The following is a 1,153,433-nucleotide window of genomic DNA, read 5'->3' on the forward strand; positions in this document are numbered from 1 at the left end:
TGATAAATAAAAAGAAATCTACACCTAGACACCTCAAAGTAAAACTGGTAAAAATCAAAGACATATAGAAAATCAAAAAAGTATACAGAGAAAAAAAGGTCACCTCCAAAGGAGAAACTATTAGATTGAGTTGACGTCTCATCCACAACAAAACCATCCAAAGTTAAAATGGGGAATTCTGTAGGAAGAGTAGCCATAAGCCTAGCTAGCATTCTATACATAATAAAAATTTCCTTCAAGAATGAAAGTGAAATGAAGACATTTCAGATATACAAAACTGAAAGATGTAATTACCTACAGACTCTAAAGGCAAAAAGAATATTATCCCTGAAAAAGTTTACAAATACTAGAATAATGAACAACGGAAAAAGGCAAATATATGAGTAAATCTAAATGAATATTGCTTCAATAAGATAACATTGTGGCATATACCTATATGTTAGTAAAGAGGAAGGCAGAAATGGAGAGAAGGAGGGAGAGAGAAGGAGGGAGGGAGAAGAGGGAGGAAAAAGGGACAGAGAGAAAATTTAAATATACAATAGTATATACATCAGCAAAAGCATAAAAGTTGGGAGATTTAATAATTTAGTACAGTTAAATTATTTCTAAGGTCCTTGCTTTATTGGGGAGGAGGATAATTAACATTTAAGTATTAACATTTAAGTCTGATCATGCAAGAATTCATATTACAGTTTCTAAGAGACTAGTAAAAAGCATATTATTTAAAGTGAAATAGAAAAACAAAAAGGATTTATAAAAAAGAATGCCCCCCCCAAACAAGAAAAGAAATGAAAAGGAACATAGAATAGGCAGGACAAATAGAAAGTGTATTCATATTTTACTTACAAATATATTTTGGGTAGATACAAATATAAAAGAATATTTAATATAAATAACCTAATTTCTCTATAAAAGAAAAAATTCAGACATTAATGAAAAAATAAACACATGCTGCTTACCAGTGACATACCTTAAATACATAGATGCAGAAGGTTGCATGCAAAAAGACAGGCAAAGATGTGGTTATACCAATATCAGACAAAACAGATTTTAATGCTGAAAGCATTACTAGAGAGGAAAGAGAAGTAATTCATAATGATAGACGGGTCAATTCACCAGGATGATATAGCAATTCTAAATTTGTAAGGGTAAAATAAGGCCTCAAAATATATAAAGCTAACTCTGACAGAACTACAAAGAGCAATCAACAAATTAACAATAATCAGAGATTTAACATACCTCTCTCAATAACAGAACAAACAGATGCTAATCATTAAAGCTATAGATCTGCCAAGGCAATAAACTTGACTTAATGGACATAAACACTGCACATGGCAGCAGCAGATACACCTTCTTCTAATGGGTCATACAGCAAGTTGCAACAAGCTTCAAAGTGGAAATCATGCCATAATATTGTGATATATCAGAAAAAATATATCTGGTCATTCAGATGACCAAAATACGTCTCTCATATACATTTGGTCCTCATGGTTCCTGGCTCACAATTCCTCAAATCCTTGGAATTTCCTAAGTTTTAAGAGTGATAAAAAGTTCTTTGGTTATATTAATGAAGTGACCTTTGGGGAGCACAGAGGATGGGGGCTGGTTGCCAGTGGAGCCAACCATGTTATTAGAGGATTAGAACGTTCATCCTACCAGAGGAGCTTGAGATCGAGTTTAATCACCAATTGTCAATGATTTAACCAAGCATGCCTGTGTAATGAAGCTTCCATGAAAACCCAAAAGGATGGGATTCAGAGAGCTTCCAGGTTGGTGAACAAGGGAGGTTCTGGGAGAGTGGTGCCCCTGGAGAGGGCAGGAAAGCTCCGCACCCAGACCCCATGCCTTGAGTTATGCATCTCTCCCATCTGGCTCTTCCGGAGTTACATCTTTATATAATAAACCAGAATTCTAGTAAGTAAAATATTTCTCTGAGTTCTGTGAGCTGTTCTAGCAAATTAACTGAACCCAAGGTCATGGGAACCTCTGATTTATAGCGAATTGGTCAGAAATACAAGCTACAACCAGAGCTTGCGACTAGTGTCTGAAGTCTAAGGAGAAGGTCACGGTAACCTTCAATCTGTAGCCAGTTGGTCAGAAGCAGAGGTAACAACCTGGGCTTACAACTGGCATCTGAAGAGGGAAGAGCTGGGAGGGGGGAGGACAGTCTTATAGGATTAAACCCTTAACCTATGTAACCTGATGCTATCTCTGAATAGTGTCAGAATTGAGTTGACTTGTAGGACACCCAGCTGGTGTCATTGGGAAAATTTACAGGGGCTGAGAGACCAAAGAAAGAGGCTGAAAACTTCAGAACTGCATCAAGGGGAACTTACAGACAGAAGCAGTAACTCAGGCAGCAGCAAGAGGGTAGATCTCTGCACCCAAGAATGGCTGGGGCTTGTTATATAGAGCCAAGTGGCACGTGTTACCTAACACAGGTGGCTGGTAGCCACAAGCCCATGCTTGTTAAAAGCTATTTAATCCAAAGCAGTAAACAATTTAATGGGCCCACTTATCTATGCAAGAATATTCCCCTCAGGTGAAACGGGGCCCACTCCTCCAAGGGTAAACTGAAGGTCAGCTTGCTGATGGTGTTGATCCTGTTAAGTACTGGGAATCATTTTGCCTTTAGGTGTCCAGAGAATTGCTTGGTGGGATGGGGTAGGGGAGACTGGACCCCGCCCCCCCAAACACACGCACGTTAATTTTTACTCAGAACCAAAAGAAGTATTTTCTTACCACAGTGCAATTAAGCTAGAAATAAGTAACAAAAATTACTTTATGTTCTGAAATGAATAAATATATTTCTAAATATTTAAGATGTCAAATGGTCAATTAGAAATATTTTGAACTGCAAAAAATTTCTTAAGTGCATATATTTGAAAAGATAAAAATGAGTTCAGGAATCATCTTAAAAAGTTGAAAAGAGAGCTGTAAATTAAATCTAAAGAAACAGAAGAAAAGAAATGATGAGAACACAAATTGATGAAATAGAAAACAGTACAGTAGGCCAACAAAGCCAAAGTGGTTTATGACAGCCCAGGGAGAGGAATTTAACTTTGCTGCTTGCCTGTGATGTGCTCCAAGGTCTACAGGGCCTTTTAAAGTGCTATTTAATTTCATCTTTTTAGGTAGCTTTATTGTATGGGACTTGTATCTCAATAAAGTCCATCTATTTAAAGCATACAATTTGATGGTTTTAATGTATTCAAAGGATTGTGCAACCATAATCACAATCTAAGTTTAGAACATATTAGTCCCCACAGAGAAGTGCAGTCATTCCCCATTCCTTTCCACTCACCCTCTCTCTCACCAAGCCCCTGGCAACCCTTAATTTACTTTCTCTCTATAAATCTGCCTTTTCCTGACATTTTAAATTAATAAAATCTACAATATGTTGTCTTCCGTGACTGGCTTTTTTTCACTTAGCATCACGTTTTCCAGATTCACTCATGCTGTAGCATGTGTCAGTATTTCATCCCTTTTTATGGCTGAATAATATTCCATTATATGGATACACGACATTTTGCTATCCATTCATTAGTTGGGTGACATTTGGCTTCTTTCCACTTTAGGCTCTTATAAATAATGCTGCTGTGAACATTCGTGTACAAGTTTTTTGTGGATGCTTGTTTCTCAAGTTGTAAGGGTTCTTCGTATGTCCTGGATACAATTCCCTTATTAGATATGTGATTTGCAAAATATTTTTCGATTCTGTGGATTATCTTTTAGCTTTCTTGATGGCATTTTTTGCAAAACAAAAGTTTTTAATTTTGATGTAGTTCTGAGTTTTATACTTGTTATTTTAGGTTTATGATCCATATTTTAGTTAATTTTATGTATAATTTAATGATTACAACAGCTCTGTTAGATGGGTACTATTAGATGTATAACTATTTTATATGAAAAGTAACTGTGACTCAGAGTCTATATGTTCCCCAAGATCAAGCCAATATGCACTGAAGCTCGCATTCAGACCCAAATTTCAGATCAAGTCCAGGCACAAAGTTCAGTACACCACAAAGCCTGTCTAACATTTCTACCATAAGAAATCTCAGTCAGTTTTGAAGTTGGCATTTTATTCAAGGATATACTCATTTAATGAAATGCTGTTTCATTAGGTGTTTAGATGGGGCGGGGGGGGGGGGGGGCAGTTTGGGAAACATCTCCTGGGGCTGGAGTTCATTAAAAAGACATGTACTACAAGATGAAAATACATATAAGAAGACCAACTAGACTCTATAGAGTTTGTGTAATGAGTCTCATAAACTACATCCCATTATATTTTATTTCTTAATTAAATGCTATGTAAGGATTAAATTGCAGTGTTTCTACTATACAGTAAGCAATATCACTAATATCAAAGGACAATAAATAGATGTCTTAAACCAGCTGCTTCATGGCATCAAGAAGCTGATGTTTTCTCTGAGTGAAGAAAACTCAAATGGAGCATGTGAAAAATTGTTACCAGCAGAAAGAAGGAAAGTAAGTGGGGGAGAAGGGAACCATCACTAATTTTTGAAGGCAAATGATCTAAACAATGTTTTTTGAGTGAAACTCTAAGTCTGAAAGGAGAATCAAGTGAGCTGGCCATTTGGGAATATTTTTTGCTAAAAAAGTTTCAAAGCCCAGGGTATGGGGAAAAAAAGAGGGGAAGGCAGAGAGATAGACAGATGCATAGGTGATAACTTTTCTCTGATATAGAAAACCTGACTGCAAAATGCTTGTTCCTTGATTTAGATAGAGGTGGCCTACAGAACTGGCCCTGAGATAAACTGGATCTTCCAAAAGATAAATGGAAGTACCTGAAATACTTCCCTGGGAGAAAAATTGGTAACAATAAAAGAAATGGGCCACACAAGGTGTGCTGACATTACAAATGCATTAGCAAGGGCTTTAAAGGAAATTTTGCTTTGGGTTTACTGTTGGTGAATTCAGGCTTTAACAAAATACCACAGATTGAGTGGCTTAAACACAAACATTTATTTCTCATTTTTCTGAAGGCTGGAAAGCCTAAGAGCAAGTCCTGGTCAGAGCGCTCTCCTTTTTGCAGGTGTCCTGCTGTATCCTCACATGGTTGAGAGAGGGAGAGACTTAACATATGAGTTTTAGGGAAACACATTTGGTTGACAACACTTACTAAAATATGAACAGCATAATATAAGGAGAAACAGATTACTCAAGAAGAATTTAGTGAGTGTCACATAAGTACCCAATAGCAGTTGTATATTGTTGTTTTAGTAGCAAACATCTTGATTTTCAAATAAAATTTCTCAATCTTTCTCAGAACTCCCAATATGTGAAATAAATAAATACAAAGCCTGTCTGTTCTTAGTGTAGAAAATGGCCCAGAACCCTATATGGTTCTGCCTCCTCTACTTCCATCTGAGATACCTTTCATAAAGCATATAGTGAAAACTATTGCTGCTTCAGAGCAATAAAATTTCTTTTAGCATTAAAATGTTTTAAATGAAATGGTAGAATGATAGATGGCAGTCATATTGGTTTTGAGTTGACTTGGCAAAAATCAAAACAAAAAACCTGGCAATTTTGCAGTGGCTTCTCAAATTAAAAAAATAAATCTGTCAAACTGTTATGGGTTGAGTTGTGTCCCCCAAGAAAGATGTTGAAGTCCTAACCTCCATTACCTCAGAGTGTGACCTTATTTGGAAACAGGGCCTTTACAGAGGTAATCAAATTAAAATGAGATTATTAGGGTAGGCACTAAGCTAATACAACTGTGTCCTTATTTAGGGCAAATTTGGACAGAGGCAGACATGCATAGAGGGAAGGTGATGTGAAGATAAGAGAACACTACCTACAAGCCAAGGAAGGCCTGAGGCTACCAGAAGCTAAGATAGCAGAATGGGCCAGACCCCTTCCCTGAGAGCCCTCAGAAGGAATCAACCTGCCAACATCTTGATTTCAGACTTCCAGCCTCCGGAACTGTGAGACAATAAATGTCTGTTGTTTAAGTCACCCCATTGGTGGCACTTTGCTATGGCAGCCCTAGAAACTAGTACACAAAGAAGAAACACTGCTAATGCCTGAAATCTAAAGTCTGAGGAACACTGGACAAGGAGATTCGAAAGAAAACTAAGCACTGTCCTTTCCCAGAAGGGGAAGACAACCCACCTCAATGGTATCCCTCCCACGGAGCAGGTACAGGCAAGAGTCAGTTTTACTCATCACCTCATTTAATCCTCAGCAGCGCTAAGACACTGGTTATTAATCCAGTTCCATGGACAATGATATTAAAGCTCAGAGAGAATCTGACCTTCTCCAAGGTCATGCTACCAATAAGTGGTGCGTCTGATTAAAAAAAATAATGACACCTAATATAATTGAACATTTCTATATCCAGGAGCTATGATGATGGCTTTATATGTATTAACTCATCCAATTGTCACAACAGCCCTGTAAGGACGCACCCGTGAACGTGAGCTACTTCTCAGTCACTTTTAAGGTTTTTTAAAAAATAGAATTATAATCAAGACATTTTCTCCATAGATTATCTCATGATTCTTTCTTAGATTAATTCCTCGAGAATATAGTTTTGTTGCTACTATAACATTTTCCAGTTGGTTACTGCTGGTAGAAATTAATGTTATTAATTGTGATTTACATAAGACTGTGGTTAGAGTTTAAGCCCTAGATCTACACTCTTGCAGTTTCACTCCTTTCTTTGTAACCTTGGCCAAAATATTTAAACTCCACTTCCTGCCTTAGTTACTTTACCTGTATAATGGGCATAATAACACTTATCTAATAAGATTGTTGTGATAATTAAATATATTAATACATTTAAATCATTAAAACAGTCCTAGATTATAATAAGTGTTAGCTCTCAGCATTATTATTTATTGTTATTACCCCATTTTATAGTTGATAAATTCTGTAAAACTTATTTTTTTCCTTTTTGGAGAGACACACATGTTTTCAAGTCAGGCTGGCCTGGGTTTGAATTGTAATTCTGTCATCTACTAGCTGTGTGACATCTTCAAAGTTCTTCTCCAGGTCTTGGTTTCCTCGGTTGGGGAATTTTAACTCTGTTTAGGAATAAATTAAATTTGGGGCTACTTTAGACTTCCTTAAGATTGCCAGAGCATATCTATTTTGAAGCAGTGTGGACAGAAGATAACAAAATAGCTGTTATCTAAAATGGCAGACAATATTTTGAGTTTCCTATGCTGTTAAAGAAAAAGAGTTTAGCTTTAGGCAGGAAACGAGAGAGAGAGAGAAAGCACAATAAAATTATTTTAAAGTTCAGGTACATCTAAAGTGATTGGTAACATATACAACTTGTTAATGACTTTCTACCATTATTAAAGCATCTAGTTAACATAGATAAGGGCCGATTTTTAAAATAAAACAAGTTAACATCACAGAGTTTTCATGGCTTTGCCTTGACAAGGAGGAGGGCATCAGAGCAAAGTGTCAGCTTTGATAGACCCTGACTTTGTCTTTTGGGCTCAGCAAATGGGCTCTGGATCTCTAGCTCTGGTTCAAAGACTTTGTCAGCACTGAGTAAGGCCTTTAGAGAACTGCAGCTGCATATACCAGGTATTTTCATTTTTAGTTTTCCTTTGATTAAAGCTAATTCCCTTAACAGGACATTTCTAGTTTATATTTCATATTTCCTTCCTCAAAGAGAGGCCTTGACTCTCTTTTATACTTCATGGGCTTGGTATAGGGATTAAGTGAAGTAAGTGTCTGTAAAATTCTTAGCACAATGGTTGGCAATGAAAAAACAATCAACCTTGTAATTATTATACTTTCCTGGAAAGTATAAGCATTAACTTTCTATCAGAAGGAACATAGAGATGACCCCGTATTAGCAGCCAGTACCTTATAGTTTCTTAGGGAGACTCGTTCCTCCACGTCTCTACCTTCCTCACTTTAAGCCTTTTTAAAATTTATTTATTTTTTAAATATGTATAATTTTTATTTTTGTTTAAAGTATTACAGATGTCCCTTTTTCTCCCCAATGACCCGTTCCCCCCCCCCGTTCCTTCCCCCTCCCCAGTCACTCTCCCCGCCATTGTCCGTGTCCTTGGGTTGTGCATATTCTTTGGTTACTCTCGCCCCCCCCCCACCGACATTTCGTCAGTCTCAACTATGCTTCCTTTAAAGTGTCTTTTTTTTTGGAAGTTAGTTGGCTATGTCAAAGCCCTTAGGTATTTCCAAAGCTTGTATTTTTATAGTCTTATTTTCAAAAAGCAAAAGTGAATTTAAAAAAAAAAAAAAAGAGGACCAAAAGATATTTGAAACAGTATTTGATAGCTTGGTTATCAAAAACAGCAATGTATTTGATTCATTTCTGAGTTGGGAAAATAAATGCCATTTATTAATGTTGGTAAACATTTGTTCTCCAGAAAAATCACATAAAAACCTTGGAACTCAACTCTGTAGGGAGCCATCCAACCATCTCACTTCATCACTTCTGGAAAAGTTTGCAATGCTGCCTCCTCAATGACAAACGTGGAAGAACAGATGGCATAGCCCTGGCCTGCATGGCTCAGTTAGCTGGAGTGTCATCCTGTGCATCAAAAGGCTGTGGGTTCAAGCCCCAGGCAGGGTGCATACGGGAGGCAACCAATCAATGTTTCTTTCTCTCTTTCTCCCTCTTGCTCCTTTTCTTTCTAAAATCAATAAAAAACATATCCTCAGGTGAAGATTAAAAACAAAAGAACAGTTGGCACAAAAAGAAGTTCCACAGAGTAATAAGAACAATTCCTACTGTTTCGAGTCCTGTAGAAAGAACTGCAGCCACCTACCTCAAGTTATTATGTAATCTTAACTGAACTATGTATGTATGAACATATGTATTTATACTGCCATCTATTTCTTCAAAGGATTTTAAAGCAGCTCATAATAAAGGACTTTCAAATGAATAATGAAATTAGAATAAAATATGTAGGAAAAAGACTATTATCAATTTTCAGAAAGTAGCATGGTTAATATAATTCAGGTAAGATTTTGTTCTAATCTTCCTTGAAACCCAAGCAAGAAGGGACTCTCATTATCAGAAAGAAAAAAACCGACATTGCACGGCTGTTAGAATTGAAACATGGAGAAAATATGGAACCACTGATGATTGCATGGTGCTCTCTGCTGGCCCTTCTCCACAGATAAGTCCTGGAAGGTCAAGTAAAGCCCCTGGATGCTGACTCCCAACCAATCCCATACAGGGCAACCAAAGACTGAAATACAAAGTCATGTGTAGCTACTTACTGCAAAGCCCACACAACAGATTTGTTTTGTCCAAGCAACAAAAGGAGAAATAAATACAGATTTATCAAAATTAAAATCTTTTGTACTTCAAAGAACACCATCAAGAATGGCATAATACAACCTACAGAATGAAAGAAAATATTTACAAATCATATCTTTAAGTTCTGTTATCCACAATATGTAAAGAACACTGACAACTCAACAATAAAATGTCAAATAACCAAATTTTAAAATAAAAAATAATTTGAATGCTGTTCAAAGAAGAGACACAGACTGTCAGTAAGCATATGAAAACACATTCAAAACTGTTAGTTACTAGAAAATGCAAATCAAAACTTCAGTGAGATACCACTTCACACCCACTGGAATGGATATATAAATATTTAAAAAGCAAACGTGTTGGCAATGATGTAGAGAAAGTGGAACCTCCATACATTGCTGGTACAAATACAAAAAAGGAAATAGTTTATCAGCACTATAAAAAGTTAAACAGAGTGACCATATGGCCCAGAAATCCCACTCCTAGGTATATGCCCAGGAGAAATAAAACACATACACACATAAGATCACACAAAAACTTGCAGTGTTATAGCAGCATTATTCACAATAGCCAAAAAGTTGAAACAATCTATTGCCCACCAATCAATGAATGGAAAAACAAAATGTGTTATATACATACAATAGATATTATTAAGCCATAAAAAGTGTGAAGTGCTGGTATGTGCTACACCCTGGATGAATCTTGAATGCATTTTGCATACTGAAAAAAAGTCAGACACAAAAGGTAACACACTGCGTGATTCTATTCATATGAAATGTCCAGAGTATGAGAATTGCTAGACAGAAAAATCCAGGGCTCAGCAGAGAGGAGTGGCGAGAATAAGACTGACTGATAATCAGTATGCGGTTTCTTTATGGGGGGATGAAATGTACTGGAATGAAACGGAGATAATAATTGCAAAATCTGAAGACACTAAAAACTACCAAACTGTATGCTTTTAAAAAAGGTGAATATATGGAATGTGAATTATATCTCAATAAAAAGAATATGACTTAACATTTTTATAGTTGGTCCCTTGAATCAGCTCGCTGCTGAAATTCCCACAGTGATCAATGGTATGGCTTGTACAGATGATAGTTGGGCTCAGCCGTGTTTGACCAGAGCCCATTTTGCTGCTGCTGAACGACAGCAATAACAGCTGGTATATTGTCTCCACTGAGATCAATCCCATGTGTATCCTCTGTTAGAATCTATTATCTTTTACTTTTTGTATTCCTGAAGCAAGGTACTGGGAAATGCATTCACAGTAGTAAAAGTTACTGACATCTTCCAGGCAAAACTATTAATAATTTATTCTTAGCCCTGATTTCTGATCAAATTGCCAGAGAAGGTAAATGCTGTGCTTGCCTCCTCCCATGACCACATCAAAATTACAACTAAATTGTAGAACAAATCACCCTAGAGAACCACATGAAGTACAGAAAGAAGCAGCTACATCAAGACAGGTAGGGGCGGGGAGGCATAAGTGCAAAATGGGCTGGTCCTATACCCACATGTGGCAGTTGAGAACTGGGAGGGATATCTTGGCTATGGAGGTCACCCCTGAGAAACAAGGTGTCCAGCCCCACACTGGGATCCCCACCTGGTACACCACTATCAGGGAAAAAAGTCCCCAAAGCATCTGGCTGTGAAATTCAGCAGGTATTCCATCCAGGTGAGAAAGAGGGCTGCTGGAAACACTGGCATCCTCTTAAAGGGCCCATGCACAGACTTACTCACACACTCACCCTAAGCTCCAGCAAAGTGTCAGCAGCTTGAAAAGCAAGGAAGAACTGAACTGTATGGCTTCAGTGCAAGGTCTGGAGGGGACTAAAGTCCCAATAGGCGCCATTGTCCCTTTCTTGAGCCCCCCTCTGCCACAGCCTGCAGGTGCAGGCTGGGGTCAAATCTGAATCTGCATTAACCTGATGAACACTGCTCACCCCACGTTTCCCAGCTTGCTCACTGCCTGAGACTTTTACAGTGGCTGTTCCTCATAGGCAGCTGGTCTCAGCCCATGATGAAGACTTTCCTAAAAAGTCTCAAAGGTCTGTAGGCCCCAGGCAGGTGGTGACTGGCTTAGGAGTGCCCTATGCCTTGTACTGAGTGACCCCAGGCCTGGCACTGGTGGCAGCTGGCCTCCATTTGCTGTGTGCCCTCTCCTAAGTGCCTCTGGGCCCAGCATAGGAAGCCACCAAGTGTGGAGACTCCACCCCAGGATGCTCCCTGAGGATCACCACATCCTCCTAACCTCTATCACCAAAAGTTCATTCCACCTACCTGATGGCACTGCCCCTTCTCGACACGCTTCCAGGCAGCACCCACAGAGCCAGTGATCCTGTCCACATCAACCCATGTAAATAAATCCCTCCATGAAATCCCAGTATCCTTTCTCTCTAACATCTCTGAGTCCATATTGTTAATAATTGATGTCAGATTTTGCCACTAACATTCAGAAGAGTTGACCTGTAATTCCCCTCTCCTGCAATGTCTATTGCTGGAGTGGTATTAAGATTCCCCTGATCCAGTGGACTGGGTGTGGGTGTGTTCCTTCTGTACCTGTTCTCTGGAAATATGTTCGAGACTGACATTATTTCTATCTTAAATATTTGGTTGAATTCAGAGCAAGGGGATGTTGCCTCACCCTCTGCTAGGGACACCAGCACATGTAAGTCACCTTCCTGGCTACTCTGCCAACTTTTGTCCCAGCCTTTAAAACTTTCTCTTCCAAATGCCCCTGTGACACAGTTTTCCTTCTCCTCCACTAGATGCTGCTCTACACCCATGTAAGATGATTGCCATTCCTGATTCCTAGGTCTCAGTGTGTACAACACACAGAAGTGATGTGGTCAGTACTCTTTTTTGTCCAGAAGACCCAAGTGCTTACCAGTTTTCACTGACATTATGGTGACAATATTAACTCCAACAGTTACAGCTTGTCAAGTACTCAGCATGTGCCAGTCTCTTTTCACAGATTAGCTCCTTGAACTCCCACAGGACCCTGTGGTTTGAGTTCCCATCCTACACAAGAGACACTGATCTCAGAGATATGATGTGACATGCTCAGAGTCACACAGCACAGACTTAGACAGGATGATATTTGACAAAGTACAAATGCCAGAGACAATATTGTCTTGTTGCCCATTGCAGTTGCTAATCAATGAGCTCCTACTATGTGGTGGGCACTGTGTGAGGCTTGGAGAATACATAGATGAATAAGACAGATCCATTTTGTGGGTGGACTGTCATGTGTTCACTCTCCTGGGAACCTGGAGGGCAGTGCCCACGTGTCCCCAGCACCCAGCACAGAGCTTGGCACAGAGCACCTCAGTCAATGCTGCTGAATAAATGTTCGAGCTGCTGCAGGTTATACACCAAGCACTTAGGATAACTGCGGCTAAAATACCTTATTCTTGGAAATGAAAACAAAAATTTAGCCATCCTTTTCAGTACATAATGCCAGCCAATTTTCCCTATGGAAATTTTTTTTCTCTTTAAAATGTATCTTTATTGATTTCAGAGACAGGAAGGGAGAGGGAGAGAGAGTTTTGAAACATCAATGATGAGAGTCATTGATTGGCTGTCTCCCACACGCCCCCCACTGGGGATTGAGCCCACAACTCTGGCATGTGCCCTGAATGGGAATCGAACCTCAATCTCCTAGATCCTAGGTTGATGCTCAACCACGGAGCCACATCCGGCTGGGCCATATAGAAATCTTTAACCTGACCTCAAACTCATATCCAAAAATCAGTTCCAGATTTACTGTGAATGTAATTAGTCTAAATTTTAGGATAAAAGAAAGGAGAATGTTCATGATGTTGGGGGATACACAAAGATTATATAACTAGGATAACTGGTGCTAACCATGAAAAAAATAAACTACTTTAAAATGGAGAACTTATGTTCATCAAATGGCACAATTAAGAGAATGAAAAGATAAGCCATGTACTGGGAAAGGCTTTTTGCATACACAGATCCGACAAAGGATTTGTGTCTATGAAAAGTAAAAAAAATAAAACGGGCAAAAGATGTGAACAGACTTCACAAAAAAGGATATATATCCTTGCTAAAGCTCAAATACATGTGTGCCCCAACTCATTAGTCTTCAGTAAAATGCAATTTGACAACCCAACATGATACTACCGCACACCGCCAGAATGCCTAAAATGAAAATGGTTAATATGTCATGCTGCTGAGGGTGTGGAAGTACTGAACTCCAGTGCTGATGGCTGGATAAGCTGATAAACCACTCTGGACAACTATGCTCCAATCTCCTAAAACTGAATACAATTTTAGGGACTCTGCAGTTTCCCCTCTGTAAAGTCCCAACACGGGTGTGTACTTACGTTCACAAACACACACAAACTGTAATGTTCATAGTACTAAGAGCCCCAGACGTAAAACCATCCAAATGCCCTTCAACACCAACTGGATAAAGTGTGGCATATTCACACACTGTGCACCACACAGCACTGTGAATGAGGAAAGTACACCTGCACGCAAGCATGTGGACCAATCTCACAAACAGAGCAAAGTCAACATCAGAGAGTACCACTGCTTGCCAGATACAGTAGCCGCCCCTTATCCGCAGGGGATACGTTCCAAGACCCCCAGTATGTGCCTGAAACTGTGGATAGTACCAAACACTATATGTACTATTTTTTTTCCCTACACATACATAAACTTTATTGTTTCTCTTTGGCATATCTGAAATGCCAGCATCACTACTCTTTATTTATTTATTTTAGTTTCTTTATCTTTATTGTTGAGAATATTACACATGCCCCCTTTTGATCCCCTTAATCCCCTCCAATGTCTGTGTGCATGGGTTATGCTTATAAACATACAAGTATTTTGATTAATCTCTCCCCACCCACTTCCCCCTCCCCACCTTCCCTCTGAGATCCCTCAGTTTGTTCCATGCTTCTATGTCTCTGGATCTATTTTGTTCATCAGTTTATTTTATTGTATTCCACATATAAGTGAGATCATGTGATACTTGTCTTTCTCTGACTGGCTGATTTCACTCAGCATAATACTTTCTAGTTCTCTCCATGCTGCCCCAAAATGTAAGAGATCCTTCCTTTTTATAGTTGCATAGTATTCCAAGGTGCAAATGTCCCATTATGAACTGTTTATATCTGGAATTTTCCATTTAATATTTTTGGATCACAACTGACTGTAGGTAACTGAAACCTTGAAAAGTGAAACCATACATAAGAGGAGGCACTACTGTAATGTGATAAGCAATTACACACATTATCTCATTCAGTCATCACAAGATCCTGAGTTGCTGTAATTATCCCATTTTTCAAATGGTGAGACTGAGGCCGTAGGGCCTTTGTCTACATCCACATGTAGCACACGATGCACTCAAGTGCACGTATGTGGGACTCAGAGTCCCACCAAGATATGATAGCAGTGCCCAGTCCCTATCTCCTGAGATTCTCAGGGGGTGGGAGGCACCCCAAACTCTAGGGGGTCCCCACTTCCTCCTGCTAAAGAGGGCAGAGAGATTCCACCTTGCCAAGGTTCAGAGCATAACAGGATTATCTATGTGAGACAGGCACATTAAAAACACACCAAAAAACGCTTTTATTTTAAATATGTGTTTGTTTTTTATTGATTTCAGTGAAGGAAGGGAGGAGAGAGAGAGAAAAAAACAACAGTGATGAGAGATTCATTGATCAACTGATTCCTGCACATTTCCTAATGGGGACTAAGTTTGCAACCTGGGCATGCTCCCTGACTGGGAATCAAACTGCAATCTCCTGGATCATAGGTTGACGCTCAACCCTCGAGCTACGCCGGCTGGGCACACATTTGTTTTTGACAAAAGAACATCAATAACCAGGAGAAAAAATTCTGTTTTCCACGATGTAATCTATTATGATTCCCCTTTGCTTTCTAGAAATCAAAACTTGGACATGGAGTGATCTGATATCTGACAAAAGGGATCTTCTGGTTCAGAATGTATAGGTGTGACCACAGTGCACAGTTTTGGTAGCATAGTGGAATGTGGGTACCGAAAGCTATGTGGTTCCAGGGGAGCAGTTTCAGGTGGTAGCACATGCCCCTCCCCACACACTTCCTTAAAATGAACATAAATGGTAGCAAAGCATAAAACTGTGACAAAATTTAACGTACGAAATTTAACGTTGCCCCAAACAAGCACTTTTCTAGAATTACTGTACCAGTGTCACTGATACAAGGTAAAGCAGGGTCAACATGGTGGAGAGTTCTGGCAGTAATGCATGAAAATAAGCAGCAGTAGCCATCCAGACTACAAGGGCTGAGGGAAGGAAACTGAGGCCTTGCTGAAACCTGAAACCACAGGTTTCAAACAGGTCTTTGTCACTTGCTTGTTTGGTTTCATCTTCCTCACTAAACTTCAAGTTCTGTGAGAGCAGGAACCAACTGTTTTGTTCACCATTGTATTTCTAGCTCCTGTTTTAGTATCAGTCTTCAAAGCTTTCCAAACCTGCCCCTTTTGTAGATTCTTGCTAGGATGAGCCTGCCGGGGCTGACCATTGGGTCTGGAGCCTGTGGGCTGGATAGAGATTGGGCGGGTCCCATGGCCCGCCACCCGGCACATTCTAATAAAATTATAAACAGCAAGAAACAGGAGTACCCCGATAGACACAACAGACCTGGTCCTGAAATTAGGAGGACCAACAGTCTCAGTTTGCCTGAGACAGAGGAGTTCCCTGACTTGAGACTTTCAGTGCTGAAGCCCTTGGCAAACTGGACAAGTTAATCTTCCTACCTAAAATGGCACAGGTTGGTCAGACTCTTGCAAATGAGAGTGAGCCTGCCCACCGGCTCACCTGACCCTGGTGAATACTGATTCTTCTCCATTCCAAATCATCTTCCTCTTGTCAGGACCTTAAATCATTTGACCTTTGGTTCAAATGTTGGTCCTGGTTGATGTGACTGTCTGGTTGGTACTGTCCAATGGGCTCCTCACATGTTTCCCCCAACCCATTAGAGCCCCTCTGGCCTCTTACCCACACTACAGCCAAGGGATCTTTCAAATCAACTCAGCAACCCTCTCCTCCAGTGCCAGGGGCTGAAAATCCTCCAACAGTTCTCATTTACCAGTGTTTCATTTACCAGTTCATTGGATGGTACCAACTAGACAGTCACACTGACTAGGAACAATATTTGAACCAAGAGCCAAATTATTCAAGGTTCTTGCAAGAGGAAGATCATGTGGAATGGAAAAGAATTAGTTCTTACATAAAGTGTCTGGAATGAAGCTCTGGGATAATGAGCAAAACCCTGGGAAGCCTCATAAGACAGGGCCTGGCCTCTGTCTACTTCTCACCCGAATCATATGCCATGTTCTCTCCGCTCATTCTGCTCCAGCCTCACTAGCTTTCTTGCTGACCTCATACCTGTCATTCCTTGGGCCACAGAGCCTTGCTCATGTTCTTTCCTCGGCCTGGAATATTCTCCAGGCCTCTATTCTACAAACGGATGCCTGTTCACCCTTTACATCTCAGCTCACAAGTGGCTTCCTTGGGGAAGCCTTCCCTGACTTCACAGTCCATGTAACAGCCCCCTCCCTCACAGCACCTGGTATCTTTCCTTCATAGCTCACAAATTCACATGTGAATGTTTGCATGTATCTGATTCATTCTCCTCTCTCCCATTAGCTCCTTAAGGGAATGACTATGACTCCTTCAATTGACATTTATTTCCAGGACTACCACCCATCCTAGTAAATGTTCAATATGTACTTGTTACTAGAATAAATGATAAATAGTAAGTGTTTAATATATATTCGAGATTTTTTTTTTTTTGAATGGGGCAAAACATTACTAGGGCTATAAAGTTACCAAGACCATTCTTGTTGAATCAGTAGCATCTCAAATTTCCTAGCTGAGCACAATAGCTTGGTCTTCAGGAGACATGGTCCTAGATCTGGGCTTTTTGGGGTCTGTAGATTGGTGGTGGCGGGGGGAGAGAAGGGCATAAGATAGCAAACATTTTTAATTTTAATGAAAGGCAAACAACAATAACATACATATCTATTGCCCTATAATTTCATAAAAGAAAGATGATCTTAACATCTAAAGAATAGGAAAGCCCAGCAGGTGTGGCTCAGCAGTTAAGCATTGACCTAGGATCCAGGAGATTGTGGTTTGATTCTCAGTCAGGGCACATGCCCAGGTTGCAGGCCTGATCCCCAATCGAGGGAATGCAGGAGGCAGCTGATCAATGAATATCCCATCATTGATGTTTCTATCTCTCTCTCTCCCTCTCCTTTCCTCTCTCTGAAATCAATAAAGATATATTAAAAAAAAAAAAAGAATAGGAAGGACATAACTTCAGAAAATAATCATCACAGCCCTTCCCAGGCAGGGTCAGTTGGTGTCTTTACACTGACATTTTGCTACAGAAAACTGCCACTGGTGTATGGACTTGAATTTTGTCTCCAATACTTTCTGTGTGACCTTGGGTAAGCAACTCAGCCTCTCTGCTCCTCACTGCCTCCTTCTTGGAGGCATTGTGAGGATTAAATAATTTACCTATATAAAGCCCTTAGCACACTCCATATTCTTCTGTAGGCTAAAGTAGATGTATCATCTTTGTCATTCACTACACAACAGCGCCACCTGGTGGCTCTTCATCCCGGAGTACAGAGAAGCAGCTTCTGCGGAGCAACAATGAGGCATCCATAGGCAGTAAGGCTGAGGCAAAAGCAGGGAGAAAAGCCATAAATACTCATGGACTCATTTAAACCTTGGGCCTTTCTGTCTTCCTGAGAATAAAGTTTGTTCCTTGGAAGCTTACTGTCCAAGCTGTCAGCTCTAGAAGAGGAGAGAAAATGAAATCTCTCTCCCTGGGCTGCTTTATTGGGGGTCTCTTCACGGGGGCTGACAGGAAAGTAGGGCCTTGGCACTGTCACCCACTGGGTGGGGGCTGGGTGGGGGTTGCTGTCAGCCACAGCCCTCCCTGCCTCTTGCTTTCCTGAGAAATTTGGAGAATGAAAAAGAAACAGCAAACTGAATGTGGAAGCCTTTTTATGATAGTCACAGACAGGGACAAATAAGTTCTGTGCTCTCACTGATAAGGGGCTTGCACTGTAGGAGCCATCAGCCATTGGAAACAGCCCACTGTCCTTAGAAAAGTCATTGCAGGAAAATCTGTGAGATCTGAAAAACAGACTTGGGCATTCTCTCTTTCCCAGTGTGAGAGAATGACACTAATTTTCCTTTCCTTTCTATGCTTGCAGATTTTCATTTAACCTGTGAGCCTTAGCACACAGGTTTTGCCAAAGGAACCTTAGCAAAAGACAAAGAAGGGTGACTCTGGGAGTAGGTAGGCTTGTGCTTGAAACCTTGTTCTGACACTTGCTGACTACATGACCTTGGGCAAGTCACTGTCTCCTTGAATTTGTTTCTGTGACTGTAAACTGGGAACTTGATCAGGGATTTGATAAGAGACTTGAGTGTGCTAATCTACCCCACAATCTCAGATGCCTATAGGGGTCAGAGAGGCATGATGAATGAGAGAAATGGGTCAAGTACAGGGCAGCAGACAGTGGTGAAGACCGCGATTAACCAGGAGCACGAACTTCAAGTAACAGGGACAGCTGTTAGTCAGCATCATCTTATCCAGAGTACTCAGGCATTTGACCCAGGGTATTACAGACAACCTCAAAATTCCAGAATTTGGGGTGAGGGAGTGTTGCTCAAGAGTCTGTGTGTGGGCTTTGGTACCGCTGGGCTTAGCTGACCCAAGAGAATAGATTTGGTTAGCAGTGAAGGTGGTAGAAAGAAATGCAAGGCCCAGTGCTGCCAGCTTTTTCAAACGTTCAAGAGAAACAAGCAATCAGCTCCATTTTTTCAGTGCTGGCAATTAAACATTTTAAAAACAATGTACCATGATCTAGACAAAACCGTGTGTTAGCTGTGTGACCTCTCAACATGTCTGGGTGTCTGTTTCTTCATGAATAATGAGGGCAAGAATACACCTAGCTCTTGATCTTAGCAATTTATATAAATTACTTCATTTAACCTTTCCCTCAACATGATAAGGGAGGCATTGTTATTATCCCTCATTTTTCATGTGAGAAAATAGAGGTACAGAGGAGCTAAGTAACTTGCCCAGAATCCCAAAGCTAGTGAGTGGCAGGGCTGCCGTGAGGCTTCAGAATGAAATAATGCAGGCAAAGTGGTCAGTGAACATTAGTTATTACTGTATCACTGTTATTATTACTATTATTAACACACAAATTAAATATAAGAATTAAGTTCTTATACTTAATTTGATGGTCAAAGTAAGCCACCAGACTTTGACCTGCCAGGCAAAGACAAGGGCTAGTTCTAAATCATGTGATATGTATTTTTGCAGGTAGCTCTTGGATGAATTAATAGTTCCTTTTTACACAGGCATTGGGCCACCCAGCCTTTGGGTTTCCTGTGATGAGAATTAGGTTTAGACCCCGATACAGTCGACAGATTATCATCTTGGGGTGACCAAGCCAATTGGGACCTATAATTTACAGCTTGGGTTATTTTCAAATCAATAGAGATTTACTCTTCATCAAGTGGGCTGTAAAGCATGGGTGACAGGTGGTCCTGAAAGCAGTTGACATGGGAGTGGAAAAATTGCAGGGGCCTGAAGAGGGGCCAGGTATTAGGTGAGAGACGAAGTAGAAAGTGGAGAAGGCCCACCTCTGTTTTAGTGGGCTGTGTCAGAGTTGGCCAGTGTTCCCACTGGGACCTGCTCAGGACAGAGTCTTGTTGAGAGTGTAGATCTGATTGGCACAGAGGTGTGTAAGAAAAAGAACAAGTTTGAGAGATGGGTAGAATTGGATTTGTGTTTTCACTGTGCAATTTCCTACCTATGGTACTATGAAAAATTAAACACCATTCACTGATACTTGGTTTTCTCATCTGTAAAATGGGCAATAAACTGAACCTATTGCTCAGATAAAGATGAACCAAGTCTATATTTGCAAAATTCTAGTTTTTCTACAATGTGAAGCTATCAAGTTTAGTCATTAAGAGGCTGTGTAGTCACATGGACCCGGGGTCAAATGCTGCTGCTTTTTTTTTTTTTTTTAAATATATATCTTTATTGATTTCAGAGAGAGGAAAGGAGAGGGAGAGATAGAGACAGAAACATCAATAATGAGAGAGTCATTGATCAGCTGCCTAGCCCACAACCTGGGCATGTGCCCTGACCGGGAATCAAACCCCGATCGCCTGGATCCTACGTCGACGCTCAACCGCTGAGCCACGCCCGGCCGGGCAAATGCTGCTTCTTTTACTTCTAAGCTCTCAGGGTAACTTTGGATTAAGTCGCTTGACCACTTTGAGCCTTAGTTTCCCTATACTGGGCTAATAATAGAAGCTCCTGTTCAAGATAGTTGTGATCAATAATGTGCATAAAGATAAATTAGCACCATGAACAGACAGTGTGAGCTCAGCAAGAAGTGGGCATTATTTCTGTCCTGATTTTTATGCATCCCACTGGGCACAGAGGAGGCTCTCAGGGAACACTGACTCAACTGCATGATGAATTCAATGTTCTTCAGGAAACAGATGACATCCTCAAATTGGGTAATTTTAGAAGAGTTTAATAAAAAAATTAATGACACTAAAAACATATTTAAATAATAAAATAGCTGTTAAAATTACACATACATGTGCTATTTACAAATGTGTCAACCAAGCATTGGAAAACTAACATGGGATAGCGCTATAAGACAGGGCTATGCCAGGGAGGAGCCTTTACCATCTTGCAATAGTCAAGATGATTGTTTTAGTACTTCTCTTCCTAAGCCATGTGCAGTGCCTCCTGGTCATCTATCTATCCATCCATCATCCTTTCACTCACCACCTACCCAGTCACCTATCTATTCATCCATTTATTCCATCCATCAATCTAGCCATCTATTCACTCACCCACTACCTACACCATCCCTCATACCACCCATCCACCACCTTCTACCCAGTTACTCACCCCATCCATCCATCCGTCCATCCACCCAGACATCCACCACTTACTGACCATTCTCCATCCACTTGGCAAACATTTATTAGTTACCCATAATGTGCCCAAACTTATACTGTATTATGGACCTGAGACACATATTACTTAAGACACGGCTCCTTTTTCTAAGAACCACTCTATCCAATGTGCAAAAGATATACTTCAAAATAAAGCTCAACTAGTTTTTAATAAAACATGGAAAACAGAAGGCAGCATTTTGTAATGACTATACATATAACTTGACTTTGATCTGGACTCTGCCACTTGCTAGATGGATATCCATGTACCAACCACAACACTTCATTAAGCCTCAGTTTCCTCATCTGTTAAGGAGGAATAATAATTGCATCTACTTCAGAGGGTCATGGTGAACACTAAACAAGTTAATGTTAACTAAGTTAACATGTTGTGAGAGGGTCACATAACAAAGAACTGCAGACATCCTCTAGGAACTAAGAGTAGCCCCAGCTGACAACCATCAAGAAAATGGAAATCTAAGCCACAACTGTAAGCAACTGAATTCTGCCAACTACCATTTAAGCCAGGAAAGAGCCTGTAGACACCCTGAAGTAGCATTAAGAAGATGCAGCTAAGCTCTGCCTGGACTACTGAACTCAGAAAAGCTGGGAGATATTGTGTGTTATTTTAAGCCGCTAAATTTGAGGTAATTTGTGATGTGGTAATAACTAAGACATTAAGTAACTTGCCCACGGCTACAAAGCACCTAAGTGATAGAGCCAGGGTTCAGAATAAGAGCAAACTTATTGAAAAAAAAAAACAGCCAGAGGAGTTAAAATGCAAATGATTTTCTGATTAGCACTCAATTGACTGTTAAATTCAATTAATCAGAATCTCTAATTCCTGGACCTTATGATTAGTTGGGGATTTTCTGGATCTGAAATCAAGTTTTTCATGGCAATTGGATGCCCTGATGCTGCTGGAGAAATGCAGTGACTGTAGAGTAGGGAGAAGAAAGTCCTACCTCATGTGTTATGAAAAGGTCTGATTCAGAGCCAAGTGTTTCCATTTTGAAATGTGATGGGGATTGCTTATTGAGCAGCAGCCATTTGACTGTATGCCTCTGTCTCATTTCTCAAGCCCTTGCACTAAACCCCAAGACTAAATAGAAATGATTACTGGTTTTCCTTTACTTCACTTTACCAGTGTCCCAGGCTGCCTCCATCCCTAACTAAGGGGTGAATGTTACACCTGGGAGTTATTTTTAGCAAGTTCTTGTATAAATCCCTCTTCTCCTACGTTAGGAAGGAGTCTGCTTCCTTGATGCATGCATGTCCTGCTTGGCATATGGTTTTATGGTCTCCTCGATGTGCTGTGTTGTAAATCAGGAGGCTCTCGGAACTTGTTGCCATGGACATGGGTCCCTCAATCAGCAGTTTGAAAATCACTCTCTTCTTTGCCTGTCTTAGACTGCCACACATTAGGTGATCCAGAGAGAACCAGATTCCTTTCTGCCCAAGAAACTGTCTTTGGTTTGCCCTCTATGTTCAATTCAGAAGCAGTTGAAAACAATTTTTTACTTCTTTATCATGTTTCCAAAGACATTTGAATTGATGCATAGAGGTCAAGAACTAGATAATGTGAGACACAGACACATTGAACAGCATGGTAGTTCCAGACTGGCAGCCCCAAACTGGTTACATGCAACATCTAAGAGCAACCTATACCTGAATCCCACCCAAGTGGACCCAGAACCAATACAACCAGTGGTGGGCTTCAGACCACACCAGAGCTGGACCCAACAAGCCCCACAACCGACACACCCAAAGAAATAATCTGGCAGGCACCAGACAGACCCTGCTGGGAACAACTCCACTTGGGGGGAAGAGGGGGGCAGCCCCTGCACAACATCTCCTGCACAGTGATAGAGGTTTACTCTTACAGACACCCAGCCTGCAGGGTTAACTCCACCCAGGAAAGTGCCAACAGCATCCATCAAGACGCACCTACAACAGGGGTTGCACATAACCCACAAGAAATATTCCTGGAGCACAGACCACAGGTAATCTGGAAGACTGTGCCACTGAGCGCAACAAGACACCTGGAGACTGCATCCACGCAGCAGCTTGCATGCTGCGGTCTAGTTGAGCCTCAGCCAGCCAGCCTGGGGGTCAACCCCACCCACGCATAGGCCAACAGCAATCAAGACCCAATTACAACGAAAGGGCCCACATACCCGCCCAAGGGCCATTCCTAGAGCATCCACCCCGGGGCCGCCCCTGGTCCTGACCACCGACCGCCGGTCCTCGGGAGGAAGAGGCCTAGGGTCACGTGGCTGACTCCAGGAGAAGTGGACCAGAGGCCAGAGGTTGACTTCTCTGACCAGCGCCAGCAAGAGGCGCCCCACCCAGGAAACTGGGGGAGAAACCAGCCTCAACCTCCCTCGAGGAGACTGGAGGCCTCGAGAGGCTGTTTCCCTCCCCTGGGGTCTCACCACCTGGCCTGGGACATGCTGGCTGACCGGAACTTCAATCGTTCGGGAGCGGCGAGCAGGCGCAGGCCTCTGGCCCAGCCGCGGAGCCCTGGGCCTGTGTTCCGAGTACTCGCCTAGGAGCCAGCGGCGCGTCAGGCCTCAGCGGTGACAGTCCTGTGCTGCAGATCTTGCGGGGACGCAGGAAGGAACCTAAGATTCGTTGGGTGCGTGGGCTCCCCTGACCGTCCCGCCCTGAGCGGGCCTCCACGCACCGCCGGCTGAGTCAGCGCCCCCTCCTCAGAGGAGCCGGGCCCTGAGCAGGCCCCAGCGAGGGTCGCTCCTCACACCCGCTGAGGCTCTAGCCCAGCCCAGAAGGTCACTTGGAGCAGCTGGGACTTCGTCTGGCTGAGGAGTCGCCCTGCGGAAGCGGTCCCGAGACTGGAGTTGCACCCGCTCCCTGCAAACAGCGGGCGGAGAGCGTTGCAGGGCGTGGGACCAGCAGTGCGCAGGCGCACACCCGCCTCCCCGCCGGAAGTCCCGGAGGAGCTGCCCAGGGAGCAGGGCTTCCTGGGAGCTGTGCTGCTCCTGCGCAGGGCTGCGCCGTGTGCCCTCGCTGGGGGTGGGGAGGGCGGGGTTCCAGGGGGGCCCCATCGTGGACACGCTGGAAGCGGCAGTGGAGGCGACACAGAAGAGCAGGTGTGAGGCCTCCACGGGAAGAACCCGGAGAAGGGGAGGATCACAGACGGGTTTGAGGGGCTCTGCGCCAGGTGACCGAGGAAGCTCAAAAACAGAAGGGACTTGCCAAAGTCGGAATCCAGAAAGTGAAATACAAAGATCAGCTTAACTGCAGACCTGAACCCCATAGAAAAATCTTTCTCTAACCACTTAAAGGGGTTTGAGAAGCAGAAGGGGGTGGACGGAAGCTACCGTACAACGAAGAGTCAATGAAGTGCGTTGGGGATCACACAGCAAAAACTGAGAAGGACGGCCAGGGACGCCAGGCTCCGACGGCCCGCGCGGGAGAAGCCTAACGGGCAGACGGGACGGCCCAGGCCCAGGCCGGGCCCACGGGGAGGCCTGGGCCTGCCAGGCGGCCTGGGGACGGGGCAGGCGCCACGCACTGCTGGAAAACACCACTGAGCAAAGGACTCAAGGACACGATGAGCTGACCAGAATCTGGAATGACCTCATTTCCAAACTGAAGATCTGATATTTAAGTCCCTGACCAGAGCTTGTCCTCCCTCCTGTCTGTCTGTCTGATTCTGCTAGGTTTCATGTTCTTTCTTCTCTCTCTTGACCTCAACTCGTTTTCAAAGGAAATTGCTTTAAAAAGAAGACTAAATTTTCCCTTAAGTTAAAAAAAAAAAAAAAAAAGACCAAAATGGTGATTGTGATGTTGGAGGTTGGCTCTGGATGTCCAAGGCCTTTGTGTTACAATTAGCCTAATATGCTGCTGTACTCCGAATTCTGTATCCATTCTTATGTGAAGTAAACCTCATGCCTGGTAAGCCTGTCGTGGATGTCTTGTGACTTTCAGTGACAATCTGAACCTGAAAGCCACCACAGTGGTCTTGAAAGTGTTATGAGATGTGTAGTTTAAAATATCTGGGCTTGGTTTTGCATTGCCATTTATTCACTGGGTAACTCCAGGCAAGTTACTTAATTTCCCTGAGCCCCAGATTTCTCTTCTGTAAAATGAGGACAAGAAAACACACCTCATAGAGTTGTGATTCGTTAAATTAGTAATATATGCCAAATGCCTAGAACAGTGCTTACCCCCAGACTGAATGATGATTATGTAAAATGCCCAGGAGAATTACCTTCCCTGGGTCTAGGAAAGAAGATTCTTCTACAGATTTCTTTCCTGCTTATCAGGGACCATCTGGATCAGGAATCAAATCCCTAGTTAGTTATAAAGTTCTCCCTTGTCCAGCGTTTAACTTTCTCTCGAATCTCACTAGGGGTGTATTAATCTACAAATAGAGCATTAGTTTCATGAAGGCAGAGAATGTCTAATTCATGTGTAATACCCTTCCCCCCATTTTTTTTTTTTTTTTCAAAATGCTATAAGTACCTATGATTGTATGGTTAAAATATAGGAGATATATTAGAGAGTTGAAGCAATTAAACCTGCACAAGTCTGATGGTGTCATGTACTGATGGCCAGGCTGAGTATGGACTCTCTCCTATGTGCAGTGGGGAGCCATGGAAGGCTTTTGAGCAGGGGATTGGTATGATCAACTCCATACTATATAATAATAATGATTATATTATTGACATCAATGACAATGGTGCTAATTATAGGGAAATTTAAGCTCTTCCTTGGTACTCAAAACTGTGCTAAATCCTTTATACCCGTCATGGCATTTAATCCTCACAATGATCCTCTGAGTTTAGAATATTGGATACTTGGCTGTGTGCTGGATGGATTGAAAGGCAGAATGACTGGAGTCTTTCAAGACTTGATATAGGCCTCGATTAAGGGAGGACAATGAAAATGGAGTTTACAAGCCCCCAAGCACATAGCACATATTTGTCAATTGTACTGGTCAGCCAGATAACTCCTTAGTTCAGTAAAACGTTCAACCAAATCATTTTAATCCCTTATGTTAGAAGAGTCAAAGAAATCATGGCTTGTATAGAAAGAAACTTATTAGGTTTAAAGGGAATGGTATGACTCGTTTGTAGCTGGATCATAATGTCCCCAGAGAGGACAGTCTAAGAAGTGTTTGTGGCAGGTGCTTTGCACAGTGCAATGCATGAAGTAGCTGATTTGGGGCAATTTTCTCTTAGGCACATGCTGTGTCCTCCTGACTTGAGATTTTTTTTCTCTTTCGTGAAATTTGGGGGCTATTCTGAGTCTTCTGGTTGACCACTATTTTACTTCTCTTCAGCAATTCCAGTTCTACATGCCGCCACCATTCTCTCACTTAAGTCAGAAACCAGTGTCATCCTAGCAGCCCTCTCTGCCCAGTCCTCTCAGCTCACCAAGCTTGCCAAAATGAATCCCCCAAGAGTTCTTTCATTAATCCCCTTCTCTCCATCCCCACTGCCACCACCATCCAGGGCACTATCATTGCTCATAAAAGAACAGCCGTGGTGTCCTACACTGGTGTCCCTGCCTCCTATCTTGCCTCTCCATCCTGTCCTCCACATTGCAGCTAGAATGCTGTTTCAAAGATTAAGATCCGATATGCCATTCCCTTGCTTCCAAACCCAAACCCCATGTCCTGGCATTCAGTGCTAGTCATAACCACCCCTTTCCCCAGCTCCCTGTTCTCAAGCCGCCATACCTTCATGCAGGCCTGCAAAGCACCAGGCACTCTCAGGCTCTTCTGGGGAATCAAGTCCTCAGCCTGACACTGCAAAGCCCCAGTAGGTGACCCTATTACTTCTGCCTCCTACTCCCTTTTCCATGTCCCTATCAACATGTGAGGTAGTAAACAAGGGTCCTATTTCCTTGGGAGATTCCTCTAGGGCTATATCTGCAGTTCCAGCTGAGATTGATGAACTTTCAAATGATGAGGTTTCTGGGGACATTTATTGACATATAAATCAAAATCCAATTTATGTGAAGGAAAATCCCAGCTGGTTTACATGGCAGGATTATGAAACAGTTTTTGCCTTGCTTATAGCCTCTTGTATGATATAAAATGACTTTACCTTTCACAAAGGAAGCTTGACTTTCTAACTTCTGCTGGCATTTTCCTGGTGTGGCCTAGGCACTGGGTTCAGTTTGAACACTTCTCATATATATATGCCATTCTGAGGTTGCCAGCTTTTGCCAGTGGTCTGACTGAGGAGAGGAAGGAAAGTGAAATGTATTCAGTGCCTGCTATGTGGCAGGCATATTCCTACAATATCTCATTTGAAACCTCACAGCAATCAGCAGAGTACTTGACTTCAGATTGAAGGCCTTACTTTCAATCACATGACTGTCTTTCTGTTCTCTTTCTGAGAGGGTGTATTAGTTATCTGTTGCTACATAACAAATTACCACACACTTAGCAGCTTACAGAAACTTACATTTATTATCTCACCATTCCTATGGGTCAAGAGTCCAAACACAGTTTAACTGGGTCCTCTGTTCAGGGTCTTATAAATTTGCAATCCAAGTGTTGGCTAGGACTGTAGTCTCATTTGAGGCTTGACTGGGGAAAGGTCTGGTTCTGAGCACATGTGGTTGTTGACAGTGGCCCTTTATTAGTGGGCTGTAGAACTGAGCATCTCAGTTCCTTGCTGCCTACTGGCCAGAAACCACCCTCACTTCCTTGACACATGGCCTTCCCAACATAGCCCCTTACTTCTTCCAAGCCAAGGAGCTAGAGAGTCTTAAAGAAAGAGGGGTATTACAATCTTATGTAACATTATCACAGAAGTGATGTTATTCCATCATCTTTGTCATATTTATTGGTTAGAAGCCAGAAACAAGTCCTGCCCACACTCAAGGGAAATGGGTTACACAAGTCATGAATAACAGGAGATGGGAGTTATGGGGGGGGGGGGCACCTCAGAATCTGTCCAGAAGGGTTAAGACACTCAAGGTTACTCAGATAGTTGTTTGTGGAGTTGGGATTTCACTTCAGTGGCCACACTCTTAACATTGTGCTGTCCTCCTGGTGATTCTGCCGTCTGTGAATTCTAAAGCAAAGTTGGTGCTGAGAGATTTACCTTGACTGATGAAACCTAGATCATTTTTTCATCTCTGGAGCTACTATGAGTCATTAGTACCCAAATCATTAAAACTGGAGTGGAAGTGAGGCAGTTCTCCAAAGGACAACTGGGGTATTAGTATCCCAAATGGTGAAGGAATCCTGAGTGTGTCCACTTGACATTCTATAATTGTCAGAATCATAAATATCTTTTAAATATTTTTTAAAATTAAGCATAGTTTTAAAAACAGTCAGTGAATCATAGATTATAAAAAATGTCTATCTAGATTTCTAAAAGGACAGAGTATAAAAGGAATCTATTAAACTATTAGAAAAGAAAAGATACGGAAATTAAACTTAAACACTTATTGAATGAGTTATACCAGATGAGAGATAGGTGAAGAAAGAAACATAGAAATGAAAAGTAGATCTGACTTATTTTCCCAGCTCAGATATATGAGGAAATGGAATATTCAAATAAAGCAGCTAAATAATATGAAACACAGAATTAGGAGGTCTGATCATCTAATTTTATTCCAAGGGGAATATGGAGATAATGGAGGAGATAAAACATTTGAAGTAATAATAGTCAAGATATTAATTTTATATTTTGGGTTATAAGCCAGTACTACTTTTTGTTACACAAATTGCTCCTGCTTTGGTCATTGGGAATTCTTTCAGTTGTTTCCTAGATCCCTTTGACATATCCCCATAAAGTAGGTTGTTGTTTGTTTGGTTTTGAGCATGTTCATGTTTTCTGGCACTATTAAATGCTACAGGCTGATCTTAATTCCTGCCCCACTTCTAGAATCAGCCCTTTCTCCAAGGAGGAGGGCCGGAACTTTAACATATTATTTTTCCCATCTTTACAACTGAGGTAACAGAGGCAGCTTAGGCAACTCATTTAAATTTCCAGAGCTAACTGATAATAGGATTAGTGCAAGAATCCCAGTCTTTCCACTAGACCATAATTTTCAATCTGCTTATTTAATAAATCTTACTATGTTCTGTGTGGAAATTTCAAGTAGGCACAGACTTCCAAAAGTCCTTCATATAGAACCCCATTTATTTGCTGAGAATTGTGAAGTTGTAAATGTTGAAACCTAGTAGATGTCACACTCTAAAGAAAAAGGAGAAATATGGGCGTATTGAGAAGACTTGCGATGAAACCTTGGCTAGCCCACTGAGGAGTTGTCATTTTTCAGGGAGTCATGGTTTCTGTGGGAGTCTGAGTAGTTCCTGGAGCAGGAAAGGGCCACTGATGGGAATGCAACGTCTGCCAGGACTGCAGGGACCCCGTGGCTCAAGTCAGAGGAGCTGGGGTTACCCTGCAGGAAGCTGGCTCTCTGTGGAAGCCCCAGTTTCTCCTGCACATGATTCCTAGTCCTACAGGGAGCTTGTGGAAATCCTTGGGAGCAGCTAACAGAGAAATGGCTCAAAATAATTTACGATGCTCTGAGTATAAGGTTATCCTTTTGAATCAAGTTGGGGATTAGTACACAAACTCTGTGATTGACGCCTTCAGACACATTGGCAGAATGTGCTCATCGGCACAGTTCCTGGAAAAGATATTAAACTGCCACATTGGGGATATAAGCATAAAGTGTGCTTTTTCCATGGCTGAAGCTCATTAATGTCCACATCCTATCACTTGGGGGAAAAAGTATCTGTTAGTGAAAATAGACCAGTGAGATTTATCTACCAAGACTCCGTTTCCCATTGATTTGTTTTCTTGAAGAACTTCTACAGTGCTGATCCAAAGATCCCCCAAGGAAATTCTCCTATTTCAATTTAATTTTCTACCAATACTTTACTGCTATATTAAAGGTACCTTCTTTAAAAGTTTATTTCATATAGATTCTGTTGCCCTCTCCAGTGTGTTACGCTAGCCTGTTGCCTGCATGTTTAGAGGCCCCACATGAAAATCAGGATAAATTGGATAATAAATCATCTCCACCATTGCTTGTACCATAGTCTCTATTTTATTTCCTTCCATGATTTCATCATAATCAAAAGATCAGATATGTTAACATTCTTGATAAGCACCACAATTCCCAGGAGGCACATTCAAGGTTGAATATATATGACAATTGTCTGAGTTATATATGTTCAGTTCTGCCCTTTGCCTATGGGGTATTTAGCAAAGAGCTTTGATAAGTACTAGGGGGCATCTGTATTGGTCAGGGTCCAGTCAAGAACACAGAAAGCACAGCAATTATAATAGAGAGAATTTAATATAAAGTACTGTTAGGTAGGTATCAAGAATTGTCAACAAAATAGGTAACTAAAAAGACATAGAGATCAATAAGATATCACAGAGGTAGCGAATGCAAAAGCCTCTCCCACCCTGGGCTGGGAGAACAGAGGCAAGAGATTGTGATTATTAAAATTTAGAAGCTAGAAGAGCCCTTGCCAAGCCGTGACTTAGATCTTGGGGTGGCAGTTAACTTCTCAACTGGTCCTGGCATTTCTGTGCTTGGCAGAAGGGCCCCAAGGACCTGAGACCCCCACTTCTGAGGAGGGGCACCAGCTGACTAGTGCTAGCATCTCTGAGATGTTGTAAGTCTGGCTTCATGAATGTTGGAGAAGTTGATGCTCCTGGAAAAAAACTGTCACTGCCAGAGAAAAGAAGACATATAGCTGGGGGAACCTGCCAGGACGTGAGACCAGGCTGTGCAGAATGGTGGTTACAAGTACCTGCTCTGGAGCCAGGAGGACTGTTTCTGCATCCCAGCTCCACCACTTTCTAACTCTGTGAGTTACTTAACCTTTTAGAAAGTTACTTAACCTCTCCTAGCCTCAGTTCTCCTGTACATAAAATGGAGCTGGTACTCTATCTGATATTCCACAGTGACAATCCATGTAAAGTGCTTGGCAAAGTACCGAATGCATAAACTCCCAGCGCACAATTACTGCTATAGCTGTTAATAAATGCATGAGGCTTTAAATCAGTGCTTCTTATTCCAGGGTGATTTTTTCTCCCAAAGGACATTCAGCAATACCTGGAAATATTTCTGATTGTCATGACTTGGGGCAGTGCTCTGGCATCTAGTGGACAGAGGCCAAGGATGCTGCTTCACATCCTATAATATACAAAACAACAAATAAGTATCTGGCTTAAACATCAATGGTGCTGAGATTAGGAAACCCTGGTTTAAATAAAACCAAAACTATGCTCTGAGAACTGTGAAGAAACAGTAATCCAGAGGGAGGTGAGCTCAGCAAAGACCAGAGTTGTCTGGGCACACTGTAGAAAAGGGCCCAGAAGGGTGAATGGATCGGGCTCAACAAAGTGGAGTAAGAAGGGTGTGCCAGGCAGGGGAATGACATGACAAAGGCGTGAAGGTGGAACCTTGTCTCCTTCTCTGATTTTATTAAGTTATCCGTCCAAACTCTCACAGAGACAGCGTGAATCACTGACTCAGAAAAGGAATGTCAAATACGAGTCTCCATTCAGGTTGCTTTTCTAACAGGGATCTGACACAAGCACGTGTCATCATTATGGGGGAGAAAATGTTCCTGCGGATATATCCCCGGCTGATATCCCTGGGAATCAGCATTTCACAGGACCGGCACGGCAGTCAGGCAAACCTCAGACGATGAGGGGAGGCACAGGAAATGTGGCTGCCTTTCCAGGGTCCTGCCTTCTGAAGCATCATTTCTCCTGTAGAAACTTGGTGACTTTTCAGAACAGTGGCTTTCATGGAGGCTGACCATTCTGGCTGCACCACTGCCAGGCAAGCCAGCTGGGCTTTGGATCCCTACTCAGCGCTATGCAAATAACCTCACATAGTTACTATAGAAAGACTCCCATGTAGCCCTTGCCCGTGTGGCTAGTTGGTTTGGTGGCGTCCCAGTGCCTGTTCCATTCCCGGTCAGGGCACATGCTGGGCTTGCGGGCTTGATCCCCCGTAGGGGGAGTGAAGGAAGCAGCCAATAGATGTTTTTCTCTCTGTCCCTCTCCCTCTCCCTCCTCTCTCTGAGTTAGCTAAGTGTGTTAAATTTACCATGATCAGGGGTTCTCTGCTCGTCAAGATAATAAAGTTCTCAAAACCTTCAAAACTCAAAACACCTTATAGTAGATTAATTATTGGGTATATTTTACTAAGCTCAAGTGAGATGTTAGTTGGTATTTCCATCACTAAGAGTTGCCTACTTGTAATGTGTTGACTGGGTTTGAAATGAGCTTTACAATAGGTGGGTTTCTGTATTTAGGTCATATTATATGCATTTCCTTGGAAATTTCAATAAGACAGTCTTTCATCATCATTGTTAAATTGCCTGGCAGGCTTTATATAAGTGTATATGCAAATATTTATTTTGAACTTTGAATTTTTCCTACTAGACTCCTCATTTCTGAAAAAATAATATTTGCAATATAATTATTTCTTACTAGGCAATGCCAAAGTCACCAAATGGGGTCAAGTAGAAACAATGAAGAAGTTTCTCAGTGTCTCATTATTTTGAAATTGAATATGTCTTTCTGGACAAAGGGATTCATGCTCCTTCTTGAAGAGTTGTGTTTTCCTTTGCACATTCACTCATCTTATTTTTAAGGTCTCTTTTTTCCCTCCAAGTACTATTTAAAATTTTATATTTCCATATGTAACTGTCTTCATATCAAGAAGGGAAGACTGGCCAGTAGGGTCCAAATACCACTCACATTTCTGGGTTTATTATTAACTTTATGTAAAAGGAGAGGCAGCAAGTTTATCTTCCTCTTTCAAGATTTTCTTTTTATGTGCATAATTTTGATGTTTTTACAATAAAAATGGGCTAGACCCCTTTGTATTTAGCAGAACACAGGCTCTTCCCCCAACTATAGATGCAACACAAAGAGCACCGAGTGGGTAACAGTAAGCATCAGATCGCCAGGCTCACCTAGCTCATTCCTCTGTTTTAATTAGCCTTCTAATTACTCTCAGCTGCTACTAATGAGCTTTAAATGTGGGAAGGAACACCCTTTTAAATAAACATACTGAATACTGCATTTGCTCACCTTTTCAGTTCAGTGGAGAGGGTATATTCACAGATCTATTGGCAGTAAAAGTCATGCTGACTTTAATCACACTGAGCTTTCATCAACCTGATCATCTCCACTCCACATTTTGACTCATGGCTTTTTTCTCTATTCATGGAAGAGAAACCCTTAATCTAACAGCCTAAATTCAGTCTCAGTTTAACTTCACTCAGCTCAGAAAAATCTGGAGAAATTTTAGCCGAAACAATAATTTTTCTTGCAGGTAAGTATCTTCAGCACACATGTTCGGAATGATGGCAGATTTTTCACAGACATGGAAAAATCACGTAAAGAACTATGACCAGCGTCCTCTCCACTGAAAGCACTCCCTTCTATCCATTCCTCAGGTGTCACTGAGCGTTTAGTATATGCTTTCATCACATCACATGGCTGCTACAAGTTTTTCAGTGGTGCTCCAATATTTACAGAATAAAATTGAAACCTCTTATAGGCCCGGCTAGGGTGAGTCTATTCTCCATCTTCCCCAGTTCCTACCAACACACACACACACACACACACACACACACACACACACACGCACCCTCCAAATATGAGTCTCCAAATGTAAACACCATTCTCTCTTTTGAACCTATGCTTCTGCTCTGCCCAGAGCCCTCCTCCTGCCCTTGTATCTATATGGTTCCTCATTATTCTTAAGGACACCTACTGCAAGGAAGCTATAGTAGGCTAATAAATATTTCTCCAGAAAAACAGACAGACAGATCTGCAGCATTTCCTGGTTTCCATCGAGCACATACTCCCATTACAGCCAATTTCAATCGATGTGATGCCACTGAATGCAGAGTTGGGAAGAGACGAGCAGTGGCACACCATTATGAAGCATTTCTATCATCAGATATAACAAAATTAAACAATCTCGAGAGCATAGTAATAGTGAAAGAAAGTGAAGTAATTAAAAAATGATGAGTCCTGAGTATTTATTACCCTTACTTTCCATATAGTTTAATTGTAACTGTATTTAATTTAATTTTTGTTAATAGCCATATTTAACAACTGAAAATTTGACAATTGGCTTTTGTAAGCTGGTTTAAGCCAGCTCCAGCCCACCACTGCATGGACCCTACCATCATTTCCATAGCCCACAGGAACCTCCCTTTATATGTACTAATCATTTATATAACTATTTTGATAATTCATTCAAGCAAATATTTATTGAGTGCCTACTATGCACCAGAAATTCTAACTCAGGGATTCAGACAAAAAAGCACATAGGGAAATAAAAATATAATTACAGATGTAACCAGTTCCACCAAGATACTAGCGACTAGGGGCAAGTGGTGCCATTTATAACGGATGAGCAGAAATGGGGAGGGGAGGCAGAGGAGCAGGAGCTTGGTTTTAGACACGTTAGGCTTCAGATGCCTGTTAGACCTAAGGAGGGGAAGCAGTCAGACAATTTTTATACGGACTCTAGAGTTCAGAGTGGAGCCAAGGCTGAGCGTATAACTATGGGTGTCATCAGCATAAAGGGCTTTTAAAGTCACAAGAGGGCATGAAATTATCCTAAGAAAGAGTAAAGATAGAGAAGAAAAAAGGACAGGACCCTGAGATACTCCAACATTTAGAAACCAGGTGTTAGAGACTGAATTTTGTACCCACCAGAATTCATATGTGGAAAGTCCTAGCCCCCAGGACCTCCGAATGCGACTATATTTGGAGATTGGGCCCTTAAAGAGGCAACTAAGTTAAAATTCGGTCATATGGGCGGCCTCTACTACAATGGGCATGTGTCCTTATAAAAAGAGGAGTTGAGGACACGGACAAGTACAGAGCAAAGGCCACGTGAAGACAGGGAGAGGAGAACCATCTACAAACCAAGGAGAGGCCTCAGAAGAAACGAGTCTTGCTGATATCTTGATCTAGACGTCTATGCTTGAGAACTAGGAGAGTAACTTTCTGTTGTTTCAGCCACTTAGTCTGTGGTGCTTTGTTATGGCATCCCCAGCAAACTAACACACCAGGCTAAGATAGTAACTATATCCTGCTTTCCACAAATTTTTCACATATGTTTACCTTCTTTCCTTAGCTAAACTACATGCTCTTTGAAGACAGGAACCATGTATCCCCTCAGTGTCTGCCACACAGTTGGGCTTATCATTGCTTACCCTTGCAGAGGCTTAATTGGGCCCAAGGGCAGCAGGGTGACTGGGCACCTTCATACAGCGCAGAAAAGAAGCTGAGAACGCCAGTATCTTTGTTCCATACAAGGCAGCTCCCAGGCATTCCTCGTCCTCAGGACAGTGGGCAGTGCTACAGGCACCCTGGAAGGCCTTCTATTTGCATTGCATCTCATACTTAACATCAAGAGCCTGTGAGCTAGGCCGAGTTAGTATTATCATGACCGTTTTACAGCAGAGAAAGTGAGCACAGAGAGAGGCAGAGAGAGAGCCAGGCCTGGAGCAGAGCCAAGGATGGAACTCAGATTTTCTGTCTTCCTGCCTGTTTGGGTTCCTGGGGAGTTTTTGATACAAAGGCTGATTCGTCAAGGAAACTCCAGGATCCAAGAAGGCATCAAATTAAAAGTACCATCAGGAGTATAAGGCAAAAACTTCTCCAGAGAGCAAATAGCACTTAAACCCAGCAAGAAAAACAGCCTTGGTGCTGAAATCGGAAGTAAACAAGTTTGTGTTATGCATTATTCAGAAAAGACATCACTTAACATGATCCAGAGTGTCATTTCACCTTACTTGGCTGGGAACTTACCATTTTAATAATAGACTATGAAGTTCCAGAGGCAAGAACACTTCCTGCATTTGTAAACACAACCAGACTTCCTTTCTTTTAAAAATGTGCCTGAAATGCAGGCTTTGGGCACCAAAAAGGAAATGAATATAATTTACTCATAAGGTCTTTTTCTCCAAGGACAAACCTAGAATACATGTTCTGCCTTTCCTCCTAACACAGAGTCTCTCCAGACACTTCAAAGACTGAAATGTAGTTACCTAGCATAAGTGGCTTTCCATCTTTGTTTTTGCACAGAAGGCAATTCCTACAGAGCTGGTGAGCCTGCAAGGGCCTGTTTGTCCTTTGAATGAAGTCCTCCAAGTCTCAGCATTCCGTTTCCCAGGCTGTGTAGTCATCCACAGGAAAGAGCACCCAGCTACCTGGAAGCCACCACTGAAAAGTTTCTGTGCATGAAACTACCTTGACCTTTTTAAGGAAGAATGACTAGTGCATTTACTTTTTGTGTTTAGTTTAGTTTTAATTTTTTTAATTTTTTAAAGCCACATTAAGTTTGGTTTTATTGACTTGTACCCAGAAGCATCCTAAGAAGAAACATAATTTGTAAATGTTTTCTCTCTTGTAGCCTACTATTCAGTTCTGTAACATGCTATATTTTTCCCAATTTTTAAAAATTGTGGTAAAATACACATAATGTAAGAATTTACCATCTTAATAATTTTAAGTGCATAGTTCAGTGGTATTAAGTACATTAATATTATTGTGCAACAATCACTATCCATCCATAAATATATATGTATATGTATACGTATTTTTTAAATCAGCAAATCACTCTCTCAATCGTAAAGTCACATCTGCAGTCCACATAATAATCCACATACGTCACAGGCAGGAGAAGGCGGAAAGGGAAGTCTCTGACGTCAGAGGGGAGCTGTTAGGGGGGAGGCAGCAGGCTGGTGAAGGAATTAGAGCTCCCTGGGAGGCCGAGGAGTGTTTTGAGGGAGGGAGAGAATACGGGTATGGCAAGGTCAGGAGTTGTGTTCAGTTAGGAAGATAATGCAGTCTGAGATAATAGAAGTGGAAAATTTCAGGAGTGTGGCCTGAGAGGAGGAGCTGCGACAGGTCAGAGGTGAAATGTACGGATCCGAGGAATTCATGCAGCAAGTTGAAAGGACAGAAAGATGTTGTCCTGTCTGTTTCGGGTGGCTCATGGAGCTGTCCTGCCACCTCTCTTAGTATCCAGGCTACAGGCTCTGTGCAAGTGCCAGTTCCATCCACTGACTCACGGCCTTAAATCAGCAAACATTTAGATCCCTAATACCACCCAGCGGTGCCTCTGCTGGCCTTTTGGCGGAGGTCTGGTGTGAGCCTCAGGAAGGTGGGGGAATCTTGGTAAATGGCTCAAAGCTATAAAGAATTCATGTTCCCATGAAACCAAAACATGCTCCATGACACAGTGATTCCCGAAACAGTATCAAGTGCACTAGAGGTGATTGCCTTAGTATCTGTGAGGACTCTGACAGAACTAATCTCAGCCTTGAGCAATAACTGGAACAATTTGGGGGTGACGAAACAGGTAAAATAGGAAAAGAATGCAATCTTGCTGGACACTGCATGGTTCACTCAGCAGACACAATCCTATATATACACAACCACACCTGAAGAAGGCTCATATGTTTTGAAATGCAATCTCCTGCCTCAAAATTTGGATATGATAAGGGGTATGAAGGACTGTACAGGGTGTGAGGAAAGGGGATAAGAGGGAGTTTGACCCAGTCTGAGGGGGTCTTTCTCCGGGCTGATATCTGAATGAGTAGGTGCTGAGTAGTAACAGGAGTGAAGGAGTGTGGAGAATATTTCAGACAAAGGCCGAAGCACATGCAAAGGTCCTGAGGTGAGAGAGGGGAAAATAAGTTTGAGCAATTTTAAATGGCTAGTTTGGCTGGAGACTAATGATGAAGACTTAGAATGACTAATCTAGGGGGACAAGTAGATATCTCAAGTAACAAAAGTCTCTCCGTCACTTTAGCAGAAGTCCAGAGGTAGAACAGGAGACATGACACAACTTTAATGTTATACAAGCCCAGAGGCCTTTCATCCCTTGTCATCAGCATTAGCTTTCTTTTGGAACTGGTTCTCATCGAGGTGGCTGTTGACAGCTCTAAGCTGCACTCACTCTAAGAAATAGCCTCCAGAGGCAGAAATGTACTTCTCTCTGGTAACTCCTTCTTAAGAACGACAAATCCTTCCCAGAAGGTGTGCGTCACCTCTTCAACACACACACACACACACACACACACACACACACACACACACACACACTACCCCAGATCTCTCTGTGATGGAACACAACTGTGTTACATGTTCACCTCTATATCAGTCCCTGCTAAGGCAACGGGAATCACACTAATTCCCTGAATCAGGATTTACCTTGGACCCAGGGATAGGGTCCCCTTACCAGAAGTCAGGTACAGAGCTGGTAGACACTAAGCAAAATTGAGGCTCTGCTAGCAAGAAATAAAGGAAAACCTGGCCGGTATGGCTCAGTGGTTGAGTGTCAACCCATTCACCAAGAGTTGCTGGTTCGTTTCCCTGTCAGGGCACATGCCTAGGTTGTGGGCTCCATCCCAGTAGGGAGCGTGCAGGAGGCAGCCAATCCATGTTTCTCTGTCGTCGATGTTTCTCCCCTTCCCTTCCTCTCTCTCTGAAAAAAATCAATAAAGACATATTTTTTTAAAAAAGAAATAAAGGAAAAATGGATATCCAAAAGTCTATCAGCAGTATTTGCCATAGCTTGTAGGCCACAACTAAAACATAATCTTTAAGACATGAGCTATCTGTTGCTCTCTTCTGGAAAGATCTCAGTTAAGTGGCCATAAGACTTAAATTTGTTTTAAAAACAAATTAGTTTGGTCTGGCATGAAAGAATTACATTTTTGGACCATCGTGGCAAAATGAAGGCAATTCTTAAAACGTTTTTACACTCACCAAATTTGTTTTAGTACGCACCAACCCCACTATGTAAATTTTTATTGTTTTTTTAATTAAAAAATTATAATTGAGGTGTAAATAATAGAGTAAAATGCACTAATCTTAGCTGTATAGCTTACTGAGTTATTCTATATGTAAATACTCATGCAAAAACCATCTGCATCAAGATATAAAACATTTTCAGCACTCTATAAAATGTTCTTGTCCTTTTTCCAGTTGATACCCCAACTCTTGCAAGAGCTACCATTATTCTGACTTCTATAATTATTAATTTCACCTATTTTTGAGCTTTATATAAATGGAATTATATTGTGTGCACTTGATATACTCTTGTTTGGCTTGTTTCACTCAGCACAATGTTTGTGAGATTCACCCAAGTCTTTGTCGTGTACTAGCTAAAAGACCATCCTTTCCCATTGAATTGCAGTGCCTCAAAAGGCCTGGGCATATATTGATCACTATTATTAAGTGTCTATTCAATAAAGGGCCCCTAAGGGGAGCTAATGTGTGGGTTTTGATGCAATTGTAAATGGTATTTACATTTTCTAATTGTTCATTGCTAGTACATAGAAAAACAATAATTTTTTATATACTGTGTTCAATCGCCATGCTAAAATCACTATTTCTAATAATTTGTCTAATTAGACAACTGGCTACTTCTTTAAAAAGTTAAATGAAAAAGGTAAAATTAATTTTAATAATGTTTTATTTAACCTACTGTATGTAAAATATTATCATTTTGGCATGTTATCAAATACAAGATATTTCATCTCATACGAAGTCTTCAAAATTCAGTATTTTTCAGTACAACCCATCTCAGTTCAGCCCAGCCTCATTTCAATTGCTTAATAGCCACACATGGCTAGTTTCAGATGCTATAGTTCTAGGCTTGATTGGATTCAAGGTAAGCATTTTGGCAAAAATACTTCATAAGCGAAGTTCATATAGCATCACATCAGGGGCCCAGGATGTCGTGGTGTCCCATGATCAGTGATGTAGGTTTTATCACTTGGTTAAGGGGGTGGTCATCAGATTTCTTCATTATGAAGGTATATTTTCACCTTTATGTTAGTTGCAAATCTGTGGGCTGATACTTCGTCACCACGTAAATGTCTTGTTCCCCAACCAAATTTTAGCTGTTGATTTTAGCTGCTATTGCTCATGTCTGCCTGAATCAGTTATTACAATGGATTCTGGAAACCAATGATTCTCCAATTCTGTTATTCCTTTTATATTCACTATATTCTGTACAGAATAACTTTAACTTAGCCCATTCTCCCTTTTGTCAGGCTCACTATAACTTGTGGATTTTTATTTACTTGGTGTTTTATGATTAACTAGTTTTTTATATACAAATTATTGCAAATTTTAGCCCCTTCAAGCTCATGTCTATAAAGCAACTGGTAAATTTATTTTTCACTTTTTTAGGCTCTTGCCTAAATAATTGCTTTCCAAAAGACTTTATAGCCTGTCTTAAGTAAAATATCAATAACACTTCAGAAGAGCAATATTGCATATTCCATGTGTCTGTATCAGGGTGGTTTTAGATGTTCATTTCTTATACTAACATCGGCAGGATTATTGTTTAGCCAGCATGTAAAAATATATTCCATTTTCCTCTGTCTAAGTAATAAGATGGTTATTTATTTTATAACAAAACAACCAGCGTTGGGGCAATAATAGACTGCTAGTGCCAGTCTTCTGCTCTCTAGAGACAAGAATCTCCTGACAGGAATTCCATCAACCGTTGTGATCAAGATGATTACAGCCTGTCAGTCATAAACTCACTCGTGGTATTCTGTTTATTTTGTGTTTCCTTATAGGTGATTTTTCACCCTTTCCCCAAATTCACACCTTCTCCATGCTAATAAACTAAGAAATTGATTTCACTTTGTTTTAAAAGCAGGAAAGCAAGAGGCATAAAAACTCTCTCTTTCCTTTTATAAAATAAACCAGGCTTTCCCTTAATTAGCAGCTGCACACATTCAACATCAGGATCATCTTTAATTCCCCAGATTCCCCAGATAAGCATGTTTGGGAAGCTTCTCATCTTTCCCTGCCCTGATGTTTCCCCAGGATAAACAGTGGAACTGGCTGTACAGTTAAGCAGAGCTGGAAATGTCCTGCCCCTGGGCTGGTGCTCGCCTGCGTCGGGGTGTGTGGCAAAACAATCTAGGTCAGTAAGAACACACACGACACTCCTGTAACCCTGATCTGACCTCAGGGCTTCTTGTTCATGTTACTGTGTCTTATTCAGCAGCCCTGGGTTTTCTCTGGAGCATCAATTCACATTGTCCAACCTAAAAAAACAGAATAAACAAACCAACCAAACAGAAACAGACTCACAGATACAGAGATCAGACTGATGGTTGCCAGAGGGGAGGGGGACTGGGGCACTGGGTGTAAAGGTGAAGGATTGAGAAGCACACATTGGTAGTTACAAAATAGTCACGGGGATGTAAAGCACAGCATAGGGAATATAGTCAATAATACTGTAATAACTACATATGGTGCCAGGTGGGTACCGGAAATACCGGGGAACACTTTGTGAAGTAATGATCGTCTAACTACTATGCTGCACACCTGAAACTAATACAAAATAATATTGAATGTAAACTGTAATTGAAATTAAAAATAAATCACATTGTCCAAGATCTCTGCACATGCAATCCAGTCTGTTGCTTCTAGCACACATGTTGGGCAGGTGGTCCACTGACCCTCAGGAAAGACACATCTAAACACCTCCCCTTTTCCACCACACAGCTGGACCAGCTGGTGTGAGAGCACAGCTGCAGACTTTATCTTCCCCATCTACTTAATCAGAGCAGGGTAAGATTCCTTCACTAATGCTGTCAGTAAAGATACAATGTGCGGTACAAATGCAAGCAACGTATGTAATTTAAATTTTGCCGAGGGCCATATTTGAAAAGTAAAAAACAGCAACAGGTGAAATTAAGTGTGATGATAAATTTTACTTAATAAGTATACCCTAAACATCAGTGCAATACCACTATTTTGTATATTATCATGTCCTAAAGCTAGAATACTTGGGGCCTGCAGAAATAGATGGGTGCCGGTCCTCCCCTATGATGCTGAAAATCTCAGGTCTGCACATGCCAAAGACGCCTGCTCTGTAGTGCGTGAGCAAAGCAGGCTCTGCTGTTTGCTCCAGTCTGTGTGGGGTCTTTGGCATCCTTCCAATAAACTAAAGCCACAGCATCACCTCTGAGTTTTCAAGAGCACATATCCTAAGAAGCTGAAGACTGATAGTGCAAGCTCCCAGACTTCTCATGAAAGTGGCAGGAGAAAGGCTGGCCCATAGTTCAAATTTACCCCACCAGCAGCAATCTTATTGATATGCTGGGGGTTCAAAGGAAACACTCTTTAAAACAGTGATGCACAGTATACTGTGTTTACTGCCGGATAATCTCACCCCACCTGGGAACCTAGTGCTTCAGTCACCAAAAAGCGGGAATGCCTTTGAAATGCCACACTTCACAAACCTCAGGAACTTTATCTGTCACTTCCAGCACTGCATTTACTCCTACAGTGTCCTAGGGAACACAAAGTCCCTGCTGTGGTTTTATATGCTCAGAGGGGTGGGTTAGCTGGTCTTAGCCTGGGTGCACTAGAGAGCAAATACTAGCTTTCCACCCTCCTTGAGAGCAGGGCAGAAAAACAGTTCCATTAGAATGAATACAATTTGATCTTTTCCAGATCAAAATTCTATTTTTTAGTATCTGCCAAATGATCAGAATTAACCTGTGGGCGTATTTCATTGCATGCCTGAAAGTAATAGAAACCTGTGCTATCAGAACAGGGCACCATCTCACCAGTCTTTGAACTGGGGTGTGAGCAGGGAGCATTTGTTCCACACCCTGCACCGCCTTGCAAAGAGGAATCCTTGGGTTCCAGAGGCAGGAGTAAATCATGCTGCCTTGGAAGCAGGTCCTAAAGGGAGACTCTAGAGAATGTGATTGACTGCAATTCCAGTGGACATCATCTCACAGGCCGCTTCAACCACAGCACTGTGCTCACCCCTCTGAAGCTGGTGGGGCAGCCATGAAAACAGCATCAAATCCACAGGCCACTCTGGCTGCAGTGATGGCTGATCCCATCACAGCAGGGGGGCTGTGGAAACGTCCTACTGGTGCACTGGAAACCTCAGCGCTCGATGGCTGGGACAGACCGATGCTCCCACGCAGAGGTGGCCGTCGGGAATCACAAAACCAGCATGCGTGTGTTAGCAGTTAAGGCTACTCGGCCGCACACACAGACGCCAGGTAGACCAGAGAGAGGGGACAGTGTGCTTCCCAAGAGAGGCCGGCTCACGGCACATACAGCGGAGAATATCCATGCGAGCTGTCTGAGTAATGTCTTTACAATGTAGAACACCAGCCATATTCAGAAGCTGAACATTATTACAGCAACGCTGTAACTCTCTTTATGGATCAAACGGCTTATTCTATTCATTCCGTAGTAGAAGCTCTCCTCCGTCAGCTGGCATCAGCTGATAGAGCTTCAGCATTTCAGAGCTATCATGGACCTACATGGTTAGATTCTGAAACACTTTCATAAAATGGGGACTTCTCCCATATGTCCCAGGATGCCCAAGGCCTGTGGGGATGTGTTTAGCTTCAGGGACTAAAAGTGAAGAATCAGGGAAGTAAGGTCCTCTGTGTGCCAACATTCCTCCCAGGGCATCATGCTGAGTGGTCTCTCGCCCCGTGACCATCATCTGCTATAACACACTCACCCTAAGACTTGAATTGTGGTTGCTAAACAGTCTTGAAAATCAGCAGTGATAAATTTGTTTAAATATTATTAAAATTGACCCCCAAGTCTCCCCTCTAACTAATTTTGGACATGTGTGCTGCATAATTTTAGATGAGATTTATAGCCTGGGTTCTTGTAAACATTCAGAGTATTTGGGGGTCCAAAGACAGAGAGATACTTGCCCTTCACAACAGCCCTCCACTTACTCCACAGGAAAGCCTCACATTCCTATTTCTGGGAGGAAACACATCTAAAGCACTGACCTGTTAGTCTTTTCTTGAAAGCTAACCTGTGTGGCCTTGTTTCTCCACTGGGCCACCCTGAAAGAGCCGAGGGCGAGGCAGAAGCAGCCCGGCCGCATCCCACGCTGAGATGATGGGCAGCTGTTAGGAAACGATGCTTGCGGTCACCTCGGTGCCTGTTCTTACACGTCACACGGCCTTGGCCACAGATCCGCGTACAGCCTCTGCGGAGAGAGGACGAGTGGGCTCAGATAACCCCCAGGAAGGCAACCAAAGCACTAACTGAGAAGCACGCCTCTCTTTCCAATAACCAGCTTAGTTATCACGCAAACCATCTCTATCTCTGTGAGTCCTTTCTAGGTCATCAGGAAAGGACTCTCTGCCGTGGCCTAGGGAATAAGGAGGCATTTGAGCCATTTCAAGCCAACAAAGTGCCCCTCGTTCTAATGCTCCCAAATATCCCTCCCCCAGAGGTCTGTTGACTTCAGTTTCCTTTCTGGGGACTTGAATCTTATTGGAGTTATATTGTAGGTCCAGAGATGCCCCACTCAGGAAGCCTCTTTCTTAAATATTGCAAGTGAGATCAATATCATACCATTTGACTGTTAGTAAAACTTACGATCGTGATAATAAGCGTATTCCCTTATTAAGTGGTTAATAACACATACTTTGGCAGGGGAGAGGGTTGGGGGTGGGGTGGAAGTGGGCAAAGAGGGAGGGAAAGGGGGACATCTGTAATAGTGTCAACAATTTAAAATAAATAAATAAATAAATAAATAAAATTATTTTAAAAATAAATGAGACATATTTTTGGAACTCTTCTCTCCATGACAGTGCTGGCAAACCTTTACCCATTATTTTCTTAATCAAGGGTACTATGTTCATGTACTGACAAGGTACTCCTACATATTGCTGACAAAACATATTAATAAAAATTACTACTCCTTTCCCCCCAGAGTTGACAAAAATTGTACTTAGAGTAGCAGAAATGAGTTTCTTGAAAGTTATTTTAACCCTTTGCACAATAATCTCGGGAGTTGATGTATTGCTGTGTCAGGATTTATAGATCTAAGCCCTTTCCTTCCAAGACTGTCCAAAAGGGTAGTATGTATGCTGATAGAATGTTTTGTTTTGTTTTGTTTTGTCTTAGGTATATTCTTTCTTTCTTTGGGAAATTTTAATTTTCTAGTGGTATAGGAACAGGGAGGGACATTTTTGTATTGCCAGCAATGGCTGCAATTGCAAAAGGTCAGTGGTGAGAACTTTTGTGAAAATGTTATACTCTTAAAAATACAGTATATTATATTTTATATATGGTAATTTATCTTAAAACACTTTACTATTAATAGTATGGTATGAATCCATGTGTATGTTAACCTTGTATTAATCAGAAACAATTGTTTAACTGAGACTCTCACTTATCTCAACAGCAGAATTTCTCCCCTGGGGAGAAGGGCATTTTCAGAAATCTGGCCAGCTCCTGGTTCCCTCTCTCAGCCACGCAGTGTAGCTGGCTGCTGGTTTATGCACTCCTAGTGTTTCAAAGCAGCTGCTCTCATTAGTACTCACTAGCTATGAACTAGGGTCAGAGGCCACTGTGTCACCCGTTTGCTCAGGCTCTGGTAATGAAAGGGAGGAGCAGGAGTCACTCCCCATTTCCAAAGGAGATGTGTACCTTCCGGCACAGTTCATAGAACAACAAAAAGCATTTTTCAGAATAGATAACCCTTTCACAGTTGAAGACCAGGGACAGCACAGCGGGGCTCTGCACATTTGCTCGGTGTCTAGAGAGAAATGAAACCTACAACTTCGATATGAACCTTCCCATTGACCAAGGGCTTTAATTACCTTTCAAATGATGACAAGCCCAGATCTGTTCTCTTTAGCCGGGAGCTCTTACCTGAGCTCTGGACAGATCCATCCAGTTGTCTACTGGCTCCAGTGTCTCATATATATTCATTATTCTCTCTCCAAACCTGTCCCTTCCTGCTTGTTTGCCTCCTTTACATCTGTCCTACAGTCTATCCTCGTGTCATCCACCAGCCAGAACCGTGTGTGTGTTTATTCTATTGAAACGTGGATAGATTAATTCAATAGAATTTTGCTTTTCATTCATGGAGGGGAGTCCCTATCTCCTTTCTGTCACTCAAGGGCCCAGGCTAAGAAATGCCATTTTTACATGCAGTGTCCAAGGTCACTCTGGGCATGGACATTCAGGCAGCTGACAAAGGCAGGGAGGGTAGATTTGGCCTGCAGCCTGCAGTTTGCTGGCCCGTGCTTGAGAATGTCATTTCCATAAGATCAGGAGCCTTACCTGTCTTGTTCACTCTATATCTCCTACGTGTTCAAACATACTTGACCTTTTTAGAGAAGAAAAAACTTCACATTGTGCTTGAACTGAAGCCTGCTAGAGGTGCTCTGTATCTCATGCAGGATGTGGAGAGCAAGATCTTCACTCAAATCTGCTGCAGTCTGATAGGCGTGGTGAGTGCATTTAAGGCTTGTGAGCAAAATTGATTTCCTCTAATAAATATATTTAACAGTCTAAGTGAACAAATAAAGTTCCCTGAAATAAATGTTAAACAAGTTTTGCAGTGATAAAAAAATATGTGATTAAAGTTTACAGTCCTATGAGAGTCAATGAAATGACTGAGTATCTTAGAGAACCATCAACTTGCTTTTCAACGCCCAGAAACTACTGGTGGGAGAGAGAGAGCGAGAGAGATTTAATCAAGAGAAAGGTATGTAACCAAGACTTGTTGAATGTTAATAAGCATTAAAAAAGAGAATGTAATATGGACAAAGGATTACTTGGGCCAACTTTCCCACTAAAAACAAATACAACTACTGCAAATATTATATTTTAAAAGTACCTCCTTAAAAGGATTGAAGGGTTGGTAAGTATGCTAGTCATTAGGAATGTTTACCAATATTTCAAGTTCGCCTCTTTCTGAGCAAATAGTAGCATTGTACTTCCCAACCATCTTGAAGTTAGTGCAGCCATGTGACTTGCTTTGGACAGTAAAATAGGAGCAGAGCTAACTGATTTGTGTCTTTTCTTGGCAGGCCTTTAAGATCCATGTGTGATTCACCATGATCCCTTCCCCCTGCCATGGCAGCCAGCTTCTGTCAGTGCATGGATCCCTGAGTTAGATGTGGAGCACACCACCTGCTAACTTGACATGGAGATGAATATTATCAAGAATACATCTGTTGTTAAAAATAACTAATTTAGGGGGTATTGTACACAATAGTCTATTGTGATTTATGTATTAAGATTATAAAAAGTTACAAGGCTAAGTCATAAAGGAGAATGTGAACTCAGATGGCTTAAGCAGGAATAGAGCACATAGAAGAATTTGAACTTGGTTTTGATGCTCTTGTGGTGCTGGGGATAGAGGTCTAAATCCATAACTGTCAAAGAAGACCCCTGCCATGGTAAGCTGGGATCCTAAAGGGACTACACATCAGAGTAAGGCTGAATCAGAAGGAAACTCACTTGCAGCCCAGAGAACTTCAAAGAAAGCTAACTTACCATTGAGTAGAGCCATGAAGGAATTAAGAACAAAACAAAACAAAACAAAACAAAGAACAAGACTCATCCTTGTGAAACTGAAATAAAACCCCATCCCTCTAGGGGGTTTATAGTCCAAATTCACAGCAATCACCTGGTGGTACTCTCCTGGAAATGCCCCCTTTAGATGACTAACACAAGAAAACCAAAATTCTTTCTAGGAGAAGGATCTTTTATCCTAGACCTAAAAGGATGCGACAGTAATATTTCAAAACCAGTGATCCACATACAATGAAATAAATTTTACTAAGTACACAAGAAAACAAAGCACTGTTAGTGACAGCCAGCAAAAAACAGTAGCAGAGAATTGTGAGGACTTCAGATATTTAAATGATCAGTGTTTTTAAAAAGAGGCTTACTTTGTTTAAGTAAATAAAAACAAACTTGAAAGTAACCACAGGAAAGAGGAAAATTATAAAAAGTAATCTAGAAGATTACAAAAAGAATCAAATAGAACATGGAAGATGCAGTTATCAATATTCACGACCTGAGAGGTTGAAGAGCCACTTAGACACAGGTGAAGAGATACAGTTGGAAGATAGGCCAGGAAATGTTATATAGAATGCAGCACAGAGACAGAATAATAGAAAACATGGAAGCAGGGTTAAGAGACATGAAGGACAGAGAAGTTCTTAAATGTTTAATCAGGGTGCTAGAGGAAGGAGAGTGGAGGGGGCAGAGGCAATATTTGTTTAGACAATGGTTGAGAGTTTTCAAGACTCATGAAAAACACCAATTCACAGATTTGAAGTCATGATTCCCAAGTAGGACAAACAAGAAGAAACCCCAATCAAACATACCTTAGTGAAACCACACACAGTTTTTGCATACAAAGAATGAGTCTTAAAAGCAGGTAGGCAAAAAGGATAGTTTACCTTCCAAGGAGCGATAGGTAGAATGCCACCTGAATGCTCAAGAAGCTGGGAGACAGGGACATGGTATCGTCAATGTGCTGAGAGAAAATAAATGCCAGCTTTCATTCTAAAACTTGTAACTAACTTTTAAAAATGAGAATAAAATTGATATTTTCCAGGCAAACCAACACAGAGAGAGCTCGCCAAAATTAGTTCTAATTGGAATGAAATTTTAAAGGAAGTGCTCTAAGTAGATAGAAAATGATTACAGATGAAAGCCTGAGGCACAAGATGAAATGAAGGGCTAAAAAAAAACCTAGATATGTGAGGCATTTGAAATGGACATGGGCTGTATAAAATATTAATGATTTGTGGGATTTAAAATAAGGATAAAAAACATAATAATAAGTGAAGTATCAGCTGTAAATGAAGTAAAGTGCTCTCATGTCCCTGTGTCACCTGGAAGGAGGGTAACAGTTTTGATTAACTCTAGAGGTTTATTAAATATGCATGTTTCAATTTCTAGGGTGACCACAAGAAGAACAGAAACTTCCAAACTAATAGAATAAAAATGAAATTACAAAAAAAATAATCAGTCCAAAAGAAGGCAAGAAAGAAGAGAAAGGGAATATAGAATAAGTGGGACAGAGAGTAAAAAATACACTGCTTAATTTAAACCCAAGTATATTAGTAATCATATTAAATGTAAATGTATTAAATATCTCACTAAAAAATTAAAAACTGAGAAACTAGAAGATTAATCTTTCTTATGTGAAGATAAAGTTTGAAATTAAAAAGAAAGATACACAATGCAAATATTAACCAGAAGAAAGCTAACATATCTACATTAATATCAGCTAAAATAGCCTTATAGTAAAAAGCTTATTAATGATAAAAAGATCATTTTTTAGTGATAAACGATTAATTTACCAGGAAACACATAACAATTCTAAAATTTTCTTCATCCAGTAAGATGACCTCAAAAATGTATAAATCAAAATTTTATAATACAAGGATAAATATATTCAAAATCATGACAACAACTTTTAATATAATTCTTTTAGTAATTGGTCGAAGGAGGAGAAGAACAATTTCTAAGTATACACAAAGTTTTGACAATGCAAGTTAACAATCTAACCTAATTGATATATATACAACTCTACCTGACAAATACAGGATACATATTCTTTTCAAGTCTATGTAGAAATTTTTATAAATTGACGAAAATAGAGTTATGACACATGACCAATATATTTCAAAGGACTGCATTCATTCAGAGCATATTCTCTGACCACAGTGCAATAAAGCTAAAAATATAACTAGGATATCCCTATATTTTTAAAATTGTAAACACTTTATATAACTCATGAGTCAAAAAAAAAAATCATAACAAATTAGAAAATATTTTCACTGAAAATTAACAAAATACAACATATCAAACTTGAGATGCAGTTAAAGAAAAAACTCAAAGAAAAATTTATCCTTTCAATGTGTATATTAGAAAAGAAGGGAAGCTGAAAAATTAAGGAGCTAAGCATTCAAACAGCAAAATAAATCCAAAGAAATTTTAAAGGAGACAATAAAAAACTAATAAAACTGACAAATTCCTAGCAAGATTCATGAATTAGAGAGTTACTTCAGAGTTGCTAAGAGAGTAGTAGACTTTAAAAGCTCTTACCACACACACAAAATTGTAACTGTGTGTGGAAGTAGATGTTAACTAAACTTATTGCGGTGATCATGTCACAGCATTTACAAATAGCGAATCATGTTGCACGCATACGCTAACGTACAATGCTATATGTCAATTATATCTCAATTTAAAAAGAAAGTACAAATAACCAACAGAAAGGGACATTACTCTGAATGGCGCAGAAATGAAAATATAGTAAGAAGACTGAATAATTTTAGAGAAACACATTTAAAACTTTATATGAAACAGACAAATTTCCAGAAAAATGCAATTTATCAAAAACTGACAAAGGATCAATAAAAACTTAAAGTTGCATGAAAATCATTTAGCAAATTCGATAAGGTGGCAAAAAATTTCCCACACAGACAACTCAGGCCCGAGCTGTTCCAAGGCCGAGTCTACCTAATATTGAAGTAAAAAGAAGAAAAGGGGGAGGAAAAAGAAGAGAGGAGGGGGAGGAAGACTGGGGGAGGAAGGAGCGAGCATAAGGTCGGAAAGGAAGACATGAAATTGTCACTGTTTGAAGATAATGCATACATATTTATTAAAAATCTAAATGAAATAGGCTGAAATTGATAAAGGAGTTTAGAGAGTTTGCCAAATAGAAGAATTAATATGTAGTAGTGAGTCACATGTCTATAAATTAACAAAAAAGTTCCAGAAAATGACAAGAAAAAAATATTCCATTTACAATAGGGCCAGAATTGTTAGCTGCAAGCAACAGAAGTGAGCGCCCAGATTGGGTAGCTCACGCGGATGCTGAGCGTGGAGGCTCGGCGGCTAAAGGCAGGCCTTTAGCACAGCTCCCCGGGGGAGAGGAAGGGGCCCACCCGCTGCTCAGGCTCTGCTCCGACTCCCCTGCGGCCGCCCCCGCGGCTCCTCCTCTGCGGCCCTCAGCAGCAAGGCGCCTCCCCCTGGGCCACCCTCCGCACCTGGTTCACTTCGATATTAAAATCTCATAGGGGCGAACCTGCGTGGTGGAGCCTAGGTCACACGTCTGTCCCAGGTACGAAGGACACTGGGGCAGAATTTTGGGGGTTTACCTGCTTCAAAAATATAAAGTATCTAGGAAATAATCGAATAACATGTGTTCAAGAACTTACAGAGAAATGAATACATGCTACTAAAAGAAATTAAAACAGACCTAAATAAATTGAATAGTTATTATGATTATATATTCAAAGACTAGATATTGTTAAAATGAAAATTTCCCCCAAATTCATCTAGGATTTTTGTGGGATTTTTATGGAAATTGTTAAGAACCTAAAATGGTCAAGAATAGAGTAGAGAGCTCAGTCAGGCGTGGCTTAGCGGTTGAGTATCGACCTAGGATCCAGAAGATCTCGGTTCGATTCCCGGTCAGGGCCCATGCCGGGGTTGTGGGCTCGATCCCCGGTGGGGGGTGTGCGGGAGGCAGCCGATCAATGACTCTCTCATCGTTCATGTTTCTGTCTCTCTCTCTCCCTCTCCCTTCCTCTCTCTGAAATCAATAAAGATATATATATTTTTAAAAAATAGGGTAGAGATTTTGGTCTACCAGAAACCAAGGCTAATTTTAAAGCTACAAAAATGAAGCAAATGTGGTCTAGGGCATGGATAGATAAATAGATCAATAAAACAGCAGAGAGCCCTGAAATGAATCTATTACTATATGAGCAGAAAAACGTGATGGAAGTGGCACTGCAGATTAGTGTAACAAGGTCTTTTTACTATAAATGCTGTTGAGACAACTACCTTCTCCCATACACAGTCAATTCCATGTGGAAGGCGAGATTATAAAGAATAGAGGGTGATTCTTTTAAAGGGTTTTTAAAAAGTAATAATAAAAGAAAAGTTTGATAAATTGTACCATATTATATTAAGAACTTGTTTCTCAAAAAACAACAAACACAAGCAAACAAATCCCATAAGGCAAGCCTCAGAGAGGGAAAAGATAATCATATAATAAAAACAACAAAATACTGGGATCCAGAATATATGGCAACTCCTACACATCAATAAGAAAAGATAGACAAGCCCTGGCTGGTGTGGCTCAGTTGGTAGAGCATCCTCCCATGCATGGTAGAGGGCGTGGGTTCCATTCCTGGTCAGGGCACACGCCGGGTTTCAGGTTCCACCCCCAGTAGGGGGCGTGCAGGAGGCAGCCGATCGATGGTTTTCTCTCTCATCAATGTTTCTATATCTCTCTACCTCTCCTTTCCTCTCTCTCTAAAATCAATAGAAACATTTAAAAAAGACAACAACCTAATAGAAAAATAGACAAAAATCCTGAATAGGTATTTGTCAAAAGAGGGGACCCAAATGCACAGCAAGTATATGAAAAAGCACTCAGCCTACTGGTCATCAGCGAAGGCAAGTTAAGGAGATACCATTTCATATCTTCCCAAATTTAAACATCTTACACTACCAAATTGGTGCCACCACGTTGAAAAACAACTGGGCATTTCTTAGGTAAACTTGAAGATGCACATAACCTAAGAGCCAACAGTTTCGCTCCCAGGATACGTAGATGTTCATGGCATAAAAGCGCACGCACAGTACGATTCCTTTATATCAAATTCAGAAACAGGCAAAACTAAAAGACTTTAGGTTACATACATTGGTCATAAAATGATGAAGAAAAGCAAGGAAACAATTATTCCACAACTCAGAGAGGTAGTTAACTCTGGGTGGAGAGCTTTGCAACAGGGAAGGAGCACAAAGAGGGGCTCCTGGGGTGTTGACAATATTCTTTTTCTTGATTAGAGTGGTAGTTTCGTGGATGTTTGCTTTCTAGTTATCTCTAACTCATACAGACCTACCTTACGCACTGTTTTGTATGCGTTATATTTCACAACTGAAAAAGAAGCGGAGCACGCTGTGTTTTAAATTTGTCACTCTTTGCTGCTCTCCCAAAAGTGCTCCTTGCTCACAGTGCTCCTGTGATGGCCAGAATGTAGACACCCCGTGGCTTTCTCGTTCTCATTTTCTGAGAAGGGCAATAAATGGCCCAACACTTGGATTCTCCAAACTCTTACTTGAACAAAATTGTTTTTTCTGTGTGATAGAGTAACGTAGTTTCTTTTAATATTTTCAAAGACCAATTCAAAGTTTGAGTTTATCGCTTAATTCCACATACAGTAGGTGCTCAAATTTATCAACTAAAAAGTTTGAGCTTATCATTTAATTCCACATATAGCAGGTGCTCACAGTTGTTGACTAAATTATATAAACCTTTTTGGTAAGAAAAGTCTATCTCTTTCTTCTAGGAAATTTCCCGCTTGATTTTAAGCAGCCTCTAGAGCCTCTCTGATTTGTAAAAGCTGTTGAAAGCACTGGACGCCAGATATAAATTAATTCCACTTTTCATACAAAGGAAGAAATGGATTTTGCAAGCCTCCCACAGGTAAGGATAAGGTCCATTCAAGTAAGGTTCTGGATAGTGTTGAATGTGAGCATACAAATATGTTTTAAGTACTTTTCATAAAACAGGCTGTGAGTCTTTTCCTGTAGAACTAAATAGCAGACAAAGTTTTTTTCTGCTGAGTACCCAGCATGAACTTTTTCCCCCATTTTGATAAGTTTTATGTGATGTGCTGCCTCAAATTTTGCTCTAAACTCCTAGGAAACAGCTTCAGGTTCAACCTTATCAACTATGAAAAACTCTACAGTCTGCATAATTGGATTCTATTTTCTGCCCCCGGCCAGTCTTCCCATTCTGATTAATAGTGCATATTTGTGCTTTACCATTACATCAGATGTATGCAAGACAGCTAAGTCCTTACTAAAGCAAGGTAAGGGCGGCAGGAGAGAAAGGAAGGCAGGGGATGTCAGCCTGGAAGAGGAAACCATGGCCATAGGTTTTAGGATGGTTTCTTTATTATTTTTTTAAATATGTTTTTATTATTGATTTTAGAGAGGAAGGGAGAGAGAGAGAAACATCAGTGTGAGAGGCTGCCTTCTGCACTTACTCCACTAGGGATGGAGCCCACGCTTCAGGTGTGTGCCCTGACTGGGACTTGAACCCGTGACCTCTCAGTGCATGGTATGACACTCAACCAAATGAGCCACATCGGCCAGGGCTAGCATGATTTCTTTAAATGACAAGTCATGATGGACAAATCTAATTTTCTTCTTTAATAAAGGGGCACGGGTACCTCTGTTATTTGTAGCTTCTGAAATGCCTTGATCTTTTCCTGCTCAGCATGAAGACATCTGTACTAACTGGAAAGCACCAGGGAGATTCGGACTGTTTGCCTTTAAGCCATGGTGACTCAGGGGAAGCTTCTAGATGACAGGACTTGTGCTTGAGCCCAAGCCCTGGCCTCAGGCTCAGTATCTTCATCAGTGACTTGGGTGAAGACCTCCAGGGTAGTTTCATCAGGGTTCTAGTGCAGTACATCATATGTAATCTGGACAAGGCATGGGCTTGGAGTGAAAAAATACTGGTTTCTATTCTACTTTTCCCCACATGCAAGCATGTCATTTTGGGCAAGACATTGCTGAGCCTTAGTTTTAAAACCTATAAAATGGGAATGTTAATAATACCGTCAGGCTTGTTGTTAAAATTAAAGTCAATCTACAGAGCACCTGGCACGGAGTAGATACTCAAAAAATGGTGAATATATTTGATCGCCTAATTAGGGTCAGAAAAGATTGGGCAGGCTGGAGAGATGAATCAAAGCTAATAAAATAACATGGGATAGTTTTATTTTATAATTTTGAATTTGGTTAAAATAAATGAAAATAAATAAACAAATGAAAATGGAAATAAATAATGGAAAAAAAAATAAATTGCAAAAGTCCAGGGAGGGAAAGCTAGGGGAACAGCTCTCTCTACAAATCTGACTCCACTGGACTCTGACAGTTTCACTTTGTGTACCCATTTTAGCCAAAGCAGATCCTGTGAGGAAACAGGGAGTTTTCAGCCAAAAGCAAGCTCCCCCATGTGTTAGTTGTGTGGCCTTGCACAGCCCAACCAGGCGAGCTGAGGGCGGTTACATCCCCTCCTCCCGTCTCTGCGTGGCTGAGGCGCGCAGACCCTGCCCAGGAATTTGCAGCTCCCCTGCAGCAAATGGAAAGCATTTGCTAAGCTGTATCTCTCTCATTCTATCTCTTAAATCCATCCGTTCACCACTTTGAGCACATCCCAGGAAAGCGCTGGTCCTCCTTAGAATAAGTTCAGAGGTAGGGTTTTGAGGAACAGAGATATTGTGGATTATTAATCTGGAATGATTAAGATAACCCCAATTCATAGAGAAAAGAACAAAGATAATCTTTTGAATTTATTCATTTCTACCAAAAGAGGTTAGAAGGAACAAGAGGTTTTCCACAGCCCCTTTCACCAGGTCTGAGGAGAAATGTAAAGTTGGCCTTTACTTTTTGGCCCCACTAAGCTGATCTACTCAGTCAACAGAATCTGGTGAGTAGCTACCATGTTTCAGGCACCACATAACCATGAAACATAACCATGAAACATAACCATGAAAAATGCTCTCTCGTTGGTCCTCTTAGCTAGTCATGGTCCAGTCATGCCAGAGGCCACAGACAGTCCTTACCAAGTTACTGCTTCCCCCTGGTTCATCTTCCCTCTACCACTGTGACATCACAAGTCAGCTCTCTGAAATCTCCTGCCTGTTTGCTTTTTAACTCTTCCACTCTCACTTGATTTCTATCTTAGTCTCAGACTGTTACCTTGGCTCTGATGTAGAACCACAGAAGGTTGCATCTAGAGATTGCCTCCCAACCCCACATTCTATGCCACAGGCAAGTAGAACCCAGGCCTGGGTCATCGCAGGCCCAGCAAGCAGTCTCCCCCAGGTCCTCACCACCCAGAAAGGGAGAAAGGGGAAACCTCAGCGGATCTGTCCACTTGCAAGGTGCTCCAGATCCACGTGCCCATCCCACAGCCAGCACAGCTTGAAGGCCTCCTCACAGACACCCTGGAACTCCCAAGTGCAGAGCAGGTGGTCCCTCAGGCCTCCTTGGGAAATAATCTATGCAAATGCACAGTGATTTAAGGGTGGTTTAACAGGTGTTCCCAGGCCTTGAATGGGATAAAAAAACCTGTTGGAGTCCTGCCTGCCTTCCATTCTGCCCGATGGATGACAAGCCTGAACCTGCCTCAAAGTCAGCCTTGCCTCTTTTGACATCCCACAGCTTGGCTGCTCAGCTAACTAATGGTCCACACAGTTGGGCCCCAGGCTTCTGCATGGAGCAGCATATGCTCGAAATAGAATTCAGGAGCCCTTCATTGGAACTCAAACTGTGACTGTATTTCACAGTGATAAACGTTTCTGTCATTAACCTATCTCACCAAAAATGAGTGTTATTCCCCAGGCTTGACGGGGTTGGAATGTTTCTATTAAGGGAAACTATATAGTGTAGCCAGAAGAACTCTGGACTAACAGGAGAAAACTAAGATTTATTGAGCACCTACTATTTTCTAGTACAGTACTTAACCTTTACCATAACCCAAGTAACTCAATAATTTTATTTCCACTTTACTAATAAGAAAACTGCAAGACTCGGGGAAATGAAATAACTTGCCCAGGGCCATGTTGTTAATAAATGATAAAGCCAGGTCCATCTGGAAAGCCCATCTGCCCTCAATGCCAGCCTCCGTGGAGCAGGCCCCTCTCTATCACTTCCTGGCTGAGCCCAGTGCCTCCTCTTTCAAAGGGGAATGCCTGAACTCACAGTACTTGTGATAATCAAATGGGAACCGGTATATGAAGGCATTTGGACAACTCTAAAGCCCTCAGGCCTGTCTATACACAGGAGGTCAGAGCTATTGACCTCGAATCTGCAGGTGCCCTGAGGGGCAAGAACCTTAGGGTACACTTGAGAATTAAAAGGCAAGTTCCCCATGGAGTGGGCCAAGTGAGGGACACTGTCATAAGGTTCAGGTGCCTTCCTTCCCACCCTCCCTGGATGTCTCTGCATGAGGACTGCAAGGCTGTGATTAAGAGTCCTTCTTGTCAATAGCTCCTGGGCTAAGCTAGAAATAGCTAGAAAGATCCAGATATGAGTATAAGCTGTGGGGACAATGTGTTTTTTTCTCCTTTCTAAGAAAGGGGGAAAGAGGGCCTTGTTATCTTTGGGAGAGGGCAGTAACAGCAGTGAAGGCCAGTGGCATTGACAAGGGCAGTGGGCAAAACCAAAAGGAGCCTCCGTCCCTCCTGCATGAACCAGCAATTACAGTGGTCCAAGAGGGGGGCCACCAGAATGACAACCTTCAGGGAGTGTGAGAGAGGAACCCCAATAGGGACTCCTAGAACGAGACCTTTGAGTCACAGCAGCATCTGGGGCAAGGGCACAGGAAGGACTGAAGGGTCACTATTGGATTGGACTCTCCAGATTAACTATGGGGAAGAAATTTTACTCATTAATAGGTTACGATTCACATGTATGTTAAATTGTTGGGTAAACAATGGATCTTTCTTCCTAACCTCACCAAGACTCACTTCATCTCTATACTTCATGTCCTCTACATGAAAGAGGTTAACCAGATTTCTCTTGTGAGGGTACCAATTTTACACAAGTAAATGATACCAAAATAAATCAGTATATCCATCTTTTAATATGAACAGTAACTTTTTCTCTTATGACAAGGTCAGTGCATCTCTAATAAAGAAAATCAGAGAATGCAGATAAGTAAAAAGAAGGAAAAACTATCCATTATACTATGACTCAGAGACGGCCCTTTGGTGAAATCTCTGGCAGAATTATCCCTCTGTGTATTTTTCCACACACGTATTTTCTGAAAATAAGATTACGCCTCCCCTGCCGATTTGCTGTGCACTTTTTAGTCACTTGACAACACGCTTTTAAAAATATCAATAACTATTTATCTTCAACATCATTTTTGATGGTTGAATAGTTACATCCACAATATTGATGTAACTTGATTCTTCTATTGGTTGAATACATAGTTGAAAATTTAATTATTTAACTTTGTGGGCACATTTAAAATAGACCTAAAAGTATACACAATGGCACAAAAATACCCTTGAGAAATTGTACTTCGACTACTATAAAAAAGATGATAAAAATTCTTATAGTTAAATATTTGTGCTTATTCTTAATTATGTCAATAGGATAGATTCTTATAAGTTCATTCCTGGCTCAAATTGTATGCACATTTCTTCTCAAATTTTTATTTTGAAAATATTCAAATGTATAGAAAAATCAAAGAATAATGCAATAAGCATATACCTTCACCAAAATTAATTTCACCACATTTGCATTATTTCCCCCTATACATTTATATTGGGAAGTATTAAACACTACAAACATAAAGCTTTAACTCTATTCTCCAGTTTGCATGTCCTAAGAACAAAGTCATTAACCCATTTAACCACAATACCATTACCACATCCTAAAATTTTAACAATTAAAAATGTTACCCAAATTTCTCCAGTCATCCTCCAAATATCCTATTAGCTATTCCCCTCACTTCCAGGATTCATTGAAAGTTTATGCATTACCTTTGATTGCCATGTTCAAGTTTTCTTTAATCTAGAATAATCCCTTTGTCTTTTTTTTTTTTTAACATTCACCTGAGGATATTTTTCCATTGATTTTTTAGAGAGTGGAGGAGAGGGAGGAGGAGGAGGAGAGAGAGAGAGAGAAAGGGGAGGGAGAGGGAGAGGGAGAGAGAGAGAAACATGAACTGGCTGCCTCTGGTATGCGACCGACCCAGACCAGGGATCAAGGCTGCAACCGAGATAAGTGCCCTTCACTGGGGATTGAACCTGTGACCCTTTGGTCTGAGGGCTGACACTCTAACCACTGAGCCAAACCAGCCAGGGCAATCCCTTTGTCTTTTATTTTCTTTCATGACATATTAGTTATCTATTGCTCTATAATAAATTACCAAAACTTAGTGGCGTAGACAAACTCTAAATATTTATTAACGCGCAGTTTCTCTGGGTGAGGAACTTGAGAATGGCTTAGCTGTGCAGGCTGGTTGGGGGTCTGTCAGAGTTTCAGTCAGTAGTTCATCTGAGGATGCAGTCATCGGAAGGCTTGTTTGAGGCTTGGGGATCACTTCCACGGTGGCTCACGCATGTGGCTGACAAGATCATTCTGGGTGCTGGCAGGAGGACTCAGTTCCTCACCACAAGGAGCTCTTCATAGGCACGCCCATGTCCTTCTCACAGCCTTGTGATTAGCTTCCCCCACAGTGACTAATCCAACAGGGTACAAAGAGGAAGCCACCATGTCTTTTATGACCTAGCCTTGGAAGCCGTAGGCAATAAATTGTGCAACGTCCTATCATTCATCCAGGTCAGCCTATTCGATGTTAGAGGGGACGGCACAAGGGCATGAGTCCCAGGAGGCCAGGGTCACTGGGGCCACCCTGGAAGGTGACTGTCACATGTGACATTGATATTGTTGAAAAGGCCAGGCCAGGAGTCTTACAGGATATCACAGCTTCTGGATGTGTTTGACTGCTTCCTCCTAGCTAGAATCAGATCGAGTGTATTTCCCATTGTTTTGCTTTGGGAGGAGCATCATGTCAACTCCTGCTTTTGGTCAAGCTAAGTTTGGCCACTTAGTTGAGGGAGTACGGTATGTACAACAAGACTTTGATTCACAGTTACTTTCTTTTTTTAAAAAAGATGTAAATATATTTTTATTGATTTCAGAAAGAAAGGGAGAGGGAGAGAGAGAGAGAAACATCAATGATGAGAGAGGGTCCTTGATAGGCTGCCTTCTGTATGCCCCCTGCTGGGGATCGAGCCCGAAACCCCAGCACGTGCCCTGATGGCGAACTGTGATCTCCTGGATCCTAGGTCAGTGCTCAACCGCTGAGACACGCCGGCTGGGCCATGGTGACTTTCTTGACTGTCCTCTTGATGAAGCATCAAACATCACATGTCAACTGCTGGGCTTATTTTCCACAGAAAAAACTAAAAAGCTTTACTGTGCTTTTATACTACCAATCTTTTAGCAGCAACCAGCTGTGTGTGTGTGTGTTTGCTTATGTCGATATCAATAGATATTCTGAACTGAAAAATTCAGTAGAGAGGAGGTGAAGGAGCACACCAAGGAGTGAATTCATTCCCGAAGGACAGAAACTGTCTTTTTTTTCCTTTGAATTCTTATAAATATATATATATATATTTTATTTTTTTTTTGAGAGAAAGAGAAACCTCAATTTGTTGTTACACTTATTTATTCGTTCATTGGTTGATTCTTGTATGTGCCCTGACGGGACTTGTATGAACCCACAACCTTGGTGTATCAGGATGATACTCTAATCAACTGAGCCACCCGGCCAAAGCTTTTTCTTTGTATTCTGATTTCCTTTCACAATGTTAAACAAATAACACTTAATAAATATGTGTTGAATAAATGAAAGAACGAATAGAAAAGGAAAGAAACCAGAAATAAAGGGGCACTTCCTAATTTATAAAAATGTAGATCCAAAATATTAACCAACATAAATAACTCTCTGGGAATCGCATCGCCTCCCACCCCCTCCTCAGGGTGGTTTTGGGTGCCTCTGTCCCTGTTGTTGTCAGGACCTGCCATCACAGGGCTCTGGCTCCCGGCAGTCCAAATCTCCAGTCAGTCTCAGTGGTTCCTTGGAAAGCATGCTGAATTCTAAACCAACTTTTCCCTTTCTCTACCATGATGATAAACTGCTCGCATGACATTGTAGCCTTGTTCAACCACTTTGTCACTCCAGGAGGGAAGTAAAGTAGAGAGTAATGATATTTTCCTAATGGTGGGAGCCAGGGTAAATGGAATTGCCTGAGCTAATCTGAGTGCACTTCTGTGTCCAGAATGATCCTCTCACATTCAATTCCATTTTCAATTCATTTTCTCTGTGTCATATTGATTCATGAGACCTCTCTCTGAGTTGCATGAAATCATGGTAATGTGTCCCCTGTTGAACAAAATAATTAAAAGGATGTGCCTTTTCTGCTATAGAAAAAGGACATGGAAAAGCACCAGGCAGCACGGAGTCAAATTCCCTCTTCTTCAAGCCTGGCTCAGGCAATGGCCTATTACCCAGCTGAGCAGGGTCAATGGGAATGACCTGCTTAGACATTTTCTTTCTCTGATCCATACATATAAGTGCAAGAACGGAGCAGCTCTGGGCACAGTAGAAACAAGAAAGGAAAATGAAGAAGGGAGGGAGAAAGATTCACTGAGAGCCTACTGAGGCTGGGACTGAACCGGGCACTGTCCCACGGGCTACCTCACCTCGTGGGCTGAAGGACATCAATGGCTTGCTCAAGGCAATAGGCAGCCAGGTGGGATTCTAAAGCTAGGTCTCTGCTGCCAAAGCTGGTGCCCTGAACACCATGGTGCCACACAGGATGCCTCTTCCAACCTTTTGGGCTCACCTTCCATCGAACACATTCATATACACCCTAAATTCCAGCCATGGTAGATGATTCTCCAAACAAGTTACTGAAAGGTATATATATATCTAAAGGAAATAAAATCAGGATTCATTCTATTTACACAATAGTAGTCGTCCGTACTGCTGTTCTACACCTTGTGCTTTGTCTTCATAATGTACCCTGAGATCATTTCATCTCAGACTATAAAGAGCCTCTCTTTCTTCCATGGCACCACGGTGTTGCACTGCAGGACTACGCTGAGGTTTAGGCTGCGACATACACTTCAGTTGTTTCGTCTTTTCCTCTGACGAACTGCGCTGCGAAGATCAACCTAGCACATTTTGCACATCCTCTAGGATGAGTGTATCTCCAGGACAACGTTCTAAGAGAGGAGTTGGTAGATCACATGTAATGCATTTGTAATTATAAGAGATCTGCTAAATTGACCCTACAGGGCTCGTACCAACTAGTACTCCAACCAGCAACACCTGAGAGGGCCTGTTTCCAGCACTGTTGCTCACACAGTATCACATTCATTTTTTAATCATTGTCAATCTCATAGGAAAAACCAGACTATGCATTCCAGGCCTTCGTGTGTTTGCTTTCCCAGTTCCCTGAGCCTTACTCACCCTTCTCCCTCTGATGAGTGATCTTTTATGGATTCTGCACTTCCCAAAGGCCATTCTCTCTGCGAGGATGCCTCCAGTTCCCACAAGCATGTGAAACAGCCTCACAGCACTTGGTCATCTCTCTGTTATTGCACCTTCCACAGTATTTGCTCAGGTGTCTATCTCCCTGATTATCGATATCAAGACAGGAACCTTGACATATTCACCTTGGTGTCCCCAGCACCCAATGCCACCCTAGCAGATGGGTGCTTGTTTAATGAATTTTTATTTTTTTTATTTTTTAAAAATATGTCTTTATTGATTTCAGAGAGAGGAAGGGAGAGGGAGAGAGAGAGAGAAACATCAATGATGAGAGAGTCATTGATCGGCTGCCTCCTGCACGCCCCCAACTGGGGATCGAGCCCGCAACCCGGGCATGTGCCCTGACCGGGAAATGAACCCCGATCACCTGGATCCTACGTTGACGCTCAACAGCTGAGCCACGCCCGGCAGGGCTGTTTAATGAATTTTTAAAATACCTTGGTTGCATTTCACTTGGTGGCAAAATTAGCAAACTAGATGATTTTTGCCGTTTGAAGTAATATCTCCTCTCTGACATACTTGGGTGGTGACCTGCCACAATGGAACATCTCTAGGTCAGGACATTTCTCTGGTTTGCCACTGTGTACTTGTCCCCTGTAGAGAAAAGGAAAATGGTGACTAGGAATGGACAGTGGAGTTGACCATCAGACCTGACCCTGTACTTCCTGGCTGTGGTCTGGCTTTGACTCCTGAATGCATGTGAGCAAAGTTGGAAAGCTCTTGTTATAGGGGCCGGACTCCAAGGGAACTCACCCCATCCAAGACTTAACTAGAAAGGTGTTATAGCTATAATAGTTCAGCCAGTGAAACTTTCCTTTGCAAATCTGCATTGCTAAAATAGAGGGTTATATTACTGCCAGACAGAACAAACCAGACTTCTTTTAAATGAAAACATGGAGCCAGTTTATTCATTAAATATGAATTTTAGGGTCATGACAACAACTCCTGACTACTTTGGAAAGGAAATGGATGTGAATTTATTGCCAACTCTGCTCATTTTTCTCATATATGAGTGTGTCTTCCTCTGCCCACCTCTAGGCTGGGAAAATGAAGAGGAATGGTGATGTGTCACATCTACTTACCTAAATTTCATTCTTTCTCATCATAAGCAATTTATATGAGAACTGACATTAATTCCAGCTTCATCTATCACGTAGTTCAACATTTAGTTTCATGCATCCAATAAAAAAAAAGTAGTATTCTGAATTCTGGAGTCCTTACCTTGAGTGAAAAAGGCAGTCATAAATCTAAGACAGCACTTATGTCTCTTCCTCCATCAAGTACAAGTATATACTGGCTACAGGAAAGTTCAGGAAAGAGAATCGTCTAGACTGATGGACTTCGACCTAATGTGGAGGTGTGTGTAACCATGACCTGTCTCTCAATTCCTAGTGATCCTCAAAATAAGAAGTCTATTAAGAGGAATATTTATCAGAAACTCGAAAAGCCTTCACTTTGAGTCAGTACCATGTCTAACATTTCTTTGTGCTGTAGATTCCTGTTTTTGACCCCCAGTATGGACCAAACACATTTTACTGTCCAGCTTCAAGAGTCCAAGGTCTGTAGCACTTTCCCAGTTACCATGAATGGCACCACCTCCCTGTTTTTCCTCCTTGCAGTCTTCTTATCCAGAGCTCAGGACACTTGACCTTCCAATGCGAGCCTGGACCTCCCCCAAACACTGGTCAGTGGTTATGTTATAAGTGAACAAATATCTTACCACTGTTCTAAAATTGGGGTCTGTTTTTTTCTTTATGGGTCTAGAGCTATGGCCTGGTCATGCTCTCTGACCCAATTTTTTGTGTCCTAAGGTTCTCCCTTGCTCTTGCCATCTCCCTCTGCTCCATTCTAAGGACTGAGTCCCAGACCCTGCATTTGAGGCTTTTGGCAAGGCCTCTGATTCCTGATGCCGACCACATTCCAGCCTACTTTCCTAGTCAGCCACCTGGGAGTAAGGTTATTCTGTAAATCTCTGGGACCAGGGACACTGGCGATCGCTTCAACCTATACCTCTCACCATTGTCCCCCAAATCTGGCCCTAGGTGTAGGATATACTTTTTCTCAGTCTTAACGCAACATCTGTCTCACCCTGTCCCTCTGTTAGCACTAGGAGACCTGAGTTCATCCAGACCCTCCTCTGTCAGTTTTGCTATGGATAAGCCATCGTTGTTCAGTGATATTATGAGAAAAGACAAGAGTCCTAGCTTTGTGATACACTTTAAAAAATTTTATCTTTAGCCCGGCCAGGCATGGCTCAGTGGTTGAGCATCGACCTAGGATCCAGGAGATGGTGGTTCAATTCCGGGTCAGGGCACATGCCAGGGTTGCGGCTTGATCCCCAGTAGGGGGCGTGCAGGAGGCAACCGATCAATGACCCTTTCTCATCATTGATGTTTCTATCTCTCTCTTCCTCTCCCTCCCTCTTTCTGAAATCAATAAAGATATAGTAAAAAAAAAAAAAAAAAAAATTATCTTTAATTATTTCCCAAAATAAGGCATGCTGAAATTGAAAAAATAATGAAGTAAAAAATATGAGGATCTCTTTCCTCCAATCATAGTTCATCCCTTTCCCGAAAGGTTAAAAATTTGGTAAATTTTATTATGTGGAGAGAGAGAGGGAGAAATATAAATAGATAAACATACACAATTGGGGGGATGGTACCACAATAGACATGATCTGTGCACAGTTGTCTTTAACCTGTTGCTTCTCGTTTAACCACATATAACAGACACAATTCCATGTTAGTTTAAAAATCTACCCTATGCCTATGAATATCTACAGAGTATTCCATAATTTATTTGTACAGTTTTCTAATTAGCCATGATTCTGAATCCAGTTTTCAGCACTACAGATAATGAGGCGATAGGCGTTCTCACACCAGCGGTACGCACATTCCTCCGCTGGAGAGGCGTCCAGGCGGTAGCAGCAGTGTAGACGGGCTCTGACCTCACCCCTCCCATGAGCAAACTCAGACACACCGGGAGAGAGGGAGAAATTACCCCTTCGAGACCCTGAGGGCTGAATAAACAGCTTCTGAACAACGAACAAGTGAGAGAGACCGAATAGAGAAGGCTGGGAGCTGCGGGGACACTGGCTGGAGGGGCGGTGAGCGTGACCACTGTTTCTGGTCCCCTGCCCCTGGAGAGGGCAGCCGGAGGAGCTGGGGTGGCAGGGCTTTGGTTTACCTGCAAGGTCACCTCAGCACATTCTGGCCGCGCTGCCCAGAGCCTTTTGCCTCGGGCAAAGGGCCTCAGCACTAATCCCACACATCTGGCCTTCCCACTGGGAGCTGGCAGTTAATAGCCCGTGCCCCAGGCGTCCTAGGTGCCTGCCCGAAGCCACAGGAGCTCTCTGGAGACTGTGGGAATTTTCCAGGATCAGAAAGGCCAGCGAATGCCCATGTTTACGCCACCCTCCACCGCCAAAGGGTGGGCAGGTGTTCTAGCCAGGGGCTCTGGCTGCAGGTCCTACAGCAGCGGGCTCTCCGCACGTCACAGGAGCCCATTCTGGCCCAAATAAAGGGAGCCCGCAGGACGAGCAGGACATTGTTACAGGCTCCTGGCCCCCGCCTGGCGCTGCTCTGTCTTGGTGGGCCAGTGCCCAGGTGCCTTAGGCGCCCGCCCAGCTCCTACCTGCCTGCCAAGGCCACCTGGCACATTCAGCCTACACGGAGGCTGCTTTCTTAAGACTGTCTTATTCATACACACAAACAGAGATGGTCAAACAAAACGAAAAGACAGAAGAGTCTCTCTCAAATGAAGGTACAAGAACACCTCCCTGCCCCAAATCCTAAGGAAATGGAGATAATTTGCCTAATAAAGAATTTTTAAAAAAAGATTAGCCCTGGTTGGTGTGGCTCAGTTGGCTGCAGCATCATCCCATACACCAAAAGGTAGTGGGTTCGATTCCCAGTCAGGGCACATACCCAGGTTGTGGGTTCGATCCCCAGTCGAGGCACGTATGGAGGGTTGATGTTTCTCTCTTACATCGCTCTCTCTCTCTCCCCCCTCTCCCTTCCTCTCTCTTTAAAATCAATAAAAATGGCCCTGGCTGGTTTGGCTCAGTGATTAGAGTGTTGGCCCACAGACTGAAGGGTCCCGGGTTCAATTCCATTCAAGGGCATGTACCTCTGTTGCAGGTTTGATCCCCGGCGCGTGTGGGAGGCAACCAGTCGATGTGGGCACTGAGGTCTCTCTCCTCACCCCCCACTCTCTCTGAAAAGCAATGCAAAAAATGTCCTCGGGTGAGAATTTAAAAAAAGAAATCAATAAAAACATATTAAAAAAAGACATAGGGTGGCTGTATGAATTAAAAAGCATGACCCATCTATATGCTGCACACAATAGACTCATTTCAAATTGAAAGACACAGACTGAAAGTGAAGGGATGGAAAAAGATATTTCATGAAAATAAAAACAAAAAGAAAGCAGGAGTAGCAATACTCATATCAGACAATGTAGCCTTTAAAACAACAATTATTTTAAAAGACAAAGAAGATATCTGCACAAGTTAAATTGCCAGATACATACATATAAAATGCTGATGAGCACTAAAAAGGTATTTTATAAAAACTCGCATTTCTCTACAATAGTGAATGTCCTTGTCAATGCTGAATATCTTCAATTTTTTACAAGCTTTTCAGTCTAGTGAATGAAAAATGATATTACATTAATTGTCATTTCTTTGATGTTTAGTTGACTATCTTTTCAAAGCTTAGTAAACCTTTGATTTCTATTTCTCTGATTTCTATTTCTCCTGTATGTAGTATGTCTATTTGAGCCTTTTAAAACCATTTTTATATTGTAAGTTTTTAATAAACCATAATTTAGATATCATTACTTTTTGAAATATGTTGCAAATATTCTCTCCCAGTCTTTTATTTGCTTTTTAAGCTTTATTCCTAATATATTTTACCAAGTAGTCAGACCTGTCAGTCATTTCCTTTAAAGTTTCTGGATTTCAAGCCATTCTTAGAAAGGCCTTCCTCACACCAAAGTTATAAATATTTTCTCTAGTACTTTCATTTTATATGTTTAGTTCTGTAATTCATATTTGTGTGTGATATGGATAAAGGGATCTTACTCCACTTTCTCCAACATGAAGACAGCTTTATTAAATACTCTGTTCTTTCCTCATTGATTTGTGATAACAGTTTTTGTATATAAATTTTCATATATATATGTGTATACACACACACACACATATATATTTGTTTGGACATGTTTCTGTTCCACTGATCTACTTATATAGTACTGCAGTGTGCTTCAGGTGAGCCCAGGATTAAATGACTCACGCTATATTAACAGAATGGTTGGCCTTAGTTTATATTTGTATCATACCAGTGAATACAACTTTAGTGTTCTGTGAACATTTTTAACAGAGGGTTTGAAGCGACTTTCTTTAACACCAGTCCTTTGGAATCTATACCAGTTTCAATAGAGCAGAAGAAAGAAAGATTGTGTGAATCTGAAACTTGAGGACAATTTAAAAGCTTCATTCTTCATCCATTCCCTAGAGCCTCTCTAAAGATCCTCAAGGATCGTCCACTTATTCATTCATTTAGTTTAGATGAACTGCACCTTACTATATGTTATATATACTATATTAAGCACAGAAAGAACAAAAATAATTAAGAAACAAACCTTGCCCCCAAACAATTTATAGTCTCATTACGAGACACAAAGACATGTAAAAGAATTTTAGTTTTAAAAGGTATGGTAAAGATCAGTATGACAAGACACCCAAACGACAAGTGCACCCAAAGTGGGAACACATGAGCTCAGGGAGGAGCAGATACACAGGGCACTAAGCGATAAATATGAGCCCACGGGTGGAAGAAGGCGCCGGGCCACCCGACACACAGCCGGCTGGAGCCCCAGGTGACGGTGCGCTCCCAGGAGCTGGAAGGTGAGGAGACGCTGGGTACAGCAGCTGTTGAAGTTGCAGAGGCAAGCCAAGAAAAAAATCAGGACAGACTTCTGACCTTCATAAATGTGAAGAGGTGAGTGATCTTCCTAGGAAGATGAAATTGTCATTTTTACATTTTGGAAAAATGACTTTGGTTGGGCTATGAAAACTAGATCAGAGGAAAGTGATATTAGGGCCACGGAGCGACATACGGAGTTGTAACAAACAGGCTATTGTGACATCGAGAGCGAGAGGAGCTCATACATCCTATGATAGGCTAAGTAGGCATATTGTTTTTCTTCAAGGTACATTAATAACGATTCACCATTTAAAGAGAAAAAATAAGAAATTTTTACTGGTAATTGGGTAAACCAGACAACAGAGTATGTATATAAACAGAAAACTGGTTAATAAAAGCCTCCTACAAATAAACTCTTAGGAAGATTTTTCTGAGTCATTAAAATAAGAGCGACTTAATCCTAAGCTACGTTATAAATTCTATCCAACCTGATTTCCCTGGCTGAAATTTTGAGAGGGGGACATCCATTTCTTTGAGGTCTAAACCATGACTTTAGGTCTAACCAGTTCAGAACAATGACTGTGGTTTTGGTGTAGCAATAACTGATGAGGCAAGCCTTCCTCTTCCAGTACTCTGATGGTGGAAGGGGTATCTCCCTTAAGCAGCAGAGATCTGGAAGCTAAAAGGTTTGGAAAACAATTCTTCTCCATGGTTCCCCCAGGATAAACCTACAGCATTTCCTTATGAACTGAAAAAGAACATGTGCATTTCCTTTTGTCTTAGAAATTTGCACCTTTGTCTTTATCCAGATTTATATTTTATAGTCATTTAATATCAAGTTGATCAGTTAATATTTGGGGACAGAGGACCACTCCTGATCTGGTCCTAACATGGGGAATAAAGTCTCCAGTGATTCCAGGCAGGTGTCACCCATCTCAAGATACTGAAAGCTCATGGGAAGAGAACTGACAGGAAATCGGCGGCTACATTAAATGGGAGAGTATTGGGCAGGTTCACTTCTTCTGTCGTTCCTGCTAATCGCTGTGTCACTTGCTTTAGATATGGTTGTTATGGTGACAGCATAGAGGGGACGGGGTGGGGGGTGGTGAGTACAGAGGGTAAACTGTGACAATAAAGTAAACGTGACAAGAGCTTTGGGCGTGCTTGTTTGGATTTATGTAACCTCACCCAGGTCTTAAGACCCCCATAGCCTGCTGCCATGATGAAGCCAAGACCTAGGACTGGTTCCTGCCCTCCCTGTCACTGACACTCGGGCATGCTTGCCGGGACTGTCCCACTGTGCCTGATTGCTTTACTCATATTCGATTTTTTTTTCTTGAGGCTTCTGTCATCCTCCAATGCAACCCTGCTTCATTCTCGACCACTCTGGCAATCCATCACTCTTTCTCTGTTTATGCCCAAGCTTTCATTAGAAACAGGGTTTGTGCGCAAAATAAGGGCAGTGTAGCCGGTGGTGGTGTGCCGTCTCCTGTTCTTCCTCAGCAGCTGAGCTCCAACCACATGGGAGCCCCACGCATAAAACACCCAGCACGGTGCCAGGGATGTGTTTCTAGGAGGATTTACATAGGAGAAAGAAGTAGGTTGCACCAACTTTGCAAAAAACAAAGAAAGAAGAGAGTTGCACCAACAGGAGAGGATAATCCCAGGATACCTCGGCCGATGTGCTTTGATGTGTGGATTTCCTGTGTGTGTAAAAACGAAAGAGAATAAAAAAGAATCATCAGGCACCTTGAAAAGAACTGGAAGAAGCCTATTTTGTAAAGCCGAACACAATTCTAAATTATAACAGAGAGCTCTTCCTTTTAGAATGTTGCCTTAAGGGGAGAAAACACACACAAGGCTTTTACATTCCCTTAATTTGCTCTTCTTAAATACTTCGGGAATTTTTAAAACCACTTTTAGAATAAGTTTGCTTTGCCCTGGTCATGCGCATGGCACCGTGTTGGCATCTTCATGTTAAATAGAAGTGGCACTGCAAACAGCAATAAAACAAATACATGCACAGCTCTGACATGAGGCAAAGGGAAGGAAGGAACATCAGGAGTGAGTGTGTGTGTGTGTGTGTGTGTGTACGGGGTGTCTAGAGAAGGCAGAGGCTCACAGAGCCAGGACATCATACATGACCACGCAGGATCATGGTCTCCGAGAGCAGCAGTGTTCCTCCTGCAGAGAAACTGTGCGTGGTTGTGACCTCGAGTTGTCAGGTTTGACTAGATGCTTGTGAACTCCGCAGAGATCCCCAGAAAGCCTCTTGGTCAAACAAAGCTAAGTTCATTAGGCGGGTGCCTAAGGGAAAACACCGCATTAAGCCTTAGCAGTATCTCAGAAGGGGAAGTCAGGGAGGGTATTTGTAAGGTTTGGGGGCACAGGCTTCGTGGTTTAGGGTGAGTCCCAGTGGGTAACTAGCTGAGACTGGGCGAGTTTTGTGACATGATAGTTTAGGATTAGCAGATCCTGAGGAGTAAACTGTTGTCTACTAAGAAGCTGTTTGCCCAGGTGAACAAAATTTATTGTTCTCATAGGAGAGCTGTTGCCGAAATAAACAAACTCTGCCTGATCCCATCGGTTTATAAGGATTTCCTGAAACACACAGTGAAATTAGATATTAGTATGAAACCTTATCTTCCTGGGCAAGTTTTTTCACGTAACAAATGAAGTTTTGTTTGCACAGGTGGTCTGGGTTCTCTATGTCATAGTTAAGGTATAAGGTTGCAGGTAATCCCAATTTTCAGGTCAGTGCTTTCGATGAGTTAGAAGATAAAAGGAGATGAAGCCTGAAGGGTGGGTTGTTCTAAGCCATGGTGACTTAACTGCCAGGTAGCAGAATAAATAAATAAGTTGCAATAACCTATTTGAAATCCATAGACTTTATCACTGAAATGTTGCTAGCTTTGGTTACCTGCTTTCCATTCACATGGCTACTACCCCAGGTAAAGTTTTCTCTGTATTTCCCCAAGAATTAGTCTTCCAAATGGTCCCCCACCCCCTGGTCTCTATCCTTTCCATCCATCCTACCTGCTGCTCTCAGATTATTCTTGCCAACACATAACCTGGGCCCTGTCACAGCTCCGATCACACAGCTCTTGAACTCTAAGTAAGCCGTCTGCTAGGTCCTGACCTTCCCCACTCATTTCCAGCCCCTGCACTGCCCTGTGTGTCCATGCACACCTGTCATGCCTTCGTACCTCACCCTGAGGTCTGCAGAGCTGGGAGGACACTGCGGATGGGGCGAGAGCGGTGGCCTCCGAGTTAAGAGGGAGGGTGTGATTTACAAAGGCACACTCTGCCAAAGTCTATGATAAAGACCCAAATAGAAATCAATGCGTGATGCTTAAGGTTTAGCGCACTTCAGATTTTTTTTGTCTTTAAAAGTGTCTTTCTAAGCTGTGTGCTCAGTGTACTAAAAACAAACAAATAAAAACCTGGTTTTAAGAAAGAGTGTAGCCCTACCGGGTTTGGCTCAGTGGTTAGAGCATCAGCCCTAGGACTGAAGGGTCCCGGGTTCTATTCCAACCAAGGGCATGTACCTTGGTCCAGGCTCAATCCCCGGCTCTCATCCAGCCATCTGCTGGAGGCAACCAATCGATGTGTGGCTCTTACATCAATGTTTCTCTCTCTCTCTTTCTCCCTCCCCTCCCTTCCTTCCACTCTCTCTAAAAAAACAATAAAAAAAATATCCTCGTGTGAGGATTAATAACACCAAAAAAGAGTTTAAATAAAGCATGAGTTTCCCCTCAATCTTGCCTGCCAGTTTCTCCCTCATTATAATGTGAAATTCTAGGGATGGGACAACTACTTTGTGCCAGACCCAGTGCCAGGCATGTGATTACACACAGTCGTTCGACCCTCCCTGTGACCAGAGGAGGTGGCTGTTATCCTATGCCATTCACAGAAAGGGAACCTGGGTGCTCAGGGGATTCACATAAGGAAGCTAGAGTCTCACTGCCAGAAAGTGACATGTTAGTATTTAATTTAACTTCAGATCTGTTTGACACCCATAGCATGCTATCTTGGAGGCTAAATTTGCAAACTCAAATTTCAAAGAGACCCATGGCAACTCCATCTTCATTCCCTGCAGCCTGCCCCATGCTCCTTCCGCAAGTGACCGGGCTGCTCATGTTGACCAGCCATGGCCCGATGGACAGGTATCCACTCACACCTCTTCCCCCCAGCACAATGCTGCTGCTACTAACACTACGACTGACACTGTTCCTCCCTCTCCTACGTGCCTCCCCACCTTTGCTAACACTGATGAGCACTTTCTCTGGGCCATCTAAACACTCCACAGACAATACTGCATTGCCTTCTGGGGGGGGGGGGGGGGAGGCATTTACAAAAGTATTTCAATTTAAACCACTAGTGGGTTGAATTTTTCCATTTTTTTCCTCTTAAGCATTTGACCTCAACATAGACAGAAACTAACTTAACTGTTCCTGGTTCTGATAGATCTGTCATCTCAAAGTTCTCCTGTAACTTTCCCTTGTATCAGTGTATTTTCCTAAAATTAGAGATACCGCAGGTCCCACTGTACCCGGGATGGTCTGATTTGCAGCTATTGTCTTTACATAATCATTAACGGGTCCCTCTTTGTTTCCAATGTATTTGGTTATCCTACTTAAATCTGCTACTGCAGCTAAGTTGAAACAGCCAATGCTTTGCAAGGCCGTAGGGCTCGCTACGGCCTGTAACTCCGCACTTCTCTCAGAAAGCCCTGCCCGGGGGCACCTTGGCTGGCAGCAGGTCCGTCTCACCTGCTTTCTGCCCCTGGCCCAGGCGGGGCTTTGTCTGATCAGATGAGTGATGCTGCGCGTGTGCGCACAGTGGCTGCCTGCTTGTCTACCCCATGCTCCGTCTGCGCATGGGGCAGGAATGAATTTCATCTTTTTCTTTGCAGGATGAAGAAAATAATGTGATTTGCAATCTGTACTGAGGAAAATAGTCAAAGAAGCGTGAGGGCAGAGAATTTTCATGCCCCTGATGATGATGAATTTCCCTGCTAAGTAGAGCCTTCCTTAGCATGCATCCGTCACCCACAGCAGTGTGCAGGCTCTGGGTGCAGGGCGAAGGTGGTACAGAACCTGATTTGGAAACTGCAATCTGATCAAACATTAGTAAGTTTCTATTTCTTAACTTCTCTGTGCAGTTAGAAAAATGTTCAGCTACTGTGGCCAGTAAAGAACAATTACTCCTGATTGGAGGGTTCCTGGGAAGAAAGAGCCCCCCCCCCCCCCCCGCCTCCGAGATAGCCTAATTGAATGAAGCAAAATTGGGGATGCTTCGAAGGAAAAAAAATGCTTGCTGGGAGGCAGTCTAAATTGATACCAGTGTCAGTGTGCTTGTCAAACGCACAGGTACATTATGAACTGTTTACACGCTGGGGCTCTCCATGATCCAGACGTGATTCTCGGCAGTCACACTACCCCATCATGGGTGCACATCTAACTAGTCTAAGACCCACTCCCGCAGTGGTGGGCAGACACAATCATTCTGGGGCTTGGGGAGAGCCCCAGATTCTCCCACATGAACTCAGTTAGGTGGATCTGTTTATACATTTAGGAAAGTTACTTAATGTGACATCCCTTTTATTCCTCCATCAGATGGCAATAATAACACCTAACCCAGGGAAACGATAAAGGTGGTGATGGGCAGAAAGCGCTCGTATAGGGCCTGCCCCATAGCAGGCACTCAGTCAGTGACAAATGGTCTTGAAACTACTGCTGTGGTTCTCCTCCCCTCCCTCACACCACTGCCCCCTCTACCACAGTCAGGGTTCTAGCAGGAAAGCCTAGAAAAGAAGAGTTTTCTCTGTGCGTTAGAAGGCCCTCCCATGGGACTGTGAACTGCTCAGACGGCAGAAACCAGGTGTGACTCCTGTCTGCTCTCCTCTCTCCCTGCCGAACACCATGCACAGTGCTGCACAGGTGAGGCAGTCCATGGAAGACGCCAAGAGTGTTGGCTGCCTTGGCATGTGGCAAATCAGCCCCACCATCCCTCTCTTACACCTAGCCCGTCATTCACCTGTGCACACCGGCCACCTGAACCAGGTCAGCGGCAGACAGCTTCGTTTCACCTGACCCTCTGTCCACCTAGCTTCAGCATGGGGTCACCCATCATGCACGTTTTGACCTGATCCAAGAGCATTTCAGGTGGCTGGCTGATCTCCAAGCTTCTACCTCACTACCGTGAAAGAAACTGCACCGATGCTCTGTGAGTGCACTTCAGATCCAATTATAATTTGTCAGCTTGAGATTTTTCAAAAAGAGGAAGCAGAGAACTCTATTACCAGTAATAGTCTTTTCCACTGTGCCAATGAAAAACATTTTATTCCCTTGTGATTTTTCTTTGATCATGGTTATTTCAATGTACTTAATTTGCAATATGGGAAGGTGCAGAAAAGAGTTAACATAGCAGGTCTTCGACTGCCATCCTCAGAAAAGGCCTGCTTGTGAGGCTGGCCTTGGTGGCATCTGGGAACTTGGATGTCAAGGTTTCCACCATTTTGTAACTGATAAGAGTGGCTCACTGAACATAACCAATTTATACAAATATCATGGTTTATGATGGACACCAGCTGTCTTTGGGGAGTCTGGAATTTCGGTACATGCTAGGCAGAGGGCCTGTATGACTGACCTCCAGTGAAAATCCTGGACATCTCGGCTCAGGTCAGGTTCTCTGGTAGGTAACACTCCAAGCTTGTTGTCACAATTTGTTGCTGGAATAACTGTCCCCTCTGTGACTCCACTCGGAGAGGTCTCTTGGAAGTTTGTACCTGTTTTCATTCAGATTTTCCCCACACTCCTTTTCCCTTTACCAGTTTTGCTCTGTTTCATTTTCTGTGTTCTGTCCAGTTTTCTGTTAAGCCCTTCAAATAAACTTTTCACATCTGATATTACATTTTTCATTTCAACAACCCCCTTGTGATACATTCCCACAGATTTCATTTCTATACTAAAATTTGCCATCACACATGTTGTCCACCTTTTCCACTACAGCCTTTAACATATTTTTCTTCTTTTTAATATGTTTTTATTGATTTTTTTTTTTTTAGAAAGAGAGGAAGGGAGAGGGATAGAGAGATAGAAACATTGATGAGAGAGAAACATTATCAATTGGCTGCCTCCTGCACACACCTCACCAGGGATCGAGCCCGAAACCCAGGCATGTGCCCTGACCAGGAATCGAGCTATGACCTGTTGGTTCCTGGGTCGATGCTCAACCACTGAGCAACACCAGCCAGGCTAACATATTTTTCAAAGTTATTTTAAAGTTCTTATCTTCTATTTCCAACATTTGCACCATCTCTGGGTCGTCTTCTATGGATAATTCTTCTCTTGTCCATGGGTCACATTTTCTTTCCTCTTTGCATGTCTCATAATTTTTTTTTTATTGTATACCAGCCATTTTGTGGAAAGGACACTCAAAACAGAAGTAGAGTACATTTATCCCCAGGAAAGGGCACACCCACTCTCTTGTCAGACTTCTGGTGGGGTGAGGGGTCTGCCTCAGTCCAATCTGTAGGGACCTGTGTCTGCAGCTTTAGTCAGGTTCTCTTCAGCTCTAGCTTCAAACATTCTGAAGGCAGAACTACAGGACCTTCTCTTGATTAAGCCACCCACTCTGTGGTGCTTTTTATGGCAGACCTAGCAAACTGATACAGATGGAGAGGAAGGTTGCAAAGTGGTGACGTCAAAGAAATTGTCCAGAGTCTAGGAATCAGAGATTGGGTAGAGTTCCCACACTGTTGTAGAAAAATAGTATTTATTTAAAATCAGGGCCATTCCACTTGAATATGTACATGGGCTGATGTCCCAGGTTTTCCCCACACCCCTTCCTTCTCTCAGCTCCTGGGTCATCATAAAAAAACCTGTGGAAACAAAAAAGGACCTAGTGAGTGGACTGGCAGTGCTGAGCTCTGGCAAATCAGGAAACTGAAGAGAACTTGTGTTCTTCCCATCTGCATTTATTGGGCCACCTGGCTCCAAGCTAGGGATGGGGAGAATGAGGGGCCACCTTGTTACCTCCCAGTCGGGAGTGAAGGGCAAATCCCTGCAGTTGGCAGAGAGGACAGAGAACCTGGTCAGCTCAGGCTCTTTCCAGAGTCAGGAAAAGTGACCTTAGCTTAAAGAAAAGCCTTAGGCCTCATGTGTCTCTCAGATTGAGGTCTGAACTGGGAGGCCTCCCTGGGCAGGACTCTCCACACCCAGCAACCGGGTCCCAAGTGCCAGCAACCTGGGCTGTAACACCAACACTCCTAACAGTTTGGTCCTGACCTCCACGGGCTGAATCGGATTCTTAGGGCCTTCCCCAGATTTCCAAGCTGGACACCTTCATGGAGCCCGGGGCACTTGCTAATGTTTAACAAGCTCCCAGGTAACAAGGTGACTAAGTACAGCACCCGGCCTCAGTCCTCACATTACACGGGAAGGAGGGCACCCAGCCTGGTGCTGGACCAGCGCCTGGGCTCTTCCTCTGGAAAGCAGCCGCTGGCCGGAGTAACTTCTCTCTCTTTGGAGCCCCCAGGCATCTAATACATTTGGGGTACATACCCCACTCCACCTTGTTGCTGCCACACGTTCTAAGGTGTGTGTATAGGGGGAAGGTGGGCAAAGTGGGTGCTGCCATAAGACAGACCTGGGCTCCACCCCTAGCTTTGAATTCAACAGCTCTGTGAATTCAGGAAATCATTTCAACTTTGTCTTTCAGTTTCTTGCTAAAAATATGGATAATAATATCTTCTCAAAGAATCTGATAAGGATTAATTGAAATAATATATACCACGCATTTGCCAAAGTGCCTGATACAAAGCCAACACCCAATAAATGTGAGCTGATATTGTTTGTTAACATACTATGGCCTCCCGGAGGGCAGGCAATATGCCTTTTGTCGCTCCTGCTGGACCTGGCACTTGATTAATATTTGTGGGTGTGAAGATGGCAGATAAGTCTGTTTGTCTACAAATGGAAAGTCCATAAACACACTAGCTGTCAGAATGAATTTCGGGTGGAGCTGCCCTTCTCCCACTTCCACTCACATCTTCCCTCTTTCCTCGCATTCCTGTGTGCATGTGCGTGTGTGCGTGCGTGTGCGCGCGTGTGCACACACATGTGTGGGCATGTTCGTGCATGTGTGCATGCATGTGCATGCGTGCGTGCGTGTGTGTGTGTGTGTGTGTGATTTCTTCTCTCCTTCAAGGTTATCTTTCATTTTATGTAGTTAGAATAACAACAAAACTAATGACTGCTCAGTGCCAGCCATGTGCCAGGCACTGCCCTCAGCTCTTCATCTAACTATCCCAGTGAATTCTCACAACAGTCCTGGGAGGCACTGGCATGATTCCACTTCAAGGTGAGTAGCTGAGAAACACAGAGGTTGAGGGACTTGCCCCAACTCACACAACTGAACGCGGTGGAACCAGGGAAGGAAGCCAGGCCGACTCTGTGCTCCAAGCGCCTGAAGAGTGTGCGTGTGCAGCGCATTTGTGGTATGTGTATGTATAGTGCGATGTGTACATATGTACAGATCACACGGAGTGCCATGTGGTGGCAGGTACAGTGTACACGATGGTGTGTGTGCGGGTGCGTGCACGTGTGTGAAGGGAAGTTCAGCGGGGCAGGGTGCCGACTGCTTGCCCTCTGTACCCGCCCCAGACCCCCGGGGCCCCTGCACACTACCCACCTCCCAGCACTGCAGAGCTTGCTCTTCCGTTCTTGGAACAGGAAGCTATCCATTCCCACCATCCCTTGGGGGAGAGAGAAAGCAGCGCGGAGACAAAGCATTGGGGGGGGGGGGAGTTGAGAGGCCGCCCATGGGAAAGAACTGGCTTCTTCTGCGCCAGCCAGGCCTTTCCTTAGTCTGTCCCTTCCTCGGACCTTGTAAGTGCCAAGACTCGAATGTGCCACTGAGAGAGTGTTTGCCAAGTCCAGGGCTACGCTCACCGGGACATGGCCCCCAGGAGGTGTCCCCTGACCTGCCAGAACCAAGGGTGCTGACAGGCCTCTGTCCACAGAATGAAATTCCACAAGCCACGGGCTGCCGCGCTAACAGGACGCACAGCAGGGTGTCCGATGGCGCCCTTGGGGCAGATTCACTCCCACCAGTTCCAAGTTCGTGGCCCAGCCGCTGTGCCTGAGACCCAGGCTAGACAGCGCCTGCCTGGAGGGGGTGCTGGGCACTGACAGCAGGCAGAGCTTGGCCCCGCTGCCCCCCCGGGCGGCTGCCCCTGGCAGTGTCCTGAGAGCAGAACCACGGGTTCCAGAGGACTAGGACGATCTTCTTGTATTCCCTGCGGAAGTTCCGGTTCAGGAGCCCATAGATGACGGCGTTAAGGCAGCTGTTGAAGTAAGCCAGGAAGTAGCTGGCGACGAAGAGCCCTTCTGGGACCTGAGGAGCCACCTCTTCCGGGCTGACGGCCACAGCAAGGCCGATGCCGTTCAGCGGGGCCCAGCAGACGGCGAAGATCACAAACACCACGAACATGGTGAGGAAGCTCCGGACGTCACCGGGCCGCGGGCGCAGCCTGCTCCCCGACCCGGCCTTCCTTCGGGCCCGGAGCACCAGCACCCAGACGCGCAGGTAGCAGAAGGACACGGCAGCCATGGGGAGGAGGAAGTGGATGACCACCACTGCCACCGTGTACCGGGCGCTGGCTGTCTGGATAAAGGTGCAGGAGTAGATGCGTGGGTCGTACTCCAGGGACCCCACAAAAAAGTTGGGCACCAAGGCCACCACGGTGAGGAGCCAGACGAGGCAGATGTAGAGTGGGGTGTGCCAGCGCCTGCAGGTCCGGCGGTAGGCCCCGCTGCGGCAGATGTAGCAGTAGCGGTTAATGGCAATGGCAGTGATGTTGAAGACGGAGCAGATGACGCTCAGGCCCATCACAAAGGCACTGGCCTTGCAGTGCACCTCCCCCAGGGCCCAGCCGTCGTGGAAGATGGCCACGAGGATTAGTGGGTAGGGGTACAAGGCCACCACCAGGTCAGCCAATGCCAGGCTCACCACGAACAAATTACCTGGAACAGGAAATAGGAAGCGAGAGTCAACACAAGACCCTGCGGTGTCTTTTCTGTAAAACATTCTATTCCTTGTCCAGTTACTTCAAAGTAACTGGTTATTGTTCGTATTGGGAGTGGAAACCACGTGGCTTCTAGAGACACAGAATTCAGGCTTCCAACCGCTTCTCTGCTGCCACCGCCTGTGTGACTGAGGCAGCTACTCAGACTCTCCGAGCCTCATTTTTCCCATGTGTAAAATGGGGATAATCATGCTACTTATACTGTAGCTGTGAGAATACTGATTCATCGTGCACGGGGACACAGTGGGTGCTCACAAATGGTAACTAGTTTCATGGCAGGCACAGGTGCTCAGTGGTTTTGATCATTTAACTCCAGCAAGGATTCTGGGGAGAAGAATCTGAAAATCAGGAATGTGGATCCACCATCACCCGCCCACCTCTCGGGATCTCTCTCTGACAGTTTCCTTCTGCATCTTCTCCCCACTGGTTAACAGGTCATTTTCCAAGGGTCTTTAATTTATTTTTCTAAATGTGAATTGCTTTTTGCAGGTGGCATGGGAGGACGGTTTTGGGAGTGGGAACCGTGAGTTCCGGTGTTCCCGTCTGCCTTGTCTGGGGCCTTAACGAAGCCACGTTCCACACTGGCAGACACCTGGTGCTGTGGCTGAGTCCAGGCCTGTGGAGGGGGAGAGGGGCTCTCGGTGCTCCCCATCTCGCAGCCTCCATGGGCCTCCCTGCTTTGCTGCACATTTCCCCGGCTTCCTGAACTGCCTCCCTCTTCTGAATAGAACATTCTCCAGCATCACCAAGCTCAGCCATTAAGAAAAAGCCTGAGAAAACCTCAACAATCACTGATTAATATGCTTTAGGCATGTCCCGGGACAGCATCCTAGGGAGGAAATAGGACTTAATCCAAAAGAACACAGTCTCTGTTTCTAAACCAACAATAACTCATGAATGGAGCACCCAAAACCTGAAAGTTTGGGAAACTTGAAGTTCAAGGCATGAGAAGCTCCATTCCTAATGCCATTTGTTTTTTCACCAAGTGTTGTATTTTCTGAGTTCCTACTGTGTGCTCAAAAGATACTCTCCCACCAGCAGAGGCCCTTGGGACACAGTGGGTGCTGGACACAGTGTTTCTAGTCCTCTGGCCTCTTGCTGCATGGTGAAGTGCCAGCTGCCGGCCTTAGAGTGGTGAACACAGAGGGCAGAAGGAATGGATTCACAGGGGGACTCTCCAAAGAGGCAAGGATACTGACACCCCACTGACACCCTGCATATGCTTTGCATGCCAGAGGCTGATGTGACCACCCCAGGGGCCCAAGGGTCAGGCAGATGGGAAGAGTCTAAAAGGCGCAGTAATCAGAGAGGCCAGGCTGTGGTCCAGCTTCAAGGGAGTTCAAATAAAGGGGGGTTCAGAGCCACCCAGCTGGGAGGTCCCCTGAGTCAGACCTTTAGGTGAGGTGGACTTCAACTTGCAGTTATGAGCCCACAGCATAGAGAAAGGGCTGTCTTCTGCTCTCCTCTGTCCCGACACACATTCTCATCCCATCTCAAGGAAGCTCCCATGGGACATGGTCCATGTGCCCTTGGGAGCCTGGAAGACTCACAGGCAGCCTTCCTGGGGTACCTATTTTGGCCTCAGAGGTTTGGGGTCAATCCCACTCAGAACCAACAGAAAGGAAATCTATTAGCTCCCTGGGAGTTCTCAGGACCTAACTACTACTAAGTTCAGATAGCTAGGTTAGGGCCGGAGGGAGTCAGGATGTAAGGGAATAAAAAGAGATCATTTGGACAGTTCTTGTGATATAGTAAGTGTCCCTTGTCTCTCGAGACATTCAAATAGAGGTTGATGGTAAAGGAGACTCTGGCCTCAGATTGACCTGCTGGATTCCTTCCAGTCTACTATTTTGGGGAGTCTACTGACTCAGCGGGATAAAGGCCCCTCATATTCTTTCTGGTTTGTACGGCAAGGCAAGAAATACACATCCGAGGACTTGCCTGGGGTGTGCAGAGGTCTCCTGCTTCTCCATTTAATTCCCAGCCTTGTTTGCTGTCTCCACTGGTAGCTCTCTGTCTCTAACTCCCCTACTCAGACCTCACTTGGTCCCAACAGAGCGAGTGATTTCCTCTCTCCAAGTTCTTGTTTTCAGTTGGATTTTAAATGTCCCTTTAGCATTTGGAGGTGGTGCTGGGAGTTGGAGTGACCTGGGATAATCTCAGTTCGGCCGCTTTCTGGCCATGTGAACCTGGGCGAGTTAATGAACTTCTTTCTCTGTGATGATTCCTTCACCAGTTCCCTCCTTGTCTTTTAAAGGCCTCCTTCCCCCTCCTCATGCACATTCCTCATGGCTGTTTCTATGAGGAAAATCACTTCTTTCCAGCACAGGAATATTGGTCTCCACCAGGCCTGATAAGCGGCAAACAAGTTTTTGGCACGTGAAAGTACATGGGGAGAAAGTCAAGAGCTGCTGGGAGCCGTTGCCAGCTCGTCTGTTTCCCTAGGAAAGCGAGTCAAGCTCTGCCATGTTAATGTGGCTCATCCCCTAATAATGCCCAGAGGCTGGCAAACAGCTGGTAAATAGCAGGGAGAACACATTCGACTCCACATGGAAAGTGATTCAATGACTCTCTCCTATTACTCAGTTGTTCTTAAAAGGCTGAAATCAACGAGTTCCTGCTGTAGAGTCATCTGCCCAGATGTCACACTGTCTTATGACTTTCTTGATGCCATTCTAAATCAGGCGAATAAAACTCAGGTTTTGTTTCCCATCTGTCAGAAGTCGGGTCCTACTTGGATGACAGTCAAAGAAAGATCCAGTTCTCTATCCAATTCTTCCCTGGACAGGTGAGAAATCAACCAGGATGCACACAGCACTGGTCATCACCAGTGCACAGGCTTCTAAAGAATAGTTATATCACAAGTCCTGGTGTGAATGATTTCCATTTTCCTCCATCAGACAGGGTGTATCAGTAGACACAAGACAACGGGGTTCAACAGGGTTTTGTTCACTAATATGTAATTCCCTTCAGTCCCCTCTCTCTTCGCCTCCTCTCTCCTTCTTTCTGGGAAATTTATTTCTTATCAAGGACCTGGTAAACTAGGAAAGAGCCAACGAGTGTTGAGTTACCTGATCTTCATCAGATAGGAGAATTCTGGAAGACAAAGCTACCTCCAATCCCTTGCCTCTCTTCCTGGTGCTCACCCGGCATGCCCGGGAGAAGACTTTGTTGGATTTAAATGGTCCCTCGTCACTGAGCTAAAATAGGCAATGTGGACATACACAGTCATTGAGTAATTTATTCAGTAAATATTGCTGAATATCTGCTAGGCACTGGCTCTGCCTATGCCAGGGCTCAGGGAAAAGTGGTGAGCAAGACAGACACACTCCCTCCCCTTACAAAGCTTAGGGACGCACAGAGAAGACACTTAAATAAAAACAAGGTGCGGTGAAGAGTAGGAGGGGAGTCAACAGGTGGTCTGTTACCTCTAACAGGGTTAAGCTTCCTGTGCCTTAAGGTCTTGTTCTATTCTCTCGTCTTCCACCTATCCAAACATGTAATCCATTGCTGAGCACCTGCCACGCCTGGGCAGGGCACAGTGACGGGTGAAAGACACGGTCGCTGCCACTGATGCCAACAGTGCTGCTGGCGGAGCAGCCGCAGAAACAGTGGCCCTTCGGTGCAGCGAGAGCTGGAGGAAGGTCGGCGCGAGACAGTGGGGAGCGTGGGGAAGAGATAAATTGGCACGGGGCTGAGGTCAGTGTCGGGGGACAGGGCTGCTTAGGCAGGACAATTCAAGAAACTGGGCAGAATCACCGAGACCCTGCAACAGGCTGCCTTCATCCCAGAAATATGATCCCTCCAGTAGGGTCTTGTATGGGGAGGGCACGAGAAATTATAATAATCTCCAAATGAATGTGAGAGAGTTTTATCACTTTCTAAGGATAGGCATCTGAAGTCACTGTGAACAGATCAAGTTTTTATTAAAAACCCGATTTCCTTATAAATACGAAAACGTCTTTTATATTAACGTAAGCTCCTAATTCTATTCCCAAATTCTTTGAGGGCAGGAATTGTTTTCCTCTGGAATCACATCATTTATGAGAATCCTAGAGTGTATGGATGGATCATAGAAGGGCTGGGCTGAAATCTAACTTCCTTTTAATTAAAGGGAAAAAGGATTGCTAAGCAAGCTAACAGTGTAAACAAAAATATGTTGGGGGAATATTTTGACCACTTAAAAGAAGAAAATATGTTTAATAGCATAAGCATTCATTTTCTAAAAAGCTATGTTTATTACAAAACATTCTGCCAGAATCATCAAAGGAGATCACTTGGAGACTCTTTTATTACCTTAATTACACTTAACAATAACAAAACGACGATTGGCATAGCATCGTCAAGTTTATAATGTGCCTTTATATAAACTGACTCAAGTGTTTCTCACCAGAACCCTTTAACATTGATAGTGTGATTTCCATTTTATAGATCAAAAATCTAGCACTCGGATTATATGAATTGCCGATAGCTGCACAGAGAAAAAGTGAGAAAGAACAGGAAGAGACACAGGAGGAAATCAACAAAAAGAAGTGTCAAGTGGATTAAGGGCAATGGTGTAGATTTTCTTGGTCATCGCCAAAAGTGAGAAAGAACAGAAAATGTCCGTTCAGCTGGGCAGTTGGGAGCTCAACAGTGGTGTCAGCGAGGGCAAGTCCCGTTGCAGGCTGGAGGGTAACTTGTGTGTCCAGGTTGCTCCCTCCATCAGTTCTGCCTTCAGGGGAAGGACAGGAACGGAGTGGACGTAGAAAGGTATGTCCTCTGGTGGCGGATTGGGCAGGGCTGGGTTTTGTTCCCTTTTTTGTGTGTCTCTCCCTCATTCTTTTAAATGAGAGAGACTTGTATCTGGCATCTAATAAGCACATAGTGATATTAGCTATTATTGTTTTTCTACTATTATTAGTTGCACAGGGAGAACAAGGAAGAGGTTCAGGGAGCTGGACTAGGGTGCTGTGGATGAGCTGTGAGAAGGCAGTGGGGAGCGCGAGGGTGAAGGAGGTAAGGTGCTGCCCGGCCGGTGTGGCTCAGCGGTTGAGCATCGACCTGGGATCCAGGAGATCACAGTCCGAGTCCCGGTCAGGGCACAGGCCGGGGCTGTGGGCTCCATCCCCGGGGGGGGGGGGGGGGCGTGCAGGAGGTAGAGGACCAATGACTCTCTCTCATCATTGATGTTTCTCCCTCTCCCTTCCTTTCTCTGAAATCAATAAAGATATTTTTTTAAAAAGAAGGTAAGATGTTGCCTCTAGAGTATAAGCTCCTTAAGAGCTGGGGCTTTGGACTTTACTTCCCAACTCCCTAATGTACGCTCCTCCAGCAGTAAATATGTAGAATGGGGAGACCCAAGATCAGCATCATGCTACACACGGAATCCAACTTTCTGGGGGTGGGGAAGGCAGTCAACCACGAAAGTCTTCACATCCCTGGGCCATTGAGAGCTACACTGTAGGAATGAGAGAGGATTATGAGCTTTCGTGATTATTTGGCTAAAGATGTAATTTGGGGATTAGAAATGTGTTCATTTTTGCTTGGGGAAGAGGTAATAAGGTATTCAGAACGGAAATGTGAGGTTGGAAAGCTCAGGCAACATCAGGGAAGGGCTCCAAGGTAGCCCAGCTTGGTCTGCCACTGATAACAAGCCCCCCAAACCCGGCAAGCTCAGCAGGTGGAAAGACACCTGTCAGCTAGCGGCATCTTCGTGCGTGATCCGCAGCAGGATAGAGTCCGATGAAGCGGGCCCTGCCTTCCCCTGTAACGCGTGGAGAGCAGGGGCCGTAGGTGTATTAAATAGTTCCTCCACGCCTCTCAAGAGCCTTTGTCTAGGGCCAGCCTATTTATTCCTTTATCATTTACCTCCTCAAACAACAAGTGGCAGGAGAAGGGGAAGGAAAAAGGGGCCACATGCACATGCGGGCTCTGCTCTGACCTACCTGGGGACGCAAAACACCCGCCAGGACGAAACTTCCCAGCAGGAAACCTGCAACTCAGTCACCGGTTCCAAAGAAGGGACGGCGCAGACCCTGAGCGTCGCTGGGCCGCTGCGGCGCAGAGTGAACAGAGCGGCCGAGGGCCTGTGTGTTCGGCGACCGTTGATACCCTCCCTCCTTACAAATCCCCGAAATGTCCTAGGAACGGCCAAGCTTCCATTCGCTGACCGCGCCTCCCCGACAGCCTCTTCAGCCCAGCTGCAGCATAAGGCTCCCCTGCTGGACGCTGGCTGCTGCCCGTTGCTGGCAAGGCAGGGTCGCTGCGCAAGGGGCCAGGCGGGACTGGTGCTGTTGCGCTTTCTCCTCGCTAATGGAGATGACCTCGATATGACACTAAGGAATGTTTCTCTCAGCTCCCTGCCGTGTGGCTGGCTATGCAGATGCCCAGGCCCACATTTTAGGGGCCGCTTAAGGGGCCAGCTCCTGAAGGAGCCCCTGGAGCACGACCGTAGGGAGCCACGGGGCAGCTGGAGCCTGCTGGCCGCACCGCGGCAATCAGGGAGCAGGCCCGCCTCTGTGCAGAAGGTGCCGGTCAGCTTTCAAGGACAGGAATGAAGTGAGCTTTGGGCTTTTAGTGCTGAAAGCCGTTCAGTTCCATGAGAATTGTACTGGTTTCCTGCGCAGTGCTGAGCATTGTAACAGGTCTACCCCACTTCATGAAGCAAAATTAATTCCTTTGGTCCGACCGCTTCCCTGGTATCTTATCCATTTTTAATTTGTTTTAACAGACTTGCATTCAGTTTTTACTGTGTCCCTGGCTCTGTGGACAGAAACGGAATAAAAGTCTCTGCTCCCAATGAGTTCACAGTCCAGTGGGGAGAGAGAAAAACTCACAACAGGACAGCGAGGAGAGGGCCGGAATGGGAGGGCACATGGAAGGAAGGAAGACAGTAACTGCGCCTTTCACAGTACTGTTAACACCAAGAGCCCTGTAGGGGACCCCAGGAAGGGCGCTGAAGGAGGTATTCACTAGCGGAAGAGAGGCAGAGAACTTCCCAAGGTGAAGGCAGAGCCCAGCGCGCAGGGGCCGGGGCTCGCCGCTCGGGAGCCGGAGCTTGGCCAGCAGATGGGGCGCGGCCACTGAAGGCAGAGGGGGCTGTGGCGGTGGCAGCAGCTGCCGGGCGCGGGAGCGGGAAAGCCATCGCCTGGAAACTACGGACACAGCTTTCCCAAGAGACAGTGAGGGTGTAGACTGCAGTAAGAGCAGAGAGGACAGGAAAGGGGAAATCTGCGGAGTACTCTAAGGCAAGGAACATGAGGATGTGCGGAATGAAGGAACCAAGAATAACTTCCAGGGATCAGGCATCTGGGAGAGGAAGAGAGGAAGGAAATTAAAAAACTAGCCCCAGGTAGGCCAAAGGAATGAAAGGCTCCAAGGAGAGGGTGGCCCTCAGTGTCACACAGGACGGAGGGGCATTTCTGAGAAGGCCAGACCCCAGACTGAGGACCTGGGAAACAATGGGTGGTCAGTGAATAGAAGCTATTATATTAAGATGTCTGGCTGAGAAGGGAAGAAATTAGGAGACATAAAATCAAGGAAGGATTCTTTTTCTTCTTTGTTTTTATTTTGTTAATCCTCACGGAAGGATATATATTTCTTCCCATTGTTATTTTTAGAGAGAGTATGAGGGAGGAAGGGAGGGAGGAAGGGAGGAAGGGAGACATAGATTGGTTGTCTCCCACCGGGATGAGCTGGGAAGGAACCTGCAAGCCAGGTATGTGCCCTTGACCAGGAATCAAATTCATGACCCTCTGATCCTTCAGTGTGCAGGCCAATGCTCTAACCACTTGGCAACACTGGCTAGGGCAGGATTCTTTCTTTTAAACACTGGAAATCCTCGTGTGTATGTACACACCTATGCATGCACAAGTGTGTGTGTGTTGTGTGTGTTGGCTAAAGGGACAGAGGGAGAGGTTACAAATACAGAAGAGAGAGAAGGAACTTGATGGAGGAAGGTTCCAGAACAGCATGGGAAGGAAGAGATATTAAAAATACAGGGACTGATATTGGGAGGCCTTGTTTGGGGTAAAGGTAGCAGTGTCAGGCACAAGGGAAAGTCCTCAGAAGCTGTCAGGAGAGCCCAAAGTGTGAAACGTCCCCAGGAAGCACACACTGAGAACGACGAGATGCCAACCCAGTGCCATGTGTGCTGTGCGAGGCTCTGAGAACTTTGCAAAGAGTGAGCACACGCCTGGCGTTACCTTCCAAGTTGAGTCAGTGCCCTGGTTCTGTCTCCTACCTTCTCTCCATCCCTCCCTGTCTACCTTTCTCTAGTCCTATCCCTGAAAAAGTCAACCCAGAGCCTGTAGCAACAGACGCAGCAGACAGGTCGGTCCCGGAAAAAAAAAGAACAGTTATTCTGACCACTTACCTGCTATTAGGAACATCCCTGTTATGAATGACAAGGGTCTGCTTCACATAGAAACCGGGTTTGTAACAGTCAAGTAAAGGACACTGACGTCTGCTGAGAAAGGTGCTATGACCTTAATATGGACTGTGTGCTTGGTTATTGGAAACACATGTGTTCTCCTTGTCACGCCTATCTTCCTGATACCATTGAATTAAGGAGCCAGACTTAATTACAGAAAGGTCTGAGATAAGAGTTTCTTAAAGAAAATCCAAACTCTTCAGTAAAAAAAGACCTGATTAATAGTGGAATGGGTGCTAACTACTCAAAGTTAAGTTTTTAAGCACCTTTTGAATGACCACTCTGCCAACATGATTTAAAGTCAATACTATGATTTTTCATTACTATCATTAATAAAGCCAATGGTGAAATAGGAACTGGTTAAATTGCATGACTAGCGCAGTCACCAGTGTGCCAGGAATCAATGTCACTTAGATACAGTGCTACGTTTTTATTTTCTGGTGCTTAGCTGTAGCAGACTCAACAGGAGGTAGGAAGGATAGAACAGAGGAGGTGCCAGCAACTTCACATGTGCATTACCTGCTCCGACCCTGCTCTCAAATCAGTAAGGTTTCTGCGAGCCCAGCTAGAGGGGCGGGAAAGGCCAGCAGGGTGGGAGAGGGAAAGGAGGCAGCACACTCGGCCCTCAGCCACCTCTCTCATGGAAGGCGGGCCGAATTACAGAGCAGGAGCCACAGCCCACCAGGCCTTCTCTAAACACCCCGTCAGTCAGGGAGAGAAGCCGCCAGGTCAGAACCTGGAGGGCACGGTTCCGTCTGCTCCTGCCTCCCTGTGCAGGAAATGAGTGCTTGTGGCCGCAGCAAACAGACAATGTGATTGGCAGGATCCAATACAGCTTTCTAATCACAACCTGCTCTTTCCTAATGTACAGGCTTTTACTCAAAGGTTACAATAATATCGTGAATACATTCCAGATAATACTAGCCACCACTACTGAAAGGACTGAGTTAGAAAGCTTACTTCTTAATAATGTTGTTTTCCATATTATGGATAGAAGCTCAGTTTTGTTTTTTGGGGTTTTGGGGTTTTCTTTTTGGTTTGTTCTTTAGATAAAAATCCTAGAGTCACAGGGCTACCCGAAATGTAAACATATAGTCATTTACTAAAACTGGCCATTCTGAATGCTAGCTCCTTAGAAAAGCATGTTTAAGCTAGATAGTTGAATTTCTGCTGTTACGTTTTCATTTTAATTCGCGCCAGTAGGTGAGTTGCCTCTAAGGCCCAAACTTGTCAAATTACAAATTGACAAGTAGATCATCGAGCTTCTTCCAAGCAGAAACGGTCAGCACACTCCAGTGACCCTCCAGGGCCAGAGTTCAGATACTCCCTCCCTCTCATTTTGTTTCCCTGCCGACCTGAGTATGGGAAAGGAGAAAATGAGGGTGGATTGAAAGTGGGAAAAAATTTTCAAGATTGCAGCACTACTTAGCCAAATCACTGTATTAATCCTCAATGAATCTCACGAATGCCCTGGCCTCAGGAAAAAAACAACAACAAAAAACAGACAACAGACAACAACAAAACACCATCCCAAAGCAATCTAGCTCAGTCCAGGCAGAGCCTGCAGACTTCTGCATTTGCACTCTCTCGGTTGGAATTGGGTCTTGAAATCACCTGGAGACAACTTCCCGACCCAAAGCCCCCCAGAGCGCTTCCAATAATTCACTCACTGTCCCGGCAAATGTTTTCTAAGCACCTACTGCGTAAAGCCACAGTGCTTGAGGGGACGAGAGAGAAGAGTTAAAGATCCCGAGATTTCTGTGGCCACGGAGGGGCACAAACTGGAGCGCCGAGGAGGGCGACGTCCTCCGGCCCCGCGGGTCCCCCGCTCGCGCGCCCTGCCCGAAGCGCGCAGGGAAAACTCCCCCGCGCGCCCAGCGCGCCCCGGCCACAGAGGCGGACGGCAGCGCGCACGCCCCGCGGAAGGCGGGAGCTCACCCGAGCTTTCGAGTTCAACACCGAACTCGGGCACTAGGCTAGAAATGCAAGGGGAGCCCGGAGCTGAGGACGGACGGCGGCGGACCGCGGGGCCAGGCGCGGGGGACCGCGTGCGCCCGGAGGCGGGCGCGGCGCTCACCTGCGTAGCTGCGGAGCTTGCGGTTCCTGAGCACCGAGAGGATGACCAGCAGGCTGCCCAGGGCGTCCACCACCGTGGTGAAGCCGAGCACCGCGAACAGCGCGGGCGCCACCCAGGGCGGGCGGGGGCTCGCGGGCCAGCCTGGGCGCCAGGCCCGCCCGCCCGCCTCGCAGCAGTTGGCGGAGGAGCCGTTCCCGGGCATCTCAGACCCCCGTGCGCGGCGCCCCAGCCCCGCGCCGCCCCCTCCGGCCGCCGCAGGAGGTGCCCCGCTCCAGCCGCGTGGGCTACGGAGCGGCCAGCGGGGAGGGAGCTAAAGGAGATAACCAAGCCTGGGCAGGGCGGAGAGAAATATGGGCACAGGGGGACTTGGGGTACAGGTTTGCAGAAGGAGTGGGTCCCTTGGCAAGTGGGTCCCTTGGCAACTCGCCCAGGAGCAGCTGCGACGTAGCTGCTGGCTTTGCCACCCAGAGACCAGCGTGCGTCTGGTCCAGCTCCGACTTTTGTGCCTGAGCGCGCAGCCACACCCAAGGCCCCAGATTCTCCACCCCCCTCCCCCCACCGCCCCACCCCCCGCTGTGCTCAGGAAGGAACACCCAGGTTTGCAGACTAGATAAGGGGCTGTTGTGAGAAGAGCAAAGTTTGAGGTACCACAGAGCTGTGCAGCTCCAAAGAGCACGTAATCCCCAGGGGATGGGGACAGATCCCCGAGCAAAGTAGGGTGGGAAGGAAGTTACGCTCTAGGCAGCTGCAGGAGAAAGGCGAACCCGTGCTATTTATTGAGCACTTGCTGTTTATCGTGGGAGACATGGGTGATGTCTCTGCCCCGTTCTCTTTCTAAAGCCAAGACACTACTTGGATAGATTTATGAGCACCTATTTAAACATGATAATACTTAAATAGATGCATGGTCTATAGTGGAGGTTATTATAATGTGGTTTTTGGAGGGGTTAAAGCAAAAAGAACAGTAAGATATGATTATAAGAAAGAAGAAACTTGGATGCCCTTTATGTAAAATGTTTGAGCATGTACTCTGATAACGATAGCTAACCTCTTTTGAAAGCCAACTTTATGCCAAGTGCTGTGCTAAGCACTTCTTGCGTTACTAGAATTACTCAAATAAAAAAGGCTGATAATTCTAAATTTGGGAGGAGGTGAAGCACCTGGAACTCTTATACACTGATTCCATCAGAATGCAAATGGTGCAGCCTCTTTAAAGAGCTGTCGTTTTTTTATGGAGTTAAACATAAACTATCCTATAATCAAAAATCAAATGCACATGAAATGAATGAAACATGTGCCCACAAAAAGATTTGTGCAAGAATATCCAGAGCAGACTTATTTATAGTAGCCCAAACCTGGAAACAGATGAATGGATAACCAAGTTGTGGCATATTTATATAATGGAATACTACTCAGCATTAAAAAGTACCAATATACTCAAAAACATTCTATTATATTGAACGAAAGAAGCAAGATACAAGAGTATATACTATACAATTTTACTTATGTAAAGTACAAAAATAGGAAACATTAATTCTAAGGTGATAGAAATCAGAACAATGTTTGCCTGTGAAGGTGAGGATTGACTGGAACAGAACACAAAATAAATTCCTGGGAGGTTATTTATATGTGTGTGTTTTAATACAAATTATTCTCTCTCATCACCCACCCCAAACACAAAAACAAAAAGGAAGAATGGGCCCTGGCCAGGTAGCTCAGTTGGTTTGTGCTTCGTCCTGATACCCCAGGGTTGTGGGTTTGATCCCCGGTCAGGCACATACAAGAAGCAACCAATGGATGCATAAATAAGTGGAACAACAAATTGATTCTCTCTGTCTCTGTCTCTCTGTCTCTGGCTGACGATTGGCCAAGATGAGTCTGTTACCCAGATGTCGAACAGAACCCATTTCTTTTATTGGATGTCTAATGGCTTTTACCACTCTGTATGAAATGTACAAAGAACATAATAAAAACTTTCTTTTGGTAGTCAGCTTGCAACATGGCTGAAACAACCACTCACCCTTTAATAATACTATAAGCGATAATATTAGCAGCCACAGCTTATATAGAATGTTTACTATGTGCTAGACACATGGGACATTTGGATTCTTTCGTTTAACCCTCACATCTCTATGAGATGGATATGATTACTGTGTACAGTGAAGAAACAGATTCAGAGAGGTTAAGAAACCTGCCCAAGATTGCCCAGCGAGTGGGTCTCAAGTCTAGGATTGGAACCTAGGCTGAATCCAAAACCTGGTGCAGTTTTGCTCTTGCACTGGGGGATATTAAAACCTCTGGATGTTTCTCCACCTCAAGAGAAGAAAAGGAAACTCGTCAGTGTTGGGCAGGTAAAACTCCACAAGAAAATGGTACTCCGTTTTGAAAAAGATGGTTTTTATGCATTACTTAGAAAATATCTCACTGCCTAGCATCATGAAGCTGCCCTGCTCTTTCCCTAATTGAAGAGTAGTCTGGAAAGAGGGTATTATATACGAAAAGAGTGAAAACAACAAAAACCTCACTTTCGGGGCAGTCTTCCTTGTGTTGCCTGGCCATGCCTGTGGCAGAGACCAACAGAGTGACCCTGAGGCCAAGCCAGGCCAGGCAGAGGCAGAACTGCAAATTATCTCCTCTGCTGGTTGCATGATCTTTGCCTTTCCTGACTCTTTCTTTCCCTTTGGGGGAAACATCAGAGTAAGAGTTCCGGTCCTGGGTACTTCAGATTTGAATGTAAACTAACAGCTCAGTGTTCAAGCCGGAGGGGCTCACCCTTTCCTAGGAATCCACTGAACACCAGGTCAGTGTATCTCTATTATCACACACTGTCCAAAATGGATTATTTAGCAAAAAAAATTATACAACTAAAATTGTTTAATTTTCACTTTATTGGATGTTTTTTGTTTATAGTTTTTAATTTACCAGAACAGTTTACTTTCCTAGTAAAGGTAAATTATCAGCTGAAAATCATAAGCAGAAAGATTCAAGTGAAAGGGTTATACCAATGTTGTGATGGTTTGACTTCTACAAGAGAAAATTTACTTTAAAATATTTACGCTTCTTTTTAAAACCTGGGGATGAGCGGACCCAACCACAGGGAAATTGGTCAAAGGGTAAGCTATTAAGGAAGCAAAGCCCTGCTGAGAACAGTACTGTTCAGGGGCCACCGTGGACCCCATCTCCTGAGGCAAAAGGTGCTCCTGTATCATCCTGGAGCCTCAGCTGGATGGATTGTGTGACCTTCCTCCTGTTTCTCGGGGGCATGTTTATTATAGCAGAATACCCACAGCCCCACAGAGATGCTGTTAGCAGCTCAGGCCTCTTCCCCAGAGCCTGGCTGTTATCAGCCCACAAAGGGCCACAGTTAATAATGTTGCACCTCTGCCTCCAAGGCCAGTGAGTGGAACACTCAGTTTGAGGCAGAATTTTACACATGAATGACTCGCTCTAGTTTCCTCTCTGGTCATGTTGCTTAACTAGACCTATTTTTTTCCCCAGCCAAGTTAATTGGCCAGGTCTGGCCTGGCTATTCCCCAAACTAATGTCTACAGCCTAGCTGAAGTCTTTATCACATAGATTGGAGTCCGCTCCTGAGCCTGGAGAAGCAGCCCTTGATAATGCCTGTGGGAATGTCTGTATCTTTGCCCTAAAGCCACTGATCCCAGGCAAGCCTCAGGAGTCACTGAAGAAAACATGGATTAAACATGGGAAACCAACTTGCTTGTAAAGGCCTGTCATCACCTGCACATGAGGCAGGAGGCAGAGCACCGACACCCAGCCGTCGATAGTCAGCTCCCTTCGATCTGCCGTCGGGGAACGGTTTGATCTGGAAAATGGTCTGTCCTAAAAGGAGACTGAATTCTTCACCCAGGGCCGGGGACATCTTGGAGCTGATGAGCACTCAGCAGAAGTTCCTGAGAATTCACTGCCCATTGTTTTGGCCAACACACACAATAGGTCCCTGCCCCCATTCCTGTACACAGGATCCTTCAGGTACCCAAGACCTACTTTCACCATCAGGAGAAAGCAAAAAATGTCGGTCCTCTTATGTGGCCTACGTCCACAGACCTCTCATTGTGACCCTCTATTCCTACACCTCTTTCTTTTCCTTCTGTACCCATATGCCCTGGCCAGGGCTACAGCCAGTAAATAATAGTTGTTTATTGAGCATATTCAGATAACGTGTTACCACTTCCTACATATTGCCCAACAACAAGTCTCTGAAGTAGACAAATTCATTATCCATATTTTACAGATGAGGAAACTGAGGCATAGGGATATTAACTAACTTTCCCAAGGCCATAGAACTAAGAACTATAGGCCTACGTTTGTCTGATTCCGGACCCTTTTTCCCTTGCTTGTCTCCCTGGTTAGTAATATTTCTGAAATATATAATGTGGTAGTTAACTGCAGAGCCAGACTACTAGCTGTGTGACCCTGGACAAGCTGTTTAACCTCTCTGTGTTTTAGTTTCCTCGTGTGTAAAATTGGAATAATAATGCTTATGTCACAATGATATCATGCGGATCAAATGAAGTGATATAATGCCTGGATCATAACACTAAGTAAATGTTCATTATTATTGTTACATTTTAAAAGGCTTTCACATTTGTATGTCATTTAATCTTCACATGCAGAGCCAGAAATGTTCTCATTTTACATTGAGTTCCCAGGAGGTCAAGTTGGCCTACTCAGGACTTGATAGCAGTGGAGAGCCAGGGCCACAGCCAGACTTCGGACCCCTCTGCTCCACCTGTCCACTCTCACTCTTCAAAGAACAAGATATGTGGCCTCCCTGAGTTCCAAACATCTCAGGATCCAACCATGTGAGTTTGCTGTGTTCTGGCTTTGCACAGACAACTGACTCAGTAGAACTGGCTAGCTCCTGTATTGGATGTCCAGACCCACATTTTAAATTTATTTTATTTTACAAGTTCTGGTACTGTTTGTTTTGCTCCTTGAAACCTAAGTGACTGTATGCCACTATAATTGTGGGGTTTCATCTAAACCTTTGCTACACTGTAGGTACAGAAATATCATGGGCACATTTTTTGAGAATTTGCATTTTGCAAAATGCAGCAAACATTTTAATTTGTACATGAGAAAAGGAAGTGTTAAAAAAGGTATGCGGCCCAGCTGGTGTGGCTCAGTGGTTGAGCTTTGACCCATGAACCTGGAGGTCACAGTTCAATTCCCGGTCAGGGCACAGGCTTGAGTTGCAGGCTGGATCCCAGGTAGGGGGCGGGCAGGAGGCAGTGGATGGATGATTCTCTCTCATCATTGATGTTTCTCTCTCTCTCTCCCTTTCCATTCCTATCTCTGAAATCAATAAAACCTTTTTTATTTTTTTATTTAAAGGTATATATTTCAAGTTATTGCAGGTTATTTGTGAGAAAATTTCTGCAGGTAAATCATGTTTAAATTTAACCAACAGTAGCCTGTCAGCGTATTTAAAATCATGACAAAACTCTCTGGTCGTGTTGCCCATGACAAATTGCTATGATGTCATATGTTTAGGGCAAGATGTCAATATAGCATAAATGCCATGGCATTTTGGTTTCCTCTGCAGATTAAAGCTGTTTCTTGGGATAAATTCAGCAGCAAAACACAAACCAGTTGATGAAAAACAGCACTTCTGCCATAATAACACCAATAATTTTCAGGACACATCTACTGACAGTAGTTTTGCCATTCCCAGTTCTTCTAGGAACTACATCTCCGCACCGTTGCCTTAAGTATGTCTGTGAAAGCTTGTTCTCTGTGAAGACATTACACTGACCACAGCCCGGGTGAGAGAATGTAGCCGGCGTCTTCATTCAGCTAGTGTAGTGTGTCGGGCACCACCCCTCTTCTGCCGATCCCGCTCAGGAGCTGGCTGCCTGGTCAGTTCGGCCCGGAGCAGCGTTATCCGACATGCACCAGCAAGCTCTCCCCGCCAGCTACATCGGTGCTGGCCTTCTTACAAATAAAAGGAAGATGTATTCTTGCGTAAGGCTTAGTTAATTTTATGAGCACTTGAGTTCAGTGTTTCCCAAAAGCTCCTCGATGTGTTCCTTTATGAAAGAATCATCCATAATGTTGCTGTGATTTTTTTCAGAAACTTTTCCAATTCAGTAAAGTCATTATTCTGATAGGCACTTACTACACTTGTCATGGCGAGAATTTCTGGTTCATTTTTGTACTGTTTGGCCTCCTGTGAGTCAAATGGATGTATTCCTGATTTCACTTGCATATTTGCTAAGACCAAATATCTTATGCAAATGGCTTGTCATGGACTTTCTCATTCATCATAATTCTTGGAGGCTTCAAAAAAAACTCAGTGTGTGCCTTTTCAAACTCACCGTCTCTCAAGTGCATGCTTCCACCACATTCTCCGATGGCTCCCACGAGCAGTGGATGAGGGATGGCGGGCTTGCTGTGAAGTGACTGTTCAGAGAGCGCTTCAAGATTTTTGTTATTTTTGTGTGCCGTGTGCATTTGAATTTCCAAAGCATATATTTCTAATGACTATGGGCCCTTTTTTAGGTCATCTTCTCCATCCTCAGTCTGGCAGGACTGAAGTACCTGGCGTAAAATTTTTGAAGCTTTCCATACTCTTCTCATCCTAAATACAATTTTTCAAGCTTTGTGTTTGTCTTAAACCACAGCCCATCATTCTTAGATCTTTTAAAGCTTCCAGTGTTGTTTCATAGAAATCCTACAGTAAATCTACTTATTTAGAAGTGGAGATATAATCAAGAACAGGATTTTTCAGAATAATTTCTTGTGGCTGCACTCTGAATGCAGGTCAATAGTTGTTTATATCTGTTCATCATTTCTGGATAGTTTGTCAACTTGAAGTTAATCTATTTTTTTAAATTTATTGATTTTTAGTGACACACAGGGAGAGAGAAACACTGATTTGTTGTTCCACTTATTTAAACATTCATTGGTTGATTCTTGTATGCGCCCTGACTGGGGATCGAACCTGCAACCTTGGCATATCCAGACGAGGCTCTAACCAACTAAGCTACCCGGCCAGGGGTTGACATTATTCTTAGTCATTTGTTTCAGTGCTTTAAATCTCTATTCCCCCTTTCACCTGTAACTTCCACAACCTTCCGGAAACTGCTTAATGCTGCTTTTGGGTGATCTTCTTTTAAGGCTCTGGAGTCATAGTATTGATTCTCCAAATCTACATTTGGCTCAGTTACATTCTTCAGAGTATCTCAGGTCATCGCCCTCCTCATCTCACACGAAATCATCTTCCCTGTCAGATATCTTGGCTGGGAAGGGGAGGAAAGGGCCAGTCCACATCTACAGGCACCAAAAAGTGCAACCAGTGAAGTCTAAATGTCCAATGCATGCATAAACATGTTTCTAAAATCCAAACCTTGGAGCTGCTCTGTCTGACAGTCTGGTCTGTAGGGGTGTGATGTTGAGGGTCTTCCCTGCAGTCTTCTGACACACTGAGGGTGAGGGAATGAGCTTGCACCCTTGACCAGACATAAAGCTAAATGACAGCTGATGATGACCCAGGCTTCCTTCTAACATGGAAAGGAGATCTAGTCTCTGCACAAAGCCTTTGCTCACCCTGCCCCTCCACCCTCAGGATGCACCAGACACACCCTCACCTCCTTCAGCCTCAGCCCCCAACCTCTCCCTTTCTCAGTGAGCCCACGCTTCCTGTTACAATAGCAAATCCTGGGGCCTAGATTCTTCATGACATTCCTTTATGATCAAGTACCTCATTCCGTTGTCAGACCTTGGCTGGTAAATTTGCAGTCAGCACACCTTTGTTACCTTTAGTCATTACCACTCATTGTGGCACAGTCCTAGGTGACCTGGCCTGGCTGACACCTACTCAACTCAGAGCAAACACAGATATGACTACAAACACATCGTAGAGACCCGTAGATATATTTTTAAATTTCTTGAGTATACAGGGCAGGAGATTATATACATGCCTCATGGCAAAATATTTCAAGATCGCTTTAAGCTGCTCCCTCTTTTTCTAAAGTTGCTTCCCCTTCGGCAACTGTCCTGACTCTCCCTCTCCTGCTTTATTTTTCCTTTGCCCCAGCCTGTCCCTTCCTGTCCAGATTCTCTGTTCTGAGTCCATTCTTGAGCAGAGAAATGCAGCCCCCTGAGAACCTCCTTACCCATCAACCTCATTAGCAGAACTCTCCCAGTGTTACTTTTCTTGACCACTCTCTTCAACGGGAGGAAGGAAATTCACCCTTCTTAGAAATTAGTAGCAAGGATATGGAAAACCTATGGTTGATTTTCTTTTCTACCCCACAAATATGGTTTTATAATGGGAAAGAGGGAACAAGGTTGAACATATGTTAAGTACCTATTATATACCATGGACATCAGCCAATTTAGTCTAGAGATGGATTTATAATCTTTTCAATTACTCAGCTCAAGCCCCCTTTCTCAAAGAGAATCAGCCAAATTTTGGCAGTCAGTCATGCCAAGGGTGAACAGGGAAGGCACTGACAGAGCAGCAAATGACATTACAGGATATCTGTTCCAGATGTCCCAGTACACCTAATTGTACCTTTTCCCAATACGGACAACTGGTGAATTGGGTAATCAGATGTGACCTAATTTGTATGCCTTTGTAAATTTTTTCATATAAATAATTTTAAGAATTAGGAAGAAAAATCTGATGGTTTTACCATCTATCTAGATTTTTTTTTGTTTTAGAAAACATGATAGTTAAAACTCTATAACTACTTTTCCAATAAAATTGATGCTCCCTGGGAGAGACAGAGAATCCTGAGGCTAAGGCAGAGGGATGATGTTAAGGCTCAGGAAATGACCCCCCAAGTATCCTGGAGGAACACTGATTTCATTCTTGCTTATGCTGACATCTTTCTTCAGTCCTCTTTTCCTTTATTTCAGACCCCATTTGGCTCCCTACTGGTTTCTAATAAATGCACACTCTCCCTTGTCAGACCAGGACAGTCTGAGGATGGACTGTGCCTTCCTTTTCGTTTTTCAGCCCCATTCGTGCCCGACATGGTGTGGAGCATGCAGTAGTGTTTAAGGGTGCTCCTGGAGCGAATGGAAACCTTTCCCTGTGGGGTGGAGACTCACTGGAGCACCTCCCATCGCTCTGGCCCCCTCACAGCCCTCCCTCGTTGCCTCCTCCTGTGTGGGTGGGAGACGGGGTGCAGTGGGGACACTGGAAGGGAGAGGCGGAACCAGACCTGCCTCTAGTTTTTCCCACTTCAATTCCTGCACATCTGCATCTAGAAGACTCATAGAAAGGATTTATTTCCCTCAAATTGAGGAGGAAGCTCTTCCCCAAGGCAGTAGCTGTGGCAGGTTTTTCTTAGAGGGCAGGGCCCTTCCCTGGGGAAGAAAGTGGGGCATGGATGAGCATCGCCTCATCATTACTGCCTGGGGGTGGGGGCTCGCCGGGAGGGGCAGCGAGCTGGAAACGAGGCCCCTGAATGCAGCCTGCTGCCCACCATGGATGACCAACCCAGCTGTTTGATGGATGCCCTCAAATAGCGTCACACCATATCTCATGCCAGTCGCTGGCATTTCATCCTTAATGCTTTAAAAGTAAATTTACCAAAACCATTCCCAATCTGCTGCTGGCAGCTATGATCTTTTTGGAAGTGTAAAAAAATTTGAGTCAACATTTACAAATATCCAGAGTCTATGTGGCTTCTCTTTTTAAAAAATCAGAAGCTCTGACATCCACAGCCTGCTTCCCAGCATGGCCTCCACAGCCTGGGCTGTGTGGCAGCCGCCCTCTGAGGAAGGGCTGTGCCTCAGGTCCAGCCCAAGCTGGCTCACTCATCCATCGTGTGTGCCCGGCTCCTGCAAGATCTGAGTTGGGGACCCCAAAGCCTCATTCGCCTTAAGATATTTTTGGAACAAATGCCACCTTTGGAGCAAATGCCATCAGGTTGCAGAGCTCTCTGGGTTATTAAGTCCTTTCAATGATAGTGTATTATCTATATATAAAATCCACGTATAAAAGGAGAAAAATAATCATCCAGTGCTCTTTCCACCAGCCCACAGCTGCCTGACCTTCACTTCTACCTGTGTCCCAACACCCTTCCTTCTGTGCGATTTGGTCCCACTGGCTGTGCCCATCCATGCCCTGTGTCCCTGCCTCTGAGCTCATGTTCCCAATGAGCACCTGACACTTGGCAGCTTCCCTCAAAGCAAGAGTCAGAGAGCCAGAAAGTGTGCTCAAGACAGAAGTTACATGCTTTTTGTAACTTAATCTTGGAGGCAACGCCCATCACTTTTGCAATATTGTATTTATTGGAAGTGAAGGGAAGAGGTCACCCAGGGGCATGGATACCAGAAGATGGGTGGCCATCTACCACAGACACCTTCCATTTGTTCTTCCCTCCTTTCCCTGTCCTTTCTCATTCCCTTACTACTTCCTTTTAGCACTTACTGTGAGTCTACCATGGCCCAGGAGCTACATCAGTCACCGGGAATTGTGGACCCTGAGAAAGAAGATGCCTACTAAGAAGGGCTGCTGGTGGCAAACTGAGCTGAAATTAAAAACAAAAAAACAACACCACCACATAGAGGCTAGCAGCCATTTCTGCAAACCACACTTCAGGGAGCAGTAAGCTGCTTGCCACGGGCACTGGACCGCCTGGCTGCACTGAGTTTCTGCCACCTGAGCCAGTTCTTACCAAGGAGTTTGCAGAGTCCTATTTCAACCAATAGGACTGAGACTTTCCCCATCTGGTAGGAGCTGTGCAGCTATATTCCCATCAACATCTTACCAACCAACCAGCGCGGCTCAATTCTGACCAAGGAAGACAGTGTCTTTTGGACAAAACTCTGAGGATTTGGAGTTGTCGTTTGCATGAGGACAGACCAATCGGGGTCCACAGATAGGGACTATTATCCATGTAAGTCAGCTCCCCTCTGGCTCAGGGGGCCTACTTTCCCTTTCCATCTGACTGAAGACTGTTTCCCAGCTGGAGCTGAAACACCAAAGATACCTCACCAGTGCAGACCAGTGCAGACCGGTGCAGACTGGTGCAGACTGGTGCAGACCAGCGCAGGGTAAAGTAAGCAGACGGCTCTGCACAGAGCAGAGCTGTCTGGCCGCAGAGGGGCCTGGCCCCGGGCCACCTCACCCAGGGCCACCTCGCCCAGCACCTCCTAACAGCCCTGCTGTTTCGCAGCCCCGCTGCTTCCTAATTGAGCTGTAAGGCTGCTGAGCTGTTGCACAGCCGTGCTGTTCTCGCAGGCGTGGTGTATCACAACTGAGCTGTTTGCACAGAATGAAATTTCCCTCTTCACCACATCCCGGAATAGGGATTCCTGTTGGCGTTGAATTGGTGCCAACAATGATCAGTTGACAGGACACAAAGTCTGAGAACAGGGGTTCCCAGCCTAGTGGAAGAGAAAGATCCAATGAAATGAACTGTTTCCCAAGTTTCAGTCACTCACCCTTTGGCCACGTACACGGACATCCTAAATCTTTTCTTATTCAATGTTTTTCTTTAAGTTGATTCTCCTGTAAAATACAACCTCACCCTAAGCCAGTTCTTCACCCTGGCTGCCATTAGCAGCACATAGGAAGGCTATTTAGCCTGGAGGTGAAGGAGATGGGTTAACACAGGGCAGTTTTCCCCACTGCCCCACACTTACTTTAGTACCCACTTATGCCCACCCCAAGTGGTCGCCAGCAGGGAGGTGGCAGCTTCCCAAGGAGGAGACACACCTTCCTGCCCTGTGGCTCCAAGCTCTGCCTCCTTATTTTTACCCACTCCCATCGCCCACAATGTCCCCCACCCGTGACCCCTTTTTTCTGTCGACAACAAAGGAATAAAACTAGCTTGTTCCAGTCAGGCACAGGTCTCATTCAAGAAAAAGAACTTTGCTTCCTCAGTAAGAGAGGGCACGTTATTGTGGGCACTTGCGACCCCCAGTGGTCGAGAAGGGAAAATACATGCAGTGAAGTCAGGAAGGACGTGTCTCTCACCAACACCCTAGAGCCTCTGCTTGCAGAATGCAAAGTGGGGCAAAAGACACACAAGAGAAAACACCTCCACCTCTCGTCTCATGTTCTGAGCAGTTTTATTCACATATAAGCAATGGGTACCTCCACCAGGACAAAAACAGCCAGAAGATACAGATACCCCTGTATCTGCATCTTGTCCCTAGGATTTTGGAGCATGATAGAGGAGGAGCTTCTCAGACTTCCCAAGTTCCCTCACTACTGGCCAAGAGGACTAACTAGATCCCGGAGGGACTGAGGGGATAGCCTGAAGCTCCAGTAGCAAAAGCAAAATTGTTTTGAAGTCTCATGTTTTATTATAAAACTCGTATGAATGCTGCATTCCATCACTATGCTTAACATAAAAAAGATATTTTACCAAAATCTCTGAATAAAATCAACTCTGTAGAAGGAAACACCATCTTCATGCAGAGCAACTCTGGGCCCAAGGGTGAAGGGCCTAGAGAACGTGGTGACTCCCTGGAGCCAGGCCCGGCTGATTCCAATGCCAGCTCTCCTATTTCCTATCTGTGAGGCTGGCCAATTAACTGACTGCTCTGAAACATAGTTTTCTTAAAACATAGTTTTCTATCTGTAAAAGCAGTGGGAAGCTCTGAGCTCTGGAGAGAGCCAGAACCACCTAGAATGGCAATGCTATGGTTGATACAGAGTTTTACAAGTTACCAAACATTATGTGTTACCTTCTTTTGAGACTATTATAGTACCTTGATGTGGAAGAAAGACAGCAGACTTTGGAGACAGTGGACTATGCCCAGCTCTGCCCCAGAGTGTCTCTGTGCTGCTGGACAAGTGACTTAACCTTTGAGAGCATCCAAAGCCCCAGCGCCATAAAAAAGTTGTGATAACAACATTGCAGGCTTTGGGGATTATTAAACATAACATGTCTACAAGGTGGGCTTTCTGCCATAAGTGGTAAGTCTCCTGGTGCCCGGAGGCAGCTGCAGTGGGTGGTGAGCACACCAGCTCTGCACAGCCTGACGCAGCTCTTATTAGCTGGGTGGCCTTGGGCAAATTACTTAACATCTTTGTGCCTCAGTTTCCTCACCTGTCAAAACAGGTCAAAATTAGTACCCTTGCAGAGGGTTCTGAGGATAACCTGAGTTAATATAAGACATTCTCACAATAGTGGCTGACTCACAGAATATTAAAAATTTCAGGAGGTATCCGTGTGTAGTCAGCTGGCCATATTATTATCTTCTTCAGTGGGGAAAGCAGAGGTTCAGAGCAGTTCCCCTCCATCAGCCTGGCTTCCCTTTCCCAGGTGGAAGACTGGAGATTCGAGCCCAGATTATGATTCTTGATCCAGTAGTCTCTAAGCCCCGGCTGGGTGGCTCAGTTGACTAGAGCACAGAACTCTGAGAATTCCAAGAATTCTAAACTCAGACCTGGCTTTCCAATACTTACCACGAAGGTGGTTTTCCCAGGGCAAGGCTTATCCATTGCACTCCGATGTGCTGACCCCTGCGATTTCCCCAAATGTGGGAAATTAGGCTGCATAATTTGTGGTAGTGGCGAGGAAAACACACCTGGCTTTCCAGGTCATCTTGAAAGTGAATTTCTCAAAGCAGGCTAAAACATTTTATGTAATTTTTTTACCTTGATTTATAATTGTTAAATATTTAGACACATGCTATATGGACCTCTGCACTCTAGCCCAGAGTCTGACAAATGAAGGAATAGGTTTTATACCTGTGTCTCAGCATTTGCCACATGCAGTGAGTGGATGAAAAGCATATATGAATGGTTCATCCACATCAATGGTTAATGGTTAATACATTTTATTTCAGGTGGAGAACCAGCTGCCTAGTGAATAATCTGTCTATGAACACGGGCATGTTTTTACTCAGGGCAGCTCTTACTTGGGTGCTTCCTTTCTATAATTCAGTGACAAGTATAAGGAACCATAACAGCTAATATATCTATTGGGTGCTTATGTTCAGACACTGTTTTAAACCCTTTCTATGGATTAATTAATTTAATATTCATGATCCGAGGCACTGGTATCTAAAGGTAAGTACTGGTATCATCCTCATTGTACAGGTGAGGACACTGAGACTCAGAAAAATTCAATGACTTGCCCAAGACCACAGAGCTAGTGAGTAGCAAACTAGAGTTACATCCCCAGGCAGCCTGTGTTCTGTATGTTGCGCTGTGCTGTCTGCAGAAGCCCAAGTCCTCCTGTGCTCTCTCGCCCTAGTTATCAATCCCTGGGATAGACTAATATTCCCATGTCTAATTTCTTTTTTTTTTTTTTTTTGAAAATATATCTTTATTGATTCCAGAGAGAGGAAAAGAGGGGGAGAGAGAGAGATAGAAACATCAATGATGAGAGAGCCATTGATCAGCTGCCTAGTCCACAACCCGGGCATGTGCCCTGACCAGGAATCGAACCCCGATCGTCTGGATCCCAGGTCAATGCTCAACTGCTGAGCCACGCCCGGCCAGGCCCCATGTCTAATTTCTATTCAGTCTCTCTTGTAGACTTATAGGAATGCAGAGATAAGGCAAAGAGCATCTTGGCGTGGTAAAGAAAGTTATTGGATTTTCATTTATTAATTACAACATCAAGGGACCTGGATGGGAAAATAAATCATAGCTCCTTAAAGGTGAATTTTTCACATGCTGTAAACTTTAATTAGTAAGAATATTGACTTTCTGCAAATGCTCTAGTTTCACCCAGGTAGATTTCCATTGTCAGAATGGAAAATCTCAAGTGACAAAGTGGAAGTAGAGACTCCCCTGCCTGCTCTCAGGACATAGGCTCAGCAGCAGCGAAGTGCCAAGGACCCCGGAGCAGTCTGAGCCAGGTCAGAGTGGGGAGTAGGATGGGGGGAGGGGGAAGAACTGGGCAGGGACTCAAGGCTGTGGAGCCCCCAGAGTGTTATGTCCCCAGCCACAGGTTTTCAATGGATGCTGACGTTCTCCCCTGGGGCGGGAGGCGGAGAGGTGAGTGCCCTTACCAAGGTCAGGCTAGGGGTCAGCTTGCTCTATGACCTTCCCTGGGGACATTCAGAAGCCCCTGGAGGAATACAGGGTAGTCTCAGCGGTGTCAATGTTAATCAACAACTTAGATGAATATTTTTGCATGATAAAATGTTTTTATTTCGGTGCTATTTTAGGAAAACTGATGTTACTCTCTGCAGCATTATTCATAAGAGCAAAAACTAGGAAACACCTTCTGAATTCCATAACCGGCCCCCAATTAAGATCAATTCCCTTTTCCTTTTCCACTCGTATCCTGATCTCCCTCTTTTAAACTCACAAATCTGTATTTCAGAGGGTTGTTACGAGAATGAAGTGAGAAAAAACATTTATATGCTCAACACAATTGCCACTTACACCTAACCACGATTTATTGAAATGATGTAATGTAAAAGTTTCTTACACATGGTAAACATTTAACACATTTGCTAAAATGAAACAAAACAAATAAGAAATGCTTGGAAAATGGCTAAACTTAAAAGGACAACCCTCCCCTTCCAGGCTCCAATGGATGTGTCCTAAACAGAGAGATGGAAATAAACCAGACCAAAAACTTGGGATATTACCAATGGTTTCAAAGCAGGTAACAAAATCCAGGCTTTGGCACCGGTTTTCCTAAAATACAAACAGCACAAAGTTCTCGGAACAGTAAATTCCAGTTCATAAAGAAATTGCCTACATTCTTGAGTGGTCACTCAGAAGTCACAGTTGGCCGGTCCCAGCAAGTACTTCAAGTTCCCACTCCTAGTTGTCTCCAGGACTGAATCTGACTTACTCCTTGGAACGGTCGCCTGGCCTTTCTCCTCTGCTTGCCCTCCCACCCTGCTGTGCATGGACGAAAAGGGGCCACATGCTAACCTGACTAGCTCCGGGGAGGCCTGTGGGCAGCCTTGCAAACTCAGAGACCTAAAGGAACCACAAAAGATGGTCTGAAATGAAAACTTTTTAACTAAAAGCATTTTATAGTGGGTAGTCATGTCCTAGGCCAGTATCTTCCCTGACAAAGGTCAATCTTTACCTTAACTGAGCCTGTCTGTTGTCTTTTTGCATCACTGGAATGTCAAAGTAATTTTCCTCTTTCTGGACCCCTCAAAGCACAGGCACTGCTCTGCAGAGAACACAAATCCCCTCATTGTTTTTGAGTTAATTATTGACTGTTAACTATTCTATACCCACCTATGTAAAAGAAGCATGTGTCTATCATTTTACTTTTCATCCAACTCCAGAGGTTTCCCCACTTTGCGTTCTCCCACCTCCCTCCCCACATGCGTCCCCTTTTTTGTATAAACTAAGGTGCAAAACTGCCATTCTCTGGAGCATTATCTTAATCCATTGAGGTTTTGCTTCCCGACAATTGTTGACAGTTTGGCTCAAATAAACTCACAAAAATTTTTCACAGGTTTGAATGTTCCTTATGTTGACATTGTGCAGATGGCTCTTCCCTTGTTCTCACGCAGCCTCCTTCCGTAAGTCACATGGGTCTGGACATGGGAAGCCTAGAAGTGGGTTCTAGCCCCGCCCTGACCCTGCTTTACCAATTGGCCTGCAGCAAGCCACTGGCCATTCTGAGCTTCTGGATCTTTATCTGCAAAATAGTGATGCCAGATGGTCTGCCCCGCCTCTCAGGGTGTGACTGGTATGTCTGAGAACCTGATGGGCTCTTTCCTGAAACCTTTACAGAACCCTTCCGCTCCCTCCCCACACTCCTTCAGCTGTGTGTTCATCTCTCTACTAAAGAACTTCAGATGCTGTATGTTTGGTGTCACCTTTTCCCCTGACTCCCTAGATCTCAGACGCCTTAGTGCCTGGAGAGAGTGGTGCTCAAAAATGTTTGATGAATGAACGCTAAAAAGCACAATGCTCTAAACCAAGCACACTTATCTATAAAAGTCCATATATTTCAGGCTTTATGGTCCTGTGGTAACTACTCAAATCTGCTGGGGTAGCCCCCAAACAGCTACTGACATATGTTGATGAATGGATGTGGCTATGTTCCAATTAAACCTTATTTATGGACACTGGAAATTTGAATATTATCTGAATGTCACATACATAAGTCATTCTTCCTTTAATTATTTTTCAACCATTTCAAAATGTAAAAACCGTTCTTTTCATACAGGCCATACCTGAAAGCTGTACTCAGTTGATCAATTCTGTGCCATAAGTTGCTAAAGTTATTGGAGGAAAGAAGGCTATTGATGTTTCGACAGTTGACCTTGTGACCTTCGTTTCAAGCTCGAGGGATCTTTTAAACCTCCTTTTGCTTAAGAGTCTCAGCCTATTTATTATGATTGAAAATACCCAACGTTCTCTCAAAGGCCAAGGTAAAGTGCCACCTTTACCATAAAGACCTGGAAATGGTGAGAGGCATTTGCATTATGCTAGGGAAGCGGGTTCCTAAGGGATTCTGTATCTCAGTGGCCTCAGTGGGAAAAGGGACTGTAAGGATGCCCAGCTCAGAGGCCTGCAGTAAGGATGAAACGAAGCAATCCATGGGAAGTGCTCAAAAATGTGTCAGAAGGTCAAGGTTATCTCTTCTTATTTTATTCTTGTTATTTTATTCTTGTTAGTTAAGCAAGTCATTGGTGTGACAGCTGTAGTGATGATCTATGCAGTTTACACAGTCAGGCTCTTGCTTGGTTCAACTATCATCAAAAGCAGCCAGAGGCATGAGTCCTTCATCATCCCCAATCCAGGGCCAAGGTGGCTGTGTGGCATGTGGGACGCACAGCTCTGCCCAGGTGTAGGTCACCTGGGACCAATGGTCAGAGACAGGGCACTGCTCTGTGCTCTAATGGTCTGAAAAAAAGTGACAGCAATAGCTTTACAGAATCAACCAAGGCCAAAGGGGTCATTTAAATGTCCCAGATCAAATACTACATTTTATAGGAGAAAAAATGGAATGCTATAGGTGCTATTTAGAAATTTGGGGATTCAAGAAGGTTTACAAACATATCTTGTGATTAAGTGCTAAAGATAAACAGGAGTGTGATTTGTTTCCTTATGAGAAACATGAGCACCTTGGGGATGGCTTTTCTGTTCTATTTTTCTACGCTCTAAACCAGTATTTTCCAAACTGTATTTCTCAGTACATTAGTTCCATGAGTGGTTAATAGTGTACCTCTAATAAAGGATTCCCTAAATATATGTGGTGTATCTACGATGAGCTTTTTTAATGATAAAACAGGGATCCTGTAGAATGTAAACCGTAGATTGCTCTGTTCACGCCACTGACGAGGCTGCTGCTTTATCCAAGCTAATGAAGACACAATTCCCCTGAGATTACATTTTTATTGGCTTCTTCAGCACTTAAAATGTACAGATTATTGCTCAGTTGGGGTTACTTCTCCAGAACATTAACCTCAGCAATTACTAGTGGATTTTCTCATTATTTCTTCGTTTTTGGCTTCATTTACTGAATGTTAAAAATATAGATTTCCTTGCCCTGGCAAGATAGCTCAGTCGGTTAGAGCATCACCCCGATACTCCAAGGTTGTGGGTTCGATCCCCAGTCAGGGTACATACAAGAAGCAACCAATGAATATATAAATAAGTGAAACAACAAATTGATGTTTCTCTCTCTCTTTTTCCCACCCTCTCCCTCCCTCCTCCTCTCTCTCACATCATTCAAGAAGATTTTAAAAAGAGAAATAGTTTTCTTCCATATGTTGATGATAGCCTCAACTCACCTGACTAACCTTAGCTCATGTTCCTTCTGTTTTCATGACTTTCATTCTTGCTAAGTCTTTTGACTTCAGTGATTCACCAAATACTTTAACTTTTTACACTTCATGACAATCCTCTCCCCAACCCTCATTCTCTGTATGAAGGGTTAATGATGTTTACGGATCTTGTTAATTTTTATTTATTGATTGATTTGAGAGAGACATCGGTTTGTTGTTCCATTTATTTCTGCATCATTGGTTGATTCTTGTATGTGCCCTGATGGGGGATGGAACCTGCAACCTTGGCATATCGGGAGGATGCTCTAACCAACTGGGCTACCCGGCAGGGGCTATGAATCTTGTTAAAATGTCAACTTATTCAGTCAGCCAGTCAGTCAGTCAACTGTTAAACACTGAAGACTTATCCTGAGCTGGGCGTTGTTGTAGGATCAGTGAATAAAGGGATTTACTCATCCCTGAGAGATGGGAAGATCTGTTTAATAATGCACAGCTAGGTATGGCTATCTTTTAGGGAGACAAGTGCTCTATAAATCAGGGAATTATTATAATATTTACATGTTGGTCTCATGAAAAATGATATAAGCAGTTTTCACTAGAATACCAATCCTGGTAATTTGCATTTATATAGCACATTATTGGCACAACAGCTTTGTCCCTTCAAGTAGCTTCATTAAAAATGGTTTTGTTTTAATTATCTCTCACACAGCAACTATAAAATGATTGTAAAACAATTTGTAAGTATGCGTGTTATCCATAAATGCTAAATAACAGTCAAATTATAAGCACTAGGCAGTGGAATCTGACATTCCTCAGGATAATGTTTCGGTTGTTCACCTGATGTGCTGTCAGCTCTGGAGCATTACATCTGGAAGCCGACAGGTGTGTGTCTGGGGAGGGAAGGGGGTGGGGACACTTGCCCTAGGAGCATCCCAGAGGAAAGAGAACTTTGTTTTACTCTCTAAAATTTGTCTGTATCTTACTACCCCTTAGTAGATCAAGTGAAATTATTTCCAAAGAAAACCAAGGTATGCATGAAACATATATGCATTTGTGGACTGGTAGCTTGCATTCAGCTGTATAAGGTGCTTTAAAGATTAACTAATAAATGGACAAAATAGACATCTGAACCCTTCATTCGATTCTTCATTAACGGACCCTGTGCAAATCACTGTGAATGACAGCTTGGAAACAGCAATGAACGAGCCTGTCCTGATCCCTGAGCACCCATCAAACGAAGGAAGCACCTGGTAGCATTTACATAATCACTTTTCTCCTCCAGTGCTCTGGGAATCACATCTATTTTTGCCAGCTCTGCAGAGTTAAGTTTAAAGTTCTCAGTGGCTACTCACTCGGAGTGCAGTTGCTCTGTGGATCCCTCCTGGAGCCCACGGTTCCACTTCCAGCCCATTACCCCATTCTCCTATGGACTGGTAGAGGGACAGGGCAGGGATGGCAGCAGACCTGAGCTGCAGGCGAAGAGCCTACGATTCAGAGAGGATCAATCGCTTGTTCAAAGTTACGCAGTCCAGAATCAAAGGAGGGAAAGGTGCTCACGAATATGAGATGTCTACAATCTGATTTCCCCCACATCACACGCTTCACAATGAAAAAAATTAGAATTGAAAATATGTACTTTTCCATTGCTTCGTGAATGAGTGATTAATTGAATAAATGAATGAATGGATATAAAGTTTTATACTGATGTCCTTTACTGACTTCTCAAATACTTGCTGTCTTTAGAAGGAAGGCCCCTGGGACACTTAATTTTAACTCTGTCCTTAGCATCTCTCTTCTTACCACGGACGTGATCGCCACCTCACCCTGCTTCCTTCTCCATCCCTGTTGAACCACAGAGGAAAGGAGCCCCTCCTTTGCTCCAATTCTTCTCCTGAGATACTTCTCTGAGAAGAGACTGGGGCTAGAGGTGGGGCAGCTTTGGCAATTTCAGTCTCCAGCCTGTGCCCTGCGCTGCCTCTGAAGTTCAGAATCTACTTACTTTTGGGTTTATACTCCTATCTGGCCTATGATCCAAAGCCAGTAGCAACTGGGAGTCTCAAAATTAACCTTTAGAGCACTGGAGAAGAAACTCAATTATTTAAACAACATCAGGGGCTTGCTTCCTTTGCTGGATGGATGCTCAGTCGAGGCACCTGTGGCCAAATCAATCAGCAGGATCCACTGAGGGTCTGCGACCCCACACCTGTGCATTGCAATAGCCAGCCGTGCTGGGTATGTGTGTATCCCTAGCTGGCCTGAGATTTCCTACTTATGGATTCTTCTTGCACAGTGCCTAACACGTAAATGTTTATGGACTCAAGTCAGATTGAATCAGACTTGCCTGAGCCTCAGATTCCACATCTGAGATGAAGGTTCTGCACTTAGAATGATGCCTAGGGGACTTCTAAAAATGAAATATGTTCTGGCTGGGATAAAGATGTCATTTTTAGAAAAGAACATGTCTTGACTAAAATTCCAGGTCCGCTGCCTGTGTGCTAGTTGTGTGGTGTAGACAACTCATTTCACTTCTCTGAGCCATCTGTAAATGAAGGCAAAAATGTCCATTCCAGCACTGAGGTGGGAACTCATTAACAGAAGGTGCTCAGGAAATACTTGTTGAATGAATGCTGCTCAAATAGTTCTGAGGACCTGCTCTCTATTTTAATGGGCTCTGACCCGAACTTCCCACGCTGAGGCTTTTTCCTAAAGTTGTCAAGCTTTGGAACATAACAGAAAGGACCCTTTCCCTTTGTCCTCATTTCCCACCACAGCAAAGGTTACTTGTGCAGCAAAGCGCTAATTTAAGGCCACTAAGGTATTAAGTCCTTTGTCCCCTCCAGTGCTTCCACTCCACTCCTGGAGCGGTGTGGGGAGCCCCATCCTTGTTTCCCACCTTGAGCCATTGACTCGGTGAGAGCAGGTATCATGGCCTGTTCATGCTCCAAAACTGCCCCATGCAAGGTGCTCTCGCAAAGAAATAACTCCTTCCCACCTAGAATTTGATTTCCTATTTCTGCAGGTCTGCAAACTGGATATCTCCTTACCCAGGCGACAGATGAGACCCTGGGAAAGTTGGCTTTCTCTACTCAGGAACGCACTTGAAATTGGCCTGAACTCAGTCAACATAATTATTCAGCTGGGAAAAAATCTCTCTTCTAAATTAGGACACAAGAAGCTTGGCTACTAGAAGGAACTGGAAAAGGGGTCTTCCACGTGTCCACTGCAATCTAACTGCTTCTGGACGACACCCACAATCTAACTTAAACTGGCCCCAAAGAGAATGGTTTTGTACCTACCAGAGACACAGAGGATCTACTGTACAGTAACTCCAACGCTTTGTTTAAATTAGGTCTATCTGCCTGGCCCAACAAAAACAAACTGCCATGGCTCTTTGAATTTCTCAGGAGTAGGTGTTGAACATTTATCATTAAAGTTCCCCATTACTAATTCCAGTTTGCTTCATTTTGTGTGCTTCTTCTCAAATAGACTGATGTGAATGTACAGACTTGGTCTGTCTGCAATGAGTTCTGTGTCCTGAAAGTTGGGTAAAGTATGGGAATCTCATAGGTACACCTCTGCTCACTAACTGTAGAGACTAAGGGGCTTTCTAATAGTTATCTAGACAGATAAATTAATTGATAGGTGTAGTTAGTTCATATGCCAATATCAGTGACATCATCTAGTCCTCTGGGCATTGACCCTCCAAGTTCTGTTTTCTCTAGAAAGTCACCTCTGCTTGTAGGAAGCAGTTGCCCAACAAGCACATTTTGATAATGTAGCTTCACTTATGTCAGTAACTTCCCACTGCATTGTGCTTGTTGTTCTAAATAATTTTATTTCATCCTGTCTGAAGTATGCATTGCAGCCACTGTAGATTCATTTCTAATTCTTACCCATCCCGTTCCAGTAACTCTGGTGACTTTACATTTATGAATTGTAAATATCATTCTAATAAAATGATAGTGAATTGCCAAGTCCCTTCAAATGTGTAAATATTGGAAATATTTCCCTAGCAACAGCCAATTACTGTAGGCAGGGAAAGTCATTCTATTGGGACCACTCATCCTCCAGCTTATTTCAGTATCAGAAGACCTCTTAATTCTGATTATTCCTTCAGTTCTGAGTCAGCCAAGACCACAGAGATGTTATGTAAATGGATCAAAATGGAAGAAGTGTATAATAATTCCTAATGAGGAGACGTCTGGTTCAGAATCAGCCTGGAAACCCATTAGGAGAGGTATCAACCTGTTACTGTCCTCTGTGACCTTGGGAAAGTGCAACACAAGACGGAGAGGCAGAGAAGACAACAGCAGAAACCAGTTATTGATCACTTGCCCTGTGCCAGGCACTGTGCAGGAGGATTTTGTTTAATCCTTACATTATGCAAGAGATTAGTGTGATTTCCATTTTACAGATGAGGAAACTGAAGCTCAGAGTTACTAAGTTCACATAGCTGGTCGGTACTAGAGGCAGAGTTTAGACTCAGGTCTACCTGACTCTGAAGTAAAATTGTCTTATATATTTAATTGGCCTTTAGGCTATTTCAAAGAGGCTAAGATACCAAAGATGGTGGCACTATAGTCTCGGGCTAAGATTGGCAATTTCAGGCCCAGGGCAAGAAGTGACCAGATCAGTTGCACCAGCTGGGTGGGCTGCAGAGTCAGGAAGGGGCCTAAACTCTGACCCTTTAGAGTTCAGGGCAGAGTGGTCAGGGTGCTGCATCAGGGCTTGACCCTGACTTTGGGATGAGGGAGAAGACACTGAAAATGTTACCCACCCACCCATCCTGACGGCATGTGCCCCCTTAACACCCATGCTACTCTCCCTCTCTGACCCTCTTTTCTCCTTATTTCAAATACTTGCCACCTGCACTACCTGCTGATGCCCCGTCACCTCCACCCAGGGCTTCTGCAGTGGCCTCCTCAGGAGCACCCTGCCTCCACTCTCAGTCTCTCCAACCTTCTCACCACCTAATGAACAGAGTAATTTTCCCTAAGAGGGCAATAAAGACTAATCAAGAGATTTAAGCAGGATGATTACATAATTAGATTTACAGTTTAGAAAAATTAAACTCTGAGGAGTTAAAGCAAGATGATCCACCCTCCTCCCCCTTCCTAACCTCTTCAGGATTTCTCCCACCCACCCGCTGCCCTCCAGGCAAATTGAGTGCAGGACGACCCTCTGCCAGGTGCCCCCCCCCTCCTGTGGGCCCTGGAAGGCCCACTGTCTTGAAGACCCAATAAAACTTCTCTATGAAGCTGTCCTTACCTCCTTACGCACTCCAAGGAGCCTCACTCGAAGTGCTAAGGACTCTCATTACATTGAAACAGTTGACCCTTACGGTGCAAGGGTAAGGGCATCAACCCCTCCCCTCGACCCACAGTCTAAATCCCTGTATTAATTTAGACTCCCCAAAACTTAACTACTAATAGCTTACTGTTAACCAGAAGCCTTACCGATAAATAAACATCCTGTATATTATATGTATTATGTGCTATATTCCTCTCATAATGGAAGCTTAGAGAAAAGAAAACGTTATGAAGAAAACCATGAGGAAGAGAAAATACATTTATACTATGTATTGAAGAAAATCCATGTATAAGTGGACCCGTGAAGTTCGAACCTGTGTCATCGAAAGGTGAACTGCAGTTTCTTTGTACTCTGTCTCCACTACCAGAGTGGGAACCCCTCAAAGACAGGGGCCACACCCTTCATATTTCCATCTATAGCTCCCAGAACAGAGCCAAGCAGTGGTCACTTTCAGATGATAGTGGGATAAGCTGGTTAAACAAACCAGCGTCTTACAGAAGGTGGCATGAGTAAGGAGAAGATCCTCTTCTTCATGGTCCCTTACTGGTGTTTGCTTTCTTTAAAATAGTCTATTTAGACCTTCTGCCTATTTTTCAAAAGAATATATCTTGCCCGGCGTGCCTCAGTGGTTGAGCATCAACCTAGGATCCAGGCGATCGGGGTTTGATTCCCGGTCAGGGCACATGCCCGGGTTGCGGGCTTGAGGCAGCCGATCAATGACTCTCTCATCATTGATGTTTATCTCTCTCCCTCTCCTTTCCTCCCTCTGAAATTAATAAAGATATATTTAAAAAAAATAATAAATTAAAAAAACACACATCTTTATTGATTTCAGAGAGAGGAAGGGAGAGGGGGAGAGAGAGAGAAACATCAATGATGAAAGAGTTGTCATTGATCGGCTGCCTCCTGCACACCTCCGCTGGGAATCAAGCCCGCAACCCGGACCTGTGCCCTGACTGGGAATCGAACCTTGACCTCCTGGATCCTAGGCTGACACTCAACCGCTGAGCCATGCCTGGCCAGGATGCCTATTTTTTAATTGGACTGTTTGGGGGGGTTTGCTATCAAACTATAGGAGTTCTTTATATAATTTGGATATTATTCCTTTATCAGATATACGCCTTGCAAATATTCTCTCCCACTCAGTAGGTTGCCTTTTCATTTTGTTGATGGTTTCTTTGGCTGTGCAGCAGCTTTTTAGTTTGATGTAGCCATGTGTTCATTTTTGCTTTTGTTTCCTTTGCTTCTGGTGTCAAACCTAAAAATTATCACTAATGTCAAAAAGCTTACTGCCTATGTTTTCTTCTAGGAGTTTTATGGTTTTGAGTCTTATGTTCAAGTCTTTAACCCATCTTGAGTTAATTTTTGTGCATGGTGCAAGATAGAGAGATAGTGGTCCAGTGCAAATGTTGATGGTAAGGGGGGTAATCTCATCTCATTAGAAACTCCAAGACCATTTATTTGCAGCACTGCAAAGAGAGGTGCAAGAATTGACCACAGTTTTGCACTAGAGTAGTTTAGACTCGCATGTAAGAGCTCTGGCATTTTACTTGAGAGGTTATGCCTACTGGTCCAGAGACCCCTCATTTAATCCTTAATATAATTTTGCAAATGGCTCTAAGGCACCTTGGGCAGTCACAATGATTAGGTTCTTTGTTGACAAGTACCAGTGACCTTCCTTTGTTAGATCTCAGCATCCCCATCCCTGAGACCATTTGGTACAATGAAGCAAGTCTCAGACTGAATTCCCTCATGCATATTTCTATTAACAGGCATAAAATAGTCACATGTCTGTTGCAGGGTTTGATAAGTCTCAGAAATTTTCCCTTTCAGTCTCTGACAAGCATCTCACATGCTGGTAGAGGACACACCTGGCAGTAGGCTTTAGCTGGCCTTCCAGTGGCAGACAGAATCCCCTGGAAATGACTCAACACAGGATGGATTTCATAGGCCCTGCTGCCTCTTCCAAGGGCTCACCTGTTCATCCAGGAAGGTGCTTGTACAATAGTTCTAGCCAACTCATATGTCAACTGTACTCATTTCACCAGTGAGAAACATTTACTACTATTCATTATGACTAGCAACAACCCTCTGGTGCAGACTGGGTATAAATAAGGTTGAGGCTTGCCTGAAGCTTATGGTGGTTTCTGATTACTCATTCAAATGCTAAATAACCACCTACAGAGTGTATAGGCCCAATTAGGGTTCTTCAGATGTTACCCGACGACCCTACTGTGTAGAATATAATTATCCTACACACCACCTGTCACATTCAGACACTCCATATGAAGTCTTTGGGCCACTCTTCCCTGAGAGATTACACTACCCCAACACAGCCACTTTCCAGAAACCCTGACTTGCTTCCCTAGTAGCAGCTTTCCCTCCAGTCGTGGATCAGGGCTGGAGAAGCTTTTTGGCTTTCACTTAGGTGAAAGCCTGCTGCAGCCCAGAGTAGCCTCTGTTCCAGCAGTCCCTGGCTACAGAGCTGATCTGACTGTCTAATACCCAAAAGGAAGCATCTTGGCTCCCAGATTTCTGAGTATTCCACTGTCTGTCCTATTCCACGGCTCCAAAAAGCTACCTGTCCGTTCAGTTGTAAGTCCATCTTCTCCAGCCAATTCGGGAGGCTTGTAGCTCCCAATCCACTCCCTGGGTGGTCTGTGCCTGTGTGAAGGGAGATTGTTCTAGGCGACACACAGGGCCCAGCCACTCAGCACTCCAGGCCATAGCGGGTGGATCTTGATCTTACAGACTCACTGTGGACACCCTGCTTAACCCACCCGACTAAGACCAGGAGGGTGGGGAGCCACTTATCATTCAGTCATTCATTCCCTCTTTTACCAGATATTAGTCGATGACAAGTGTGGTTGAGCTGGATTGAACACTTAGTCCTGCCCACCCAGATATCTGTCTCTAAGGGAGACAGACAAGTGACTAGGAAATTATGACATGAAATGAGAATGCTGTGATAGGGCTAACTGCAAGAAACCATGGAGGAACGTAAAAGGGGCAACAACAAAGCTTGAGGAATCAGAGAAAACTTCTTAGAAATACTGACCTCTAAGAAAAGCATGTTCAAAGGCCCAAAGGAGAGCCAGGACTAGGAGGGCAGTATGGCTGGCCTGCAGATTGGGACTGTTAAGAATGGGCAGGTCTTTGAAGGGCCTTGGTGTCAAGCTAGGGAGTCTGGGCTTGGTGATGGTAGTGAAGAGCCATGGAGTGCTCAGGTGAATACCTTTTCTCTCAATGAGCAACACAGGCTTTGCACTGTCTCAGAAACTTCACTGGGGCCCTAATGCAAAAAGAACACTATGACAGACCAAACCTGATACTTCCATTCGCTGCTAGGTGTTCAGGGTACCCCATCCCACTTCCATCAGGACTCAGAGGGCCAAGTAATGAGGGCATCCATGTCACTGGCATGGAAATAAATGAGCAAGACTCTACCAGATGGAGATAATCCCTTCCCAGGGTAGAAGCTAAACTGAAATTCTAAAATGACTCTATTGTCATTTGTCTGAATACAATTGATTTCTTCTTGCTCTATTAAAATCAAGTCGCAGACACTGGAAACAGAAATCCAAGCTGCCATTACCTGGTCATGTTAACAATTAGTATTTCGGCCTTCCATAGAGACACACCAGCTCATGTTGTTTGCATTTGCTGATGATGACATAATACAACTAAGAAAAGTCACCCCATGGAAAAATCTGTTTTCCTTCTGTTCTGAAAAGAAAACTCGCATGACATCAAACAGAGTAAGCATGTATGTCTGGCATACGCATATAGCACGGTAGATTAATACCCTCAAAGAAAAACCTGCCCCCCCCCAGCCCTTTTCACCTATTGGCCAACTGGAGGTTGGAAATATCCAGAGAAGAACTTTATGCCTTACTCACCTACATTCCCATTTCCCATAATTAGGCCAGTCCTAATTTTCCCTGTATTGTCTCTGCCACATTAGTTTTGTGAGACAATGGCATGTGAGACAATGGGGCATAACTCAAATACAGGGCCACTTGGAATGAGAAACCGGCAGAGGACTCGCAGGAGGACTGCATTATTCATGAAAAGCCATCCGAACAATTGGAGGATAACATTAGATTTTAAATCACAGTGGCAATTACAAGACAATTATCCAAAATGGTGTAATTGCCATAGCACAGTGTATGTGGCAGAACCTAGGCAGTGTTCGTGCCACTTTCTCTTAATGCCATGAGGAAAACTGGTCTGTACATTGAAAGAAGAAATTCTACTGAGGAAAACATTTCTATTCTCTCCCCCATGCCCCATACAGCTATCAACCTGAGCCTAAGTGAAAAATGGAGCCCGAGGCCACGTTTAACTCTTTCAGGACCCCCCTTGCCTTGATTACTACAAAATATGCTGCTGTCAGTTATTCCACCCTGAGCTTGTGCGAATTTTGATCCAAGCATAGAACATAAATCCCACTTTTTCTAGGTGATGTCTCTTAGCCAAGGATACTGCACAAGGGGCAATGGGTAGTCACTTGCTTTGGAGGCAGCAAACTCAGGTTTATTAACGGTTGTAATACTGAGAGCATAATTTAGTGTTTGCTATTATAAGGCAGCTACCATATACTGAGTGCGTATGACACGCAAAATACTTTTCATAAGTTATTTAACTTAACCTCAGTGAGTCGTGATTTCCATGCATTCATTTATTCAACAAATATCTATCCAATATCTTCTTCATATCAGGCTCTGGTCTAAAATCTTGTGTTGCATCAATGACAAAACAGAGTCCTGTCTTCTTGGAGCTCACTTCATGGCAGTCATTTTGCACAACTCTCATGGGTACAATGGACTGTCCACAGCACTGGCAGAGCCAAATGCAAATTGGTATCAAAACATTCTCCACCTCTTTCCTAATCGCTCTCCGTTCTGTTCCATTTCTCTCTCCTTTCCTTAAGCACCTATTAATTTAAAATGGGCACATCCTTTGATTGAACAATTTCAGTATTAGATCTTTATCACACAATATGCTTGCATAACATTGCTAAGATATGTTCAGTGATACACACTGCAGTGTTGTGAGACACAAATTGAAAACAATGCAAAATGTCCATCAAAAAAGGGACTATTAAATAAATTAGGCTGCATCCACACAGCAGAATATTAGGCAGCTGCCAAAAGAATATGTTGATTAAGGAAAATGTCCAGACTCCCATGATGTGAAAAAGGCAAGTTTCAGAACAGTGTGTACAACTGGATCCCACATTTCTAAATTTCACACACACACAGGAGAAAGGCTGGAAGGGTCTGCCTCAAAATATTATCTGGAAGAGCCACTGGAAAGTAAGTTGGGGATAGGGAAGACTTTAGTTTTCTTCTTTACTTACCTTCTGATTTAAAATGTTTATAGATTTCGGAGAGACAACGAGATGGCAGTGTAGGTAAACGCGGCACCTGGCGTCTCCCACAACCACATCAGAATTACAACTAAAATATGGAACAACCATCATTCAGAACCTCCTGAAATCTGGCTGAACAGAAGTCCCACAGCTAGGAAACTGAAGATCCACATCGAGACCGGGAGGAGGGGTGGAGATGTGGGGCAGAATTTGGGCTGAATCTCGGAGAGGAGGCCGCGGGCCCACACCCGGTGTCGCGGGTTACACCCGGGAGGACATCTCGGCGGTGGAGGTTTCCTGGAGGAGGGAACCTGTCCCAGCCCCACAGCAGGCCCCCAGCCCAGGGCTCCAGGGCTGGGAAGAGACGTCCCCACAACTCCGGGCTGTGAAACCAGCGGGGACTGTCCCTGAGGGTCCTGGAGGCTGCGGGAGCCCCAGCAGCTCCTCTGAAAGGGCCCGGCACGGACTCACCCGGACGCTCCCTCTGAGCCCAGCGCCGGGCAGCAGCCTGAAAGGACCCGGGACACTCGGGGAGGAACTGACCTGCCTGAAGTTGGGGTGAGAGCTGGAGGGCGGCTTCCTCCCAGGCAGAGGGGCTGGCGGAGGCCATGGCTCCTTGGCGAGTCCTCCCCGCACACAGCCAGCAGGCAGGCGCCATGTTTGAATCGCCAGCACCTGACTCTCACCTTTGGCCCCGCCCCGTGATTCCCAGAGGCCCCGCCCCTCCCACCTGCAGCTCATCCGGGCCATTTCCAGGGGCTTTTCTGTGCAAGTGGCCTATCCTGCCTCAGGCTTTGGACTTTCCTAAAATCTCTCCAACAAGCAGCAGCTGACCTCAGCGGGCCCCATACCTCTGGATAAGCGGCCCCAGGCCTGGCACTAGCGGCAGCTGCATTGGCTCATAGCTTGGCCTCTCCTGGACACCTCCAAGCCCAGCACAAGGAGCAGTCATCTACAGATTGCTTTGGGAACACCCATTTCTCATGCCCATCAGGGCACTGGGGCCTCACCTCAAGGTCTCCCACTCCCAAGGCCTCTTGGCAGCATCCACAGCTCCAGGGGCTCTCATTCTCGAGATGGGACACTTGCCTCCCCGCCCCAGGGGACAGGCTCGTGATCCAGCCTCATGTGAAGGATTCTTCTCATGGCCTCCTCAGCTCAAGCCTCCCAGCTCGGAAGCTCCATCTTCCATGAATTCATCCACAGCCCTCAACTATACAAAAGACAAATCACTAAAACTTAAATATGATGACTTTGTAAAAGGGAGAAAAATATTATTTATACACAGTGCATAAACAGAATGTAAAATGATGTCAATACTGTGATTACAACTGTGAAAAACTATGCAGATGAATGAATGTAAAGTAATATAAAATAAAAACAGAAACTGTTAGGGCAGTAGAAGTGTGGTGAGTTCTCTCCGCAATAAAAGCTTAGTTAGTCCCGAGGGGCATGTGCAGTTGGCCTGGGTCCTAGGCCACATTCTCTAGGGGGTGGGAGGGCTTCCTTCAGAGTGTACTTAGGAGGAGTTAATTGTGGGCGTTAACTGAGTGCTTTTCTTACTCTTCTTTTAGTGGGGCAACGAGCAATGGAATTCTTAAACATAACAAATGGAGAATAAAGAAACTTAGAGGGTTTTTGCTTTTTTAAAGAGAAAATAAAAATAAAAATAAAAAGCTTATTTGGTATTGCTGTTGCTGCTTGTCCATCAAAACATGCCAATCAAAATGGAAAACTGGATGAGGTCTTTTTGCCTGCGGAGCAGAGGGTGGGCTATTTCTACTGGGCTCGTATCTTATCTCTGGGCTTCCTTGGCCTAGAATGTTTGCATGCGCCGAGCACCTATTGTGTCTGCACCTATCAGCAGCATCTCCTTTAACCACCACCCCAACTCTGTAAGGAAGATGTGATTTGTTAACACTAGTTCTTGGAATCCAGGAATCAGCAGGGTTGGTTCTTTTTGGAGTTTCTGAGGGAAAATCTGTTCAATGCCTCTCACCTAGTTTCTACTGGTTGATGACAATCCTTGGTGTCCCTTGGCTTGTAGACAAGTCACTTCAATCTCTGTCTCCACCTTCACATGGCATTCTCCCTTGTGTGCATCTGTCTCTCTTTTCCTCTTCTTAGAAGGACAACAGTCTTGTCTGGGTTAGGGGCCACCCTAATCCAGTGTGATGTCATTTTAACTTGCATTCAACTGCAATGATCTTATTTCCAAATAAGGTCACTTTCACAGGCATCGGGGACTGGGACTTCAGCATACCTTTCCAGGGAACACCACCCAACCCACAGCAGAGGGAATCAAATCCAGGCCTCTCTGACACCAAATCTATGCTCTTGGGTGGGGCCCTGGGAGATCTTGACAGAACAATTAAAGCAGGGATTTTGTAGGTACAAAATGAGGCAACATAGGCCATAAAATCATTTTGACAGTCTTGAAAATGCAGGCTGGATAACTGATACATTAATAAAAGCATTGCAAGTACACCTGGCAATATTCAAATAATCACTGTTGAAATAATGTGAAAAATGGGTAATTCAGACACAGTAGATTGCAGCACATCTTCTGTGAATGCTGGGTTCATCAAAAAGTGAATTTAGTTCTTAATTTTTAATTCTACGAGTACTAATTGAAGACTAAAAAGTGTTGACAGCCTCTTCCTGTCAAAGAAAGTGAGTGTAATTCCTTGGTAACTGGAGTTCACCTCCATTATACATAGGAATAATTTATTCATTCCCCTGACCCCAGTATGGAACATCAGTTAATGAAAGAGAGCCACACACACACACACACACACACACACACACACACACACACAATTAGAAAGGGAACAACGGTGGCAGCTTAGTGTTAAAGAAGACACGAGATTCAATTGTGATTTGCACATTTCTCTCTCTAGTATTTTTCAACTCTGACAATCATTTCCATGATTTAAATTAAGTCATTTGATCTCGATTTTTACTGGAAAATCAAAATCAAAAGAAATAATTTAATTTGCTGACTGCAGTGCATGAACCTTGCTCTTCACATTATCCAAATTTAAAATCTATGCCAGAAGATGGGAAAATTAAATTTTCTCATTGCCAAAATGATCGGAATAATTCAGTGGCATGCCTCCAGGTTACAGTTTCTCTAATTACCTTGTATCCTGAATTCTTAACTAATTATATTCTGAGACACGAGAAAGTCCCTTTGAGCTCAGAGCCCATCCTAAACCCTTTTCTGCGCTAGGTGGGTTATTTATACAGTAAGACTTATCGCTGCATTTCAGCTTTGTCCCTGAAGTTGCTGCCCTTTGGTCATTTAATCTCACTCCTCTCAGAGTCAATTTCCTACCATTTGGAACAAGCATCCCGACCGTGAGCCTTTCCGCACACCAAGATCGCCTCACCTTTCACCCAATTCCTTTGCGACCTAGTTAAGCGACGTTTCCTTCTGGGTCACAGCAATGACACCGTGTTAAAGGCCCTGCCTCGGGAAGCAGCTCCTGAAGTTGCTCGGGGCCCGGCCTCATCAGAGAGGGGCTGGGCGAGGGAGATGAAGAGCCCCGCACCCCCTCTCTCTGCAAAACACGCTTATTTAAATAAGATGCTGGGTAAGTCTCCAAAGAGTTTTCTCAGCCCGCATGACTCCAGAGAACACCTGAGCTTTAATTCAAAGAATGTTTCTTTTTTATTGCTACTTTTAATCATTATGACTGAACTGTTTCTCCAGCAGCCACACTGGATGGGGCCCCTGGAAATGATTAAAGCTCCTTTTCCACAGGGGAACTGGGATGAAAATTAGGAAAAATGATATATGGCTACCATTTGAGTGTTGCTTGTTTCTCAGACGCCGTACTAAGCTGTGTGTGCAGAGCATCATTGTCTTCTCGGAACTGACCTATGTTGTAGGTGAAGCAATCGAAGGACACAGTGATTGAGCAACTGGCCCAGGTTCACCCCTGGTGTGTGTGGGAGTCCAAGCTAAAAGCCCAGCGTGCCTCCCAGACGTTCACGGGCAGACGGAGCACCCGGGAACCTGTTAATACGCTGATTGTAACTCACCGGGCCTGGGATTCTGTGTTTCTAGCAAGCTTCTGGTGAGGTCAATGTTGCTGGTCCATGGACCGCAATTTGAGGAGCAAAGTGCAGCTTCTACAGCAATACATTATGGTTCCTTTAATGTTCCCTTTTCCTTTTTAACTGGCAAAAGCTCATATGGAAATTCATGTTTCAAGGATTCCTTTGTGTTGGTCTACCTTGCAGAGATGGACATTCTCAAGGTTAAAGGCTGTGGAACAGCCATCACTCGGACACGCCTGATGCTATAGGAACCTCAGCACTCACTCTCTCTGGAATCTGCTTAGGTTTTCCTTGGTAAAATTTGTATTGCCTGGACCTGCCCGTCCAAGTGCATGACCTGAGAGCCAAGCATTTAGTGCTTCAGAGAGAATGAGTTCTGGGTGGGTGTGCCAGCCGGCCGCCTGCCCTCTGTGAGCCCTGCCCTGGACACAGGGAGAAGCATCACAGGTGACGATGTTTACAGACGTGGCGGTGTAGCGGGTCAGTTCTCGTGGGGAAGGCAAATTGCACAGCGGTTCCCAGCCTAAGGTCTCTGAGAATCGACAGAGCGTGGCATCTGAAACACGGGCCAGTTCCATGCACTCGGAGGACTGAGCTACATGGTTGCTACACACTGTGTGGACCTGTTGGTAGGGTAATTCTTGGACGAAGCCATTTTGAAGGCAATTAAAATGGGAGACATGCCCTGATTTAAAAATGGACATATTCTTTGACCTAAAAATTCTGCCTCTAGAAATCCATTTTTCAGAAATCTTAACACATGTGCCACCTTTTCATGGGAGCATTGTCCATAATGTCCAAACATAAGAACAGTCCATCAATGAGGGCACGAATAAATAAATTATGGAATGACTGCAATGTGGAAAACAATGCGGCCATTAAGAAGATTACAGCACTTAACCTGCTGAGACGTCTAAGATAGACTGTTAAAGGGACCCAGCAAATTTCAGGACAATATATAAAATAGGACCCAATTATGTAACTACCTCTCATCTACATATGTGTCTGTGTCCATACACAGGGGGTCTTCATTATCCGATCACTTTTGGAGACACCTACAGGGGAGGGGTTCTTTATGACCTTCTTTTGCCTGTCTTCATTTTCTCATTTTTGTAATAACCTTGTGCTGCTTTGGAAAGGGAGGGAGGGGAGGGAGGGAGGGAAATAGCAGTAGAAAAATTAAAGGAACACTTCTTAAAAACTTTTTTGAATTTTCTATTTTTAAGCCACTTGTTCTTGCTCTACTTGTTAGGCTGTTTTAATTTTTGTGCCAGTTTGTTTCAAGTTATCATTTATTGTTACATATTTAGGTTGTTCCAAATCTTCTTTATTAAAAACAGAACAGAGAAGGCATAATTGGCTGAAAATTAATTAAAATTTAAAAGCAAAAGAATGGAGACAAAATTGGAAGAATTTTGAGAAATGGGCCAAAATGCTTCAAGATGAATATCTAGGCTAGAAGATGGCTTTGCTATGCCCACAAACTAGCAGTTATCCATAACTAGTTACTGGAAATGATACTTTTTGTAGGAGACTTCTAGCATTTTCAACACTTGCCTCTCTTGAAATCTTTCTCACTGCAGTTACTAAATTCACCAAAATGAGGAAGGATCTATGAGGTCAAGGGGATTTGGCTATAAACACCATTGATTAATTTTTCAATCAAAAAAATTTACTGAGGGCCAGTATTATACTGGGAACCTGGGAAACAAAGACAGCAAAGACAAAGCTCAAGTAGCTTATGGTCTTGGTGAGGTGGGCCGTGGTATCCTGAAGGTAGATCATAGCGGCTTGTAAGAGACTGTTAGACTCAGAAATTTTATGAGCTGGTTCCCATTACCTTGGTAATTTGAAATCAGTCACAACAGGAGTACTTATATCATGGAAATTGGCAAATGCAACGAATTGGTGCTCCCCATTTTTCATCTGGGCGTTAAGCCTTTACCTGCACACTGCGGGGATGGACCGGTGATTAGAGGGCGCAGCACACCGAACTCTGCGAGCACAACAAAGATTTCAAGCAAGGAGAGGCTGCCTTGAGGGTGAGGGTTGTGTCTGGCAGAGATTTCTGCAGAGGTCGGACTTGATGACCCTCATTTGTCCTTTCACGTTCATAAGGGAAAACCCCCTCAGGGATATGCCCAGAAGAAGCTGCACAGGATTCCAGCGTGAGTGCACCAAGCCAGTAGAAGTCTTTCCCGGGGTGAAAAGCCTCTGCAATGAACCACCCCATCCTGCGGAGCAGGACGGCCCATGGACCTTGTGCACAATTAACGGGAGACAAATAAAAGGACACACTTAGGAAGAGTCGACACCACGGCTAGTTTCATTTTTTTTTCTTTTTACTTGAAAACTTGTTTTAACCATCAAATTTTGTAAGTTATAAACCTGTACACTGTTGGGGTTTTGTTTTTGGCTGTCTTTTTTTATTGTTTTTGTTTTTCTTTCATTTTTTAGAAAAAGAACACCAGACTAATACTGCCCCCAGCAATATATGCAGAAACAATCCGTTTCCATAGGGACAAGGTTCACTGTAAGTGTTAGCTTTCCCCTTTGCATAAAGTTTGGTGCGTGATGTGTGTGCAAGTTTAGGTGGGTACACGTGTGTGTGAAGAAATGATATATTTCATTCTGAACCTGAAATGGCATAGATATCAGGTACTTCGTAACTGGGCAAAACACACTCATTTAAAAAATGCCAATAAAAACATTTTCTTAAACACAGAGACAGTTAAATGAAAACAGTAGAACCAAAGAAAGTTTACAGTACATTTTGAAATGATTAAAAAACACCATTTTCAAATCCAAAAATCCTTTATGTGGGTGTGTGCAGTTACTTCAAAAGTTTGCAGACCAACAGCATGGATGACTTAGAATTGTATTCGACCCCCCAAATTAAAGCATCCTGATAGGCATCAAGTACAGTATCTACAAAAGCTTGTAAAATTGAAACCATTATATACAATTTTATAAACATTTTAAACACCAAAACATACATCTTTTACAAACCAGCCTGTTTGCAACAGGTAAATTTACAAGACAATCTCTCCGATACAGTGCTCAAAAAGAACTGTTTCCATTTCCCCACACATTTCTCACGTCCCGAAATGCAGTAGTATGGGCTCATAAAACTGTTAAATAATACATACTAATGGGTCCAAACACGCTCCAAGTGACTACACGATTCTCTAGTGCATCCTAAACACTGGAAGAGACTTATTATGGCCTTTGTGTAATATTACATACTTGTAATTATTGCTTTTCATTATTACATAAGGAAAGAAAAATCTTACTCTTATCTCTTAGCCGCTGGCTAAATAGTAACTGATGCCAAACCCATCAGCGGTGACTTTAAACCCTAGAATTATACAACCAGAAGCTTAAAGACCTTGTGGATTTTCACCAGATTCATGTGCAGTTGAACATTGCAGGACAAAACCCAGGGAAAACACAGAACCACCTTCTCACAGACCACACAAAATGAGGACACAGAAGAACTGCCTTTTCCAATCCCCATGTCCCATGTTTTGAAGCTAAAAACATAAAACATAAAAGCCTAACACTTTATCAATATCTGGGTACTGGGAGGCCAGCAGAGGAAAGAGAACAGACAATTATCTGGGCAACTGTTGCAAAGGAACACTAGATCTTCCTGAATTATCGCTCATGGAAGTGTTTTCTGGACCTTAAATGATTTACTTTGCTGTCTCTTTCTCTCAATTCCCCTGACTTTCCTTATGTAGAAACAGCATTAGTGGGGGCAGTGGGTGGGGTGGGTGTGGGAAGTAGGAATTGGCTGATATATAGTCCCCCAAAATGTATACATACTTTAACTGCTGATAGCTCAATTTTGAAAATGAAATATATTTTGATAAACGCTGACTCTCTAATCATTCAAAGTGTATGTATACAGTTTTGGGGGTGGGAAAAGTAGGTTTACAGTTGTGAGTACAGGAAACAGTTTATCCTTGTATTATTATTTATTCTTGTATTATGTATTTTTCCATACAAACAACTGTAACCTACTTTTACTCACCTCTGTGTATCTGACTTGCTTTTTTCCAGGCTGTGCGAGTGATTCCTCAGGGAATCCCAGGAGTGCAGCAGCCGTTCCCCTCCACGCCTTCACGCCGATTCTCTGGCAGGGCAAGCCTCACCTCACGTGCATGGACGTGACCTCCTCATGGTGCTAAGTCTTCTGCAATGGCATTTCAGGAACGGTCAGAACATGAGCACAGGGCAAGCCGGCATGGAATGGAGCCGGCAGAGAAATGCTCGTACAGGAAATGGAGTAAACACCCACTTCATTCATCTTTTACAGCTTCTGCTGACCATATGACAAGAACCAACAGTCTAGCCACCCCCAACTTGACCAGAATGTGTGCAATACAAGCAAAGCGCCTACAGCAGGCTATGGCAAATGGCTTCCAGGAGGGGGCACAGACACGTCAGGAAAAAGGGGAAAACACTAACTGGCTTCAATATTTTCCACATGGTTCGGGGGTAGGAACAGACACCAGAGCTGGTATGGGGGGAGAAAGGAAAAACCAAAATGCGAACCGTCGGTAATATTATAAACAAAGTTTCACCATAACTGGTGACTAGTCTGGGTTCCATGGTGTGATTATTGTTCCATCTTCATTTTAGAAAATATTTGGTAAAAGCAGCATTTTGATAAATGTCTAAAGAGATGTATGAATTCTGTAACTGCACCCTTCCTAGCGAGGCTGCTGGGAAACACGAGATCGTGAGGCTTCCAAAGACATAACCTCCATGAGCTCTAGCACGTTCCAGAGCAAGAGCGGCGGGAAGCCAGAAGGTGCAGCAGACACCACGCCAGGCAGCTGAGTGTGACCCGTGTGGCACAGAAAGAATATTGGCCGAATGGACGTCCAGCTACTGAACCTCCTGTGAGCTTGGGCAAGTGCCTTCCCCAATTTGGGCATGTTTCCTCTTTTATAAAAATAAGAGGGTTGGGGGAACAGGTCTTAAGGACCCTTCTAGGTCTTCAAATCAGCAGACATCCCACCTAGTTCCATCTCGGCCTGACCGAAAACCATTTCATACTCTATAGGGAAGTTTAATTTTCCAAAAAGTGAAAAGCTATGTGTTTAAAGGGTAACGGATCAAAACATAACACACTTGTGTGGTACACATTTAATTGCAGAGCTATTCTGCAGAAAATCAGGGGGTGCTCTCCTGACGAAAGAGGTATTTTATATAGGTCAGAGCAGCGGGAGGGCACGATTTTCTAGGGTGACTTCACAACGGCATTAGGATCTATTTATTCCTTCATTACTGTGTCAGTCAGGCATTCTCCCCGGAGGAGATGCTGTGTAAGCAATAGTGACTCACTGGCATTAATCTTGTTCTAATATTCCCTGGGGGCGAGAAATGAATTGTTGGTTTTCCTTTGATGGTTTTTATGACGTTGCGTTATGAAAAGTATAGCATGAGTCCATTCTAGACCATTAGCTTGTCATTTTCTCTGATTCTTGCAAATGTGCTTTTACATAAGAAAAATACCAAAGATTTTATCCTCAAAAGCCGCCTCAGTGAAATTCATTTATTTCCAGACCACAGTGCAGATATGCTTCCGTGAGTAGGTCTCGCCGAGAGACAGGAAGGAGAAAAACCGAAAAATCTGTGAAGTGCATCCGTGGACTCAGAAAGCTTGACAATGAAAAGGGATTTTTGTACAACAAACTTCAGAAACACTGACTCCTACAAAAGAGTGAATTCAACACAACTGAAATAGCTAAAAATATGTTTGAGTGGGTGACAGGCAGACTGGGGACAGCACAATTACATACCAATGCCATGTCGTCAGAAACGGTGGACACAGATTTGCTCATGAAGCAGGTAGTGCAAATGTGCATTTATTTACCACGGCCACCGCACACGCAGCCATAATCCGACTGAAGCGAAGCGGGAAAGTCACTCAACTTGTCAACTTTAAGCTTCGAGGACTGAATTACTGTACATCCAATAGAATGATTCCCCTGTAAATTTTGGAAACTCACGGCCAAAGTCCACATGCCAGATAGAGGAGAACCCCAGGGTGTAATGAAACATTACACATTTTTCAAATAAGAGTTTAGTTCTGGAAAATTATAACAAAATACTGAGTATTTTTTGTTTTTTTTTTTTTAAAAAAGCACAGTTTTGCTTTAAGTTAATATAAATGGCAGTACCAAAATAAAGTCAACTGAACCGGAGTAAAATATGGCATTTGGTGTTTCCCTAACATCACAGAGATTAGAGAAACTGGATGGTCTGCCTCACAGGCAGGACTTTCAACGTAGTCTGTAGCCTAAAAAGTTCACGTTCGTGTCCTTCAAGAGCAGCCCCAGTGAGTGCAAGCACATATCTATCTGTACATAGGCCCAGACACACACACTATTATAATTTATACACAAGAACTAATCTACTTCCTTCTCTTTTAAAAATGCAATTGCATTTATAGTGATGATGCTAACCAATTCAGAACAACGCTCAAATTCTATTTGCATTATCAAGAATTGTGATTATCTGGCTGAAAACTTTGAAAGTGTTACATTTTACTTTTTCCCCCTAAATTTGTGAATTCTGCTTAAACCTATAAATATCTCTCATTCTGGAGAATAAAGTACCAAAATACTGCTTTCTTTTTCTTTCTTTTTATTTCCTGATTCTTGGAACAAAGGCTAATTTCTGCAGTAGTGTTAAAATTGTAGTTATAGCCAGGAATGTTTACTGGAAAACAGATAATCACATTCTTTTAAATGTTTGAACAATGTTAACGTCCCCAACCCACAAAATGGAACCCAAATATTCTCTTAGTTGTCTTCATTATATCTTTCTCAAAGATCATAAAACCCAACTATATTATATTGGATGCTTAACACAAACAAATAAAAATAACTAAGCATACTAAACATTTACCTAAATCTAATTTTATAGCTGAAAATTGGGGAGCTTATAAAAAAAAATAAAGTTGATTTTTAAAGGCTTCTGCCCATTTTCTTGTTGGTTTAATGATATTTATTTTTTTTATTCTTTTGCCTAGCTTTTCCAACAATAACTAACATTTTCATCCGCCCCCCATTGGATCAAAATTACATGCCTTTTTGCTTGTTTCCAGCTATTAATACTGTAAGGGCTGATGCTGTAACACTTTCCAGGGCACAATACTGCACAAAGCCATACAAGATCGACTGTGTAACTTAGAGGGTGAAATGCATTTCCCCCTTTTAAAAACTCAGTGAGCTTTCTTGGTCATGAACGCAGGTACACACTGCAAGGGCCATCAGTCACCTCTCAGAAACAATTTCTGAGCCTTTCCTTTTCTCCCAGCTAGAGTAGGGCTGGACTGAAACGGAAGCTCCCAGTGGGAAATACCTGCGTTTCCTCCTTGCTCAGCACACGGCTCTCCAGGGAGACACAAGCCCAGCCAGCCTCCTCCTGTAACAAACAGTGCAAAGCCCGAGGCGTGTCCTCTACACTTGAGTCTGGTGCTGAGTCTCCATAAACGGAATGTGAAGGCTGCCGAGGCTGAGCTCGCCCACGCTCTCATAGTCGCTCATGGCCACTTCGGCATCGTCAAAGCCGCAGCTGGCCGACACATCCGAAGAGGAGGTGCCTCTGGAATTGTGCAAGGATAGAGACACACTATCTGCTGGGCCTGCCGTCTCTGTGCCCTGGTTCATGTTCACGGCAAAAGTACTAAATTCGCAGCTGGCGGGCGGGCCCACCAAGTCTGCTTCGTTGGGGAAGGGGTGAGGCGGGAGGTACTGGCTCGGGTGGAACTGGGGCCTCCTCCTGCAGTCTGGGCTCAGGGTACTGGCCAGCGAGACAGGCTGGGAGGGTGGCAGGACCTCGTACTGGTCCGGGAAGTCCTCTGGCAGGGGAGGGGGCAGCTGGTCCTGACTCAAGAACTCCTCTTCTTGGGGGGGTGGGTACTCGCTGTCGATGTCATAGCCGCCCAGGTAGTAGTCACTCTCCAGCTCCCGGGTGCTGCCCTGGTGTGCAGAGCCTCCCTCCTGGTTCTCATAGTTGGGCACCTCCTCGATGTCCGACAGGCGGGCGGCCGGCATCCAGTCAGAGGTGTCCCAGTGATAGGCTGTGAGCAAGGAAAGCCAGGACAGTTACTTTCCTCTGGGCTGGAGCTGGGGCAGGGTTTAGAAAGGAGCAGATAAGGGGCCTGGCATGCAATTAACACCCAAGAGACCCTAAAACGCCAAGTCATGTGCATGCGCCTTACAGGGGTCTATCGGGGCCAGCCGTGCCCTGGCCCTGCGAGAACAGGGCGAGGGCAGCTCTGAGAGATGGGCCCTGGGGCTGCAGAGCTCTGCACTCAGCCATGCCACAGAGACGGCCGGCGAGGGCATGCCGAGGAAACACATTTCTAGGCCCACTTTTCTCATCCTGTCTTCCTGTCCACGCGCTAAGTGCAGAGCCAGGCTGGCAGCATGCTCACAGAGGGAGGTGCGCATCAGCTGTCCTGGGGGCCGCAGAAGGCAGGGAGGTGTGCACGAAAATGGGTGAACTGCACGCACAGGGGGGCGGCTGGGGGCGGGGGTGGGCAGGGCTTTCAGCTCCAATGCCAAGCTCACAAGACACCTGGAACATGCAAAATTCAGACCAAAGAAACTCAGAGAAAAACGGAGGGAGAGGGGCAGGGTAAGAACGAACTCAGCAATTCAGAGCACGTAAGAAAAACGTTATGCCAGGGCCGTAGCAGTCACCTCGGTTGTAGTTCTGTCCTTGATCCATGACAGACACTGTTTAAACACAAAGTAAGAAGTAAAACTGACAATCCAAGCCACGTGAAGAGGGCAAAGGAGAACATTTCAGATCACTTAAAAAACATGCTGCTATTTCTCCCCATTGTTATTTAGGAAATAAAAAGATACGTCCCATCTAAGTATGATGTCACTAATAGAAGTTACCTGATTGATATAGATCCCTATCATATTGTTGTTTGAATGATTTCTTAAGTATTCATAGTAGGTGCTCAATGAATATATGTTGCATGTAAGAATGAATTTTGTATTAATCTTGATTCCAAATATTTGGGTACTCTTCTCTTGGGAGAAATTTTATAAAAAGAGCATCCTACACATTTGAAAAAAATTATAAACTAGATTTCCCCCCCCAAATTGTAAAATTCACCCTACTATCCAGAGAAACATCCAATGTCTCCTTTGAAACCACCTGTTTACTGCCCTCTCTGTGGCCCGCTGATTAAAATCACCCCTAGTTCAAAGGAACAAGGGGGCCGTATTTCCAAAAGGACAACTCTTTACATGAAGAAACGCTATGGAAGAAAAAAGTAAATACCTTCATTCTCTATAGTGTCAACTACATTGTTGACAAGTTGAATGACAGTCACTATGGATGCTTGTGGCCAGGAAAAGAAGACAGGAGGGAGAGGAAGGACAGCTTCAGGTTAGTTGTGTATTTTAAACATACGTTAACTTTTCTTAACAACAACAACAGCAACAACAAAGGCTGCAGCATGCAAACGCCAGAGCCTTCCCACAGTCCCTCCACTGGGCAGTGATCCAGCGGATGCTCTTTCCTAGGGTCCCAGGATTCTGGGAACAGAGAGGAAACGGCACAGATCCGGGGCCAGTCCTCCTGAAAGGCATGATCAGCAGGGATTGCTGGGTCATAAATTCACACTTCATGGCCCAGTGAAATCAATCTAGGAAGGCAATGGCTCATCAAGCTCATGCTAATTTCTCATTAGAAACTCCCACAGGCTCTGCAGAAGACCTCGCTATTCCTGGAGAGAATTCTTTGTTGGTCAGCCATGCTGCCAGGAACCAAATGCCATGGTGTAGGATAACCTTTGCAGGACTGGTGGCTCCACACCACACGATGCCACCACAACCTAGAATGACCGAAGGCCCAGCTTTCACCAGTAAAGTGTAGACAGACGTCAGCATTTGGGCTCTGATATACTTAGAGTCAGGGAGGGCATTTTCTGTATTCTCTATGAATGGACACAGCACCTGATAGCAGCAGCTTGTTAAAACTAATTGGCTGCAAATTCCTAATACTGCCTGCTTTAGTCAGGACCAATCCGGGATGTTTAGCATGGAAGGCTGAGTGTGTGACTTTGGGGCATATAGAGCAGAGCCCATGAGAGTGATCAGCCCGGCATCATTGCCAGGGCTGCTCCCTGGAATTTGAAAACTATCTGCTCTCAGTTGCTTCTCTGCAAAACACAAACCAATGACAGCTTTTCTTCTGGTTGGGGATGAGAAAAGGAGAGAGCACCCAGGCAAACGAACCTGGAGGCATGCCCTGGATCTTCTGAAAATGGTCAGAAGAAATGCATTGTTATATGGTTTGTTATCCCAGCAGTCAGATACATGGAGGCTTCTGCACCTCCCAGGAGTGCCAGGTATCAGGGTGGAAGTGATTTGGGGGTAGTGGCCGTGAAACTGGACTATTTTACTTCCATGACTATTATGGCCTTTGAGCTCATCTGTTCCCATGTTTACCTGGGGGGCAAAGGCAATGTTGTTTTCATTTTGTACTTCTCGGTACTATGTCCAGCACAGGTTTCAGCATGCAGCTCAACAAGGATTCATGGATTGAATGATTACATAAATTAACAAATATTCAATTTTTGCTAATTGCTTATAAATGGGAAAATTACATAAGATAAGGCTATCTCTGTGGTTGACTATTTTAAATTATTCTTGGTTCACCACTCTTGCTTGTCTTATCACCATTTCTATCACCCTCCCCTGCTCAGAGGAGACCAACCCATCCTCCAAACTGGGTCCTCGGCTCTGGAAACCCAGTCCAGCAACCTCTTCTTTAACATAAGTTCACAAGAGGTAGAGGTAGCAACTCTGGAGTGTCAATGAGGAACATGAACCACGTGGAATTGCATGTAACATTTTGGGTGTATGTGCATTTTTCTAAGGAGCTGATCTATAGTATTCAATAGATTCTCCAAAGGTCCATGACCCCAAGAGATCATAAGGGGTATTAAACTGAATGAACATGTCACTTCCATGGGAAGGGGGTCTATGGGAGGAGATCTTGCCTCTGAATTAATTTCTAATGATGTGGAGGTTGGATATAAGAGTGAAGAGATAATCAGTAATATTTAAAAAAAAAACTACACTGTTTGCTAGAGTATCATTTGGGATGAGGCAGTTCCATCATGAACCAAATCAAAGAGGACACATTACTGGAGGTCCAGGGGAACCCCGACAATCTTTGATGCAGATCCCCAGGCCTGCTGACAGCTGCAGCTCAATAGATGCTCCTTCAGCAATGACACCCAACAATGAAGCCAACTAGAAAGCTGGTTAACATGCTCTAACACCCATGATCAGGTCAGGAAACAACACTGGCCACCTCCCCTTCCTCTCAACCATTGAGTACCAGCACAGAAGGCAGAAGCCACCCAGGGGGACACATCTATGACTGCTTACCATTGTCGTCACCAGAATCCGACTGGAAGGAGCTCAGGGACTGAACTTCAGAGTTGCTGCCTTTATTACTGCCTGCAAAGCAGGTCACTTCTCCCGGGTCATCAACTCCTTTGTCTTCGTGGACAGCCAGAGAACAAGCAGAAATGACAATAGTTACCTTGTGTGTATTTCTAGCCCTGCCACCCCCCAGAGTTCACTTCTTGGAGCTCTTTCATTTGCTCAGAGAAAATAATTTAGCTTCACAGTAGAGAATTGATTGTGCCACTGAGGGCAAAGGTCCCTCTGTCAATCAAGTGATTTACATTATGGATTCAAAACCCTTAACCCGTGGTAAATGAGCTTCCAAATAGCTGACAGCCGAAAGTAGCTGTTCCCTCCTCAAAGTGAAGCCTAAGAGAAGAGTGAACCCGGGATGAAGTGTCTGGGTTGCTCTTTGCCATTCAGAGTTAATTTAAATCATTTACATGAACCGATGTGGTGTCAACACCAGGTTAAATGAGATTACTTTTAAAATAGGGGTATAAATATTTTATAGGCAAGAATGCCATTACGTTTATCCTGACTTCCATCTCTGGGGAGCGAACGGAGTTCTCAGCACTGCCTTCTAGAGGGCAGTGTCACATCATTTTTGGGAATGTCAGCGTTCTGCACTGAGGTAGGAGGGCAGTCAGAGGTATGGAGGGGTTGGTATCCACACACTTCCACCCTCTTTGCAGCACAAAGACAGACTGAACCTCCCCCCTCCCATTCTCTCTCTCTTTCCAGGGATACCTTTGTATTTGACGGACTAAAGAAAGCAATAAAAACAACTCATATCTTGAAACTGTCAAGTGAAAAACGAATTAGCTGCCTAGAGATTGTCTTGCCAGCTAACTGCCTTGCTTAACAAAGAAGGAAACGTATTCAATAAAAACCCAATGGTACTTTGGGGGAAAATGTGAGTTTTGGCCCAAGGTAGATTCTGGAAATAAAGCTGTCACATCACGAAGTGGGTGGAGGGAAATGATCACTAGGAAAAGCTTCAAATCATCCTGTAACATGATGGTATGAAGAGACGGTGACTTGTGACTAAGGGAAAAGTTGTTCCTGGTCGTGGCTGGGGAAATCCCTGTCTCTGCCGCAAAGGGTAATGGCAGTGGCGGGCACTGTGGCGCTGCACCTGCTGTCGGATGCTGAAGACACAGAGAAATGATGAGCCGGATAAACAACTGATACAAGTGGAGAGAGGCGCCAGGGAGAAATTCACCTCCCAACAGCCACACCACAGAAAATACGAAGGCGTGCCTTCCAAAGGACGAAGTGGGCACCAGGCTTAGCCCTGAGCACAAGGGGGAAAAGTGAGAAATGATCTACCCTGGCGAATACAGTGCTGTGCATGAAATTGCTTTCTCCACTCCTCCATTTATTCAAACCCCGTTTTTTCATTGTTAAATAAAAGAGCGCCTTTCCTTTTGCTAGTGGGTTGGCCAGGCTTGAGTAAAGTCTAACTTTACAGATGATTTGAGAGAGAATATATTTATGGTAAAAGTCCAAAGGCACCGACTTAGAATATAAATGTGTCCCCAGAAAACCCACCAGCAGATAGAATAGTTGGGGCGGCACCAGAATAGAACAGAGGCCCTCCTCCACCAAGGGATGTTCTCCCTCTTACACCCTCTCCCTCCTTCCTGCTAAAGCTTCCAAGCGTAGTACTGGTAGGAGCACAGGCTCTGAACTCTGGGGTACCAGGCTGGAATCTTCACCCCCCTCTTACTTTCCCTTGGGCAAGCTATTGGGACTTAAGATGATCCCCACACTGCAGTGATGGCTTTTTATGTTTACCGGATACCTCTGTTTTCTCACCAAGTCTCTCTGTCCCGAACCCTTGCATTTTGGCTGTCTGTCTTGGTAACTCCCGGAAACACTCTTGAGATCATTAAGAATCTTCCCGATGCCAAGCGGGGTGCTCACCAAGTTCCAACTACACTGATCTCTATGTTCCTCAACACGCAAAGGGCTTTGCACCTGTGGTTCTTTCCTTTGTCTGGACTACTGCTGCCGGAGGCCAAAGGAGTGGGAAGCACCATCATCTGGCCCAGACCACTCCCTCCACTCCCCCCAGTGGTGCACCCTCCTGCTTCATGGACCCAGCCAAACAGAATGACTTGCTTTTTTTCAGATCACGTAGGTCCCTCTAGTGGAATGCCCTCCTTTCCCCGGATCTATAATCCACCGTGATCCACTCAAACGTCCCTCTGCTCTTCTCACGTTTTCCCTCTGCGTGTAGGAGGTGCACAGAGGGGAGAGGCCAGGAAGGGGACAAGCGCGTGCCAACAAAGGGAGCGCAGAGAAAAGGAAAGGGCCGCCCAGGGGAAGCCAGTGCTGTGGGCAGGGTCAGCAGGGTCGGGGGCTATAAAACTGTCAGGGAGGACCCAGGCTGAAAGGTGCATCCGCTTGGCGTCCGGAAGGCTCCTCTGACCTTCCAGAGCACGCTTTCTGCGTATCCCTCAGGCAGCCACACTGCCGGCCTCGCCGCCCAGGGGCGCTGCTGTGAGAAGCGCATGGGTGCTAGGGTTTGGCAGCCTGGACGCAGCACCTCTCACGAGCTTCTACTGCACAGACCCTCACGAGTGGGTGCCGGGGGCACCTTACTGAGCCTCATTTCCCCTATCTGGAGATGGTAGGAAGAGCCGGAGCAATTTTTTCAGGCCTCAGCGTGAACGCTCAGCGCCCCTCCGCGTCCCGAGGAGCTCTGCCCCGCGCCCCGCCCCCCGTCCCGCGCTCCCTGCTGGGGCGCCCGCGCCGCCCCGCCACCGGCTCCCCGGGGACGCGCCTGGAACCGCGCGCGCGCGCCGCCCGCTACTCACTCTCGGGCGCGGCCTCCCAGCCGTGCTTCCGGATGGAGTCGCAGTCCGAGCGGCAGGGGGACACGGCGGGGAGGTTGGGGGCCACGCTGCACACCACCACGCCCCGCCTGGCCGTCAGGATGCGCGGCGACTCGGGGTGGAAGGTGGTCATCTCCTGGTGCTCGCCCCCCAGCCCGTCCACGATCTTGTCCAGGTTGCTCCTGGAGTCGCTCTGGAAGCACGGGGTGTAGGCCATGGGGCGCACGGGCACCTGCGGGGGCCCCACCTCCTGGTAGAGGTTGCGGCCGTCGCCGCCCCGCAGGCTGCGGAAGGGGACGCCGTTGCTCTTGTGCAGCAGCGCGGCCGTGGCGGGGTCCTGCACCAGCGTGATGTTGTTGCGGGAGTAGTTCTTGCGGAAGACCTTCTTGCGGAAGACGATGAAGACGACCACCAGCGCCAGGATGACCACGAGGACCACGGCGATGCCGATGAGCTCCTCCTTGCCCACGTAGGCGTGGCCCGCCTGGATGTTGGGCACCACCACGGGGCGCAGGCCGCAGCGCTGGCCCACGAAGCCGGCCGTGCAGTTGCACACGAAGGAGCCGAACACGTTCACGCAGGAGCCGCCGTTCTCGCACTCCTCCCGCTCGCACTCGTTCACGTCTTCTTCGCACCTTTGGGACCAAACACACACACACACACACTAGCGCCCCCGTCTCACACCTCGGCCCTGGACACGCAACGCTGTGCGTCCCGCAGCCGCGCTTGGAAACCCAGGCGCGGGAAAGAAAACAAAGCGCCAGGGACGCGGGGCGGTGGCGTGAGCGCGCGGGGGGCGCCACGCGCGTTAATAAGGTGTGTGTCCCGCCCAACCTCGCCCAGGTGGTCTGAGCCCACCCTGGTGGGGGCAAGGGAAAGGCTGTCTGGAGAGAGAAGGGAAGGGGCAGAAAGAGACAGAACAGGTGGTGTTGAGGGGGCCCCGGTTTCCAAATCTTTGGGGCGCGAGGTGCGTTTCAGAATTTAAGAAAATGCGGTTTTTGAAATGACACACAATAGGTATCTTTCATATTGTGTGAGATGCTCACCTCGACCCGGGAACTGGTGCCGGCATAGGACCCGTAATCGAATGTGCCAGTGTTTCAACAGAAGAACATACACGAGAGACAGAAGCCTAGAAACAGCCTCGGAGCGGATTTGGCTGTTCTGGGCACCAAATGACTTGGCCACTAATTTATCCCCAATCCTGTCAGTTCGTGGAGCTTTGGGTTTTGTAGAACTGCGGATAAAGGTCTATGAAACTATATACCCTATTTGGAGTTTCCCGAGAGGAGGAAGGCTTTAGTTCTCACATTTTCCTGTGATGGTTACAGTAATTTTTGGCCTCTCTGGGCAATTGGGGAAACAGGGCACACACAGGTGGGTAGGCGCATGGAGGGCTACATATCTACCTATCTTCCAGATACTATGCTTATGTGAAAGCTAATGCTATGCAGACGACCAGGGAAAAAAATGACTAAAGCGTTCTAGCGAAAAATAATTAAGTTAATTTTATTCTCTTTAAAGCAACGCATGACTTGCAAACATTTAAGTCTTACTATTTCTCAGTTTAAAATTATTTGAGACCACAGGTCATTTTCCTTCACTTTTCTCTACTTCAGCAATTGTTCTACTATGTTCATTTAAAAGGCCCCATCACCTATACTGTTTGGTAATCTACTTTTTAAAATGTAGTCAAATGTCCTTAATTTGAACAAATTGAAGCCAGGTTCAGTTGGAAATTAGAATCACAGAGTATTTAAAAATAAATGCCACTTTATTACTTTAAATTTCATCCAACGGTTCAAAGTGAGTTAAGTATTTCCTGGTAAAGTCCTCGAGAGATTTGCTTTAATGAATACATAAGACTGATCTGTAATTAGAATATCACTTGCTTGAGATTATATATATATATATATATATATACACACACACACACACACATATACTTTTAAAGCCATCAAGGATGGATGATAGTGGCATTTTACTAAAAACTTAAAATATTTCCTTTCCATTCCACTAACACTTTTAATTTCCCTATTTCTTGGGGGTAGGGGAGGGGGGAAGGTTTGCAAAGGAAAGGGAAGCTTTAGTTTCTCAGAATGATCATAAAATGCTAAGCAGTTGAGTCCAGTTAATGAGTTCTGGGGAAATGGATAGTATGTCTGCCTCAGAATTATATTGGAAATATTAGAGGTCAGAGATAACTTCCTTTAAAAGCATTGTTTTCTTGATTACTGGACACAGAGTAATTATATGAAAATTTGAAAATATAGAGAAGTATAAAGTAAAATGTATAAATTACCCATAACTCCATTACTCAAGAGAAAATCCCTGTTAACATTTTAGTCACACGTAAGTAGTCTTTACACAAAGGTATTATTAACCCTTTGCCTGTCCTATTACTGGTAAGTATTTTATCCCAGTTAGTTGTTACCTGTTTTGTTTTCTGAACAAGAAACGGCATAAAGACTTGAGCAATTTCACTTACGTGAGTCCAGTGAGCCCCGCCTTGCAACTGCAGATGAAAGTATTTCCTATGGGGTCGCAGGAGCCTCCATTCCGGCAGGGGTTTGGGAAGCAGGCTGTGATCTCCGATTCACAGTTTCTCCCGGTGAACTGCGACAGACAGGTACACTGATAGCCTGGGGAGACAAGGGACCTCATGAGCCACGGATGCTGCAGGTAATGCTCAGAGTGCGCTGACTCAGTTATAACACGCCCTCCCAATTCCTTCTGAACCAAATCAAAGGCCGATCCCAAATTCCAAAGATGATTAGTAGATTGGTTACTTTGAACTTAGAACACAGCTTTTCACAAAACTGCCAAGTAATGATTTGGATCTCCCACTAGTCCTCAAAAATCCACCTAATTAATCACTTACATGAATGCTAGTGAGAATGGTAAGGGACACCCAGGGAACACTCAAGATTCCAAGAGCAGAGACCAGGATTCGAAGAGGAATGCTTTCCCCAGCACACTACAGTTGTCAAAGACAGGATGTTTCCAGATAGTTTATCATAGGTACCGTGCTCCTGTCATGAGAACACATTCTACAGTAGCTTCCTGAGAAGGGGCTTCTTTATGAAAGGTAAATGTTGTGAGACCTTGCATAGCTGAACTTACTTTGCCTTCATCCTTACACTTCTTTGATAGCTGGGTTGTGTGTGGAATTCTAAGCAGTTCCCTCCATGTGACTTTTGGGAAATCCAAAGTTGTTTTAGTTCCTCAAGTTTATCTGTGACCTGGTTTCTCTTCCTAACAGCTTAGAGCATGTTCTCTTGTTCCCAGTTTTCTGAGATTTCACAATGATGGACTTCAGTGTGGGTTTCTTTCAATCAGAACTGGGTGCTTGGTGGGCCCTTGCAATCTGGAAACTCCTGTCCTTTAACTTGGGGAAAATTGATTATTTCATTGATGATTTCCTTTCCTTTGTTTTCTCTGTTTTGTCTTTATGGGGCTTTTTATGATTTGGATCTCAGATCTTTTGGATCTTCTTTGAATTTTGTCTTTCTCCCTTATATTCCATTCCTGTAGGTTTTTGCTTTACTTTCTAAAAGAGTTCCTCAATTTTTGAAACTTTTGTGAGATTTTCATTTATGTTCCAAGGACTCTTTTGTTTGCTGAGATTTTCTTTTTTTTAAAACACATTGCACCTTGATCCTATTTCGTGGTTGCAATGTTTTCTCTTATCTCTGGGAAGATATTAGTAATATTTTTATGAAGTTTTCTCCCTGCATAGTTTCCTCCAAGTTGCTTTTCTCTACTTCTGTACTTTGGTCTCTGTGATGGTAAATTTTATGTGTCAGACTGACTAGCCTATGGTGTGCCCAGCTGTTGGTGTGAGGGTATTTGTGGATATGATTAGTATTTACAATCAGTTGACTTTAAGGAAAACAGATTACCCTCCATAATGTGGGTGAGTCTTGTCCATTCAGTTGAAGGCCTTTAGAAGAAGGAATTCTGCCTCAAGAATGCAACGTAGAAATCTTGCCTGGGTTTCCAGCTTTGAGAATTTCAAATTCAAGACTGCAAAATCAACTCTTACAGAAATTTCCAGCCTGCCTGCCTGCCCTATAGATTTCAGACTTGCCAGCTCTCACAATCCTATGAGCCAATTTCTCCATCCATCCATCCATCCATCCATTCATCCATCCATCCATCCATCCATCCATCCACCCATCCATCCATCCTATTGGTTCTGTTTCTCTGGAGAACATTAATACATTGTCTTCCAAATTAGAGGATTTCCTTCCTTGACTGGTAATCCTGGCTTATCACCTTACATTGAAGAGAGGGGTGGTAAAATCTAGAACTCTGAGGGGAAGTCCTAAGCCCTTGAGTAGGGCTTGTTAGCTATGATACCATGTCAGTACCTTTGAGATGGTCAATTTCTCCAGTAATCACTTTTATCATCTTCCCAGAGGGAGGGCAAAGGCCTGGTTGTTAACATTCGGGGGACTGGGCGGTGGTAGAGGAAGGGCAGTTGTGGGTCTTAGCATCCACTGAGCACATCATATTTACCTACTCCATAAAGACTCTAAGTAACCATCTCCACTCTTATTTGTCTGATGTTGGCACAAGATAGTTAATAATCTATAGACTGAAATAGTGTATGCTCTCATAAACATTTTGCTGAATCCACACTACAGAGACCTCTCCTGTACAGGAGGACACTGTGATTGTGTGTGAGTGTTCATAGGCTCAGAGAGAGAAAGAATCATGTTCCGGAGGCAGGTGCAGTCGGCAAGAGAAAACTCCTTACATTCTTAAAAGGAGGGAATTGTGTAGCCCCAGCCTCTCTGGCACCAAGAAACACAGAGACGGAGGCTGAGAGAGAGACACTCTTAAATGCAACACTGATGAAATCCAAGGGAACTAACTTATAAGAAAAGCCCATTATTGAAGCAACTCTGTCCGAAGGTGGCCAGCCTGTGGGCAGAAGAAGTCTGTGGGCAGGTGCAGCGGTCTGAGATATGCTTGCTTGAAATGATGCTGATTTGGGATTATTCTTTCCCAATTTGTAAAACTGTTCATCTAAATGGAAGTGAGGATTGCTGAAAGCAGTTGTGATTGAGAAAAATGCTTCTTTGTGCCACCTGCCTACTCCTTGGCCAGGATGGCATGCCGTTTAGCGGCAGAGTAACTTGTGGGGATGAATTAGATTCCTCTTTTAGACTTACAGGAGGGGTGGGACAGTTGCACTACAGGATTCTGGAAAGCACGTCAGTGATGGGGAAGAAAGGATGTCAAGAAGGGGGAATCTGAGGCAAGGCAGGTCAGCTCAGGTACAGCTCCTCCCTCTCCAGCTCTCTTCTGGCACCGTTCTGGCAATTACTCCAATAAAACTATAGCAGAAGTAGTGGGGCGTGGGGGAGGGAAAGACAAGGAGGGACTGTCTGGAAATAAGGGGCATTTGAATCACTAACATAGAAACTGGATTCTAATAAGGGTCGTGGGTTGGATTTCTTTGATTTGATGTCTCTGTGCCCTGGAAAATCAGAATTTAAAATAAGGCACTACCTCTGTGCACTATTTGACGCCCACACATTTCTTTCTGCATTTTGTCAGTTCCATTATCTTTTGTGGGATATCTAGAGCTACCTGATGCAGCAGCCAGCCTGCCTGATTAACCCATTCACTGCCTGAGTGGCCCGCTCGGGCAGGGCAGCAAGAGCTGGCTGTTTAACATTCGGCAATTTGGCAGGCCGGTTATTAAGCCACTGGTAGCCTGACATCTGCCAAGGTGGGAGTACTTACACCATAGAAATCAGTAAATGCTGCAAATCAGGGCTTTTATTTTTAGAGAGCTGGCTTACCAGCACACCCCTGGAATAGGGACTGTGGCAGGCATTGGTGATACAAAAATAGAAAAACTAGGGACACCACGAGCACAGAGATAAGCTACAAAATTACCATGAGAGCAGGCACAGGGCCCAGTGGGAGCAGAGCGTGGAGACACTGGACCTACCCTGGAGAAAACCATGCGCGATGGAAACCCAGGGCAAGAACAGATTCATCTTGCTGGAGAAAAGTGCCTCCTTCTCCAAAGATTCTAAGACTAAAGGAAACACTTATACGATGGAGGAGCTCTGTTCTGCATCTGAGAACACTTGCTGTCCATTTGGAAGATAATGTGACATTTATCATGTGCTAAACAATTCTAAGCACTTAACATACATTAACTCATTTAATTCTCCAAAAACAGCTTATGACAAAAGGACTATGATCGTTCCCATTTTGCAGAGGAGGGAACTGGGGTACTGAGAAGTCCATTACTTATTCACAGACATGAACACAGTGTGACCTGAACAGGAGCGGTCTGGCACAAGAGTCCTGAACTGTTCCGTGTGATCTTGAACTGTACTTTCGACAACCACACTTCACTACACTCTCTACCTGGATTTCTCTGTCTACCTAAAAGCAACCTGTGTAGGATCTGCTCTGTGATCTCAAACCCATAGAGCAAAGGAAGTAGAGACCCTTTTGGAGAAATCTTGCTTTTTGAAACTTTAAATTTGGAGGAATTTTTAATGTTAACATAATGAGAGGGAAAAGCAACTGGATTAAAAAAAAAAGTGGTCAGATTTATTTTTTAATGAAAAAAGTGTGATATCTATTCTTTGGCTCTATAAAAGAGGCTTGTTGATCAAAATTAACCTGTTCTCACAAAGTGTTATTTATGATCTCATTATCTCAGCCTGGGCACTATTATTAATAATTTTTATAATATCAGTAAGTCTGCTCTAATGATACTGAGTGATCTAATGGGTTTAGTGGTTTTAAATCACTTTCAGTCATTCTATGAAGGATAATAATAATTCTATGAAGGAAAAATAAGAGGCCCATTAACATCCCAATTCCATGGAGTGTTAGAGAGGTTAGTGGCTTGTTCAAGGACATACAGCTAGTAAATGATTGAATTCGAACTTGAATTCAGGCTTTCAGATTCTCAAATCTTTCTACAAGACTGTATCGGCATTGAGACTTGTCAGTGAGCCAGAACTCATTACTTGCTAGAAATAAGAAGGAGGGGCTCGTAGTTACTCCCCACAACTCTCCAGGGAGCTGGAGAAACACACTGAGATGAACAGTATCAGACACTCTTTCTGGGAGCCAAATAATCATTAAATAATAAAGATAATAGCATAATAAAGTTTCTCCTCTGCCCAAGCATTACCATATGTTGATATAAAACACAAATAAAAGGAACAGAATTTCAAGAGATAGCCAGGTATTATTTGATCACATATTATTTTCATTTTTGTAAATGTAAAAGAAAAATAAAATTCAGTGAATGATCTCAAAATCTCATTAAAAAGAGTAGATTTTTTTCCCCCCTCTGGATTGGGGGAGAATGCCAAATAAGGAAATCATTAGCGAGAACAACAGCTTATTAGGTGCTAGAAAAATATTAAGAACTTCCTATGCATTATTCTCATTTAATTCTTGATAATAACCTTATGGCGTAAGTACTATTATTATAGTTATTTTACAAATGAGGGAACTGTGGCTTAAATAAGTTGATTTGCCCAAAGTTACACAGTCCCAGATTAAAAAAAGACAATCGCCCAACAAGTATTGAGATACATGTTAAAAAACAATACATAAAAAACCAAAAAAACAAACAAACGCTAACCCAAAAGAATGTCATAGGTTCTCTCCTCTCAAATCTGGCAGAATGAGAAGTGTATTTCTAAGCCTTGCCTCAAAGCTGTGCTCTTGTTTACAATCCTTCTAGTCACAGGGGATGCAGATGGTTTTGAAATCTACACACAGATGAACGTAAAATGCTCCCTCCTTCCCTTGATCAAAGAAGAACATGGCAAAACCTATTAAACGCAAAAATAGAAGTGGTTGGAGCAATTATAGAGTGAGTTTGGGCTGTGTAGGCAAATAATCAAGATAATTCCTATCTTACTTCTTTGACTTACTAGTCGTTTTCCGACCCGATTCATTCAGGTAATGGCCTCACCCTCGGCCCTGCTCACCAGCTTCGGTGAACCTCATTCTGATGGGTTTGGCTGCCTTGATAAGGAAACATCTGCCTGCCGCATAAAGCGGGAAATAATGACAAATGTGCAACTAGTGCTTGGGATCTGGAGCCGGCACCAACCACCACGCTCGCTGAATTAGAGATTTCATTTAGAAACTCTGAGAACTCACATGGTTTGGGGAGGCAGCTGTGATTTGGAGGTGAGGCCCTGGATGAAAACGTATACAGTATTCTGGTAGTTACCCAGCAGCTGGGCATGATCATGGCCGAGCCGTCTGACCTCTAGGCACCCCCTATTTTTATCTGACAATTGAGCCTCTAATACCCATTTCAAAGAGGAAAGTAAGGTTTTTGGATTTATCAGCCACAATACAGCACCCAAACATGAGATGCTTTATTGAATTCTGAAATTAATTTCTGTGTTGCTTGTAGACCAAACAATTGAAAGCTATGGGAGTTTTTTCTTCTTGTAGGCTGAGAGTTGGAAAATGATGAAACTTCTAGTCTGTGTGAATCTCAGTTAGTATGAGAAAACTAGGGGACGCTAAACCGCAGTGGGGAGAGCTCAGCTACAGATCACTGCCTCTGTCGTTACGTCACCATTTCAACTTGTAGTCACTCTGAAGTTTCTCTGTTACCAAGCAGGGAACACACAATACCTTAAGACCTTGTAAAATAAAAATCTTTGAAGGCTGGCCTGTAACTTCCCCTAGGAAAGCGGGCTCACGTTTCATATCTTGTATATTGGGTCAAGCCTCTAATATTGCCTTTGAGGATCTGGAAACATTAAATGTGTTAACAGCACCAGGCACACAGTAAATCTCACCTTCTGGCTGTTCTTTTGTGTCTGCATATAACCTGACTGCTTGAGGGTTTTGAGTTTCTCTATTAGTATCGATATTATGTTATTTACGCTGTTACCATGAGGTTTTTCAAAAGTATGAAAAAAAAAGTTTAACTCTACTTAAATGCCACACAGAAAAAAATAATTTCCTTTATAAGCTGCAAAGCTCAGTCAAATTATGCCCATGGTATATTCACCGGGAGTCTGGCTTTTCCCTACTCTTCCCTCTGTGCTCAGTGGCCAGTGGACTGAACACATATGGGGAACCCTGTTCAGTCCCCTTAAGCCAGATTTGAGGGGAAGGAGGCCACACAGTTGAATCCATTGGTCACAGAAACAACAACAGGATCCCAGAATTTAACAGAGCTCAGCATGAATCAGGCACTTAATTAAAGTTTGATGGACTGAATGTATCTAGACCCTTACAAATTAGAGATACAAAATACTCAGTAAGACATCACCCAAAGTAGCACAGGTAGCTTTGCTGCTGACAACACTTCTGTGCCCAATTATTTGTAACATCTAAGAACTTGTTGTTTTGTGCATTTTGCTTAGAGGGAGTAGTAGGTAGACACCACTACTTTTATCTTTGAAGGGAAGCTCAGGGTGACTCCAGACTGCTGACTGGGGAACGAAGTCCAATCTTAATATGAACGTGATTATAAAAATGCAGGATGAGCATCTGACACTCAATTCCTAAATGTCCTGTGACTACTTAACTCTTCTGGAATTCACTGACTCACATTCCTGCAAATACAGAGTGTACTGAGATGCCCAAATATCAGTGGTTCTCAAACTCAGATGTGCACGGTACCTTGGAGCCTCCTTAAAACTGGAGATGCCTGAATTCCACCCATGCAGATTCTGAGATTCTGACTTGTATGTTTGGGTCTTTTTTTTTCTTTCTCCCCAGACTTTTAACTGGGAAATTGTTCTTGGTAGGACATTCAGGAATTTGCAAATACAATTCAGTGACCTAGCAGAAGGTTCCTCTCACCTGGACATCAAATAATGGAGGTGAGTAAACAGATAATCCTTTCCCTTTAACAATCAAGAGACTCTTCCATAACAAAGTCTCATTTTAATAAGGTCCTTGGGTAATGCAGATGCACCTCAGAGTTTGAGAACCACTGTGTGCAATATGTATAAACAAAGAAGAACTAATTTTCCGAGGTTTCAGGGCAGTTAAGAGACAGAGAGAGAAATCAATATATCACTCGGGGATCTTGTTAAAATTCAAATTTTGATTCTGTAGGTTTGGGGTGGGATCTGAGATGCTGCATTTCTAACATTCCCAATGATGTCGACGCTGCTGGTCCCTGGAACACACTTTGAATAACGTGTTAAGACCAGAGGCTGGGTGGTTCCACAAACTTGGATCCACTTTACTAGCTGTGTGATGCTGGGATAGTTACTTAACTTCTCTGGCCTGTTTCTTTATCTATAAAATGGGGTTTGGGGGAGAAGAATAGCATTGATCCCAGAGTATTGTTGTGAGAACTGTGTCACAGTGCATGAGCATTTGCAAGGCAAGCACCTACCATAGAGCATTGAGCACATAGTAAGAGTCTAACAAACAGTAGCTCTTAAGCATTAAAAAATTTACCAACTTTTCATTTTAAGATTTAGACTTCTAGTCTCATGCAAAGCTGTCTGAATGACTATTTTGTTCTCCCAAATTATAGTTTAGTCTCAGCTAGGTTTTCCAGTAATGGGCTTAAGCTGAGCAGGAGAAGGCACGGACTGAGGACTACTTATTCAGACTGTGGGTTCTCACTGGGCTGCTCCCTACCCACTGGGCCTGAAAATGTAGGAATCAGAGTGAGACCAGACCGTTTCTTCTCCACAGTGGTTGCTATTTCTAGTTCGTGTTTATGAAATACATATAATTTGAAGGCTTTACCAAAAGAGAGCCTTCCCTCTGTGGTTGCTTTACAAAGTCATATTTACACTCTTATTACAAGTCAGGGTTCTGGGCTCTGACTCCCCTGGGGTCCCCACGGCTTGCTCCTGGGACAGCCAGAGTCACAACACTGGTCAAACCCGCTGACCATGTCATTCCGAGCTAGTAGGCGTAGATTCTGTGCCCTTCATGCCAAGAGTCTGATTGTGTTTGGAGGTGGTTAGAGCAGAACTCTCTCTCTGAAAGAAAATGCTTCTTGCTTTGGGTTGCCCACTGAAAAAACTCTGAATGTTCTAGAATAATGTGCTAAGACAGCCACAGCTTGAGAGTGGGCCTGTCACCAGGAGAGCCAATGAGCAATACAACTCCAGCATTCTCCAGTGGTCAAGAGAAGGATTAAGCTAAATACGTGTCCTGCAATGTGAACGTAACACATAGCACAGGGTTCCAACAACAGTGAGATGTTCAAATAATTAACTTTTGCTGTCAACATTTTCCTGTGCATGAAGTCACATCTTAATGACTTCGCTCTACTTTCTCTATCTTAAATTTCCTCTTTGAATACTGCATGCATTCTAGCTTTTGATCTGGGGAAGCAAGACTCCCTGTGATCAGACACCCTGGGGAGCCAGAGGGAATTCTTCAAGGCAAGAATATTCTTTCATTAATGAATCGGTCTTATTATTCTTTTTAAACTATCACAACTAAGATAATTTTTATTTTAAATAACCTTATAATTAGCTACATCATTTCACAGATATGAGTTAAAAGCCAGATTGTTGGTTCTTTCTTTTCCTGTCCCCACCCCCTACGATTTGGCACCAATTGAGGGAATTTGCAGATAGGATGCAGGGACCTGGCAAAAATCACTCTAATATGAACGGATAATGGGGGCAAGAAAATGGATTCTCTCTCCTCTTTCCTTAGAAGCCAAGGCCTTATCCCTAAAGCCAGGTACCTCCTCACTCATCCGAAGAGGAATCTTGTGCCTTTGATTCCACAGGGTATCTTCTTGGATTTCCTTGTGAGTGTCAGGGAGTTTGCTTGCCCTGGGCTCAGTGCTGCTGTGCATAAGAGCCCCAGATTGCCCCATCTGGACCATGCCCTGGGGGCTGAGATAAGAACCACTGGACGCCCTCAAATAAACAGAGGTAGTAGTCTTGAGAGAAGTAAATTGTGAAGATGGAGGTGAGGAAAGATACTTTCTTCTCTTTAGGGAAATAAGCCCGCAGGTACAAAGAAGAGACTTGAACAGGTAAGAGGCTCTCTCCCTTTGGAGGAAAGAGCACCTGTTGTGGCATCCCAGTCCCAATCATTGGTGGGAGTGGGGAGCAGGGGGACAAAGAGGAATATGAGAGAGCATGTAAGCAAGGTTGACCTTGACCACTGAGGGCAAGGTTGGGCCCCTGGGGGGGAAGCAAGTTCTTTAGACCATGACAGGTGGGTGGGTCCTCAGTGTTGGAATCTGGTTAAACTAAAGGGGGATTAAAAAATAGAGGAAAGTTGCTGTTTCTGATGTGGGTTACAGTAATTTCATTAACATACCTGCACTGAATACTTAGCTCAAGGGTTTCATGGCGATTAAAAAAATTAAATGCACCCTGAAGAGCAAGATTCCATAGTCTTTTTCCTTAACACAGTGATGATTATTACTTTTAAAGATAACCCATTGTGGAAGCCCATAGCTTTGCCAGAAGAAACAATGTCTTGCCATCGTTAAAAAGTATGTTACAATTTGTGGCTGTGTACCCAGCATTTGACATGGAGTGGTGTTCTATTTCAACCCAATTTAATTATATGCTCCTTTTATATATCCTAGATGGCTCACACCAGCAGAATTGTTTTGCCTGGTGAAAAACTGGCCATGACTTGTCATAATGGGCTGGTTTATAGAACCACTGAAGTATAGTTACTGCCCATCATTCAGGAATTATGGCACCATAACAACCCTTTATTTACATATACTGCTGAGATAGTAAAAACAGCAAATAGATTTCTTAAATCGAGATGGCAGAAATTTCCCCCCAGGGCCCTCGGCCCTCATTGTGGCAGTAACATATGCAAGTCTAAATAACTTTGGTGTCTGTGTTTCGGCAGTGCATCATTCCACGGACAGTTTATAACATTCTAATAATAAAATGGACTCTAAATTTGGAGTTGGGCTTCACGAACATTAGATGGTAATGTGCACAGCAGAATCTCTAAGTGATTTGTGAGGAAGGTTTAAATTTGCTAATCACACTGCCGCTGAGACTCCGAAAAGGGGCTGCAGCAGAACCAGTGGTTGAGCCGCAGGGAGGTGGCCAAGGCTCTAGCCGGGAGAGTGCCTGACCTAGTTTGCTTGAACACACACTGCATCTGGGTAACCTCAGGGAGTCTTTTCTCTTCAGACTCCTGGGACTTCAATAACCTTGGCATTTCCCTCAAGCCACAGAAACCCTCTCTAAGTCTTCCAACCCCCCCATTTTTGGGGGGGCACCCTATTTGTTCTTTCATCTTTATGATGTATCTTTGGGGGGCAATTATTGGGGTAAAGCATGAAACCCTCAATGACTGTTTATCTGGAGGTTTCATGTAAACTGCCCTCTTCTTATTCCTCACTTTCCACTTCTTTACAGAGTTGTCAAGGGGCTCATCTTTAATACACACATTTTAAAAGTATGCTCCAAAACATCTCCACTATATTTCTATTCCTGGGGTATTGGGCTCCCCGACAACCCCGCCCCTTTAGCTTCTAGTGAAGTTATGTATGTACCTGTGAAAGGATCGTGTGTACCTGTTGTCAGGTGGTCTTCATAACGGACTACCGATCATTCCGCAGGGACATGCAGGTGCCTCAAGGAGGCAAAAACTTAAAAGGAGGTCCTGTTCCTGCGAGCTGCTGAGGCCTGGGCGAGTGTGGGGTGGGCAAGAGACGGGGCAGCTGTGATAGCATCTTTGGGTTCCCGCGGGTGGCGGGAACTGCCCTGCCTACGGCATGTTGCAAATGTGTTGACTGCACCGGACACTGTCCCGGCCGAGCTCTCAGGCCCCCAAGGGGAGTCAGAAGCTCCGCTAGCTTCTTGGATGGAAACTGGCGCCTGGGAGGGAGAGCTCCTGGGTGGGCCATGCCTGCGAGAGCGCGGCCCCCGAGGGTCTGTCACCGCAGCCCTCCACCCGCCCCTGCCGGGGCGCCCGGGCAAGCACTCACCCCCCGAGGGCAGGCCGGCGCAGCTGCCGCCGTGCTGGCAGGGGCCGCGCGCGCAGGCGTCGGGGTAGAGCACGCAGCCCAGCCGCAGCTCCGTCAGGCCCACCACCTCGGCGAAGCTGCTGCGCTTGTTCTGCAGGGGCAGCTCGTGCCCGTTCAGCACCACCGAGTCCAGGCAGCCCTGGAAGCCGCCGGGCGCCTGCGGGGCGCGCGCGTCCGCCAGGCCGCGGACGTTCTCGGCCGGCACCAGGGCCCCGAGGTAGATGGTGCTCTCGGCGCTCAGCGTCTGGAAGTAGAGGGGCGCCCTGCGCCGCTCCACGTAGCTGTCGTCCAGGGACAGGCTGGTGAAGTTGCGGTTGAGCTCCAGGAAGACCGAGTGCCAGCTCCCGTCGTTCACGGCGCGGCCCGAGATGCCCAGGAGGCCCGGGCCGCTGCCGCAGTCCAGCTGGAACCACAGCTTCCCGTCCAGGATCTGTGCGGGGAGACACCGCAGCGCTGCTTAATAGGCACCTGGCAGTCCATTCACAAACGGGGGAGGGGGAGGGGAGGGGGAGGGGGAGCGGAGGGGGGGAGGGGGGGGAGGGGGAGGGAGGGGGAGGGGAGGGGGAGGGGAGGGGAGGGGGAGGGGAGGGGGAGGGGAAGGGGAAGATGAGGGGGAGGGGAGGGAGGGAAAGGAAGGGGAGGGGGAGGGGAGGGAAGGGAGGGGGAGGGGGAGGGGAGGGAGGGGGAGGGGAGGGAAGGAGGGGGAGGGGTGGGGAGGGGAAGGGGGAGGGGAAGGGGAAGGGAGACAGACCTTCCAGCTCACTAAGAGCTAAGGAGGTATAAATAGCACATGAATTCATAGAAATAGACTGAACCAGTCTTTCCAAAATGTTTGAGTCACGATTGACCCCTTAGGGATGATCACAGCATCACAAATAGACGCTGTCTCTATCTATGCACCAGTATGCTCCACAGATTCATTCTTGGGGACTCTCATTTCCAGCTCTGCAGCTCCATGGGTCCCCGGTGCCCTCTCTTTCTGCATAAAGTTCATAGCGAATGCCACATAAACGTGTAAACTATATATAGAAGGTAGGAGGCTTTGTGGACCAGGCAGAGCCCTGGGAATTTAGGAATGAGGACTCGAATGGGGGCTTCGTCCTGTATCACCCAAGTCACCTGGAGAGAGCCACCTGGTTGGCCACTCTGGGTCTGGGACCCCGCATCTGTAGAGCAGATATAGCTGCAGTGTCTTATTTTACAAGAAGACTATGTCCACTGCAGAATGGTTAGCCACTCACACACAGTTAGTACATACACACTCCGCTCTGTTAGGCAAATGTATAGATGTAAAAGACTGGAGAGAAGCATTTATTTTCTTTTCAGAGAGCTTGCATGAGTAATCTATGCTCTTGCCTTTGTCACTTTTTAGGTTCAACAAAATAGACTGAATGGATATTGTAAATCATACCAGAATACTTGCTCAGTGACAACTCCAGGATAAATATCCATATTTTTATTTCGATGTGAGCAATAAAATGCTCAAATGCGACTTTGGGGATTACCTTCTGCACAGTCCATCTGCTGTTATGCTCTGTGGCTACAAAGTAGTGTCCCTAGTCTATCAAGGAAAATCTCATGGTGAGGGTACAATTCATGTAAGGTTTTTCTAAAAGGAAGTATTCAATTAATATATTACTTAGTCTATTCCCCTCTCCAGCCCTATCCCCTACCTCTTGGGATAGTAACCAAGCTACAAATTCACCCAGGAAAACTGATATGGCTCTGATGTACTCACATACATTGAAGCTCTGTAACTAAGAAACATAAAATTATCCCATACTAACACCAAGCACTGTTAAGTTTGCCTTTTTTTTTTCTCTGTTGGAAAAAAATAACAGCAGCAACACTACTGAATGAATAGGAACCCGGAGGTGTACATGATCCTCAGCTTTTTGAAAATAAAACTCATTTATATCTTTAAAACTCTAGGAGTTTGGAATTATAAGCCTTGTTGAGACGACAAACTAGAGTCTGATGCCAAAAGTCTGCCTTGCAAAATGTTAATCTTTTACTATTTCTCGAGTATATTATGCCAGGGAGAGAAAAGAACACTTCATTTGCTCTCATACTGGAAAATTATACTCTGATCATATTTAGTTTTTCTCTGTCTTCAAAATAGGGTTTATCCAGTTTTAAAGGATCTCTCCTTTAAGAGAACAAAGCTTTCTTAAATCTGAGGGTGAGCTATTTTAATAGAAATTGAGATATACATGAAACTGTAAGAAAAGTCTATCGTAATGATCTGAAATGATGCGCCAGGTTGGGAGAAGGAGGCAATTTCTTCAATGAAATGCATAATTCGGAGAGTGTAGCCCGAATGTTACAAAATATTTAGGTCCTTGGAGTGGTTTCAAATCGGTGCTGTGCATTCAGATCTTCAGTGGCATGGGAGACAACATGTCAGGTCTATAAGAAGTCTTCTTATAGGAAAGTAGGATTTTGAGTACAACAGTTTAAATTATGCCTCAGAGTCTTCCTGCCTCAGGTCCTTGGTGTGTAGCTCTAGGAAACACACCATTATCATAAAACTTGTAAGGGGGTTACTACATAGTCTTTGAAAAGGGGACTTTTAACAAACCTATTTTCATGGCTGCCATTAATAGCTATCTAGCATACAGTAAGTGCTCACAAATACATTTTGAATGAATAAACAAATTATCCTCCCAGCCCTCCAAATCTCTTCTTGTTATAAATGGTTGTAGTGCTGCCAACGTGCTTGCCTCCATCAGAGGCCCAGACCTACAGCTAACTAGCCATCACTTTGGGCATGTCACTGAACCTCTCTGAGCCTCCGTTTCCTCACAGGCAATATAGTACTCACCATAGTTATGCACAGGAGAGTGAGAATAAAAAATGTATATGAAAACATTAACTTTTAGGTATGTTATTATAACATGTTATTTCATTTCTTGGTAATACTCTGATACAGACCCTTGGAACTCTGGGATCTGGTGGGGGGCTTCCTTGTTACTCTTCTGATCCATGTTTAGAAAGATCTGAACACTTCAAGTGGCCAAATGAGCTTTAAGAACCAAATGAGTTTTCCCTGATCATCTTCATTTCAGCCCTGGGCATTAAGACATGTCTGAGAATCATCAAAATAGAGCAATGCATCCTCTATAACTTCTCCAAAAGATAAAATATGTGACAGTTCTAGATTAATAACCAAGGACGTGTGCTTTTGCTCTAATACTGGGCCTAAAACACTGGCATAGGGGAAAAGTTACTTGTATCTGATAGATCTCTCCTGGTGATCTGACATGTTTTTATTATAAGTTTGAGGAAAGCTTCAGAACCTGTCCCACCATTTTCATTCTTGCTTTGGCTGCCGGGAAACTCAGAATTATGGTTTGCTTTTAACTGAAGTAGCAACCCTTGGTCTAGATTTTTTAATGATAATATCCTGCCCTCCCCCACTTCATTGGTTGGCTCTTAATCTTTTGTTTTTATCTTAATGGTGTTTTGATTTTATTGCATGCATTTGGGTGTTTATGGTAAGCCTGGAATCTCTTTTGGATGTAAACAGGGTCAATGGTAAATGGATGAATGAGGGCCTTTACTGCTGCCCAGAGATAGCAGTGCTCCCTGTCCATGAGCATTTTCACTTTTCAGGTCTCCATGAAATTCTTTAGTTGTCTTCAAGGGGTGCCCTCCACCCCACTGACTGTCTTAAGTACTTTTTAGAGAATGTGCTCTAACTGGGAAAATATAAACAGCCAAGAGTGCAATTTAAACAGAGCATTTCAGTGTAGTCGTTGAACCAAAGTACAAGCCACATATTGCACCTAAAGCCAATGAAATTAAATCTTGCACAAGGCTGAAAATGTTAAGCAAACAGATTCAAATCCCCTAAGTGGATATTCCTGGCGACTGTAGGAGAGTATCCGCAGTAGTTCAGTACAGCTGCGTCCTGCTTTGGGCAAACCCAATGTATGAAAAGCAAATTTAGGGAACAGGCAGATTGGGGGGGTGATCATTCCCATCACAAACGGATTAATGGGAGAGTTCCTTCAAACAGCAACCATCCCAGCTTTATTAGAATTCCATTGACAGAGATTCAATTTACACAACTTTCAGAAGCACGCTTGTTTCATGAAATACAATCTACCTCAGGAGCTAGAGCTGCCTAAAAGGTTTAATTATTCTTTTCCATCCCCAGGGATCTGAACATTCTAGACATTTGCCAGTGAAGCGTCAAATGACAAGCTCCATTTTAGGGTCAAGCCATTCAGTTCCAAGATTTTTTTTTCTTCTCAAGTTAAATGCAATGTAAGAGATTTGCTAATAGAAAGTATTTGCCTCATCAGGACGCTTGGCCACCACCAGCCCTTTTGAAGGAGGAAAGAGGAAGGTCAGCGACACCCAGGCGGAACCCCTGGGAGCTGGTACCTCTGAAAGGGCAGAACGTTTCCCAAGCCATTCCACCAACCCTCACCACTCAGGGCTGTTTAGAAAGGGGTCTGCCAACCAAAGGCAGGGTGCTTTCAGGCCAGCAGAGAATAACACAGGACTCAGGTCTTTGAATTTTTCTTCTCCAACCATGAATATCTGATTAAATCCACTGCTTTCTAAAACTGCACATCCAGGGTGAGTCTTTTAATAACCTTGCTTTAGATCCCCGGTCGGAGCACATACAACAATCAACCAATGAATGCATACATAAGTGGAACAAATTGATCTCTCTCTGTCTCTCATCAAGAAATAAAAAATTTAAAAACATGGCTTTCCTTTCCAGAGCTGAAATCATTCTCTGAGTAGAATGAGTGAGGATAATGGGAGATTCTCCATGAAAGTAGCCAACTTTTAAACCCCAACTCCCTGATCGCCCACTCTTGGCCACCAAGAACCAAAAGTGAGTAAGTAAAACTCTGGGTGACAGGGGAAGCCACAGACATTTAATTTTCCCCCTCTAGGATTAAAATTTGGGCCACTCAATTCACTTGGATGTGACCTATCAAACAATCAAAGGACAGAAGCTAGAAAGGTCCACCATGATTCCAGTTAAACCTATGACAGAAGCCTGGAGTCTGCCTGACAGACTCTGTATATCTCAGGACACCTTCACACCAGGTATAGCAGCCTGGTGAGAATGGCATTAGATTAAGCGTGTCTCCCTCCTTCTCATTCCTTCCCCTCCCAATCTTGGGGATTTAATCTGTTCTACAAACACCCATAATGTGATTAAAAAAAATAAATTATCGGTTGATTTGAGAGACAGAGAGAAAAATCAGTTTGTTGTTCCACTTATTTATATATTCATTGGTTGCTTCTTGTATGTGCCCTGACCGGGGATAGAACCTGCAACCTTGGCATATGGGGACAATGCTCTAACCAACTGAGCTACACGGCCAGGGCCAGAATATGATTTTTGATAAAATGAGTTGTAGTGGCAACACTGTGAGCTGGGGAGAGCATGGAGATTAAGAGACTGGAGCGAGAGAGACTGGAGTGCTGGTCCAGGTCTACCATTAATTAGCTGCACAACCTTAGGTAAATAACTTAACCTCTCTGAACTTCCATTTTCTCCATCGAATGTGAATGATCGTATATAACAAATCTGTTATATTAATTTTATAATAAAAATCAAATGATGTATGTAAAGCTTTTAGTATTATTGTTGTTGTTTTCATAAAGTCACCAGAAACTCTGAGCTGAATACAAAGGCCAGACTTGCTCTAAGGGAAATCTGGCTGCCTTCAGAGGGTTTCTGAGGCTGGAAATTGTTTTAAAAATTGGGCGACTTGTGTCATGATGGGACATATGGAACCTTCTATGCCCCAGATCTCCAACTTCTCCCTGAGTAAGGACAGAAGTCACTTTCAGAGGTCAATGGGGTAGAAGAGTATACAGCCAATCTTTTTAAAGGACTACCCCTGCCGGGGAATTGATTAGGCGATGCATTCTAATGAACTGTTGAGTGATTACAGCTCCAAGGAGGCTGGCCCTTGAACCCACTCTAGAGAGAGATGCCCCAATCTGCCAAGAGCCAGTTTTGAAGCTGACTGTACAAAAGGAAACAGAGTGTTGGCACACTTCCCAGTTTTGCTGCTGCTCTCTTTGCCCTAAAGTCTGCTTCTGGTCTTCTGAATTTAAAAGACAAAACGATTTCAGCAGCCCCCACCCAAGAGCCAAAAGACTTAACATGAGAACTGACTGCAGGAAAAGATAACGCGCTTTAATTACCTTCAGAATTATGCAGGGATTTGCTCTGGTGTACATGATAATCCCGTTGCTCTGCAGTGTTCGCAGACGCAGACCCAGCTTAAAGTCCTCTTCTTTGCTGTTTTCAGAAAGCCGGTATTTGATGTAACTGTTTCCAGCAAAGCTGAGGGAAGTGTGCCCTGAAAAGACCGTAATGAGAAGACACATATGCTTTTAACTTCCAGAAATGAGCAGGGATACCCGAAATCACCCAACAACTACCAAGGAAGGTGATTAAAGACCATGGCAAGTTAATGAAGGCATTGAGGAGAAACCATTTTTGATTAAAAACTGGTTCTCCATTTCAGGTCACACTCTAATTTCAAAGTGAAAGAAAGTATTAACTAGCCAGAGGCCAAAACATCTTAGTTGTCTAATGACAAAGGCAACTTGGTAAATTCTATAGCCAGAATTTTCTGAGTGTTGCTAAATCCCCAAATCCCACTTTCTAAAAGTGGGTGTATGAAAGGATACCCCTTCATGCCAACCCCCATCACTTAGGCACTTAAGAACTTTCAATTCCATGGAACAAAGGAAAGACACAGCCATTTTCAAGGAATATCCATATTCCCCACGCATCATAATGCCAAATAGCCAAATCATGACATCTGTGCTAGTGTTAAAAAAAAGGTAACTGATACAAAGGAAGTTCATGTCATGTGCAGTCACAATTCTACCTTCTGACCATTAATTGCAAAGCTCCCCTTCCCAGAATTTTTAGCCCTACTCACATCACCCAATTCTGAGTTCACCCTCTTTTTTTTTATTGCCTCCAACTTTATGTTTTAACAAGCAAAGTAACGGTTGAAAAGCAGTCTTGCTGGGGTGAAAGGTAGCCAGTGTGGAAATATACCAAATAGACGATGATTATGGACAATCAAAAGTTTTCTATATAGAAAAGAGAAGGGAGGTGGGCAGAAGTGACATCTGAAGTCAGGCGGCCTGGCTTTACTGTTACCCTACATACCCACCTGCTATGCGCACGGCGTGTGTGCTGGGGTGGGGGAGCATAAATATCTTTCACGTCTAAGCCTTAGATGACTTCAAAAGCAAATACACCAGCCATCCCTTCACTTAATGGGCAGCTCCGTTCTTGGAGTCAACTATGAAAGAGCTTTGGCTTCCATTTTCAAGAATAGTGCTTCTCTCTGCAAAGGCTGAATTTCTAGAATCCAATGCTTAGCAAAATGCCTTGCACACGCTGGTCATAGTCATTTTCTACTCCCACTATAATTACTATGAAATCATTACTCAATATAGTTCTTGGATTCCAAAATGGGTATCAGTATATCTGTATTTTAAATATATCTGCTACCAAAAAGAGGGTTCTACTGGTACCGAAAATGAACAACACTCTTTTTAGAAGAAAAAGGAGGTACAGAATACATGCATGAAATGTCCTGAGTGAAGATCAGAAACAGAGGATCATTTGGATTAAAATAATATAAATGCTAATTTCTTTCTTTCTTTTTTTAAGACACAGAGGTGAGCACATGCAGTTTGGGGAACATGCAGTTAGACATCTCCAGTGGAGAGTCTGCTTACTTGGTACCCTAGGCTCAGCTTACCCCATGGCAGGTCAACTAGACTGGCTCAGCTCTACCTTTTGTTGGTCTCTGTTTTGGGACTATCAGTTTGCGCAGCCCTCTGAACACTGAAGATCATGCCACAGATACCCCAACTCCTCTGCCTAACCAATAGCCTTCTATGTTCCATAATTTCACACCCTTACCGTCCATGAGACATGACTGAAAACACACGTTGTGGTCTCCCCATTATATCAGGAATCCACAGTCACTACATGTGTCCTTCGCACAGGCTGCATTTGCAATAAATGCCAAGTACATTTGAGGGTGGATGCCAGCTATAGTACATTCTGAAGGACAGCGTTGCACACAGACAGAAATGGCTTCTGCAAGGGCTAGGGCAGTGTAATTTACTCAAGGCCAAGTGCTTCAGGAGCATGAATTTAGACCCTCGTCATTCCAACCCACTCTGCACCTGAGCACTCTCCGAGCTTCCCTGGTGGACACTGGCAGAGGAACGGTCTCCTGCTGGCTTCATAACCGACACACTGCATGTCCCCTGGACACGGCTTCTCCACGCAAGGATCGTTGGACCCTGGGCACAGGCCTCCTGTGACAAAGGGGGAACATGCATGATCAATACAAAGGGAATCACTCTATACTCCAGGAAGCACAGGAATGGTTTAAGAGCTGGACTCTATCGGCTCTGAGCTGGGAGGCGAGAGGCACCTGGATGGGGCTTCACCTGGTGGATGCCCACCAAACGTTCCCTGTATCTGCCAAGAGGTCACTGCTAGACTCAAGTAGGTTGGGTGCAAAGAGTAAATGTGACTCTTCCTCTGAGGCTAAAATATGCTAAGGTAGTGACTGGACCAATCACAGCTGAAAAAAAAAAATCACACTATACGAGCTCTCGAAGTATTTCTTGGAGTGGGATTTCTGCATACCAGTGGCCATTTAAATGCATCACTTGAGTTTAGATTTCTTCTATACCCTTCTTCTGCCCTGCAAAACTAGGGTAGACATCAGATGATGTCAGCTGTTGTTCTCAGAGCAGGGGGAAAAACTTTTCTAAAGAAAAGTATGACTAATTCTAAATTGTGAAAGCACAACTCACATTGTTTTCTAATCCCTTCTGCTGCATGCTATTGTATTGATTAGCTGTAAATGTGCCCTTCCGGCTATCAGAACTAGTACAATTCTCCTTGGCAGAGGAAGGCTTCCCTGCTACCTGTTCTATGTTCAGGGCACAGTGAGATGAAAGGTTAATCTGTCACAGAGGAAATCCTGGAAAGCAGATTAACTGATTAAGGCAGAATTCAGGACCCAGGTGAGTAGTTTCAGAATTGTGGCGATGGTGCCCAGCTACCGTGGCTTAGTGTTTGAGCACTGACCTATGATCTAGGAGGTCTCGGTCCGACTCCGGGTCAGGGCTCATGCCCGGGGTTGTGGGCTCGATCGCCAGTAGGGGGCATGAGGGAGCGGCCGATCAATGACTCTCATCATTGATGTTTCTATCTCTCTCTCTCTCTCTCTCTCCCTTCCTCTCTCTGAAATAAATAAAGACATTTTTTTTTTTTTAAAAAAGAGTGCTTCCTTCAGTGGACCCATATATGTACAAATGTGGGTCCACTGAAGGAAACACTCTTTTCAAAGGCCTTGGATACTTCAAATGTAATTAGGCCACTTTCCAGCTGATGAGAGTTTAAGTGGTAAAAGTACTATTCAGAGGAGACACATTAAAAATAAGCCACAACTAGGTTAGCAGTGGCCTAGAGGAGGGCCTGTGCTCTGTGAACCGAGAGCAGGCTGGGCCTCAGCAGCTTCTTCATTCCTCAGCAGGATCTTCATTCCATCAGCAGCTTCATTCCTCAGTACTCCTTCCCATCCAAACTCTTTCCTCATTGCTAAGCATATTGTCCCATTATATGACAAAACAAAAATTTAATGCTAACTACATATAAACACCTAAAAAACTGTAATCCTTGAGATGAGCAATATAAGTAGCATCAGTAAACTCAGAATTCCTAAATCCTATTTTCCACTGGTTTAGAGCTCAGCCCAAAATGATACTCTTGGCAACGGTTCAGCTTACAAAGTCTTAGAAGATAAAGGGATTTTTTTAAACTGAAAATTTAGAATGATCTCTACAAATGGTTCTAAAAAGACTTAAGTGCTGTGAAATACATCTTCCTCTTTTTGTTCCAAAAAAATCTTTATTCCTGCCACGTATTTATCAGTATTTATGAAACTTGAAAAAAGCTGTTCAGCCACCTTATGATCTGTTTCAAGAGGCTTTTGATAATCAGTTTTTACATAACTTTGGTGCATTCATTCAACAAATACTTTTTCAGGGCCAATGAGGTGATAGAGCTAGACATGTAAAGATGAAAGGAGCCCTGCCGGGCGTGGCTCAGCGGTTGAGCGTCGGCCTAGAATCCAGGAGATCGTGGTTCGATTCCCGGTCAGGGCACATGCCCGGGTTGTGGGCTCGATCCCCAGTCGGGGGCGTGCAGGAGGCAGCCGATCAATGCCTCTCTCATCATTGATGTTTCTCTCTCTCTCTTCCTCTCCCTTCCTCTCTCTGAAATCAATAAAGATATATTTAAAAAAAAAAAGATGAAAGGAAGTGATCCTGCCTCTTCCTCTCCCCCCGGTAACAACACACAAACACATGATTACAACACAGTAAGGAAACTGCTTTCATAGAGATGTGTGAGGGCAATGGAAGTATCAGAGAAAGAAAGAGTGTGTTTCCTGGGAGAACGTCAGAGTGTCGCATAGCAAGAGAGCATTTTACACTCGGGCTTGAAGGATGAGATCCTTTGGGTAACAAGGAACTATGTTTCGTGGGAAGGAACCAGCCATAGTTAGCGCTTAACTGCATTCGTGTGGTTATGTTTATTCATGGTAAGTTCACAACTCTACCAGCTGACTCTTTGCTGTCTCCAAGCCTTTCTTTCCATTTCTGACAGTCTGCACACTTCTATGTTGCTCCTAAATGTTGACTGGTCAGTAAATGCTCAAAAAATGCAAATAGAGCCCAGTGCTAGCCTCTGCCACATGGAGGCAGCAATGTGCATAAACCAATTAAAAAATGCATCGCATGAAATAGTTGTAACTCTGATTAACTGGACATTTCCTTCCAATTAGACACAGAAATGTCATTTAGGTATTGAAGAAATCTGTTGCGTCCCATTTCATGGACACACCTCTTTCCATGTCCTATTTTAACCAGCCTAAGGATATCCTTCCCATATATTTCTACCTCTCTGAGATGCAGCTATATCTATTACATTCGCAATCTTTTCTGCTCTAACTCAATGGCTACATTGCTAAGAAACTTTGCATGATCAAAAATCCAGTTGAAAAGTCACTGCTCTGAAGGGGAGAAGAGGGCTAACTAATTTCAGACCCGTGATAGTAAAGCTGTTTTCTCCTATAGGAGTTATGGGAACTTAAAAAAAGAAAGTTATAAGTGTATATAATAAAAACTAAACACTATATTTCAGAATAAATATAGGGTGACCCCCCCGAAATGTATACACACACTTTGAATAATTTTAAATGCAGTGATTATTAAAATACATTTCGTTTTCAAAATTGAGCTATCAGCTGTTAAAGTGTGTATAATTTGGGGGGGACACCTTGTATAGCATTTGAGGACTTCTGCCTTTTATTCATGTTTTCACCTTTTCTTGGACCGTCAATCCTGCCTTGGTGATCAGCACAGGGCTTTTCACTTTGTCACTCCTATTTCTTATACGAGGTTAAAGCATAAGGCCATTTAGACCCACAACTGAAATTCTAACTCACAGCTCTTTTTCCTTATGTCATAACCATAGAACTCACATAATTAGATCCAGTAAATTAATAGATGTGTTAAAACCAGTTCCCATTATGAAAATTCTACCTGGAGGATACATAAAATATATATTAATACAAATAGAACACATGCATTCTGAAAAGAATAATAGATATATAATGTGTATTTCTTTTTGTTCTAGCAATGAACTCTGATTGGTTATTTTTCTTTCTTTTTTTTAAATAGGTTTTTTAAGATAAAGGGGACAGTTTTTGGCAAAGGACTTGTCTTCTGATGTTTTAAAGGTCCTCTGGGGTCTCATCCCCAGTCCTGACTGAGATGGGAGGAGCCATAAACATTTGGTCTCCAGCAGCAGCTGTCAGTTCACTCTGCTCACAGTCCACTGCCTTGTGGTTCAAGGAAGTATTAAGGCAGGTTAGAGTCTGGAGGTCCCTGTAAATGTAAGGGCCTTCTTAGCTGGGGGCATTTGTGAGCATGTGCATAAAATGCAGTCTAGGCCTTGGCCAGGTGGATCAGCTGGTTAGAGCATCATCCCGATATGCCAAGGTTGCCGGTTCGGTCCCAGTCATGGCACATACAAGAATCAACCAATGAATGAATAAATAAGTGGAACAATAAATCAATCTCTCTCTCCCTCCCCCTCCCCCTATCCCCCCCCTTTCTCCCCCCATCTCAAATTATTAAAAAAAAAATACAGTCTATTCTGAGTAGAGAAAGATTTCTAGTTACTGAAAAACAGGTTTCGCCCTGGCCAGTGTGGCTCAGTTGGTAGGGCATCATCCCATGCCCAGAAAGGTTGCTGGTTGATTCTCGGGCAGTGCACATGCCTAGTTGCGGGCTCCGTCCCCAGGGTAAGGGGCATGCGGGAGGCAGCAGATCAATGTTACACTCTCACATTGATGTTTCTCTCTTCTCCCTTCCTCTCTCTCTAAAAATCAATAAGTTATTCTTTAAATAAACAAACAAAAACCCTAGGCTTCACAAAACTAAAAACTTCCCATATGCAGTGTTGTAATTCTTTCCTCTCTATTGACTATGATAAGAAATTAGGCTCCTTTGGGATGCTCACTCTGAACAATGTCCTGTGTCCCTTAACCTCAGATGTACCCAGGTCTGGGTCCTGGGAACAGAATGCCGGGGATAATGACCATTTTTCCAGCCAAAGGCTTAAATTCTCTAGCAACATAAAATCCAGTAGACTTTGAATGGATGCTGAGGGGTTAACTTGTTCTTAGAAATCATGTTTATGTCATCTCCTTTTCAGGAAAATATCTATGCCTACCACTGAATAGAGCCTTATAGACTCTCTCTTTGGGGAAGAAAGTGCCTGCTCAGCTTTCAAGGACCAGTAAAGAGACAACACTGTCAGCTCCTGTTGGCTTTTGGGAGGAAGTTATCTTATTACCTATCATTAAATAATCCAGGTTTAATTAACTTGTGCTGTGATTAGTGACAGCTTGGGGGGTGGGAGCTCTAGATCTACATGCTCTGCATCTCCAGGCACCCATCAATTTGGTGCCAGAATGAGCACGACGGGAGAAGGGTCCCACTTTATCAAACCAACTGACACCAGTTGTTGTATATCAGGGCAGGACAGAAGGAGCAGACATTTTTAGCAACTGTCAGAACATAAAGCAGGCAGAGAAAGCTCTGTTCCCCATTTCCAGGTCCCCTCCGGAAGGCGGGGTAGTGTAATAGAAAGTGGTGCTGCACTGACAAGCAGCAGGCCTGGATCTTGGCCCTGACTAGTTATTCAATTTTTTTATTGTATGGCTCTGAACAAGTCCTATGGTGTCTCTGGGTCTCAATTTCTTTCTCTGAAAAATGAGGGTAATGATTCTTCATAGAGTTGTAAGAATTAAATGGGCTAATGTATATGACAATAACTTGCAAAGAAAAAACCCTTATTCCCTGGGGTGTTGCTCAGTGGTTAGAGCATCGGCCTGCACATCAAAGGGCCTCAGGTTAGATTCCCGATTCCTGGTCAAGGGCACAGACCTGGGTTGCAGGCTCGATCCCGGGGCCCAGTCAGGGCACCTATGGGAGGCGACCAATTGATGTGCCTCTCTCACATCAATGTTTCTCTTTCTCTCTCTCTCTCTCTCTCTCTCTCTCTCTTTCCCCCTTTCACTCTCTCTAAGGGTCAATGGAAAAAATATCCTTGGGTGAGAATTAACAAAAACAAAACAAAACAAAAACAAAAAAACTTACAGTAGAAACAAATTACTACAAGGTCTTCAAACTGGGGACACTAGCTGAACTCAGCAACATGGCAGAGAACTGAACCCAAGTGTAATCTTTTCCTTGCTGTCCTTTTTGGGTCTAATTCATGATTTGTTAATTGATAGATAATATGAGATCCTATATGTGCATGGGAGGCGCAGAATAATAATACCTGGGACTTTTTATGAATCAGCGTCACAGGTCACGTGCCGTGTAGGAACCCCTTCTCCACCTTGTAGGTGCCCTTTTCCTAGTCTCTCCACGAGGAGAAACATGCACACGATGGAGCCATTCTCCGAAAGAGGTTTTCCACCTTCTTAAGTTTGGCTCAGTCAGAAATTTAGGTCACTCTCTGCAGAGTTAACAACATGCAATTCACTTGAACAGAAGCTTCAGAGCTTTGGGAACTGCAGGGAGGAGAAAGGTAATCCTCTTGAGGTTTTAGAAGGTTCTCGCTATCATAGTTAATGACTCTCCTCTCTTCATCTCCCCAGCACTCCCTCAGCCCACTGGATTAAGTCAATGCCTTTAGCTAACACATCGGTATCTAGCTGTGATTATTGTCACTGCCACTTTGAGCTGATTCAACCTCTTGATTTATGTTTCTGCTTCTTTATACTGAGACTCCAGTAACGGTAAACAATGTACTGAGAATCCAGAAACTAAACGACAGACACCTTGAATTCACGTGCTTTGCCAAGATGTCATGTCTTGGCAAATGCCACAGAAGTCAGTAATATTCCCTCTTAATTCCTGGCCTGCATGACATTTTAAAACACCTTCTCCTAAAGTCTCTTGGCTTTGAAATGGTTTCCTGTGTTTCTCCCAGAAGCACAGAATCATCTGTGATGGTCTTTTCTTGGCTCAGCCATATTTTCTGAATGATTTTGTTAAGGCCTAAGTGAAGTTTCATTAAAGACAACTCCTCTGGGACTGTTGTGTGTGAGCTGAATATATGAGGGAATATCTATTCACACGCTGGGAAGCTGGTATCACCACCAGGGGCGGCACCTGCAAACTTCTCCTGGCACTTTGGGACTTGTGTGTGGTAGGTGAGGGATCTGCAGAGACATATCTGTTATGAATGAAAAATGGAAACTTTCTAGTTGGCAGAAGGAAGCTGGTTAAGATTCAGACACAATACTAAAGATTATTTGAAACCACTGGGGTTGGGACTGTTGCTCTCCTCCAAGAATTAGCATTAACAATCTCCAGCCCAAGTCTAAACTCAACCTCAGATTTTTTTCTGCTTCTTAAAAAAACATCAAGGCTAATTTTTAAGTGTCTTGCTGCCTCAAAGAAGCCTTCACCATTTTATTTTATTGTGCTTATTAGAAGCACATTACCATGGCTGCCTATCACAGGCTCCGTTTACCTGTCCTATCGTACTCCTCCCAGGACCACCCTGACCCCCACCATCCAGTCCAGCGGAGCTCCTTCTGCTCTGTCCACTGCTGGTTCATGTTCCATGAGGATGGGGAACGTGTCAGCCTCCTCACCACTGCATCTCTCCAGCACCCTGACCAGGGCCTGGCATAATATGCAACTGAATGCCGAGTGAATGAGCAAACGAAAGGGTGCTGGAATCCTTGGATCTTTCTCTTCACCGCTCGCTCTGCTTAAAGTGCCTCCCTGCCTGGTGAAGACCCAATAGGACCAGCTGCATTGCTTCCAACGCCTTTAGTGGCCTCCTCCAAGGAGGACTGGGGACACCCCCTTTATGCCTCCTCTGCACCCCACCTACAACTCTTTATAGCTCCTATTTGTTTACAGCCAAGGAGCAAAGGAACCTCTGCTGTGTGTCTAGGAAAAGTGGATTCAAGGGCTGGTAGGAGTTAGACTCTAGACCAGGTTCTGTGTGGCTCTAAAGGATGGAGCTGGGTGACATTACAAAGAGATGGACTGGAAGGCAGAAGGTTGTCTCAGGTCCATCTTGTGAGGTAGTGAGCACCTGGCATGGTGTTCAAACGCTAGCTGGATTACTGTGCCAGGAGTATAGTAAACAAGATGTCAATAGTAGGTGGCAGTTTGAATCAGGTGACTTTCAAGTTCTTTCTAAATCTGTGCAGAGGTAAGAGGGTAACAGTGATTAAGATTGCCAAGTGTGAATCCTTGCTAGGTCATTTACTAGCTCTGTGACCTTGAGCAAGTCAATTGATTTTTCTGAGTTTTAGTTTCCTTAACTTTTGAAGTTAATAATATATACCCGTTAGGGTTATTGTGAGGGTTAAATGCAATTATGTATGTTGAAAAAACAGGACAGTAACCGGTCATGGCTCAATAAATGTTAATTGTTATGTTAGTTCCTGCCTTCATCTGTGCACTGAATTGCACAGTTTCTCACTTCCATTCTCTTGTTCTAAAGTTCCCTGGCCAGGAACTGTTGCTCTCCATCACCTGCCTAATTCTAGCCACCCTTTCAGACCTAGCTCAGGTGGCATTCCCCTCAGTGATGTGCTCCAGCGCTCCTCCTACCTTCCCGAGCAAACATTTACGACAGTGCCACAGCCCATGATTGAAGGTGTGACTGCTGCTGTTTCACCTGCCTGGCACAGCGCTTCATCCAAACACTGTTCATTTCATTTGGAGCTCTGGCTTCCATTCTGTGTTCCATATCTGAACTGGGACTTAACAAATCAGGCTTCTACTTCCACCATCAGTCATAAACGCACGGGCCTGAAACTCTGATGATCTCATGGGATGCCCATTCTCCTGGAAAAATGTCTCCTTTTTGATCTATTGCTATATCAGGCTTTTGAAACATCAATGAAAATTTTCCCAAATAGACAATCAGCCCAGCCTTATGGACTGCCCCTGACGCTGTGCTCGCTTGCTTCTGCTGTGGGGCTCCAGGGCATCTATCATGCCCTAGTCACTGAAGTTGGTGTCAGGTTTTCTCAGTGAAGGCACAATCTCTGAAGTTTACCAGGCACAATCTCATGACATCAGAACTTTATGTATCTTGAACTTCTGTTCAAATGTGATGCTTGATGGTGGCTGGAATTTAATGAATCTATTTGGCACTAATATTCAAGTTTGCTCTCATTTTTTCAATGCAACCGGACATTTTGGTTCAAGAAGCTAATTTTGTTAATTGGACCCTAAAATTTGCACGAGAAAAAGAAGTTAGGAGAGGGATAAATATTGAGGACAAATCTTTATAAATATTACTACATAGCCCTTATTATGCTAATTATTCCACCAAGTGGTGGGGAAGTCCATTGAATGAATCTGCCAATCTTCCAGGGTAATCCAATACTAGTTTTGTGTGTGTGTGTGTGATTTATGGAATTCAATTACCTCTCCTTTCCAATAAATCAGAAGATGCCTAAAATGCCTAATGCTTTCCTTAATAGTTCTTCACTGTATTTTTTATTTAAGAGGATGCTTTACAAGAAGTGAGAGAGCTATTACTATAATAACTAAAAGCTTGCCCCCTGAACCTGGAGGAAATTTTTTCTGCTTTATCTTGCTGTGAGATTTCCCAAAGTTTGATTTTCTGACCACTAGCATTAGAATCACCCAGGCTGCACATATAGATCCTAGGTTCCACCTGGAACCTCCTGTTATATCTGAGTGTGGGGATCAGCAATGGGCATTTCTAGTAAGTCCTGTGCATACTGCAGTCTGAGAGACCCTCTGCCATCCTGCGATGATATTGTGAATCTGGGGATTAGTCTGCCAGGAATAGCAGGGTTATTTGAGTATTCCTATAGGGTACACAGCACTGGGGTAATGACTCACATAAAAAATTGAAGAGTCTTTGTTCTTAAGATGCAGATAATAAAATACGGGCCCCAGATGAACCTTCACTGAATCAGCATGCCACTCTCACCAGCTGTATGGCCCTGGGCAAGGCACAGAGCCATTGCATTTATAAAACAGAATTTATCACATATCTCCTGCTGAGACAAGATGACCTTTTGGGGCCCCTTTACCATTAAAATCCAGTATTTTATTTTATAGCTTAATTATAAGAGTTACTTGGAGGTGAGAAGAGGCTCTAGGGTGGACCTGAGTCTGCAGAGAGCTCCCAATGAGGAAATGTTTGCTTTTCAAACCAAGGCCTGCTCGCAGGATGTCTGGGGGCCGAGTCACAAAACATTCCAGCATTCTGCATTTACTAGGAGTAGAAAGGTTTATGGGGACTAGAGAACAGGAGTTCAGGACAAGGAAACCACCTTGACACTAACTGCATTTAAAACATTAGTGTCTCATGAAAAATGCAGAGCAACCCCCCCCAACCCCCAACCAAAGTCAACCCTCTAAATCCCTCCTTTAAAGAAGTTCTGCCAAGTCTGCCCTCACCCTGTCTCTTCTTGATGAACTCATACTCATCCCTCAAGGCCCAGCACCTAGATGATCTCTCCTGTACAAATGTCACAGAAGGCTTTCCTTTGGCTACAACGAGGACTCTGTTCTTTCTGCTTTCTAGCATTTACTACAACATTTTTATTGCAAATAGGTACTTGCAAGTTGACTTCACAATAGCCAGCTCCTGAGCGCAGGGAATGTACCTTTTTTACTCTGAATCTTCAGTGCCTAGAACATTGCTGCCTCCACTGATTTTTGCTGAATGAAACAAGTTCTTAGAGTACAAGGATTAATTAACTGGTTTAGTTTCTACTGAAGGGTCTGCCCTGTCCTGTGGTGAATGTCTTTTGAACCCTGCTGGGAATCACTGCACCAAGGCCCTAACAGAGCTCTGGTGCATAAATCAGGTTGCCTACAGAGGAAACCTAGGTGAGGCCCGGGCAGCTGGCATTCATAAATCCTGCATGTTGGTGGCATCTGCCAGAAAGGCACTGCATGCTTTGAGTTGTTTTGGAACTAATTTACATATTCAACCGGGCAGACATCACTGCATCTCTTTAAAACAGAAACAGAATTCACTGGGTGCAGACTAAGAGGCTAGAACTCTCTTGGGCTGCTTGGGGGCTATCGAAATATCTCTTAAAGGGACCTATGAACTCTGTGGTCTTCCTCTGATGAGCTCATTTTCCAAACTGCAACCAAGAACTTTCTACAAGGGATGAGGCCAGGGGCCCTGCCAGTCCCCAATTACCTAAGGGGATGTTTTACAAATGGCCTTTCTTCTGGCTACAGTCCGTTTGGGCCAAGTTCACACTGGCTAGAAAGACTGGGTGCAATTTTCTTAGAAGAGGGCAGTGAATTTATGGCTCTACATGTCAGAGAGAGGAAAAGAGGGGGGAGCAATGCTTCTCACTGACCGCTGTGAGCATGTGACTCTGTGCAGTTACGGCCTCTGACCAGGAAAGGTCAAGGTTCAGTGACTCTAGTTACATCAAGGATCACAAAACATTCCATCTCTGCTGCTCTGAGAGCTCACTCCATCCCTTGACTGTGCTCTCAGATATCTGGCCCCTGTTTTTCACTGAAGCAAATCAAGCTGACGTGCCCTCTGCAATAGCTTCCTAACTTGTTTCCCTGCCGCTGTCCTGGCCCAGTCTAATCCATCCCTCTGCAGCCAGCATGATCTTTGTGAAGGAGAGCAGATCCTGTCATTTCTTCACTTCAAATCGGCCAATGGTTGCCACTGCCCTGGGGTCATTTCTAAAATCTTCATCCTGGCTAACCCCTGTGTGGTCCCAGGGCTTGCTCACAAGTCTCATCTGTCATCAGTTCCCGCTCCTTCCAGCGACAGGAAATCTCTTCCAATCCCCTCAGTGTTGGGGTTCCTCTCTTGCCCTTAAGCCTTTCTCATACAAGGCTCCCTCCACCTGGAACACTCTCCTTCCCCTACCTGTTTTCACATGCTTAATTCTTACTTATCCTTTATCTCAGCCTAGACATACTCCCTTTAGAAAACCTTCCCTCTGGATTGGATCCTCCAGAAGGACTGTACTTTACCTAACAATACCTATTGCACATGCCCAAGCTGGCCTGTTTGTATGTCTGGGCTGCTCGTAAGCCGTGTGCTCTGTGGAAGTAGGGCCTGAACTTGTCTTGTTACCCCATAGCCCCAGATCTCTCATGGTTGCTAGACACATAGTAGGTGGTCAGTAAATATTCTGTTGAGTGAGTGAATGAACAAATGTGTGCTTACCAGGAATGGTAACCCAGGCTACTCTGATCTCAGGAGGTGAGGTGGGAAGGAGGGGGCTCTAAACCGCACTCACCGTTACAGGTGCAGCGCACGTTCCTGTAGAAGCGCGGACACACGAAGCTGATGCGAGCTGTGCTGTAGGTCATGAGTGCGTGGGAATCCAGCGACAGGCCCTGCTCACAGTGCTGCTCCTGGCAGTCCAGCCCTGAGCAGTTCTTCTCCAGGATGGCCGAGATGCGCATGACGTTCTCCAGGTGCCGCCTGGCATTGGACAGCTTCTGGATGAGGTAGGCCGGCTTGTAGAACTCGCTGCCGTGCGTCTCCACCGCAAACAGCATGTCCAGCTGGCTGGTGCCCGCCACGGGCTGGATGCTGATGATGTGCAGGCTGTCCTGCTTCTGCGTGAGGACCGCGTTCCGCAGGGTGCGCCGGAAGCCGTGCATGTGCAGCCCCACGAAGTCCTCGGGGGACACGTTCTCGAAGCGGATGGTGACGGTGTTCTGCAGCATCTCGTGCACCAGCTGCTCCACGTGTACGACCACGTCGATGGGCACCTGGAAGCGACCGTCGCTCACCGACACGTTCAGGACATACTTGCCACTGTCCAGGCCTCCCAGGGCGATGATTTTCCCATCATGACTGTTCACTTTGAACAAGCTTTTCTGCTCGGATTTCAGGGCAAACGTGAGCACGTCGTACATGTCTTGGTCTGTGGCGTGGATCTTCCCAATGACTCCGCCAGGAAAGTCGTCCTCCATGGTGACGATGAAAATCTCCAGAGGGATGGCCGTGGGCTTGTGGATACTTTCCTCAATGACCCGCACACGGATGTAGGAGTGAGAAACTTGCTGGGGTTTGCCGGAGTCTTTCGCCTAAAACCGCCAGGAGGGAGAAAGGTAAGGAGCTAAGGAAAAAAATCACAGTCATTTAAAAAAACAACAAAACCCAGAAGATGTCTACTCCTTTAACTGCCTTCGGCTCTTCCTCCATCCCCTGCCTCTAGTCTGCAAAATGCTGAAGATGTGCACTTAAGAGGAGAGATTTATTACCTTCAGTCCCCACATGTACACTTTGTTATGGACAATAAAATGTATCAACACAATAAAGCCAGTGGGGTGAGCAGGGAAGGAGGCTAGAGGGTGCTATGAGATCCAACATGCCCACAACAGGCTGGCCTTGTTTTCGTTTTGGAGAGAAGCCATAAGGAAACCTTATAAACTGGTGTTTGCTCTTGGAAAGCAATTTTTTTAAAAAAAGTTTATTGATTGATTTTAGAGAGAAAGAGGGAGAGAGAAAGAGAAACACAGAGAAACACCAATTTGTTGTTCTACATATTTATACATGCATTAGTTGATTCTTGTACGTGTCCTGACCAGGACTGAACCTGCAAACTTGGCGGATTGGGACGATGCTCTAACCAACTGAGCTACCCGGCCAGGACAGAAGAAAAATTTTTCCTCTCTTTAAATTCTTTCATTTTGATTGGACTGGATGACACTTAAGAAACAACATTATTTAAGTGGGAATTACACAATATTAAGGTTTAGAATAAAGAACGGTACACTGAAGGAGAAAACAGGTAGCCTGAATAATCCCTTTTTGTCTTCTTTCTTTATATCAGTTGATGGAACAACCACTCTGACAACAGATCTTTACTGAGCACCTGACATGCCATGTGGAGGTAGTCAGTGCTATAGGGCTTCAGTGAAGGGCAGGTTCCTAAAGGCCGGGTCCCCAGGGCAGATGGCTGAAGAGACAGGCTGAAGTGGACCTTGCAGGCTGGATGGAATCTGGGGAGGTGTGCCCTTGTATGTGGAAGGCAGCAGGGGCTTGGGCATCCCACAGACTCGAGTTCAAATCTTGGTCCTGCTGCTCAGTACACATCTGGCTTTGAGTAAGTTACTTATCCTCACTCAGCTTTAATTCTTGTATTTTAATATGAGTAAAATAATAGTATTTACTTCACAGGATTCTTGTATTGTAAGGATTAAAAGGCAGTGTAATTGCTAAGTGCTTAGCACAGGTCTGACCCACAGAAGTACTTAGTTTATGAGAGTCAGTGTGATGGGTGTTATTTTTATTATTACCTTCACACCATGCTTTATTTGATGGACTTTGTGAACCAGAGATTCTGACATGGAAAATTTCATGCAGAAAAAGGTACGTTTAGCAAATTAGGCTGAACTTGGAGGGTTTCAAACTGTAGAGGGTTTCAAAGGACAGTGGTAAGTTTGGACTTTATAATTCAGAGGTTGCCCGGTCAGAGGTCAGAAAGATGACAGAAAGGCATGAAGCCGCTGGGAGTAAGGCAATAGACTAGTGGGCCTGTGGCCTGAAAAGGACTGGAGAGTTCCTATCTGCCTAAACACCCTGAAATTCAGAATCTGAGTCTGGGCCAGAATTTAGCCTGCAGGCCACACATTTTCAGGCGCTAGGAAGCCACAAATGGTTTTAGTTTAGGGCGGGGGTTGACACACCTTTTCTGTAAAGTGCAAGATAAGAAACAGTAGTTTAGGCTTTGGGGGTTATACCTTCTCTATCAACTACTCAGCTCTGATTCTACCATGGAGGCAGCAGCCACAGAGCATATGAATGGGCAAGGCTGTGTTCCAAGAAAACTTTATTGATAAAAACAGGCTGAGGACATGATGTGGTCTAAGGGAATGACATAGTCAAAGTGAGATGATTAATTTGGAAGGGGTGTAGGGATGGCTCAGAAAAGAATGAGGCTGAAGCCAGAGGAATCACCCTTGAGGCTTTTGCAATAGTATGAGGGTGGTGTCATCTGGAATAAAGTGGACAGTGGCAAAGGGAATGTAACTGATGCACTTGGGGACCTTAGGAAGGCAAAAGTACAAGGCTTGGTAGTAGTTTGATATAAGGAACTGGGAGGAGAAAGCTTTCTATAGTGTTTTCAAAGTCTGAGATGTGACTCTGCTCTCTAACAATCAGAGAAAGTAGGCAAAGAACTATACTCACTTCTGTGAGAAGGCACTAAAAATCTCTCCTTGCCCTTGAGCATGTATACTGTGAATAAAACTATTTCCATAATATTGTTGGAGGAATGGGTGGCAGCTGAAGCGTTCATGGACATGCTCAGAGCCAAAAGTCATTAATTCATAAAGTTTCATAGAGCACAGTAAGCCATAAAGTATCAAAAGAAATGATGTACACAATTAAATGCTATAAAAATATTTAAAAATCCATGGTTATTATTGTCACCATAAATAGTGACTTTAGGTTGCCCTCTATGGCAACTGTGTGTAAAAAAAGTCATTCAGTTTCACTGATGGGACTATCTTGGTACTGGAAAAATTCACACTTAGAAACTTTTGGTGCTCTCTTATTTCGTGCTCCTATCCATACCCGGTCCATACCTGCCACTCTTGTCTCTTTGTCCCATTTCATTGTACACAGGCCAGTGACCCTGTTGGGACACCACTGCCATCTGGGTGCTTGGTCCCCTCCTGTCTCACTGAGAAAACTTACCCAGCAGCGGTCTCTTCAAAAGCAGAGGCCATGATCTGGCTCAATCACATTGGATCAATGTGTACAACACGACTGTACACAGCAGCAACCCTTGACCAGCTGGTTGCCTTCGGGGGTCAGTTAGAACCCCAGGAGTTCTCGGAATGCAGATTTAGGCCCTGCGACGGTCTGCCTGGCACACCCTGCAGGAATGTCCCTGCCGCACTACGATGCTTCCCTCCCTTCCTGTTCAATTTCACACACAGGGGCCGCTCTTATTGGTGTGAAATTGAATTTGAGATTAAAAGGGGGACATTCCTGCATGGCAATGAATTATGTTGACTGGCTCAACAAAGGAAAACCAACTGACGGGCACAGAAACAAGCCTGGGGAAAGGCAGCCTGGCGAGGGCCGGGAACGAGCCTGTACCTGGACACGCAGCACGTACTCCGGAGACTCCGTGTGCCGGAAGACCACGGCCGACCGCAGGGTCCCGTGCGGGTCCAGCACGAACTCCGCCTCCTCGTTTCCCGACAGGATGGAGAAGGAGAAGGGAGGCCCGTTGTGGAAGGAGTCTCTGTCTGTCACCACCAGCTGCAAAATGCTGGTGCCTACGGGCTTATTTTCCTGAATAAAAGAGTATATTAAAAAGGAAGCTAAAATTACACCTCTCTTCACATTTTAAGAAACCCCATCATTACCAGCTGAGAGTGCTGCGCTAGAGAACGGCTTAGAGGAAGGGGCTCCCTGGGATATTATGTTGTCTTCTGAAAATACACTGGCGTCTGTAAGCATCACGGTTCCCGTCTCTAGCTGCCTCCCCACAACTGCCCCAGGAGACAATGGGCGGCAGGCAAGAACTCAGGGCTTCACCTCGAGCGGGTTTATAGGTTCCAAAGGTGGTACTGCTACGCTTTGTCCTTGGCTGGGCTGGAACTGTGCTGAGTTCACCTGGACAGCTCTGGAAATATACGGTGCTCACTGGCCTTCTTAATTACATCAAGAATCCTCTCAGGCTAAGAAAGCATCAACCCTTTGGGATGGGAAGGCACTTCCTCACACTTGTCACAACATGGTAATGCTGAGGCCCAACACTGTGACACAATGTCACAACATTGGACTTCTGGGGGGACAGCCTGGCAACTTCCCAGTAAATATACAAAGGCATATGCAGGTGGAAAATGGGCTTTCCCTGTACACCTCAGAACTCAAGTTTTGCCATGTTTTTCAAGGAAACAGAAGGGGGTCAGAATATTTCTCAACTTGAGAATGAAGAGAAAGGAAATCCTTAACTTCATCAGAATTTTTGGAAGCCCTGATGTTATGCAAGCATTATTTTGTAGAACCTCTCTGCCTTTCCCCCAAAATAGAAACACAAAGGATCTTTGTTCTCCTTTCTTGGCTCAAAGGTTATCTTCACTTTGAAAACACCAAATTAAATTCCTCTGTAGCTCAGGCATTGGTTCCCTTGCCCCACTCTGTTTAGACTTAAGAATTACCACGGCTGGGGCCTGAAGTCAGTTTCATTAGTTCAGGCCTTCTGATGACATCGATTTAGGATTCAATGAGCTTGGGTCACAGAGATGAACACAATGATACGCTGCAGTTTGGAGGGAAGTCATGCACAGGGCCCGTACACTCAAGTTTAATGTGCCGAATTAGTCTTATAAAAACCATGTGTTGGAATAAGAAAATTATTCTGGGTTCTAAAAAGGGAGAAACACTTTTTGAAGGAGAAAAGAGAGAAGGACCTCAAAGACCTCTTATTTTGCCACTTGTCTCAGGTGGCCTTTTGGTCATTAGGATCTAGACACAGTCTCCATCCGGAATCAATCGTGGAACCACCACCGTCCAGTGTGGCTTTACTATTTCACAATGACAGCATACTCAGCACCACGCAGAACAGAAGACTTATCGATTTGTTTGCTCAGTCTATAAAGGCCATTTCCTCCAGAGAAGAGAAAGGGGGGGAGGGAGGGAAGAAAGAGAGAGAGAGAGAAAATGCGTGCCTAGGGTCACCATCAGAGAAAGAAGGGTGAAATACAACACGGCCAGGCCCCGGCATTGCAGATATGAGCCACGGTCACTGCTCAAGGCTGTGGTTCTCGGTTCTTTCACTGCCAACTTCCTGTTGTGCATGGGAAACAGTCTGTCAAGCTGATGTATGTGTGTCACAAAACTGAATGTTGAGTAGGCAAAGCCCATGTCATTGAGGGGCGAGCACACAGAGGCGGGAGAGTCAGTGAGTGCCACTGTGGGGAAGGGCTGTCTGAGAGGAGGAGGGATGGAGGAAGGTGCAGGCCCTGCATGAAGTGGGGGAGAGAGAATGCACAGTTGCTGGAAAAAGCATCAGAGAGGAGAGGAAAACCAAATACCAGCAGGTGAAGGGATCGGGTTTCGATGACAAAGGGGTGGGAAAGAGGTGGAGAGTTGCTGGCTTTCTGAAGGTCTCTCAGCCGGATTCCTGGACAGCTCAGTGGTGCAGGGGGAGCCGGCTATGGATGGCCAGACTCAGTCTTGAATGTTAATCCAAAAGGGTCCCTCAAGGCCTAGCTCACTCTCATCTTACCTTCTACCCACAAAGCCCTGGGCCCCCTTGAGGGGTGATTCTGAAGTCAAACTGGATCAGGCAAGAGCTGATTCTCTAGACTACCTGTGGCCTCCCAACACATATATATCAATCCCTGGCTCCTTTAAGTCCTCCACACGGACAGTATTACCAAACTGAATTTCCTGATCCTTCTGAAGTCAGTTTCCAGCTTCTAGAAACTCTGGGAAGTGGAGATGGATCAGTGCTTAGTACTGTGCTCATGAAATATCTTTAGAATAAGAAAAAATAGATAGGAAAGAAAGTCATTCTGATTGCAGTTACCCCATCCTGTAGTCTAAATTTAAAGAGCTAGTGGACTTGAAGTGCTAAACATATTGCTTTTGGAAGAGTGATTTTAGTGAATAGCAGCTCTATCCTGGTGCCCAATCTCCCTTTGACTGATGACACAGTCTGTATCAATCTCCCTCCCAAGCCAGAATAGCACGAAGTGGCTTAAAGGCAGCCTTCATGAAAAGAAAATAGTTTTTGCCAAAGACAGGCCTGAGTTCTAATCCTGACTCTACCACTTAGCTGAATGATCTTGGGTGAGCTACTTAACTCCTCAGAACCTTAGCTCCTTCACCATCCATGGGTGGCTGATCCACCATCCCACTTCACAGGGCTGTGGTGGGGACAGACAGTGTATGGAACGTACCTGACACTGGAGAGAACCCCATTGGTGATTGCACTTATCAATGTTTATCAATCAGTTGCAATAGAAGAATCAGGCTCTTTTTTATACCAGCCCAATGACTGGATGAGTTGCTATTATGCTAAAACAGTAAAAAACCATGACCAGTGAACCGCAGCAGAGAAAGGAAGCTGAGTGCATAAAGACACGTGCCTGACAGGCAAGATTTGCTCACCTGAATCACAGCAGTATAGTTAGCAGGTGTAAAGACTGGGCTGTTGTCATTCACATCAGAAATATCAATGTTGACAGTAGCAGTTGACGACATCACAGGAAAGCCACTGTCTACTGCCTGGACAAGCAGGGAGTATCCAGACACCTGTCGAAGCACAAAGGGCTGACAGTGAAGCACCTCCTTCCTTTTGCTCACATTCAGAGGTGCTGCAGGTTCTGCTCTGCTTTGTTGAAGTTCAACCATCTTCTCTTTGATTCTAAACCAGGGTTTCTCAACCACAGCACCATTGACATTTGGAGCCAGGTAATTGTTGTTGAGGGCTGACCTGTGCATTGTAGAATGTTTAGCAGCATCCCTGGTCTCAGTCTACTAGAAGCCAGTATCACCTTCTGCCAATTTGTGACAACTGAAAATGCCTCCAAACATATGAGGGACAAAACCATATGTTATCGGGTGGGGGGGAGGGATACAAAACCATCCCTGGTTAGCACCACAGCTCTTGAGCTTTGTTCAGACACAACCGTTGTCAACACTGATCTATCTTATCAGTTTTGATACTTTGGGAGTTATGAGATTATATCACTCAGTGAGGCCTTTCTGCTTTTTTAGCATTACTACTAGAACACCTTTTTCCATATTTAATTTCTCTTTGAAGACACATTTTTTTTTTTTTGGCCAAAAAAGACAATGTTTAGAAACTTAGTTTAACCTTGGACAGAGGAATTTTTCTGAATCATTCTTTTTGACCCAGATAACTTCAGATGATCCTTCTGTACCTGCTCATGAAACCATGATCACAGGATCCCAATGCTCAGGATGTTTTTCTGCCTCCTTGCTCCAGGAAGGGCCAAAATTCAAACCATCCAGGAAGATACATATTTGCTTTTCTTTAAAAATACCCATAAGTAAGAAACTGCCAGCATCTATTGGCAGAAAATTTTTTCAAGGGCCTAGCCCAAATTCATTGTGCTGTATTTTAGCCCATCCCTTTTTACTCTCAGTATTTAGAACAGAGACTCTTCCTACTTATAATCATTGAGCCAGTGCTGGATTCCAGTGAAGGGATGGGTGCGGATGGGAGTTGGTGGGAAGGGAGCTGGCCTAAACTAGCTTACCCGTTCCCGGTCCAATTTCTTCTTAACCTTCACAAGTCCCAAGACAGGATCCACAGCAAATTCATTGTCCCGATCTCCACTCACAATGGAAAACTGAATCTGTCCATTGGGCTGGCTATCTGCATCTTCTGCTATTAGCTTCATGGGACACAAGCAAAACAAAGGAAAGACATGACACAAGAGAAAAGGTTTATTCTTAGGGTTCCAGGTCTGCACAAATGGGCATAGCTCTGACGGTTTTCATCGGTGCTATGCTCAGTGGTGACTGTGATCATAACCCCAGTGGAAGAGATGATGGGGTTGGCTCAAGAAGGAAACCACCATTGCTGGAGCTGCCATTTTATTTCTGTTAATTTTTACCTGCCTACAGCCTGATGCTTGTTAGGTCTGATTTTCCTCAGGCTTGGAGCTAGTACAGCTAGAGCCAAAGCTAACTGATAGGGATGGATACTCTTGTGATTCTTTCCCAATTTTGCAAAATAATGGTCTCTGCCACTGAGCTGAGCATTCTCTCAACCTGTATATTTCCATGTTATGGAAGCCCAAGAAAATTCCCTCTCCCATCTGGCCAAAATACTCCCCACTGCCTGCTGCTCATATTGGTGATGCTGGGATTTATATGTGTGGGAATAGTTCTATAATGTCCAGGAAGGAGAGAGGGCCTGGGAAGCCCATCTCTGACAGGTAAAGAATGCACACCCACAACTTGGTGCTGCAGGAGCCAGAGATAATGAATGGAAGGGACCTGTCCAACCTATGGATTTGAGCATGGTGAGGATGGGATTCATTGTTTCCAGAATGTCAAGTGTAAGTCTGAGAGAGCCTGTGTTCTCCCAACACATGATATGTTCCTACTGGTATTAGAAAAAAACCTTCTGGAAAGAGCTCCTCTAAGAGTGGCCAATTCATCTTAAACTTGCTCCCATATTTGTAGCTGCCTTACTCTGTGTGTGTGTGTGTGTGTGTGTGTGTGTGTGTAGGGGACTGGGAGAGATTTTATTCTATCCTTAGCTACCTAATAGCTTATCTAAGGTCACAAGTTAGTAGGAGCCATCATTACAAATTCATTCCATGGGGTGTTTTGTTTTCTCAAAAAATACACATTCCTGGGAAGAAAATGATTATCAGTCACTTGTACCTTGATATAAATGCATTTTTCAGGCCCTTTCTAATAGACACACTGGAGAGGGAGCAATTGAAAGACTAGTGCCTGACCAGAGCTCTTGGGGACAAAAGAACACTGGAAAGAAAAAGTGTGTAAAGAACCCAAGACAGTTTGCTCACTTTTTCACGCTATTGAGGATTATTAGTCCAAGACATCTGGACCTCCCGACGGCACCTACCAAAATGACAGAGTCCCCAACCGAGGCATCTTCACTTATGACCGCACTGTAGACATCTTGGCTGAACTTTGGAGGGTTGTCATTCACGTCTGTGAGGTTGATGTTGACAGTGGCCACGGCGCTGAGAGCTGGGGTGCCCCCATCTTTAGCTTCCACCACCAGGTAAAACTTTTTGCATAATTCATAGTCCAGGACTTCAGAGACTGAAATACCCCCTTTAAAGAAAAATGGAGAGCTTTAGACTTGATTGGGGAAAAAACATTGGCCAGCAGTTCCATAATCATGGAAATGTTTATAACATCATCTCCAGCCAAGAATATTAGATATTCAGGAATTTGTTTATTTAATGCCCTGCTGAAAGCATCCAGGGTCTGATTAATGCTGTCAGTTAAAATTCAGCTATCCATCAGACACAACACTGAAGAAGTTAAGTCTCTGCATGTTTCTGCAATAGTTCCTAAACTTTTCTCAAGCAGCCAGTCTCTGGCATTATTCACCCTTATGCAACTAGGGAGTAGGGACGGGAACAATATCTGTGATAAGTGTCTCTCGATGACTCCTCAAGTGGACCCAGGCTGTCCAAGAATGAGCTGAGATGTGTGGGTGTGAGTGCATGACCCCATCCCTCATCAGCAAGTAAATACTTTCAGATAGCTGAAATCTCATTAAAAATATCTCCTATGTTCCTGGTCTTCAGCTTTCTGTGCTTATCTAAAACTATTATGGCACAAAGAGGGCAAGGATCTCAGAAATGTCAAGGTATTGGAAAAAGAAAATTGGTAACAGAAAATGCCTGGGAGTCAGTGGCCAAATAGTAAGTGTGAGCTTAGTGTCCACAAGCACAGAGCAGAGATAATGCCTGTGCCGCAGATATATTTAAGTTAAGCAAATAGAGCAGGTGAAAGCAGCTAGCTGGGTGCTCCCCTGGGAGAAGTTCCGTGAGAGCGATTTTCCCTCCCGTCCTAGCCCTTTCTGGTGACGCAACCCAATCCTTCCCTCATTCTGCAATTGGTTACTGGTCATTGCACTGCCTGCAGAGCAGCTCTCAAGGGCATAGACTTTTCTCCCACCTGAAAAACAACCAGTAGGACCAAGTGAGTATGTCACATCCACTCACATTTCTAAACGGGCAACTTCTCTAGAAGCTAAGGCGGTCCTTCTACTTAAGGTGAGAAACAGAAGCTTCACTTATAACAAGAGCCTTTTTCTCCCCATAATTAAGTTTTCTGAGCAATTATCGCCCCTAGCATGTTGTGTTGCACCCCAGTCTTGTTATCCAGTGCCAAATTTAAATAGTACTTAGCCATTTCCCCATGGTGTTCATATATAGTGGCCATAATGAGACAGGCTAAGGCTAACACATATTTAAATGAGGAAAACCCCCATACATTTTAATTTGAAGTAATGACCTTAATAAATAGAGTTACTGCTGGGAGAAGCTGCTAAGGTAGTTCCTTCATCAATATTTCCACCTCCCTGTACTTAGGGGCAGGGACTATATCGCCTTCATTTTTTGCACCTTCCACAGCATATCAATGTAATTTAGATGTTAAGCATGTATTCCATAATCAGGAAGATCCGAGTTCAAATCCTGAATCCTCTGCTGACTCACAGTGGACACTGGAAAAATTAATCTCTCTGAAGCTCTGTTTTTCTCATATAGAAAAATGTGAGAAATAACTGATGATTTAATAGGAACCTGGTGCATTTGTTATGTTAAAGAGCATTGCTAATTATGCTAATTATGCTAGTTTCTTGTTTGCATTTACAGGACTATCCAAATGGACCTCCTTTGTCACCTTACACAACAAGTGCATATTCCTTGAGTAATGAGGGAATTATGTCCAGTGGCCAGAAGGTGTGAGAGACTCACCTTTCTTATCTGCAAAATGGGGTTGCCTTGCCTATTCATAGGGACATAAGCAAATGAGAATATCTATGAAATATGCTTTGAAAATATTAATATAAACACTATGAAAATACAAGGGCGAATATGTTTACTTTTCAAAGAACATCTAAGCTTGTATTCTAAGTTGCCACCTTTATTTACCCAAGTTACCCCTAATAGTTATTAACTCTCTGATAAACAGAAAGCCCTAGGGGTTTTTCTTATTTCTTTCTAGGCACCTTTTCCCTAAACGATGCCACGTCCTCCCCCAGGGTTTGAAATGACAATGTCATAACCAGGAGCAGTGACCAGGACTCAAAGGCGGTCTCAGTTCCAGCTGACTGGGGCGCCAGGTTGGGAAGCCCTGCGGGTCACGGTCAGGTCACTTATCAAGGTCTGCCTTGGCAGATGACCAGAGAGTGGCAGCCTGGGTGTGGACGGCGGTGAGTGAACGCTGATCTCCAGGAGCACTTCCAAACACATAAACACATGATCCAAGCTAGAGAACAAAGAAGCAAACAGAAAAGAGAAACAAACAAAGCCTTGGGCTCGGCATGCAAAGAATATTTCCTCTCCTCATCCGGGAAGCGCGTGACTGTCCCCATCCTTCCTGCGGGAAATCCTGGAGGCAGCCTGGGGCTCAGTTCTGCCAGGGAGCCCGCAGCAGGAGCTTCCAGCTCGGCAGGGGCATCCTCAGAAGCAGAGGGTCAGGGCCGCTGGGGCCTGCCTGCAGCCCTGCCCTGAGACTAGCTTTTGCTGCAAGGGAAGAAGCGGGAGGAACGGAGCCCAGAAGAGAAGTGGTCAAGGGTCAGGAGCGGAAGCAGGATAGACTGAAGCCTTGAGTTTGAAGTCAACTGTTCTTTACCCACCTGTCTTGGGGTTGATTGTAAATGTCCCTCGTTCATTCCCAGACCGAATGAGATACGTGATCTCAGCATTCGTGCCAATATCTTTGCTGGTGGCAAAAACAGCAAGGACTTGGGTGCCAGGGGAAGTGTCTTCAGGTACGGTCACCAGGTAGTCCCTCCTTTCAAACACAGGCGGGTTGTCGTTAATGTCCAGGACGGTGATGGTGACGGTGGCGAGAGAGGACAGGGCGCGCCCGGGGCTCTGGTCGGTGGCCTGCACGCTGATGTTGTAGGAGGGCTGCTGCTCTCGGTCCAGCGGCTGCTCCAGGATGATGATGCCAGACGACTGGTCAATGGAGAAGAACCCATGGGCGGAGTCGGCCAGGGAGTACACGACCTTCCTATTGAGGCCTGCAGGGGACGCAAGGACGTGAGCACAGGAAAATGCAGCCTGACCCTCTGCTCTGGAGTATTAGGGCTGGGCTGACTTCCGAAGGACCACACGAAGCAAAACAGCAATTATAGAAACCCACAGCTTTGGTCCTACAAAGATGTCAGCTTCAGTTTGTAAAATACATACAACTAAATTAAATAGCAGAGAAATAAATATTGGCAACAAATGTCAGAAATAGCTGGATATTCCCCATATCGTGAAGAAAAACATCTAAGATGCCAATAGATATGTGGCTGAGAAGATGTGCCACAGAAAAAGAGAAATACAAATTAATTAATTAACTACTTCAACAAATGTTTATCTAGACTCTATCAGGCACTATTTATTCTAGATGCCAGAGATTCTAGCCATGGACAAAGAGCCAAACATTTCCTGCGGACCTCTGTACATCCTAGTGGGAGTAAATAAGACATGAACAACAAAGAATCAGAATAAATGGCATGTCAGGGAGTAAAGGAGAAAAAGCCGTAAGGGGCATGAGGAGTGCTGGGGGAAGAGAGTATTTGGGAGATGGAGAGAAGGGTGGTAATTTTAAATGAAGTGGTCGGGGAACACTTTTGACATTTGAATAAAAACCCAAAGGAGAGGAAGGAGTGAACAGTGCAACCATCCAGGGAGGACCACTGCAGGGGGACGAACACACAAGTGCACGGGTCCTGAGGTGCGGGCGCATCTGGGTGTTTGAGGAGCACTGTTGAGAAAACCAGTGTGACTAGAGCCAAGAAGAGAGAAACAGAAGATGAGATCAGGGAGCAGATCCTGTGGGGTTGTGGTGGGAAGGTGGGAAGTCACTGGAGGGCTGAGAGGAGTCATGTGATGTGACTTAGATTTTAACAGGATCACTCATGAATGAAGAGCAGTTAAGAGAGAAAGCAGGGAGACAGCTAGAAACTTCCACAGGAATACAGGTGTGTGATATGGCAGCTTGAACGAGGTGGTGGTGGTGAAAGTGGTGAGAAGTGAGAAGTGGTTTGGTTCTAGATCTACTCTGAACACGTAGGCGGTGATGATACTGTTGTAATTAACTAGTTATTAATAACAGGAAAGGAGCAAAGAGAAGGACAGACATTAGAGGGATGTTCCCTGCAAAACACTGGGGGAGGGATCAAACACAGGGAAGACAGACACATGCCCAGTAAAGCTGGGGTGACATAGGGAAGGTCTTGCCTGTCAATCACACCTGAGGACAGAGATGATTGGCCAGAATAAGCCTGGCCACTGCAAGGGCAAGAACAGTGGGGAATACATAATCCCCTAAACAAAGGAATTCCCTCTCCTGTTGCCCTCCACTCTTGGCTTGTGGGGCTCTTTTGCTCCTACTCTTGCATTCACCTCTATGGCTCATGGCCATGCGGACCTCACACATAATGGATTAATGGACTGCCCCGAGAAACACAAGCTGGCTAGCCTGATGTTATATGGGATTATGCAAATACGGAAAGGACATTCTGGACACTGGCTCTGATTTTAGCTCTACTGAAACCCCAGCTACACTTCTATGACTGGACTAAGGGAAATGGGACTTTGGAAACCCAGGGGTGTAATTCCATGGAAAACAAAGCTTTCTACTATAACTCATCTACCTCCTGTGGGGGTCTCTAACAATGCTTATTCTAGTGGTACCCCCAAGAAGCCCACTCCCACCAGCCATGGGGGGAGACAAGGCACCCTTCCCTCCGTTAACAGTGAGAAATGACTGTCTTCTGATTGTGGCCCCTGGCAAGACATGGGACGTGACAGAAAAAGAAGATTCCAGGATGACTCTTAGGTTTTGGCCTGAACAAGTGAAAAGAGGTAGTGACCAGAAGCTGAGATGGAGAACATGAGAGAAGATGAGGATTTGGATGGAAGATCAGGAGCCCCATTTTGGACAAATTAAATTTGGGATGGGCATTTTATATTTAACTAGAGATTCAAGGAGGAAGTGACTACAGGAGGCTGGAGATCAGAAAGGTTCAAGCTGGACCTATAAATTTGAGGGTCATCAGCATTGAGATGGCCTGCAGAGCCAGGAGAATGGATGAGGTCATAAAGGAATGTAAAAGAAATTTAATGGCCAGTGAGCCTGGAGCACCCCATCAAAGAAGGGAGAGGATCTAGTCAGAGGGTGACCTCCACCTCTATAATTTAAGGAAATGTACTTAGTTACCAAAATACAATTTTACCTTAATATATACTAAAGCTGAAACATATCAGCCAGGAAATGTCCATTAACAACCAGCAAATTAGTGACTGATGATTGGGTTGACATCTGGTTCTGAAGACCGATTTAACTGCTTTCATCAGAGGATCTCAGCACTTCAAAAATGGTTTATAAACCTCAAATTTGCTAGTCGTTAAGATTTATAAGAAGCAAAATTTAATAGCTTTGTAGGCTGAAAAAAGTACGATTTTGGTCCTCAATGCTCTTAATGAGGACAGTCACCAGTCATGACTAGCTATCATAACACCTGAAAGTATCTTTTGTGAATCATGGACCCTAGAATATAAACACTTAGAGGGGAGGGCCTAAGCCTGTGTTGTTTTCTATTCTAACAGCTCACCATGGGGACAGGCATTTGGCAGTAACTCCCCCAATGTATAATTTCCCCTAAGCCAAAATTCCCAGCAACCCAATAAAATCATATATCTAGAGGGGATGACATAAATTACATTATGTGGCTTTAACCAAAAGGTCAGCACTAAGAGCTTGTTCTTGGTTCCATTCCAGAGAGTCCATTTTTTTCTAAAGTTTCATCATTTACCTTAATTTATCTCTCAAAAACAACCACCCTATGATATATAAACAGCAACCTTTGATTTTATTGGTGGTGGGATTAAAAAAAAAAAAAAAAAAGGCTTTCCTCTTCTCTTTCTGACCCTAAAAATAAGGCCCCAGAGCAGAGGTTTTAGCAATGGTTTTTGGCTATTTTTAGAGTGTCTGGAAGATTTAATTCTTCAACATAAATTCCTAGGGTAAATATGTAGAGGGTTGGGGAGGTGAGCAAGCTTGCACCTGAAAAGCAGTAACACTGCCTGGGTGTCAGACCAGGTTGAGAGCCCCAGAAGCTGCCTTGACTAATTGGATGGTCTCAGGACACCTCTCAAAGTCACAAGAACGAATTTATGGAAAAGTATCAGTAATGGGCATAAATACATCACATAGGTTTTCAGGTTTTTAAATCACATATTCCCTGTGGATTTGACTTCCACTCCCAACATATGGAATATGGATTTTACCAATAAGATGGGGCGGCAGGCTTATTCACATAGGAACTTTCCTCTGATCATCTGCTGACAACTACAAAACCCACTTCACTGATGCATAAACCAAGGGCTGATTGATTTGCCTGGTGCCACTAGTATTTTTAGGTAAGGACCACGAACAAAGGCCCGTTTTCTCAAGGCTCCCTGCTTAATTCCTTAAGAATTTAAGCTCTGCTCCTGAGCACTCTTCCTCTTCAGGCCTGAAGATCATTTGGGAAGAGGTAATTTTGGACTCCCTGCCCCGAAAGCCAAGGTGCTGGGAGCAGCTGAGTGGCAGACATAGAGGTTGGATTTGCACAGTGAGCTCTCTGTGGCAGCAAGGCCTGAAGAGAAGGTGCTTTTAATGGCTGCCTGTGTCTCCTTCACTGGGACAGAGAGCTGAAATCTCATTAAAAATATCTCCTATGTTCCCAGTCTTCAGCTTTCCCATCCAGTACCATTCAGAGGCTCTGGGCTCTGCTCAGATCCCCAAGCAGGAGATGCTGTGTTCTCCAGCGTCTGCTCAGCGGGCCAGCCGTGCTGCTGGAGCACTGTGTCTACAAGGCTGACATTAATCAGCCACACAAAGACCATGGCTTCCCTCCGGGCAGATCCTGTTAATTTAAGCTCAGGTGACAGGGTTTTTCTGCTTTACCACAGCAGAAAACCATCCCCTCCCCCCAAGTTGCTGACCTAAACTCCCCCCCACCTCCCTATACATTTTGCTTTTGACAGTATCTTGGGCATTCACACCAGGAGGAACTGGGAGATTTATTGTTTACCTTTCCTTTCTGTTACCAATCAGACTGATATGGAAGCAAAACCAGAAAAGGTGGAGGGAGTGGGGGATCCCAAATCAACGATCCTGCTAAATGGCATCACTTAGGATTTGGTAGCTCTCAAGAAAAGAGCAGGAATATATTTTTGGAACATATTAGCTTTAATTGAGACACAACTGTGAGGGCTTTCAATGATTTCTAGAAATAAAGTCAGACATGTAAATGCCAATTTTGGAGGTGGTACTTCTGGTGTAGCGCTTTCTGGGCTGTGCTTCCAGGCACTGGGGTGCTGTCTTTGTTAAATGAATGCAGGTCATGCCACTAAAGCAGAAACTTTCTATCCAAGGGCGTTTGATAAATGCCATCCTTCAAATCACCATCCCTTTGCTACATACCCAGCAGAAAAGGTGAACCCGAGCAGAAGCCTCGCTCGCTAATTGGTCCAATGCTCTTACTGCATGTCACGATGTGTTACATTAAGGCGTAACATTAATCCATCATTTTGCGTCTGTGTTTTTAAGTATGTAATTCTGTTCTCCAATTTGAGCCTAATTTAATGAGGACAGAGATACTTAGCTTCTCAAAACGCTGAAATGCCAGGCTACCGAGAGAAGTATGACTTTCATTGCAAGTGAAGTTTCTGCACGTTAACTGTGGCAAATGGAGCAGGCCCTTGGAGGATTGAAATCAAGCAAAAGGAGGGTGATTAAAATCCCTCTTTGCTCAAAGGAAGTAACAGGTAGTGGCATTCTGTAGAGTGAGGGTGGAGGGCAAAAATAGCACATAGCAATTCCCAGCAGGGAGGCTGCGAAATCCTGGGGTGATGGCCAAAGGCATCTGTATTCCTTCCCTTGAAAGGTTTCTAAATGGATGTGAAGTTCCTCTCAATTTGGCCAAATGGGAAGATGGACGTTTTGCACATGGGACTGTCAACGTGGTTCAGTCCTGGAGGACAGGAGACCTTGCTGCTAGCCCATGATCTGCCGAAACCCAGCAAGTAGACTTGGGCAAGTTTACTGGGTCTCAGGTCCCTTCATGTTTAAAATGACAGAACTGAGGTCAGTTGAGGCCTAAGATGATCTCCCAGCACTATGATTCGTTTCCATGTTAAACTAATGACATTGTTTTTTATTTCCAAAGGACTGCCCTTCTCCCTCAACTGCCCATTAAGTTGCTAGACCTGCGCATAAGTGGACCATATCAGCAAAGGGAAAGTCCACAGTAAGTTTGATTATGATGAACTACTGGATATTCTGGATAGAAAGAAAATTTAACATAGCAGATTCATACCATTCAGTTAAACGTTCGGAGTTCACACATATAGCTCATAGCAAGGATCTTACACCTCAGTGAGAAATAACACCCACTACTAGAGTCATCCCCAAGGATCTAACCCAATGTCAGAATTACTCAGCTTTATATTTGAGATTGTTAAAAGTGTTAAAATCTGCACCAAAATCAAATGGCGAGAGTGGGCAACACAGCAAGTGCATTGAGATTTTTTTCAACCTGAACTTTAAAAAATGTTTTCTCCCCTCCTCCGAAGATTAAGCTCCCTAAGCTTAAGGGCCCTAACAAGAGCCCAGTTATGCTCACTTTGAGGTCTTACGTTGGCAGCTGCTTTGACTCTGTCAGGGCAGGGCCCTGTCTGTGACATTCAGCGCTATACTTTCCTGCAGCTGCACAGGACCTGGCCTGTAGGCAGGCAGCACACACAAAATACGGGCTGTATTAAATTGCTATAAAAGGGTTTAAATATATATGGAATGTACATCTGGGAAAGAAATAATTTGAAACAATTTCAATAATTAGATTCCAGTAATACTTTAAATTTTTGTTCTAATTATTTTTATATCAACTTCACCGAGGTGTCATAATTTACAGACAATAACATGAACATGTTTTAAGTGTCTCGCTCATGAATTCTGACAAATATATACCCCCATGAAATCATGTTCCTCATTGAGACACAGAACCTTTTAATCACTCCTCAAAGTCCTTCAGGTCCCACTGCAGTCAGTCCCCTGCCACCATGCCCCGGGCAATCTAGTAACTTGGCTTTGAACGGGTATTTTCTCCTGTCTTCATTAATGCTTACTCATCAGCGCTTCCGATCTCACATGTATATTTGGATTTCATGGCCTTTATGATCCCAGCATGGTGACTAAGGCATGCTCTTTTTTAAACTATAAAGATTACCCTTTGAAGAAAAATTATACATAAAGCTTTGGTTCTTGAATATGCCATTGCATTTCTTTGCCACAGCCTTATCCTTAAAAAAGACAGTAGTTCCTTTTGAGAAGTGCAAGGGTTCTGTCTTCCTCACAGGAGACATTGGCTATGACCCTTCTACTTAATAAGGATTTGCTAAGTGCCACCTGTTCAATTGCTCTAGGCACTGCATCGAGGGGAAGTGGAGCCCAAAAGACATCATTCCTAACTCTAGTAGCTTAACAGCGTGACAAGGAATTACTTAAACTAGATAGCTTCCTGCATGTCTTCCTAACTCCCCTCTGCCACCTGAATCAGAATGCTGGGTTCTTTTGGTTCTACCGCCTGTCTTGAGGCCAGGTCTCCCAGCCAGGTGAGGCTCCCATCCCCTCACCTAGACCGATGCAAGACTTCTGATTACAAACACCTCCGACTCTATTCCCTCCGGGCCAAACCTAACCAGAGTTAGGTCCCTAAAACCGGATCCAGCCTTGCTCCTGCTGCTCAAGATAGTTATTGACTTCTCACTTCTTACAGTCAGAAGTAAAAACCTTTGAGAACGGCTTTTAGTCCTTTGAGTCTGGTCTCAACCCACTCCTTCAGGGTCATTTTCTGTTCCACTTCCATCATGTGCTGTTTACTCCTCTGGCTCCTGAAGACATCACGCACATTTACTCCTCTGGCTCCTGAAGACATCACCACACTTACTCCTCAGGCCTTGGCCCCTGCTCTTCCTTCTGCTCAGAAGGTTCTCTTCCCCGCCTTCCTTGTCAAAACCCCACGTATGTGCAGGGTCTCCTCTGGCAACGTTTCCTTAATTCCCCAGTTACTTCCTTCTTTTGCTCCCTTCACATTATTTTTGCATTATCATTAGTTCTATTTGTGTCCTCTCTCCTACTCGATTAAGGTACTTTTTAGGCAGAGGGACTGTGTCTTACTGTCTTTGTGCTCCGGGCCTTGTGCACAATACGAGAGCAAAGCATGTTGAACTGCAGAACAAACAACCAGGGGACCTCAGCAAGTGCATGAACACAGTGATGCCATGAATGGAGGCGGTATGTGTACTGCACCTACATGCCCACTGCAAATGCATGTGGTAAAGGCACCAAGGAAACGCAAAAGGGTGCAACGCAGAGAAACCAGGAATATTTAATATTAAAAATGTATATAAAACCTATATAACAAGCTATTGCTACATAAATGTCTGCATTTGTGGAAAAAACCTGGAAACTAACCAGTTTTCCAAGAATGAGGACTGGTTGAGTAAGTCATAGTACATGCATATCACAGAACACTACATATACATCATCATATGAAAGTGTAAAAGAATATATAATGACACTGAAATGCAGGGTGGGCAAACGGAGGCTTACAGCTTGTGAGTACATGAAACACAGTTTATTCTTGTTATTACTTATTAATTATTGTATTATTTATTACAAACAACTGTAAACCTACTTTTGTCCACCCCTGTAAGTTGCAAACCAGTGAAAAAAGCAGTTTACAAAACAATATCTAGTTTATGAGCCCATTGTTATAAAGAAAAAAAAGACAGAAAGGACTTCTATCAAAATGGCAACAGTGGTTAGAACTGACTTGTTTCTCCTTTTTGCCTGTCCTTCTAGATTTTATACAGTGGACACAGATCACATTTGTAATAAGTAAAAGAACTATTATAAAAATCATGTACATGGAAAATAATTTTTTAATATTAATTTTGGAGAGAAGTAAAAATTTCAAGTTATTTTTCTATGCCAATTGAATGCTCACAGGACATACCAATTAAAATATTTGTAGAAAAAGATACTTATATATTGTATAAGAATTCTTTTTCTGGATATTTACATTCCTCGTTTTAGTTTGTGCTCAGAAAGCCACTGGCTTTACTCAGAAAATCATTTTTGTTAAAGGTCTCATTATAAAGTTATTTCAAGGGATGCACTTTTTGAACATCTTTTTTACACTTAAATTAAACCACAGAAGAAAATGGCTAACCTAAAATTCTTCTCTCATTGTCTGTGGGAGGCAAGTAAAATTCCACTACCAGGGAAGAGCTCAAACTGACTGTTCTTTTCTATCTTTAAAATATGCCTGCAGATGATATGAAATAAAACAGAAAGTTGCCTTGAGGAAGTCCATGGAATTGCAATAATTTTTCAAGTTAGAAGTGACTTTCTAATTATTTCTGTTTTAAGTGCCTTTGAAAAGTTTTTCATTGTGTGATGACTAACCCTGACACTTTCCCATGGGCAAAGTACCACTATGGGGCCAGTAGTCTCTTGGCTCTTTGAACAGTCAAAAGAAAAAAAAACACAGAAAGCAGCACCAGGCACGGAGATCCTGACTACACCATAAACCTCTTGGGGACTTGCCAGTTGGGCTGGCACCAGCTCTGCTGGGTAGGATTGGCGACACGATTATGAGGTCACATGCAACATAAAAATGTTTAAAAAACGTTAAGGAGTTTAACAGCCACAGCAGAGCACTGAACCAAGCAAGGTGCCCTGTACAAATGCAAAGACTGCACACCCGTAAAGCTGGCCCCATTGCTGGACGAGGCTACCTTCCGTGAGGCCTCCACGGCTGCGTCTCTTCTGGGTGTAAACTCTTTCAAATTTGCTAGGCCTGGGATAGTGGACTGCCAGTTAATTCACCGACTAAGTACTCAAAACTCCATCTCTGTTGGTGCACAGAACTTCTCTCCTGGACTGCTACCTAACAATAAAACTCAAAATGTTTCCTAAGTGGACTTAACTAAGTTTGACCATTGGATCGATTTGTTCGTCCATTCAGGAAAGACTCACAGGACTTTGGTGCATGGCAGGCATTGGGGATGCAGAGAATGATGGGTCACTCTCCAACGGTCCCATTTCTCAGGAGACAAATATGTATACAGTTGATTACTGGAGGGCCAAAGAAAGTTTCCCAGAGAAGAAGGGAACTGAGCTGAGTCATGAAGGAAAGACAGGAGCTGCCAGGGGTAGGGATAAACAAATAGTGGCAAAGGGACAAACAGAAGGAGCATTTCCAGTGATATGAACACGTGAAGGTAAGAAGGATGAAACTGCAAGGTGGACTCAGAAGGTGAAAGGGCTCAATATTGCTAATTTAGAAGTTTAGAATGGCGAGAGCTGAAGCTGTCTATTTTCAGGGCCACTAACAAATTATCAGAGCCAGCCCTTCTAAACAATTATAGCTAGAGTAATGTAAAAACTGGGCATAAGTTAATGGATAAATTTGCAGAGAGAGAAGGAAGATTGGAGGAAGCAAGTTGGAGAGGATGTGTGGGTGGGAACCGGTTTTTAATATGTGGGAAGTTATTCAAAGAGCTCCCAGCAAATGATGGACAATATAATTGTGCCTGTCAAGGAGGCTTCACTGGGTGAAGTGAGAGCGTATATCCTGCAGCAAAGCTGATAAGCACACTCCACTGAGCCTCGAATATCCTGCAAAGGCAGGAAGCCAAAGCCGGGGGGGTCCTTGGATTCGGCACAAAATGTCCAGGGGGAGGTGGAGATTCTCCCAGACACCCTAGCACTCCCTTAAATTCATTCTCTGTATTTGCTGTATGTTGGATCAGGATTTCAACTGAGCAGCTTAGAGGCGCTACCAACTGGTGGCATCTATGGATGAGGCCAGTGTGAATGGGTGAGCTCATGGGAATGAACCAAGGTTAGGAATCAGAATTCCTGCCATGGGTGATTATTAAAATGTTTCAATATGATGTCCTTTTCTGAAAGGAATTAGTAATTTCATTTAAAAACTAGTGTTTTTTACCCCCTGCTTGGAAGACATTGGCTTTTAAAAAGAGTAATAATAACTTATATGTGTCACATGCAAAGAATCCTAAACCAGGCAAGGCATCACAGTTGACTAGAGAAAAATAGATACACAGAGCCCTGCCCCAGACTTTCTGAATCAGATTTTGGAGATGGATCCCTTGCCTGTTGGTTTATTTTTGTCTGTTTATTTTAAAAGCTCCCAAGGGGATTCTGATGCACCGCCAGGGCTGATAACCAATTTTTCTGATTTTTGTGCTTTATTTTATCTGCGGCTGGATTCTGGAATTTGGTTCATAGGGCCCTAATCAACTGAAGGAATCTTGTTTTCTTGGGCATGGGGAAGAGGGGGTGTCATTTTACATTCCCAAATTAAGCCAAGAGTGACAGAAGGCATTCATGTTGTCTCCAATGGAACTGGAGAAGGAAATTCCCAGCCTTTGAGGATTCCTGCAAGAGGGATCCCAGGCTGTGTGTGTGAAAGCCCCTGGAATAATGAAGTCACATATGGGCTAGATGGGATTTTAGGGGATCTAACTCAGCTCTCCCAACAACTTGGCAGTTCAACAGACATGTACTGTTGGGTGGCTGGTGCCAGTGCTGGCGACACAGAGGTTATCAGGAAGGTGTCTCAGCTTCCAGGAGCTCATGTTCTGGTGGGAAAACAAAACAAAACAAAACAAATGAATATCTCTATTTTTCCAGAGAAGAGGAGTGGCGTTCAGAAAGGTTGAGGAACTTAATTTAAGGTCAGACAGATAGTAAGGGTTGGAACTGGGGTATTTAACCAGGTCTCATCCCAAAGCCCCTGTATGAGGTAGCTTCCCCAAAATGACAGGCAATGGGACACAGAGGTGATGGGGTGTCATGGTCCCGCTATCCAGCTTCATGTACTGCAGAAGGTGTCCTGATGCTGCTGGGAGGTAAAGAATTCCAGGAGGGGTTTAGCATTTAACATGCCTTGGGAAGACCACTTAAACTTTTTGAACCTCTGTTTCTCCATCTGCAAGTGGGAGTATCAAGATCTATTCTCGCCACAGTAAGATTACCTGTGTTAAGTGTTTGGGGCTCTCTAGAGAAAGGCTTCAAATGTAAGATGTTATTTTTTGATATCTACAAGAGACAAAGGGCTTTGAACTCAACGTACTTGAGAGAATGGCTCACATCTCTGTCTTTAGGGGGATGATTTAATTTTTATGGACATTTTAATAGTCCTTCAACTGTCTTCAAGGATTTAATACTTCAGAGAATAACAGAGCTTTGGGAAAGAAAAAAACACATTAAATCGCTGACCTATGCAGCTTAGAGGTAACAGTTTCTAAGGTGTTAGGAAAGATACAGAATATATGATATTTAAGAGCAGATGGGCTGAATTCAGAATTGAATCTTTCTTGAAACATCTTCTGGTAAAATTACTAGAGTATAGGAAAGAGCATTGGATTGAGTGTCTGAACACCCTGCTTTCAGATCCAGCTCTGCCACCAACAAAGTCATCTTGGGTAAATCTCTTTGTCCCTGGGCCTCAGTTTCCTCTTCAGAAAAAGAACTTATGGTTACCAGAGGTGAGGGGCATTGGAGGGATGGGTTAAAAGGGTGAAGGGATTAAGAAGTACAAATTGGCAGTTACAAACTAGTTATGGGGATGTAAAGTTCAGCAATAGGGAATACAGGCAATAATACTGTAATAACTATGTATGGAGCCAGATGGGTACTTGAGTTATCTGGGGGATCACTTTGAAAATTATATAATTTTCTAACCACTGTGCTGTACATCTGAAACTATTATATAATAATATTGAATGTCAAATATAATTGGAAAATAAAATTTTGAAAAAGAAAGAAGTATTTTTAAAGTAATTTTTTACAATTATTTAGTACAGCATAGTGATTAGACATTTATATAGCTTACAAAGTGATCACCCTAATAAATCTAATGCCCATCTGGCACCATACATACAACATTATTGACTATATTCCCTATGTTGTACTTTACATCCCCGTGAATATTCTGTAACTACCAATTTGTATTTCTAAATCCCTTTACCTATTTCAACCAGTCCCCCAACCCCTCTTACCTCTGGCAACTCATAAAATGTTCTTTGTATCTATGTCAGCTTCTGTTCTGCTTGTTTGCTTATTTTGTTTTTCAGATTGCATGTGTAAGTGAAATCATACGGCATTTGTCTTTCTCTGTCTGACTTATTTCACTCAGCACGATACCTTCCAGGTCACTCCATGTTGTTGTAGATGGCTGAGTCATACTGCGTTATATATATGCATCACTTCTTTTTTACCCATTCACTTATTGATGGACATTTAAGTTGCTTCCATATCTTGGCTATTGTAAATAAGGCTGCAATGAACACATGGATGCATATGTCTTCTCAATTTAGTGTTTTCAGTTTCTCTTGTTATAGTCTTTGTTTTAAAGTCTGTTTTGTCTAGTATAAGTATTAATATGACAGCTGTTTAAATTTTCATTTCTATTTTAATGAAATATCTTTTTCCATCCCTTTACTTTCAGTCTGTGTGTGTATCCTTCAATCTGAAGTGAGTCTCTTATAGACAACATAAGTAAGGGTGTTGCTTTGTTATTCATTCGGCCACTGTGTGTCTTTTAACTGGAGCATTTAAACCATTTGCATTTTAAGTAATTGTTGATAGATATTTATTGCCGTTTTATTATTGATATATTTATTTTTTCTTCTTTTTCTTAAAGAAGACCGTTTAACATTGCTTGCAATATTGGTTTGGTGATGATGAACTCCTTAAGCTTTTTCTTGTCTGGGGAGCTCTTTATCTGTCCTTCAACTCTAAGGGATAGCTTTGCTGGGTAATCTTGGTTATAGGCCCTAGCTTTACATCACTTTGAATGTTTCATGCCAATCCCTTCTAGTCTTCAAAGTTTCTGTTGAGAAATCAGCTGACAGTCTTATGGGTGCTCCCTTGTAGGTAACTAATTGCTTTTCTCTTGCTGCCTTTAAGATTTTCTCTTTGTCTTTAACCTTTGGCATTTTAATTATGATGTGTCTTGGTGTGGGCCTCTGTTGGTTCAACTTCTTTGGAACTCTCTGTGCTTCCTAGACATGTATGTCTATTTTCTTCACCAGGTTAGGGAAGTTTTACATCAATATTTTTTCAAATAGGTTTTCAATTAATTGCTCCCTCTCTCTCTTTCTTCCAGCACCCCCATAATGTGAATGATGGTATGCTTGAAGTTGTCCGAGAGGCTCCTTACACTATCCTCATTTTTTTGGACTGTTTTTCCTTCTGCTGTTCTGATTTGGTGTTGTATGCTTCTTTATCTTCCAAATTACTGATCTGATCCTCTGCTTCGCCTACTCTACTGCTGAGACTCCCTGCAATGCATTTTTCATTTCTGTTAGTGTATTCTCCGTTTTTCACTGGTTCTTTTTTGTTTTCTATCTCCATTTTTATGTTTTCTGTCTGTTGAGTTCTCAATATGTTTATCTACTCTTTCCCTAAGTTCACTGAGCATCCTTATAACCAGTGTTTTGATTTCTGCACCTGGTAGATTGCTTATCTCCATTTTGTTTGTTCTTTTTCTGGAGTTTTGTCCTGTTCTTTCATGTTTCCTTGTCTCCTCATTTTGGCTGCCTTTGTGTGTTTGTTTCTATGTATTAGGTAGAGCTGCTATGTCTCCCAGTCTTGGTAGAGTGGCCTTATAGAGTAGGTGTCCTATAGAGTCCAGTGGTACAGCCACCCCATTCATCCAAGTTGGGCTCTCCAGGTGTGCCCCCCTGTGGGCTGTGTGCATCCTCCTTGATTTCTGTTGGTGATCAATGGGAAAGATTTATCCCTAGGGCGATCAGCTTCAAGGAATGGCTGAGACCACTGTGGAGGATCTTCTGTTCAGGCGGAGAGCCCATGAAGCAGGACTCACTTCATGGGCCTCTTGTGCCCTGATGAGTCTGTCCCTTGAGTGTGTTGCTCATGGAGGTGGTTGGATGGTGGTTAGGTGTGGTCTGAAATTGTATACCAAGTGCTTTGGCTCTGGGGCCTCCAGGGAGGTGCAGGCCAAAGTCAGCCACAGCCTGTACCTTGCATTAGTGTACCATTGTCCATTGCTCCATGACAAATTACTCCAGAACATAGCAGCATAAAACAACAAATATTTATCATCTCATGGTTTCTGTGGGGCAGGAATCCAGGCATGGCTTAGCTGGCTGTCTGTGGCTCAAGGTTTCTCATGAAGCTTCAATCAAGCTGTTGGGCAGTGCTGCAGTTTCACCTGAAGGCTCAAATAGAGGTGGGGTGTAGGTCCACTTTCAAGCTCACTCATGTAGTTGTTCATAGGCCTCGGTCACTCATCATGTGGGCCTCTCACAAGGCTGCCTCACAATATCACAGCTCCCTTTCCCTGGATGGGTGATCCAAGAGAGAGTGCTATGCACCAAACTGTATCCTCCCAAAATCCATAGGTTGAAACCCTCACCCACAATGTGACTATATTTGGAGATAGGGCTTTCAGGAAGTAATTGAGGTTAAATAAAATCATAAGGGTGGGGTCCTAATCCAATAAGATTAGTAGCCTTATAAGAAGAGGAAGACAGAGAGGACTCTTTCTCCACATGTACACATCTAGGAAAGGCTATTTGAGTACACAGAGAGAACACAGCCACCTGCAAGCCAGGAACTCAATCTCACCAAAACCTGACCATGCTGGCACTCTGAACTGGGACATCTAGCTTCCATAATTGTGAGATAATTAATTTCTGTTGTTTAAGTCACTCAGTTTATAGTATTTTGTTATTGTAGCCTGAGCAGATTAATACAGAGAGGTCCAAGATGGAATCCACAGTCTTTTCGTGATTTAATTTCAGAAGTGATATCATCTGCCTTATTCTATTAATCAGAACTGAGTCAGTAAGTCTCAAGGAGAAAGCTGTGAATATCAAGAGGTGGGGATCATTGGGGGCATCTTAGAGGCTGCCTACCACAGAAGGGGAAAAGTTTACATCTTTATTTTCATTAACCACTAAGTGGATTTAGCATCCCATTTGATTATAAGTGTAGACAACAGATCCCCGTACTATGAGCAGCTCCTGTGATTTTGTAACTAATAGAAATTACAGTTATTTTCATATTATTTTAGTTATTGTACATATCTCTGCTTACTACTGCTCCAAAATATGACAGTAATTAGATCTACACTAATAGATCTTATATTTAATATAGTAAAGCAGAAATTCACATTACTATATAACAACTTTAAAAAATATTTGAACACATCTATTTCATTTGTAACCTTTTGTATTTTATTTTATGCATTGTAAACTATCATCCTGAGAAGTGATCTGTAGTTGTTCCCAAATTGTCAAAGTATTCCAGGCACAAAATGATGAAGTATTCCTAAGCAAGAACCCCTCAAAGCATCGGCCTTGGGACACAGCATTAATATCCCCTGGGAATTACTCTCAAATACAAATGGTCAGGTCTCCTCCCAAACCCAATGAATCAGAATCCGGGGTGAGTTCTAGCAAGTCCTCTCAGTGATTCTGATACTCAATGAAGTTTGAGAACCACTTGTCTAGAGGAGTCTCTTATTCAGAGTGTGCATTTCCAACAAACTCCCAGTTGATACTCATACTGTTGGTTCAGGAAACACTTTTTGAGGACCACTGCCCTTGACTAAAACATAACTATAAGCTGGAAGGCTGTTAATCAAGCCTCTTTTGGACCTGCCACTAATTAGCTGGTAGCTCATAGCACGTTAATCCCTCAGAGTTTATTCTTATGTTAAATAGAACAACAAAAATATATGCCAGCTTTCAGGGTTGTTGTGAGAAGCTGAAATAACATATCTGCAGTATTTGGCACAGCGCATGGCATGGCCTAGCAGCAGAAAAAGTAAACATTATTAACCATATTATGATTATTATCCTTTAAAATTCTTACTAAGCACCAATCTTGCCTGTGATTAGCAAGGCAAGAATTACTACTCTCATTCTAACAGGGTGAGGGAGGCCAATGACTGGGCCAAGGTTATACAGCTTGCACATAGCACAGGGCACTCATCATTCAGGGCTTCCTCCATGCTCACGTGGCCTCTTGATCAATCTGGTTAGTAGGAGATGTGTCTCTTAGGAATGTTTGGGGATATCCTCATGCCTGATTTTCAGGGTTCGGAGGAGGCCAGGGTGCTGGCTCAGACTGTCTTTCCTCCTTCTGCCTGTCCCACACACCCAAGTGCTGAAGGCAGTAGAAAAGGGATGCTTCAGAATTTACCTCCTGTCCGGTATGACTTTTTTTTTTTTTCCCCCTTTTGCTGTTGGGGCCCAATGCAAAGATAATATATAAAGTCCTTCACAGAGCACATGCTGAACATGTATTTGTTTTCCTCCATGAGACCTAAGGTAACAATGAAAGATTTAAAATCAAAGGCCATTACAGAGACCTCCATGAGGCCACAAGGGTAATGAGGGAAGATTTAAATTCTAGCACCATCACAGGACTGAAACCTTGCTTTGGCCATCCAACTTGAACTTAAACGAGAGCACCCGCTATAGACAAGTGTTCTGATTCTTACAGGTTGGTGTGAACAGCATTCCCTCCGACTTCATCCCAGGAAAAGGTAGGAAACTGCTGACCCAGAGCTTTGGTGTGTTTTCTGCCATAGTCCCAGCATATCAATCACACTTTGCTGTGGATTTATCCCATCTCTCAGCTTTCCTTCCTGAGTCTTTTTTCATGGCTCCCACTAAGTGGCAGACACACAGGCTAGGACGAGTCGGAAGAGGCAGCAAACCTCTGGATAGACTCATTTCAAGTGGTTTGAGCAGAAAGATTTCCACTTAACAACTCTCAGTGGTTATTTTCGTGAACATTCCTTTCAGAAAAATAATTTCCTGCTTCTTCATAAGGAGCTACACTCTCAGAGCAAATGGTGCTCCAAGATATTGGGCCAGCATTCGCTGCCTCTGACAAGATCCTGCACTGGAAAACCAAGGTCAATCCAGCTTCTGCCCCACGAGAGCAGAGCACAGGGGTCACGACACCACCTTCCGCATGAAATACACAGAACACGAATCCCCGCTACGGACAGCAAGCTCGCACGACTGCAGTGAGTGACAGGGCAGGATGAAGGATGCTCGGGGCTGCTGACAAACACACGCTTGGGTAAAAAGGGAAAAAGTTCTGTCAAGAGATGTTTTCTTTGTCTCTTTCCTGTTCTCTGTCAATATGAAGATTTAACCATTAACTTTAGAGGGAAAGGCATCATTCTGGAAGACTCAGAGAGAGAATTTCTCTTATTTCCTATCATTATAATCCACTGTCCTGGTTGGGTCCACTCATTCACGTAACCCAGCACCTACAGAGCCCTCAGTGGGTGAGACATTTCTTTCCCTCATTTCTTGGTGACTCTTTCTGACTTTCTTCTAGTCCCTAAAACTTACTCCCTGCATGCTCCTCAGAGGGCCCAGCCCCGCTGTTGCCCTGTCAGTCTCCTGAGACGACAGAACCTCTCACCCCTGGCGCTGCCTGAGGGCAGATGCGTGCCTCCCACTGGACTATCCTCACCATCTCCCCTCTGCCTCTGAGTGTCAGGCTTCTTCTTCCTGCCTCTCTCCTTCTCATTTCTAAGGTCAGGTGGGCTCTCTGTGTTGCTGAGGCTAACCACATAGTAGTACCATCACCCTCTCCTGCCTCTTCGGGGCCTGCTGAGCTGGTTGTCCTTTCCTGCCTTCACCACCGTGGCAGAGACGAGCGCTCGCCAGATACCCCATGGCTGCTCCTGCATTTCCTGGCTCCTCAGGCTAGTGCTGGGCAACGGGCAGTGACAGAGATGGGGGTGTCCTAGGCTGAAGCAGCTATGAGCTGCTGTGCCTGTTTCTTCCCTCTCTTCTCCTGCAGTGCTGACCTTGGGAACCGAGGGTCCAGAAGGTGGTGTTGACAAGATAGGGACCAGAGCTCCATGTCACCTGTACTTCTCATGGGAAAGAACTGAACTTTTGATGTGCTAAGCCACTGAGGCTTTAAAAAGTTACTCCAGTGTAGCCAAGCTGACTTGGCTGATACAGTCCTCACTCTCTCTCTCTCTCCCTCCCTCTCCCTCTTTCTCTTGCTAATACATCTTTCCCTTCTTCTTGCCCACCCAAATTCAAGCCCCATGCTTTAAGACACAACTTAAACACGAATGCTACTTTGTGGATCCTTCCTGGGCCACCTCAGTTGAAAATTCATCGCTCACATTTTAATGTTCCCAAAGGGACCTGTGCTAACATTTTATATGCGCTGATTAATTCTTACAGATCCCTACTTTTACACATGCAACTCTATCATAACCTTTATTACATTATTCTTGGAATGTTCATTTGTGCTATGACTGTAAACCCCTTGGAAGCAAGGCCTCCCCACTCTGTCCAGAATAGCAAACTTATCTTATCCTAACATTTTTTCTGAAGGACTATACTTTTAATTCCCAAGATGTCTCCAATTTTTCCTCATTTTCTCTACACCATGTCCTACTTCAGGCCACCTATGCTATTTCTGTTCATGCAAAACCTTCTCCTGGTGCCCAGGTTTGACATCTTGCCTAGCCTATCTTGCCAAAACTTGGAGAATTCACATCTAAAATCTCTCATCTGCTCCTTCCTGTTATTGCACATTTAAAAAAAATCATTTTTTATTTTCCAATTACAGTTCACATCCAATATTATATTAGTTTCAGGTGTACACCCTAGTGATTAGACATTATATAACTTACTAAGTAATCATTCCGATAAATCTCACACCCATCTGACACCATACATAGTTATTAGAATATCACTGACTATATTCCTAGTGCTGTCCTTTACATCCCATGGCTCATAGATACAGAGAATATTCTGCTCCTTCCTTTTATATTCCAAAGCCACCACTCCAGTTTTGTTCCTTGTAGTCTTTCTCAGTCCCTCCTAGAAGCTTTCCCTACTCCTATTTTAGAGGCTTCTATCAGACTTGAGTTTCCAAAACCCAGGGTGATGATTTTTTTCTCAAAAGTGCTCCACAGCTCTTTCCCACCTATTGGCTTAAGTACACAGTTCACGTCATAATGGAAACCACCATCAGCAGGCCCCAGGCTATTTTTCTCACCTCATTTACCTCTTTTCGTCCTGCACATTCCCCCGACTATTTATTTGGGTCCACCGTTCCCAGCCTCGCGACTTCATCCCCCTGCTCCTGTCTTCCTGAACGCCTTCCCGTTGAACCCCAATCAGTCTGGGAGCCCTGCCTTTCAGAAAAGTGCACAAGTTCCTGACTCATCCCCTTTACTGCGTATGATCCGAGGCTGTCACTGCACGTTCCTCATCTGTGTGAATCTTGTAGCTCCTCTGTAGTGCCTACTACCTAGCTACTCATTAAATACCTGCTAAAGTGAATGGAAAATAGCTGTAATGTGTACTATGAGCCTCCAAGTTCCTCTGAAACCCTTGAAAGAAGTTCCAAGCCTTGCAGAAAACATTTTACAGGAAAGGAATAAGTGAGTTTGTTCATTTGAACATTTCTTTGCTTTAAGCCCCTCATAAGAGGAAAACCACGTCTTCTTGAATTTCAAATATCTACATATTGGTCTGTCAATAAAACATGGGCTATAGCATGTATTCTGGTGGATGCTTATGTTTTATTTTCATGTCATTTTGCCTAAAATGGTCACAGATTTTTAGCTCTGAACTTCATTGCTTTATATTCAGTTTGTTACAGTAAAAAACCCAAAAACCTTCAAAATTTGGAAACTGGTAGACTAAATAGTAAGATTTTAACCCAAAGAGGTAGTGCAAACAAACGTCTCCTGATCTTTACTGAAAAGATTAAATTTTTACAAATGTTAAGTTGTGTCATGCCATTAGTGCATGGGACTGAGGATATTTCTGTTTTACAGGAAAAGTAAGAATTTAATGCTAAAATCTAGACAATTGCCATGCTATTTCTTAGAACTCCTAAAATGGGTATTAAAATGATCTTGTCAGCCTCTGGTTTTATTTTACTTCTGACCTAGGCAGTTACTATAGGGTAAAGGAATATGCTTAACAAAAGAGGTTTCAGGAACCAAACGGGCCTGTCATTGACACAAGTGGAGCCGGTGTTCTTTGTTAGAATCAAAACCAATTGAACAACCTGGATGGGTTTCAAAAATGATGCTGAATGGGGTGGGGAAGGGGGAGTCAATCTCAAAAGGTTGCAGACTAAACTATATGAACTATATGATTCCATTTAAATGTAATTTTTGAAATAAAAAAATTACAGCTATGGAGACTGGCAGTTGCTAGGGGCTAGCGTCTGGGAAGGAAGGGAAGGAGGGGTGAGGATGGCTATGGGGGGCAGCAGAGGGGGCCTTGTGGTGGAGGAACTTGGTGGTGGTTACAGGAAGCTGCACAGGTGATAAAGTTACACACACACACACACTCACTCATGCCCAAATCTGACTATTTTCTACAGTTATATAGGATGTTATCATCAGGAGAAAGCTCTGTACAACCTGTACATTTTTTTTTCAATTTCCTATGAACTTATAATTATTTCAAAATAAAATTAAAAAGTAAAGAACAGATTTTTGATTTTTTTTTTGTCACTCTAGAGACCAGGCCTCTGAGATCAGCAGCAACATAAGTAAGTGAAGTGGGTGGGAATAGGGAGGCTGAGAACCTCGGAACATCGAGGAGGCAGCTTTGATTTAGCTTCACCCGCTGCGGGGCTGTGTGCCTGGAACCTCTGTCTTCTGAGTGCTGTTGCTGTTTTTATAAAATGCCAAAAGCGAAAATTTCTGAGAAACATTGCCTGACTTTTGCTGACGACTAATTCAAATTACTCTGAACACTGTATACAAGCCAGACTAAATATATGAGAGGGCTGGATTCAACCTAATGGTTCCTGTGCATGCTTAGCTTTAGGCTGGAGGTTCAGTCTGACCCCAAGCTGAATTGCCCGCTTCACAACCTGGTAATCTCTGTACCCAGCTCATGTTCCGATGCAGTTCCTTAGAAAGACCGAGAAATGGGTATTTCTGACAAAGTAAGAGCTCTTCTCAGGCTGCTACTGAAAAAGGGCATAAGCCACCAGTCACTGAAACTCTGGAGAATGCCTGTTTGATTACAGTTCAGACTGACCCCATGCTACCGGCTTCTGACCTAGACCTTCACACAGGCTTCCTCAGCGTGGTGCCTGGGACATAGCAGGTGCTCAGTTTGCACTTTTGGAAGTGCTCATTTGTTCTTGTCCGGCTACCTTAGTTCTTTTATTTTTAAAAGCTAAATGAGTTCTACAAAAACTGAAAAAAATGAACCAGAATCTCGTATCCTATACGAGAGTTTTCCTGAGGCTGATACAATGGCCCTGTGGGTGCAATTTATATATAGGTGTCAGCAGCACTCACAACTTCTGTGTCTACATGAAGCTCTGAACATAAGCCTTTTGCTAATTAGTGCAAATGAACAGAGGGAGGTGTTGATAAGGTCATTGTTCTGGTTTTGGTCCTTTAAGGGCTTTGTCATCTCTGTGTCGTCCCCCCCCCCCCCCCCCCCCCCAGGGCAGCTGACTCAGCAGAAGCAAAAAGCAGACAGAGCTAATAGCTTATTCTTTGCCACAACCACATCTGTGAGTCAGTGACATCTCCCCACCCCCTCTGCCCGAAACATCAGGAGCACTAACCAGACTCCTTCAGTTTGTCTCTCATAGATACAGTGCACCCTTTTTCTCCATGAAGAAAATGAGCAGAAAAATTCCAATTTCATTTTAATTAAAATAATTATTAAATCTTAAAATTTCATCTATGGCCCAATTACACATTCTCAAAGTTAAATTCAAATTATTAAAAGATTAGTTTACATGATTTCTACCTCCTTTTCCCCAAAAGTCTGCTAACAAGAGTCCAGATAATGTTTTCCTATCTTCCCTTTTAAAAGAGCATTTGTAGGTATTGTGATATTATAAATCAATAAGAGCCCCCTCCTGCTTATCATTTTTTATCAAGCTTTATCATATGCAGACTTTTAAAGGGTTGGTTCTCAGCCTAGAAAATTATGTTAATGAGGTAAGAGCAATAATTCAAAGTGTAGCCACTAATTTCTCTAAGGGGACATATGCAGAGACCCTGGGCTTTACATTTGTTTTCAACTAATTATCGTGTACTTACTTTTCCATTAGTCCAATAATTTTTCTTTCAATTCAGAATTAAGCAATAAGACAGTGAATTACATAAAGGCCTGTTTAGCATAGCAGACACACCCCATCAGTCTCTAGTCCTATGATTTACAGCTCTGAAAACGCTAACCAAGAGGCTGTCTATATGCCCTTCTGTATTTATATTCCATCACGCAGTCACCTTGGTAACCCATGCATTCTCAGAAGGACTACCTAGCAATTAGCTCCAGTCTTTTCTAACTCACCATCTCATTATGTAAAGTGGTTTCAAACACAAACTTTATTAGCAACTTTCATTCTAATATCTTCTTATTTCACTCACCCTCAGCCTGCCTAGAAATGTCAGTTTATATGTGACCAAAATGCTCTGGAAAATGGCAGTTTAAAAAAAATCCACATTGGACTGGCAGCACATTTAGTAATTGGTCTTTGCACTATGGGGCACAACCATAAATCGAGATTGTCATATTTCAGCTGAAGCATGGGATGCAATTCTTTACAGAAATGGAAATGAATTCTCCATGCCACACAACACAGCATTTTAACTACATTTAGAAGGAACGAGCAAGTAAGGCAGCTGTTGATTTTATTCTAAAGGTTAAAACAAAAAAAATAAATCCAAAATTCTTTGTTAAAGGTAAAGGAATTCACAGTATCGGAAGAGCTGAAATCTGGTTTGATGTACACGTTCTTGGTAAGGAACTAAGGTGGGCTGGTGAAACTAACGGAAAGGCGGCACCGGGAGGGGTGCGGAATGCACGAGCGGGGGACGCCCCAGCAGGCAACTGACTTACCGACGTCGGGGTCCACGGCTTGGACTCTGGTCAACAGAGCCTTGGTGGCCGTGTTCTCATAGACACAGGCGTTGTAGTGGTCCGAAGAGAACACAGGGGGGTTATCGTTCACGTCCTCCAGGATCAGGCGGATATCAGATTGGCAGAACCTGCCACCCCCATCGGTGGCCCTGGCAATCAGGTTGTAGGCAGGGACCTTCTCCCGGTCCAACAGAGACAAGGTTTTTAACTCGCCTGTGAAAAGAAATTTCACTCGCCTGGATTTTCAAAAACTGTCTTTCTTTGAAAAGCAGAGGATCAATTCTATAAAGAATTCCAGTATAGGAAGGACTGATGACACTTGGCTCAAGGGCCTCATACTTTGAAAAAAAACAGAACAAATTTGATTTTAAGTATCAGGGGAAAATCTGTGATTTTGGAGCAACAACAAATCAACGTATGACCTTCAAATTAATTAATGCCACTGTGAAACCTCTGGTCTCCGGGGCTCCTCCTTTTGGCTACTTGGAGAAGCTCCAAACCTCCTTAAGCCTCCCAAGACCTGCTATGACTCTGGGTTTCTGCTGTCTCCAGAGAAGGCACAGACAATGGACCAGTGTCCTGAGTTCTCTGATAATCAGTCATGTCAATAACCTGTAGGCCCAAAAGGAGCAAGCAGTCTCTCTGTTTCCCGGTACTAACATCTTCTTAGAGGAAAACAAACAATCAAAACAGAGGCTGGTTGTTGCAAAGGAGGTCTTGAAGGAGCCCTACTGTATCAAGTGAACCCTACTTGCTGGATTGTGGAAGGGCCTGTGGTCCTGGGGGAGGGTTCCCATGGGGGAATATTTGAGGAGCTTGGAGAAGCAGCTATTAGCAACCAACATGGAGGTAGGTTATGTATTTTAACCACTGGAATAGCTATACTGGTGCTAGGCTTCAGCCCCCAAGGAGATTTTGTTGTTATTGTTTAAAATTTAATAGTTAAACATCAAGTTCTGTGACAGACCTGAGTAAATGCTATCTGGTGAAAGGTATGACTCGTGAAATATTATCACACTGAAATAAAATGAGCAGACGTTATTTGGACCATGCTAGCTGGACCTATAAAGCAGTTCCTCCCATGGCTTCCTTGCTACAGCCAGTTCTCAAGCATGGGTTAGATCACTTCCCTCTCTTACTCGAAGACAGCCAGTGGTTTTTCAGTTGGGCTTTCCAGACCCTCCATGATGTGGCCTAAAGTTATTTTTCCAACTAGTTTTGTCACAAACTATTTTACAGCTCCTCTCACCAGTGACAATGTTGTCTACAGCGTTCTTTCATCAGAATATTAGCTACTTCTTCCTCTGTGCTTAGATGTAACTCCTCTGATGTCTCTCCTGGGCACTTATTTCACTCCATCTTTCATCATCATTACTATTATTGGCTTATTGGTCTGTCTTCCTCATTTGGGCATGATTTGTTTTGTTCATCTTGGAGTCTACCAAAATATCCCATAAAGTCCTTTTATGTCAACTAACTATCAATAAGTGTTAGCTACTGAATAAATAAACACCAGGCACATACAGCCAAGGAGTATATTCCTATGTAGCTCAGTGCTTCCAAGTAGAATAAAGGTGCCGTGGGACTGGGCGGGGAGGAACCACTATCTCTTGGAGTCCCAATATTCTGTTGTTCAACAAGACCAAGACAACACCAGAAATATGCAAGTTGTTCAATCTTTGTATTTCATTTACAATTTGCCAGTGGATGAACCATCTGAGACATCACACTGAAAAAATTTACCTTCATAGAAAATGTATTTTCCATTAGCCCTGACCTTCAATGCAGGCATCTGCTGTGGCGTACATAACCTTTCACTTTATAAATTTTACCTGAATGTGTAAGCAAATCTGAGGTCTCATAACTTTGGAGAAACTAAGCAGGAGTGTTTAATAAAAACCAGACAAGTGTGTTAATAAGCATCGGGAAGGGACCCAAAAGGGATTTCAACAGGGAAAAACTCTCCTTACTGTGCATTGCTGTCTGGTTTGCATGGCAACCTGTGTTAGTGATGTAATTCTATTTAAACTCTTTATAGGGCAGATGCTTTAACTCACGAATATGAGAAACAGGAGAAGCAAGTGGACCTGTCTGATTACTTGACGCTAATAAATGTAAGTAAGTCAGGGCAAGTTTTACAAGCCAAATAAAGTTTGTGTGCTCCAGAGCACCCATCTTCAGATACCATGTACAATTAGCATTTTTAAAAAAGTGTAGTTTATTGATTTTTAGAGAGAGAGGAAGGGAGAGGGAGAAAGAGAGAAGCATCAATGGGAGAGCATAACATTGATTGGCTGTTTCTTGCATGCCCCCTACCAGGGATCGAGCCCCCAACCCAGGCATATGACCTTGACCAGGAATCAAACCGGCAACCTCCTGGGGCACAGGATGACACCCAACTGACCGAGCCACACGAGCCAGGGCATGCACAACTAGTATTTCTTAGAGCCCAGATAGCCAGGCATCATATCAACGCTCTTGTACACTAGCTACCCACTATTGATGAGACCATATGAGAGCTTAACTTCTCCCGTGGATGAACAATGGCATTTAACCAAAGAACAAATTTCACCTTACCACTTTCTGGGTCTAGAAAAAATTCACTGTGTCCAGATCCATAGAGTGAGTATCGTATGTCTCCATTGGATCCAATATCAGCATCCTTGGCACTGATCTTCAGGATGATTTTATTGGATGGGATGTCTTCGGGAAATGACGCTGTATATGCAACCTAGGAAAAGGTAAAGAAAGGTAATTAAATCACTAGACTTTGTGGGGCAACCACCATAGTTAGCATGATACACGATGTCTTTACAAATGCATTGATATAATATAGCTTCAGCTATTTTTTCTTATACCATAGAACCATCTTACAATATATGATGAAGCTTGGCAGGTCTCTTGCCCTGCCCCTCCCATACTCACTCATTCAACAAATACTGAGTAAGCACTACTGTGTGCTAGGTACTACTGAGATTCTAGGAATACAATGGTGAGTAAAACAAACAAAAATTCCTGCCCTGTGCAAACATGACACAGATCACATATTGATCATGGGCCTCTTCTGTTGAGCACCAGTGAATCCTTGGGACCCTTCAACTCTCTAAAGAGCCGCTACTAACATTTGGCGTTAATATGAGAGGCTAAATCTATTTGCAACACTTTTTCTAACACTGTTTTTCTAACACTGTTTCTACAGAACACGAAGATTGTTTCTTAGTTCAGATGGTGATTAAAAGAGGAAAGGTTAATGAATACTGATTTAATTTCATTAAGAAAACAAAACCTAGTACTGGCATCTGGCACTGACTGTCATGTTTTGTACGTGATTGAAAAGCTACCTCATGAGGAATTTGGAGATCTAGGTTCATTGCCAGGATTGCCACTAACCAGTTGTGTAAACTTACACAAAAAAGTAATTGATGCTTTCGAGTGGTCCATTTCTCTTATATAAAAATCAGTGATTTAGACAGAATAGTCATAAGGTCGTTTATGGTTCCTTTAAAATTATTTAATTTTAAGACTCATGGTTTTGTTTTGTTTTTGTGGGCAAAATTAGGTACCTGATCCTGATACTTCTACTCTTTCCACGTTTATAATATTTCATCCTGGACTTGACCTCCTAGCCTGTTGTATCCAATTGGAGCTCACTAATGAAGCAGAAAAGAGCAGAAATTACCCTGGCCTTAAGCAGAAAAGGGAAATGGGTTTTTATTTAATTTTAGAGAAGCAGAATTAAAAGGAGCAATCTATCTGATAAAGCCACAAGTCTTACCTGATCACACACTGGGCTATTGTCATTCACGTCACTGACAGTCACTTCCACCATGGCCTGTGTGACAAAGAGCCCGTCGGTGGCAGTGATATTGAGGAGGTAAATGTCTTGCTCTTCCCTATCTAGAGGTCTCTTCACATAGACCTTCCACTCACTCTGCACCAGCCCCAGCGCAAACCTTCCTCGGGGATTCCCTCCTGCAGTGGAGAAAAGAGCCTTTGAAGCTATGCAATGAAAAGCTGTGGTCCACACTTACAGCGAGGGGCCTGTGTAGGGCCATCCAGGTGCCCTGAAAACTGTATTACTTACGACACTGAACAACAATTGATTCTCTCTTCCTTTTGATTCGTGTGCAAGAAAGCCTGATATTCATATGCTTGGCTTGTGTGGAAAGTAAAACAGTAACTTTCAAGAGAATAAAAGGCACTCAGAGAAGCTTCAGGCGATCTCGCATTTAGCTCCGTAAGGACAATTGAATTCAAACTGTGAGCCATCAGCCCTCTTCCCGGGATGATACAACCGCCTTTCTACTTTGTCTCAAGAGAGGATGCAATACACTGTAGCTCTTGTTACCAAGACAATTTCATTACCTGTTGATTACGCCGTCAAGGAAAGGCAGTCAGTTCTGTTAAAGAATCTTTTTTTAAGAAAATTTATGGGGTGACATTAGTTAATAAAATGATATAGGTTTCAGGTGTACAGTTTTATAACACATCATCTGCATATTGTGTTGGGTGTTCACCACCCCAAGTTAAGTCTCCTTCCATCACCATTTATCCCTCTTTTACCCTCTTCTGCCTACTCCCCACATCGCTTTCCCTCTGGTAACCATCATATTGTTGTCTGTCTATGAGCTTTGGGTTTTTTAATCCCTTTATCTTTTTCACCCAGCCCCCCAAACTCCCTCCCCTCTGACAGCTGTCGGTCTGTCCTCTGGATCTATGAGTCTGTTTCTATTTTGTTTGTTTATTTTGTTCATTAAATTCCGCATATAAGTGAAATCATATGGTACTTGTCTTTCTCTGACTGGCTTATTTCGCTTAGCGTAATACTCTCCAGGCCCATCCATGCTGTCACAGAAAGTGAGATTTCCTTCTTTTTTATGGCTGCGTAGTATTCCATGGTGTACATGCCCCACAGCTTTTTTAATCCACTCATCTACTGATGGGCACTTGGGCTGCTTCCAGATCTTGGCTCCTGTAAATAATGCTGCAATGAACATAGGGGTGCATATATTCTTTCCAATTAGCGTTTTGGGATTCTGCTCTTAAGGAATCGTTTAAGGAAGGCTTTATCATTCAGCTGCACTCTCCTTATAAGGGCTGGAGTTTGGGGGAGGAAAGTTTGTGTGACAGAGGAAGACTCATTAATATTAAAGAAGGGTCATTGAAGGAGCCGTTCAGAGATAAGCACTACACTTCGATCAAATTTATCGGAGCGAGGCTGGCGAAAGTGGAGGGAAAGGAGAAGAGGTGAAGTGGAACAGCTTTTGATGATGCCGAAACACTGACCGTGGTCCCAGCAATACTACTTCCCCACATCACTGAATCACACGGTGACAAAGGGGGCTTGCTGAAGATAGGGAGAGGAGGGCAGAAAACAGCTATATCCTTCCAATCCCGAAGAGGAAAATAGTGTCACTTCCAACGCGGAGGAAGACTGGACGAGACAACTGGCAAGGAGCCCGGAATTCAGTTAAATCATCACCGCTTCACTTGTTTGGCCACTTAACAAGTATTTATCACCTGCTCTGGGCCAGGCTCTGCTCCAGGCAGCAGCGCTACAGCAGTGGACAAAACTAGCCCAAATCTCTGCTCTCTAGAGTGTGGAACTCACAGGCTCGTGGGGAAGACTGACAATAAACAAATAAATAAGGAAACGTTGCATGCTGGCTGCTACTTCATTGAAAAAGTGGAGCCGACTCGCCTTCTTACAAAGAATGTTTTAGAGAGCAGAGGGCAGAGATCACGGTCATGCTGAAGGGATGGACTGGGAAGTGGTGGAATTTTGAGCACCAGCTTGCACTCGATTATAAGGCACGTGGCGGGTGGGGGTCAGCCCAGGGGCCTAGGCCTGGATGGACCATGCTGGGCAGACAGTGCAGAAAAGGAGAGGGCTGCACACTCCTCTAGGGCAGCGGTTCTCAGTTGGGAGTGACTATGCCTCCCTTCCCCACCCTTAGGGGCTCATTTGTCAATGTCTGAAGACACTTTTGAATGTCACATCAGGGGTCGTGATGGTGGTGCTACTGGAATCCGTTGGGTAGGGGCCAGAGATGCTGCTAATCATCCTATAAGGCACAGAACGGCCACCTACAACAAATACTTTTGAACCCAGAAAGTCAATAGTGTCAAGGTTGAGAAACCTGCTCCGGTGAGGCTTGTAGTCCTCGCTGGGAGATCACTCTCTTCCATCACTGGCTAGGATTCAATCAGGCTGCAGTTGAATACTATTTTAGTATGCACAAATTTAACCTGTTAGATGCTTTCGGTGGAGGCCCACACTGTTCTTTTGTTAAATAAAATGATTAATGGTCCTTCGTTAATCTGTGGCAGCACAGCCAAGTTGTGCTACATCAAGAGCAAAAGTTAAATCTCATTAAAATCAGTTGGTGGTTGGCACTGCAAATAGTAACGGTAGCTTTAAGCTACTCTGTTCTCATTACTTTAGTAAAGCTGATAGGATGGTCCCTTTAAATCATCCATTCTGAGACAATGTATAAATAATTAAAGCTGAGTAACAATTCTTCCAAACAGAAAAGTATACCTCAGAATGCCTAAGAGCTTTTTATCTGCAACTGAATGCAAATAAAAGTGATGCTTTACTCACCTATCTTTCCTTACCACTATTGCTCATGTCTTTATTGCAGAAACATACATTTGAATAAAAATGGAAGTTATCAGCTAAAGCATGAAATGCATAAATAGCTTTAAACAGCAAACGTCAAGAAAACAGTTCCATAAAGAAGGATGAGTAACGCGGAGAAGCGTTGCAATCTCGAGCATGGGCGCCTGTGCTCTCCTGTGGCTCTTACTCTGCAGTGATTAATTAACTTTCCCACCAGCGCACTTAAGCAGATTCTGTGTCCTGGGGGCATTCTAATTAATTCATTTTTCACATTGAATGATGTAGTTTTTCTAAAGGGAAGCCACCTGACTGCAAGTATTGATGGATTCTTTAAAATCTTTTGGCACTTTGCTTATGTTCCGCCTTTGAATGTCACATCAAAATGTTAGTTTTACAACCCCAAAATAGTTTTTAGGAAGACTGCTCCCACACCATCAACCCTCTCCTCTTTGTAGTTTAAGGCCAATCACCCCCAGAAAGCTAGCCCTGATCAAGGCACCCCTTCTTAACTCTGACATGGAATCTGCAGGCCCTCACAGCAACGGTGACATATTTTGTGCCCTCTGGGTGACCTCATTTGTCTATCTTGGCTTTCCCATCGAACTGCTACTTAGTATTTGGAAAGACAGAAAAGAGATCAAAGAAAAAGGAGTCGTCAGGAGAAATATCTTCGGCTTAGAGTTACAACATGATTTTTAAGAAAAGGTCAAACCAGGCTCTCTATTCAGTACTTGTGCACGCATATAGCTTTGTATCATCAGAGGAAACTTGTAAGTGAAGCTTACAGGGGTCAAGCTATTTGCTTTTTGTACCCCGAAATAAACTAGGGGAAAAGAAATATAGTTAAAAACATATCTCCTATACCTCCCCAGCAAAAAGAGCTGCTTTTCCCTTTCTTCAGGTGAGGTGTTTGACTGGACTCCTTTTGAAATGACAAAAAGTGACTGAGGGACGGGATACCCATCTGGGTAACCTGTTGCAGGCACGCCGATGAACTCCAAACTAAGGCTGAGTGAGCGACCACCACCAAGAGAGCCTACTCCGACCTCCGCAGCCCCAGCGCTAATAGTCAACCCCTCATCTCCTCTCCTCTCCACCCTTCCTGCCTGCGACCCTCCGTCTTTAGAAGGCAGAGCACAGAGTGAAAACCAAGGGCGGCAGACTGACCTGTAATGTGGTAGCTCACTTGGCGATTGATGTCAGAAGTGTCTCTGTCCCACGTGCTGAGGACGGCCACTACCTCGCCTGGAGGGTCGCTCTCCTTCACGTTCCCTTGATACACCTCCTGGGCAAAGACGGGTGCGTTGTCATTTATATCTGTCACCCTGACAGAGACCAAAGCCGTGGAAGAAAGAGAGAAGGCCTCTCCAAGGTCGGACGCCACCACGGAGAAGGTGAATGAGGGGTCTGTCTCGTGGTCCAGGTCCTTCAAGGTACTGATCCAGCCTGTGTTGCTGTCGATATTGAACGCTTCCATCACCTTCTCGGGCTGGGACTCTGAGTGGAGGGAGTACGTGACCTGCCCGTTAGCTCCCCAATCCATGTCAGTGGCCCTCACCTGTGTGAGTTTGGTGCCGATAGGCATCCCTTCCATTATGATGGTCTCGTAGCTAGAAGTTTCAAAGACTGGCTTGTTGTCATTCAAATCCAACACCTTGATATCTACATCCACAGTAAACACAATGTCTACCTTGTCCAGGGGTACAGTGGCTGCTACTTTAAAGTGGAAAGCTGGGCTGATTTCATGATCCAGGCGTTTGTCGAGCTTGATGGTGCCTGTTTCCTGTTCTATGATGAAGACACCCCCCTTGTTGTTTTCTGGACGCTCCCCATTCACTGTGCTAAATCTGACATTTTGACTGGGCAAAATCCTCAGGGTGTCCACTGTGCTCCCAATGGCTGTATCTTCTGAAACGGTGAAAGAATACTGAGTCTGGGTGAACGAAGGCAAGAACATTTCGTGGGGCAAGACATGGATGTAGACTGGAATGAGGGAGTGCTTGACCGGGATGCCCCCATCTACTGCTTTGACAAAGAACGACAGCACCGTGTTTCTCAGCTGGTTAAAGTTGCCCTTCGTGACCATCCAGCCATTGTCAGGATCAATTTCCAGGAGGTCAGCCACTGAGACCGAGGCCTCACTATATAGAGAGTAGGTAATCCTTGAGTTGGCTCCATCATCTGGATCCATGGCCTGCACCTGAGTGACCAAGTGGCCCCTTCCAACGTCTGCCCTGACGCTGGCCCTATACTCCACTGTCATGAACTGGGGAGCATTGTCATTTTCATCCACAACAATCACCCTCACAGTGCAGAAAGTTGCTCTCCCTCCGCCATCAAGGGCCCTCAAAAAAATACTAATGTCCCCTTCCAGAGGGTTTTCCCGGTCAAGCCTTTCTGTTGTGATGACTTGTCCATTGCTGTCTATGAGGAATCGATCTTTAGCAAAGTCATTGATGATGGCATAGCTGATCTGACCATATGTCCCTGGGTCCCCATCGGTGGCTCGAACATGAATTACCTTGGTCCCAGCAGCCGCATTCTCTCTAACCTCAGCCACGTAGGTGCTCTGTGCAAAGGTGGGGCTGTACAGGTTAGCCCCGAGCACCCTGATATGCACCTGTGCAGTGCTAGTGAACAGCCCGTCAGAGACTGACACATTGAGACTGTACAGAGGCTCCATCCGCTGCTTCCGGTGGTTGGACAGTGTGATGACCCCACTCTTGCTGTCCATTAGGAAGCTCGTCCTGTCATTCCCAGATAAAATGTTATATTCTAACCGGTCAAAGTCAGAGCTGTCTGCATCGGAGGCTTGCACACAGGTCACGAAATGGCCTCGGGGGGCTAACTCGCTCACATAGGACTCATAAATGAGCTGATTAAAAACTGGAGGGTTGTCATTGACGTCTGAGATGTAGATATGAACCAGCACCTCACTGCTCAGCGATGGGAAGCCACTGTCAGTTGCTCTGACCTTCAAAGTGCAGTGCTGCACGGACTCATGGTCCAGCATCCTTGCTGTCAGGATTAAGCCACTGGAGCTGTCTATGTGAAAATAATCGGTGCTGTTGTAAGTGTCCTGGACAATCTGATAATGTACCATCTTATTGTTTTCTGAGTCAGCATCAGTAGAGACAACTTGCAAAACAGGTGTCCCGATGAGAGATGCTTCTGACAATGTTGTGTTGTAGGTAAGCTGATCAAAAATAGGGGGGTTGTCATTTACATCATTAACTATCAAGTCAACAGTGACTTCAGCCCTGGCACCAGTAAGAGCATCACTGGCTCTTACTGTCAACTTGTATGCAGATGTAGTTTCATAATCCAAAGGGCTAACGACTTTCAGGACCCCCGTGTCAAAGTCAATGTTGAATTGTTTATAAAGATCCCCATCAATAATGATATAGATGATGCCTTGGCCTTCTGGACTGGTGGCATTGATGCTTAGAATGGGGGTGTCCATTCTGATGTCTTCATTGATGGATGCTGTATAAAAGGGCTTATCGAACACAGGCATTGCTTTGTTGACGATAGTGATGGGAAGTTCCACAGATGTGGACAAAGAAGGTTTCCCACCATCTTTGGCTAGGATGGTGACACCATACTCAATGTTGGACAAGTCAGAGTTGAATGCTTCTTTTAAAATAACATTCCCTGAGTGAGGGTTGATTTCAAAGTGGCCATAGTCATCCTGTAGGACATAGGTCACTTCTCCATTGGCGCCTTTATCTTTGTCAATGGCTGTCACCCGGTAAATTGGAGTCCCAGGCTCAGCATCAACTTGCACAGCAGCGTAGTAAGGGAGGCCCACAAAGACCGGAGAATTGTCATTTATGTCTTCGATGTTAACCCTGACCACCACCCTGGCCACGCGCAGATGGTCCATCTCACGGCTGGCTTCCACTACCAGCTCATATAACTCCTGCTCCTCACGGTCAAAGGGGACTCCGGTGGTCTGAATGACCCCTGAGGTAGATTTTATCTTGAACTTATTTCCTGGGTTTAAGATGCTGTATTTTAAGGGCTCATTAAGGCGATTTCCAATGGCATTGACGATAGCCACTTTGGTTATATTAGTGTTGTTCTCTGAGATTGAGGTGGAGTAAAAGTTTTGTGTGAAGTGGAGACCACTGTCCATGGCTTCTTTAACCAGGACGGTGACCATGGACGTGCTGTAGAATTTCCCATCAGAAACTTTAACTATCAGTGCATAGTGGTCTTTGGAGAGGTTGTTGTTTTTTATGGTGAGCATGCCAGTATTTGAGTCCATTAAGAAATGATCCAAGCTGCCTTCCATGAGGCTGTAGGTCAGTTCGGGGGGCACCTCGGAGTCAGGATCCGTGGCACTAACTTTCAGAACCTCCACTCCAACGTAGGTAGGTAGGAGTAAGACAGTCTCAAACACAGCCTGGGTGAACACAGGTGGGTTATCATTCACATCTGTCACCTCTATGTTGACCTCAACGGGGCTCTCTGCAGTCAGCTGGGGGCTGCCACTGTCCCTCACATGCACATGGAAGTGGAAATGGGAGATTGTTTCGTGGTCCAGGGTGGCGATTGTTCGGATCGCTCCTGTACTAGAGTCCACCGTGAAGAACTTCTTGGCTGTGGACTCCACAATCTGATACACGAGCAGAGCATTCCGGTTGCTGTCAGCATCAGTGGCTCGAATCACCAGTGGGCTATTATCTGAGCTCCTGACAATGCTATTAACTGGGGCAGCCTCACTCAGGCTGCCCGAATATTGAGAAAAGAGAAAAACTGGGGCATTATCATTTTCATCGACAATCTGAATATTGACAGAGACGTTGGAAGCCATTCCTGCCATGTTTGTGGCCTGTACTATGAGTTGATAAGAGGAAGTTCCCTCGTAATCCAGTGCTTTCCGGGTGGTGATGACTCCGGAATATGGATTTATGGTAAAGACCCCATCAACGTTTCCATCTTTGACTTCATAAATGAGGGTAGATTGACTGATAGCAGAGATCAGAATGATGGATGTTCCAATATCAACATTTTCATTTATTTCTGCTTGGTAGTCTCTGTGAGCGAACTTGGGGTGAGAATTATCAGACATGGTGACAGAAATGCGCACAATCGCGGTGGCAGACATGGATGGGGTACCCTGGTCTGTGACTTTGACGGACAGGACAAACTGACCCATAGTCGTCATGTCTGGTTCTTTGGAAACGGTGATGATGCCCAGGACTGGTTCAATCTTAAATGTGTTCCCAGTGTTCCCTACAATATGGAAATCAATGGGGAAATGAGTTACAATTGGGTCATTTTTTGAACATTAACTTTTCATCTAAAGGCTACTTGATTGTAACATGGCAAGTACAAAGAAAACTTTTGTGTTCATTCCATTTCATTCAGAAATTAAACAAGAAACTTCTCTTTTAGGATTATTCAAAAGCAACTGAATTGAGTGTTCCGGTAAAATTGTGAATTTCAGATCACTATCTTCTTAATCCAGGTTAACAACAACACAGCAGTGTGTCCATTAAAACTGGTGAATAAAAGTTTGTGGGAAAGACTTTTCTGTTCAGATTTTCTTATTCCTAGCCCTGTGAGAAGAGGAGGAGATTGGGCTGGCACACGCCAGTGTGACTAGCGAAAGGCATTTTCACCTAAACCGTAATCTGCGTCCCATGTTACGAGAAAGAGGGTTGTAGAAACTGTTTCAGGACACGACCACATAGTCATTTGGCTTCAGATCATCCTAAAGGTAAGCTTTACTACCTGGAATTGGTATTGTTTCACACTATCAAAACCAACTTCATCCTAAACAGTACTTTGGTGAGGGGTGTTTTGTTCAGGCAGGGACACTGTTTGCTTTGTAAGTTGTGAGGATTTTTTTCTGACTAACCAATTCTTATTACCCCCTATCCCAAACACACACATGCACACACACATGCACACACAGACATAAAACTAGACAAATAATGATAAGGCAGTGGCTCCAATCTGCAACCATTCTATTTGTCAAATTTTTCAGCGGTTTCTGGTGAAGTGGGAAACTGTCGATAATCAGAACCAGCATCCAAAACAAGAACTGGAGGCGTGATCCTTAGGAAACTGAGAAACTGGTGCCCACACGGACATATCTGAAATGGGAAGGGCTGTAAACCGGGAAACTGCAGGTTTAGAGCTCTGCCTCTGAAACGTGCAGTGGAGCGAGGTCAGGATTGTTGAAGGTGAGGAACAGGAAAGCGAAGAGAAAGGGGAACACATGAAGAGTGTAAAGAATGTAGTTAAAAGTAGTGGGTGGTGTGAAGCGAAATCCTTCAGCCACTCGCTTTTGCTTCTCTCATCAGGTTTCCTAATACTTCTCAAAGAACACACATGCTGTATGTCTAGGTTCTTTTAAATCGAATGTTAATAATCTTGGTTATTCAATTATATTGGGATTTTTCTTTCTTTATGAAGGATTATAGTGTGGCAGACATATGCACCGTTTAAATGTCGTTATCATTAAGGAAGGCTCTGGGGTTGGAGGGCAGTTTATATGCTGTGTGCATTGATATAGCAAGTACAGCTGTTTACATTCTTCTTACTACACGCTTATTAAATAAACTTTTCCATGTCTGCAAATGAAAAAGGCACATTCACATAAATCCATTTCTATACGATGCTTGCTTATTTTTAAAAAGGAAGTAAATCTAATAAAGAGGTAAATAATTTGATTGTAGCCCCGACATGTGAATATTAAACAACATAATCTTTAATGTTGGGATGACTCTTTTACCTCGCCACCTAAACATGACCATTCTGTGATCACAACAACAAGGAGCTCAATGACCTCATAAACAAGCTTGCAGATTTTCAACAAACAGCACTGTGGAATTGAGGGGAAGTCCAGCCTTTGATTCATAGGCCCTCACAAGGAGGCAGCAATCATTTCACTTCAGCATCTCAGAGGACAAAAATATAGAGGTAGCTGAGCAATGGTCACCTTCCAGCCATGGCACCAACATGCAACCCTGAATGATGGACGCAACAGAGCATAGGTGTCCCACTGTGGAGTTTCCAGGTAAGTGCTCCCTCATTCTAGGCACAGCAGGATTCTACATGCCCAGCAAGATCTGCACAGCGGGGACAAAGGGGAGCCAGCCTCTGACCTTGAGTAGAACTTCACAACTCTGCTGTTAATGGCCGCTGGCCTGCTGTTACACTCCTCCAGGCTGCTGTGCTCGTATGTCAGGTCCAAAGCGGGCTCTCTGCTCTTTTCCTCTTCAGTGAACTGTCCCATATTCTTAGAATCTACATCCTGCTTATTCTTTCCTAATACACTTGAATCCTTAGAGACCAACCTCTGTTCATTTTCTTAGAGTTTACAGCTTCTTGTAGACTCTCGGTAACTGGGCAAAAGCTGTGCTTACCTTACTTACCATTTTTTTCTAGTAAACAGCACAGTACCTGGCACAAAGAACCTGCTTGATAAATATTTGTTGAATGAAATATTTGATTAAAAAAGATTTTTAATTCTCTAATTGTATGTATCTTGGGATCCAGCATGCACCCATCCTAACTCAACTCCTAGTCCTGGCGTCCCCTGTACTGTCTGGTCTCAGAGCCACACAGGAGCCACTGTTGACACCAGACATAAAACCTGAGTTAAATGGAAGACCTGAAGCTCTGCACTGGAATTCCGCCTCAGTCTTTCAGGTCAAAATAAAAAGCTCTGGTAGTTACTCAGAGGCCAGGCAGGGAAGGAAAATTATGGCCTGCCAGTAAACAGAGTGAAATCTCGCTCATCAGAGATTTGGAAGAGAACATCACACAACCACTTGGCGTTGGCTTCAAAATCATGAAGCCTCTGGGATCTGCCTCTCTCCTACCCTGATCTAGAAAGAACCTGGCCAGGTAGGACCAGTTCAGGTCCAGCGTAGGTCTGTCTGTCCATGAAGTGGCCCAGCAACCACCTGAGATATATTGTATACACTGTAATTCTCATTAGCTTTGTACACATACAGTCAAAGGCTACTTTTTTGAGATACCAGTCATTCCTGAGGATTTATGGAAGTTCAAGTTTTCTATACAGAAAGTGTTTTAAGGAAATAACTTTTCTCTCTAGTTTTAGTCAACTGTGAAAGGAATGACAGGTTTTTCTCTGTGCACAGTACCAGGCTATAGTCTGTGTAAGAGATAAGGGAGGCGGTTCTTTCAGCTGGATGGTAATTTACTTTTACTCTTTAAGAACCTCCAAGTTGGTTTAAAAGTGATCTGGTTATCTAAGAGGAGTATAGGAGTAGCCTTAATGACAAACCTGAAAAACAAGTAGGCACACAGACAAATGCATAGAAAAAGTTAAGGCAGGAAAGAAAAAATAAAAGCCTATATCTAAATGATTACCATGACATGAAACACTGTGCGTGCATGAATGACTATGGAGAAAATATATGTGAGGGGAAAATTATAGAAAGACTATAAAGTTATTGGATTAGGTGACATTTTCTAGGACATTATTTAAAAACTGGTTTTCTAAAAAGAAGTTTCTTCATATATTATTTGTTGAAAAAAAGAACAAAGAATTATATAATGAAATAATAAAATATCCTGTGGCAAACAAGAGATATAAAATAGCATTTAAAAATTATGGATCAGGCTTTAGATTGAAAGGAAATTCTATGGAAATCTAGAAAAGAAATGGCGGCTCATGGCTATTATGAACCAACGTCTTTTTTTTTAATTTTATAGAGTTTAGCACAAACTTATGAAAAATATGGATGCCTAACACAGGAAATAATTTTAGATCGCAGGGCTTTTTAAAGAAAGTTGTTGGCTTTTCTTTCTCTACTATTTTTTAGTCCAAAACTGTCAGTCTAGCATTCATATTTTAGTTCCACCACTCACAGAAATGCTCCCCACTTAAATCAAGGGAAAGAAGCCTTATCCAGTGCTGGCATGAGACAGCGTTTGGCATGATGTGCGACAGACATAATGTTGCAGAACATTTTGGGAGTATGTGGCTTGAATATTCAAAAAAAACCCAAAAACACACACACACACACACACACACACACACACACACACACACACAAAACCAACAGGAAAGGAAAAGGGAAAATAGAGTTGATAAAGGATATTTGCAATTTTCAGGTTCACAGTTCTATCCCTCGATGGGACATTTATGTCTTCTGTTGTAAATGTTTCCTAGTGGTCCACCTTCAAACCATCGGTAAACTATGGTCCTGCCTTATAGATGTTAAAATGGATTTTTTTAAAAACCTCAAATTTAACAAAACAAGTGTCTGTATTTATTTATCTGTCAGGTTAAGCAGGCAGTTTAGTCCCTGCCAACTACTCTACTACTCAGATCACCTCCAAGGAAGTGAATGTGTGTCAACTGTGGGGGCAGAGGAATTTCTGAAGCCCACAGCCCGCACCCACTGACAAGTAAACAAAGATGTGTAAGATTCAATTCACAGAGCTGTCTGGCAGCCCTCAAATGATGGGGGGCTTTGGTTATTTCAGTCTGAGACCATGGCCTGTTGACCCGTGAGTAAAAGACACTGCGTTTACTACACATTTCTTCTCTCTTTTCCATTCCAGAAAAATCTGAGATTGAACCTAATAAAAGGAAACTCTTTCCCTGCTGTCAATGACGGAAACCATATTACTGAAATGCCTTGAACTTCATACACCATGATCACGCAAATGGGGCAGTTGCTTGGCCAAAAAATTCATTTGGAATGTTCCAGGGACAACCGTGTGAATTTTATGAGGTGATGAATACTACTGAGGGTCCAGTGCCATGCATCACACTGCCGTCGGTGCAGCACTCTCACCTGCTTCTATGGTATATATGAGTTCTGCATTTTCCCCTTTGTCTTTGTCCAGAGCCGTCACTTGCAGAACAGCTGATCCCAGAGCAGCCGACTCAAACACAGATGCTTCATACAGTGGGTTGGTAAAATAAGGACTGTGGTCATTAGCATCTTCCACATTCACAATGACTCGGGCCAAGTTTCTTCGGTAAGGAAACTCCTGATCTCTGACCTTTAAGCAAAATAACAAGAAGCAGTAGGGCTAAAATCTTAATTTGCAAAGAACCCACATGGTGCTGCCTGTAGTGAAAACAAAATGACATAATGCACACAAAGTGCTTGACCCAGACCCAGGCACATAGTAGGTGCTCAATAAATGGTGGTATTATCCAGTCAGGACACTGATTATGAATAAACTGAGAGCAGGGACCACGTCATCTTTATTGCTCAGTATTATGCCTGATGTATGGTCTGTGTTCAGTCTGTGTTTGTGGAACTGACGCCTGAGTATCACAAACACAGCAGTTTCCTCTGGCGCCCCTCACGCAGCTACTACCTCTCAATGGTGCGAACAGCTAATCCAATAGTGGACGGAGGCTCTTCTAAAGAGGACTCTGAAAAGTAGAATTAATGAATGCAAGGTAGGCATTGTCATGCATCCACTCCATTCATTCGACAAACATTTATTGTCATCTATTATCTGTCAAGTTCCAGGATGGACTTTGGTGGTTCAATATTGAGTTAGATGCAGTCCCTGCCCTCAAGAACCTTATAGTTGACTGGGGAATGCAAACAAGCAAGTAGACAGGCATAAGGCCCAGTGGTAAGTCCAGGATGGGAGTGGTGAGAAGAACTTCACTTCCCATTCAGCTTCTTGAAAGAGGTAACAAAAATACGTAGAAGTGGGCCCTGGCTGGTGCTGCTCAGTGGTTGGAGCTTCAGCCGGTGCATCAAAGGGTGACGGGTTCAATTCCCAGTCAGGGGTGCATACCTGGGTTGCTTTGCGGGTTCGGTTCCCACCCCCAGCTGGGGCGCTTGGGGGAGGTAACTAGACCATGTGTCTCTCTCACATTGATGTTTCTCTCTCTTTCCCCCTCCCTCCCTCCCTTCCACTGTGTCTGAAAAGCAATGGAAAACATATTCTCAGGTGAGGAATAACAAAAAAAATTAGTAGAAGTGGTAAAATGGTGCTAGTGGTTGTGTGGTGCATGTATTTCAGGCAAAAAGAACAAACACATACAAAGACCCAGTACTGAGAGAGAACCCTGTTTACTGGGAAGATGAACTGAATCTTAATTTCTAAAATGTGAGACCCCATTTTTGACTTCACCAGAGAACCTGCCTGACTGCTTTCAAGTTTCCTGTTTTGCATATGGCAAAAGCTTGCAAATAATCAATCCTTTAACTCTAACTACATGATTCTGCTGTAATTTTATGGAGCACTAATCAAATGTGCCCTTTCCATTTGTTCAATTTTAGGCTTCATAACTTGAGAGATGTGAAAAAATTTAAAAAATATACTGAGAAGAGCCATCAAAGGGAAGGGGCTTTTCAGAAATGATACCTAGAGGGAATGAGCAAACTGACTAAAGTGTGTGGTTTGGAGAAAAGCAGCATAAAGGACTTGTTTGCTCTAAATATTCAGTTATGTAAATGACAATGGCACAGGGGAACAAAACTGAATTTTGAGTTTGTTAAGGAGAATGAACAGAAATGACTTGAAGAATCATGAGAATGGAGTTAGTCACCGGCATAAGGTTTCTGCCCCTGAAAAAATACATTCAAAAGCAACCCCGGTGAGTGTGCTGAATTTCCCTGTCTGTAGATTGCCTGTCACACCTAAGGACCAAGCTGGAGTCTGTACTTTGGACTTACTGCAATCTAGGTCTGCTCCAAGTGAATGCCCAAGGGTGCAGGGACTTTGTCTATTTTACATCTTTAGTACCTAGAACAGCGTTTGGTACACACTTGGTGCTGGAGAAATATCTGTTGAACGGATGAATGGTGGTCAGAGGGATGGATTTGATGATTCCTGAGTCCCTCTTCTGTTCCCTGGAGTCTCAGCTGGAAACCATAGCTGAGGGCATGGCACTCAGGTTTCTCCTTGTCCAGGAAGATTTCCAGACTTGGGAAGGAAGAGCAGCACTTTGACTTTCAGCTGCTTGGGAAATGGTAGCGTCTTGATGTATTTAAAACCAATCAGCACACAAGACTAAGCCTCTGCTATCCCACCTGGTCTTAAGGAAGTCAGGAGGGCACTGTAGACAGAGGCTGTGCAATTGCCCATAGGGTTCTTGGGTGGTTAAAGTGACAGCTTTTAGGTAAAAAACTAATGAAGGATGCTTTTTATTAATCTCTACTTCCCAATTATGGAACTATGCAAACTCCACTTTAAAATTAAAGCAACTTCTACATAATTTGAGGCCCCATGAACCCGAGTTCAGGTTCAGCGCTCTCTGCAGGCTTCAGCGTGTTCTGTGTTCTCATTTGTGCACTAGCATCTCCTATGAGGTCCAATGCCGGGGCAGTAAGGAATAAATGAATTCTCTAAATGCTTTCAGGGACTGAGCATTGCATAGGCTGAGTAAATGGTTACCACTGTGATCAACTTCTCATGGAACTTCTTTTAAGCTCTCCCACAAAATCTTCTGGGTGAGAAGCAGTACTATCTGCACTGGGAGATTTATGGAAACATGGGCTGTTCCCCCCTCTCAAGTCAGTCTGTCAGCAGCATTTACTGAGCAGCCACTGTCTGTCGAATTCATCTCATATTTCAGTTTGGCAAAAATGTGGAGTCTCCGCCTAACAATAGTAATTCCTTGCTGAAATAAAAAGGCAAAAATGAAGGCAGCCCTGCTGTGAAAAGACCACACTGAGCCCTAGTTACAAAATTGAGGGGCCCTGTATGTCTGGAGACTAAGGTGCGTGCCGTGAGTGGCCAGTGAGCCCGCCAGGAGTCGGCTAGGCGGGCTGCGCCTACCATCACGTTGAGGATGTGCTTGTCCTGGGCCTCGTGGTCCAGCCGCTCGGCGGTGTAGAGCACGCCGGTGCCGGGGTCGATGCGGAATTTCCTCATGCTGGCGGAGTCAATGCTGCTGTGGACAGTGTAGCTCAGCTTGTGCTTCTCGTCTCGATCGGTGGCCTCGATCTGCAGTATCTCTGTATCTGGGAGCACGTCCTCGGAGATGGTCACGTCGTAATTGGGCTGAGAGAATTCTGGGCCATTGTCATTATTATCCAGCACTTTGATGAATACCTATAGTTAAAAGAAGAGAAGAGTGGTGACTGATGCCAACTCCCTCGTCGCTAACATAGAGCCCCCGCCCTCTTTCTTCCCGCATGTCTTGGATCCCAGTCTGGAGCAGCTATCTCAATATGTAGGGAGTTCTCCCATGAAAACACTCTGTAATTAGATGCTGACAATAAACCAGGAGTTCGCAGTAGCAGGAACGTACACTACGAGCTGATCAATATTCTCACTATTAATTGAACAGCTGAGCCTGCCCCCAGGGTGTGATAATTCCACAGGATTACTTGAGGCACAATGTGAGAGATCACAAGGTGACCTCAGTGTGTTCTGTTCCTATTATCTTAAGTTCCTGTTATATGCTCCTCATAATTGACTTAATGAGGAGGCAGAGACGGAACGGGAACAGGAACAAAGAAGAGGCTGAGCAAAGGGAGGAATGGACGCAGGGGTGGCGACTGATGTCAGGGCAGTCAGAGCTCTTCAGTGGCAGTGTCCACTCTGCGGCCCTCCTTCAGACCGGACATGATATCAAAGGACATGTCCTTAAACAAAGGACATGATAGCTAAATACAAAGTTCCTAACTTGTGTTCCTTTATAAATCATTTTGTTATAAACATTTTCAGGCCGATATAAAGAACCCTTGTGTATTCATGGCTCAGCTTTGACAGTAACGAATTCAGGGCTAACCTTGTTCCATCGCCCATGTTATTTTGCAGCCAGTTCCAGCCATCATGAAATTTCGGTGTGTGTCTCTAAACGACAGGGACTCGCCGGAAATACACGCCATACCGTTATTGCATCTAAACAGACAGAACTAATCCCTTGTTGTCATTAAATATTCAGTTGGTGTTCATCTTTCTATAATTATTTTTTAAAATGTGTTATATATGTTTGTGTATATATATATATATATATTTTCATAGTTTCTTTTAATCAGGATATGCAAATAAGATCCAAACATTGTGTTTGGTTGATATGTCTCTTAATTTATAGATTTTCCCCTGTATTTCCTTGCAGTTTTTATGCTGTTATTGTTGGCACTGAACAAACTAAGCCATTTCATCTTTAGTTTCCACCGTTTGAATTTCACTCATTCTATCCCCATGGTTTTTTGCTACATCCCTCTGTCCCCTGTATTTCTTATAAATTGGTAGTTTGATGTAGGAGACTCAATTAGATCCAAATTTAATTTCCTCACGCTTTTTTGGACAAAGATCCAACATGAGTGATACAATGTACTTCCATCCGGAGGTATATAATACCTGGTTCTCTTTCTTGTTATGTGATAGTAACAGCCATTGACGATCATTACATGCATAACATTAATTCATTAAAAATGCAAAATGGTAATGTTTTAACTCTATGATTTATTCCTCACTTATTAGCTAGAACGGCTCTAAAAAGAACTATTTAGTTACTCTGAAGCACACTTCCTGTAGCAACAGCAGGATACTTCTTTTCCTCTGTTTATCATTTCAAAATAATGAATTGGTTCTTCAGCTCCTCCCAAAGTGATCAATGAAGTATTTCTTTTCAAGCATCGTTATGACCGACTGAATTTAATCACATCTGATATGTTTCTGTCCATTAAGGTTACTATACTTACTGATGCACAAATGGCCCTTCCTTGGTCAGTGAGAGCCTCTTCAAGTTGGCTCTTACGATCTTGCCACACAACTCTAGTAGTCTTTGATAGCTTACTTGCTTTCCAATAATTTCTATTGGCAATTTTTTTCCAGGGTCATCTTGTACATTTTCTAACCTCAGTCCTGAATTATTCATTTTTCCAAAAAGTGTTGGTTACTTTTTAGTTAGAAAAGACATTTAGGGAAATTGGCATAGTTTTTTGTTGTTGTTGTTGTTAATCTTCACTCAAGGATTTTTTTCCCATTGATTTTTAGAGAGCGAGGAAGGGAGGAAGGGAGGGAGAAAGATAGAGCTAGGGCTAGAGCTAGAGCTAGAGCTAGAGCTAGAGACATTGATGTGAGAGAGACACATCAATTGGTTGCCTCCCACACTCGCTCTGACTGGGGCCAGGGATCGAACCTGCAACCCAGGTATAAGCCCTTGAACCTGAGACCCTTCAGTAAGTGGGGCGGTGCTCTAACCACTGAGAATACTGGCCAGGGCAAAAGTTTTTGTTTGTAATAATTATTTCATGAGTTGGTATTGATAATTCCAATTTAAAATTACGGCATCAAGGTTTTTACTTAATTTCATCCATTTTACATTTGTATCTCCATTTTCCCATGTTGAAACCTCTCATGGTCAATGACATCATCATAATTATTCATTGTTTCGTTTGAAACACAGGAACAAGGCCTCAGCATAACAACGCCAACATTGCCGTAATTACATTACAATTATGGCCATTCAAAACAATTTAATATTATTTTACAGTTATTTTTGTCCTCAGAATATTTCCCGCTGGGGATATATAGTCAAATTAGTATCTTTAAAGTCACTTAGAATAGTTCTTCTCAGTGTAGATGTCCTAACAACTGAACACATATATAAATTCATTTGCTTCCATTTACTTTCTACTTCTAGACTTGTTTTTTTAAACATGTAATTTTGTTTCATCTTATATGTAAAAGTACAAAAGTCAAATTTACAAAAAAGGTAGAGTCAAAGAAATTTAGCTTCTGTATTCCCCTTTCGTCTTGTTCCTTCCTCCTACAGATAAACAGCTTTTTAAAGGTAATGTTATGCTTTATCCATCTATTTTGTTAATATAAACACACTATGCACACTTCCCCCAACGTGCTATTACACTTCACATTATATCAGTGGTTCTCAATCGGTGATGATTTGTCCCCCAGGAACATTCTGCAATATCTGGAGACATTTTTGGTTGTCGTTACTGGGGGAAGGAGTGTTCCTAGGATATAGTGGGTAGAGGGCAATGCACAGGACAGTCTCCCATAACAGAGAGCTCCCTGACCCAAAATGTCAACAGTGTCTTTGCATTATATCCTGAAGGTCAGTCCACAGCAGCTTAGAAATATTCTTCCAACGTGTAGATAGATATATCATAGTTAATTCAATCAGTCCTCTACTGATGTTCATTTAAAACGTTTCTTATTTTTTCTCTTAAAGTGTGTAATAAAAAGCCTTGTGCCATGCACGTCTTTTCATAATTTGGCTAACATATATTTGGGGCACTAGGTTTGGGATTGCTGGGTGGAAGGAGAAGTGCTTATACAGTTTTGGTAGCGATTTCCATATTCCCCTGCCCGAAGGTTTTATCATTCTGCATTACCACAGCCACACAGGGTGGGGCAAAGGTAGGTTTATAGTTGTGAGGACATAAAACACAGACCTTATTCTATTATTACTTATCAATTATTGTATTATTTTCCATGCGAACAACTGTATACTACTTTTATCCCACCCTGTGTGAAAGAATGGCTGTCTTTCCACAGCCGTGCCAACGGAGTATGTATGCAGTAAAACTTTTGGATTTTTGGCAAATCGGATAGATGAGAAATGGCATCTTAGTACAGTTTTCATTTGCTTTTCTTTTATGAGTAAGGTTAAGCATCTTTATCTTTTTATTTATTTAAGAGTCGTTTTTGTTTCTTTTCCTGTTAAAACTATATCAGATCATTCTTTTATGGGTGAAATGAGCTTTTCCTTTATTTTTGGAAAGTATGATGATATAAATTGTGAATGTTTTCACTTTTGTCATTTATTTTTATTTTGCTCATGGAGATTTTTTTGTCATGCAATGTTTTTTATTTTTATGTTCATGTAATTGAATACATCAATCTTTTCCCTTGTTGTTTCTGGACCTTAAGTCATAGTTTAGAACATTTTCTACATTTCTAGGTTATAGTGAACACACTCATTTTTTACAAATAGCATTTACATGTTTCCTTTACCTACATTTCCATCTCTAATCCATTTGGAATTTTTCCTGGTATATTACGTGAGGAATGGATCCAGTTTTATTTTTCCCCCCACATGGCTCTCTATTTATTTCAAAGCCACTTTTTAGATCATCACTTCTCCAGCCATTTAAGAAGCCACCTTCATTGTATACTGAATTTATTCATGCAAATGGTGTACATCGGACTTTTCTATTTTGATCCATTGGTTTACCAGTCTTTTCATGCATCAATGTCAAATGTTTTAATTGCAGAGTCTTTCCAACACATTTTAATTATTTGGAAAAGTTGGGCCCTTTCTTTGTTTTTTGCAGGGTTTCCCTGGCTCTTCTTGCTATTACTCTTCCAACTGAGCATGAGAATCAACCTGCACAGCACCTGACAAAACCCGAAGCACTTTTAAGTCAGGGTTACACTAAGGGGCACTGGTTTCTTTATCACCGAGTCTTCCCATCCAAAAACACAGTTTGTCTTTTTTATTTGTTCAAATCTACTGTTTTGCTTTTTAGAGGTGTTTTAATTGTTCTCAAATAGGGTTTGAACACTTTTTTAAAGTTTATATATGTGCCGTCTTAACTGGAGTCTTCTTTTCCACTACATCTTTTTTCCATTTATTTTGGCTATAAACGTAGGCTATCGATTTTGCTAAGTTAAATTTATAACCTGTTACTTTGCTAAATTTTCTGATCACTTTGCAGTAGTTTTCCCATTCACTCTTTTGAGCTTTTTAGATACATAATTATTCTACATACAAATAGGTATTGTTTTACCATTTTCTTTATAATCCCTGTAACAGAAATTGCTTCATTTAATTGCACTGACCACTACTCACGGCACAATGTTAGCTGGTGGTGGAAATGATGATATTCTTGTCTTACTCCTGACTAATGAGATTGCCTTTAGTGATTGCCCTAGAATGATAGGCAGGCATTTGGGTGCATTCTAGAAGATTTACTTTTAAAGATAAATTTAGCCAGACCATGATTATTCTCATAACTACACTTTGGTCCAGATGCGCTTTTTTGAGTGAGAGAAGGGCGGTGCTCTGACCCTGCCAGGACCACTTGCCCGTGGGGGTGAGCCTGACATGGACACAAGCTTTGTCTGTAGTCCAAGGCAGTAAAAGAACTGAGAAGTGTGCCTATAGAGTTTGGTATTGTTTTTTTATCCCCACTGTACTTGGAAAGTCTACTACATTCTTTGAATGTCAGTTCTTTCCTTTGAAAAGTTCAAGTTAACTTAGTCAAGATGCTAAAATATTTGTGTTCACAGAAGCAGTTATATGAATGGGGTAAAGAAGTCATTCCAGCAGTAAGCCTGCCCCGACCTTCATGAAGTTTCAAAGTCGATGTGCCCTTGAAAAGCTTGCCTCTTTCTGCTTGCTTTGTCCTGAGCCTAATCTACAGTCAGAACAAGTGTTTCTCTGTAAAAGACTTCCTTTTCCTCATTTGCTTTTTATTGCCACAGTTGGGGCCATTTGTGAGCTCCTGAACTAACAAACAAAGCAAAGTAACTCTCAAAGATGCTGTGTTCAAAATAATCAGTGAAAGGCCTAAGAAAGTACAATGGGCTCAGAGCAGGAGGAAACCTGAATGTAGGAAGTCCCTTCAGAGCTGGCTTCAATGCTGCGCATCACACACGCTCTGGCTTTGCAGGCTCCCCTAAGCGAAGCCTGGGTGGATGCCAAGCCTGGCTTTGCAAAGGCTCGCGGTGGGAAGCTCATGGGGCGAGTTGCAGGGCAACTCTCTCTTGTACGAGAACCAATTAAGTACTAAATTACTGAAATTCTGTTCTGCCTCTGTTGGCATTTCAAAACCATATTTAAAACAATCTATAGTTGCGATATCAAGGGTCATGCCCCTTGTATTTTCCCCAAGGTAACAAGTTTTGTTTTTGAATGTATAAATATAAAAATCACGTCAGTTTTGTGTTTGTTTTACAGTTTATAAATCTGTATCATCTTTGTTTCTTAAATTTTATTATCTCTAATTTACCAGTGTTACGAGAATGAGAGAAGTTAAGGGATGTGCCCATAGTCACAATGGCGGGATCAGACTCCAACCTAGGTCTTATGGAGCCACATTCTGAATTCATACCATTCATCGTCCCACTTCATGTGCACTTACATTACATGCACACTAATTATAAAATGCATGTGAACAAATATGTGTGCAAATATTATGTACCTTGCTATACAGAAATCCTAATTCACAAAATAGATAACTGACATGACCATTCTCATTTTAGGAACATCAATCATGGGGTTATTCTACAGAAAATTCCCTGTTCCCCTTAAAATTGGAATCCATTTTCAAAAACTGATTTACTCATAAATTGTCAGGCACAGATCTGTTACATACTGTGACATTTCTTCATTTTTTTTTTTTTTTTTTTTACAGAAAGTCTCACATTAGAGTTGGCTTGCTGCCTTATTTTTTTCTCTATATAATTGCACGTGTTCCAGCATTTTCCTAACTTAAATGTATAAGGAAGTTGTAGGCCACTGCCCTTTTTACCTGCTATGGGTGACATGACACTAAAAGAAAAGAAAGAAAACCTTGGATGAGGGCAGTGTCCCTTGGGAGTCCCTTGATCTAGGAGCAGCTTTGGCAAAAGTGGTTTGTTTGTGCCCTCTCCCCCCACCCCATCTTTGAAGCAGGTGTAAGGTAGAGAGAAAGCAGAATACACATTTTCAAGGTAAAGTGTGCTTTTAAAGAAAGGAGGCTAGTAAGGCACTTCCAGCACATCACTTAGAAAAGAGGAATGGAACCCTCTGACTGGAGGGCAAGGCTAACTTCAGGAACGCGGGTTACAGACCTCCTGGCCCCAGAAAACACAGACTCTGGCAGGAAGCCTCTGTGGCCAATCTCAATGAACTGCCTTTGGGGGCCTAGGAATTTTGAAGATTATCTGAAAGAGATTTTTAATCTCAGTTTGGCTTTGGACCATACAAATACAGGCTGAGTTTCATATCTTTATAAATCAAACCAGGACTTGAATAAGAGAAGTATATTAAAAATCACAAAAGCACACATCATGAGTCCCTGAATCAAATCAATGTAACTTTTAGATTATTGGGGCATACTATCTCTGCTATCTTTCATAAATAACAATAAAAGCTACACACATATTTTATAGTTATCACGTAGATTATTCCAATTTTAAGTTGAAAGGGAAGGTGCCAGTTATGAACTGTTTTCTACTATCCATGACATTATATACATGTAGAAATTGGGAGTAAGTTTTTAAAACTTTGGGATAATTCTTTAAAAATTTTTTTTAATTGAATTTTTTTTTTTTTTTTAGAGACAGAGGAAGGGAGAGGAATAGAGAGATAGAGAGATTGATGAGAGAGAAATATCCATCCGCTGCCTTCTACACGCCCCCTGCTAGAGATAGAATCTGAAACCTGGGCATGTGCCCTGATAGGGAATCAATCCAATGACCTCTTGGTTCATGGGTCAACACTCAACCACTGAGCAACACTGTCTGGGTAAAAACCATGGGATAATTCTTATAACACAAAAAGCACTCAACAATGTTGGCTGGTTGTAGACAAAGAGAAGACTATCAAAGAGCTATCAAAGGTGACCATCCTGGGAGGGAGCATCAAAAACTAGGAAAAGCCCTTGAAATACGCGTCTGGTATGCTCAGAGTACTTGACAAATTCTACCTGGCTTGATCTGCATTGAGGGTGCCTTAAGGCATCATCCTGCACTTTCCACCCTAGGACAAGTCAGAGTGTTCAGAATAGTCCTCCATTAAAAGCCTAGGACGCAGTGCTGGATCATCCCAGTCCCCAGAGTACTCAGGCTCTCATTCATTCCTCACAACAACCTGGGACGCAGTCCCCATGATACAAATGCTCTCAGAGGCGAAGGGATGGCAGTAATAATAGCAGCAGTAGCTAACATTTATTGAGAACTTACTACGTTTAGACCTCATGCTAATATTCTGTATATATATAAACTCATGTAATCCACAGTAATTCTAATGATGCAGGTATGAGTGCGCCCATTTTATAGATGAAAGGACTAGAGTGCAGAGAAATTGACCTGTGCAGCTACTAAGTGGTGGAGCAGGGATTAGAACACAGATTTATCCCTACAAAGGCCGTGCTGTCAAATGCTCTGGTGTATTACATAAAGTACAATAACATCCTTCATAAAATCGACAACTATTTTATGCAGAGGCCCTTGTCCACCTTGCCAGGAGGTTTTGTAGATGGTGGGATGCTTTTTTCTTCCATTTAGAACATCTGCATCTTTATAACTTGAACTCCACAGAACCTTTTTATATCTGTTCTCACACTGGGGAATCTCAGTGAGGAAAACAATGTTTGTCCATCACCAGGCAGTGTAGCTCTGAGGCACAAGAATCCTGTGAGTCGGCACAACAGGCAAAACTGAAGATGAAGGGAAGAGTTTCCGCACAGGCAGAGATCCCCGAGGCTCAGATTTATTTGACATTTGCCAAGTAAATTTCCATGTGTTGTTTATGGCTGATTGAAACTTGTGTCACACCATGTTTTATGATTCCAAATGAACAAAGTAGAGAAAGGTTCCCAAAGGAAAACTGAACAGGTGTTTTGGGGCTACGGGACATTTATTTAGTTACGTGGTGAGGGTATCTGTTTGAAGGAGGAATCATTGGGGTCATGGGCTGGAGCGTGCTTTATAAAAGAAACCTAGAATGCTTTTCTCTGCCCAAACATCCTCTTGTAAAAATGTCCTTGACACCGAGGGCTTTGGCTGACTCAGGAGACAGCACTGTAACTACTGCCGGAGGAGCTGTGGCAAGTGTGAGCAGAGGCTGGATTCCATGGCAGAGGCCGGCGGGGTATCCAGGCCCGACACAGCCCTGTAGACAGAGTAATGGTTTTTTGATGGTAATAATGATGACATATAAGTTTACACTTAGGAAACTGTTAGTTCTCACTTCCTAAGAGGGTCACTGCCCTGGGGATACAGAGTAACCCAGAAGCTTTTGACAAGAAAATCTCTTGATACCCTTTATTAACATGCTTAGCTTGGCCTTGCCAAGGGGAAGCTCCAAGTTCTCCCCGATTCTCTACTTCCTTCCCCACTGCTCTGGAGATCATTTGTCTGAAATAAAATCAATCAAAGTGGGACTCGAACAATGTTCACATTCAAATTCTTATATGCTTCCATATTAATTTTTTAAAAGTGGGTATACATTAGTGACCTGGTTTTAAAATTCTGAATCACTGTGACCTCAGGCATCTAATACAGCTCCTAGCACATAATATGAACTCAACAAATATTTTTGAAATAAGTGCTGTTAAGTGATTTCTCATTGGGTCCTAATGAAATTCTAAAATAAAAGTTTCATTGATAATTTTTTTGGTTCACATGAATCGGTTGTATGCCCTGGACCCAGCATGCCTGCCATATAGGTCCTATTGAATATGTACTGTCTGCCATGCATTCACTTTTCTAAAAATCTCTATAGCATCCTGGGCACACTGAATTACCATTTAATTCAATTATTCTAAAACTCTGGAGAAAAGTATGTAACTGAATATGGTTCCATGCTCTATTTGCATTTTACTCCAATATGCCTTGTGCTTTTAAGTGGTGCTAAAAAGCTGAGGTTGGATATGCTAAGCCATGGCTAATTTGAACAGCCTAATTCAAATTCTCATTTAAAGTGAATTAGCACTAAAGACTTAGCAATGCTGCAAGTGGGTTATTTTATATCAGGCTGGGGGCTTTGTTTTAGATTGTATGACCCCTGTAGGATGTCAACCACGGTGTCCTTTTCTGGTGTCTTGAAAATACTCTGAAACAGTACAGATTTAGGTAGGGTGACTATATAATTTATTGTCCCAACTGGAGCAATTTTAAGTTAATGACACACAGTTATATCAGTGCAGCAGGGGTGAATGGGACTGTCTCAGGCCAACAGGGTCACAGAGTCATCCGAGACAAGGACCAGGAGGAGTCACACGCTGGCTGCCTTGTCCAGTGCATGTCACTCCCTTTCTGGGTTTCAGCTTATTTACATGAAAAGTAAAAGGGCTGTACAATACTAATCTTTATTGTTTCTTAAAATTTCCACCATTCTATGACTATGATTAGAGTCAAAGGAGTGTCAGCACAATGTTGAAACCACTTCACGCTAAGAGGCAGCTGCACAGACAAGCACGAAACATTCCTCGCCTCGTTCAGGCCGCGCAGTTACAGAGGCTGGCATCATATCTTAAGTAAACCAACAGCGGCTGCCTTCAGGGTTGACAAACATTTCATCTTCACCACCTGAAACCTGCGTTGGGGAGGACTCCGAGGACATCTGGGCGCAGCAGGTCTCTCTGATGCCAAAATACAAAACAAAACATCTTCTTGTCCCTAGGGTGAATCTGCCCACGTGATACCAGCACCGTGCTCGCCTCACCCGGACATTCCCCTCCTCTGCCTCAGTGCCCTTCCACGGCGCCCGAGCAGCGGGCAGGAGGGCCCTGGCCCGGGCTGCGTGGGGGCCCCTAGGCTGTGGGCGCGGGGCCCAGGCCTCAGCGGTCTGCGCCGCGCTCCCGGATCGGGGGGTCCCACAGCGCAGCCAGAGCCAGGCCCCGGCACACGGCGACACGGGAGATGGGAGCCGGGGCACCTAGGTCTCAGGCCTTGTTTTTATTAACGCCGTGTGACCTCAGCTATATCACTCACCTGACTGTAGCTTGTAAAATGAATTTGGGCTCTTAGGTATTTTCTAGCTCTAACTTACTGTGACTAACAAATGGGGTGCAGAATATCACGGTGTATTAACTCAGACAATAGAGGCGCTCTCCTCTTTGTAAATTCGAGGAAAGCTGACTTTGTTGTCAAAGAGATAAATCTACAGTAAATGATCAGGAAACAAACACGTCTCACTCTCCCATACATGAACAATCACGATTTCTTGAAAGAAGCAGCTGAGTTATACAATACCCTTGACAGAATCTTTTTTCTAGGTTGTTTTCTCAAATGATTCTTTTTAAACACTAGAAATCCATGGATCTAATTTACTATGTCCAATACACTTTGTAATTGCTTACAACTCAGACTTGAGCTGACCTTTTGGCAATTCCACTATTTAGCAATTTGACGTCTTACCTGAGTGACAGCAACATTTGTCCCATCGGTGACTTCCACAGTCATATTATAAATGGACCTCTGCTCTGCATCCAAAGGTTTTGCAATGACAATGGTCCCGACACCCTTCTCTGCGTCAAAAGAGCTGTCAAAATTCCCCCCTGATGATTTCACAAAAACAACATCAAATTAGCATACCTGACAAGTTATTACATGTATTGAAGCACATAGCTTTAAAGGGAGCTCTTATGTAATATTTTTTTTGACAGGAATCCTTATGTTTCAATTTTGTACACATTAAATGGGACGTATTTATTACTAACTTAATTCACATTTTAAAACACAGCCTCTAGAGTACATAACAAATGTCACCCAAAAATAATGTATTGCAAAGAAAACCTGAGCAGTAATGCTAGAGTAGTGAAGCATAAACTGACTCCATAGAATATTTAGAAAGCTAAAGGCCCATCAACCCCTCATGGCTTCTGTGCTAGGAATTTGTTAATTTTTTTGCTTTTGAAAAGTAGATTAAATTCTAAGTAAACAAATAGTCCAGTTATGATTAACAAAAATGCGTAGACACTCTTCAATCTATTCCAGGGTTGATGGTAAACATTTGGTTACTAGAGTTCTGAGTCCCTCAATTTCATGTCAAAAATGAAATGATAAATTCTGGAAAATAAGAAAAAGCAAAAAATAAATAAATTTCATATTAAAATTTTATATCTGCAAGTTAGAACATTTATAGAAATGTATTTATGCCATTTTGACAATGTGAATTATTTTTCTCCCTCCAAAGTAGAAAGTCTATGGGGGATTTATAAAATGAAAATCAACTTATAAAACAATTAAACAATTAATATAAAATTTAGAAAACTTTACTTTTTCCCTCCTGGACCAGGTATAATCCCAATCTGTAAATGATGTGCTTAAGACAACACAGGCTTTATAAAGTTATTATAGATGTTTTCCATCTCTGTGAACCAAAGTGTGGTTTATGATCATTCCAAAATGAAAGATTTATTTTTAAGGCAAAGAGAAGATAATGGTTTATACCATTTACATGCTGAAACAATATAAATTAAATACCAGTATATGTTCCAAGCTCTATTTATTTTTGTCTGAAATTTCATGATGTCACTTTTGTTCCTGGGCAGTAATTTTATTTAACCAAAGCACACAGAGCAATGCATTTACTGAATTTCCTGTTTTAGAAAAAAAATCTTGGCTTCTTGTACAGTCTACATTCTTTTCATTTCATTCTGTTGATCAATGAACATGACTATATGAAATTTCTACGATATTACAATCACAAATGAGCAGATGAGTTCAGGGAAAGGAGAATTTTACTTGAATTACTAGAATTTGACCAACGGTGACATAAAATAAATACAGTAACCTCTCTGCCCCCCTTATCCACAGGGAATAAGGGGAACTCCTTAACTAGATGCCTGAAACCCAGGATGGTACTGAACTCTGCATACACTATGATTTTTCCTACACATACATACCCATAATAAAGTTTAATTTATAAATTAGGCACAGTTAGAGCTTAACGACACCGACTAATAATAAAATAGAATAATTCTAACAATACACATTTTGCAATAAAAGTTATGTGACTGTGGTCTCTCTCAAAATATCTTGCACTGCGCTCACCCTTCTGGTAATGCTGTGAGATGATGCAATGCCTAAGTGAGGTGAGTGACAGGTATTTGCAGAGCGAGGTTGACTGCAGGTAACTGAAACCACAGAAAGCGAAATCATGGATAAGGGGGGGACTACTGTAATATGGTTAATTACAAAAAGCCTGGTCCTACATATTTCAAATACTTACTGCTTGCAGCTGTCAAATACACTTAAGATTATTTAATTGCCAGAGCGAACATAATTGCCCTTGACATTTAATTAAAGTTATGGAGATACAGGGGTACCACAGAATTGCTTGGAGATGATATATTTTTCAAGAATTTCATCTGAAAAGAGACTCATCTTCCAATTAATATCTTTAACTGATTTACTGATAACTAAATGTTAATACCAAAAAAAATCTTTTGAAGAACAGGGTAAGGAGAAAGAAAAGAAAATCTAGGCTGAAAAAGGGGAAGCAAGTCTTAGGTCACCACGTCTTCTTCAAGGGGAATGTTTATGTTGATAATCACGTGAAGTAAAACGCAAAGCTGATCCAAGTGTCTGGAGTAACCATCTTAATGAGCAAAGGAAAATCACTTGCTATCAAGCGGTACCTTCTGAAAAAACTTTGCCACAGAAACTTGCAAAGAAAGAACATAAACTCTCCTCGGACCTGTGTAGAAAAGAAGATGAGAATGCAACTTCTCAAGATGTTTCTGGTGGGTATAAAATCATATTTTAAGTCACATTTAAAATCAGTTTTAGAATGTTGTCTTAATCAAGATATTTACAGTCGCTCCCCCTTATCTCTGATTTAACTTTCAACCGTGGTCTGAAGAGTAAGTGGAAATTCATAAATTTTAAATTGCTTGTCCTTCTTAGTGTGATTAAATCCTGAGCTGTCTAGCTCTGTCTTGCCCCCCGCCTGAGCCATTCCTTTGTCCTGTTTATATAAGTTTTATGTCTCCCGCCCCTTAGTCACTTAGTAGCCAGCTTGGTTATCTCTAACTTGCATTCAAGCAACCCTTATTTGACTTAATAATGGGCCCAAAGTGATGCTGGCAAGTCGGATATGCCAAAGAGAAAGCAAAAGGTGATTCATTTAAGCAGAAAGGTAAAAGTTCTTAAGGAAGGAAAAAATTATCTTATGCGGAGCCTGCTAAGATCCATGATAAGAGTGAATTTTCTATCTGTGATATTCGTGAAGAAGGAAAAATAAATTTGTGCTAGTTTTGCTGTTGTACCTCAAACTGTAAAAGTCACGGTCACAATCAATGGTGAGTGCTTAGTTAAGATGGAAAAGGCATTAAATTTGTGGAGAGACGACATGAACAGAAATTGTGTTCTGAGTGATGGCTTCATTTTGTGCCAGGAAGTACTGAGCAAATGCAGATGTCAGCAAAGGACCCCTGAAACTGAAACGAGGGACACCATGCCATTTACTGCAAGAAAGGGGAGGTTACACAGGTTCAGGATCAGGTTTACGCTGAAAAAGAAAAATTACTGGAGAGAGAAAGGCCACCTTCACATAACTTTTAGTACAGTATATTGTTATAACTGTCTTATTTTTATTATTAATTATTGTTGTGAACCTCTTACTGTGCCTAATTTATGAATTAAACTTCATCATAGGTATGCACGTATAGGAAAAAACAGTATATGTAGGGTATGATATTATCCAGTTTCAGGTTTCCACGGGGGTCTTGGAACATATCCCCCGAGGACAAGGGGAAACGACTACACTTTTTTAAATCTGAGGACACTGATTGTTTTTCCTTGGGGAGGTGAGGGTGGGAAAAGAGGTCACCTTTCAACATCAATTATTTTAGAAGATGAAAATTTGTAGATTAAGGCAAAATAGAAATTATGCAAATTATAAGACACTGATTCAGAGCACATGCAAAGATGCCGGTTTCAGTTACTGTTTAAATGGGGCAATCCTATATGTTCTCCTTCACCTGCCTGAGACTCACGTTTTCCTCGGGGCCCTGTGCAGAAATACATCATCATTTCATGCGCTTAGTGGCATAAAATGGACATATTTTACATATGGCATGGAGATTGTGTGCTTTATCATTAGTTATTTTTCATATCAAATAATATTTCTACTTTTAGGGCTGTGATTTTTTATAGTTCTCTGTCTTCCTCTGTGTGAGTGTGTGTGTATCTCCTTCTTTCACCTTTACTATTTTAAATACTCTAGAACAGAAATCTCTAAAGGGATTGGGGAGACAGACAAAAAATAGATCAAGGAGCGCTTGAGACAGCCTGTGAAGTCTTTCTCAGCCCATCAACATGGCTAACAGCCATTGATGATCACCCCCAGGGCATTTGCTCCCGCTTAAACCAAGATTTCATGTAAAGCAAGGTTCCCAAAATCTTCCCCGTGTTTTAACATGAATTTCTGACAGGGGACACAGAATCTAGACCAGCAGTTCACCATCAACCCTCACACAATTTAATAACCTACCACTTATGCATTCCCATCTCATAAAGGACTCCGTCTCTCTCCCCCAGGGCTCATTTTTCAGGCTCCCTTTTAGCCTGAAAGGTGATTTCATTTCATAGCAAACCATGTCCAATTCATCTGGGGTGAGGAGATCAAGTGGAAGGAGTCCACTTTCACTAGCAGCATTCCGCTTAGACAAGATGTGCTTCCTCAGAGCCAGTAACGCAACATGCAAAGCCGAGTGGGCTGCTGCAGCAGCGGGAGCTCAACAAAAGGTGCGGGAGGGGGCACCGCCGAGCGGGTCTGAGTTTCAACAAAGAGGGGACCGCAAAAGTCACAGCCCGAGCGTTGCTGCAGGGGTGTGCGGCAGAGATGGTTAAAAGCGAGGTTGTGAACAGCCCACATAACAGATAATTCATGTCGGGGACAACTCTCTGTGACTGTTTTCCATCAAGACAGGTATAATAGGGTAAACAAAGAGCAGAGGAGGCATCTTGGATCTCTGTTGGATTCTAAAGTTAAACAGAGCAAGTTGGAATGTCCTAAAAATCTTTTTAAAACGGGGCAAGAATGAAAATCCTTTGAGCCAGCAGCTACTGCTTGAATGTGCTGGGCAGCAGGGAGTTCGGTCACAATTTAGACAAGTTTTTCTCTAAGGAAGGGCACGAAGCTTCGCCATCTCTCCATGATGAGCCCCAGTGGTGACTGTCCCACTGCTTCCCTTTTAGAGAAGCTTCTGGGTCCCTCCCTGAGCCTATGATTCTATTCCCTCTCGGTGCAATTGTAAAAATATCAACCAAGCTAGTAGTCACCAAGGGGGAAGTGTTATTTGAGAAGCTTCCAAAACACTGAGCTGCTGCATCTCAATGAATTAAGGGAGTCGTTCACAAGCTGTTCATTCAAGTTCCGCGTGTACACGGGACTTAAGGAAAAATGCTAAACACCAGTTACGGTTTGATCGTGAATAATTTTCTGCCTTGGAAAGAAGCAAGCACAGCACGGGGCTGAAAAGGGTGTTTACATGGAAGGCAGGAGATGCAGGGTGGAGGTCAGGAAACAGTGGTAGGAAGGAAAATCCCTTCTAGAATCTTATGTAAAATTCATTTTCTTAAAACAATGAATTTAGAAAGTACTGTTGAGGCTTTTTACCATTTTCCTAAAATCTCTTCAGGTGTGCTCCCTGGCCTGTCTTGTTGCTTTGGAGGAAAGAGATGCCTGTTTGGGATCAAATTAGGGGCAGAGTGCAGAATAGGAGAAATGAAGTATTTGATGCCAATTGAATGACTGAGCAAGCGTCACCTTGACGGAGAGATAGCTATATTAGAAATGGTGCACAGACATGGCTTCTTTCAGGAGGGGTGGGTAAGAGTTTTGTGATAAAGAAATATGGCCATTTGGTTAGAGAAGACCCAGGGATGTCCAAGCTCTTGTCAGAGAACAGAGCTGTTGCTAGTGCTACCAAAGAGTTTAACTTGTCTGCTTGATCCAACCCTAATAAGAGAGGGCTCCATTGGGGACAAGCTTCAAGAAGGCAGGTGTTAGCTTGAGACAGAAGTATCTAAGAACCCACAGTCTGCAGAAACCGAGGACAGTAAGCATCCAGGCAGTCTTTATCTACTGCAATACAGAAAGGTATTTCTGCTAGAGTTGAACCTATGTAGTAGCTCACACCATCAGAGAATTATTTTCAAAGAACAGCCTTTCTCCTCTCTACACATTGGGTGAGGCAAATAAACAAAAATATTGTCATTGTTTACTATCTACAAGAAACACTTTTTCTAGCCTAAGTCAGGCCTGAAGCTAGAAAAGTGGGTGGCAACATCCCCCATCAAGCTGTGGGTGAAGAGGAATTATTCGAAGTGTGTAATAATGGTGGCCTTTACAATACAAATATTTGCCATTGGGATAAAGGTATGGGGACTGAACGGTGAACCACAGTGTGTGCACATTAGAGAGTATGTAAATCACAGAGCTACTGGGTTGAAATTAGAGTCTCCTGGGAAGTGTGAAGATGCGTGATAAAGACACAAAGGATTATGGGTTAATTTTGTTCCCTTCATTTTTTTCCCCTTTTAACACACAGAAGGAACATGCTGTGCGTTGGGCTGTTTAAACACAGAACAGCTGAAATTTATTATGTTTCCTTTTAATAACAGCTTTCTTAACTAGGTTACAAGTTGGGCTTCTGTTTCTGGAAGCTAAGGAGAGTCTAACTGTATAGCATCTTGTGAGCAGTGGTCTCTTTGGAGGCACAAGGAAGTGACTGACAGATCCTTGGTGCAGGAAGTCCGGGCTTGGGAACAAAAGCATGCTGGCCATACCATTTTTGTGAATTCATATCATGGTGGGAGGAAAGAGATGCAGTTAAACAAAATTCGGGTAGATTGTAACTATGGAAATGAGGAGAGTACTCTCAGGGGGAAAAGCATGCTGAAACACTATTTGTGCTCACTTAATGAGAATTCATCAGTTACAGCATTTGTAAGCTGTAAGTGCTAGGCCAGGATGTTATAGTCTCTGTAACCCTAGTGTCAGTACAAGTGTCTGAATGTACTAGGTTTATAATGGAAACGAGCCTTGACCTCCCTTGGAAGAGTCATAGAGTGTTTACCTAGGCAAGACCTACACTTTAACCCGAGACCTCATTTCAGGTGCATGCTGACGGTGTAGGCCTCGCATCTATTCTTAGCATTCAATTATAGTGCACCGATACGCGTCTTAACCCTTGAGAAGCACTCTTCCCTCTCTCTCCCTTCTACTGTTAGCTTGGCCTAGGAAGATGCTTAGGTAAGGAGGAAGGGAAGAGAGAAGAAAGTTTCAATGGCTAAGGATAAATAGGTAAGAAATCTCGAAAGTGAGGACGAAACATCTGAATATGATAAAGAAAACAATAGGTTTGTAGAGAAAGGGAAAGATGTCAGCAGACTGAGAAAAAAAAAAAAAGACTCTGTTAGGTGAGAAAGGATTTTCAAAAGGGAGATTTGGTGGAAGAGGGGCCATATCTATACTGAAAGCAACCAGCACCTGGGGAAAAAATCTTACTTTTGCAGTGAAATACAGAGTTGGTGTTTCAAGATGTTGTTGGCTAGATGTGGGGGTGGAAATAAAATCATGTTCTGTTTGGGCCTCCGGCTGAGTAGGTTCGGTTGGTAGGAGAAGCTTGGCTAGATGTCTCCAGATCCCCAGAGGGACAATCCTGTGGTCTTCATTAAAAGAGCTACTCAGTACACTGACACCAAGAGGATTCTATAGGAAGAGTATAGCACTTAGAAATACAAAGATGGAGAAACAGAAAACTGATACCATGATTTTGATAGTGATCCCCAGACATATATTTGGAGCAGCCTAAAGGGCCTCCTTCTAGGGAGCCCTCTAGGGAGGGCTCTCATTTGCAAACTTCCCCTCTGATCTTGGTGCATTCTCATTTTGTCAAATGTGGGGTGGTTGATATGGCTGGGAATACAATGGAAGGTCACACTGACTCAGAGTTGGCCTCAGGCAGCTTCACAGGGTTAATTGGCTACCTGGGCCATCTCCATTGGTCACCACTGTTTATTCCACACACCCTCAGTGGACTGCCACAGAAGGAAAGAATGGAGAGACAACGGCCTTGACCTTAAGGTTTAAGAACGGAGACAGGATAAACACGAATGAAAACACAACAGCACTAATAATGCTGAGATAAAAACATGCAAGTAAGGTAACATGCAGCACTACTAGGCATGCTTACCTACACACAATCACATACATACACATGCGGGAATGTTGAGGAATTGCAAAACCAACTTGGCTAACTTGGCTGGTTAGACTGAGCATCAGCGAAAGGTGTGCTTGCAGGATTTCTGAGAGTGGGTGGGGAAGGTGGTGGGATGGGCTGAGGAACAGAAGGTTGCATGCATGGGTCACACAAGGGACAGAAAGCAGTGTTGTCAGGTTGTTGAGGTGCTTGCAAACTGGACTGTCAGGGAAGAAGGGAGATAAACTGGTGGCTGATGAGAGAGGGTAGGTCCTCCCACAGCTCAGGACAGCACCCCAGGAGCCCTGTTGCCTACTGGGTTTTGACTGTACTCTCCTTTGGGTTATTTAAAAGAAGTCACTATCACACATGCCCTTTGAGGCCCGGCACCAGTGACACATGTTGACACTGAAATGCACTTGCTGGGACTCCAACTGGGGATGATGGTGAAGGAATCACCAAAGCTGATAGCACAGACAACCAGGCGATGCATATATGCAACCCTTTGTTTCACCAAGAAAGAGGAAGCTGCATCAGATAATAGCTTAATGAGCTGAAAATTCCTGAGAAGAGACAGACATGGAGACACCTTTCATGGATCAGAGGAGCTTGCATTTCAAATGCATTAAGTGGAGATGAAGGAGTTGAAAGCTTGGAATGAGGATGGTCATGTACACGGCGCTGTGATTAATGCCAAATAAGTAAAACAAAGACTTTCTACCATCACTCCATAAAATGAAATATGTAGAAAACAAGCCTTTTCTTTCTGGGAGTTCAGAGGACCCTCTACTGAGGTTTGATTGGGGATTATGGGGCATTCTTTTTCTGTGCCCCATTAAAACAGATGTGGAATGTTCTAAATGATTTTCCCAGATCCAACCATTCCTGGGAAGAGAAGCAGGTTCCTGCCCATCCTTTCCAGGCAATGACATGTGGAAGGAAATGATTCCCCCAGACCAGCAATCTGGAATCCCCGCCTCCCACGGAGAACCGTGGGAAGTCAGCTCCAGCTCAACCAGAGGCAGATCCAGGGCTGGCACATGCTCTCCCTTCTCTCCTCTTAGCAACAGCATGTTATGTTTCTTGGTCCTCGGCACTTATTTCCTTTCCACCGCCTCTCCCTGCAGGTCTGTTGAGGGCAGTAATGCTGTTTTGCCCTCTCCTTTTGCAGCCTGGCGTGCGTGCTTGCTTGCTTTCAAGGAATTCAAAGGTTGGCTCCCAAGGTCTATCCTGCATGCTTCCATCTGCTTTTTCTATTCAGCTCTTGAGGGAAGCTCTCACTGGCTATATATCTCAGTTCCACTTCCTGCCCTTCCTTTTGTGGAGAGCAGCCAGGAAACTCTTCCTGGTGGGGTGTTTTGGTCTAGGAATGGCATTACGGCTACAAAACAGACTCGTTGGGATATGTTTTAATTTACTTCTCAACTGGAAAAGGCCCAGGTAAATAAACCAACCTACAAAAAAGATGAAAAGAAAACAACCAAAAGCCCGCACTACCTCAAAAACAAAGAAAAAAAATGAAAAAATAAATCAAAACAACCCCCACCCTAAATCCAAACCCCATCCAACCTCAAACAAAAGAGTCACTGGATACGAGTAATGCAATAGCTGTTAGAGGCATGTATGAAGTCTGTGGGCTGCACTTCAGCCTGTCACAGGCAGTTATGAAAGATGTAATTTAATTCGCTTAAAAAAACTGTAAAAGGCAGATTGGATAGCTGTATTTTAGCAAATGTGTTTGCACTAAGGGTACCTTCTGTTGAACAGTTCTGCCCACAAGCTGTCTGTAGAATATAGAACATCTCTCGAGCATGCTTGCCACCTTGAAGCAGGGCAGTCGGGAGCAGAAAAAAAAAAAGAACAGAATGCAGAAAAAAGGTGAAGAAAAAGAGAGAAATGAAGGACAGCAAGTCTAGTACCATCAATACATTTAGAAATGAGATTAGCCAAGTGTGACAATAGAATTTAAATGACACACGGAAAGACATTAAGATTGCAGTAAATAACGTACTATGGAAAATCCAGCCAGAGAGCACTTTCTGTTCAGCTTGGCTACAGAGTCGGAACGAAAGCACAGGTCTACTATTCATTTTACTGGCTCTTTTGCATTCCAGCACTATACATGTTTTAATCTGAGCACTGATCATTAGTGGTTTTTGTTGTTGTTTTTGGTTTGTTTGTTTGTTTTTTTGCTAGTTGCTCCAAACAGCAAATGACCACATTGCCCCATACAGCTCTGGAGGACTCAGACTTACCAACTATGTCAAACCACAGAGGGGTGTTAGCTGGCTGCACAGACACCACCCCCACAATCTCGGTGACTCTATCGCTTTCCATGACTGTGAAGTTATAAAATGGCTCATCGAAGGTTAGCGGTATAGGTGAAGGGGGTGGTTTCTTAATCCATTCAATGTGGAGGCGGGCCGTGGAGGATTTCTGTGGGCGCCCATTGTCCACCGCCTTTATCTACTCACACACGGAGAGAACACAGAAAGATGTCTGAGAGCTCGGACCCTTGTGGAAGTGTGGATCTGTCACTCATACATTGTCGAGCTGAGCGACCATACTCATCACAGTGTCAGCAAAGGGAAGAAAGAGTGGAGATCTGGGGAGAATGAGCTCAGGAGTTGGGGGCAAACAACTTGGTCGTGTGGGGGTCCCGTGCCACATTTGCCAGAAGATGATTTGGACCACAGCCAACTTTACAGATGTGAAAAACTTGAAAAACAAATGTTGCACTTACGGTTTTTAGCATTTTATGTTCATGAATGATAGTTACATGAGTAGAAATAGCTCATTTGATTCTTTATACCTCTGAGGGTGATGCTTGAAAGGAAATACAGTACACTGTGAATCTCTGCTTGGGTGCGAATAAAGTGTGTGTGCACAAAACTGTGCGTGTTCGTGTGTGCGTGCGCGTGCGTGAATGGTCATGTTTTGCAGCTCCTTTCTTCTGCTTTCCCCTGGAGAAGGATTCCACTCGCACAGAATCCCAGGTAAGCGATGGGGGCAGGTGTGGCAAAGGCAACAGCCTTGCTCTAACCACCTCAGAGGCCCTTCAGTTATGTCAGCTGAATGGTGAAGAGCTCTCTTGGTGCAAGCATGGGCTCCTGAGGGCAGGGGAGTGGGAGAGAGGGTGTTAATGATCCTTTTGTATGGTCTGATAGAAAAGCTGAGGAAAGCATATGTGCAGCGTTAACTGCAATGGTGTCCTGGACTTAAATTGGGGGTGTGTGTGCGGTGAGCAGTTAATTCCAATAGGCTGACACCACTGAGAGAAAATAAAAATAAAGGATTTACAAATAGTAGATTAAAATAACATTTATAGATGCATGGCCAATAGTTATAGCCTTTAAAAACAGTGGCAACTCATAACTCCCTAATGCTCTATGTTCATGGATGATCACTTTGCCCTGGAAAATTCCTGTGAGATGGAGGACCCTGGAAGTAGATGTCTTAGGTCAGGTTTCCTAGGAGCAGAGTCTGAAACAGGGATTTGAGTACAAATGATGCTTTTGGGGGCGGGGAAGTGTTCTTAGAAGAAAGGAAGTGAAGAAAGCTGGATGGACAGGGGAAGATGTTAAGCAACGATGTGGTCTCAGCTACAGTCTGATCTCATCCTGATCCCACAGGGAGCTTGGAGTCATTAACTGCACCATAGAGTTGGATCCACCTGGAGGCTAGGGGGTTGGATTTTCGCATCGGATGTGGGTCAGTCATTGGCTGTGGGCTGCCGGGCTGGGGTGGGAATGTGGAACCCAGAAGGTCAGTCAAGCATAACTCTCTGAAGAAGGGAGCAGCTATGAGCCCTCAGCAGCCAACATTCAGCCACAGCAGTTCAGGCATAGCTGCACCAGCTGGTAAAGGGAATCTGGGTGGGGCACCAACAGTATCCACTGCAGTCCATCCAGTCCTCATAGATTCCCATTGGCTACTCTCACACAGCTGCAGTAGCACTTATTACATCAGAGCTTTTAATGGTAGAAACAGAGCTAGTCTTTTATTATCTTCTTTCCTTTGCCCACTGTTCTGGATGTATTACTGAGCAGGGAAAGGACCCAAGTCCAGACCACAGGAGTGAAAAGAGAAATTAAGAAACTCAGACCATCTTTTAAAATAGTAAAGAGTTGACTGTATATAGCAGAGACTGTTGAGAACTAAGAGAAGGATGGCATATGGCATTAACTCTTTTTAGGGAGCCTGGAAAGTGCTCATCATTTGTAGGATGACCAGTCCCCTTTCTGGCATAGGCACTGCAGGTCTAATGTGGTTAGGGGTGGAGGTAGCAGGCTGGTACCTTAGACATGGGAGTTTGTCTCTTTGAGATGGTGCTTATGGTTGTTTTTATTTTTAATTTGCCAACACTGAAAAATTTAGTCACTTTTTACTTAAGGTTTTTTTCACTTTTTAGAGACTAAGCATAGCTGTGATTTGTGTCTCACAATTCACACAGTTCAATTCATGTTCTATCACATTGTCAGCAATTACAAGAGTTGTTTTCTTTGTGAATTCTGGGAGACACATTGAGTGATGCCGAATAGCAGGTGGGATATGTCACTCTGCTATTCTCCTACCCTTAGTTTGCATCTATTCTCAGTACCTTGAAATGATTTAGGGTTGCAGGAAGTATGCTGAGTATGTGATGGAGCAGGCTGTGGACTGGGAATGGGGGAGGTCTACCATTTGCAAAGGAAATGGTATTATTTAAGAATATCACTGAAACAGAGGTAGCCTTCCACTGCTACGTGGCTGTACCTTTTACTCTAAAGATGTTTTGTTCAAAGGAATATACACGAATAAGAAAGTGATTCCCTCCCCCCATTAATGTTATTGAGGTTCAGAAAAATCTTACCGTTAGGATGTCATAACTCCCTGCTGTAAATTGCTTTCTGGATGAAACCATGCCAGTTTTAGGGTCAATAAAGAACTTTCCATCATCATTCCCATCCACTACACTGTAGGAGATTTCTGCGTTGGGGCCCTCATCTCTATCAAACGCGAAAGCCCTGTAAATGGGTTCCCCCCTCTTCTTCCGGTCACGCTCCGGTAGCTTGATCTGGTAGACCTTCTCTGGGAACTGAGGCTTGTTGTCATTTTCATCCAGAACCTGAACCACCACCCAAATGGTTGACTGTTTTGGAGAGGAACCGCCATCTGTCACTGTCACCTGAGATTTGAAAGAGAAAGCATTTGACAATCAGAAAGAAGAAAATCTTTTCTTGCTATTCCTCTTCATGCCACCCCACAAAAGGGTGCCCGAGAACATCTCCACTTTTCCTATTCCTGTAGCTCATGTCAAATGCATAACTTCAGAGTTCAGCCACAGACGCACGGGAACGCCCCACATCCAGCCACACACATCATCGCTGAAAGGCTAGGAGGGAGGCGAGGGGCTCAGATTATGGGGCGAAGAGGGAGAAGAAACAGGACCGCTTTACAGAATGCGCCTGCTCAGGCAGACTCAGTGGGCCTAAACTATGCTCCCCTCAACAGGCACAAAAGACAATACAATTATCATATGTTAACCCCTGCTGTTCCTTCTAATCCTTGGACAATGCTATCACCATTCAGATTTTTTCACTATTCATTTTCTTTTCCATCTTCATGAAAAATTTGTGATTTTTACATTGTTAATGAACAAAAAGGAAACTGAAATATACTTTGCAATTCTGATGGTACATGTGACATTTAAAATATGTTTTGACAGTCACAAAACAACTCCCCCCCCCTCTGGAAAATGGGAGGGGAATGGACACCCCTTCCCATATCTCTGAGTCACAGTGATGAGAATTGCTATCATATTAATACTTAACATGTGGATGGTGACACAGTATATAAAGCACTCTTCCATGAGTTTCACTTTCTGAAACGCCCTCTTCAGTAAGTGGAGCAGGCTTATTTATTCCCATTTTACAGATAATAAAAGAGAGGCACAGAGGTCTCACTGTTACCAAGTGCTAAAGCCAAGTATTGAATTTTTGGCAATTCTGCTTTACCACAAAGCCTGGACAGCTTATTACCTCAAACTATGTATTTGGAGACTGGAAGGCACATGAAGATGCATTTGTCATCAATAGAAGAAAAACAACAGTGAATTACAGCACCTGGCCATCCAGTTTTTCACCTAATAAACCAACTTGACAGGAATAACGGGAAAAAAAGGCCAAAAATTTGGCAAAGCTATCTAATTTAGTTTCTTTTACAAGCTGCCTAGGAGGATGGCTTTCATAGATTTATGGTAAATTTTCAGACAAGTTCTTTCTTTCTTTGAAAAATCAATCAAGTTTCCTTCCAAAGTTATTTTCCCCATTGGTTTGTTATGTTTCACAAAAGAAACACATCAAGGCCAATATGTGCCAAGGCTGGATTTTGACTCTTGAGCTAATTCCTGGACATGCTGAGTTCCAAAGAGGCACGTTCTGCTGCTGCCAAACTAAAATGTTATACTCCCAGGTGAGCTGTGTTGACCAAAACACATTGATTTCTTGGCTGTTCAACTCCTCTGTCTTTCTTTTCTGCTTCAACAGCCACTTTCCGAATCCAGACAACTCTCAGTCTTCACCAAGCACAGAATCACCTCCTCACTGCTTGTCACTAAATGCCCCATGGTGAGCTCTGAGATGGAGCTCTGGTGCTGATTTAGGGCAGGTGGCTGCCAAGGAAAAGAGCGACTCTCTTGACTGTGGCTCACTGCTCACTTGAGGATCCTGCTATTGTAATAATGTTTTCCTTTGGAGTAAACATGGATTGACAATCCAGGTCCTCAAGGTGTGTGCAACAGGGAAGGGTGGCAACTGCATAGGTTCATGAAGCATCTCCCCTCCCAGGTGTGCTATGGGAGTTGAGTTACCTCCATCACCACCTCATCTCAAGCACCCAGCTCTCTTGCTCCCTCAGGCTACACAGGCATCCATCAGGCCCTGAATACACTCAACCATCTCAGGGGTTTGCACATGATGTCTTCTCTCCTTGGAGGGCTATCCCCATCCCTTCACCTGGGTCTTACCTACTTATCCTTTAGGTCCACCTGAAATATAACTTCCTCAGAGATGTCTCCTCTGACCCCACAGGCCAAGTGCTAGCCCCCTCTTCTAATCCCCTCCCAAATTATGTACTGTTAAATAGCCCTAAGTACTTTTCTTTTGCAGTACTTGCTGTTGTGGATATTAACTACATACATGATTCTCCAACCTAAGCTAATAAGAGCAAAACAGACTTTGCCTTTTTTTAAATCCTCATTTGAGGATATTTTTTCCATTGCTTTTCAGAGAGAGTGAAGCGGGGGGAGAGAGAGAGAGAGAGAGAGAGAAAGAGAAATATCGATGTGAGAGAGACACATCGATTGGTTGCCTACTGCAAGTGCCCTGACCAGGGCGGAGCCTGCAACCAAGGTATGTGCCCTTGGCCAGAATCAAACCTGGGACCCTTCAGTCCATGGGCCAGTGCTCTAACCACTGAGCCAAACTGGCCAGGGCAGACTTTGCTTTTTTTGTTCACTGCTCTCACCCCTGTGTCAAACCACACAGAACATGCGCCACACATGCTTATTTAATGAATTAGACTATAATTCAGCTTCTACTTGGACAACCTTTTTAGCCAAAGCAGTCTCACCGTATAAAACCTTCATAGATCATTCAACGCCCTTCATAACATTATTACAAGCTGCCTTTCCCGCCTTTGGCCTATAACTCTTCCATCTTCTTACCCATGGCTTCAATTGCCACCCATATGCTGATAATTCCCCAATGTGCACTCTTGTGCCTAAACCGCGTTTTCCATCTCCAAACCAACATGTTCAATTATTTACTAGGAATCTACTCTCTGGCCCTCTCACATGCACCCCAACACCCCCAAATCACAGACTGAAATCATTATCCTTAAACTTCTTCCTTTTCCTATTTTCACTGTCTCAGGGAATGATGACCCCATCTACTCTCACACTGGTCCACACCAGAATCCTGGGCATCCATCTAGAACCAATGCTCTGTCTAACTATCCACATCCAACCAAACTTGGAGGCCTCTGGGTATCTCTCATGTGCAGCCCCTATGACAATCTCCTCTGCCACACTGCCCTATGGACAGGCCTCATTTGCATCTTGCTTGGGCTACCACATTAGTCTCCTGGTCTCCCTGCCTCTAGCCTTCACCTTTGTTGTGAAGTGTTAATTCTTCCTCAAAAATCTGACCTGCATACAATTCTTCAGGGGCTCCTCAAGGACAAGGAACTGGCTGGCCTTGATGATCGCCAGATTATCACTATCTGCTCCTTTCCCTCCCTCTATGCTCAGTTACACAGTGAACCTGGGAGGTCCTGAGTATACCATGCTCTTGCACCTCCATCCCATTGCACAGCTGTTTGTCTCCATGGAATGCCTTCTGTCGAGAATACACCTGACTCATTCTAGAAGCTTCCATTCAAACAGCCCTTCTGCAAAACCATTCCTGCCTCCTGCACAGTGAGGTAGGCACCATCATCAGGTTCCCACTCTACTGTGTGCATAGCTCCAGGACAGTAATTACCATCTTCCGTTTTGAAGTGTCTGTTTGCTCAGTGCTCTTCACTCAATCATTTCAGACCTTGAGTAACTTGAGATCAGGGTCTGTCTCTTACTCATTGTTATGTTTTGGCAGCTGGTAAAGCTCTAAGTGCCAAATAAGTGTTGTTGAACAAAATAAAGAGTTAATTTACCCAAAACTCTTCCCTATGATAGTAAATGGAGAGCACATTCAGATTCTAAAGGGTCTTTGTTTCAATATATTATTTTCCAAGCACTTCTCGCTCTATTATTCTATGAATGGGGGTCAGGTAGAGATAGACAAAATTTCAACCATGCACTCTGGGGTTTATATGCAACTTAAATCACTGAGAGCACTGCTAATCCCAAGATTACACATAATGATTTCTAGCCAATTCCAAAACTGTGTTGGCCACTTATCTACAATCTCTTGAAATGATTTATTCATATGTTTGGCTCCTTCAGTTCACTTTAAGCCACTCAAAGGCAGGGGGCTTGTTTTTTGCATCTTTTTCCTGGAATCTGGTGCACTCTTAATAAATGTTTGTTGAACTGAACTACGTCGTTGCTAAGCTCAAAGTCTTCATATCCACTATTATTTCTGTGAAAATTAATAAACATAAAGCTCATTTAAAATGGAGTTGGGATGCTAGAAAGAGACAACTTTCACACATGTGTCACTCAACACATACTATACTACTGATCCCAATAGGAAGAGATATGCACCTTGCATCTTCAACAGGAAGTGATACCACATGACTACCTCAGCAGGAGAAAGAAAAGATTCCTCCTGGCCCAGTACAGCTCAGCCAATGGAAGGCTACCATAAATAACTCAGCCAATGAAAAGTCACATATATATACTTTGAACCTTCAGTTTCCTTCAATAGACTCTTCCTTTACCACAGCACCTCCCAAGTCTATAAAAGAGCATTCCTCTCCTTTGTTTCTTTGGACTTGTGTGTGGTTCACATTTAGACCACATGTCCCAGATTACAATTCCTTGTTGTTTTCAAATAAACCCATTTTGCTGGAGAAATATCTGGCAGTCTATTTGTTTAAGGTCAACATTTTTCTAGACCCATGCATGTGTCCAGCCATGCTTGTACCTGGAATATTGATCATTGATGTTTCCATCAGATTCTTAGACTTCATATTTAATACTGCCATTGGCTTCAGCCCATCATGAGGAATTAGCCTATATGGAAGTAGCAGCAGCACTGGGGACAGAAGCAAAACTAACTGCGATAAGTCCCTATTATCTCTTCCTCTGCATCATTCTTCATTAATGATGCAAGGAAGTAGCCATTGTTTAGAAACTATCCATTGTCTTCTTGCTCTGCCACAATCTGACAAGAAAATACCAAGCTTTTCTAACTTAAATTTTCTGTTCTTATCATCGATCAATAATCATGGTTTGGCAATTAATCAAAAGCCTAGAAGATTAATATCTTTAGTTGTTTGCAGCTAATAAAAGAAATCACAAATAGTTCAGTATCACTGAAAGAATAACACAATCCCTTTCAATTTTCTATGGTGCCCTTGTGGTCCATAAATACCAGGCAGAGCCAGAAGGTAATCAACATGGCCCAATGGATTATGACAAAATTACAAAGAGGGACATGATTTTAAGTCTATCCCTGGAAGATGAAAGAGCTTTATAGGATCAAAAATGGATGAACATTGAGAATTCTTAAGCTATGGTATCTGGGGGAAGGAAGGCCACACTTCTCACTCATTGAAATTGCCCATGTATTTATTTTTATTGTCTCTCCCTACAGTAGAATATAATGTGTAAGTTGCCTTAGAATTGAGACTTTGTGACTTGTCCACTGCCTTGTCCTAGGGATTACAAGAGTATCTGAGAATATATTCAATTATTTCTAAGATGGAGAGTTCAATTCAATTCCATAATTCTCCTCAAACATTAATTTATCAAAAATAAATATTTACCAGCCACTATATTTAAAGTTGTAAACCTTTCTTCAGGGATTACATATCTCCTCCCACTGTTCTTTATTTGTCCTTGACATAAACATATACACACATATATTTGTATATATATTATATATTTCACTTATATGCTCATTTATTGCATGTCTGCCTCTATTAGAATATGAGTTCCATAAAGCATAGATTTTCATCTGTTTTGTTCGCAGATGTATCCCTAGCATTTACAACAGTGGATGTAGTAAGCATTCAATAAATATTTGATAAATAAGTTAATGAAATATTCATCCAGTGCCTTCTAATTTCAAAACTCTTTTTGAGGCAAATTGGGAGATAAACCAACAAACAAATAGACATGGATTCCTACAAAATTCACCCCTCCCCATGCCTCAAATCCTCTATAATATTCCAGATCTGTGATCACCAGGCCACAGTTTAGATATTTTCAAGAGCAGCTCAATGCCTTATCAAACAGCTCATTTATTAACTGATAGGCTGAAGTTTTACAAAGCTCTTCTTAATATTGATCCGGAATCTACCTGCTTATATCTAGCTTAGACTGCCTGTAGTTTGGTAGACTATTTTACTCTCTGTAACTATATAGAAAAAGTCAAATTCCTCTTTCACATTGTCTCAATTACCTACTGTGGTGTAATCCAAAAGTGGCTTAAAAGAACTATAATCTTTTTATTGTCTTTCCATTTTATTGGTTCTAGAGGTTGAATGAGGCTGTTCTTACTTGGAGTTTCTCATGAAATCGCAGTCATAGGTAACGGGGCCTGTAGCCATCGACTATGCCTGCCTGTTGATGGTGGCCACTGGCTGGGACCTTAGATGGAGCTGAGGTCAACAGCCCCAATACTTCCAAGTGGCCTCTGTGTGGCCTAGACGTCCTCAAAGCATAGCGGCTGGGTCCTAAGAGCAAAAGGCCAAAAGTACAGAAAGTAGCAGGTGCTAATTTCTTAAGGTTTAGCCCAGAAACTGGCACAGCCTCGCTTGATTCATGTGCTACTCACTAATAGTCTCAGAGTTCAGACTCAAGGACAGGGCTCATAAGCCCCACCTCTATGACAGGAGAGTTAAGTAATTTAGGGGGCTATATTTTAACATCGCCATACTCATAAAATCCTTAAGTATATTTGAGATCCTCACCCAAGACTGAAAAACTCTAATGCATATAATCATCTCTCAGGTCATTCCTTATATATAATGAATTGCTATTATTTATACTGCTTACCTCTTTCAGGTGTTTTCTTATACACCAGCTTCCTTTTTAGAACACAATGTCAGGACAAAACAATAGCATATTAAACTCTCTCAGATCTGTGCCAGCTACCTCTGTAGACCTACAGATAATCGCCTGTGTATTTATTCAGTCCATGACTCTACTTATTTTGGATGGCAGCCCTGTCACACAGCTCTGCGATATGAATGAATCAAGCCACTTGGGTCTTTTTCCTGTGAAAAGCAATAAATTATAAGTGTGTGGTTTCCTTTTGGGGGCCAAACTGCAGAGTTTTATGTGTGTCCTTACTAAATTCCACCTTCCTGGAGATTTTGACTCCCTGTTTTAGATTGTTGGGTTAATCATAGTTATGACAGGTAGCGGGTGTCAAAAGCCTACTCTGTGTCAACGAGGCACTGTGAGAGGCCAGCTCATGCTCCTTCAATTGTTTCTATAATTCCTTTGTTGTTAAAATAATCTCACGCGATAGTTACCATTATTACTCACATTTCACAGATAAAGAAACTGAACTTACAAACTTTCCCAAGGTCACACTGCTCGTAAGTGGCAGAGCCTTCTTTTAATCCTGGCAATTTGGCTCTGAACCAGGGATCAGCAAACTACAACCAAATCTGGTCACTTGTTTTTGTAAGTAAAGTCTTATTGGGATGCAGCCATGCCATTCACCTTATCTATGAACATACTATCTAAGGCTGTGTTGCTGCTGTAAAGGCATAGTTGAGCAGTTGAAGCAGCAGTTGCGTAGGCCACAAAGCCTAAAATACAAGGTGTCCCCCCAAAAATGTATATACATCTTTTGAATAATTATAAAGGCAGTGTTTATTAAAATACATTTCATTTTCAAAATGTAATAGAATCAGCTGTTAAAGTATGTATACATTTTTTGGGGGACACCCTGTATTTGGCCTTCTAAAGAAAAGTTTGCTGCTGTGTCCTAAACCATGTGTTCTGCCTCTTTTGTGATACTGGTTTCACTGGGATGCTTTGCCCAGTCCTCAGCGTGATCACTTACATTGTCACTATCCTTCGCAGGAACCCTGTAGGCACTGCCATTTTTGTTCTTCAGCTGCAGACAGTGAGACTCCGGAGTTAAGTAACTTTTGCCACTCAGCCAGTAAGCGACAGAACGCGGGGTTGCTCCCAAGTCACTCTGGCGTCAGAGCTCGTGCTCTTTTCCCTATCCCTACAGTCTATGCAGAAGCATCTGTTAACCATCTGTTGAGAATCCCCTCCCCAGCGTGGCTTTGGATCAAAATCAAGCTCGTAGCTGTGCTTCTAGCATCAAGCTTTTCCCTCCTTTGGTAATCGGGACCATCTTCGACTGTCTTCAGTCTTCGCACACCTTTCCTGTTTTCCTCAATTGCTTAAACACTGCCACCAGGTGTGGGGCACGACGGCAACTTCTTTCAGCTCTCTAAGTCTCGAGGCCCAGATTTATTGAGTGCAGCTACATCTTCTGCTATCTTGTTATACTTCCACATCTCCAGCTCCCTCTCACAAACCTGCTCTATCCTACCTGATGAAGGAGATGGGAGGAAGGAGGGGCTGGGTGGTCCCTAGTTTCTGTTCTATTTAAAAAAAAAAACACGTTTTTATTGACTTCAGAGAGAGGAGGGGAGTGGTAGAGAGAGAAACATCAATGATGAGAGAGTCATTGATGGGCTGCCTCCTGCACACGCCCCCTACTGGGGATCGAGCCCCCAACCCGGCAGGTGCCCTGACCGGGAATCGAACCTCGACCTCCTGGTTCATAGGTCGATGCTCAACCGCTGAGCCATGCCGGCCGGGCTGTTCTTCTCTTATTTATCAGACACTTAGTGTTTACTCTGTGCAGGCCCTCTTCTAAGTGCTTCATAAATATTAACACATTTGTCCTCTGGTCAGTCCTGGGAGAAGGGGGAATGATTGTCCCCACACTACAGATTAGAAACAGGCACTGAAAGATTCAGTAAAGTGGAGTCAACCTGGTCCGGGCTCTGTGCCCCTACCCAGGACCCTCTCACCTAAATGCTTGCCCCGAATAGTGCATGTGGCCACATCCTCCTTCCTCTGCGCACAGTTCCAACATGCCCTTCCACTGGCCTCAGCACCGTGGCTCTTATAAGGATGGCAAGCAGCAGGCATGTGGGCTGTGGCTGCTCCATTCTGCCAGTTGCACCCCGAGGCCACCGTAGGCAAACAGCTGACTCTTCACACTGCAGGTGGGAGGTGGCCTCAGCACAGCTAATCCAGCTGCCACTGTCCATGCTGAACACACCCCAAATACCAAGGATCTCTGCACTCACGCTTGGCCGCTGCACCCCTTCTCTCCATTCTGGCAATTCTCCTTTTTCGCAAGTACTTTGTGCCCTTATTCTGAGCTAACGTAGCACCTGATATTCTTCTAAAGTAGGAAACAAAGATCAAAAGAAATTTATTTTTCCCTCCTCCCTCTCACTATCAAAAATCTCAGGGTGCAGCTAATAGATTTTATGCAAGAAAGAAATCTAAAGATAATGCTACTCCAACAAAGGCATAGCTTCCAACCACCAGTGTCAAGTAGGTTACAGATATGCAGCAATATGGATTCTCCTAACTCTTGGGCAGATGAGTAAAACCTCATCTAGCCAGACCCCAGGGCTAGCCACCTCTGGCTGGGGTCAGCCTTTCTGACTGCCTAAAGATATCGTACAAATATTGTCATATTTATGTGCACCATAGTGGGAAAAAGATTAGGAAGCTCTGTAATAAATTACTAATAATATGTTATCCTTCTCTTGGATTTGACTGCATTTTTAAACAATATTTCTAGAGAGATCACTGGATCCAAAAGACACACTCTCTAAGGGTAGGATTTTAAATGCTGTGACTATTGAAAATTAATTTTGGTGAGGAAGCCTGTCTATTTCCACCAGTTTCTCATGAGACAAGTTGTGGATAGCACAGCTGTAACCAATGATGCGTGCTTGCGTGTCTCCATCCTTGGTCATCACACAGGTAGGCCAGCAGATGACAGGACCCACTATTGAGTCTTTTCTTACCCCTATCACACTGTCACATGTACTGAAAAACTTCAGAGCAAAGGGAAACTGCCTTTCCTTATCTCTATTATCCACAGGAAAGCACAGAGTCATGAGGCATTAAGAGAACTCAAGAGTGAATTAGAGTTTGGACATCATTCTGGTTCAATCCACTAGTTTTACAGATGAGAAAACAGGTCTAGACAGATGAGAGTCAGAACCCAACACCATATTACTAGCAATAACCTCGGTCTTCCAAGACATTGGTTGCACAATTCCAAGCTGCCCTTTCAGCACTGCATTCATAATGAGACCTGCATTCATCAATTCTCATCTAGGGGATTTCAATACTGCAGAGGTTTTGATTTAGGTATTTTTCAGAATGTTAAACTCTTTAAAAAAAGAAATGTGTTTAGGGTAGATGTTATGCTTACTTTTAAAATTCAAAATGTTTCACAAACATTTCCAAAGGAGCAGAGAGGCTGAAAATAACTTTATCTCCTCCTCACAAGTGGAGAAACAGAGAAATGATCTTCTCGAACAATATTCAGAGGTTGACCTCAAGGAGGGGGCTGGAGTTCAGACGTGTCTACCTATGGGCTCAGACTGTTGCATAGTTGGGAAGACAAGTATTTTCAGCCTTTTCTGGAATGAAAACTATGTGCAAACAGTAAATTAAAGGGTACGTCTCTAAGGAGGAATGACTCTTGAAGACAAACTTTCTGAAATATTAAAATTAACCTGTACTGTGACCCATATTTTCCATGGAGGGAAAGAAGCAAGCCAAGCTTAAACCACCTGCTCACAGTTTTATTACATGTGATTTATTTGACCTATAACTTGGCATTAAGAATTAATTCTATGAAGACGGGTGAGTGTTCTGGTCACTTACCACCCTGCCTTCCCTACCCTGTGTTGTTATCTCTTAGGTACAGTTGAGGGACATATTCTCTGGACTGTGAAATATCCATGTCTCTGCTTTTTCCAGTTTCAGCAAGTCAGGTGTTTCAGGAGATGTATACTTACTAGGTTGAATAAATTTATAGAGTGGTTTATTTTGTAATGGAAAAGTCTTCATCTGAAATACGTAGAAAAGAATTACGAATTACAAGAAAAGACAGGAAGAAAGAGACAAGAAGAAGGCAAAAGGGAAGGAGGGAGAAAAGACTAAGTATGGAGCCAAGTAGGGAAGGAAGGAAGGGGAGGAAGGAAACAAGAAAGGCAGGCAGGTAGGTAACCTTTTGGGAAGAGGTGAATCTAGGAGTCACAGAGGAGCTTTCTCAGGAAAATAGGGTGTATTCCTTTCGTACAAGGAAGGCTATTTACAGAGGAGACAAGAAAATCCATTGGACTGAACAGATAAGTCAGAGGAGAGTTTACTCCTAAGCGTCTTTCAGAAAGTTCGTTTTTCCTAAAGCATTTTTTAAAAGGCACAAACTAGAGGGGCTCTATGATTCTTGGAACCATGGGACCTAGCTGTTGGGACCACACCATTCATTCTTGTAATCTCTCTCTTTGCCCAAAGATGCAACAATACTGTGGAGATCAGGGCAAAATCCAATCACAATCTACCCAGAGACCCCTTCTGAGCACCTGCGGTCTGTCTCGTGCAGGGTGTCAGTTCTCACAGATCTGTGAGCCACTCCAGGGCTAGCACAGCACAGGCACATAGTGGGTCCTCAATGAATATTTGTTGGTTGGATGCATGCGTGAACCTTGCATCTCAGGACAATGAAGGCATCTTTTCCTCGCCGTGGTTAGACCCGGCAACTGAGAAATGGCAGCTTTTCAGAAAGATCCTTGACCAATTCACTTTGGCAGTGGCTGCGAGGATTATAACTTTGTCCCATCTCTTCTTTGCACTTCAGGAAATAAAGTACTTCCCAGCCTGACGTCTCTTAAAGCCTTTTTTCCCTGCAGAGAGGTATACATCAGCTACTAATCTCATCACATTTCCATTTCCTTCCAGGCTCATCTGCTCATCATTTTCTATTCATAAAACTGGCTTGATCTAATCTTCCCTATCAGCAGGAACTAAACACCTCCTCAGAGTTTCTTTAGAATGATGGTGATTACCACACATGTGCTAACTCCCCTTTTCAAACACATGGGTCCAATCTATGGGCTCACATGTGAGCCATTAGGAAAGCTCTGCCATGAACCAAGATGTGACATCATATTAGCCCCAGGACTAAATCCCCCCTCACTTTTTCCCAATTCCCCTGACATCAAGGCCTTAGTCAATAGACTATTCCACATTCCCCTCTCTGTGAAACACAATCCACCAGGTATGAATTACAACGGAAAGTGTAGATTTGGAGCCTTCCCCTATTTTCCAGCACTGGACCTCACACTTTATGTGGCTTTTATCCTGGCAGACCCTCAGGCCTTACCTCCACTGACGATGCTATTTGGATTTAAGTGCTACATTTCCACCAGGCACCAGATTTTCGGTCTTTCTTCCCACAGTAAAGACTTAATGCAAAAATAAAGGCACATTCTAATTATTAGCTCTGGAAACGCGGCTTTTCTCTTCTCACTGAGCAATTCAACATGAGTTTGCAGAGCAAATTAGCAGGTCGTTTAACCCCTTGTCTTCCTAAAAAGTATGAATTTTAAACCTATCAACTTAAAGAAATTAGGCCCATATGGACTAAGGTAGAAATCATCAACATTAACCGGTGGCCCAGAGAGATGCTCCCTCTACCCCATACAGTGTATTGTAAAAATTTCTGCCAACATTTCAAACTAGAGAAATTTCACATAAAAATTCAAATCACCAGCTTCTCCTGAAAAGTCAGAATACCTGGGCCACCACTCTCAATTGTGTTCCTAATACCGCAGCCTTGTGAGTTGTCATTCATCACCAATACTGCCCAGAAAATTTTCTTGGAATAGAGAAATATTTCTTACTGTCCATATTCCTATCAAAACTGGTTATGAAAAATAGATGGAGAAGACTGCATATTCAAAGACAAATGGAAAAGAGCATATTTCTTTTCGTGAGGGAAGTGCATTCCTGTAAGTTTAATATGTGAGCACTCAGCATGCTTTACACTTCACTCATTTATGATGCCTGAGTGGGCCATGTAGACATTTGAGTTTGTAACCCTTGGTTCAAGATCTTTGTAAAACCTCTGTGTAATAATAGGATGCATATTTTAATGTATGATGGAGATAAACCATAGCTTTTGGTGGACACTGTTCAGAGCCGTAGAGTTGCACATTCATTGTTCCTTCAGATACTTATGATTTCAGATGCTATGATTTTAGAAGAATTAAAAGAAGTTTGAAAAAAATTAAGGCATCTTTAGTCATACAGTCATTTAAACAAGAAATACAAGTCCTGTTGAAAGCTTCTCTTGTTTCCTCCCACATCTCATCAGTATTAACTAGGGACGCTGCTAGCTGTGAATTAGAAATAGGTGGTCTTCTCGGGATGAATGCAGCCCTGGGCCTGGATGTGCAGCTTAATAACAAAGAGTGGGGGCCAGATTCAGTACCCTGTGACCTACTCGGCCAGGTGTCCCCGGGCAGGGCACAACCTGGATACCTCTGATGACAGCCTGACAAGTCCTACTGTGGACACGTCAGTTGTATTTCTTGGTTCTTCGTTCTCTATTCTGGGGGTCGAACTCTCATTACCTCCTGCCTAAACTGCTGCGCCTGTCTTTAACCTGGTCTCCTAGCCTCTGGTCTTGCTTCACCTAGGTTCATTCTTCAGAAGACCAGAGAATCTTTTAAAATGAAATTCAGATGATATCAATCCCTTGCTGAAAGGTCTTTAATGCCTCCCCATTGCTTTGAGCAGATTTCATAAAATGAGTCATGGAGAACACCAGTCTTGCAAGGTGCCTGGCTTAAAAAAGATGGTCTGGGACCCTAGAAGTTTGAAGAACACTATGGACCTTTCCTGGAGCTTTACAGTGCACATATTCAGAGTAGAGCCTCAAAGAAAGTCTAAGCAAAGAAGCTGGTTTATCTTTGTTTAAACCACCATTTCCCAAACTTATTTGACCACAGAACCCTTTTGAGTGATGCTTATTAACATGCTTCAGATTTGATATTTCAAGGAACATACTTTGGGAAGTGCTAAATTACAGGATAAAGCCCTCACACTTAGCATTCACCTCAGAATCCTTCAGCGTTGACACAGCCTGTCCACTGCGCTATTCCCAGCCTTGAGTTTCTATCCACTCTATACCTAAAGTTTTAATCACCTAGTTCACCTCACAAGGTGCAGTGTTTTAGAACTGGGCGGACAGTGTGAGCAAGATGGGCTTCCTTCCCTCGGGCACTCACAGTCTACTTATTCTCCCCACATGGCACATGTCCTTCAATGACCCTGAGCTCAGGTTGGGGTTCCCACTGCACCGAAGCCCCTTTACTCCCTTATTCTTGTAGTTCTTACAAAATCCTTCAAGGTCCAATTCAAATCCTCCAAAGGCCCTGTTCCTTATAACGCTTTCTCAGAGACCTGGGTAGAATTACTCCTTTTAATGATTTGCTCGACTTTATTCATATACTAACACATTACTTATCACATATCGAATTATTATGCCTGTCCTCTTTAACATCCTTGCATGGAACTAGCCTGTAAGTTCCTGGGGGGGGGGGGGGTCAGCACCATATCAATTACTATATTGGCAGTATCCAGCACAATGTTCTGATACATAATAAGTTAAACTAACATCAGTTCCTTTTGGTTTTCGTAAGAAGAATCAGGAGTAAGACCTTGCATTGGTGAAGAAATTATTTAGCCTGCTTTATCTTCCTACTTCTAATGGCATGTTATTTTAATTTTGAGTCATAGCAAGGATCTTAGATTACTAATAAATTAGGATAAATTAGGTAGATATCCTGTTGGTTAGAAACAAACATCATTCATTATCCCATTAACGAAGCTATTAAAAGCCGGTGTACTCTTGTATTCATTGCACAACAGGTAGGATTTGTTCTCTACACATAATAAAATTAAAATCCCCTGGGAAACATGTCTCCAGATACAGCTACTAAAACAGAATGATGGTTCATCTTAGATATTTAAAGCATCTTAATTACTTTCACAAGACAAAAGGGAATATACGTAAGTTTTAAATAAAGATCAATTCAGTAGACTTAATAGATTCGGAAAGATAAATTCGAGGGTGAAGGTTCTGATCAATATGCAATATTTAGGAAGCACTTATCATGTATCTCTATTCAGAAAATTTATTAGGGGTGTATTTGTATCCATCCAGTTCTTGCCTCCATGAGAGTGTAAGACACGCCCCCAGGCCCGGGTCTAAACTATGTTCCTCTCCTGAATTCCTTCAGAATTTATGCTCATTTCTATCAGACCACCTAGAGGCCTGCATAAAAGTGTTTTTCCGTGAGTACGCTGAGGACAGGAACTGTGGGTTTCACGTCAGTACCTAGAACAGGATAAACAAAAGCAATGTATGGAAAAGTAAACTGCCAAAGATATAAAAAGTCAGACATGAAAAATGATAGTGATAAAATAATTCTGCACTATATCTAGAAAATAAAACTAATCACAAATATAAAATATAAAACTCATCCATCAGATGAAAAGCCTGGAAATTTTAATATTGTAAAGAGTGTAAAACAAAAAAACCACGTGGGTGCTTTAGCACTTCTTTTGTTATAAAATCTTGAAAAATCAAGAATGCAACAGTTTCTTTTTAAGTATATACACTGGTTTTTAAAAATCCCTTCTCACAGAGATAAAAAGGGGGAAAGCCACAGTCACTTTGGCCATGAAATAAAATAGATGCAGAAATCCAATAACTTAAGAGAACGAATAATCATCTGAAAGAAGAATTTTTTTTTACCAAAGCTTAGAACGTCCACTCTGTTCCCAGTAAACACTCTGTTTAAATTCCATTTAAAGCCTCTAATGATTCTTTGCCTTTCCCTTTCCAACAGTGGAAGCAGAGGGCTCAGTATGAACATTCTCATTATCTCATCTTAGATATCACCAGGCCTAAGTAATGTAAAAACAGAGGCTGGTGAACTGTCTGCCCTGTCAAAAGCAAGAAAGATTAAATGTGTTAAATCACGGACAACAAATGAGAGTCCCACTGCCCCAGGAGTCAATTAAAAATGTATAACTCAGTTGTGCACCTATAAACTCCAGAAATAATCTTTTGCCCAGCTGAAAATGTTGAAAAGGCATTTGAAACAAAAAGCCTCCAATATGTCCTCAGTTTCTCTGCTGGGTGGAAGTATAATTCAGTAGTTTTCAGATGATACTTCACAATCTTGAGTTTTATTCTGAGTGTTACTATGATGACTATATATGACTCCCTACTATGTGCTATCTTCACACGTCCCAGAGTCATCCCTGTGCTTAACAAATATCCCGTCCTCATTTGTTTTTTGTTTGTTTGTTTTTAATCCTCAATGAGGATATTTTCTGCATTGCTTTTCAGAGAGAGTGGAAGGGAGAGAGAGAAACATCAATGTGAGAGAGACACTGATCAGTTGCTTCCCGCACACACCCCAACCAGGCTCAGGGATCGAGCCTGCAACTAAGGTGCATGCCCTTGGCAGGAATCGAACCTGGGACCCTTCGGTCCGCAGGCCGACACTCTGGCCCCTGGGCCAAACCAGCTAGGGCTCCTCCTCATTTGTTTTGTGAACCAGGGCAGGACATTACCAGGACAGTTCAACTACTTTATTTTCTCTCAAAACTTTCATCTCAGAAGATCATGCCCACAAATACCTATGTGTGAAAACTTCTGGGATCCCTGGTGGGCAGCAGTGGAGAAAAGTGAGTCATGAATAATGAATGTCTCTTTGTAAGAACCCTACTTAGCAGGCAGCGGAAACTATTTTTACTTTATGGCAAAAGCACTCTAAGAGAAATATTCCCAAACCACGTTTCTAAATGTGTGAGGGGCAGCGGAGACTGCCAAGCATTTGGAGAGATTTAGCACCAGCGTGCATGCTCCCGGAAGGTGGAGTTATTTGCTCCAGTGGTCGTGAAAAATCTCATTCTAGACTCAAACATGTATCTTTGTGAATGAGCATCTTTCTTTTCCTTCCGGCTTTGGCAAAGGAGTATGTCAGGGATTCCGATATTCAGCCAATGTAAAAGAAAAAAATAATTCACTAAAATGAATGGAGAATGTCCTAGGGAGCATTGTACTATAACTGTAAGAGGAACCAGCTTCTGAAGTTCCCAAACTGATTGGATTTCACTAGAATAAAAAACTCAGCAGAAAGCTTACAAGAAAAACGATTCTTGAGCAGACTTCACGGTGATGGGAATATCTATTGATCATAAAGAGCTATCAGTTTCCTGGCTCCGATGAATAGGCCCATTACCACAACATATTGGCTCACAGTCTTCCCTGGAAAATCCCAGAAATTTTACAAACAAAACAATCACAGGAGGCGTCAGGAAAGTGTGTCGGCAGCAGCTGAAGGCTACCTGGCAGTGACACGTGGCTGTTATCCAGATGCTGGCCCTCTTGGTTTTGAAATGTGATGGTCAGGGACCAGGACACATCAGTGAGATCCAGGACAGGTGGAGCGTGAGATGGCCTGAACTTTCCTAGCTGCTCCCCTGACAAACTTTAGGTCCTTAAGCCAGCTCAAATCTTAGTGTTTTTTCCAGGTGCTTTTGAGGTGGGTGGGTCTGCTGCCAGGGTGATTTATTATTGAAAATCACAGGGTAATAGGGACCCTTCATGTTCTGGGTCCCTAATCCATTATAGTAATAATATTGAGGCCACCTCATTTATGCTACCCCATGCGGAGCTCTTTCTTACCTGTGGTCTCATTCGATTTTCCCAAGAAATTAAGTAGGGAAATGGTCCAAGAATATTAATCCCATTAGAGATTGGATGAAAGGCCCAGCAAGGTCGAAAGTTTTGCCTAAAGTCACTCAGCTCCCGGGTGACAGCATGGTTCTACAAGACATAGCGCTTTGTGAGATCCAGATGGATGCCACGACACCCTCAAGACTCAGGGCACCAGCCAAATTCACATACACTCCTAGGAAAAATCAACTAAGTGGGGAAGTGGTACCATGTCCTCACATGTGAAAGTGTTGTACTGTTCATATCAGAATGTTTTGAATCCACTACTCTCCATCTGAAATATGTATCGTATGTTCAATAATTACTTCCTGGGGACGGGCAATGAGAAACACTGTGGGGGAGCCAGACATGAGGATGAATGAAAACATGGTCTCTGCTCCTCACGAGCTTGCCATCTAGATGAGGAAACGGGCATGTGGATGAATAATAAAGGGCTGATGGAAGGGGGGAAAGCTCTGTGTGTGGGCTGTGTCGGGAAGTAGTCAGTCTAAAAATTCCTAGTGGCATCATCAATGTTACGGTGCCATTTTAAATGCCACCCTAGTGTCCTGGGGAGGCTGGTGTTTTAAAGAAATGCCCTTTACTGTTGGAAGATCAAAGTCCCGGAAAAGAAATCCGTATTATTTATTTCTTTTTTTATAAGGTGATTATAGAATTCATCCTCATGAAATGGGATATTGTGCAATCTATCGGGAGTGACACATTTGTGCTGTTTTGGAGGGCTGCCCAGAGGGTTTCTCAAGTCCCTGCTTATCCTTAGGACTCATACTTCTCACAAAATGCTACAGAATAAAAGGTGATAGGGTTTACTCATCTTATTTATGCGTTCATAAGACATCAAGTTTGTCACCGACTCTTGGCAATTCCCACTCCCCTCCCTGTGCCAATGTAAACAAGGAAATAAGTAGTTCTGGTTGGGTCTGGTGGCTTTCTTAGAACCAAAGGGGATGCCAGCTTCTGGATGACCCGATATGAGGACAGCAGGGCAGAAGAACTAGGTTTCTTAGCATTGTCACCCCATTGGGCAATTCCTACCACTGAATGGCTCCTGGGCTCCCATTACTTGAGCAATGCATTTTCCAATTTAAAACAAAGTTTATTCTTCCCAAATTTCAGGAACTAATTCCACTGAATTTTAAAAAGTTGGCTAGCTCTGGCTGGTGTGGCTCAGTTGGCTGGAGCGTCATCCCATACACCAGAAGGTGGTGGGTTTGATTCCTAGTCATGGCACATACCCAGGTGGGTTTGATCCCTGGTCGAGGCAAATGATCTATGCTTCTCTCTCTGTCTCCCTTCCTCCCTCTCTAATAATCAATAAAAATTAAAACAAATAAAAGCTGGCTAAAATATACTGAGAATTCTGACTGCTTATTTTTAAGGTAATTCTATGTAAAAATTAAACTAACCAGGTATATTCTTATCTAATGGCTGAGTAGTTAATTTTTATTATTCGCAAGACTCTATCATGTGTCCCTTTCTGAATAAACCTTCACACACACAAGCACACACACACACATGGTGATGTAGACAGACACACACACCCTTTAACTGTAATTTAGGAAGATGCTCAGGGTGAGGTCTTTAACGTGCCTTTGGATTGCTGTAGGTAGGGATTAGGATCCAATTACTTGCATCTGACATCACCATATTATAATAGAACAAAATGCTCTTTGCTATTCTTTAGATCATAAGTACCGTGGCTACCCAGAGAGAAACCCTGTCATAATGGAAGGACCCCAGATGAATGGAAATCAGAGACTAAAATCAAGGGCTGGTATATCCTCTTTGTTACAGAGTGTAATCAGTAGGCCAGGCAGATTACTCGAAATTCCAATTTCTCCCCCCTCTGCTGACAGTAGGCTTTATCTTCTGCTTTTCCAAACATTTTGAATTGTGACTGAGGATTCTATGAGGCATTACTGCTTTAGTCTTCTGAAAGTTGCAATTAAATACACTCTAAGTAGATGTCACCTTGCCACCTTTTCGGAAAGGTATAAGTGAAAAAAAATTAGCCATCAGAGGAAAAAAATTCATAGTTAAGGCTCTTTCTTCTTCTTTAACCACAATCTGTTGTCTCTTTATGGCAACAAATGTCTGTAATCAGAGTCTAGTTCCAGCTTTCTAAAGGCATCCGTGAGATGGGAACAGGGTGGGAGGATCGTATCTCCTTTTTATACATTTGAAAGGAAGAAAAAAGTAAAAGACCACCCTAGATGTGACTGAAATTGCATCTGAGTGACAGATCTTTTAAATAAAAAGGATTAGATTCTGAATTTATAGCTCAACCACTAGGAATCTTTCATTTCCAAAAGGGTATAGGTGTTGCTGCATTTATGACTTTCTTCATAAAGATGAAATTTTTACAATATCAGTAGCTAAATGAGGCCCGGGGACTTTCTGGAGAGTTTGGTAGGCCGATGCTGGTGGCCTCTGGTGGCAGAGATTCAGGGTGCAGGTCTCTTAAAATGTGTTTGTTCTTGTAGCAGTCTTATGTGGGTCTGACCAAACACCTAAAGAGACAACTGGCATTATTTACTGTTTATGACTTAACACTTCTGCTTCCAAATGCCATTCTTTTACTCCACGTGTCTGCAGTGTAATTGGGTTCGACTGAATCAGTGGTAATCGCTTTCATGGTTCTCTGAACTCAGCCCGGTGGCCCGTGGGTGAGGAATTGCCGTGTGCTCTGCGGAGGGTGCACATCTGGGCTTGGGGAACATCTTGCAAGGCTGGGATCCTGGGAGTCATTATCTGGTTCATTTCATGAAGCTGGGGGTCTGGGGCCCCTTCGGGTCAGGCTCTTTGCTGGTGCTTCTCGAATGGTGGCTCCATGTGGAGATATGAAATGTCTGAGTCAGTACAAATAAGGTGGCCGCTAATAAGGATGAGACTTCTGCGTGACCTGAAGGGGTAACTGGGGAACTGTACAGAGGCTCAGGGAGGATCACACAGTCCCATTAAAGAGCCAGCTCCATGGCAGTGGGGAGAGAGAAAAACAACGCTTCCAGGTCACATAAGCTTGTGCTCGATTTCCAGTTTTCCCACTACTTCTGAACTGTACCATCTTTGGGGAGAGTTATTTAAATTATGCCTCATGCCCATGTCTGTTATATGAAAATAGTGATAGCTCCCTCACAGAGGTTTTACTAGAATTATATAAAATGTTATGTTAATTATTCAGCAAACACTTTTAGAACACAGACTACCTGCCAGGTAGGCACTGAGGATGCAAACGGAAGGGACCCTCTACCTCTGTCTTCCCGGAGCAGTTTTGATAAATGATTGCCACCATAGCTTAACACCTGCATCATGTCACATAGTTACCATTTCTTTCTTGTGGTGAGAACATTTAAGATTTATACTTTCTTAGCAACTTTCAAGTATATAATACAGTATTTCCAAAAAAGACATACAAATGGCCAGCAGGTAAATGAAAAGGTGCTGATTGACCATCCAGGAAATGCAAACCAAAACCACATGAGCTATCACCTTGCTACTGTTGAAATGGCTCCCATCTAAAAGGAAAGAGATAACAAGTGCTGGCGAGGATGTGGAGAAATGGAAACCCTTGTGAACTGTTGGTGGGAATGAAAACTGATGCAGCCAAGAGCTTTGGACCTATTAGTGTATGTAAGTGATCAAAACAGTGCCTTGAATGTAGCTGTTTACTACATATTAAGTTCTCTTGTTACTAAATCATTTTCCTTTTAGGTTATTTAAAATTTGTTTTTAAATTTTGTTAATTATTTTTATAATTTTCTTTCAAAATTGTTAACAAGTTCATGGAAACAGAGCACTGACTGCTATCATTAATTTCTATTTATCTGTCTGTGTCCATCCATCCATCCATCCATCCTCGTAATCATTTGTTCATGTACAGTCTCCATCCACTGGTGTAACACACACATCTGATTTAATATTCAGAGGATTTAATATTCCATAGACTTCTGTGGTAGCTAAGATTTTGAGGGCCAAAGCTGTCTAAATAGTGATTTTCAAGATACTGGTCTCATGGAATGGTCTTAATGCAAATGACATTGTCCTAAGATAGTGAAATCTTCTTCCTGTGTGAACAGCAATTCAGTGTATAATCATGCAAATGGCTACGATTAGCCCCCTAGTGACCTGAAAGTGTTAATGCTACTTCCCAAAGTGTCAAGCAAACCAAGCAGAAGAGCAAAGGTGGGGTCAGATAGGTTTACTCTAAGTCAGATGAGATTTGCTCAGACTCCACTGAGAGTCCCTAAATGGTGGCATTCCAGAATCCTTGCCTGTTTTTCCACACATTCGATCTGTTAATTCTACCATCCAAACCTATCTAAAGTCCATCTCGCCTCCTTCCCTACCTTAGTTCAGATCCCATCCATTCTCTTCCAACCAGGGCAATAACCTCCCGTCTCTTTGAATCTGGTCTTGTTCTGGCTGGAATCCATGCTCCCCACTGCAGGCTCGGGCATCGTTTTGTAAAGCAAATATGATCAATCGCTCACTAATATTTTCAGCATGATCTCCCAACAAATGCAGGCCATGCCCTCTCTTCCTCTTTTTTTGTTCCGAAGTGAATGATACAGTTTTGAAGGAGTAAAAAATGATGATCCAGGAGCAAGGAGGAAAATCGCAAGGGAAAGCCCTTGAGTAGACTAGAGGGGAATCCAAGCTGAGTAAAGAGGGAGACGAGTGAGGGGCGTAGGGGATAGTGTTTTTGGACACATACCTTCTTCCTTCCATCTGGAATAAACAACTTACTCTTTAATCTCCTTACCTACCTGACAAACTGTTTTTATAAATTTTAATTTTTGAATACTTTTAATGTTCCAAGGAAACAATGGTGTTGCTTTTGAAAAAATAGACTTCCCAGTTTTCCCTATTATTTATATCTTGTATTCGTGTGGTGTGTTTGAAATGATATTGGGATATTATTATTAACTGAAGTCCCTAGTTTACATCACAGTTCACTTTTTGTGTTGTATATGCTATGGGCTGACAAACGAGTAATGAATGTGTCCACAGTTATAATACTGTACAGATTCACTGCCTTGAAAGTCCCCTGCGCTCTAAGTATTCATCCCTCTCTCCTCCCCTGCAAAATCCGGGCAACCACTGAACTTTTTACTGTCTCCAAAGTTCTGCCTTTTCTAAAATGTCGTATCGATGAAATCATACGTAGCCTTTTCAGATTGGCTTCTTTCACTAAGCAATGTGCTTTCACGGTTCCCCCACGTCGTTTTGTGGGTTGATGGCTCATTTCTTTTTATTACTGAGTAATATTCCATTCTCTGGATATACCACAGTTCATTTATCACCTACGGAAGGGCACACTGATAGCTTCGAAGTTTTGGCAATTATGAATAGAATTGCTATAAACATCAGTGTGCAGGTTTTTGTGTGGACATGAGTGTCCAGCTTATTTGGGTAAATATTAAGAAGCATGACTGCTACTATCCTATGTTTAATTTTGTAAGGACTTTCTGAACTGTCTTCCAAAGTGGCTGTACCATTCTGCATTCCCACCAGCATGAATGAAAGTTCCTATTGCTCCAAATCCTCACCAGCAAACGCTGATACTTGTGTTCTGGATTTTAGTCATTCTGATAGGTGTGTATTATTTATCTCGTTGTTTACCATGGGTTACCTCCTAGTTTTTCAAGTTCAAGTGTTCTGCCTTTGTAATACCCTCAGAGCTCTCTTCTACCAAGCGTTGATGTTCTGTACTGGAGAACCTGTATGATTACTGTGATTTTCAGAAAATCAGCATGCAATGCAACTACCATTATATGATTAATGAATATTCTGTTAATCATAACTGTTTGTCAACTAAGATAGATAAACAAGTTTTTGACATAAACTTACTGTGGCCTAGATATTATTTATAACAGATATACCCTAGAGTTGACAACTCTAGTAACTGCAGCAGCCCTGAATCTGTTTCAAACATAACCCTCTGTGATCATCTCCTACCCTTCTAGCCTGCGCCTCCAGTATTCCTGCTCAAACAGCACAGTCACAAGATCCCATATCCATCAGATTTCCCACACGTTCACTATCCACTAGGCCCCTCCTTCATCCCCCCCCTTACTCAGCTTGGATTCCCCTCTAGCCTACTCAAGGGCTTTGCTCTTGCAATTTTCCTCCTTTCTCCGGGACCACCATTTTTTTACTCCTTCAATACTGGATTATTCACTTAGAAACAAAAATGTGTCTTCATAGTAGTCACCTTACAAAACAACGAAACAAAGAAAACCTTCCTTAACCCGAATCGGCTGTTGTTATTACTGCTTCATTTCCTTAGTCTCCTGCACAGCAAAACCCCTCAAAAGAGTTGGCCCTACTGGCTGTCTCTGCATCCTAACTTCCACTCCCATTCAGCTGAGCTTTTGCCCCCCCGATTCCATTGAAACAGATCTTCTCAACATCGCCAGTGTCGTACGCTAGCCAAAGCCAGCGTTCCACCCTGTCTTCATCTTACGTGGCTTCTCACTACTTCTGCCACCTCCAACCACAGCCAATTTGAAACAGTCTCTACTACCTCCACCTTTCCAGTCTTAGTAAAACGACGGAAAGCTCTGAGCTCTTAGCCCTTTCCTCTCCTCTATCTACACTTTCTGTCTTATGACTTCAAAAACTATCCATATGGTTATGACTCTCAGCTTTAGGTCTCCAGCCTGGGATTTTCCCTACAGCTCCAATTCCCAGTGTAGAATCCTTTAAGTCCTTCCCATTGCATCTGGAGTAAAATAAAGTTTTGTTTTTTAAATACAGAGTTTTTCTTAGTTGTGTCTTGTAAGGCACCTACAGAAACTGGCAGGCCTCTAACTACTTCCCCACCTCGATTACTTGCTGCTCTCTTACCCATTTTCTTGTAAATCTTATCCCCCACCTGCCCTCTTCTTTTCATTTAGGTCTTAACTCAAGTAGGACCTCCTCACAGAGGTCATTTGCTGAAAATCCCCTAGTCACTCCACGGCATTATTTTACTCCATTGTTGTCCACCTAATGCCACGTTCATACAGGCTACATGAAGACAGGCACCATGACTGTCTCATCTCTGGTACATCCTCAGAGCCCAAACAGTGCCAGGCACACACCGGATGCTCAAAATACACATCTGGTGCTAGCTGACATTATCACATTTAACTGCTAAAGCAAATGTTCCTTAGCCTTTAGGGTTTAGCTCAAATGACTGGTTTTCCTACACTCCTTCCCTGGGCAAGGTCAGCCTCTGCTCCCTCTAGTGCTTTTATAGTTTTGGGTGCAGCTTCTATCTTAGCCCCTATCCATACTCATTGTGACTCTTTGCTTGACTTGTCCTGTTGAGAACTTGTTGTATTCCTGGTATTTAATCCAGTGCCTGGTACATATTAGGCACTCAGATATGTGGGGGTCCAACAGACAAAAGTGACACCAAACTGAACCCAAGCTTGCTTCTCTCTCCCAACCAGAGACTCTCTTTTTTCCAGAAGTAGCAGGTAGACTCCCCTACTCAGGGTCCGGTTATTAAGAACTCTCACCATAATGAAACTAGTGATGTTTCCCTATGTATTTAATGTCAGACACTCACAAGGTGCTTTGGAAGCTGGAAATTTTCACACTCCTTCCAAAGGTGTCAATTTATCATGAGGGAGTTACAGAACATGCTGGCTTATTAGGTAGCAGCACATATTAAACAGATGCTTTCCAGAAAAGGAAGTGTATTTACAAGTGCTGCTCGGTTAATCAAATGTCATACTAAAGCAACTATTTCACACCAGTAAAACTTCGTTCAAAAACTGACATAAAGAACATGAAGAAGCACTTGCTTATTCTTACAGCAACCATCTATGTTTTGACGATTTCCAAGTCTGAACCTTCAGCTTCAATTTCTTGCACGTGTTTTTACCAGATATATCCAAGATCTAAATGGAAAGTTTCATTTCTCTTTTTTGGCTCCCTTGCATCTAAAACATAATGTACAAACTCAACTCACCACCTGTCTCTCGAACCACATCTGCTGGTTTCATCCAGGAACCACCATGTTCCTATTACCTAAGCTCATAGTCAGTCCCAGGCTCTCCCCTTTCCTTTTCATACCGTTGGTTCTTCCTTCCAGAAGACTGTAATGGATCTCTTCATTTCCATTTCGATTGCTCTCCCTATCCTTGTCTATAGTTGGATAACTAAATAATAATCACATTATCTGGTATGCAAGCCTCAAGTCTTTTCCTCTCTAACACATTTTGCACACGGTGCCCAAACACTCCGTCACTTTGCAGGAAAGAGACCACCAAGAATACCAATTTCCATCGTAGTCTCACCACATCCTACTCATTCAAATTGGCCTCCTAAACTTTCGAACACGATCCTTGGGCTAGTAATGCCAAAATGTGCCAAATTCACCTGAATCGTCATCTGAAACTTTCTGGAATACAGAATTATTTTGTTCATCTATTAAGTGGTGATCAAGCACCTTGCTTCTTTCAGTGGCTCCCAGTCGTATCCAAACTCTAATGAGGCACACAAACCTGTTCGCACCCAGCTTTGCTCCTCAGTCTCACCAGTCTTGTGTTCCTGCTGTCCCTGGCCCTTTCCAAAGCCCATGTCTTGCCTTGCGACAGGTTCCAGTCAGCCACCTGCCCCTTCCGTTGTTTTATGCCCAGAACACCGTGCTCAGCTTTCTCCCCCGAGATACTAACTTCCAATCATTTCCAACACTGAACTTGGTGGGTTTTCTCCCCAGGAAGGATGTTTTTCTTCACCTCGCCCCCCTCCAAGTCAAGTGAACCTGCTCTGTGATCCCCTGGATGGAATTGATCAAACTATCCCAGAGGATTTGGTTACTGTCCATTTTTTCTTATCAAATCATGAACTCTTTGAGGGAAGAAACACATTTTTATTCATCTTTGTATCTCTAGCTGGCACTCAAAATATGCTGACTGAATGAAGAAATGAGCGAGTGATGGACAGAAAATACCTGTTCAAATCCCATCTTACCTTCAGGAGCACAGATTGAATCATCTCCCTTCCACAAGCTCCTCTTCTATGATTAAAATTCTACTTTGGTCTTTCAACGAATAGATTCCTATAACATCCAGCCATTATCTGATGATAATTAAATTATATTGCCTTTACCCAAGTCTTGCTTCCTCATTCCTGAAAGACAGGTGCCTCATCCCTTTCTGGACATGATACCTATCATAAGGGACAAAAGTAAATCAATGAATTAACTAACTGGGTGAAAGACAGAAGCCCAGATGACGAGTAACCAATGGACAAAGTAACGCTGAATTCAGAAGGCACTGCGATTCTGAGGAAGGTGACAGGGAAATACAAGCAACTGGAATTTATGATTGATAGCTTGAATAGGAAACTGTAAATGATACAATTAAAGTCAGTCAACAAACATTTATTACGTGATTTTTATGTGTTGCTATTATGTTAGGTACTGGCATTTTGCCCTAATTTAATTGACTAAGGAGACCAAAACAATACTTTTAAATTGTAAAAAAACAAACAAACAAACTCTAATGTGCTAGAGATGTACCAACTGTACTCTTGGACATCTTCTTACTGTCCTAAATGCTTTTTCTCCCCTAAAAGAATGAAGCTAAGGCCTCACAGAATCCTTAAGCCACCAGAGAGCAAGCCACTTTCATTACGCTAGATTTGAGGTGATTTGAAAGGCATTTGCTATGCAAGGTCACCAAGACGAAGTAAGAGTGCCTCTGGATCACTGGAATGATGCTGGACTCCCGGTTTACATGCGCATTTGGTAAAGCCTGCAGCTCTGTTCTTCAGTGGGCAAAGAGCTGGGAACATCTATGAGATGGAGACGAAAGTAGGTGCTGTTGGTCTGTGCCAGCGTTTCTTACCATGGGCAGTACTGACATTTGGGGTCATGTAATTCTTCATTGTGGGGGTATATCCTGTGCATCTGCAGATGTTTAGCACCATTCCTGGCCTCTATCCACTAGATGTGCATCCCCTCGGGGCTCTAGTGTCACTATTGTGACAACCAAAAAATATCTCCAGACATTACCAAATGCCATGCTTTGAAAATATTTCTGCTTTAAGAATAACTGGAATGCAAACCATCAGTTTTTTCGTACACATTTTCATATTCAATAAGAATGTCTAAACACTATGCTGTACACCTGAACTAATATATAATAATATTGAATGTCAACTGTAATTGAAAAATTAAAAAATATTTCCTCTGTTAATGATTTTGACTAGAGTTTTTTTGACATAACTATTTACAAATTACATATGGGTAGATATGTCTTAATCACATTGTACATGTAGTTTCATCTCTGGCCTTTCATTTATCTTTTAAAAAATAAATTCTAAATATTCACAACTTCTCTTAGTTAAGATAAAACACTGGTGATAATCCTTAGATTTCTAAAAGAGACTACCTGGGAGTTAAAGCTCTGGAACAGTGTGGCAACATGAGCCACATCCTGAAAGTGTCAGAGACCCAAAGGCTACCTCTAATGAATCTGAGGTGTTCAATCCTGCTGTACAGAAGCACAAGGTGCCCCCACTGGCCAGCATGTTCTCTCAAAGGCCGAGGACCTTGATATGGGCAGCAGGAGACAGGGAACTGCAAGAATAAAAATAAAGAGAAGAAAACGAAAGGGAATTGGGAGACAAGCCTCGATGGGGGCAATGGTGAGCAGTCACGGAACAGCAAGCAGTAGGCAGAGAGAAGCTAGGAGCCCACAGGTGAAGCAAAAGACAGAAATGCGTGGGAATGTGGCTTTAAGACCAAGATCATCTCTAGTGCGTGTGAGAGCAACAGAAAGGGTCCCTGCACAAGATGAACAGTAGAAGCTTTAAAGAAAGCCAGCCCCTGCTCCTCCACCAGGGCCTGCTTGGCCCTTGGTGTGCATGCCCCTGCTCCTGCAGCCCAACCACGTCATCTGCAACCCCTGGTGTAAGGATGACGCGCCACTGTATTCTAGTCTGTTTTGGCAGGCAGAAACTGTGCTTTCTATTTTACAGAATTTTTAATTATAAACAAATTAAAAATAAAAAAGTTCTGGCTACCAGGTCCTCCTCTTATTTCACACCATGCCTTTTATTTAAAGCACTGTTACACCATGCCTCCCCCCCCCCCCTTTTTTTAAGCACTATTTGGACTCTAGCTAAGTGACTACTTGTGTTACTTTTATCTAATGACTGTGTTTCTTGATGTACTGTAAATCCCATAAGCTTAGGGGCGATGTTTGTCTCAGTCACCACTGGATACCTAATATCCCAGACGGTGATTTTTGGGGCTTGATATTTATTTTTTTTATAAATGAGGCTATGGTTATCCAGTTTGTTCTTTTTCTGAGGGCACCAGATATCAGAAGAAAGCTAAATTGCTAAAGATCAATGTGCTGGAATAAACAGCATAAAGAATGACCAGTTTGCCAAAGCCAATGTGCTAAAATCAATGTGTTAAATTTACCAAAACATCTTTTTCTTGTAACTGTTTACAAATTTAATGAAAACTCATTTACATTAGGTGGTTTTAATAGTCTTTAAAGAATTTAGAGAAGTGTTAGGGGACTCTTTTTCCATTTTGTCTTAAGAGCAGCATCTTCGTGAATGTTCTTTTTATTGCGAGTTAAGAACCAGAGTGATTCAGATTTCCACTTTATAGATTTAACATGATGATAAATTTGATAGTTCTGATCTTTTGAGTAATACCATCCTACTTCCTTTCTATCGCATTGGGCAGTTTTCACTTTTCATGTTGAATCAGCCCGGCCGCTGCTACCAAGTTGACATATCCTATGTATATATATCCTAGTTGCTAGGTAATAACAAATGAGCTAATTTTTTTAGATGGAATGATTTTAGACATTCTAGATTTCTTTCATTGTTTTTGAATGTCATTTTCTATTATTTTAGAGTTTAACCATTCTCATATTTTCAATCAGAGTGATTTAGCCTTAATTTGGCTTCTGGCAACTCACTTGTTAAATTTTATTATATCATGTGTGGAGATGTTGTTTTGGGCATCTGAGTGTCTTCCATCCTCTGTCATTAAAAATATTTCAAATTGTAGGCATTTTATCATCCTTTTACTAATGACTCAAAGGGCACATCAGCTTAGGATTTGCATTTCTAACAACAAGTAACAAAACGTTTACCATTTCCTATTGATATGGTTGCTCCAGATCTTTCCTCAGCAAATTCATATGTATGATAACTATATGGGAAATCAGTGTCACCCTCAATTGTGGTTGTTGACTATAAAATATACATTTCTGAAGATTAAGCATATTGCTAACAAAAGCAAGCCAACTATGACCCTTGGTTTTGAAAAATTAAATATACTTAGAATACTGGATATAGAAAAGAAAAACCCTGAACTAGAACTTCCTAGAAATTGTCACAGCTGTTAAAATAATTCCATCCAATGTGAAGTTCTGTAGACTTTATAGTTGGTATTTTAGTAAATTTGGTAGACTTAAAAATCTAATTATTTTGGTAACTGAATAATTTAAGAATTTTAAAAATTGGGAATTTTTAGAAATTAATTAAAAAAATATTAACTGTCTACTTGTAGAGCAACAATGGAGAGATAGAAAGTCTCTCCAGTGTTGCTTCCTGGCAAGGCTTTCACCGCTATTCCACCCTTGACTAGTAGAAATGGTGGAAAGGAGTCTCTACGTAACCACCTGAGGATTACAACAAAGAAAAGAGATCTATGCCTTGAAAAAATATATAAAAGCTCTTTATAATCCTAAATTTACATGCTACTAAGAAAATTGCCTAGTATTTTTATTTAACAATTTCCACTGAATTTGAGGCAACAGGCTATAGAAAGAAAATAGTCATTTAAGATAGCTTTTAAGATGTTAGGCTTTTAAACCTATATAATCAGATAAAAAAACTCATAAAGTAAGAAAGTCCTTTATTCTTCTTATTCTATCAGATAACTTGGAAGCAGGCATTTAATTTGATACCATCACACTGGGAGCTGTGTTTATAGAAAACGGATGCCTAGGGATAGGAAATCAAACTGAATACTACACTTTGATAAAGTAAGTTGGGGGATAAATTTTCCTGTTTGAGACCCAAGGCTGAACCTGAAAAGGTTTTTCAAAGTTGGATTGTAAAAATTTTTAACGTCTGTAGAAAAAGGTCTTTGGCTCTGACATAGCTGATGCCAGACTTACGGAGTTGAGCGGTTCTTCTAGCTAGACCGGGGCATTCTGCTCTCCACCTAAGAGGAGGAGGCCTCTCTCTTAGGGACAGTTGGCAGTGGAATTGTGATCTCACAGTTTTAGCAAAGATGTGCAATCACATTTTGCCGTTTCCCACTACCTGTTGGTGATTTTCCTTTTGATGGGTAGCTTAACCAAGATTGTGAAATTTATTAATTTTTTTTCTAACATTAGTCAATAGGATTTAGGGTGTTACTTCCCACTCTTGTCTCGTTGGCTTCTTGTTGTATTCATGTGAATGTCTGGTCTACTCCCAAACTTTTCCCATTGCTGTGACAGTTTTTTATAAGGGCACTAATCCCATTCACGAGAGTTCCATGTTCATGACCTAAGACCTCCCAAAGGCCCCATGCACTAATATCATTACACTGGAGATTACATTTCAACATGTAGGGTGGGGGAAGGTTGACCAAAGAACTTATAAGCATATATGCACAACCCATGGACATAGACAATGGGGGAAGAACCGGGGAGGGGGGTAAAGGGGAGAAAATGGGGGATATCTATAATACTTTCAACAATAAAAATAATTTTTTTAAAAAGAGAGAGACCAGAGAGCTAGTTGGCTCTATTTTCTTTCTGTGAGGATACAACAAGAAGTTGGCAACCTGCAACCCAGAATAGGGCTATCACTAGACCCCAACCATGCTGGCACTCTGATCTTGAACTTTATAACCAGTCTTTGAAACTCTGTTAAAGCAACCTAAGACATTTGGTGACTTGCTTAGACCAATAAAATGCAGTGGAAGTGACACTGTGTAAGTTCTAATTCTGAGCCTCAAAAGGCTTTGTGGTTTCTGCTCGTGCCAGAGATCACTATGTGACCAAGTTAGAAAATGAGAGGCCATGTGGAGAACCAAGCACCTCAGATGCCAGCCTGCTAACTGCCAGACATATGAGTGACTTTGTTGTAGATCAATCAACCTTTTCACCAGCTGACCACAATCTCTTGAAAAAACCCAGCAGAGATCAGTCGAGCCAGGCCAGATAACCACCACCCAGCAATCCACAACATTGTGAGTTAAATAAAACAGTTGTTTTAAGCCACAATGTTTTATTACATGACAATAGGTAACTGATACAACAGTGTTATATATTCTATACATTTGGCGCTCCAGGAGCAGTCCCTATCAAAATGGAGTTCGATAAACACCTGAAAATCGGCAGGAGCATCAAGGATGCTATATTTGTATGTCATAAGATGGAGCTATAGCCACAGACAAGACACAACTTTTAAAACAATTCCTTGGGCAGTTGATGTTTACACCTTTAATGTTGCAATTACTATTTGTTTCCACTGAAGGTTTATTAGGATGAATGATGACTTTGAAAGTATGTGTAAATTAAACCATTATTTCATTCCTTCACCAGGAAGGACACAGCTTTGAAAAAATCAGCTTTACTGAGATATAATTTATATGCCATAAAATTCACTTGTTTAAAGTGTGCAATTAAATATTTTTATGTTTAAGGTCTATTTATTATGTTATTTTTACAAGTAGCAAAGCCCCTCAGTTTTTTCCCCAGGTTAATACACATGAATATAAAAAGCTATTGATTTCCGCACTGCCTACTCCACCCTCATCTGACTGGGTTAATAGGAAGTCATGAACCATGAACAGCCTCCTGAAGTAGCAGTGGTTTCCTCCTTAACTTGGTCTTGAACTTTAGCATTGTAGTCAGTCATCCTCTTGCTGATTTCTCTTCAGTTTAAGAAAATCGATGAGTTTGTGAGCATCTTCCTCTGTGGAAAGGCCTACAGAGTCCTTGGTCAGTCGATAACTCAGATGGAGACGGGGCTGGACTGTAACTTCACTGCCTGTGTAGCGGAAAGCTGTAGAATCCTGTTCCAGAGCATCTCCTTTGCTAAAATTACCTTTTAGTTTTCTTTCTTTTTTTTTTTAAACAAAGTCCTTCTAGGGAGAAGAGTCTGTTTTTTATGTTTTCATTGATTTCAGAGGAAGGAAGGGAGAAGGAGAAGGAGACAGAAACATCAGTGATGAGAGTCATTGATCTGCTGCCTCTTGGAGACCCTCTACTGGGGATCCAGCCCCAAACCTGGGCATCTGCCCTGACCGGGAATTGAACCATGACCTCCTGGTTCATATGTCCAAGCTCAACCACTGAGCCATGCCGGCCAGGCATCACCTTTCAATTTCCTTTCAGATTATCAGTTCTTCCCAGCAGTGAACCTGTTACTTCACCAAAAGGATTAAAATCGATCAGCCACACCTTCCCCCTACTATTTTTAGATGCATATCCAATACAAAGTCTTCACCCAAGAATTTATACTGTATATGTTTTTTGAAGAAGCCTTGTATCCGTCTGCAAATCTCTTCCCTTTGTTTAGAAATAGGACCACAGTATTGTGTGCAGTGCCTTTGGGAAATACCAATAAGCTTGTTTTCCTTGACGAAACATCGGCGCTCAGCCCCAGTAATTAATTCACACCATTTTCAAAGAACAAGCTCATATTCCCTACAAGCATCTGGGGAATCGCCCGTGTAATGGATAAACGGCTGAATGAAGTCAAAAGTGATGAAATCAGAACTCCTGAACAGCAGAAAGATGTCGCTGAGGGTCTTGCATTTCAGAGAACTGTGCATTGCTATCCAGGGCTCGCCCTTTGGGGCACTCCAGCTAAGCTTAGGAAACAGGGAGCTGATAGCTTCTTGGACTCCGCCGAGCTCAGCGCGCCCTCCCCGCGCCGCACCGTGGCCGGCGCCGTCCCACCCTGCTTTCTTCTGCCTCATCAAAACAGTCGGCTGAAAACGTGCGGGAGGATCTTCTCTTCCTGGAACCACCAGTTTCATCATGAAGAAAATAACCCTTCCCCTTCTGAGGAAGTGGAAGAACGACCCTCCTGACCGGAGGGCTCTGGCACAGTGTGCACCCCGCAGGGAACGGACAGTCCACCCGCGCTCCCGCGGCATCCTCCTCCAGCACCCGCCCGGAACTCACTTCTCCGGTGCTGGGCGTGCCCGCCGGGTGGTTTTGGCTGAAACACTGTGTGGGTCCACAGGGCAGAAGGAAGGGACAGAAAAGGGAGCAGAGGAGAATCCTGGGGCGTATTTCTAGTGTGCGTGCACGCACGCACGCACGCACGCACGCACGCACGCAGAGTGTAGGTCCCGGAAGAGGAATTCTGGAAGTGTTGGGAATGGGACTTGAAGAAGCTCCCGGCTCCGCCTTGTCTGCTAGACGCCCGCACTGCCCGCGAAGGTAATCCGCAAAGGGTAGGTCAGCGGGCGGGGGGCTGCGGGTGCCATGGGGGACACGTGCACATCCTCCCATAGCTGCGAGGGGCTGTGTCTCTCCAGGAGCCCTGGCTTCTCTGGAGACTGCTGCCTCAGACTCGTGCTTGCTTCTTTCATCCCCCCTCGCAGAGGAGCCTTAAATGTTTTTTGTTTATTTTTTAGTATTTTGTAGAGTTGTGCAATCACCAAAATCTAATTTTTGAACATTTTCGTCACCCCAAAAGGGACACAGCTTTTTACTTCATATTTTTCTTTGAATGATACCTGGTAAGACCTTTGACTACCCCATTTCATTTGTAATAACCTGTTTCCTGCAGCTGCTCAGCCAGCCCGTAGTGCAATATAAGCAGTGAGCCCTGTTACTAAAAACTTGCTACGGCATTTAGAATCCTGGACCATCACTCGGAAACCCTAACAGGATAACAAGTGCTGAGCTCAAATATTATTTGCACTGAAGGAGCTGTTCAGCAGATTTTGAGTTTGAAGTCCTAGTGTAGTAATTCATTTTTTTAAATGCAAAAAAAAAAAAAAAGCAGATTTAGATGGTTATTCATATATTTTAAATTACTATTAACAAGATGGAAAAGAGTTAAGTTCCAGAAGCTGGAGCATGGAATCAATCTAAAAATGGAGATAAAGGAAACGGGGTAAGGGAATAGAGTTGAGGATATGTTACAGACTTCTAAAAGTATTAGGACACACTTTACCACTCTCTCACCCAGTGTGTAATACTGTCACAGTTTAGTACCTGATGACATTTTATTAGTGAAGTCATATCTCCAATTGTATGGCAAAACGTAGCAGGAGAATAGATTCATTTTATAGAAACTAACTATATAGCTCACCTTATGTATACCCACCTATTCCTCAAAGAAAATACTAATTTGATTACATTTTTAAAGCTTTTTTTTTTTTTTTTTTTTAATATCTTTATTGATTTCAGAGAGCGGAGGAAGAGAGAGAGAGAGATAGAAACATCAATGATGAGAGAGTCATTGATCGAGCCCGCAACCCCAGCATGTGCCCTGACCGGGAATCGAACCCCGATTGCCTGGATCCTAGGTCAACGCTCAACCGCTGAGCCACGCCTGGCCGGGCTAAAGCATTTTAAATTATAGGTGAAAACAACTGTGTTAGCAGTGGCTTTTTGTTTCATTTTCAGTGTATCAGGCTCAAAATAAAAATAAGATAATCAGCCCCATAGTTTCAAAAATATGAAAGTGCTCCTGGATATCAATCAGTAAACATTCCACAACAATTGTTAGGCCCTAAGATGTAGGCACTATATTAAGCAGTGAGAGGATACAGATGAAAATCCACCTCTTATTCTGCTTAAAAGATATCCTCTGGGATATCTCTAGCAAGTGGATATGTTTCATAGTCTAGGTCCTTATATTATGCAAGTTCTGGTCATAAATAACACTAATTAAACCCTTAAGGTATTAAAAAAAACCTCAAGGAAGAGTAATGCAACAAACATTTATTGACCACCTAAAATGTGCTAAGGGAGACTTAATGTTGAATAACACTCTACCTCTGATGGAGTAGCCTCATAGCATCACTCTCAGCTCTTCCCCAAGCACTACGTTTCCCTTAAATAGAGGAAAGATAATGGAAAGTTTAGTCTCACCCGGACTTATTCCCCCTAGCCCCAGCTCTAAACTCTGGGATCCTGCTGTATGTCTCTTTCCTAGGAAACAGTGGATAACCTAAAGGACACTGTTCTGAGCAGCACTTTTACCGAATATTCAGAGACAGGTGGACATGGCTGTGTAGTATAATGTCAATAAAAATCAAGAGCATAATGCTGTAAAAATATTTTCATGAGAAGCCAGAGTAACTTGACCCAGTGTTCTGGCAATCTGACTTGATACAAAGATATAGCTCAAAGCATAGAGAAAAACCAAAGTCTAACATTTCCCAGCCATTCCTTTGGGGGTATCAACTTATAGGAGATGCAGAGCAAGTCACTCAAACTTAAAATCATTACAACTACCTGTGGTGCCCCTGTTCTCTGATGGGTCACTAGGCATCAAGATTGAGTACAGAGAAACTAATTACACTTGTAGAAGTTCATTCATATACAAATATTTACTGAGCACCTACTATGTGTCAAGTGCTAATCTAGAGGCTTGGAGATTCAGTGTAAAACAATATAGATTTGGTCCCAATGGTTACTCAGTTTAGAATCCGTAGATGGTAGAGAAATAAATAATAGGTAAAATTTTAAAAAAAGATAATTTCAGTGCTAGGTGCTATAAAGACACTTGTAATAAAGAGTAATAAAGACTCTGACTCCATTTCTCTGAGTGCTGACAGCTTTCAGGCCCCACCACACTCTCTTATCTCTTTGCCCCACATCTGGTCAAGCAGATGAGAAAGCTCAGGTACTCCCACCTTTCATGCTGCTAAGAAGTGCAAACCACATCAGCACCAGCTCGACAGCAGAACACTCACTTCAGCCCCCGCTCAAGCGCATATAACCCCAAGCTAGTCTCCTTTCCCTACTTTCTAAACCCATTTTTGGACTAGCTTGAGAGTTTAGTCGGCTCTCCCCAGAAAGTGCATAATTCAAGTAATAAACCCTTCAGAAGCTCTTGGTGAATGTGTGGCATCATGTTTAGACATCCAAACTAAAATTTGGTTGGAGAGTCCACCTTGCCTCAGAGGACTGACCACATCATGAAAACAGGGCAAAGTCTCAGGATAACAAGCACAGTAAGAACGGAAGCAAGATCTCTGGGAGCCTAGGCTCAGAAATTGCACATGTTCCTTCCACTGGATATTACTGGTCACAGCAAGTCACAAAGCCAAGGCTCTACCTGTTGATAGGAGAAACTGCAAGAATGGGAGGCCATTTTTACAACCCATCTTGGTTATCTAGCTGAATCTAGTTCCACATCATCCAGTTCACCCGTTTCATTATAATGTCCCTGTCATACTGAGCACAGAACCTGCATATACTAGGCACTGAAGGGATGGTTGTAGAAATGAACTAAAATCAATTTTAAGTTAAGAACAATGTAATAGCTAAAGCATAGGAGTAAAAAGAAAGTCTGCCATAAAATATTTTGGAAAGATCTTCCATATATGTTCATACATCATCTTATATCATTCACATTTTTCAGTCATTTTGAACATAGCAGGTCTGTTGTCATGTGGCTGACAAAGCCATTCCAGATAATTTTACTAATAACATAACCATCTGATCTGTAGGAGGGTGAGTCATCTGAGCCTCTGACAGATGTGTGAGATGGGATAAAAGGGCTCACCTTTGGAAGTACAAGTGCAATGCACACACTTGCATGTTAGCATGGATAAATGTTAGCTGAAGTGCTGAATAGGTTCCTCCAATGGAAGGCAAACAGATGTATTTGTGGATATTGTTGCTTTTGCTAGTCCTCAAAATGCCCTTTGGCTTTTGCATCCATTGAGCAAAATATTCACTGACTGTGCTAGGACTGTGCTAGGTATTAGAGACAATGAAACATGCAGAGTTTTTGCCTCGAAGAAGGAAATTAATAATAGTTGATATGTTGCTATTAGCAGGGCATTCTGCTAGTCTCTCTACATATGCTCTCTACACAGAACTTAAAACCACCCGATGAGGTGCTAGTGTCATCCCCATTTAATAGCTGAGGAAGCTGAAAACTACCATAGGTTACACATTTGCTTTAGATCATTCAGCAAATAAATGGCAGAATCTTGATTCAAACCTTGGTCAGCTTGAACCAACACCCAGGCTCTTTCCAGAGTATAACATGGGTTTCTTCCAGTAATGCAAATGTTCCATTGGTTTCTACTCTCTTATAGACATTAGACCACTATTACACAAGGGAAACCTTCCTCCTTTCCCCTCAAAGGATCTCTCTAGAGTCCATCTCTACAAGGTTGTGATACAGTTGGGATGACGGATTCATCAGACAAAGAGGCCGTGGTGAGTGAGTTGCCTACTCCTCATGGTCACATCCCAAGTACACAGTCAGTGAAGAAGAAAATTAAAATACATGGATGGGCTCTAAGTCAAACTCACCTGTATGAGAAACACTGCGGTTGCCAGAGTGGTTGCAACATGCAGTGTCAAGAACTTGATGGAAATGAGTAAAAATGATTTACATGTAAATTTACAACAAAAAAGGACATTTTTATCATCTCTATTTTCCCCCCCAGAAAAATGCTATAAACTTTTTTTTCTTTCCACAAGACATGAATAGACCAATCCTGAGATCATGTTCTGATGGTGAATGAGAAGGGGCGAAACAGCAGCTGGCGTGATGACTGCATCACTTCATGTAAAGGGAAGAATTACAGATGACGCCGAGCACACTTACTCGGTCTTCATAGGTCTGCTGCTGAATATCAGCTTCTGACATCTGTGGGAAACAACTACCCTTGTTCCTCCCTTGAGACTCTCATTCAGTCCCCAGGTTTTGCCCATTTTCCCATGTCTCTTTCATCTTACTGGTCCCTACCTGTGTGTGATTGGGTGGCAATCCCCTCATACCTGGATCTGCCTCCTGTTAACTGGTTGGCTTGCTCTCAGTCCCTTTCTTACTCCAAAGTCCCCCTTCACTAAATAAATGATCTTTATAGACAACGTCCATCATGCCACCATTCTGCTCAAAACCCTTTCACTGCTCTGTATTTCCTCACTTTTCTAGTCAAAACTATCTTATTCTCCTCCCCCCAACCCAGTTTTCTCCAAATCCTATTTCCCTTGGCAATTAGGCTACTCTCATCACTGTGTCCCATGGGTGCAACATCCATCCCTGCATACTTGGATCATGCATGTTCTCTTCTTTTACAGGGCTCCTCTTTTTATCCAAGGCCCAGATCAAGTCATCTTCCATGGAGTCCCCCTTGGTAAGTCCCGCTCTTAACTTTTATAGGACATACAAGTTGTTTCTCACAATTGGATACATAATTTTATTATATACTGTCCTACAGTTCATTATTGCATCACTTGTGTTATTCTGGTGTCCCCAAGTGTTTTATGGTAATCTTGAGTACAATCACCATGTTTTATGTGTTGGAAGTACTCGCGTGTGTGTGTGTGTGTGTGTGTGTGTGTACACACATATATGCATCTATAGTTATTTATTGTATTAATCATGAGCTGTTAAACAGATATCACACCAAATATTTGCATATTCTCACAAATACGAATTTACATAGATTTAATATAAAATTAAATATTCCCAGAGCATTTTATTACATTTATTGATAAATTAGATTTTTAAAAAGAAGTCTCATTGCCCTATGAGTCCAAAATGAGATACAAGAAAAAGTTAAGGATTTTGTCAGGCAACCCCAACAATTTTCTCCTTTTAAAAAAGCAATAAAATAACCAAGACCATGGTTTCTAGGACAGTTGGAAATTTCCCTTCATGAATGCCCCCTCCCTCCCTCCCTCCCTTCAACTAAATAGTCCCAGAATGACTATTAGTTGCCAGGTACTGTGTCTGGTATCAAGGACATTATTAGTATAAAAACTCTGTGGAAAAAAAAGCTCTCTGTGTATAGTTTCTATTAAGCCAAAAGGAGAATTAAATTTTGTAAGAGAAATATATATGCAGACTGACAGATATTTCAAAGTATAGTGATATCCAAATTAGGCTGAACAACAATTTGATTTTCCAGATTTAAAAAAAAAAAAAATCTTAACACACACAAAAAATCTTGTTCCAGCCCTGTCTGATTCCTGTTTCAACTTCTGCCATGGACAGAGTGTGACTGAGGCTGGCAGAGATATTTAACTGTCATAGACCTACTCAGATTTTTCTCTCTCCCTCTTCTTTTTGTGTGCTAGGGGATTAGGATGTGGATGGCTTAGAGGACAGAGATCGGAAAAGCCAGTACACTGAGCCCCCAAACTTTAGCGTGGGAAGTAAAGTGTCTCCACTTCTTAATGAATTCTTGGACAACCCCATGGCTTTGCTCCAAAAATGTCCTGTTGGAGTAGAGGATTATCTTACATGGGTCATTACACTTCCAAGCTCTAAGCCTCAGAATGAGCATTAAATTAAAATTCCCTGCACCTTGTAGGCAGAACATTGTGACACTCAAAAGATGTGGATGTGCTAAATGAATTCTGAGCAATAATATTATCACCACTGCATATTTATTGAGTTCAACAGGGTGCTAAGAACTGTACAGATAATACAAGCAGCATCTATTGAAAAAAGCAACAGTGATGGTCTTATAAGAACTCTCCCATTTATTTGCTTTAGGAATAGACTCTAACTAGACTTGTTAGAAATAGTCTCTTTTCAAAAGTATCCTCAAGGCTGTCTATGCTTTTGTTTGACTTAAAAGTGGCCGATTTTCTACAGTTACCATTTATGAATGTGGCCAAGTCTCCCAATTTCAAAATTACCATAAGAATGCTGTAGGCATCAAACTGAAGAACTTCATCCCCTTGCAACTGGAAATTATGAATGGAGTTTTCTGGGAAATCTTAAATAAACCAATTGTAAAATATGATATACATACCATTCTGTTTTTTATTCAACTGGGGCACTATGTGTTTTCAAAATTGGTAATATTGCTTTTTTAAACTTCCCTTCAATTTTCTGGAAAATATGCATACATTTGAATGCCTAATGAACTTATAGTTTAGTCTAAAATTAAAAAGTGCAAATATTCAAAGTTAAAACGTGAATCAAATTTCCTATTTTTAACAAATCTAAACACAAATAGAGGAAAAGTTAAAGTACAATACATTCAATATGTATGTATAAGAACCAATATGCATGTGGATGAGCACGAAGAATAACTTTGTGTATACAAAAACTAATTGAATTTCAGAATCCCAGCTTTCTTTATTTAAATGCCAGCCCATCAGGGTTATAAGAAAAAAAATTAAGCACTTTAGAGAAAATGGGTTATAAACTGTCATTGTTGAGTTTAGTGTTCTGACAACTTTGAAAGTAACTATAATGTAATTTCCCAAGTTGGTAGCTAAAATAATGGAACATCTGGATGCCATTGAAATGTATGACAATCAAGAAGAGAACAGAAAAGCAGTGGGAACAATGCTTTCCCTTTGCTTATAATTCTTTGTGGTTTTGAACTCTTACTCCAAACCTCGGCTGTGGCAGTCAAGGGCAACTCCCTTCTCAAAGATTCGCCTATCACTCCTGATCACATGAGTCCATCTCTGGACCTGCTTATTGCTTCCAGCAGCTGCGTTTTCCACTGGTTTGTCTTCTTAATCTGCTGTCAGACCTTATGCCTGAACATCTGTGTGAAGTGGTAAGCAGTGTGCAGTGTCATGGGCAAACTGCTGATGTCAACCTCATATGCTGGGTCTGGCCTTTGGAAATAGAGGCATCTCCAGAAAATATCATTTATTAGGCAACCACAGAGTCCAATGCATTCTATTCTTCTTGGAACAAGGGACCGTATGGTGGGTGACATAATAAACTTGAACTGTAGAGACAAGTGATCCAGATAGATTTGTTGTACCAACAGGCAGCCACATAGATGGTGCTGCCTTTTATGGTTTCTGGAGTGGCTTTGCCATTTGTCAGATGTCTAAAGTTATATATTATGTTGTTAGAAATATCTGGGCACAGGCCTCCATAGCTAAAGCTCCTCCCAGATAAGAACTAATTGTAACTGAGCTGAAAGACATTTTCTTCTTCCTGTGTCTAACTACAACAGGGCAGAGGGGGAAACATTTTTTTTTCCAATCCAGTTCAGCCAATACTTACTTTGAGTCTAAAAAGTATAACCTCAGTGCCAGGAGAAACACAAAAATAGTCATTAAAGACCTTGTAATCTACGATTTCAAAATAGACACAGATTCATGAATTATATATTTCTTTACATTTTTACCCTCAAAAAGGATATTCCACAGAAGCATGTTATTTTTCTTGCCCTTCCTTATTAAAAACCGAGTTTCAAGGTTGTCTGAAAGTGGAGTCTCTCTAAGTGCAGGGATGACTTGTTCTTGGCATGCATGCCAGAGTCTCTCCAGAGTCTCTTTGATTTAACAGCTCGAGTTGGACCTGATGTGGCACATGCAGGGGCTGCCCTTCTTTCCACTCATTCCACTTGCATCATCTGATGGGATTTTGCTTTTAAACATGGGCAGGCATATGTGTCCTCTCAAAGACATGTCAAGCCTTAGCTACAGTTTGGTTTGGATCTCGTCCCTCTTTTTATACCACAATTTGTCACCAGTACAGAATGCAGACAGTGATGCCAAATGTGAATGCTGCTTGCATGCCCACATTTGGCAAATATTTACCCAGATCTTTAATTTGGGATTTGATAGCCTATCATCTAGTAGATGATTTCTAAGGTACTGTTTAGTGCTGAAATTTTACGATTCTGTGGGATTTATTTGCACTTTTGTGAAAAGATGCTTACATGAATCACTTTGTCTTCAATGAGAAAATCTTATAAGGTAGAATATTAATAGCCACCAGAATACTGTCATATTTTACAGTGGAAGAGAGAGGAGTAGTTCATGTCTGTGCTTAAAACACTCAGTTGTCTAAGTTTCCATAGTTAGGTTACGTGTTCAGGTTTCTGATGTAACTTTCCAAATGGCATGAGCTAATATGCAGTAGTCTTTTATCCCAAGTGTTTCAGAGGTATTTATGTAAAATTTTTCTTACACTGAATATTTTTTCTTTCAGTAAGTGAATGCTATGAGGGGGTATCACAACTCCAGACAAGGGAAGGAATTTTTGCTCATGGTTGTGAGCAGTCTGGTCAAGAGCCTGATACAATCTGCTAAGTGACATCATATCATGTCCAGGGTCTTTCAGCTGATTCACAGGCAGAAGAGAGGGTAAGTCAATACCTGGCTGAAAGTGGGCACCAAACAGACACTACAGAGTATGAATGGGGGAGTGGGCTGTACCCATGCAATCTTCCAGAATCAGTGACAGATGTGCATCGCTTAAGGTCACTAAAGGCCCTACCGGCCTGGACGGGCATGGCTCAGCGGTTGAGTGCTGACCTGGGATCCAGGCAATCAGGGTTCGATTCCCGGTCAGGGCACATGCCCGGGTTGTGGGCTCGATCCTCAGTCAGAGGCGTGCAGCTGGCAGCCAATCAATGACTCTCTCATCATGGATGTTTCTATCTCACTCTCTCCCTCTCTTTTCCTCTCTCTGAAATCAATAAAGATATAGTAAAAACTAACAAACAAAAAAACAGAAACCCTACCACATGCAATCTCATGGGGCTGAAAAAAATAACAAACTGATTGTTAATATTTAAAAAAATGCCACAAAATAAATTGATAAATGCAAAAGAGGGGATTGCAAAACAACATGCATAGTATTATTTCAATCTTTTTGACAAATTCCATGCAGGATCATATGTAATATGTGAGCTTATATATACAAATGCAAAAAGAAGTTCTGAAAGTTTATATTCCAAAATGTAAAAAGTGGTCATTATTGCATGGGAAATTATGAGTATTACATTTTTCAGAAACAAAAAATTTTTTTGCTTATCTCTCCTCTCCCTCCCTTTTTAATAATCAACATGTATTCTATAGTATATTTTTCTGGTACATAGGTACATGTTTCTAATTACTCTACAATTAAAAATAGTTTAAAATCCTCCTATAAGCACTATGTAATTTCTAAGAAAAGTTTCGAAATAGTCTCTGATTTACTCTCTCACCGAGGTGTATACACACACTTTAAACGCTAGAAACTGAGTTCACTCTTCCTCACATATTGATGTCCTTGTGATATGACAGGAACTTTTAAATGAGTTGCTCCTGGAGGCATCATTTTTGAAGATGGGTAAATGGTTTTGTGCATGTTATCAAATCACACATCATAGGTCTGTCACGGCCCTGCACAGAGAGATTTGTCATTCCTCACTGCCAGGCGGGGCAAGCATGTTCTGGCTACCGCTGATAGAGACAGAACAACATATACTGTCATAAAATGCTAAATAAAACCCCATCATATTCTCTAGCTGAAACCAAACAAGTTGGCTCTAATTCCTGCATTCCACAAGGATCTGTCTAAGGCAGCTTTGTCTCTCTGCTGGCAGGGCTATGATGCTGCTTTAAATTGAACTGCAGACATCCTCACTTCTCCTTTACCTAATGAGCAGAGTTCCAAGGCCTTTGATGGTAATGATGGAACATGTGACAATAAGGCTTTGCCAAACTTATTCTCAAGTGACAGAGGCTGTCCCCATACAATGAGGAGAAAAATTAAACAATTTTGTAACCTATGGGATACCAAAAGTTGTTTTCACAAAATTCGATTTAAAAATAAGAGGAATGGATACATGGACAGACTGACAGATCTCAGAGGGGAGGGGGATGGGGGAGCCTGGATAAAAGAAGATGAAGAGAGTAGCCAAAGAACATATATGCACAGCCCATGGACACAGACAACAGTGTGGGGCAGGCCCGAGGAGGGGGGCTGGAGGCTGGGTGGAGGTGGGCAAAGGGGGAGGAAATGAGGGACATTTGTAATAGTGTCAACAATATATATATTTTTTAAAAGACAAGAACAAATTAAGTCTCTCTCTATATGGAGAAAGTTAGAGGACATTCTGCTTTTTCAGAATACACAGCTTCATTGGTCAGAAGCCCCCTGCTCCGTAGGTACCAGTTGCCTAAATTAAAGTGTCTGCATGAAGCTTCTTAGGAGGGCTATTAATGAGTGCTCACACATTTTTAAAAATACTGAGCTTTTTCTATTTTATTTGAAAGTAGTATACTAAGAGTAGATTTTTATCTCAATTACATAATAGTAAAATATACATTAGCACAGAGCTTAGCCCCATATCCCATTTTAAGATTTATCAGCATATTTGAAAGTGCATTGTGGCATGCCAGGAATTCTAACAGGGTACCTCATTAAAAATCGACGATTTTCCTTCTGAATTATATATTTATGGTCTCCTGAGGCTGATAGGTTTTGGGTAAATAAATGTGATTTAGGAACTGCTTTAGGCTCCAGATACATGCTGGGCTTGGCCAGCGGCTTTTGTACTGACTGGGACGCAGTGGGGTGCATCCTTTCCCCTTCCTGCCTGTCAGCTGGTACTGTGGGGGACCTGCACACCTCTTGCCTTAGCCCCTATCTTCTGTGGATTTCTGGGCAGTACCGAGCATTGTCACCTGGACAGCATGGATTATCTGGCTTGTGGGCTACCTGGAAGCCTAAACTTAAAGTTCAGCCAACATTCATTGAGTGGCTATGATGTCCCAGGTATTGTTCTAGGTGCTGGGAGTACTCCTGGGTTCTGTCCTCAGAATCCTACTGTTGACCTTCACCAAAGGTAGGGCCAGGAAGGGAGAGGACCAGAATCTCCTGGGAGCTCACCCTGCAGCTTGTCAACAGAGCTGAGAACGGCCTGAAGGAGAAGTAGAGCTTGAAACTAGTAAAGGCAATGGATTTTGAATTACGGTGTCTGTCACTGGATATTAATCATGCTGTGGGTTACCTCCACTGAGAACCTCCTGACTACTCATGACCAGTTTATTACCTCTACACAACTGAGGTATTGACATCTGAATGAGACAGAAAAATAATTCCCATAAAACAAAATTCCCATTATGTGTTTAAATATTAAACACACTGCATTTACAACACAACTGAGGGCCTTAAAGTGGTTATAATTCTGGGCAAAGCGTGGTAGTTAGTGGTGAGACTGGGTAGCCCTGAGGATGGCTAACCTGGAAAAACTAGGTGTCTGACCCATGCTGGTCTCAAGAATACTTTATTGAGACCATAGGTTCTTGGGAATGTTACAGCTCTGCCACTGAATTTGGATGCTTTAGTCTTCATCTCAGATCCTGACTTAGAAAGCTAGGGGACTGCAGACTCTGCAGTAGAACCCCAGTGACCCTCTTCCTAGCTGGGCCAGACCCCTGGTGGACACCTCACTCACACTATCTTAGGAGAATGAGCTGTTCCAACTATATGGTCATGATCCATTTAAATGAATGTTGACAAGTGGAAGACGATAAATCTCTGAAACATTGGGCCCTTCTTCAGAAAAGGAAGGAAAGAATTAATATTGTGTGCATACCATGTGCCAGGAACTACTCTAGGTGCATTCACAGATGCTATCTCATCAAAGCACCGTAGTATATTCAACAACTATGATCCAAACTATAAATACAGTGCATAGTGAAGTGCACTAAGGGTTCCGAATTCTGCCACAGGAAGACTGCTTCCGGAATTACAAGGACACATTTTAAGCTTCCAATCATAATGGCTAACATATATTAAGCACTTAATATGTGCAAAGCACATGCAACATGCCAATCCTCACAAAACCCTATGAAGAAGCAATTATTATTACTAATCTAATTTACAGAAGAGGAAAATGAGGCTAGATGAAGAAAGCTTACACAGCCAGTGATTTGTAAGGTCTGCCTGTCCGTCTCCAAATCCTATGTTTTAACCATCTCTGTCTGCATTTGTGGTATGAGATTAGATTGATATAAATTTTAGATTGATATAAACTTTAAAAGGACTACTATAATTAGGACATTATTTTATGAGATGTTTTATTTCTTGCTAAGTCAGATCAAATAATTGTGTAAGATACATACAGTGCTACATTAAAAGATAAAATAACCAAATTTATTACAGGTTTTCTCAGTTTTAAAGGAACTGAAAGTATTTGCCCTAATATAACAGCCTATTTTCCTTGGATCTGAAATTGGGACTTCCCTTACTTCTCTTCCTTACAGTGATCTGCATCTCCCTGACAACCCTCTCAGCATTTCACTAAACCAGTCTGGACACCAAATAAACGAGGCTGGGAGCCCCTGATTTGCCAGAAAAGCAAGTCACTTGGAAGGTCCTGAAACAACAGCTCATTTGATCAAAGCTGTCTGCAGCAGGCAGGAGGCAAGCCAAAGTAGCTTTTCCTTTTCATTAGTAGAGGCACTTGAGTTGGAATCTCATGTCCTGCTCCTGCTGCCGTTACATTTTTATTTTCCCACAGATGGACTTAAAGTGCCCAACTGGGTCATGCACATCTGGTGTTAGGCATGGGCTTGGATGGTTTCTGAAGGGCCCAAATGAAATCGGACTGGACAGGTCATTCCACAGCTCAGAGAGTATGCTGCACAAAATAAACCAGGAAAGCAACACTATGGAAAAAGAGGGGAAGAGCTTCAGAGGCGCAGGACAGAGGGTCAGTTTAGCATCCCCACACTAGGGGGAGAAGCAGCCTGGCTTCCAGGTTGTGTGATTCCCAGTGGGGAGTTCAGGGATAAGCCATTTATGTGACCAGACCTGCAGGGTGGGAGGTTCTCCCCGACTCCTTCCCTCCACAGAGGACCCCACCAGCACTTGCCCAGGAAGGCCTGAAGGAAGCCACAGCATAGCACCACAATCTGAAACCATTCACAAGTGATCACAAAAGCAGAGCCCCTGTTCCCAGCTCAACAAGCTGTGACCTGCCTGAAGCAATTATCACCAGGCAGAGCTCAAAAGCCGGCTCATTTCCATTTCCACGCTGAGCCACTGGATTGGAAGGACCCTCCCAGGTCAAAGGGAACAGGTGTCATTTACTATTGCTCTATTAATTTAGGATTCAGCTTCAATGGGGAACAAAATAAATGCAACCTTGCACTACCAGGTAAATTGGAGGTGGTTATTTATGGAATCAAGGATTTATTTCAGACAACTCTCCTACTGTGTTTGCCTGCAGATTATTAACTTGGAGGCTAACCAGGGACACAGACAAGCAAGGCTAAGAAGTGAAGGACTGCCAGAGAGAGACAAAGCAGACAGGAGGCCCAGGAAATTCTCTGTAATCCAAGGACCCATAGCACCCTCTCCCTTCCTTGGTTCATAGCAGAGGGGTTACAAAGACACCCTCAGCTGAGATCCTAACCAAGTCCTCACACACACTGTCATTTCCAACCTCAACAGGGTCTCAAGAGACCCTGGGCTCATTTCTTATATTTCTATGGCTCCAAAGGGGCACATTGTGAAAAAATGTGGGGCGAAGAGATGACAGGAAACAAATTGTATTCTATAATACCTGTGAATTATTTTATTGTGAGAGGATTACAAATTATGAGGCAGGTAAGAAGAAAAATCTTCCTTTACATCGTGTTGCAAAACGGGGGCTCAATGGTGTATACAATGTTAAGAAAATGGAGGTGTCAACATGTAATATAGGGAGATTTGACATGTAGATCCAACTTTGTTGTTTTAGAAAAAAGTAAGAGTTTCTGATGAAACTGGGCTCACCTGTCTCCACACCTGCCACTGGCTGATTAGAAGGGGCAGGTCTGCCATGCTTTCCCCTCTATCCCCACAGCACACATGCTGTTCCTCTGAATTACCTGTCCAGCCTGTGGGCATCTCGCACTATCTGTTTTGAACAAACTATCTTTGAGAATGAATATTTGCTTTGAAAAATTCGTGTGTGTGTCTGATTCAATATTTACTCTGGCCATATGGGGAATACAGCTGCAATTCACACTACTGGGAAGATTTCACAACGGATCACTCTTCAGGGCCTCACCAACCTGAACTGTTCTGCAGGAATTGGAATTGCAACAGATGTGCAAGTGTGTGTGCACACACCACCATCACCACAACTACTGCCACCACCACTCCTTGTTTAACTGGATTAGGGGTGCCACAGCCACCCTGACTGCCCTGCTGACACCATTCCAGGGCATTATCCCAGATGTAAGAAAAATGTACTTCTGAGCAGGGGTTTTTTCCTGAGCTGGAACAAATCCCATGGGTAAAGCTGGAGGGTTTCTGGGAAGGACGGGCAGGAAACCTCAGTGAAGAGTGTGGAGGAGGCAGCCCTCAGGGGAAGCAGTTAGAAGCTGACCTAGGCCCTAAGGGGGCCTTCCATGAAGATTTTAACTGGTAACATGGAGATAACCATATTTAGATAGCAGTCTTATACTTCTAGACTGCAGTTGTGGTTGTCCCAGTCCCTTAGTAAAGTCAGATACATTGAGATAGCCTTGTTAGGTGGGGGAGAAGTAAGGGGAAGGCCAGGCCAGGAAATGAAGCATAGTCTGCTGTATGAGTTAGTGTCAGGTTCACATAACAATGGGTAAAGACTGGGTGGCTGACACAACAGAAATTCATTTATTCACAATTCTGGAGGCTAGAAGCCTGAGGTCAGGGTGTCGACAGGGTGGGTTTTTCATGTGGCCCCTTTCCCTGGCTCATAGATGGCTGTCTTCTCCCTGTGTCCTCACACAGCCGTCCTTTTATATGTGTCTGGTTCAAATTTCTTTTTTTTATAAGGACAGCAATCATACTGGATTAGGGCCTACCTGAAAGACCTCATTTTAATTTAGTTACCTCTTAAAAAAATTTTTTTTAACTGATTTGAGGAGACATTGATTGGTCATGCCAATTATTTATGCATTCATTGGTTGATACTTCTGATTCTTGTCATGCCTGACTGGGGATCGAACCTGTAACCTTGGCATATTGGGACAATGCTCCAACCAACTAAGCTACTTGACAAGTTCCTAATTACTTCTTTAAGATTCCAAATAAGGTCACATTCTGAAGTAATGGGGACTAGGACATCTACATATGACTTCTGGAGGTGGTATAATTCAGCCCATAACAACTGGTCTATAGTCATCCTTCTGCTGGAACCCAAGCTGGTGCTCACAGTGTGGGCACAGCATCCTCTCAGGTGGACTTTGTCTTGGAGCTCAAGGAAGTAGCCAGCAGCAGAGAGAGCCCCTCTGGGCAGTGAAGGGCAGAGCAGTGTGTGCTGAGGGGTAGCTGAAGGGGTGGTGAATGGACAACCAAAGAGAGTAAGAGAAAACCTCCTCTTTTCAGACATGTATATGCTGATCCCTCAGTGTGGGCTGACCTGACACCTGGCAAATCTGATAGCAAATGACAGTGGGGAAAGATGATTCAGTTTGCCACAATTCAGTATGCTGATGGATGTTTAGGGCCTTATCTGTTCTATAAAGGGAGGAAGACATCTACTGGACATTATTATGAAGTGACCTTATGACCTTGGATCTCTTCTTTTCTCAGTCTGTTTCTTCATCTCTATAATGGGAGAGAAGCAGTTTGGATGATATGAATGAAAAACAGCTCCTTGATTCCAGGACAGCAGCTAACTCTAGTAGCTCGTGAATAATCAACAGTTTAATCTCTTAGAGACCTCCGTGTTAAAGGCAAAGAAAAAAAACACTCCAATAACAGAACCTTGGTGCCCACCCCAATGCCAGGCCTGGAATAAGCATATGGTAAAGCTTTTAAGACAGGAGGAGAAAAGAGTGAGTTTCCATTCACTTAACTGAAGTGACACAACATGAATATGAACAACTGAGGTTGGAAAAGGTGTGGTCCTAGAAGTAGAGAACAGGGAGAGGGTGCCATTCTCTCTTGGGAGCTCCGGAAAACAGAAAGCGTGCCCAGCTCTCCTCCTGAGTCCCGAGTCTGCTGTTTATGTGCAGGTACACTCCTTTTTTTGAGGCCCGAAGGGTACTTCCTGCAAAGTTTTTGAGGTTGTCAGAAAGAGGAACCTAATGAGAGAAACTCCCATTTCTTTTGGAGTTAAATGATCAAAATATGGACTTCTTAATGGGTTGAAATAGGCCTGTGATTCTGCACCACCAGAAATTACCATCATTTCCAAAGCAGATACTTACCAAACCACTAAGGAGTGCACTCACTGAAGTAATCAATTTGCACCCGAAGGCAAGGAGGAAGTGTTATAAAACCTTACCAAAGGGCAGTATTTTCCCCCTCAGAAAATAAAACTCTAAAAAGGGCTGAAGATTTCAGACAGGAAGAGAAAACAGGCACATGAGGTGCCCCTTACAAGGGATGAGGGCTTTGGGTGAGAATGCAAAGGGGCAGATACGAGACAGCTTAGGTCTAGTGTGTTCCTCTGTAATGTGTTTTGCTATTGACACCAACCGTGCTATAAAATGTCCCCACGTTCTCCTGGCTACTTGAAGTTACAGGCACACACAACATCATTTCTCACCCTCTGTTTTAACGCTGGTTACTGGGTCTTGTCATCTCTCTTGATTTGCAAATAAAATACTCTCTCTGTTCTCTTATCAGAACCATCCAGCCCTGAAGGGAGAAGCATTTCAAGACCAAAAGGGTGGCGATAATACTCTTTCAGCAAGCAAGATGCAAACTCACACATAATTAAGGCGGCACTATAGACTTGTTGAAGTGGTCATATCGTTTAAGAATAGTCCAACTGCTTGCTATAAGCTGTTCATACTACTGGGGCCAGTACTGGAAAAGAAAGGGAACTGACCAGGTGTTTGTTGAGGACAAGGGGAAAAGGGAGGGGACAGAAAAGAGGGAGGGACAAACAGCGGTTTAGTAGTGTCTCTGCCTGCCAGCCCCTTCGTGTAGTGCACCCATGAGGTAGGGATTATTAGCTCCATTTTACACATGACGAAATGGAGGCTCAAAGCAAATGGAAAGAGGCAGTGTGTTCCATTCTTTTTGTCTCAGAGCTCATGCACTTGACAGTGTGCTAATACTCTCCCCACCCCCTCCATGATCTCATCCGGAGATAAAATAAAGGTGTCTTAGAATAATCACTCATTCACAGGACATTTATTGAGTGTGTCCCATTTTTCAGGTATGGGGCTGGGTGCTCTGAAAACAGAGACGAGTAAGACGGTTGGTGCTGGCAACAGCCACCACAGTTCCCAGAACACTTACTGCCTAACAGGTGGCACCCTGAGCATTTTTTTACCTGTCCTTAAGTATACTCTTTATATCAACCCTATGTTAGGAATTGTTATCCCCACTTTACAGATGAGGAAAAGGGGGTCCAGTGAGGTCCAACAGCCTATCTAAGCTCTGTGAGCAGTCCCAAAATAGCATCTCGGGCTCGCCTGAATTTAACACCCATGCCTTCCCACACCACTTCCATTCACTCTCTTGATAAATCAAGTTTCAAGCCCACAAGGAGTTCAAATTTAGGAGGTGAGGAAACAAGCTGTACAATTGATTATAATATAAGAAAAAATTAGTACCTTTACTCCCTCATTTCCCAGCTGCCTTCTCTAATAATGAGGTAATCAGGGCTGAAGTCACAACCACTAAGCTACAACCTTAATTCACTGTTGAGTTTATGCATCCATTATCGACTTCCTGCATCTCTTTGCTGGAATTAAGCTTCTACCTCCCTATAATAATAATTGGCTATAAAGTTATGTATATGACTTTGAATAAGTGAGCTGAAAATCCCATATTTTTGCATTTTATGGGAGGGAGAGAAGACCAGACTAATATTTTCACATAACAGACTTCCAAATTAGGCAAGAGTTTAACATTTAGAATTCACCTAAGCAGTGGAAGCTATCCTTGTGAATTTTTCTACAGTTCTTTGCTGCTCTTGCTTCTTTAGCAAGTCCCTTGGATTCTGTTAATAACTTTCCTCCTCTAGTCAGAGATTTAAGGTGAATGTTTACAGATTCAAAAACCCTTACAGCCCATACATGGTCCAGCTAAATATCTTAAATCAATGTACCGGCAGACACCTAGCAGTGCACAATCAAAGTGCACTTCTATCATGAGGGTAGCAAAGTATAAACAAATCATTAATGTCCTCCTGGTTACCTACTCCTGAGAGTACCTGCCAGATCAGCTTCTACATGGGCCCTTTAAAGAAGAGAAATATTATTTTATGGGGACTAAGATATAAAATAGAGCCAGAAGGTTAATAGGAGTTTAAGAAGAGCATAGGGTTATCTTAGCAATTAAAGGCTCTCCAAGAGGTTAATCACCCACACACAGCACTTACAAATGGCACATGTATCAACAGTTACAAAAACTTGTGTGCAGAACAGAACTCTAATCTGCACTCTGGATGATGTTTGTTTGTTTGTTTGTTTATTTAGTGGGGCTGAGTTAAAGCGAAATTCTTTCCATGATCCATTCAGAAAAAAAGAAATTGTCATTTAAACTGTCACAGCAGTGTTATGTGCGAAAAAAACACAATGTGGCCAAGAATTATACAATTGAGAGAGAGAGAGGGAGGGAGATTTAACTGGTTTCTGTAGCAGGGGTGTTTACTAAATGAAAGAGTGTGTATGATGAGGGGTCCCTGGGGTGTGCAGTGGGCACATTGGTTTGGTTCAAATGACCTGCAGTTTTAAAAATCTCCACTTTGAAAACAGAAAAGCCAGTGTGCTGCTGCTTGGCCAGAATCACGAGGGTTTTGTACGAGACAACAATCCCCTTTGAACCACTGCCTTTGCCCTACTGAAATAACTCTAGGCCCAGCACGGAACCGCGCCTGTCCAGGGTGCCATGTCAGCAAACTGAAGCTCAGGTAACTTTCATGACCCTGTAAATGCTCTGCTTGACCAGAAACGCAGCATATCCGGTCAGTCAATCCCAGCCGCCAAACCAACCCTGGGCCTCCGCGCCCCGAACAAGGCCGACTGTGTGGCCCCGGGCAATTACGTGCTTCCTATTTCCTCTTCCTTGTTGTTTATTCTTTAAAAAAATATATTGGTTTTTAGAGAGAGAGGAAGGGAGTGGGGGGGAGAGAGAGAAACATCGATCGGCTGGCTGCCTCCTGCACACCCCCTACTGGGGATCAAGCCCACAACCCAGGCATGTGCCCTGACCTGGAATCGAACCAGCAACCTTTCAGTGCAACGGAAGCTGCCCAACCAACCGAGCCACACTGGCCAGGCTGCTTTATTCTATTGAAGCATCCTGCCTTCACCCCTTTTTTGCTGTTCTCTGAATGGAGACAGTCTGCTTCATGAAGTGTTAAATAAAGTTTGTTTCTATCACCTAAACAGTTTTCTTTAATCATTTTTTAACAACACTCATTCAAACCACCGTCACTGTCACCTGGCTCCCTCTAAAACACCCCATAGTCTCTCCACTACTTGTGCCCTGCTCCAGCCTGTCTCTGCCTAGCAGGGCAGCCATCCACCTCTTGCACTGGATGTCACCATCACCCCATATCATGTCACCTCTGCCTAACGGCTTTCCACTGCACTCAGAAAATTATTCAGAACCATTACCGCAGCCCTGTGCTTTCTCCAACTTGATATACTATCATGTTTATGCCCCTCCACCTTTCTACCCTTAATCATGCTGGCCTTGGTGGTCATACTGGCCTTGAACAGGATCTTGGCTTCGTGTCACTAAGATGCACCTCTTTAAGAGGCCCTCTAACCAGTCTATTGAATGTCGCCCACCCCACCCCCCTCAGGCACTTCCACGGAACCTTCTCTGAGCGGCCTCAGGGAGCTTGTATCTGAAGTCATAGCATTTACGTCTTTATCACGTGTCTTCCCCTCCTCCAGGTTCACTCTGTATCACCAGCACGCAGGGCAGTCCCCAGAACACGGCGAGTCCATTGGCCACGCCTGTGCTGCTTCTGCATGTCGGCGCCTGGAGCTACGATCATCTTGGAATGTGGGGATGAAGCTGCATCTTTAGGAGGCTCAGGTATTATGACACCATATGACAATAATTAAAATGACGGTGGTTATAACTACACTTTACTGAGCATCTCCTTAGCACCAGATATTGGACTGAACGTTTTACACATATTTCATATTTGAATCTCCCAACAGCCCTATAAAGTTGTTATGAACGACTTCCTTAGGCAGATTATACCAGACACTAAGAAATGATGTTCCAGATGCATCTGTGTCAGAGGCTAAAGAACCAAAATGTTTGGTCATTGTTGATGTAAATCTGTAGAGGATATAAACCATTAAGGGTTCCTTTGGGAAGTAAATTCACATGCCTGGAAAACACTCTTGTGTTCTTCTCTACAGTCACACTCTGCACCACACACACCCTGAGGACACCACCTTTCCAGGGACACGCCAGTAAGTGATGGCAGGCAGATTCCCCAGCTAATGAGACAACCCTCCCTTTTCCCTGCTGGGAGGTAGTGGGTTCAACTATCTGGGAACACAGCCTCTCCAGGAGTCCTGGACTCTCTGCTGCAAAGGCAGGGAGCCCATAAATACAATATAAAGTGTTATTATTCTGGCAAACATACTCTAATTCTGGACGAGGTACATACGGCAGCCCATCAGTATAATTTTGAAAAAAAAAATTACCTTTTGGCAGCCTGGAGTCCTTCATCTTTATAAGATGATAGCAGTGTTTTAAAAGGGTTATCAGAACGCTGCATGATAATAATAATCCTTTATTATGTATAACGTTTTAAGAGTTTTAAAAATACTTTGATATAAAAATAGAAGATTTGATCCTAATAGCGATCCTTTGAGGTATATGAATTAGTCATTATTTGTTACATTTCACAGTAGGGGAAACTGAGGTCCAGGGCAATCAAACAGGTTCCGAGGCTTCACTCAAATCACGGCAGGGCAGCTCCAAGACCCAATGGCAGTGATTCGTTGCCCACTGTTCTTTATATGTCATTACGTGTGTGTGTGTGTGTGTGTGTGTGTGCGCGCGCGCCCATGGGCATGAGTGTATGCCAGGAGGACCTGTGAATTCCAGTGTTTCTCGGGGCCTAACAGATCATCTGAGAAGCACGGACACACTGCAAAACCTCAATAAAGCCACAACTTCTAAGCACTGTCATCTGCTCTGTACCAGACGATCACACCTAAACCACAATGTCAGGCACAATGCTCAGACTCCAAGCTTCTCAGTGAAGATGCTTGATACGTACAGAAACTGTTCCACAAAGCTCTTTCATATCTATTTTTTCACCCTTTGCCTTATGGTGTGTTTTTTTTTCCCCTTCCAGAAATAATGCTCTTATAGTTTATAATGCTGCTGTTTCTGTCTTAATGAATTATCAGAGTGTATTTTAGAGTTTCAGAAACAGTCATCTCGGGCAGTGAATCAACTCACAGCCCTCTCTTCCTCAGCCCTCTCCCAGAAAACAAGAGGAACAAAGCAAGACACTTCCCAAACGACGCCCTTCACTTCGCCAGAGCACTGCTGCTCCTCTTTACATAGGAGGCCGCAGTGGCCCTGAGGGCTCCTCCGCTCCTGAACTTGCTTTTCCTATTGTTGACCAAGGAGCCTGACGTCAGGGCAGAGATGTCCATGCATCTGCTTGTTTGCAGCAAAATGCAAAGGCTGCTCTGCCACCTTGCTCAGCACACAGGAGGGCATTCCGAGCAACGCACCAGAAGTCTCCAAATTCAGAACCAGTCAGCCCAAGAGAAGCAGTTTCATTGTGGAAGCCAGTGATCGACGGCATTAAAGTTCTAGTTTATGTGGAAGGTTAAATTAGTTTAGTGAAAGTCACTTTTAATAAATGCCAGTTCCCTCTGTACTTACCTCCAGGAAATGTTCTGCCTGTTGTTCTCGATCCAGTTTTCTTGAAGTTGTGGTAATCAGACCTGTGTAGAAAGGAGAATATTTGACTTTTAAATATCTGGGGCGAGTGGATTACTGAGCATGGGAAATAAAGTCCAATTAAAGCAAAAGCAAAAGTGATGGGAACAATAATTTTCCAGTCCCCAGTGGCAACTAGATGGTCTCAGAATTATCTTTTATTTTGGAGGGGGGGGGATGAGCAATTTAGGAATCTTCAGAATTATTCTTAAAACAAAATAACATTTAGAAAGAAAACCTGACAAATGTGTTAGGGTTTCGCTTACCTCAGGTATTGTAATCACTTTGGGGAGGTAAAAACTCACTAAAGAACCATTGTTGTCCTGATAATGAGGAGTTTCAATGATTTATTTGCATATGACTAAAATTCCGTAGAGTTCAGAGTTCTTGAACAATTAATACGTTGTTGATGCCTATTAGATTCAGGCTATGAAACAGTACTTTCTTATTTAACTTTTTTAATGCTTATAATATTTTTTGTTAAACTTGACAAAGAAGGTTATTTCTGTAATAACTATTGTACACAAAATTATTGCAAATTTAATCACTCACACACCTAAGATTTCATACTGTAATTTTATCATTGTATTATATGTGTTTAAATCTTCACACAAAATAAGACCCACATGGGAAATATCTATCCTTCCTTTGAATGGTGCTTCTCATAAATGAATCACCCCCTTGAGTATAAAGACAAAGAAAAGGGAACAAGAAGACAAAACCTTCAGCCACCCAGCTTATTGCACCCATTTGTCTTCGCAGTTTTTATTATTATTATTATTGTCAAATGGCAATTAGGAGGTCAAACTTACATTCCATTTCTTGATTCTACAATGTCCCTAAAGACAAGGGACTATGGATTGGGCTGTTTTCATGACATATACTGATTGACAGGAAATCACAGAGAGAAAATCACATGAAAAGCTCACTCCCAAGGCTGGCAAGGTACGTGAGATAAGGGAAGGTATTTTACCGAGGTTGGCCTAGGGTCTCATGACCTCCAGTTTTTATTTTACACAGAAGTGGTGGGTGGGAGTATGGGGTGGGCTTTAGAGAAAGCCAACAAGAGGCCACAGCAGGTTAAATGACCTTCAAAATGAAATCCCACTGGGAGGAGCAGGGCTCTTGACCAGCTGGTCCCCCCTCCTCACTCTCATCTGTCTACACTCCCATGGAAGGGAAACCTATGTTCCCATCACACAAATGACCTGCCTTTCTGTGGCTTCTTTCTGGACTATGCCCCACTTCACTGCTTCACCCACAGACGTTTCAGCTTTAGGTCAGGTGTTAGCTCAGGTGTTAGGGAGGTGACCTCTCTCCAGGGTTAGGTGCCCACCTGCCACATCCCAACAGAATGGGCATCCTCCGCCTTCATTGCTCTTGTCCTCTACGAGCACCTTCATTTGCTCATATGTCTGCATTTTCCCACTAGGCAGAGTTACCAAGTTCCTTCTTGGGAAGGACCTGCCTTTTCATTCTGAAGCCCTGGTGCCCGCCTAGCTCCTGGCCTAAAACAAAGAATGGGAACTTCATTAACTCTCAGTTGACAAACATTGCTGTGAAAGCAAGAGATTATTTATATTCTAATCTTCAGTTTTGCTACAGGCCCGGAATGTGTTTGCTCAGGAGGGTACCGCCTGGTGTGTGGAGAGTGTGTGATGGTGGGCAGAGGATATGTGCCTTTAGCATTCATTTGAAGCCAGGGTTGAGATCCTCCCTGCGAATGGTGAAGGGCTCAGCGCTCTTGGATACAAAGATGAGCTGTTGTTCGAGGGTATGGAGAGAAGACTGTTACCAGGAATCAAAGTGAGAGAATCAGTAACTTCTCCAGCTCCCCATCAAAACCTCCCAGGAATCTCAAAAAACAGGTTCCGTGTCCCACTCCCAGCCCTCCTCAGCTGCATCCGAATCTCTCGGGGTGACCCGCTGATTCCGAGAGAAGGCTCTATGTAACGCCACGACGCTCTGCTGGATCTCACCGTGACTCTGTACTGACACTGACGTTTCTGCTCAGCCACAGGCAAGAGGGAAGCGCTCAGCTGTTCCCGCATCTGAAGCAAACGGCGGGGCTCAGTGTACACATGGGGGCGAGCCAGGGGGAGGTGGAGATGCCGTGCGGGTGCCCCGGTGGGCAGGGCGATAAAGGGGGAGTAAAGGGGAGCACGGCTCTAACTCATGTTGACTGTGGGCCGATGTGGTCCCACCAGTGGGTGTCTAATGCACCAAGCCGGCGCCTTCATTTTCAGGATATTCTATATACAAGGTCCTATGTCACGGAGGCTCTTTCCAAGTGAGAAGTAACTGTCTTCTCAAAGGGCGGCGGGAGGCTTTCCCCTCTTCGGGGGGCGTTCTCTGTGAGAGATTACAAGGGGAATGAGAAATACTTGTTACACTGAGGCTCTGAATCGGTGAAGGGCTGTCAGCTGCCACTCTGCTGCTTGCCTGCTGCTCTTCCAGACAGAAAAGACCAGGAGCCCTTTGTCCTCTGCTCCTCTGAGGACACTCGTGTCATTTTAGGTCCTACTCACCCGGGTCATGCAACCACAGCCCGCTGTGGTGTAACTGGGCACAGGAAAGAGGTCAGCTTCCTCCCCTGATCATTCTTAGGGTCATTTTCTAGTTAAATATTTTCACAAAGTACAAATATCACTGGGAGAGCAGTGTGACTCCCCTCCCATCTGTATACCTTCACCAAGATGTTTTCCACATATTTATCAGCCAACAGAGAAAGCTACAGGCTTCCTGAAAAGTCTGAAACAACATACACAGCAGTGAACCTGGAGCTGTGAGAGAGGCGAGCAGTTTCTGATCCTGGAAGTAAGGTAGGCCAGCCTCTGTAGGCTTCAGGTCTCTAGGTTTGTATTGCCTTTATTTTCACAGAAATAAGGTAAAGGTATTTAATTCAAAAGTGAAAATTGGTAGGAAATCAGATGAGGTAGGCTTGGAGCAGGGAATGACTACTAATGGGTACAATGTGTCTTTGGGGGGGTGATGAAAATACTCTAAAACTACAGATTATGGTAATGGTCACACAGTTCCATAAGTATTCTGGAAAACACTGAATTGTATACTATAAATGGGTGAATGATATTTTAGGTAATTATACATCAGTAAAGCTGTTTAAAAATCAGTAGGGAATCATAACTCTGTCTTACAGATTTTAACAAGTCTTTGTAGTTGGAGAAGACAGACATTTAAAAATACTTGAATGAATGAATGAATGAATGAATGAATGAATGAATGAATGATGGGGTGAGTGAGTTAGCTTAGGAACAGGCATGAAGACGGGTTGGAATGAACAGAATGATCATGGGGATCTCGAACATAAAAATAATGAACAAAACATTTTGGGTTAAAGCCACAACTGGCAGTTATTTGCACTGAAAAAAATAAACCTTATCAAGCAGGGCCAGCTAAACCAGAAATGGACAAAAGCTTTCTTCCATCTAAAGCAGTGATTTTCAGCCTTTTTCATCTCATGGCACACATAATCTAATTACTAAAATTCTGCAGCACACCAAAAAATATATATATTTTTTGCCCATCTGACAAAAAAAGGTATAATTTGATGGATTTACTACTACTACTACTAATAATAGTAATTACCAACTCTTTTTACTCCAAAGTGATTTTTTAAAAAATCAGGTGCCTAAGAGACTGACACATCTCAGAAGGAAGGTGGGGGTGTGGGAGCGGGTGGGGAGAGATTAATCAAAGAACTTACATACATATATGCATAACCCATGGATACAAACAATAGTGTGGTGAAGGCCTTGGAGGGGTGAGGGGCAGATGCAGGGTGGAGGGAATCAATGGGGAAAAAAGGGGGGACATCTGTAATACTTTCAACAATACAGATCAATTTTTTAAAAATTAAAAAAATTAAAAATTAAATTTAAAATCAGGTGCCTATATTTTTATATAAGGATTTCTGGTATCAAGAATTAACCAATCTGGCCCAACCATATTATGCGATGTGACCAATAAGATGCAACTCTATTGTATGACCTATATATAGGGTGTCTCCCCAAAAATGTACACACACTTTAATAGTTGTAGCTCAACTGATGTTTCGTTCTTTTGGGATTTAACCCATTGGAATTAATAATTATTCAAAGTGTATATACATTTTGGGGGGACGCCCTGTATTTACGGTTCAAGACAGGTCATTCACACCAGACTACTACTGTTGTGTTGGCTGTTGTCATTTTTTTATTTGACAATCTAAGGGAAAAGAGGTCAGTGCCCCTGACTAAATAGTCAGGTATTGCATGCTTTAAAAATTCTTGCGGCACAGTGGCTGAAACTGCTGGACTAAAGGAACAAACGTAGGATGAGCTGTGGTGCTTGGGCACGGTGCACGGTGATTTTTACAGGCAGAAAGGAATGCAGTGAGCCATCCCTCACAGTGCAGGGGAATTAGTCAAGATGGCCAAAGCTGCATCTTCATTTTTAACAACTTTGTTGTAGCGGAATGCAGTTGGGCTTTAGAAGAGGAAGGAAGATAAAAGAGAGCAACCTCTCTTGGCAACTGCTGTGATTCATCACCGTGGAAGGCGACCTCATTGTAATCTCTGCAGGAGACAGGCATGTACATCACACATGTAACTGGAGACCCATTGGGCACAGTAAATTGGGGACTGACATGACGAAATTGAATTTCAAAGATAAATCATAGGCAAGCTTTGGAATGTGGTTCAGAGATATAAACAAACACATCATTTGATATAATTACATCCGCAAACCTCCAATTTAGGAGGGGCGTGATGCCAGGCCTGAGTGACTGATGCCCAGTGAAGAAGGCGGGAGGGCACACGGCTGGGACCGTGCAATTACTTTAAAAATGGCCAGTTTTGATTTTTTGTTGTGGAGACAGAGGAGTCTAACAGTCTCCCTGAGAAACAGCCTGGCTGCCGGTTCGAAAGAGAACTCAAGATGTTCTCAGTAGTTACGGTGGGAGAAGTGATACTTGTGAGGATGACGCCTTTTCCCTGCTCTCTCCCTGTGGGTGTCCTGGGTCGCAGCTGTGTAATTGACTGCTGTGACATTCACATTTTCCTTAAGTGCTCCTTGAAGCGGTATAGTTTGTAGCTGGTTAAGTGTAATTTTCCAAGACTCTCGGAAGATGGGTTTGTCTTAAAAATAAAACTGGAATGATCAACCCCGTGAGCCCAAATCTGCGCTTTCCTACCCCATGTCTCCGCGCCACCTCCAGCTATCCGGTAAACCCCTCACCATCCTTCCAGGCCATTCAGTTGTCACCTTCTCTCCTCTAGCACGTTGCGTGTTACTCTACTCTTGTCCCGATTCCCCTCGCGGTTTCAGCAAGGCAGAGGCTCGGTAGTTCACCAGTCGAGCTCAGGAGCCTAGATCAGTGCCCGTCACATTTGTTGAATATATAAATACTGCAGTCATAGCGACCAATATTTGGCTCTAGTTATTTGGGAAAGAGTCAATCTTTTCAAATAGCATACAGACAAAAGGGTAGTGAATAGGTCTTATCTCCTGTTCTGGCGCATTATAGGTATCAAGCAAAACGTGTTTGAATGATGGTGACATGGATGCAGTCTCCCAGCACTCTAAGTAGTCTTTTAAAATTTATCTTTATTGTTGAAAGTATTACAGATGTCCCCCCTTTTTCCCCCATTGATCCCCTCCACCCCACATCTGCCGCACCCCCAGGCCTTCCCCCTACTACTCTCTGTGTCCATATTGTCTGTGTCTGGGTTATGCATTTATGCATATAAATTCTATGATTAATCTCTCAGTATTATTTTATAAAGAGGCCATAATAGTCCCAACACATGGGAGTTAACTTTACCCGAAGGTTCTCATCCATTCTTTGAATGATTTTAATATTTTCCCAATTTTTGGAACCCTCTTCCGTGCTGACAGTTGGAGGTCAATAGAACAATTCCTGAGAGCCTTTAAAATTTTTTTTCAGTTGCTGATTAAAAGTTTTACTCTTTAATGTCATGCACAGGGGCTTTGTGGCCATCCCACCATTCTCCCACATCTATCTAATTCACCGAGAAAGGTGGGTGAATAATAACATAGTAGTGTCCAACATTTGAGCGCTATGTGCCAGGCACTACACTAAACCATTTACTTACATGCTCTCATTTAATCTCACAAAAGTTCAGAGAAATAGGAACTATTTTGACCCCATTTACAGGAGGAAACTGAGTCAAATGACTTGCCCAAGATCACCAATGACTGAGCAAGGATTCAAACCAGAGACTTTGAAGCTTCCCCCATCTCCCCAGCAGAATTACAGAGTGGTGGCAATGCTACCTGCCGAGGAGCCGGGAGACCTGTGCCCCCGTCTCAACTCTGCCGGTGACCGGTTATGGGATTCCAGCAATCACATCTTTTCTCTAGGCCCCTCTTTCCTCTCTGGGAATGTCCTAAAGTCTCTTTTCACTCACTCTCCTGGCCCCACGTTCTTCTCGGTGGACCCGAGTCCAGCTGTGCAGGTCACCCGGGCAGGAAGAGGGGCTGTATCCTCTGTCGATTTTGTTTATCCACAAAATCAACACTTAAACACCCGTAGGCATACATCTCAAAAGAGAGAAAAGTAAAAACGTCACTCAGCTGTGAGTGTTTGCTTCTAACTAGGGAAAAAAAAAAATCACCTTAGTCATTCCCATGTTTATTGTCTCTCCTCCAAGATGATCACTTCTAGAACCTCTGTCTCCACCTAACATTTTAGCCCATCAGGAAGCCTTAAAATGCTCCCTGCAGTATGTACACTTGGAGAGAAGACTGTGCAGAGAATTTAGAGAGTAAAAGGAACACAATAAATGCAAATTCAGGATTGTAGGAAAAATTAAAGTTGAAGCGAACACACGTATTAAGTTTATTTAAAAAAAATACTAAGTAATGAGTGGTCCTAAACTCTATGATGTTTGTTTGAAAAGAATAACTAGAAAGAAAAAATATAAAAGACTTACACATCAGTTATTGAGGGGTTAAAAGCAGGATTCTAGAAACCGGCCCATCAGGCATGCTTCCTAAGTAAGGGCTGTTTCCTCAGGTGTAAAGATTGGGAGCTGCTCGATTGAGCACGCAGCACTGCTATTAAATTTACTTATGAAAATCTGACAGGGGAAATCACCGATGGAGCTTAAGTCTGCAATTTAAACTTTTCTTTATAAACAGTCATTTCCAGGATGCTCACAGAAGCTTTAAAACTGTGTCAAGTGAGGGGGCACCTTAAGCCGAAGTATGAAGACCCCGTGGGTCAAACGCGCTTCACAGCTGTTAGTTTTCTGTAACAGGTAAGTTTCATTTTCTGTTTTGCAAGCCAGTGGGTGGCATTTCCTGCCTTGGCAGCAGGGAAATCTCAGGCAGCGTTTCTTCTGCCAGAAACACTTTCCCCTTTGGATACAGCATTCGGTAGCTGCCACCAGAAAAGCCAGCTTGTGAAGGAAAGGCGTTGGTGCCAGTGCACACCTGGCACCTTCCTTCCGGGCCTAGTGCACAGATGGAGCTGCCCACGGCCGGGAGGGAGAGTTCTGAGGTCCGGGCAAGCCCTGCCCCCTCGTCGTAGCACTCACGGTAGACAAGATCGAGTAGGGACATCTGGGTCAAGGCAGCTTGTCACCAGGGTGAAGGATATGATATGGCCAACAAAGGAGCAGTGACGAAGAAGATCTATGGGGGAGGTGATTTCTAAAGGCCTTTTCCTCCGAGTAATTCTCTCTTGTAGCAGGTGGCCCTGCCACACGCACATGCACGCACACGCACGCACACACACACATGCACTTAGGCCCAGAGATGCTGCGAACGAGCTTCATTTTGCTAGAATACCTGGATGCTCACCAGTCCCATCTGTCCCTCCCTCAGTTCCTCTCATCACCAATCCTCAGGACTCCCCTCCTACTCTCGCACAGCCCTCCGGATCTGCCTTTGGATTTGGCCGAGACGAATATTTATGCACCTGAAGAAGTCTCCAGATGATTCTAGCTAAACCTTGAGCACCATATTAGATTTCTTCAGAGAGATTCAGCTACAGATGGTGAACTGATATTAAGGATGTCGTATGAAACGATGCCACCTTTAGGTGCCATTAACATACCACTGATGTGTGTGCTCAGATGTGCAATATGGCGCACATCTCCCCTTTTCTTTCTGCCAAGAATTTTTTTTTTTTTTTTGCATAATTCTAAATACTGGTTGATCAAAATAAGGAAAAATAAGTGGCTGGCAATCTAAGTTACACGGTATGGATGGGTCTTAGAGATGATCTAGTCTGAGAAGCATCCTGGTAGACCGGTTAGCAGTACCAACCAGGACCCGGGCTCTTGCATCAGACTGTGTGGCTTCGTATCCCAGTCCCACCCCCAGGCAACCGCCTGTGTTTCAGCAAGTTACTTAGCTTCTCTGAATATCAGCCTCCTCTTCTGTAAAAGGTTTATTAAATTAAATAACCAATTTAAAATGCTTAGTTTGGTTCCTGGCACATATTAAATGCTCACAGAATGTTAGTCTTACTATGAGCTCCGAGGTGGATGCCTGGAGCATCACATGTGCTCAAGGGTCTAATCTTGCTTCCTTTCCATCCTGAGCTTCCCTTCAAATGTGTCTAGACATTTAGGCAACAAAAATTGTAAAATGTTTTCTACTTACCCTGTCATCTGGCAGATAAGGAAACTGATGCTCACAGTTTAGGTAATCTGTTCAAAGACTTATTCGTAAGAAATCCTTCATCCATGCATTGTTAAATGTTATTGAGAGGACAGTGTACACCCTTGGTCCTCAAGGTAGGGCACGAATTACAGCATCAGCATTACCTGAGAGCAGGTGAGAAATGCAGAGCTCCTCACAGTACACTACGTTTGAGAAGTCTGGCTCTAGACCATTGCTGGTTTTCAAACTTGGCTGTGCACTGGAATCACCTGGGCAGCTCTAAAATATGCAGATGCCAAGGTCCCACATCCAGAGGTTCTGAATGATTTGGTATGGGGGGAGGCCTAGGCATAGGGATTTTTTTTAAAAAGCTCCAGGTGATGCCCTAGCCAGTGTGGCTCAGTTGGTTGAATGTTGTCCTGTGCACTGAAAGGCTGCGTGTTTGATTCCCAGTCAGGGCACACGCCCAGACTGCAGGCTCAGCGGGAGCTATATAGGAGGCAGCCCATTAATGTTTCGCTCTCACGTCGCTCTCTCTCTCTCTCCTTCTCCCTTCTCTCTCTCTAAAAAAAGCAATAAAAATATTTTTTCAAAAAGCTCCAGGTGACTCTACTATCCAGCCAAGGGTGAGAATCACTGTCTGTACAGTTGATATCCCTGGGTGATGGGGTCATGGTAATTGATTTTTTGGCTTATCTAAATGGTCTAGTTTTCCCACAATGAAAAACACTCACTTTTATAATCCAAAAGAATTTAAAGGTCAGTAAAAAGGCACATAGTCTCCCGCATGTCCTCACTGAATTCCTCAAAGTTCTATCTGCATCTTCCCAGCAAAGGAGTCAACTACTTGGTTGCCAGGTTTGTTCTTACTTTAGATCTGACACATACTTTGTGTCTTCCCCCAAAACACTGGCTTATGTCAGCTACAGTCTGGCTTTTTCATTTTGGCATACTTTCCTTTACTGCCTGAAGGGTTACACCTCTCCTAGCTCCATCTGGCCCCCAGGATTCTTGCAGCAGAGGTAAAGCACCACCTCTGTAGTGATTCTACATATTCTCTACAAAAGCATATTGGACGCAGGCACAGTGGTGAGAGCCAAGAGGATACAATAGCAAGTCCCTACCTTTGCCTTCCTGCAGCAAACAACCCTGTGAGGGAGACAGACACACAGGCAAATAACTACGCTACAGGGTGTGATCTAATACATGGCCTTCATAATTCTGGGTGCCCTGAAGAAGGAAAGATAATGCTAAACAGTGTGACTGGAAAAGATAAGAGAATACATTGTATTTGTACTAGGCCTTAAATGGCAAATAAGACTCCAACACAGGGAGAAGCTGGAAAAAGTTACAATATCTAATCTGTAGCTGAGAATAATGAGACAAAGACTAAGGTAAAAAGGAAATCTGGGTTTAAATCTTGGCTCAGCTATTTCTTAGCTGTGTGACCAAGGGCAAGTTACATAACTTCTCTGACCTTAGTCTTGCCATCTTCGAAATGGGGATAGTAATAACCCTCTCAAAGGCTTTCGGTAAGAAACAATGCAGATGGAGTGCTCGGCACAGTGCCTTGCAATTAGCAGATGCTGTTTGAAAACAGACACAGCACCTATAAAAAGCAGTGAGTTATCTTTTATTTTTGTTAAAAACCCTAAAAGCGCTGGGATGCTACTTCTGATTACAGTCCAAAGGGAAACCTTACTGTCTCTAGATTGGTCACCTCTGACAATGCCTGAAAATGTCATAACCAGGCCACCGTAAGTTTGTTTCCTTCTGTTTAGTCTATTGGCCACTATAACGTTCTGAATTCTTGCACACTCTGGAGGTGTGAAAACAACCACTGCACTCCCCTTAGAAATGGTTTCACTGGAAATAATTTGTTTCTACATCTGTTTTCACATGACAGATAAAATCAGGAGGATGGATGAAGCGCAAATGACCCCGAGGAGGGTGCGCCAAGTCTTGAGAGCACGTGTGCTTTGCAGGTACCTGGGTCTTTAAGGTTGCCTTTGCTCCATGATGGATACAAGGTCTTAGGTAGGAGCAATGTTTTAAAACCTAATTTAAAAAATTCTGGGGAAAATATCACTTGTTATGGAGAGCTTTGAATGTTACCAGAAGACTGACAACACTTTTTTTTTAAATATCACACATTTTCGAGTTAATTTTCACATAATGCAATGCTTTCTTTTTGTCCTAAATTTTTTATATGTATGCTGTAAAACCTCATTTTTGATTCCCCTATCTGAAAATTTGTAATAGTTATGTGGCTGGTTGAAGTTTACCTTTGTACTACATAGGTAAATTTATAGGGTGGAAAGGTCTCAGGGGAATATTTAATGTACTAGAAACAAACCATTTGCAAAGCACGTTAATTTTAACAACCACCATTTTGATGTTTTAATTGCAAACAACCTGTGTAACTATTCATTAGAGACTGCCCAAGCAGGGCTTTTGTTTGGCAACACTTTGTTAATAATAACATTAACCTTCTGTGTTTATTTGAAAGTAGTAAACATGTGTTCTCTGGAATATTCCAGAAACCACATTTTCTTTCTTTTAATTTTTTTCATTTACTGATTTTAGAGAGAGAGAGAGAGAGAGAGAGAGACATCGATTTGTTGTTCCACTTATTTATGCATTCACTGGTTGCTTCTTGGATGTGCCCTGACCAGAGACCAAACTTGCAACCTTGGGGTACAGGGATGACGCTCTAACCAACTGAGCTACCTGGCCAGGGCTGCACCCACATTTTCAACTGCTATAAAATCCTCCTCAATGAGACTCTAATGCAATTTCATGGTCATTCTGTTCTTTGGGAAAAAGTACCATCTATTGCAAGAATGATGAAATTTGTGCTTAATTATTTTGTCAGTGCAGCAACTTGGTGCAAGCCTTTAAAATTGTTGTGTGCCTCAGTTTCTTCTTTTGAAACCTAGTAATGATTTAAGGGAGAAGCAATTAACCTTTCCCTCACTAGGAGTAACATACAATTTTTTTTCTTTATAAGTAGAGATAAAGGAGGAGCTAGAATCCTTTACACTTCCTTGGGGGGAAAAGGCTGTCAATTCTGGGTAAAGGTGCATACTCCTGCTATTTTGTAAAGAACTTTATAAACAATTTTGTTATAGCTTTATCACATTGTACAATGTCTGCATGTTTGCTTCCTTCAATAGACAGTGGCCTCTCCAGGGCAACTATATTTTTATTCATTTAATGTTCATTACAGGAATACCTTTTAAGGGCCTAGGCTAATCTTTGTATCTTTGGCTTAGCACAGTGCCTGGCATATGGATGGTGGTCAGTACATATTAGTTTATTGGATGAATAAACTATACTACTGAAAATGTGTGTGGAAGTGTGTGTGAACACAGGTACATGTACACCACCCAAAGCAGGTAATGGTCCATATAAGTGAGAATGATCACCTAGCATTTATATTATGGCTTAAAAAGCGTCCAGGCCTTTTGGGAAAGACTTCCAAATAAAGTCAAAATACAATTATGTGCTATGATAATTATTATTTTGGGTTTTTAACATAAAACATTACAAGTTCATAAAGCCATGTTTTGGGTTTGTTTTTTTTTTGGTTTTGTTTTTGTTTTTTGTATCGTATGTCAGAGTCTGCTGTCTGTGTGGTTCATTGAGGTTAATGGGGGGCAATGGCGAATTGCCAGTGTTGATGAGTTTTCCTTGGCTCTCCCTACTAAGTATTTTATTTCTCTTCTGCCTTTACTTTTTGTTTAACTAAATTGTTATTTATCCAAGAATCGGTTACATAAGTAGGGATTGCTAACCTGTCAGAGGGGGTGCATGTTTCATTCCCCCAAAAAAGGCAACGGGAAGGGTTGTGAAAAGCAGCCAGCCTCTGACTTCTCTGGGTCCCCCGAGCATTCCATGGGGAGCATCAACGTGGAAGACAAGTCAAGGGCCTTGCAGGGCCACACTCCTGGCTGGAGCCTAATGAAATAATCCATGCGAAATGCAGCCCATAATCTAGTAAGGAGTGTGCTAAGGGGTCCCTCGGCCACGTGACATCAAAAGGGTAATGTAGGTGGCATTTTAGTTCCTGTTCGGAAAAATGAAAACAGAAAACTGGCAAGATGCGAGAGACTCACCGGAAGGGTAAAGAAGCCGAGGAAAAATCAGAGAGCAGCGAAGGCTGGCCCTGTGGGATCGGGCTGGCGTGCGGAGTCGGGCAGCCTTGCAGACCACCGTCACCTGTCTCTATATCTTGTTTATTCCATATTTTCCCACAAAAGCAACATAAATACATAGGATTTATTGAGAGTTCCTCTGTGTGCCTCCTAAATTTGTGCCCTGAGCCAGCATGCTGTAACTTTGTTTTGGCCTGGTTTTCCTTCACTGGTTCCCTTGGTAGAGGGGGCCGGAGCTTGTTCAGGGCGTCCTCCCGTTTCAGAGATGAGAAAGTGATGGCGGGCCTGAAACGCGGGCGCGTGTCCTGGTAAATCGCACAGTAAGGGCTGCAGCTGGCGGTGGGCCGCGGGGCACACCTGGTCGGGTTCCTGTCTCTCTCCCTCCTCTCCTTGTCACCCGAGGCTGGCCTCCATCCCCTCCCACGCAGTCCGGCCAAGGCGCCAGAAGCAGGGCTGCAAAATGTTTCTTCTAGAGCTTCAGCAGTCTAGAATTCCCTCTTTGGGGTTAACAGTTTACACAAGAGGTACCCATTTAAAAACCAACTAGCCAAATAAACATGCCACCCATGTTAAAAGAAACGGTCACCTGTGTTGGCATTCAGTATCTTCCGGAAAAAACTAAGGTTGTACATTCAGAGTGTGAATTTTTAGTGATTTGAGAGAGAGGTTGAGAGAGAGAAACATCAGTTTGTTGTGCCAATTACTTATGCATTCGTTGGTTGTTTCTTGTACGTGCCCTGCCTGGAGATCGAACCCACAACCTTGGCATAGCGGGGTGATGCTCTAACCAACCGGGCTACCCGCCGGGGCTGAGTGAGGATTTTTAGACCGTTCACAACCCTGTGTGAGCCCTGCTTTCTCAGTGAAAATGTGCTCAGTTCTTCCGTGGTTGAAATTAGTGGCTGATTAGTACTTGACGCTACATGTCATGGAAGTGGCACCTGGTGTAGCATCCATTCAACAAGATTATTTCATTTTGCCGCAATGTTAATGCTTTCGCGTCACACCGGTGCCCTGGCCCTAGAAAACCTGGGACTCAAGCTAAACACACTAAGGTTTGAAATTATATTAATGGGTTTCATTTTTCCCATAGGAAAGAAGAGTGTTGGAAGGTTTCGCATTAATAAACCAAAGCAGCAGACGGGACACAGGGCAGGATGCATTCAGCAGCTTCGGCAGCCGCTCCGGGCTCTGGGTTTTTAATATAACACAAACTAGAGTTTCTGCCCCACCGCTGGCTTAGCACCGGGGTACCTGCCTTCAGAGAACTCTGAGAGGATAGGGAACAGCAGTGAATAAATAATTATAGCCCAGCTGTTAAAGGCTCAGGTGGAATTATGTAAAACTAACACGGGGGCATGGAGGTGGCAGCCGTGAACTCCACCTGGGGTGCAAGGACATGCTTCTCGGGATGGGGCCCCTTGGGCCCCTTGGTTGGCGTGAGGAGATGTTTGTCAGGTAGGTAAGGAGGAGGGGACCTTTCACTATATTCTGATGGGGCAGGAAAGACACACAGGCAAGAAGTAACCCCGGTTCTGTCCCAAAGTTCCTTCAAGAGACCTTAGGGGAAATCTTGGAAATTTTAGTATTTTTGGTTCGGAATGGAAGGAAAATAATACTTTCTCCTTAGGAGCACTGAGCCAGTCAGCTCTGGAAGGTGCTCTCTTAACTTTTAACATGGAGGTCGTTTTTACATTTTTACATGTCATTAAACAGCTTCGTGGGTGACCATGGGAAATGCTCTCCTTCAATTCCTGTCACACTCAGAAAAAAGGGACCAAGACCTGAGCCTAACAAGTGACAGGTAGGGGATGATGGAGTAGGCCCGTCAGATACCATTTAGATAGAGCTTCCTCCGTTCATCCCCTTTGCCTCCTATGGGCAGCAACCCTTCTGCAGGGTGAGTAACCATCCCAGTTCGCCTGAAACTATCATGGTTTTAACATTGAAAATGCCAGTTCTATATCCCAAGACACCCCTCAGCCCTGGGCAGGCTGGGCACACTTGGGTTAGGTCACAACCAAATGCCAGGTCTCTGCATCTCACTTATCAAACAGCAGGTTTTCAAGGCTGGGTGCACGTGAGAGAGCTTTTGCAATCTTGCCCTGGCAGATGGGGAAACTGAGGCCCAGCTAGGAGCAGCACTTCATCAGATTCCACAATGCCTACCTCCAGTAAGGTAATGCCCCTGCTCAAAAAAACACTCATAACTGCTTTAGGACTTCTTATTGTCCCCCTCACATAATCACACATTCTACAACTCCACAGCTTCTCCCCAGTGCAGCAAACAACCGATACCACTTTCTGATGATTCTGTATGTGGCTGATGGTGTGCTGAGCACTTTACAGGCAACAGTTCATTTAATCTCAGAATAATTCTCAACTATGACTAAATTGCTAAGTACTAACTATCATCCCCACCCTGCAGTTGAGGAGACAGAGCCTTAGCAAGACCAAGTAACTTGCCAGTGGTAACACAGTCAGTAAGAGAGATCTGAAACATGACCATGTTGTTTGATTCCAAAAATCCTTAGTCTTAATCACGAGGCACAATTTTAATCTTTCAATTATATCTTCCACTATGTCATGTAAAATTACTCCATCATTTAACCAAGTATATGAAAAAGCCCAGGAATGGTTTTCCCGCCTCCACACTTTATCTGGCATTCACCGTTTCATGCACTGGAAAAGCATGTTCAGGTAAGAGTCTACATTTGCTTTTCATTTCCCAGTGGGTTTGGGGCCACATCAAACCTTCTCACTGTGATACTGCTTCAGAAAAGTGCAGATTTGATATATGGACAGTGTTTTTGTCTTAAGTCACTGAGCTATTGTAGGGTCAACCTGATTAAATGACACTGGGGCCCCCACTCACCAAAGGAGGCCCTAAAGGGATCCAAAAACCATGCATGCTTCTCTTAGGGACTCTGCCAAGATCATCACCGTTTGGGTTTCTGCTAGATCTTCTCTAAGATTTTCTCTACTTTCCCTCATCCAGCTCTTCTGCTTGTTAATCTCTTTATTTTGAAAGCAAAGTCTTCAAACTTAAAAATTCAACTCAGTTCACCCACGTATTGATAACTTATCACCAGGTTCCAGCTACTCTGCAATTCTTTCTATTTCTTGAACATGTAAAGCTTATTTCTTCTGCTCTCTGCCTATGCCTTTATTCTTGCCTTTCCCTTGGCCAGTATCTTTCTTCCCTGACCCCCCTTCACCCCCATATTTGCCTGGCTGATTCCTTCTTCATCATACAGACCTTAGTTCAAATATCACCTCTTGAGAGAACACTTCCCTTCTCTGATCACCCCACCCAAAGTGTCCCCCTCCTTGTTTTATTTTCTTCTGACCCAATCTGTCTGAAATTATCCTGTCTGCATACTTGTTTATTTACCTATCTTCTGTCTCCTTCTCAAGAATGTAAGCCTTACAGAAGCAGGAGCTTCACTTCTGTCTTATGTACTGCCTTGTCTGCAGCATCTAAAAGAATGCCTGGCACCCAGTAGGCCCTCAATAAATGACTGTTGAATGAAAGAAGAAATGCCTATATGCAAAATACTTACACACATTTCTGAAGCCCTCCTGTCCTTGCATTTAAATATTTTGTAGGCCCTGGTCGGGTAGCTCAGTTGCTTAGAGCACTGTCCTGATATGCCAAGGTGGCAGGTTCAATCCCCAGTCGGGGCACATACAAGAAACCACCAATGAATATATAAATAAGTGCGACAAGTTGATGTTTCTCTTTCTCTCTCTCTCTCCCCCTTCCTCTCTCTAAAATCAATAAAAATAAATAAATATTTTGCACATTTTTTTTGCTATTTTAATTTTCAAGTGAATGTTTTCAGCATCGGTTCTGACGCTAGGACTGAACGTTTCTGCACGCTCTCCACCTGGGAACTACCCTGAAGGACAGTGGGCAGGAGTCAAGAAAGATCCTGGTTTAGTTCCAAGTCTCCCCACTTCCCAGCTGAAGGATCTTGAGCAAGTGACTCAGCCTCTTTGAGCTTCATCTTCCTCACCCATAAAATGGGGATGTTTATCCTACCTCATGGGACCCCTGTGAATGTGAAATGAGACGAGGTATGCAAAAAGGCCTTCAATGCAACAAGTGCTTGATGTGTTCCCTGTACTCTCCTTATATAGTTATTAAGGATATTTAACTTTTATAATTTTCACTATCTATAAATAGTGAAAAATTCACTTATTAATTTGAAAATAGAGAGCTTGGAATATATGGAAGTTCAGGAAAGCCTAGGAATTCTTTCAAAACCCAGGAGCCCTGTTCCTGGATCGTGTGGCCTCAACCTCTACACTCAACGCTCCCTCTTGTGTTCCTCTAACCCTGGAAGGGACCCCACAGAGGCTGCTCCTGTCACATGGTCTCTGGATGAAGAGAGAAATGATCAGAGCATCCAGACAGCAGCATCGTCTTTTCAGCTCTCTCACCTTTGAAAGTGAGAGGCCGGGGGCCTAAAGTGCCCAATCAACCTAATAGGGAAGACCATTTGTTTTTCTTCTGCGAAAACTTTAAGCAAGGAGTAATATGAAAGGAACGGATCTTATGTTTCACTCCTCTAGGAATGATGCTTAGCAGAGAATAAGATCAGGTGAAATTTAAGTTCAAGTTGACCCAAGTTCTCTTAAGATAAACACACCTCAAATGGAGGGTGATGGGAACCTCATTACTTAGCATTGGGCAAATAACCTAAGGCAGTAAGATTGTAACCTGGCAGCAGCAATGGTTTGCTCAGCAAACTACTTGAACCTCTACTGGGAACATTTAACACCACTTGTACTTTGAAATCAGAGGCTACATCTACAAGCAATAAAGACCGTTATCTCTCCGATTCATTGCAGTTGCACAAACACCCAGTTAATTCAGCTATAACACATCTGCCCAGAGAAATATTTACTTTTGGAGCCTCCCGGGCATGCTTTAAATTTCTCCTAATTACTACCCATTGGATTCTAAGTTTAAGTGCGGTTGAGATGGACTTCAGGTCCTATTTCTATCCTGAGAAGTTCGCTGCTATCAAACATAAAGAGCTGATCCTTAAATGACCTAGCTGCCCATTTAGAAACTGTTTTCTTCCTCCAAATTGTGCAGAAGAGATTCTCTCTCAACCTAAGAAGATGAGGTGTTTTTTTTCCTTCCCACTGCTCATTTGGCATCTCCGTGGAGCAAACAGACGATAAATGTTTCTCAAGGATCGCAGAGGGAGTAACAATATTCATGCTTCCTCCTTGAGAATTAGATTTTAGACTATTCAAGCCGTAGGAAATGAAGTCTCAGGACACCTCGTTACGTTGTGAGGGTAACAAGGATTCTTATCCCGTTGAAGTGCTATGAAAACAGAGTCTGAGGAAGACCAATTTCAGAGGAGGAACAAGGAATGAAACCTAGCAAATTTAATTCTCAGAGGAGGCACTAATTATGAAAACATCTTAATGAACTTAACTTACTTATCTTGTTCCTCCCCAAAACCTAGTTACATATATTTTTTCTATCTCATTTTGCTCCTTTAAGAAGCAGGGTAAAATAACACAGTTTAAAAGCAAAAGTCAGGACTGGGGTGGGTAGGGCAGAAGGGAGTCCTAACATATTGGCCCCAGGTTCTCAATGTTTTTGCGCCGAGATCTATGCTTCCCTGTGCAACCACAGCACACGCCTGTAAATCTCTTCTTTCTCTCCTTGTCTTAAACCTCAGGAGCTCACAGTGCTCGGTCCTCTACTTCTCCAATTCCTCATTGCATCCCACATCACACTCAGCATTTTGCCTTGACCATAACATGTGTTTCTACTGGGAAATGCGGAAGAGGCCAGGAAAAGTCGAGGAGAAATCCTCACTCCCCAGTCTTCAGATTTGGAACAATTTCCACTCCAGACAACTAAGAAATTTTTTATTGCAAGACTGGAGTCCAGACTAGATAGAAAAGTAGTATGTAGTAATCATGTCACAGTTAAGGAAATCAGGTGACTGTACAAGACATAAAGAACTAACATAGCACATTGTGAACATTTAGGCATCTTCTGATGCCAAAATACCAATTTAATTGCAAACTCTTGGAGGCAAGGAAACATGTCTCATCCTTCTTTGCATCTGGGCACCTAGCAGTTAACCTCCACTTGGAAGCCTCCCTAACCACTTATTCCCCCGAAGATGACTTAGGTAGTCTTCTTTACACTCACAGAGTGCCATACACAAACGTCTGTCATGGCACACTCACCACCAGGACTGTTACTGCTGGTGGACTTGCAGGAACTTGACCACGGGTTCCCTAATTACAAGGTCTATGCTCTCGGTGTCTAATACAGTGGTGGCCCATAGTAAATATGCAATACAGATTATTTGTGTGAATACATATAACAAGTGTTCAGTAGTGTTTATTGAACTGAACATAATTGGATACTTAACAGTAAAAAAATAAAAATGACACTTGGAAAAAGCCTTTTAGTTTATGAGTGCTTTGCAGAGTGCTGAATATGGGTTGGTCGTGAAAAATTGAGAAAATAATCTAATTTCAATATAATTCCCCTTTTAAATCAATTTAGAAAGTCAGCCTGACCTTTAGATCCCGAGGCCTGAAGTCAAGTGGACTAAATCCAAATTCAAATCAAACTAATAAATGGATTTTAATAATAATAACCCCAAACTGAATTAGCATTACCAATGCCTAGCATGGGAAAGAGCTCTATAGTTCACCTGAGAATCAATATGAATGCTTTTTGCAATCTCACTACCACATTGTCAACCAAACTCTACCTGAATTCTCCTCACAGCTTCATGACAGATCATCCTTCAACTTCTGAATTCAAAAGAGATAATAAATCCCTCCTTGAAGGGATTGAAATGTTGGTCCCTATAATGTCCACCTAGTATGGTCCTCCAGCAAAACACAGAAAAATCTACTTCTGTTCTATGTACCCTGGATGTTAATAACAAACATTGAATTTCCCTTTGTCTTTAAGGAGAATCTTTATGTTCCAGTTCCTCACTCCAATTCAAGGATTTCAGATTCTGTCCTATCATGGTCATTGTCCTCTAAACAGTCTCCCCAATCTGTGTCTCTGGTTAGGTCACAAAGAAGTGGGAACAACTGGGATGGCTGATAATTTTTTGGGCAGATTCTATTCGATACTGAGACAGGCCCTGATTCTGCCAGGTATGTCTGTCACCAGAAAATAAACAGCAATATGATTGCCAGAGACTTTCTATCATAAATTGCAACCATTTAGAACAAGGGCAGAATCCCTGGCAGCATTTACTCCAAGGTTTCCGATGTGTGGAAACATTGCAAAATCCATTTCTGCTCCAAAGATGCTTCTATTAGGTTATCCTGCTCATCCAATAACGATCAGGCTTTGGACTACATAGATGGAGAACTGGCTCCAACAGAGTCTTTGGAATGGGATAATGACGTCGGGCCGCCAGGTGAAGGGAACCGGGACTGGATGGATGGATGAGTCTGGGGATGAGGGGGTGCCCACTATATAATTTGTCCTGTTTGCTTAGCAGTTACACCCTGCCAAAGACCCCATGCATTAATTCATTCTAGAATTTATCTAACAAGCCTCTATGATTATCTAAGCTCTTTATTCAGATATAAAAAGGGTGTAATGAAGAGTGGAGCAGATTCAGTCTCCACCCTTGTGGAATTTATAGTCTAGTAGGAGGGATACACATTAAACAAATAAGTGCACAAACACAGGATTGGGAACTATAGGACATGCTTTGAAGGAAAACCAGTGAATGCAATAAGATGGACAAAAGGGACCAAATTTAGATTGGAGTTGACAGGAAAAGCCTTAAAGGTGAGTCCTGCAGGATGGGCACCATTCAGTCAACCTGAGCCGGGGGAACATCCGAGGCAGTGACCAGCATGTGGTAACAATCTGGGGCGGGAGAGAGCTTGGCGAAATAAGGCCCGTGGGGCTTCTTGAAGAGCCAGTCAAGGAGTCATGGGCGGCATGAGGCAGAGCCTTTGTATGCTGGGTTTAGGAATTTTTTGAAAATTATTCTTCCAGCAATGGAAAGCTACTTAAGGGTTTTGAGGAAGGGAGTGACATGATTGATTATCAGCGCGGGATCGAGAGGCTTCCCGAGCCTTCTTGTCCTAGGAGTAAGCTTCGGCTAGACACGGAGTGTTTTGTGTCCAGACAACTTGTCCACCCTAACCTGTCTTGCTTCCCCGCCACAGGTGTTACCCATTTATAAAATGCCTTTTCTCGTTTGAAATTCAAGCCATTTCTTCTGCAGATGTTATCACAGTGTAAATAATCTAGCGCCCGCTTTGCTGCAGAAAATCTCAGGCAGTGGAATTCAGGAAACTTGTGTCGTGAAACACTGTCTGGCCCCAATTCCCAGGCACTCAGGCACGTTGGCTCAAAAGGATACCTGATATGTCAACACAACTCATCCCCCTAAACAAGGCAGTTCAGCTCATTAACACAGTGCTTCGTCCCGGAGGTAATCGGAGTATCCTCTGAGAGGATGCAATTTGCTGTGTTTCATTAATAAAGAAACATGCGATGGGGTTGCAGAGCCGTATCTAGAGAAGGCTGCACAGTGGTTTTGTCTGACTGGGCAGGGAGGCACACTGGTTTTGTGCTGATCAGCACTGAATCAACTGACGTCTGGAAGTGGGATGTCTGCTTTTAAGGGACGCCCCAGAACGGAAAGCAGCTATTTCAACCAAAGGAATGAGATGCCCCTTCCCTATCACAAGCATAATCATTGAAGATAAATTTGAGATTGCTCCTACCGCAACAGCATGTCTATAAATCATATGCCCAGTCATGGAATGAAAGCCATCTCTGGGCAGTGCCACAAAGAATAATTAGAACATTAATAAAAATAAGAAGGACACCACTTTTATGCTATCTCCTTTAAGCTAGAAAACACCACTGCGGTATCCACATGGGAAGAATTATTGGGCCTTTTGACAACTAAGAAAACAAACACAAGGAGTGTTAAAAGGCTCCTCTGTAGTCATGTAACTAGTTGTTGGTAAAACTGGGTCTTTAGCTCCTGATCCATTTTCTTTTTATGACAGTAGCTCTGGCCGCCTGGGGATTTGTTTACATGCTGTCATGCCATCTCCACAATCACACTGTGAGGGTGGCATGATTATTCCCATTTTATAAATCAGGAACAGAGGCTCAGACATTAAATGATCTGCCCCAGGGCCTATGGCCAGTAAGTGACTGAGCTGGAATTGAAAGCCAGGGTTGCCTGTCCCAAAAGACCACACTCTTAACAATGTCATTGCCACCCAGCCCCTGAGTAAGAAGCTCACCATCTTATCATAACCCACAATGGACAAACGGGCTGTTTGCTCAGAGGACATTACAAAGACAGGCAAAGTCCTGAGGAACTGGTAATTGATGTGTCCAAAGTGAAAGTTCTGTGCAGGACAGTCCAGGTCTGGGAGCAACAGGCACAAGAAGGGATAGAGTCACAAAATCTGTATATCCACAAAGGCATGGACACAGCGAACAGGGGCTCGCCCGTGAAATTCAGAAGGGAACGCTCATGCGTTGAGTCCCCCCACCCTGCCATTGCCTCCCCACGACAACATGTGCTTGTAGAGGTCAGGGCACACGTTATTTCATCTATTTTGCACAATAGCTATGTAGTACTATTGATTTTGAAGTCACTACTCTAGAAGCTCAGGCACACTGAGTGGCTGTGACATCACAAAGCTAGAGCGCTGTGGAGCTGGGATCTGTCAGTCTAAAACCAAGCCCAATCTCTGCAGGGTGCAACCATGAGTTCTACAAGTTCTGCAGTTGCTTGAGATGGCAAGAGGCAACTTAGATTCTTTATTCCAGGGCACAGAATAGGCTGAGACCATAAAAAAGCTGGAAAAGAACATAGATAAATCACGGTTATTGGTACTGTGAGGGTGTCTTGGAAAGCCAGGCATGTTTTACAGAACCCCCCGTAATCCTGTAAATTAAAATCATTGAATACAGCTGTGTCCTCACACAGCAGCCTTTGTTGCTGTGTTCTCTGTACCCTGCTACGTTCACAACTTCCACATTTCTCTCTAATTGAGGGACTCTTCCAGCTGGAGAATTTTCCATGCTGTTTGGACACAACCCACTCTGAAAGTTGACCCCAACACCCGAGTATCACCAAGGAATGTTAAAACTTAGAAGGTGCTTAGAGGTCATCTGGTCCAACCCTCATGTTTTATAGGTAAGAGACTGAAGAAATAGGCCTAGTGTAAAGACAGACCCTTTAGCTAAACAGTTTACACTATGTCAGGCATGGTGCTAGGACAGTGATTTTCAATCTTTTTCCTCTCATGGCACACATGAACTAATTAGTAAAATTCTGTGGCACACCGAAAAATATATATTTTTTGCCAATCTGTCAAAAAAAATAGGTATAATTATGTTTCATTCACACTGAATAGCAATTGTTGCATTGGGTGTTCTCATGTTTTTAGTGGACAGTCTAAGGGAAAACAGGTCAGTGCCCTGACTCAATAGTTAGGTATTGCATGTTTTAAAAATTTTTGTGGCACACCAGTTGAAAAATCACTGTGCTAGGAGCTTGGCACACATTTATTCTAAACCTCACAAGATCCTACAGGAAGATACTGTTTTCCTTGTTTTAAAGATATGGGAGAGCCAGGTTTAGAAAAGCCAAATGGATTTATCATGGTGATACCACTTACAGGCAGCAGAATCTAGTTTCAAACCCACATTGTGTGAGTCCAAAGCTCATGTTATTTCTCCATCCCTACTGCAATCTGTTTCTAGCCTGGACACCCCATTCTCTGCCTGAGGCCAGAATAAGTCAGAACCACTTGGATCACTATAAAAAGAGAAGTTCTCAGGCCCACCCTGACATACCAAATTTCCCATGGGCAAGGGTCATACCTTTTTTTTTATATCTTCCATGTTACATGCTGAGTACATGGAAGGTGCTAAGTATATGCATTTATAAAAGGCTCCCTGAATGGGGTAACAGAATCGAGAGCTTTGATTGAGGTCGCATTCAGCCAATCTCAATCCTGATACAGGTTACTATGGGGAGATTCCACTGGTGATTTTCTGTAAGAATGCCTAACTTTGCTGTCCTGTCATCCAGTCATGAAGGCACGCTGTGCTCCCAATCCAGAGGAGAAAAAAAAGGCAAAATATCCACCCAACAGTCAATGCAGACTTCACGCTGCTCTGCTACATCTTTCCTCGTGGGGAGCCCAAGGCGGGCTCCCATCCCACTACTCTCCCCTAAAGCAGGTTTACTTCTATTTGCACAAGGAAAGCATACACATCACTATAGTGATATTGAAAAGGCCTTGGTGGCAAAAGTGGCTCATAATCCACTTTGATATGAGAGTCTGACATTTGGGCAGCAGAAAAAAAGAAATCAGTTCAAGCCAATGACATTTCTATGGGAAAGGCCCCAGCTCCACAAAAGAGTGAGGGAAAGAGGCAGTTAACCCTGTGGTGGCCTTATTGTTCCTCATTCATGACTGGGAACACTAGGACCTCCAAGAGGAGGGCTCAGAGAAAGAGGGCTGCCACCTGTTGCTAGGGATGATGTCACCACCCCAGCAAGAGCAGCCTGTGTGTATGTCATTAATCAGCACTGGCTTCTCTGCAGCCCCATTCACTGAGATCTCAACTGTCAGCACTCCAGCTTCAAAATTCCAAAGGGATCTGCCAGAACGCCTGGCCTCCATTGGAAGAAAAATTGGACTGTCTGCAGAATTACCTGGAAGGGGAGGGGTAGAGGTGGGGTGGTGAAATTATCTTGTTTTGTTACTGTTGTGTTTGTTTACAAGCCTGCTGGGGTTAAGTAGGAGAGGGGAGAGGGTAGAAGCGGCCGGGGGGGAGATCAAGAAGATGCCCACTTCATCCCGTGTGAGGGGAATGGGAAAGAAGGCAGGCAGAACACTTCCTTTGAACACAGGTGCTCTAGCTTACATTTCATTCTTTTCTTTCATGTGAAAAAATTCCTCTAAGAATTAATTGCAAATAGTGTTGCAGAATCAGATCCGTTAATGAGCTGGAATCATGGATGTAAGTTATAGTGGGATCTTAGGCATCACCCCTACATCTTGCAGGTAAACTGAGTCCCAGAGATGATGAGTCTTGGCCCTGGCCCTCTATTGGCAATAGTTAGTTGCTCATCATAGCTGGTTTCCTCTTCTCCCTGTGCACACCGCTGGACTAGAATTCCCAGCTTCCTTTGCAGCTGGGTGTGGCCAGGCCACTGGCTTGAGATGAGATGCACGGCACTTCCAGGCTGGCCCAGGATAACTTTCCATGGCCAGGTTTCATGCTCTTTCCCCTCTGCTGGCTTACCGCAGCCGCTGAAAAGGCTGGACTGTAGCTCAGCTCTCCTATCTCTTCCCTCCTCCCCTCAGTGTCTGGTCATGCTGCTCTCTCACCTTAGCAGAACATTTACACCAGCAACCTACCCCTTCAGGATATATTTCAGAGTCATCCTTACTTATGCACTAGAAATAAAATGGAGATAAATTAATCTACCAAGTATTTTCTATTTCCTTGTCAAATTGACATCTTTATCAATTAAAGCATCAAATAGATGTTTCCTCAGACTCCTCTCAACCTTGATGTTTCTAGTTCATTACTTTCTTAACTCAACTCTTCTGTGAGCCTCTTTTTTTTAGCAGCAAGTTGCCAACAGGCAATGTCACAAAATTTGCAGAAAATGAGGCTGAGAAGGTGTTTCCGAATAGAGTATGTGGACCAGGAGAAAGACTATGTCTGCCAAGAAGGACTCCTCATGGCTAACTGGGCTCAAATTCATAACCAGAGCCTAGCAGCCATTGCTGATAGGGGCCTCTCACACATGCTGCAATTCAGGGAAAATCTACAGGCTAAGCTGCCAGCCTTCTGCACTGCGTTCCTGCTGCCTGAGCCAACCCTTATAAAGGAGTTCCTGGGATTGTCTTTCCACCAATGGGCTGAGACCAGCCCTGTTCAATCACAACAGCATGGCTATATCCTCACTGACATCTTCACTGATCAATCAGAGCTGCTCCATATGACCAATCCGAATAAGTGATTCTGACCAATCAGGACAATGCTATTTGGACCAAACAGGCTGTGCAACTTTGGATCCCTCCTTTGAATGAAAATGGACAGGGACCAGGGCAGAGACTTTCTCTATAAAAAGCCACCTGCCCTTTGTTTCTGCAGAGCGCACTTTTGGTTTCCACTGGAGGCTGTGTCTCCCTAGTTTATAAACAGTTTACCTAAATCAAGATTTTCCTTTTCCTGCTCCCCAGTTTGGGGACTCCAGTTGGGATTAGATTGGTGGCAGCAAACTTTTGCTGCCGAGTATTAAAAGGAGAAATCTTGAAGTGCAAGAAATCTGAAAGCAGAAGAAAAGGAAGACCCAGTTAGAGCAACTTGCATCTCTCCAACAAAGAGAATGACAGCATCCTTTGAGAACATGGCTGTTCAACACTACGTGGATTGGTCCTCAAGGCGGCTTGGTAGACAAGAACAGAGGTGAGGAGAACCACAAGTCAGGGAGGAGGCTTAGGTGCACATAACCCCTTTCCTCCCAAGCTTGGAGCTGAGACCAAGAAGTGAGGAAGGCTGAGTTCACACTTCACTGATCTCTGGTCATTCTTTTCATCTCTAAGGCTTCAATGACTAGCAACAGAGGTGGCACAATTTGTTTTACAACTCAGCTCATGGAAGTTACAACCACCCTAGAAGAACCCTCTTGGAAGCTCTTTGAGAAATGTATCGATTGTGTCATGTCTTTCCTATTTTGAGTATTTTATTTCTTCTCTTTTTTATTAATTAGAAAGAGAAACCTTGCTGTCAGTAGAACCAGATGAACATAACTACAGTTGGTACTTACTACATTTAAAAAAATCTGTTATTTTTACTGGAGTCATTCTTCTGTACTTGACAACATCATGTTGTGAGATGCATCTGGTCAACCATTCATCTCTGGCAAGAGCACAACAGAGACGATGCAAGGTCAGTACAGTGAGGCCGTGGCATTCAAACCAAATGTCAACATGCATTTGTGGGAGGTTCTTGATGAATCTTAATTTATTTTTTTAGGCAAACAGAGACTCTTCTAACCTTTCTGTCTGACAGTATTAAAATGATTTTGGCTGTAGAACATAATTGGATAAAAATGACCTAACAAGCTCTTGGAGGAGTTTGAGCACGAATCGGCACAGCAACTGTCACAGATGACAAATGAGACAAATATGACTCTTTGCTCAGGATTTTTAGGAGAGAAATTTCAGACCAAACATATGACCAAATTAAAACTGTTTCTTCTTCATTAAGTCTAATACAGCAAATAAAATCCAAAACAAATAACCAATCTGCCTTTTTTGGGAATAAAGGTTAGGGCTGAGGGGGTGAGGGGGAAAGACTAAATAGAGGAGAGGAAATCCTAAATGTATCCACTTCAAACAGCAAACAAGTTAATAAACAATCTAATATTTAAATACTGTATATAAAAAAGATATTTTCCTAAAGGATCAGAAATTAATCAAACTTTTGAAATTCTAGTACAATAGCTTCACTGGTAAATTTTCCAAACATTTTAAAAAGAACTAACACCAATCATTCTCAAACTCTTCCAAAAAAAAAAAAAAATCAAAGATGAAGTAACATTCCCAAACTCATTTTATGAGGCCAAAGTTATCTTGATACCCAAATCAGAAATGGACACTACTAGAAAAGAAAACTACAGGCCAACATCCCTGATGAATATAGATGCAAAAATTCTCAATAAAATGCTAGCAAACCAAATTCACAAACACATTGAAAAGACCTTTCACCATGATCAGGGAAATTTATCCCTGGGATGTAAGGATGGTTCAACATATACAAATCAATCAATACGATACATCAATTTATTGGAATAAAAGAAAATAATCCCATGATCATCTCAATAGATACAGAAAAAGCACTGAACGAAATTCAACATACACTCATGATAAAAACTCTTAACAAATTAGGAACAGAAGGAACATATCTCAACATAATAATGGCCATATGTGACAAGCCCACAGCTCAAATCATACTCAATGGTAGACGTTTGAAAGCTCTTCCTCTAAGATCAGGAACCAGACTAGAGTGCTCATTCTTACCACTCCTATGCGAGATAGTACTAGAAGTCCTAACTAGAGGAATCAGATAAGACAAGACAAATAAAAGGTCCCAGAATTGGAAAGAAAGAAGGAAAATTGTCTTTATTTGCAGATGACATGACTTTATATACAAAAATTCCTGAATATACAGTTAAAAAACTGTTAGTTCTAACCAATAAATTCAATAAAGTTGCAGGATACAAAATTAACATACAAAAATCAGTAATGTTTTTGTATTCTAACAATGTATTTTATGGGACAGAAATAAGGAAATCAATCCCATTTACAATAGCGTCAGAAACGATAAAATATTTAGGAATAAATTTAACTAAGATGGTAAAGGTCTCTACTCTGAAAACAAGACATTAATAAAAGAAATCAAAGAAGACACAAATAAATGGAAAGGTCTCCTGTGTTCATGGATTGAAAGAAATAATGCTGTTAAAATGTCAATATTACCAAAAGCTGTCTATAGATTCAATGCAATCCCTATTGCAATTCTAATGGCATCTTTTACAGAGGTAGAAAAAATCCACATAAAACTTATATGAAACCATAATAGACCCTGAATAGCTAAAAAAATCTTGCGTAAGAACAAGATATACTATAAAGCTATAGTACATCCAAACCAGTATGGTACTGGCATAAAAATGGGCAAATAGACTCATGGAACAGACTTGAGAGTCCAGAAATAAATCCAAATACATACAGTCAACTAATATCTGACAAGGGAGCCAAAAATACTCAATTGAGAAAAGACAGTTTCTTTAATAAATGGTGCTGGGATAATTGGATATTCCCATGTAAAAGAATGAAACTATATTGATATCTTACACTGGTCACAAAAATTAACTCAAAATGAAATAAAGACTTAAGTATTTAAGACCTGAAACTGTGGAACTCTTAGAACTAAACATAGGAAAAAAGCTCCTTGACATGGGTCTTAGTAATGAATTTTTGGATATGACACCTAAAAGATAAGCAACAAAACAAAAAAAATAAACCAGCAGGACTACATCAAACTAAAAAGCTTCTGCACAGCAAAAGAACAACAATAAAGTGAAAAGACAACCTTTGGAATGGGAAAAAATATTGCAAACCACATATCTGTTAAGGGGTTAATACCTTACTCATACAATTCAATAGCCAAGAAACAACCCACTTAAAAAACGGGGAAAGGATTTGAGTAGACATTTCTCCAAAATAACATATATGAAAGGCCAACAGGTATTTGAAAGGATGCTCAACATCACTAGTCATTAGGAAACTGCAAATTAAAACCACAATAAGATCACCTCATGCCTGTTAGAATCGCATCATAAAAAAGACAAGAGATGACAAATGCTGGTGTGAATTTTGAGGAAAGGGAAGCCTTGTACACTGTTGGTGGGATTGTAAATTAGAGTAGCCACTATGAAAAACAGTATGGAGTTTCCTCAGAACTTTAAAAAGAGAAATACCATATGACCTAGTAATTCCATTTCTGGGAATATAATCAAAGGTAATGAAAATGCTAACTTGAAAACACATCTGCACCTCCAAGGTCATAGCAGCATTATTTATAATAGTCAAGACATGGCCCGGCCGGGCGTGGCTCAGCGGTTGAGCGTCGACCTAGGATTCAGGCGATCGGGGTTTGATTCCCGGTCAGGGCACATGCCTGGGTTGCGGGCTCGATCCCTAGTTGGGGGCGTTCAGGAGGCGGCCGATCAATGACTCTCTCATCATTGATGTTTCTATCTCTTTCTCCCTCTCCTTTCCTCTCTCTGAAATCAATAAAGATATATTTTTTAAAAAATAGTCAAGACATGGAAACCACCTAAGTCCATTGATGAATGAATGGATTTAAAAAAAGCTGTGATACAATGGAATATTACTCAGACATATAAAAGAGGAAATCCTATCACTTTCAACAACATGGATGAAACATGAAGGCATTATGCTAAGTGAGTAAGTTAGAGAAAGACAAATACTATATGATCTCCATATATGTGGAATGTAAACAAAACAAACAAAACAAAATAACTAAACTCAGAGAAGCAGTGATCAGCATGTGGCCAGCAGAGGCAGAGGATGAAGGAAGGGGGATTAGAGGAAGGTGGTCAAAAGGTACAGACTTCCAGTTATAATATAAACTAAATAGGATATAATGTACATCATGATGACTGTTGCTAACACTGCTATGTGACATACAGGAAAGTTGTTAAGAGAGCTAACCCTAATAGCTCTGATCATAATATTTTTACTTTTTCTTGCTTTTCTTTTCATTGCATCTATGTGAAAAAATGGATGTTAGCTGAACCTATTATGGGAATCATTTCTCAATATATGTAAATCAAACCACCATGCCATACAACTTAAACTTATACAGTGATGTATGTCTACTTTTTTTCAATAAAACTGGAAAAAATTCTGGGATGAAAGTATATATCAAACTTATTATGTATTTCATATTCTATTTCATAAGCTACATTAGTAATTGTTATTCTTTAAAGAAATATAAATTATCCCTTAAAAAGTGTATGCTTATGCTAGCAGGATAACACATTTGTCAAGTGCAAACAATGTGTTAGATGTTTTATCTCTATTAATTCATTTTACAAAAGAATAAAAAGTAAATTTAAAGGATATTTGAGAGCCTGGTTAAGAAATTCAACATCGATAATCCACTGATCACCAAGATTCTTAGTGTAGTCATCTCCGGACATTGATTAGTATTTCCTGTGTATCAGGTGACAAAAGGAGAATTAATATCAATCGTCCAAAGTCACTACCTTCAAGAAGTTCATAGCTCAGTGGGAGAGCTATGGAAGATATGGGAAAATAGCTTGTTAAAATGCAACAGTTAAAAAAGGCTCAACTCTTCACTCCGCACGTTGCACTACTGGAGCATAGAGTAATGAACCAATCATTGTGAAGAGGGAATGAAGAAATCCAGTTCAGTTTTGAAGGATGATTAGGAGGGAAAGGCCCTGCCATGCTGAACATGCATAATGTATAGAACCACGGAGATAAGAACAAGCATGTGTATCTGGAAAACACAAGCCCAGGCATGGTGTGTGTGTGGGGGTGGGGGAGGGTGGGTACAGGTGTCAGGATTGAAAGGAAAACAGGTAGAGGAGGCAAAATTGTGATATTCTAAGGAAAGCATGGTTTCTTCCTTTGGTAATGGAGAACCAATGATGATTTTATAATTTGCAAGTTACATGAGTTTATCTGTCTTCAAACACTATCCAGCAGTCATGTGAAGCCTAGACTGGAAAGGAAAATAACATAGAACTGAATTGGCTGATGTAGGACTGTGTTAAGACAGTGGACAGAAATGAGTAATAGGAAATAAACAGGTTCATAGAATAGGCGTGAGAATGTATCAGATGTGAAGACTGGTTCGAGGTGGGAAGTGGGAGACAGGGCACTTAAGAAAAATAATTTTTAAAAAAATGTTTGAGTGGGCGGGTGTGTATTTTTCTCAAAAAGGAAGAGTGAGCTTAGATTGGGAGAACTTTTGGACATGCTGGATTCAAGATTTCACATAAGAAATCCAGAGAGAGCTACTGAAGGGGCAGCTGGATATTTAGGTCTGAAGCTCAGGAGAGAAGGCAAGGCACAGTGCAGTAGTGGTGGCATATCTGGGAGTCAGTCAGCACTATGCAGGTCTGCAGATCTGTCGCTCTGGTGCAGTAACTCCCTTTAGCTCCCCCGCGGCCCACAGAATCAGGTGCAGACTCCTTATCTGGACTTTCAAAGGCCACTGTGAGTGGGTCTCAACCTCGCTTCTCAGCCTTATGGCTCTCAACCTGGATGCTCAAGCCAAATAAACCACTGTCACTTCCTGAACAGGACCTTAGGTATTTGCTGCTATTTCCTGTTTCACATTCCCATCTTCACATTCACTCCACTGATTGAAATCGGACTCATTTCAGGTTTCATCCCAGATCCCATCTCGGCCTTCAAGTGTTCCCCCAATGGTACCTCGTGATGAACATCCTCCTGTTCTTGACTGGGCTCCCAGAACACGCAGTCCACCCCTCCAGTGGTAAGATGCAAGGTCTTACTTCCTCCGGCCTGGCCCATCGCTGTCTTCATAAGTCTCTCTCCTGCATCAGACTGGGAGTTTATCTGAAGCAGGGCCCTTCCCAGAGGACAAGCTAAATAAAGGAATGTTCAGCAGAAATGGCTCCTTGGGCTTAAAGCACACAATGTCCTTTGCTCTTCTCCTGGGAACAGAGTCTTACTATCACATCAGAAGCTAAAAGCTTCAGGGATGATCACTTGGTCCCCAGTGGGGAATAGGGAACTCAGGATGATGTGATGAAACATGACAAATGACTTCATGAACTGACAAAATCGCAAAGATTAGCCCTTCCTTCTTTTCTGGTGTTCATCCGGCTTCTCTACTTGACATGACCCTTGCTGCTAAGCCAGAACATCAAGCTTTCCATGTGCAGGGCACAGGAAGACGGGAAGTGCAAATTCTTTGGCAATTTAATTGTGAGGTTTTCATGTTTATATACTCATTCGATTTTTAAAAATGATTACTGCTACTTATATGAAAACACAAGTATCTGTGGCCCTGACTATGGAAAAATGTAGGCTGTAACATTCGCCATCAACGGTTAATATCTTTTGAGGAAAACAACATGACTCGACCTCTAATTATAAAGGAATTACTCTAGAAAGGAATTAGGTTAATGAGGGGTGGACCTCAGAGTAGAGGAAGGCTCTTCTTCCTTGTAAGCTCATCACCCAAGAGCGAGGGATGCAGAGACAAGTAGGAGATGCTCCCCGCCCGCTGCTGCCGCTAGTTTCTGCTGTTGAAAGGCTGGCACCACACTTGTGTCTGCTCCTGATAATGGCTCCTGGCACCCGATGCCCTGTTCTCACCCCACACTAGCTGACAAGACAGTAGCAACTAGGATTCCAAGTACCAAAATGAATGCATATATCCTTAGATTCTGTTCTTAAAATACAGCTCCTTCTCTATTTATACTGGTTGGACGTGTGAATGTCATTCTAATAATTATGGTAACAGCAGTAATAATATTAATATAGAGGTGGAAGAAACACAGATCATCTTCTTGGCTACCAAAAGAGCCACTTTTCTGTATACTAATCACCCCCATCCACAGATGTGTGAGGCATGCATCTTACATCTGCTTGAAGATACTCTGGCTGTCAAACAAAAAACAAAGATTCTTTGTATGCTCCATCTTATAATTCCTTCCTTACAATCTCTGCCTGGACTATATAAATAGCCAGTGCTTATTTTAGGAAAAAATTAGATGCTGATTTATTGATCATTTGTAAAATGCCTCTAGCCTCTCTCCAGTTCTTTCTGAAATGTTCGCTTTTTCAATTTCTAAAGACAAACCAGTTTCTCCCCACATGAATTTCTTGATGCTTCCAAACAGATCGGTGGAGATGGAAACATTTATATATTTGAGTGGACATGTGTCAACATGTTCTGAAAAAAGAAAGAAAGAAAGACTCCAGTGCATCTTAGGAGCACTGCCAACCACACACTTTAATGCCCATCCATTATGCCTCGGAATCCATGTGCGAAACTGTCTTCATGACTCTAGGGGGTTCTGGGAGGCAGGATGTGGATCTTGAAATTGAATTAATTTCAGGACTCCACCACATATGGTAACAGCATCTCCCCTCAGAGCTGTGGGGCAGTTCCAGACACCTCATGGACCACGGCCAGGGTTCAAAAGACCACACACCTTTCTGTCTGCTTCATGTGACCACATTTTATCAAGTGTATTCCATGAATATTTCTGTGTACCCTTGACTCAGAGGCAATTATGCATTGAATGTGAACTCAGATAGTCCGTGCCTGAATAGCTTGCCACACAGTCAGCCCTGTCTCCTGTCCCAACTCCGTGGGCTTCTCTTGGATTCTGAACCATTTCCAATACCACTCAACACATTTCTGTGCCTCAATCCCACAGCGACTTGTGCTTCATTATCAGGTACTTACATAATGAAGTACCCAGATTAAAAAATATATATGTCTAGATAGAGAAGTAGAATAATATTTTTTAAAAGATTAACTTACTAGGTCTGTTGATACTACTCTTATTGCCATTGGAGCTAAATGTTGGAGAAGCCCCACTGCGAAGAAGACAGCTGTTGCTGTTTAAGACATAATCTAGAACAAGATGTATTTTATGTGCTTAGGATTTTAGAGAAAATTTTAGGTGAAAGCTATATGATGAAAGTCTTGCAGCCCATGAGGTCAGTGACAGGCTGACTCTGTTATTTACCTTTGTCTCAAAGCCATGGAATTCAGAGCAAGGAAAGGCTAAGTCCACAGTTTAAGACCACAACTTAAATCACTGCATGAGAGACCCAGACTTTTCATTCCCTAGTCTCCTCTTAGTGTAACACTACCTCTCATAATAATCACCATCACTCTCAAAAAGTGACCACCATGAGACACCTCTTCATCATGCTGAAAACGAGACTTAATTAGTAAATGGGATGCAGGAGGGGCCAAGCATGACTGTTCTCCGGTGTAGGACTGTTTATCGATTTTGGACATCTTAGTGGAAGGGCTGCTCTGAGCCTCCAAGGTAATGCCTGCTTATCTCATCACCCAGCCCCTGCTGGCTGCTACCACCCCTGTCTCAGAAAATGAGGTGCTCTTGATATCTTTATTCAGTTGGGACTACGAATGTTAATTCAGGAACTCATCTCTTTCATGGATTTAAAGACATCTTAAAAAACCCTTTCCTCACCCCTACCCCTGACCAAATGTTCTTGTATTTCAAATCAGCAATTTACTCTTAGGTTAGATGCTAAAAGGCTCTGCATTAAACAAACAAGTAAATGAGTAAAAAGTACCAGTGGAAATCCGAAGAGTTATTTGGTTTTTGTTGTATTATTCTCATACTTACGTGGAGGTCCCTACAGTTTATCAGACCAAGAAAAACCCCCAAACTAAGTGAATGCATAACATGGCTACACCAAGCCTTCCCTGATTTTCCTTTCTTGTTTTTTCTACATGTCACCAGAAAGTCCAACCACCTTCTCAACCTGTGGCTAAGTGAGAGCCCCAAGAAAGAGCTCTAAGTCTTGGCTCCTGTTTTCCCCTAGTACCTGCTCAGCGTTCCTCACGGGGTCACCGTGTAAAGCAGCACATGCACAGGCTTGGTCCGCACGCAGGAGGTCCAGCGTGAGATCCCTGAGATGCACTTGGCAGGCTCTCCGCCGTCTCCCGCTTGGCTACTCCCCGCAATGCGTCTTCATCACTGTCAGTCATCACTCGTCACTCAGGCTTCGGGAACAATGCCATCTTCTACCAACAGTTTCACACTTTTTTTCCCCGTTATTCTGCCGACTTTACAAGAGGGAGTCTGAGCCTACGCAGCAGCCCTCCCTGAGATATTATTTCTCCAGAAACCAATATTCCTTCACTAACACTTGACTATTTTTCCTCTCAGAAACTTCCTGAATTGACAAAATCAGGATAATTAGGAGGAATCCGTGAGGAAAGGCATACGGTATATTTGTGAGCATTCTCAGAAAGAGCAGGTAAAATGTAGACTTCTTTTTTGACACTCGTGGGTATGACTTTATAATGAACAGGTAGAATTTTCTAGTCCAATGGCTGCACTGTTGTTTAAGAGCACAAACTCAACGTACAACACACTTGTATAACAATGAGGACTTCTCCATTATTACATTCCCTGAGCGCTATTTTCCAATGAGGATGAATAGAAATAGCATGGACTTGGAAGTCAGGTCCCACCTGGATTTACATCCGAGCTCTGCCATGTGATCTTGGGCAAGCTGGTTAATCTCTGTGAATTTTAGTTTTAAAAGAAGGAGATGAGCACCCACCAGCCTACCCTCTATGAGCGTTGTGTAACAATGCCTGGCATATTTTAGGTTTTTTTCTCTTTTCCATAAACTCCATAGTTAGGTGCATGGTATGATGACCTAGTTTCTCTTATTCCCAAACAGGAGCTTCAGCTCAGGGTTTGATGGACTGAAAGCGGGAAGGGGGAGATGATAACACTGATGCTAATGACGGCAATGGCCAAGATGATGAGGGCAACTACTTTTTAGACCCTTTACCCAGTAGGCACAACTCATGTAACTAGGCTAAGCTGATGAAGTAGGCTGAGCCAGATGTCTCTCCAAAAGAGAAGTTATCTATTCAGAAAATGCAATGGGTCCTTGAGGGGCTATGAGCATGCCTACTTTTAGAGAAGAGCTTGAGAAAACAGGTGATACATAACTATACAAGGACTAAAAATGTTCAGGCCTTGTTTTCTTAAGTCAGCACTGAGTCAACAGCCTCTGGGAAAACAGCGAGGCAAATGGCAATCACTGGACTGGGGCTCAAAAAAACTGGATGAATTGAGATCAAGCTAGAGGTCATTCAGGCTGGCTTCCTTCCACTGTGTCCCTGATGGATGCCAAACAACTCCTCTTATGCTCCCTGTTCCTGATTGAGACGCTACCTCATCCTGATGCCCACACTGGGGATGATTCTGAATCTACCCCTGCACCGTCCAATTCGCCAGCCACCGACCTCATGTGGCTACAGAGCACATGAGATGTGGCCAGTGCAACTGGGGAGCTGGCTTTGAAATTTCATTTAATTTTAAGTAGTTCAGATTTACAACCTGACACTTGATTTTGTCTCTGGAGAACTTTAAAATATATTTGGAACAACTTGGATATGTTTTCAACTGCACCTTTTAGGAAATCTAAAGATATGCCATCAGTGTAAAATGCACATCGGATTTTGAAGACTTAGTATGAAAAAGAATGTAAATCTCTCATTAATAATTGTAATATTCATTACCTATTGAGATTATGTTTTATGAATATTAAGTTAAATAAAACATATTAGGAAAATTAATTTTGCCTCTTTAGTTTTTAAATTTTCAATGTAGCTAGAAGAAAATTTAAAATTACATATATGGCTTAAATCATATTTTTATTGGACAGCACTGGTCTATACACTCCGGAAATAGAGATAAAATTTCGGATATTGTCTGACCACTAAAAATGTGCTGGGAATATCATATCCTTTGTAATGGATTTGTCAGGTCTCACAGGGCACAGACTTTCGAGCCAACAGCTGAATCTGAATCTAGCTTCTACTAATTTAGATATCATCAGCTTACTATTGCTGTCTGAGGTCTCCCCAAACACTGATGCAATATTCAAAAGCATTTGCTTTCCCTTTTATCTCTATGTCCTCTGAAAATTTGATAAATATGCCTTCTACTATTTGGTCAAATGATAAAATGCCATGGAATTCATCTGAGAAGGCTTCAAAGATGTGTGAATTCCACAGCACACTCCAACTTCCTGACATCATTTGTTAACAGTAAAGACGTCTCCTCTCTCAGTCCTATCAAAGGGGCTCTTCTGTATGCTACACGTTGATTTCACAGTTCTCATCGTAGCGTGGCTACCTCAAAGTCCAGCGCTACAACTACCACTTCCTTTCTGTGAGCCCACAGTGAAAAGAACAATGAAACGCTGCCTACTGAACATCTGCCATCAAAATTATTATCCAAGAAATATTAAATAAATATATTTACCCTTTAGTGATTATTTTTATTCAGCAAAATTTGCTCACTTCAAGTTTACTGGGCACACTACTGGACACACTACAGTAGATGTATATTGGGGATGGCCAACCACTCAGTGTAATTGAGGATCAGCTTGATCCCTATTCTGAGGGAAGGGTGGGTCTTTAGTGATGCCACTGGGAAATGGGCATGCCTTATACAAACAGATCTGAAAAATGCTTAAACCGTGACTTCCATGTGGCAATATAAGCTCCTGTTTCAACCCAACCCTTTCCTCTCCTAGGACAAGGTCTTTAGTTCAATTTTTGGTGGTAGTCACCAAGTTTTCTTTTGTGCTCCCCAACTCACATAGAACAATCTGTAATGCAGGTGTTTGAGGGAGGAAACATGTGGTAAAATGAACAGCAGAGGAGGAGGCAGCAACATAAAGGGAAAAGACAGAGCTCCGAGGAGCAAGTCTGCATCAATCTGTTTCTGTTGCTCCATCTATAAAATGGAATCCAGCATGACCAAGTCTTCTACGCAGGGATGCTTTATTAATCAGCTAATTAATGACTGTAACTCACTCTTAAAACTCCAAAGAATGCCATTAATGCTAAGTATTTTTACCACAGAGACCATTTAAGTAATTAGCAAAACTAAGGTTGCTCTGAATTAGAAAGTAAATTTCAACTTGAAATTTCATTATTAGGATGGTAAAAAAGCAGAACTAATTGTGGTCTAAGCCATCATAGTGGGAATTTTATGTCACTGTCTAGTGGTTTGGTTGTCATTACATCAAGAAGATGGGCTATATGCAATGAGCAGGTGGCTTGGGTCATAAAAACCAATATGTAGAAAAAAATGCATGCATGCAGGTGCAAAAATGAAGTAGAAAAGAAGACATCTATATGCCGGAGGATGATGGACCCACTCAGGACAAAGAATTGCCAGCACTAGGGGGGGATTTTAATGGAACAAAACAAATTCATCAGCAGTTACTTATCTGTACTCTACAGTTGAAACAACGGGAAATTTAACAACGATGGGAAATTTAAGAAGCCTCATCTTCATACCACTGAACATTATATTATTTTGTTTATTTTGCCAAGATGACCTGGTAATCATCTCTCACACAGGACAGAGCCAAAGGCTTGAATCAAATGTGGAGTTAAGCAGCCCAATTCCAGGTACTCATTAACCTCAAATTCAGAGGTCTCTGGACCTTTGCCATTTGGGCAAAGATTTCAAACATCTCACAGCCCAGTTCTTCCTGTGTCCCCAAGAAATGCAGGAGGAAAATGGATTTAATGCATTTAGTAGCTTAAGATTTAGTTAGGGTTATTCACTCAACCATTGTTTCATTCATTCAATATGTATGAAACAAAGACTAAATGCAAGGTGTAATTCTGGCTGCACAATACGAGGTTACAAAGCAGAATCAGACACAGACCTATTCTTAAAGATCTTCCAGTCAAGCGTCCAAAATAAACCAGTAATAATCGACAAAATTAAGTACGTTTGCACCCAGCACAATGCTCGGTACCTTGCAGGCACTGAAAGAATGTTGAAGAGCCAAACACAAGGCAGAGAGGTTGTGGGTGCCATGTTCAAGGCAAACACTGTGGGAGGTCAGAGTCAGGAGAGGGCACTTCCCACCACGGAAAGCTGGAGGAGCACCTTCTCTGAGAGCTGTGCCTGAGAGACCTGGAGCAGACAGACGGAATGATGAGGCAACAATGCATACAGAAATAACAACTGTGATAACAAACATTTACGTTTCCTTATTTTACTGAGAGGATTATATGACCATTATACTTTGTCCTGATGACAAACCGCATTTACAGAAAAAGAAACAAAAGTGTGGAAGAATTAAGCAATATGTCTATGGACAAAGTGATAGAGCCACTATTCCTTTATTTATTCAACCAGCTATTCATTCATCCAATAATTACTAAGTGTCTACAAAGTGCCAGCAATGGTTCTAGGTGCCAGGGATACAGAGCTTTACAAAACTGGTACTGTTGCTGCCCTCCCAGTGGGTTGGGATTCTGAAGGAAGTGTATATAAATTTGTCTCTGATCAATTTAACTCCTGAACTCTGCAGAGGTACAATATCTGAAGTTCCTTAAGTAAGTGCATTTCTGCCATCACTGGCAAAGAAAGATATTCAAAGTAATTTAAAAATATGCCACAGAAAAAGAAAGGGGTGATGGCTTAAAAATGGAGTGATTTAGTAACTGATAAGCAAATTTAAAACAAAATATCAAAGGCTTCGAAATATGCAATACGTCAATAAGATTTATGGAGAGCTTTGAAAATGGCGAGCAATATGTGTAGGAGTCACTTTTCTAGAAGCACGAAGCAGCCTTGGTTTAGAGGCGTCACAAATAACCTATTCTAGTGAGAGAGAAAAAAGAGAAGTGGGTATTTTTAAAATACATGCAAGAATTAATGTTAATTAGGCCCCTACTTAGGCAGCCACGATGATGAGATGTAATTTGTTAGGTTCACAGTAGGAAGGAATAATATGGAGTTGGACTTTCCAACTGCAATAAATGGAAACGCTGAACAAAGTAATGATTTAAGATTTATTGTGAACCAGACCCCATTGTTTCTTAATACTGCCAGAGCAACCAATTGCTTTAGGGAAGAGAGTTCTGGAAACTCCCCAACACGTTGATATATTAACACATTTTTGAAAATCAGAAATCTGCTTTGATAGCCTTTACCGAGTACTAATATATATATACAAAGCATCATATTGGTGGGAAGGTGGGCTGCAGAGACGATTCAGAGCTCTCGTCTCCAAAGAGCTTATCTATCAGCTTAGAGTGGGGTTTGGAAAGTCAGGTACACCACTAATTTGCCTTGTGGTAACAAGGCAACGGATAAGGGCCACTGGAATGGTAGGAAGGGCCACAGGGGCACAGAAGCAGTTTCAGTGAATTCACGGTCAGGAATTAAAATAGGCTTCATGGAGGAGGAATATTTTTATTGGATATTGAAGGATGCACACATGTGCACATATGCACACTTTTTTGTGGGGGTTATTTTTTAAATTAAATTTATTGAGGTGATATTGGTTCATAAAATTATATATGTTTCAGGTGTACAATTCCATGATACATCATCTGTATATCGCACTGTGTGCTCACCACCCAAACTAAAATCTTCAGTCACCGTGTCACCATTTATATGACCCACTTTACAATTTACTACCCTACACCCTCCCTCTGGTAACCACCATACTGTTGTCTACGAGTTCTGTTTGTTTTTCTTGTTTGTTCATTTGTTGCTTTCAGTTTTATATCCCACATATCAGTGAAATTATATGGTTCTTTACTTTTTCTGCCTGACTTATTTCACTTATATAGACACACTTTTTGACAAGCAGAGAAGGGGATTTTAGACAGGAGCCTCAGTGCAGGACACAGGCAAAGGAAATGAAGCAGGAGCCAAGGCCAGAGAGGTGGTAGCATTTCAGGAAGCATCTTCCCAGCGCCTACGGAAGATGCAAAATCCTTACACTAATACACAGAATGGCTATCGTTTCCCAGTCCAGTGCTTTCAGATTTTTTTCTCCCTTATCTGTTTCTGAGGAACCATTAATGTGAAGGGGAACATTCACGTGACGAAGACGGGCTCCTGGGTGCAGGGAGGGAATAGGAGAAGCATGGCATCCGGAGGGTCTCTGGCCCTGGTAAGCTATGGTTTCTGCGTGTTAATCAGACTGTGAGTGGCTCTAAGGAACAGAGGACCTGTTTCACTGGAAAATGTGGGCCAGGGTTTTGCATAAGTTTATCTCTTCAAAGCGGCTTAGTAAATGCTTGAAAGCAAAATCAGTTTATGGCCTTAAAAGCACAGTGAAAGTAAATATTTAAAAATTACGTTAATTTGAGTGTCTGACTTCCTTAACTGGACTGGCAAATGCCTGTACATGGCTTACAGCTTCTATGAGGATCAAGCGCCTTTCGGGCCGGACCCAAGCGGAAGAGGCTGTGCCCTCTGCAAGCCGCAGGGTGGGAGGGGATGTGAGCACGGGCCCTGGGAGATGGCTTTGGAGTCAGGCTGCCCTAACAGCACTGCCCTTGCAGCACTGCTGGGATGGTTACAGTGAGGTGATGTGTTCAATAGTGTCAGCTCTCTTTGGGGGCTGGGCATACAAGAATGAGTCCCTTATCTCAAAGTGTTTACAGTCCAGACAGAGAGTTGGACAATTAACATGAATATTCTGTGCAAATTATCAAATCGATTTTCATTTTTCTAAACCAAAGCAGCCTCTAGACATCAGATACAATGTTCAAACTCTCAGCAGTTCAGAGGTTGGATAGGAAAAGCTTGACCTTTGGCATTGCCTTAGGGGGACCTACTGGATATTCATCCCCACACAATTCAGAAAAGGTAAATGGGATAGGAAAAGAACTGGGAAGCCTGTAAGTGTATAGTCGCCTCCTTGGGGAGAGTAGGCTGCTCCCATTGTCATTTCCATTTCAAGGTAACTAGTGTGCAACTCTCAACTGCGACTGGCCAAGATGGAACTCTGTGGAGCAGGAGGCATGTGGTTTTATTCTGAGAATTAAAAAATTGTTCCTCCACTAAAAGACAAAGATGTCCCTCACTGAGCATCTAGTCTAAAGCAATACACAGTCCCAGAAGGGATTAGGAGAGGAACAGGCCTTTTTTTCTTCACCTTGAGGCAGGTTCCCACACAGGAAAGAATAGCCCACATTTCATCTGTCTCTGAAGCTGGGGTGCTGACCGAGCCCAGCAGTACCCTTGGCCTGCAGCAACCTCAGCTCCTCTGGCTCCACAATTCTGTGTTACTTGCACACGTCTGTTTCTCTCCACTAGACCATAAACTGCTTGAGTGAGGTCTAGACCTGCTCAGGTATTTCTCCTCACAATATCTAGCACAGCATACTCCTGTGAACAGCAGCCATTTAATAAGCAATAAATGGTTATTGAGTAAATACAATAATGGAGTTATAGGAGGTGAGCAAGGCTGCCAGCACCACTTTGCTTGTTAAGTGTATCCCATAAGCCAAAGGAGGCCAGTCCCTTTGCCCAATTGAAACCAGCCTCAGGAGCTGGGTTGGTTTATACTGGAAACCAAACCAGAAGTAGAGCCTACTCCAGAAACAGAGCTGGAATACTGATCACATGAAGGTGCCTAGTATACCTAGCTAACTGGGTACCCCTCACTGAGTAGTTACTGTGCTCCTCCTACTAAGCTAAGTTCTATACATGAAATACCACTGAATCCTCACAACAACCCTTTAGAGCAATTATTTTCATATTAAGCTCATTTTACACCTAAGGAAGCTGAGACTTAGAATAATAATGCTCACCAGGGCCAGCAAGGGATGGATCTGTGCTCAGGCCTAGAGTCAAAGGTGTCAGGTACCAGCTCATAAGAACCAACTGTGCTCTCATTTTTTCCCAACTCTTTGTTCAGTGATTTCATTTTGGTAGCTTGAACTTGGCCATGCTGGGAATATTTACACCATGAAAATCAGCAAGCACACTCATGTGTGTGTGTGTGGCAGTTCTTATCAGCATGTCTACTGCCTAGAGTTGTCTGATTCTAAAGTCTCTGTGCTAATGAACCATTACTCCATATATGATCAATAAATAATAGTACATGGAGCTGGCAATAGCCATATGTTGAAATGAGAAGGGCAATGTGTAATGATGAAGGACAGAGGTATGTAGGGAGACTAGAAAAAAAAACAGAGTATTAAATTTGTCAGGAAGTCCCTAGCACACAGCAAACTCTGTATCTGGAAGACCCAAACCACCAGAAAGTTACTTTCCCATAAAGCAGAAGGCAAAGTTCATTAGCTTCCATCTCAGGCTGGAACAAATATCTCTCAAGATCATCTATTGCCCCTTCTCTGATTCCTAGCAGCCTTCTGAAACCTGGGAGGAAGAGCAGACACCAGCATTGTGCTCATGAGAAAGGTACACTCTCAATTGTAATGACAGAAAACTATATTTTTATCAGCTCTTTGTGGACCTGGTTTGACAGTTCTCTAATGTTTGATCCCCCCTAGGTGGGATGATGAAGTCAACACAAAAATAAGACCCAGTAGTCTCCTTGGCAGGGCAAGTACTTCCTTTTCATTTATTTGCAGCAGAAATAAAGTGAAAAGGGAGAAAGAAAGGGAAAAAAAAGGGAAAGCAGGTACACATGTACTATGGTACAAACTGGGTGCCCAATGTATGCTTGCTGAGTGAATGACAAAAGATAATGAAGAGAGGACAACTCACTTATGATTTCAATTTGATCTCGAACTGTCTAATATCTAGATTTCTGATATTAAAACACATCTAAGACAGACTAACCTGGCTTCATTGGAACACAAGGTCCATGTTCCCTTATTTGATATCCCCTGCAGTAAGTGGCACTCTGTGTAGCACTCTGAGGTGAAGGGCTGAGTAACAGGGCACTTAGCCAAGGTGTCAATGCCTGCTCTGTAGCTTTGGAAAGGACCTTTCTAAAACCTGGGTAACGGGGTGTCCAGAACAGGCACCTCCTGGCAATAAGACAAGGAGATATGTCTTCAACAATGGGTAAAAGAGAAGGGAAATGAAGACAGAAAACATAATTTTGGGAGAGGTCCAGAGCTCTGCATTGAACTCAATAGTAGCCCATGCCTCAATCAGGTCAATATTACAAAGAATGGCAGGGAGACATTTGCAGACAAAGCACAAGCAATTTTTTAAGTTATAATCCCTCAGACGAGCATCCAACGCTGATTTTTATGGTACGGTCTGTAGAGTCCTGCTTGCTATAAAACACTATCCTAAGGTATCTATAGCCGTGGACTTCCATTTAAAGATTCATAACTCCAACAAGTTAATGGAAATCAATAGATCCGCTGATCCCATATTCTTTATAATTAGTGAGAAATGCTGGTCTTCATCATAATCTGGGGTGAGGCCTATTCTATCAAGTGCCCAGATGCTTTTCCACACACTAGATATGAAAGACAAATATCAGCATTTATGCCTCACTGGGCAGGTACATGAAGCAGAATTATAAAGACAAATAGACTCAGAACAGGACTGAGGAGAATAGGGATGGGAAACAGAAGGGAAGGAGAGTCACTGCTCAGTTCTAGAAGAACTGAGATACTTGCAGCATTCTTAGGTGACCCCCGTTGTTTCTTGACAGCTTCAGACTGTGGGTTGCCGTAAGCCTTATTTAAATGTATAAACTCTTCATGCCTCTCATGAGCCCCTGGCAAAAATATGGGTGTTACAGTTGTTTGCTGGATCATGGTATTAAGATACAATTCTGAAGACAGGACATGTTTTGGGCTTAGGTTCCCCAGGAAGCAGACTGAGACCAAAGATTAGTGTGCAGGAAGTGTGCTGGGAGATCATGGGATCAACAGCTGTGGGCCTGTGACAGGAGCAGGATAAGGCACATGGAGGAACCGAAATGCAACACAGGCCTCAGCTGCTCCGGGGAGAGCTCTGGAGTTAGGATGACCCTGCAGAGTTGTGCTACCTTGAGAAAGGCAGGCCTTTGTCTACCCCTGGATGGGGACTGTCCCTGGGAAGGCCGAGGTGGCTCTCTTCAGCTGAACCATTCCCAGAGGTGGAATCAACTTCGAGTCATCAGCTGCCAGCAGTCCCTGAAGTAGGAGGGATGGTGTCTCAACCCTGAAGGGGTGAGGTAGCAGCACCCTACAGCATCTACTGCAGGCCATAGTCAAGAGGGGTCAAAAGTGCTGCTCATGCCCCGGGTGGGTGGCTCAGTTGGTCTGGAGCATTGTCCAGTACCCCAAAAAGGTTGCAGGTTCGATTCCCACATTCCTAAACTGCGGGTTCCATTGGGATGCGTACGGGAGACGACTGATCAATGTTTCTCTCCCTCTCTTTCTCTCTCTCTCTCCCCCCCTCCTTTCCTCTTTCTCTAAAATACATATCCTCAGGGGGGGATTTTAAAAAAAGCGCTGCTTATGTACAGAGCTATCATAGTGCCTTGTCTGGTTTTCAGTGATGTCAATGACCACTCCTTAGTTATCCTTCCAGTAACCATCCTCATGTACTCTCTTTGCATAAAGTCTCATTCTTCCAAACTAAAATATGGGAACTTGTTTCATTTGTTATTTATGCTACAACCCAGAAAAAACTTTATCGTTTTCCCTACCCCATTCATCACCACGCTCGCTAGAAGAGAATGTGAGAGATCAAATGATCAGAATGAGGAGAAAAACACCTTCTCTCCTCCAGGGTCCCTTGTCTCCAATGCCCCCCACTTATCTCTTCCTAGGACACGGCCATGTGAACTTCTACTGAAATCTCCAATCAGGTCATTCTGTCCCAAGGCGGTGAAGGCAACCTCCTGAAATCCAGGTCTGCCAGTGAAATAAGACTGGGCATACTTCTCACAGGGTGACTACATCATGGGAAATAAGCACATTCTCATTTCATTTAGTCATTTCCTGTGTCTGTACACTTAACATTTATTAAAACCCTGGTCATGAAGAGCAGTTTATTTCCCCCATCAAACATGAGACAAATGTCTACTATTTCCTGTGTTCCTTGTTCAGAAAGCACAGGAATTAAGATCCAGAAATATGATAGGGGAAATAGAGCTTATCGGATAGGCTGCTGGTTGCTAATAAACCAAAGTGTGGTCCCCCCAACTCTATTCTAAGCTTGCTGGAAGCACAAAATGCATTTTACCAGTCCTGACACTTCCCAGACCCCTGGCAGAGCTCGCTGTTCATGTTGGGCCCTCAATGATGATGAACTGAAAAATGTTATAAGAATTCTGACCTGCTCTCTTAATGAGGAAACAAGATAGAAAGACATATCCGTGAAAATCTCAACTCCTTGAGAAAAGTGCATGTTGTATCAGTTTGAAATACTTTGTCATACTGGTGTTGGACTTTCCCAATTTTGCAATTATGACAGGCTCTTTATTCTGACACTCAAGAGCTTGATGATGTGACCACAACTCACCCTGTTCATCTTATTTCTAGCAATTATCTCATTTGAAGTCCATTCCATATATCTGCCCTTGTGCTTTCTTTTTAAATTTTTATTGAATTTATTTGGGGTGACACTGGCGAAGAAAATTCAGGTTTCAGTTGCACAATTCTACAACACATCATCTGTACACTGTATTGTGTGTTCACAACCCCTAGTGAAGTCTCCACCCATCACCATTTATACCCCCATGCCCTCTCCCATCTCCCCCCACTCCCGTTCCTCTGGCCATCACCACACTGTTGTCTGTGTCTAAGAGTTTTTTTCTCTCCTTTTTTTTTTTCCTCTTTCTTGCTTAATCCTACCACCCACCTCCACCCAAACACCACCACTCCCTCCCCTGCCTACACCCAACAGCTGTCAGCGTGCTCTCTAATTGTGCTGTTCAGGAATCCTAAGTTAAACTACATATTCTTTTTAAATAAGGATTTATGTTGTTTGTTCATAATTATACATCTACCCTTTTTAACTTTTTTTAAGGATTAGCATAATCAGTATATGCTTGCTTAAATTATTTTGTGGATAGTTTTTGAGGTAGATTAAAGCAAAAATTCATACAGTAAACTTAAAAAACAGAAAGAGATTTAGGATATTAGTATAGAAGAAAAGAAGATGCTGCTAAAATTGCAGGCGGAAGGCTCAACAGAATTGCCTGAGTCTCAATTTGGGCCTGAGCCTCCCAGAAACCCAGAGGGTAAAGAAAACAGGAACTGTCCCAGTTCCTATCAGAAAGAAAAAGGCAGGACAAGTTTCACAAAGCCTATTCTTGGCAGGATTTGGAAAGATAAATCTCAGCAAGGGATTCTAGAAAGAGACTGCAATCAGCATTTCACAGAAAATGCAGATGGAGATTATATATGCTGTTTCCTACAGTGCCTTTCCAAAAACGGTGAAGGTCATGTCCTTTTATCTCTAATTTACTGCAAACTAACAGCTACTAGATAAAGAGATGTCCATGTTGACAATCCTGGTTCTCCAGCCACATTTAAGTAGAAAGTTCCTATTTTGGGAATATATTTCTCCATTATCTTCAGGTTTTGTTTGTTTTTAATAGTAAGAATAAAGTTAGTGTTATGCTTAGGGTTGAGGTTAGAAATAAGCTTACAATAGAGTTAAAGTTAAACACAGAGTTAGAGTAAGGTTACTCTTACAGTTGAGTTTAGTATTGGGTATTAAAACCCTATCCATTCTTCCCAGCTCAGCTGAAAGCTCATGCATGGCCTCCACAAGGCCTCCCTTCCTTGTGCCTATTCCAGGCCTATCCTCTCAGACCACTGGCAACTTCTGTCTTGCCCTCTTGGGACCCATTGTGGCCATGCTGTGGGAAGCCTAATCCACACAGTAAGGCCACATGGGTGCTCTGATCAATAGCCCCAGGTCAGTCCATCCTTCCATCCATCCCCATAAAGGACTAGGCATGTGAGGAAGCTGTCTCGGATCCTTTATAACAGTTCATCTGCCAGCTGAACCCCACCAAGCAACCATCTATGCCAAGCAGAAGGAAAGAATTCCCAGTTGAGTTCTGCCCACATTCCTAGACAAAAAAATCTTGAAATCTACTAGTTGATTTGCTAGTTGTTTTGAAATGCTAGTTGTTTTAAGCCACTTAATTTGGGGGATGGTTTATTATGTAACAACTGATAACAAATCAAAAGTATCCTGAGGCTGAAACCATGTAAACTCCTTCATTTGTTCATCCATTTCAACAAACTAACCATGGAGTATCCACCAGAATTAGGAACTATTGTAGGAGCTGAAGAGACCATAACATGAATAGGCAAAATCTCTGCCCTTTTTCAGCTGACGTTTTAGTGGGGGAGTCGGACGATGAACATGGAAACAACGTTACTTTTGTAATATCCAAATTGCCAGGCACAGTGCTGACTATCGAAAGTGACTAATGAATGCTGCACTTCCATGCACTACAACACAGCTAAATCTGTCATTCCCAATTTAACCTAAAAAAAAGTAACCGAATCTAAGTATTCGGAAGACTAAGTTAATAACAAGACAGGTTAGATAGGCCAGAGAAGTTTATAAACAACACATTTCTGGAACAATGGGTACAATGAAAGGATGTTTACCTGTTTCTCTAAAGCAATGTCTTTTGCCTATGGAGTCCTACAACTCTTACTAGGAAAAGGGGGGTAAACCCCCAGGTTTTCAGAAACGTAGGTGGTTACCTAACCAGGGTGGAACGTAAAGATCCACAAAATGTCAACATCAAAACAATATAGAAAAAATAATTACAGACAGTTTTAGTGTTGTAAGCTGATAAGGACCAGATGGTCCTTTGTATTTATGGTTTTCCTTGTGCATACAAATGCTTTGGGGATCTAATTAGCCTTCTACAAAACTCAAACTGGGTAATTACTATCATTATCCCCTTTTCAAATAAATCTGAAGTCTAAACTGCAATTATGTTTTTTATCTTACATTTGGTATTCACACGTTTTAAGAATTGTTCTTTGCCGTCTACTCAGAAAACTTCTCGTGGACCAAAGTAAATAAAGTGCAGGAGGATTATAAAACACACTTTAAAAAAAAAAAAGGATTGCTCTGTTAGAGGAAAGTGCTGACAACGAGGGAAGCACTTTCTCAACACGAGTCCTGTTTCTGTCACATTTACACTCCAATCAAGAATACAGCCCCTGCTCTCTGGGACTGTCTATTTCCACTTATGCTTTGCACAGCAAAAGAGGAGACTTTCTACATGGAGACGTAACCAGTCACGCATGTTAGAGAAAGGATTCTCTGCGAGATGCAATGTGGCAGCCACTTCAATTAGCTTCTGACTCTGCCCCCAAAGTGTGGTACCTGGGCAGGCGATGAGCTGTGGAGAAGCAGCGGTACACATAACAAGGCTGGCATGTCATCTTTATTGGATTTTTGGCCTCAGGACAGTCAAGTCACATGGCAACAACATCTCTGCACTGCAAGGCAAAGGGGATGCAATCCTGTGCGTCAATGACTCATAATAGAGAATTCATCAAAATCTATCTCCAGCGAGAAGCGGGAGAGAAGGGTTGTTAAGAGGCAATCATTTTATTTTCAGGCATTAGGCCAAGGTTTAGAGGTTACAGGGAATACGTGGGTCTTCCCTGACAGTAAAAAAACATGGACAGTGACAGGTATCAGGAGCCATCTCTTCTACAACAGCTCCCAGCGAGGGCAGTCAAGAATATTCAGAATGTCTGGCCGATATCTCAAAATTTAGTATCATGATTATTGGTCCAGAGGGCACAATCTGAAAATAGTTGACAGAGGGAAAAATGCAGACGATGAACTGAAACTGAGATGGGTGCTTGGCAGGGGACGCATTTCTGCTAGAGAGGGATGCTATATGTCAACGCAGCTTCAGGTGGCCCCCCTGGCCTGCCTGACTGAAGGATGGCTCTGGGGCTGCCGCCTTGGCCCTCCACCCCGGAGACTGCCCTGGGCTGCCCTGGAAGCCAGCAGCTCAGGCTCCCCGGCATTGACAAGGAGGGCTGCAAGGTCAGCACTTATCTTCCCTCAGATGATGGCAGTACCCTTGCAGCTCCCTGAAAAAATCTCAAAGGCAGGCATTCATTCTTCCGTTCACTCAGCACAACTTACTAGGCATGCACTTAGTGCTCTCTCTGTGTGAGGCAATTTCTGCAAGTTTAAGTGTCCATAAGACATTGGCTTTACAAATATGATAGTCAAGTTCCCATCATAAAAGGTGTTAGAGACTCAGCCCAGCACTGTGCTGGAGTCCAAGTGCACAGCATGGTGCTGAAGGCCTGTAGGATGTGTGCACAAGCAGTGGTGTCATTGTGTCTTGGGCTTCTGTGCAAGCCTGGCATGTTCACAGCCATGATCACGGTCGGCAATTTGTAATGCAAGAGACTGTCTGCATATCTATGAGTTCACACATCTCCTTGTATAAGCACCTTAACATTTGTAGAGCTATTTTTACAAAGTATCTTTACTTACCACCATCATCCCTTTGGTTGGAAGCCTGACATGACAGGTAGTATTATTCTAATTTTACCGATGCACAAGAAAGATCAGAGGCATGAAAGGACTTGCCCAAAGCTATAAAGCAAGCAAGACGCCTAGCAGAACTCATACCCAGGTCCTCTCACTGCAAACTCAAGACTTTCCAGACACTGCACTGCCTGACGGGGACTCTTGCTGAAGCCTATGAACAGAAGTTTGGTGCCAGGGCACCTCGCTGCAGGTCTGTCTGAGCAGCCTGTTTGGCTGACCTAGGCTGCTTGGCATCTCGAATGCTTCTTGCTTCTGAGGTTGCAGGTCTAGAGCCCAGAGGGATTTGAATCAAGACAGGACCAAGGTAACAGCATTAATTAACCTGCAACCTGATGTAGCAGAAAGAACAAAACTTTTCAGTTGGCAAAAATAGGATCAAGTCTCAGCCAGGCTCAGAGGAGCATCATCAAGTCTCTAAACTTCTTTGGGACTTGGCTTCCTCACAGGTATAGGTGACCTGTGGATATGCAACAATGGGGAGTAAATCATAGCATCCTGAGGCTGACATCATGTATTCTACCCCGGTTACTCATTCATACCACCTCTCAGGGTCACTATAAGGATGGAATGAGATGATGTGGCTAATATAGAGGTGCACAGCCTGGCACAGAATAAGGGTTAGCTCTGTCCCTCTCTCCCTGTGGGTTTTGTTATACTCTGTAAAGGGGAGGAGAGTGGGGATGCCCCAGAACTGTAGGCATCTATAGAAGGCCTTGTTGTGACTAAATGTCAAGGAAGAAATCAGAGGGAAGTGCCAGGCATGACACTGTGCTGTCTCCCAAGGAGCGAGGGAGGGAAGCCACGCCCCAGTGCTATCCAGATATGCTCAGCAAACCCTTCAATAGCAGTAGTGCTTCAGTGCGTGCCCTCATCCAAGAATGTGAGTTAGGCCCTGGCCAGGTACTCAGCTGGTTAGAGCATTGTGCCAAAATGCTAAGGTTGCGGGTTCCATCCCTGGTCAGAGCACATACAAGAATCAACCAATGAATGCACAAGTAAGTGGAACAGCAAATCGATGTTTCTCTCTCTTTTCCTTCCTCTCTCTCTAAAATCAATCAATAATTTTAAAAAAAGAAAAAAAAAAAGAATGTGCATTGCCCAGCCAGTGTGGCTCAGCGGTTGAGCACTGACCTATCATCTAGGAGATCACAGTTTGATTCCTGGTCAGGCACAGGACCTGGTTTTAGGCTCCACCCCTAGTGGGGGGGGGTGCAGGAGGCAGCGGGTCAATGACTCTCTCATCATTGATGTTTCTCTGTTTCCCTTTCCCTTCCTCTTCTCTGAAATCATAAAGACATATTTAAAAAAATACTTTAAAAGAAAAGAATGTGTGTTAAAGGGAAAAATAATAGCCATTGTGTCTGCAATATCAGAAGCATTTCTTGCTGATTTAAATATAGTCTCAATGCTCTGGTTAGGATGAAATCCAAATAACCTTCTAAAATTCCCTTAGCTGAGTGGGCTTCCTGCCAGTCAAGCAGTTGTGTGGGGCCCAGACAATAATTGAGATGACAGTCCGGTTTTGCACCAGAGGTTAAAATATCACATTGTATCATCTCTGTGTCCTGATGGTGATTCACCCTGTCAACTTGCTGGGCTCTGCTGACAACAACTAAAGGTACAGGTTGGCCATTCTCCTGCATGAGCACACCTTAGAGTCATGGTGCTCAGGAACCCAAAGGTACCCATGGAGCAGGATGGAGATGGGAAAGCAGATGAGGCTCAAGGCCAAGGCAGAGCTGCCAGGAACTTTCCCTCTACCTGCATCCATGGCCGTCTTGGATTGGTTGCTCAGGTTTCACAAGGCAAATCACAAAGCAAGAGGCACACGCATCTCGTAACTTAACACTGCTGCTCCCATTTGGGGCGATGAAAAGGTGGTCCAGGTGGACCAGTGCCCCTCATAAGAATTCATTCTTCTTCCAAAAACTCCTACCGTGTGTTTCATGATCTTCAACCGTGTTCTATAGATCTCAGCATCTATGGCAGTCAGTGTGTTGAAATAATTTTTCAGTTAACCTAACAGTTATTATTTTTTGTTGTGTTTTAAAGTTATAATATTATACTTCACTTCCAAACTTAACATAAAGGATAGAGTTACAGAATGGTTATGACAGGTATGAGAACAATTATAATGTGTGTGGGGTGGGTTGAATGGGTAGCTCCCCAAAAGACAGGTTCACACCTAACCCTCAGAAATTATACGTGTGTGACCTTATCTGGGGGGAAAAAAAAGAAGGATCTTTGCAGATGTAATTAAGTTAAGGGCCTTGAGATGAGATCATCCTGGATTATGTGGGTGGAGCCTAAATCCAATAACAAGTGTCCGTATAAGAAAGGCAGAGGGAGAGGTAAGACACAGAGGGGAAAGCCATGTGAAGGGGGAGGTGAAAATTAGAGTTATGCAGCAGAAAGCTAAGGAATGGCCGGAGCTACCAGAAACTGGAGGACACGTGGAAGGATGCTCCCTGAGAGCCTTCAGAGAGAGCATGGCCATGCCATACTTTCATTTTGAACTTCTGGCCTCTTATAACTGTGAGGGAATAAAGTTCTGATATTTCAAGCCATCAAATTTGTGGTAATTTGTTACATCAACCCTGGGGAACTATTACAGTATATTTATAATATGTATATGTTTAATATATGTCTATGTCTCTACCTATCATCTATCCACCCATCTGTGCATCCGTCTAGTGTGTCTATATTACATGGTGAATGTGCTGCTTCAGTGCATGAAATATAAATTCATAATCCCAGGGTGCATGAGAGGACACAAAACAAAAGTTTGTGACCCTTGGATGGACCACATTTGACAACTATAGCTTATGTGGAGGAAAACGATGCCACTGAGGCCCATAAAATGGGAACTGAGTTGAAAGGAAACAATACAGAGTTATGTTTTACTCAGAAAGAATCATTAAACACTAGGTCAAGTCAGGCTACCCAACAGAAATCAAGGTAACTACATTAACAGAATATATATTCAAATACAAAGGTGTAGTATGCTCAATATTCAAAGGGATATATGGTATGAAACGTGGAGTAATGGCTCATATAAACTATATTGTAATTCTATGTCCCTATGTTTTATATGTATGCATTTAGAGAAAAACTTTCTTATATGCTTCTACTCTGTTCTATAATAACCATAAAATAATAGTCATAATGGTTATAATTAATAATTACTGAGCACTGGTATGATTTAGGCACCAGGCTAAACCATTTATGTACAATATCTTGTTTAAAAAGTTCATATAGAATTGAATGTATCATTATATCTGTTTTTCAGAGAAAGAAGCAAATGTCATGTTCATCAAGATGAGGTGACTTGCCCAAGCTGGTGGTTGTTATAGCAAGCACGAGGGATAGGCCTTCAACCACAACTCTTGGCTCCAGCTCCAAAGCTCCTGATCCTAACAAGTACAGAGCAGGCCTGGGGCAGGTAAACCTAAAATCTGTTGTGGGATTCTCTCATTTATTCATCATCAGTGACAGGATCCTGATGTGACCTCTCCAAATTCCCTGCCTCTATTTATTTGAAGACAGAAAAGGAAAAAAAAAGTCATACTACTAAAGTGAAGACTTTCAGAAACTTTTTAAGGAGGTATTAAAAAGCTAAGGTGAGTTTGGACATGGAGAGTTGGGGAAATGGGCCCTCCACGGAGGAGACAGAGGTGAACGTCCAGGCACGTTCAGGAACCTGTCCTAGCATAGACCATGGGAGCCTCCAATGCCAAGCACATGAGTCTGAGTGTAGCCCCAGCCTGTTCCTGTAAGGCAGCAATTTTCAACAGGTGCGCTGCAAGAATTTTTAAAACATGCAATACCTGACTATTTAGTCAGGGGCGCTGACCTTTTTCCCCTTAGATCATCAAATAAAAAAAATTATAAAAGCTAACACAACAATAGCCACCTGGTGTGACTGAATCAAAATTTACTTATTTTTTTTGTCAGATTAGCAAAAAATACATTTTTTTGGTGTGCCACAGAATTTTAGTAATTAGCTTATGTGTGCCATGAGATGAAAAAGGTTGAACTTCTCTGTTGTAAGGTGATTGATATTCCACTCCATAAAAGATACTTGTAAAGTGGTTAAGTATAAAGCCCATGTAGTTCCTAAGACAAAGTGATCATTCTCAGCAGCAACAGAGTCTACCTGTAAATAAACACCATGACTGTCTGGTAAAGGAGTGGAGAGTACAATACATTCAGAAGAGAAATGCTCAGGAGGCCCTCAGATTCATACTCCTCACTGGCTGAGTAGATTCACACAACTCAGACATTTCTGCTGCGGGCATATTTCTAAATGCAGGTATATTGTCAAGCATCATCCTCAGATTTTAAATAGGTCCCAACAGAGTGGGCAGGACAGGTGGGTTAAGGAAGCAAGAGAAAGAGAGGTGGAGGGAGAGAGAGACTGATTTACAACCATACTGGAGTGCTATTTGCTGAGAACTACAGGAGAGGCATCGGGGCCTCTGGGTAGTCATGGTCCTCAGAGAATAATTTATTAGACTAGAGAAATCAGGCTAGGTTGCTCCCCAACGTAAGGAGAATGGGAGACACATTAAAGACAGTGTCAGAGAATCTTGCTCTAGAGTGGCAGATACTAAATCTGAAGCCCCAAAGATCCTACCATGGCTTCTTGTTATTTCTTCCCCCTCACATGCATATGCTGATACATGTATTAGGAAAGGGCTGGAGGATTGATTCTAGTACAAAAGGGGATTTGGTCTGGAAGGCAGCCTGGCTTAATTATCTGTGTCTGTGCCTCAGGCTATTAGTGTTAATATACTTATTATATTATAATTACTAATTAATGTATTAATCTGGAGAAATGTGGGTACATGGGGAATGAACTATGCTGATTGTGCTTGGGGGTATGGGATCTGCACCTTTTCAGAACCACATGGCTTACGTCAGACTAGTAGGTGCTCTAAGAGGTTAATAATAGATCAATGAACAAGTACCATTATAGTCTGAAACATGACTAATATCATTACCAGGCCAATCATCCTCAAATACCTTTATTGCATCAGGTGGGAACTCTTGGAAGGAGAGATTGAGTACTGGAACCAGGTATGCTGCATACAGTTGGAAACAGGCATGCTGCATATAGTTGGCCAAGTTTCACTTACTCCTTGATGAATACAATCCAGAAAAGCAAAATTCACAGTGGAATGTCTTCATGACATCTTAAAACTTACTGACGACATTTGCTATGATGCACACTAACCAGTTTCCGATTCAGTTCGGGTCTGAATGTGTAGAAAGAAGTGGAAGGATCCACATTTCAGAACTTATTTCATTTAGATTTAAATACCAAAGTGCCAAACCTTTCTTTCCCCATTTATAAAATCTGGACTCTCTATATAGTCCAATTTTATGATATAGCATCGCTTTCTCTGTACACTTAGAGGTAAAAGGAGTATCAGAGAGATGCTACCAAGGCTGACAATCATGAAGGGATACACTTGAGATTTTAGCTAAGGAAACTGACATAAAAACAAGAGCGAAAAATGCCCAAGAAAAAAAAGTCGTAAAGTAGAACTCTGACTACTTTATAGAATTTGGGTCAAGATCACGTTCAATAGATTATGAAAAGACACAGGAACATAGGGGTTCGGGGTTATGTATATACATGCATACACAAGCCTATTTGCTGTCCATATTATTTAATGTAGCTTAAATTTAATATGTAAATAGTCACCCTATCACCCAGCCCAATGAGTTCCTGTCAACCTTTCTGGAAGGCATTTTACTGAGTTCTCTCCTTATTGAAAATTGAAGTCCATTAAATCCATGTGATGAGATTCGCATTTCCACAGGACTGTGATCCACGGCAGTAGGCGCACCAAACATAACATGAAGCATGTGTGCTTCCCAAACCTCAGTAGTACCTGTCACATGAAGGAGGAACATGTACTATACATATTAAGGTAAAAAAGGGTAAATTCACCCAACATGCAGCTTCTGCGGAGAGTCAGATTTTTTTTCAGGAGCTTCATATGTTCAACATGTGTAGCTCATTTATTTTAAAAACCAAAGCCCCATGTATAAGGAAATATCATTACCTAGACATATGCTAGAGTCAGAATTATTTTCCCAGTACAGATAATATTCCGAAGCTGAGCAAGGTAAGATAAACCCCATTATTCACAGCTACCTTGCTCTTGTTTTCTTGGGAGATTTTCATAAGCACAGGGAGGTGAATGCTGATGAAGTGGCTACGGCTCTCACATCTCTTAACAACACATGTTGATGCCACCCCACAGGCTGCTTGGCTCCTCAGTGAAAATGAAAGCTGTGTTGCTATTTGTTAAGCCCTGCTGTGAGGAAGGCATTCCTGACTCCAGTGCGACTAATGAAAATATCCTTTGGTTACTCTTATTTTTTGTCATGATTCACTGACAGTACCATAAAAATCAGCATCCTTTGGATGCTCTGAGAAGAAGGGATATGCAAGAAGTTTGGTGCTTTTTCCTAAACCGATGTTCAATGGATCATTGGGTTTTCAATCATTCATTCTGTCCCTCACACCTCCTCCTCAACAAGCTGTCATCTGCATGAGGGTAGGGTCTGCCATTTCCTTTTCATGTATCTTTGTACCTCCCTTTCTCACTTTATCCCTCTCTCAACATAACACCTCGCACTGAATTTTACTCAGTAAAGGTCTGCTGTAGTTTAATGAGGGATCTGTTGAATGTTGACAGGAATGGGCAGGGTGGAGAAACCATTCTGACAAGAAAGTGTGAATGGTTTGGCATGTGTCGAGTTTACAGTGACAGCCAGATGTCCGTGTAGAGTTGATATACAGGACCGGTGCTGATGTCCTCGGTGATACTGACATTTGTAGCCAAGATAAGTTAAGTTTACTAGGGCTGGTCATTAAGTCATGAAATAGATACAGCTGGACTGTCACCATGTTTTTTTTGACAGAAACAAACTTACCAAGCAATCTAGTTTGCACCCTTCACCTAAACAAAAGGAAGAGATCTGAAGCCTGAAGTCCAGGTCAAGACTAGTCTTCAGTAAATTCCAAACTATGCTCTCACTTCCAATAGAAAACCCAACAGCTGTTGTGCATTGTGCTGCTTCTATTTTATTTTTTATAACACTTTGATTTCTCCTTATTGTTGATCTTCGTTTCTCAGAGACTAGTAAATACCCAAAGATGTTTTTGGGAGTTGCTAAAACTCACTGTTCAATAGCTAGGATGATCTAATTTGTCTAAATTCTACTTAAACCTCTCAAGCCATGCCTGTCCCTGCTGTATGCATAAGTCCTTTAAGAAGATGTAATGACTGAAAGGAATTATAATTTCTGAAGGACTCTGATAGGAAAATAGATTATGGATAAGGTAATGACAAGTGTCTGATTTATAGAAAGAGGAGTCCCTGGTATAATTCAGCCTCACCTTTCTTCTGCTCAATCATGGATCATAACCAAGGTCAAAGGACACCTTTGTGTCTTATTATAGGAACCACTACATCTATCTCTAAGGCTTTGTTACTGAATTATTACCCAGTGACCCAGTGAGCTTTTCCTAAAGAAATTACAGCCACTTCAGATTGTAATATTTATTTTGAATTGTAGCACAGAATACTTTTCTCCTATGCTTTAATCTTCCCTTAACACAAGAGCCTCTAAGAATTTAAGTCACTCCAGTTACATCAAAAGAGAATTATCAGTTTCTGTTCCGTACTAGCCGAGTTAAATAGCAGCTCTGTTTCCAGAAAGATAATAATGTCAAAAACTAGAGAGAAAATAGCAGGCATTCTGGGGACTTTAACTGTTGAACAAATGGCTGGAAGGTGCCTCAAAGTCAATTTAAATAATTTTTAAAAGATTACACCCTGACTTGAAGCCTAAGAACTCTTTCTCTATGTAATTAAAACATAATGCTGAAGACCTTATCAGACAGTGATTCCTGATATTTTAATAACAAAGTAGAATGCCCTCATGATATGGCTTATTATTAAATATATTTGAATGTACTACAGATTAAATTAATTCCAGTGGAAAGCTAATGACAGCAGGCGGTAAAAGCCTGGTTCAACAAACTCTCCAATATAATGGGTTCCTCAATGTCGGTAACATGAAAATGCCATACTGAAAATTTTGTCTTCAATATTCTGTTGGAAAAGTAGGTCAAAATGACAGGGGGCGGGAGGAAAAAGCTATACATCACAGTAGGTCCTGCAGTAACAAATCTTGTGAGGACTGAGGCACAGAGCAGTGCAAGGATTGTCCAAGAACTGCTTGTACTGGTATGCTCAGCTTTCCATAACAAAACACTACAGACCAGGGGGCCTTAAACAACAGAAATTTATTTTCTCACAGTTGTGGAACCTGGAAGTCCTAGAGCAGTTGCTGGCATGGCCAGTTTCTGGTGAGGTCTCTCTTCCTGCTATGTCCCTGCACAGCCTTTCCTCAGTGCACATGAATGGGCAGCGAGAGCAAGCTCTCTGGTATCTGTTCATATGAGGACATTAGTCCTATCAGATCAGGCCCCTGCCCTTATGACCTCTTTTAATTACCTACTTAGAGGCCCCATCTCTAAATATAGTCACATTGGAGATTAGGGCTTCAACATACGAATTGTGAGGGGACACAAACATGTAGACCATGACACTTTTCATCTCATCCCTGATCTGTACAGGGAGCCAGGTCTTCAAAGTGTGCAGACTGGTCTTGGCTAAGGCAAGCCTGGGGAGGATCTCACCACCTCCACTTGCTGAGGCCCTATAAGAAGCCCTGCACTCTACTCCTTGGAGTAGACGAGCAGCCCATGATTCAAGAAAATGAACTTTACAAGGAAAGGTGAAAGGAACAAGAATTGCATAGCTGTGAGAAAAGAAAATGGAGGTGACTTAAAAATCTTCAATATAGGAGGAGATATTACACATCGAATTCTGACCAGCTGTTCTCTATTGCTACTAGGAGCCAGATAGGAGAAAACAGGATTTAGTTACAACACTGGAGAGATTTAAATGAGATCAAATGGATAGACATCTCGACACTATAAGTTTGTTGTCTGACCACAAGAATTGAGATACAGGGAAATGGATGATAGTGGGGGAACCTGGGCTTCCAGGAGCTGTAAGGAGTAGGCAGGGGTCCCAAATGTCAGGAATATATAGTGATAGGTCAGAAACAAAGCATTGAGTCTGTCACTCCAGTCCTTGTGCAGGGCTCCATTGTGTTTGGAATCTGTGTTTCCCAATCCACCCTGGCTGTGCAGGGCTGCTGTAGTCAAAAAGGTGGCTGTTTATAACACAACATTCTAGCAAGCAGGGGACAGAGGGCCTCATTTCTTGGATAAGAAATGAAAAGTTATGGGTATACCATGATCACTACATGCTCATGTACCTGTCTCTGCTTTAAGCAGAGGTCTCTGAGAGAAGGAACATTTAATGCCTATATTCTTAATATTAGCACAGTACTCAGCACATATAGGCAAGGTTAAATAAATCTTTCCTTCCTGAAGTCAAAAGAGTGACATCTACAGACAGATGATGAACCTCAGCTGAAACTGGACATATTCAATTTTACTTTATCTTTAACCTCACTCACTGAAGATCTCTTTGGAAAAACATCATTGGAAAGGAGATCAACAGTGACCAGGCTCATACGTATCAAGTGATATATTTCCTTCCTTCCTTTACCCCTAAAGCTAGTAAGTAGCAGGATGAACAAGAGTCTGGCATGGTTTGCTGACCAATGTATGCTGGAAAGGGGGAATCCACTGCCTTTCACTCTGCAACTTCATCTTTTGTTCTGCTTTCCCCTATCAGTTTCCTGAATCTGAGGACACAGAAAATGAATGACACACTGTGGAATTATTCAACAGTCTACTGACTACACTGGCCTCCCACTTAATCATGAACATTCAAAGAGTTCACAGGGGCATAATCCTGATTTTTAGAATGTTGGCAAGCAAAGAATGTTGTTAAAGTCACTCTCTGATAACCTATTTGGCTCATTTTGGCCTGGAAAATGTTACCAGCAAATTTGTTCTATTTAAAAATATATATATATATGTTTCTATTGATTTCAGAGAGAGGAAGGGAGAGGGGGAGAGAGAGAGAAACATCAATGATGAGAGAGAATTATTGATCGGCCGCCTCCAGCATACGCCCTACTGGGGATCGAGCCCACAACCCGGGCATGTGCCTGGCCAGTGTGGCTCAGTGGTTGAACACCCATCAGACAAGAAATGGCTGGCTGAGCCCACAGGAGCCAGGACTCCCTTATATCAAACTAGCGAAAGCTCTCTCTTTTACATTAAAGACCATCGACCCTCAAGGTATTAACACCCCCTTCATTATAGCCCTCTTGTGAATGAAAAGCTCCTTTAGTTTGTGAAGCTACTTATGCATAAATAGAATTGGTGAAAGTTAGTCAACCCACTACTGTCTCATAAGGTACCAGAGAATGAAGGAAAATAACCAGAGCACACAACTAGCGTATTGAATAAATACAGTAAATTTTAAAACAACAATTTCAGTTAATTATCATCCATAAAGCAGCAGGGGCAAAAGAGAGGAAATGTGTAGAGAGTAAGCTTGCGTGCACCGTCTCTATAACATGAGGCGCTCTTTCAGGGGCAGGAAAACACGTACTTCCTAGCCCACTGCTCCCACGGGCGTAGGACGTGTTTCTCTCCAAAGGCTGAGGAATAGAGAGAAGCACTCCCTTTCTGACCGCAGGCCCAGAATAAGAATTAACCTCTGATTATACACTCGCAGTGAAAATTGGAAGAATAAAGCTCCAGGCCAGCAGGTGAAATCCCGTCGGTGCTTCTCTGCCTCCTGCCTCTGCCGCCGCAGCTCACGGAGCTCCCCTCTGACACTGATCGGGGGCCGGATTCTATCAGAGGAATCTGTGCGACCGCCCTGTTTACCCGCTCGACTTCTCTCGCATCCCCCTGAACTGAGCTGGCTCAGAGGAGACCTCCGTTCATGCCTGCAGAAGAGAAGTGACTGCCTAGCCTCGGGAGCAGTCCAAATGACTTTAATAATGCTTTTTGAAGCTGATTTTCAGGAGCTGATTATCCGGCTGTTGCCTCAGCTCATCCCCTGGCTGCAGCTCTGTCTCCAGGAACCCGCCTGCCTCTTGGCCATTCTGAGTCTCGTTAGTGCCTTTCACGAACGAGTGCGGGAAGGGGATGTGAAATTCAAACGACTGCCCCATGACAGCCGGAAAAGACAGAAAACTGGGGGTGACTCGAGAATTTCTTTATCATCTGTAGATTTAAATGATCCATACCACGTCCAGCCCTCATTAGCATGGCCAGTCAAGGTCTTGCGAGAATGGCTGTATTTGCTGCATGGCAGGTTATGCAGCAAGCTGCCCTTCAAGTCTTCACATATGTTCTACGTTGATGATCTTTCCAGTGGCTGAAGCAAAAAAACCAAAAATACTGCAACTATAATGCTAAAAACAGTCACTGTAAACATGGGCTTTCAAATGTCACCTATCACCCATGGCTATGTTCGTAACTACTTAATTAACTTGACATATTTCCCCCAAGAAACTACAGATGCTTTTTATACATATTACATAATGCAGTTATCCAGGGAAGGGCCAGGAAAGTCAGCAGGTTTTACAGAGGGAGACGGGAGTGTCAGAGGGTAGCTGAGTGGCTTCTACGATATCAGAGAAGATGGGAACTCTCAATTCGCCCAGGTAATCAGCTGCCTGGACAAGTGCTTGCTGCCCTGAGCTACGCTTTCTGCCTGTGCATGGTGAACCGAGGGGAAAAGGAATGATGGGTTTTAATTTTTCAGTAATATTTTATTGCAGCAAGTATTCCCACATTACGTAAGATCCAACAAGGGAAATCAGAGACTTGGTGAGGGGACCACCATAGTGACCCTTTGTGACAGAGGTGAGACCCCAGCCACACTGACCGTGCCTATAATTCACTACTAATCTGAATAGGTCAGGAGAGAACATACAAGTGTGAGTAACTCATTGTAAAGTTGAGATTCATGGCAATGAAACTAGAAAAAGGTCACTTTTGAATGAAATAGCTGTCTCTCTCAGTGTGAGGAAACAATTCAAGCTGACCTAGTTTGGTGCTGAGGACCTGAGGGAGGGAAATAAATTACAAAATTCTCAGCTTAATGCCAATGCCAATCTGGTTGCTGGCAATTCAGGTTTTAAACACTCAAGCCCTCAAGCTCATTGCTCTGTATGTTTGATCTGTAAGTAAGAATTTCCCAAGAAGCTATGTGCTAGATGTCTCACGCTTTCATTTATCTAACGCTATTGATCACCTGCCAGGCATTCAGCTAGATGCTGGGAATACAGCATGAAGAAGCCATATTTTCTAACTTCATGGAGCTAACCATCCAAGAGGGCTGGTAGGAACATAAATAACTGCTAGATACCTGGAGGAACCTGTTAGAAGACTGTCACGAGGAGTAATGAAGGTCTGGAGCTGGGAGAGGAGAAAATACAGAAGGGAATACTTAGGACAAAAACTGGAAGTATTTGGTAATGTTTAATGTTGGGGATAAGACAAATTAAAAGATGACTTCAAGTTTTTGGCAGTGGGATGTCTCCTGGGAGAAAACATGCTATGAAAGGTTTATTGAGGAAGACAATGGCTTCAGTTTTGGACACAAGTCTGAGAAGCTTACAGGACATTGCAACATGTGTCTAGTACATGAATATATCTATGAATCTGAAGCTTAGGTAAGAGACGGTCGGGGTGGTGGGTACATGGGAGTGTCATCAACATATCTGTGGTAGCTATCCATAAGGATGGATGAAAGTGCTCAGCTTCTACAAGGAAATAAGATTAGAAGGCCGAGCAAAGTATTTGGGGGGGGGGGGAACCAACATTTAAAGGATAGGATGAGAAATTCGAAACCACAAAGGATAGATACCAAGAAGCAACGGTCCAAGAGGCCAGAGAGATGACTGGAAGAGCACAGTGTCACAGGCGCCAAGTGCGGAAAGAGTTCCAAAGTGGGATCTCCCACCATGCTCAGCTCTCTAAGTGGTTTTAATGCCCCTGCACTTGGTGGTTAGGAAGGACACGGTGACCTCAGCAAACACATTTTCACTGGCATGAGAGTGATAAAAGCCAGACTGAGCAGGGCTAACAGGGGTGAAGAGGAAGAGAGGAAATAAGAGGCAATGAGTGTAGATTAATGTTCCAATGCCTGAGCGCACACCAGAATCGCCCATGGAGCTGGCTAAAAAGAACAGATAACTGAACCTAGGAATCGAGGCTCCCCTGGCGATTCTGACGCACAGGTTGGTTGGGCAAGACACCTGGCACAAAATGAAGAGAGGGATGGGGCAGGAGTCCGATTTAGATGGGACTGGGAAGCAGGGATCAAGTGGGAGAGATGAGCATATTTGTAAGTTGATGTCAGGGAGAGAGGAATAAGAGGTCAGGGTACCAGGAGAGAAGAGGGAGAAGATTCAGGGGAGTTAACTCCTTATCACATAGCAGAATACAAGTTCAACTAAATTATGAAAAAAAATTGGATATACTTTTTCCTTCAAAAAGTCTGCGATAGAATCATTTTAAGAAAGATTCCTGTGGTGCAGTGTGTGTGTGAGGGAAGGAAAGGGGAGAGAAAGAGAGGGGGTGGTGGGGGAGGATGTGTGCGTGTATCCTTCTTGTTATAGAAGATCCGGCTGCCAAGTCACCAACTTAAATAATAGCTCCGAGCACATGATGTCATAATAGTCTCCACAGCAACTGTGAATGATATTACAAACCTGTCTGTGACTAAATGGGAAAGATACGCAAGAAGACAAGAGTGGACAATCTCCTAAGCAACAAATGCGCCTTTTCCATGGAAACACCGCCCTGTAGAAAAAAGGAAGCGCCGATAATAGACGAAGGTACACAATAGTCCCTAAATATAGGATTTTACTAAGCACTCCGTCAACTGCAATTTAAAGACCATTCCACCTATGAGAATAATTGCTGGAAGAATTCTCCTCGTTTAATGTTGCAAGAGAGGAGGGCAAAGGCATTTTATTGAAGTCGGTCATCGCGTATCATCACAGCTGCTAACAAGAGCGGCCAAATGTGAATGGAGCAAGTCATCAGTAAGCTTTTAGGTTTGCTCTACTTTAAGAAAACACCAAAGAACAAAGTCAAATTTAATAAGTCAGATATTATAAGTAGGAAATTAACATTATTATCATCCTCTTATGAAGAGAATCAAGCTGGATTCCTTTGGAATAGCAAGTCCACTGGTGAATATATGATAAAATTTCTATTCTAAGAGTTATTTAAAAAAAATTACAGAACATTTGCGAAATATCCCAATGACACAGTGTACATATGCATTACTCAAAATTCAAGGTCCAGCCTGGCTGGGAGTGGCTCAGCGGTTGAGCGTCGACCTAGGATCCAGGCGATTGGGGTTCTATTCCCGGTCAGGGCACATGCCTGGGTTGCGGGCTAGGCAGCCGATCAATGACTCACCATTGATGTTTCTATCTCTCTCTCTCCCTCTCCTTTCCTCTCTCTGAAAGCAATAAAGATATGTTTAAAAAAACAAACAAACAAAATTCAAGGTCCCATTGCTCATGGCCCACTATGTCCAGACACCATACTATGCTCCCGACATTCAATATCTGAACTATTTTATCCAACAACCCAGTGAGGAAGACTGTATATCATGCCGTGTGTCAGATGAGGAAACGGTGCCCAAGGGAGTGAACCACTCCTGGTACAAACAGTAGATGTCTAGCTCTGATTCGGACCTGTTCCCCAACTCCAAAGCCCCTTGCTCTGCTTGCTGGGCTCTTGCTCAGTTACAAAACTGTCCATACCTTACCTTTCCCTGTAATCTTTTTATGACTGATGTCAACTCATCCTCATAATGCCATCATCCTGTTTATCCACGGCATGCACATTTTGCTCTCTACGTTATGATCAGTAACTGTTAGAGGAAGGGAGACTTCAAGAAAACATGGTCAAGGATCTCATTTTATTGCTGAGGAAACCAAAGTTCAAGGAGTAAATTCCTTCCACAGATGTGAGAGTTGAGTCATTGTCTCTCCTGGCTCTTGAACCACAGCTGCTCACCACTGCACACTCCCAAGACCTAATCCTTGTTATTTATTATTGATGTTATTTTCCTAAGGGGGCAACTCTCTCTTCTTCTTTTCCCTCTCTTTGCTCCTTCCCACTGTAAATGCCTGGATATTTAGGAACCATTTTTGTTAGCTGCTATAAAGGAGGCTGTCAGAGGCTGCTTCTTCCCATCCCCCTTCAGCCCATCATAAAGTTAGACTTCCTTAGGTTGTATTTATCACCTCCGATGTAACAGAACCTTCACTACGAATCAAGCCATCGACCTCATTTGCTCATGGAGGGCCACTGAAATCACTGCCTGTGTCTTCCTTACTATCCTTTCTATAAAAAGGTCTCTCTCATTAATCTGTGACGATCACTGATTAATGTTAACACGACTTACATGCATATCAAAGAAGACCCTGATGATTCAACAACAATTCAATTTTCTCTGAAGGCCATTAAAAAGTAAGACGTCTGTAGATTACCCTTCACTAATAAATGGGGATTTGCAGGCTGATTAGAATTCACAGAGCGAGGAAGTCTATGCCTGCTCTGACAACGTTGCAGCCTCATTAGTAAAATTCACTCATTTTTTTCTTAAGTGTATGTCACTGGGTGAATTAAAAGTGTCATCATATCAAATGGCTCTTACTGAGATGAAGAGCATCAGTGATGGGGCTCCTTCCATACCAGAACAACTACCATGTGTAGCTCATACAAAGTGAAATAAGCAACTTTCATAGCTGGCTGCACCAGTGGAGGGAAGGTTACCTCCCGTGACAGCCCTGTGACAGTCATCCCACTTACTCCATATTCTCCTTAGCTCTTTGTTGGTTTGAGGAGAAAACCCAAACCTCCTCACCATCGTCCCAATTCCTCATGAAAATGCACTTCATTTCTCCATCAAAACAAAGTTCCAGAATGACTCCCCATTCGTTCTGGAGCCAGCGCATATGAGAAACTTTAATGTCTTCTGGATTATAATGTCTCAAAAAGAACCTAAGCAATGTCAACTGATGGTCATTGGCACCAATTCAATGCCAACAGGAATCCCCAATCTGGAGTGGTGAAAGGAGAGACTTTATTCAGTGTAATCAGTTCAACTGTGACACAGCAAAGCTGTGGAATAGTGTGACTGTGAGACAGCTCAGTAGTGTTACAGCTCTATTATGATATAGCACAGGGCTATGAAATAGCCTGGGGGCTAGGTGGCCTCAGTCTGCAGCTCCACTCAGCTCTGCATCAGCAAGACAGCTGCTCTGGTCTGGTGTCGCAGCTCAGTCCCTGTGCAGCAGCATGGCTCCACTCCACTCTGGCAAAACAGCTTCCAGGTTATAGCTCCAGCCAGGGAAACACCCTTTGGTGTTTGGTGGAAAGGGAAAATGCACTCCCTGAACCAGAGGGTAGCTGACTTATATAGAGAGAAGACCCTGGCCCTGGTCCCTGATTGGTCTGTCTTCATACAAATAAGGACTCCAAATCTTCAGAATTTGATTGGTCCAAAAAGCACTGTCCTGATTGGTCAGAACGATGCTGCTCTGATTGGTCAGTGAAGATGTCAATGAGGATATCGCTGCTCAGCTCCTATTGAACAGGGGAAGCCGTAGTACTATTGGCTGAAATAGGATTCCAGGAACTCCTTTACAGGGGTTGGCTCAGATAGTAGGAGTAAAGTGCAGACAGGCAGTGCAGGCTTTTCCCTGAAGCATGGCTTGCATGAGAGGTTCCTGTTCAACACTGGCTGCTAGCCTGTGCTTCTGTTATTTATTTGTTCGTTTTTTGAGCTCAACCTACCACCAGGAGCCCTTCTTGGTAGGTATTTTCTTTCTTTCTCGGGTCAACAGCAAGTATCAGAAACCAAAGCCATCAAGTAATTTGATAAATGAACTAACTCGTCAAGGAAAGCAAGAGGTTCTTTTTTTGAAAAACAACAAGAAATGGATTATGCCATACCAATGTCAAACTCCTTTTTCCTTGATCCAAAAGTATTTTCTGCTTAGCCAACAAAATGATACATATAAATTCTTTCCTTGGACCCCTCTAATCTAAAGTCACAGAATGTTATTCCTCTAAGTTATCTGATTAAATCTGGCTACCAAATTAAATCCCAACTTCTAAAACTATCATCTCAATTGTCTATCTTTAAAATTAACTCTCAACAAAAATAATTTAGGCAAATATAATTCTATTGCTTTTCTTCAGTTGGGGAGAAAAACAGCCTCGGATAAATTGAAAGTTAGGCATTGGGACTGCTCCAGGGGCTATAATAAAAGGTATTTTCCACAGTAATACCTGGTCGTTTTCCAAACCTCAGGCATCTTCCAGCTAATCCTCCATTAGGATGTCATTTGTTTGGTTCACTTCAAAGCCCTGGCTACTTCCTTGAATTTTTCTGAAAACAAAGAGTTATCTGTGGAAATCACTGTGTCAGGCAATTTGGCAAGTCACTTACAATGCTCATCAATTTCAGTACTTTAATTAAACCCAGGAAGTCCCTCTGTCCAATGTGATTCTCCTCTCTGAGTCACCATTCATCTCTGCCTTCAACAGGACCCAATGCTTCAAACTGACAAAGGAGAGGAATCTCAGACTTAGGGTTTAGCTCAGCATGTTTCAGGATTTGGGCAATACTGACTGTCTTGCTTAAAAAATAATTGAAGGACAGATCCTTGGTTTACTGACTCAGTGGCTGACAATCTACTCACCCTACTACACCCCATAGAGCATCAAATGACCACTGCCAATGACAACTTTGAGGAAAATAAAGAGTCAGCGTGGTGTCTTGAGTATATTTAGCTGCTAAATTGGACAGCAACATCTTTGCTCTCTGCTACTGGTCTGAGCTTTGCTAGGGGCTCCAACTGACAATGTGACTGTGGAGAGCTCCTAGAGTCTGGTTTTACTGGCCACAGGTTCATTTGCGGCGATGACAGCCATTATCTTGAGGCGGGAGGGAGTTGAAACAGGGATTAATGTCATCCACAGAGAATATCTTAAATGCTATTCACTGTGACAGCCATGTATAAGCTGGACAGCCCATGGTTTCTCCACAGCAGCATCCCCTTAGGTACTGTCAGAGGACTAAACCAATAAAGGTAGATAAACACAGAAACAAAGGTGCTGCATGGCCATAAAATAAGTCACAAAAGCAAGCAGCTATGTGGCAAAATGTAGCATGGGCAACATATCATGAGACAAAATCATCCTATTACCCCTGCACCCACCAAACCTCCTCCTATGTATTCAGTGAATGGCCCCACACCCACGGTGAGGGGTTGAATTGTGTCCCTCCAAAGATATGTTGGGGTTCTAATCCCCAGTACCTCAGAACGTGATCTTATTTGGAGGTAGGATCTTTATGGAGGTGATCAAGTTAAAATGAGGTCATTATGGTGGGTCCAATCTAATGAGGTTCGTGTCCTTAAAAAGGCTGGGGGATTTGGATACCGGCTCAGACATACATAAAGGAAAGAGATGTGAAGAGACAAAGGGAGAAGACAGAGATCTAAGGCCATGGAGAGAGGCTTTGGACAGATCGTTCCCTAATGGCCCCCTTGCTGACTCCTTAATTTCAGGCTTCCAGGCTTCAGAACTACCAGACTATAAATTTCTCTTCAAGTCATCCAGTTTGTTATACTTTTTATAGCTGCCCTAGCAAACGAAAACAGCTGCCAAGCCAGACATTGCCAGTTCATTTCTCTCCCTCTCCCTCTCTTGACCTATAGCTCCCACTAACTATATCTACTTAATATTTTTAGAATCCATTCACTTTTCTCAACCCTATTGTTAGACTTTAGTTCATCTTTTGCATGGATTCACCAGAGGCCTCTAGATGGCCAGCTGGCCTCTAATCTTGCCATCTTCCCATTCTCACTGCTGCCAAAGTAGTCTTTCTACAGTGCAAATGTTTCTAAACCTTCAGTGCATACCTCCTGGCATCAGTGTAGGGAAAGTGTGCTTAGCCTATACATCCCAGGCCTTCTGGGATCTGACTCAGCCAAATTCTCCCAGGCTTTTATCTTGTTAATTTCCCCTCCTTCAAGTCCATGTTTCCAGCCTTACCTGGTTTCCTAAGCCTGCCAGGATCACCTAGCATTATGAGTTTGTGTTTATGCTACTCTCTCTGCAGGGACTATCCTTCCCTTTGAACTTCACCTGTCAAAGTAACACCCAACCACAGCCAGGTATCCTCACTTCCAGGGGCTTCTCTGGGAAGCTTTCTCTGACCCCAGTTGGGCTTAGTCCCTTTGCTGAATTGCTCCCATAGTACATGCACATGGCTATGTCAAAAGACCTATAGTAGTCCCCCTTACCTGCAGTTTCGCTTTCTGTGGTTTCAGTTGCTCCCAGGCAATCAATGTCCAAAAATCATTAAATAGAAAATTCCAGAAATAAACAATTCATAAATTTTCATTTGCTTGCTGTTCTGAGCAGTGGGATGAAATCTCACACTGCCCCGCCCCATCCCACCTAGGATGTGAATCATCCATTTGTCCAGTGTCTCCGCTCTGTAGATGCTCCATGCCAGTTAGTCACTTAGTAGCCATCTAGGTTATCAGACCAGCTGTCACAGTATCACAGTGCTTGTGTTCAAGTCACCCTTATTTTACTTTACAGTGTCTCCTTCACCTCACTTCATCTCGCCACAGAGGCACTGTATCATTTCACATCCTCACTAGAAGGGTGAGTACAGGTACAACAAGGTATTTTGAGAGAGAGAAGACATTTACATAACCTTGATTACATTATGTTGTTACAGTCTTCTATTATATGATTAGTTATTGCTGTTAATCTATTACTGTGCTTAATTTATAAATTAAGCTTTATCACAGGTATGTATATATAGAAAAGAACACAGTAATATATAGGATTAAGTACTACCCTCAGTTTCAGGCATCCAATGAGGGTTTTGGAACAGGGGTCTTGGAAGGTACCCCCTTTGAAAAGGGGATTACTGTGCTATATTGCACTGTGATAGCTTCTTGCCTGCAGGCATCTTCAGAGCAGGGGCTATGTTTTGTCTGACTTTCTGTGCTTGTTTGCTTTTGTATCTAGCATAGTACTGGGCATGTAGTAAGAGGTACATCTGTTGTATGGGTAAAAAGTTTTAAAATTCAAAAAAAGTTAATACTAATTCTACAACATCCTAAATGTTATCATTTAAAAAATAATCACAATATCTCTCTTTTTTTTTTTACCATTTAGTATCTTTTATAAAGCAATAAACGAGTAATGACTTATCTTGCCCTTAAACAACACTGATACGGTATATTCCTATTTGCTTTTAGGTACACATAACAAAAAACATGAGTTCACATGTCCTCTGCTAATCCATTTGATTTAAGACTGACTAAGACCAGTCTATTTTAAGTCAAGTCAATGCTATTCTAACAAGTACATGCATACTGTTATTTCAGCATATCTAGTAAGACATTGGAGGGCGTAGGGGCGAGGAAGGCAGGTGGTGTGGGTAAGACTGAAAATACCAAAATGAATTATAAGGTCCCTATCTTCAGTAAGCTCAAAGATCACTGGGGGAAGCATTCCTCCTTCTCTGCAATGTTTAATTAGCCTGCTATGTGTAACTATAAAGGATCAACATTACAGAAATGTTTTGTGTTCAGGTTCTTTACGTTTTTAAGATGATGTCAGGGTAGAACACCAAAGCTTTCAAGAGCAAGGAGTGAAAGACACTCAAAGACATCCCTGGATCAGTCTCATTAGAGGAGGAGACTTGAATCCCACTTGCTGGGAGGCTACTCTGGGGAGCTCTCCGTCGGTGACTGATACATCTCACGGAACCACCCAGGAGCAGGGCTGGCATTCTTTAGAGGGGAGCTTGTTCACACAGAGAGGCAGACATGAGGTTGCTTTTATAGCCACGTCTCTTACAGGGAGTCTCGGGGAAGAAGAACATCATTTCAGGCAGAAGATTTAAACTCCTTTTTATTAACCTCTGTGGCTTCACTATGAAACTTAAACTTGCAGGGCTTAAATAAGGACTCTACATGACCCTGCACTTGAGAAGCTGTCTTGCTCCTTTTAGCAGGTTTTCCACTGCTGTTCCTCAAATCCCATGAAAACAGGTCATGCGTGACTTCTGATGTGGGATGGTTTCGCTTGAAGGTTGATATAAGTACACACAGTGTATACATTTTTTAATACAAGGAGAAACTTCAAGTGCTCCCCAGGAGTCCAGGCGGAGGAAGCAGCAAGGGTGGATTCATGATCAAATCTCACTCAAAACTGATCTCACCCAACCATGATCTCACCCTCTGTGTCCCTACCTGTCTGCTTGTATACTCCATTGCCTCCAAAGAAGTGCTCAGCGAGAGATTATTGGGAATACTGTCTATGATCAATAAATCATATTTAGTACATAAAATAACTGCATTAATAAGAGAGTCCAATCTTAGGAACTCTCATAATTATGTTCTACCAAATTTGTTAAGGTGCTGGGGGAAAACTAACTAGGGGCTAACAGTGAGGACAGAATTCTTACCAGCAATAGAGTTTTTACTCAGCAAGACCCTAAATCAGTGGATCTAAAACTTCAGTACATTAGAATATTGTGAGTTGTTAAAATGCAGATTCCTGGGCCACAACCAGAGCTACTGTGCCAAAATCCGATTTTGAAACAAGCATCACAGGGGCTTTGATACAGTGGTTCTGCTGATCAAACCATAAGAAACAACAGTGTGAACAGTCATTCACGTTGGCTTTTAATTCTTTTTTTTTTTTAAATCCTCATGGAAGGGTAGTTTTTTCATTGCTTTTTAGAGAGAGTGGAAAGGAAGGAGGGAAGAAAGGAGACAGAAAGAGAGAGAGAAAGAGAGATGTGAGAGAGAGACACCGATTGGCCGCCTCCTGCAGGAGCCCAGACAGGGCGGGAATCGAACCTGCAACCCCTCCCTGAGCAGGCTGACATTCTAACCACTAAGCCACACCAGCCAGGACCAGGTTGGCTTTTATTATAGACTCATACAACTTTAATGCCGTTCTTGCCATAGAAACGCAAGCAACTCAAAGAACAAACCTTAGGAATCACGCACATTCAAAGAGCAGCATGGATTCCTAGGATAAAGTGAAGGACCAGGGAGAAGAACAATCCTGATCATTAATGGCAGAAGGATGGGGCATGAGCTCCCTGTGCTGTGGACACTAATGATGTTGCAGTGGCGTCTGGAGGAGTGAACCTCATCACACAGTGAGGCTTTGCCAAGTGATTTTGTGAGACGCTTGATTCTCTCCATTGCCCCCCAGAGAACTGATCTGGTTGAATGGGCTTCAGCACCTCAAGGACAACTCAGGAATGAAAGACAAGCCTTAAGGATGAACAAAAAGCGCTGATGACTTAATCCACTGGGAAGCAGTTGTTTTTCCAAAGACCTTAAAACTAATTTTTTGTTCCTCCTCACCTTACGCAAGACAAGGAATTCTCCTGCTCCCCCGTTTCTCTTTGTTTGGAGGCTCTTGACTCCCTAAGGAACTTAGAGCATACATAAATGCACTCCCTGGATGACTGGGAAGATGTTCTGGTAGGACTAAAAGGCAGAGTTAAATTCTGGAATCAAACTGGGAGGCAACTTTCAAGATCAGGCCTTTACGTCGGCAGGTGATTACCACGAACTGCCTGTTTGTGTCCCACCAAATTCATCTGTTGAAACCCTAATGCCTGATATGATATGTGGAGATGGGGCCTTTGGGAGGAAATTAAGCCATAAGAATGGGCCCTGGTGATGGGAGCGGTCTTATAAAAAGAGACACAGGAGAGCCTGCTTCCTCTCACTCTGCTCTCCAGACTTTGAGGATACAGTGGGGAGATGGCTGCAAACCAAGAACACAGTTCTCCACATACTGGATCTCTTCCCACCCTGACCTTGGACATCACAGCCTGCAGAACTGTGACAAGTAGATGCTGTTTCAGCCATCCAGTTACGGTAGTCTGTTATAGCAGCCCAAAATGACTGGGGCCGAGATGGGGGGAACAACCAAGAAGAGAAAAGCAAATAAAAGAGATTTTGATGCAAATAAACCCAGTGAACGCCATCTTCAACTAAACATGTAAATTGCAAAATGGATTGTAATAAATAATGGGAAGATAAAGGTAGGTGATGGTGGAATAAATCAAAGAAACCAGTTAAATTTTCTCCTAATTAGCTGAGGAGATGGTATGGTTGAAACTTGTTTTTTGGGTTTTTTTTTTAAAGATTTTGCTTAGAGGAAACTACTGGAAAGAAAGGTGAGACATTTTAAAATATGGGGCTTGAATCCATATAAAATCCATACCATGGAGATTTCTATGTCAAAGCACATACACTGTGGGATAACCAGGCAAAAGACCAACAAAGAAATAGAAGACTTGAATAACACTATAAACCAGAGACATCTATATAATACTCCACAAGAGATTACATGGTCTTCTCAAGAACGCATGGAACAGTCTTCAGAAAAGGTCACAGAGCAGGATTCAATAAACTTAAGGTTAGAATCCTGCAGACTGTATTCTCTGATCACAATGGAATGAAATTAGAAAACAACAATAGAAGGAAATTTGGGGGCGACTCATATATGTAAAAATTAAACAGCACACCCCTCAATAACCAATGGGTCAATATAGAAATCACAGAGGAATTAAAAATACTTTGATGTCAATGAAAACAAAAGTATAATCTATCATGAAGGAGGCAGCGGACTGGAGCCCGTTGCAGTCTTTGCAACATTTGCTCATTCCCTCCACAAATACCTATTTAAGTACCAATCATGTCCCAGGCACTGTCCTTGAGCAAGATAATCATGTGAAGCTTTTAGGACAGAGAGGAGAGACGCACTAAAGAAGTATCTTTAATTATGTAATTTCAATTATGGTAAGTTCTATAAAGAAACACAGGATGCTTTGAGATCATAAAGAGGGGAAGCCCATCCTGGTCTAAGATGCCAAAGACAGTGTCCCTGAGGAGAACATATTTAAACGTAGATTTGATGGGTAAAATGAGGAAAATCTAAAATGAAAAACACACAAAAAAAACCTGAAAAAGAGAAGCTGGGCCTAAATACTGGTCTGAAATATAGAAATGATTGAACTTTAGGATACTTTCAAAGGAGTGTAGCTTGCCCTGGCTCAGATGGTTGTAGTGTCATCCTGTACACTGATGGTGAAGGGGTTCGATTCCCCCTCAGGGCACAAACAGGAGGCAAACAATGGTTTCTCTCTCCCACTGATGTTTCTCCCTCTCTCTCTCTTTCTCCCTCTCTCTCCCTTCCTCTGAAAATTCAATAAACACATCCTCAGGTGAGAATTAAGAAAAATAAATTTTAAAGGAGCGTCGCTTGATACTTTTCAAATATAAAATAACATAAATAAATGTTATCAAAATGTTTTCAAAGATAACACAAACTTGTATCAAGGACTAAAGAGAAGTCATTAGACTTACTCTACAGAGTCCCATTAGTATCTAAAAAGCAATTTCAAAGATAATGTCCTTGAGAAAAATCTGAGAATAAGCTAGAAATGCCCAATAAGTCCTTCCGGAAAGGGCAACTGAAATACCCCTTCTAACATGGTTTTTACTACTACTTTAGTGTGATAACTGAATTTAGTTATCAACCCTTTATGCCAGTGCAACAGTAAATGTCAACTCTCTCAAAATTAAACTACCTCACATTTTCGCTTGGTATCAACTTATCGGAGTTTATTTTCAGTGAAGAAAAATTCAAAAGGCTCCTGCTTACCGGAGTTTATATTCAGTGAAGAAAAATTCAAAAGGCTCCTGCTTACAAGTGTTTTGTACGCTATTCATGTGAAAAAATGAGAATCTCAAATTGGAATTTATTTCTAAAATTATTGACAATGTTTCAAAGTTAATAAGTAACTCTTCATTTCACTTACTAACAAGAAAAGGAACGTTTGTCGATTTTAAGTAGCTCAGTGTCAATTATTCAATATCTGAACCCACAAATTGACAATAAATGATATAGCTTCCAGGCCTCTGTGTAGAGTGCAACTGAAATGGTTTCAATAGGAAAGAATATGATCCAATTGTAGACGCGCACACACACACACCCCTTTCCAGTGTGCTCTTTTCTTCACATGAACAAACTTTGATTTTCATCCCTGATCACTGTTGGTTTTCATTTGTGTATTGTTCTCTATTAAAATCCCCAAAGAAGCTTTGATACAAAAGTGTATTTTCTTGCCAGCCACTTAAATCAGGTTAGACAGTACCTGAGCTATAATGAGCTTTGGTGCACTTGTTTTTAATAAATTCATAAAGTAAAACTAAATTCAGAGTCCATCAGACATTTGTGTAGTATACACTTACACACAGGTTGACATGCAAACTCACGTGCATCACACCAAACAGACACACACTCTGACAAGCACAAAGCAAATACATACCCCTACCTGCAAATCCCCAAGAGGTTTTAACCTCCATTTACACTAATTATTAACTAGAAACTCTCCCACCTCGAGTCTGTGCTTCTTTAAGTGCTTTGCTATTATGAAGAAATTGCTGAAAAGTTCATTTTTGCTATGAGAGCAGCAGAGAGACACCATGGAGCAAGAGGGGCACACAGTGCATTAGGGTTCAGAGAACCAAACGACTCATGGATAGCTATTCAGCAATCAGGAATAAATACCAGTGGGAAAGACAGGGCCTCTTTGTTCATAAGTGCTCAAGGATACATTGCTCAAAATGTATGCAAAATCAAACATATGCATTCACCAACAGCAGGATTCAAAAACCACAGCCACAAAAATAAAACAGAAGTATCTCTGGGAAAGTTTCCCATTTATCTTCATGCTCTCCTTTCCTTGCTCTGTGCCACGAAGCTGTAGCCTCAGGAAGCCTGGGCCATGGCAACAGTTTGCTTTCCACCTTTCCAGCAGGTTCCTGCAAAGGGGAAGGAGGTTCCCAGAGTGTTCTCTGGCTGGCCAGCTCTCTAAGGTAAATTCTGCTCCCCCCTGCGCCCAGCGGTGGAGGTGCTCTTCCCGAGGCATTGATGCGGCGCTAAAACACTGCCTCCTTGGATTTGAGTTTTTTTATTGCTGAAGTCAGGACTGTCTTTTCACAGAGAGCATTACCTCACTATCAAGTTCTTTTTAATTCTCCGATTCTTATAGGCATAATTACCCAGGAAGACTACCACGCAATCGGCTAGCCCATTCTAAAAGCTATATCCTATTTCATTATGCTGTCCAGATAGAGGAGACAGGTTGGAGAAGTTTTGAGGTATGATGCAAGAAGAAGTAATGGGCAGAAAGTATGTAACCTGCAAGTTCACATATTTCACACCCAAGCAGGATTTTTCCATTTAGTTTTCTATTAAAAGCTGAGTAATTGCAATAGGAAAGCGTGAACACAAGATTGAAAAGTAACAACTAACAGCATATCATTCCACGAGGAGTTGAAAATGAAAAGTAAATTAACTGAGCGTTGGCAAGTATCAATATCCTGATAATATAAAACCCATCAGAGCTCATGTGTGTAATACTGCCTCAAACAACTCACTGGAAATGGAAATAAAATGCATTAACTTAACGTTTGAAGATGCTAAGGTCAGGGAATTGGTATTTGTTCACAGCAAAAAGGCAGTGATGGCTCAGCTTTCAGATATGTGAAATTTGTTACACTTACCATCCATGTATCATTATCTGAGGTTCCTGCAGGGATACCAGCTTTTAATTTCCTGAACACACTTAAAACTTCAACCACAATGTTAGATGTCCTGGTATTTCATTTTAAGGTGAAAAAAAGAAATGTTCAAAAATGGAAGACATGCTGTTCACTTGACCACATATCTAAGGAAATGTAGGTAGATGTGAGAGATGTTGGTCCAAAGTCTTACTAGGACAAAGGAAATTGGACAGGGCTATGGAAAGTTGAAACCAGTGATATTAAGGATGACCAAACCCATACTCGTGTTTACTCACTGCTGTACAGAGCACCTGCCTCAAAAATAGATCAGCAAGAAAAGTAAATTGTTGCCTTTTCCATTTTAAAGGTAAATGAGAAATTGGTAATGATTTTTTGAGTAAAAAATATGACTGTTTAAAGAAAATATTACAATAATAAATAGTACATGATATATGGGGACAATTTTAATCATGTGATATTCAAGAGGATGCTCAACGTTTGAATTGTTTATCTTACAGTTAAAAACATGTTTAAAATACAGTTCTGCTTGGTTAATTTGTTTCAAGATTGAAGAGCAAAATACTAATAATGCCTTCATACATGCAAGAAATTCCTAAACATTTGCTTCAAACTGGTTTGAAAAAAGTGTGTGTGTGTGGGGGGGGGCAGATGAAGTTCTCTTAGGAGACAAAATATTCTGTTATTAACCAAATGTTATATCAAAGTTTCTCTAGAAGTAAATTTTAAAGATCAATGTAATTGCTGCCATGTTTCTTTGATCAAATGGATGACAGATAAGTCAATTAGTTACATGACTGGAGACAAGTCATTTTCCCTCTCTTTATTAGTCTCCTGTCAGCAGGCATCCTACCCCGCTTACCACGGCAATTCATGAAGAGGTGAGAGAGTGCGAGAGAAACGATCACCATCGTGGGGCAAATTCCAGCGAGCACTTTCACTGATCACCAACAAAAATTTCTCAGCAACACAGGAAATTCACATCTACCAAAAATAGTAACTGTGCGCCAAGTTGAACTCTTTCAACCAAGAGATACAAACATTATGACAGACGACTCAAGTGAGAACCAAGGACCTAGGTGGTCCTTGGGACGTGATGGTGAGGTTACACCTATTCATAGCTAACGGCGGGGTGGGTTGGAATAGAGAAGATGAAGAGGCAGGACGTTGCTAAAACTGTCCTGTAATGTAACACAATATTAGGGTCCCTGTGACACCTTCCATTTCCCCCACTTCACTGTCTTCGTTGGGGAGGGACACCCACAGTGAACCAAATGATCATACGCTGAAATGAGACGGGGTACCTCCCACCCCCATCTGCTCCAGAGCCCACATGCACTCATTGAGAACCAGGTTTGGAGCCCTGGCGGGGTAGCTCAGTTGGCTAGGGCGTCGTTCCGATACGCCAAGGTAGCAGGTTAGATCTCTGGTCAGGGCACACCCAAGAAGCAACCAGTGAATGCATAAATAAGTGGAACAACAAATCGATGTCTCTCCCCCTACCCCCCACTTCCTCTATCTCTCTCAAATCAATTAAAAAAAAAAAAAAAAAAAAAAGAATCCTGTTTGGGATTCAGACAGAGCCAGGTCTGAGTCCTGAGCCAATCAGCTGACCATCTGGAGTCTCAGCTTCCTCAGCTCTAAAATGTGATTCAGTAACAGTGTCCTCGGAAAGCATGGTGAGTGAAACCATGCACGTAAAGCAGTAGTGGGACACTGGCACAGGGAGAGCACCGAACAAACCAAAGTGCTCTCGTTATTGCCTTCAGCAGATGGAGATGTTTGCTCATCGGTGAGCTGGAATGAAGAGGTGGGCGGGCAAAAGAGGCCAGAGCAGCAGCCCATCTCTCCAGCACGCCCGAGGTCCAGGCAATGCCCACGTACTGGGGCCGCAGGGCGCCAGGTCCCTGGCCTAGAGAAGTTTCCCTTTTTTTTTTTTTTTTTGGCAGAGACACCAGGTTGCACTCCTGTCCTGGCAGGAGGAGGGATGACTGCAACCTGGACGAAGCTGGGAAGGATGACGTGGCGTAAACCCAAATGAGAACAGAATTTTCTGCTTAGCAATTTGAAAAAAAAATAAAACCATACTAGGCAACTCCTGGGACAGAATTACAAGGTACAAACACGGCGGTAACAGACATCTAACTCGTTTGACGGAGAGAACACGGTGATGCTTTCTTGACTTCACAAAAGTGGAAAACAGGAGGCACTGAGGACTGGGAGTCAGTCACCGGTTGTTGACGGCCTAATGAGGGGAAGCAGAAGCTTTATCACAGGACTGACTCACTCATCTTGTAAATGAGGAGGGAACAGGAGTTTCTGGTAAAGGATAACATTCTGTGCTCACTGAATCTGCCGTCTGCTCTCCTCCAGTACACTTCCCTGGCTGGTCCCCCACTGCAACCGACGACTGCAGGAAACACGGCCAAGGGGCCCCGGCAGGGAGGGTTCCACGCCGATCACGCAACTGAGCGCCCAGCACCGTGGCCGCTCCTGGCAGCAGTCCGGGCTCTGCCACGTCACCGGGGTGGGTTTGGGTAAGAATTACTCTCCCTGAGTTTCAGTTTTCTCATTTGTAAATGGGACCTAATAGTAGCTATTTCATTGCATGATTCTGAAGTTTAACTTTTGGGGAGGCTTACCTTTTATGATGTGTATAGAATACACAAAGCAAACTGCATCATTTCAATTATTATGCCATTAGTACCATTCAGAAGGAATTTCCCTGAATTTTCCAAACAGATTCGTCCGCCCTCTCCTTACTCTTTTCCATGGCACCCTCTTCTTTTCCTCAATATATACTAAGGTGTGTTTACTGAAGCACCTTTTCCCCAGATGATAACCTGAGAGCAGATTGTGCCTGTTTTGTTCATCACTGCTCTGCAGGGCCATGCTCATGGCTGGTGAAAAGTCAGCACCTGGTAAATCCTGGGGGACAAATCCCACTGACCCCAGCACAGCACAGGCCACCCCAGAAGTCAGAGAAGCTGGCCGTAGGTGCTCCGAGATGGCCTCCTTTGATATACATGCTGCCCGCCGATTTATACCCTCCGCAGGAGGAGGCAGGATTTCTTTAATCAGTTAGCCAAGAGTCAATAAGTATTTGCCAAGCCTCTCTTCTCTGTCCAACTAGGTGGCATGTGGGAATTCAAAACACAAAATTTAGGCTTCTGCCGCACAGGAAGTCCAAGACTCAGATGCGGAATGCAGGAGGCAGCTGGAGGGGAGACATATGAATGACGCTGGAGGCCCTGAGGAAGCCTTCACAGGCTGCAGCCCTGTTGGAGCTTTGTGCACGGAGCACCTACCCCACCCCGAGCACTGTATGTCACTTTGCCTACTTACCTCATTTCCATCTGCATAAACATCTCACAGGAGGCTCTACATTTCCAGACGAGGAAAACCAAGTTCAAAATGGTTAAGTAACTTGCTCAGAAGTGCTCAGCTAGTAGATATCAGAACCCAAATTTGAACCCAGGCCTGCCTGACCCTGAATCCTCTGCTCCAACCACTTCTGCATATCAACTCTTCCTCGGCTCGTCTGAAGGGGGCAGTGCGGAGGACAGGGGAGTGGAGACCAGCCCTCCTGGGTCAAGGGCTACTGCTGGGAGCAGAGTAAGATGATGTAAGATGGTATACATATTGAGGTCAAGTACTGAAGAGCAGTGAATGCCAAAATCCCATAAGTTTAGTACAAGGAAATTCTCTTCTTGGAACAGTATATGGTCCTGAGGTATAGCACGGTTCGCCTTCAGGAATAGACTGTGGGACTGGAGACCACCCAGGAAAGATTAAAAATGAATTACCTGCAAAAAGGAAAATTCTTGTGCCATTATTTCTCCACAATTCCCAGCCTAGTACTGTAGATGTAAAAGATATTCAAGTATAATTAAATGTAATTAAGTTTATAACATTTCTCACTCTTCAAGCACAAATTCATAATAAAAAGGAAAATAACCCTTCCTCAGAAAATTGGTCCATATATATTAACATTTGCTTTTTTATAAAGCATTTTTTGAACATTTTGCTATCTGGGAGGGAATACTGGAAAGTCATTAGCTGATGGGCACACTCACAGGACAAAACAGGACCTTTGAACACATACAGACACTGAGGAGATCACAAGGAAATATGTATGTGACATCCATTTCACTGTAAACAAAACTGCTGGCCTCCTCCACATAGGGAAATTCTCATGCATATCATAGCATTTTAAATATACGTGGTTGAGACTGAGACAGTGTTTTAGATTGAACATTAAGGGCAAGATAAAATATATATCACAGTTTGTTTTAAGGATGCAGAGTAGAAGAATCTGGTCCATGAGAGAACAGAGGTCTTGGAATGACTAAAAGTTAGGAAGAAAAACGTACTTTTGAGCTTCTTGCTCGTAGGTTATTTCCAATGCTAGTTATTTACATGCAGTCTGGTGAACTGCTCGGAGCTGTTCAATTTCTCAAACCTGTTGTAGACACGTACTATGTACAAAACTTGGTGGTAGGTGGTGGGAAAACCCAAAGATGAGGCAAGACCCAGGGGCCTAGAGAAAACAACGGGACAGAAGCAGACCCTGGTGAGGGCTCAAGGGAAAAGTAAAATACACTCAAACCAAATATCTAATGATTTAAATGGAATCTGTACCTTCATGAAAAATGTGGAACTTCTGAGATTCCAACTCCTGTTGAAATTGAGGTACAGTTTTATTTAATGGGGCTCTAATAAAAAGCAAAAAATGTTTTACTGAAATGACCAAGCAGCCTTGAGAACTGCAGATGAACAAACACAGTTCATCATCCTCCCATCATTTAGACTGGTGAGCCTTGAGCTTTTGGCTAGATTCATTCATATACAATCTAATCATTCAGAAGAATGCAGATGTTACTGTGGAATTGCATGGTCCTGGGAATGCTTTTCCCAGGACAGCACGTGACAGGCAGAGCTACCATGAGGGTAAATGGGAAGCAGCAGAGAGCGAGAAAAAGCCTGCAATTCTCACTAACAACTTGGAAGTCCTGTGAAGCTTGCAAACTTCAGGCATTACTGAGAAAACATAAGCCATCTCAACGTGACTTCTGTACATTTATTTTGATTAGTAAAGTTTGGGTTAAATGATTTATCACCCTATCTCACAGAATGCATATGAAAAGTAATGAAGTCTTTGCAATATGAACCTTCCTTATAGGGCAGGGCTATGAAATCTTTGTTGAAGAGCATGTAGAAACTGCCAGGATAATTGCTTTTATTTTTTTGGCTGATACCTGGCAGAGCCAACAAATAAATGAAAGAAAATTCACCAGCCCTGAGTCTACTACATCTTTTGTTCCAGGGATCGGAAAGCTTTATTATTATTATTATTATTATTATCATTACTAATAAGCTGAACAATAAACACCTACCATCCTTCTATCAAAGAAGCCACTTTGGGGCTGGAGTTGATTACAATAGCAGTTTAACAAAGAATCTGAGCAGATGGGGGTGGAGTAGAATCAAGCCCTTCCCAGGAGCACTGAGTGGCAGTTCACCTGAGCCTCTCTGACTTGCCCCATGTTTCACCCACTAAGCATTCCTAAGCACTGTATTGCTAAGCATTCTTGCAGGAGCATGGCACCAGCCCCTGAGGCCTGAGGGAGGCACATGGGTGAATAACATGGACTCAGAAGTCACACTGACTGGGTTCAAATCCCAACACTACCTCTCATTATCTGTCACCTTGAACAAGCTAATTGGCCGACTGTGCCTGTCTCCGCATCAGCAAAATTGGGATAAAAAGGAATGTGAACACCAAATAAGGTGATAAGCACAAGCAGGTAGGACCCTGCCTTGCGCACAGCGTGGGCCCAGTAACTGTCGGCTATCACGGTCCTACTGAGGGAGAAGCGGGATCACGGGTGTTCTAAGCACCTGGCTGGAATCACCCAGGTTCAGCTTCCAAAGCCCCAGATGCACTGCCGCACAAGCCAGCAGAGCTGAAGGATCAGCTATTTTGAAATGAAAAAACTGTGGTGTCATTTCTTTTATGTGAACTTTCAGAGGCGATCGAATCTGGGCACTAATGCTGTGAATACCAACCTTAAGCTGTTTTGCAAAATGACAAACAGAGAAATGTAACCCTCTCAGATACAGAAGTTCATTCTCTATGTAATCCATTACACACAGTTACACCCTCCCTCTCTCTCTCTGACACACACACACACACACACACACACACACACACACACACACACACTTGCATTCTATGCTTTTTTTGCTTTGCAGCTGCCTGCTTGGAATGGCTTTGCCTGCTTTACAATCACCTCCAGTCCTGCTGCCACTTCCACCTTCTCCTCACAGCAGCCAGGCAACCTTTTTAAAAACGGTTGCTTGCCCGGCCGGGCGTGGCTCAGCAGTTGAGCGTCGACCTAGGATCCAGGCGATCAGGGTTCGATTCCCGGTCAGGGCACATGCCCGGGGTTGTGGGGTCGAGGCAGCCTATCAATGACTCTCTCATCATTGATGTTTCTATCTCTCCCTCTCCTTTCCTCTCTCTGAAATCAATAAAGATATATTTAAAAAAACAAAACGGTTGCTTCATATCACCCCCACCCCAAAACTTCTTTGGCTTCTCCTTGCATTAATAGTAAAACCTCCCATGTGCTCCTGCCCTTCCTCCTCTGATGACATCTCCCATTCATTCTCTTCCTGGCTCCTGCGTCAGCAGCTTGTTCTCTGGTCCTTGATGTTGCTAAGCTTGCTCCAGCCTTGAGGCCTTCACATTTCTGTTCCCCTTCCTGGAATTCTGTTCCTCTGCTCTTCCCAGGGCAGACCTCACCTCACCTCTCCTATGGCCTTTTCAGCCACCTTCCCCAAAGTGGTCCCTGAAGCCCCCACTCAAACAGTTTCTATCATTCACTTTTCTATTTTTCTATTTTATTTGTTTCCAGCAGTTTTACCCTTTGATATACTCTTGTTTCTTGTTTGTTTACTTGCCTGTTGTTTTTCTACTGTCACATATATGTTCCATGAAAACAGAAACATTTCTTGGCTTATTTATTTTGCCTTCTGCACCTACAACACAATCTTGCCCATAATAGGCACTGTGTAAATATTTACTGAGCAAGTGAATGAATGAGCAGGTGAACCTACACCTCTAAGTAGTTCTCGAAGGCCTAGCTAAAGTTGCTCTTATTCCAGGAAGCCTCCTCTAATGGCTTCGGCTAATCTGAACTACTGATGCCCTTCCTATCAAGACTGAGCACTTTCTTACAAACATACTGGTTCTGTTTCATCTGTAAGAGTGTAAGTCTTCTCTCCCCAGCTGACTTCCAATTCCTTGAGAGCACTGACCTTGACCGTTGCAAATGCAGTACAAATCAGAAGTAATCAGACGTTCATGCACTTAACTTGGGAGAGAGGCTGCTAGGGCCTCATGAAGGATCTACACACTTATTTTAGTCACAAATGCAGTAACTAAGCAGATTCTGACCAAAAAAAAAAAAAGTGATAGGTAAGAATGAGAGGTGGGGAAAGCTAGACAAAGCAAAAAAGCAGGGATAAGAAGTCAACATACACACCTGTATGTAGGGGGAAGCATTCCAAGGTGAGAACCAGCCCCCTACCTGCCTCAGCAATGCCTAAGGGGTCATGGAAGCAACTTCATTACATCACGGTGTGATCACAGATGTGCTTAACGATTACTATCAGTTTTTAAAGACACAGGAAAGTATTATGTATCTTAGAAAAGTTTATAGTCAGAAGAAGTTCTTTGAGGTATAAACACTTAAATGTATAGCTTTCAATTGTATAGATTTCTCCCTGTTGTGTGTGGCACCTCTTTTCTGATGAGGTCAAATAAATAAGGCATTTTTGTTGCATGCTCACACAGGGATGGACACACAGTTTTTAGCGATGGCATTATTTCCTGGGGAACTGGCCTAGAATGTGAAGTTTAATCTCTGCAATCTAACAATCGTTTATTCATGTTGCTAAGTGATAACAGTTTGATCTGATGCTTGCTGGGATAGTGGTGGGGCTTGGTGATGGGAACTCCTGAACTTTCCATTCATGTTTCTTTCTGAAATGTTGAGACCATTCCCTTAGGCAAGAAATGAACCTCTCAGAGAGAAACACAAAGCAGAGAGGTGAGAAATAGCAGAGGACAGTTCTTATCTCCAGATTTGAAGTGGTCCAGAGATGTCTTCTCGCAAGTGTTTTGCATGGCCAGCAGGTGCAGGATGGCATGGAGGAAGGAGCACAGGGCTAGGAGTCAAAACCGTTGCAAGGGAAGCTGACATTTATTGAGTGTTTATTTTGTGCTAGGAACTGTGCTGAGTACTTCTGACCATCATTTAATCTTAAGAACAGTTCTATTAGGTCTTCTCTATCATCATCATCATCATTATCACACAGAAGAAGAAAATGAGGAGTACAGAGCTTAGTACCTAAGGGTCCCCAGCTAGAAAATAGAGGAGCCGGCCTCAACTCCAGACCATGTTATTCCAAAGTCCTTCAACTGATCATTTACACCATGATACCTTACAAGGTCCAGTTTCTATTGCTCCTTCCACTTTCTCATTGGATGTCTTACAAATCACATAAACTTTCTGGCTTCAGTTTTCTCATCTATAAAATGGGCATATGTACATCCATACTCTCTTCCTCACAGAGCTGCATGAAGCTCAAATGACAACCTTAAATCCCTGTGGAACCATTTATGTGGTACACAAAAGTAAACTCTATATATCATGAACACCCATTTAGCACAGGAAACTTTTTTTCCTCAAACCCAAGAAACCCATTTAAAAAAAGAAAATGCTCTCTAGCCTTTACACCACAAGTTCACATGTTTATCTCCCCTAACCCCTCAATGGATTTCAAAATTGCTCTCCTGCTAAGATTGTTCTCTTAGAAAACTCCAAATAAAACAGAGATCTTTAAAATGAATGAGGCCATCTGTATTCCCATGGGTTACTGATACATTTTTTTTTTTTGCTTTACTATTTCAAACATTTTCCCAGAGGTCTTTTCCCTTTTTGATTCATATCGGTCCGGCATGTTGAACTTCATTATAAGCTTTGGAATAATCAGTCATCCCTGGGTCACTTAGTTTTGTATCCTGTTATCAATTAGATATAATAGGAGCCACTTCAGAAGAAAAGCCTACATTTCTCAGAATATGCTTTGAGTCAAAATTTTCAGCCATCTCCCCAGGAGGAAAGGAGTACATCAAACCTTTCACTTTTATTCTGCATGCAAATAAGCAGCTAAGGAGGAATTGCTTGAGACAGTGTCAAAGAGCTTCCAACAGCCAAGAACTCACCATCCATGAAGGGGCCTGTGCTGCGCAAACGGGAGGCCTTGGTTAAAACCACAGAGACCAGAGTTCAGGTTGGGACTCTGTCCCTCCACCAGCAATGCGAATCTAGGGAAACAACGACCTCTATAAAATGGGAATAACAATATCCTATAATTGCCTGCCACATGCAGGTGCTCAATAACATGTTAACAAAAAAAGGGGGGTATTCATTTACTTTGAAAAAACTTGATGGATCACTATGTGAAGGCTCTCTCTGTTAAGCTCTAGCTTAATGCAGCTCGAAGAGCAGCCCCCCTGGAGTGATTTCTAACCACAGCTCTACCCATAAATGGCCCAGTTATATGTGATGTCAGACAAGTTTTTAACAATTGAGCTAATTTATGAAAACACTCTGTAAACCATTAGTATATCCAGGAGGATACCGAGTCAGGTTCAAGGGGAAAGAATATTGAGGAGGTGTGGGAGCCGATAAAAGGGACAGAACAGGCACAAAGAAGAAAAGGAGAGTTACACTAAAAAGCGAAGGGGGAAAATCCACAGAAATGTCAAGGTTGGCGTCATTCGCGTGATTAAGGGGGTAAGAAATTCACAAAATCTTGGTAACGCAGGGAGGGCACACTAGGAGGGAACTACACAGTAGATGCAATTAAGCTCGTGAGAACTCAGGTGGCCTTATTGGGGGGAACAGCGCATCAGCAGCTGGGAATCCTGCGAAAGGCTGAATGTCTGATGCTATTAAAGCCTGATGTAGACTGTTTAGTCAAGACGTTTTGATAATCACGGCTTCTAGGAAGCGTGGAGGAAAGCAAGTCTGCTGTTCTTATAATTGGATACCAAACAGCATGGTATCAACAGAATAGAGAAAGCAGCTCATTCTCACTGTACTCACGGTTCACTCCCTTACACTGTGCACCAGAGAGTCAGTAGCCAGATGGCCACTCCTCTCACCAGAGAGAGAATGGGTGGTGGCCTTGCACATTAGAGCATGGTGTCTGCAGGCCACCCTATTCAGAAGAGCACTTCACCAAAGCATGGTGCTTATAACCTCCGTTAGTCCCATGAGTTGCCTTAAATGTACATACAAGGGAAACACACAAACACAAAGTGTGTTGGTTCTAAAAGCGTGGCCCAAGGCAAGTCCCTGAAGTCCCTATCAATCCAGCTGCTCTCATCCAATACAGGAATTCTAGAGCTGCTGCTGGTGTTTCTCAGAAAGTGATGTTTGAAGGGTTAGGGTAAAAGGTGGTGGAGTAACGTTCCACAGGTCACTCAAAGGGGAAGGCCCCACAAACCAAGTACCGAAACAACATGGCCCTATTCCCATGAAATTAAAAAAAATTTTTTTAAATATATCTTTATTGATTTCAGAGAGAGGAAAGGAGAGGGAGAGAGAGAGAGAGATAGAAACATCAGTGATGAGAGAGTCATTGATCGAGCCTGCAACCCGGGCATGTGCCCTGACCAGGAATCGAACCCCGATCGCCTGGATCCCAGGTCGACGCTCAACCGTTGAGCCACGCCCGGCCAGGCTCCCCATGAATTTTTAAAAGAAAAACATACATTAACATGTAGTGTATTTCTTATAAACAAAAGTAGTTGCCTGTGGGACTTGTGTATTGATAAGGAAGACCTGAGAAACATCACTCTCATATGCCTTCTCACTCCAACAAGCTCTCCACCTCCCAATCTCTCCAATCTTTCCTGGGCCAAACGCACAAACATCGTCTGATGTTCTCTCTTCTTCTAAGCTAATCAATAACAAGTGGGTGCTGATAACCTTTCCAGGACCCAGGAACCTGAATCTCAAGCATGAGAACACGAACATGATAATGGGGTTGGGGAAGCTGCTCTGGGGAGTCTGACCAACACTGCTACTGTGTGACATTAAAAGCATTTGAGAACATGTCTGTATGTGCAGAAGGTGTCAGTCTCAGGGTGAAGCTCTATATGAATCAGGTCACATTTATTTATTCTGTCTAATGCCTACTACACTGCCAAGAGTACTTAAAATGCTTACTAATGAGAAAGTATGTCCTGTACCTTGGAATAAGATGTGGAAATAAACTTGCCTTTAGAAAGAACATAATTATTACTTCATTATTTGGGTTACAAAGGTCCTGTTCTTTTCTTTCTTAGGTCAAAACCCAACAAAAGAGAGAACACATTCAACAACCATGGAAATTCTGGGCCAGGAAGTACCACCATAATGTTCGGGATGAAAAGCAATTTGTGTTGTGGACAGAATGCATTTCTCTCCCACTGTAAGCAGAGCCTTTTAAAAGCCTGTCAGGAAATAAATAAAACACTTTTCGTTCAGTTGCCCACATCCATGTACTCAATTCAACAGCCTCTAGCCTTCTCGGAAATGCCATCTAAGGTCAAGCTAAAGAGGACACACAGGATGGGGAGTGGAAGCGACCCCCTTGGACCTCTGTTCAGTAGGGACAGTGGCTCCCAGGGACACTTGCTTCACCAGAGACTCTGCCTCTGCCACTCTCTTCTGAAAGCATGTGCTGTTAAATTCAGATTCAAGCAAGAGATTCACATCCCTGTCAATCCCGTCCTTCCTGCCAGAGAGAAGCATTCATCTTACCAAGGGAAAGGGGAAGTGTCGTCGAAGGGTCCATGTGGTTTATGCGGAGAACATATAGACCTCATGGCGATCCTTATTCCTAGCTCCAAAGGAATGATATGTATGTGAGCGGATGCTTTAATATGCATGCTTTTCTAACACTATATTTTATTTTAAATGAACCCTACTATGCAAATATAATTTTTTCCTCTAAGCAGTCTGCGTTACTGCCATTTAGAAGCACCACCAAAACAGAAAGCAATTTGAAGTATAATGTGGATTTTGGCAGGAAGTATCAGGGTGGGAAGGGGGAGCTGGATTTTATGGTAAAGCCATATGGGGCACTATTGCAAAATGTATAGACAGTCTTTCTACTATGGACCTCTGCCTTATGACTAAACCATAAAAGCCAACAGACCCCAAATGTCATCCATGACTTCAGAGACTAAGTTATGCTTTCCACCACCATAGTCCCTGTGCCCAGCACAGTGCTTGACCCACATTAAGTACTGAAAAAATGTGTTCGGTACAGTCTGGCCCACTAAGTGAAGGATGACTGAGGTACAGGGGGACTCATGTACAGAGGTGAAAAATGGCCTTAGTTTCATGGTTCTGAACCAAGAAGACTATTAAATCATTCTCTCATGCACATGTGCAATGATTAGTATCCAAAAGTTTCTGTAGTGCACTCCCACCCCCAGCTTCTCAAATCCTGCCTCCAAATTCTTTCTGGCTTCTAGTGCTGAGACCTCACTGTGACACATGCCACTGCCTATGAATGGGAAAAAAGAGGGTCAGGGGAAGGGGTCCCCGCTCCTGCTGTTTTTGTTCAGGGTGTGCATACAACGTGGAGCAAGGATCTTGCGTTTCTGACATGACCAGAAGTGGGAACACACATGATTGAAATAATACATTACAACAAAAAGCTGTCATCCCTAGTATCATTTCTTGCTTCAATGGGTTTTCCTAGCCTAGCCAGGGAATCCAATCCTGTGTCACATATGGCATATGTTCCAATAAGAGATTAGCAAATCCATTTTAAATACAATCTGCTCATGATCTTGGAATTCCCTCCATGTGAAGCCTTGTAAATGCTGCATTTTGGAACAGGATCAGTGTTGTAGGCCCTTAACCTCGTGCTAGTTACTGTTCTAGAATGTGGAAGGTTTAGATGCAGCTGATTGTTCGCTGTTGCTACTAGGTAAGTGTGGATCCATCAACTGACTGTAAGGAGAACCCTCTCAGAGTTTGCACAACTTAGCCCAGTGTCTTCTGCCCAGCAGGGCTCCATAAACATTTGCTAAATGACTAATTAACACCAAATTAGAACACCTCACACCCATTTTAAAGGTTACCATAAAAAACAACAAAATAAATGTTGGTGAACTGGAACTCTTATATACTATTAGTGGAAATATAAAACTGTACAGCTGCTATAGCAAACAGTATGGTGGTTCCTCAAAAAATAGAAAATAGAATTATCACATGATCCTGCAAACCCACTCCTGGGTACATGCCTAAAATCATTGAAAGCCGAGTCTTGAAGAAGTAGTTGTACACTCATGTTCACAGCAGCATTATTATTCACAGTAGCCAAAAGAAAGAAGCAGCCCAAGTGTCCAACCACCCATGAATGAATAAACAAACTGTGGTATTATTCTCATCCTTGAAAAGGAAAGGAATATTATTCAGCCTTAAAAAGGAAAGGAAATTCTGACACATGCTATGCCATCAATAAATTTTGAGGACATGATGCCATGTGGACTAAGCCTATCAGGAAAAGACAAATACTGTACGATTCTACTTATGTGAGGTACTTGCAGTAGTCAAATTCATACAGACAGAAAGTGCAATAGTGGTTGCCAAGGGCCTGTGGGGAAGGGGAATTGGAAGTTGTTTAATGGGTAGAGTTTTAGCTTTTTAAGATGAAAGGAGTTCTGGAGATTGGCTGCCAAACAACTGAATGTATTTAACACTACTGAACTGTACACTTAAAAGTGGTTAAGATAGTAACACTTATGTTATTGTATTTTGCCACAACCAAAAAAATAAATAAGTCCATAGAAACAAACTAAAAACATATTCACAATATCTAAAGAACTAAAATCCTTAAAATCATCAAATATCCATCAATAGTCAAATGTCCACTTGTCCCATAAATGTAATGAATGTTTTAAATACAGATTGTTTTAATCAGTACCAAAAATGGTTCATACTCACCTGCAAGTGTGGCTCAGCGGTTGAGCATAATCTGTGATCCAGGAGATTGAGATTCGATTCCCAGTCAGGGAACATGCCCAGGTTTCTGGCTCAATTCCCAGTGGGGGGCGTGCAGGAGGCAGCTGATCAATGACTCTCTCATCATTGATGTTTCTCTCTCTCTTTCCCTCCCCCTCCCTCTCTCTGAAATCAAAAAAGATATATATATATTTAAAAGTTCATACTCTTTAAAAAAGAATGAGAAGATTACTGATCTATTATTGGGCAAAATTATGGTCCACAAAAGAGTTAGTGACTAGACAAGTTCAAAAAGGGTACGTGTTCCTTGATTGAAAGACTAAGAAGGACTTGAGGGCAGGGTTTGTGTCTGTCTTACTCTGTACCCCCAACGTCTACGAACAAATACTGAATAAGTGGCCAGAGAGTCCACTCTTTCAGTTTTACTACTTTTGAAACAGAGCAAGTCCAAAGAAACATAGATAGAAAATGTTCATTTCCTTTGCAACAATTCATGTGTCAGAAGCTAAATTCCTGCTATTCTACTTGCAGCTAAAATGATAAAATTCGGTGCCGTTTTAGGAGTAAAATATTTTAAGCTTCTGTCATGAGCTTTTTAAAACATTTGGTATGCTTGTAGTTTAGCAAAAAATTGACTTGCTATTCCTACTAGTGTCTACAATAGTGAAACTGCATTAGACATTTAAAAATTCTTCCTGAGGGGATAACACTATAGGAGAAATAAGGAGGTTAAGAGTGATGTAATTAACACATTGAATGTTGTGATGTGGTTATTTAAAATAAAATAATGCATTCTTTGGATTGATAGAAGTATATGAATATATTCCACAGTGTTCTTGAATACTTACAAAATCCCCTATCCTAGAATGTTCCCTTTTTATAATGCTTCATAGATGTAAGGTCTGCACTGTGCAAACCAACCCCTTGCAGAAGCCCGTGTGTGGCAAGCACAGGGGCCCACTAGGAACCATGAGCTATTCTGGCCCTTACAGCAGAGATGAGGGTTATTAAACTTTGGCCTAAGGGGATGAAGTCACCAAAGCCACATTTTCAAAGCCAGAATGCCATAAGTATTTTCAGTGGGTTTTATTGTTTGTTTCCTAGGGCAGGTAAATTTATATTTGGCTTGGTAATAGAGTTCTTTCAAAGGGTCCTGAATCTGAATTAGCCTTTGGAGACTCTACCATAAAATGCCCAGGCCAACATGCACGGAAGTCAGCCCAGCTGGGCTTGTGGTTGAATTATCTGTCCAGTAGTGGAAATGGGTTCTGTTGACTCCTTCCCAATTTCCAGTCCATTTTCCCTGGGAACCAACTTAGCACAGCTTAGGTTCTACCTCAAAATCCTAGCTCCTCTGACCACATAAACAGAGACAGAAGGTGGGGCTGTTATCAAAAGATGAAGATCGAGAAACAATGTAGGAAAATGCAAAAGAAACACCTTTGGTTTTTTTACTTCTATATCAGCGGACTCTCTATGCCCAGCACATAGCACAGTGAATGTTATAAACTATTATTACAGTGAATGCTCAGTAAGCAAAGACTTTTGAAGTATTTGCACTTGACCAAACTAGAAGATTACTGTACAACAAATAGGACTATTTATGGATAAAGAAACATTAGCTTTCAAGCATTCTTTTGTTTGTCCTTTTATATAAAGTCAGGTATTTTTACGGCATAACAAAAGTTTTACGGCATAACTAGTTAAAATAAGAGTTTGGTTTTAGTATGAGAAATTTTACTTTGGTGTGCCTGACCACTTTCTGTTACATGTCTTCTCAGTTACTTACCCATCCGCAGTTTGGCCTCTATCTACTTCTGCAAATTTTCTCATTTATTCTCTAGCCCCACCCAAACACACTAGTGCAACCTCATTCCCACCATATATGTCCTAAGGTTCATGGCCAAGTTCAAATCTTCCCAAGGAGCCTTCGTCAGACTTTCTCATTTGGAATTAATTTGTCCCTCCCCCATACTCCTACAGTATATTGTTTATACCTTGATTATACCACTTATAAGTTCCTGAAATAAAATAAAAAAATTTATCTGTGTCAGACTTCACATACTAAGCATTTGAATTGTACACAGAACTTCAATCACAGAAGTTGCCTAAAGAATATTTATTGGAATGATATTTAATAACACACACACAAAACCAATGGGCAACAAAGGTTCTACAGGGAGAAAAGTTTGTTCCAACTTCAAAATCTACCGAAATTTAATTTGAGATAAACATGAACACCTAGGCATCCATTTATATTGGTCTAATGCAGCAGGCTGGTATTCCATGTGCTCACTGATGGAACAAGATTGATTTCCTGTATTTAAGCATCCTTTTATGACAAACGGCACTTGATACAGAAGTAGACAGCAACCTCACAATATGAATAGGCTCAATTAGGCCTCAGTTATATGTGTCACATCTCTGTTATTGAGATCTGAGGGGAAGAAATGCTGTTTTTATGGCCAGAGAAAGAAAGACCATCAAAAGTCATTCAAAAAGATAAGCTTACTCAAGTAGAGCAAATATGATGTATCCACTTTGTTGAGCAAGTGAGCAAGTTTAGGCTTAAGTGGGCAGCACAATTAAGTTAGGAGAAAACTGTGCTTAGATAGTGTGTGTTTACCCATGGAGGGAGGGTCAGGACTCGGTATCTGTAGATTGCAACTTGCCATACTTCTTCATACCTGAATCAACTCATTCAATAAATATATACGGAGTACCTACAAGTGCAAGTTCTACGCTGTTTCACAAAACTTCCCATAGTAAAGGAGAAGTGCTATGGCAAATGACTCTGCAGTAGAGACTGCCACTTGTCCACCACTAAATGTACTCTTCTTAAACAGTAAAGGGAAATCAAGGCCATTCGGTGGAAACCACTTACACTTCACAGCCTCCTTTACAGCTGGATATGGCTAGTTCTGGCCAATGGGTTGCAGCTTCCAGGTCATTTCCAAGGTAAAAGTCAACCATATGCCCTGGAGCTCCTTTCTTTCCTTTTTCTGAGAGCTGGAACATAAGTGTGCCTATGACTCAGCTTCACCCATAGAGGTAAAGATCATGACCAAGGAGATGGAACAGAAAATTCTTAATCCTTGATTGATTCCATGGAATAGAACCAACCGACCTACGTGGGCCATCACCTCGTATCTGTTAAAGAGCAATAAACGCTCTGTCTTCATTATGCCACTGGACTTGGGGAGTTTCTCTGTTGTAACTTACTTTTGATCCTAACTAATATGATTCCTCATTAATTCCCTAATGTAAATCACTCAGAACTTGGAAGGTGGCTGCATTTAGCCTGATTCAGAATGGGGACCAGGCTATCATGACCATATTTTGTGGGGAATGTGCCACATACTATTTGTCTACCTTTACTCCACCCACATTCATCTGTCTGGTGTCTAAAAAAGAATGGCTGATTTCCTTCTCATCCTGTCTGATGGGTACCAGTGACTTGCTGAATGGTCTGGAACAAGTCTCTTAACCTTTTTCCGTCTGTGACAGAATAAATACCCATTTTCCTCCACGAAGTGTTTTGTTAATTAATGTCGGTAGAGCAGAGGCTGTTCCAAAGCAGGACTATTATTTTAAGTCTCCTTTAATCCAACTGCATAAACAACATTGGAACTAATCACTCAAGAAGTAAAATCAGTAGGAAGTTGTCAAGAGGGTCAGCCTGTAATTAATCAATGAGGTCACCGCCAATAACAATAGTACATTCTGTTACATGTGTAACTTGATTTAATGGATGTACTACACCAGCAAGTTACTGGGGGGGAAAAAGCATTCCATCTCTGCCCTGGAATGGCATCTTATTGCAAAGAGCAAATGAAAAATCAGTGAGCCATGCCAAAATGACACCGAAAAGGAAAAGCAACAGAGGCTGTTGTCGGAAACACTATTGTTCTAAAAACGGACCAAGGTAAATGGTGGAAAATGGAGACCACTGTTGAAAATACACATGTTTTCCAAGTCTCAAGCATAAATCTATTGGAAATGTCAGAACAAATGGAGATCCTTAGACCTGTATGATCATTCCCTTCAGGGTGAAGCAAAGTGGGAGGCCAACTGCCTAAAGTCTTAGAAGTCTTCAGGTAACTCAAAGAAGTGACGAGATTTTATAACAGGCTTTGAGTAAATGGAGGGTTGTTAGTGCTGCCAGCCAACCTTGCTCCAATTCCACTGTTGAGGAAAATGAACAAATCTGTTCTACGCTAAGGTTTAACTTTGAGATAAAGCTAGGTAAAGGCTTAACATGGAAAGGGAGAGATTTTGCCTCCGATTTTAGTTCTATCCCTAAAAAGAGCAAAAAGTAACAGAATTGGAAAGAACTGCTACGTGTTTCTCGAAGAAGAATCAAATTCCACATTAGCCCTCAGGTGCACTCTGCAGAGGTCGGAGCCTGCAGTCCCATCGCTCCAAAGCCTCCTGAGGAATCAACGTCTACCTTCTCCAGCAACACGTGTGATCTGAGCCAACAGACCACTCCAAGAACACAATGGAACATTCAAAATCAAGGCTTTATTTTGGTAAGTTAACTATGCTGTACATTAGCATTTTAATATTAAAAATAACTTAAGTCATTTTAAGTTAAAATGAATGGGGGCATTTTGGTTTGTGAGACTACAAATGATTTGGCAGCATTTATTAAAAGCCTGAAAAATGTGCATTTCTTAGACATGAAAGTCTGCTTCTGGGAATTTATTCTAAGGGGAAAATAAAAACAGATTAGGTTGCAAAGATGTTTATCACAGCACCCTTTTAATATTAGTAAAAAATTAAAAACAACCCCACCTTGGCTGTTGGATACAACAGAAAAGGTGGTAACTGTGATCTGCTATAATGAAATTATACTAATAACCAGTTTAGGATAATTGAATATCCCAATTTCTGTAGATCAACATCCTTCTCTTGAGTATCCTAAATATATTTTAATGGATTTATTTGTATTTATGAGGACTGTAAAAGTGGGCCCAATTTACCATCAAATAAAAAATTCTTAGAAAATGTCATATTGATATTTTCCCATCTCTGGAAGAAAGTGAAGAGAGGCAAATCAGCTATAAGACGATTCTCATAGCTACAGATGCAGGTAAACATGTACTAATAGGAAATCAGTTCTGGAGCTTTGTACATTTCATTTCTGCCATGCCTTTTACATTTGAAATTGTTCCAAGACAAGGAAAACACCTTTCCCTTAATTAGCTGGAATCTATCTTCTAAAAAACTCTCCAGTTAATATCATTCAGAAACATGATTTTACAAAAGCAATTCAGGGAAAGAGGTTGCTGAAATGCAGCCCATTTCTTAAAAGCATGGTATTTCAGTGAATCAAAGTATGCTCCCAGAAGAAAGCATATAAAAATATTTCTATTATTCGGGCTCATTATTTGCAATTAACAGAAACCCATTTTAATCTATGATTAGTGGAATTTAATAATACCAGATTCGGGGATCTTGGTTAAATTCCAAAATTTTAAATCTACTGACAAAAAAACACTAGAAAGTAACAAGACAACTCATTTCCTGGCCATTGTTATTTATTTCAAAATAATTTTAAGTTTACAGAAAAGCTGCAAGAAGAGTACAAACACTCTCACAAATCCTTCACTTAGAGACCCCATTCAAATTAACTAGTAGTCATAATAATTCCCTTTATAGTAAAAGAATCCAATCCAGGATCACATGTGGCACTTAGTGGTCATGACTCTCTAGTGCTCTTCAATGAGGAAGACATTCTTCAGTCCTTCTTGATCTTCATGACCTAGTAATTGTTGATAGCACAGGCTGGGCTCAGGTATGATTAAAGCTACCAAGGCATCTCTACTTCTAGGTATTTTTACTGGATAGAACTCAGAAATATTTGTATATAAATACACAGAAACATGCCCTTGCATCTATATTTACTCCTATAGCCAGCTATATACCTTAAAAAAGTGCCAGTACCTCTAATTCCAACCCGACATCACAGAATCAGTCTAGTCTTCCTCTTTTCCTATTTGCAACACCCTCTCCTCTGATAGTAGAAAAAACTGGCTTCTATTATTCACTTACATATTTACTCAATACCACAATATATCACCTACTGACACAAGCAGCCTCAGCACCTTCCTCCCTCCATCTCTGACTGTCATGTGTCGCGTGTCACCCTGCTCAGGCACTGTCCTTGAGTGGGCCCAACCCACCCAGTCACTCCTTTTCACCTGGGCCTACGTTTCTGTTTTTTTTAAACTGAAATAGAAAGGAGGAAAAAAGAATGGAAGGAAGGAAAGAAAATTGTAGCAATAAGTATGGTGCATTTAATGAGGGAAAAAGCAGGAGGCAGGAGGAGGAAGAGAAAAGAGGGAGCAGAGAATAATGGTCTAAGAACATGGTCTCTGGAATCCAACTTCTTGAATTTGAATCTTCAGTCTGCTACTTGCTAGCTATACAAATTTGGGCAATTTGCTGTTTTAGGGTCTCTGTTTTCCCATCTTTAAAACAGAAATCATGTGCCTATCTTACTAGATGGATGTGTTCATATCATAGATGTAAAAACATTTAGAACAGCACCTAGTAAGAACAATTAAATGCTAACTATTTTATTACTTATCTATAGATGCGCATGCTTCTCTCCTTAGGTAGTACTATAAAAGATGTTACTGTGAGACAACCATTTTAAGACACAGATGAGTCCAGCCAATATTTTTACCTTAAGATGTCCTGGCAAGAGTGCTGATGATATAGAAAGACAGTGCAAAATTAAATTTATAGTCACCAGGGTTAGAAACACAGAAAACGATATTCATTATTATATCCACCCCACACTCCTTCCTATTCCCCAGTCCCTCATTTTTATAGAATGTCTACATCATAAGAAGAGTCTAGGTCATCCTGGTATTCAAAGATTTGCAAATATTAATTACTCTCCCAATAATTTCATGGTCAATGTCTGCCATTATCATTCCTATCATTTTTCTTCCCGCAGGATATTAAGTAAGGTATTTCTTCAGCGGTGAGCATTCCTAAAATGAAAGTGTCTACATAAATAACAAAGGGGTACTGCTTTAAATTACAAATCTCTAGCTCAAATAATCTAAGTAAATTCCACAGGCTATTCAAAACACAGCTCAAGGCAAAATACTATCCTCCAGCTGAGATAACGACTTAATTTCCTAATGAGTCTCTATTTTTTTGCATTTTTTTCAATCTACTGAAAATGTTCCTCAGTATGTTTAGAAAATGAAATAGTCCCTAAAGAAATATTCTAATTTATATATAGTTACCACACACACCTACGTGAGGATCACAGACTATCAAAAAATTAAAATCTATGCATTCCCACACTTTCGTATCTTTTTTAACACATGTCCTTTTTCTGTCATCACCACTGTGTCAGTAGCCTATGGAAGACCTGTTTCAACCTCTATTTCATGTTCCTGGACACAACTGTTTCTCAAATCCATGATACTAACATGGGCACAAAGTGAAACGCTAACTCAGTATATAATCTCACCTTTGGGTCTGCAGACAGCTGCTAGTGACCGAATATTTATTTCCTCCCCAAATTCATGTGTTGAAACCTAATCTCCAGTCTGATGGAGAAAAGGTCATAAGGGCAGAAACTTCATGAATGGAATTAGTGACCTAATAAGAAGAAACATAAAAGAGATCTTTCACCCTCTCCACCATGTAAGGTTACAGAGAAAAGACAGCTACCTATAAGAAAACAGGCCCTCACCAGACACCATATCTGACAGCACCAGGATCTTGGACTTCCCATATTTATTTTCTCTAGGCTGTGAGAAATAAATATCTGTTGTTTATAAGCCCCTCAGTCTATGGCATTTTGTTATAGCAGCCTTTATGGACTAAAGCAGGTACGCTCAGGTAGTAAGAAGATAAGGTAAGAAATTGCCTCTGCCCGGCCCAGCATAGCTCAACGGTTGACCTATGATCCAGGAGATCACGGTTCAATTCTCGGTCAGGGCACATGCCTAGGTTGTGGGCTCAATCCCCAGGGTGTGTGTGTGTGTGTGTGTGTGTGTGTGTGGCAGCCGATCAATGACCCTCTCATAATTGATGTTTCTGTCTCTCTCTTTCCCTCTCTCTTCCTCTCTCTGAAATCAGTAAAGATACATTTAAAAAAAAAAAAAGAAATTGCCCCAAATGTGTTGCTTAGCTTTCAGGACCAGACTTATCAAAAATGTCAAGTGGTAAAAAAAAGCTTTCTGTACCCAAAACACACTTCAATAAACTCCAAGAATTACAGCTAAATCAATTTTTTTAAATGATGGAAAATATAAAGATTGGGTCTTTGAAGAATCCAAGAACCAACCACTAGCATGATCACTGGTGTCACTGTGAAAGGAAAGTCATTGTGCACTGGGAGGGAATGAATGAAGCTGTGGGCAGATGCTGCTGAAGGGTCTGGCACACCTGATCCCAACCATCCTATATAACAAATATGACAATAATAGCTGCTATTATGGGGATTCAAAACTAGGCTTCACCCAACAGAAACGAAGGAAAAACAAAGAAAGGAGAAGGCTCTCTTGTAGTGCTCCCTAGACTTCCCCGCTGTTCTTCCTCGTTAATACAGAAGAGTTTCTCAATTCAAGGGGAATATACCAAGCCCCCTCCTTTAATAGGAAAGGTCTGTGTAATGCTAATTAGATCCAGTAAATGCAAAGATATTTCCTTTCAGACAAGGAAGCCTGAATTAAATTTAATTTAATGTAATTGTAGGAGATGGGTGGTTTAAAAAAAAATTCTGCAAAGTGCTAATGTGATTTCACTATAATAACAGTCTAATAAAGGAAACCAATATTTACAGGGAAGCATATTAAGTGAAACACAAAGTTATTAAAGAGCATTTAAAAGGCGCCTCATAATATACAATCTATTTTATTTCCAGTGCTCTCTACAGTACCTGTTGTGGCTAAGTTTGGTTGTAGGTTTTGCTTTCATGCTCAGAAGATGTCCATTCCTACATTAAAATAATATGTAGAGAAATGCATTTTCCAACTACTGAATAGAACTTTTATCTTCACAGCCAAAGATCTGAAGATGATCCAGAGTTTATGTAATTCACTCCTTTAAGACAAAGTGGAATTTAGGTTATCCTAAAAGATGGCATGCCATTTTATGCACCATCATATGATTTCACATTCACTAAATTAAGAATAGTGTTTAACCCTGGCCGGGTGGCTCAGGTGGTTGGGACATCAACCCTTAGAGCAAAAGGTTGTGGGTTTGATCCCTGGGGTTGGGCACAAATAGGAAGCAACAGATCGATGTTTCTCTCTCACACTGGTGATTCTCCCTCCCTCCCTCCCTCCCTCCCTCCCTCCCTCCCTCCCTCCCTCCCTCCCTCCCTCCCTTCTCTCTCTCTAAAAAACTGAATGAACATATAATTAGATGAGGATTTTTTTAAAAAAGAATAGTGTTTAAAGAACATATACTTTTGCATCTAACAGGCTTCATCTGAAATCCAGCTCTGGGCAAATTACTGAATGTCACTGAGCCTCAGTTTCCTCATTTATAAAATAATGAATGTAATAAATATTTTTCTCTTAGGTATTTTGTGTAAAGGGTTGCTAGATTTAGCAAATTAAAATACAGGATGCTAAGCTAAATTTGAATATTGGATAAACAACAATATTTAGAGTAATTATTTATTTATTATATCACAGGATTCAATATTTGCATCCTATATTTTATATGGCCTAATTGTGTATATTAAAAATTAAATAATTCATGTACAGTATCTAGTATCATGCCTGGTACACACATATACACACATAATTACGATCATATTTTCTGAGGAAGGTTTAATGGCAAATGAGAAGTTTATGGCATCATCTCCCCGTTGGGATACTTTATAAGCTAGCTGGTAAGATGAGCTGCCCATTCCTGGAACAATCATAGGATGACAATTCAGTCAAGGCCAAAACCATAAACGCAATGTGTGGGTAAGGGTGGGAAAAAATGAGATGGCCTGAATCGTTGGATAAAAAAAATCATAGACAGAGTATATCTTAAATTGGATCCTGAAAGAATTGTTATGAAAAAATGAGAGTAAGGAGAAAGGTGTTCTAGATGAGGGACCACTCAGTGTAAGCAAACACCCCAACGGGGAAGGAGCCTGTCATCCTCAAGCGTCACCAAGAACAGCCCGGCCTAGAGGAGGGGTTGTTTGACAGCACATAACAAAGAAGCTTGCCTGGACAGCATGAGGGTAGATAGGACAGAGTGGTGGATGCTGGGATAAGAAGCTGACTTGCTAGCTTCATAGAGGCTGTAATTCCCCTTCTTACAAGGAGAATAGTAAGTCTCTGTGCCCCTTCTAGGATCTGGGCAATGCTGGATGGTGACTTGCATTGGGCTGGGAAAGAAAATGAAGAGAAAGTAGAGCCAAGGGCCAGTTCCTGGACAAAACTGAAATGGAAATCAAAGCCAAGAGCTGTCCAACAAGGGCAATGATACAATGGAATTAGCCAGAGAGACCAAACACAAGCATGTGGAAACAAGTTAGAAACTAGAAACCTCAAAGCAAACATGGGGAAATGAAATGGAATGATGAAGGTAATTGTTGGAAAAGATCCCTGAGCTACTAAATTATAACTGTGGGGTTTTGATGGGCTCCCAAAGCTTGGCAGGTGAGGGTGAGACTGCCAAGAAATCCAAACATGCTCAGATGAGGTAGGTGGGGCAGGAATTCAGCTATAAATCACCAAGAGAGGCCCAGACCATGATAGCTAAAGTGAAAATGGCCAGAAGACATTCTGTTTGAAGTCAGAAAGAACAAGACTACAGAGACAGTAGGCAACCAGGAGACAGGAGGGGAAGTAGATTCAACAGAGAGTAAGCATCCAATATGTGCAAGATAACACTGTAGGCTTTGCAAAGAAGACAATGACAAGTAACACATCAATGCCTTCAAAATGCTCCTGACCAAAAGGACAAAGACTGAGGATAAGATAGAGAACAATAAACAGCCAGATTATGATGCAGCCAAGTGAAGGCCTGATGAACTAGGTGCAACGGCTCAAGGCAGGGCACTTACCAAATCAGGGGTGAGGAGGGAAATGGAGAGAGTTTTGTTGAGTTGGATATTAAAGAACAGGTAGGGTTTTAACAGGTATAGTTAGTGCTGGGGGACATTTCAAACAAAGATGACATAAAAAAAATCATGGTAGTGTCATTGGATTAAATGGCACATTGGGTCCAGGGCATACTGAGGCATCTAAGGAAGAGTGCTTTGGAATTGGCTGGTAAAACAAAATTAGAGTTAAGGTGAAAAGTAAGAGCCTCAAGAAGAGATAGGAGTCATTATTCATCCTGACCTCATCTTTTCTGTAACACCAGCAAGAAGCTTACATTTTAATTTTTTTCCATGCTAACTTAAACATAATAAAAACGAGATTAAAACCCAGGCTGCTTTACATGCCTTAAGCAATTCAAGTGCCCATTAGGCATATAATGTACCCTGAATAACTATGCTTATGTAATATTCTAGTTCATGCTCTAACTACTGGTGTGTTTAAAGTGTATTAATTACACTGAAAAATATTCAGAGATTATATAATTATTGCTTTTTATAAATCTTTTGTAATTTTCAAAGAAGTCCAATATACTTTGCCATCAGCGATACCAAGGTGTTTCATAAGGTGAGAGTCCCATAACTTCCACTATCTTTCTATGACAGGTACTGATTATGGGGAGACTTTCCTGATGCCATTGCTAAGGCAGTCAGAATTCTGTAACCATGAGACAGTAACTGTACTATGTGTTCTTTAAAGCGAAATCTAGGTCTTTACTTAACAGGCTGAGTAGCATTTGATTGAGATCCTGAAATACTGCAGCTCTTTCAGTGATAGACTCCACACACCTAAGTTCTCTGTCCCCAAATTTAATTATCTTAGGGCATAACCACACCATACAATAGAATGTACTCTTTTGTCCTCAGGCTCTAGCAATTTGCTGAGATGGGAAGGTGGCCTATTATTAAATATTATCTCCAGAAAAAAAAAGAGATTCCATAAATTCAATCAATAGTACATTTCAGTAGCTTACAACCTCCAGATGCATCTGGGTCTCCCTTGGGCACTACCTATAATCCTCTGGTCATAATTTAAACCAGTTTCTTTCCATTGTGTCCTCCAGTCACCAGCCACCTTTCATATTTCTCTCATTCTTCAGCCTTGTCTTTTATTTCATTCCTTCCCTCCAACCTCTCCCTAATAGGCTCTGCTTCCTAATTCTTTAATCATTTTCATTGATCCATTCCTGACCCCTTCCAAACATTTAATTTGTTGTAGGTTTTTGACATAGCAATTTAATAAGAAGAGATCACTGATCTTTACATTACAAATTTTACTCCCAGATTAGCCTGGCTTTCAGCTTACAACACACTTAATGAAGCTATAGATACTCTGGTTTTTAATAAAGAACTATCTTCATGAACCAAGGGCTCAGAAATGTCCTTATAAGGTAATATCATTCCAGTCACAAAGATAACTATTTTTATTTTCATCAGTTTTTCATTCCTTTCAACTCCTCTGTCAAAGCCACATACTTAATTACCTTTCCAGCATTGGTTTTTATGACATATTTGACGATTATGATAAAAAATGTTACTTTGCCATGTACTTATCTTCTAAAGAACATAAAACTTTTCTCGTAAGTGATCTAATGTGTCCTTAAAATACTCATCCCTGAGAGATGGAGGGTTTTATTACTCCTTATCTTATAAACGGGGAGTGAGGCCTCGGAAGATCACATTGAGGTTCGACAGACTGCTAAAACCGGGAGAGCACTGGGCTGCATTTCCCAGACTCCCCTCTGCCTAATGCAGCCGGAAGACAGCACTGTGTAATACCTCTCAAATTTGCAGCCCATTATCAAAATAGGAAGTATTTCCAACACAGTGTGACTCTGGGCAGGCAACATGGCTTGGTGGAAAGTCAACAAGGTCTGCAGTGTGAAGACACCAGGTTACCGCTTCTTAGATGTGTGACTTCAAGCAGACCACTTAAGCTCTCTGGATTTTTCTTCTATAAAATGACCTTGAAAACATTGTGACTCAAAGGCTAAATCCTGGAGTATACAACAGTGCTTCCAAACTGGGTAGAGAAGTTATCACCACAATAAACCCCTGAATTTTTATTTTAATTTAATTTATTTTTATTTAATCCTCACTTGAGGACATGTTTATTGATTTTAGAGAGAGGGGAAGGAGAAGAAGAGAGAGGGAGAGAGATCTGTTGGAGAGAGAAACACTGATTGGTTGACTTCAGTACACGCCCCGACCATGGGTTGAACCCGCAACATTTTGGTGCACGGGACAATGCTTTAACCAACTCAGCCACCCAGCCAGGGCAACCCCTGAATTTTTAATGCATTGTATAATTATTAAAAGTGAACTAGTATATGTATAATTTGCTAATAAGGAGAACGAAGTTATCCCGTGAACACTACTAGTCAGTGTTAAGTAATCTTGTGAACACTACCTGTTAGTGTTGGTCAAATGCTATTTTTTTCTAACCCTTAACATTTAATACTCAACCGGTGATTTTTCTGGCTACTATTTCTGTATCTCTTTGAGTCAGTAATTTATTAGACTGCAAATAATTTTTATGCCTTTTCTATTCCAGTTTTATTAAGGTATAATTGACATACATCACTGTATAAGCTGAAGGTGAACAGCATAATGGTTTGCTTTCCATATATTGTGAAATTATTACCATTATAAGTTTAGTTAGCATCCATCCTCTCATATAGATACAAAGAGAGAAAGGAAAAAGAACCCACTTTTTTCCTCATGATAAGAACTCTTAATATAAATTTCTATATATGTCATATAGTAGAGCCTGCACTATATTTTACATACTAGCAATGTATCCCATCATACTGTATATACCATAACTATACCACAAATATCTGTTGACTTACTTCTAATATTTTTACTACTTTCAATTGATTTACTTTTCAGTGTATATCTTCTCTAGTTCAGTGTTCTCTCTGTTTTTCTCTTCTTCTCTTCCTCTCCCTAGATCTCTGTTTCTTTTTCTCCCCTGTGCCCCACAAGACACAGGTGAAGGAAATAAAACAATTAAAAAGTGCATATCATAGTCCAGCCGGTGTGGCTCAGTGGTTGAGCATCATCAACCTATGATCCAGGAGATCCCAGTTAGATTCCAGGTCAGGGCACAATCCCCAGTAGGGGATGTGCAGGAGGCAGTAGATCAATGAATCTCTTAATTAATGTTTCTATCTCTCTCTCCCTCTTTCTGAAATTAGTAAAGACATATTTATTTTTAAAAGTGTATATCACAAAAGAAAAAAAAACCTGTGTATCACAAATAGGCCTACATTTTTCTTTGGAAATGGCTAGGTATCCCCCAACTTTCTGATGCCTTGTGAATGCCTTTGCTGAGCTGCTCTAGGCAGCCTGCCTACAGGATCTCAGTGCCACACTACTAGTTTTTGTTAAAGCATCTCTTTTTTCTTAAGGAAGTTTAAAATTTTATTGTAACAAGTGTACTGCTTTTTTCTCTTCTTGGTCATTACCAAAAGGAAAATCTAAGAGAAGAAAGTTGTTGTTTTTTAAAAGAAAGCTGGTTTTTCAGCATGTGGAGTGGTAAAGATGTAGTAGTGCTTCCTATCTAAGCTCCCTCCTCCATGTGACAAAGGCTCAACTGTTTGGAACCTTTGCTTCAAAGTTGCTGCCAACTTTCAGAGCAGGTATTCCTTAGAGTGTGCAAACTTTGTACTTTGTGCGCTTTGCCCAATATTTAGCATTTGAACACTGAGGCTAGACTTTGACTAGATTATCCCAATGGCCTAACAGTGTTTCACAGACTGTACTCAGTGAAATAAGAATAGCATATACATCCTGCTTGAGAATGAACACAAAATCTATAACACAGAAATATGAACTCCTCTCTTGGGCTAAAGATTTATGAATTTATTTGTGATATAATCCACCTGTTTGTAAAAACGTCCCAAAGACCTCACCACAAGATGCTATTTAATGACACAGTCAAGGTCATGTTAAGGTTCAGACCAACAGGTAATTGAAACCAAACCAAGTAATTAAATATTCTCTGGGAATTAACTTTGGAGAGGCCCCTCATCACCCGGAAAAAAAAGATGCAGCTCTGTGAGGAAGCTGGTCCCTGTGAATAGAGCTGCTGCTTCCTTCTGTCTCAGCCCTTCTGGACACGAAGTCCTTCCCTTAGAAACCACTCTTATAATCGGCTGCCAAAGCCAGTCCCAGGTCTCAGCAATTACCTACACTGGCGAAGATACTTAGGATCAGAGCACATTTTTAAACTCCTAATTTATAATTCATTATATGACAGCTAATTATGAAAGCAATTAGCATGTAAAACTCAAATTAAGTATGGCACATTTTAGTACAACCTAAAGGGCAAGACATCTGATACTTTTAAGCATCTTTCGTCATTTCTAGTCTCAAAAAAACTAAATATAGTCCTGAAGAAAAGCCTTCTTCCCTCTGCCTATTAACTCATTTGGATTAAAAACAATTTTGAAATAATCATAATAAGATACCCTCAGGGAAGAAGAGAGAAGCAGATAACATTTATTCACATTGCTTACAAAACTGTACCATTTAAAAGTGCAAACTATGAAGTTAGCATATCCTCTTATTGCTAAATTATTATGACAACTCTGTGAAGTAACTATTACCAACCCCATTTTACAGATGAGGAAACTGAGGCATAAAAGAAAGATAAAAGTTAATGTTGTCAAAGAAAGAACTCCTCTCACCCTCCCCCCCCCAATTCATTTACAAGGTCTTTAGAAGGGCCTTAGATACTTAATACTTAGATAATTAAATTGAAAGTCTAAGAGACAAAATGCAGAAATCGTGTTTAAATGAAAATCTGATTCATTTCAGGATATCTAATCTCAGACTCATGAGGTATTATTATTCTCGTTTCTGCCGTATCTTTTGCAATGTACTTTTGCCTGAAAAGCAGGAAGAAGTAGAAGAAACTGGATGGGGGAGGTGGTGATGGTGGGCACCAAGTGCGAAGACAAAGGGGCTGTGTTTAAGTGCATGCCTATAATGGGCCAGGAATGGGGCTGGAGTTTACCAGTTAGCTCAAGTAACCCTTACAGCACCTGTATTAATTTTATACACTGTCCCTCAAAGTTCACAAAATAGCTAAAAGATATACATGCAAAACAACAGCATAAATAACTAATAAGTGAGAAAATCAGGGTAAAGGGACAACAGTTTTTAAAAAGCAAGGCAAAGGCGTAATACTAATGTTTTGTGCACTCAGAACCCTGGGCTCTGAAGCCACCAGGTCTGAATCCAGGTGCAGGCTGGCAACTCCATTCATTAAGGGGAGGAACCTTGAGTTAATGACAGAAACACTCAAAGCCTCAGTTTCCTTTTCTGCAGTGGAGATGGTGAAAGCTTCACTACCCCACACAGCGTTGCTATGATATAAAATCAAGAAAATATATTAAGTTACTTAGCACAGTGCCTAAAAGGAAGCAATGTTCCACAAACATTACCATCCATACTAAAACCAGTACGCAATACACAGTGCACAAGAGGTGTGCCAGAGCCCCAGTCCATTTGCTAGAAGCTCACCATGATTTGGCTCAATCTCAAACCCATTAACGTAAAAGGGAAAAAGGTCTGCTTGAAGATTTACAGGTTGTATTAGAAGAAAGCAATTCAACCAGTGAGGAGAAATATAGCTGCTTTTCCCTGCATTTAAGGAGGCTGGTGAGCAGTGTTTCCCGTGGTGGCCATCATTATCCCCATTTTATCAAAGAAATGAAGGCCTGCAAAGTTAAATGCCAGGTTCAGAGACACGAGTTAGAGGCTGGCAGGACACAGGGCTCATTCCACTTGAGCCCTTTGCCAGGTGAAGGCATCTGGGCTCCGCTGAGAGACTGCTGGACACGCCATCACGGGAGCGGACACGTCTGTCATCTCTGGCGTGCACCAAGAACATATTTCAAATTCTCTTCTAAGTTCGATGGCAGAATGGGGAGTCTGGGCTAGGGTTTTTGTTTCCTGTTGCTTTGTTGATACAGAATCATCTCAGACATTAGTGTTTAACTTCGGCCACCCGAGACCATAACACTTCTAAACAGGTGTGGTACCGCTCTGTGACAGCCAGCCTCACCCGCTGCTACGCTATTTTCAACCAGCCTGGGGAAGAAATCCAATTTCTCTTTCCTCTGAAAGCCCTTGGGATGTTTCAAGGCATGTCAGCCCTGGGAAAATAAACATTTGCTCTTTTATTAAACTTGTCTTGAGAGGAATGTGCCAGTTTTATGTTATGGCTGAATGGAAAACTTTCAGTGTAGGTGATTTCAATTTTCTTTATTAGCTTTTTTAATTGACCAGTGTGTTCACTTCCTGGGGCTGCTGTAACAAATTACCAGAGACCTGGAGGCTTAAAGCAACAGAAATTTATTCTCTCGCATTTCTGGAGGCTAGAATTCCGAAATCAAGATGCGGGCAGTGTGGACCTCCCTTCTCTGAGAAGGAATTCATTCTATTGCCTCTGTCCTCGCTTCTGGTGGCTGCTGGCCACTGTTGGCGTTCATTGGCTTGGAGCTGCATTAACTCCAATCTCTGCTGCTGTTTTCACACGCCTTTCTACTCTCTGGGCATCTGTGTATCTTCTCTATCTCTTATAAGAAGACTCACCATTGGACAGAGAGCCTGCCCTAAATGACAATGATCTCACTTTGAAATTCTTGACTTACTGACATCTGCAAAAACCCTATTTCCAAATACAGGTTAAGACTTGGACATGTATTTGGGGGACCACTATGCAACCCACTACAGCCAGTAATGACTGTGGTTTGTGTTCACTTCCAACAAAATAGGAAGCATAAGGGGGGATCTCTTTGGGGAACTTCTATTACTCTACCAGCACAGACATCCCCAGAGGGCCAGGGAGGGGAGGCAGAGTTAGCCACTCCTTCAGGGTCCCCCCACAGCACATTTATTGAAGCACTTATGACCCAAGATGGTAATTTAGCTGATGCTTCCCCACTAGCCTGCTGGCTTATGAAAAACGAGATAGCCTTTTCATATTTGTGCTGTTAGCACCTGCATAGGTCCCAGAAGAAAATAATTAACACAGTCAAACTACAGGGCAGGTAGGGGAAAATTAAAGGAACTAGATTATGAGGAAAGATAAAAGAGCTTCAATTTTGTACAATTCATCATTGCTGCCTAAATCAAACCTTTGCATTTCTCAATTTTGACATGAGTCTATTTCTAACAATATGCCTTCTCTCTTTCACTTGAATTCTAGGCACCATCTTCACAGGGCATCGGTTTCTTAATTAGGTGAGTAAGATTCTGCATGCTTATCAGTTAACTCGTGAGGAAATGAAATGCTTAAATTGTAAGTGCTGAAAATTCAATGTATATTAAGGAAGATGAAGGGTTCTGTTGTCATGGTAACAGTACAGGCAGAATCAGGACAACCCACCCATTCAGCAATTAGCTACTTCAATTACTAGTTAACTAGTTAAAAGCAACTCAATGTACACAGTCATTTGAATTATTTTTTTCCTGTGAGATTCTTAATCTTTGTACCATCCTGACATGTCAGTGGTAATAATGATGCATTGCCACATGCTGTCTTTCATTTTGCGATACTGTTAAGGTTGCAATATCGACAGGTTTTAAAAGCATGGTCAGATATTATTACTCTGCTCAAGTACCACAGAGAGCAGCATTCTCGATCAGCTCCCTTGGCATTTAGTGCATGGATGAGAAAATACGGAACTACCTGTAGTGCTTATTTCATTTTATTTTTGTTGTCAGATACTCCGGTATATTTCATCCTGACTGGCTGCGGGGTGAATCTGTTTTCAGAATATAGAGGCTTTTGAGCATAAAAATTAGCAATGAAACTTGTTGATACAATGATATAGTAACTTAAGTGAATAATATCTTTAAAATGGTAGACTTTCAACATGATCATTCACTTTAAATTGTACAATAAATGATGTCTTTTCAGGGTACAGTTTTTCACCATAAGAAACGCTAGGTGGTGAGCTCCATGTGGGTAGGGGCTGTGTTCTCTTTCATGCCCATACGAATCTCCATGCCAATGACAGCAGAAACTCAGCCAATACTGTATGAATGAACAGGGAATTTATGGCCTTTATTGAACACTATTCAATAGAGCGCAGGTATTTCATCCTCAGAAAATGAATGAACAAATGAATTAACAAGCTCCCAGGCTCTGACGCTAAAATCCTATCTTGTTGGTAGTTTAGTTCTGAGAGCTATTAATGAGAATCTTGCCCTGGCTAGTGTGGCTCAGTTGGTTGGGTGTTGTCTCGTACAGCGAAAGGTTGCTGGTTCAGTTCCCAATGAGAACTCATCCTTGGGTTTCAGGCTGGATCCCTGGTTGAGACGGGGGTGTGCAGGAGGCAGCCAACTGATGTTTCGGTCTCACATTGATGTTTCTTCTCTTTCTCCTCCTCTCCCTTTCTCTATCATTAAAAGTCAATTTTAAAACCTTAAACAAACAAAAAAACAATGAGAATCTTGAGAAACCCTGGAAAAGACTGGTTCTGTGTGGTTAAAACAGGGTTCAAATCGATAGGGACTGTGCCTCTTTCCATCAGCAGCATTAAAACGCTGTGTAGAGTTTGCTGCTAGCAAACATCACTTGAAGGCTGACCATGCAAAATAAGTTGTGTGTCTATTTAATGTACTGAATTATCTGCACTCTTCAAAACAGTCTATTGGGTGAAAAGAATGTGAGGGTCATAGATGAGACAAGATTGGCCAAGGGTTGACAGCTGATGATGGCTCTGCAGGGATTCGTATACTATTCTCTTTCCTTTTGTGTACGTTTATGAATCTTCATAATCAAAACTTTATGAAACTATCTCAAGGTAACATCACTAATGATTATCCAACACCACGCTTAGAGTCTCACTCCTGCAGCCCTTCAGCTGACATTTACTGAGGAGACATATGTGCTAAAATGGCCTTATGTGCAAGCACAAGGAGACGAAGGGCTGGGCCTATCTTAAGGGAGCTTATAGTCTATAGGCGATACAGTGTGTGCATCTACTATTATTATACATGGCAGAAGCTGAAAAGCACTGCCAATAAATACAGAGGTAAGGTGTAAATGCAGTTTGAACCAGTTACAGGTTTACATTTCAGCCAACTATTGCATATTCACTCTATCCTTTACTCAACAGCCCAAACTCAATTTCATTACATGGCGCCAAAACAACTGCTAAGGACACACTGACCACGATTCTCATCACCAACTGAAGCTCTGGATTTCAGGTACTTGCTGGAAGAGACGTTAAAGGAACTTACACAGTCAGACAAAAGAGAGGCATAACACATCACAGGCTGACAAGGAGGCCTGTGGTGAGATGGAACACTCACTCGGAGCTCCAGATAGCATGAGCTGTTGGAAATCACTTTCCCAGCCAATTACTGTGATGAGCCACTGAGATGGTGAAGGCCTGCAAGTCCCACAGCGTACACAGGGCTCCTAATGAGGTGGAGAGCGTTCTAGCTTTATTAAATATGCAAAATGATCTAGTTAAAGGGGGGCTTTAATTAAGTAGGGATGTGTCCACTAAATTTATCATGAATACAATGGGATAGATAGTAAAGTTAACCATTTCTCTCTTGCAGTAAACAAGATCAACAGCTACAAAAATTACCTGAACAGCCATGTTTCTGCTCAATTTCCCATCAATACAACAGGAAATCTTCCAAACCTACCAATTTCTCTTGGGAAAAGGGAGGCAATAGTGATTTCGGTGTCCTAGTCTCATCTTTCTTTACTCTTCTTCCTGTGGTGACATTCCCTCCCTCCACCCACTTATTCAAAACAAGCAAGAACATGATGTCATAAACAGGTCATTTAAACTTTGACTGAAGGCTATGTATACGTATACGTTGCATAGACTGTGCATTTTAACAGCGGTAACCACATTTATTAAATGTTCTGAGAGCTTTGCCCTTTAGTATCACATTCCTCCTACCACATACCAATGCCATAAAACAGGTATGTTTGTTATCTCTATATTATAGAAAAGGAAACTAAGACACGTAGAGGTTAAGTAACAAGATCATGGAGCTGGGTGTGTGGTAGAGCAGGGATTCCCTCACCGACCCGTGCTTAGCCACTGGGCCACACTGTATCCATTAGAAGCTTTTACTTTATTTGTAATCAGAAAGCTTGGATATCTGCTCAGTCAAGTTCAGTCACGTGAGAGCTGATGGGGCAATCACACTGAGGAAAAGGCGACTTTTTAACTCCCGAAAAATCAAGCCATATCCAGAAAGTCTCCCAAAGCAAAACTACTTTAGTTTTCATGAGGACAGGGTGGTGCTGCTTGTTCACAGTTTAACAGGGAAAAGTGAAAGGTAAAGATAAAAAAAATAACAGACCTCACGGTTGACAGGCATCCAGGTACAGACAGATGCCCCCAGAGAGGTCAGAGCACAGAGTGAGTAACCCTTGGAAACATCGGGATGACTTCACAGAGGGGAAGATCTTTCAGCCCAGTTTTGAACGACAAGTTAGCAAGGGTCAGGGAAACAGGGTGAGGATGACATTCAAGGTGTATACAAATGTGAAAAACAGAAGTGACATGACTAGAAAGCAGGCAGGAGCCGGAGAGTGAAGCTGTCTGTATGCCAGGTCAAGGGGGATGGACTCTATCCTATGACAATGGAGAGATTTTTAAGGGTTTTTAGGACTATCTTATAATCAGTCTAGTCACAGTGGCCTAACCACTGCCTGAGGTTTTGTTCCAGTTTCGTGAGTCTAGGTCTAACAGGGACCCATTTTCTGTTCTTTGTACTGCTGGTATTAATCACAATGAAGCATCATCACATACAATTTTTGGCTCACTCTAAACAGATTCAAAATATAAAAACTGCTTAATAGTCCATTTCCCCAGGTCCTGATGATTGATGCCCTCAGGATACTGTCAGTGCTACACCTGGCAGGCCAACACCTGACTCATGGAAAAGGGGTGGTGCCAATGTTAATCTGCATATTAAATACCAGTAAAATTTAAATTCTTCTGATCTTTGTATTTACAAATTACGAAATGCACTTTGCTTGCCTCCACTCCGCTGCTCCCCTTGGCAGGCTGCTTCGCCTAAGGACAGAGACAGAGGCTACTTGTTCCTTTCTATATTGTCAGTGCCTAGAATAGTGTCAGGTGGCCGAGTAGACATTCAATAATATGTTCGATTGACTGAATAGGGTGACTTTTAAACTGGGTTTTTTAAATAGGTTAGGTTGAGAGAAAGTCAGTCTGAAGAATTTCCTGAATTTCTCAGCTAAAATGAGTAATTTATCAAGATGCTTATTCTTGTTTATATTTACTGGCTGAAACGTAAAGAACCCTGAGATTTTTAAATTACTGTTAATAATAATAACTATATTTGGGTAACCATTTAGTTTCTGAAGGTGACATAAATCTAGTTTTCAATGAATCACAAATTATCTAAATTTATATTGCAAGGAGTCACAAAATATTGGGGTACTTGATCAGAAATGTTTTACTGATAGGACTGCATGAGCAAAAAGTTGGGAGACCACTGTGTTAGTTAGTACATCACCATAATTACTTGTAGTCCCTCCCTCCTTCTCACATGTTTTCTATCACTTCTATATAATCTGTATTATATGCAGAGAATCCATTTTATATTCAGAGAATTAAGCAGCTACCCAGGAACCAATTAGAAAATATTTTCTGATCAATTACCCTCCAGATGACATTGGACTTGGGCAGAGGAATGTGTGAGTGGGAGGGAGCAGACTAACAAGAGGCAGAAGCCCCATCCTCCAGCTCTTCCCAAAAATTCTAGTCCTAAAATCAAAGCTGTTAGGAAAAATTATCTCAATTCATAGCCACTGTAGCACTATTATATCCACTTCATAGGTAAGATGACAGAGGCTCAGCATATTTAGTAATTTATATCAGTGTAATGGGGAGAACATACATTAAAACAATACATTATATAAATGCAGGAGAGAGAGAGAATTAGAATAGATAATTCCATAAGGAATTTCCTGTTTTGTACGTCATATAAGAAGCAGCCACATATATACATCACATATGAATATAAATAGACAAGTGACTCGTATATGTAAAAACTTCAACTGGAGAAAGGCTGAAAAGTGATACTCAGTTAAACAGAGCAGTAAGCGATCAGTTAATACTGCCAGGGGAGGTGAAAGCATGCAGGTAACAGGACAGAGGGGAGGAAGGTAACAACCACCCTGGGCAGGGTATTAATTACCTAATTTTGTGAAAGAATGTTGACACTGTTAAAATCAACACCCCTAAATACTCCTTCTTAATAGGCAAGAGACATTTCTATTTATTGTTGAAGTTCTTCAAATGGTTGATGCCAATTGAAAATAAATTTATTACTCCTTCTGAGAAAACAAACAAAAGGAAAGTGGTGAAAACTATGAACCAAGACCTTTCATGTTGGATAAAGTCCTACTTTACTTAGGAAAGAAATATATTTTAACACTCTAAGGTTCTTTTAACTGCATGGATTTTGGTGGAAATTTTATGAATATTAAACAAATAATTTACTTTTCTTTGTATAAAGGTCACATTTTTGTTCAAAGAGCTCTCAGAGCATTATTGATACACACATCAGATAACATTACTAATGTATAAGGCAGATAAAAGTGTCATAATGGAACCATTTTGGGTAAACACACACACAAAGTAGAAGGCTTGAAGGACTGTCAGTACCGAAGGAGAAGAGCTATAAAAGTGTCAGCCGTGCTGTATACACTAGGGTACTGTAGTGACAAAAACATCTCTGAAATTTGGAGAATCTTCCTTGCACATGCCTCACAGAGGCTATTAAGCAACTGAAAGAGAAATATTCTTTCCTACTGATAAGTGCTGCCTAACCAGTCTTAAATCACCTTTTAAATATTCTGTCAAAAAAGTTGATAACATAAGAGGGTACTGCATTGACAGGTATTCTTTCTATTTTTAAAAGCTGCTCTCAAATTTTAAAGTTTTTGCAGTAAATACTCCAGTATTTCTGTAAAAGTGTTTATAAGGCCAATCTGGGAGAGCAATAGAAAAGAGCAAAGGAACATAAACATCAGATAAAACTCAGAAGCTGAAATATGTAACTCACACAGTGACCAATAAACAACAGCAAAGCCCCAACAAGAGGTTGCCTGGCACTTACAATGAACAAAAATGATGTTTGACTGGGGGGAAGGAAACTTTAGACAGCCTAAAAATGGGATGACAGAAGTTTCTATGATTATACACAGCAGAGACAGGTTTTTTTCCAACAAATTCTAGTATTCTAGAATTAGGGAATATACACATAAAAAGAAAAATATATTTGAGGACAATGAAAGTAAGTAGGAAAAAATAGGGGCAAGTTTTTGTGACCTTGGATTTCTTGGTTGGTTCTTAGATATGACTCAAAAGGCACAAGGAACAAAAGAAAAAATAAACTGGGCTTCAAAAAAATTAACAACAGCCATTCTTCAAAGGGCATTATTAAGAAAGTTAAAGACAATCCGCAGAATAGGAGAAAATATTTATACATCGTATATCTGATAAGAAATTTGTATCCAGAATATATAACTCTTACAACTCAGAAATAAAAATAACCCAATTTAAAAATGGGCAAAGAACTCAGACATTTATCCAGAGAAGATATACAAATAGGCCAGAAATACATGAAAAGATGCTCAACATCATTAGCAATGAAGGACACGTAACTCAAAACCACAGTGAGATACCACTCAACACCCATTTGGAGAGCTAAAAAGCAAAAAGTGAGATCATAACAAATGTTGGAGAAGTTGTGGATAAACTGAAACCCTCACGCACTTCTGTTAAGAATGAAAAATGGTTCAGCCACTTTGGAAAACACTAGGACCTTTCCTAAAAAGTTAAACAGAGTTACTAGTAACCGTGTGGCTTGGAAATTCTACTCCTAGGTATTTTCCTAAGAGAGTGAAATATATATCCACACAAAAACTTACACACAGATAATCACAGTGGTGGTGTTCTTAATAGCTAAAGCAGCTTAAAGTATCCATTAACTGATGAATGGATAAACAAAATGTGGTTTATGCATAAATTATTCAGCCATAAAGGAAATGAAGCACTGATACATACGGCAACACGAATGACCCTTGAAAACATGCTCAGGAAAAGCAGTCAGTCACAAAGGACTATATGTGATATTATTTAACTTCCATGAAATGTCCAGGAAAGGAGACTATATAGAGACAGAAAGTAGGTTAGTTGTTCCTCAGACCGGGACACAAAGAGACAGGAGGGCAACAGTTAAAAAGAACAGGGTTTCTTTTGGAAGTGGTGTAAATGTTCTAAAATTGATTGTGGCGATGGGTGCACCATTCTGTGAATATATCCAAAATAACGATTGTACACTTTAAACAGGTGAATTGTATGGTAGGTGAATTATATCTCAATAAAGCTTTTATCCAAGAAAACAACAGGAAGTTGGAAGTTGCCAGTGGCTGCAGGTGAGAGCGAAACATACATGGTGTCACAGAAACGAAGTCAACAGAGTCCATAATGGGATTCTGAGATTGACAAACATAGGTTGAATTCCAATGATAATACTTAGTAACGGAATGATTTGGGGAAAGTTGCTCATTCTCTTTAAGCCTCAGTTTAACCCTTCTGAAAAAAGGGAGTAATTATACCAAGCCTAGGATTATAATGAAAAGCGCCAGTTTGTGTTGAAAACTAAGAATTATCTGATTTCAGTGGCTCCCACTGTCCCTGGGCAACCAACAGCAAGTATAAATTAACAATAGCAGGTGCTCCCCAATCAGCTACAAGCCCAACCTATAGGTCCAGGCTCCGGAGATCACCGAGTTTGCCACTCCTGGAATAATGACAAAGATCTTAGGGTTGGGAGAAACCACTCTTAAAATACAAAAGTAGGTTTAGACACTATGTTACTAAGTATCCATTTGCTCACCTCTGGAGTGGGGAACAACAGCAGTGACCTCATTGATTGTTATGAAGACGAAATAAAACGTACGAAAAGAATTGACCACAACACCTAGTGTATAATAGTGTTCGGAACGATTTCTTTAAATCACTGGTAGAAGTGAGAAAATTGGGCCAGAAAAGGAGGGCTCTGGCTCAGTGTTACTATGCACCAAAGCCTAGTCACTGATATATGTTTTAATACCTTCTGAAGTCCTTCTTGATCCACAATAAATGGGCTTGGAGGTGTGTAAAGGTGAAGGAATAGACCCCTAGAAGTTTTTCAGAAGTTAGCTGTCTGCCATCAAGGAGCACAGCTTTCCAGCCAGATGTGAGGCATCTATTTGCAAAGGCTCCTGAAAAATTCTCCTTCGGGTAATCAAAAATATAAAAACACTACACAAACAATTCTGCCCCTGTATTATTAATTACCTTTCAGGACAGAAATAAAACAAAACAAATTACCCCTGCTGAGTAGCGTGATAACCAGAGAAGGCACCAGATGAGCTAAGCCTGTTTCATGCCAGAGACAAATAGGGCTTGCTCAGTGCCAGAGATAAATTGGACAGGCTCATCTCCTCTTAGAAACAACCCTCAAAATACAAAAGCAGGTTGAAGCACTCAGCAGCTTACACACACACACACACACACACACACACACACACACACACACACACACCACTCTCATATGCAAACAGATCACACTCTATGCTCACACTCTGGCCTCTGAGAGATCATTTGAAATGTGATTTAATGCTGGTAGGCAAGAGCTTATTTTCAGGAACACAAAATATCTTCTTATCTAAATAAACATTTTATGCAGTTATTAACATAAATTCATGTTAGTATTTAGTAATTTTGCTCCCTGGAATAAGCACCTTGACATCAAATGTCTCTGAGAGGACAGTATCCCTGTGTCTTCCGGACATTCAAATCTTCTGCACACCCAGCAAGCCTGGGCCCATCCCAGAGGACCATGGCACCTCCTGGGATCATTCATATCTGAAAGCATTTCTCAGCCACCAGAGGCTGGCAGTAAATGCCTGATATGATAGCATGAGACACCTGCCCTGGCCACATAAAAGTAGCCATTCTAAAATAAGTCCGATAAAATACATGGCAAGAGCCTTCAGGCCTATGAAAGTTTCACATTTTGCCAAAAGCAATCCTGGCAAATCTTTACCCCAAAATAAGTCATCTCTCAGGAACACAGGGTGAGCTATTTTATTTTCCTTATTAAATTCAGACACTTTTAGGTTTCTAGCACACCAGAGGCCAAGATTTCAAGGCGTTTTAAGTCATCATATGAATCTATTTTCCTGGCTTCCAAACCAAGGACAACCTTACTAACGCACGAGTTTTATCTCCCCCTCCACTGCTCAGGAATTTACAAAGGCTCCCTACAGTCTCACTGGGGCAGAGAGCTGCAGGCTGTCACCATACCATGGCTGGGTTCAGGGTAGACCTGGCATTGACCCCGGAGTTTATCAAGAATGGACTAATCCCATCTTGGCAAGGTCATGGCTATGCAGATAAGGGGGCTGGAGTTAAACAGGAGAGAAATCAGAGGTAACTTCTGGCTTGAGGGTTGGCACATCCCACAAGGCCAAAGGCAGGCAATGAAGGCACAGACATAAAAAGTAAAGACCCGCAGAGCCAAGGAGAACTTTAGTTGGTTGAAGGCCAGTCCTATGGAGAGATCCTTGGGAGGAAATTTGACAATTAAACTCAACAAACTCCTTTTTAGCCTGTGCTATATTGCAGGTGGCTGACCTAGGCCCAGTAGGAAGCACAGATGGAGGAGAGTTCTGGGAGGAAGAGGGGCCCTGAAATCCCTCCCACCGCCTCCCCCAAATGGGTGGTAGTAAGGTATGGTGGCAGTCAAAGCAACTTAAAGGGAACTCCAGGAAACTCACATCAAAAGGCATCAATGCCTTTGATAAAATATGGGCCAAATTCTTCTGCAGAAAATGGAGACAGAGGAGTAGAGGGTGCGGGGCAGTAGAAAAGTTTGAAAAAGAAGCTCGGAGAACTGTTTAAAGAAAGATAAAATATATGAAAAATAGATTTGCCAGTCTGCAGTTAGAGCCTAGTTACAAACTTGAAAATGAGAAACACATTAATGGACATAAATTCAACAAATATTAATTGAATCTGTACTTTAAGCCAGGTGTGAATCAGGGGCATAGAGACATATGAAACGGCGTATGGAGCTCCAGGGTTTAGTTGGGAGACAGCTAAGTAAACAGAAAGTTACAATTCAGTGGGCGGTGAGTGCCGAGATGCGCTAAGGACCAGGCATTTATAAACAATAATCTGTAATGGAGATGATTAGCAACTCCTAGATGTTTTTCCTTCCTCTAGTGGGACTTGGCAGTCTAAAGACAGCAGATTCAACCAAAAACCCCAGTGACCCAGAGTTATGGATTAATAAATTGGATATGGAGACACTGCACTTACGAAACAAGTGTCGTTCCTCCTCGTGTTTCAGCACCTTGGAGAGTACCTGGGTCAGACTGGCCTCCGTAAAATGTTTTGAAATTAGAAGAGGAACGCGTGACTCGAGTAATAAATTACCATGGCTCTTCAGTGGGTAGGGAGTCTACGAACAGATAAAGACGACTAAGGAATTGTGGGAATTCAGTTTCAGGAGTAGGACCTGATGGAAACACGCTAGCCTTGCCACATAAATAACCTGAAGGGTAGAGAGATGGTTTAGGTTCAAATAATGAACTTTTGGGAATCATCCATGAAGGTGCTGTAGGCCCTGAGGATAACAGTGAGGGTCAGGATACAGAAGAGGAAGGTAAGTGAGGGGTGCAGCACATGTTTTGTGAGAAACCATCTGGGAGGCTCGTAGGTAACAGCTAAAAGAATAAGAAGAATTTAGGGCAAGAAAGTAGATGTTACCTGGATTCCTCCTCCTCTGTGTTGTACAGAAGAGGAGAATGACCTCTACCTGACAGTTTCCAGAAAAGTGAAGTTCTCTAAAGTGAACTGAACTGGCTAAGGGTAAACTCATAAAAACATCAATAATCATAGCTAACATTTGTTGAACACGTATTGTGTCCTGGGTGCTGAATTAATCACTGTGCATGTATTGCCCCACTCAATCCTCACCATAACCCCGCGTGGACAGTACTATTATTAGTCTCATTTTTTTAAATGAGGAGACTGAGGCTTTTAGGGTTTATGTTTAACTTGTTTGGTCAAAAGCCAGTAGTAGCAGAACTAGGATGTAAACACAAAGTGCACACTTTTAACTAACAGGCTACAGAAGGGATGGAAAAATGTAGGGTTTAGGGGTAAGTGTGGAAATTTCTGTGTTTTTATTTTTATTAAAAATATAAAACTACATAAACTTTTCAAAATGAATCTGCTAATACTGTTGATTCTGCCAATGACTGAGCTGAGTTGTGCTCTGGACCAGCCTTGAGGAGGGCGTGTGCCTGGCAGGATTAATAAACACAGGCCACTGCTCTCCCTTTCTGCTCACACACAAGTCACAAAGGGGCAGTGATAAGAGAGCAACCTCTTTGCTCTGCTTAGCTCTGGGTGTTGGCTGAAAAAGACCTGACCAGAAGGTGGTCTAGACATGGCTGAATGAGCACAGCAATACAACCTTTAAAGCCAAATTTGTCCTGGGAGTTAAAGGTACACAAACTGTTATCCCAGAAGGCACTCTGATTAATAAAAAAGAAAAACATCAAACAACCACAGCTTCCCATTTCCATTTAAAACTAATTTTAGGGCATGCAGTTCAAGTTATTTCCAATGTAAAGTTGCATAAGAATATTCTTACTAACCATGACCAAAGGGACCATATTTTTTTTCTTTTCATTTTGCACTTAGCTATTTAAATTGTTAATTCTGCAGTGCAATCCCTATTACATCCTAGTAGTGACAATCACAGAATCTCAGGTCCACCTCATCGAGTCGTCTTGTTTTCCAGGAAGAGAAAATGTATTTGGGTTTGTGATATCCCTGCAAATTTTCAATCTAAAACACCAACTAATTCTAGGTATAATGGGGGAAAATTAAAACGAGAATTTTTTTGTCTCACAGCTTTTGTCCTGACCATAGGATTTAAAAACATGCCTCTGTAATATTAGATATTCTCTTCCTGAGGTACTAATGAATTAGCACAGTAAGACAAATGAATTAAGAGATGCTACCAGCTCCCTAATCCCATGTCATCATCCTCTCCAATTCTGAGCCTCTGTGCAGCACACACATTAGAACCAGAAGCTGTCGAGATGTTTCACACTTTCTCCAATGACAGCCACGGCAGTGCACACGGCCAGCAAAGACACTGGCAACGACACACCATGACACATATAGCACCTGGTTCCTCTTATGGAAAGGGGACTTCTTTGCCCTATAACCAGAGTGATGGGCCATAGGAAATATAAGACCTGGCATAAAAGCAAGGCCTAGGAGGACATACTTCTTGACTTTTATATTATGATTAGAGGAAGTGGTTCAAAGATTGGGATTAGAATTATATTGTAGATGTTACAAGCATTGATCTCATCCACTAAACCAGTGGTGTTTTCCTTCTACTTCTACTGTGTCTCCTCTAGTTATAGGTTTGAAATAAACAACTAAGGCTGCCAAGCCTTACATTTTCTTTCTATCCCAAACCAAATCCTATCCCACCTTGCCTCTCATAATCATAACAAAACAAAAAAAATAGTGGGTTCTAGAATTTGTCTTCAGTTTCCCATCAGTGCCCACTAGGGATTAGATCTGCTCCTGGTATGGCAAAAAGCCCAACTGCATTCCTTGTTTTGCACATAAGCCTCTGGTTTTCACCAGCATCCCCATATTCTACAGCTGAACAGATGGCTGGTGATTCCAATGACAAAGCATTCCAGCCGGGAATTCCTTCTTTCTGGAAGAAACAACCTCTCTAAATGCTAAATTCTTTGTAACCAGTGCTTGTATCTCCTTGATCTTTATCTGTCACAAAGCTCTTGGCACAAAGAAGGAACTCCACAAACACTATTATTAATTTAGAAAGAAAAGGGGGAAACACCTGGTATATGGAAGAGATCTAGCCTTTGACTTAAGTATACAGAGGTGGCACTTATAGTTGCAAAACTACAACTGGAATGCTAATTTATAGCCATGATACTGTAAAATGCCATAAGAGGGTGATATTATTATTTGAAGACTGGGGATTTATTTTCCATTTATTTCTCTTTCTGTCTCTGATTTCTTTTATGACCCTCAGCATTTTTTAAAAAAATGTATCTTTATTGATTTCAGAGAGAGGAAGAGAGAGAGAGAGAAACATCAATGACGAGAGAGTCATCATTGATCGGCTGCCTCCTGCACGCCCCGGGCTGGGGATTGAACCTGCAGCCTGGGCACTTGCCCTGACCGGGAATCAAACTGCAATCTCCTGGATCCTAGGTCGATGCTCAACCGCTGAGCCACACCAGCCGGGCAACCTCTTGGTATTTTTAATGTCTTTTTTTCTCTTGATTCTTTAGTAAATTTTCATTAAGATGTTATCAGGGTTTAGGGACCATGTTAGATACTGTTAAAAGGAAACAGTAGCCACTACAGCAACCATCAAATTCTGAGGCTTTAACATGAAAGGAAATGCTTTATGATATTTATCTTGTAAATAGCAGACCATGGACTCGAATCCAGAGCTCATTAATCTAAAACCAAAACTCATTTCACCATATGATTCTGCCTCTCCCTCTCTCTCAGCAAGAAATGAAGTACATTCCTTATATTTATTGATAACAGTAAATAAGAGTTCTATCCTTCATTTCAAACAGTATTCATCTCTCTGCAAAAATCTTAAAGTGAGTTAGTATTTACTAAGATGATACCGAAACCTGACTTTTTCCATTTGAGTATGTGACTTGTTATAAAAAGAGACACTAAAATGTAAATTATTCAAAACTTAATTATTCAAGTTATGCTTAGTTACAAACACATCAGATTTTTATGTTAAAGAAAGATAGAGTATCCCTTTAAGTAATTTTGCCATGATTTTCTACTGTAATTCAATAACTGTTTAGTGCTGAGGAGGCTGAAATTTTCATCTCAATTCTCATAGTTAAATTTTTACATCACTGGCGGCAACCCTAGGGTGCGAGCAATTTGTAATGTTAGCATTTCTTTAGATGCTGAATATTAAAATCTCCTTTTGTATTTCAAGGGTTATTTCTAATTACATGCACAATTGCTGATCCATCTGCCTACTACATAGATGTCTGTGGTTATGTATGCTTGAATAATTATTGAAAATTAAATAACATCGTAAACAGTCAAATTAATTTCTTTGAGCAGACCAAAGGCAGGGAGGCTGCACTAAGACAAAATAGGACTTGCCCTGAGAAACAGGAAGACAGCTTATTTTATACCTCGCTGAGTTTGTCACAGTCTATTCTTACTTGATAAGAGTTTAAAAAAAATAAAACTTCCTAAAATTTGAAACAAGTAATACCTGAGAAATATTACTGAATAGCAACAAAGCTTAGCTGGATGAATAATTTAAAATTTTAGTCTAAAGATGTTTCACTGTCAAAACAATTAGCCCATGATGTGTTCCTGTAATAACATGGCCAACGTTAGCAGTTTCAGGAAGAAACAGTTTCCTTAAGTGTTCTACTAATACAGAATTGAAAAAAAAAAAAGAGAGAGAGAGAAAGAGAAATTCCTGGCCTGTCTTCTGTTTCTGCAATAGCAGGCAGTCATTGTGAAATATGGAAAAACAGAAGGCTGAACTTGCAGGGTCTATGAAAATTATGTTTATCCAAATTTAGATAGGAGGTTGAGGAAAACTTTGTTGCTGAGAAAACACACACACACACACACAAACACACACACACACAGGGACAAAAATCACCTATGCCCAAGTTGCAATTGTAAAACAGGTCAGGTCTGGTGGGAGGAAACCAAAGGAATAGGTCTCCCTATGGAAGGCAGGGAGAATGTGACCCCGTGTTTTAAAGTCAGGTAAAAGCGTTAGTATTGACAGAATAGTTCTCCTACAGCAGAGAGATCTGGGAAGTCCTGAGGATGCAGATTTGAACCTTGTATTTCCATTGCATGTTCCTTAAGAGGACAACCCCCAGACTGGACCAAGACATCTGCTGAAGTTGAAGGTATTTGCTGGCCTCCAGTAAGTCTGTTGTGACCATGTGGGGCCTAGCCCTGCTACAGAGGGGTGAGACCATAGGTACAGATAGAAGAGGATGGCGGCACAGGTAAAAGCACTTTGAGGTTCTGCCTCATCTTGGCCAAAGAAGTACTAAATCTGGAGACTGGGTCATGCTCAAAGACTCAGGCTCCTGCAATTCCTGGGAGGGGAGTCTGAGGTCAGATCAAACTGGTAGCTCAGTGACCAGAGAAGGGCAGAACACAAGTGCTGGTTGGTGGAGCAGGGGTCAAGCAATAAGCAAGGATGGGTACAGACCTCAGAGCCAGAGAAGAAGCATAGCTGGGATGCTGCTGAGGGAGGTCAGAGGCCTGTTGGACACAAGGAGACCCACAATAAGCTGCCATGTGCAGTCCAGGGGCATTCTTTAGTTGGGGCCAAAAGAACCATGACTCCTAGATCATCCAGGGTCCTTAATATTTCAGGGGTCCATTGTCTGTAGACACAATATCATAATAAGCCGCCATATTTTAAGTGCTAACTAAAATCATTTCCCCATAAATGGTTTCTTAAGAGCACAGCTCGACTTAGTACAGATATAGAATAGAATTCTATTACTCCATCTGCTGGCTGTGTGACCATGGAGACTTAACATTGTTGTGAGAATTAGAACAGATACAGGTGGAAAGTGTCCAGCACATTCCTCTTCCCGAAACTCTATGCTTTCTTCTTTATGTTGGCTCTTCTTTTCTCAACTAAAGTAACTATTACCAGTGACAACAGTTATTTCTTAATTACACCCAGAATTAAGCTATTGTTTAACTCCTGTGTGTAGGTAGGTATTCCCCCACAAAATATATTAATGTTTTATTACCTTGATGTCACTCCCTTCACACATACCAAGGGGTCAATGAACATCCAATAAATTAAAATTAGGTTCATGATGTTTGGTGAATCAATTAAAATTTGAGTACCTCAGTTTCTGTTTCTGTATAATGGGGAGGCTAGATTACAAAAGCCCTTTGATTCTATGCTTATACTGAAAGAAAAAATTGGGATGATTTACCACTCAACACACTGACATACAGCACAACCCGCAAATATGATCTATCCTTTTACAATTTTCAGTTAAGGTGCCAATAAAATGCCAAGAAGCAGAGGACTACCAAGTCAACTCCCACACCCAATAAAGAACTGCTTTGCAATATGGAAGGTCATTTGTTTTGTTAAGCACCTGTAAAGGCCCACATACACTCATGCCAAGGACAGTTCCAACAAAAAAGCTGTAAAGTAACATACTTGCACACACACATCCAATTTTAAAAGAAAAGGAGAAAGGGAGAGAGAGAGAGAGAGAGAGAGAGAGAGAGAGAGAGAGAGAGAGAGAGAGAGAGAGAGAGAGAAAGAGAGAAACCAGGTGAAAGGAATAAGGTAATTTTAAAAGTCCTAGCTTTCTCTTGGCAGGGGATTTGGGTAATAGCTTGCCAATTGCTGGTTACTACTGCCAAGCACCAGGACTGCTGTGCTCAAATTGCTGGCAATGGCCACCTATTGTTTGTGAATTTCTGTCTCAGCAGGGGCTCTGCAGAGAGGCTACTCAGGTCAGCAGGGAAAGGGATTTGGCCAATCCTCCCAGGGGTCATCACTGCTAATGCAGAGAAGTCACTATAAACAACTTGAGAAACAGAACACCTATGAAAATTTCCCTGGAAAAATTACTTAGCATAGTAAGGAAGTTTTCCAGGGAAGTTGTGTACTTATATAAAGATTATAACATATATAACTGCAGGGTGTCCCAAAAAATGTATATGCCCTTTGAATGATTATAAAGTCAGTGTTTATTAATACATAGTTCATTTTCAAAACTTAACAGCATCTACAGAAATGAATAATTTTTTTGTCAATGCCTCATTTTTTGTCAATGCATCATTTTTTCAAAATGATGACCGTTCTGGTCCAGGTATTGCTGTAACGTGAAGCAATGGAATCACAAACATCACGAATCATTTCGTTCGGTACTTGTGTGCCCTCAATTTGTCAACTCTTGCCAGTTTTGTACCATAAACTTTATTTTTTATGTATCCCCATAAAAAACAGTCTAGTGGCACTTTAGGATAAATTTTCTTTGTTCAAAGCTTAGCTTGGCTTCACCCATTATTCCAAATCAGTTAAACCTGAAAAGGAGTGAAAATTAAGTGAGTTATCAGCTGTTGAAGTGTGCATATATTTTTGCGGACCACATATGGATATGTCCTCTGCAAAATAAATTATAAAATAATATTAATAATCATCCACTCTAATCATTGAACATTTACATAAAGCCACAGTTTGCAGCCTGCTGGCTCTCTGGATTAATTCATGTATGCTGGGTGGCAATAAACCACACAATAGTTCCCTCAGCCAGATAAAAGGACCCATTTGGAAATTTTTGTTTGGTGAACTCAAATATAGACCCTTTGCCATCTCTTTTATGGCTTAATTCTCTAGCATTATCTGCTAAATGTCATAGAAAATGATTTAAACAAAAATTGGCTTTTAATTCTTGAAGGTTTTCCCCCTTTCTGGTCAAAAGGCAATGCATCACCTCTTAGGCTCCGGAGTAAGTCCCAACTTCTGCATTTATTTAAAAGCTGTGCGAATTGGGCACAATTGTAAAACTCTCAGAGCTTCAGCGTTCCCATCTATAAAATGCAGCTAATCATAGTACCCTCCTCTGGCTTGTTGGAATGAAATGAAATGAGAGCATGAGTGTAAAGCATTACCTATTACTAGAAACTGTTGGCTATCATTTATCCATGGTGTACTGGACAAAAACACAGGCTCTTGTGTAAGTGAATCTGGTCTGGAGTCTTGATCTTGCTATTTACTAGTTGAGTAACTCTGGCAAGGTAGATCCGTAAACTTCATTTTCTTCAATAATAAATTGGGAATGATCATTGTAATACCACAAATTTTAGTGTGGTATTGTGAGTATAAAATCATGGCTGCAAGTATGCTTGGCAAAGATATACCATTGTATAAGCTACCATCATCATCATCAATCTATCCCTTCATTAAATGCCAAAATCATAATAACATTTGCGCACGTCTTCTACCATTAACTGAGATCCACTACAGAACTCATCTTCCAGCTCATTGGGGACAGGTAAGAGATGAGGGGGTGAAAAAAGGTACTTAAATGAAGGCTGACGGTGGTATCGTTGTAATTTAACTTAGTTATTAATAACTGGAAAGGAGCAAAGGGAATATATAGGCCAAATATTATAGGCATGCCATTTGTGCAGCTCTGCCGGGAGGCTGCAGTTTAACACTCCCCAGGAAGCCACCGGTCTATTCTCCACAGATCGCTGGGTGAAGGGACTGAACAGGGGGAGAACAGACGCATGCCCTGCAAAGTCGGGGTGAATAGGGAAGAGTACCTTCTGTCAGTCACACCTGGGAACAGGTCATTGGCCAGAGCAGGCATGGCCACTGCAATCGCGGGAAGATTGGAGCGATTTAAGTCCCCAAACAAAGGAGTTAGGTATTTGTGTGCCCTCAGTTTTTGCCTCTTGATGTTTTGCGCTTGAATCCTGGCTTGTGGGGCTCTTACGTTCCTGCATTCGCCCACATGGCCCAGAGCCATGTGGACCCCACACAGTGGACTAACGGACTGCAACTAGCCCAATGCTAAACTGGACCCAATTCCAACATGGAACAGACTTTGACTCTGCTTCGAGTTCTGCTGAAGCCCCAGCCGCACATCTTCCAGACTGGATTAAGGGAAATGGGACTTTGGAAACCCAAGGATGTAATTCCATGCAAATAAAAATCACTCATCCTTCTGTGTGAGTCTCAAAAAATTCTTTTTCTTGTGATATCATAAGGACCCCACCCCATGCACTCAATGGGGAAAGGGATACCTCACTTCCACTGATAAGAATGGTGAGTGAAAAGAGAACCTTAATCCCCAACATAATAAAACTAAATGGCTCCTTTATTATTAAAGCAGCAGAAAACATTCTGAATGGGCTTCTATGACTGAAATATTCTTATATGCAACTAGATCTGCTTTGTACCAAAATATGAGTTATTACTTGTCCTAAATGAAAATGTCCTGATAGTGGAGATAATACTTAAGATAAAAATGTCAATGAGTCTGTGAAAAAGTGAGTATCCAATAATATCTACTATATCTATGAAGAGGCCCTAATGAAAAATTTTTTTTAGGAATTTGGAACTATTCTGCAGATAAAAGATGTATTCTATGATGAGCACATACAGCCTTACGACCACACAGTTAACATTGTTCTTGGCAGACTATAATTAGCCAGACTTTCTTTTTTAAACAGCTGACTTAATATACTAAATAAAAGAGAATATAAGCTGGATGCCAGCACTCACTGGCCATCATTGTGGCCAATAAAAACTGTAAGTGCCAATTCTCTCAATTCAGTATTAAGTTCTAAATTCTACACCAAATAGCTAGTCTTATAATTTAAGAAAAGTTTTGTTTTACATTGTACTTAAAATATTTTTCTCTTAAAAGGGAAACCCTCTCTCCTTTCCTTCTCTCCTTCCTCCCTAAAATGAAAGCAAAAACCGAAGGCTGACTTTGAAAAGCTCTCCTACTGAGGCAAGTTATAAAAGTTACACAGGTATAAGTTTCCAGGGAAACTTAGGCAAGAATCCCTGCACCAAGTCTTACGAACAAATTAATTATAAAATTAATTAATTTTCAAAGCTTTGAAAATAGTTATAAGAACCTTAAAAATTGAAAAGTTATCATGATCAGATTCAGGGAAAAGACAAGAACTTTCTTCGTGTTTAAACAACATCGTTTTGCTAATTTCCTCTCTCTGTTGTTCTTTTTCTCATGAAAAAGCAACAGTAATTCAAGGACTGGGAAGGCAGGCTAAGGCTGCCCTCGTATTTAACCAGAAGTGCCTAAGCAAATGACTGTGGCTGAAAGAGTTACATGCAACAGACACTGCCAAGGGCTGATGTTCTGTTAGGATGAACCAGAATCCAAAGATCTCACCCATAATTGGCCAGAAAAACCCTTGATGTGCCAGAATAAAATCCACTTCATCACGGTTTTCCAGAGGAGCAAACCAAGCCTCAAGGAAGCTAAGTCACATGTTACTGACCCAGTGAGTGTATGGATGAGAGATTAGGTTCAGGTATGTCCCATATGTATGACGAAAAACCTGCGATTCTACAGGAATACGTACTGTCTTCTCCTAAGCAGGATCCTCCTTTGTAAACTGAGGCCTTGGGATTAATAAGATGATCTCTAAGATCTCTTCAGGAACAAACATTCCATAAATCCATGAAATCCATGGCTCAAACACTGCCTTTAGATTCCAGCCACCGAGGCGTCTGCCCCTACAATGCAGAAGGAACCCCCTGGCCCTCTTAGTCACACCTCTTCCTACAGGGCCAAGGAGATAGGCCCACTTGGTGTCTGTGCATATGGCCTTCCACACACATTCTCAAGTCTACATTCTAGACTAAGCTCTGGTTCTAGGCATTCTGCAATTCTCTGCCCAGAGGACCACCTAGGCTATTTCCAGGGCTGGAGTGGCTCTCTTGGCTGGATCCATTCTCCCTAGGATAGGCCATGCCCAGGATTGAGCATTGGTTAAGAGGAGGCTGTTTACAGGGGTGGTAGGGTGAAGGGTGGGAGATCAGAGCTGGGCCCTGAGGCCTGAGGTATCTATACCTGCACATGGGGCAGAGCTGAGGGTGAGGAGAGCAGCTGGGCAGGAGTGGGGACTGGGCAGGACCTATGAGTTCACTCTCATAGGACTTAAAGAACTCTGGTTTCAAATCTGGCCTTTCAGATTTGAATATCTGTCAGAGTCAGAGGATGGAATATACTTCGTTAATAATTTTGTTACCTTGACTTACTACTTTTAAATATTTAAACTTGCAGTACGTGGGCCTCTACTTGTTCTCTTTTTGATCTCAGACTTATAAAAATGTTAAGGCCATAGGGTGTTTTTTCAGGCTGGCAGGAATGACTGACTTTTAGATTTGAACTAAAATTGTATAACCATCAAGGGGTTTTGCATGAAAACAGCAATTTGCAGCCACTTTTGAAGGAAGAGCGCTGGCCATTCCAGAGCACCATTCTGGATTTAATCATCCTTTGGATTCAACAGCAACAGCCCCCTTTTAGACAGGCTGGGCAACCATTTGGTCACCTTCAGAGATACAGGGTAAAGCTTTGGGCTGGACCCACATAACCAGTGCCCCCTTTTCCACAGAGACCTTGGAAAAGGGCCTGGTCACTCCCTTAAATTACCTATTTGCCTGGGTAGGCATCTGAGCACAAGATCCGGATCTGAAGAAACCTTAAGATATTGGCTGAATTACCGCACCTAAGAGGATCATCCAGGGAAATTAATCTAATTGAGCTTGTTTTGTGAGCAAATAAGTGTCATTTGGTGTAATCGAAGGTATAATCCTTGGCCTTGTGACTCTCACGATAAAAATATGCAGGAGTCACTTGTACCGGGAAAGAAGTCTCTTTAACTAGGTGTCTTTCTTTAGTTCAGGGCATGTCAGACAAGCACTGAGTTAAGGGGATCCTTCCTGTGTTCACTGAAAAAAAATTTCCCCCTTAAAAACCCTTGTTGAAAAATAATAAATCCTAACAATGAGAATATCATTTGTATCTTCACATTGAAACCTTAATCTTTAATAAGAAGGATAATGTTATTTGTGCTTCACTGTGCACAATAATATTTTTCCCTAAAATTGAAAACTCTACGGTGAGTCTAATTTCAGTTAAGATAAAAAAATAACAGCATATGGTGTATGGAAGCAAAATTAATTATGGCCTCAACATCCCTCCTTAGCTCTTTTTCCTCATCATGTATTAATCTTCTGGGTACTGTTCTACATGTTCAAATAAGGAGTATGAATTGCGGTTAATATGCTGTTGCTAGGGTAAAGTACTAGGGAATGTGAAAATGTCAGAAAACAAATCCCAGAGAGAAATGAAACACTGTTTTCCTTAGCTTGTGATTACCATACAAATAGACTCCTTCTGAATTTAAATTATACTGACAAAAAAAAAAAATCCTTTACATTCACTTAAGCACACCAACAGGGATAGAAGGGCAGCGGATCTGCACACCAAGTTCCTGGGTATTACCACCATTTCCACAGTTCTACATGCAAAAAACCAAATTCAGACAACACACTCCCACTCTGAAACTTGGAAAGTAGCGTGTTGCAAAACATTACAGCAGACGACATTTCTTGCATTAAAAGCAAAAATCTGTTATCCTCCACCATGGGGAAAAGTTATTATAAACAACGTATGGAAAAATCTAACGAGCACGTGGAGAGAGAGTGGGGGGGAAATGACAATTTCTCTGAGTTGTGAATTTTTCCAAGATCAAAAGCTTAATTTTAGGAATGCCTGGTCACATTCGCCTATCAGTTATAATCTCAAGGAGGAAGGTTACTTGCTAAGCAACAGCTCATCCAGAAGGGGCTCTGACATGGCTTTGGTATATAGCAAGAAACATTCATGACTGAACAGGGAAAAATTCTGTCCTTAGCTAGATGCCTGGCAAGCAAATTCCCAGACAAACCCAGGACAGTGAAGAGAGGATGTGCCTGGCTGCCTGTTTCCACACCTTCATGTCTTTTCTCTCCTTGATCAACTTGCCAACACTTACACATATTTAAAGATCCCATCTTACCGACAACCTGGCCTCTTGGTTTGGAAGATCAATGAATGGCCTCTAGATAGAGCGAGCAGAAATCTAGACCTCATCATAGTGGTACCTCGGTTTTTGAAAGTCTCCGCTGAGGAACATTTTGGTTTAGGAAAGCCGTGAACCCAGAAGGAAATGCTTTGGTTCTGGAACCCGCCTCGGGAGTGGCAAGATGCTGAGACCCCTTGGTTTTCCAACGTTTCAGAGCTCGAACACTCTTCCGGAGTGGATCACATTCGAAAACCGAGGGACCACTGTACTTATAATCTCTCAGAGTGAGAATTCTGGCAAATTTATTCTTTCACTAATTCATCCATTCATTCGACAAACATTTAATAAATACCTATACATTGCCAGTCAATGTTCAAGGCAGAATATGCAATGGCCAACAAACAGACAAAAGCCCTGTCTTCATGGGGATTCCGTTGTAGTGGGGGAGCAAAGAATAAACAAAATGGCCCTGGCCAGTTTGGATCAGTGGCTAGAGCGTCGGCCCGTGGATTGAAGGGCCTGGGCTCGATTCTAGCCAAGGGCACATGCCTGGGTTGCAGGCTCGATCCCCGGCCCTGGCCGTGTGCAGGAGGCAACAAATCGATGTGTCTCTCTCACATCAGTGTTCCTCCCTCCCTCCCTCCGTCCCTCCGTCCCTCCGTCCCTCCCTCCCTCCCTCCCTCTCCCCCCTTCCACTCTCTCTATAAAAGCAATGGAAAAAATATCCTCCAGTGAGAATTAAAAATAAAATTAAGCAAAATAAATAGGTTACATATGACCTTTAGATAGCAATGAGGGCTAAAAATGGAAATACAATGGAAAGGGGAAAAAGAAAGAACTGGGAATTGCAATATGAGATGGGGAGACCAAGGAAGGCCAGCTTGGAGGATGGGATGCCAATAATGCTCCAATGGGACTTAGTGCGCCAGTCATGTGGGGACCAAGGGAAAGAGTATTCCAGGCGCCATGACCAGCAGGGGCACAGTCAAGAGTGTGCCTGCCTGGGTGCCCAAGTGACATAGGAGGGAAGCGAGGCGTGAGGCGTGGAGGGGTGGAGATGGGGCTGATCAGACCTGTCCTGAGCAGCCAAGGGAAGAGCCTGAGCTTTGCAGGAGTGAGACCAAACTTCTCGCTAACTAATGGTGAACATTAATTACAGCGTGTGCCTCTGACAGCTGTGCAGCTTCAGTAAGACCCTGGCACAGTCTCCAAACTCTCTAGGAGAACATTCTACTTGCACTGCTTTACCTCCTAACCACACGAACGGCTGTCCATCCACCAGGAGCATCTCGAGGCTGAGGCGGCTGTCAGTCCTTCCTGTCACCAGAGGAGGGCACTGCACGCTGGAAGCACCCAGAGTCTTTGCGGATCCTAAGAGCTTTTCCTGGTTGGGGACAGGGCTCTGGGCACTTCCCCTAAGGATGACCCTAGTTAAAAGGCCAGCTTTCACAGTGAGATTTACTTCCTAGGGAGGGGGAAGCAGGTCAGGTGATAACAGACATTGCTTGTCCTTGTCATGTTTGGTGTATAACAGATTGGTGGCTCTACAATTATTTTTTAAAAGCCACCAGCTTCTCCTTGCCAATATCCTCTCAGACATGTGTACGTTTTAATGTTGAACTGGGTACTGTATACCCCAAGGCAGAACCATCTGAGAGTCTTCTCTGCACAAAGGACGGACGATGGGGCCCACACACAGGGGAGCTCCCTGAGCACAGCCAAGTGCTCGTTTATGATCACTCTTGTCTTGGCAAAGAACCTGGGATGCGGGGGAAATTAAAGCTATAAAGGGTAAGAAGCCATTTGTTCAGCAGGGATCAATAAAAATGAAATGAAGTACTGCAAAACTTGGAACAAAAGTCCAAGGGAAGTGAGCTGAAACAGACAGACCCTCACCTGCCTTTCTCCTTTTGTACTCCCAGGGCCTAGTACAGGACCTGACACAGGGCAGGTGTTTCATACGTGTTCGTTGAATTAATTCATAATTAATATGTAAGTCAAGGCACAATAATACCACTAACTCATTAAAGGCCAGAGAATGTTGAATTTATTTATGATGAGTTCATGAAACAGACCAAAGCCATAAGTACACAATCCACTACTTTCAATATTTTGGTCTTACTAAGGTTTACAGCCAGCTGGCCCTACTTTTATCACCACTTCTTCATCTTAACTATCAGTACAATGCTTGACCTTCCTAAAAAATAAAGGATTTAATTAGTGTGGTTTGGTAACCTAGATTTTTCTCTTGTTTTTGATTCTAAGGTATAAAATTCTAATTCTAGAGAACATGTCTATAGGTTCCCTAGGTGGACTTTTATCTTGTGAAAGAGGTTATTCTTAACCTACCATCGATAAAATAGGTGAGACCTTTAATATTCTGAAGCATCATATAAATTACAGTTATGATAGCAATTAGGATATCTATTAGCAGAGAACAACTCCCATATTTTTCTTTGTTATGAAAGTAAAAGGCACTTCCCAAATAATTACCTGCCCCCCCCCCCCATCAAATCCCATTAAAATCAAACAGTAGAATGACTGTGTCACAGAGGTAGAAAGTCAATGTTAAGACCTGGTACAAAAGTGATGCTGCAATTCCCAGAGAGCTTTAACGATCTAGAATAAACCAATATACGAAACAACTAATGACCACTTAATTTCCCTTTATGAACACTTACGAAATTTCCAGTACTGTGTACATTCTGATGACTTGCAAACTATGTCAGTATAAAACTTCTTTTAATTCCTCAGAGGCAAGTGAATCCAGAGATGGCATTTTGAAAATAGTTCAAATGTCAAGTAAGTTTAAACAAAGCAATTAGAAGAATTTCAGCTATGGTTAGATTTCAGAAAGGTATAAGCATTTCTTACTACAAAAGGAGTTCAGAAATCCCTGTGCAATATTAATAAATGATATACATTATTCAAAGCATTCATTCGCTCACTCATTTAACATTTGCTTAGAGCACCTGCTGTGTATAAAGCACTGTCCCTGGAATGGATAACAACTGTCTTATTCCCCACTGTACCACAGTGCCTAGCACACAGTAGGTATTCAATAAACAACATTGAATGTTGAATAAATAAATGAGTAAGAAGCAACTCTTTTCCCATTCTGAAAAATCTTATTTCCTTGTAATACAAATGCCAGTACATTTCCTACATTATGAATCACCTCCAAAATAACAAAACATTTATTTGGTTTTTGCTTGCTTTTGCTACAGACAGTTTAGATGTGGGAAACTAGAAAAATATACCAGAAGAAAACTAGAAATCACTGCAAAGAGAACAATTCTACTTTATTTAGCTGATAAGAGTCTAAGTAGACAATGAAAAATGAAGTTGCGTAATAGTAGGGAAAACCTAGCAACTGCGACCTGTGTCAGAAAGGTATGCCATAGTATGGCTCAGTGATTAGAGCACTGACCTGCTCATGGAAGGGCCACAGGTTTGATTCCCAGTCAAGGGTACATATCTGGGTTGCAGGTTTGATCCCCAGCCGTGGTTTGGGGCACGTGCGGGAGGCAACCAATCAATGTGTGTCTCTCCTATTGATGTCTCTCTCTCTCTCTCTCCCTCCTCCCTCCCTCTCTACCTCCCTTCTACTTCCTCTAAAAATCAATGAAAAAGATATCCTCTAGTGAGGATTAACAGCAAAAATAAAGAACACTACTTTGAAGTTACATGGACAATCTGAAGGGACAGAAATTATTGGAATCCCAAAAGCTCGTTCATGGCGAACTGTGAAAACTTCATTATTTATAAGATTTAGGTGACCGAGGTCTCATGAAAAGAAACCTCACTTACATCCATAATAATTTTGTAAAATTTAGGCTTTTAAAAGTAGGCTGTTTACAACAATTTTCCTTTAATGGAAATGGGCCAGAATTGCAGGGTCCCACCTGGTGTTTACCCAGAGACAGACTCCTCACCCATACAATCAGCCAGGAGAGGCTGATCACCAAACAGGTCGCAAAGCCCACTACTGACACTGAGGCACTTCCACTCCGTGGGAGGGGCCTTCAAGGTCGCCCTTCAAAGCCTAGTGATTCTCAGCCTACTTACTATTCTTACACCTTATTTATATGATGTCTCAGCAGATGAGAGGCAGCAAATTAGAAGGCAGAGACCTGGAAGAGAGAGGCATACTGATAACAGAAGTGAGAGCTGGCAAGCTGAGCTCAAGTGAGGAAATCTGAACAGGACTGCATTTGATGGCCCCAGACAATAATTACCAGTCCAAATGGAAACCTGTGTCCATGGCGGGCTACATAATGGAAATGCCAAGCTCCTTGTTCAAAAATTATTAAGAATTCCCTGACAATGACAGCAGAGCATTAAAACAAGCGTGTGGCCCTTCTGAGCAGAGGCCCCTCATGACTGCACAGGTTGCAAGTCCATGAAGCCAGACCTGCTGGTATCACTATCCTCAGTATACTATGCCTGGAAACGAAAAGACACATTTAATACACTTTGGAAAGTGGTTCAGAAACATAAATTTTTGTTTGTTCTGGCACCTAAAGTGTTCAACTTCAGTTATCTGGGAAATCCACTTAAGTATATCAAAAGGTACCAGACAGAACTAAAATTTCCACCTGCAACTTCAGTAACAAGCTCAGGATTCACCCTAAAACACAGGGCGGGTTTTTTTTCCCCTTTTTTTGCCAAATGTTTCTGTCTTGTAAACAACCTGTTTGTTTGTTAGGCCTGAGGCATTTCCTATTTCTTTGTGTTCCTCCCCCACGCACGCACAGAACCCAAATCCACAAAGTCTTATTAAATCAGAGGATAAAAGCACAAAATAATTCATGCCATTTACTAGTCATGACAACTCAGCAAAGCACTGACAGGGATCTAATGAAAACACCTTTAATGTTTCTACATATATGCAAGTAAACACAAATCCACCGAGTGTATTTGATTGGAGACTCTGATTTTCAAAGTCCACTTCACAATGAAAGTCGTTTCATTGAGCACTAAAAGTCTTAAATGCTAAAATTACAGAAATACGTCTACATCTCGTTTCATATTATCCATTTTAATAAATATCCCTATTTCCCATGCACGAACATCATTTCTTCAGAGGAAAGCATTTCTCACTGTGACAGAGAACAATTTAACTAAGTAAAAAATGAGCAATTTAGTACGTACATAGCCAAGATGAAGCATGTCTTTATAAAATAGGAAATTTTACAGAGAAGAGAAATTAACTTAAGTGGTAGGAGGTAAAATTGGATTTGTCTTCCTTAACTAAAGTATCTGCAATGGCAACACATTTAAAAATGGTGCACTGGCAAAGGTTCCGCATTTTCTGCCTGGAATAGTCTGTCTCTAATGTGATGGATTTATTTTACATCTCCTCACTCAATGTCTCAGATGTTTTCCTTCGTAACACAACCAAAATATATTATAATCATTTATTATTGTCAAAAAAAGTCCAATAAAAACTCTGAATGTCATTTACTTAATTTTTTTTTAAATTTTAAAGTTGCGTGACAGTAGCAATCAGTGATGATTTATGGTGAAATAATTAAGGGTAGAGTCCTGGTGTTACCATCCTCAGGCCCTCCATTCCTAGCACAGTACCTGGTATACAACAGGCATTCACAAAACATGAACATGTGTTTTTTATACATCTTAGATCTTCAGTGTGTTTAATCAGACTGATTCTTCTTTGATTTTCAAGAAAGGATTCTTTATAAGCAAATTCTGTTGAAAGGCAAGAACTTTGAATGCTTATAATAACTACGGTATAATAGTTAATATTTATTGAGCACTTGGCATGTACAAGGCTAAGTGTTTTATAAAATACATTAGTCTTTTTACCTTCTCAACAATTCCTCTAGTATCCCCATTTTGCAGATGGGGAACCTGAGCCATGAGAAGTTAAAAATGTGTCCATTGCCATGTGACTGGTATGTGAACAAGATGGGGCTCCAGTCGAGGAGGAATCCATGCTTCTCAAGGGGGCGCTGGGTGAACTTTCCAGGGTGAACTTCCTAAAGGACAGGTGGTTATTGTTCACATCTTGTTCAACAAGTTAAGGAGAAGCAGAGTTGTCTAAAATAGGATAATTGTTGGCAAATTTTCCTATGGAACACTATCGATAAAATTTAAACCAGTAAACAACCATCTAAAAACTCCTACTAAAAAGAGACAGGGCTTAATCCAAGCATATGCTGGAGACCACAGATATTTTAGGTCATGACCCACAGAATTTCACAAACAACAGACAAAAAGTGGCAGTCAACATTCAGGCTTATGTAGATGAGAAACGCAGCAATAATGTAACTTAAAAACACAAATGCCTTTCACTGATATCTCCCCTAATTGCCCAATCTAAAGGCTTCTTTTATTCTTAACCTTTGCACAGCACCAACATGAGAGAGCGTTTCTTCTTTCCCGAGCCTCACTCCTGACTTGGTTTCTACAGCAGCAGACTGCTATGGTCCCCTCGCTTACGTAAAGAGAAGCCCCTTTCAAAATTTGGCAAAGGTCTATATTATGACTGCAGAGTATGTTAGAAAATCTAAGGGCAAAGAGCAGAGCTGAGTCTCACTAACATTTGTACGGCCATTGGAAGGTCTTTAGGATCAAGCCTATCAGAGCTTGTCTGTCTGTCTCTCAGCTACTTCATGCACACAGCCACTGCCTTAGTCTGTTCAGGGTGCTGTAACAAAACACCTTGCACTGGGTGGCTTATAAACAACAGAAATTTCTTCCTCATAGTTCTGGAGGCTAGAAGTCCAAGGTCAAGATGCTGGCAGATTCGGCATGTGGCAAAGGCCCGCTGCCTGGCTGATAGATTGTGTCTTCTAGCCAGGCCCTCACGGTAGGGGAGATGGATCTCTCTGAGGTCTGTTTTCTAAGGGCATTACTCTTCCCAAAGGCCCCACCTTCAAATGCCATCATATTGGGGATTAGGTTTCAACATATGATTTTGGGGGGGATACAAACATTCACCTACAGTTCTAAGGTTTACAACTCTCAATTCCACCACAGCCAGAGAGATTATCTCTGAATCACACTAACAAATTCCGGGAAGGCTGAATCTCCGTCTCAGTGTCTAGCCCCACCTAATTGGCTGGGGCAAGGAGGGAAGGATTGGGAGTACTGAGAAAAGGGATGTTGTGGGCTAGGCAAACATCTCCAAAGCCATTTACAACAAGGTGCCTTCTCTGTGTGATTGCAAACCTGAAGCTCCTTTCACTACCCCCTGCAGACTGTCACCACCTCTCATGTTCACCTATTCCCAGTGTCACCAAGTCCTGGGTAACTGTATTTCTACACTGTCTCCCCCATCAGCTCCCCATTTCCCTTCCCTTCAATGCCACTGTCATTTATAGACTCAAAGGCTGTCAGAGGCAGAAGGGTCTCAGGGCCTTCAGTGGAAAATAAATATAACTTCTCACACCAGCTCCCCATCAGTGTTAGGCTGAATGAATGCCAAGGGTGGGCACAATATAAAAGGCTGTTCCCGTGATTAATGATGTCTGCCATGGGAGCAGGAGACAGTGGCAGCGCACAGTAGGTGTTGATGGTTTTGATTCTTGTTCAAACTCCTTGATTTACAGGTGAGGATTCTGACATCTACAGAAATGAGGTAAACTTATCCACTATTATAAGAGTAGTTAACAACAGGGATTGGATAACCCAATTACCGTAACTGGTACTCTTTCCAAGGCATCTTACTATTTTATTCTTGCAAAGTAGATATATCTAAAATAGGAAAAGTGGTTTGCAGGAGCCTGAGAGAGAGCTCTCTATCGCCATCACAGTCCACTTTCAGCCACGACTTAATTTAGATGATCACTCGTGGAAGTCAGCGTGGCAGATGGACACAGTCCTACAAAATGAGACTTAATGAACCTATAGGTAAAGTGTTACTTGTAGCTTGAAAACACCAACTGCCTAAGAACTTAATTACATAATGTGGATGCCAAATTAACTAAAACAAACTCTGCACATGTAAAGACAATATCATTTTACATTTATTGGGAGTTTACTGCATGCCAAGTACTTTTAAGAATACTTTACATAAATTAACTCATTTAGTCTTGGTGGCAAGCCAATTTATTATTTGCAATAATTTTCCCCATTTCCACAGAGGAGGAAACTAAAGCTCAAAGAGGTTAAGTAATGTGCTATCACACAGCTAAGAAGTCACAGAGCTCAAATTCAAATGCAAAGACATCTGATTCTGGTATCCAAGCTCTTGAATACTACTCCATGCAGCTTCTCCCCCTCCCAGTGATATGATGAAGACTAACTATGACTTTGCATAGCAAGTGGCTAAACAAACATTTGTCATTTTGCTATAAAGTAATGAGACTGCTTCCACAACTCACCACATGTTGGTTTTATAATTTTATTGTTAGATTCATATGTGCTTTCCTAGAATAATCTACCACAATGTGAATAAAATTTAGAGATTTTTAAAACACTTGTACACTCTTATAAGAACGTCAAGAAGCCAGAAACAAAGGCATTCGAAGATGGCAGAAAATGACAAGACCAGAATACACAGTGGTAACAACGCTAAAGCTGGACTTTAGATTCTCAACGTCAATGGAGAAGCTACACTCTATCCTGTAGTAACTTTTTAGGTAGAAGCTTTCAGTAATTTGACAGAAAAGTACTTCCAGAGAGTCTACTTTAGAAGACTGAGAAGGGACAAAATAAATGAGACTCTGACAGATCTGATTCATGAAGCACATGGAATGCCAGTCAACAGTAACTTTCACGTGACCTCCGGCTTCACACAAAACACTCCCATGGTCAGCCCTACACAAGATGAGAGGACCATCCACAGGTGATCTTTCAGAAGTTCTGAAATGATTATAGTAATTCAAGGACACTCAAGTATCTCTTCAAAATCCCCATCACTTTTAGAACTATTAAATAATTAAACTCAACTAGGTCAAAAGTACAGCAAAACAAACAAAAAAACTAACCAAAGCCAGACCTGACTACTGTAAAAAACTGCTGAAACTCTTAACATTTGGTCTAGTAAAAAGAGCACTGTACTAGGAGTAGGTGGCCCTTGGTTTTGCTGACTAGCTTCACTCCCTTAAGTGAGCTCAACCTTCCCACCTGTACCCTGAGACTGTACCTTTTATGTTTCCCAGGGCTGCTATAACAAAGTACCACAAACCAGGAGGCTTAAAACAACAGAATTGTATTCTCACAGAGATCTAGAGGCTGGAAGTATGAAATTGGGGTGCCAGCAAGGCCATGCTCTACTTGAAGGCTCAAGGGGAAGAGTCCTTCCTTATGTTTTCCTAGCTTCTGGTGGTTGCTGGAAATCCTCAGGATTCCTTGGTTTATAACAGCACAATCCTAATCTCTCCCCCATCTTCACATGTCCTATCCCCTCTGTGTCTCTGTTTCTGAATTTCCCTCTTCTATTAAGGATGCCAGTCACTGAACTGGGTACACCTCAAACAATATGACCTCATTTTAACTTGATTACTTTTGCAAAGACCCTAGTTCTAAATAAGGTCACATTCATGGGTACAGGGGTATAGGGACTTCAAACATGTCATTCTGGGGGACACAATTCAACCCACAATACCCCTGTAAAACAGTTTTCATATAATAATCTGAAAGATTTCTGGGAGCTCTAGAATTCTAGGATCAGTAACATGTTTAATGAGTTTGCTCACATTTTTCAAATTCAATAGCATTTGTCTTTAGCATTACGGACCATTAATCAAACCAACCTTAGCTCTGCGCTCACCAGCTGGGTGACCTTGGTCTAGTCACCCAGGTTCCCAGAGTCCCAGCTTCTTCCTAGGAGTGTGGTGATAGCTAAATGAGTTAATACACGAAAATGCCAGCATGGCTCAGGGCACAGAGCAAACCTCTGCTCTGGGTTAGGGTTCCCCTTCCCATCTTCTCCTTATACCTGGGAGGGAGGGGACACACGGCCAGGGAGATCTAGGAGTCTCCCTAACAGTGGCCTGGAGGAATAAAGAGAGACAGGCAGTGGTTTCAATTAAAATTCACTGTTTCTCTCAGAAGAGAAGAAAGTAATAAACTGATGTAGTAAATTACTGCAGTGGAATTAATAGCCAGATAGAAGAAATAGAAGAGAAATTTATAACCTTAATCAATATATCTCTCTCTACACACACACACACACACACTCACACATTCACACACCCCTCCATCATCTGCTTTATTTACATGACTCTATCACCTCCCAAATAATTCTCAGTAATTTCCAGCAGCAGCTATGCCAGCAGCTGAGCTCCAGGGGCAGGTGGATATCTAGGAAGACAGTCCCTCCTCCCCAGCCCCCAGGTGGGTTAGCAGGACTCAGGGGCAGCATGGAAGACAGGCAACACCAGGAGCCACACAGAGTGACTAGCATCCTGCCCCTGCAGGAGGTGCCTCTGAGTCACCCACAAGCCCGGGTCCCCAGACCAGCAGCAGCAGCATTTCTCTTCTCTCCAACCTGCCTGATCAGGCTTCACTCCCTTTTACCAAAGGTCCCCATCCCTGCCTGTAATTCAGTTTCCAAGCACCAGTTGTATTAGCTCAAAGATCTGAATCTCATAAACAGGATAAAGCAAATGATGTGGCCTAACTAGCAGCCAGGTCCACTAAAACTGGACTTAACTTGGGGACAAGGTTTCCTTCTGATTGCTGACGGCGGCTCCAGTTCCCACTTAGGCCAGTCTTTTCAATCCTATGAGGGATCCAAAGAGGGTGGCCTGGTAGATGCTGGTGTAAGTCCCCAGGAATCTACCACTGCCTGGGGCTGGGCTGCTGAGTGAGTGTTGCACAGTTACAAAGGATGCTACAGAGCTCAGAGCCTAATCCAGCTTCGTGGCTGCACAAAGCCGAAGGAAGGTCAAAAGGATTTTTTTCTTTTCTTTTTCATCACTTTCATTCCAGGGAAGAAACAGTCCACATACGTATCTGTCAGGAGGTGGACATTAGGCAGGAACAGGATTTGGAGCTGCTTAAGCATTTCAAGGGAAGAAACCCTGGAACCCTCGAAATAATCTCTGCATGCTGTCTTCGGAGAATGCTGTTCAAAACAGACTCTGGTGAGAATTTTGTTACCAGCCAAATCCTCTCCAAATACTCAGATTTGAGAAAATGATAATTTCATCCATGTTCATTCTGTTTGCAGTTCTGTTTTTGTTGTTGTTTTTCCTAATAGATTTCATCTCAAGTATTCATAGGGCCTTCAAGATACAAAGATCCGGGAGTAAGGGCAGAGTGAGAGGTGGGTTTCTTCCCTTTTTACTCTGTCATTTTATTATTAATGATATATATGTATGCATATATAGAGATATATGCACACACACTTTTTTTTTTCAGTTAACAATACCATTGCACCTCCATAACCAGTAAATCATTTTGTATAGGGTGCTTTGCTTAGGGCCATATGTAATAGCGTCCTACAAAATATTCCATATTAGCTCAGTGATTCTCAACGGGGGCAATTTTACTCCCAGGGGACATTCGACAATATCTGGAGATATTCTGGCTGTCACAAGCAGGGGGAGGGGTGCTACCTGCATCTAGTAGAGGCCGGAGATGCTGCTAAACATCTTATAATGCATAGGACAGTCCCCTACAACAAAGACTGTTCCAGTCCAAACTGTCAACAATGCTGAAATTGGTACTTACATTTACAACCAGCATTCAAACAAAATCAAACCACAGGAAGGCAGAGCCCAAGCCCCCACCAGGAGAGAGCATGTTCTCCCTTCCAGGGGCCACCTTGACCAAGCCTCTGCATCCTTGGGACCCCCTGCTTCCATCCCCCCAGCCCACAGTTAAGAGTTGATCAAATGGGGAAACACACAGCATCCTTAGGGACATGATGACAGTGCAGAAAAGTTCCCTTGGTCCATGTTCACTTGGAACACAGGCACAGGGGACACAAAGGTCACAGCTGAATTTAAATAACCCCCTGTGATCAATCTGCATGAGCCCGATTTGTTCTAGGGGACTTGTTGGATTAAATGAACACAATTTAATGTTCTACAGGACAAGGCCTCCTTTCATGGCTGAAGGAAGGAGCGAGGGTGATTTACAGTTTCATACATACTCGTTCGCTGCATTACCCACTTTGCACCTGGAGTTACAAGTATCAACTTATCATCCAGCGGCCTTTTCTACCCATTCAGAAGTTAGCTTTCCATTAGAAGGAATGATAAAAAGAGATGGCAGCAGGAGATTTCCACAATGTTCACCATGAAGAAAAAACGCTAATATTTGTATGTACTCTTGTCCCTCCCCTTGTATGCTTTTTCTTTTTAATCTCTAATTTTTATACATGATGTAACTGCATCCTTCTGTTTTCCAGGAAAGGGTGGTTTTCTAAGCAGATTACCACCAAACAAGGCTGTGCATAAACCTAGGACTTAGCTTACTTAAGACACCAAATTATTTTTGAGCACCACGGACTTATGAGCTAATACTTTTTTTTATAGCGATATACTAAAGTCAAAAGTTTGCCCATTCATTAAAGTAGGTCTCAATTGCACTATAATAACAAATTCTGCTTAATTCTATAAACATGGAAATAATACAAATGTATCTGAATATTATATAACCCATGTTTTTTTATTAACCACAAGTCCTAGTTATGATGTTTTGCTCATGGACAATTATAGGGACAGAATTTTCTTTTTTTTCCACCTCATAAAACAGGAAATATAAGCAATGATATGAGAGTTGATCTGGGGCAATGGTAGAGAGCACATTGAATTCAGAGTCAAATCTCAAAACTCCAGTACTATAAGGCAAGAGTGTGTGGATGACTTCTGAAGTTGGCTACCTGGTGCCCAGGTGCACCTCTCAGCATCTTGTGACCCACCCCCTCTTTTGTTTCTCTTTGGATGCTGAAGTCCAGGGTCTGGCAACCCAGGCTCTCAGGGTAGCAACATCAGCGTCACCTGGGAAGTTGTTAAAAAAGCAAATCATCGGTCTCTACCCCAGGCGCCTGTAGTCTAACAAGCCTGCCCTGCCCCATGACTATTATCATGCTGAATTGTGGTCTAGATTTCTCTTCCTGTTACTTCTGTTAACACCCATGATGTCTTATACCATATACCAAAGTTGAGCTGATATTACTTAGAGTCTATTTAAGAAATAAGGATATCCAATATTTTAATAAGGCACTCTCCTGTTTTAATAGCGAAAAAATGTCAAACCCCAAGGGAATCAGTAGTTAAGGGTAGACTCTGAGGTATTCCTACAGCAGACACGCTTTGGAAGAGGAGCTCTTCCTCTCAACTCACCTGGTCAGGGGACAGCTAGTTTACCTATATCTAAAGCCAACTTTGGTCAGGTTTATCCCAAGATGCTCACAGAAAGTAAAAGAAAGCTGAGCTTCACCTCCACTCAAATGCAGGTGAAGATGCCAGTGACAGGGCCATAGGGAGATACCTCAACTGCAGGAGGGAATTTAGAAAGCCCATGCCCTGGATAACCAATTATCGGAAGGGAGTACGCAAGTTCTGCTTTCATAGACACGGGCTCTCAACACAGCATATGCTGATCTTAGATTTACGTTTATTTCAAGTGGGCCTCTCAGAAGGAAGATATAAAGATATAGATTTTAAATATATTTTCATAATATATAAAGATATCATCAAGCCAAGAAACAAAGGAAGTGTGCGTATTTGCTACTTCTAATATCTTACAATACTACGGACATTTATGAGTCTTTTAAAATTCCTTTTCTAATGATATAATGCCTCTCAAACTAGCTCCAGTAGCAACAGATGGGTTTCAAGGTCAGCTTAACTTGTTTATATTCCCTGGGTGGCCTTCTGGCTTTTCTTGCTGCAGATGGACCCATGCTCCAGGGCCCACTTCAGGTCTGCAAAATCCTTGCTCTGGCCCCTCTTACTCCAGCTGGCACTGACCTCCCCTACTCTGACACACAACCTCGTTCACAGAGTATAAGCCACAGAGTTTGACCATTTATTTATAAACTGCCTTATGCTCTTGCTAAAGTACATTGCCTATGTGCTTCTTATTTTTTCCCCATGAGACTAAATTTCCTGAGTTCTTAAACTATGTTTAAAAAAAAAAAGTCTTTAATTGATTTCAGAGAGAGGAAGGGAGAGGGAGGAGGGAGAGAGAGAAACATCAATGATGAGAGAGTCATTGATCAGCTGCCTCTTGCACGCTCCCTACTGGGGATTGAGCCTGCAACCCGGGCATGTGCCCTGACCTGGAATCAAACCACGATCTCCTGGATCCTAGGTCGATGCTGAGCCATGCCAGCCAGGATCTTATACTTTTTTATATCATCCGGCCTGCCAACACCTGGGGTCTAGAACAGCAGCAGGACAAAGTAGTGCACAATATATTTTATAAAACTAAATGGAATGTTTCAATGCTACATACCAACTAGTAAGAAGAGACACTGCTGTCTTTCAAGTACACCTTCCTCAAAGACAGTGGAGTTGTATGCTTACAACTTACACAAACTTTATCCCAGTGGAGAACATAGAATGGCTAACAATAACAACTAACATTCATTGAGTGTTTTACTAAAAGCTGGCACTGTGCTAAGTGGATTCCATGCTGTAGACAGGACCAAAATAAACATTCCGAAACCCTAGAGGATCTTCCTACACCTGTTCCCCAATTCAGCCTGGGTGACCAATCAGTGGCCAGCTTGGATTTTGTTACAAGTGCTGAAGGAAAGCCTTTGAGTCCCTGCTCACCCAGAGAGGCAAGTGCACACCTGTCTGTTGGGTGTCTGCTGTACAGGACACACGGATAGGGCTCTAGTTACTGCCTGGTGAATGCCTGCACACGCAAGGAGGCTGCATTTGATTGAATTCAACTGCTCAGCCTGGAATTAATCAAACGTTTTCTGTACAGGCCAGAAAGGACCTCACAGCATTACAGCTTTTGTTTTTCTTCTTAAGCCACAGGAATTACTGAAGAAGGTCCATAGACTACTGATTCGACGTGATTTCAAATCTGGTAGAAAAAAATCAAACAGTTCTTTGGAGAGAGAACAAAGTGTTCAATACAGAAATCTCTTTCCCTTCCTGGGTCCAGGACATCTGTTCACTGCTGCGCGCTGTGGATCATAATTATCGATATTATTTGACTTTGCGTTAATCATTTTAATCTTTATTTATTATGTAGCACATTGCCAAAACAAAAGAAAACTCTATAAATTTCAGCTCTAACACAGAGGAAGGAATGATAGGTCAGTTTTAAAGAGTCTACATCCAATTTTTAGTTGAAAAGAATCTAAAGCACAAATCTTTCCTAAATATACTGGGTAGGTACATCTCCAGCTTCATTACTATAAAATGTTACATTAACATAGCTATTTCAGGCAGATGATCTTAGAGAGATAGGAAGAAATGCCAAAAATGAAAGTGTCTCTTTAGAAAGTTGGCTGAGCTGGCTGAGAGTTACTCCCTAGGCATCGTGATACTTAGGGCCACAAGCTTAACAAAATTACACCAGGCTTGTGGTTCTGCGGATCGCAATAGAAACAGGCAGAGTTAAAACACGATTCTTACAGAGCTTATAGTTTACCGGCAGCCCTCAAACACAGCGTGGCATTCGGTCTCTCATGACAACCCCTGTGAAGTAAGGAGGGTCATTCCTGTCCTCCAGATAAGAATCTGAAGTCCAAGGAGATTAAATGACATGCCTACAATCAGAGTGAGAACAGTGAGGATGGGCTCTCAACCCGCTCTGCGGAGCTTCACTGTGCCAGGCACTGCGCAAAGCAGTTCACACGAGGGCTCCTATAGTCCTTGCAACAATCCTCTCTCACTGAACGCTGAAGTTCAGAGAGTACAATAACTTTCCCAAGTTCACGAAGCTGGTGAAGCTGTCTGATATAGTTTATGCTTTCTGGTTTCTCAGTGAGGAGTGCAGCTCAAGGATTTGAAACACAATACTTCTAATCTCAAATGTTACCTCCTCCATGAAGGACTCTCTGACCATCCCCCTCCCCAACCTCATCGTGAGTGAAATTCTCTACCATAATAAACTATTGCACTTTTATTGTAATATATATATGTATTTGTTAATTATTTTAATTTCCTTTGTGCTCGGGTCCCTGAAAAAATTGGACCCTATCTTAAGTTTATGACTCTATTTATTAGATCTTGTTTGTAAACTAGTAGGCAAAACATATGCTTGGTGACCGAACAAATGAATACACGATATCCGGTGTTTTCTTATCGTGTGTCTGAGAATGATAAAATATGCTATATATTTATTGTAGGCAATTTAAAAAGTTACTCTAAAATGTCATTCCTGGCACAAATGCTTTTAAAAATCTATGGCAAGAACAGAGAAATTATAAATATGATTAAGGATCTTACTAGGCAAGGCAGGCAAAATTGTGAGAACACAATACTTTCTTACCATTCATGTGCAAACTTTTAAAAGCTGTATGAAAGACAGCATTATTTACATGAGTCTACACGTTCTCTGCACATAACATACAGTCTATGTTCTTCACATCCAACCCCAGTTGTCCCCTGGGACATTCATGCTTCCTTTATTTTCAGTTGAAAGTGCCCTTCTGCAGTGTCTTTTAAAGTATCATACAGAGGGTGCTGGGCTCACTGTTAGTGATCAAGAGGCAGTGAAATCAAGGCGGAGGTGCAGAATCTGACTTGAGGTCTCAGATTCCACAGGGGCTGTGAAATGTAAAGATGTCTGTGTGCTCAACCTCTTTACGGTGACTTCTTTTTGTCACTGTTCTCTCTCCCAACCTTCTAAAGTATCTGAATCCATTACTCTGTCAATGTATTACATGGAGCTCTTTATTATAGCAAGAAAGTGAATCAGGATGGCCTTTTCTCAGCACAGCTCAGGGGTTCTTCATGTGCAGGAGCAGTTTTCCCTACTTAATGGGGCTCTGAAAGGTTGGGCTAAGCTCCAAATCTCTGAGACTTCTCCTTCAAGTTCAAGCAGGCCTCTGTCAGAACTGATAGCTGATGACCACTCTTTGTCTTATAATGCAATGCAATTCAAATCTTGATTCAACACTGTTAGAATGCTAAACTCTGCTTAACAAAATGACTGATTCGATCATAATTAGAGAAAATCAATAGTTTCCCAAAAAACTTGGCATTCTCTTCAAATTATGTTAATGGGAACCTCACATTATAAAATGCTTGGGGTCAGCTATATGTTTCTACTTAAACAAACATAGGCAAGAGAAATAACTATCAACATGATCAGCAGTTTGACTGGAAACTTGAGCATGTCCACAACAACAAATACCAACCTATGCTAACTTTGACCAGTATCAACTCACTTGCCCAGGGTAAGATAGCAATAGTATCTTTTATTTTTACATTCTTCTAAACTTCAATTAATTAAAACTTTATCCATCACAAACTCTCACTGAGAGTTTTACTTCTGTGTTAAGACCTAGAAGAAGCAAATCACAAGAAAGCAAAAAACCAAGATTCACTCTACAAAGCACTCTCCAGTATACGTACTTGTCTCAGAATGCGTCCAACCAAACTCCACACCTGCCCTTTCTGATCCTTACTCAAAAAATTAAGTTTTCATTATGATCTCTAGAAATGTTTTGAGCAAAAGGCCAGAAAATTAAAATTTTGTATACTCTGTGTAAAGATGGAGACACCACAAGGTCTTCTAAACATTGACACTTCATTGACAGGTGGGCACAGGAATCACACAGAGAAATAAAAATTGAAGCTTAAAGTTAAGGATTTAAGGAGATCATATATAGCAAGCTGGACTAAAACCAAGCAACAGGGGAGTTCTGAGAAGGAGGGTGCCACAGCCAGCTTACCCATGGCCGGGTTACTCTCTCCCAAGAAACAGAAAGGCGGCAGTTGGCCCTCTGAGTATCCTGGAAACCACTTTTTATTATTTTGAGCAAAGCAAATCTAAGGCTTTCTATGAAAGCCTTTAATTTTTATTAGATCACTTCACCTTGGTATCAGTTGAAATTAAAACATTAACCAGACAGTAGGACGCTCAGCTTTTCAGAAACTGCCCCCCAGAGAGAAGGATGCTGTTCTCCACACAATAAAATAAATAAGGGGATAAATAAAATAATAAAAGTAAGCAAGTGTCAGGCTGATGGATTTAAAAATTGGAATACCAATTTTAAAAAGTCATATGAGCACTTCCATACCTGTTTTGATATTGATGGCAAAAAAATTCTGAGGATTTCCACTTGTAATCCTGTATGTCAGCTTTTCATTGGAACTAGAGTCAGGATCCTCAGCCTGAATCTGAATGACAGATACATCCTTGGGAGAGTTTTCCATGACGACAGGATAATAAATAGGTTCGGAGGTCAACGGGGCATTGTCATTCACATCCTCAATTTCGATGTAGACTTCGATAGTGGAATAGAGTGGAACTACCCCCCGGTCTGTGGCATACACTGTCAGCCAGTAGGACCCTGTTGTCTCTCGATCCAGAATGTCTGCAGTAGAGATGACCCCTAGGAGAAAACAGAGAGAGCATGATTGCTACCATGAAACTGGAAGACCTGAAGTAAATCTTCCCAAATTCAGGAAGGAGGGCTGTGCTAAGTCATCTTGGCATGTAAAAAAAAAAAATCCAGAATACAAGATTACATTAAGATGTTTCTTCTCACATAAGAAAACTATTTTCTGCAAAACCATATTAATGAGTACATCTACTGTTTGAAAATTATAATTACATTCACAAATACTTTATTTGCATTTTAGGGATAGGCAGGATCTCAATACATGCAAGCACAACAGAGAAGAGACAATTGGAAGCAATGGGAAAAGAGTGGGGCAGAGGTCAAAACACTTCCCATGTTGCATGGGAAATTAAAGCAATAGTGGGTCAATATCTCAATTTGACCTGATATTGAATTGATTTCCTATGCAACAAAAAGCTCTCTCAGGGTAAATTATTTTATGTGTTCATTCACAAAAATGAAAAAGGCCTTTCAAATGTTCTTTTGACTGTTAGGATAAAAAATACTTAACATGCAAAGATGAAGCCTTTTTCATACTATTTTCCTGAAACTCTAATATCACAGTTATTCCAAACAATCGGAGAAGACATGCCAACACACTGTCTGAATGCGCTCCAGCCCCATGAAGAACACTACAGAGAGCCATAAATAAGCTCTGAGACACTGTGAGAGACACTCATGGACAATTATTCAAAATTAGGAGCAGAAAAATGCCCAATCTTCTCCCTCCCACCTTTTCTCATTTCATGGATGAAATAAGTGCCAACAGGAAATCAGGTGTCTGCCAGAAAAGCCAGAGAAGACAGTGCTCTTCAGTGTCTTCACAGCTTTCACTTAAATCACTGGGCTTCAGAAACTGAGTACAGGGACAGGAACATTTCCACTGCGATGGGGAAACTCTGGGGCTCAGCTTACAAACACTCTAAATAGTCAGGATACCCATGGAAGGCATGGAATTCATGTGATACCCTAGTCAAGAAACAATCCTTCAGTTATGACCTGAATTCTCTAGCTTTTGTATTCCTGTCGGACGTTGGACTACATTAGGCATATAATTTGGCCTAAAGACCCTGCATAAGCAGATTGCCAAGTATAGCAACTGAGAGGGAGGAGGGCATCTGTCCAGAAACAATTAGGCTGGAATACTCAGTTGCCTAAATCTCAGAAGAGCTAAACTCTTCAAAGGCAATACCCCAACTGATGCTGACTTTTCAGCTCCAAAGTTATCCACCAAAGAACCATGCACAGTGTTATGCCATGTGGCAAAAGAACCTTAAATATTTTCAATGGAAATACATAGAACACAATGGATTCCTATAGGTTCATGGATGATACCTGGAAGTCAGAAATGCCAATATGGCATTGGAAGAGGAGACACTAGATACTAGATTAAGAAGAAAAATAGGAAAAGAAAAAAAAAAGATTGCTCTGTCCAGGGTGGCTCAGTTAGTTTAAGTGTCATCTCATACACCAATAGGTGGTGGGTCTGAATATTGGTCAGGGCACATACCCAGGTTGTGGGTTCGATCCTTGGTCAGGGAGCATGTGGAAGGCAACCGATTGATGTTTCTCTCTCACATTATGTTTCTCTCTCTCTCTCCCTTCCTCTCTCTAAAATCGATAAAAATATTATTAAAAAATCATTGCAAACATGAGGCTATATGTCCATTGACTGAATGAGTAACAGGCAGCCTTATAAACTGGATTGAGACAGGGTAGAATATCAACAAAACATTAAGGTCCAGAGAAGGCTCTGAGAGCAGGACACCTGTCCAGATGTGAGAACATCTGCAGGGTGGGCACAGGCCCATCACAAAACCATAGCCAGCTTAGTGGATCACTCACAGTAGTCACAGCCATGCAACACCACACAGACACGGGCTGTGCTACCACCCAGGGGGATTGGAGCTCTTCAAGTCAAATGATGGCCAAACGACAGGGAATCAGTGGTGTCTGGAATGAAGACAGAGTAGGCAGGCAGGATCTGGGATGTGGGACATATGTTGCAAAAAATGCTCTGAAGGTGCTGGAAAGGATTTCTTGAATGACACCTGTCAATTTAATTCATAAGCATCTACTTGACTCTGTGCTGGACAATGGAGGAACAGAGTTAAGTCTGAGATGGTCTCTGTCTTCGAGGGACTCACCATCTTTTGAGCAGGCAGCTCTTGCATGAGATCTGCACTGAGTGGATAACTCCACAGGCAACAGCCAGGAGGACTCGGTGCCATGTGGTTGAGACTGACACACTGGGGAAGGCAAAGGGTCTAGAACCAGAAGGGGTTGGGAGGCAAATGAAATAGCATTTCCTGAGCATCTATGATGTGCTATGAGACTTGCAACACAACTTTCCTATAATGTAAATATTATAATGCTCTCTTATAGATGAGGGCATCAATTCTCAAATGTAATTAAGTAACTTGCCCAAGGTCCCACAGCTATTTGTAGAAAAACCCAGGTCTGTCTGCCTCCAATACTCTAGTTTCAAATCCAGACTCCATTACTTAACTACCTGTTTGACCCTGGAAAAGGTATTTAAACTAAGCAAGTCTAATTTTACTCAGTTGTAGAGATGATGGAACTAAATGTATGCTAAGAGTTTGGCCAAATGCTTGCAACATAGTAGATGCTGAGTATAAGATAAATCAATGTGAATCAAAAGCAGTACCAAAAGCCTGATGAATACTAACCATGCCCCAAAGAAAGGGACACTCTTTAGGGAAGAGAAGTTTGGGATAGGCTATCCTGTTAGATGTTTATTTCTTCTCTGGTCATGGGGCACTCTTGCACAGTCTTTGTGATTTGCCCATGACATACCCTTTCATAAAAATATCTGGCCTACTTGAAAAACAGAACAAAGCAACAATATCAAGCAAGCTGGTGTTGTTTGTACCTTGCCTGACTACCCACGACACCTGCACTCACGTGCACTCACACGCACACAGATTTGCAGTCACAGAACTGCACTGTGATCCCTGGAAGTCACTTAATTTGCTTTTATTGCACCTGTCAGACTGAAAGGTGGTATATCACAGACTTTGGACACTAAATGACTTTGAGAATCCTTGGATGAAAGGCATCCACTAATGGAAATTAAATGATAGGGGTGGAACTTTACTGTATTTTCTAATGAAGGCTCAGAAATGTGATTTGGAAATCAGAATTCTCTCTTATTAAGATAAACCATGTCTTCTGGCTATATTTACTCATTAACTAGAAGTGTGAATAAGTATCATGAAACATGGTGTCTGGCATCCACCTCATGACCCCAAAATTTGAGGACAGATTTAAAAGAGTGACTCTGAAATGTCATTATAAGATTCATCAAAGGTCCACATTAACCATATTACTACAACCAGTATCCAGTGATAGCATTTCCTCACTTCTCCTATGCCCTCACAGCTAATGATGATCTACATGGTCACAATTGAAAATGTAAATCCACATGACCTGTACCATCAAGCAAAATCTCACTTTCGAGGTTGCCCAAGAGTGGCCAAATCATGTCATGAGCCCTTAGCATTGTGACAACCACCATGCATCCTTTATTACTTTTTAAAATTCAAGTATAATTGACATACAAGAAACTATACATGTTTAAACAATTTGGTAAGTTCTGCTACCTGAAACCATTAACACAATCAAGATATCAAACATAACGATTATCCCTAAAAATATCCTCCTCACTTTTAATCCCAATTATAAATGTTCCCAATTCTCTGTACTTCCAGGCATCAGATTACCTTCCTGTCACTACAGATTAATTTGCATTTTCTCCAATTTTATATGAATGGTATCATACCAATGTAATCTTTTTTTGTTTGGCTTCTTTCAGTCAGAATAATTATTTTGAGATTCCCTCATGTTGTACATACAGGGTGGGGCAAAGTAGATTTACAGTTGTTCTTTGGAAAATAATACAATAACTAATAAATAATAATACAAGAATAAGCTCTGTGCTTAGTGTACTCACAACTATAAACCTACTTTTGCCCCACCCTGTATAAAAATACAGCATCCATTTTCCCTTTTACTTCTAAGTAGTATTCCAATGTATGGGCATACCACAACTAAAACTACATTGACTATTTGAGGGACACTTAGGTTGCTTTCAGTCTTTAGATGTTACAAATAAAGCTGCTAAGAACATTCACGTACAAGTTTTGTATGGAAGTACTTTTATTACTCTTGAGTAATTACTTAGGAGTAGAATGGCCATGGCACATGGCAGGTCTGTGTCTGCACCATTTTCCCTTCCCATCAGCAGTAAATGTGGAGTATTCCAGCTGTTCCACATCCTCACTGTGGCTTATTTGGCATGGTAACTTGCCAAATTTTAGACATTCTAATGGGTATGGAGTGGCATCTTAAGCATCTTTAAAAGTGCTTATTACCATCTGCATATCTTGTCTGGTTAAATGTTCAAGTTGTTGATCCATTTTTAAAATTGGGTATCTTCTTGTTAAGTTTGGGGAGTTCTTTATATATATGGGTAGAACTCCTTTATCACATAAATGATTCCCAAATATTTTCCTCCAGTATATGGCTTGTCTTTTCATTCTCTTAATATCTTTTGAAGAACAGAAACTTTTAATTTTGATAATATCCTAGTTTTCAAGTTTTCTTTTGTAAATCATGCTTTTGGTGTATATCTAAAAATCTTTGCCTAATCTAAGGTCACAAAGATTTTCTCCTATATTTTCGTCTAGAAGTTAATAATCTTAGGTTTTATATTTATATCTATGATCAATTTTGACTTAATGTTTGTATATGGTTCAAGGTATGGGTCTATGTCCATTTTTTAATATGTAGATGTTCATTGTTACAGCCCCACTTGTTGAAAAGACTACCTTTCTTCTCCGCTGAATTGCCTTTGTATTTTTGTCAAATATCAATTGATCATACATGTATGAGTCTATTTCTGAACTCTCCATCCTGTTCCATTGATCTATTTGTCTATCTATACACTGATTACACACTGTTAATGTAGTTTCATAGTAAGTCATGAAACCAGGAAGTATAACTCTTGTTATTATGCTCTTTTTCAAAAATGTTTGGGCTATTCCGCATCCTCTGTGTTTTCATATAAATTATAGAATCAGCTTTAGAATCCACATAAAATTCAGAAAAATCTATTATGATTTTGATTGTAATTTCATTGACTCTAGATCATTTTGAACAGAACTGACATCTTAGCAACTTTGAGTCTATTGATGCTTAAATTTCTCCCCTTTTTATGTTTCCTTTCTTTAAACAATACTTTATAGTTCTAGTATACAGATCTTACACATCTTTTGTCAAAATCATTCCTAAGTATTTCATGTTTTTCATGCTATGTAATGACATTATTATTTTAATTTCAATTGTTAGTTGTAAGTATATAAAATATGATTTTTGTATGTTGATCTTATGTCCTATAACCTCGTTAAACTCATTTCTTAGTTTTAACAGAATTTTTACAAATTCCATAGAGTTTTCTACATAGGTGACCATATTACCTCTAAGTAGGGACAGTTTTACAACTACTATCATCACTACCATCATCTCCACACCCATTCATTATGTGCCTGGTACTACAGTAGGTGAAATAAATGCATTCTTCATTATATTTTCTAAACCCCTCACTTATTCAGCAAACATTTATTAGTGCCAACCACTCATGAGGTAGTTACTGTTTTTATCCTCATGTTACAGATAAGAAAACAGAGATTAGGTTAATGAACAGTAACAAGAAGATTTAGTTCTCAAACCCTGGTCTACCAAACTTAAGACCAGTTGTTAACCAAAACACTATTAAACCATACAGATATCAAACTTGCATAGTATTTTGTGCCCAAAGAAATTTTTTCTCCTCTGATAGAGAAATGTCATTAATTGGGCAAACAATACTGAATTAATGTTATATTTTCCTATGTGAGTTCTCCATATTGACTATAGAAATCATCATAAGGTACTTCTTGGTATATCACTGTGGAATACAAAAAAAACACACCAAAATACTACTGATCCTCTGCAAAGAGAGCCTATTTTGATTTAGAAAAATATGCAGAATATAATGCTTATGAAATATTCTTGGTCCATTACCCAAAACAGTGCTGAAGTGTTGATCTCCACAAAGCAGTCTCCTCCCATGTGCAGGCTCTATAAGGACAGTCTCTGTCTGTTTGCTTAATCATTATAGTCTCACTGCCCACAACAGTGCCTGGCATATAGCTGGCACTCAATAAATCTGTGTTCATGAATGAAGTAAGTCCTGACACTGAATTAGCAGTACGTCAGCTTATATCGGTGATAAGTTAGCCTCACTCAAATCAGGCCTGAAGGGACGCCAAAGAGCACTGAATATAACCTTCCATCTAATGAAAGCATCCCTCCCACAACATCCTGGACCAGGCACCAACCTCTGCTCTCAGTCTGGCAACAGGACCCTCTCCGTTTACTAGGGTGTTTCAGCAAACGTGACATTCTTCACACTGAGGCAAATGCTGGTCTCTGATTTCAAATGCTTTTTCTACCTGCGCCCCCTCACATTGCAGAATAAAACAGAACAAGTCTGCCTCCACTGTTCCCTGTGACAGCTCCTTAAATACCAGAAGATGACTTTCTTTTCCACGGATTTTCTTCTCCAGTCTAAGAAGTCTGTCCTCATGTACTATGTAGGCTTCTAGTCCTTTCTTCATCATCATCTCTGTTTCTGAATCAACAGGGTATGGCCTCTGTCCATCCACAAATGTGTATTGAGTGGAGGTGGAAATGGGCAAGTAATACATCTTATTAAAAAATACACCATTCACAGTGAGTTTATAGCATGTTCCAGGTAGTGCTGCTCAGTGAAACAATTCAGGTAGAATATCCAGTTATCACGGAAATGCTCAAAGTGAATTCAATTGAGATGCTCGAATTTTATGCTGATATTTATAAAAATGTCGTTTAAGAATTCTTTAGAAATACATTTGATTCTTTATGCTCTTTATTTTTGAGATATGCTTATGTCTATAAAATTTTTCTTTTCCTGTTTCATCTTTATTTGCTGTATAAAAAAGGCAAAGGTAGACCAGAATTCTTTGGGCATCTTAATATTTAATTGTATAAGCAGGTATATAAACAGTATGTATGTATGGATGCACGTATTTATAAGAACCATGTACAGCTTCAACTGGAGTTATTTGATTGCAGCATGAAGCACATGTTACTATAATTCTTTATTCAAAAACAAGCATTAGGAAAAATACGTATGTTGTTCTCATCAAACAGGCTCTAAATATTTGCAACGAAAGGGAAAATGTATGGGGCTGGTCACAGTCAGATGACTACTACATGCTGGGCTACTCATGTTCTCTATTTCCCAGCCATATCCCCTTATGCTATGTCCCAGGTCTCAATGACATCTTGAATGACACCCGAGCACCCACAATAGTTCTAAAACAACATGTCAACAAATAGTTCAGGAAATCCCTTGGGGGTCATGTGCTTACAACATAATGAAAATCACCCTGCAGTATTATGGATTTTGAGGCAGTTAAAAAAAAAAAAAAAAAAGACAAAACAATTTTAAAAACATCCTGATGGCATTTTCTTTGTAGATGTTCTTAATAGAGTCTATTTACTTTTGCATATATAGCTAATTCTTATTTCTAGTCAGTCCAAACATCAATTCCTAATTCTCAGTGCATTTAAAATATCTGTAAACTTTTAATTTTGAAATCGTTATAAATTCACAGGAAGGTGCAGAGAAATGCAGAGTCCCCATGCACCCTTCACTCAGCACTCCCCATTGCTGAGAGCACACGGAATACCTTCATGGGCTCTGTAACCACGTTTAGCCAACCCTTGCTTGCCTTCAGCAGAATCACACAGATACTATTTTTCTTTCTTTGCCTATTAATCCCTGGACTTGTATTAGGTTCTTGATGCCTTAAGAGGGATCACTGTTATGACCAGATGGTCATAATTAAGAAAGAACAGGAATTTTTTTCATCCTCATAAGCCCAACCAGCGTCCCTCCATGCAGCCCTATTGCCACCTCTGTAACTGATGCGAGTTTGAAACACATGATATAACTGACATGAGCTGAAAGGGGTGAGCCAAGGTGAGTAGAGAAATTGCAAGAGAACAGGACCTTCACTTAGACATTTAAAATTATTCAAATATACGTTAGTGTATACATATTATGGATGTTACCTATTTTTAAGTACTTTACATATCACATATTTGATATATATTTAAATATATACTTTAATGTACTTTTTTTTAATTGGCAATTTTAAGGGAATCGCCCAGCTCATCAAGTGACAAAGTCAAGCCTGGAATCTGGATCCGTGAATAGCAGTCCACAGACTCTTTTCATTATAGGAGTTGCCTGCTGATCTATCCACATGTGTCCATTATCATGAAAAAGAAGGCAATTCCATGCCCATGAGCTCCTCACAGTGGGCTGGTATCAGCTCTTTGGTAATGGGAAATTCAATAGTTTTATTACCTTCCTCCATTTCTAAAAGTTGCTGCCATGTATTATTTTGAATCCACTTTTATAGCTTCTCAAAAGATTCTCAGATGTTGAATTGGTTTGAGACCAGGTGAATTGGTGGACCGAGTCTTCCTTAAATACCCATCCCTATTTTGCTTTTGTGCCAAGAAGTCTGCTTCTTCAGTCCCTGCCTCCCCAAGCTGCCTTTTGTGGTCCTCAGGTTTCAAGGTTTCAGATTCAGAGAGGGTCCCTCACTGGCCAGGTGGGGAGAGGGGCTTATCCTTTCTGCCTTTATCTTGGCACTTTATTTTTGTCCCTCCAGCATTCAGCTAAGAGCTTTCTTTGGGAGGGGACCATTCTGTCTTATTTTTCTCTATCCTAGGGTGGTAGCTAGAAATTTGGAACACTATAAATGCTGAATAAATAAAAAAATGAAGAATAACATTATAACATTTGGTAAATTCAAGCAAGTTGGGATGTCTGGATCTTTATAGACAAGCACCCTGACCAAAAGCTGCATTAGCAAAAAATAAATAAAAATAAAACAGAACAAAGTCAAACAAACAAACAAAACCCAAAAAACTTGAGTCAACTAGATATTTTGCTATCCTATGATCACTAGGCAAAATGAAATGGTGGAGTAAACTTGTCATCTGTTTTAAATTTCAATAATGTATATGCAGAATTGATATTTAACTGGCTCTGAAATTTAACTCTCTATCTGTGAATTATCCTATTCGATAAGACAATTTTCTTAAAAATCATGTCCAGGTTTGGGTTGTCCCTTTGCTAGCTGCACTGCTCATAGGTACACACCACAGGTAGTGGGAATCAATGCCTTCGGGCCCCCAGATAAAGCACCAGCAGGGCGCTTTCTCTCCGTGGTCTCTCATTCACTGATTCCCATCCACCCTGTGACGCTTTAGTTCTACTCAGTCTCCCTCCTCTTCATGCCTACTCCTATTGATTAGATAACTTTCATCTTTGCAGAAGGAGAAGAAAAACCCACAATGCAGTTGTGGGGAACGGTTATGCGCTGGAATGCAAGCCACCTTCATTCCGTGTTATTTCACAAAGCTCAAAGCTGGAGGGCTGCACATAAAATGAAGACAAAGGGCTGTAGGCTGAATTCAAGCTTTTATGTGGAGTTAATGAAAATGGACAGCACTCCCAGTCTGTTTAGGACATAGGAATTCTAAACTGTGTTGCCTGCTCCAAAGCCTCCCTGGCAGGGAAGATCTGTAGGCTCAGTAAACACACTTGGGGTTTGATTTCTTTTTTAAGACAAACTTTTCTGTCCGGGTTTTTAATGGACTCAACATGCATACCTGTTCTCTCTTTACAGTAATTCTAGTGTGTGTAGCTGGCACCTGGCACCAACAGCCTGAAAACAGGAAGCAGACAGACAGTACCAGGCTGTGAGCAACACATCTAGCTTGCATTCAGTTTTTTTTCTTTGCTGTAACCCAGCCTCAAATCTTTTCTGTGGTCTGTGCTAATTTGCATATCCACCATACCCGGTACAATGGTATGAAGCCACACGGCCAAATGGAAAGAAAGGTTGAAACCTAAAGCAATGGAAAAAATGCTGTCAGACAATGTAGGAAATAAAGTCCAGAGTGGTTTTGTTAAGTGTCTGAAAAGAAGAAGGTTATTCCATGAAGCTAGATTCTATTTCTTTAGAAGAAATGAGCATAACCTTCAGCACACAGGATTTTGGTTAGATATCTAGACACAGATTCTGATAGCAACGGTAGACAATGGAATAGGCAAGCTTTTTTGGATTCCCATGCTTCAGTGATAGATGATAGATGAGACAGACAGATAGATGAGAGGGGGAAGGGAAGGGGGAGGAAAAGGGAGGGGGAAGAGGAGAGCAGGAATTTTTGGAGCAATCGAACTGGTTACTAGGTTAATCTTTGTGTTTAAAAAAACTGAGACTTCACTGTAGAACAAAATATGCAACACAAATAAGTAAAATAACCTCATTATCTAATGACCCAGAGATAATAACTTACTATTCTGGGTGTATTGCTTTGTTCTATATTATTTTCAACCCAAAACAGCATGTTTCTCTGTAATTGTAGATCCTTACTTACTGTTGCATACTGAACATTTTTCCATGTCGATAACTATAGTACTATATAATTCGCTTTTAATAACTGTGGAGTAACGCTCACTTTCCCACTAGCCCACCAACACAATCAAATGTAAGCTTCTTATGTGTAAGAATTTTCTGTTACATCATTGTGTGTTCCCTAGAGGAATGGCTATGATGCACTAGATACTCAGTGAATGCTTGTTGAAATACTCGTATGATATTTGTCATTTATTTAATGAAGCCTCTCTTGCTAGGCCATTTGTTAGGTTGTATTTTATTTTTCCCTATTATAACATGATTAGATGAAAAACCTTGGACCTTTTTCCAATTATTCTTTAGGATAAATTCCTAAAAGTAGAATTGATGGGTCAAAGGATACGTACATCTTTAAAAGCATTTGAATTATCTGCGTCCCAGAAAAGTTGCACCAATTACCACCCACCAGCAGTTTCTGACTACTTTTTTTAAAAAAAGATTTTTTTCTATTGATTTTTAGAGCAAGAGGAAGGGAGAAGGAGAGACAAAGAGAGAAACATCCATGTGAGAGAAGGACACTGATATGTTGCCTCCTGCATGCCACCTACAGGAGATCACCCACAACCTGGGCATGTGCCCTGACCTGGAATCGAACCAGCAGCCTTTTGGTGCATGAGATGATACCCAACCAACTAAGCCACACCAACCAGGGCTACATTTTTAAATAAATCTTTGTAAGATTTGTATGACTGTTGGGAAAAAAAATTTTTAAATAATACTATAATTTACCATTTATAGAGATAACAGCTGACTTCATAAGTAAAAAAATCTTTAAACCATTCCTCATTGCATTTCAACCATCTGACTAAGCAACAAGTGATGGAAAAAAAAACTTTATTCACAAAGACATGGTGCTGAAAATTTTGTTGAAAAGAAAAACTTTACTCGAGGCACAACTTTCATTAAATTGAAATTTTTCTGGGAAACCAAACTCTTCAACCTTGAACAGTGCTATGGCATTTTAAAATAAAATGTCGGGACATAACCTTTAGCTCAAGTAAGAACATTTTCAGATGGATATGTGGTCAATATCAGTCATACTTTAATCTTATATTTAGACTTATTTCCTACCAACTCTGACTCTGCACCAGGAACATCTGGGGTCTCTGAACAGGACAGCTATACACAAGTCTTCATTTGGACTAGGACTTGGTGTTGTGCTCAGAAAAGCCATTTCAGGTTGTAGAAGTTAGTCTTGAAGAAAGAATCTTTAAAGTGAAATGACTGGGGCAAATGCTTTGGAGAGTGTGTCCACATGCACCCATTCACAAAAGCGCATGTGTTTACTCTGTAAGCAATGCTGGATGGTACAAAGTCCAATCCTTAATCTGGGACAGACCCACTCTAACTTCTCTCTTTTCATGCTGAAATTTTGCAGTATGGGAAAATTTAGGGAACCCTTTCTCCTTTCTTTGATTTCTCTCCATATCAGAATAGGAAAACTGTAAGTAAAGCCACATCCACCCAGATCCAAATCTCCTACCCACCCACCACACACAGCAACAGCCTTCAGTAACTTCCTAATAAAAAAACAAAAGCACACAGCTCGCTTACTCTTCTCTCAAGTGAATGCACTTTGAGTTTGCAAATAACTACACGTATGATACCAAAAATAGCTGAACTTATTCCCTTGGCAAAAACACATTCTAGGTGATGGAAACAACACACAGACCAAACAAAGGAAGATGGATCGGGGTCTAAGTTTAGTGCTGTTGTTTTTTCTTGTATGTGACCCAAAATATTTTAACTATCGTTATAATAAGTTTATAAAAGCTTACCATGGGAAAAGATCCCTACAGAACTACTGTTTCCTTTCAGGATGAATCCCACTAAACTTATTTTCCCTTTGACCAGTGTGGTGGAAATCACAGACCATGCAGTGCTTAGGTAATTAAGTTAGGTTGATTAGGTTATAGGGATGCTACATAAGCATTGGAGCACATGAATGAAATCCTTGAAACCACCTTACCTTTCTCCACAATGGAAACAATAAACTCTTTGCTTTCCTATTTATAACCAAATAAGCAACTACAATAGTGCAAAGAAACCAGGGCCCAGAAGGAGGAAAGTGTATGGTTTTCCCTAATTGAGTTTCTCCTGTTCTCATCTCCTATAGATTCCTTGGATTGTTTTCCAATTTTCATTCGTATTTCATCCCATTAAATGGTTCTAACCTCTGACACAGGCACTTTGCCCTGTATTCATCTTCTATTGGTAATTGAGATGAAATGTGCCCACTTGCTTGGTGGGCAGTGCCAGAAGCACGGACAAGACACAGCTAAATACTAACTCACTCTGAGACCAGGCTTGAACAAGAAAACAAAAGAAGAATCTTTGTCCCGTTACAGTCATTAAAGTCAGCGTGCATATGCACAAGGCTTGCATTTTTGGTAAGTACATAGCGGTTGATTTGTACTGAGGAGAAAGAAGGGGGAAATGATGTTATAATACCAGTTTGTTGTTACCATGCTGCTTTTATGCTGCAGATAGAATGACTCTTTCAGAATTTCTACTCAAATGTGTTTAGCGATTCTAAACTGTGTAAATAGCAATACAGGTAAATGTTAGTTTTAGAACAAATTTTTGAGATTTGTGAACAAATTGCTATGCAGTTTCCTTGACACAAAGATGAAAAATCACGTTGATTTTTCTGTCCTTTGTAAAAACATTAAATTTGACCCTTCCCATAATATAAAGCAAGTAATATGCACAGAATCAGAAACAATTATTTTAGGAAGTAAAAAAAGCAGTGAAAATGTGATACCTGGATTACTGTGAAAATTCAAGATGAAATGAAAAATGTTCTGACATTATATTAACAAACTATTAAGAAAACATGCTTGCTCGGCTCAAGTGAGATATTCCGATGGTAGGTACAGTCTGGAGTATCCAATCTCCAAAGGAAAGCTGGTTCACTGAAAAAAAAAATCTATGAAAGTGATATTTGGGAGCTATCACTCAACATAGGCAGCTCTAGGTCAAACTTAGGATAGTTCCTTGTTCAGACAAGAGGGACAAGCTGGGATCAAAGAGAAAAAAGTGGGATGGTGTTAAAAGAGGAGGCCTCTTGGTTCCCGTGGCCATCACCACATTCTCCCTCCCTCCTTTCACTCATCTCCACTTCAAAGTCCAATAGAGGTAAAATTCCAGGTACCTATGGAAGGTTGCAACAGATAGGAAAAGCCACGGGGACTTTGGTGTTGAAAGAGAATGAAACTGGAGTCTCAGATCATTCTGGACTACAGGTTGCATGGGGGAATTTTTAGTTTTGGGATCAGTTCTGTCCAGCTGCCTGCTCAAAATGTCATGCATGTTGTATAGCCACAGATGCACTGACCTGCCTTTCTGGGGAGTGGGTTCCATTGCATGTGACTTTAATTATAAAGTTAATCTCTATCTTCCCCCAGTAGACTGTAATAGCCCCCAGGGCAGAGAGGATCCTGTCTGTCTTATTCAACACAGACCCCGGCACCTACAGAGCACCTGACAGTTATTGTACATAGTACCTGAACAATAAATAATTGTTGAATGAATGAATGGTGTTTCTATTTCCAAAAGAGCTTCGATGATTGGACAGGAAGAGCCTAGCAGAGGATTATTATAATTTGTTACATCCATTAACAGTGTCCAACATGTGGTGATGAGGTGAAAAGCAAAAAGAAATATGTCTAGTTAGCCCCAGGGAGGTGGAAACAGGAAGAACTGCTAAAAGCGAAGTTTAATTGAAATAGCAGGAGGCCCAGTTGAGAAAATCTAAGCTTCTCACCAGTTGGCACAGTCTTCACGTGACCCGTGCAAAGCTGCAGTAGATGCAGCTCTGCAACCCTGTCCCACTACAGAGAGCCCAGGGAGGGCAGTGATGGACACCAGCCGCACACTGGCACTTCAGCCTTGGCTCCGCCGCACAACCAGAAGCTGGGACCGGAGATGTAAACAAACACCCCAAATCATGAATCAAGTTCATTGTCTGTTCGGTCTCCAGTAAAAAGTCTCAGCAAGTCCAAGAACAACTGCAAAGGGAGCGCCAGACAGAACCATTCTCCTCTGAGAGCCATTTCTCAGAAAAATCTGGCCTTTACACGATCATATGGGTGCAGCAGCATCCAGAGCTGGTTCGAAGGAGGTAGCAAGTGCACCTGGCCATCCAGGAGGTAGCAAGTAGGCACACACGGCCATCTCAATGATCTCACCCGTCCTCTCTCCAACCTCTTCTACTTCCACCCCCTGTCCCATCCACCTGCATATTCCAGACACCCCAGAATTGCTTCATGTTGTTTCCTCTGCGTGAAATAACCACCCTTCAACCACCATTAAGACACAAATTGAGTACTTCCTGCTTTGTAATGCCATTAACTCCCAAAACAGGCCTGGCCACTGATTTCACCACTATATTTCTATCCGCCATTATAATGGTACTCAGCACACTATTTTGAGATTTTCTCCATACCCAACGCCTCAATGAATGTATTAAAGGGGACCAATATCTTTTTCATTTCTTTGCTCTCAGTGCCTGGCACACATAGTCACTCAACAAATGTGTACTGGGTGGAAGGGAAACGTTCCTGAACTGAAGGCATTTGCAGAAACGTCCTGCCAGGGAACATGCCAACAGGTAAATCTTGTCAGGAAGATTGTAAAGTTCACCAGGATAACTGCTCTTGTAGAAAGAAAAATTACAGCAAGAGAGGAGAGGCAAAAGTGCAATATACTAATTCATAACGAGTTAAAGAAAGCAATGCTTCAAAGACACAGCCAACACAGGATTTTAAAATCAGCTATAAAAATGCTTCCTTTTTAGTGGGTAGAGCTTATCAGCCATTTGCATGATTTCCTGCAGAGAACCAATATTAAATTCTTAATAACCATTAAACCTTTGGAATATCTTACTTCAGTTTCTGCTATTAAACCTGAGCCCTGAGCAGAGAACAGAGAGGTTTGAGAGGCCCTGAAACAAATAGGCATAGCCTCTGGGAAGCACCAAAAAAAAAAAAAAAATGAGGCAGAAAAAAAAAATCACCAAAATAAATTAGACTTGCTCCCTCCACGCCCAGGTCTGAGCACTGACCTCCCAAGCAGTCAAGCTCCTTCCCAGAATCTGTGCCATCTCCTGGTTCCTACATTGCATTTTTTATGGCACAACTTGGCTTTTGTGTATGATCTGGGACCTGACAGCTAAGGCTGTTCTAAGATGAAAAACTACAACTATTTAGCTGCCATTACATAATAATTCACAATCTCTGATGGAAATGTTCGAGTCACTTAGGACTCTGAGTTGGGACAATGTATCTGTTTTAATTCAGATGACAGCAGTAATTCATTTGGACAACATGATTCATATAATGTGCTTCTCCTTCACCGTAACCTCTGCTGTTATGAAATGACACTGTTTCATGGGACCATCTCTATAGAGCAAGAAGCAGATCCTTTAACATATGTGAGTATTGTAATTCATCCAATGTATACAACTGCTAGTCCTACAGGAAGAGAAAGGACAAGTCTGCATTATACTTTAAATTGTAATTAGCAATGATCACTTAATAAGACCACTTAATACATTTGACCTGTGTATTTTTAAAAATGAAATAAAATATAATGAAAAAAATCAGAATATGTTGTATGTATTAAGGATAAATAATGGTTTGTAAAAATTGTGTGTGAGAGAATAAAAGGGAAGGGGGAAAGAGGGAGGGGGAAGAAAGAGAGAAAGAGAGAGAGGGAATTTGCAGGTAAGTTGGATAAATGTATTTCTTTTTCCCCCCCTCTACAACAAAATGTTATTTACTGAAAAATGTTCCATTAATACTTTTTTGGTAGCTTTTCAATTACAATTGACATACACTATTATACTAGTTTCAAGTGTACCACAAAGTGATTAAACATGTACCTTAGGAAGTAATTATCGTGTTAAGTCTAGTAACCATCTGACACCATACACAGTTATTACAATATTATTGACTATATTCCCTGTGCTGTACTTTACATCCCCATGATTATTTTTTTAACTGGAAAATTTACTTTTTTATCCGCATTTCTCCAACCCTCCTTTTATCTGACAACCATAAATTTGTTCTCTGTGTCTATCAGTTTGTTTTCATTTTGTTTGTTCATATATTTTGTTTCTTAGATTCAACATATAAGAAATAATATGGTGTTTGTCTTTCTCCATCTGACTTACTTCACTTAGCATCATACCTTTTAGGTCCATCCATGCTGTCGCAAACAGCAAGATTTCATTATTTTTTATGGCCAAGTAATATTCTATTGTATATATTTATCACTGCTTCTTTATCCATTCCTCTATCAACGGAAACTTAGGTGGCTTCCATATCTTGCCTACTGTAAATAATACTTAAATGTATTTCTTACTGAGGGTCATGGCCAAAAAATATGGAAATGGCTGATTAACTGTAAAGGACTCTGATTCTGGAGTAAGACGCACAGTGAAAATTCAGATGAAAAGTCCCAATTTTAACTTATTTATTAGTGACGTATCCTTGTATAAGTAACTTCTCTAAGCTCCTGTTTCCTCATCTATAAAATAGGGATGGTGCCTCATAAAATCACTTGATGTTTAAAGAACATAATATGTTTATTAGTTCAACTATTATGATGATAATGGCAGGAAACAGTGGTTGTTTACTATTTTAAATGCCTAGCACAGTGCCTGGCACATAATAAGTACTTTTAAAATGTTAGCAATTATTACTGTTACTATTATTATTTTAAAATCATTACTATTATTTTATAAGGCACTATGCATGTTATAATCAAGTATTTTTCTAAAATGCAAGAATCAAATAGTACTTTCCAAGCTCTATGGACATAACTAAGTCACGTAGATTGGGATTCTGTTGCCACTTTCTGGTTCAAACTGCTTGCCAACCCGCTAAAAAATTAAACCCTGGCTACGAATGCCAAGGACCTATGCCCTGAGCACTATAGCAGGATTTTGCCAGCTCATCTGTTACCTCCTGACCATCACCAGCTCACTTCTCAGGCTAAAGCAAAGAAGGAAGAGTAGGCATAAAAGGTTAGGGCAACGCTTAACTACCTTTTACTCAGTGCTTACATATGTTGTATTCAATCCATTTTAGAGAGGAAGAAACAGGTTTAAAAGTTCAAGTCATTTTTTCCAGGTCACATCATTGGTAAGTGACCCAATCAGGCTTTGTTTCCACATCCACTTGGCAAACCTGAGAATTTCAACACTGTAAGTGCATCCTGACCATCAAAGCCAAGCATCCGTCTGCAGCAGGCACTCAGCATCATTTTAGTCTGGGTTTGAAGGCCCAGTACTTACGCACTCCCTACTTCCCAAGCCTTCCTGCTCCTGCACAGGCATTTGTGAGTGTCAGAAAGTTCTTTCTCATATCCGGCCCATGTATTTGCCTGCCTGACTTTCCGCCCATGGAACAGCCCAGAATACGTATGCATCATGTTATCTGAAAACAATGAATGAATCTATCTCTGCTCTGTCTTTTCTTCTCTACAGCCAACATTCTTAGTTGTTTCTGAACGTCACTCTATGAGATGGTTCTTACCCATTTCTTCTCCTAGATGGTATTCAGTCTGAAAACATCCCCTAATAAAACACTCCTGATGTATTCGCGTGGCCTGCCCTGACAGAGTGCTGGAGAAATGGCTTGTTAAATCCACAGTGGTCTATCACTATCCTTGGAGGCTGCATTACGCTTCTTGGAAACAAGCTACTTCATACTCTGCTTCATCTCCAGGTTTTGGTCACCCACCTAAAACATGAAGGTATTTTTCAAATGAATCGCTGGGCCATCTTTCCGCCTTGCATTTCTACAACCTCATTTTTGAACCTCAATTTAAGTTTTATTTTTATCCCTGTAATACTTCCTTGCCTTGCTTTTGGCCCAGCTTCCCAGCGTAGAGAGGTCATTTCAATCCTTAATTCTGTCTTTCATAAAATTAGCTATTATTCTCAGGAGTAGATCACACGCAGATCTAAAAAGCATGGGGTTACATTAAACCATAATAAGTTGACAGACTATTAGAGACAGACGGAAATATATATACACACACACAAGCATACATTTTGCTCCTCTCATTAAATTCTCAACTCCTTGAGTGCATGAGCACTGCATCCTTCTTTTAGTACATCATGTGGACACAGAGGTCACCATATTCATTTTGACTGAATGATTATTAATTTGCACATGTCAAAATTCACTGCTAGAATTGATGATAAGCCAAGAGGCAGGAGAGAAAATAAAACGCCACACATCTGAAGTGCAGGTTCAAAGGCAGCGACTGGCACATGTTGCTTCCCTGAACCCAATCAATCACAGGGTTGGCAGAAAATGGAAATTCATACTAGAAAAGAGCCCAGCAGAAAGACAAAGAGGAGGGAAAGGAACAAGAAGAAAACACACGTGTGCCCATGCGCACACACACACACACACACACACACACACACCTCGGACTGGTGAAAATCCTTAAAATACTTGCTAGACAGCTTTCACACATGAATAGCACCAGTTAATGGCATTAGGTCCTCGACTTTGTATTACTATTAATAGACAGCCTATTAGGGCATTGCTATTTTAGAGTTTCCACAAGGCAACATGATTTCCCAGTAGTATATTACCATTAATTGGTAAAAGGCTCTCCAGGAATACCAGCCTGAGACAATAGCTCAGCCACAATTAAGACAGAATTGCATTTGCTGACCTAGACAACAAAGCAAAGTGTGCCTGGGAAATTCTCTGCCATATTTTACAACCTGAACTAATTAAAGATCACAATCCCCACACAGCCAGAAAGCAAACATGAGAAATACCCACAGCTGAAGACTCTCTTGTTTGATGGTTACTATAATGACTCCAGTCCCAAAGGTTCAAGACAACAGAAAGGGCTTCCATTTGAAGGCTGTGCAATGAAACTCTGACTTCCTTTACTTCTGGAGCGATTCCTCCCTGTGCAGCCCATCCAAAGGCCGCAGTCCAATTTTTCTGCAGTGAACAGAGGGAATGCGGGGGCGGGGGGGTTTGATCTCATTGTAGCCTGCTACATTTCTTAAACAGATTTAATGTTGACAAAGATTAAGAATAGCATATCATCATTGCCAGACTGTGTGCTGGATGAATTTCATTTATTAACATAGGCGAGTCTTCTCTCATCTAAACTAGGCAGCAGACTAAAAATGTTTTTACTGTATGATTAAAGTATCTTTATACAGGCAGCCCTAGGCAGCCCAAGTTATTGCTCTATCGCCTGGAGGTAAATTAAGGTGATACTTTTCCCTTTCCCCATCTCTAATAGGATTGTACATTCTGCTGCTGGCAAAACCAATTGCACTATTACCTATTGCTAAAACCTCATTCCTGAATGCTGATGTGTGTTCTGTGTCACATTTGGCTTGAAGAAAATTACCTCTTACTAACTTTGTTCTTCTGATAGGGGGAAAGCTCGCAGGAAGAATGTTTCCAGGGAGAGAGAGAGAAACACAAAAGAAAAATGCATGTTAGGCAATGAGTATTAGTTAACAGATGTCATTATTTGAAACATTTCATGTTATTTTTCCTCCAATTTTTTTTTACCATCAGCTTAATCATGTTCACCAGCATTTTACAGGAGCAATGCTGTCCTAATAGGTACACGTAGTTTTAACCTTGAACACAAATCTGTTCTTAGAAGAAAAAAATACCTTCTAGATAGTAAGATTTCTAAAAGTAAGCTAAATTACATAATAATCTAATACTATATGACCCAATACAAATCTTTGGGAATTGATCCTTAGAGGAAAAAATAAACGTAAGTGTATGTGATGAGTCTTAGCATTTTAATGTTAATGAGCCTTTTAAAATCCAGTCAACAAATATTTATTAAGCATCTACTCTATTTACAGGCATTTTCTCAGTCTGTGGATATAGTGTGCAATGTGAAATCCCAAGGAAGCTTAAAAGCGTTTTGAATTTAACAGCATTATTTACCCTTACTATAGCTAGCATATTGCTTAGGTTTCAGCACAGTCCCAATCTGAACATCAAAGATTTCTGCATCTGTCACACTCCTTATATTTGCAAAGGGAATGGATATTCTGCAGGAATACTCTAAGTCTCAGATGCTATCATAGGCTCTTCTAGTTTTAGGCTATTGTTTTTCTGATAAATATCACATTTCTTGTGCATCTTCTTCCAATGTAAGTTAAATTACTGGCTTTCTATGATTTCCAAGATTTAATATTTCAAACGATGGTCATTTCCAACAAAGCAATCGAGGCTTTGCTCATATACAAGACAACTGAAGACGACAAGAAGAGCAGCAAAGCCAAGTTCAGAGGTGATTGCTAGGAGCACCCAACCTAAAAATCCTCTGCTTCCACGCAGCGGTCCAGGCTAGGTGACTGAAACTGGATTCTCAGTACAATCAGGAACTGCTCACATCAGGCATTTAGCATCCGTGGTGTTGACAACACCACGGATGCTAAATCCATGAATAATAAAGGCATACTCTGCTGGGTACTATTTAGTGAAATTTTATTCAGTTATCACTTAATTAACATTTGAATAGTGAATGACAGTTGCACTTTATATAATGTGATAAAGTATATGGTCCTGAGCAACCACTCAGAAAATGAAGTTAAATGATCGGGCCAGCTCACAATGTATGGAGGCTTTCCCAGTCCCTCTCCAGCAGAATTAGTGTCTCCATCGGCTAGATTTCCAGAACACGTACTGTGAACCACTGAAAAAGCGTTCCAATGCCATCACCCTATTCAAGGTCACAGAAGAGGTATGGGCACAGGAAGTAGCCACCCCTGTATCAAGAAGACAGCAGGTCCTCAGGAAGCGTTTGCTAAATGAATGACACCACAATGCCACACAACAGAAAATACAATATAAATATAAAGGAGTAGCACAGATGGCTACTCTATAAACATGGAAAGTGTGAAGTTATTTAAGAGCAAGACATTTTGTTATAGTAGGTACAGTGCCAGAGGGTAAGTTCTCTGAGGGCAAGAGCAGGTCTGTCTTTCCCTGAGGCACAGCTGTCCTCCTGGAGCTGCACACACTGTACCTGGCACAGCACTCTCTCCAGAAACAGCTGGGGAATGAAATTAAAAGTATTACAAGGGATCTCAGAGCCAGAGTCTCTTGTTGTTATGTATTTTATCTGTAGAACAATCTCCTTTATAAGTACACTATCTGTATTAAAGATAAAGAACATACGTGCATACCCCATGGACACAGGCGATATTTTGGTGAAGGGCAAGAGAGGGGGGGGGAGGTGGGCACAGAGGAGGAAAGGGGAACACCTGCAATAATGTCAACATTAAAATTCTTTTAACAAATTTAATAAAATAACAATAAAAAAGATTACAAGTCATATAATGCATCAGCAAATTGCAGACCAGTAGGGAGAGAGGGAACCTCGGGGAAACCATTTAGTCCATATTTTGCTTTTAAGAAAGACCTCACAAAAATTACCACAGACTGGGTTCCTTTAAACAGTATCCTTGTCCTATTGATTGATGGTTTTGGACCATCTTAAGCTGTGTCACCTCCGTAATTACCAGATGATGTCATATAAAATCTAGAGACAGACTTGGGTCAAGGACTGACTCTGTCATTAACTAGCCATGTGACCTCCAGCCAACGTTCTATTTCTCAAGAGCCTCAGTTTCCTCCTTCATAAAATTGAGATGAGAATGAGACCCCCCTCACAGGGGAGTCAGAGAGAGAAACAGATGTGTGAGAGCTGCCACTGACGTGACTCTTTATTTGTATAAAATATTATACTAAAATAATATCTTTCCAACCAAAAGCTCTGCTTTAAGCACCAATTGGTGGTATTTAAAATGCACAGGCATTGACTTTGATTTGAAACTTCTCTGTAAGAATAATCTTCCTGATACAGATTCATTTATCTATCAAAAATGTGCTCAGAACTTAAATGCCAGGCAGCAGGGAACCAGCCGTGGTCCCCTCTCTGGTGCAGTGAAAAGGCTAAGGAGAGACAGAAACTGAGCACCCCACTGTGGCAAAGTGCATGGCATGTGACACTAGATACACACCAAGTTCATTACAGAAGGGGAGGCGGCCCAGGGACCTGTGGAAACAGCACCAGAGAGAAACCAACTAGGCTACAGAATTCCAGATAAACTCTACACAAATGCACTAAACACCATGACCAAAGTCAGGTTCAGTGCAAAACACACTCAACCCAAGTGCAGAGGCTAAACAAAGGCCAGAGTGTGGCTGGCTGGGTTTTGAAGTAATCACTGTGAAGGGGGTGCAGTAAGTAGTGCATGTGAATCACTTTTACAATTACCACCGTGAGTGCTATGCCGAATTTTTAGTGCTTCCCCCGCTAGGAGCGTTACTTCACTGATCCCTTATGGCTCTCTCCAACCACACGGGAGGATCTCAGGATTTAAAACTTGACCCCTTTCCTCTCTGTAAAGTGGACTGCAAGTCTAACACCTTTGGGTTACATTCAGCATTCCTTCCTTCCTTTAACCCATCAAGGAATTAGCAAGTGTCCACTGTGTGCCCACCATGACCTGTGAGTAAAACAGAGGCCCTGCACTCATGGTTACGGCCTAGGAGTAATTAGAGACACCACCATATGTGAAGAGTGTTAGATATGGCCATGGAAGTGTGTGCAAGGGAAAGTGAGGCACAAAACAGAGGCATGCTGTAAAAACTCTGTGGGCAGATGTCACCCAAGGTCCCAAGAGGAAGAGACTGCTATCTGGGTTCATAAATGGAAAAGACCTCCAGGCAGAAGATGGGCTATAGGAGGAGAGATTTTTCCATGAAACAATAGAAAGTATGGTGTGCTTGTAATGGAGGGCACCAGGGTTAGAAGTGTGTGTGTGTGTGTGTGTGTGTGTGTGTGTGTGTGTGTGTGTGTGTGTGTGTGGAGCAGGGTGAAGTGAGGAGTCAAGGGAAGAGATGGAAAAGGTCCAAGACACTACATTGCACTCATGCAACAAGTATTTACTGACTACTGTGTGCCAGGCACTGGAGACAGAATCATGAGCAAAATCTCAATGCAGACTAAATATTCTTTGAGCAAAGGCTACATATGCTGTAAAGTCCCTTGGCTTTTATTAAGTGTCCATTCTGTAGGTGGGACAGCTGACAGGGTGGTTATGTGCTGGCAGAGGGGTCCTAATCCAAGACTTCCTTCAAACTCTGCACAACAGATTTAATCAATCAACAGTCCCCGAATTTATGCACTGAAAATTCTCATCTCTCATCTTTTGGATGGATCCACACCAGAGCAAATGCACGTCTAATGAAGATTTTACAGATTACCAAAATAAATAGCTAAAACTTGGAAATGTCTCTTCAACTCTGATTTAAACCAGCTGATTTGGGTTCAAATAGCTAAGCGTTAATGACTAAAATTATCCCCAGCCCATGTGGCTCGCACTACAAAGAACACTGTGAAAACACTCTATCAACAATCTGAAAAAATACTATACTGTGTACATAGTTTTATTACTCTCTCGGGACCTTCTAGTGGATGTTATGTCCCAGAAATCAGTGGAATTGGATGGGTGTCCTCTCCACTATGAAGCTGGACTCCATTTTTCCAGCTCCAGGGAGATTATTCCCAGTAATGACTGAAGAGACAACAGTCTATGTTAGCTATTGACTGAAACAGCAAAATTCCCTGCTCTGAAGTAGTTTCAGTTGTCTGAGGAAACAACTTTCAAAACAGATCTATGGTTTACTTTCTGCTTCTTTCCTGCACACCAGCAAACTGGAAAGAACATGCTCCAAAACTGCTCTAGAGAAACAATGGAAATCATAGTGAAAGGATCTTCAATTATTTTGAGTTAAATCAGCCAGTCAACATTTGTTGAAGACTGCATTGTGCACAAATTGTTGCAGCCTTCCCATACCAATGAAACAAGCATTTGGAGAAGGTGTGCACTGAGCCAAGAGACCTGAATTCCAGCCAGGCTGTTACTAATTACTCCTGTGACCTTGGCTAACACCTTCCCTGAGAGCCCCCACCACCTCATCTGTTCCTAAAGAAAAATGTCCTTTGCCCTGCCTACCTCTCCTGGTGCTCTGAGGATCAAATGAGACAGGTTTACAAAAGCACTTAGGAAAGTATAATTTGCTAGACAAATATAATGATTTATCATTAAGCAGAAAATGCTACCTATCCTTGAGAAGGGAGGAAGGAAAAAAAATACTAGATTGTTTATTTTTTTCATGGCAAATCAGCATATATATATACACACACACACAAATGTATATATATATACATACAGATGTGTGTATATATATATATATATCTGTTAACTTAAGAATTGTAAAGAAAGACATCAAAGATTCATCTAAACCAGTTTCCATGCTTCTACGTTACGCTCAGTGGGCTCATCATTTCAGGACATAATGCATGTATTTAGATTATCTGGTCCTATGGTCCATTCCTGGGTAATTTGGCGACTTGAAATACAGTATTTTGTGTGTTTTTTAAAGGCAGAAATTGCATTTCCATATTTCCATTAAGGCTCTTATAGATAGCACTCAGGATAGTATCACATAGGCGATTCCTGACAACACTGGAAGGAGCATTATAGGATAGTGGTGAGGAGTGCGGGGACTTCAGTAAGACTAGTTGGCTTTAAATCCCAATTACTTACTATAGGAAATATTGGGCAAGTCACCTACATTCTCTAATCCCCAGTTTCTTCATCTGTGTAATACCTATGCTAATAGAACCTCTTATCTTACAGGGCTCTTGGGAAAAAATTAAGTGAGAAAATGTATAGAAAGTGCCCACCACAGTGCCTGGCACACCAAATATTTATTAATGATCATGACGATGGAGACAATAGATACTGTAGACTCAGACAATGCGAAAGATACATGCAGGGGACACCTTGAGTATGTCATCTTTAGTCCTGAAGCAAACAATGGGGCATTTCACTGACTGCCTACCAAGGACCACATGCATTAGCTCTAAGTAGGTGAGACTAACCACGTTTTTACCAAAAGGGAAACTTAGCATCAGAGAACTAATTTGAATGAGATCATAGAGCTTCTAAGTGATGGAATGAAGATTTGCTGTCCGATCTCTATGAGTCCTGCTCACGCACCAGGGCATTCTCCCAGCCCAGTGATAATTGTGGCTCAGCCTCTGAAACTCCTGGACTTCCTGGTATCTTCACTTTCCAAATGCTTAGTTCACAGTGGCACCAAAAGAATAAAGTCTGAAGGATCTACTCACAGTCCCTTTCCTGCCATTTTCCTTCAGCGTGTCTGTAGGTCCTTTCTGCTTCTCTCTGTCTCCTTAGTTATATGCATTAGAGCACATTTACTCTATGTATCTGTTGTCCCAGGGGTTATGGATCCAATAAAGATTCACTTTTCATAGCCCCTGTGCCCTAAGAACTAAAAATCTTGCTGGGGCACATGAAACTAACAATGTAAATAAGTATCATAATGTGATAATCACAAATGCTGTGCTTAGGAGGCAGCAAGGTAGTCTGGGTTGAGGATTGGAAGTGACAGTAATCAGCCCCATCCTGGAGGATGGAAGGGCAATTCAATCAGAAGGTACGGAGCATTAGCATATTCAAGAACCAGCAGGCAGTGTAGGTATCAGAAGAAATAACAAAGACATGGGGAGCTAACTTAAGATATCTAAACTCCAGTTGGAGCTCAGTCTGGGCCAGGGAAACTGGAAGGGCCTGAGGCAGGGAACTGCACACCCTTGGTAAAGTGCCAGGGCACTATCTGCAGCTCGAAGTAAAGCCAGGAGTCAAAGGGCAGGAGCTCTGGGAGTAAATAGGAAAGTTCTTTCTACCTCCTGGGAGTCTAGTACAAGCAGACTCCCAGGGGCCAGGGCAGAAGTGACTGAGCCAGAGAAGAAATTCCGGGAGTTCAAGCTGGGACTGGAAGGGGTATAACTAGGAGACTGGAGCAGACAGGGTTGAGATATCTCCGTAAAGTCAAAACCATGTATGAGCAATGTCTGTAGATGTCTAATGATCAATTCAGAAAAACAAATTTCAACTTGGAGAATGACAAGCCATCTGAAACTCACTCAAGGTTGAGAAAGACAAGAACCTCTGCACAGTTTGTAAAACTTAAAGAAAATAAAGCCAAACAAAAGAAAAACTCTGTGATTCCCCTTATTTTCACCCCTGACTTTTATTTAACCTCATTTGTTTTTGCCAGCAGTAAAATCCACAAAACATCTTGACGATGACTGCCTCAGGGAGACTGGAACCAGCATTTGTTCAGTGTCTACTATGTGCCAAGAATTTTTGAATATTTTATGTCATTTGGTTTTGCAAATCACTGGGTGATGCTCAGAGAAGTCAAATAACTTATCCAAGATCACAAAGCTTAGGCTTATGGCCTCTAGTTCAGGGCTGGAACCAAATGAGGTGCTGGAAGAGTGTAGTATAATTGCCATGCAGGCTGGAGAGTAGGGGGGGGTCTCAGGATGAGCTCCCCGACATCATACCTAGGAATGCATCATACCCAGGTTCATATCCTCCATTATCATCATCGTTGTCATAATAGCAGTAAAAATAAAGCTAATATTTATTTAGCATACCTATTATCACGGTTTCAGATTCTTTGCATACTATCTCTAATTCTGAATACAACCTTGCTTAAGTGTTATGATCTCCATTTAGAGACAAAGACATCTGCCAGATGTCCCACAGCAAGCAAAAGCCAAAGCCAGAATCCATACCGAGGTTTGCCAGCACACACATACATATTAGGGTCATAGGATACATTGACTAGAATTGATTTTAACTGAATCGAAGCTGTGGTGTAATAAAAAGGAGGGAAACATTCTGCATAACTGGTTCAATAGCATGAAAGGCTAGCAAATTGCATTGGCTGGAGATCCATAGCCCTGTACTACTGAGCACCCTGAGTACCACTCTGCATGCTGCTTCATCTCACTTCTCTGGAGCTTACACCATGCAGGAACATTGTACCAGGGGCATGGACACCAAAGCTAGGAACGAAGTGTTCAGTGTGGGTGCTCAAGTGTTCACCTACATATGGTTCAATTCTTGCAGATATCCATTGAGAGGAAACGAGAACAGGTCTGTGAGGACCTGAGGTTGGGCTTGCTACCTGCCTGCCTCATTACTGTAGTCTATCCATGATTTTCTTAAGAACTGGTGAAATATTCACAGGCTGTCTGGCAGAAAGAATTATCATCAAAAACAAAACGAGTTTACAGTCCAACACTTACTGTGAATTATTGCTAGAAAAAAGGAACTTAACACATCGCTCCAGTGTCATCCCACTACTTCTCCCAGAAATGCTAAAACAATGCCAAAGAGCTCAAAAATTCCTACAGCTGAGGCACAATTTCAGGACTCTCTACTTCTACAAACACCAAACCCCTTGTCGGGAATACCCTTTCCTTCTTTTGTCTTCTTGAAGAATTTTTAAATTATCTTTTCAGCCCCAGTTCTGGTGCCACCTCCCTCAGGAAGCCTTCCTGACTCTTCCAGCTAGTGTAAGCTTTCTCGACTTTGGCACTATTGACATTTTGGGCCATATAAGTCTATGTTGTGAGAAGTATGGCTGTCCTGCACATTGTAGAATGTGCAGCAGCGTCCCTACTCTCTAACTAACCACTCAGATATCAAGAGCATCTGGCCAGCTGCAACAATAAAAGATGTCTCAAGGTATAGTCACCGTAAGGGCAGGGGCAAGGGCAATGTCACCAGTTGAGAACCACTGAACTAGACTATTTTGGTGCTAGGGCTATATTTTAGTTACAATGATCCAGTCTTAGATCTAAGTAGAGGAATCAATCACTGAAGGTCCCTCCTAGTCCATGTTTTTCCACTAACATAACTGAAGGTTAAGATTTAAAGAGAAGAAGTTGATAGTGGTCCACTCTGGCAAACTCAAAGCCCCTTACTGTATTATTTACAACTTACTTCACAGAAAAGAACTATGCCACTGAGGACAAGAGAATGAAGAATTATAAAGACCTAAGTTCAAGCTGTATAACCTTAAACCCTGATCCTAAATTTTCTTATCTAAAAAGTGGAGCTAATTTTAGCTTCCTCATAAGGTTTCTAGGTTAAGTAAAATATATACATCAAGCTGCCTAGTAAGATCACCTTTCCCCTTTCACCAGAAGGTTAGGAATAGGTTACTATGTGAAAAATATATTAATAAGTGCTGAACAATTATAAGGTACTATTATCTGATTTTTAAAAGTAATCAGTAATAAAAATCAAGCTTTCTTTTCTGAATGTAGCATTCAAACAAACTTAAAAAACAACTGTGAGGATTATATGAATGAGAAATAGTAATCACTTACAGGTAAAGAACACTTTACAGTTTATAAAGTCCTTTCCCACATATCTTTTGATGGTCTCCATTGCTCAGGATGGTATTAGCGGAAATCTGAGGACAAGCAGAAGAGAACTGGAGCGTCTCCCCACACTTCCAGGGCTGGAAAGTAGAGACTCAAAACAAGTTTGCAATAATGCACCTCTTTTCAGTGAGCACTGAAGTAATATTTTAAACACAGCACCAAGAGCCATTCAGTTGAATCTTTCAGAAATTTTAATTCCATTCCTATATGCAAAACTAGGTAGACAGTAGAGACCAAGAGAACAGATTATGTTGCTGGATATTATCATTAGTTGCATATAAGCCAGCAGTGAGGATCTGAAGACATAAAAAAGAGCTATTATTGTATAATTGTCCAAAGCAATTATAATTAATTCTCAAAAAATTATATGTTCAACTCAAATCAGATGAAGGAATAAACCAAGGGGAGAGATGGGCTCCTTCCATAATTGCATGCAAAAACTCTTAATTAAACCCAGACATTCAAAAGTAGTTTCAGAAGAAAGGTTAATGAAATAGGGTAGGGAGAGAGACCATCTCCAGGGAATCTTGCAGACCACAGTTTTCTGGGCCAGCTCTCAGGATAAAGTAAAAAATCTACAAAATGAATTTCTCTTCTGGCAATCAAGAATAAAACTGAGCTATTCTCCAGCACACTGCAAAGGGAGCTGTGTCATAATATATTTTACAGCACTCTGGACCAGCTTTGATGAAAAGTAGCTGAGTTCTGGACACATAGTACTTGATCTCAGAGACAAGCTCACATAGTTTGGTTTAGAGCAATGATGTCTTATTAGCATCTGGTAGATGTACAGCTTTGAAACAACATTAAAAAGAAAAATCTCAAGAAGCAAAAATGCTCAGGTGTTTGACCCAAGTACAAATATTGAAGAGTATGCTCCACGGCAAAACCAAATTATACGTGATGGTATGGAGTCCACTGGAACCCAAGATCAAGGACAGACTAACAGACTCGCCACAACCGAGTGGGAGAAGGGTGGAGCTCAAAGACTGGTATAATTAAGGACTGAAATACAGAGGAAACTGCATTCCACACAACTGGAAAGAAAACATATTGACCTAGGAATAGACCTCTTAGACTGGGGTCCTGTTACCATTCATTCATTCATCAAATATGCACTGTGTCTTCTGACTGTCCATGTTGTGCCAGGTACTGACAGCTCCAAGCACAGGGGCTAAAGAACAGAAGCAAGAATGGCCATGGTTCCTATTCTCATGGTGCTTATAATTTCACTCACATTAACTAATACAAAATTTCAAGCAGTAAAGTAAAGGCACAAATGTCTATGGGAGATCATGACAGTAATAACAACACAAAAAGCAGGCACCATCACCACTTACTGGGAGCCCATGTGCCGGGCATGTGTCTACGTATTTAACTCATTTGATTCTTTTGACTTGATAAAATAACCTACTACCATCATCCAATCCCACTGTAATGTGGGAGGTGTTAATTTTCCTAATTTGATGAAGTATCTAAGCATTATCGCTTTAGTGTTGAGGAAATGGAGACACAGAAAGGTTAATTAATTTGTCCAAGTTTTCATAGCCGGTAAAATGGTGGGGCTGAGATTCAAACCCCAGACAGATAGAGTTCAGAGCCCATATTTTTCACCCCCAAGTCAACATACAACAAGGACTCCTCATCCAGGCTGACGCCAGAGAAGGCTTTGCTGAGGAGCTAACACTTGAGCTGGAAGGTGAGTACAAGTTCACCCAAAGAGAGATCAGAAGTTAACCTGTGGGGATGGGGTAGTTCCAGGCAGAGGAGGGAAACTGGAGAATGGAAAGGAGGCCATGTGCCTGAAGGGCGGAGTGAGGGATAGCAGGGGAGAGGGGCTGCAGCAGCAGAGCATATACCCCTGCGGACAGGGTAAGAGATTGGGTCTTAATCTTAGAGCATTCAGAAGGTGCTGAAAGGCTTTTAGGAAGCAGTAATATGATGTGTGTCTTCAATTCTCTGCTGCAGTGTGGGAAATGGAGCAGAGAGGTTCAGAGGGTGTATAAAGAGAACAAGTAAGATATAATGTAGTTGTCTAGAGTCTAGGCCAGTGATTCTCAAAGCGAGATCTCTGGACCAGCAGTATTACTATCCCCAGAGAAGTTCTTACAAATTCACATTTTTGGGATGCACCCCAGACCCACTGAATCAGAAACTCTAGGGATATATTAATTATCTATTGCTGTGTAAAAAATTACTACACACTTAACAACTTAGAACAGCTTATATTTATTTCATAGTTCCCATGGGCCAGGAGTCTGGGCACTGCTTAGGTGGATCCTCTGCCCAGGATCTCATGAGCTTGCAGTCAAGATGTCAGCCAGGCTGTGTTCTCATCTGGAGGTCTGACTGGGGAATATCTGCTTCCAAGATTATTCAGACTATTGGCAGCATTAATTTACTTGTGATTGTGGAACTGAGGGCACTGGGTTCTTGTTAGCTGTCATCTGGGGGAGGCTACTCTCAGGTCCTGGAGGCTGCCAGCAATCCCTTGCCACATGCGCTTGCTCAGGTAGCTACAGACTTCCTCAAGCCAGCACTGTCTCTACAGCCAATCTGTTAGCAAGAGAGTCTTTACATAACATACTGTAATCATGGGAGTGACAGCCATCACCTTTGCCATATTCTACCGGTTAGAAGGAAGTCATAAAAACCCTGCACAAAGGGAGGGGATTATACCAAGACAGGAACACTAGGAAGCGGGGGTTGAAGAGTACCCCCTTAGTGTCTGTCTACCACAGAGCCCATGCTCTGGGTTTTAGCAAGTTTTCTATAACTGTAATGCATTCTCTAGTTTAAGAGCCACTAGTGCTTGCAGCACATATACTAAAACTGGAACAATACAGAGAAGTTAAAGAAGAACTAGCCCAGACTATAGATTTTAGAGACACTTAGAAGGCAAGATTGAAAGCACTAGGAGCTGTAGTAGCTCTGTCAGATTAGGTAGTTTAGCACTGTGGTCGTGATCATGGGCTTTGGAGCCATTAAGATCTAGGCTCAAGTCTCTGCCACTTCCTAAATTGTGCAACCTTGGGCAAGTTCCTTAACCTCGAGTAGCTTCAGCTTCTTTATCTACATCATGGTATTCCCATGTAATCTATTTCTTACAGTTTAGGGTTGTCATGAGAGATAAATGATCATCAATGTACACTATTCTGGATGTCTGACACAGAAACCATGCTCAGTAAATGTAGGCTAGTGTTGCTAACATCTGTGGGTTTCAGTTTCCTCTGTGAAATGGATTAGACTGTGTAAGATATAAGGCTCCTCATTCTAGGATTCAAATATTAGAAATGAAAAATCTTACTTTTGAGAAGGGTGTATTTTTTTCTCTACCTATAATAATAATCCCAACACCCAAAGGGCAAGTTTTTGTTTTGTTTTGTTTTTAAATCTCCTGTGTGACTGGAAGTAAGCCATCACCAGCTTCCTTTTGTTTGCTAGAAAAAACATCTTCTGTGTAGACCTCCTGAATGCTTTGTATACCCTTCAGGGACCCAGTTCCTATACTTGCCTCTTTTGAAAGAAATAATATGAAACAGATTACAGAAAGTTATACAAACACCCTCAAGGAAGTACCTAAACAATTATCCTGTGGGGATCCCATTCTATGGAAACGCTTGCCTTTAGCACTTAGCATTCAAAACTGTAATTGTGTGCTGACTTTTCTACCTCCCTTACTAGACTGAAACCTCCTTGGAGGTAGGAATCATGTCTTACTGTCCTGGATAAAGGGGAGGAGAAGCTGCTTCTGGAAAGAGGAGATGACTCTTTTATACCCCAACCTGTTCTCTCCCCTGTTCTTTAGCATCCCCTCCTTCTCCTATCCCAATTACCCTCCCCAGGATTTACAAAGAGCTTTTCACTTAAGAGAATGTCAGCTAGTAGAGGTCAGAACACAGTTGAACACTAGGGAAAGCTCTTGGTAGAAACAAGGGACAAATAATTTCAAACCCTCCTCTAGTTCTCTGTGTCATAAGGTAAAGGTCAGAGTTCATCTTTGTAAGCTGTTTTGTTTAGAAAAATCGCTTGAATGCCTTTTAGTCTTGCAAAGGTAAAACTAAGACCTAGAAATGAGGATACCATAGAGGAAGACATGAGGAAACGTCTGGAGAATACCAAACCTACAGTTATCGGTTGTGGCACTCTGGGTCCTGTTATTTGGAAAGATCAAAGAGGAAGGACAGGAAGTCTGGGGTTTTTAAAAATTGCACTTGATTACAGTATCTGGCACAAAGTAAGTGCTTAGTAAATGCTTACAGAATAAACTAAAGAATAAATGAATGAAATCAAATCCTATATTATTTTCCCCATTCTTTGCAGTTGACCTCTTCTGACTGACTACCCCAATGAGAGACGGACAATGCCCCAACAAACAGCGAGCGTAAAAGAAACCCCGCACACACCAAAATGTCCCTCCGAAACAGGCACCACCATCTGCCAGTGCCGGAAAGAATAATTCAGTGAAGAAACAGGCAGAACATGTAGTTCAGAGAATGTTAATACACAGTCAATAAAGTAACTAACCAATCCATAGTAACAGCCCCCCAAAGGACAATTCTGGAGTGTTTTATTCTGAGAGCAAATTAAAGCAAAACAAAGATGAGCCTACCAAAAAAAAGCAGCCTCTCCTCTGTTTCCCATATGAGTCCTTAGAGGAATTCACGGAAATTATTCCTATCTTTCCCATATCTCCTACTTACAGTGTACAGTGCCAGGCTAAAAACCCCTTTGTTCCGGGGCAGCTATGCTGTAGGAAATGTGGGCTCAACCCTTCTCTATTCCCTGCACACAGAATATTTTCAGAATTAACTATTCATGGGCAGTATTGATGTGGGAACAGATTCAGAGTTTTGATAAGGTTGCGATTAGCCAGCTAACCAATCAGAAGTCCTTTCCTCAAATCATTAATAATTATTTTTAAACAGTACAATTCTTAGGGTACTAAAAGCGGATTATTTTATTCCTTGCAACTGAGAGTTGTTTCCATGGCTTTCTGGTTTATTCCAGCAGCTAACGAGAATTCCCACGGGACCTGCGGTTGTTTAGTACAAATAAATCTGTGTGCTTATGTGTGGGGGGTGGCAGGACAGAGACAAATGTTTTCATTCACATAATATATACATGACCATAGAATTAGCTGTTCAGACGCTAATTTGGTGTTTAGGCCCTTTCATTTCTCTGCAATCTACTGGATTTGGTGCCCTCATTAAGATGATTAAAATAAACCAGTCTATCAATACGTGGTCCAATTATTTCAATTGTCTAAACATAGCTTTAGCCTCGTCCTTTTCTGTCTCTGGAGAAGCATGGCTTTGGAGATCACTTTTCTGGACCTTTCTCAGGAAACCTGGGTCACTCCACTTTCCCTATGTCTTCCAAATGAAATCTGTCAATGAGCAGATGGGGTGGAGGGCAGATGAATTTATTCAGTCTTCAACATTTATTTAACACCTATGATAAGCCACAGTTTCCAGACAGTAAGTAGTGGACACACAGACAACCCAACACTGGGATTCCAAGGAGTTAAAATGTCATGTTTTCATTACATTATTGCCTAACATGATATATGGAAACTCTGTAAAATTTGAGTTACTATTTTATTTGAAGTCAATTGAGATTAAAAATGACCTGTGTTTTTGCCCATAGAGGAGCCACTTATAAGCTTCTTTCTTCCTATATTCTTTAATCTGTATAAATCTTGTTTTCTAAAAATTGTATACTCTGTAAACTGTTAGGTTATATAAAGATATACATGAACACTCACATTCACTTTCACCACACACACGTTTCCAAAGGCATTTCTCAGAAATTACTTGTCCAATTAACTTCTTTATGAACAAATAAATCCTGTTCATCTACAGACAAGCTACACTTACAGTCTGGCAACTGGGTGTCTGATTTCAGAATATTATTAATAGTGGTTATTAGCTGAAGATGTAACATAGAGGTGAACATATAGGGTGAAATTTATAGTTACTGCTCTGTGGAGAATAACAAGTCCTTCTAATTTAACTTATATAGAATAAACTGTGGGTTTCAGATGAAATGAGTTGGGAGTTGTTTTTTCTGTAGTTCAGTAATTTACATAAGATAAGACTGATGCTTTGTTATTATCAGCTTCCATCATCCAACATTTAAATCTTTGTTTTCCTTTCTTGGAGGAGGCCTAATGAAGGAGATGTGCCATTGTTATAAAATAATTTTCATTTTTTCACTTTCCCAGGTCTATTTCATTGAGTTGTGTGCTAATTCTATCTCTATCCACCCAATGAAAACAGGCACCCTTCTCAACAGCATTCTTTAAGCAGTATCTTCTGGAGGTTTCTCTCTTTCTTTTTTTTATTTTTATTTATTTATTTTAGAGAGTGAGAGGAAAAGAGAGAAAAAGAGAAAAAGAAACATCAATCCATTGCTCCATTCATCCATGCACTCACTGGTTGACTCCTGCACATGCCCCAGCTGGGGACTATACCCACAACCCTGGCATATGTGGACAACGCTACAACCAACTGAGCAACCTGGCCAGGGCTCTCTCTTTCTTAAATTAGTCAAACACTAGTGAAAATTCTAAACATGAGTAAAACTTGCCCAACCTGACAATCTGCATTATGGTACTAGTTCTAGCATTAAAAAGTAAATAAAATATAAAACAAAAATAAAACTGCTAAGGAGAAAAATATCACAATAGAACTTGTGAATTAACAAGAATTTATTTTTTATTTTTTTAATCCTCACTAGAGGATATGTGTTTGGTTTTTTTAAATTGATTTTTAGAGAGAGAGGATGGGGAAGAAAGAGAGAGAGAAACATTGATGTGAGAGAGAAACATCAATCGGTTGCCTTCCATACATGTGCCCCAACCTGGGATCAAACCCACAACCTAGGTATGTGCCCTGGCCGGGGATTGAACCTGCAGCCTTTTGGTGTATAGGACAATGATCCAACCAACTGAGCCACCCGGCCAAAGCAACAAGAATTTATTTTTATAATTTATATAGCATAGACATACGGTCAATTTGGGAGCTCTATGCCAAAACAACACACCTTGGAACAAAAGATGATCTTTTAGAAAATTCATACAAATGTTCACATTGAAAAAGTGAAGGATTTATAACCCTTGACCACCTATCTGTCTCATATGCAAATTCTTATAAAATTAACACTGATTATGACTCACGACATACCACCTTCATCTTTGTGTATTACAATAATAATAACTACTTTAACTGAGCAGACAACCTGGTAATTGTATCATGGCAACAGGTATTCACAACTTGAGCTGTATGAGTGAGCAGATAAGTCAGTCAATAACCCTGAGAATCAGATTCCATATCTGTAAGGATTTAACAAATAAACGTAATAAATGCATTTATTGAGTGTCTTCTCTGTGTCAAATATTATGCAAGAGTCTAGGTTTTCCAGCACTTTCTATTAGATTATGAGCCTGGTGAGAGAACAAGCTGTATCTCTCACACACATCACTGTACCTCTAGGGATATGATATGCCTCACAGTGCCTGGCATAGAAGAGGTGGATAATAAACTTGGATGGGAGAAAAGCAGCAAAAAACGGTAGAGGAAAAGTATGGTGAGGAGGAAAGATAAATGAGACAGGATCCACATCCACGCAGATCTCACAGGCTAAAAGGCAGAGCCACACAAACAAATGCTAGAAAATAACTTCGTTTAGAAGTAACAAAAGAAAATAAAAGATAGAAAAAGAAATGTTTGAAGGGGAAAATGGGATGAGATTTAGAAAGGAGGTGAGTTAGGATGGACATAGAAAATTTCCAGACAAAGGTACTCCTTCCACACAATACCCAGAGGTCACTCAAACACTGGATAATCTGCACACTGTAGTTCACACGGCTTGTCTAAACTAAGCATCAGCACTGCATGGTAGGTATTTTTGCAATATCAGGTTGACCGAATGACAAGTCAACATTTCCAGTTCAGTTATTTGGCTGCTCCCAGTGCCTGGTTGTGCCAGTATAATTCAAGACACCAAAGAGCATTATGACTTTCCATTTCAGACATGCGGTGATTTTTCTTTCCTTTCCCTCCCCACCCCCGATTTATGACGACAGCTGCTCTTTGTGACTGCTTCTGAGACTGCTGGTCAGCTGGAATCTGCTGGCTGACAGCAAAGGCATTATAAATCCAGAAAACCTAGAGGGCACTTTCCCTCTCCCTCTCTCAGACCGAGGTAAGCTGCGCCTTCTACCAGGAATGCAGTCTAAGCAAGGGAGGCCAACATGGGCTTGAGGACGGGTCCAGGCACAAAGGAGGTGAACACTGGAAGCCCAGGCCTCTTTCCAGATATAAGGGCGAAAGGAGAGGTCTTGGGGGTTTCTATACTGGGCTGCCAGGACAGCAAAGGGGAGAGGAATCTGGAGGAGAACAATAAGCTGAGAAAAGAGAATGCATTTGGATGGAGAAACTCAAATGGAGATGTAGGCATGGTGATGGTGGCAAGGGGATAGTTATGGGCTGTAAAATCAGAAAGACCTGGGTTTAAGTTCAGATTCTGTTTCTTACTTGCTAGGTGACTTTGGGGAATTATTTAATATCTTTAAGACTTAATTTCCTCATCTGCAAAAGAAGCAAACATAAAAGAATCGGCCTAATAGGATTGTCATAAGGATTAAAAGGAAATATTGCATGTTCTCAGCAGAAGACCTGGCACATAATAAGGACCAATGGCTACCACTATTATTATTAATCTATAATATCCATTATAAGAATATTAATTCACAGAAATACTCTTCTAAGTGAAAACATCTATTCTCTGTAATAATGTTGGAAATGATAACAAATGGAAGACAATCCAAATGTTCACTAAGAAAACCAGGGTTTAAGGCATAGTACATCCTTACTACATTAAAATGAATGAGATATATCTATGTGAACTGACATGCAGATGTCCAAATGTATAATTAAGTAAAAAAGACAAAGTTAAATAATATATATAGTATTGTCCCATTTCTCTAAGTAAAAAGAAAAAGCCTATTTTAAAACCTGAAAATTAATCAAGTTATTAAAGGCAGTTATCTCCATGGAAGAAGAAATGTAAGAAGACTTTAGTTTTTTAAATTACACTTTGCATGTTTTTGTGTTTTAACAAACATATCTATTTTGTAATAATTTTTAAGTATTATTTTCAAATGGCAGATATTAAGATGGCTGAGTCTTTTCTTAATAGTTGTACTTCCAATAGTCCATTTGCAACATGGTGTCCACTGGTAGCTCGAATCAAATATCTGGTGTTTTTCTACTTTCTCATCAGCAATTTACATCTCCCCTGCTCTGCAATCTCACAAAGGAGAGAAATAAAAAAGGTGCAGTAATTGAGAGGGCAGAGCTGCAAGCACAAAGCACTTAGATGTTGACTCTTAATTCATTTCATTAGTCAATTTACTTCTTAATATCCTGAGGAATTATTAGAACCAATGAAACATTACTCTGTAATTTTCCTTGAATAATACGAACAAATCCAAATCTACCTTCAATTAGAAACTCTTCAAAAAATTTTCTAAACAAAATAAAATGCATTAATGCACAAATAGGTAATATACTATTTCCTTGAATTTGTTAATTTCATATAACCTCACAGCTTATGCTCTAACTACTTTTTTTTTTCTTCAAAAAAAGCCCAACAAACTTTGGGATTAGATTTATGAAGCAATAACACAAAGCTAAAGCCATCATTAGGATCCTAATATATAATATGAAGAGGTAAATATTCCACACAAACATAATACTTCACAGTACATATAATTTAAATATCATTGCCCAGATACTTTTTAGATGAGCAGGGAGGGGAAACAGCAGGATTCCATTTTAACTGATTAGAATAATTTAGTATTGTCTTTGCAGTGCATACTCACAACTCAAGTGCTGAAACAAAGCAAAGATTACATTGATAATCCAAGCCTTCCCTCCTAATCAACAGTTCAGGTTCTCATAAGTGAAGCTCTCTAACTCCTAAATTTGGAACGATGTCTTGTTGCTTATATGAATGATTAACAGGGGCTAGACAGCGCCATTTAGCAGCTTTCCTAAGCTTCATTCGCACAGTGAACATTTGCCAGGAATTCTCCTAATACCTCCTCTTACTGCTTCTTCCATAAAGTCATAATTTCACTTTACATGATTTATTTATTCATATGTTTTGGTTATGCAGCATTCAACGAAAGTATTTTATTAGAGCCAAAATCGGCCACCGGTTGACTCCCCTTGTGCTTATAACTAAGTGTTTACTTCTCTCAGAGTCACAATAAAATGCACATTGCTTCCATTTACATGACTGGAGCCTTTCTGATTTCCCAGGAAAATCCTCATGCATCATATAATGCTACTGAAAGGGAACAGATGGAGGATTAGGTACCTTTTGTGGATAATCTTAGAGACACTAGAAAATCAGTTTCATGTAAACTTACCAGGGCAGCAGAACATAAAGTCAGTTGTTCCTCTTGCCTCGCACCCCCTGGGTTGCATTTCCCCCCCAAAAAAACTCACCATTGCAGTTTTGGTATTGATGAAAATGCTTTACTTAATTCTAGAGCAAAAGTTCTAGTATCAGTTTGCTCCATAACTCACGGCAGGCAGAGGCAGTCGACTCCAAAACATATTCACTCCTTGAATTTACTCCATTTGAAATGTGCGTTTCCAGCACAGTTTTAATGGCCTCCTGTTTGCCCTATTGTTGAGGGAGGGATTCCCAACACAGGGTCACGGGGACGGCAGACCACAGAACACTCAACACTGGCCAGATGAGAGCAATGTCAGTTTATTAGGCACAGGCACTCACAGTGTGGGGAAGAAAGATAATGCATGCCACGTAGGGTCACAAGCGGGGGACATACTTGGGAACAAAGTGAACCACCAGAGGCTGCGGGAGGCAGGCTTTGTGGTACCAGGAGTGAAAATAGGCCTTTGGTTCTCATGGGATGATGGGGTTGCCTTGTTTGAATAATTCTGCAGGCTGGCAAGGATATATAGGAACTGTGCCTGGTCCCTTTGATAAGGGGGAGTATTTGACCAGGGGATCTTATCTGCAGGACCAGAGTAGGGAGGAAAACTTGCAGTTAGGCCATTCAAGGCCTTCCTGATTTTACCAGATGTTTGGGTCGCATATAATACTAAGCCTCAATTTTAGGCCTTACACTAGTAAATACGCATAAGTATTGTTAAACAAGTGAGTGAATGAATGAATGTGTTGAAAGTGAAAGAATGTTAAAACACTGGAGTATGCCCTGACCTTGGGCAGGACACTGAACTTCTTAGCTGCATTTTAGTCATTTATAAAATAGGAATTGTAGTATCTTTTCTATTTATCTCAGGAGGTTGTTTGAAGGAGTAAAATCATTAACAAATGTGGACAAGTCCCCCAATCCTTCTAAAGGCCTAAAAGGCCCTCCACAGACGACCTGTCACACACCTTACACCCATCTCCCTCATATCCAGGCACACTGGCCTTTCAACAGATGGCTTCACATCCTTCATGCATGAGCAATAGTAAGTAAGGTATTGTCTTTATGTGCTTTCACAGCGCCCGAATTTCTACCACAAATCAAGATGAAATTGTTTGTTTGCTATAAGTCTCCTCAATGCCTGCCATACAATAAATGCGTAACAAATGTTTGTGGGAGGGATTAATGAATAGAATGAGATCATGTGCCACCATCTTGACTGCAAGTGGGAAGAAATTTTTTTAAAAGAGAAAAAAAAGACTCTAGTATGTCTAGTCTGGGTGACTAGGACAGTGATGTTGCCATCTAGAGAAACTTTAGAGTTAAGAGCAAAACTGGTTGAAAAGAGAGCGCCACGGTGATGAATTCATTTACCACCTCAAGAGGTTCTCTTTGAACTCTGTATCCTGAATACTGAAATTAGTATTTTCCAGGATGAGAAAAGCCTTCTGTTTTGAGAATGCTTGCCTGCCCTCTCATAGCTGGTGTTTAGCCTATAGCTAGCTGCCTTAAATAACTTCACTGCACAGTAGTTTTTCTCCCAAGGACACTAGAAATGTAATGTGCCTTGCCAGCTTACTCATTGGTACACAAGGCCTTCTGACTTCTACACTGAAGGCTATCACTACTGACAGGATTACTGACTTCTAATGAGCCCCACAGTTTCACAGACCATGCCATGCTGCCATTTTTACAGACCTCCCAGAGCATGCTCTTGTAAGTTGCCCAAGGTGAAGGCTGATTATGACTTGCAAACCCTGACCTGTCTATCTGATCTCATGTTCTAATACAGACATAGAAAAATTCAGTGAACCTTGAACAAATTCAACCCTCTACATTGCCTGGGCACCTGCTCTGGGGTCAGACACCCACTGTGTTAAGTGTAAGAGCAACAAAGCTGAATTAACACACTTTCTGCCTTCAAGAAGCTCACAGGCAAGCCTGAACAGAGGCAATAAAATAAATAAGTACTGTAACACATTAAGGACTAGAGGAGAGGTAGACATAAGGGGTGAGAGAGCCGCTGATTTCCAGTGATATAATACATAAGGTTAGGGAAAGAACACCCCTGTAGAACATTGAAAGTAAAGACTTGTCTATGAGAACAAGACCTTACAAAAGGATAGGTACAGGAATTACCCAGAAAAGAGGGAAGAGGCATACCCAATTCAGGGGATTAGGTTGCAGATATCATTTTGTACCTATTTATTCAATTTCCTAAACTAGGAGTTTTCTATTTTTAGATTGCTGCATTTGCAACCTACTTAAGTATGAGGGCCTAGACAAAAATACACTTCACACCAGAAACCCCCAAATAGTGAAATCTACATTGTCATCTGATATAAAGAACAAATAGTCTCACTCACCATAGAAATCCCCACTCTTTTCGGTGGGGAAGTATTTTAAATAAAGATGTCAGCCTCAATTAAAAATAATAAACGAAAGAGCAATTATGGTCCCTCTGGATTCACTAATAAAGTTCATCAATGAACCTTCCATCAGGTATTCAGAAACCAAAAAGGTGGCATATGGAGGAATTTTCAATGCAATTAAAGCACACCATTTACATTTTATATTACCACCTTTGGCTGCTGGTAGTCTGAGCAGAATTAAATAACTGGTTACACAAAACAAGGCCTCCCGTGGTAGCCAAGATAGTAGAAGAAATAAACAAACAGAGGAAAAAGTCACCACAAATATACTTGATATGAGCAATTTCCCACAATTTTCTAGAACAAATTTAATTCATTTTTAGCTTCTCAGTGTCACTTTCTTCAACCTGATCCACCAATGTAGTGTACTCATACCTGGCTCATTTTAGTAAATGTCATTTTATTTCCCTTTTTTCATCCCTGTTCCCTGTCACCCCAAGTTCTTCGGGTGTACTAGTATTTAAAGCTTATAGGCTTCCTAAGGGCAGTGGTCAGCTTTATATTCTCCCAGGGCTCACTACTTAACACACAGCCCACTTACTGTGTTTTGATAGAGTCAGTGCATTTAAATGTCTTTTATGCCACCCTGGCCAGTGTGGCTCAGTTGGCTGACAGTGATCCTATGCCTGGAAGGGTTGCCAGTTCTATTCCAGGTCAGGGCACATACCCAGGTTACAGGTTCAGTTGGGAGGCAACCTATTGATGTTTCTCTCTCCCTCTCCCTTCCTCTCTTAATTAAATTTAAAAATATCTTTTATGCCATTACAGGTGAACTGCTAGAACTTTTGTTCTCCACTTTCTTCAGTGTCTCATGTTATGGTCTTGTTTTGTGCACTTCTGCATGCTTATATATATGGACTGTGTACTGTGTGTACTGCTCTGCTGATAAGTCCCATAAATTCCAAATCCTCTTGTCTACCTCCACACTAAGAGAGTAGCCTGTGGAGGACAGAAGCAAACCTGACTTCAATGTACTTTATCTTATGACCAAAATGTACTTAGATGGCTTCTATGAATGGTGTTGAAACTAAACTACATAAATGAGAAATATTATCAATTGGACATTGCCATCTGATCAACTGATTTCAACTGACCTGGTCAGATAGCTTCAACAAAAAGATGGTGATCTAGCCAAAGCCAAAACAAGTTAAAGGCTACCCTCCTGATATGTGTCTTCCAAGTCATATTGCCAGTGTTTTATAGATACCTCTTTACTGCACTCACCCCATTCTGAAACCCTGTCCAATCCCCTACATATGTTCACACCCTGACATACACGCTCATACCAACTCACTGCTGGCCAGACTGGTGCCTCCATTAGACATGTGAACCTTGAAAGGGAGTTGATCTCTCACTTGAGTTGTCCCATAAATCACTTAACCTTCCTCCTTTGCTCTGCATTAACCTTTGGTCTTTAGTTTCTTTCTTCCCACTTGATTTTATGACCCGCTCTCTCAATAAAGCCTTTTCATGAGGATTTGTATGGAGGTGACTCCCTAATAATAAATTTATATTTGACTATGACAATTCTAGCCCATAACTTTAGGTTTAAAATGTCATGCTTCAAATGCATACACATAAATAAGTGAACTAATTATAATCAAAACTCCTCATTTAAAAATTCTCTTATATTTTGTTCTGCTAAGGTGTTTTTGTTTGTTTCTTTGTTTCTTTGTTTTACCTTCCACAAATCAACCAATAATTGCTGAAAAAGTAGCAAAGAATGTTAGCATTTTATAAAGTTAGGACTAAAAACTTCCACCCATAAGAGAATTCTCAGGTTTGTCTTTGTGAGGGGGAGGGGCACATAACCAGCTTTTCACATGTATATGTAGGTCCTTTCTGAACGGTTTCACCTTCCCCCTGACCCCGGGCTCCCTGCAATGAATAACAACAGTGTAGAGCAACATCCTAGGGTAGGTCCATGTCTATTCTTCATCAGTGACCCAAGGACAAAAAATAGACAGCCTGAACAAAAGGGCCAGTAGAGTGCTCCTGGAATATGGAGTTCTCTGCCAGGGGATGAGCAACATCGACTTGAAACACTCACTAAAAACAGCACACAGATTTCAAAAAATGCAGAGAATCACAGAGTCTCCAAAGAGAAAAGAAAACTAAGAAAGAGGGGTATCCCAGAAACTACAGGAAACACAATCCCCATTTTCAACGACCTTGCCATGAAAATGCAAGACATACATGTATAAAAATAGCCTTTAATCAAGACCGACAATGATGAAAACACCCATCCATATCAAGTGGGGTATGGAAAAGAGAATTATCTAAGACCCGTGAACGTCAAGGAAAGGCAATGTTCCCATTAGGCCTTCCCCATGCAGTTCATCACTATAACATCACTGCTTGTATTTTTCTAAGTGGAGCAGACAGTAAATAGAATCAGTGAGGGATGACAAACTATAAAGATAGCAAAGCACATATTTAGGCATCTCCAGTATTTTCATCACCTTCCAGCTTCTTAACTCTCTTTTGTCACCAGCCTAGGAGAACCCTTGTACCCGTCTTTACCTTGGAACTACTTAAATTGAAAGAAAGACTCTTCCTTTTATCACTTCACTTGATAACTCGGATTCAGACGTCAGGATTTAGCTTTGATTTCTGTCTCAGAAGGCCTTCCCTAGGCCCCGAGTTTACAGTAGCCATCGTGCTGTAGGCTCCCCGAGTCTCCTCACTGAGACCCGCATCACTCTCTGGTCTGCTGTCTCAGGCCTCTTGCCCCTGCCTCACTGTACCCTAAGCATCTGGAGGGCAAGGATGGCATCTCTCCGATTCATCTCCATATTCTGGGCACGTAGAACACATTCAGTGCATGAATTCTTACCAATGAAAGTAGATTCTGTGACCACCCTACTACTATTCCCAAGCCCACAGTTCATTTGGCTGAGGTGGTGCAAGGCTTTATAGGAGTTAATCTATTCTTCGTGATTCTTTATCTTTAAAAAAAAAAAAAGTATTTATTGATTTCAGAGAGAGGAAGGGAGGGAGACAGAAACATCAATGATGAGAGTCATTGATCGGCTGCCTCCTGCACGCCCCCTACTGGGGATAGAGCCTGCAACCTGGGCATGTGCCCTGACCGGGGATTGAACAGTGATCTCCTGGATCCCAGGTCGATGCTCAACTGCAGAGCTATGCCCACAGGGCTCTTTATCTTTTATATACGTGCTCTTTTTAGGGAACATATTTGTGTTTCTCCTATGCTGTATCTCCTCCTGGTAAAAAATTTCTTATAAAGAAATGTGTCATTGGCACAACCACTCATCATTAGCAAAGAAATTACTACAGCCTGTTAGCAGGCCTACGAGCCCCCATTATACAAAATGACAGCGCACCTGTGTTGGAAAAAAAACACAGGAGTGAGCCTCCTGCAAGGTTCGTAAGAGAGCGTTCCAACAGTGCCAGGGGAACTTTGATCCCGAAGAAAAAGAAGGTTCCTCCTTTATCTTTTGACAATCGAACGTTCCATTCTCCAGTTCAGTGTAACATCACCTAAGGACAAGGCGTCCAGACAATGCTTGTGATTCCCAGCTCCACTAGCATGCTGGCAGCAGGAGTGACCTGACCAGAGCCTTAAGTGACAGCAGCTCCAAACATTCCCATGGATGCCTGAGGAGCTCACTTCTTCATTAGTCTTTCTACACATAATGGCCACAAAGAACTCCAATCATTCTGGACTAGGACTGCAGTACAGGTATTTTGTTTTATCGATGTGGGGGAAAAAAGCATTCTGAGTTTTTTGCCAGTCCCTGCGTCCCCACAGTGCTTTCTGTGAGAGGGCTTGCTGCTGATACAAGTCCTCTTGCTTCCCGAATGAGGTGTAAAACTCATGATTACTGGGAACCCAGCTTTAGAAATTAGCATTTAACTTCAATGCAAAACAAAAGAAAGCAAATGTATCAGAAGCCAGTGGGGAGATTCACGGTGTTTTTCACAGGAATAAGTCCTAAATGAAATTTATTTCTGTCTGTATTGAAGCCTAAGACCAAGCAATCAAAGATGCGCACAAGAAATTTGCAGGTGATGTTAAATTTGCTGGCATTCCAATACTATAAATGACTGGATAACATTCCAAAATTGTAATCAACTAAAAATGGATCCCAGAGGGAAAAGATGAAATGCAACAGACAGACAGAAGGAGTGGCTATAATTGACGGTGGCTGGCTTGCTCATATGCATTCTCTCTCCCTCTCTCTCTGGTGCATGGGGAGGGCTGCAGGCCCTCCTTCTCACACACAAACTGAGATGATTTCTAATTCCAATTAAGTTAACAAACATTTACTGAGTACCTGCTCTAGTACCGTGCCAATTAAGTATATAAACATGAAGAACGCAGTCTGACTGTAAGTAGCGTATAAGCCTAATTAGAGAGATAGATACACAAACTAAGAGTTGAAAGTGAGGGCCAGAGTGTGCCGATGTTGATATGTAATACGTACAGGGGCTCAGCAGCACCCGGGAGAGACCGAGGCTCAGGGAAGACGTTCAGCAGGAATTTATTTACATTTACACTAAATCTTAAAGGATAGGTGAGGTTTTCCAAGCAGATGAAGGACAAGAAAATTCTAAAAATGCACAACAACAAACTGGAAGTCAAAGGTGAATGGAAGAGCAAACAGCCCCCTAAGAGCCACAATTTGGCCTGTAGAGTGTGGGAGCTGGAAAGAAAAGTGGGGAGAGCTTAGATGACGGAAGGCCGCGAATGCTCAGCTAAGGAGCTAAACGCCATCGAGCATCTCAGGAGAGGTTTAATGGTAGTAGCATTGGCAGTGCAGAATAAGACCTTTACAATGACCCCTCTGGCCGCTCTAACAAAGACTTCTCTGGCCAATGGATAAAGGGGAAGCGAACTGGGGGTAGGCGGCAGTGTTGAGGCCAGAAAAGTCACACTGAAGAGTAGATTCAGAATCTGAAAGGGTGTTAGTGCTTCAGGTCTTATGTAGAAAATTTGGTTGCACTAGGGACCCAAAACACTGTTATGTTGCATCTAAGACACTCAAAAACATGCATTGACTTGAATGATTAGCTTAGCTGGAAACAACCTGGGAGTTTAAAAGGGTCAGGCAGTTTTTTACAAAGAAAAATCTGTTCCACTGCTTGGAAAATACCCTTCACTCTTGCCAGTATCTTCAAAATGCTCTTTGGTTTTCACGGGAAGGCTGAACTATTGAGCGTAGACCTATGAGTCAGGTCAAACCTATCATGACTCGTAGAAAAAAATATTCAAAATTAAGCTATGGAGGCCCCGTTACGGGACTGCCATCAGAAATGGGGTGGTCAGGGTTGGAAAGGGTAGGGGGAATTGGATAATCAATTATAGTGTTGGTGAAAGTAAAATCTGTTCTTTTATGTTTCAGAACACTAGAGAACATAGAGGGTAAATATAATATACACTATGTACTGCTCTATTTAGTGTAAGAGCTAAAGCTTTACAAATATAATTGAAACCCCGTGTAGACTTTCCACTCCATTTCCCTCCATATATCACCACCATGCATTTCTCATTTTCGTGCATGCTTTTTAATATATTTGCTCCATGTGAATATCTCCAAAAATAATATATAATAACATTTTGTGTTTTAAATATTATTTAAATGATATACATAATACACAAAAAGCAGGCTTTTTGGATACCTCCATTTCCCTTCAACAGGATATTTTTTGAAATGTTTTTCTACTGATAAATGTAGCTCTGGTTTATTTGCTTCACAGATACACAGTATTCAAATGCGCGAGCACACTGCATCACAATGCCCATTCTTCCACAGACGGACTTTGAGGTTGTTCCAGTTTATTAGAAGCAACACCGTAACAAACTCTCCTACGCTTAGGGAGAATTTTCTCTGGTATTGATTATTTTAAGTGCATTTTCAACTCTCCTTTACTAAACATGGTTGACTTGTTCTCCAAAGGTGTTGAGACAATTTACACCTTTCCCAGCAGTGCATGAGTTCCTATTGGTTCCCAGCCTCAAAGCCACTTGGTTGGAGCCAAATGTAATTTTTGCCAAATTGACGGGTGTGAAATGGTTCTTGCAATTTTAATTTGTTTCCCTGATTGCTAGTGAAGGTGAGCGTCTTTTCATGTTTACTGACCACTTTGTTTCATTCTTCTATGAAATACTTAGTCAAGATATCAACCCATTTTTCTTTCTATGGGTCTAGTTTCCTTTTTTTTTGTAGAATTTCTTTTTACATGTCAATACTAATCCTTTGTTTTGAAACTTCATAGAAAACAAATTATTGCTATGTATTAGGCCCTTAAAAATGCTCATATTCTTTCACTCAATAATTATACTTCAGTGAATTAAAACTGAGGAAGTAATAAAAGTATGCCCTGGCCAGTGTGGTACAGTGATTAGAGTGTCGGCCCATGAAGCAAAGGATCCTGGGTTCGATTCCCAGTCAAGGACACGTACCACATACTTGGGTTGCAGGTTGAATCCCATGCGGGAGGCAACCAGTCGATGTGTCTAACATCAACGTCTCTCTCTCTCCCTCTCTCCCCCACTCCTCCCATCCTTTTTACTTCCTTTAACAACAACAACAACAACAAAATCAATGGAGAAAATATTCTCCAGTGAGGATTAACAAAACAAACAAACAAAAAGTAATAAAAGTGTGTTAAAAGATTTAGGTTCCAAAGATGGTCATCAAAGCATTGTTTATAACAAATATTACAAACAATATACTTAAATAATACCCACAAAAAGAAAAAATATAAAATTCTTGAACAAAAAGAAAGATTGGCATATCCATAAAACAGACTGCTATATAGACATTAAAATTAACATATATGGAAGAATGTTTAATGCAGAGAAAAATGTCAAAAATATATTAACAGGGAAAAGCAGATTGCAAAAACTTCTCAAGGAAAAATATGACACAGTGCAATCATTGGTAGATTATGGAATTTTATTTTCTTTTTATTCCTATACTTTTCTAAAAGTTTTATGAAGGATATTAAACACTTTTAAAAGTTATACATATAAATATAAAGGGGAGACTCAGGACTGGACTATAAGGAGAAAAATTCATCTAAAAGACAGAATTTGAACAGCACTAGATTGCAAGAAACATTAAAAGCTGCAAATAAGACTAGTGTGCATGTGGACGCAGGATTTCCATTCCCATGGCCAGGTAGTTCAGCCAAACCCACAGAAAATGATCACCCTTGGATCACTGCTGTCTCACCTAATGGAAAATAATAACCCCCAAAGTTCTGTGGATTCCATATACAGCAGGGCTCAGTGTTTCCCAAAGGATTTACAATCTAAGTAAGACAGATGAGACGATTAAGACAAACAGACAGGGGATGAGAAAGGCAATTTGTAGCCCAGTCATGGAGTGGGCATATGGTTTCTGTGCCTATGCCTACATTTCAGGACAGTTTAGGGAGAGTAAAGCCAGATCTAAGTAGAAAATGTGGCTAGAGCTGGATTCTGAGGTTTTAAAATAAGAGGTGGACTTTATGTAGCTGATAGTAGAAGATATCAACTCAGAATGAGAAGACTGATTTTAAAACACTTTGACCCCAGCGTCAGATGGCGCAAACCATTGGTATAACTGTCTTTAGTTTATTACGCATTTGGTTATAATTATCCAGAATTTTGAAAGAATCAAAGTCAAATGTGGAATCGAAGACAAAGAACATCCTTCAGAGTGACACCTGGGTGACACCTTGGGCACGTTTTTCAACCCCTTCAGCCTTAATTTCCTCATCATAAGAAGGGGAGTAATAACAGTATCAACCTTGCATGGCTAGTGCAGCTTAAGAGATACTGAAAACAAACATTATGTGTGGCATATTGGAGGTAGACACTAAATGAGAAATGTTAACCCCAGGAATACAGTGGGTTCTTCTGTACTTGGAATTAGAGCATCAATGGATAACATATTCTAGATACTTAACTGCTACAATGTATAAACTAAACAAAACTCTAAGAGCTTTACTTAGAAGCTTAGTAGCAACATCGTTTGGTTTCAAGCTATATTTTTTCTATTAAAGTATATTTTTTCATCTTAAATAATCACTAAATATAACAATTTAAAAGATACTTTATCAAAAAAGGAGTAACCCATAGTCAAAGGCAATACTAGCTCTCTCTGTTTCTTGCCCATGTAAAATATACAATGAATATTTTAATCTAGCTCCTAAAATAGAATCCAACCATTTCTCCTTTGTCTTGCCAAGAGGAGACAGATGGCGAATCAGCTTATAAATCAGCCCTCAAAATTCTTGAAGGCAAATAAGTGCTTTATAAATCAGGGTTCTAAAAAGGTCTCGTTTTTATAACAGTTATTACTTTGAAGCAATCTTTCCCTAATTATATTCATAAACATTAAACAAGGCTAATTTGTGAGTTCCTGAACAATTTGGGGTTTTTGAATGAAACAATCAAGATCCCACATGCCTGCCTTTTCTCTTTTAATCATCACTAACATACACAATGACCTTGATCAGCCCTATGGTTCGTTAAGCTATGACCCTCACAGGCAATGAAACCATGCTGAGAAATTATTATTCAGCTTTAAAACGCAGAATACTTTTGAAAATGACTTTGGGATGACAAGACACCTTGGTGGTTTGGCAGTGGCCTCACATCCAAGAAAAAGGAATGATCAGGGGGTAAAATGACTTATAAAGATTGCCACAGAGCCTCTAAACATCCCGTCTCCCTCCAACACCTTCCAAATGTTGTTTGCCCTTTGCACTGACCCCACCTCAGTTTCCCAGAAGGAAAAAGGGGGAGATTATGCTACACCTCTCTTCTGAATATACTGAGCCAGTGCACCACAAATGCTTTAAGATGCATAGCCCTTGAACAGACAATAGTGTGGGGAAGGCCTGGGAGGGGGTAGGAGTGGGGGAGAAAGGGGGCAATGGGGGGAAAAGGGGACATCTGTAATACTTTCAATAATAAAGATAAATTTTATAAAAAAGAAAGGGTATATCTGACAGAGCTTTCCAAGGCTTCTACTAAGTTTATAAAACACCATGTTAGGCCAAGTGATATTTAAATTTGGTGCATCTTATTGTAAGAAAATATGTGCTGATGTCAAATCAGAGAATGGAAAAAGTTGAATTTTATAACAAGGCATGTGGCACACAGAGTTACTTTATACAATGATTCTTGTGCTATTACAGGGCTACAATTCCTGATCTATCCACAGCTCTAAAATCCCCAAAGCTCTGAAAACTCGTTTAACTGCAAAACCTGATCCAAGCAGAAATCATTTCATGATTAAACCCAACCTGGCTCAATGTGAGGCTATTATACTCGGCCCACCAGTGCGACTCTCCATATGTTTTGCCACTGAAATACTAAAGTATTTGATTACAAGCTACTGCTCTGGACCCTGCTGAGGATGCCATGCACACGCTACAGTATATGGCCCCTCTCTGTTGCCTTTCAAAAGTCCTAGAAATTCTAAATTCCCATACACATCCAGCCTCAAGGGCTTCGATACGGGGCAATGAACTTGTGCTAACATTTGTATTTTCCTATCTTCTACTCGCGAAGGAGAAGGAAGTTAATGCTGCAGCCCTGGGTTAAAGAAACAGTGGGATCTCAGGTAAATATTTAAAAATGGCAATACTGTTGCCTCCAGATTAGAGGGCACCGTGGCAAGGTCAAGAGCACAGCGATTCAAATGAGCGGTTCATTCCGGGCGCCTGAGGCAAGCACAGCCGGAAGGAACCGGCGACAGGTGACCGACCGACACCAAAGAACAAATGTCGGACTCAAATGAGCCCCGGACAAACGCAGACACGATGAACTAAATTATACGTAGGGCAAGAGATAAAGGCACTGACGACTGGTGAGTGAGGTCAGGAAAGCTTTGCATCTTTGCACAGCCAGGATTGAAGCTGGGCTCGGGGCTCTTCTGATTAACCCAAGGAAGGTAAGTTTTCATGGAAGAGGCAAGACAGTAACTAAAGGGCACCTAATGAGCATGAGCGTGTGAGGGCGTGTGTGTGTGTGTGTGTGTGTGTGTATTCACAAAAGAAAAGAGGAAAATTACATGTCAAAAGATACCAGGAAAGGAGGCAAAGATGTGGCACCTTGGGCAGGCCAAGGGACCAGGGACAGTGGGAACACACTGAAGATGTTGAGTGCAGACGTGATGGATTAAATCGTGGTTTTAGAACCAAGAGATAAAACTCTATCCAACATATGAAAACCATGTCCTTCGTATCTACATACCCACCTCAATTTTAGGGTTTTAATTGTTTGCTTTCCAATTTCCTTTCCCACCCTCTGGTTTCACTGTGTAACTGATAACGGTAACAATCATCCTGTACATCCATACGGATGGCACTTCACAATTTAATAAATATTTTCATAACAGGACTCTTTTGAGACAACAGTGTTTCGAGGACAGGTCTTATTATCCCTAAAAATAAAATGAGGAGTCGGGGTCAGAGTTCAAGTCACGGTTGGTTTGATCTTTCCTACCTTGGATAAACTGATTTAGCTCTTAGAGTCTCCGTTTTTTCATCTGAAAGACAAGAAAGGCAGTAACTACGGCACAGAATTTTTAACAGAATTAAATGAGTTGATACACATGAAAGTGCTTTTCAACACTTATTAACACGATAACCCTGCACCTAGGGTATGTGATTATGACATGAAATCTGTGACGGTTCACATTTTACCCTTAGGAATTATCTACAATCTTTTCTCTCCTCTTCCACCACCACCGATTTATTTTTGAAGGCGGTGCTTTATAACATAGTCAACATTAGTACTAGGAAGCCTCAATTCAATTTTCACTTTAAAAATAATTCGGATAATTGCATTGGTTTAATATGAACTTTCTGGCATAAAGCAAAACCGGAGCCTTGCAAGGCACTCAACATTTAAAATGCAATTCCATTAGCTTGCAATTAGTAGTTTTCACACGTACGGGAAAAATAAATTGATTTAGCACCTTTCTCCTGTCCACAGTAATACTGAAGATTTTTTTCCTTGCCGTTATTGCACCCTGGCTGCAAATATTAGTCACCCTAACTGCATATCACGTAAATCAAATAAATGCTCCCTCCCCTCTCCCCCTCCCCCCATAATCACGTTGGCAGCTGCTCCAGCATGTTTCAATGGCCATCCACTGGAACTCATTAAGAAAGCATTATGTATAGTAAATTAAAATGCAAGGTCTATGATCTGCAGACAAAAAGATGACAAAGCTTATCGCATGTATGCTCTGGCCCTCTCATTAGCTCTCAGGGTTTAAATGGTATTGTCCTCTCAAACAGGTCCCAGAGCATATTTATTTGTTAGGAGCACAGCAAAGTCAGACAACCTTTATATGCTAGAGGGACTTTTTAAAAAATTTATCTTTAAATTGTTGAAAGTATTACAGATGTCCCCTTTTTCCCCCTCCACCCCACATCCACCCCACCCCCAGTCCTTTCCCATACCAATGTCTGTGTCTAGAGGTTATGCATATAAGCATATAAGTTCTTTGATTAATCTCTCCCCGCCCACTCCTCCATCCCTGCCTTCCCTCTGAGATTCCTTAGTCTGTTCCATGTTTCTATGTCTCTGCATCTACTTTGTTCATCAGTTTATTTTGTTTATTAGATTCCACATATGAGTGAGATCATGTGGTACTTGTCTTACTCTGACTGGTTTATTTTGCTTTGCATAATACTCTCCAGTTCCCTCCATGCTGCCCCAAAGGGTAAGAGCTCCTTCTTCTTTACAGCTGCGTAGTATTCCATGGTGTGAATGTCCCACAGCTTTTTATCCACTCATCTACTGATGGGCACTGGGGCTGTTTCCAGATCTTAGCTATTGTAAATTACCCTGCTATGAACATAGGGGTGCTTAAGTTCTTTCTGATTAGTGTTTCAGGTTTCTTAGGATATATTCCTAGAAGTGGGATCACTGGGTCAAATGGTAGTTCCATTTTTAATTTTATGAGGAAACTCCATAATGTATTCTATAGTGGCTGCACCAGTCTGCATTCCCACCAGTAGTGTACTAGGTTCCCCTGTCTCCACACCCTCACCAGCTCTTGTAGTTCATTGATTTGTTGATGGTGCCATTCTGACAGGTGTGAAGTGACACCTCATTGTGGTTTTAATTTTCATCTCTCTGATGATTAGTGACGTTGAGCATTTTTTCATATGTCTCTTGGCCATCTGTATGTCCTCTTTGGAGAAATGTCTATTCAGGTCCTTTGCCCATTTTTTAATTGGATTGTTTTTCTTCCTTTTGTTAAGTTGTATGAGTTCCTTATATATTTTGGATATTAACCCTTTATCCTATGTGTCGTTGGCAAATATATTCTCCCATACAGTGGGCTCCCTTTTCGTTTTGTTGATGGTTTCCTTTGCTGTGCAGAAGCTTTTTATTTTGATGCAGTTCCATTTGTTAATTCTCTCCTTTGTTTCTCTTGCCCTAGGAGATGTATCGGAAAACATATTGCTACGAGAGATGTCTGAGATTTTGCTGCCTACGTTTTCTTCTAGGATTTTTATGGTTTCATGTCTTACATTTAAGTCTTTTATCCATTTTGAGTTTATTTTTGTGTATGGTGTAAGTTGGTGGTCTAGTTTCATTTATTTTTTGCATGTACCTGTCTCATTTTCCCAACACCATTTATTGAAGAGACTGTTGAATGTTCTTGCCTCCTCTGTCAAATATTAATTGAGGGTAATGGCTTGGGTCGATTTCTGGGTTCTCTGTTCTGTTCCAGTGATCCATATGTCTGTTCTTGTGTCAGTACCAGGCTGGAGGTATTTTTAACATTCCAAAGAAATAATTTTAAACAGAAATTGAAGTCTTAGATTACAGCTCAGGAGTACTTTAAGATCTATTCAGAAGCACTTACTTTTCCTATTTGGCTTTTCAATGTTCTTCCACAATAACCAAATCCATCCCTTTCAGCATCACTGGTCCATCCATGATTATCAGTCGCAATGGAATTATTTCAAATGAGAAACAGTTGCCATATAGGCCTTTTAAGGGGCCCTCCATGCTCTTCTGCTGAGGCAACTATGCCGTGATTGTTATTCCCTTAGTTTTCCTTATGGTCCAAGGTATCTCTGCTAATGGGAGCAGAATGTAGGCATGAGGGAAGCCCAAAAATCCTATATGAGAAACTACAGAAGTCTTGGGGATGCTTACTTGGAAAATTAAAGTCATGGAGAATGTGATATCTGCCTTCAGATATTTCAAGGGGGCAACTTCAATCAAGGAGGAGACTTACTCTGCAGAAGCCCAGAAGGATCTATAGGCAAGAACTAATAATTAGAATGCACAATTGGTTTGCTATTCGAGAGAGCACTTGTAACAGAGTTGTGTACCACGTACATGATCGCCACCCGCAGGGAATGGTAAATGAGTAATGCCTCCACCAGATAGGACTAGTCTATCTTTTAATGCCTTTACAGTTATTGGGCCCTTCCAACTACTCAGTGTTTTTCTCCATTAAAGCACTAGATGTCCTTTACTCTTCTGACTGCAAACTTGAAGATGACTACTGTCTTCATATCCCCAGCTTCTAACACAGTGGATGGCACACACTCATGAGACCAGCAGCCAGGCTTTATTGAGCACTTACTGTGTGTTAAGTGCCAAGTATTCAACATTTATGAGTCACCATATTCATGTGGTTTCAGCAAACTTTTAGATGATATCATTTCTATCGTATAAATTAGGAAACAGAGGGACAGAGGGTTTAGGTAATTGCCCAAAGTTACACAGACAGGCAGGGGTTGAGAACCGAAATTCAAAGTCATGTTTTTCTACCTGTAAAGTCCAGAAATTTACCCTTTGCTGTCCTGTAGTTGACAAGATCCAGTACAGATATGGGTGCCAGAGCACTTGTGTAAAAATAACCTAAGTGAATGTCAGAAACTCAGATGCTGGAAATTACCTAGAAAAGCTGATTGAGTGAGTCTCAGTGGGAACAAAGAGCTGGTATTTTTAACAGACTCCCCAAGTCAATTCTGATGCTAATAAAAATAGCTACCATTTACTGAACCTTTATTAATTGCCAGTTACTGCATGAAGTGCTTACAAGGACCATTTTATTTCTTTTCACAGGAACTCTATAAGGTAGCTTCTTGTGTGATTCCCACTTTATAGACAAGGAACCTAAACTTTGGAGGCATTCAGAGTCCTCCCCAAGGTTATACATGCTGTCAGCTAGCGGAGCTGGAGTTTGTACACAGGCTCTTTTGTTCTGGAACCAGTCGTCTTAACCACTGTGCTACATTATCTCTCAATAAATATGCCAATGATTCAATAATTTGCAAAAGAATATCACCACTCACTTGCTCAGAAAAGGCTGGTATACTGAGAGCATTCCTGAGACTATATTTAACACACAGTGTAGAAATGTGGTCAGGCTTACACATTTGGTAGGCATCTTTTAAGTGCTGGCACAGATATTGGCTCCTCTATGAAGCTTCCCAAAATATCCACAAAAAATAAACTTCTCACTCTACTGTGCTTCCAAAGCACAGCAAACCACCTTCTGTCCCCCACAAACCAGGGAGAGCACAGCCTCTCCTGCAGGCCAAGGGCTTGTGGATCTTGGTGCTTAGTTAGCACAGTTCTCAGCCCAGAGCAGCCACCAACCTGTGCTTGTGGGAAGCAAAAAAATAAAGGGCGCAATAGTTGCCACATGGTGATTTGGCTGCAGAAAAATGGTATTTCTTTCTGAGACAAAAGAAATAATGAGATGTTGGAAGTTCTGTTGGCAAGAGAGTAAGACAAACATGCTTTTAACCTCTTACATTTTGTTGGAATTCTAATTTCTAAAACAACTGATTTTTCTCCTGGTTTTACTGAGGTATAATTGACATACAACATGTAAGTTTAAGGTATATAACATGATGCCTTGATATATGCATATACTGTGAAATCATTACCACAATAAGGCTAGTTAAGAAGTTCATCACCTCACACAGTTACCTCTGTGTGTGTGTGTATGTGTGTGTTGAGAACTTTTAAGATCTACTCTCTAAGCAATTTTCCAAGTATAGGGTATTAGTAACTATAGTTACCATGCTACATATTAGATCCCCGTAACTTATTCATTTTATAACTAGAAGTTTGTACCCTTGGACCAACATCTCCCCATTTCCCCCACATCCTGACACCCTGGAAACCACCAATCTCCTCTCTGTTTCTATGAGTTTGGGTTTTGTTTTTTTCAGATTCCACATATAAATGACATCATACAGTAGTTTGTTCTTCTCTGTCTGACTCATTTCACTTAGCATAATGCCCTCAAGGTCCACCCAAGTTTTTGTAAATGGCAGAATTTCATCCATTTTTATGGACGAATAATATTCATCATAGGTTTTAAATATTTCACATTTTCTTTATTCATTGTTCTTTGTCCATCATCATCGGTAGACACTTAGATTGTTTCAATGTCTTGGCTATAAAACACGATTCTTAATGAAAAGCGTTAACAAAGGAGAAAGAGCCACTGCATCAGGGTGTTAAATCCTGAAAGCTAATTAATAATTTAGATTTTTGAACTCTCCAGCACGAGCAAAGAAACAACCCCGGGTAAAACATGCACAAAGCCTCCTAGGTTTTCTCGGAGAACGAGCAGGGAGCAGACGGCACTTTGCTGGAGTTCGCTAAGTGTCCTCCCCGCTGCCCCAGGTTCTCTCTTCCCCTCGGTGTCTGCTCTCTTCCTTTCAGCCTTCCTCTGCTATTTTCTAAACACAGAAGGACGACGACTGTGCCTTAACCCTTCAGATAAAATCTTAAAGCTAAGATGAGCCGGCATTTTCTTTACAAGCCAAGGGAAAGGAAATGAACTAAAGAAAACATAAATAATATAAAAACACGTATTCAGAGTATGCGATTCTGGTCCTTAGACTCCCGGTGGAATCAGCAAAGAGCTTTCCTGAGTCACAAATTTTCTTTTGGGGCAGACTGCTACTCTGGATCCCAAAGCGGAGGAGTTTCATCAAGGCACCCCCTGCTTTTTTTCTCAGCCAGGTTGGTGTCTGCCGCCAGCACGTCTCCTTGGACACTAAGGATTAGTTATGCCACAATATTTATTGAGCCCCATGCTAGACACACAAAATACAAATGAACAGTCAAGACACAGTCCTTATTCTGTGGCGTTTCAGACTAGAAGGGGTTTCCAAAAATATAAACTAGTACTGTAGTGTGGGAGAGGAAGCTGTGGGTGCACCAGGGTGGAGGAGAGGGAGGGAGAACATTTCTCAGAGGGGATGATTCCCCTCCATCACCCCGATGGAGACTTCTGAACTTAACCTTCATGGCCTCCCTATTCTGGCCCCTGCCTCCTATTCCAGCCCCTCTCCCGTGCCGCTCCTCCTTCACCACCTCCCTGCCCCAGTGTCACTCCTTTGCTGAAACAGACGAGCTTTTATTTCTAACTTTGGCTCTTCACCCGCACAGCGTCCTCTGCATGGTGTTCTCTCCCCATCTCACCTTGTGGACCAACACTTCTCATCAGGTGTCCACAGCTCCTCCATGTGGCTGTTTCTAACTACTCTGAGGAAGGTTCTCCATCACCGCATGCTCCATTTCTCTTTCAAAAACATAATGCTCTTTTTTAATTTAGTGCTCTGTGCCCTCGCTGGGTGGGTCAGTTAGTTGGAGCGTTGTCCTGTGCACCAAAAGAGTGTGGGTTCGATCCCCAGTCAGGGCACATATCTAGGTTTCAGATTCGATCCCGGGCCTGGGCACATACAGGATGCAACCGATTGATGTTTCTCTCTCACACTGATGTTTCTCTCTCTCTCTCTCCCTTCTTCTCTCTAAAATCAATAAACATATCTTTGGGTGAAGATTAAAATAAATAAATAAGAGAAATAAAATAGTGCTTTGCATTTTATAAAAAAAATTGTGTTTATTCTAATTTTTATAAATGTGTTTACTCTGATTTTATAAATGGGTTTAATCTGATTTTGTCTACCATTACTTCCAGACCATTAACTCGATGAATGTGGCCACTATGTCTGATTCAGCGACTATCACATAATCAGGCAGAGTGGGGAGGAGAGGAGAGTGTACTAGGCAGTAGGGATAGCATGAGTCAAGCTCCTGTCTCTGACCTCTCTTGTCAAAGAGGAATTCAAAGGACCCCCTGGGACTAGGGTGACACAAATGAGATACCCATCTTACATGCAGAACATCCATAATCTTGACAGATAAAAACCTAAAGCAACATTTAAAAAAATTAACGCAACCCATGCTAAACAAAACACCAAAATTTTAAATAAAGACAGGGTTGGCATTACTGATTTTTCCTTTAGTCACATGCTCCAATGTGGCTAGGCATGCACACCCCTTCAAACATTTGCCTGCTTCATACAGCTCAAAACAGAAAGGACCTTCTCTTTGGTTTCTGGATGACTACAACATATCTGTAGGGCAGTGTTGAATAGTTCATCCCGGGAGGAGTCCCCTCCCCTACTCACAGAGAAAGGTCCTATATCACAAAGCTTCCCATTGTATGTCTACAACATAATTATCTGTTAGCTATAGGACACTCATAAGGTATATCTAATGAGAGTAGAGATGCTGTGTACATGTGTTTTGCGTGCAAATGAGCATGTTCTGCAGAGCATAAAGGTCATTGCCTTGCAGCGAGATTCTCAATTTCATCTATTTGTTCTATAAGCAATGGTGGCTTGGCACTGGTAGCAAGCTCTCTGTCACTGGGCCACAAGCGTGGACACACATTCTCATACTGTTTCCAGAAAGTTTTCAATTTCATAGGAATGCTCTCTTGCCTGCTAAAATACCACTCTTACATTAGCGGAATCCAAATCAACACACACCGTTGCAGATAAGAAAGCAGCACTCCCAGTCCATTCACGAGCGTGATTCTGACAGCTGTGTAATTAGCCCAGCCCTGCCGCGTGCCCGTGGGTTAGAGCCGGACCTGTGCAGAACATGACAACACGGGGATCGCTGCTATGCTTCAGCAAAGATCTGATTTCCCAAACGGCGCCTCCCTTGGAAAAACATCACTCATTCACTAGGAAATAAAAACATGTCAACAGGCTGCCGGAGACCAGACAGGAGCTTAATTATCTACCCTCTCTTTAATATGTGGATTCAATATTTATGCTTACATTCCTCTTACCTCTGAAAGAGATACAAAATCCATCCCCCAAGTCTCACTTTACAGAGCACTGCTAAATTAAGCCGTGCCCAAACGTTGCAGGAAGGCATCATTGGAGGTAAAAAAGAAGACGGAGAACAGCTGCTTTTCAAAGCTGGCTAATAAATAGGTGTGTGGCAGCAACAAACCCTGGGCTAAAGACAAAACAAAAGAAAACATATTTTTCCCTTTGCCTTGCACTAACCACAGCTCCTGTTGCTTGATATTACATTTTGCAGGAGCTCCAGGCATGCAGACAAGGCAGGCAGAGTTCAAGATTAACTAGCACTTGAAGCAATGGCAAGAACACATCATGTCCTACAACAACTAGATCCCCACTCTTGATCCCCAGGAGTGGGTTTGATGTTTGGCAGATAGAGGACACCAAACCGCTCTTGGCTGTTCCCCGAATTAAGTAAGTGAGGCAATTGCTGTACCTTCAAATGAGCAGAAAGTGAATGAGTTCCCATCTGCTCAGATTGGAAACGGTTTGACCAAAATTATCCATGTAGAACTTTACACTCATTCTATCATCAAATACTTCCTGGCACCTCCTCTCCTCCAGGCACAGACAGTCAAGTTAGAGATTCAAAGAATGTGAGAAGGTGGGTCTACATAGAGTATTATTACTGTAATATGGAAGAAAACGCTAAGGCTCAGAGAGAGACATGTTGGACTTACCCAAACTGCAAAGCCGGAAAGGAGTGGAGCCAGGCACCGAATGTTGTTCCTTCCACCATTCATTCTCTTTTACCCCCAGAGCACCACTGGAGCCGCTCTCAGAGCCAAACAGAACATCCTAAGGGTGAGGGGATGCACCAAACACTCCACTGGGCCTGAAATGGCTCTGAAGCCACAGGTTCTGAAGGCTGCGCATCCATCCTACGGCACTTGCATGCCCCATTCAGACACCAACCTTCCACCGCTGTGCTCTAACAGGTCCTGTACTGCTGAAGGACAGATGGACCCGCACCTCAGTAGACCATGCTGCAGTAAAGGTCACGAGATTGTAACACAGGGCTGCCTGCATTTCAGAGTTGTCAGCAGATGCCTTTTTGATATGGGGAAATATAAGTGATTCTCTTAGCACATTATAGTAAACACTTGCAAATTTGCCTAAATTCAAACTTAGCAAGTTATCAAGGGCCTATCCTTGGCCCCTGGAGGACACATACAGTGTTGGCTGATGAATTTTGTTGAATGAAGGCAATGGGCCAAACACGGATGGGATGAGAGCAAGGACTTGTTCTCTGTAAGATGGATACATGCTCAGACCCAAGACACGCAAAATGGTGCTGCCTCTTGTCATTTCTCTTGCTAGTATATCACACACTATAGAGGACACCACGTAAAACATCTCTGGAGAAGCCAATAGAAGGTGATTTATCCTGGAAATGACAGTCACAGTGGTCCACACCCTTTTGGAAACTTAAAGGAAGGGCTTAAAGGAAGGTCACTGCTATGGCTGAGAAGGGGAGCGGCAGAAATAAGGGGGTACCAGTAAGAGCTCTGGGTTTCTCAGTTTCATGGCAAATTACAGAAAACAAGCTGGATCTCACTGTTATGCAAACACTGTTCCCTACTGAGTAAGTGGTGGAGAAAATGGTATGTTACAGGATCTGAAAATGTAAAGAAAATGATTCTATGGAAAGTGCAGCTACCTAAACTTGCATACACAGGGGCAAAGATTACAAGTAAATGTCAGAGCCTGCAAAAAGCAAGGGAAACACTGCTTCCAAATATAGATTAATGGATATTATGGCATTTATTATTCATCAGTTAGCCCTGTATGGGTCTGCTCAGTGCTTCAAGTCCCCAAGGCAAAAATATAATAAAATTCCATTAGTTAAAATATTTAAAATAACCAAACTGGAATACCACAGTCTCATGACAGCACTACTTACCATAGAAGGGAAAAATCAGAAACCACCCAAAAATAAGTGATATGTTGGAAAAAACTAGAGATTTTTTTCTGTTCATAAGCGGAGGCTTTGAAGAGAAAGGTGATGCCACTAGGAAGGTGAGAGACAGGTAGACTGCTGACTTCATTTTGAGCCAGTGGCCTAAGAGGTTTCAGTCTGTTTATTTTAATGTGTAATTATATTAAATACAATCTTATTCTTGGAGATTAGACTGATTTGGATAAATCATTTTCGATGGATTTTGTTTTTTAGGTTACTTATTATTTCATGTGCAATTTCTGCCTCCCCAAGGAACCTATAAACTACGGAAGTAATTTTATTATTATAAACAAGAGCTAATTGCTCCTGAGCATGTTCCATGAGCCACGCAGTTTTAGGCGTTCGATACATTTTACTTATTTAATTCTCACTGTGACCCTATGAAGTAGGTACTATTATCATCAGCACCTTTATAGATGAAGAAACCAAGTGATTGAGGAATCTGCCCAGGGACACTAGTTAAGACATAGTTAAGCCAAGATTCTAGGAGAAGTCCCTCTGAAATCACATTACATAGAACTGAAAGCAAAAATCTTGTTTGCAGATTCTCAGAGCTCAAGGACTCAAGCCACCCTAGACCACATATGCAGCTTGCTCCCCCATCTGTACCATCCTTCTCTATCTTATTTCTACTTACTTATTTACTCTCATTACCCAAAACTAACTAGAGCACTATTTTCAAGAAGCTTTTCCATGTTCCTAACAGTAAGTATCTCTATATATTTGCTAAAGAAGCTAACATATATTGTGTTTTTATTGGGCTAAGAGTTTGTGTCTTATTATACCAGTGCTATTATTATTCCATCATGTAGGTAAGGACTCTCAGAGGTTAAATAACTTCAAGATCTCAAAGTAAGGAGTGGAGCTAAGATTTTGATCCAGGTAAAAATCATTCAAGAGTTCATGTTTTATCCCATGGCCCAATTAATGGAATTTCTGCTGAGTAACGGCTCAATGAAAAAGACTCTATTCACCAAATGGCTTTCTTTTCTCCCAAAATTATATCATATAACCAAGCTAGTAGAAGCAGACAATTGTCAATGTTTTCCTTGCCTTCCTGATTTGATTTCCCAGATCACTACCTACAGGAAGCCATGCTTCAGCCTGGAAAACATCAGCCCATGAATTAACAACATAATTACCATGTGATATCAGCCAACACCGCACAGTAGTGAACAGGTGTCCTGGTAGAGTAAGATTAATGAAGTGACTGCAGCAGGAGCTTGTCAGAGCCACAATTTCTGGGAACAGAGAGAGTCATCATGTTGAAATTGCAAGGTCTGGATAAACTGAAGGTATACCCAGAGACCAACAATCTTTTTTTAAATCCTTGCCCAAGAATATGTTTATTGATTTTAGAGAGAGGAAGGGAGGGAGGGTGGGAGGAGAGAGAGAGAGACAAACATTGATGTGAGAGAGAAACATCTATTGGTTGCCTCCTGTATGTGCCCTGACCAGGAATCATACCCACAACCTTTTTGGTGTAAGGGACAACACTCCAACCAAAGCACTTGGCTAGGGCCCAGAGAACAATCTTGACTCTCCAGGACTATGTTTAAACTATCCCCCAAGTTTGAAAATAGAAATGTTATGATCTTCACATTCACAGAATTGAAGGAAGTATTTAAACACTAAGTATCAAGGATATTCAGAGCTCTTCCCCTGAGGTTCATATTCATATGCAGTGGTTAGTTTACAGCCATCCTGCCCTGACTTTGCCCAATCTTGATTGACCCGAGAAGGTTGAGGATTCGCGGATGGAGAACACATGATAATCCAATCTTCTATAACAGCATGTGCTCCAGCATTGAACAGAAATGACATCTGTGGAGCCTTAGTCAATTTTTTCTAAGCCTTCTTTTTCTCATCTAGATAATGAGGCAATTCATAGAGTTGTAAAGATTAAAGGAGATGATGCATATTAAATAGGGCTCAGTACATGGAAAATACCAAGGTTATGTTAAGTATTACTATTATCATTTATTTTCTAATAAACACGTGCACACATATCTATTCGACTTATACTCCATTTGGAATTTCTCTGGCCCTCAAACACCAGTCCAATGTTCTATCTGAAATATCATCCTTCTACCATATCCACATGCTTATCAGGGTTTCAGTACACACCAAATCAACGCAAGAATCTACCCTAAACAAAACTAAAATTTATCCTGACAAGGTTAAATGAGGTTTCTGTACACCTTCCTGCTGAATTTCACTAAATCATAAAGACTTCTATCAATTATGTTCCCTCTCCATTGAGTAGACTTTACCGTGGAGCTGAATAAAACAGAAACATCAAAGAAATGTAAACATGCAACTATAGGTCTTTTACTAACTGATTCACGGAGGCGAATGATGTTAGGGATAAATGAGAACTGGTTGCACTACAACTCCTAGAAAGAAGGGCAGGGGAGGCTTTCCCATGGGGGTTGTCTTGGGATGGACCTGCACTGTCAAGAATAATAGCCACTGAGTTCTTGAAATAAAGCTAGTCTGAATTGAGATGTGTTGCAAGTATAAATTATGCCTGGGATTTTGAAGACTTAGTAGAAAAAAAATAGGTGAAGTATCTTATTATAACTTTTATGTTTTGGATATAGTGGGTTAACAGAATATATTATTAAAATCATTTTCACCTTTTTTTTTTTTGCTCTTTTTACTAGCAAATTTAAAATTGCATATGTGGTAGGCAATATGTCCATTGGACAGTGTTGACATAGACCATGAGGTCCACAAGTCATACATGGATGTACATAATTTTGTTTAACTTAAGTGCCTATTTATTTGATGGTTTCACATGTCACCTAGGCAGTTAATAGATGTTATATTAAAACAAAAGCAGGGTAGGTAATAAAACAATGCCCAGGACAAGAGAGTTCCTCAACAAATGGTAGCTATTTAGAATAGTTTTTATTGTGTTGAAAACAGTTAGTTAAAGCTTAAGTTTAAATGAAGCAAAATTTTTAGTCTAGGACTTCTCAGAATACTACTACTCTATGTTTATTTGGATTCTGATTCTCAAAGAACGTAAATGCCCAGTGTTTCTCAGATTCATCTGATCACACAACGGCTGTGTTGTTTTTTGAGGACCTTATAGAACTGGGTTTTTTTCAGAAAAAGTTTTGGGAAATGGCTCTAGTCTTAATTTGAAATCTGGAGAAGTATAAAAAGATGTTTTCTAGTTGGGACCAGAGATTTTGGAGTATGACAAGCAAATAAAAAGACCCTAAGAAAGTGGAATAGACCATTTGTATTGGTCTAAGTACAGAGTATATAGTGCATAATACAAGATGAATATTTAACTTATGGCTTTCAGTTTTATTAATGAACAGTATAAAAAGCAGCATTTGAGCAATAATCTGTCTTACCATGGCCCATTTACTGAATCCAGGCCCTAAGAACATCTTTTGGTTAACTTCTTACCATTCAGATGCTCTCAATACTGACTTATTGTGGAAGAGAAGGAAAGCTGATCGGAAATAATGTTGAGTAGTAACGGATAGAGACCAATAACAAAAACAGAGATATCAATTGAGAATAGTCATGATTGATGTTTGTAAGGCAGTTAATCCCCCTGCCCTCTTTTTAGTCATTTCCATCAGGAAAGGAATGTGTGCTTGTTCCATTTAGCACTAACTGACTCATACTATTCAGGTCATTATAGCACCAACCTTATGTGTGTGTTCTCATCAAATTACTTCGTCAATCCTTCTCAGCTTTTCAGAAAATCTCTTCTCTGCCACATTCTTTATCAACCAGGTTATTGATCAACCCCTCCTCAGTGGCAATGATGTTTATAATGCTCTTCATAATGACAAAGGACTTCCACTAATCTCTAACCGTCTACTGGTCTCTACTACCAGTTGCCTGAATCATTTCCCTGAAGGTGTCTGTCTGAAGTCACCATAAAATCCATGTTTTTACAGCTAGAATGATACTCTTGCTTTATCTTTGTGGACAATCAGACACTATTGCTTGCATATTTTATGGCAGTAATTCCAACATGAAATAAAGGCCAGAATGGGGCCAGAGGACAAACATGCCATTACAAGAGCTCACCAGCAGAGAACATTTACAGATGGAATGCATCACTGGTTGAGAGTGTACCTCCTGCCTGCTCTGTAAGCTCCCACTGGATGAATGCATACGTCCATACTCAGAGCAATCGATAGGCATATAGGCAGAATTGTTTCCTAAGGGATTTTTCTGTTCTCACTCTCCCTCTCCCTCTCTCCCTCTCTCTCTCTCTCTCTCTGTCTATTTATCTATGTGCACTTAAAGAAAATTTCAGAGAAAACAATGCTATAAAGAATCAGGGTTGTTTGGAGAAGTGTTTAAAAGACACGCACTCAAAATCCTATGTTGCACATTTTTTAGGCATCTACTTGTGACCAACCTATGTTAGGCACTGTCTCAGCTTAGGAACGTAAAATGAACACATACAATATTGTGGTCTACCGTTGTTTTTGCTGCAGAAAAGTTAATGAAGCCTGAAACTGACTTTTATCTGTCCTATAAGGGAGTTTTTTAGTTCCGTCCCTGTTCACTAATTCGGTTGCCAACTATTCACTTCCTTCTGTTTCACGTGACCGATGCTACCAAGAAAAATGAAGGGAAAATGCAATGTGAAGTTTCAGAGACATATCTACGTACCAATGATAAGGAACATCCAAAAACTGCCATGCTCACATAACTAATGTTCACTTCTCCTCATTCAAAAAGGTTTGCTGCTTTCCTCCTTTTATGTCTTTCATAAATTTGGTCTCCAAGGAATGCTGGCTGCTATTAATTATGCATATCAAGTCCCGCTGTGCCACAGGAAACTTAATTATTCTAATTTTCAAGGTCATAGAAACAACCAAAGGTGCTGGTTTGACAGTCTGAAGAGTAAAGGCAACTCAAGGGAGTCAGAGACAGGACTTGTTACGGAAGGCTGGTTACAGTCTTACAGAGCTGTGCTGAAGGTTCACTAGTTTCACAACCCAAGTTAAATTGCTTAGGACAAGCTCCTCCAGAGTGACCGCGCAGTGACCTGGCCATAAAGAGGACACATTTCTTCACTACAACAGAGGAGGGCAATTCTCCTCCCAGGGTCCCTCAAAGCTACAGCTTCTTTCAGGCAGGTAAGTGTGTGACACTTTGCAAGACCACTTAAACTTCCCCCTTACCCACTAAGGTTTCAGCCATGACGACAGGAAAATGAAAAAGTAAGGGGAAAAGTGCTTTGTATACTTTTAAATAAAAATCTGTTCTATAGTTTCTAGGAAAACTATCACCAGGACACATTTCAAGAGACTGACCAGCAAGGATCAGTATTCTATTTCTAAATTTCTTTTCTTTTTTTAAAAAATATATCTTTATTGATTTCAGAGAGAGGAAGGGAGAGGGAGAGAGTTGAAACATCAATGATGAGAGTCATTGATCGGCTGCCTCCTGCATTCCCCCTACTGGGGATTGAGCCCACAACCTGGGGGATTGAGTCCACAACCCCGTCATGTGCCTTGACCGGGAATCAAACTGCAATCTCCTGGATCCTAGACCCATACTCAACTTCTGAGCCATGCCCCGCCGGGCTATTTCTAAATTTCTTGATTTCTTGTGGAACCCATGTCTGGAAGCCCAAGTTTACAGGATTTCAATATTTCAACTAAAATTGGCCATAATGAAAGACTAGTTTCAAAACAATGCAAATAATTAATGGTATTTCAAGGGAACACAACTTATAAAATGTCCATATTATCAGTTTAGCACAGCCACAAAGGCAAAGGACATTTAGGCTCCTAAAATTACTATCTTGGACGTAAGTAGACTTTAAGATTTCATTGCTTCTGATATATAACTTCTAATTCACCCAAAGAAGATACAATTCTAAGTTCCTGTGTCTAACTCTGGGTATAAGATTAACCTTTTTCCTCCTACTTCCCAAATCTTGCTGCTGCTAATTATTTCCAGCCATGTGTGGTTCATAAGGTCTTGTGGGAACCAGGGACTGTGATACTGTGTCTCCTTCAGGCTCTTTATCTAGCTCATTCATAAGGATCTTCCAGGAAGCCTCCTAGTGGGAATTAGACCCATAAATCCCTCCATATACACAGCCACAAGGAAGCCAAGCTCTGAAAGTGAATACAGTTTGATAGTAGGGTCCCACCATCCACTGGCAAAAGTTAAAAAACCACAATTAAAATTCTTAAATATTAAATAGCATAATAATCACATTTTAAAGAAGGGACTGTTTTAAAAACTAGGTCTCAAGATAGATAGCAGACCTTCTGCTGGCCTGCCAGTGATGAGTACAGCAGGTCAGACAAGCGGCTTAGAGACGGCTGTCACAGTCTGTCAGTGCTGGGCAGCACTCCCCTCTGGCTGAGGAGGTGATTATGGCTGGGTAAGACAAGACACGGGGAAGGAAGCTGGTTTCCAAACAGTCTGTGGTCTGAAAGCAAGTTTCTTAGGCGTGGCTTTCATGTACTGGGTTAGAGTCAGTTTTGAGAGGAAAAAGTCCCGCGGGCAGGATAGCTTAATGAGAAAATAGTGAGTGACCTGTATCATGAAAGATAAGGTCTCTAGCACTTTCAACAGACTGTTAACAGCAAAAGTATAGAGTTAGCAAACCGGAGGCAGAAAATACCTGCTTATCCACTTGGTTAGTTTATGGAAAATCTCGTTTTGGATTCTAGAAGATGAATGACATTTCCCAGCTCTTTCCTATGTCAAAATGCCAATTTTTCAATTTGGAGAAAAGCTCTAACTCAGCCTAAGATGGAAGAGTGGAAAGGCCGTATTTAAATTTCAGCTCGACTGCTAAGGAGCTGTTGAAGCCTTTTTGCAAGTTGTTTCTCTGTACCTCCCTTTCCTCATCTGAACTTTACCCTGCACGCCTTTCATGAGGATATGTTTTCCCTAAACAAACCTCTGGCCTCTCTCCAACACCTAACTCATTCCACGCGTCTCTGGGATGGGTGGCTCATTGGTTTATGCATTTGGGCAGGACAACGAGGCACCCTCTACTCAGCTCTACACTTATTCCTCTTGGGACTGTGCTACCCGGAGAGAAGCCCAATTCTACTGCCCTCCGGGGCTCAGATGCTGCTGAGGCCTAGGGCCCAGGTCAGGAAGCTTCCACTGCTCTTGTACCTGGTGTGCACATCTCCCTAATTCTGGGATCCAGTCTTTGCAAGCTCATTTGGCTATGACAACAACTTACAACCGACAACTCAGCGCCTCTACAATAAAGATGACTTTTGGCCTCCATCTTTGCTCTTTTGCTTTATTTCTAAAATTGTTCAGAACTCAGGCTGAGAGGAGTGATCTCAGGCATTCCCAGAAGTCTACAAAATAGAGATCAGGGTGTTGTGAGGAGTAAATGAGGACTTATCTGAAGCCGCCTAGCATTGAGCCCAGTCCAGTGTAAGATTTTACTCAATGTTGGCCGAACTGAAATCTTGCACCTGCTGCGAACTGTTGACCCAAGTGGGCCCAGTGCCAAAGTGTGAGCCAGCCACACGCGTTTCCAGACTCAAAACAGGGGCTGGCACCTGAGCAGCCACATGCTGCCTTTGGGAACTACCTGGGTAGAAACATCTGTGAACCTCGTAATACATTTTGGAGTAACAGCAGGAAAATCTTAGCATAATTCAGAGATCAGTGGCTCTAAACTGGGCTTAGTGACAAGTGAAATCCCGGAGACTCTGAATGCAAAAGAGCAGGGAGAAGGAGGCGTGAGAGCAGAGTTCTGTTTTCCCAGCACACTTTCAGCAGGCAACAAGGACAATAAATTAATGAATGCGGGAGGGGGTCCAGGCCCAAAACTCCAGCTGTGGTTAGAGGAATTTATCATAGAGAATGAGAGGCACAATTTGAATCCTAAGCAAACACCTTTGCTAAAAACCAGTCCATGTTCTAATTTCAGAAATATGTGAACTATTTAGAGTTTTATTCTGCCTGTGTGTTCTGTAAATGTGTCCATTCCTACCCAAATGCAGATTTTGCATTTTACAGATTAATAAAGATGATAAACAATTCTTAATATAAAAAGTAACTGCTTCCAAGATTTTAACAACAGAACAGGCTCAGGACTTATAATTCATAATGCCATACATTTCTCTGCCCCCAGAAAACCAGAAACCTTGAAGAGTTACCTTTTTAAATGGAAAAGCACATAAATCCAGGTACAATCATGAAACAAGAGGGTGGGAGAAGTTTATCAAGAGCAAAACTGCCCACTCAGCCCTCCAGGGTTAGGTTCATTATGATAGCTAACATTTACTGAATGTTTACTTTTTGCCATATATTGTTCCGAGCACTTTTATAAATTAATTTCCTCAATCGCCCTAACACCACCAGAAGGTAAGTGCTATTTTTACCCCCAGTTTAAAATTAAGGGAACTGACCACAGAAAAGCAGAAAGACTTGTCCAAGGTCATACAACTAGTTAGTGGCTAAGCCAGGGGCCGAGCCCAGGCCACTGGTAGCAGAGTGACTTCATTTGGTCATCTCCCACAAGCCCTCCCTCTAGCTCTGAAATGAGATTTTTAAACTTCAAGTCAGTGTGAACCTCATTCTTGATCTTGCCTAACCATCTCTGTGTTTGCAAGATTTTATTCAGCGTCCACCCGCACCCAGATTCAGCAAAAGTGTGGTTTTGTCTATTTCCAAAGAAGACTAGGGAAAATTCACTGCTTCTTACCCTCACTGTACCTACATATACAAGTGTTAGCTTCTTTTGTACATTACCATACTTCAGGTTGGGGTAAATGGAATGTTCATTGTAATACTGTTTAGCTGTTATTGGGCACTTAGTGGGGCATACTGGCACATCTTCAAGAATTCCACCTTTGCCCGGCCAGGCGTGGCTCAGCAGTTGAGCATCGACCTGGGATCCAGGCATCGGGGTTCGATTCCCAGTCAGGGCACATGCCCGGGTTGCGGGCTCAATCAATGACTCTCTCATCATTAATGTTTCTATCTCTCTCTCTCCCTCTCCTTTCCTCTCTCTGAAGTCAATAAAGCTATATTAAAAAAAAAAAAAAAAAAAGAATTCCACCTTTGCCCGGCCAGGCGTGGCTCAGTGGTTGAGCATCGACCTGGGATCCAGGCATCGGGGTTCGATTCCCAGTCAGGGCACATGCCCAGGTTGCGGGCTCAATCAATGACTCTCTCATCATTAATGTTTCTATCTCTCTCTCTCCCTCTCCTTTCCTCTCTCTGAAGTCAATAAAGCTATATTAAAAAAAAAAAAAAAAAAAAGAATTCCACCTTTGCCCGGCCAGGCGTGGCTCAGTGGTTGAGCATCGACCTGGGATCCAGGCGATCGGGGTTCGATTCCCAGTCAGGGCACATGCCCAGGTTGCGGGCTCAATCAATGACTCTCTCATCACTGATGTTTCTCTCTCTCTCTGCCTCTCCTTTCCTCTCTCTGAAATCAATAAAGATATATTTTAAAAAAAAGAATTCCACCTTTATTCTGCCATTTAATCTCCACCTATTAATAGATATTATTGTCTTCAACATAAAGAAAAATAAATGAGACTAGAAGAGGTCAATTAACTTCCTCAACGTGACTTAGGGAGTGAACAGTAAAGCAACGATATTAGGCCAAGTCAGTTTAACTCAAACATGTGCTTGAAACATAACATACACACATATATACCATATATGTGTATATATGTACACATTATATGCATTATATGTGTGTATAGCATCTCCAGTTAGAAGATATGTCAATAATGACAAATATTATGCTACATTCAATCAACATTTATTGGCTACCTAATTTGTTCTGTGGTTTGCCAAGCTCTAAAGATTTAGAGATAAGTTTTAGACCAATTGACAACCCCCCCAAAAAAACCTACAATCTAGGTAACTTTAAGAGATAAAAAGTGTTAAAAATGCTAAGACATATGACTGCAAATCCAAACATATCAACCCAAAGAATCATTTGCAGATATTTACTCTGACAACTACTACCTGGACCCACTTGGAACTGCAGAAAATATCTCTGTTTAGATGATACACTGAATATGAAAAATATATACACTCCATTTGCAATGACAGGAAAATACCAGCAGGTTGAAGACTAGGCTAGGAGATAATAGGCAAAATGAAAATAGTTTTTGTATTAAGATGGGCTCATAAATACAGGCTATGGACATACAGATATTTTTATAATTTAATGCATGAGAAGATTTTTACGGAAACCCATTATAGTCAAGAAAATCATACTATAATTATTTTTTTGTAAGTGAAAATAAGAGAATTGTGTAAAGGGAACAATCACCCTAGAAATATCTATTCATAATTTCTGATCTTGGTTTTATGATAGGGAAGCCTGTTCTAACCTGATATTGGTTAGGAAACCTAAAAGCCAAGCTTGCTAGAATCAGGTCTAAAAGAGAACAAAGGAGACTGAGAAAAGGGCTCCTAGACAAGCTAATGGGTGAGTTCAGGGTTGGAAGAGAATAGTAACTGTTAAGAGCATGGGCTCTGGAATCAAACTGCCTCTGCCACTTCCTAGCTCCAGGATTTTAGATGAATTACCCAACAGCTCTTCCCTGGCCTTAATTTTTTCATCACACTAGCATCATCACACAGGGTTGTTTTAAGATTATGAATATAAGCACTTATATTATTCATGACACATGTCAGTAATTATTTTTATGTTTACGTTTAATTTCCATAGGCCTTTTTAAAATTTCTAACCTGATCTTAACCTGTTTGGCTGGGCATCAGTGACTTAGGTCAATGAAATGTTGTGTACATATGACTGTGCAGACCAGGTAAATTCCCCAAAGAGGCTGATTTGTGTATTCATAAGGAGAGATGATTAGTAAACAAATGAATTAGGAGTTCAATTTACACTTCAATCGTGAATGACATAATTTGTTTAGCATCAGACCTTTTGCCCTGACAGCAGGCTTTATAAAGAGAAAATACTGATTAAACTGAGGTCATTTACTACAAAACACCAAACTGTGAAATTCTACATCTACTTATGAAAATCACTCCCAGTGTCTTTAACACTCTCATCATTGAACTGTCTAATAAATGGAAAAGGCCCCAGGAAACAATCTCAGACCAGAAGTTTAAACAGGCTCCTTGTTGGTGCAATTATAGGTACATGTTTCTTGTTGAAGACAATACATACACATAAATACATACATATACACACAAAAAAACAAATGTCTTAAACGTATAAATTCCTGCTCCCATCCCAGAGCTCCAAAGACTCATGAAGCAGAATTTCTATGAATCTGCATTTTTAAACAAATGCTCAGATGAGTCTAAGGATCATCCAGGTTGGACCATTCCTGATCCACTGGCATGTCTTCCTTTGCTCTGTGACTAATAAGTGTCAACAACCCAATGGGTGGAAGATTCGTTTTCCCTCCTTGAAAGGAACGAGCTAGGAACTCTTCTGGAAAGACAACGCAGACCAGTAGTTCTCAACCAAAACTCTACCAGGATCTCCTAGAAAGTTTTGAAAAACACAGCCATTCAGACCCCATCCCCAGCAATTCTGATTCTACTGCTCTGGGATGGAGCCCTGGGCATTGACATTGGTGAAAAAGAAATCTAAAGGGGTTCTAAAATGCAGCCAAATTTGAGAGCTACTGACTAAAAACAGTGTATTAGTTTGCTAGGGCTGCTGTAACAAACAAAGTCCTACAGACTGGATGACTTAAATGACAGATTTTATTTTCTCACAGTTCTGGAGGCTGGGAAGTCCAAGATCAGCAAAGTTGGTTTCTTCTGAGGCCTCTGTCCTTGGCTTGCCTTCTCCATGTCTCCACATTGTTGTCTCTCTGTGTGCATCTGTGTCTAAATTTCCCCTTTTTATAGACACCAGTCTGATTGTATTAGGGTCAATCCTAATGGCTTCATTTTAATTTAATTATATCTAAAGACCCTATCTCCAAATAGTCACATTCTGAAATTACAGGAGTTTAGGACTTCAACACATGAATTTGGGGAGAGAGGTGACACACAAGTTTAGCCCATAAGAGTTTGTGGCTATTGAATTTTATTATGTTCCACCAAAATGACATGATCTTTTCCTTCTACAGCAAATGCCACTGAAAGGATGTAGTCATTATATTTCAATTATGCAGTTTCTGCTAATTTCCTGCTAATGTGTCTTTGAGAAAGAGAAGGGTCTGTGCACTGACAGATGCCACAATTAGCATTCTTATCTGACTTCTGTACTGAGTATTCTTATCTGACTTCTGTAAAGCTGAGTCATCCATTTTTAAAACTCTATGTGCTTCTAAGAAAATAATATCAACTATATTTTCCATTATTTTATCCCCATAATATCCATTAACATCATTAAAGTATTTTTCTTCTTGGGAAATTGGTGGGCATTTTCCATCTATGTCGGACATGAACTCTAACAATTATCTATGTTTCTTCTCATAATACAATTTTTATTTATTTATCAAATTTCAATATAGCACTCACTCTGGGCAGGACACTAGGGTTCAAGCTTTTTTACAAATTAATTAGCTCACATTGTTGACTCCACATTGCACATATAAAGCTATGAATGCAGATACGGGATACGTTGTTTGGTAGGAAAAATATCAGACTTTGAATCAAAAGTTCAAGCTCTAGTCCTGTCATTTTTTTAAGATATATGACACATAGGAAGTAATACCTAAAAAAACACACCTGTTTCTTCCTGCCCTGCCTCAAAAAAAAAAAAATCTGATTCTTCACTTGTGTCATCAAATGTTAGATACTAACACATAAAATTGCCTTGTAAATTGTGAAAGATGAAACAATTTGAAGGGCATCATTATGAGCTCCCCCTCCTCCTCCCACTACCACCAAAAGCTGGGCACTTTGGAACAAGTGATTAAAAGTAAAGAGCTCATTGAGAAATAGCCATCTTCCCATATATAATGGATTAGTTTCTTACGAAACCCTTCAAGAAATATCTCCAAATAAAATGTTTCAGAACAAAATAAAATACATGCTTCCTGCTAGCCTGGCCTTGGTGAGACTTGCAATATTAACTGGACAATTCTCATGTGTAAGAGACCACATGGCTATTCATCTTTGGTTTTCAACTTCTGTTCTCAGGGCCAAGGCTTAAATCAGCAACTGGCAACAGTTCAAAAGAATCCAAGAGAACCTGAACATTTTATAAAAACAAAATTTTTAAAAAAGCATGTTATAAGCTATGTTGTTAGAACAAAACACATATGCCAGGAATTTTCTCAGGAGCTCTGCAAGCATTTGATGATACAGGGCACTCGGGGACTTTCCGCTACTGACATCCCATCCTTGCTCCCCAACAGCTGTGCCAAATTAAGAAGGATTATTTTTAGAAACAATAAACAAGGAAAGGCTCTCTTCTCTCAAAAGGCTGGTTTGCTGACTTGGTTTTTCTTTCACTGATTTAGGAGATGGCAGAACTACATCTCTAGGTTTGAAAACACAAACTTGTGCAAATGTACAAGACACAAACATTTTCTTGACTAAACCTTTTAAATAGTTATGTTTACAATTAATTATAGAATCAAAACAGATAAAAGAGGAATTAATTTTTGGCAGTTCAATCAACAGACAGCCACTTATTGGTGTTTGTATATCACTGTAGAGTTTTCAAAGGATATCTATCTATCATCTAGCCATTTATCTATCTGTCATCTATCTGTGTGTGTGTGTATGTGTGTGTGTGTGTGTGTGTGTGTGTGTGTATATATATATATATATCTTACGTTTGTTATTAGAAATATTTTTTGAAAATAGAAAAGGGAAGTTTTATCTGAATTTTAGAGGATGCTGAGGCTCAGTGAATTCAAGCACCTCAGCTCAAGTATCTCTAATAGGTCGCATGGACAAACTACACCTCAGGTCTTTAAAGGTGTAGTTTGGGGTTCTTTTTACTACACAAGACAGGGACAATTCCCTGTGGAGCTTCATCAGAGAAGGAAGATGCACCCTGCTTTTGGTTCAGTACTGTGAAAATATGGCCTCCCTGGGTACCAGAGCAGCAAGCAGATAGAAACACATTAAAACACATTAAATGCAGCAAATGCACAAAGCGAAGGACCTTGACCAGCATCATGTCTTGATGGCTTTTGCCATCAGCTTTACAGAAAACTCTAGGTGTCTGTGCCTGACCACTGCTTTGTAAAGTTCATTAAGTCTACATTTGCCAAGTAATTTTTCAGTCTCTTCAACACAGAGAGAGTATAAATGTATTTGTTTTATGTATTTATTTTTGGTGTCATGACACATAGCAATCTGAATAACACAGGTGCACAAATATATTTCCTAAGCTTTGCATAAAAAAAGCCTATTTCAGGACTTCAATACTGCACCAAACGCCTGATTAAAGAGGTGCACTAAGTTTCAAAACATCATTTCCAGAATAACCTCTGGCTCATGACTGCGCCTGCAGAAGGTGGGTAGCTGGAGGTAAAAGTCAGTTTCTAAGAGCTCTTTGTGGAGTTTAAGTAGCATCCACACCCAGGAAATTAAGGAGGTTCTGGATAAAATACATCCGTAGGAGCTTCCCCCTCAACAGTGGCTGGATCTAGAATATTTTTTTGTTAATATTTATATTTCAAATCCTAACCCAAGTCCACTTGCATCTGTGTGTTGGTAGGGACAGAAGGAGACAAAGACTGTTTTATGGCTGTTTAAACACAGGCTCCCCTAATTGGCATGAGAGGCCATTTTTAGTTTTCAATCAGTGAGACAGACAGCAGATTCTCTGGGTTTTGATAGGGAGCAATGAAATGAATCAAGCGGCTGAAGGCAGGTATTAAAGGCCGGCACCCACTTCGTAGTTCCAATTGGTCATACTCAAGCCTCCCGATTTGGGGGGTCGGCTATAATTCACAGTCAGTGCTAAAAGGCTTTCAGAAGTATTTATTATCTTCCAGACACAATTTACTGCTTTTGATTATTCAGGTTTCATTACTATGGAAAGCAAGATTAAATTGTTTCAGAAGCAACTGCTTATATTAATCTTTCAAACACATGCTCCATGTAAAATTCTCCATCAGGCAAACGGATATAATTCCTGCTCCAAAGCAGCCATAGATAAAAATAAACCAACACTAAATAAAAATAGTTCTAGAGTCCAAGATGAGGCAGGAGAACACCGGCAGACACACAGAGAAGATGCAAAGGGGAGGGGTCAGAGGATGGGTGGGGGTAGAGAGGAATGCTTGAGAGTTCATTTATTAGAGCCACCAAATTTATTCTGTGAACATTTAATTTCAAAAGTAATTTGAATTAGCTCTTTATTTAAGTGTGAAATTAGATTACTTCTCTGTTTAACATGCCATACACTTATGAGCTTAATAAAACAATAAGTAGTGAGGCAGGAGTCAGACCACATCTCTGAATCCATACAAATTGCATTTCAGGTCTGGGAGAGATTGGAAACAACAACCTCATTGTACACATAGGAGCCTGAGGCCCAGAAAGGGTAAGGCAGGTACCCGAGGTCACACAACTAGCTAGTGGCAGAGCCAGAACCAGAACCAGTTTACAGAGCGAGCCTGCCCATTACACCTCTCAAGTCAATGCATACATCCTGGGAGAGCTGGAGGCTTGAAAGCACAATTATTACTCTCCTCTTAGCAAACTATCCTTATTGAAACGCTCCCTCTCATTGACTCTCAAGACGCTGCATGGCATTCCACCTTGTCTCTGTCTCCTCCTCAGTTTCTTCCATTGACACCACCACTCCTTTAACGCAGCACTCTATCCCCTTCCTTTCCTACCTGCTGCAGGCTCTAACTACAAACACCACTGAAACCACTGCCTGAGTTTTTATTCTGGCAGCAGAAGCAAGCTGAAAGGGCCAGTGTCCGTGCCTCTGAAAGCAGTCCTCAACAAACGATAATCTGAGAGCTGTGGTCAGGGGCTCTCTTAGCCAAAAACCGGGTTAATTCTGAGGTGTGTTACCATCTGTTTCTCAGAGCTCCCCAAGCGGGGCCGAGTTCCACTGGCCCACAGTGGACACTGGCTTCCTAACACACCATTTACTTTTTTCTTTCTCTTTCCACCGCCCTTTCTTACCCTGCTACTAATGTTTCCTGGGATCATCCCCTAGGAAATGACTCTGATTCAGCTTCTGGGAGGACCCAAAATAAGACATTATCCAAACACCATGCTGTACAGCTCTAATTCTGCACTTTGACGTGGGCTGCTCTTTGCATTGAAAACACTCTTGTGCAGATCCACCTTGTCAAAGTCACCGCCCTTCAAGGCTCAAGGCCAGCCTCATCCCTACCTATGTTCCTTAGACAGTCACGCAGGAAGAATTCCACCCATCCAGGAACTGTGTACAGACACTTCAGCAGGTCCTGTATGAGGATGTGTCCATGTGTATTTACTTCAACTACAATCCAAGGACTAAATTATGAGCTTCTGGAGGGCAGACACCCTGTCATATTCATTCTCGCCTTCAGGAGACCAACTGTGCTTTCATGTAGGAGGCATTCGTTAAATGTCTTGCTGAAAGGAGGTGAACCTTAGAAACGTCCCTAAATAAAACCACGTGTTTCTTATTGAAGGAGGCTTCCTTATGGAGTTGTGTTTTTCTTATCTCACAGGAAGATCTAGCTTTTACATTGTGGAATAAATACACCTAAGAGTACATGAGTGGAAAAAATGCTAAAATACTCTTAAATTCCCTGTTTTAGATGAGAGGCACTGGAGCCTGCCTGCTGCAGAGAGTTGTTTTTTTTTTAGAAAAGGTTTTATGTTTTGTTACTTTGAGAGCTTTGGTTAATGTTTTGTAACAAAGGCTCCTGAAAGTTAAGGAATCTGGATATCAGAGAATCTAAATATAGGCAGCATAACATTGAGGTTGAGTTTCTTGATGCTGAAACAAAGCAAGGCTCTCCTGCAGTCAGCCACATGCAAATGCAAGGATTTCTGCCTCCATCTGTGTTTTTCTCACATATGTAGCCTTAACCAGATTTGAGCCTCTTGGTTTCCCAAAGTGGGTATGACCATGTAAATGCCAGTTTGGTCAGAGATCCGGTGGGTTAGTCACACTTTTCATGCTGCTATCATTAACCGGTGTCCGCCAGAAGCCTACAGGTCCCCATGTCCTAAGTCCAGTTACTGCCAACCTGGCATGCCAGAGTTATCTCAGGAAAAAGCACCTGTCATCCAAGGGATAAAACTCTGTAAATACAAATACTAGACAACTTGGCCTTCTGAACTTCCTGAACTTCCTTTTCATCCCAACTGTCATAATCCTGAATCGGGGTGTAATTTCCCACATCACGGCAATCATCCTACATTAGTCTTCAGGCTTCACTTTGTGTATTTTTTAACTAAATTCATGTTTTGGTTATAAAATATAAAAATTCAAACAATACATAAGAGTATGAAGAATAAAGGGGAAAAAATCTCCTCTATTCTAGATATAGACAATGGTGATGTTCGCACAACAATGTGAAATGCACTTAATCACACAGAGCCAAACACTTAAAAAATGGTTCAAATGGTAAGTTTTAAGTTATGTATATTTTACTGCAATAAAAATCACCAATGACACAATCTCACAAAGATACCCATCGCTAACATTTTGGTTTAAACTCTCATGAATGAAGACATAGGCTTTCACACCTACAAAATTTTTAAAAGTGAGATCACACTAACATAATATTTTATACTTTAAAAATCATTTTAGCACCCTCTTGGTGATCTATGTTGAAGTCTGTTAGTTTTAAATCATTGTTCTGAAAACTTTTCTAAAGTCAGAATTGCCAGGCTGGAGGGAGGCACATTTGTACATACATTGCCAACAACCTTCCATGCTTCCACTTTTTAAAAAAAAATTATCTTTACTATTGAAAGTATTACAAATATCCCCCTTCTCCCCCCATTGACCACACTTCTATTTTTTTTCCCCTTTAAATATGTCTTTATTCATTTCAGAGAGAGGAAGGGAGAGAGAGAGAGAAACATCAATGATGAGAGAGAGTCATTAATCGGCTGCCTCCTACATGCCCCTCTAGTGGGAATCAAGCCCAAAACCCGGGCATGTGCCCTGACCAGGAATTGAACCATGATCTCCTGGATCTTAGGTCGATGCTCAATTGCAGAGCCATGCCAGCTGTCTGGGAGACACTTCTACTTTTTAAAAACAGGGCCCCCTCCTTCTGTGCATCATCACCCAGTTACTCTCTCCTAGCCCAGCTCTAATCATGTCTCTGTCTCTCTCTTTCACACACATACATGCACATACATGCACACACACACACACACGCATCAACTAAAGTCACTTAATGAACTCCTTCCTCCTACCAGACTAATAATTGAAGTTTAAATTCTATGTTCTGGCATTCAAGACCGTCCATGATCAGGTTTCAACTAGTTTTTCAGAGTTTGCCTCTCCCTTCTAGCTCGCATTCATGTATCACGTGACAGAGCCAAGCTGGATTATTTCCAATGTACCCATTATGATCCTCAATTCCCTGCTTCTGTTTGTGTCCTTTCATCCTGGAATATCCTCACCCACCACTGACATCTGTTGAGAATGTCTTGCAGTCCAGCTCAGACCACATTTGTTCCTGCCCTTCTCTGTACTCCATCATAATAGCTAATATTTACTGAAGTGCACTAACCAATGCCAATCTTATCTCATTTAATTTATAACACGTCTCTAAGCTTGATTGAGATAATTACCACTTATCATAAAGATGAGGACACTGAAACTTAAAGAAGTTAAGTAACTTGCCCAAGGTCACATAGTTAGTAAAAGGAAGAGCTGAATTCAAACCCAGCTCCTCAGCCTCCAATTAATCACTATGTAACTAACACTGGGCAAAACTTTAACTTGACTTTAAGTTTTCTCATTGTTAAAATAAGTGAAGGCAGGTTAAGTAACATGAAAGTATCTTAAACTCTGATATGCTATGAGATTTTAAGAGTTTCTTAAATATTTTATATCTCAGTTTTCAAGCCCTTTGCATCCTCCAAAATAAGCATGGGAGTTTATTTGCTGCCTCCTCAGAACATTACTTAGGTAAATAAGATTTTTTTCCTTTAGATTCATTGGAGACAGGAATAAAAAAATCACAACACACTGCATAAATGTCAGTGCTATTAGTACTCTCAGTGACCAATCCATTCATGAGAATGGCAGCATAAAAATTTGCCAAAAATGCAATGACCAGGCTCAGGATAGAATTGGAAAACTAGTGCCATTAAACTACTCTTCATGCAAGACCAAAATTTCCAGAGGCTTCCATAGCAAGGGCAAAAATGCGCCTTCTCTTGACTTTCTCCGTTGAGGGCAGCTGTGCAACATATAACATTACCCTGGTTTATGCTCAGAAAACAACACAGAACAGGAGCCAGAATATCAAAATGGACCTATCAGAAATTAGAAACTCAAGAGACCAAAATGAGACAGAAGGACCTCAAAGCTGGCTCAGGGCATCGAGCCGGAGGCTTGTCTTGATTGGTCCTGTCTCCAGGATCTGAGAAGCAGATTTTCATCTTTGTTTCCAGGAAGAGTGGTGCCTGCTGCCAGCCCAGCCCCCGAAGAAACTAGGAACTGGGCTATGAAGGGCCAGGTCCTTGAAGCTATGCTAAACCGACAGTGTCTGAACTCTGAAAGGTGGAACCTGTGCTTTCAATAAGGGATTACTGTCAAAACCGAGGTAATTTTGGGTATGAAACTAAAGGGAGGCTAAAGAGGCCTTCAGGCCTGTGAATCGTTAGGGTGTGTCACAGGCCAATGAGATGCAGCATCAGATGTGCTTTAGTTCATACATTTACATGTTCCTAACCTGGGAACTACTGGACCCCCAAGCTAATTGGAGGTCAGATATAGTGAAATGGTGTTTTATTCATGTAAATGCCCCAGCACTTACAGCACTAGACACAAAGTAGGTGATGAAAATAAAAAGAAAATGGGAAGGGAGAGGAAAGTCCTAAAGAATAAAGTCCTTAAGAGCTGTGTTATCACCTTGGGCTATTTCATGTTGATGTACTAATGCCAGTTAGTACCAGTCACAGCGTAGACACCCAGGAAGAGCCATCCACTGGTGAACAGAAATTTCATATGTGAGGACACTGATGTAGATATCATTTGGGCCATTCATTAATACAAATAAAAACAGCTTCGTTTAATGCGTACTTTTCATGTACCAAGTAATGTGTGAACCACTAGAAGTAGTTTATTCAACCCTCAAAACAACTCTGAGAAGTAGATTCTACATATCCATGCTGCAGAGGAGCAGAGACACAGATTTGGTAAAGCAGCTTGTGTTACACAGCGAGTCAGTAGTGGAGGCTGAGTTTTAAGCTGAGATCTCTCTGGCTCTAGAACCAGTGCTATGAACCAGCATCAATCAAGTCCCTAGAATGGCAGAAGCAGGAGAGATTCTGAGTCCCGACATACTACTTGGTTTCTCTCCACACTGCATCATGGTCAAGGGTTTCCAGAATGGTGACACCTCTCCAGCGTGAGCACAAGCTTTCCTGACCACAGAAATAAGGAGATCTGAAGGTTTTTCAGACTCTACTGATGAAGATTATATTCACCACTGATTTCTTTTTCAGAGTAAAAGGAATTATTTAAAACATGAGCCCTTACTGTACTTTGGATGTCAGTAGAAATGATGTAAATAGACTGGAACGTGAGATTTTAATAGAGCTAGAGTCCCCCTTCACCTTCCTTGCTAAAAACTCACTGGTGTTGCACTGTCAGTGAGAAACATGAGCACCCCCAGCAAGGAAATTTCCATTGCACTACCACATCCCACTCCTGGCCTATGAGCTCTCTGAGTGCTGCACTCAACAGCTTCCATTAACCCATTATGAGATGAGATATGCTAAGACTGATAGTGATTCTCCCATGATCAATATCCTCTGAATCACCACTGTCAACCCAAGTTAATGGCTCCTCTGAAGAAGTAGCTTTCTGTTGCTACTTACCAAGCAACTCAGCCCTCCATGAAGTTCTCCAAACATGCTGAGGTTTGGGTTTTGTCCAGCCAACCTCAGGACCCAAAGCAGGCAAGACCCAATAGGAATGCTATTATCCTGATATTCAAAACCAGCCAAGAAAATATCTTTAAAAAAATAATACACAGGAAAGCTTCATTCATAAAGCTGTTCACTGCTGCATTATTTACAACAACGGAAAAGAATTGGAAAACAACCTGAAGGTTCAAAAGGGGAAAACTCTAAACAACTTAAACATGACATGTCCACATGATGAAACAGTATACGGATTATAAACCTAACACTTATAAAGAATACTTATTGTCATTGGAAAGTATTCCCTTATTACCTGACAAAACACAAGACATGGAAGTATAGAACCAATGCAACCCTAATTTTCAAAAGTTCACAGAAAAAAAAGATAGAAGGGAAATACTCATAAGTTCATGGTCATACTATACTATGATCAGAGCTACCATTTTTAAGTTCTTCTCTTTCTTCAACTTCTTCAATAGTTTCCAAATTTTCTACAAGTAATTCTTCTAAAACTTAATAAAAAGCAAAAATTAAGGAATTCAGCACTAGGCTGACTATTATTTCAGCAAAGAAGAAGGGATGAGAGTTTCACTTTGACATTTATCAGTATGGAACTTGGCAGAATTCTTTCTCCTGCTTCAAAAATCCTAGCCAGGCCAGGTTTCTGCTGAGGATTTACCAACTACTCTGTTGTAGTCCACTAAAGGTCAAAGCTGCCTAGTGATTAGTTCCTGCCACTTTGTGAGAATCAAAGCTTTCACAGATTCTTGGGGCACTTCAGAGCCTTCACTGTTTATCCTGGAGCAAGAGAAATGCAAATTGTTGAATATTATAAAGATATTTTTGTGGCAATTTTTATAGGATATACAGTGTGTCCCAAGGAGACATGCTAATCAGGAAAATTCTTCTCCAAACATTTCACAAAATATTTCATAAAACATTTCATAAAATATTAAAACATCTTTAAATATAAATAGCTACACATAACTCACATCTAGTTAAAAAGCCATCTAAATTACCAAAGTGAGAGGTTAAACCTTTTTACAAAAATTATTTTAAGACACAAGATCAAAGGGCAATATTCAGTAAGCTCTTTGCTAATAACTACGGACTAAAATAAACAGCACAACAAAAATTTTGACAAATTGCCCTGCCTCAGCACAGCCCTGGGACAGTAAAGGAAATGTTGTAGCTGTGTTCATCCATATCTGTCCTCCTTAAATAAGTAGTGTGCTGGTTAATTTTATATAACAATGTAACAGGAACCAAGGCTTAGCTGCCTGCTGCCACAAAGCACAAACTCATGGGACAGACGCTGGTGAAAAAGGAAAGTAATTTATTCAAGTGCTCGTCACCTGAGAAGATGTGGGACCCTTATTGCAGAGCCCATCTCAACATCTCATTGCAGGCAGAGGTTTTATAAGGAGGGAGAGGAAAAGCAGAACAAAGAAATCAAGGGGAGAGTTGAAAAGTTCTCTACGTGCAGACCAGCACAGTGCATTCCAATCAGAACCTCAAAACTGGTCAAGTGATGGTCTAGTGGGCACCATCCTGGCCTTTGTCATCCTGGTTTTACAGCTGAAGTTCAGCAAGTCTCCCAGAAATGGGATGACTGAAGGTCGGAGTCTGCATCTTCTGAAGTTAGTCCCCAGGATTCTTATACAAACACACTGTTTATCTATAAGCTACATAGTAGTCGGAGCCAGTATTTACAGAAACGTCAAAAGAATGGTGCAGCAGATTACAATTCCCCACTGTTACAACAAATTGGCTAGGCTACGGTGCCCACTTATTTGGTAAAACACCAGTCTAGATGTTGCTGTGAAGGTATTTTTTATATGTGATAAATAGTCAAATCAGTAGACTTTAAGTAAAGCAGATTACCCTCCTCAATCTGTATGGGCCGCAACCAATCATTTGAAGGCCTTAAACGCAAAGACAGAGGTTGCCAAAGGAAGAAGGAATTGTCCTCAAATCTGCATCATAGAAACCCTGCCTGCGTTTCCAGGCTGCTGCCCTGAGGCACAAATCAGATTCAAGACTACAACATCAACTCTTACCTGAATCCCCAGCCTGCTGCTCACCTGCCTTACAGATTTGGATTTCAGACTCGCCACCCTCCACCCCCAATCGCGTAAGCCAATTCCTTAAAATAAATCTCTCTCTCTCTCTGTCCATCTCTCGGAAAGATAGATAGATCTAGATGTAGATCCAAATATAGATGCATGTATGTATATATCTACATCTATCTATATGTATGTAAAAATGGATAGATAGATCCAGATGTAGGTTGATATAGAGATGTATGTGTATATATCTATAGGTAGATATAGATAGACAGATATAGATATAGATGATATAGATTAGATGATATAGATAGAAATAGATATAGATATAGACAGAGATAGATACATAGATATATAGATCTAGATAGATAGACATAGACATATAGATATATAGATATATACAGATACAGATACAGATGATATAGATAGATATAGATATAGATATAGATAGAGATAGAGATAGAGATGATAGAGATAGAGATAGAGATAGAGATAGAGATAGAGATAGAGATAGAGATAGAGATAGATAGATAGAGATAGAGATAGAGATAGAGATAGAGAGATAGAGAGAGAGAGAGAGAGAGAGAGAGAGAGAGAGATAGAGATAGAGATAGAGATAGAGATAGAGATAGAGATAGAGATAGAGATAGAGATAGAGATAGAGATAGAGATAGAGATAGAGATAGAGATAGAGATAGAGATAGAGATAGAGATAGAGATACCTCCCATTGGTTGAGTTTCTCTGGAGAACTCTAATCAGGCAGAGCAGAGTGACCCTATTTCTTAATTAGCTTGAAGCAGTCCTTACTCACGCCCATTGTTGTGGTGTAATTAAGAGCAACCCCTTTCCCTCTGAAGTGTGTCCTGGTTGGGATAATAAATTATATGATCTCTTTACATGCAGAGCTAAAGACAGATTTATGGTATTCCTAAGTAATGAGCTCCTTTCACTTACAATGTTGTTTTTCAATCTTCTTGGTGACCCACAATAAGAAATATATCTTCTGTCACAAAACAGAACGGACCCTTATGATGTGCAATGCAATGGGCTATTTTATATTTTATAATATGTGTCATTTCAAATGCTTTCTGCAACCCACTAACTTCACTGCATGATCTGTGGATGGGATCATAATTCAGTTTGAAAAACACTGACTTAGAGGAATCCAGGGCTGACTGGTACGCAGTGATCATTACTCTACCTCAGGACACACTGGTGACAGGGAGGGGGGAAAAGAGAGGCACATGTATCAGAGATTTTACTTTGTCTATACTTCACAAAGCCTTTGCTATTACTTCTCCTAAATATAAATGAAGCAATAGTAAATGTAAATATATCTACAGGCAGGATTCCAGATCATTTTGCTTTAGTGCACCACTAGTTTCCTATGAATCCTGCATACAGAGAAGAGGGAGAATGAATGACACTAGCATCCTAATGGGTTATGCTGCCTCTAGCTTCAGTCTCCTCCAGTCCAATTGATTTCTCTTACAGGAAGACCCATAAAGTCCAGGTCCAGTCATTGGCCATTCAATAAATAATGGCTGTCTGCCTGTGCTAGGCACAGGACAAGGCACAGTTCTCCTGACACTAAGTCCCACCAGCTCTCAACTGCAAACAGAATAAACTCCAGATCCTACTTTTGCATTCCAGGCTCCACCTTTCAGCCTTTGTCTCTCACCACACACCCCTCCATGCCCAAGGCAAGCATACTGTCCACACAGATTCCCATTCCCCAACTTCCTCCTGCAGCCTCTGGTCAAGCTCTCTCCTCCTCCCTTCCCTATGTCGTCTCCTCTTCAAAGCCCCTTTCAAACCTCACCCCCTTCCTTGGGCCTTCCAGACGCTGCCAGTGAATGAACAGGTCCTACAGCTTTAAGGTGGGATTTGGCACAAGCAAGAGGAGATCAGGTTTAACACAAGCACTTTTCCCCCCATCAGAAGTTGCCCTTAGGATTTGAAAACGTGAAGTTGGGCCAGGGAGGCACAAGCAAGAGAGGAGGGCAGGGAGGAGAAATGGAAACGGTGAGCAAAGAGGGCAGGAGAGAGCACAGTCCAGTTCAGGAATGAATGGGTCAGAACTCAAACAAGAGGCTAAGAAAGAGAACTGAGTGTCTCTCTTGATGGCACAGTCAATTAAATTTGATCAAAGAACCCAAGGAAAAGGTGAATAAGGTTTACTACAGGTGGGAAAGGGCACAAGAAGCAGTTTGTGGCCTTTAGTGCCCGTCAGATCTGCATTGAAAGCTCCCTTCTGTCACTTGCTGGGTGACACAGACAAAGGTCATCTCACCCTCGAGATCTCAGTATCTTCACTGGTCACCGCTGGAGGAAAAAAAGCAACTTATGGACAAGGAGAGCTATGATGATGCCTGTGAAGGCTCATCGAGCTTAAGGCACTCCCCTGGGGGCTCAGCCACCTTTCCCCCCTTTCTTTTTCATTTCACTAACTCCCTTTACAAAGAGAAAGTTGTCTCCGTCTTCAAGAGAACGAAAACACAAGATATGGCCAAGAGACAAGGGAAATACATCTTCAGTGTTTTGAGGTAGATTGTCATTCAATAAAAATGCAAAACATATTTTTAACCAAAAGACAGTATTTCAGAAAGCTTCCTCTTCAAGTCTGTTTAGAGACAAAAATTTTAAGATCTCCAAAAGTTGCTCATGCAAATTTCATAAACCCATGTAAGCACACAATTGCTCAATTACCATACACACGGTCACTTGCCAATAGAACAAGAGGAAGCTAAAAAAATAATTCAGATGCCTTATGCAGATTTAGATCCCTTCAGCAACAGACTGAGAGACTCAACAGAGAATTAAACACCACACTGAAACATTACTACAGGACCAGATAGCTTTTCTAATTACTTCTGCAGACAACAGGAGCTGATTAAATGGAAACTGAATCATATCTTCTTATCTAAAAAAAAAAAAAAAAAAAAAAATGTGTTTTTTTTTTTTAAATGTCCAGGCCCTGGGCAATAAGAAACTACTAAGTAGCAAACCACAAAATTAAAACAAATTCAAAGTGATGTTTGAATGATATACAAAGTCATATTCATGTTACAACATTAAAAGTGAAATTTGACAAACAAAAACAAAGATTATTCTTTGAGATATATTCAGATATATTCATCTTATCCAAACTTCAAAGAATGTTTGTTTGTTCTTTTGAAAGACACATTTCTGTTGAGCTATGCACTATCAGCAGGCAAAAGAATTATCTGAGACAGGAAAACATAGGCTAATGGAAAATTAGAAAGTTAATAAATGAAGTCAAAGTCGGTATTTTATGAGCACTGCTGAAAATACAATTGATAGAAGTAAAATACCATCGTTATGACTGAGCATAGTAAGCCAATTACTTGTCTTAAAGGCTATGGGTGATAGAAATCATTTAAATCAATTGAGTTACTGTTTCTTAGCAATTTGATAAAAAGGAAAAATAGTGTAATTGAAAATCAAGTGCTCCTTTGGGAGCTTAAAAACAAGCCAGCTGGGTTTGTAAGTGCACTTGTTTCTGTTTGTGTATTTTTTCCCTCTTTAAAAAAGGGAAAGAAAGGGAAAGAGTCCTTTCTTTCCTGAATTAAGCTGCCAAAGTCCAGGAATCTGTAGAATTTAAATGATCAGTAAGCATTTAGTTATGATAGGTAGTTCTCTGTGCTACCTGGGCTCCATCAAAGAATCAAATGGCTGACTAGAGATTATTCTAACCATGTCGTCTGGAACTGTTGAATCCTTTGGGACTAGAACTTGAAAGTGAGATCCCACTCGCTATGAAATTGGGGTGGGGTGAGGAGTGATAACAGCAGCCCTAGGATGTCTCCCTGAACTGGCCATCGCTGTCTACACGCAACCTTGGTTGGGCCTTTCCTACCACCGCATCCATTTCGAGTGGTCAACAAAAAGTTCAAACACTTAGGAAAGCAGAAATCATAATGGATGGATTTATCCAAAGACTCGTTCTTTTTATAACTTAACATTATCAGCTAAATTGTCCTAATAAATGTTAAGCACCAGTAATACTCTAAGGCAGGGTTTAGCAAGCATTCTCTGTGTAAAGGGTCAGATGAAGGTTTTGTCATTCAGGTAGGGTGGCCAGTACTTCACTCCGCCCCTGGGAGACAAAAGCTGAGTCCCATTAAAACTTTATGTATGAAAGCAGGCAGCCAGTCGGCAGGCAATACTTTGCAGTACCCTGCTTTTACAATCAAGTGTAGAAATCAGAATGGGCTTAAAATCTAAATGAACTTTCCATGTTTCTCCTGCCTTGGACATCTTTAAGGAAATGATCTTTCATATAAAAAGTTTTCCACTTTCCTTAAAGACTCTAAGTGGTTATCCTGGAAATACGATCAAGTATTCCTTGCGCCAACATGTGATTTTTGTCATTTAGCCAGAGGGAGGCATAAAGCCTTTCAAATAAATTTTAAAAAGTGCAAATGAAATTGACTCACTAGCTCTGATTGTCACCTTTCTCACTGAAGACTAGTCGAGTGGCCTGGCTTTAGTGACAGGTACACAGCTGAAGATGAACAAACATACAACAGTAACACCATGCATAAATATATACAGTATTGCAAAGGCAAAACATGGAAATTCAAAATCCCACCCTTACCTTGCTAATCCAATCGCAAAGATAAGCACCATTCCCACACGACTAGAGATTAAGGAAATCCAACGTCTAAAAGAAACTTAATACACTCCTAGCTCTGCTTTATATCTTATAATTAATCTTCATGGGGCTCTTCAGTTTTTTCCCAGCCTCAAATGCTCTGCTTCAGGCACCCTTATAAGAACATGAACAAAAACTGGGACCCAGTGAATTTCCTGGATTCTTGTAGGTCAATGCGTACCACCTGCAATTTATTACAAGGTTTTCCTGGAAGTCAAATCTATTTAGAAAGGCAGAAGTGCCTTAAACCACTGTTAAGAATGCCACATAGAGATGAAAACAGCACCTGAGCACAGCACCCCGAAACACAAAATTTAACAGCAACAGAAACCTTAAGCTGCTTTATAAGTTTACATAAAAAAAATAAAATCCAGAGGTCATCACAATGGTCCTGGTCTCTTAAGGAGTTTCCATAGAGAGCACTAATACTTTCAGATAGAATATTATGTGGGGTTAGGGGAACAAGAAGCCTGCACTCAAGGGCTTCCACTCAGTGAATCTAAATCAGGGGTCTGGGGTGGGGGAGAGAAGGGCGGGCAAAGCCTCCTGAAAACTCCTTCACTTTGTTGGCAATTTTTAAAAACTAGATAACTGTTTGGTCCAGAGGTCTGGATATCATAAAAATGTTTTCCTCTCCTGGCCCAGTGACTTCCTCAAAGCCACAACAGGCACATCTTTGTCTTGCGAAGTCTGAAAGCACAGTGAAGGCAGGGACTCTAGCTTTGCTAGTCACGCACACCACTGAGCCAATTCCCAGCAAAGTCATGTCAACTTTTTTAAAAAAACAGCTTTTTGAAACAGAAATTTGATTCAAAAAAGTTTCCAAACGAATTCCCTAAGCAAATTACATTATACATCTGTCACTGCAGACAGGGATGCACACTCTTGGCTGGCGTGGTTCCCGGAGCAGCCGGGTCAGTAAACACCTCCGACGGTCCTGGGGACCTTTAGGTGCAGTGACTTACTCTCAGTGGTGTCTTCGCCAAAGGTGCTCATGGCCTTTGGAAGACTTGGCACCAGGATCATGCTGGAAGGTGACAATGAGGGTCACAGAAGGGTACAGTGTCTGAGATGCTCAGCGGTGTTAGGATGGAAGTGTTTCTTTTCCCTTTGGGGGATGAAGGAAGTTGTTTAACTCCTTCACTAAAGTATGTTGTTGTTATAATTATTCCTAAATACTATTTTTTAAAGTAACTTATTCTCTAACCTAGTAAAAGCTGGCTTCTTCGGTATGAGATTACCATTACATAAACACATTTAACTAAGTGATATGGGATAAACCTCGGTTATCCAGTGTGAGGGAATTTTCCAGACACATGAAATTATGCTATATTATGTGTAAAAATGTATTAAAAGGTGTTTTGATAGGTGATGGAATCACTGAAAGAGAATTTAGATAGTGTACATACAGACAGCTCATTTTAACCGAGAGGCAAGTAAGACTTCTCTAAGTGATGTGCTTAGGGCTGCACCCCAGTCAGTGACTGACTGAAAGGAAGACAGAATTCCCACCTCAGAATCCCCAGGCACTACCCAGCAGGTATTCACAGAGCTCCTGCAGGCTTCAGAGCAAAGCACCTTCTAAACCTACTGTTTCCTCTCCTAATCTAACGAAGATGGTTCTTGCCTGAGTTTAAGGTCAGTTCTCTCTTAAGCTCCACAGAGAGCACAAATGGTACCATGTTATTATTAGTAAAACCAGAGTTTATTATTAAATAGGTTTTTTTTAATTTTAATTTTTAATATTCTGTAGTTCAATTCTTTCCCATCAAGAGTGGTTTAAGACTAAGACACATGCCCAGCAGGGCATGGCTCAGTGGTTGAGAGTCGACCTAGGATCCAGGCGATCGGGGTTCGATTCCCGGTCAGGGCACATGCCCAGGTTGCGGGCTCGATCAGTGACTCATCACTAATGTTTCTGTCTCTCTCTCTCCCTCTCCTTTCCTTTCTCTGAAATCAATAAAGATATATTAAAAAAAGAAAAAGAAAAAGACTAAGACACATGAAAACCCCATCTATGCAACTTCACCCGTGCTGTGACTCTCCCCAGCAAGTTTTCCTTTCTGGTGAATTCCTATGCACCTGTCAAATCGCTTCAGATACCACTCCCCCTCAGAAGACAGCCTGATTCACACACCCCTCCAGGAGAGTTAGCCATGGCCTCTTCCACACTATTTTTTTCCCTTGTACATTTCTGTGGCTACACTCACTCATCACACTACTTGGCAGTTATTTATCTATGTATCTGTCTTCCTACAATAGGGAATGTTCTAGAACAGAGTCCATTTCTTCTCATTTTGCTATCCCCAGAATCCAGCATAGTACCTAAGAGGTACTCAATATATTTTTAATGCTAATTTGAGTGTGCAATTCAAAATTGAGCCCCTGGAAGGGGTCTGATTATCTAATGACAAATACCCTGTTACCAGCTGACAGTGAAGTGTTGTGTTCCCCACAGCTGTAATTTAGAAATAACTGGCATAATATGTCAGAATTTTTAAAGTAGGCATTAAACAACAAAACATCACCATGAACTCTTAAGAACTACCAAAAGAGCACGTTGTGCACTGATGACTAGAAGTTCATTTTTAAACCCCAAAAAGAGCCCATAATATTAAACAACTGGCTCAACACCCTATTTACCCTCCATTCCCTTGTTATAGCCCCAAGATTGTTCTGCGTGGCTGGTATTTTCCAAGGCATGCATCCAAGCTACCTTGGCCAGATTCCCCAGGACACTGCCTAACCTCCAGCATCTGTGTGGTACCATCCTCTGCTCCAACCGAAGGTCAGACCCATCAATCTTTCTCAGTGGGAGGTGGACAGGTCTGCACCTGTGAAGAATGCTAGAGGAGCCATCAAGAGAGGGTATCACCGGTTTCTCTGAGCATTTGCCCTCTGAACTGGGACCTACTAAACAAGAGCATCTCACGGGTGGCCTCGCACCCCACTAAAATCTCATCCATCAGGCAAAGTTCCTGGGGTGGGCTGCTAAGATGTTAAGTGCTTTCAAGGGACAACATTTTATGCGAACTGTTTAGGTCTCAAGTCAAGTCACTGTTGTATAGAGGATAAAGCACTGGTAGAGTTTAGAAATAATCTTCTTTGCCAGTGGTTTCCTACTTAGACTTCAGAGAACAGAGCATAATCCTCTTCCCCAATTACAGAAAAATGCATAAAAATACACTAAGTCGAGTCTTGTGTAAATGAATTATCATTAATGTTAATATGGGAAATGTTTATTTATATTAAAAAGGTTTCAAGGAGTCCTATCTAACTGGGTGAAGATGGCTTGCTCTGACTTGTAAAGAACAGGGGTGAAAACAAGTAAAAAATTCTTATACTGAAAGATGGGTACATTTCCCAGTATGTTTGTTTATACCCTTTGTGACCAGCCAAGTGGCATAGGCTATAACAAAGCATATTCCAGGGGCCAATTTGGACCTTACAAAGCCAATAGTACCAGGGAAACCCCCAAAGGGAGTCCCAGACTTCAGCTGCTTTGAACTATCTGAAGGCACTTGAGTTTGTACCTATCATTATTTTGTTCCCTTCTGACACTACAGATCTTTTTTCAACCATGACAACCTAGCATCTTCCCGAACCACAGCCATTGATATTTGAAACGTGGAGGCAGAGGATGGTCTAGAGAGGCTTCTCATTTCTGAAACGATGGCCAACATTAGATGAATAAAATGCAATTCTGTTGCTCCAATGGTGCAGGAGGACAGGTCAGCTAATGACCTGGAGCATCTGTTCCCACTCCAAGAATTCTGATTCCATGCCCACCCTGATTCAAACAAGCCAAGAACACACAAACATCTAGGAATGCAGCACCCAAGGCATGTAACAAACCAAGAGGCTGATCAGTCTGTGGATTGCCATCAGCACGCATTGCTGAATAAATTAGATCAAATGAGAACACATTTGAAATTGTGAAACGGCAGGATTATTCTAGGCTTGTAACTTACAAAGAGAACAAGGGAAACAGGCACCATGGTTATTCATGCTGAAATTGGCAGGAGAATCTATTTTTCCCCAGCACATCAGGAAAAGAAAGTCTTGTATTTTTCAACTGAGAACATTCTGAAGCAGAGATGTCACTGCAAAAATATTAAAATACAAGCCAAATGTATCTAAGTAAGTGTATTTTTTAGATTTTTTAAAGCCCAGTTGCGAGAGGGTAGTGTGTTTTGTTCTCCTGCTGAGACAATTATGCTTTTATTATATACAGCTTTGTCAAGCACGTTTCCAAGAAAGAAAATCATCCAAGCCCATGTGTCGTATTTCTTCTAGGCCAAGAAGTAGCAGAGAAATACAAAACTAGTGCAATGCTTTAAAAAGGTAAAATAAGAAAAGACAGGCCAAATTTAAAAATAAATTCTGTGAAAGTAACTGCATTTTGTTTTGCAATGGAAAGCCACTCGTGCCAGGGCTTGACAAGAGGGAAATCTCCTAGGACATCTAATTTTCTAATCGATTTCAAATATGCTGCATTGACCAGGTCACCAAATCCATGGGGCATTTTTTCTGGCCCTCTCCTTAAACACTGGACTCTCACTTATTCACTAGTTTCTGTGGCAGTCTTGATCTCGTAAGAGTTCCAAGTTCCCTGCTCATGAATTGGGGCCATCGGGGAAGAGGACCTTTGTCGGCTTGTTTCTCAGATAGATGAATGTGTTATAAGCAAGATAACTCAAAGTAAAGCCTATGAAGGGAAGACATATAGAAATGACAAAGAGGGCAAATGATATTCCAGCTTAACAGAACAAGAAGAAATCACTTAAGCTGAGCCTTACTAACTACCAGTGAGGCATCAAAAAAGCACCCATACATCAACATTCTCAAGCCCCCTCATACAAAATGCAAAGCAGACAAAGAGGGTAAGTGTGGTGTCATCTGTTTCTAGAGCAACAACTGAAAGGGCAACCTATGCCCACAGCTCCAACATACACCACAGGTCACAGAGTTAGAGGGAGACTGGGCCGAGAAATGGTACCTCCTTCATGAGAGGCCCCAGTGAGACCAGCCGCACCTTCATCTCAGCTCTGCTAAGAACATTTATTTAGTCTTCAACATGTTGCAGACTCCTGGGTCAGAAAGTTTCCTCTCCTGCCTGTCAGTGTATATAGGAATAATGTTCTTGGTGAAAACTTAAATGACTATATAGAAAAGTGTCTTAAATTTTCAACATGGCACTGTTCAGCAAACCCACTCCATACTATGTCTTCGTCTATTGCTTTTAGTTTAAGTCCAAATTCGAGACAATCAGTAGAATATGAAGAGCCTGTTATGGCAAAATACACAACAGAGAAGGCCAACTCAGACAGAGGAAACTCTAGACAGAAGCTTTCCTCCACCCCCTACCCACAGAAACTTAAAAACGGGAAAGTGATATGAACACAGGGGTATAGTTGGAGAAAAATATGGCCCCATCTGACAGATACTATCTAAACACTCTAGGGCTAGCTGAACAAATTATTAGGGGGGATTAAAAGGCACACATGAGACATAAGAGTAAATACGTATAAATAATAACTACCACATGCTAAACATCTACTGTGTTCTTTTACATACTGTAACCACTTTATCATCACAATCAGTATCATGATAGATAGAGTTTTCTCCTTATAGTACACATAAGGACAGGCCAACATGCCTAATATCTCGCCTATTGTCCCAGTAAATGTGTTTTTAAACACAGAAGGGCTCCTTTGTGAACATTAAAAACTGCAGATTCACAATACGATAGTTGGACTTTTAGTTTAAGAAAACACAAGAAGATAACAGATTTTGAATTTTACTAATCCCTATCACAGCTAAATGAGTCAGAAAAAAGATAAAATGCATTTATGTGGGAATCATGATAGTTATTGAATCTCCAGATAATGGGCAGTACCTATAAGAACCTAAGAATCCCATGCGAGCATATCACCGATCCCCAGAGAGTCCAAAGACAACACATTCAAAACACTACCCTACAGGCTGCTACTTCTCTAGGTAAATTCTCACAAAGAAAAATAACATGTGGGGGGCTAAGATATTAATCTACTCTACCTGCAGAGGCATAGGCCTCAGCACAGCACCAGGCTTAATTTGGGTCTTTGTAACTTTGGAGAAATATAGAAAATTAGGGGAAAGCCCAGACAAGAGCAATGAAAATGATGAAGGGGTTGGAAGGTAAGAGAAAAAGCTGACAAATGAGGATTAATTAGCCTGGGGAAGAAAAGACGGTGGGGAACTTAATATTTTCCTTGAAATATAGCAAAGGCTATTACACAAAATATAATCACCGTGATTCACAATTCCACTGAGAATGAAAACAGAGGAAACAGCCTTATGGAAAAGCATGACGAATGTAGATTAAATGTAAAATAAATATTTCATTCTAAGAGATGGAGGCCCTAAAATAGGTGGCAGCTTAAGAACGTGGTGAACTTTGCTTTCTTGCAGTGCCTACTCATATTCCGTAAGCTGCTCCCGCCCAATTTAAACACACTTCCCCCGTGAACCCCTTAATTCTCTTTATGCAATGAACAAAGCCAATATTCCTCATATTTTAGTGAGCATCATTATCAAAATACAGATACCTGGGCCCCAGGCCCAGAACTGGTTCAGGTGGGTTCCATGAAGTTGCATTTCCAACAAGCAGCAGACACACGTTTAGAAGCAATGAACCTTTCCCTACTTTACCAGTATCTCCTAAAAACACACCTGTACTTCTCTGGGCACTTTTCATTGTTCTTATAGCACAGCATTTGATGTACTCTCCTACTAGACTTTGGTTTGATTAGACTTTGACATTTCTATGGTGCCTAGCACAGGGCAAGTAACATGCCTCCCTAAGAAATTTCCTCCTTAGCTTGTTCCCTTAAAAATGGATCATTCTAAGTTGCTTAGAGTTTTCACTGGCTTTAGTATTTCTCGTGTATTTCTTTTCTTTTCTTTTTTTTCCCTCACTGAGGATATTTTTTCCATTGCTTTACAGAGAGAGTGGAAGGGGGAGAGAGAGAGAGATCAATGAGAGAGAGACACTTGGGTTGGTTGCCTCCTGCAAGCTTCCCAACTAGGGCCGGGATGGAGCCTGCAACCCAGGTACATGCCCTTGGCTGGAATCGAACCCAAGATGCTCTAACCACTGAGTGAAACTGGCTAGGGCTCTCACGCTTTTCTTTATCATGTTTCCTAGTCTAAGTGATTCCACAGCTTTAAGACCTCCCAATCTTTGCATGTGAAACTGTCACACATGCCAACTGTATCTAACATTCACAATTAAGAAACTAAAATCTAGTGTGATATATGAAAATTTCCTTCCCATAAGGTTTCTTTTTCCTCATTAGAGCAGAGTTTTGGCTTATGCCCTCAAGGCTATATTCCAAGAAAACGGCAGGAAAGGAGCCATTTTTTTATTTGTTGTTTATTTTGCCTGGTTTCTGGCAGGGAGGCCAGGGAGGTCAATGAGTAAATAAGGACCTGGCACATCTGAAATCATGCTGGTTGTAGCTGAAGTCTGGGCCAGAAACTGATCTGGAAAGTTATTCAGTAAACTCCCCCATCCTTCCATTCAAGTACCAAGCTTATTATCCGCTAAGAACTAAAAGCAAATAAGGATGCAAAAATTCACAACACAACACCAAAACTCAGTACCCCCCTAATGGAAAAAATTGGAGAAATGTCTCTTGGGCTTCAAGTTAACGCAAGTTGACTTAACAAAGCTATTTGTCAGAGTGTATGCTCAGTGCAGGGGCATCATATCATAATCTCTCAGATGCTTCAAAAGCACGGTCAGAGCTCCACTATCCCCTCAATTAGAGTGATTATTCACACACACACACACACACACACACACACACACACACACACACACACAAATATTCAAGTACAGTGAACTTTTAAATGACCACATAGTATAATTAGCATGCATGTAAGAAGGCTAGGCAGAGAACCGTAAAAAGGATTTCTGGGTTTGTGGAATCCCATAGCTGCAATACATCTGATGGTAAAAAAAAAAAAAAAGAAAAGAAAAGAAAATCACAAGCCACTTTACACAGAGCAAGTATAATCACAATCCTTAAAGGATCCTCTGGTAAAAGAAATCTAAAAAGTGCACTTTTTTTTTATTCCTTACATTTTGACCCTCATTTATTCCATATAATTTTTTCTTTTCCTTGAGTCAAACAATGCCTGCTCTTTGTTACCTCTTCTTATAAATGAGTAGATAAACCAACACACAGGCACAATCTGGAGTCAGAAAGATTATGTCCATTCCACTACACTCTATTTGGGAACATTAAACCGCCAGTAAAAACACTGTCCGAGGCTGGCGAAACACAAAAGAAAACAGAAAATACAAGGACACTTCATCTCAGAGCCACTCTAAGCTGTAAGCACTACCCTGCAATCACACCGGCTCATAACTGTGAAATACGGTCATTATCTTATAGAACTGATCTAATTTTGTACTCAATGCCTTAAAATAAAGGGTTTCTTTTGAATACCAAATACAAGAACTGGGACCAAAAAAAAAAAGATAATAATTTGACAGCACTTTAAAACACAGTTCATTTTCCTCCCTCCTGTCACACTAAATAGCAGCAACTGACAACTACCTCACGGGCTGAATGAATGAGAGAAGGTGCATTTGCTGAGCTGAGGAAATGCCACAGATACACTGTAGTGGGAAGTGATATTAGCTCATTAGAGGGCTTAATACACAGGCACAAACAGCATATTTAACAAAAATCTACAAAGGTATTGAAATGCAGCTGGAATAACATATGATGAAATTTTTTTTCAATACAAAGGAAGGGAGAAAAAAAATGCTTATCTCTTTAAAAGTGCTAATGTTCAGGATGTACTGATGGGTTTATGTATATATATATATTATATATATTTTATATATATGAAAACTTCATTAATTTAAGATAATAAAGCAAGCATATATACTGTGGTGGCATTTATTAGCATTTGTGCTAAAATCATGAATAAGAATTTTATGTAACGCTTGGCCAGATGAATTTAATTTGAAATGCCAGGAGAAGGAAGCACAGGGAAGATGTAAAATCTTTTCTCATGAGACTTATTTGCAGTGCAGGAAATAAAAACAACACTTCTATACATGATGTTTAATTCATTAACAGCTGACAGGATGATTAAAGAAAAATATTTAAAGGTGGGCATAATTTTAAACCGAAATTCTGCTGGAAATTATTCCATTTCATTTTCTCATCAAAGAAAGCCCTTAGCCTAATCCCATAATTTGAAAGAATAGAATTAAGGTCACTCTCTCATTTACTCAAATCATAAAAATGTCTTCCTTAGCATCACTATTCCATAATTTCCATTGAAGTTAATGCGCTTGCTAATCCTCTCATTTTCTCACCATCAGCATGTATTCAGACAGTCACACATTCCATATTTGATCCAGGCTTCTGAAGATTTTTATGCCCTCCTGGAATAAGATCCGCTAATCACTGAGAGAGGCATCAACACCAAAAATGTGCCTGCAAACCTGGTGCCCAGCCTGCCCAGGCAAAGAAGGGCAGGACCCAAGTGGCCACATATGTGGTAAGGGAGATGGAGAGCTGGCATTTGTTGAGCCTCTGCTATGTGCCGTGCCGTGGGCAAGTTCTTCATCATTTATTTAATTCAATGCAATCTCTTAACTCAGGCTGTGATTATTACTTGCATGATCTATGTAGTTAAGGGAACTAAGACTTAGACAGCCTAAGCCACTGGCCACAGGCAGAACAGCTAAGCAGAGAAGAAACTGGAGTTCCAACCCAAAGCTATCCCTCTGCTAAGAATTGAATGTGTCCCCCGAAATTCACCTATTGAAGCCCTAACCCACAATGTGACTACATTTGGAAATGGGGCCTACAACAAGGTAATTAAAATTAAATGAGGTCAGGAAGATGGGGCCCTGCTCTGATATGGCTGGTGTCCTTACAAGTCTCTTTCTTTCCTTCCCTTTCTCTCTTTCCCCCTCCCACCTCTCCTCCCCCTCCTCTCCCTCCCACCTTCTCTTTCCTGCCTCCCCCTCACCTTCTCTATTCCTCCCTCTCACCCTCTGCATGCTCAGAGGAAGGCCATGTGAGGACAGAGCAGCCATCTACAAGCCAAGAACAGAGCTCTCACCAGACCTAAATCCTGCTGGAACCTTGATCTTAGACTTTTCAGCCTCCAGAACAGTGAGAAAATAAATTTCTGTTGTTGAAGTCCCCCCAGTCTGTGGTATTTTACTATGGCAGCCCGAGCTGACTAAGACAACTAGCCCCTCTAAAGCTCTCCCCTGTCACTTTGCCTCATGGGATGGAAAGGTTCATTCCCCCTCAATTTCTGCAGCAAAAGCTTCCTTCTGATCCTCCTGGTCTTTCATTGTCTCCTTATTAGCTGCATCCATATGAATGAAATGCATGATTCTGCAAGAGACTCATCATAATTTAACAGGAATTAATGTCCTCTTATTATAAAGGACCCTACAAGCCGCTGCTTAACAGTCAGCAACAGCTAGAATTAATTCGTGTCAAATGAACATCAAGAAAAATCCATTTATGACCCCGAAGTCATGAAATTTAGCATAATTACACATGCTCTTGTTTGGGTAATTTTTTCTCTCCTCATTAAATTAGGTGTCTACATTAGATTTCAATCTGATCAGTCCTGACTAGTTATATGTCTGTAATCAAGGGTGTTTCCTCTCAAATCAACCAGAGTTTCAGGGCAATCTACATTAAATACATGAACCTAAGCTGAGGTACAAGAGCTGGAAAACGTCGAAAATAATACATCTGTGATATCACAGAATTTCACTCATAATATTTACTCATGTTTTCCCTCAACAAATATTATTGAGTACCTACTATGTGCTAGGCAGCATACTAGCCTTTTGGGGGAACGTATGAAGTAATAGTGTATGAGAATAACTCTAAGTAGCCCTTTGATAACTATACCTGCCTTTCTTCTCACTACTGTATCCCTAGCTCTTAGCACAGCACCTGACACTGGATATTTGTTCCATCATCAATGAAGAATAAACATATTTTCTGGAAAAATATCCCTTAAGTGTTAAAAGTCAATCTCCACCTCCCTATGTTTCTCTTAAACATAGTTTGTCCCTCCTACTATTTTCAATATCTCCTAAATAATTCTTCTATCAAATAAAATCACCTGGTTAAGCCTGAGTAGAAATAGTACTCATGAGGCTGGTCTCTAACAGCTAGAATAATTTTCAATTTCAAAAAGTTTAGCCATCCACAGCCCTTTTCTCTGGTTGTCTTCATGAGTCGTTTGAGCCTTTTAGAATATTAAAAGAAACTTTAAAAAATCAGTAAGCTCAAAATGGGTAAAATACTTAAATATAAATCACGAAATCATAAAAATCCTAGAAGAAAACATAGGCAACAAAACTTCAGATATCTCTTGTAGCAATATTTTTGCTGATATATATCCTAGAGCAAAGGAAACAAAGGAAAAAATAAACAAATGGAACTACATCAAACTAAAAAGCTTCTGCATAGCAAAGAAATCATCAACAGAACAAAAAGGGAACACACCGTATGGGAAAACATATTTGCCAATAATACATCTGCTAAGGGGTTAATTTCCAAAAATATATAAAGAACTTATACAACTTGACACAGGAAGACAAACAATCCAACTAAAAAATGGGCAAAGGACCTGAATAGACACTTCTCCAAAGAGGACATACAGATGGCCAAGAGACATATGAAAAAATGTTGAATGTCGATAATCACCAGAGAGATGCAAATTAAAACCACAATGAGGTATCACCTCACACCTGCCAGAATGGCTACTATGGATAAATCATCAAACAAGTGTTGGTGAGGATGTGGAGGAAAGGTAACCGTGGTGCTCTGCTGGTGGGAATGCAGACTGGTGCAGCCACTGTGGAAAACAGTATGGTGTGTCCTCAGAAAATTAAAAATGGAACTGCCTTTTAACCCAGGAATTCCACTTCTGGGAATATTTCCTAAGAATCTTGAAACACAAATGAGAAAGAATATATACACCCCTATGTTCACAGCAGCATTATTTATAACAGCTAAGATCTGGAAACAACCCAAGTGCCCATCAGTAGATGAGTGAATAAAATAACTGTGGTACATTTACAAAATGGAATACTATGTGGCCATGAAAAAGAAGGAACTCTCACCTTTTTAAAAATGTTTTTATTGATTTCAGAGAGAGGAAAGGAGAGGGAGAGAGAGAGAGAAACATCAATGATGACAGAGAGTCATTGATCGGCTGCCTCCTGCACATCCCCTGCTGGGAATCAAGCCCAAAACCCAGGTATGTGCCCTGACCAGGAATCAAATCATGACCTCCTGGTTCATAGGCTGATTCTCAACCACTGAGCCACGTCAGCCGGGCAGAACTCTTACCTTTTACTACAGCATGGATGGACCTGGAGATTGTTATGCTAAGTGAAATAAACCAATCAGAGAAAGACAAATGCCATATGATCTCACTTACATGTGGAATCTAAGGAACAAAATAAACTAATGAACAAAATAGAAACAGAGGCATGAATACATGGAACAGACTAACAGCTGTCAGTGGGGGGATTGGATGAAAGAAGGTGAAGAGATTAGCCATAGAATATATATGGATAACCCATAGACACAGACAATAGTGAGGTGATGGCCAGAGGGAAGGGGAGGCGGGGCTGGGTGGAGGTGGGCTAATCGGGGCAGGGAGTGTGAATGGGAACATCTGTAATAGTGTCAACAATAAAAATAAAGGTAAAAAAAAAAAATCAATGACTTGACAATGTGATGAAGAAACAGAGGCCTTTCCAGGCTCTGTAGGGTGAATTCCTTGACTGGTCAGGAAAAAGGCACAAATCTAGAGGAGTCTGCTATTGCCTACAAGGATGTGTATATTCAATCACTGCTAGCAACCTCCTTCCACTGGATTCCACAGCCACCTGGAACCTGCTCACTGGGAACCACTTCCATGTGCTGCTTCTGGCTCCTGGGCAGGGGTTGAAATCAGTGTTCCTCCAGACAGGCACACATGGAGCACATGATTGGAAGGACTCCACATAGTTATCTTTCCCTTTTAAAAAACGGAAAATTCTGGAAGTCCACTGTGGTCTGTATAGCTTTCAGGCCAGCAAATTAATCGTGTTCATGAAGCAAGGAAGTCAGATCATGTTTGGGGAAATGAGATTTTGTTCCCTTGGTTACTCTAATTTAGGAGGCACTAAGTATTTATTTAAGAAAGGGAACAGTTAGCTATGAAGGAATTTTTAAGGATCCCTCATGTGCTAAAAATACAATTAGAAAGGAAGTATATAAACTGCTACTAAAATATGGTTTTTATCAGGGACTGGGGTAACACAAGGAACCAGAAATAAAATAAAATGGTAGTTTTTTTACACTACTAACGCCTAAAACAGTTTATTTCTCAAAGACAAGACAATCTCCATAGAAACACTAAGACAAAGTCATAGAATGTATGGCTGAAATGTTAAAAAAAAAAAGAAAAAAAAAAAGAATCCTTTTTAAAAATTTACTGCTGCCAGGCTGAAGACCAAAAATGGAGCTCTTAGTGGAGACTAGGAAGGATATATAAGCAGCACTATATAAATCAAGCAACATGTACTCATAAACCAAGGAACGAAGCTTTTTTTTTAGCTTTTACAATAACAAAGCATATTTCAAATTTCAACAATATGTCCTAAAATATTCAAAGTTTCAAAATGTTCATGGGTTTAACTAGGAAACTGGACAAAGTCCAAAACAAAACAATTTTATTTTTAAAAAAATCAAAATATCACCAGTCATAAAGAAATTTAAATTTCTGCAAGTTGCCTAAGAATAGAACATTTCTAAGTCACTCCCATTTCCCCACTTTCTCTACCCCTCAAATACATACTTTTCTCAAAGTGCTCCAATTGATTAATGGATATTAATGTATAAATGCCATCTTCAGATACCACTCAAAAGAGTGTTTGATGAGATCATGTTATATAGCAAGTTCTTGACAAATAACAAACCTTTTTGATTTGGACCAAGCTTGAGAAAGGCTGTGCCACAGTGAATTTCACACTTCAGCAGGTACTGTTCTAAGGATGCTCTCTGGTGCGGCGTCAAGGATCCCTTTGCATCATGGGAAGGCATCCTCCATGAGCAGAGTGGTCTATATATACACACGGGGAAAGGAGAAGCAACCTCTACACCTGGAAGTAAAATATCTGTCAAACAGGACAGCTCTGCGGGGGGAGAAATGGCCATGAAGAACGCAGGAAGAGCCAGTAAATAACAGGTGTTTTGGAGCAACTGCCAGCAAGGCAGCTTCATCCACCTGCCACACTAGGCTCTGAAGCCGTGACCCACACACACACGGGGTCAGGCTGTGACCAAGCACAGATGGAAGACCTCCAACGTCCACCAGTCGCTCAGTGAGAAACAGTGCTAAGGATCTGACAAAGATGGATCATCTACTCGAAGTCGTCCAGGGTAGTTTACTTGAGGTCATATCCTCCCAGCGATTTGTTATTCTTCCCCCGCCTGACAAAATTAATCACTCCTTCTTTGGGGCCTCCCGTACCCAGTCATACATTCCACCAATACAGCACCTGTCGCAGTTTCTTTCCGTTACAGGCACATCTGTCTTTTTAGTTGCAAAGCTCCTGGAAAGCAGGAATCGCATCCTTTTAATACGTGCACTCTGGGTGGTATCATGCAGACTCAAGATTCGTTGAATGGGGGAACAAATCAATAATTCATACATGAAAGTTCCAAAACCTTTATGTTTTTCATTATAGTATAGAATCCAAAAACAAACTTTTTTCCATATTTACTTCCCACAACTCCTCGACACAGACTATTCCCTCCACCTGAAACAGAGTGACCAAGACACTGACTTCCACGTTCCCACCTCCAGGCCTCTAACAACGCTGTTGCCCCGGCCTACAACACCCTTGTAAATCTGCAAATGGCAATCCCAAATTTTAAGACCTACTTCAAATCTAATTCCTTTATTTTGTCACCCTGGACCATGTCCACAGCTTTCATCTCTAAACGCCTACTGTACTTGTGTTCTGTAATGTCCACATGATACTTAATCAGATGTTGCAATGATTTATATTTAACTTGCTTTTTCTGGGAGCCTTGTCTGTATTCCAAAGAGCAACCCTCCTTTTTAGGAAATTAAAGGGAGTAAGAATAGCTAAGGGAAACACAGCTAGTCAGTGAGAGACCTAGGAATGGAACAATTTATGAAGACACCAAGGGCAGGAACTTAGAAGACAGGGTAAAAAAAGAAGAAACAGAAGCCCAATAGAAGGTCAATGTAATGAGATATCTTGCTCAGCTATTACAATCTTTTTCTACTTGCTGCCATTACAGCTTTGTTTGTCCCTCCACCCTCACCTTTTTTTGTTCCTTTTTTAAAAAATTTTAATTGATTTTAGAGAGAGAAGAAGGGAGAGGAAGAGACAGAGAGAGAGAAAAGAGAAACATCAATGTGAGGGTGAAACATCAATCGGTTGCCTCCCTCATGTCCTTGAGTAGGAATTGAGCCTGGAACCTGGGAATGCACTCTGACTATGAATTGAACCCACAACATTTCCATGTACGGGATAATGCTCCAACCAACTGAGCCAGGGCTTTTTGTCTTTCTTCAGAGACGGAATATTTGATAAGATCTTAGGCTCTGGATTATGCAAGGTGAAATCACAGTACCACCAATCAATTGCTATATGACTGAGCAAACTACTTAGCAAATCATTTTTCTTTAATCCGTCAATCAGCTTTTGTAAATGACAAATTTTTTAATGTTAAACCACCTCCTAGTATAAACACCACTTGGACATAATGTATTTTTTTAGATGATACTATTGAATTCAGCTGCTAATATTTTATTTAGGATTTTCACATTTACATTTGCAAATGGTAACTGTCTATAGCTTTCTTATTCTGTGCTTGTACAGTTTTGGTAAGAAGGTTAGACATATAAAACAATTTTTGTAGTTTCCGTCATTCCTCATCCCCATTTTTAACTTCCTAGAAGATATTTTATAAAATAGAGATTAAAGTTAGGTAAATTTGCTTGTAAAATTTACAGACTGGTTATCTTGTTAGAGAAAAAGGCAAGGTTGGGTAAAGGTGGAAGAGCTGGAAGAATTTTGACTTCTGATTCTACATCCTCATGTTCCCCTGACATTGCCTTATTTATCTCTATCTTTGGTTTCCTGCAGTTTCAATATAACAAAGATATGGGTTTTTGATGGTTTTTTTTTGGTATTTACCCTGCTTGGTATCCTGTGAGCTTCTTGGATCTGTGGTTTTGTGTATGTCGTTAACTTTGGCCATTTCTCAACCATTATGAATTCAAATATTTCTTCTGCACTGTTCCCTCTTCTTCTCATAAAAGATATGTTACATCTTTTATATTGTCCCTAAGTTCTTGGAGGATTTGTCTTTTTTCCCATTCTTTTTTCTGTGTACATTTTAATTTCAGAAGTTTTATTGGCTTATCTTCAAGTTCACTGATTTTTTTTGGGGGGGGGTGAGGGGAGCTATGTTAAATCTACCCATGAACATATAAAAGGTATTATTTATTTCTGTTATTGTATTTTTTATTTCTATTGTTTCTTTTTTATTCTTTCTTAGAGTTTCCATCTCTCCCCTTACATTACCCATATGGGCTTACAGGTTCTCTACATTTTTCAGTAAAGCCTTTAACATAATAACCATAATTACTTTAAATTCTCTTTCTGATAATTGCAAAAGCCATGCCGTATTTGGGTCTGGTTCTGATGACTGTTTTGTCTCTTCAGATTGTGTGTGCACATGTGTGGTTTTCCTTGCCTTTTGGCATGCCTTGTTATTTTTTATTGAATGTAGGACACCAAAGCTGTATACTGAAGTGAACAGGTCTTTAGTGTGAGACTTTATATTACCTGGCTAGGCGATCACCTGTGTTTAATGTTTGTTGTAGCTTTTGGTACCTGAGACTTCAAATTCCTATAGTGACCTCCTTTGTCCTTCTTGACTTTGGAGCTTCCCTCTTTACTGCTTCTGAAAGAGAGTTTGTCTTTTCCAGTTTCTTCAGCTGTACTCCATTGTTATTACTGAAGGTTTGTTAGTGTAGTGGTAGGGGAAAGGGGAAAAACATATTCTCAAATCTTCTAATTAAGTATTAGTCTTAGTTAGCATGTCTTGGGGGTATGGCTTTCAGAAGGGTTTTGTCCGTCTCCAGGAGTAGAGCTTTATTTCTGCCCTGTCCCCTAGTCACTTCCCTAGCTGTAACATTCCCAGTCTATTTCCTTGAAGCTCTCTCTGCTGTTGACTATGGATTTTATTTATTTATTATTTATTTATTTATTTATTTATTTATTTATTTATTTATTTATTTATTTATTTATTTATAATTTATTTTCCCCTTAGGTGGAACAGGAAGGCTGCAAGCAGCTGAAGCAGGGCCAGCTTTCCTTCCTTCACCTGGGATAAGCATTTAGAATTGCCCTATGGAGCAATCCTTCCCCCTGGAGTCTAGGTCTTTGTTAGGGTTTCAGGAGTATGAGAGGAACTTTCTTGAATCCTCCCCCTGAGCACTAAGTAGGGTTCTGGAGGGTAAAGCTGGTGAAGTGTGGGGACCCACTTAGACTACAGCCCCCAGGAGTTTTTCAATCTCCCAGTTCTCTTCATTCAGGCTCCAACAATTCATCAACATTGCTATTTAAATATTACCAGTTTATGGCATCTAGTGGTTTCTGCTCCAGGTAACCAAAGCTCAAGAAAAGTCAACTTGTTCAGTATTTTTGTTGTGGTGGTGATGTTAAGAGTAACAACTCCCAATCTCTTTACATGCCAGAGCTGACGCTAGAAGTCTCCATTTTATGGTTTTAGTCTTTTCAGGTTTTCTATTTCTTCTTGGATCAATTTTAGTAATCTATATATTTTACAGAAACATTGTTCATTTCACTTAGACTTTCCAAATTAACGATACATAGTTGTTCCCATCATTCTCTTTGTGAGTGTGTGCACATATTCATATACATCTTTTAATTTCTACTGAACTTAAAATTATGCATTTTTTCAGTATTACTGATGTCTGTTTTCTCTCATTTGTCAATCATATCAATTTTTTCATTATTTTATCATGTTTACTTAATTTCTACTTTTACCTTCCCTCTGTTTGTTTAGCTGTTATTTACCTAGCATTTAAATGTTTTAGTCTCACATTTCTTTGGGAAGAAAATCGCACAGACAGTACCTTTCTCACAGAGCTCTTTGTAAGAAAATATACATCTGACGAAGAATAAGTAATGCACAAATGTAAGATGATATGGCTACTTATTGCCAACCCACAATACTTTTCATATCAGACACCTTTACTTTGGGTTCTTTCATAATATGGCTCATGTACTATACTTGCCATTTCTCAGCAACCTTACCCTCTGAGCATTAGGCTGGTTTTTTGAGGACTGTGATCTGCCGAGAGAACACTTAAAAGTGAACAAAGTCAAGCATATTCCTTTTATGAATAAGTGATTCAAGGCTAAGACAGTTACAAAGAAAATGTCTTTCAGTTGTTTCAAGCCAGGCTGCAGACCTCCTATAAATTTCTTTGGCATTAACTTATGAAGTTAATGAAACACCACTTGACATTTCCTAATAAAGACCTAGTGAAGATAAACATCTGCTTTTTTCAAAATTCAGCTTAAACCTGCTTTGCTATTTTTGCTATCCAAAAATGAAGACACAGTCTAAAAGTCACTTGCATCAGCAGAGAAAGCTCCTCCACTGTGAGGTGTGGAGTTTCTTCCCAACAATCACGAAGGAGCTGGAGAAGAGCCAGGAAGCTAGATAAGAGCCTGTATCCCAAGTCCACCCCCAGAGCACCCTCGAACACAGTGGGCACAAAAAAACATACCTATGAAAGTTCACTTTTTTCTCCATATGGTTTCACTCTTAATGTTGGCTGGATCTGCCTTCCAAATCCCAATCTAAGTCCTAAATCATTGGTGGATGTGCAGGTGGGGAGGGCTGCAGAAGGTTTAGAAAGGAGTCCCCTAAACCATCTAGACCAGCACTTTTCAACCGTTTTCATCTCATGGCACACAGAAACTAATTACTAAAATTCTGCGGCAGATCAAGAATATATTTTTTGCCAATCTGACCAAAACACAGGTATAATTTTGATTCATTCACACTGGACGGCTATGTGTTGGCTGTTGTCATTTTGTTATTTGACAATCTAAGGGAAAAGAGGTCAGTGCATGTTTTAAAATTCTTGCGGCACACCAGTTGAAAATCGCTGATCTAGATTGTCTGTGGCTGAGAACTGATTCACATAAGTAGTTGTCAAAATATAGAAACTCCCTTAATCCGCCACCACTTAACCAGCTCAACTTAAATCAACCATTGCTCTAGATTTCCTCTGTAAAATATAAGCCAATATCCATGTCAGACAGAAGGGTCTTGGCCAGAAGGTGTTTCTCCAAGTTAACTCCACTCCTGCTCCTACCTACTGAGCTGTATCCTCATGGAGAATCAGCTGGGTTTGTGCCTTAAACTGTGTATGCCAGTTTTACTTGCTAGCAACAGTTATAATTTAATTAAATATTACAGAAGCTAAAAAAATGAGTGTGAACAAAAAGAAAATTAAGTTGAATGAAAATCAATTTTTAAAAAGCAGCCATCACATTAGATCTAAGACAACTGTGAAACTTTTCAGGAAAATAATTAACTATTTTTTACATCAGCAGAGAAAGCTCTACTGAGAATTCTACACTCAGATTACTTTGTGTTTTTAATTCACTCCATTACAATAATTTAAAAAAACTCTAAAAGGAAACCATAAATGATAATGGGCTTTATACAAGAAAAATGATGTGAGATATCAACCATGGGACTCTTAAAACAACATCAACAAACAAAACTCTCAGTCCAACATTAAAAGACTAGAGAATAAACAAATAATGTATATCTTGTACCGTATGCAAATATATGTATATCTATAATTTGCTAATAGTCCCACACTTTCATTGAATTTTTTGATTAACAAATACAGATCCTGATCATATCAGACATAAAGGATTCTATGCAGTATCCCTGAGCAGATTAAAAGGTACTGCTCACAATTTCCTATTCATATTTACTTTATTTTCATTCTATTTAACTTATTAAGTACCTTCTCATATTTTCTTGTTAATTCTCACCACAGACTTGTAATGTAGAGATTAAAACTTCAATTTTTAAAGGAGGAAACGGAAAATCAAAGATGCCACACTTCAGATGCAGAATCATTGTCCTAAATAGTATTTTCAAACTGATGTGAAATCAATTTAGTGAGAAGAAAGGTACTTTTTTTAATGAGAGAATAGAATAGACATTAAGACATTATTTAAGGGTTAGTTTTTGTTATGGGTTGAATTGTGTCCCCCATAAAAGATAAGGTGAAACCTTAATTGGAGTGGGGTTATCCCCCACTCCAGTGCCTCAGGGAATGTGACCTTATTTGAATGCAGTGTCATTACAGAGGCAATCAAATTGAAATGAAGTTACTAAGGTGAGCCCTAATCCAATGTGACTGGTGTTCTTATAAAAGAAAAAAACCAAACACGGACACGGATACGCACAGAGGGAAGATGATGGAAGACACAGGGAGACGGGAGAAGACAGCCATGTGACTGGAGTGATGCATCTACAAGACAAGGAACATCAAAGCTTGCCACAAAACACAAGAAGCCAGGAAGAGGCAAGGAAGAATTCTCTCCTAGAGTCATCAGAGAGTACGAACCAAGCTGACCTCGATTTCAGACTCCTGGCCTCCAGAAGTGTGGGACGATAAATGTCTGTAGTTTTAAGTCAATCAGTTTTTGGTGCACTGTCACTGCAGCCCTAGGAACCTAATACAATGCTGTCTCCTGAGAGCTTCTGTGGAGTGGGCGTGGGTGTGCATTCTGGGTCACAGTATAAATTTAATTCCTACTTGTGGTCAAAGAACTTTGTAAAACAGGCAAATCTACTGTTACTAAAATCTATCTGAGCACTCCCCTTCAGACAGAAGGCAGACAAAAAAAAATTCTGGAAAAAGAGAAGGGAGCTGTAGTGTTTGGGGTGAAGGATGAGTTTTTCTGGGAAGATGGGTAGAAAGCAGCACAGTTAAATAGAGTAGATTGCGATTGGGTACTATACTGTGTGAGACTAACCATGTGTCCCTCAGAAGAGAAAACAAAAATTGCTGTTTTTGGCAGGTATCTGGGAAAAGGCTTAAGCCAACTCACTTTGCATAAGTAGAAATGATTTAACCCAGCCAAAGCTTCAAAGAAGCTATGTGAGGCGTGTTAATGATATTGGGCACTCCATCCAGACAGGGAGAAAATCAGAGTAATGGAAAAGCAGACCTTAAGGGACCCAAGTGCTATTGACAACAGACGGCAGAAGACTGCTTAATATTCGTACACAATTAAACTAATTCCCTTTAAGCTTCCTTCACATACCATAAACAAGATCCCCCCATTCCTTAGAAATTAACTTTTAACATCTGGGTAAATGTATTGCTTAATGTCCAAATTCCCAAAATCTGTTTGTTTGTTTTTTACATATGACAAACCTAAAAGCACTTTGTAGACAGTTTCAACCTTGCTCTTGTCATGCACATTGTGACACAAGTGGCACAGAATTTCTATAATGTAGGATCATATTATCATTAACTGAGAAAAAAATGCATTATTACCAACTCTCATTTATTTATAAATATGTGTAGCCAATAAAGGTGTCAAAGGGACATCAGGATGAAACCTAATGGCTGATTCTGTCACTAAGGTCAAAATAGCATGATTTCCTCAAGAGCTGTAGTTTCTCATGTAACCACAGCACTTCCCATAGGGTCCCGTGGCTGTTCCCGCCAATACCCAATACCCACTTCAAGGTGCTACCTACAGGGGATATACATGGGACTGCCCATTGCCAACTCAGATGAGAGCAAGCAGATGGACTTTTAAATTCTTTCCCTCTGTCCCACATAATACGCCGGAATAGAAGCTAGTAAGGCAGCAGAGCAGGTAGGGATTAGACAAAGCTTTAGATAAACTAATCAAACTTGAACACTCAGTAGCTGCAAGTCTCTGGTTCCTCAGGAATAAAGTGGATATTGACCATACTCGTTTCAAAGAGTTTCTGAGAATTTAATGAGATAGATGGTAACTGTGAAATGCCTGGCTCACGGGTGTGCTCCATTCCCCTCAGATTTCAACCTGTACTTGTACAAGTGAGGGAGGGTGACAGGGAAGAATACAAGGGTGAAAGAGCTAGTTTCCCTGAGCTGGACAGGCTCAGTACCTACAGGGAGACATAAGAGATACCCAGATTTGTGTACGTTACAGTAAAATGGGTTAAATATTTCCACAAAGGAGAAACAAGGAGCCAAGAATGCCCAAGGAAGAGACCAAAGAATGAGTCACGGAATCTGGGTCTTAAGGATGCAAAGCAGGGAGGAGAAAAAGCCATGGAGGGGAAAAAAGAACATTTTAGTAAAATAGCGAGGAATGTGGTGAAATGTAGTGAGGCTAAAATTCAGGACTCTTGGGAGACAATGGTGAAAGATAAATATTCTATGAAAGACCTGGGATAGATTGCACACAGTCTTGTTTCAGAAATTCTGATGAGCAAAATGGTGGCCATGTATAGAAGGGAACTGACAGTCAATAAGACAGGCAGCGATGTTTCCACAAATATAATACCTATTGAGCACCCACTGTGTGATGGGTGCAGTTCCAAGTGCTGAATAATGTCAATACCATCAAACAACTCAAGTGCATCTAAACTCTAAATCTTTTAGTTTTATAGAAAGACAAAACAAGAAATTGGCAGAGGGTGAAATGAATACATTTAGGGAAATTGTAGAAAAAAGTATTTAATACTCCTGAAAATATTCTAACTGATACTATTAAATTGTAAAAAACGATTACTGTATGTGTACCACTCTCAACTAAGTTAGAAAGAATGTGGGGTTCATTCACTCAGCAAATATTCAACACCTACTGTGTGTCAGGTTTCTTCTAGCCAATAGGCATGGCAGAAAACAAAACAGAAACATCCCTGCCTTACTGGGAGCTGAATTCTAGGGACAGAGTTAATGCTTTTTAATTTAAAAATTTAGGGACAAGTAGGAAAAATGCTAAAAGTTTTTACCTCTTTAAAATATTACAAAAACCTTCATCTGTACAGGTGGGTAAAAATACTCTATGGCACATATATTAAGGAAAATAAAACATTTTTTTCTATTAATTGTGGACTGCCCAAGAAACTCTGGAAAGACTGTAAATCTAATTTAAAAATAAGAGTTTTCTGCTTTAATTCTTGTATGTAGATCATTTGATAAAAGTTTAACTTTTATAATCTGTTGGACTTAACTATACTGTAATGCCTACTAAGTAAACCTTATTTGTCATTGTTGTTCTTTCATTGAGTGATTTATTGAGCATCCCCTAAATGTATAATGCTCGTGCATTCTTGGGGATGGAAAGGAGGAGAATGTGGATCCTTACCCTGAAAAGATTTATCACTTCTCATGAGGATGAGGGGGTGAATAAAACATGTACATCTGAAACAAATGGGAAGCATTCAGGAGCAAATCTTGAGTTATTGCAAGATAACAAGTCAGTAGTATATAAAATTCATGGTAGTGACAATGGAAAGTGGAATACCCTCAACCAGAAGCTATGACACTTTCTTCTACCATGGCCACTGTTGCTCAGTTGGTTGGGGTCATCCCATACACGTAAAGGTTGCTGGTCGGATTCCCAGTCAGGGCATGTGCCATGGTAGAGGGCTCAATCTCCAGTAAGGGGCATGCAGAAGGCATGCTGCTCTCACAGAGATGTTTCTCTTTCTCTCTCCCTCTCCCTTCCTCTGTCTCTAAAAATCAATAAAAATATTAAAAAAAGAAACTTTCTTCTGCCACTTAGGAAAACACCTGCTTCCATGAGAAGCCCTTCATGCCATTCTGTTTAATAATGCTTCTCACTAACAATGAGGCAGTAGATTAGGCCTTGGAAAAATACCACTCTTTGTAACTAATTAATCCATTAATTACATAGTCAATTGTGAATAAGAAGTAAATTCGACATTATTTTTCATACCTATTGTTTCAGAAATCAAAATTGCAAAACATTTCATCCTCTCCCCTCAGTTATCGAAGCCAAGCACAAGCTGTGCTTATCCCAGATGAGATGTCGGTCACTGATCTATGATGCCTCACCCTTGAAAGGCTGGGACGCAGGTATTGCTGCTGATGAGAACATATGGTTTGGGTGGTTTGGCAGGCAAAATCCTGGCAGAAGAGTCTCAAAGCATCAGCAGATGCTGCCATCGCACAGACATCCAAATGGTGGCATAATTGCCGCTGCTGCTTTGATGCCACATGTTTCACTGTGATGACAGCAATGCCTTTCTCGGAGAGGCTGGTGGCAAAACAGACCCCCCCCTCCAATCCTCACAGAGACACAGGAGCATGAACACACACACACAAGCATGCACACATGTACACACAAAATCAGGTGCAGTCAGCCTTCCATGGGTCACTTTCATCTGTCTCCAATGGTGCAAAGCCAGCTGGAAAGGGAACAGCAACTGGAGAACTGTTTTGTTCTTTGCTTACAAAACTGATATTTAGGTTCCAATCAGAAAACAGGGGCCTGGCCAGACGTGGCTCAGCGGTTAAGCGTCGACCTGGGATCCAGGCGATCGGGGTTCGATTCCCGGTCAGGGCACATGCCCGAGTTGTGGGCTCGATCAGTGACTCTCTCATCACTGATGTTTCTTTCTCTCTCTCTCCCTCTCCTTTCCTCTCTCTGAAATCAATAAAGATATATCAAAAAAGAAAAAGAAAAAGAAAACAGGAAGTAGTCACCGGTCTTCCACCAAGCTCAATCAAAGAAAAAATGTTTGTTAGCAAATCAGAGATAGGATCAGAGCCCCTTGGTCTCCCTACCAGCCTATGGCACTGACAGATCCTGAAAACTCCTATCACAAATTGCTCAGATTCACCTTCATCCCACTCATTCAGTCGGTCAACATATATGTACTGATCACCTGCTATGGACTAGGAGGGGAGGGGGCTTCAAGAGCCACAATCTCAAAAGAGATGAGAGGTTGCTGGGGAGCACTCTCCTCTACTATCTACTAAGTCACTTTCAGTCATTCAGTCCACCTTTATTGAGCAGGGACTGTCTGGAAACATAATACCAGACAAGACAGGTGTGGTGCCTGACTCTAGTAAAGGAATTAGCCATATAAACCAGTCAATGCACTGTGTATCATACTACAGTAAGGGATCAGCTGTTTTAGAGACCCTGGGGGTGGGGGGCACACTAAGTCCCAAAGATAAAGTGTAGTTAGCCAAGTGGCTAGGGAGGAGTGCAGCCGAGGCAAAGGGGGCAGATTTAGTGTCAGGCAGACATTTGTTCTAGGTCATCAAGTGCTCCAAGCCTTAGCTCTTCAGCTGTTAAATGGGAAAATAGTAATACTAAATGAGGAAACGTGAGTCAAGAACTTAGGACTCAAAAACTGATAGCCATCATTGTCATTACTATTGCTATTATTGTTATTATTATTAACAGCAACATCCGCAGAGGCTTGGAGGTAAGAAAACACATAGAACCTCTGGAAAATTAACATGGTTCCATTTGGCTGGAATATAATGTGCATATGTATGTGCGTGTGAGAGAGGGAGGGAGCGAGAAGGAGGGAGAGAAGTGGGGGATTATCTGATGGTAGATGTCTGAGTTACTTCCAACGTGAGCGTGATTCTGAATGCTAATGGAATGAACACAACTGAGTCCAATCAACCGTCATCACTCCACTGGACAGGAATGTAACTTCTGTATATTGTAGATTCCTCATCTATGAAAAGAGCATTAAGACACTTGTCCTATCTATCTCAAAGAATTGTTGCTGTTAATGGATCCCACTCTGAACTCTAAGGTGCCAAGTAAAACTCAGAAAGGACAGCTACAAGTATGAGGAAACAGAGCCACTGTCATACTAATTTAGATAAATCTCCAAGTTGGAGTGAATAACTGATCTAAAAGCACAAAACTGCCAAGCCGTCTGTTTCGAGGTGTCAAACATTTGCATAGTCCTCATTTGTCATTCACTGAAGGAAAGGTAGACAAATTAATGAGCTGACAGAATACAGATCTAAAGCACATATGCATAATACGAACTCACAATAAAGCATACAAATTGTCTTCCCTCTGCACAGGAACTAAGTTACTCTGAACAAGTGACGGGGGGAAATGACACACCTGGACCTTTTACAAAGCACGGATCCAGGAACTAAGAGTCAAGACAGAAGCTATTTGCCTGCAGCCTTGGGGTGAGAGCCTGTGGGTGATTCACACTGATTTCACTTTTCAGTCTAAACAGAAATTAGGAGAATGTGGGGCTACACAACCTGGGAATAACTGGGCTGGAAAAACTTTTGGGGAATAGGGGTGTTAGCATTTTATAGTCATTTGCAAGGCTGCAGGAACACAATGGGATCTTCAGGGGTTTGTCCCCTTGGAGGGACAGTCTGGAGTCTGACTACTCTTGAGTCAAGCATTGTGCAGGATGGCAGAGGGGCTGAGGGACAGCTTGGTAGAGTAGGAAAGGGCACAAGACTTTGTCTCACACAGACAAATCCAGAATTCAAATCCGCTGAGTTCCACCTCTTCTTAGTTATGCAGACTTAGGTCAGTTACTTAGTCTTTCTGGTGTTGTTTTTGAATATTAAGTGAGTCATATGTCTGTGTAAAATGCATAGCAGAGGATTTCAAGCCATTAAACAAACAAACAAACAAAAGATAGCTTCAATGGCTCCCCACTGAACTCTAAACTATAATTTCTCATTCAAGATCCTCTATGCTAGATTCTAGCTCTGCCCTGTACTACAGGATTCAAGTACTTCCACAACACTTATAGGCTTTCCATGGCATGCCTAGGCTCACTCTGCTCCCCTCCCTGAAGGCTCTTCCTACGCCACCTGTCCTCTCGGTACCTACCCATCCCCAAGGTCCTGTGTTGGTCGCACCTGCTCCTGGAAGCCCTCTTAAAGCACTCTTCAGTTCTCCTTTTGAAATGTACTCAGTCTTACCTGGGTAAGAGCTAGGTTTCCTGAGTCACAAAAAGGGGAATAAAACTGGGGGGTTCACATCAAGGCTCAGGAGAATCTCCAGGCACAAGAGGAAACACTGGTTCTAGGAGCACTCACACAGCTATTCTGTATGGAGGCCTGTAAGCCATGTTGAGCAACCACCGTGGTTCCTTGACACAGGTGACATATGATGCCCATTCCAAGGTGAAGAATAGGTTTGGGCTGGGCTCCCACAGATGGCCATGGGTGGTGCTTGGCATGTTCCCCACACTTGGCTTTGTTCCTCTAATGTGAGGGTTAGCCCAGGTCCTCCCCCATCACTGCAGGCCCAAGACCCTTCCTCCCTGCTCAAGTCCTAACTAACTCTCCCTCTCCTAGCCCTAGGATCTTCAGCTAGTCATGAGAACTCTGGGTGGGCAGAAGAAAGCTCCTGCATCTTCCTCAGGTCTGTTTCTGACTTATTACTATGGCATAAACTCGATGTGCAGCTGTACCAGAGCCCTTCATTTTTTATTCTCAGGATCCTTTTCTTTTCCTAACAGTACTTCGCTCCTAAGATCAAAAATTTTGCTTTTAAAACTGTCATTTTTTAAAATGTAAACTTCAAAAGCCTATTTTGGAAGTAAAAAAAGTCTTTTTTTTCTTTGCTTTTCTGTGGACATGCCTCCTGCTTAATCTGCTTCCTACTAGAATGCCCCCAATTCTCCACAAGGCAAGGTGAAGACCACCAGCTGACTAGAAAGGCAGACATAAGGCAGCATGGAGAAAACCTCAAAGTTTAACATCTCACGGTGTTACACTTTTCGTATTCCATAGTATTTAAGAGAGTAAGCACTGGAAACAGACCTCACATTGACTCTGTCAATTACTAATACCTATGTGATCATAGGCAATTAACTTCTCTGTGCTGATTTGATCATCAATAAAGGAGAAAAGTAACAGCACTCACTTCTAACTACTACTGTGAAGTTTAAATTATTATAAAGTGCTTCACCCAGAACATGTCACATCCATACCACTTGATAAAGTGTAGTTTTATTATGCACCAGGCACTTGACAATTGAGTATGTTCTGCCTTACAGTCTAATATCATTAGTTATTATTATTTAAATCTATTTTTATTTCACTTTCCTTGCATGTAAGCCTTCTCTCTAACTAGATTTTTAAAGTTCATCCACTATTTTCTCAACTGTAAAACAATAGGAATAATTTGCCTTGCGAAGGTGTAAGCATTAATAGGGGTGGTTATGAGTTCTTAGTAGGACTCTAGGAAAGAGAACAGTAGTCATTATTGTTATATCCCTTGTGGGCAAAAAGCAAGTGCCCAAGAAACTAATCTATGAGCTTGGATCCATGCAAGAAAGGCAGGCGGTATAGGAGACACTGTCAGTGCCCCGCTGATATCCCAGGGACTCTGCCATTTCAGGGTGCTGTGGAGGACTTCCCACTACATCTCTGCATCTGAGGGTTTGTTCTTGTTTTTTTCTGGCGCTAAGACCATTCTGCCCACCTCACAGTAGGCTGAGTGCCAAGAAATTAATCTACCCACCACTCAGCAGCCCCCAAACAATGACTAAATGCACATGGCACCTCAATACCTCAGCTCCCTTCACCCCTTGAGTAGAATAATTCTGAAATGTCTTTCATACCATCTCCCAGAGTTTCTCCTCAGAATCAGCCCGTTATTCACTGTGGTAAATGGCTAATAACATGTCCCTTATTGGCTGCCTTCCTTTCTTGAATTTCTTTCTCTCTCCCCCCACAAGCACCCTTTGTTTACCCCCAAACAACCTTCCTAAATTCAAATTCTGGGAAACCCAAGCTAAGACAGTAGGGGCACATGCCCATCAATACATGAGTAGATAGAAACACTGTGGTACATACATACAATGGAATGCTATTTGGCCATAAAAAGAATGAAATCTTACCATTTGCGATAGCATGAATGGACCTACAGAGTATTATGTGAAGTTAAATAAGTCAGTCAGAGAAAGACAAATATCATATGATTTCACTTATATGTGAACAAACAAAACTGAAACAGACTCATAGACACAGAGAGGAGGCTGGTGGTTGCCAGAGGGAAGGGGGTTTAGGGGGTTGGGTGAGAGAAGTGAAGGGATTAAGAAGTGCAAATTGGTAGTTACAAAATAGTCATGGGGATATAAAGTACAGCATAGGGAATATAGTCAATAACTTGATAACTATGTATGGTGGGAGCTGGAAATATTGGGGGGGGGACACTTTGTAAAGTATATGACTGACTAACCACCATCAGCGATTTCCAACCTTTTCCATCTCGTGGCACATAAACTAATCACCAGCATTCTGCGGCACACCAAAAAAACATATTTTTTGCCAATCTGATTAAAACATAGATGTAATTTTGATTGATGTACCAAAAAAAAAAAGTAATAGTAATTACCTACCTTTTTCGCTCCAAAGAGACTTCTTAAAAAATTAGGTGCCTATATTTGTATCTAAGGATTTCTGGTACCAGGAATTAAGCAATCAGATGCAAACTTATTATGAGACATGACCAATAAGATGCAGTTTTATTTTATGGCCAATATATTTATGGTTCCAGAAAGGACATTCACACCAGATGGCTATTGTTGTGTTGGCTGTTGTCATTTTTTTTTTTTTATTTGACAACCTAAGGGAAAAGAGGTCAGGTATTGCATGTTTTGAAAATTCTTGAGGCACACCGGTTGAAAATCGCTGCACTTTGCTTATAGCTGAAACCAATACAAAATAATACTGGAAGTAAAGTATAATTGAAAAAAAATTTTAAAAGACAGTGGGGGCACCCATGCATATTGTTCACTGTCCACAGAGCTTCCCAGGATGTGATCCCATACCTATCTCCAATATGGTGATGCTAATGAACAAGCTGGTTTAGTGAAGAGCCTAAGAGTTACAGTCAGAAGATCTGGATTTGGTCATGGTTTTCCTTCAAATAGCTGTGTACAGACTGAATGTGTCACTCTGAAATTCCTATGTTGACACCCTAATCCCCAATGTGGTGGTATTTGGAGGTGGGGGACTTTGGGAGGTAATCAAGGAGGTCATGAGGGTAGAACCCTCATGCTGGGATTACGCTCAGTTATAACAGACAGGAGAGAGCATGCTTCTTCTCTTTCCCCGACCCCTGCCAGTCGCAAGGACACAGAGAGAAGACAGCCATCTACAAACCAGGAATAGGATCCTCAACAAAACCCAATATTCTCAGACTCTCAGCTTCCAGAACTGTGAGAAAATAAATCTCTGTTGTTGAAGCCACCCAGTCTATGGTATTTTCTTAAAGCAGCCCGAACTAAGACCCTTCAGAAAGTTTTCATTGCTCTTACTTTTAGTTTTCTTATCTGTAAAAATGGGACTGATAACAACATCTGTGCCACAGTGCTATTCTGAGAATAAAATGAGAAATTCCATGCGTTACTATGGCACCTGCAGAGCGTAGCAGGGAACAGAAGAATTAAGCAAGAAGTGGAACAGACAGGGGTATTGCCCTGAAGATGCTCCTGGATAGTGCAGAAGAGAGTCCTGCTAAGAAACCGCAACACAGAGCCAAAGCGGCAGATGCATTGGAAGGAGGAAAGATAAGATACAGTATAAAGAAAGTCCAGCTCAGGGAAAGGGACATGACCTCCAATGAAGCTGCCATTTGGTTCAAACGAGGTACGCAACTGTGAGACTCCCAACACAGCACTCCTTTTGCAAGGAATTCCTTACAGTTTTCCAGGCTGCTATGCTCTGAACCCCATACTATTGTGGATATACTTCTGTTACAGTCCTCTTCTCTCATTGCTTTGCATGCATCTGTTTGGAAACCCATCTTCCCCTGGAAGTTAATAATCTTCTCCATGTCAAGACGACTAGGACTGCTTGTTTTCTATACAAAACCCCATCATCCCCCAGCCAGGAAACTAACCACAATATCTGGTACACAATAAGTCCTAAATAAATGCTGGTGAAACATCTCAATTTTCCATCTTGCCATGTCTGAAATATGTAACTTTAGAATGATTAAGAAATAAATTATAGCAACGTCATTTTTCTGGGTACTGCTTCCCCATTTCCCTTCCAGAAAAATATCTTGACCTGAGGCACTGAGTGCCATAAAGAGAGTAAGCAAATGGACAGTGAGTATTGCCTCCCCTGCCTCGGTGATGGTCCGCAGATGAGGAGGCATCTCCCCTGAAGAGTGTGTTAAAATGACCTGACCAAACATTGAGGGAGGAAAGGACCCCAGCAGATCCAGGCTCAGCCATAAGGAGAGGGCCCAATTTCTTCTAAGAACTGGTATGTCCTTCCCTTTCAGAAAAACAGATAAATAGTTGTGACACGTCCACAAAACCATGCTGAAATCAGAAAAATTTCATTAGTTTATCTGCTTGGAGCCAAAACATCAAAAACCATAGTCAGTGCTAATCTACTTTTCTCTGCTTCCAAGTGCTACTTCAAATAGCCTGACAAAAAGCCCCAAAATGAACATGAGTTGTTCAGATTAATTCCCTTCACTAGAAAATATCCTTGTACTGTACTGAAACCAAGGACAGCATACCATGGTTCTTTACTGACTGGACAATTACTCTAAGAAGACAGAACTTAATATAAGCTACTAACTCCCAAAGCTATTTCATCAGGAAAAACCCAGAGAAAGACAGTAATTCAACCAGATGAAGATAATCTGCAGGAAGTCCATGCTTTCTGGCGGCTGCTTCAACAGTTCCTCCTCTGTGCCAATCCTATTCTGAAGCTCCATCTGATATGTCAGAGGCTCTTCAAAACCCAGGGGCACACTATCTCGCCACCTCCACCTTGTGCTTTCTCCTATATTTTCAATCTACACAAAAGACCTCATCATTCCATGCTCTCCATGACCAGCCAGAAACTTGAGAACCATCATTATATCTCCTTCTTACTCCACCATGACCCTTCTTCCCAACACAGACACATACACTGGTTGCCAAATACAGTGAATTCTCCCTCCTGAATATCTTAAATCGTTTCCTTCACTTCATCCCTGTTGCCCCACACTTACTCCAGCCCTGTATTTCTGGATTTCCTACAATGAGTCTTCCTGGCTCTAGTCTATCCCCGGACACCACACACATGGCTTTTAGCTAGCTTTCCAAAATGCTGCTCTACCATGTCACTCCCGGCTTAAAAGTCATTCAACGGCAACCCACCACTCTCAGCACTACATTTAAAGACCCACACCCTTCCTCACTCTAGACCTCTTGCCATGCTAAATTAAAGATGATTAATCACCTTCCCAGCTTTCTCACTTTCCTCAATCTTTGTAAATGCTACTCTTGCATCCTCAGTTTGTAATAAGTCCCACCTACCATGTGAGGCTAACACCTGGGCCTATACTGGGACTAGGTCCAATGGGACCTCCTTGGAGAAAGGATGCTCTGACACCACCTTTCTCCAACACACTCACGCGCATGCACACATACACACTGGTCCCACAGTCCTGGGCACTGTTGGGTCACAATATATATCACAGTACCATACACACACACACACACACACACACACACACACACACACATAACAAGTCTCTCTGACAAGACTGTGACCTCTACAAATGTCTTTGGATCTCCAGAAGCTGACATAGTTCCTGCCATGCAGTAAGGACTCAGGAAATGCTTATTGGAAAAAAAAATTAAAAGAGGTAAATAAATGAAGCCATAGCGTATTTTCCATTCTGTGATGAGATGATCTACTCCCAGATATTACCCAGTAATAATCAGACTGATCAGACTGTAATGGGAGCAGTTTAAACAATTGAACACACCAAGGGAACCTCCAAGTAAAACAATCCCTAGGGACCTCTCCATTCAAATTGGGTACCAAGTGGCTTATTGTTTCATGAATCTTCTCTTGTCTTCTCTCTCACGTTTAAACTACCCAAAGGCAGTGACTGACATCCATTCCTTCAACAAGTATCTGACAAATAGTAATAATGTGTCAGGCAATAATAATAATGAACACTTACATAGTACTTACTGTGCTGCACTGGGTTAAGCAAATTCCATTATGTTTTTAGTGTTGTTGTAGACAGTGGACAGCGGACCAGACATAGGAACAACTTCATACCACATGGGGAACATTTCACCTAATCATTCTATGTCTTCTCCAACAAACATTTATTGAATGCTCACTATATTCAAGGTCTTTTAAGTGTATCAAGGCATTTTCTTGAGGTAGGCATCTCTATTTTATCAAAGAAGAAACTGAGATACAGAGAGATCAATTATTTTCCCCAAACCCCACAGGTGAGAAGTGGCAGAGCTGGGATTTCAATCCAGGTAGCTAGTTTCAGGGCCCCCTGTTTTATCCACTTAACAAAATCACCTCTTCTCATTGTTTCAAAAATAAGAATGGTTATCTGTGAGTATGAGTGAGTTGTGTTCTATCATTACCTAAAGTTCCTTTCCTTTTTTGCTTCCCATGTTTTCTAGTTTTCCTACATTAAACCATGCAATCTTGAACATAATTTATAACAGAAAAAAATAGCTGACCATGCAGTGAAAACAACTGCTACATTACAGAGAAAGTGAGCAGAGAGATAATAAAATGCTAATGGGATGAGCTGTCTAAAGTCAGTGGGAGTTCACTATCAGACTCTCCAATGATGGACACTCAAGGACTCCAGCCTGCTTCCTGCACTGCCAGTAAGCACAGCCATAGTCAAAGCCATTAAAGATGCTATTGTAATTTAAATGCTTAAAAGATCTCTTCATGAATTCAGAAAGAGATGTGATCAAGAATAAACAGGAAGACCTGGTTGTTGGTGCTGTTTTCTTAGGAAGAAACTACAAGTGAATGATTTCCAAGTAAAAACATTGAAGTTCAAGACACTGGTGCTGTTCAGCCTGGAGCCGGCAGATTCTTTCTCCGCTCTGTCTTCTGGGTGTCTGCAGAAATCTGGGTCAGTCAGTCACATGGCTGACCCACATTTACAGACACCCAGCCTTCCCATCCTATTAGAAAAATAGAGCTCTGTGGAAGCAAGTTTTATGAATAACTAAATTTACAGATAAGCCCGTTTTAATTAGCTAGGGAAGAGGAACCCCATTCCTTCTTCCAGAAAAAAAGCCAATACTGATTTTCTACATTGGCACATCTGTAAACAGCTCCCGGTCTCTTCCACTGCACTGATTAGGCTAATTTAAATTCTCTTTGAATATCATTAATTTGCTTCCCCTGCTTTTTAAATCAGTACATCAGAAGGGTAGCGCTTTGAACCACCCGTTTTTGAGGGATGACAGCCGTGTGTGATCTCCCAGATGCCTGGTATTCCAGTTTCTGCGTCTGCTTAAATTCGGTTTGCTTCAGGTTCTCACAATGAATCACACGTCATGGCATGGGGAACTGGGGGAGGAATTGGCTTAAATAGGCTGTAGGTCAAAGTTCTTTTCCGTGGCTTCATGGTCAGAATTATGAAACACATATTCCTACTACTCTCATTTTTCTAGAAATAAAACCCTCTTAGAAATATAGTTTTGTCATTCAAATGTGCTACAGCAATTCCCCTTTCTGTTTCAGGCAGCAACCCTATACCTGTTTCTTCCAGAATACACGAGTGAATCAGATGAAGGTATCGGGGCCATTTAGCAATAATGGGAGTAGGGGAATGCTGATGAGAAAGTGAGGGATGGCCAGTTTAAAGCCTTTGGAGATTTTTACAGGAAAATGCCCATCTCTGCACCTTTCCCCAAAATCACTGCTTTAGGGTTAAAAGATGCCCCCCACCCCACCTTCCCATCACACAAAGAGGGAGGTTGGTGTTGATGATTTAAGTCTGCACACGTTCCTGTGAGCACAGGAAACCTTTCTGTAAAATGCATGTGGATTTCTTTGTTAGGCTATAGTGACTCCTGGGAAGTATATCTTACAATCTGCTCAATCTGCGTGTTCCAGATGAAATAACCAAAGAAATTTGTTGATTTAAATTTATATCTCGGGATCAGCAGGAAAAGGGAAAGCATGCCAAATTAATCCGACTTTTGCCTTCCTTTGTTTAAATTTTATTTTCCCTTCTCTTCTTTTCTTTTCAGAAATGTGTCTGCTAAACGGGTGGATCAGGGAAATTCTGGGCATCTAACATAGCAGGATGTCGGGGAGGCATTTGACAAAATCTCTCCTGAGCTCCCAAAGGACAAGACAGGGAAAATATGGGCCAAATGACAAGCCAGGGAAGGGGTTTAAAACGGATTGATTTTCAGAACACACAAGGCAGTGTCAACCTGGAGAGAAGTCTCCAGTGGCTTGCCTCAGGGCTCCGAATTCAGTCTTGTGTCTGTCAACATTTTTCCTAATGACTGGGATTGGGTTACGGACATCTCACCAAATTTTCACATGACTGAAAACCAGGAAGGACAACAAATATACTGGATGACAAAGCAAGCCCCCAAATGACTTCAATAGGCCAGGAAGGTGTTTCTCAAAGCATGGTCTGCACATCACCTATATAACAATCGTCTGATTTAAAATGAGTCATCTGGTTTAACATGCGGAAGCCTGGCCCATGCCAATCCTGCTGACTCGTGGCAGACACGGTCACCTCAAACAGTAGATCCTGGCCTGTAATTCCGTGTGTCTGTGAGCATCCTTTCTGATGCATACATGAAAAAGGCCTTCAAACTATTGCTACTTTGAGAATAGCAAAACTGGAAGGAGAAAAACACCTCCAGAAAGTTTCTTTGTTTTGTTTTTTAACTCAGAAAAAGACCAAGGAGTATCCTTTGAAATGAATTAGACATCAATAGGTATCTAAGTGGTGGCATAAGAATTAAGCCAAATTACACTCAGGTAGAATGGAGGAATGTTCCAGTTCAACCCTTAGGGGTCTCTCTTGAGAGGCAGGACCTCACAATGTTCTCCCCTCCGTAAATGAAAGGTTTTGTTCCAGGTGCCTTCCTGGGAGTAAGCACCTCAGCAGGTAATTCCATTAGCTTTGTCACTTTAATAACAACCAGATTTACCAAAGGAAAATGGAAGAAAATATTGAATAAAAGACAATGTAAATATTGTTTGTTCCTGAAAATGACTCTCCAACTTATCCCTGAGCTAAGAGCTTCTGTGATTTTTATATTTTAAATAACAACCCTGAAATCCACTTCTAAGGGCCACTTTAACACTCATGCAACTTTCAATTTAAGGAAATTAAAAATACATGGGAAGCCATGTCTTTTTACTAGTAAGTACTTGAAGTTGATATTAAAATCTGGAATCAAAGGAAAAGCCAGCTCTTGCGCCCTAACATAAGGCCTCTGTCTCTTAGCATAACATGCAATTGATTTGAGCCCAAAAGTCCAATTTTCTCCTTGATAGTCTGGCATTTTATGAGATCTGGCTCGCTGAGAGTAACTAATACTGCAACGAAGAGGCAACAAAACCTCATGAAGCAAAAATCCTGCTGAACGAACAAAAACTGCAGAAAAGACAGCATCTCATGTTTCCTTCATTCTCTTTTAAACACCTTGTACAGCCCAGCCGGGCGTGGTTCAGTGGTTAAAGTGTCGACCTAGGATCCAGGTGATCAGTGGTTCGATTCCCGGTCAGGGCACATGCCCGGGTTGTGGGCTGCAGCCGATCAGTGACTCTCTCATCATTGATGTTTCTATCTCTCTCTCTCCCTCTCCTTTCCTCTCTCTGAAATCAATAAAGATATATTTTTAAAAAATAAAAAAAAATAAACACCTTGTACAATCATCTCCCCATAATGAATATTCAATGTTTCAAAAATATTTCCCTTTAAGAAAAAAAGTGGAACGGGGCGCTTAAAATAGGAGATCAATCCATAAATTTCCCAGACTGTTACTAGGATTTGCTAAAAAAATAAAATAAAAATTTTAAATGGAAAAAATAATTCATCAATTAATAACCTTTCAGCTAGCTGTCTATCTTCTTGAACAAAAATATATGGATTTACTTCTTGAGAGTCAGATCAAAGGTGCTTCAGAAAATTAACATCTTTCTTTTATTACTAAAGGGAAGATAAAGCAAGATGTGGTTTTATTCTTGAAACTCACCTCCTGGATTTATGATAACATAAAAGAGATGCCAGTCCTAAGATCCCACCTTCTCTTTTAACATTGGGATAATTGAATCATATTGCACCCCATATGGCTATGCTCTGTGCTTTTGAAAAACAAAAACAGAAGACACAAAACAGGCTGGTGGTGCCCAAGTGTTCAGGAGAGAGGGGAATGGGAACAAGGATCGGAACTAGATAGAGGTGATAGCTGTACAACACTGTGAGTGCCCTAGAAGCCACTGAATTGAACACTGAGCTGTTAATTTTATGTTATGTGACCTTCATCTCAATAAAACAAAAAACTAAAACAGGTTAATTCCATTCTTTCCCTGAGGACATCGTCCCATCAGCAGCTGGCCAGCAGAGAGAGGTCAGCAGAGAGTCTGAGGGCGTTGAGTGGGAGTCTGTATCCCAGCACCCACTCACAGATATGTGACCCATACCGTTCTCAGCCTGAAAAGAATTGTAGCTGCTAAACTAAAAATCAAAGTGTCACTGAGAGGTTACCTCTCAAAAAAAAAACAGCTGGCCTGCCCAGCCGGTGTGGCTCAGTGGGTAAGCACTGACCTATCTAGGAGATCATGGTTCGATTCCCGGTCAGGGCACATGCCTGGGTTGTGGGCTTGATCCCCAATGGGGGGCATGCAGGAGGAAGCCTATCAATGACTCTCTCATCATTGATGTTTCTATTTCTCTTTCCCTTCCTCTCTCTGAAATCAATAAAGACATATTTAAATAAAAAAAAAATTTAAAAAGCTGGCCTTATGGTGAAGGGACCTGGCTTTGGCCTCAGCTCTAGGAAGAGCTCAATTATGCTACCTGTGTACCCTTATCTCTGAAGTGTGGATAATCATGCCTCACGGGGTGGCTGTGAAGGTCACGTGGGTACCGCCTCCCATGACGGAGCACAGTCAATATGGTTTCTTTTGGAGTGTTCAAAAAAGAAGAAACAGCTCTGTAAACTACAGCTGACCCATCAAGCTGAGTGCCAAGTCTGTCTGGAAGGGGATGGTGGGGTGTGCAGGACCCATTAAGGACCACAAAGCCTGAGGTCCACAGAGCAAATGGAGTATTTATATACCAGGTACAAACTGTGCACTCCAGGCATTAGCAAGAGGCACAGTAAATGTCAAAGGTCAACCACAAGAGGGAATTTTGAAGGTAAGAGACACTTTATGTGACGAACAGGTACATTCACATTAGTTTTCAAACGTAATCTCCCCCACACATAATCCCTATTATTGAGTTTAACAAAAATTATTTTCACAGCAGAACCTTACCTGCAACATTCTGTTCCTAGCTTCCTTGAATACACGCCCCCCCCCCCACACACACACACAAGAATCTGATACATGATGGCATTCCAACCCAACAATGTCATCAGAAAACAGCATAATCCATCCTGTCCCTCATGGTTACTTCCTCCAAATGTTATTCCAGTTAATGACATAACCAGCACTTTCAAGCTTGCCTCTGACCTCACCTAACCTCGCAGCCCCATTCTGGGACATCAGTATTCCAGAAACTGGTCTGATTCCTGATTAAGCCTTTTCCTTCCACATCTGGTTAGAACTAAGAAGTCCAGATTCTTTTACTCCAAAGACCCTATTCTGTCCATTTTAGCAATTCCACAACAATGACAAACATAAAATACAAACCTAATTGAAAAGTTTGATTTTTTTTCCAGTACTTAGTATGTTTTTGATCACATCTGTGAAGGTGCTGGCCCTGAAAATGAACAGATGAGAGAGCCCAAGCCAAGAGCTGACATGAAATCCTTTTTCTCATTTGTTCACAAGAGCCTCCCAGCAATCAGAAAATGAACTGTCCCAGCCCAAGCTTCAGGATTTTTTACTCATCTATAGTCCAGCAAAGTGATTTTGGGAGAGGCAAAGATTGAATAATCTGCTTTGGTCTGAGTTACCACCAAATAGCCCTGGAACTACCTGGTATATACAAGAGATGATTTCCTCTTCATGGGGACCATTTTTCTGGCCCCATCAAACAGATTGTAACTCCATCAAAAGTAGTGTATGTTACCTGCCAGAAGAAAAAAATGAAACCATGGCTTGGTAAATGCAGACATGCTTGATAATTGAATGCTTCTGTGTTTCAGATTTGCATGTCTGACAGCATAGGGGCAGGTGCTACTGAGCACTAGTAATGCCCCTTACATTCCTTTTGGAATGAGAAGGACTAACATAAATATATGAGCAATCCAGACATGTTGCTCTATGCTGCAAACAAAATAACTCATTTAGTATATAATACAAAATCGGTTGTGGAGCAAGCTTAAAACTATGTTCTCCAAGGAGAGAGACAGTGTTTCTTACTGAAGATGGAATGAAGGAGAAGACAGAGTGTGTTTAAAGAAGTCAGAAAAGCATTGCCTGCAGAAAGTTTATAAATGGGAGGGAGGGAGGGCAGTGACAAAGCCAAAGACCTAACTTGGGAAAACACTGAAGTACTTTTGCAAAGAAATACCAAAAGAGGTCGATGTATATAAAATAGAAATTGATGGACTTGAGGATGAAAATACTCAAAAACTTTTTAAGAGAGTGGTGAAATTTGAGGTCTTTGGCACAGTCAAAATAATACAGAATGTCTTATATAAAAAATTGCTGCCTAGCCTGCCCGGTGTGGCTCAGCGGTTGAGCATCGACCTATGATCCAGGAGATCATGGTTTGATTTCCGATCAGGCACATGCCCGGGTTATGGGCTCAATCCCCAGTGGCAGACGTGCAGGAGGCAGCGGATCAATGATTCCCTCATCATTGATGTTTCTATCTCTCTCTCCCTCTCCTTTTCTCTCTCTGAAATCAATAAAGATTTAAAAAAAAAATGCAGCCTAAAATGAATTCAAAGCTCCAACCAGGATATGAGAGGCAGCAGCTACCTGAGGCAGGCAGAGGTATGGAGGGGCTTGGTGAGCTGAATAACCAACAATAGGTTTATGGGACGTTATTGACAGACAAAGAGGAAAGAAGGATAATAAAAGAATTATGTTGAGGATAGAGTCCTCCAGATAATAGAAATATAAAGAGTCAACCCAATAACTGACCAAGAGAGCATTAAACACATTGTAAGAAAGCATGGGGAATCTGAGATGACTACATTTGTAAGAAAGTGATGGGTAGGTTTGTAGACACTTTCTTGGCTCTGTTAGGGCAGGGAGAAACAAACCATAAATATAAGCTAAAAACTCTACTGGGGTCAATAAAATGTCGTGAAAAGTATTGAAATGTCAAATATTTTTTTCAATATAAGTTATTATCATTATTTTTGTCACTACCTTAAATGGCTAGGGGAAAAAATAAGCCACAAACTCCCATATTTACAGTTAAGCTCTTTGTAGATCATCGGTGTTTCAATGTTCTTGGTCTACACATACATTATTCAAAGCTTTGAAGCACAAAAGAACAAAGAAGGCACTGGAACAAATCCCCAGCATGTTCAGAGGTGAAGGTGATAGCAAGAAAACATCTCTCCTTCATTTAGTCCAACCTTTGGAAAGGAATGACACAGAGACACAGAGCTGCTGTTGGATAGATATGCACAGCCAACCCCTCTTTCTCTTCTTTTCTTTCCAAAAATACTTACCGAGCACCGATCATATGCCAAGTTCTGACTCGCCGAGACACAGGACACAGTGGTGCATTAGAAATAAATCCTGCCTTCAAGGAACTTACACTCAAGCAGAGGTAATAAGACAAATACACAACTGATGCTGAAATAAGATGATGTGTTGCCAAGGGAGTGAATTCAAGCTGGGCCTCTATACCCAAACCTTGGGCAAGCTCAGCAATTCTAAAAAAACCAGCTAGTCTCACAGACCTCGTTGGAAAGAGCCAAATAGATTCTTTGACAGCATGACTATCAGCCAGAAAAGTTTTATCACTTGCTCTCTGGGAAGCTGAACAGAGTCTTAATACAGACAGAATACAGAACACATAGTAAAAGTGTGATTTAAAATAACTGGACAACAGTGTTTATTTCATTTCCCAGGGACCTGCGGAGCACAGCTGAATTTTTAAAAAGTATCCTATCTAAACAATTAAGTTTAACCACCAGCAATAACACCTCTTCCTGGTCGACTGTTCCTGGAAGAATAATGTAATCAAACATTGACGATAGATTGTTCAAACGGTTAGTCCTAAAATTACACATTCATAAACACAAGAGGGGACAGGATGATATGTTGGAGAGAAGTATTTGGGCACATCACCAAACCTCACTCTGTCTCCTTTTTCTCATTTGTAGAACAGGAAGAGGGTAAGTAACTCACAGATTATCTATAACAATAAAATGGCACATGCACTAATACTTTTAAAACTTTTTTACCATTATACTGTTATATATTCTCCATGTTGCTATATGCAACTACATACAGATGATGGTCATAAACATTTGTTTCCTACGCATGAGCTCCTGTTGGGGTTCACCCATTTCTTCATATTCATACATGCACAGAATGCACAGGTTTGAAATTTGTACCTCGATATCCTGAAGCTTTAAAGCTACTTCCAAATGAAAGTCATCTTCTTAATGTCTACTGAAGAGAATTTACACTGTATTTATAGCCTGGACAGGATCATTACCTTCCAATAAAAATGACTCATTAAATAAAAAGCAATTTTCACCTGTGAGTTCTTAGGATATATTTGCTTACTTGGAACCTCTTGCTCAATGTGTTCTGTATTTCTCAGTACAGTTATTTAAAGTTCACATGTCTGTTTAAGATTTTCCAAATCAGAGCAACTCAAAAGCACTAAAAGACAAAAAACAATAAGAAACATCCAAGCGAAGAAAAATACACTCATTAACCAAAGTGAGAGGTTCTAGGATCCCTTTGAGAGGGACAGAGAACTATTGATCTTTTATTCAGCTTCTGGTTAGAAGCCAAAACACAGCAGGTTTGCTGTTTCCAACATCTTTATTAAGAACCCCATGCACCAACTAGGAAATATTCCCCTGCAACAGAGAGAAATCTCGAGAGTGACAGGCCATCCACTCAGACCTGGGTATGGAGCTCTGCATGTTAAGTGAGCACTGGAGGTCCCCAGAACGATTAACTATTTGCCTGAGAGCCGACTACACATTCCTGCTCCCCACATGGGCTGCTTTCCCCCTGCAGCCTCGTCTGCCTAAAACTAGAACTGGTACTAGACCAAGCAGACAATTTAATTTTACTAAAGGGCTGGAAATGTGACCTTACAGCTGGAGAAAATGCATTGGTTTGATCAAAACAAAAGAATGCAGAGCCTCTCTTTCCCACCTACCCTCAGATAAAGTACACAGTCTAGGCAGTCAATCCCAGCAGAAAATTGTCCACACCCCAGTGTTCACCCAGGGAAGCTGGAGTACCAGGGGTGTCACTTTAACAGGCACTGCCAGGAGCCACAGGGGAAGGACTGTGCTGTTTGTGTTTTTCATAGCTCCCTAATATTTTATAATAACCATGATACTGCTTCTCAGTTTAAGGTCTAGTCTTAATGTTGGTTTTGTTTGTCTTACCCAAAACAACATAGTAATTGCAGAGTAGAAAACTACTTTGGGAAAAGGAATGTTTGCATATGCTGATGATTTAATTTAAAGAGTTCTGTGACTAAAAACTGAGGACGTGTGATTAAGAAATGTGATTTCACCTACGCTTCAAATGTTACGTATGATGTTTGTAGGTCAGTAAACAGCAGAATGTGAAATATTAAGTTGTAAAATACTGTAGAGGAGGGGGTCACCAAAAACCCTCAGAAGTGCACACACAGTCAACTCTGACATCAGCCATTCTAGTCAAAGGTGATGTGTGCTTAGAGCCAAGTCAGTAACTCCACATCTCAGTGATAAATACAGTTAATGATGACAATCTAAGACATCAAAAAAACATCATTTGAATCATCAAGACATCTCTGAGCAAAACAGTGGCCCTGCTTAGAAGTCCTGGGCTCAAGGCTCAGCTGTACCAATAACCAGCTGTGAGGCCATGGAAAAGTCACTTCATCTCAACAAGTCTCCTTTTCCTTGGATGTCAACACAGGGAACCAGACTAAATGTGCTCAAAGAACCATCAAGGAGATTTTAAATTTCATTCAATTTTAATTGTATCAGGAAGTATATTAAATTACTCTAAATGAAAATTAGTAATGTAGGTATAGGGTGTAAATTCATTTTATTTTATTTTTTATTTATTTTTAAAATATATCTTTATTGATTTCAGAGAGAGGAAAGAGGAGAGAGAGAGAGAGAGAGAGAAACATCAATGATGAGAGTCATTGGGGATCGAGCCCGCAACCCGGACATGTGCCCTGACCTGGAATCGAACCTCGATCTCCTGGATCCTAGGTCGATGCTCAGCTGCTGAGCCACACCTGGCTGGGCTTCATTTTATTAAACAAGACAACATGCGCCTACTTTTCCTGCATGCACGCCTTATCCTCCTAACAAGAATGGAAGTTCTCTAAGGCAGGGACTGAGCTCCAAGCCCAGCAGCTAGGACATCACACCTGACATAGCAGCTGCTCAAACTGATAGGATGAAAGACAGTACCTTTGCTAATAATAAAATACCACTGCTGTATAGTAGTATCCAGAAAATCAGACTCCAGACAGAAGATAGGAAATATGGAAATAAGCAACAAGGGAGGGACTAGTGAAAATGTTTTTCCTCTTACGGTGTAGACATGATGTAGTTAAAGAAAATTCGAGATCGGGTACATTGACATCAAGACTTTTGATTCACTGGAAAATACTCTCAAACAGGATAATTCTGTGTTTAGCCAATCTGCATTTACAATGGTGTCTTTTAAATTATATTCTCCCTAAGGTTCATAGTTCTGTTCACCACAAAGAGTAGTTATCAGAATTTTTATGTGGTAGTCAACCGAGCACGTTCCCCATCTTTCTTGCCTTCCTCCAAGTCAAATAATAAGCCTCAGGACTTCACCCAGAGGCCTTCTCTGGAACCTACCACCACCTGTCCACTTTCTTCATCCCTTACTTGCATTATTTTTCTTCTTAGCACTTAAACCCATCTAACATGTTACATATGAATATTACACATTATATTTATCTTGATTATTATGTGTCTATTAAGTTCATTATTCTTATTTCTTAATTATTACTAGAATGTTACAAGAATAAGGATTTTTGTCCATTTGGTTCACTGGTCTAACTTAATGCTTAGAACAATGCCTAGTACACAGTAGGTGCTCAGTACATATAGTCTATAATAACATATAATAACATACATAATCATATCAATATAACATATAACATGGACAACATATGGGGGGGCAAACGTAGGTTTACAGTTGCTCATGTGGAAAATAACACAATAATTAATACATAATACAAGAAAAAGCTCTGTGTTTCGTGTACTCACACTGTAAACCTCCTTTTGCCTCACCCTGCATTTTATAATTGTTCACATTACATAATATATGGTAGATTTATCATATTTAGTAGACATTATACTTAGCCCATATTATATGTTCATTATATTATATATTAATGCTATAGTACACAATGTATATTATAATGAATGACTGAATACTGCAGATATTCCCTTTACGCTCCTATCAACAATGGCACATGAGAAAATGGGATGCACACAGTAGGGGGGGTACATTTCTAGGAGGACCAGACACATGGGTCCCAGCAGCAGTGTGCGGTCAGGCCAAAAGCAAGGACTATGGAATTAGGCAATGGGAGTTGAAGTCTTGGCCCTGTTACTAGGTTTTGTGAAATTGGGCAAGTTATTTTACCTCTCTAAACCTGAATTTCCACACCCATAGACCTGGGGGTAATAAGAGTACCTGCCTCATAAGTTTAATGTGAAGACTGAATGAGCTCAAGTATGCAAAACACCCTGCAGAGTATCTAAGAGACAGTCAGCCTCCACAAGCGCTACATGATATGGAGATGGGGCCGACAATGGGGACAATGACGATGGGGTACTGTGATAAGAAATGAAGATGGGAAGCTAAGTTCAACAGAGAAAACTTTCCCAAAATCCTCAACCTCCAGGTTCTCTTCTACCTCCCTCTTCACACCTAGTCCATGAATTTATGCAGGTACATTTGATAAAATAACACTCGGTGTCGGGTGTTCACAAGAATGGAGAGGTATGAAAACGATGCTTTGCCCACATCAGTCACAGAGTCAGAAACGCTAACACTGCTTCCCTTGTAGTTCTAAGCCATCCAGGGTCCAGAGAAACAGGAATCTTACACCTTGACCAACCAGAGATTTTAGGAAATGTGTTGTTTTGTGTAGTTTTCTGAGTATGTAGTTGATCACCTGCTCAGGTAGGCATCCCAATTTTATGGGTAATGTTTTGCGCTGCTTAGGTTTTGTTTGTTTTGATGAAAAATCTTTCCCAAATACATTGCAATTCTTTGCCCAGACCCAGTTTGCACAACCTAGATCCACTCAGCCCAACCTGCTCCACTATGTCAGCAGCTTCCCTAAAGGAACTCTCACTGCTACAACAGAAAAAGGAGCTCCCCCACAGCTGATAGGGAGGCTGTAATGGATGAACAATAACCAGACTAGCCCTGGCCAGTTTGGCTCAATGGTTAGAGCATCAGCCAGTGGACGGAAGGGTCCTACGTTGCATTCCAGCCAAGGGCACATACCTCCGTTGCAGGCTCGATCTCCAGCCCTGGTCAGGGCACATGCAGGAGGCAACCAATTGATGTGTCTCTCTCACACCAATGTTTCTCTCTCCTTCTCTCTCTCTCTCCCTCCCACTCTCTCTGAAAAAGCAATGGAGTGTGAATTAAAAAAAAAAAAATCAGACTGTACTATAACCACAAAGTACTGGCTTCCACATCAGTTGCCCAGGCAAATCACCACAATCCAGAGGAACTGGGAAGGTAATGCCCTTGGTGGCAGGTCTCACCAATAAGAGGTCAAAAACAGGAAAGAGCCAAAAGGAGAATCGCTTGCCCTTCTCTACAACTCTAGGCCTAACGGCCCAAGATGCAGTGGTTCTAAGTGGCCTCCCTGGAGACATGTAGTAACTGAGAAAGAGGTTGAAGCTATGACCAATTTAATAACACTCCAATTTATATTTGGTCTCCCTTCTTTCGAACCTGGCTGCCTTTTCCCCCTCACTCTTGCTCCTCTGGAATCAGCAACATTAATAAAACATTAGCGTATATTATAACTTTTGCCTGGGGCTCCGTTTTCCAGAGAACCAGAGCCTCTGCAATGGTTGGGAGTTTTCATTATAATGATCAGCTACTACACCGTGTGGTAATGAAGTGATGGGTTCCCTTTGGGTTTCTGTCCTTAAGGAGATACTTAGCGCTGGAGAGTATCTGAAATGTAGTGACTAAGAGCTCAAACTCCAGTGCTAAACTTCCTCATTCAAATCCCAGCTCCACCACAAACTGTGAAACCTTGGAAAAGTAATTTAAAATCAAGCTTTTGACCCAGCCAGTGTGGCTCAGCGGTTGAGCATCAACATGTGATCCAGGAGATCATAGTTCGGTTCCAGGTCAGGGCACATGCCCGGGTTGCGGGCTTGATCCCCGATAGGGGGTGTGCAGGAGGCAGCCGATCAATGACTCTCTCGTCATTGATGTTTCTATCTCTTTCTCTCCCTCTCCCTCCTCTCTCTGAAATTTTCAATAAAGATATATTAAAAAATAAAATAAAATAATAAAATAAAATCGAGCTTTTGTTTCCTCATCAGGACGATGTGGATAATGAGTGCCTACCTCGTAGAATCCTTTTGAAAAGCAAATGAATTCATACTTTCTAATGCCTGGCACATAATAATCACGCAATGGGGATTAGCTATTTATTTCTCTTGCTGCCTAGTTACTGAGTTATTTCTCATTGATGTTAGTATGCCAACCTACAGAAATATCTCTTGTGATTTCTAAAACACTATAGCACTATATATCAACAAGTCTAGCTTATTAGAATTGTGTGCCAAGTAGAAGTAAATACGGTCTTTGTAAAAACACCAGAGTTCATGTACATCAGTGTAAATTCTTTTTACAAGCTATTTAGAAGACTCCCCAACAGCAATTTTTGCTTACATCCTGGTTCTTGAGCATATCCTATCAGATTATCAAGTTCTCAATTAGCTTAAGTATTCTACACATTTTTGAATCATGCTGTGTGACTGTGGAATATAGAATTCTGACTCAGTAGTAACACCCTTGAGTGCCTACATGATCCTAGCTGTGAAACACAAGAATTTAGTGACCATAAAGCAAATTCTCACCTAGTCTGATCTGGATTATTTGCCTTCTAGGATAAAACTACCAGACAGACAGAAAAAGGGCTACACCTGCACTTTTAGCAACTAGAACAATATTTTATGAAATTGTTATCCATAATTTAATCACTCTTTTCATCTCAAGGCTTGTTCAGTTTAACCACATAGTAAATATTCCTTTAGAAATATCCTCATGCTGCGAGAAATACAGAGCTCTAGCCAGGTTTGGGGAGAGATGCCTGAAATGCATGAGGGTGGGGCATCCCCATACTTGGAAAAAAGACTTGAACTTACTTTCCATCACTGAGTTTCATTCAGGCTCTCAGGGTTCTCATACAGGCTCAAGTATGATACGTTATCCCAAGTATCTAATTCCATATCAAAGCTGACCACAAGTTAATGTTTATTTTTATTAACCACAGGGTTTTAACAAGGTTACAGTCAATGAAATCAGAAACATCCTACCAATGCCAGAAGCCCAAGGAGATGAAAATTACTGATTGTGAGATGTGCTACTGATACATACATTATAACAGTAATAAATTAGATTATCTATAATAAAATGTGATAGTAATATGGAAATTATGGTTAAGTGAAACCCGCATGATTCAGGGAAAACCCCAAGTCATACTTTTAGGATACAGATAATGAGTGTAAGTGAACGAACTTTGTGACAGTCATTAAGATGGCTCTCAAAGGCCCTTTTTATTTGCCTCCAGATCCAGGTGTATTCTTACCAGTGAACTGCCAAATAGGTGTCTAAGAAAGAGTGGGCCCACTGAACAATGTAATTCTCTCACCAGCCATCTGCTGTGAAAGGACAGGGTTCATGACTGCATTTCGTGAACTTGCAGATTTTCTTACTCTTCCAGTACTGCTCTGGCAAGAGACCTTCCAGGGCACCTCCTTGGAGACACCTAGGAGCCAGATCCACTCACACGCAACCTTGATCTTATGTCCTTTGCACTGTTTTGTCTGCTAGTTTAATAATACATGAGTGACAAAAACCTGGTCTAGGTGTCACCAATTTTCTATCAGGACCAGCCTTTGTGGCCTAGCCCTGGGCAGCTGCTCTCTCTGGTGATCTTGAAGACTTACTTCTTTCAGAAAAATGTTCACTTACTAACATTGCCAGGCAGATACAGATTTAACATGAAGCTGTCAAAGTCAAGGCTTCCAAGCCCTAGGGAGGACCTTAGACATGGTTCACATGGGTAAACATTTGTGCAAAAGGAATATATTTTAACCACAATAACTTAAAACTTTTTTCCTTTTTCCCCTCCAATGATATTTTTCCTTCTATGACATTTTGCATCATCAGGTAGAGTGGATACAGGCATTTGGGTCACCTGTCCAAGGGAGAACTGAGTTGAGGATACATTTAGTGGGCAGTTAGTGGGATATATTTATGTGGTTCACTATCAATTCCACCTATAGTCAAATTGTTGTTAGTCGTTCCAGTGTAGAAATGGATTCTAAAAACACTCCTTCCACGTACTGCACTAAGACACCCACCACCGTAGCACGGAAATGAAGGACTAATAATTGAATCACCATACCCTGGAATTATGGCTGTAGGGGAGGGAAGTAGGCTCAAAATGTACAGAGCAAGAATCTAGTCTGAGGAATCATAGTAAACCTGTGATTGGAAGGTATGGTTCTCACCGACAGAGTCAAAATGAGTTCTCTCCTGGAATTCAGGACACAAATTATAAACGCACCATGATTTTGTTGTTGTTGATTCAGATTCTCTGAAACAAAACTTACTAGACGTTTTTTGTTTGTAGAGCACAGACCTGTAGCAGTATTAACAGCAAATACATCTGCTATAGCTCATATGAGAAAGAAATTTGACAGAGATTTTTTTCAAAAATGACACCAACATAGAAAATTTAGATAGCATTACCAATAACAAGTTGCACTCATAGAAAAACGTTTCTAAACTATCAATAATAAAACACAAATTTCAATCAACAACACTGGGGGAAAACAAAATAATCTTTCTGTACTTTCTGTTTTTGAATTTTATTTTTCGATTACAATTTACATTCAATATTATTTTGCATTAGTTTTGGGTGTGTATTTTCTATAGAAACAATTACAAATTATTATCTTATAAAGGGGCTATCAAACCAAAGATGCAACCAAAAAATGTAAGGGAAAGAGGTATTAGGGAGGTACGTCAGGCATTTAATCAACAAAAATATGATGTTACTTTTCTGAGTTCTGCGATATGTACAGTGTTTGCTGACTCTCAGACTGATGAGTTACTGATATGTTTCCTCATTCCAAATACTATAATTTTGTACTTATAACTTCTCACAATTTTTCTCAAAGCAGGCACTCAAAATTATATGAGGTCTAAGCTTCAAGCCTCACAAAACTTAGATCCTCTTCTGGGGCTAGGAATTCCTTGATAATTGAACCTTGCTTATGTATCAACTCGCTTTAAAGCCCCAGGTATTTCCCATACCGTCTTGTCTCCAACTGGAATTTGTAAAAATCATCCCACAATGTTAAAGGGTAATGAGAGCTAAGGCCAGAGTGAACATGATGAATGTCTGGTACAGGCCCTTAGGCGTCACACAGTTCGCAATTACATGATTTTCTACTAGTCTTTGACTTAATCTTCTATGCACCCTTTTCAGAGTAAAGCAGGGAATCGGTGCACTATAAATGTGGGGATGAGAGAAGGGGGGAGGTGGAGGGAAAGAAAAAAGGAAGGGAAACAGAGAGGAGGAGAGGCAGACTTTAACAGAGGCAAGTGGAAGAAAACCTATGAAAATGGCTTAAACTCTATATTATAGATGTGGGGGGTAAACCACAAAGCCTTAATGTTTTTAGCATACTATCTTATATTGTGTATGTGTACCTCAAATTTTTAGCTTAATTTCTTCAACTTTTATTCACTTTTTGACTCAAGACATTTCGTATTCATTGTTATTCTAAGTCAGTATTATTCTCACCAGCATACTGTTTTTCAAAAGCAACTAGACTATCACCTATGTTATGCAAATGAAAATCTGTGAATTTAATCACAAAGAGTGGCCTTAGAGGAGCCACTAAAGCCTCCAGTGTCCAATGGGAAAATCTGAAGAGTCCTATTATATTCGATAATTCATAGACCGCTGCCCAGAATTTAATATAAATTGCATTGAATGCTATACACATCTCTGTGTAGATTCTGTGTGTTGATAAGACGTGCTTTCATAAAAACTGGCAGGCTAAAAGTACAGACGACAGCCCATTTTAATTTTCATTTAATTTTCCTTTCAATGAAACACTGTGAATGCAGCGGCATCACAGAAATATTTATCAAACTATGTAATCCTTCCAAATGTAATGATAAAAAAAGTATCTTCAAAACACCTGTAAAAACATTTTTAGAAGACTGAAATGAGATGCAAGCTATCCAGGGTCATGGAGGGCAATACATTATCCCACACTTCTAAAGAACCACTACTACGGGAAGTAATCAGTTGATAGATTTTATAACCTCTGCCTTAATAGACCTATGAAATTTCATTGTTGTTAATTGAAGAAATAAAAACAATTCAGTATCACTTGGCACAGCAGAAGTAATGAACGTGACAGGAAGGGCCAGGTGAGCCATTAAAAATGCCCATTATTAATATAAAAGAAAGTCCAGTTTCAGAGAAAAGACCACGCAAGTTTCCAGGTTGTTGGCTTGCCACCCTGTTTGGATTTCCTCTTTATGGTGGCCATTATTTTTATCACTTACTCGTTATACAGGGACAATAGCAGCTCAAACTTGCTACATGATGCAGACATAATTACAGATTTGAACCAACAGTCCTCTATTAAAACCTAAACTGCCTTCAGCCAACAGTTAAGGAAAGGTCAAGAAGAAGGCACCTGCTGAAAGGAGTAATAAAAACATGCTGTTCATTACTTTCCAGAAGCTTCTAATCCTTCCTCCCACCTGGCTTGCATGACAACCACTACGTCCGTCTGAATGCTGTGGAGTGTTCAGGGCTCCTCTGGGAAACATTATTTTTCTCTCAAATAATTATGTTCAAAAAAGTCTAGAGCTATGGTTAAAAATCCAGATCCGAGAAAAGTTTCTGCTGTCACTTGATCGTAACTTCATTTCTCTCCTTCGCTCGCTCTGGTCCCAAGAGGAAATTTTAAGCATAAGCGTGGGCCAAAACTCACTGAGTCTCTTTTGACTTAGATGGGTGGAGGTGAAAACATCATCTCAAACAAAGAATGAGGGTGGGGAATGCCAGTTAGTCTGGAATTGTCATGAACTGCACCAAATCCACCAAATAACACCTGTCTCTCCCCTCAACTTGTCAAGGAGACGTTAATAGGCAAGCTGGAGGAAAGGAAGCTGGAAAGATTAACAACCACCATAAGATAAAATATGATTTCCAGTGCCTCTGAACAGAAGAAAAAGGAAGCTTATATATTATTACATTATGCAAGACACAGGTTGCTATGGGAATTACCCACCACTTTACACGTCTGGGCTGCAGCTAATGGTTTTTGCTGTGACAAAAAGCTCCTCTTATTTCTAATACACATTTTCCCTTTCTTGGTTTTCATTCACTCACTCTTAGTTAGATAATGAGTAGAGACTACAAATTGAGTATTAGACTCATCACTGGCCGCCAGCAACCAATTCTTCAGTTGAACTAACTAAATAAAAGCTACTGAGTTTTATGTCTGACTTTTTCCCTTGGCCACCAGTTGAAATGAATGCTTCTCCCTGTAAAAGATCAAAGCACACTGCATCTCAACACTTGCGTGCTTGAAAGATCCCTATACCAAGCCATCCGGTGGAACTCTACTTTTCCTACATCTGGTGGGGCAGGGTCCTCAGTAAAGCATTTTCTGTTCATAGTAGAAAAGCTGGGGAAAGCATAAACTAGACGGGGAGAGAAAATCCTCTGGTTCACTTTCTTTCTTTGTAAAATGAAAGCACTAAATAAGTAATCTCATTCTGGTATTTCTCCAGGCCCTCAATGGAATGTGCTAACACATAGAGCAACATTACAGAGATTGAAATTAGCAGGAACTGCTAGACAACATTAGTTTTAGAAATATTTATAAACCTAAAATTTGTCTTAGAATATTTACATAAGGAAAATATTTTATCAGTCAGGGTCCTGTAAGAAAACAGATGGTACACTGAAACTGGGCAATTGAGGAGCATTTAATAAATAGACTATTTACAAAGGTGTGGGCAGGGTGTAGAGAAAGTAATAATAATTTAAAAAACAGATACTGTGCTCCAGAGTTGGTAACAGTAGGGAGCTGTTTCTACCCATCAGTAGAAGGATGCAGCCAGTCCACAGCAACCAGTGTGGAATGAGTCAAAGGGATAAATAACCTGAACTAACTCCCTTTCATCTCCTCCATGTCCCCCCTGGCAGAACCAACAGGTGTCAGGGAGCAAAGGAGCCCACTGGCCAAGGAGCTCAGGCGCCTGGACATGAAGTAGAAAGGAGGGTGGAAAGTGTATCTGGAGAGGCAAATGGGAGAAGGCTAGCACAGATACTAAACACAACTATAAAGTTATAGTTATTGTTGGAATAGTCTGTTCACAAAAAATAATTAGTTTTACAGTGTTTAATGACTGTGAGAAACTTATTATAGATGTCTATTTGAACCAAAGTGAACATCTGACCTCCTAAGCCTCTGCTGATTCTATCAAGACATCTGCAATAAAGAGAGCATTCTAGGCTCACACAAGTTGAAGAAGTGCTGGCTAGAACCTCAGTATAAAGAAAGGTCAATACAAATGCATATGTGTGGTACATGCGAGTGTTTCCTCTTAAAATACCAGATGTGTAAAAATAAGAAAACAACTGTCCCTACCTCATGGGACGACTGAATGAGACCATCTGTACAAAGCATTTGCACTGAACTTGTCCCTGTGAATCACTGCTGCCATCGCCACCAACATCATCACAGGCAGCTGCATCCTGACCGCTCAGGCAGACTAGGAAGGTTCCCACTGTGGAAGATCTAGGCATCACACCTGTAGCTATATGGGTCTCTCTAATGCCGGGCCCAGGGCCTTACACACAGGTAGCACCAAATTAATTTTAGGTTATAAAGAGCCTAGTGAGAATTGTCTGTCATAGGCTATGTCAGGCTATATTCTAATTCAGTAAGTATTTATTCCTCTCTCCCTCTCTCCCTCCCTCTGTAAAAGTATTCTTCCCTGCCCTACATCAGTGCTGAGTTTGGCCCTGTGACCTGCTTTGGCTAACAGGATGTGGGCAGTTTCTAGCAGAGGCTTTAAGAGACACTGCAAGCTTCTAGTAGCCCTCTTGTGCCTCTGACTTCCCCTTTAAAAACATCATATCCCAGATAGTTTGTGCACTCCCTCAGGCTGCATCCTGCAATGGGAAGACAGGTGGGACATACCGTAACTCAATTCACAGCCCACAACAGGGCTGCTTCAACTGTTTCCCCAACTCAGGAGTAAGGAAAAAAATGGCTGTTTTGATAAGCCATTGAAATTTTGTGACTATTTGTTATGCAGCAATAATACAGAAAAATGTGACTAATACATATGCTTAACAAGGTTATTAAGCCATGTTGGAGTGGAAAGAGGGGACTAACAAGATATCTAGAGTCCATTTCTGGAGTTCTAGTCCCGGCTCTGATAAATTCCAGGTGCATGACCTTAACTGGGCAAGCATCATTAAACTCTACCTTGCTGAATTACTGCAACAATTAGAAACAGTGTCCACAAAGCACCTAGCACAGTGCCTGGAGCATAATAGATACTTGATAAATGAAAAAAATAACATAATGAGCAGTAATGGATGGCAAAAATATCTTCCCAATTATCCATGATTAATGTCCTAAACTAGAAATTGTTTATCCCAATTAAGCATTTCTTTAATCTCAAGTAAATAAAATGGTGAAATCATTGCTTAAGTTTGCAGCTTGCAAAAGAATCTAATAGAAAAGAACAGTTTAAAATAGACAATGTGCTCTTTCTAAACCATCTAAAACCTGAGTATTCAAGAATATGAATTCCTGTTGTGTCAAAGAATGGGAATGCATTCTTAGTGAAGGAAACAATGATTACATTGCATCTTCCAGACTAGTAATTTAAATCGTGATCAAATTCACTGTGGTTGGGCCCCACAGTTAATCCATTTATTGTGAACATTATTAAACATTTATTAAATGCCTGTGCACAGTAAAGAATTTCAAAGGCATGGTTTTGTTCACTGAGTTCCAGAAACGTCAAGAACATAAAACTACTAAATGGATCAACTAATCCCAGCATATGCAGTTTCACAAAACAGGAGCATGCAATTACTGAGGCACAGAAATAGATTTTTGATCCATTGGGAAGGCATTCAGAAAACTATCACTGCTAATGAATAATAGAAGATTTATTTGGATTATAAAACTTGACTAATAAATTTATCTAAAATATGAGCTCAATTCCCTGCCTTTCAAAAGAATAAGAAAAAGGACTTTACAGAAAAGACATAATCTGGTATATCTTTGAAGAGCCCAAATAAATTTAGGGTAGTGTTTGTGAATCGCATGCAAAAGGAATGCTTGGGGTCCTTAAATGAAGGTTCCTGGGCTCCTAGCCCAAACCTACTAAATTGGAATCTTTGGGGCTTGGCCCTGGGAATCTGCATTGTTTACAAACTCTGCAGCTGATTCATGTGCACTCCTAAATTTGAGAACCACTAAACAATGTGAGCTATTAAGTAACCTTTGGCAGCTGACTTAAAGGTTCTTAGAAGACAAAAATGCAAACAAGTTTAGGCCATTCTATGCCCAAGGGTCAAATGAAGACAACAGAGTCTGAACTTGATGAGTCTCAGCAACAGCTGCAGGGGTAAATAGCTGTTCACTCTGCCAGCAGCTCAAGCCATGATTTTTAACACTGGGAAGCCAAGAGCTGACAGATCATTCAACAATAGTGCAAACCCAACAGCACCATGGTGATGACTTCTCTTGTTGGGCATACATTTGCCAAACTTCTCCTTAACCCTAGCATCTCCCTGGCACAAGTCCAGGCAATCATTCCTCATCAGCTTCTTGGGCTTGGCTGTTAAAATCTATTAGAGGTGAGAGGGGAGGAAGTAAGATGATTAAGAATATTATTACATGAAAATGCTAACCTTCATTAAAAAGTTTCAACAGTAAGTCCAACCCTTTCTTTTTTTTCTACCATATAGAGAAAGAGAGAGGTTTACTTTCTAAGAGAAGGAAACAAAATGACATGTGGAAAAGGGCACTGCCATTATAGTTTTAAAGATTAAAGATCCTCTAGAAAAGCAAATCAGAAACATACGTAATGAATGCCTAAAAACAAAGAGCACTGAATTAGGACTGAGGAGAAATGTGGGTTCTAGATCCATCTATATCCTCTTGTTGGTATGTGACCTGACATGACTCCTATAGCTTCTCTTTAACCCAAAGGAGTCATGTTTCCAAGAAAGGGGATTTTAAGTCACATAGTAATGTCAAAATGCAAGTGAAGTTATTATTATCTATGGCAAAATTTATTTCGTGCACTCCAGAATCTAACAGAACAAATGCAGAGCAGTGAGTTGTTTTCTCAACAGAGGTAAAGGGTATCAAACTCCTTGAGTCAAGAATTCTAAGGGCAGCTATATCATCTGATGGAACTATACACACATTTTTCTGAAATAACACCCAAGATGAGAACAAAATAACATGGTACAAATGGGGAAAATCTAGGCCACTCTCACCGAATTGCTCCTGTTCTTGCATGCATCGAGCTATACCGAGATGAAACTTCCTAATAAAACAACTCAATGTAGTCATCTAGGTAGCAGTGGTTAACGATTCAGTCCAATACTTTCCTGCTGACCTACCTACCCACATCCACCTGAGTCCCAACGGTAAGCTTCTCTAACTGGAGAGCCACACAAATGATGGACTTGAAGGGAAAAGGAAGGGTGATTAATGACCCGTGTCATCCACCAATGAGCCCAGGGTTTAAGAACTTTAAAACCTGTTTAACACTTTATTGCCTTACAGATTTTAGATCAATACCAAATTCAAGTGTATGTAGGAACGTGCAAGGAAGCCTACACTCGTCTTTAGATGGGAGGAGCATAGTACACTCAGTACTCAGAGCTAAGTCTGAAACTTAAAGTTCTATACCTTCTCTGAACGTCAGTTCATGAGCTCATTATTAGTTCTACTTATGGGGCTGTTGGGAGAAATAAATAAGACATGATTATAAAGCCCTTTGTACATTTTACCACCCACTGTAACTATTCAAAGAAATCATCATTACTAGTAGTAATAAAGTATTAACACAGAGTGGACACTCAGCAAAGGTTACTTTCCTGCCTCTCTCATTTTGTGCTTCAAAGGTGAAAATATATTCCAATCAAATAGCAAGTTATATATAATAAAATAGAGTAGGTGGCTGAATCAGAAGCCGATTTTCTTGTTATTTACCATTTCCATTATTATGGCTATGAAGACAAATTTTATAGTTTATACCGCCCATAATTAGAGCACATGTATATATAAAAATCAGTTTAAATTTGTGAGGATGCATATTTTGTAACTCCTATCCAATATTTAATACAAGTTATCAAATCCTTTTTCTAGTACTACCAATGTACAGTTAGAATTCCTATAATGGACTTTTCCGCTCCCTGTTTTAATTATCATCATCATTACTGGGATCAAAGCACCCTATGAGTGTTGTTGAAAATGATTTAATATATGTAAATGTGTCCTGAAGATCGTAAAGTGCTAATATTACCACTTACACAAGAATAAAGAAGACACAGCCTCTATCTTGGGACATCTATAATCCAAAGTAGAGTAGAAAAATGCACAGTGCTAATCAAGGCATACACATATACATGCACATGTCCAGGCACATGTACACTTAAAGACACATAATAAGAATAACAAAAATAGAAAAAATATACATATCTGCATCTATGATGGACAGTAAACAGAAACGTAGGGAACAATAATAATATTTGGTAAATTTTGCTCCTTATTTAAAAATATAAAAAAATAACTCTTACAAATAAAATCTTAAAATCATTTTTAGCAAATAAAATCTGCAACCTGCCTGCTCTAGTCTATCATAAAAACATCTGTAGAAGCTGGCCTCCATATATTAGTGGAGCATACACAGTGCAAATGCTGTCGTTCAAGGGCCAGATGTGCCCGTGAAACATGAAGACCAAGCAACTGATACCGCTTCAGCAAAGCACTGCTGTAAAGGGAAAGGTTAGTACATAAGATCCATTTGAAAATCCATTTCACACTTCAATTTAAAGCCAATTCAAATGTAATTTACTTTATCAGGGCCCTTAATTTAGTGAAAGTCAAAAGTGCAATCAACAGAGGTGAAAATTACTTACGCTTATCAAAAGATAACCTGGGAGTAGTGCTAAAGAAGAACAAAAAACAGGGACGTCTACTGAAAATGACTAATACTGTATAAACAGGTCTTATAAACCAACACATTCTAAGAAAAAGCTTTTACTGTAATCGCCTCTGCATCAAATACAACCTCATTTGCCATTCTATTTTAGTGTGTGAGAATATCCGTTTACTTTTCCAATGTTGAGGATTCATGAGAGGTGAAACTCCACTTTTGACAAAAAATATTAAACTTACCACTCTCATCATCTATATTGAACCTTCCAAGACCACTGCCATCCCTGATGGAGTACTGGATCTCTCCATCTCTCCCAGAGTCCTCGTCTTGGGCAGTCACCTGCAGCACACTTGTTCCAATACGTGAATTTTCTTTTACAGATCCAACAACAGCGAAGTCTGGGAAATAGGGGGTATGGAGGTTTTCATTGACATCCACCACTTCCACCTCAACAAAGGAAACAGATGACAGAGAGACAGGCCGCCCTTTGTCTTTTGCCCGAACCGTGAGGTTATAGAACTGCTGCTTTTCATAATCCAGCTCTTTGCTCAAGCGAATGGCACCACTTGCTTTATCTATTTCAAATCTCCCATTATAGTCATTGACCAAAGAATAGCGCACTTGACCCCCCAGTCCAAGATCTGGATCGTGGGTCTCCAGCCAAGCGATGACAGTGCCCACAGGGAGATCTTCAAGAACCTTCACGCTATAGCTGCTGGGAATAAAAGCTGGGGAGCAGTCATTGACATCATCCAAGAAAACCTTAAGAGTAACAACCGAAAAGAGCTGCTGGCCACTTTCTGCCTTGTCTCTGGCTTCTATTTTTAATGAGTAGTTTGCTTTGGATTCCCGGTCTAATTGGTCAGCTACATAAACGATTCCAGTTGAGCTATTGATGGCAAACTGATGTGTATCCGTCAAGACTGAGTAAGTCACCTCACCATTAGAACCCAAGTCTTTGTCTCTGGCTTCCACTTGAATAATCTCAGTACCAATACTTGAACTTTCAAGGATGTTAACTGTGTAACTGTCTTGAAGAAAAATCGGGCTATTGTCATTAGCATCCTCCACATTGATGGTCAGCAACCTCCATGAAGATTTCTGTGGATTACCTAGGTCATAGATGGTGATATTAAGGAGATAGAGGTCTGTGTGCTCTCGGTCCATGGGCATAAGGACTGTAAGTTGCCCAGTCTCCATATCAATATTAAAGCAACTATCTGTATTGCCATCAGATATTGTGAATAGCACCTTTCCATTGAAACCAGAGTCAGCATCATAGGCTTTAATCCTGAGGATGTTAGCACCAACTGGCATATTCTCCTTCACAGCCACATCAGAAGGAAATGACTTGTCAAAATGTGGTCCTTGCCTATTAATTGAATAAAAGTCAAGAAAGCCGTCCTCCAGATTCAGTTTCCCATTTGCTTTTGCCTTAAGGAGTAGTTTCTCTGCCAGCTTTTGAGCCACACGAGTTTCTCTGCAACTGAAGCTCTTTGAAGACACCTTTCCATGTAGGACTGAAATGTTAACAGACATGGGATCTGCAAAATTCTCTCCATCGGTTGCTGTAATTCTGAGGGCAAACTGACTATTTTTAATGCCAGAATTCATCAGTGACTTTTTAAGCTGCAAAACACCAGAGTCTGGATTTAAATAAAAAAAACCAAGTTCATTTCCAGAGATGATTTTGTACTTTACAAGTTCAAGTTCATCAATATCGATTGCAGAGACGGCTGTGATATGACCCCCAACTGGAAAGTCATATGAAATAACTCCCTGGCAAGCTACTTTCTCAAAGAGAGGGGTGTTGTCATTGACATTCCCTATTTGAATAGTCACATTTACCTCGCTTTCATGCCGGTATGGGGAACCCCAGTCAGAGGCTCTGACAATGAACCTGTAAGTTTCTGGAGAGGATTCAAAATCCAATTCTTCAGTCGTGCTAACAACACCTGTAAACTGGTTAATGGCAAACGGCAACAAATTCAGGCTGGCGATGCTGTAGGTGATGTACCCATTTTCTCCCTTGTCCTTATCGGAAGCTGAAACCATCAGAACGCTTGTTCCCACTGGAACACTTTCATTCACAAAAGCCTCATACAGTGGCTGCTGAAATTCTGGGGTGTGGTCGTTCGCGTCTTCTATGCCAATGGTGACTTGTGCTTTTAAATCCCCTTCCTTGTTTGTCACCACCAGCTTATAAACTTCCTTCTTAACGGTATTCAGTGGCTGTGCTGTGACAATCAGACCTGACCGAGGATTAATTTTGAAGTACTGTGCATCCTCACCAGGAGATAGTTTGTATTCCACATCTAGCGGTTCCGGGCTTAATTTTACTATGGCAACCACAACACCAGGAGGGGAAAATTCACTAATGCTCACATCGTACATTTCTTTTTCAAATCTAACTGGGACAGTGTCTCTCTTGGGGTTGGCGATGTGGACGATCTTTACGGCAGAAAATTTCTGAGGCGACCCCTTGTCTTTGGCTTGAAGAGTGAGATTATAGCCATAGGGAAAGCTCTCCCAGTCGACCCGCTTTCTCTCCTTAATCTTATATTCGTTTATCCACTTTCCTTCCTTCGCCAGGAAGAACTGATCTAAAGGATCCCCAGCCACAATGGAAACAGACTCAATCTCTCCATTGGCCCCCTCATCGAGGTCATCGACGGTCACCACCGCATATGTCGGCTCTTTGTCCAGGGAGAAAGGAACATGAGTGACGACATGGATGGCTGGGGCGTGTTCATTTATTCGTTCAATGTGAACATAAAGCTTCGCGGTGCTGCTCACCCCGTTGTTCCCATAGAGTTTCATCCCTCGGTCCACGGCCAAAATTTCCAAGTCATACCTGTTCTTTTCGTCGTAATTTAATCGTCCACTCAAAGAGATGACACCACTCGTGGGGTGAACCGAGAAGAGATCGACTTTGTTTTTAAAGTAGTAGTAGAATTCCCCATTGGAACCAATATCGGCATCCGTTGCTGTCACCTGGGCGACACTCGTCCTTAAAGGTGTGCTTTCCGCTATGGTAACGGAGTATGTTGTGGGTGAAAATAAGGGCCTCAGATCATTCATATCCAAAACCTGAATATTCACTTTGGTCCATGCTTCCAAATCCTCCCCTCTGACCGAACCTTTTATTATCAATAAATAATTGTCCTGAATTTCCCTGTTCAATATGGCAGAATTGCCGCCTTTAGTTCTTATTCTGAGAAAACAGAAATCTGCGATGATGACTTCCTCTGCTTTGAAAAAGCCTTCTTCATCCCCAGAGACGATTCTGTACTTGATATCCCAGGACAGATCAATTAAGGTGATGCCCATTCGGCTCTGGCTGTTGACGTAGGTCCTCGCTGCTGAGTTCTCATACACGGTAGCATTGTAAACGGAATGTGTGAAGTGGAAGCCCAGGGGCCCGGCCCCTGGCAGCCCCTGGGACACAGTGGCCAAGAGCTTGAGAAGCAGGAGGATGAGGCAGGAAGGAGGGGGCCGTGTACCCACACAGTAGCCCATAGTTATGTCCATCACATCATACTTCCATCCTGGAGGGGGGAAAAGAGAGAAAAAAGATAAATTAACTTAGAGGAAAGTGGGAGAAGGGATAGGAAATAACGGTTACGAAACGGTACTGTTAATTTTTTAATGATAGGATATTTTTACCACATAATGCAATGTACAGATCATGTATCATAGAAATTTGCACTTGAAACCTATATGATCCTATCAACCAATGTCAACCCAATAAATGTAATAAAAAATAGTTTTTACTAACACACGAATACAATAAAAAAGTAGAAACCTTACCACTATAAGATGACAAGGATTCAAAATCACTAGAATTTAGCCTCAAGTAGTTTTTTTTTACTGTGACACTTTTACACTATTGATGGAATTATTCATTGGTAAAAGATTTCCTGCATTCTGAAGGTCAATTCAGAAATATGTATTGGAAGCCTTAAGAAGTGCATTTACCTCTGACTTGGAATTATCTTCTAAGCATTTATCCTATAGAAATAATTATACAAGTGTACATTTATTTGTAGTTAAGTTTAAAATACAAAAAAATTGAAAAGATACTAATTTCTTATCAATAGAGAATCAAATAATTTTTGGCACATCCATAAAGCGAAACACTATGCAGTCACTAAAAATAATTATTTAAAAAATATGTATTTTCAGATGTGATAAGACAGATGCAAAGTTAAAAAAAATCATAAGACAGTATATGTGGTATAATTCTATAATTATCTAAACGTCTAATGTACAACTGCATTTTTACATTTAAAAGGGATTAACTGTGTAGTGGGATTTGGGGACATATGTTCATTTTCTTATATTTCTTCAGTTAACATTATTCATTAATGGGTTACATAATTACTTCACAATTACTATCTTTAAAGTCAGTTGTGCTGACTTTTAAATTGATCAAAATTTACGCATAATCCAACACATTGAGAATGAAGAAAACATCATGTAACGAACAAAGCAGAGAGGACTATCCCTAAGAAGTTGCACCATCTCAGTGATATCTATGAGCACACTGTGCTACTCAGAACAAGAAAGGTAAGAAAGATTTTGTGGGGGAGGAAAGAAAAAGAAAAAAGAAAGTTAAAGATTTACAAAAAAATTATTTTCTTAAGAGTAATTTAAGGAATTACTTTCAATTATCTTTATCAGTCTATTAAATTGCCACAGTCACCAGAGTTCTATGACCATGTACATCAAAAGATAAAAAGATTTTCCTATTTTGAGATCTGTCAAGGCCAGAGGGATGGAGGAAGGTTGGTGGGTGGAGGGGGAGAGAGTAACCTAAGAATTTATATGCATATATGCACAACCCAAGGACACGGACAGTGGTGCGGAGAGGGACTGAAGAGGGGGAGGGGACGGGTGGAATGGGTCATTGGGGAGACAAAGGGACATCTGTAATATTTTAAACAAAAATAAAATTTAAAAATTAAAAAACAAAACAAAAAACCCAGAAGGGGGAAGGAGAAGGGGCTATTTAACAATAAACAGCTAATTCTTTTTATACTCTGATGGCTCAGATTTTTAGTCCCCCAGTTTACCAGTTCTTCCACTAAGGCTTACTCTCTGCAGGCCTCACATTCCCTTTCTCCTCTATGGGAAATGTGGAGAAAATTAGACATGGAAAATGAATCCTGTGCACACCGTGAGTTAGGCATTGTGTCAGGCACTTTCCCACTTTGCTATATTTAATCCTTACAAAAACCCTAAGCAATAGGTACTATTTTTCCAAACTACATGTTAGAAAACTGAAAGTTAGAAAAGTTAACCTGTTCGTTTGAAACACTGTCCCACTCAGCAGATGCCTCCCTGCTGGTAAGTATCAGAGCAGAATCTCAAATCCTGGTCTTTCTTATTGTAAAAGCCACGCTTTTTCCCCTCACACCATCTTCCTCTTTAAATTATTTGCAACAAGAATGAAATAATTAAAGCCCCCTAGAAGCATACATATCATAGTTTAATTCTATGGAACTAGTCAACATTTATCACTGATGGAAAAGCATAAAACCCACCCAGCTTTTCCATTTGGTTATCTCCTTTCTGGTTTTAAACTAGTTCCAAACAGTGGCTGAGAGCTGAAAAACACCTTACAGAATTTTAACATTTAAAAAATATTATAAATTATTTTGCAGTTTGTAGTAGTCTCCCCTTATCCAAGAGGGATACTTTCTAAGACCTCCCAGTGAATGCCTGAAACCACAAATAGTCCCAAACCCTATATATACAATTTTTTTCCTATACCTTTCAGGTAAAGATAGCACTTTATGGCGTCTCTTTGGCATATCCACATTGCCAGCACCAGTACTCTTACACTTCGGGGCCATTATTAAGTACAATAAGGGCCACCTGAACACTGAGATACCAACAGTCGATTTGTTAACCAAGATGGCAGGTACTAGGTGACCAGCGGTCCGGAGCGTAGATGGCGTAGGCACGCACGCACGCACGCACGCACACACGGGACAAAGAAAGATTCACATCCGGGGCAGGACCGCATGAGATTTCATGACTCAGGCCAGTGCCCGATTGAAAAATTATGAATTGTTTATTTCTGGAATTTTCCATTTAGTATTTTTGAACTGAGGCTGACTGCGGGTAACTAAAACCTTGGGAAGAGAAACCTGTCTAAAGTGCTTTCGCATCCGGGGTTGCCAAGGCACGTGCTATTCCACCCTTTCTGCAGACGAGCCCGTCAACCTCATTCTCCTAGAAGCAGAGGCTGGAGTAGAACTCAGGTCGCTCCACACCCAGCGAGGCGCTCTCTCTATTTTCCCACCCAACTCTGCCCTGTAGGAGACCCTCAGAAAGCACGGTTCCAGGCATGCATTTGCTTGGTTCCACCCGGGGACGAAACATGTCTTGCTGTTCTCACCTGCCTTAGTATCTAGGGAACACTGAGTAGGCAGGCTGAAAGAGTACAGCTTAATTCAGGGGTTTCATAAGTAGAATAGACAGTAAAAATGAAAAGCAGAAAGATGGGATAATATTTTATAAAAGAAGTTAATTTCACATGCAACTCCTCTGCTGCCGGTCCTCAGGAAACGCCTCAGGTACTTAGTGTGTGAAGCAGGAGCTTGGATGTAGTAGGTTCAAATATCTTGCCCAGGGGAATGGGACCAGTGCAACTGGAGGTGCCTCTCTGTGGAGCACACAGCTGAACCATGAAAGCCAGAGAGCTCTCTTTAGGGATCCCGGGTATAAACCAGTAGAAGCTTTAATAACACTCCCTATGCCTCAGCAAACTCTTATTTCATCATCGGAGAATGCTCCAGAATAGGGAGGTGCTTTTAGGTTCACTACGAACATAATAGCATGAGATACGGCCATCACAAGGGAATGACCAAAGGCCATGCATCTCTCAAAGTAGACAACGGGGGTCACTCCCGGCATCTCCAGGGAAACACAAATTCAGTTTCTGCCTCATTTCCCACTCACTATTCTACGCCAAGGGCACTGCCTGTGAGGGCAGTTTTGCTGACACTGCTCAAAGTCTGGGCTCTGTGGTCATCACGGAAGCAGACAGCCCCGGCGGTAAATTCTGTTCAACTGAACTTGCTTTTAGTCTGTCTACTCCCTCCTCCCTCCCCCATTCACCACCCTAAACCCAGATTAAAGGAAACCTGATGGGAGGAGCAGCATTTGTGCCTCATCCTATTGCCAACACCCAGGACAGCACGTGCCACACAGGAGGCACGCACACAGGGCTGGTTTGCTGCACAGAGCATTAAGGTCCCTATGTAACCAGAGGTCCAGGAGCCTTTACTATATTCAGTCTCCAAATCCCTCCAAATAAGTACATCTTACTTCAGGAAACAGAATCAAGAAATTATTCAGTCTCAAAAGAGCCTTAAAGACCAGCTGGTCCAATCTCCTGAGTATACTAGATGAGGAAACTGAGGCCCATAAAGATGATGTGATTTCCCTAACACCAGGTCTCCGATCTCCCAGGCTCAGAGCTGGTACCAAATGGAAACATGTGTTCATTGAATTACCTTGTCTTTCAGTTATGTAACAATTTGAGAGCTGTGGTTTATCATCATTTTGCAGTGATCGTCATTTTCTGACACCTATCATTCTCCCTGGTGCCACTCTCCCCTCTAAGGAGTTTACTATTTATAAGTAAATATTTAAGTAACCAAAGGGGACAGTTACTTTTATAAATCCTTCTGGTGAATCCTTCAAAACACAGAATGCTGTCATAATATGAAAAATCATCATTCAAATTAACTGTTCCAAAATTGGTACTTTGCATACTAAGTTTTTCTTTTAGCAAGATACACTGATGGGATTTTTTTTCTTATAAAGTTCAATCAATGGTCTTAAATGCAAATAGAAATGACTTCAAACCAAACTGACACTAAATTGTATTATTGTGTACTGAATTTAGATTTAACACCAAAAAAAACTGAGCAGGACTAAGCTTGTTGGTCTCAGTTCTTAAAACCAAAACATCTCATAAGGTTTTTGTATTTTTATTTTTGCAAAAACAAACAATCCCTATCTGGTACAAATTAATTTAAAAGCCTTGCAATTTTTTTCATTGATTTAGAAAATAAATGAGTGTTAGAAGTTAACAATTCTGCAAAGTAAATATTAGAATAAAGATTTTTGGCTTCCTTTTTTTAGAATGCCCAGACAACTGTTAAGTTGTTTTTTGAAACAACAGTACTGCTTTTTCCACACTGAAGCCAGCATGATGGTTATGATGTTTCAGATGCTCTGCACATTGATTTATTCCACTGCTTCTGGATTATTTTAAAGAAAGCACTTAGTTCCCAACCTCAGAGCCTATTTTCTATGACTTAGTAACATAATCAATAATTTTTGATATAATCTCCAAAGAGCTCTTCAAGCCGTCAATCAATCTTGGAGACATTTATTTTTCAAAGGCAGTCCAATGTGCCTCCCCATGCCGCCTTACCCACTCAGAGTGGGTCTTAGCATGAGACTCAGAAGGGCAAGCCAATTTTCCTTTCCAGGGGTGGGAATAAACAGCAGAGACCTCATGGGCAGGGACCAGCTCTCACAAAGGCCACCTCTCTGGGGTGCCTTGACTCAGCAGGTACTTCTGCTTGCTTTGGTAACCTGGTGAAGATGTTTTCTGCCATCATTAAACTAGCTCCTTAAATAGCTGAGATTTCTGAACAGTAAAAAAGGCCTCTTAGGAAAACATTCTATTTTCATTCCATCTTTTCCTATCTTATGTATTTTGAAAGGATTTTGTTAGCCAGGCAGACATGGTACTGGGGAAATACGTTGTTAGGCTGTACAAAAAAAAAACAAAGTCAAATATGTGAAGGCCTTGGCTTTGCAGACATTCTTAATGAAGGTGACTCGTGTTAACACTGCAAATGGAAGTCAGCTGCCACTCAGGTGAGTCCTACCCCTACACAAAGGCTGTGTGTCCAGTGAGTCCAGAATATACGCTTTGATGCCTGATTGCCTGGGTGTGAATCCCAGCTCTGCCATTTATTTGTTCTGTAACCTTGGACAAGTTATTTAACCTCTCTGTGCCTCAGCTGCTGCTTCTATCAAATTAGAAAAATAGTTCCTACCAACCAGGATTTGAGTTAATAAATATGAAGCACTTAAAACAGTTCATGGCACGTGGTATGTATACAACTGCCAGCCATTAATATAAACTTAGGAAAGACAAAAGTGTGAGTCACAAGATGGGGAAGGAAATTTACAACCTATTCTAACATTTTCTTTTCCAAAAGGAAAGGCCACATCGAAGGTAAAGGAAAGGATGCCATTTCTTTACTAAAAGCAAAGGATTACTACATTCTACCCAAAAGTCAAATAAACCTGACTGGAATCCAGGCTTTGCCACTTACAGGTTGGGTCACCTTGGGGTAATACATAAGGCTTTGTAAGTCTCAGTTTCCTTATCTTTAAAATAGGGATTATAAGAGTACCCACTGCCATGTAACAGGATTAGAATCACATCTGGCACACAGTACACATTCCAAAAATATTAATTAGTATTTCATTATTAAGGTGTTCAGAAGAAGGGATACAACATGGAAAGCAAGTGAAAACTGGGTTAAGTATAAAAGGTCAAGAGCATGATGATTCATAGGGTAGCCCATCCTTAATATAGAAGCCACCCCCCTTCCCCAGACCCCATGCCATGGGTCAGGCTCAGTACTAGAGAGGTATCTGCACATAGGGACATGGGCCAGGGGCTATTGGAACAGCTCTGCAACTTATTCCAACTCCCATATGTACACTTTCAAAGTTAGGAAACTCTAGCTGCATTAGGGAGCTACTCCTCAGATCTGGCATTTAATTCCAGGGGAGTTCTAGCAGGATTTCTTCTTGTGATGATGAGTCCCAGAACAGCCAGACACTGCTAAGCCCTATCTTCCAGAGCAGCTCATTCTGATACTGCTCAAATTACCATCCTCATGACACTACTTTACGTTCTGGGTCCTTGCTCCCGAAATCAGTTATACACTGTCTGTATGACACTCCAGGGAATCAAGTTTTACTCTCTGGCTGATGCTAATGGCTGTCTGAAAAGAAGAAAAAATGTTTACTGTGTCGTTTTTCTTAATACAAACCATTGTAGCTTGAGCGTGCACAGGATAATATACTAGGCACTTGGGTCACAAATAATTCATGTCATGCCGTTACTCAGCTTGTACCAGAGCCACATAAACTAATTGAGTTTTACAGTCAAAAGGATCATAAAATTGTCTAGCCCAACACTCTAGTTTTAAAGTTAAGGAAACAGACTGAGAGAGGTTAAGTGATTTGGACAAAGTCACATAGCTTGCTAGTAAAAAAGCTACAATTGGCCCTCAGATCTCTACTGTGATTTTGACTCACATTGCTATTGCCTTCTTTAAGAATATAGGTCTCACCCGACCGGTATGGCTTAGTTGATTGAGCTTTGTCCCATGCACCAGGAAGTCACTGGTTCAATTCCTGGCCAGGGGACATGCTGGGGTTACGGGCTCCATCCCCAGTAGGGCATGTGCAGGAGGCAGCTGATCAATGTTTCTCTCTCATCAGATGTCTTTCTCTCTCTCTCCCTCTCCCTTCCTCTCTGTGAAATCAATACAAACATATTTTAATAGAATAACATAGGTCTATTGTTCATGTCCACAAGTTTTACTCTTCTAAGATTTAAATGCCACCTATTCTATGAAGCTATCCCCGAGATTCTGCATCCAAGTGTGAGCTCCACCTCTAAAGCTGCGATTCTTGAACTTTTGAGAGAATAAGAATCATGGTGGTTAGTTAAAGCTCTCACTGCTGGGCTCCACCCCACAGTTTCTGGATCTGATGGTCAGGAATGGGGTCACAAATTTACAACTCCAACAGGTTCCCTGGCGATGCTGGTCCTGGAACAACCATACTCTGAGAACCACTGCTTTAAACTTCGTATCTTGTCTATATGTGCCTCTCTGATAGCACTTTCTTCCTTGTATTCAAGTTATTGATGTGCACTTTTAAATTACATATTGGGTAGTAAGCTCCCTTATTTCTTCTTCTTACATTATGCTTGAAAGGCCAAAAGTCAATCAATTTTTATTGAGTGAAACTTGTCTAATCAGCATACACCTTAAATCCAAAACATGATCTATGGAGATGAAAATGAGCATCAGACAAATCAGGAATTACAATCGTAAAACTTAGAGACCCTGAGGAAATAGATATACAACCATTTCCCATAACACATAATTTCACATTTCCATGACACATTATTTCATGAGATCTGAATAGATGTACAACTAAAAAAAAAAAACATTTTATGAAACACTGTTTAAACACAGCTAAACAGGTTTCTAATTTAGAACTTCTTAGGGTCTTTAGTATGCTTCCAAATAAACTTTCCCCATATACTGTCCTTAGTCATCTCTAATAATTCACCCCCGACTGGGGATCGAGCTCACAACCCGGGCATGTGCCCTGACCGGGAATCGAACCCCGATCGCCAGGATCCTAGGTCGACGCTCAACCGCTGAGCCACGCCCGGCCGGGCAAGCACAGTCTATATTTATCATGTATTCTCACCAATAGCAGTAAAGTTTTCTGGTACATATGACTCAGTAAACACGTGTTCCATGTACAAACATACTATGGAAATTGTGATTCCAAGGGATATAATATGCACAATTTCTAAAATCTATTTGATCATGAATATCTCTCCCCACTCTCCCGATTCCCAGCATACATAGCCACTTGCAGAGGAAGAAAGTGTATTTTGTGAAATACAGTTGGGGACTACTGTGCTTCAGACAGTTCAAACAGTTGCCTGGAAAGCTTTGGATGTAGGGTATAATCCAAGGATTCTTGAGAACAGTTCATTATTCTTCCTCCTACACCATATCACAGGGTGTAAGTTCTCATTTCAACTAAGCTGAGAGTTATTCCTAAAGAAATTGCTTCAGTACTTGCCATATAAACCCATCTCCGAGCCCCAAGACTGCTCCATAGTTTGCTGTGCTATGTTCTCCTATCTTATTAATGTTGAATAATCATCCATATATTTTCATAGTTTATAAAAAATCTTTTACTTAGTCAACAGCCAAAATCAGGTGGCCAAATCAATGCTACTCTGAGATGCAAAACCTAAAGCCAAGTTCATATTTCACTCTTCTCTGGAAAATTCAGCTGATCTACTTAAGCCCTAAGCCTAAGAGGGCTTTCCAAGCAAGAAGAGTATTTAATTTACGAGGATATGATATCACCTCCTGTCCTTCAGAAGAAGGAAAAAAAACCCAAACCAAAGCCTCCAGTTGGTTCTGCCAACCAAGCAAGCAGACCTTTACCCAAACCCAATCTTTTGCATGGTAAAAACACTGTAAATTCTAACTTTTTCCAGTGGTGCAGCTCTTCCTGTTGTTTAAGAGTGGTCTCTCGGGGGAAAAGTCAGTCAGCATGAAGTAAGGGTAATTCAAGTTGTTCCGAGGAAAATGGAAGAATCAGCCACGCAGCGGCAGTGTTATGAATGCCCTCCTTTATTTTCTCCCCAGGTGCTAGAAATATTTCCATACAACACTGGTTAACGTCAAGTATCATTTCATCAGTGAATGCTTCAGATTCAGGGGTAATCCAACCAGGGGCTATCAGAAGGAAAGATTAGCATGTTGTTCGAGCCTTTTAAAAATCACTTCTCCCTCTGGAGAAAGAAATTCATCATGGGGTAAGAAAAAGAAAATGTATGGATAGGATATAATTTGCTCTTATGCTTGGCTGTGTGAGAAAATGTTCCAAAGAAATGCATGATTTCAATTTTTCTCTGGTGGCCTCACTGGCAGAAACCAAAGGGTAAATACATTAGTGTTCACTTATGCTCAAGATTTAAACAAAACAAAACCAACCTTTTCCAAGTAACAGCACTTACTGTGACATAACTGCCTGAAAAATATAAAAAGGAACCTGAATAGTTTCAAAGAGAACCAATGTCTTTAATAGTGTCCATCCCAATAGTTAGGGGGCACAATGTGGTAGAGGGGGGAAGTGCTCCAGAGCCTTCTGCTTGCTGCATTCTGACACCATCCACATTTACTGCTGTGTTAGGACCCTGCGCTCTGTCCTGTTTCCAAAAGTTAACATCCTTTGAGCCGTTCGGATTGTTCTTTATAAAGAAAACTCCTTCAAGGAAAGAATGTTCTGAATAGTAAAGTCAGGAATCAGGAAGGCAGAATAGGGGAGCTTCCTTCAGTGCCCCTCTTTCCTGCTGTGATAAGCAAGGCAATGTTAAGGCTAGAAGAAAGTGAGGGCATCCGTGGGAGGCCTCGGGTGTCACAGAGCTCTAGGACCTCAGTGAGATAAAGAACGTATCAGGACTCCCTTTTCCAAAAGAGCTGAACCACCAAAGAAAAATGGGAGACCAGGATTCAATTCCAAAATTGTCCAAGGTTACCCCTGGGGCTCCCGAGGGCAGTTCTGGAATTGCCTGTCTGTTAGCCCAGAATGAGAGAGGGCAGTGATGAGCCTGCACATGTTAGGTGCACAGTCTGGAAGAGCTAAGTAAATCAGTGAGGAAGGAGACAGACTGTCAACTCTCGACAACAGAGTAATTCTCTGGGGTCAAGGCCTGAAGGCTGGGGAACGGGCAAACGAGGAGGGGGTAAAGAACCCTTGTGCAAGAAAGAAAAAAACAGCACGCCAGGAAATAGGTGAGACTGTAAAAAAGTGCCCTAGGCAACAATCATAATAAACTCCAATAGGAGATGAGATGACAAAACAGCTTAACATAGGGAAGATGAACACACTAGGGAGAGAGGTTAAAATTATAATATAGGAGGAGACAAAGATTATCTGGGAATAGGAAAGATAAAAGTTGCCAGGATTTAAAACAGCTTGTAAGTGGGTCAAGAAATGCACTCTAGAAGTTTGCTGACAATCCAAAAAACTTGTCAGTCGCATCCCGTTGCATTGCCATCACTGACAACTGTCTTAGCAAACAAGGCAAAAATGCAAATCTGGTTCCTTCAGCTCCCCGGTACTCCCCATTAAGGTTATATATTACTGACTGATGGGTTTACGCCAACGTTGCCTGGATTAGTGCTCAGTACTAATGAGACCAGGTCATAGGTTCAATTCCCACATGGGGCCACCCACACAGTCTTCCTAAGGCCAGGTCAACGAGGACATGTGGGAACCAACTACCCTCCATCTCAACTAAACAGCTCAAGGCTACAGAATCATGAGTCAGTGGGGTCCTCGTGTTCATGTAAGGCAAATTATTGTCTTAGGGGGGCAAGACATTGTTAAACATTTCTGTGGACGCAAGTTGAAGGAACTGTCAAAGACCCTATCAAGCACGTATTAGCAATTTTCAGCATAAACAATCTTAGCCTAACACAGTAGGTTCAGGACAGGGTTACTATCCGAAAGCAGCGAGAAATGGATTAAGAGTAAGAACACTCAGAGCCTCAGTCATGACCTGACAAGAACTCTGCCCCTGAGAGGGGCTGCCACAAAGTGGAGGTGAAAGGCCAAGGGAAGATCCTCTCTTCGGAGAGTAACTACTGAGGACGCCTGGACAGGCAGGTCAGTTGAGCTCACTCTAAGAGATGTTGAACTACTGACTGCATCTCTGTGAATCCTACTGCACATTGCAATTTTGGAAGAATTAGAACCCAGGGTAGTGGTGTGATCAATGAAGTGGCTCCCTGGGACACTCCCTCACTCCCTTTCTTGGAACCCAGGCTGGCATCATTTTTGAAACTGAAAGCCAGAAGTGAGAAAACAGTCAAATGTAGTAGGTTCAAAAAACAAATGAATGAATGAGAACTCATTGAGTACTAACCCCGGGCTTTGGAGACCAAACAGATTAAATTCATACGTGGCTGGTGAAAAAATGAGAGTACCACTAAGGGCGAAATATTGGCCATGCGTGTAAGAGAGGACAGTACCCCATAGACTCAAACCCCTGACCAGCCTGACGCATCACCCTTGCTCCCTCCACAGCATTCCTGCTATAACCAGACACTCACATGCTTAAAACCTGAGCAAATACTACTCCTGCTAAAACACTTCAAAACCTTCCCTATGCTTTCAGGATAACAGAGGCGTAAACTGTCATTGTGGCTAAGACAGTTCTGCCAAATTTGGCCCTGACTTCTTTTCTGGAGTCATCTCTAACCACTCTGGGTTCTAGCCACAGTGGTCTTTTTTCCCCTGGTTCTTGGAAGATCACCTCCTGCCTCAGGTGCTTTGCACATGCTGCTGCTCCCGAGTTCAACTCTCTTCCCATTCTTGATTCCCCATCACAGAAACACAGCCACCACTGCTTCTATACCCCTCAGGGCACAGTTCTCCGATCGCCAAGACCACCTGTGGCCCCTTGTTATGTGTTCTCAGAGCACCCAAAACACTTCCTTCATAATATTTATTACCATTGTAATGACATTTTGGTAAGACTCTTGGATTAGTATATGTTAGCCCAATTTCACTGTAAATTATATGAAGGAAGGTACTGTCTCTATGGTCATCATGGTTGCCCATACCAAACATACTGCTTGGCACATAATAAGTTCTCAATAAACATTTGCTGTTGGATAAAATATTAATGTCTTATAAAAACCCCAAGAAAATATAGGATTAGAGCAGTGATTCTCAACTGGGGACTATTTTGTCCCCAGAAGTCATTTGTCAGTGTCTACAGACATGGTTCATTGTCACAGCAAGGTGAAAAGTGCTACTGGGATCTACTGGGTAGAGGCAGGGACACTGCTCAGTGTCTTGCAAGGCATAGGACAGCCTCCCAAACAGAGCATTATCTTGTCTAAAATGTCACTAATGTTGAGGTCACAACTGGATTAGAGGAACTAAGACAATTATATTGAGAAGGGTAGAGCCAAGTATATAGAAAACAAACAATTGCCAAGAAGAATGGTTCATAGTGGAGACACTGTATGGAACTCTCCCAGTGCCATTGAGATGTTCCCAGGATAACACACCAGGGAGATCAGCTCTGGATACCTGGTGCTAAGTATGGACTACCCTTTTCTTGGGCTGAGGTTACTTCTATCCTCAAAGCATAAATCTGTCTGGGTTCTGAGCTCCCTGCCCACAACAGAGAAGGAAGGGACTGTCACCTCTCAGTGGCAGAACCATTTGGCCTGACTTCTCCAGGAAGTATCCATGTCCAGCAAGGCTATCAGTTACCCTGACAGCTAGAATCCCCACTTGCTCCCAAGGACTAATGTTCTCCAGTTTTCCAACAAAGTGACTTGGATCTAACTCTTTACAGAAGCATTTACTCTGCCAACAAAATCAAGACCTTAAAGATTGATCTTTCTAGGTCAATAGAGGGCCACGTCTCTGGGAGTTTACATAATTTTCTCTGCATGACTACTAAGATCACAGCCTCCCAAGCATTTGAGTGGCCTCACTTTTCATGGTTTTGGGGAATCATTTTACTCTGCAGCACGGTATATAAAACAGGACTGCCAAACCCTGTCCTGGATTGAGAGACCAAGCACAACTCCTCCCACAATTCTACCTCAAGCTACAAGAACCTAAACAGATTTTTAAACACTCTTTAATAGCAACAGCTGCTGGAAAGTAAATGGGTTGTTACTCTGACAAGACTTAAACCAAGAACATTCATTCCATGCAGTTAAATTGAGTTTTCTTCTAGTCCACCCCTGAGTACATGCAGTTAAAAAATAAATACTATACACTTTGCCACTAATTATGTACTACAAATAAATAGTTTACACAAGCATATGTAAACTGTGAAGGGGGAGAACAGCACTTCTGAGCATCCACAGCAGATGTTTAGGGACAGCTGTACAGGGAAGCTGACGAGAATTTAGATGAAATTAAGTCCCACCGGAGTGAGAGAAGGTTTGTTTAACCTTTACCAAACCATTCCACGTAGGTGGCTCAGATCTGAATTTTCCTTTAGAACAGATTTCTATTGTTGTGTTTAACATGGCTTTCTCACTCTCTTTTTTTTTTATAACTAAAGAAAGAAGCCCTAGTGATTTGACCATGATGAGCAAATGTCATTAAACTATAAGAAATGGAAGCCCAGAAGCTTGCTTTTCCATGTGCATGTCTTATCAGTAAATACTAACAGACAAGAGTAAATATTATTAATTAAAAATTCAGCAAGATCAAAGCCTATATACTACGCAGCTCATGTTCTGAGCTTCGAGAATCCAATAGGTTCCCTGGCCTGCAGCTCAGTTGGTTAGGGCATCGTCCCATACACCAAGGTTGTGGGTTCGATCCCGGGTCAGGGCACATATAAGAAGCAACCAGTGAATGCATAAATAAGTGGAACAACAAATTGATGTTTCTCTCTGTGTCTCTCTCCTCAATAAAAAATAAAATAAAATATAAATTAAAAATCCACTAGGTTACACTACAGTTTTCAAGAACTTCTATATTCCACATCAAAAAGGATGTTAGCTCTCAGCCTCATGTGGGTAACAATTTGGCAGCTGCTACCCTTTGCCTCACCTATATTCTTCAAAATCAAATACCAGTTATTCAATAAATGTTAGTTGAATTGTGGGATGATAATAACAGCTAACACAAATGAGCGCTGACCATGTTGCAGACCTTGTGTATTGCTCTATTGTCTAAGATAACTTGAAGGCTGGTGTTTCGGGAATTGAGGAGGTTAAGGTGAAGAAATTTCAGAGGTAGTTTAGTTCAGCACCTTTGCCCTGGAGTTGAAATGATGGTGCCGGGAATTCAGTAGTTGTCACATAGGCTCGCTGATAGCAGGGCCAAGATGAGAACCGATGCTCCAGACCAATAATTAACAGTTACACTACTATTATCTTTTAAAGTAGTATTCTAGAAGTATAAAGAGAATGCTTACTGACCAGACTCTCAGAAAATCTCGGATGAAAGCCATAGACTTCATGACCCTACCTCTCCCACACTTGAATTTAACATGCTATAACAAACAGTCAAAAAACATTGGTAGTTTAAGATTATGTGGTTTTGCAATCAAATAGTTACTGGTTATTTGATTTTTTTAAAAAAAATTCAGTTCTGTTCTACAGCATCATAATGCCGATCTTTCGACTAAGTAAAATGAAACAGACAAATGAATACCAGATAATTCAGCACATATCAATCTGCTTTGGAAACTTGGGGCTTTACTGTGTCTATCTGATTGGGGGCAATTTGGGAATGACCTTCATGCTCTAGACTCTTCTCCTCCATTGATTCAACTTCAATATCAGTTCCAATTTTTTTTACATGTTCACAATTTATGTGACACGTTGTGTCCACTTGATTCTCCACTAGAACTGCCCCAACACTATTAGCCTACAGATGGAAAACAACACGGATATACTTAATACTACTGAGCCGTACACTTAAATATAGATAAAATAATAACATTTTATGTTACATGTTTTTATTACGATTTAAAATATTTTTCAAAATATTTCGCAAGGCCAGTGCTTTTATGTTTTTTACATCAGATTTATATGCTGACATACAACACAGAACATTTGAGATTTTCAGCAGAATTACAAATTTTTTGGAAGGGGGGTTGGGAGAGAGTTGTTACTGTAGACTCTGTAATTGCAAACAATTCCCTCGCTCAAACCCAAGGGAGGACACAATAGCTCTAACACATCAGCTTCTGTCCATCATCCCGTGGACTGCAAACTCCGCTGCCTGTCAAGGAAGCCCTAATCAACCACTTAACCTAAATTTTAAAAAATCAAAGGAGTAATACCTCCAATTTCAAGTTATTTGGGAATTTTGCATATATCCAGTGTCTGAGAAGGGGGATGGGTGGGGGAGTCCCCCCCTTTTTTTTTTTTTACAAAAACAAACATGTAGGTTTTTTATGTAGATCAACAGAAGATGGATCCAACACACAGGGTGGGAGGAAATGGGCAAAAGGTAACTCCTGGAGATATTCAAAGTAGTCAGATGACAGTGATGGCTTTGTGTCTAATGTTCCCGCTGTGGCATCATCACTTAATGAAGTAAGCCCTTCTCCTTTCTAATATATGCGGAGTTCGTCAAGATCCTGGCACCTAGTTCCTTCAGGATAAGGATTTCCACAGGTTTAATCAATGGTGAACACACAGGGCAGTGCCTCCAGCTTGACATTCCCTCATATAAGCCTAATTTAATTGTGACCAATTCTTATCTGAGTCAGCTCTTCACAGAGAAGAGAGGAGCTCTGAACAGGTTTCACAAATGCTGGCCTGAGGCTGTTTCAAAGTCTCTCCATAATTGAAGCAGCTATCCTTTCTCCTCAAGGTGATGTTTTCATATGCAGCCAGGGAAAGAATTCTAAGCTGGATATGGATATGAATGGCATTACTGGTACCGAGGGTGTGCCCTCTTAACTCACAGAAAGAATCACTCATTTATCAACAGCGCTCTCTGGAATCTCTCTAGAGATGACTGAAATTTAAAAATGGAGACAGAAAAAATGATAGGCCACAGATTAAGCTTGTATGTGGGGGTGTAAAATAAATCCTGGTAAAAGTGGATCCTGACAAAAGTCATAAGACATTACTAAGATATTTTTCAAAGTCTACCAAATATAATGGTATGACTATTACACTCCTTTAACTTTTTTAAAAAATTTTAGTGATTGATTTGAGAGAAATGGGGGGAGAAATATCAATTTGTTGTTCCACTTATTTATGCATTCATTGGTTGATTCTTGTATGTGCTCTGACCAGGGATTGAACCTAGGCATATGGTAGGATGCTCTAACCAACTGGACTACCTGGCCAGGGCTATTACACTCCTCTCTTCAGGATATTATGCTAAATGAAAAGAGAAGCCAATATGTAAATGCAGAAATATTGCTCAGCCACTTTGCTTTCTAATTCAATATTCACCCTCAGTCCCTTACCAACTTTAATCTATTTAACTGGGAGCAAAATAAAAAAGTGTTTCCCCCCTTTAACTTCCTTGGGGGGCAGGTGGAGAAATGAGGAGAGGGTCTTGATTAAAGAGATGCATTAGAGAAAGTATTGACACTCTGTTTCCAGATGTGTAGGATATAACTGGGGAGAATCCCTAACACTTTTTTCAAACATACCTTGCTGCTGCAATGTATGGAGAAATAAAATACTTTTAAATTAAGAGATATTTATGAGACAGACATAGGGAGGATGATAATTTGAAATGATTAAAGGTTGAAATAAACTTTCACGGTTTTTCCTGTCTTTGATGTTTCAAGATGGGAATCTGGAGAATTCTTATTAGGTTCCAGGAATTGCTGCTCCAAACTCCCCACCAGATAAGAGAATTCGAAGAGAAAACACATGTACAGGGTGGGATAAAAGTAGATTTACGGTTGTGAGTACACAAAACACAGAGTTTATTCTTATATTATTACTTATTAATTATTGTATTATTTCCCTTATGAAGAACTGTAAACCATCGTTTGCCCCTCCATGTATATAGAGAAGAGGAGGAGCAGAGGTGCAGAGTGACAGCCCAACACCGAGCATGCACCCCATCTCCCTCCTGCGCACAGGTCACCAGTGCCAGCTGCTGCTGTACTTGACAGCTTGACTCTTATTATGTAATTTCAGTGATTCAAGTAAGTCAGTTGCTATGAATAATAGTTAGCATCGCTAATATTATTTAAGGAGAACCTAAAACAGAAATCACTATTACAATAATATTTGTAACTTTACAGAGGATGCAGATGAAACCAGCAGTGCCAAAGTCCTAATACTCTGGACATGCTTCCATGCTGAATGACTTTTGGTCAGCTCTTTCACCTCTTCTGTCCTCCCCGTATCTGGCCTTCAACTCTGCTCATTTTCAGGTCGATTTCAGTTATTATACTATAAAAATATGATGGCTTTAGGCATGACCTAGAAACCATTCATTGTCTAAAATTCCCATTTATTTTATGGTGAAATCAGTTAAACTCTGTTACTAAGTACACTAGCTCAGCAACTCAATTCAACCAACATTTGTGCAATACTTAGCAAAGATAAACTTCAAGGAGCTTATGGAAAGGGAAACACTGATAGAACAGGGCAATACCGTAAGGTAAGGATCCAAAGGGTTATGAGAGGGGAGGCTAATTGCTGTGTGGGGCAGGAAAACAGAGAACGCCCATGGAGGAGGAGGTGTTTCATAATATTTTACCAAGTGCCCGCTAAAAGCCAAGAGGCATTTTGATCATATATGCCTCACCTATTTAATTCTCACAATAAATTCATGAGGCATCATTATGCCCATTTTACAGATGATGAAACTGAGGTTTGGAGAATGTAAGGCTCTTGCCCATGTTCTCACTCATGTATGACACAGCAACCATTCCATCTCATGTGTGTCTGACTTTAATACCCAGGCTCTCACCCACCACAGCATTATAGTCTTCTCTGAGGTGGGTCACAGAGCGCAGAAAGAATGCTAATGATTGATTGAAATGTTTTGGGTCCCAACTTCAGAGCAAGCACAGGAAGTACAAAGTGCAAGGCCACTGAAGGAACCCGCGATGCAGTTTAGCTGGGCAGGGGGAAGAGGCAAATAAAGATCAAGAGGCAGGCCTCCAAGCCTTAAATATCAAACTGAAGACCATGAACTTGACCTTAGAGGAGATTCTGGAACCCCTTCCCCACCTCAGGGGCTGCTTCAGGAAAACTAGAGCTCTGTAGCTAAGGTGTGTGGGATACAACAGAGGGAATGGATAGATAAGAGGCAGGAAGGTCTGATAAGGAACACTAACCTTGGAAAAGGCTATCTTAAGAACACATAATGGCCTTTACTCAAGTTACTTCATCTCAGCTTCAGTATTTTGTATATATGCATTATTGTTTAATGTATACAATATTTATTCAATACATAAAAAATGGTTGAGTCACAAGAACATAGTATTAAAAAACTCCACACTTTTAAAGCAAAGTTCAAATTCAGTTTTTGATGCACTTTACATTTCAATGTATTATCCATGTCACAAAGCCAAAGACAAGAGATTTAGTATCTCGCTCCTGGAGGATCAAAGCAAAGAGGTGGGATTGTGGTTTTACAGCCACCGTGGTTCAAATGAACATCAGCTGCTTCTGAAGCCCTGGGACAGCAACTTTAATAAGGAGGGTTTACTGCTAAAATAACACCCTGCACCTGCCCTGGGTGGCTTCGTCCACTGCTCTTTTACCATTTCGTGCACTTCAAGTGCCTTTGCCACAAGCCTTTATTTTGTTAAACAAACTATGATATATGACCTGCCTGAAGAGAAAATATTTATTCAGATCAGAGAAGGACTTTTAATATCTTAGAGAGGTTTTGATGGAACTCTCATTTAGAAAAAAAACAGAAAGAAAACATACCTTATGTGCACTGCATTTCATTATCCGTTTGACCACAGATAACGCTGAACTGTGCAACAGGAGTGCCAAATAATTCTAAATTACCCTTGATCTATTACATCGAGAGACAGGCGGAAATCTTACCTCAAACAGCACTGCTAAGTATACACTTTATTTGACATGATAAAGTATTTTATTTTCTTAACATTTATTTACACAACAGTGTATAGTATTCAATAACAACATCTGAAAAGCTGTAAATATAGTTCTATTTTACATACACACACACATCCTGTTAGCTTCACAAGAAGCCCCTTCCTTTACTTCATTACCATAATTTGCAAACTAAAGTCAATGGAAACTCATTAAAATACTTCACATTACTCAATATTTGCTATGTTTATCAGATATTTAAAGCTTTTCCTTCCAAAGTGCTAATGTTTCAATAATAAAACAAGTACACATTTTGGAGGCATAATAGCAACTTTCAAATGAATATTTACTCAGCTAAATAACAATGAAGCAATAAAGTACTCCATGTAATTGCATATTTTTGTCCATTACCCAGTGTCATATCCTTCCAGTTTATAGCAGTGATTCCCAACCTTCTTCATCTCATGGCACACAAACTAATTACCGAAATTCTGCAGCACATCAAAAACTATATTATATTTTTGCTGATCCAACAACAAAAAATAGGTACAATTTTGATTCATTCACACTGGATGGCTATTGTTGTGTTGGCTGTTACCATTTTTTAATTTGACAATCTAAGGGAGAAGAGGTCAGTGCCCCTGACTAAATAGTCAGGTATTGCATGTTTTAAAAATTCTTGTGGCACACCATTGAAAATCTCTGGTTTATAGTAAACCAGAGCCAAGCAGTAAAACTAAAGAAACCGAGCTGTGCTCTTGCATGCCTTTCAATTCTGGGCAAAACATTTCAACTCTCTACCTCCTTCCTCCCCATCTATCTCACGGAGTTATTATGAAACCCCATGATTTGAAAGCAGCCTAAAATTTAATGCAGAAACTGTCTCTCATCGTACTGATGAGGAAGACAAGGAAGACAGAGAAATTATGTGGCCCAGAGTAAAAGCCAGAGGGCAAGGCAGCCAAGAGAGCTGTGCTAGGTTCCCCAACAGGGAGACTAACAATTATGAAGACTTCAGCAAAGCAGAATGGGGGAGCAGGCAGCTTCCATGACTTCATGCAAAATCCTGTAATCATACAATCTAGAAATGTAGTAGGCAGTCAGACAGGCATGAGTAGAGCAAGGACAACAGGCCAGGGAAGGTCACCAGGGCTGAAAGCCCTGGGTACCTAGCAAGGGGAAAAACAGCGAAAACAAGAACCTGCCCCCAGGGTGACCTTTCTTCCCCTAGTATATCACTGGTCATGTGGCTCAGACCCCCTGACCTTTCATAAAGCTGGTCATATGGCTCAGACCCTACCCTGACCTTTTCTCCCCTGGTATGTCGCTCTTCATGTGGTAGAGGAGGGGGCCGGAGAATAGCCTCATAGGACTCCCAGACTCCCATACAAGCCTTTGCATGACCATTCCCTTAAGCATTAAACCCTCAAGACAAGGAGGTTCTGACCCACATCAAATAATCTTAGGAACAATGTCTCCAGGCTGTTGGCCACAGAGAGAGAATTTTGGTTAAACTAGAGATAACAAACTAGGCCTCAGTTGTGTTTCAGCTCCACGCCACAAAAAGCAGCAAGGTCAGGTGGGGTAATGCCATGGCTGGCATCATGACCAGCTTCCATGACTAATGACCCCCCCACCTAGTGCCAGCCAATCAGTGGAGACAACACGTACCCTGAAAGGAACACACCCAGAAAGCTGATGAATATTCTATTGAGATCCTCCTCTAAGATCCCCTCCCTTAAAAACCCTCAGGATGGAGGGCCCAGCTTGCTCGCTCTCTCTCTCTCTCTCTCTCTCTCCCTCTCTCTCTCTCTCTCCACCCATGCCTTCTTTCTTTAAGCTTTCTTTGCTTTCTTTCTCCTCTGTTCCAAGGGTACTTCTTTTGCCTCTGTAACTAGTTTCTGAGCCCACGCAGCCGAGCTGGCTCACTTCCTCCATAACTCACTTTTTCTACCTCTGTGACTTTCTAAATAAACTTTTGCTTGTATTTGAGTCTTGTCTCTGAGTTCTTGCTTGGCCAAACTCCAGTACCTAGGTTGCTGAACTGTCTAACTGCAGGTAACATCCTGGTGCCATTTTGCCACCAACAGAAATACAGTATTTTAATTTCAACATACATGGATTCTTATCACATTTTTTAAAAATAGCACTTTATTTTGATTTATATATAGGAAGTACACCATAATCTTTCCATGTCTGGGGCAAAGGAAGGTCTTAAATGGTCTCTAGGAACATAAAACAGGTCTTCTACTTTCTCCTTCAGTTCCCTTTCCACTACGCCACAACTGCTATTAGGTTTGTCTCAGTTTTCTTCTTTGCTATGGATTCACAATCTTCATTTGAAAACATTAAAAGTGCAAAGCCATTTTAATGTTCGACTTTAAGAACATGGCTGATATCTAGCAACTATGAAAAATCTGTTCAAATGAGGCTGAAGTTTATTAAGCACAGGTAAGAACTTCCTAAGTTATCACCAAGTGTGCGAGTTTCAAACCTACCCACTAGTTGATTACTGAAAAGCCGTCATGATTCTGGCTCACTGGTAGGTAAGGCTCACAAACTCTTGGAAAAAAAAAAAAAAAAAGCTAATAAGCTAGAACTGGAGAGATGATTTTCATCTTTTTGTTTTGCATTCAGCAGTCCTTTCTGCAACCTGTTCAAGAACTCCTTGCATGAAGCTGCCAGGCTATCACAAAGGAACTGGATGCCTGCGCAACCATTACCCTCTGTTTACTGTCTGAGACAAGAAACAAAGAAAGATAGGTGCCCAGCAACGGAAGCTCTGCAGGAAGAATTTAACTTGGCCCCCAACTTTCAGAAGCTGTAGTTAAAACAAGTTAGCAAACAGGCAGTTTTCCCCCCAGCAATTCCTTGAATCCTCGGGGCTCAGCTGGCTGGAGATTCTAACTGTCAAGACTGTGTTAGATGCAAACAAGTCCTAAGGATATGTGAAAGCAGAAAGACTAGTGTCCATTCAGTAACTGCCTGCCAAGATCCACTTCCCATAGAGTGCTCCACCGTCTCGTTTTTGGGAATGTGAGCTCCAGAGCATATGAATAGTCACAGGTCTCTGTGGCAGGTAAGTGAGAATGCAGCCAAAGGCTGAAGGATGCTCTAGTGCCTGTCTGTAAACAGCCCTTCATCTCCCCCAAAAGGAGGGGGGTGGGGCACTTTTTGACAATCCATCTGGAATTACAGCATTTTAATTTGAGCTGGTACAGAAGCAATACAGAAGCATTATGAGTTTCTAACAAGGACATTGATACCTACTCTCCACGTTGCAGGTAAATTCAGAGCATAGTTCAGTGGTGATCTGTGATCATCACCAAACCTCTATTTAGTGTGTTCTATGTGCACAGTACTTTGAGAGCTGGACGCTGGTGAATAAGCAAAAGTAGACAATGTGTTCATTGCCCTAGAAAGCTTAACTTACCACACCCTCCTTTACAATGCCAAAAATACAACTCAAATTTCCCTTCTAGGCAAAAAAGCCCATATATATCTCACACAGATACAGACAACAGTGTGGTATTAGCCAGAGGGAAAGGGGGGTGAGGGTAGGTGGAGGTGGGCAAAGGGGGGATTAAGTGGCAAAAGAAAGAGACTTTGCCTGGGGCGACGGGCGCACAATGCAGTGAGCAGATGATGTTTTATTGAATTGTACACTTGAAACCTGTACGATTTTGTGAACCAATGTCACCCCAATAAATTCAATAGAAAAACAAAAATAAAAATAAATTTTAAAATATACCTATAAAGCTAAATTTTTCAGGGCACAATAAATCAAGATAAAAATTTACTGGCATCAAAAGATACTTGACTTATATCAGAAAGAAGCCCAAGAAATGTTCACAATCACTTACAGCACTAGTACATTTTATAATCTCTCCTCTGCCCAGTGTTGTCCAAATTATTCAGGTAATTTTTATGAGTACTGGCTTCTTCTTCACAGCAACCCTTGGAAGCAGTCCTTATCTCTCATTTCACAGGTGGAGAAGCTGAGGTTCAGAGAGGTTAACCAACTTGGGAAAATCAATCTGCTCATAGGACCCAGAGCAGGGACTAACATCCCAGGGCCTCGGTTCACAGTGGTCTCATGATCCCAAGATCTGGTTTCTATTTTTCTAAGAAAAATGTACTAAGAATAAATTCCTTCTGCATGCATTTTTTTCCTGACCTCATGACCTCTACAAGCTATCCTCTAAGCTAATTACCTATGTATGTTCCCTAAGCCATTCGGCACTCTGTATTATTTAAACACACTCTCCATGAATTCTGATGGCTTTCCATTCTGCATCACCCACAATGCAGCTGCTTAGTGGTGGGATTCTCTTCGATATGAAATAGAATGTAAATTCTGCAACCCAGCATAAATGCGGGTCTTTGCTGTATACCCTCCACCAAACTCTCCCCTTCATCTCAAGATACTTCCTCTAGCAAGTATTTTCCTCGACATCAAGCCTGTTCTTTTACACTATGCCCAAGGAAATATCAATTTAAATGAGTCCATTTTTGTTTATCAATTTGGCAAAATCAAAAAGACTTCAAACAGATTTACATTCCCCAGCACTGGTGAATATGTAGGGAACTGGACACACTCCAGCACTGCCAGTAGAAGAGTATTTGGGGTGACCGTTTTGGAGGACAATAGGGCAGCCCTTATTAAAATTTTAATGGCACACATTCATTGACTCCGCAATTTCATTTCTTTGAATCTATTTACAGAAACACTGTCATAATACTTTTTACAAGATTATTTAAAATAGTGATGAACTGAAGACAACCTAAGTGCCCTTCAGTAAGAAAAAGGTGAATATCTCTGCTGAGTCCATTCAGTAGAATTATCAGGCACCCATTAAAAAGAATCAAGTGAGTCTCTCTTTCGTAACAGAAGTTTTTCCAAAAATAAAAACAACTATGATTCATTTAATACATACATACATACATACATACATATATATATATATACTTTAATGAATATAACGATATATTTATTTTTATATATATACACACATACTTATATCTGTATGGTATAAGAAAAGGTCTGAAGATTGCACACTTAAAAGTAACCCCAAAGAGAGACTAGAATGGAGGAGAAGACTTTACATTTTATTTTATATTCTCCTTTATTGTTTGAAGAATGAAGAATTGTTTTAAGAATATTCTTTGAAGAATAAAGAATTGTTGTTTATTATCTGGTGATTTAAGCACAATCTTCTAAAACATCAAAGCAGATGGTGGCCCTGTACCACCCCCACTGAACTGTCCTAACTATGTCACATTAAAGTACTGTCACCAGGTGGACCGTATTTAATGTGACAAGTCATCATATAAAATATCCCCACTTCTCTGCGCCACACAATCAAACACCTGTCTTCACCAAGTCCACTTTTCAAAAATGGACAAAGCCAAAAAGCAGCTGGTAGTAAATGTTTTATGGCTGCAAAAAAATAATAAGTAAATGAGCCTCTATACAGCTGAGGTCCATCTCACTTGGTAGTCATCTTCTAAGTCAGCATGATCCTTAAACATGTGGTGGTCCTGTGGCCAGTACACTTGATTCAACAGGGAGCAAGGAGGTGAGGACCAGGAGGTAGAACTTGTGAAGTGGTGGCTCTCACAGCAGCCAGAGCACCGATGGGGAGACTTGGGTGCAAGTTCTTTGTTTTTCACTTTTTAGACAGATGGCAATATCTGTTCGATCTCTCTGAGTCTCAGCTGTTACAATGAAATACATAAAATCGCAGAGAAACCTCACTGTTTAGTTCATGTGTCTGGTATGAGGAGTGTGGTAAATGTGATATTTCATTTGAAAGCCTTTTGCAGATGATGAAGGATTATACAGGGTGTTACTCTTATCTCCTCCACCTAGTCCACCAACTGGAGATCATTTTCAGGGGGCATGATGCTCTTTAAAAATGCAAATATCTCTGCTAAAGTTCAGCATCATTTCACAACCTAATGTCCACCACTTTAATCAAATAACCTGGCAACTAGCTGAGTGGAAAAGTTGGCATTTGAAGCAGGCCTGCCAGTCTGGGTAGGGTATGAGAGTCCAAAGCACTTAATTTCTGGGCAGAACTACAAAGAAAAGTAGAAGGGCAATGTCCCCAAATCCCAGATGGAGGGGCAGCAAGAACAAGCGAGGAACTAGAGCCCACCCAGCACAAAGAACAGGTCTGTACATCGAGAATCACAGTTTTCCCAGGCACTGCCCTGTCCTCTTGAGGGAAAGAGGAAAAGAGAAGTGGAGGCAGGGACTCAGGGAAGCTTCGACTTCTTTCCCCACTGTTAATATCTGTGTAGTCTCAGAACAATAATCCAAGAATTCCCAGATTACCTTAAAAGTGTACAGTTCAAAGTGAGAGCAACACTGATTTTAGAGGTTGAAGAAGCCACATACTCCCATCGTTTTTTAGTGAGAACTCTATCAGGGTAAGTGACGTCCTCAAAGTCACTGCTAAATGGCTAGTTATCGGCAAACCGGTGCTAGGACCCACTGTTCTCAGCTCAGGGGGCTGCGGCTGTCTCCATCACCTACACGCCACGGGGAGCTGCTGACGTCTGAAACCATCCAAGGGCCACATGCAACAAGAGAGACACTTTTAACCCACCTTATAAGAATCTTGGGAAAAGCCATTTATCTTTTCTTGACAAATGATTAAAGAAAGTCGCCAAATCGTTTCCTTTTACTGGAAAAACACACCGAGACCAGTAAGTGTTCTTTAAATGTTTTACAGGCTACCATCCACTATAAAGTGTGGCTCCTGACTTTTCTGAAACACTCTGCCCCAAAATAAGAAACCATTAGAGTCTGAACCCCCCAAGAAATCCCGCATTGTCCTGATCTTTCAAACACAACGTGACCTAGTTCTGTCCAATCCCTGCTCCGCTCTGCTTGAACTACAAAGAAATTCGAATTCTCTGATTCCATGGTTCTGACTCCTGGCTTTGCAGGTAGAAAAAAAAAATAACAGTAAAAGGAAATCTACCATTCTGCCTAGGTTGCCTTTTAATAGGAAGCCTACAGAGTTGGTTGTGGGTTTTTTTATTCACAATAGAAAAAAGTCAGAAACAAGTGGCATAAGCAGAAGCAACTCCGTATCTTTCCACAAATATTATTGAAAACTATCTACACTGCATAAAAATATCTCCAAGTCCTGGTTATGTCGATTTCACACTGAAAAATGACTGAGTAAAGGAAAGGCAACTTCCAAGTCTGCTTTTCAAACACAAGAGGAAGGTAAGGGAGTAGCTACTTTGAACTGAGCCCAGTGAATGCTGATTCCAGGGAAGATTCAGTCCCTGAAATTATTACAGAATTATTCAGCTGTGACTCACTAATCTAGATAATAATGGAGTCAATAAAGGGCCCTATTTCTAAGTGAGTCTTGGCAGTAAATAAGCAGATAGGAAGTAAGCCCTCGGTTTTGGGTGAAGTAGGGGTGGGGATGGGGAGGGACGGGCTCCTGTCTTGAAGAATGCAGACTGTGTAAGAACACACCAGTTGGCTGCGCTTGGCCCCAAGAAGTGTTTTAGGAGCAACAGGTTCATGCTTATTTGTTTGGATGCCTTGAGGTGGGCACCCAGCCATGGTCAAACATGGTCCAACATTATATCCATTATATCCGCCATGGACTACAACCATCCTCAAGGACATAATGAAGGGAAGAAAAGCTGTCATGAAGCAAAGAATGGAGACTGGGGCAGGCAACTGGCTGGTTCAAATGTTTCCTGTTTTGCCTACTGCACCTCATAAATAATATGGCATTAAGCATGTTGAATTCACATGGAGAAAGACTGAAAGTATTAGGATCAACTGTTTCCCCCTGGCCTTTAATTCCTCTGATTCAGAAGGCAGCTTGCACAAAAACTAAGCTGAGGTCTACAACATTGTGGGACACTACTTTTGTCTCCCGATATCCATCATCCTGCTGTTGCTTAAACAGCACTTTATTTAATTATAGAGCAAATATGTCCAACTCCAGGTGATTATCATAGTTGATCACCTTTGTAGCTAAGATGTGATTCAGTTTAGGTCAAGGAGACTAGCATAAATAACAAATATGAGGTGACAGACAGCACGGCCCTTCTTTCCTCTTTCCTTCTTCCTATCTGAATGGAGATGTGATGTCTAGAATTCAACAGCCATTTTTCAACCACATGGGGATAAAAAAAAGAGAAATCTGTAAGAGTCATATTGGCCCTAATATTGCTGAGGCCCGAAACCAAAGCGAGCAATCACCCATCTCTGTTTAAGCTGCTATAGTTAGGTTTTCTATTACTTGCTGCCCAATGCATTTCTAAACAATGACAGATTTCTATCTTCTTATAAAATTAGATAAAATATATTTATATATAACTAAGGGTGAAAAAAATCCAAAAATAGCCAAGTAAAAAAGAAAAGTTAAAGAACACTATAGAGCCCTGCAGTAATCTAAAACTTGCTGATGTGACAAGTACCAATCTCTTTACTCTGTTTTCAATCATAGCCACCAACATAAGACAATTTCCTGAGAGCAGAGATGCAGTAATTCAGAAATTCTATTCCACATTCATATCAATATCATTTATCACTTAGACTGTCAAAGAAAGACCCCTGTTCTCCACAAAGATAAAAGATACAGATATTTTATATTAGTGCAGTGACTCCAAACAATAATTAGAGTACCATTTATAAAGGACTTCCTATGTACCTGACACTGGCATTTTTAAATACACTGTCTTATTCTACCTGAAGACAACCCTATAAGGTAGGTTTAATTAGCCACTTTTCACAGGTGGGCAGATGGGGAAACTGGGCTTAGAAACTAGTGAGTATATGATGAAGCCTGTGGGAACCCAGAACTCAGTGTTCTTAGTAGTGTTATGTTGCCTACTCAAGAAGCACTGTTGGTTTTAAACTATCTGGCCAACATGAATATGGCTTTGGAGCCAGACCCTAAGTTATAAGGGCTTAGGCAGGCATAGAAGAAATGCACACAGCCTCACAAATAAAGCATGGTCCCTAATCTGTGTCACCTGAGCTGCTGCAGACACGCCCCAGCCCTGCCTTCCAAAAGCACAGACACCACTGCAGCCACATGTCAAATGAGAGCTAAGGTAAGGAGCTACTGTCAGAATGAGAAACCATCTGTTTTCAATTAAAGCACAAGTAAAAAAAAGAAAAAAAGAGAAAGAAGAACGATACCCATTCTGTGCACCTAGAGAGTCACTGATAACAGGGCCAAGGTTTCTAACTTAATAACAACCATCAACCTGAGAACTTTCTACCTTTCTCAGCAAAAATTCTGTCATGCAGCTTTAGCCATAGGGAGCAGAGTATTTTCACTGTTTCTACTACTAGAAACCTGAGAAGAAGTGTCTTCAGGTCCCTACCAACTGTTTGGAGCTGTCAGGGCTGGCAGGCAAATCCGACAGGATCAAGTCAAGCTTGTCATAATTGCATTTTAATGACTTTACATGCTGTAGAACTCTCACCTGCTCCGAATGTCACACAACGATCCTCAGAGAATATTCAGATTCCAGAGATGTCTCCACAGAGCCTTGACATAATTTACCTAACATGCTTGAGGTGGATTTTGAATGTTATCAGATGAAAGGTACTGGTTCCTATAATATCTCTGCAAGAATCATCTTCAGCCTGGCCGGTGTGGCTCAGTGGCGACCTATGAACCAGAAGGCCATGGTTCAATTCCTAGTTAGGGCACATGCCCGGGTTTTGGGCTTGATCCCCAGTGAGGGGTGTGCAGGAGGCAGCAGATCAATAACTATTTCATCATTGATATTTCTATCTCTCTCCCTCTCCCTTCCTTTCTCTGAAATCAATAAAAACATATTTTTTTAAAAAGCATCTTCAAATTCCTGGTGGAATTTTCAGTGAGGAACCACAGAGAGTCCCAGCAGGCAGGAACATCAAAGATAATTGGTCTTTTCTTCCAAGCATCTTTAGATCAGTTATAGTTGTCAGGAAGTGAGTTAGAGGCCACCATTCATGTACTGTTGTTGCACTTTGTGATCTTACATTCGCTTGGTTTCCTTGGACTGTAAGACAAGGCCTACATTTAACCTGAGTCTGCATTTCAGCAATTAAGGTTTTGGATGATGACTGTACAAACATTGTCAAAGCCCTTTCATCTACCTATCACCTCAAAGGTTCAGGTGACTGAACAAGTGGTGGTCTGGTTTACGCTGTCTTGAATGAAGTGAGCAGAAGCTCAAATTGCAGTTTACAGAAAAGTTTTCCACATAGATGAATATTCAAAATGAAAAGATTGTGTTTAGACTTAATCTGATGCTAACAGCCATGACAAGGGTCACCATTAGCACTTATTATCTCCACTCAAGATAGAGCTGTAGCCACACAGAATCTCCAAGTCTGAACTGACTCAGATCCACAGCTTGGCTTTGAAATTCGGCATCAGAGTGTTTCTGAAGAGCAAGTTAAATCTCTTTGGAGGGTTTTCCACTTTTTTTAATCAAAAAAATCATCATATTTTCAGAAGCAGTATTTTTTATTATATTTGTTTAATTATATTACTTTATTATGCTATAACCCTCCCTCAGCATAATAAATTAATAATCTGAAAAACAGTCCTAAAAACAATGGAGGTTTTTAGTAAGATCTTTCTTTCTCTCCTCTCTTTGAAGACTTGTCTATTTCATGCCAGGACCTTATCAAATTTGCTTTAATTACAGAATTTCCTATCCCTGAGGATTTGGGTTTTCTAGGAAACAGCTAAGTGAGAGGATAAGACAAAGTTCACTTCCTATTCCATTCAACAGGGTCTCAAAATATGGGCTAGATCTTTACTGCGACCTGCACAAGCACCACACCCAAAACATACAACTCCAAGGAAGGTCTCAGGCAATAAACTTGCTAAGGATCAATTGTTCATTAAGCTTTTAGTAAGAGAATGTGTGAGCCAGTATTTTCTAAACTGTTAGTTCCATAAATGTCAAAATGCCTTTCTTGGGTAAACAAACTTTTACTGTTAAATAAGTAGGGGGAGGGCCGCATTTTGCATGTCAGTGGTGCCCTAGGCCGGTGCCAAAAGAGACTAACTCACTGCCTAAAGGCAGTCTCCGACCGTGTTCTTGGTGAAAACCCCCAGCTCTCACCCTCTGCGATTACGATTCAGTAAGTCCACGGAAGGGGGGAATCTGTGATTAGGATGCCAGATTTGTGAACTGCTATGACCCAGGTTGGAGATCCACAATGCTTGTCAGCAAGCTCAAGGTCATGAACAGCATAAATAAGAAGAACCTGCTTACTTCCTTTGGCCATGGGCACTCCTTCTGCACTCCTCTTCCCCAGCGCTCTCCCGTAACTGTTAATATTTTCCCATCAAATAAAGTTCGGAAAATACTAATATAAGCGAGTCCAGTATCTTAAAACTCCCTATTCTCAGAATCTCATTTTTATACGCACTAGATTAGAAATGATAAATATACACGTCTTTACAGTAGGAATTTATTACAAAAGGACTCCCTGGAGATATACTGAGTGGCTCCGATTCAGAGCTCAGTTTCCCTATCTCCTACACATAAACCTACAGAACTACACAATACCACTTTCAGAAGCAGATTTCCATAACATTTTCATTGATCTATAAGCCCTTAAGGGTGGGAATCATTTTTTACTCATTTTTGTAACGTCAACCCTTCACACAGAGTATTAAATGAGTCAATGTTTGTTGCTGGAGCTGTTAAAATGAAGAGTCACATTATTATACTTACTAAACACAATGAGGGTTTAACAGAGTTTATAAAGTTTTCTTTAAAAAAATATCATGAATTGAAGCAAAAATGGTTTATCGTTGCCTAAAATCTCAGAAAAGCAAACAACGTTTGAAGTCTACCACTTTGCATTTTTCCAGTCATTGCATGTCACCTGCTGAACATGTATTGTTCACTATTTGTCACCTTGACCCATTCCAGACAATCTGAGCAAGGATGGAAAACTATAACAGACACCCAGAGGAAGACTTTTGTAAGTTTCCACCTCTTCTTTGTGAAAACACAGTAACACTGGGGCAGGGATCCTGTCTTCTTTGCCCCGTGCCTTTCAGAGAGGTGTCTCATAATCATTTGGAGATATCTCTGTTAGACTATGTGCATAAGCAAGTGATCCAAGTTCTCCCATTGGAATGAAGGTCTCAAGAGAGGAGGATGTTTGTTTTGTTCACTCATGTGGCCCTGGTTCTAGGACAGTGCCATGCACGCAGCTCCGTAAGTAGTTCTGAATAAAGGAGGAAATCAATGATTTCCATTTTAAGCACATGCACTTTTTTAAATGTGTATGGTTCTGACTCTCCTTCCCTCCTTTTCTCCATCCCTCCCAACCTCTGTCCCTCTCTCCCTTCCTCTGTCCTCCCTTCCTTCCTTCCTCCCTCCCTGCCTCCCTCCCTTCCTTCCTTCCTTCTGACATATCTACCTTCAGAATCAACAGTACTCAAGTCACAATCTCTCATCTGCTCCCTCCTTGGTGGCACAGCCAATATGCTCTATATGTCTAAGGATTAATTGGAAGGGTGACTGGTTAATTCCTTCTTTGTTCAAACTGCTTTTCCCAAGGAGCCTGGCCCAGAATGGAAAAAGAATGGAATGTGGGAAATCATTGCCTGAAAGCTACAATAAGGCTATTAAATGGTTTACTTAGCACTCAGCAGCATAGAGGTCCCACAGATCTTCCATAACCTGGACCTATGATCAAAGAGTGGATTGAAATAGAATGATTTCAAAGTGTGATTTAATCGTCTTTTCCCTCAACATAAAAGTTGGGCACCATGCAATTCCAGCCGCAATTTACTTTGTATGCATTTTTCAGCTTAATTTTGCAGAGACAGTAGAACATAGATCTACAATTTGGTTGTGTAATTTGCCAAGACTAACCGAAGCAGCTAATTGTGCAGTGCTCACGAGGTAAACCATCTCCAATTCAATTTGTAAAGCATGGCCAGCTGGGGGCATATTTTTGGCATGATCTTAAGAGGACCATTGAGAATAGAAAAACAGACATTTAGATTAGTTTTTTTTTAATCAAAGCAACTAATAAATATGTATTCAGTATATATTTCTTCAGCAACCAACAGTTATAGAGCTGCCAACAAGCATGTTATCTTAGGGTGCAGACTGTGTCTGAGAACTGAAACCTCACTCTTTTCAGTTAAATGAGACCTTCTGTACCTGCTGAGCTCCAAGTGGAGTGTCTTCTTTATACTTCCTAGGTAATCGCTTCTTCCTATCCACTTTGTATGCCTAATTCTGCTTTGTTCCAGGCATATCACAGAATTATAGACTCTCCCGAGGCCTTTGGGGATCTTTCAGCCTAGCATTGTCTAACCATTTTTACTTGGGAACCCTTTTTTCACCATAATGTATAATCACTGGAAACCCCTTAGGAAATCTTTTAATCATTTCATCCTTTTGCATAGTATATGATAAGGGATTTAAAATAAAGCATTTCACTTGAGATCAATACATTATTAAAGATTTTATCATAAAGTTCATTTAAAACAATTTTAATAACATTCATTATGTATGAAGGCAAATTTCAACCTTTCCCCATTTAATAAGTAATGTGTGCTGCTTAATTTACTGTAAATTTATAAGAAAAATAAATTATTTGTCTACAATTAAAAATTTAAATAACATTATATCAGGTTTTATTTTAGGATCAAGCACATATTATTAAGAAGTTGAGTTTTAATTACCCAATATTGTTTCATAAATAAACAAATTTTGTGATGTGGTAGTTAAATCTTTGTATCATATGCCTGAACAACTTTTTTTGTAATTTTAATGGTTTTGATTTGCATGCACCTCTCAACAAGTAACAGCAGAGTGGGTATAAATAATTTTAAATCTCAGCCAATGAAGAGCCAAAGTTGATGAAACAGGCACTGTTTTCTATTTTTAGCATCTAATATGCTATATAAGAACCCTGATCAACTCATCTTTGATCTGCTCAGGACAATCTCAAGGTTATTAGCAGGATTATAATTTCTGTGCTTACTTGTCAACTTATTTGTATTTCAACATAAATGTTCCCTCCTTCCAATCAGAAGTTCATTAAGGTTATAAATTAAACTACATATTGTGTATTAATCTGCTTGGGCTGCAATAACAAAACACTGCAGAGTGGGTGGCTTAAGTAGCAGAATATTTTTTTAAAAAATATGTCTTTATTGATTTCAGAAAGAGGAAGGGAGAGGGAAAGAGAGAGAGAGAGAGAGAAATATCAATGATTAGAGAGTCCATTGATCTGCTGCCTCCTGCACACCGCCTACTGGAGACTGAGCCCACAACCTGGGCAGGTGCCCTGACCAGGAATTGAACCAAGATCTCCTGGCTCATAGGTCGATGTTGAACTGCTGAGCCGGGCAAATAAACAGCAGATTATTAATTCTCACAGTTCTGGAGGATGGGAAGTTCAAGATCAAAGCACCAGCTGCTTCAATTCCTGGTGAGGACTCTGCCTGGCCTACAGATGGTAGCCACCTTTTCACTGTATCCTCACCTGGAGGAGAGAAAATTCTGGTTTCTCTTCTTTTTACAAGGACATGGTCCTTACTAGATTAGGACTCCACCCTTATGACCTCATTTAACCTTTATCACCTCCTCACAGACCCTATCTCCCAGTCACTTTGGGGGTTAGGAAATCAACATATGAATTTTGGGTTGACACAAATACCCAGTCCCTAATAGCATGTTTAAGAGTAAAAATGCATTAAGCATATATAATGCCTAAGGTTCCAACACTCTAGCCAAGTGACTAAACTGTATGGTCATCTGACTTTCCCTAACTACCACAGATTTACGTAGGAAGCTTTCAAATGGTCACACTTCAAAACAAAGAGCTCTAGGAAAGAAGCAGGAGAGGAGCTCCATTTTACAACTGAAGACAAAGGAGCCTGGTCATACTGTGTGACAGATAACAGAGCTAGAAACCAGCAGGGACCCCAGGACAACTCAAGGGCCCCAACTGTAACTCCACTCTGACCCAGTCCTGTTCAGCTCCCTAAAGAAGTACTGCAAAGTTCTAGAGGGCAAGCAAGTTCAGTGCTGCAACAAACATTAACTCAGCAGGAAGTAGCAAGATGATACCCAGAGCACCATCAAGCTATAAATGCTTGTGGCCAAAGTCAGAACCCTGAGCAGAATCAGAAACAAAAGCCCAAACTCCAATTCCCAAGCCCACAATAAGAAGACAGTAAAACAAACCAACAGGTCTGCAGTATATATACCACCTACCTCGCTATCATTCTGAAGATTAAAGCACCCTGTCCCTTCTCCCAAACCAGAAGAGCATTCTTCCTTGTTTCATACGATGAAGAGCTCAGCAGTATTTTAGGAAATATAAAAATGATCAAATTTGGATTCATTTGATAAAGTTTTATACCAGAAGTATGATACCATCTCCATGTTTTAACCTGAACCTTAGAACCTGTTAAAATTACATGATCCAATGACCTTAATTATTAATTACCTAAGACCACAAAACTCTTACTTTAGGACTGAACTAAGTACCTAATCATCTTTCAGTGGTCTTCACTTTTGAGAATCCCATTCAAGTCTCCCTGACATTTGGAGGTTTGAAAAATGATTATTCTGAGGCAATCCTATAGAACCACTGGGAAAAAATGCAAAGTAGGAAAAAGCATGTTTAGTTGACCACATTTACAGAAGATAATGCCAGGACATGTTAAACATGCTCAGCATTTAGCCTCTAAAAATTTTAACTCACCAAAATCCATTCCAGTCAGTTCTGCTGCGACAAAATATGTGGGTTCCTAAAAATCTCTATGTTATGCAAGTAGTGCCATAAAAACCATAGGGCTTGTGGGGAACATGAGGTTAGGAGCACAACATGGAAAAAGGGTATCAGTAACATTAAATCAAAAGCAGAAGCTTAATAAAAATGGTAGCGCAATTCTACATGTGTAAAATGGTTAAAAATCCATAAATACTACAAAACCAACGACACTTTAGCATATAAAAATGCCTAGTTTGCCTGAAATTGGGTGTGGGAAAGAATGCAGCTTGGGAGTTGCTGTGCGGGGTGAGCTGACAGAGAATGGAAAGGCGCAGCGCCAAATGTGGCTGGGTGGGCACATAACGCGGTGGTGACTGAGGCTGCAGGTGACTGGAGGTGTGTGCACGTGCGTTTGGTGTAGTCCTGGGAGGAGTTCAGCTGGCTGTAGTTTGTAGTTTTCTGCATTTCTCCTAGTGTTTCTCTAGCAGGAAATGGCACATAAGCGAATGGAAAACATTTGTGCTATGTTTGTTCTCTAACATATCAATTGTTTTGCAAAAAATTCTCACTTTCAAAACAACTGTGATAGCAGAACTGACTCTACTAAGAATTGATTAAACTTAGAAATGAAGACTAAAATTCAAAGATTAGAAAACTGGGAATGATTTCAGGATCATCTAAGATATATCACAGGTAATATTAATATATTACTATCTTTGAACTTTCTTTAAGGGTCTTGCCCCTATCCCTTAGGGACCTAGCATCACTTTTAAGACTCAGTCTAAAGCAGAGAAAATATTGGAGAAGAGAAACTTTAATAGGAAAAACAAATGCTTAGGTCAGGTCCACAGATACGGTGCCTCATCTGATATGTAATGTCTACATAGGTGCCTTAGGGGTCGCTTGGGAAACATAATAATTTTCCAGGAAGCACTTTACTGGTTCAAGTGAGAAGATGCTTATAACCCAAAAAACATAGATGTGAAAGAGAATGTTTTCAGTTTCCTGGGCTCTCTCCATTATATCTTTTTTTAAAAAATCCTTATCTGAGGATATGTTTTTATTGATTTGAGAGGGAGAGAGAAAAGAAGGAAGAGGGAAAGGGTCAGAGGGAGAGAGAGAGAGAGAGAGAGAGAAAGAGAGAGAGAGAGAGAAGAAACATCAATGTGAAAGAGAAACAGTGATCAGTTGCCTCCCATAAGCACCCGACCTTTTGGGGTACAAGATGACATTCCAACCAACTGAGCCACCCAGCTGGGGCTCCATCATATTGTTTTGAGGTTGATGAGAGCCGTGGAACCTGGGTACAAAGTAATTTCTAAGAGGACTGTTATTACTATCAAAGCCACAGAAGTCACTACAGGATTGGGAAAAAGTATATTTACAGTTGTAATACAAATAAATAACACAATAATTAATAAATAATACAAGAATAAACTGTTTTACGTACTCAAAACTGTAAACCTACTTTGCCCACCCCTGTCTTTATCTGTTGTGGTGGAAAATGATTAGAGGACCCTATTCACCTATTTTCACAGCTTTGAAAATGTCTACAAAAGAAGCCCATCCTTTCAAAAGAAGCCCTATTTTTCTCAGTATGCATGTAGGAGCATAGACGTGCTCTTCTCCAAATACATCTAAAGAGAAAAAGGAAAAGATTTTGCCATGACTGTTAAGGAATTTGGCCTGTTAGAACCCACTCTGAAAACATTTCAATACTTAACATTCAGTGAATTTACTGAACATCTACCATGTACCAGGTACAGATGCCAAATCCAGAACAATCTCCCCAATTGTGGCAGCGGGAGCTTTTATCATTCAAACACCTCACAGGTGAGCCCTATGAGCACCCGCAGGATGAGAGTCACTGATTTAGTACATGAAAAGGTAGCACATTTTATGTAAGGCATACATCCAGTTGAAATTTCAGAAATTAAAGCTTAAAACTTGGAATGGAAGAAAAATGCCTATCAAGAAATATCTGGAGTTTTTTCCTGATTATGTTTTCTTTGTATTAAGAAGGTGTTTGAGATACAACATGAGAAAGGAAACTTAAGGTCTTTATGAGAATGTGCTGATCTGAGCCATTCCTACTGATTTTGAATGGAAGGTAATGCCATCCTGCTGACACATTAAAGAAATTAATGACAAAGACACAACACTGTGGGAAATGGGGGTGAGAGATGGCTGTGGGAGAGAATGGGCTCTGAAATCTGGGCCTTGCTCTATAGCTCAATATCTAGCAGTCCTAATAGGATCCTCTGAGTCAGAGTCAAGGAAATAAAACTTTTCCCTTTTACAAAAGGTATCTTCCCTTCAGTAACTGCATTACTTCTTGTCTCTTCTCAAATCACCACCGAAATCAAGTTTGTTTTGCTACCATCACTAAATTGTGTAAGTAGATTCATCAATGTGCCCTTTTGGAGGGAACACTTCCCACATGCTCTGTGGACCAAGTTGTATAAAGTAATAAATAAAATAAGTTGACTTAAATTGGGTATCCAAACATACACCTTTCCTTCATTCATGGCTCATGAGACAAATTGATAAACAGAACTAGATCGCAACCCACATCACATGCCCCGAGTAGCAGCCATAAAAGAAAATATAATTAAAGGGATCACCATCTCCAATAAAATACAACCTGCACTACTACCAAAGAGGCTTCATCAATCACCAATGTTTAAGAAAATAAGGCGTAATCATTTGTTTCAATAAAGCTCAGTTGGCTTCAAACTGTATAAATTCCATAGTGATGTGCAATCTGTTTTTGGAGTTATGTTTCTTAACCAAAGGTAAGTTTTTTTCTGAGAGATAACAGGCAATTGATATTCATATTTCAATTACTTTGAGTAGAAAGTTTAAAAACATAACTGCACAGTCTATACTTTCATAAGAGTTCTTAGTACTAAGATTCTTTTGCCTGTGCTTCATTTTATATCTGAATTCTGAACACAGAAAGTTTCCTCTAAACATACATAAAACAAAAGGAAAAATGGATGATTTATATTTATTAGACATGTATTTATCCACACTGAAGTAAATGACCAATTGGTGTATTACTGTTCATTTAAACACTCTCTAACTTTCTTCCCTTTGATTACTCAAACGCACTGTAATTTTTCATTGGTAAAAATGTAATCTGTTGAATTAAAATATTCTTATCTTGGGGTAGGATCACAACTCCTATTCCCAAAGTTTACAGCAATCATTGAAAATGTTGACTAAAAATGTACCTCATGTCTCCATTGGTGACAGGTTTTAAGTGAAAAGGAGTACCATGGAATCAAAGGTTGTTGATTTTTCTTTCCTTGAATTCATGTAAATAGACATGCCATCAATAGCCACAGATTCTCAAGATTATTTTTCCTTCAGATAGTCAAAAAAAATCAGACAGATGTAAAAGGATTAGCTACAGAAGTCAAGCAAAAACTCCCAGTCCAATCTTCCATCCAGAGCCAATTAGTTGAAGGCCTTAGTCATAGAACAATGCCCCAATTTTTTGCAGCAGCAAATTACAGAAGCCCTTACCTTTTAGTCAGAATTAGTGACAGATAACCAGCCTAATAAACTCAACAGGCATGCCTGCAATGCACGTTTCTCAGTGCACTCCTCCTGCAGCCCCCAGAGCACTGTGCATAAAAACCCCAGCCTGCCTGCTCCATCCCTCACTGTCCGAGACACCCGCTGCCAGGGTAACAAGAAAGGGACGAATGAAGCAGCAATCCGAGTTTCTTAAAATCCTTTGTCCTGGAAGAAGAGAGGGGAAAAGAGCAGGGGTGGGAAGAGGGAGGAGAGAAGAGCAGAATAATTACTTGCAGGAAGGTGAAGTGGTGTTTGCCATACACGAAATGCACAGCAACCGGCCTTTTAAGTGTGAATGGCTCTGCTTGCATGCTCCTAAAAGAATCTGCCCCTACTTCTGCCACTTGAGGGTGTGTGTGTGTGTGTGTGTGTGTGTGTGTGAGAGAGAGAGAGAGAGAGAGAAAGAGAGAGAGAGAGAGAGAGAGGGAGACTAGAGCCAATGTATGGACAGGGAAGGGAAGGGGGAGGTAGCTGGAGGAACGGGAGGCCAGTAGAGGGGTGGGGGCAGAGTGCTAGGATGTGACCCACATAAGGAATGAGCATTACAACAATGACGACAGGACAGCCAAACCAGTGCACTCTGGGGCAGCAGTTTTCAAAACAAGGCTCACAGCTTTGCAGGAAAGGGGGGTGTGGGGAAACATAATACAAAACAAGCTAACTGAAATAAGCAACTGAACACAAAATGAGCTCGCCAAATCACCAGCAACTGGGACATTGTGGACTCCTGGATTTCATTTCTATGCAGCCTATAGGGCTTTCTCCCCCTCCTCACTAGAAAGCTTTTGGTCCCGGTGGTCTAGAATTCCAGAGACCCAATTAACACCATACTTGGCTAGCTTCCTGGTATGATCAATATGAAATAAGCTGCCTTTTAGCATCTCCATAAAATAAAACAGCCTGGAAACTGGGGCTGCTGCTTTCTTATTTCCTCTGTAGAGTGACAGCCAAATTGGGGGCTGAGGGGCAGAGGGAGCCACACACATATCAAACATCAGTGGAGAGAAAGGGCATGATGACTTGGTTGGACTTACTAAAGAATCTTACACCTAATAGAGTTGTGAAGTCAATGAAATCAGCTCTCCTGTGTCCTTGGGTCTTTGATGGCCAGCAGGATGTTTCACATGTCAGGCTTTGAGCTTAAACTCATGGGGGACTCTAATGATTGCTGTGTTCTTCACAACCTAATTCTGGTGTTCTGGCAAATGATGCACTCATACGCATCTTAGAAACATTTTTCCGGTAAACCTGACACAGTTCCCCCAATAACCTTCACAGCAAGTCTTCTTTACGAGTGGTATTCTCTCTGGTTCTGATTTCATTTCACTATCAAACAACTGATTTTTTCAAAGCTCAGAGATAAAACAACATCAAAAATAACATTGCTAGATTTAAGTATTTCATTAAAAAAAGGGAATGATTCTCAAGTGGGGCTTCCACCCCAGCAGCTTTTATTTAACAATATTTTATTTCTAGTGCAATGAGTTTAATATAATAATGTAAAGCATTTCTACATTTTGTTCACTGCTTACTCTGGAAACACAGATATTCTACCAACCTGTGAAAGCAAGAGGTGGCAGTAAAACTGTCCAAAAATACACACACACACACACACACACACACACACACACACACACACAGAGGCGTGTGAGTCAATTTCAAAATGAGTCCCATGTTTCTTGTGTTGTGATTCTAATCTTCAGATTTCAGAAGTGTGGGACCAGAAAAAGAAAAATTCCATGGTAAATTCAAGTCTAGAATAGCTAGGTTCACAGCTAGGAAAAAAAAACACACAAAAAACTAAAGATCAAATTTCCATAGAAATAAACTCAAGATAAAATGTCCATAGAGAAAGAGATCCTTAATTCCCATGTGTTACAAAGGACTTACGACTTAAATCACAGAATATGAAAACCTGTGTTTAAATAATTTTTAGGCAATGACACAAGCTGACGAGGGAAATAAAATTAATAAGTGATAGGAAAGAGGGGCTGTCAACACCAACTCCAAATTTCATGCTCCTTGGCTTGATCCTGTATTTTATATAACACAGATTTCTACATAGGAATTAGGGGCCTCTTCTTGTGAGGTCTGGTGCTTTAAAATCTAAGGTTGAAGGAACTTGGGCTGTGACTTATCTGAGAGATAAAAAGAAGTGGGATGAGCTGGTGGCTGGGCTGGGTGAGGCTACAAGTATTATAGCTCGTGTTCACAGCTGCAACTTCAGGTCACAGTGTAAGCAGTGTAGCCGCTACGGGTTCAAAGCGCGCTGCTCCGCGCAGTGACCTTTTGGGTGACCTTCTGAGCAAATGTGCTCAATTTCACATTGCTGACAAGGACACTTTACATTTGCACTTAACTTTTGTTTTATTTGATTGTCATTTTTCCTAGCCAGGTCGTGAATCAAATCAAACAAAGGAAGAATTCTGAAATATTCTATTCTGGCTTCAACTTGATGTTGTTTTCCTCTCTGCTGTTTTGAAATATGAGCCAGGATGTAAATGGGCTGTGCTGTCTTGCATGGGGGCTGCCTCCGGCAAAATATTCCTATTAAGTAGGAGCATTCCAAGTATTGTGGGGCCTGAAGCAAAACATAGGAGGACCCTCTTTAAGAAAAGAATATAAAATCATGAATTAAAAATGAAGTAGAGGGCTTTGGAGAAGGCCCGTGAGAGTGAAGAGGTCTGAAGTGTAAGCTTCAGCACAGTCACAGTACATATGCTCTTCTATGAGCGGGACCCTCCCTTGAGAGCAAGGGTAGGAAGCTCCAGGTACTGAGGAGAGCTGCAAGTCCCCTCCTCCTGCAGTAGAGCTACGAGTATCTTTCCTTAGTGGTGATAAAAGAAGAGAGGAGCCTTGAGAAACTAAAATATTTAGTCTGCATATTCAAGTAAAATGATAACATCCAAGGGAATCTCCTTATGCTTTTATTTTCTTAGATGACTAGGTCTGTGCAGAGACAGGATATGAGGGAGTTAATGAATCCACTAGTTCAATGAAGCTTAATGTCTGCTAAAGAAAAGAGAGTTTTCCTTTTTTTTTCCTCATTTCAAATTTACAAAAAAGTTGAAAAACTAGTATAAATTTCTCACCTGTCACTCAGCTTTCCCAGATTATATAACAATATAACAATTACAGGAAATTAACATTGATACTATACTATTAACTAATCAAGACACTGTTCAGTCTTCGCCGACTGTCACCAGTATGTCCTTTTGCTGGTTCAGAGTCCAGTTCAGGAACCCACACTGCATTTAACTGTCATGTCTCCTTAGTCTCTAATCTGTGACATTTCCTCAGTCTTTCTTGGTCTTCCATGACCTTGACCTTTGAAGAGTATCGGCTAGTGCCCTGGCTGGTGTAGCTCAGTGTTTGGAGCGTTGGCGCACAAACTGAAGGGTCGTGGGTTCCGTTCCCCGTCAAGGGCACATACCTGGCGCGTGCAGAAGGCAACCAATCAATGTCTCTCTCTCACATCACTGTTTGTCTCTTTCTCTTTCCCCCTCCCTCCCTCCCTTCCATTCTCTCTAGAAAATCAAGGGGGAAAATATCCTGGGGTAAAGACAAAGAAAAAAGAGGGAGAATTGGCTAGTTATTTTGTAGAGTGCCTTTCAACTTAGGTTTATCTGATGTATCCCCATGATTAATTCAAGGTGTGCATTTTTGAAAAGACTATCATAGAAGTGATGATCTCCTTTCTTCTGCATCATATGAAGAGGAACATGATATTGATGTGTCTCTTTATTGGTGATTAACTTGGATCATTTGGTTAAGGTCATGGTTGCTAGATTTCTTCATTGTACATTTACTATTTTCCCTTTTTAACTTATACATTTCTTGTGAAGAGAGATTTTGGGGCTATGCAAATACCCCATTTCTAATGAGACTTTCACCCACTAATTTTAGCACATGATGCTTCTCACCTGCAACAATTATTGCTATGGTATTTGCCAAATAATGATTTTCTATTTTCATTATTCCTTCTACATTTATTAATTAGAATTCTACTGTAAGAAGGAGCTGACCTTTCTAGAACAGGGCCTTTTGCAAGAAAAATATTATAAAAATTCAATTATTCTGAAACCAACATTGTTGGTTTATCCATAAAACAGCACCTCTCTGTGCCACCCAGATAGTGATGATATGAAAATTCTGAAGCCTTCCCTTTCAATTTCTGCTGGCATTTCAAGCTTCTTCAGCAGTTCCACTGCATGAAGGAAAGGGCAGAAGCAAGGCGAGGACAGAGAAATGTCATCAGTTTCCCATTAGCAACTATGGTTTATGATGAGAAAAGTTTGAAACAAATGATAACTTTTCTTACACATGCCTATTAAGCAAACTTAGCCAATATGTCCCATTCATGTCCTTTTTCTGGTCCAAAATTGAATTCAGCAGCTCACACTGCATTCAATTATGCCTGGGTTGGTCTGGCTCATTTAAAGGATCACACCTGCCCAGCATGACACACTTGCCCTGCCAAAAGGGTCAACTGAACGGCCAATATTCTTTACCTCACATCTGCTGACCACCAACTCTGGATCCAGCCTGATCTCCATGTCTGTGCTCCCTTTGAGCCTTGCCTCACCTTACCCACTCCAGGTCTATGAAAGATCTAGTTTCTCTGAGTCCCAGACTGATGCTGTCTCCTTAACTTTCCTTCTTAACTGTCCTCCTAGTTAGAAACAGGACAGACCTCATCTTTCCCACCTAAGTATGTCCTGATCAAAGACAGGTCCCAGATGCTCACCGTCTTTGCCTCTTCACATCGACAAACAACTGAGAGGACTACAAGCTGGCTCAATGTAATCGCTACTAGACTGCAATTTCAGCCATGCAAGCCACATAAATGAAAATAAACTCAGTCAAGAGGAAACTCTGTGAGAGCAAAGGCGGATATTCATTCCAGAGAGATGACCACACTGTTACCATGATTGGGCCACACACTCACCCAGTGTACAAGTCCTCACCAATTCTTTCTTCCAGCATCTATTCAAGTAGAGGAACAGGCCCTGGGGTTTGGGCCTATATCAGACTCTGCCAGAAAGAGCAAGGAGAGAACTGAGAAACAAAACATCGGATCAATTACATCCCAGAGAAATCACCCTGGAATTGCCATCCAAACTCAGGAGGAGTCATGATGTATCGTGTAGGAGAAAGGCTGGAGGCCAGCAAAGGAGCTACCTAGACCCTCCTGAGCAGCCATGGAGAGGTATGCTAGGGCACACTCCTCAAGCCCTGTGCCTCGAAGGACCAGAAAGTCACCTGGTGAGGATTAAGGAGGGAAAGAGTCTTAGGAGGAAAAGATTACAGAGTTGCTTGGAAACCATATTACATAGCTCCCTTACTTCCCAGGTATATCCTCTACAAACATCCTTTAAAAACCACTAAAACACCAAACAGAATATGTCTCCAAATCCCATGGGCTTTCAATCAAAATCTGTATATAACCACACGATTGCTAAAACAGAGCTCTGCATTTATTACTGGTATCTAAGACCTTCTAAATTGCATTTTAATAGGCTGTCAAAACTTTCTCAAGATTTGCAACAGCAGGTGTTAACTTTTCATCCAAAATAAATGATGATGTAATAAGGTGAATCCAACCCACTCCATGTTATGATGCCATTGTTTCTCTGACTACCCATCCCAAGCTAGAAGTATTTCATACAGAAAAAAAAAAAAAATTAAAAACTAGTTCAGCACCTAACCTGCTACTGGAACTCTGAGCTAAACATTAAATTTATTGCTCTTAAATTCATTTTTATGGTCATAATTTCAAAGACCTTCTAGACTCTATAAGAACAAAATACTGAAGTAATTCCTCCCACCTGGTTTAGAGAGGACTCAAGTCTTCAAATCCTAGGGTAATCAAAACTATTAGTTTCTCACAGCGTTAACTATACAGATGGTACTTTTAAGAGACAGAAAAATAAATACTCTCAAGTATAAAACTTTGAAAGATACAAGACCCAACCACGGGGGCTGGTATAAGAGATAGAGATCTCCATTCTGACAAATGGGTAAGGAATGCCCATTACCATTTAATAAAGAGAGGGAAAATGGAAGAGAAAAACCATGCAACAGAATTTTAAAACTACCACCAACAAACTAATCCTAATTTTAAAATAAAAAATTTACCTCCAAATTTATAAATAAATTCCTTGGAAAACTGATTTTCACTTAAAGGGGTTTCTTCATCTGTGCATTAAGGATCAGCATAGCCCAGCTGGTGTAGATCAGCTGACTGAGTGTCATCCCATGCATGAGGAGGTTGCGGGTTCCATTCCTGGTCAGGGCACACGGCCCAGTTGCAGGCTCAATCCCCAGTAGGGGGCATACAAGAAGAAATCCATTGATGTTTCTCTCCCAGGGATGTTTCTATCCCTCCCTCTCCCCGAAATCAGTAAAAACAAATTTTAAAAACACACACAAAAGAATCAGCACAAATTTAAAATTATAAAGAGGCTCTCAATCCCCCTCATTAATTCACATGGACCAAGCATCCGTGGACACATTACATCCTGGGAGAAGCCAAGCATCTTTGATCCAAACTACAGACCTTCTCCTGATGTGGTGCCTGCCCCTGGGACTCGCACCTTAAATAGCTCTAAGACTTATTTTTCCGCAAACACTTTCTCTGCTCATTAGCTATGCACTAAAATGGGAGATGACAAAGCCTAGGTCTGGTCTTATTTTCATAGTTGTTATTAAGTAAATACTGTTTTGGTGAATTAAACTAAACTAAACCCACCAACATGACATGACTTCTTTCCCTTCCTTGGAATCTTATTAACATAACACTGCCAGAAAATTAATCAACACCATACAATTGTTGAATGATTAATAAAAACAGTGATTATAATAAGTTCCAACTTGAGACTACTTCTCATTCAAAACAGGTCTATGAATTCTGTTTGGATTTCTCTGCCAGCATGGAAACAAAATGTTTACGAACGTAGACACTGTTTGTAAATGCAGCACCTTCCAAGTTACTTAAGAGGTTAGATAATATTCCACCAAGGGCTGATTTCTATCAATAGGTTTTAGCAATTTTTTTCTTCTTTTCCCTAAATTAAACTTAATATACACATAAACGGTGCCAAGCCTGAAAGGAAAGAAAAAAATCTTAGAAAATAAAACCACCTTTTCAGTAACATGCTTAACATGAGAAAAGGTTAGGTAGATAATCACCATTTACATTTACACAATCAACTGCCGGGTTTTTTTAGCTAAATGCTAAAACTCTAGTTCATTCTGTAGCCATGTGACAAAGGCCATTTTTTCTTTAGAATTTCTGTTTCCCTGACGTAAAACCACCAGGAGATTTGAATATTATCGAACAGTATTTTAAAACTTCATAGAGACGTATCTTCACCTTTTGTTAGGCAGTTTCTACCACTTATGCTAACAGTCAATAAAAAACAAGGCAACGATATTCTCTTATGGTGGGAGGGTTATGGTATGTATGTATATATGTATCTGTGTGTGTGTGTCTGTGTGTGTGTGCATGCACACGCACTCACATCCCCTAAGTAGAGATGCACTGGGTTAACACCCTGACATTTCATTAGGATGTGTCAGTGGAAGTCCAGCAGGTTCTGCAGAGTTAGGCTGTATACTGAGTGATTCTTTGGGCCCTTTGGGAAGAGGTGGGGGATTTTGTGGATTCTTGTGCTTACAGCTTAACCTAAAAAGGATGTGTGGACACGCACATGCGTACACACATTCTAGACTTACAAAGATGATCCAGTTATGTCATCTAACATTTCCATAATTGTGATCCCCTGGAATACGTGTGAAACAAACAATAAGCTCACCTGGAATAGAGAAACAGCAAAACAGCTTACAGGGCTATTCTAGGTCCCAAGGCTGAGAACAGTCGGTATAACCGTCCCCACTGAAGAGCAGGGCTGGGCTGGCCATCCAGCAAAGGTAGCTCCACAACCTCGCCCCATCACCCGCCCCTAGACTACACAGAAAAGGGTAAAACTTAGGGTGATTGCTTGGCTAGAATTGTGGGCCCAGAATTAGGGTATTCTGTGCCTATTCTGCTCCATGGCATAGGAGGGGAAGCAGATTTTACAGGCGGAAGGAGAGGGATGCTCACCAGTCACCTCCAGCCAAGTGAGCAGGGTCCCCTGCACTTAGGACACTCAAGTGGTTGGAACTCCGGGATTTCCCAGTCGCAGCTTCCCCACTGCAGTGCTCTCCTCTGTCACCTGCCTGTGCTCTTCAACTCTGTGTCCTTATTTCTTGCGGAGACATCAGCAGTCATTAAGAGAAGAAAAAACAACAACTTGCTTTCTTCCATCTCAAATGTAACTCACCTATCAGGGTTAGCCGGCTGATTTGATGGAGACAAGCAGCTGAGAAAGACAAGGGAGGTCAGGAGACAACCCCTGACACCGCGCTGTCAGTCACCAAAAGCACACAAGCAGAGAGTCTGGGCCTCTGTGATCCAGAAAGAACTCATTTTCTGTGCAGCATCTTGCTGAGCAAAAACTCCCTGAAAAGTTAGCGGCATGGGGCCAAATGTGGCAAAAGAAGAAAATGCCATCCTGCTGCCGGGATCCTCAAGGTACCGGGGGAAGCTCAAGCCCAGAGAGAGAAGAAGACACTATGAAAAAATTGTGAAAAGCTTATTTTTTTAATAACAAAAGGTTTGTTAGACCAGAAAGGAAAACAAGGTAAAAAGAGAACCAAATGCCTTTCATGTATTAGACAAGTACATACTGAAGGCTTTCCACGGGTCGGGTACTGTTCTCGGTGAACAAGACAAACATCTCCATTTTTAGAGAACTAACGTTTAGTAGCAACAGACAAAAGCAATTGAGAAACAATTTCACAGAGTGGCGTATGCTATGAAGACAATACACCTTGAGCAAGTGGAAAAGAGAAACCTGGATGGAGAGAAAGAAGGGTCTGTTTTAGATAAGGTGGCAGGGAAGGCCTCTCTGAGACTGAGTCATCAATTCAAAGATCTGGGGGACACATATTCTAGGCAGAGGGAACAGCAATCACAGGGTCTCTGCCTTAACAGCCTGCCTGCATTCCTGTAAACTTTCATTAAGCTCCTATTTTTCACAAAAGCGAACAAGACAAATCCCCTGCCTCTGAAGTCCCCATGTGTAGTGACATGATAAGTGCACGCCCAAGCTCCCACTCGAATACCAATGGGAAGAGTCTGTGACAGTTTCTAAGAAGTCACCTTGAAGCATGAACTTGATTGAAGAGTTGGATTTTGCTGCAGACCTGTTTAAAACAACATTCTGGGCATAGGAAATAGGAGCAAAGGCATGGCATGTCGATGAATGACACTCGTACCCTGTAGCAATTACTCTTAGAACATCTCAGCACTTAATTGTGGGAGTCTGTTTCATGCTCTCCTCCACCGTTAGAAAGTACATTCTTTGACAAAAGGGAGCTTACTCATTTTGCGTCTTGAGCTTCTTACATAGTGCCTGGCACACAGAGGCAGTTAGTGTCTGTCGTATACACAGGTGAATGGTACATTGTGAAGGTCGGAACGTGCCAGGCTGTAGAGTTGGACTTCTTTCTGTAGATATAGGGGTTACAATTCACAAACCTGATGGATAACAAAAGTGAGCTTAACCTACCACTGAACCTGGAAGCCTTCTGTTCTAAAGCCTATATTGGTGCTGCTGACAGCTTCAGCTGATGTTTAAATGAAGGGATGTGGCTTTTTGTTTCCTTCACTGAGGAGAGGTATATTAATTGCAGTGCTTTTTAAGACATGAAACACGGTTTTAAAAGCTTGATAATCACTTCTACCAAAGGTTTCCTCTGTGATTGCCAGACAGGGGTCTTCCCCATTCCCCGTGCCCCACCTCCCTGCCATTACCTTGCTTCACATTGAACCAGCCAACACACAGGTATTTGTCTTCCTCCTCTGTGCACAGCAAGGAGCGCTGTGTGAGGTAACATATCCGTCACTCATCAGAATAATAGAGTAGCCTTAGTGGCCCTTGGAAAGGGTGAGAACGTTTATGGCATTTTTGTCCCTGTTGTACTTAATTGTCAAGTTCAGCCCTTTCATCTCACTTTCAAGATGTAGTCCGACCCAGGTAGCTAGGTGGGCTCCCGGAAGAGCTCGGATGATAAAGCATGTTTCCTGGCTTCAGGTCATCAGGAATCATGCTTTGTTCATCTTGGGTACCTCCAAGGATGACCAGCACAAGTGCTTGGCACTTCCAAAGCTCCATGCATTTCCTCAAATAAATTAACCCATCCTGTACCACCATTATACCTACTCTCACTTCTGTCTTTGTGCCTCAGTGGCCCTCTGCAATCTCTACTCTCTTTTTGGACCTCAGCCAGATGTCAGGACATTATTTTCACGGAAGCCATAGAGAGCTGGCCCCCTGCAGTGTAGCTCTGCTCACCAGCAGGAATTCGGGCATGGAAACAGATGCAACTCTTTGCCAGCCAGAAATAACACAGATGTGGCCACACATCTTCGAGCACACAAGGCACTAAGATTAGATAAGTGTATTTATTTCAACGAAAATGAAGCAGAGACAGTGGAAGCCCAGCTGATAAAAGAGATCCATTCCTTGTAGAGACCCATCCCACATACAGAAAGGAGCCAGGCATCTCCATGAGTCAGGTTCAGATGCAAACTGGACACCCAGAGGTTCCCAGTCTCACTCATATCCTGACAAGTTCCAAACGCTCAACTTTGTTGGGATTCAAAATATTTAGTTATTTAGGCTGTATGGGGTTGTCCACCTTAGAGAAAAAAATTACAAGTAACTTAATGAATGTCTTTAATAGTATGATGAGTTATCATACGGAAAATAATGAAAGGTAGTTGTCTAGCTCATAGACATTGAACCAAAAATCAAATAATCAGCAAGGGACTTCAACAATCATGACAAATATGCTATTATCTTCCAATATGCTATTATCTTTAAATCACGTAACTTGCTAATGATCTAATACCACTTCATTTTGTAAAACACTAGCTTGGAAATTAGAAAGCTGAGACACATGAAGGAGACGTCACTGTACACAGAGAAAGGAGAAATACATTGAAAGGAAGAAAAAAATGCTCTCTAAAGGAATGGGAGGAATGGGACCCATGGGAAAGGATTGCATATTCTAAGTATGTAAGCTAACAAATGAAGAACTTCTCCAACAGTTCTGCAGATTTCCATTTACTGTGCAAAGAATTATTTCCTTAAGCATAATGCATTTATCTCTCCAAGACAGAAAACTATAATTTAATTAAAGCTAAAATGAAGAACTTAACGATTTGCTACATTATTAGATACCTTTGAAAGAGTTAAATGTTCCCATGCTCAGATCTCTTCTCTTCCTGTGCTTCAAGATAAGTACTAGGAGATTTATGTGCCATGAATTTCCAATTACCCAACTCTACCAGCTGGGCTGTCAATCACCACTTGTCTTATCCTGGATGTCCTCACCACCCCCACTTCCTTGTTGTGCACTCAGAAACAAGCTTATTCTTCCAAAAAGAGCTTACCACCATGCAGGCAAATGCTAGTTTTTTATGTCCAGTTTCTGCTGGACAGAATTTCTAACTCAAATTACTGCCATCCGGTTGTCTCAACATATTCAAATAAAGCAAGAGTTGCCACAGATTGTGGGCAATTTAAGATTTCAAAAGAGAATTTACATCATGCATCTTCCCAGTGGCCACTGAAGCAGAATTGATGAGCTCTCAAGAGCAATCCACCTCCCCCTTTGACATCTGGAAGCAGGTGGGAGAATTCTAAATGATAACTATGCTCAGACACCAGCAGAACACAGAAACAGTATGTTTGCAAATGTATGCTTATATGCTAATTGTAATTTTGGAGGAAAAAAGATTAATGGTGGAAGCTCTCCACTGCTCTTGGACCTGGGTTTTGTCTAGAGAATGGACATTTAAAAATTAAGGCATCAAAAACTCTTAAAAGAAGTTTAAAAATATCTGAATATCAGTATCACAATTAAATACCTGAAACATAAATTATAGTTGTCATTCAATGGTCGGGATTATAGTGTGAATCTTAATGGCACAGATTCATTTCTTGTGATTGTGCCCAAAGTGTGTATCTCTTCAGCTGACAAATATTGAGTACTTACTATGATAAACGCTCTGTGTTAAACCTTAAGGGTCATACAAAAACAACTAATACAACAAGTTTCTGTAAGAAGCTTATAAAAGTATATGCATAAATAATATTAGCAAAAGAAAAACTGGCACCAAAATGTCTGTGGAACACTATGTGAATTCAGAGGAGACAAGATCTGGCTGAAGGAGGACAGGAATTCAAGGAGAGCAGCATGAAGGAGAACTTCACCAGTGGTGAACTAAGTCGTCAACCACAGTATTGCAGGGCTATGCCCATCTAATTCTTTGGCTGTGCCTCTTCCTCCTACCCTACTCTGCTTTGCTTGTTTCTAGAGCACAGGTAGAAGCAAAATACCTGAACCTCAAGCTCCAATTTTTTTCTATGAAATGTGGATAATTTTGATGCATCCAGAGTCTTTAATCACTAAAATAAAATCTAGGGATCACTTAATATTCACTTGCTCTGGGTTGCCTAGAAGTATAAATAAAATGAAAGGCATATTCAAATCCAGAAAAGAAGTCAGTCCTTCTTTCCAGGTTCTGAGCCTGGAGAATGCATGGCACTGGGACTGTTATGACTCAGGGCAGCAGGTGCAATGGAGCCATCCCTTCAAGCACCACCCTGAAAAGTAGGGAGGTACTGACGGGGGGGGCGAGGCAGACTACCCACTGAGATGAGCTCCACTTCATCCAGGGCTCTGAAACATCTATTAAATATTTCATCCATTTATTCCCTTGGACCTGATGTGTATCCAGCCACAGGCAGCTTCTTAAACTTGCTTTCCACTCCCCCGTCATTAGAGAGATGGTGGCCCCGGCATGGCTAGTGCTGTGGCGCTACCCATGGCCCATGAGTTGTTGTTGATCCTCACACCAAATATGCAGCTACCATGACAGTGAATGTGTGGTGAGCCCTCCTTCTGCACCCGGTCCACAGAAGTGTTTTAGGAACAGTCCCATTTAGCCATTAAACAATCCTTAAATGCATGTATTATCCCACCATTTTCTAAAGGTAGAAACTAAGCCATGATAACATTAAACACCTTCCTTAAGGCCACACACCTGGTAAACGGAAAAGCCAGTATCTGAACTCAGTTCTTTCCAACTCCAAAGCTTACAGTCTTACCCATGTGCTCGTAGTCACAACTCTACACTGCTTCCCCGAGACTGCCTGGGAATTAGAGGTGGACTTCTGAGTTTTTAACCCAGGATACACAGTCAAGAATGTGTGTTTAATGCTGAACAAAAATATCTCAACTATATTTATGCACTCTGACTCTGACCATGAATCACTAAACCAAAAGAAACTACTAACGTGGCCTCCTCCCTCTATTCCTCATGTCCTATCCCATCTACTTACCCAGAGCAGCTATAACAGGCCAACCATCCAACCAACCAAACGCTGGAGGAGGCTGAGCTTGATCTGGTGACGTGGTGGTTCTCAACCTTGGCTGGTAATTAGTAACCTAATGCCTGTGTGCCTCCCACCCAGAGATTCTTCTGGCCTGGGATGAACCTGGTGTGTGTGTTTTTTTTAAATGTCCAAGGTGATTGTATTGTGCACCCAAGAATGAGAATTACTATGTTAAGAGAAAATTGTCAAAGGTTTGAGGCCCTTCTTTCCACAGTCAGCAGAGCAGCTGGCTTCATCTCACGCTTTTGTGGAAGCACATTAATATATCCCTGCTGATGACAGGCTGCTCTCTCCAGAAGAGAACAATTCCCCGACTGGAACCTAAAACTTAAGGAGGCTGGGGGAGAAAAGAAATAGAGAAAAAAAACTTCACAAAAGAGTAAAATGTATTTCTAACCAAAATTTAAAACATAAAATAAACTGATCACAATATCATGGGAGACTACTTTTTTCTAACTGAAAAGATTCTTATTTTTGACCTTGCATCCACAATTCAGTGAAAAAACTGTACTCAGACATCACATAGCCCAAGATGGCAAATGTGCGGTTTGCAAATCACTACTTCTCATTCCCTCACCTCCCTGTACACTAGCCACCGTGGCCCCCACTAATCCAGCACAGCCTCCCAGCCGGTCTAAATGCAGCCTCAGAAACACCGTAGGGGCTCCTAGCAGCCTCTGTGAACTAAGTTCGTGTATGAGTTGAACAGTATTTTCCATCTCTGTGCTAGCCTACCCACATCTCCAGGTGAAGAGTTCTCTCACCTGCTCTGTGCCCACTAGTTCCACCTAGAAAACGTTAAGGCAAGTGGTAAATACTCTGTAAATATGAGTTGAATGGGTAAATAAGACAGCAAGATGAAAAATGTATTTGACAGGAAACCTCCAGCTCTCTGATGTCCTTTTCTTAGCAAACTGAGATTTCAGGTTTGTTCCTGATGAGGTAGATCAGAAAGACCTTGAAAGAAGAAACCATGCCTATGGCCACTGAACAAAGCGAGCACACTGCACTGGGAGAAATCAATAGGGATTGATAGAGATTACGCAGCTCTACTAAATCTTTCAACTATCTCTCTAAAAAGACAAGACTTAGAGGGAAACAGAGAGGAGTACATGCCTGGAATTAATATGACAACTGCCTGACTCCAAGCTCTGCATTTTATTTTATTTATTCATATTCTAGCTTTTTATAAAGGTGGGGGAGGAAGGTGGAGGATTTGCATGGCTTACAAAATTTCATATAACCCAGCAAAATGATGCCAAATAGAATAAAATAAGAAAGAAAAGACAAATATAAGTTCTACTTCCTTGTGCTAGAGGTAGACAGCAATATAGAGTCAACCCTTAATTGCCTTCCCCTCTGCTGCCTGACACCTACTTATCTCTAAAGGTGTAACTCCCGTGTCACTTCCCAATGGATGACCTCTCTTAACTTACAGTCCTATGAGTGTTCACACTTAATTCCACTCTAGCATGATATGGCAGTTGCTTATGGACGTGTCTCCATACCTTAGACTCCTTAGTAGTGCAACAGCAGTAGGCACCTAATAATGTTTGTTGAACAAGTGTGATGAAATAAATATTGTGTCCCCTCAAATTCATATGCTGAAGCCTTAACCCCTAGTATGTGGCTATATCTGTAGATAGGACTTCCAGAAAAATAATTAAGGATGAAGTCCTGGTACTCCATCTTCTGATAGAATTAGTGTCCTTATAAGACGATACACCAGGTCCCTAGCTGGTGTTGCTCAGTGGTTAGAGTGTTGGCCCGTGTTCAGAAGGGTTGAGGTCAAGGGCATGTACCTGGGTTGCAGTTTCAATCCCTGGCTCCGGTTGGGGCTCATGTGGTAGGCACATGATGTATCTCTCTCACATCAATGATTCTCTCTCTCCCCCTCCATCCCTCCATTCCACTCTGTCTAAAAATCAACGGGGGGAGACAGGGGAAGAACAGACATTTTGAAGATCTCTCTCTCTCTCTCTCTCTCTCTCCCTCCCTCTCTCTCTCTCTCTCTCTCTCTCGTTCTCACTCTTGCTCTCTCCTCCCACCTGCCACTGGTGTTCACTCACCACGGAAAGGCCACGTAAGGACAAAGCCAGAAGACAGCTATCTACAAGCCAGGGAGATGGCCCTTACCAGGAACTGAATCTGCTAAAAACTTTCTCTCAGATGTCTAGCCTCCAGAATTGTAAGAAAATAAATTTATGTTGTTAAAAGTACCCAATCCATGGTATTCTGTTGTAGCAGCTTGAGCTGACTAAGGCAATAAGAAATGGATGGACTTAATAATGTGGTAGAAAAGCCACTTCATTAGAAAACTCTCTCTCTCTCCAATATGTATTCATTAGAAAGTGACTTAAGTCCAATACTTCATTTCCTCATCTCTAACATGGACAAGATAAAACCTCCTTTATCTATGCGTAGTGACACTGTAAGGACCACAGAAGCTCTGAATAATTAAAGAGCTTTATGAACTCAAGGCTGCACAGCATTATTATTATAAACAAAGCTGTGTCCTTTGCCATGTACTGTGACAATCAGTCTACTGAGTCATGAGTGCTACAAGGCCTCCATTCCTCCTCTTGAGGCCTCTCTCTCCCCACAGGGCTATTATTTTCTAATTTCTCAATTAAGAAAACCGATGGCTAATATATTAAGTATAAGGGTATATTTCATATATTCAAATTAGGTAAGAAAAACTGATCTGCTATTTGAGGCTCCACTTCAAAACTGCATCTGGTTACATCAGGATCAGGTAGTTATGGGCATGTCTATAATTTTCTTATTTATATTCATGCATACTCTCCAAATTTTCAACAGACAATTGAGTTAATTTTGAATTAAGAAAGCAAAAAAACAGGTAAAGGCTTAAAGAAATGACTGACATCCTACCCAGCAACCTCATAACTGCCCCTCTCTTTACAAGAATAAGACCTCACCCCTCCTCCACAGCCTCACACACATCTCTGCTTTCTGCTCCTGCTCTCTCCCCCGAAACAAAAAACGTCCTGTGAGATCACCTGCCACAGCTCCCAAATTGCTTTTCTCTTCCATCAGTTCAGATCATTGAGAATTGATTTTATTCCAAAGTGTTCAGGATGTCCCAACCCCTTCACCACTCTGCCTTCTTAAAATACCGCTAATACCAAGCCCTGGCTGGTGTGGCTCAGTTGACTAGGCGTCAACCATGCACTGAAAGGTTGCTGGTTCAAGTCCCAATTGAGGCACATGCCTGGGTTTTGGGCTGGATCCCTAGTAGAGGGCATGCAGGAGGCAGCCAATGGATGTTTAACTCTCACAATGATGTTTCTTTCTGTCTCTCTCCCCTTCCCTTCCTCTCTCTCTAAAAATAAATTAAAAATATTTAAAAATAAATAAATAAAATACCTCTAACTTCAGAGTTCAGTAGGAAATGCCAGCTTATGCCCAAAACACAGATCTAGCCCACTGCCAGGTACATAGAAGGCTCTTGATAAATGTCAGTTCCTTTCCTTCCTACTGGGCCCCACACTTAAACCCCGTCTTTAAATAAAAGTATCACTTCAGGTGGGCAGAATTTGCCAATGCAGTATCAGCTAAAACTTTTATACAGTCATACAGATATGCAGGGACATGAAATGAATTTGCTTAATAAACACTAGCATCTCCATTCTGTGTTTTAAAACTACACATGCTAATTTTCTGGAAGGCAGACGGCGAGTGTCACACAAATTAAGTTTCCTCATAGACAAAAGCAGCTGTCTCACCTCACTTACTATCCCCACGGTAATGTTCAACAGCTCTAGCTTTCAAACTACTGCTGGAGGTATGTTTAAATTTGAGGAAAAAATACAGTTCCGGACATCTGGATTCATCAAAAATAATCTACCCCTTTTCTCCCTCAGGATGATAATAAACCCATACTTAATGTAGTCACACACTTATGCTAAAGATACTCATTTAACATATTTTTAAAATAGTCTTCTGTTTATCATTAATGTAAGAATATGTTTAACCAGCAGGCTATGCCTTAATTACAAGCCATCGATATCTGTTAATAAATACACCTGTTTGAGTTTCACATCCATTGTTATATTTTGCCTGTAACAGAAAGGAGGGATTAAAAGATTGCCCAAATTTTCATATGCTAGCATCCACATATACCACTACTTACACAAATTAATTCTTTTATCAGTGAACAAACCACAAACATAAAAGCAAACCATGATACTGCTAACTGTCCTCACTTTCACTGGAAAAAATAATTGTAAATTTTCAAGTGCATTTTCTCTCCAAGGCTGAATCTTAAAGTGCAAATAGACTTTGCCAGAGGAATGTGGAAGGAAAGTTTCACAGGAGCGGGAACAGAGCAAGAGAAGTCCAGGGTGAGGAAGAGAACCAGGGTGGGAGGCCCCATGGACAAGCTCCTAAATCCATTTCAGCTCTGAAATCAGTCCTCTGATGTTGGTCATCGGGATTTTCTTTGTGGCTGAGACCTTGGAAAGTAAAAATATGCAGAGCACGATAGACATCTGGATATAGACAGGGTATCCCATAAAAAGTATGCACATTTTGAATGATTATAATGTCAGTGTTTATTAACATACAGTTCATTTTCAAACTTTAAAAGACTCTACATAAATGAATAACTTTTTTTGTCAATGCCTGTTTTCAAACTGATGACCATTCTGGTCTAGGCACTGCTAACGTGAAGCAATGGAATCACAAACATCACGAATCATTTCGTTCGGCACTTGTGCACCTTCAATTTGTCAACTGTTGCCGGTTTTCTACCATAAACTTTATCTTCTATGTATCTCCAAAAAAAAGTCTAGTGGCACTTTAGGATAAATTTTCTTTGTTCAAAGCTTAGCCTGGCTTCACCCATTATTTCAAATCAGTTAAACCTGAAAAGGAGTGAAAATTAAGTGTGTATACTTTTTTGAGGGCACCAAATATTTAGACCAAAGCTCTTTGTCTGAAGAGAGGTAGGAGGTACACACTGTATCTGTGTTCAGCAAAGTGAGAGACTCTGGGCTCCTTTTTCCCAACTGAGTTTCTCATTCACTAATGTTCCTCTCCTCCCAGCTGGAAGTGCAGAGCAGAGGGTAGGGACTGGATACTGTCCCAATCCTTGAGGAAGGGGCATGTATTATTCCCACTCTGACCTCTCTCTGCTCCCCCCACTGGGCCTGATTTCAGGAGTGCAAGCATCAGGCTCCTACCAAAGGTGGGAAAGGAAGGATCTCAGTGAATACCAGAGGAGTCAGTCCCTGCAACACAGCAACAGAGCGGTTAGATGCCTCCTGACATGACCACCTACGAACCTTTGAATCTGAAAAGTTACTTAAGCTCTTTAAACCTTATGACCCTCATTTAAAGAATGGAAAAAATACCCACCTACCTCACAGGGTAGGGGTATGTGTGTGTGTGTATGTGTGTGTGAGTCTGTGTGTGTGAGTCTGTGTGTGTGTGTGTGTGTGTGTGTGTGTGTGTGTGTGTGTGTGTGTGTGTGCGCGCGCGCCAAAGACAGAGAGAGAGAGATTAAAAAGCAGTTACCAGGGTATAACTCAGCTAAAGGCTCAATGAGTATTAGGTATTTAGAACTTCTGGCTTCCCATGTATCTTTGCAAGCCCATGCCTTTCAAGTTAGTATTTATAACATTACCCCTATAAATATGTGAACATTTTCTGATTAGTTAAACAAGAGAGTCACATGGTGTTCTAAGGTGGCTGGTATGCAGCTAAAGAAAACCATATGAACTAAACCCACTCCTTCCACTGGGGGACTTGGAATAAGATGTATTAACATCACAGAAAGCAGAACCTTTGGGCCATGAAAAGGCAGATTCCACCGGAAAGCATTTCTTCGGGTGTTCAAGGTACTAATGGCTTATTGTGGGTCAGGCCCCATTAAGAAGCTAGTGATACAGACCCAGACAAAAATGAAAAAAGAAAAGATGGTAATCTTTGCCGCAGAGGGGTTTATATTTTAGTGGAGGGAGACCAAAGAGGAGTGAAGAAAGTAACTAAAATACATGATAAGGACTATGAAGGGAAAGAAGTGGAAAGGAAGACAGGCAGCGCTGTGGGCAGGTCACAGTTTTCAATAGAGCACTCAGGTAGGGGCCCCAGAGAAAGGGACACCTGAACAAGCCCATGGTGAGCGAGTGAGCCACACAGACACGTGGGGAGGAGTTCACCGGGCTGAAGGAGCTGCATCATGAAGGCCCCAGGGTGGGAGCAGGCCTGGTGGGCACAGGGACAGGAGGGAGAGTAGCGAGGCAAGGCAGAGAGCCAGAGAATGGCGATGACGAAGCCGGAGAGAACCGAGGGGCGGGTTCTGCAGAGTGTTTGTCAAGTTCACTCCGAGCCAGACAGGAAGCCGTTAATGCTTTGAGCAGGGGCGAGATCATCAGACTAATGCTTTGCCATATTATTGAGCTGAGGTCTTGAAAACAGACCACAGGAAAGAAGTGTAGGAGACCAGTTAAGAGGCCATCGCAATAATCCTAGAGAGAGACAGCGGCAACTTCAACTGAGATGGTAGCAATGAAAAGCGGTCAGATTCTGAAAATATTTACATGCATAAACATAATTTATAGAATTCCTAATTTTATAAATCTATGATAAGTATATAATATATAAATGATTTACATTATAACATAAGATATATTAACATCATGTGTGTGTGTGTGTGAGTGTGCATGTGTGTGAGAGTGTGCATGTGTGTGAGAGTGTGCATGTGTGTGAGAGTGTATGTGCGTCATGGAAACTCCAAGCTGCAACATGATGAAGCTGCTGTCACTGAGATGAGACAAGCCAGACGGCAGAAAGAAGCAAGTATGTGGGATAAAGACATGGAGATTCATATCAGACTTGTTAAGTTTTAGAGCCCTTTAAAGATCCCATTGGGCCCATGGCTCAGCGGTTGAGCGTCCACCTAGGATCTAGGCGATTGGGGTTCGATTCCCGGTTGGGCACATGCCCGGGTTGCGGGCTCGATCCCCAGTCCAGGGCGTGCAGGAGGCAGCCGATCAATGACTCTCTCATCATTGATGTTTCTATCTCTCTCTCTCGCCCTCTCCTTTCCTCTCTCTGAAATCAATAAAGATATATTTTTAAAAATGCTAAAGATCCCACTGGAACATCGAGTGAACTCTTGAATACATGAATCGGGAGTAAAAGGGAGAGGAAGGCTGGAGCTCGACGTTTAAGATGTACAGATGGCACTCAACGCCACGAGACTGGAGGGGATCGCTAAGGGGGTGCATTTATTTCAGAAGAGAAGGGGTCTGAGAACTGATCGCAGGGCACTCCTGTGTTTGGGGATAAGGGAGACCAGGAGTCACTCGCAGGGGAAGCGGAGAAGAAAAGGGCAGAGTGGTGGGAGGAAAGCCAGTGTTTCCTTCAATGAAGAATCTGTCTCAAGCTAGAGTGATGGGTGATGGACTGTGTCAAATGCTGCTGATATGTCAAATAAGCGGGCTGAGTGCCACCCTGGCCGGTGTGGCTCAGGCGATTGGATTCTTGTCCTGTACACTGAAAGGTGGTGGGTTTGATTCCCAGCAGGGGCGTATACCCAGGTTGTGGGTTCGATCCCTCGTTGAGGCATTTGAGGGAGGCAACCAATCGATATTTCACTTTCATATTGATGTTTATTTCTCTCTCCCCCCCTCTCTTCCTCTCTCTCTTTCAAAAAACCAACAAAAAAGCAAAGTCCTCCGGTGAGGATTTAAAAAAAACAGGGCTGAGTGCTGACCACTGGATATAGCAACATGGGGCACTGACAAGAACAGTTTCAGTAGGGTGTTGAGGACAAAAATCTGCCTGAGTTGGAGCTAAGAGAGTATGGGCAGAAAGGAAGCCAAAGAAACAAGAATAACCAGCTCTTCAAGGAGTTGCACTAAAAAGGGAGAGTAAGGCAGTGTCTGAAGGGAGATGTGAAATCACAAAGGAGTTTTCTTTTAAGATGCGCGGGATCACAACAGAAACGTAGGCCACTAGGAAGTAATAGGCAGCACAGAAGGACGCAGGAGAAACAGCGCAACAGGAATTTCCTTTCAGAATCGAGGGACCCAGAAATGGGACCCCCAACCCTGAGCCTGGAGCAGAACACAGGGAAGAGGCAAGGAAACCTGACTGCCCCTAAACAGACAAGCTCTGGAGTGGGACCTGGAGCTTAGCCCTTCGAACACTGGACGTTTCCAAACTGCCAGCCGGCCTGGGTGACTAAACCTGCCTGAGCCGACTTGGAGAGCACGTGCTCTTGGGTGGACCACGGAGGGGTTGGCTCTGGTTGTTCTCACAGCCCTGCCCCTCTGCCTGACGCCCGACCCCGTCCTGACTCCTGAGCCCGGGGAGCAGGGTCTGAGCTCACAGCAGATTATTACTGTTCGGGCTCCAGCAGCTGTGAGGAGGAGTTGTCAGCACATTCACCAGGAACAGAAAGGGAGGCAATGACATGGGAAACCTTTCTTTTTCTAGATCAGGTTTAACTACCCTTCACCAAAGAGCTTAACCAAGAGTCGTCCCACAAACCAGGAAGGTAAAAAAATGCAAATATTTGATTTCTACTGCTCATTCCCTGGTAACATTGTTCGGATACTCATAGGCACATGGCAGAATTTTAGATGCTGTAGGTTTGGTTCGGTTTAAACAAGGTCCTTGTCTTTCTGCAACTCCGAATTTGAGGGGTGGGGGTGAGAAAGCAAGCAAGATAGGCAAATGTGCAGATTTATAACTCAGATAAACAGATTGATAAGAATGAACATGTTAAAACACAGAAGGCAGAAATTCATTCACTTATTTATGTACTGTCTTGTTCTGGGAAAGATTTAAGATTTATGCTTTAAAAAGTATAAATAAGCCAGCAAGCATCAGAGCTGGAGGGTAGGTGATGCCGGAAGGTAACTCAGATACTGAAAGGCTCTAAGGCTTCGGGGAGATCCCTTAATCACTCTGAGCCACAGTGTCCTCATCTCTACAGCGGAGGACAGACCACATGACCTCAGGGCCTCCTTTACCTCAACACATTTTGACCTCCCAATTCATCTTACTTCCCAAAATATATTTCTCAGCCCAGCAGTGACTTCTGTTTTACAAATGCATCCTCTGTGCATACAACTATATCACAGACAACTCATTTACTCGGCAGCTTTCCTGTGCTGGACAAATGGGTCCAGACTCAGGCCACTTTATCTATTGCCACAGCCCCCAATTCCACACCATTCCAACGTAGTTCACAGCAGACACATGCTAGAAGAGCTGCCCCCTGGCACAGGCAGCCCTTCTGAGCAGACTGGCTCTTGCAGAGCCAGTACCAGGATGTCAAAGAGGCTGGGAGGGCAGGACAGCGGTCACAAACACGAGCAGCTTGAAATTCCAACTCGAGAAAGCAAGTCACGGAGGGCAGAGCTTGCTTCTTAAATAAATATCACGGCTGCCAGTTGAAGATGAAAAGAAAGATACCAAGAGATCACTTAGAGAAGAACACAAGTATTTGGAAGGGTGAGTGGAGATCTTTACCAAGTAGGAAAATTGTGAAACAGAAAATTGGGGAGGTTTGAGATTTGCTAATTCCTTCTGCACACAATTCTACCTCTTTTTTTATTTTTATTTTTATTTTTTAAATATGTCTTTATTGATTTCAGAGTGAGGAAGGGAGAGGGAGAGAGAGAGACAGATGGGAGAGTCATTGATCAGCTGCCTCCTACATGCCCCCGACTGAGGATCGAGCCCACAACCCCGGGCATGTGACCTGACCAGGAATTGAGCCAAGATCTCCTGGATCCTAGGTCGATGCTGAAATGCTCAGCCATGCCTGGCCGGGCCACAATTCTACCTCTTGAAAGTGGCATTTCTGATTCAAACAGTAAGATGGGAAGGCCAAGCCCAAATAAGAGCTAAATATGGTTATAATACAAAATATTATAGTGTACACTGGGTAGAAATAGAACGTTATAAAGGACCCATAGTGTTTCTAAACAAGTTTCTCAACTGCACTATAGATTTATTACCTTAGATACCATAGCAGGTTTTCACTCCAAACCACCCAAGTATGTAGATTTTTAAACACCACTTAAACGATCTGCTCCCGAAGGAATTAAATTACCATGTATAGCCTACTGCTCTATTAAAAATTAATGAATTTCCTAGCTTCTAGAATGGAGGCCTTCATTTGTTTCATAATGAAAAAAAAAGCTTTGATCTGCAATTCTCCAAGGCTGGGGTTGTTTTTGTTCTTCAGTTCTCCTCATTAAAAATAAATACCTCCATTCTCTAAGATACACCTGCAAAGCACTTAAAACACCCATTCGAACAATAGCAAACCTATTTTCACCTCCCTGCAGAAGAATCTACTGTTGAAAGTGCCCCAGCGGTGGGAAAAGCACTTTTCTTCAGTACCCAGGCACCTTTCTGGGTGGTGAAGTAACAAAATTGAAGGTTTGCAACTAATCAGTATTTACAGAGCAAGCTCAAAGGGCGACTTCTTAGAACCGAACATCTGAGCTGTAATCAGAACCCTTCACACATTGTCTTTTGCTCAAGAGGGAGCAACAAGCCAACTTGAAGTCACAGTTCAATTCATGGAATACTTCGGGCCACACCCCTAATGCAGCCCGAACCACCAGGAGCACCTCTTCTCTAGCAGATGCCACAGCCTTCATAGCAAAAGGTAAATGAGCTGTTAGTGTGCAACCAAAAAAACCAACAGGCAACAGCTCGAGTTTTTCTCCCATGTTCTCACTATAATAAAATGCTCATAACCGGGCTCTAAGTGTTTCATGTATTATTAAAACAAGGGAATTGTGAGGCCTTTCAAAATGAACTAGTTACCAGAGACTTACTGATAATTCAAGTGTGGCCATTGAGGAAAACGGCCACACCAAACCCACGCACTGTATTTGAACACCAGGCCCCAGTCCACTCCAGCAATTGTGCTGATTACGCCAAGCACTGGCTGAGCACACGGACTAGGTGTCCTCACTGTCTGAGGGGAGTTTCTCACAGCCATTTCCAGAGTCTGGGCACTCACATCCATTACTCACTGCTGGATTATCCAGGCTTCTGCAACGCGAAATTTAGAATAATCAGCCACCCTGGACAGATCCTGTCACTGGCAGTGACTGCCTGCCTAGCGGTCGATAAAACAGACTTGAGCCCTGAATGGTCCCAATGCACAGACACGGCTTACTGAACCTCTGCAATGCATCAGCTGCTGGAATGACAAAGCGTCACCAGCAATGTGTGTCCCCGCTGCCAAAACTGGGGAGAGTTTCCCATTAGGATCCATCTCTGATCTAAAGCCCGGGGCCCACGGCAAAGGGAGGCAGCCGGTCTCCCAGGAGAGGAGCGGAGTCACGCTGTTGTTCGGCAGCAGCTTTTGCCAACACTCTCATCTTGGGGAAGAGCATCAGCAGTGCCACTCAGGAGGGCTGCCCAGCTGTTTACCCGCTGCCTGCCATCCTGCCCACCGCACCCTGTGATCCTCCAAGGAGGGACCGGGAAGCCAGGTGGAACATTCCAGAAAATAAAACACAGAATGCCCCAAATGAGCTACACTGCCATTCCCACCCTCTACTGCCTCAATGAAAGGCACACAATGTAAGGACGAGTGACGAAAGAGAATTTTTCTTAAATTTGGCACTGAATTAAAAATATAGGAATGTCTCCTCTTAGGAGACTAAACACTGACATGCACAACAGAACCAGATACAAGACTCTTCTGCCAAGATGACTGCTTTTCCCTAAGTATAAAGAAAAGAATTTCAAATTTGGCTGAGATAAGATTGTTACAATAAAAACAGAGGAGATCTAACTGCCTGTCCCCAGATGTCACACAGATAATCAAACATCCACTTGAGGAGACCCTCAAATGAGCTGCACTGGAGCTGCAAGAAGGGGATGATGCTCTGAAGAGAACATGCTCAGCACTTCACTCTGTCCTATTTATTACTTCTGGCCAGCATGCTCACTCCTTCACACCCCCACACACATGAAAACCGGGCCAGCACAGTCAATTCACCTCCGTTCTAGAACATCTAACTATTTGGCAAAACAATAATAACAGCATTAATAACAATTAATAAGAAGAATATCATGTTAATAGGTAACAGCTTGTCCTAAGTAAAAACTGTATGCACATAGGAATGTGTGTCTAACTGGAAAAACAGACTGGATAGGTTTTCAGAAGTTGCAGTCTTAGATGTGCACACACAAATCACAAGAAGAGCCCCACACAGCTGTCTTAGATACTCTGCTCTCTCTCACTCTTCCCCTATTAAAAATGGAAGACATCAGTCTCTGACTTCATCATGCAATCTCAACTTTCCTCAGCACTCCCCAGTTCATATCCCAGAGATAACCACTAATTTGACGCCCTCCTCTGTTACTGCTCCCTCCCATTCCCTAAAGAAACCAGGAAAACAATACCTGTAATGTCATTTTCCTAATAGAAAAATTCTATCACCAATGAGCTATGAGCATCGAACTTCAATCTAGATGAAAACCCTGTTTCTGATGTCCCCGAGGTAATACCTTCCTTGGCTATATTTCAGCAATTCAATTCCACTCCGATGATATTTATAGAGGATCTGCCATGTTCCAGCACTGCACTCGATCTGGAGGAACAAAGAAGCACCAGCCAGCCGCAGCCATCAGGGGCGACCTGACCTGAAAGCACTCCTAGGGCAACATTTGAGGTACTATGTTGGGAGCATGTACAAAGAGCTTGGGAGCAGAGCCATAAAGCCCCCTTAGCGCTCAGCCTCTGCAAAGTCTGACTTTAAAAAATCCAACACAGGTCTGTTCAAACACAGCATGCCCCAAGACTGACAAACGAAAACAAAAAGCACCCTCGGGTGGGGTGAGCCCATTCCAAGGGCCCTGGCTGCCTTCCCACCCTGGTCCTCCTCAGCCCTGAGCTCTGTGAAGGATTCTCCAGGTTCTGATCCTCATAACACTACATTCCCATTCTGACCCCATTCTGAGCTGCTTTCTTTCCCTTAAAACCTAAGAGATGGAGTCTTTAGAACTGGTGCAAAGGCCAGGGAGCTGAAGCATTACTGGCTTTGCCTTCTCTGCAAAATCCACACACTATTTCCATTTCACACCTTTTTTAACTCCACACACCATCCAAAAGGAATCACTTCTGGAATCAGAGAGACTGTATGATTTCCCATTTCCCTATCTCTAATATGCTGCATCCACTGCTATAGAGCCTCCCTTTGCAACATGTCCATCCATCAAAGCCAGCTCAAATGCCACCTCCTCTACCATCCTCCCAATGGAAGTGTATTTGATACTGTACCTAACTTGCCATTTGTTTATTTATACACCACACATTATTAAAAACCTATTCTGTGCTACACTTGGTACTAGGGAGGTAGAGATGAATGAATAGAATTTGCTCCATGCCTTCAGGAAATTCACAGAGATATGTACATATAGAAATGCAATACAGCAGGATAAGAGATGTAATAAAGTCCCAAGAAACCTTTTGTGTCCCAAGACCCAAAAGAAAGAATATCATCTGCTTGGGTAGGTCAGGGAAGACTTCCAGGAGGAGGTCTTATCACGCCTTTTAGACTTTAAGCTACTTTAGGGCCAGGTCAATGTCTGGTTCAGCTCTCTCAAGGTGCACTAGCCCAATAAACAGTCTATAAAATTAAGGAATAAATGTGTGGATAAATAAGTGATATATCAAATTTACCCTGTGGTGTTCACTTTATGCAAGGCCATTTTAACAAATATTTCCAGAAAGCACCAAGGTTCCAATCTCACTGAGAAGGGGTAGGGGAATTTTATCGCTTAGCTGTTCCTGAATCGAAGGGGAGACCAGAAACGTATTCAAGTGAATAGGCCACCGTTAACTGTAAAAGCTGCAAAGAAAACTGGATTCAGCTCTTTGGGGCATTCACTGAACTGCTAGCTTAAAAGTCTCTGAAACCCAAACCATTAGAACTAATAAGCAAAAAATCTAGGAGGTGTGACAGAAGCAGTGTCCTGACAGTGCCAGGCTTACCTGACTGTCACAGCACCCAGGATATTTCAGAAAATGATTTAAGGTTTCATTCTAGAGGTGGCAGTTTGGTCTCAAAATCTTTGACTGATAAACTTTATAAGACTCCAATCTACATGTCAAGTAAAAAACCTGAATGCCTCTCAACTCAGGGTCAAAACTTGCCCCTGATGAGTCTCAGATTTTATTTTGCTTTAAGAGGAATAAAAGTGTTAGCAATATAACTGTTTCTGGGCAGGTAACACCAAGATGATGGGAAAAGACTTTCCAGAGAATTAGCCTGAGTTGCAGACAAGAGCACTGAACTAGGGTTTGCTTTGCACAGGAGTAGGACTCTGAAGATCATGTTCCAGTACCAGCCCCGTAACTTAATTGTTCTGTGACGGAGAAATCATCCAACCTCTATACCTTAGTTTTCTCATCTATAAAACAGGGATAAGCATGCTTACCTCAAAGGCTATTTTTTAAATTTACTTTTTAAATTTAATTTTATTGTTGACAGCATTACAGATGTCCCCCAATTTCTGCCCCCCTTTACTTCCTTCCTCCCAGCCCCCATCCCACCCAGGCCTTCACCACACTACTGTGTCCACTGGTTATGCACATATGTGTAGGAGTCCTCTGGTTAATCTCTTTGCGTTTCTCCCCCCCTTCCCTCTGAGATATGTCAGTCTTATGAACATAATAAACTGATGAACAGAACAGGTCCAGAGACGTAGAGGCATGGAACAGACTGACATATCAAAGGCTTATTTTTAAAAGTTAAATCAAATTGTAAATTTCAGGTAAATGCAATGGATAAAACACAGAGCTCACAGTTACTGAAGTCCCATCCAGTGCTGAGCTTACCTGTGTTCATAGCAAGAGTTAATATTGAATACAGATTATATTTTCTAAACAGCCTAATCACAGTAGTCCAGACAGAATTATATTCTTTTTCTACAAATGAAGAAACAGAGTAGAAGCTGAGGTCTACTGATTTTACTTCCAAAATGTCTCTTTGTACAGAGTTATTTTGTAAACCGTCAAGCTCCTAGATATAACACCCACAGGCACGCAAACCCAGACCTTTGTCAGTTCATATAAGGTGGATTTCAGTAGATTCCCAACTGATCTCTCCGCTTTCTGTACCTCCTCCCCGCACCCCCGGTCCTGTTCTTCCTCACAATACATCACCTTTCCCAAGACTTTCCAGCACCACCTTACTTATTACCCACAGGGATGCTCATGTCTTTAAGTAAAATCCCAAATAATGTCCTTTCCCATTCTCTCTACCCCCTTCTTTTAAACTAAGCATTCTGACCAAGTAATACCCTCAAAATTCATTTTGTCATCCCCCACTTTTGTTTTTCACCCTGGCCATCCCCAGGATCTACTATTTCCTCTACGACTCTCCAGCTCTCACCCATGTCTTAAGATTCAGCTCCTATTTCACCGCCTCCAAGAAGCCTCTGTACACCCACCTAGTGGAAACCAAGGCTTCCGCTCTTCAGACGCCCCCGGCACCCCGTCAGGATGTTTCTCGTTGCACTTGCCAAAGTTCGTGCTGTATTATGTCTATACAGTGTCTCTTAATCGAGGCTGGGAAAGAATTCTGTGGGCCGGAAGCCATGTTTTGTCATCTTTTTTAACTGCAGTTCTTTTCACAGTGCTTTACAAATAATAGGCATTTAGTACCTGCATGTTGAAGTAAATGGAACTCAATTTATTCATCCTTCCCTGTTTATGCCACAAATATTCACTGAACACCTTCTATGTGCCAGGCACAGTTATAGGCTGTGGGGATACAGCTGTGAACAAAACTAAATTCATCTCTACTACCTATTGGAGGTTACAGGTAAATTAGTAAACCACTTAGTATGTCTGATGGTGATGATTACTATAGGGCAAAATAAAACAAGAACCAGATCAGAGAGATTTAAAGTTCCAATTTTTTTTAAGAAAGAAAAGGGCCCGGCCGGGCATGGCTCAGCGGTTGAGCGTCGACCTAGGATCCAGGCGATCGGGGTTCGATTCCCAGTCAGGGCACATAGCCGGGTTGCGGGCTCGATCAATGACTCTCTCATCATTGATGTTTCTATCTCTCTCTCCCTCTTCTTTCCTCTCTGAAATCAACAAAGATATATTTAAAAAGAAAAAAAAAAGAAAAGGGTTTTCAGTTTTAAACTGAATGGTCAGAGAAGGCCAAATGAGGAAACTTCATAAAACAGAATTGATAATATAAGGGGAAAAAATCATTTACAGGGTACCAACTATGCACAAAAATATCCTCAGGCACTGTGAAGGACTGCAGTCTATACGGGACATGCTTCATACCCTTGAGGATCCTTAAAGTCTCATAACATAATAAGATGCAGACAAGAAAGAACTAATAAGAGACAGAAGGCAAGAAGTCCTAATGAAGAGACTTAAACATCTCTGATCACAGACAACAGTGTGGTGATCGCCAGGAGTAGGTGTAGGTGGGGGTAGGTAGAGGAGGGCACAGGGAAGATAAATGGGGATGGACACTTGACTTAGGGTAGTGAACACACAATACAGTGTCCATACAGATGATGTGTTAGAGAATTGTGCATCTGAAACCCACAATTTTGTTAACCAGTGTCACCCTAATAAATTCAATAAAAAAGAGAAAAATCTCTGATCAGAGTAGAGACATCAGAGAGATCTTCAAAGAGCTGATGGCATTTGAAACAGACCTGAAAGAAGGGGCACAACTTGTACATGTCAGATGGTGTGGATGGTGACTTGAACAGTACAGGACCCTGGATATGAAGACTAGTTTAATTTCTAGGAGGAGTGACCCAAACATGCAATCATTTCTTCCAAGTCTCAGTGTTCTCCAGCTCTCCTGTTACCACCAATGGACTAGGGTATGATTAGGGTGGCTGCCTTACTGGAGTCTAGAAGAACCTTCATTTCTAGTTTATTGATTCATTACCTTCGATTGAGCACTCACCATAGAGCAGTTACTGTGCTAGGCTCTGAGGAAAAGTCATTCTTAAGACACTTAATACCATAGTCTAGAATTGGGGACAGATGAATAAATCAGTGATGGGACATAAGTGCCACAGATACACAAATAAAATTAAGCACAGAGCCAGCAGAAATGCAGAAAACAGGCATCATGATCAGTAGGGGAGCTTGTGGAAGGCTTCTCAGGCAGGTGCATCCTTGAGCTCATTTGCATGTGATTAATTAGAATGTTGTCTTAATTATAGAACACACTTATACTTGCAGAAACTTGGAAAACTTGATAAATTATAATATTTTAAAAAAATTAAAATCACCTATCATTCTACCACCCAAAGAGCTTCTACCAATTTTAAGATATTTCCTTCCAGTGATATTTGCAATCTCTCTCTTCCTCTCCTCACTAAATACAGCAACAGACACTCAAACATATGAGAACACATACATGTATTTCATACTTTTTAATTTATCTTATAGATCTTCTCTAATGTTATCAAAAATCTGTGAAAATATAAATCTAATGGCTATGTAATATTGCACAGCACTTATTAAACCATTTCCCTAGTATTAGATGTTTAAGTTCCTTCAAATACAGCATTTTTGCTATTATAAATAGTGGCAATAAACATTATTTGCACATAAATATTTGTTACAAAGAAGTGGAATTATTAAGTCAAGGAGGACATACATATTTTAAACAGGCTTGAGTTTCAAAAAACAATAGGAGATGGAAGGGCAGTGTTGGCACAAGAAATAGTATTTATGAAGCTACACGGTCATGAAACAGTGTGACAACTTCAAGGAACTTCAAGTAGTTTGGTAAGGTTATATCAAAAGGTGTGTATGTTGGGGTGAGGGAGTGGCTGAACGGAGATGAAGCCCCTTGAAGAGATGGACAAACATAAACATGTTTGAGATGGACAAATCACAAACATAAAGTCTTGGGAACTGAGTTATAGGGATCTAACTCTATCATAGAGTTAGTTATGAGAAACTGAAATATTTCCAGGAAAAGAGGAACATGATGATATTTGTGATTTAGGGAGGCCTCACTAGTGGCAACAACAGATGGGGAGGAACACTGACACCGAAAAGACACCCTTGAGGGCTACCATAATAACCCAGGGGAGCACTGTGAACGGCCTGAAGCAGTGATGTACACAAAGGATACACAGGAAGGACACTAAGCTACTGGAATCTACAAAGTTTGCAAACTGATTTCGAAGACAGTAAAGCACCCCGGTCAGGGAGACCTGCAGTTGACCCTTCTCATTTAAGAGGGAGAGGGAGGCATGGATGGATGAAAATTCTAGAGGGAATCTACACAGTCCTCATGTCAAATACACTGTTCAGGTTCTCCCCAAAACCTTCAGGTGCCAACAGGTATTGAGTGTTCCCGCTGAATGATAATAGATGATATGTACTGAATACCTTAGAGCTTTGTCTCCAAGGTGACCTACACTCATTCTTTGTACCTATGGAGGAGACAATGGCTCAGCAGCAGTCAGTGAAGGGAGAGGTGGAGCCACACATGGGGCAGATCACACCATGGATGGGAGGCAGGTGGGCCCTGATGGGTAGATGGACAAAACCTGCACATCCTAAGGTCACCCTGTGCACAGCATACAGGGCTTGTAAAGTCTTACAGAAAAGGAACAGTAGTCTGATTTTAAATGATGTTACTTTTCTTTAGACCTAACTTTGCACTACTAGTGGGAGAATTTCATCCTCTTGGTGCAGGTGTTTCCAAATTCAGAGCTTTTGTTTTCCTTCCGTCTTCTCTTGGCATACCTGTGGTCCTTAGAACCCAGCTGCACCCACCACAGAGGACAGGAGGGCGTGAACAGGGCACACTTAATCAACAAGTGCTGTAGTTATCACACTCGAGATAGACTGTCTCCCAGATGGGCTGGTCTCCAGAAAAACGTCCCTGGCTCTATCACCAAATCTTTTCTAATTGACACTCAGGAACAAGAGGACCTAGCATGAATCACTGCATATTGCACAGTAACTTGGTGCAAACAGAATTCAAAACTGAAGAGCTGAATCACAATTTGTTTTTATTCTTCATGTATTTTGTCAGTTGCTTATAATTTGCTTCTATAAGAATAGTGTGTATATATATAATTTATGAAATATATGTATATGTGTGTATATGTACTATGTAGTTCATAAAGAATATGTATATAATTATATATAATAGCCCAACCACCACAGCTTCCAGCTTCTATTAGTACACATTACTTAAGAATATTCCTAGACTTAACAACCCCCAAAAATATGACCTTTAAAATTCCATATGGGAAATCCAAAAAGGCCCAACAGCCCGGCCCGTGTGGCTCAGCGGTTGAACATCGACCTATGATCCAGGAGACCGCTGTTCGATTCCTGGTCAGGTCACATGCCCGGATTGCAAGCTTAATCCCCAGTAGGGGGTGTGCAGGAGGCAGCCGATTAATGGCTCTCTCACCACTGAAATTTCTATCTCTCTCTCTCCCTCTCCCTTCCTCTCTCTGAAATCAATAAAGACATACTTTTTTTTAAAAAGGCCCAACAAATTCTAAATATGTAGAACATCCAAATATATGCCTATCTATAAGAACTAGTGAAGTACAAACATAAGGAAATGTTCATTCCAATAGTCAAAACTATTCATGAATATCCCAACACTTTTTTACAAGAATTAAACTCTAATAAAATATCCTTAATAAAGTTGCTCTCTAATCCAATGGTTGGTCAACTAATCTAAATAGTTGATTAAAGTAAGAAATTATGCCTTAAATATGCAATTTCAACATAAATGTAAGTTCATTCTCTAATCACCTGGAAGAGCCAAGGCCTCTTTCATCTCCATCATATAAATGGCACACCTAGGTCATCGCCTATGCTTTCTAGTTAGGAATTCTCAAAGTAGTAACTTACGGATACTTACAAAGGAGCTTCTGGATGTTACTAGTTCTTCCATTCTCATACAGTTATCTTACCTGCCTAAGTTGACAGAAACTTTTTGGAAACTAGGTTTTTCCAACATTTAAGTTATTTCCCAGAAGCAAGTATCTTTATACAGACATGTTTTGCTATTTTACATAATATTTAATTAAAATATGTAAGTACAACTGGCATACTCTTGTAAGCACCTGAGATAAGCTTACTCTCGTAAGCACCTGAGAGCCACTGGGAGAAGCAGCATGTGGGACACTGGAGACTAAGCGACCCGCTGCGATGAGTCACAGGCAGCAGTCAGGCTGCCAGAGTCGGAAGGGAGTGTCTGCGAACCCAGAAAGAAATACAAGCGAGTGAGTTAGGAAAGTTTCTACCAGAAATGAAAATTATTTAATAACAAATACAGTTGTCCTATGAGACTGGATCAATTAGCTACTGCAGCAATCATGCCACCTAACAAAGTAGCCCCAAGGCAATGGCGTACAGTAATAAGCAATTTGTTTTCATGCTTGTAGGTCCCACGTCAACTGGGAGAAAGGCAGCCTGCACCTCTGCCTCAAGGTGCGGGTTAGATGAGCTTGGCTCCTCACTGTAGGCTCGGCTGGGTCTGCTCTGTCCGTAAGCATTCAGGCCCCTGGCTGAAAGAGCAGCAGCTACCTAGGGGAAGTTCTGCTCTTGGCAATGACAAAGCACAAGATACCTTTCAAGTTTCCTCTTGTGTCACAAATGCTAATATCCCACTGGCCAAAGGGAATCACATGACCACACCAGTCATCAAGGGATAGATAGCAGACTCCACCAACCTCACGCTCAAAATGACTCATGTGGCCAAGGCCAGGATCCCAGAGTGAGAAAATACACTTCTCCCACGAAGATGGGGGAAGGGAGTGAATGTTTTCAGCAATAGTCTAACCTATCACACAGACCAAGTAAAATGCTCACTTTGGGTCTTGAATATGTGAAAATTCTGGTTAAGGCTGCTTTTCAAAGTTGCTTTCAGCATTCTATAATTTACAATTTTATGACTACTTTGATAAAAAACATTGCTAGGCTGATAATGTTAAAAGAAACAGAATTCGTGTTTTAGACATTATTTTGTTAAAAAGTTTGGGATTAAGAAAACATTTTTTTAAATGTTTTTATTGATTTCAGAGAGAGGAAGGGAGAGGCAGAGACAGAAACACTGATGAGAGAGACTGGCTGCCTCGTACACATCCCCTATTGGGGACTGAGCTCTCAGCCCAGGCATGTGCCTCGACAGGGAATTGAACTGGGGGACCTCCAGGTACATGGGCTGAGATACACAGGCCCGGCTGGAAAAAACATTTTTGTTCAGGGTTAGTTGCCCACGCAGTCCAACACAGAGAGCTGGCCCGGCCAGGCGTGGCTCAGCAGTTGAGCGTCAACCCAGGATCTAGATGACAGGGTTTGATTCCCGGTCAGGACACATGCCCAGGTTGCGGGCTCGATCCCCAGTCGGGAGCATGCAGGGGGCAGCCGATCAATGACTCTCTCATCATGGATGTTTCTATTTCTCTATCCCTCTCCTTCCCTCTGTATGAAATCAATAAACATATATTTAAAAAACACACACAGCTGCAATTTAGCAGAAAATATATTCCATCATATGATAGCAAAGTGGCCTCCTTTTCACATTCAAAACTTGATTTAATGAGCAATACTGTCACTTGATATCATAAACATATGTTAACTATGTACTCTTAAACCTGATTCAAATTTTAATGGTGAAAATATTCTAAAGATGAGACACCTAATCCAACTCCTTCATTTTATAGGTTAGGAAAGTTGCTGGGAAACTGTAATTATTGACTATAAAAGGCTGTGATTAATAAGCATAAATGTATACAGGTCTCAAATTTGAGAATCATCATCATCAAAATGAACATTTAGAAGTGTTTCTTGTTTTACAAAGCATACGTGCTCCTGAAAAGTAAATGCACCAATTGGCAGGTAAGTGTCAAATTGGTGGTAGAGGCTTGGCCAGTGTGGCTCCATGGTTAGCGCATCAGCCCATGCACCAAAGAGTCTCAGGTTCAATCCCCGGCCCCTGCTGGGGCATGTGCAGAAGGCAACCAATAGATGTGTCTCTCTCACACTGATGTTTCTCTCTCTCTCTCCCTCCCCCCCCTTCCTCCCTTCCACTTTCTCTAAACATCAATGGGAAAAATACCTGTGGGTGAAGATTAACAAAATAAAAACAAAAATCAGTGTAGAGACTTAAGTGCTGTCTTCCAAACTGAGAAAGGGTAGTGATTTGGGTACATTATGAAGGTAAGAATGAGACTGGACTCTTCAGGATACAAAGGGTTTTTATGAAAACGAAGGAATGTAAGGATATACATTTCAGAAGAGATTGGGGAGGGAATCGTGACTGATGTCATGGAAATAAGATGTTGTGTCTGCCAATCAATGGAACCAGAGATGAACGGAGGGGCCTGTTGACATTTAGAGAAAAATAAGTTTGAATATAAAGACTAAGGCCAATTATGGCAGCATATGAAATGAAGACACAGGAGTTTGGATTTGATATGGTGAGGAACTTAAATGTTGGAAGTGGCTGAAAATGGAAAACTACGTGGAAGGATTGATTGCTAGAGTTCTGCTCGGATTACACCACCTCTCACAGAGAGATGGAGAGGCTCCTGCTTCCAGGGTCGCACATGAGAAGACTGGAGAATCAAGGGCTTAGAATTCCTGGCTCACCCTACATCAGAAGTTCCCTATTATCACTGCTGTTTACTCACACTGCACTAAATGCCTGACATATACAACTAAAATATGGAGGTAACCATTATGTGTGTGTGTAAATGGGTCCTTGTTTAAAAAATACCTCCTAATGATCCCCATTTACAAAGTCGCTGTTCTTTCATATAGATCTAAAGGTTTCCAGCAGCTGTGTAAAGCTCTTTATATTAATTCATAAAAGCAAACAGCACAGCAAAATAAACATATAAGAAAGGCTAGACAAATGTGGGTGCCCAGAGTCATAAAAAAGACCAAGAATTCAGGGTTTTGTTTTCCTCTGGGTTTAAAAAAATGGTTAAAATGAGGCTATTAAGATGATATTAAGATGACTATGCTATAGATTTATTTGCCCCTAAACTGGTAAAGAAATCACAGAAATACAGTGACATAATATAAAGATTTCACTAAGTGTAAAATATTTTTAGAGGCTTAAAAATAAATGTACACTCTTGGCCAAAATATTTTCTATAAGAAGAAGCCCCATATAGCTTAATTATTTAAGAATACTTTATAACTGACATGTCACATTCACAGATGAAATTTGAAAATAAACCTGAAGTGGTCAAGTAAATTAATGCTCAAGTAAATCAATGCTTCTCAGTGCTCAAAAATCTGGGTCTCTAAATTTAAACCTGACATTGGCAATCTATTTAATTGCAATTAATTACACTATATAACTTCTTATAAAACACCCGTTTCATCAATAATTCAAAACCAAACATTAATGAGCCTCCAAGTTATTAGAAAATTTTTATTGAAGACCAAATCAAGAAGACTTTACAGTATCATTACAGTAATAAAAGCTCCTAAAACCCTTGTAATTTTTTAAGTGATAACAGCACTAAGAGCATCCTTTGTTCTATTTGGTCTTTGAGCCTAGTTCCTGACACAGAGCTCCTAAATCCCTTGGAATTTCCTGGGTGATAGGAGTGTCTTTGGTTCTAATGAGGTGACTCTTGTTGGGCTCCTGTACAGCTAAAAGATGGAGGCTGGTGACCAGAAATACCAATCCGTGCTTAGAAGCTTGGGACTTTCCATCCACCCCTCCATCCTATGGGAAAAGGAGACAGACTAGAGACTGAGTTAATGACTGATTATGCCTTCGTGATGAAACTGCCATAAAAATCCCAAAAATACAGGGTTAAGAGAGCTTCCAGTTGGTAAACCGGTGGAGGTTCTGGGACAGTGGCTCACCTGGAGAAGGCATGGGAGCTCCCTGCCCTTCCCCACATACTTTGCCTTATGTATCACTTCCATCTTGATGTACATTTGTATCCTTTATAGTATATTTATTTTATATAATATATAGTATATAATTATTATTATATAACAAACTGGTAAATATAAGGTAATGTTTCCCTCAGTTCTGTGAGCTGTTATCAAACTCAAGGAGGGGGTCACGGGAACCCCGATTTATGTCCAGTCTGTTAGAAGTGCAGGTGACAACCTGAGACTTGCAAATGGTGTCTGAAGTGGGAGAAGTCATGCGAGACTGAACCCTTACCCTATGGTAACTGATGCTAACTCCAGACAGACAGTGTCAGAACTGAAATGAATTGTAGGAGACCCAGCTGGTGTCGAAGAACTGTGTGATATGTGCAAAACCCACACACGTGGTGTCAGGAGCAAAGCAAAGTGTGGAGGTAGTGTCAAAGTACAGGAAAACTCTCAGGAGTGTGTTTTTCCTACTTATATTTTCCAAAAAAAGAAAGACAAATCTCCCTTAACTATGCTCAACCACTTTTCTATAATCATGGTCTAAATTCTGCATGCTGAAGGAGATTTAAAATCTCAAGAACTTCAGTGCCCAAGAAAGAAAATGAGAAGACAAACTGATTAAAGCAATAATGAAAGTTTTAGAAACATTGAGACCTGATTTTTTTAATAAGGAAGCTAAGAAATACCATCATGATTCCCATTAAACTTTTGATAACAGCAGACATTTCATTACGGGCCATTAAAACCAATGTGTTGAGCTATGCACTAGACTTGCAACCTGCTGATAGCAGAGCCCTCATAAAGTCGGTTTATTATACCAAAAATGTTCTAATGAACATAATCATATTCTACAAATCAAGCAACTTTGCGTGCTAACTTACATCAGCTCAGAAGAATAATAATGGTTGAAGCAAATGAGGGGATGAGGGCCTCGTTTGGTGACTCTGTACAATAACAGGGTCCAAGAGACTCAGGGCCCATGCAGTGACGTAACCCTCAGAAATCTATTCTAGCTACAGAGCTTTCTAATACTCCCCTAATTCAGTCCTACAGGCCTTGCTGTTTTCCTCTGACACCATCTTCTAGACCCTCTGACTTCCATCTCATTTTACACAGAGGCACCATAACAACTTCATTTGCCGGCTTTTAAATTATTTTGATAAAATGTATGATATTATATAGTTATTACAAGTAGGACCGCAGGAAACATTACCAGATCGATATCACCATTGCCCATTAAATGGGGATTCAGTGTGTCGGTAATTTCCTTTCATTGCACTTCAAATCCTAAAATACCAAAAGATCTTTTTTATTGCGTTCTCTACAAGCCCTGCAGGCGCCGAGTGTTGCAGAATCTGGAAGGGGTGGGGCCTGACTGGAGGGGAGGGAGATGAAAGAGAAGGGCTTAATAGGACTGCTACAAAGATGTTGAAGAAGTCATTTTATTTTTCTCCAAAGCTGAAATGATTTTAAAAGCAGGAGATATAAGCTCTCTATAAACAGCTTCGGCATCACTTGTATAAAATACATGAGATAAATGTAAAAGGTAAGCAATTTGGGAAAACCTGTAACAGGCTCATGATTTCACAGACACTATTGTTTAGAATGGGATTCACTTTATTCAAGTAAAATAGAGGATGAGTTTTTTAAAAATTATGAGGTAAGGAGTGGTCCAGGGTGGACCCAACAATGGCACATCTGTAGAAGCTGATGTATGAAAATCTTACTTACGAGACACCAGGCCCTTCGGGGCCCGGGTGGGGTAGGTTTCCCCCAGGCTCACTGCTGGCAGGCACAACACTACACAAGGTGTACAGTCAGATCTGACAGCTGGACAGCAGGTTGGCAGATGAATAGTTTATTTGGATTTAACATCTTACTTTTTTGCAAAATGTCTAGCAGGGTTCCTTGGCAGTCCTTTTCTTAACAAGGTTGTCCAAGGTCATGGACAATAACAGAATGAAGGAGGCCTGAAGATTACCCGTCTTCAACATTTCAGTCATTTGGGCACGTTTTCTGGTTGCTCCACCCCAAAACCACATGTGCTCCTCAAAACCACATGTGCTCCTCAAAAAGCTCCGCCACACAGCTTTCCCTCTTCATTCTCTCCCACCCTTCCACCAACCTACAAGTGACTCACCCCCCACATTTAAGCACCCCCACATTTTGCTTCTTTCTTTCTTCTGCCTCAAATCATATTCTGCCTTTCACGTTGATAATTTTCATATTTATTAATTAAGAGCTCTTTAATGTGTGACCCATGTCTCATTCATCTTCCCATTTACTATTATCACCACTACTCAGTGACTCAAAAAATGTCAGACATTTATTAGGAACTCAGAAAGTAGTTTCATTGTGCCACAGGAATGCAAAGTTTATGCTAGAAAAGAGAATCCTGAACCGGAAAGTTGGTGTAGCCCATTCAGCCTTAGGTGCTAGATTTCTATCTTGCTTTGTGATCTGCAACCAGGTGGGATCCCCACAGAGGCAGGGTACCATGAACAATGGAAAGTCCCTCCTTAATTTCCCCTCATGCCTCCCTGTGGCTTCACTGCTCTTTCCTATCATCACCTTCCCACCTCTACATATAATGTGTGTAGGAATTTAGAGCATCGATAAATGAGCTCTCTTTGATGAATAAGCCAGGTGTTTTTCTTGCTGCAACCCGGGAGAAGTGAGGTGAAAGGCAATGACTCCATGGGAGAACTGATCTCCATTCTTATACAGTCACAGAATGACAAAAATGCAATCTCATGGCAAACCACTCCCAACCCAAAACATAAATTAAAGAAATCGTTATAGTTTTCTTCCAAGAGTTGTCATGCACAGGTTTAAAAATGAGACAATAGTTTTGCAACATAAAATAAATCCACTTCCAAAATGGGTACTTAGAAAAAGACAGAAAAAGCAAAGTTACATTAAAAGACATGAATGGGATCTGGGAGGACAGTTTATTCAGACGAATGTGGCAAATCCAATTTACTCAGTCCAGCGAATCAACAGGAACTGTTGCCTCTCTCCTTAAAAGATAAAACAGAAGTACTACAGAACAAAGAGAAAAATGTAGTCACCCAGTGTTTTTCAAGCAGCTACTATATGCTCACTGAGAATGCACACTAGAAGGCTTTAGCAAGATAGTAACATGGCCTGGTAAACACTTTGGCTCAGTGTGGAAAATGGGCTTTAACAGTACAAGACTGGAGGCAGGGAGTCCGTCCCAGATGAGAACTACTGCAATAGTCCAGGGAGAATATTATGCTAAGAGAAATAAGCCAGGCAGAGAAAGACAAACATCACATAATCTCATTTATATGTGGAATCTAAAGAACTTAATAAACTGATGAACAGAATAGATTCGATGACATGGAAGCATGGATCAGACTGACGAATCTCAGATGGAAGGAGGAGGGTGGGTGGGTAGAGGGGGAGAGATTAACCAAAGAACTCATACGCATATATGCACAACCCAAGGACACGGACAATGGTGTGGAGAGGGACTGGGGAGGGGGGTGGGATGGGGAAGAATGGGTCATTGGGGAGAAAAAGAGACATCTGTAATATTTTATACAAAAATAAACAAACAAAAAACGCCCCCCAAAAAAGCTATGGGACATTTACATCATGGAATACTATGCAGTTGTAAAAAAGAAGGATCTCTTATCCTTTGGGACAGCATGGAGGGACCTGGAGAGTATTGTGCTAAGCAAAATAAGCCAGGCAGAGAAAGAGAGTATCACATGATCTTACTCATATGTGGAATCTAATGAACAAAATAAACTGATAAACAAAATAAATCCAGAGACATAGACGCATGGAACAGACTGAGGAATCTCAGAGGGAAGGTGGGGATGGGTGAGTGGGTGGGTGGGAGAGATTAATCAAAGAATTTATATGCTTAACTGCATAACCCACGGACATAGACAATACTATAGGGAAGGCCTGGGGATAGGAAGGATGCGGGATGGAGGGGAACAATGGGGTAGGGGGGAAAAGGGGGCACCTGTAATACTGTCAACAATAAAGATAAACTAAATAAATACTAAATAAACAAACAAACAAAAACAAAACAAAAAAATAATCCGGGGAGAGACATGGATGGATTGAACAAGGGTTGTACAATGGAGATAGTGAAAAGTGGTTAGGTTTGGGATATATTTTGAAAGTAATAGAGACAGGATTTGCTAATGGATTGGATGTGGGAAGTGAGGGAAAGAAAGAAATTGATGATGATTCCTAGGGTTTTAGCCTGAGAAATTGGGTGGATGGTGGTACCATTTATGGAGACAGGAAGAGTGCAGTAAAGGTGTTTCAGGATGGGAATGGACAGGACATTAGTTCTCTTTAGCCATGCCTGCATATGATATCCTTTAAACATCCAAGTAGAAGTTCCATTGCTTATATAAATTTAAGAGTAATTTATTAACCTATAGATGGTATTAATACCAATGGACTAAATGGTATCACTTGAGGCAAGGAAGGAGAATGGAGATAAAGAGAAAAGAGGATCCAAGTTCAGCCCTGATACTCTCAATATTTAGAGGCTGGTCAGAGGTGAGTAAAGGAGACCTAGCAGGAATGGCCAGTGAGGTGAGGCGGGAGGAAAACCAGGGCGGGGCAATATAACTGAAGGCCAGAAATGAAAGTGTTTCAAGGTGAAGAAAGTGGTCATCTGTACCAATCCTGCTGAGAAATCTCACCTCCTCTGGCAGCTCAGAATTCTAAAATACAGATCCACAAGATCTCATCAATCACAGAGGAAGAAAGTGCCTTAATGGAGAGGAGAGTGGCCACAGCCAAAGTAGGAAGTGAACATGTTATTCCTCAGATGGCATCACCATCAATTATTTCTGAAGTGTCCAAACTAATAACTTAATGCACGTTCAAAGAAGTGGCTTCAACAGGCAGCAAGAAAATAATTCTTCGGTGGCAATAGAGAATGTCTGAGGAACGCTTCCCAAAGCGCGGTCAGCTGGGAAGGGGACGTGAGGTGCGGTGGGTAGACAGGTGTCAAGCGAATGGAGTGCTCGGTTTTATTCTGAAATTCAACTCCTCCATTTCTAAAATGGTAATACTCAACACTAAGTATCTTCTATATACCAATAAATTAGGAAGAAGGCAGGTAAATATTTTATTGCCCAAGAGCACCGGGTACTCTGGACAAGCACATTATTGCTATTATCCTTCCTTTTTCCATAACTTCTAATGGGAAATTCTCTTAAAACAGATCCATCCTATGACTTCAAGGCACAGGTTCTTCCAACAAATAAAGATGAACTGTAGAGCTAAAAGTTCTGTTTGTTCAAATTGTATGACCCAGATTCATGTTTTTCATGGGGTATAGATAAAATCAGAAAAAAAATAAATCAATAGAATAATTTGCACTCTCATCCAAATATTTTGTGAAAAGTGCCAGTGGGAGTCGTAACCCAGTACTTGCTTATGGGTCTGAGGACAGGCCTAAATGATTTGAATTCAGGGCACTTGTGGTTGGGGGGCTACATGGCCAGGCAAAAGTGTTTCAGACTCATTAAGACCACACATCTCTCAACTCCGGCAGCCTTTCTGGAATCTGTCAACATTGTGAGTCATAACATAACTATAAGAATACGCTTTTAACTTAACTTTTGACCTTCAGTATAATGAATCCTCTAATTCTACCAGTTCAAACTGTTGAATAATTCAGCAAACAGTGTTCTGACCCAAGGCAATTTAAAATATGGTGATATTTTTGCTCTGAGATTAAGAAGAGAAAAGAGCTGATTCTGCAATTCGTTTCAGCCCATCATGTTAAAAACATCTGAATACATCCATTTTTTAAAATTTTTCCTATGCAGAATAAAAAGCTGAAATGGTAAAAAGAATGGTTTCAAACCATAGTCTCTCTTTATGGTAACCAAAATCTCCCTTTAAAATCTCCACCCCCCTTAAAAGGAAGAAAATTGTAAGTTGGAACACTGCTTACCAAGGGGTATATTTTGTGCATGTTTATAAATGCCAGGAGTTTTCTGAAGCCAAGGGTAACATATTTTAGTCAATTCTCTGTGAATGCCTGGGGAAATATGTACAGTATTAATCAGGGTAACCGCAATTGCATACCATCCTCTGAACAAAAAAGAAATACATACAGAAGAGTGACCGGAGATTAAAATTGTTAGTGATGCATCTGAGAGCTCTATGCAAAGAACCAAACTTTAAAACAAAAAAAAGGGAGGGGGGATATTGGAATTACAGTCTCAAGGAAAGTTATTTCTTTTTTTTTTTAATTAAAAGAAACTCTGTACTAATCTCTTTTACAATTGGCATACATGTTCAAAATTTCTTCCCAAGTTAAGGAGTATAATACACTGGAAAGATTATTGTTTAGGGGAGTAAGATGCTTAGTTTCTAGTCTGTTCTCTTTACCACTAACTAGTTGAAAGGCTCTAACTTGGGGTAGTAGAGGGAGCATGAGCACTGGCACTAGACAGATATCAATTTAAAAACTCATCTCTGCCTCCGCTGTGTGTCTCTGGGCAAGCTCCTTAACCTCTCTGAGTATATTCCTCATGTGTGAAATGGTGATAACAGCAATCAGTCAGGGCTAAGATTAAAGAAGACAATTATCTGAAAGTGATCAGCACAGAGCTGGCACCAGGGTTTGTTCTGCCTAAGGAACCTCAGGCAGATAACGAAATTTTCTTTATACACTAACAGCCTATGATGTTGGTACTGTACCCTGAAGGGAGAAGAACCTCAATTTTCAGTAATCTAGGCACCTGCATGAGGAAGTGCCACCCCATTCAATATGAAGAACCAGCTCCCCAGATCCTAACAAATAAGTGCTCACACATGTCATTCTGCAGCGGACAGCCCCTTACGCATTCCATAAAGGATTTTCACAGATTCAGATTACTGAAATATTTCAAAATGCTAGCCTTCAAAAGGAATATCTCCAAATAAATAATGTTAACCAATGGCTTCTGTTGAGAACCATCAGAATTAATCATTCCTTTCTTACTTTTCTTTAATATACTTCTGGGTAAAACTACATTTTAGCCACTTAATCAGAGGATATAAAAAGTGGACAGGAGGTGAGAGGTCTAATTGGTAGATCTATTTCTTTGGGATCATTTCCCACCACGGTTACTCCTTTTTCCATACTTCCAACCCCATTAGCTGTTCCTTCCTAAAAGCAATTGTGCCTAAGCTGCCACTCTTGGCCCAAGGAGACCTCCCCAAACTCTGCACCTTCCAGGCTGTGGAGGGGATCTTTGGCTTCTGTGTTCTTGTTCCCCTGTCCCCAGTCAAAACCTACCCATCATTTCTTCTTATACTTAAGATTTAGAACTAATTAACTAATTAGATTTCAAGTAGGAGGTTTCAGCATTTACTCAGAAATTCTTTGCAAACATTCCGCAATGTATGTTCCTACATTGAGGAACCTGTACAGTTTTCATCTTTGAAAAGTATGGGAGCATACAAAAAAAAAAAAAAAAGGTTTTGTTTTCTGTCCCATTTCTTCTGTCCTGAATGACAAGTAGTAGTATAAACTCATGAATGCTACGCAGGTTTCTTTTCCAGTAAATATTTCCAATAAATGACTTGGTGGGAATTTCGGGAGCAAGCTGGTGGCAGGCAAGGTGGTGTCGGGCAGGCAGCCTTCCAATGCCCTTCCGATACCACTGTAATTAAGCAGTTATTAGTAACAGGCAAGAAGCAAAGGGAAGGCCAGACATTATAGGGATGTTCCCTGTAAAACACTGGGGGAGGGAACCACATAGGGAAGATAGACGCATGCCCAGTAAAGTCAGGGTGACATAGGAAAGATACTAGCCTGTCAGTCACACCTGGGAACAGAAGACATTGGCCAAAATGGGTGTGGCCACTGCAAGCTGGAGAAGATTTGGGATACTTAAGTCCCTGAACAAAGAGGCTCACTCTTGGTTCTTCTTGGCATGCTTGGCTCATGGCCCACGCTTGGCTTCTGGGCATTCTCTCGTGTGGCCCACAGCCATGCGGACCCGCATACAATGAACTGATGGACTAAAGCTAGCCTGATGCTGGACTGGACTCCGCTGAAATATGGAATAAAAACTCTGGATGCTGGCTCTGATTTTAGCGCTGAGACTCCAGCTACACTTCTTCTATGACTGGACTAAGGGAAATGGGACTTTAGAAACCCAGGGGTGTAATTCCACAGAAATAAAACCTTCTATCATAATTCATCCTCCTGTGGGGGCCTCTGGAAATGCTTATTCCAATGGTACCCCAAGAACCCCACTCCCACTGGCAATGGGGGAAGACGACCTACTCCTCTGTTAACATTTCCACACCACAGTGGAGCAGCAGCAAAATCCAAACTTCCAGAAGATTGGTATCCGCACAGGGCAGGATGCACACAGGCTCATCGGCCATTTGCTCATAGATTGTAACTCTGTGGGTGATATGCCAGAGTTAACTGAGAGCTCTGGAGCATGAATCACAGAAAACAAAAATCATTAGGAAAATAGGGAAGAGGCACCCAAAAAGCATGCCCAAGTTTTCAGATAGTGTTCCCATAAAACTTCTGGCAAAGAGTCACCCTCCAAAGAGAAGACACATTCTGCAAACTAAAACTACAAATGAGGTGAGTCTCAGAACAATTCCTACTGCCCCTGAGCAGAGGGCCTTGGATCAGAGGTTGGGGAAAAAGGCTTCTCTAGCCTCAACCACGCCAGACACAGCGGGCTGAGGCTGTTAGAGTGGAAAGGGACATGCATCTCTCCAAGGCAAAGTGTTGTACTAAATTCCCTAATATAAAGTATACCCACTCAAGTTAATAAAGAAATGAAAGCACCCTAGATTACCCTTAATTTTCTGACACAGATAGTGATAAAAGCTGAAAAGTACCTATCAACCAAGGCCACAGCTCAATATAACTCCCTAATGACATTTCATTAAGGAGGATCTGTACGTGTCAAACAGGGAATAAATAGCATTTTGGTCCTGAAGACACTTCTTTAGCTCCTGCCCATACTAAACAGAAAATACTGTTTCAAGGGTATTTGGGCACAATTTTTCATTGTGAGGCCAGGTTCTCAAACGAAAGGATGAAATAAACAGCATGAATTGCTCAGAGAGCTACCTTGATGAATTTTGAAAAGAAATGTAGATTATTTATTGCTCCTTTCTCTTAATGAAAAACTGGTGGGTATTTCTTTTAGAACTGGAGATAAATTTCCTTCCAAATTAAAGATGTGGAGGAAAATATTACCAATTGCGTCTTATGTTCAATAAAAGAGTAGCTATTGAAACCATAATTTGAGTTGGGAGAAGTGCTAAAATTAATATTAAAAGATGGGAAGAAATGATGGAGGAAAAGGGGAAGAAAGAGGGAGGGGAGAAAGAAAAAGAAGCCTGAAGCCTCCTGCCCTTCCTTCCCTCAGCCTTAGCCATACTCTGGGAAGTGTCCCCAGCACTGGGGCCTTGGGGTTCCCCTTGCCTGCTGTATATTTCCTGTTTACTCATCTGTCTTCCCCATGAGACTGGGCCTCTCTGAAGACAGAAAAGCAGATCTGCCCCATTCACCATTTATCTGCAGCTCCCAACACAGTGCTTGGCACTCACTCGATACCGGAGGAAGGAGACAAAAGAGAAGGGAGTGTGGCAGAGGGAGAGGGTGAGTGAAAGCACAAGGTGGAAAAGTTGTTGTTTCATTTTAATCTCCTTAACAGTTTCTGTAGTTAGCCCAGTGGAGCAAAGGCAGTAAGTTTTCAACCTTTCCAATAAATACAGGGTTTCAGCTTCTGGATAACTCAAAAACTGCTGAACCGTCACCTACAGCTACCTGACTCTTTCACGGTCCTCTGAACTTACATGGTGGGTCCCCAAAGAAGGGCCCCCAAGACAAAATGCTCCAGGAATGAGTGGTAATTTCTAGACTCTTGGCTTAGCAATTGTTTTGCTTTTTTCTCCGTTCTTCTATTATTTTTTCTTTACTGAATGTTAAGAAAATGCCCAGAGAATACAGAATTAAGTCCTTACAATCCAGAAAGGTGGGCATGGAATATCTCTGACTCAGAATCATCTATACCCAAGGAGATTCAGATTTCAAATCCAAGTTGAAATAAATACATATTAGCCTTTGAATGATGACAGTAAGGAAAGATGTCTGGTCTCTTGGCATAACTGCCCTAAGGAAAGACTGCCAGTGTAGTCTAATGCCAGCCCTGCTGAGTCCCCAGACCTTCGCTAGGAGCTGGGAATGAAAGAAACAACTGCATAACTCTGAAGAAGCATGGCTAGTGTCTTCCTCACTTCTTTGCAACATGAGGTCAGAAAAGATAAATATGAAATGCAAACTTCAGCAATATTCAAGCTTCATGGGTTTATACTCTAAAACGGAGAAAATGAAAATATTTCCATCGTCATAGCAACCTGGCTTTGCCAGCAGTAAGTGTATGCTATGTGATAGTGGTCATTCTGAATTACTGGTTACGCTCCCTCTAAATGCATAGTTTGTTCTACAGGGCAAGGGGCAGAGATGACTTTAATGTCCTTCAAACGACTTTGGTTTCTGCAATTTAACCATTTCAACACACAGTCCTCTTACACTATAGATAACCAATTTCATGTTATGTTCTTCAGATGTGGGAAGCAATGCAATAAGTCCTACTATCCTGAGACAAGTACAAGAAAACAAGGCTTGAAATTTGATTCTCAAGGTGTCCATATTCAAAACTGAAGTAAACATCAGCATTAGTGTTCATGCCCCTTGGTTTGTCAGAGAAAAGGAAAATGTCATGTTACCTTGGTTTCTATGATTTATCATTTCTGTGATTAAATTAGTCACAGTCAACAAAAAGATATATAGAATACACACAGTAGAAGAGTTATAATGACGGAGTCATTATAAGACTTGGGGCTTGGCAGTGATTGGTTGGCAGCTCAAACAAAACTATGCACCTATAGTTCTTACCTAGTTTCTCAATCTGTAAAATGAGGTAATGACACCTACCTTCTGGCACTTGTCTGAGCACTGTCTATCTAGCACAATGCCCAGAGCACAGTGGTTGTTCAGTATATGTCAGTTTTCTTTCATCCTAAGAGCTAATATCAAATGCAGAGCCTTGCTCTTGGGGCCTTAGAAATGTAACTGCAAAAGTAAGTCAAGAGAAGAAAGGAGAAAGGAAATTAGAAGCAATACAAAGTCAGATATGATCAATGCTGACACATGAAACACCGGGGAAATGTTTCACCATTTGTTCATTTTTAAGCATTTAGAATTTAAAATTAAAGTTATAGCATGCATCTATCCTTGCACTCACATGACATTTTAGACTAAATAGAATTTACCTAGAAGTTCCAATTCCAATCTTCATATCTTCTGCAGACACAAGGAAGGAAATTTTACAGAAAGGATACACAGGTTTCTACAAACCCTTAAAATCTTTATAAAGAAGCAATATGCTTGTTATGCTCACAGTTTGATGACGTAGAGTCTTTTTAAAAAAAGACTGTCTAATGCAACACAGGGGCAAGCTATAATATAGACACAATTTCAGACTGTGATATGACAAATCCCTGAGAAAACCAGGTTAATTTTGGTAGCCTCTTTGACCAGAGTAATTATCCCTTTCTCTGTGCTTCTATATTCTGTTCTTTATGGGACAGAACTGGCAATCATCCTTCAGAAGCAGCTACATCACCTGCATTTTGTCCAAGTGCTGTAGATTTAGAAGCATGGACATTGCCACCCACCACTTTCTCTGTGAGTTTCCTAATCCTGGTCTTATCACAGTCCCATGAGGAATCTTCTAGTTTTCTCCAGAAGGGTATCTACTAAATTCCCCAATAATTATCAACATAAAACTTGTTTCAATTCTTTCATTAAATTATTTAAAATACATCATGCTCTGCCCTATTCATAAACAACCAGCAAAAATCCCATTGGATGGGAAAAGGGATCTAATTCCCTTATATACCTGATGTGTCATTAAAGGATCTGATGATTTTTCTGAGTTCTGTCAAGAAGGATGAGGCCAAGGATCCCTTCAAAGTTTCTCCTAACAGTTCAAGGATTAGATTCTCCAAAATCTGAGCTAAGGTTTCCTCAACTGATGGAAAGAGATTGAATTCCTTGGGACTCAGTAAAAGTGGGTATATACTTGCACTCTCTATCCAGTCCTCCAAAGATTCATTGAAACTACTCTGGAAAGAGACATCTACTTGTAAGAAAATATAGGAGAAGGAAAGATAAGAAATTCCAAAGTTTAAAAAAAAAAACAACTACCTATGAATAATTATTACTAATCAAGGGCAGCTAAAAAGGTCTCCTATTTCATTATCTATTCGATAGTAGGATTTCCAATTAAATGTTCCTTCTTGGAGGCTCTTATCACTAGTCCATCCTTTCAGATACCTCTGGTAAGCAAAAGGTAGTCTAACATGGTAGCCTTTATGCAACTGTTTCTAGGTAACAAGGGAAAAAATAATGCCTGGGTCCATTTACTCCTCCAGAGATTTAAGCATTAAAATAAAAAGAAAATTAAAAAGTAAATATATGTATTTTAAAAGCAATATAGAAATAAGAAAACTTGGAATTCAGGGGAAGAAAACTTGGAATTCAGGGGAATTATCCAGTTATTCATTTTAACTGGATAATTAATTAGAAGGCTTTAGTTTGGTAAATCCTGAATAAAAGGATTGGCTAAAATGCCTTGGCTTCCAGCACATGATTTGGTCAAAGAACTAGTGATCTGGAGTTTCAAAGTACTTTGTACTTAACCCATAGTTGTGGCATTATTCTGCTCTTAGAAAGAAATCTCTTGAGGAATCAAGTATTAATACATAAGTTACCCAGCCACCCATGGGTTAGAATAATAAAAAGGTCTGGAAGCTATAAGACCCTTAGAGTAGATGTTGGAGCTGGGTCCAATTGGTTGCTGTAATTCTGTGCAAGTCTGAGCTGAGCTAAAATGTGAGGTAGTAAGACTTTTGGACAGAAAATAGCCAAATAAAAACACAAAAACAGAGAGTAAACTAAAGTATTATTCTTAACATATCTTACCTTAAAGTACAATTCTCAACTCTTCTAAGTATGAGACCTTTTAATATCGAAAAAATAGAAAGACTTCAGTTTTTATTCATTCAGCCTACAGACAATGTGGGTCTGCCACACACTCCAATCACTCAAGGGTCTGAGGCCCAGGCTGGGAAGAGTTGCTTTAAGAAATCTTTAAACTGGGCATAGTCCTCCTCACCTTTTCTATTGAATGATATGAGCTCAGTAAATGGCCTTCTGGCATGGGTGAATTTTTCCTTACACTCTAAAATTCCTCCCATGAAGAAATTAAAATAATTTTGCCTCTGAAAATGCTATCTTTCAAAAAATCCCTTGAGTATAGGGATTTGGGATGATTTATGGAACAACAGTCATCTGTAGGAGTTCGTTGTCACAGCATTTTTTAATATGAATAATGATACAGCTCCTTTCCTTCACTAACTCTGCCCTGTAATAAACTATCACCACGCTACCCGCAGATAATGATACATTTTTTCCCAGCTATTCAAACTGCCTAATATCTGTAGACGAAAAGCCAATGAGATAGCCACTACTTAAGTTATTTTGCTGTCTATCTCATGTCCTGCAAGTCAGCCGACTCAGTCAGCTTGCAAGTCTCAGAATCTTCTCAGCTCTTCTACCAAAGTGTGTTCTAATGTCCACTTTAATTTACCAAAGATCAGCCATCGACTGCGCGCACCCCTCCAGATGGTAACTGACCTGTCTCAACTTCAGGACAGGTAACGAACCAGGCGATCTCCCAACTTTACAGTCTATTTAAGGGACACTTGAAATAGGCTTCCTGGTCTCGATCATGGGTCCTGAATTTGCTTTTGGTCTATTTCCTATAACATACCTGGATGAGAGCTTGTTACACTGATGCATTCACCCACAAGGCCTTAAAGGCCCTTAAAGAACTATTAAAAGTGGAAGTTTACAAAGATTTTAAAGAAGTTGTCAGCAAAATTCAAGTAAAAGAGAAAAGTCCAGCTATTTTTATGCCATCTGTTCCAATTTCATGCCTTACCACTTTTATAACCAAATAAGAAAGCTGATAAGGGTTTCTGCTCTTCTTTCTCCCTCTAGGGCAAAATTTCCAGTTCCCTGAGTCAACCTTTCTTTTCTTCGTGACTCCTAGAAGACAAATAGGAGTCAGAGTTCAATCATACCAATAAATACTCTTAAAACACACACACACACACACACACCCACCCACACCACTTCTAAGCTGCTAAATCTGGAACATTCCTAATAGGAAACAAAAACAAAACTGATGAAAGAAGAGGGCCAGAGGGGAAAAGGGGTACAGTCAAAGGCTGCATCTGCCCAAGAGCCTGGGCCACACCAATAGGTTTTATCAAATGGGTGCTTAGAATTCTGCACGGCGGCTGTGCAAAGCTCTTCAGCTTCACTTGCCTGCCTCAAAAATAGCAGCTGCTCAGGGTGCACTAGATCCTATCCCTGGTAAGTAAAACTGTCTTCTCCTTGAAAGACTTGAGGGCAAACTCCAATCCCACCTTAAAATCACCCCAACCGCATCTTCTGCTCTCCATCCTATATGTGAAAAATACCCAAAGGAAGAGGAGATGAAAGCAGGTTGAAAAGTTTCTGCTTTAAAAACTGAGGAGGTCATTTAGGTTCCCTCCAGCATTGAGGAAAGCTCAATCCATTGGTTTTCCATGACAACTCTGGTTGCTTTCCAATTCATTTCTACTCAACAAAAAATTTTTTTTTCCAAATATCTTTATTGATTTCAGAGAGCAGAAGGGAGAGGGAGAAAGAGACAGAAACATCAATGATGAGAGTCACTGACTGGCTGCCTCCTGCACGCCCTCCACTGGGGATCGAGCCTACAACCCGGGCATGTGCCCTGACCGGGAATCCAACCATGATCTCCTGGATCATAGATCAAGGCTCAACTGCTGATTCATGCCAGCTGGGTGACTCAATAAAATTTCAAGTAATTTAGAAGCCCTAAGCTTATTTACAAGTTGTAAGATGAAGAGAAACAGTTCAGCTCTTTCTGAAATGTTGAGTTTAGAGCAGTAAATGCACCTATACCACCACCCCAAGGCAGAAATATTCTTATGTCATCTACCATACGTAAAGGTAGGACAGAAAGTTGAAGGTACCACTTTTTTAAGCTTATAGTATTCATCACACATCCATTAGTGTGGTCTCTGGAAATTTCAACCCATTTCCTATTTATTACCCATTGCACAATTAGCCTTGATTATAAATGTGGCCAGTGTAGGTGCCGCCCTAAATTATTGCCAATCTTAAGTGTCAGAGGGAAAAACTTCCTCTTCACTAATTAACATACCCTTCCGTTGTTCATTCAAATTGTATTTTTCCGCTTTAAATGTCAAGAGTCTAAACCTCACGCAGCAGCAGGAAGTTCAGAAAATTTCCATATTGTATTTCCTGTTCCTCTGTTTTCTTACTTTCTGAGAACTGCTCAAGCCATTCCATTCTCTATCTTTCTTAAACAAATAACATTTGGAATATTGAATCATGAGAATTAAAGATTATTTCACGAGTGCAGAAATGTGCTCAGAGGGTTCCTGAAGCCATTGGCCCAAGATTCACGGCTAAGAAAGTGTCAGATCAAGCTCTGAAAGAAGGATATCTCCTTCCTCACCTAATTCTGTTATCGCCACCATACTTCTTTGTCATCCAACCTATAATCCTTCAGCTTGCCCCCCATACTGAATCAGCACTTCAACTCCACGTTCTCCTTCCACAGTGTTCTTGGTCTCTGGTCTTGGTCTTGGTCCCCATCTCCATCCCACCACTCTAGGTCCATCCCTTATTACCATTCATCCTAACTCACTTGCCTTTTTAGTGTCTGTCTCTCTCTCTGTGCCCCCATGTCCCTCCAATCTATTGTGCATACTGCCTCCAGATAATTCTACACTAATCTTGGATCTCAGAATGATGCCAAGACATTCACATTTTTTCAGCAAAGCCCCACTGTCTCATTGATAAAGTCCAAGCTTCCTCCCTGATACCCAGGATTCTTCCAAATCTGGCTCCAACTGTCTCTCCCACTACTACCCTCCACACAAACAATACTCCAATCAAACGAAACCATACAGAGTCCCCTGCCAGCCACCACTGTGCTCCCCAGTCCTGGGCCTCCACTCATCTTGCTGTACTTAGCTAGAATGTCCCTTCTTGGCACTGTCAACACTGTAGCTAATTCAGATGATCTCTCCCATGACCCCTCAAGTCAAGATGAAATCTCCTTTGTCTGAACTTCACAGCCCTTTGATCCCTTAGACCTCCTTCCATACAAACCAGGTATTTCCATTTCTTCTGTAAATGACTTATTTCTCCCAATTCAGAAAGCAGGGAACCAGTGTTTGTTTCATTCGTGGATCCACCTCAGCCTTAACACAATATTAGGCATATAGGAAGAACTCGCAGTTACTATTCCAATATTTGGCATCACAGAGGCTGGCTCCCTCACTGGAGCATATTTATTCCCAAAGCCAAGCACAGTCTTACACACATCAGCCAATAATAAAACTTAGACAAATAGGAAAGGAAGGAGGAGTAGATACATTGTCGTTCTGGGACAACCTGAAAACCAAATAAACACATTAAAATAGAAAAAGTATTGGGATATATCCTGAGGAGGAAAAACTCTAAGTTCCTGATTCCAGACAAATTTGCAAGCAAGATGGGGATGGAGTGTGGGGAGTGTTCTGGGTGAAAACTGATTACATAATGGGCCCCTTTGACCAGGAAACCCTGGTATGCAAACAGCTAAGCCACTCGACAGAGACCTTTAGATTCTATGGAAAAATAAAATGCTTAATTATAATTAGGTTATATTGTTCAATAAAATATAGTTCCAGCTGCACCCAAAGCAATCTTGAATGGAGCCGAATGTCAGCACTCAGCAGTGATTTCGAAGGGGAAATGGGGCTAGGGAATTGTGTTTTCGGTCCCACATCAATCTGATTTCTCTTCCACACGTCTTTCCTTGCTTGTCTCTATTTCAGTACCCACCCATTCTTTGAAGGCTAGACAGGACAGGAGTTCACAGGCCTGAAGAAAAATGGGAGGGGTTACCATTTTCACTTTTTCGTTATTTTTTTAAAGGTATTTTTTTCCTTCCTAAACTTTTGAGAGATGGAAAATCCATTAGGTAATTATGTCCAACCCAAGAGACCAATTCAAGATTGTTCCCTCCAGTTCACTCTCCAGCAACTTTCCAGTCCACTTCCCTGGGGAAATGTTAACGTTGTCTCCCCCACAGTCACTTTCGAATTTAGCCGGAACCTGGTACCACTGCAAAGCTTTAAATGTAAACTTTCTAACAAGACTTGAGCTGCAATTGCAAACAGCTATGAAAACCAGGATCTCTGCTTTTTGCAAAGAAGCAAAACAATCCGAGGCACAAGTGAAAAAGAACATGTCAGGTTTTTATGCATTTCTGAGTTAATCTCACCAGAGCTGTTCTCCCCAGCAAGTCTCAACTCCTGAGAATTTATTTTTTGGTGTTGTCATTCTCAGAAAAAGTGACAACTTCTGAGCTAGGGAACAGGTTTTTATTTGGAATTTTTCTTTGATACCAGAATGGTAAAAGCAGGCTACCAACTTCTAAAACTTTCAACACATTAGTAAGGGTGAAGAGCAAGGTTTGCTCACCAACCTGGTACCTCTTGTTACCTTTACAGGAATGCAAGTTTCCCAAGGGCTGAGATTATATGGCTTATAGTCTAACTGTGGTCAAGAGTACAGCGCTGGCATCAGGGTAGATGAGGGTTCCCATCCTGGCTCCACAATTTATTAGCTATATAATCTCAGACAAATTAAGTGACGTCTCTAAACCTCTGATTCTCAACAATAAATTGGGCACAATAATACCTACCTCGCCTGGCTGGGTGTGGCTCAGCGGTTGAGTGTCAACCTAGGATCCAGGAGATTGAGGTTCGATTCCCAGTCAGGGCACATGCCCGGGTTGCGGGCTCGATCCCCAGTCAGGGATGTGCAGGAGGCAGCCATCAATGACTCTCTCATCATTGACGTTTCTCTCTCTCTCTCCCTCTCCTTTCCTCTCTCTGAAATCAATAAAGATATATTAAAAAAAAAAAAAAAAAAAACCTACCTCACAGAACTGAAATGATCTTTTATCTTTATTGCTGAAAGTATTACAGTTACCTTCCCCCCTCCCCCATTAACCCCCTCCATCCTGCATCTGCCTCCTTCTCCAGGCCTTCCCCACACTATTGTCTATGTCCATGGGTTATGCATATATGCATATAAGTTCTTTGATTAATGAATTGAAATTATCTTGACACAACACATATGAGATGTTTAGCACAAAACATCTTGCAGTCTGGAGTAAATTCATAGTAAATGATAATAATATTGAAAGCACTTGATTTACAATTAAACCTAATAGAACCATTGCACCTTGTTTTTAGAAAAGGCTTGATTTTCACATGCCAAATGATGCCCGGGTTTTCTTTTGGTTTTGAACTTTGGTTTTATCATTCTCTACCTCCTTTTTATTTATTCGTATCCTTATTTGTTTATAATAATAACAATATTAAATTGGGAGGACATCTTTTATCTATGATTTACAGTGTTTTATAAACTTCACAAATGAGTCATATATATATACTCTTGCTCACCTGGAGACTCCTTGACTATAAATTCCCAACATGTAAAGCATTCCTCCTGTCGCTGAGGGAGACCATGAGCATTTCAGCAGTGTATGTGAATTAACTGTGCTCTTATCCTAGGGTGGTCTCCACCAAACGCACCTCTTCCTCCTAGAGCAATATGCCCTGCTCCATAAAGGATCTATTTGCTAGGCTATCAGATGCATCCCAAATCCTTTCAAAGGGGAACCAGGAAAAGGTAAAACAAACCACCTCAAAAAACTCAGTCATTTAGGCTCAATAACAATGACCTGTTATCTGTTATCACACTGCAATATACAGGTAAGACAAATTTTTTTTAGATCATTTTTTCATAAAATTTAAGGATATTAGCATCAGACTAAGCATTCTAGTTTTACTTGATTCTCTCTATTGTAATGGAGTAGATGTCATCTCCACATTTCAAAATTTGGGCAACACCTTCTCTGGTTTCAGCCACTCCTAACATCTTTGTCATAGCAATGGCCCTGTTTCTAATGAGTGACAATCTGAAAATTACACAGCAGTGGAATTATTCCTTTACTTAGCATTAATGAGCAGGTTCATTCATACTTACACCACTCCTCAACTGTTGAGCAATTACTACGTGCCAGACCCCAGATTTTTAATCATAAAATTCTATAGGGTTGGTACTATTATCATCACCTGTTTGTAGAGGACATTAAAGCACAGAAAGGGTAAGTAACGTCCCAACAGTCCTAAGAGCCTGAGGAGTGGCAGAGCCAGGCTTGGTCCAAAGCACCATGTTCCTAATCACTCCATTAGACTGCCTCCTTGATATCCAAAATACCCACAAAGCTCTTCATCACTGAGAAAAAGGCAGAATCTGACTGTTTCTGCAGTCATTCATTCATTCATTCAATCATTCATTCATCAAATATGTCCTGTTATCAAGTTTCTAGTACAGCAGGGACTATGCTGAGTAGTGGGGATCAAGTAACGAAGAAGATAAACACTGTGTTTGCCCACAAGGAATTTATAAGCAAATAAGAAATTTTTATTTTCAACCCTAAATTTAAAAAATAACCAAATACTTAAATAAAATATATCAAAGAAAACCCTACAATTTAAAATCATGCGAGTAATTAATGAAATAAACTCAGGATCATTGCTACAAGACCCTGTGGCAGGATATAGCAGGGAACCTGGATTTCTGATGTTGCTGATGGGCTCATTAGCTAGGGCTGACTTTAGCCACAGCATCTACAAAGGCAAAGGCCACTAAATTTGTCTCTGTAACATTTGGATTTCTGATTCCTGCCCAGTGGAATTGTTCAGCCAGTTGCTGATTTTCAAAAATAATACAAGATGGCTGCCAATAAAGTTTCAAAATGCCAACCTTCCTTCCACCCCTCCCTGGTTGTCTATGTGCTCCTAGGAATAGATAAGTTCCTATAAAAATTCAATAGGGTGACATGTCATAAAACGCTTCCCCCAGTCCTAAAATCTCAAGTAGTTCTCTATTCTCTAGCCTGGCCTCCAACATTCATTTGGATTTTATCTAAGGCTCCTCCCTGCCTAATGATTTGAAAGTTTTAATACTGAGAAGTTTTAATATACAGCAATGTTCTTCTTTTGCAAATGCTTACTAGAAAAAATTAATAGTTCCAGCCAGCAAGATCTTAATTATTTGAAACTTTTTTATACTCTGTTCTTTAAAATCTTTCTACAATGCAAGGTTTCATCTTAGTAACATTCAGGTGAGTAAAATAAAACTGATCTCTAATAAGACAAGATCTTGGATCCTTCTGTGAGATTTCTCAAAATATCATCATTTCTTAAATCTTGATGCACTGACCATATTTGGATGTGGAGAGCAGGGCCCTTGGCATGGAAGAGGTGGTATAGTTTTCATAGATAAGAGTTGCTGGATTTCTGCTTTGCCTCCACCTTCCATCTCTCAGCATGAAGTACACTTACCAGGTAGAAACAAGGAAGGGATAGTGTAAGAGCCCTTAATGCAGAGCCCACCAAAGTACAGATTTCTCTTCCCTGCAACCAGAGAAACTTCACTTTTATCTAGTTCAAATCTGGAGCCTCCATGAAGGGTTTCAGTGCCAAGAATGCTACTGCTTTAAAAAGTTAGAGAACTACTGATACCTGATTTGAATTAGTTCAAGTATCCAAACCCAAATGAATGAGATTTCAGAGTAATCTAGGAATTTGCAATGTGGACTTTTCAGTCCATAATTCATCAATAGAAGACTGGAAATCTTTCGAGCTCCCTTCCTAGTTGAGACTCTGTAATTTAATGAATCTGCTGTCAGCCGAGACCACTTACTTTGGATGTCTCTGAAGTAAACAAATCCTTCACAAAGGCCAACTCTCAAAAAAGTACTGGGAAGAAAAAAAATGGCTAAATCACAGTTACAATTTTAAGAAGGGTGTTACTTCACATTAAAAGAAACCTGAGTTCCTGCGAAGAAATGCTCTCTATACATCCCAAGTACTAAATAGTCATCCTGAAGCCTTCCAGTTGGTTTCCTTTACAAAGAGCCAATAAACATGTCCTAGGTGCTCTTGGCAAACGAAAGCACCAAGTCCCATTCCTTGGGGGGAAAACCAAGAGCAGAAACCAAGGAAATTAAGCAGAAAGAATGAGTAAGAAGTAAGGGCAATTATTACCTGTGATGTTAGCGTCAACATGTATAAATATATTGTGGGACAAAAGTAGGTTTAGTTGTTCCTAAGAAAAATAATACAATAATTGATAAATAACAATACAAGCATAAACTGTGTTTCATGCACTCACAAGCTGTAAACCTATTTTTGCCCAATCCTGTATACCAAGGAAAGGACAGATCAGCTGAAGAGAGAATCCCCCCAAAAGAGGAGGGGCCAAATCCGAAATGTATTAGGTAGAGGAAGGGAAGCTGAAGCCAGGGGATGGGGACAGGAGGAAGGGGTATGCAGCCCTATTACATTGTGATAGATCAACGTTGCTCCCTCTGAGTGCACATATTATTCTGGTCCACTCGGAACATGGAACAGGGAGAACCGACTTCAGCATTACAGCGGGAAACTTGGCCAAACTTGTATAGTTCCTGCCCAAGGCCTCCCACCACTGTTCAAAGGGAATAAAAGAGAAGCCACAGGGCTGCTCCCCAGGCAATGGACAAGAGGTGAGTGAGTTTACTTGATGTGCACAAACTCCTGCAAAACACTGTTTGATTCAGGCAAAAAGGCAGCGGTAGTAGGAAAGTATGGTGATAAGTTCAGAAGGAGCAGGAGGTACTTCGGCTTGACTGCTGATCTCAGAGTGAAAGTTGAGCCTCCTGGGAAAAGCACCATGGGATGTTTGCAAACTCGCTCCAAAGTTCTAGAGGGCAGGAGGAAAGGAGGGCGGCTGGTGAAGAAATGCCTTCCCGGCAGTTTCGCTGAGAAATGATGACTTATTGCTACTGGAGGAAGGTTTACCAGCTCTTACTTGCCTATGCTTTGCCAATTAAGGGGCCTCAGTCTGTGGAACCTGGGAATCTGTGTGTTAGAGCTCCCCTAATTATGATGCACAGCCAGGTTTGGGAACCACAGCTTAGCACAAAGCATTCACACTGGCACATGACTGTTAGGCCAAGAAACATCAATAGAAAGGAAATGATACACGGTTCCAGTGCAGTGCTTGCAGCCAAGTAAATTCTTTGAGGTTCTCAGCTGACATGATTTGGAGGAAGGCTGTTCTCTCCTAGATGTCACCTCATGGAAGGACCATCAGCACAGGAATCCTAAGAAAGGGTCAAAAGTTCTAGTCCTGGCTCTACAGCTGTTTAGCCAGGACCCTTTGGGGCAGTACAGATGGCTAGTGTGGTTGAGATGGTCAAACAGGGCAGATGAGCCTAAAGGACTTCATTTGATTCCATTTCACTGACCCAAATGCACAACTTGGTAGAAAGAGCTTTCAGTTCCAAGGAGTGTGTACAAAGCTGGTCTTAGGCAAAGTTGCTAAATTTACTTTCTACATTCTCCCCTCTGGCACTTCATGCCTCTCCTCAGACGTGTGGTTCTTCACACACTGGGGCCTCCACCAAAGGTCCACCCAGCCAAGTGGCTTCCAATCCCTTTATACATTCACGACCAGGTCAAGGCTCTCAAAGCCTTGCTATTTCATAAAGTGATAAATGTTGAAAATGGAGTAATATACAACCCTAGATGACCTAATCACATTTTAAAAAGTAACCAGTGAGTTATGTGTGTGGAACTGTCTAGTTTGTTAACGCAAAACAAGATAGTTTGCCAAGTAAACGAACAGCACTTTCAACACAATGCATTTGTTCACTGCATCTTTCTAGGTCATAGATAATTCAAAAGTGGATAAAAGCAAATCACATCTTATTTATTATCTGTCTCTCCTTAAAAAAACATGTGTTTTCTGAGGGCAGGACCTTGCCTGTCAGGTCCATGTATCACTGGTGGCTTTAGAAAGGTGGCATAAGGTAAGCACTCAAATTTGTCATTTTTTCAATGAATTAATGATAAAGTCATATTTAATTATGAAACGTAATTTGTGGGCCTTTACTCAGCAGACTTATCTTTTTAAAATCAGATTTCGACTTCAATGAATACTAAAATAAGTATGAACTCCATATGCACATTTCTGAAGAAATGAGAGGTAAGGACACTAGGATAGGAAAAATATCCTAATTGTAGAAAATCTACAATCATCATGAGGTAACTTTATTTCAACAACTTCATCAATTATTTTCCATTGTTTAAACTTAAGTACCAGCTTTTTTACACAAATGTAATATTCTAAATGTTTCTAAATAAATAAAGATGAATAATTAAATGAATTCAATTAGTATAACATGATATATGCCAAAGCTTTGTTTTAAATTTATCTTTATTGTTGAAAGTATTGCAGATGTTTCCCTTTCTCCCCCCATTTGACCCCTCTCCAGCCTTCTTCCTCACACTATTGTCTGTCCATGGGCTATGCATATATGCATATAAGTTCATTGGTTAATCTCTTGCCCCACACCCCTTCCCTCTGAAATATCTCAGTCTGTTGCATGCTTCAATGTCTCTGGATCTTTTTTTTCCTCAGTTTATTTTGTTCACTAGATTCCACATATAAGTGAGCTCATGTGATACTTGTCTTTCTCTGACTGGCTTATTTCGCTTAGCATAATACTCTCCAGGTCCCTCCATGCTGTCTCCAAGAGTAGTTTTGAAAGAAAAACTATGATCTCCAATATTTGGGTTCTATTACTGATCATGTGCAGAACCATCAATAAGTTTGCCTCCCTCAGGCTCAGATCCCCCTTACAAGCTGAAGGGCAGCACCTACCTCGGAGGCAGTGAAGCTTACCTGAGACGATCTATACAGTACTGAGCACAGTACTGGCTTTCGATTACTAGTGATGCTTATTATTACCAAGGCACTTGAAATTGATTCCATTGGGGTTTTTTTGGATTCTAGTTTAAAGGGAACTTCTCTGGATCTGGATGTTTACTAAAACTGTCTCAAGAAAACACCACATGTACTATAGAAATAGACTGATCCACAGTAAACACGGTGATTGATCGCATCACTTCATGGATTTGACTTTCTGAACCAACACTGTGAGAGTTAATGTCACTTTACTAAACTAGTGCAAAGGACACGTTTATGCCCACAAATTCTGTTTGCAACTCTGTTAAAAGATGACAGCTATTCCCAGAACATTTCCTGTCCTCCTGCCTCATCCTCGCAGAGAAAATATCAGCAATGACTCGGAGTCACTAAAGTGGAAACTAGCTCAGAAACCCTCTTCCCAAGCCCCAATTGTTTAGCTCTTTCTCAGCACTGTCCCTTCAGAATAAGCCACTGCCCGCATGTAAGGGTTTAGCCGTCTGCAGTTCCTCAGAAGTCAGCCCTATTAACTACAGGCATCCTCAAATTCAGTTTGGCTTTCTTTTTCCCTTTTGATGTATGAAATTGGCTGTCAGAAACCAAAAGAATTCAGACAGGAATGACTGAATATCTACAAATAAAATCGGTTGTTAAAGACTGGACTATGAGTTTTTGTTGCCAATACTGGATTAGCAACCTACGAAGCTGACTGACTTGTTTTTTAAGAAAACAATAGGCATTAATATTGTACAACTGTACAGGCCTTCCCATAAAAGTCCCACAAAACTGGTTTATATTATAATAAAGAACACTTAGATGCTAAAAATAGAAAACTAGCCCTTCAGTGTTTATATACCAGTTTGTAAACAGGGAAAATCATGTTTTAGGATTCACCTAACTGGTTTATTTTAAAATCAAAACCACTAAAATGCTAAAAATAGAAAAAATACATATTTGCAGGGTTTATGTGTCAGTTTCTATCCAGAAACTATAAAAAATGAATGTTTTAGGATTCATCCATAAAACAGGAATTAAAAATGCCCACAGCGGAAAGAACAATGAACATTTTTTCATAAAAATATAACAAGCCCTGGTCAATGTGACTCAGTGGTTAGGAGGGTCATGGGTTCAACTCCCAGTCAAGGGCACATATCTGGGTTGCAAGTTTGATCCCTGCCCCCAGTTGGGGCACATGTGGGAGGCAACCAATAGATGTGTGTCTCTCACATGAATGTTTCTCTCTCTCTCTCCTTTTTCTCTCTTCCACCCCCCACCCCTTTCCACTGTCTCTAAAAATACATGGAAAAAAATATCCTCACTCCTCCAGTGAGAATTAAAATAATAACAAAATTTCAATTCCTAAGATTTATACATTCAGAAAATTTTAGGAGCAGAAAAGATCATAGGTATCAACTCATCTTTTACTCTACACTAGGCAATATAAAATATAACCCTCTAAGACAGATGAAATTCTCTTCTATCCTGCACCAAGATTACAGATTTGCAAACGGGTAATAATGTCTGTCTTTATTTGCAAGGGTGGCATCTCATTCTGTAATTAACATTCAGTCCTGTTCTTGGAAGTCCTGCTCTCTTGAACGACTTCCATGTGTGCAAGGCAAGAGCTTCCATCAAACCTGGGAGGGCCAGCTGCCAGCGCCGCGGGTTTTTATAAGGTGTTTGCACTGCTTTTAAATCTGTTTCATCATAATGACACTATCTTTTGATGCTTCACTCTTGCATATGAAGCTGAAGGAAGGAAGATGAAGTTCTTTGTTGCTATGATTCGAGTATCAATCTTTCCCAGTACTCGCAGTCTACACACACAAAAGCCAAGAAGCCTCTTAAAAGAAGGTGATTTATGAACTTGTAAAACCCAAGAAGTCAATCAATATGTAATGAAGTAAAGAGAAAAAAGAAAGAAAAGCAGGCAGGTGTGACAGAACGCTTGGTCGATGGCAATTACTGGCATGCCTGGATTGAAAGCATTCAGTTCACTTACTAAGACCTCCAATTCTGATAAACACTGATTGATGAGTGAGAGACACATTTCAGATTGCATGTGCCTCTGCATTTTCACTTCTCCTAAGTCAACAGGTGGTGCCTCTGTACTTACAAACAGGCTGCATCCTTACAATCTCCCCTTCCTCCTTCTGATCATTTTCATCTGAATTACTCCCTGCAAGTTCACCTTGAGGTGATAATGTTTGTTTCCAGAGTGAAGTAGCTGTCAGAATGTTCCCATATTTCATGAGCAAAATGCAGGGAGTACATTAACTTACTTTTAAACCATAAATAAGTCTTTAATATGCCCACTACAACCTTAAAATTGAGCCTTAAGCACTGAAAATACAAGTGCTTAAAAGTAGATGGCCCATTCGTGAAGGTGCACAGAATGTGGATTTTAGAATATTGAATTCCAACTCTTCAGCAGGTCCCTAATTAGCTATGTGATCCTGGGCAATTCAGTAGCCCTCTCTGAATCTCAGTTCATCTGTAAAAAAAAAATTAAAATCAGATTCACTCTCAAGTTTCTTCCAGTCCTAATGGTCCACGATTCTTATCTTTTCAGAATCATTAATGCAGCTCTGTTGTTGGAATTTATTCTGCCCCTTAGGAACTGTCTATATGTACAGATTATTTAAACACCAAACTATATGCCTTTCCAAAATCAAAATGTACACAGAAATACCATTGTTGTGTGGTAAGCTCTGAGATCTTATGTTTGACTCCCAAGTTCTGTCCCCATCAGTTGATTCTCTTTGTCCAATACCTGTTATTTTCCACAATGACAGTATGCATAAACTAAGCTGGGGTAGAGTTGTAGAAGGAATTTTTAATTTGTTTTTAATGTTTCAGTTCTCAATATACTGATCAATGTCAAGTACAGGGTAAAATTTTCAGCACGGATTTAGTCTAAGGGTAAACTTTTACACATTACAGCCAAACAGTTAAGTTAGTCACAACATCAGACAGCTATTTGAACAACCTTTCTCCAGTGTTCATTACCTTTCATATTTAATCTTTCCTTTGGCAATTCCAAAGTGGAGGGAAAATATGCAGAAGGCAATGTCATCTGTATGAGATGTGATATCTAGTGTGAGATGTGTTGATTCAAAACTAAAAAATTATACTCTTCCAATTCACTTTCTCTGATTTTTCAACTGATAATGTGACAGTATTAGACAGAAATCAAGCCATTCTCATTTTTTGAAAAAAGCTTCAAAGACAAAGAGAAATTTAAAACATAGTCCTCTTTTCTGGAGATGAAAACAAATGGTTGTATTCTAAGAGAAAGAGAGAAAAAAAGGAAGAACAGGGGCAATGGGGAGATATTTCTTTTGAAGCATGGGTCCTCTATGGTGAGACCGTTTTAACCATTTGTTTTAAACCCTTCTTCAAATTTCATTTAAATATTATTCTTGTTTAACCTACTAAATTTGTCATGTGCATGAGTTTGCATTTTTTTTATTTAGAGAGGGGGAGGGAGGGAAAGAGAGAAACATTGATTTGTTGCGCCACCTACTTATGCATCATTGGCTGATTCTTGTATGGGCCCTGACCCGGGATTGAACCTGCAACCTTGGCGTATCAGGACGACCCTCTAACCAACTGAGCTATCCTGTCAGGATATGAGTTTGCATTTTTTTAACAGAAAGAGATCCAGTTTGTTTTTGGAAGGTAATATTAAATCAGAAGCTTGAATACTAAAAACAAATGAGCCCAAATATTTTACAACAGACAGGGTTCCTCAAAGAAGTCAGCTGTAATACAGACTTGAAGTTACTAGTAAATGTTCAGTAATGCTAACCACCAGTAATGCTGGCGAGGGAGGACAACGTGATCTCTTTTATAGAGGAAACCGGAAAAGGACTACCGCCTGATTTGGAAAGGATGGTCACAGAGTTCAAGGGACCAACACAGAGACACCCTACATGCCTGTAATCTTTCTTCATGCTTCTGCTAGGTGGAAAAACGAGAGTGGGGAGTGAAAATGTGTGGCGACTTACTTCAGTGGTCAGAGGAGAGGTACGCCACACCTGGCAAGGGTATAAGCAAAGACTAGCAAGGACTGGGGGCCCTGCACAAATCCGAAGAAAAGCCAGGGCTGCAAGTCTCAGCCAGGTAAAGGGTACAGCAGGTGGGGACCAGGTCGCCCGGCTACGGCCATAGCTTTCTCCTCTCCTGCTACCATCTTGTGCGACTACCCTGCTAACCTTCACAACATGCACCCTCACCTCAATTTCTGACAACACTCCTCCCAACTGGACTTCAGAGCCTAACTCCACAGCCACACCCCAGGCCTTTGTCCTTCCTTGGAACTGCCACATCTCTGAAACTGCTAAGAAATTCCAGTCCTCTCCAGTTCCCTTCTGTCTCCCTCTAAACCTGTCCTTCACCTTCACCAAGAATTCAGCTTGTGACAAGGATACCAGCCTTGGTTTCCTTTTCCCCTCCACTTACTTTTCCTTCATATCCCCATTCGCGGACATCTGAAAATCTATGATTTGATGTCTTCCTGACTCATACCCGCAATTCTGAGCATCTCCTCCATCTGTTTTATTTTTCACAGTTCCCAGGCCGCTAAGAACAACAGCAGAGTTCCACACAACAGGGTGATACAGGTGCACTAATAAGTGAGCTCCAACTTCAGAACTCTCAGTGCTGCCTGGTAAACTTGGGACTCTGGTGTATTCTCTGCCTCGCTGCCCACTCCAAACCTCCACCAGTTTCCTTAAAATCCCTACTGTTTTCCACAGTCTCTTCATTCCAGCCTGGCGTCCAACTTTTGCAAGGAAAGAGAGACAATCAGCTGGGAAATCCCTGACTTGCCTACCCTTGAATAGAGTGATCTGATCTTCACTCACTCTTGGCTTACAGGAAATACTTCTCCTTCCCCATCCAAGGTGTGATCCCTGCAGGCTCTTAATCCCCTCCATCCGGTTTCTTTTGAGAACTTTTCTCCATTAATCCTCTCTCCTCTCCTGTATTTTCATCTGCTCCCTTTTCAGTACATACTGCACAACTTGGAGGCACAATTTTCTTAGGAAACAATGTGTTTGCAGCCCAGGCTCCTGTTTCTACTGGTCCTTTCTTCTCTGCCTATAAACATACTTGTTTTCCTCTTATCCTCATTAAAAAAAAAAAAGCTTCCTGAACCCAACTTTCTCCTTAAGCTTCAGCCCCAACCCCCTCCTTTCCTTCCCTGCCAAACTTGGTGAAAGAGTATTCAAAATTCCCTGCCTCCACCTCTCCCTTTACTTCAGCCCATTGCCATCTGGCAGGCATCCCTCCCCACCACTCTATTCAAACTGCTCAGTCAACAGTTAGTTATTACATCCTAACTGCCAAGTCCAAGGGCTTCTTTCAGCATTCATCCACTCCTGCATCCTTAATTGCCCTGCGACAGTGGATGAGAGTGACTCGTGCTTTCATTCTTGAAAATCTCTGATTCCTTGGCTTTGGGGACACTCTCCTCCCCTGTATCTCCCATCATTGCTCAGATTGCTCTTTCTCTGGTTCTTTTTTCTCTACTCAATTTTTTTTTTCACATGTATACTGCTCTGTGTGCCCGCCACCCAAAGTCATATCTTCCCCAGTCACCATATATTAAGACCCCCATCACCCGCCACCCCCAACCAGCCTCTCTCTGGCAAGCTGTTTGTGTCTACAAGTTTCAGTTTTATATCCCACATATGAGTGAAATCATGTGGTTCTAAGCTTTTTCTGATTTGTTTCTTAGTATAATATTCTCAAGGTCCATCCATGTTGTTACAAATGGCAGTAATTCATCCTTTCTTATGGCTGAGTAGTATTCCATTGTGTACATGTGCCACATCATCTTTATCCAGTCCTCTATCGCAGGACACTTTGGTTGTTCCCATGCCTTGGCCACTGTCAGTAGTGCTGCAGTGAATTTAGGGGTGCATATTTCTTTGTGAATATATGTTTTCGAGTTTTTCGGGTATATACCTAGGAGAGGGATTGCTGGGTGGTATGGTAGCTCTATCCTTAATTTTTTGAGGAATCGCCAGATTGCTTTCCACAGTGGCTGTACTAGTCTACATTCCCACCAGCAGTGAATGAAGGCTCCCTTTTCCTTCACAACCTCTCCAACACTTGTTACTGCTTGTCTTGTTGCTAACAGCCACTCTAACAGGTGTGAGGTGGTAGCTCATTGTAGTTTTGATTTGCATTTCCCTAATTGCTAGTGAAGCTGAACATCTTTTCATATATCTGCTGGCTGTTCATATGTCTCCTTAAACCTGAATATCCTTAACTCCCATTTTTTACTCTAGAGCAGAGGTTGCAAACTATGGGAGCTACCATGGACCAAATTGGGCCAGTCAACTACCTTTGTAAATAAAGTTTTACTGAAACATAGACATGCCCTTTCGTTTATGTATAGCCTATAGCTGCCCTCAAGTTACAAAGGCAGAGTTGACTAATTGTAACAGGGACATTACAAAGCCTAAAATATTTACTATCTGGCCCTTTACAGAAAACATTTGCCCATCCCCTCTACAATATCTACTACACAGTGGGTCCCAATGTCTGGTCTCACACTAGCAGCATCGACAGTGCCTGCAAACTTGGAAGAAGGGCAATCCTTGAGCCTCACCTCAAACCTACTAAATCAGACATTATAGAATGGGGCACAGGTACTTATGCTTTACACACACACCCCAGGGGATTTTGATGCTCACTACAGTTTGAGGACCGTTGGTCTACACAATAATCCTGCACAATCTCCAGGGCTTCAAGTACCTTCACACATATGATGGTGACTCTTGAATCAAGCTCTACTTTGCTTTAAATTAGTACTTTCAACTAACTACCAGACATTTCCACCTACAGGCTCATTCAGTCATTCAACAAAGCCTCTCTCAATATCTTCTATAGGACAAGCTGTGATCTGTGCTAGAGTTGAGTTGCCAATAAAAATATATTTCACACAACATTTGTGACATACTTTACTAAAGAATTGTTTGTTGTTTATCTGAAATTCAAATATAACTGGGAAGCTGTATTTTTAACTTACTCAATCTAGTAATCCTATGCACAGCTACAAAGTGAACATGAAAGGGTTCTTACCCCAAGGAACAGAGTTCAATCAGGGAGCCAATGGCATAAACACAGTACAAAACAACAAGATAACCTCAAAATCTGACATTTGAAAAATCTCCCTCCCCTCTTCCTAAGTCAGTGAGTAACTAGTTGCAAGGTCTTATTGGATGAATCTACTTCAAAGGCCTCTTCTAAATACCCAAAAAAGGGCTTCTGACCCTGGAATTGAGGGAAAAGCAATAAGGCAGAGGAGCATTCTAATCAAGTGTGTGCGTAAGAAAAGGGTTGCGATATGAATCATAATGAATTCATAAGAAAGACATTAAATATACTTGGACACTCACTTCTTTCAGCTTTTATCTTGATCAGTCATTACATATAATGAGCAATAACATAGTTGAAACTTACTATTTTAAGGTATTTTAATAAAGATTGTTTCCATTGTTTAAAAATGACATCCAGTGAAAAGCTCATGGTTTGGAATCTGGATCTAAAATGAAATCCTTGGCTTATGGTTCAGACTCCAGACCACAAGCCAAAGTGCTGTGGCTCATCTGGTAGCACTTCACCCTATGAGTGGGCAGAGGATCCAGACAGAACTCTTTAACATGGGTTTGCAAACACTGATGACAACAGTGAGTGTACAGCATTTTATTAATTAGCATCCTTGTAACGAGAAAGTCGATTTCTAAAACAATGGATAAAATGCAAAATATTTGACCAAATATATATATTTTTTAATTTTCTGACAGGTTTCTATTTAGGAGAAAAAAAGGCAATTTGCTAAAACATAGACCAAGGCCTTATTTATTTATTTATATCAAGGCTCCCAGCAAAAAACATTTTAATCTAACTCTGAGCAAACTCATTTTTAAAACTTTCCCATAGCCCCCAAAGAAAACTTATTGCTATTATAATTCACCCAGGCCTGAACACACTGCACTGAATCATCTGGGGTAATGGAAACAATGACAGCAGAGACCAATGAAATTCAGACTTTATCTCATTTTAGCTAATACATAGTCTTTACCTTTTTCTCTGCTTTTCATTTTAATCAATATTGGTCGATTTCAATTCAACAGGTCTGGCACTCAACATCTGGTTTAGCTGGAAAAATGAAGGCAAGGGAGAAGAGGCAGCTGCCAGGTACCAGGATATTTCTGTAAATCTAATACAACCATGCCCTGATTTTAAATGTCTAACATTGTTTTAGTAAATCCAAATTCACAACTCATAAATTATATGTGTTTCTTCACAAAAGAATAACGTGTAGAGCTTCTTTAAGTGAAAAGGTTTTGCCACAATTTTAAAAAGAAAAACAAAGCACACCTCCAAAGATTACACATTCTGTCTCCTAGAACAGACCTAGTAAATAAAATTTTCTTTTAATCCTTCCATGAATAAATTTTTAAATGTCAGAATAGATCAGGAGCATCAAGTTGAGAAACTTGACTCTTCCAGTGGTGATTTTTAGGCAATAAGCCACCCTGAGTTAATGTATCAGGATGTGCCAGCATCGGACGGGGAGTCCTGCACAGGGGTGACCATAGGGTCCAGATGGGAAACCAATTCCCTGGTGAGTTCAGAGAGGATGCCAGCAGAACACAACCAGTGCAGCAAAACCACTTTCTTGTCCCTGGAATGAGGCCTGGAGCCCTTATCACATTCATCCCCATACCTTAAGTTCCTTTAGGTCAAGAACAGTGTTGTTTTTATCTCCTTGACCCTTCCAGCATCCAGCCAGATGCCACAGCACAACAGAGCCCCATGAATATTTATGAGCCAGTAAAGAACAGGATAGGAGTTGGGGAACCACACAAAAGGGTGGTTTCTAAGCTTTCACTTTAAAGTTGCACTGAGCTGGCCCTTCAAATACTGTTCCACTATTTTAACTACTAGTACTTTTCTACTGTCCTTGATAAAAATCATGAAGGCCTAATGCCTCTCTCAGCAGATTTAAAGATAACCTGTCATTATCAGATGTCTGAGCAGTCCTTCATGCCAGCAGGCAGTCAGATAAGACACTTTTTAGAAAGGTACTGGTTTATAAAAGGTCAAAGGGCCCTCTTTAAAAATATTGTTTTTGATTCAATACCTTACTCCAGAGATGCCTTCTTAATCCTTGAAAAGAGTCAAATCTTCATTCTAGAATTCTCCATGTTAAACATATAGTTGTTCAAATCACCCCTCCCATCAATGTCCTCATTCTAATTCTTAATGTGTAGGAAATGGTGGTGAAAAATGAATGTTTTCTCCATAATTCCTAAGCCTTCTTATACCAAGTGTAAGGTACACTTTCATTGAGGTAGCAGTTATTTTAGCCAAAATCTCTGAACAAACTCATCGTGTAGGCAGCTCTGTATCTGCATATGTGTAAAGAAAATCCGCTATACTGAAATATTCACTAGGAGAATTAATACTTAATAAGTTAACCACTTAAAATATGGCCAGTTGCTCACACTGCAAAAGGTTCATTCAAAACTGCAATTAAAAGGAAAAGAATCATACTTTTATCCTTAATTTTTTTAAAAACACCAAAAAAAACCTATCATACTAGTGAATTAAAAATACCCTTTAACCAAGCAAATGACACACAGGCAAAAATCTGTACTTATTAAAGGTAGCTGGCCCTGGCTGGGTAGCTCAGTTAGTTAAAGTGTTGTCCCTACGCCCAGGGTGGGGAACGTCTGGCTGGTACATGGCCCACAAAATCATTTGGTGTGGCCCTGCCAAGGCCTCACCAAAGAGAAGCAGTTCCAGTGATCATATTAGGGGTGAATTAATTAAATGACTGACCAAATATAGCAGGCTAATTTTTAAGTTGGTAATTTTGTATTGTCCATGAATGATATTATAAATATCCAAATGGCCCTTGGCAGAAAAAAGGTTCCCCACCCCTGCACACCAAGGTTGTAGGTTCCATCACTGGTCAGGGCACATACAAGAAACTACCAATGAATGCATAAATAAGTGGAACAACAAATCAATGTCCCTCTCTCTCTCTCTCTCTCTCTCCAAAAATAAATAAATTTAAAAAAATTAAAGGTAGCTAGTCTTACTGAATTAAAATCAGATTCCACCACCTTCAGTCATTATTTACTATCAACACAACTGTTAAATCAGCAGAAATCAAATTTGAATTGCAGACAATTACTTTTAAAATAAGCATTACATGAACATTTACCAGCCACAGACACACATTTTCTTATGAAATATTTGCAAGAACTTGTCACAGGTGCAAGTACATAAAACATCTATCTAAAAATACAGTATCTAGCAATGATAAAAATATTCGAGATGCCAAAGGAAACACATCACAAATGAACTTTCCCACTACTGTCTTGGCATATAAACAAGTGCACCTTGCAAATATGACCGCTGGGTTTCCTGAGATACCATCTGTGCTGCAAAGTTGAGGAGAGGTACAGGGAAGTCGCTGAAATGAAAACATCCACTAAAGAAAGAGGTTACGCTCAGCAGCCTGGAATAGCAGGTTCAACGCCAACAAAGAGTTAAACACCTAAGCTAGCCCAGTAATGAATGCTTAGCAAGTTTGGCCAAGGAATATCAAGTAGATACCAGGGCTGGAGCAATTGCTAAAGGGATGACCTTCTTGAATCTCATTTGCATGGCAATGAGATGTCACAAAGGCATTAAGTCTGAAACTACAATGCTGTTTCTAATCCATGCTTTATTTTGTTGTGACATTAAGCAAACTGCTTTCTAAAGTAAAACAGAAATGATTCCAGCAATGTGTGGCTGGGGGATGGGGAGGAGAGGGGGACAAGTATGGATTATAAAATAGACTGGAAAACAGCTAGGCAAAGAGCTACTGAGTCATTCCCTGAGCAAAACCAGCTGAAAAGCATAATAAAGTAACAACTTTCAAGCATATTTCCAAAGTGAGACCAGGTAAGTTACTGGCTTTTTGTCAACTGATACATGTTACTTGGTCCAAGAATAATTCACGTCTACTCACAACAGACAGAATAATATGTCAGTAAAACGAGCCCAACTCTCTCAAAGTGTATCTGTTACTGCCTGAGGCTGTTGCCTATAATGATGCAAAAACCTTCCCTTACAGCTTGAAGTTTGCTTTTGTTTTGTCTTATTTTGTTTTAAGGAATTGTGCTTGCAAGTATTACCATCTTTAACGAAGGGAGATGGAAGGCTTTTCCTCTACCGCTGAGGAATGAAACTTCTTTTTAATGCACTGGATTAAATCACACTTACAGCCAAGGCTGCAAAAGAACAAGGGAGAGAACAGCAGTGAAGTCAAGCTTTTGTGTCCCAGCAGTGACAAACTGAAAAGGCATTCAACAGAATCCTGAATGCTCAAGCTCTACCTATATTTTTTTAAAAAAAGAAAAAAGAAAAATAGTTCCAAGCTTCGAATGTCACAAGTTCATTTCTCTCCCAGAGCCTTATGCATCAAATCCAAACCCAGCCACAGTGCAATTAAAGGAAAAAGAAACAAAACCAAAAAAAAAAATCTGCCCCATGATTCCTTGATTATGCAACTAACCCAGTTACGGTTGCTCACTATAGTAATTACCAAAGAATATAAAGGTATTTTATTCATTTCTGTCATAAAGACAGGCAAAAATGAGAGTAAAGTTTTTTAGCTGCCTATTACTCAAATTCCTGAGCCACCTTTCCAAAGGCATAAAAAATAACTCTATTACTTTGTGATTTTGACAGGACTTCAAGTTATTCACCAGACCATATGAATCTACTTCAGGCAATGAAATTAATATTTCAGTTAAGTCATCATCCATGAGACTGGAAGCCTTTAAGTAATAACCTTGGACCTGAGGATAGAAAAAGTGAGAAAGTGGGTCCAAAGGCAGAGGGTAATTGAAATTCAAAGACTTTTTATGTAAATAAGACCCCCTAATCAAGCTAATTCAATTTTCTACATTGTAGTGTCTATCTTTTTATTTACATTCAGCGGAGAAGCCCAAATCAGAAAATAGCCGATTTTCAGCTTCTTGATCCAACCTGGTTTGTGCAAGCACAGCTGTGGAAAATGCATGACAGTCATTCAGAATCTAGTGGCCCACTCCCAGGGGTAACATGACAGGAACTCAGAACATCCCAACCATTCCGAAGTTAGTTCCAGCAAGTGGTGAATGGCTCAGGCAGGGGCTATAACCCACATTTATTGGGCACTGGTTAACTTTTCTATTTCTTTCTGTTATCAGACTAGTGTGGAAAGGAAAAGTGAGTTCCAAGAGGGAGCTGCTGCACTATTACCAGGACTCTCTGGAGGTACTCACTTGCTTCCTGCTGACCTGGGGATACACTCAAGTTATAGAGAATCAAGCCAGATTTGCCATGACTGCACTGGCAGGTGTCTTCAGCAATACTGGAGTCTGGAGAAGTCTGGATACTTTCACAGGATCACTTTAGAGTCACTCTAACTATGAATAAGGTCTCTGGGGACAGGCCAGGAACTCTGAACTCCACTAGAGAGTGAAACACCTGTTGGCCAGCAGGCGGATAAAGAACACAGGTTGTAAAGTTAGGCAAAGCCAGGTTAGATTCCTAACTCTGACACCCACTGAACCATGCCACCTTAGGCAAGCTACATAGCTTTGTGCTTCAGTTTCTTTTTCTATGAAGTAGCAATAATAATAGTATCTGCCTTACAGGGTTGGGAGATAATTGAGATAATATATGTAAACCTCTTATTCATTTTAGTTATTAAATACAAAAACGAATGAAACCCGGCCAGTGTGACTCAGTGGTTGAGCATCAGCCTATGAACCAGGAGGTGACAGTTCCATTCCCCACCAGGGCACATACCCCAGTTGCTGGCTCAATTCCCAGTAGGGGGCATGCAGGAGGCAGCTGATCAATGACTCTCTCTCATCATTGGTGTTTCTCTCTCTCTCTCCCCCTCTCATTTCCTCTCTCTGAAAACAATAAAAACATATTTAAAAAACGAGTGGAAAAGTTGTAAATGGAAAAGTTCTAAACAAATGCAAGTTCAGTGCATGTTGCCCAACTATTAGTATTATCAAGAGTCCCTTTTTAACAGTCTCCTATCAATTCGATGTTTGTTGACCATAAGGAAATTTGGGAGTGTTCTGTTTTTTCAGGATTCTTTACCCATATTCTCCTTTTCTCATTTCTTCCATAAACTTTATCATCCATACAGTAAAACCAGGGTAATAAAACAACCCTTTACAATTAACTATGTGTGTAGTATTTGTCCTTGCCAGCATTATGATTTCATTAATGCAGGGCAATACAATTCTGTGCCTGCTTCTCAAGCTCAATTAACAGCAGTTCTATCGATGGTGCTTAAAGCTCCTGGATAAGCAAAAATGAAATCATGGGGAATTTTAGCACCTTCCCTATCTCTAACAACCCCAAGCCCCTGAAAATAAGCATGCAATCTAGCTATGGAAACAAAATTTCAAGAAAGGCTCCCCAGTCTCCCCACCAAATTGCCACCTCTGATTCTCTCCACATGAAAATTCCAGAGATGTCCCAGAGAATACACTGGGAACAACTTTTAGGTGGGTCAATTTTAATTAAAGATTCTGGGGTAAAATTTTAAGTACTTTGATGCCTGGCTGGCTTGGCTCAGGGGTTGAGCATTGTCCTAGAATGCAGGAGATGGCAGTTCGATTCCCTGTCAGGGCTCATGCCCAGGGTTTTCAGCTCAATCCCAAGTTGGGGGCATGCAGGAGGCAGTCATCAATGACTCTCTCATCATTGATGTTACTCTCTCTCTCTCTCTTTCCCTCTCCCTTCCTCTCTCTGAAATCAATAAAGACATATTTTTTAAAAATATAAGTACTTTGATAATTAAGTAATTTAAAATATTATTTCATGTTTAAACATGAAAAGACTGTAAAATTCACATACATGTTTGGAGCAAAATACTCAGCCATCCAGGAAATCTGACTGATGCTCATGCCCTATCTTTAGGCTCTACCACCAAGCTCTGAGGGCATAAGACCTTCCTACTTTTCCCTCATGGGGATTTGTGTGGCTGTATTTGAAAAGCCCTGGTTGTCAGCAAGAGCTGTAAGTTTAAATCCCAGTCCTGCCAATTAAGATCTACGGCCTTGGTTCAATTCCTACCCACATCACTGTCATCTGTGAAGTGATGATGCTGACATCCACCTCTTAGAACACAGCTGATGCTGGGACAAGGGTGCACATGCAAAGAGCCCAATGCAGCATATGCTCAATAAGTCTTAGACATTTGCTCTCCCCAACCCCACTTCCCTTTTCCTACTTGTTACTCAGGATCTCAGATCATACAGTGATTCCTGGAACTCCATCAAACATCATCTATAACTTCTCTAGATGTTAAAATACTTATGTAACAGCTTGTTCATTCATCCACTTGGCAAATATTCATTGAGCATCTATTTTGTGGCAGACACTAAGAGTGAAAGGGCCCAGGAGGCAAGAAAGGGTATGCAAATATACTATTCCAGGTTACCATTTTACAGGTGAAGTATTTTCTGTGACATCAAATGACTGCAAAGCTTTCTCAGTTGGGGGAAGGAGGGAAGCAATGATAACACATGCTGGAATCCCAGATAATTCCACTGTAGTTTAATTGTCTCACCAGCGTTCACTAAGATACTGGGGTTCCAATTCACTTCTCATCAGGGATATTAATAACCAAAAGCTATTAGTTAGGCCAAGAGAAAGAAATGAAAAGCTCCCATACCCAAACAAAGAAGGTTTCTAGCAGCAAAGAGCCACCAAGAAGAACCTGCTGGAAGCTGATCGTCAGTGCTTCATCTACACAGCCTGCCCATTTACCCTCTTTCCAGTTCAGTGGTAACAGCGATCACACCATTTAGACTCAGCACTCGCAGACTGCTCCAGCCTGCCGGAAATCTGCATGGGAGCAAAGGGTCCAAGCGCCCTTTCATCTAAAAAACTGTGAACTAACTCTCTGCCTTTTTAATTACTCTCAATTACTTTCCCACTATTTCTAAAGATTTTTTTTTTTTTGCATAACAAAATCCAACTCTAATCAATATATGCAGTATGTCCCAGCTGATTAGTGTAATTCCTGCCCCACCATGACATTGGAGTTGTGCCAGCCTTACCTAGCGCACAATTAAGTGTCTGGTAATGCCTGCTGCTACCCAGCAGGCCTCGTGAGTTAATAAGGAAAAAAGGGGATTCACATTTGCCTGCACCAGCCCCTCAGTGCCCTCGCTCTCTCTCATCAGCTTGTAGACACGTACAAAGTGTGCCTGGAGAAATAAAGGCCTGGAACAGTCGCACAAGTATAAAGGCAGAGGAGCATAACAAAAGGATCTCCAAAGTCTAACTCAGCATCTCCTCTTTTCAGTGAATCCTGCCAGAAATAAGACATGAGTCTTCCCACCACCTATTCCATTACAGAACTGTGAGCGCATTCTAAGTACAGAAAAGACTCAGGTATCTACACCCACCTAAATCCAGCATTATGAATTATGCTCAGTGTACCTTCAAGCCAATTTTCAATAAACACAAATCTCTTAATAAGAAATTAAGAGCATTACACGGTTCTCATGCTCCCATGGATTTGGTATTAATGAGATTTTGTTTGTTAAGCTCACAGAATGACAACGTGTCTAAAAGACAGACACAGCCTTGTCCAATTTCCATTCATTCAACAAATAGTTACTAAACAGTTTTATAATTTATAGACACACCTGTTTACATGTTGATTTTACCCATGTGCCCCTCAAATAATGCTTTAGTGCAGTGTAATTGAAAACAAAAAAAACACACGATATTTGGAAATTTTACTATACTTTCATTTTAAGCTATTCTATTACTAACCGCCAGGAAACTACATGCATTCATTCATACACAGAGAAGCTTTACTATGTGCCAGACCCTATAAATCTGACCCTTAAGAGCCTCTTGCCCACAATGGTAAGCAGTACCCCTGTGCCCCTCCATGTCTCAGTATACACTAGAAAGGTGTAATGATTGTAACAAAAGTTACAGCACAGGATGTATACAATAATTTAATTTTTAGATATAAATGAGAAGGCTCCAGGTATCCTTCAAACAACATTCTTATGCACATAGTCTAAGCTCTCCTAAGACAGAAAAGACTCAGCACTGAGATGACTCCCACCGCCCAGTATATTTTACCTTAGTGAACATCAACCTCCATGGGCATGTGCCATGAGGTATAGAATTCCTCTGTCAGGAACCCCTCCAGAAAGTGGTGCTACTGGAAGGCCACCAAACACCTGGACGCATCCAACGTGCCTTGGTGTCTTCACCATACTCGCCGCCAGCTTACAGGAAAGATCAATAGCTCTGACAGAACCTGGATATCAGAACCTGGACTGAAAGAACTACCAAGAACCTGAGTATAAGTCCCTGGGGGGTCTTTCCTTCAAGTAGGAAATGTGGACCTCAAATATATGTTATTCCACAAGTACAGAACTGTAATGCAGCCCTAATGTTTTCAAATATTTGGTCATAGATATTGCATTGTGAAAACCAATGACACACTATTCAAGTCGAACATAAACAAATATGGTCATTCATTTTTAAAATTTACCACTGGTGAGACCCAGCAATAATAACAGTGGGGGATCAAAGATTAATGTTATGCCACAGAGCCCTAGGAATAATGGGGTACAGCAGAGGAAGAGACACAACACACATAATTTCATTACAAGGCAGATGGTATCAGGTGCCATAATAGTAGAACAAACTGCAGTGGGGAGCTGGGAGCAGAAACGTGAAAAAGAAATATAGGAAGTAAGCTTTAAGCAACCATTTAGGATGGCATAGGGCTCCAAATAGTGATTATAGGAGTTGGGGAGAGTGGGGAGATCTAAAGTGGCCAATAGGCAACAAGGAGAGCAAAGGGTAGGAGGGGAACTGCAGAAGGTGAGAAACCCTGAGTAATAAGGGAAACCTTTCTGGATGTTCCAAAGTCTGGGAATGGGGGTGAACTTTATCCAGTATATTCACAAAAGAGCTAATATTGTCAGGGGAATAACTCTGAGTTGGACTGGCCTGAGCCTACTGCCCAGAAACTCTTAAGCTTTAACATTTCCCCAAGGTCTCCATAAATGAGGTGGACATTTGTATCCTCACTGCAGTCCCATGCCATCTTCTCTTTAGCATCCCCTCTGATGCTTCTCAAAGCAGTACATTTCCCCTATGTATATACTCTTGCCTCTCTTTAAGCTTTTAACTTTAAATTTTTGTATATAAAATTTCTTAAAGTTTATAAATTAAGGAGAAACAAAATATTCTTTACTTTATAAAAGAATGTGCTACAGAATCTGCTTCAGTAGTGATTCTTCCCTAATTGAATGCATTTTAAAATGTGATTTGCTTTGAAAAAATGTGATTTACCCTCATGTTGAAAACATATCTATTGTATAAAAGCAACCTAGGCTTATTTACTTTGATTATTATAACAGGCACTGATGAGCTATATGAAAGTGGCAAATCTCATAAAATACTTGTAACTCCCTCATTCTCTTTGGAGAGGAGGTATATGTTATTAATCCTACCTATTTAACAGAAATACAGAGTATAAATTGAACAGACTGCATGCACTGTTGAATACAACTTGGGAATAAAGTGATTAACACAAATAATTACACATGCAAAATCTACACTTCCAAAGTAAAGGAAGATTTTCTAATTATTGGATAATTCAAAGAGATCTAGGAAACTGATGTGGCAATATAGTAAGTCCATGTCTTACAATTCCTAATCAATTGTCTAGATTGCATAGTTTCCTTGTTGTAGCAGTCATCTCCTGAATATAAATGAAAGTCATTATGGTCCCACTGTTATTCTAGGGACTTCCAAGCAGTTGATGTCCCTTCAACTCAATATAAGATGCTGGTGCCACCTTTCTGACTTGGGGGTCACACGTGCCTTATGTCCTTTCCTGGGCCTAAGTAAGCAACATCGGGTTGAGAAAGCTAACTTTTGAAGGATCATACACCACCTTTGTTTAATAAGCTCCTTGCAAAATCAGGCCATGGTGATAAGAGCACTCAGTACATTTTTGCCAACAAAGACATGGATTTGAAGAATCCAGCACAGGCCATCAGGCAGGCTAACAATATAATGTGTATTTAGTTCACCCAGATGAATGATCTGCTATGACTAAAGGAAAGATGGAATGCTAGATTACTTTAAACAGCTCCTAATTAGGGAACATACCTATGAAGATGAGGAATTAAGAAATCTTATAAAACTAGCTGTTCACACTAATGCCAATACAGGAGGCAGCTAAAATTTAAATTGTAAAACAGGTAATGACAAATCCTCAAGGATTCAAGGATTCAGTGAACCATGTTTCTCTCTCCCTCACTCGTCGTCAACACTCCCAAGTTATTTCTTTACTAACTGCAGTACTTTCAAGCATTTATAATCATCAAATGCAGTTCAAAAAGGCATAGATCCCACAACAGGGATATTAAAAAGGAATTTCCCAGTCTCATGTATGATTCGAAACTTTTCCACGTCAACTATCTAGAGGAAGAAGGATTTATACCACTAAGCCATCAACCATAAAACTGAAAAGAACAGAGAGAAATGCGGATTTAAATGTAAACTATGCTATTAGATAAATATAATAGAGAGCTAAAAGTTATAAAGAAGAAATTAATCTCACAAATTACTTTCAAAATGCTAGAGAAAAACTTCCACAACCAATAGTTTTACTCCCCAAGCCTTGTTTTTCAGGGATACAAAGCCCTGCATGACATTTTGGTGACACTTCATGATGTTAGGAAATATCATGTGCTCAGTCCACTGGGAGGTGCACCATCATCCTAATGAGTTGCAAAGTAAAAGAAAAAAAAGCACAAATCACTGAAGTCAAGAGGCACAAAATGGCAAACGGTCAAGTCCCAACAGCTGTAAAGATCCAAGACATTATAAGCTTTTAATGAGTGAAACATGCCATGAGAAAGAGACCTTTCGTCAATAAATCCAAATCCTGCTTCACTAATTAAACCATTTAATACAGTGCCTGAATATGTAGACACCAGACTTCAACATTTCTTAATTATATCCAATTCCAGGCATATTTTTCCATTCTGAAACGCCTTCACAGATAGGTACCAAATTCTCAAGGGATATTGCTACACACTTCTGAATTCTGATTCATCTGATTGAAATTTTTATTATGACACTTGGTTTTGAACTGCGGGAGAGATTTACACCCCACTTACTTCATGACTCCAACAATGTAAAGTCATTTGCACCCTGCCCACTTTCGATGTACACATTTCTTTACAACAAGGCTCTCTGCAGCCTGGCCAACCTGATGAAACTGTAACTACAGATTCCACCTGGCATGGGACCATGCGACATGAATCACACAGCACACATCCTGACCAATCACAGCACCAACTGCCATCATTCAGCTACCACTTAGAGCCCAACAGAGAATTTCAAACCACAGCCTTAAAAACAGACTTCAGACGCCCTAATATTAATCACATACTTAGACTTTTTTTAAAAATCAACAAAATGCCATTTGTAATAGATGTTATAGGTTTCAAAAAAAGATACTCTTCCACCCAAGATATAGCTTCATTCTGCTTTTGCAGAACACACACACACAGTGTTTATCCAATAGAAAAAAAATTACATTAATACTGTCATTAAGCACGTTTGTCACTAGACTGAATCTGTATTATCTGGCATGATTTCAGATGTTTATAAGTGTTAATAATGTTCAATGATATTTAGTAGCATTAATAATTTGGGGTTTATTTCAAAATGTGAAATGTGATAGCTGCTTCAGCATGCTCACTTTTTAACCTTCCATGCTACTGAAAAGCCTGTAATTTTTAGCGAATTGTTTGGAATTTAATTTAGTTGAGGCACTGAAGTTACAAGTAAACCTCCAGTTATCCTTTCATAGCTGTGCCTCATTCAATGGCTCGGTTTATCTCTGACAATTCAAAATAGAAATAAAAATAAATTTAAAAAAACTGAAATATTGTTTGTAACTGCTTTGCATGGTACAATATCAGCAAGTCATGGTGAACATCCAAGGTAAAAGTTCTAGCCTTTCCACCCACATTCTGGAAGCTAGTGTTGCTAGGCATACCATGTACTTAACTTTTATTTTTAAATGTTAAAAAGCAAGCAACAAACCTGAATGCTAAATTCCTGAAGGACAGAACACCTCAGAGTTCTCTGTGCCAAAGCTAACTCGGAGATTCATAATTAAGCCTCAAACAGAGGAAAACAGGGAACTTAGAATACGCCAAGTGCCTCATTCTGCAGGAATGAAGTTTCTTCCTAGCACCTGCCAGAAACATGCCTGCCAAACTTAGTAGGTTTCTTCCACCTCCCAACGTTAAACAGTGCTGTGGATTTTTCCTTAAGTTGTACACATTTTTAGCCACAACTAGACTGTAAGCTCCCTCAGGATATAATTCATCTTTTTATGTAACACACCTCTTGTAATCCCTGCAAATAAAAAGAGAACTGAGTAAACATTGATGGATTGCTTTGAATTGGTTCCCTGAATTCAGAATTACATATCAAATAGATCCCAGAGCAAGGGTCCAATATGAAAAGAGGAGGTATTTTTGTTCCTGGAGATGTCTGAAACCTTCCAGATTTCATTGACTAGCTCCTGGACCATGCTCTGATTACAATCTGGAGAGGAACTGAGTGAGACAAGCTAAAGGACAGATCCACATTAGGCAACAGAAGGAGTGTAAACCAAAAGCAAAACTGAGAATCAAAATATGCAGGAGGAAGGAAGTCATGAACCTTCCTAGCCACCTCCTTCAGGGTCAGTCCAGCACAACTTCTACTCAGTATAGTCCCAGGAGTTCTGTTCCCAACAGGAGATGGAAGAGCATGTACATGTTCTTGACTTACACTCAGATTCCCTGAGGTCTAGGAGCTTTAGACAGGAATGAAGATCTGATGCACAATTTTTGTAGCAGTGTTCCTCAACCCAATAAAATCTGCAAGGCTTTAAAAAACACTGATGCCTGGGTCCTACCCCCAGAGATTCTGATGTAAATGGTCTGGATGCAACTTGTGCATTAGTTGTTTTAAAAGCATTTGGGTGATTCTGAAGCTCAGTCAAGGTTGAAAACTCCTGCTTTAGAACCACTTTTGAGAGCTTTGGGTAGTGTGAGAAGCCTCACAGTTAACTGTTGGAGGATAATAGGTAGCACCAACAGACAACCCATTACATTTTATGAAAACAGTAAAAACAGATGATTCCCTAAAATGCAGCTTATTTGCAGATACTTTTTCATTACTACCAACAGTAATGAAACAGTCAACTAGAAAACGTAGTACTGGTGATGTAACCACCAGGAAGCCACACAGAGAGAGAGAGAGAGAGAGAGAGAGAGAGATAGAGGGAGAGGGAGAGTGTGTGTGTGTGTTGGGGAGGAGGCGGGGGCGTGCATGTGCACCTGCATGCAGACCCAGAGACACCTTTAAAACACCTAAAGGTCCTCTTTGAACTGGGGGAGGGGTCCACCAAAGGATAATGGAGAAAAGGGCCTGAATAAATTCTGGTGTTTCCCAAAATATTGACTAATGTTCCAATAGCCTATGTGGCCTGTTCCATGAGTATGTTCTTTCAAAAAGGAGCCCTGTCCTACAGAAATGAAAGAATTCATTAGTTTTATGATTTCTTGTCCACATTAGGGTTTCACTAAGAATTATGAAATTGGTTTCTATTTACTTTATTCTCCTCCTAAAAGTTTACTGCAGCTCATATTTATCTCTCCCTCCTCTTCTAGCATGTACCCTGTTTAGTGACACTCTTCTGTCAATTAACAAATACAGCCAGGTGCTACTTTCTAGTTTGCACACATGGGCATCTCCCATCTTCCCAACAAAACAGTAAGCACCCAGAAGCAAAGAATGTATTGTACTTTCACAAAGGACGCGTCTCTATCCTGCCCAATGCCTTAAAAGGAAGGTAGGCTCAGTAAACGTTAATGAAAATAAATTTAAAAGAAGTGAATTTTGTAGAGAGATGAAAGAAACAAAAATAAAATAGGAAAAAATAAAAGTGAAACTTTTTTAAGAAAGAAAAATAAAACAAATGACTTTAAACTCTGACTCTACGAAATAAAAACAAAGGGATACATTTAAGACATACAAGGGCAAGAGTTAATTAAACAAGTTTCCTTTATTAAACAGAGGCTATAATTCACAGTCTTGGAACTCTAAGAGATCAGAAAGGTAAAATACTAAAATCTGCTAAGGATCCCTCTCAAGGAGCCCTGTACACCTTCTCTGCCCAGGTGCGGGAACGCTCGCGTAAAGCATATCTAAGGAAGGAGAGTCACACACCCTCCCCAGAGCTCCACCTGGGCTTCCACATTCATGTATATCTATCCGGTAAAGCAAGAAACATCTCTGATTATATGAAAAGCTTGATCAATAAGTTCTGAAATCTGTTCTCTATATTTCTCAGACCATCATAATGTCAGTAAATTCATTCTCAAATTGTCATCCCTTCTGCTTAAAACAAAAATACCTCAATCCTAGGATAGGCTGAATTTAAGACTAACCTGGGAGTGCCATTCCATTTTAGAACTACCGGAATGGGTCATTTGTCACTGTTACACATGACTGATAACCTATTTTGGTAGACCAGACAAGTGTCAAATATGTTCTCAATAAATTCAATCTGTAACATTAAGTTGAATCTTTTTTTTCCTTTAAGGGAAGGCAAGCTTTCTTAGAATTAGTCTTGGAAAGGAATTGGGGGGAAAGAGGCAATGTAAACAAAAAAAGAAAAAGAAAACTTAAAGGGTAAATATTCTTCAATTCATAGAAAAATCAGGAAGTTTGAGAAGCCTGCAGAATCAAATTGACCAAAACACAGAAAAGATATTTACCTTCAGGGTCTTCCCAGAGAAAGTCACATAAACCACCAGTATTTATTTTGTGCCTAGTAAGCTGTAGGCACTGTGGTTGTCCTCATGAGGACAGTCTATAAAACATAGACCCAACCCTTACACGTGGGTAGAAAAATGTTCATGATGACATAGTCAACAATTAGAAATTGAAAAGTATTTCAGAAAGTTTTATCCAATAAGCAAAGCAATATACAGAGGAATTGTGTTTCTTCCTTCAGTTTTTTAACACTATGAATATCAGTAGAAGTCAGGGCTGCCTTATTTCCAGGAATAAATTGGGCAGGGGATGCGTCCTTCCCTCTAGGTCTGTCAGAGCCCCTTCTTTTAAATTTTCATTCCTCCCTGGTGTTTGTCACAATGAACGAAGACAAAGGTTTCATCCACAGTCCTTCCTCAGCAATCAAAGGAAATCAATGGGAATGAACTTGCCCACCTGATCCCATCAGATGATCCCCACTCAATGCTCCTGCGGAAGAGAAAAACCTACGAATGACCCACAGTGGAAAAAACAAACAAACATCCCCAATAGTATCCTTTGCCTCCTGACCCAGAGGAAAAGGCCAAGCCACCGGCCCCTGGACAGATGTGGAGTAGCATGGTATGCCACACCCAACTCCACAAATGGTAACATAAAGTCACCTTAGTCCTGTTTGCATTATGAGCTATTAATACAGCGTAACAACACAACAGCCATAGGGAGCACTCCTCAGACCAGCTGGTAATGACTAAATAGCCTCTTCTCCGGTAATTGCCTACTTCTTTCTATTTGACATAATTCATCAGCCAGATTAGAGCAGGTCATTCTGCAGTGAATGAAGAAAGCAAGGATAACATAACCTGACACATCAAAATGTTCTTATGTGAGCAGCCTGAAGAGCTGCTGCTTTACAAAAAGCTATGAGCTGGCAAAATAACCATATCGCATACAGGTCAGTGGGCACACACTCTGTTTATTGCTACTCATTTCATTTTTGAGTAGCTCAGCACAACTGTAATTGCTAGTTAAGAGACAGACTGGGTCCCGACTATTTTTAAAAATCCCCCAAAAATGGCTATGCCAGGAACCAGAATAAATAAAATTTGGAAAAAGCAAAAGGGGGGATGGGGTGGGAGCTTGATAGCCAGTCACTGGGCAACAGACCCTGGCTGTGAAAATCCTGCAGCTACAAGAGATGGAGCCAGCCCAGCAGCTGACCGATTTCTGATCTCGGAGCCAGCTGCCTTTCATGTGGAGTTCTCTGTGTGGTTCAGATATGAAGACATTATAACCGGACAGTTCTGGGAACTTTCTCATCCCAGCACACTGTGCATAGAAATTGGCCCCAGCAACATTTAGTGTCCAAGTTCCAAAAGGGCAACAACTAGAATTCATGATTAAACATCAGCATCGGTTTTAATTCTAAGAGACAACTTTTCTCCTTGTAAAATGTTAAAAACCCTTCCCCCACTCCAACCCTACCAGAGGGGAAAAAAAAGCACATCAAAGCGCTAAAGTTATTATGCATTTTTTTTGTCTTTGTTTCTTGGCGCCCTGGTTTTCTTGGCTGTTCTTTATTCTCTCACTGTTCAACGGCTCCAATTTAGGAATAAAAACTTATAAAATTTAAAAAAAAGCAGGAGCAGTTGGCTTTGTGCAATTTCCAGAATTCTGCAGAATCTCAATCTCTCCATCGCTCTTCCCTCCTCTGTATCCCCTACCGTCGTTTCCTTGTCAAATTCAAATCTCCACGTCACAAACCAGAGCATCATTTAAGCGGTCAATAAACGTTTAAAGGGAAGTTCGGAGCCTGCTGGTGGGAGCGAAAGCCGGGCCCTTCAATCCATACTCAGAAGCGGCACCTCGGTCCTCAATTCCTAGATGGCGGGCTTCCCCCTTTGCGCCACCTGAACTCGCTGCCTGAATCAGAAGCAAAGTCCTCTGCAGTCTTTCTGGTCCGTTCCCGGTCCCTCTGCATCTATTTTAACGCGGCCCGGAAGCAATCAGGGAATCTAATCCTGGCAACAAAGCCAGGAGCGCAAGTCCACTGCGATGAACTGGTTGGCCTGCGCCCCCGCCCTCCCCGCCCCCCACTAAGCACTGGGGCCAGAAAATTAATATGTCCGAGGCCAGGAGGAGGAAAGCGGCGGAACAGAAGCGGCCAGGAGTGGTTTGGGTTTCGCTGTTTTGTTTGTGTGTTTTTTTAAAGCGTAACGACCCGCTGGGGGAACCCAAGCTGAGCAAGCCCCCAGGGGTGCGGCGCACGGCCCCGAGCGCCGGCCGGAGAGCTCCCCCCCCCGACCCCCGCCCCTTCTCCTGTCTGGCCGGGGCCGGCGGGGTGGGGGAGGTTTGCGCGGGTTTGTCTGACACTTGTAAATGGAAGTGGGATCCAACTTGGAAAACAAACGCGCGGGAGTCTGGGGCGGGGAGAAAGGGGGAGGGAGGAGAAAAGACTCTTCCATCATTAGCTTGGTCCATGCTTCCCTCCCTCCCTCCCTCCTGCTGCTGCTGCAGCAGGTTTGCCCAAACCAGCAGCAGAGTCTTAGTGGGCGCCAGGCGGAGGTGAGAGGAAGCCTGGCCGAGACCCAGGGAGCCAGCCAGCAGCCGCTGGCCACGGCCACGGCCACGGCCACCGCCCGCCCTGCGTGCTCTGGGGTGCCGGCGCCTCTCCCTCCCAGGAACCCATCTCAGCCCCCCTATGGCGACCTCCCCAGGTCTCCGCATTCTCCCTCCTCCATCCCGTTCATTCAGCGACCGATTCCACTGCCTGGTTTGCCCACATTATTGCACAGAGCTGCAGCTGCAGGACGCCGCTGCCGCCGCCGCCACCCACGCACCCCGGGAGCGCCACCCTTTAGGGGTAGGCTACTCAGGAGGCTGCCTTAGCTCGCAGCCAAACTCCCGCCATCCGCATATCCTTGCTCCAAGCGCACGCACGCACGCCCACGAGAGTGGGGCAGGGAAAAGTGAACAATAAAAGTTGCTATCGGCAAAGTCCAATCGTGGTCAATGTTTAACCGTCTCAGAAAGCACACGCGACAAAAGTCACTAGGATACGGGAGGGAGGAAACAGCCCACGGTACTGCTAAAAATACCCTCGCTCGCCACCTCGCGCAAGCCTGGGGGCCAGATGCACTTTAGCTCAGCGACCCCCACTGGCGGAATCCTGGCGCGCACAGCAGCCGCGCGAAGACAGTTGGGGCCGCGACAGCGGCCTCCGGGCCGGCGCCCCTCAGACCCCCACCTCGGCCCGTACCCATAATGGTCTGGGCGAAGGGGTCCGTCCAAAATCTCCCGTAAAGAGGCTCCGAGTGAGGAGCTGGTGCGCCCTAGCGTTCCCTCCCCCGACCCAGAGATGGCTGCAATGCACCCCTACCCGGGACCGTCAGGCCCGCTCAGCTCCCTTTTCAAAGACAAGCAACCCTCCCTCACGCCCGCCAAAAATCATGCACTCTTCCACGGCACTCCGATTCCCTCTCCTTGTCAAAAAAGCAAGAAAAGTCCCTCCTCCCGCCGTTCCGTGAAAGGCTGTCGCTCCAGTCCGACAGCCGCTGCAATTCAGTAAATCTCACCCTGCCCATGAACCCAAAAGCTGGAATCAAGCGTGGAGCAGACCCGCCGACTGCCTGGTAATCCGTTCCCTTCCCTGGTCAAAGTGCAGCTGGGGTCCCTGACGCCTCGCCAAGCGAGGACCCAACTTGTGCCTGCGGGTCCCTCAAGTGCATTCATCGGCATCTGAACATCCCCAGTGCGCCTGACGGGCACTGGCTACCAAATAGGCTCGCTGCCTTGGACCCCCTCTCATCCACCTGCACCAGAGGCCGGGCCTGGGAGGGGGGCGGGGATGGGTGCACGGATCCGCAAGCCCCTCGCGCCTCCTCCCCAAGTCCTCAGTCCCAAACTTAGCCAACTCTCCATGCCAACCTCGGGGCTACCCCCACAGGACAGAACCTCCTTTCCCTCCCTGCGGAGGCAGCGCCGGCGGAGGCAGCGGTGGCGGCTCGGAGCCACGCCGAGGCAGGAACTTTACAAGGTGAAAAGTTTCCCCCACATGCTCCGCCGGCTCTTGCCTCCCCGAGCCCACCTCGCAACCCATCTGCACTCAGCTGCCGGACCTGTGGGTCCGGCTCGCGCGCTCCAGCCAGTGCAACGAGCAGCCAAAAAAACCACGTTAAACATCCCCACGCACCCTTGCCTCCTCGGGTGATCCAGGGCTCCACCAGGCGCTTCCCGTGTGGCCTTCCTCTCCCGGCGCTCCTGCCCAGGGCGAGCTGGCCACCCGGCTGCCGCCGCGCACAGCTCGCTGCGCGCTCGCGGGGACTAGAGCCAGGAGCAGAGGTGCTCGGGGCTCGGCGCTGGGACGCCGCCGCCGCCGCCGCCGCCGCCTGCCACGGGGGCTCGCAGGCGGAGGAGGGAAGCCAGGAGGAGAAGAACGGCAGCGGGAGGAGGGGGACGGGGGCGCGAGATCCCAATCCGCAGCCCAGATCACAGCGCAGCCTGCCGGGAGGAGCTCCGAGCTGCCGCCGCCGCTACTGCTCGCTGCCTCGCTGCCTCCAGCGCCCCATCACAGCGGACGCCGACGCGCGGCCAAGCCCCTCTCTCCGGTCTCCCCCTCCCGCTTCCCTCTCGCTGTCTCCTCCTCCCAAACCGCTAGAGAAAGGGGTGAGGGGGAGAGAAGCCTCAGTGTCCGGGATGACTAGAGCTCTTGGAGCTCAGAGCAGGGGAGCGGGGGCAGGCGGGGAGGGGGGGCTGAGGGAGCTGGAGGGCGCTCCCGGCGCGGGGCCTGCAGGCTGGACTAATTTTAGAGCTCTAGTCTTCCTGCACCGGTCTCTGGGGCGCGGAGCACACCAACGTGCTCTCCTGCTGCGCGTAAAGTGAAGTGCCGGCTCCGGAGCGCGCGGGCACACGCCGCTCGCACCCCCGCCGCGCCGCAGGCCCGCGCAGAGGCTGAGCGCGGGTTCCTCCCCTAGGACAGAGGAGGAAACTGAGGCACACCAGGGTGAAAATGGCTTCGCTAAGATTCCAAGGTTAGTTTGTAGTGTGAAGATCAAACCATCAAACGTGTACCTCTTGATTCCAAATGTGCTACCCAGACCGGGCTCCTACTACTTTCCCACACATGTTTGGATCTTGGGGGTCACTTGACAACTTATGGAGGAGGGAGGAGTATTAAACTAAAATGTAACGTGTACATTCTCTTCCCTTCCTTCCCTGCCCCCAAATCGTTTTTAAACTTTTGTGTCGAAATGGAGAAGAGGCACTCTGAAAGGAACGAGTGATTGATTCGGGGCTCTATGATTTGCATCTCCAGCCTGCCAGTGGGCCTGTTCCAGTAACTTATACACCCACCCTCCTCCTAAGACTCCTATACCAATACACACACACACACTATTGCGGCAGGCCTATAAGCATGAGAGTTGCTTCGAAGCTGTCTCCTACGATGTTTCTCCCCAACTCAACCTTTGGTGCATGGAAGGAGGTGCACCAGCCTGCAGATCTGTTCTCCAGGAGAAGTCATTACTTTTTTGAACCACGAAATTCTCTTTGGAGAGCTAGGTAGGGGTTGCTACTAGGGGACTTTGTGCTAAGTCACTAGAACGAGCCCTTTGAAGAGCTAATTCAGTTTACCTTTCTGTTCCACTCCCAGTCTGGGGCCTCCTCCCTGTTACAGCCACACAATCACCCACCACTCTCCACAGGTACAAGTTTCCCTTGAAAGCCTCCAGCATCCTTGCTGCCTTAACTGCCCCATAAAGCATGGCATGCTCTGGTTACTCTACCCTGAGAGTTTAATGTGAATACTAAAGAACAGTGACAGCTCCCCATACATCAGCTAATTCAGAGGAAATCAGCATGTTACCTACGGCTTTACTGTCACATAAGGCCAGAAGATGGGTCTGGAGTGAGGGAAGCCACCCACAGGGTTAGGAAGACTGACTTACCCTCCAAAATGTTATGTGAATACTTTTATTCTTATTTTTATGTCAGCAGCTTTCTAGGGCATTGAAAAGTTTACTACCATATAAATATGTCCCTAGCATTGCAATTTTTTGGTAACTAATGGAATATATCTAACTGTGCATCAAAGATTTTAATGAACCAATATATGTCCCACCTGAGTGCATCTGTGGAAATACTGAAATAAGATGGTTCCAGAAACCAAGTACTTTAGGTAGAATCATCTGGTAGTTGTTTGGCCAATGGGATGCTCAGGGAAAGACTGCTGTCAAGGAAACAGGGCATCTTCCACCTATTGCCTGGGAAGTTTGCCAGATGAGTGTAGGTGTGGCCATTGCTGCTGCTACTACCAGTGATGCTCTGATCCCAGCTCCTAGGATGTTCTCTGATGCCTCGAAGGTACTGTACAGATAAGTACAAAAGTCTCTCTAAATTTTAGCCTCTTTTATTCCCTTAGGCAGTACATAGAAAATAAACAGCCATCACTCCCAGGACAGGCACAAGCCATTACAGCCTGTGGGCTAGAGACTTCCTGCAAGGAAGATTGAGTGGTTTATCTAGTGGAACATCCTTCTGGTCATCTAAGATTTGCATAGCACTTAATCCTCAGTTAAGAAGTGCCTACTGTGTGCTAGTACTACAGTAGGCACAGAGTTGATAACACAGTAAACTTTATGACCTCAGAGAACCTGTTTTTCATACAGGGTGGCACAAAAGGAGGTTTACAGTTTGTATAGAAAATAATGCAATAATTAATAACTACTACTACAAGAATAAACACTGCTTCCTGTACTTAAAACTGTAAACCTACTTTGCTACACTCTGTATTTACATTTCTGTCCACCGTTCCCTACACAGGGCCTGGCACACTTAATGAATATTAGTAAATGCTCAATACATATTCAAAGAACGAACTGATAATGGAGGCCTGAGAAACTTTATTAGATCCAATGAATATGATATATAAGACATTGAAGTCCTTGTAGGAAAGAAGGCCAAAAAAATTAAAAATTGTGAACCTATAAGAAAATAATGTTACTTGCTATATTGCACCTGCCATGTACCACTTGCAATCCTCTGGGCCTCACCTATGTCTTTTAGCCTCTGCAGGGACAACCAGTTCTAAATGGCTCCAGCCAGCCTCTTGCAGGTGCAACTTGACAGTGCCTTGCCCTAGGCCTCTCTTACATCTCTCCTCCCACCCACAGGCTTCTTGGTTAAAGTTTTAGTAGACGAAAATCCAGAAAGAAGCATGAGAGATTACACACCCTGTGATAAATCTTTGATCAGTGGGAGCTGGGAGTCCACTGATAAGTGTTCCCCTTTCCGACCTCCAACAAAGGGTCCTGAAATGTGTTATACAGTGCTCCTCAGGTGGTCTTACTGAGTTAAGCAGCCAATAGCCTGAAGCAGCAGCCTGCTTGACTACACATTCAGGTTCTGGCTGTCCTTCCTCTGCTGGGTCCCTTCTCTGTCCCTCACATGCTCCCTAGGATCACACTACCCAAAAAGGTACTTTCCATAAGTCCTTACATCAGGTTCTATTTTCTGGCAATTCCAGGCTAAATACCCACCATTAATCCTAAATAATTACACCAAGGAATAGTCAGATGATTTTTCAAAATGCCCGGTAGTATATACATATGAACACACACGCCACACAGATGCTCCTCGTCGTGATTCATTAGACCCCACCCAGATCTGTTCTTATTAATCCCTCTCAGTTTATTTATGTTTATAAAATTGATCAGGAAGGAACGTGTCTAGTGTGACATTTAAGTCAGTGCCCACTTTATTAAGCTTTCCATAAACATTTAATAATGGTTTTCTTTAAAGAAGAATTTGTTACCACAATGAACTATTGAGGAAAGTGGTGAAACTTCCTTTCCTGGAAGTATTTAATCAATGAACAGATGTTTTATCAACTTGGGATGGAAGTAGATCTGTCAAGAAACTATGGTAACAGGATTTTTTTTGGAAACAGATAAAATCAAGCTGTATTATGACAGAGAGTCAGTTTAGGTTGGTGGTTAAGTGAGCAGGCCCTGGAAGGAGACAAACTGAGTTAGAATCCTCACTTTTCACCCTCAAGCTGTATTATCTTGGATAGGTTTCCTAATTTCCCTAGATCTTAGGTGCCTCATATGTAATACAGGGCCTATAATAGTACCTGTCTTATAAAATTATTGTAAGAGAAAATGAAATAATTCATAAAAGCGTATGCTCAACATGTAGTAAGCACCCAACGAATTTTAGCTATAATTATTTTAGAGACAAACTATTGATTTTTTTTTAATATCTTTATTGATTTCAGAGAGAGGAGAGGAGAGGAGAGAGGGAGATAGAGATAGAAACATCAATGGTGAGAGAGTCATTGATTGGCTGCCTCTTGCATGCCCCCAACTGGGGATGGAGCCCGCAACCCGGGCATGTGCCCTGACCGGGAATCAAACCCCGATCTCCTGGATCCTAGGTCGACGCTCAACCAACCGCTGAGCCACACCTGGCTGGGCTTAAACAATTATTTTATGTCATTTGAGCTTAAAGTCAGTGCCAGAAGCCGGAACAAAGTTCAGGCTCTACTACTGTAGCAGGCAGTTAGCTAGGCATGAGCAGAGCAGGAATGATGGGCCAGGTGCAGAGAGTCACCAGGGCGAGAACCCAAGGTGCCTAGCAACGGGCAAAACTGCAAGCCCTTGCTCCACCACCCCCTTAAGCATTAACCCCTGGAGACTACATCTAGGCCTCAGCAGTGTTTCAGCTCCAGCTCCAGAGAAGCAGCAAAGCCAGGCCGAATGAAGCCATGCTGACACCAGGACCAGCGGCATCAACTAATGACCCCCTGCCCTGGTGCCAAACAATCAGTAGAGACCAGGAGGGGACACACCTGAAAGCTGATGAGTGCTCTATTGAGATCCTCCCCTGAGACCCCAGATAAAACCCCTCAGGATGGAGGACCCTTGTGGGGCTCTCTATGGAAGAGAACCATGCCTTTCTCCACCCCATTCTCTCCCCAGGGCATGTTCTCGCTCTCTTTTCTGGAGCACTCAGGTGGCTCTCTCCCTCTTTCATTCCTCAAAGCACTTACCTCCCTCTAACTTCTAAGCCCCAGGGGCCCTACTACCACCTCTGTAACTTTCTAAATAAACTTTCCCTTCTAATTTGAATTCCGTGGCTCTGAATTCTCTTAGCTAAAACTCTAGTACCAAGGTAGCTGAACCAAGGCCCACCTAACTTGTCGTTAAATGCCTGGTGCTGTTTTTCTGCCGTAAACACTACTATCCCTTCCATGCTAAAATTTTGTTTCCAACTCCAGATCTAGAATGACATCTTGTTATCCACACAGGTGTTACAGGCCAAACTTTTATTCAAATACAGCCAGATGATATTCCAGATAGTCATAACATTTATATATAATGGGATCAGTTGTGGATGGGAACATTTATTTATATCCTTTCCTTTCTTTAATAAATAAAGCCCCTTAGATTTCAAATTCACCTTTTGCAAAACTACATTTTATAATTAAGAATAGCATACATCATATATTTAATATATGACTGTAATTTTAACTCAAATGTTTTTACAGGAAAATGTTTTTTCATTTAACTCTATTATAAAGTATTGAAGAATATAGAAGAGATATTGGATACACTTTATCCCAGTAACTATGCCTTTTGGTTTACAGACCTCTTTGATTAAACTTATGGAACCTCTTTTTAAAAATACACATATATACACACATAATTTTTGCATTCTATTTCAGTATTTTCCGTTCCTCTAAAGTCCCTCCATAGAACACAGATTAGGGGAAATGTTGTATGTCAAAAAATACAGTCCAGAACTCAAGCTCTGTTCTTCAAGTTTTTAGTTACTGTGCTGGCATTGCTTTTTTGAATCTACTGTTAAAAGGAAGGAATCTGTAGTACCTCAGGGGTTGGAGGTACAAACAGTACCTGAAGTGAACTTGGATCATTTCAAACTCTTAAGAATTTACTCTTAAAACAAAGGTGTAGCCAAGGCCACCTGTGTTGGGGACCCACTCTACAACTAGAAATTCTCTAAATTAACTTCTACTTACACTACAAAGCTTATTAAAAGATAAGTAATTAAAATGTGCTAATTTGGAGTATACAAGCTCCAAATTAAAACTCAACAGTAACTTAATTAAGACAATAGTAACTACAGGAATTTTTTAGAACTTAGACCAAAAATACCTTGTTACAGAGGAATATTTTATCACTGATGTTTTTTAAAATTGCAAGTATACAGCAATACCTAAAAGCAGACTGACTTTTTAAATTCTCTTCAGATAATGCTTACACACAATCCATTACCTGCACACTGTGCAGACCCCTCCTACTGCCCCACTTTGGTATGCATTGTGACTGATTAGATTTGCACAGGACCTCCTTTGCCACTAAGCTATCCTAAGGCTGATCAAGCCAATCCCCCTTATTTTGAAACAAACAAAAAAACTTGGACGGACCTAACTACTTGACTTTTACCAAGTAAATTGTCTTGCCGACTGTCTTTATCCTTAAGAAATAAAATTTTTATACCCCTATTTGGCTATGGCTCTCCCCTCTGGTTACACAGACTAACAATAAATCTAATTTCAGACACTTTTTTTTATTTTAAATATATCGTTATTGATTTCAGAGAGAGGAAAGAAGAGGGAGAGAGAGATAGAAACATCAGTGATGAGAGAGTCATTGATTGGCTGCCTCCTGCATGCTCCTGACTGGGGATCAAGCCCACAACCTGGGCATGTGCCCTGACCGGAAATCGAACGGCGACCTCCTTGATCCTAGGTCGATGCTCAACCGCTGAGCCATGCCCTGCCGGACCAGACACTCATTCTTAATACATCTACAATTCTATATTCTTTAAACCATCTCTCTTTTTCTTATTTTATTCTCTTATTCATTCATTCATTCAAAAAATACTTTTGAATCAGTGGAACAGAACAGAGAACCCAAAAATCGACCCAAGCCATTATGCTCAATTACTATTTGACAAAGGAGGAAAGAACATACAATGGAGCAAAGACAGTCTCTTCAATAAATGGCAGTGGGAAAATTAGGCAGGGACATGCAAAAAAATGAAACTAGACCACCAACTTACAACATACACAAAAATAAACTCAAAAGACTTAAATGTAAGACATGAAACCATAAAAATCCTAGAAGAAAACTTAGCAAAATCTCAGACATCTCTTGTAGCAATATGGAAGGGGTCAATGGGGGGGAAAAAACCCTGTAATATTTTGAATAATAAAAAAAAAAAAGCTGTGGGACATTTACACCATGGAATACTATGCCACTGTAAAAAAGAAGGATCTCTTTTGGGACAGCATGGATGGAACTGGAGAGTATTATGCTAAGTGAAATAAGCCAGTCAGAGAAAGACAAGAACCACATGATCTCACTCATATGTGGAATCTAATTAACAAAATAGATCCAGAGACATAGAAGCATGACTAAGGGATCTCAGAGGGAAGGCAGGGGTGGGGGAGTGGGTGGGGAAAGGACAAAAAAAAAACTTTTGAGCAGCTATATACTCCCTTCTCTGCTAAGTGCTGGGGATATAATGGTTAGCAAAAACTTCTAAGACACCTGCCCTCTTGGCTTTTTAGGCCGGAGGAGAAGTCACCGTTTATCAAGCTGTTGGCAGGGATAAGAGAAAGGGCACCAGGTGTTAGACAGGTAGAGTCAGACTGGGCCTCCGTTCAGCAACCTCGGTACTTGAGTTCTGACTAAGAAAGAACTCAGAGGCAAGACTCAAACTATAAGAGAAAGTTTGTTTAGAACGTCACAGAGGTAGAAGGAGTGAGCGGTAGAAGAAATGGGCTCAGGAAACAAGTTAGAGGCAAAGGAAGGACCCTTGAAGTTTAGGAGAGAGAAAGGTAAAGGTAATGCACCTGGGTGGCGGGGAGGTGAAGAGAGGGAGGGGAAAGGTGAGGGAATGCTCCTGGGAGGAACCACAGCCAGGTCCTCTATCTTAAGGACTTTTAAGGGTGGGGATTTGAGGGGAGATCCCAGGGAAGGATCTCAATAGAATATTCTTGAGCTTTCCAGGTGTGTATCCTCAGGTCCTGGTGTCCACTGATTGGTCAGTGCTGGGGGTCATTAGTCAATGCAGCTGGTCCTGATGTCAACTGGCATCACTTGTCTGGTTTTGCTGCTTTTCTGGGCCTGGAGCTGAAACACAACTGAGGCCTAGATGTTATCCCTAGGGGTTAATGCTTAAGGGAGTGTTCATGCAAGGGCCAGGATGGGAGTTGCACGAGGCCACTCTTAGGCCCCTTGTCCCTCCTCCAAGTGGGTCTGCTGCATGACTAGGGACATCCAGGGGAGGAAAGGTCTAAAGAGGGTCTGAGCCACTTGACCATGGATATGAAAGATCAGGGAGTTTAAAATGCATGACCAGCCCTATGCTGGGAAGGAAAGATTACCCTGGGGGCAAGGCCTTTGTTTTTCCAGTTTTGCCCGGTTGCTAGGTACCCAGGGCTTTCCTCCCTGGTGACCTTCTCTACCTTGCCCACTATCCTTGCTTTGCTTATGTCTATCTCACTACCTACCACAAAATGATCATATAAAGAAACGTAACAGTACAAAGGGCTACAAATGAATGCCTCAAGTTGTTTGAGAACTTTTTATTTATCTCTCTACTTTAGGAATAAACTAAAATTCAACACTAACCATGACTGATGAGCAAACAGGACATTTAGTGCGACACCTGGTATATGTTTGACATATTATAAATGACCAATATCATCAGATACCAAGGTATTAATAGTTTCAGGATCCCACTTCAACATCTTCACCAAGTTTTCACTATCCTATTAACCTCTAATTACATCTTCTTTTCCTCAAGTATTCTGAGATGAAGTTTTAGTTTTTTTCATTCAAAACTGCTGCTTTTAATTATTTATAAATTATGGATACTTATTATCTGCCCCTATATTTCAATACGGTTATATTAGGAATAAAATATGCTTATGTGGGCTCATCTAGTTAGACCACAATTTATAACATCTTTCTGTGGGAAAGGCATTCCAAGTTTAAAATGCAACTGGCTTACAGACTTTTGGAGCAGGCTTGTTTGTAAATCAAGACATTCTCATACCAATCAAAGGGAAAGTTACTATATAATATAAAAGTGAGGTAATCATTTCTTATAAGTTCTATAAAGTCTTAGAGAAGTAGTTAGTGTTTACCTACCTCACTGTCTTTAAATTTGCCCACATCATAGCTGCTTAATTCTTCAGTCTTAACTTTCTTCTCTAGTGAGCCTCCAAAGAATAGTCTAGGCACAAAATGAAGACTTTTGTCTACTTGCTAAAAGGAGGAAATATGTGCCTTTTCTACTTTATTCATAGACCAATGCAGAAAGGAAAGTTAAAAAGAAACCCATCTAAACTAAGGAGCTCCAAAACCAAAGAAAAGGAAAAATCCTTGCTAAGAGTTTGGTGAACAAATTATAGCAATTGATTTTTTTTTAACCAGATCTTAATTGAATCAGCAAAGTATTATTAAAAATAAATGCAGGCATATTGCCTGAAATTAATGAATATAGACCCTTCATTCATTTCGAATTCATGGAAAGGTCTATTTACCTTTATTTTCAGAATACTTTAACTAAATGAGCTAATACCTATCTCATTTCACCAGGCCAAATGTGAGCCATGAATGCCAGTGTAATTTTTCAAAAGTGAACTGAATTCAATTATTTGCATAACAAAAATGTCACTGCGAACCAGTACCTTGCTGCCGGTGGCTGTTGGAAGCTGGACGAACATCATCTATTTTCCTATCTGACAATTTTGTTCACCTGAAAATAACTGCTCCTTACCAAATGCAGTTGATTTTCAGTAAAGTGAAAAAAACTACTGATTATGAGGAAGTAGCAGGTTCAAGGAGTTGATAATAGGATTCAGGTTTTTTGGTTTTGTTTTTTTCATTTCAAAATCTGCCAGCTCAAATTCAAACCAGATTTGTGGTGATTAAAAAGTTCTTTTCCTCTGGCTCTGATTCAGGAGTCAATTTGAAACAAGTTACTTCTCTCAGAACATTTTCCATTGGGCAGATCAGCTCATTATACAGTGTTTATTACACATTGACAGCAATTCATTCATACACTGAAAACCTACTATGTGCCGATGCTGGAAATCTTTGCAGCACAAATGATCCTGATAAAAAGGAAGCTTACCCATGACAATCCCCCAAATCTAGCACTGCCCCCGGACTCTGTCACATTGCCTCTTGTGAATATAAACAGAACTCTTAACCTTGACACCTTGATTTGCAGTTCTTTGCTATTGCACCAGGCCCTGGGCTTTTCCTGATGACCTCCAGTCCTGGTGAAGTTTCTGTGTTCCCAGCGGCTAAGGGGAGCATCACATGACAGCTGCTCAACAAGGATGGCATGTTTGCTTGTTGAATAAATAAATTGTCGGGGGAGGGAGGCGAGATCCCCAGGGTAAAGGAGGTGTGCGGGGCCGACATTGGGAGAAACAGTTCCTACTTGATTGTGCACAGAGCTGACTGTATAGACCACAGCAGAGTGCGCTGTCGCGGTGACACTCTGCTGAATCTGTTACGTAAGGCTGAGCCGCATGCGGGTGACATCATGCTGAATCATTCTTATGAAGGTCCCCATCACGCGCCCGAGCAGGATGGTCGGGGCAGGGACAGGACACCAAGAGCTACAAGCCCCGTAGGCCCTCCCTGCCTCACACCGGGCACAAATATACCTCAGCCTTAGTTGTTTGGGCTTTTGAGAGGAGAGGAGACTGTGGAGTTGCCCATAGGAAGCCTCACACTGTTTTCATTTTTCTTGGGCCTAAGTCAGTGGTTCTGAAAATGTGGTCCCCAGACCAGGAGCATCCCCATCAATTGGGAACTTGTTAGATGTGCACGTTCGAAGGTCCTGTGCCAGGCCTAGTGAACCAGAAATGGTGGAGGTGGAGCCCAGTGAGTGTAACAAGCGTCAGGTGATTCTGATGCTGGCTACAATTTGAGAACCACTAGCCTGGGTCTTCCTACTCTTAACACACACATTTGTACCCACAGTTCAGCATAAGCCCATATAAAACCTGATCTTGTGTCCTCAGGATGGCAGTGCCACACCCCTTTAACTTAAATTTTAAATTCATGCACAGGATGTAGTCAATTAGTCTAATTTGGCAAAAGCTCCAAATTACCCTACCTCTTTTCTCCCCATGGGGAGGTGTTTGGGCTTGCATTGCAAAGTAATTGCTTCAATTCGTTTTGCTTAGGTAGGCACAGCTGGTGGTAAAACCATCCACAGTGTCCTAAAGGTGTTCTAGCCCCCCCCCCCCCCCCAGGTTGAAGCCAACTAGAGACCTGCCAGGGAGGAGAAATTAACCATTTGGGGAGAGAACAGGGCCAGTGTCTGCATCTCCTCAGCTCTGTTCTCAAGTTTCTCTCTTTTATACCCAGGTTCATAGGGTTTTACACTACTGAGGTCTGGCACCTGAGTGATAGAAGGAAGTCCTTTCCAATACAGTATCAAGTACACTTTGGGTGCATCTCCCCCATTGTCAGAATCATAATAGAAGTGGATTAGACTGGGAAAAGTTCTCTTGCCTGTGCCTCAACAGCTTTGATTTCCCTGTCAATGGCAAGTGCAGTTTTGCCTGGATGTGAACTGGAATTTAAGACTGCAACTGATGACCATTGTTGTCATCATAGTTAAAGGAGAGCACAATTTCTGAAAACTAGAGAAGGGAATTTTCAGGTAAATAATGAACTGCAAGCAATTATCGTTGGTTTTAAGAAATAATCAGATTACCACATGGGTTAGGCACCTTAAACTATGAACGAATGCTTAAGCAGTTACATGGAAAATATGAACCTAAAATCAGTAAATTTTTTTCTTAGCCACATTGCAAGTATTACTTTCTCCAAGATATTTGAGACCTGGCGCCAATAACTTTTTATTTCCCTTTAAGACAAAATTGATTTGCTTGATAGAGCCTTCTATCTTTCCGAGTTGGAAGGCTTAGGTGAAGGCTTAGGTAAAGAAAATTTCATTTCTCAGAACATATTTCTGAGCTTGTTTGGGAGAGACAGTAATGGCATTACAAGGTATTGAAGTGCTGCTCCAGGAAGCTAGTGAGAGGCCAGGGTGGTGTGAAAATCTCCTGCAAATCTGTCGAGCATCTCCCAGCTCCTGAAGGTAGCACAGAGTGTTTTTATTAGTGGTCACAGTCAAGGAAGCTGGCCCAGTCTGGATATTGACAAGTAACATTTAGAGACCACATCATAATTTTTTGTTTAGTTTTTTGAGTGGGGGCAGAGGGATTTTTTCAAAACTCTGAGTAAACATACATGCTTTAGCTCATTATGGTTAGAATATTTGGAAGCTATAGTGAATTCAGGAAACATCAGGTTTTAATTCCCATAAATTTGAGGCACTTACAGTAGAGGGTTTATAACAATATTCTGATAACCTTGGACTAATGTACTCAGTAAGAACCCAAATAGAAAAAGACCGGTACTTTTATTCATTTATTAGCTCATTTATTTACTTGTGCAAGCATACATGCATTCCATGAACACTCCCAAGTATCTATTATGTTCCAGAAGCCGAGGGTCTAGAGGTTAACATGACATAGTTCCTACCTCAAGGAGCTTGCATTCTACTCTGGTTGTATCTACTGACCTTTACAAGGCCCTGGAACACAAATATAATACTTATTCTTGTTTCCTTTCCAGAGTGGCTATCCCTTTCTCTAAGTCCCTAACTGCTTTTATTATACAGAAAAAAAGGAAAACTTTTTTTTTTTTAAGTGGACAACTATTCGAAAGATATTTCCAGAGCATCTATAGGATCTCAGCTGTGTGTCTCTGCTTCATGTGGTGTAAAGACTTCAGTCTGGTTCCTGGACAGTTTTCAGGGGATTGTTTCTAGTAGCATTTTTCTCTTGGGACAACTGGATTCCTCTGGGAATAGGAACAGATATTGATGGGAGACTTCTCAGCACAAATCATTCTCCTACTCAAAAAGAATTAGAAGCTGCCCTTGAGAACAGACTTAGGCAGCTTTATATTTATTGTGGTGGCATGTGCCAGGGCACAGAGGAGACAGTGCCTTCTTACCTCCTCTCTAACAGGACACATTTAGTCAGATTCATTAGCATTCCCATAACAATTGATTAACTTGGAAGGCACAGTAAAATTCAGTCTGAATGGTCCTTTCATCCTGAGTATGAGAAGTGCATCATTGTGGTTTTGCATTAACAAGGGCTGATACATTACAGTCTTTCCTAATTTTTGCTTTCCACCCTGCCAACCCCTGACTTGGCCTGGTATGTTGGGTGATAGTCCATCATGTCCCTGTTGGAGTGACTAAGAATCTGCATCAGCAATAATATCACAGCAAAATGTGCCACTCAGGAGTCCATCGCTCTTGAATGGAGCCAGTTTGAAATCTTGGCCAGGATCTTTGAACCCCAGCCCAGCCTTGAGGCTGATGTAACCTGCATTTGTCTCACAGCGGACTGTCTCCCAGCAGTCTTTGCCCCACAACAGAGACACACAAGGGCCCTCCCAACAGAAAAGGGTGAAAAGGCAAAGAAAGAAGAAAGGGAAGGGGCATTGTACAGTATAAAAGGCATGAGAGTTAGTCCTTTCTTGTTCTGAGTAAATAATTTCACATAAGTATATTTAATATATGCCATCCGGCTAGCTTAACCTAAAATACTTAGTTGCATTAACCACTCAACCAATAATTCTTATGTGCTAGATATAGTATTTGTTTGGTTTACTTCTGGCCACGTTCATTGCTCTCAATATGCTTACACTCTAGTTTTAGAGATTTGTGTTATACTCCAAACAAAAACCAGAAGTCATAGGAATATTATCAAACTGCCTAGAGAGCTTTGCAGTTTCTGGGAAATGAAAAATTATTGCACACTGAGATATTCAAAAAAGTTTCACTGAAGAGGCACAACTTGGGCCGAATCCTAAAGGATGGGAAGGGACTCAGCGAGGTGGGTAGGATGAATTGGTTGTTTCAAATGACAGATATAAAGGGAGCAATATGGAGAGCAGGAATGCATTAGAGCCCTTCTGGGGACAGGGAGAGTGCTGGGCTGGAGCTCTTCAGTGGGAGCGTTAGTGGCAAAAAATAATGTGAGGACCAGATCTAAAAGGCTTTGCAGTGCTAGGGAAGGAAGTCTGAATGCCATCTGAAGGCAGCTGAGAGACAGGGAAGGATTTTTACTTGAGAAATGACAAGATGAAGACTGTTGTAGTGCACTGATGGCAGTGATGGGTAGTCTGCTTTGAGAAGGGAAGAGCCCAGAGGCAGAGCGACCGGTAAGAATGACGAGGGCCCTGGCTGAGAGGGCAGGGCTTGGGATTCCATGGGTCTGGGTTCCCGAGGTAAGCCCTCAATTTTCGAGCTTGTGCCCATCACTTACCCTTCCAAGTTCCAGGTTTGGATGAGAGATAGTCTCCTTCCTCTTCAGACATTGAGCAAAACCTCCTGAGAACCTACTCTGTCAGACACTGTTTTAGACTCTGGGGGTATAGTGGTCATCAAATGAACAAATCAGCTACCCTGGGTTGCAGTTCTTCATGGATATAGGGATATTGGGGGGATTAAATGAGGTAATATATATAAATACATACACACACACACACACACACACACACACAGAGTCCATGGCATACAGTAGATACTCAAAAACTGGTGACTAGAAAGTCCATTTTAGTAACCCACAGGTAATGCTATAGGAAAATCCCAGCAGTATGCTTTTCCAGAATCATTCGTTGCTGGAGGAAGAGTACAGATAGACATTTCAGGACACGGATGGCAGCCCACTGGCTCTTTCTCAAGGAAACCTCTGTCCTTTTGTGCCAATTTAGCTAGACTTTAGTAACTTAAACTTTTCCTGCCGACATGGGCTTGTCATAGACACACTGAGTCAGGCTCCCATGATCCAGGTTCTATTTTTCCCTTCTCAGATGCCTAAGCCATGGAGTCTGCCCCAGGCCTCTTCTCAGCTGGAAGCAAGAAGCCTTTGCTTCCCTCAGCCAGTCCAATCACCAACTCCTTCCCACGTGCTAGGACAACGAAAACTGGAATTATCTCCTCAACATCTCTGTGCTCAGGTCAACTCTGCTATAGCAAAATGTATCCTTGAAGGATTTGTTCATGATCTGAGCACTTAATTTTTTTATTTTTATTTTTATCACCAGACTGTTGGCCAAAGGAGCAAACAACGTTCGATATCTTTAATATTCTCCAAAACAATACCCAGCAAAGCTCGGAAACACATTTTATTTTTAATATACGTTAGAAACTCTGTAATTTGACTTGGAGTCTGCTGCTTTTTAGTTATTCAACAGTATCTACTGACTCTCCATTACAAGCAGAAAGTGGCGCTAGATGCTGGGAGAGCCTGCAGCTTGAAACCATACTCCTCATAGTTATACCTCAAAGGAAATATCACTAGACTGGGAGGCAGTAAAGAAGGGAGATTCTAGTCCTAACTATGGCATGTGATTCTATATAACGCATTTAAAGTCACTGTGAGCCAAGCCAGTGTGGCTTAGTTGGTTGGGCATCCTGGCATGCACCGTGAGGCCTCTGGTTCAGTTCCCGGTCAGGGCACATGCTGGGTAGTGTGGGCTTGATCCCCAGTAGGGGGCGAGCAGGAGGCAGCCAATTGACGCTTCTCACTTATCAATGTTTCTCTCTTTCTTCCTCTCCTTTCCTCTCTTTGAAATCAATAAAAACATTAAAAAAAAATAAAGTCACTGTGAAATCAGAATGATATAAAAACAGTTAATATTCATTGTATTACTAAATGCATGGAAATATACTAGGTGCTTTACGTGTATTATTTTCTTCTCACATCAACCCAATCAAGTGCATATTATCATTATTCCTCTTTAACACATGAATGAAGTGAAGCTTGGAATGCACCCCACCCCACTGCCCGTAGTGGAAAAACCGAAGGTGAAACCGCATCTCTCCTAATCCAGAGTCTGGAGGCTTAACATCCATTCTGCAGGGTTATTATAAACATCTGACTAGTTAATATACATGAAAGTACACTGTGAGCTTATAACAAATGTGGAGGATGCTCTTTCTTTGACTGAAAACCTTTGAAATAAAGGGTCGTGTCTGACTCTTGTGTATGCCTTCCCCATGCACGGCCCCAGCGAGTGACCCGACAGCGATGCGCTGGACAGAAGCCGTCCGTGAACTTGTGCCCCCTTCTCCCGGCCCTGCTGCGGCCTCCAGTGACTGTGCCACTGAACTGCCCCGACACTGCTGTCTACAGAATGGGGCTTTGATATTATTTACATATTGAAATGAAGTGCCCCACCTCTAAAATTCTGTTTCAAATGACTTCTCAGTTTTGAGGACATACATATGTAAAAGGTAAACAGTCACGCCGAGGAATTTCTACCCTGTTAAGCTGAGACTCCGCCCTGCAGCGTTGTCGTGACGGCAGTGGGAAGAGAGCAGGAAAATGCCAGGCGTGCATCAGACGAGCGGTGCTCATTCCGGGGGAATGGGTGGAGAAAGGCACCCCAGGCAGCTGTTTTTAGGAGGATTCTGAAGGGAAGGAATGGCGGACGCTGTGACAGTCCTTCTAGGATAGGACACGCCAAGCCCTCTCTCCCGGTTTTCTTCTCTTGCCTCTCCCGATATTGTTCCTTTTAAACAACACTTACCGCAGTTGGTTTTCGTCTTGGTTTGGGTTTTACATAGCTATAAAGCTGCAGGCGCAGAGGAGACAAGTCACTGTAGCCCAGGCCTCTCTGCACCACTTGGGACCTGCCTGTCCCTTCCCGCTGCTGCTCAGCGCTCCCAGGGACCACGCAAACCCAGCTTGACCATGGTTAGCCTCAGGCCAGTGACAGGGGACTCCATCTGAGGTCCACGCATGGACAGTCGCTAAGCGCAGGAGAATTAACGTTCTGTGCTGTGAATCTTTGTCCAGTGAGAGGTGGGCACATGCGAGCCAAGCCTCTCTTCCGTCCCCCTGTGGACGATCTAGAGACTCTGGTTATGCAGCGTCCTGGACAGTCCTGGGGTGGCCACTTTCTAATGCATTCTTGTATAGACTCTCCTCCCTGCCCAGCTTCCCTCCCCTCTGCCCCCACCCCTGCTTCCTTGAATTGTGCTTTATAGGGCACTCGGGTTATGACAGACACTGGGAATGGAAAAGCAATGTCTTGGCAATGAATATCTTTAAAATTAGGCCATTATTTTGTGACTCATAGATACAAAATATGACACTTGAGAAATCTAAAAAGGAGAATGTGTCAGTCTATTTGTTGCACTACCCTAAAGGCATAAAAGTCATGTTCCTCAAGAATATTTAGTGGCAATGATCTGGGTTAATGCTCACATATTAAAGATAAATAAAAGTGGGCCATCTATTCCCTGTATTCTAATTTACATAGAACACATATGTATGTAGACGCAGGAGTTCTATGAAGACAAATACTAACATATTAACTGTGATCATCTCCGGGTGGTGGTATTAGGGATGGTCTTTATTTATTTTGTTTTTATACCATCTCCCCTATTGTCTACAACATGCTCTACTTTTAAAGTTAGAGAAAAAAAATTCTAGTTATTAGAAGTGAACCTAAAGAGTCACGTATTCCTTATTTTAAGATTTTTTCTTCATAAAAGCAAACGTGTGTTTCTGCCTGATGAAGCACAGTGGCAGCCCAAATCCTCCTATTTTTCACACGTCAAGAGTGGGTATGGTTTATGCTGTAACTCACTTGCCAGCAGAAGCCCAGAGATGGCTTCACACTTCAGGTGTGTGAGCTGTCACTGCAGGGGGGCTGAGGACACATCTACTGGAGGGGGGGTGGTGTTGATGACAATAATGGCGGGGGAAGAGCACCGAGCACTGACAGGTAAAGATGTTGTCGGAGCAGGCGGACGGACACGGTCCCAACGTCTAGATTTAACCTACACTTCCCTAAGGCATCCTGACAGCCCTCGGCATCAGCCGCAATTGGTGACGACTGACAAGGAGAAACAGGTACGGCGACTTCTCTGGTATCCGTTAGCATCATAATAGCTCTACGTATGGGGAAAATAGGTGGCTGCCTATGTGGAGTAGGGGGAAGATTGTGCCTAACCCCAGAGTTTGTCACAGACACCTTAAATTCCACCATTATTACCTCACCATGATGGATCCAGCAATATCCACCCCTAGGTTAGGCCGAGTCCTTCAGTGTACTCCTGGCAAGAAAATATAGTATACCATTATCAGTTCTTATCATTTTACATTGAATATCAGATTTCTTGTCTTTGACAACAAATTAAGAACAGATTAAAAGGACAGGAAGTATATAAAGGAGAGAGTTTGACTTCAGACACTCTACAGCAACAAGGTACTGCCTACTGGAAAGAAACCCAAGGGGCTATGTACTTCCAAAATAATAATTTTTCATCTATCTATCTGTCACCTATCATCTTTCTATCACTCATAACCTCAGTCCTGTTTGTCTACAAAGTCCAATATGACTGCAAAATCTATATTGTAGATTTCCCCCATTTTTTCAGCCTTCCTACATATGATTCTCAATTTCATAGTTGATCCCTCTAAACTTTGAGCTCAACCATAAATCTTGCTTTGACCAATGATGTATGAACAGAAGTGACAGCCCTCTCTTATTTCCACTTGATGTCCTTCTGTTCTTCTACTATTGTCAGGAGAAGACCGTGCCCAAGAGGCCCACTGATCCGAGGAGTATGAGAGGTACTTGAAGTAGAGCATCCTCAGATAAGTGCACACTAGATAAGCTGGGCCCCAGCTGAACCACAGATGCATGATCAGCAATTAATGATTGTTATTTTAAGCTACCGAATTTGGAATGATCAATTTAGAGCAATAGCTGAGTGATACGATGCTCTTTGTCTTTCTATATCTTAAATTCGTTGTATCATAGCTCAAAAAGCTTAGAGCATCCTGTAGGCAGGAACCATTTTTTTCTCCAACACAGTGTTTGGCACATAATATGTGATTGGCGAAGTGTGTTGAGTGGCTGATTCTTCGTAGCAGTACCCAACCTAGATTTTCTGCCTTAACTTTGTTGTGAGTTAAATTGGGTCCCCCCAAAAAGATATGTTGAAGTTCTAAAACCCAGTACCTCAGAATGTAAATTTATTTGGAAATAGGGTCTTTACAGTGGTAACCACGTTAAAATGAGACCATTAGGGTGGACCCTAACCCAATATGATTGATGTTTTTATAAAGATGGGAAATTTAGACACAGTGACAGACACACAAGGGAAAAGATGGCCATGTGACTGGACTGATGGATGTATCTACAGGCCAAGGAACACCTCACATTCCCAGAAACCATTGGAAAGTAGGAGAACCCAAGGAGAGATTCTCTCCTAGAGCTGCCAGAGAGAGTGTGGCCCTGCCCACGCCTTGATCTCATACTTCTAGCCTCCAGAACTCCGAGACAATGCATTTCTGTTGTTTAAAGCCATCCAGTTTTTATTCCAGCAGCCACAGGAAAACAATCCAGGCCAGTACTCTTCCTATTCTCTGCTTCAGTCACGTCAAACCACTCCCATGCCCATTTATTCCTGCCCTTACCCATACAGTGCCTTGTTTTTGAAATTCCTTTTCCCCCTTTCCCGGCTTTTTAACTCCCTCTTCAACTTCAAAACCCAACAGGAAGCTCACCCCCTCTGAGAAGCCTAATCCAGACACCACGGGAGAGTCCATTTCGCTCCACTGTGTTCTTATTTTCCCCGTTTCACCACTGCTCTCTAGTAATTCTCACACTGTAGTTCATGACCTGTTGGCAGGCCTCCCCCCCCCCCCCCCCCGCCACCTCCCGCAATACTGTAAAGCAGGAGCTGTGTATTCTTTCCCTCTCCTTACACCTTCCATTTCTACTACAGTTTCTGGCTGATACTACTACAGTTTGTGGCTGATATAGGTCCTTGATCAATACTTGCCGAGTGACCATAGAGGTTTAAAAACACGGGACTTTCCTACTGGAATAAAATCTTTAAAGATGACCTGGGGACGCCTAGGTCTAGATTGCGGCAAAGGGCATTGGCATGGGGTGGGGAGGCAGAGGGCATTCCAGGGGGGCTGGCGAGGTGGACTGGAAAAAAGATCTAGGGTGGCTCCCTAAGCTATTGGTCTGGGGAAGGTCCAACTCTCCCCGCAGCAAAAGATGCAAGTTAAAGAGCGCTTCTGGTCCCAGTCTGCACAGTTAGCATATGCTTTTTAATTGTTGGAATTTCATAACTGAAATGTAAAGAACAAAGGGCTGAAACCCTCTTTCTACCTACCCCGCTTGGCACCCTAATGTTAGAGAGTAAAGATCTTGTAGAGAAATACGGAACAAGCAAGGGCTTTGAAGTCAGGAAGGCTCAGGCGGGAATTGTTCTTGTACCACTTCTTTACTGTATGACCTTGGGCAAGTCCTTTTACCTCTCTGAGCCTTTGATTCCTCATTTGAGGAAATGGAAATGATGCTTTCTGCTTCACAAGGCTGTTTTAAGGATCAAATGATACATACTGTCTGAGAGAGATTGGAGCATAGTAGGTGCTCTTAAATACCAGCTTCCCTGCTTTATGCCTCATCAACTAATAATTTAACCCAGAATGGGAATTGTTGCCTCCTTTGCAACATAGGCAAGTGATTAGAACATTCTGATCTTCAGGTCACACTGATTTATCCTGCAGTAATCACAGTGAAATACATACAAGTGATTCAGGGGAAAAAAGCAATCTCTACAACTTTAAAGAATTTATGTCAAGTTCAACTCTTTATACAGTTTAATAGATGAAAAAACTTACAGAAATCAGGGTTAAAATGAAAATAGACAGACTTTTAACTGGAGCAGTAAAAGGGGTCTCCTTTTGTAATGATACAAGTGCAATAACTCTTAGTTAAATTGTATCAGGGTTCACAGCTTTAACTGTTGGATAGAAATCATGCTGTGGTACCTGGATACAGGAAAGAATATAAATAATATATTTATAAACGCCAACAGTTTTGTGATCTCATTTCATACCTGTCACCTCACATTAGGAAATACATCTTTCTGCGGGTATTCAAATACACCAGCCTTCCTTTCGTCTTTAGAACTGTTTCCATTTCCATTATTAAAGCCTGTTCAGAGGCAGATTTTTTGTTCTTGAAAATTACAGTTCATAAAAACTATCTTCAAACTGAGCAAAATTATTTCCACAGCATCTGGTTCCTCCATGTATGCATTCATTTTTATTTATTAGAAGAGACTTTCTGGCAGCCAAATACAGATTCGGCAACAGGTTGGCAGGTCTACCAGATGCTGGATGCAGCTGTCCCTTACAGCCCTGAGTCAGCCTTTACTCAGAAAGGCCACCCAAGGCACCTCTGAGATGGGGATTCTTTACAGACTCGATGAGGGGGGAGAGACAGATAGAGAGTTTTGCCTTTTGGTGACTACAAATACCTTTAGAATATATTTACCCCTGGAGGTTTAAGTTTTATTGTGTGTGAAAAAGAGAATGTGAGTTTTAGTGCCTTTTCTAACCAAGTTCTCCTATTAAAATTCTTTAAATTACATATGAGAAAAATAAAATTAAAGAAAAGCAATATAAATAACCAAATTGTAAAGCTTGTATAATAAACACCTTTAAATCAGAAGAGCTCATAAAAATGATATTTTGAAGCTTTTATTAATATTATTAATGTGCAAACACTTAAGAAATTAATATACTCAGTGCTGCCTCCCCCACCCCCAACCCAGAAAGCTGACAGGGCTTCACCGATACTCTCAGCCAACCTTTAACACGTTCTGTGGGTTGTGGAAAGCACAGAATTTATTTCCCCTGGTTTATGTTTGGGGAGATCGGACCATAGAGAGATGATGTAAGTCTCTTGATGGCTAAACCCCACATTACAGGTTTAAGATGATACTTTTTTTGAATTCTTTCACACAGTGCATCTCATTTTATTCTAGTCCCAAATGGCTTTAGCCTTCCCACACTGTCTTCTCCCCCCCTTAGAGCCAAGTGGCTTTCCTCATATGTCTGGTGCTCACGCCTCCTTTCCAATTATAAAGTCTCTTGACTCCTCTCCCAAATTGTGCCCCTCAGGCAGAAGCCAGCTCAGATTAGGAGGGTTTCGTGCAATCTTTTTCCTCCCACAAACTCCTGTCTAACAATCAGACATTCCTCAGGGTACTAACTCAGATGGTGTAAAACTAGCTGGAAAATACAAAACCAAAGGCAAGAGTAATCAGGCCTGACTACTTTAGTGAGTCTCGGCCAGTCCTGTAAGGTAGGGGGTACTTTCCCTTGAACAGAGTCATGCGTGTCTTCCTTGGCCCATCAGTGGGTAAGCCATGCTCATGACTGGGTGTGCACAGATAAGAGACCTTATACTGAGATAATGCTGGAAATTGTGCACTTAAGTACCATCCTCTTTCCCAAGGCAGAAAAAAACATACAATGAGAAATTTGAAAAGAGATTTTCGTGCTTTAAAACAAGACAAGTATCTCCATGGACCAGAAATGAAATAGAAATGCAAAGTAGGAAGCAAAGCTGAGACGGCGTCCTGCTGGCTTCCTGGCCTCCAGTTCAGGACCAGTCAGCCAGGAGTCCCGTGTGCACAGGACAGCTGGACCCAAAGCCTTTCTCTGGGAGGTGGCTACCTGAGCCAGGCTCCCTGCTCGAAACCAGTGGCAGGGGTGCATCTTCCACCTGTGAGATGCTGTGGAAAAGGGCTGCAGCTGCTTTTAGGGCGATGGAAGCTGGAGGACCTAGTCTCAGCCTCACAACCAAGAGCGGAGCCAAGGTGGCTACCAGTTGTGCAAAAGGTTGGTGAAAATTCAAAGGTTTGACAAGGATGGGTGGGGGGAGCAGGAGGAAGAGGAGAGGGAACCAAGAAGGGAGTGGAAGAAGGAGCTGGAGACAGGGAAGGAGCGACTAACAGAAACCTCTCTGTCCAGATAAATCTGCCACCCAGGAATCTACAACACATTTACAAGGAAAGAAACTAATTACAAGGAAACCGAAAAAGTCCACAAACGGAGGAGGAATTCACCATCAAGTCAATAAAAGTAACAGAAGAATTTAAATAAAGATTATATGCGTCTATTGAAAGAGAAGATCAGAATGATATTTTTAAAACAAGGTAGACATAAAACAATAGTGGCTATGAAAAAATTTAGCAAATATACTTTGTGGTAAAATATAAAGGCATCATGTATAAAACATAAAATAGGAAAAAGATCTCACTGTTATGAATTCTCTCCAAGATTATATTGGAGAGAGAAGCCAGCAAAATAAGATTTGAAAAAAATAATATTGGCATTAAAAACTTATTTTTAAAATTCAAAGACAACATTTAAAAAGTAAAAAGACAAACCATGAACTAGGAGAAAATATTTGCAACAATACACACACAATGCACAAATGAGGTTGATAAAATTAAGAATAATAGGGGATCAGAAGCCCTAGAACCTGGGTTCAAATCCAGCTCTTTCGCTTGTTAACTGTGTGACCTTAACCAAGTTAATTTACCTCTCAATACATCAGGTCCTTCATCTATGAATTGGGGATAATAATAATATTCTCCTGATAGGTTTTTTGTGAGGATTAAGTGATAAGGGTAAAGCACTTAAAACAGTATTTGGTAGTTTATTAAAAGAGAAACTTTCTGATTGAATTAAAACAAAAAAAAAATAAAGAAAATAGGGTCCTTGCCCTCCAGGGCCTTGTCCAGAGCAGTGGTTCTCTGAAGGTGGTGCAAGTATCCTCAGACTGAGCAAGAGCATCTAACAAGATCAGAAATCTCATTTATAATTGTTATTTTTTTAATCTAAAAATGGAACTAAATCAGGCTATCATAATAGTGCTAAGGATTCTCCCTGGGACACTGAGACTGTTAATTAGAGAGGGAAGAATAAACTCTGGGAAGAGCAGAGATTCTGTCAACCACAAAGGGCCAGGAGGGTTTTCTTATTTCCTTATTTACTGTCCCTTACCTTTACTGTACCTAATGGGTGTCTATTAAGTGGATTTGTGAATATCTAACCCTCACAAAATGGAGAAACGGCTTAAAAAGATCCCTTCAAAGAAAGAATGGGTTAAAGATAATACTCATAACACAAACATGAGCAAACAGTAAAAAACAGTAAGGCAGACTTTTTTCTTTCTTTTCAGTCACATCAGGCAGATTTACTGACAAGTCCCATGAAAGTATGATACCAAAATGACTATTTGAAATGGCCATTTATTTCCACTCTCTCAATGACAAACCTTACCTTAACTATAAATTGTGTCCTAAATTATTAGCAATACGGTCATCTGAAGCCTTATAATTATCAAGATATTGAGAACATTATTTTAAAAATGCTTTTCTCATATTAAAGTTTTTAATTTTTTGTATGATATAAAATATACATTATATAGGTCAGAAAAGTAGTGCTATAAGTTAAGTTAAAAATAAATATACATATATTGGGACTCTACATCAAACAGGGTTCACTGATAGGATGCTGGTGTTAAATGTAGAGAGAAGCAGCGGAGGAGCTGCTTACAATGATTCTGTGCCTTCTGATGGGTGAGGGCAGAAGCTTATGGGGGCTTATTTGAGGGGGAGATAATCCAGCCTGAAGGAAATCAGGGCTGAAGGCTCAAGGGCAGGTAGTCCTTAGCCAAGCATGCTGTGGGTGGGAGGGCATTCCAGGCACAAGGAGCAAAGTCAACAGGGGCCTGGCAGACTGGGAGAACTGCAGGTCTTGCAGAGAAGGGGGGATGGTGACTCTGAAGGTGAATGGAATCCCTGTCCACAGAGTAAGTCGCTGAACCGAGGGTTTAACTCAGGCCTTCTAACGTCAGATTTCCTGTATTTCCCTTGGTAAGCCATACGATGTATGGGTTAACCAAGGAAATAAAAAAACACAGTCTTTGGAATCAGACCAACTCAGAAGTTTGAGTCCCAGCAATGCCACTTGCTCTGTGACCTTCCTAAGTTCTGTCTCTCTTATAACCATGGATGACCTAATCAGCAATTGACAATAACAACGCGTAGGCAATAGGGTCACTTTGAGCATGCGGGATGGCATGCTCTACTCAGCACAGAGCCTGGCCTGCGGTGAACGCTCCGTGATGGCTGCAGGTGGCCGGGCTTCTAGGAACGATCGGTTCAGGGGGCAGCACAGAGCCAGCAGCCTGCCTGGTGCATGGTGACTGAGGACACGTTTCTCTTGCACATTGTAACCCGCCCCTCAGTGCTGTGAGGTTACAGAGTAAGGATATGAGAGGTAAGGACGAGACCTTCAGAACGAGTCCTGTTGGGAGAAGACAAAGAATGGAAATTGCTTTTAGAGGGAGCACTCTGAGAAGGGGAAAAGGAACGACCCTTCTGTTTGAGAGGGAAAATCTGGAGAAAACAGCTGCCCTGCTCCACAGTCAGGGCTTGCCGAGGGCTGTAGACAGGGACGGGACACAGATTTCCAGTGGTTTATTCACATGTCATCAGCGATGCTCCGAGGAGGGCAGTAGAGTCTTAGGCAACCAATGTCTGGGGAAAATTTCTATCACTAAAAGGAGACAAGGGAACAAAAGATAGGAGAAATAATGTTGTGGTGTGGGTGGTAGTGGTGGTGGTGGGGGTGTGTGTGTGCGTTTAGAGAGGAGGATGTTTTGTTCTTATATTTTGAAGAAATAAGCGGAAGAGATTTAAGTCAGGAAAAATTAACTTGAGAGAATTAGGAAGCAGAATAGGAGGCCGAGTTCTTCTCGGCTTCATGGGGAAGCCCACGGCACTCTGTGACTCAATCATAGCATCTGTCTCGGTCTCCTCGGGTTACTGTTTTATATCTACAAGACTGTCCTGACTACTGGATTGGCAGCTTCCAGAGGGGACAGGCTGAAAGACACAAGGAATACTAACCAGCCTGAATTTGCTTTAAAGAACATATGCAACATTCAAGCTCTCTTCCCCAAACGCCTGTATCTGGTAACATAGTTTAGCAATTTGACGCAGCCATGGAGTGGGCACATTTCAGGGCAGTAGTGTGGCTCTCCCAAGGAGCAAGAGGGCTAGACTTGGCCTCTTCCCCACTCGGCTTTCTCTTCGGGAACGTCCATCATCTTCCTCGGGGGAAAGTAGATTGCTCCAGCCACTAGACAGTTTTCACTTCTGTGGAAATTGTCATCATGAGATGTGATGGAAAGAATTTTTAAAACTCCGCTTTGCCAATTACTGGAGATTTGGTTTGGGCCACTTCTCTGAGCCTCAAATTTCTCATCTACGAATAGGAAGATAATACACACCTCAAAAAACTACTAGGGCCTGTCTGGGCATGGCTCAGCGGTTGAGAACTGACCTAGGATCCAGGAGAACACGGTTCAATTCCAGGTCAGTTCTCCACGTGGTGAGGGAGATGACTCTCTAGGCTTGAACTGCTGTCACTGTTAATGGTCCCATAGACAGGTGGATGACCCCTTTTCTGGCATCACTATCATCTTCAAAGAACATGGGTGAGAGTATTGGTCACATTTCACCCTCAGACTGTGATAGTGTCCAGAGCAATGGGATACACTGACCTACCTATTCACTTGGCTGCTCCTACGGTGAAGAGAGCAGACAGATAAAAACAGCAACAGCACCAAGGTGCCCATTACTCCAGTGCAGTGGATGTGAAGTGGTGGAGAGAGGAGAGAGATTTATAATGGAAGCTTTGCAATGCTGCACACAACTTGCAGCGAGAGCTTTGACTTCTTAATCTGTAAGATTCTTCCCATTCCTTTAATTCCATACTTCTAAAATAATTGGCCATTTGTTCTTTCCTAGGAGACCTCCTACCTGGATACCTCCAGCACGCTAAATATCTGTCTGTCATTTCTGTGAAGTGACCAGAGAACCCTGAGAAGTCTGAATGAAGCAATAAGAAAGAAGTCAGAGAAGCGCCCATGGCTAAGGAAGAGGCCTGACAGAGAGTCATGTCATAGGCAGTGAAAATGCGCGTCAGGAACACACCGCCAGGCAGGTACAGAGCTGACATCGTATTTTCATAGCCAGAATGCAATAGTAATAATAATAATAATACAGCAACATGTCTATAGTGTGTTTTGTGTGCCTGTTTTAAGCACTCCATATATCATTTAATCCTCACAAGAGTCCTATGAGGCAAGGATGTGATATCGATCACATTTTGACACCAATTAGAGGTAACAAAAATAATGAGAGGGTAAAAGGGCACTTATTAAAAGAAATAACCTTTCCCCTAGTGAATTGCCACTTTCTTTTACCTATAGAAATGCCATTTTGACACTATCTTCATTGAGCACAGCAATTATCTTTAAATATTATTGATTTATTTTATGTTAAATTGTTTGTGAGAAATCAAGTGTCACTGCAATAGGAGAAATCTTCCAAATTATTAGGGGCAGTCTTAGCACCCACATCACCTGATGGCATCTCTGGAAATTTTGCTTGTTACTTTTGGCCTTGTTAAATGAACAACTTTGCATCGCTGTTGCTATAGATTTGATTTATAAGGTTGCCAAGTTAAGAAATAAAGCACTTTCTGTAAATAACACTCATTAGGATGTATTTCTTACTTTTCCAAGTAAATGACAGAGATGGCACTTAAGAGAATTAACAAAGGATTATCCAGAGATAAATCATAGATATCTCAAAGCATCAGATTTGGTAAAGGGTATCAAGTGACCACCATGGAAATATAATGTATTTAAGTACAGCAGAGCTTTACCTCTAGTATATCTGCAATGTACACTGTTCTTTGCTCCATCTATCACTCTTTTGAGAAACGCTAGTGACAAGCTGCTATACTGCTTATTCCTCATGGCCACCTGGAGATAAGAAGCAGAATCGATGGGATGAAAATATTTAACTCACGTTAGTTAGAAGTTGAGAGCTGGATTTCGGATCTGAATTTGTACATTTCTTAATTCTTTGAGCCAACTGATTCTCTTTGAAACCTTGTTTTTATTACGGTTTATTTATTTTCAAGATAACAAAAAAAACCTTAAAAATAAAGGAAAAGAAACTTACGAATATACCATTCTCTACTTCATTATTTTCTCACTCCCAAGTCCATGTCTACATGCATGTATATTTTATGTATGTGTAACACATGTATCTGACATCTCAGGATTTAAGAGTTAGTCTCACTTTTAATTCCCAAATACTGGTAGTTGGAGCCCTCGTCCTACTCTGTTATTAGGTTCTCCTTCCCAAAAGTTTCTGTGTATCCTCCCAAATTCTCAATGTTTCACAAATTATATTCTTTTAGAGAAGTGGCTTAGACCCAGTGATGTGCTGGCTCACCAGAAAAATGTGTGCATTTATATATGTACATAAGTTTATTATTAATTTTTTTGTTATAAAGGATGTATAACACAATTTACAATAATAATAAAATATGCAATACTTTTTATAGAAAATTCCATATAGCAATGGATTCTCAAGGAATGAGTTCATTGATTTTTTTTTTTTTTTTTTGTAGAACTTTTGTGCCCATAGACAACATGTGGTTGCAATTGACCAACAGGTGTGGTTCTGACATAAATGCTGGTCGATATTTTAGTTTATATTAAGGAATACAGCAAAAGTTAAACAATGAAAGCACATGTCAGGCTTCACTCATTGGGTTTTGGGTAATGTTTTGTGCTATTTACAATGAAAACGGCTACAGATATGACACAATTGAACTTTAATCTGGATTTTTAACATTTTTCCATATCACTTTCTTAGTCTAGAAAGTCAACAATAAATTAATCCGTTTTATAGAAGTTGTTGATTTTCATGGTAAATACAGCCACCATGGCTGATTTCAGGCCATTAATAAGACACCATCAAACATGGAACTGGGAGCCCAGCCGGGTGTGGCTCAGCGGTTGAGCGTCGACCTAGGATCCAGGCGATCGGGGGTTTGATTCCCGGTCAGGGCACATGCCCCGGTTGCCGGCTCGATCAATGACTCTCTCATCATTGATGTCTCTATCTCTCTCTCTCCCTCTCCTTTCCTCTCTCTGAAATCAATAAAGATATATTAAAAAAAAAAAAAAAATGGAGCTGGGAAAAGCTGTGCTCTAGCATTCCATTAAACAATACTTCCACCATACATCTACAAGAGACGCAAGTAACTTCAAGAGCAGGGGTGACAGCAAAATATAAAATACTTAGGAAGTAATGAGTTTTGAGTATTTGTTACCTTTAATTTTAAAGAAAATTATTTAATTGTAAGATGACACAATGAATTTTAATAGTCTGTATTTAATAATGATCTCACCCTAGCTGGTTTGCTCAATGGTTAGAGCATTGGCCTGCAGACTGCACTGAAGGGTCCTGGGGTTCACTTCTGGTCAAGGGCACATACTTGGTTTGCAGGCTCGATCTCCAGCCCCAGTCGGGGCTTGTGTGGTAGGCAACCAATCGATGTCGATGTTTGTCTCTCACATCAGTGATTCTCAATCTCTCTCTCCCCCCTCCACTCTCTCTGAAAAGCAATGGAAAAAATATCCCCGGGTGAGGATTGAAACAAACAAACAGAAATTAACGATCTCACAAAATTTCTGTTACAAGCTGCTTTCAACACACTATTTCCTAGCCCATGTTTCTACACAGAATTCAACTTCCAGCCTTTTTGAAGGACCCTCCCACCACTGCTACCCACAGAGGAGGAGGGTGGGTTCAGGAGGTTTTTCAAAAAGGAAACAAAATCAACAGAGATGCCCCTCTGCTTACATTGAAGACAAACTCATTATAATACAGAACAGTTAAGTTCAACATATCTTCCTATTTCAGAGAAGGTATTTATGCTTCACTGTGTAACCAAAAGGCCCACCAAAACATTCCCTTCCAGACAAAGGACTCATGAGCTCCAAAGACAAACTCTAGTTCCCACCTCAAAACACAGAACCTGCTCCTAATTTTTAAAATAGATCTCCCTCTCTTTATAACCAGGATTGGTTTAAAAAATATATAAGTTTACTCTATGTTCTAATGGGCTCAATAGTATTGTAAATGTTATGTATATATAAAATATGTACATATTGTAAATACTATGTTAATCATATTGTAAATATTATGCAGTTATATTTTACATAATGTTTCTCACTTTGCTTTTCCCACATAATATACTGTAAACATTTCCCTATTATGTTTGTAATTTCCATTTTACTGACTGCATATAACATAGCCTATTTCCTACTGATTACAGTAATTTTTACTTAGGTTCACGTATTCATTTAACAAAAACTTATGGAGAACCTACAAGCCAGATGCTTTCGTACAGGCAAATGATGATGATGCATAAAACCACTGCGGTCCTCCTTCATGTAACTGAAACTCTAGTGGGGGAGAGAAACATACCAAACACTCAAATACTTACAAATTGGGATAAAAATTGGGTAGAAAGGTCAGTATATGCTTGGAGGGATTGGCAGAGGCAAGACTATATAATATGGGTCTTGTAGGCCTTTTAAGAAGATTAGATTTGCCCTGGCTGGTGTGGTTCGGTTGGTTGGAATGTTATCCAGTAGGCTAAAAGGTCATGGGTTTGATTTCTAGTCAGGGCACATGCCTAAGTTGCAGGTCCAATCCCCTGTTGGGGTGAGTGGGATGGATGTTTCTCTCTACCATCAAAGTTTCTCTCCAAACATCAATAAATCGATTTTTAAAAAGAAGAATATTAGATTTTATTCTGAGTGTGAGGGAAGCTCTTGAAGGTTTTAGATAGGGATGCATATAATGTAGTTTACATTTTTAATAGCTCTCTGTGGCTTTTATTTGGAGAATGGATTGAGATGGGGGCAAAAGCAAATAGATGACTTTGAAGGTTGAGAAGATGCTGGTGGGTTGAACCAGTGTGGTTGCTGTGATGATAACATTAAGAGGAGATATCTGACATGCACTTTGGTGTTACAATGGACAGGGTGTGGAGGTGTTTGGATGGAGTGGGTTGAGCAACTAGGTGGATGGAGACATTCATAGTTCAGAGAGGAGAGTAGGAACAGGCTTCCAGGATTGGTGGGTGCTCTGGGAGTGAAGGGTCAAGGGTTCAGGGTGCTTTTTTGTTTTTTAATTTAAATATAGTACTTCAAAGTGTGGTAAGAAAGGTTAATCTCTCTTATTTTGTTTTCTTGTGGCTACATAAAAAGTAAGTTTAAAGCCTCAGGGAGCACATTAAAGAATACATGTGATAGGCAACAAGATATACACAAGAAACAAAAAGACCCTTGGAAACTATTAAAGGGAAGAAAGAAGGAAAATTTAGAAAAGTTTCTTTCAAATCACAAAGAACCATTGAAAATATACCACATTATGAAATTCTGCAAAGACTAGCTAGTTATTGGCATAAAATGATTGGAAGCTCATAAGTTTCATGTGCATGATTTCTCCCTACTTATTAAAAATGGCTTTTGCTTAAACCGTGTAGGAGGCTCCGGGTTAAATAATGTCACAGATAGGAAAAAAACTGGTTACACATGATTTAGCTTATATTGAAGTTATATCTTAGATGATCTGAGTTATGAGGCCTCTGATTAAGTTGCAAAGACACTTTTAGTTTCTTTTCTAAAAATAAAAGTTCTTTTGCAGTGTGACACCACAAATATGGATAGACCTGATTTAGTTACTCTCTGTTTACTGGTGCTTCTAACCTGACTTGTGCGCTCTGGGCTCCAGAACCTTTGTTGTAATTGTCATTGGGGTCCCCCAAATTCAGTCTTCCTTTTAACAACATCTTAAAATATTCTTGATGGTGAATTTCAGGAGTAGATCCACTATATATGCTTAAATATGTGTTTAGCAGACTACACATAACTATACAGAATGCCATAGAGATATATTCTCTGGAAAAGTTGCTTAGCCTTGTTTCCTTATGTAAATAATAGGGACAATAATAATACACATAGTTGCTTAAAGATTATTTTATTTTTATTATTTTATTATTTTATTTTTTAAAAAATATGTCTTTATTAGTTTCAGGGAGAGGAAAGGAGAGGAAGAGAGAGAGAGAAACATCAATGATGAGAGAGTCATTGATAGGCTGCCTCCTGCACACCCCCATGGGGGACTGAGCCCCCAACCCGGGCATGCGATGCACCCTGACCCAGAATCAAACTGAGATCTCCTGGATCATAGGTTGATGCTCAACTGCTCAGACATGCCATCCAGGCTATTATTTTATTTTTTAATACACACCTGAGGATATTTTTTCTACTGATTTTCTTAGAGAGAGTGGAGGGGAGGGCGAAGGAGTGGGGAGGAGAGAGAAAGATCGATTGGTTGCTGGGGTCAAGGATTGAGCCTACAACCGAGATACAGGCCCTTGACTGGGAGTTGAACTCTTCACCTTTTGATCCAAGGGTTAACTCTCTAACCACTGAGACAAACTGGCCAGGGCAAGGATTAAAAGAAATTCTGTTTATAAAGTGTTTCTCATTGTGCTTGGCAAAGAGTAAACCCCTAATAACTAGTAACTATTATTTTATTTACTAAGGTCAGTATTATTATTATTACTTTTTATCTCAAGTCTTTCCCATCGGTATTCGTTGAAATCTTTATGTGCCTTAAAAGATTTTTATCTTGTCACTTTATTCTGTCGTGTCTGCTTATCCTGTGTTGGGAATTTCTCCCATGCAAATTGCTGCCAAACAATCGCACACTGAGTCTATACTAGGGGTCATAGTATGTTTAAAAAGGAGGCCCCACACCCGCAGGTGCAAGTGCTCCTCCCTAATGGAGTGAGGTACCAGGCCACCTATGCAGGATTTTCAGAACAGTTTTCAAATTCCAGTTTTGTAACCCTTCAATCAACACCCACCATTAAAAGAATTAGAAAGTGGTAATTAGAGAATGCATGTGGAAAAGTTCTTGGGATGCCCCCACTCTATTCACACTCACCTCTAATTGTGTGAGAGCTACTTTAAGGAAACCACCGTAAGAGACTGACCTGTTTTCCATAGCCTAGGTCAAGCCTAGAAAGGCCTAAAGATATGAGGTTACAGCTGATTAGATGTCCCTCTAGCGGAGTGAGGACAGGTGGTAGTGTTAGTCTGTCTGAGCTAAGGATGGGTGAGGTCGCCTGACAGCAGATGAGGTACAATAAGAGACTAAATCTGCCCAGAGATGTTTTAAAATAGCTTTCTCCAAGAAGGAAGAGTGATGGGTCCTCAAAAATGAGAATTTGTGCAGACTTGGTCACTCAAATGTGGGGACTTTCAGGAACCAGGCAGATGAGGCATTGCTTCTGTTATGGGAATTCAGTTGACAGATCCTAGTAATGCCGCTATGAAGAACCCAAGAAAGAGTCTCAACTTCTGTCAGTCCCAAAGACACTTAGTTTTTGTGGACCTTGAGACGGTATATATCTGCCAAGAAGGGCCCCTCATGGTTAACTGGGCAAAACTTTGTAACTCTAGAGTCCAGCAGTCATTGCACACAGAGGCCCCTCGCGAAGAAGCGGCGGACGGAGCCGCCAGCCTGCTGCAGTGTGTTCCCGCAGTCTGCGCGGACCCTTATGAAGCAGCGCCTAGATCATCTTTTGACCAATGGGCTGAGACCTTCCCTGTCCAATCAGAACTGTACAGCTACTGTTCATTTGCATCTTTACTGACCAATCAGAGTAGCTTTATAACGACCAATCAGAACATATGATACTGACCAATCAGGATACTGCTAAATGAACCAACCAGACTGCCAACTTGGAGGCCTCATTTGGAATGGACCAATCAGGGACCGAGGCGGAAACTTTATAAAAGGCACCGGCCCTTTGTCTCCATGGGAGCACTTTCAGTTTCCTCAGGAGCTTGCGTTTTTCTAAAGGTTTGCAAACCGTTTACCCGAATAAAGTTTCTCCTGTTCCGGCACCCCAGCTTGGGGACTCCTGTTGGCGTCAGATTGGGGGCACACACCTTGTGCTGACATTCAAACCTGCGACAAGTCCAGAGGAAGCCGAGGATAGATGCCTGACATCAGGTAAGACACGCTTTTCCTGCTCCTTCCCTCCTCTCTCCCTCGGCTTATATCCTGGAAGAGCCCGGGGCGGTCCAGGGCTGGTAGAAGTGAGGGGGGGAGTAAGAAAGGGCCGCCCGGAAGATGTGACCGCCGGGTGACCTGAGCGGCCCGGGCAGTCGGAGCCCCCCCCCCCCCCCCCCCCCGTCCCGGGAATACCGGGCCCAGCCCCGGTTCCCACAGCCTGGCCGTTTTCTAGGACGGCGGGAGGGAGTGGGTGTCGCTGACACCCTATGTGCTGAGCGCGGCTGGCCTCTGTGTAAGGCTGAGGTCCTGGTGGGCGGATGCGGAGATGACTCGTCTCGCAGCCACGGGAGACACGTCTCCTTTAATTGCCCTGTTGACTAGACCTGCCACCTGGCCTGGGCGGACGGGCCTGCCTCCTTTTCCGGTTTTTCTTGCCAGCTCCTCCCGAATCTGCGAACCACCACCCATCCCCCCGGTGGAGGAGGAGAGAGGCTTTCGTTCCGAATAACGTTGTCATACCGAAATAGGCATATTAATTACTGAAACGGGACTATTTTTTTGGACGGGTAGTAACCAGTCTATGTAAATGTGTGTGTGTGTGTGTGTATGTATGTACGTATGTGGATGTATGTACCATCTAAGAGGGAGTGGGCGAGCCATGGGGACTGTCTGACCCTTCACCTAATAGCAGAGGGAGGACAGACCCCACAGAGCGGGTGTGAAAGCCCAGTTGGAGCACAGGGGCGCCTTCATTCCCCCTGTGAGTCCCATTTGATCAGTCTACTGGCTGCATTTGTACCTGGCCCTGTCCTGACCGACGAACAATTGCTAACGGTTTTTGAGCACTGATCGCATGCCAGGCACATTATGTTTCAGCACACTTTCCTCGACCTGTTCTGCTTGTCCAATTGTTAGACACCTGCCCTCTATCAAAATAACATCTCCTTATTTTCTGCCCCATAGATCCCTGACATGCCCCAATCTAGCACTTTCTATACTTTTTGTGTTTTTTTCTAGTTTAAATAATTCCCTGTTTAATTGTCCATCTTCTCCAATAGACTGTAAATGTGTGAGAATAGGTCTTCCTGGTGTGACTGACAGTAAGACATTTTCAGACTTATCTCAATTATAAAACCTAACGTGTTATTTTGTAAATGAACAATGTGCGGTTCAGTAGTAGTGTGCCTGCCTAAATTCAATTAGTTGGTGGGTGGTGGAGCTACAGTAGATCCTGGGATTGGAGATGGTCTCCCCAACTTTAAGGAGTGTGGGAATTTATATGGTCCACTCTGACAGAAACAACTTCATTGCTGTCTAAACATCTCTTGGCATTGAAAGCCTCAAGGTTTTAAACAACAGCAAAAAGTAATGATAAAGGAGTCTATCCATGCATCATGTGACCTTAAACTGTAACAAAGAATCCCTGTGGGATCTTTTTAAAAATTCTAGTTTATTTCATATTAAGTGTAAGTTCAATAGTTTGTTGGTTATTACTATTTGTTTATTACCTCTTTATTCAAGAGCTAAATGTTTTAATGTTCTGTGCATTTTAAGTCAGTAAATACAATATACATCCATTCCTTACCCTACTTCAAAAATTTAACAAAATCCCCCTTGGGTTTGTCTTTTTTTTTTTCTTTTCTGTATAGTGTAGATTGTATCAGTGTGGATATCAAAGTAAAAATCAAAGTAAAATTGCAGTCACTACCTTCTCTTTGTCCCCCTACATTCAGTCTCCACCATTTACCACTTCCTAACATGATGGATGATGTCAACTGGTCCCAATTTCCTGAGGCTTTGGGTGGCTTTGGCCAATGGGAGTCTTAGCTAGAAGTGGGAGGGAGTCAGAGGGTGGGCTCAGGGTGTTTACTCCCCTGGGTCCTTCCTTGTGGAGTCTCTTCGTGCTGATTGTGCTTCTCAAACACATCACAGCTGCCCCCCAAATAGTTTTCTGTATATGACTCTGATCTTATTTTTATCTGTCCCTTAGAGCTTAGGAGTGGTAATAGCTCTGCAATTACTAATCCTAATTTATGGCATTATCCCTTGAGGTTCTCTTACACCTCCAGCCCCAACACCTTTGTAAATATACTCCGTATTAAGTCCTTCTCAACACTTTTGTTAATTTGAATGTCATCCAGAGAACTAAGTCATCTAGAGGACATGTTCACCGGCTGACCCATGAGCTAGTGAACCTGGGCAATTGGAGGCTCCTTACTTTCCCCCTGCAAACCTTTTCTGGTATGTACATTTTGCCCACCATTCCCACAGCCAGAGCCATTTTCAAGGACGCAGCCTTAAGAGAGCAATGTGTTGTCGAGACTGTCTAGACAGTATACATGAATGAACCAGTTAAGGCCTCTATAAACTTAAGATTATGGTAGCCAAGTTCAGAGAACAACTCATCTTGTAGCCTCCCAAGACAAGCCTTGCATGTAAGTTCTCTTGCTTATTAAACCTACCACCTATCAGTCTGCAGTGACCTGCATCTTTCTTCAGTCTCTCTTGGCCCTTTGCATATAGGGGCCGGTTAAAGATTTTGCCTGGAGAACCCTCTTGTTTGCAAATCAACAGCCATCTATTCTGTGAGGACCCTGATGGATAAACTAAGGTAAATCATCATGAAATTTCAAAATATCAAAGGGAAAGAGAAGCACTTTAAAGCTACTGGAGAGGAAGAGAAAACCCCAGCAACAAGGAATGAGGGCCAAATTAGCAGAAATTCTCTCCAACTACACTTGCTGACAGATGACAGCAGAATGATGGCTTAAGTCCTCTAAAGGAAAACCGTTTTAATCTAGAATTCCATTCCCAGCCAAGTTATTTTGAGGACAAAATAAAAACATTTCATACATTCAAGGATTATTCCCTTCTTACCACAGATCTATGCAGCCTTTCTAACAATGCATCTCTAGTGAAATTTTGGTGAAAACCAAGAAAAAAGATAAAGGATTTTTTTAAAATGTGGGACTGAAGAGGATGATTAAAATAAATCCTGTAATGACAATTTATATAGAGGTCTAAAATATAACCATCGTAAATTGCAAAAGACAGAAGGCTCTATGGAGACAGTTCTCATGAAAAAAATGAAGTGGATTATAAGCAGTACAGAGAATAATCAGGGGACCGAAAATTGGCAGTATCAGAGAGATACTATTTTGTCAAGAAGAAAATAAGAAAGGCATTTGGAAACTTCTGGGAAAACTAAAGTTTTATGAGATGTCATAGTCAAAATGGGAAGGAAATAAAGGTATTGAATGAATTAACAATATATGGAGTAAAACACTAGTGAATCGATTTGATCTTGATAGTAGAAGCATTCTCCTTGGGAGGGAAGAGAGGTGAAATTAAAGGTGAGAGCAGTAATATCTTCATTGTATGTAACTGAGAGTCAAGGTATACTTTCCAAAGCTGATGAAACAGCCCTGGCCGGTGTAACTCATTAGTTACGAGCGTCAGCCTATGTACGCTATGCACGGGTTCAGTTCCCAGTCAAGGGCCTGTACCTGGGTTGCAGTAAAGGCTCCATCCTTGGCCCCAGTGGGGGGTGTGCAAGAGGCAACAAAAAGATGTGTCTCTCTCACATAGACCTCTTTCTCTCCCTCTCCCTCCTTCCCTTCCCCTCTCTAAGAAGCAATGGAAAAAATATTCTCAGGTGAGGATTAACCAAAAAATAATACTAATAATAAAGCTGATGAAACAAGATTAGTAAAAATAAAAAAAAATTGGGTGGGGACTAAGAGTACAGAAAATAGGGCGAATTAAGTTGAAATTTATTCTTTCATAGCAAGAATCAAGATACAGTGTCTTATGTTTATAACTCAAGAAGTAAAATAGCTAATATCTCAAAGTGCTAGTATCTACAAATTTTAAAAAGCACAGTTACCTTTAAAGACTAGGAGAGTTGGTGGGGGGGAGGATGCCTAGCAAGATAATGGGGGACAGAGACTTGCTTTCCATGACAATAACTTTTGTGTGATATATTTTATAATTATTATACACTTATTAGCATATGGTTATATCATCTTGATACTCAATAAAATAAAAATCTTCAAAAGGTATATACAAAGAAGTACAATAAGAGATATGATATAAAATGTTACAAGTGAAAGACATGGTGAAACATACTTAGGAAATATGGGGAGAAGGGGTACGTCATTCTAGGCTAAGGGGGAAGGGAAAAGAGGAGGAGGTCATTCTAGGCTAAGGGATTTAGAGAAATCTTCATGAAGCAGGTGATTTTAAATTAGATTTTTTGACAAGAAAATATGAGGATCAAGTCATTTCAGTTGTGTGTGTATGTGTGTTACACTAACAAAAGCTAGTGGCTTGAGAAAGAAATCAATTCATCCTTTCTATGGTCAGAAATCATTATAAAAGCAAAATGAAATTAAATTACAGAGAAATAATAATAATCACTTTTGTACCTCTAACACCTAGCAGGCTGAATGACTCTAACAGAAGACACTTGGTACGTGCCGGCAATTAGTTGATAAATGAGGGAATGAACTGCAAGTGATTAAGAAATTAAGGAGAGCATTCACATATGCAAAAAAGAAAGTCATGGCTTGATTTATAAAATATATCAATATACAATTTGACAAATGTGTCATAGATTGGAAAAGCCTCCCACATAGGTGTCAAAACTGTAGAACAAAGCCATTATCAGCTTTGTGTTCTATAAACCATCAAAATGCATATGAGGCTCTGTAAAAACAGAGGTATGTGATGAACTGCTAGTCTCTGGTCTTTAAAGTACTCAGCTCATTTCAGATACTAATTGGATAAAGGTTTAAGGCAAGGTAACAAGCAACATTGCTGAGGAAGTCCAGATATAGTATCTAAGCTACAAAAACAAAACAAAACAGAAGAGACCTGAATTCTAGGCATAGGCAGTCAATTAGAACTTGGATGACTTCTCATGTTCATGGCTATCTAAGGGTTTCCTGGATATAATTAAAATAAATCAGGAAGTATTTCTCTCTGCATTTCTACTTTCTCAACTACAAGTAGTGGGGGGGAAAACCTGCTTAGTTTTATAACTTTTACCAGGTCATTACTGGGCCCAAAACACATCAAACTTTTCACTATCGTATTCCCACGTCTGTACAGTAGTGGCCCAGAGTAGTTGCTTTATTGATATTTTCGGGGAAGGAAGGAAGCAATTCCTAACGTTCTGATGTATTAAGTCAATTCAAAATTGATCCTATTATTCTCTGCATGAACAACTTCAGTGGTGGTGAATTCACACTAGCTGAAAAAGTGCTCTTCCATTTGTAAATAGTGATACGTGGTTCATGTTCCTTCTGGCCCAGGTCCAAATAACCGCCCCACATGTGACCTCCACCATACAGAATCTCAGATTAGTACTCCCTGCCTTATTTTGTTTAAAATATGTTTTTAATGATTTCAGAGAGAGGACTTGAAGGAGAGAGAGAGAAACATCAGTGATGAGAGAGAGTCATTGATTCGCTGCCTGCTGCATGCCCCCTACTGGGGATCAAGCTTGCAACCCAGACATGTGCCCTGACCTGGAATGGAACTGTGACCTCCTTGTTCATAGGTCAACGCTCAACCAGTGAGCCATGCCAACTGGGCTTCCTGCCTTATTTTGAATTCTATATATCTTATTGACTGAATTTTCTTTTTTGGGCAACCATGCCAAGACTTTACTCATATTGAATTTATAATTATTTTTTATACTTTTTCTGCATGGTGCATATTAAACCATATCTTTCTCATTTTTTATTTATGTATTTTGTAAAACAAATAAAATATTTTAAAGTTTCCTCTATTATATTTTAGGAGGGTTTCTTTTCCCCCATTTAAAAATCAGGTATAATTTGCATTCAGTAAAATTTGCTTATTAACTGTATAGTTCTGCTAGTTTTGACAAATTTGTACATCATGTGACCACTACTGCAATCATGATGAGTTTTATTGCTCAAAAATATTCCCTAGTGTAGTTTTGTAGTCAACCAGTTTCCTGTTCCCAAATCTGGCAACCACTGATGTATTTTCTATTTATATAATTTTGTCCTTGCAAGAATGTCATTTAAAGAAATCATACAGTATGTAGGCTTTTGATAATAGCGTCTTTCATTCAGTATAATGCATTGGAAATTCAATTATATTGTTGCATGTATAAAGTGTTTGTTCCTTTTTACTGCTGAGTAGTATTCCATCATGCAGAAATACTACAATCAGGTTTATCCATTCCCTAGCTGAAAGGTGCTTGTGCTGCTTTTAGAAATTTGATCTGCAAATATTTTCTCCCTGTCTTTTGCTTGTCTTTTCAGTCTCCTGACATTGTCTTTTTAAAAAACATTTTATTTAATTTATTAGGGTGACACATTTTATTAAATTTATTGGGGTGACATTGGTTAATAAAATTATATGGGTTTTAAGTGTACAGTTCTACAACACACCATCTGTATATTGCACTGTACATTCCACCTCTTAAAGTCAGATCTCCTTCTGTCACCGTATATCTGACCCCCTTTAAGTTTTACTCCCCTCACTCCCCCTTTCCTCTGATAACCACCGTACTGTTGTCTGTGTCTGTGAGTTTTTGTTTGTTGCTTTCAGTTTTATATCCCACATGAGTGAAATCATACGGTTTTTTACTTTTCTGTCTGATTTATTTTGCTTAGCACGATATTCTCAAATGCCATGTTATCACAAATGGTAGTATTTCATCTTTTCTTATGGCTGAGTAGTATTCTGCTGTATATATGCACCACGTCTTCTTTATCCCGTCATCTATCCAAGGACACTTTGGTTGTTTCCATGTCTTGGCCACTGTGCAGAATGCTGCAGTAAACATAGGAGTACAGGTATATTTATGAATAAATGTTTTCAAAATTTTTGAGTAAATACTCAGAAGAGGGATTGCTGGGTCATATGGTAGCTCTATTCCTAATTTTTTGAAGGATTTCCACATTGTTTTTCATAGTGACTGTACCAGTTTGCATTCCTACCAGCACTGTATGAGAGGCTCCTTTTCCTCTACAACCTCTCCAATACTTGGACATTGTCTTTCGAAGAGTAGATGTTCTTAATTTTTGATGAAGTCTAATTTTTCAACTGATTTCTTTAATGGACTGTGCTTTGGCTGTTGTATCTAAGAATTTTTGTTTAACTCAGTACAGAGCTTTTATTTCATGTTTTAAAAGGTTTATAGTTTTAGGTTTTACATTTAGGTCTATGATTGATTTTCAGTTAATTTTTGTACAGAGTGAGAGATATGGATTGAGGTTCATTTAAAAATATTTTTACTCATTGTTATATAATTGTCTCAGCACCGTTTGTTGAACATGACTTTCCTTTCTCCATTGAATTGCTTTTGCACCTTCATAAAAAATTGATACTATGTGTACACTTCTAATTCTAGAGTCTCTATTCTGTTCCATTTTTATATATGTCTACTTTCCCACATCAGACTGTAGTTTTATAATAAGTTTGGAAATCAGGTAATGTGAAATTTCCAACTTTGTTCTCTTCAAAAATGTTTGGAATATTCTATTTTATTTGCCCATCTATATGAATTTTAGAGTGAGTTTGTTGATTTCTAAAAAATAATCCTTCTGGAATTTTGATTGGGATTATGTTGAATCTATAGATCAGTTTGGAGATAATTGACATATTAACAAATTTGAACCTCTAATCTGTGAACTGGTAGCTCACTCCATTTATTTAGATCCTCTTTGATTTCTTTCATCAGTGTTTTGTGGTTTTTAGCATACAAATGTTGCAGTCATTCATTTTGTAAGATTTTACAGAGATATTTCTTTTTTGGGTGCTATTGAAAATGGTACTTCAAAAAGTATGAATTTGTGATGATTCACTATTAGTATATAGAAATATGATTAAATTTTTATATTGACATTGTATTCTTCAACCTTGATACTCACTAATTAGTTTTGTTTTTGTTGGGTTTTTTTTTTACAGAGAGAGAGAGGGAGGGAAGAAGACAGGGATGGGGGGCATTGGTTTGTTCCACTTATTTATGCATTCATTGGTTGCTTCTTGAATGTGCCCTGATTGGGGATTGGACCCACAACCTTGGTGTGTGGGCACTATGCTTTAACCAACTGAGCTGCCCATTCAGGGCACTCACTAATTAGGTTTTTAAAATTTATCTTTATTGTTGAAAGAACACTAATTAGTTTTTAATAGCTTTTTTGAAGCTTCTTTGAGAGATTTTCTGTATAGATTATCATGTCATTTGTAAGTAGAGACAGTTATGTCTTCCTTTCCAATGTGCATGCCTTTTATTTTTTTCTTGAATTCTCATTACATTTTTACTTTTTTTATTTAGCCCATTGTTCTAGCCTGTCAAGAACTTTGGAAATGAAACTGTCACCTAGTTTTTGCACTGCTAATCAAAAAGTTCACCAATTCATCGTCTTATTTTTTATTTAAAGTACTGAACCAGATGGTTTTTGTAAACAAATTAAACAAGCAAGCCCACTTCTCATTAGGAGAAATTTCAAACATATATAGCTATGGGAAAATAGTATAATGAACACCTTGTACCCATCACAGAGCTTCAGCAGTTATCACATGGCCAGTCTTGTTTCATCTGTACCTCCCCTGACTCCCTCTTTGTGCCCCCACCTTTGTGTTATTTTAAAATATATGCAAACGACATATTATTTAAAGATACAGATTTGACAGTGAATTCCTCCACTGTGCTGTGAGCTATTCCAAGTTGGGAATGGTGTCTTATTCACAATTTTATATCCACTGAATACAACATCTTGCACGTATAATATATATCCAAGAAATTTTTGTTGAAATAAATTTTTGTGGAATCTCTCACTTTAGCATAGTTTAGAAACCCTTCCTCCCTTTGCTGTTTGAAAATCAGTCTAGTACTTTGAGGTACTTTTTTCTTTTTAAATTTTTTTAAAGTTTCTTAATCTTTATTGTTGAAAATATTACAGATGTCCCCTTTTTACCTCCATTGATCCCCTCCACCCTTCACCCACTCCACCCTAGGCCTTCCCCGTCTTATTTTGTTTAAACAATCTTTTTTTTTGGAAGTATTTTATTTAACACATATCACAAAATATAAGAAATATATACAAGAATGTAGTATAGCAATGCAGTATACACTCAACAGCCAACTCAAGAACAGAATTTCACCAAATCACTGAGGCTGCTGAGCTCTCCTCAAATCTTGTGCTCTTTCTTCCCAGAAGTTATCTGTATTGTGAATTTCCCCATTCAAAATTTAAATAGTTATGTAATTATGTAGACATACATTCTTAGAAAGGATATAGTTTAGTTTTACTCACTTTTGAGGCTTATAAAAATGCTATATGTTGTTCACTTTCTGTGAATTATTATTTAAATTAGAAAATTCAGACAATTTACATTGTATGTAATAATTGTATGGTTCCATTTAAATATACCATCTTATTTTGTATTTGTCTTATCTGTTTTTTGTTCCCTTTTCTGCTTCTCCCTTTTTTCTTGATTAATTGAATACTTTTGGATTCTGTTTCAGCACCACTTGTATTTTTTAGTTAAATCTCCTTCAGAATTTTTTTGGTGATTGCTCTGAGGTTTACAATATGTGTTTAACTCATTATAGTCTATCTTCACATTATATTATCACTTCACTTGGAGTATATGAACCTCACAGCAGGACACTTCCGTTTCTTCCCTCCCACTCTTTTACTATTGCTGTCATCCATTTTACTTTTCATATGTTGTAAACCCTGTGATACACTGTAAATATATGTGCTCTTTCAAACGTAATAATAAAAATGTTAGAAACTTGATGTTTACTCGGCACTCCCATTTCTGATGCTTTGCATCTCTCCATGCAGACCCAGGTTTGCATTTGATCCCACCTTCCTTCTTCCCAGAGAACTTCTTAAATATTGATAGCCGTCCAGGTCTGCTGGCATTATATTGTCTCAGCTTTTGTTCGTCTGAAAAAGTCTTTGTTTTGCCTTCCTGCATGATGTATGGCTTTGCTAAATGTAGAATTCTGGGTTGACAGTCTTTTTTTCTTTGAGAACTTTAATTATGATGTTTCATCACTTTCTAACTCACAAAATTTCTGACAAGCAGTCTGTTGTTGTTCTTCTGGAACTCCAGCTACCCATGTTAGATATCTGACCCGGTACCGCAGCTCTTGGATACTCCGTTCTGGTGCATTCTCTCTCTGTTCTGTCTCCCTCTCCCCGTCTCTCTCCTTTGTTCTTAAGTTTGGATAATTTCTATTGAACTATCCCAAAGTTCACGGATTCTTCCCTCAGCCATATGCAGTCTACCGATATGTCTGTTGAAAGAATTATCTCTGATATCAAGTTGTTATTTATAGCTTTTCTATTTGACATTTTTAATAGTTTCCATCTCCCTGCTAAAATGCCTCATCTTTATACGTATGTCATAAAACTTTTCCATTAGATCCTTAAGCATATTAATCATAATTATTTTAAAGTCTGTATCTGATAGTTCTAACACCTGAATTATCTGTGAATCTGATTCTAATTACTGCTTTATCCCTTGGCAATAGTTTTTATCCTAACTTTTTTTTGGTCTGTCTCATAATTTTTTTTGTTGCATATGGGAGATTATTTGTAGACAGTAGAGAATGGAGTAAATAGCATTTATGCCTGGAAATGAGTATTTCTCTTTGCTCAGACTGTTAGTGTGGGGGTTTGACTCAATCTAGTCACTGGTTTAACTGAGCTTCTGTTTTGTCGTTATAGTTACTCTCAGTATACCACAGGCTTCAAGCTCCTTCAGTGAACAGCTATTACCTTGATTTTCCTGTGGGGTCCGGAATACTGTAGGTTTATTCTCTGTGCTCTTGCTCTACCCTCAGCTATCAGGAGTCCCAGTATGCCTGTTTGCAAGGGTCTCTCCACATTCTTTCCCTTTCCTCAGAGGTAGACAGTTATTGCTTGTTACTTGCTTCTAGGTTTGTTGTGGGGTCAGGAGATATTTTGGTTCTTCTGGGCGGGTCTTGTCTTTAGCAAGGACCTGTGCACCTGGGCCTTGTTTATAGGACATTCTCAGTGTTCCTGCCAATTTCACTTGTATCAAGCAAACTTTACCTTGTACCTGTGGCAGGTTAAGCCAAAGCGTTTCTTTACCCTCCCCTAGGGTAGCCTACTTCTACTTTGTATTGGTGCAGCACCCTGGGGAAGACAAAGTTTGTTTCTTTGTTTCTACCCTTATTGAAGAAAGTTGGCAGCAGCAGGAAGGGGAGTGTCATAGTGTTTCTTAGGAGGTAGATGGATTTTGCTTCTTTCTATCTCTTCTCCTGTGACCCTAGGTAATAGAGGGTTTGCTGCCCTTCCCCACGTGGCTTAAGGTTTTGCTTTTTGTGGAGATGATCCAGGGAAGTGTATGGCGTTCTGTGCCTGGAACTAAGCAGAAACTATTCACCTTCTGCGTACCTGCACCACCAAAGGGAGATCTCTTTGATCTCCTGCTCTGCCCCTAATCTTTCTTGAGAACATTGTTGGAGCCCAGTGGAGAAGAGCTGGTGTGTGAGTATGAAGCACCCTATATCTGGGGCCCCTACTTATCCTAAATTTATCTACTAGCCCACATTTAGCCTTTAGGAATTTGTTAAAATTTTAGCTGATTACTTACCTTCTTCTGGAGTGGCCCCCTATTTTTCTTGTGCTCTAGCAAAGGGAAAATACTTCCCATATATTTTCTCTCCTTGGAGGGGCTTGACTCTTGTGGAAATTCAGTTCTTGTGGTTGCCTTATGACCTCAGCTCCCTGGTGGGTTCAATAAAAGTTATGATCTTGTATATCATCTGGTTTTTGTTGTTGTCATTAAGATGGGAACTACATTTTCTTGCAGCTTTCTATAGCTTAAGTGGAAGCAGGATTTATATGGCTCATTTTCTTCACTCAGCATTATATTTTTTAAGATTCATTTATGTTATTACATGTAGCTACAGTTCATTTATTTCCCCTGATGTATAATATTCTATTATGTGTATATAACACAACATATCCATTCTCCTGTAAATAGGTATTTGGGTTGTTTCTAGTTATTTATTTTTATGAACATTGCTTTGAACACTCTTAGTCACATCTGTTGGTGCATGTTTGTAAGTTTCTCTAGCTTACGTATCTAGGAGAGGTTTAGTTTGATTGTAAGATATGTATGCTGAAGTTAATCCTTACAAAATAATGTCTTTGTTAATTTATGTGTCTACATCTTCTGAGAAATAAAATCTGCATGCATCACTTACAGTCTCTCTCTCCTCTATCATTTCCTATGCCTGTCCTTTTTTCTTTTTTTTAAAAAAAAAATATATCTTTATTGATCTCAGAGAGAGGAAAGGAAAGGGAGAGAGAGAGATAGAAACGTCAATGATGAGAGAGTCATTGATAGAGCCCACAACCCGGGCATGTGCCCTGACTGGGAATCGAACCCTGATCGCCTGGATCCCAGGTCGACGCTCAACCGCTGAGCCACGCCCAGCTGGGCCTCTTTTCTTTTTATGACGTCTTAAATACTAATTCCTCATGATCTTTTTTTGGTTTTGTTTGTTTTAATTTGTCTTGATGTTATTCATTTGCTTGGTATTTGACTCTTAGTGCTTCCTAAAATGTTTTGGCTGGGACTTGCTATGGTAGCTTGTATTGTGTTGACCTATATGATATGATATTCCTCATTTTAGTCAGCCCTTCAGTTTCCCATCAGCTCTGGCTAATTGAGCCAGCCTCCTGACTAACTATTTACTCTCTCCCTCCTTGGCTTTGTGTGTGTGTGATTGTCTGAACACTTGAGGTTGAAATGAGTCTGTCAGTCATTACCCCTTAGATAGACTTAATTTCACTCTAGAAACTGGTTTAAGTAGTTAAGTAGCCACATTTCTCTGCTTTGTCTTCTAAGATATTAAGAAAGATAAGTCAAAATTTAGATACACAGTTCAGGACAAGGTGATCTATATTTTCCCCTCTCAAACTCTAGGCAGCTCAGAAAACTGGCTTTATTAAGCACAAATTAAGATTTTTTTTCTGCTTTAGTCTCCTTGTGATGAATATGAACTATAATTAGAATATTCATGGGAAGGCATTAATACTTAGGGCATAATACATATGAGGCCACATTTAGTGAGATTTGATGTTTATGCTCTTAATGTCAGTTATTTGGGAATATATTTATGCTAGCAGAATGTAGATAAAGAACAAGGTAGAATGTATGGGAGAAACTAAATAAAACACACTCTTATTTTCTGTATGCTATGATTTTCATTTTCCCTGGGGAAATACTAATTCAAAGCAGCTATGAAGTGATAGAATTCTCTTCCCTTCCTAGTTATAAAATTAGGAGAAAACTTGTTCTGTGCTCTCAAGGAGATTAGAATTTAACAAAGATTAGTATGCCAACGAACATCCACGGATGCATCATAAACACCTGGTAGAAAACGAACATGACTGAGATACTCAGAAGGCTATAACTCAGGGTGAAGATAGTTGGATCAGAATAGGCTAGGCAACAATGTTTTAAGACTGAGTAGCCTCATCAAAAAGAGAATGTGGCATGAATAAACATTTCCTTACTCAGAGGAACGTTTTTAAAATGTATCTTTCCATACTGCAAACTTGTTGAAGTATTATACTGGACACTGTTGGTGCCGAGCTGAAATATTCCTTACCAGGCAAATACATCAGGCCCCTAGCTGCTGTGCTGGCGGCAAAGTGCTCACAGCTGCCCCACCTCCAGAGAATCATCTGAGCTCAGTGATCAAAAAGAGTGGTTCCCAAAAATGTAGCATTAATTTCACTTGGAAACTTGCTACTAATGAAGATTCTCAGATTCTACTCCAGAACTAGCGAATCAGACACCCTAGGGCTGGGGCCCAGAAATCTGTGTTTTGTAGAAGCCCCAAGTGATTCTGATTGATACAGGATACAAAAGGCCAAACTCCTCACCTCTGGGGTAGGGCACACTATTCTGTGATATGATTTATACGCTAGAGAAGCAGTCAGCAAACTGTGGTCCCTGCTCCAAATCTGTCTCACTGACTTTTTTGTAAATAAAGTTTTATTGGAACAAACGAGGCTCATTTATCGGCTGTGGCTGTTTGCATGCTACATGGCAGGGTTTAGTAGTTGCAAGAAAGACTAACTGGCTGTTTACAGAAAAAGCCCATTGACTCTTACCCTAGAGTCCTGCCTATTCCCCATGCATCACACCCACACTAGACTTCACATGATACCATGTCCTTGCTTGGCTCCCTCTCCCCCATTCTGCTCCCTTCCCTCCCTTACAGATTGCATCCAAGGCTCTGCCTCAGGCTCTGCTTCCTGACAATGGAACCAGACAAGTATATGCACATGCTTCTTTATTTTTCTTCTACTTTTTCTGTGTTTGCAGTGGTTTTAAGGGGGCTGTGAAGTTTCCCAGACATGCTCATCTTGCTCAGTAGGCGGTTTCCTCCTTGCTGGTCTTTTGAATCAGAGATGTTGCTTTCAGAAAAAGGTGGTGTTTTTCATCTTTGCAACTCCAGCTTTTATTTCCACCACTTCTCTAATAGCGTGTCAGTGACTGCCTGGAACTGTCTTAACTATCCTGGTTTAAGGGTCACATATTATTATTTGTATTTACAATTTATAGAGCACCAGGAGCTTGCATGAAATTTCTCAGCACATGATATCTGATGTGGCCAATGGCTAAGGACTTCTGGAAATACAGTTAAAAATAAACAAGTGATGGTAAAGTATAGGCAGGGCTTGAGCTAGAATATCATTGCAATTCATTAAGTTAAAAATAAAATAGATAAAATATTTTGTCTACAGTTTGCTAAATGTCCTAAAAGGAATTAAGCTTTACATAGCACCCAGGCCTGTGATGTCCATCCTAAGTTGTATACCCCTTAATAATGAAGCAGCACCAGATTTTTTTCATTACAGTGATGTTTTCATTGTGTGATACTTGCAGTTGATGCTTAGAAAAATATTCATGGTTCCTAATGCAGTATGTTTTAAAATGTTTTTTTACAAAACAAAGGGAGTAGGGAAAAATGAAAAATATAATTAATGTCAAGAGTTGAAATAACAAAAGTCATTTTCTGGAAGAATAAATAGAGAGCTGGAATGAGAAGAGAGAGAGATACATTAATGAAATAGGATCAAGCATGATGAGGTTGCACTTTAATACTGGCTGAGGATCCAGGCTGGGATGAAGAGGGAAGGGACTGTCCCTGTCTGTTTAGAGTCAGTCGATCATTTTATAAAGCCCTTTGCTCTTCCTTGGGACACAGGAAAGGAATCGTTTCTCTATCTTCCCTGGAAATACCTGTTTGCAGGTCAGAGGACCACTGTAGGATTTTCAAAGGCATGGTTCCGTAGGGCTTGCAAGGAGCTGCTATATGTGCGGTAGAATGATTTCGTCAGAATAGGGATTTTATGAACTGAAATTTAATTTAGAATGTCATTTGTTGATGAACTTCAGTGAAGTATTTCACATTTGAGGGGCTTTTATCAAAGCCCTTTCCAGCTTTCCAGTTGATTAAAGATCATTGTTGAGCACTAATCGAGTGAATAGTGGAACACTCAAGATTTATAATTACTCACATACAATCATTCGATTTTAATATAGTAATTCAAATCTTGCAATGATCAGTATAACGGAGTGAGATAATGAAACATAACATTTTTATATTTTAAAATTCTTTCAAAGTTCATTCATGTCTTTTATTTTACCCACACAATAATACTGCAAGGGGAATAGGTATTTACTTAATTATTTAATAAAGCTCAATATAATTCTTAATATAAAAATAAATGTTTATCCCTTCCCCAAGATGGCAGCAGCTGAAGAAGAAGACGTACTGCCCCGGCTCCCAGAGCTGTTTGAAAACAGTGAGCAACTTCTGGATGAAGTGGAAGAAACGGCTGAACCCACCACCTCTGATATAATCCAAAAGAAGGTATCGCAGGGGCTGAAACACCTTGAGAAGGTGGCCAACATGGTATCACAGCTCTACTTGTTCAGCCAAAATGAAGATTTGGAAGAGATTGCTTCCAGTGACCTGAAGTACCTTATGGTGCCGGCACTTCAAGGCGCACTCGCCATGAAACAAGTCAACCCCAGCAAGCGTCTAGATCATTTAGAGTGGGCTCGAGAACACTTTTTAAACTACTTGACTCAGTGCCAAGTCTATCATGTGGCAGAATTCGAGTTACCCCAAACCAAGAACAGCCTGGCTGAAAATAACACTGCCAGCCCCCCCATGGCCAGTCCTAGCCTCATTTCTGTGGCATCACAAAGACAGGTTAAAATAGAGAGATACAAGCAGAGGAAGGAGGTGGAGCAGAGGTTGTCTGCAATGAAACCAGCTGTGGAAAGTGGTCAAGCAGACGATGAGCATGTTCGTGAATATTACCTCCTTCAGCTTCGCAGGTGGATTGTTATCAGCTTGGAAGAGATTGAGAGCATTGACCAGGAGATAAAGATCCTGAGACAAAAGGGCCCTTCAAAAGAGGCGTCAACTTCGCGCTCATCTCTTCTGGACAGGCCTTCGAGGAAACCCTTCATTCTCACTCGGAATGCTGCCCAAACCAGAGTGTTTGGAGCTGGGTATCCAAGTCTGGCATCGATGACGGTGAGCGACTGGTATGATCAGCATGAGAAATGTGGAGCGTTACCAGACCAGGGCATAGCCAAGACAACACCAGAGGTCAAGAGAACAGTTGAGGAAACAGAACAAGAGGAGGAACGGGATGGTGAGCAAACAGCCCGCCAAGCACAGGAGTGGGATGCGTGGAAGGACACCCATCCCAGGGGCTACGGCAACCGACAGAACATGGGTTAGGCTTCCATGACCAGACAGGTCTATGGGACTGTGACGGGGGGCACATCTTCCCCTCTAAGGAAAGCTGTGCTGTCTCCCCCTACCTGAGTTCCTGCTTCTGCTCTGTACCACGAAGGCAAAGATGCTCAATCTTGCTTTGCGTTCAATAAAGTGTCAAGCAATTAAGTGTGTTTTTGTACCTAGATGATGAACCAGCGATCCTGTTTTGGCATTATCATGCTCATCATGATGTATTCCAGTTTCGTAAGTGGAAAGAAAAGAGTACTGAGAAAGGCTATATATAAATCAATGGCTGGATGAATTCCCCTAAACAAATAATGAAAGTCCCATCTATTACATGATGAGCCTGGGCAGAAAAAAGTAAAAATTAATGTTTAATAGATATATATAGTAGAGTCATAGATAGGAGCATGTGCTTTGGACAAAACCAGAGAACATGGGGTTCAAATATAAGCTGTGACTCTTACCATCTTTGTAGCATAGATTATGTTATTTGACATACCTGAACCTCATCTTTAGAACAGAAGCTGGTGTTACTGAATAAAACCTTATTGAGTAACACCTAAGGTTATACATGTAAACTACTTGGAACAAAGTAAATGTTCAGCGAATTTTGCTTCCTTTTCTATTCTGCTGTGTGCTTCTAAAATTTGCAAAAGATAAGTGGCTTCCAAGTTAAATGGGTAGTTGATGACTAGAACAGAAGAAATGCTATCTTAAAAAAACCACCAAAAAGACATAGTGCCATAAAGGTAGGTGAGTTAAGTTTTAAGGGATGTATGGATTTAGCTCTGAGTTTCCTGACATTTAAAAGGAAACCTCATTAGTTACCTAATGTTCACTACAGATAAAAGGGAGCTTGCACATTTACACACAGAAACACATCTTTACTTGGAATCAAGGTAAGTAAAGTGAATTTCTGTGGGCCTTTTTAAAAACTGATGTTAGCAAGCATAGTGGACACCGCCTAGCTACAGCTTTACAAAAACAACAGAAACACTGATGAGACAGTTTCTGTATCAACCCTCAGTTTTGCTCAGGGCAAAACTTTGTATCATTAGTCAGCGAAGGCATTTCTATGGAGAACAGAGATAATTTGGTTCAAGTACATTGCTTCTTGATGATCTAACTTAAAATGTGCCAAGCCTGGAGAATCTAGGAAAAAGAGTATTTGGAAGGTCCGTTAGACTGTCTTTTTCAAATATCAGATGTCTTAAGCCAGCCCTTGGCAGGTGCTGGCTCACAGACAACTCACGATTGAACTCTTTAACAACTACCCATGGTGCAGCTATTCCATGTTCCTAGCTAATGTGAAAGCCATATGCTTTGGACACCAGACACAAGGGAGGCACAGTTCTCATTATGCTATGAAAGTTAAGACCTTTACTTACATTTTTGCCAACTCAGAGGGGCAACCTATTTCAGTAGAGGCTTGGGGAGCAGGGTATTTGTAGGGAAAGTTGCTATTTCCCTTCCAGAAGAGCTTTGACTTTTCTCAAGTGTTTGCAAGAAATCCTTGGTTGCGTTCCTCAAGGTCTGTCTCTTACAACGCACAAAGGACAAGCATCCTGTTCATATTGCAGAGCTGAAGTGTCTCTCCAAACGCCACAATCAGCAGCATATCTCCTGGAACTTTCGTCCCCTGATTCCCTGGACCAGAGTGGTTTATGGTAAGTCAAGTGCACAGCCTAAGCTGCTAAAAGAACCCAATCACAGTTCTACTTTAGCATACTGCTTCTGCCATTCCTTCTGGTTCAATCCACTTCAGGTTAAATTGTCAGTAATCTCGTTTCATGTCATAAAATCCTGCTTTGGATGTGTGTTTCCAAAGACAACATTTTTCATATTCAGCTGGTTTCCCTGATGTCAATATGTTTTCAAGAACTTTGGCTCAGTCATGTAGAGTAGACCTGATTTTTAAAAAATCTATTTCACATTATTTATGTAGCATTTGCAAATATTTTTATGTATTTTTATGACTCTTTTTTAAGAGGCCATAATCCAGGATTTGAAGAACAGAACGAGCTTTGGAAATTTAAGTCAGCCGCCCTGTTTACATATTTGACTCAAAAACAGAGTTATGTCAGTGCAGGTGGCAAATATTTGAGAGAAGAAACTGATGGATGTGTAATATCTGCTCACTTGTTTTTAATATTCTTTTACTGATGATGTTGCAGCTTCCATATGCTATATACTTCTGACACCCACACCAAAGGGTGGTTATGACAATAACCCATGAGCATACTTTTCAATCCATGTTGCACCTGGTCTCTTAGGTAATGTAGTATTTCTTTATTATTATCTGTCTTGTAAGAGAGAAATTCCCAGATGTGAAATATATCATATTCTCATGGGTTTCATCATAAAAATTAAAATTTGGCAGTTATAGCCTTTTTTTCTTTTACAAAAAAGGAAGTCTTAAGTTCTGAAATGTTCGAAGTGTAATATGGAGCTTGCTCTTACACCAATACTATTCCCTTGGGGGTAAACATTTTGATATGCATTCTCTGAAAAAATTTGATTAATGTTTAGTCTCAACAATTAGAGGGTTGATCACAAAAAGAATATGTTCATAAATACATGGACTCAATAGGTTACAGAATAAAGGTTTTGTGCTGGGAGCAATGACAGCTGTTTAGTGAGGTATTTTTAAATGTCCATGTCTGATTTTTAAGCTGTGATTAAAAACCAATAAAACACGAACAAACAGAACATTAAAATCCTCCTATAGAAGAACATGCAGTGTATCCTCCAACAACTCTCCATTCCAGAACCAATCAGTGAAGTTATTGATAAGCAATGTTATTCTTTGTGTTTCCAGGTTTACTCAGTCACACACACACGTACAGCTTTCCAGGAGTGAAACACACACTTCTGTGTCTAGAAGGTACAGAAGAGGTTTATGTCCTTTATGAAGACTATCTTCATTAATCAGTTTGCATGAATGAAGCATTTGCATACGTTATCTACTCTAAGCATTTCAACCAGAACTGATTTTCTTTAGCAAGACTGCGTCACACACCAGCCATCTAGCTCTGTTTTGTCTCTGCATCACTCCTCCATACAGCTCAGAAGAGGGTCGCCAGGGCCTCTGCAGCACAAAATGAATGCGCAGGAGTGTTCTGCAAAAATCTGAGTTAACCAAGGGTCTCTAAACCCCTCTTTCTGATCCCTTCAAGACTGAGTGTACAGGTTGCTTTCTGTGATCCCTCATGCCTGGGTTAACTGTCCCACCTGTGTTTCCATGGTCTCCTGTGCACGTGCAACATTCTATTATAATCACAGGTTTCTTCAATATCTAAATGGTAAGCCCTTTGAGGGTAGAGGTCACATCTTACTCATGATTGTCTCCCTATGTCCTAGCATATTTCCTGACACACAGTGGTCTCTCCCTAAGTATCAAATGAATAAATACATAACCACATGAATAAATGTTTGCTAAATTTTTCATCCCCATCAGTGGCTCCTAAGCTCCAACTCCAAAGTTTTGTTAACTGTCAGTGCTAGTCAGTCAACGCAGTCAAGAAGGCTAGCTTGCTCTCTTCTGAGGCATAGCTCAGTTGTCACTATTTTTCTGGGGAACTATTTTTCTGAGATACGGACTGAGTTGAAACTAGGCCTGATAACTCTGACACTATTCTAAACAGGCACATTAGGAATTAGAGGGGCTGTCTCTCATTTGAATGACCTAACATTTTATCCCAATAACGAAATACCCTCTTAACAGGCAATCCTGTTATGCCAGTACCAACACCTAACTTGTTTTGCTTGTGTTGAGGAGCTAAAACATATCTGCTGATCACTGCCAGGACACTGACGGGCCATCTTTGTACTGGGCGTAGGGTAGAACACAGAGAGTGGTGGAGTGCTGCTTCCGGGGCAGCCTGGCAGGTCTCCTGCACTTTAGCTCCCTGTCCTTGGGACCCCAGCCCAAAAAGTAACTGGTGAAAGTTGTAACATTTTCCATAAGTGAAATGTTGTCGTCTGGTTTCTTATTTCTTTGAAAATTTATAAACCCCTTGAAGGCAGGATTATATGCTATTCAGTGTTGTGTTTCAACGCTACATAATGTAACACTAGAAGCAAAGCAGAGGTAATTACTTCTGCTCAGTGCGGGAGATTTCTCAGGTTTTTTAAAGTTGGAAGTTATACTGGGAAGGCTGAGAAGCCAAGAGAGTGAGTGGCTTTCTTGTCCTTCCTTTAATAACTAAGCAGAGAGAGAAAATCAGAGCAAGCAGGTTCACCGGGTGCATATTGGAGAGGGGAGCCTTGGGTTCCAGCATTGCGCAGACATATCCAGTAGAAAATTAAGTGCAGAAAGCACACTGACGATTCTGAGGGAAGAGATGAACCAAAAAACTTACATACGTATATGCGTAAGCCATGGACACGAACACTGGTTCAGTGAAGGCCTGGGGAGGAGGGGTGGGAGTGGGGAAGAGGGGTCAATGGGGAAAACACGGGGGACATCTGTAATGCTTTCAGCAATAAAGATAAATTTAAAAAAATTAAGTGCAACCATGTTTAGAGCAATAGAACTAGAGATAATAGAGACCCTTCTGAAATTACTAGTTTCGGGAGTTAGTTTTAAAAGCCATAAATAAAGGGGCCAGGGAAGGTTTAATTATGAAAATTGGTAAAATAAGTGATCGGTGCAGAAAAGAATGAAGCAAGGCCAGGTCATAGAACTTTAGCTCAGTCACTCCTGTCTAAAATTAGACTAATCTCGTTCTTAAGAGAAGTTAAAGTGAACAGGAATGTCTTCACTTATTCATTCATTTGTTCATTCAGCTGCCTGCCAGACAATGTATTAGGTTTGGGGAATTAAAAAAACAAACCGCCCTAGCCAGTTTGGCTCAGTGGATAGAGCGCTGGCCCTGTTGGTCCAGCCAAGGGCACGGACCTTGGCTGCAGACTTGATCCCCGGCCCTGGACGGGATGCATGTGGGAGGCAGCCAGTCCATGTGTCTCTCTCACGTTGATGTTTCTCTCTCTTTCTCTCTCCCTCTCTCTCCCTCCAGCTCTCTCTGGAAAGCAATGGAAAAAATATCCGCAGGTGAGAATTAAAAAACACACAAACACACAGTTAAGCCTTCATGTAGTTCATTGTCTAGAAGTGGACAGGCAAAACCAGAAAACAGTAAAGTAGCAAGATAAGAATACTTTGTACTAGGTATAAGTACAAAGTATTAAATACCTGGAAAGGGAACTTAATACATCTTGAGAGATGAGAGAAGGCTGTTTATGCAGAAGGTGGTATCTGGGCTTAGAAATCTTGAAGGCTAAGGTGAGGAAAGAATCCTGAGTAAAGGCCCAAAGGTTTAAAAAAAAAATTCAAAAAAATATAAATAAACAAAAAATCATCATGCTCTATGCTCTATGCAAAAGAATAAAGATACTTAGGTGTGTTGGAACGTAGAAAGCAAGACATGGAGTTACTGGAGATGACACTGAAAGGTAAGCAGGGTCACCTCTTTATTACTGCGTCCGGGAGCTTGAACTTGTGGTAAGTGATGTGGAGTCATTTAAACCAAGGAAACATATTTGGACTTTAGACAAACCACAGTGAGGACTGCCTGCAGGATGGATTCCAGAGAAGAACCAATGAAGTTAAGGAGTTGTGTGAGGGGTCCAGAAGAAAAACAGATAAGGGTTTAAACCAGGGAAGCAGCTGTAGGAATAGAACAGAGGCATATCTTTAGGAAACATTTAGGAGATCAAGCTTGAATTATTTAGTAACTCAGTGTAACGTGGGGATGAGGGAGAAAGGTAGACGTATGGATGACTTTTGCCGGTTCAATGGATGGATGTTAACATGACCAGACAAAGCTATAGTAGAAAGAAGGTAAGTGCAGTTCTGTGGCTGTTTGGTTGATAACTTTGAGGTTCCAGCTGCATATGTGGGTGCAATGCTGCCAGAGAGGAATGCAACGCATGAATCTGTATATGTCATCAGTATATAGTTTGAAATCACCAGAAGAACCTTATTGTACATTGTTTTGTATATTTGTATAAAATTAATTTACATATTAAATGAGTATATAATCTATTTGTATTATATATTATCAACATTAAATAAATATATTACAGTATGGATTTATAGAATACCTAAGTATTCATGTTAATTATATATATATAAATATATATTTGTATTTATATTTAAGCTATTTTGCTGATGGAGCATACTTATGTTCCAAATGTGGTCACTTCCAGTATGTCTGTCGTGAAGAGTGAATGGTTGGGTTCAGTGACTTTGGGTCTGTGATTATTTTCATCTAGTACACAGAACTCAAATCTTCAGGTCTAAGACATCTGTAAAATTCTAGGCTACCCAACCTTTTATTTTCTGAATACAATGAAGAAATGCATTATGTTTGAGAATTAGACTTGTAACCATTCCAGAGTAATCAAATGAACCTTACTTTAACTTACTAGACTGCTTCGTATGAAGAATCTCCAAAAGAGAACCAATATTCTTAACAGACATTTTAGCTCTATAACATAAACAGAATTTTAACATCCACACAGTCCTATTTTAACTCTGTCAACCAAGGACTATGCACATCACCAGGGGTCTGGTCCATGCTGACACTTGGTTAGCACTTCATTAAGAAGAATCAGCTCTTGGTACTTCAGGTTGGGTCCAGAGATGGAATATTTCTTTTTCTTGAAATCCACATATTTCCCCCCAAAGCTCCAGATCTTCTTGGAATATCTATTAATATTTATGTATATTTCAGCTGTCCTGCAAAGAAAACCTAATGGTTTTGGCTAACATCCTTATACCTCACAAAGAAATTCTCAGAACTCCCTCTAAGGATTAACTTCAGATCCAAAGTGAACCTGGCTTCCATTGAGGATGATTATCCTGACAGGTGAGCCTTGTGGTGGTGGGGTTATGAGGTAATCTAGGTTGGGGTGGGTTCCATTCAAACATGTTTTTATTCATTCAGTATATATTAGGCACTTACTGTGCTCTAAACATACTGTGAGGCTTTGTGGATAAAAGATAAATAGAGTTCAATCCCTATCCTTGATGAATTCATTGATTAGTTGGGGAACCTGGATGTAAATGGGTGATTTACAATAATAGAGTACTAAATTTCAAAATAGAAGTATGAACAGCATGTTATGGGAACCAGCTTCTAGGAGACTGAGAAATGAATAGTTGGTCTGAGCATTTAAGGATAATTAAGAATTTTCCGGCCCGGCTGGGTGTGGCTCAGCGGTTGAACATCAGTCTAGGATCCAGGAGATTGTGGTTTGATTCTCGCTCAGGGCACATGCCCAGGTTGTGGGCTCAATCCCCAGTCGGGGGCATTCAGGAGGCAGCCAGTCAATGACTCTCATCATTGATGTTTCAACTCTCTCTCCCCCTCTCCCTTCCTCTCTCTGAAATCAATAAAGATACATTAAAAAAAAAAAATTTTCCATATGAAGAAAAGTATGTGTGTGTGTGTGTGTGTATTTTCATGCTGGTGGGAACTGGATGATGTTGTATAAGCCCCAGTTGTGCCCTGAAGTATAAGAGGAATGGTATGTGGAAAAGATAAGTGCCACTGAAGCACAGTGTTTGGCCACAGAGAAAAGCACACCCTAGGCAATTTTAACTGGACAGTTAGATCTCAACCAATTTCAATGCCTGTAGCCCTTTGAGAAGGCCAAAAGACATTTCCAGTACATAAGGTTATAAGTTACTGAGCAATATCTTAAACTGTAGTAGACACCTGTGTCCAAAATATCTGGCACCAGAGAGGCCCCCAGATTTTACGTAACTTCAAGTCCAGGGACTAATGTAGTAGGTGGACAATCAGTCGCTCATGACTTTTAGGCCTACCTGCGTCTCCAGTACAACCCAGACTTCTTGGTTTCTCCTTGTCTGTGGCACTATCACGCTGCCCTGAAAGGACAGGCAAAATGACCATCAGCACGCGCGTCCTCAGCATGCTGAGTGGGCACGTTCACACTGTCAGCAAGGTGCCTGTGTGCGCCTCCCAGCCAGTGTGCTGAAGACAGTGTCACTTCGACGAGAAGAGATGGGAAAATGTGGGCCAGGTTTAAATAGTGACGTTTCTGGAGTACTGAGTCGGTTTCAGGGGGACCGATCATTCTCCACCAGCCATTAACTGCTGAGCTCCTGCTATGGGATTAACGTGGCTGACGTGGGTTTCCCTTACAGAAGGCATTCAGGTTGGCAGAATCTTTTATTCCTTTCAAGACCCTGGAGACAGACTCCTTGAGACCAGTGGCTGTGTCTGCGTGTTCACCATTATTTCCCTGGCACTTATAAAAAAAATGTTCATTATTTATTGAATAAGCATAAGTTTCCTTGTATAGTTTTATGTAAAATTTTTCTTAGGTATTTTAAAAGTTCTGTTTGCAAGTATTTAAAGTTGGAAGATGAAAAAAAGCAATTAGGTACCCATCTGTATATTGGGAACTTTCTTAAAGTATTTTTATGATGTTCCCTTGGGAACAAAGATTAACGGAAGTCGTAAAGACTATACGTAGTGTTCAGATAATGACTATATCTTCACTCAAATACAACAACAACAACACCCTGATTCATTCATATTGATCAGTGTGACCCAGCCAAAAAAAATGTTTTAGTTGACTGTACTTCTCTTGTGAAATAAGACAGGGCAGTTGAGCTGATAGCAGTAAGATCCTAACCCTTTGCCCTGCGTTTTAGAGGAGAGGGCAGGAAGGGAAAGCCCTCATGAAAGGTAATATCCTTGACGGAGAGGGATCAGTTAAGTCACGAGGTGGGGCAGGAGGTGGTGACTGATCTCTCTATGAAGCTCCTAAGTCCTGTCTCAGCCTGGGACTGACATCTGCAGTTGTCACAACATTCATTCAAATGATCCCTTGAGACCCAACACGGCATCTCCATTTGTCATCAGGACAGGAAAAGCCAGACAGCATGGCTGAACCCCAGTCCAGGAGGAGTCATCCACGCGGCACCAGCTTTTAGATGCACCTACCCTGAGGGCTTCATGCTTGATAGGAAAAGATTTATAGGGTTTGCATGTGGCAAGCCTGCAGGAAGGGTCATTCCCAATGCTGATCCCTGGAGGGTTCCCTGGAGTCATGCAGTGAGCAGTGTGGCCACAGAGTGGCCCTGATCTTCTATGCTAGGACTAAGGCCTGGAACATGGGGACCATGGAGCTAGTGCAACTCCTCTGTTTTCAACTCCAGATAATAGACTTCTTTCCCCTTTTTTTTTAAACCCTCATCAGAGGACATTTTTTCCACTGTCAGAGAGAGTGGAAGGGAAAGAGAGAGAGAGAAACATCGATGTGAGAGAGAGACACATCGATTGATTGCCTCTTGGATGGAGCCAGTGCCCGTGGCGGGAATCGAACCCCAGACCCTTCAGCCCACGGGGCCCATGCTCTAACCATTGGGCTAAACAGGTTAGGGCAACTTCTTTTCCATTTTAAAAAATATGCTTGTTACATTGCTAACATTGTTTGAAACAGGTAAACTAGAGACAACAGAAACAGTTTGTAAGTAACTCATTTTGGTACAGTAGCCTTTCTGTGATTCTACTGGAAATAACCATTTATAGAGCAAGAAGAATAAATGCCGATCTCACTTATATAAGCTAAATGCATGTCAGAGGAGGGGTACATTGACTTTTTCGTCTTTATTTTAATTATCAATTATTCAGCACTGTCCCTAAACCATACACCATGTTAAAAGCTGGAGGAAGGAGCTCACTCACCATTGCTGCACGAGATATCCCAAACAGAGCTGCTGCCCCCCTTTCCTTCTCCCCCTTTCAACGTTTTATGTTTAAAGGAACTAGGGGGTTGACATTCCAAAGGGAGGAAAATAACCCAGTAGTTCTGCTCTTAGCATTAGGGGCTTCATCGGGAATATGCAGCTGATAAATATCCTAGTTTGAAAATTGCACCGATGTGTTACTGACCTGCCAGAGGAGTATCTGTGGCTGGTGGCTGCTCTGTGGTGATGTGTGGGCAGGACGGGGATTCATAGCGAGACTGCTCCCTAGTTCTTGGTAAAACAAGGTTTCTGTCATACATGACTTCGGGTGTCATAATTCCTAGAACTAAAACCGGCACTTCCAAGGAAGTTTCTGGCAGTCGCTTGGAGAAGGTTAAATTAAGTCTGGTTACAAGGTTAATATTTGTTTCCTTCGATAAAATGACAAAGAAAATGAGCTTGTAGACTCATGGGTTTACCTTCGAGGATACTTGCAGGAAAATCGTTATCCAAATAATTGGTGGAATTCTTGTGTACTTTCACCTGCAGAGTGTTTCAGAATGTTGATGTGTGATATGAAATTAAGAATTCTGATTTCCATTACATAAAAGAATTTTCGAAAGAGCAGTTTACGTATTTGCTCGAGGTCTTTGTTTAACACTTAATAAAATTGGAATATAATTGATTCACTGTAGGCAGGGGTGGAGGAGCAGCTTATAGATAGAATTGTGCAAGGAGCCCTGTGAATACTTCAGTGGCACAAAATGCTTATTATCAATAATAATAGTAATAAGCAGTGAAGGATTCAGCTGGAGAAGTCAAAGGGAAGACATTGTCACATCGTTTTGTTGGGATTTTTAAAAAAAACTTTGACTTTCTTGTGCATGTGACACTTTCAATTGTGCTGGAGAGAATAAAGTTCTAAATGTAGCTCTTGGTTGTCTGAGGAATTCTTGATGGAGGCAGATTTCACGTGAAGTCTAAATTGTGTCACTCACTGTCTAACTTTTAGCATTAAGAACTTTAGAAGATAATTTGTTTATTCTTAATGTAACACCAGGCTGAATTCTCTTAGGTTATCCTAGAAGAAATGTCACTGGTAAGTAGAAAATATCCCTGAGATTGCTTCAGGCTTGAGTATAATTTTTCTTGTAAAAAAAATAAGTCCAATCTTGAAGGTTATCGCTATTTGCAAATATACATATATGTATACATATACACACACACACACACACACACATACCCCTATTTTTTCTGGTTCCCAAGCACTAAAGGGTGAAGTGACTAGAAGTGGGAGGAAAGATTATTCTTACACTGAAAAATACTAAAAATATTTGATAGTACTTTCCAAGACAGAGTGCACTAACGATCTGTGTGTGCCTGATTGACATGTCCCTGAGTCTCTGCAAAGAAAGGTCCTAAGCAGTTGGCTATATGGATAGGACCCTAAAACAGTTGTGTGTATTCAAATTCTTTTATCATTTCCTTCTCAAATATCAGTATTTTAATGAATATATAATATATTGAAAATAATTCATGAATTTATTTTAAGGGGCAAATTAATAATAATTTAGTTAAATTGTGGTTTATCGTGTGTATATTTTTCATGTGGAAATTAGAAAGGCAACGTCCATAGTAAGTTTATTTGATTTAGCAATGTTCTTTCACTCATGAAAGCAACCTTGGTGAGAAGGGTACATATTTTGGACACAGTAATTAGAAAGAAAGAGGCAAGGACCCTGAGCCTGGTGAGCTGCTGCGAGAGCCTGTGACTCCAACCCTTTGCCTCCTAGACAGAGGGGAAAGGGCAGGCTTGTGTTCTGTAATGACAGTGTGGTACTCCCTCACGCTCTGATGAGTGCTGGAGTCCAAGACATTTCTTGATGAAGATCAGAAATCAAGTTCCTCTAGAGGAATTTTGTTTTTGTTTTCAAGCAGATGTTCACAGGGCTGGAATCTTTATTAAACACCAGCACCAGGGAAACGTTACAGGCAGGAATGCATCCTGTCCATCACAGTTTAGATTGGTTTGGCAAAGGATCAGTAATGACTTGGAAAATTCCAGAACGAGTTTGATGTCAGGATGTTAGGAACACTTTATGCTGAGGTCAGAAAGGTGACTTTGAACCTCTGGGGGTAGTCAATTACCCAACCAAAGCACAGATGTTTTATTCAAGACAGTATGTGTCTAGGTCTTAAGAGGGGGCACATAAAGAGTTATAAGTCACAGTCCCTGTTTTAAGAGAGGTTGCATTTAGTTGTGGAAAAATTCAGAGGTGTATGAAAAAATAATGTGATAAGGCAGAATATGTAAAGTGCCCAGGGAAAGGTAGGGAAGGTGAAGGTTAAAGGGAAGAGTGTATATGAGTTAGTGTTCTTTGATTCAAGTCAACGATATTGCTCTGGATAACTTTTGCAAAGGGGAACTTACTTGAATATTTGTAGAAACTCTCAGACCTGCCAGGAAATCTTGAGAGTCTGGCTCTGCGCCCTGGGCGACACCAAACTCTGGAGGGCTTAAAAAGCAGGCATCTAGGAGCTGTCCAGAGGTCCGAGGTGCCATCCGTCCTGGTGGTAGAACAAATTATAAGTGTTAGATTACTCCAGGTTGTGGAAATTTTTTTATTCCGCCTTAGATGTAGAGATGACGTTTATAGTGTACTTGGGATAATGCACTGATCCTTCTGCCTGAAATGAAGGATTAATGCACGAGGAAAGAGGGCAAATTGGCAAGGTAGGCGGCAAGCAGATTATGGAACTTGCTAAAATTATCTTCCTGGCAGTGGGGAGCTGTTTGTAATATTTAGCAAGAGTGTAGCATGATGATGATAACGACATTTTAACTCTGCTCTTGAGAGTGGCAAGATTGCAAAGGAAATAGCTGTTCCCTCCCTTATTCAGGATGTTTCTGAATCCCGCCTCCCGTGGCCTGTTCCTGAACTGCCTGCTTTCCTTCCGGCTGTCCCTTACCTGGGTCAGCGCTTCTCAAAAGAGCAGCCAAAGGCTACCTGCGTCAGAAGTCACTGGGGAGGTCTGTTAGGATGCATCTTAGGGCACTACTGAATTAGGGTGTTTGGGGGCAGGGGCAGGAATCTGCATTTTCAACAAGTTCTCTACTTAAAAGAGTGACTCTTTTGTGAACCGATGTGCAAGAACCAGGGCCTTGAGCGCTGACATGGACCAGACAGGCACGGAGCAAGGGCACCATCCTGCCCTTCTGCCTCTCCTCCATCGTCTCTGCCGCCTCTTCCTCCCATTCTCCACGCTTTGTGCTCCTCCTTGCCTTCTCCCTCTCGCCTAATCAAGGCTCCACCCACTGAGCACCCATTGTGCACAGAATACCACTAAGTGCCTTTAAGGACACCGGAGACTTAAAGACAAGCCTAAGGAGCTTAAATATATGTCACGTCAAAACATGCCTAGGCAGGAAATTGGCGCTATTTCCGGGTGAGCCTTTTATAGGAAAGACCTTTAATATTAGCCTTCAGTAAGTTTCACTTTGATTTGCAAGCTCGGTAGGCCTCGAATCAGGAAGATCTATGGATTTTGAGATGTTGATAAAGGAACAGAAGCTGGAATCAGATGACAGGGATCAGGGTTAGAGTCTTCTCCAGATCAACTCAGAATATCAGTGAGAGTGAGGGCCGGTTTGTAATGCTTGGATTGATTTTTCCCCACTTATCCACTGCTGTTGTTTGAGATAAAGAGAAACTCTTTCTCTAGCATACTTAATGCTTTATAGATATCATCTCATTTATTATTTATGTGAATCCAGTTACTAGCACAATACTTAGCATAGGAAGGCTTTGAGCGAATATTATTGTTGAGTCACTCAATAAGTGCTAGGCAATGTTCTAGGTATGGGAGATGCCCTCATGTAACTTATATTCTGGTGTTGCATCATATTTTGCATCAGTCTTATTAGATAGGTGATATAATTCCTATTTTACAGATGAAAAACTGGAGCTTGAACAAGTTGACTTGCTAGGGGTGAGACATCTAGGAATTTGTGAAGTTTAGCTGTAAGAAAGGGACTCTCACATCATTTAGCTATGACATCATTGCAGATTCAGGCAGATTTTTAAATAAAAATCTATCTTCCTTCCTCTGGAAATGCTGGTCGCCCCCTGGAATTGAAGTACATTTCCCAGAGGCAGCCTTCCTGCAGTAAGGTGTGCAGGAGAGCTGAGAAGACCCCAGACAATCCACTGCATCCGCCTCTTGCACCCTGTGCAGCAATCAAAGGCTTCAGTTAAATTCCGGTAAGCTGACTCTGGAATTGAAAACTTACTGCTGTAGGAAATGTGCTGTCACGTGTCTAACGTGCACTCTGGCTTTGCCCATTACTTTTGAGAAGGGCATCGTGCTTCTGCTGATAAGTCGGCCGGTCCACCTTAATAGTCCTGCACTATTGAGCTGAAGAGGCTGAAGATTGTTCCCTCGCCTCTCACCCAATGTGGTTTCCTGTTTCTTCCTGTCCTGCTCCTCTTCTCTGAGGGCCCAGTGTGTGGACATTTCCAGAGCCTGCCAGACACAGCTAAAAATGATCTAAACAAATGACTGTATAAGAGATGTAATACCGTCTTCTTACAGGAAGAAGTGTTGGCGTTTCAGAGGAGGGTACTGCTCAGCCCAAAGGGATGGCATCCCATCAGAGATGGCTTAGGCTCTGAGGCTCAGTCACATGCCCTTTCCAGTCTGTAGATTTCCCTCTTCTCCCAAGTAGAATGAATGAGTTTTTCCTTCCAGTCCATAAAATTTTGCTCATATTTTTATAGTGCTTATCACAGTCTAACTTGTTTGTTAATTAATTATAATTGTGGCCTTGTTATAAGACAAAACTGGACCTGATCTCGAAAACACTTTTATGCCTGTAGTGCCTACAACAGTCTGCAGTCCACAGGAGCTCACAACGGTTTGGTGGTGCATTGGGTAGAGCTGAAGGAGTTATTCTAGGAGAGAGTAAGCTGAAAGAGTACTGTGTCTACTTTCACTTTGAGTCCATTCAGAATAATTTGCCAGAGATATAAATAGGTGTAGAGAGATGAGATGGCATTCTAAGTCATTCTCTAAGACAAGGATTGGGAACCTTTTTTCTGCCAAGGGCCATTTGGATAATTATAACATCATTCACTGGCTATTCAAAATTATTAACTTAAAAATTAGCTATGAAAAAAGCCCTTAGATTTATTGAATTTCGAGTCCCACCTGCGGTTGCCTTAGCAGGGCCAGACCAAATGATTTTGCAGGCTGTATACGGCCCATGGGCCAGACATTCCCCACCCCTGTTTTAAGAGATCAATTAAATACTGTTCGTTCGGTTCCTGTTACACATTTAAACACTACAAATGTGGGTATCACCTGTCACTTATTAACTGATTGTTCCCAATTGCACAGTTCTGATTGGTCATGGAGCAGTTCTGATGAGACGGGCAGATCTCAGTCCATTGGTTGAAAGATGACGAAAGCAGGAACTCCTTTGTGATAGTTGACTCAGCATAAACGACCATGGCAAAGAGTGAGACGCCGAGTCCAGGCAGAGATTCTTCCCAGTGCACAGAGTACGCGAGAAGCCCCTGCCGGCAGATGGCTGCTAGACTCTCATTATTTATAAAGTTTGAGTCCTGGGTTGACCACAGGGAGTCCATCTCAGCAGGTAAATTCTTTCTCTGGGATCACATCAAATTCTTCTTGGGGTCCACAATTGTGAGGACTCAATGAGATAATATATGTAAAGCACTGAGCACATAGTAACTCCTCACTAAATGTTCTTTATTTTTTAATGGTTATTTTTATTCTTACAACACTTTGAGATTCAAGATAGCTCCACTTTACAGATAAAGTAATAACAACGACTATCATGTACTGGGTGCAAACTTTGGTTGAATTTTTACAGCGAGCTTGGGGAAAACACCATTATCACTCTCATTTACAAGAAGGCACCAGGCTGGATCCAGTTGGGTAAGTAGTAGAACTGGGATTCAGACTCAGCTCTGACCAGTTCCCCTGGCTTCCTTTTTTCGACGATGACAAGCCGCCTGTAAGGAATGTTTGCCTCTTCAAAATTGCACTCAGCCTTCTTAAAATATTTGTTCTTCAATCGAAATGCCTCCGCCAGATCTAAATCTGTACCCCTTGGGGAATCAGAGCCCCATCCAGTGCCATGCTGCAGTGTAGTATCTGCACGGCAAAATCTCAGACACAAGGGCTTTAGCCATGAGCCGTCTGCATGGTACGGATGGGCTGAGGGCACTTGGGATGAAGAATCTTATAAATGTAAGCCACCAGTTCTGCACAAGACATATCTTGCCACTACTGAATATATTAGTTCATTATATTCCTCCAAATAATTAAAAAGCATGTTCAGCAAGCCTTATAGAATGCATGCATTTCAAGCCCTGTGCTGACATTTCATAAGCTCTCAGTTATTAACAGGTGAGTTCTAACTATTGTTCCGTGCCAGAGGTAACTGATAGCCAAAGAAAAATTGTTCAATGCAGCTTCAACTTTCAGATGTGGATAGAGAGGCCAGAGCAGAATCGGATGGGAAGCTGGACCCTTGCCAGCTCTTGAGTCCTGAGAGAGACCTGAGACCTGGGGGGAAATAGCCAAGTTACAAAATATGATTTCCTTTTGCTTTCACTTTCTTCTTCAAATGTAACATTCCCACGTCGTCCTTAGAGATGTTTGATCACATCAAAGCTAACTGACATTCATCTTCTGAAACACTCAAAATATTTTGCTGAATAACCTAGAGAGGTCATTTACACTTTAGTGTGAACAGGATCCAGATTTATTAGAAGTGATTCCAAGCTTCCCTCCCCCACCCCTGACCCAAGACTTGTACCAGTCCTTGACAAAATTTTCAAAAATCCGTGGGAAAACAAAGGGCAAATTGGCATATTTCTCACGAAGCTAAATTCATTCATCTGTAAGTGCTGATCCTCTGTGTTGAGATTCAATCTTTTTTAAATGTTCTGCTTGACATGTCCCTTTTTTATGAAATAGTGGCAATAGTAGACTGAAGTTTTTACTTTTTAATGTTTTTGAAACTATCCAAAGTTGCTAGCTCTACTTCTGTTCGCTATTTTACTTGTTTGTTTTTAATTTACTAGCCTGTGTCATATAAATCTGGGAACCACTGGTGTGGTAGAAAGTGGCTTTGGAATCAGAAGCCCCTAAATTTCCTTCCTTGCTGGATCTGCTGCAAGTTAGGTGAGCTGGGACCCTGTCCTCTTAGAATCTCAGTTTCTCCATCTGTAACATAAAGGCAATAGGGCTGTTGAAAGAATTAAATGTGATCACATATGAGAAATGCCTAGCTCAGAATTCTTAATAAACAATAGTCACTCCTCTTTATTTTTTCCTTCTAAGGGCAGGAAACGAATTTGATCTGTGGTCCAGATTTCAGGGAAGAACAGATAACGGAGACAAGTGACAAAATAGCAAGTGAAGACCCCAAAGGCTGGGCATATTTGAGGTAAGCTTTTCTTTCTATACCTCATGATGTTTCTGATACTGAGGAAGTCTTGGGTGGCAGGGATATGTTTTATTGCCTTTGATTCTGCAGCATCTGGCAAAGGCAGGCAGAGAAGCACTACTACAGGTAATATGACATGAGTAGCAGACTTTGAATTAGCTATCAGCATGCAGGATGCCTACTGTGGTGTGTTTCTCAGTTGAATACCTGTATGGGAAGTGAAGGAAGAAGGGCCAGGCAGAGATCTTTGCCAACACTACAGGGAGTTTTGGAGCTGGGATAGCCCTGCAGAGTTATCCTGAATTGGGACAGGGGACCCAGGTCCTCATGCTCCCTTCACTGATCAATCATAGGATGTGGGCTGATACAGGGAAGGGGACAGGACTTGGGAGATGTGGCTCTTTTCAGTTGAGGGCAACCTCAGGAAGGGTTTTAGCCATGAGCTTTCAGTTGCTATTATGAGTTGAACTATATTTCTGCAAAAGATGTTGAAGTCCTAACCCCTGTTATCTGTGAATGTGACCTTATTTGCAAATAGAGTCTTTGTAGATGATCATCTTAAGGTGAGGTCATTAGAGCAGGCCCTAATTCAGTAGGACTGTATCCTTAGGAAGAGAGGGAAATTTGGACACAGAGGCAAGTATGTGTAGAGGGAAGATAATTTGAAGATACGAGGGGAACACCACCTACGAGCCAGGGAATACTTGAGGCTTCCAGAAGCTAGGAGAGAGGCATGGACAGATTCTCCCTGACAGTCCTCAAAGGAATCAAGCCTGTCAACAGCTTGAATTTGGGTGTCTGGCCTCCAGAACTTTGAGACTATAAATTTCTGTTGTCTAAGCCTCCCAGTTTGTGGTCCTTTGTTACAGCAGCCCTGGGAAACAGATACAGGTGCCAACACTCTGAGCAGCTGTGTAATATTACCTGAGTCCAGAAGTGGGGGCAGCTGGGGGTGCTCCCTGATGCTTGTGGGATGAAGGAGCCTTCATGTTCCAGTTTCGATCAATGCTGGGTCATCTTTTTTTTCCCCTGAAAGAATTCTATTGACTAGGCATTGGGCTCATGATGTCCACACACCTCACTGCAATGAAACACCCAGCCCTGTAAGAGTGCCTCGAGGCTGTGTCCAGACACTGACAACGGCATAGAGATCAGCACATGCTCAGAAGCATACGTAAACCCAGGTGCCCTAGAAACCAGGTATATTTGTGGAGTGGGATCTCAAGGTAGGCTAGGACTGTTCTGGGGCTTGTTACCACTCTTGCATTGTCAGCTTGAAGAGCTTGTCCCAGGAAATGAGATTTAGAAGTACACCAATAGTCCTGGCAATGGAGAAGGAAGGAGGTATCAAAGAAGTGAGAGTAAGGCATCTTTAAGTGGCAATACTGCTTAAATGCTAATGGAAGATTCTCTCAGGATACAAGAGAAATAGGGAAGTATTCGCTTAATTTTAGAGTGGTATTTGCTGGTACTACGTATTTCTCTATTATCTTTGGATCTTGTCTGGCCTTTAAAAGGCAGGGGATGGGTCTTACTTATCTCAGTAGTCTTAGCACCAAGCAAAATGGACAATGCGAGGGATGGAACGTGTGTTTAGAGCTGGGGCGTATATGAAACTGGCCTGCATAATGCCTTTTCTTCTTCCTGTAAGGTGTTAGCTGTATTCTTCTTCTATCAATAGAACAGTGGGAGAGGAGGAATCCATTATCTCATTCATGCCAACAACTAAATTGTCATCAGAGTTTAAATTGCTTTTTTTTTTTACATCAAAGGCAGGAAGAAAACAACTTGCTTTCTACTGAACCTCCAGATAAGCACTCAGGGTTTGGGGTTGAAGAAGGTAGTTGTTGAGTGGATATTGAAGGCAGGATTAAAGCCCTTTGATATTTGCAAGTTTTCATTTCTGCATTGTACGTAAGCTTATGCCATACAGCTTAGTGCAGAAAGGCCCAAGCTTCCATCCCTTGCTTGCAAATCACACTATACAGCACTGAGGGTTCAATGGTAGGTGCTCAATAAATATCTCTGGAATGAAATGCCAGGTTGCATGATAGAAACAGATTACCTAGAGGAGATTTACCAAGACTCCACTGAATCTTCTTTCAGGAGAGGTGAGTCACCTCTTAGATGGAGCAGTTCTCAGCTATCCTTCCATCCCTTTTTACTGTTTATTTGTGAGCTCCCAACTCACTTCCATGGTCTACAGCTCCAGTGCCAGGGAGAAGACCGGGTGATGGGGACTCTGGATAGCACTGTCAGCTGGGTTCAGTGCTGGCGAAGTCCTGGGGCGGAGGGGGGGATCCTCAGTAGAGAATACAAAAGACCACAGTGGTGGTGAGGCTTGCTGGGGCTCTCCTGCTCTCCTTTTCCCCGGGGTGATGGATCTGTGTTTGTGCTCTATACTGAGGACTGGGGTAATGCAGATGCCATGTTTCCTATGCTTTTCTATGATGTCATCTGCAGTCCTGGATCTCAGCAAGATGTTTGCTGTTTCTTCATTGCACTCTAGTGCTATTTTCCATCAGTTTGTAGTTATTTATGTGTTGATTTCATCGTTTTCATGAGGGAGACAAGTATCAGGACCTTCTTACCCACTATCTTGTTGACGTCTGCCCTAGTTCCTTTTAAGACTGATCCTAGTATATGTGGGAGGTATCCACCTCAGGAAAATCCTTCCAGAGTGAGGGAAAACTGGGTAACATTTCAACCCTACATCTGAGCAACTTCCATCAACAGTATAAAGGGTTGAGAGCCATTCCAGCCAACCTAGAATGAACTCTAGTTCCTAACTTGATTCAGAAGCTCAGAGACTTTTGTATTGTATGAGTGTCCCCAGGAGCCCGGCCATGTCCCTCTGAGGACAGACTCCCCTCCATTGTCAAATGCTTCTGTTATAATTTACTGTGAGGTTCTGGAGAGCAGAGACTATACCTTGCTTATTGGAACAGCTGGCACAGAACCTCTCCATAAGGTACTCAGCAGATGTTTGCTTGGTGATGTAATGTCCATGGAGGACTGGGTTCTGCTATCAGCTTTGAAATTTAGGCAACTTTCAAAACCACTCTGAGCTTAACATTCTCTAAACCCACCATATAGGCCTGGGGTGGAGGTCAAACAAGGGAGTGGATAGCAAAGCCCCGAGTGCATGCCTGGCACAGAGCAGGCATTACAGATATCCTTGCTTCTCTTTTCCTCCATCTGCCCTTCTTTATCCCTCCTTCCTACTGTAGGCTCACCTATCGTTGCAACCTCAATGCCGAGCCCAGGACTTACAGCTTTTTCTTCAGTCTCTCCCAGATGCTTCCTCCTCCTATTCTCAACTCTCTTGCCTTCAGTCTCTGTCATCTCCTTTCTCTCTTTACTACCTTTGCCTTGTACTCAACGTTCAGCCCAACCTATACGCTCTCCTCTGACGTCCTTAAAGTTTAACATGAACACCAAGTCCCTCTAGCCTACCAAAAAATAAAATAAAATAAAAATGTAATGGACACTATGCTCTTTAGTTAGATCTAAATATTAGTTCTCAAACTGTCTGCAGAAAAATCGACTCTCTGAAGCTTGTCTTCTGCTCCCTGCTGAGACAAAAGGGCTTCTTCCTGAGCCCATGCAACCCAAGTGCTGAAATATTAATAGGAGAAAAAACCCCAGCATGGCCCGGGAAAGTTTGGGTGGGAGACCAGCAGGTCTTCTGGAGCTGTCTTCTGTGAGGAGCCCCCAGGAGGGCTGACATTCAGCCTGCCTCCACTCAGAGGTGCAGATGGCTGCTAAGCCTATTTCAGTGAGCATGCAAGGAAGGGGGTCGGGAGGCCGGCAGAACAGAGCCACAGTCCCTACCCATGGCACCAAGTTGCCAAGATCTGAAGACAATTAAAAATGGATAACTTGAGGGAAGGCACACAGGGTGACAGTTTGAGCCTTATTAAAATTCATCGAAAAACTTTTTTTTTTTGGAAAAGGGAGGAAAAATTATTCTGATTTATTTTTAAGTATAAAAAAATATATATCCCTCAAGATTGGCCTCTTCTAAATAGGGTCGGTAGGGGCATGGATATGTAAAAATAAATCCATTCAGACTTCCCACAGTATCTTTCTTAAAAAAGATGCCACTAAATTTGTAATACTGCCAAGCTCCAAAAGAACAGATTGAAACATCCAAGATTATAAATTCAAATTTCCCCCCCATTGAAATGGCATTTTAATTTCCTTCTCTAGAATACCCTGGGAGCGGGGGCGGGGGGGGGGGTCACTTTCTTTAGATGCTTTCTGGTTTTCTCTCTCTCTTTTTTTCTTTTCAACTGGTGGGTTCTAGTTGAAAGAGGTAAAAATACTTATGTAGATTTGATTAGAAATCACTTTGATTTTTCCCATAAATCTGCCCAGTAAAGATGATATCCGTGCATGAAGATGACGATAAACTAAAGGGAGCTTGTTATTTCTGACAATCCCTGCATGGCCTGGCAAAGCCCATCTCCTCCATTTCATTCATAGCCTCCCAACAAGCCTTGCATGTATCAAAGGATGCTATTTTTTATTGTTGGTCATTTTTTCACCATTATAAAATTTATAGTTGATCTTTATAGCAGCGTGTTTAAGAGCTTAAACTCGAGACCTGAATTTCATTTGGGGTCCTGCCCACCCACCGTTTACTGGTTGAGTGACTTTGGGCAAAGTACTTCCTTGCCTTGAGCCCCAGTGTGTTCCTTCACAGGACGGGCATGTTAATAGCTACCCTTTGGGTATCTTTGCATGGTTCCTCATGTAAAGCGCTGAGCACGCTGTCTGCCATGCATGCCAGGAGTCAATACGGTGTTAACTAGTATTATCCCTGCTGCCTGAAAGGCCTGTATTACATTGACATAACTTCTGACATTTTCATAGCACTTTGCAAATTTCAAAGCATTTTAACTTGCATTATGTCATGCATCCTGTGAGGTTGGTAGGGCAAGAGTAACCTATTCCCATTTGACATATTATATTTATAGACTTAGCCAAACTCATTCATTTAGAAAGTATTAGGTCAGGGGCTTGAACCTTGGTGCTTTTTAGTCCACTGCTATACTTATGAAATATTAATAATACATTTAAAATTTAGTGAGTTGTTACAATTTACAGGGCACTGTTCTAAGAGATTTACATTTAATCCTCACAATATTATAAGGTGGGTACTGTTATTCCCCGTTTTACAGATGATAAAACTGATATTTAAACATGATAAGTACTTTACTCAGAGGCACACAGCTTTTACAAGGGAGCTAGAATTGGACTCAGTGTCATGTGACCCCAGCATCTGGCTTCTTAGCAAGGAAGCTGGCTTTCTGGTAAAAACACTCAGGACTCCCTTAAGTACGTCTGAATTTTCAGCTGCCTTGGATAAAATCAGTGAATTTTTCTGCAACCCCATTTTCTCATCTATAAACTGGGAATACAAATTCAAGCCCACTTCCCAGAGTTGTGAAGATAAAATAAGACATTTGAGTGGCCCTGGCTGGTGCGGCTCAGTTGGTTGGAGCATCATCTCATGCACCGAAAGGCTGCAGGTTTGAATCCCAGTCAGGGCACATACCTAGGTTGCGATTTCAGTCCCCGAATGGGGCACATTTTGGAAGGCAACCGATCGATGTTCTTTCTCAAGTCAATGTTTCTTTCCCTCTCTCCTTTCCCTCTCTCAAGAATCAATAAGCATATGCTTTGGGTTAGGATTAAAAAAAAAAGGCATTTGAATGTCCTTTGGAAAAATAACATGCAGGTACTAATTTGTATTAATTTGGTAGTAAGTCAGTTATATGGATGTGTGTAGCTAAAATAATCACCAGTGATCTGAGTGTATATATATTTTTTACTTGTTAAAATTCTGTTTGGCAATATGTAGACACAGGCATGACAGGAGCTCACTAGGAGTCTGTCAACTGAGGTTTCTTTAAGAAATGGCTAAATTAGCAACATTTCCACAACTCAGACTTATCTAAGTCGACTCCCGAAGTCCAGATTGTCCACAGTGAGGTCTGTGTTGATGCTGGTGCTTCCAGCTCATGGCTTCTGGACCTGTGGCCAATAGATTCTGGACACCACTCTTTATTGGATCAGAAGTAATTCTAAATTCATGCAAAGTGTTTTAACATTTGTGCAGATAACCCATATGGACTCTGCAACTGCAAATGATTTTGGCTGTTCATTTCTCAACTCGAAGTTCACTTCATGCAATTGTTTGAGCAGCAGTGTCTGAGTAAATATCTGTGTAGACAGACCTGGGAGCCCCTTCACCAGTGTTACTTACCTTGGTAGTAAAAAAAAAAAAAAAAAAAAATCAGTGGTGGTATGAAAGATAAGACAATAGGACATGTACTGTCTTCTCCAAGCTGGTTTTCAGGCTCACAGCATGTCATGTCTTCCTAATGTGATCACATAGGCAGAGCCTGAACATTGGACGTCCAAAAAATGATAGTCCTCGCTCCTCCTGTTGTCCTCATTCCCCACAGAGGCTGGCACGGAACATTACGTATGGGAGGGGCATTAGAATGGGAGCTTAGCTCCCCACTGCCCAAGCAGAGGAGCAGGGTGGCGAGGGCCCTGCCACCTGGCACGCTGGCGAGACTCCAGACTGGCACCTGTTCACACTGCAGGCTTTAAGTTCCTTGATCTTCCAGACCCATGTTTCTTCGTCTGTAAAAATGGGACTTAGAGTAAACACAGTTTTGGATTGAGGATAATAAAGATGCTATAGGTAAAGTACACTATGAAAATATAATCATTAATTTTCCATGTGTTCTCTTCTCTCATGATCTGAAGCTCTAAATCAAAGACCTTCACGGACAGGGTCATGGAAGGTGGGACATTTCTTAAACGTGAGGAGTTGTACACTTTTTATTTTGTCTTATCCTCACATAGTTCCATGAGGTAGATGCTATTATCTCTCTTCTGGATAAGAGAGTGAGCTCATAGAGAGCTTAAATCATGTATCCAAAATGTCCTATCTTGTTTGTGAAAGATTCAGAATTTGAACCCTGTGTTCTTTATTGAACAAAATACTGGATTTGGAGTTAGATGGCTTTTGTCCAAATAACACTGAGAGAGCTCATACTACCTGAGACCTCACCATATAGCAGACCTGTGTTAAGCAATTCCGAGCACTAACTCAGTTATGTCACCCCATTTTACATGCGAGTAAACCGAGGTGACCTGGATTGCTGCAGGTCAGGCCATAGGCAGGCATGGAGAGTCGGGACTTGGCCCCGCACAGCCTAGTTCTGGGATCTTTGCTGCCAGTCCTGCACAATACTCTCCAGGGGTGGCTTCACCTCTGCCATTCTCAGCATGACATTTCTCTGCTCCGGGCCTCAGCTTGTTAATTGATAAAATGAGCAAGTCATTTAGATAAACCATAAAATCCCTTCCATGAGTCTATCCAATAGAGCGAATCAATGTTGTCATAATAAAAATCACATAAGGGCACATCGTGCGGGTCAGATCCATACTGGCCGCTGACTCATGACGTGGGTGAGAAACAAGGACTGTGTGTGTCTTTTCCTCTTTCTGTGAGCTGTGGACACGGGGCTGAGCTTTATCGGGTTGCAGAGAAATAGGTTATCTGTACAGCAGGACTTTCCTGTCCTCTGAGGCGATCCTTCTCGATTCTTGTAATTTTCTTCCCAAATGTGAACTTCCTCTCACTGCAGGGTCAAAATGCATGTGGCAAAAGGATTGCAGGGGTTGTGGCAGTCACCAGGAATGGCCTCGTTTTAGATTTAGCACAGATGAAGTCTCATCAGTTACTTCGGTCTCCTTTTCTCTATTAGAGGACTAGCCCTGCAAAATTTCAGTCCCAAACCTGTAAACTGTATACATGAATGCGTACCCATGCACGTAGACAACAGCATGGGAGGCCTGGGGCGGGGCAGGTGGGGGGAAGAGAGACATCTGTAATACCTTCAACAATAAAGATCAATTAAAAATAAATAAATTAATTAACCACCTTAAAATAAATAAATGAATAAAATAAAACCTGTACGCTCTACAGCAGATACTAGGTACAGTTTCTATTCTCTCACATTTTAATTTCAATCTCCTCTTACAGAAATTCAATCAACACGTTTTCAAAACAGTGGAAGGAACGCCCAGCCATGACGTGGGGGGGGAGAGGGGCATCCTAGTGAGGAATGTCTCCTTTAGGAAGGAACCCCCGCACTCTCACTGAACTCTCTTTATGTCATGCACCCTTTTGAGAAGACAAAGAGAGCTATGGACTGCTTTCCTAGCAAAAAGCACACTTCCTGTCACACAGAGTTTTGCACACAGTCTCAGGGGTTCATAAGCACTCTAAACCTGCCCACGGTTGCTGACACTGGCTAAATGCCCTCTTCTCTAGGGCTTTGATTCCTTTTTTTCTCTCAACCTCTTTTTCCACCAATCATCGTCCTGATTCTTTTCTCTCCACTGAAGTACAGTAATGGCCTCTTGGATGCGGAAGGGACCTAAGAGCCCAGTGGGCCTATTTTTTGTGAGGCCCAAATGGCCGCAGTGTAGGCTGCATCTCTCTGGTTAAAAGGAATTCACCCCACGTTGGTGACTGCTCAATAAATTTTTAAGCACTAATAAATTAATAACTAAACAATTTTACTAGAAGCTTTTAAAATTTTGTTGAGCAGAGGCCTAGTTTCTGCTGTATAGTGGATGCTGTTGGGCCCAGCCCGTATCCCCTTTACCTGCTGGTACATCCACCCCCAGCCACCTTGAGGGTTAGATGATTACAATTTACAGCTGTTCTTTCCCTAGAGAATTACCATTGACGACTGAGTGTAAGCTGCAATATCTATGCACCCCCTCCTCACCTACTGTAGACTTCAGACAGTGACACTTGGCCTGAAGGTAGGACCAGCACTGTGGTGCAGTTGGAGTCCAAGAGTATGCCTGTGGGATCAGATCTAAGCTTGTCTTCACTTGAGGTCACATTCTTGCTTAGCATTTGTCCTATCCCTGACCCTGTGACCTTTGTTTTCCTCTCATGAACACTCCCATTTTCCCTCTTGGGCTCTGCTTCTAGACCTAAGGTGGTTGGTATCACACATGGTCTTGGGTGGAATTCAGGAATTGGATCACTCACTGGATAGATGGCAATGAGCCCCCCGTCACAGGGAGTAGGTGGGGTCTTAATAGTCTCTGGCATGCAGTAGCAATGCAATTGCTAAGCCACTCACCTCAGGTGAGCTGGGAGGGATGCATGTGGAAGGGATGTACTAGCTTGAGCAGTCTTGGGTGTTTGAGATGTGTGGGGAAATAGCAGTTCCAAGGACTAAGGAATTATGAAGTTCTTCTAAGTACTACCCATTCATTCAATAGAGAATATGATGTTTTTAGATCTAGCTATCAACAATTTAAAGCAAAGTAAGAGGCAGAGAACTTACTTTAAGGTTTTTTTAAGAGCCACATCTCCTTCAGCTAGAGGGGAAAATAGAGATGTCAGAAGTACTGTGGAAAACTGTAGAAGTAAAAATGCTCAGAGTAGCAGATATACTAGAATGGGACAACCACAGAAGACTGGAAAACCTACCAGCTGACCATATTCCTCACAAAAACCTAGAGGACACTATCAGGTGATAAGGAATGTGCTGGTGAGGGGGGCACCAGTATCATTGATAATCTCCTATTGGCTGTTCTCTGTAGGCTGGACCTGGTAGTAGAAGATCCTGTTATAGAACTGGGCTCCCCACTAATAATAGAGGTGAGAGGATCACGGTAAAACGGGACAGGTGGCAGCACGTAACAATCACAAATGACATAGGTGTAATTACTGTCAAGTGCAATGGCAGCCAGGGGGACTGACTCAGAGGCATGTGTGGAGATGACTATAGAACACAATGTTCCCAAAAACATGATAGAAGGGCAGCCAACAAATGTATCACTTAATATATATAATTAAGAGATCACACATAGATGAACAAAAGGCTGAGGACAGCCACCTTAATGGAAAGTCACAATATCTTAGACACTTTCTATGTCTGATATAGTTCTCAGACTTAGAGGACATCAATTGAAGGAGTGGAAGACTCTGAAACCTCATGAGTGTATACAGTAATGACTACAGTAGTCCTTTCTCAAAAGCTATTAACTTGCACATGTATACACTGGGGAAGGGGAACACCTAGATCTTTTTGAGAACTTTTGGACAGAGAACCTGTGTTAACATTGATATCTTGCTGGCATGGCCTCCCTGATAAAATGGGGATGTAGTGGGTGTTGGATAACAAGTATGTCTGATGGGGACACAGACCTACCATAGCATTTTCCTGGTTCCCAAATGTGTCATTGGAGTAGACATATTTGGTAGTCCACAAAACCCTTACCTTGGTGCCTAGTTCTGTACAGTAAGACCCATTGTAAGGCAGACCAAGTTGAACCACCCTCTCAACCAAATGAAAATAAGAACACATTCTGGAATGTCAGCAAGAAATGCCATCCTCAGGTTTGATGGTTCCTACCATACTCCTATTTTCTCCATCAGTTAAACCCTGCAAAACCCAAAAGGATCCTGGTGGGTGACAGTGAACCACCCAAGCATAACCAAATATTAGTACCAATTGCAACTGTATACTGATGTGGTAGTTTTACTAGAGCAGATTAACACACAGATTTAGGTATATGGTATGAAGCTATTAATCCAGCAAATATGCGGATTTCCATAGTCATCAAGAAGGGTGATTAAAAGAAGTTCACATTAGCAAGAGAGAAGTAACAATACATATTCATGGTCTAGTGCCAGTCCTATAAATTCTCATGTTCTCTGTCATAATATAGGCTGCTCCCCCAAATATATACACGTTTTGAATAATTATAAATTCAAGTGGGTTAAATCTGAAAAAAAACATCAACTGAGCTATCAGAAAAAAGGTGTGCATACATTTTTTGGGGGGTCACCCTGTATATTCCAAAGGGGCCTGGACTGTCTGGACAATTCAGAACATTGCATTAGTGTACAAAACTGATGATGTCATGTTAATTTGCCCTGATAGACATTAAGTAGCAAGTATTTTGTATGCCTTGGGAAGACGCATGCATTACAGAAGGTGGGTGATATATCTTACGAAGACTCAAGGCCTGCCACATTGGAGATTTTAGGGACCTAGTGGTCTGGGGTATGCCAGGACATCTCTTACAAAGTAAAGAACAGATTATTCCACCTTGAGTCTTCTACTACTAAGAAAGAATTACAGCACTTAATAGCACTCTTTGGATTTAAGAACCAGCATTTTCCATACATGATGTTCTTACAACCCATTTATCAGGTGATACATAAGACTTCTAGCTTTGGTGGGGGATAATGTTGAGAAGGACACCATGTGGGGTCTCTGGCAAGACTCTGGCAAGAGAGTCAGAGCAGAATCTCATGGTTCTGGAACAAGGTCTTGCCATTTGCAGCAGAGCTCTTACACACCGTTCTAAAAATCTCTCCTGACGTGCTTTTGGGCTCTGATTGAAAATGATCTCTGACTATGGGTTATTAAGTGATCATGCGGACAGAACTGTAGACAAGTGATATGTTCTGTCATACCCACTAAGGCATGAGGATAAGTAAGCCCAGCAGCAAGTCATCTTTAAATAGAAGTGGTACATCTAGGATCAAGATTGAGTAGTCCCAGAGGGATCCAGTGAACTACAGAGCAAGACACAAACGCCACTTCTTGTACTGTTGTCTTTTCCTCAGCTCACATCTAGGCCCTCACGGTGGGGATTCCACATGACCAGCTCATGAAGGAAGAAAAAACGGAATGGCCTGGCTTTGTATATAGGTACAAGGCATGAATGAACTGCTGCTGCTCTACGGTGTCACTTAGGAGTGCCTCTAAAAGATAGTGGTGCTTGGAAATTGTTCCAATTTATTAATTTATTATATTTGAAAGAAGTGAGAGAGAGGGAAAAGAAAAGGGAATGGAAAAAATACATGAAAACCCAAAAATGTTACTGAAAAGTTAGACAAGCCTCCCAGTTGCTTTTAATTGTTTATGCATGAAACAATAGTATTATGTTCCACGGGACACTGGGCAGAGCTTTGAGCACTGAACCTGGTCATCCATTTTGTGTGGAGAAAGAAGTGGACTGGAGCAATGCTATACATAGAATTATGAGCAGTAGTGAATAGCTTAGTAAGTTGTTCAGAGATAAACTTTACGAGGAGAAAGATTGGACACCTGGGGACAAGGAGTCCTAGGAAAGGGCCAAATAGGTATTCCCATGGAAGTAGAAAAAATATGTGAGCATCTTATATCATGTCATTGTCCATCAGAAAACATTCATGGTAAGAAAGAATTAAACATCCCATTGGATGTGCTAATATAGTCAGTAAGTGTAAACCAGCCTTTGTCATCAGCCACCCCAGTAAACAGATTAATCATTGTGACAGAGTGGAGGCCATGCATGGGCTAACCAAGGCTGATCTAGCTAATACTACTGCTGAATATTCAACCTGCCAGCAACAGAGACCCTGATACTGTGTCATCCTTAAAAAAGACCAGCAAGTGGCAAGTTGACAGATTGGACCTCTTCCATCTTGGAAAGACCAGTAAGTTATGGGATTGACACTTAATCTAGATAATAGATTTGCCTTTGCCTCGCTGTAGTGCTCTTGGTCAGTACCAGTGTCTAAGACCTCACAGAGTATCTGATCTACCAACATGGAATCCCATATCACATTGCTTGGGTCCACTTTACAGTAAAGGAGATGGGGCTGTGAGCATATAGCTATGGCATCCACCAGTCCTTCCTCCCATTGGATGTGAGGAAGCTTGTGGGCCTAGTCGAGAAATGAAAATAAACTCTTGATGCTACACCTGAAGCAGCAGCTTTAAGACAACATACAGAGATGGAGTGCTATCAGTGTATACCTTAAGCCATTAAGCATTATATATTATGTTCCCAACAGGTAGAATACCTGGGTCTGAGAAACAAGGTGTGCCAGTAGAAGTGGCACCAATGATTTTGATTCCCTGTTACCCATTTATGGTTTAAGGAGTACTACCTAGAACCTGCTAAGGCATCTCATTTCATATTTTTTGAGGGCTTTCTACTTTCCACTGAGTATCATTCTGCTCTACCCACTTGAAATCACTCCATCCCAGTCTTATTACCCATACTTGACTTTCAGCTTTGCCATCCTGCCTTGTACTTGTGTTCCCTCAAGACTGAGACTTGTCATAGTTTAGATGAGCCCTGCTGGGATTCCTAGTCCTGGCCCTTAATCCTATTAGAGCAGTTGGTATCTTGCTTCCTGTTTCTCAGTCTCACTGATGCTACTTGATTGTCTATCTGGCTCTTCCATTTCACCTCCTCTGAAAATGGCCCCTGTACCTCTTCCTGGACCATCCAATCACTATATCATACTTTTTCTGGATCCTGTGTCCTACCTGCCTTATTGGACTTTCTCCAGATACCTTCTGCAAGGGATGGCTCATCCCCACTGGCTCTGCTTAGATTTCAGAAACCCTTTGCTTCCCCTTAGTTTTTCCACTCAGTTTATATATGACTTTGTGAAAGTGATTTAATATCTCTGTTCCCAATTTCCTCATCTAATACATGGAGCTAATAATTTCTTATAAGGGTTAAACAAGAAAATACCCATAAAGCATTTAGAAGAGTGCCTGGCAAATAGTACAGTTTAGTGAGTGAGTTATTTTGTGAGTTAGTTATTATGGCTTGTCATGCAGATTTGTCAGGTAAACAGAAACCACTTTAGGAATTTCAGGCAGGAAAGAATTTAACATACTTGGAAGGGTCTGTGGCAAGAAGATTATGAAAACCACTACTAGGTTTCAGGACACACTGATGTTCAGGAACCACAGGGGAGCCACTGCCTGTGGCCTCAGCTGCCAGCATATGGGAGTGGGTGATTACAAGCTGTCCGCCACCAAGTTCCTGGAAAAATGCTCTACCTGTCAGTGCCCATATACCTGTCCATAGCTAAAAATAATGGCTTCCTTTTCCTTTTATGTTTTACAGATCTTGTGCAAATACTTTATTGGTTAAGTATATATTATGGAAGAAGTACAGCATTGAAAACACAGGTTCTAGACTTTCAGTCCTTGCAGTAGAGGGGAGAGATTAGAAATGCAAAAATTAGAAATGCAACAAAAAGTGCAAAAATTATCTGCCCATATACATGTGCTTTTGTATCTGAGTTAAGCTAAGAACCATATGATTTCACTCATATATGGGATATAAAACTGAAACTTGTGGATATAAACAGCAGTGTGGTGGTTGCCAGAGGAAAGTAAGGGGTGGGGGTGAAGGGGGCCTAATATATGGTGACAGAAGATAATTTTACTTTGGGTGGGGGACCCAACAGGGCAATATACAGATCTTGTAATGTAGAAATCTACACCTGAAACCTGTATGATCCTATTAACCAGTGTTACTCCAATAAATTTAATTTCTAAAAAGAAAGAAATGTAGGGACAGTGCTGAGTACCAATAGACAATGTGTGCCACAGTTATTACTATTGCTATTATTATGAGTGCCATTCCAGCTCTGTACTGTTAGGAATCATGTAATGGGCAATCTACTGAGAAGGAAGTCAGAGGGTATGATAGTTGGAGGTGGGCACCACAGCCGTCCTGGAGAAATCTGAGTTGGACACTTACTTAGATGATCTGCAGGGAGGAATGTGTGAGTTCCAAAATAGAGTCCAAATGATTGACTTTAATAAAGACATGGCAAAGCTTGGTCACAGGCACTCTTGGATAGTTTATTACTAAGCATCTCAAAGCAGCTAAAAAATGTCAGAAACAGATATGTACCTGGTGGAAGGGACATTATTTCGTGTGCTCTTACTGCTGACACTGCATCTCATCTCATCTCATCACACTTGGCTTCAGCAGTGATGCTTCTCTCTGTCACATTCAGGAATGACCTGTCAGTTGTACCAGACACAAGGTGTTATCAATCACAACACTAATATGGGGAACTAGGGTCAGGAAGGGCTGATTGCAAGGAGCTCCTGCGTTGCCTGTGGTTTACATAGTGCCTGTCAAGTAGAAAGTGCAACAGTATGGTTTGTTAAATGAATGAAAGAATATTTAATCCAGCTACACACTTCAGTGACAAGGGCCTACAACTTGTAAAGGCAGCTCATTCCCCTGAGGGTTCTGATTACTCAGAGGAAAACTGCAAATGGTAATGCAAGGTGTTGTGGTTTGTGACCATGACGTTAGGAAACATTGAGTTGGGAGCTCCATGGAGCCATCTGGGCAGCTCTCCGGCCTTCTGTCTTACCTGAAAAAAACAAGGTAAATTCAAGGTCACTACACACAAGCTGAGCAAATAAATGACTAGAAGGGGCTGCCCAGGTTCTAAGGAAGGAAGAAAATGCCTTTGGGGATGCTGAAAGGCTATGCTAAGTGCTCTTCACAATACTCCAAGAGTGGGAACTAAACCCATATGATCCTTGGACTACTTCTACATTTGATAGATGATAAGCAGCGAATCCCCGTCATACAGCCTAGGGTCACAGAACTTCACAGTCAGAAGGAATCTGAGAGGCTATCTGGCCTTACTCTTATCTGGTACCTCAATTCGCTTTTTATAATTTTCAAAACATTGTTGTCTAGCTGCTCTTTGAATCCTTCCATGGACAGGGAGCTCATTGACCTTCCTAGACATTTAATTTCCCTTTTTAAATTTATTGGCATCTGACATCTCCCTCAGAGTCACTCGTGTTTCAATATATTACTTCATGGAGACTCCCATGTTCTCACCTCTATTTCTCTCCCTTTTTATATCTTAGCTAGAGAAGACCTGTTGTTCAGTCCACTGAAACCCTCTATTTGCAAGGGGCCATGTAATTAACAAGTGGTAAAATCAAGATAGGATACCAGGATTGTTTGGCACCCAAGACTGAACTTTTAACCATTTCATCACATAGCCATGCAGGCCGTATAGTGGTATTTCCTTCAGTGGTGGTCCTCCAAAAGCAGAATGAAGTTGAAAAATTCCTGTTGACCAGTGATGCTGTAGTTGTCATTAAGTAGAAGTGCATCACATTATGCAAATACTTACCATTGTGTTACAATTGCCTACAGCATTCAGTACTGTAACATGCTGTATAGGTTTATAGCCTAGGAGCTATACGGGAACAGAATTTGTGACCCCAAAATATTTCTATTTGGCACAAGAATTATTTTAGGAGGTTAATTTTAAGAAACAATGAACAAGGGAGAAGCTCTGAAAACCAAGTAGAAGTTAACATTTGTAAAATACACATACATTTGTAAGGAAATCTCATCTTGTAAGGGTGTCTCCCTCATTGTATCAGAAAGAAGGGGATGACCTTATCTCTAGAAATTTTTATCAGTGCAAAAAAGAATGACCTACATCTGCATAACAACCTAATCCTGTTTCCTAGTCTTTTCCCAGGAACCTCCCAGAACTGACTTCTCCCATCCTCAACATTTTCTTTTGTCTTCAGTTGAAGATGGTATTTAAGGTGGTGGCTTCAGCCATTTTGGTGAGTTACTGAGTTTTCCTGGGTCTCTTCTAAGTATATAGGATGTATGCAGATTATTAAGCTTTTATTTGTTTTTTCCTGTTAATCTGTCTTTTCTTCCAGAGATGTCTTAGCCAGGAATCCAGAAGGATGGAGAGCAAATTATTTTTCTTCCCTTACAGAGCAGCAGGCTGTATCATATAGCCTAGGTGTGTACTAGTCTGCACCAGCTAGGTTTGCGTAAGCACACCCTGTGGTGTTCGCACGAGCATGAGGTCACATTTCTCAGAACAAATCCCCTTCATTAACCAGCACACTGTAGTGTTGGACAAACACACACATATCTGTGCTCACACACATGCAGTTGCACATCTTTGCATCAAAGTCAGATGCTCCTTGTTAAATGCTGGTCCCTGTGAGCACCGTTTACAAGAACCTTATGGAGCAGAGGCAGTTCTTTAAAGAACTCTCAAACCCCAGGGGTGCTGCCCCAGTGGTACTTTACCTTCCTTGTAGACTCATTAACTAGGACATCTGAGTCAGAAGGGGTTTTGGTGAGCATTAAATAAAACTCTCATTTTATTAGATAGAAAATGGATAGACTAAAAGTGTGAGGTAATGGCATAAGTCTCAGCTAAGTAGATGCAGAGTTAGCCCTCAACCTCAGGGCCCTCTAAAAATCTTGCTGTGTGAGAAGTAATGCCTGGCACTGTGCTGGTCAGAGTGAGTGGGTAAATCACACACAGTGAAAGAGTGGAAGGCTGAAAAAAAAAAAAAAAATATATATATATATGTATAAATATATATATATATAATATAATATGTATAATATATATATATTTATTTACTTATTTATTTTTAGTCTATAGTTTGGCTTTTAATCTCCTTTGGAAACCCAGACTAATTTATCACTATAATTTTGTGTTCTCCTTTTGATTCAGCAACTGGCATCATTCATAATTTGTCTCTGTGCACACAAATTATTGCCAGACGAAGACAAGAGGTGGAGGAATGAATGAAGAAATCCCTAGTACTAACTGAATGCAACATGAACCTAGGGTCAGAGTGATTATTCCTTTATAACAAGAGACCGGCCCCCTCATGATCTCAGGACTTTAGCAGGTGACAGTGATAAGACCTATGCAGATCTGAATTCAAATTCTACTTCTAGAACTTTCTAGCTGTGTGCCCTTGAGTGGATTTTCTACTCCTGCTGGGCCTTGCTTCTCTGAGCAGTAAAATGGGGTTTTGTAATGATAACGAGAAGCATGTTAATGAAGGTATTTTGCCTGGTAACTGGGAATCAGTAAGTGCTCAATAGAAAGCATACCTTTTTATTATTACTACAGCTTATTTTATCCCTTGTTCCTTTCCCATAAAGTAGGTATGCATAAAATTCACAAGATCTTGTTACAATAAGGAAAGAAAAAATGGTATCTCTCATTCTCAGCCCTACCAATCAGAGGAAATTGGCTTCTAGGATGATGAATAGTGAAGACAGATGTAGACAGGGATTTCGCAAACTACTGCCCATTATCCAAATCCGGCTCTCTGCCTGTTTTTGTAAATAAAGTTTTATTGGAACACTGGCACTTTTATTTGTTAATATATTGTCTATGGCTGCTTTGGTACTATAGCGACAACTGAGTAGTTGCCACAGAGAAGAAATGGACCTCAAAACCAGAAGTATTTGCTATCTGGCTCTTTGTAGAAAAAGTTCTCTGGCCCCTGGTGTACACAGATATGAACCAGTTGGATGTGTGATGGAGATCTCAGAATGTCCTCCTCTGTGAGGGAAGATATGTGAAGAAAAAAAAAGGAGGCAGGGCAATTGGGCTATGTGGTGTAATTGGAGAGATTAGAAACTGAAGGTCAGAAAACTTGGGTGACAGCCTCAACCTTACTGGTAGTTAGCGGAATGACCTTGGGTAATGGCTTCATTCTTCTAGGCCTGCTGCTTTATCTGCAAAATGAAGAAGTCAAATTAAATTAGCCCTATGGTCGTTTTGTCACTAATATTGTATGATTCTTTGGAAAATAAGTTTAGGGCAGATAGTAAGCAAGACTTGGATCAATATTTTCTTTATACATTTTAAACTCCAGTATCTCTTTAGTATGCAGTTAAGGCTGGGAAGGGATCCTGGAATAACACAAAGATAGACTTGAATTCATGAAGAATTACAAAATATATGTACCTCCCCCAAAAACTGGAGGTGAAGTATAAACTTTATTAAGACTTTCCAAATTCTAAGAGGAATAAAAAAGGTGCATTTTCTAAAGCTATTTTTTGTCTTTATTTATTTACTTGAGAGAGAGAGAGAGAGATTTGTTGTTCCACTTGCTTATGCATTCATTGGTTGATTCTTGTATGTGCCCTAACCAGGGATGGAACCACAACCTTGGTGTATTGGGGCAATGCTCCAACCAACTGAGCTGCCTGGCTAGGGCTAATTTTGGCTTTTGTCAACTACAATAACCATATAGTTCAGGTACAAGAGCCAAGCACTAAAAGCATTAGAGGGAATTCCTTTCCTCAGAGTATTGCTAACATGAGATTTGGCAGCAGAGCACTCAGGTTGAAAAGTTTAGAGCCTTTTAGAGAGTTGCTTCAAATAGATATTAGCATATATATATATATATATATATATATATATATATATATATATATATATATTTTTTTTTTTTTTTTTTTTTTTTTTTGAAGAGAGAGGGGGAGAGAGACACACTACGTATTTCTGTGGATATATGCGTCATTACCTGGCCCCTAGCCTGACACTGGGTAGTAGTTGAGTGAACACTTTTGAATGAATGAGTAGAAGCCACTGGAGCCTCTACGTTAGACTACTCACCTCCCAAATTCAACAAACATTCATTTTGTGGCTATTATTTGGATTATTGGGTCCCTTTTCAGGGTTACCCCCTTACAGAGAGTAATTAGTTGCTTTTAGAACTCCAAATGTTATTAATAACATTCCTGAGATGAAATGCAAGGAAGGAATCATAGTCAGAGCTGACGGGCTGGACACACTTCTCCACTCTCAGATGTATTTTTTCTCAGCCTATTACCCATGGCCCCAGGGCTAGTTAAAGGCAATCATGAATAAAACCAGTTCTTTAGATTCCTTATTCAATGATTTTTGCTACACAATACCTCAGCTTACATTTTAGAGTTTTATGATCAACTTCTAATATAGAGCATCCTTGAATATGGTAAGGAATTTGGGTGTTTTGTTTAATGGCAATACGATTCATTTATTCATTCATTCATTTATTTCAACAAGTGTTTATTAAACAGTAGCCATATCTGTTGCAATATGCTATGCTCTCTCATAGATGAAAATAAATGAGACACAATCCTTTCCCTTAAATCACTTGTCTCCTGCAGGAATATTTCTCTGAACCTCTTCTAGTGCCCCTCAGGCTCACCTCCAGCACCATATTAAACTGGAAACTTCTGTTAACAATCTATCTCTTCCATTAGACAGAGACTATGTCTTACTAATCACTGGGTATATCCTGTCTCCTCTATCCACCCAAAGTTATTTGAACTGCTTTAACCTGATCTTATGGAATATTTGGCAAAGAAAGTGGATAATAAATAGCTTTCCAGTTTAAGACATATGTAATGGGCTAAATGTATTTCTCCCAAATTCATATGTTGAAGCCCTAACTCCCAATTTCATGGTATTTGGAAATGGGGCCTATAGGAGCCAATTAGGATGAGATGAAGTCATGACGATGAAGCCCTGGTCTTATGAGATGAGTGCCCATTTAAGAAGAGATATCAGAGAATTCTGTATTTCTTTTTGCCCCCACCCCATTGGCACTGAGGTAAGGCCATGTGAGGACACGGCAATAAGGCAGCTGCCTGCAAGCCAGGAAGAGAGTCTTCATCACAACCCAACCATATTGGCACGCTGATCTCAGACTTCCAGCTTTCAGAACTGTGAGAAAATAAATCTCTGTTGTTTAAGCCACCAAATCTACGGTATTTTGTTTGGCAGCCTGAAGTATTACAATATACCATACACTATTTTTTAAACTATAACTATACTGAAAATAAAGCCTTTCACAAAATTATAACATTCAAAACTTTGTATTCTTTCTGGATTTTTGTACACTTTTTTAGGGAACCAAAGCATCTGTAGTTGCTTAGGACTGACAGTCAAGCCTGGTTGGTGTGGCTCAGTGGTTGAGCGTCAACCTGTGATCCAGGAGATTGAGGTTTGATTCCTGGTCAGAGCACATGCCCCCGTTTCAGACTTGATCCCCAGCAGGGGGCATGCAGGAGGCAGCTGATCAATGACTCTATTGCATCATTGGTGTTTCTCTCTCTCTCTCCTTCTCCCTTTTTCTCTGTGAAATCAATAAAAATATATTTTTTTTAAAAAAGAAGACTGACAGTTAAGCCCTAGGCAGTTTTGCTCAGTGGTTAGAATGTCAGCCCATGGACTGAACCGTCTTGGGTTCCAGTCAAGGGCAGGTACCTCAGTTGCAGGCTCCATCTCTGGCCCTGGTCCAGGCGAGTGTGGGAGGCAACCAATCAATGTGACACTCTCACATCAATGTTTCTCTCTGTCTCTCTCCCTTCCACTCTCTCTGAAAAGCAATAGAAAAAATATCCTCTAGTGAAGATAACAAAACAAAAGTAAGATAAAAAAAAGACTGACAGTTAATAAAATGCTAGCTAAATGGAGAGACTCCTTGAGCAAGAATCATGACTGTATTAGTTTCTTGTGTCTGCTGTAATAAGCTAGGTGACTTAAAATAACAGAACTTTATTCTTTCACAATTCTAGAGGCCAGAAGTCCTCAGTCAAGGTGTTAGCTGCTCTGTGCTCCCTCTGAAGCTTCTATGAGATGATTCTTCTTTGCCTGTTCCAGCTTATGGCACCTCTGGGACGTCATAACTCCAATCTCTGCTGCCAGTTTTTCATGGTCATCCTCTCCCTCTGTGTGTCTATGTCATCTTCCCTCTGTGCATGTCTGTCTCTGTGTTTCTTTTCCTCTTCGTACAAAGACATCATATTTCGGATTAGGGCTCACCCTAATGATCTCATGTTAACTTGATTATATCTGCAAAGATTCTATTGCCAAAGAAGATCGCACTCATGAATATAAGGGGTTAGGACTTCAACATATTTTGGGGGGTGGTGGAACACACACAATTCAACCCATAAAATGACCCAGTTCAAAATTTTATTTTTTACCTTCCTCACAATAATAACATCAACTTCTACTTTTTGGGGACACGCATTACGTGCCAATCATGGAGCTAGACATTTAATTATTTCATTTTATCTTCTACTAAATGGTGGAGCCAGGATTTAACTCAGATCTCACTGATATGAAGGTTGATGTTGTTAATCACAATGCAAATATTTTTATTTTACCCATGAACTTATAAGTCACTTTCAGATTCCCTATGACTTAAAACTTTAGAACTCTTTTCCTAATGTCTGCATTGAGCATTGTCCTATCATATATTCAACCACTACTATCTGAGGTAGACACATAGATCTATATATGCTGTCACCTGGTTAGGTTCTCTAAAACTCTCCTTCCCCCCTTTTTTAGGACATCTCATCTGTCCTAAAAAAAGCATCCATTTCATGTTTCCCCATGTCCTAGAAATCCATGTGATCCTGAAGCCATTTCTAGGTGCTAGGTTAGGTCCCCAGGAGAAACTCAATGACTATTGTATAGACTCTCTTATTCCAGCCTTAGCCTGAAGTCAGTTTCTGTCGTCGAGAGGGCCTAACCCTCATACTTCTGTGTTCAGTCACTGCATTTTCAAAGCTAGTTTGCCCTGGATTCGGAACTCCACCATGCACTCTGCTGGCTTCATCTTCTTTTCCTGCCCCTGAGCCCCAGCCAGAGGCACATCCATGTACCAGCCCCACTTAGCTCTGCACAGATTTTCCCAAGGCACTTAGAAAAATCGTCAAATTATTTTCAATTGCATTTCTGCAGTTTGCAGCTATTTGAAAAATTCCAGATTGATTTTCAGCCAAGCTATGCAGCCTCAATCCTAATAAGGTTCAAGCACTGAAAAAGTACAGCAATGAACCATTGATTAATTTGACACTGCAATCCATTTTCCCTGCCCCTGGTAGGCTGAACTGGCTGCTTGCACTTGCATTTGCTAAATGTTCCAGGCTTTTGTCTTTATGAGTAATCTTATCTGAAACCAGAGCTGGTCCTGTGTTTGGTTGCTCTGTCTGGGTATCTGTCAGTGCCCCTTCCAGGGGTGTGAAAATGAAAGCTGAGGAAATTAAGGGAAGTATACAGGGAATTCACCAATCTAAAAACCTGGTGTCCTTCTTAGCTACTGTGCACAGTCCCAGCTTTAGAGCCAAGAAGGAAGACTGTGGTTGGAAAATGAACATGTCCACGGGGAAATAACACAGCGGGAGAGAACACAATCGAGTGAGTGTCAAGTTGAGGGCATGAACGGCCTTTCAACATTAGGAAAGTGTCCCTCCCTAGACGGTTGCAGTTCTGTAGCAAACATAAATCACTAAGATATACAACATTGGATCCTCTTTCCTCCATCCTAATTCATCCACTTTCCCAGCTTCTTTGAAATGATGCTCTTCTTTTTTTAAAAAACCCACGCATTTTTTATTGATTTTTAGAGAGAGGGGAAGGGAGAGGGGGAAAGAGAGAGAAACGTCAATGATGAGAGAGAAACATTAACACCTATCAGCTGCCTCCTGCACCCTCAATCCCAATGGGGATTGAGCCAGCAACCCGGGCATGTGCCCTGACTGGGAATCTAACCGGTGACCTCTTGGTGCATGGGTCAACACTCAACCAACTGAGCCACACCGGCCAGGCTGAAAAGATGTTCTTCAGTTTCAATCAGAGTCTTAAAACTGCTGTGTGATCTTGGGACAATATTAACTTATCTCAGCTTCAATATCCTCATCTGTAAAATGGGTATATTACTGGTATTACCTCATAGAATATTATCATGATCAAATAAGCTAATGGATATAGCGAGTCAAGCATATAGTAAGCATTCAATAAATTTAAAATAATGAAGCAAGGCTTCAATTTTAGACAGATAAAATCATGTTGAAAATCAACTAATTTCAACCAGGATTTTTTTTCATTACAGTGTTATATAAATGAATGGATAAATATCAGTGGCATGGTTCATGGGAATGGGTGTGAGGGAGCAGCCTGACAATCAGAGAGACCTTCCCTGATGGAATACACGGCCAGACTCACAATGTCACAGTGATATGTGTGTACATCAGCTGTGGCAGGATGAAAAAAATGACTGGGCAGAAGTCATATTTACTGCTCACAAGCTGGCCACCGCTGGCCACTCCTTCTCAGCAAAGGCCTCGTCCCTGCTCTCCTTCCTCCATGAGTGATTTCTAGTCACATAACAGCTGCTCTAGCATGGCAAATATTAGGTCTTCCAAACCTAATGTAGATGCATTTTAACCGTCTGCATAGAGTAAACATACACATATATCTACACATATAGACACTCTCCTATGAATATTTATGGAGAGCATACAAATGATTCGCACACAATCCCTCACATCCTAGAAGGATGGTGAAACGCACTGTTCTGTGACCTGATCCCTCAACCCCATCAGAATGCAAATGATCTAACCCTGGACATGTAATTGCTCAAATACACAGATCCTAGAGAGCTCATTCTCATGTGGAGCACACTCACGTTCCAGACACTTTCATCAGTCCACTCCCTCAGTAATAGTCCCCCAGACGTTTCCTACCAGCTCTGTGCCTGCGCCAGACTATGCTGAAAAATTGCAGCAGTCATGTTTGTGCATTCTAAAGCATAGATGTATGCCGAGGAAAGCCTGGATCAGACTCTTGATAAAGTGGTTGCCTTACGAGGTGGGGGCAGGAGGTCTTTCAGACACCACTCTCCAAGAGCACATTCTTTGAGGGTAGAAATGTTCTTTATCTGTGGCATCTGGTATAGCAGCCACCAGCCACATGTGGCTACTGGACATTTGAAACATGGCAAGTGGAAATGAGGTGTTGAATTTTTAATTTAATGTTAACTAGTTTAAATTTAAATAGACATTTGTGACTAGAGGTTACTAAGTTACCACTTAGAAAATAGGCAGCCCAATTTTCTGCTTTTAAGAAGATGAACAGGAAGGAAATAGAGAAGTTATAAAATGGATTAGGGTGGAAGCTGGCAACAGGTTAAATCTTATTTCCATTCTGACTAACACACTCAGTGTCTGAATACTCAAGATTTGGTAGCATAAGGAAAAATGGAAGGTTTAAAAATGACTCATCAGTTCCTCAGTCATTTACTGAGAGCTTTAATGTGTCATTTTATATCTTCAATATGCAAGGAAGTGGGGATGAAGAAATAAAATAACAACAGAGCCTTTGCCCACAGAGTGTATATATTCAGAACATCAGACAGGAACCCATCGGAATAATTTTATATAGCAGATTGTAGAAGAAAGGCCAGGAAAAACAACAAAAGTTGTATTAAGTGTTTGAGATATATAGTTGATTCCGAAAGATAAAATACGACTTCATGGATTTAAAAATGACAATCAAACATTGGCCATTGTTTCTGTTTTCCAATTCTTTGATCATCCGGCTGACAAGCATCTGTGTTGCCCTGGCCCTCTCACTAGGGTCAGCTAGAATGGAAAGCCCTTGCTTTGTGATGTTGACCTGGTCTCAGAAGCATGGGATGTTCGGGGGTGAGATAAATAACCTAGAAGTGGTTCTTCTGCATAGCTTCTGGACTGTCACCACATTGCTATTATTTATAGAGCAAACAAATATCCAAGAGTGACTCCAGCTGTGTATTCAGCCTGCCCTATTCAAGATAAGTTAGAACTCTAAATATTTGCAAAGATAGTGCCCTTCAATGACTGCTTCCAGTGAGAACAGACCTATCACTACCACCAACCACTTGAATAGATCATTCTGCTTTTCTGGCAGATAATTTTTTTCTAAGATCCTCCTTCCTCTCCCACCTTTCCCGTCTTGCCTCCTACCTTTATTTATCCCATAGAGTGCTCAGTGTTTGCCATGTATGTGGCAAAGTGCTGGGGATGCAAAAATAAACACAAGCCTCAATGTCTTCATTTGTGGAGAGGGCAATATCAGCTCACGGTTAGGGCTATACGCTTTGGAGTAGGTGAACACATCATCATCAGCTACTCGTGATCCTGAGAGAGTCAGTCATCCCTTTATGATTTCGTTTCTTTTACCATAAAATGAGGGTAGGAAAGTGTGCACTTTAAATGGTTACAGTGATAATTAAGTAGATGATGCATGTAAAGCATTCAGCACTTTATTCTGGACTTTGACCAGTAAATGTTAGTCTGTACTGTTACGGTTATTAATATGATTAACTTCCCAGAGCTTTTTTCAGGTATTATGTTAAACCAGATAATGTTTTTGCAAGCTTACATGTGCCCATGCTTTTGTTTCAATTCACCATGTTTTTCGTATTTCTGTTATAGCACTTTAGAAGTTATTTGCATGTTACTATTTGTATTTCCAATTTCCCCAAATAGACAACATGCTGCTACTTGAGGGCAGGGACCTTAAACCATTCGTCTTTGTTTAACAACAAAGCATCTGGCCCTTGGTCAGCATTGAAGAAGTATATATTGGATTTTTCTTTGCTGGTTTCGAGAAGCTTACAGTGAATTAGGACCGACAGAAGTGCTGCTGCCTGTAGGGTAAGTTGGAACAATTCAGAAGTTCAGTATAATTCTCAGTTCTCACTTCCTCACTTACCAATCAGGGGGTCACTACATTTGCCTGGGGTAGAGTAAAAGGAGTTGGGTAGAGAAGCCAGGATTGACATGTTAATGGAATCACTTTGACATAGAAAGAATCATCAGGATTGGGAAGACTAATTACTCCCAACAGGAATGATTAGAATACACATTTTAGAAATAATAAATCTTAAAGCATTTAAAACTTTCCCAAGCTGATAAGTTACAGATCTAGAATGTCAACTTAGGGCTGAGAGACTTCAGATCTAAACTACTGCAGGAAGGGCCTGTATTATTCTCATCTTTGCATTAGTAATGTGAACCCTGAAAGGAAAAAAAAATAGACACCTACTAAGAAGGGCCCCAGGTGGCTCTAACTGGGCTAAAAACAAATAAACAAACAAAAAAACAAACGAAAAAGCAGAGCCTAGCAGCCATTTCTGCACAGGGGCCTCCCATGCAAACTGCACTTCACAAAGAGGCTCCCACACTGACCTGCCTGCCCGCACTGTGTTTCTGCCATCTGAGCCAGCCCTTATACAGGAGTTCCTGGAGTCCTGTTTCAACCAATAAGACTGAGCTTTCTACATCTAATCTGGGCTGCACAGCTAACCAATTAGAGGCTCTATTCTGACCAATCAGGACAATGCCTTTGGACCAATCAAACTATGAGGATTTGAAGTCCTCATTTGCATGAGGACAGACCAGTCTGGAACAAGGGGCAAGGACTTCTGTCCATATAAGCTAGCTTACCTCTGGCTCAGAGAGCTCACTTTCCACGGAACATTGAAGAACCAAGGCCACGTTTCTCCAGCTAGAGCTGAAACACTGAAGATGTCTGGGGGGAGTGGAGAGGACCAGCAGGGAGCAGAGCAGAGCTGCCTAGCTGAAGAGGGGCTTGGCCCTTTGTGCAGCATCCCAGCTGTGTTCTTTTCACAGCCATACTGTATCACTGTTGAGCTGTGTGTACCAAGTAAAGTTTTCTTCTTCCCCACACCCCAAGTTGGGGATTCCTGTTTGTGTTGAATTGGCACCAGCGGCCATCAGTTGACAGTAACTTCTTCATTCATAGGTTAAATATTTATTGACTTGTCTACAGTGTGCCGGGACTTTCATAACATACAGGAAAACTTGCAGAACAAGGAGTTGTCTCTGGTGTTTTGTCAAGAGGGAGTAGTCCCATTCCTCCTGGTCCTCCCCCTTACAACTAAAAAGCTCTGATTGTAACGCAACAAACAAGGCCAGGAAGACTGAGAGATGGAAAGAAGGTGGACTCTAGGGACACTGGGGCTTAAGGAGCAGCATAGTGATAAGTTCCCTGGGTTTCCTTATTGCCTCCAATATATTCCCAACAGGGTGCTGCAGAGGCCTCCATCCCAGAATTGCCAATAGAGACAGACGAGTGTCTCCAAGCTGTCCCTTTAGCCAAAGGATTACAAAAAGGGTGGCCTAACATCAGAAAACACTTATGGCTATATCCACCTTAGTCCAGTGTAACACCAACAGAAAAGCCATACCCCTTCCCCACAGTTAAGTCCATCTCCTCTCCTATGCCCTGTGGAAGCAGATATTATGCACCAATTTGCCACTGGCTGATGCCAGCTGGGCAGAGTAGGGACCTCTTCTTCCATTTTCTGCTTGGTAGAGTAGGTGGCAACACTCCAACTCACCTACCAGATGGTATTGGTGAGCTGAGTGGGTAGCTGGTTTGTCATCCCCCACCCAGCAGAACCAGGCAGTACTCTGATTTCCCCACCAGATCAGCATCACTGAGGTCTATCGGCGAGCTGAGCCTCCACCTCTACCTGGCATCAATGAGACTAAGCAAAATGATGTAAGTTGGGAGTAGTAAGCACTTCATTTTCCACCCACCCCATGCCAGTGGATCCCATTAGGAATGTGAGCCTCCACCCCCACTCTGTAGCAACAAAGTCTTATAAGTCAGCTCTTTGCTTACCATTACCTGGTGGCAGTAAGGCCCAGGGTTGGAGCCTGATCTTGTCCCCTACTTGTAGACAACAAGGTAATGTGACCATTGGTGCCTCATTTTTAAAAAAAAATTTTTTTTTATTGATTTCTAGAGAGGAAGGAAGAGGGAGAGAGAGAGAAACATCAGTGCGAGTGCTGAACATTGATGGGCTGCCTCCTGTACGTGCCCCCACTGGGGATGGAGCCTGAAACCTGAGCAGACGTCCTGACACAGAATCAAGCCAGCAACCTTTTGGTGCATGGGACACTGCCCAACCAACTGAGCCACACTGACCAGGGCAGGTGCTTTATTTTTAAAGAACGGAAATCAGCAGAGATCAGCAGGAAGTTGAACATCTTTCCTACCGGTCTGTAATGGGACAGGGCAAGTCAGTGCCCCTCTTATGCTTGGTGATGTTGGTGGGGCCCATCTGCCCTCAAGTTATGCCTCAACAGAGGGACCAAGCTACTAAAAAAAAAAAAAAAAAAAAAAAAGATTAAATCAAATCCAGAATCTAATAATATCTAATATGTCCAGGATACAATAGAAAGCCACTTGTCATACCAAGAACCAGGACTATCACAGCATGAATCAGAAAAGACAATCAACAGAAACCAGCCCTGAGATGAATTATATGTCAAAATTCTCTGATGAATTTAAGGCGGCTGTCACAAAGATGCTTTAATGATGGCCATGGGGCAGAATAAAAAAATATAGAAAATCTCAGCAAAGAAATAAAAGTTACAAGAAGAACAAAATGGAAATTAGAGAACTGAAATATACAATTATTAAAAGTACAAAAAAAAATCCCCTCTAAAACCCTCACTGTATGGTCTCAAAAAGCAGACTGGAGATGACAGAGGATAGAATTAGTGAACTTGAAGATAGATCGGTAGAATTTACCCAGTCTGAGTATGAGAGAAAATGGGCTAAACAACATCAAAAAGAACAGTGTCGGGTACCTGTGGAACAATTAAAAAAAAAAAACAAAAAAACTGCTAACATATCATTGGAGTTCAGAAGGAGAGGAAAGAGTGGTACTAAAAATGTATTTAAAGAAATAATAGCTAAAAGCTTCCCAAGTTTGGCAAAAGACAAACACCTAGAGCAAACCCCAAATAGGATAAACCCAAATAAATCCATGCGAAGGCACATCATAATTAAACTCCTGAAATTAAAGAGAAAAAAATGGAAAGCAGTCATAGAGAAACGATGCATCACTGACCGGGGAGCACAATTAGAATGGCTGTGGGCCCCTCGTCTGGAACCACGGAGGCCAGAAGGAGGTGGTGCAGCAGCCTTCAAGGGCTGAAAGAAAAGAACTGTCATGCCTGAGTTTTCCATTCAGTGAAAATATCCTGCAGGAATAAAGGGGAAAGAAAGACATTTTCAGAGGCATGAAAACATTTTCAGCTGAATGAAAACAAAGAGGATTTGTTGTGAGAAAATCTCTCTTTGAAGAATGGTCACATAGGTACCAGGTTGAAAGAGAAAGAATGGAAAAGTTACACCATGCAAACACTGATTTTAAAAAGCGGTACTAATATCAGACAAAGTAGACTTTAGAGCAAAAAACAGTCTTTGTCCTGTTTAAGAGAGCTTAACTATTTACATGTTAATTCAGTGTTATTGACTGTTACATTTTCCATTTTAAGCTGTTGAGCAATACTTTAAAAGTTAATTTCTTTTTAAATATAATCAGCTCACAATGTTTATTTCTAATGTGTATTTAGCTTTGTGTATGTGTTCTTGAGTGAGGCAGCTGATAGGGAAATTCCATGTAATATGTGCTGTAATGTGATTTTGAGCTGTTTCTAAAATATAGGGGAGGGATCTTTTGAGTGTCAGACACTTTCATTTGATTTATTAAAGCATAGATGGATAAGACAGACATGCTCCCTCCCCTCATAGAAATTAAGGCGAGGCTGATTGGGCAGTGATGAATTTGTGGGGTTAAGGAAATAAGATAATGTTGAGGTCAAGGTAAGGGGAGTTAGGAAAGGGGTTGGTAAGGGATTATCCGTTGCCTTGATTTTGTCTGTTGCCAAGTTCATCGTGAAACTTGACTATATTTAATGATGGAATTCTCTTCTAGTAACTGCTCAACTGGCAACAGTGGTTCTTTAGAAATACATTAAAATTGTATTCTATATTACATTAAATAAAGCAAAACAAATACATTTTTCTGCACTGTAGTTACAACTATGTAAAAATGTTCATGCATAGGACAAAGGCCGAAAGGGAAATTGGACCTATGAAAACAGCTAATCTCCTGAGGTGGTGCAATTAAGGGCGATTCCTGATTCCTTCTAAGCCACCTTTATTGATATAATGCAATCTTTAGAATAAGTAGAAATCGGCAGGAAATGGAGATGCCGAACCCGAAGGAGGAACAGAAGGCTCATGAATTCTGCTGTCACTGTGTGTTGAGATCTGAAGGCAGGAGGGAGAGCAGTGGGCCTTCCCTCACCATGAACGTGCTGGACACCTGCCTGATGCCTGCTTGGGGATGTGGCCCTAACCGATAGAGCCTGTCCTTGGCTGAGTGAGGCTCACACCTTGGGACCTTCTTTCTCATGCTGCATGTGAATTGGTCTGTCTTCCACTCCATTTATCAAAAGAATTGCTTTAATACTAAAGATGTTTCATATTTGCACTTTTCCAAGCATTTTTATGTCATTATCAATCTTTACGAGAATGCTATGAGGTAGCCATGAGAGGGGTTATACCCACATTTAACACACAAGGAAACGAAGGCATACAAAGACCCTACCATTTAGTACCTGTGGAACATTTGGTAGTAAACCCGGGCCTCAGTTTCCTCATCTATAAAGTAATGATGATGATCCTATTTAAATCATAAGGATATTTATATAATTAAAGAAGTTACATATACATTACCTTGAACAGAGCCTGGAGCATTGTAAGGACTCAACAAATGTTAGCTATTATATTTAATAAATATTAATACCATTATATTTCTTAACTTCCAGTGTTTATTTAAGTCAGGACTACCCCTGTGTTTTCCAGCTTTCCTTGGTCCTAGACTTCTTGAGGAAGTAGCATGATGGAGAAAGAAAAATGTGGGCCTTGTAGCTAAGAAAAATCCTATTTTAAATCTTAAGTTTTTAACTGAACTGTGAGATGTTGGAAAACTCTATGAACCCAAATTTCCTCATGTTTAAAATGAAGACAGTGATGCTAATATCAATAGTTTGGGCCTTAGCCTAGGTTCTCTGAAATACAGAGCCCCAGTAAAAGATGAATTCCCAGTGCTTTATATGGGAGGTGCCTTCCCAAGGCATTGAGCGTGAAAAAGAAAGTATAGCAGGTAACAGGAATATTGTGTAACAAGATGCAGTACTACGTAGGCCACTGTGGCATGATTTACAGAGACACAGTCAGTCACTTGGCAGGTGAGCCAGTTTAGCCGTATAGGATATTTCCAGACAAATAATACTGTGCTTCCAGACTGACCATCAGTGAGAGGAAGGGAGAGGGAATTCATCTGCTGGCTGCCTCCTGTATCCTGTGTGCAGTTGGTTACAATTTTTCCCACAGGGGAATTAACTTTGGCAGCTGCTCAGAAAGTCAGATCCCATATCCTGTTGCATAGAAGTCACTGGAATCTGGAAGTAGAAATGGTAGGGAGAGTTAGCAACTTCAGAAACTAGTCTAGTTAGCTTGTGGAAGGAGAACCTCCCGGATATGCAGGCTTTGTTTTCTGTTTCCTTAGGGCAGTGCCAAACGTGGACAAAATAGCCAGGGGTCCAGGAATCTCAGGAGGTCCACAAGATGTGCCTGTTATATCCGCAGATGGTGAAGTAGGGTACAGGAATTGTCTTAGCTCAGGCTGCTGTGACAGGATACTAATAGACTGGGTGGCTTATAAACAGCACAAACTTATTTTTCATGGCTCTGGAGGCTGAGAAGTTTAAGATCGAGGCTAGAGAAGATTCAGTGTTTGGTGAGAATCCATTTTCTAGTTAGTAGATTGCTGTCTCCTCACTGTGTGTACACGTGGTAGAAGAGAAACAGGAGCTCTCTGGGGTCTCTAAATGGGCACTGATCCCATTCATGAGGACTCTACCCTTATGACCTAATCACCTCCCAATGCCCTCCCCTCCTAATATCATCACACTGGGCACTGGATTTCAACATCTGCATTCGGGGAAGATACCACCATATAGTTTATAGCTGGGCTGTACTAACATTAGTTATTAGATGTCGTGCACTCTTTATTGAATAGTGGTGGCAACAGGGAGACGGCACTGCTGCGTGGAGCTCTGGGAGGCACTACTGAAACCACAACAGACCCCACGTAGCAGATATTCTTAGAAATAACTTCCTCCACCAATCTGTACACTGAAGGCAAGGTCTTCGCAAGTTCCTGTGCGATGCTTTATTCCCTTGGCAGAAGCACTTAGTGGTCTGGCACAAAAAGAACAGTGGCTAGTAGCTATTAGCAAGAGCATAAAACAACAACAAAAACAAAAACACTATCATTTAAAGAATGCTTATCAATTTAGAAGCTGCTATCTCCTATAGTGCAGATTATATTATCCTAAGATGGCCAGGCCAATATATGTCTTATCCCAGAACGATTTACTTACACTGTGACATTGGTACTCTCGCTGTGGAGGTGAAGTCTACGTTTCCCTGTTCCCAACCCTTAAAACTGGGGAGAACATTGTAACTGCCTCAAGCAATGGAAAGCACAGGAAGTGTTTTCTAAGAGTGGATCATAAAAGGCAAAAGAGCTTCCCACTGGCTCTTTCTCTTGAGGCATGCCTCTGGAGGGCCTGAGCCCACATTAAGAAGTCCAGCTCCCCAGAAGCTGCTTGCTGGAGAGATTATGTGGAGAAACCAAAGCACAGAGGGAGGGAGGGAGGGAGGGAGATGTTGAGTTGCTGCATCTGTTCCAGCCTCAGCTGTTGGGGTCTTCCAGGCCAGTCACCTGACACATGAGTGAGGAAGTCTGAGATGGCCCCAGCCCCGGCTACCATCTGATTGCGACCTCATGAGTGAACAGAACCACACACCTGAGCTGCACCAGATTCCAGAGCCATAGAAACTGTGAGTGTAAAATCACTGATTATTATTGTTTTCAGTTGCTGAGTTTGGGCGTAATTTGCATTATAAAAACTGGAACACCTGTGGAGCCCCAGGTGCTTTGATTAGAAGGCTGTCACTACTGGAGCTGTTCTAAAAGGATTCCATTTCCTTTTATTTTTTAAATTTTTTTTAGCCCTGGTTGTTTTGTTAATAATACAATATTTACTAAGTGCCTGCACGTTGCCCAAACTGTTCTAGTTGCAAGGGGTGCAAAGTGACAACAGTCCCTGACTTCCAGAAGCCCAGAGCCCAGCGGGAGGGGAGGCCTGCTAGGACAGGAGGACGATGCCAGCCGACACGGGGTGCAGAGATGCTCTACACTTTTTCAAAGCTCTTGTACTTCTCCTTTTGGGGAAAAAAACATTTTTGCACCAAGCAGAGGCTGGTTTTACATTAAACTAATGAAGCTTAAGCTTCAGCCCTTCCATTTTGTAATAAGTCTTTTGAACGTCCTGGCAGCAATCACCTGGTTTTATACCTTTCTAGTTATACATTATATCTACATATATTTGGTGTAATTTGCACACGTAGGATGTTTTAACTAAAAGCATTTGCAACCTGTGTAATATCTCTTCCCACTCCACCTTTTCTTCCATTATCCTCCTGTCAGGTGGTGGTGGAGGGGCCGTGACATTTTTTTATAATGGCTGAAAGCAGGTTAAGTTGAGGATGATTTTGGTTTGAATTTAGTGGGTCCCACCTACGTAGTGGTTCTCAGTCGATTCTCTGTAAAGTTAAGTTATCGCTAGTCGCTCTGGTGCGGGACAGCTTCCAGGGATGCTCTTGCCCCTGGGCTGACTGAACAAAAGCTCAGAACCAGAAGCTGCCTTGTGATAAGAACACACCCTGTGTGGCCCCCACCACCCTGGGAGTACGTGGCAGTGGGAGGCAAGCAAGGTTCAATAGATATGGAGCTCGACACCGCTGTGGAAAATTCTTCGAAACATGAGACATGAAATTGTAGGCAAAGGGCACAGTTTTCATTGATACCTGCCCAAAAGATAACTCTCCTCTCAGGAAGAGTCTCAATAACACAGTGTATGCAATTTTTAAAAAATTAAAAAACTTTTTTTTTTAAACTCACCCAAGGACTTGTTGAGAGAGAGAGAGATGTGATAGAGAAACTTGTGTAGGTTGCCTTCCGTACATGTCCCGACGGGTGGTTGAACCCGCAACCCAGGTATGTGCCCCGACAGGGAATTGAACCAGCAACCCCTCGGTGCACAGGGTGATGCTCCACCAGCGGGGCCACGCCGGCCAGGCAGTGTATGCAATTGTAAATACAAATGATTAACGCTGATAAGTAGCTCAGACATGACAAAATCCAGAAAAGTAACATGATACTTTTATTATTTAAGTTTCAAATCAGCAAGAAATTAAAGTCTTTTGCCAGTGTCACAGCAGTATTCACTCCTCTCCGTTAATTGGATTATCAAACAACCTAGAAGTCTCGTTATTGATGCTATTCAATATTCATCTATTCCTCTTAATAATTTATTGCCTTGGGTATGAGCTGAACAGATTATTTTTATAATTTTCCTCTCCACATCAAAACAGTTTCTATTGACACCAGTGCTTATCTTGCTCGCTGTTCTTTCCTATTTCATTAGCTTTTCATTTGATTTTTTTCTTCATTCTTTAATGAGTAAATATAAGGCAACAAAAGTCTGCTTCCATGGTGACCAGACTATGTGTAACTTCTCGTTTTCTTTAAATTTGTAATGATTGTAATATTTTCTCTCATTGTAAATAAATATTCATTTTATACTTAATTTTTAGATACATTTTCTTAACACAGGGCATCCAAATTATAGAAGCTTCGGGCTTCCTATACTTGGATGTTTTCCTGACTGGGCATTGAAGCATGTCTTCTTTGGGGAATTCTGTCCAGATACCTGAAGCCTGAGTTAAGCACATCCTTTAATTTCCAGATTGTCCTGTGCTGATCTCTAGGAATCACCCCTTTGAACCAGATACCTAGTTTTTCTTTTAAAGTTTACAAGACTCTGTAACATAGCACGGTGGTCAGTTTCATGTGGCAACTTGGCTTGGATACGGTCGGTGGGTCAAATACTAGTCTAGATGTAAAGATATTTTGTAGATGCAATTAACGTCTACAGCCAGCGACTTAAAGTAAAGCAAATAATGTGAGCGGACCTCATTTAATCAGTTGAACACTTTAGGAGCAAAACTGAGGTTTTCTGAGATGAAGGAATTCTGCCTCAAGAGTGTAACATGGAAATCCTGCCCCAGGTTCCAGCTCACTGACCTGCTCTGGGGATTAGGATTTGCAGGCCCTCATAGTCCTGTGAACTGATTCAAATTTCGATCTCTTTCTCTCTCTCTCTTTCTTTCTCTCTCCCTCTTAATACACACACACACACACACACGATGATCCTGTTGGTTGTGTTCCTCTGGAGGACCCTGACTGGAAGAGGTAGTTGTCAGGGTTTTATGGAAGATCAACAAGATTAGCAAGTACACGATCTGAGGACGTGCAGCTGGTGTGGGCAGACCAGCCCTACAGACAGGTCTTGCTCTTTCCCCTCTGCAGCATTGATTCTTTCTGGAGTCGGAAAGCGTTCTTGGCCCGACTTTGTCTCATTGCATTGAGTGATCTTGGAGGTTTGGTACCCATCCTCCCTCAATCTCTCTTTCTTCACATGTCAAGCGTGGTAACAATGGTTCTTGACCTGCATATATCCCAGGACTGCTTTGCGATTCAATGGGATGTGTAGGTGAAAGCAAAACAACTACACAAATATGGTTTTATTGTTAAGACATGAACTTCATGACTTTTCCCAAAGAAAAGTCAGTAGCAAATATATTAAAATGTTTGCGCTCTCATATGCTTTGTTTAATCATCAGAGCACACAGGCTTAGATAAATATACCCATTTCACAGATTAGGAATAGATACACAGAGGTGCCCAAAGTAATATGGTCAGATATCAATAGCGCTAGAGCATTCTTCCACTATATGAAAGTATAAGTAAAAATACTATAAAATTTTAATCAATTTGAACCCTGAAACCATTGTCATTAAAAAAAAAAAATCTCTTACATTGCAGGAAGAAATGTCTTGAAGTCAGGTCACCTTTTTCCATAAAGGGAACAAGTTGTAATTCAGTGATTAAGCTTAGATACAGTTTAGAGTCAGTATTTCTATTGGAAAACTCTGTGTCTGATTCACCTGCCAGCACAAAGCTGAAGCTATCAAGCATTTGCTGCCCAGCTGGCTGAGGAAGATTAAACTCCAGAAAGGTATTTCAGTAAAATTTAAATAATTAATAATTTGCCTCTCTCTGAATCACAAGGCCTCTCAAGTGCAAGTGGAAGAACTGGCCGTGAAGTCTTCAATAAAAGGCTGAGTTATGAAGGGAACACGATCTGGAAACTGATTTTCTATGTAGATTGTGGCTGACAAAGGGAGTTGATGTCTTTCCTTTATAAATCTCTAAACTAACTACTCTTATAAACTACTTTAAAATTAAAGCGCACACAGCCCAGCCGGCGTGGCCCAGTGGTTGAGCATCGACCTATAATCCAGGCGATCACAGTTCGATTCCTAGTCAGGGCACACGCCCGGGTTGTGGGCTCGATCCCCGGTAGGGAGTGTGCAGGAGGCAGCTGATCAGCGACTCTCATCATTGATGTTTCTATCTCTCTCCCTCTCCCTTCCTCTCTCTGAAATCAATAAAGATATACTTTAAAAATAAAATTAAAGTGCACAGAGAATGTAGTTTATATTGAGACTAGACTTTGATTATCACATTTTTAGGGGGATATTGATGAACCAGAGCAAATGTTAGCATTGTGAAGACACTGTTGTTAGATAAACAGTTGAGCAGCCAGGGGTGCTCAGCCTGATGGAGACTTAGGGAAAATAAGAAAGCTGTTTTTCCATCTGAAGGGTAGATGTTTAGCTCCAGAGGACCATGGGTGGAATGCAGAGGGAAGCAGTTTAAAATCCTTTGTAACAAAGAGCACTACCCATGGAGCAGGCTGGTGTGTGGGGCAGGGCTCCTAGGTGCTGAAGGCGGTGTTCAGAATTGTGGCCAGGGATGCGGATGTCTGAATTCCTACTTTGGTACATGCATTGCTAGACTGCACAAGATTTAAGGTCTCTTCTATCACTAATATTCAAAGATAAAATGTTGGTTGGAACTATCTTTCCATTAAAAATATGCTCCACCGTGAATCTGTTTAAACAAAAAACCATGACTTGCTCATTCGATTTGTCTTAAGGGGAATCAGTATGCACTAAACATCTTTTACAAATTTATATGATCTCATTTCTAAGTCTCAGATTCTTCATACATGGAATGAAATAGGTACTCTGCTTACTTCATGTGATATTGTAAAGTCTGGCTTGAATGATGCGCATGAAGTGTTGAGTGCCTTGCACAAAATATTTTCCCAGTAAGTGTTAGCCAATATTGTTGTTGTTGTATGTAAATTTATTCTGGCTTATAACCTTGTGAGATTGATAATGTCATTCTCATCTTAGAAATGAGGCATCAGAAGCCTAGGTCAAGTAAATTGTTTGAGTTCCCATCGTTGGAAAGACGTGGAAATGGAATTCAAATCTGTGTCTTGGTCACATGAAAGCCACAACAGTTTTTTTAGTGCTCTACATGGTTGTAGAGGCCCTTCTTATTTCCTTAGACATTTGTGGTGAAAATGACCCTGTTGTTTCATTTTGATGTTTAATCATTCTTTGTCCCAACGGAAGCAAAACTGTGGTTTTGTGTTACACACACACACACACACACACACACACACACACACACACACACACTCATGCATACAGTCTCAGTGACTAGAGCAGAAACTCCAGGCATCGACGTGAATTGAAACATCATTTACTGATGGCTCCAGCAAAGCTTTTGATCATGTGAAGCTGTGTGGCTCAATGAAATCCATGTATAGAATCCTATCTGGCTGCAGAAAGATTGCATCAGAGAAGGCTGAATGGATCAATTGCCGTTACTCTAAAGCCAGCATTCTGGGGAGAGCATTAGCATTCACAAACATCAAAAGAGTCGCTAGAATGGAAATTGACCCCGTCTTGTAATATAAACAGGTCAGCTGTTTGAGAGTTTTCAAAGACAGTTATGATGTAATAGCCTATATACAGTACTCACAGTCTAATCTGTCTTAAGCTTCTCCTCTGGCATTTCTCTTTCCCAGGAATGAAATAAAAGGAAAAGCGAATACAGATAAAGGAGAGAGCTCATCCCTCTTGCCATTTAAGAAATGGCCTATTGTCCGGCCTCCATAGCGATATGGCAGTGCTGGTAAATTCAATATTTACATCACCAGAGCTGTTTTCTCAGAGACTTTCTTTTCATGTGAGATGTTATCATCTTGTGATTTATGATCTATGCCTCTCTGCTGACATTTTTTCCTAAAGTTTCATTGTTCATAAGTGTACATGACACTAGGCAAATAGCTAATACTGATCGAGCTGGCTGCAGGTGCAGCAGACATTTTAAATAAGAACACAATTAAATGGAAATGTGAGTTCTAGCCAGCAGGATGTTAACAATAATACAGTACACTGGGGTGCCCTGTGATATTGATTCTGTGGTGTCTCTATAAGCCAAGACACACGGTGCGTTTGCCACAGGAAGATGCATGTGTTTCAGCAGAGCCATCTCCCACTCAGTGGGGTAGGTTGTAGGAGGAATCAAGTCGAGGCCATCCATTCAAATGTAACATGTAAGTCAAAGATGCAACTATACTTGGTTTTACATAGGTTCTCCTTTCCCTTTAAATTTGCTGATTTTACTAGTCTCTTGACAATTTTCCCCCTCTCAAAATCCTGCAACAGTTATTGGTGAGCCTAAAAATTAGGACTGAAGAATTAATTTACACTGAAAAATATAACATCCCAGTTTTTCCCAAAGTGACTTTTTCTAAAATTGAAGGTGAAAAGCTGCCAAGAACCTGAAATTGGCAGAAATGCAGACTTATTTAAGTCATCGTGAGAAAGACATCAAAGCTAAACACATAGCTATAACGTCGTGGGTGATTTACCCAGGCCAGTATTTTGGGGGCATGTTTGATCTGTAAGACTCTAACCAAAGGTCACATATCATTCAGAAGCAGGGTAAGAGGCCCATAATGCCGAATCAGGTCAAAAGGCTGGTGAATATTTTTTATGGCTAGAGAGTTCTCAATTCTGCCACATGTAGATCTCTAAGGTATTTTTCCCATAAACACTTACTTCATAATGTATGGTATGGAAACGTGTTAACATTTTGGGGAAACCTCTCAATATATGGTTTTAAAACAAGAGTTAAGTGGAAAGAAACTAGTACCTTACTATATGTATTTTCCAATTTATGATTTAGTGAATGTATAGGAAATGGCATTTGTCAGCAAGCATTTTCTTTGAAATTAACTTTCCATCAGCCATCCAATAAAGTCAGTTGGACTAGAGAATTCTATGGCCAGTAAACACTGTAACCATTCCCCTTTCTCTCAGAATCCCCTCAATCCCCAACTGCCCACTGGCACTTCAGAATCTCCCATCATAGCTCCTGACACACTAAGGCATGCCACATTATTCCTGTGTTCCAATGTTATGTACCCCTTCTCCTCTCACAACTCCAGTTTCTCAAAGTCAGGCGGCATAAAAAAGTACAAAGAGCTACTGAGTCAGAGAAACCAACCCAGGATCCCAGCTCTACTGTTCCCATTTGATTTTGTCTAATTACTTAGCTCTTTTGAGTTTTGGGTTTCTTACCTATAAAGAAATACTTCACAGACTTGTGAATATTAAATGAGATAACGTGTTTAAAGTGCTTGTTACAATGCCTGGTGTGTAGATGTTGTTCAATAAACAACACCTGCACAAGAAAAGATAAAAGAAATGTGATGAATCACTTAATCTTCTGCTTTCCCTGACATGACCTACTTGCATTTCGAAAGGGATGCCTTGTTGACCCAAAGGAAATATAGATGAAGGAATTTTAGAGAGTGGGGCAGGCTGGAGTGAGAAATAGTTCTAAGGAAGCTTTCCAGTTATAATCATTCTCACAGTGAGAACACTGAGTCTGTGCATGTCTCTGTTAACAAAGAAATAAGAACATTGTCATAAAATTGCATTAAATAATGCCTTTCATATGCATAATGACCCTGATTTTAGAAAATTAAAGATCATTACTTGATCAAATTTAATTGAACAGAACCCACCACCTTAGAGCCCCTGGGTAGAGTGGGGTAAGGGGGAGGTAGGTGGGGTGAGGTGGAGGAGGGTACAAGGGGATAAATGGTGATGGACAGAGACTTGACTTGGGGTGCTGAACACACAATACAGTGAACAGACGATGTGTTGTAGAATTGTGCACCTGAAACCTGTATAATTTTGTTAACCAGTGTCACCCCAATAAATTTAATAAAAGGGAAAAAATAAAGAATATGAATGTGACAATTAAGTCACAGCCAGTAAAGATTCTCATCAGAAAAGAAAATGGAAGGAATCACCTGATTGTGAACCCTGAGTTAATTATATACCTTGGATGTTTTATGAAGAGTCATTGACATTTACCTATGCTGAAATGGAGAAGAGACCCCTTAGCAAATCTATTCATTCATTCATCCCATATTTATCTCTTCTGTGGTAGACACTGTGCTGGACATCTTGTAAGAAATACACGAGTGAACAAGATGCATTTTCTGCCTGCCCCCCATAAACTTGAAGAATGATGCACCCCCAAATGAATATAATGAATATAATCAATATGAATTTAATTAACAAAATTGGAATGCAGAAAAGTATATCAATTTTGATCTGAAAACATCAGGAAATATTCTCTGAATAGATGGTATTACATCTAAGCCTCAAAGTTAAGATAGCTTGGGTGGAGTGTTGTGCTGATGCGCCAAGGTTGTGGATTTGATTCTTGGTCAGGGCACATACAGGAATCAATCAGTGGGTGCATGAATGGGTAGAACAACAAATCTCTCTCTCTCTCTCTCTCCCTTCCTCCCTCCCTCCCTCCCTCCCTCCCTCCCTCCCTCCCTCCCTCCCTCCCTCCCTCCCTCCCTCCGTCTCTCTCCCCCCTCCCTGCCTCTCTCTTGCTAAAATCAATCAATCACTTTTTAAAAAGATAGTTCAACAAAAGTAGTTTAACCAGTTTTTATTAAGTATTTACCATATGTGAGGAGCTGGCTAAGTATTGGAGATGCAGTTTCAGGCAATAGGATTGCTATTTTCTAGCTGCGAGCTGTAGTAGAAGTTATTTAATTGCTCAAATGCTAAATTTCCTCAATTCAGTTAAAATAAGCTTTGACTTTATAGGTGAATATTGAGTGAAATAATGCACATTAAGGTAAGTATATGCTTGATAAAAATTAACTATTGTTATCATGACATTCCTTTGGCTCCTCTCTTCTATTGTCTTTCTCTAAGCTCTCTTATCTCTGGCTATTAGTTTCAATCTCATGTAAAACTTTAATCAATAAAATTTAAGCAAAAACTTTGGTAGCTTTTCCACATCTCTTGAGAAGTTCTAAATGAATACTTTGTTTTTGTATTTAAAGTTTTTCAGGATCTGTTTCTAACCCTCCATCATATGTTCTGTCTAGTTCCTGAATAATCCAGGTTCCAGGCTTTTATTAACGTGGGTTCTGCTGCTGTTGAAACGGGCTGTGCTGCCTTCACATCTTTACTTACCTTTGAGTGAAAACTTTTTGCCTTTCCTTTGATTCTTATTTTCTGAAATAGTATTCAAGACCCAGCTGAAAAGATGCCTTCTCTGTTAAGCCCTCCCTAGTTCTCCTGGCTTATTACCTTCTTTGAATATAGTATTGATCATGTTAAGACATTTTGTTGGCTTTTAATTCCCTGATGAATCAAGTCCAAACATTTTAGCATGACATGCCCTTTATAATCAAGTCAGCCGCATGATTTCCCAAATATACTATGTACTTTTGTGCCTTTCTTATGCTATGTTCTCTGCATGAAATGTCTTACATTTGTTTTAAAATCTTTGGCTTTTTTAGTGGCCATATCTGGGAAGCCTTTCTAGGTTGCTTCAGTAGGAATTAATTTCTCCAAACTTTAGATTGCCTTACGACTGTTTACATTCTACTGCAGCACTTAGTGACATCTCAACACACAGAGCATGCTGCATGTTCCTACCTTGCTTAAAAGGGTATGAATTCCTTAAGATACAGACTGATTTTTATTTATAGTGAAATGCCCCATTTGTACTGCAGTGCCTAACACAAAGTAGGACTCACTAAATGTTAACCTGACAGCGTAGAGTATATAGACTCCCCCAGGGACAGAACAGTGACTCTCAACGTGGTGTCACTATGCTGGATTCAAGGAGTGAAGTTGTGTGCTTTATTTTGGTATCATAAGCATGTAGAAGGAATTCCTCTTGGATTTCTTCTTTTCAGAATTAGGGCTCTTGCAATGGGCTTTAAAACAGAGACCTTGAGGGAGCCATGGGGTGGCTCACACCAGTTGGTCTGACTGGCCCCTCTGGGGACAGTGAGCATTGGAGAGCAATAACTAAGCAGGTTCTTGGGTTTGGGCTCAGTGCTCAGTCTTCAGTTTTACCTTCTGGACTTAGTCATAGCCTTTGTGAAGACTCAGTGGCACTAGGCCTGGCATATTGTAGTTTCTCAGTCAAAATAAGATTGATTTCTCGTTTATTTCCCTTCACTTAACCTGCTTAGGACAATTTAATATAACATATAATTAAATAAATAATCCCCCTCTCCCCAAATCTACATGAAATCTTGCAACACAGTGTGATTTGCTGGTGCTCTGGCCCAGGGTCTTCCCTCCATGCTCATGTGTGTCCTGCTCCATGTCCACCGAAGCCTCCTTCTCAAGGGCAATGGCTGGCTAGCTGGCAATGACTGAAGCTCCTGAATAGTGACTCTCAAACTCTCAAGCAACCATAGCCTGGTGCCTTCTCTTTCTTCGATAAGCATTAGATGGGAGCAAGCTCCCTGCTTGGTTTTCTTAAGGAGGTGTGGTGCTCTGTATCGTTTCATCATCTGCTGCTTTGCTCGATTGCTTGGGCACTTCAGTTTAGGACTTGAGGTGGGAAGAGAGTCTTAACAGCATTTCTTTCTCTTCTGCCTAGTCCATGAGTCTTTGCTGAGAAGGCGGATGGAAATAATGACAGAAAGGGGCAATGGAGAGTAATGACAATGACAATATTAATGACACAATTGGTAAGAGATAAAACCACAGTTAAAATCTAGACCAAAACGTGCTCCGCGTTTTGGTTGCATTAATCTTAAAAGTCAAGTCATTATTTTCCATATAGTGAGCTGCTCATTAATGATTGTATGCAAAATGAGGACTCAGATAATTACTATTGGAGGAGAGGCATGAAACTGCATGTTTAGTGTTCTCTCAACTGTGAGATTCTGTATTTTCATGTAAAGATGACCTCAGGTCCCTGGAGCCTCTACATGTCCAGATATCATTGGACCAGCATGATAAGGACTCTGGAGCTCCAGGAAGCATCATGGAGCTGCCCAAGGGTCTGCAAAATCCATTAGCCATTGTCGACCTGCAGTCATTAGTTTGGCTATGGAAGTCAATCAGAAGAATCTCAGAACTTATCTTCTCCTCCTGGTATTTCCTTTCACTGTTGAATGGTAAAAGGACTGGATATTCTGGGCCCAGAAAAGGACCTTGGGGAAAACCAAAGAACCTATTTCTTCTTTCTCCCTTCCCTGGCAGTTTTGGCTGATAAGGGTGTGAGGTGACGGATGAATGGAGGGCTCTCGTTCCTGAGAAAGAGTGAAAGTTGGAAGAATCCCAGTGTCCTTTAAATTTTAATCTTTAAAACTCTCCCCACTGATGTAGTTAATGAAAATTAGGATGTAAACATCAAGAGATGAGGGTTAGTTTGCAACTGAGACTAGATATAATTTTTTAGAAATAAAATTTTTTCCAATAATCCTAAAAGGATTTGAGCATTGATGTCACAAGAGGCTAAAACAGGTATTCTTACAGTGAGCAAATTATTTAAAACAATGTAAGCAAAAAAGTTAAAGGTGTTTGATCAAATGACATAAGGCCCTCTGTTTTTAACTTTCAATTCTATCTGATCTTACCCTGTGACCTCCAAGGCCACTCATAATTGGCGATCCCACTGAAGATGTGGACTTTTGAGGAAAGCAAATGAATGCTTCATTCTATAAACAGCAATGAGAGGCCTTGAAGGGCCTGCAATCTTACGGAGGCAGGCACAGTTACCTTCTGAAAGAGTGTATTTTAGTCATGAAATCTCTAAATGAATTTGTCATCACTCAGTAACCCACTCAAAGATAAATAATAGTACTTTTAAGATACAGTACCAAGAGTAATGCGAATAATAAAGTTAGTGAATCCCATCACAGAAGGAAATAAAATACTTTAAATCTCTTTTTTTTGTACCTTCACTGAGATATAATTCACCCCTTTAAGGTATATACTTCAGTGGTTTTTGGTGTATTTACAAGGCTGTGCAACCACCAGCACTAACTTTAGAGTACTTTCATCACCCCCAAAGAAACACATGCCCATTTGCAGTCACTCCTCACTTCCTCTCTCCCCAGCCCCTAGAGACCAGGAATCTATTTTCTGTCTTTGTGGATCTACCCATTCTGGACACTTCATAGAAATAGGATCATGTAATATATGACCTTTTGTATTTGGCTTTTTTTCAATTAACACAATGTTTCCAAGGTTCATCAGTGTTGTAGCATATATGGTATATTTTCCCTTCAGATGGCTGAAAACTATTTTGTTGTATATTTTATCACATTTTTAAAATCCATTCATCAGTTGATGGACTTTCCCCACCCACTTTTTGGGTATTTGAATAGTGCTATTGGGACTTTCACAAGGTAGCTAAGTCTTTTTTTTTTTTTTTTAATCCTCACCTGAAGATATTTTTTTCCATTGCTTTTCAGAGAGAGTGGAAAGGAGAGAGAGAAAGAGAGGGGGAGAGAGAGAGAGATTGAACCTGCAACCGAGGTACATGTCCTTGACCAGAATTGAACCAGAGACCCTTCAGTCCGTGGGCCGATGCTCTAACCACTGAACAAAACCAGTTAGGGTGGTAACTAAAGCTTTTTGTTCCCTATCTTCAAGACTAGGAATAACAATAGCTAACTTAGAGAGTTGTATAGAATAAATCATATAATGTATATAGAATCCCCTAACAAAGTGCTTTGCACACTTCTATCGTGTGATGGTGGCAATTCAGGAAGGTTTGGATCTCAGTTTGAAGAGATTGGAAAGGATGGCTCTGTTGCTCTTTTTTCCCCCTCTCATATTTCTATTTTCATTAAACTTGAATTTTAAATAGGTAAACTGGGAGAAGGCAAAATATTTGCAGAAGTGGGATTTTACTGAGTATCCCGTGTGAATGGATGGCTGGAATGCAGGATGATTGTGTAACTAGACATCTGTTCACTCATGTGTTCACTCATCCAGTATTTGCTCCTTGGAAATATTTCCTGAGTGTCTATGCCGGATTCCTTTCTGCCTTTCTGCTCTCCAGTCATTCGGGTCAATTCTTTCCTCTGTCTGGGACACTCATCTTAGTTCACACATATTCTTTATTGAGACCTTAGTTCAAATATGGCTTTTTCAGTCAGGTTTGCAGATGCCCCCCAAATCCACTCCATCGCAGATTAAAGCAGAATCCAGAAACTTGAGCATGGAAAGCCCCTGGATTATCTTGTTAGATCAGTACCTGCCTATTGATTCCACTGAACTGTGAGCCTTATTAGGGTGGCAGTTGTGTTCATTTTTTCTCACCACTTTATAACTCATGCCTTAAAGTGTCTACTGACCGGCAGATTGAATGAATGAACAGGTGTTAGGCACTGTTTAGGCTTCCTGTTGAACGGATGGTGACTCCAACCTGTCTCAGCACTTGCTGGGCAGGTTGTCTAAGGTTGATGAGTGAGTGTCCTCGGATCACAGGAGTGAGGGTGAAATAGCCCTGGGAGAGCATGGGAAGTAGGGCCTAACCTACTAAAGTTGGTCCTAAAAGCATCTTAGAACAGAACTGCCATCTCTACCATAAGGCGTTTCCGTGACTTTGGCTATGGAATAAAAAATTGTTCCTTTGCTCCCCATCTGACACATTCTCTCCCTGCGCCATCCTGCCTTTCACCATTTGAAGCTAAAATCCTTCTTCACCACCTTTGTTTTGTGCCTTAGGAAGCAGTGATTTTTAATTCTGAACATATTTTTTCTACACAAAACAATTTCCCCTGGTCTGGTCAGGATTTAGGTTTGCCTCTGTGTTTCTTTTAGCTTATTAGTAATAGGCATGATCAGTAGGATGGGGTAGGAAGTGATGGCCAAATATGTTTTAAATATATATAGATCTTATTCTCTAAGCCTATAAAATGCAAATTTAAAATATGCACGTTTGTTCAGTAGTCCTTGGATTGCTGAGAAGACTGGCATTTGTTGTTATTGTTAATATGTGAAAGCAGGCAGCCTTTATCGGGGCTTGCAATGTGTACAGTGAAATATTAACTGCTCATCTCATAGGAATACTTGCATTGCTCTGCATGGGCTTAGGGTTCTGATGAGTTGTGCCTGCGACACCTTTGGGTTCACTGAAGAGAGGGGTCCTGCTTGTTTTCTGGTGAATATGAAGCGAGGCCTTGTTCACAGTGTTGCCACTGCCCACCAACTCTGAAAATACATCTCCTCGCACCAGACTGGAGGCCAGAGGGGCAGCATCATGCAGCACGTTGCAAAGCTAAAGACTGAAACTCTAGTGTGAATATTTGTCATTTTGGAAAGCAGCTCCTTTTTCCTGTGTCGGAGGCTGATGAAAGAAAGACAGGTTACCTCCTCGAGTGGGGCAGTGAGCGGGGCGAGGAGATGTGGAGAGAGGGGCGATGTACGTATGTCTCCATCCGCTTCCTGGATTGCTGATGCCTTTCTGGTGAACGGGTGTATTTCCCACCCCTTTCCTGGAGGCTTGTGAGGCTGTGAGGTGAAGATAACTACGAGCGAATCACCATTAGCCAGTCTAATTTGAAATCGGAGACGGCCACTTGCAGCATCATGTATTAGAGGTATCATCTGTGGATGCGATTTCTCTGTTTACAACAACCTGGAATTTGACTTGGTTTGTCATTCACAACACTTGTTTGTACAGTGGTCTTGATAATTAAACCAAAATGTCACTACATCCATATGCCTTTCCATTTCCACTTTCTTGTTGAAAGGTTTATCCCACAGGAAGTAACCCAGTTTCAGTCAAGTACTGCTTTGCCTTCGGGAAAAAAAGACACAGAAGCCAACTCATCTTTTCAAATGCTTTGCTTAAACTGTAGAACAATTAAAATTATTTATATACAACCAACCCACGGAGGTAATGAGATGATTAAAATATAGTTAATGAGTTTGCGCTTTCCAATTGTTTGACTTGATGTAGCAATACATATTTATGATTTTAATTATTGTTTTGGACTCAGAAAATGTCTTTTTTTTAAAGATCAGCAGGGTTCATAAGAGAGTTGATATGTCGACTTACTGACTTCTTGATTCTTTCCTCAAACTATTAGCAATTAGAGTAATATGCGGTGGTGAGGAAATAATTTAACAAACTTATTTAAACATGTTATAGGCTTCAAAAAACTATAATGTTAAGGACTTTTCTTTCTTCTTTTTTTAAGTAATCTTTAAATCCACAGAGTCTAGTGGGTAGGATAGCATAATCCATGTAACATTTAGAGGCAATTAGCTTGTATAATGGGGGAAGAAACTTACCTGCCTCCTCCTCTTTCTTTATCTTACTCCCATCTTGGTAGATGAGTGGGAGCTGAGTAGGTGGAGGCTGATCCCACCCTCTGTGCGCTGCCAGACACTCGGTTCAGCAGTCACTCCTCAGTCCTGTTTCTTCAACCTCTGCCACGATTTACTCTCAGCCTAAAAAATACTCATGTCCCTCCATGTGTATACAAAAAAATGTTATTACCATATGACCGAACACTCCTTTACTTAAATGAGTTAAAAACTTATGTCCATACAAAAATCCGCACATGAACATTAATTGTAGTTTAATTACCAAAACTTGGAAGCAACCAAGCTCGTCTACAGAAGGTGACTGGAAAAATAAACTGTGATACATTCAGACAATGGAATATTACTTACCTCTAAAAAGAAATGAGTTATCAACCCATGAAAAGACATGGAAGAACCTTAAGTGAATATTACTAAGCAAAAGAAGCCAATTTGAATAGCCTGTGTACTTATGAGTCCAACTATATGACGTTCTGGGAAAGGAAAAGCTATGGAGACAGTAGTAGGATCAGTGGTTGCCAGGTGTAGTGGGGGAGGGAGCGATGAACTGAGGGCGTACAGAGGATTTATAAGGCAGCGAAGCCACTGTTTATGATACTGCAATGATGGATACATGTCATTATACATTTGTCAAAATCCATAAGATGTACAGCACCAAGAGTGAACCCTAACAGAAACTAAGGACTTTGGGTGACAATGATGCGCCAGCGTAGGTCCATCAGCTGTAACAAGTGTACCCTCTGGTTCAGGATTTTGATAGTGGGGAGGGCTTTGTATATGTGGGGAGCAGGAAGTATGTGGTAAAAATCTAACTTCTGCTCAATATTGTTGTGGAGCTAAACTGCTCTAAAAACCGTCTATTAAAAATTATTTTCTTCTTTCAGCCTCTACCCTGTGCCTCTATACTAGCTCCTCTCCAACTAGAACCTACTCAGTTTTCTGACATCCCAGTAAAACAAACCAGCAAAACCTGCTCTCTTGTATTTACTATAGTAACCCCTGTGGCTATGATCTTTTCTTTCCTAGTTTATCTCATTCACTTATTTTTTTTAAAAGAATATATATCTTTATTGATTTCAGAGAGAGAAAGGGAGAGGCAGAGAGAGAGAAAGAAACATCAATGATGAGAGTCATTGATCGGCTGCCTCCCTCACACCCCTGACTGGGGATCAAGCCCGCAACCCGGGCATGTGCCCTGACCGGGAATGGAACCGTGATCTCCTGGATCCTAGGCTGACGCTCAACTGCTGAGCCACTCCCGGCCGGGCATTATTCCCTATTTTATATGCAAGCATCTTAGCAGTGTCCCTATGCCTGTTGGTTTCACTTTCTCCTTTCCATCTGAATCCTTGGTCATGAACAGTGTGGCTTCTTCCATTCTTACCCACAGTGGCAATGTAGTTAACAGTAACTTCATGTTGTCACATGTAATTTATTTATTTTTTGTTAATCCCAGCTGAGGATATTTTTTCCATTGATTTTTTATAGAGAATGGAAGGGTGCAAAGGGGAGAGAGAGAGAGAAACATCGGTGTGAGAGAGACACATCGATTGACTGCCTCCTGCATACGCCCAATGGGGATGGGGCCAGGGATCGAGCATGCAAATGATGTATGTACTCTTGACCGGGAATTGAACCCGCAACCCTTTGGCGAGCGGGCCGACACTCTAACCACTGAGCAACACTGGCCAGGGCATGTTGTCAGATATAATGGGCATATTTTGGTCCTCTTATTTGACCTCCTGCCAGCATTGGCACTTTGCACTAATCTTGGCACCTTGACTTTTTGCCTTGGTTTCCATGGTACTTCTCTCCCAAACACACTGACTTTTCCTTCTCAGTGTCCTTCAAAAATCCTCTGCTTCTATCTCGTATTGTTGCCTCATGCCCCAAGGCTCTGCGTGTAATCCAGCTTTCTTCACACTACATATTTTGCCTGAACTAACAGTTTGAGCATGTTTTTTAAGGAATTCTTGTTCAATTCACATTATTCTCAAATCTGCCTCTCTGCCCCTAGTGTCTCCTCTTGACATGAAAATCCAGCTTCTTCCAGATGAAGAACCTCTCCACGTGGAGGCTCTGTACTTACCTTGAATTCAACATGTTTAAAGCTGATTTCAACCTGCTCTTCCCAGCCAGCCCGTGCGCCTTCCTCTGCTCACTCTCTCTTAACTTCCCAGCGTCGCTCTGGCTCATAGGCTTGTTGGGAGGGCTAAGCCAGTCAGTCTGGGAACACGTTTAGCACGGGGCCTGGCAAATATTTAGATTTCAAGAAAAGTTTGCCATTATTACAATGATATCACTGAACAGGCACCCGAGCCAAGATATTGCAAATCATCACAAATCTCGTTTGTAAGCTCCACCTTCTCCACAACCAAACAACTACGAGATCTGCCTTTGCCTACTTGTCCAGCTTTCACTCTCACCATTACCTGCATCCTGAGCTTTGTTCCAGCATGACTCAAATATTTGAGTATTTTTTTAATATTTTTTTCTCTCTCTTTTCTCTTCTTCTCGTGGAGATCCCCCTGCCTCTAGTGATCTTCCTTTCTTTCTTTACCTGCTTTATTTTCTGTTGTTTCCTCACACTCAAGTCAGCATCTTCCCTTTAGGGAATCTGCATTGCCTCTGGACCCTTAGTATGATTTAGATGCCTGTTCTTGGATTTAACACAGTCTCCTATGCTGTCCTGTGTTACACACAGCCTTCCACACTGGACTGTTAGCTCCAAGGACTGTGTCTTAATTATCTCTGTTTTTCTTTCACCCGGCAGAGTGCCTGGCATATATTGTGTATTCAGTAAATATTGGTTGAGCTAAACTGTTGATTTAGCTTAGACATTAGACATTTAGCTTCGACAGCCTCAAAACCTTATGCTGTGTCTCCTCATATGTTTCAGAACCCAACTGTTTTAACTTATAAAACTATAGATTCATCCCCATTAAATTTTCTTCATGTTAGATTCCATGTGTACATTGAAAATTAAGGAGAAGATATTTTCAGATGTTGATATTCCTATTTTTAACTTGATGATCAAGGCATCAAAGTACATCTTTAACCTGGTATAAAATTTGACACGTTCTAAAACAGAGTCCCCAGAATCCATATATTTATTTAATCAGTGAATACTACTGGGTATGGCCTCTTTAAAAAGTTGTTTTTTTTAAATTTTCAATTTAAAAAAGGGGTTTGAAATTTTTCTTAATTACAACTATAGTAAAGCTCAATATAGTATTAGAAATCATTGAAATTTACAATGAAAGAAAACAAAAATTAGCTATAATTCTACCATCAAAGATAATTAGTTATAATTTGGTGCAGGATCTGCCAGGATTTTCCAGTTTTTCTTTACAAAAAATACCACAACTTAAGTACTGTTTTGAAATCTGTTTTATTTTCCTCTTAGCAAAATAAGGAAAACATTTTTCCCTGTCAAGAAAGATTTGTCTCTAATGCTATTTTTAATTTCTACTTAGTGTTTTATTGTATGGATATAATCCCTTATTATCTAAACATTACTATTGTTTGCAGCCCTGGCCAGGCAGTTCAGTTGGTTTGGGTGTCATCCTGATATGCCAAGGTTGAGGGTTCAATCCCTGGTCAGGGCTCTCTTTCTCTCCCTCTCCTTTTCTCTCTCAAATCAGTAAACAAAAAAAAACAAAGTTTTTTGCAAAAATTGTAAGGAAAAATTTTATGCACATGTCTTTGCTATATGATGTTTAGATATTATTTGTGTGATAGGGTGATAGGGTGCTTACATACATAAGCAAGTACATAGTTTAACCATGCAAATACATTTTAGAATGTTCTCTTGTTTATGTGGATGTGTCTTTTGGAACACTGACAAAAAAAGGGCCACAGTGATTCATGTCTCTCAATTTTGTAGCTGAAATAAAAATAATATTGTTTTGCAGACTTCTGGTGCTAATTTGCAAGTGAATCATTGATGCACGGTTGGTAAAACATGTAATTTTATATTCTTCAATATTTTAATGGAACATAAAATATGTAATATAAAATGGAACTAATAACATTTGCCCCATCCTTTGTGGAAGGTAGGAGACTGTAGTAAAGCACTGGGAAGAGGGAAGCTGCATATAGTTTTCATGATCACTATTTTCTCATCGATCTTCCTTATCGTAATCTTGTTTAGTGTTTCTTGCTCCCTCCACCCATCTTATCATGAATTAATGATGGCTTTTAGGTACAGTTCGCCTTTTGTGACATGTTCTGCGGGTTTCTTTCTCATGAAGCAATATTTTGTGCTGCACAGAACACACAATAAGTATACTTCTAAATTACATTTAAAAATGAGCTATTGTTTCAAAGTGCACTTTGAAATATGGGAAGTCTCTGAAGTATAGGAAAAGATGAAATGGATGGATTAAATGAGATGTGGCCGCCACAGGGGACATTCTGCTTCATAGAAATCCCAGAAATCTCAATGAAATCACTACATAATTTACGCATGTTTATAAATAATCCATCTCAAACTTCTTCTTTAAGCATCCAATTTTCAAGTGCATAAAGTAACCAATCCTGGTGACCCAACACCAGCATGAGATGGGGAGATGTATTTTAAGTTTAAAAAATGACTTCATGGGTTGTGGTTAATGGAATATTTGCCAGTTTCTTTATCAAGGCAAAGGGGCATTAGAAAATGCACACCCTTTGATCATTTATTAATGCACCATGCTCTGTTAAAATAACTTTAGCACTTAGGAATTGGCTCATGATAATGGCAGATGCTTGGGAGGGGTGGCGGAACTGGATTTTGAAAAGTGCTTTTACCGTCCTGGCTGAAGTGAGCTATATAATCCTTTCCTTTGCTGTAATTAGACACAGGTATCATTATTACAACTCCAGTTTTCTTAGTGGGAGAAAAAGTAGCAGAGGAGATAAAGGCTAGTGTTTTGTTCTTTGAATGATTCAGAGTCTACAGGGAGAGAGAATACTAGGGTCTAATGCAGAATTCTAGCCGTCCCACCGTCCTGCGTTCCAAGCCTCAGAAGTAACTTCAGGTCTTAAACAACACAGCTTTCCCCCCATTGATAGATGAGGGTCTTGTCCTAGCCAGGATGTGTGCCTAAAAACAGGATTAGCCTTTTGGTGACCAGACATACTCATCCCTATCTTCCCTGGGAGTTATTCCGTGGGTGAAGAGATCATTCATCATCAGTGAAAACACAACTCACTTGTCTTCTAATGCACAGGATCTGTCTCCCGAATGTGCACATCTGGAAATCTTATCTAGGCCTGCATAATGACCAGTGTTTAAGCATAATCTCTATGTAAGTGAATTCAGCTGAGAGGGACTTTGCCTTTCAGCTTTGACCATCTGAAGCCTTGGCACTATTGAGCTCTCTTCTGTTTTATTGTCTGCATGAGAAAATTAATAGGATCTGGACATGAAGCTCTAAACCGATGATTTTACAAAGAATATGTCTGTGCTTCTTGTCATAAGACTATATAGACTGCACAGCACCATTGGATAGCTCAGCAGCATTCAAGGCTATGAGTCAGCTCTTTGGATTAGAATGCCTTCTGATTTCAGGGGTGTGTGTCCATGAAAAAGTGTGGGTATTGCACAAGGACCCGGAATTTATGTCCTTTGGGTATTAGGGGTGAAGAGTGTCCAGCTGATTTGTGTAGACTCTCTCAATTAATCCCCAGAGAGTCTTGGGAGGGGCATTAGTACCCAGATTTATGGATTATAGACCTGATCTTCAAAGGATGAAGTGACATAACTAGGAAGTAAGATTGAAGCCTGCCTCTGTGACTTCCTGAGTTTTTCTTACAATTTCTTTCACAAATGTTTTCTCTGGAGCTCAAGACTTCACCAATGGGCATTCGTTGACTTTTTCTTGTTAGATAAAAAGATCGGAAGGCCATTTCTGGCGATAGAGAGAAATAGTATGTATGGCAAGACCATATGGAAATCCATGAGGGAGAGCTGCCGCCTTGCCTAGTGCTGGATGATGGCATTGAGGATCCAGAGCGAAGGCATCCCGCATTCCTCTGCCTTCCTCTTGGTTCCCAGGGGCTTCCATGTGGGTGGTCATTGCTGGCCTCATCGATGTGGAGCAGTGCTGTGGGTGGTGTCATCGTAAGCCCCTTATCAACCAGAGCTGCTAATAATCTCATCCGTGGTTTTGCAGAGATCCTGGGCCTTTATTGAAAGTCCCGAGTCCCTGAATGATGACAGGTAAAAGTTAAAAGAAATACAGCCTCTAAAAAGAGTCCTGCTACATCTTGCTGTCTCTGCACCTTTTAGAAAACTGAGAATGGTTTAGTTTTATCAGGATGGTATTCAGTGTTATTACTTTAGAGTTTGGCTATGTAGTCACGCAGATCTGAGTTTAAACTGTGGCTCTGCCACGTCTCAGCTTTGTGACCATGGCAGTTGTTTAGCTTCCCTGAAATTGTTTCTTTATCTGTAAAATGGAGACATCCATAATCCCTTACTTTATAGGACTATTGTGAAGGTCAAGTGAAAGAGTGACGGTAAAGGACTTAGAAAAGTGCCTGGCAATGTTGATGCTTACTGTTATTTTTATTTTTAAATATTAATTCAAGCGATTCCAAAAAATGCATATAAAAATATTAAGCAGGAATAGCAGAACACAATGTCCACTGTTGTTGAAACTATATAAAAATAAGAATGCTATAAATGGAGGCAGAACAGCTTAGCTACTTAGATCTTGGACTTGACAGTCTCACAGGCCTGGGTTAAAAACTGGGCCCAACTTATCTCTGTGTGATCTTAGGGATTTTTTTTCCTTAATCATTCTATGCCTGTTCCCTCATTTGTAAAATGGAGTTAATTATAGTTTTAATATCCTCAGGGTACTTTAAGGATTAAATGAGATAGGTCCTATAAAATTCTTAGCACAGTGCTTGATACATAGTATGAGATCAATACATGTTAAATATTGCAAGGCAACAAATATAGCTGTGCCAATATGATGAGATGATCAGCATTTTAATTTAAACAAAATTTCTCTTAACAGTACTTTTACACATATTATCTCAGTATAAAAGTTGGAACCCCCCCCCCATCAGAATTACTGCAATCCAAGTCTGTCCTTAGAAATGGGATTCAAAATGATATTTATAATTTTAATATTATACCCCCTGACTCTTGTGATCATGTTTTAGTGATGTGGCCTGAAAATATCCAAGAAAGTCTATCTTGTGACAACCCAGACTGGAGATGACAAATCAAAGGAAACAAAAAGAGGAAATGAATTGTTCCTTGTACATATGGAAACATGATTGGTGTTTGGGAATATACTTTTCCAGATGAGGAAGTTGAATTATAATGAGAACCTCATTCAGTTCCCTGTGGGAAGAGGGATGACAGGGCCATCCTTGTGAGTGGAAAAGTGAAGGAAGCAGGGCGATGATCTCAGTAATGTCATCAACATCAATTAGGCCCCCTGACGTCCCCTGAGATAGGCGCTTCTCTAAGCCTCCGTGCCGCTCACACACAATCCATGTGTCAGAGCCAGGAGTGACCTTGGCAAACACCTTGTCAACCCTTCTCATTTACAGCGTGGAGGAGTGAACTGCCCTGTATGCGGCTGATGAGTGGAGTAACTACTGCTTCAGCTTTCCCTGACACCTCCTCATCTAGCTCACTTTTTACTCTGTAGGGGCCTCCCTGCTCTAGGCAGGTTTGAAGAAATTACCTTATGGAGGGAGGCACAATCAAAAAAGAAATTAAGATAATATAGGGGCCTAGGAAAGTTCCTAAACTCTGAATTTCAGATGCCTCAACTGCACTGGGCTGAAAAGATTAAGTTAGAAAAATCCCCATAGCATCAGTTACATGACAATAAAAATTAAGAAATGTTGAGGCACTTACATGGGCCAGGTATGACTCTAACTGATGACTTAGACATAAATATCCCATTTAATCTTCAGAAAAAACCTAAAAATTAGACACTATCTTTATTCCCATATTATAAATATTACATCTAAACTTAAAGAGGTAAAATAAATGCCCAGAGTCATATAGTTAGAAGGTGGTACAATGAAATTTAATGTGGGTTCTGACTCCAAAATGCTCATTCCCAATTACCATTGACCTTTGAACAACACAGGGGTTAGGGATGCTGACCACCTATGCAGCTGAAAATTTGCAAATGACTTTTGACTCCCCCAAACCTAACTATAGTCAACCCTCAGTGTGCATGGGGGCTGGTCCCAGGAACCTGCCCCCAGTGGATACCAAAATCCAAGAGTTCTTAAATCCCTTATATAATATGATAGAATTTCTGTGTCCACGGATTCCAACATGAATTGAAAATGCTGTTTTCATTCCACCCTTTTTTGAGTTCATGAATGTGAAACCTGGGAATATGAAGGGCCACTATATATTTACTGAAAAAGATCTGCATATAAGTGAACCCATGCAGTTCAAAATTATATTGTACACAAGCCAACTGTGCTATGAAATTCTGCCTCTCTAGTTGGTACTCCATACATGGAAGACACTTCTAGCATGGCCACCTTCACACAAATGTACTTTGGCAACCTAAAAGATAATGGCATTACTTTATGGTAGGGCCTCGTCAGTATCTCTGACAAGTCAAGACAGGATGAGTGATGTCTCTAATAGCTGACCAGAAAAGCCCCCCTGGTTGTTCAGGTTCTTAACATAGTTCTGAATGACCAGGGAAGGGCAAAATCGCTCTGGATGAGTGGGGAGAAGGCTTCCAAATTAAGGAGCATATAAGCAAGGAAGGCTTTCCCCCTTTCAGAAGGGAGAAAAGGGAAAGACACTGATGCTTGTGAAGTACCAGCTGGGTGCCAAGTACTTCGCCATTTGACTTGCATAGTTCTCTCAATTAAATCTTACCATAACCCATGAAGATACATGCAGTCATTCCATTTCACGGGTACATTCACTTACACCCAGAGAAGTGACAAAGGAAAGATTAGAGGTAAGGTTTAACTGAAATCTGTTGGTTACCAAGGTCCATGCTCTTCCCATATCACACTGCTTCTTGACATTTTTATCTTTTAACATCTTTTAACCACACTGAGACTAACACACACTCCCCAGTGAACACACACACCTCTCCTCCCAAATACACACCCTGCCTGTCAGCTCTCCCTTACTCCCTCCCCATTCTCTTTCACATCCAGTGAGTCCTATGGTGAGCCTTCTGCTACTTCACATGATAGTTAGATTTATTTTTAGGGGTTGATGAGGCTGGAGAAACACTGTGCTGGTGGAGATTCCAAACCACTGCACTAACGCACTGCATCATTTATTCATCTTTGCTGATCAGTGGACTAGATATGCATAGAGAGAAAGTAGAGAGCCCTTGTGATAAATCCAGATGAGCTTGCAGAGCATACTCAGGTCCCTGGGCATTTAAATTCTGAGGTAAGCATCAAGGCTGCCCTTTGAACAGGTGCTGCAGCTGAGCCCTGGGGAAATTACATGAAGATGCTGAATTCACCCAGAAGACAATAGATGTCTCCATGAGGTAAATAGGAGCTTCTCCCTCAGATTCCAGGCCTACCCTCTGGCCTCAGGTCATCAGACCAAGAAAGAAAAACATGGCTTGTAATTTGCTTTGAGGTGTATGGACTTTTGTATGCTGCTGTCATTCATTTAATCATTCATTCGTTTCTTCAGCAAGTATTGAAACTATTGTGTGGAGACACTGTGTTGGACATTGAGCTTACACCGGTGAACCAGACCCAGACCCAGAGCTTGTATACAGAGCTAGCGCTTGAGATGCACTGTTTTACTATCTTTTAATGTGTTGTGACTCAGGTGATGGACCACCTTATGCATAACTGTGATTACCATTGCTCTACCCCTCTGCATAAGTAGAGTTACACTAGTGTGTTACAGCACTCTGGGCAAGGAGGGATGGCAAATTTGTGCACATGGACCATCTGTTATCAGCCAACCTCCTTCATACACCTTGCAGTGCAGGGTCCTACATTAAGTTTTTGAGTCACTCAATGCCACTTGACTGTCTTTTCTGCTGTAGCCAATTTGATCAACTTACCATGGCTGTCCTCTGAAGCAGGAGTCAGAGTTCCCCTTCCCAGAAGCTCAGACATTGTTCAGACACAGCTTAATATTCACACCCTTAATGGGAGGCCATGTGGTGCAACAGAAGGAGGAACCGAAGTCTGAAATCAGATGTATCTGGGTATGCATCCTGGGCCTGCTACACATTAGCAGGCGATGAGGGACAGAGCCACATTGCTTCCTCTGTAGAAGGGGACAGCAATATCTGCCTCTGAGGTCTGCTGGGACAATTATATGAGATAAATGATGTAAATGTCTATTCCCCACACCTCAAGCAGTTCCTCAGTTTCACATCAGTTCTTTTACTACCAAAGCATGTTTGGAAATATGTGACTCATGGTAAAAAAGGCCTTCTGAACTGGGCCCAGTTTATGTTCCAGACTCATGCATATACAGTGGATTGCATACACATACAATCCCAATGTATTCTACAGATCTAACTCTGTTCACCAGTGGGAATTCTTGAGGGCTGGAGTCGCAGCCAATTTGTTCTTGTGTCTCTGGAGTCTAGCTCAGTCCTGGTCTGCCATGCTGTAGGCATTTAATAAATGCTTGTTTAATTCAAGATGTCTCAATCTCAGAACACCACTGCTCTATGCCAAACACCTCAATGACTTTGTCTTTATGATGACGTTTATTCTCTTCACTCTCAGATTAGATCTTATCTCCCGAGTCTTTTTAATTTCCAGAGCTGTTAACTTTAAAAAGTAATAATAATTTAAAAAGACTTTGTATTAAGAATGCCTTTTAAAGCCACTTGCCTGTCTTGAGTTATAGCCATTTGATTATGTTGCTAAAAGTGATACTGTGAGATCTTGCAGTTTGCTGGGAAAAACCATAAGGCTCATACTTGGTTATAAAATCAGGTTTGCCACAATTGGAACAGAGCTTGTGTCAGCAAAGTTTCTTTAGTGAGAAGGCAATTTTAACTGAATGCTGGCATTATTTTGTTTACTCAGGATCTAAGCATGCGGCTGCTTCTTCATGTTTCATTCTGTCACACTAAACCCTACTGTAAAGCATCTTATTCAAACACAGAATGAAAAAAAAATTTAGTGAATTCCAGGTGCTAGGAAATAAGCATTGTTCCATTATTCCTATTTTAGGGATAAGAAAACTGAGGCTGAGATTATTTTTTTAAATTTTTATTTTTATTTTTTAATCCTTGCCTGAGGATATCCTTTCTACCACTTTTCAGAGAGAATGGGAGGGAGAGGGGCAGGGAGAGGGAGAGAGGAACATCAAGATACACTGGGAAAGATGCATTGATTGGCGGCCTGGCCTGCATGGAGCCTGCACTGAGGCATGCCCCCTCGGATCGAACCTGAGACCCTTCAGCCCACTGGTCAACACTCTAACCACTGAGACACTAGGTGAGGCTGAGGTTAAAATGAGTAGGTAAAAAAAAGCCCATGAGTCAATACAATACTATTTAGGGTTAACTAGGGGAAAGGCCCATGTTAATTACTGAAAAGTCTGAATATGTATTATAAAAATACTGCACTACTATTTTCAGTGACATAAAATTATACAGAAAAAACTTCCTTATTATGTGCTACATTGCAAATTGTATTATAGTAAGAAACAGTGATTTAAAACTAATTTGTTTTTATGCAACATTGACCCTATATGTGAGAGCAGTCACTAACATCATAAAATACATAGATAAGCTAAACTTCTGAGTTTCCCCCCATATAATAGAAATTAAGAATGGGGCAAAACGTTGATTAATAATTATCACAGATATTAAAATAATAATGGAAGGTTATTATGGTGGTCTTAGGCCAAGCATCAAGGATCACCTGACTTCAGCCTTGGTCCAGCCAAGCTTCTTAGGGTGAAGTCTGAGGAGAGTCAAAGCAGAGCACACTAACCCTCCATTACACAGGATTTCGGTCCAATAAGTTAAGCTGGGCCCTAAGGAGGGTGGCTTCTTTCCTAAGCTATTTAAGATCCAATATCCTGTAAAGAAAACAAATGTAAGACCTGTCCTTGCTATTTTCTTCAATTGCAAACCAGAGCTTTCTTTCTCATTGGTTGGAGGAAAGGGCATCCAAAATAGATTAGGCAGGCACAGGAAGTGGTGCTGGAGACATATCAAGAACGTTGTCCTCCCTAGGACCTAGAGCTGAACTGGCCTAGACCGATCCCCTTGCCCTTGCCATGCATTCAGAAGAATGGGGGTGGGGTGGGGATAGGGAGACTTAAATTGGGGTGAGGAGATGATGATAGATAGATAGATAGATAGATAGATAGATAGATAGATAGATAGATAGATAGATAGATAGATAGATAGATAGGGAAAATGCTAATGAACCTTGGATATTCTTCCCACTCAGAAACAATGAAGAAATGAAGGTCAAACTAGGAACAAGGATTGTTTAATTTTGCTAAGTGACTCCACATAATGGTACAGTGACAAAAATAACTGTAAAACCTGATCTAACCAGAGTGGGTCTCCTTCCTCTTGGGATGCAGTAAAGGGCAGGTCTCATGGAATTGCCCTTGAAGGCCACACTATATCCATTTACATTCATTTTCTCACCTGGTATGGAGTGGGTACTATTATTAGACTCATTTTACACATGATTAAACTGAGTCTCAAAGAATTTAGGAAATTTTCCCAATTCACAGAGTTAGTGACCATGAAGATTCTAAAATAAGTCTGTGTGACTCAAAAAATCTGCTACCATATCTGGCAACAATTCCAGTGCCACCAAATTACTCATCATGTGAACTCCAGCAAACCAGAGAAGTAAATAGTTATAGAATAACTAAATTCTCAGATGAAGATACCCTCTTTCTTAGACTGAGGATAATTAACCCCCATTTCTTAGGGTTACTGTAAAAATTAAATAGTTAAATGATGAACTATAGATGAAATTCTAGTATGACTCATAAAGGGTGGAAATAAATTCTTTCTGAAATAAAAAGAGGAGTTAGGACTAATTTATTTATTTTTAATCCATAACCTTTGGGGTAGGTGTCAGAAAGAGCAAGTGTTCTTTCACTGTCTATTGTTAGTAATCTAATGAGGAGTAAGACAGGGCATTCCTCTTTGAGTTGACTGTGAAGATGCCAATAACTATTATGTTAATGTAAAAATGAGTGCTTTTAAGGTGCTTGCAAGCACTTAGTTCTCTAAAGAAATATAAAAATTCTTCCTTCTTATGCACATGATTATCTTACCTGCATGATATTTTTTCTTTGCTAAGTACAAAGATACCAATTCATAGCTGAATAATCACACTTTCAAAATAAAAATAGAATTGGTGAGTCTTTGCTTCCTCTGTAAATACAAATCTACCTAGCACTGACTTGCAAACAAAAGAAGAGATTCCCAGAAGCAGCAGCACAGACCCTCTGAGTTGCTCCTGGGGTCAGGTTGATCTCCACCAGATCTTGTGTATGGAACCTGGGTGCAGAACTTGGCAAGAATCAGTCAGTGTCTACTTACCTTGAGCCCTTTCAGTGAGACTTGATGCCTTTTGAAACTTCCAGCTTCACTGTTGTGTTTTATGATTGAATTTGGAGAGGTTTGGCAGAACTGCTCAAAAATATTTATGGCTTCATCAAGGCTTACCTAGATAATTCAACCCAGGAGTCTAAACATATATTCTAGATGTTAAACTTGACACCAATATCCCCTTTTTATAGGGCAATACTCCACTTTTTCCTTCACTTACCATACATAATCCCAGCAGATTACCTCATATTTTCCGTGCCTCACTCTCTCTAAGCAAACTAAAAATGCACCTTGAAGAATTTGGTTTAAAAAAAGTATTCTCTCTTTTCACTTGCCATTCTTTTATTTTGTCTCTTGAAAGGACCTATTTTATCTTCACTTTTTAATCTTTGCTCCATTAAAAGACATCTCCATTTTCACATCTGAAGTCTGAGAAAACACAGAAAAATTAACACATTTTATTTGGAGCCAACTGATAATAAGGCCAACAGAAACCAGAGGTGCTAATCTGCTCTTCTCTCCTTTTTTAATCAGCATCATCATTTATCTATGTCACCCAAGGTGGGAGCATTACCTTTGAGAACACATTTAGTCTTCTGACTTGATAAGGGAACTTTATAAGTTGCAATGCAGATTCCCATATTTTATTCATGATTGTGATGCTCCAAGTCATTACTTCAGTAACCCTCCATTCAAGGCAGCAAGTTAATGTACGTGATAAATTTGTTTGCTAATGGCTCTAACAGTGGCCTGGCATGGCTGGAGGTAGTCTCTGGCAAGCAATATTAGTCTCGTGGTTGGAGATGCAGTCACATGTACAGAGTAATTCAAAGGGACTTAAACTATTTAAGAGGAGGTGTCCAACCAAATTACATTTCTAAAATGTGAATTGTAACAACCAGAATTAAGCTCGCTCTAAACATTATAGTTTATAACCTTATTTTTGTAGCATTTTATCTGGATGGATGTAAATTCATCTTATTGAGATAACTGGAGCATTCTCACGTATAAAACGTTGCACTGTACTGGAAGATCTGTATCAGACTCAATCATGTCAGTAATTATCTGTGTGACCTTAATGAATTTAATTAATTTCTTTGAATCTTGGATTCCAGATGATGATTTGCATGCTTTGATAATAGATGCCTAGCAAGCACTGTTGAGTAAATGTGTTATAATTTAAGATCCTTTGTGCAGCAGAAATTCTATCTGCCAATGATACAAATTTTTAGAATCTCTTTTGTCTGTTTTCTCTATTCTGATTCTCATTCTTTTAGTTCAGACCCCATCATTTCTCCCTAATATTACGTCAACTGTTGCCTGTTTTCCTAATTCTGATCCTGCCCTTCTGTTAGCATCTTCTTTATAAGGCAAGGAGAATGATCTTTCTGAAGCACACATTTGATTTCTCACAGACTGAATGTTTCCCCCTCAATTCATATGTTAAAATCCTAACCCCAATGTGATGGTATTTGGAGGTAGGGCCTTTGGGAGGTGATTAGGTCATGAGGGTGGAGCCCTCATGAATGGAATTAATTCTCTTAATAATAGGGATCCCAGATGCTATACTTTACATCGCCATGTAAAATATTTTACACTATTAGACAATTGGTATTTTGTCACTACCAATCTCACATAATATTGTAATAACTATCTGTGGCTCCAGGTAGGTACTAGACTTATTGTGGTGATAACTCCTTCAATATATAAATGTCTAACCACTATGCTATACAGTATACCTGAACCTAATATAAAATAATATTGACTATCAACTGTGATTGAAAACAATTAAAATGTTTGAAAAATCCTCAAAGGGGGGGGGGCAGAGAGATCCCTCTCCCCACCTGCTATGTGAGGATACAGTGAGATGGCCGTCTATGAAACAAGAAGCAGCCCCTCACCAGCACCTAGCCTGTAGGTGCCTTGATCTTGCACTTCAGCCTCTAGAACTGTGAGAAGAAAGTGTTTGTGGTTTAAGCCACCTGGTCTATGATATTTTCGTTATAGCAGCTCAAGCAGACTAAGATATTTTCTCTGTTGTCCTTACCACAAAGTGCAGTTTCCTTGCCGTGGCTTAGAATTGGCTCTAGTTTACTTTTTTTTTAGTGTTATTTTGTCATTACTCCTTTCCTTTTTAATAATTTAAATTCTAGGGTTTTCTAGATGTCCTTTCACCTCTGGGTCTTTGCAAATGACATTCCCTCTGCTTAAAACACTAGTCTCTTCTCCTTGACAAGCTGGCTCTTCCTCCACATTCTTCAGATTATAATTTGCACGTTACTTTTTCTATGAGGCCTTTGCTGACATTCTGCATTTGGTCTTCTGTGGTACTCTTCCTCTCACCTTTCGTGGCAGGTTTTAAATTATATTATTATAGTCTGTTTCTTTGTCTGTGACTGCAAGTTTTACTGAGGGACAGAAACTACATCTGCTTTGACCTGTTGAATCACCAGTTCCTAGCACGTTATATGTTTGTTAAATGGGTTAATAAATACGAGTGAAAGGATTTTGTTAAGTTCTTTCATTCTTTTTCTATGGAACATGGAAGAAAATTTGTTACTATGCACTGTTTTCAATTTGTACCCCATCTGATGTAAAATGTGTTTTATACTTGCAGAGAAAATAGGGTAATATGTTTACTCTAGAGAATAAATATGCATCTTATCACTTAATAGAAAGAGAGGAAAGAGAAATATGAAAGTATTAAGAGATGGTAACAAGTAAATTATATGTTCTTACTAATTACCAAGCAGACGTACTAAGCTAAAAATGGTATGTTTTGGTTATCCTTTCATACCTTAAATTGTATTAATAGGCTCTCTGGAGTGCTAAATGAGTAGTAGTATGCTCTTTGGGGGGAAAAGAGTCACTCTAATAATGAACTAGCTGTGAGACATTAGCATCTGTGGAGAAAGATATTAATAAAAAAGCAGAGATTAAACCAAAACTTAATTTTCTTTTGTTTAGTAGGTTCAGAAAAAGGAACTCAAACACAGTAGTTTCAGGTGGCATATGCAGGTTGTTTTATAGGTTCATTACATGGTACAGAAACCCTTGTGAGGATGGGTGTGAAGTAATGCTTAAATTATATTTCAGTATAGTGAGTTGTGTTTCTTCCCCATAGATATTTCTCAAATGGTTGGTTCTCTGTATTAATGTTTTGAGGGTAGAACAAAAAGGATTGGCTGATTAATTGGATGTGGGAGTCATAGAAAGAAATGGTCAAAGATGCCTGTAATTCCTGGCCTGAGCAAATGGACAGAGTTCAATACTAACCACAGGAAGAATGAAGGCTGAAGATAAAATATATCGGGGGGGAAAAATCAGAAATTCAGCTGCAGACATGTTAAGTTTGATATTTTTATTAGACACAGTTAAGTGGAGATGTTGCATGCTCAGGGGATAGCTGAGCCTGAACATGGGGAAAAAAGTCGTACCTTGACTACAATGTTTATACATGTTTGAGACTCACTGAGATGCAGATGATACTTTTTTTTTAATTTAGTGGTTTATTTTCTTATTTATTTTTATTGTTTAATTGAATTTATTGGGAGTGACATTGTTTATAAAATTATATAGGTTTCAGGTGTACAACTCTACAATACATCATCTGTATATGGTATTGTGTGTATATCACCCCAAGTCATCTCCTTTCATCACCATTTATGTCCCTTACCCTCTGTTACCTCACCCCACCCCCTTCCTTCTGGCAGTCACTGTGCTGTTGTCTGTGGCCATGAGTTGTTCTTTTTAGTCTTTGCTTAAGCCCTTCACTCTTCTCATCCAGCCCCAACTCCCTCTCTTCTGACAGTTATTAGTCTGTTCTTTGTATCCATGATTCTGTCTCCACTTTGTTAGTCTATTTTGTTCATTAGATTCCATATAAGTGAAATCATATGATACTTGTCTTTCTCTGACTGGCTTATTTAACTTAGCATAATACTCTACAGGTCCATTTATGTTATTGGAAAAGGTAGTATTTCCTTATTTTTTTACGGCTGAGTAGTATTCCACTGTGTGAATGTACCACAGCTTTTTTATCCACACATCCACTGATGGGCACTTGGGTTGCTTCCATATATTAGCTATTGTAAATAACACAGCAGTGAACAGAGGGGTGCATATATTCTTTCAAATTAGTGTTTCAGGTTTCTTTAGATATATTCCCAGAAGTGGAATTGCTGGGTCACAAGGTAGTTCCATTTTTAATTTTTTGAGGAGATTCCATATTGCTTTCTACAGTGCCTGCACCAGTTTGCTTTCCCACCTACAGTGCACCAGGGTTCCCTTTTCTCTACAATCTCGCTAACACTTGTTTGTTGATTCATTAGTGATACCTGACAGGTGTGAAGTGATATCTCATTGTGGTTTTAATTTGCATTTCTCTGATGATTAGTGACATTGAGCATTCTTTCATATGTCTATTGGCCATCTGTAAGTCCTCTTTGGATAAGTGTCTTTTCAGATCCTTTGACCATTTCTTAATTGGATTGTTTGGGATGGTTTTGGTGTTGAGTTTTTTAAGTTCCTTATAAATTATGGATATTAAGCCCTTATCAAATGTACTGGAGAATATGTTCTCCTATTTAGTGTGTTATCTTTTTGTTTTGTTGATGGTTTCCTTTGCTGTGCAAACCCTTTTTAGTTTGATGTAGTAATAGGCACACATTTTGATTAGCTAGTTCTGTGTGTCATGTTTACCAAGTTTAATAATTCTGTTTGACTCAAGACTGGGAGTTTATTCCTAGATTATTGTTATAGGTATCAATCCCCATCTTACATAACTTTAATTAGCTGCCCAGAGTGAATGGTCTGGAATTAGTCTACAGCCCTCATTTCCACTGTATGGGTTCCTTGGAAGTAAACTAAACCCATGAGTGCTTCTGTGAGTATTAACTGTGGTCTCTTCCCCATGTGTGTCCAGTGTGTTTAGTAGATTATTCTGGTAATCACTCCCATCCCATGCTAGAATGGAAGCTTGGTCTACTCATTCTCAAGACAAGGATCTCAGCAAGAAAATGGAAATAAGTCCTTTTACTTCCCCCAGGTACTCCTATTCTGTTTAAAGGGCAGAGTAGTTAAAGATGCTTCTATTGGGGACCTTATTTCATGAGTCAGTTTATCTTTGTATCTAGGTCCCTTACCATTGAGTTCATGATCAAAAGAGCACAAAAATACATACATAAGTTGGAATAGAGTATGCTAAGGGCTGTGATAGTTTGTGAAAATGCTCTGGGAGCACAGCAAGTAACAATCTGCTGTCAGACATTTGAACTAGATATTGAAGTGAGTCTAGGAGTTGACCATGTGGACAGAAGGTACAGAGGCACTTCTGGCTATAGGACTAGCAGCCAGTATGAACAAAGGTCTGGAGGTGGAGACAAGTTTGTGGCTTGAGCAATGTAAATTGTTCAGTGTAGCTGGAATATTGGGTGCGTAGGATAAGTGTGCAGAGCACTGAGACTCGTTTTATTGCTAAGTTAACACAAAACAAAACTCTATCTGGTTGAGAAGTGTTGTCACTTCATAAAATCTTTTATCTTCAGTTAGCTATTTTAGTCATTTGCATAGTATGAAACTACAATTTTGAGCATCAACCAATAAAGGAGATAGAATTCATAAGTACTGTGGGTCAGGGGGGATGAGAGGACACCATACCTGAGACTCGGTAGGTGATACCTGGCTTGGTATATTCATTGAGAATGGCAGCTGGCCTCTACCTTGCTATTAGACTTCCACCTCCCAGTGTTTCTCCAGGACTGTGACCATGACTACATGAATAATTTAAATAGGAAGAGTGACAGATGACCTCTTTTTACATTCTTAGCTCAGTTCCAATGGGAGAAATTCCCAGTATGGTGGTGGGACTTCCCACTGGCTCTCTAGCTTTAGCTCCGCTTGGATAGTTTCCCTCATGTTATAACCCACTGTGTCTCTGACCTGGCTCTGTCCTTCGCATTTCACGTAGCATATCTCCTCTCCTCTGTAGTCAGAGAGCAAGTGGGAATAGAGTTCCAAGGCTGTGAAAGTTTTAATTCATTGTCCTCCTTATTTCCTAGGGCAGAATGATAGAAACTTTTGCTCTAGCTCCAATTTAACCTTTTATTTTTTACTCTGATGTCTGTTCTTCTTTTACTAAAACTTCTGTTTTTATTATTAAATTGTATTTTTGAAGGATCTGATGAAAAATTTATAGTAAATACAAGATTCTCCTTTGTGTATATTTCCAGAGTATATCTTATTTTTAAAATATTTGTTAGCTTTCTGGGAAATGAGTCAGTCAATGTGACTAACTCGGAATGTAGAGCTTATCCCCGGTTTAAAATTCATAATATAATTAGGTCATGGTTTCCTATGTTGGTGTTTGCTTCACGGTAATTCTGATAGCTGATAGTTTAATTGAGTGTTCATGTGTCTGAAACAGATGCTATAAGCTAACTCCCCCATCAAACTGGAAATGTTAGTCATACAAATTTAGAAGATAGCCCTCCCCCATTGTTAATGCCCACATCTCAGGGCTATAGCTGATTTAACAATTGACTCATTTCACCACAAACATTGACGTTACTCATAAGAGTTGTGTGTTTAATTTTTAGTCGTCACCAAAAGAGACATTTCAGAAAAAGATTTAAGCCAAGAGTGTGATGTAAACTGCTTTTAAAAATTGTTTTACACATGCAAAGGATAGAGTATAAGAGTAATTATGATTCTCATTATTCTGTGCTCTTTTAAAAAAAAAATTCAGCATGCCAAAAATTATTTTGCTCTTTCTCTTGATTAATGTCAGAGCATACTGTGTGTATTTTTGGTCTAATGACTGAAAATTTGGGGGAAACAGATGCACACATCATGAGGACCTAAAATAACATTACCATGAGTTCTATTATAATATATAAAACACCTAGAATTTATAGTAATTACATACAAACGTGTAAATAATGGAAGGGATTTAATCATCTTGACCTTGCTCAATCATAATTAACAAGACTGCCTTGAACTGGCTCTATAATTGCTCCCTCATTATAAAGAAACTTTTCTAATCCTTCCCAGTCAGGGGTACCTGTGTAAGAAGCTGCACTGCGCCTGTGGGTTGTTGACTTTCTTTCTGAGAAATTCTTCTTCAGTTCTACCTTTTTCCTTTGAGCTGCCCCTGTCCTTTGCACACTATCTCCCACTGCGATCTCTGCATTATTGATACAAGTGATTCTCCACATGTCTCCTGCAGGAGCTCTGTGGGCCTTGGTAATGCCTGCCCTTGTGGAGATTTAGTCAGCCCTCCCTTCCCTTGCACAGTGGCACACACAGAAGTGCAAAAGCTCAGTACTGAAATTTCCACCGTTGTGTGAGCAGTTACATGAATGATTTCCCCCAATGTTGTCAGATAATGCCTTTGGAAAAACAGGGTATATAACTGTTGTGAGAATGATATCCACTTAAAAAAAATAAAACTGTGTGTGTTTGGGGGACATAATGTAATATTAAAGGGACATTAGTAAAATTTGATTTCAGTATTTATAAGATAAGAGGAATAAACATGAAAAAATAGAAAAAACATTTAATGTAGGTAGAACAAGGGTATTCCCCAAGTCTTTGGTCAACACTTTGCAGATGTGAGCAGAATATGCTAGATGGAGAATAGATGGAGAACGTTTCTTTTCTTAAAATTGTATGTATGATGTGAATACATCTACACACACACACACACACACACACACACACACACACACACCCCACACACACAGGTACAGTTATGCCTCAACATCCAAGGGGCATTGGTTCCAGGAACCCCCTGGGATACATAAACCTGCTAATGCTCAAGTTTCTTCTATAACAATGGTGTACTATTTGCCTATAGGCTACAGCAGAGTGTGCCCACCTATCACTTCATTTGTATGGATTCAGTATAGTGTTTGGTGCTTGGCAAATTCAAGTTTTGCTTTCTGGAACTTTCTGGAATTATTTTTTTCTGAATATTTTCTATATACAGTTGATTGAATCTGCAATATGAAATCCATGGATACAGAGGGATGATTGTATATATAAGCATATATGTGTAAAACAAACCCTGAGCATTAAAAAAATGTAAAACAACCCTGGCTGGTGTGGCTCAGTTGGTTGAGCATTGCCAAAAGTTCACTGGTGAAGGCACATGCCTGTGTTGTGGGCTTGATCCCCAGTAAGGGGCATGAAGGAGGCAGCTGATGGATGCTTCTCACATCGATGTTTCTCTCTCCTTCTCCCTTCTCTCTCTAAAATTAATTTAAAAAACTTAAAGCACATTAAATATTAATAGTATTCTTTGTAGAGATGTAAAATAATTGAAAAAAAATTTAAATTTATCTTTATTGTTGAAAGTATTACTGGTGTCCCCCCCCCCCATTGATCCCCTCCACCAGCATCAATAATAGAAATTTTAATATTTTTCTATTCTAAATATTTCTTCAGTATGGTTATATCACATTAGAATGATAAATAAACTTTAAAAACCTAGGCTATTAACCCTGGCAACTAGTTTGAGCTGAGTTACACTGTGTGTATATTTGACTCCAACAATATGAACATAAGAAGTCAGAAACTATTTGCTCTGATCTAATTACCAAATTACCCTCTGTTTGTTGCATGTAGCACACTACTGGGGGGAATGGTAAAGAAAGCAAAGGCCCAATTAACATAAAAGATTGCTGTTCTGGTGTTAATGGTTAGTATTTTTCATCCATGTGACTTGGGCATGAATAAATAATGGACACAGATAAATTGTTTTTCACTCTCCATGACTTTATCGTGAGCTTGCCATTCTTATCAGTGGAATAAATTGATAAGTGCCTGGAACATAGGCTATGGAATGAACAATGCGAGCTGGGTCCACATTAGGTTTACCTGTCATTCCTATCAGCTTGCAAGGTTTGTCCTGTAACGATTCCCTGGGCTCGCTACTAGCCACTGAACAAATATTTCTGGTTAACAGCAAAATTCATCAATAAGCAAATGGAAAACAAATCAGTTTAGCTGTAAAGTTGAAAAATAATCACAGCCTTGCAGAGGGAACCTGCAAGGTGACTTTACAGTAAGAGTGATAGCAAAATTGCTGGGATGTGACTTGAATTTACACTGCAAATGACTGTCACAGGGACGTATCATGGAAGGAATGCCAAATGATGGTGATATGGTTGCTATGCAAAAACATATTTTTGCTTTCCAGTTACAGATAAGAATGCCAAGTACTTTCTGAAAGTAGAACCTCTGAGTAATTTGTCATGTGCTCTTTCAGTATAAAAGGAGTATTCTTGTCCTTCATGGACTCATATTGAATAAACAGAGAGCCAACGTCATCTTATACCACAGTGGCTTCCTGAGCATTTGATTAAGATGATGAAAAAAAGAAAAGCTACAATTTTGCATGCTTGCTATGCACCAGGCATTGTGTTAATGCTTTTAATATACCTATTTACTTACCACAAATACCTTATTGTGTTAATAAATATACCTTATTTACTGACCACAGATCCCTATGAACTTGGTGGCCCTTACCCAGTCGTGTCATTATCTAGGGACTGACTTTCTGTCACAGACACATGCTTTATTCTTATTTTTTTAAGACTGTATTCTACTTTTATTTTATCCAGTGGGTCTAGCATAGTACTTGGTCCAGAGTAGAAGTACAACAAAAATGTATCAGATAAATATATATATATATATGCCTGACAACAAAAATGTATCAGATAAATATATATATATATATATATATATATATATATATATATATATATATATATATGCCTGACCTTCTGGATCTCCTTCTTGGTTCTGTTGTCTCACATGATTTCCCTGTCCTGTACTTAATACTCTCAAGACATGTGTAGTAATAATGATAGGAAAGACTTTTCAAACACTCTGTGCCAGCAGGCATGCATTCTTCCCCCGCCCCTTCTCTCTGTCTCTCTTGCTCCCTCTCTCTCACACACACACATATTCTCTCCCCTATTATCTATCTATTGTCAGTAACTTTCAGACAAAGAAGTTGAACAAGTTGAGTTTATTATTAATTGCCAAGTGAGAGAACACCCAAGAACACAAGAAGGGACTGTAGGGTCAATAGTAGGGTGTTAGAAATAACTTACTAATGGATTTAGGATCTAATTGTGGGATTTGGGGGAAGGTCTAAGGAAGTGGGGATTTCTTCTAAATTGGATGCTGTCAAAAAGTAGGGGCAATTTTATGATCTCATTAAATCTTATCTATGGGGAGGGAAGATTAGAGCCAGAATAAAGTTGTCATTGGGAAAGAAGTAGCAGTCACTCATTTTAGCCAAGAGAGGGGAGTTGTTTAGGATCATGAAGTGGCTTTGTTCTGTGTTACTTTCTCATGGTTTCAGGGTAAATTTGTTCCTGAAGTTGGTACTCTACAAGATACTTTATGTCCAACAGGAGAATAGCATGACCTGTCTGTGAGTGCAGGCCAGCTTCCAACTTTTTTCATTATCTATCTATATCTATCTATCATCTATCTCTATCTATCTATCTATCTATCTATCTATCTATCTATCTATCTATCTATCTATCTATCTATCATCTATCTATCATCTATCTATCTATCATCTATCTATATCTATCTCTCTCTCTCTCTCTCTCTCTCTCTCTCTCTCTCTATCTCTCTATCATCTATCTATCTATCTATCTATCTATCTATCTATCTATCTATCTATCTATCTATCTCTTTCTCTCTCTCTCTCTCTATCTCTCTATCTCTCTATCTCTCTATCATCTATCTATATCTATCTATATCTATCTATCTATCTATCTATCTATCTATCTCCCTCTCTATCTCTCTATCTCTCTATCATCTATCTATCTATCTATCTATCTATCTATCTATCTATCTATCTATCATCTATCATCTATCTATCATCTGTCTATCATCTATCTCTCTCTCTCTCTCTCTCTATCTCTCTATCTCTCTATCATCTATCTATCTATATCTATCTATCTATCTATCTATCATCTATCATCTATCTATCTATCTATCTATCTATCTATCTATCTATCTATCTATCTATCATCTATCTGTCTATCTATCTATCTATCTATCTATCTATCTATCTATCTATCTATCTATCTATCATCATCATCTATCATCTATCTCTATCCTCTATCTATCTAATCTATCATTTATCTATCATCTGTCATCTATTATCTATCTATCTATCTATCTATCTATCTATCTATCTATCTATCTATCTATCTATCATCTATCTATCTATCTACCTATCTATCTATCTATCATCTATCTATCATCTATCTATGCCCATTTAAGAATCACCACCACTCTATTGGGTAGGTATTATAGTTATCTCCATTTTAGTGGTGATGAAACTGAGGAGCAGAGAGAAGTAACACGCTCAAAATCTTAATGCTAATAAATAAAGACCTGGGATGCAAACTCAGGCAGTCTGACTTTATAGTCCATACTATTAATCACTGTACTGTACTGTTTGACAAGGAACCAGTCTAATAAGTAGTCCATCTCTGGATCACAGATAGCATGCCCCTTTTTATAATGATTTTCTACATTGTTGCTTCACTGAAGGAATGATAAAATATTGAACTAGTTAGGAGGAGAGCATGCTGTCATGGCAGCCTGATGGGCAGAGCTTTTTGTGAAAGAGAGGTGTAAAGGAATCGAAATTTCATCTTGCGAATAGCTACTTAATTCATTCACGCTTAGATCTGAATGGGCTGATCGACTTGAGCAGCAGAGATCTGGAAAGGGGGCTGCGCCAGCCTGGGCTTCGTTGCCTCTTGGGACGAGAAGAGGCTCTGAAAACAGGAAGATGGATACCATCACTCTGGCCAGGAGGAAGGAACTGAAAGAAAGTAAAGACAGCCTGAAAAAGTGGAGCAGAGAGGAGAAGGGTAGGGGATCTGGAGTGAGAAGGAGGTGAAGTAGGCTCAGGTACCTGTCTTACCCCCTGGGGCTCTCAGAGTAGGAGAGTCCCTGGGTGCAGGAACAAGGGAAACGAGACGTGTGCAGAACACCCCTTGTGTTCTATAACTGCTTTGGCCCATGGAGGTGTTTTCCCAATAGAGGCTGATTGATGTGCTCCTCCACAAGGTTTTTCTGCCTGGAGAAAGGCTCTCCACATTTTGGGGGCAGACAGAGGAGATGATGTAGGTAGATGAATAGATAGATGTCCCTAGTCCTGCTGGGGGCTAACAGCAGGAGGGACAAAATATCACATTCTTGATGTCTGCCCTCAGCCTTAATCTAACAATCAACAAAGAGAAAAAACTCCTTCTGCACTTCCAGCCTGTGAAATTAGACAAAATGGAAAGTCAAAACCGGAGGAAACAGCCAGAATCCTAATTAGATAGACATACGTCACATAAAGTACATTTTGATAATTTGGGGTTTAATTTATTTTATTTTCCTTTTTTCTTTTCTTCATTCATCACATATTTATTAAGAGTCTACTGAGTTTTCGGCACTGTGCCAGGTATGGGAACACATGATTAATGAGACCATCAGGCTCTCTGCCGGTCACAAAGTAGGCCCCAGACACTAGGTCATACCGCTGATTCAAAGACAAGACACCTCGGAATCTTAAATGTATTCCAAGAGCATACATAAATTGGAGTTTTAATGCATTCGACTTCCGCAAATCAGACTGCTGCATGGTAGTCAGCTTATCTACTTGGAAGAGAAGTCATTCGAATTTTGAATCAGTGTATTTCCACACTGGGCCATTTATGGGTCTCGCTTCTTTAGTAGGGGAACAAAAGCCTGGCTCTCCGTGGCCTACCCAGGGATCCGGGGCGATTAGGTAGATTGGATTCTCAGCTTCTCATCTTTCTCTGCCTTTGCTTCCTGCCTCCTATTTATGATTTAGTAGCTGAAATCTCAGTTAGGTCAATGCTTGATCAGGTGCCTAGTAGAGTGCAGTTGCTCAATCAATGAAAACAGGATATTGTCAAGGGAAAGCGACCTCTGAACCCAAGGGAATAGCACTTCCTAAGAGCCTGCGTATCAGTGTTCGCTCTCTTCTTCCTTTTGAACTTTCCCCAAGGGAGGCTGGGTTAGCTGACAGGTCCCAACTTTTCCCACCCGAATTGAGTCTTCTAAACAGCTACATAAAGAAATCCCTCCAAGCCTCCAGAAGTGGTCGGTAAGTCCAGTCACAAAAGAGCATTCAGGGATTTTGTTTCTCAACCTAAAGAAGGGAGGGGGGGGGGAATCTCTCTGATGCTATCACTCTTTTAGCTTTAATTTCTCATTAGAGAGATATTTCAAAAAGTCTGAAGAAAGCTTTCAATAGCCTGACATTTTGTGAATACAAGCTATTGTGCTGCTAAAGTGTCTGTTCGTGTCAGAAAACACGAGGTCTGGGTGAGTTTGTCCTGTTGATCCACTTTAGATATCTTTTCATTGTCTCTGAGAAATCTTTCATCACAGACCTTTTACCTTCCCTTCTCAGTTGAGTTGCAGAGCAGTTAGGCTTAAAGTGCAGCTCATTTTCTGATAAAAATGAGTCATCTGGTCCAGTATTAATTTTGTTTTCCTAAGTTGACAGTCACCTGTAAGATTGGTATATGGGGAATACCCTCTGGAGTTGGACTGCAATACTTCTGAGAAAAATACCTGCACCCTCAGCAAACCAAAACCAAAAACTCATCACACGATACGAAAAAGGAAAATATGAACAAAAACAAATCCCAATTAAAACGAAAATGAAAACCTTTATAAGGGGACATTTTAATTCTTTATCTCAGGCAAAAATCTTCATGAAACCATATGCAATCTACACTGTTCATTTACATCTGCTTTAAAATATGGGGATCAGGACAGGCTCTTACAATGTCTGGGATCGCAACTAAAAAGTGTGTGGACCAAGTCAAAGTGGCAAAATTGTGGGAAATCAACAATTTATTAGCCATTCATGCAAGTAACATCTGTTTGGAGTTAGCAAAGGAAGGAGATTCTATATTTGTTTTTATTGGGTTTTAATGGGCAGTCATCTTTTGATGAGGGAGAGAGGGTGAGAATGAGATACTACTGAATTTTCACTAGATACCACAGGGAGCAATATGGTGTCATGCCTTCTGCCTATTTTTATACCATCTGGTCTATCATCTAATCAAAATTCCAAATATCATTGGCTTCAGATCTGGTTATGTCTGTTATAAATGATCTAAGCAGAATGTGTGCTGACTTCATGAATAGGATCCTATGAAGTATGGAACCAAGATGTTCTAGCCAAGAATTTGCTTGCTCTTAAATACCAAATGGGAATCTACCATTCTCAATGATTTCTTTGGATTTATTTAATAAGTCACTTGCATTATCTCTACCTTTCACATTAGATGTTAAGCTCTTTGTGGGCTTGTTAATAGCTTTATCTCTAGATCTTAGCATGGTGCCCAGTGCATAGTTGATGCTCAAGAGTTATTTATCAAAAAACCACAACAACACAAAAATAATTAGACAAATGAGTGAAGGAATACACGGATTTGAAAGGATTTTAGTTTTGAAATTTCTCATTTAAATGCAAGTGGAGCTCCAATCAGGTGCCTCAGTTGGTTGGACCATCATCTCACACACCAGAAAGTTTGCAGGTTTGATTCCTGGTCAGGGCAGAAACCTAGGTTGTAGGTTCAATTCCTGGTTGGGGCGCATAGGGAAGGCAAGCAATAGATGTTTTCACATTGATGTTCTCTCTCTCCTCTCTCCCTACCTTCCTCTTTCTCTAAAATCAATAGATGTAAGATTACAAATAGAAAAGTAAACATTATTGTTACCCAAGAAATTAAAAATAAATAAATAAATGCAAGTAGAGTCATATCTTGAGCAGACAGAGCAAATTTTCTTCCGATAATGTGAAATGAGATAATATATTAATGTTTCTGGCACTCAACAGTTGCTCCACAAGGCCAGCTCTCCTTCCCAGCACATGCCTTAGTGGTGATTTGTGAAGTCTGAAGTGAGTAGGATCTTGAAGGATATGGAGGAGTATAGGATTTGAGTGCTAGAAGGGCAAAGAGGGATCTAATAAAGGAAGTGGGAAAACACCAAAACCACACTTTACCAAACTCACGATTTTCTTTACACTGCCTAAAAAACTACCTGAATTGCCAATGCTCCCTCTTACTCAGGGATCCTGACTTAATAAACTACCTTTGTTAGAACTTCCACAAAGTGATGTCAGGATTTCTTGGGTAACAATAATGTTTACATTTCTATTTGTGATCTTACATCATACACAAAAATTAATGGAAAATGGTTCAAAGACCTAAATGTATGACCTAAAACTACAAAAATCTTAGAAGAAAATGGGAAAAGCTTATTGGGATTTGGCAATGAATAAATGGGATTTGATGAATTGAACTACATCAAAATTTCTATTTGTGGCAGGCCTAAATGCCACAGGGGGTGCTCTTGGATGTGAGACTAGAGAACAGGTGGGGTTTGAGCCTTGTAAGGATGATTTCCTTACAGATTGTCTCCTATGTTAATAGCACTATTTCCTCTCAGCACTATTAGGCTAGGGAAATCATTGCATTTTTGTTTTTGTTGTTGTTGTTTTGGGTTGTTTGTTATGGTTTAGATTTATGGCAACTTAAAAAAGTTGCCATTCTGGCTAATTTAAAAAAGAGGTTGCTTAATGGAGGTGTATGAGTTGACTCATGGAACGAAAGGAACATCTGAGGAACCACAGTCAGAAAGATTTGGAAACAAGGGAGCTCTTGGGAAATCTGGTGGCAAGAGTTAGTCATAGTCTCATCAGATAACATTGCAGATTGAGTTCCAGACTTTTTTCAAGGCCCTTGTCTTTACATTTAATATCTTATCAGCCAAGCTTGAATCATGAACACCCATCCCAGCTTTCCCTTCAAGAAAGAAATAATATCTTTATTTAGGATCCACCAAGATTGCATGAAATTAAAGTCAATTCTACCAAAGGAAGTAGGGGTGTTTGTTCCAGAGAAAGAAAGTGTGCTGTGTAGCAAACAAACAAACAAACCCAAGATTCCACATGCTGTGAACTTGCAATTATCACTCATTCCTGGGGGGGAACTGAAGCCCAAGAATTAAATTCAAAAGGAACCTAATAAGTGGAAAAGTTACTATTGAGGCCACCATTTCTCTACCTGAATTGTATTCCTATGTTCATTGCTTTGGGCCATACTGCAACACTCCAAGCTGTTGGAGTAAAAAAAAAAGAAAAACTTGTTTCTCATTAGAGAGCAGTCATTTGGTCTTTAATTATGTTTGACTGCCCTGTTTCAGGTTTATGGCCATATTTGTCAAATAGAGATGATGAATTCCAAGTGTGTGTTAGGAACCCGAGACGCTGGAACATAGCCTGGTGGCATCAGGTCTCATTCTCTCTCCTTCAGTTAATGTCTTAATTGTAGTTTCTATAGGAAAATAACTATGATTTCCCAAAGATTCTTTATGCTGCTCCCTGGCTCATGCTTCAGATATCATCAGATAGTAGCATAGCTTTCAGCCCCTTGCAGAACCTACTGAATTGTTATCCTGTTAATATTTGTACCAACCCATCTGGGCTTATGAACATAATCACACTAATAGCTCACACGTTCATAGCATATCTTCACAGATGCTTTCTCAATTAATTCCCATTGACAATCTGGGGAGATATTTATCATGCCCATTTTACAGATGAGGAAAACGAGACTCAGATTGGCCATAGCCTTAACCCAGATCACAGAACAAGCCAAGTTATGATAAAGCTGGGTCTTCTGCTCCTAAATTATAATACAGGAAACACTTGAGGTGAAGATCATCTTTTCTACTTCTTTATTATTATTATTAAAATTTCTGATAACATTTAGCACAATATCAGATATAAAGATGTTCTCTTCATAAAAGCAGAGGGCTGAACAGTTTTCTTCCAGTGCTTGTTTTCCTTCCATTCACTTTTTTCTCCATTCCTCTTATGTTTTGCTGTGCTTTTAGTCAACTTCTCTCACTCTCCAGCTTATTTTTACATTCATTCATGCACTTTAAGTCCCGGAGGGCATAATGCCATCTATATTTGTGCAGCACCTTTAATTTATAAGGAACATTTACCTATATCAGCTCATTGGATTCATCTGATTCTCTTACCACTCCTGTGAAGTGTTAAGAGAAACTATAATCTCAGTTTCCAGATGAGGAAACAGAGACTTAGATAGTTAAGCTTCTGTTTTCACTTCACATCGCTAGAGAGACCTGGCACAAGTTGTGGAACTAAGATTTGAATTCAGATGTTTTTTAAAACGCTGCACTCTGTTCATTTTCTATTTCTCACATTGTCTCTCACCAGCCCATCAAAATGCAAGACATGCCATGCCAGAGACTGCAGTCTTTGCAGACTCATTCGCCTGTCCCCCAGCTGCCTGCTGGCCAGGCTCTTTTCTCATGGAGACATTATTAACTTGTGTATCAGAAATAATGATGGAAGAAAATTATTTTTTCATGCTCCCAAACAATATTATTGCATAGATGTTTCCTAAAATATAACATTTCCTTACTCTAATTTTATTTTGGAATAGTGTTTTCTGCCTTGAAAATGTGCAGTCTTAACACTTTTATAGCACTTGATTTGATTCCGATTTGCTTTGCTGAGGACTTTCTGCAAATGGAATGCCTACCTGAGAATAAATGAGCTCTCCAACACTTGGAATAGTCAAACAATGGATAGGTGGCCATTTAGTAATGTATAGAAAGAAGACATGTTTCATGCCTGAAGTTAGGTTTGATTAGACCAAACGTCTGTCCCCATAAGCTTTACTTTGGCTAACGGTTGCATACAGATTAGGGGAAAAAATTGATATGGAGATTTGAGTATGTTGTAGATAGTAAAAAGATTTAAAAAATGATTTAATTTGGTTACTGGTAAGTTACATGGAGTAGAGTGGATATATCAGAATAAGATCAAGAGTTTTAGAGTGAAATGGACATTGCTTTCATGGCCCTGGGAAAGCACTTAACCTCTGTGACCCTCCGTTTCTCATCTATATAAGTTGGGAATGATACTAATATCTCTTCCAGAGTAATTATGCAAGTAGAGGTAATTCCTACAAAGGTCTGATACCTGGCATATGTTGGGCATAATATTGGTATATGACCACCAAAATTGTATATGACAAATAATAAACCATGGACAGTGCTGTTTACACACTTTTATTTTCTTAAGCATTAACACTTTCACAAAACCAAATCTTCTCAACTTCTTTCTGGGTACACAGTCAGACAGGGCTGGTTTAATGAGTGTGTGACCTGTCCAGTTTCATTGGACACCACTCTCAGAGGGCCCTGTGCTTGGTCTAATGGTCTGCTGCCATTGACCTACATTTTTAAAATAATTTTATTTTTGACTTCTATTTTGTAAGTGAAGTCCAGTGGGACAATAGAGCATGCACATTAGCAGGGGAGCTTCACACAATATGCATGCCCACAGTTCTTTGCTGGTTTATTTGCCTATAGCATTTGCAGTGCCTCAAGAGCACAGAATTCTGGTGCAACCATCATGTGTGAAGTGTTCAGTGAGACTCAAAGTGAGTACAAGGCCATTGTGTTACATCTATGACTAAAGAAATTATGTCACTTACAGTCTTGAAATTCCCTTTGAACCTAAACTTACTTTGAAGGCAATTATGTTCTAAACAATACAAATAACCAAGACATGCTATTGTGCCCTGTCTTACTCATATTACTTTCCCTTGTTAGCCAACCACATAGACTGAAATTGATGACATAGAAGGAGAGTGAAAAATAAGATAATCCATAGTTCCTTTCCCTTTCAGCCTTACTTGCTCATCAGTAAGCTGAAGATGGAGGATGTTAACAGAATGTATCAAGAAGGTACATCAACATAGTTGAGTTCATTTTGGGCAGCATTTCCACCATTCTGGAGAACAAATATGCATATATATAAAACAAAAACAATTGTGAATTTTAGTAATTCCATATATGAATTACTCATATTTGTATCAAAAGCTGGCATTACACATATAATGATGAATGACAAAATTCATGCAAATAATTTTAAATTTTAAATCTTGAGTTAGAAAAACATTAAATAAAAACTAAAACATGACAAATTGAGAGAGAGATCACAGTGCAAAGGTAAAAGCTTTTTATTTTAGTTTCTTTAACAGCACCCTGGTCCTGCTTGAACAAAGGTCCCTACATTTTCATTTTCTTGGGTCCTGTTCATTATGTAATCAATCCTGTGGCTAGAACATATTTCTCGTTCTTGCTTTTAGTTAGATATAGTATGTTCATGAGTTCTGGCTAATAGAGAATGATGTGTGCCATTTCCAGATTCATAAAACTATTGTATACATGAAACTCTTTTCTTTCCACAAATGGCGTATCAAAGTCCGAGATGACCTAGGAAAGCATGTTGAAGGTGACAAAGCCTTTTTGTGCCTGGATTTTTAAATACAGAAGACTCTTTATGACTGCATATACAATATGCATGAGTAATAAATACATCCATTTCTGTTTTAGCCCATGTGCAATTTTGGGTCTATATGTTGGCTTATAGCAACCATCTGGCTTACAATGCTCTTGCCTTTCTCTAAACTGTTATGCCATTTTTGCCTATACCATCAAGTTGATAAGTACACATAAAATTTTTTATTGCTATTTGAGTTTTATATTTATTTTCTCCCACATTAAGGTAGCTTAGGACTAGAGACTCTATCCCACACCATTCCTGTTCACGCCAACCCATATCATGATGGTCTACTAAATTGATGACATGAAGTTGACCTGACTTGGTGAGTAGGAAAGCAAGCAGTATGGATTCCCACATAAAGCACAGAGTGCGGAGATACCTTATAATGTTTCAGGAGCCTGCACATTGATGAAGTAGTCTGGGGCAAATCAGGACATTCTTTTCAAAGTAAAGTTATTTGTCCTGCACCTAGAATGTATTATGTTGAGTGAAATAAGTCAGGCAGGGAGAGACAAACACATTATGATTTCACTTTTATGTTTAATCTAAAAAATAAAATAACTGAAAAAAACAGAAAAAACTCATAGATACAGACAACAAATTGATGGTCACCGGATGGGAGGTGGGTTGGAGGGTATGGGGGGAAAAAGGGGAAAAGATTAAGAATTATAAATTGTTAGTTATAAAAATAGTCTTGGGGACATGAAGTACAGCATAAGGAATATAGTCAGTAGTATTATAATAACTATGTGGTGTCAGATGGCTACTAGACTTATTGGGGTGATCTCTTCATAAGGTCATAAATGTCTAATCACTGTGTTGTACACCTAAATCTAATACAATATTGTATGGAAACTGTAATCGGAAAATAAATTTTCAAAATATTTGCTATTTGGATGCTAAAAATAAAAGTTATTGGTTCTGTACCTTCAATAATCAGGAATGAGGTGTAGGAGCTCATAGCATTTTTGGATTTTAGAAAAAAACATATGCCACACTTGAAAATACTGTTCCAACCTATTTATGAAGTGAATCAGAAGGCTGATAGTTTTCAGTCAGACCCAGAGCAAGAGATGGCCTTACAATAAGGTAAGGCTATGGTAAGAGGGGCTCTGCCTTTTGGAGCTGAAGGCATCTGCCTTAGATGAGAAAGCTGAGTAGAATCTCTGCAAGGCCTGAGTGGAAAATCACTGTAGAGGCTGATATTGTAGAGGAAGAACATGTCATCTATGGCAAGAGCTAACCACTGGTCAAAAGGTGATCCTGCTGTGCTGTTGGGTGTGAATGGAGACTAGGTGCTTGACCATGGGCCATTAAGTGACTGTGTAGCTGGAGTTGCCTGTGAAGAGTATTGTCAGACCCAACAATTCTTAAGTTTGGAAAGGCAGAGTAGTAACCTATTATATAATGGAAGTGGTAACTAGGAACCAGGACTGGGTAGGCCTGGAGGGCTTGATAATTTACTGGAGTAGGTGGCACAGAATCCCAAATTACCTACATTTGTTGCTCTGACATCGCCTTCTCTCAGCTCATACCTCTGCCTTAGTGGCAGGCTTTCTATGGCGTGATGGAAAAGTCTAAAACCTGGGTTTTCAGCATTATTGCCCTGGGCCTTGGGGACAAGGGAAACTGGTGCTCCTATGTTGATGCTCATGCTTCTTGCTGTGCCTTAAATGATAAAATTGTTTGTCTCTGGCCTAGGAGTTTCATATCTTCTGCCTGTATATATGAAACAGCAACAGTGGTCAAACAAAATACAAGGCCCAAATATATATATATGGTGTCCCCCGAAAAATATATACACACTTAATAGCTGATAGCTCAATTGATGTTTCCTTTTTTTTTTTTCAGATTTAACTCATTGGAATTAATAATTATTCAAAGTGTGTATATGCTTTTTGGGATACCTTGTATATATGTAACATATGTATGTGTATTCAGATACTTGCACATATGTGTAATATGTATTAATATATTTGTATGGGTATATAAACAGACATGATTACCTGGATGGTAGTGTCATAAGTAATAACTTCCTTTATTTTAAGCTTATTTTCCATATTTTACAATTGACATATTATTTGCAATCAAAACTAAAGCAAGAGATACACTTTTCAAACTAAAAAAACACAAAACCAAACCTGGGCATGGTTCATGACTAGATTAGCATAATTTGATAGTATGAGTTAAAAATAGAATGTTCTGCACTGCAGCTCCACTCAGAGATGAATGACAACAGTGAGAGGAAATCCTCCTAGTGGGCAGAGGTTTAGAGAGTTCCTGGTCATCAACTTTCTGCGCAGGGTTGTCAGACAGAGGTAAAGACAATGATATACCTATCCCTGGGAAGTGGAAAATGGCTCAGCTGGTTGGTCAGGAGACTAGAAGGAGCTGAGATATTGGATTATTGTAAAATAGGAGTTCAGCAAGTCTGAGGAAGAGGTGATTGGGAAGATCTAGAAAAGCGGGCACACAAAGTGTGGGTTTTTGTGTTTCAGGAAGTGCCCATAGGAGATTGTGGCAGACAGACTCTTAGATGGCTCCAGAGGTCCCTGTCTCCTCTTATCCATGCTCTGTGTCACCTCCTACTCTTGTGGGCTATCCTAGTTACTAAAGCTGGCCTGTATATTGTGTCAAAGATAATACAATGTCACTTCCAGAGTATGTCACATGAGATAGTTAATTCCATCTTGCTAGCAGTTTCTCTCGCTCTTTCTATCCTGCTGACTTTGATGAAGCAAACCACCATAGTGGGGAACTGATGGCAGTCTCTAGACAACAGCCATCAAGGAACTGAATCCTGCCAATAAGCACTTGCCCTTGGAAGCAGATCCTTCCCGGGTTGAGCCTTTAAATGAGATCCTAGCCCTCGCAGACACCTTGTTGCAGCTCTGTGGGATACTTGAAGCTGAAGACCCATATAAGGAGTTCCCAGATACCTAACCTACAGAAGCTAAAATAATAAATGGGTATTATTGTTTTAAATTGCTATGTTTTGGGGCAATTTGTTATGCAGCAATCAGTAACTAACAGAGAGAGCATATATAATAGAAGAATTGACAAAACCAGGTGGATAAGATGACTCATCCAGGTAATGCCAGCCAGCCAGCTTCTGTGTTGAGCCATCCAGAATTGCACAGTGGGTTAAAGACAGGGTAGTCAGGGTGACACAGATGGAGAATATGCATGAGCTCCACAGTATGGGCTCCCTCTCACCACTGCTATCCCAGCGCTGCTGGTGTTTGCATGTCTGACCTGTCACAGCAGAGGCAACGCTGGACCTTCAGTATGGTATTGTCCATAAAGAACACATAGCCACTCAAGCCACCTGCGCTCAGAGTGCTGAATTACGTACTCATGTCTGCATCGAAGGTTTTTAAGTCAAAGACTGTGAGCAATTTCTAGAAAACTTAGCTAACAGCAAGACCAATTATTAAGTATGCCTCCTACTTATTATATTCGTCCTTTGTTCCCTGTAACTTTGCTATTAAAATATTTTGGCCTCTTCACTTTTACTGACAGATTGGTCCTATAATTGGAATTACTTTCCTAACGGCATCCCAGAATTGATATTGCCCCAACTTAATTAAGCAGCTATGAAAACCCAGTAGCTCTAATTAAGGAGGAACAGAAATACAACTATTTGGAAGGAGAGGACCTAGGAGAATGGAAGGAATGCATTTTTGTCATATTTGTACAGTCCTCTCTGGAATGCTGGGCTATTGATTTATTCTGCAATAGTAAAGGGCAATACTTTGTCTTTTTCCTTTAAGTGAAACCCTTTTGAAACCAACTAGATGTGCAGTTACTATTTCTGATTTTGAGAATGAAGGATTTAACTTTCAAAGCCCCATGTTAGAGGCCAAAGGCTATCTATGTAATGCTAGAGCTGAAAATAAATGATAGGAGTCCCCTTCCTCACTGTATCTATCAGACACACTGCTTTTGCCCCCTGTTTGTTCACCAGGAACTCCTGTTGACCTAGGCACTAAACAAAACATGCCTCAGAATGGGGCCTTTCTCTCAACAACCTACCTTGTTAGCAGGTAGAATCTATATAATATAGATTTTAGGGGTAATTTTTCATATCATCTAGGTCCTCGGTTATGTTCCTCATTTTTATTTCTTTGTACTTCTTAAGGAAAATAGCAGCGTCCAATACTTTTAGAAATAGAGTATTACAAATTACTTTTAAAAATCAACATTAAGAGTGAGCCTGGAACAAAGTTAGCTCACCACTTGTTCTTTCAATGATGAATACCTATTCACAAAATACTGTGTTAGGAACAAATAAAGCATGAAATCTTCCCTCAAGAAAATTCTAGACAAATTAACAATCTAGTACAATTGAATGCAGGCTGAGGTCGCTCTGAAACAGAAGCTCTGGAAAGGCAGAGAAATGACAGATGAACTAAGAGAAACATAGAACATGGAAACCGAGATGGAGCTAGAGAGCCTCGTGACCCATAGTGCCCATATTTCTTGCCAGGGATGTGCTTTATTAGTATATATTTTTCTTTGCCTCAGCTCATGTTTTGAATAAAAAATTGCCTATCGAACAGAATCATTTACAACTGATTAATGAATGCAGTATCATTTTTTGTCTGGTTATCAGAAATATATTTAAGCAAAGCTTGTGTATAAGGTGGGGAAATAGTTGAAGATCTGGGAGAAGCAATGAACATATAAGACAGTGAAACCGTGCAAGAGAGAAAGAGGGAGAGAGAGAGGACAGTTCAGGAGGCAAGGCCCCTCTGGAAATGAGAGGGATTTAAGTAAGTGGTTGGGGGTGGGCAGTAAATATCTCTGACAGTTTTTCCTTTGGGAAAGATGGAAAGATGCCAGGGCGAGGGTGATGAGGATGGGAAAATGGGAGTTAGGGAGGGTGTTCCTGCCGGGGCAGGCAGAGGGACACTGAGGAAGGCAAGGGAAGAGGTATCAAGTGGGAATGGTGATGAAGTTTTCTGTGTGATGAAGTTTGATTTCCCAAGAAATAGCCCGTAATATCTATAATTATTCATAAGTGCTTTTGAACTTGGAATTTTTTTTATTTTTATTTTTTTGAGGAGCTCACTCTTAAGTCTGGCCTCAAGGTGGACTTAAATTAAGAACAGAGATTACCCCGATAGCACTAAGTTCTTCTTTCTAATTCTTAGGTTCTGAAGAGTCTAATATCTGTTCTGTCATATTTACTACTGTGAAAATGAAATAAATAGATGTGGAGAACCACTAAAATATACATTATTAAATCTATGAATAAGTGATTCTTTTTTTTAATACTGACCTGATGAACCAGAACATTTAGAATCATAAAATACTGATAAATCTCAGTAAAAACATTCTGAAAATTTCCAACTACTCCCTCATCTGAAATGTGTTTTTTTGCTATCAACTTTCCCAACCATTTTCCTAACATTAGACTGCCATGAGAGTAGGAAAGTACCATTTATTTAACCAAGCAACAGACATTAATTGAGTGACTACTATGTGGCAGCAACCAATCTATTGGCTAGTGATGGAATGAACAAGACATAGGGAGTATGGTAGTTTGTATTCCAGTGTTTGCTGATGGTGGTAAGTGGGGAAAACAAGCAACAACTAACTAGACCAGTAGTGGGGAACCTTTTTTCTGCCAAGGGCCATTTGGATATTTATAACATCATTTGCGGGCCATACAAAATTATCAACTTAAAAATTAGCAATGAAAAAAAGCTCCTAGATTTATTGAATTTTTAGTCCCACCTGTGCTTGCCTTGGCAGGGTCAGACCAAATGATTTCATGGGCCGTATACTGACTTCCAGAACTAGACAAATGGACAAGATAATACTGATTACTAATCATAACTACGGCTCATACATTAATGTATTCCTTAGCATTTTTAACATGTAGTCAGTCCGTAGTAGGCATTCAGTGATTATCTACTGACTAAAATATATAAATGCATATCTAAAAACTCAATTCATCTGAATTAAACACTCCTTTTTCCAACTGCTAACTCTCTTAAGCTACTGTGTTTTGTATCAAGCATGCCTTTTGACAAAAGTTTTTTGGTTAATGCTGAACCAAAAGAAGTCACTGAAATGCAGGATTGGCAAAGCCCGTGGGAAGCTGTTTGCTGCTCAGAAGCCTTGAGTCACATTTGAGCTTTCACTTACTGCCGCATCACCTCCTCTCTTTGAACTCAAGGTCCATTTTTAAGCAGGTGAGGTAATATGGTGTTAATAATAAGTGAAAGGAATTATAAGCTTCTTTTATGATAGCTAAGTCTGAATTGTTTGGACATCATTTGGGTCATTATGTACTCTCTCTAATATAAACTTACTGAAGATTCAGTTCAACTAAGTAGACAACTTAGATGAATTATTTGCTTAAATGCTTGCTAAGTAAGATTGTAAAAGTAAAACCTCAAGGGACCTCTTGAGAGGATCAGGTATTTTATAAAGACTTAAGATTCTTGATAAAGAATGCAATTCTTTACGAAATCTCCATGGGTTCAAATAATGACTATTTCCTAAGACTTTAACTCAGTATAATACTGTAGAGTGTTAAAGAACAGATGGTAAAAAACAAAACAAAACACAAAAAAACATATTTTTCCCTATGTCCTGTGTACTGTAATTTGGCTGCTTAATTTATATAAAAGCAATAAAGGGTGATATGTAGAATTTAATCTAGTATTGGCTTAATGAACAATTTATTTTATTTTATTATTTTTTTAAAAATATCTTTATTGATTTCAGAAAGAGGAAAGGAGAGGGAGAGAGAGAGACAGAAACATCAATGATGAGAGAGTCATTGATTGGCTGCAGCCCGAAACCTGGGCACGTGCCCTGACCGGGAATTGAATCCCAATCGCCTGGATCCTAGGTCGACGCTCAACCACTTAGCCACGCCCGGCCGGGCTTAATGAGCAATTTAAAGATAATGCAGCATGGGGATAATTGACAAACAATTTTAACTTTTAGAAAGATAACATCCCATTTGTTTATATTGATTAGTTGTGCAGCATTGTATCCTTCAGTGTACTCTGATTCTGCAGGAGGAGGGAATAGAAAGTCTGTGGACTGGGGATCAGGTTATATTAGCTCTTCCAGTAACAAGCTATGCCGCCCTGAGTAAATGAAAAAGTTACTTAACATTCTCTGATTCTTCTTTCCCAAGCTGTAAATGTGTTGGAAACAAAACATACTTTCCTTCCAGTTCTAACATTGGATGATCTTTTCGATGCCTCATTTTAATGTATTAATTGGGAAACTAGGCAAGAACCATGTCTTTAACATCTAAGTAAGAATTTCTGATAAACACAACATATTACTCATTGTGTGTCCTGTATCAACTGTACTTAAAATATTCTGACTTAATTTAAGCTTTTCCTCCTCGAATGATATGCATGCAATTTGTCTTCTGGCTATTAAACAGCAATTTTAGTTAGAGACTTCTCATTTTTTAAATTCCTATGAATTAATTATGATTTTACTAAATTATTGGAAAGTAATGACTCAGAAATATAAAAACAAGTCTGAACTATCTATATGAACTCTCTAAATTACACAGGGTGAGATTTTTGCTGCAGACCATGAAGGAGAAACTGATATGGGACTTACCATTCCACTGTGAACAACTAGCACACTGGGCACAATCCATGTAACAACTGTGTTCGGACAGGTTAGGGAATTTTTCCATCATTTTTTCAAATAAGATTTTTAAATTTCTTGCTCTCTTTCTTCTTTTTCCTGCACCCCAGTGATGCAACTGTTGGTGTGTTTCAAGTTGTTACAGAGGCTATTCTTTGATTGGTTCTTTATGTTCCCTGTCTCTTTGTTGAAGTTCTCACTAAGTGCCTCTACCCTTCCTGTAAGTTTGAGCATCCTTACAACTAGTGTTCTGAACTCTGCATCTGGTAGATTGCTTGTCTCCGTTTTATTAAGTTCTTTTTCTGGAGTTTTGTTTTGATCTTATATTTGGAACATGTTTCTTTGTCTCCTTATTTTGGCTATCTCTCTGTGTTTGCTCTTATATAGTAGGTAGAGCTGCTACATCTCCTGGTTTGGTAGTGTCCTTATGTAGTAGGTGTTCTGTAGGGTTCAGTCATACATTCTTCTACTTTACTCGAGCTGGGTGCTCCATATTCCCCCCTTCGGGTGGGATTCCTGTACCCTCCTATGGTAGTTGAGCCTTAATTGCTGTTGGCATATTAAAGGAAGGGATTTACCGCTGAGCTGATTGGCCACCTGACTGGCCACAACCACTGTGGAGGACTTGCTTTTCAGGTGCTGACCCCAAGGGGCAGGACTCATTTCAGCAAGGCTCTGGTGTCTGTTGAGTCCACCCCTCGGGTGTGTCACTTGCATAGGTGGTTTTGGGAGCCTCATCATGGTGTAAAGCTGCCCACCAGGTGCACTGGCTTTGGGGCCTCTCTGAAGGTGCCGGCCAAAGTCAACGGCCACCTGTGCCCTGCCCAGGGCTACTTGGCATGATCTACAAAGCAGTTTTCAGATTGCTTCTATTTGTGCTGGGAGAGGCCAAGCTGCAAACCAAAGCCAGCTGTCTCTAGTGCCAGGTCTGGGGCCACTTAGCAAGGGTTATGGGGCATGTTGAGGCCAGATTCTGCCTGTTTGAAGATTTTCGGAAAGCTTGCAGCATCAGCCAAGACAGGCCTTTTGAATGGAAAAGCCACTGAAAATGACTTGAGTAGACTTGAAAATGACTTGAAATGACTTGAGTCAACTTGAGTCACCCCAGTGCAGGTGAACAGTGTTAACCAGGTTGGTGGAGACTCAGATATGGTGCCCGCCTGCCTGCTCTGTGGAGGTAGGGCTCAGCTCAGCAAACAGTGGACTCTGCCAACACTTCTGTCTGGCAGAAAGCTGCCCCTCCAGCCCTTGCCCTCATGTCAGACAATTCAGTTCTTCCCCATATGTCTGTGATGCCTTTAGAGCTCCCCCAGCACTGGAGCTCTGAGCAAGCAAATTTGAGTAAGTTTGTCCATGGGACCTTTAAAAGGAAAGCCTGGGACTCCAGAAGCACTCTATCTCACTCAGTCATAATACTCACTGGTTTTTACAGCAGAAATTATGGAGACTTCTCTTCCCAGCACTTTCTTCCCTGCACTGGGGGTCCTGGTATGGGGCTGGTACCCCTCTCTTCTTAAGGGGGACCTCTGCAGCTGAGGTATCCATTCCAATTTTTAATGGCCACACATGTGTGTGGGAACAGTTTGTTCCACATCTCTGCCCCTCCTACCAGTCTTGATGTGGCTTCTTCTGCGTATCATTAGTTAAGGGACTTCTATTCAGCTAGATCTCAGGAGGTTCTGACTGATGGTTATTCAGTAGGTTAGTTACAATTTGGATGTGGTTGTGGGAGGATGCCACTACTTCACTAACCTACTGCCTCCATCTGGACCAGAAGCCTCAAGCTCTATGCTTTAAATGGCTAACTTTTATTGTATAGGGGAGGTTTATTCTTCAAAAGATTTTAAATATTTCTGTAGGATATTTTCATGTGTGACTCATAAAAAATAAATTTGTGACCAGATATATTGAAAAACTTTCAATTTTAAAATTATTTTTTCATAAGAATTCTTAGTCTTTAGTAAGCTGTTTTTAATTTAAAATTTACAAGACATTCTCAAACTTTTCACAGACTTTTAAATGGAGTATGTTTCTGGAATAGTTTTCTCTGTATCATATTTGAAAAACACTCCCCCATTTTAACTAGATATTCTGTTAAAGGGGTATGTGAAATAATTTTTCTCATCATTCCACTCTAGTTTTACATTAGTGACAGAAGGATGTTTTTTAAAATTTCTGGTCAAGAGTTGAAAACAGATTGTTAAGAAATGTTGTAGGAGCAAAAGAAACCATCAACAAACTGAAAAGACAACCCAGTAAATGGGAGAACATATTCATAATGATATATCTAATAAAGGATTGATAGCCAAAATTTATAAAGAACTTATACAAGTCAACACCAAAAAACCAAACAATCCAACTATCCAAATGAAAAATGGGCAAAGGATCTGAATAGTCACTTTTCCCCCCTAAAAAAGATATACATATGGCCAATAGACAAGAAAAGATACTGAATGTCATTAATTATCAGAGAGATGCAAATTAAAACCACAATGAGATATCACCTCACACCTGCCATAATGGGTATCATCATCAATAAAGCAACAAACAAGTGCTGGCGAGGGTGTGGAGAAAGGGAACCCTCCTGCACTGCTGGTGGGAATGCAGACTGGTGCAGCCACTATGGAAAACCGTATGGAGGTTTCTCAAAAAATTAAAAATTTGAACGCCTTATGACCCAGCAATTTCATTTCTGGGCATATAGCTGAAGAAACTGAAAATCTTAATTTGAAAGAATATATGTACCTTATGTTTATTGCAGTATTATTTGCAATAGCCAAGCTATGGAAGCAGCCTGAGTGCCCCTCAATAGATGAGTGGATAAAAAAAAAGCAATAAACCCTGGCCAGTGTGGCTCAGTTGGTTGGAGCATTTATCCATGCACCAGAGGATTGTGAGCTTGATTTTCAGTCAGGGCACACACCGAGGTTCAGGGTTCCATCCCCAGTCAGGGCATTAGCGGGAGGCAACCAATTGATGTTTCTCTCTCACATTGATGTCTCTCTCTCTCTTCCCCTCTCACTTCTCCTCTCTCTAAAATTAATGAAAACATATCCTGGGGTGAGAATTAAAATAAAAATTTGTGATGGTATATGTATACAATGGAATTTTACTCGGCCATGAGAAAGAACAAAAATTACCATTTGTTACCACATGGATGGACCCAGAGACTATTATGCTAAGTGAAATAAGTCAGAAAAAGACAAATACCATGTGATTTCACTTATATATGGAATCTAAAGAATAATATAAATGAACAAAAAAAATAGAAACAGACCCATAGATACAGAGAACAGACTGATAGTTGCCAGAGGGGAAGAAGTTTAGGGAACTGGGTGAAAAGGGTGAAGGGATTGGAAAGTACACATCGGTAGTTACAAAATACTCATGGGGATGTGAAGTACAGCACAGGAAATATAGTCAATAATAGAGTAATAACTATGGATGGTGCTAGTTGGATACTGGAAATATCAGGGGGAACACTTTGTATATGATTATCTAACCACTATGTTGTACACCTGAAACTAATACAAAATAATATTGAATGTAAACTGTAATTGAAAATAATTTTTTAAAAAAGGAATGACGAAAAAATTATTTTTTAGTGCTAAAAATAAATGAGCTATCAAGCCACGAAAAGATATGGAGGAAACTTAAATGCATATTACTAAGTGAAAGTAGTTAATCTGAAAAGGCCATGTATGCATGATGATAACTATATGACATTCTGGAAAAGTCAAAACTATTGAAACAGTAAACCGACCAGTGATTGCCAGGGCCTGGGAAAGGAAAGGAATGAATAACTGGAAAGCAGAAAGAATTTTAAGGCAGTTAAAATACTCTGTATAGTGCTATAATGATGGCTACATGTCATTATACATTCCTTTAAACCCATAGGATGTTCAACAAAAAGAGTGAACACTAAGGTAAACTATGGACTCTGGCCGATCATAATGTGTAAATGTAGGTTGTAATAAATGGATCCCTCTGGGGGAGGATATTGATAACAGGGGAGGCCAAGCAAGTGTGGAGGCAAGGATATATGGGAAATCTCTGCACTTTCCTCTGGATTTTGTTGTGAACCTAAAACTGTTTAATAAAAAAGTAAAATCTTAAAAAAAAAAAGAGAAGTGTTGTAAGTATTTGGAAAAGGAAGCAATATTCATTATTTGACTTAATGGCTTCACCAGAAATAAACCATTCATGGTAGAATAATTTCCTTCTTTGGTGGATTAGGTATATGCAATACATACAGCTGTTCCTATAACAACGTTGTTTCATTCAATGTCATTTTATTATCATGCTGATGAGATGCAGTAGGACTTTAGTTCAAATCAATTGGTCTATGGTAAAATTGGATTTTGTTATACATAGTTTTGCTTGAAGTTGCAGAACCTATTGAGGACTTTGAGGACTTTCTGTAGTCAAATTTCAACATGATGTCAGAGTCTCCCATGACATCTTTCTGGATAGGTGGAACAGTATGAGGACAATTTGCTGTAATAAGTGTAATTCATGGGAAGTCCAATGCTTATCTGAATGGTGTTATTTCTAGAGGCATGGGACTCTCTATGACCATGTGTATGCTTGTGTGAAGTTTTTGATTGTTTAGGTTTTTTTTTACTTTTAAACAATTACATGTTTTTTAAAACATAAAACACTTTTAACATTTTTAAAAACATTTGATACAATAACATGAGGTTCAATCATGATATTCTAAATAATGTCTTGCTGCTCAGAATTCTATATGGTTCAAAGCTGGAGAGTGGTTAAAATATTTGATTCTAGAATTGTTGTCCATAAAAAATTCAAGTGACTCCAAAATAACAGATGAACATTTGAAAGAAATAAAAGTAAATAGATAAATTTATGCCACTGGTTTCACAATAAAATAATTATACCAGTGAAATAATATATATAAAAGGAATTAAGAATTGTAAGGTGATTATAAGTAGAATGTAAGTTAATCATTGACATTCCTTGCCAAAACACCAAAAGTAGTAATAATAGTTATAGTCTATTGAATGCCTACTATGTTCCAGGCATTGTTAGGATCTTTGCACACATTTATCTGTAGATCTCATGTCCATCTTTATTTTTAAGTCTAATTTTGTCATTTTATAAATGGAAATTTTAGGCTCAGATAGGTTAAATAACTTGCTCACACAACCAGTAAAAGTTGAGATTAGATTACTGATCTAAGATCCTTCTTTCTCCAGACACATGTTGTTTTCTCTTTCTGCTTTGTTTATGTGGTCTTGGGATGCATTAGAGTGGGAAAAATAACTAATATAAAGGACATAAAGGACATTTTAATCTAAGCAATGCAGAGTCCCACTGGAGTTTTTTTGTTTGGTTGGTTGGTTGGTTTATTTGAGAACACCCAGGTCTCATTCTTTCCATCTCATATATCTCATGCAAGAGAAAAGTTGGAGTACTTTTAGAGTACTCCAGGTAATCAGGGAAGAAATTTGAATTCATTTTATATGAGGAAGAGTCCAAAGAACTAAGGATTTTTGACCTGGACAACTGGTAGCTGTCTTCAGCATTTGAAGAACTGTTATTTGAAAGGTGGGTTACATTTTTTAGTTGTGACTCCACAGAGTGGAACTAGGACTAATAAGTGAAAATCATGAAATCAGCTTGGGATAACATAAGTTAGAATTTTCTAACAGAGTTATCTGAAAGTGTACTGAAATATCTGTGTTGTAGTGAGCTGACCAACACTGGAGGTGTTCAAGCAAAGGGTATTTGGCCACTTAGTTGAACACTGAGCATAGAATTTCACTGGTAGTCTCAAGTGACTATTAATGTTCCTTTGAATACAGTACTTGGAATCTTTATTGTTATAGAAACAGCAGTATATTTGTGGGTTGGAAGTTAGTATGTATTTTTAAAAAAGTGATTTTATTAAATAACTTCATGGTGATACGAGGTTAAAACAGAAACAAGCAACAACTCTCCTGCAAGTTAAAGCAGAGAGGCAGCTGTCGGTAAGGGGGAACAGGATTTAGGTATTGTTCCATCCATTGTTCTAAAGACTTGCCAAACAATAATTATTTACTTTTGGATGAAGATCCCTGGTGTATATTTTAAACATTCTTTAAGGGAGTTGATTGCTAAATGTTTTCATCTCCATCTCCATCCAGTCTTTGAGTCTTGGCAAAGGAAGAAGCCAAGGGGACCTTTACAGAAGGTGAACATTCTTGGCTGTGATGGAAGTAACTCTGCAGTTACCTGGGGCTCATTCTTTCCATCTCACACACTGAAAAGACCTCCCAGGAAGAGCTGCCAAGACATCCAAGGTCCACGTGGCCTCTGTAGCAACACTCTGGGTACTTTGTGGAAGGTGTGACTGGCTTTTATGCACCACTCTCAGAAGATAAGACATATTCTGTCCCTCTCTATCTTTCTTCCCACCCTCATGCCCCCAAGTCCTCCATTGCCAGTTTTTTTTTGGTGTGATTTATTAAATAGTTGCCATCTATCTAAAAGTGTTTTGAAGATCTTTTTGAATGTTTTAACCTTGCTACTATAAGCGTTGTCTATGGATCAGCATCACTGAGAGCTTACAAGATCCACAAGATCTTTGCCCTCACACTAGGACTATTCAACCAGGATCCCATTTTAAATAAAATTCCCAAGTCCTTCTCTGTGTGCATTAAAATTTGAGAAGCACTATTTTAGACTACCTGCTCATGATTTTACACATTTTGTAAGCATACAATGTGGCTTAGTACTTTCTCACATTGTTCTCATTTTACTTTTAATGCTTCAAGATGTATCCCTTAGATTGAGGTTAGTGAGCTTTCTGGAACTGTCGCCTAAACTAGAATCTTCAACTAATCCTTTACTGTTAAACCTCATGCTCCAATTGCCCACCAGTTATAGAACTTTAATCCTACCTGCAAATTGTCTTGCTCCCACCTGCCACAACAGACCTGGACTGGGCCCCATCATTTCAGTTTGGACTGCAGTGATAGCCTCTTTACTTCTGATTTCTCTCTGCTCTCATTCATTGTCCTAGGACAATGTCCTGACTTATTACTTTGCTTAAAAATTCTTCTCTAATCAATCCCCAGTAACCTTTTAGCTCCTATTGCCACATCCCTACTAAATACTTAATTCTACATAAAAGCTACTCCTGGCCATTTGTGCATTTTCATTTCCCTGAAAGTTCACCCTCACACTCTCTCCTCCTCTTCTTTCTAGACTCATCGTGAAAATAAAGCCTTCTACAGCCTTGCCAGGAGGAATGAGTTGCTTTTTCTTCTGTGATGTAACACGGCTTGCATGCTGTGTTGTCATGTTGCAGTGTTATTTATGTTCCCGTCTCCATACAGCGCTAGATTATGAGTGCCTGCAAGGCAGGAATAAGGGAGGCGCTGTGGTGTTTAGTTAAAGAAATAGGTTCTGGAGTGAAAAAATATGTCACATTCCATTCCCTCCTTACTACTGCAGGACCTTAGGTGAGTTACCCCTCTAAGGCTCGCTTTTCTTATCTATTATGGGAATAATTACCCCTGTTTTGAATGGATTTTGTGAGGATTAAAATAAGATATGAGGGTTAAGTTCCATGATGTTTAGTTCATAATAAGAGTTCACTTTTATTCTAGAAGGAAATGTGATATTGGATGGTCATTAAGGCAGGGACAGGGACTTAAACATGGATAGTGCCACAAATTCAAATTCTAGAATTAGAAGGCTAGGGTGAGCTTCATCATCGGGAGAAGAAAGAAGCCTAATCATTAGAACTAAGATGTATAATTAGAGGATTCACAGTGACCTGCCTTGATGCTGAGTTCCGTGGACAGGAGCTCCTGAAGATTCACCCAGTAGCCCCAAGAGGGTAGGCACAGTGATGCAGGGCAAGGGAACAAACTGCATCCCTGTAAGGTGACCCGTAGTCACCTGTATAAAGGGTGGGGTCACACTTTCCATTTTGTTTCTACTATCCTTCCTGGTGTCATCCGGCATTTTGTGGTCTAGGCATGTGAGATTCTTCTTTCCTTCCTCCCTCCCTCTCTCCCTCCCTTTATCTCTCTCTCTCTCTCTCTCTCTCTCTCTCTCTCTCTCTCTCTCTCTCTCTTTCACTCTCTCTCTCTCTCTCTCTCTCTCTCTCTCCCTTCCTTCCTTTTTTTTGGTCTTCTTTCTCCCTGCTGAAAATGCCTGTCAAAAAGATGGAGCAGTGTTAGTTTAGTGACAATGAATAGTTGTTCAATATATACTCAATTAAAACCAACAGAAAGAACACACATAGCTAGAGACAATTGCCTCTCCTTATCAGCACTGCCAGATTTTAACTAATATCCTAGAATGGAAAGAGTGGCCTGCCACCTTCTATGAATCAAATGCAGTGATTCTGATTGAAGAAGACAATGTTAAATTAGAAACATAATCCATATAATCTTTATTCCTATCATGTCCTAAAAAGACTTCATACTTGGAGTACTTATTTATCATATAGCAAATTCTTACTCACGTTGAAAAGAGGTAGGAAATGAGAAAGATGTTCATTTCCTAGGTTGTAGTGTGGGTACGTAGGGCTCTGACAGACTTCAGGATTTTTGGGTGAAAGCGCAAAGATCTAGTGAGAATTTTTATCTGTTTGGAGCCTAGAAGCGGACTGAGCCCTACAGCAGGCTGATCATTGCCATATGCCAGGTTGCTTTCATAGGTGTACTGCCAAATTTTTATTAACATACATTAATATTTGTTACAACTGAGTTTGTTTGTTTGTGTGTGTGTGTCTCTATGTATACACACACACACACACACACACACACACACACACACTGTTTTAGGAAGTCAGAGAATGTGGTATAGGATTGAGTGCCATTTTTTGCAAGAAAGAAGAGACAGCTTGTGAGATCAAACTGGAGCCAAAGGAAGAATGGTGCTGATTGGATCATGTGAGAACTTGGCCTTGTGAGTAAGATGAGCACAGTTAGGGCTGTGAACAGTTTTGCTTTAGAAGGACACCATGCTGTTAGGCAGATGACAACATGAATAAATAATGTGATAAATGTGGGTGTTTTTATGGGGATGATTTTATCCTAGAGTAGTGGCTGGGTTGTATATTTTTGTTTACAGGTCTAAGGTCTTGAGTCTTTTGTTTCTTTCAACTTTAACCTGCATGCAATTCTAGGCTTTAAGTGTGCTGGGGGGAAAATTAAGTGAGTAACCACTATGACGTCTGCAACAGTGCTGTTACTACTTTTTCTACCCCCCCCCCCCCGCCCAATTTGTAAGAGTTTGAAAAAAATTCTTATTGCCTGACTATCAGGGGCCAGGCTATACCAAGGTATTTAGTTCACGTGGTTTTGTTAAATTCTCAAAATCATTAAGGTAAGGATTGACATTCCCATTTTATGGATAAGAAAACCAGTGTTTCAAGGGGTTGAATAAGATTTTCAGGATCACAAAGAAAGTCAAGATAAGATTTAAATGTAGATCACTTGGCTTTAAGTGCTAGGAATTTCCCCATTATTATCTATGTTGGCTTAATCTTGTCGCCCCTTTAGATGGAAACAATAAATGTAACATTGTCTGATTGAGACCTATTTATCATCTATCATCCATCTATCTGTATCTCTATCATCTATCTACCTACCTACCTACCTACCTACCTACCTATCATCTATCATCATCATCTGTCATCTATCATCTATCTATATCTATGGCTCTAGATTATAGGACACTGTTAACTGCCTGACCTTGAACAAATACTCTTAATCCCCTTTCAGTATATCAGTTTCTGACTGTAAAATTAGAGAATTAAGACCATTTACTTTCAGTTACCTCTTTAAGCACTAATCTCTGTGTTCATGCAAAGCTTATATATGAGAACTTTCACTTAGAATTCTATTTGAGTACAAAAAAATATATATATAGCAAATAGAGACTGAGCAGCATTTGAGAAAACCTTTAGGGAGCAGAGTTCATGGCTTAATTGGGTTGGAACTAGCCAAGTCTAACAGTATCATGCGCTTCATGGTAGATGAGTAGGAATGGGGACAATTCAATTAGGAATAACTATTGCTGAGACAGTGCTGGATTGTGGTAAAGCAGAAAAAGTGGTTTTGTAATAACAGATGCCTGAATTTGAATCCTGATTTGATCAATCACTAGTTACATAAGCTGAGCATACTTCTGAGTTTCTGTTTTCCCCTCTGGAAATTGGAAATGGTTCTTGGGCCCTTGTAAGAATGAACTGAGATAATGGGAACTAACCACCTGGCACATGGCACAGAACATGGCTGATACTCAGGAGGTGCTAATTTCTCCCTCTTTTCTCTTGCAAAATAAAAATCTGAGCTATTTCAGTACAAAGTTCCACAGATGACATCTCTGAACCATCAAATAATTACAGGAAATCAGAATTGCAGAAGAGTCTAGACTGACTCCATTCCCATTTCCTGTTCCAGAAGAGGCACACTGTCCCTCTCCCTGTCCTTCCTATTTTCTAACAGCCCAAGTAATCCTTCTGCATTTGGGGGAAACGTTTGATGCGTGCAGACATGGAGGCCTGGCCACACACTATGGATGTTTGATTTTCTTTCTGCCTCCATCTCCCACCGTCTCTCACGAGGAAGCCTTAATCAGAGCTGTTGCCAGGTGATGAGGTCCCCACATTCCTTCCAGCAGCTGCTATTTATGTACAGTGTCTGCTGGTGTTTTCACACCTGGTTCAATATTTACCTGTGAGGGCTTCACGTTACTCTCTGACCGTATTCACAGAAAGGGGCTGTCCAGGAAACGATACCTTGGGAATTGTTCTTAAGTATCCCCAAAGCTGACCACTTAGTGTTCCACCGTCTTTCCAGAAATGTCCTTCCAGTTAGAAGGTCCTGAAATGAAGTCTGCTGCCATCTTTTCTTGGACTCTGGAAACTGTGAGCACTAGGAACATGATGAATTAATTAAAAGAAGCACATCTTGAGTTTGTGGGTTACTTAGAAACAAGGGAATGAAGTGTTTTATATGCCTTCTCCATATCCTCTTATAAGAGAAAAAAATAAAACTCGATTCTTAAAACTCTTCTTCAGCTGCAGTGTTCACATGCAAAGTCATCTTGGTACAACGCCTAGCAATAGATGTGTATTCAGCTCCATCATTTCACATCATTTTATTCCAGCTACTTCATGTCTCAGCACCTGGCTGGTATTATCCCCATTTACAGATGAAAAATGGAGGCCTAGAGCAGTTAGGTAACTTATCAAGCCTTGAGATCCTCTGTGGAATAACATGGAGAGTTAATTAGGCAAAATAAGACGTGTACAAAGAAACCCATACGACCATTTGAAACCAGATGTTGGGACTGTTACCATTAACCCATTTTACAGAGAGAAAACCTGGCTAACAGTCATGTCTTGATTTGCTCAATTATGTGAAATACTCGGCAGAATGATGAAAAGGGTGCATTTGTATCTTGGTAAAAGGAAAGACACTATGTTAGGGAGCATATCACGGAGTCGGGAGCATGGCCATGGGTTCCGATAAGCCTGTCTCTGAATCCTTGGTCCACTGTGGGCACGTGGCGTAACGCTCTGGCTTTCATCCTAGCTGTGAATCACTGTGTAGCTCAGTTTCCTAATTTTTTAAGTGGGAATGAATAATTTCTAATTAGCACTGCCGTGTAAACTGAAGTCGATAGTGTGCCTGGCGTATGATAGAGACTCGACGCTGGCTCACACGCTGGAGAGTTTGTTGTCAGTGTTTACAATTCCAGAAAGGTGCTCACACCATTTTGGTTTGTCTCGATTTTTGACTGGGCCTCTGGGACTTGAGGAGAGGGAGGAACTGGCTTGAAACAAACCATCCCTGCACGTACACAGTTCTGGCTTGCTGGCTAGGTCTGCGTCCCATGTAATTACAATGACATCTCAATATGTTCTTATGTCTCAAGTAGGCTTGCTTGTATCACATTTGCATTTGAAAGTTACAGCTCCAGAACCATAAATGCTGAATGGTCTCCAGGTAACCTGATGCCATGCGGAGCAAAATGCTCACCTTCAAAATGCTGCCAGGAAGATTCACTTTTTATAGCACTTTTTATAGAAATTCCCATGGAGGAGAATTCTCAGGAGAAGAGTTTGGCCTCCTGGTTTAAAGCACATCTGGTTCTTTGAGTTGTCAAAGAGTAAGTAGTCCATAACAATCGAAAGAATGAGGTAAATGTGAAATTGGAGCTGGACAAAGTCAGGAGAAATTCAAATTGCAGACAGCTTTGTTTATCTTTCAAAACATCCTGCTGGCTCGTAAATTAGATTGTGATTTTTTAAATTAATCAAAAATGAAAAACCAGTAGAGTCCCAATGGAACTGTGATGCTATAATTAACTCTCCGTATTCAGAGGCTACTTGTTAATTTGTGGATTTTCCAGGGCCCTTGCTTTCCCTTCTCACACCCAGTTGCCTGCCTTTTGGTCAGTTCTCTGTGTTGCACTATCTTCTGTAATGTGTGGGTCAAGAAGGCAAAAGGGGCCCAGTAAGTTGACTGTGTAATCTAATTGTATCTTAGTCTCAGCATTAGATAGGCATGGAAAAATTGTTTACTAGGTGAAGGAAATATGCTACTTATTAGGAGCTTGAACTAATAGTTTCTGGAGTTGCAATGAATTTTGTTAACCCATTTTGTTCTCATTAAGTAGGTAGATGATTGAGCCATCAGAAGTCATAATTAGAGGTTTTCCTTTGGGCTTCAGGGGTTCTTCATATTTCCATGATAGCCTGTGGGTTAGAGAAAATATTCAGATTTGGAATTTTGTGAAAACTCATCTGCAACCAAATCAGTAGAGATAAGCAATTAGCCTAGTCAGAAGAAATTCCTGTCTCCTGTGAACTCTTAAATAATAGGGTTTGTGTGTCCCCATCGGCATTGCCACCTACATTGAATTGCACACAGTCCCATCCCCCTCTGCACTAGACTGCGGTACGTTCACCCCGAGGGCATCTCTGCATTCATCTTTGTAATCTCCAGAGCAATCCAATAAAGCTATGTCAGCCACATTTATAATTCATAATTTTCTAGTAGCCACGTTAATTAAAATAAAACAAAAACAGACAAAATTCATTTTAATAATATATTCACTAAGCCTAGGTGCCTGAATTATCATCATATTAATATATATGTGATATAAGAAAGTATTAGAGATATTTTACATTTTTAAAAATACAGTCTTCAACATTCTGTATGTATTTTCCATTCGTGGTACATTTCTATTTTGACAAGCCAGATTTTGAGTGCTCAACAGCCACACGTGGCTAGTGGCTACCATACTGGAGAGCCCGACTCTAGAACACGTTTGACTGTGAGAGGTTATATAAGTGCCCTCTATTAGATGGTAGACTGTGTGGGTTCAGGTCCCAGCTCTACCGATTCTCTAAGCCTCAGCTTCTTCATCTTCTAGAGTAATATTACTATACTAATAAGCACAATACCTGGCACATGGTATGCATTCAAAAAGTATTTGTTAAATGAATCAAAATATTTTTTATATGGGGTTGTCTGAGTGTTGAATGAGGTAATGCATATAAACTCCTTCGCATGGTATATGGCACATGGAATCTCTTCAATAAAAATTAGCTATTACTGTTTTAAGAGAGTGTCTAGACGTGAGAACATATTCAGTAGATATTTCCCCCATGTCTGCTGACTAAACTTTTAGTCATCCTTTTTGCATATCTCATAGAGGATCTTCTCCATGTAGCCTTGATCCATATCTCATAGAGGATCTTCTCCACGTAGCCTTGATCCTGTCCAGTCGAGTCCGTATGAATCTTGTTGTCCTCTGTTCTCTCCAAGACTTGATTCACCCTTTACAAATTTAAGTATTTTCGTGTTTGGTTTTTCTGTAGATTATGAGCCCCTACAGTGTCTATTTATTTAGGCATCGTTCATTGTGAACACAGATTAACAGGCGCAGATTAATAGTAAGTGCTCAATACATTTTTAATACATAAATGAACAAATGCTTTTTTATTGTAGCATGAGAGGTTGAGATCTCTTCCAAAAGAAAGCTTATTAGATTGTTTTCCTGGTCTGAACTTTTCTTAGAAATGAATGAATATGTCAGTTTTGAGTTTCGTCTCAAACCTTTATTGATTTCTGAATGGAGATACTAAAGCTCATAATTGGTTTTAATAGAACAGTTATGGGCCCCAAGGAAAGGATGAAGTGTTGATGACTGCTAAGGGATGGGAATGTTGTAAAAAGCCACTTACACTATTATAACCCATGCATCTGAACTGAAGATGTGTTCTTATTTCATTGTGGGTCACAGCTGTGGAGGGCACCAGCTAATTCAGGAATGGCATATCATTACTTGGGACTTAAACTTAGATACACTCCACGTCTGTAGCTGCCCATCATGGAACATTCCCAGTCCTGGTCAGAGCAAAGCTGTTTCAGCATGAGGTCTCCTCTTGATCCTGGGCTTTGGCCCTCAGGGGCACAGCCATGAGTGTTGACCAATCTGTATTAGTCTCCAGAAGCTTCTTTCTTCCTGGGACTAATATTCACTTCTTAACTTCCCTCGGATAATGTGGAGGTGGGGCTGGGGTCAGAATTGCTGGTGTTAGCCAATCAAGTCTATGTATGGTAAGATTGTATAGAAAATATTATTTTATTTGTTCTTGCTATCCATTGTGCCTGCCCTTGACTTCCATTCCCATCTTTTCACCTTCTGCTATAGCTCAAGCAAAGTTAAACAGTTAATTCAATCAACAAGTGTTAACTGATTCCACTGAAGTTCACCTCACTGTGTTAGAAACTGGGGCACAGACATGAATAGGAAGTGGCCTGTCCTCTCATGTGTGGCAGAAGAGACGGACTGACATACAATTTTAAGAGTAGTGTAAAGACTGGTAGAAGTTTGTACAGACTTTTATGGGAGTACAGAGTAAGGACAATTAATAGGTGTTATACATTAGATAAATGTTAAAACAGAAACATTATCTGGCTCCATCTTTTCTTGGCCAGGTGACCATAAGTAGGTGAATTGACAGATCTAAGCCTTGGTTTCATCAACTACAAAATGGGGATAATTAAAGTACCTGTGTCCACTGGTGAAGTTGACCGGGACCATTTGAAGGCTTGCCAAGCAGCAAGGGGACTGGATACATAAATGGATGCATAAAGAGGACTTGGCAGAGCCTTGAGCGTTGACTAAGTGTTTGCTACTGCTGTTATTATCTAAACCTAAGGTGACTCTTTAAAGTGTATTGGTCCCTACATTTCTGTAATTGAACAGACTGTGACAGAATGTCACTTTATATTTAGACTCAAGGTCTTCTGGTGACAGTATGAAAATTTATATATATATTTTTCAAATCAGGATTTTCTAATTCAACTCAAAGTTATGTGGAAGAATAAGAGGAACTTGCTCTGTCAGTAATCAGGGAAGACTTGCTCTGTCAACATGAAGAAATATCTTTTTTAAATATGTTTTTATTGATTTCAAAGAGAGGAAAGGACAGAGAGAGAGAGAGAGAGAGAGAGAGAGAGAGAGACATCAATGATGAGAGAAAATCATCGATCAACTGCCTACTGCACTCCCCTTACTGGGGATAGAGCCTGCAACCCAGGCATGTGCCCCGAACGGGAATCAAACCAGCAACTTTGTGGTGCATGGGACAACCTCAACCACACTGGCCACGCATAGGAAGAGATATTTTAAAGCCAAAATGATTTAAACCTTGTGACACTGATAAAAGAAGAGTTAGATAGATCAATGAATAGAACAGATAATACAGAGGCAAGTGTAGATTACGTAACAATTTTATATGTAATAAGGAGGCATCACAAATTAATAATTGACTATGTATTAAGTTTTATTGGGGAATTTGATATTTTTTAAAAGAAAATCTATATATATCCACTTTTCAAAGCCTATATAAAAATGCCATCCCTGTGGCTTTATGTTTAAATAATAAATACACACACAATAAAGCACATATGACTCAATACCTTAGTCTTTGGTTAGAGAGATGACTTCCCATTGCCCTTAGACCAAAGTCTAAAATTTTTATTATAGCTTGAGAGACTTTCTGGTTTCTTCCCAGTTCGTTCTTATCCAGAATCACTCTCCCACCTCCCACCCCCTCTGTCTTCCTCCTCTAGGGCACTTGTCTCAGTTCCTTGAATATGCTGAGCTCTGTCCTGTCTGCTGCACTTGAGTTTGTTATTACTTTGTCTGGATGGTCCATTTCTCCTCTCTACATTCACCCTATTCTGCAACCCCTAAACTTTACTTATTAAGCCAGCTTAGCCATCACTTCCTATACTTTATGTGACATTAAGTACCTTTGTGGTGTGATCGCACAGCATCCAAACTTTTCCTTTCATAACACCCTCACATGTGCTACAAGGTAGTGACTGTATCCTCATTGCGCTAAAGCTTACATGAGAGTGGGGTCCACGTCCGTCTGGCTTGTTGCTATTACCCTAGCATCTAACCATTGCTTGACACACACTGGGCACTCAGAAACAATTACACCAAGTGACAAAAATCAAGGAAACTAGAGATTTGATTAGATAAAAATTAAAACAAAAAACCATTTTGTGCCATTATAAACTTTGTAGAAGATAAGTTATTTCCAAATGGTGGAAGGACCTTTTCACTTTTTATCTCTGCTCCTAAATCACCCCCAAAACAAGGAGAACTGAAGGCAAAACACAAACACCATCTTCAATGAAACTACGACAAATGGATGAAAGGTAAAGAAATCTATGGCACAGAGGAAAATTAAAGTTAACTGTCTATAGATTGTGGTGGTACCAGTGAGAAATACTCTCTTTTTACTCCATAAAGCTTAGTAAGGCCCTAGAATGAAGTCATCAAGCACAAGTTAAGGACAAAGTATGTGGGGGGAGATGTTGGGGTACTTGCTGAAAATAGGGGATTTGCTTGAACGTTTTTAAAGGAACAATTATATTGGTAGATGTTCACTTTCTACCCAGAATAAGTTAGTGGTGACTGGTAGAATGGAACCTGAGAAGCTAGAGGGGATGGCAGACATGGGGAAATGAAAAGTTGAGGCCTGGGACAGCAAATAATGGACTAAGCACAAGCCTTCTTGTTCAGCAGTGCCCATTCCAGAACTCAGCAGCCAGGCTGATACTTCTCAGGAAAGAGCTGAGAGGATCCTTCCCTGTAAAACTGGCACCTGAAATAATGAGATTAAGGTAGTAAGTAGATAGACGGATAGATCACTAGGTAGGTAAATGAGAGGGAGATTTGGAGTAACAGAAAATGCAGGAAGAATAAAATATTAAAAAACGAATAAAAATTATCATTAATATATTTGAAGAGTCATGAAAATATATTGCATTCATGAAACAAGAAAAGGATTCTGTAAAAATAATTTAGCAAATGAAAAAGGGTCCTAAAAGCGAAAAATTTTAGGTTTCAAATTAACATTTTAAATTAAAATGAAAGGCCATTCATTTACTCAGTTAACACATACTGAATGCTTACTGTGTGCTAGGCACTGGGCTAGGCGCTAGTGAAATGAGAAGTCTTGCCTTCTGGTAGTTATATTCCAAATGGACAGGCAGGTGATAAGCGAATGCACGTACAGGTAGAACAGAAGCTCAGCTGGATGATAAGTGCTTTGGAGAAGTAAGATAGGGTAAGGGAGAAGGTACCCGGAGGAAAGGGTTGCTCTTTTATAAAGGGTAGTCAGGGAAGCCCTCACCGCTCAGGTGACATTTTTGCAGAGATCTGAAGCAACTCTGATGAAGAGCCAGGTGAATGTCTAAATGGATTGCATTTCAGGCAGAAGGAAAGTCCAGCGCTAAGGCCCTGAGAAGACTGTGCTCGGATTGCTAGACGAGAAGGCTACTAGTAGAGAGAGAGTTGATGGGGCCTTGGGGACCTCAGAGATGACATAGGCCAGATCATATAAGTGTGCTCATCAGACCCAATGGCCCATAGCAATTGTTTTGTAATGCCTCCTGTACTTTTCCTGAAATGAAATTCACAGATAATATACTTATACACATAATTTCAAATATTTCATGTAATTCCCTAAGAGTAAAATATTTGAGAAATTTCTAAAATATATGTAAACCCTAGTGTATGATTACACCAGAAGACCTAATGAAGTCATCAAATGCTTCACCTTTAGTCAGAATCGCCGTCAACATGACATAAGAAACGTAAATTGATATAATGGTGACTCAAAGATCATGAGTGACATTGTCATTGATGACATGACTTTGTGAAAAGAACAATTCTTGATAAAGTTCCAAATGAAGTCATGTGTAATGTCCAGGGAGGACACCAGAAAGTCATGCAGGTGGCAAGGAGATTCCTCACTGCGTGGGCTTCCATGCAGAACATTAGCAGTGCTGCCCTGCTCAGTAGGAGGACAAGAGTGCCGCTCCTGGTAACCATAACCTCCCCTACCTCCCCGCAGAATTTTACAAAAGTCCCCTTCATTATTGTCACCTCCATGGAGAAACACTGACTGAAAGTCTTGAAAGCCATTTTAAGGGTTTTGGCATTTATTAGGCAGTGATGTGGAAAGCCGCTAGATTTTCATCAGAGGAGAGATATGATCTGACTCATGTTTGAAAGCAGACCTGTGTTGAAAATAGGCTGTTTTCATAGTGAGGAAGGGCAGAAGCAGAAGCTGTGTCACTGGGCTCTGCAATCAGCCAGGTGGCTGTAGCTCAGGGTGTTGGTGAGAAGCGGCTAGATTCTGGATATATTGTTTATGGAGATGTGGCAGGGTTGCTGATGAATTGAATGAGGAAATGATAAAAGGGAAAGAGTCAAGAATGGCAAAATTAGGCATTAGGCTTCTCTGAGGCAGTGTCCTGACACATTGTCCATGACTCTTTCATGTTTCTTGGCATGGAGGCTAATCCCAGTTGTCAGGTTTTGCAAGATAGGCCATTTGTTTGTCACTAACCTGCTAGGTCGCAAGTCCTTCACTTTCGCCTTTCACTTGCCACCCGGAGCCATCAATGGAGAACAGAGGTATGATTATGTTATTAGAATGAGTTCGCTTTAAGAAGTCCTTTAATGAAGGCATAGGCATGGTCTAGTACTGCAAATCTCATTAACCTGACCAACATAACGTCACTCTGCTACCTGATCATCTTACCACTGCACAGCTGGTAAACTGGAGAAAGAGGTGAAATGAGTTTTCTAGCCCCCAAGGGGAAAGGGTCAAAGCAACACAAAACCTCTGCTTTTCATGGGTAATATTCTTCAAGCCTAGAGGCTAATGACTAAAAACAGAAATCAATTTTAAAAATTAAGGTGAGCTCTCGTATGGTAGTATTTCTAAAACTTTCACATCTTGTAGCAAAGAATCAACTTGACCCAGTGGCTGGATGAAAAAAAATGAGGGAGTGAAGCTAAATATGATCTTCAGTGGATAATAAACTTCCTTCAAATCACATGTTTTATCTATAAAATTCATGTGAAATTTGCTTTCTCTTCCACATTATTGCTATGCTTTCTTAAAATGGAAAAGTAATATTTTAAATTATTTAATATTAAGTAAAACTCATGTATTATTCTTGTCTTCTGGCTTCCTATACCCATCCTCCCATATGTGCTGCAAGGGTAACCAAAGGACATTTGTATTAGATTAGATTAGATTTGTACTGGCAAGTGGAGTAATTGAAGAGAGTCTGAGGAAGGCATTATTTTAAACAGGGAAGGGCAGAGTCAAGGAAAACCAACATAGAATGGTGAGGCACTGTAGAGGGCTGAATGGCAACCTCCCCAAAAACGTGTCCACATCCTAACCCGTGAAACTGTGAATATTACCTTATATAGCAAAAGAATGAATATTACTTAATAAGGTAACAGATGTGTTTATGTTAACATACTGAGATGAGGATATTACCTGGGATTATCCAGGTGGGACCTAAATGACTTCACAAGTGTTCTTATAAAAAAGAGACAAAAGAAGATAATGCATTCTGAAGAGGAGGCGGCAGTGTGAAGGTGGAGGTAGAGATTGGAGTGATGAGGCCTCAAGCCAAGGAATGTAGTCAGCCCCAAAGGCTCAAAAAGGCAAAGAATGGATTTTCCCTTGGAGCCTCTGGCCTGTAATCTTGCTGACACCTTGATTTCAACTCTGGCCTCTGAAACTGAGAATAAATTTCTGTTGTTGTAAATCACCCAATTTTCTGGTAGCTACTGGGGCAACCACAAGAAAGTAGTATAGGCGCCTTTGTGCTAGCAATCATGTGGAGCCATTAGCAACTCTAGGTCTGAAGTGTCAGGGGAGGGAGTGGCGACCAGCACTTGGAGAGAACTGTAGCTGCCGTTCTAGTTGTAGCCTTAGGAGAGGGCCACTGACAAATGTGGCCTTTGGTAGAGGAATTTTCCCAAATGGAAAGAGACGGGCATAAATACCCTGATTTCTACCTCCTTCCATCATCGGATCTTTTTATCAAGGCTCCCATTGAATCCAATCAGAAGCCTGGCATCAAGGGAGCCTGGTGGATACAGTCCACAGAAACCACCCTTTCTGGAGAGAGAGAAGCAGAGCAGGATGGATTATCCAGCACATTTGTACTTCAGTTTGGCCACTTCAGGATGCTACAAAGATTGTTGGCTAAAAGTTAGGAGATTTGGATTCTAGTCATTTGTCAGTAGCTATCTGTGAACTTAGTTATCTCTGGGTTTCATTTTCCAATATATTAAAAAATGAAATTTATTTAAAACTTTAGAAGAAACCTCTCAGAGATCATTAACCATTGAGGGTTAGGAGGAGAAAGAGACTTACATATGCCCTATGACTGAGCAGGTCAAAGCAGGGGCACAAGCTTGAGTGCTTGCTAGCTTTACTAGCTTTTCCAGGCTCTGTGGGGGAAACTGGTGTTAAACATGGAGAGAAGTGGAAAGTGCTAAGCAAGCATGAGGTGAGTGAAAGAAAATTCCCTTGTTGGAGCGGGGCTCTCGTTCTCTGGGAAATCCTGTGTGACTTCGTTTCTGTGTCCTCACACATGCTGTTCCCTATGCTTCCTGCCCCTATCCTCAGAAGAATCAATTAAAATGTTTGTTGCTCAGGGATACCTTTCAACTAACCAAAGTAGACCTAACCTTAAAATTCTTCGGGCCGTTTATGCGCTTTGTACAATTCTCTATTGTTTCACTCATCACTCTGTTTTTCAGTTATTACGTGTTTGATTCTACCCTGAGGGCAAGGAAAGCATCATATTTCTCTTTTTCTTCATTTCTTAGCACAGTGCATGTCATCTAGTGGATCTTTAATATTACTTATTAAATGAATCCATGAAATAGCAGAGAAATGCTTGAAATTTTGAAGGGGATGACGTCCTCAGAACTATTTGGACTATGCATCTAGATTCGCCCTAGGATTCGTAAATACATCAGTCCAGACCCATCAATTCAGGCTGGCTCCTTGACTGTCCCAATGTTTTCCATCTACCAAAGTGTTCCCATTGCACCCTGGACAAATATCAATCTAAATTCTACCACAGTGCGTGGAATTATTTCTTTGTGTATGTGTCCCCCACTATATCGGGGACCCCTGAGGGTAGAAACCGTGTCTTGTTATTTTCCTACCACATCCCACAATGTCTGATAGAGAATAGATAATTAATTAAAGTTTATTAAAATGAACTGGATGTCTACAAAATTGAAATTAATTTTATTCTATCTTTGGCAATTTCCACAGCATGTAAGAAATAGCTGGATGGATTTTTACCATCTTTTGGTATGTTTGGAATTGCATGGTGTAAATTAAAAAAAAAAAAAATGTAGCGTGCACAAGATTTATTTCTGGAGAAGTCCCAGGGAGCAACTCAATGAGTCAGTCTCTGGAGTGCCTGACACTGAAGAATAATGACGAACCCATGGGACTTTGGGCCCAGAGACACATGGTATATGTATGAGAACACATATAGTACCTTTAAACAGAGTGAAAGTCACTGGGGTAGGTGCTTGAAAGACCCAGCATGGATTTGTGTCGAGGCTGCTTCTCAATGGGCATCTCTGTGCTGCCTGCTCAAGGGTGACTAGCAGCAGGGATTTTCCGTTTAACTGCAGGTAATTATCCTCTCCAGCCACAGGAGACAACCAGCTAATCTCTGTGGCGGCAAGTGCTTTGCAAGGAACTTCTTAGGCACTGGTTCGTTCGTTCCTCCCCATAACTCTGAGGAAGTTGTTTTATTCTCCATTGATACAAGGAAGCTGAGGCTCAGAAAGTTTAAGTGACTTGCCCAAGCTCACAGGACTAGCAAATAGTCCGTTGGAATGCCATTACCATTTTCTGATGACAAAGATGAAGATTATTTCACTAAATTGTACCTCCCTCCCCAACAGAAGTTGCTCAAGGATGCCAGTCTGCCAATGGATTCAGTCCCCTGATGGATTAGGCCTCCTTCTGACTCCCACTGACGGAAACAAGTGTTAATGAGAAGGAAGCCTGGGCTTAGTCTCCTGCCCGACTGCTTCGAGTTTTCTGCTCTAGCCCTTTGTCTCTTAGCAAGTTTTTAATTTAGTCTTAGCATGGGGACCAAGGTCACAAAAATTTGGAGAGGAGCTTCTGAGAGAAAGCTCAAAGAAAAGTTATTTGGAATGTGGCCAAGTCCTTGAAAATATTCCCCTGACTGTATCTTCATTAGACAACAAATAGGAACTAGAGTGAACCTGCCGGATACTCAGATGCTTAATGGCAGGTGATGGAAGTGATGGGGGCCTATTGCACACTGTCAGGCAGTGCGTCTTCTACCCTCAGCTTCTTGCCAGTGTTGGGCATTCATCCATCACCTCCTGGTTCTGATCTCTCTTACAAGGCTACTGTCTGTCATTCAATTTCATTTGCTACCAATTCCCTCCCCCTTGTCCTATCTCCTGCAAGTACATTTGGAGGGACAGGGAGTGATTCCAAACGGTAATTTCTCATTGATCCATTTGGCCATGTGGTTGAAGGAAGAATTAGGTGGTGTGCGAAGGTGATCGGCAAGTGAGTCTGAGAAGACTGGGAGGGAATCTACTCCGTTTGGGTCTCTACTAGTGAAATAGCTGAGAATTTGGCTGCCTCCAACTCTTAGCTGGCCTGGGATTTTGATCTCTGTTATCTGGTTTGGAATCTTTTAGGAACAAAGTGGGTTGACTGTTGAAACTGAAGTATGACTGTGATGCTAAAAATTCAGAGAAGTGGATGTGACTGAGAGGAGCAAGGAAGTGCCCTATAGTGTAGTAAAAAAGGCCTGCAGAGCTTGAGCGTTCATGGCATTAGCGGGTGCTACCAGCTTGATCTGCAAAGATAGAGAACTGAATTAAAATCTCTACATTCCCATTCTATAGCTGTATGACTTTGAAAAAATTGTTTATCTTTTTGAGTCTCAATTTCTTCGTGAGTAAAATAATGGTTCTTGCCAAGTAGAGTTGTAATGATTAAATACTTTACCATGTGGCAATGCTTAGCATCTACAAGTGTTCATTGATTCTATATTTTAACATCCTATAGTCTCTACATTGGCTGCATGTTAGAGTTACTTGGGGTGCTTTTAAAAATCCTGATGCCCAGGCCACACCCCAGACCCATCAAACCTGAATCTCTGGTGCTGTGTGTCAGTACATTTTAAAACTCCCTCAGTGATTCTAATGTGTGGTCAAGAATGAGAACTATTAAAAAAAGATTAGCCCATAGCATTTGATCTAGTGCAAATTCTATCAGGATAACAATGAATGCTAGAATGAAGTTAAATTCTATTTAAGACCATAAGATCAACTGTAGCAAGTTTTATATGAAGAATTTTATCAGTGGAAACATTTCAAACCGAAGGCTTATTTCTATATCACAGGGCTTATTACCTTCTAGTTATAAGATTAATATTATTTGCCATTATAAAATTTGATTAACAAAAATGCCAAAAAGCTTTTAAAAGAAGAAAGTAGACCTATATTTCTTTTTTTTAAAAAAGGGTAATTGACTTATTTCTTAAGTTCATCGATCATTTATATGAAAAATTCTCATTGATCACTTCTCATTGATTACTTATATGAAAAATTAATTATTCAGTATTATTGAGTATTGCAGAAATAAGTAGATTGAGAATACATTGCAGATGACCTAGCCCCACTCCGTAGTTACTGGTGAAAATAAAGGCCAGAGAAATGTTCACATGCCCTGCAAGATAGTAGGTTCAAATTAGTAGAGGTGGGAGTGTGGCCTAGATTTCCTAAATCCCAGTATTGTTCTTTTCCACCTAAATGATGGTCTCTAGTCTCTATCTAGCAAGACGTCTGCTAATCATGAAATGTCCTATATGTATTGTCATTATAAAATGCAGCATCACTTGCTGCACTCAGAATACTCATAGAATACTAGTCTGTCAGATCACCGGAGTCACTCTATTGTGCTTACAAATTATTATAGTCAGTATATCACTTGGTTTATATGGGGGTGAGATAGTTAATATCTGGTTGGGGAGAAAATATTTAAGTTTCTGCTTATTTACACCCAAACTTTGACTGGTACTTTAGAACTGAATTGGAAGGTTTATAGAATATTTAATTTTAGGATTTGGAAACTTAAAATAAAGTCATTTTTTTCAGTGTAATGTGTCTGCAAGGTCAATAATTGTTACTGAGCACTGCAATTTCTGATAATCTCTATGGTTTGGCAAAGAATTCACTCCAGTTTGCAAAGCCATGCATACCTTCAGAAGGAAATCGCCTGGCGTGAATACCTGTATGTGTGATGTGTGCCCAGGGGCCTGAATTATTTTCTGTTTGTATGGAAACTGAATGACTATTATACTTACTATTATAAAGGGTTACTGTTCAACAAACACATTGCAGGTTATCAAAAAGACAGGGGTTTTGTGCTGAAAAGCAGTGAGGGCTTTACCTGGGAAAGTCATATGAAGGAGCTTGAAAAGGGCAATAGCAGGAGTAGTAACTGATAGAAAGGGATTCAGTTTGGGCAAATGCAACTTGATACATATGGGGCAAAATCATGTTAAATACAGATATTAAATGGATTAGAAAAACCTGGAAAGCACTAATGGTGGAAAAGACCTTGGAATCTTGCTACCAGGTGATAAATTAGATTTGGATTTATAATGGGCAAGCAAAATAAGTTCATGCTATTTTTGGCTATGGAGGCTAGGTTCAAGTATCACATTATTTGAGATATAAATCTAGTATCTTTTTTAAACTATGATGCTTATCTTACTATTCTCCTTTCTCCAGTTTAGCAGCCCACCTTTCCTAGATTTTTCTGTGGTGTTGAAATGGTGGCTAGTTTGGTGGGATACAGACCTGCAGACTCTGTGGGATTTTATTTCTGGGAATCATTTAATGAGATAGAAATGGCTTGAGGGGTAGCAAAAATGACAGAAAAGAGCAGATTCATATTTTCTGGAGTAAGTAATTTTTATTTCCCTACTGATTAGATGTGAAGAAATAACCTTACTCAGGGTAAGAAAAGATCATTTTTTGTAGGAGAAAACAACATGAGCCCACCGGCATTGCACATACGTCTGAATGCCAGTTGGTGGTTAAAGTATATTTAGGATTTTGTATATGTGGCCAAGACCCAAGGGTCTGAAAATGGTTGATCTAGTGCTCTTGCCTGTCTCAAAGAATTGATGACTGGATTTAAGGATTTAAAAAGTCGAGGGCCCAAATTCTGATTTGACTAAAAAGAACCCAGGTAATTCATTTGTCAGCTGTACCCTGACATCCATAGACTGGTTTGGATAATTGGTTACTTATAAATGTTTCTTTCTTTGGGGGACTTTTTCTAGTGTACATATGTACAATAATAAATGTAGAAATTTTCCACAGTCTGAAGGATTGGCTCATATATATAAGCATAAGAATTTTGAGCAATTTCCATAGGAAGGTAAAAGAAAATGAAGCAGTTATATACTGAAATCTGTCCAAGGATTTCTACCTATTCAAGAAAAGTGACCACAGAGATCAGGTTTTGGATGATTTAAAACAAAATAAAGCCCCAGAAAAACATGTGGGCAGAATAATCACCATGGCAGTAAAATAACTTTTCTTCCCCTTCACTGCTATATTTTATGGCATACTTACATGCAATCATCTATCACTCCCTTTGCTGAGTGTCTTTCACATACGCAGTGTTGCATTAGACACTATGGTGGTTATAGAAAAGTATAAAACCTGTTTTTATACTCTGGAAGAAAACAGAAAGAGTGATAAATTGATGTACTGGCCGGTGGAAACTGCTGGTGTTTATTAACACTCTGACCTTAGCAAGTGATTTAACCTCCCAAGATTCAGTTATTTCATCTGTAAATGGAATAGTAGTGTCTGCCAAATAAGATTTTTGTTAGAATTAATTTAATGATGTGTCTATATGCTCAGACAGTCCCTAATACCTAGTAAGCACTCAATAAATTTAAAATCTCTTCTTTTTAAATGACAGTGTATGGCATTATGTGGTAATTGCTAAAAGCGCTCAAAAGGGAAAGGTTTGTGTGTAGTGAAGTAGAGAGAATAGCTTTGCTAAAGATGTGGGGATTTAAAAAGAGAAAGATGAGCGATGAGCTCACCATCGATACATATTTTGGATAGATCTTTAAAACAAGGGAGGGAGTCAGAGACTAGACTCTGACACTGCCTCCCCTAGAAGAGCCCATGCAGCTTTGTGGAGGGAAAAGGCAGAGGGGAGTGCCACGGGGAGACTAAAACCTGAGCTCTGGACTCAGAAAACAAAACAAACAAAAACTGGATTCCTAACTTGCTCCATCAATTACTGACTGATCTTGGGAAAGTTACATAAACTCTGAGCACCAGCTGCCTGCCTTATAAAATGGGGCAATGGTACCTACTTCAAAAAGCAACTTTGAGGATTAAAACCATTAATGTTATGCAGGGTGTTCAGAACAGTAATTGGCATCAGCGATATTGGCATTAGCACATGTCCATATTTCTGAGCTCTTCATGCACCTTACAATCAATTGCACATCCATCTCTATTAGCTGGAGGGTCTTTGAAAACAGAGACTGAGGCCAAAATTATATACTGATGATTTTTTTAGGTGGGGAGAGGGAGTGTGAGGTGAAAATTAGAGTCCTGGGGAGTGATAGAAAAAAGCGAATTGAGTCAGGAAAGGGGAGAAACAAATGCAAAAATGGGAGATGTGTTACAAAGCTGGCCATAGCTTCCCCCCAAAACCCAGCCAGTCGAGATCAGAAATGATATATCTGGAAAAGCCATATGAAATCACTGTGTATTAGAACATTTTGATGTGTGAACAGTTTCCTTCCTTTCTCCTGTCACTCACTGGTCAAAATTTGATTTAATTTTCCCCACATCTGGTGTGTTAGCTGACCTCTCCCCCGAGGAGAGAGAGCCGGCAGAGGCCTGGCTGTGCTGGACTTGAGTGCTGGAGCTCTGGAGGCCCCACTACAGTGGACCTGACGGAGGTCACTCTGAAGCTAGATGTTCGCACATCAGAAGGCCAGTGCACTTTCTGGCCTGGCTGCCTGACCACGCCTTGGTGGCAATGCCTTTATAACCAGGGAACTGCTGGAGATGCCACTGGAACTGGAAGCTGCCAAGCAGCCCGGGCTTGGGAAGCAAGAGACTCAGTAGACCTGATGAACACAACTGGGTCCAGTATACAGGCACAGAGATTAACCTAAGATGGTATCTTAGCTTCAGTTAAAGATCATAATATTAGCACCAACCTTTTAGCATTGCCTTAAGGATTAAATGAGCTTAGCACAGAGTTGTCACACAGCAAGTTCTAATTCAATTTTAATTGTGTCACTTACATTGTGGCTTTTATTTTCAGAAACTTACAAAGACCAAAAAAAAAAAAAAAAAAGGTTAAAGCAGGGTGATAGAAAAAAGAGAAGGTTTTGGACTGATGAAAAGACCCTGACACGCAAATAAAGGCAAGCTTGCTTGCTCTTGAACTTGTACTGTTCTTATCTCCTTCCCTAGTATATTCAGAGCCCGTCAGGCCTGTCTCAGCAAATTTATTTATTTTTTCTTTAAACCAGTGCTGCATTCATTTTAACTTTTGGGGAGGGGAGCAAGACAACTCTGCAGAATGTACATCCCCATTTAATTATGTGTATACATTTGAAAAACCAACCGTTTGCATGTACAATCTCTTTTAGCAAATCTCTCTTTGCTCAATGTACTAAGTTGTGTAGGTGGCATGGAAAAACAGTGCAAGAGATGAGCAGTTTTTCACAGAAAACCTCCAAGATTGCCCACATGCAAATTGATTCTGAGTTCATGCTACTCAGTTTGGGAGCATGCCTTATTGAAACTCAGCCTGCTCCTCAAGAACTTCTTCTTGGAAGAGAATGGTCTTTGATGAACCACACATTTTGCAGTGTTTGGAGGTTAAACGTGTTTGAATTTTTTGTAGCTCCATGGTTGTGTTCCAGTTTGCAATGCAGTCCTGAGTACCAGAGCTCATTAATGTATTTCATTGCTTCTTTACAACTGCATTGAATTTCCATAAATTAGATGTTCATAATCCTGTCCAAAGATGCAGTTTCTTTACTCAACTAACACCAACCCATAATTATAGTGCATCAAAGAGATCTGTGACCTATGAAGGCTATGTTGTGTACGGAAATGCCTGATACTAAAATCCTTTGTGTATATAGATTTTTTCCAGACTCTTTTCAAGCCATTTTCTGGATAATGTGATATTTCTTTAATTTAGAGAACATAAAACATATGCTAATAGAATGCTTCTTGTGTAGACTGAATATTAAGAATTAAAAATAAGCACTTCAAGGTTTATATATACATATATATATACATATATGTATATGTATATATATAAGCTCCAATATCTGTCAAATTATTTACAGAAGACATATAATTCTTTATGTACACACATTTCAAAATATCATTCTATAGCTGCAAGGCAAAAATTCTGAATCTTGCACTCAACGCATTTGGAAAAGCCAACTCCCAGTATCTGCCTTACTGTATGAGTGCCAGGTGATTTATAATGGTAGCTTTCCCTTTATCGTCAGTTGTCAGTTTTTTGTGAAATGATATTTAATTCAAGATGAACGTTCAAATACCACAAAGATTCCAATTAGGAGGAGGGTACAATAAAAAATTTATAGAGGAGCCAAAGCAGAATCCAAGTGACTGAAGGTGGCTGCTGACAGGTGCCATGGAGGGAACTTGGCTTCACACTCCAGTTGGGTAACAGGGCCCTCAATTGCACTGCTGACTTATCTTTTCTCAGGTATTAAACTGAACCCTTCTTTAAAATGTGTATTGTTATATTCTTGGTGGGAATGAATAAGAAGAGAATTATTGGTCGTTACCCTTACATTAAAATATTTCAACAATTCCTTATTTTCCTTAGAATAAAAGGCAAACTCTGTAGCAAGGTACTATGGAGCAAATTGTGTTCCCACTCACCATATGTTGTTCCCTAACCCCCACTGTGAATGTATTTGGAGACAGGATCTTTAGGGTGCAATTAAAATTAAATGAAGTCATAGGTTGGAACCCTAATATGTAGGATTTATATCTTTATAAGAAGAGACACCAGAGCTTGCTCAAAATGAATCCTACTTGGCCAACACTTTGCTCTTAGATTTTCCAGCCTCCAGAACTGTGAGACATAAATTTTAGTTGTTTAAGCCACCCAGTCTGGTATTTTGTTGTGGCAGCCCTAGCCAACTAATGCAGATTTTGTATCAAGAAGTTGGGTGCTGCTATAACAAATAACTAAAAATGTAGAAAGTGTTTTGGGACCGAGTAATGGGTAGAGCCTAGAGAAATGTTGAGGTATATTGCTAGAAAAAGCATAGATTGCCATGAACAGAATATTGGTATAAATGTGGATGCTAAAGGCCATTCTGATGAGATGTCAGATGGAAATGAAGAATAGTTTATTGGAAACTGGAGGAGAGGCGATTCGTGTTATAAAGTGGCAAAGAACTTGGTTGAATTGTGCTCTAGTATTTTGTGGATGGTGGAACTTGAAAAGCAATGAAACTGGATATGTAGATGAACAGTGTTGAAAGAGTGGCTTGCTTCCTTCTGATAGCTTAGAGTAAAATGTGAAAGGAGAGAGATGAATCAAATAACTAATTTTTAAGCAAAAAGGAAAAAGAACTTAAAAATTTGCAAAAGTATCTACATATCCATATTGGGGGGAAAAAAAGGAGAAGAGAGAGAGAAAGAAAGCAAAGAAAATGCTTGTTCTAGAGAGAACACTAAGGATATGGCTGGATAATCACTCCTTAAAAAAGTTTCGCATGATGTTAATCAGCCATCTCAGCAGAAGCCAGGGATAAAAATGGGATTATACCAGCAGAGACTCTGTTGGTTTGGACTAAAGAGGAGGAGGGCAGAAATGGAACAGAATGAAGAATTGTGAGACTTCTTGGATTGTACAGGACCACATCGTAGAGTGATTCTGCTGTAACATGCAGTATTATTCAAGGAAAGGGGAAAATGAACCCAAATTTTATTCAGATATCATCAGGGCTTCCACTCCCACCACAGGCCCATGGTGCAAGGCTGTTTCCTTCTTTGTTTTAGAGGATGAGGCCACTTCAGAGAGCTGCAGGTGATGGTATTGCCACCCCAGTGGGCATGGAATGAGAGGCATTGAGCCAAAGAGGATTGTTCTTGAAACTTAAGATGTAATAGAATTTGCTTGCTAGGCTTTGGACTTTCTTGGGACCCATCACCACTTTACCTCTCCTGTTTCTCTCTTTTGGAATGAGAATGTCTATCCTATGCCTGTTTCATCATCGTATTTTGGAAGCACATAACTTTTCTGGTTTCACAGGTTCATAAATGGAGAAAGACTTTGCTTCAGAATGAATTGCACCTCCCATCTCACCTGTCCCTGATTTAGAATGATATTTAGACGAGAATTTGGGCTTTAGACTGCAGTTGTTACTGGAATGATTTAAGACTGGGGGCTGTAGCGATAAGATGAATGTATTTTACATGCAATAAGGACAGGAATTTTGGGGTGCTGGGGGGAAATGCTATGGACTGAATTGTGTTTCATACAAATTCATACGTTAAAGCTGTAAGCCCCAATGAGTTGTTTTCTGATCTGATAAAATCGTTGTCCTTATAAGAAGAGGAAGAGAGACCAGAGTGCTCTACCTCTCCCCCTCCCTCCCTTTCTCTCTCCTCACCCCATGCTCATGCATATGGAAAGGTCATATGAATACACAATGAGAAGGTGGCCCATCTGCAAGCCAGGAAGAGAGTCTTCGTCAGAATGTGATCATGGTAGCACCCTAATCTCAGACTTCTAGCCTCAACAACTGTGAGAAGATAAATGTTTGTTATTTAAGTGACCCAGTCTATATATTTTGTAGGGCAGCTTGAGTTGCCTAATATAGATTGGGACAATTCAGGATCTGGCTACTTTTGTAGTCTTTCAAAATTATCCTGTCACCATTGACCCCAAACCTCACTTCCAGGGAGCTGAATTCAACCATGATATTCCTTTTCTGTTTGGCCCATTCTCACCTGTTAGTAAAGGCACACCTGAAATGGCACCTGGATTAGCATCTTTCCCTCATCACTCCGGGCAGTAGTGTCTGCTCCTATGTTCCTTTAGAACCTTGTACATAACTCAAATAAGAGCCATTTCTACAAAATTCTAGAATTATTGATTCTAATATTTGGTTCATTGTACTGATGCTGAAGGCAAAAACCTCATTATATTGACTTGTACATTTCTAGACTCTAGGGGAGCATGGCTCATTGGTTAAGTTCTAGGACTTCAGAGTTAGCACCTAGATCCATTATTTATTAACTTGGGGAAATTACTCCACATGTCTAGTTTCTTCATCTGTAAAATGGGAGAACAAAATGGTTAACTGTGACTGGAAGGCTTGTTACAACACAAATGTCCAGCCCACACCAGAATTTTGGATTTAGTAGGTCTGGGTGGGGTGAGGTATGGGAATTATGTTTCTAAATATTCCCAGGCAAAGCTGCTGCTACTGGTCAACGGATCCTCTACAGGAATCATGGCAGCTTGAGAGTCACAACAAAAAGATTCACATGCTCATCTAACACATTCATTAAGTATCTTTACATATCAAGTTCTGGATAAGCGTTAGATGTACAGGAGTGACTAAGTCAAAGTTTATTTCCTCAGAGACCTTAAAAATCTCTGTTGGCAACAGATGTAAATAAATAAATAAAACCAACAAAAATAACTTCAGATGATAATTAATGTGAGGTTGATGAGATAGAGTGTGTCATGAGGAGTCTTTAATTAGATTGGTGAAGTAAGACCTCTCTTAAGGAGATGGTATTGGATTTGAGACCTGAGGATTAAAAGAGTCTACTATGTTGAGAAAATTGAAAAGAGGTTTCCAGGCAGAGGGGAAAGCAAGTACAAGCCCCTGGGGAAGGGGAGAGTCTGGCTTGTTCAAGGAACAGGAAAAAACTTCTTTGGCTTGAGGATAGTATGTGCAAAAAATATATGAAGTGAGATAGGTAGGAGCCAGGTCACCTACTGTCTTATGACTGCAAGCTGTTCAGATTTTATTCAGAGTACAGTGGATTGAAGCGGAAGAAGGGTGTCATCTAATTTACGTGTTAAAAGATGATTGGCTGCTATGTGAAAGGTTGTAGGGGGTAAGACTAAAAGCTGTCACTGGGCTTCACAGAAGTTCAAGGAAGAAGGGGATGTGGCTCACATTACCATAATGGAACTGGGAATGAAGAGCAGTGGACAAGATTTGAGAAGGAGTTTGAAAGTAGAAGACTCGGTGATGGATTAGGTGGGGTAATTAGGGGAGGAGTTTGTTCAATAGAAATTAGGTTTTGAATAAAAGAAGTGTAAATGATTGAAATTCCTTCAAAACTGCCTATTGGTTTCATGTCTGATATTTAGTTTATTAAAAATAGTAAGTCATCATGGATGGAAAATCTATTTGTTTTTCCTAGATAGGAAACTGCTGGCTTAAGCCGACAAGATATTTCAGGCATTGTATCTGAGGAAGCAAGCACACACAAGGAGCACTGATGAGCTCATTAGAGGAGGTTCTAATGGAATCCAGATGAACACACTTCTATGCTGAATTCTTAATTGTGCAGCAGATCAAGGCTCCAATAGTAAGGACAGAGGGTGATCTGGAGGAGAAAGGGGGCTGAGCAGTGGCACGAGCTCTTCTCCCAGTGTCTTTCTACCTTCTCCCTGTAATCCCTGGTTTCTAATCCTCTTAAAATGCTCTTTTTAAACTTAAAAAAGTAATGAAAAAATGAATAGCAACCTACATTTTCAACAATGGCAGATAGGATAAGTGCATTTTGGTACATGCACGCAGTGGAATACTATTGAAAACAGATGCTGTTTGACATATGACAAAATGCATTTTCTCTTCTTGGTTATTTTTGCTCTTTTTTTCTTTTACTACTAGGCCTTCAGGCTGAGCTTATGGTCCCTAGAAAGAAAATAGAGACATAAGATGCCATTGCTTTAAGTTTCAAACAATTCTATTTTAAAATTAGTAGCTAGCCCTAGCCGGCTTGGCTCAGTTGCTAGAGTGTCAGCCTGTGGACTAAAGGGTCCCGGGTTCAACTCCAGCCCAGAGCATGTACCTCGGTTGCAGGCTCGATCCCTGGCCCCGGTCCGGGCTCGTGTGGGAGGCAACCAATCGCTGTATCTCTCTCCCATCGGTGTTTCTCTCTGTCTCTCCCTCTCCCTTCCACTTGCTCTGAAAAACAATGGAAAAAATATTGTCAGGTGAGGATTAAAAAATAAATAAATTAGTAGCTAGATTTTTTACTTATATAGGTAGGATTTTATATGTTAAGAACCGATGAAAATTGAAGAATAACCAAGAGGAGGATGGGACATAAAAGAAATTTTTGCCAGTTATTAAAGGAAAATTCCATCCAGGAATCGGGAACGGGCAGGATAAAAGCAAGAAAGAGAAGAGGGAAAGGTCAGGAATAGCGAAGAAAATCCCAGGGCTGCTTTTTTGCAGAAGACACACTAGTAGATTTGTAGAATTCAAAGAATAACAGCCTGGTGCCCTAAATTCCCAGGCAGAGTGGGGAAGATGGAAGCTCAGAAGCATTCTCAGTGCCACAGGCCTTTCTCGGCAGGTGAGGCAGGGATAGAACAGACCGGCTGAGGGGTTGCGGTGTCCTGAACACTCCCGCGGACAGCGGAGTTTACCGCTGAGAGTTATCAGGCTCCCTGCGCAGGATGCGGACACGCTAACAGGACCAGTGGAGTTGAAGGCTTCGGGATTCGGGACTAGGGGGCACAGTGATGTTGCTGAGAATGGGGCCGAGGCCAAGGTCCACAGTCACCAGCGTCACCCCCGCAGGCCGGCCGGCCCCAGCCGAGCACTGCCAGTGCCCCTCCCCACCCCACCTTCCGTTCTCCAAAGAGATTGTTTCTTTGCCTGCTGGTCTCCGTTGTTTCTAACGAGGAGCCAGTTGTCACTGTTGTTTTTTCTTGAATATAATGTGACATTTTCCTGTAGGGCCTTTAAAGATATTTTTAAATTTTTTGATTGTCAGTCTGACTGTGATGTGAATAAGTTTAGTTTCATTCTTATCTATGCTACTGAAAGTTAAGTAAATTTTGGGGGTCTGTACATCGATATTTTTTACCAAATTTGGGAAAAATTTCACAACTTTTCAAAGTATTTTTTTCTCATCCATTTTCTGTCTCCCCTTATTATGAAATTAATTACATAGATATTAAAATTCTGGATATCTTCCATAAGACTCTATTTTTTAAATTCTGTTTCTCTGTGTTTCAGTCAGAGTGGTTAATTTCTATGGATATGTCTTAAAGTTTATTGACTCTTCTTATTGCTATTTCCAATTTTATTTTAATGCCAAACAGTGAATATTTTAAACTTTTAGACATTATAATTTTCAGAGTTAGCATTTCTATTGGCTTTAAAACATGATTTTCATTTCTTGGCTGAGATTCCTAATCAGGACTTAAGTTCACTTTTTTGTTTAAATCCTTCATACCTATTTGATAGCTGCTTTCAAGTCATTGTCTGCTTATTATAACATCTGGGGCATTTAACAGTCTTTTTCCTTTGATTGATATTTTTCTTGATGCAAATCATATTTGCCTGCATCTTTGCATATATAGAATTTTTAAAATTATATGCTGGACATTGTGAATAATATATTGTACAGAGTTTGGACTATGTTGTCTACCTTAAAAGATCATTGAGCTTTTTTCTGACAGGCAATTGATTACTGGAAGGTTTTCTCCATCCTATTACAGCTTTATTTACTATTTGTAAGGGAAGAGAGGTAAGTCTGGTACTAGTCCAACATAGAAGGAAGGGGAAATCCTTCAAGTCAGTACTATTTTTGGTGATAGCAATATACATAAACATTATTAAAATTCACTTAATGTGCCACTTTGTTATATGTGAGCCTTGGGTTGCAAGGTAGCAAACTCAACGCTAGTTCAAAGATGTAGGTCTCTGGCACACAGTCAGTGCCCCAAAATAACTGACTGACTGACTAAATTTTTTGATAGTTGATAGGAATTTTGTTTCCACATTCAAATCCTTTCTCTTTTATTTCCACATTACACAGTCATCTTCACTCTCTGACAGAGATTTGCACATGAACAATTCAGGACCAAGCCAGGAAATGACCAAGATGTATGGTCATCTGTTATGGGAAAAGTTATTTTATTTTGCTCACTGTGAATGCTTAAGGAAATAAATAAAAGAGAAAACAGAAATGTTTTAAATTTTTTAAAACTGCCAATCTGTATGAACTAATCCTTTTCTTACCCCCTCTGGCTCTTTCCCTTTAATTATTTTCTTCATTGTGTGTGTGTGATTTTTATTTGTCTTTAATAAGAATTATTGAATTCACACTGGTGTAAATTTTGCTCTATTTCTCTTTGCTTTACACATTTTATTTGACTTTTGCCACTAGACCAAGGATGTAACTATGGAAATTTTAAAACATCTAAATTAGTTTCTAAATCAACTGTAAATGTTCTTTCTACTGACAAGTTATTGGAAGGATCTATTGAAGCCTCTGAGTCAGATCTAGAAGGGCAATGCCTGAAAAATGAAGAATGCCTGTTTATTTTTAAATATGAAGTCAAACAGTTCTTAACTCTACAGTTCACTTTCATGGCACAGAACAGTACACTTATTTGTTGTTGCTCTGCCCTTTTTGGAAATTTATAGAGAATTTTGCTTTTTTTGAATTTTGTATTTATTGCTTCAGGTTACAATGCTTTGTATAGTTGCCCATTAGTCTCTGGGCAAAGGAAAATTTAAAAACAAAAAGTTATGAATTACTGATATTCTTTTTTTTTTCATTTTTAATATAACTCTTTTTCTCCTCTGGCTTCTTAACGTGCTATCAATCAGGCCTTTCCCTCCTCTTTCCAGGAAGATAAATGCCTGTAGGGTCCATCACCTGACCTACCAGCAAACCTCCCCGTCTGGCAGTGCTCCTGGGAAATCTGTCCCTGATACTCCGACTCAGCGTCACCACTAAGCCTCTCAAACACACATTTCCACAGCGCCTGTGCTCAGCCAGACCGCATTTTCAGTGGTGTCTGAAATTTCTGATTTTGTAAGATACAGTGGAGAGTGTACCGAACCCAGAATCAGATAAAGCTGGATTTGATTCTTGGCTTCATTGCTTGCAAGCTGTGTAACCTCTCTGAGCCACAGATTTCTCACCTGTAAAATTCAAATCATAAATATTATTCATAGGTACCTCACAGGTGGCTACCTTGCAGGATTTATAAGCTAAGGTAGGATATCTTAGCAAGCATATGACATTTGTAATTCTTTATTTCCAGGTCAGGAAACCTGAAAGTAACAGGTTCTTTTTGTCCATCAGAGTTGATTCATCAAGCAGTTTTTTTTAAATGGTTTTTTTTTGGTGTTTTTTTGCAGTTAACTCAATTTGTCTTGAGGAAAGAGCCTGTGAAACCAGTTGACTACCCCATATTGACCAAGTGATGAGTTATTTGTTCCTAACCTGACAATGGATGCTTCTCAAAAAAAAGAATATAGGTTTGTTTTGCAAAAGTTTAAATTTGGTGCCCTCTGTTGTAGATATCATTTGAAGTTCATGTCTTACTAGGTATTAGTTAAGCCATTTTTTAAAGATGGACCACAGGCCTTCCAGTCAAAGAGAACTGAATAAAAATTCCAGTGTTTCCACTTACTAGCTGAATGGCATTGCTCAAGCATGACTCTCATCTTTCTTACTCATTAAATGCAAATAACAGCCCCTACCTTTCAGGCTGTTTGCCATGGTCCAATGAGATAGCCTATGGAAAAATGTTCACCCCTGAACTGTCATCAGTGTTAACCCCCTTTCGATCTCTGGTATATGCTGCTGAATAATGACTTTAAAAATCTGCTGGGTGTTAGAACCCAGCCTACTCAGTTTTATTACCCAAAACGTTTGCCTTAGACTTTGCCCACTCATGTTGGTCTAACGATTCATACAATTTCTGAATCTCAATTTAAAAATTTTAGAATGAAAACATATATGTGATTGGCATTGTACAGATAGAATAGTTTTAAACCATTCGGCATTTCTCTCCATATTATTGAAAGGAATACTTTCTTTGGCAGAATTGTGGAGCCCAATATAATTTCTCCACCCAGTGTGGTCACACACCCAGGGCAACCCATGTCATCTTTAGGTCTTTACTCATGTACCAAGATAGCCCTGTGTGACGTGTGAGTTAGGGGGTCCCATGTCTTCAGAGCAGTAATGAGGAGAGAATGAAAACAACTTAATTGATGTTAGGACAACACCCCCCACACCCCTAAACCCCAAATAGACTTCATTATTTAAAGCATGATGATAAATACCTGGGTAAATGTACAGATTTGAGATGATTGTGTGGCTATCTTTAGGGATTCCAAGGACCAAACTATATTGTTAATAATTCTACAAGAAAGTAAATTTCAGCATGGAAAATGACGACTTTAGGATACATGTTTTGTGATGAAATAAGAGAAAAGCTTTCTTTCCCTTTCCCTGAGTCTGAGAGATGGTTTGGTCTACCTACTGAGCCATAGAGATGGCCCAAGCTTTTCTGACAATGAGGATGGGACCTGCCCTTGGCTACAAGGAGGCAGCCACGGTGAGGAAGGGAGATGGCTCTTTAAGGAACACCGGGAGTTGTCTGGGCTCATGCAGCTTGTTGTAAATCATTCTGTGTCTTGCTTGTTGCCCTTCCATTACCCCTGGACCATCTGTTAACCCTCATCAAGAGTAATAGAATAATCTTTTCTATTTTGTGAAAGATTAAGTGGAAGGCCATGTTCTATACTTGGAACAACATAAAAGAGAAATAGCTATATTGTCTCCTGAGGCTATCGTGGTGGTCACGGGTATGGGAACCAGCAAGGACAGCTGAGTGTATCAAAGCAGGGAGCCCTCAGTGGTTGCTGGCAGCAAAGCCAATCAATGGTGGTCCAAAGAAGGGGAGAGGGGTTGGCTCAAGAGAACACAGGGAAATTATTATTGAGATGGTGCCCTGAAAATCACTGACAAAACCGTAGACACATTCAAAGGTCTAATTTCCAGCAAGGAAGGCAATGGAAGCTGTGAGTTTTGGGAACTTGAATTATACATGGACTAAATCTAATTCATTCATAGGCTGTTCTGAATTAACATTTTAACATTTAAGGAGAGAATTAAGAAAACTCAAATAATTCAGTTATAGATGGTTTTATATTAATCTTAGACAGGAAATATTTTAAACAAGGTCCTAAGACTTATAATACTTTGCCATTAGGAAAAGAGAAATGATTTTGCAGATTGCGAAACTGAATAAAAGGGTAGAGTGAAGAGAGGAGACTGAAGAAATGCAATGACAAGACTTTTATTTCTAGGAAGGGAGCCGGGGCCCTGTTGGGAGGGAAGATTTCAGAGCAGCTCTTTTGTGAAGGTCATAGAAGACAGCTTGTAAAGATATTTGATATAAAGAGAAGGTATACACTTGAAGGACTTGAGCTGCCTAATTAATATCCACTTACAACTAGCAAAATTGTTTTTTCTCCCTTAAACATTTTCCAGCCTCTGTGATGGCATTTCTCCAGCAAGTAGGTCCTGCTTTATTTGGCCAATATTGATTGTTTTCCTCTATTTCCAACAGAGCTTGAAATAAACATTTTTAATAGGGTTCTTGAATGTACTAAAGCATAAGGAATTTAGCCACCGTTTCCCTTTCAGGATTTAGCATTAGACCAGCAGAGAATTACAAAGACTACTTAAAGTTCTATATTGTTCCTTAAAATAAACATCTCCCTAGGTTAAGCCTTTGATTTATATTAGCTCTCTTCTAGGTAACTATAAATGGCTGAAGATATATTACATGTAACATAACATTAGGTTTGGAAGTTATTATAGATGTCATCTTCTTTGATTCTCTTAAGCATTCAGGAATCTTTTCTTCATTATTCCTAATGCTTCTTCTGTGTAAGTGTTCCACTTCTTATGCCTTATAGGTAATACATTCCATTTGGAAAAACTCTAGTAAAATTTGACTTTCAAGGGCACCTGAAAGTCATGAACTTTCCGGGTTTAGCTATTAATCCTTACCTACAGAGAAGGTCCTAATAAACTTTACCACTGTCGGTACTCTCTGGAGAATCACCATTGTCCTGTGAATAACTGAATCTTCCTGATGTTTTGTGGAAGGTTAAGCCCAGTGACCTCTAAGATATTGCCAGCTTAAAAGCTCTCTGGTTAGTTGGAAACCAGTAGTCATGAACATGCTCAAATTTTGATGTCAACAGATCTCTGCTTTTGTTATGTAATCTGGTCGACCAATGTTGGGAGATCCTTATGGGTTATCAAGAGATCCACAGCTCTTTCTTTACTGTGGGATTCTGTTTGGAATGTTACCTTCTTGGTTAGTCAGAATTAATGCGAATGGAGAGAAACCGGCAACCACGATGCTTTACCTGTACTCAGTGCTCAGGGAATGCAGCTAAATGTGAACGGCAAGCTCCGATGCAGAGTGGTGCTCCTGGCTAAACAGAACAGGACCTTTAGTAAAGTGAGGGAAGCTACAACAAGCTTTAATCAAGCAGGATGTTGAAGTACAATCTCTACTGGGCTCATGGTAGGGTCCCCTTCTCCCATCCCTGTATTATCTCCACATCTCTGCTGCCCACTTGGACCTGGTAGGGTTCTTAGATTACAAACTGGTATTTATATTCAACCCCTTGATGACTTGGTAGCGTTGACTCTCAGAGTTGTGTGTCAACAGCGTGTCCAGCAGCTATTCACCGAACACCCGTTGCCATCTGACGTGGTGCCAGAGGCTTCATCTGCTTCAGCTTTGTGTTTTTCTCATCATTAACCTGCAAAGTGGTATTCTTAGCTTCAATTTATAGACAAAAAAACTGAGGCACGGAGAAGGTTAAGCAACATGGTTAAATCACACAGCTAATAAGTAGCATAATGTTACTTTAACACAAAGTCCTGTGTTAGTTGCTAGTGCTCCCAGAACACATCACACAAACTTGGTGGCTTAAAACTACAAAGTTTATTATCTTACAGTACAATAGGTCAGAAATGCAATTTGGGTCCCACTGTGCTAAAGTCAAGGTATCCACAGAGCTTCTTTCCTTTCTGGAAGCTCTATGGGGGGAATGGTTTCCTTGCCTTTTCCAACTTCTAGAGACCACCTGTATTCCTTGACTTGTGGCTTCCCTTCTCCATCTTCAAAGCCAGCGACACAGCATCTTTCTGACCCCGCTTCCACGAGCACATCTCTCTCTCTCCAATCTCTACATCTCAAGGATCTTAACTTAATCTCATCTGCAAAGTCTCTTGCTACATAAGAACACATATTCACAGGTTCTTGGGATTAGGGCATATAGTTTGGGAGCAGGGGCTATTATCCTATCCAAGGCTTTCCTTTTGATTCTATTTCCCTAAACCTATAGCTCTACACCACCTACTAGCCTTGCTTCATACATTTGTGATATTTCCAGCATGTAAGCCATTTCTGACTCAATAAATATGTTTGAGCAACTTAATAAATACACTAAAATACCAGAATTTGGAAGTGATTGTCTTACTGCACACGAATGGACTAATCATGATTGATTCGAAGGGTAATTGTTTATAACATCATCCTAGACTCTTAAATTGGGAGATAAAGGTTAATCAGTTTTCTCCCAGGAGCAGAGATGCTTATTCTGTGTGCAGTTGAAGCAACAAGATGCGGTCTTGCCATGCAGCCCTGGCTAATTAGTTGACAGCATTGTTAATGCATGTGTTATTGGGAATATTACGGATGCGAGTAATCTCTGCTTTAAGGGTGATCCCTTTGGTCTGGAATCCTTCTGGGAAAAGAGCTTTCAGAAGCTTCAAGTATGCTCAAAAATTCAAACACAAAGCATCAATGAAGCTTCCCTTATGATGAGGGATCTTTTTTTTTTTTTGGCCTGGCTCCAAGTGGAGACTGGGTATAAGCAATTAGTCAGGATGCCAGAAAGTAAGACACTTATGGATGCACATTAATTGGAGTCACTGGGAATACTATAGGAATGCTTCCCTGAATTAAACTCTTGGTGTTATCTAGCAAAAGAGGGAAAATTAAAATCTGACTCTTTCATAAACAGTAATCGTTTCTGGTATGAGGCCTCTCGGGGCTGGGGGTGGGGCAGGAAACCTGGAGGAGGCGATGGTTGAACAAGGTCAGCTTCCTGACCCAGTGCTAAGACCAGTCTGAATCCTGAGACTTGAGGGCCAGATTGGAGCCAATAGCCTCCCTGGACACTGCTACAAGCAACTGCAGTCAGTACTAAATCAATTTTAGACAAAGAGCAAAATTAGATCAAGGATCATTCGGGATATATAACAAAATAATACCTTGACTAGGATTTGGCATCTTTATGTGATTAAGTAATCCATTCGAACAGGGAGGAAAAGATGGCACAGTCCTTTGGGCAGGATTTAAAAAATGCCCAGTGTTTCTCTTTGGCTTCCCTAGAGTCTCTCCAGCGGCAGGTGCCTATAGACATTGCAAAAACCAAAAAAGGCAGCTGAGAAAAGTAGGCCAACTACAAAGGGAGATGTGTGCCTTTAACGAAAAACTGAAGGTGTAAATTTGGGCTTCCCCAAACAGGGATAAATATATGCATTTCTCTGTGGTACTGAAAAATAACTGTGAACATAAGAGCAATGTCACTTCAAATTACTTGCTGCTTGAGTTAGGGGAGGCAAATGTTTTATTAATAAACAGGCAGTTAGAGCACTGCTTGCTCCCAACTCTAAGAGCATGGGAGGGCAGGGGAGGCCGAGCTGAAGCCTCCAACAAGAGAAATAATTTACCAATTTAGCATGACTGACAGGCCTGGTGATGAAAAGGGACTTTATTGTGTAGCATCAGGGAGCTGCTGAAGGGAGGTGGTCAGAGGTTTTAGGAGCTCCAGTCTTGCAGGCTGGAGAGCCTCCTCTCAGACCCTGTCCAGAATGATTAGGGTAGACGTGGGAGGAGCGGAGTGAGGGATGGAGGGAAAGAGACCTACACTGCTTCGTTTGGGGCAGAGTATAATTTAGGAACTGCACACTCATCCATCACGAGTTGGCTAATAACTAATCAATGATTGCAAAGCACTTGGAAGGTAGTAAGTTTTATATATGTGCTAAATAACAGAAGTGCTAGAATTTCATTCAGGATTGCAGCCAAACCTTGCCTGCCAGTGGGAAGCTGAGAATTTATTTATTTATTTATTGGAGAGAGGTTTGAGGTGACTCTAGGACCCTCACTGTAAACCACAGTGGATTCCCCGTGTGTGTGGCAGGGGTATGTTGAGGATCTACAGGTGCAGTCTAACTGTGCTGTAGTAGGGGTATTGCACGCCAGGGGGCACTCTTGAGTCCCCTGGAATCCTCGTCACTGCGTTAAAACAGGCCTGCTGCAGGGACAAGGCCACATGACTGACTGGCAGGCATGAAACTTCCTGATGAGGGGCTGCTGGGATTGTGATTAATCAGTGAAGAGCTGTCATAACAAAGTCACTGTCAAGGTACCCAGCACTTCCTACCAGTAGAAGTGCTGCCTCCTGCAAGGGCTCTGCTTTTCCATAGACACCCGCCACACCTTCTCTTAGGAACAAGATCTCACTGTCTGGTAATTCTTCACCTGTGGCAGCTCTTTGAAGAGGAAAACTTAGCACACTTTCTGATTTCCAAAACTCATTTTGCCATTTTAGGACCTAGGGTATTTCTCCACCTATAGTTGATACCATCCTTGTTTTGTTGTTTTTTTAGGAAGGGAGAAATAGCGCCTCCCATTTAGGACATTTAATCACCGAGGTATGAATCTGTCAATGCAGTGGATTCTTATTGCAAAAACAGCTGTAGCCAACAATATTGCAATAGTGTATTCTTAAGCAAACAGCAATGTCTCTGGAATGTGTGCGCATAAATATTAATTAGGAAGAAAAACAAGACAGCAATGAAACAGTTTCGATTAATTACTTTGGCTCCTTTCCAAATTTGTTCCAGTTTATCTGACTTTTTCGGAAGCTTGTGGAACAATCTGTCGTAGCCTATTTATGCAGGGAAGGTGTCTGAAAGTCAGCGACTAAATTTAGAGGTAAATCCTCCTGAGGAGGAGATTTTTCTTCTTTGCTCATCTGGGCCAATAATGAAACAGGGAGGAGCAATTTGGATTTTTCCTGGTTTGGCCAGATGGTTCTCCTGGACAAGCTGTCAGGGGATTCCCAGGACTTCGTGGCTCTAGCAGGGCCTGTTTCCCAGCAGTTGTTGACTCAAAACTTCCCAGAGTTTTGTTGTGCTTAAGAGCTCAAATAGTTCCCACTGGAAAGGAAAAACAACAATAAACTGCAAATGCAGAAGTTTCATAGCCATTCGGATTAATTTACCTGGAAATATCCATTATTTATATACAGCACAGTCAATACCCAGAAGCAGAACACGAAGTTCTCTGAGCAGCCAAGCGGGTGCCCAGAGCGAATTTCAAAGGTAATTTTATACTTTTTGTTTGGCAAAGTTCTAACAAGTTTGACTATCTTTCTATTTTTTCCAATTTATTTATTTATACTCATGGAAGATCAGAAGTAAAATATGAAACGGAAGTACAGTGCAACTGCTCGAGTTATATCAGGACAGCTGCAAGAGGTGAGAGCTGATACAAGGGGAGAGAGACTACAGTGAGCAAACACAGAAAGTCTGAAAGCCTGCACCAGACTCCTGAGAGTCCAGAGAAGGAAGCCTCCCTGTCCCTCCCGCCTTTAAAGACCTCGCCATGGAACATTCCACATCCTTAACCACAACTTTGTATCACCAAGAACACAATCAATTTAATTCACAAAAGAAGAACTGCAAATGGTCATTAAGCAAATTTTAAAATGTTTAACCACGAATAATCGGAGAAATGCAAACTAAACATAAAGCAATGTTTATTTATCTGTCAAATTGGCAAAGGTTTTAAAAAAGAGATGATAGCCCTAGCCGGCCTGGCACAGTGGTTAGGGCATCGGCCCACAGACTGAAGGGTCCCGGGTTCAGTTCTGGTCACGGGCATGTACCTCAGTTGCAGGCTTGATCCCCAGGCCTGGTCTCGTCAGGGTGCATGTGACTCTCTCACATCGATGTTCCTCCCTCTCTCCCTTCCGCTCTCTCTGAAAAGCAATGGAAAAAATATCCTTAGGTGAGGGTGAAACAACAGCAGCAGCAACAAAAAGCAGATGATATCTGCTATTGCAAAAGGCGTGAATAAGGCACAGGCACCTCAGCTGCTGAGAGGCATAAGTTGCTACAGCCTTTCTAATGGGTACTTGGGCAGCGAGAGAAAAAAGCTTAATATTTTTGTATGCCCTTTGGCCTAGCATTTCTGAGTATAAAAAGTTATTCCAAAGAAAGCACAGTGTGTTTATTGTGCATTCATAAGTTGTCAAGGGTTTAGCAAAGCTGCTTCACGGTACTGCTGTTATGGGCCCCCATTTGGTTTGGCAAAGTGGCCTGCAGGAGCCTTAAACTGACATCAGCCCCCTTCTGCAAACGCGCACCTAGACGACAGCTCTAGGGTCACAAGCAAATGCAAGTTCCCAACATGCCTTCCCCAACAGCCCTTGTGACCAGTAGTCTCTCCCACTTCCCAGGGACTTCCCCTTGGGCACCTCTTGGACAGGACCCGTGCGGAGCGCCCCAAAACCCTGCTCTTTTGGTTTGAATTAACCAATCAGACCTTAGCTCGGGCGCCTCAAAGTACTCCACCCATAGACCCTAATAAAGGTATATGCCCAGGTCCTGCCTCTCTTTCTCTGCCTACACCCTGGGGGTGCCCCTGGAGGTGTGTTGTGTACCTCCTCCAAGCCCTGTGTGCAATAAACTTTTCTATTTCAATTTTTCTTGTGGTTTTTGTTGAACCACGGCTCACACCCACCACCCTCTGCTCCACCTAACAAATGTTAATTTAACAAGTTTATAACATAAGAATTTATCATCAGTGATTATTAACAGAGAATTTTTATTTGCAAAAGAAAATATTCTAATATTTTGAAAACAAATTATGACCTATTGAAGTACAATAATCCAAGGTAGACACTAAATAAGATGTAGAAACTATTTATTGAGATGGAAAGGCATTCTTGATAAATTAAGTGGAAAAACAAGTTACCAGAGTTGCCGGTATATCTAAATTTTTCCTTAAAACACATAGAAAACAAAAATATATGTCAAGATCCTACTAATAATCTTTTAGTACTGGATTGCGGTTGGCTTTTACATTTCTTATGCTCACCTTAACTCTTTTCTTTTAGGCAAAGACAAATAACTTATCTGTTAACATGGAATAAAGTTTTAAAAATAATAAAAATTGTTCAAGAAATTTTATATATATACATATGTTTAAGAAAAACATTAAAACCTTGGCCAGCGTGCCTCAGTGGGTTGGAGCCTTACCCTGTACACCGAAGGTCAAGGGTTCCATCCCCAGTTAGGGCACATACCCAGGTTGTAGGTTCAATTCCTGGTCAGGGCGTGTGTGGGTGCAACCGATTAAAGTTTCACTCTCACCTCTCTCTCTCTTTCTCTCTCTCTCTCTCCATCAATAAAAATTAAAAAAAGGAAAAGCATTAAAGCTAGATTCCAATTATATGATCATATTCTTGTTTAAAAGATAATAGAAAAGGGCCAGTACATTTTAGAATTATCACACTTTTATGATTTGCTCATTTATTCATTTATCTGTTTTTCTAGCAATATTTTCTGAGCACCTACTATGGGTCAGGCACTGAGTTTACAACAGTGAACAAAAGAAGTATGTTCCCTTCTGGGACAGCATGGTGATTATAGTTAATAATACTGTATTATATACTTGAAAGTTCCTAAGAGAGTAGGTCTTAAGTGTTTCTCAGCACAGAAAAGAAATAATAATTATATGACATATTTGGGAGGTGTTAGCTAACCCTGTAGTAGTAATAATTTTGCAATATATAAGTGCAACACATTGTACACCTTAAACTTACACAATGTTATATGTCAATTATATTTCAGTAAAGTTGGGGGAAAAGTAGGTTCCTGCCTTAATGAAGCACACAGTCTACTTGAGGAGATGGGCAGTCCTGTAATTACATATAGAAATTAAAAATTGCAGCTGTGACAAGTGTAAACAAGAGAGCCACAGAGAGAAGTAGGCTGAGCTAGGGGGCAGCAGCGCTGGAGGGCCCTTGGAAGGAGGGACCCAGGCAGTGATGGGCCGGGGAAGGCCTCGGCGGATTGAGTGCGGCAGGTGAGCTGCTGTGCAGAGTAGGATTCCAGGGCTGGGAGTGGGGGATGGGCGGTGCAGGGTCTTAGAGTGAATTCTAAGTTCTGCCTTAATCCCTCTTAAGAGCAATGGGAAGCTCTCCATGTTCCCAGGTATATCGATGAATGATTTGGCTTTTAGAAAGGTAATTCTAACTCTCTTGTGGAAGACACATTAGAGAAAGACCCGAATGTATGCAGAGGTACAAGTTAGAATGTTATAAAAATAGGAGACGCAGAAGTATAGGAGAGGAGGTTGCCGTGAAACACGGAGGTGGAGACTGACAAAGAAAAACCTAGATGACTGCTACTGAAGAGTTGAATTTGCTGATGGAGTGGATGTGGGCTGAGGGACAGAAGGGCCAGAGGGGACTCCTGTTTGGTTTGTATTGTGATTGACAGGGTGATGGCACCATCCCTCGAGGTAGGAAAGAGTGGCCGGCAGCCAGTGTTGGGGGCAGGGTGGGATCTGGTAATGATCTGATTTTGTACATGTTCGTGTGAAACAAATTTGAGATGCCCAAGAGGAAATGTCGAATGATAGGTGATAATCCTTGCGGGGAATTAAGAGAAAAGGAAGGCATCACAGAACTTTCACAGGTCTGACTCTTTATTGTCACCTGACCATGAGCCAAAAATCGGTGCTATTTTTTTTTTTTTTCCCCCCCTCAGAATAACCCTTTCCATAGAGTTCATGTCCTTTGAGGAGGCTTTGGCAGAACGTCATGAAATAACGTCGTCACACATGACCTGAAGTTTAGTTAGATGCAAGGGCTGGGATCTGTGGTGGCTGCTGCCCTGGGATGTAACAGTGAGACCCGTATCCATGTTGTTTCCTTCTGTGTTGTTATAATCTCCTTGGAGAGCAGACTGTATTTACATACTTCCTTCATTTCTTGAATAATCCCAAACACTATACTGTTAGCTATTTCAGGATATAGCTGGCAAAAGCTTGCTCACTAAATCAATCGATAACTAGCTGAATAAGCAAGTAAATTCAATTTATTTCTTTAATACACAGCGCTTACGCACATGTACCCCACATTTGTTAGGTGTTACTGGTGTTTTTGAAGAACAGGTGATGGCGAGGACCTAGACTTTTTGGCTGGTTCCAGTCCATGATTGGTGCCTCTGTGGTTCTTGGGCTCAGGTCTGGCAAATGCTCTGCTGCTAGCTAGAGTTCAGCCTCAAGCCTGGCTAGTCCGGGCCAGAGGACTGCTATTGTCACATCAGCACAAAAGCAGTCTGCGTGCATGCTGGGCGCGGCCTTTCATCATTTTCTTCTGCGGGCAGTGATGGGAAAGAACAGGAGAGGGGTGGAAACTTAGTCCACTTTAATGGGGTGAAAACAAGCATAACCAACAAGGAATTTGGCAAATACAAAAATAAGTAACTCGAGCAGTCAATTGACACACACACACACAAAGTTTATAAACATACAAAAATGCCCTAACTTAAGTGACTAACACAATGTTCTCTTTTTTCTTATCAGATTTATAAAAATGTAAACTTGGTATCATTTAGCACGGACAGGGGTCTGGGGAATGAAACTCATATACCCATTGTTGATGTAAATTGGGACAACTATTTGCACGGGGCGGGGCACATCAGTTTAGCAACAACAACAGAAGTTGAACGCACATGCTCTTGGATCCAATAGTATCACTTCTAAATATTTTTCGTCTTTCTAGTAATATACCTAATGTTTTTGAGCTCTGACGACGTGCCAGGTACTGCTTTATGCTCTATACAGGTACCAAGCAATTTATTTTTCACAAAATCTATGAGACAGTTTGTATTATCTGCTTGTAGAGGTGAGGAAATTGAGTCATAGTGAGGCTGACTGTCCAAGCCCACGTTACTGAGCTGCAAAAGTCAGGTTCAAATCTAGGCAGGTTGGCCCTAGAGGTACTTATGTGTACCTGTCTTCTTACCTTCGTGTACAGATAGGTAGAATGTCACGGTGTTAAAGACTTCGGGCAAAAAAAAAAAAAAAAAGTTCAGGCTCTCTGAAGGCTGCCCCTAGCTTCTTTTCTGATCGGATTGTAGACCATCATCAGAATAGCGCCAGCACCCCCATTTTATTGGACTGATCATTTGAATTCCAAAATAAGCAGGTATTTCATGTCTGAGTGCAGAAATTTTGACACTTATGAGCCCTTCTTTCTGGTCTACCTGACACCTAACACTGTTTGGCATGAGTCTCTAGGGTTCCTGGTCCCAGGGGTGGGTGTGTGGAAGGTCTCTGCCTCCAGTATCCAGGTGAGAAGATAGGCTGAGACTGCCTAGCCCTTGGAGGTCCTTGGATAACAGGCTATGTTGTTTTGCTCTTTGCTTCATAATAACAATGACAATGGCGATGGCCATGATGATGATGATGGTGATGATGCCAAAAATAATAACAAAATTGAGAGCTAGGAGTTCATGTGTCCTAACTAAGGCAGTAATTTAAGAACTTTTATATGTATTATCTCAATTAATTCTCCCCCAAAGCCCATGAGGTGGGCATTAACATTATCTCCATGCTGCAGAGGAGGAGACTGAGCAGCAGAGCGACATTATCTCCCCTGTGCTTTACAAAGATTTATTTGGGAGCCCAAGTGTCGAGTCATAGTTAAGACAAAAGCTAATGAAGGGCTGAATTAACTTGGAAATAAGGTAAAGGGGAGGGGGACATATATGGGGTACACGGTGGAGTTAACAGAGGACTTAGTAACTAACAAAATATGGGTGACGCGTAGAGTAGTGACCATTGATCTTCTTGGGCTTTTAAACCTAAGGGACTGGAAGGATAGTGGTGATTTGTATCTATAAACTGATCTCTACCCGCTAGGTGCATTTTTGCCCCTGAATTGGTGGGGTCGGGGAGATGCCAAATTGCTCATGCGGGTCATTTGATGACTGCAAGATGCAAAATGAACTTGTTCCTAGGCCAGGAGAAAAATGAGTTCAAAGCTAGTCAAAGGGAAAATACCGTGCTATCCCAACTCAATAGCAGGATCCAAGGAGGAATTGATGCTCACTTCGAGTCTGTAATGTGAGATACATTGCTAGCATTCATTTACCTGAGTGGGAATTATTTTCCTGTTGTCATGTGTAGATGAGAGGAGAATTTTTGCCCATGGGCCACACGAATGGCGAGTGACAGAACCGTCCTTTCACTCTAATTTCAGAGCATCTCAGTCCACCAAAGAGCCTAACATTTCTTTTCCTTACTTTTTCTTTACTATTTCTTAAAAAAATAAGATTTCATAAAGACTGAGCCCTCTCCCGGTTGCTTTAGCAGTCCTCTCGCCCCGTGGCCTCGCTCTAACGCAGACCCAACACCTATGAATTTTCTGGTCTGCGACTCACATGACTCATCATCGGGCCCTGGCACAGCCCAGTAGAATTAGCCTCTGAAGCATTTCAGCTTCTTATTTACCACCTTCAGGCCTTGTTCTTGGACAGACAATATGAACAGTTTGCCTTCGGTGTCCTTGGTTTTGTTCACCTTTTCCCTCCCACTGACCATGCCCATCACTTCCCTGACGCCCTTTAGATGTTCAGATATCTGTACTAGGTGCATATCAGTTTTATTTTATTTTGTCTTTTCCATAACACTTACATATCTTGTTTATCATTTACCTTCTTTCAGAGCCTAGAGAAATGATTGCTTTTTTTCTTTTCCTAGTATAATTTGCCCTTTGTATTAGTCATGGTTCTGTAGAGAAACAGAAACAAATTTATATATATATGGAATTGGCTCATGCAATTATGGAGCTGGGAAGTCCAAATATACAGTGTGGGCTGGCAGCCGGTCTCTGTGAAAGCCAGCTGTGAGCCCTGAGCCCTGAGTGCCCTTCCCTAGGTTTTCAGATGCCGTTGCCGCCGTTGCCAGAGATTTTGCTGTTCTTACTAGTATCAGTAAGATATTTAGGAAATAGAGGTATTGGGTTGGGGGTATGGGGGGGTGCCAAATGGATATTTAATAGAGTTATGAGCCTTGACAACTAGGAGAATGGCCTAGGACAGAATTCCAAACTCACATGCCTACGTGGACCCAGAATGGTAACTAGATGTGTGCATGGAGGGAGGGCTAGGCAAATTGGAGAGCTTGCGCTTCCTCTGATAGAGCAGCCACTACTCAGAGCTATGGAGGAATGAAGCCCAGTCCTTCACGCTTTTTAGGAAACATGGACTTACATGTGACCTGTTCAGGTAGAATGATAGGTAAAGGATCAGTGCCATTCGAAAATGAATAAGTGTATATTGTTATTGAGATGACTGGATTTTTTCTAAAAGAAACCAATAAAGATCCCTAGCTTTCTCCACTCATCAAAATACATTATAGATGCCTAAATATTAATAGGCTTTAAAATTCATAGAAAGACCAGAAGTCATTATATATGAAGATTTATATGACACAGTAGGAAAGAATTTTCCAAGAACTATATCAAAGCGAGAACTAGAAAACATGAAGAAAATGATGAATAAATTTGACTATTAAAAAACTAAAGCTTAAAACACCTCTATGACAAAAATATGTCATTAAGAAAATTATGAAATGATAGTAAACTGTTCTTAACATATAGGAGACATAAAAGGCTAATATCCTCATTACATGAAGAAGTATTTACAAGTATTTGACCAAAAGAAAACCACTTTCAGGAAGATGGGCAAAGAATATAAATAAGCAGTTCACAAAAATGCAAAAGTGTTTAGGCTCCCTGGTAATAAAAGCTGCAAATTAGAATGAGGTATAATTATTCACCGACCAAGTTGGAAATATTTTTAAATAATTAGTAGGAGGCTGAGGTAGTGGGAATTAGAAATCACGTGCATAACTGGTGTGGAATGAAATTGAGGGGAAAATTCTCGAAGGCAGTTTGGCAACATGTATTAAAAGCCTTAAAACCCTGCTTACCATTTGACACAAGAATTTTTTAGGAATCTATTCTGAGGTATCTCTGTCATCTCTATCTCTATATCTCTATCTCTATCTCTTTCTCTCTCTCTACTTCTCTCTGCCTCATAAAATATATTTATTTCTCTCCCCATTTTGCCCGCTAGAATATAAGCTCCACAAAGTCAAGAGCCCTGTCCATTTAATTCTGGGTGCATCTACCTGAATCTAGAAAATTGCCTAGTCCATACTCCATGCGTGTCTGTTGAATAGATTATTATTTCTTAACGTTCACAGGGGACCTTGGCATCTTATAGGATGTCTAAAAGATAATGACTAGGATGTTAAGGAATTTTAAATTATGTCATGAAAAACAAGAGAAAAGAACTATTAGAGGAGACGCCAGCAAAAGATTTGATAAGGTCTTCAAACATCGGGAGAAACAGCCGGTGGGAGAGCGGCTTGATTCTGTACCATTTCCACGCAGACACAGATCAGCGCGTGGCGTTGATAGAAAGGCGGGGGGGGGGGGGGGGGCGTTTAAGGCAGTGCTTCCACAGCCAGAGCCATCCGGAGTGGATGGGTGGCCCTGGGGAGAGGGATCCCCGTGACTGGAGATGTCCAAGCGTAAGCACGTATGGGAAGAGTCATGTAACAGGGAAAGACCTCAACTAGGCTGCTCTAAATGTCCGCTTCCTCCCCAGCATCGCGTGCTCCGCCCGCTCCCCTGGCAGCTCTTTACTCCTACTTATTCCTGGATCTCAGACTAAACGTTGACTCCCTCCTTCCTACCGCTCCGTCCAGCACAGCGGTGCGTGTCTGTGCCTGGCATCGGTGCGTGTCTGTGCCTGGCATCGGTGCATGGCTGTGCCTGGCATCGGTGCGTGGCTGTGCCTGGCATTGGTGCGTTTCTGTGCCTGGCATCGCCGGCCCATTTCCCCTTTGCGCCAAGTGCATCGTAACTTTCCTTCTGCCCGATTGTCCTCCACTCGGTCACAAACTTTATGGAGAAAAGGACTGCTTCTGTCTTTCTCTCAAGTTTCTCTTTTTCTCTCTGGTGTCTGGGACAGCGCCTGGCACCTGACAGAATGGCATCCTTCTTAAGGGGGTGAGCACATAGGTCGCAGTAGCTTTCTGTTTGATTTCTTTGCAGACTAAGAGCCATTGAACTGGGATGCGCATCTCTCTCCTTCCCTTGTTTGCTCGTTGCCAGCGCCTCATGGTCTGCTCACCTTGTGGGTGCACTGGCCCTGTGCACCCCGTGGGTGCGCTGAGGGGAGGGCTGGCAGCGGCCTCCCGCCCGCTCCTCGGTGCCCCAGCCCAGCCGGTCCCCGGCCACCGGCAGGCTCAGCCCAGCCCTAGCCCGGCCCCCCGCTGAGGGCGATGACAGCAAGCTGGAAGCGCTCTCCAGGGTGCACATGCTCAGCTCTGAGGCACTTTCTCAGGCGCGGACTCAAGTTCTGGAAAGCGGCCCTTTTGCTTTTCTAAATTGTAACTAGTATTTTAAACATTATTATAAATGTCAAATATAGGTAATAGAAAATATTCAGATAAAACAGAAAATATAAAGCGTCAAATAAAGTCACCTATTCACCTATAATCCACCTTAAAATGACATTTATTAACATTTTAGTATATATCTTTTCATTTAGACTTTTACAAAATAAGCATTTTATTGCAAACTATTATTGTAATATGGAACTATTTTATAAGTTTGTTTAAATTTAATATATTGAGAAATTATCTCCAGGTCAATAAATATATATTTATGCTATCTCTCTATAAGGTCTGTACAGCATTCAAAAATATGAATATATCACAGTTTATTTAAATGCTTTTTTATTTTATGATAGTAAGGATTTTTTCAACGCTTCACACCCATGAGCGATCGTACAGTAAACATTGTTGGTTGCCTGTCTAATTGTATGTAATCGATTATTGGATTAGCACAGGTTCTAGGTCAGACCCTAAGATTACTGGATCACAGAATCTCTATAGTAGTTCAGCTTTTGGCAGGAATTGCCAAGTGGCACTCCAGGAAGTATGTCGTAATTACCATAAAATACCCTTGATGTGACTGACCAGCTTGATGTTCTGTGAGTTAATAAGATAATAAAGTTCCCTTCAACCTACATACGGGGAACTGGAAAGTGGATACAGCCCTGAGGCAAGAGAGTAAGCAGGCACTGTTATCTTTGCCATGAGAAGGAAAATTGTTTCTGATTGCTTTTTTAAATCTGATGGAGATGAAGAAAAATACATTATTAAGTTAATGGTTGCATGTCAAATTCCAAGGGCTTTGTTGATTCATTCAGTGAAAATTTCACATTAAAAAACACACCTGTAGTTGCCATTACCTCTGAAATAAAGTGTCCAGCTTTCCCTTAGTTGAATGGACCAAGGGGTGTGAAGTGGCTTAGGTCTGTAAATTGTGTTATAGAATAGGAGATGGAGGCAGAGCCTGGAAGAAAGAGTGTAGAAGAGAAACCCACGATAGGTTAGGACATCTGGTCTGTGTTCTGGGATTTAGGACAGAGTTTTAGTCACTGTGGCAGGAGGGGCTGCCAAACCTTTTCTGCAAATGGCCGGATAGTAACTAGTTTAGATTTCACAGGTCATATGGTCTTCATCACAACTACTTAACTAGCATCATAGCTCAAAAGCAGCCACGGACAATACGAAAGCAAATAGTTACAACTGAGTTCCTATGAAAGCTTATTCACACAACTAGGTTGAGGACAGGATTTGTCCCAGTGTCATAGTTTGCAAACTCCTACTCTACAGGAAACTGGAATCATAAACTGGAAGCTGAATTCGAAGCCCTTACGTAGACTGGACCAACCCAGCAGTAACTGGCGAATGCTGTGAATTGGTCAGAAAGTTTGCACTTAGGCTTTACCTTCAGACAAACTGATTTATCACAATGAGCCTATGATGATAAGATTAATTTTTGACCCCCCGGCTGGAAGCTTGACATTGCGGAAATGCTGTTTTTCTAGTTAACTTTGATTCAGGAACCCAGTGGGACCATCGCTGCAGGTAGTAGACACCCTTTACTTTTGGGAAAGATGAAGAAGTCGGCTACCCTGCTCCATTGGCCTCCTGAGCCACCTGCATGGGCCTCACTTCCTTAGCAGACCCTGCCCTATACTTTCTTGCTTTTAGGCCTCAGTTGTTACTCTGAATTTTATTCCCCTGACTGTTTCTGGGTCTCAGAACCAACCTGCATGAATCCCACCCATTGGGCCTACTTGCCGGATTCTACCTTTTGCTTACCTGGACAATTCTGGTTAAGTAGGGCATAGATCAAGATCTTTTGCATTTCCAGCTAGTATTTTTGTATGTGTTTCATTTACTTTGCAGCTAAAGCTTTGGTTGTATTTTATGGGTTGTTTTTTTTTAAATGGACTTGAACTCGGTGCATGTAGTTAGTTTTAAGCCATTAAAAGATTTAATTGGAAATTCAAGAATGGAATCCATTTGTTTCCCCAGATTTATTAGCCCCTGAATCACAGGCAACAGAAACCAGAACGCTGGAGTGCTCTCATCCAGATTTTGAGTTACCTCATTGTGGTTTCAACATAGAGAAGGCACAGTTCAGGGCTTTTAGCTCCAGAGTCAAACACTGGACTGTAGAGAGTTCTGGATTCCTTCCAAAAGTTCTGACACTTTAAAAAAGTTATGCCTTTTTCTTCTACAGAAGCAAGAATGGATTTCCATGGGTGTAACAACCTTTCCTCAGTCCCTCCCCTATCGGCCTATCTTACCAAGGGTGTGCCTTTGAGTGACTCAGGGTTGGCTTGAGACTGCGGCCACAGGGCAGAGCTGTGATAACTGACACATGCAGGATTGTGTCCAAGAGGTGAGCTTTGTTTTCACCTTGTTAATTGGACTAGGCCGAACTGGGAGTTGGCCTGAAGTGATCTTTAAAACAGACCTGCTCACCACAGGTCTAGCCTAGTGGCTCCTTGCCATTCATAAGGCAGGATGTGAAAACCAGCAGCAGTGGCTGCTAACTCAGCCCTTCTGGAGGAGGGACTCCAGAGCAGCTGGAGGGGAGCACAGAGTTAAGGTGGAGGTTCCACTGATTTCTCTCGAGACTCCAAGCTGGGGTTATGGCTTCACATAGTTCCATGGAAGTCAGAAGAGCCACAGAGGGAAGTACCTCTCCTTGGGGCCCAAGACAGTCATGTGCAGCCTGCTGAGCTTGAGAAGGCCCGAGGCTGGGCAAGATTGCAAATTAGAAAGAGTCTTTGATGTAGGAGCAAGAAATCAGGATTCCAGTCCTAGCTCCACTGTTAATTGCTGTGTAAGCGAGGTCTAATCACTCAGCCTTTTCTGGGAGTTGGTTTCCTTATCTGTAAAGTAGGATAATTAGTCCTGCCTCGTCTCCTTCAAAGAGACGAGTCGTAAATGAGAACATTAATGAATGTGAAGGAACTTTAAAAATAGTGTAAAGCACACGAGAAAGACATTATTATCACTTCTGCAAATGAAATCCACTGACTCCCTAGCCCCACAACGCTCTCTATAGCAAACACAACCTCTTTACTGGGCTTCCAAGTCCTCTCAACAGGACTCTGAGGTACTGTTACAAATCCCTTACCTGGACTCTGCTCCAACTAAGCTACTCTAGCGTCACATTTTGCCTATTCCTACCTCATGTTTTCAGTATTTTATTTCTGGTGCTCCTCCCAACTCTTTTTTTCAGCCCCCTTCACAGCCCCACACTTTCCCTTAAGGCTAGTTACCTAAGGACACCTCACTCAGTCGCCTTCTTACTCAAAACAGTCCTTGGAAGGCCCGCTCCTCTCCTGGGGCATTGACTCCCATCTACACAATGATATCTACCGATTGTATATGCACAGTCTCAGCTCTCACTCCTCAGTAATAACACCCCTTCCTCCCACTGGAAGTCAGATGAGCTGTCCCCTTCCCCTCCCGCACCCTTTCCTGCATTCCCCACGCTTTCTTACCCATTAAGTCCTGTAGCATCTGTCTCCCGCATCTCTGCAGCAATATCATTGCCGCTGCTTTACTTTCGGTCCACATCTCTGATAACTTGGATTATTGTCACAGTTTACTGATTAGATTCTCTTTCCTGACAGTATATCTTGCACTCTTTTGCCAAACGGCTGTTTCAAAAACACAAATCTCATCCTGCCACTTCCCTGCTTCAAATGCTTCGCTAACGCTGCTGCTTTTCAGATTTGTTTAAACTTAGCACAGAAGCGCTTGGTCTCGTGACAGTCTGGCCCCCACCCATCCTGCTTTCTACTGGGTATTCACCCTTTTTAGGTCTTGAACTCATCGAAGAATCTGAGGAAACTGAAAAAGTGCAGGCAAAGATTTGCAAACAAATGACCATCTGCTCCTGGAGCTCCTCTCTGCCCCCCTGAAGAGTCACCACGTGCAGTCCCTCCCCACCCTGCCCCCCAGTTCCCCATGCAGACACTTGGTTCTAGTCTCTCGGGGGCTCTTGGAGCTCCCCAGTGAAGGGCGGCTTCCTCATGCCTTTGTGCCTTCATTCTCTGTGCCCCTCTGCTGGAATTCCCTCCTTGCCTTCTTGGTCCAAGTGGTTAGATATCACTTGTCCTTCAGATACTAGTTCAAACGTCACTACCTCTGGGAAATCTTTTCTCATTGCCTGTCTGGTTTACCTGTTCCTGTTTTGTGGCTCCAGAATAGCCTGAGTAGTTTTTCCTCCCATCTTCTCCCAATAAAATTTTGATCTCTTGTGTGTTTACTTGGTAGATGACTTGAAGGTAGAGATCTTGTCCTAACTGGCTATGTATTTCCAACGTGTAGCGCATTTCCTGGTATGTAAGAGTACTCAAGGCCCTGGCTGGGTAGCTCGGTTGGTTGGAGCATTGTCTGGATGCACCAAGGTTGTGGGTTCAATCTCTGGTCAGAGCTCATACAAGAAGCAACCAATGAATGCATCAATAAGTGGAACAACAAATCTCCACCCCCCAAATCAATAAACGAGCACTCAAAAAAAAAAGTTGGCTGAATGGAATGGAATTGTTCTAATCTGGAATGCTCTTCTCCCTCCCTTTGCTAGTACACGCCTTATAGTTCTCTTAAGGTTAATCACAAAGACAATCTTTTTATAAAAGCTTGCTTCATTATCACCATCATTTAATGATCTTCTCCTTGAATTTCTTTCTTTCTAGTATTTCTTAAATAGTGCATGTTCATTTAGGGGTTGCTTTGAAATACATCACCCCCAAACCATTACTATTCTTTAAGTATATGAAGCAATATAGGGGAAAGTATTTTAGAAAGGAGGCAGAAGACCCAGTTCTAGTTTTAGCTTTACTATGAACTAAATGTGTGGTCCTGGGCAAAGTATTGATTCTCCCCTCCCCTTCTGGTTTAAGATTTCTTATTTTTAAAATGAGGGATATGTACAGTCTCAAGATACCTTCCTGTTAAAAAGCTATATGCCACTAATGTTTCTGATTCTCTCATGTATCATATGTACATATTTCATTTTTTCAGTTACATTGTAGTTTCTGCATGCGAAGGATATTTTGTGCCCCAGTCCCTTTTTATATCTACCTGTCACTCACTATATATCTATAGATACATAAAATGAACACATAGTAAACAGTAAGTATCACCTTGGGAGGTTTAGTAAGAAGGAATGATGTAACAAAGGGTTAATAAATCATTTGTTGCAACCTCAGATCTCTAGATTACTTCATGAGCATGTGCAGTTAATGTATACCATGTATACATCCCTATAATCAGGCCTGTCCTCTAGGAGGGCTGGATTTGGATCTTCATACTTTTTTTTGAAGTAGGAATTTTCTCCCACCTTGAGAAAATATGTATTCTGATTCCAAGTGGGAAAAAGAGCTTTTATAGACTCTTAAAGTACTTTAAGGAATTTTTGGAATTCAAACAACATTAAGAAAGTTAAACAAAATTAAATCAGAAAAAATTTAATTGATTTTTTTTTGTGTGTGTGTTAAATCTAAGGGAAGATATGCTGCTTTGCAGAATATAATTTAGTGTTTCACCAGATTGTGAATTTTTTACTGGAGGTCTGAGACATTCTTCTAATTCAAAGAAAGATCAAGGTTAGTTGCTTGGGTAAAAAATGGTATCATTCATTGCAGTCAGACTGACATTAAGGCAAAACAAAATAAAAACAAAAAAGGCTGATTATTCAGCACAGGTGCCCTTCGTCTCCTTTCATCGCAGCTTTCAAATATGAGAAGCATCTCCCTCAGCAAAGGCCATTATGTAGAGAGGACTCAGCCTTGGGTTAGAGATCTAAGGGTTGCAGTTGAAGCAATTCTGTATAGCTGAGTATTGGATCCTAAACACCAAGCACTCTCCCCTAAAGAATAAATACAGTTTTTCCTTAACCAATTTAGATAGGCTCTGCTGTTGAACTTGCAACAGTCACTAAATACTTAATCCACCTAAATCATCTGTTTCTTTGCTGTTGGTCCATTTAGGTGGGAAATGGCCTTGATTTTTTTAATTAAACATGAAAATCACAGTAACTACGTATTTATTTTAGGAGTTGCAATTACAATTATTTGTTTACTTTTATAACCCTACCCACAATGTATCTAAAGTATTTGACACTGACAGCAGATCAGTTTTTAACCATCTCTTGCTCTATGCAACAAAATTATTTTCTATAATGAGTATTATTTTTTGTGGTACTTGATATAATATACTATGAGTTCCTTGAAGCCGGGAACCATGTTTTAACTTATCTTGAATCTCCATTGTCTAGTATTTTGCCTGATTTTTAGTAAGAGAAATGCTTGTGAATCAATTAAATGATTGAATGGATCACCATCTTTAGCATGACCAGGATTGATTACTAAGTGACTTTTAGCATGCTAGAGGTCATACACTGCATTAGATAGAGGTGTGCCTTTTCCTTCATATACCTAGACAGTGCTCACAAAATCCTTTACATAGGGTCGGTTCTACCAGTGGAAGCCTATGGACTTGATAACAGGTTCATATCTCCCATTGTTAAGCCTGATCTCTTCAACTTTTTCGAAACTATCGTTCCTGGCATTTCAACTGCTCTAGCCATATGTCCAAAGTGCGCCAGATGCCTGAACTGTCCTAGTTATGTCGTCCTTAACTATTGAGACTCTGTGCCGGAAATAACACAGTTGTGTTTCTTATCCTGTAATTTTTACTTTATTTTTACACTCATTTTGCAAGCATGGATGTGCAAATTAAATAGTGATTAGGTGGTAAAAATACAAAACTACATGATTCTTCAGTCTTCAGCATAATACCAGTTGCTGCGGAGAAATTCTCAGTGAAGATGCCAAACCAAGCACCCCCGTTGACAGAACTTGAGTGCTCTGTCCCTCTGAGAAGAATTCATTTTAAAATAACCTTTTCTCTAGGACTTCTCTTTATCCGTAGCTACAAAAGCAAACAAGTAAGCAAGAATGCAAGCAATCTTTTAAAAAGTAACTCCTTGGCCATTTTTATAATTTGAACCTGAAAAGTAGGAGATTCATATGAATAACTAAGATCTTAATTTACTTCCCAAGCAATAGAGAGTTTTTCCACCCTACAGGTATAACAGTGTATTCATTTGTTCGATTAGTCAAATCATAAGCAATATCAGGCCTTGGGAGGCAGGTTCTGTGTTGTGTTAAAAGAGGCTTTGCAGAGAGGCCCAGTCTTCACGGTGGAACCAGCCTGGAGGTCGGGGATTGTGGTGTCTAGGATTTCCCGCGCTGTGGGATGGGGAGGACCGCTCTCCCTCTTGGTTAGTGCCCCGGCAGTTCAGAACCTTGTACATGAACTTTGCCAGATTAACATGTACCAGAAGAAATGTAATGGCCTAGAATAATTTCTTTTTTTCTTTTTACCTTTAACATTTGTTGGGTTGTACTGTTTGTATTTGTCTGGCAGTAATGCTAGGTACCTGTGCATGAATTATAGAATTGATTTAATTTTTCAATCACCCTGTGAGCCGGCTTTGGTTTCTCTTCCTTTACACAAGGCAGCTGAGGTACTCAGGTCATTAGCCAGTATTTGAAACTAGGTTTTATTATTATTTCATCAGCAGTCAGTATTTTTTCTGCAATATGATAGCAAGACCGGTGGAAAGATGGCCAATGGCCGCTGTGTTACTTTTTCTTTCTAGGCCCTTTCTTTTTGTCCATTTTCTTTCAGATGTAAGCTTTAACCGAACCTAGCATGTATCGGTTTGTCAAACAGCATGAATTCCCTCACACCTCCCTGCTTTGCGCAGGTTCTTCTCTGTGTCTGACAAAATTCTCCCTACTGAAGCTCTCCAATAGGTTTTTTTTATCACCTCTGGAAAGTCAGCAATTCCCTTAGCACCTGCCACTTCTAAAATTGTAGCCCTGATTACACTGTGTGCTGAGTCCCTACCTAATGTACTGCTCATAGACATAAACCTTATGAAGCGGGGAGGGGCCCATCCGCAGCACCCAGAACAGCGCCTGCAGCCTAACAGGTGCTCAGTGCATACTTATCGATTGACAGTTCTTCAGTCTGATTGTAATTTCCCTTTAACACCCCTAGTTTAGAATGTGCAAAGAACACTAACATTGGCTGTTTCTGGGGTGTGGGACTGGGAGCTAGCTGGGAGGCAAGCACACGGTTCACCCACACCTCTGGTGCAAATAATTACCATGTGTATGCATTAACTTGCAAATAAAAGCAAAACGCATTAAAAAGTAACTCAGCCAATATGGTTTTGAAAGGCTGTGCTTTTCCCTATGCAGTCTTTCTCTAAACTCTTTCTGTGGCAAACCTAGAGCTTGCAACAGAAGAGCCAATGGATCCAAGGCTCCGTACCTGTCAGTGCAGGGGCAGGTGTTTGGCATTTGGCTCACATGGTCGTCTTAGCTGTGAACCATAGTCTGCTGTTGCTGGACGCAGCATAGAAAGCTGAAACTAGGCAGAAAAAATTCTGACATGCAAGGCTCGTGAAATAATTATGCCCAATATATTTGACCTATACAAAAACTTTAATTTTCCCAAATATACATTATGAACCATAAATCACTTGGTGCTTGAAGAAAACTAAGATATTTTGTTCTGAAATGTAATAGGATATTCCCATTTGATAAGAAAACAATGTAAATGCACTAGATATGAATCAGCTCCAATAAATAGTCCAGGAGATTTTTAAGGTAGAAAAAAAGTTTTTAAGGCTATAAATCCATAAGGAAATGGACTTCTAGAGAATATATTGAACCACCTGGGAGGCAAACTCCATTAAGGGAAGATTAAATTAAAAGCTCAGGATGACTTCAAAGTGCCCTTGTTTCTGGGGAAAATATGGGGACTCCCAAGCGGAAATGGAATATGCAAGTAGTTGATCATAAATATAGTCTATTAATCAAACTAAAGTTATTTTAATTCAACAAATGCCCATTAAGTGCCCACTCTGGGAGTGGAACCCTCTCTTAGGTACAGCAAGGGGTGTGGGACGTAAGGTCGAGCCCTTCTCTTACGGGAATTACAGTCTAAACAGGGGTTAGGTAAGAGAAACATTCAAATAACCACAATAACCTGAGCATTAGGGTTATCGCCTGAGGGGTACACACAACATGTAAAAAGTAGAAGCGGGAACCTTCCACAGTACAGGTCACGCAGAGACTTCGTTCATGACAAGCGGGCCTTGGGGTCCGCGGTGGCACAGGGAGACCTCGGGGAAGGAGCGCTGAGCAGGAGCGTCGCGGGGAGGAGGGAAGGTGTGGAGGGAAGGCAATGGGCAGCGCCTGTTCTGGTTGCCACAGAGGGTATGCATAGGGAACCGGTGGGAATAAAGCCTGAGAACCGAGGTTTGGGGCCTATTTTGGATGAACTCTGGTGGGAGACAATGTAGAATTTGAAAGGAGCGAACTGTGGGGACTCAGAAGACCTGGGCTCAGGTTCTACTTCAGCATTTTGGTTCGCCCCCCAGTAAGTTTGGGATCAGTATTTTGTTCTTCTCAGGGCAGAGAGTTGGGGTGAGGCGCCAGTGATGTCAGGCCTTGTAAAGTATGAAGAAACATCACTAAAAAGCCACTATTCCATTGCAGGGAGGGTCTCAACTTGAGACATTAAGCCGGGCAGCTCACCCAGAATCCAGTCATGCCCTTCTTGCCATATTTTGACTGCTAAGATATATTCCCATGGACGTGTGAAGATTTATCTGGAAAAGAAGGAGTCGAGGAAGAGAAGTCCTTATGTGTAACAGGTAGGAGAACAAACTTCAGAGTCAGACCTGGAATTGAATCTCGACTTCTAGCCTTCATCAGCTACTCACCTTCTCTAAGTGATTGAGGTAATAATTGACTCAACGTACGTCACGTGCTTAATAGAGAGCCTGGCAAAAAACACAAACGAGTTCAATAAATTACGACTGTATTGTTATTGCTATTATTTTATTATTAATTATTTTATTATCATGATTATTTTTATTCTTGGTTTAAAAGCAGTGGGCCAGGGTCAGGTGCAGAGGCATTGGTTAGTTGTGTTTTCTGGTATATATTACAACACTACATAGAGTCATGCCTGAGACCTGGGAGAGACGTGACAAGGGTAAATAGGTAAAAATTAGAAGAGTGAAAGCATGAGATGTGGGGAGCACAAGGAAGCACAGTGTTGTAGTCCATGGGATAGACTGATGGGACACTTGGGGATGAAGGCTGTTGCAGCTCACTGAACGTGGCGCCCAGCGATCAGAGCCGCCCATCACCTGTGCCACATTTGGAACAAGAAGCATGGCAGGATGCTGTGGCTCCTCTCTCACGCATGTAGGTGGCTCCTACAGTAGCATCACTTCAGAGACCCAGAGGCGAAGGGCAGGAAAATGCGGATGGAGGCGGGGTGCCGGGGAGAGAACTTGAAAATACATGCAAGTCACCTTTCTGAGGACTTTCGGGAACACTAGAGAGGAATTTGAGGAATTTGGGGCAGGAGGCATTGAAATCCTATTTAGTTACTTGTTTTGGGCCCCTTGCCCCCTTCACCTCCCCTGCTCACCCCCGAGCTGGTGTGATGTAGGGTAACACCGGTTCCATGGAGACAAAGAGAAACAGAGCTTGCGTGGGGAGATAGTAAACGCAGGGGAACGTGCTGGGGAGAAGCCGGAGTGGAGGGATCCCCAATACTTGAGGCTGTGCTGTCCACCCCAGAGGGGGTCAAGATAGTTCTTTATCAAAAGGGAAAATAATGTTAAAATCGCTCTATTTCCCTAACAAAGATTATAATAAAAAACTGATCTAACTTTTAAGGTTCTATTTGACGCTGGCTTCTCGATTTTATTTCTCATATCAAAGGGCAAGAATCCTAATTAAGGCTGACCACAGTAACTATTGATCACTTTTAACTGGGTTTGGGTACTACTACTTGTGGTTCAATAGATGAGTCTTTGGTTTGTTACACTTTTTGGCAATTAAAAGCTTTGAACAACTGGTTATTTTAACTTGTTAATAATACGTTGTCATTTTACTATTTACTTTAATATTTAGCAGCACATATTTTTGGTGCACATGTAGTATTTCTCCTATGTACCCCCTTGATTCCTGGCCCCCCCCCCATTTTCCTGCGGTGGTTATAAAATGGGTTTTCATTCCAACCTGCAGGTGACTTTGAAGACATTGCCATATGGTGCTAAAACATTATAATACATCACCTCTTGTTTGCCAGATGTTGTTCTACTCTGCTAGGCAGTGATTCAGATGCTCTGTGATGATTTTGCAAAATGAATCTTGCTAAACTGCAGAGTTTTAGTTGTCACATCCCATCTCATTATTATTGCCTGGGTATTGCAAACGTATAAGAAAAACTAACAGTGTGAAACAAAGCCATTAGGTATGCAAAGAGTGGTGTTGCCTGCTGCCCAGGTGTCTGCCAGCCTTGCATGTGATAGCATCCCCATTTGACAGAGTGGGAAATGGAGTCACAGAACAGTGGTGGAGACATGCTGGGGATGGGAGGAGAGTAAAATATCGTCAGTTCACAACCTAGTGTCCTGGAGCACCAGGACATGTTTTGACAAAATAACCATTCTGCTCCACATCATCTCTGTGGAGTTACTGCTTTTTTTTTTTTTTTTAAATATATCTTTATTGATTTCAGAGAGAGGGAAGGCGAGGGAGAGAGAGAGAGATAGAAACATCAATGATGAGAGAGTCATTGATCGAGCCCGCAACCCGGGCATGTGCCCTGACCGGGAATCGAACCCCGATCTCCTGGATGCCAGGTCGACGCTCAACTGCTGAGCCACGCCCGGCCGGGCTGGCGTTACTGCTTTTGAAGATGGTACGTGTGTTCCGCCAATACTGTGCACAGCACAGCTGCTTCCTCGTGGGGATGGGCCTTTCTACCCTAGTGAACGAGAAGGCTTTCTTTAGAGTGCTCTGTACTAATCATGATATATCAACAGTTCTTTTCACCCAGCCCAGGGTCAAGTTCCAGTCTGTCCGGTTCCACTGTCACTGATGGAGCTGCCAGTCTGTCAGCTAGCAGATCCATCACTGGAGTTCTGTCAGATGCTTGTTGCCATGTGTTTTGGCAGCTGGACCACAGACAGGCCTTTTCCTGGCAAAATACCAAATTCTTATAAAAAATGCCTTTAAAGGGGATAACCCTAGAACCTGGAATTTCTTTGAAATCATTACAGCAGGGCATGAATTCATAGTCAGACTTTGGTATGCACCACCACCAAGGAAAAATTTAGGCCCCGAAGGATTTACAAGCATCCAGAATGAAAACCTAATTCAGATAGGACAAAAAGGCAAAGCCGAAAGAATGACTGTTCCTCCAGAGGTGATGGCTTCAGTGAACAGCAAGAGGATTTTAGAGCCAAACTCAAATTTTCACTGTGTGAATGCAAACTATGGTGAGAAAATGCCGACATTACATTATAGGGGCTGGAAGTTGTAAGCAATTCAACTTCTTCCACTTCACTCTGGAAGGAAATGTGCAAAATTTTTTATATCAACAAATATTTATACTTGCTATGGTAATATTTGTTTGGGCATTAATTATGTGCTTAGCAGAGAGCTAAATGCATTTTGTTTATGATTTCCCTTGTTCTCATTACACCCTAATGCCCATTTTACATATAAAGAACCAGGCTTACAGATGAAAAGTGACTGCCCGGCTTGGCGTGGCTCAGCAGTTGAGCATCGACCTAGGATCCAGGAGATTGAGATTTGAATTCCGGCCAGGGCCCAGGCCCAGGTTGCAGGCTTGATCCCCAGTCAGGGGCATGCAGGAGGCAGCCGATCAATGACTCTCTCATCATTGATGTTTCTATCTCTCTTTTCCTCTCCCTTCCTCTCTCTGAAATCAATATATATATATATAAAGTGACTGGGCTTAGGTCACACAGCTAGTAGGTGGTAGGTAACAGAGGTGTAAGAGTTCATTTAGATTTTAAAACTGGCTCACCTCTGTGCCCCCTGCCCTCAACTACTGTGTCCGACCCCTTTGCTAGGTAGTGTGGGAGTGTAGGAGATGCTGTGGTGCCCACACAGATCCCCTTTAACAGTTCTGCATACCCTGCCCCTAGCTGATGTGTTAGCTGCTAATGGCTTGCAGCTGCCCAGTCCCCTCTCCTGGCTGCCTTGCCCAGGATCGCTCATCCCTCCCCACCACTGTGGATCGTGAAAGATTGATGCTTCAAGGTAGGCAACTCTGTGCAGTGGTTAATGCTCTAAAGAGCCTTATCCTTGTAAACAGGGCCAAGATTATACCTGACTGTGACCACATCCCTGCTGGGATATTTCCACTTCCCTGTCCCATTCTCTTTCCTCCCTTACAGGTTCATTCTTAAGAGCACTCTGTCAATAAATCATATCTACCTAAATCCCCATCTCAGGCTCTGCTTGCAGGCAACCTGGCCAATAATGAACTTTTGGCTTTAAGAAGCATGCAATCTTAATGCAAGGAAGACTTTTCAAAATAGCCAGTGGCATTCAAAGATGGAATAAATTGTTTGGGTCAATCCTGAGATTCCTCTTTCAGGAAGTATACCAAATAGACTGGGTACAAAGATCATTTGGGCAGGTTATTGTATAGCGATTTTAGGCATGAACTAGGAAGAGGCACTATACAAACTTTATCCCAAGATTCAGTGATTCCATAAACTGAGACTTATTAAGATACTTTAAAAAAATGTATATGTTTTTATTGATTTCAGAGAGAGGAAGGGAGAGGGAGAGAGAGACAGAAACATCAATGATGAGAGAGAATCACTGATTGCCTGCCTCCTGCAGGCCCTCTACTGGGGACCGAGCCTGAAACCCAGGCATGTGCCCTGACCACACGGAATTATTTTGAATGTTTAATTCTTTTCTACTCATTTTAACTGTAAGGTCCTTGAGCACAGGGATTATACTCTATGTGTTTCTTTCATCTCTCCGTAGTAGCTGGCAAAATGTTTTCATTCTCCTGAGGCTTCTGCTTTGTTTTATACTTCCATCCTGCTTGTGCGTGCATTTATTGAACACTTCAGGGTATCTACCACCTTCTCCAGGAAGCCTTTGCCAAGCATCACTGTCTTCTGAATCCACATGCCACCTGATTTGAATAGCTCATGTGTCATTTATTCTGTACTGCCTGCTGCCATGGATATTTATGGTCATGCCTTTTTCCTCTTACTACTCCTACTAAATTCTAAGGTTCTTGAGAGGAGCCATTATTTATTATCCAATTCTATGCTTTTCTGTTCCCAACAACAAGATCAGTGACTTGCTCATACAAGGCTCAAAACAAATATATGCTTCATGAGGCTCCTTAAAGTTGTAGAAGGTGGTTAGGAATTGGACTCATAGACCTACGTTGACTTTGTATCTCTGCCCTTGTGTGTGGTCCCCACTAAGTTACTTCTTAATGAACCCAAGATTCCTCATCTGTAACAACCCCTAGCTCAGATGACAGTTGGGAGGTTTAAATAACATGATACATAGGGAAGCATAATGCTGTTTATTCATGGTAATAATAGTTGTTTTTGTTGCCACTCTGAAATAACAGACGAGACTTGAATTCATCATCCAGAAGCATCTATTGCGGGAAGATGGCGGCCCTGTGAGCAGCAGCGCCCCCGCTCCCAGCCACGGGCTCGATTTCCTCCGAAAATCCTACGGAGCCAGCTTGGAGAAACCAGAGAAACACACCTGAGTGGACGGAGCGCGAGTGGGAAGCACCGAAGACACATCGAGGAGCCAGGTAAGAGAGGGGGCGTGGGAAGGGGGATCCCCCCTGAAGCCTGTGCTGGGCCCCGAGCCCGGAGGCCTGGAGGCTGCAAAGCTCCCTCCCCTCGGGGCGGACGGCCTCCAAAAGTGGGGACCCCACACCCGGAGCAGAGAGGGGAAGGAGCGCCCCGTGCACAGGGCAGAGGGGCCCAGGGGAGCGGTGAGTCCCGGAGGGGTCAGCGCCTTCCTAGGAAACAAGGCCTCTAATGGCGGACGGCGCCTTCCTAGGAAACAAAGCTTCTAGTGGCGGCTGCGACCGGCGCCTAGTGCTTGGGGTGCTGACCATAGGGAAGGCTGTCCCAAGGTGTGTGGCGCCCGAGTGGTAAGGGACCGGAGGTTGGGACTGAGCACCCGCGCACGGGGACCCTCTGCCGGCCTGTGGGGCACTGTGTTGAGCCCCAGAAAGCGCTGAATCTGCGGTGCGGGGGAGGGGAGGAGCCCTCCCGCCCTGAGCTTCGGGTGGGGAGCAGCTGGGATCTGCGACCAGCCCTGAGGGTGTCCTCCCGCCCTGAGCTCCCGGTGGGAGAGGCTGAGATCTGTGACCGGCCCTAAGGGGCCCCGTGGTGGCGCATGAAGCCGCCCCAACTTTGCTGAGACCAGCGGTGTGGGGAGCTGCGTGGAGCTGCCTTTGGGTCCCCTCCCGCTGGGGGCCTTGGTGCGCGGGCAGCGAGATCTTGCAGGGCGGACGCTCTGCCTGTGTGTTGCTTTGTGCGTTTGTGAGTCTGATAGGGAACTGGCTCCCACCTTCCCGGCGTGCACTGCGCGGACAGACCAGCGGAGGCTGGGACTGGGGTCTGCACAGTAGACTGTCTGAGGGGCGGGCCTGGTGCGACCAGCCAACCAGAGCTGAGCAGGGAGGGGCGGACCGCCGGCCTCTCCTGCAGCCGGGAGCAGCCCCCCCAATAGGAAAGGGGCAGGTCCCGCTCATTGAGGCCCCAGACACCCTGCAGGGCACAGTCCTGAGGGGGAAGGGAGAGCAGCTCACAGGAGGACTTTAGAATAAGACTCTCGGGGACTGTTGTTTGGGAGCTGGAGGAAACGCTGAAACCCCTGCTGGGGGCTGGGCAGGCAAAGGGCTCACCGGAATGTGTTCTCAATTGAACCCACTGGGCCCAGGCTGCTGAAACGGCCCATACAGAAAAGGCAACAGGCTGAAATCAATCTGAAGCTGCAGCAGGTCAGAGCCTGGGGACCTAGAGTCAGAAGACAGTGTAGGGACTGAGGAGCTGGCGGTGGAGCAGAGAGTAACCCCCGCAAAGTGAGTGCCTGACAGCGACACCTCTAAGGGGAGTGATACCCTGGGCTACACTAGCCACCCTGCACCCTAAAGACTCTACAGAAGACTCTGGAGCAAGACCAGGCAACTACAAGGTTGCAAAATAGCTGACAAGAAGGGGTGGCCCACGGAGAGCCTCAGATCAACCATCTACCTAAGGACACCAGAGCCAAACCCAGACGGCTCCTCACAGTGGCTAATACACAAGCACCTCCCAGGAGAACTGAAACCAGCACACAAAACAGTGACCCTCGGACAGCATATGCTGCCCAGAAGAAACCCACCTGATTGTCTTTTTTTTTCTTCTCTTCTCTTTTTCCCTTCGGAAGAAGAGAAAGTGAAAAAATCATTTGTTTTTTCTTCTTTTTAAATTTTATAATAATTTTTTTAATTAATTTTTTTCTTATTTTATCTTTTCAAAGAATTTCGTTTTCCTTAGCTTGTTTTGAGTTTTGTTTCTCTCTTTTGTTTCTTTGTTTTGTTTTATCCTTCTAATATCAAGACTTTCTTGGCATTCCTGCTTAATGGCTGGGATTTTATTATTATAACCAACAAGTTTACTGCTTTTCTCTATAGTTTCCCCAAGTCTCTTATTGGACTCCCTCCCTGCCCAGGCCTTATCTCTCTCTCTCCTCTCAATCCATTGGCATAAATTTTTTTTTCTTTTTTCTTCTTTCTTTTGTTTTCCTCCCTTCTGTCTTCCTGTCTTTTTCTTAGATTGTTAGTTTCTCTTATTCTATTTAATGTATTTTTAGTTTTTCATTTTCAACTATTATCCTATTCCTATTCTCTCCCTTAATTGTTTGCTGGCCCTTCTTTCAGAATCTTTTCCCTGCCCCTATTATCTCCCAGTAGCTTCTCTATTTTTTACATTTTAGTTTATTATTATTATTTTCTAAATTTTAGTCACTATTAACAACAAAATACTTCTCTCTCTCTAAGCTTTACTTTTCTTTCTCTTTCTTTTTTTCAGCTATTTTTTTTTCTTCTCTCTAGAACTTGTGTTCTCCCTTCACGCTTCCAGTTCTATTTTCACTTGGGTTGTCTTCATTGTGACTGTCAAGATATTTTGTAAGATACCCCTTGTTTCCTGGAAGTTTAGTTGGGCATTGTCCTGCCTTGCCAGCACTCATACAATAGCTTATACGATGAGGTTGGGGCTGAGACACACAGTTAGCCAACCTGAGAGGAGAGTCCTCCCAAGGACTGGTCAACAACACTCTAGACCCAACCACAACAGGAGAACCCAAAGAACCCACAAAAGGGGCACCCACAAAAGGGACACACCTAGAGCAAAGAGCTCAGAAGTATAAGGAAAACACACCTCTGGGCTCCACTGGGCTCACAATACAAAATTCCTCCCCACAAGACTAGGAGACAGTAAATATACCTAATATATAGATACAAACACTAAGACCTACCAAAATGGGGAGACAAAGAAACAACCCCAAAATTAAAGAAAAGGAAAAATTGCCAGAAAAAGACTTTGATGAGATGGAGTTAAGTAAGTTATCAGAAACAGAGTTCAAAGTATTGATTATGAAGATGTTCAAGGAACTTAAGAAGACACTAGATGATAAGATCAAGGCCTTAGTGAAAACATGAAAAAAGAGATACATACTATAAACAAAACTCAGAGATAAAGAATGCTGTATCTGATATCAAGAATGCACTGGAAGGAATTAAAATCAGGCTCAATGACACAGAGGACAGAAGAAGTGACTTAGAAGACAAGGTAGAAAAAAATCACTCAATCAGAGCAGCAAAAAGAAAAAACACTTAAAAAAGCATGAGGACAGTCTAAGGGAGTTTTGGGACAACATGAAGCGAAACAGCATTCGCATTATAGTAGTGCCAGAAGGGGAGGAAAGAGAAAGGGATAGAGAACTTGGTGGAGGAAATAATGATAGAAAACTTCCGTAGGCTGGAGAAGGAGAAAGCCACACAAGTTCAGGAAGCACAGAGGGTTCCAAACAAGAGGGACCCAAAGAGACCCACTCCAAGACATATCATAATTAAAATGGCAAATGTCAAGGACAAAGAGAAAATATTAAGGGCTGCAAGAGAGAGACAAGCAGTGACCTACAAGGGAACCCCCCATAAGGCTGACAGCTGATTTCTCAACAGAAACTTTTCAGGCCAGAAGGGAGTGGCATGAAGTTCTCAAACTAATGAAAAGCAAGAACATGCAACCAAGATTGCTTTATCCAGCAAGGCTATCATTTAAAATTGAAGGTGAAATAAAGAGCTTCCCAGACAAAAAAAGACTAAAGGAATTCAGTACCACCAAACCAGCATTGCAAGAAATTCTAATAGGACTGCTCTAAGAAAAATAATAGTGAGAGAAAGGTACATCAGCATAAAGGGGGAAAATGGCATCAAATAAGTTGATATCAATAGTAACCTTAAATGTAAATGGAATAAATGGTCCAATCAAGAGACATAGAGTAGCTGAATTGATAAGAAAACAGGACTCAAATATATGCTGTCTACAGGAGACTCGACTGAGAGCAAAATACACAGGCTAAACGTGAAGGGATGGAATAAAATATTCCATGCAAATGAAAAGGAAAAGAAAGCTGGAGCAGCAATTCTAATTTCTGACGAAACAGACTTCAAAATAAAGACCATAACAAGAGACAAAAATGGTCACTACATAATACAAAAGGGATCAATCCAACAGGAGGAAATAACCCTTATGAACATTTATGCACCCAATATAGGAGCACCTAAATATATAAAAAAATTATTGGTGGACTTTAAGGGGGAGATTGACAGCAACACAATCATAGTTGGGGACTTTAACACCCCACCGTCAGCACTGGACAGATCATCAAGACAAAAAATCAACAGAGAAACACAGACCTTAAATGACTCACTAGACCTAATGGATTTAATTCACATTTACAGAACATTTCATCCCCAAGCAACAGAATACACATTCTTCTCAAGTGCACATGGAACAGTCTCAAAAATAGATCACATGTTAGGGCACAAGGCAAGTCTCTACAAATACAAGAAGATTGAAATCATATTAAGCATCTTCTCGGATCACAATGCCATGAAATTAGAAATCAACCACTATAAAAAAAACCAAAAATATTCAAACACATGGAAGCTAAATAGGATGCTATTAAACAATGAATGGGTTACCAATGAGATCAAGGAAGAACACTTCATGGAAAAAGACGAAAATGACCAGACAATAACCCAAAATCTATGGGACACAGCAAAAGCAGCCCTGAGAGGAAAATTCGTAGCATTACAGGCCTATCTCAAGAAAGAAGGAAAAGATCTAATGGACCATCTAACACAATAACTAAAAGAACTAGAATGAGAACAGCAAGAAAAGCCCCGAGGAAGTAGAAGGAAGGAAATAATAAAGATCAGAGCAGAAATTAATGACATAGAGACTAAAATAACAATACAAAAAATCAATGAAACCAAGAGCTGGTTCTTTGAAAAGATAAATAAGATTGATGCACCTTTAGCCAGACTCATCAAGAAACAAAGAGAGAGGACCCAAGTAAATAAAATCAGAAATGAAAGAGGCGATATAACAACTGACCCAACAGAAATACAAAGCATTGTAAGAAAATACTATGAGCAGCTATATGCCAATAAACTGGACAACATGGGGGAAATGGACAAATTCCTAGAAGCATACAACCTTCCAAAGCTGAATCAAAAAGAGGCAGAAAACCTGAATAGGCCGATAACAACTAATGAAATTGAAGCAGTAATCAAAAAACTCCCAGCAAACAAAAGTCCTGGACTAGATGGATTTACAGGCGAGTTTTACCAAACATTCAAAGAATTAACACCTATTCAAACTATTCCAGAAAATTCAAGAGGAGGGAAAACTCCCAAACTCTTCTTATGAAGCCAGCAACATCCTAATCCCAAAAACCAGATAAAGACATTACAAAGAAAGAAAATTACAGGCCAATATCCCTGATGAACATAGATGCTAAAATCCTCACTAAAATACTAGCACACCAGATCCAGCAATACATTAAAAAGATCATACACCATGACCAAGTGGGATTTATTTCAGGGATGCAAGGCTGGTACAACATCCGCAAATCAATAAATGTGATACCTCGCATAAACATAATGAAGGACAAAAATCATATGATCATTTCAATAGACACAGAAAAACATTCGACAAAATCCAGCTCTCAGCAAAGTGGGAATAGAGGGATCATACTTCGACATAATAAAGGCCATATATGACAGCCCTACAGCCAACATCATACTCAATGGGCAAAAACTAAAATCATTTCCCTTAAAAACAGGAACAAGACAGGGGTGTCCACTTCCACTACTCTTATTCAACATAGTATTGGAAGTCCTTACCACAGCCATCAGACAGGAAGAAAACATGAAAGATATCCAAATTGGAAAGGAGGAAGTAAAACTGTTATTATTTGCAGATGACATGATATTGTACATAGAAAACCCTAAAGACTCCATCAAAGTACTGCTAGATTTGATAAATGAATTTGGCAAAGCAACTGGATACAAAATCAACATCCGGAAATCAGTGGCATTCTTATACACCAACAATGAACTTTCAGAGAGAGAAACTAAAAAAACAATACCATTTACCATTGCAACTAAAAAAATAAGATACCTAGGAATAAACTTAACCAAGGATGTAAAAGACCTGTACTCGGAAAATTACAAGACACTGAAAAAAGAAATAGAGGAAGATTTAAACAGGTGGAAGAATATACCATGCTCATGGATTGGGAGAATTAATATCATTAAAGTGTCCATACTTCCCTAAGCAATTTGTAAATTCAATGCAATTGCTATTAAAATACCAACAGCGTATTTCACAGATCTAGGACAAACATTTCAAAAATTTATATGGAACCAAAAAAGACCCTGAATAGCTGCAGCCATCTTGAGAAAAAAGAACAGAGTGGGAGGGATCATGTTGCCGGACATCAAACTGTACTACAAAGCCGTTGTAATAAAAACGGCCTGGTATTGGTACAACAACAGACATATAGATCAATGGAACAGAGCAGAGTCCCCAGAAATAGACCCATGCCATTATGGTCAGTTAATATTTGACAAAGGAGGCAAGAGCATACATTGGAGTAAGGACAGTCTCTTCAATAAATGGTGCTGGGAAAATTGGACAGATACATGCAAAAAAATGAAACTAGACCACCAACTTTCACCATACACAAAAATAAACTGAAAATGGATAAAAGACTTAAGCATAAGTCATGAAACCATAAAAATCCTGGAAGAAAACATAGGCAGTAAAGTCACAGACATTTCACTCACATAGTGGAATTTTCACTGATACATCTCCTAGGACAAGGGAAACAAAAGAAAAAATAAACATATGGGACTACACCGAACCAAAAAAACTTCTGCACAGCAAAAGAAAACAGCCTCAAAATACAAAGGAACCCCATGGTCTGGGAAAACATGTTTGCCAAAAATGTATCTGATAAGGGGATAATTTCCAAAGTGTGCAAAGAACTCATATTACTCAGCAAGAGGAAGACAAACAACCCAATTAAGAAATGGGCAAAGGACCCGAATAGACACTTCTCCAAAGAGGACATACAGATGGCCAAGAGACACATGAGAAAATGCTCAATGTCACTAATCATCAGAGAGATGCAAACTAAAACCACAATAAGGTGTCACTTCACACCTGTCAGGATGACACCATCAACAAATCAACAAACAACTCATGCTGGGGAGGGTGTGGAGAAAGGGGAACCCTGCTACACTGCTGATGGAAATGCAGCCTGGGGCAGCCACTATGGAAAACAATATGGAGGTTCCTCAAAAAATTAAAAATAGAGCTGCCTTTTGACCCAGTGATTCCACTCCTAGGAATATATCCTAAGAATCCTGAAACACTAATCAGAAAGAATATATGCACCCCTATGTTCATAAGAGCGCAGTTTGCAATAGCTAAGATCTGGAAACAGCCCAGGTGCCCATCAGTAGATGAGTGGATAAAAAGCTGTGGGACATTCACACCGTGGAATACTACGCAGCTGTAAAGAAGAAGGTTCTTGTACCCTTTGGGACAGTATGGATGGACCTGGAGAAAATTATGCTGAGCAAAATCCCAGTCAGAGAAAGACAAACATCACATGATCTCACTTATATGTGGAATCTAAAGAATTTAATAAACTGATGAACAGAATAGATTCAATGACATGGAAGCGTAGATCAGACTGACGAATGTCAGAGGGATGGAGGAGGGCGGGTGGATGAAGGGGGAGAGAGTAACCAAAGAATTTATATGCATATATGCACAACCCAGGACACGGACAATGGTGGGGAGAGGGGCTGGGGAGGGGGGTGGGACGGGGTGGAACGGGTCATTGGGGAGATAAAGGGACATTTGTAATTTTTTTTTTTAAAAGCATATATTGCATAGTCCCTACAAAGCCAGTACCAGATGCTGAAAATCAGAGAAAGAAAGAGAGAGAGAGAGAGAGAGAGAAAGGGAAGGGGAGGGGAGGGGAGGGGAGGGGAGGGGAGGGGAGGGGAGGGGAGGGGAGGGGAGGGGAGGGAAGGGAAGGGAAGGGAAGGGAAGGGAAGGGAAGGGAAGGGAAGGGAAGGGAAGGGAAGGGAAGGGAAGGGAAGGGAAGGGAAGGGAAGGGAGGAAGATGAAAGTACAATACAGTCTTCGGATGTTTCCAGGCTTAGGTTCAGTGCTCAGATATGTGCATTTTGATGCTAGACAGCTTACTTTTTCTTTAGAATATTTCTAGGCTTAACTAGGTCTGTGTCTTTTTATATAATTCAGTTTGTAAGTCAGCCACTTGCTTAATTATTCCAGTTGACCAATGTAGTGCAGAAACCTAGAAGGAGAATGTGTTTATATGCGATACAGTTTCTAGCTCTCTGTTATTGCTCAGTGAATATCAGTATTAGATACTTAAAACAGAGTAGCTCCTATTGTAAGGAGAAAAAGCATTTAACAAATGTCAGCCATTCTCTCTCTGTGTTAATATACAGACACCATTATTAGAGAATTGCTACTAAAAATGAGTTCAACTGCCTCAAATGTTCTCTGAAGAGAAAGCACACTTTAAAACATTGGATGGTGTACTTAGCACAGAGCTACGCTGATGATGTTAAGAAGTCCATTTCCATTCAGTTTATTATCCACATTACAAATGAAATTAATAGGTGTCCAGAATTCTCTTAGGTGCTATAAGGGCAAGCCCAGTAATTGATCTGCCATTGAGCACATATGTAAGAATAGGGAGCTAAATTACTTTTCATTATCATTATTGTTTAAGCCAGGAAACGAAAGAGTGGAACAGATCCAGGGTAAGTGTAAGGTCATCCCCATTCTATCAGCCATTGTGTGGTAAGATGATTTTCTTCTAGGACTATGCCTACAGGACATTCTTTCTGTGGTCTTGATGGGTGATCATTGTAAATCCTTTTGTAGCATCTATGTACACTTTCATATCTGACCTCTTCCATTGCAGAATGGGAGAGGGACAGACATGTAATGATCAGAAGTAGATCAAAGGTATTTCCTTGAAACAGGAAATTGAGTGCAGTTACCTCTAGCATGGCAAAAAGTGTCAAAACATTATCAGGTATTTATATATCTCAGGTGCATTGTCAAATTTGACAAAACATTATATCTATATATCTCCAGGTCTAATTTAGAATATTCTGAGAAATACCAGAGGTAATTTAAAGTTGCTGCAGTAGGGGGCGTGACATTCTTTCACCCACAAACATTACTAAAATACCTACGAGGTATCAGGTGCTTGGCATAAAGATATGATATTAACCCTTTATAAAGGAATTCACAGCCTATGGTTAATAACCAAAAAAAAAAATGGCCTCTGTCTTCAAGAGATTTTCAGTTTGGAAGAGAATATGAGTGGAAAAATATGAGAGAGAACAGTAAAGTGATAAAATCTGAGGGGTGACTAAAAATGGAAACAAAACCTTTTGAACCCTTTTTGGGTACAAAGCTATCTTGTGGTGCTAATAAAATATACAGATAATTATATCCACTAGATAATAGCACATGAGCATGTACACATAAGCATGAATATGATTTCAGGTAAGCTCCTAAACTCTTGGAAAACACCAAGGTTGTGACCTCATGCAGTGGATGTCTAGAGAAAACCTATTTCAATATAAAATACTTTCTCCCAGGTAGGCTGTGTGGGTGAATTAGGACCCAGATGTAGAGAAAGTGAGAGAATACAAAGTGAGATAATACAAAGGGTGGGGGCAAAAGTAGGTTTACAGTTGTTCGTATGAAAAATAATACAATAATTAATAATAATACAAGAATAAACTCTGTTTCACATACTCACAACTATAAACCTACTTTTGTCCCAGCCTATAAATTTCTGGTGAAATCCTAGAGAAGTATCACATTGCTAAAGCAATAAGATGTTTTGATTGGGTTGAAGGTATGGAGACAGGGATTCTGGCTTGGTCAGCCTGCTTGAACAAAAGCATGGATTTGGGGGATAATCTTGGTTTGTGGCTACTAATTGACTAGCCTGGAATGGAGATTCATGCTGGGAATTGTGAGATGCAAAGTTAGATGGATAGTGAGATATGCATTTGAGAGGCATTGTTGGCCTTTGATTGGGGACTCATAACAGACTATAAAAACCTCAACGTTGTAAGAAATATTTGAGCTGAGTCCAACATCTTGGCATCCCAATAACTCTGGCAAGTGGTCATTTCATCTATGCTTGAACGCATTAGTGGGAATCACAATGTAACATGCATGCAAAGGGTTCAGTTATTGAATGGCTCTAATTGATAAAAATTACTTCTTAACATCAAGATTATTTTTTTTAATTTGACCTTTCCATCCTATGTGGACCATCATGATTATGTTCTCTGGAAACACAAAGTAAAGTTAATCTTTTTTTCATTTGGAAGTCCTTCAAGTGCTTGAAAATATCTATCATATCCCTCTTAAATCTTCTCTTTAAAGGCCACATGTATTAAAACTTTAATATTTTCTGATGAATACAATATTTTAAGATTTGTTTGGAAAACATATATGTGATGGATTAGAGCAGGAAGAAAAAACTAATATTGGGGAGACTAGTTGGAATGCTACTGCAATAATGATGGTAAGAGAGAACTAGGAAGAAAATTAGAAAGAAAATGAAGTTTTAGATGGAAGAATTGATAGTACTGGGTGACAGATGGCTCTAAGGGATGAAGGAGAGATGTGATTCAGAGATAGCTATCTCAAAGAGTTCTGGCCTGGGACAGTGGAAGAGTGATTTTATAGTAGCCATCGATTTTCAGGGGGAAAGATTTGGTATCTTTTCACTTAATGGGAGATATTATGCTGCAGTTGTTAAGAGTATGAACTGTAGCAGCAGAAATGTGCGGGGGTTTTCAAGTTTTGGATTTATCACTATGTTTACATTGGGAAAATTACTTGACATATTTGCATCTTGATTTCATCATCTATAAAATGTGAATAGTATGAATGTTTTAGCATGACTGGCAGAGAAGACACCCTAATGGGTTTAATTGGAGGTAGGTGAAGTCCAAGTAAAGAACCTCAAAACAAACTATCTGGGTAGCAAACCATTGGGACCTGTGTTCAGGTCATCATGTTAGGGTAGGTGTTGACACTGCAGATACAAATAAAGTTAGAACACACCAAAGAGCAGAGTCAGTTCCGAGGTCAGAAGCACTGGAGGTCAGGGTGTAGAAACATAGGTAACATGTTATTTTCCCAGATACATGGTAGAAACAGGGCGGGTTTGAAGAGTCACTTCTCCAGCCCGGGAAAGTGGGTCTTACATCTTAAATACCTGTCTCTGGTCCACTGTTTTTCTTCACCTGACCCTAGCTCATGGGTTAATTCATTATACACAGATTACCTGTTTCTCCAGGGCGAGGAGGTCAAGAAGGTTGCCTGGTTTTGGATGTCAAACTCCAGGCAGTGGGCAAGTAGAGGTGTTTTATGAGCAGTTAGAACTCAGCTGATGTATCTGGTGGCAAGTAAAGGTCAGTTTATGGGTGTTGGTGGATGCTTGGGAACCGTTGAGCTTTCTGTGGATTAATGCATTCAGGTGTTGCTATCTAGCAGGGATTCTCTGTTTTGGTGTCTGCCTATCCTGAAAGAATCTCTTCCTTAGAAATAATAAGATGATTTCTAAAGTTGATAAAATACCTGTGAGTTAGGACAGAACAATACATATGGTTTTAATCAGGGGCAAGTCAGTTACCTTTCTGAGCTTGTTTCTTCATTCTTAAATTGATAAAATACTAATAACACCTACTTGCATAGCACCTGGCACTAGGAGTCACCAAATAAATGTTAGTTGAAATAGATGATGACTATCGTCAATTATTTAGTGAAACCCATCCTGTGAAAATATATGTGAAGTAACATATGGTAGAGAGGCTATTCGCCAGGTCTAATTTACTTACTTTTTAATGTGATTTTTATTTAGTCCATCTAATTCTCACCTTAGTGTTTCTTGAAACAAGACAAATGTCACCAGAGTTTCTTAACCACCCTTGGCTCCAATAGTTTGGCCAGAAAAAAAATTATTCCATGTGTTTATTTACCTTGAGAGGCTGAGTTTGCTGTATCCAATTTCCCTGCATATCCTTTCCATGCTAATGGGGCTGAGCATGTACAAATACCATTCTTTATCATTCCAAGTAAGTCTCGGGTTTAATTACGGATTATGAGAAATGAGCTGAATGGTGAGCACTTTGGAGCCTGGTGAGAACGATTTGTTCAGAATGGTTAAAGGCATTTTATTCCTTTGGAAAAAAAAGAAAAGAAGCCTGGTGCAGCTCACTTGTGATACATGAAAGATGAAGTGTGGTTGAAGTCAAATGATGGGACCCAGACCTCGCTCACTCAAATTGATTCATTAGGACCTGTGTCAACTTCTCCCAAAGGCGCTCTGCACTCAGATGCTCAGAGAATAGAGAGGGCATGTGTGAGCTCCCAGGGGGCGGCATCACCACAGGGCGTTCTTCTGCAGGTTAGCTGAGGACCCATGAGGTTGTGTGAGATGATTAGCAGCCGTTTCCTCGCTTCTTTCTGGGCGCCTTGGAGGCTGAGCTTGTTAGGAGCCTCTCTTCCCTAGAGCGGCATTATGGTACCGTGGAAAATTTGTACTGTGCAGGTTATTAAAAATAAATTGGCCTAAATTAATATCTAGCCTCCTTCCTGAATAAGAGACCTAAGGAAAACTAAGAAGGCAGGGAAAATAGGGAAGCATTTAAAGAAAACCAAATCTATGAATTAATTATAGCAATTCTAAATTTATAAAAGAAGAAGTCAGGCATTCCAAAGGGACTAACGGTACTTCTAAATAGAGCAAGTAAAAATTCAAATGTATTCGTTTGTTTGTTCAGTCTTTCATGTGACACAAATTTCCTGAGCTCCCTTCTGTGCTGGGTACTGTGCTGGTCACAGAGGATTAAATGATAAAGTAGAGTCTTCACCAGGCCTCAATGGCGCACAGTCTAATGCTGGAACCAGAGCTGTAGACAACTGGTTACAACACAGGCTCAAGGATGCTATGACAGGGAATCACAGGGGCATGGGACACTGGAGAACAGGGAGAGGAAGGTAAGGCATTCTGAGGATAGTCCAGGTGGTCTTTCATGAGAACATGGTAGAGAAACTAGGACTGGAAAGAGGAAGAAAAGGGAACCAGCTATAGAAGGGAGAGGAAAGACTTTCAGGTACAGAGGACAGTGTGTGCAAGGGCTCAGGGACCACTGCAGTGAAGAGAGCTGTGTGTCTCCATCAGAGGGTGTGCTGGGGGAGCCGCAAGAGATGTCTGGACATGCTTTAGAGTGATTGTGAAAACTGTCAGGTTAGCAGTCACTGGGGATTGGCTCAGGAAATACTATATATGTATATTATATATATATGAAAGGGTGAAATCCATAGTTGACATAGAAAGAGCACTGGCAGGTAGATATACGGATAACTATGCTACAAGCACATAGAGGTAATTGAGATACTTAATTGTTTTGTTGGTGATTCCAGTAATATCTGCGATAGTTCCACATTTGGCACTACCCATTTGGAAGGTCGTTAACGTGAGAATGATGTGTTATGAACAGGTAGGTCAGGGAAATGTGAAAAGAATATATATGATTTCCCAAGATGTGGGGATTGTGGGCCCTAAGGCTATAAACATTTCCAAAATGTTTTTGTGTATTGATTTTTACTTTTGCTTCAGATCTACAGTGCTCAAAATTGGCCATCTTTGATATACTTAGTGTAAAAATAAATCACAGGTTCACAAAAGTACAGACATGTAGGGCCAGTGAGACCTTAGAGATAGCTGTTTTAGTCATCCAGCCTCAGTCCTACCCTTGGTCTTAGATAGGTCAGCTGCCTCTCTGGGCCTTGACTCCCTCAAAGGGAGATTAAGTTGCCCCAGGAATCTCTTCAAGCTCCAGTATTCTGGCATTTTAAGTGAGTCTCAGACAGGTTAAAATACCAGTGTAATTTAGGTATGTAGTATAGTCATGGAATCCACACTCCAGTGCTAAGTTGATTGACAAATACTCAAGGGAAGGAGTTCTTATATACAAAATCATGCATAGTAAACAAACAAACAAATAAACACCTTCCAGTAATACAGAAAGTATCTAGTGACGAGATTACCTGGTCACTCAGACAGGTTCTATTTGTTTCCATTTCCATTAAAGTCAAGAGGGATTTATCATGGAAAAAATTACTCGTTTGGAAAACTGTGTCTTTTTCCATAGCCTTTTCTTTCAGTGCCTTGAAGGAGGCACTGTGTAAGAGATAGTGCATGGGGTTTGCAGTAAGCCAAACCTGAATTCAAATTCTGGCTTCTCCATCTTTCTATCTGTGTGATCTTGGCCAGAATTATATAGCTTCTTCCTTTTAAGGAGAAGACTATATCACATAATTTTACAAAAATGTCTGTCAACAGAGGTGTTCAAAAACGTTAATTTTCCTTTTTTCAGCCTATTATTAACCATTGTTTTGTAGGAAGACTTATAATGTACTAGTTAAAAATGCAGTCTTTGGAGCTAAACTACCTGAATTCAAATCCCTGCTCTGCTGTTTACCAGCTGGGTACTTTGGGGCAAGTTATTTAACTTCTTTGTGCCTCAGTTTCTTTGTTTGTAAAATAGAGTTGCTGTATGGATTAAATTATTAATATTTATAAGCTGCTTAGAATAGTATCGAGCACAATATTAGTGTTTGTTTTTCTTATTATTTCTAAGAATGGCAAGAAATTCTAGCTATCCTAATAAAAGAAGCAACATTTTAGAGTAACAGAGAGTCTTGAATTGTATAAGAATTATGCGTGAAACTAACTCTAAAGGTAAACTTGCTTTTGTCCTTTTAGATGGGGCGGGGGGAATGTCCCACCTGCAGGCAGTGTATGGCCAAGAAATCATTTGGTCCAGCCCTGCCAAGGCCTCACCAAAGAGAAGCAGTTCCAGCCATCACATTAGGGGTGAGTTAATGAAATGTTTAACCAAATAGAGCAGGCTAATTAAGTTAAGAATTTTGTATGGCCCGAGAATAATATTATAAATATCCAAATGGCCCTTGGCAGAAAAAAGGCTCCCTACCTCTGTTTTAGACTGATCAGAGGAGAGAATGATGTTTAGACATTGATTGTTTGATTATACTATACTATAGTGTAATCATTGCATTTTATTTTTATTTATTTATTTGTTTGTTTATTTTAAATATATCTTTATTGGTTTTAGAGAGGGGAAGGGAAAGGGAGAGAGTTGAGACATCAATGATGAGAGAGTCATTGATCAGCTGCCTCGTGCATGCCCCTGACTGGGGATCAAGCCCACAACCTGGGCATGTGCCCTGACCAGAAACTGAACCTCAATCTTCTGGATCCTAGGTCGATGCTCAACTGCTGAGCCATGACTGGCCTGGCATCATTATGTTTTAAAACCTTCACCCATGATTTCAAATCTTGGAATGCATCCTTAGTTCTTCCATATTATATCTCCTGGTATAGCTTTTCTTTTCATTGTAATTGGTACTTTAGTTGAGCAATTCCTAGGTGTCAGGTGTGGGATTTAACGCTACTTGTTAGCTGATAAGTTAGTATGATTTATTGATGCTGCAAAGACACGAGATTGCTGGCTCACAGACAAGGGGCATTTTGTTACTCATGGTACAGCAGGCATCCTGAGCACCAACATGTGTCAGTTCTTGTCCCCTGGCCACACACACTATTCTTAATGTGAGGCGATGTGATAAGGGCTGCCTTGGATGCCGAGCACATCGTCAGATTTTGTTGCGGCTAAGGAACATCAAATTTGGCTGACTCGCCATTTTGTGGCTAAAAGAAACACGTGTGCTTTTAGAACTAGAGGGATACATTCCTTCATCCTTCATGGTTGCTCGCTGCAAATACAGCTCCGAGAAATGCTTGGGTAAAGAGCTTTCAGGCTTTGCCTTCGTGGTACACCCAGCAGTAAGTGCAGGGCTCGGGGCTTGAAGCTTGGGGCTCATGACAGATTTCCTCTCCCAGCACTGGGTTCTAGGAACAACGCCAAACACATTAATTAGGACCTTTTTAAATTTTATTTTTTTTACTGGTAGATCACTATATAACTTATATTCTATGTAAAAGGTACTCCTTCCGGCCTTTTAGGTTCATGGAGATATAACTTATATTCTATGTAAAATGTACTCCTTCCGGCCTTTTAGGTTCATGGAGACTTCAGCAGGGTTGCCTCTGGGCAATATTACAAATTGGGTATATTATGTTTGTGCACCCCTTTTTCCTGTGGAAATCATCATTCCTTAAGCAACCCTCACGTTCAGGACTTATATTGTTAATGGTTCTAACCTGATCTTTAAGCTTTAAGCTCTTGGCCTACCCCCATGCCATGTTCCAGCTCATTTTTCTTCCTCTTTGCCCTGAAACAAGATTTACTTATTCTGTGGCTTAGCTCACAGAACCCTTCTCTGTTTACTAAGAGTCACTGAGAAACAAATCAAAAGCTAAATATGCTAATATGCAGGAGGGTACCTCACCAGAGCAAATATGATTTTGTTTTCAAAGAGACCCTTTGGAGACATACTGCTTTAACCAAGGAATAACCTGAATGGTGGGAATTTGGGATTTCAAGAACATATCTACAGTTCACTATACTTCCTCTATGCATGGTCAGCCCTGGGTCTAAGGGATAAGTTTAGGTTTGATTTTACATGTAGCATTGATTTTGTGTTCTCTAAAAAGAAAAAAGAATATTTTGAGGTATGGATTTAAATGTCTTTTTTTTCACTCTCTATTGTCCAAAGCTTTATGAGATACAGTTTTTGATCTTCGTGAAAGTTAAGAGCAGTCGTGCCTAACTCTTTGTAAGTCTTTATAATATCAGGAGCTGCTCTCCTACTAATACACAAACCATTACCCAAACTGTACTTTTTAATGGAGCTGCTGCCCAGGGAGTTCACTGCAACACATTAGAATGTGGGAAATGAAGCTATACTTAGGCTACAAAGCAGCCGTTCCGTGACCTAACGCTTCTATTGGCACCTGAATTTGGGGCCTGTAATGTTTTCCTAACTGTGCTTTCAGGACCCAAGTGATTTAAAAAAGAAATGGCTGTGTTCATAAAGATGGGAAACTGTAAACCAGCATAAATGTCAGTTTTTATGTTGATATTTACATTTACTCCATGGAGAGACTGAGTTGTTTAGAAAAGCGATTCAATATTTGGGGTGAAATATTTTGGTAACATTTACAGATCAATAAATTAGACACATTCCATCTCAAATGGTCAGAAATAACTTAGTTTCCCAAAGTGAATGTTCCAGCAGGGAATGTTCCCTGCAGAATTGTTAATTGCACTGATGCTCTAATAGTATTACATTTTAACCACAACTGTGTTAGATTTTCAAGCATCTCAGAGGTTATAAACTAGTCATTAAAATTCATTCCTTTTGGCAGCTTTGGTCTGCCAAGCCTGGACCCAGAAAAGCACAAGTCTAATATTTATGTGATTTCCATTTCAACGCGACTATTTGAGTGACTTGCAGTTTTGTAGCCTTTGTAATGTCCTCCCTTTCTTACCCTTTATGCACAAGCTCTCACTGTATTAAACTGTGAAGGAGAAAATTTCCTACATTAGAAAACCGTCCCCCCACCCCCACCCCGGTGATTTCTGCTAGCAAGGGCCCATGAGATGAAGGCGTGTTGCTTAGAATAGTAGTGGGAATACCATTTTTATACTGTTTACATGAAGAAAACACGCAGGGGAAGATATAGGCTGTGCATTAGATATAAATATTAGAAAAAAATATTAAAAGTAAATGTTAGATAGAAATCTGGTACTGTTTATTCCTAGGTTCTTAAAAAATAATAGGCAGTCATCAGGGAGCTGGCTTAAAGAAAGTCAGGTTGCACTTCCCAACACACCGATTATCTCTCTATTCTGGCCCATCTTGGTTTTCTTTCCTAGAGTGTGACTTACCATTTCTACCTTGTCTAGTAGTTGTCTCTGCACTAATTTCCCCGTAGAGTGGTTGCTGCGGACATGTGTAGCCTCTCCCTCTCCTTCCTAAGCACTCAGTGCCTGGCGGTTAATAGATGTGCGATACTGTGCAGTGTGTTAATCTTCTTAGGGATTTGTTTTCTCTCACTTAAACTTGAGAGGTTAGCACTAAGCAGGCCTTGACAATTTAATCACCGCCTATTTGGTTAGGTTGGACCTGGCTGAAATAAGCAGAGGAGTAGGGTAGGGACAAGAAAATTAAGAGAAAGAATATGTGCCACCTAAAAGTTACAGACAAACACTCATGAATTTAAAAAGGATCACACTCAACTTATATGACATGGGATATAGTTAGGGAAGATTTGATATATGGTTTCTAAAACGAGGTGGGGTACAGTAGAAATCACTAAAGATAATTTGGGATAAAAAGTTTTTGGTCAGCGGACTGACATGATGACATGTCAGGAAACTGAATTTGGAGGTGGCATAAAGATAGGTTTAGAAAAGATGGATTAGAATGCAGTGTGACTGGAAAACAGGAGAGAGATTAGGAAGCTATTGTTATAGTATAGATGAGAGGAAGGTGGAGTTTTATACTCAATGTTGGCAGATGGGATGTTTAGAAGGGAACAACTTTTAGAGATGTTTCAGAAGCAAAACCAGCAGGACTCGATAAGGAGGAGAGTTGAACATGACTCTAGGATTTTGTGCCTGCATGATCTGGGGGAAAAGTTGGTGACTTTAACAGAAATGGGCAAGGCAAGATGATGAATGCCAGAGGGCGGCATGGGGAGAAAGAAGGTGACATTGGATGTGAGTGTTTTTAGGTGTTCTGCGCACTGTGAAACCTCCCGGGTCTGGTAAGCAAGGAGTTGTAATAAGGGCAGATACAGCCAACAAAGAAGTTGCCATTAGTTTGATAGACAAGGAATTCAGTTAGTTGCCAGCCCTGTGACCTAGGGCAAGTTATTATCTGACCCCCTCTGGTTTTCATTTTCTTTGTCAGTATAAGAGAGAACTGGCTTTAGTAGAAGCTAGCTTAATAGATTGATGCAATCCGTGGCAGGTATAAAGTGATTTGGAACCTGTTGAGAGATTTCTCATGGGCCAAGGGAACTTGCCCTGGATTCTCTACTCACTTTGGATTAATCTTGTTATTTCACTGTGGTCCTTTCCAAAAATTGGAAATTTGCTGTTACTGTGATCATCAAGGCTGCCCAAGTTGATGCTCACAGATGCCACCAGGACCTTGGCCTTTTGAATCAATACTCGAGGTGAAACGGAGGCCTCTATCAGATGTTTGTTGTCAGCTTTCCAAAAGCCTACTTCTATTAAAAAAAGGCACAGTCTACTTTTCTTTTACCACTTTTCCACCTTCTGATAAAAAAATACACTCTTACAATTTTAATGGAGAAAGATGAGAGAAATTGCAATTTACCTTCTTTGATTTTTGTGAGAAGTTTCTCGTTTAGGAGTTGAGCTTTCAATTCCCCTTTGAGCACCTGTATCATAATCCAGCACCCTTTAATTGAGTAGAATGTTGTTGACCATGTTCCATCAATTATAAGCTCAAAATAGAGAGAGAAAATGGTAAAAGTGTTGTTCAGCTGGTTCACCTGCGTCTGACAAAACTTTGACTTTTGGCTTGGGGTATTTTCTCATATAATTGGAAAGGTATAAGTTTGGTATTTACAGCTAAGAATATTTCCCAGCTGGTTTTCGGTTTATTGTGCTTCTTATTAACCTTTATAAATATTCTAGTCAGAATACCTGTTTATTTAGGATATAGTGCTTTCATAGCCAAAGAATGAGGTAGTGCTTTAATGCAGCTGTTAACTTTATCACGCATCCTGGGAGAACCACAGAGACAGGCAGTGTGGTATTCTCTGGGAAAGATTTGGAATTACAAAGACCTGGGCTTCCATTCTGGCTCTGTGATTTGCCAGCTGTGTGACGTACAGCAAATTATTATCCAGTCCTTTGTGGTTTTAGTCTCTTCATTGTTACGATGGGGTAATACCCATCCATCCTAGTGTTGTTGAGAGATCGTGGGGGGCAATGGTGATATTTGTCTTTAAGTCGTTAAGTACAGAGGTTCTAGATTTATACCCCATGGGTCCAAGTCCTGGTTTACCCTGGTCAAGATACTTTACTTCCCTAAAATCCTTTCCTCATCCATACAATAGCACCTAACTTACAAGCTTCTTATAATGATGAGAGGAAATCTGTGAAAAACACAGTGACTGGGTGAAAGGAAGCTTCTCTCATTGTCCGCCTTCCTATTGGTACTGAAGTGATTCCACAAGGTTTCTCTTCCGTATGTTAAGCAAAACAGGGACATCAGCAGCATGGCGGAGTGAGAAGACCCCTTTCTATCTCCCTTCAACGTTAAAACTAGTTGAACAACTACAATTCAACAAAAGATCCTCTGCTGAGCACACACATGCTAAGCAAAACAACTCTTAGAATATGGGAGAAAACAACCCTTACATCTGTGCTGCTCACCTAAGAAACAGAGGCTCATTTGCTGAGCTTAGCTAGCTCCTCCCTTTGAATATTAGGCTCAGGAATTCCAAGGCTGAAGGAATGTCTCCTTTCTGTAGAGCAGTTATAAATCCGTATAGTCTCCTAGCTATTGAAGTTGTAAGCTACCCTGCCTACCCCCCAACCCATTGTCCCAGCTTCAAACACATTTTGAAAATCCTTCTGGGTGCTGTATCTCTTCTATTTATCCTTGCCTTACTTCTCACTTGCTTATGAGAAAATTTCTCAGGGTCCTCAAGGCACTTATTTCTCTTATGACAACTTTGAAACTTACAGGTTCATGTAGAACACATTTTCTTTGCGTTAGAAAAAAAAACACTTTGGCTAGTAATGCAGCAGAATTTAAAGTCAAATCAGTTCTGCAGTTCCCTAAATCCTCACCACATAAGATATGATGTTGATTAAGTAAGAAATAACAGAATGATCTACAATTTTCAAGAATTCAGAACCTACTTTCAACAATAGATAATTAAAAAAAAAAACCAACAGAACCTAGAAAATGATTGGATGCCCTAGCACAGCTCAAGATGAGCTATCCCACATTTATTTATTTTCTAAATTGCTCACTGTGCAGTTACTCAGCACCTAATGTCAGCATGTTATTATAGCAGTAATACTAATGTTAGTAGTAATAACTGTTATGGGGTGGATTGTGTTTCCTCCAAATTCACATGTTGAAGCCCTAACCCTCAGTACTTCAGAAAGTGACTTTATTTAGAGATAGTATTGCCTTTAAAGAGGTAATTAAATTAAAACAAGGATGCTAGTGTGGGCCCTAAAGCAATCTGACCAATGTCCTTATAAAAAGAGGAAAATTGGACACACAGAGACACCGGGGATGCACAGGCACAGAAGACTGATCATGTGAGGACACAGTGAGACAGTGGCCATCTGTAATCCAAGGAGAGAGGCCTCAGGAGAATCTCTACCTGCTGACACCTTGATCTTGGACTTCTAGCCTCTAACACTGTGAGAAAATAAATTTTCATTGTTTAAGCCACTCAGTGTATAGTAGTTTGTTATGGAAGCCCTAGCAAACTGATACAGTAATATTTTAAATTTTATTGCATTTAACCTTTTATAAATGTCATATTGTTTTCACATATGTCATATAGTATGTAGCCAAAAGCACTGACTCCTAAGGCAGACCCCTTTGGTTCTAATCTACCACCTATGTGACACTGGCAAATTATCAAACCTCTCTGCTCAGTTTCTTCATCTGTAAAATGGAGATGATTATGGTATCATCCACTTCATAGGATTGTTTTCTAGATTAAATGAGTTAATGTTTATAAATCACTTTTAAGAGTGCTTGGCACATAGTGAGTTCTAAAAAAAGTATTCCTTAAATTAATAAAGTGAAATGCATGCCATAATTCATTTTATTCCTCTTAAATCTTGTGATATGGAGGGAGAGAAGGAACAGGGTGTAACATTTACTGAGTCTTTATGATGCAATAAATAATGTGGTGACAATTTCATTCACTTTTGCACATGTGAGATTAAATTAGTGGCTGTTTCCATACTGCATACATCAAGGTGGTGGACTTTGGACAGTCTCCCATCTTGAATCTAAATTTATTGCTTTTTTCTTCTATTCAGTACTGCCCGTCTATACCAGGAACAGTCATGGTGTCTAAATAAAATAAAAAGCATAGTCATTAAATCAGGTATTGTATCAGTCAAAGTTCAACCAGAGAAGCAGAACCAGTAGTCTGTCTATCATCTATCTATCTATCTATCTATCTATCTATCTATCTATCTATCTATCTATCTATCTATCATCTATCTATCATCTATCTATCTATCTATCTATCTATCTATCTATCTATCTATCTATCTATCTATCATCATCTATCTATCATCTATCTAATCTATCTATATCATCTACCTATCATCTATCTATTATCTATCTATCTACCTCCTACCTACCTATCTGCCAATACATTGGCCATTGCCTTATGCAAGTAATTTTGGGGACTGACTAAGAAGTTCAAAGTCCACAGGGCAGTTGGGAAGGGAAGATCATGAGTAGACTGGAACCCCATGGGCACAAACTAGTTTGTTATCCGTAGGGTCTCTCTCTCTCTTTCTCTCTCTCTCTCGTTCTCTTTCTAGGAGAGCTAAGTTCTCTTTTAAAGGGCTTCCAACTGAGTCAGGCTCACCATGATAATCTCTCTAATTTAAAGTTGACTGATTAGGGACTTTAATTATATCAATAAAATACCATCACTGCAGCACCTAGAGTTTGATTAAATTACCAGAGGAGGCATGTTTAAGTTACAAAAGAGCTGCTAGTTCCCTTCCATCCTATAACTCTTCCAAGAAATACCTCTTATAGCTCACCCTATCTGGGAACATACTAGAAGGGCCATTCTGGGGAATATAGTTCAGCTTAGTCAACTTGACACACCACAAAGCCATTGCAGGTATTAAAAAAAATAAAGCTATAATTTACTGTGCCTGGAACTGGAGCATACTTTTAAATAAGCTGCTTTTTACTTAAACCTCATATTAACACTTGAAATATTATTACAATTTTATTAATGAGAAAACAGAAGCTCTGATAGTTTAAATAAGTAGTATAAGTCACAAATCAAGCTAGAGGGGCAACTAAAATTAGGATTCAGAGATGAATTCTAATAAGAAATAATCTCAGACTTCTTAAGTTCTGAGGGAACTTTAGAGTAGTGGAGAAATTGGTTTTATTGGGCTATGTCAGTTGAACTGAATTTTTTGTTAATCCTCATTTGAGGATATTTTTTCCACTGATTTTTAGAGAGAGTGGAAGGGAAGGGGAGAGAGAGAGAGGAAGAGAGAGAGAGAGACAGCATTGGTTGCCTCCCACACCAGCTCCAAGCAGGGCCAGGGATCAAGTCTGCAACCCTGGTACATGCCCTTGACCAGGAACCAACCCATGACCCTTCAGGGCACGTGCTAACACTCTAACGACTGAGCCACACGGGCCAGGGCTGAACAGAATTTTGAACAAGTAAGAAACATGAATTAGCAGAGGAGAAAGAATCTATAATTTTTAGCCCTGTTACTAAGACCTGATTGTAGACTCTTAAGATTTTCTTCTGGGGATCTCTGCATTTATAGGAAGTTAAGAATTATATTTGCAGGAGGACATGTATATGAGTGTGTGTGCGTGTGTGTGCGCGTGTGTGTGTGAATGAAATCTCTCTTTTATATTTGGGGTAACTCCTAAGGAGTCAGACATCATCTATCATAGAGTCACACAGTTTTGTGATCGATTATGTAACACTTGAAGTAATGATATTTATGAAATAAAATGAAAACGTCCATATTGAAATACGTGTTAATGATTGGGCCACTGGTAAATCAGTAGGTAGACTTCCTGCCATTATAATAATGTTTATTATTTTGTTTCTTACTATGTGCCAAAAGCTCTATGTAAAGCCTTTATAAGCAGTACTTCATTAAAGCCTCTCAACAACTCTATGAAGTTTCCTGTCTCCTTATTTCACTGATAAAGAAATGAAGCCTTCAGAGAAATAAGCAGCTTGCTCCAGGTTTACTAACTCACGCTCAGAAGAGACCAGGTGCGAGCCAGGTCTGGCTGACTCCAAAGCCCAGATGGCCAGTAACTAAGCAATCAAGATCCCCACTGACGTTTTAGTGATACTCCATTTACTAAAGTTATAGAGTTGTCTTACTCTCTCTAAACACATGATACAAGGATTTAAAAAGACAATTTTTATAAAATGATTGTATTGATTTTGAGTCAACCAATTCAAGTGAAGTATTACAAATAAACGATTTCTAAGCTTTTGATATATTGTTTCAAAGTCCCGAATAACTTATCTTGGCCAATTTTGCTTTTACTGTTCTTGGGTGAGAATAGTTTAGTTCTGAGGTCACAAAGCCAGTCACGTTGAAACTCCGCCGTAGACTCTAGTCCCATTTTCTACTCATCCCTCATGATCAATTCTAATTCTGTAAGAATCTCTTCAAATACCCATCTGTTGACACACACTGCAAATTCAGGAAGATAACATTTTTAATGGGAGAATATTCGAGTTACACTATCATTTGGTTGCAATGACAAATGCCAGTTAACTTTTTTGGTAATGTATCTCACACCCTTTTCCATGGGGGCAGACCTAGGCTAGTGTCTGCAGATTGAATGCATTTGTTAGAGTCTTGTTTTTAGTTCTATAGTTTAAAAGTAACCATTTGCCAAATATAGTATAACCCTATGCTTTTGTAATAGCTGTGTAAAAATACATGGAAATACTAAGGGAGGCTGGCCTTCCTTGAGAAGATTAGGGCACGATTTGTATGTGCTCCTGGACTTCCAGCATGTCACAAAATCCAGGGCTAAGCTATAATGACTATAATAAGCCATGGGAAATTCAGTCCAAATTTCAAAATGGGGTTCTAGTTAACAATAGAAGTTTAAAGGTTATTCTAATTAATGATTGTTCTTGCAGTATTTTAAGTGTACTCATTTAAGTTCAGTCATATGTTAGGAGGCGTTTAAATCATTTCAGATACACACTCAGAAACCACATCCATTGTACTTAATAGCTGAAGACCGTATTTTTATATGGAGAGTACCATTTATATTAGAGCTGCCTGTTGAGAATTCACCATGAGTCCTTTGGATATTAATAGTTTGAACACATAGTTCTAAACTCTAAATCCCATGGAAAAAAGCATATATTTTTAAGTGTAAATAAGGTAATTCTATGAAAAAAAAAGAATAAAAGAAAAAGGAACTGTAAGCACACTGATCAATAGGATAAGAAAAAATATGATGCTGGGCAACTGAGTCCAGCTTCTAGGCTTATGTTTTCATGGAAACGTGGCTCCATTTTTTTTTCTTTATCAGCATATCTTTCCATCACACAACATAATGTAAATCAACGATCTCTTTCACAGTGTGTTTTTTTTGTCCTTTTAGAAAAAACATGTATTTAAATATTACATTCTAAAGTAAAGAAGTCTGAAAAGATAGCAACAACACTCTGTAAGTAAGCTTATTAATGAAATGCATGCAAAATTTGGTGCAGTCACAAAGGAACATGCATGTTTGCACCCCCACCCCCACCCATTCACACACACAAGACTCTTGAGACCGCCCCTGTGTTTAGCTCCCTTTTCTATGACGGGAACACAGGTAGAGTGTTTATTAACTCTTAAAGCTTTTGCTCATGGTAAACAGGTTGACAAGCAAAGCACAGAGCAAGCACCGTGGATGAGATGGTTTTCTTGTTAACGACGCCTGTGCTACCGGGAGAGAGAGGGAGAGGGAGGTAGACGGTGAGGGAGGGAGGGAAAGGAAGGGACTCATACCTTCAATTAAATTGCAATTTGCTTCTTAAAATAGAATACTGACCTAGTCCTCACATAAGTATCATGAGATTCTCTGGGAATCTGGCTGGAATGAACGGGCCTGGGTATAACTGAACTGAGTGAAAGCCACGTATCTGTGAGCTGTCTGTTACCTGATCTGCGGTGCCCTGAAGCAGCAGCGGTCCGAAAGGGAAGGTCCAGCCAGGGCTTCCTTGAGCGGCCCGCGCCGCCCGCCGCAGCCCACCTTCCATCGGGCTATTGAAAGGATAATATGCAGGAGGCGAGGTGGGAGGGGGTATCAACATGACTCTCATGCCTGTAATAAAGCATCCAATGAGGGCATAATATTCTCCACGAAGGAGGCAGAGTGAAAAGATGAGGAAGCGTGCCTCCGTCTGGGGCATCATCGTGGGATCTAGTTCCAGGACTGTTCATTTGCGTCTCCTCTTTTGTTTGCTTGCTCAGTATGCGCGGAAGGAAGAATGGAAGTAAAGCAACAGGAGAGCTCCCTGAAAGCCCCTCCTCCCCCCCCCTCCGCTTGCAGTACAAGCTCCATCTTATTTTCAGTGGAGCTAAAAATCCATGGGAAGTCTACGACTGGGCAAGCAGTGTGCCACCTGAGTGACGTGTCCGAAGTGACTGACGCATAGTCAGGTTCTGGGAAGAGAGTTGGGTATGAAATCGAGCCCAGGGTTCGAGTTTCAGGCCCTTTTACCAGCTTCATGACTTTGAGTGAATTACTTGGTTTCTCTGAGCTTCAGTTTCCTCATCTGTAAGATAAAGATAACAGTGGTTGATATTGTCATCCCTTTGTCATTGTCACTATTATAGAATTTAAATATCCTGAATGTGAATATATGCAAAGAGATTTTATAAACTTAAAAGTGTTTTGTAAGGTTACTTATTATTATTAAAACCCCATTCATCTCATCCCATGTGATATTCTACGTTTCTCCTCTATTGGTCGGCCCTTTCTGGGACTTCACAACCCTATAGGCAGATGGCAGTAAGCTAGAAATGCAAAACCTAAGAAACTGTCTTTTTGGAAGTCTTGTTATCCTGTTGGGCAATCAGCTCTCTCACCTGGGATGATTTTACCCTGATTCTGAAGCTTATCAGTTGGTGCTGCTTTTGTCCTAATAAGAGAAAATGTGGTGATAAAAAGAACCTTTCTGCCTGGCTGAGTGTGGCTCAGTGGTTGAGCATCGACCTAGGATCCAGGAGATCGCAGCTCAATTCCCAGTTAGGGCACATGCCCAGGTTGCAGGCTCGATCCCTAGTCGGGGGTGTGCAGGAAGCACCCTATCAATGATGACCTCCTCATCACTGATGTTTCTATCCCTCCCTCTCCCTTCGTCTCTCTGAAATCAATAAAGATATATTTTAAAAAAACACCTTTCTATTGGCAGCTGAGTCTCAACTCGTAAATCTAGTCTAACTTAATGTATAGTATTGGAATAATGACTTCCTCAAATAACAGCCCCATAGTGATTATGAAGAGAAAAAGTTATTGGGTAACCCACCACATAATACAGACCATTTGAATTTTATGTTGGTTCTGTTAAGTACTCTTTTTTTCACAGTAGTTAATAAGCTCCTGAAAAAACATCGGCAGTCGTTGAAACACTGAACACTTTGCCTGAGAAGTTTTATTTCCTGCTATGGGAAACCCTTGTAGACCAATAGCTGGCCGATAAGCATCTGCTCTGGCAAAAGTTACTCTGGTAATTTAACAAAAATAGGGCATTAGATGATTCAGTGTAATGGTAAAAAACGACTTGGAAGCAGACAGACCTGGGTTCAAGGCCAGTTCAGGTACTTCATAGCTATGTGATTACTCTTAGCCTTAAAATACTATTACAGTACCTTCATCAAGACTTTTTAAGGGGACAAAATATGATACTGGGTAAAAGGCATTGGCAAAATTTACCACCAGTACTAAAATTGTGTATTAGTTATCTATTGCTATGTAACGAACTACCTCAAAATTTAGTAGCTTAAAACAATAAATATTTACTATTGTATAGTTTCTGTAGATCAGGAATTCAGGAACAGCTTATCTGGGTGGTTCTGGCTTAGATCTCTAAGGATGTTACAGCTAAGATGTTGGTGGGGAAGGCACTGTAGGCATTTGAAGACTTGCCTGGGGCTGGAAAATCCAGTTCCAAGATGGCTCATTCACATGGCTGTTGACAGGAGGCCTTAGTTCCTTGCTGGCTATTGGCAGGAGATCTCAGTTTCTTGCCTCATGGACCTCTCTATAGGACTACCTGAGTGTCCCCATCTCCGCTGGCTTCTGCCAGAGCAAGTGATCCAAAAGAGAGAGAGATATTAGCTACAAGGCCTTTTATGACCTAGCCTTGGAAGCCATGCTCCACCTTTTCTGTGGCATCCTATTGTTTACAAAAGTCAGCCCTACTCAGTGTGGAGAACAGCTGCATAAGAGCATAATAGTATGAGGCAGGAAGCACTGGAGACTCTTCGAGATAGGCTACTGCACCTGGTAAAAATGAGAAACTATTTTGCATCATTTATTTAGAATGTTCTTAAAACATCCCAAAGCTCAAAACACTGAAAAGAATCAAGAGGGCTATTGTGCGTGATACTGATAAAGAGGGACTCAAAGCATGATGCAGGGATGGAAAAGGAGACACTCCTCATGCATACTGTGTGGTGGAACCTTCCTAATCATTTGTTCTAAATTTAACATTTAATTAAAAACTCCTACTTTTAAGGTCATGACCTAAATCATTAGGTTTTTCTGGCTTGAAAAGAAATTTTAAAAATAATATCCAAGAGGTCTCCCATCCAACTACTACTACACTAGAAACCTATATAATCTTATTAACCAATGTCACCCCAATAAATTTAATTAAAAAAATATTTAAGAGGAAAGCCTGGTAATTTTTTAAAAAAATTCCCTTCAACCAAAAAAAAAATAATAGAATGATTATGTTTAATCAAAATATCCAGAGTAAGTGTAATTATATGCTGGTAAAGCTGAATCGTACATGGTAGGGTCTCAGACCAGTCCAAAGGTCTGTTTTACCTGCAGGTATCTTGAAGTATCTTATCAACTCTGCTTTTATTTTTCTGCTAGAGTATTATGATGATTCTTGATAATATTTTATTTTGGGTGGTGGTGAATGGCAGAGATTGGCAGAAGAGCCAGGGACTGCAAGGAAGTCTCCTGAGATGAGTATGGGCAACCAGGATACTCTAAGTGATGATTCTCTTATATTCATTAGTACACTAACCTAATGCTTATACACTGAGTGTCCTGTGGATCAGTGATGGCTGTAAGCCTGCTGGGGCATGCCCATGAAGGCCTCAGCTCATTCCATTTTCTAGCTTTGAGCTCTTGAAACAAATTACTTACTTCTATGAAACTGTTTTTGCTTGTGTACAATGTGAATAATAATAGTACCCATCTCTTAGAGTTTTGTTAAGATTAAAATAAATTAATATATGAAAAGTATTTATATGTACTCACATAATATATGAAAAGTGCCAGATATATGCTAATCATTATATGTTAGCTATTATTATCTGACTTAAAAAGCATATACATGTATTTTTCTCTATACTTATTATTATTTTTATTAAATATGTACTTGAGATGCAGAATAAAAATTTTTTAAATATGTCTTTATTGATTTCAGAGAGAAGAAGGGAGATGGAGAGAAATAGAAACAATGATGAGAGTCATTGATCAGCTGCCTCCTGAACATCCCCTGCTGGGGATCGAGTCTGAACCCCGGGCATGTGCCCTGATTGGGAATAGAACCTGGATCATAGGTGGATGCTCAACCACTGAGCCACACTGGCTGGGCAGAAATGCAGAAAATTTTATTCACTCCTTTTTTTTTTTTTATTCAACAAATCTATTTCAGTCCTCTACTATGGGCTAGAAACTGTGTATGGGAAAGGCCCTGGTATAAAATTATTCATACACACACACATAAGGAAATTTATATCAGGAGATTAAAATGTAGTAAGAGAGACAGGCATGTTTATAAATAACTCTCCACCAGTACATATACCAGTGTTATAAGGGGAAAAATAAGCTTACCCAAAATGCAATGGTTTTGTGAAGTAGAAAGTAATCCGTTCTGAAATGGGACTGTTGGGATAGGCACCTAGAAAATGATGAATTTAGACTAGGCCTTAAAAATGAGCTGGTTCAGGCAGACAGAAAAATTCTGAAAAGAGAGAAAGATACTCTAAATAAAGAGCACCGTGAGAAAAATGTATGCAAGAGGGAGAGTGCCCACTGTGTGAGGTGAGTGGGGACTATGTCGGTGCCCCCAGAACATGAGCTCAACCACTGAGCCGCACTGGCCGGGCAGAGGTGCAGCAGGGGAGGGTGGAGCTGGAGGAAGAGGCTGGATGCTGAGGACTTTGAGTATTAGTTTATAGACATGCAGAGCTATAAACGTTTTCATTACCAGTGTTTGAAGCGCATTTAGCCTTTTTTTCTCTGAACTGTTTATTTAGTTGAGTAATTTGCGTTAGTTCTAGGAAACTGGGAAAACTCCATGTGAAAAGCCACACACATTCCCAAGCATGACCGTCTACTTGGGAAATGCTTGGGAGCCAGTTTTGTGCAGAATAAATGTGTGCCTTCTCTTGGGATTTGAGAGCATCACAATTGGCTGTAGCGAGGCTCAAAGGACTCATGTGTGCAAGAATGATGGGCTTCCTTGGAGTGGGAGTCTGGCCCCCAGGCATGAATTTCTCAAACAAGGAACGCTGGAGTTGGCAGGAAGGGAAAAGGGAGGGAGCGCATTAAGTGGTTAGGAGCACAGGCTTTGGAGATGCGCCTCGGATTACATAGTAGCTCTGCCATTTACTATATGTGTGATTTAAAGCAAATTGCTTATTCTGTTATTTAAGATTCCCCATCTGTAAAATGATAATAACCAAAACCTCTTTATTGTTTTGTTCTGAGGCTCTATGAATATCATCCCTGTGAAGTGCTTGGTACTTGGCACACTGTCAGTGGTCAGTATGTGAGGAATGTAATTGTTGATGCTGTTGTTGATATATTTTTCTTGAAACTCTCACAGGTAACTAGGTAATGTTCAAGATGGAGAGCCAGCTATGTCCCGGCACAATAGGAGCACTGGTTGAGATTGAGGTATTTGGGCTGTTATGATGGAGATATCCCTCTATTAAAAGCTCCCTAATCCCATTTTTCTATAAATGGACAATGAGGGCTGATTTGGAGGGTCTACCAGGCCACTCCACCTTTGTGATATAAGAACAGCCTTTTTATTTGAGGAAAGATGATTTTCCTTGAGAGGGCATCAGTGGGAGTAATAACTTACAATGAGTGAGAAGAGAGGCATCTCTGTCCAGCCAGTCAGAAGCGCAGAGTATACCCTGGTGTTTTATGGAGTGAAATATGCTGTTCAAATTCTGTTGCTTATAGTATTTTCCTTCATGAAGGAAGCCCAGAGATGAGTTAATGCCCCTCCTGTGTTCTTCCACAGCACTCATAGCAGTATTAGGCAGTGTATAAGAGCAGAGACTCAGAGATTAGGCCTTTCTATGCCTCAGTTTTCTCATCTATAAAATGATGAACCTTGGATTGCTTAACTGAATCAATATATGTAAAGCCCTTACAACAATGACAAACATATGCTCTAGAAGTATCAGCTATTATTTTAAATCTTCATAACAATGTGTCGTAATTGTGGGCTGTGTCATTTATATCCACTGTTAGATTCCAAGCTAACTTATTTTGAAGAATGTTTCAAAAACAAGTATTATATCCCTAGAGACGTTGTAGGAAAGTGGAAATTCAAGGTTCACTGCATCAAGTAGGAGAGAAGGCCCATTGTTCCCCCAAAGGGATAAATAGTCCCTGTCCTGAAGGTGAACTTCAGTGACCAAAAGAAGAATGGAGCTGGACATGCTCTAATGCCAAGCCATGCCCAAGGCTGGTGATAGTCCTGGAGTCCCTGGGTCTATGCCAAGAGCATCAGGAGTGACTAGGACAGAGCCAGTCAAATCAGCAAGACTCTGTGGGATGAATCTCACTGGACCCTTGACCAGGGAAGGGTGGGCCTGGGCACAGATGTGGGAGAAAGCCTGGGAAAGGAGGTTGCTTAGAAGGGAGGGAGAACACTGAAGTCCCTTCACTAACCCCACTGTTTCCCATCCATGCAGTTCATATTGGCAGCAACAGATATGTGATGCCTCGAAAATTATTTTTGGAACAGTGGCTCTATGTTATGTATTCTAGATTCCAGGAAGTCTGAGTCAAAGTGGCCCCTGAGAACTGTAGGGTATGGAAATATTGTATCTTCTGGGAAAGGTTTCATTATTCAGTATCAACCCCATCATAAGGTCCAGGGTCATCACAAAACTGCATTTCAATTTTGCCCTTTTAATACCTAGAGCTGACATTTAACAAGGTCATGTAGCCATCCAAGCAGCATAAAGTTGGATTTAAACTTGGTCCTTCTTTGTTACATTTCAACATATGGTCAGAAAGCTAGAGAGTGATAATATTCTCTGCATTGTATCTGAAAGTGTTCATATCAAACACTTATTTCTAGCTCTTTCTTGCCTAACTTCATATTGTATTTCTAACCTCATATTGTATTAACTATTGTATTTGTATTTGTTTTTCATGTAACTCATAATAGTAAATTTTGGAAATGAACTATAAAAAGAAAATTACAAAGTCAATCACAATTCAATACACAGAGATAACTAAACAAATGCCAGTTATCTTATTTCTAGTTTGTTTGTTTGTTTTTTAACAAGTTATGCAGCTAAAAACATTCTTGGACATATCCTCTGTTGCAAGAAGTTCTAAGATTACTGGATCTTAGTGACATTCAGAATTATCTACTAAGGTTAAAGTGGGTCATGAAATCAATTTAGTGAAGTGTGTTTTAAGTCTTTTTAGCCATGGCCCACATTAAAAACTAATTTTATCTCACAAACATATACATATATCAAGATGTTGGATAAGAAAAATGCATATGTTTGTGCTGGATAGTAATGAAAATGTTTATGATACTGTGGGTTACAGTCTGAAAAATTTGAAAAACATTGGTCTGCTCTCTTTAACTTTTCTCTATAAGAAATAAGGAAGTTAACATGTCTTATTCTTGGCACCATTCCCCTACACACTTTCTAATTTTTATTACTAATAACATGGGATTTTACATATGGCAGTTATTACTAATACATTGTTTGTATGTGTTACATCCTTCAATTTTTCATCTATATTCTATTTGTAGCCATATTTATATCAAATGTATATTCTTGTTATATTTAATTAGTTTAAATGCTTGCCACCAATTCTTTGTTCCCATAATAAACCTGTTATTGATTTTTAAAATTAGATTCTTCTTCTGGTTTGCTATAGAACTTTTCTGAGTAATTTAGTGAGGAACATATCATCATATTATGATTAAACCTTGGAATTAGTATAGTATGATTTGAGCAACTGATAAAAGAAGTCCCCAGTATCTTGGTTTTTACTACCGTGCAGTTAAGAAATGTGCTGTCATTTTTAATAGATTATAATGCTTTTAAAAACAACTGTAATCAACAAATATTTTAAGAATACCAATTATTTGCCAGACATTATTGTAGACTGAGAATGCAGAAAGAATATGACATCAGGACTATAAGTGGTTCACAAAAGTTTATGGGAGGGACTCCAAGTTCACAATACAGTAATGATGAATGATATCAACTAAATCTCATCAAGCACTTAATGCTTGTTTCTGATGCTGTTCTAAGTCCTCTAGGAGAATCGAATTATTTTATGTTCAAAAAACCCCAAAATGGAGGCACTATTAATATCCCTGTTTTATATTTAATATAATGGAGGCACAGATAGTTAGGTAATTTACTCATGTTGAGTAGACAAGTAGAAAAGCTGGGATTCAATACCAGGTAGTCTAGCTCCAGAACCTATAATTTAAATTGATACTTATTTCAATATAATAAGGTTGGTTTTTAAAATCTTTTAGAGTTTATTTTAAATAACTTTTATTAATTAAAAAGCCTTTAAATGGGTATCTTTTAATTCTAATATGTTGGAATGAGCTAACAGAGAGTCCCCTACTAAAGATATATATAAATACTGAGTACAACATGACCAAAAATAAAAGTATCTGAGCTCAAAAAAAGAAGTGGAAATTCTCACAAGCTAGAAACAAAGAGTGAATTTAAAACCAGACAAATACTGAAGCTGGAAGTGTGGAGACTCTGGGGGGGCCTCGCATAAGATAGAGTTGAGGCCTTGGAAAGGTTGCCCTCATTAGAAAGATGACAAGAGAAACACCTCCTACTCGCCAAAATAAAGCTGTTGAGAGTGTGACTTTTTGGCTCTGAATGGGAAAAAAAGCAGTAGTTACTCATGAGCAATCCTACATTCAAGGCCCCCTTGTCTGTGCTTGTAGAATCTAACTCTTGCAATACTGGTGTTGTGCAATTAATGTAAATCTGGTACTGAACCAGACGAAGCCTTAGGGCTCTTGGCAGATGCTCACTCAAAGCCTGTGGTAGGGATTCTCCCAAGACACAGAACAAATGGACTGTCACAATGAAGGACCTTTCAGTGTAGATAAGCTCACAATAAAAATCACCGACCACATACCACACAATGGCCTGGAGAATTAGCAACCCAGGAATTTCAGATAATAGGAAATGATGAAGGGCTATACAACCTAATGTTTAAAATAATTTTTAAAAGAGTAGAAAGAATACAAATCATAATGAAAGAACAGGTTACTGTGAAAATTTTCAGATAGAGGGGGAAAATGTCAAGACTTGATTAAATTAAGATACATAGATAAATTTTATGCTATATGAATTATATACCAATAAAGTAGTTATTAAAAATGTAGAGGAACAAAATTGAAAAAGAATACCTAATGGTTTAAACAGCTTATTAGACACAACTGAAGACAGTCAATAAAATATAAGATTTATAGTAAGAAATTAATCAGAATGGAGCACAAAGAGAAAAGGAAAATAATGAGAGTTTCAAAACGTGGAGAATGTATTTGTTATTGTGCAAAAAACTATTAATTGAGCACCTACTATGTATACAGCATTTTTCTGTATGCTGGGAAATATAACCAGGAGGAAATGAAAATGTCCTTGCCCTCATTGGAGTACACATTTTATGGGGGAAATGAGAGAGATAATAAACAACTTTGGTAACCAAAACACACAGTATGTATTTCAAATAGTGATACTATCCTGGGTGGGCGGGGAACGGGGGAAGATAGGGGAGCAAGTGTGGATGGGGCAGGCGAGGGCTGTCATTCCAGTAGAGTGGTCAAGAAGACCTTCGCTGAGCACTGACATTGCAGCAAACACTCGGGAGAAGTGAGTGACACGGAGACCTTGGCACAGAGGTTTTGAGGGGGGTCGTTGTCATGTTAGGGGAACAAGAAGGGAATCAGTGAGTTCCACAGGACTGGGGGCAGGGCAGCGAGACAGGAAGCACGGAGGTAGCGAGGGGTGGGCCGGGGAGGACGGCTTAGGGCCTCATAGGGCCATAAGGACTTTCAGTTTTACCTGGATTAAAATGGGAAGCCTTTGGAGGGGTTTGCGTAGGTGTTACATGATCTGAAATAATGGTTTTACAGAATAAACTGTAGGGAGAAAATGGGGAAATAGACCAATAAGGAAGCTACTGCAAAAACTAAGGAGACAGATGGTAATGATTACAACCTCAGCAGCAGGAAAAGTAAAGATAAAGTACCAAACTCTCTATATTTTTAAGGTAAAGCCAAAATTTGTCTACAGAGTTGATATGGATGTTAGATAAAGAGAGGGTGGGATGCATATGCCTAATATAAGTTTAACAGTGTTCCTAGAAGGAGGAATAGACAGAATGAGGAAAGATTTTGTCTTAATTTTCCGGTATAGAACGAAAATATTAATCTTCAGATTCAAGAAGGATACAAATAAATGAAACAAGGTAGTAAAACTGTAGAACAGCAAAACAAAAAGAATATCAGTTAAGCATTCAAGGAGAAAAGACTAAGTAACAAAGCAGTGACAATTACGCCGAGACCAGACCTCCAGCAGCAAAATAGAGGCTGGAAGATCATGGAATAATATCTTTACGGTCCTGATGGAAGAATATTAGCAGACTGAATCCAGCCACATGCAAAAAGAGGCTTCCTCAAGACTAGTTTGAATTTATTCCAGAAAAGCAAGGCTGGTATCAGTTAACAAATCATTTAAGGAATTGTGTTAAGAAAATAAAAGAAAAATGTCTTATAAAAATCTCAATATCCATTCCCAATAGATAAAATAGGAAAAATCTTCATCATAGAGGAAATGTTTAGGCGAAGGCTTGAAAAATAACCAGGAGAGTTCTCTAGGTAAAGGGGTGTGTGTGTGTGTGTGTGTGTGTGTGTGTGTGTGTGTGTGTGTGTGTGTGTGTGTGTGTGTGTGTGTGGTGGAGAAATTTGCGGGGGAGGAAGAAGATGGGAAGGAAGAGGGAGCAAGGAGGGCTGGCTGCAAAGTCACGTGAGCGCTTGAGTTTTTGGAAAATCATAAGTAGCTTTCTTTGAAGCTATATACCACAGAGGTTAGGAATTCAGTCTCTGGGTTCCCCAGATAAGTATTAACATCTGGCTTTATAAAATATTTCACTTCGCTAAACCTTGCTTTTCTCATCTGCAACGTGGACAGGGTTATCAACCATAGCATCTACCTCATAAGCAGCAAGGACTTACAGAGAAGCTAATTAAGCTCATTTATAAGGGTTCCTTCCAAGACCCTGGGAAGAACTTTAGCAATATGTATATATACTTGTGGGAAGCAGAAGCAAAACAGTGTTTGAAATGTATGGAGCCAGGAGTCTGGCTGGAACCTTACATCTTGGACACGAAAGGAAAGTGACCAAGTCTTCCCAAATGTGACAGCAATTCTACAGATTTTGTTGTGGAGCTGTAAAAAATGGTTTTCTAAATTAACAATAATAAGAACAAATTTTAATCAACCTTTCTAGAGGAATGACTAAATTATCATCCTATCATCACCATCAAAAATGACATTACAAAATTAATGTCACTTGAATAGGTGATTTAAGAGCATGCAGCCCAAAAACTGAAGGAGAAAATTATTACGATGTGTAATGAAGGTATTTAAGCCAAATACTATGTTTTCTGGATTTTGTCAGATGTTTGGAACTTGTAAGATTTTTAAAATTTTGTAATTTATTGTAATTTCTTTTTGCATTCTGAGTAAATATTTAATAATATAAATGGAATAAATATTTACTAATTTGGGATCCGTAAAAGCATCGAGCCTGGCACATCAAAAGCACTGACATTACTAGTGTTGCTTCTGCTGTCAAGGCTTCAGGAGCTGATTTCTCCAAACACAACCACCTGTGAAATGGATGTTTATGTCATAAATTGAGTGTTCGCAAAAGTGGTCCTATTAAAAGGCGGAATGGGCTAGTTGTTCGGTTGAAAACCGATCGAGCAGCACAAAAACCGCCTGATTACTTAGCAATGACAAGAAAAGCCAACAGAAACTCGTAGAACAGTATGGTGGTTATCAGAGGGAAGGGGGTCGAGGGGAAGTGAAGGGTAAAAGGGGTCACGTATGTGGTGACGGAAGAAAATCTGACTTTGGGTGGTGAACACACAGTGCCGTATACAGGTGACGTATCATAGAATTGTACGCTTCAAACCTAGATAATTTTATTAACCATTGTCACCCCAATAAATTTAATTTTAAAATGATATAGAAAGGATTTCAATATCATTAGGAGGTTGAACTAATTTATCTTTCGTGTTACTGTCAACACTAAATGTCATGATCGTGGGCTTTACAAGTACACCTTCTTCCTTTGGTCTGGAAAAATCGTCTCTGTATCCTGGGGCCCTGCGGGCCTTGGCAATGATGGGGGAGCCATGTCTCCCCACAGGGTCTCTGTGCAGGCATGGAAGGGCGGCTGTGGGGTGGGTTTAAACTGTGTCACGGGAGGAAGACTGAAAATGCCCAATTTAAGCTTTGTTTAAAATTCTGCGAAATGCACACATCAATTCTTACTCAATCAGAACTGGTTCGATCAGTCCCCAAATGACATCCTGTGGCAGTATTTAATATCTTCAGTGAAATACCCATCTAACCAATGATGGAGGCATTTTGCATATATTAATAAATCACAGCTGTCTGATATGCACAGAGTACGACCATGAACTGGAGCCTGTGGTTTCCATGCGACTGTCCTATTTTTCTTTTCCTCTCCCAGGTACGTGTCACCAAGAGAAATGCTTCTTCACATGATAATGAATTTTCATCATTCCACAGGCAGTTAGTGTGATCAGAAATTAAACTTAGATGTGGACTCAAAGGGAAAAAAAGAGTGATATTTAACTCTGGAAAGATGCATTTGCCCTTTGGCATTCTGCAAAATTGCCAAGGAGCATCGCATCATTTCCTTTTTCAGGGAGTGTTGCTCCTCAGATGTAGGTTGGACTCTGCTTTGTGTTGATAGATTTGGGTCATTTATTTCCTTCTTTTGGCCCCTGCCATGTTTCTTCTTCATCCCATATGAGTTCTGTTGGGCTCCTACCTGAATACCTGGCTGTGATGGAGCGTGTGTATGTGTGGGCTTGAAGCCTTTCAGGCTGGAAACCTAGGGGAGGCTAACGTATGCAGGAGGGAAAGATGGAAATATTTCACTGCAGAAGTGAAACTCCTGGCAACCTAGAGGATATTTTCCATCTACTCTAGTGGAAATAGGGTCTTTTCTTCCTAGCATGTATTTCCCACCTCATAAAAATAAAAATTCCTCCTTTGTCAGGTTCACTGTATCAGTGGCTCTCTGACTGTGTCCACACAAATCTAGAACAACTCACTGATTCATATGTTTGCCGGCCAAATCTGTCAAATTGCGTGAAAAAAAATCTGACTGGAAATTTGGCGGAAACCTGATTGGATAACCTTGCAGCACTGTAGTTTATTTCCACCAATGTCAGTTTCCCATACTCAACATGTTTCTAAGATAGCATTTATTTATTTATCGAATTTACTAAGGCATTTGTGCTAGGCACCATGGGAAATATAAAGATATACAAGACCCAATTCTGTCTCAGGAAGTTCATCTCAGTGAGACGAACAGATGCAAAAACAATTATCATACACAATGAAGGCCAGTGGGCACAGGATGCTAGGGGAGCATACTTCAAACTAGCTCAGACACACCTCACACGTTACAAATAAATCACACAATGGGTACAGGTCTGGATCCACAACATGTGTGAGACTATAACTCAACTCTTTTCTATAACTTGACAGTTTTTTTGTGTGTGTTGTTGTTGTTAATTCTCACCTGAGGATTTTTAGAGAGAGTGGAAAGGAGCGAGGGAGAGAGAGAAAAACGTCAATGTGAGAGAGACACATTGATTAGTGGCCTCCAGCACGTTCCCCAGTCAGGGCTGGGGGTCCAACCTGAAACCCAGGTATGTGCCCTTGACCAGGAATTGACCCCATGACACTTTGGTATGAAGGCTGACACTCTAACAACTGAGCAACACCAGCCAGGGCTCAACAGCTTTTTTAATGTGCAGCTCTATTAGAGGGTGATGGAAAGTTAATTTAGTCAATCTGGAGATCACACCCTAACATTTCCCCTGAATTTCATTCCATTCCATTGTATCAGTGCATTAGAAGATGGGGCCGGTTGGGTCCTCTTTATCCTGTCCTTAATTAAGCAGGCATCCCTGAGACCCCTATTGTTCCAGCCAGTGCTTGGTCAGAGGTACATAGAAGAGTTCCTGGAGGCATCACTTGTTCACATCTACATATTCCTTCAGGCCTGGCCACCAGCTTTGCTATATTCCAGCCACTCTTGAGGCCATGCATGTCATTCTACTTCATGTTTGGGGTGTAGGCAAGTCTGTGAGGTCCTCTCAGTCCCATCTACCAGGACCTATCTAAGCACCATGGCCACCATGTGTCCTTCCTGAAGATCAGCCCAGGATCCGGGGCTCAGTGCGCTTCTGCAGCACATGCCACCTCCCAGAGCTCATGCTGAGCTCCTCCCTTTGGGACACACAAAAATCACCTCTATGACTGTCCTTTCATTTTTGTCTTTTCTTTTCCTTCAATAGAATATCTTTGAGAGTGAAGATTAGGCCAAGCTGATTTGTTCTTACTTATTTACTTATTTATTTAGCCTAATTTGTTGTCTTAGCTGTATGGCCTTCGTATCTTCCTAAGTGCCTAAGCTTTTAATGCATAAAAATCAACAGAGTCTCTCCCTCTCTCTCCCTCTTTCCCTCTCTCTCTCTCTCCTTGGGACTCTCATATCAATTTCCTGAATTCTTTAGGACAGAAGGCCTGACTCCTGGAGTGGAGAAAAGGGCCTAAAGGAAAAAATTTTTTTAAATTTAAAAATCAGGACAAATATTGTTATTTTAAAAATCATATTACCGCATCATTTATTTTTAATAGAATATCATTTTAGACACATAGACTTATAAATCATTCCAGGAGATCAACTATTACAGCCTCTCACCAGAACCCAGGATCATCTCTACACTTGGGCTACGGCAGGGGTTTGCGGAGGTGTCTGGCTGGGAGGTCACTTTGGGATTAAGGCGCCCCTGTCTGTGGTGAATTAGTGCAGTTCTACACATCGCTGCCTGACTGAGCTTCACCTACACCTCGTGGTACAATTCCTCTGCTTAAAAATGCCCCCTTGTCCTCCTGCCTTTTCAGGATGTTCTAATCTTTTTTGGCTGAGTACAACAAATTCAGAATTGGTTCCCTAGTTTCCACCCTTTTCTCCTGTAGCCATCGTCAACTCTGCTGCCAGGTTAAGCTATTTCCTATCTGGTAATTTAAGGCTTTCCATGAAGCACTCTGTGCAGGAAAGGTGCTCAAACTCTGTATATTCTAAAGAAAGGACTGGTCCTTGAGAGTGCCTGGAGGTAGCCTCTAATCCCTTGGAATATCCTGCCTGCTGAGAGTGTTTTGAATACCTGGAGCCTTGGGGCACAACTAATAGTATATGCTAACAGTGTGATCTATGGCAGGTGCCTTGGGCCATGCTGCATCCCTTTGACCTCTAGAAGGGGTGCAAACAGAGTAGGTTCAGGCAGACAGGTGCTCCAGGCCTATGTGACTGACCTCCAGTAAAACCATGGACATCAAGGCTTGAGCTTCCCTGGTTGGCAAAACACCATACCCGCTGCACATTGTTGCTGGGAGAAGTAAGTGCTGTCCCTAGGACTCCATTGGGAGAGGACAACTGGAAGCTTGTACTTTTTCTCTCCTGGACTCTGTTCTATGCTCTTGATACCTTTGCTGATTTTAATCTCTACCCTTTGCTTGTTTTAATAAACTAAAACTATGTTTAACAACTCTTGAGTTCTGCTAGTCCTTCTAGCAAACCACTGAACTGGAAGGTACCTCTGGGATGCCTAGCACAGTCTCCACCTGTCTTTCCAGCTTTGCCTCTCACATCTCCCTCCAGAAACTCAACTTTTCACTCAAATGTAACGGTTTACTTTTGGGCATGCTTGTTCTGGGCTTTCCTATGCCCAGGTAATTATTTATATCCTGTCTCTTTTCCGTAGAACTCATCTAATGCTTATCAGTGAGTGAGTGAAGGAATATGAATCACAAGATGGTCTATGTCAAGTCCTAGGCTGATCTACATCCTTAGACTATTGAACTTTGGTAGGTTCTCTTAAGGGCCTGCTGATACTCAGAAATCAGTTTAAATATTAATTTAAGGTGCCCTAGTCAAGCTCCCAAACCTCTACCATTTTCTCTACAATTTTTTTTTTTAATTCAAAGTCCCTCCTGCTTTCCTTTTTATACAGTTTATCACCCGAATGAATGTGAATTCTGTTCAAGCACCTTCCTGTTGCTTTGCCCTTCAGGTTAGCAAATCATTCTTCTGACACCACAAGGAATTTTGTCATCCTCATCTTAGATCCATACACATAACAACTATTTCTAAATGCTGGAAGTTTTAGATGATTTGAAAAACAGGGTTAACATCTCAGACCTAGAAACCACTTTGGCTATGCAAATCTCAGCCTGTTATGTGCTATTCCCCAGGGCAAAGAAATGCATGCAAACATCTCTGCATCGATCCTCTCTCATGAATAGAATCTTAAGGATTCCCTGTACAACTCTAAATAATTGAGGTTTGAAAATGTTTATGCTGTATTAAAATGCATCTTCGTAGGAAAGATGTACAATTTTCTCTTATAGGAAATACCAGTTGTTGGTAACAAGGTATAATAACAACATATCAAAGGCAAAGAAGGAAATAACATATTTCTAAGTAGCGGAGCCTGAAAATGTGCAGGTTTACTTTGGACATTCTTTAAGATCTTTCATAAGGAAACTGCATACATTATCAGTTGCTTTGTAGAAGCAGGTGAGTGATGGCACTAGAGCATTAAAGATAAGAGTGGTTGGTTGGCCTCTGTGGCTGAGGTCTGGGATATAATAGGGTTTCTCTTCTGTGGGCACCTGCACCTTCGTTAATGCTGCCTGCAGCCTTCCATTGTTCAAGGTCAGCTTTTGTTTATCATAAATAGGTCAAGTTCAGGTGAAATTTGGAAGCAATCAGGTAGAAAGAAATGCTTCTGGTTTTAAGTGGCACTGCAAGCCAAATGTGAATCTCAGAGGCCTGACCTTGAAACTCACGGTAAGAAGTGTCTCAGTCTTCTCTCCCTGAAGGGCATTTCTATGACATCCACTCTCCTTGCTCACTGCATTATGTGGGACGTAGAATTTTTTTTAGAAAAATCTCATTTCCTCCCTCAAATCTTCCCTAAAGATTTGAAATTTGTGTGGTAGTTTCACATCTGGGAGTCAGGAGTCCTAGTTTTGAGACTTGACTCTGCTATTTATAGCTATGGGACCATAGGCAGGTAATTAAAATATTGATCCTCAGTGTCCCCATCTGTAAAATGGAGACAATGACTAACCAGCCTGCTTCACAGAGCTATTGTGAAGATTAGCTGTAATAATGGGTCTCTAATACTCTTAGATATTGGGCAATTTATAAACACAAGGTTAGTCTTTTCTAGTCTTTCTTTTCTAAATATTATCAAATACCTCCTCCACCACTCAGTCTGTACAATGGTGTATTCATGGGCCACAATATTGAAACCAGCCACAATGGGCCCAGGCTGCCTGTAGCTACTTCAGCCAATTAAGCAGAGACAAGGTTGAAACATATATGAGCATTTATACCAGTATTGCTGGAAAAATGGGAGAGCAGAGGGATTTGTCCACATAAAATCTGCTCTGCCCTTCCCTTATTAGCTGGTTGGTTATATAGGGATTAGGAAGAAAGGCTGCATGCAAGGGGGAAAGTGGGGAGAGAATGGCTGCAGGATCTGTGGTCCCTGTGTCTCCTTCCAGGATCTTGAAGTTCGATAACAAGGTAGTTAATATTCAATGGTGTTAAAATCCAGTTCCACCAGTTCCTGAGACCTGAGAATGGTCAGCATTCCTGAGACAAACTCCTGGAGCGAGGGGGGATGGGGGTGAGAATGAGGGTGCGGCGTTCAGGCTCCAGGCACAGCAACCACCTGTCCTTTGTTCTCAAAATGCATTTTCTTTTCTGAGCAACAGACCCATCCAGGCCCCAAGGTGTCTCATTTTTTTACAGCTGTTTTTCTTCTTTCAGCACATCCTCCAGTTTCCCAGGGTCTGTAGGAAAACTTCTTATCTATAGCTAGTCAGGTGAATAATCATTAAACAGCTGTGGTCCTATTCTTATTAGGTGCCCTCTCCCCTTTCACAATCACGGTCAACAGAGCATGATCAACATCTCTGCCTCCAACAATATGAGGACGCAGTTAGTACATTTTTGCTATCTCTGCCCCTCCACTAACCTGCTGTGCTTGCAGACAGGCACTGTGCTGCTTTCGCAAACCAGAGGTGGTGAACCAAGACTGACCAATGCTTGAGGAACCTAGGGAAGGACTCTCAGAGTAACTCCAGATGATGGGATTCCAGTAGCATTTAACCTAAATTTGTGAACATGCACTTCTCTGGGAGCATTTTACTTTCACAGGCTCAACCTGACTATTTTGTTTTTTCTATTTTTAGACTCTTCTTTCAAATACCAATTATTTTGACAGATCAAAGATGGAAAGAAACAGCAGCTCTAGGACCAAAGCAAAGACCATATGCATGTATGGGAATATAAAGATGGAAAGACTGGGGCATTTCCTCAAGAAGTTTATAGTTGTTATGAAACACATATGCAGTTAAACATGGCAAAAGAATAATGACTGCATAGGAGTCATATGTACCATGGGCAGGGGAGGATGGGGATAGGGGTGAAGGTAGGGAGAAGAAATACAAAGTGGGCCCTGGTGTGGGGTTAGGGATGAGATACAGAAAAAGCTTTAGAGGGACATGCAGGTTGGAATAGAGACATAAGAAATGTAGTATAGAATATTCAGTAAACGCCCTTGGGAGGAGAAGCCCTACTCCTTTGCAAATGTGATGAAGCAAAGGTAGTTGTGAAAGAAGAGACAGAAATTAATTTCTTCTTTGATTATAGAAAGGAAGCAAATAGTCAAGAGCTCTAAGAACACAGACTCTCTGGGCTGGCAGAGACAGAGCTAGAGAAGGGTGGGGGCTGTACCGTTCTTGGCACCATTGCCAAGGAAATGCTTTGTTGCCTTGTCCTACTAAAATGTTCTCTGCTTTCTCACAGTTGTAAATCTCTTGGTGCCTTGAGCTAACGTGGCCTTAAGTAGCATCGAGAATATCTTATAGATAGAATTGTGAAGAGTGTGTGTGTGTGTGTGCACATATGTGTGCATCCCTGTGGTGACACAGGCAGGAGAGGTGCTTAGAAAATGCCACTTGCAAAACAATTTGCTATTAAATATTTAACAGATATTTATTAAGCGCAAACTGTATGTCAGGTATGGTGATAGGCTCTAGGCACTAGGGAACACAGTAATGTTCAAGGCAGACTTGATCTGCGACTTCAGTGAGTTTCTAGTCCAGGCCCTAGACTCTAGCAGGACTTCATGACATTTTGGCATTTGTCTGGTGGGCTCAACTAAAAGTTAAATTTTCATAAAAAATCCCATTTCTTTGCACTGAGATGGAGAGTTAAGAATTTAAGTTAAGTCATAAACGTGATCAGCATGACAAGCTAAACCAAGATGCATAGTAATCGAAGCCACAGGGACAGCTTAAAATGCCATTGATTTATTGTGCACATGGCACCCTGAGCCTCTGATATGATAGGAAAGCGAAGTGGAGGCAGCCTGCAAGATGACCAGGCAGATCACATTCCATGGGCAGCCAGTGCTCCTCAGGGGCTGGGATCCCCACTTGCACGGCTGCTGAGTGGTGGGTGGTTGGGTGAAATGTGGATTCTGAGAAGGATGGTGAGAAAAGTAAGAGTCACAGCAACTCTCCCTCTGGCAGTTTTATGGAAGCCTGGCCTAGTGGTCTTTCCAGCTCTTTGGTCAGTTGAAGGGTGCGTCTCTTAGTCAAATTGTTCTATTAAAGCATGCTTCCTAGGACGGAAGGGAGGGGGCTACTTAGCTCATTTGAGATCGAATTAGAGAGATGGGGAGAGGTGATAAAAGCAAAGGACATTTCAGGGGGCCCTCTATTTATAGTCTTGGAGGGATTAAGGTACGAGGGGCCCAGGGTATGGCAGTTAGGATTGCGCTAGTTATTTTGTGTTAAATCTTGTATGTTTCCCCATAGTCACTGACATCGAAGCTCTTAAAATGAGGAAGAGGTGTGCATTTTGCCTCGGAGGCAACAAAGATATTAAATGACTCTCTGTAGCTGTGGTTTTCCCCACCTTGAGGGGTTTCCCTTTGAGTGGAAAAAGAACAGAATGGTGGCTAGTGGCTGCTTCGAGAAGGAGGGAGATCAGATTGGGTCTTTTGCATGAAAGAATTTGAACTGGACACTGGCTCTGGTCTGAGCCTGTGTGAAACCCTGGAGCTTGTACTATGTTTGGTTACTGATGACATTTTATTTCTTCTTTACAAATGTTAAATGTATGCTTTAATTTTCCTTTTGCCATACTGTCTCCGCACACCCAGAACCACCCTCTGCTTTTCTCTGCCCTGTCCTGTGCCCCAGGGAGGCCGAAGCTTCAGGTGATCACACAGGCCCTTTTTCTGTCTGGATTCCAGTGAGTTTGGGTTACAGGAGGCAGTAGCTAGAGAACAGAGAGTGAGAGGAGAGAAAAGTCAAAACATTTACTCCCTGCTTCTCCGTCCTTTGTGCTCTGGGCCACACCTTGTGGCAATGACCGTCACTCTGGGACTAGCCTGTTCCATGGCTCCAGGTGTCACGAGGCTTTGACTGTTTCTACCCCTTGCCTTTTCAAATGTATGAGGCTGGCAGTGGCTTCTTGATAATTTCTAGGTCCTCCACCCTTCTTGCTGGCTCCTTTAACTTTGTTCATGCCTGAGTAGATTATCCCTTCATTCATCTCTCTGTGGGATTCTGTGGGAGTTCTTCTATTTTCAACTTCCTGTCACATTCAACCCATCAGAAAGCCCAGTTAGTTCCACTCTAAAACATAACCCATCACATTCTATCTCCAGTGCTGTACCCCAGTTCCAAGTGGGATTAACTCTCAGTGGGATTCAGCAATAGCCGATAGCCTCCAACTGGTCCCTCTGCTTCTTCTCTTGGGCCATATAGCTTACTCTACACGGAAGCCAGAGAGAGCCTTTAAAAATCAAAGTCAGATCACGTCACTCTGCTCAAAAGTTTTCATTAAAACAAAATCCAAAGTTATTATCTTGAGCAACAAATCTCTGCATGATCTGACACTTGCCATCCTCCTAGAATTCATCTACCTCTGCTCTCCCTTGTCGCCAAGTCCTTGTTACTCTGTCTCCCTTGAACATGACAAACGTGTTCCACCTTAAGGCGGTGTCTGCACACAGTGCTCCCTCTGCCCCAGACCCTCCCGTGGTTGGCTCCTTCTGGTCTTTCAGAGCTCAGCTCAGGCTTTCTCATAGAGCCTTTCTGTGCCCACTCTGATGTAACACCTTGGTCTTCCCTAAGCCACTCTCTAGCACATCGTGCCATTTTATTTTTATATGGAACTCATCTCCAGCTGATATTATAGTCTTTATTTACTTCCTTTCTTCTTTAGATTCTGGCTCTGTAATGAGAAGCACAGATCTAGTAGCTTGCCTGTCTTGTTTACCACTGTCTCCCCAGTGTATGGGAGGGCCTCGCCCATGGTAAGTGCTCAACACACACACACACACACACACACACACACAGTACTTATCAGCATTCTTCTAAATGTTTTACATGCATTATTTAATTCTCACAACAAACTCATTTATCAGGAACTATTATTATCCTTGTGTGACAAATAAAGAAACCGAAACACAGGGAAGTTAGATAACCTGCCAAAAGATCTGTCCAGTTAGGAAGTACCAGAGACAGAATTTGAAATCTGGCCATCTGGCTCTTAAGCCTGTGCTCTTAACTGCTAAAGTATACAGCATCTAACATTTGTTCAATAAATAAGTGAATGCTTCCCATCAGCTTCTTCCGTTTCACACCTGGACTGGAAAAAGAAGGAAGCTATCTAATTTTTAAACGTGGGAGCCTGTCCAACCCTATGCTGAGGGGTTTTCTACCTCTGAAGAAGGATTCTCTGAGCCCAGGTTAGGCAGAGAAGCACAGATCTCCTTCTTGAATACAAACCCTTTGGGGAAAGTTCCCACAGAGCCTCGGAAGGGCTGAGCCTGGCGACTGCCAGAAATGTGGTCTGGAACTTCCCTGTGGGACTATTTCCCCCCCTAGTTTTCTATCACTAATTCAGAAAACATTTACTAAGCCTCTCTGTTGCACTAGACACTTGGGATACAGAAGTGACTAACACCAGGGCCTAGTCCTAGATGGGCTTCCAGGCCAGTGAAACATCAGCTCTGCTCCTGGATACACATTCTACTTGCTCAACCGTTTGTCTTAAATCAGTTAAAAATGAGAAAACAGACCAGATGTTGTGTAAACTGACACTGATGGACAGATTCTGGGCCTGGGTCGATGATGCAGACTTGTCAGCACGTCGACGCTGGTGTCAGGTTCAGACTCACCTGCTGCGGGACTGTTTTCACAGTCCAGCCTCCATCTGTGGCGCTGCTGCTCTTACAGCTCCCTCTGGCTGACCGTCCCACGGATGCTGCTCACTTGGGAGCGCTTGCCGACATTTCAGAACTGCCTTTTCTTTTCCAGCCTTAGTCCTACTTTGACAAGTGACGCTCCAGCACAGGCTGGCCCTCCTTAGAGCATGGTGCTTCCATGCTTGCCTTTATCTTCGCTCTCCCTGGGCAGTAGGTGAGATTACCTACATCAATCCCATTTTGTAATTCAATCACTCCCCTCCATCGATTGTTCCTGTTGCTGTCTTGCCATTGCCCCCTGTTTGTCTATATCACTCCATCACCCAAGCACCTGAAAACCAAACTGGGGTCTGCCACGTGGCAATTGCAGAAACGGATCACCTTGCAGCCACGTGTGGAAATGGGACTTAAAATGCAGCCGAGAAACACACCCAATTTTTTATTCTGCTTTACCACACCATAAGCTTACGCTGAGTGTCTAACCTTACCTTCCTGCTCTTTTTTTTTTTCTTCTCCTTTGCTTTTTCTTGCTGGTCTTGTTGCTTTCCAGGTTTCTCCCGAGAAATTTAAATAGCTGTTTCAGGTTCCTTTCCTCCAGCTGTATTAGCTTTCAGGTCTCCACGCTGAGGCTCATTTGGCAATTTCCTGCCCATATTTCTAAGCTACGCAGCCCCTTTCTGTTACTTGCCTGTCCTTAGTGGTTTTGTGATGCCTTTCACTGCAGCTTGATCTGCAGATTTAATTAGTGAGCGGCATGTCCTTCCATTTTCAAGCCTGCACAAGGTAATAGCAGTCCCCTGCAATAGCAGGTGCATCATAGAAACGAGGGAGGGGGGAGCTGTACTATAAACAGCTCTCTGCAAAATAAGGGGTGGGGAGTTCAAAGAAGATGTGGAAGATGTGATAAAACAGCTGGGAATGTGACCTCGCTGTCCCACACTTGCCAGGCTGTTCTGCACATACGGTGTGCCAGCACCTACCCGAGCAGTTTCAGAAGCAGACATGCGAAGGGTGATTGAGGTGGAGAAGTGAGATGTCAGTTCAGGAAAGGGTCCAGGGAAGTGCAGCCTCAAATAGGAATGATTTTTTTTTTTTTTTTTGCAATTTAATCTCGAGGAATAAACTCCACATCTGTCTTGGGTCAGGTTTCTGGGAAACAGACTATGAGATGGAATTTTACTGGGGAGTGCTGCTCTCAGAAATGACACCTGTGAGGGAGTGGAGGCAGTGGGACCGGGCAGGAGGAGTGCAACTGTCCTGCAGCTTCACCTCGGAGCTCAGCCGATCCCGTGGGGTTCCCTTGGGCTGGGAACCCCTGCAGAGGAGTGCTCTGAGACAGGGGTCTGAGCCTTTCTGTCCCCACGTGGGTCGGTTATTGTACTTGGGCAACCTCTAGAAAGGGAGGGTAAACTTGGGTGAGGCTGCTCTTTTCAAGTCATTTTGGAAAAGGGCTTGCTGAGGGTCATCACAGCCCACCAGCTGGAGGGTGAGTGCTTCAGTCCCAGAGGGGTCTTGGTGGCACACCGCAACATGTACTACATCTCATGGGACCATGCAAACCCTCAGGGACATTTAGCACTATTGATCATTCCCTGTGCGGCCAGGGGTTTCTCTTTTGGCTTCTGTGACCCAGCTGTGTTTTGGTCTTCTGGACTGCTCCATCTCAGTCTCCGCTGTGGTCCTTTCTCCATTCCCCCCTGCTCCCCATTTGCTTTTTAAATATAGGCACACTCATTAGTTACATAAACAAGTAATTATTAGGTGTTCTTTTTGTTCCAGATCTCCCGTAATACAATGTTTTTGACGTTTGGGAAAAAACTTTTCTTTCTCCCTGGGAGATCTTTTCCACTTTTCTTTTTTTCTCCAGTGATTTCCAATTCTTTAAGTCAAGCTTTAGTCTCACTTATAAAACACAAATCCAATTTATTATTCTTGGCAGGGGTGCCTCACACTGAATGTGTCCAGTAACGGAGTCAGTGTCTTTCTCTGATCCAAACATACCTTATTTAATGAAACAGCCTCACAAAGATGGTATACCTGGAGTTGTCCCAAATCTTGCTACTCAGAGTATGATTCATGGGCCAGGAGTATGTTAGAAACACAGTCCTAGTCTCCATTCAGACCTACTGAATCAGCGTCTCCATTTTAACAAGACTAATGCTTTACAAGCACATCAAAGTTTGAGGGGCACAGATCTAAAACTTTCTTCTCCCTCAAACTCCATATCCGATGGATAACAAATTTAACCTATTTTGTCTTTTTAATCCCTCTATCAGGAATATCACAGTAACCTCTTAAGTGACCTTACTGCCCTCAGCCTCTGCCCTATAATAGATCCTTTATACGGATGTATACTTGTTATCCTAAAACATATCACGCCCTCTTGCACAACTTGCAACTGCTTCCACTGCCTAGAGCAGGGGTGGGGAATGTCTGGCCCTCAGGCCATATCATTTGTTCTGGCCCCGCCAAGGCAACCTCACGCGGGACTTGAAATTCAATAAATTCAATTAAATGTTTGACCAAAGATAGCAGGCTAATTTTTAAGTTGATAACTTTGTATGGTCCACGAATGATGTTATAAATATCCAAATGGCCCTGAGCAGAAAAAAGGATCCCCACCCCTGGCCTGGAGAGTAAATCCCAAAGGTCTACCGTGGTGCTTATAGCCTGCTTTTCTGCATTTACCTTTCACTGCCTCCTTCCACAACCCCATGCTCCAGCCTGACTGGTCTACTCCTGCCTGAATGCACGTTCAAGTGTAACGTTCAAACCACTGTGTCATTCTTTGTGCTGTTTCTTCTGAAACATCCCGTTGCCTGCTACTTGGTCTATCAAAATCTTACTTAGCCTCTAAGATCCAGCCTAAAGGCCTTGTCTTCCAAGAGTCCCCCACCAAGCTTCTTTCCTGAACTAATCCCCAAACACATTAGTCATCTCTACAGTGGTGCCTCGGTTTTCGAACGTCTCCCTTGAGGAACATTTCGGTTTATGAACGCTGTAAACCCGGAAGGAAGTGCTTCGGTTTTCGAACACGCCTCGGAAGTCGAACGTGCCACACGGCTTCCACTGAGTGCAAGGTCCAAGGCCTAGCTGTGGGCTGTGGATCCCTCAGTTTTCCAACGGTTCAGAACTTGAACGGTCTTCCGGAACAGACTACATTAGAAAACAGGTACCACTGTATTTTGCCCCATTTTGATTCCACTTTGTGTGAAACCTAAATCTTAGTACCCAGCAAAAGGCATAGCACAGAGCACATAACATATGTATGTATGTTACTATGTATAGTAATGAAATAAGTCCATGAATGAAATAAATGGATATTGACAATCAGCAAAGTTTAAACATAATGAAATCTGTTTGAAAAAAATGGGTGTCTCATGGGATTGATGATTATAGTATCTAGATGTTCCAAGGCAAATCTATTTCATTCAGTAAGCTTTCCAATTTTTCCATAGTATATTTTTATAACTGATGATCGATTTAAAAATTATGGTCCTGACTTTCATGGTCTCTAAGGTGCATCACTTGGCCACCTCAGAAGTAGGCTTCGGAGGTGCTATATAGTTCGATGTAATGAGTGATGGGTTATGCTGGGTATCCCAGCGCACTCTCACCTGAGATTTCCCCAGACTTTTCCCCAAGCCTGGCTGCTTGCCTTAACATCTACACAGCATGCCCTCCTCCCTAGTCTTTTCCTGCCTGCCTGATTTCCTACCACCCGAGTGGAAGGAGAGAGATCTATTTCGCTTTGCTAACTCTGTCCAAAGTGACAGAGTTGATCAATGAGTTGCCCTGCCTGTCCAGGAAAGCCAGTTTGACTGTCCTCCTGTGGCTGAGTTGACAGCATTCAGCCTTTTATGAACTGGATAGTGAAGCACTCTTTGGAGCTCAGTTTTGCCTGTTTATGGTGGATTCCTGTAGAGTTTATGTCTGCTGTTGTTATATTGTTGCCGTTGGTATTAATCTCTGGCTAGTTTATTTGCTGTGGATTTATAATAACTTTACATCATAAAAATGAAAAAGCAATAGAGCAAACTTTAGCCTGTGAGGAGATGGAGATCTGAGTGAAAGGGTGAAGATTCTGGAGGCTAATTAGGACCTACACAGCTTCATAAGTTTAGCTCCTAGGCAGTTGTGCTCCTGGGAAAGGGAGGCCTCTTTGGATCATAATGCTTCCCTTTCTTATTGAAAATGAAATAAGTTTCTGCTGTAGCAGCAGAAAGGTTCATTCCTGGAATATGAATACTGTTATAATAATCCTTACATTAGGAGTAAAACATGGAACAACAGGGAGTGAGGAACCCTCTTTGGCTCAGTATCTATTTGGTTTTTAATTCCAGCAAATGCCAGGTTAAAAGAGTCCTTTCAAAAAAATTTCCATGAGGACCTACAATTCCAGCTTAGGACAGTGGCCATGTTCTTAGAGCTCCACATTCCATGATTTCCATAGCAAAGTGTGTACTCCAGCTTCCTCCACACTTGACAGACATGTAATTTTCTTGGCACATATGTTTTGCCTAAAAGTGAATATATTTGTCAAAGCAGAAAGATACCTGTGATAGGTGCCATGAAAGTAATTAGATAGATAATCACCCTTTGATAGGTGAGCCATTAAAAAAAATTAAATTTTAAAATACATCCTGACTTCAACCTAATTAACATATTTTATTGAAATGCTTTAAAATTCTGTTCTGGAAAATTGGAATACAAAAATAAACCATAGTGAGGGTAGGAGACTTATTTTCCATACCTCTATATATCTCTTTCTCCTGATGAGATTGCCCAGCTGTTAAGACTTTCACTTATGGAAAAAATACCTCTTATTATAGGAGGAGTTAAAAACAGGATTGAGAACCTTAAGACAAGTTTTCAACAGCCTGCAAACTCTTAGTAATTCTTTAATCTCAGATTCGTCTCTTCAGTTAAATATAAACTCCGTAACTTAGAAATGTTGCCTCCTACTTGTTCAATTCAAACTTAATTCAACAAATACATTTTCTCTTCATACTGGTTGCTTTTGCTTCTTGTTGACAGAGTTCCCTAGGAAAAGAGTCTAAAGATTCCCTAGGAGACACATGTGTGAATTGTACAGACTTTTCGGAGCACTATCAAGGTGAATCCTCTCAGGACTATGGATTCTAATGCTCGTATACTGTCCTTCCAAATTCCCCCAGCCACTTTCAAATTGATGTCTGTGACTCTGCTCATTGATTGGTTTATTTATGTGTTCAATAAATCCAAAATGAGCTTAGATACAGTTTTAGGCCCTAAGCTACAAAAGTGAATATAACAGAAAGAATGGATGCTCTCAAAATGCTTACAGTTCAGTGTGAACTGAACATAGTGTAATTGTAGATGAGGTAGAGAGACACAGAGAACAGATCATCAAGGCGCTTGTATGTCATGCCGCTGAGCTTCAACAACTTAAAGGCAATGCACAGATTTTAAAGTGTTGTAAGGAGAGAGCAAAGGCAGGATTTCCATTTAGAATATGCTGGCTACAAGCCATGGATAGATTTTTTCATCCTATTAGTACTTACTCAGCATTTTACTATGTATCAAAACATAGTAGTAGTCAATAGTTTGAGGGGTTAGAAAGGTACTTTTGGAGGCAGGGAGATCAGTCGAGAAGGAAGATGCTAGAATAAATATTGAGGACACAGAAATAAAAGACTGATTTATGGTCAGTATGGTCAGTTCATCTGCCTGATATCCCCCACTAATTGCCATCCAGAGAAAAATCAATGAAGTAAAAGCTTATCGTTCAGTATACTTAGACTCACCATTAGCTTAGGGGTTCTCCACTATGTTGGTTTATCTGACAGACGCCTACTAACTAGCCTGGCAAATGGTTCATTGGGAAGAGTCAATGCTTTGGAAGCAGACAGATAAGGGTTTAAATTACAGCTCTGCTAAAATTGGGTGGATGTGAACACCTGTCTCAAGTGGGGTCTTAAGACGGGCAATGCTATGCCCTTTTATTCCGTCCTTGAAATATCATCTTGGCATAGCTTCCATTTCTGCTTCCATTGTAAAATGACACCATTCTAGGCTAGCGCCATCAAAAGAGGGTCGAGACTAGGGAACAAGGACAAAGAATGAATTATAATTTAGGCGTTCGAAGTCAAGTCTGTTCTTTGAAGGGCAAGTTCCTTGATCAAAAATTTTGCTTCATAAAACACCAAAAATGTGTATCTGAAGACTATGTTTTTCCATTGGATGGTAGATGGTCATCATGATAATTTACTTTGTCCAATCAATGTTAATGCCACTGTGTTCCAGGTAGTGTGTAAGTACTTTACATAAGTAATCTGATTCCACCCTCACCATGAACACATGGGGTAGCTTTCATGTGTTCATCTTGTAAATGAGAAAGTGAAGCTCAGAGAGGTGGAGGGATGTGCTGCAAACACCACTGAGCAGGCTGAACCACACCACTGAGCTCATCAAGCCTTAAAGCCCATGTTCCATCTAGGGCACAATGGTCTTTCCGTTGTAAGAACATTCAAGGCACAGAAAGGAAACTCTGGACAAGTGAAATGATGTCCCTTGCTGCCCTCAGGAAATGTGCAATATAATATAATACACTACGACTGTCAACAACACATCTCTAGGTGTCGCTGTGTGTTCGCCTGACGCAGACTGCTCGTGTTGACCAGGATGTCCGTCTACTTTTTATTCATCCTACTTTTGTTCTTAGAAATTTAACACTCTGACCCTGCCATCTATCCAGTTGGTTTTTGAAAGACAATGGAGTGTGAGGTGTGCCAAATGAGGCATCATGCACCGGCTTTCTCAATTGAGGAGTGGAATTGGTGCCAGTGTAGCAATTTGGGCAATGACTTGGATCTGAATGAGTTAACCACTCAGCCTGAGCAGGCTTCCAATACTGGAGCAGAGGGGCTGCACTGAGCCATGACTCGGGATCAGCTTTCAGGCTACTGAAGTGAGTAGTCCCTGGGAAATTCGCGCTGTGGCTCCTGGGGGAGGTTTGGCCAGCCAGATTTGGTTGACCAAGTGGTGTAATTAACTAGAATGTTCTGAAGTAAACATTATTGAAGGAGAAATAAAACCATTACCCATGGCTGAACCTATCCCCAAAATGGCAGAAACTGCTCCTGGAATAGCCATGGAGACCATAAAATGATAGACCAGTAATTCTAGAAGAGAGTTGAAAGTTAGAAAGAGATTAGATTTCTTTCTGTAGGGTTGGCCACTGGTCAGTTTTAAAGTAAAGTTTGCCTCTTCCCAACCTGTAGTTTACTTTAGAAGGGATTTTCCCTAATCCCCAATGACTGATCTCCACCCATTTATTTATTCAGTCGGCACCCTGGGAGGGGCCCATGCCTAATCTGATTAGGAAATGTGTGAAGAATAAAACTCAGCTCATCAAATCCTCTTGGGAACAAAATACCGCAGGGAGCAGGGGTTCTTCATTGCCCCTCCATTCTGTAAATGGGCCTGGGACTCAGACTGGGCTACATCTACTATCTTAGCTGTTATCAGTTATAAGGGGATATTGTGACCCCCATCTTGCGCTTCATTTCTCAATTTGTTCAGAACTCGGTTTGGGGAAGAGGGCCATTAGTTGCACTGGCCTGCCCAGAGGCCCCAGTACCCCTATGAAAATGCAAATGTAATAAATCAGATTATTACGTTGATGTGGAAGAGGAAGAAAGGAGCATACAGGGGCACATGTGGTATTTATTTCCACTCAAGGTAGACTCTCGGGGAAGGGGCCGAGCCTGAAACAGGCAGGTTTATCTCAGACATGTGGGAAAGAGCTCCTTGACTCCATTGGTTATAGAGCCAGAGGAAGGAATTATCCAAGAACATCATAGAATTCTTTCTCCACAGACACCCTTAAAAGCCTTGTAGAGGTGTGTGGGGAATTAAGTCTAGGTAGTCATCGTAATCACTGACGAAATTGGTTGAGCCGGTTAGTCACTCAGAAAGCCTGAACTGCTGCTGGTGATAGGTGCGGCAGCTGGACCGACTCCCTCAGGCCAGCAGAGCACTTATTGCTTCGTAGGCTACTTTAGTAGCTCTGGCAAAGAAACGAATCAGAACTCTAGTGTTACACAATTTCACATACATTTCAAAGGACCCTAGATAGTAATCTGGAATTAATTTTATTTTATTCTTTTCTTCTCCCCCACCTCATTGCTTCCTAACATTCTTACTCACCTAGTTGAGGTCTGTGCTTTATAGCTCATTAATGTATTTTTTTCTTCCAATATATAGCAGTAAATAGAGCCAGGATTATAAGGATTTTGGAGGCCTCCGTAGAGGTGAGAATAGAAGAAAGCGAAGTTGAGGTCAGGTATTAATGACCACTCATGAGGCTTGTTAGATTGTGGGGAAGGGGAGAATGGTAGACGAAAGGAGAGTTTGGGATATCTAGGATTAGTGGCAGGTATTCTCAACAGCCACTTCACGGGTTCCCTGGTCCATTTGTGGGGAACAGTATGCAGTCTATTGTGAGGTCCAGAAGCTTGAGAGCAACCTGACTGCGGCTTTAAGAATTCTTTCTGGTCTTTAATGATGCCTTGCTGTGCTCATTGGGCCAAGTGCTCATAGAGCAGTTTTACTCTGGTGCTCTTGAAGGTGCCATTGATTTTTAAAATTATTTTAAGTTACTTTTAAAAAAGTAATTATTTTTTACATTGACTCTGGTATTCCATAGTTATTCTTGAAGTATCTGCTGACTGTCAGACAAAGTCCTCAGCAGAGGGGAAAGGAACGGAACATTGGGAAACTGCATGGTGGCCATGGAGGAGGGCACAAGGACCTGCCTGCCTGGTTGGCACTTTATAAATACCTACTGCTCCAGGGTTAATATTCTGTGATCCAGTGGATTGAATTAAATTGAACCAACTTGAATTTTCTACATGATGGGAGGATACATAAGAATAATGGATGCCCTCATAGTTCAGACAAAGAAAGACATCTCATTATTTTATTGTTGGGAGTAATAAAAATTGCCCTAATCTTTCAGCGAGCAAATGGCTCTCTGAGAGAGGTAGTGGGGTCGGGCAATGGCTTCAAGGAGAAGAGATTTGCAGGAATTCACTAATGAAGATATGAAAATGTCAAAACATAACTGAAACATTAAAACATATCCAAGGGCATGGATTTGTAAAAGTACGTTCTTTAAGAAAATGCCACAGTACATGTATCTCATAGAACTAATCATTATTGGAATATAAAAAGTGATCCCTGGTTACAAATTCAAGGGTGAGTGTGTATAATGGCGTTGGAGGGTCCTGTATATCCTGCCAACTAGCCAAGTCTTTCTTTAGAAATTTTATGAAGAATTAGAATAAAGGAGAAGGGATATGTGTCTGCCCTCTCGCTCCTGTAAGTAAAAAAAGTCAGTTTCTGTTAATGAAGGTAATTTAGCTAAGCTAACCATTTGAAGAGTAGATTTCCCAAAAGACATTCCAAATGGTCAACTATCCAGGGCTCCACCAGCTCATACGATTTCTGTAGGTGAATTAGGGCACTCCCTTTGGGGAGGTGTGTAACTTGATGTTTTCATTGAGTGGTACAGCAGGTCCCTGTGCCACAGAGTATGGCTTGGTGAGTGGGGATGTCAAGTTCAGCCCCAGTCTGCCCTTTGTGGGTGGACACTCTTGTGTAGTGAACAATCAACACAGTTGTATAGAAAGCCTTGCACAGGGCAAATCACACCCTAGTAGATGTATCAAAGTGCTAGGCAGAGAATCACACTCATTGTAGAAGGTGACTGAAGGTATGGGCCCTGTTAAGATTAGATGGGACCATGTACAGCTGTAACTACTGGGTCCTGATTCCTTAGAATATTACCCTGGATAGTTTCTTTCCCTTTACTGGTCAGTGTCCCTGCCAGCGATTCTCCCTGGCTGGACCCGCTTCAGTTATCCTCATCAAAGCTTTGAGGAGGCCTCCTGGGTGACTTTCTATAAATTCAGAAGAGATTAAGCCATTCTTGGCCAACTCGTTTCTCTTTTTAAGCTCTGGGTATTTTTTTAAATAAAATGAAACGTTTACAGAAATACTTTTTAAGGTCCATTCCAGTTCCAAAGTCTGAGCTAAGCAAAGCCACATTTTCTATGATTACTTATATGAAAACTCCCAAATAAAATATAAACTGCCCAGAGAAACACTGGCACATTTGTTAACAATATTTTATTTATTGCGAAATGTGGCAAAGAGTTTTCTGTTGCTGTTGTACAATCCTTAAAGTAAACCCTAATTTGCTCTAAAAATACAAATTTCTATTTTGGCTTTAATTTATAGGAATCCAAACTAAAAAGAAGAAGGCATAAATTATTTAATTTTCAGTCAGTCCTCAGAAGAGCCCACAGCTAACAGAGCATGTGTAAACATTCCTGTAGGTTTTCGGGAGGTAGTGTTCACACTCGTGAGAAGTAAGAGAGCAGCAGGCCCTCAGCCTGTGAGTCATGTGTAAGAAAGCTCTGAAAGAATAAGTACTAGTTTTTAAAATGCATGCTTTTTCTTTCAGAGTGGTTATTTCAGAGAAATAAAGAGCTCTCTCCGTATCAAAATTCAGCAAAACATACATTTAGAAATTTCAGATTAACCATAGAAGATTGGTCAAATGAGTTACGACCAATTTTAGAGTGAAGGGTGCCCCAAAAGGCAGGTTTCTGATAACAGCAATATGAAAAAAATATATTTTTCTCTCATCCTAGAAAGTACACAAGGCTTTAAAAATTTTGCCAAATGAGCATATTTTGAGAGTAATGCACTGAGGTGCTGAAGTCCAATTTGAGTTTGTGTAAACAGAGTCGAGGAATGACAAAAATATTCCGGATATATCAGATGCTACAAATATTTCACAGTGTTTCAGAACATGAGTATGTGCTTTTCAGAAAAGTAAACCAATCTGGATGAATTAATATCAAATATAATAATTTTTTACTTGGGATTCTATTCCCTAGACCCAATTGTGAATAAATGTCTACAGTATGCCTAGCAGGACCTGGAAAATGTCTCTCTAAGCGCCCATGTTGAGTTAATTATATTCATCCAGCCATAAAAAATTAAAGGAAAAGAGAAACTAAAGCAAAGGGAATGAAAAGAATACATTCAGCTTAAAAATATTTAAAATATGTTTTGGTTTTAAATAGCATATCTGGGAAACCTGAAAATTAAAATATAGCTCAACATGAAGGTTGGAAAAAATTGTAGCTATATGTGCAGATAAACCAGGTCATCAAATATTGGGCATCTTTGATCTTCGTAAGTTCGGGAGTTGAGCATTTAGACATGGGCCACAGAGAGGATGGTGCTCCCCCCCCCCCAAGAAACATCTCCGTCCCTTTCTGATTCTCTATCTTGAGCTGCTTTTTTTCTCTGACCATCTCTCCCATCTCCAATGTCCCTCTTCTTGTTTTTGTTTTTCATCCAAATATCCAGAGCTCGCTGTCCCTGATGGCTCTTCTCTGTTTTTATTGGTTTGTTTGTTTTGTTTTGATTTTTTATGTATTCAAGGGACCCAGAATGGGGAAAAATCTGTGTGGGTTATAAAAAAAATCTGTATCTTATGTTCTAACATTTTATGTTCTTTGCTTGGGGGGGAAAAAATGCCAGTGCCTCAGAGAGGACTTCTCTGGCCACGCTATCTACAGTTGTATCCCATTTCTAATAACGGTCCTAGTTACCATCGTGTAGAGGGAGCTAAGCAGAGTGCTCAGACCCGTTCCCCCTCCCAAAGACCTTGCAGGGAGGGCATGGGGAAGATAGACCCCCCCACCAGACTCCCTCTTCTTCCACTCTCCCATCTCCTGCCAGAGACTCTCCCACTGGGAGAACCGAGGCTGAAAGAAGCACGTGAAAAAGGGGCCCGTCGAACCTGGAGGGAGTAGAGGAAACCTCCCCACAGCCACATTACTCTCTCTGTACCTTGTTTTCTTTTCTTTAGAGCTTCTGACTTTATACTTGACAGTGACCTGTTTTGTTTGTTTGTTGACTATTTTTGTGGTAGGAAGGGAGCTTGATGGAGACAAGAACTTTACTTTGGATTCTCACTGGTTTTCTAGAATGCTGCTTGGCACATATGATGCACTCATTACATATTTGTGAAGGGAAGGGAAAGAGGAAGAAATGGAGAAAGAAAGGAAAGTAAGAAAAAGAAAGACAGTAAGAATATGGAAAGAAAATAAAATTTTTATATATGCAGACTCCCAGGAAGATATGGTTTTCTCTTTTGGTGGTGAATGAGACGATTTTAGGTGGCACAGAGGATAACTGCTCTTTATTTACTTATGTCTTGATTTTAATGAATATTAGATGACTTTATTTTTCATGTGGGGTCTTGAGTGGATATTTAGGTATATATTACTAAAAGTAAAACAATGCTATAGAAATAAATGAAGTTTGGGAAAAGTAGAGTAAAATTTTCCCATACCTCCATGGTTTTATCAACGTTAACAAGCATGATCTTTTGTGTCTTTATGGTACTTCAAGCTGTTCAGATATGTCCCAGACCTACTGTGTGCTCTTATAACAGCACTACTGGGCAGACAGTTTGAAAAGCTTTTTTCCATTTATATCCAGTCTCCCGCACTGAGTTGGTGATGGATTTGGGAACATGACTCAGGTGCTATGATGCGAGAAGTTCTCTCTTATGCTCCCCAAGTAGATGAGAAGTGAATGTGCCATGAGCTGTCCCTATAGGATGGGAGTGCTAAATGCACAGGCTCTGAAGACAGGTTGCCCTGGCTCAGCCCCAGCTCCACCAGTCATTAGAAGTGACCTTGGTGAGTTACGGATTCTCTCTGTGCTTTGGTTTCTTCATCTGTAACATGGTGTAATAATAACTCCTCTTCTGTTGGTGTGTTGCAAGGACTAAATGAATTAATGTAAGCATGTAGAAAAGTGTCTGGGTCATTGTTAGTGTGATGGTTTTCTAGTGTGGGAATATTTCTAACCAGCTGGAATCATAGCCAGCTTTCTTCTAGTCTTTTTCTCTCCCTGCTGTGTGTGCAGAGAAAGATGCAAGCAGCATGCCCTGAACCAAAAATATATCTGTTTGAGGTGCCCAGCATTGATTTTTACCCCTGGAGTACTGACAAGTGCATTTTAATAATTACACTCTGAGTGGACATTTCATAGATGTGCGCAATGAGAGTAGAATCTATTGAAATGAAACAAAATATGCATGCTATGACTATCAGCATTGAGATAACACACAAAAATATATATTTTGATGTGAGCCACAAAGGTACTCTATTAATAACAATGAGGTCTACATTTTACTTTTTCCAGTGGGAGCATGCACTCGAATTTATTTGCAATATTGGATATTCTCCCATGTGCCGCCACACACCTGGTGTTGACTGAGCGTGTTAAACCTCATGTTGCATTACACACTGTTAAGTCATTTTTATAAATTTATGCGAATTTACACACTGCTATATGTAATATCTGAAGTGTTTCTACCTGACAGAAATGCTATTTCCCTCCTCCCCCTGTTTTAATAAGTACATATTTATTTACAATTCTTATTTCTTTTCCCCCTGCACCTTCAGTCAACACTGAGATGATGGCACTGAACAAAGCCAACTAGCAAACACCAAGCCTTTCAGCTTTGGAATTTACTCAGTGATCCTACGAGCTCCTGCGTATTTTTCGGTCGGCTCTTTTAGAGTGGACAATGTGAATAGGAAGTGGGGGATGTTGATTGACAAGGAGCTCCTCTGTGTACCTCTCTGTGATTAAGAAGGACTCAATCCTCATCTTAACCCAAGGGGATGGATCCAGAATGAATGATGGAAAAATTGAGTAAAGAAGCAAAAAAAGCAAGCAAACAGGAGTTCAGTGTCAACCAAGTATCCTAAAAGAGAGGGGTCTTACTGCTCAATGGGGCTGCCTTGGCCTGACTACAAGCAGAATGGTGATGTCTTCAAAGAAAGACTGTATCTCAGTTGTTGAGAGATTAGACACCAACTACCAATTCCTTTGGGGAAAGGTTTGGAATAAAAAGTCCCTGGTGGCCTCTTAATATTATGGATGATGACTTTATTTTACCAATGATAATGTGCCCCTGTAAGAGATTCTGGGGCTTTTTTGTGTGTTTGTGTTTTTTTTTTTAATTGGGGCATTAATATGAGAATCTGCTGTATTTGGGTAAGTCCAATGGGAAGCTTTGGAAAAAAAAGAAATATATAAAATTTAATCAGTTGATCATCTCTTGCTCAATATTTTTTAATAGCAAACATTTTCAAAATTTAAATGGTGAAAAAATCTTGGTATGCCAAAATTCCTTTAGAATTCAGATAGTGCAGGACTTTTAAAAGTGACCCTGAGTCTCATTCAGACATCCCTGAGTGTGAAGATGGCCAAGGTTAACAAGATGCCAACCCAGAGGACCACCGTGGACTTTGAGCCTGACTGGGCTAATGGAGTTCGAGGTTTTGAGCACACATGACCTAGACCATGTTGAGGATCACACCAGAACTACATGGTCAAGTGGGACGGAGGACTGATTGGCTGGACCATCAAGAGTTGGACAAGATTTGGGACCAAGGAGAAAACAAGTAGTCAAGAATTTGGCTATGAATAGAGCTTGAGTTTTCTCATATTCTTAATGGGAATATCAACAGTACATAGGGCTGTTGTGAGAATTAATTGGGATAATAAATATAAAGCTCTTAGCAAAGTGCCTATAACTCAACAAGAGCAGATTTGCTTTTGTTTTTATAATAATAATATAATTAATATTATTATGATTGAGGTAGCACAGAGGAGGAAAACATCTGTTATGATATATTCCAAGAAATATTTTGTAACTTACTTAAAAGTCTTGCATGTATCTACCCTCGAATGGCTCAGGGAGACTTTGGCAAATGACAAAAGGATTTAATTTTTTTTCTTTTACACTACCACAGGTGAGGTGGGAGTAAAGAAGCAGACAGAATAATGAAGGAAGACATTTCAATGAGCCAGAAAAATGCAGCTCTGAAGGGCTTCTCCAGTTTTATAGTAGGAATGGTCTGCATTTCTTCTAGAATTATTATTTTAGTCACATGCAGTGCTTTGCAAATTGTCTCATTAACAAAGATGCCACTTGGCATATTCCTCTTACAAAACCTAGAGAGAGTTAAGCTTAAAATCTGGTCTTTTGTTTTGCTTTGTTCAGGAACAAGGGACGGTGGCTATTGCTCTAAACTGGATATCTACAGAATGCGTACTATTGCCCAAATGCAGGGCTCCCGGAAGCCAACAGTCCCATGTTGAATACAATGTTGATGATGATATTTGTAGTAGTGTCCATTGAAAAGGCCGGCTGTTATTTCCTGAATTGTGTTCTCTCAAAATTCATATGTGGAAGTCCCAACCTTCAGTATCTCAGAAAGTAACCATATTTGGAGCTAAGGTCTTTAAAGAGGTAATTAAGTTAAAATGAGGTTTTTAGTATGAGGCCCTATAATCCCATATGACTGGTGTCCTTATAAAGAAAGGCAGAGACACCAGGGCTGCTCATACTGAAGAAAAGCCATGTAAGAACACAGCGAGAAGGTGGCCATGGACCAGGCGGGGAGAGGAGGCCTCGGGGGAAACCAAACCTACTAACACCTTGATCTTGGATGTGCAGCCTCCACACTGTGAGAAAATAAACTTCTGTCATTTATTTTACCCATTCGCTAATATTTTGTTATGGTAGCCCTAGCAAATTAATACACCTGTCTTTCCTAGAAACTCCAGCCTGATCTTTCACATGAGGTGGAACTCCACCTCTGTTTATTCAGGTTTTGCAGCAACAGTCATGGCAGAGCAGTGGAGTTGTCTGTGGGTCACATATGGTAAATGTCTAAGTTGTTTCTTATGGTCAGACCCAGGCTGTGGTCACTGAAATAGGTGATGCTACAGTGTAGTTCCAACGCACAGAAATAGGCTGGGGGAAAATGATACAGCTGTTTAAAAATATCCTTAACTTGCTGCCACTGATAAAGATATGCACATGTGCCCGAGTACATGTATGTGTATTCACACACACACACACACACACACACGTATGCATAGATGTCCACATCTTTAAGGAGAAAAAACAAAACACAAAAACCTCATACCCGGCCCACTCGCTGCAACCTCCCAGTCACAAGGAGTTATTATCCACTAGAAACAAGTGGAAGTAGGAGAAAACCACAGAGAATACAAGTAATCAGTCTCTCTGGCTCTTCCCTTTTTCGCTGGACTGATGCAGTTACGCCTGAGCATACTACTGACAGATGCTACTAGAGGCCTCGAGTCCTCTCAGGATTGCCATCATATCCTTTTAATGCCTTAGGAATGATTTGAAGAAGCTTCCCGTGCAGCCTAACCCTAAGAAAAAAGGTCAGTGAGGCTAGGAATTCCAACAGTTCTTTTATCTTCCTGGAAAATCCACCCAGCGGCCTGTGAAGCCTACACTTAAATCTCCGCCCAGTCACCACTGTGGTCATGATGGTGACTGGGCCCCGGGCAGGCAGACAGCTGCTGGGCATGTGATGCTCACTGTCTGTGGGGGACTCGCTGTTTGAGTAACACCTAAGGCAGCCGGAGCTCTCCATCCTGGGCCCTGGAAAAGAGCATGGCACTTCATCAGATGTTTCACTGTGCTTAATGTGGTGAAAAACACAGTCAGCTCCTCTCTTAAATCACAGGAGTCACAGGCAGCAACGGGGAATCCACATGTCAGCTCATCCAGGCTGCGTGCTAAGGGAAGCCAGAAACAGCTCTGCTTTTCATTAGCTGAGAGTGAGTTTGGTCTGAGTGGTGTACGAGCGCCCCTTTCTACCACCCAACGCCCGCCTGCCCTGCTTCTATCGTTCAGGTAAGCTTGCAGTTAGGACACAGCGCCCTCGACGCAAGTGTTCATTCAGGCCCAGGATGTCTGTGCCTTTTCCTCCCTTTATGGAAACGCTGCTGCCCATTGGAAAACTCCAGAAATAAAGCTGTCAGTCAAAGCACATTAAATCGTGAAATGATGGGAACAAAGCCACTAACAACCCTGAATCCTAATAGCAAACCTCCAGAGGGACATTTCCCTGTCAAGGAAGCTCTTTCTGAAAGTGTCTACCTATGAAAATAGTTTGCCCTCTTGAAAGGTGCATTAAATTTTATTAAGTCGAAATGAAGTTTATTTTGCTTTTATGTGTTTTAATTTATATTTTAATGCAATGCTTGTTGTTATTGATGGACAAATCTCAGTCCCTTTTGAACGTGAGCGAATGATGCAGCTTATTGAGCGGGCTCCCTAAACATTTCCCATTAGAATGTTGAAGGCATCTGAACAGTAAAACCACGCAGCAGATATTTACGAATGTGCGGCCCTGTAGCCGAGACAGCCACGCACAGCTGACCTATGGAGGGAAAAATTAAATCAAAAGATATGAATAAATGCCTGGTGGGGGCAAAATAGCTGTACGGATGTATAAAGAACATAAGGTAGAGGGAGAACAGGGAAGGGACAAATAAAAGGAAGATTAGGAATTATAGCAGATATGCAAGCAATCGTATTTTGTTTAGAAAGAGTCTTACTTCCAAGGAGTTCAAGCTGAATGTTTGATCAGTCATTTATTTAGCAAATATTTATAGCATACCTACCAAGTGCTGGGCACTCACTTGGCACTTGGGATACAATGACATACTCCCTGTTTTTGAAAATATCACTAACTCCTGGGCAGCGCAAGACTCTGACTTCACTCTAAAAACTCTGCAGCGATGTGAAGAAAAGCACTCTGGGTAGAAACGAACCCTGTTGAGGCTCAGGGGTGGGCTCAGGGCTGGTGTATGGGGAACGTCTTCCTGAGTGCTGCAGTGAGAACCCAAGGAAAGAAGCATGTAAAGAGGTTGGTTTTGACAAGAGGGAGAGCTGTGGACAGAAGCATGGTTCAGGGTGGAGAGGATGGTATGCGTAAGGCAGTGCGATCGGAAAGGTGCCGAGGCTGGTGGAGAGGCCCGTGTGACAGGAGCATGCTGAGGTCTGTGATGACAAGGGAGGGGTGATGCCCAGGGGGCGGCACTGGGCTGGCCCAGCGAAGGCGTTTGTAGTATGTCTGATAGTGACGGGGAGCTTGAAGTTTTTGAGCAGACAGAACCGGCTCTGTTTTCTTGCAAGACCGTTCTGCTAAGCAGCGCGGAGGTTAGACTGAAACAGGCAAGTGGCACCAAATGGAAGATTTTACAGTAGTTTGAAGCAGCTTAACACCTTTCTCTTCTCCGTCCTCACCAAGCAACGCAGGTCTGCAGCTACACACGCTCTAACCCCTCAGGAAATCGATCCGGGTTCCCACCTTTAGTTTTGATCCTGCCAGCTCTGGCTGGCTCCTGCTTCATTGGTTTCACTTGTGTTATTTGTCCTGAGGGCAGTGGCTCTGCAGGTAGAGAGGGGAGCCAGACTTGAGAGACATTTTGGAGGCACAGTCAACAGATGTATTTATTAGTTCAGTCCACTCACTGAAAATTACTTTGGTACTCTACCTTTATTTATTCTTTCCTTCTCATTTCCCCTCATCCACACCCAAGCCCCGGGAATTTTTATTTTTTCCTATGTTATGGGCAGGCCTCTTGCCTGAGAGCTTTCAGATAGCTCAAGCCCCTTCAGTTCAAGAATTCAAGTTGTTGCTCCTTCCCTAAACAACACTGTCCCCTACGTTTGTGTAATGATCATGTTAACGTGCCATTCCCCTAAAGAGATCTTTAGAGTGTAAAAGCAACAAATCCTATTTCCCGAAGGCACAATGAATATCTGCAAGGTAGTACTCTAAATGCTTTGCATGAGTTAACTTATTTAAGTCCAAGATAATAGGTACTTCTCTTTTCATCCTTAAAGAACATGCCTCATGATATAAACATTAATGTTCCCATTTTACAGATTCAAAAATCAAGTTTCTTTGAAATTTCAAGAAGAGAAAGATCTTTTATGATGGGAACTTCATTTATATTCCTCAAATCACTCTTTAGCCAGCAAACTTCTATTAAAATCCTAGATCTATATAATTCTAGCTTCTCAGGATGAGAGGAATTTCATAGGTAATTTTTTCAGCCCCCAAAGCTTCAATATATGTCTGGTCCTTGATTATAGTGACTTCTTTAGTCACTCCTTCATTCACTTATTATGCATCGGCTGCTTGGTCTTTGTGTAGATTTTCAACCAGTTCAGTGTGCTCTGCCTGACCTGTTGTCCTTCCAGCCTCAGTTCAACACTTTCAGTGACAGAGATCCACTGCCTCCTGAAACAGCCTATTCTGTTGTATATTTAGTTTGTGAGAGTTCATATATTGGGACAAAACCTATTTCCCTCCGACTTCCAGTCACTGGTCATAATTTTATTGCATGAGACTATCTAGAACAAGTTCAATCTTTCTTCTACATGACAGTATTTCAACGAGTTTAAGAACTTTTTTTTTGGTAAATTTTCACTCACCTCTACCAAGTCTTTTCTTCCTTGGCTATGTATCCTTGGTTCCTTTTTTTTAAAAAATCCTCACCTAAGGATATATTTTTAATTGACTTTAGAGAGAGAGGAGTGGAGAGAGAGAGAAACATTGATGTGAGAAACATTAGTTGGTTGCTTCCCTTACACACCTGATGGGATTGAACCCACAACCTAGGTATGTGCCCTGACTGAAAATCAAACCCATAACTTTTTGGTGTATGGAGCGATGCTCTAACCAGCTGAGCCACCAGCCAGGGCCATCCTTGGTTCTTTCTGTGGCCCAGTTTCAAATCTCCTTAGTATCTCATTGACTCCTCAGCTTGCTCGTATCTAAACATACCCACTTCATCTTCATGAGCCTATGCATGTGGTGCTCAACACTCTATGCAAGTCTCAGCCTGCTTTGCTCTGAGAAGGGTAGAAAGCAGTTATCCTTTACTCCCCCACCCCACCCCCAATACACACCTTTAATTAACTCATAGCATTTGTAATTATGTTCTTGTGTTGGTGTCTGTATCCTCTGCAAGACAGCAAGAGGGACAAAACCACAAAACAGTTTTGTTTTCAGCAGTGTCCCCAGCATAGTACCTGGTATGAGTGAGTGTGCAATACATGTTTCTGGAGTGAACGAATGACTAACTGAATGAGTGAGCATGCTGGTTTTTCTAAATAGCACAGAACTAGAAGTAACTTTGGAAGCTCACTAGCCCAATCAGCCTGTTTTTAAGAAAAAAAAAAACTGAGACCAGAGAAGTCAATGATTTGCTGGAGGTCACACAGCAAAACTAAGACTAGAACTCAGGACCGTTGACTCCTACTTCAGAGCCGGTGAGTGAAAGGGCAACTCCAGGTCTCAGTGAGGTGTGGCGATGGCGGTAGACACGAGACAGCAGTTTTACAATCTGAAAGCCAGGCATCTTGGACCCTTCTGGGGCCCTGGGAAACCACAAGGAAGTAGTCTTTACAGCCTCGCCTCACTTCCAGGCCAGGAGCTAACTCAGTGGGACAGGGATGCCTTCAAGGCAGCCTTGGGTCCCAGCTGTGTATTCGGGGCTTTTCCAGGGCCCACATAAAGCTCAAATATTGATTCCGCATCTCTCCTTTAAGATCTCCTAAGCTGCACTGGGAAAGGACTGACAAATAAGAAACAGCCAAGGATATACCCAGAGAATTATTCCAGAGAAATGAAATGAGGTGTTGGCAGTGCAATGAAATAAATTCTGTTTCTGTTCTGCTCAAGCTCACTGAGAGGAAGGAAGGAAGCCGAGGCCATTCCCATTCTTAGGAAACAAAGCAAAACTGGATGTCAGTTATAGCCTTCTCCTGTATGTGCTGTTCATAGATGTGTCTGGCCTGATCACAGGAGAATTATGGCGCTCATACCATAAACAGCACTGATCCACATCCTCCCTCCGAGACTAGGAGGGGGATTCCGCAGTAGTATTTTATGGCTTGAAACAGTGTATAATATAAGCCCCTAATCTGACGGTAATGGTCTACTTTGTCACCCTGTGCTATAGAAGTGTCAATAACAACATAAATAATGCTCACCATTGTTACACTCCACGGCTATGCCTGATTTCATTCATTCATTCCTCACGATAGGTATTGCCCCCATTTTATAGGTGAGGCCATCAAGGTTCAGAGCGAGCCGGTTTTGAGATCACGTCTGCCTAATGCGGAAACCTTAACCTTGTGTTCTTAACCTTGTGCCCGGAGCTTGTATAGTGCGTTGGAAAAATCCGCGTTAATCTAGGTGTGCTGCTGCTTCTGTTTTATGCAGAAACTTTCTCTTCCCGGCGTTCACACGCTGCTTTCTGCCTTGAATGTTCTTACAACCAGCTCCCAAGTTCGCCCTGCTTCTCCTCACCCTCTGGAGCCTATGCAGGTGTCCCCTCTTCCAGGAAGCCCTGTGTGCCCCTCTTTCCTATCTGAGTTTGCACAGCACCCCCAGTCCTATTTATGCCATTGCATTAATGATTCTGTTCCCTTAAAATCTCATTTTCCCACTGCCAGACTGGGAGCCCCTTGAGGGCAAAGACCATTTCTTACTGAGCTTGTGTTCCTTGTGCCTGGTGTAAGTACGTGTTTCTTATGATTTTATTTATTAAATGAAAGACAGGTTCTGGAGGACCTGAGAATTAATGGGACCATGTTTTTAATCACAAGATGGTGGGAGGTGATTTCAAACATTAAAATCCTCTTGGGGTGGAGGTTTTGTTTTCATCAGTATCCCCAGCAGAGCACCTGGCATCAGTCAATATGCATTAGCATGAATCTAAAAGACCCAGAAAAATCCTGCCAATAAAATACTAAACTAAACAAAAGAAAAGACAAAGCTCAGAGGGAATGAAGAGGTTACTCAAGATGGCAAATCATAGCGGGAATTATTAGGGGCGCTGGAGCGAGAGAGACCTCAAACCCCAGTTCTGTCGCTTCCTGCCACCCGATCTAGCAAGTTAAGACTTGTATGTGGAGCTCAGTTTCTTCATCTGAAAGCTAAGGCTGATAATAATGGCCGCATTAGAGGGCGTTTGTGAGAATTACTTACGATGCCATGTATAACAGTCTTAGCACGAAGCTCAGCATAATGTTAGCCCCATCCGCCGTCATAGCTGCATAGTCCTCTCTTTGTCATCAGGCCTGTGGAGGTCTTGAAATACACGTTTCTTGAAAAATGCTGCCCCGTTGAGATATGTCCAAAGTGTTACTACTCTGATGTACAGGTGAAGGTAACTAGGTGAATATGATTTCACATCAACACCGTATAAAATGTGGAACTCATATTTCAGGTTGCATCCTGGGCCTTTGGAAAGTCTTCTTCCACACTCCATCCTGAAGCAGAATTGATCACTTAAATATAGCACATTTTATAATTTATATTTTAAAGTAATTTTATACTGTATTTTCTTTCTATACTGTGAGTGACATAAGGCAGAAATTGTCTCTAATCCTCCTTGTCTTGGGCTTTGTAAGTAGCACAATGCCTGGCATATAGTAGATAATTTTATTTTTAGCACTTGTCATAGCTGTTCTTGAAAGTTTTTTTAAGTATAATTATGTTTAATATATATCTCTCCTAAGAGGTTGTGAGAATCAGAGGGAGTTAAAATGGGAAAGAAATCTGCCCAACTATTGATCTTTGTTTAATTTTATTACCTTCGAATAATGGGACCTCTACAACAACAGCTTTTTGTTGTTGTTGTTGAGCAATGGGACACTGGAGACAGCTACCACCTCCATGTCTAACACTGCTCACACTCTGGGAAGAGCTGTGCTAGAGTGTGGGTCACAGATGTGACTTTGGGGAGACCCAGGGGCTGTGCAGTCATTCAACATTACCTCCTCAATATCCCCTTACCCTAAGTTTCAGGTACGTAGCAAATAATCAGAAATTATTGACCCTGAATGCTTTTCTGTCACCAGACAGGGTGAAAGAAGAGTTATGGGAAAGAATCCAAGGAGCCTTTATTTCCCAGCTATAGGTAGGTGTGTCACTTGCCTTCTGTATGGGTGGTTCTCAGGCTTCAGAGTACATAAGATCACCTGGAAATGCTGCTAAGATTCGACTGGAGGGGGTGGTGAGGGTGGAAGAAGTCACTGTAGGTGCTGAGAGAAATCCTAGTCTGGCACGAAAGCACGCATTCATTCCAGAGTAACGTGGAGAAAGATGCAGAGCCCGGACAAGGCCAGAAGGCTGACGCTGGGTCATTCTGCAGAGGCGGTCTCAACCCAGGCAGGCGGAAACATCAGGGTGGCCTAGTAACCTGGGGTGGGCCTTCACCGTCGGATTGGACACTAGGGGCAAACTTCCGTCTCTGGGAGACGCACCGATAGAGCAAAGTAGGACTTCTGTCCTGGAAGCATGGGGGTGCTAAGAAGGCTAATAAGACCGTTCAGAAATGAGAACTAGTACTTGAGATGGCTGAACCAAGTCTTTTCTTTATGACCCAGTTGAAGCATCCCCCACTGTAGCTTGCCCCCGCCTCTTATGTTGCACTCATCATGATGCATTGCAGGAATCTGTTTCTATTTCTGTCTCCCTCACTAAATGGTGAGCAACTGCCGGGCATGGTCCATGTATTATTATTATTATTATTATTATTATTATTATTATTATTATTATTACTTTTTGTCTTTGTGTCTCTAGTACTTAGCTCAGGGCCTGGCACATGATATCTATTCCTTAAATGTTTACTGAAATATAGCATGGGGGGATGGATAGGTGGATTTGTGAATGGTTTATTTTCTTTCTCTCCCCCTACCCCATGTTTGAGAGAGGTGTTTAAATCCATCTGGCAGGAAAGCAAGGCACTGCTAGGAGCTGGAGCAGGTCTGAATGTGCATGTGGGAATTAAGTGATCCCAGCTGTCAGGAAAGTTGAACCAGAGGCTGGGACCCGAAGGGGAAAAACTCTGAACAACGAGTCATTAGTGACACCTTGGTGTGGCTGAGTCTAGAATTTCCATCTTTTCTTTTTAGCAGGACAAGCCTATCAGAAGGGTGAGAAAGGTGGGAAGGAGGGAGAAAAAGTTTGCATTAATAGTATATTTCATGCAGTCACACTATTCATGTTTTCAAATTTAAACCTTATTAGATCCTTATAAAACACATTTATTATTGCCTCTTTAAAGATGTGGAAACAACAATTTGCTTAAGATCCTGGGGCTACCCCAGGGCAGTCTAAGCTGGAGGCACTCACTAGTGAGTGATGACCTTAATCTGGCAATAAAGGAAGAATATTACTAATGCACTGGATGCCTGGGGAGAGGGGGTCTCCACTCATATTTCACTTCAGTAACCTTGACACACTCAACAGGACCACCAAGACCTGGGAAACCTCGCAGGACATATTGCATCAATCCTCAAATTGTTTTTCACCAATAATTGGTTATTGCCGATGGTTTCTGTGTAGTTTTATTACATTGATTAATCTGATTATTAGCCATAGAAAAATGGTGTCCATTCATTTAATAACCAGCATTTGGGGGCGCATGCATATTTTGTGGCACTTGGTGTTAGCGACCCAAGAATAAAAAAAATAATTACGCTTTGTCGAGTGACTGGAACTGTGCTAACATTTCCCACGTACTCTCTTGATTTCTCCTCACATGAACTCTAATCAACAGATCTTATCATCGCTCCAGTTGGCAGAGGAGGGAAAGGCAGTTCGAAAGGTTAACTAATTGGCTTTACGTCTTTCAGGTTCTGACCTTGGATGATTCTCTCTGACTTACACATCCGTATTCTTTCTATTATAGTGCACATGTATCAGAGCTTCATAATTCATTTAGGAAGGCAGACTGTGAGTGTATAATTAAGTATAAAAATGGATAGAAGCTTTTTAATATAATGCACAAAGCAGCGGCAAGCTAATCAGTTCCTTAGCCAGAGAAAGCAGCAGCATGGACATGATGTCCACGTTGGGCCTTCAGTGAGAAGTTGTCTGTAAAGAATGAGCTCTGCCCGGCCGGGCCCGGCTCAGCGGTTGAGCATCGACCTAAGATCCAGGCGGTCAGGGTTCGATTCCCGGTCAGGGCACACGCCTGGGTTGCGGGCTTGATCAATGACTCTCATCACTGATGTTTCTCTCTCTCTCTCTCTCCTTTCCTCTCTCTGAAATCAATAAAGATATATTAAAAAAAGAAAAGAAAAAAGAATGAGCTCTTCTGCCTTGTACATTAGCTTTAAATCCTCAACAAACAAGCAAGTGGGGAGATGGAGAAATATGCTGAGTGTATGCAGGTTCCCTTAGCTCCAATGCCCATCGCCTCCTATGCTTCCCCTGGACTTGCCTTCTTTCTACTCTGTATCGTTGGCTGCTATGCCTGGGTTCATTTTCATGGCTAAACTGATTGTCCATCTGTTCCCAATGAGGAGTACAAATATTCTGATGCAAACCTTGAATAGAGAACTGTCACATAGTTGAAGCAGAGCTGTCAAACATCTTCTCTTCTGAAGGCCGGAGTACATTTTTAGCCATGTGTTCGTGTGACTGTGTTGCTCATTCAGGGCCATGGTATAATCAGGAATATTTTAGAAGCTTTCCTGCTGGCACTGGAGGAGTTTGTGCGTGGACCAAACTAATAAATAGGAAATCATTACACATATGAGAGGAACATTCGGCATCCGCGGGTGGAATTTATAATGAACTCTTCAGACAGTATGGTCTCCATAAGTTTTATTCTTCATTTTCATGCTATCTTTTTTTTACTGATCATTCTTTTTCCAAGTTACCAAAACATGATTTTAAAGTCTGTTCTTTTTGCTTTCTTCCCCTCAAGTTTTTCCCTTCTATTTATTGCCCAAACAAGGTGGCAATTGTCTGTCCTGGGCTACTTGAAGGAAATTCATTGTGTTAACTCAGGGTTTTGGTTTGAATAATAGCTCCACAGCTTACCATTATGCAAATACTAGTTTTAATACTAGTTTTCCGCTCTGTAAAATGGGGTGAAGATATACTGCCTTTATTGAGTTGATATGACGTCAAATGACATAATGCTTGTAGAAGGCTGGGTGTTATTCCTAGTACATAGGGGCATCTCCATAAAATGTTAGCTTTTATGATGTTTTCTAGCACAGTTCTTTATACTTAACAGGTGCTTAAATATGTTTGTTATAGGCCAGAAGAAACACAGTCATAGGGAAAATAAGTGGCTTACTTAAGATGGCAAGGTTGAACTGTAGTCCACCTCTTTCAAACCAAGGGCATTTCTTTTTCTAGCAGGTTAATCCATCTTTTCTTTTTTTAAAAACTGCCATTTCTCCACATTTTAATCTTTGAAAAAAGTTTGTATCTTTATTTGTTACTCTTTCTATTTATTTGTTTCCTAAACACCTCTTACTTCCAAAAGAATTATTTCAATAAAAAAACTATAAAGCATTGACCACCACTTAACAGATTTTGAAAAACAATATCTGTAAGTAATCACAAAACAAAGTGAGAGGGGATGGGGAGTTATATCCAAAGCGATGGACTGAGTCCAGAAACAGTGCTTAAGCTCTGTCCTTCGTAGAAATCAGGCACATGCACACAGGTGCCCAGAGGAGATCCAAGCTATTTTGGCTTTGGGGTGGGGGGTGGAGATTGTCTCTTACTGCACCCTTCCTGAGAGTCATGGTCAGATCTTCTGGCTTTGAGCCCTCATAGGTCAATATTGAGCTCCTCCTAGAATTCTAGTGACACCTCCCTCACTGGCATTTCCACATTCCCTCTTGAGATGTTTAACACACCTCAAAGATCAAACTCCGAGACTAGCCAGCTATCAGAAAGTCCTTCAACTGCTGGGACCTTGTTAGCAGAGAGGAATGTAGATCAGCACGTAGAGGAGCTTATGAGTGAAAACGCAGCTGGATCCCAGCACCATAAGCCCATGTTCCTTCCCACTGCTCAGGAAAAAGGTCGAGTTGGAAAGAGCCTGAGTCTGATGTTCCAGCTGGACACATCCTTTAGACAGACTGCAGATGGCCTGTGCTTTAGCCTGTCAGATCAATCATTGCTTTCACTTTACAAAATGATTGTCCGACAAAGGGCATCATTATTACCATACTTTATAACTACACTTTCCCCTACAGGCTTCACAGTGACCATAGATAACTAGAAGCTAGCAGGGCAGTGTGGCAGATGCTGTGATTTGGTTATGTGTCCTGCTGATTGCTAAGTGGACCTCCCTAGCTCTAAGCCAACACCTAGAGTGTTGACTGGCATTGTCCAAGAAGTTATGAAGTCTCCAGCCACTATGAAAAAGACACATATTTTCCATTTTACATGACATGAAGAGAAAATGTATGTCAGTGAATAATCTCTTTTTCTGGGAGATATTAGAAGGAATCATTCAGAATCCGAAGATCACAGCCTAATACCAGAAAGCTATTCTACTTGACGGTATCTTCAGAGGGCTACTCTGTCAAAAACTGTGGTCAAATATATTTGCTACTGAATGCTTCTGAAACAGAACTACTTTCAAAAGCTGAAAAAAAATCAGTCATCTATACACCTGTCTATCCAGTGATCCATCCATGCAACAAAGATTAACTTCAGTCTATTATATGCTAAAGAGTTTGGTAGTCATCATAGGCACATAAAGTTGGAGTGCTATGGTCCCTAAAGTCAAGGAACTTAAAATAAATAAGTAAGTAAATAAATAAATAAATACAAACAAATAAATATACACCCTTCTAATACAAAATACTATTGAATGCAAACTGTAATTGAAAAAAAGAAATATATACTCTTTAGTTTGGAAGGAAATTTATATTTTTTTGGTTTAGCTTTCTTTGCAAAATGTCTGGTAGAAAAAATTTTATTTGCAGAAAAATAACTGCTTTTAAAAGCTAACAAATAAAGGGGTATTGAGAAATGTAAAAATAAAGTGCTATAAATTCTCAGATTGTGGCTAGACTACTCCGAGCTGGAAGCTATCAGGGAGGGCTGCATTCTGGAAGTGGCTTTTATTTGGTTCTTAAGACATGGTCTAGTGGGCTGAATGGCAGCCCCAAAAGATGTGTCCATGTTCTATTCCCCAGAACCTATGACTATAACCTTATACGTTACAAGAGTAAACATTACCTTAAATAGCAAAAGATGTGACTAAGTAAGGAATTTTGAGAGGAGTTTACCCTGTATTACAGAGATGGGTCCTACTCAATCCAGTGCTAAGTGTACTCTTAAGGGTGAGATAGAGATCTGACAGAAGAGGAAGAAGCACTGTCACCGCAGAGGCGGAGATTGAGGTGATGTGGACACAGACCAAGGAATGTGGACAGCCACCTGAAGCTGGAAGAGGCCCCCCGCAGCCTCCAGAGGGAGTGTGGCCCTGCTGACACCTTGATTTTAGATTTCTGGCCTTCAGAACTACCACAGAACAAATTTCTGTTATTTGAAACCAGCTAGTTTCTAGTATTTTGTTACGGCGGTCACAGGAAACCAATAGAAATGGGTAGGATTTTAGTATATGCAGTTGGAGGAAAAGGGCAACTAAGGTGGAGGGAACATTGTGAACAGATGCAGGGAGACAGAGCATTCTGGGGATCCAGGAAGCAGTTTGTCATGATTGGATAAGTAATAAATGTGTCAGGAACACAGATAAACATAAACTAGCCAACATTTATTAAACACTGTCTCTCAATAAATTGTGCCAGGCATGTGCCAAGCGCTCTCCATGTAGTTTCTCATTTAATCCTCACAGCCACCCCATGAGACAGGCGTTTTCTCATCTCTGTGTACAGATAAAGAAACTGAGGCCTAGAGAGGTTAAATGTTATGCCCAAGGTCACAAAGCTAGGAAGCATTTGAGCTGGCTTTCTGAACCCATCTGTATGCTCATGCTCTAAACCTCTACGCTATATGTACTGCTTATTATGAAAGGATATGTCTCTGCTCCTGCCGCGCCCTACACTCACCCATCAGAGTGCTTATCACAATCACAATGCATTATAATTTGGGTTCATGTGCCTGTTTCTCCTACTAGACTATAAGCTCTGTGAGAGAAGAGACCATATCTTTCTGGATTGCCAGTGATTCCCCAGACTGGGCACACAGTGAATTATAAGTAAGTTTTTGCTCAACCATGACACTTGCAAAGCTCTATAATGGGTTGTAGTGCATGGACCAGAAAGCTTCAGTGTGTAACTCTTAATTTAAATGGGGCCGGTAATATGAAGGCCCTCTTGTAGTCCATCTCCATGTCACAAGAGGATTTCCCCCTCTTTGGGGGAAATATTTGATATGAGTAGGGGTGGGGGTAACTGCAATCTGTAGTCTCCATATGGAAGAGTTGCTTTAGACCTGGTCCTATGTATCCAATCAGTACTATTGGCAGAGAGTCTAAATTCCTTCTGCTGCTGTGTAGTTCCCCATCAAAGAAGAATCCATTGCAATCCTGCTTCAAGATTCTTTGAGCTTTGGAAGAAACTAAAAAGTACCATAAATGGCATACTTATATTGCCTGTTGGAAGGATGATCCCTTAATGGAAAATTTTAAAAGCCTGCCTTTTTTGCTTCAAAGCAGGAGTTTCCCAAGGAGTAGATTTCCAGTTCTTGACACTCCCAGTTAGGACAGAACTGTAAATGCCACTTCTGCTGTGGAACGCAGTTTTTGCTCTAGATGTCAGAGTGTGAAGCTGTTCTGGGAAGTGCTGGTCCGCGGAAAGGGCTGTGGTCAGAGCGGCAGTGATGGAGAACACGCCCTGAGAGAGTGCCAGCCGTGGCCCCAGCAGAGCGTCACGGCACCACAGGCCAGGGAGAGATGCAGCCACATAATACGAGGAAAAGTATGGAAGGGCTTGAAGTGAAGCATTCAAAGAGGCAAAAACAAGACAGTGCAAAGTTAAAAGAAAGGTATAATAAAGATTCACACGGAGGGCAGCAAATCCCTAAAAGGTTCCCTTTGTATTATGAACCTGCTAACCCCCTGCAACACGCGTGGGCACGCACACACACACACACACACACACACACAGGCAGAGCAGAACATAAGAGGACAAAAGGGACAGAAAGAGAAAAAAAGAAGAACTTAACCCATGAAGGTGATGGGTCTAACTCTGATTTACCTACTTTGAAACCCAGAAATCTCCAATGTACCCCTTTTTAAAAAAAAATTTCAAAATCTTCATTCTCCAACCTTTCTGCATTGCAACTCTTATCTACCTGTTATGATAATCTTTCCTACGACCCAGGTATGTGCACACAGCTTATATTTCGCAGCAGAACTCTCTCCCAATCCCCACTTTCCTACCTCGGTATCTTCACTCACAGTCTCATCAGCATAGATATTTGCTTCTACTTCCTCTCAGATTTTCCCTCTCATCTCCATTCTTTTTATTTTTTTTTCCAATCCTCTCCCAAGGATATTTTTCCCATAGGGGGGGCGGGTAACACTAGCCAGGGCCCATCTCCATTCTTGAAGGCCTAAGATAAGCCAACATCATTGATTCATGTGTTCTTTCATTTATTTGTTGAGAACTTTTTCTTATAGCACAGAAAACATTTACTGTCTGTTCCAGTTGTTTTTCTATTTGTCACAGTTGCCGTACCTGACTGGCAGTTTCAGCCTTGTTAAGTCCAGAGTGCTCTGTGATCGCCAATTCTCACAGACTTTTTGAATAAATAATTCCCTGGCTAGAGCCTATTTATGTGAGAATGCTTTACCAGTTGAAATGAACTCACAAAGTATGCTTGCAATTAGTTGAAATGTCCAAGTGTCTGGTAAAATTTGCTAAGGTTTATGCACAATGTGGGATGGATGTTACCCTGAAAGCCCCTTCTATTATTTAAAAAATAATAATAATACAGAATTAAATTTATGCCTCTTCTCTAGTAAAACACCCTCTCTCAGCTGGCTACTGCAGCAGCCTCCTGGCAATCTTGCTGCCTTCAGTCTTGCTGCCTTGAATCCATTCTCCAACCCATAGTCATGGTGATCTTTCTAAAATACAGATCTGATTGTGCCTGCCCCTGCTCGGAGCATTCTGATGGCTTCCCTTTGTTTTCAGGATAAGTTTCCAACACTTGAGGCAGAACGCCCTGCAGGAGCTCCTCACAGCTGGAACCTTCAGACTCCCTGGTTCATCATTTTCTTGCCACTCAACCCACTTTGCTGTCCCTTCTTTCTGGAATAGTGCTCCCCACAGCCCCAACACCATGCATCACATTCCCCTGCTTAACTCTTAATTATTCTTCGTACAACTACTCCCTGTCCCCCTGCCTAGATCTGGGATTTTGTTTATATAGCATTTTATATATTCTCTACAGTAGCATGTTTCACACCATTTTTAATTGCCTGATTATTTTTATTTAAACCCCATGAAACTGAGGATTCATAATGGCAAGGATTATGTCTGTCTTGTTCACCAATTAATGCGAGGCTGTGAAACAAGATAGTACTCAACGGATAGTTGTTGAGTTGAATTTAGTAGAATCTCATTAAGGAAACTAACAGGACACTTATTCCATTTTAAAAAATCATGAATAAGAATGGTACTTTCTCACTTAATATCACTAGAGAAAACATCTCTAGTTACCTAGAGAAAATGGAATGACCCTTCTGGAGTCTGTTGTATCTTCACCTAATTGACTAAGACAAAGAGGGATGCCCTGCCCAAAGGAATGTGCCCCTGATTCCTGGGACCCCTCCCAGGCCTGAACTGCCTTGCAAAAGGTGGGATCATCAAGTTACAACCCTCAATAAAACAACGATAATCTGTACTTGACTGCCTTTGATGTGACAGCCACTTTTAATATATATTGTTTTAATACTCAGAACTATGCAGTGAGGCAGTATTGCCATTTATTCTTTTATATGAGGAAGCTGAGCTCAGAGGTTAGTAAGTCACAGAGCCAGAAATCCATCAGAGCTGTTCCTTACTCCAGAGCCTTTGCTGTTTGGATTTCACCGCATGGTCTCTCTAAGGGCTTCCCCATCCATGCAGGCTGGGAACGGAGCAGTGACTGGGGAAGACTGGGGAAGCCGACTTAGGGAATAGTGAGCTTCTCCTAGTTAAGGGATATCGGGAAAATGCTATCCATCTGTCGTACTTGTTCAAAAACGAATCAGCACTCTTCATTTGTGAGCCCACTGTTTTGGTGAGGATGCAGAATAAATGATTTTTTGAACAGCTTTAAGGCAGATGAAAGTCTACTTCAGAAACTGTATTCATCAACATCCACTTAACGAGTTTGAACCCTGAAGAAGGGCCTGTTAGGACTGCAAGTAGCGCCACTGCAAACAGCTCTTCATGATGAGCCCCACGGCCAAAGCATCATCAAGGGCCTGTGATATCAAAATAAACCCTTGTCTCTGATCCATGACATATTCAGTTCATCCAGGAGATGACTCCTGAGACACATCTCAACAAGCTCCAGGAAAATCCAGGGCTTCAAAATCCAGCTGTGACCAGATGGGAAACTTTCTCTTATCTGAAGATACATTATGCTAACTGGCCAATCGTTTTGTATTGACTCGTAGTGCTATTAGTCAGGGAGCCCTGAGTACGTGGTCCTCGCCGATCTTGGGGTCCTTGGTAATAACAGGCACAGCCAGCAGCTAGCTTAGTGGGAGAGTGAGACGAAGGAAGCAGCGCCTCTTCTGTTGCATTATTAGTATAAGTGAGTCCATTTGCTAATGGCCATGCAGACTGCTGGTGCTTGGAAACGAGTTGAGGATCAAAGTCTTAGCAAAAATATAAGCATGAGGTTATGTGAAAATGTCAATAATTTTTAGGTTTTTTATTCCTATAGCTTTAAATTTTGAGTTTGAGAAAGATAGGCTAATGCCTGTGAAATTTAATTTCTCCTGGTCTGTAAGATTAGGTCACGCATCTCACCTCAAAAGTATCTGTGGTTTAGGTAAATGAGTGAGGGAATTTGAACACAGATACGTACAGAGGAACAATCATGTGAAGGCACAGGCCATCCACAAGCCAAGGAGAGAGACCCTCAAAAGAAACTAACCCTGCTGATACCTTCGTTTCAGATTTCTAGCCTCCAGAATCATGAGAAAATATGTTTGTGTCGTGTAAGCCTCCCAGTCTGCAGTCCTTTGTTATGGAAGCCTTAGAAAACTAGTACAATCTTCTACAAACTTCTCCAATTATCCATATCTCTCCAGCTCCCCTGCTACAACCCTGGCCCAAAGCAACATCATCTTTTTCTTGAACTAATAACATCATTTCTTAAATAGTTGCTCATATCTATTTTCACAGCCCTCAAAACAATTTCCAGTAAAATGCAAAAAATCATTATGCCGCTTCTCTTCAGTGGTTACATATGGCAAAGCTTGAGATTGGAAGACCAAACAGAAGAACATTGCATTTGTCTAAGCAAAGAATGATAGGGACTTGAAATAAGGCGATGGAGTGAGGATAGTGAGGAAGGGAGATGAATCAGGTGGGCTTTGAAGGCAGAATCCAAAGGAATGTATAACCCACTAAATTATCATGTAACAATTGATGCCATTATTTTCTTGATTTGTAATTTAAAAATAATTAACATATAGAAAAATGCATTTAAATTTTAAAATCACTATTCAAAGTATATTATATATTTTACTAAAGGTTTTTTGTTTGTGTTTTTCAAACAAAACTATTACACCTCATAGTTCACATTTGTTTTAACTTTCAACACAAATGAAAGAACAGAAGCACCCAAGGTCTCTTTCTTGGTCTTTACAATGGCTGTGCTAGTGTTGTTTATTTCTAACCTACTGTTTAAATGAAGGAATACCTATTCTCACAGGAACAGAAGGTACACACTGTGCCTGACATGAGTTTGAATACTTCTGAACTATTTCAAAATTACTTTTGAAAGAAACAGGTGTATCTGAGTCTACATATGTTAGGGTTCAACTGGATGACTAGAGAGTCTTTGGATTAACTTCCATGAAGAATATAATGATTATTAAAATATGTCATACAATGTACTGATTGGAAACTTTCACCTATATTATTAAAATTAAAGAGTAACCATGACAATTATTTAGAACTTACAGTAATTTTGCTGGGAGGTGAATTTTATCACTGACATTGTTTAAGCTTGCCAAAACATGGTGATAATAATAATAATAATAATATTAATAATAACACCAGATCTGTTTTTCCAGAAATGATATGTAAATTCTCTACAGATAATGAACCCATCAGTGATTATCTGGGATGAATTGTTCCCACTACAGTACTCTTGGTCCACTACTGTTGTCAAGTGTTTGACTCAGAAAAAAATGGATTCTGTTTATGTTGCCTGTTAGGGACTAATTGCATTCCCTCAAAATGCATATATAGAAGTCTTAACCCTAACAACCTCAGAACATGGCTGTATTTGGAAACAGAGTCTTTAAACAGGTAATTAAGTTAAAAGGGGGTCATAACCCAATATGACTTGTATTCTTACAAAAAGAGATTAGGACGCAGACACACACAGAGAGAGGACAATGAGAGGGGGCCAAAAGACAGCTGTCTGCACCCAGGAGAGAAGCTCAGAAAAAAACAAACTTGCAGACACCTTGATATTGAACTTTCAGCCTTCGGAACTATGAGGAGACAGATTTCTGTTGCTTAAGCCACTGAGTCTATGGTACGATGTTATGGCAGCCCTAGCAAACTAATACATTGCTGGACCCAGAGAGAGAGGCTTAATTGGAAAGGTGATACATATAAATTCAGCTTTGAATTGACCTAGCCTTGCAGCATCTGGGATAGCCCAGAAATTTCAGAACTGAATTTGGAAGATAGCAAGCAGTAAGCTGGATAAAATGTATTTGTGAGTCATCAGTATTTGGGTAATAGTTGAAGCCATGAGAATAAATGAAATTACCCAAAGAGAGGCATAGAGTAAGAGACAGAAGGCCAAGGATGAGTGCCCGGAGACACTCACAGATCTGCATAAATGTGCATGTTTGCTCACAGATATACTTGGACGTGTCATGTGGAGTTATTCACCAGAGAAATGTCATTTGGGGAGATACTAAATTTTGGATAGAAAATCATCTGTAAGTGAAAACTCTCCCCATGATAATTCTCAAAATGAATAATTTTGCCACCTGAGGCTATTCGTCCTTGTGATCCACCTGAAAAATATTTAGCTTAAAAAAACTAGATAGAAATAAAATCTGAGCTGTTATTTTTTTAAAGGAAGAACTTTCCTAACTGGCAAAATAATCTTCTTGTCGAATTAAAAAATGAACTGAAAATTTAGGTTCCTGAAATCTAAGGCCTTTCGGTGCTCAAAGTGCCATTCTTTGAATATCTCAGAATACTGTAATTTTCATTGGTAAACTGAGAAATAGGAATGTCTATTAAAAAACTAATTTGAAAAGAGTAGACAATTTCAAAGCTTTAGTGAGAAAGAAAAAATGTCACTGACACTTGAAATAAAAAATATCACAGGACATTTCAACTTCAAAGTCAACCCAGTTTCTGTGTGTGTGCCCAGATTTAATGTCAGATTCCAGTGTATCTTCCTATTAGAAAATAAATAATTTTATTTTATAGTAAAGGTTAATGTCTCCATTTTATCTAACTTGTACTGAATATGTCTATATAGAATTAATCTTTTTAAAATAATACATATTTTTTTAAGCAAAATGCAAGGATGTTGAAGAAGTCTGAGAGGTGAAGACTGGCTTCATTCAAGCTTTATGTGAGGGTTCACTGGTGGAAACGAGATTCAGTTAATGTCGTGATCCGTCTCTCCACCCCACTGCCAGCTTTGGGTCAGCCCACATCTGGGGCAGCCTGTTTTTCTTGGAGGCAAGATGATTGCAGGTGGTCCCAGCCTTTCTTTCAAGTTCAAATATCCAAGCAAAAATCTCGTTGGATCTCTGTGGATCTGTATGAATTATGTACCTGTTAATGAACCCACCAAACTAGCCAGAGGCCCTATGCTGTGCTGATTTTCCTAAGCCTGGTTTGTGTGTCCCACTTGGATGTAGTTTGGGTTCTACACTGTATCTAAATTCAAGAAGGGCTTACCTGCAAATAGCAGATACCAGATGAAGAGTGCATGAATGTTGAGCAGCTTAAAAATACACACACGTGCGCATACATATAATGAGTGTTTATATATGCACATATAAAATTATAAGAAAGTATAATGCGAGCTAAGAAAAGAAAAATTTAAGGTGTTCCTAATGCCCTTTTATTTGTTGTGTGAGAGGAACAAGTAGAAGCAGAGAAAGACAAATTGCTGGATGCATTGATGTTTTAATACTGCAATTAGACTGTTCCAAGAACATAGTTTTCTACAGGATGTTATAGGAATAAAAAGCTATTCAGGGTTATTTCTTGTGTGAAATAGTATTTTAAAATGCTGTTCTAGAAACTCTTATTTAGAACTAGCTAGCTGAGAAGTATTAAATTCTATTTCTATTTATAGAGAAAATTTAATTAACTAGAAGTTTTAACAATTTCAATTTAAGCAATTAAGTCTAATATTATTAAATGAGGATGATTGATTGGGGGTAGGGATCGTATATTTTCCAGAAATGTGTATGGGTCTGTGTGTATGTGTCTGCCTGCCTGTGTATGTCTGCATGTGTCTGTGTTTGTGTGCATCTGTGTGTCTGTGTGTATGTATCTGTATATGTGTTTGCGTTTGTGTGTCTGTGTTTGTGTGTGTCTCTGCATGTGTGTGTGTCCGTGTGGCTTAACCTGAGGCCACTGGGTGACACCATGTATAACACCCACAAGACTGTACAATGTTTTATTAGGGCCACTGGTAGTATGAGGCAAGCTTCCTGCGCACTGTCAGGTATTTGAGGAAAACACCCTCCGTGCCTCATGTGGGATAACTCCTCCCACAAATGCTCTGGGACATATGAAAATGGGGGAACTTGCACTGAATTTTTATTGCTGTTCTTTGGGGTCACTCCCACCTTTCCCCATCCTGCATGCTGCCTCCTCTCCCTAATCTCTCCCCTCACGCTGGCCCTTCTCCCTCAGACCCTGCGCCCTCCAGTCCGTCACCAAGTGTGACTCTCAAGGGTGTGCACAACACCCAACAACTGGAAGGGACATTAGCGGTATGTGAAGCCGATCCTTTCATTTCGTATCTGCTGAGTTGAGCAAGAGGCAGAAAGCCTATGGCCTGCCGAGGGCCGCATTGTCAGCTGATGTATGACCTGGGTCAAGAGTCCAGGGCTGTTTTCTCTAAGCCCCTCTCACGCGAATGTTCTTGCATGCCACCCACAGCAGCTGACCCCGGCCCGCAGGCTCTCCGAGCCACCTGCCTGTGTGGGCCGTAAGCGCTGTCTTGCCTCCCGGCGGGAACTAGCTGCTGTGCTCAGCTCTGCCGGCTTCACCCTCCCTGCCTCTCAGCGTGGCCTTGACGCAGCGGCAACGTGATGGTCCAGTAACGCCGTGGATTGAGTGCTCGCGAGTGCCATTCATTGAGCATTTCACGTCTATAACCTTATTTAATTTCCACACAACTTATGAAGTAAATACTATTGTCTCCCTTATTTTGTAAATGAGGTTTATCGAAGTCAGGTAACCTGTCTGAACTCACATTGTTAGTGATTCATGAATTCACTATTTGAACCCAGTCCGTCTGAGTCCAAAGTTGCAGCTCTTCCCCACAGTGCTCTATTGTGGGACCATAAAGATTTGAACCGTAGCACAGTTGGCTGGCAGTCTGTCCAGTCTCACAGCTGAGAAGGTCTAAGTGACAAATGGGCCTTTACCTTGAAATGGGGACTCCAGTGAGCTGTTCTTTGCTTCTGGCTCATTTTTGCAAGTCTAGCTCCTATTGGACTATTCGGCTTTGAAATTTAATTTCACCCTTAACATTGAAAATGGGGAGGAAAGGAAAGAAAATATATAGAAGGCTGTGGTGAAAGAAAAAGAGAATAGGTAACAAGAATCAAAGGGGTGGGGAAGCCTGGGGCCAGGTGGGAAGTCAAATGGTTGCAGAAAGAAACACAAATCTGAGCCTCACTTCTTTGCTTTTCTGACCCAACTAGTATCTTCGTGCCATGTCATCCTTCTGCTTGTGTTTTCTGTTTTCTTACTATTCTAGGAGCTTAATAGCATAATAAAATAAAATACACTTGTCCAATGTAAAACATGGCTTAGGTGGAAAAAAATCTAAGTCATCATAAAACCTCACCAAATCCCTATAACAAATAATATAGGCGGCTGGCAGTCAAGACAGAAGGACCCTGAAGTGCAACTAAGTTCAGGTCAATAGGAAGTATTTGTAGCTTGAACTTACAATTTACAATAAAGAGGAAATATGCTGGCTGTAAGCAGCAGAAGCTTGTAATAACCCAGTCCCAATACATTTCAAAGTTGTTTTTATTGAACTCCAGCCATCTATCTAATTTGCTCTCCAGGGCATTCTCGGAGAGTAATTTTATGATATATATATATTTTAAAAGCTGGCTGTTTTCAATAGTTTAGATTTAATTCTTTTCTCAGTCTATTAGGTATCATTAAGTCATGGCATTTTTTAAGCTGTTATGGACAAATGCCTTAAGTAGGCAAATTAAAAATAGAAGATTTAATAAGTGACAACTGTGACTAAAAGTAGGAATGAAATAGTTTGCATTAGATGGAGAAGTTAAAACACAAAAGATATGGGGAAATTTAATCAAGCTAGAACTCATAAAGATTGCACAAAGGAGTGAGGAAAGGTGATAGAGTTTCAGCAAAACGTTCTCAATTAAATATTGCTTACCCTACGCAACTTTTGAAGTTGAAAAAATAATCCGCTCAGGAAGAAGAGAATCTGAGCAAAGTAATGTCTGGGAATCACGCTCCTTCATCCAGTTGGCTCGTGAGCTGAGACCATTTGCTCAGGGCGCTGTGCTGGAGCAGCTTTGTACAGTTGGGTCTGCTTCAGGCTTACAGACCCGACCACCTCGCAGGTTCTTGAAGCAGCAGTGCAGCGTTGCGATGACAGGTCTCTCTGCTTATTAGTTGCGCGACCTTCGCCAAGTTACCCAACCTCAGTTTCCTCCTTTGTAAGATGTGGGTAATCCTAATACTCACCTCCAGATTCATACCTAGAAAAGGCAATTCAGTACTTACCCCAGGACACAAAAATGTAAATAATGATATATCAAAATTATCAATTCAGTATTAGATTTACATGTTCACAGCACAGTCACTCTTTCCATAGCACATAAGGTCAGCTGAGTCTGTCCCCTTAGCCAGGATTATTCTATGAATAGGCGCTACTGGAGAGCGCACAGTATTATTAACACGTGTCTGTGAACCGTGTCATAGGTTACAAAGTTGACTTCATGGCACATTTTGTGTGTGTTGTTTGCTTAGAATATGTATATAGCTGGTTTTAGGTTTGCCTACTTTTGAAGTTTAAATGAAATGAGGATTCTTTTTTTCAGAGCAACTGAATCCTAACTCTAAAAATTTAAGTAACATTTAACCAAATGCTGGCTTTAGTCCGCTAAATTGATTTTATGTCTCTATGGGTCACGACCTGCTGTTAAAAAGTCCTGGTACTGATATCCAATTACTCAAGGAAAACCCGGCCTTCGTACACACAGCAGGTTCTGTAGTTACTTTCCCAGCATAAAAAGCCTTTGATGGCTTCCGGGCAGAACACAGCGCCAAAAGCAGAGGATTTAGCCCATGTGGACATTGTTCGCGGGCTTTGTGCTCATAAGAAAGATACTGGTCTTTTAAGTCTTCTCGCTTCAGAGACCTTCTGTAGGACTGACCTCTCCGGAGTGGGAATGGGCCCCTGCTTCCTTCCTCCCTTGCCTGGCGAGCACTCTGGCCAGAAAGAATGGGCTGAGGGAGGGAGTGGGGTGTATGTGTGGAGAGAAATCAGGGGGAATGGCTGGAGTGATTGGAAGGCAAATTAATGGAGCTCCAAGGCCCAGTTACTTCAATTATTTGTAGTTAAAGCATCATCATGAGCAATTAATGAGCAGCCATATGGCATATGTCTAAGTCTAACCAATAACTAGATATTATTCTGGAAGGCTGCTTACTTCACATCCAGGTGGTGTAAGTAATGTAGTCCCATTTGGTGGCTTTAGAAACAACAAAACTGAAACAACCGCTTTTCCCCAACTCCTGAGCACGCACACACACACACACACTCACACACTCACACGCCCCTCCCTTCAATAATGTCCTGTTTCTTTTCATTTATTGGATAGAGTTATGAGACTGAGAGTTTGAAATAAAACTAATATTTCCATTAGGATTCCTTGCTGCAAGCTACAGATACCAATTCTGGCTAATTTAGGCAGTGAATTTGTCATTGGAAGAATGTGGAAGTCGTTGACAAATAAAAGGATAGAGAACAATATGTTTCTATCCAGAAAGGGAAGGGTCCAGGGCTGCTCTGAGGGGTCCCTCTGGTTGGAAAAAAGTCCAGCTGTCTGAGGGTATGAGAGCACATGATTGCAAAAACCCGCTCATTTGTATTTGGATTGAAAAAGAATGGTAAAGACTTTAATTCAATTCAACTTCTATTTAATTGAGTGCCAACCTTATGCCAGGGATTGTTCTAGGGACCTGTGATTCATACATCAGTATGGAAAATAGACAGCGTTCTCTGCCCTCATGGGGTTTATACTCAGTGTTTTTATAAATCCATCCTAAAGTGTCATTTGTTTTTTTAAAATATGTTTTTATTGATTTCAGAGAGAGGGACAGAGAGATAGAAACATCAATGAGAGAGAAACATCACTGATTGGCCACCTCCTACACACCCCAACTGGGGATCGAGCCCACAACCTGGGAACGTGCCCTGACTGAGAATAGAACTATGACCTCCTGGTTCGTGGGTCAATACTCAACCACTGAGCTACACTGGCCAGGCTAAAGTGTGGTCTTAAGCAACATGTTTTTTGGGGTGGTAAACTTTTCTTGAAACATTTATTTTTGCAAAATGTTACTTAAATTTACAAGTATCTCCTTTGGATTAGTAAAAACATATTTGACACAGATATATGTCTCAACTTGAGGAGGAAATAGATCACCACATCATTCTAATTATTTTAAAAATACGCCATCAATCATAACATCCTTGTGTTTGGCTAAATATTGCACAAAAATAGCTATAGAAATTGACCCCTAACCACCACTGAGTTTTTAATAGAAGGTTGAGATGTTGCATAATGACTTCATTTTGCTTAAAACTACTCTCTATTCCTGACATAACACTTTTTGGAAACATTATTAAGTGAACTAAAGGAACCTCCCCAAAGTACTTCGGGAATTATACACTCAATGTAACAATGACCAGGGTATAGCTCCAAGTTTGCAAACCCGAGTAAACTGAACACAGGATCTCCGTAAGTGCTTTGGGAAATTCCAAAAAAGTGTTACTAGTCTCAAAACTTATCTTAAGAGGGAAAATCACAATTTAAAGGGTAACTTTCATGTAAAAAAATTCTTCATTAAAATCAAAATGAGCGATATAATAATGAATTAACAAGGGTTAACATAAGGCAACTTGTGAATTTACAGTAAGTAGTTTTAATATGATAAAAATGATAGTACAAATATTGGACTTACTTTAGATAAGAGAGGAATTCTTTCTCTTTCAGCGGGTGATCAAAGACTTCTTTTTCAGTGAGTTTGCAAGACAATTCTTATATTTGGAATATTTCATTTTGTGTCTTCCTCTCCCCTGTTATCCCTGCAAGGAGCTGAATATAAGAAAATGAGAGAGCGTCCTACATTTGGAAGCCTCTTTTATTTCCCTCCTGACTTTAGCACAAAAAGGATCCCCTATTTATTTCTTCACCCTGCACACACACACAGCTCTGTGCAGGTGATGGTGGCGCTCCACTGTCCCTGCTAATGCCACAGTGCACACTCCTGCTGTTGAGCTGCAGGAAGAGCTCTTTTAATGAACCTGACATAGCCAGAGTTCACGCTGTTTTTAGCGAGTTCAGAAGCATTGTTTAATATAACCTTGGGATTCAGTTGCCTCCGGAAACACCGGAGGATTTCTCTTAGTCAAAGGCAAATGGCGATGACTGTCATAATTAAACCTTGAAGAGAATCACAGTGGACTTTTCAATGAACAACCTAGTTTTTTGTTTTAATTACACAGAATGGAAAAGGAATACCTTTTCAGAAATGGAAACGTATTTCCCATCCACCTTGATTGTGAGCCTGTTGTTTCAACCGTCTAATAAGGATCTTTGAGCCAGTGTGGCCTGTGAACCTTTGCAAAGCCTGAGCAGCCAGAATGACCACCAGGGGCTGCATTCATCTCCTTCACCCGGGAGGTCAACCGGTGGTGTCTGATTCGTTGAGCACCTGTTTGTCTCTACAAATGGAAAGGGGAGAATATGTTTTCTATTACGTTAGGAGTTTTTTATTATTACTTTCAAACAAGGTCCTCAGCCTGTAAATTTCCTCTCAGAGAGTAACATACTTTCTTAAATATTTGCAGCAGGAGAAACAGGCCAAAAATAATCAGCACTTCTCCCTCCTACTCACATGTAAATGATGCTTTGGTGGTAATTGTCTGCTCCTGAGAGAAGATCTGGGGTGAGGTATAGAAAGGAGTGTGCTTCTAGAGTAAGAGCAGAGCCTCAAAGTACTTGAGCCGGGCTTTCTAGCCAGAGAACCCATGATGTACTGGCCAAGTCACTTCCCTAACTTGGGTTTTTTAGGAGGTTCTCACCCATAAACCCTAGAGATCACGTTGCTTGGCACTTTGCAGGTGTACTGTGGGGATTCATTTGTGTGTGTTTTTTTAAGTTAAGAATTTCGAACCAAAATGTGCTTCCTTGAACTAGGAAGGTAAAAAGGACAGGGTAATATGGTAGCAGAAACCTCGAACCAGTAGTGGAAAAGCCCAAGTTTGACCCTAGGCTTAGTTGTTGAGTAATAATCTTGGAAACTACTTAACTTCTCTGAGATAAATTTTCTTTAAATTGGTTATAGTACAAAAATTCCAGCACTTGGAGTTTTGGGGAAGCAACAGTGCATTGAGATTTAAAACATGGTGTTATGTTGGAGTCACACTCTTTGTAAGGAATTAGCTGTGTGCTAGTTGCCTAACCTCTCCTAACCTTGGTTTCTTCTTAGGTAAAACAACACTTACCTTTAGAATTTTTTGACATAATGGATTAGATAATCCATTAAAAAATTTTAGGGTGGTGTTCCGTACATACCATTGTTGTTGCTGTTATTAATATTATTATTGCCTAAACATCAAGTGAAATAATGGATAAAAAGTGTCCTGTAAACTCTGTTGAAACTACTTTCTAGGGCCAAGGCAGAGACAGTCCCGCCCTGAGTGTCATGTCAGCAAACTGAAACCTAGATAACTTCCTTGTCCCTAGAAATGCTCGGCTTCCTCAGAAACACTGTAGATCTAGTTGGTCAACCCCCAAGCCCCAAACCAACCCTGGGCCTTCTCACCCCAAACAAGGTTGACCATGCAGCCACAGTTAGTTGGGTATTTTATATTTTTCTCTTTCTTATTTTTTATTCTTTATTCTATAAAAGTGCCCTGCCTTCAGCCCTCTTCTGCAGTTCTCTGAAAGGAGACCACCCACATCATGAAGTGTTAAATAAAATCTGTTTGCATCATCTACGTTGTTTTATTATTTTAAGAGCTCTAAAGTTCTATTGCAATATTGTGTAACAATTTGATGTTGATAGGACAGTGTGATCCATTGTAATTGAACCTGTAGAAACCTGCTAAAAAGGTAAAATTCCAATTTTCAATGAGCGGGCCTCCACCCTGCATTGCCAGGAGTGTGTTAGACGCATCGTTTTTATGAAACTTGTTTCTATAAGCATACCTTTTCCAGGTATTTGGTTTATGCTTACAAAAATTTTATAATTTTCCAGGTCATGGCAAATAGAATTTTACACAGGTACAACACTCAAGCATTATTTTATTTAATAAGCAAATAAGTTTCAATTTATACTGTACACCTATGTCTTCAAAGTCATAAGATTTAATCACTCAACTACAGTGACACCTCATTACATGGCAATTTGGAGTATAAAGGTGAAGTTTCTAAGTAACTAATGTTTTATCATTTAACCAAACTTTTTCAACTGCTTTTGGAAGAAACCTTTTTATATTATTTAACTTCTTGCTTTCTTAAAAGCATAGATTACGATGTGACATTTTCTCAGTGATGCAAAATGAACATTATGGCAATTAGTAACTGCCTTAAGTTCTAACCCGGTATGTTTTGTTTTTCTCTTCATCGCCTAGCTGTCAACTGTAACTTCCAGGGTTTGTGTGCTTGCTTTATGTGGCTGCCTACCCTCTAATTTGCTGTTTCTAAGCTACTGAGCTATGAGAATTCAAGTGACTGAGACACTTAGTCTTGTGTATAAATGAAGAGAATATTCTGTTCCACAAAACACTAAACTTTCAGCAAAACAGACTTGAGCAGCTATGTCAGGATTTAGGGGTTTCTTTTCTTTGTTTCCTGAATCTCAACGGCTCTAATAATTATTGACATTTCCAGGAAAAAAATTATTTTCTGGTACATAAGGAACCAAGTTACAAAAAATTGAGGGTACAAGTACTATGAATAAAGGCAATTATAAATCTCCTGATTATCTATAAGTGAGATAATTTTATGAATTTTTTATAATATTATCTAATAGTAATTGGATACTGTGTGCTTTTGTAAACTTCATGTATTTTATCTTATTTATTTGCTGTTAATACAAATATTAACTTATTAAATAACATGAATATTTACATGGATATACTCATTTAATCCTCGAAATTATTGTTAATCTAAATTTATAGTCTGAGAAGTACTTTAATTTGCTCAAGGTCTCTCAGCTATTGAGTGGTAGAGCCAGTACCTGAAGGCAGGGCTGTATGTAAGTATATGATCTTAGACAATGAGTATTCAGCAGACAGCCAGCAATAACAAGAGAAGCCATTTACTCTGAGAATATGAATTTGATATTGTTCAATCTAGTGCCTCAGGACAAAAGGGGGATGAGCCTCATACTGGCAAAAGAAGGAACTTTGAGGAATCTTGCCATTTAAAAAGAAGAGGAGGGAAGTTTGGAAGTTATTGTTATAAGAGTCAAGCATCGCTTTCACCCTCCGATTTGGCTTCATTTAGCTCCTAATCTGGCCAACAGAACATGCTATACCAGTTTTTTAATGTTTTGATATTTAATGTGGGTCAAGAGCTGAGGCTCTGGAATCAGGTTACTTGGTTCGAATCTAGGTTCCATAGCCTGAGCTTGGGGAACAGAAATTGTCTCAAAGGTTTCCTCATTGGTGAATTGTTCCAAGGATAGCACATAGTAATAGTACATAGTAATAATAGTACCTTATAGGTTTATTTGGAGAGTAAAATGGAACAATAGTCTTAGCAGACAGCATGGCCAAGTGTTAGTTGACCTCAATGTGTGTTATCATTATCACTGTCCTGAAAATGCATTTCATGGAAAGCTGGCACTACCAGTGCCTCATTAAAAACAAAACTATTTTTGTCAAGTAAATTTGGGAATTAATACTTTCTTTAGTTCCCTCATAGAGATTCACAGTGTGTACTGTCATCGGAAAAGCCTTTTAAAATTCTGCTGTAGAAAACGTGTTTAACTTTATTTAGCTCAGTATTTCCCAGACTTGTTTTTCCATAAAAGCTGTGTAGGTATGGGGTGTGTGTGTGTGTGTGTGTGTGTGTGTGTGTGTGTGTGTGTGTGTGTATGTGTGTGTGAAAGAGAGAAACACTATCTTATAAAACTAAATTTTAATGGAACATGTTACAAGGAAATGCTGCCCTTCACTAAAATTTCTAAAATGGGAGTGACAGGAAATATGTGGACACTAATGTGGAAATTCCAGATCTGAATCATATTAGGAAGGATTAAATATTAGCATGTCTACTGACAGGGCAGAAGAACTTGGAACTTAGGTCCTCTGAAGGTGAATTCATATGTTATTCGGGGAACTCTTTGGTTTGATCCTCTGAAGCATAATCATTTCTACCATCAGCACCATGATCGTATCGCCACCATCATCATCATCATTGCATTATCGCTACCACCTTATATTCAGTGATTTAATGTATATAAGCATGGTGCTAAGTGATTTATTTGTATGTCATTACAGCCACCCTGTGAGGTAGGCACCACAACTCTAATTTTTTATATATTGGAACATGGACTTAAACAGGTTATATGCCCAAGAAAGGGGGCTAAAGATGGAATATATTCTTGTACTCCAACTGCCCTGGAAAGTAGCTTGATTCATTGCTACTGAGAATAATTGCTAGTGAGAATGTTACAGCAATAGCTCACCAGGGGGTGAGCCAGGAGATGTGTGACCAGGTGTGCCCTCTTAGGAGATGAGTTTCCTCAATAGCTGTATGTTCTGTGTATGCATAAGACAAATGCCCCCTCAGAGGCCCAGGCTGCAGGGAACCTGAAAGCAGCAGGAGGGAGCGTGGCTCACTTAATGATTGCGATCCCTTGGCTTCTTCAGAACACAGTCTCTTTCTTTTTAATTTCTGAATAGTAAAGCTGAACTTCATCATGCTGCTAACATTAGGGGCTGTTATAAATTTTCATGAGGAAATGAAAGAACCAGACTTAATCCTGAAGACCATCACTTAATACACAATATGAGAGGGACAGAATTATGTAAGACAGGGTCTACACACTGTACCTTATACAGCAAACCTGCCCTGCCACCTATAATTGCATGACCCATGAGCTAAGAATGGCCTTAGCATTTTACATGCTTATATAAGTAGCTATATAATATCTTCATTTTGTTTCTTGACACATAAAGCCTAAAATATTTACTATCTGGCTTAAATAAACAAAATCATCTAGCTTACAATACTAAGTTGGTGCTTGACCTCGATTTAAGATCCCTGATTTAAGATACTAATTTCATAGATTTTGCCTAATGTCCTCAATTTTTTTTTAAAAAAAAGATCAAATGCCAGCATAGTTTAACTGCTATTATTGAAGGAGAGGTGCCGTTGTCTACAGAATATGTGAACTCTGGAAGGAACCCCAGAGAGTGATCCATTAGTGCTTTATTGTAGGTTTAAACTGTATGTTCCAAACCCAGATAACCATGATGGTAATACTTCTTTCTGCCTTCATTTCCCCATAATTGATAGGAACTGGGGTGGATATGTGCCAAGTTATGTTAATCAGATTCTTCTTTCTTATGGGTTAAGGATTTGGATTATAGTTAGTTAGCAGCTGAGTGTGACCAGATTTTAAGCACAGTTAAATGCTCTTGCTTTGTGGACCAGCCATGTTAAGCATGCGCAGAGAGATCAGAAAAAGTTAGTCCCAAAGAGAGAAGAATATAAGCAGAGGGCAGAAGATAGTCAAGCAGACAGACCTCTAGTCTGTTTCAGGAGGCACTCATGACCTCTAGCTATTGAACCCTTGAAAATGTGGCTAGTCCAAACTGAGTTGTACTGTATGTGTAAACTATACACCAGATTCCAAAAACTTAGTACAAAAAATGTAAAATACCTGAATATTTTATACTTATTCAATATTAAAATAATGGAATTTTGGATATATTGAGTTAAAAGTAATTTCTATTTCCTTTTAACAAAAAATTTAAAATTATGCTTCTAATGGACAGAGCTGCTTTAAAGATCCAGCTACTTCGATTCTGAGAAATAATGCTACCTATAAATTCCACCCCTAACTCCATTTCTTTTTCTTTTGCTGAAGCTAGACCATGTTGGTTTTAGTTAATGTGAACAAAAGATCCTTGATAAAGCAATGAGCCTTTTAAACATGTCAAATTTACAGTACATATCTCGTGCACTGAAAAGATTTTGTCCAGTGAGGTAAATTACCAGAGCTAAAGGCTTTACATGTCATTCCTTAATACAGTGTTAAATAATATTAAAAGCCACACTTTCTTGGGTCATATGCTCTTCTTGGTGCTATTTAATCAAAATGCAGTATCACTGCATTTACAGAAGAGAAAATGAAGAGCTTGAAACTGTCAACATGATCTGCCCAAGGTGATAGAGCTGCTAGGTGGTGGAGCAGGTTTCATGATATATTCTCTGCTCTTGACCTTTGGACTGTTTCAATCATGAGTTGAAGGTGTTTGTGTCGGTGATAGGGTGGTGATGTGACCATGTTGACTTACATTGGGCAGAGAAGGTCCTAAAACTTTCCTAGGAGAAGCAAAAGGCTGGCTGAAAAAAGGACAGAAACTTGCTTCCCTGTGCCTACTGTGCGCTCAGACTGGGAGGCCTGGAGAAATTGCAGGACCTTGCGAGTGGGCTGAGGGTCAGAAGGAGCTCCCGTGGGCCGTGGGAGCCTGGGAGGACTCCCTTGGGATGAGGGTTGGCCTCACAGTTTCCTGCTTTTCGGGCTGCAGCCTACGCTGCTGCACTCACATTAGGATGGATTCCCTAGAGGTAATCTCTTCCCAGTGCTCAGAACGGATCCCTGTTCTTCAAGAAAAGATAATTCACATCATCTGGGGGAACAAATTACTCCCAGATAGTAGTTTACTTTCTTTGGCTCTCATAGGATGAGACCCAATAATAAAAATCTTAACGATGATAATGATGCTATAGAAATGCAAAACCTTCATATTCTTATAACCCTAATTTCACTGCATATTTCTGTTGGCTAGGCGATTGTTTGGGGTTTCTTCATGTTCTTTTGTCACTGGTGTACCGAGTTTCCAGATGTACTCTGTGCTTAATTGTCTACTGAAGCAATTGCATTAACTATGCTATCACTTGAGAAGCACACAGAAAAGTTTTAAGAGTAAAAGAGAATGGTAAGGTTGTATTTTCAAATTTTTGGAAATGCGTATTGAAATTGTTAGAGGACAAACTGAAACGCTTATGAAAACAAGCAAATGCGGATAACTTACCTCTCTTGGTGCTGTACAAGTGGTCCCATAAAAGTCACACAATCCCTTGTGTTAACCTTCTTAATCCAACCCCCATAAATGACATTGAAATGGGAGGAAAGTCCCTCCCTGAAACGGAGGCAACATTTGTAGGAAATGCCCCAAGAGCCTCCCCATACGTCTGTGATACCTGCCTTGAGGACGCGTTAGCGGCATAGGACCCAAGAAAACCCCCCAGCTGCCCTAAGGAATGCCCTTTCATGCGCCTTGTGCAGGGCTGTCCTTTCAGAAACCATCCACTGCACTGCATGGTTCTTAGCCCACTCCCTCCGGAAAAACAGGAGACAGGGCTCTGCTTTATAACTGCTCAGACCTTTCTTCTCCAATTCTGCAGCCAGAATCCATATATGTTTATCATGCTAAGTGGGATCAGCCCTCTGAATCCCAAATGAATGTTTTATGATGTCCAAAGTGCAGTTTTGTGAATTTCCAAATTTTCCCTTCTTCCACATATCTGCATTCTTTTTAAGGCAGGTGTGAGGTAGGTGAGTTTAATCACTTTGCAGTGCTTAAGGGATTACAGGTTTATAGGCTCTTCTTGCAGGCTGGAGCTCCAGTCTCCTCTTTCCTTCTCCTCTCCTCCCCCCATCCCCACTTTCTCCGACATCCCTCACCCCCATTCCTAACCCAGGGCCTTTGGGACAGCTGGTTGCTTTGTGATTTGACTTTCTTCTGGTAAATGAGTTAAAGTGTGAGTGGAGCCTGGCTCCATATTTCCTCTCTTAAAAGTAAAATCAGACTGAAAAATCAGCCCACAGGAGAAAGTAACTTCAAAAGCAAGGGCTCAAGTTCCACAAATCTCTTGAGCTCTCAGCTGCTCCCTCATCAATGCACCCCTAGGGCCCTTCCAAGTATAACTTTTCGAAAGGCCCAGGGACAGGGAGCTCCTGAGTGGTTTTCCTGTTAGAAATGCAAACAAATCCTAAAGGCACTGGAAGGAAAAAGGAGAGACTTTATTCAGGTAAACAATTTGCAAACTGAGGAAGCACAGCCTTTCACAAAAAGGAAAAGTTTTTCCTCAGAGACAAAGTGGAGAACATTAAAAAAATTTTTTTTTTTAATACATACAGTTGCCACCCAGGTTTCTAATTAGGTCTGTTGGAAGTAAACAAGGTATTCAAATGCCTACGGTTCTGATTGTTCTAAATCACACAGTTCTGATTGGTCGGTATTATGCATTCTGATTGGGTTTATGGAGCAGTTGTGATTGGATAGGGCAAGTCTCAGTGCATTGGTCCAAAGATGAAACCAAGAACTCCTGTATAATAGTTGACTCAGTGGGTTTGAAGTAGCAGGGGATAGTGGAGGAATCCAAGAGTTCAGTCAAAAATGCTTCCCAGTGAACGGACTATTCGTGAAGCCCCTGCCAGCCGATGGCTGCTAGACTCTCATTATTTATAAATGCTGGCTCTTGGTTGACCATGGGGAGTCCATCTCAGCAGGTAAATTCTTTCTCAGGGATCACATCAAATGAGCCTCTCTTTCTAGGGTCCACAGAAGCAAAGAGATCTAGTCATTTGTCATGGCTGTACACCTGTTTGCAGGAACCATTTGGAAGCCTTTGGTCTTTACTGCAGAAAGTAGGCTTTGCAAACATACAAGTGTCTGAACAAATAAATGGTGACTTGGTAAGAGGGAAAGACAGAGGGCTTAACAATGTTTATCTCTATCTTTAAAAATGAGAAGAGGAGAATTTTCCAGATTTAAGGTTCAGCCCATATCCATGAAGTTGGAAACTGTGGATAACTTTCTTAAAACAGCTTTTATTTTGTTGCTGTTTCCATCATTGTATACTGGGTGTAGTGAGTGTCTTAAAGATATGAATTGTCTCCTCTCTTGTTCATGTGTCTTTGCTGACATAGATGTAGTTTTTACATTGTTCATGTTGCCCTTCAGCTTTCCATCTTTGCTTGGACATATGACCTACCTTGAGCCATACGCCCTGGCTGGTGTGGCTCAGTTGGTTGAGTGTCATCGCTTGCACGGAAGGGTCGCCAGTTTGATTCACAGTGTCTAGGTTGAGACTCAATCCCCAATCTAGGTGTGTGGTGTGTGCCCGAGGCAGCTGATCAATGTTTCTCTCTCTCCCCTTCTCTCTTCCTCCCTCTCTAAAATCAATAAAAACATGTTTTTTAAAAAGGTGAATATGGAAGTTGAGGAGGAGGCTTACTTTTTTTATAATGTTTAGCTAAAAGAAGGGAAGAGGAACATTTAGGAGGCCCTGATATATCTAAAAACATTTGAAAAAAAGCCTTAAAGCAGAAGGGATGAGAATTACTAGTCCAGAGTGCTTCCCTATGGACAATGAGTGGAAGTTAGAGAGGCTGGTTTCAGCCTAATATAATGAACACATTCAAATCCTTTGCTGTATTCCAAATAACCTTACCAAAAAGTAACTCCTTTTAGGCAGAAGTTGGATGATCATCTAAAGGCATTCATGCTTTAGGCAGGGTGCAGGATAAATTATCTCTAAGGCAGCACTCGATGAGTGTCCACATGATGATACTGTGCATGTGTAAGTGGCATTTAGCCTTGGTGGACGGGATGTTGGTACTGAGGCAGTGTTGATAACAAAGACCAAAACCTTCTGTATGTAAACATGCTGATAGAGAAGCAAAGGAAAGGAACAGTTTCACATTTTCTTGATGAAATGAGTTTATCTCCGAGTTAGAAAAGTACAGTGGGAGATCATCATTAGTAGGAAGTCATTCAGTCAACACACATTTACTAAATACTTGGTCAGTGTCTAACACCTTCTTATGCAAGTACAAAACAAGGCACCTGTTGTTAAAGATGTTATGATCATGAGGGGAGACAGGTGTATTCACTTTTGAGTATTCATTATTATCTACTGTAAGATCACCAGGGCAAGTGGAACAAGCCAGAAATAAAGCCAGAGAGGAGTAAGCCCAACATTTTGAGTTAGAAGAGGAAGAGTCGAGGTTCATTTCTACCTCCTATTGGCTATGAGAGTTTAATAATTCATTGATATTTCTGATACTCAGTTAAAAAATAACTTTATCATAAACTTAATGCATACCTACAGTTTAAAATGTGGAAAAGTTTACAACGGCACATTTAGTGAACATTATTACTATTACTTCTGAACACAGAGAGCAACTGTTAATAATTTTAGGTATTCTCTTCCAAAAAATATTAAGAATATATAAAACAAACTATTTTAGTATCTACAGATTAGGAATTATGATTCATATCCCCAAAATTGGGATTATAAGGCAGACCCATAAGGATGAGGGTGATTATAGCTTGAGAGCAGAGAGAGGATGTCTGAGCAGGTAATCCCCGGGCCACAAACAATTCCACCAGGAGGAAGCCTCGTGGGGAGGGGAGAGGAACAGTGCCTTGACTCTGTTTATATTTTGAAGGATGAAAGGATGAACAAGACTTTCGAAGCATCTTAGGAATTCAGAGGGTGTAAGAGGGGAACTAAAACATCACCATTTTCAGTCTTTTCCTCCATCATACCATCTAATCCACACAATAATCCTGTAAGTCTGGTACTGAGGTATTGGCTCATTTACAAATCCAATACTGAGAAACAGGTCATACAACTTGTACATCCCGGAGGCTGGATTTAAAATTACTTTGTATGATTCTCAAACTCTTGTTCTTTCTTTTGCACCAACTTGACTCAGAAATATCCTATAACAGAGGGAAGCGTCTTCTTCCACTATCTGCCAAAATGAATTAATCATAAATAAAGAAGGAAATTTATGAAGAGTTTCTGTGTTACAAGTACTTGCTTTTCACTTTGTACATGTCGTCATTGGCTGAAGCACGCAATGGCCTTTTCACTTTCTCCTTCTAAATAAGTTACAAGGAAGACAAAAGAGAAGATTAGTCAGGTGAAGGAAGTAACTGGTACGTTCTTAACATCAAAGGAACTACTTCTTTCTGGGCACAGAAGTAGGACATAGTAGGGGGTGTGGTCAGTGGGGCCAGTGACTAGGACTCATCTTTCATTTTCTGTTTAGTGGTAAACTTATGTAGGGAAATGGATAAAGCCTTATAAATTGATTATAATCAGGGTCATCAAATTTAGCAAATAAAAATAGAGGGACCAGTTAAATTTGAATTTCAGGTTAAAAATGAATACTTCTTTACTATATCCCAAAGTTTTAGTATGAAACCTTTGCATGTCCCATTATACTAAAAGATCATTATTTATCTTAAATTTATATTTGACCAGACACCCTGTATTTCACCTGGCATACCTACTTGTAACTGATAGCTACCCACCTTGACTGCCTAAATCTAAAAGGTCAGATGAAAGAGCTAAGGGTCAGGGACCTCAACATCTAAGGCGTCAGTGGTGACTTCTGCAGGGAGGGTGAACCTGGAGCACAGCCTAGAACTCCAGCCATAGGCCCATCTCAATTTTTTGCTAGTTGGTCATCTGGGCTGTTCAGAAGACCAACAAGCATTCTAATTTAAAATGCTCTCAGTGGATACAGTTGAAGTAAGGAAATAATTGTGCTTATCATTCATTGTAAATAATAAAATCAATCCCTTAATTGTGTTCTTTGAAAGAAATTTTCACTTTCCATCCTTGTGTGTTTCATGTTTATTCATGATTTATAAGATACCATAGTGAGGTAGGAGTTAGCAGTTTAGGGGACACAACAGTTGTGCTTATCTGTGAGACAATGGAAACAAAACATCTTGTTAATCAATCATCCTGCTAGCCACTTAGCCAGATTCTCCCCTAAGAGAATGTCTCCAGAGCCCTGTCATTACTAAAAGAGACAATAAAAACAAACAAACCAAAAACGAGTTTGTTACATGAGGACTTCCATTTGCTGCTCTCCCAAGGTCACAGCTGTTTGCTAAGTGAATGAAGTTTCAGTACTTGGTTCTTCCACCGGCTTCTGCTTCCTTTCAAATTACTGGATTACCGAGGCTGAGTAAACACGTATTCAGCAGACAGTCCCAGAGTCAATTTCATTCTTTACTCAATTACCCTCTTGGAAAGGATGTAATTTCCATCGCTTTGGATAGGTCTGGGATGCCATCTGGGAAAAGATGTGGTTTTGAGGCCACGGAACGAGCGAGGGCTCCCAACCCTGAATACTTGGGCTGGTGAAATGCTTCAGAAATTCTTATACTTTCTTAATTTCTAAATAGACCACACCGTTAATATAACTGACGCCCCCAAACTGAACTACCACACCTAGAGGCAGGTTCAGGACTGACTGAGTTTTCTATAGAGTTTAAATGAGAAAAACAATACTAACCACTGACAGTTCAACAGCGGCTCTTCACAGTTTACAAAACTTTCACATTGAGATGATCATATCTAATCTTTTGATCTTTTAATAAAAAACATTGTAATGCTGCAAGTAATAGTGCAAACAGCACAACTACAATGAAGCACAACTACAACTGTAAGCTCAGGCCCATCCTCAGGACCCGAACGGGTATGATTGTTTTACAGAAGTGGAAATGTTAGGCCCCGGTGGGGTCAGGCTGGACCTGGGTTCAGCAACCTCAGTACTTGAGTTCTGGCTAAGATGCAAATTATAAGAGAATATTTGGAAAAATGGCAGAGATAGAAGTTAATTCATAGAAGTAATGGGCTTAGGGAATAAAAGTTATCGAGGGAAAGTAAAAGCCCTTGGAGCTTGGGAGTGAGGAAGTAATGGGGGGGAGGGAGAGAGACCTCGGGGTCCTGGGTCCTAAGGGTTTAAGGGTGGCGATTTCAGGGGAGCTCCCAGGGGAAGATCCTGCGCCCTTCGGGGCCGCGGTCCCCACTGACTGGCCAGCAGGGGGGGCCATACTCAGCGCACCTGGCTCTGGGGTCAGCCCCGGGGCTGCCGGCTGCGTTCGCGGCCTCCCTGGGCCTGGAGCTGGGCTACGGCCGGGGCCTAGCTGCTGTCTCCAGGGCGGGAGGTCAGGGGGCCAGACCCCTCTGCGACCAGCAGTGCTTGCTAGGGGAGGGAGAGTCGCCCCGGGGAGAGGTCCCACCCCACGCGTGCCCTTGGCCAGGCGCCCAGGGCTCCCCGCCCCGGCCACCTTGGCGCCTGGCCCCCCGCGTCCTCGCTCGGCTCCGTCTCGTTAGCCGCCGGCCACGGAGCCGGGCTCGGGAGGGGACCGAGTGCGCAGCCCCCCAGAGCTGGGAAGAAGTGGAGCTCGGACGGACACTGCCACACTCCCGGGGCATTACTGTGGGGACATTATTAGGACACTGAAGACACGGGCAGGGAGGGGGGCAGGGAGCGAGGGGGGCAGGCAGGGAGCTGGGAGGGGGTCAGGGAGCGAGGGGGGCAGGCAGGGAGCTGGGAGGGGGTCAGGGAGCGAGGGGGGCAGGCAGGGAGCGAGGGGGGCAGACAGGGAGCGAAGGGGCAGGGAGCGAGGGGAACAGGGAGTGAGGGGGGCAGGGAGCGAGGGGGCAGACAGGGAGCGAGGGGGCAGGGAGCGGGGGGGCAGGGAGCGGGGGGGCAGGGAGCGAGGGGGCCGGGAGCGAGGGGCCAAGATGGCGGCGGCGGAGCAGAGCGCTGGGCTCGTCCTGTCCGGTGGGAAATCTCCAAACACGGGTATGTACAGAGCATTCTGGCCGCGACACAGCTGAGGGCTGATTGAACAGCTTCTGAACAACACCCGAGAGAGAGAGAGGCGCGAATAGAGAGGGCTGGGGGCCGGGACCCCTCGGGAGCTGCGGGAGCCGGGGCTGCCGCTGCCTCAGGCCCCGTCCCCTCGGACAGGCCCCAGGGGTGGCAGGGCTACGTGGGCTCCAGCTACATGGCCCCGCCCGTGGCCTCCCCACACGGACAGCGAGCAGTGTGGGCGGTGTCACCAGGCGGCCAGGCGCCCCGCAGGCCCCGCAGGCCCTCCCAGCCGCCCCGCACCGGGCGCCCGCAGAGGCCACTCCGCCGGGCCGCTTTCAGTACGGCGAGCGCGAGGCTGTGAGGGGAGGGCAGGGCCGCAGCGGTTCCCCAGGGGGAAGGGCTGCTGGGCATCCAGGAGTGTGCCCCCCACACCCTGCATGGGGGGGTCTCCATCCAGGGCGCGCTGGCCCAGCCCTGTGTCCTCAGACATGCGGCCTGAGCCCATGTTGGGCCAAACAGGGAGCAGCGGGACGAGCAGAGCGCTGCTGGCCCCCGGCCCCGCCTGGGTGCTTGGCCCCCGCGCGCCCCCGGCCCCCGCGCGCCCCCGGCCCCCGCGCGCCCCCGGCCCCCGCGCGCCCCGCCCGCAGAGCTGGCTTCTGCCTCAGCTCCATCTCTAAGCCTGGGAGAGCCAGCTCTTTTGTCCGTCATATCAACAGGCTTAGAAAGCCAGACAAAATGAGAAGGCAGAAGAATCTCTCTCAAATGAAGGTACAGGAAAAGTCCCCAGGGAAAAAACAAAACAAAAAAAACCCTAGGGAAAAGGAGGTGATTTGCTTGTTAAAGAAGGAGGGAAACATCCTTCCAGGCCAGTTTCCAGAAACATTTCCCTGTTTCCTTCCGCCGTCATTTAGCGGATGTTTGTCCCGGGCCTTCCCTGTGAGACCCTGGGGACAGGGCGATGAGTGGAATCCCAGGAGTAAGAACCCTGCAGCCAAGGAGTTGACGTGCAAGGAGATCTTTCAGCATAACCTGGGGACGATGCTGCGGGGAGATGGGAGAGCTCAGGGGGGACACCCAGAGGACAGGGTCTACTCTTTTGGCCATCTGGGGTGGAGGAAGCTCAGGACAGGTTGATAGAGGAGGTAGAAAGAGCTGGGTCTGGAGGGAAGAAACAATCAGGCAAGTTAGGGCAGAAGTGTTCGGAGCAAAGGGAGCAGTGAGTGTTAAAGGCATCAGCCCAGCACCAGCAGGGCAGGTGATGGGATCAGAAGTAGTGAGGTGTGACCTGCAGCATGGAGGGCTGGGGAGAGGACAGTCACTGGGAAAGTAAGAGCTTGTGTCACATGCATTAGCTTTTCACCTTTTAGACAATAAGGAGACGTTGCAAGATTTTTTAAGTAGGCAAAGGACAGGATTATATTTATATTTTGGAAAGAGTTATTACTGAGAATAAATTTGAGGCACGGGCAGGTAAAAGTAAAGAAAGAAAGCAATTTTGTGACTGTACTATTGGTTGTTAATTTCAGGTGTCATTCCTCCTTAATTCAGACTGATAGGAATGTCATCAAAAGGCCTGACTCAGGATATTTATTTATTTATTTTAAGGACAGTTGCCTGTTTTTTTTCTGAGTTCCATCCTAATTTGTTTTTCTTGAATTTTGTTTTTGAACTGCTATTGAGCACTTGTTAGATATCAGGTATTGTGCTGGTGAACACTATGGGTATTTGTATTTTACAGAAAAATGGATTGAGATTTCAAGAGGTTAAGGGACTTGCCCAAAGTCACACAATTAATTAGTGATAAATCTGAGTTTTAAATCTGGGACTATAGAACATTTTCTATTTATGCTGTTTTTAAACTACATTATCCTGTTACTGCCTATGAATAAGACCTTGACCTGCATTTCAATTACACTCTGGAGGCCAGAATAGCACCTACTCCCTCAAATAACCTGCTCGTACTTACTACCTGACCACATTCTAGAGATGAAATCAAAACCATCTTCTGTGTCTTAGTGACCATGTCAACAACATAACCTTTTCCTTGTAGGCACTAGCATTGACCCATATCAAAAGAAAGGTTGAAAACTATAGAATAAAATGCAGCTTTTTAGAGCTGAAAATTTCCTTGGGAGCATTTGCTTTAGTTTCCCAGCATGAACTATCTAAGGCACAACATTCCTGTGGGATCATAATAGGTATTAAATGATAAAAGGCTTTTGTGGCCAAACAATGAGGAAAAGACTGAATTAAATATAGCTGGACAACTCTTTACCTTCTTTGAGATTTCTTGGAATATTTAGGACACAAGAGGCGATTGTGAATCTTTAAGATTCAAGACAATAATATTTCAATGCATTTGATCTCCAAATTATTTTGAAACTAGCACACTTGACAAATGCTGCCTGCCACACTGTTGCTTAACAAAGAAACTGCAGTTTAGAGAGAGTGACTTAAACAATGCCAGACTTCCTGTCTCCCAAAAATTCTAAATTATGCTACTCATGTTCATGAGATGACCTCTTCATCCACTGCAGTCTGGGCATTGCCCCTTCTGTTCAGGACAGTGCAAGACAAGAGGTGCTGCATTGTGACTCGTGTGAAGTAGACAATTTCCAAAATAGACACAAAGCAAGAAATGTGGCAGCCCAGGAAAAGAGAAATTACTTTCAGCTTTTACATCCCAAAGGAGTCAACAGTGAATCCACTGTGCCCAGAACCTAAAATCCTGCTTTCCACTTTCCAGACCAGTGCTTCAGAATACTGGATATTGCTTTGGTCAGTTTTGTTCGTTCATTAAAATTATTTTTTAAGAATAGTTTATTCATTTTTTGAGAGAGAAGAAGAAGGGAGATGGAGAGGGAGAAGAGAAAAACATCAGTGTCAGAGCATAACATCAATCAGTTGCCTTCTGCACACACCCTAATGGGGATCAAGCCCACAAGCCAGGCATGTGCCCTTACAGGGAATCCAGCCAGCAACCTGTAGGTGCGGGGGGCCAATGCCCAACCAACTGAGCCATACCGGCCAGGGCTCATTCATTTAATTTTAAAAATTTTCATTCTCTTGGCAAATTTAATACTTAACCCTGAAATTCTGCATTTTTTCTTGTTATGATGAGAATGAACAGCTGGTCCATTCTGTTGACTCTGGTGCCAGTGCTCAGTTGTTTTTCTCAGCCCCCAGCCTCCCTTTTTTTTTCCAGACAGTGCCTAGCTCACTTTGTCTGGCTGCTGTCTGACATGTCAGCTTACACTACCTCAGCCCCCCAGCTGTTCCCCTCTTTCATGCTATGGATTGTTCTTTGCATTAGACTCAAACATGGTTTTGCACTTCCACAGGGCTAACTGTTTCCACAGCAACCCGTAAAATGGGGTAATTTGAAGCAAGACCTGCCTAAAATGTCTTCTGCTAAAAGTTTTGCATGTGTGTAAATACGTGTGTGAGCTTCCAAACTCAGAGCTGCTTTTCGAGAGTTAAGTTCACAAAAACCCTGACAGCATTTCCAATTAACAGCAGAGTTCTGTCAGCTCTCTGGCTTTTTTAAACAATACATTTTCATTAGGAGATTAAATAAGAAAACCTATAAGATGAGCAATATTTAGGCTAAAAGTTACAAACAGGAAATTTGGGAATATAGTGTCTTTCATGTCAGTTTTAGTATGATCATATTTGACAGATACTCCCCGAAAGCTTCTAATAAGGTAGTAATTGAAAATATGGAATATATAAAAGTTGTACTAGCTGATGGGACTATTTAATTCTAATTTTGATGCTGCCTGCTTATTTTTAATGTTGGATAGCTTTTTAGCAACATCATTTTATTTCAGGTAACTTAAACAAATATTTTGAACTTAGAAACAGTAAAAATATGCATTTTAGTAGGCATTAGCTATAGAAAATTCTGTTTTGTTTGACACTTTACATACCTTGGGGAACAACAGGACCAGACTGATAAGATTCTGAAGATTAGGAAACTTTTTATGATACTCTGTAGCCCTTAGAGCAGAATCTAAACCTTTCATATTTATATTTAGAGCTGTTGGCCCAAAGTCTGAAACATAGCCAACAATTATTAGATGCTTGGTTTGTTTTCTGTTTGCTTTTTAATAGAAAAGGAAACTAAATTTTAAACTATGTATTTGATATAATTATTTGGTATTATTTGGTAGTATATGATATAATTATTCACAATTATTCATTCCCCGTAGGTGGGCATGCTTCCTGCCCCACTTTGACTAGCTTTGGACAGTCAAATGTGAGAAGCTTTTAGAGACATGTAAAGTTTATTCTTGTGTTTTTTCCTTCTTCCATGCTCCTATAGGTCCTTCACCCTGGGTTTTACATCAGAAGACACATGGTAAAGGTCTACATCCACCTGCATTCTAGAGCAGAACTTCTCCACTTCTCCACTTCTCATGCAAGGTGAGCAAGAAATAAATGTTCGTTTTCGTAAGTTATTGAAATTTCAGAATTGTTACCATAGCAAAAGCTAATAGATCAAACTGTGCTATGTTATATATTGTGCATACTATATACATATATTATATACATATATATGTAGATACATATTAGGTTATATAAATGTATACTATATTATTTATATTATATATATAGTCCTAATTATAACCCCATAGTGAGTATTACTTTTTATTTCATAGAAAACTGAGGATTAGAAATTTAGGCATTTTATCCAGAGTCATACAATTCTGAATAAAGATGTGGGATTTGGGCACATATCCATTTGACTTCCCAGCCTCTGTTTTAATGTCAGGCTCACAAAATATGTTTAAAATAGCAATTCAGTTAAAGCCCCCTTAATAATTATATTTAAATTTATTTTCCTATTGAACTAAACTGTATTTTTCTTTCCATTTACATAATGTATTTTAATTCAACTTTACGCATATTTATTGAATATTTTCTATGTGCCAATTAGTGTGTCTATTCTTGGAGGAATGGAGATAATCAGACACAGTTCTTGCCACCAAAAGGTTTATTGTGTTGGATAATCTCATAGTTTGACAAGAATCTTAGAGCTCCTAGTTGTAGATATACAGTAGTAGAAACTATGCGAGTGAATTGCCAACAGTAGAGTCTAAAGGGTTTCCCTTTTTTTAAAACACTGTAATAGGGTGATGGATTTCAACTGGTCGATTCACATTCTTTCCTATAGCCAAAAGTGCAGATTAGAGAGTCAGCCTGTTACCAGGGGCAGTTTGGCTAAATAGCTATTAAAGCTATCAAATCTCAAATGTAGCTTGACTAAGAATGCATTTTAAATAACCGAGCTAAATGTCATACTTACGATAATTTCTTCATAGATGAGTTACTCAGAATTTTTTCTGGAATAAAATTGCTTTTGTCTATATTACTCACATTATTCCACACTGATAACAACAGCTGTTTATTGAACACTTGTGTTTATACCTGGTCTGAATTAATTGTTGGGTATATAGCCTTAAAGAACATATCTTTGGGAGAGGTATGCCAAACAAGAAGATACACGAGTTTAGCGCTTAAGAGAGTTGCCTTCAGAGTCAGCTAGGACTTGGATGAAATCTAGGCTATGTCATTTACATACTATGGGGCTCTGGACAAACTATTCTCCTTTGCTTAGTTCCTTCATGTATAAAACAAATATAATCCCCGTTACACAAGATAGCTGTAAGGACTGAATAAGATTTGTCACCTGCAAAGCAGGTAATGTAGTGCCTGACACATACTCAGTGTTCAAAGATGAGAGCCATTATTGTAAGTGAAATGCTGAATTGAAGGCACTGAAGGGCCAATATGAACAATAGGTATCGTATGTGAGGGGATTAACCTTAAGATGTGTAAACATGTTCGGATGTATCCACCTCATTTGCTGTGACAGACTAGAGTTTAATAGTGTAACAGTAGTGTGGGGCGTCCATTGGAGCCCTATGCACGTTCATGGTGTGGTGGTTTCTATCCAGCTGTATCTCCTGCCACCAAATTTCCAGTTCCTTGTCTGCTACATCACCATCAGCTAAGAACCACATTCTTGTTTTTGTTCCACCTCTGTGAGATCGCTCTGAAAATCAGTGGTTAATACAGGGCAGATGGGAAAGGGATTCTGGCTCCAATTAATTAAGCCAAAAAGAGGACAGAGGCCAAATGTGGAAAACCTCAGCCCAGAAGGAGAAAAATGTCATTAAGTGATTAGCATCAAAAAAGAAAGTTTAAAATCTAAACCATCTTGCCTCCTAAACATGTTCTAACTTCTCAAATAGAAAGGAAAGCAAATACAGGAGTGACATCTTGGAATCTGGTAATCATTGTTCAAAGAAGCTGCCTTTCCTTCTCTGGATAAGGACCCACTGAGCCAGCAGGCATCTAAACAGCCTTCTTTTCTCCCTCCTAAGTGTCACTGAGCAGCATGGCTCTGTGTAGATTGATTGTGCTGGGTTGCCACAGAGTGTCCTTGTTAGTGATATTTGAAGGCCTGAGTAGAAATAATGTCTTTCTTAATTAAAATAAAACTCGAACTGTCCAAAGTTGGCACTCTCTCCTGGCAGTGTGAGGATGGGGATAGCAGGGCATGGACTGTTCTACTCCACTTTTAACTCAGATCAAACATGAACCAAACTTTTGCTTCAAATATTTTCCATAACCCAACTATTAAGGTGGGAGAAGGGCTGAGAATTTTTTTTTTTTTTTTAATGAAAACATATTAGGATGCTTTTAGTAGCAAAGAATGGGAACTTTCTATATCAACTGACTTAAATATATGAGACTATATCAGAAAGTCCAGAGGCAGGCAGAGCCCCAGTATCATGACATCAGATTCAATGATGCCATCAAGTTTCTGTCTCTTTGTTCCACCATCCTTTTAAGGTTGGTGCCATTTGGAGTCACAGATGACTGCAGCAATTTGAGGAGTCATCTTCAGGCATGAAGACGCTCAGAGGAAGGAAAAGACTACCTTGTCATGTTCCTTTTAAAGATCAAGGGAGTCTCTCCTAAAAGCCCTCAGACTTCCCCTTGTGTCTCATTGGCCAGTACCACATCACATGACATGCCTACATATGCAGCAATTACTGGTAACAAAAATGGGACTCTGCCTAATTACCTTGAACCAATCAGAACTCAATCCTGAGACCCCTGAAGCAAAAGACAGTATAATAATAAGTTAGATTATGGAGCATAATCAGGGTTTTGTTAGCAAGACAGAAGGGCTGTGAGAAATGGATATTGCATATGCAGAGTCAAACACTTTTAAAAATTTGGAGATAACCAAAAGCCAATAAATACAATATCCGAAATCTGGGAAACATAACATTGCATGTTATGACTTGTTATCTTGAGCTTGAAATCTCTGCACCAGTGTGGAACCCTAGAAGGAAAAGAAATCTCTATGTCTCTCTCTTCCTATTCCCAGCTTGGCTTCACCTAAAAAATATTTTCTTGAAACATACCTTTTAGGATACCTTTTCTAATCATTGAGACAAGGAATGCCCCTGTTTTCTTACTTGCCAAGTCTAAGTAAATTAAGTGGTAGTTGTTTAAGTCATTGTAGGGACTAAGATTTTTAAAATCCATCCCTAAGCACAGTGGGAAAGAGTACATAATAAATGAATTGTGTCTTCCAAGGGCTGCAAAGATTTAAATAAGGGACCTTGTGCCAGGTACTTAAGATTTAAAAAATATATATTGGTCTATATCCAGAACAAGAGAAGTAGAAAATTTACCATTCCTCATTGGTTTCTGTTTCCTACCCAATGATCCACCTCTTATCATACTTGGGTCAGTACAGTACAGTAGCCACCACAGGATAAATATACAAAATACAAATGACAAATAAGAGGGTTCTCTTTTTATTGCAGAGACACCTGAGGAGGTGCTTCTCAAAAATATTTTCCTCCCAGTCTTACTACTAAATTCCTCCTAAAGTTGAATTTATCCATGTACTATCCTAGTGTTCTCTGAGAGGATACAGTCTACACCTTTTGTTCATCATTAATAAATGAGCTCAGATGAATTAATCAGATTGGATTTATTAAATAAACTGGGAAGAATTTTAAAAAGTAGAGTGAAGGGCTTGCCCAAGAAATCTTTGCCTACTTCAAAGTCATGCAGATTTTCTCCTTTATTTTCTTGTAGAAACTTTATTATACCAAGTTTTAAGTGTAGCTTAATATCCATCCTAAATCACTTCTTGGGAATGGAGTGTGATCACAATTGTTTCTTTCTTTTTTTTTCTTTCCTTATATATATCTCATATTTCTAGCAATATAGAGTATCCCCAAAAATGTATACACACACTTTGAATACTTATAAAAGCAGTGCATATTAAAACACATTTCATTTTCAAAATTGAGCTATTAGCTGTTAAAGTATGTATACATTTTTTGGGGGATACCCTGTATTTGTTCAAAATTCTTTTTATTTCCCCACTTACTTTACTGAAAATCTCAATGAAAATAATTGACCATGTTTACGTGAGTCTAAATATGGCCTTTTTATGATGTCTCATGATTGATTTTCTTTTCCCATGTAAATATAATACTGGTTTGATTGTGATTTTCTAGAAAGTCTTAAAATAAGTAGCATAGATAATTTAAACTAGTTCTCTTTTTTTAATATTGAGCTAACACTTATACATATATGGCATTTTCTTATAAAATTTTGAATTAGCATTTCAATTTTTTCAGAAACCCCTGCTATACTGTGCACTGGAATTACAATGAATCTATAGAATGAATAATATAGTGAACTGACATCTTAACAGTATTCAGTCTTTCAATTCATAAAGGTGTTATATCTTTCAATATATTTAGCTCTTCACAAAAAGTGCTAACCATAAAATAAAAAAATATAAATTAGGTAACATCAAAGTGATAAATATTTTCTCATAAAAAATACACCATTAAGGCAAATTTTCCTGGGAATATATTTGAGATATCTATCATCTATCCATCTATCCATCCATCCATCCATCCATCCATCCATCCATCCATCCATCCATCATCTATCATTATCTATCTATCTATCATCTATCTATCTATCTATCTATCTATCATCTATCTATCTATCTATCTATCTATCTATCTATCTATCTATCTATCATCTGTCTATCTATCTATCTATCTATCTATCTATCTATCTATCTATCTGTCATCTATCTATCATCTATCTAATCTACCTATCATCTATCTATCTGTCTGTTTGTCTAATCATCTGTCGTCTGTCATCTATATCTGTCTGTCTGTCTATCTATCTATCTATCTATCTATCTATCTATCTATCTATCTATCTATCATCTATCTATCTATCTATCTATCTATCTATCTATCTATCTATCTATCTATCTATCCATCTATCATCTATCATCTATCTGTATATGACACTGAGACTATATAAAGAATTTCCGTAAGTCAAATATCAAAGGGTAAGCAAACCAATGAGAATGGGTAAGACTTGGGCACTCCACAACAGATCACATATAAGTGACTCAAAAGTGTATGGATGAAAGTTTCCAACATCATAAGTCATCAGAGAAATGTTAATTGAAACCACAATGAAATACCCTTTCACGCTCCCTAGGATGGCTAAAATTTAAAAAAAGAGTGATAATACCAATGCTGTGAGGATGTGAGGCAAATGAAACTCTCGTATTTTTCACAAGAATGGAAATGGTACAACCACTTTGGAAAACTCCTTAGCAATATCTTATAAGAGTTAACAAACAACCATTACACAGCCCAGAAACTCCACTTTTTGGTTTTTACTGAAAGAAATGAAAAGATTTGTCTATGAAAATGCTTGTATAGGGATGTTTATAACATCTTTATTTTTAATAATCCAAACTGGATGTAGTCCTCCGTGAAAAGAAGTGTAGATAAACAAATTGTGGCATATTTGTACACTAGAATATACTTAGTAAATAAGAACAAGCTACCAATACATGCAAGAAAAAGCCACTTACATTGAGTAAAAATACTAAGACTCAGAAAAATATATATTACATAATTCAATTTCTATGAAGTTTGTGAACAAGAAAAATAAATCTATGGATAGAAATCGGGTCTGTGAGAGCCTCCTGTGGGCTAATGGAGGACCCTGACAGAATGGGGGCTCGTGGGAATTTCCCACTGTGGTAGACCTAAGTCCACATCTTCTTTTGGATGGTGGATTGCTTTGATGTTTATAATAGTCAAATATAAAAGAGAACACTTAAAACATACACATTTTATTGGATATAAATTACAACCAAATAAAAACAATGATTTTAAAAGTCCAGACATGGTAAGCAATAATTAATAGGCTAACCAAATTTTCTCTTGTAATTTCTTCTTTAAATTCGTAATTAATATTATTTGTAAACTATTTAAAAATTTGTTTAAAAAATTTGTTAGGTTGCGGATGTCTGTTAACCAATGAAGTGGAGATGTTAAAGAATTGACATGTATATGTAGGAAATTGAATATAGGAATCTGAATTTTGGAGAAAAATTCAGGTTGAGATATAAATTCAGGAGTAGTTAATACGTGTGACATTTAAGCTCTGGGCCTAGATGAGGTCACTAATGGAACAAGTGTAGATAGTGAAGAGAAAATATCCAATGACTTATTCCTAGGGGCTGCAACATTAGAAGCCAAGGAGAAGAAGTGAAACCACCAAGTGAGACTGAGAGGAAACAAGACTGAGAGTTGAGTAGGAGGAAAACCACAAAAATGTACTGTTTGGGAAGCTGAGTGAAAGTATATTAAGGAGGAGGGGCTGATTACCGGTCAAATACTTCTCTCACAATTGGCCAAAAGGTTTAGCTATTTGGAAGTCATTTGGATCCTCCTTAAAAGTAGTTTTTAGTAAAATAGTGGTAGCAAAAATCTATTCGGAGTGTGTTTAAGAGAGGATGGAAGGAGAGGAATTGAAGACAGTGATTATACACAACTTTTTCAAAGGTATATGAGTTAGAAGATATAAAGATAACTTGCTCTGCATAAAAAACCAGCAACAGGTTTCAAGGCTTGGGAGAAACATCTTGGAATGAAAAAGACCAAGGTCATTGTCCTTGGCTACGAGGATGGGAATGATGAAGAGCTCTCAGGGGCAGCACAGCGACAAGAAGAACCTAATGGAAGTGATGTATAGAACATATAAAATGTGTTATGGAGCTTGTCATATAAATCTTTTCTGTGAAACCTTCAAAAATCTATATTGATTACTCACATATTTGTTGCAAATAGATTCTTTCTGGGAACGTTAAAGAGATTCTGAGTCAATGTGTTAATGATTGCTCAACTAAGACAGAGCCAGCTTATGTAGATTATGGGTTATACTCTTATTGGAAATGTCTTATACATCAGTTTTTCTGAAACATATTCTAAGAGAAGAAAATGTATGGACAGGAGGAGGCAAAGATGACCAGGTTGGATCACCCATCCTCATGGAGCTTACAGTCAGAAGAGATACACATCTACATAAATAAGTGCACTGTATGAGAGAAAGTGCTTTGTGTCCACAACTAGAGTATACAGTGTTGTGGGTACTCACAAGAGGGGGGGCTTGCTTAAAGTTAGGGAAACAAAGAGGAGATAGTATCTGAACCAGCACTTGAAGACTAAGCAGACTATGTGGGAATAAGAGGCATTTGGGAGAAAGGAGCAAGAGCTGAAATAGGAAGACTTAAAAGCAGGGAGCACATCCTGAGAAGACTGAGGTAACAAGGGAGCTAAGGAGAACAGTGATTGATTGAAAAATAGGCAATAATATAACTTGAAGGTCTTGGATCAGTGACAGAAACAGAAAAGGAGAGAAAGGCAAGATGATGAGCAATATTTCAACATATTTTTCGGGTCTCTTTTTTAGAGCTACTTGCAATGGGTGTGCCAGGCATCAGGCCAGTAACTAGACATGATTGGCTTCTTTCCCATTGAACCTGGGCCACATGTTGCTGAACTAAGGACAACAAAAGGCTGTTTCACAGCTGGGGAGAAGTGCTGTAATTGAGCTATTAACGTGGCACAGTGGAGGAACAAAGGATCTATTGATTATCTGAGTCCTTATGGCATATAAGTAGCATAGCAAAAGACTGGAAGCAAAAACTTAAGATTTGTCATCATTTTTTCTTACCACTTCTTAGTACTGTGAGAGGAACCACATAAGCACAGAGGAAAGGAAGTTAAGTTGGCCTAAAGCAAAGATGTTAATATATGTTTAGTGTTTCCAACAGTGTTGGAATACTTTTTCCATAAAATATTAAATTCTATGTGTTTTCCATAGACTATGAATCTGTGAGATGCTCTAGGGAACAAAATGTTCTGTCATCAAATAAGTTAAGCAAATATTGTATATCATGTCTCCCCTTGGAGGTTTACCATGTGCATTGGCATTTTTAAGTCTCTGAGAAGTCCTACACTAAATAAAACTGTTTAAGTACTTTCTAAACTAATTTGACTACAGAATCTATTTTTACCTGACATGTTAACATTTCACAAAATAAGTATTCCCAGGAACACACTTTGCATCATGGTGATTGTACTATTAGTGGAAATCCTTGGTATAAAAAAGCCAGGAGAATATTGTGGAAGAGATCTCTCATTTGAGAACATCCTATTGTCTCATGAAGGGAGTCAGCTGGTTAACAATTCTCCACTCAGTGTGTATTACAAAATAACTATGTTAGGCCCAGTGCATATAGCTGCGGCCTCAGAGAACACAAGTCATTCTGAGGTGTGTGTTTTTTCATTTAAAGGTAAACATATTAATAATGAGAAGAGCTCTGATAACAATATGTGTGACAATCACAGATAAAGCCAATTTACAGCCGCAAGATTAGTTTGGTCCTGGTTTAGAGGCTGAATCTTAATCACCATTTATTGCTCAGGTCTTCTCAATTTGATCATTCACTGGTTGGAAATAAGAATCACTTCCATCTTCTCACTCTACAAATCCTGGAATTTCTGGATTTTCTGTATTCCCTTTATTTTATGTTTTATTTTTCAATTACAGTCTACATTCAGTAGTATTTTATATTGGCTTCAGGTGTTCAACATGGGGTTAGACATTTATATAATTTACAAAGTGATCCTCTGGATAAATCTAGTACCCACCTGGCACCATAAATAGTTATTACAGTATTACTGACTATATTCCCTATTCTGTATGTTACATCTCCATGACTATTTTGTAATTACCAATTTGTACTTAATCTCTTGACCTTTTCCCCCAGCACCTCAACCCCCCTCCCATCTGGCAACCATCAGCTTATTCTTTGTATTTATGAGTCTGTTTCTGTTTTGTTTGTTCATTTATTTTGTTCTTTAGATTCCACATATAAGTGAAATCATATGGTATTTGTCTTTCTCTGTCGGACTAATTTCGCTGAGCATAATACCCTCTAGATCCATCATAGTAAGATTTTGTTTTTCTTCATGGCCGAGTAATACTCTATTGTATATGTGTAACACCTCATTTATATCTACTCATGTACTGATTAGCACTTAGGCCTCTTCCACATATTGACTATTGGAAATAATGCTGCAGTGAACATAGCGATGCATATATCTTTACAAATTAGTGTTTTGGATTTCTTCAGATAAATACCCAGAAGTGGAATTGCTGGGTCATAAGGTAGCTATATTAGTAATGTTTCAAGAAACCTTCACTATTTTCCATAGTGACTGCACCAATCTGCAGTCCCACCAATAGTTCAAAAAGGTTGCCTTTTCTCCCCATCCTCACCAATGCTTGTTTGTTGATTTATTGATGGTAGGCATTTGGACAGGTGTGAGATGATATCTCATTGTGTGTGTGTCTAATTTATCTTTATTGTTGAAAGTATTATAGATGTGCCCTTTTTTCCCCATTGATCTCCTCCACCCCACAGCTGTACCTGCCCCAGGCCTTCAATATGCTATTGTCTGTGTCCATAGGTTATGCATATATGCATATAAGTTCTTTGATTAATCTCTCCCCACCTACTTCTCCACTCCCTCCTTCCCTCTGAGATTCACAGGTCTGTTCCATGCTTCTGTGTCTCTGGATCTAATTTGTTCATCAGTTTATCTTGTTCATTAGATTCCACATATTAGTGAGATAATGTAAAACTGAATCAGGAAGAATCAGAAAACTTGAATAGGCCAAGAACAACTGATGAAATCAAATCAGCAATCAACAAACTCCCAGCAACTTGCATTTCTCATTAGGAATATTGAGTATCTTTTCATGTCTACTGGCCATCTATATGTCCTTTTTGGGGAAATGTTTCTTCAGGTTCTCTGCTAATTTTTTAATTGGATTGTGTGTTGTTGTTTTTAGAGGTGTGTGTTATGTTATATGAGTTCTTTATAAATTTTAGATATTAACCCCTTTTTGGATGTATCATTGGAGAATATCTTCTCCCAATAGGTTGTCTTATTGTTTTGTTGATGGCTTCCTTTGCTGTGGAATAAACTTTTCAATTTCATGTAGTCCCATTTATTTTTTTCTTTTGTTTCCCTTGCCTGATGTGATATATCAAAAAATAATATTACTAAGAGCAGTTTCAGAGAGTTTACTGCCTGTGTTTTCTGCTACAGATTTTATGGTTTCTGGTCTAACGCTTAAATCTTTAATCCATTTTGAGTTTATTCTTATATATGGTGTAAGAAGATGGTCCAGTTTTATTTCTTTGTGTGTATCTAGTTTTCCTCAAAACCATTTATTGAATAGACTATCTTTACCCCATTGAATGTTCTTGCCTCAATTGTGATAGATTCATTGAGCATATATAGGTGTGGGTTTACTTCTGGGATCTCTGTTTTGTTCCACTGATATATGTGTCTGCTTTTATGCCGGTACCATGCTGTTCTTATTACTATAGCCTTGCAGTATTTTTTTAAAACCCTCACCTGAGGATATGTTTATTCATTTTACAGAGGAAGGGGGGGGGGAGAGAGAGAGAAAGAGTAGGAGAGAGAGGAGGGAGGGAGGAAGGAAGGAAGGAAGGAACATTGATGTGACAAGTATCAATCAGTTGCCTTCTGTATGCAACTTAGGTATGTGCCCTGACCAGGAATCGGACCTACCACCTTTTGGTGTACATTGATGCTTCAACCAACTGAGCCACCTGGCTAGGGCAGGCTTGCAGTATATTTTGATATCAGGTAGTGTGATACTTCCAACTTTGTTCTTTTTCAAGATTGCTGAACCTATTTGGTATATTTTATGGTTCCATATAAATTTTAGGATTATTTGTTCTAGTTCTCTGAAAAATGCTATTGATATTTTGATAGGGATTGCACTGACTCTATAGATTGCTTTGGGTAGTATGGACATGTTAATGATGTTAATTCTTTCTATCCATGAGCATGGTATATGTTTCCATTTATTTGTATCTTCAGTTTCTTTCTTCAATGTCTTATAATTTTTCAAGTACAGATCTTTTACCTTCTTGGTTAAATTTATTCCTAGGTATTTTATTTTTCTGTTGTAGTTGTAAATGGGATTGTTTTCTTAATTTTTCTTATTGATAGTTTGCTATTGGTGTATAAAATGCTATCAATTTCTGAATATTAATTTTGTATCCCCTATGTTATTGAATTCATTTATTAGTTTTAATAGTTTTTTTGGTGGAATCTTTAAGGTTCTCTCTATATAGTATCATGTCATCAGCAAATAATGATAGTTTTATATCTTCTTTTCCAATTTATATGCCATTTATTTCATTATTTTTTGTATGTTTGCTGTGGCTAGGATTTCTAATTCCTGCTGATTTTCACAGCCAACTGTTGTGGGGATCCTCCTCCCTGGAAGCCTGGGCTGGGGAGCCCTTTCTCCTCAGGGGCAACTGCTGCAGTATTTATGTAGTCATATGCTTTAAATTTTTATGAGTAAATACCTAAGAGTGGAATGGCTAGATGATATAATGGGTATATTTAACTTTCTAAAAAACTGCCAAACTATTTTCTGAAGTGATTCGCTATATTATATTTTACCATAATGTATAAGAGTTCTAGTTGCTCCGCATCCTTGCCAACACTTGGTATGATCATTCTTTTAACTTTTGCCTTTTTTGTGGATTTGTCCTAATATCTTATTGTGATCCTAACTTATATTATTTTATGATATTCATGTGCTTATTTGCCATCCATATGTCTTCTTTGGTGAAGGGTCTTTTCAAAGGATATTTCTTACTGAGTGGTAGGAGTCTATTATATATTTGAGACACAAGTCCTTTATTTGTATATGCTTTGAAAATACTTCCCATAAACTTTTGGTTGATTTTCATTTTTTATAACAGTATCTTTTGAAAAGCAAAAGTTTTAAAATTTTTATGAAGCCAGTTTTTAATTATTTTGTAGTTAGGTCCTTTTTATGTGCCCCATTTAAGGACCTTTTGCAAAACAAAGGTACTTCATCCTTTTCTCCTATGATTTTACCTCTTATATTTACATCTATGATTCATTTCTAGTTAGTTTTTGTATATGGTTTAAGGTAAGGGTTAAGGTCTGTGTATATATATGTCACCATATGTTGATAACGTTTTTCTTTCCCAATATAGCTGCTTTGGCATCTTTGTCAAAGATCAAATGATAATATATATGGAGGAACATTTCAGTTTTTTCCATTAAACTATTTGTCATCCTTTATACTGATACCATACTGTCTTAATGCTGTATTTTATGACAGATCTTGAAATCAGATAGTATAATCCTCCAACATAGTTTTTTTCCCCCTTAAAGATATTTTGGCTATTATAGGTCATCCTTTGCTTTTTCACATAAACTTAAAAATCAATTTTTATGAAAAACCCTGCTGAGCTCATGCTTTCCTTTATTTTCTTTAACATACAGATGATGGTTATATAGATTATAGCTATAACAACTGTTTTAATATCTTTATCTGGTAAGTTTATTATCTGTGTCATTTCTGAATCTGTTTCCATTGACATTTCCCCTCTTCACTGTGTGTTGTATTTTCCTGTTTCTTTATATGCCTAATAATGTTTTATTGGATTGAAGACATTGTAAATTTTACCTTGTTGGGTGCTGGATATTTTTGCATTTCTATAAATATTTTTTATCTTTATTCTTTGATGCAGTTAAAGTAATTGGAAACAGTTTGATTCTTTTATTGCCTGCTCCAAAGCCTTTTTCAGCAGGATGAGAGCAACCTTTTATTTAAAGACATATTTTCCCTCTAATGAGGCAGTATCCTTCTGAGTACCCTACCCTGTATATTACAAGGTTTATCTACTCCTGCTGATGAGAACACAAACTACCCCAAGACCTGAGTGAGTCCCCGGGATTATCTCACCTGCTCTTTTGAGGTGGTTCTTTACTTGGCCCCTGGTACACACTGCAGTCAATACTCAACTGAAGACGTGAGAGGAACCCTGCAGATCTTTTATCTCCCAAAGGTACTTCTCTAGCTCTCTTCCATCTATGTACTTTTCTCCTCTTAGATATTCTGAACTATAAATTCTAGCTGATGTAGCCTTTCTGAATTCTCAACTCTATTACTTTAAAATCATGGGGGCACCAGGCTCTGCTGGGGTTCTTCCTCCTTGCATTACACCCTGGAAATTCTTACCAGTCAGAAAGCAGGAAACAGTTGGTTGACATTATGCGTTTCCTTTCTCTAAAGGACCCCACTGTCCTGAACTACCTGTTGTCTTAAGTCTGAAAATTATTATATCATATGTTTTGCATGATTTTTTAGTTATTTCAGGTGAGAGGGTAAATCTGGTCTTTGATATTCCCTCATGACTTAAAAAGAAATTTGGATTTTTAGATTTCTTGATTCAGTCATTTCTCAGCTTCATTAAGATATATTTTAATTTGCCCAAACTATGGAGGTTTTAGCAGACTTTGTTATTTTCAGGAATTTAAGCATACCTGATTTGCAAATTGAACAAGGTCATCATGAGCCTTTAGATAGAAATTCAGTTGGGAATTGATTAAAACTGGTTATTGTAGATTAATAATGAGAATAGCACTGATAATAGTAAGATCAGAATTTAATTATATTGTTACTAATTAGAATTTCTATAATCCATTTTTTCATTTAAAAATGTCTCATGAATTTTCCTAACACTGCAGTTGTGAATAATTGTGTTAGAGAGGGCTAATGCAGTGATGTTAAATGAGATAGCAAAGCAAAATCTCATCACTCCAATTTTCTGAACGGAATAAGAAATACTATCATAATTCTTGCCAGCTCTAAGAATTTATGAAGCTTTAATATATAAATAGTGTTTCTTCAAGTTTCAAAGTAAAAGGTGATCCTGTGGTAAATACTTTGGGTCAAATTGCTGGTCACTGCAGTGCATTGATTGTCAGCCCCAAGTTGTTCACACATTCTGATTTCCATGCCTCTCAGCAGTGCTCTCTCACACTAACTCTGGCAGAGACCATGTGGCTTGATTTGGCCAATAGACATTTGCAAATATGACCTAAGTAGAGACTTGAAAAGCACTTGCACATTGGGTATTGCCTTTTTCCTCCTCTTGAACTACACTGCCACTGTGTGTATAAACTTGGCTAACCTATTGGCCATTGATAGACCATGTTAAGGAGAACCAGAGACCCATTTGACCTAACAGTTGAGCCTGGTGAGTCCTAGCTGGGCTCAACTCTGTAAGTCCAAATCAGCTGAGCCTAGCCCAAATTGCATATTGACAGGACTTTGAACTAAATATTTGGTTGTCATTTAAGCCATTAAATTTTGATATGTGTTTTTTTAATGCAGGAAACCTAATTGAATATGTGTGTGTGCTTGTGTAGTTAATCCTCACCTGAAGATATTTTTCCATTGATTTTAGATAGAATGGGAGGGAGGGAGGGGGAGAGAGAGAGAGATGGAAACATCAATACAAATGTGAGAGATACACATCGATTGGTTGCCTCCCACAAGTTCCCCCAACTGGGGCCAGGGATGGAACCTGCAACCCAGGTAGATACCCTTTATCAGGAATAAAACCCTGTGACCCTTGGGTGCTTTGGCTGCTACTCTGACCACTAAATAATACTGGCCAGGGCTTGATTATATTCTTTTAGCTGGTGTGATGTCAGGTGAGACAGGAAAGATTTCCCTGCTTCCTGTTTTAGCACAAATAGTACAGAAACTATGTGGTAATCTGTTAGAGCTGCTAAAACAGATACCATAGACTGGGTGACATAAACAACAAACATATATTTTGCACAGTTCTGGGGGCTGGGAAGTCCAAGCTCAAGGCAAGCAGATTTGGTGTTTGAAAAGGATCTGCTTTCTGGTTCAGACAGAACTGTCTTCTTGCTGTATTCTCACATGGCAGAAGGGAAAAGAAACCTCTTTGGGATCTCTTTTATTATGGCACTAATCCCATCCATGAGGGCTCCATCCCCATAACCTAATAATCTCCCAAAGACTCCATCTCCAAATACCATCACATTGGAGATTAATGTTCAACATATGAATTTGGGGCTGGGGTACAAAAATTCAGTCTATAGTTGGTTATATCCCTTTAATTGAATTTTAGCTTTTATACTAGTGAAAGGCTACTTAATGCATTTAATATCCTATGTTGTGGTGCCTTCTCTAAAACATGGGAAAATGAGGTTATGTATTGTGTTTTCAGTTCATTAAAATTCACTCTTCTTTTTAATAGGCTCTTGGAGGATGGTAGCCCATTAAGTTTACCTAAATAGTGATTAACAATTGCCTCAAATAATTCTCAAATTTCTGTCTTAATAAAAGCTGTCATTTACAGAATGTAAAACATAATGGTATTTGGGGAATCCTAAAATTCTGTTCCTTGTTCTGTATATTTTGTCTTAATCCTTGGAAGAAACATCTGTTTTTGTGGAAGCTACATAATTTAGAGCCATCTTCCTCCTGACTTTCTCTTATCATTCTGATCCAGTCATCGAAGTCTATTGTTTTTGCTTAAGTTTCCTTTATACCTAATTATTCTACATTGATCCAGTTCCAAACCTGAATCTGACTCCATTTCTTCACTGAAAATCTCTTTGTGGCTTCCCATGCAAAATCGAAGTGGTCATCGATGTGGACATTTATTTCTCGTCACCGCAACATCCATTTTTACTTTTTGCCTTCTGATTATGCCCTGAATTACCTAGTCATGAGATTTGGGCAGTAACAACCTTATGCTTGGCTCTTCAAATGAATTTTGATTGCCTTAAGTAAATTAGGATGCCCACAAATCCCTGCCACATTGATTGGCTCAGGAATGAGCCAGTGTGCCAAGATAAGACCTGGCCACAGGCACTCAGTTCTGTGGCCTCAGTTGAGATGTTTGGGAAGCAGACTTTGTCTTATTCTCCACTAGGCATTAGGCAGTAAGCACTTAACCATAAAGCAAGGTCGTTAAAAGGAGGCGACCTGTGGAAATAGAGCTCAGAAAAGATACGTGGTCGTATCAGTTGAACTCCAGGTGCAGCCTTATCTTAATCGTATTTACCCTGGACTATTCCCTCAGTGAATTGGTTTCTTTCTCCCTCTCTCCTTCCCTCTTTCCTTCTCTTCCTTACTTCCTTTCCTCCCTCCCTCCGTCCCTTCCTCCCTCCCTCCTTTCCTCCTTTTACTTTTCTTTTTTAGTAGGTGTTTTGGAACAAAGCATCCTAAGTGTTTTTTTATGGCTTTAAGCCAGCCATTTCCCCATATTTTATTGACATCTGTATTTTTCATTTCTCCCAAACCATCTACAGTAAGCAAGTAATATAAATAATCATTTAATTACATTTGTGCAACTAGAATAAATGCTATGAAGAAAAAGTGCAGGATTCCAATAAAATCTACCAGGGGGAACTTAATCAAGTCTTGGTGTCAGGGAAGGCTTCTCTGAGGAGGAGCCCCTTCAGTTGAGACCTAAAGTCCTGGTGATACTTCCACTTTTTGTCGGCTTTGCTGGGGCTTGCCTTCCATCTCCCCGGCCTAGAACTCAAGAGAATTAGTTCAGATAGTGTGGGTACTGAGTGGACAGGCAGGGACGGAGCCTGTCAGGGAACACTCTTAGAAAGGGACACGATACTCAGACATTTAGAAATTCTATTCAGAGTGACAAGTTTTTCTCTCTGCTTATCACTCTTTGGAAACTCTTTCGAGAGAAATATCTTCTATTTCCATTTTCTTTTTAGATTTCATTTGCTATTTTGGGATTGCAGGAGCAAATCCAGTCAGTCTTCAAGTATAAGTAGAAGACAGTAGGATCTCTCCTTTCTCCAGTAGCTTTTTTTTTCCCATTACAGTGTCTCCCTTGTTGGGGAAAATTCTTCACTAACCCTTATAACTGATGAGAGACCTTAGGTCTCAACAGAACATCTTAAAACACACTGGAAAGCAGTCGGGTTCTATCATGAGGGAAGCATCCATTAGCTACTGCCAGAAAATGGGGGTTGCCCTTTGGCAGGGAACTGAGAACACAGCAGCATACACTAACTACTCTAACAAATGACATTAGTTTTAAAATAGAAACTTCAAGTAAACTGTACCACTTTTAGCAAATAGCAGTTAGTAATGTCCAGTACTGAATACAAATATGACTTTACTCAGTGAGTGCTTATGAATGTGTCAGATTTGGAGGGCTTCTGAGTAAACTATATTCTAAATTTAAATGTTCTAGGAACACAGATTGGACTGCTGTAGGGTGTTTGCCTTAGAGATAGCCAGATTTAAGTGAATGGCTTCTATGTTGCCAAATGAGGCCAAGAGCCTTGACATCCAAAGCCATTTGGGAGGTGCCTTTTTATTTCAGAATCATTTTGGCTTTCAAAGTAGTTTTGTAATTTCTTTCTAGCCATTGAATAAAGTAACTCTAAAAGACAGGATGATGCCCTGGCTACTCTGATTCGTGTCAGTTTGGGAGTAATCAATGCTGAATTCTCTGAATTTTATAAGTTTCTTTCTAGTGCTGTTTTGAGTCCCTGGAGATTTGGACATCGTTGGCCTCAAAATTTATAACCATTCTTTCAAGATATGCAGGCTCTGCTCAGTGATGTATAAAGTAACTCATAGGAGTTATTTATTTATATAGTAACATACATGCAAGAATTGGTGGTGGATATGAATTCTTTCTTAGAACCACTAAGGATTAAGAAGGACCATCTTTTTTTGCACCATTTATAAGAAGAGATTTGTTAATCTGATGAAAATCCTTGAGCAAACATAATCTTTGGTGCTTATTGATAGTGTATTAGACAAATAGGAAGGACTTTTTGTTCTTATTTCTATCCCCAGGTTGGGTATTACTAAGTAGGATAAGTAACAAATGCTTTTCCTCACATTAACACTTTGAGTGGACATTGTAAAGCCACTTTGCTCTTATGATTGTATAAATTAGGTTAGGAGTTTGTTAGTATAAAATGGCTCAAGGGACTTTCAGACTCCTGGGAGGAATTTTTGTTATCCAAATATATCTTGAAATTTTTTAACTCTTCCAGTGGACTAAGATGGGCTTAACCATCCAGTAGTATTGGATTTCACAGGAATAATAGGGGTCTACCGAGTTTTGGATAGAGTGGTGGGGCAACATGTAATAAAACAAAATTCAGAACAGGCTACCTGTGAGTCTAGAGAATTTAAATTTTATTGTGGAAGTCTCATTGTCTTGGAGGAAAAAGTTATATTTATAAATAAAAGTTTATATTTTATTTTATATATATTTTATATTTTGTTAGAATCAGTAAATCAGGCAAATTTGAGGCCATTGTAACTTGTAGGATTTGTTAAGTGAAGTCATCAAAGCCTAGTGGCTGCCTATTTACTGATAGAGTCAGGCCTGTTAATTTGGACTCGTTGTGGTAGAGGTTTAATAAACCTTAGATGAACAAGCAAGCATAGATAGATGAATTAAATAATGAATTGCAAAAATAGAAAGTTAATTAGTGAAAAGTATATTATAGAAGATCTTGGTGTAATTGTTTCATTACAGAAGCATAAAAAGTGCTAATAGAATTTTCTCTTTATATATGCTTTAATAAATAAATTAGAAGGTTTTATATTTAGTATACATTTCACACTTAAAGTTTGGTATTTTATGTAGTACTATTAAAGTACTTGAAAATACCTTTTTTCTCCTGTCTCTTCAGGAAGCTAAAATATTGCATACAGTTTACTTAATTCATAAACATTTTTATCATCATAACTAGTACAAAACTTTCCATTGTTGGAATGGTCATAAATCATATGGGTGGTTTAAAATTTTTTTAAAACATTCTCTTATTTGAACAGATTACCCAATAGGTTGGAGAGGAATGATTATCCTTTTTAAAAAGACAGGTTAGAAGCCACAGGGGAGTGCAAAACATTCCCAAAGGCCCCTGATTCATTCATACTGGAGCCAAGGCTGGAATCCAGAACCTCAGAGTCTAAGCATCATGGATACTCACTGTTATTTCCATCCTAATACAAGTGCATGTATTTTTTTTTTCTATAAACAGCACCTTTCTTCTTTTGGGGAACTAGGCCTCCCTAAATCCTTCCCTGTCATCCCATAATGGCTCTAAAACCCTTCCCATCCCCTTCAGTCCTGCAGGTGGCCCATTTGTAGCATTTCACCAGCACAGTGTCAGGTCCCAGGGTAGGTACTCACCAGTGCCCTTCCCAGTAATGTTCTGATCTTGGGTACTGTTGTGGTGGTGCCGTCCTTTCCACTCCAGTAGTGAAGGTGGGAGATTGGGAGCCTGCTCTCCCTGCCACATGGAGACTGCTAGCCTGCAGGAGGAAAGGATGCAGGGAGATTACAGCGTAAGAGAATTCTTGCTTTTATTTCCTGTCCTCTCTCCTGCCTTCATGGGACACTGTTATGTTCTTCCTTTGATTTGTAAACATCCCTAGCTTTTTCTGATGATGTTTTTTCTTTCTTGTGGTAAAGTGTTTAAAAGCTTGGGCTTGAGTGTCGAGTTGTCTCAAGCCCAGACTCAAGCTATCACTTCCTAGCTTGCATATGGACAAGGTATTTGAGTTCTCTGAGCTTCATTTCTTTATCTGTCAAAAAACGGGATAATAACAGTGCTTACCTCGTGGAATGCCCTGAGGATTAAGAGATAATGTATGAGAAATATTAGCTAAATTCCCAGAATATAGTAAGCTCTCAATAAATGTTACTTGGCTATTGCTGTTACTATTATTTAAGCTAGCTTCTGTTGAATTTTTGCCGCTTCCAACCAAAAGAGTCCTATTTAATCACGTTGGTTAGTCAAATATTTGGTATCATTATTGCCTTCCATATAAATGCTAGAATCATATCATCTCAATTAACAGGATATTCTTGTGCTGCACTTAATGTTGTATAAATTAACTTCCAGTGTTTCCCAAATGGGAGTTGCCTTCAAGATCAATGAGTGGTTATTCCACGGTTTCAAATCAAATAATGGCATTCAAAAAAGACATAATTCTTTCAGTTACTAATCTTTGATCTAACTGGGGTATCAGAATGTAAGAAAAAGTAAGCCTAATACATAATTTATCTTGTAGGCAGAATAGGCCCTTAGCATCTAGCCCTTCTCCTTTTCGAAGTCTCTAGATATTACACTGCAGTGGAATTGTACCCCATTCAATAGATGCTGTCTTCACTTGGGATGAATTGTAAGGTTTTCAGTGCAGACATTGTGTTTATGTGAGTTTTCCCTTTAGGCCCACAGACACGTGACATGTATATCGCCAAAAGGGGAGGGGACCAAAATGATGGGAACATAAAACATTGAGCAGAGCTGCACAAAGAGAATCAGACTTCTCTTTGACACATATTGTACAACATTTCCAAAGTCTTGGGAATGTTTCTGGTATATTTAACTGGCAAAAGATTTTTAAAAATTCTGTAGCTCTTTTCTTTTTTTCTCTATCAGTGACAATACATGTCTGGGCTGACAGTAATCTGAACACTTATAGCTTTAATTATATGTTCGATATGTCTCCATCAGTCTGCTTGCACCACTCCTATTTTTATGCTGGCTCAAAAAATATATATATTTAAGAATAATAGTGAAAGATGGCATTTTAAATCCTATTCTGGTTCCTGGAATTAGCTAGTGATTTTATATACAAAAATTTATCAAGGCAAAGCACTTTCCCCTTGAAAAAAAATCTTATCTTCTTGCTTCTTTCTCTAACTATAAATTTGGGACATAGATTTAAAAGAGGTCAAAGGACCAAGTTGTACTGGAAGAATTTTGACATAGTTAAGCTAAGCTTTGGAACAGATATTCCAAATTTTCTCTTAAGAGTTAATGTTCACTGACACAGTAGAGACAGCCAGAATAAGACAAGTTAACTATATAGGAAAGAGAGAACTAAATTAAATTAATCTAATGTGTTTATAATGGACTCTTATATTGGCTTTGCTTGAAGAGATAGGAAGGTGTAAGAGGGCGTGTGTGTGTGTGTGTGTGTGTGTGTGTGTGTGTGTGTGTGTGTGTGTGAAACCATGTTTGTTGGGATAGGAAACAAGACCTATCTTATCTTGTTTTCAGGTAGTTTTATTTGTTTTCAAGTAGTTTTATTTCTTTAAAGGAAAAGTAAACTTCGTTTTTGGATCTACTAATGTTGATGATCTGTTAGAAAGCTTTTTAATGAAATCTACTTAGGAAAGATAATTTACTAAAGTATACATGCAAAAGACCATTATTTGCTTCTAGGAAGCATTAGTATATTTGGAATTGCAAAAGTCTATTACGTTTGGAACAAATCTAAAGTTTTTTGGTGAAATTCCAAATTGTTACTATTACTTTCTCTTTTACTGTTTAGGAAATAGAGAACAAAGTAGTCCATGGAATGCCCTCTTATTAGTGCAAACCATAGAGCTTTACATATTCTGGTGGGGAATTTGAGGTTTTGTGATATTTTAGAAACTATTTACTCTTTCACTCTGATTCTCAGTTCCCTTATCTATAAAATGGAGGAGTAATCAGCCAATCATAGAATTTTAAAATAAAGATTATGTAAGCTACTGCCTGCAAATGATTTGCTTGCATTTGGGCATGAAGTAAGTATTCGATATAAGAAACTGGAGATCCTTAAAAAGCTTGAATTCTATAATTTTTGGAAAGAGAATCTCTCTCGTTTTGCCTTAGCATGACCTCTTATGAAGTAATTCTTTTTCTGGGAACATCAAGCACCGGCCAAAGATGTCAGAACCTGCATTTGTTTAGAAGCTTTAGGGAAATACATCTGTCCAGCCTCCTTGCCCCCCCCCCCCCCATGCTGTTCCCTGAGGAGGGCTACTTAATAGTCTTCTTTCCTTTATTCTTGCTTCCGTTTGACTACTCCTGCCCAGGGTTAGCTGGAGTCTGCTTTCCTTTCTGAGCACCCAATAACCAGTGTGATTCTAGACATGCTTAACATGGTAAAGCCTTTAAAAGGTCCCAGTGGCTTACAGCTCACCAAGTGCACATTTTTAACAGATGGTTTACATTTCCATTTGGGGTCTGTGTATCAGCTATTGTTATCAGCATTCTAGTCCTTTGCATTGTATTTCTATTCCTTTGGCTACATACATAGGCTCTCTTTAGGTTTCTGCTGCTAGTTGCAAAAGGCTTGATAAAAGACTATGTCTAAACTTTTAATTGTACAGTTCTGGTTAGAATTTAGAACTTAGTTTATTACAGAAACAATGTTAGAAGCAGTTGGTTCTTAGAAGTTTAGAGTCCTTTGAAGGCCTTACGACTGGATTAAGTTCTGGGTTCTAAGAACTCTTGGCCATTTGTGCAATAGAAGATGTGGAAGGGGAAGGAAATAGCTGCTTCCTCTGTGATATACATAATTTCAGTCATGGCCCAGATTTTAATCACCAGACTTGATGTTTCTTAATGCCATTCCATGACACACTCTGTGCCTCTCTTCCTGTGCCCTCCCTTCCCAGTGCCAGGTGCTGTGCCTTCTTTCACTTTTGAACAAATAACCTCTTCACTCTGCATTACTCCAGGTTCTCTTTCTTCTCTTCTTTCCTTCTGTTATAATTCTCATTGCCTCAGTTACTTTGTGATTAGAAAGATGGTAGGAGAAGAACGATCCTACAAAACTAATGCATGATACTATCTGGAATAGCACTTTGTATGTACCTGGCATGGTTCTAAGCAGTTTCCACAGAATAAGTCACTTAAAGCCTCATAGACATCTTATGGGATAAGTTTTATTATTATCATTGTTTTAAAGGTGAGCCAATGAACACACAGTGATATAAAATTTCATGTCTATGTCACATAGCTTGCAAGAGCAGAACTGGGATTCCAAGCCAGGTTGTTTGACTGTAGGGTCAATGCATTTAACCATTGTGTTATCCTGTATTAGAGTGCATTATTTTTATGATGGATACATGTCAGTGTACATTTGTCCAAACCCATGGAACATACAAAAGCAGAGTGAATCCTAATGTAAACAATGGACATTGGGTGATTATGATGTGTTACTGTAGATTTATCAATTAAAACAAATGTACCACTCTGGTGGGAGATGTTGATAACAGCGGAGGCATGTGTGGACGTAGAGAATACATGGGAACTCTCTGTACCTTCCCCTCAATTTTGTTTGAACTTAAAACTGCTCTAAAAAATAAAGTTATAAAAACTACAATGAAATAAGTATCTCAAATCAAGATTGTGAAATAAACAAGATGTACTGTATAACAGTGTTGTTCAGAAATCAGCTTCTTGGAGTGAAAAGTGAAGACTTGTTAAATACCAACATTATTAAAATACATAACCAGAACTCAGTTTATTATGTGTCACTAATTAGTTTCAATCTAAATATAAAACCATTGGCTCTTTACATGGTTATTTTTAATTTTTATTTAAATGTGATTATGAAAAATGGCTTCATCAATTGTCTGACAATAGGCAAGTAAACAAATAAACCTAATAATTACAAGTCAGGATAAATTCTAAGAAGGAACATGTGGTTGATGTGATTGAGAATAATAAATGGAATAGGTTACTTAGATAGGGTGGTTTGTGAGATTTTTGTTAGGAAAGTGACATGTAATTGCAGCGTATCCTCAAGGAACATGTAGCTTTGTGTGGGACACAGACCAGGAAACAATGACATGATTCAGTTTGATAAGGATTACCCTAAATCTATGAGTGCAGTGATGAGAGAACATAGTGGAGGAAGCAACTAGTTTTGCTCTGGGAAATCTCCACAGACCTCATAAATATTTGGGCTGGAACATAAAGGACAAGTAGGAGTTCGCTAAGTATAGATGATGTGTTCTCTATATTTCCCTAATGCCAGAGGGCTTATAGCACAGATATATAATAGATTTTTTAGTGGACACTGTGCCCAGACCATCAATACCACTCAAATGAATCATTCTTTTGGAGATTCCCTCACTGAGGGGAATCTGTATCCAATGACTAGTCAATTGGGAGTCAAGGAGGTAAAAAAGGGTTGGTTCATTTGCTTCAATCTAAAGGTACCTCTTCAGAGGTGAAAGTTCATCCAGTTTCAGAGCTATCTGCAGAATCTTCAATCTGCTAAGGCCTTAGTTGTGACTTCATTGCTCTTCAGCTTCTCCCTCTTTCCATTCCTGTTTCCTTTACTCCCCTGTAGGTGTTGATCTTCAATAAACTCTTGCACACACGTATCAGTCACAGAGTTTGCTCCCAGGGAAACTGACCTGCAGCCAATCCTCAATAAATACCTATTGATTGGTTGCTTGACTGAGATTTATTTAGGAATAAAGAGAGCAGTAAAGCATACATTAATAATTACTACTGACTAATGCTGCTGAAGCATTAGCGAAATTTACACTAAAGGGACCATCTTGGGCCTCAAGGTGAACTCCAAACTACCAAAGTCATATAATAAAGGAGGGAGAATCATATAATTGTAGTTGGATGCAGGCACAGATAAATTATAGTAATTGCTTTCCGTTCTTCTAAGTCTAAAATTTTCTGGAGGCTGTCTTCCTTGTCATGATTTTAGGCTGTGAAATAGTTTGAGTCTATGATTGAGGAACTCAAGTTTTTAAATTATTGATATTGCATTGCAACTTTTGATTTCAGAAGTTTTACACTTACTGGAAATGTTAGTGCCCGACACCTTTGATTACATAATTAGAGAGGCCTCCCCAAGAATTGTTATTTGATGTTTCTTTCCAGCTTTCTGGAGACTTTGCGAGATGTCTAGCCTCCTCTAGGTGTGTCTATCGAACCCTGCTGATTGTTATTCAGCGTGAGGCTGAGATGGCTGATAAAATAAATGAGTAGAAAAAACAGCAGAATTAGTTTTTCATTTCCCTTTTCCCTTGATTGCTCACAGTGTGTGTTTGCAAAAGCATGAAATTATGGGACCTCTTTTGTATCGGAAATGCCAAGAGCTTGTTTTGTTTACAGTGCTAAAAATGATGATTTTCAAGACCCAGTACAATGAAGGCAACGTGAAAGAGAAGCATTTTAAGAGGGGGCATGAAAACAAAATGGTTTCAGTATTGCTTTTCTCTGCAGTCATCTTACATTTTTTTTCCAATAATGATAAATAAGATTTGAATTTGATAAAGCCTTAGAAGTCCTCTTCTTCCCCTTCTTTTCTCCCCATCTCCTTCTCCATCCTTCCTCCCCCTCCTCTCCCTTCTCCTCTTCATCTTCTTGCTGGTGGTTTAGAACTACCAGTTAGTCTGGGTTAGTGATGAGGGGGTTGTGGAAATGCACCAACAGGGAACATACCATTGTCTTTTATTTTTCCTGCCTGGTCCATAGTCAGCTCAACTCATTGCTAATATGTTAATGATGAGACCACTCTGGACTCTGATAGAAAAATGTTCTGGGTCCTTCATTTGGTCTTTTCTTTCTATTGTACAAAGAGCCTTGGGCAAGTTACTTGGTTACTAATTAATTAATCATTATTTATTTGGCATTGTCCAGCTGTCAGGTGTTTTGGTATGCCCTGAGAATTAAATGGTGAACAAAATAGTATGACACTTCCCTCATGAAAACTGTCTAGAGAGCACAGAGAATGAGAGGTAGATTAACTAAATGATGATGGTGGAAAAGGCAGTGTTTTGAGTCCTTGGTAGTTTCAAGGTATGTTAAGGAAGTTTGTCTTTATTAAAACACAAAGGGATTATCAGTATCTCTGAAGAGCAAGGAGTGGGATTGAGAGCACAAGAAGAGTGATTGGACGTAGGTAGAATGAGTGACTCTCCTCTGTGCAAAAGAAATAAGGAGAGAAGGTGAAGATATTGCAAGTATATACAGGGTGTTACCCCCAAAATGTATACACGCTTTGATTGATTATAAAGTTAGTGTTTATTAAAACAGTTCATTTTCAAAATTTAAAAGAATCTACAGAAGTAAAAAAAAAAAAATTTGTCAATGTCTCTTTTCAAACTGATGACTGTTCTGGGCCAGACACAGCATGGAACGCAAAGCATGGAATCACAAACATCAAGCAAAGCATGGAATCACAAACATCAAGAATCATTTCGTTTGGTGTTTGTGCACCCTCAATTCATCAACTGTTGCTGTAAACTTTATCGTTTATGTATCCCCATAAAAAAATTCTAGTGGCACTTTAGGATAAATTTTCCCTGTTCAAAGTTTAGTCTGACTTCACCCATTATTTCAAAAAAGCTAAACCTGAAAAGGAGTGAAAATTAAGTGAGTTATTAGCTGTTAAATTGTATATACATTTTTTGGGGGATACCCTATAGGTTTGATAGGTGGATGTATAGAAATTTGGAAAGTTTCCCATTCAATTATTCCTATGGTGTGTGGGTGTGTGTGGGTGTGAGAGAGAGAGGTAAAGAGAGAGAGAGAGGAAGGGAGAGAGATTGTGTGAATTTAGAGATAAAGCTACCTACTGAAGTAAGAGAAGAACTGAGATATTCAGAGTTTTGAGGAGAATTGGGGAGGTGTGAAATAGTTCTTATAGAGAGTGGGTGAAGAATTATCTAGAGATACACAGTAGAATTATTTAGCAGTTTAGAAGACCTACTAAAGTTATTTATCATAAATTTAAAGCAGTTGCAATCTACCCTGTTAAGTAATATTCTGAAAAGAATGACCTTCTAAATGCAAGAACAGAGAAAATAGTTTTAAATAGGGGTGGGATTTTTCTAGATGGATTTGATTAGAAAGATAGAGAGGGCAGAAGTTAGGTTTAGCATTAAAGCTTTAAAACGAAGACTCTGAATTCTATACTTGTAATAAAAGTAATTGAAGGAAGGAGAGTAAAACTTGAAGGTGAAAGTATGAATGAAATGAGGTGCTAATGTGTTCCTCATGGCTTTGAAGGAGCAGGATAGGAGGACAAGAAACCATGGTCAGGAAGGACGTTTGAAGTAGTGGTTGTGGGGCAGAGATATTTGGATAATAGAAAGAAACAGTTATGACTATATGAGGTGGGTGGCTGAGGTGAGTAGAGGAGAAGGCTTTTGGGCATGATGAAATTAACAAACTGAGAGGTGTGAGAGAATATTGCAATCAACCAAGATAACTGCAGGAATCAGTTAGTGTAGACTCCAAGTCAGGTCCCAAGACCTCTATTAATAATGGGGAATGGCATGCAATAATGATAGATCATTTATTATAATGAAAATAATATTACTAATAATTAAGATCTACTGATAACTTTTTCCTGCCAGGAGTTAATTGCTCTATATGCATTATCTCCATTAACATTTACAATAAACAGAGGAAATTATTATCCCCACTTTAAAGCTGAGGAAACTAAAATCATAGGGAATGTTAGATTGAAGTTAGGGTTTGTTTGACTAGTGAAGTCACAATTATAACCATTATTTTATACTACCTATTCAACAAACTATTACAAGGTTTAATTGTGATACATAAATTTGGAAAATGTATGTGATTGTTAAACTTTAGAATGAATACAGACGTAAAAATGCAAGGGATTGTTTCATATCATGATTACTTTTTTACTTTTTAAGCTAATTTCTCATTTTCTGTATGCTCTAGTAATTAAGCTCATGATTAAGTGAATAAAATCATGGCTGATTAGTCTACAGCTAGAACATAAACTTTGTTCAAAACAAGTAAAGTATTTGAATCCATAAAGAAAGTCACTGCAAATGTCTCATATGCATCCCAGTGGCGTGCTAGGAGGCTTAATTCATATGCTGGCCCTTTTCTTATGGTGCCATAGAGCTGGTGAAGATGAAAGGACCCTGAGTTCCAGAGAACATCTTCTCCCACTTAATCAAACTAGCCTGAAAGGCGAAGGTAACTTCCCAGGAGAAACTGAAAAACAATGAAATGCACACTATGTTTATAAACTATAGGTACCATTGCAGTGCAGAGATGAAAGATCAAGGTGGGTCAGGGAGGTCAGGAAAGACTTCATGGATGAGACGGATCTTAAGCTGAAGCTTGAGTGGTGAGAAGGATTTAAGTAAATCCTGATAAGCAAAAAGGGCTTTTATGGCAATCAATGGAATGGTGCTGTGTACTCTCTTATGAAGCATCTTTAGTATATTCTTACTGATTTATACCTAAAATGAGAACTTTAACAACTTTTTACAGAATATTCTAGATGTTCCCCAGGCTGTAGTATGGATTCAATAAATAAGTGAAAGGATGCATTCATGTATGAGTATTGAAACTTAAGTAGACATTGTATCTACATTAGTACCCTTGGTTTAAAATAGCATATGAGAATTGTATGTACAGAGTTGAAAATGGAGAATAGACATAAATGAGTTGGAGCAATAGGCAATTTTTGTATCTAGACTCTGAAACTGTTGGTTTCAGGAGATATGAGAGAGACAGAGAGAGAGAGAGAGAACTGAAGAATGGTCTTAGAAACAGTAGAGTGCATTCTTACCTAGGACTTGCCCCATTTCTAGAAGACCTTAGCAAGTCGCACAATTCCATGGTTTTGATTCTATGTTAGAGCATCTTTGAGTCTCCTTTATACTGCTTCTGCCTGGAGTCATGCTAAAAGGAAGCAACTACTTTAATTGGTTTCATGTAATTTTCCTGAGCTTCTGGAATATTGCACAAAGCATTTCTGAGAGAAATACATATATACATTCCTAGTGAATAATCGCTCTTATTTGAATCAGTGACTTGACTCAGGCAAATTTGCCTCTTGATTGACGTCCTGTGCGGAAAAGATGTATTCACTGTGCCATTGTTTTACTCTTTATTGAAATGTCTCTTTCATGAATATAGGGCAAGACCATTGGTGATGCATGTTTGCAGCTTTATGGTGACAATTACCCAAGTATTTCCATTGCATTGCTCATATTTCAGGGCTCATACATTTTCACTCAGGGTCTATTCTTGGCAAGTCATGAGATGGGCTTTAAACTTAGAGTGTTGGCAGAAAGCCACATGGTGCTCTCACTTTCTCTGTCTCTCTGTCTCTTTCTCTCTATCTCTGTTTTGCTCTGTCTTTTATACACACATCTCTAAACAAGTGCAAAACAAAGACATGTATGTACTATAGCATCGCAAAAAATCTAAATTAAAATTTGCTAGGCCCTTACTTCTGAGCAGTTTTAGTGATAACAGGTACATAAATGAATAGAACATTTGAAGCACTCAATTTCAGTGTTCAGAGGAGTCATTCTCCAAGGTATTATTTCATTAGGATTTGAGGCATGAAACCTAAAAAAATGCTTCTTTCCTCTTGGAAGCAGGCATATGACTCCCATTAACTCCAAAAGGAGGAATTATACATGAGAATGAAGACAGACAATGGACAGATAAGTATGCATGTTCAGTTGCTAGATTAACCCGATAGCCTATGATAGATCTTTGAGAGCCTTTATAGTCTATGAGATCAATAATACATTATAGCTCACACTGGTGACTAAATGACTTTGGGGATTGGTAATGGCACCTGAAATCTTTTACCTTTAAGCCATGGTTTGTAATAAATCCTAAGTTCCTCTCAGGCATCACCATCTTGTTGTAATAAGGGTGTCCTAGATTCAGCACCTTGAGGAGGGCATGGCAAATAATAGGCCCTCAATACATAATTACTGAACAGAAGGATGAACAAAGAGAAAACACATTATTTCTTCCATACCCAGACCTCTTCTTATCTTTATCTTTTTGGGGGCGTCGCATGTTCATTCTGGTTCTGACTGATATCTAGTTATCTTTTCTCATCTCTGATCCAATCCTGGTTATAACTGTATTTTTTTTTAAGAAAAAGAGAGAGAGAGAGAAACATCAGTGTGAGAGAGAAACATCAATCAGTTGCTTCCCATACAGGGCTGAATCTACAAACTGGGTATGTGCCTTGACTGGGAATCAGACCCATCACCTTTTCGTGTACAGGACGATGCTCCAGCCAATCGAACCACACTGGCCAGGGCTGTACGTGCTTCTCTTTTTCTCTTACCTTAATCAGGGTGTTTCTTCTACTAAATCACAATACCCATAGTCAATGACTTTTCTTGAGAGGGAGAGTGTGTGAGGACTCGAATCAGTGTATTCTATGGAAGCAGGACATTGATAGTGGCTGTTAGCTTTCGGAATTATCATTTCTAAAGCAAGGGACAGGGAGAGAAAAGGCCGGTGTCCTAGTGTCTGGCATAAAATCTGGCATATAGCAGATGTTCAAATAGGTTTTGACAAATATATGAATGAACAGAAATAGGAATAATAAAGCTAATATGTTTAGAACATCTGTATGTGGCATGATATTAAGTTTTATTTATATTTCTCATTAAGCTTTCACAGGAATACCAAGATAGTGTGTCTCATTTCCATGCTTAAAAATAAGAAAAATTTGAAAGAAGTTTAAGAACTTTCTCCAGACCAGCCATCTCATGTATTTCTGAACCAGAATTCTATTCTAGGTCAGTCTGACACAATTTTGTTTTGCTGCTATGTTGTTCTGGAATTTTTTTCCTTCCACTATTTTTATGTTCTGACCTTGGAGCATTGATTATCCTGTCAGCAAGAGACAGTTTCTGAACCTTTGTTGTATTTTCATAGTATTTATGGTATCAGACACAAACTATGCCAGATCATAATGGCAGTGCTAAGATGTTTGGTGATATCACATTTGTTAGCTTACATGTATGTACTTTAACGTGCATATCATTTGATCATTATAACAAGCCTGTGAAGAGTAAAGCATGCATTTATTATCAAAATCCTCTTCACAGTTTAGATGACAAAACTGAGATCTACAGTATTGACAAATCTTAATCACCCAGAGTTCATAATTTATATTAGGGTCCACTGTTGGTGTTATACATTCTATGTGTTTGAACAACTATATAGTGACATGTATTTATCACAGAAATATCATGCAGAGTATTTTCACTGCCCTAAAAATCCTTCATGTTCTGTTTATTTATCCCTCACCCCCATAACCCCTGAAAACCAATTATTTTTCTACTGTCTCCATAGTTTTCTTTCTCCAGAATGTTATATAGTTGGGGTCATGCAGTATGTAGCCATTTTAGATTGGCTTCTTTCACTTAATAATGCACATTTAAGGTAATTCCCTGTCTTTCATGGCTTGATAGCTCTTTTTTTTAGCACTGAATAATAATTCATATTCTGACTATACCACAGTTCATTTATCCATTCACCTAGTGAAGGCCATCTTGGTTGCTTCCAAGTATTGCCAATCACAAGTAAAACTGCTATAATCACCTGTGTGCTGGTTTTTGTGTAGACAGAACTTTTCCAGTCCTTTGGGTAAATACCAAGGAGCAGGACTGCTGTATACGCTAATAGTATGTTTAATTTTGCAGGAAACAGCCAGATTTTTCCAAAGTGAATGTACCATTTTGCATTCCCACCAACAATGTATGACAGTTCTCATAGCTCTACATTCTGACCAGAATTTGGTGGCATCAGTGTCCTAGATTTTGACCATTCTAATAGGTGTGTAGTGGTCAGGGAAGCTCATTTTCTTATCTGAAATGACAGAGCTTATAATAAGCTGTCCTCTGAGAGTAGTTCTTGTGCTCATTTTATTTCACCAGACCCTCCCTCAGAAAGGTCACAGTCGCTGGCAGTACTGTATTTCTGAACAACCACATTGCTACTTATTTGCACCTTCCCTTTTCTTACTTCTATAATACAGAACTTGAAATAATTTCTTATTATCATATTGCTGAGAAAAAACATAGAGTAAGTAGTCACAAGATTTTAAATATGGCTCAGGTAATGAAATAAAACCTGTGTGATTAATTTAAAGAAATGTAACCTTTCTGAACCTTGGTTTCTTCATTTGTTACATTAAAAAAAAAAAGTATTTGTTCCACCCAACAGGGGAAAAGTGAAGGTAAAAAGAGACAAAACGTGAATATGCCTTCAGTTACTGGAATCACCACATCAATGTAAATATTGCCATTATTTTGAAAGCGCAAGAAGGAATGACAGTGAAATGGTGTTTTAGGGGGTATCTCATATCAACTCTTTGTTAGAATCCAGATTTCCTCTTCTTCCAGGCAAGGTCAGGTTGTCCCAGGCCCAAGCTACTGATGACTCCCACTGCCCAAGGTTTTTAAGTATAAGAAACATGTCTCCTTCATGTTTCCTGTGTCCTGCACTGTGTCTTACCCATAGAGAGGACAGGTAAATGTGCTTGGAATTGGAGGAATTTGATTCCCTAGAGGCTAGCTGTATTTCAGCTAAAATAAAACAAATGTTTCTCATCTAGATTCTAATCCAGATAATGGGTGATGTAATAAAAAACAGGAAGAGCAATAGAGAAGAAAATACAAAAGGAAATACTTTTGCCCTCCATGTTAACATTTCCATATTCAATACTATTCACTCGTGAAGAAATTATAGACCTAGTGCACACCCTTATCCTACCGAGGAGACTTTATACAACTCTAAATCAGTCCTTTGGTCCTAGAAAGTATACAGTTTTGTTACAGAGATAAGATCACAGGGAACCATGAAAAAATAAAGCCAAGATAAATAAAAAGTATTGTTTATGTTCATTGCTGATAAATCCTGCCTGAGGCCTTATACATGTGTATACATGTATGTATACATAGCCACAATTTCTAAGGTAATTATCATGGTAGCCCTAGGAGATATTGCAATTACCCCAATTAAACAGATGGAAAAACAGAGTAAAAGAGGGTAAGTGATTTATTCATAATAACACAACTAGAACATGGAAGACCTGAGATTCAAACCCAGGTCTGTCTAAAGCCAACTCTGCAAGTTATGTGATGCTGAATGTGTCTAATTTTGTGTTTCTGATTAAAATCACAAGGATGGCATATGGCCTGGGGAATCCATCAGTAATTGCTTTTAACTTAATTTGTTACCTAAAGAAATAATATATTTTGAATAGGTTACTGAGAATATTTATATTGTGAGGGAAGGTCATGAAGACATTCTTTTTTAGAAGAGAGAAAAATTACTGGATTATCCAAACATTTTCAAACTTAAGGTACTTTTTCTGAATTTGAATTATGTCATTTGATTTCAATGTCCTGTCTTATTTAATATGCATTCATCCAATGATCAAAATCCAGTATTTCTGTGTACAGCCAGGCAGTATTAGGTGCTAAGAACACAGTAGTAAACAAGACATAAAAATCACTGCCCTGGATACCAGAGAGAGACCCCACCTTGGAGATGCAGAAGTGCTGGAAGTGATGGACTAGCCTTGGGAGACAGGGAGAAAACATGTCTATTTCCCTGACTCTTCACTTGTGAAAAACAGCTGTAAGCCAGGGAAGGGGGTGGTGGAGAATGAAACACCCTCTCACCCACAAGGCCACTAGAGGAAGAATACAAGCAAAGCCTATATGCTTTTAGGAAAGGATAGTAAGCCCTCCATTTCTCCCTTCTCCAGGAGTCAGGCAGAGACCCACTGGTTCTGGGGGAACTAGAGTAAAAGAAAAATACATCTGCCCATGAAAGAGGAGCATAAAAGTCTTTTGGTCCCAGGATCTTGCAATGATAGAAAGCAGAGGTCTTCCTTCTGCTTCTAGGTGAGTGAGAGGAGAGTTTGGCTGCCATGGGGATTGAAGGGCAGGAAAGCTGAGACACTTAACTCTGAATCTCAGGTTCACAACCCTGGCCTAAGACTGAGCCTGAGTCAGGAAAGCCAAGTAATGTTCCCTGCTTCTACCGTGAACCTAGTAGGGAAAATAAGCAATAGCCATTTACAACTAGGGACGGGGCAGGAAGGGAAACCCTTTCTGTGGTGTCAGGACTGCTGAGGGCCGAGAATGGAATTGGAAGACTTAAAAACATCTTTCCTATCACTGGAGGAATTTGAAGTTTGGGGTGTACTGAGAGCAGTAGTAGTAATAGCAATACCCAAACAATTCAGTTCAAAATATAAATTACCTAACAAGACAAAAAACATGGGGTTGCAGTTGCTTTCCTGACTTGGGGTAGGGATCTGGGCAGTATTTGTATCAATTTGAAAATAAGCAAAATATCTAATCCTTTATGGCTAAGTTTGTTTTGGATGTTGTCTCATTATAAAGAATTTAAATCTCAACAGAATATTTAAAATCTATGCGGCAGGGCATAGGCAGTCCTAATACTTCATAGACCCTCATTTCCCTGTGAGGCTATGTAAATGAAGACTAAGCTATTCAGTTGAATTATATGAAACTGCTGACATTTAATCATCCTGACTTCAAAAATGACAGTTTCATATGGTTCTTGCCTAATACTAACTTAACAAACCCAGTCCAGGAGTGTTCTAAGCAATTCTTTTAACTCCTTTTACAAACACAAGATATACCTCAATAAAACGTAATTGCTATACATAAAAATTGTATCATACACAGAAAATCATGAAATTTGGGAGAATTCACAACTATTTGAAAGCTACTATTGCAGTCACGAAGAGAAAGCACTTCTAAAAAGTTGTCTAATTACAAATTGACTTGACCAGGTCAATAATTTGAGAACTAAAGGAGATCTACAGGATATAATTGACCATTCTGGTTGAATCAATAACAAATTGACTTTATAAAAAGTCTAAATTACAGTGAGAACCATAATGACACTTAGAAGCATACTTTCTAAATGTAAATTGCTTGAAAGTTTGAAATGAGTCATTGTCCCATAATAGTGGGGCAAAATCTGAAACAAGTAAATATTTTCATATCTAGCATTTGGTGCTAAGGAATATTTGCAAGCAAATAGTGTAATTTCAAGATTCATTTTGAGAAACTTTCGTTAAAATTTTTTTATCAACTTAATTTACAAACACCATGTTTTCTGAGAAAGGAGAAAAACATACTTCTACATGTTGTTGATGAAACTTGAAGTTGACAGTGTTTTTGACGATGAGAATTTGGTAAAATGTTTCAAAAACCAATGAATATTTACACCATACATTTTCTTTCTTAAAAGAAATCTTTATTGATTTCAGAGAGGAAGGGAGAGGGGGAGAGAGAGATAGAAACATCAATGATGTTTGAGAAATACTGACTTACGTCTTTTGAGCCAATAGCCACCAAATATAGAAATATTTAGAAAATTATGGAAATTACTTCTAAGGACAGTGTCTAGCATATGTACAAATATAGGGCTAATATGATATTCATTGCAATGCTATTTATAATAATGAATAACTGGAAGATACCCAAATTTCCAAAAACAGTATAATTAAATAAATTGTGGTGTATTCCTGCGATGAAATGATATGCACTCATTGCAAATGTGGAAGAAATTTGTATGATTCAGAATATGTTCATAATTGTATAATTGAAAAAAATGCATACTGTTGTCACTTTGTCAAAATATATATTGACATTTATACATATTACAAAATTGACTAAAAGGATTCACACCAAAATAATTTAGTGATTATCAATGAGTAGGAAATTACAAATAATTTTTTCTCAACTGTGTTTTCTTTTCTTTTAATTAAATACTTATTTCTAGCAATTCAATATCTGTGAATAACTTTAAAATTTAAATAATTCTAAATATATTAAAAATAAAAAAAGATTTGCTTTTCCTACTCTCTTATTCAACTTTCCTGAGGCAATCATTTTCTACTTTTTTAAAATTTATTTTTATTTTATTTTTTATTTTAAGTTTATCTTTATTGTTGAAAGTATTACAGATATCCTCTTTCCTCCCCATTGATCTCTTCCATGGTGCATCCCTCCCCATAGCCTTCACCACACTATTGTCTGTGTCCATGGGTTATGTATATAAGCATATAAGTTTTTAGGTTAATCTCTCCCTACTCACTCATCCTTGCTTTCCCCCTGAGATTTGTCAGTTTGTTCCATGCTTCTGTGTCTCTGGATCTATTTTGTTCATCAGTTTATTTTGTTCATTTGATTTTACATATGAGTGAGATCATGCGATACTTGTCTTTCTCTGACTGGCTTATTCCACTTAGCATAATACTCTCCAGGTCCCACATTGCTGTCTCAGAGGGTAAGGGATCCTTTGTTTTTATAGCTGCATAGTATTCCATGGTGTAAGTGTCCAAGAAGATGCTTGATATGATTTCAATCTTCTTGAACTTGCAGAGACTTGTTTTGTATCCTAACATGTGGTCTGTCTTTGAGAATGTCCCATGTGCACTTGAGGAGAATGCCTATTCTGCAGCTTTGGGGTGAAATGCTCTGTAAATGTCCACTAAATCCATCTGATCTAGTGTGTCATTTAGAATCACTGTTTCCTTGCTGATTTTTTGCCTGGAAGACCTATCCAGTAAAGTCATTGGGGCTTTAAAGTCCCCTACTGTGACTGTATTGCTTTGGATCTCTCCTTTAAAGTCCTCCAGAAGTTTTTGTTTTTTTGTTTCTTTGTTTCTTTGTTCAGCCTGTGTGAGTCTTTTGTTCTGAGGTGGGTCTCTTGTGGACAGCATATATTTGGGTCTTGTTTTCTTATCTATTCAGCGACACCACATCCTTTAATTGGAGCATTTAATCCATTTATGTTTAAGGTTATTATTGATAGGTACTTATCTATTGCCATTTTATTTCTTCATGCTTGTGTTTCTAGTTATTTCAACTTCTTATTATTGCAATCCCTTTAACATTTCTTGCAATGCTGGTTTGGTGGTGATAAACTCCTTTAGCCTTTTTTTTGGGAAGCCTTTGTCTGGGAAGCTCTATTTCACCATCTATTTTGAATGATAGTCCTATTGGATAGAGTAGTCTTGGTTTCAGATCCTTGTTTTGCATTACGTTGAATACTTCATGCCATTCCTGTCTGTCCTGTAGAGTTTTTGATGAGAAATCAGCTGACAGCCTTATAGGAGCTCCTTTGTAGGTAACAGATTGCTTTTTTCTTGATGCCTTTATGATTCTCTCTTTGTCTTGAATTTTTGGCATTTTAATTCTATTTTTCTCACAGTTACCTCTAGGTAATTTATATAAGTTGCTATTTTCCCTCCCTCCCTCCCTCCCTCCCTCCCTCCCTCCCTCCCTCCCTTCCTAGGTGTACTCTATTGACTTTTTATAATATGACACTTGGGTTTATCTTCCTTATGTTTCTCTCAGCAATCACAAACACTTCCCCTTCCATCAACTGTATCAACATATTTATATGATAAAGCATGAATGCTCAGTATTCTGTGCTTATTTTTATAGTTTAAACATAATGTGTATTATTGAATTGCATTGCTTACTATGATTATATTTCCTTTCTTATTTATATATTTTTCTTGAAGATAATAATTGTCTTCTTTGTTTTCTTTTTTTTTTAATCCTCACCTGAGTATACTTTTTTCCATTGCTTTTCAGAAAGAATAGCAGGGAAAGAGAGAGAGGGAGGAACATTGATGTGAAAGAATCACATTGACTGGTTGCCTCCTGCACGTGCCCAGACTGGGGCCAGGGATCGAGTCTGCAATCAAGGTATGTGTCCTTGACCGAAATCAAACCCAGGACCCTTCAGTCAGTAGGCTGAAACTAACCACTGAACCAAACCTGCTAGGGCTCTTCTTTGTTTTCTTAACTTTTCATGAGCCTTATCTTTATAAATTCTCTGATAGAAATATGAAAGTCCCCTCTATATAATCAAATGTAATAACAGATCAGTTTTATTTATTTTTTCTTGTAGACATCACTTTCTGGAGTCTTCCGTCTTCCTGTTTTAATTGTTATTAAGTATTTGGGATTATTCATGGATGTTTTCTTGGAACTACTCTTACTGCTATCCTGGAATTTTTCTTTATTTTCTCCTTTAAATATTTTTCTCAATTTCTTAGTTTGTTGCTTTATGTTACTAAAACACAGCCTTTAGTGGCTTCATGTTAAAAGGCACATAGGAAATAAAGTTGTTGAAACTGTTCATACCTGGTAATGTTGTAATTCTGCTCATATGCTTGACTGACACTTTGGTTTGGTATATAATCTCAGAGTGTTGAAATAATTTTCCCTTAGTACTTTGAAGACAATGCTTAAACATCTTTCAGCTTCTACTCCTGGGGTTAAAAAAAACCCAGTGGCATTATAATTACTGATATGTTGCATCTAATTTTTTTTGGTCTCAGGAAACTTTAGGACCCTCTTTTTGTCCTTCGTAATAATTTGTTTTTTGTTGGCTTCCCCATCTCCTTGCACACATGAGATCCAAAAAAGTTAAACATGCCTGGCTGGCACGGCTCAGCAGTTGAACCTCGACCTAGGATCCAGGAGATCACAGTTTGATTCCCAGTCAGGACACATGGCTGAGTTGTGGGCTCCCTCCCCAGTAGGGGGTGTGCAGGAGGCAGCCGATCAATGACTCTCTCTTTCATCATTGAGGTTTCTATCTCTCTCTCTCTCCCTTCCTTTCTCTGAAATCAACAGAGATATATTTAAAAAAAAAAAAGCTAAACACTGTGTGCTGGTTCCACTTCCCCCTCTGCTATTATATCCTTGCCTGCTCTCTATTATCGTAGGTTTTACCATTGCAGTTTCTTTAGCATGACTTTAGTGGGATTGAAAAGGAAACAGAGATAAGAACCTCTTTTTAATTTACTACATTTATCCTGAAGTTCTTCATAATAATTTTCTTTATTTTTTCTCCCAAGGAACATGTTTTAGTTTGGTAATCATGATAATAATCAATATAAAAAAACAATGCTTTTTGACTTCATATAAAACCTGCTACCACCCCAAAATGTCTGTGAAACCATAAATAAAGGTAGAGCTAAGCTCTGAACATGACCTCTATAATGGCCAACTCCTGTCTCCATCACAACTGGGCCCTCCTTCTCCACTCATTGATTGGACCCTACACTGTGTTTGTCTCTCCTACCAGGACGATTCCGTATCCTTGACATTCTGAGGAGATCTGTTCTCCCTCTGCCTCTCCCGGTGCTCTGTTATTGCTGACCATCTATTGTTCTGCCTACCTGTGCCCTCCCTTTTATAACGTTGCTTTTCCTCATCCCAGGTCCCTGCCTACTTCCAACTACTTGTTACTGCCCTTGCATTAAAATAGGTTTTCTATTTTAGTAAAACGTCCACTGATGTAGAGTGGTAGGAAGCTAATGAGTATAGGATCAACTTGCAAAGTCAATTTTACATGATGTTATATCATGGGAACACTCATGTATCATCCAATTATTGCTACTTTCAAGAAACTAACCTAATATCATAAATCTATATCATTTAAGTGGTCATATGTGTTACTGATTGAGATGTGGTATTTTGTGTACTTTTGTAGTATACTTAGGAAAATTATTCATTCACCCACTTTTCATTAGGTATAGGCTTCTTAGAAGTTATCGTTATTAAAGTATTTTATTTGCCCATTTTTCAGTGGGCTCAGCTGAACATGCTTTAAGGAGGATTCCAAGTACAAGAATATTTTTTATCAGCTTAAGTTTAATAAGAAATACAGAATTTACTATATGCAGTTCAAGTAAAAATTAGCTACTAAAACTTATTGGTAGAACTATGAATGAAAAGGAAAAGTCATCAGCAGATTTTAGGAAATCAGGATATTTCAGGAATCAAAGGAACTTTTCAGTAATTATTTCAGCTCCCTACAGTATTGAAGTGGATCATACCTGAAAGGTTGCCAAGAAGGTACTGGCCAAACTTCACACCTAGATCTTGTAAAGCCTACAAACCTTCTACTGTTGTCAAAGGAACAATAGCTTCTGTTTGTAGGTCTCTCTCAGGTAACTATCTGAGTGGTAATACCATTAACTCCATAGTGTTCCATATACTTCTTCAGGGAATTCCCTGTTGTACAAGGTTTAGTACTTAGGTTTCATATTCAAAACTTGTTCATGTTAGTGTGCCAGAGGTGTCCCTCTGTGGGATGGTAGCTTCTGATAACAAAGCTCTCAGGAGACTGATGTATCAATTAGAATGCCCTACTCTTAAATTACGATGAAAGCTATAATTGCTTAAGAGAATAGATGATAGCACTGGTCTGAGCTGTACCTTCAACCCCATGAGCAAGCTACTCAGGAAGCCAAATTATCAGAAGGTTGTTGGTTGAGCATGAAATTAACAAGGGGAGTTAATTATAGGATTTGAATGCTTAATGGTAGGAGACAGAGATAGCCTGATGTATCTATTGTAACAGCAAAGATAGAGTTATATGCCTTCCAGAAAGATCCAGTAATCAAATCGGCTTCCTTAAATGGAGCTTGTAAGAGGCTCTGCCAATATTAGGTTTCACAGAGACTTTAAAAGTCTCATCAAGACTCTTTCTGATGGACACATTATTTTTTTATGTTAATCTGTTGAATAAGATTGATGTCAAATTTTTCTAGCTCTGAAGAAATTGTTCCTCTGAGAAGTATTTGGGAGCAATTATTTTATTATTTTTTCTTTTTAAATAAAAACTGAGAATCCTTGCTATCATCTACATCTACAACAGATACTAAAAATGAAGTTTGTTTCACACATAAACTTTTATGATGGGTTTTATAGCACATTTTAACTTTTTAAAAAAAATTTACTTTTTGATTTTAGAGAGAGGGCAAGAGAGAGATAGAGAAGCATCAATTTGTTTTTCCACTTATTTATGCATTCATTGGTTGACCCCTGTATGTACCCTCACCAGGGGTCAATCCCACAACCTAGGTGTATACTAATGACTCTAACCAACTGAGCTACTCCACCAGGGCTTGCACATTTTAACTTTTAATTACTTATAAGTCTCTTTTACCTTGACTGAATATTTTGAAGATGATAACATGTCTCATTCACTTTTATTTAGCAAACATAGGTGTTAAAAATGTTGATTGAATGAATGAATAAATAGCTGAATAATATCCAGTGTAAGAAGTGGCTTCAGGTTAATGTGTTTATATTTTTGCCTTGGAAAGTGTTTAAATGGAAGTTGGACGGACACTTGTTAAAGATACTGTAGGAACAAGCTCAGTGTCCATGTTCATGTTTAATTTTGTGAATATTTTCAAAATTATCTTAGAAACTTCAATGAAATCTAATAGTCTTCTTAGGTAGAGACAGTGGCTGGCAAGGAATTGTGACAAAGTTAGAAGAGAAGGAAGTGGCTAACACTCTCAGACATTAAGTACAGTAACTTTTTTTGAATTTATTTTTAATTTTTTCCAGTTTTATCAAGATAGAGTTGAAATAAACCATTTTGTAAATTTAAGTGGTACAATGTGATGATTTGATACATATCTATAATACAGAATGATTACAATAATGTTAGTTAATACATCAATCCCCTCATGCAAGTTACCTTTGTGTGTGTGTGTGTGTGTGTGTATAGTGAGAATGTTTAATGTATATTCTCTTAGCAACTTTCAAGTACAGTGGTACCTTGGTTTTTGAACGTCCCTGTAGACGAGCATTTCAGTTTACAAATGCCGTAAACCTGGAAGTAAATGCTTCGGTTTTTGAACACACCTTGGAAGTCAAACATGCCACATGGCTTCTACTGAGTGCAAGATCCTAAGGCCTAGCTGTAGGCTGTTGATCCCTCGGTTTTCAAACATTTCAGAACTCGGTCTTCCAGAACGGATTACATTAGAAAACCGAGGTACCACTGTGTACAATATAGTATTGTTAACTTTTCACCATGCTGTACATTATACCCCCAGAACTTATCATCTTTTAACTGATAGTTTGTATCCTTTGACCAACATCTCTCCATTTTTCCCACCTCAGCCCCTGGCAACCACTATTCTACTCTGTTTCTGTGAGTTCAGCTTTTTTAGGTTTCACATGTACGTGAGATCACACAGTACTTTTCTTTCTTTGTCTGACTTTTTCACTTAGCATGATGTCCTTAAGTTTTATCCATGTTGTTGCAAATGGTAGAGTTTCCTTCTTTCTCATGGCTGAATACACACACACACACACACACACACACACACACACACACACACACATTTTCTCTACCAATTCATCCATTAATGAACACTTAGATGGTTTCCATCTTGGCTATTATAAATAGTGCTGCAGTGAACATAGGGGTGTAGATAATCTCTTCAAGGTAGTTATTTCAATTCCTTTAGATAGATACTGAGAAATGGAATTGCTAGATTATATGGTAGTTTTAATTTTTTTTAGGGATCTCCATACTGTTTTCTATAGTGGCTGTATTAATTTACATCCCCAACAACAAAAGTTCCCCCTTTCCTTCACCTTCTTGCCAGCATCAATGTCTTATTTTTTGATAATAGCCAGCCTAACAAGTGTGAGAAGATAACTCATTCATGTTTTGACTTTCATTTTCCTAGTGATGAAATATGTTGAGCATCTTTAATGATTTGTTGGCAATTTGTATATCTATTCGGGTAATTTGCCCATTTCTAAATCAGATTATTTGCTTTCTTTTGCTGTTGAGTTATTATGAGTACCTTATATATTTTGGATATTAACTCCTTATCAGATACATGGCTTGAAAATATTTTCTTCTCTTCCACAGGTACATTTTCATTTTGTTGATTCTTTCTTTTGCTGTGCAGAAGCTTGTTAGCTTGATGCAGTTACACTTGTTGATTTTCACTCTTGTTTCATAGCTATTGGTGTCATACCCCCAAAAATCATTGCAAACACCACTGTCAATAGCTCTTCACTTGTTTCCTTTTGGGAGCTGGGTTTCAGGTCTTATATCTCAATCTTTAATGTATTTCAAATTAATTTTTTGTGAGTAAAAAATAGATATCTAGTTTTATTCTTTTGCATGTGAATATCCAGTTTTCCTAACATCATTTACTGAAGAGGCTATCTTTTCTCCATTGTATGTTTTTGGCTCCCTTGTCAAATACTAGTTGAACATATATGTTGGGGTTTATTTCTGGTCTCTCCATTATGTTTTATTGATCTATGTGTCTGTTTCTATGCCAATACTATATTATTTTGACTACTATAGCTTTGTAATATACTTTGAAATTAGCAAGTGGGATGCTGTTAGCTTTGTTCTTTCTCAAGATTGCTTTGGCTACTCAGGGTCTTTGAGGTGTCATATGAATTTTAGCATTTTTTCTGTCTGTGAAAATTACTATTGGAATCTTTACAGGGATTGCATTGAATCTATAGTTAACTTTTGGTAGAATGGACATTTTAACAGTGTTCTTCTAATTCATTTATTTGTGTTTTCTTTGTTTCATCAATGTCTTGCATTTTTCAGTGTAGAGAACTTTTACCTTTTTAGTTAAATTTGTTCCTAAGTATTTTATTGTTTCTGATGCATTGTTATTTACGTATTATCAATGACTGCTTCTGACAACAGAGTTCAGGCATTGCAACAGAGAGTGTATGGAATGCAAAGCTGAAAATTATACCTGACCTTTTAAGGAAAATGTGTGCTGACTTCTAAACTAAAGTATAGTAATAATTTCAGTCTTTGTCTTCAATGTGAGGGTACTAGCAGTATAAATGGATAACAAAAATTGAGTGCGCTGAGTTAGTGACTGAACGCCTGAGATTGGATGGAGCTGGCTTCATTAAGCAGGTGTGTGTCCTGAAACACAGTTCTACATAAGAATATGCCTAGGGAGATAGTGATGTTCCAAATAGATGACAGGATGCTGGAAGGGTTTAGGATACTTTTTAGATGGAGTGTACAAACTGTAAGAGTGGTGGCTTGAGGAATTTGGTTAGGAGAAAGAGGGAGTCAGGAAAAGGCCAGAAGTCTGCAGTTCAGAAGGTATTTGGGAGCCTCTGAAGTTTTGTTTTGCATTTTTAAAGCAGAGAAAGGGCCAGTAAAGAGGATAACAAGAACCTAAGGGAGATGGTGGAAGATGCCTGGGCTTTCGGCTGAAATCATGGTTTTGAAACTTACTAGCTATGAAATGTATACTTTATAAGATTATGATGACTAAATTTATATAAAAGATGAATTAATTTTTCCATTCTCTCATTGAGCCTCTATCATTCTTCTCTGTTCTTTCTGGAATCTTTTCCGCATCTCTTTAATGTCTACACTTTTCCTCACAGGTTTCTAACAGAAAGTGTAGACACCACAGAGGTGCAGGATGTTTTGTAAAATGAACATATGGAGGGGAGAGCAAGAAAAAAATTGCTGAATTATCCAGGGCATTTGGGAGGGGAGGCGCAGCTTAGAGCCCAACTTGGGAATCTCTCATTTCCCTACAGCTCTGCATCTCTTCCTAATTGGCTTTCTCCAGACTACCATCTTATTGCTAATTCCTACCAATTTGTTCCCCATTACTAACCCCGGGTTTTATTCCTGATACTGTTTGCAGGTTTCTTCACAGAAATTGATTAACTCTGTTTTAGATTACTTCCCCCAGGTACATCAACTCTCATCATTCCCCAAGTTGAATCTTGTTTCCATAAGGTTTGCTGAGGCTAAAAATGTACACTCTGTCCTTTCTTACATTTTGTTTCTCTTGAGACAGCATTTGTTCCTGAACAGCATTTCAAGTAAACAGTCTTGCTATTTCTTCTGAATTTGGACAACATCCACATTTACAGCGTTGTCACTGGACTACAAAGCAACCAGAAGAAGGTACCTGGAGCCTTGCTTTCTCCTTTGGCAGCTGCTGCTGCATCTGCTACGTGTGTGTAGCGGGGGGGTGAGCGGAGAGTCCGGCCTCACCGCAGACTTCCACTAATGTTTTGATGAGAGTGGGACCAGTGGATTATTTTTAGAATCTAAAATTAATTTAGCAATCAAATGATTACTGTTTTAAAAAACAATATTTAGAGTTATACTAGGTACAAGAAAGGAAAACATGTCCTCATTGTGTATTTACACAGTTAGAAATGTGTATACAGAGGCAGCTTAATTTTTCAGTATGTTTATGGAAAAATCCAGCACCAGTCTTATTTTTCAGCTATTTTCTATGGGCGAACTTAAAAAATATTTTATTTTCCCACAAAACCCACTGGGACATTTTTTTAAGGTCTATAAAATAAAAGGATAGTGTTGGAAAACTTGGGGAATCTGGCTTTTCTCTTTAACATCTTTTTTTACTTTATTCATTGCCAGATTATATGGATGACTCACTCACCTATTCTGTCAACAGTTTTTTTGTTTGCTTGTTTTTTTTAAATGTCTACTATGTGCAGGACAAGGTGGATACATGTCACACTTTTGGGGTGCTTGAGATCTGGCATGGTAGACAAATATCACATATACAGGGGTGGGTACAAGTAGGTCTACAGCTGCGAGTATGTGAAATGGAGTTAATAAAGCTGTTATAATAATCATAACTTGCATGTATTTTTTCCATACATACATCTGTAAACCTACTTTTTACAATCCCTCTATAATTCATTATAATTATAGCCTAAGTACAGTTAATATAAAAGCATGTCACAGAAGCTTTCTTTCCTTACCTTTCCCTGAAAGTTTTCCTGAGGAAGTGATTTTTTTTTTTTAATATGTTTTATTGATTCCAGAGAAGAAGTGAGAGGAAGAGAGAGAGAGAAACATCAGTGATGAGTCACTGATCAGCTGCCCCCTGCACGCCCCCTACTGGGGAATCGAGCCTGCAACCTGGGCATGTGCCCTGACTGGGAATCAGACCATGACCTCCTGGTTCATAGGTCAGCAGTCAACTACTGAGCCATGCCAGCCAGGCAAGAAAGTGATTTTTAAGCAGAGCCTGAAGGATAAGCAGTTGGTGGTTGGAATATTTGCTGTAAGCAGCTTTCCAAGCATGAGGACAAATAACATGTTCACAGGCCCATTGGAAGAGTGGCAAGGGAAGTGGCCAGAGGCCAGAAAGGCATGGAAGGCTATACAAAGAAATCGGATATTTGCTATTTTGTTATTATGTTTTCTTCCTGTAGTATTTTGCCATTTTCAAAGTACTTTCACAAAATGCTGTTTGGTTGACCTAGATCTTGAGAGTTCAGGTGGGATGATCAGAGGAGAGATGATAGGGCTATCCATGTTTGAAACATAAATCTAGTTACTTCAAAGAACTCTTTAGCCAATTTATTTTTAATTTTGAGAGCACATTGTTCAAGAAATATGTAGAACATGGTTCAGGTCCTAATTCAGTTCTCTATAATAATAGCTAACGTTTATGTCCAAGTACTTTATGTATATTAATGTATTGAATCCTCTTATTCTTACAAGAAAGGTCCTATTATTATCTGACATTGAACAGAACAGAAAAGGAGACATATGCTCAAGGTCACACAACTGGTACATATCAGAGGTGGAATTTGAATACAGGCGTCTGGCTCCAGAGCCCCCATATTGAACTATAATGTGATACAGCCTGGCCTATGGTTTTGTTTTTTGCTCCTGTCTAAACTCTAATGCTTTGCTTTTTGTTGGAAGCCTTATCTTTATGTCTTCACACAAAATATTATTCTAGGCGCTCCTGTAAAGTCTCAGGTATTCTTTTAGAATATAGCTTTCAATTAACCGAAAAACAGAGAGTTTGACACATAATGGATATATGTATATATGCATTCATATTAGTGTCGAGATAAATTATAGTTGATTTACCTGTTTAAGATATATTTTTGTATGTGCCATAGGTTAAGTAATAGAGGTCTCTACTTAGAAATCAAAAATTGATTATTCTCTCTTATGAGTTGTACTTTTTTTTTAAGAACATTTTTTATTTATTTTTGAATATATCTTTATTGATTTCAGAGAGAGAGAGAGAGACAGAAACATCAATGATGAGAGAGAGAGAGAGACAGAAACATCAATGATGAGAGAGTCATTGATCCACTGAGGATTGAGTCTGCAACCTGGGCATGTGCCCTGACCAGTAATTGAACCGCAGTCTCCTGTGTCATAGGTCAGTGCTCAGCCTCTGAGCCACACCAGCAAGACTGAGTTGTACTTTTAATATAGAAACATAATGTTCTTCCTTTTTTCCAGGAGTCTCTGTGAGTCAGAGGTAAGTCAAAGGCATCATGGATTTTCTATTTTGGGACACTAGAACACACTTCTAAGCAATCTAAATCATTCTTCCCTACCTTCCAGTTACTCCTTCCAAACTGTTCATTTATGTATGTATGAGGCTCAGAGGTGTGAAGATGTTTTTATTAAAAGTTTACCAGATTAGAAAAAAAATGTGATTGAAACTCAGTATTATTATGAGTCTCTGGAATTATAGAAAATGTTTTTACATTTATAGAGTCAATCATTATTTCATTAATAAATATTTATTAAGCAGCTACCATATTATAGATTACTGTGAAGACTACGTAATTCATGATGATCAAAATGGTTATGGTGTCTCATTTTATGGAGATTCAAATTCAGTAAAAGGGATAGACATTAAACAATTATGAGTATAGTAACCAGTAAACAGAAGTACACAAGAACATAAAATACATTGATTATATTGGTCTCAGGCGTTTTGACTTCTAATATTCTATCATTCTACACCTCAGTTATACATGAGTAAGACAATGTGTTCTCATCCTGGGCCTGATGCTGAGTATTTGTGTAACCTGAGGAAAGCCAGGAAGTTAGAATATTCAAGTCATGGGAATTGTAATACCTCTCTGTACTTCATTTCCCCCCTATTTAAAAATGCAGACAGGAAAGATACAGGATGACCTAAGTTAATGATTTTTACACCTGCATATATTCAAATAATTAAGTTTCTGAGTCTAATGAGTGTGCATCAGAATAAGCTGGGAGAATGTTAAAACATGGGTTGATGGATCCCTTTACCTTACCCACAAAGTTTCTGATTGAATAGGTCTGGGGATACTGAGAATTTTGCTTTTTACTAAGTTCCCAGGTGATGCTGATTATGATGGTATTGGGGCCACACCTTGTGAATCACTGGCCTAGACAACCTTGAAGAATACCTTTATCTCTGAAGTACTGTGTACTGCAAGAAAGGGGCTATCTGGAGAAGCTTCCATAAGCTAGTATTTTAGTAACTATTCTTTCCTATGTAGTGAGTTTATTGTGAATTTTTTAAAATTTCTAGTTGTTTAATAGTTCTAATTATATTTTAGACTATTAGGAATGATTACAGAGTCATAGAACTTGATGCCAATAATACGGACCCCTCAAATCCTTGAACCCACAAGGTATTTACGTGGTATTTTGAAGGCAGTCCAGCTAGAAGAGGGTCAACTTGATAAATTTATAATATGAAGATTCTTTAGTCATGCCAATGATAAGGAACAAAAATGCAACATCTGCCAGCTCCAGGGAAAAGAAAATTGTTGAATTAAGAAGCAGCATTTCTAGGTTGATATAAAAAATATCTTCATAATATTTGAGCCAAAGTATTTCTAGTGTCTCAACATAGTTTTTGAATGTTCTTTAAAATGTATGCAAGGATACAGTGGTAAAAATTATGAAGAATGAACAAAAATAAGTTCTTATACAAACTATACAATTTGGTGAAAAGGGAGTTATGAATCTACATAGACCTAAGGTAAGACTTTGCTGGCAGGTTCTAGGTAAATTAATAATAATCAATACATGTTTATCAGAAGCATACTGTGTTAAACACAGACAGTATGGTAAATCACTCTTTGGGTCCTAATTTTCTGTTTCTAAATTGAGAAGTCTGGAATTAATGACTTCTAATAACCTTTCTGGCTTTAGATTTTTACTACCCTTGTGCTAGACATGAGAGGATTAATATTTATTTATTGAATTGTGTCATATTTGATGATAAGCCTGCTGGCCAGCAGCCTTTGAATAAAATGTTTTTGGCAAGACTACCAGTATTGGTGTACAATTTATTGTAAATTACATTCTCCTGCTGAGATAAAGGCACCATCTCTGCCCTTGTTTCCCTCACAATGAACTTTCTTCTGTCTGTTTCTACTTAGCTATTATGTGATCCAAACAATTTGTAGAACAGATCAAAATCTAAGACAGATTTCAACTAGAATATTTTGTTTGTATGACTATGATGAAAGCCACAGTTGTAAAAACAACTGTGTGGGGTTTTTTGTTTTGTTTTGTATTGTATTGTTTTTTTAAATTTCAATCAAATAGCACGGACTTCTTATCTCTTCATTTGGGAAATAGAATTACCTAGAATATCTGGGCATTTATACTATTTCATAGACTGGTCAAATGCATGTTAGAGTAAATAGACAACTTTGGCACAGTACAAACATAGATAGAAAAAGTAGACTATCATACAATGTCAGAGTTGCAAAGGATATTAGAGCTTATCATAATCAAAACATTCATTATATAAGTGAGACAACTGAGGCTCATAAAATTTTATCATTTTTCTAGAATCATAATCATATGTTTTCTTGGGCTAATTTGTTTCAGCTCTGAAGTTAGACACGGGCAGGACCATAATTATTTAAATCACACTAACCCAAAGAAAGATGGTATAGCTTACTTAATATTTAGATAATGTACTTGAAGGCAAAATTAATTGCTAATTATTGTATCACCATGAAGCTGTATCATTTTTTAAATTATGCACACCAAATAATTTCAAAATATATAAAACAGAAACTTGATAGATACACATAGAGAAAATGACAAGTCTACCACCATAGCAGGAAATTTCTGTATCTCTCTCAATATTGATATAACAAGTAGATAAAATCATTGATGAAAGTGAGGAAAATTCAAACAAAAAATAACTTAAAAAGACATATAGAGATATAAATATTGAATCATTATCTTGTACACCTGACACTAATAAAATGCTATATGTCAATTATACTTCAGTTTAAAAAGGGAATGTAGATATAGGCAAAGATAATTTTAAAAATTAACTTCAAGTGCAGCAATAATGTTAATGGCTTTGTATTGTAATGAATCAGAGGAGAGGAGGGAAGGGAATTAGAGAAGAGTTTTGTTTTCTGCAGGAGATAATACCTGAACTGTGGCTTGAGACATAATGTTAATTAGTTGGAGAGAGTGGGAAAGGAGAAATGAACAGGGAAGCATGTGGGAAGCATGTGGAATGTTTGTAGAGAACTCTGAACAATGCAGTGTGAGCAAAATGAATGAGGTAAGAAATGGTGCGAGTTGAAAGGAAAGCTAGACAAGGTTTACTGCACTAAGGTCCTGGAAGATAGTATTGTGGAATTTGAATTCTAACTTGTAAGTTCTTGGGATTCACTAAAATGTTTAAACAAGAGAATGGAATGATTGAGTTACTAAGACAATCACTTTTGTAGCTAAAGTTGAGGGGAATAAAAACGATCATGCCCAATAGTAGTAAGTCAAGTTGGAGTCAGTCCTGTGCCTACCAAGGTTTGATACAGGAGGGGAAAAGCTTAAGGAAGAAGGATTATGAGTTGAGCATGTTGATTTTGAATTATCTGTGCTACCAAAAGATAGAAATCTCAAGCAAGTAGTTAGTTATAGAATTATAGAATTTAAGAGGAAACATTTTCTGTAAGGTATTTATTTAGGAGTTATATATTTTAAAAGGGCATACATAGAACATTTGACCCAAGCACATTTATACATTTTTTCAAGTATAACGGAAATTTATATAAGTATACTCTCTGGTTTGTTTAGCTCAATGGTTAGAGTGTTGGCCTGTGTATTGAAGGGTCCCGGGTTCGATTCTGGCCAAGGGCACATACCTTGGTTGCAGGCTCAATCTCCAGCCCGAGGTCGGGGTGCATGCGGGAGGCAACCAATTGATGTTTCTCTCTCTCCCTCCCTTCCACTCTCACTGAAAAGCAATGGAAAAAATATCCTCAGGTGAGGATTGAAAAAAAAAGTATGCTTTCAATGTTCTATGTCATAAATCAAGGCTCAAAACATATTAAAAATGTTATTTTTACATGTTCATTTTCTGACCCAAAAGAAATTGTTATAAATCAATAATAAAAAAGCACAAAAGCATACATTGGGAGATTTTAAAAACATACTTCAAAATTACACATGGATACAGAAGTGTTCTAAAATTTTAAGGAACAATCTTAATGTAATGCAAAAAACTTGCATAGAATAGAAAATGTGAGAACATGCCTCATATTTTATCAGGGTCATAAAATCTTCAGAGAAAAACGCAAAGATTAGAGTGCAAGTTGGAAAAATAGAGGTCAATCTCACTTAAAAAAATATAGATGTAAAGTCCTAAAAAAGAATCAGCAAAAGTGTACCAAAATACGCTATGGTTATGTCGGGTTTATATAAGGAATGCAAGAAGAGTTTAATATTAGAAATCCTGTTATTTTAATTTTCTTCTTTAATACCCTCATATTATCTGAGTACATTTATTAAAAAATCAATTCAACATCTATTGATTTAAAAAATCTTAAACTAGTATAAAAAGGAAAAATCCTTACTCTGATAATGGATACCTACTGTAACTTAGAGCAAGGGTCAGAGTCAATGGTGAAATGTAAAAAGCATCCTCTGTAAAATCAGAAAGTGCCATGATATTACCACCCGTATTCAGGGTAATGGAGGAACTAGGCATTGCAGTTAGACAAGAAAAATAAAAACACAGACATACAATAAAGAGATGTAATGGAATCCACAGACAAACTTCAGAAACGGAGAATTCAGCATTATTCTTGGTGTAAGCTCTGTATAAAAGAATCAGCCATAGCCCTCCCAGGCGTGGCTCAGCAGTTGCGCATCAACCGAGGATCCAGGAGACAGTGGTTAGATTCCTGGTCAGGGCACATGCTCAAATTGTGGGCTCAATCCCCACTTGGGAGCCTGCAGGAGGCAGCCGATCAATGACCACTCCTTTATCATTGATGTTTCACTCTCTCTCCCTCCTTCTCCCTTCCTATCTCTGAAATCAATAAAGATATATTTTATAAAAAAAAATAAATGAGTGATAGTACACCAGTAATACCAATTTATAGCAGGAAAAAGCCCATTAATAATAACAACAATAAGCCACCGTGTTAAGGGATTCACCTAATAAGCACAAGGACTTATTTTGGGGAAATTTACAAAATATTTCTGAGTATTGAAGACAGAACAAAATGAAAAATCATGCCCATGAATGAGCCTACTCAATATGTCAGAAAATGACAGTTCTCCCAATATTGATCTACAAATTTAATGCAATGCAGTTAAAACATAGACAGGTGTTGTTTTGAGAAACTAGACAAACTTATGCCAAAGTCAATATGGATGAGAAAAAGGTTAAGAATAGGGCTTAGCCAAGAAAAACAAGGAAGGAAAATGTGCCCTATCAGATATCAATGCTTATTAACAATTTAGAATTTAAACTATGTGGTAGATCTGTTCACATGTACTCTCTGATTCACAAATTTATCAGAAGGACAGAGGGAGCAATGCACGTATACCGAGATGAGCCGTGGGAGCAGTCCACCTGGCAGCGAGGAGGGTTTTGTGACATTGTTTAGAATGGCTGGCACATGGTAAAAATAAAAAGAATAAGTCAGAGTCAGTTTTATTATTGTTTTAAAATGTCTTCAGTAGGCAGGGGTCCTACTGCCTTTTAGGAAGGAATGCACCAGTTATCCCACTCTTGGCACACCTGAAATATATGTAGGGAAGGTTAGTATAAAACAAAGTGTTATGTATCGGTGAGAAAAGAGAAAAGAATGGATTGTGAAGTGGCAGTTTTTTATAAAAAAAATAGCAAATTAAGTTATGGATTTTGTAAACTCAAAGGCCTATTTATTAGTCAGCCTGTATGTCCATTTAGACATCTTTATAAATTCAGGGTAGGAAATAATTTTTTTTGAAAAGACAAATCATAAAGGAAAAGACTGACACATTTAAAGCTGCTAAGAAAAGGGATACAGTGTGCATCACAAATAGAAGGATGGGGAGAATATGTTACTGAAAACAATATTAGTATCCAGAACTTATTAAAAATTCCAATAGGAAAAAAAAATCAGAAAATAAGCAGAGGATACGAACAAGCATATCACAGAAAATGAACTAGAATAGCCAGTAAATGTATAAAGTAATACTGAACCTCACTAATTATTAAGGACATACAAATAAAAGGAAAAACTGGATATTTCTAAAAAATAACAAATTACCTGAATTAAAAATTTAATGATACTACGTTTTGGTATGAATATGAAGGAATGAGAATTCTCAGAAAGCACTGATGGGCATGACTGCTCTGCAGAACTCTGGAGTAGAAATTGGTGCAGCCACTTTGGAAGTATTTTCATACAACAGGGAAAGTTGAAAATGTCCCTGCTCTCTCATCTAATCATTTCACCCTGAGAAAAATATACCTTAGAGCTGATTTTCTTTTCTTTCTTTAAATCACAACACAGTGAAAAAATGCAGGTTACATCAAAGTAGACACAGAGCCCACAGAAATAATGTAGTTCACAAAATATTGCTGACTCCCTGCATTGTTGCTACATGATCTTTAAATCTGGCCTGAATACTCGTAGTGGAGTCCCTAAGCTTGAGTGAGTCATGTGATAAGTTTTGACCTATGAGTCATAAGGAAAAGTGATGTGTATCACTTCTGTGCTAAATCATTTAATTACTAGTGCAAAGTTTTCTCTATTTTTTGTTCTTTCTGTCATGGTGACTAGAAACTTTTGAGAGGTTACGTGCTCTGCCAGCCTGTGTCCTCGAGTGAGGTGTAGAATAGAGTTCTCAGCCAACCCCAAATGCACATATAGACTGACTGATAAATAGGCCTTTGAGTTTACAAACCAGTAGTTTTGGAGGTTTTGATCCAGCAGCGTCACATAGCCTATATTGAGTATTTCAATATTCCTACTCTTATTAAGTGCAAGAGCAATACAACCAAACTAAGACTCAGAAGACTGAAACAGAAACCATATATTTGTTTACAATTCCTTATTCAAGATTGAGCCCAGCTGGGAAGCTTATCGCTCTGTCTCCTGAGTCATTTCTAGAAAAGCATCATCCTGAAGAGTGAGACTTTGGTTGACTGTTTGAAGTTGGTTTCAATCCTATGTCTAGCATCTCAGTTCTGAAAGCTAGAGTAGCTGGATCTCTCTCTCTTTACATGGACTCTCCAGAAGGGTAGATGGATGTCTTTACGTGGTGGCTCAGGGCTCTGTTAGAATTAAAGCAGAACATGCCAGACCTCTTCACACCCAGACTTCAGAACTTGGATAAACTTTGTACCATTCTGTTGGCCAAAGGATGTCATAAAGCCTGATTGTATTCAAGAGGAGGGGTAATAGATACCAGGTCTCGAGAGGGGACCTGAACATGCTGGGACAAGAGGAACTGTTGGTGATCATCTGTGTATATAGTCTGCAACGATATGCTTTAGAAACCCTGGTATTCTGTTCTATTCTAGCAATTCGATTCTGTTTTATTCTGTTCTGTCATATTTAAAATGATGGTCTCAATGTAAGAAATTGACCTGATAACACTCCAGTAGGTTTAACACCGTTTGATAACAGTGCTCTAGGAAAACCACATTTGAAATATGAGTATAGAAGAGTCTATAATGTCCACTGAAGCATTATAAGAACAAAATTTGAAAACACCTTAAATGTCCCTCAGGAGGGAAATGAATGTGTAATATATTATTTATTTATATAATAAAATACTGTTCATCGGTTTAAAATGAATGAACAAATAATAGGTACGCTGAGAGACAACTGACAATAGATAAATAGGTTGATGGATATGTGGTGAAGACAATGCTGAGTGAAAACACATTTCTGTTTAACATGTGCAGCATAATAGTATTTAAAAATATGCAAGGTAATGCTACATGTTATTTATGGATGTGCATATACACGTGTAGAAGTTTAGAAGTTTTCATACCAAATTAATAAAAGCAGTTGCCTTTGGAGAGAAAGAGAATAGAATGGAAATGAGTAGGGAAATAGATAGAACTTCAAATTTCTTATTCTCTTCCATGGTTTAAATTGGAATGAAAACAATAAAATTTCAGTATTTTAAAATTTTATGATGCTCTTTTCATTATTTTTAAGAACTTGATTAATGACAAAAATAAGATACAGAAAAGTGTTATTATTATAAACAATAGTGGAAATATTTATTTTTTCAGGTAATTATTTACGTTAAATACATTTTGACTCACCATGTTAGAGAGGCCAGAAGTCTAGCTGGCGCAGACACTTGTCAAGAATGTAAGAACTTGGTCCGCTGGGTTTTCATCCATAAAGGCCAGTTGCAGAAAGAGCGAGAAAGAGATTGTGTTTCAAGTTCCTAGAGAGACAAGGGGCAAAAGCAAGGAAGTCAACATCAGTTATTAATCAGTTAACTGAGTAAGGCATCAGAAATGGGAGACAGAGCAATCCCAAACTTCCCAGCTGGGTAGTAAGTGGGATGGAGTTCTGTCAGGGCCATGTGAGAAACCAAGGTACACAGTTCGGAACTCTTGCTGAGAAAACAGGTCTCAGCCACACTGTGAGTGTTGTGAGCAGGTAGGCCCAGATCTCTGGCTGGACTGGGTGGGGCAAGCAGAAATACCAAATACTGTGTTCCATCCTGAATCAAAATAGTTCCTGCCAGAGCTTCTCAGGAATACTTTGTTCAGCAACCGAGTTGCCATTCATTGGGAATTAAGATGGGTGCTGAGAGAGCCTCCCTTGTGTAGAGCTCGAAGAAAAAGTGGCGATGACATGATTTCCTGTCCAGATAAGACACAGGCCACTTGTTCCCATCAGACAGAATTGGCAGTGGTGAGTCAGGGTAATTGTGTTAGCTCGTCAGCTGGCTGTCGGGGACTCTGAGACCCCACTGGTCTGCTTGTGGTTGCCTGTGTTTTCCTGACATGTTTAGTCTTCTTATCCCAAGGTAAGAGTGAGGTCATTTAGGAGCCGAATCTGAGTGAAGATTGGGGGCGGGAGGCAAGTTGTCCATTTTCTCTCAAGATTTCTGAGAATTATGTGGATCCCAGGAGGTGTGCCTAAGGGAACATGAATTACTGGTGGATTGCCAATCAAGGTGCAGAAAGAGAAAATGTCAGGTAAATGTTATCTGTGTGTTGTTTACTTAGACTTCTCCCTGAGGGAAGAGGGTTGAATCATTGGCATTGAGTGAGTGGTTCTGCAGGTCTGTAATTCCTCTCTGCTGACAACTGTCATTGTAACCTTGTACTTGACATTTAAAAAGCACAGTGCTGGGGAAACAGCCAGGGCTCTACAACAACTAGTGCTCTCTGCCCTGTTGCCGGCCTCTACCTGACTTTACCATAAATGCACATTCTCTTTTCTGCTGTGGTCCAGGCTTTTCCCAATTTGTGCTTTCCCCTTGTGTTTTCTTACTAATGTTTTCTATTGTTGTTGTATTAAGGCATGAGGCCTCAAGAATGTTTTGAGAAGCAAAGTCACCATGTCCGTGATTCTTTTTTTTTTTAAGGTTTTATATTGAGTTTTAGAGAGAGGAGAAAGGAGAGGGAGAAGGAGAGAGAAACATTGATGTGAGAGGAAAACATCTATCAGGCTGCCTCCTACATGCCCCCTACCAGGAATCGAGCCTGCAACCCAGGCATGTGCCCTGACTTGGAATTGAACTGGCAACCTTTTGGTACACAGGATGACACCCAACCAATTGAGCCACTGCAGCCATGGTGATATGTCCTTAACTCTTGATATAATTTTGGTGGTACTGGGGAGAGACAGTCCTCTATCAGCAGCGTTCTCTTTCTTATGGACTGGGGAAAATTAGTGGCTTAAATGCCAATCAGAAAAGTTGTTGTGATCTATATGTTAGTTCTAGTTCATTGATGTATTAATTGATGGAAATATTTATTCAAGATTTATTGAATACCTACCACAAGTGAGAATTTATTTTTCCTATAAATAGATACTTTATTTTTCTCTATAAAAAATAAACATATACAGGGTGTCCCAAAAACCTGTATGCACACTTTAACAGCTGATAGCTCAATTTTGAAAATGAAATATATTTTAATAAACACTGCCTTTATAATTATTCAAAGTGTGTGCATACATTTTTGGGGACACACTATACATTAAAAAATTGAACTATTTTTTACAACCCATAAAATCTGTGAAGGAAACAATGCTTGATTTTCTCTGGAAGGTGGGTCTGTGATGGACATACCCAGTTAATCACACATGTGATGCTCTGCTTCTCTGCCCTCATCAAGGCTGATCCGAAGCTTGCAACTCCATTCTACACCTGGATAGATTCAGAACCCATGAGCCTTTCAGGGTGACGGGAAGAATCTCTCTCTCTCTCTCTCTTTCTCTCTCTCTCACACACACACACACACACCTGTGCTGCTGGGATTAACACCCTCACACCTGTCATCAGCTTTCTGGGAGGTCATAATCTAGCACAGGGATCAGTAAACTACCACCTACAGGTGGAGTTAGTCCCACTGCCTATTTTGTAAATAAAGTTTCATTGGAACTCATCCATGCTTACCCAGTTATGTATTGTCTACGAATACTTCACGCTACAACTGCAAAGTTGAGTAGTTGTGACAGAGATTTATGGCCTTTTATATTTACTGTTTTGCTCTTTATACAAAATATGTGCTGACCCTGGTCTAGCATATAGCATGAACATCGGTGCCAGTTTTTCATGTAAATGATCTGTGATGACAGCCTTAGAGAACATTTCATCAGTTGTTCCACCCTTAACCTGTGGTTAAAGACACTACATTGAGGAGCCTTAGCAAAGTGTCTAGATGACATGAGGAGATTATCTTTTGTTATTTGGTGTCATCTAGAAATCTGAATCAATTTAACAGAAGTGATCCGTAACTCATTTTAGTACTTACCTAACTTCATGTCAGTCAGGTGAGTTTCCCAGTTCAACGGCCTACAGTGGTAAGATTCGGAAGCAGTGATGCATTGCCTGCTCTAGCCCATCTTCACCAGCTGTCAGCATTGCCTGAACCACCTGGTAATGTGGCTCTCAAAGCTGACTGGCACTGGAAATCAGCAACAAGACAGGATCAACTTCCCAAGATTCTTTTCTGTTGCACAAGCATGTGTAAGAAATGCTTTTTTTTAGCTTAGTGACATTTGCTACCCAAGTACTTGACAAAAAACATGGCATCTAAACAAATGTTGATTGCACAGAGTCATCTTCCCATGTTAATGAATGGTAAATGCATAGAGGTAATAATGCAATAATCTCAAAACCACACACAGTGGCTCTTGCTTAATGGAACTACATGAGACAGTATTTTAATCTTGTAACCTGACACTGCATTGAAAAGAATACTATGGTAAACATTTTAGCAGGGCGCCTATGATATTCTTGTTTAACTGGGCATTGTCTGTATGGAGGTTTCCTGAATTTTTAAAAATTGTTTTTCTAATTAGCACATTGTGGCTGAATTCAAACATCATTTTAGTTTCTTGTAAGTCTCATAAACATCTTTAGTAAAATAAGGCTTAGTGTCCAAGTAGGTATTTTATGAAAATGAAGAAATTTATAAAGTCTTTGTCTCAAAATTTGCTGGGTTTGGAGCATAAGAAATTAGTAGGTCTTGGGGGAACCAGAGAAAGTATGGATAATATGATGCCCTTCTGGATATAGACCAGAGAATATTTTTTTCATAGATTCTTTCTAAGGAATGTAAGAATAGAAGTACGTAAAGGAAAAGAAAATGATAACCATGGGTGAGGAATGCAGAAAGATGTCTTGGGTTTAAATGCTGTGTTGAGGAAAGAATGATAGGGCGTAGGGCAAGAATGAGGGTGAACATGTACAAAAATGAACTCACACTGAATTGAAGATGAATGTAAGACCTAACAACATGAAACTCCTAAAAGAAAACATTGGGAACAGGTCCTTGACTTTGTTCTTGGCAATGATTTTGGATTTGACACCAAAAGCAAAGGCACAAAAGTAAAAATAAACAAGTGCATTTACAGCAAACTAAAAGCTTCTACACAGTGAAGGGAACCATCAACAGAATGAAAAAGCAACTTACAGGGTAGGGAGAAAATGTTTGTGAACCACAGATTTGATAGGGGGTTAACATCCACAGTATGCAAGTAACTCATACAACTCAATGGCGTCTCGGTTATTTTGCATATTGTTTCCAATTCCATATTTAGATGGCTGTTTTTAATTTCCAGACTATATCTTACACTACCAGCTATTGACTCTTAGCATGTTGGAATAGATAATTGCTTCCTCAAGTCTTTCTTGCATTTAGTTTCTTCTTTTCTGGTTTAATTACTTTTTTAAATTGTCACTTTCTGCAAACTCAATGAAAGTATTCTTAATCTAAGACACTGATAACATTTTAAAAAAATCCAAAGCCAAGATTTCTCTTTCCACCTTCACTCACGCTTCTAAAATATTTCCTTAAGGTAGCCCCACTCACTCACCAATCTTTAGGGTCAATCCAAATATTGAGGTCCTTGAATGCAAGTTGTGAATGTGACTCCTTGTTACACCTTAAATCCCTGCAGAGTGTCTGTATCTGGTGTATTTTTAACAAATGTCTGTGGGAGAACATTAGACCATTCAACAGACCACATCAGAATAGTATGTATGATCTGGACCATCTTCTGAGCTTACAAGTGAAAATGTCATTTGCAAGATAAATGCTTTATGAGATCCTACAAATCGTTTCTATTGATTTTTCCTAATTTACAGTTTGTTTTCCTGTGAAAATAAGAAGTTAAATCAGTCACAAACTTCCATTTCCTAAGGTCATGTTATCTCCATGCTAATGTATACTCAGCTAGGTGACTGCTAGCTTGCAGTTTCATAAAATTTATTTTTTTGTATTTTAACATTTTAGAAGCCAGAATGAATCATAATTGATAGCATCCTAGCATTGTGTCATTGTTTAATTGGCAGAGGTTTTTCTCTCTTAGTGATGTATATAATAATGATGAATTAGATTGAATAAGGATTTGATGAAATATAGTATTTTAATGCTTCAATTATATAAAAGACAATGCTTTGTGACTGGGTAGAGTGAGATTCTTAGAGGAGAATTAGAATAATGTAACATCAGTCGTACCATGTTTATAGAGTTCTGATGTACAATGTACCACTTGATTAACTTAATAGCCGTGCAGTTATTATTAGCCTAAATTCATACCTGAAAAAAAAATGCTTAAGTGATTTGCCCAAGGACATCGATTCACAAGGGCAGAACCATATTTATTTTATTTACAGAGCATAATATAGTGCTTGGCATATAGTAGGAACTTAAAGGTTTGTAGAATAAAGGAGAGATCAAGTCATACTCAAGTTTAATTATTCTCATTTAAATATTACACTCTTCCTGCTATAACAGTCCATCTCCTTCATCTCTCTGCAGTATTTCACTGCCTCTCATAGATGGTAAACTCATTAAGGGATAAGACCAAGTAAAAACATATTTTTTTAAAAAGATCATGACAATATATAGAACAGTTAGAATTGGAAGGGATTTTAGGGATTGCTTAGTCCAATCATCTTAAAGAGAAGTAAACCAAGGACCAGAAAGATGAAATAATTTATTCATGTTTACATAACTAGTAGATGGCAGACCTTGGCCTTGCATCAGGCATTCTGGCATTTTGCATTTACTACCTCCATGTCCCTTGTATGGTTGGTCTGATAGTTGAGATCAGCTAATCTCTTATGTTCAGGAATCCTTTGTCCAAATTGCTAGAACTCTATTGAATTTCTCATAGGGGCTTCAACCTCAAATTTAGAAAAACGGAGTTTATTCTGGTCTGTTCAACCTTGCTCTGCCTCCTGTGTCCCCAGCTTAGGTAATGGAAGCCCCATTTCTCCAGTCAAACTGGCACAGATCCTCAAGAATTAATCTTGATTTCTCTCTCTTTCTCACCCCTCATATCAGAGTAACTGCTGACTTCACAACCTACCCATTTCTCAAATCTATCTCTCCTGTCCTACTGACCACTACCCTATTTCAGGCCATTGCCATCTGCCTCCTAAAATATTGTAGGAGCACCTACCTGATCCCCCTGTCTTGGGTTTTGTCCCCTAAAATCTATAAGTTGTAGCCAGAGCAAAACACATAAAAATATGATTCTGATCTTGATTCTCTTCTGTTTAAATCTTTACTAGTTGTCTTCAGATTTAAACCCAAACCCTTAGTATGACCTACATCTTCTTGCAAATTCTGGCTTCTGCCTAACTCTCCACTCTGTTTCCCAATTTAACACATACTTGATAGTCATACCAGGAATTTAAGCATAGTTATTAAGAGCTCTGGCTCTGGGGTTTCACAGATAGGAACAAATCCTGGCTCTGGTACCAAATGTTTAAGTTGAAGTGATTTAATTTCCCTACATCTCAGTTTCCTCATTTGCAAAATGGGACTAGTATTAGTTTCTATTTTATTGCATTATTGCAAAGAATAAAGGAGATAATTCATAAAGAGTGTTGATTATGTACCTAACACATACATTGTAAGCAACAATAAATAGTCTAGGAATGTAATTCTTTTCTGTCTTTGCTTGGCCAGTCCTCCTCATCGTGGAAGACTCAGTCCAGTCTTAACTATACTTGAAAAACTTCCCTAATGTACCTCCCCCCGGCAGGGATCCTTCTCACCTTCCCCAGGGTAGCAAACTGGGGAAGCTTAGCAAAACCTGTTGGTTCATATTCTGGTTAGTGTCCCTCCATCTTCAGAAATAAAGATTCCACTTTCCTCCAGGTGAAGGCAGGAAATCTCTCACAGGAGAGCCCTATGACCTGCTTCAGGGGAGAAGGGGTCAGTCAGAGAGTCTTCCCTAAACCTATTGTTTTCAAATTCCTTCATCTTAAAATACTGTATAGGCCAAGATGCCATATTTTGGGGTAGTGTGTTCTTAACCCCATCAGATGACAACTCAGGAAAAAGAGTCTCTGTGTTAACAATCTCTGACCGTCAGTATTCTCTACTTCATGCTAAGACAGCAGGACACATGTTATCTGGGACCTTTGTTTACTCTTGTTTTAGAAAGTGACTGGCACTTCTGCCTGTGACTTTAAGGCATCAACGTGTCTGATCATAAACATAAGAACTTTTGGATGTACCGGTTAGACACTCCCTCTTACAGAACAGCTGCTCCTGTCACTGCAGTTGTGTTTCCTCCTAGGCTTTTGTTTTTTCCTTGTGACCTCATCAAACAAGCACACCACCTCGCAGATCCTTTCCGGTTCACTGCCCTAGGGTTTCAAACAGATGTTACTTGCGGTGTTACTCTGTTCATAGAAGTTGGCTCCATCTGCCAGAATTTCTTCTGTGCACACTTGCAGGTCAGATCATTTACATACAAATATGCTAGAGTTACAGTTGGGGTATTCAGTGTCAGAGGAGAGTTTGGTGCTGTAGCCTTGCGTTGTCTGCGACAGTGATCAGGATAGGTGACCTCCCCTGGTCCTTCAGGACTGTATGCCAGTCTCTCTCTTGTCGCAGGTCCTTAGATCTCTTTGCACTTGGCTGGTTTTCTGCAGTCTATTTTCTTTTGCACCATTTGTGTTTTTCTCTTTCTCCCTTCTCTGGCTCTATCTGAGACTTTTTCTTTCCCTCTGCTTCTCACTGGAGATCATTGTCAGCAGTTTTAAGTGCCGTTTATGGTGTCACTGTTGAAGTCTTACAGCTTGCATCCAGATTTAATTCCCTTTATAAGTGTAAGTATAGGAATTGGGACAAAAATTGTAAAATCAATGGAAACTTGGGAAGTCGGGTTATCTCAAAACACATGTTAAATCAGTAAATTTGTAAAATTAATTTCTTTTGCACTGTGATTCTATAGCATTTCTTGTTTTACCTCCATTTGAGAACTTGCTAAATGCCTTAAATTATTAAAAAAACAACAATATGAGAAGCAACTGGCTATCAGGCACTGGGCTTCACAGCTTATGTATATAACAAGAAAAGTTGCATTAATATTTGCAGATCACTGACTTTATGGAATTAGACCAAATGATACATTCTGTCTTTCCCATCACCCTGTCTTCTTTCAGCTACCCAAATACCAGGCTCTTCACTTTGTATGTACTGGCAGGAATGTTCTCTCCTCAATCCATTGAATTGGAAATCATTCACTTTCCTGATGACTGTTAGCACCTGGGAGAAGATTTTCCTGGTTACTCTAAATAAACTTCTCTATCATTTTCTATCACACCTCCCTTCCCTCCAATTTTTCATAAGCTCCATTACAACATGTAGCTATTTTATTTATTTGCCTATATTTTTGGAGTTTTTGGTCAGTCTCTTTAAAAAGATAATAAGCTTCATATATTCTACTAAAATAATAAGAAATACATAAATGTCCTATACGTACATACATATACACATACACATACATATACATGCACACACACACATATTGTCTCTGCCCCAGTTCCAGCTAATATTTGGTCTTTGAACCTGGTACCTGACAAAGAGCTTCTAAAATCTCATAATTTCCTGAGTGGTAGGGGTGTGGGACATAGAGTTTCTAAATCCCTTGGAATTTCCTGGATGATGGGTACATGTTTTGTACTAATGAGGCTACTCTTGGTGGGCTCCTTGATAGGGACTGATCACCAAAAAGATCAAACCATGGTCAGAAGCTTGGAACTCTGAGTCTCAGCCTTCATTCTCTGGGAGGAGGGTGGGGGCACAATGACACTGGAAATCGAGTTAATAATACATCATAAGAGATCATGCTTGTATTTGTGTGATGAAGCCTCCATAATAATGCCCAAAGTACAGGGTTTGTTGAGCACATTCATGTGCCAGGAGGGTGACAAACCCCACCTCCACAGGGGCAAGAGCTCTTGTCCTCAGGATCCTTCTAGACCTTGTCATATGTCTCTCTTCATCTGACTTTTCATCTGTATCCTTTATCATGTTTTTTATTATGTAATAAACTGGTAAATGTAAGTAAATGCTTTATTGAGTTCTGTGAGCTGTTCTAGCAAATTTTTAAAGCCAAAAAGGGAGTTATGGGCAACCCTGATTTATAGCTGGTTAGTCAGAAGTCCAGGTTACAACATGGGACTTATGATTGTCATCTGAAGTGGGGCCAGTGTGTGGGAGTTGAACCATTAACTTGTGCGATCTGACCCAAGGTCCAGGTAGATAGTGTCAGAACTCAGTGGAGTTGTAAGATACTCATCGGTTGTCAAAGAATTGGTGAGTGTGGGAAGAAACCTCCATACAGTTGATGGCCAGAAGTAGTGGTGAAAGGAGTATTAGGAAGGAAAATGCTGCATTTTTTCCTTTATAGGATCCATATCTCTCTTTCTCTGCATTACATTCCTAGTGCCCAGCCCATTGTATAAGCTCAATAAATAATGTTTAGTGTACCATATACTGTTCCAAGTACTTTTACATGTACTCATTTATTTACTCTTTCAACAACCCTATTAGGGGGTGCTATTGTTTCTATGTTGCAGCTGAGAAACTGAGACATAAAAGGAACAGGTAACTTGTCAACAGTCACATGGCTAGTATGTGGGTGAGTTGGAATTCAAACCCAGGGAGTCTGGCTTTGGAATATGTGCTTCAAGTCAGTACAGTCACAGAGTTATATATGAAAAGTTCAACTTCATATATATATACACACACACACATATGTGTATATATATATATATATATATGTATGTGTATATATATTCTGTTGCAGAAGGAGGTGATGCACTTGGGTAATAATGAAATGCCCTCAAATAACTTTGAAACTCAAACAATAATGTTGTCCCATGAGTGCCCTCTGAAAGAGAAAAGAATTTCCAGGCCAGCTAAACTATACAGTTGTAAGCATTAAGGTATTAAGGTATTAACATATCTAAAGAAACAATGTGTCCATCATAAGGAACATGATTCTGCAATGGAAATAAACAACACAAAAAGGAGAATTAAAAAGTTATTACTAAGCTAGGAAAACCATCATTCTTTGCCCATCTATCAGTCTGGGAAGGAAGATGGTAACTTGATCAACAACTTTCAAGACATAAAGTCTACAATTTAATCGTTTTTGAGTGTTAACTTTTCAAGCCTCAGACCAGATTTTGTGGAGCTAATTAGAATGTATATGCCCCAGTCACATGCTTATTTCTTAATTTCTTGTTATACTATATAGATTTTAGCAAGCATAATTTGGGTTGGATGGAGAGGTGGAAGAAAGAAATTAAAACTTTCCTGCACTGCTCTGCAAGATAATCATAAGAGCTAACTCCAGTGTGGACAGGGTGGGCTTTCGAGTAACAAAAAAAGTTAGCAGAATGTTTGTTTTCCTAGAATGAATGAGTACTTTTCTTTGGTAGGGGGTTACATGTGTTCTTTTACAAAAATCATAAGGCATTTTTGTGACTGTGCTAGTGTAGAGATCTTTAGACATCAGTAACATGTTTGTATCTTGGAGTGTCACAGTCTCATTGGACTTGCTTAGTGTGTTCTAGGTAGAATAACAGACTTGAGGAAATCCACTGCCCAGGGAGAGGTGGGCAGTGGGTTCTGGACAGGAAGCATGAGATCTTCTAAAGTTGTCATGGGAGACCCATACAGCTCTTAAAGAATAAGAGTGGGCCCAATGATAAGAAAGCAGGGTTAGGAAAAATTGAAATACTATGCAACTTTAAATGGTTTTGTTTTGCAACAGGAAGTGAGAACAAACCATAAAATTAAATGAGCTGACTCACCCCCCCCCCCCCCAAATCTCCATGATCCTGAAGAATCACATTGAGGTGGAATTTCATTTCTTGAACTCCATTGGGGAAGGAAATAGCTAGAAGATACATTTAACCCCAAAGCCAAAGGAAGGACTTGGAGTAGATGGATTCAAAAACCATCCTTAAATATCAGGGAGAATGCTTTGAGGAACAGGGTATATAACTAGTCTTCCAAGCATAGTCTAGGGAGAGGATGCACTCCCAGTATACCATCTGTTTCCAGGAGGGTGGATCTGGCTATCCTAATCTCGGTCAATAATTGTTAATACTGCGAAATGGGTGCTGTGTTTCAAGACCTTGATATATAAGCAACCATCTGGTTATCGGTTAGTTTTTCACATAACTTGCTTATGTGAAGAAAATATGCTTCCAAAGATTGCTTATGTTTGACCCACTTGGCAATTAGAATTCTCTTTAGCAAGTAATAAGCTGCCGTCTTGATAGTCATTTGGCTTGCTATATAGCTTGCCTACTAAGAGAGGTTGTACTGGCCATAATCTCTTTGTGTCTATTCTCTTTGAATATTGTAGTTCCCATTCTATACTAATTGACTATGAGTTTTTGAAATATGTTTTTATTGATTTCAGAGAGAGGGAGGGAGAGGGAGAAAGAGATGGAAACTTCACTGAGAAACAGACCCATCAGTAGGCTGCGTCCCATGCGCCCCCCACTGGAGACAGCCTGCAGGCTGGCATGTGCCCTGACCAGGAATCCAGCTGGTGGCCTCCTGATGCATGGGAGGATGCCCAACCAACTGAGCCACCCCGGCCAGACTATGATTTTATGTATTCATCCATATGGATCTGGTAAATACGAGTCACCTCCTGGAAGAGGGTTCCATTCTTAGTGTGCTGAACAAATCTAGTTTCTGAGACCAAGGGCAAGGGCAGACATGGACTGTGAATTCATTTATCAACACCTTTGCTTTGGCGTTTGGTAGTCAATAAAACTGACCTCCCCAGGTGAACTTCTTTCTGTGTTACCATGGGTTACCATTCTTATCAACCTTCTACCTTATTAGAAATATTGTGTATGCAGGTTTGTGTATTACCCCAGAGGTTTCCTGGACTACAGCAGCCTTTAAATACCCATTTTCTGACACTTACTTATAAAACTGTGGAAGAATAGGCTGCTTCCTAACTTAGCTCTTATCATTTTTAGTGTCATGGACTAGCACGGAATGAGTTCAGTGTGGTTTTCTCCGTGGCCCACACCAATGGCAATTCTATCACACAGGGTTTTCAAATTTTGAACTTAAGCAGAAAAACCTGACTGATATTAAGCAGAGGAACTTGGATCTCACCACTGTCTTAAGCCAGTCTTTTGTTCTGCTCCTGCAAGCTGCTGGAGTTTCCATGTGACCCACATACAAGACTTCCTGTCACTGTCCTGAATTTATGTCCATTTGAAAGAGAATCTGAGAATATAGGAATCGGGGGCCTCTTAGCTTTAAACTCTTTAGTCATTTTTTGATGATTTTGGATACTTTATTTTCATAACAATTTTAATTCATGATGAATCTCTATATAGAGGTATACTTTTCATACCTTTATATTTTAAATTCATAGGAATAATAGAAAAGAAAAATTGTGCCAATTCTACTTGAACAACTGTTGTTAAATTTTCTTGTGACATTTGCAGGGCAGAGTAAGTAACATAGCAATTCCCCTGGAACTACATGTAATATCTTAGTTACTGTATATGCATTGATGCATTCAAGTTAACTGCAGTTCCAATACCTTGTGGGCAGGCAGAGCAGAGTCATTTAATCATTAGAGTGTATTGCCAGTTCAGACTTCTTGAGCAATTAGGCTCTTCACTATTTTTTTTTTTTGCAAGAGATTCTTTATATAACTTTTTAAAGATAAGTGGAAGATGCAACTTGTGAAAGTGTATTATTCCATGTTTATGTATATGTAGAACGTTTGGGGCAAGTAAATACATAAATATCTGTAAGTTAGTGCTTTGAGGTCCTGAGGTGAGGTGAAAGAAGAGGCATAAAACAGGGAATGTGCTTAGTCTAATTATGCAGACCTATTTTTTGGAAGGTATATATTTATAGCTCATGGCACAAGTTCCTATTTTGAATGAAAATCTTGAAATAAGGTAAAATAAAATGTTTTTTTGGTACACTTTGATAAATGAGTTATACATGAGAAGGTCACAGAAGCACATTAGAATAAGTAGGCTCCTATATAAGAGCGGGTCCCAGATCAAAAATGTTCATCACATTCTAGCTTGTGTTCACAGTATTTATGTACTTGCCTCATCTTATTAGTACTTTGAGGGAAAACTGGTTCTGCTTCATTTCTCTATCTTTTGTGGAGTCTTACACAATGCCTGGCACAGAGTTGATTAGGGGTGTATGACTGTATACATGAAATTGTAAAGAACATCATTACTATGTCAGTGCCATCTTCAAGGCACAGCTGGAGGCTGGACTCTGGGGATGTTGTTATAATGAGGTTATAGCTACTTTTCAAGTAGAATGCTTCTTAGTAGTAGTAATTAGAATGAGGGAATATTTTCATATCCAACATGTTACCACAATCAAAAAACCATAAGATTATTTTTTCATGTAAGAAAAACTAATTGGAAAAAATTGCTCCTGGCAGGGTGGGGCTCTCAGGCTCCATTCCCGCCAGACCGGTTGGTACTGCTGGATGGACTTCATGTCCAGGTGAGGCTGCAGGCAGGGCCTCAGGCTCCTCTCTCTGATGAGTTGGGGCCACAAGCTATGTCCTAAGTTGTCCAGGGCTGCAGACTGGACTTTGCAGTCAGGTAGGCCACTGGTTGGTCTCCGTTGTCAAGCAAGGTTACTGGCTGCTTTCTCTGGTCAAGAGGGCCTCCAGTTATATCCTGCACTTGAGTGGGGCTAGAGGCTGTGCTCTGTGTTTGGCAGGGGTGCTGCCAGGGCTTCCTGGTCCGGTGTAGTTGCAGGCTGTGCTCTGCAATTGTGCAGGGTCACTAGCTGGGTTCCCTGCCTGGGTGAGGCCTCAAGTCATGTTCAGCAACTGGGAAAGGCTGTAAGCTGGGATCCACTGATGGGTGTGGCTGTAGTTTGTATCCACAGTGAAGGATACAATAGTCTGAGCTCTGAGGATGCCCAAAGGTACTGTTCAGGATCCCTGGTTATGTGGGGACAGAGGCTATGCTCACAGGTTGGGCAGGGCTGCTGCCTTGACTGTCTGTGGGGCAAGGCTGTAGGATGGGCTGTGTGGTTGCCCAAGCTCTCTGGTCAGGAGAGACTGAAGGCTACACTCGATAGTTGGGCAGGCTGCAAAATTGCTTCCTTTCCCAAGTGGTGTGACAGAAAGGGCTCCATGGCCACTACAACCTGTTAACTGGGGACCCAAATAAAATAGATGAAATCAGGAACAATATGTCACCATCTTGATCCATAATGTTTATCTTAAAAACAGGAGCAGTATTTCCTGGGCCTTCTCTTAGCAGAAACCACATCTGTTACTTCCACAAAATAATTCTGGGTGTTCCCATACAACATTTATAAATGCTCATGGACTAATTCTCTTAATTGTCTATCATGTCCTCTCCTCTCATTTCACTGTAGAACAGTCCTTTGCTTTACCTGTGATGGCAACTTCAAGAACAGTGTCCTCTTTCATTTCAGTTTAGCTCTACCTTTTAGGTGCCTAGATTGCACTGCAATACCAGGAAGTTCTTTAGTACCTCAAGCAAGTAAATTTGTGGTGGCATTTCCCTTTCCCTTCTTGAGAAATGCTCAGGCATGTCTAAGGGTAATTACAGAAGTGATTTAATATAGAACTACTTTCTTTATAAAATTTTTTTAATGAAAATGTATTAGATACCAACTAGACAGCAGAAATTATAATGAACTCTCTGGATACAAGAGGAAATATGATATGATTTCCACCTTAAGGAATTTACATACAGTACAGTGGGAGAGACAGACATACTAACAATTTAAATTCTGTTTTCTAAGTCCTATTCTCTATGTATACATTGTTTAGATGCTGTATTATGTCCTGAATATAAAAAGGTACTTAGCTTTCTCTCTCTTGTTGTTTCATTTCACCAATTTCCATCACTTCCCTCCAGACTGAATCTTAGGGGATAACTTACTCCTTAAAGGTAAAATAGGAGACTGAGGTCAGGAAATTCTACAAGGTCATACTATCTCTCCATCTCCTTACCCCCCCCCCCGGCCTTGCTCTATCAAATGCCTCCTCTTTGTCTCTCAGTTTCAGCCCATCTCTATCCATTAGCTTTCTGCCATAGGCATTGTTTCATGGCTTCAGCTCCAAAAAACACATTTCCCCCCTCAGTTTCTTTCTATATTTACCACAGCTTCCAGATAGCACAGGATCATTTAGATGATACCACAATGAAATATTACTGCACAGCCATCAAAGTGGCTACAATTATAAAGATGAATAATACTAAGTGCTTATCACCTCATTATAAGGTCATAACAACACTTTGAGTTAGATATTATTGTTTCATATTTTATTAATAAAGAAACTAAAGGAAAAAGAAGTTAAGAAACTTGCCCTATATGACATCACTAGTATTGCTGAAGACAGGTTTCGAACCTAGGTAGTCTAGCTCCAGATTGGGACTTGTCAGTACTATACCATATTATGCAGCATGGTGTGTGTAACTATTTGAATGAAAGAGACATCAAAGGTAAAAATATACAAAGAAACAAACTTCAGGGGCTCAGAAATGGAGTACTGCTGTGAGTAGACAATACCATTTCAAAATAGAACTATTGATTTCCAGTGCCCCTCACCCCACCCTCACACACAATTTACCCTTCCCCTTGATTTCCTATGTCTCAGTAAATGGTACCATAATCCATCCAATTGTTTAAATAAAAATTTTGAGCAATCCTCAATTTTTCTTTTTCCTTCATTTACTTCATCCAGTCTTCCATTAAGTTCCAATATATTCTAAACAAGTGCACAGATAGTATGCACTGATATCTTTTATTCCAGGAGTCAGTAACATTCTCTGTAAAGAGCCAGATAGTAAATAGTTTTGGCTTTGAGAGCTTAGGGTTAATGTCACAGTGACTCACCTCTGCTTTTGGGACTCAGAACAGCCTTAGGTAATATATAAACAAATGGGTGTGGCTGTGTTTCAATAAAACAAGCAGGAAGCAGTTTGCTGAGTTCTCTGTTATTTTAATAATATTAGGTGTCATATGTACACAGTTTACCTGCAGCCTGGTACATTGTGCATAATTGATGCTCAATGCAATATTTCTGAATAAATGGCATAACTTATTGTTTCACATTAATTTCAATCAACCTACCTGTGATGTATGGAGGAGACAACTATTATTTCAGGCTAAATTTCTAACTATTGGGTTTCAAGTCCCTCCCCCCCTTTTTTTTTTCATTGTGATGAATATTTCCTAAGCCTGAAAGCACAAAACCCTGGTATTCTTTACTTGGAGTGAATAGAAACTGTTGGGCCTTCTAGTCTCTATCATAGATAAATTGTAGATGTGGTTATTTTCAAGACTGTAGAAAATATAAAGGGAGAAAACCAACTTTGGGGGGCTTATCTCTATTTCATCTGGAAGAAAATGATTTTACGTTTCTCTAAAGGAAAATTGATTCTTGGTCAACCTGTGATTCTATTGTCCTGCCATAAACTAGTAGTGATTTAATCACCATTATTTGGATTGTTATGCTACTGATTCGTGTACTGATATGATGGTGTGTACATGTGCATATGCCTCTGTGTGTGTGTGTGTGTGTAGGTTGGAGTGGGGAGTGGTAGTAATTGGTCATAATACAAGATTGCAGGATGCCCAGTAGACATTTAATCAATCAATAGATTGATTACCTTACTGTTTAAAAAACACCCTGATTCTCTCTTATTTGAAACCTCTCATCACTTAATGTGGACTGTACAATTTAACAGTTTATAGGCTCTCTGGTTTAAGTTCTATGGTTGTTTTGAGTGCAAAGGCCTGTTTATATAATATTGTTTTCTAAAAGAGTTTTTACTATTGCCTTTCATTCTTGGTGTTTCCATTACTCGAAATACTCCAATCCGATTGCCAGTTTTGCCTGTCCGTTGGAATCTCTTACACGTGTTTACCCACAAATGCAGTAATTGACCCAGTCCTTTTGATTGCTTAGCAGTGTTCTATGGCGGATGCAGCATGATTGTTTTTTCATTCTATTCACCAATTAAGGGCATTTTGTGTTTTGGCTGCTTATAGCTTCTGGCAATTGTTAGATCCCATAGAGATGAATAAAGATGTCATAAACATTTGCATTTGGTTTTTGTGTAAATATAAGTTGTCAATTCTCTTGGGTGCATAGCTCAGCATGGAATTTCTGAGTCATATGATAGCCATATGTTTTATTTTAGAAGAAATTGCCAAACTTCTTTCTAGAGTGGTTGTACCGTATTGCAGTACCATCAGCATTGTATGAGTGTTCTAACTGCTCAGTTTCCTTCTCAGCACTTGGTATTGTTAGTTTTTAAAAAATTTTTTCATCCTAGTATCTATGTAGTGGTATGTTATTGTGGTTTTAATTTGAATTTCCCAAATGGTAATGACGTTGATGGTTTTCGCTGAAGAACTTGACATCTGTATTAGTTCCTATATATTTCTATATTTTGTTGCTATGAAAAATTACCACAAATATAGTGGCTTATAAAACAACATAGATTTATTATCTCACAGTTCTGGAGATCAGTTTCACTGAGCTAAAATCAAGGTGTTGTGAGATTTGAGCTCCTTCTGGAAGTATGTGGGAAGATCCATTTCTTTGCCTTTCCCAGCTTCCATAGCCACTTGCATTCCTTGGCTTGTGACCCCTTTCTCCATGCTCAGAGCCAGCAGTATAACTTCTCTCCTCCATGGCCTCTGCTTCCATACTTCTATCTTTGATCTCTGACACTGATCCACTCTCTGCTAAGGACCATTGTGATTACCTTAAACTCACCTGGGGAATCCAAAATAATCTCATCTAAAGGTCACATTTTCAAAGTCCCTTTCATCATAAGTTAGTATGTTCATTGGTTCTTCGAATTAGAATGTGGATATCTTTGGAGGGCCATTATCCAGCTTCCCAAACATCCATGTATCATCTTTGGTGAAGTTTCTGTTCAAACCTTTTAATCACCTTTTATATTGGATTGTTTGTCTTTTATTATTGAGTTTTGAAAATTTTTTATATAGCCTGCATGCTAGTACATTACCAGATATATAATTTGCAAATATTTTCTCCCAGTCTGTGCCTTGTTTTTCCATGCTTATAACAGTATCTTTCAAATAGCAAATACATTTGTCCATTTCTTTTTTCTAGTTCTATTAAAGATATGCTTATATATTTAGAAGCTCACTTTTTAAGTGCATATACATTTAGAATTTTCTTGCTAATTTAAAGATCATTAAGTAATGCATCTAGTAATTTTTCTTGTTATGAAATTCAGTTTGTCTGATATTCATATATAGCTCCTGTAGCTTTCTTTTAAGTAAGTAGTATTTGCATGGTATTTAATTTTCCTTTGCTGTAGTATTTATGTCATTATATTTAAAGCATGTTTCTTATAGACAACTTATAGTTACTTGGTATTGGGATTTTTTCTGTGCAATATGAAAATAATTTTTTCTTAATTTGTGTTTTCATTTTATTACATTTAATGAAAGAGATTGATGCATTTATTGGATAATAAATATGATTGAGCATGGTCAGCTATTTTGTTTTCTTCTGTTTGTGGCTATGGTATTACTCTTCTATCTGCCTTTCTCCCATCTTCTTTTGGATTATTTAAATACTGTAATAGTACTTTTCAATTTATCTATTGACTTTTTGGTTATGTTGCAATGTGTTACTTTTTAGAAGTTATTCTAGGGATTAAAATATACATATCTTAATTTTTACTGTCTACTTAGATTTTGTCATGTCAGAGAAAATATAGAGGCCTTATAACCATATTCCTTTAACCTCTTTATTTTATAATTGTCGCAAGTAATACACTGTGCTCTTTGAACTAATGACCAAGCAGTAGTATTATGTTTGCTTTCAGTAGTCATTCATATTTTAAAGAAATCATAAGGGGAAGACAATCACTTGCCCACATTTGCCCACATTTTTACCATTATGTTGCTCTCCCTTCATTCCTAAAGTTTCAGGTTTCCCTCTGATGTCATCCCTTCTGCCAGAAAAACCTTCGTTTAGCATTTCATTTGGGAAAAGTCTTTTAGCAACAGATTATCTTAGTTTTTCTTCATTTCTAATTTTTTTTGCCTTTACCCCATGGAAGATACTTTGCTGAACAGAGAATTCTAGGTTGGCAGTTCTGTCCCTGCACTTTAGAGGTATTGGTCCCCTCTTTTCTGGTCTCTGTGGTTTCCATTGAGAAGTGCACATACGCTTGATTCATTGTTCCTATAATGAAATGCATTATTTTCCTAAAGTTACATTGTAGATATAGTTTAAATATTATATATATATATATATATATATATATTTTTTTTTTTTTTAATGCATCTAATTTCTTTCTTCCCAAAGGTTCCTGAGGGTCTGTTCTCTTTTTATAATTTTTTTCTCTCATTGACTTTTAGATCGTATTGCTTCCATTGCTCTGTCTTTGATTCATTTCTCGGACATCTTCATTATTCTATTGATCTTACTCAGTGGATTTTTAAAGTATCAGATATAGTGTTTCTCAGTTCTAAATTTTCTTTTGTTTACTTTTTGATAGTTTTTATTTCTCTAGGGAGAACTTCTGTGTTTCAAATTTATTTTTAGCGTGTTTATTTTTATCTCATACAGTGTGCTTTTAATAGCTGATTTGAAGTCTTATTTAGATCATCTCAGGGTTGGCATCTGTTAATTATCTTTTTTAATTGGTCACATATTCCTGGTTCTTTGTCTATAAATTCATTTTGAATTGTATCCTAGGCATTTTGAACATTGCCTGTCAAGTTCTGAGCCCGGTTAAAATCCTCTGAAAAATGTTTTTTGTTTGTTCGTTTTAGCAGTCAATCATTAAAATTAGATTCAAACAGCAAGTTCTATCTAACCTTCCACTTTAGTTTTCAAATTCTTTGCTATTCTGTTTCATGTCTGGTCTCTTCATGTGCCTCTCAGGTCTTCACTTGGTAATTGGGTGGTGATTTTTATCACTGTTTAACTCTCATAGACTTAGCTGTGCTTCTTTGTGTATACTCCATGCACACACACAGTTTGGGGATGACTCTGGGACTTGCATTGGTCCATACACAGAATTACGGGATCTTCTCTCCAGTTTTCTCCTTTGCAGAACCCATCCCTACCTCCAGGACACCCCCTTTCCCAGTTTTTCTGGTCAGAAAAGTGGAGTTTTCCTGTGGCGTTTGCCTCCTGCTGTCACAGAGCTCAACGTGACATTGGTAGTTCTGAGGGACAAGTGGCAAAGGAAGAAAGAGAAAAAAGTTACCAATTAGATTCATGCTCTTTATACACAGGGCCTGTTTTCTAAGTTTCTCCAGACATTTTCTTTTCCTTTGGGGGTTTTAGGTGTCCATATGATGCCGTGGTGGTGAAGCTTGGTGAATGGGGCTGCCCGTGGGCTTGGAGAGGAGAAAACTAAAGAGAAATAAAATGTGGCTTCTCCCCACACTCTGCAGCACATGGGAATTTCTTTTCTGTCCCTGGCCTGAAAACGAGTTTCTTTCTGATATTTTGTGCTGTGCACCTGCTGCGGTGTTCCCGACCGGGCCTCAAGCTGTTCAAGCTGGGAGGGAAAAAAATTAGAAAATCATCCCCCCATGGGTTATTTTTCACATTTTGGTGTTTTCCCCTATTTCTTCTGCTATTGTTTATTTTTTAAGTGTCCTTAAGTAATTTTAAAATTCTGTCTGGAGATTTAAATTGTAATCAGTTGGGGGAAAAATATGTGTCAGGGTGCTTAGTCCATCTTGAATTGCATTGTTAAGTCTTGTTACTAGTATTTTGATCCTGCCTTTCTCATTTACTTCTTAGAGATGAAACAGAATGTGGTCCTTAAAGGTAGATTCTAAGACCAGAAAGCCTTGCTTTGAATTACAGTTCCATTGTTTATTGTGTAGAGTAAGACTTCACCATTTTTAATCTGTGAAATGCAGACATAGTAGTCACTCCTTCATAGAATTGCGCGGGGATTAAGTTAACATATAAAAAAATAATTAGAACAGTGTCTGATACTAGGCCCAAGTGTGGCACATTTCTGGAGTGCACCATGTATAGTGCAGATGGCCACAGTGATTGGTGAGCTTGGGGTTGTGCAATGTGGTGATGGCCCCTGAGGCAGCTATTATGTATTATTATTACCATTGAATTACTATGCCTTCCCTTAATTCCTGTGTTGTTTTATATTTCTAATTGAAAACTAAACCTGTTCTTTACTATTAAATAGCTGTCCTCTGAGGTAGAAGATAGAGATGGAATAAATGTTGTTGAAAGGTCATCTTCATTAAGACATCTACTCTTACCTTGAACAAAAGAAAATACATGGATAGCCCTCAGACAGCTTCTTATAAACATATGCTCAAGTGGTTCACTCACCAGCAAAGGAGAAAGCAGTGCTGACCCTCCTCTTGACCTGGGCTCCTGCCATGTTGGTTGAGGCTGGCGTTCTTCAGAAAGATGCTTCTACAGGGTGCTGTGTCTCATCACTAATTCTCCTCTCTTTCTAATGTGACTGATCACTAATCATCTATAATCTTGAGCTGAGTCTCTTAGGAGGATTTAAATGTAGTTTTCCCCAGGAGAATTTGATACCCAAAACATAATTACATATTGATCTGGTCACAAATCCTTATGTCAGTACTCATTTCCATCTCAGATTCTTTCAAAGCCCAAGAGAATATTACAGAGTTATGAAGCACAATGTTGATTTCTATTGGGAGTTTTTCTTTGATGAGAGAATGAAGGAATTTGAAATGCCTAATTCTAGAGTTGTTTTAAATGTTTTTGATCTTCAGGAAAGGTTTATGTGCCTCTATATGCACCGTGGTCTTTGGATGATTTCTTTCTTCATGCTCCAAAATACGGTATGGTGGCTAAGATGCAAGTTTAGGAATCCTGGATTTGAATTCTGGCTCTGCCACTTACTAAGCATGATTTTTTAAATATCTTGCCTCACCTATAAAAGGGAGATGATAATATTATTTTTCTCGTAGGGAAGTTATGCAAATAAAATAATTTATTGATAGGGCCCAGAATATCCTCTGACGTATAAATACATTCTGCCTTATTCCTATTGTGCAGATAAGGAAGCTGAAGTACAAAAAAGTTAAGAAATGAATAATCTGTATGCTGTTTAGTGTCTCCCACCCACCTATTCATAGGTCCTGACTATAATGTTCATACAATTTTTCTTTCTTCTTTTAAGTGATTGCATTATGAGAAAAGTGGTCTTTCAGGAAAACTAAGCATCCGCCTTAGCAATTTTTGCAGAAAATGTGACAAAAATACCACAATATTAGATACTAACTTACTCATCGCCTCCCTTCCATGTGTCCTTAAAAAAGGGATGAAGAAGCCCTGGCCAGTGTGGCTCAGTTGGTTGGAGTATTGTCTGTTCACCAAAAAGTGGTGGGTTCAGTTCCTGGTCAGGGCACATACCCAGGTTGGAGGTTCAATTCCCTTTTGAGGTGCGTGTAGGAAGCAGCTGATCCACATCAGTGTTTCTTCCCCCCCTTTTTCTCTCTAAAATCAATTTTAAAAATGCTTTTATAAAAGGATAAAGAACCCGGCCAGGTGTGGCTCAGAGGCTGAGTGATGACCTAGGATCCAGGAGATCAGGGTTCGACTCCCGGTCAGGGCACATGCCCTGGGTTGTGGGCTCCATCCCCAGTGGGAGGCATGCAGGAGGCAGCTGATCAATGACTCTCTCATCATTGATGTTTCTCTCTCTCTCTCCCTCTCCCTTCCTCTCTCTGAAATCAATTAAGACATTAAAAAAAAAATCCCATTACAGTCAGGTGCCATTGAGTTAAGTCACATGGTGTCTTGTCATTTTGGCCAACTAAATATTATTCAGTGTCTCGTGTGAGCCATGAATTGTGCTAAGTGCTTTGCGAGCTCATTTAATTTTCACAATGAATCTATGATTAGGTATTATTATTATTATTATATTTCCATTTATAGGTGTGGAAGCACTAGCAAGAGAGGTTGAATAACTGAGGACACCCAGCTAGTAAGAGTGCAGTGCTGGGAGCTGAAGTTTGATGTCTAATTCTAAAGCCTGTGCTTTTATTAACAGGCTCAGTTCTCTAGCTCTGCCTCCATTTACTTTGTTAACTCAGGTGACATTATGAACTATGAGTCAGTCCCTTTTAGAGCCCATGTATCTGACATAAGAACCTTGTTGTAGATTGAGTAGACACGTGAACATTATGTTTTTCATTTCTATGCAATTTTTCTATTTATATCTATAAATAACCTTGGATGAGACTCTTAATGCATAAAACATTTCATGAATAATTGATATGTAGGTAAATCCCCGTGCTACCTATGGGGTCAGCATATTTTAGTTATTTTTTGAAAGTCTGAGGAAGATTAATTTTTCAATGAAAATTCCTTGATCCAGGCACATGTGTCCTAGTCATTATGCGGTCTTGGAGGCACATGCCTGTGTCTGGCAAAATGACCTAGTTTGGTGGTACTATTATACTCTGCCTGATCTAAGGATTAAACGACTGGTACAGCACATGTGAATGTAATTCCGGTGGGTACCATTCAACGTTCCTTTAAATCTAAAAGTCATGAGATTGTCAGCGCAGCTCTGAGCTTGATGGCTCTTCGCTCTGGCATCCTCTGCAGGCGATATTCAGGGCTGGGAGGCTGAGTCGGGAGGGGAGAAGAGGCCAGCACTGAAAGTCCGACACGTTGTGTGTGTGCGCTTATGTGTGTCTGACTTTCACCATATTGTTCGTCTTTGGAAATTACCTGCTTGTTTATATTATAGAGGCCTTTTGAAAATCCAGTCAGTATTGTGGCTTATCAGGATCTAGCTTTATACCTACTGAACAAAATAAAAGGAATAGAAAAATGCTTTTTGACCCAGATGAGGCATTGAATTTCAAAAGGGGTTTTTGAGCTCAGATTTCACATAATATTGTCTTCTGGTGCACCGTGCTGTGTCACAAAATACATAAAGTAACAGACATAGACAGCATTCAGGGAAACAATATTCTAAAGATATACACATATTTATTTTCTCACTTATTCACTAATTTCATTCTTCAACAATATACTGAGCTCAGATTATATAATGTGCTAGTGACTAGTGATAAAAAGATAAATAAAACGAGATACCAGACTTTGAAGATATCATGGTTTCATAAGAGACCAGACGTGTAAGGGAACAGTTGCCCAGGGTGTGATTAGTTGCAGTGCCTGTCTGTACAAGATACATATGGGAACATTTTTCTATGTCAGTATGAATATTTCATAAACATCATTTCCAATGGTGGCATAATACTCTTTTAAGTAAGTATTTCATCATATACCTGACCATTTTTAAACTTTGGGAAATTTATGCTTTTACCTTATGTTTTGCTATTATAAATGGCATTCCAATCAAGATTTCTAGGTTTCTTTTTTCCCTCTGCATGTTTCCTTACATAGACAATTGGAATAATAATTGCTGAGTCAATGGGTATCAAAATTTTAAAATTCATGATACATATTATAAGTTATTTGTCTTAAATGTTATGAATTTGTGCCCCTCTGAAAACATATGGATCTGCCCATTTCACTGAATTTTTGACTCACCTACTATAGTGTATTGTATATACTACATGTATTATGTTATGGTTTGGAAAAATCCTTTCAAATTAGATAAATACAAATACTACTTCATATTATTTTCTATTTCTTATGCTATTGGAATTTGCCCATTTTTTGTTATGTAGCAACATTTCCTCTCTGGTAAATTATCTGCCTGTCCTCTGTTACAGTATCTATTGAAGTATTAAATTTTCTTATTGATCTAATGAATGTGCATTAACAAAATTAACCTTTGATCATCACGTGTGTTTTTATTTTCTATGAACTCCCACAGACAAAAGCACAAAAGCAAAATATTTATTTCATCACTGAAATGTGCCAAGAGTACAAAGAAAGAAAAAGGCACATATCAACATGTAGTCTTGTTGGGGAAGGACTGACCCCATCACTAACCACATTAAAACGTAGTATGTGCTCATGAGAAAATTATGAATATGGTGTTCTGAGGGAGCAAAATAAAAATCAGACGGCAATATGCTGAAAATACGCTTTTGTCCTCAACATTCATTTAAATTTGGCTTTAATACTTCATCATAGCTGGATGCTATCCTTCATGTGGATAAGTGTGAGGCTTCATAGGCGGGTTCTTCATGTTTGAATAAGGCTCATTGTTTGTCTACCCAGCATAAAAACCTTCTTTTGTGTTTAGAGAATCCCCAGTCTTTAAGTTTGTGGCTAGTTGTGGAAGGAACTCTACACTTCCCATCGCAGAACCTCCCCGTCTTTATTTGTGGCAGGGCCATGGCTTCTGATCCCGGGCTGGCCCCTTGGGCTCCATCTCCTAGGAGGCGGGCTGGTGGGGAAGCTCTGGGGCAGCGGGAGCACTGTGGCCCCTGGTGCCTTCAGAGCAGCAGCACCACCTGGCATCCGCTGAAGGCCCTGCAGGAGCACAGGCGTGGACTGCAGCGAGCAGTGGTGGCAGCAGGCTCGGGGGCACTGTTTGGGCTGTAGTTTAGGTGTCATGGCTTTTTCTTTTTTTGCCCTTTCCCCCAAATTATTATTCTTGGTGATTCTTTAAGGTACCTAATAACCTTTGCTTATATATTTTTTCTTTTTAAAATTTGAATCAACAAGTATTGGTTTATATTGCTTGCAGTTGAGCATATTGACCAGTACAGCTATTGCTGCTAGATAAATATAAATGTAAAGCAGATACGACGCAGACAGACTTGCCCAATTTAGAGGCTCACCAGCTTGCTCAGATCCGTTGTCAAGAGATAGCAAGTGACGACTAGAGAAAACCAGCTAGTAAACCAAGCTCACCTGCAGCTACCTGGTGGCAGAGCCAGGGCTGGAACCCTTGTCTCTTAATGGTTGATAATCCTCTTTGTACTTTTCCTCAGTCCTAGCACATTGATTTGTGCATTTCTCTGATGGGTCTGGGTTTGCCTAGGTCACATCAGTCAGATCCTGTGCTGCTTAGGGACACATTCCTTTGTCCCCTCCTAATGCTTATTTCCCCCCTCACAGCATGGTTCTCAACAGGGTCAGAAACACAGAGGGCACCTGACTAAGACCTGTGGGACTTAAGTGAAATCCAGTGGAGTGTGTGAAAAATAAGCATAGTCAATGTAAAGTCAGTTCAATTCCGTGAATTAATTATATGTTATCACAAAGATAAATAAGACATCATTCCTGATAGATATACATATATAGCCTATGATCTATTTATCCTTTCATTCATCTATCTATTATCCATCTTTCTATCTATCATCTATCTATCATCTATCTATCTATCTATCTATCTATCTATCTATCTATCTATCTATCTATCATCTATCTATCGTCATCTATCATTATCTAAGTAAGCCTTATATATAAAATAGATGACAAATTAAATCCTTAGATTTTTTTCCTCTGATCTAATAAACTCATACCGGTTAATTCATGAGAAGGTAGTGAGTTTGGCAAATTCCTTTACATTCCTCTTTAAAGAATTGTTAAAAAAATGATTTGTGATGCCTTTAAGAAAAAAAATAAGTTAGGCTTTTAATCATGCTATAGGATTGATATATTCAGTGTTTCTGTCTAAAAGTAACATTAGCTCAATCAGACTAACCATTTGGGAATAACTGAAACTGAGAGAAAGAATACTAAGATTAATTATACACTTTTCTGCAGCTCTATAATTGCTTCATTCATTTTAATTTTTGCGTCCTTAGGTAAGCTTCTGGCACTTTGAATCCCATGGCCTCCTACTGTGTGTTGGGAATTGCTCATAGTTCTTTGGGTTCCCCTAGAGAAGCCAGCCCAGCGTTCAAGCCTGGTAGGCACACCAGGGTACCATGAGTACTCACTCGATTAGTAAGGGAATGTGAAATGTACGTGGGATGACTTTCTCTGATAGACTCCTTTCTGGGCATGTGTCCTTCTGTGGCTCTAACAATGCTTAGATAATTTTTATTACAGATTTCAGTGTTCCTATTATATGAAAACATCAAAAATTATTTGATGATCCTTTTGAGATATATATAAATTTTCTGATTCATAAATTTAACATTTTGATTTTTTTTTACCTTTTTGTAACTTTAATATATGGAGCATATTTACCCAGCATTCAAACAGTGGATGTCCTAAAATCTTTTTTGCATTTATCCAAAAATCCACAATCTTAGTACTTATTAGTTTAAACTCTGGGTCCGATGTGGATTTATTTGAAGGTTGCTTCATGGTATGATATGTTAGTGTACAGGAGAAATACAAGAGGGTGTTACTTATTAATGACTGTTACTAGCTCCCAACTGCCAGTCTTTGGAAGAACAATCACAGCCTTAATTTGAAATGTAAACAGATTATCCTTTCATGTGTGAATTGGCATCTTCAGCTAGGACACAGGTAGTCTTCAGTTTGTGACATTCTGCAGTTCTCAGTCTTTCCAGGTCTTCACCTTATGACTCAGTTGTCCAGCAGGCTGTGTGCAAATAAGCTGACTTTCAGGCTGGTTGTTTCCTGACCGTCCATATGAGGGGCCTTCTCCCCTGTTCAGTTTATGAGTAGCAGCTAAAAGCCAAGGGCAACAGCAGATTGTCTCCATGATGGTTCTTTCACTTTTCTCTATTAGGTAAGAAGGGAGGGGTCTGTGTGTACAAGTGAGCTGTGTAAAAATAAAGAGGAGGAAGAGAGAATAGTTCCCCAAATCACCAGTTCAGAAAAAAGTACCTTTATATAACCAGGAGACATTGTGCAGCCAGGAAAATGCCCCTGAGCATTATTCCAAAGAGACATTTTAAACTTATATTGAACAATGGCAGCTTAATTCGATAAACCCCTAGCATCCAGAGATGACCACTATTAAAGGCTCAGAACTCACCTGGTTGTATAAATTGAGCACAGAGCGGTGGTTATGAATGCAGGCTTTGGAGTTAGACTGCCTAGGATGGAACCCTTGGCTCCACCATTTACTTCCTGTGTTACCTTGGGGGAGATGCTTAACCACTCTGTGTCACAGCTTCTTCATTATGTGACTCTCATAATTATTGTACCTAATTCATGGGCTGGATGTAGAAATTGGATAAGGTAATCCATGTCTGTCCTCTGAAAAGAACCTGGTTCATTAAATGCTTATTATTATTATCACATAAGGTAGGAAATATCACTGAAAGTAACCACTACATAAACTACATAATATTCTTTTAAAATAATCGGTAAATTGAATTAAACAAACAAATAAATCTAGAGATGGAACCAACAAAGGGTGATGATAAGGTTTGCTTTAGTTTCATATCTTTCCTTCTTTGTGTGGTTCATTGAAAAGAAAATAGGACTCGAATCATGATTTATTTTCCTATTTATAAGCTGTGTGAACTTGGTTAAGTTACTTGATGTCTCTTAGAATCACTTTCCTCATTTTAACTATAAGTACTTTTTGCAGAATACTGATGTGAAGTCCAAGTGAGATAGCATATTAAATGTTTAAAGGACTGAACAACAACTTAACAGATGTTTTTTTCTTTTCTCTCTGACTTTAGTTTGACATGATAAATAGTAAACTTCTTTAAAAAGTAGCTTTATGTTTATTAAATAAAAATGCTTGATTTGAAATGTTCAGTATAAAAAATAAATGTAAAGGAAGTACAAAGATGTAGGAATTACTTAAAATTATAATATTCAAAAACAGTCACTTCTGACATTTTAGAAATAGTATTTTTCAAGATATTGCTCTATACATCTATAAACACTCACATTTATATGTAGACTTGTTATACAGATAGGTTTATGAAATATATGTTTTGTACCTTAATTTTTCCCTCTCTCGTGAATAATATTGTAGATATCTTTCTGGTTCAGTACATACAGATACACAACATTATTTTTAATGACTGTGTAGGATTCCATTTAAAATTTCTTACAGAATTACTTAATCAGCATCAAATTGATACTTAGGTTATTTCCCATCTGCCTCTGTTAAAACAGTGCCTCAACACTACATATATATGTAACCCACATGGAGCATACATTTTTGGGCTCGAGCACTTTTCTACATGTAAGTTCTGAAAAGTCAAATTGCTGCATCAAGGTGGACAGACAGTTTCTAATTTCATACAATTGCTTTTCTAATTGCTTATGTTTCTTGAATGATTAGTGAGAGCAAATACAGTTTTATAATTTTTTTTAAATATCATGGTGAGGGGTTAAAGGACTTGAAGGATTAAAGGACTGAGGCATCAGATTCGTGTCTCATACTTAGTGTTCATAGCCCATGGTGGAGCATGGAAGATGCTATTATGCTAAGATAATTTCACAGAGTGTATGACTTCCAAGGCAGCCAAAGGACAAATAATATGGACTCTTTTTAGTACAGACGCTTACTGCAGTGGGTATACAAAGAGAAGTAGCCAACAAAAAAGAATAACTCGGTAAAATTTTCTCAAAATGTTTCCGGATTTCCCTAAGTACGTTCAATCATTTCCAAAGGTAACCTGGAAAGAATCTTGAGAGAATTCCTTTTAAATTTAAATACTTTTATGAAGGTGCTTCTTAACATTCTAATTTATTTCAGGAAACAGTGTCAAGGATTATAAATAACATCCAGTTTATATCATATATTAGAACTGTAAATATATATTTAGCATATATTAAATAATAAAAGCTTTTATTTAATGAGCCTTTATTATGTGGCAGCAGTGTAAATAATTTAATTGTCTCAATAATCCTAAAACAAGTTTTAATTTTTATCCTGGTTTTACAGAAGAAAAAATTTGAGGCTCAAGAAAATTTGAGTAACTTGACCAAACTCATAGTAAATGGTACACTTTTTCACAGCACATGATTCTCTCTCAATAAAGTCCATGTAATAAAATTACATTAAATTGTCTGTATTTATTGTTTGTTTATATTTACATATTTATAAAAGCTTTATGTTATAGGAATAGCAGAGTTTATTAAATGTGATATTTGTAGTAATCTGTATTTGAAATTTGGCCATAGGGATTTCATATGAAATATATATGCCAATGTTTTAAGGGAAAAGTAGATTCAAGTGAAATCATTAAGACTTATTTCTACTTTTTCAGATGTAGCTCACTGTATGTAAAGGGATAAAGAAACTTACATCCATGTGTATTTACGTACTTTATGTGTATGTGTCTATATGAATAGGTATATGTGTGCATATACACACATGCACACCCATAGACACAAAGAAATTATATAATTTAAGAAAATAACCTGATCTTTTATTTTATAAACTGTAACTAGCTTTCTGGCCTCTATGTTTGGTGAGGGTAGGAACACAAAATTGTTACTAAATAAATACATTGAATTTAATTGTACTGCTTGGCCAATGAATGAGTCGTCAAAGAGTTGTCTTCTGTTCTCTATTTAGCTAATTTTTAAAAAATTTATCTTTATTGTTGAAACTATTACAGATGTCCCCTTTTTTTCCTCCCACTGATCCCTTCTGCCCTGCCTCCGCCTCACCTTATATCTAGGCCTTCCCCATACTATTGTCTAACTTTAGCTCAAATATTAACTCTTATAATTGCCCTTGTTTAATCAAAAGAAAAAAGTCTAATCTATAGTTTGTAGAATTGGAAATCCCTAATGAAGTACTTTGAAAAACAAATTTCTATAAACCATCTCTAAGCAAGTTAAAAATGAGTTTGATTTATATATAAGAAAATATTGTACTGATATCTATTCACAGTATTCATTTAATCTTTATCATTAAAGTCTCTATCACTTTCTGTCACTTTTGTAAAGTGATGCGGGAGGCAATACAGGTTTGTGTGTACTCATGGGGATGGCAATATGGGATATAAATAAGTTGTGTGCTCTAGAACTAGACTACCTATTTTCTATTTTTTTCCATCCTCACCTGAGGATTGAAAAAATCTTCCATTTTTTCCTTTGATTTTTTTAGAGAAAGTGTATGGGAGGGGGGGAAGAGAGAGAGAGAAACATGGGTGTGAGAGAGACACATCGATTGGACTCTCAGCTAACTGAGCCACACCGGCTGGGCACATGGCTGGGTTGTGGGGCTGGATCCCCAGGAGGGGGCATGCAGAAGGCATCAGATCGATGTTTCTATCTCCCTCCCCCTCTCCCTTCCTCTCTCTGAAATCAATTTAAAAATCATATTAAAAAAAACCCACACAAGTGGCTTGCTATTTCCTTGAACACCATGACTCACTTCTCACTACTTTTCTCATCGACTGTAATTTTATATTAGAACAACTTTAGTAAGTAATCTTCCTGTAGTGTTTATTTTTCTTTTCTAGAAAACCTTATGGAGAAAAGATGGTCATTCTCTATATCCTTACCATGAACCTGATTTTACTCCTGCTCAGGCTGATGAAATGTAATATCCAGTTACTTTGAAGTCAACACACCTGGCAATGTCTATCTAGGAGTGTTCTAGGAATAACAGCTGATGTAACCACTCATTTCAGGCTCACATGTGTTAGTGTTAATACACCAGGGGACCTGTCTGCTAGACAAAGGCTGATGACTTTTCCCTGTTCATGTTGCATGCAGTTTATGCTCACGGTCTGTCACTTTGGATCATCTAAATCACTTTATAAGAACTGTAATTGAATTTTTGGCCCAAGTGTCCCAAAGTCTTTCTCCTCTAAATGTATCTAGTGCATGATGCCTAAACCAGAACATTTTGGTATTTACTAGGACTTGCTGCATAAATGTTTGTATACTTTACCAGTCTCATAACAGAATCACAAGAACTCCTCACGGCATGCTACCTTTAACAAGTATTAATTCTACAACTTTTGTGATATTTATAAGGAAACTAATACCCAGGAAAGTTCAATAACCTGCCCAGGTCACAGTATCAGAGAGTGGTAGACCCAGGCCTCTGTTACCTCCTAGTTCAGTCTTCTTTGGCTAGTATTTGCAAATCTAAGCAACAGTATTCAGAGTAGGCTATGTGCTGCCCAAGACTGTTAGGAAGCCCAATGAGTATGCCTTTTGTTCCCCTCTAATGTAGTAGAAGCTTTACTGTAAATTTTACGAAACTGAAGTT

The 1,153,433-nt window shown here is 41.1% G+C and overlaps 2 protein-coding genes and 3 pseudogenes across 2 annotated transcripts; 1 reads left to right on the forward strand and 4 right to left on the reverse strand.

Moving 5' to 3' along the window:
- Positions 1–78,362: 78,362 nt before the first annotated feature.
- On the reverse strand, positions 78,363–89,988 carry MTNR1B (melatonin receptor 1B). Its single transcript, XM_087822153.1, has 2 exons — positions 89,787–89,988; positions 78,363–79,234 (listed from the first exon to the last, which is right to left on the reverse strand). The coding sequence occupies exons 1-2, from the start codon at positions 89,986–89,988 to the stop codon at positions 78,363–78,365; spliced, it is 1,074 nt and encodes a 357-aa protein (XP_087678279.1).
- Positions 89,989–95,517: 5,529 nt separating this feature from the next.
- On the reverse strand, positions 95,518–97,578 carry LOC107532366 (COP9 signalosome complex subunit 2 pseudogene; annotated as a pseudogene).
- Positions 97,579–127,114: 29,536 nt separating this feature from the next.
- On the reverse strand, positions 127,115–735,061 carry FAT3 (FAT atypical cadherin 3). The gene is made up of 28 exons (XM_087821612.1): positions 735,015–735,061; positions 604,920–608,228; positions 456,864–457,178; positions 306,521–306,582; positions 250,132–250,446; positions 247,535–247,745; positions 237,484–237,623; positions 226,213–226,488; positions 223,254–223,464; positions 214,630–218,703; positions 210,616–210,812; positions 209,418–209,571; positions 206,820–207,053; positions 183,458–183,847; positions 180,701–180,915; positions 179,358–179,495; positions 178,243–178,386; positions 175,216–175,413; positions 171,392–172,190; positions 159,678–159,812; positions 157,659–157,816; positions 151,434–151,902; positions 139,992–140,145; positions 137,486–138,138; positions 134,640–134,753; positions 132,520–132,579; positions 131,925–131,960; positions 127,115–131,299 (listed from the first exon to the last, which is right to left on the reverse strand). Exons 2-28 carry the CDS (start codon positions 608,209–608,211, stop codon positions 130,677–130,679), a joined length of 13,767 nt encoding a protein of 4,588 aa, XP_087677738.1. The 5' UTR covers positions 608,212–608,228; positions 735,015–735,061; the 3' UTR covers positions 127,115–130,676.
- On the reverse strand, positions 282,594–288,649 carry LOC107532334 (translation initiation factor eIF2 assembly protein-like; annotated as a pseudogene).
- Positions 735,062–784,583: 49,522 nt separating the features above from the next.
- LOC107532397 (immunoglobulin-binding protein 1 pseudogene) lies at positions 784,584–785,594 on the forward strand (annotated as a pseudogene).
- Positions 785,595–1,153,433: the final 367,839 nt, after the last annotated feature.

Source organism: Miniopterus natalensis, chromosome 11 (genome assembly GCF_054644295.1).
Source record: "Miniopterus natalensis isolate mMinNat1 chromosome 11, mMinNat1.hap1, whole genome shotgun sequence".
NCBI lineage: Eukaryota > Metazoa > Chordata > Mammalia > Chiroptera > Miniopteridae > Miniopterus > Miniopterus natalensis.

Excerpts from the sequence above, each read along its gene's own strand:
- FAT3 (XM_087821612.1), bottom strand. The coding sequence starts at position 608,211 with ATGGACATAACTATGGGCTACTGTGTGGGTACACGGCCCCCTCCTTCC. Across the intron at positions 179,496-180,700 it reads TTGGGGACTCTGTCATTTTG|CTAATAGCAGAAGATGCAGA; the intron begins GTAGGTGCCGTC and ends TGTCCCATGAAG. Across the intron at positions 134,754-137,485 it reads CTGGGAGGCCGCGCCCGAGA|ACAAAGGAGTTGATGACCCG; the intron begins GTGAGTAGCGGG and ends CTGTCCACGAAG.
- MTNR1B (XM_087822153.1), bottom strand. The coding sequence starts at position 89,988 with ATGCCCGGGAACGGCTCCTCCGCCAACTGCTGCGAGGCGGGCGGGCGG. Across the intron at positions 79,235-89,786 it reads CAAGCTCCGCAGCTACGCAG|GTAATTTGTTCGTGGTGAGC; the intron begins GTGAGCGCCGCG and ends TTCCTGTTCCAG.